The sequence below is a fragment of the Macaca mulatta genome, chromosome 2 (genome assembly GCF_049350105.2).
Source record: "Macaca mulatta isolate MMU2019108-1 chromosome 2, T2T-MMU8v2.0, whole genome shotgun sequence".
NCBI classification, from domain to species: domain Eukaryota; kingdom Metazoa; phylum Chordata; class Mammalia; order Primates; family Cercopithecidae; genus Macaca; species Macaca mulatta.
The window spans coordinates 12,779,237-13,858,054 of NC_133407.1; the positions used below are offsets into that span (position 1 = coordinate 12,779,237).

General features: G+C 36.2%; 2 protein-coding genes, 1 long non-coding RNA gene, 2 other non-coding genes and 3 pseudogenes across 54 annotated transcripts; 4 read left to right on the forward strand and 4 right to left on the reverse strand.

The window, feature by feature from the left end:
• Positions 1-2,983: 2,983 nt before the first annotated feature.
• ARPP21 (cAMP regulated phosphoprotein 21) lies at positions 2,984-158,772 on the reverse strand. 50 transcript variants are annotated; one of them, XM_077991264.1, is made up of 22 exons: positions 157,896-158,772; positions 117,551-117,724; positions 116,595-116,687; positions 115,682-115,848; positions 114,678-114,719; positions 113,811-113,900; positions 109,739-109,883; positions 108,247-108,325; positions 107,507-107,566; positions 106,655-106,795; positions 90,251-90,359; positions 88,243-88,344; positions 81,844-81,881; positions 79,959-80,018; positions 75,720-75,949; positions 68,039-68,272; positions 60,074-60,258; positions 59,117-59,212; positions 57,857-58,117; positions 53,464-53,590; positions 4,934-5,082; positions 2,984-3,770 (listed from the first exon to the last, which is right to left on the reverse strand). In XM_077991264.1, exons 4-22 carry the CDS (start codon positions 115,808-115,810, stop codon positions 3,513-3,515), a joined length of 2,535 nt encoding a protein of 844 aa, XP_077847390.1. In that variant the 5' UTR covers positions 115,811-115,848; positions 116,595-116,687; positions 117,551-117,724; positions 157,896-158,772; the 3' UTR covers positions 2,984-3,512. The 50 variants fall into 50 exon arrangements, with proteins under 50 accessions (XP_077847390.1, XP_028699416.1, XP_077847383.1 ...); XM_028843583.2 differs by having other exon boundaries at positions 59,117-59,221; positions 75,717-75,949; XM_077991257.1 differs by lacking the exon at positions 157,896-158,772 and adding an exon at positions 117,819-117,887 and having other exon boundaries at positions 59,117-59,221; positions 75,717-75,949; positions 79,959-80,015.
• On the reverse strand, positions 52,870-52,953 carry MIR128B (microRNA mir-128b). The gene has a single exon (NR_032399.1). It is a non-coding gene; the product is annotated as a microRNA mir-128b (primary transcript).
• LOC106997165 (uncharacterized) lies at positions 140,142-304,435 on the forward strand. Its single transcript, XM_077994066.1, has 8 exons — positions 140,142-140,176; positions 157,234-157,276; positions 158,107-158,545; positions 272,734-272,822; positions 280,090-280,219; positions 281,659-281,948; positions 294,343-294,464; positions 302,459-304,435. The coding sequence occupies exons 1-5, from the start codon at positions 140,142-140,144 to the stop codon at positions 280,207-280,209; spliced, it is 726 nt and encodes a 241-aa protein (XP_077850192.1). The 3' UTR covers positions 280,210-280,219; positions 281,659-281,948; positions 294,343-294,464; positions 302,459-304,435.
• Positions 304,436-389,953: 85,518 nt separating this feature from the next.
• Positions 389,954-897,705, forward strand: LOC114676214 (uncharacterized). Its single transcript, XR_003727062.2, has 4 exons — positions 389,954-390,105; positions 480,729-480,782; positions 894,094-894,147; positions 896,927-897,705. It is a non-coding gene; the product is annotated as an uncharacterized LOC114676214 (long non-coding RNA).
• Positions 448,212-448,978, reverse strand: LOC707041 (midkine pseudogene; annotated as a pseudogene).
• LOC114676535 (U6 spliceosomal RNA) lies at positions 527,658-527,764 on the forward strand. The gene has a single exon (XR_003727600.2). It is a non-coding gene; the product is annotated as a U6 spliceosomal RNA (small nuclear RNA).
• On the forward strand, positions 561,392-563,433 carry LOC710974 (keratin, type II cytoskeletal 8-like; annotated as a pseudogene).
• Positions 897,706-900,540: 2,835 nt separating the features above from the next.
• LOC100423408 (ferrochelatase, mitochondrial pseudogene) lies at positions 900,541-901,863 on the reverse strand (annotated as a pseudogene).
• Between the last annotated feature and the right edge of the window lie 176,955 nt (positions 901,864-1,078,818).

Here is a 1,078,818-nt window from a genome sequence, read left to right on the forward strand (position 1 = left end):
CTGCTGCAGCATTTTTTCCCTTGATTATATTTGCTTCATTCTTCAATTCTTTCTTGAAAAATTGCTCTGGTTCATATATACTCCACTTGTTTTTTATGATGATTTACAATTCTGTTCTAAGTCTTCCAAATATATTTATTATAAATTACATAATTTCATTTCCATAATGTTGTATAACACACTTTGCTGCCTCATCTCATACCCTGTAGAACTATATTAAGTCAATAACATGATTATGGCTTAAATTTTTTAGTGTTCTAGTTACAACATTTAGTTACAACTATCAAACAATAACAAAATGTATGATAACATTTACAATATAAATTTAAGTGCTTTAAATTTATATGTACTCTTGTTTTGAGTGGTGCCACATAATTAGAATATAATCCAATATGCAATAAAATTTTGCTGAAAAAAATGAATGCATAAGTCATTCTTGTTCTCTTTTACATTCACATAGAGGTATAGAGAATTATTAGGAATAACTATAGCAATATATCAATATATTTAAATATCCATGTTTTCCTATATGTTGATATATTTATAAACTGAATAATCTGTACTTACAAAATGTGATTGTAATAAGATTAGTAACTAAAATGAAAAATGAAGGGTCCTCCTGATAATAAATTTTGAAAATGTTTCACTAATAAAACCATCTTTCTACACAGCCATCCCGAAAATTCTAATTCAACAAAATAGTAAGCATAGTCTAAGATTTGGAATACCATAATGCTGGTGCTATGGTTTGGATGTGCTTTGCCCCCACAAAAACTCACGTTAAAATTTGATCCCCGGTTGGGCACGGTGGCTCATGCTTGTAATCCCAGAAGTTTGGGAGGCTGAGGTGGGCAGATCGTCTGAGATCGGGAGTTCGAGATCAGCCTGACCAACATGGAGAAACCACATCTCTACTAAAAATACAAAAAATTAGTCGGGCATGGTGGTGCGTGCCTGCAATTCCAGCTACTCAGGAGGCTGAGGCAGGAGAATCGCTTGAACTCAGGAGGCAGAGGTTGCGATGATCTGAGATCGTGCCACTGCACTCCAGTCATTGCACTCTTGTTCCAACAACAGCGAAACTTCATCTCGAAAAAAAAAAAATTTTTTTTTGATCCCCAATGTATCAGGGTTGGGAGGTGGGGCCCAGTGAAAAGTGTCTGGGTCATGGGGGCAGATCCCTCATAAACAAGTTAATGCCCTTCTGTGGGGTTGAGTTCTCACTCTTCTTGGTTTCTCTTTCTTGCTTCCTTCCTCACCATGTAGTCTCGTTGCACATACCTGCTCTTCTGCTTCATGCCATGAGTTGAAGCAGCTTGAGGCTCTCACCAGATGCAGCTGCCCAATCTTGGACTTTCCAGCCATCAGCACCTTGAGCCAAGTAAACTTTGTCTTTTTTTTTTTTTTTTTTTTGTAAATTATCTAGCTTTGGGTATTCTGTTACAGCTACAAAAATGGACTAAGACAGATATATAGGAATATGTTGTGAAAGTAGGAAAGAAGGTTTGGTCTGCAGCAATATCCAAATGGATTTATACAATAAATATCAAATGTCTAAACATGAAATACTGCTACACCTTTGGATAAAAGTGGCCAAATGAAATTTCTTTAGGTGTAAAGCCCTGTCTTTACCACTAACATACCATATATTTCAAATCCATAGAAAAGAAGGCTCAGTAATTCTGAAGATCTTGAAAGAAAATGTCAAAAGTTTGCAGAATTTTATGGAAAAAATAAATAATCAGGCTCATATTTGGATTCTTAAATTTAGGAACACTCCCAACATCAGAAAGCTAAATGGAGAATATTTGCCAATCCCATCTTTCCATTAGGGGAAGGTATTAATTAAACAAACACATTGCTCTTTTTCAGAGTGGCTAATGGCTCAATAAGAAAAAAAATGCAACATCCTCTTGTTATTACACTTTTCATGGTCAGGGCAGACCATGAAAATATTAGTAGACTGAAACTTGGAAAAATGGAACAGACTTCATAAGGAATAAAGCCAATTAGAGTATATGTAAGAGTTCCCTTTCAAAGGGAAAAGAAAACAATAGTATAGAATGAAGTGATGGTAATCTGCTAGATAAGAGTTTTTAACTGGCGCTTAACTCTACCCACAGCTGAACAACATAAAAACAGCAAATCTAACAGAGAATGTGATAATATAAAAACAATAGAAATGATCCAGATATACTCCTTATATTCCTCTCACTGGTAATAATGGTTTTTACGCAGAAAGTATAAAATACAAAACTATTAGTCATTGTACTATGATATTAAAGTGAAAACAAAGGGGTTTTATTTCCCCATTAATATCTTCCAGAAGGGCCGAACCTCAGAGTTCACAGTTCTGTTATTTCCCAAAGAGACATTAGGTAGACATAGGCTTCATCTAAATGGAATTGCCAATGTTCTAGATCTTTGCAATTAAATCGTTGCTATATTTACTTTGTTTTAAATTACTGGGACAAACATTAGCACTTTTGAATTACTGACTCACTGTCAATACTAGTGGCACTTTCTATTGTATGACCCGATATAACAGGCAGGATTAGACTATGCCTCTTTTGATTTTCCTCTAAACAAAGATACCTTGTTTTTGGGTACATAATGAAACTCGCATGAAGGTAGAACAGGGTTTGGTATAGGACTGTTGTTAACGAAGATACACAGGTTTTCCTAGTTAGTGAAGTGTAACTACATGCTTTTAATAGTCCTATAATTAATAGGAAGGTATGTACTTTAAAATTGCAAACCTCATGAATGAATGAAATGGATGCCATCTTATTTTCAGGACCCTTTAGTATTACGACAATAAACTACAGTTGGTTAAGTCTTTGCTACGGCATATCCCCATGTGATGGCAGTTTACTTATAAATACTTGAAAAACCTTTTCCATGCAGTATTCATGAGATAGTGTTTGAAAGGAATACAGTGACACATGAGAAAACACACATTGGAAGACATAGTGAACCAAACTGGTGGTAAAAACATGACCTTCCTCCATAAGGTCAAATAGTTTTATTATGATTAAACACTACAATACAGTATATATCCATTAAAAAAGAAAACTCTATAATGTATATAAATTATTCCTTCAATTCATCAGTTCTTCTTTTCTTTTCCATTACAGCTTTGGTACAATGTGATTTAGTATATAATTTTTAAATACTTTTAGCATCACAAACTCAACACAAAGTACAAAACTAATCCAAATTAGGGATATTATAATCTACACAGTGGTATTCAGTGGTAGGAGAAAATCTTACCTTGATGAATTCATGTCACTAGCTAAGCTATAAAGGCATACCTAGCAGACATGACAGAAATATGCACCATTAACCAGCTAACGTGTATATTAGTCTTTGTTTATTTTTTTACAGAATACCAGCAGCAATCATTTGAGTGTTGAGTGAATAATTAAGTCCTCAGCCAGTTTTCCCACCTTGTTCCTCTTCCATCAAAGGCCATGAGAAATATCTGAAGAAATGTACCACAACCAGAGCTCTCAGAATTTGACCTGCCAACCGGCATTGCTCATACTCGCACAGTTTGTCCTGCAGCTAGCTGACATCACTGGGACAGTGCTGGAGGGGCAGTGTGGGCCAATCAGCCTAAGGTTGTTCTGAGGGGTGGGCGGTGTGACATTACAGTAAACAGGCATTCCAGTGGCTGGGAGTGACCCTTGACCTGCCTGGTTAGGTAGCATGATTGGCTGTTGGTATGACTGCTGGGGCAGTCCTTGAGAACCCTGGGTCATTGGCACCTGTAAAAAGACACAAGCAAGAACCCTGTATGAAGAGGCTACTTTTGGTCTGTACAATAAACAACATGGTGTCATGAAAAATATTCAAGCTTTTGAGTTAGACCTAACAGGTCATCAATTCCAACTCTGCCATTTATCGGTTGTTTCACATTAGGAAAGTCACTTAGCCCCTCTGATTCCCTAGTCCATTGCGATAATGACATACATGCTTCAAAGTGCCATTGAAAGGATTGAAGGGATGGTGTACAGGGCCTGGCACACTGCCTGGAATGCAGCAGATGCTCAGAAGGTGTTAGTTCTGACTTCCCTTCTCTCTCCATGACCTCTAGAAACTATAGTCTAGATCTTCCACTCTGGGTTTCTCTCAGTTTGAAAAGCCATGCTCCCTTTCCGATTTTATGCAAAGTGTCCTGGAGCCCTCCATAGTACAGAGGGCTTTTGTCCTGGGCACCCACTATACTCTCAACCTGCAACTTTAGAGAACACTTATTGTGGAGCTACAGGTAGAAGTCAATGCAACGTGAATCAGAATAGTAGGGTAGGGGTCCTAGGATAGGTCCTTTAGGGTCAGAAGCACCTGGTACAGTTAAATTTAATTATTATACCATTTCACTAACTCTTTATTTCTACTTCTGGGGTATTTCATAATATATAGCACAAAAGGATATATAACACTTTAAAAATGCTTAACTTGGGTTTAGTCCAGAGAATGCAGTTGTTAGGCTCCAAAAATGCCCTTTAAATGAATCTGAGATGCCATATTAAAATCTCTTATAACTTAAATTTATGGAAAAATGAAGTTTATTTGGATGTGTACAAAAATGAATGGGAATTTGTCATGAAGACTTTCTACCAATAAGCAAAATGCAATAAAATTTCCAAAGATCTTTATGAATAAAACTGTAGACTAATGCATTTTCTTCCATGAATATGAAGTTATACGGAAATAAATTTAGCAGAGCATTCAAAAGCCACAGTAGTGATAGAAGCATATCTTTTGCATTTTCTACTTTCTATTATAATCTTGATTCAAAGTAAATTATCAACAGTTATGGGCCAAGAACCCACTACCCAGCCAGCCACCCAAACCAGGGACATATCCACAGCTTCCACTTTGACAAATGCTACTTTATAACACAATTTTCCAAGCTGTTTATGAGCACCTGATAAGAAGACATGGTTGGGTAGGAAACCATCACGCTTTGCACCGGAGTTCCTTGTTGGTTATTCATCACGTTCTGACTCTGAGGTGGCTGTTGCACTCCTATTAGGCCTTGGAATCCCTGTTGACCAGACAAGACTGGCTGGTAACCTGTGAAGAAAAGAGATCTTTTGAACTGGTTGTGCCAGAAAGAACACAGAGATGTTTCATGGGGTAAAAGTACTAGTTCAAAAGGCAGCCTTCAGACATCTCAATCTCCACATTCAGAATGTGTTATCAGATGTTTATTCCATAAGAATGCATTTTTTCTTTCTTTCTTTCTTTCTTTCTTCTTTTTTTTTTTTTTTTTTTTTTTACTTCTAAGAGTGAACAAGATTATGGCTTTAAAAATTAACTGAAATTTCTATTGTTATGCAGAATGGTCTATTAAACACATGTGACAATGATAAATTTTTCATGACACAAAAACAGAAGACTCTACTTATACCAATTGACTACTATAAATTACACCTTTCATATTTGGCTTTTTCTTTGGTTTTGAGGATATTTGGAGAATTAACAGATTATCAAGTTATTTTAAAATTAAATTGACTCATTCCTTTACTATCCTCTTTTCCCAGACAATCGCATTTGACACATAGAGACCATCAAACAGCCCATTAACTTTGGATGAATTCTACTTTTTCATGTCCTAGTGAACCAAATGATTCGCTACCCTGAGGAATTCACAATAACCACTGCCTTAGACAAAAAGGCAACAGCAAGCGGAACACATGTCATACTTTTATTCTGTTTCGCCACTAGCTTCTGAGAGAATCTTTTGGTAAAACACTCCAATATGTGACCAAGTATTAATACATATAATATATAATACAGAATACAATATTCAAAAATTTATCTGTTCGTGTCTTTCTGGGTGGGTCAGTTTGTTAGCTTTCATTTTTTTTTTTTTAAGTAGGCCAGAATTGATTTATTCCGGTTATTTAAATCCTCACTTCAATGAGTGGTTTCAAATGCATCCTTATAAAGGAAGCCTGTGGATTGCTCTTGTAAATGCTGGGTAGAAAGTTATGATTTAGGTGAAAATGACACAATGGTGGAGAAATGAAAGAGATTCACTTTATGCTGTATAATAAGTTCCTTCCAGAGCTCACATTATTAACCCTGTAGAGTACCTGAGAGTAAGTGGAACTGCTATCGTAATACCGTTCTCTGACAGAAAAGAATCTTTAAGATCCTAGATTTTCTTAACACAAATATGAACTAACTTTCACAATAGGATTTTGAAAATTGAAGCCGAAAGTTCAAAACTAGCTAATCAATATGCATCGTTAATAATCTATATATTGAGTGCCTCTGAGAGTCTTTATATTAAAGGACCACATTATATTATAGTCTTTATAGAAGACAACACTTAACTATCCTTGGATATACAAAATGTATCTTCATTCATTTCAGAAATATTATGAAAATTTGGCTTGCAAATAGTCACTGAATGAGGAGATTGGCTCAGTTCATCAAATGAGATAGAAGCAAGGCATCCTCGGTTTGGAGAACCGGAGAGCAAGCTTGGGAAAAGGCCAATTTGGGAGGTCTGACCTATGCCTACAATTGGCGAGCAGAACCAGTGTGTAATCTAAAAAGCTACCCTTTGACCTTCCTTATGTGTCCCATTGTTTTACATTCTTATTACTCACCGTAAATCATCTTCATAATGGTTTCAATTTACTGAATTATTTTAAATTATTGTAAATACACCACATATTATGAATATAATTAAGGGTAGTGACCACATTTCCTTGAGCTACATTCTGTCCACAGTAGACAGTCAGAACCTTCCTTTAATATGCTTGGCAGGTCCATTTAAGACTAATAAGATCAGCTCAGAGTTCTGCATAGCTACAGTGTTTGAAATCTGTACAATAAGGAAAACCCATCAGATCTGGGAACAAGAAATGCGATTAATCCCACATTACAATTTTCACTACTTCTACTTCTCTGTTCTCATTTGCAGAGAGACGTGAGAGACAATTCTTTTGACATTAATTGTAGAAAATTGTTTTCGATTGTTTTCCATTGTCTAGGTCTCCCATTGTGATTCATACATCCAATTGCCCTGAACAATTCCAAGGCTATTTTACCATTTTATTATGACATTATTCCAAACCACATCAAGCTCTTTGTAGCATGAATTATTATATACATAAGAAAATAACTTGGGACGATCATAGAAAACTTATAACCAACAGACTTCCTTCTGATTTAGTTCTATAGCAAAGGGCAGGCAATGTACACTCATTCTCAAGTCCATATAATTGTGAATATAATAGGGCCTTACTTCTGGCTGAAGATTGAAAGCACAAGTTGAAAATGAGAGGAGTGCCATTTAGTACTTTGGATTATATTTGTTTATACACTGAAAAGCCAATTGGCCTCAATGGATCTTCACAGAATAGATACAGTTACAATGTAAACAAACAACAACAACAACAACAACAAAATATGGAGAGGAAGGGAGGGAAGGAGAAGAAGAAAGTGGGGGAAAGAGGAGAGGGTTGCTTAGTGTCTGAAAATTATTTATGTATTTCCTTATTGAATCCTTCCATCCTTTCACAGCGGCATTTGTTTCAAAATAAATTAGGTGGCCTATGAGATTCATTTAACACACCACCTTCTAAACCAAAACTGGGTGAAGGGAAAATAAAAGAGCTGTTAAGACATTCAGAAAGCAGGATGTCTTGGTTGGAAGAGGAAGCAATCCTTAATATCAAATAATATTTAAGGAGAGAAAAAGAGTGGGCAGGTTGGGTGGCCCCAACCCAGTAAAGGTGCAGAGCCTGTGACAGCAGGATTCATCTTTGCTGCCAGCCCAGATGCAGCTGCCCTGCCGCAGCATCTCCTTCTCCAGGCCTCCTCTGCCTGATGATTTGTAAACTTTAATATTCAGTTATGCATAGCAATGGGCTACCAGCTCTACATTGGGGTTCCCATGGTAAACACACTTAAGGCAAATGCAGATTTATGTGGGGAGTGAATACTTTACCATTTCAAAATGAAAACTTGAGTGTAAGGAGAGCCCAATTTGTATTCATGAATCCCATTTATTTCTCAATTCTCTCTCCAGGCAAGAAATTTACACCTGCAATGGTTTAATTGGGGTTACTCATTTCTTTAAATTATGTCACAGAAGGTAGATCGCAGAATGGTCTTTAAGACAGGCAGCTGTCTGGATGAAAATCTGAGTTCTGGTCCAGAAACAGACAAATAGAAATAAAACAGCAGTGACCTACGAATGAACCGACAGTGCCTGCCTGGGACACAACACACCCGAAGGCAGAGATGGCAGCACTGGTGGGAACTGCTTATCTTGTCTATTCAAATGAGAAATGTGTTCCAGTTTGTCAATTCTTAGCTGTGAAATGATCACTTTTTCATATTTATTGAGGATTAGCAAGATATAATGCATCTTACAAAACTGAAGCAACAACAGTATCTGCCCTGTAGGCTTGCTAGAGATGACAAAGACATTAGCTACTTTTATTATTTCTTTTTCAGTCAAGATCGATTCAATTTTCAAGTCACATGTGTCATCTATTTTCTGGAGGTAAAAAGGTTAGGAATGGACAAATGCCTCCTAGCAAATAAAACAACGCACTTGGCAAAGATCGAGGAGTTTATAAGATTTAAAATGTCTGCATTGTATCAATCTGAAAATGGAATAGGTTTTCTACTAAAATACAACAGTTGCATACTATTTGTAGTTTGAGGGCATTTTGTTAATATTCAGTCAAGAAAACATTTATCTTCACGTAGCACAATTATGAACAATTAGAATGTAAATTGATTAGGGATTGTAGATTGGCATGGTTGTGACTGATATGATTTTAACTCTTACTTGAGTAGTTTTTTACAGTTTCAATATTTTGGAAATGAATGAAATGACAGACACAATAGTAGTGTCTATCTCTGCATTTCTATCATGCCTACTGTTAGTTATGGAGGTTGAAACAGGAAAGGGAGTATAGTGAAGAGGGCAAATTTCTATACCAAGCACATTTCTTCAGAAGCTGGCCAATTCTCACAGCCTCTCCTAATCCACCCGAGAAGCGTGATATACATGTGTTTATTAAACGAAGTAATCTTAATATGGTAGAATGCCTTTTCAAACGATTCGACTTAGCAAGCTGCTTCATATAAAAATTACTTCTCTTGAAGACAAGATATGAATATTTCTCCAAATTTCAAAGGAACCAGCAAGAGCCTTGATTCTGAATCAAACTCTGCTCTTTGTACATGGTGTGAGGTAGAATTACAGTAGCTTAGCTTAATGGTATAGCTGGTGAAGAATATGAAGAAGAAAACTGCTTATCCAGAAAAGCCCTGTCCTTCAGCTGCAGTTTTACAGTTTGTGCATTTGGCCACTTTATAATATCTGCCTGGGGCTGTTTTCTTGGCTTCATGTCAATTCTTCCGCACTTCATCTTCTTTGAGGATTTTCCATCATAAACTAGCTATATTTGTTGATCACTTACTCTAAGCCAAACAGCGAATTAAGCCCTTGTTACGACAATCCTAGAAGGCAGTCAATATTACTAAACTCCATTTGCAGAAGAGAAAACTGTGACTTAGGAGGATATAGTAACTTGCCAAGGTCACACAGCTATTACGAGGAATTGTAGCTAAAATTTAAATGGTGGTTTTCTGACTTTGGCATCCTTGCTTTTCTGTGCTAAATTGTAGTACCATTTATTTATACATTCTGCTAGTTCACATAGCCCTCACATCATCCCTTTTATGTGGTAAGTATTCATTGACTGCTTATTACATTGCTTTCTCAACATTTAAAACAATTAAGTAAAAAAGATAAGAATTATGCTCCACAGTTTGGTGAACAAGATTTTATTAATATCAAATAAAGAAAAACAAGATAAATTAAAGGTAAAACATGATTACTTGTCAGAATTAACTCATATCACTCAATAACAGTTTGAAGGCTTGTTACTTAGAGAGCGAAACACAAGGTAGACAGTTGAGGGGTGAGGTATGGGTGGGGCTATTCAAACAGATTCTCGTCCCTTCATTTACTTCATTTCCAGTCAGTGATACTATAGTTTTTAATTACTAGGACCATTTCAAATAATGGCTTTCCTCACAATCTTTGAAGAGACTATATTTATTCTGGCTTGTTTTCTCGAAATAATCTTAAAATCTTGAAATATGCAAATAGCTTAATTCCACATTAAATATATGATCAATTCAATGATTTGACTGTTCCAGGCTAGTGACTGCCTCTGGGAAAGTAACTTGGCCTTTAAAAACAAGAATAGTATTTATATTATTTGAAAGATAAAAACAGGTTTAAAAAGAGAAGGTACACAGGGACTCTGCCTAACAACCTGGGATATCAGATGAAGGCTTGGAGAAATAAAGACCCCTTAGGCCACTTGGAGATGGCTGTACTTTTGGAATTCATAGACTACTATCAGTCTACTTTCTAATTCTGTGAACGCTATGGATTTTTTTCCTGTCTCATTTCATTACTGGGGCACATCACCTTTAAGACAGAAATATTTTCTAGCTTCATCTCTTGATAACCTTGTGGTGTTCATGGTAGTCTTAGGTGGAGAAAACAGATACACAGCTTGATATTTTAGTATTGCTACGGTTTTGTGAAAGAGGAGTCATTGCCTTGCCTCAGAAAGGTGAATTTTGGGGTTATGGGTGTTCCTGCCTGCAACTTCTCCCTCATGTAAAGCTGAAGAGAGCCTCCACAGTTTCACTCACAATGAAGCCTGTCAGAGCCAGGGGTCCTTGGGCACAAGGAAGGCATCAATTTTACTGGCCTTTATAGACTCTATCTTACTCTAATTCAAACCCCAGGAGATAAATCCAAGGAATTACAATGTAGACCAAGTGGTCTGGCAAACCATTTGGTTTGTCACAGTTTGTTAATTTTGACAAATAAGGTGTGACTCTTTCTTTTGCCTATATGCCAAACTCCTCCCAATTTACGTAATCTAAAACCCTAAGCGGAGCCTTTTTTTTTTTTTTTTTTTTTTTTTTTTTTTTTTTTTTTTTTTTGAGATGGAGTCTCACTCTGTCACACAGCTGGAGTGCAGTGGCACGATCTCAATTCACTGCAACCTCTGCCTCCCGGGTTCAAATGATTTTCCTGCTTCTGCCTCAGCCTCCCAAGTAGCTGGGAAAACAGGCATGCACCACCACACCCAGCTAATTTTTGTATTTTTAGTAGAGACGGAGTTTCACCATGTTGGCCAGGATGGTCTCAATCTCTTGAATTCATGATCTGCCTGCCTTGGCCTCCCAAAGTGCTGGGATTATAGGTGTGAGCCACCGCAACTGGCCAGGTAAAACCTTTAAAATAAGAAAGCAATACAGACTAGACTGGAAGATATTATTTTTAAATATGTTTAAAAATTAAGATACGGTTAAAATATATACTCTTAAAATCATAATTAGGTACTGTTCTGTTCATATACATGAAGTAAAATAGCATAATGTGGTCCTGAAATATTTTTTAAAGACGATGTACAAGAAATTGCTTTTTTCTCTTTGTCTTTCTTTTTTGCTAAAGTTCATTATGACTTCTTTAATCTTTGACATAAATGTCTTTTTTTACCTTATTTATTGGCAGTTGCTGTATCCATCCTCTTTATTTTCCTCACCATTTATTGTCCACTGGTTTTAATTCCTTAGGAACTTGGTACAGGATGACCTGCAGGGAGTGTGCATGGACATGGGGGTAATGCAGTAGTCATCCTAGTAATGACCAGTCTATCCAAATGAATTTGAGGGGAGCTGTGACAGGCCCTAAGTGGAACTATGCTTCCTGAAGCAGTAGTTTTTCTTCATACTTCCTCTTTTGCTCATTAGCTTTCATACTACACAGAATGTAATTCTTAAAAGCCTCTTTACTGTCCCCTGAGAACATTCATGCATGGGTCATTTTCTAATGGCAGTACACATCAGATGAACCATCCTATTACTGCAGGCTCGGGGGCCTCTTCACTGCAATTATACTATCCTGATCCATGTTATCACAAATACAAAGCTGGTTTTCTTTCTTTCTTTCTTTTTTTAAATCAGGGCAAACATGAGACACATTGTTAAATGACTAGAGGAATGGATCATGCACGGAATTTCAATGAATGCCTCCAAGGGAAGCCAGCATTGAATTCCATTTTAAATGGAAGAGGCTGTCATATTATTGAAGTAATTCTCTGAACTTTCGTGGCCCATAGTGCTGTGCTGACATCCAGAGAGCTTCAACAACCCAGAGGGAGAAAGACTGCATGAAAGACTCACAAACGTTTTACTTTCTTAATGAGGTTGCGTGGCTTAGAAGAAAATGTGGCATTCTTGCACCTCTAGCCGTCGTGTTAATTATGGATATACTGAAAACCAGGCTGAGAGGCAGCAAACTACTGCTGAGGCAACATTAAGAAGCTTTTTCCCTAGACCAAGCTTGGGGCAAAGTCAAAATGGAGATGACTCTAATAATTGTCCCCATGATAATATTCCTCCTGGTAGATATTTTCATTGATGAAGTGCTGTTGGCCAGCTGACCATAGCAAGATAATTATGAAGTCAAAAGTCATGAGGTCAACATCATTGTGATCAAATTACTGTCATTGTTGCATGGTTACAGGATGTAATCTAGCCTTGGCCAATTATCTTGAAGTAAGTACTATGGCCACAGATTCAATCTGTAGAAATCCACCTGTCATTACAACTGAAAAAAAAAAAAAAAGAAATTATTTCATAAGCAACTGATGATAAATTAAAAATGCCCTCTTTATATAATAAAGCATTATACATTATTATTCCCAAGGAGTCAATGATAACTATCTTCTTCAATTACAGACTGGCAGGACTCTTGCTCAAAGATTGTTCTAGTGGTAGGTTTAATAATAATATTGTTCTAGTGGTAGCATCTACTGGGAGGCAACAGTAGTTTTCTAGGGCAAAGACAATGAAGACATGAACTAAGGGAGAGGGCATAGGAATGGAAAGAAGAGGCGCAGAGAGTTATTTAGGATATGAACTGTCAGAAACAGGAATCTATGATTTCTGGTGGTATCACATGGTTGATGGACATGAGCATGAATTAATTTACTGCATTGCAATCATGAATATCAGTAGTCTACTGGAAAACTGTCTCCCTGTAAAACAAAAGCCCTAATTTGCGGTGCTTGCTGATTTCCCTAGTGTAAATATTCCCACCATGCCTACTTTCAAGCCTCAAAGGGCTTAGCAACCAGTTGGCAAAATTCCTGATTTTTAAACAGTTGGCTCTTGTGAGCCAGCGTGAGATAGCTCTGGCATGCTAATGACCTAATATTCAATGTCAGGCAATCATATTTTCAGTTCACATAAATTTTCGTCCCTTTGATTCTTTTTTCCACAATGTTATTGACTATTTCCTCTTGCCATTTGGTGTAAGAATGACCATAAAAGCCATTTACAGAGCTTATACAAATGGTGGAGACAGGCCATAAACAGAATCTTGCAGTACACTTGGATAGGCACCTGTCTTCAACTCTAGAATCACTGAAGAAAGAGTATTTACTTCTATTGTGTGTAGGGATAAGAGAAGCATGCAGTAGAAAGCTTCCAAGAGGTCATATTGAACCTAGCATTAGAAGATGAGCAGATATATGCTAATGGGGTAGGGCAATGTGGAAATAATCAGCACAAAAGAGGCATAAACATAAGGACCAGCATGTGCAAAGAGCAAAGGTACAAAAAATATGTTCGAGAATTGTAAATATACAGGCATAGCAATAGGTTAGAAACAGGCAGAGGAAGTAGAGGATAGAAATGGAGCTAGGCTCAAATCCTAGAGTCTTGAAAAGCATGCTATAAAACTGGAATTTAATGCTGAAAGACTTAAGGTGCCATGTAAGGTTTACAAGCAGAGCAATGAAATGATGAACAGCCATTTCATAAAACTTCTCCATGAGACAACATGGGGTTGTATAACTGGCAGTAGAAAGTCTACTGGAAAGCAAAACCAATAATCTAGGGCAAGGATGATGAACACATGAAGTTAAGACAAGGGTGGCAGCAACAGAGAAAAGAGACATATCAGAGAGAGAGAGAAAGAGAGAGAGATGTAGATGTGAAGTGTCAGAAACTGGCATCTACGAGCTGCAAGGAGGGGGTGACAGAAATTAAAAAAAAAAAAAAAGAATAAATTCCAGGTTCTAGTTTGGGTAAGGAAGTGGAATGCAGTGCCTTAGCTATAAATACAGAAAGAACAAGTATATAGAGATGATCAGTAAACACACGAACAAAATGTCTGGGGTTTGGAGCTCAGGCAAGCAGCCTGTTTTAGAGGCATAGATTTGGAAGTCATCAGGACATAGTTGCTCTTAAGGACAATATATTTATGAGTGGGTACCAATTGAGAAGACTATCAAAATGGAGTTGTAAGGCACAATCATATTCAAATACTGGACTGAGAAAATAAAATCTGGATAGGGGAATGAGGAGTAGTAGGAAAATGAGAAGAACTAGAAGAGAATGGTATCAAGGAAGAAGAAGTAGGGGAGTGTTTCAAGAAAGAAAAATGTGACAATGACCACAGTTGCAGAACTGCCAAGGAAGAAAAGAAAACAGACCCTACTTAAAAACAAAACAAAACAACAACAACAACAAAAACAAACAAAAATAGTGACCTCAATAAAAGCAAGGCTAGCGATGGGTACATCAGCCAGACAGGAAGAAAAAGAATTCCTTTGAGAAGCTTGAGAAGCCTGGCAGTGAAGCACCATGCTGGGCAGAGAAAGGAGCAGAGAGCCAGAGGGAGGCATAGGGTTGATGGGATTTTATAGTTTTGTTTTTCTTCCTCTTTTAATGTGTGATAGATGTCAGAATCAGTATATTTTAAAAGAAGAGATTTAAAAAATGAAAAACCTGGGAAAGAGTAAGAAAATCTATGAACCTGTCATAATTCACAGCGCATTCAACATCAATGGTTGCATACAACCAAGAACGCTGGGATTTGGGTGACAGAGAGTTGAACTTTCTCTCTGAATCATCTAGTAGCTCTCTATTTCACCTACTCCTACTATATACCCTATTTGATCCAGCAGCAAAGCGTCCTGGATTTTTTCCTCTTGAGGACACAAGACAGCTCAGAGAGCTTATTAGGAGTCATAACCAAATGCTATAACATAATTCTGGGAAGACAACAGAAGCTACCCAAGATAACTTCTGAGAAGAACCTGAAGGAAATATGTGCTTATTTATTTGATGAACATGATTAGTGTTTTTTGATCCACATGGAATTGCAATTAGCCAGGGAAGATTTGGTTAAAGATCAATCAGAAGTCCATGGTCCCACAAACTCTCCACTGCAAATTAATTGACAGGATCAGTTGATAGGAATAACATGCTCTATATTATTTACTAAAATGGACAATCAGCTGAAATTTCCATGAAGAGAGTGAAACAGGCTTCAGTAAGATATTTTCTACCATACTATGGATACATACTATTTGAGCATATGTACGTACAAAATGCTAAGTGCTAATGTTTTCAGGATCAAGTTTCCTCTGATTTTTCCTTAAGGTTCAGGTAGATATAATCAGTCAGTTTTAAATTTCAGAATGCCATAAAAAAAAAGGCCCACTTGTTTACATTTCATTACAACCCAACAGCAATTGATTAGTTCTAGGTTATCTAATGTATAGCTCATTGAAAACAACAACACAACTAAGTTTGATATAAATGTATGTATTTTACCTGTAACCAATGTTTTCCAAGGAGAATTTGGGACTAAACATTTTTAAAGTTTTCATTCTAGTTAGAGTTGGGGAACATGACCTCTGACTCTCCATTATTTTGTAATTTCATCAATATCACAGCAAAAATTTACCCAAAGTAAAGAGTGTGGGCACCAGATGGGTCACAACCCCAAGCAATAGCCAAGAGATACTTTCTATTCATCTACATAATCAACTAGATCATGATTTTCCTTGGTAACAGCAAGAAGAAATATCTTTAATCTCACCTTATGAGGAACTGTTATTTAAAAGGGTTGTTTGATCTGGCTTGAGACAACAATCAGAAGTCTGCAGACTTGTCCACACAAATACAAATGTACTTATCTTTTCGGCTGGCTGGAACTGGAGGCTATGGTCAACACTCAAATCAGATTTTATAATAATTAAAGTGAAAATAAAACTAAAGGACAAATACCTGTCCTGAAGACTCTTTCAATCATCCCTCTGGGGCAGGCTGTTTCCATTTTGACTAGAAGTTTCATTCTTTTAATGGCTTGCTCCAGGGTAAGAAGAGAAATGATTCAAATCATTCACTCATTAACTTTCCCTTTCCACTCAAGGCATTCAAAGACAATACTTGCATTTCATCATGATTAAAAGTGCTTTACAAGCACCTAAATGAAGCCATGAGTATTTTTAAGTGGTCATAAACCTCTTTTCTCAAGTTCCCTTGAGGCTGCAGAGGAGCTCCCTCACAAGGGACAACCAGCTATCTAAATTCTCAGGCAGAGGGATCCCTGTCTTCGGAGTAATGAGATAGCAGGAACACTTGGTCTAAGAAAGCCTGGAATAGTCCTCACATTTTATCCTCAGCAGGACACCAGGCTACTCACTGAGGGGTGCTATAGCAGGCCCATTCACACCCAACCAGGTCTGCAGGCTGCCATTTCAGAGCTTTGGATTCTCACTGCTTGCCACTCAACCCAGCCTCACCATCTCACCTGTCTCTGATTGCCTGCTTCCCCATTCAGCTGAAATACACTGTTCCTGGGTCAATGGTTCTCAACTTTAACCTGCCTCCAAATAACCTCTGGGGCCTATTAAAACACGAATTGCTAAGCCTTAATGCCCAGATGCTTAGATTCTGATTGAGCAGGTTTGGGTTGGGGCTCAAACATATGCATTTCTGACAGGTTCCCAGGTGATGCTGCTGCTGCTGGTCTGGGTACCACACTTTGAGAATCTCTGCTGGGCCCTGGCTCTCAAACACACTGACTTGAATTCCTATTGTTTAGCCCACTCATTATTTTTTTTCCCCTCACACTGGATCTGGCAAATTACATTGTGTGGGGGGCCATCTCTGCTCTCTTAGTTCATTGTTCTTATCTGTAAAATTGGCACAATATTTTCATCAAAAGCTGTGAGGATAGGCTAAGATCTCTCTTGTAGGACATACAAGAGGCTCACCAGTGGTTGAGCCTCTGTCAATAACCAGTATATGCTACTGCCCATGCCTAATTCTTTGCACTCCCCACTTTATGACCTTGAATCACATTTTATTACTTACTTAGCTCCTGCTTCTTAGGTAGGTTGCAATCCTCTGGGAAAAGAAGCATATCATATACATGTTTGCTTAGCCCTGTATTTCACATTCAGCGCCTCAAGAACATTCATTAATGATGCTAATTAAAAAACTGTCCTATTCCAGCCACTCCACAAGTATCTTGCAATGGCACGTAAGTAGAAAATAAGCTAGCAAAGAAAATCTTGAAGAAAATGAATGAAGAAGCGATGTATACAGAACACAGAGTCCAAAGCCTTGCCAGTGCAGAGGGAAATGATTTATCATTATCACAATAGTATGAAAAGAAATCTGGACAGACAGTAACTACTTTCTCTTATTCCCTTTGCCTCTGGGCAGGGGGATGGGAAAGAGGTTCCTTCTAACAGTACAGTTTTTAAATTCTACTTCTTGATGGTGGGATGGGGCAATGACAGTTCCAGAAAGGGAAAGGAGGAGGGAATACAGAAAGGGACTAAAAAGAGGAGTGAGAAAAGGGAGGGAAAAAGGCATCTGAAACAGATTATGTTTGGCATTCTCAAACTGGATGAGGCATTTGGAAAACAAGATGAGATTCTTGTAGCCTGATGTTTTTTAGGATGTAAATGTGAGTTTGCTCCTTTATGAATATGCCTTAACATCTCACCTAAAAGAAAAGCAAACAAGAGACTGCATCTCACCTACTCCTCCTTGAGGCGGTATTTCTTGCTTTTCTAACCACGGCACCCCATTTTCTTTTGACCCTCACTAAGCCTACATTTATTTATCCTGAGTATGAACAATGGATGTGGCGATATCCTGGCACAAGAAACTCTGGATGCTGCTGCTGAGGTTTACGGGACTAAGACAGCTACTTGTTCAGGATCATACACAGAATTTCTCATAATCAGGGACAAAATCCCAGTTTTTGGTAACTAACTTCCCCAACATACATGCCACGATGCTTCCTCCAAATGTCGCTGACTAGATTACAAGAAATAGCTTTGCTTCCTGACTGCTCACACTGAGGAACTGTATTCTGTTTTGTTGGTAATAGTCCACAAGTGCTTCATAATTGGGAGAAAAAGCCATTTTCTTCCCCTACATGTGCCAGTTCTGCTGCTATTGTGTCCTTACTAGGAACCTGGAGAATACATCTTTTATAAGTGAATTGGAGTTACCTAATTTTCCCCCAGTAGCTACCAACAAACTTTTCTAAGATAACACAGAGTAAGCCATTAGGGAGAAAGACAATATAAGTTTTGGAGGTTCAAGTAATGTATGAGTTGCAAAAAATGGAATCAAACCATCTCTTTTAAAAATATCAGCTCAATTCTATCATTCTATCCTAAAATTTAGAAATACATATTAGTAGTTAATTACCAATGGGCAACATTTCAAGGAGGCCATATAGTGGATTAGTATAGACCACACTTACACTAACTCAAACAGGAAAGCAAGCAGTCTCCTTTCTTTATTCAAACTAATATAGTCACACTTCCTGGTTCACCCTATTGTACTCACAGGGCTCAGTGCTTTGTGAAGTGGGTATCATTATTATTCTCACTTTACAGAAGATAAAAGTGAAGCTTGAGGAATTGTGTAGATCATTTAAGACCATACGGTTTAAAAGTGCCAGAATTAGGACACAGGTATTTTAGTGACTTTTCCCCCATCTCCTCAGAGTCCTGTCAAGCAATGGAATTCCATTGAAATGATTCAATTGATGAGGTTTTAACAAAGGGAGTACTGCCAAATGAGTAGGTAAGCTGAGGGATCAACAAGTGAGGAAGACACCAGAGCCTAATAACAGTAGGGAACTGTTTTCTCCCCTTGTCTGTAGGTCTTAGGGGAGAAACCAGTGTTAGGAGCAGTTAGCAAGAGCAGAGAGGAGGGGCTGCCTGCCAGAACCAGCTGCATCCCAAGGTGAAAAGGGAATGGTGAGAAGACTACTCGCTGGCTGTCCCTCTGCCTGCTCTCTCTCCCTCTGACCTTTGATCTCTAGCAGCTGATGCTTTCCATTAGCAAAACCCAGGTGGAAGCCAGGGGGCAAAGGAACCTGACGGATGCAGCTTATGGGGTCAGGAGAGATGGATAGAGAATGGCTATGTGTTGGGAGGAAACAGAGAATAACCAGCACTCCTCTTCCCTTCAAAGATTACAGAAATATGTTTCTATGTCAGGGACCATTTCCCAAACTACTGAGGCAATCTCTTTAACTGAAGATTTTATAAAAGAGATGAATAATGCTTTTATTGGAATACTGTCTCTTGGTTTTAGAGACTTTTTTCCCCTCAGAAATTACCCTTTTAAACACCTGGTAATATGTCAGACGATGCACTTAGCATGACTGCTTCAGCAATTAAAGTAAATGTTAACTCTCAAATTTATATGTCATTAGATATTAGGGTAGAGTGTTTGACTCATGGTCCTAATGCTTGCCTTTCCATTTGGAGGAAATGGCAACGTTTGTAGGGAATTGATAATAACTTAGAAAGTATTATTAAGCAATGTTACTGTTTAAATATCTTGTAGAGCCAAAAAAAAGTTAAATTATGATTCAACTCAAGCAGTACTACTCATTTTGTTGAATTTGACATTTTCCTTCTCTGGCTGCAGAACCAGATGACTGAGATCAAATAGATAACAATGGGTGAAGACTATTTCAGGGAAATGAAAAAGAAAAAAGGAGGATCTAGTTTATTTCTACAATGACCTTAACTGGTCCTTACAATTCTGACATCACATTTGGTTTAGAAAATTCTATACTAGAAATTAGTCTCAAGTTTAGTACATTTAGCCATAATTTGTTCAAATATTTAAAGCAATCACCTTCAAGGTGAATAGTATGAAGTGATATTTAAATGAGACTAAAAGTTTTCTGGTTTAAATCTAAGGAATTTTTGCTTTCTAATGGGAAACTCACAAGCTCCATGCTAGTTCTTCTGACCACTGACTCTGTGACTCCGGGAAGTTGCCTGATATCTTTGAGCTTCACTTTTCCTGCTTATTAACTGGGAGTAAGTTAATTCCCACCTTCCCAGGGCTTTTGTGAAGGTCAGGTAGATGTCACATAATGTGACTTGCTCAGCACATGGCATTTACTGTGTAGTGGTTAGCATTAGTTTCCACTAAATGGTGCTCAGTAAATAGGGGTATTTTCACTCTCTCCAGGATTATACCATAGATGTAGAACAAACTGGGTGTTGGTAGTACCAAGACAGATCTGTCAAAAACAAACGCACACACACACTATTCCTGGAACTGCTCCTTCTAGGGCTTCCATACTCTAAATCTCCACAAGAGCCAAGGTACACTCATTATGTGCTAGCCACATGGAAGAGACCATGAGTCAGGCAATGAATGCTCTTTTCGGCCTTTGGATTATAGAGAAATTTTAATCCCTAGTAGCAAAAGTGGCAGAAGCAGCTGTGAAAATGATGGTAGGCCAACCTCTCCATACAGCAGAGAGTGGAAGGTCAAGCTGGTTCTAACTGGAGAGCAGATATCCAGACAGGAACCACCTAGAAAGGCACTTGGGCCCAGACTCCCATTCCTGGTAGAGCAGTGATTTCTGGGTTGTAATTTCAGGACAGCCAGGCTGCTGTATTCCTTAGTTAGAAGCTCTACTCCATGCGTGCCACCAAGTATTCAGAGAAAATTGAGGTCTCCTTCTTGTTCTCATATAAGGAATAAGCCCAGTTCCACTGTGTCTTTTGTCTCCTAATCAAAGCTATGCTTACACTTCCTACAATAGGCTACATTTTCTCGCCATCAAAGGAGAGCTCCCTTTCACCCAAAGCCATCCTAGAGCAAAAGGGTGCTGAGTGCAGTCTGGATTCATGCAGGTACCTTTCCATCTTTTTTCCGGTGACTTAATAAGTGCAGCTCCGTGTCATTGCATCAAAGATAAGACACAAAATGTTGCCCAGCCTTCCTCTGCTTTCCCTGGCCAGCTGTTCTCATGAAGGCTTGTCTTCTAACTTGTTAGACTATTACAGTTCTTCTCAGTCCCTAACACATCTGAGTCCCTTGCAGAGGAATAGAGAAACTTCTACTTTCCCAGTGTTTCTAATGTAACCATTTTGTAATTTTTTGTGTGCAATAAAAGATTGAACAAGTGATTTTTTAAAGAAAGCATAATATTTCAATTAACATATTATTGATAATATTCTAATATTCTTTAAAATGCAATGTTTAATAATATTCTCAACACACATGGAACAATTTTACTATTCCCCATTTAATAAATGATAAATGAGGTTTAATTTATTTTCTACTTAACTATGTAAAACTATGATTTATAAACAGACTTTTTTAAAAAATGTTGGGCTTTAGGGACTGAATAAATAGTAAAATGGACATTAAATTAAAGACATGTTAAAGTACCAAAATAGACAAAACATCCAAACAATGTCTGAAAATATTCACTTTATGCATTTATAAAGTCAACTGGCTGGTTTTGATCTTTGTGTTTTGTTTCTAATTGATCAATAAGACAAAAGCACTTATGCTGCTCACTGCAAGCACTAACCACAGAAAAACAAATTACAGAATATAGATAGCCTTTATTCTTTCAAAAACAAGCAAATGAGATATAAATGTCACTATTTCCTCTATATATATTTTGGAATTCATTTGCTTATTTATTTTTAATCAGTAGCTTATATTTAATATACATTGTAACATATATTGCATAAAATGAAGATTAAAATCCAATCCAACTTTCTGACTCCTATCTTTTTTTTAATACAAGGCAAATTTTCCAGTTTTATATGGGACGACCAGATATGTCTGTTAATGGCTGTAGCTCTAGTTTATTTTTTAATAGCCCTTTTTCCCTCTCAAATGTGTATGGGTTCAGATGGTAAATTGTACAGTAAATACATACATACACACACACATGTATTACACTCACATGCATATATACATATTTACATTTACACACATGTGCACATACACTGTGTTTTCATGTGTATGTATATGATACACACTTTTATAAACATAGTGATTTTGTTGAAATGAACTTAGAAAAATGGGATTCATTCTGTGCTCTTGATAAATTGCATTGCAGCATTTGTTTCTTGTTTTCTTTGTCTTTAACCAATGGTTCACTATGCATGTAAGTTAAACAATGTAAGGCAAAGAATTAAAACTATTTAAAACAGCTTGGCATCTAATTAGGTTCAAAACAGTGACTATAGAAATGAATGATTTTTGTGGCATGCTCCCTCATCAGATTTCTACCACCAGTCACTCAGAGAGCATCTCCAAAATTCTTTCTTTGGGGAGTGGGGTGGGTGGGATAGAATGGTTATATTAATTTGTATTAATCTTATTTAAATTGACATATTTTACTTACTATCTTTAACAGCAGAAAACTTGAGTCCTCAGTTTAGGAACTACTGCTTAGTTTCCTCACTAGTCTTCGAAATGGGAAGAATAGGGCACTATTAAGAAAAATTATTGATCAAGGGTACTGACATCTAATATTTATAAATAAATATGGATCACATCAAAGATTTGATAAAAGTATTGAGCTCCTTTTCTAGTTAACTGTACCCAGGCACATACAAAAGTTATTTTGCATAAAATTTCTCTTTTCTACTTAATTGTACCCAGGCACACATGAAAGCAATTTTCATAAAATTTCTCTGGTTTCTTCTGGAAGCCCAGAAACCCAGTCACAAGAATCCAGAATTGAAAACCCTTAATTCAGGAGGAGAGATGAGTAACTCTCATTCTTTATCATCCAAGTATAACACAATTCAAATGGAGCCTGGTTATCAATACACTCCTCCAGAAGGATTCTAAGTATTTAAAAGGCGGTAGAAGAGGGAGGGAGGGCTTGAAGAATTCACAAGGAATGCATATCCATTGATAATGAGCATTTCAATGTCACTTAGACAAGTTCAGGCATCTAAGACTGATCCAAGAGGGACAACCTACAGCTTGGAGGGGTCTTTGTAAATTTAATGTGGAAGCAAAGTTTTCCTGATATGACATCCCAAAGTACAAATTTTCTCTCACATGGTAATATTTTCAGCCATATTTTAAAATCATTTCTTATCACATAGGAAATTTTCTTACAAGCGTCTTGCTATATTCCCTAGGCTGGCATCAAACTTCTAGGCCCAAGCAATCCTCCTGTCTCAGCCTCCTGAATAGCTGGGACTATAGGTGCACACCACTGCACCTGATAGGAAATCATTTTTAAGCTGTTATCAAGTCAGTAAGCACATTTTTGTAAATGATCTCTATCTTACCATAGCTACACTTTAAGGAACACTTAACTGAGCAGTGAAGCTTTAGTACCTCACCATCAATATGACTTGCAGCAAAAGCGGGACACAGACACTGCCTTACAAATGTGTCTGATTAAAATGTGTCCCCAATACCTCCTGATAGAAACATCAGCTTAGTTGATGTTGCCTTGGTAATGATGCCAGAGAACACAAAGCTACGAGTACTCATATTAAAATAGATGTAGCCTAAGACGCAGCACAATAATTAGTTTTATTATTAACTAACTAAAAAAACACATACGGCTGTTACTTTTGAGGATAAAATTTTAATTAAAGAAAGTTGGTACTTCAGCAGGTGAGGGCCCTTGGAAAGCTTACATGATGAAATTTCATGAACTATAACTCCTTAGCGGCCTGGCATTATTAACAAGATCATGATGAAGGACATAGTTGAGTAGCTTAAAAATAAATGATTACAACCACTTTACCTAGGGGTGAGAGAGCTGCTATTTGATACCTATTATCTATGACTACACATCTAATGATGTCTCAGTGGATGCAAACATTCTAGCACTGGTAAAAACCATTTTCAGGGAGGAAGTAAATATAATTATTGTTTGATTTTGTAGGCATAATCATCAAGTCATGAGAGGCAATATATTATGGTAAAGACATGGTCTTTAAGACAGACTCCTTGTATATCCTAGGGCAGTTACTTCCCCTGCCAAATTTCTACTTCCAACATCTGTAAAATAGGGAAGGTGACACAATTAATGATATCATTACCATTTGGTAAAGGAGAGGATTAAGTGATGTATACCCTTAAGCAAACTGGTAGACAGAAGGCACTCAAGTTGCTCATAATTATAATTTAAAAAACTATTTGAAGTTAGAAATTCACTTCCCACTAACAGTACGCCACTTCCAGGGTTCACCAAAAAGGCATTATATTGTAACAATATGTTTTATTCTCAAGATGATATACTTTCTACTCATTTTCAAGACCCTGCTTCAGTCCTATGAATGATAAGAAATTCAATGCTTATGCTCAAGATATGGCCAAAATAGCGGCTTTTCAAGCACAAAATCCTTTTTATCTCACTTTAATAAAAAGTAAAATGGCTATGAAGAATAGCCAGCTGTAGGCAAAAATAATTGCAACCTAATAATGCCAGGCTGTGTTACAGGAGGGCAATTCTGGAAGAGCAGCTGATCCAGACTCTGGCACACACCCTGAGCTCGGAGGCTGACATCAATGCATCAACCCAGGCAAGCCTGTGCAGCTGTTTTCAGGCATCCAAAGCTCTTTCATTTATTTGCAACTAATAAATCTGTGATTGCCACACAGATGACTGCCCAAAATAAAGTAGAATAAAAAGAGAGGAGGACTATATCTTGTAGAGTAAGCTCACTGAACCAGAAGAAAAACATGCTGGCGTTGAAAAAGGCGTAATGGAAATGTGGTAGAGAATCTGGTATTTTGAGGTCCACCAGGAGGATGCTGGCTCATCTCTGAACGCAGAAAACATAGCTGACTGCTGAAACAAGGAGTGCTGAACTCACCACCAACCAATTGTTCGGCGAAATGAGTATCAGCTCACAGCGTCTTACTGAGCAGTAAGGCTCTGAAGAGGTTACTTAACTTCTTTGGGCCGCAGTTTCCTTATCATTAATCTGACTGTAAAGCTAGGGGCCTGGGCTAAATTGGACCTGTTTTAAGATTTCTTTTGAGTCTAACATTCTAAAATGTAAACCAAACTGTTTTATTGGGACAATTTGGTAAATATTACTATGACACAATTTTTTTAAGCTCTGGAAGATGTTTCCCGTTTAAATATTCTTTCTTTTCATTCCATTTCCAAGAATAACTGATACTGATACTTCATACTTCAGCAGATGCCCACAAATGCTTCAAATTAAACTTATCAAATTCATCAGTTTTACATTTCTGACTGGGTGCAATAACCAGCTGCAGTCAAATTTAGTATTTTAATGGCTTCAAATAACAGCTACATTTGCTACTTACAAAGATAATATGAAGCCTGTACCAAATCTGGTATTAAGTTGTTAAAAAATATAAATCTTGCCTGATGTGAATTAGATTTTCTGAGGGTCTTTAAAGTCAGTCTACATTAACATGATTAAGAATAAACAAACAAAAAACAAAAACAAAATAAAACTCTTGATCTGCACATAATATGGTCAAAAAGCCTTTAAAAATACTTTGAGTTATATGATTACGCCATGATTTTCAGTCACTTTTCCTCTCCTTCTTGACTATAATTCCCTTAAGAGACTACTTCTGTATTATTTATCTTTGTCTCATTGTTCGTACTTTGCTTACGCTGCACATTCTATGCAGTGTGATGCCTGCACACAATAGATGCCTAATAAATGTATTGTATTATTGTTGAATAAATGTTGATAGATAAAATATCATTACCTCCTGTCCAGGTGCGGTGGCTCATGCCTGTAATCCCAGCACTTTAGGAGGCCAAGGCAGGCAGATCACCAGAGATCAGGAATTAAAGACCACGCTGGCCAACATGCTGAAACCCCGCCTCTACTAAAAATACAAAAATTAGCCAGGGATGATGGTGGGCGCCTGTTCCCAGCTACTCAGGAAGCCGGGGCAGGAGAATCGCTTGAAACCAGGAAGTGGAGGTTGCAGTGAGCTGAGATCGCACCACCGCACTCCAGCCTGGGCGACAGAGTGAGACTCCAGCTTAAAAAAAAAAGAAAGAAAAAAACTCATTATCTTCTGATGTTATGTAACACTTCACATCTCTAGAGAGTGGAACCTTGTCTGTAGAGAGTGGACCCTGCAGGCAACAAGTCTGAGGCAATGGTCACCAACGTGCCCAGAGGTTAGGAAACTGATGGAAACGCCAGCCTGGAAAGAACCGTGGCCATCAACACTCTGACTTCCCATGCTGGCCAAGTGGGACTCTAGGTCCTAGGGAGAGATAGTACTCGACAAAAGAGAAAGAAAAAATTATTTCTTTTTTTCTTTTTTTTGAGTCGGAGTCTCGCTGTCTCCCCCAGGCTGGAGTGCAGTGGTATGATCTCCGCTCACTGCAAGCTCCGCCTCCTGGGTTCACACCATTCTCCGGCCTCAGCCTCCCAAGTAGCTGGGACTATAGGCGGCCGCCACCATGTTTGGCTAATTTTTTTTGTATTTTTAGTAGAGAAGGGTTTTCGCCACGTTAGCCAGGATAGTCTCCATCTCCTGACCTCACGATCTGCCCGCCTCGACCTCCCAAGAAATTATTTCTAAGTGGAGCCCCAGGGCACTAGCAGATGAGCTCTGTAGCTTTGAGCAAGGTGCATATCCAATTATACCTCAGTTTCTTCAGGTTAAAAATGAGAGTACTGGATGACCCTTCCAGCTCCATCAATTCATGTCCTTAATGTTTACCCAATATTGATGAGCATTGTCTTGCTTTACGTTGAAAATCCTGGATCCTCCTTATTGACTAGTAATTCATTCTATTTGTCACACCAAACAGCCATCTACTAATCAAAATGATGTATTACTGCAGTGATTCTCAACATAGCCTCTCATTATAGAATAAATCATATATGACACAAACTGTCCATTGGGGCATAAAGAATTGTGGCATAGGATACATTCAGCAGGCTACTGTTTACAATTTAAGCATTTTATGTTTAATTCTTCTGGCAGGCTATCTACCAAGCTCAAAAATAGTGCTCAGCAATTGTGAAATCCACACAAGGTGGCAAAATCACTGACCACCAATGAAAACTCATAGTCAAGTGCATTCACATTTCTAAAGGCTGGGTGTGTCTCCAGACCATTCTTCAAGAGTATTCTAAAAATGTGGCAGCAACTGTTTGACTACAAACAGTAAATTCTGCTTGTGGTGAAAAGAACCACATGTTATTCTAGAATGCTCAGTTTCCAGATCATTGGGATGAAAGGCCACATTTCTAAGATTACAGGCAGCCTGAGCTTTAAAGCATCAAACTGTTCCAAGGCTAAGAATGTTGAACCATTTTACTAATCTTGCCAATATATATCCTGAAAGAAACTACTTTCGGTAACACCAACCCACTCTTTCCTAGGACAAGTTGATGAAGAAAAAGAAATGAATAAAAGGAGGAATTTTAGACATCCAAGGAACTAAGATGTTCTTTCTATAAGATAATTTAGAAGCATAGTTTGGGGCTATGCTGGGAAGCAGAGTCTCATATAAAATAGATTTGGATTTCATCTCAGGGAATATAAAAAAATTTTTTTGAATGAGTATTTGGTAGTCGACAACTGTTTTGATAGAGAAGTTTCTAGTTTCTTTTAGATTTGCGCTAATGCAGTGTATTCTGTTAACTGTACCAACATGGCAACTTTAAGTAGGGAGTCAGCTGGATTGTGAAACTTCTTCATGGGCTACATACTCCCACACTCCCACAAGAGTTGTACACTTCTTACTTTGGTAGTTAGCAATAAATTGTTTGTACATTATCACGTCAAACCACCATATGCCCTTCTAAGCAATGATTCTACTACCACTGTTTCCATATCAAATGGCCTTTTCAGTTTCTTAGCAAGATAGTATGGGTTTAGCTACTGGAATGTGTTTTTTTCTATGCAGGGAACAAAGAAAGTTTGTTCCAAATTATCATGAAGAGGGTTTGGAAGGATAGATAGAGATAGTGTTAGCCTAGCGAACCTAAGATAACCAAGATCAAAACTGTAGGCTGACAATTTATTATTTTTTGCAATGAGGCAGGCAGTAAAGCAGAGGAGCCACAGGGTATCTCAGCAACAAGAGATAGCAAACTCAGGGCCATTAAATGATTTTTAAATGAAGCAGTGTTTTGACAGACTTAAAGCAAAGCAAGGCTGTGTCAAGGAATCATCATCCCGTCTAGACTGCATAGCAGACTCAGGATCCTATTTCCTTTGGAACCACAAATCTAAGATAGATGCGGAATCTTGTGAGCAGAAATGCCTGTCTGAAGCTGCGCCCTTGGGTTGTAAATTGAGGCTGCTACTTTATGTTATAATGGCATAGGTCTTCCAGGCAAGAGTGGAGAGGGCAGTAGTCACTCAAATAAAAGGGCTATTATGATACCCTACGACTGCAATGCCTCTTAGCAGGCATGTTGTTTCCTGTTAATTTTTCTCCTGGAAGAATCTGTGTCTGATATTGCAGCCTGATGAAAGGCTGTGCAGCTTTCTACTTTCTCTGTCTCAGATGATTTTTATTTTCTCAAGATATAGGTATATAATCATAGGGATATATAATCATGTATATACACATACACATACATATACACATACGTGTAGAGAGAGAGTGAGAGAGAAAGAGAGGAAAAGAGAGAAAAAAATTTCTTCAAGGATTATTGATAATCATTTCCCATTACCTTCCACTTAGGCTTAACATAGGTTGACATCCAAAGAAAAAATTCTCATATACTAGCCTTTTCTAATATCTGTAACATATAACATTTCTGATTCTTTAGTAAACTATGCCTGTAAAGTGAATTTAGGATTTAAAAATGCTATGCTAGTGTTTAAAGGATACTCTTCCAACATGACAATAAATAGCAAGCAGTTAATGATAAAATGATTATAGTAATAACACTATATTATGGTAATGATTTAGAAAAGGGTGCAGGTGGCCTTTCAGTGATAAGACAAATTAGAGTGAGTCATGCTTAATTAAGCACTTAAAAATGTAAAACTCAACATGCTAAAGTGGGATTTTTAGTAAATAGCAAATTTTTGAATGGGATTCCTTATAGAAGCAAACAATCACACATGAAGTAATGCTCTTTTTATTGTATCTTTCTTTTCTTGAAAGACACACTGCTATTGAAATTAGTGATGCTAAAATAAATCAAATATGTTATTTTTATTTTATTAAATGAATAATTATAAAATAGTGATAGTCTCATATAATTGGTTTTCTAGAAAAGAATTTAGACTCTGTATGTCAGTGTTAGCCAATGTTCCATATTTCTAAAAATGAGTAAATCTTCCAAATGATAGGCCTCCTTCCACTTACTGTTTGGAGTAGAATTTGCCAACTGAATCTATCCTGGAGAACAGGAAACCACTTCCCTTTCATGGATTAAAAGAGAAAAGGGAATGAGGTGAGGGTCTGGGGAAAAGAGGAAATGGGAAGGGGAAAGGCAAAATTCTATCTACTTAAAACAGTGGAGAATCTGAATCCTCATCTCAAGCCTATCCTCTCCATCCTTCATTCATCATGCAACACACACACACACACACACACACACACACACACACACACACACAGAGAAAAGCATGGGGCATGGGCCATGGTATGAGCCTGGAGCTGGATGGGTTTATTGAGTTAGACCTCAGACAAGCAAGGAAGTTGTTGATAGAGCCAGAAACTGTGTAAGTGTGAGTGATGAGGTGAAAATCATGGGTGCAGCTGAATGATGGAGATGAGGGCAGAGTTCCCATGCTGATTTGAATAATAATGTTTAAGGACTGGTGGGCCGTGAGTTTTGTTTGTTCAAGGGTTTTATGATGGCACCACCACCTAGATGTTTGGAAACATTGGGTTAGAGATCCTGTAGTGAGGCATGAAGAGGAGGTTTATGAAGTTCTTAGTAATGGCTATCGAGTAGTGTAATACAAAAATAAACAACCATTGCAAACTGACAGAGCTACATGGAAAAGTCTGAAATTTCATGATGGGACATATAAGTCCCTTCTTGATAATAAATGTAGAAAGAATTAAAGCTAATTCAAATATTGCCATGTACATAGGAAAACACTTGGCTTTGAAACAAATAAATTAGTTTCTAATTATAAAACTTAGCATTTTTATAGACATTTTTTCTCTGCTTGGAGTGAACTATTGAGGCAATCACAAACAAAATTATTTTCTTATGTAAGAACTGATGGCAAATTAATTTATAAATATCAAGCAGTTTTTCAGTCAAGCCAATAGAAAAGAGCACACTTTATTGTCCATCATGGTGAATAGAGTACTGAAACAGTATTAAAGTTAGATTATGTTTGCCTTATTAGAAACTTAAGATATGATATCTTCATATAATACATTTACATCCTCAGGAATCTAAAGGATTTAAATCAGGTGCATTCTGACTTGTGGTTTGGTCATTGTGAAATAAAGAAGAAATTGAAAGTAAGTCCCAGAGATCACTATGGGCAAAAATTTGATTCTACAGCATGACTTATTGAAATGACTGTCTGCAGAGTTATCAATAGAGGAGGACAATATGTTAAAACATCAGGTTTCTCCATCTCATGCGTGGCAGGCCTAACAGGAATGATTTGTGCTTAGTCCTGTTTTTTTACAGAGTGGTTTCATTGAGACACTGGAGCAGTAAAGAGCTAAATGAAGTTTAACCACAATTCCAAGCATTTAATGCTCACACCATTATAGTAACTGCTGTTATAAAATAAGCAGGATAAAAAGTGCCCCGTTTCTTGGTCAGCTCACACCATTTCCTTGGACTACTTCCTTGTACCTTAAAATATGTTTATATATACACACACACACATATACACATACACACACACATACACACACATATATATGTATAATATGAGTTTCTTAATTGCATTTTAAGAAATAGGTGATGGTGCATTACAATTTACACAAATAAAAGTCTTAGAAAGCATTGCATCTATAAGGCAAGATGATAACTTATTGTTCTGGCAAATGATAAAACTGCTTACAGTGGCAGCTGTGATTTATTGAAGCAATTCAAATACACTTGGAAAGTATATTAGCTTTGCCTCTGCCCACAAAGGGCGCATTTGAGCGGGTAGGACACTCCAGTGATAAATTACAGACTACAACCAAGTGAAGGCAATTGGCACATCAAATGCCTAAAGGCTCAAAATTTGAGAAAGAATGTATTTTCTATGATAATCCCTCACATACCGTGGTATCTAGGGCAGGCAAAGAAACAAATTAGTACCTGATTGTTTCATTCTGTGAGTTTTAAGTAGCAAAGCTTCTCTTGTTGACATCAATAAAGAGATTGGCACCTCCATGCTGCATTCAACATTACCTTAAGTATGTGTGCCATTACTACTCTAACTTGTGAAGATTTACAAATTAGTTTCAGAATGGAACTTGGGAGAGCCATGTGCCTGTATTTAACCAAATGAATAGAATTCAAAATGCCCATTTTTTTTTTCAAAGAATAAAAACATGACTCTAGTTGCATGTGAGTAGCATTTAACATCCAGAGAGTTAAAGTTCCATGGAAGATCACTGAATGCATTGGTTACTGGATACTCCACATAAATAATAGAGGGGGGTACTTAGAATAGTCTTCAGAATCAATGCTCATTTCTTGTACAGGCTCTCTGTGGTACCCAAAGCTACATTATTAATCAGTCATTGCTCTCTATGTGTCAAACACTAAATACCCCTCACTTGCATTACTGTATTTAATCCTTGATGAACTAGTCCTCAGATCATCTTTATTTTACATATGAGAACGCTGAGGCACAAAGTGGTTACTTTGTTTAAAGTCATGCAGATATAAAAGGCAGAAATTTAAACTCAGGAAATCAAATTCCTTAGTTCTTATGCTTAACCATTCCATTATGTAGAATAAATTATTTATATGTAGTAGTTATTGTGGCTAATCTGTTTTAAAAGACTTATTTTTGTCTTTTCTATCTTTCTCATTTTATATCTCAGTAGGAAGAAACTACTTACATTTCAATTTATTTTAAGAAGCATTGAAAGCACTCTGTCTTCATTTACATTTACATGTCACCTCTTTGTTTGGAACGGTGGAGTTTTGTTCCTTGGCAAGATAGTGTATGCAAAATTATATCCCAGCTATGCTCAACTGATAAGAAAGCTTGCTGACTGATTTCAGTATACTGATGCTTCACTTACGCAATAAACTGAAGGACTCAGTGTGAAAGAGGGGATCCAGTTAACGACACATCACAGCGTTTCCCTGCTACCCCACTCCCTTGGTTTCTGTTCTTAGCTAAGCTTCTTAACTATCTCTCAGAATCAATCTCAGACATGTTCTAACAAGCTTTGCTATCACTCTCTCAACCCAAATTACCATAGAAGAGAAAAGATGAGGGCAAGGCAATCCTGCTTAGAATTTGACATTTTGACAGATATAAACCTTGAAAAAGAAGGATAGGCTCAGGATATTTAAGGTAACAACAAACAATATAATCAGTGTATATATTGTTTAGTAATATGTGAAAAATGAAATAATTTCTGCAAAAATTCTATATAAATTTAAGTTCAATTACTTAAAAGATAATTTTGATTTAAAATACTTAACCAAAGTAGAATTTTCTTTGTCCTTTAGCAATAGTAGGTACATGAGAACATAACGTATTGCTTATGATTTTAGTTCTGATGTTGTAACTTCATCTTTAATGAACAGAATATAGAGCATTAAATCAGATCCTGTGAAGTGAAAAGGTTTTAGGAATAATGAATGTTAAACTCCTTGCCACACTCAGTAAAAATTTAAAATTTCTCTGTATTCCTCTATGCATATGTATTTCTATGATATACAACTGACAGAACTATAATTTTTTAGTAAAAGTGGTGTCCTTACATTTACCTCTCCAGAACCAGTTAGAAAAACAAAATGTATACGTATATGCAAACAGAAAACTAAAACCCCACAAAACATTACCTAGGGTTCCCTTTGGCTCTGTATTCTGAGTCCTTAGTAATCTCCTTTGTGACCAAAGACAACTATGCTTAAGAAGGTCACCTGAAGTATGGGATGCAGGTGTGTCACTTTCTGAGGTCAATCCCTGAATCTCCAGTCACTATCATAAATCAGTATCTCACCTCAGGGAAAGCACATAAGAATCCAAATTTAACTCAGAAGCCCAGGAGCATACATCAGCCATTGAAGAGAACAAAAGAAAATACTCAGAGGAAAAAAACCTCATAAAATCTTTTGCCACACACTTTATGTAGTTGACAACTTTTAAATGTTTTAGTACAAGCTGTCAGCATTTAAAATCAAAGCCATGATATAAAAGTAATCATTTCTAAAAATGCTACTATTTATCAGCAAAAGCATACATATTATACTGTTATAATTCTTCTTGACCAAGATATGTGTCTCTAAGAGATTTCTTAGGGGTTAAAATTAAATGTTATTTTTCATCAACCTCATATTTTTAGGTTACCAAAAAAGTGAAAACTTCTGTCATAATCTTCTGTGAGGCAGGAACAGACCCTAATATTTAATTTCATTTCATAAAGCAGGTTATTCTTTCTAAATGTACTTTTTTTTCATTTATTATATTTCTTTTGTTTGTTTGTTCATTTGTTTGGAGATATGGAGATTTCCCTATGTTGCCCAGGCGTCTCAAACTCCTGGGTTCAAGTGATCCTCCCACCTTGGCCTCCCAAAGTACTGGGATTACAGGCATGAGCTACCATGCCCGGCCTGAAAATCATATTTGAGTTACAAAGTAATCATCAGCCAAATTTTACTGTTGATGAAGATTTTTCTGAATAGTTCTACAAATACTCAAAGGTGATGAAAACTTTGGAAATAATACAATTTAACACATGGTTTCTATACTGGTACTGTAGGAAGGGCCTACCCAGACATCTAAACTGCCACTAAAGTCAGTTATGCCTTCAAAGTCAAGATCAATGCACCAGATTCACTTCTGTAATACCTATTCAATTTTATGATAGCCGCTAAAGGATTCTCAGGGGTTTTGTTCCATTCTGGTGACTGTTCAAGCTCCATGTGGTTCCATGGGATTAGATAATTGCTCTTGTCCATAACAGTGTAACTGCATGGTGACAAGCATGGCAGAGGGTCAGCCTGTACTCAACTCCACACCTTGGTGATGCACGTCAATGAGAGACAGTTGAATGTTAGACACATATCAAGACTTTTAAATAACTTTATCAGATGCACAAACTTCAGTTCCAGGCAGTCTTCACAGGACTTCAATTCCCAATATGACATTAACTTTCTAATGTGTCACCCTAAGGCCATGTAAAAATTCCACCTTCTATCAACAGCCCAGTTGTAAGGGAGATACCCAAGAGAGGCAGAAATGAGGGAAGTGAGAGAACTATTAATCAAAACCAATGGTGTTTTAATGCACCCAAAGAGTGTCATTTAAATTACATCAGAGACTTCTGAAGGATTTTCTCAACCCTAGCTGTGTAATTAGATTTTTAAAAAGACACACAGAACTATTAATATTAGACATCTGTCTAGGAGTTCCTCATGTTTAACTGTCAGATAGTATATTTATGTACCCCATTGTAGTCTCTGACTTAATTCTCCAGATGTTATTTTAAAAGTCCAAAATATTCTTCTAACACTCAGAAGACCTGGTGTGTCTGGGCATCAGAATCAGTAATGTTTAGTGAAAGAAGGCATTGAGGACAGCAGAGAAATGGACCCTCCTCACTAAAACTGAATAATCTCAGAGTGTGATCATGTCTTAACGTTTACTTAGTTCTAGTGTCTGAGTCTGGTTTTAAACTTCTAGCCATTAAAACATTGCTAAATTAGGGTTTTATAAAACCTCAATATATGCCTGTCTTCAAATTAGGAATAAACTGGAACCATCCTCTTAGAACCCTCCTTTTAGAACCATTTTTACTAATAGTTAGTGTTATTTTAGGAAAGTGTGTCATTTGCTTGTTCAAGAAATATTGACTGCATGTCTGCTATGTGAGGTCTATATTGACACAACTGGTATCAAATGGTGGTAAGTAGTCACGAATGTTTTCCTTTCCCAGCCTTTTAGCCTCTATGAATCCAAAATTTATCAGAAATAAGCAGATAATTATAATAAAAGAAAATATATGAGGACCTGAGAGTTTCATATTGAGAGGCCAATATACTAGTATCATGAATAGTATCACACCTGCATATATAGGCAATGCTAGTTGTCAATTTTATTGATTCTATGTAGAAAGCAAATAAGTAAAAACTGAGAAATAATATCAGCACTTCTCTGATATTAATCACAAATATCATTTTAACATGTTCAATCTTGTTTACTAGCACAAAAGAGAATATTTTTACAACAGAATATCTCTGCAATTTTAATTGAAAATATTTGAAGAATAACAATTGACTCTTGATAAAAGAAAATTTTACGTGTAAGAATAATGATATATATTCCATATGCATATGTGTGTGTGTGTGTGTGTGTGTGTGTGAGAGAGAGAGAGAGAGAGAGAGAGAGAGAGAGAGAGAGAGAGAGAGAGAGAGAGAGAGAGAGAGAGAGAGGCTGTGTAGTTATTATAAAGTTTTTGACCTTGATGTTGAGGGATCTGTGTTTGGAAAAAATTCTTTGTTATTTAAACGTGTTGTAAAAATCACAGCAGGTCTGAATGGACTCATGGATGGATGACGTCAATGGTTTCAGTGTGGAATGATGCCAGGTCTGTGTCTTCAGATATCATTGAATGTCTGCTGTCCTAGTACGGGCTCAATAAACACTTGCTGAAATGAATAAATAATTTGTCTGGCCACAAAGTTGGTGTTTTGCTTTTACTTAGAAATTAAATCTGTAGAAACAAAACTCACGACATAAACTTTTTTGCTCACAGCTTTAAGATGACTGGTGGCTGAGGTGCTAATCTTTCCAGTCTCCATATACTGGGAACCCATCTTAGCTTTCATTTTTCACCATTGAATAATAAAGAATCTCACTGTAGCTTAATTCCACTCAGATCATTTTTCCCTCTGTGAATATTGAAATATGCCCTTTAAAACCAGAGGTTTTTGTTTTGTTTTGTTTTGTTTTTGTTTGTTTGTTTTTTTAGCAACAGAGCAAAGCACAAACTTTGCTGACAACAGGTCACCTCCATAGACATTAAGGCACAAGACAGAGGTGGTGCGGGAGAACTGTTCCCAAATGAACAGCCCTGTCTTCATGTGTGTGGGGTTACCATATAAAGAAGAAGCCCTCTTGAAGACACAGAGGTCTTATGAGTAGCTTTGTGTTAAAAGCAGCCAAAAACTGCTAGCCAGATGTCCAATTTTTCATATGCCTTGCCTACATCTAAATTTTGCCTACCCACCCACCTTGTAGTTTTAATCATCTCCAAATGCATCTCTAAATATGGAGAAAGTAAACATGTGCTGTATCAGACAGTGTTCCTGACAACCTAGATGCCTTTGAAAATGTGAAGGAAAATTTGCTCTCAATTTGAACTCAGTGGCATACGTGCCAACTTGGATTCCTTTGAACATAGAGAAGAAAATAAAACTCAGAAGAATTCTCAAAGTAGATTAGCTTCAGGCCAGTGGTTCTTAAATATTGATGGCATATTAATTGCTTGAGAATGCATTTTAGAAAAGCGGATCTGCCTGAGCATTAGTATCTGTTACAGTCAGGGAAAAAAAGTTTTTTTTGAAAGAGACTGGAGAAATGCACTCTTCCCACAAGAACTGAGTAGTCTTTCGGGGAAAGTGGTGCCCAGCCCTCAGAAATTCAGGAAGATTCATTTATCTGCATTTTTTATAAGACCCTCAACACCCTGCCAATCCTAATGTGGGTGGGACATCTCTCCAGAACCCATGATTTAGGAACCATGAAAATGCATTTTTTCCCATGGCAAATTTACATCACATTCACACATTTCCTTAGGAAAGTCTAGTATCCACAGTGCCATGATGGGCTGTTTAATTTCCAAATCTGTAAAGTTTCAGTTTGGTTTCACAATCCCTCCAAATTCTTCCATGTACATAATATAGTCCTGATCAATCAATGCAGTTCATCTTAAATTCTTTTAAGAGCAGCAGCTATCAAATTCTCAGCTGATTTTTTTTTTTACCTCCTCCTTCTAATTCTGTGCCTGTTAGCTTCCTCAAATAAAGCCATCTGTGGTGATTTCAAAGAGGTTCTTCCTTCCCTGGAGAATCTCGAATCCCCCAAACTCAACTGAGGCTTCTGCTACATATCTAGCAGAAAGAGCCAGATGGCAGTTGTCATCGTACAAGTGCTGGCTGTCACCACTAGGCAAATGGACAGAATTCAAGTATCCAGTCTTTAAGACAATGCCACAGACCCTGAGGGCCACCAGTGTGAGCAGAGACAGGAAGACAGCTCCCTGGGATCCTGAGAGCCGGCATTACTGACTCACATCATTTACAGTCAGATGCTGTCTCCACAAACCAACAACCACAAGGGGGAAAAAGGAAAGCTTTTGGATGTCATTTTAGCATTTTTACAGCCTCTTGAATAAACCCTGGCATGTCATTTTTAGGATTTTAAGATTCATTTATAAATACACATGAAGATACAATGTAATGCTTAATATATGTCATCTAGTTCTTAAAGGTATACTGTAATTCTTACAACAGCCCAGTGGCTCCACAAGGGAAGAACACAGGATCACTGTTTCTATTTTGGTTAATGATAGCTGGGGGTAAAATAATCCAAAGTGTTATTGTTTGTTTGCCACGTTATAAGAACACTTTGGCATAGCACATTGGTTTTCCACAATTAATGTTTTTCTTAAATTCTTCAGTTTAAAAAGAATGGGCAGACATTGGCAAATCAATGAGAGAGACTTCAGAAGAAATCAAATCTGCCAATGCTTTAATTATGAACTTTTAGCCTCCACAAATGTGGGAAAATACATTTCAGTTGTTTAAGTTATACACACACAAATACACACACACACACACACAGAAAAGGAAAGGAAAAAAATGTAAATAAAAAAAAGAAAGGAAAAAAATGGCAGATACTAATTCTTTTGTTTTTTTTTCTACTTATGCTGAAGACTTCTTCCTGAATAAGATACAGTAAATATATTGGCAAACTCATAGATTCCTAAAGTTCCAAGCTGAACAGGTGGCTCAATTACCCAGAAAAAAAAAAAAAAGTCTGCAACACACTAAACATTCTTCAATAGCTGACAAGCTCAGCAGTAGAATAATTTAGAAATCAACAACTATATATGCGTATTATGTCATTGTTCTGAGGAAAGAAAAGATACAGGAAAGAGAGATAAATTGTATTGGGAAAAGGTTATGCTTTGGACCCCAAATGATGTGGGTTTATTGGCTTCCTAGGCATAGTGAGCATTTAGGACTTAAAATCATATCTATTGATCTCCATATTGCTGAATGATGTCCCTGGATTTAGACCTCAGTTAGATTCTTCTGTCTGTAAGTTCATATACCTATGTTTGTCTTGCCAATTTTTAATATATAGAGAAAACCACATTAAGCTCATGGGGGCTTATTCAGAAGCACACTTAATAAGTGTGACATAAGTACTGCCAAATTAATACATTACTTTTCATAGAGGTCCCTAAACATGTCATTGCCTCCTGCCAGCTTTTAAAATACACCTTATATGCAAATTTGAGAGACTGGAAATAAATGTAAAAATAAATGCTGTCAGTCACTTAAAATCCACTATCTGGACAATCACATTCATACACCCACCCACCACACACACACATACACTTTTTAAAACCCAATTTCCCTTTCTCTACTTTACTTAAATATATAGAAAAGATCAGCTAAAGGCAGTAATGAGAAAATGACCATTCCACAGCTGAACTGGTTTCATTAATTAAAAAATAGAGCAAATGGTTTGTAAAGGGACTTATAGACAATCGTTAAACTAATCAGGAGCTGAATTCTTGTCAAAAGTGTAGTTTCTGTAATTTCTGAGCCTGGCAAACAGCAGGGCTGAAGGGCGCTGGGGAAGGAGTCAGGGAGCAAATATTTCCATGTTTTTTTTTTTTCCTCATCACATTCCTGTTGCTAAGGAAACCATCTCCTTTGTGTAGCATATTCAGAGAGGCACTTGAGGTAGACTCCAACTCAAAGAGTGTGAGCTCCTTGAATTGTGTCATTTTCAACAATGGGAAATTAAAAAGACAAAAGCTCTTGACAGAAGGTGGAAAAATACTCTGAAACGTCTATGGCATTGTCCTTGTTTGGGGAGAAAAGCAGCAAAACCAAAGTTTATTGTGAAATATTTGTTGAATATGGAAGCTAAAGAAGATACATGAGAGATTTGAAAGCTTTAGTTCCACGTCCCCTTCCCCACCCAAGTATATGCTTCTTTATTGATGAGGGAATCAGGAAAGCAAGGACTGCATAGAGAAATACTTCAAGTTGTAATTGCTGTTTCTCTACAAGATACTGCTTTGTGTCTAGGGCTCAAGGAGTGGTTCTCAGATGAATGAGGCAATGATCTAATCCTCCCTGGGCCACAAGGTCAGGAATGTTGTGATTAATTATTATTACTATTAAAATTGTGTTGCTATTATAAATACAATTTTTAAATTTTCTATTTGTTTTCCAAAAGTATTTAAAAATACAGTTGATTCCTGTATATTATCTCTCTATTCTGCAACATTGTTAAATTAACTTATTAGTTCTACTAGTTGTTTTGTGGATTGCTCTGAATTTTTATGCAAAACATGTGAAATCTGAAAATACAGTTTTACTTCTTTAAAAAATTATCACAGAAATCAGAATCAAGTGTAAAATAATGAGTTTTGAATAAATATAATACCAAATACATAAGAAATTATGATACTCTATGATCACAATACACGTTTTTATCTTCAACATGCATACATACATTCATTCTTTTTCTCAAAGTCAGAGTCAAAACTAAAAATTCATTGTTGTGTTAGCATGAAGTTTTGATGTCTTTTTAAAAAGCCTTCTTTATGTGCTGCATTGTTTTCACAATTTTTAAAAGGTTCTATATATAAAAAGAAAATATAACAAACATAAAAAAACCACCACTTGGATTGTCTTCTCTTTCTCCTAATTCTTGCTACAATTTTCAGCTAGGCTGGAGATTTTTTCTCGGATTTATTTTTTTGTCATTGGATTGTTCTCTTTGACTCTTCTCAGTTCCACGGGTCCAGGTCAGCAAAAACTGAGCCTTTCCTAGCAGGTAGACCTAGTAGGTCTCAACTTGAGAAAATTGAATTATTCATCAAGATTCATTGAAGGGATCTGGGTGTGGTGGTTCACTCCTGTAACCCCAACATTCTGGCAGACCAAGGCCAAAGAGCAATTGAACTCAGGAGTTTGAGACCAGCCTGGCCAACATAACAAGACCGTACCTCTACATTTTTTTTTTTTTTTTTTAATTAGCCAGATGTGGTGGTGGGTGCCTGTAATCCCAGCTACTCAGGCTAAGGCAGGAGGCTCATTTGAGCCCAGCAGTTCAAGGCTGCAGTTCTCATGCCACTGCACTCTAGCCTGGGTGACAGAGAAAGACCCTGCCTGAAAAAAAAAAAAATCACTAAAAGGCACTTCAAACCTTCTGAACTCTGTATCATAATACCACACCACTGGTCACTTAACACTGCCCATGCATCAATGAGTAATGAAAGTGATATTTGTTTATAAGTTGTTTTCCTTAGGAAACAAAAATTAATGCAAACCTACTTGGAGCTAGCTTGACAGCTTTTACTGCATATTCCTACAATACTCAAAATGTGTGTTCCACTGCAATATCCTGCATTCTGCAAGGTGTGCTTTTGGTTTTAATCTGGACCTTCTTTCTGCCATTTATTTTTTATTCTCAGAACAAATATGACACACAGTGGCTTGTAAAGGGTGCAATTGCGCTGGACCTATTACAACAAAAACAACAACAACAAAACAATCCCCAAGGCAGTAAGAGCGTCTGGGAGAATTGCAAGTCTCTAGGTACCTTCAGTAAACAGTGTGGGAATCATGATGTTGGCTGACATCTTCCCATGATTAAGCATCTTCCTCATGATTAGGGATTGGTGGGAGTCACTGAAGGGCCATCAAAATTATCACTGCCACCAGGAAGGATTGGCTGACAACTGTGAATAGCACCTAAATGAAAGCATGGGGAAGGTCTCTAGTGGTTTGGTGGCTTTGGACAGGAGTGTAAATGTGAAGGCTACTGCACGTTGGTAACGTACTCTCCCAATGAATGGATGTGCAAATATGCCTTAGCCATGGAATCATACTATAACAACTGAACCAACTAGTGAACCCACTTATAAGAGTGTCACTCGCATAAACTCTAAACAGAGTGCCTACGCTACAGTCTTTCTTTTAGAATTATACTAATTCAATGAGTTATAGACAGTATTGTAGCCTTCTTGGGTCACAGTGACTGTTGCTGTGGGACCATTACATTTATGTGCCACTCATCTGGACAGAAGAACTCATGGTATTTCAGAGCTGGAAGGGGTGATTAACACTGTGATCTTATGCTGATGGTCTGGGGAATAGACAAACTCGGACGTAATGAGTTAAATGAGCCCATGCTGATTGGTTTTGCTGAATTTGCATTTGTGTCCCTGTAGTAAGCAGTCATGTCTAAAGACTGTAGAATGAAGAAAGAGTTTTAAAAAGCAGCATCTTTCAGGGGTACTTATTTCTGAGATGGTGTCTTATAAGTTCAGCAATTTGCAAACTGCTTTCTATTCAAAGTTGGAATACCACTAAAGTTTTTAAGCAAACGTGTAGTTCTTGGAAATGAAAAATTTAAACACCATCCAAAAGCCTTGCCATTTTCCCATGGGTACCACTGTATCTCTGAATTTGGAAAGCAAGACAAAAAGAACACTACTCAAGATGCTCTTCACTCTTTTATCACAACTAATTGCTAAGTGAAGTCACAAATCCTGTGGGCCAAATTTACATTGGTTCTAGGGATACCAAGGTGAACAAAAATAGCATGGTATTCTTTGTGGTCTCTTACTAGAAAAGGAGAAAAATCCCAGAAATTCTTGTTCATTGTTTGACTGTTAGATTGAGACTGTCTCTGGAATAATGAAGTGTCCTGTTTCATAATGGAGAGACATGTGCAGAATCGAAAGAAAAAGAACTGATAAATAGAAAAATGCAGACAACTAAAACATAACATAAGCAGCATCCTGAGTTTGAAGTGCAAATTTTATTTAATATAAGAACAAAGAAAGAGTATAAAGAGAGTTGCAGAGAACTTGTGTAGAGTCAAGCGTTAAAGATAGAAAATACAATGAGAAAACAGACAGGGTTGGGAAGGTGGTGGAGACAATGAAAAAGGTCTGTTTGTTCGTTTGTTTTAAATGTGCTTCAGAATAAAAGTGGGACTGAAAAACAGGGTAGTTCACAGATCTAGGTGACAACTGAGAACAGAAACTTATCTCAAAAAATTAACAAGAAACAAAAGGAGGAGAAAAGAAAAAGGGAGGGCCAAGATTTCATTCAGTTAAATAATCAGGTAAATCACATTCTTGGGAAAGTAGTTTGAAAATTTTAGGGTTATTTTGTTTTTTATTTAGTTTCTTTCCTAGAAAAACTGCAAAGAAATGCTAGAGCTTTCAATAACGTATATGTGTATGCTTTACTTGCCACCTTTCTTTTCTTACCATCTTTAATCCAAATATCCTTTTTCTTTCTGTTTTTGCCAAACGACTGCTTTCCATTTTCTTTTGTACAGTAAAGAAAACAGATAATGCTATAATTTGACTTATTTTCCATCTTTACACAAAAGCAGAAATTCTAATAATACTGGTAGTACTTAACTGCATAACAAATGTAAATTTAAAAACCAAAAATCACATAAAATACAAAGTGCTAACGCAATTACTGCAAATATGCGTAACAAGTTCCTTTTACTATAACTTTCTAAGGGACAGAGAGAACCTGACCATCTATACCATTTTGGGGAATGTGTAAGATTTTTAGGTCTAAAAATAGCACGATTCTTATTATTGCTCTTAATAATGTTAACTTTTCTCTTAATCCCAGTGTTATATTTCTCATTATAATTTTTGTAAATAGAATAATTAGACCAATTAATGAAAGAAACACATAAACATTTCCATAGAAACCTTCTTCAAACTAATATTTTCAGAACAGCGTGTTCCACAAGGATTTATCCATGTGACTCCTCCCACTGATGTTAACAGACATCAGACAATTAAATCCTTGTGTCACTCTTTAATAACTCACCTCTCTGCTTTTGGAAATATAATAATGCAGACACTCAAATTATAAATCATGTCCTTAGAGCTGTCAAGTGTAACAACTTTTGCATTGCTTCTTAGTGTTATTAGTTATACCTATTTTCTCAAATAAAAAAATAAAATGATTAATGGACCCTAAATGTTAAAATATATGTAAACTTTTAGGAAAATATATCTTTTTTTAAGAATAATCAACTCTTAGAGAAGGGAAATTAAGGTATAAAGACAAAATCCTACTGTTCATAAATTAATGTATCTATTGGTCATACCAGTATTCCACATTCTTTCTTTAGCTCTGATGCTCCTTCTCCCCATCTCCAGCCAACCTCAAGGAGCAAAAAGTCAAGGTGAAGAATAGCAGAAGCACAAAGAATGAGAAAAGAGATATTTGGGGAAAAAAAAAACCCTTCTCAATTATATTGACAATTACATTAATCAGTCAAGCTAAAAATACTGGATTCACTGTCAAACTTACTCAACTGCTTTGGTTAAATAAATTTGTAGATTCCATTAAGGTACATTTTGCCCCATCCCAAATGTGCTTCAGAACAACATTAAAGAGGCAATAACCTTATTTCTTACTTAGAGTTGTTAATACTAACAGCTCGCTGTTATGTCAGAAACATTACTTCTGAAAGGAGAAACAAAAAAGCTAAACACGCTGCTATTTATTGAATTTCTATGGAGAACTATCAGAAAAGAAATTGTGGCTTTGGTCTCTTCTCAAATATACATGTTCCACAGATAATCATATCTTCCTGCCAGCCATGCCACTAAGTCCATTCCACTACTATTCATTCAAGAGTAAACTAAAATGATTGAAGGAAAGATCTTCCAGGAGCAAAGAGTGATAGGGATACATTTTCACAGTCCAGTTATTTCCTGCCATCTGAACAATTGAAATGAGTTTTGATGGGAGTATTATTATTTTAAATTTGTTGAAATTCCCAAATCACTAGGCATACCAAAATTGAAACATACTATACCTTTGAAAGTGTCCTAAAAGATCTGAGACATATTCCTTGGGTGTTTGAACTTTGAAACACAAAATGTGTATATTCATATGTTGACATGAATTGATTTGTCGGGCTGTCATTCTATTTGATTTCATAATATTTAATCACGGTTTTGCTCTTATTTATACTTGAATTAGATGGTTGAGAGATTTCTGTTTTAGACTTTTAAGTATTCACACAACAACTTTACCTGAAGCACCATATTTTCCACAAGGGAAAAATAAACCACCAAGAGATCTGGCTAAAATGAAAATTATTTCTCTCTCTCTATCTCTCTCTCTCTCTCACACACACATATTCACCTCCTGCCATACCAAAGTGAAAATAGGTACACACATTATTCATTCATTTATGAGTGTCCACTATACCATGGAATCACATTATATTCATATGGTTTCTTAAAATTTGGATTTGTAAACCTTAGCATATTAATTCTAAATACTAGCTGTAATTCACAAGATTAGATATGTTGGCTATGAAATATTAGAATTGTGCCTAATACAAATAATGTAAAATAAAACAATGAATTTAGGTAGGTCCCCTCCCTTTGCAACAGCTTGTATATGAACTGGCCATGAATAAAAATGTACTATGTATTGCATTGCTTTCAAAACAGTAGACCAGAAGCACCAGCATCACCTGGGAGGTTGCTAAAAATGTAGAATCTCAAGACACTCCAGAACTTCTGCATTGAAATGCATTTTAACAAGATCTGGGTTTCCATGCACATTAAAGTTTGAGGAGCCTGGTTACAGTAACCTTCTCATCTCCCATGAGAGGGCTTGGGGATAGCATTTGCAAGATGATTTTACAAATGTTCAGAGGCTTAGAGTTGATTTGTGTACAGAAGTGCTAGAGGGAATTGAATAACTATAACTAAAGAGTTGAAAGGCATTTTGAATTTTTGCTCCAGAGGGAAACAAAAACTGGCCTATTTTAAAGTTTGTACTTCTGACAGGCTGACCCCCTCCAACTTCACAATTCTTCACCAAAGAACTCTTTAAACACATATAGTTTCCTCAGATATAGAACACAGGATTGATTCAATGGCATCTAGATCCAAAAGGTCAGAGTGCTATCTGCAGATTCCTGATTGATACCGTTATCACAGTCAGTCAGCAAAATAAAACAAATAGGACCTGACCTGACCAGGTTTCCTCTTCCCTCACCATTCTTTCCTATGTCTTTTATTTGCATGTATTTTTAGTTCATTGCAACCTGATTTATCTGCATCCATCATTAGCTTCCCCGATTAGTTGAACAAACAAGAGGGCTGTTGTAAAGGCTCATTTCCACCTGCTCTATCTGGGAAGGAAAAGATCATACTCTGAGAGTTGGAGAATCTCTACTTCTTTTCTTATGAGTGGGGATAGGTAATAACATATTTCCAAATTACTGAGTTACTGTTTTCTCTTGTTTGTGTGCTCTCTTTTCAAGTTGCAGGTATTAGATGCTTTTGAGTTCACATAGGCAGAGTAGACTCTGACAAGTCAGACTTTGTCAGACTGTGAATAAGCTTGCTGAGTTTCTGAAATCTGTATCTGTTATTAAATCTGTAAGTGCTAAAGTAGCAGAAGCCCCTCTCTGACTCGGACAAGAGAGACTGCATTGGACAGGAGACTGGCCTTCTAGTGTCAATTTCCTCATTTAGAAAAATTAAGTATTTAAACTCCATTTATATTCATAGTAGTCATATCTCATTCTGGCTGTTGAGCAGACTGTAAGGGAAAGTCCACAGAGAGGTTTATCTTAAATGTAAGTGAAAAGAGTGAGTAAAGACATTCCAAAAAATTTCAAAGACTTCCACTATTGTCTTCCATGAGAAATTCCAACTCTACTACTGCAAGAATTGGAGCATCACTTACTTACTCACACAGAACAGAGGTACATTAATCACCATAAGAAGGCCCCATAAGAGCTGCATGGGGTTTTGCAATACTATGCATTTTTAGGATTTCTTTTTTCATGGCTTCCTCCTGAACTGTAATTTCAAAAGTAAAACATTTTAATGGAAAATGCTCTATGAAACTGTTTTTTACCCAAAATGAATCATTCAGTAGATAGTTGGGAGTAGGGGAGGGTAGAAGAGAAAAGGCCTTTTCTAAAGCAGAGGTGAGACACATCTCTACAGTTTCAAAATCCATACCAAATGATTTGCTGCAGTTATAGTTTAATTTAACTTAAGGTTCCCTCATGATGTTTTTCACCCTTTTTACTCTCCTATGTAGCTGTCTTGATTTCGTACTGTTCTATCTTCACGGCATTCAAGAATAGAGACCCTCCTGATTTCTTAGGAAGGCAGAATTGTTGAACTGTCCTTTGTAAACGGTCATCTTCATAACTCTTCTACCTAGACCTAAAGTAACATTACTGGCATTAAACCACAAGGCTGAAAGCCTGGCAAGCGAGAGATGCAGGCAGCAGCTTATAGGAACAACTCAAACTCACCCAAAGCCCACTCACTGTTCACAGGACTTTTACCTTCCAGACTATTTTTACGAAACCTTAACATTTTTTTAGGTGATGAAATATTTCTTATTCAATTGCAAAAGGAACTAAAAGATAGCATCGTCTGAAAAACTAAATCCCTCCTCTGTCCTTGCATGTCAGGGACACTGGAGGCAACTTTTGCCTTGAAATTCATTCCAGGGCCTTAGAAAGTTTTATGGTGGGGTTGTGAATGTCCCCCTCTCAGCAACTGATGGAACTGTAAACATAAAAACAGAAAAAATATGGAAGACCTGAACAACAAAAGAAACCAACCTGATCTGGCTGATATATATAGAATATTCCACCCAACAACTACAGAATACCCAGTGTTTTCAAGTGCTTATGGAACATTCCCCTAAATAGGCTATTTCCTAGGTCATAAAACCACCTGAAAAATTTTATAAGAACTGAAATCATACAGAATATGTTATTTAACTGTAATAGAATCAATCAAGAATCAATAACAGGAAGACAAAAGGAAAATCTCTAAACACTGGGGCATTAAGCAACACACCTCTAAATAATCCACCGGTCAAAGATGAGGTTTCAAAGAAAATTTAAAAATATACAAATGAATGAAAATGAAAATACAGCATATCAAAATCTGTGGGACACAGCTAAAGTGAGACTGAAAGGGAAATTTATAGCATTAACTATTTACATTAAAAAAGAAAAAATCTCAAATAAAAAATCTTCTTATCTTAAGAAATCACCAAAAAAAGCAAAATAAACCTAAAATTAACAGAAGGAAGAAAATAATAAAATAATAAGGATAAGTCAGTAATCAATGAAATTGAAGCTAAAACAATAGAGAAAAATCAATGAAACAGAGAGCTAGTTCTTGGAAAAGATCAATAAAATTGATAAATCTAGCAAGACTGACAAAAATGAAAAGAGAGAAGTTAAAAACCATCTGTATCAGGAATGAAACAGGATATCACAACATATCCTGAAGCTATGAAAAGATAGTAAAGAAATAAAACTATCAATTTTATACTCCTAAATTCAGCAACTTAGAAGAAATGGGCCAAGACCTTAATGATCACAAACTACCCAAACTAAACAAAGATGAAATATATAATCTGAATACTATAATCATAAAAAATTAACTCATAGTATAAAATCTCCAGAGACTATCTTAAAAAACAAGGCTAAAAAATGTTTCTGAAAATCTCCAGGGTCAAATGGTTTTATTGGAGAATTCTAACAAACATTTAAAGAAGATTTAGCACCAATTTTATACAATCTCTTTCCAAAAGTAGAAAGGGAAGGAACACTTTCCTATTCATTTTATGAGGCTAGTGTTACTCTGATACTAAACCAAAATTCTTCCCCCAGTTCCCATTTAAGAACACACACAGGACTTCTCTTTTTAAGTCAAACTTCAAAGGAAATTTGGAGTTGGAAACCATCTAAGAGAAACTCTTTTTTGTTTTCTTTTCCTTTCTAATGTGTGATTTGAATGTAAATGTCTCAGCTGCTCTCTGCCATTTGTTGTTATTGACCAGCTCTGCAAAGCAATATGGAACCCCAAGCTCAGTAGGGAGGCAGAAGACAAAGGCTCTTACATTTTCTGCTTTTAGGTCAACCTGTGTACTTGAACAATTAACTTAATATTACCTGCCTCTATAACATGGGCATGCTGGTTTATTTCCCATATGCCAGTTTTTATACGATCATCCATGTTAGCATATAAAGGCAAAACTGCTAACTATGTTTAAGGTGTTCCAATAAAATGCTTACCACATGGGCTTAAAACCAGTCATGTCTGGGGGTGCTTTTCCCTACACAGTTAACCTTGAGACCCAGGATAATTTATTTTACTTCACTGAGGAATAGTTTCACCTATCTGTAAAGAAGGAACGCTATATTTCCCTTGTAAACTTGTGGTAGTGATTAAACTAGCCCACTAGACATCCCGAATCAATGGGAGATGTGATAATTGCCAATATTTTTTGGCCTTAAATATGTTTCTCAACAAGAATAAAACTATAGCAACACAGGTACTAACTAAAAAATGTCATGATAGCTAACTACTGAAATAAACTTAAAACATTAAGGAATGAAACATTTGTTCATCAGCACTTCATTTCAATATCTGAACATTGAGAAACTCTGTTTTCAGTTAAGATATTCTCACTTCCAAGTCTTTCAAAGATAGAATGATTTTAAAACTATAGTCCTTTTATAAACAAGTCATAACCTGATAACTGATTTTCTTTCCTCTTTCTTTCTTCCTTTCTCTCTCTCTCTTCCTTCCTTCCCTTTTTTCTTCCTTCCTTCCTTCCTTCCTTCCTTTCTCTTCCTTCCTTCCTTCTTTCTTTACTTTCTTTCTCTCTTCTTCCTCCCTCCTTCCCTTTCTTTCTTTCTTTCTCCTTCCTTCCTTCCTTCCTTCCTTCCTTCCTTCCTTCCTTCCTTCCTTCCTTCCTTCTTTCCTTCCTTCCTTCCTTCCTTCCTTCCTTCCTTCCTTCCTTCCTTCCTTCCTTCCTTGCTTCTTTCTTTCCCTCCCTCCCTTCCTCCTTCCCTCCTTCCCTCCCCCCCTCTTTCTTTCATTCTTTCGTTCTTTTTCTTTTTTGATAGGACTTTGCTCTGTCATCTAGGCTGGGGTGCAATGGCATGATCATGGCTCACAGCAGTCTCAACCTCCAAGGCTCAAGCAATCCTCTCACCTCAGGACTTAAAACTCTACACAATGAATTTTTATAATGTGAACTGGACACTATACTATTGATTAAATAGGACATCTGAGTTCCCCTGAGGCAGAGGAGGGAGACATAAGTTCTTTATCCCGGTGATGTTGTACTCCTCCAAGTTTCTAGGACTACTGGAAAGTACCACCATGCCTGGCTGATGAGGCAGTGCACGTGCCTGATAACTGCTCTTCTGCACAGACTTGGGCTATCAATAATTCCCTCAGAAAGAAAACTGTCTCCCCACTATTGGAGGTATCTGATAATGCCAGATTGGCAATAAACAAATTCTTCTGTTGGAGATATTTATAAATGGAAGGTTTTTCTTTTTCTCACAAATATAGTTACAAATTCCAAATATCATTTTGCAACTCTACCATTTGATTTCTCTAAACTTTCTCAACATTAGTGTTCCTTTTTTTTTTTTATTTTTAGATGGAGTCTTGCTCTGTTGCCCAGGCTGGATTTGGAGTGCAACAGCGTGATCTCGGCTTACTGTCACTTCCGCCTCCCAGGTTCAAGTGATTCTCCTGCCTCAGCCTCCCCAAGTAGTTGGGATTATGGCAACCGTCACCATGCCCGGCTAATTTTTGTATTTTTTTTTAGTAGAGATGGGGTTTCACCATGTTGGTCAGGCTGGTCTCGAGCTCCTGACCTCAGATGTTCCACCTGTCTCAGCCTCCCAAAGTGCTGAGATTACAGGTGTAAGCCACCACACCTGGCCCCAACGTTAGTACTCTTTATTTATAATCACCACCAACATAGGCTTCCTCTTCCACATGTTTAGAACCTTTTACCATGTGCTGATCGGATGAAGAGTACAAAATCACCAGGATAAAGAACTTACGTCTCCCTACTGTGCCACAGGGGAACTCAGGTGTCCTATTTAATCAACAGTATAGTGTCCAGTTCACTTTACAAAAATTCACTGTGTAGAGTTTTAAGTGCTAGGAAAGATGTAGTAACTGACAGAGATTGCAATTCTGGCAAGAATGTAGGAGAAGGAAGAGAGGCTTTTTACTGCAATTAAATAAGGGTTAAGAACAGCGCCAAGAAGCAAATTCAGATTAAAATCTCATTTAGCTTTAACTGACATAATTCTGTCTCACTCTAATATTTAACCACATGATACCTGACGATGTTATGACACAATCTGGTGTCAGTATCAGATGAGATGGAAGAGGGTCAGATCCCAAGACACACAGCTGCAGGAGGCAGGAGGAAGAACAAGCCAAAACATCACTGTGGGAGGGTGACATGCTGATAGCCCATAGTTTGACTTAAAGATGGAGAAGGCTTATCTTCTAGTTCCTCCAGAAAATATAACTTGTGTAGTTATCTGAAGAGGCTCTTTCCTCTATGAGATAGTCCATCCACATAGAGTTGCTCTCACAAATGACTGCCATGTCCATTTGGAAAGTTTCTATTAGCCTCCCTAGGCTCAACAAAAGGCCTCCCAGCTGTAGGACTCAGAGTCTCTGTGCACTCTCAAAGAGCCACTGTGTGGACTGGTTACTTGGATTTTATTAGCAGAAGCGATTCTGTGTAAGGTCAGGGAACACCATCTGCTTTCCCAAATAGTGGGTACATTCATCACTGTGGTGGAAACTGTGTTGGGATTTTAGACCAGGTATCCAGTGTGGTGGCCACAAAAACTAAGAGCCCAAGGGTCTCAGTCTGCATGTGTATACTAATGCCATCATTTCTGGGGACAATACTATATATGATCATTTCACTTTTCTCACCTCCTCACCCTGTACAGGCCACATTACCTGGCACTCACTTCCTTGACACCCTAGGCACTGCCTTGCTTCTCTATTGAGTTTGATGGTGCTCTAGAGTGCACTCTTCTCATTACAGTGTCATTATCTCGCCTTGAGGGTGCCATTTTTGTGGTGATGTGGGAGAATGTGACCAACCAAAGCCACCAGGTTGCCATGGAATGTAGTTGGAGCCAGTTAGGTCTCTAACTGAATGGGGGAGGGTGTTTCCACATCCCTAAATTCTCCCATCGTGTTTTATTAAAGAGTAAAAAATGTCTCATATATTGTCTCTTGTTTTGACATCGCTAATGAAGTTAGTGAAGAGGAGAAAAAGCAATGTAGAAGTCAGTAGGGGAGACCTAAACTCTTTTGAAATCTAATTCTGTTGCCCAGTTATCATATTCATCTAACTTTCTCATCCCCTCCCATAGATCTAGAGTTTATGGGTTTAGTGGATTCCAGCACATTTTGTAACTGCATTTCTTTGCATGATGACACTCTACCACAAGACTGAAATAATCTCTTTTAAAGTTGCCACACAATGGCACCAAACTTAATAAAAATCATTATAATTAGATATCTGCATCTTTCTTCTTCTAAAGGCATTGGAAACCAAGAAGAAAACTTCCCCATAGCCTCTACACCAGGATACTCAAGATGGTAAATTAACTCTTTAATTAACATTAGCAAAATATAAGATAGTCCAGAATGCAAGCAGCACATTTCTACAGCAGGTATCTAAACCGATAGCACAGTGACCACCAAAATGATAAAGATAATAACATTTTCCCCAAATCAGAGAAAATATTGCCAAGTGATTTTCTTAAAATAAATAGTTATTTGAAACCTTTTAGTGTCCTCAAGACACTGTAAAAGTCTAAAGTCAATTCAGAGGTCAAATATATTCTTCCCCAAACTAATACAGTGCTGAAACAAGACAAAATCTGGCTGGAAGATACAGGTTTCTCTAATTCTTCTCCCACAGACTTTAATTAGGCCATGAGAGAAACCAAAGAACATGCAGCCATCCACAATACAGGGGAATTTAATTCTTTCTCCAATCAGACAGGCTGCTAGCAGTGTCAGCATTAGTATTCTTCGGGTGTCCGTGATTGGTGCGAATCCTTGGCAAGAACTGCCCTTTTTTTATAGCTTAGAAAAATGGTACACATTGTGTATATATTACATACATGGATCTGTATACATTCCATACGCATAACATAGATTCAGTGCAGAAATCAGATCACGGAGCAGGCATCTCTGAGCAGCAGCAAGGAGCACGTGCTCTTTACGTGACCTACTTACGCAAGGCGGAGTCTCCCCGTCAGGCGGTCTTCAGCGTGACAATTAGCAGTTTTTCTTGCAGTTTGGCCGGCAGGAGTGACACAAACCTCTCCCTAGCACAATCCCTCAGCCCTGCCGGGTTCCCGCTGCTCTCTGGGTAGCGGCGTTCCACTCTCTGGGTAGCAGCGTTCCATTAGGAGTGTGACACAGTAGGGAAAGAGACCGGTTCACTGTGAGACCTGCTACTCACTCTCGTACAGTGTATCGGCCCCCCTTCCCACTGCACAGCGGCTGCCGGGCTCTGGGCAGGAGGCGTGTGGCCATCATGAAAGTGAACCATGGAGTCAGAGTTCCACTGAGACACGCCGCATAGTCAGTAGCCTTCTCCTAAAGGCAGTATCTTTTAGCACGATATTGAAACGACCTAATTTGGTTCCCTAGCCTTAAGAACAGGGGAAGCACTCTCTTCAAATTGAAAAGAAAAAAAAAAATTAAAAGAAAATATGAACTAGAAAGGTACGGATGTGGTTGACTTTCTGCTTTGACAGAAGCAGGATCAAAAAATAATTTATGGAGGCTGTTTAGCATGCATGCCAGGGATGCTAGTCTGACATATGCTTCACCTTCTTGCACCTACTACTTTTCCACATAGAGTCAATCAAATGCTTTGTTATCTTCTCTGGGTAGAGGAAATGTGCTGATTTAAATTGCCAAGTTTGGACACTCATCTAAAGAGTACAAGATTCACCAGCAAAAATAACTGGGTTGAGAAGAAAATGGAAACAGATTCCGAGTACCTGCTTGCTGTGCTGCCTGTGGCATCTGCTGACTCCTCTGAGCATTGTACTGAACCGAGGCCATGGGCCGGTACTGTTGCGTGGTTGAGGTAGGGTACTGACCAGATGGATAATAATATACAGGCATCTGTGGAAGAAAGGAGGAAGAAAGCAGAGAATGAGAACGTAGATAATGTAAATTTTTAAACATAAAATATGTTTTCATCTTATAATTGTGGTAGGTTGTGAAGATGGCCACCACAAACTTCTCCTACGCCTATGTGTATGGGCCTGCTACTTCTCCCGTAAAGAGGCAAAATCCATTTCCCAAACCTTAAATCTGAGCTGGTTCTGTGACTTTCTTTTACCAATGCCACGAGGCAGAAATGACGTCTGAGACTTTCAAGCCTGATCCTAAAGAAGACTTGCAGCTTCCACATCTGCAGGCAGGGACCCCAGCCAAAAGACAAAGAAGTCCAGACTATTCTGCTGCAGAAAGAGGCCATGTGGGGAACACAGGTACCCCCAATTGACTGGTTATCCTCCAGTTCCAGGCATATGAGTGTAGCCCTAGTCAAGTCACCCCAGCCATATGGAGCAGAGATGAGCCATCTGTGATAAATCCTGCTCAATTGCTGACCTAGTCGTGATCCTACAATGGTTGTTTTAAAACAAGACTTTTGTGTTTTTTAGATGAAACAAGAGAGAGTGAAACAGTTATGATCAAAAACAAAAAACTACATTTAAAATATTATATCTAACTTGAGTTGCTTTTCTAATGGAAACCGGGGTGAAACATGAAAACTGCTGATCTGTAGCCTAAAAGGAGCAAGGAATGCAATTATGAAATATAGCAGTCTCTCAAAGCACATTGCAGAATGATTGGTACATACCACTATTCAAAAAAGTCTGTTCAATCTAAAAGGGGAAATATGATTTAAAAAATATGGTTTATGCTACTTTCTTAACTTTCTTATGACTGAGAAGGAATGAAAGTATTCTGACTATTTAATCATGATCCAAATGAAATGTTTCCTGATCTGATAGACTTCTTTGCCTGGCTCAGTTCATTTATATTAAGGTCACTTTCTTATTAATCTTGTTAATTATTTTCCATCTCTGCGCTTCTGAGATTTTGCCTATCATATTCTCTAAAACGACAACTGAGGTATCCCGGTAGACCGCCGACAAACGTAATATACATAGAATAAAATTACAAGCCAATTATTTGAGAACTGTGATTTTCATGGTTATTTTGTTTTCTGATTTGCTCAGATCAAATAGGAAACACTTTTCTATTTCAATATTGCTGTTGAAACGTATGTACCATATTTTACTGCCTGAGGATAAAGTGGGAACAAAATATAACTTAATCTGTATGAACCTGTAGCTCTGTAATTTCATGGAATCATGATGAATTATAACTGTGGCTACATAACATATGGATATTCAAGGGCAAGAGGCTGGATGATTCTAAAGTAATCTTGGGTCAGTATCTGGTAACTAAGTTATTGTACACATTGCTTATAGTGATTTGCTCTTACTACTTCTCTTTTTTTGTCAGGCAGCTTATAACAATAAAAAACAAATAATTCTGGAGTAATAATGGCATTTAGCTATGCTCCGGCAAATTCTGGTGCTGTTAAAGATGACTAGCAAAATGCATCAGATGCCTACCCATATTAAAAATAAGAACAACTATCATCTAATTTATTTGTCAGCATTTATATTTGTGTGTTTTTTAGGAAATAGCATTTTGCTCCTTTAGAAAAGACTGTGTCTTGATTAAATGTAAGCTCATGAATGTGATAGCTATTCCTTGATCTCATTTCTTATGTTTGATATAAAACATAAAATATCCTCAGGGATGAAGGAATTTATACTTACACATGTTTGTGATGAGCACTAATGGTTACAATAAAAGTACAACTGCATGGAAAAAATTTTAAGCTCAACTTTTGTTGTTGTTTGTTTTGTTACTGTTCTTTTTCCAGACATAGCTTCTGTGATACCTTTGCAAGCTGTGCTAGAGATTTGGCTACTTGTATCCAGCGCCACTCCAAGGTGGCGCTTTGGTCAGCTCTTAGGAATGATGATCCCCAACCGGATGAAGCAAATAAGCTCTTGGTTTATCCTTATCCTCTCTCAGAGAGGATGGAAAGAAAGCCAGGTTAATGGCAATCTTTTAAAAGATCAGTATGAAAGGTTTGAAAGGAGAGAGGTGAAGGGAGAAAGGAGTAAGAATAGCCTCAAAGGATGAAAATGTGTATTTTCAACCAATCATGTTAAAATATGGAGAATCCAAAAATGAGTGGATTCGAAGAGAAAAGAAAGAAGAAACTATAAGAAATAGGCACTTCTCCCATTTCCCTTCTTCAAATCCCTCTTTGTCTCGTCCATGTGCTTTTCACTTCACCTTTCCAGCGGGCATTTAGAAAGCATACATGATGAGTCAGATGAAATCGAACTTTACATTTATTAAATAGATTCATTTTCTGCAGAAATTTAACATATTTCCACATATTGTTGTGGGCTGAATCTGAACTAAGTTATTTTCATTGTTCCATAGTTGGGTAATCAGATTTTAAAATGTTTACTAAATTGAAAGTTACAATGGGTTATAGCCTATAACTTTATCTGTGATTCTTCAAAAAGAATTTCCTAAATGTCTAGACTGATTATGAACCATGGACACCTGTTTTGTCTCCCTCTCTTTCTATCTTTCATAAAACTCATTAAAGAAGGAATGAAAGTATTTCTGTCACAGACACAACAGGGGTTATGAATTGCTTTTGTTTCTGCAGCAGATTAATATTGAAATCCCTTCCGTGAAGAAAGACTTTCCTATTAAAATATTTATTTATTTATTTATTCATTTATTCATTTATTTCATTTCTTGAGATAGGGTCCTGCATTGTTTCGTAGGCTGGAGTGCGGAGACGTCATCACGGCTCATTGCAGCCTTGACATCCCAGGCTCAAGCGATTCTCCCACCTCAGCCTCCTAAATAGGTGGGACCACAAGAATGTGCCACCATACCCAGCTATATTTTTAAAATTTTTTTGCAGAGATGAAGTCTCCCTGTACTGTCCAGGATGGTCTCAAACTCCCAGGCTCAAGTAGTTCTTTTGCCCCTCAAAGTGCTGGAGTTAAAGGTCTGAGCCACCAAGCCTGGCTAAATTTTATTTATTTATTTATTTATTTAAAGATCTTTAATTAAACATTCTGCTTACATTTTGTTTGACAGCAGAAATTAGTAAGGACACTTAAATACTTTTTAGGCCAAAAGAGCTAAATTATTTTTTCCCAATAATTAAGTTTGAAGTTATTAATTTATTGGTAAAAGTATGAATACATTAATGAAGCCCTTCCTCCTGTAACTTAAAATTATTTTACACATCTTTTAAGATCCCACTTGTGAAGAAATATTACAGAGAAGGCAACTGAAGAGGAACTATTAATTAATCACTCAAAATAAAATGAACAATTTAGTGACAATTATTTCATGGTAGAGGGTTTTGTGTGGCTTGAAAAGAAAATAATTTATTCAAGATGTTAAGGCAGTGAAACAAATGATACGAAGGTGACATTGCACTTTAAACAGCTCTTCCCATGCAATACTTCATAATTAGGATGGAATTTTCTTGGGATCTGTGTGCCTTGAAAATGGACCAGAAAATGCCTCTGTGCATTTTATATCTTGACAGTAATCACTTCTAATATTCTGCAAGGGATACCCAAGAGAGCACCAGAGATGTTTGGTGGTGAACAGTAACACATAATCAGTCTTTGAGAAGACAGTAAAAATCAGTGATCTGTGGTGTCTTACATGCTCAAGTCAATTAAATATGATTAATGGCTACCTGTGAGAGACGTGTGAGCTGTGCTTCCCCTTAGGGAGAGAAAAGGACCATGGATATCAGCTTACCTTCCTCCTTTATATTCATAGAGGAGCTCCTGCCTGGAGCAGCAGATTAGCCCCAGAAAATGCTTGTGAATTGATAAGAAAGGAAAGAACACAGTTTTGGAGCAGCAGCAAGAGAGTGTTGAAAGTCCCTCAGGTGCAGACCTTTCCCTTCTCCATGGCTTTTCCTTCCGGGGCAATCCCCTGAGCAGGATATCACATGGGAGAGAATGCTTTCTTATGGTCCCTGTACCAGCAGCCTGGAAAATGGGATATTCCCCTGTGGTTTTCATGGGCACTTGGATCAGTTTCATTCAACTCACTTTCTGAGCCCTATAACTTCAAACAACTGATGCATGAAAAAATACACTACTTCCTGTTGGTGAGGAATATTAATATAGACTAGAAAGGGAGGAGGAATTGAATCTGGTTATATTCTACATAGAAAGATAAAGGTCAGAATGCATGAGAAATCAGCTGTAGGTCACAGGCATGAGGAAGCACACCTACCTGTGCAGGCGGAGGCTGTTGCACAAATCCCTGTGGTGAGGCAGGGGGCTGGAGGACCTGCTGGGAGATGGGAGGGCCAGAGCCTGAAAATCCTCCTGTAGGAAGCTGCTGGCCTGTAGAAGCGATGACATAGCTGTGCTGCTGGGCCGGCTGTGGCATAAGGGAGGATGGGTAGACAGGACCTGATGGGGGTTCAGGAGTCTCCCCCGAGGACTGCCGGCTCAGGGTCATCTGGCCAAACTGTGTTGCCACATCGTCTCGCTGCAAGTCATGGAAATGAATGAGGGAATTTGCAGGATCAGCTTGGTAATAAAAGAGGCACTCTGAGGCAGACACACAGGACATATTCTTGGAGTTGTGGGAGAGACAGGAAGTACAATTTGGAAAAAATAAAATGAAATAATTCTTCAGCCAAAACATAACAAGAGAACACAACATGACAAATCAGGTTTTAATCATCCCAAGAGTCAGAGATGGCAACAATTTTGATCCAAATATTTCTCTTGCAATGGAAACAAATTATTATTTTTCCACTGAAGGCACAGGCTCCTCAGGATGGTGTTGCACACAAGGAGGGCTTCATGTTCTGTCCTGAAGGGTCAGCTTGTCTTCCCAGCAGAAACCACAGAATTTGCCTCTCCAGAACACCCCTAAGGCAGAACCAACCATACTCATCACCCCCAGTGCTGCTGCAAAGATGGAGCCAGGACCAGTATCGCCAACAGGCTGGGTGGGATTACATTACTATATGAGGGAGTATTTGTTCACCGGCCTGATCTGAAATTTAGGAGCAATGCTCATCCTTTAATCTGTTGTTCAAAGTGACCTAGTGACTTGAGGGAAAAATGAAAGAAAATTGGGAGATTGGAATCCCAGGGACACCTACATCAGGAGCATAGGGTGATAATGGTTCCCATCCCAACACCAGCTTTGAGATCTTTCCCAAACCATCATGCAAAGTTCCTGTATCTTTCTGTTCCTGATTTCTAACTCTGAAGGCATTCAGTTCCTGCTTAGCTGGTATATTCTTAAGAGGGTACCAGACCACAGAAGCACCCAGCATGGGACAGAAAGATGACAGAAAGGAAACCATTGTTTTGCAGAGATGGGCTGTAATATTCAGAAATGAGACATTCACACATACCCCCTCACAGTCAGCCCAGGCACCCACTCAGTGTCAGCCAGTGGCACACAAAAAGGTACTAAAATCAGTGACTATGCTCTCCTAGGGGAAAATGTCATATACACATAATACAGTACCATGGGAAAGTGCTGCGTTGGAGACACAGGCAGGAGGTGCTGGGGAGGAAAAGAGACTGCCGGATATTGCACTGACTGGGAGGAAGCCTGCAGTCCCTGGACAGACTGGGGGAAAGAAAAAATCGATCAGGTGACAGAAAAGCACTGGGGTTGAAATCTCATAAGATGTACACCACTGTCCTTCAGAGGCTGTCGAGGTTCAGTGTGCTCCAGAGGGGACAACTAGCCACCAAAGAAAAGTCAAGGTTCTGAAAGACCAGAGCCAGACATACTTGAGAGAGGCTCATTTGCACTTAGTGATTATTTCTTTAAGAAGTTACTGATGTACGTTTGATATTGTTGGTTAGATCCTCTGGGTCTGAAAATATTGCCCCCAAACAAATAAGTAACACCAAAAATTTAAAATGAATTTCACTCTAGCAGTCTACCTGAGATACTTTGGGTTTCTGTGGACACATCTATGTGTCTTCCTAGCAAAGGAGGGTGACTCCGCAACTCTCTAAGAGGAGTATGTAGGAACAGCCAGTCCTCCTTGAAATTGACTGATTTCTGTTCTTCCCATTGATGAAGAATTCAATATTGACTCTTTGCAGACATGAGCATTTGATTTGTGATGGGAATGGGGGAGGAAGATGATGCAAAGACCTAGAGTTCAGTCTCTGACAGAGGCTTCTCCATACATTTAAAAAAGGACATTTAGGCCTAAGAAAAAATCATTTATTCTTCCTACTTTCGTGCCTTCAACTTGCAAGTTACTGGATGGGGCGCTCGCCTCTATCTAAACTTAAGGATCCAGATAAAATCCTGTCAATCTGCAAAGAACTCTGTGCTGTCAGGTTTTATTTATGAGACTTGAGTGTAAAATATACCCCTCTCCCTGATTCAGTGCTGCTCTGAGGACTATGCAGCCTTCATCTCAGGGTACTTCCCTTCCCGGCCTTCCAATCAGCCCCTTACCTGAGTGACCAGAGGGCCTGCCATCTGTGGCTGTGGTGGCTGGACCTGCTGCTGGGGCTGCGGGGAGGGCTGCTGCTGCGGCGGCTGCTGCTGGGACTGCCCCACCATGGCGCTTCGCAGGGGCTGCTGACTGCTGGGTGGGTTGTATATTGCAGGAGTTCCATCGGGATTCACAAAGGGCTGGCCTGCAATGGAATCAGAGCTTAGTCCAGGTAAGCTACTCAATCTCTCCTTTGACATAAAGAATCACTCTGTTAGACACTCAAAAAGTAACCTAAAGTAAAGGGGCAGGGCAGTGGACATGTAAGACCCTAAAACCTTCACCGGTGTGAAGGCCTTACTGTTTGTGACCCATAGCTTAAGCTAGGTGACAGTGGGAGCCCATAGCCATTTAAGAAGCGACAAATAAATCGACAACCTTCAGGGAGCTTTGCCAAAGCTAAATGTATCTGTGGATGGAGGTACCCAGTGGAGAGGCCTGTGGAGAAGCAATCTTTACAAAGCTAGATGTTTTGCTGCGCTGCACCTCACAGCCATTAGTGAGATAACATACACTGAAGGGTAATGACTGCTTTCTAGTTACACACCTCCGGCTACATTCAGTCACAAGTTATTTACCAATACATTTATTTTGCCGCTACTAAGCCTTGTCACCAATTCAGAATCATTATCAGTTCTTCCAATAAATATACAATGTAACATAACACATCCATTCACTCATTTCTTGAAATAGACATAAGCAAGGATACCCGGGGTTTTAGATTCTAAACGTAGTACATCACAGAATCATCTTGTAATGGAAAAGCTAATATACATTCTTTTCCTTATAAAATGATGGCATGGTTTGCTATTATTAATATTGCTATTCATCATAGTATTGCTTTGTCTTTGAGGAGTATTTTGCAGTGTACAAAACAGCGTCATTTGAGCCTCATTACAATTCCTGTGAGGAAGAAAGGTATCATTTCTCTGCTTTTCAGAAGAGAAAATGAAGTCCCATTCCTGGAAAAATTATGGGAATACAAAGCTGAAAGGAGAAGAGCAAAGTGCAGTAAAGGAGGGGGTGTGGGAGTGTAAAGGAGAGAACAAACTGATTTTCCATGTGGCAAGCACAGTAACAGGCACCTTACGTGTATGATCTTAGCTCTCCTAACAACCTGCAGATGCGTATTCTCGTTTCCACCTTAAAGAAAATTAGGACTCAGGGGGACCAAGCAACTTATTCAGAAATATAAAAAACAGTAAATGAGAGAACTAGAAAATGACCCTGGTCAGTAAGACTTCAAAGTCTATTCACTTTCCATTATGCCAAATAACTGAAGTGAATTATCCAATTTTACATAATGAGTACATGGAACAACTGGGTAATGATGAAAAAAAAAACGTGTCATAACTGAAAATTATTAATCAATGAATGAGAAGTCAGATGAGGTGAAGGATGTGTTTCAAGGTGAAGTAACACCCAGTACTGACAGATAAATAATGAGAAGCATCAGAACATGGGGAAATGGATTGGCAAACTGTTCATAGAACTACTTGTGAGTCTTCTCTTCCCTTTTCAGTAAATCCTGTAACCTTATTGGAAAAGGAACAGTAGGAATATTTGTTTACAAGTTGAAGTCACAGAAATATTCTCTAGGAACCTGAGCAAAATACCTAGAGAGAATGGGGCTCCCAGGATGGGGTCGATAGTTCAGTGGAAGATCCTCTGTATCTTGGCATAAGGGAGATAGTGGAGGCAGCATGCTGAGCTCTGCCCTAGCACATATTCTAAAGCATCTCAATCCATGCATTGTTCTGATACACAAGGCTTGCATAAGTATTCTTATCCAGGGTAAGAAGCGTGTGATGGCAGAGAAAAGAACAACAGCCTTGTTCGTCAACAATATAAATGAAGAACAACCAAGGATCTTCAGTCACATGAGAAAAATTTGCAACAAAAGGGAGCAAGGACCAGGCATGGTGGCTCATGCCTATGATCCCAGCACTTTGGGAGGCCAAAGTGGGTAAATTATTTGAGCTCAGGAGTTCAAGACTAGCCTGGGCAACAGGATGAAACTCTTGTCTCTAAAAAAAAAATACAAAAAATTAGCTGGACATGCACACCTGTGGTTCCACAGGAGGCTGAGGTGGGAGGATCACTGGAGCCCAGGAGGGAGGTTGCAGTGAGCCAAGATCATGCCACTGCACTCCAGCCTGGGTGACAGAGTGAGACCCTGTCAAAAAAAAAAAAAAAAAAAAAAAAAAAGGAAGACAGGTAAAGAATTTAAAAACTGACCCAGAGAAAATGAAATATTCTAGTGAAAAAAAGTACATATGATAGTCATACAAGAGCAGACTGTTATAACATGGGAACTAAGCTAATTAACTAAGTGAATATTGTAAATAAAGGAAATCAGTCACAAAAGGGCATCTACTGTGAAATCTCATTTATTACCTACAAGATCAGGGAAAACTAATCAACAGTAACAGAAGTCAGAATAGTAGTACCTCTGGGAGAGCCTGAGGAAACCGAAAGGAAGACTAGATATACTCTGGGTCTTATTCTGAGTGAAGTTTACACTAATTTTCACGTATGCAAAAATTTATTAAGGTCTGGACTTCAGATGTGTGCAGGTCATGCACTTCCCCTATATATTGTATAGTTCAATAAATTAAGAAAGTAAAATGGAGCAAGTTGGGGAGGAAAATGCTGAGATTGTTGTAAGGCCAAACAACATGCTCACTGGTAGAGAGCAAAAACCTTGACTTCAGATCACTTAGGAACAGTAACCAGAGGTTAGTATTCCCCATTATTAGCACAAAATTTGAGTACAAATATATTTGTGTGTTTGTAACAAGAAAGTTTAAATGTTGCATATTCAGAAACATATCTAAAGCCTGATCAGTTTCATAACCAACAATAATGTGCTGTGATGGGGAAGCAAAATGTGCCGGAATTATATTTGCAAAACAGTGACAAAATCAACTGTTTGGTCTTGCTCTCTCTTTTTTTATGTTCTTCATTTTCCAGGCACTTGCTTTCCTATCACGTAGATGCATTTTATTGTTTTAAATGAATATTCTTTTTGAAAACTAGCTCTCCTCTAGCTTCAAAACTGTAACCTATTTTTCCTTCCAAATCAGCAATTTGAAAAATGAATTTTAAAAGCTCAATATTATAAAATCTATCAGCCCATTTAGTGTTCTAATCTTTAATTTTCCTGTGTTTCATTTGTCCTATATTTTAAAAAGATAAGACAAAAATTCTAGGTACTTAACTTTAAAAAGAAATCACAAAGACAGGCATACAACTCCATCTGGAATTATTTCAAAATAAGTCTCATGCTGTGCACACACACACACACACACACACACACACACACATACACATGTACATGCACAATGGAAAGGAAAAAGAAAGGATTTTTACTATTTTTTTTTTTACTATATTTCTGTATGGTTTTGATTTACCCCAATGAAAACTAAGAAAGTATGAAAAACTGATCATAACTAGAATTTTCAAACATAATCCCAAAACATTCATGTGTCTTTTGATAAATTCTAGATGCTCCATTTGAAATATGATTAATATGCAGTGGGCTAGAAGAAGGAGCTGTTTCTAAATAATTGCACATAAAAAGCACTAAGGATTCACTTAAGTAGAGAGAGATGGCAGGTTCTTCTGGAAAGAGAAGGGAGTACAAAAGATTGATTTTTATGCTCACCAAGGAGAGATGGCAAGAACTGAGAAACATGAAAGAAGATGGATGCTAGAGAACAGAACAAAGCAATTTCCTAAGGGACCCGGGATAGGTGACGATTGGTTTTCAATTCAGGCAATGACAGCCTCTCTATATTCTAGGATTTCTACCAATCCAGATGCAATTACACTGAATACAAGCAATTAGTTTGAATGACAGCTGCTGAAGACTAAAGAGGAAAAAAGGACTGGCTGGCCCTCGGCCTAGTTAGCCTAGAGGAGGTTTTCATGTCAGAAACTGCACAAGCACGCTCAGCAGGCCTTGGCATGGGTGCTGGCATAGGTGAAGAGAGTGCAATGACAGAAATAAGCCAGGGCAGAGAATGCAGAGCAGGCACAGAGAAAAGGATTAAATGCAGAATGCTCATTCCTCTCCAATATACGACATTAGGTGAAAAACTGCTCTACTATCCACATCAACATGAATAATGGGTAGTAGATATTATTTCAATAATAACGTAATTGTTGAGCACCTGCAGAGTGCCTAAGACCTTGCCATCAATTTCAGGAAAGCAAAAAAAAAAAAAAAAAAAAAAAAGCAAATAAAAAATAACTAAGCCTGGACCCTCCTCACACGAAGCTTCTACATGTATTGGTAACAAGAAAATGGACAAAGGGCAATTCACACAAGAAGTGAAGAAATCACATGCTCTTGGTTTTTAATACAAAAGTATTTCTGAATTTACCCTTCCGTCAAGAAGGGTAACTATTTAAAAAGAGAGAGAAGGGGTGAGAGAAAGAGATTTTCTTTTCCTAGTCTTTAGAAGGTGATAGTCAAATTACAAGGGAGCTACTGATTACGGGTAGACAAGGATTAACTTAGACCTTGCAAAGATACATTTATAGACAGAACACAAAATTCATGATTCATCTAATAAAAAAAGTGTAAGAAGTTTGGATTAATAGATGCTAGAAGTCCTGATAAAAATAAAAGTATAGAGTTATGGAAGTCCATCAGAAGCATTTGAAAGACAACAGCTCTAAAAGGCTCCCCAAAGTGAAGTCCCTGCAAATGACATGACCTTACATAACACAGTCTTGAACTTGCACCAGATAACGGTCAAGCAAAATATCAAAATAACATATATGAACATTAACAAGTTTTTGAGGGATGCCAATGCCTGTTGGCATTTCTGGATTGCACTGAGTTGAAGTAAAATAGCCCATAAAGCTGAGCTTTCTGCTAAAAATTTCCAAAAGGAGGCTGGGTCCAAGACAACCAGAGGAAGACCAAACCCAAGATTCCAGGCTTGCCTTGCAAGAATGAAAATGTTATACAGGGAAAATTTTGAAAAACAGCCTCTGTGACACCTCACTCATCCAGATTCCTGAAAAGCAAAGAAAGAACAGGCAAGAGGTCCTAAGTTAGAAATGAGCCTGTTGAAAGTTGAGTCTGAGGCCAGACAAAATGAAAAGTTATGGTTATATTTGGGAAACTGCAAGGGTATATGTGAGTGGGTTGATTTCAGTGTGCCAAGTATTTAGTACTTAGTAAGAGCCAAGTCAATTGTGCTGACAAAGGAAGTTTCATTTTCGTTTCATTTAGTAGGCACATGATTGGCAGATACCTTAGTATTTTTAAATTATTACTTGTCTTATATTTGTTTAAAACAGATGTTTTATCAATTATAATTTTGCACATGAACCACATTCCAAATATATGACATTAGCTGAAAACCTGCTCCGTTATCCATCCCACATATATAATGGGTAGGAGATATTCCTGCAATAATGATGTAATTATTGAGCACCGGCACAGTGCCTGAGACTTTTTTATCCATTCTGGGCAAGCGACAAATAAAATAAAATAACTAAGTATGGCTCCTCTGCACAGGAGCTTGAAAGTGTGGTGGTAACAAGGAAATGAGCCCAAGAGCAGTTCAAATGAGAAGCAAAATAGTCGTATGATCTTGGTTCCTAACACCCAAGTGTTTCTATTGTGTACTTGGCAGAAAGGTACTTTAAAAAGGGTGAGAGGTGTAGTTTCTAGATTCACAGCAATGACAGAAAAAGGAGATGAGTTCCCGCCCAGAGGAGGCTAACCTTTAGTTTCAACAGTAAAAGTCATATAAGAAATCGGATAGGTAGATACATGTACATACACACACATACATATACTACAGATACACCTATACATATAACATGCATTATATATAATACATATATGTACATACACATACATGTGCATCTTTTCAATTTACAGAATAAATATATTCTAGAAAAGAGGAAATACAATTCACCTTGCATCTCACTACTCAAAAATAGTATACAATATATGCATACATTTCCTTTTGGTTTAGGATATTTTAAATCTAGCATTTGTCGGATCAGAAAAATATGTATGGAGAAGCTGTTCAACAGTGTTATTAAATCCTTTTGCTTAGTTGGGATCCTTTTACAAAAGAGATATTTTGATAACAGCTCTAAACGACTCGGTCCAATGAATAAGAATTGGGACTTGGCATCAAACAATATTCTGTTTCTTTTTTCTGTAAACAAGATTATAGATGATAATATACACATACACATGCACAACTATGCTATCATTAGAAATAATATTCCTGCATTGTACCCTAAAAATACTCTGTTGAGCTTTTACAAAACACTCTGTAATTTTGCTTAAAACAAACCACTCAAAACAAGTGGTTAAACTGTTTTCTTTTCTGCAAGCCCTCTATCTCAATTAAAAGTGAAAGAATTTCAGCCAACAAAGTCAGACAGTACTTTGATTTGTGTCCAAAGTAAAGAATATGATCCTGGTCTTCTTTTAATTTTCTTTATAGTGCTTACAATAATCCAGATAAAATACAAGCAATCTAAAAATCCTCCTTAGAAGTATCTAATCTGAAGCTTTCAAACGGTTTTCAATGAAATGATTATGCCTTTCTTCCCTCAAGCTTATAGCATTTTCAATATGTCTCAATCAAACACCATGACTTGGGAATGTGCCATATGTTTTATGAAAATGTGGCAATTATTCAAGTAACTATTTTACTACAGTTCTCATGTTTCTCTGAATTTCCTAATTACTACTAGCACTACATTTGTGAGAAGATTGAGTCAGATCATTTTTATGAGATACTTACCCAGTTTCGCATTTTCGAGTTTAGCTAATTGAAGAAATAGTCTGGAATGATCTAAACCAAACTTCAGATCTCTTTCAAGACAACTCCATTTATTGCCGGTCCCTAATAAAGACGTCCTAAGAAGTGACTAGTCAATGTCAAGCTTTGTAAGTCGGGATTCTCAGCCATGGTACCACCGACATTTTGTTCCAGATAATCTTCTGCTGTGGAAGTCTGTCCTAGGCGTTGGGGGCTGTTTAGCAGCATTTCTGTACTCTACGTACTGGGTGCCAATAGCAGCCCTGTTCTCCCCAGATCATGATAATCAAAATGTCTCCAGATAATGCCAAATGGCTTTGGTGACAGAGACAAAAATGCCCCAGGTTGAGAAGTTTTCCCCGCATATAAGCAGATGTTCCCGAGTTCTTTTGCTGATGTGAGAATCTCAAAGCCCTCAGTCTTTTGAATTCAATGTGGAAGTTAACTGACCCACTAGAAAAATGCAAAATTAAAGAACCAATGGCCATTCATCGTGGAAGAAACTATGATCATGAACAATTTTCTAAAACCCAACAAAATCAGCGTAAGCCTGACATTTCTAAAATACACAAGAATTTTCTCTCTGTATTCTCTTCACCACCACTGTTTCTTATTCCTTTCATAGGAGCTGGCTGAAGTTCTAAGGTTAAAAAGCAACTTCTAGAGTTAATGGTCACTATATATCTCAATTGATACTTCAATTCCAGAAATATCCTTGGATGCAAAAACCCTTTTGACATAATACAAGCTAATTGGGGATTTAGACTGAGAAACACAAAGTTTTAATTACTATATCCCAACTCATCACACCATTTTCTCTCATCTTAGCTCTTAAGCATGCATGGGAGACATCGTAGTAAAAGAAAAAAGAAAAGTGGACGCTTCTGGAAGTATCTATATCTACAAATCAATATAAATATTGATAGGAAGATATAAATATGGAGGTATAGATACTGCTATAAATCTGCTCTTTCTAAACAAAAATGCTTCATAAGAGTTCATGCAACTAGCTTTCCTGTTCAGGAATTTTCAGAATACCTGCTAGCAAATTCATAAGATCAAACGTAAGAACAAACTTCTGAAAGCCTTGTATCCCTGATAAAGCAGGTAGTAACTCACCTGTGTGTGGATTAAGAAGGATGCTTCCAGGCGGGATGCCTGTTGCAGCTTCAAGTGGAAGGAGGATGTAGCTGGTGCTGCTGGGAGCAACCTGGCCCCCTATTCCATTCTCTGGATAAGGCACACAGCCTGGAGAGCCAGCTGCCACGCCTGAGACTAGAGGTGTGCTCTGGAGAGGTGGATGGGTGCGGGACAGCGATCCTGAGGACCCTGCACTGCTGGAAGACTCAGAACCTGGCATAGGGATACAATCAAGAAATCATTCAACATACAGAGATGAGAGAAAGCACCAATCTGAGTCTAACTGCTCACTTTTCTGCGACGCATTATTAAAGAATTCAAGACTCATGCTGTAGGACGAGATTAACTAATGCCCCTCCCATATTTTGGCCTCATATTTTATTGAAATATTTGCTACATATTTTTCAGATGTGTCAATTTTCTGGGAAAAGAAGAATTAAGAATGAGAACTTTCTCTCTCAGCCTTTTCACAAACTACTAGGGTGATAAACTGGTAAAGGGTACCCTAAAGCTCTGAACTCAGTACCTGAAAACTCCATCGTATATCCCCAAGTAATTAGTATCATGGAAATGTCTTACTAAGCTGAAATAATATGAATAGAATGACTGGGATGGAGGTTAAAGATACTGCACCTTAAGGAAGAGCCTTGAGATACGAAGTTTGTGTGCATGGTTCTGAAGTACTGGTTCTCTGACACCTATACAGCTGAAGTCTGAAGGGGCCTAGTCATAAATAATCTGTTACCTTCATGTGTGAGTAGAAGACCTGGGAGCATAGTGTATAAGAGCAAACACATTTCAAAATCAAATAGGATCTCTTTTAAGGAGTGGCATGGTTTAGGAGAATGTGATTGAGTGTCAGGCAGAGACAGATGAATCAGGACTCTGACTTTTTCTAACCATCTGACCAGGGGCAACTTTAAACCATTGAATGTTATTGTTTTTGTGTGTAAAGCTGAAACTTCAGATATTAACGATTTAAACAAACAACCAAAAAAGACGGACCAGGCGCGGTGGCTCACGCCTGTAATCCCAGCACTTTGGGAGGCTGAGGCGGGTGGATCACCAGGGCAGGAGATCGAGACCCGCCTGGCCAACATGGCGAAACCCCATCTCTACTAAAAACACAAAAAATTAGCCAGGCGTGGTAGCATGTGCCTGTAGTCCCAGCTACTCAGGAGGCTGAGGCAAGAGAGTCGCTTGAACCTGGGAGGCGGGGGTTGCAGTGAGCTGAGATGGTGCCACTTCACTCCAGCCTGGGTGACAGAGCAAGACTCCATCAAAAAGAAAGAAAGAAAGAAAGAGAGAGAGAAAGAGAGAAGGAGAGAAGGAGAGAAAGAGAGAAAGAGAGAAAGAAAGAAAAGCAAGGAATCAAATAGATGGTGGGTATTATTATTAATGTAATATATTTAAGTGTTAATGATATTGTACTGAATTTTACATATTTGAAGAAGTCTTATTAATATGGCTAAAAGGTGGACCAAAGAGGGCTTGGCCTTATAATGACTGAATATCCTTTAGATGACACAGAATAGTAAAATAATTGTGATGTTTATGGATTCCGAATTTTCAAACGCGTGGGTAACAGGAACAGTGTGCAGAAGCCGCTAAGGTGAATCTAACAATCTCTTCTGTCTCACCATTATGGACAAAAGTAGAAACATATCCCAATATATCCACTGGGCACTCACTGGCATTTCACTACAGCAAGAGACAAGCAGCCCTAGTATCCTTAACCACAGTTCTCCTGGGCACTAGGTATTAACCAGAGCAGCCAAGAGAAAATGCACTAAGTAAAATTTATATTACTGCAAATTCAAACTAATAGATTACTTGGGTAATATCATAGGTTGCAAGAATGTAGTACACGAAGTTGATTAAATCATCAGCCTACACCATTAATTATGTTATTAAAAATATGTTCTTATGTATCGTTAAAGTCAAAATATAGAATCCATCACTAACACTCTTTTCAAGATTCTAAAATATGCCCTTAAATTAAACTGGAGTTATTTTAAAATAAGTGATAGGAACATAACATGTAAGTGCAGAGAAGAGGGGCAATTGGAGAGCATGATAATTTTTAGGAGAACGATAATATTTATTGACAACTTAGTATGTGTAAGCACTTGAATAAACACTTAAATAATAACTAATACTGCCTCTACAGATAGGGAAACTGACGCATAAGGAAGTTAGGTAACTCAGGTCAGTTCATATAGCTAGATAATGGCAGAGCTGGAATTTGCTCTATGCAGACTGATCTGTAGCTCAAGCTTTAACCACGACCCCACATTACCTCGTGAAATTGTACATATGCATATACCATGACCTGTCACAAGTGTTCTCAGTTGGGCATCTTCTCTGCTTTCCCCATGACTTGCTTATTACTAACGATAGTTTTATGTCAATTCAGGATGCTCCATTGAAGTGGTTTAGAGTGCTGATGGGGCTCTGAATAAGGCATGCGGAGAAAAAGTAAAAAATGTAAGAACAATATTGAAAATGCTAATAATAGTTTTGAGGCTGTATCACTGAAATTATGACTCTGTGGTCATATTCCCAATGCAGACTGTAGTGTGTGTTTATGGACCTGCTATGTATAATTTGATGCTATGTTACACATTTGACACTAGAGTCAACAGCAACAACATAAATAATTCAACAAAACCTCCTGTACCCAGGGATTTAATGTTATACAAACATGAGTCAGCTCATCTCCAGATTGAGGGGCTAGGCACCGAAAAATAGTTGGGGCCAAGGGAGCACGTCCTAACTCAGATTTGAACTGTAAGCTAGTGATGGCATGGGTGTGTGTGTTAGGAAGGATGGGTTGATGCAGACAGACTGAAGTGTCACAATCTAATCCAAAGAGTAATTTAATTTTGGCTTTAGAAGGATGGCCATTAATCACTGATTTACAATAGTATACCCTTCCCTTACCTGGGGGAAAAGAAACAGCGTCAACAGGAGAAATGAGAAGACTATGTAAATGATTTGATTTCACAGGTGAAAGGAAGGAAACCTAAATTTGGCTTAAATTCTCTGCATGTGCAAAGATGAAAATAAAGTCAAACCTCTTCAAAAGGATGACTCAGCAATCAACATACAGCCAGGATTTAGTAACTGGCCATTCTGATTGGCTTTGAATGTCAATCACCAAGGCCAGGGAGAGCCATATTCCACACATAGCCGGTGTTGTTCTGTGATAGTAACACAAATGCTAGTAAAAGGCACAGGATTAGACGTGTTCAAAGATTTTTTTAAAAATGAAATTGACATTTGAGAACTTTTAAGATTTAGAATGCCTGAGAGTGAAAAGTATTTCTGGTTTCCTTTTTTCAGAGGTTTAATGATAACCATGATAAATATTTATACAGTATGCCTATGTGACAAGCACTGTGCTACTTTCTCTACATGGGTTGTCTAAGCTGATTTTTACAGCAGCCTCACTTTGAAGATGAGAACTGATCTTCAGATATGTTAAATAAATTTCCCAAAGCTCAGTGTGTGGTAGAATCTGCGCTCAAACCCAGGCAACTTGACTCCACAGATGGCTCTCTAAGCCTATAGGTCATGTTCATCTTCTTATCATTTAAGCAAGGCCCAGATGGGGGCCAGGGCGCTGACCAAGCCTGTGCGAAGTTCTAGGAGATACTAGATGAAAATTCCACGCTACTCACAGTGGAAAGCTCAGAAACTGAAGCTGAACCCTAATAGGTAGACACAGGGAGGAGAAAAAAGAAGATATCCGAGTGGCTGGGTGAGAGACTCAGGTGAACTCTCAAGAGAAAAACAGAAACTGGGAAACATGACAAAAGATAGAAAAGGAGATCACAAGGCAAAACAAAATGAAAAACCAGGAAAGGACAGGGCAGAAGGGGAAGGACATAGGCAGATTCCCTTGGAGCAGAGGAAACATTCCCATGGAGGAAGGATACTGGGTTTTAATTCCAGTTCTGCCACTTACTAGCTGTGCTTTCTTCAGGAAGTGGCTACTTTAGACCTCAACATACCCTTTTGTAAAATATAAGGTACCAGACTAAATGGTGAGCAATGGTAAGGAAGATGACCTTAATGTTCCCCTCAGCTTGACCAAACTTTTCATTGGTTTCTTCTAGACTAGAGGCTCCTCACCTTCCTATCCTTACAGCATTTATGCCCCTTTGAGATGTAAATCTCCTAGCCTCTAGCCACTTTTACAATCCATGAAGGACCTTCTTAAGTACCTGGGAGCCATCCGTTTGAAATCTAATCGTCATGAAAAATAGAGCCCCTATCTCTCAATTTCTGTGGGAGGATAGAAGCCTAACTTCCACAGCACCAATTAGCAAGCACATATAGCCTAATCACATCACCCAATTTCCTCTATAATGTCCTCCAAAATTTTGCCACTAGCTCACCCCAGTGCTTGAAGACTCTCCTGCTTTTTGATTCAGTGGGGCTCAGTTCTCTCTCTAAAGAGAAAGATCATAGTCTTGATCCCTGTTGCAATAATAATGAATAAATTCTCTTTTGCCTGCAATATCTTCTGCATTTTTTCTTTTACGAGGACCACAAATCATAAAAGTTTTATTTCTGAATTATATAATTCAAGAAAATATTTCCAGATTCAGGGGGTCAGTGTTCAGTAGAATAATCTAAAGCTTCCAAAATTACAAGAAGGAAGAGAATGTCCAGGATGTATTAATGTAGTAATAAAGATAAAGACAAAGAAAAGGAAGCGGTAGAAACACGGGGTGTCTTGCATTGGATCAAAAAATACTCCAGGATGTAGGCAAGGAATGTGACAATAGCAGGAATAGCCCTGCATCCAGAAAACAACAAGCCAGACCACCTAAAATCATTAAAACAAACAAAAAAAGAACATTTCATTTCTCTAGAGCAGTTGTTTTTGAAGTGTGGTTCCCAGGCAAGCAGCATCGGCATCAACTGGGAACTTGTTGGAAATACAAATTCTCAGGCCCCATCCTAGACCTTCAGGCTCAGAAACTCTGTGGGTGAGTGTTGCAATCTGGGATTTAACCAATCCTTTGGGTGATTCTGATGGAGCTAAAGTTGAGAAACCCTGCTTTGAAGATCCAGATGGGGGAACAATAGTGACAGTATAGCTAGGCCAATGTGGTAAGCAACAGATGTCATACTCTTATATCTCAACCACATTGCTGTTAACAAAAAACAGCTGAGGTTGCCGTGCAGGTATCATTCAAGTGCTTTCGGTAAGGAGGATACAATCACATCATCTCCCTCCAGAAATGTATGCTGGGCATCTGGTGGACAGCCCAGGCCTCAAGAGAATGTGCTTGTACATTCATACTTCGGTAATATGCTTCCTTCCAAAATGTAGGAAAACGTGTTTCCAACATGGAAAAAGTCTCATTATTATCCATTTAAAGCTAGAATCTATGTTCTCAGAAGAGGAGAAGAGTAACTTAAATGTCACAACTCCAGACTTGGTTTCTAAAAGGTCATAAAAAAAGTTTGCAATTCCACTGTGAACAATTAGGTAGAAAACTGAAAACTGGTGCTCTTCTGAAGCTCCATGACAGCAAAACTGACAGCTTTGCTTCATCAATCCATCTTGGGAAATTGTAAGTTTGTTTTGACATCCTACCTTGATCTTCTTTAAGTTTTTATTCCCTTTCCATGCCTGCACTTTGACAAGTTTTCAAATGGAGACACTTAGATTAAAAGAACAAAAAATCTGAAGCACTTACAATCTCTAATCATTCTTCAAAGAACATGGCATTTTAACATTTTTGAAGTGTTTTAAATGTTTCCAAAGAGCTTTGCTTTGGAAGCGATTGGGGGTTGGTGCATGGAGAATGACTATTAATTTAAAAATTTTAAGAGCTCTCTTGGTGTGCTGGAATTTTTAAGTGCACCATTTATAGTACTTGGTTTTCGCATCTTAAGGAAATTTAAAACTATTAAACCTATCTTAGTTTACAAGAGCTCAAGTGTACCACAGTGGATTTTCTTTACTTCGGTTGCTACAATAGTGGAATATGAGAGCAATTAATTAGAGTAAGAAATCAAGAACTCACCAATTAGTGAATAAAAATTGCAGAGAGGCAGTGTGAACCCATCTGAATCTTTCTGAGAATCAGGGTGTGTGTATTATGTAGTGACTGTAACTAAATGCTGTTATCTTTCTCCTTATATAGAAAAATGTGCGATAATTTTTAGGAGGAATTTGTCAACAACCTAATTATGTTAAACCATCAGCAAATGAACCCAGATTTTGCATGGAGGTGGGGAACCCCTAGGACCTAACATGAGTGTAAAGTTTAATTGGGAAAATATCCACAGTCCAGGGCAGCCCGTGTCTAAACTCTAACTGGGGTTCTCCATTCTTCATCCCACTCCTGCCTTGGCCTCCCACTCACCTGTCACTTCAGGATCCTGAATGCTCCACCTGTACAATCTGTCACACAGAGCATACGACGGAATCACAACTCTCAACCCCCCCACCCAAGAGAGTGTCAGGGTATTTGATTTTCTAGGACAGAACCAAAACAAAGCAAAAACAATTACATACTAAAATCACCAACTTCAGCTCATGGAGTGCCAGTGAACGGTCATTTGTCACCTTCCTGAGATTTTAGGAAGTATTTTAATTGTGAACATTCGAAAATAATTCAAAAACAATAGAGAATAATCTTTGGGAGACAGAAGAGCTAGAAATGGCAGACCATGAGGGCATTTTGCAGACTCATGTAAGCATCATGGTGTATGCTTCCATCAGTTTAAAGTTGTTTCAAGTTAATGGCTCTCCTAGATCTCTCATTATCACTCACCTTCCAAAGACTGTTCATGCAAACTTGAACAACCTACTTCAGAATCACGTTATTTGCTTCGCTTGGAAAAAAAGATACAAGCACCTGGTAACTTGGAAATTCTAAACCTTTCTGACACTCACCTGTCTTATCTGCAAAGCAGGGGTGCAAACATTAAATGGCAATAACAAAAATGAATAAGGATAGAGTTTATTGGGAGCTTATAACTTGTCAGACATTATTCAAGTTGCCTTGTGTATACTGACTCTTTTAGTCTTCATAATATTTCTACAATATAGGTACTATTATTATTTCTATTTATCAAGTGAAGAAAACAGAGGCACAGGATGGTTAAAAAAAAACAGGCCCAGGATCGTACTAACAGCCTTCCAATGCAAGAACAAAAGCTATTAATATTATAATTATTGTACAGTGTGTTTTTAAGGAATAATTAATATTATTAAATTTAAAAGCAATAGCAAACTTTTGCTAGGTAGTTACTGTAATGCAAGTGCCACGGTAATCATTTTTATATAAATAATGCAATTTAAACTTAAGTTTACTGAGTAAATTTAAATTAGGTAAGTAAACTTAAGTACTTAAATACACAAACACTAAGTCTACTGAGCTGGGTTTGAATAGCATTACATAACCTACATTTTATAGATTAGAAAACTGAAGCTTGGAGAGGTTAATAACTTGACCTAGGCACATAACTGGAAAGAGGCAGTAGCCTATTTAAATTGTACCTTCTTTCCAGCTATCCCTGTGATTAATATCATCATTATCAGTCAACTGAAAGTCAGAGGGAATGGTGACCATATGGCTTGTGTAGAATCCAAAAAATACCACAGGACATAAACACATTCAGTACTAACTACCTGCTTTGGACAGCTTCCCGGTACTCCTGGTACTGGAAGTGCTGTCACCCCTGGTCAGCACCGTGATGCCCCCAAAACTCGCCGTCTTGGTCATGGCGGGCTTTAGATTGCGGTTGGAACTGTCGGAGTCTGTGCTGCTCCAGGCCCTTTGGTGGTCAGACCACTTGAGTTCATTTTCTGAGCTGCTCTGTCGACTCCCGGATGTTCTCCCCGAGCCATCTCTGTTGCCCCTGGAGTATGACCACCAGAAAGATGCACAGGGACAGGATTACCTTACGTGAATGGTGTGGGTAGGCACACAGCAAGGCTTTCCTTGGAAGGTCATCCACACAAGACCCTTCCTACCAACCCTTTTCATTAAACCAGTTGCCTCCCAGTGTTACAAATACTTTGATGATGTATAGACATAACATCACACATAACACACAGGTTACTAACAGAAAAACCAAACCTAGAAATGTCACATGATCCCTCTGTCGGTGAAGGAGAAACAACTAGAAAGACATGGTATAAAATGTAATTGTTAATTTTTCTTGCAAAGAGAGTAGGGGGATAAGTTCTCCTGACTCAAATCAATAATTAATTAATGTTCAGAAGTAATTGTGATCTTCAATGATTCTAAAAGTAACTCCCACCAAAGGAGACTTTTCCTCTCTCTTTAGCACAAAATAATTGTCAATGGAAAAATGCACACAGATCCAGAGAAGCTGTTAATTCATATTCCAGCTTTATGAGATACACATCTGAAATCACCAAGGCTTTGACAGATAGTGTAGAAATCACGGAAATTACTCTATTAACCTATGGTAAGAATTTTGCCCAGAGTTTAACCTTCATGGTCAGAGGAAAGAACCCTTTAATTCTTTTCATGTAGAAAAACTTTTGAAAATAACAACAGTGTAAACACTATACACTGACACAAAACTTTCCAAGGGGAACAATGGAAATAACAAAAAAAGCTCCTCAGGTGAAAGAACACAATTGTTCAAACTTCAAATAGAAAAAGGAAGAGATCCAATAGTCAGAAATGAAGTTTGAAGACTTTAGAGCATCTCTCAGAAATATGCAAAGTTACATGTGCTTTATAGAGAAAATTGATGAAATTTGCACTTTCATTGGTTTCCAATCTGTCTAAAGCATAACTTTGTTAATAAATTCAAAGTTTTCTTTGAAGATAAAAATAATGCATCAGTAAAATACCTTAAGATTTTAATGGATTATAAATAAGTAAAGGGAATATAAATCTCGATCAGTAAATATAACACCTAATTCATATTTGCAATGCGGCATATTTAAGCCTTGATTCAAATCTCTCAGATGTCATTGGTAGCTTCATTGAAAAATATTTTAAAGACAATAATGTGCTGTTGAGATGTTTGAAGTGCACACATGTGATTGAAATACTCACTGACAAAATTGTACAGACTACAAAGAAAAATTTAAGTGTTGCTTTAAATTTACTCACTCAACTTTTTCTTTTATTTCAGCCAAACATAAGAAGGTAAATGGATCCAAGAAATAAAAATGAAATAATTGATTTGTGACAGGAACTTTGTAAAGCAAAGGGAGGAAGAGGTACAGAATTTTCACAAAACGAAAAGCACTTTCGAGTGGAAGGTTAGATGAAAATACTCAGTGCCCTGCCATCCTCTATTAGTATTTTACAAACATTCTCTCTGTTCTCAGTACCACAGGGATGACTGGTTTTAGAAATAAGAACCACTTGATGAAAACCAAGTTGTAGGTATGAACGACCAGACCTTCACCAATGACCAGGTGGCTTTACCTCTTAAACTCCTTTGAAATTCAAGAAAGCCATGGGAGATAGAGCGGAGAAATGAATAGCCTTTTCAATGGCTTGGTGTTCCATTTCTGATTGTCTTCTCTTTAAATCTCCAAATTCAACTTCATTCTTCTCCCATAATCATGATTATGTCAAACTGTCTTTTACAAACTCTAGCAAAATCATTATTTAGCAACTGTGAATGCACCAGAAATGTGACAATAATCTCATTTGCAGCTAATTTAAAATATTTATTATAGAAAAACACTGGCTTGATGATTTGGGAGTGGTGCTTAGCCTCAGAGTACAAGATGCGTGAGATGGAAGCTCTCCATATGAGGGTGATCTCTTGTTCTCATTACTAATTCTGCTTCAATTATCTCTTTAGCCATGAACTCTGCACTTCCATGGCAGGAATCCAGACTTCCTGTAAATACCTGTGTGATTGAGCCTTTTGGGTAAAGAAGGCAGTCACCACTATTTCTGGGTTCAATTTAGTGTGTTTTAGTCTATACCTTTCTCCCTTGTAGAGCTTTTTTTTTAGAGCTATGAGAAGCTCCTTTAGACTTATGCCACATCGCCTGCTCAATAAGGCAACCTAAGATTTCTTTAACTTCTCTGCCTGTACCTCACTAGCTCAAATCACTGTCCTAAGCCACAATCTGTGCATTTAAAAATGAAAATTTAAGTTGCTGCTTTAGGGAGTTAGCATTAATGAGATTCAAAAATAATGTTTAATTCTAATTTATGATTCCTAGGTATTTATACATTAAAATATATTTTGTACGTCTCTACTTTATACTGCACTATCATCTTAACAGCGGTGAAGTGAGGTCCCGTATTGAATTCCAAATCTGTTTGGGTGTGGGATCATAGGCATTGTAGAAAACCACATGCACAGGTGTCTTCCCTTCTCTCCTAAGCCCAGTCTTGGTCCTCGCCTACTGGAATCCAGGAAGACGGTAGTAATGAGATATCTGGTCATTGGAGCTGGCCCTCTTGTAAGTAACTAGAACTTCATCCCAAGGTAGTTATAAAGCATATCTTTTAAGCTCTGCTTCTGTGCTGATTAACACAACTGAAAATATTTATTTTTCATGTCTAAATGTATCTTTTTTGCACAGGTTAAGGATGATGTATATCTTGAATTGCTTTTACAATTGTGTGAATGACTTTGTGCTAAGTTACCTTTCTGAGTTTCTGTGCTTGGTGATTTGGGTGAGTGATGAAATCCATATTTGGGATGGCTAACCTGAGTATATGGTAGATCTAGCTTGGGGACAGATTTGGGATTATGTAAAACTAATTGGCCTTTAGGGGACAAGAACCCATGTTTTATCTATATTGGCCTAAACAAACTAGGTCATAGTGTGTGAGCACAGGAGTAATGGTAAATTTTAGCTTTTCTCTGAGTTTTCAAAAGAAGTGCAAAGTTATTTTCTTAAATCTTCAAGTGTGAAAAAGAAAATTCATTGTCTAATGACACATAAGGAAGATTTCATAAACTTCATAGTTCAATCTGGAAAAGTGAGGGAAGTCCAAAAAGAAGCTTCTGTTTTTTGTTTCAATCAAAGTATAGGATAAATTAACTTTACTCATAATGAGTTCTAAAGTCCAGACTTATTGCAAAAACGCACTCTTTCAACATTCATCTACTTTTCTTAGTATTTTCTTTCAAGCGGGTAAGAGTTTTTGTTGTTGTTGTTCTTGTAATAATTCCTACAATGGAGGTAAATCCTAACATTCGTAAACACATTAACACATTAAATATATATAGTGGATACTGAGTATACTTATAGTACTGTGCACACTTTGCTCTACAATGGATGTCAATGTCAGATATACACTGAATAGAGCAGTGAGAAAATGGGTATGGTCCCTCTGCTTTCATAGAGCTTCTAGTCTAGTATAGAACTTAAAAAAAAATTATCATCCTTTCCCCTTAGCCCACAGAGATTTTAATTTAAGTAGGTCATTATAATTGGAAGGAACCTCATATCTTTCTTTAGAAATAAAATTCACCCTTGAAAACACACTGTTTCAAATATTATAACAGATAAAATTAAAAGTTAGTTACCCAAATAGGGCTATCATTGATTTATTTTCCAGTGTTGAGAATGTACGTACAGTTGCAATCTGTCAGGGAAAATTTAACTCAGAGTAATTTACTAAAGTTAATTTGGGAAAATTAAAACAGTGTGCTACCAAAGTTAGCCCCGGAAAAGCAGAAAACTAGAAGAACCCTAATGAATTGCAGACAAAGTGAGAGATTGCCAGTCGCATATCTCATACCACCCAGTATGACTTCCATACTAGTTATGTAATAAGATTTACAAAGAAATAACTGGACTTTAAAAAATAAACAGATATCTTTTACACAAGTACACTAATATTGAACATTGATTCTACCACATAATCTGAAAAAAACACAGTTTAAGAAAGTAAACCATACCAACCGAAACAGCTGTCTTTTCTTATAGGTCTCATTGCATATGTTACTGTCTTCCAAGAGCCTACTGGAAATGAAAAACATGATTTTTATGATATAAAACCTAAGGGTACTAAATGCCTTGTGTTAAATGGATGTGTACTCTACTACAGCACAAATCAATCCCATACAAAGATTTCTTTACACGATATTGAATTTTGCCATAATAAATTAATGGCAGTTTGATAGGATTAAGATCTCTACCCTAGGATTAAGACATTGATGCTAGGCAAGGGGAAAGGAAGGAAAGAGGAAGTAGAGGGAATAGAAAAGGAGAAAAGAGATTGATATAGATATAATAGAGATTTAATTACATATATTAGTAGTGTTTTTTAGAGTAATATATTAAAACTATTCTTTATATTTTGGGATAATGAAATACTGGCATTCCAGAGGTCGGTATCCAAGAAATGTATTTATTTTTGGGGGGAAGTCACTTAATTCGATTTTTGGTTTCCAGGACCATCAAGACCTGTTAACATATGCAATACATATATATGTGACCAATTATTGTAACGTTGAATATAATCCAATATAATATAAGGGATACTCAAATGTAAATGGGTAAGATTAGGGAGGAAGATAGTGAAAATCATTGGCTAGGAGACTAGAGGATAAGGTTTCCCATGAATCTGAATTGTAAATGCTCACTTAATCTTTTTGGCAAAGATAGAGTATTTTTGGAATCCTTTAGAATCACCTGCAAGATGTCAATGCTTATAGATGGTTGGTTTTAATGTAAACAGGGAATATTTCTCTAAATATATATGGACTTTGAAGTTTTCTGTGAATCCCTTTTATGTGTTTCTCAATTTTATCTCCTCTTCTAAAAGAGATTATTCTATTAAGGGGTTTAGTCACCTTACTTGAAGATTTCCAACTGCAAATATGAATGATGGAATTTTTAAAGCCAATCATCTTTAATGCCCAGTTTAAATTTCTCTGAGTACTGGCATTTAATCAGTATCCATTTTAATCAATGGTATAGGAATACCCATTAAGCAAACCCCTGAAATAAAATTAACCACCACTTTATTTATAGACACCATATTTTCCAATCAAGTTGCCCATTTTGATGCCTCTTAAATGTGATTAGTGCAGTTAATGTGGATTCCTTAATTTGCCCTGAGTATCTGCAATTAAATCAATGGGGTATTTTAATATATATGTCAATTTAGAATGATTTTTGAAGCGTGTATATTAAGTTTGAAAAATTTTGCTCTTATCTCCAAGATTTTCTTTAAATGTTATAACCCATTTATTTTACAACTACCTCCCCCTACTAACTCCTATGCCAGGTACACTGCTAAATCTAGGCCAGTTTAGATAAGATTTTCAAGGTCAAGTCTTTTATGAAGATGAATAGATTGTTTAGAATAAAAAAACTGGAAAGAATATTATTCCAATCGTTACTTGTATAGCTATATATCATTATAGGGCACAGGAAGTGGCCAACAATACCAAATATATGCATGCTTCCAGCGGACTGCTAAATAAGCCAATGAAACTGCAAGTTCCTGTGATGTCTCAATATTTATTATTCTTAATGCCTGGTGAAGGTAATAGGAAGTTTACCTTTGCAAGGACCGGAAATTGAGACTTTAAATGAGAAAAATTTTTACAATTCTGTTTGGAATTAACTGAGGGAAAATTTTTTCCAAATTAGATAATTTTTAGATGTGTTAAATAACATAAACATGTGAATATATATGTGTGTACGCATAGATATATGTATTTGCTAATACATATATTCAAGCACACACTTATATATGGGATATATATTTATGAATATACAGGACACACATGACAGACGTTGTTCCTCTAAAGACAGGGAAAAGTAAATTTTATTTTACCTGTTTTCCACAAAAAGGCTTTCCTGGGAGCAAACTGACTGAAAAATAAAAAAAGGCATTGGATCAGACGTTCTGGATATGCTGAGGGATCCCAAATACTTGCCTGATTTTAAAACTAATTTGCCCCTCATAGGGGAAAAGAATTAAGAAAAATAGGTACAAAAGATAGAAATAAAAAAGGAAAAAGGTAGGTTAGGATTAGAAAAGTAAGCAATTCTCATGCCGCAGAGGGTATTTTTCCTTCAGGGCGTCTCCGGATTTTAGGTTTAGTCTGTTCGGCATGGAGGTCGGAAGAAGAGAAATGTGAATGAAACCGCTGGAGAAACGTGTGGCCGTCGGATTCTGAGCTAGTGGTTTCTTCTGGAGCTGCAGAGTTGCAGCCACCAACCAACAAAAGCCAAGGGAAAGGGTTCAAATCAAAGCAGAGCATGCAAACTCCATACGATCCACCTAAGAATGGGAGAGCCATAAAGCTACAATCCTGAAATTATTACCTGGTAATGATAAACTCTCACGAAATAAAGACATTGACTGCAAGACTCTCAAAATTGAAGAAATGCCATCAATTATTATTCTTAAGTAAGAGGGGAAGGCCAGAAGACAAGCTAATTAAAAAAAATCAAGCTCCATCTAATATTTTCCAGTTTTTCACATAGAAAATCAATGACTTTCTTCTTAGCTTCTATTCACCGAACATTCATTTCTCTTCTATCTTGTGTTTATGCACAATGTAGGGAGGATAAAATCCATTACTATTACATGCTGAGGAAAGGTGGATCAAATTAAATTTAAACAAATAGAAAAGAGAAGTCTAGACAAGATATGGTGGTGTGATCCTATAATAGGGTGACTGTATTTAGGAAGTAACACAAAACCATTTCCAAAGTACTTGAGTTTCTAAACATAAATAAATACACATCCTGCTATACATGTAGATTTTCCAAATGATGAATAAATGACCTGTTAAAGGGATAAACAGAAACTTAACAGGTCAATTTTAAGATAAAATAAAGCTAAAGAAGTAATAATAACCTTTCAATAACCAATTATTGACTTAAAAGTTTCTGCTAATGTAACCACTTCTGAGAGGCAAGCAGAATATTGGTTTCTATTTTCATTTTGCTAGAGAAATAATTTCCTTCCATTAAGTCAAAGGGCTAGATTTAGACATGGGGTTTCCTCAGTGTTATGAGCATTTCAGTGAAGGTGTCTCTAGAATAGTTTATGCTTTAACCTTTCTGCACTTAACATGCATCCTGAATTTCAAGTGTGCGAAAACCTCATTTAAGAAAAAGCAAAAAGAGACAATTAAAAGTAAAGCTTTTTGGAAAATACCTTTTTAAAAATCTTGACATTTATATATGAAAGGGAAACAAGGAAAAATGATGTGCCATTGGCATTCCTATGAAGGGCTCTTTACAGTACACTAAATGTCCTGACTTCTTTTATTTCCTTTAATTTGGTTTTACTATTGGCTGGAGTTAAGTAAGGTATGTAAAAGAAAGTGAGGTTAGCTCAGATATACATTATGAGTTTATACGTTGCCACTTTTCAGCTCTCATAATTGCAAACCAGTTGATTGTGTTTATAATGTTTTGTCTGGATATTGGAATTATTGAGACTCTATTTCTCTGAAGGAGTTAATTAAAGACATAGTGACCTCTTCAGACTCAATGTAATAGCATCAGGGGAAAAGTTAAGAACCCCAAACTCTGTATTAAAAAGTAAGATACAAGTAAGTCAAAGATACCTTGCCCGTGCCAAAGTGGTGGCTCACACTTATAATCTCAGCACTTTGGGAGGCCAAGGCAGGCAGATCGCCTGAGCTCAGGAGTTCGAGACCAGCCTGGGCAACATGGCGAAACCCTGTCTTTACAAAAAAATACAAAAATTAGCAGGGCATGGTGGTGCACACCTGTGGTTCCAGCTATTGGTAGACTGAGGTGAGAGAATCACTTGAGCCCAGGAGCTAGAGGTTGCAGTGAGCCGAGATCATGCCACTGTACTCCAAGCAACAGAGACCCTGTCTCAAAAATTTTTTTTTTAAATAAAAAATACCTTTCCCAATAACATCTCGAGTATTTCTCTGATTTCTTTGGAAAGTTTCTTAAAAATTATCTCATTATCCCCTCAACTACATTTTCATAAATAAGATAGATATGGTTATGGGCTGTGATTCAGTAGCTGATGAAAATAAACTTTTTTTAAAGTAGTATTAATAACTTGCAAATTTTAATAGCAGAGAAAGATAAAATTGTCACAGTAATTAAGTGCAACATTCAAAGCTGTCACTTATATGCATTTTTGGATATAAAAGGCTTGCTTCTTTTTAAAAGAAGAAAAATGATTTTGCTTAATGGGTTATAGAGTTCTCTCCCACATCCCACCCTCAACTCTGGTGGCACCACATGCCCTTATCACCCATTCCCACTGAAGAGGAGTCCCAGCATATGCTAGGAGGACCACAGATGAACTCTTCACTGAATCCCTATTTATACACAAATATCCTTCAGAAATTAGCCTCCAGGCAAAACATACCTTCTCAAGTGTATTACTTTATCAATTTAACCTTTCCAAAGTCAGTTACATTGCATAGAATTAACCATAAAATAAGCCTAAATATAAAGTTTTGCCAAAGGAAAAAAGAACATTTCAAATATACTGACTACAAAAAAATACATTTATTATTTGGGTACTAAATTCTAAATTGTTGTTTTGACTTACAACTATTTAGTTCTCAAATAATGAAGAAATGTGTCTTATCTCAAGATGTCAAAATTCTCAAAGTGGATTTGAATTTGTTTCTGGAAAATCCCCAAAGCAACTCACATATTTTATGTGCCTGCATACAAAAGTACTCTCTCTCTCTCTCTGTCTCAGTCACTCTCTGTCACACACATACACACACACCATGCACACAAACACACGCCCCTTAGACACCAAGATATATTTGGACAATATTCAAGAATGTCTCTGATATTACAATAAATTTGACTGTTGCTAAATTGTAAATACTAGGAAGTATTTCTGAACTCTCTACTTTTACTTCAAGTAGCAAAACAATACATTTAAGCAATATTTGAACCTGTTTGAATAACTCCACTACTTAAATAATAATTGCCAAGGAGAGCTGCTTTGTTAGCTCCGTTTTCAAATGATGAAGAAACTAAACTAAAGCCCAGCTATGAAAAAGATTAGAGTTCTGTAATATAGTTTCCTTATGCTGGATTCTTTGCATTTGTTCTCTAATTGATTTAATATACTGTAATTATCATCTTATGAAAGAATGATCTTGTGCCTCAGCCATTTGGGCACTGGTAATGATCATTTGGGGATCTGGAAGTACTAGATGAAGGTCCCCTAAAGTGTGCTGGCTTTATGTTTGTGTCAATAGAGGATATAGTAATAGTCTCTTTAAACAGAGTCACCCCCAATGATCCCTGCCATTTGATATTCACAACCTTGTGTGGTACTTCCCACATTGTTCCAAGGTGGATCTGAGTGTCCAAGACAACATAGCTGGGGAGACATATCATTTCCAAGATTAGGTTATAAAAGACTGTGGCTTCCATCTTGGGCTCTCTCTCTCTTTCTCTCTTAAATCACTTTCCTTAGGGGAAGCTAGTTGCCATGTCATGAAGACACCAAACAGCCTATCGAAGCCTACATTGTAAGGAACTGAGATCTCCAGCCTATAGCCAGTGAAGAATTGAGGCCTTCCAATAATCATGTAAGAGAGTTTGAAAGCAGATAACCACTTGATCAATCCTTCAGGTGACTGCAGCCTCAGTTGACAGCTTAACTGCAACCTCATGTAAGACTTTGAGCTAGAATCACCCAGCTAAACCACTCCCAGACTCCTGACCCATAAAAACTGTGAGTGTTTTTTGTTTGTTTTCAGCTGCCAAATTTTGGAATTTTTTGTTATAAGACAATAAATAGCTAACACATAGAAAATAGCAGTGGTATGAATACATATCTCTAGCAGAACTATACAGATAGAGAGAAAGACACTGGTTGTTTCTTGCCCTCTAAGAGAAAGGGTCTTAACCTTTTAAGGGTTATGGAAACTTGTAAGAATATGATATATAATAGGGACCATTTCTTTAAAAAATGCACACATGTTCATGAACATGATTTGCAAATGATGTCTGGGATTTCATTGAATCCTTCAAGCCCTTCTATAAGCATAGTCTGGGTATCTGATGCCAATTTAAACCCCTGCCCTACGATATCAAGTTAAAAGGCATGCTAGAAACAGGCTGGTCCTCCACTCATATTAGTAAAGCCAGAAAAGCTGGCCACTAGAGAGGCTACCAAAGGGGCTCACACCTCCATTCCTACAGAGAGAAGCCACAGCATTTTAAAGAAGGTTGCCAAATGATTTCATGGATTAAAAAAGCTATGGCAATAGCTTGACATTTAAGCTTTCTCACATTTACATGTGCTTTTATTTTTTAAAAACTGTTGATACAGCATGTGGGCACAGATGCTTCAAATAGCAACACTTGCCTAAAATGTTCAACCCAGATCCCCAGCTGTTAATCTCGTTAACAAGGTTGTAGGGAAATGCAATGTATAAAGAAAGTCATGCAGACCCTGTCTCCCTGTGACCTCTCTTTGGACCTGAGAGTTGGCAAATGAAATAAGCAGCACAGGCGTCATCTTCATCACAGACAGGCATCAGTGACAGACTTTCTGTCACCTAGCTGTCAAGTGTCTAGCAATGTGACACAACTTTAAAAAGAGCATAATATTGTTTGTGCATTTTAGGTGGGGTTTGTATTTTCTTTTCAACATAACTCATTCATAAATTACTTGACCTGCCAGGACCAGAGGGTGAGGGAAAATGTATGTGTATGTGTGTGTGTGTGTGTGTGTGTGTGTGTGTTCGTGCGTGTGTGTGTGTGTTTGAGGAGAAAGAGCAGGAGAGAGAGAATAAGAATAAAAAATGAATTAGCTTTCAAAAAAAATTATCTCTATGAAGCTCTATGAAGGTCTTCAGACAGGCAAATGCTACTTCCCAGGCCACTGTAGGCATCCTTATCCTATTATGACTGGAATAGATCCTCTCATAACTTCATTCTTGTATCCACCAAGCACAATTAAAGGCCCACCATATGTCAGGCTGTGTTTTGCATTATCTAAAATTCTGACCATAATAAAAGTCTAAGTAGCCTACCCATATGCAGAGTCTTCTAAAATTGCATCCAGACCTCCAACTATGGTAACTTCCATCTCCCTCACTCTCTCACTCTCCTAATTTCAGAGCTCTTAGCTGGATTATCCAATCATCAAAATTCTATTTCAGTGTGTTCAGGAAAGGTGGCGGGGGTTGTGGGGGGGCGGGATATAAACGTGAAAGAAGTGCAGTGGTGGAGGAGGTTGAATCTCCCCTGCACTTTCATATTAAAGGAACCAGCACCAGCTGGAAGATCAGAGAAATTGGCTTTGGCCTGAAACTTTTCAGGACAGCAGTCTTCCTCCAAGTCAAGCACTGAAGCCTACTTCTCTGGGCTGGCTTTGTGTGGCCTCCAGAAGCAGATCATAGCAGGAGATCAGATATTCCACCAGACTTAGCAAAGCTTGCAGCGTTGGCCACGGAGTCTTACAAAGGAGCTCACACTTCTACTTAGGCAGGGTGAAGAACCCACATCATTTGAGGAGGTTGCTAAATGATTGCATGAAATGAAAACGCTATGGCAGTTGCTTGCCCTTTTCCTTGCGTTTAAATCCAGCCTCTTTTTTTTTTTTTTTTTTTTTTTTTACCTTTCAATGTTTAATTAATTGCATTTTATCTTGACCATAGCGGGTAAAGATAAAAAATTCCAACCTTTTTTGTTGTTGTTGGGATTTGTTTTATGATTATTCCCTTGACAAACTGATCACAGATCTGATTTGGAATTGAGGAGAAACAATCTAACTTTAGTGTAACGAAACGTCCGTATTTGCTAAGAACCCAGAAAACACTCATTGTATATGGATGTGTGTGTGAGATAAACAGATTCTTTCTTCTTTGTAATTCTTTCCCCTGTACAATGTTGTTATTAAAAAGAAAACAACCCTAGGTCGGTAATCTGTTGGCTAATGTGGAGGTGAAGGCATTTCTTCAAATCTGACAACCGCTCTCTGTACTTAAGGTCTGTATCACTGACCAAAATCATACCTCTCTATGTGTCCCCACCAGTCATATCCTAAGAACATGCCCAAACCCTTGGCTAGGTTTCTATCACTTGCCTGAACCAGATCCTTCTCCAAAATCACCTCTAGTTTTCTTCGGTTTGATTTGTTCTTTGGCTCCAGGCTTTTTATTCCTGCCACCTCGCTGTCTGGGAAATGATGAAGCCTTACTGCTGATGGAAGGAGTGCACTAAAGAGGCAATTAAAACAACTACTCACATCGTGTGCAAATATTCTCTCCCTCACTCTCTGATATTCCTCTTCTCTCTCTTCAATTGATTTACTTCGTCTGTCATCTCTAAATGGATGCATTCTGTTTTGCTGAACAGAAAAAAGAAATCAGGAGGGTTATCCAAGTTGCGTTGTTAGAAATCTGCGGTTAAGCAACTGTCAGCTAAGAATAATAAATGTTCACTTAAACAAATGGAGCCTGAAAAGCCTCATTCTCTCTGTTCCCTGAGGAGGCTGTGTTGGGTGCATGTACCAAGTGTGTGCATGACATGCAGTAGTGAGAGGTGTTTGCTGCTGCTGGTTGGTTCCTCGCTGGATGCAATAGCACAGGTGTTTCCAAAATGAGTTCACCTCACTGTGCCTCAGGTATTCAGCCAATTCACATACATGGTGGCTCATCACTGATGGACTCTGTCTCTCTTGCTTACCTGTGTGGTTCTGACACCTCAGAAGGAGGCAGAATGCCGGTGAAAAAAGAGGAAGTGGCTAGTTCAAAGTGGCTGAGGGAAGAAATCATTTTGAAAGCTTGGGGACTGGAGAAAAAGCAAGTGAGCAAAGAAAGTAATGAAGAGAAAGGAAGATGTGGACACTATCACTTCACATTCTATTTTGTGTTATTCATTCAGTGACTGATCCTACGAATTGCATTTAGCATAGAATGAATGACCCCAGGTTTACAGGCTAAAATTTAAAAACCTGTTTGTTGACAAGAGTCAATACCAACAACTCTAAAGTAATGCTTCAAAGAACCCAGCATGAGGACTGTTCTTTCTCCTATTTTCTGAACTACTTCCTGAATCTTAAGTCTCCTTCCATCTATTCTTTCCATTCCTCACAAACTGCTCTGCACTAACCACATCCATCCATCCATTCAACAGACACCCACTAAACATGACACAGGCACGTGTTTCATAGTCAACAGGAGCCATGGTGGAGCTTGGTGGTAGTGGGAGGAAACGAGATACAAATGATGAACAAGTTTTCAAAAAGTGCGTCAGAGATGCACATACTGGCTGAATGACTCACTGAGAGTGATTAAAATGGTAACTTGAGATGCACACTGTCTTACCTTTAAAAATTCTAAAGCAAAGTCATTTTCAAAAAAATCTATTTTGATTGTCAGAGACACAAAGTATAATTGTAATGGCATTTATATGACTTTCTATTGTTATTATCATTTAAAAATTTGTGGGATTTTTTTTTTTTTTTTTTTTTTTGCCATTTACTTAGCTTTCTTCTAGTCACCCTGGATCCCACAGCCCCCATCTAAAGAAGAGATTTAGTAAAGCCTCTTTACTCCTGTCCAGGTACCACAAATAAGGCTACTCTAGAACAACATAATGTTTTGTCACAAGCAAAATACACGAGGATAAAGTTCTGCTACACTTCATGCAAAACAAGCAGACAATTTACATGGACCATAAAACATGGGAAGGAGAGGGGATAAAAGACTAAAACATGAACTCAATTCTTTTCTGTGAAGACTTATTTTAGGATAGTTGCAAAATCCACCTGTCCTCACCATAACAAGGTTTGTTCTTTACAGCTACACCGGTTGATCATCGGTCCGTATTGATAATCCAGCTCAATTTGTGCACAACTGAAGGACAAAGCTGTAGGGAGTGGAACGACTGCCATAGTTACACAGACATCTGGAAATGCGACTGACAAAGCTTTACTCCACAGCTCGGAGCCTGTGGCATCCCGACCCCCCCAGACATGCAGCAGAAACTGCGCCAAGCACCACCCATGCAGCCCAACACAGAGCCATTGCTAAAGCAACCAGGACATTTTTTTTTTTTTTTTTTTTTTTTTTGCTACCCATTGAATGCCAAAGGGGGAGGCAAGGAGGAGAAGGAGGTTGGAGATAGGACAGTGATATCAGAGGCAGGGGAGGATCGGAGGGAAGGCAGGGACAACAGAGGGACGACAAGAACATCAGTCAGCCCACCTTCAAAAACAACAATGTCAGCCACTCTCAAACTTGAGAACCAACCTGATTGTCTTCTTTATCAATACTAGAGTTATCTCGCTTCAAGATAAACCGCTTCTGGGATTCTTCACCTTTTTCATCTTTTAAATGTTCACAAAACCTTTGCTCTGGTCTGCCAGCAAAGTAAAACATATCAATAAAAAAGTTTTTCCCCCTTGTTTAAAGTTATTTCTTAGTGTTGTTCTTCCCCCACAGTGTCATTTAACTTAAAAGTTCACAAGTGGTTTTGATATTAGAGTTGCTGGCAATATACAGGTAGGTAATGATATGTCACTTCACAGGTTGTTAGAATACTTTTTGTTGTTTTGAATTTGGGGTCTTGTTTGCTACATGCTGCTCATCATGGCTGAAATTGAGAAAAAAATTTAAAGGCCTTCCTGTATATATTGTATAGATGTTTTCTTTAGTTATTTTGACTTCTATTATTCCTGAATTCAAATAACTTCCTGACCATATTCTCAAACAAATATACATGTTTAGAACTTGACAGTAACACATTAATTCACCAATGTCTGGAAACCGACAGAATATCTTCTATCACACCTTCCCTTTTAAGAGTCTTTGGACCGTACAGCGAGAGAGGATCACTTAAAAACTATTGTCAGTCTCCTCCAATAACAAACGCTCTGGAATCTGACTCCAGTAGACTCTGACACCCTTGACCATGTCTTGTAAATCAGTTCAGTAATTGGAGAAACTGGAGGTATTTAGTTTAAACAACTTAATGGCTGATTAGCATGGGGAAAATGCTTCAAGCAGTTACACACTATTGATTAGTCAATTGATTTTTTTAGGTCCTCTTAATCATTTGGTATTATTAAAGGAAAGGGCTCCATTTCCTTGTTAATTTCCCATAGTTGTCATTGCAGACCACAGAACTCAGTGCATGATCTGGACTTGGGTTCATCCACAGAGGAAGTGCTAAAACATTTGCTTCTGATTTAGACAGTTAAAATTTATGACTCTCATTAAAGGGTCTCTGTCATATCTGATGTATTACTTCTGAAGCCTAGAAGGTTTTCTGTCCCTGCTGGGTTCATTATGCTTTGAGTCATTAGGAAGCCACTCACAGAGTCTGTTGTGTAATGTGAGTGACCAGTAATTAAGAGAAACTTATCATTTACTCCTAGCTCCAAAATAAGCAAATAGCACTTCGAAAATAAAGAAGTTTAAATGTATAATTCAAATCTTGATGAGAAGCATTCTTTCTTTCCTTAAATATGTGTACATAAATTGTAATAATATTGATGAGCAGACAATAGCAAAAAACTGGAATAGTATCCGTTAGAGTTTTGTAAACTGAGTATAATTTTTGGAACATGGTGTCAATATCTTATTCAATCCTTACAATAAAAGTTCGGTGCAGAAGCAAATATATTTTGCCTCTTTTAAAGACAAGGAAACCATCCCTCCATGCTTCTTTTGATTTCACGTTTATGCATTTGCCCAGTAAGCCACAGGCATCACACAGCCTGGTCACATCCTTCCAGAGACTCAGTTTTGTTCCTCTGTATTGTACACAGTGGGCTGAAGACCCTCAAACCCAAAAATAAAGAACCAAAATCCTCCAACAAATTATCCTAGTTTTCAATGTAAATGTTTTCCACCAAACTTAAAATGTAACCAAAAACCTGAAAGTGCTAATACGACATATTGAAATTACTATTCTAGAGAAGTAAACTTGTACTTTACAATGAAAAGGCCATTTACAGTAGATAAATTAAACATGTTTCAGTGTAGCATAGTCACAAGACACTTCAATTTCTTATTACACTGTAAAGATATTACAGTGTAGACTTGCAGGTCCCTGTAAACACTAGCAATTCTCTAGATTTTTTTAAAGCATTCCAACATTTTCAACCAATACTTATATGTTGTTACACATTTTTTTTCCATAGCAAGTGAAATTAGGATGCTGACTTAAATACAGATGTTGATTGTATCAATACTATTTTGGTGTCTTCTAATATCCCTAAGCTCTGTAATCTGATAAACTCCAGCTAAGTGAAATGATTTACTAACTTCTAAATTTACAGAAATTTTGTTTGTATTTGTTTATAATAGTCTGTAATTGTCCATTTACAAATAAAATGATCTCAGAATGTGAACTTTCTGATTCATGAGCATAAAGTGAATTTCTTATAGATTGACTTATTGAGGTTGAAAAGCATTAAAGTGAGATTTCAGCATACTAACCAGAATTAGAATTTAAGTTTCATCTCAGTACAGACCTTGTCTTTTTTAAATACTTAAGTCTTAGTGCCTAGAACCATGCCTGGTACCTGAGAGGCATTTGGCTGAATAAATAAATTAACCAATGTATAAACAAATGAACATTTACCACAGCTATTCATAAATCACTATAATTCAGGGACAGACAAAAAAGTCACTTAATAAGATATAAAATTTTAAATCCTATAATTATACATCAGAAGAGAATTTGGTTAGTAGGAGTATACATTCAAATTTAGAACATTAGTAAGATCTTTAAAAATCAGATTTATGTTTCTATTTATATTGACCAAAATTAATCATGTTACAAAAACAAATGTTTTTGTTTGTTTTAAATCAGAGAGTGTCTCTTGGGAAGACATGGAAGTGAAAATGAAAATTTTGGCTTTCCTAGTTTGGGAACTTCTCAGTTTCAAGTGTCATTGTAACTTTAAAACAGCTATTTAAACATTATTTTAAAAATATCATTTCCATTTCTTTGTGGTAGTCATTTATTTGTTTCTTATATATTTAGAAAAAATGCATCTACAACATAACTAAAAAGTAATCAAAAGGCTTATTCTAATTAATAATGTAAATATTATTTAGAGCAAAAATATTTCCCACTGACACAAATTATGCAAGATGCATCCTTAATAACTGCATTTCAAACACCTTAGGATTTTTTCAAATACTGGAATGTAATAGTTCAAATTATTAATCCTTTTATATTTTTCCAGAAATATTGAATGATCATAGAGTAACTATTAGAATTTTGCTTAAAAAATCAAGTGAATCTAATAAAATTTTTCTAGGTTGATTTGATAGAGAATTGTTTATGATTATAGCACTAAAGAGCAAATTTGCAGTTTAAACTCATGCAAACTGAGGCATATACCTGAAGTATTGCAAGTGATTAGACTAAAAATTACTGGTAATGTACCATTATATTATAGCTTTGAAAACTCAACTCCCTTTCACAGTTAATTTACCACCATAGCAATATTATTTCTAAGCAATAAAATGAATAGAACTAAAACAATGTATTGTAGACCTTTATTTAAAATGGTAATGGGTAACTTTTAATGTATTAATATGTGAATGTAATTAGATGAAAACATTCTCAAAACTGCAAAAGGTTGTGGTATTTATCAAATCAATGATGACTAGACTTTACTATATATTTTACAGCCCTGCATCATTCATGCCTAACTTCTTTTCCTGGTAGATTTTAGTACATATGGTATTATTTCTATCTTTCTCTATATTATCATCAAAAAAGCATGGAAAATAAATGTAATGCTCATTCTAGGTGAAAAATACTTTCTTCTTCTGAAGGTAAAATACGTTTTTCCACAATTTGTAGCACATAACTACTGTGAAACTTATTGTTCATGTGTAGTGAATAGCACTGGCATTTCTGGTCAATTTCTTGGCAACCCCAATGAAACCTTTGAAAAGTCAGAATTAATTATTCATTGTCCCTTAATTAGGCATAGTTCATGAATTGAGAAACAGTGTGGCTGAGTGAAGATAATCAAACTCTTGTCTTCTAGTCATTCATTTCCAATTTTAGTTTTTTTTCCCCTCGAAGCCTGAAATAGATGAGTACCTATTATTATTATTGTTTTTAATCTTTCTTATCTTGAAGTATTTTAATAATTTACCTTACTGCCAGGTTCTTAAGACTGGATTTATTACTTTTCTTCCAAATAGTTAACCTTAATCCTTCCCTTATTTTCCAAATATAAATGAAGAATTCAATTCTACTGAATATGTAGAGTCATAGAGAGAAGTCTTGAATTTCACCCTGAGTAACTGAAAGGTGGTTATCACTATGCATGCATATCTCAACAAATAAAAGTTTCTATGCGCAACAGTATAAAATATGTTTATGGTGTAAGACACCTATCAAAAGCATTTTAATAATCAAACAAATTAGAGAAATCTAATGACACTGTTCCCTTAATATTTCAAACATTTTCAATTAAAATATGTACATTTTGGATGTATTTTATTGAAAATAGGAAAGTCTTATGCTCTTCTTTTTAAATAAGTGTATCTCACAATTTGCATTATCAGTTTGTCATTTCATACCACTTTGTTTTCTTTTAAATGAGACTACTATACCTTATAAACTTAATATGTGCAGTGCTAAGTAGCCAATGTTCTTTATTAGCATCTTTCAAACTCTTGTTCCAAATTTTGTAACACCCTTGGAAAATTCATTTTATTCTTCTCTGCTTCTATAGTGTACTGTATATATAAGCAGAGGCATGCAAACCAACTCTTTAACTCTCCTTTAACATAAGACTTTTCACGAACAACCACATTAAGCACAACATTTGAAAACAACATGCATTTGTAAGGCATGTCTTACACTGGCACCTCTGCTCTGGCAAACAATTTGGCTATGTGGATTTGGAGACTCAAACATTTTTAAATATTTTGTTTTGACAAAGTGGTTCCATTTTAAATAATGAATCCAAAGAAAATAATAAATGAATGCAGAGTTCTATCATTCACAACAGCAAAATAGCGAAAATCTATAGTAGATTAGGTAAGCACTTTAAGGTATGTAATGTATGATATGTGACTCTATAAAATTATATCCAATAATGTTGAGTAACACAGAAAAGCAATTAAAAATGTAGATATGATTTGATCATATTTATGTTGAAACTATAATATATAAGAATAATAATGCTAGGAGTAAGTATGTCTCATGGTGGGATAACAGGACATTTTACTTTAAACCTTTTATATACTTGTGATTATGAAAATAATAATTTTATAACAACAAAATGATGAAAATTATTAGCTTAAAAAGATAGAAAAACAATTCAAAAACTTAGTAGTGGTTTGCACCCAATTACTGGATAATAGATAATTAAAATATTCACATACTTTGGATATTTAGAAAATATTCTTTCATAGCACATATTATTACAATCACCTAAAATAGGCATTAGATATTTTGTTTTGTCAAACCAATTCTCAATTGTTCCACTGCACTGCTACTTTTAAAAATACCAGATTTTTTTTTTTTTTTTTTTTTCCTGAGACGGAGTCTCGCCCTGTCGCCCAGGCTGGAGTGCAGTGGCGCAATCTCGGCTCACTGCAAGCTCCGCCTCCCGGGTTCACGCCATTCTCCCGCCTCAGCCTCCTCAGTAGCTGGGACTACAGGGGCCTGCCACCGCGCCCGGCTAATTTTTTGTATTTTTAGTAGAGACGGGGTTTCACCGTGTTGACCAGGATGGTCTCGATTTTCCGACCTCGTGATCCTCCCACCTAGGCCTCCCAAAGTGCTGGGATTACAGGCGTGAGCCACAGCGCCCGGCCAAAAATACCAGATTTAATTACGCTTCCTGCTTCTAAGGCCTTCTAGAATATGTAAACCACTCCTACCCTGCCACTCACTCTTTTTATTGCTATGTCCTTTTTGATCTGTATATATAAAAACATCCATTTACTAATGATAATATAAGGATAATAACTAAATAACACTGTCCACTCTGAAGATCTCTTTTTTCTTATCTATAGGAGAAGACTAAATAATGATATTATAGAAAAAGATTATAAGGATAAGAAAAAAAGGGGAAAACACGAAGTTTTAAAAAGGGAAAGTAATCACATGCAATTAAGACCTGGTATATTATATACTAGGTTTGTGAGCTTGATTATCTATATTGAGCATGGTGTTGGCAACAGCACATAAGAGTCACACACATCAGATATACTTAGCTTAGCAAAACAGACTTATTTCTTCAAATTTACCTATACATTTAGAATTTCCACAAACGAAAAATTATGTCTACAATAGAATTACTTTATAGAATGCCAATTCTTCTAAATGATATGTGGATGATCTTATATGAATTATCTATGAAATGCTGTGCACATATGTTTTAAAATATGAGGATAACATCAAATATATGCCTAGGTTCTTGAACTTATCAAACATTTCAAGTTTTACATGGGGATCATTTTACAGATTGTTAGGCCACTATGTAAAACTTGAAATGTTTTGGATTAGCCTAAAATTGATGATTCCACCAAATAGCAACCATTGATTGATTCATCATCAATCTCAATCATGATAAAGATTTAGGATTAGCCTAGGACAATTTTAGGCTCCTTGAATTTTCAAAAACTCTAGGGTACATGTACACAGCATGCAGGTTTGTTACATAGGTATACATGTGCCATGTTGGCTTGCTGCACCCATCAACTCATCATTTATATTAGGTATTTTTCCTAATGCTCTTCCTCCCCCAGCCCTCCACCCCTAGACATGTACCCTAGAACTTAAAATATAATAAAAAAATAAAATAAAATTTTCAAAAACTCCAGTGGTATCTTCTAGGTAAACCTATAAACAAATAATCTAATGTTAATCTACAAATGTGATATTTGGTTCAATATATTTGATCATGTACTTCTCTCTGGTGCTACTTTGACAGAAGAGCACAACACTTTGCATGCTGAATTCACTTCCAACACTGAATTGACGATGAGTGATTTCTTCTTCGGCTCCAGGGTACTAATTTCTTGCAAGTTTTCTAATCTCAGGCTTTTCTTATCAGTGGTAATAAACTGAATAAAGTCAGGGCTAGATTATTGGTGTACCTTTCTTTTTTTCTTTAAATTCTCCACCCTTCCATTTCAGTGCTATAGTAACACTGAATGATAGTAGCATTAACACATACAATGGCTCAAAGTTCCACTCCCTGAAAACAACCATTGAATTTGAATACATAACCTAATTTCTTTATATGAAATGGACATGAACTAGCATACTGTATTTGAAATAGCAATAGTTTCAATAACTCAAATAGTTTTAAGAATACAGACATAACACTGAGAAGCAAGCCTAAAAACGGTTATGTCTGTTCAGCTCTGCAGCTTACTGTGCAACTTTTCACAACATACTTAACCTCCCGGAGGGAGAGCACTGTTGTTTGGTTTCTTGTAAAAAAAATAGAAAATATAACACTTAACTTGCTTGGGAGGATTACATAGATGCACAATAATGCAAGTAAGCTACCAAGCCCAGTGCTAGGCACTGGTAAAGCACTTAATGAATTTTATAAACTATTGTTACACTGTTCATATTTTTTTGAGTAGAAAAAATCTAAAGGCAAAACAATGATTATTGATTCAAAATTTTCCTTAGCGTTAACCTGAAGTAGGATTAATATAATCTGTATTATAATACTCAAATAATGGATTGATCTGTGTTTTTCCAAATATGGTAGTCATATTTTTCTGAAAGTGATGTTTTCTTTGGAAACTGTTCAATATAATTGTTGTTGTTGTTGTTGTTTTGAGACAAAAGGCTTTTCGTTTATATGTTGTGATGTTGTATAAAAAAGTATTCCATTGAAGCCCATATGCAAATACAGTATTTCAATCCCAGTGAAGGCACAGTTACTAGTGTAGTTTACTTGATAGGGAATTGCCAAATATTTTTGGTACGTGTAAATAAAAGCTATATGTATATATTTTTCATTTTCCTGGCTTGAAGTCCAGAAGGCGGGAAGTAAAGATTGGGAAGTTAAAGGCTAAGCTCCTCTGCGAATTCTGTGGTACCTGAAGGACTGTACATTGGAAGAAGTCAGGTTGTGGGATAAAATGTGTTACATAAATGTGCTCTGCTCTTGATAGATTCCAATTTATTGTTTGAAGAGTTGTACTGAACATTAAAACATATTATTATTATTATTATATTCATTCTACATAACCAGACTCTCACCTACAAGTATTCTCTAAGACTTCCAAAACTATAAGTGCAAAAATGACTGTCAGCCCTACAGGAGGATTTATAAGAAACAAGGAAACCCTCAGGTACTGGGCATAATTCTGCTGCCTATAGCAAGCAAAGATGCAGATTGAGGAAATTGAGTCACAATAATCTTGATTCTTCCAAAACTATTATACATTTAGGACAATACTATATGCAGTAGGTATGTATATGATGAACTTTCAACTTCTAAACTGTATGATACACAATATGTATTTACACACACAGACACTCTTGTAGTTACACACTATTGTATTCACACACATACACACACACAGTTTTGATCAAAATTGTCATGGCTCCTCAAATAAACCATGAAAAGAATTAACATGTGCTATAGCCTATACTTCTTATGTTCAAAGCACAGTACTGAACACTTGAGAAATGATTTTCATCTGACATAATTTAAGAACATGAAACAGAGTTTTGTGTCACTTCTAAGTATGCCAAGGCAATTATGAATCCAGTGTGTCTGGTGATTCTGGAGACTTTTTTTTTTTTGGCATCATGGTTTTGTCATCTATCTTAATACTGATGTTGTTTAATTTGGTTCTCTGCTCAATTTTAAAGGTAATAAAATGCAAATTTGAATTTTTATAAGTGAATCAATAGGTACGAGTTAAAGAACAGTGCTTGGTTTACTTCTCTTTACTTTTCATCATTGTTTGAGAGTATTAAGCCTATTAATGCTAATTCCTCTTTCCCTAACTTTAGGACAGGAGTCATGGCTGAGTGACAGTAGCACTGAATTTTGATCTTGGTCTTCTGTGAATTGACTAGATAAGATCAGAGATGGATCTCAGTTTTCTCTCCTGTAAAATGGCTTAGCTTTATCTACCTAGGATGTCATGAGCAAAATAGATAAATAAATAAATAAAATTATTAAACATATCATGACTCCACAGATAATCTCTATAAAAATGTTATATGAAGTACACTATGTTATAGAATGTATATACATGTTTCCTTTCCAAAATAGTTAATTATACATTCACACACAAAGGCCCATAAATAATTTCAAATAGGGAAAGTAATACCACAAACTTATGTTCCTTCTTATGGTATATTTCTGGTATTTACCTATGTCATCTACAAAATCTTATATTCTCTGAGGTATTTGAGAATAATAATTTGGAGAAAATATAATATTTGAAGAAAATGACATGGAGTTTGACCAGTGTGAACAAATAAGTCTCATTTTGAGCCTGAGTATAGATTAAAAAATGAAGCGTCTTGCTCAGCAAATAGTTTCATAGTTTTCCTGAGAACAATGTGATTCTTAGGTTTTCTGATCTTTGGCAACTAGTCAGATGATTTTTCACTGCCATTCCTGTAAAAACTGCAGAGTAAATTTACCATGTTTAGAAATGACAGGATGCCAACCAACCACTCATAGATTTTTAAGAGGCACTTAAATAAATTGATGCTTGGTCTTCTTCAGGGATGATTAAGGGAGCATCCACATCAGGATGCTGCTCAGTTTATTCAGAGCCATGCACATTCCCAGCCAAAGGAAGATAAATATAATAAACATGGAAGGAAAAGCATGTTTTGCTTTATTTTGTTTTGTTATAAATGTACTTAATCACCTGCAGGGAGTGAAATGCTTAAGGACCAAACACCAAGGGTTCTCATTTTCAGCTTTAGCCTCTTCAGAAAACTAAGCACAGTAGACGTTCTGTGACCTTGGCATACTGCTATCCACTGTTGTCTGGGTCTACCCACTGAGAAAGTGGAAAGTCCCACAATCCTTCTTGGTGATGTAGTAATAACTATCCATTACTTCAGGGGTTCTTAATAAAATCAATTGGTCTCCATTGCTCTATCTATAGGGAAGCTTTATTTAGTTCTAGAATGAGTTTCATGGCTTTTATGATTTACCAAACAGCCAACTCAGTTAGTCATCCTTTCTGGAACATACAACAAACGAACTGCCATGGTCACTACCCACCACTCACCACTCCAGGCAAAATACCCAGGCTCACACTTCTCAGGATCACTGGCTATGTCCTTGGGCACTTAAGGTATAGCCTCAAACCAATGCCTTTGGGTCACTATTTTTGTTTCATAGTTTCTAGGGCCTGTATCCACTCTCTTTCAGTGGATTTGCTGTTTCCTTTCTTTGCTCTGCACTGTCAGAGCAGGGGATTTGAGGCAATGACAGTGGGTGGATGTCAAAGACAAGAAAAAAATGTTCAAGAGATGACAATCTTTTAACATGAAAATTATCTGGGATGAGTTAAACAGTTCCTCTGACATATGCAAAAACATTCAGATATACATGGGATTCTCATTGCCTGTGGCTGATCTTGGCTTTTTGGAAAACACTTGTGCAAGAGGATGGTTTCTAATCTCCAATGGTACACTCTAAGTGTGCATCCTTTCTCTGGGATGAAGAAGAGGAAGGTTAAAAATATATCTAACAGAACAACAATAAACTGCTTTGTGCCAAACACAGAAAATGAGTAAAAGAGAGAGAAACTGAAGATCAGAAAGTGAGAGAAAAAGAGGGGCAAAATTTCTTACATAGAGAGACACATATATTTGTGGCATTTAAAATATTTTGATAAGATCACTATTCATATTTTTAGCCTAAATCCTAAATATAAAAAAATGTAACATTATGTGGAGTGAATACATTATAATTATAATTTACAATATCAAAATAACATGGACCCTAATACCTTCACCCTAGCAAGGGTCTCATTCATCATCATCACCTAACCTGACAGCTGACAAAAAATTCCATCAAAAAATAAAAAGTGTCAGGGCAAAACCTATTTCTGGCAATCTACAATGGGATAGAAGACAGGAACTAACTAAAGGTGAAGGAACTAACTAAAGGTGAAGGAACACAACATGGAGGGCCTCTCAGCTCAGAGACTCCATATGTTAGAGGAGTCCCAGCTGTTAAGACCCAATTTGTAGACCAAAAGGTGTGGTTGGAGGCTACTGGTCACATACACAAATCTGTTCTTACTCTGGTTAGCTCTGAGCAACAACAAAAATGCAGTGCTGTGGAGGAAAGGTGACTTCCTTTACTAATTCTCTAAAGTGCATCAGTTTGCTCAGGTGACAGTACCACCTTGAACTGTTTCCCAAATGAACACAAATATTACTTCCTACTTCTCATAAATGTTATTCTTAACTCCAGCCTCATGCCTTGGTGACAGCAGCACTCACCCAAGTCTTTATACTCTTGGTCATTTCCTCTTGAATATATCCCATTAGTCAATACCAGACCTGCCTTTCGAAAGTATCATGTTATGCACATCAAGTCTCATGTTCTAAAGCTCTAAGAGCTGCCCGCCTTCAAGATTCTATTCAATCTTATGTAGCCTTCCACTGTCATTGACAATATCATTGTCTCCATATTTGCCTCCAGCCAGTACAGCATTATTTTAAAGTCTCCTGGATTTGAGGCCAAATATCCTGAATTAGCATCCTGCTGCCACTGTGCAGCAGTGTGACTTTAGACAATTCACTAATTTTCCTTCGGTACGTATTTCTTCAGTAAAGTTAGAAAAATAATTTAAAAAAATCCTTTTCATTAGGTGGCTGTGAGAACCTAACACAACCGTCTCAACAAAATGCCCAGCTCTTAGTAAATGCTCCAAAAATGTAGATATTATTATCTCATGTTCGTTTATAGCCCATACTCCAGTTTGCCATGTATCCCCCTCCTCATGATGTTTGTTTAAGTCTTACCCTTTCTAAAAGTCTTCCTAAATGTCTATTTGAACCATGAAATGGATGGGCAGGTAGTCCCCAGTGAATCTGCTATATACGTTCTGCTGGATATTTGATACAGTGTTCCTTCAATTATGGAGCGATTCTCTAGATATCTGTTACGTGTCTACTTTGGATCTACAAAGAGTTGCACTACATGTTTCAAGTTTTAAGAAGACTGAGATTCTGAAGTTCTTCCCCCATCTATAACCATAGCGTAAAACGTTTGAGGACAAGAATCCTATCTCGTAATTTTTTGTGTGATCACCGACACTGAAGTCTGTTGTTGGTGAGTTGTAGTTGCTGGAAGTGTTTTCAGTATCTGGAAAGTTTTGTCTGTGTATATTATATGACTGCAAAAACATAACATGTCTGCTCTTATCAGGTAAGATTTACAGAAACCTGGAATGTATTAATGTAAAATCTCTATAGACAGTTGACTTTACTTCAACTATCTTTCCATCTTGTCTCATTGCTTCTCACTGCACCTAATGCTCTTGTAGATGTGGCACAAATCCATGGAGTTGAACAATCAGATTGCTGTGGCAGTAATTTTGTAATAACAAAATAAATAGGTTCACCCCCTTACGAACATAATTAATAAATGTAGCTTTTTCATTCTTAGAATAAAAGCGTGAAATGGAGTAAAGCTTAAATTTTTATATTTATTTAAACTTCATATTTATTTAAACTTTATATATTATATATTACATAAATATATATCATATTATGCATATCTAAATATATATTTAGGTATAATTAATATATATATGAATTCCTTCAAAAAATCACATCTTGTGGCAGTAATAAGCACAGCAAATCTAGCAAGACCTATCAAGTTGTAGGGAGATTCCGTTACTTAATGATACCACTGAGTTAATCTTCAAAAATATCTTATCTATCAATCACTGTTTTCTATCAGACAACAAAGAACTTAAAAGGATTACAATTTTCAACCAATCCAGGGACTCTTCTTGAGGACTCTGCTCAATATTTTCTGGGTATTTTTGTTTTAAGAGAATAAGATTATTTAAAAACATCTTTTTGATATTAGACACATTGGTTTAGGTCCCAGTCATGCTAACCATTGCTTCTCTGTAAGCCCCAAACTAAAACCCAGTTTGTGCCTAATTTTCTTCTTCTGTAAAATGAAGTTTTAATTATTATATTGTAAAGGTTTTTTTTGTATTAAATGTAATAATATACATTTACCTCATGTAACGTATATTATTACAAGACGTAAAGTGGTGAAATGAATAAGCAGTAGGCAATGTTAGTATAAGTAAGGGATGATATTTAACAAACAGAAGTATATCCTGAGATAAGTTTTTTCATCATAAAAGAGCAGATAGATTATATCTGGGTATATTATTGAAAATACTAGAAGTCAGTGCAGTACACACACATATGTAATCCTCACAGAGTATATTGTTATGATCTTAATATTTTGAACTTCATGTGAAATTCTTTCTTCTCCATGAAAAACCTAACCTTCTCAAGTCACGTTCTATAGTTACTTCAACTGCCTATTACCTAGAAAATCAGAATTCTGGGAAATAAATTCTAACCAATAAGGAGCTGAAATAGTTACAATTATTTAAACATCAATGTCAGGGTAGTATTGAAGTGTCACTGAAGAAGAAAAACGTCAGAGTAGTATTGAAGTGTCACTAAAGAAGAAAAATATAAAAGGAAGTTTTTTTTTCCCCTCTACCTTTTAGTAAACAAAAATACCCTCAATCCACATTTTTCTGCATTTCTCTCAGGCTACAGTGTCATTAAAATATGCATTTCATGTGTTTACATTGGAGTAGCATTAAAACTCTAGACATTGAGAAAGTATTCCCCAAACACAAAACTCACATGGAACTCTCATCTCAGTATTCTCTCCTTTAAATAAATGAAGACATTTCAATCCAGAAATAGTTTGAAATTAATATGGTTCTCCTGACCAATACATGTTGATTGCCCTGATAAGACAATTCTGAAATTTGTCACAAAACCAAAAAACCAAGACACCTAGAACTTGAATAGAATGTTTTGGGTATAATGTCCCATTTTGAACTTCAACACCAAAGAGCATGGCAACAGACTTTTAAAATCGAACATAATTTTCCACAAAACAACACTTCTTTTCACTAAAATTGATGACAATGACTCAGGTTCTGAAAACTGTGATTTGTTCCTATTTGGATACAGAAATTTAATTCATCGTCTTTTTCCGTGTGCTAAAATACATCAGTTATCCACCCCCGCCTCAAGAACTACTCAAATAGAGGATGAGCCACCACCATCCCTCAAGAGCCACTCAAATAGAGGATGGTCAGTGTAGTTAGAATAGAACAGTAGAACTTGACAGCTATGAATTGAACATTGTTGAGCTCAATACTTCAGTAAATACCTTAAAAGTCCATGACATACAGTTACTTGCCTTTTTTATTTAGGCATGATTTGCTTTGACTCATGAAGGGGTGTCTAAATGGTGGTGTATAAGAGTAAGGAGTTAGCCAGAGGCTGAGTCCTGGTCTTCCTGTTGTAGCAACTGTACCTTCAAGAGGGTGTCTCTGCACACACTTACTTCTAACTCTTCCTAAAGGTGTAAACCTATAGAGTCTATTTTTAAATGGCCATTAAAAAAAAAAAAAAAAAACTGGCACTCTTCCAGAAGTGAAAAATTCTAGTAATATGATACCTACTACCTAGAAAATAAAAGTTTTAAAGGAGAAAGTATGCTCTCCAGTGGCATTTGGAACTTGCAGGAAACACAAAGATTTAAAAAGAGCTGATCAATAGAAAGTTCTAAAATCATATCAGTGTTCCACATCTGCTCTATCCAATAGCTGCTTGAAATATGGCTCACCTGATAGAGGAACTGAATTTTAAAGTTTAAATTTTATATAAATTTAATAAATGTGAATCGAAACGTAAATAGCCATATTTGGCTACCATACTGGGCAGATCAGGTTTAGAACCAGCACTCAAAGTTGACCAGGAGTCTTGATATAATGCTTAATTTTCTCAAAGCCATTCTCCAAGGGAACATGTCTAAAATATATGGACTAGTATTTATGACTATGTGATTGCAAAATTGGTGTGAATTAAAAATAAATCTACTATCCACCAGTTGAAACTGTATCATATTTAATATACTTGACCTATGGAGTTTTCCATGTTTGCTATGACCTTATAGACAAAGAAGAAGAAAAAAAATCACAAGGAAGTAGTCAACTGCTTTTCTATTTTGCAATCAGCATGTCCCTGCATTATGATATCTAAAAGCCATTAAAAAAATGAAGAATAAGAAACAACAACACAACTATAACAACAGCAAAGAGTATTTGATGGAGAGGGAAGATATAAAGGATTTTAAACGTTATCTTTAATTTTTACTACTAGTCAAATATGAGGCACATGTGTAAACAATCAGGTAAAATAGGAAGCTGATAAATTTTTAAAATGTGTTTTGCTAACACAGTAGAATGCAACTACAGGACTGAATGGTTCTGAAACTTCAAGGACCCTTAAACATGATTCCGTTCAAACTATCCTGCAGATATATAAGTAATTTGAAGCCCACAGAAGTGGAGTGCTCACTGTCCCTGAGATAATAATAATAGCCATGCTTGGTCCCAGATCACCCAGTTTGTGCTCTCTTCACTATGACTTTCCCCTGACCTCTGCTGAGCACAAACTGATGCTTGAATTGAGAAAGAGCCTCATCTCCATCCCCACTTGTCCCAAACTCTGGTGAGCAGAAAATATAGAGTATTGTAACCATGATACTCTGCTTGACACAAAAGCTCCCTTCACTAACATTCCTAAAGAGCACGCAATTTACAGTTTACCAAGCACATTGTGAAAAAAGAAAATTATAAAAATGGATGCTTTCTGTGGGCCGTTTTTTTAGTTTAACATGCCTTTTGTTATAGAAGTGGCTTGTACTGTTCTCAACAGATATATAGGTTCAAGAAAAACAGCTCCAAGCTTCAAAGCAAATGACTACTCATGTTATTATGCTTCTGGTGACTCAAAGAAACAATGAATAGGTATTACGATAAAAACAAACAATTACTTTAAAGGGAAAAAACTTGTCATTCTCTTTTTAGAACTAAGTCTTAGATGTTTCATGTAGCTCAAAACTCTCATTTTACAGGTAAAAAAATGGAGACGGCAGATGTTAAATGACTTGCTCCAAGTCACACAACTAGTAAGTAGAATTGGGTTTTAGAGGCAGGACTTCTGCCTCTAGGTTAGATAGATGTCTAAAAAGCAGAAGAAAGAAGAAAGAAAATAACAATTATTCTGTGTATGTCATGGTCATTTAAAAATATCTGTTGTTTTTAATTTAAGTTATATTTTGACATAAAATTTTTCACAGCTTTGTTTGTAATTTCACAGAGTACTGATGGAAGAAAGAGAATTATGTTTCAGGAACTATGTAAAAGAGCAGGAAATAAATCCACTTTATTTTCTGAATTTTATAAACTTTCTTGGTTCTCAGATAATCGTCTACAGATAAATGCCACACTACTTCTGATAAGAGCAAGAGATAAATAACATTGCACATTTTAAATGTCATGTACTGTGAATTTTATACTGTGATCTTATAAATGAATCCATAGGAGAAAAAGAAAACGCTAAATAAGTACAGTGATGGGGCTTACATTCTGGTGCTGCTGGTCTTGTTGATGATAACAGATTTTCCTGTTTGATCCACATTGTGATCCAATCCAAAATAAGCTGCCACTCGATGGACAAGCATCCTCTGATACGATGACATCTGAGGGAACTTTTTATAATGATTACTGGAATATAATTCAAGAAAAAGTGCAATCAGCATTTTCATTTTTTGCCCATAGTACATTTTACAAGTATACACACAAAACTCTCTCTCTTCCATCTAAACCACTAAGCCTATTGCATTTCTGGCATCACTTAATGTCCTAATTTCCAGAAAAAATTTCTACTTATTACAGATTTATTGATTATGCTATAATAAGCATCTTTGTTTCATTGTTGCACATTTCTCTTGCCAAATAGAATGTCATGTCTGTTGGACAGTATTGCATTTTAGTCCATGATACCTTATCACAGGACAAATGATGTGACATAATACGTGATTGCAGATGTCTATATGGAGATGTGTCATTACACGGTTTACACTGAAGCAGCACAATTATTTTCAGGCATAACTGACTGCAGCCAGCTGGAGCCCATTAAAAAACTATAATAAAAATGAAAAGGGTCTCTTCTTGTTACAGCTACTCTATGCTAATCAGTGGCCCACTGTTTATAGCCATTTTGTCAGGAATTTAACAAGCAGAAGCACACATGGTCCAAGCAACAATTCTCATCAGCATATAGTTCCTAACTCCAATAATGTCTCCATTTAACAAATCAAGGAACATATTAAACAATGTTTTATCTATCCCTAAGTCTTTCCAGAGTGGATAATTTAACTCCAGTAGCAAACTAGGATACATCATCAAATTAACCAGCATTGCAGTTTAACATACTTGTTGTCAGCAATGAAATCGATAATTTCCTGCTCCATTTTCAAAAGTATCATCCTGTCCCTGCAAAATAAATGTTAAATGTAAAAGGTTTTATGTATGTCCGACTCCCAAAAACCTAAAGAATTCATTAAATGTATGGAAAAGATTAATGTATGCTGCTACAAACTTATACCTAATTCTTCTTTGGAATATGCTGACCATTTACATATTATTTCATTTCATTCATTACAAATTATTTCATTATTTAAGAGTATTCCTTTGTGAAGTATATTGAAATATCTAAATTTTGTAGTCTTAATGTTAATTATGACATGCAAAGTACTAGGATCAAAAAACACATCAAATAAGTAGTATATTTCAAATAAATAGGAAACTGGAACAAATCAAAGGCCACGTATTGACTGTAAATGAATACACAGCTGCATTAAAACGTAATTGGCTTATTTGACAACAATAATTTTTATTCACTATTTTTCCCCCAGCCAGTATCTCTTTGTGATCCCAAAAGCAGAACTGTTAAACTATAATTTATTAATTGGGTAACTACCCAGTTACTAAGACTCTCCATAAAAAGTAAACATGCAAACCATTAGCAGAAAAAAAATGCAGGACATAGTTTAAGACATCAGGGAAGGTATCTGCATTTTACAATGGCTTTCTCAGAAGTGTTGGATTAATAACTTTGATTGTAATATTCTATTTGATCCTTCTAAAAATAAGAGGCTTATTTAATAATTTACCTGGAATTATTCTTTAATGTGTTAATCAGAAACTCGTGTAAGTCTATGCCTGTAGAATCCGTGTATTCTTGGCTGCAATCTGAAACAAATAGCAGGACGGAGTTGTCGGGAATGATGGTGGAAAGGTGGGGTGGAAAAGGTTTCCCCAACCTATCCTGCTTCCCCCCTGCTCAGATAAATTTTAGGTGAAGCTGTCGGTATAAAAATACATGTTTCAAAACTAGCAACCTGGCAATATAACATCAGGATGAAAATTAGATTCAGGGATTGAAAACACCCAAATAAATCCTGACTATGGGAAGATCCAAAAGTCATACAAGGGGAAGTGGGCACAGTCTGGGTATGGGGGAGAGGTGGAGTCAAATATCATGTGTTCATCCTGCATTGTAAATTGCAAGGGCACAAACCCCACATGACAGAACTCCTACCTAAGAGAGAGCTCTCAAGATTTGAGATCCCATGGAACCCTTTTTCTCTTAAAGAAAGTGAAAAAAAAAAAAAAAAGAATGTTCTCTAATGAGACTACCTATTAATCAGTACAAAATACAGGACACTAAATATTCCCAAGACTTTTACATACCCTAATGCTGTCGAAAGCTTAATTTCTAAAACTGTTTTAGAAACCTGAACTTCTTGACTGTCATATACACCTTGAATTTTAGATATTCCTCAGCAGAAAAAACAATTATAAGTAGATGTATGGTTATAGAACACATAACTGTTAGAGGCGGTTGTCATTCCTCAGTTGACCAGATGTTCTATTATTTCCCAGCTGCCCAGTTTGTTTGTTTGTTTGTTTAAGTCTACGGCAAGACTGTTTACTCATGGTAATCTTCATTTCAACTTAGTTTTGTTTTTGTACAATGGTATGGCAAAAATTTGGACCGTTTGGATTGTAGGTTTTCAGTTTGTAAAGGTATGACTTTTTTGGACAGTGATTTGGTATTGAAGTAGAAGTGTGTATTTCTTAAATAAACATTATGTGATAGTAGATGCGTGCAGAGACTAAATTCTGTGCCAGATAAAATGTGAATCATGTATTACACTGACGTATACATCTGTACTTTAGGGACCATATCACTTATGAACTGAGAATTGCTAATCCACTCTCTGCCTTTTAAGATAAACATGAGAGTATCAAACTGGGTATCATTACTGTTCACCAATCCAAGTTAATCGATCCAAGAAACCTAAATTTAGGGCAGATTTATATTTATTCCTTGTACAAGCTTGTCACTGAAAACAGAAGATTAAAATGCGAATCCAAAGAAATATGTGATCCTAAAAATAACCTGTCTAGCAACACAAGTAATGACACTATAAACAGAAAGAAAATCAAGTTCACATTTTTTACACACACACAGATACGTACACGTATAGAATTATATGCAGGGTTTGGTGGGAGGTGAATATGCATTTGAAATCTAGAATATGTTCTGTGATTACGTGTGTGCCCAAATTGAGTAAGTTAAGGAAACATTTTCACATTCACCTTTTGATAACATTCTGATCTTGGGTTTTTCAGAGGTTTTATCTTTGTTTTTATCCTTTTCTTTTTCTCTTTCAGAGTCATCTTTCCTAGATTTATCCTCCTCTTGCAGGCTGGAAAAACTGGAAAGCTGTAAATGAATTGATTCCTGTTGGGGAAAAAATATAATAATTTAGGGCCAGGTTTAATAATCTCTGTCTGGCTCCCATTTTGCATAGAGGTTATGAAGTATAGAAAAATGAAAACCAGGTGCAGATTTTTTTTCTTAAATGGTAAAAATTAAACCTGTCAGAAAATTAATTGCCCTTTAAAATGACTTAATCTTCAGGAGTCAATGGGAGGTCATAAGGAACATCTAGTACTAAAACTTTGCCTCATGAATATTAACCTTAACCAAGATGAATTCCTGTAGATCACAATACTTATTTTTTTTCTACGGGTTTATTTTTAAACACCTAGAAAAAATTTCTTTATTGGTAAGCTCGCATCACAGCCATTGTATTAAAAAAAAAAAAAAAAGAAGGACTCTGTAGTTCTATTCTATAATTCCTTATAAGGGGAAATTGGCACAAAGACAGACATATACTAGGAATCATAATTACAAATAGAACAGACATAAAGAAAGCCTCTATTACCAAATTTGCAATAAAAACTCGATTCTAGACCCAGGTCAACAATGATTTCTACTACAATGAAAAGCAGACTACATAATTGCAGGAATTCTAGGCATAAACTTATTATAATTGTTTATAAATACCATTAATAAATCATTATAATGTATAGTTACAATAAGCATTGCCTTTTAGAAAAGGTAGGAAGTAAAATCATATTTTTCATAAATAATATATATTTAATATTATTTTATTTTAGCATCAGTTAGTCCTTTCCAAAATATAATATTCTCTTGAAATGATGTTTGATATAAGATTGACCATTTATAGCATTGGGACTGGATCCATTTTTATTCTTATCTATTTTGCACTGAAAATAGATTATTTTGCATAACTCACATGTATCAGCCATTTGATTGATAGTACGTTCACCGTTTTGAAGAAGAATGAGCCAAATCATGTTTTTCAGTTTTATGAAAAACCTATGCTATGATTAAAACTATGACAAATTAACCAAAGTTAAGCCCACTTATTCTTATGTAAGAGATCATTTGATGGCAAAGCTTTCTTCCACTAGTGACATTAAAATTTATGATGTAGGAAAAAAAAATCCCAATGACTAATAATGTCTCTCACTGAAAATTAAACTAATGCTCACATGACATGTGACTAAATTGATGCTTGTACCCTCATAATTTGGGATTCTTAATGGTTCTCAGTAAACCTAGCCAATCTAACAAACATAAAGAAAAGTTCTCCGAAGCTAAGATTCTTTTTTGGAAGGGGCTCCATTGTGAACTCCCTGTTTCACTATGCTTATAAAGTCACACAATATAAATGATGAAATAAAACATACTTTCATCATAGATATCTTAGCTGAGTTTTCCAACTTCAACATGTTTTCCCTGGGGATGTAAATATATAAACTTTGTAAAAATCGAGTGTAATTTGATTATAGAGTCATTTATTGCAGTTTGGGACAGAAATGTCTTCATATGCAAAGGTTCAGGCAGGTCCTAGGGATAGGATTTGCTTCTACTTGCTAAAGAAATCACTGGGACATTTCTGGTCCAGAAGACATGGCTGGGGTGGGGAAGATTCAGTTTGACAGTTAATCTTCAAGGGAAACTAAGGGCTCCCAGGCCATGAAGGTGATCTCATCGCTTCTTCAAAACTGACTGAAACATCCAGCCTCTGTATGTATGAATCTAAAATTATAGAGGGTTGGACATATATTATAAATGCATGAGCAGAGGCTAAAGAATATCCACCATAAAAAAATGTACAAATTGATGCCATGTGTTGACAAATACTATACTCAGGAAAAAAATTATCTTTTCTATGCATATACGTTACGGTGTTGAAAGAACACACAAAAGTGCTATAGAGTTGGTAAAAAACAATCTGTTATTTTTTAATATTTTTATTGATATGCTCAATAATAAAATACAAGTGTTAATAAATACATTGGTACAGGATAAGTTTATATCCAACAACAGTAAAAGAGTGATTCAAGTTGCAGTAATACACTGATAGGTAAATAGTATAACATTAGAAAAGCAAAATTCCTTTAACTTAAGGACAGACTGAACCATCAGATATGGGTCTGAGATCAAGTAATACAGGTAGCAAGAGTTTTTCCCACACTGGAAAATGAAGGCAGTTTTCCAAATACTGTGGATTTACAAACATTGGGGAAGCGATACAATCCATACACTGTATACTTCTGCCAGTGTTCTCTGGGATTCAGTCCGCACATTTTGTAAGTGCCGGTGGTACCTAATGAAGGCATTGCATATAAACTCAAAAGTCTGTTTCTTTATTCTCTAAAAAGGTAGCACGGCCACTTGCTTATATGTGTGTGTCTGGATGTTTTCTATCAGCCCCCTGCTCCCACCACTCCTCAGCCAATCCAAAGAGAAGCGTGCAGGCTCTCATTCTCTCCTACAAAGCTAGTCTTGGTTTCTGAGCTTGGAACCAGCAGGAACAAAGCACCATTTACACCTTATTTCTCTGCACCAATTGTATGGAGACACTAGACTTAGGTCCAGAGTGGGCACTATGATACAGATGATCCCTTAAAAAATTTCCTCCTGGTACCTTTTCAAATGGGACAAAAAGCAGATTAAGTCTATAAAGGCTGTCCTTCTCTGCCTGGCATTAGGAGTGGGGGACAACTGGGGCATTACTTCTTACAGGGTCTGTCATTCTGCAGAGTTAACATATATTGTGAGCGGTACATTACAAGCCATCAATCAACATTTAATAATATAAGCCATGATATTCACATTATTCTCCCTTTTCAATCTCCATTAAAAATAGAAGCACAAATAAAATGCTGAAAGAAAGCCACACGTTTCTCAGAGCCCAAGAAAAATAAAGCATGTGTACGAAACACAGTAATGGCCACTGAAAGATAGCCTGTCCATGCCTTATGACATGAGTGGCGTGTTGAGAAAATGATGCTAGAAAAAAAAAAACACACATTCTTAGGACAAAATCTATTAGGAATTTATTTTTGGTCCTTTTAAAGAAAGTGCTCTCAATGCTCTCTGTTTCCATGAGGGGAATTCAGAGTATTTCAATTAAAGTAAAAAGAAAAAAGCAAAACCAAACCAAACAAAAATAATGATATCTTAATCGATTTTTCCCTCCCCTGGGCTCAGGTAAACCATTTTACTTTTTGTCTTGACTGCTCCCAGCCTCTGATAAAATAAGTACAATTTCAGCAGCAAGACCATTTTTTATAAAAGCTAATATGATGCCTAAAAGGCAAACAAAAATAAGTATGATGTGAAGTTTCCCATTTTGTCACGAAATAATTTTGTTGAAATTTAAATTTTTATAACCTACTAATCTTGCTGTAAGGAGCAAAAATAAGGGTAAAAATATGCAGTGATAGATTAATAATATTAAAGTCACCATCAGCTCAGATTCATTTCTGGACAACTTTTGCAGTATTGAGAAATCTCCACCAAAGGCCATAAAAGTATTTCTCCAAAGTTCAATGCACCTTATTCACTATTTCCTAAGTTTCATATGAACCAACAATTGTATTTCTTATAGGCAAGTGCATTTTGGGGAGCTGAGAGGTAAGACATCTCCAACAAGGAAGGAGAGGGGATACTTGGGATTATATTTGGTTCAGCCTTATCAAAAGAGAGCCTTTGAGGAAATTCAGCACTACTGTGCCTACTTTTTATTTAACTTTTAATCTAAATTCTTTTGAATTCCTTTCCATTTGCAGTTTTCAGAGAGTCTGGAAAAAAACAAATGTAATACTCTGTGACAAACCATTAAACTATTTTAGAATGTTGAATAAGCAAGGGATGAAGCCAAAAAATGAATTATTTTCTTCAATTATATTTTTCTCCCCCAAAACACTGTTTAACACCAAATTAAGAGCCATGCACACAAAGGTGGATCCCGTTCATGCAATTAATGATAATGACAAGGGGATATACCTGATCCTGAAGACTTTCACCTCCTGGTCTGGCAGAAGATTCCTCACAGACAGCAAGACTGCGAGTCAGTTTACCTTTTCCTGCTCCTGACTAGGAGGGGGGAAAGAAAAGGGAAGGAAAGGAAAATAAAGGAAACAAACAGGAAACATTCTCATACTGCCAAATCATCTCCACATTTACATGACTTCCCCAAATGAGATTTTTAAAACCAAACTTCAAGTCTCCCGATCAGTACTGTCTACACTGGCTCTAAGCATCATACCTCTATATTGATGGGGATGGAAGTAAAGAGGAATGTGAACAGATAAATTAAAAAAATACTTTTAGTAAATTGTGTGCGTCACATTGGGAACATATGAAGAATGAATTGCTGCCATTTCCTGAAAATATCAGGAGGAAAAAATGACAAAATTAATTTCTACTAAAACTAAGTTTGCAGGAGATTTGACTGAGAAGATAGTTAAAAGGATGAAGAGTATGTACTAAACAGCAGTATCTGTTTACTTCAAGGCAGAAATTAAGTAGTGAGAATAAAACATCTACTCTAAATTTTATTTAAAATAAAAACAAAACAAGTGGTCGTTTGTTTTGTAAAGTACTGTCAAATCTCTACGTGCGAAAACAGGATCCAATACATACATTTACAGGTATTTGAACACTACATCCTCTAATTAAAATATACAGTGCCAGAAAGTAAGACATGCATAAACACAATCCCATCAGAAACAGCCAGCACCAGTACAACCAGGATCCCCCACAATATCTGGACACAATCATCCGAACTGCTGGCAAATCTTTTAACTCTGATATAAAATATGCAATTTATACCCATGATATCAGGTCTACTTAGAATATTAAGAAGCCTACCTTGGATTTTCTTCTTTCTTGATTCTGAGCCTCCAGCCGCCTCTGTATGTTGGAAAGAAAATAAAACAAAATAAAATAAAACAAACAAAAACAAACAGTAAACCAACAACCGAGAGAGAGAAAGAAAGAGAGAAAAATGTCACTACTGGCTACAGTAGAGAAGTCAATAATAATAGCAACAGAACATCACAAACATTAGGGAGGACTCCTCCTTCCCTAGCTTTAAAAATCTTTTGACTAACTTTTAGCTCTTTTCTCTTTATAACAACTATTGGAAAGGGGAAAAGGAAAAGCCAGCTTTGAAGTCTTTTGACCATCATGCAGTTATCTGCCTTTGTTAACTGTTGGTATATAAAGAGTTAACACTTCTGTAGTTTAGTTAAAAGAAAATCAGTACTTACAAGCTTTTTGTAAGTGCAGTATGCTTTCCTTCTACCAAATCTCTTTCCCTTGTAAACCATGATGTGTTTCACAACACTTTTTCATTTCCTTTAATCACTCCCAGTCTTTCTTCCTCCTTCTAGTATTCTCTCTTTGGCTGGGAATTCTAGGGTTTAGCTTGGTTGCTAATAAGATTTGAGCCTTAGCATGCCCACGAAAGTCAAAGGAACACCTGCCTTTGATTTTTCTTAGTTTACCATAAATTGAGTCTTCATCTTTCCACAGAATAGCAAATTCATTTTTAAAACTCAGCTAGTCTAAAGCTGCCTTGGGAGAAGCCCTCCATGTACACCTTGAGGTGTTCTGGAAATGGGTAAGGGGATGCTGTGTGCAAATTCAGAAAATAAATACTTTCCTATGACTTTTTCCCCACAAAACACATTTTAGAGCATGGTTGGGTTAGGACAAAAAGTGACAAAAAACAAAAAAGTAGGAGACTAGCATTTCCTAATGATACAACTAGCGAAACTCTTTAAAAAATAAATCTTTAAAGTATTCTGAAAATAAAAGAAGGGATCTGCACACAGTTGTATGAGAGTGAGGGTCTCTTCATGCTCACTCACCTGAAGTTCCAGTTTCTCCTCTTCATCCAGACTTTCTGATTTAACAATGCCGTTCTCTGGAGTAGCCGTCTCCTGCTCAGTCCCTCCTTCCTCTGCTATCGCCTGATTCAGGTCTCCTTGCTCAGACATTCTCCCCGGTGCAAATTAAAATAACAAGATTTTATGCCCTAGAAGGTTAAGATATCAGAAAATAAAGTCAGTGTAAGGTACTTACTATCATTCTTTAGATATTTCATTTCTCCTTTCATATTCAAATCCAAATGAGCAATTTTGAGAATTTTATACAAAAGGGGGAAAAAATAAGGTGAAAGCAAGTACCCAAGGCATGCACAAGAGGCAGATACAGTTGTCCCATCCACACCCCCTTTCCACACACTTGTGAATACACCTTGCCATCAAAATGGGTCAACAAATCTTAGAGACACCTAACTCCCACACAACTACCAGTGCCCGATTCTCCACTAGAGTAGAAGCAACAAAAGAGGATATTTCTCCAACTTTTGAATAAATGACCCTCGACTTCTGACTCAAGATGTGGTACTGATGTTCTGCAGCATCTCTAAGATGACTGAACAATTATTTGCAGGTTCCAAACATAGACATGCTTCCCTAGATATAAGGAATACGGTAGTCTGCAAGGGCAAAAAATCTATTGAAAAGGTAACAATTCAGCATAAATATGGTATCTAATTTTGGCAATAAACCTTTCAGGGTCAACATTTCCAGGTTTCGAACTGACAGCTACGTTATTAAAAACGTAAGCCCCACAAGATCCTGTGGAAGGGAGTCTTTGGCAGGCAGCTCTAATGAAGCTATCCCAACTAAACTCTACTTCTCCATGCTCACAATAGACTACAGACACTGGAAATGGCTTTTCAGAGTTAAAATCTGTTCTTATTGTTTTTCTCCCTACCTTTATAAAACCCCTGACACTTCCCCTTCTGATGTGCTGTCAAATGAGGCTCATGAATAATTTAGCATTTACTTCCTCCTCACTTTTTTTAAGCTGTGAGAAAAATAGAAAGAAAAAAAAAAAAGAAGAAAGAGAAGGAGGGAGGAGGAGGAGGAAGGAGGAGGAGGAAAGAGAGAAGAAGAAAGAAAAGAGAAAGAAGAAGGAGGAGAGAGAGGCGCTGTAGCTTAGAAAGTTAGTTCTTTAACAAAAAATTCCCAAGCAATGACTGTCCCATTCCCAGTCATTACAATGGTAATTATTATTGGACAAATAAGAGTTTTAATATGTTTCTTTGAGAGTGTTCAATTACCATTTACTAATTCAGTAACTTTATTTCCAACTAAAAATAGGAAGCGTGAGAAAAATCTAAACCACAGAAATTTCGCTAAAATCTACCATGACAAAACAGATGGTATCTAATGATATCTTTAAAATACACAGGCTTATTCGGCAAAGGATTGTGGGAATGTAAAAGGAAGTTTTCCAACAGGATGGTAGCTTGAGTCTGTAAAGTGACTAGTAAGCAATGCATTCAGGTTTTGGGAGGTTTTAGGATATTTCATCCAGTGCATTCTGACGGATTTCTTATATTTCAGTGACACTCAGTATGTGTGGTTAATGAAATAAAAAGTTCCATTTTCCACTGGCAAACAGCTTGTTTCTCAGTGCATTGGGTAGGGGACTTCTGTTGTCCTAACTCATTTTTCAGAGCATTTAAGTAAAAAGCAGACCATGACCAGATTTAAAATGGAGTGAACAAATTGAGCTCTAATTCTCCGAACTACAAGCCAAATGAGTCTCTGATACAGATCCTGTCATGGTCACATTCAGTGAACTGCTGGATACAAGCAGGCACATTTATATAATAATAAATCTAAAATACAGATGAGATGACAGCCAGACAACAAGACCTTTACCTTTCGTGCAGAATTCCTGCTGTAGGTCTTGGCGACTTACTAGCGGCTTCTGTCGTTCTACGCCAGGAAAATCCACACAAGTGATCAGAGACAACTGGAGTCCCATGTCCCCATTAACAGTTCGGAATGCCCATCTCCATGCGATTCCCTTACACAGTGTGACACATCGTCAACCTGAAAAAAGATGAAAAGTAAATAATAATAATTGCAATAATCATGGTAGGGTGAAGGATGAAATAAATAAGACGGTGTTTCTAACACTAATGACCAGCTTCCAGCAAATCACGTTCACAGCTTGATCCAGCTCCACCTGTCTCAAACTGCCTGCTTCTTCTCTAATGAAGGCTACAGCCGGCTGTTCAAGTCAGAACGGCACCCACGCAAGGAGCTAAAATTAACAATTGCATTATGCACCGAAGATTACTCACTTCAATTTTAACCTTTTTTAGTGAAATCTCGCACTTTGTATTAAAAAAATAAAATTAAAAAAAAAAACAAGCTTGTGTGTTTGCCCCAATGAGAATCAGGATCACCTATGAGCAAAAGTTTTGCCTCCTTTTTCTAACCAAAGCCTTTATCTTAATTATAGATTATATTATATATTTTAATGCTGTAGTTTCTCTCTTTACGAAAGTTACCTGAATAAAGTGCACTGAAAGGTTTTGATTAAATGAAACATTCTCTATGAAAGTTAAAAAAAAAAAAAAAAAGAGAAAAGAAAACTTTTATAATGGCATGGCTGAGAAAGCTCTTTTCTCTCCACTTATAGTTTGGGAAGAAGAATGCCTAATATTCTTGTTGCAGGGTGAACACAATCTATCCACAGCCCTCCCTCCCCATCGGGATTGCCACTGCCAGCTGGGCATTCTGTTTGACAGCGAAGAAACACTGACAGAGGGATTCAACAGATTTGCAAACTTCAAGCCTGTTGAAAACAATCCATGCTATAATGTGCACTTTCTCTTTCTCACAACTCCTACAGGAGCAGCGGCAAAGACAGCTTGAATGCAAACACAGAGACGGGCTCCTAATAATATTTGCCCAAATCAAGCTGCATCTCTTCCTTTTCCCTATAACTCTACTCTGGTGCACGACGGCTAAATCCAACAGCATGCACACCTCTTCCAACATATGCCCGTCTATGAAAACACTAAATGCATCCCAGTTATTTAGTTTGAAGGTTAGAAACCTCTCCCTCCTCCTTGCTACCCTCTTCTCCCAAGTTTAAATGAGCACAGCTGGTTCCTTACAGGATTTTACTGTGGCTATATTAATAACATATTGGGTTACAAAGCCATTTGTTGTGCAAAGGGAAAACAACTGTTGAAAATTCAATCACTTGTACAGTCAATAGTTTCTGGATTTATTCAAGTTTTATGAAGCTGGATGATCAGACTTTAAACTATGTTTCTTTCATTTTTGGAAATTATATGGCTTTTGAGAGCTAGACATGCATTTACGACAAAACTGGATTGCTAATCAATAGTAATTTTATTTTTTCAATTTTGATCAGTTTCACCATAGCTACTATAACTAATAATATTAAATAGAAATCATCATGTTTTAAAAATTAGAATCTATTTAACTAAGAAGCCTGTTATCTAATATGTCTTAGCATAAGCGTCAGTGATGGTTATGAAATGCATTCTGGATTCTGTTTTACTTTTCCCAAGTTGAATGAAGTTCCCAAGGATCACGGCAACTCTTTTGATTTCTCTTTAAGACCCTCATATTTGTACAGTTCACTCAGCAGGTGAACAGCAATGTAATTTCCAAAGCTAAGTCTTAGATGCATTATTCCAGCCTCAGTAGGAGGATGCAAGATATAATTCTTTCCAGGAAGAGAGAAAGAACAAACTGATATTCACATAACTAACTCAAAGCGGGGACAGCCTGGATATATGTGTGTGCGTAATTACCAGGACACGTTTTGAAATAGCACCAAGCTCTAAAGTCAGTGAGGTATTATTCTTGCATGCCTGAATCATAAAGTCATCATCTACCAAGATAAAAGAGAATATGGGCATATGGGAATGAGCAGAGAGGAACATATGGATCACAAATATTTTTGTAACTGATTAAAATTGTTCTCTTTGCTGAGAAAGCAGTGCCAGGAAATCAACCCTACGTCAGCTTTCTGTTCACCAAACTAACCGGACTCTTCCACTGCCATTTAATCTTGATCTGTTTCAATTTCTTTCATTTCTGCAAATAATCCAAACTATTTTTAACAAATATCTTTTCTTCAACATTTAGCTAATAAATACTCTGGCCAAATTTCAACTGTCACAGTTTGAAGGATGGAAGGAGAAAGACGAGACTATATACAAATGCACAAAATAAAAGTTACTGTAGCTTTTTTTTTAGTGGAAATACTATTTTAAACATAATTTTGTGGGTAGCATTTAGTAAATGCTGTCAATAGTTTGCAAATTAAGCTACAGAAAATTAATCAACAATGCTGTAAACTATTTACCATGAAGATAGTAAGTAAAATAATTGCTATCTCGCTTTATATTCATACTGTTTCTTATTTCTTTAGTTTACTTTAGAGTTGAACACTGTAATGATTTGGATTGAGGATTTGAGCAAGAAAGGAAGAAAGAAGAAAGGCAAAATGAAAGCACCAAATATGCTGTCTTTTATCATCACTGTCAAAATAGATATGTGCTGTGTGTGTGTGTGTGTGTGTGTGTGTGTTGTGTGTGTATGAATCACTGTGCTGCCAATTGGGAAAGAAAGGTCAGATTTGATTCAAATTTCAGCAATAATTTAGTTCACCAATGAAAGGGAAATTAAAGTTAAATTTTTATCAATAAGTTGGGAGTGTCACTGTATTAGTCACTTTCTTCACAATACTTATGCTAAAAAATTAACAAGAGAAAGACTAATATTAACCCAAATTAGCATGGGTACTTTATGATGAAACAACACAGTCAAGATTTACTTATTGAAATTGAAATGTTTTGCCAATATGCACTGCTGCTGCTTCTTTTTTTTTTTTTTTTTTTTTTTTTTTGAGACGGAGTCTTGCTCTGTCGCCCAGGCTGGAGTGCAGTGGCCGGATCTCAGCTCACTGTAAGCTCCGCCTCCTGGGTTCACGCCATTCTCCTGCCTCAGCTTCCTGAGTAGCTGGGACTACAGGCACCCACCACCACACCCGGCTAGGTTTTTGTATTTTTTAGTAGAGACGGGGTTTCACCGGGTTAGCCAGGATGATCTCGATCTCCTGACCTTGCGATCCGCCCGTCTCGGCCTCCCAAAGTGCTGGGATTACAGGCTTGAGCCACCGCGCCCGGCCTGCTGCTTCTTTTTAAGCTGGGCATGGTTCTGTAAATGAAAGCCACTTGTATATTGGGGTGGTTATTGATTTATCAAATTGTCACATAAGACATATAAATATTGCAATACTATATAAGCCAAGCATATAACCCATTCTCAAAACAACTATTCTGTTAAAGTTTAAGAAAGATTTTGAACCTTTAAAATTAAGTTTAAAGCAAGAAAAAAAGTAATTGGGATGTAATCATTTCAAAAATAAGAACAACAATGCCATGAATAGAACATACATACTATTATCTTTAGCAAGTCTGAAATTTTCCCAAGGTGACCAAAAATATCAATGAGAAATTTTCACACTAATTACCCTCCCAAAATGTAATCGTTCAGCAGTGTATAAGAAACACTCCACCAGGAGCTTTACCCTTTAATTAAACTCTTTATGGTCAACCTCATGTGCAGGCATTCTGTAAGGTTCTTGAGCCATCATGAAAATGCCAAAATTGCCAGAAAACTATTTTATTGGAAGAACAGAGGGGGACATTTAAGAAAAAATGGTTAAGATTTTGGGGAATGTAAATGTTTTAAGGAATATCCTTGCTTAAGCTTTAACCTAAGAGCCTGACACTTTATAAACATGTAGAAGGTTATATATAGGATCTCACATTTCCTTTTTTAACTGTGGTAACCTGGATCAAACATAACCAAGATCAACATTTAGCAGAATGCCAAAAGTGGAAGGAACTGATGCCAAAGCTCTGCACAGGAGTAGCACCATATCATGAACGCCATAATGATCATGAACGCCATTAAAACTAAGGAAGGTCTGTTGTCAATAAAAACATCTGAAGAAAGGCCTTGTGCCAGTGTTTTATTTCTTTATTTGTATAACAAGTCTTTACTAATCTTCTACTGTGAGCAAGAATGTTCTACACTGTGACATGTTATTCAGGTGAACTAACACAATCTCACATTTAAAAATATTTTTTTCTTCCTGAATATAAATTAAAAAATAAGCAAATTAATATACACACATACAGATCAAAGGCAGAAAATGATACTATAAGATGGGAAATTGGAATTCTGCTTTACAAAATTTCCTCTGACATATTGATGAATTGATGACACATATGTATACAGACTAGTTCTTTGGATGTAACATTCCATGGTCAGTACTTGACTCACACCAGTACCTACTAAATGCTATCATCATCATCATCATCATCATCTTAGCAGTACCTGGTGACATACATTGCTATTTATGTATCCAATGTGGACACAGCAAGGATAAAAAGGTTAGATAGAAAAAATACAATGTTCAGAGAACACCTGCACCTCCACCAGAATCAATGCATGTACAGCCAATGTGCTTTCGCCAACAAAGGGTAACAGACATCATACTTCACTGAAAAAAACAACTCTATAATTTTTTTTCCCAAAGCTTACCCTGGATATGGTCCTGGTACAATACAAACATCAGGATGTCAATAATCTGAATGAGAGAGCTGGATGGAATGCAATAGCTGATGGGCAGCCTTGTCACAAGACTAGCCCAGTTTGTGCATATTTTTGCTACAGATAAGAAGGGATTTTTGACCAAAATCAATGTCACAGAGAATGAAGCCAACGGCTCTGCTTCCGTGTTAGAAAATAAGCCAAGAATCTGACAGCATCAAGGTTAGTTTTAGTTTGAGTGTGTGACCATTGAGACCAGTCCAAAGATTTTTAAATGGCCTAAACTTCCATAACCCATACAGGCAAATCGCCACCTTACATTTCCAACATCATTCTATTAAGAGTCTGGCATAATTTATCCATATGCAAGGTGGTGTCATCAACCTCCAGCATGATGCAAACTTAAAAAAAAAAAAAAAAAGTGCAAATACCCAGAAAACCACAGAGCTGCAAAGAAGCTTGAAATTAGTCTAACTGACATTAAATTCAATGACTCGGACAAGATCTAGAACCAGACTTATCTACAAGCAGAGTTGGTTCAGGAAACATAGTCATTTTGACTGGATGTCAGAGCTCTTTTCAATAACCTGTGTTCCTCTAGTGATGGTTCTATTAGAAATAAAGGGCAAGTTTACCTAATCTATGCAATTAATTCCCAGTACGTCGCAAGAGAGACCCACACATTGTTTTTCACTGGACCACTATCTTTTCTCCTTGTGAACAAGCCTACAAATACTGCACAGAAATGACCTGAGCATATCAACTGATGATGGTATGTGTGTCTCTTTCTTGGATTTATCCCCCAAATCACATGGACACATTTGGGTTTCTAAATCTTATGCTCAGTTTCTCTTTTTGAAAATCCTTAAGGCCCATTTTTCATGGCTATCAGAATGCCCAATTTCCTCCTTCCACACCTACAATTCATAGTGCCCAACTTTCCAAAAGCCACACAGAAAATTACACGCCTGCATTATTCCCAGATAAAGTGTACCCAGGTTTTGTAGGTAGGAATGATAATTTTTTAATGTGGAACAACTAATTATAATCCATACTGGTGCTGAAACATGGGTAACATTTCAAAAAGACTGTCTCCTTAATCTTTAAGCAACAAGCCAGGATCTCAGACTTGAGCAATAGCCTCATCATTCCTAGTGTAACTGAAACAAATTTCCCAGGTACGTAAATAGTTCTGTTGGGATCTTGTGGATAATGATACCATATAACTTTGCTAAGGCAAAAATGTTCTTAAGTAGTCAGATCTTCCAGGAATTTCAGTGAGTTACACACTTACCCTAGATATTTCTCTCGGTATCACTGTTCTGTGATCTCCTATATCAAGCAGTACTATTTCAGGGATGAGAAGTGGAAATGATCCTCTGAAATGATGATACTCTTGTTTGGGCATTATTAATCTAACTGGTACTGGAAATTCTGCATTCTACTTTCAGTTCAATTCAATTTAATAAAATATTTAAAAGTTTCTTCTTTATCTGGATGTCAAGAAAACAATTCATTATTTATTTTCAGTTATTTCTATTGGAGACACTCTCTAATGAAACAATAATTTTTCATAAAGTGCATATCTTCAATTCTGGCTTAAAGGATTCAAAAATATAAAATTCAACACAAAGAAAAAAGGCATTTTTAATAAGTGGGGAGAAATACTAATTTTAATAGTAATCATTATATCTGACATGAACTCTTTTCTTCTTCATTCCTACAAGATGTGAAAGAAGCATCTGTCATTTCAAAAACAATGAAATAACAAATGTGATGCAGTAAGAGGTGCCAAAATGGGAGCTAAGTGTTTGAGTTATTAAAACCTTTCTCAAAGAAAGTAAAAAGGAAGAGACATTTAGGTAAAATGAATAAAAGCAAATAAAAATTGCTAAGTTGTTATTTTGTCTGATGTTTGAAATGTCCATAAAAGTCATGTTTACTCCTATATGTACATTAGGGAAAATAAGATGTTTCCATTGCTATGACATCTTTGTTTTATGTCAATACTTCGTATTTGGTACCATAAATGACTATTTCATGCCTTAATATTACCTTTTCAGATTTATTATTACCAAAATCATCACTCCCAAGCTTTTTAAAAAAGAATCAACATAGAAGTTTAAATTGCCCATCTATGACCTCAGCTCCCTCCCTAACAGCAAAATGAATGAAAGGATTTTCTAAGGGCGCAAAACAATGAAAGGGGGAAGGTCCCCAAAATTAAAAGCCAAAATGTGAGCATAAAGGATCTATGATCCCAGAAGCTATGGTCACAGGAGGTGTACGCCACTTCCAAAAGGGAGGGAGAGAGGGCAGAGAGAGATTAGCAGAAACGGATGTATGCTGCCATCCTAAGTATAGCTTGTGGAATTTCAGAAGACACAGGAACAAAGGGAGTTTCCAGTTATGTAGGGCAGCTCTGAGCTATAGTTTTGTGTTAACCTCTTACTAGCATTCTCTTTCTACAAGATTCAACCACCACACCAATGAAATAACTACATTTTATTGAGTACTACACGGGTATTTTTTGACTGAGTTTTCTACATACCTTATTACATCTATTAATAATTCTACACAGATGATTACATATATTATTACAACTGCCTTTTACTGAGTACTACAGGAGTAATTTTTGACTGAGTTTTCTACACAGATTATTACACCTTATCCTCACATCAAATACATTTATTCATTGCTAGCCTACAGCAGGGAAGACAGCAAGCTCTCTGCCTGTGCTATCTCTTTAGTGTTAAGTTGGCTGGCTGATGGCTTGTTCAATCACTGGATTCCCCAGGTCTTAGAAAAAGCAGATGAATCATTCCTTAACAAAGCTCAAAATTTGAACCAAGTAGTAAACAGATTCTCTTCCCACTATTATGTAAACTCCACAATCATGGGGGTTTTGCCTATTTTGTGTACCTCAATATTAACCCCAATACTAAGAATAGTGCCTGGCACATAGTAGGATTTGTTGACTCAGTGAATGAAAAGAGGCTTAAAGCCCTACCTGGATTCTAATCAGTAATGGCTATGTGACTTTGCTGTGCATCCTCCACCGGACGGCCAAGATATCTAATCATGCAAAGACCTATGAAAACTAATGTGGCAATAACATTTTTTCTTAAACTAAACCAACAGTCACTAGAAGGTACCTGAAAGTAAAACCAGGACATGTTTCTGGATGTTTGGATCTCATGAAGGTTTTGGTCTGGCTAAGCTCTGTGATAGTGGGCCAATCCATTCAAAGAGAGCTAGGCATATTTACTGATCTCCTACTGTGCACAATATTTTGTGGCCTTCTGGATAGGATACCGGGGAAAGGAAAGAGATGGCGCTTGCTGGGAAGCAGCTATGAAATTAATTATAGAAGTCAGCAGACAAAGGGATTTGAGAGCAAAGCAACCCAGAGGACTGAAGCATATAATAAACACATATTCCACTGCTGACATTAAACTTAGGGGTTTCTCAATGTCTTCTTGAAAGCTAATTTTGAAAATCTATCTTAAGGAAACTAAAGAATGTAAGTAAGGAAAAATAGAGACAAACGAAAAGATATTCTCATTAAAGATAAAAGGAGAGTGTTGAAACTTTGAACTGATGATGCACATGCGGATGAGTTTCTTCAGGCTCTTGGTGCTTTCTGAATTCTTCTGAGAAAATGATGGCATCATTAGTTGAATGATTTATCATGATTAAACTGACCAAACATCTAGGCCTCACTTATATTGCTAGGTGACAAAAAAACTAGATGAAAGCAATGTCTTTTCTTTCTTTCACACTTGACTTCTTTCAGTGTTGCATGAGGTTTCCTCTGAGTGCTTACTCTAACAGGTTCCTCATCGAAGTGTCATTTCTCCCCTTAAGAAGAAGTGCTACACAGGTGCAATGGTGTTCCTATTACAAAGTGGAAGATAATCTATTCTTATCACATGTGCCTGCTCTGCCTCTTCTTAAATGCTGGGGTCTTTTGTTTTCTCTCCCTGTTTTGTTTATTCCTTTCTCTACACTTCCTAATATAGTGTTACATAACATTACATACTAACACCACTGAAAACAGTCATGAAAACAAAAAAGTGCCGTGTTGAGATCAACGTATTTGCTAGAAAAAATGTAAGTGTTCAAGAAATAATTCTGACTCTCCCCAGACTTTCTGAAAATAGGTGAACTTGAAATATAAAATAATTCATTTGACATTGGCATTTATTTTGGTAGCCACATTGTGTTGGAATTTTTCCTCACCACGGTTAACAACAAATGTACGGTATATGAAAATAAATATGCAAAAGAGTGTCTCAAAGCCTTCATTTCTAAGCCATCAAGGGTGTGACTTGTGTTTGGGGCCATGCTTTAAACACTAGCATTTTGAATAAATGTTCCAGATGAAGAATGCCGGCCATAGACTCTAAGTTCCTTGGACAGAGACAGCCCTCAGGCCAGCGTGTCTTCCAACTGTTGTTTAGGGCAGAGCAGGAGCACTATTGATACCAGCTTGCTGAAAGGATAAATGAATACATTCCTGGGAGGAAAACATTTTCAGGAACCTCACAACACATTGATGCAGCAGAATCTGCGTTTTTTTTTTTTTTTTTCAGTGTGTCCATGGCTTAGCCAGAAGGTACGTTCCCACTTAAACCATCTGAATTGGTGTGTGTTTGTTTGTGTCAGGCACAGGCAGCACTCAGGCTCTGGGGCCATCTGTGGCAATGCTGATTGGACTCCAGATGCCCTGTTTGACAATAACCGAAAGAGATCATGTGGTTGGTCATTTGTAAGAGAAGGGCTGCAGTTCGAGGTTGGCCTGCCTATCATCATCGAATGTGAGAATACGATCACATGAACATGCTCTACCTGAAAAGGCTGGCATGGCCCGATGATGTCAACCTCCCCGTAACCCCTGCCTGCTGTAAGCCTGACTTTATCTGATGTTCCTTTTTTTTTTTTCTTTTTAAACAAAACATTCTTCTTTGAAGGAGAAGTGAAAGAGTCAGTTACATTTAAGACTAAAACCATTTTCAGGTGAACATCTTCTGCATGATGGACTCTCCTACTTGGGCATTCCCTGCACAAACCTGACAATAAGACCCTTCAATCCTAGCAAGCCAGAGTCAAAGAAATTGGGTGTTTGCTTTTTGTAATCTTCATATTTCAAAATATTTAATACTTTTCAATGATCTTATAAAAAATAAATGCTGATCTAATCTCTGTGAATTATTAGACCCTGCTATCATTACCTGTTACTAAAGAAAGAGGAAAAAGCAGATTCTTAAACCATATCAAATGAAGGAACTGGCAGAAACTATTGATATTTGGGAGGGACACAGTCAATCTGAACTCATGAAGAAAAAGGGTTAAATTGTGCTCAGAAACTCCCTGGGGTCTCCTGATGATGAAGTTGAAGATTTGGGGATTTTATTCATGGATTCTACAATGCCTAAGCTAAGTGCCTAGAAGGGGTAATTAGTTTTGTACATGGTTGTTATGGGCACACAAAATAGTCTTAAAGTGTACTTTACAGACACTTCAGTAGAAGAAAACTGTTGGTGCACATAGTGCAAATTGACATTTCAGAAAGGAAGACGTGAAGTCAACCCACCCTCTTGGGTGTCTCTAATGTTTAACCTTGCACTTGAAAAAAAAGTGGGATGTGGCATTCCTATGACAAATGGAACAATCTGATTCCTGAAAGGGAGGCTGAAAATCTGGCATTACACAAAAGAATGGAGACATAACAAAGTGTGGTTTTGAATGTTTACAAGAGTGCACATCCAAACTACGGATGTGGAATTGCCAGGGTAAAATTTTCCAGCAAACAATCAAAATTATGATTTGATATATCACAGAAATGAACTGTCTGTCTATCTCATGTAATATGAAATACTCAGCTTCTGAGCTGTGGGCTTATTTGTGAAACCTTCAAGATTTTAAACATAGGTAAGAAAGGAGAAGCCAGTAGTTGCATTTGTAACATATAGCAAGGTACTGCCAGAAGTGGAATCTTTTTTTGTTGAACGGTCTCCTTAATAAAGTCTAAGGCCTAAAATTTGGGAAAAATCTTATGCACTGGGAGAAATTATTACCTTTCTTTACTCATAATGATAATTAGGAAGGAAGGAAGGAAGGAAGGAAGGAAGGAAGGAAGGAAGGCCGGCCCAACTGTCAAAAACTCTCCTGCAAATATATGAAAGTGGAATATGAAATATTTGGAGGAATGTATTAATATGATGAACATTGCAGCAAAATTTAATTTTCACAAATAAATATAAAACTGTGAAAACAAAATGGGTCATTTATTCTTTATTGCAAGCACCTAGCAGAGAGGACTATTCATAATTGTATGTAAGTATTATATTAAGAATAGCATTTCCCTGTATTTGATAAAGTCTGGTAAATAGAAAGATGTGTTTTACACCTCAAAAATTACATATTTTCAGTGGACAAAGAGATATAAAGAAAGTAAAGAACACAATGAGATCCTGTTGCATCTCAAAACATATCTGCCTGATGACAAGAGCAGTAACTTGAATCTCCAAGTACCAAAGAAGTCTAAGCATATTTACATAAATGACTACTTTTAGTCAGTCTCACAGGCATTATTAGTATCCTAATTTTAAATGTTTATGTGTGTGCATATATAATTTGTGTAATTTGATTCTTGTGTAATTTGTCAATTTGCAAATGTAAAAATGGCAGATCCCAGGTATCTAAAATCCTGTGTGGTTCCAAACCATCCTTATATCCTGGTAGACTGTTTTCAGTTCTGGGAGCACTAGCTCTCTGCTGGCAACTCGTGGCCTGACCACTCATATGGGGCTTGGGCATACCCACAGATGCCAATTCCAGATCAGGCCATGATTACTCTACACTTCAGAGACTCCAGCAGGAGCAAGGAGAAGATAGCATGCCAGCCAGTGGAACACATTGACTATTTGCTCTACTGGCAATCCACTAGGCTCCCCAAGATGCCACACTTAAGGTGATGCTGCACAACTGAAAAGAAATGCTGCCCATCTAAGTACTAAAAATGCTCTGTTTTTTTAGGTTTCCATTTTTTTAAAATTTACTAAAAAATATATACTTCCAAAAATTTACACTTTTATATTTAGGACTACTATTTTCCCAAAATGGAGAAGAACAAAGTCAGAGATGATACTTTACAATAAATAGTAGCAAGAAATTTCTGAGGGAGGGACATTGTCTCAGGACAAATTTCCTGAGAGGGAAATTTGTGTTCTCACTTACTTTATGAGTTTCTTTTTTTTTTCTTCTTCTTCTTCTTCTTCTTCTTCTTCTTCTTCTTCTTCTTCTTCTTCTTCTTCTTCTTCTTCTTCAAGAAAAAAAGTACTGCAGGTGATCTTCAAGACTTCCTGATTTCCAAAGTGCAGTATTTTGGAGTGATACTGCATCAATACCATTGCAAAATTTCATTATAAATTAACTTGTCATGCATTACGATCCAATTTAAGACTAGATTACATTTCCTTTTAATTAACTAGAAGGACTCTTATATATCTTTTTCTCTTCTTTTAATCTAGCATCTCTCTCAAATATAGTAAGAAGTGATCAGAGCTACAAATAGAGTCCAACTTCCAAGGGTCAGTACAAAAAGATTGCTGCTTCTTTGAGAAGAATCTGTAAGTGACTTATCCCTCTCTCACCTAAGTTATTTTAAAATGAGGAATATTGTACTAAAACATCTAGTAGAATGCTTGAAATTCAATAATAACTTGATGAATTACTTATTTAAAGAATTAAAACATAAATTTAGCTAGTCATGAGATTATAACACCTAATCACAATGCAAAATGACTGTGGTTTCATTCTTAAATTAGTTCCCCATTATCATTATCACTGCCACAAATCACATTGCTAAATAAAACTAGTTTTACTATGACACAGCTTGAGATTTTGAATAAAAATTAAGTTAAATGTTAATATAAATAGTATCAATTTAAAACAATTTTAATATACTTATTGGAGACTCATTGTGTGCCTGACAGTATTTTGATTAAAGAATATAGGATAATAGGACTAGCCCTTAAAGAGTCACATTTTAGAGTGGAGGAGGCTGAGTCATAGATACATTAAGCATATCAAATATTTCACTCTAGGGGTGAGGCAGAGCCTAAATTCTGACAGATTGGTTCTGGGACTTCAATTTTATCCACAGGCTTTCGAAATGAGTGAGGATAATAGTTAACTACATGCCCGGCAATAAATACTAAAGGCATGCCATAGTGATGCCAGTGGTAATTCAGGCGGATAGAACCACAGAGGTTAGTTGAGGCTGCGTGTTTATTTTAACCTTTCCAAATCTCAAAAAAACCTGTTTACTTTTATATTCAGAAAAGTAAACACAAAGACTGAGAAGAGACAGAAAATAATGAATTAATTTGGATGCCTGTTTGCAGTGTTAATCACACTGTAAAGCATGTTTGTGGTTGAAATATAATTACCCATTTAATCAAAAAATAGAAGAGTAAAGACAAGGGAAAAATTGTTAATAAAGCTAAAATTAAGAAGAAGTACATTTAATAAAATGTGCAATAAAAGGAATTTAGTCTATAAAAAGGCATGTTTGAAATTAATGTCAAAGACAAACTAAAATAAAAACCCTACACCTACACACAACCAAATAATTTAATAAAAATTTTAAAACTAGTTGAATAACACCAAAGAATGTCAAGATTTATTAAATAAACATTTAAATTATCATAAAATATGCTTTGTACTTGGAATAAATATCAAAGTCAAAACAACTCGAAATCCTTATAAACAAAGTCAAGAATAATTTTGCAACATGACTTGGGCTAAAATTTCTTAGGAATTCAGGGATATATTTGTGTGGAGCCACTGACTGGAATATTTTGTTCTAAGCCTGCTTCCTTCTACAAGAAACCAGTAAAAAAAAAAAAAAAAAAAAAAAAAAATCAGAAAAAAATAACAGTTTGTGGGAATACCCTATAACTCCATTTAAAGAAATTAAATTCCCTTCTGCTTGGTCGGTTTAGATTCAGGGAAGGGTATATAAGTGACAACATAGATATTCATTGGTAGCAGTCTCAGCATATACTATTTATTAATCTCCTTGACTGAGTATCCCCCAAGTAGGTTTGCCACTTTTAATCAGCTCCTACTTCAACCACTATTGTTTGAACCGCAAGGTTGGAGTTGAGGTTCTGAGGAGACGGGCACAGACCAGTTGAGCCATCATACAGTGAGCAATGATCTGGGTGTTTTAGAAACCACAACAACACACACATCCTATCATGTTTCCTTTAGAAAACCATTAATGAGCAGGATACATTTTACTGCCTTCCACATATTGTGCATACACTAACTAAATACCTTGATAAGAACAAGCATTACAACGATGACTAGAGTACAGCCCTGCCCTCTAGGAGACTCCAGGGGAAAGTTGTATTAACTCTTTAAAAAATGGGATAGGGTTCATTAAGTAGCTCTTCATCTGCAGCAGTGCTTTTGAAAACGAGGATGGTTTCATGAACGAATGCAATATTTACCCAGTGAATTCTTTTCTTATTTCTCAAATATAGGAAATGACTAAATCCTGAATGTTTGATATAACCTCTTGCCTCCTAATGAATGTTTACACTATACAAAACAACTCAGTGGTAAAGTCATTTGCAAAGACCTATTACCTACTGCAATGTAGAACTAGATACATGGCTGTATGTGTGTGTTTTCTAAGTACACATTTTGATTCTGCAGATATTTTTAGAGTGTCCATGTATAGCACTTTGCTCAGAACTTTCCACTTACTTTAAATTTTTACTTCAAAAACAAGCTCTTATAATTTCATGAAAGTTTTATGATCTTGTTATCATATTAAAAAAAGCTTAGGCTGTTTATGATCTTGTTATCTTATTAAAAAAAAAAAAAAAGGCTTAGGCCAAGGGCAATGGTGTTGTCCTTTATACTTATCTACATAAAGGCCACATAAAACCTAGCACTCGGTTCTTCTAGTCCTGTATTCTTTCCAAGTTGCTTTTGTGCATATGTAGACAGACATAAATATAAACCAAGGCACACTTATGTTAAACTTATGTATTCTGAGTTAGGGTGGTCCACTCAGCTTTAACTTTTAAAATCATTCCTTTAAGATCTGCAAATTCATTGGCCTCCAAAGGAGCGAAGTTTGTTTCTTTCAGTGACCTAAAATTTTTCATGTAATTTGAATGTTGGAGGAGTCTCACTTGAATTAGGTTAACACACACACAAAATAGCAGGTGGGCTAAGTCACTCAGAGTATGCAAGTGACACTCCTCTGAAGCCCCTCCCTGAATGCCAGATCAGGCCACATAGCAGCCTGGAGTTGGTTCCAGCTCAGAGAACAGAGCAGCAGCTGCTGGGAGTTGGCGGCAGCCCAAGTCTCAGCTGTATTCTTGGCCTTCTGCCTCCTCCAGGCACTTACCCGGGGCGCGTGACCAAGGAAACAGCTGAGCCCCCACCTCAAAGAGGAAACGCAACCGCCACAGCCCCCGCCGCCACCTGCTCCGGAGCCAAACAACCAACAAATTCCTGCTCAATTTGAAGGGGGAAAGCGGACTGCTGACTCACTCCTAGGAACGCCGGGGCTCTTTCCACTGAGGATAGAGGCATAGGTGAACAGGAATGGAACGTCATCGTGAACGCTCAGGCAGAGCCACCTGGGGCCTTGAAGTTGCAGGGAATCAGAAATGGTAGAAGCAGTTACCAGAGTCCAGGGATCGTGGGAGGGATGATGGAGAGAGTCTGGTCAACAGGTACAAAGTTACACTCAGGAGGAAAAAGTTCTGTTCTAGAAGTTGCTCTATAGGATAACTATAGTTAACAATATTGTATTGCATATTTCCAAATAGCGAGAAGAGAGGATTTTTAATCTTCTCACCACAAAGAAATGACAAATATTTGAGGTGAAGGATATGCTAATTACTCTGATTTGATCATCACACAATACATGTGTCGAATACCACATTATACCCCATAAATATGTATGCGTCAATTAAAAACAAAATCAAACTTTAAAAAGTAGTTTAGATGTTCAAGTCACAGGGTTCTATTAGATTTCAAACACTGCTTTAGATACTGTCTGCAAGATTTTTTGAAGATACTCCTTTCTTAAACAGTAATTTTGATTTTCATTTTATAGTGGGCTGAAAATTTGCCAAGAACAGGGACGACTGGACAGTTCACTTTCATGTGTAACAATTTCCAAGAGGATCCTAGGTTACACAGCATAATTACAAAACTAAAACAAATATGTTAAATGCCCTGCACCTTTTTTGAGACGCCAAGTATGGCCTTCTTGAGTGCCATGAAGCATTAAGATAGCCTCAGGCATCAGCACACATTCCAGGTCCAAATCCAGTTCTCACGGCCCAGCAGGCAAGCTGGGACGGTGGAAATGCGAGTATATGGCCCAGCATTACTCCGGAGGACTGTGGGGGTGAGCATGCCACTTCCCAGAACCGTGGCTCTGACAGCTTCAACTGCACTCACGTCAGTGCTATTAAGAGATGTTCCTAACTTCAAACATTGTGAAATCTCACCCCGCTCCGAGGACACATCCCTCCAGATCTGTCTCCCATCAACACGGGAGGCTGTGCTTTGTGCTATTAAAAATTTCTCTGGAACAAGAAAGGCAAAATGCTGACGTTCCATGATGCATACATGGGGGTTTGTTACACAATTATCTCCATTTTGTGCACATTTAAAAAATTTCCATGATAAAAAGTTCAAAGTATAAAAATTTGTCTGGGAATTAAATCATTGTCAGATGCAAGAACTATGCTCCCAAACTGGGCTTCTGTCCAGGTGGGAGAAACTCTGATTTGTAGGTGATTGCTTATTATTTCCAGGGAGAATGTGAGGGGTTTAAAAACCTTATAGATCACAGCTTTTTTTGAAAAAACTGACCCACATCGAGTGAAGCCTTTTCTCCCTAGCAGATATACACAATTTTAATTCAATTCTGGGGTGACCATTTAGATACATTTCCTCTGGGGCATCATGAAGTTTCTGTTGTTATTTTTTTTAATTTGTACGAATTTATAGGGTACATGAGAAATGCTGTTACATGTATACAATGCATAGTGATAGAGTCAGAGTATTTAGGGTGTCCATTGCCTGAGTACAATATCTTTTTGTTAAGTATAGTCACCCTACTCTGTTATCAAACATTGAATCTACTCCTATCTTGCTGTATGTTTCTACCCTTTGATTTACTTCTCTTCATCCTTTCTCCCCCATCCCACTCACCCTTCCCAGTCTCTATTATCTACCTTTTTACTCTCTATCTCCATGTGATCAAAATTTTTAGCTCCCACACATAAGTGAGAATATGCAATCTTTGTTAATTTTTTTTACCCTTCTGGTAGATTTCACTTGGTGGACACAATTCTCCCTTCAAGTTCTTGTTCCCTCTTGTAGAACTGTTTCTTCTGCAGAGAGCTGCACTACCTCATGCACACTCTTTCCTAGAATAATCCACATCCAATAATTCAGTAACTGATCAAGAGGGGACTGGAAGCCCTGAGATCTCAACCCTTTGTGGGACTTTCTGAAGGTCATTCTAGTGGCAGAGCTTTCTGCAGGATCAGCAGAGGCTGTCCTCATCCTCTGGCCTGAACTGCAGCCCACCTTCCCTCTCTGCCCAGTCCTGCTCCTCTCTGTCCCTCTGTGGGGTTGGTCCCAAGAACTCTCCTTAGTAAACATCCTGCACACTTAACTCTATCTTGGAGTCTGCTTTCCAGGACCCTACCTACAACATCACAGGACATCCTTTCGGAAGGGTTGAAAATGCTTTGCAGTAGTGATAAAACCTAGGTTAAGAATCACCACTTAGTTTTAAGCCATTGTTAGCTCTTCTTAATCACCTCTCTAATACCTGCCATCTCATCACTGCTCCAAATTGTGCAATATTTCTAAAAGTATTAAAACTGTACATAAGATATGCACACGTATGCCAATTGGTAGTGCTGAATTGGCTTATATGGGATCACATAATTAATTCTTAAAAATAAACCATACACACTATGATTCTCTCCAATGGTGTGATTTCTCTTCCACACCTGAAATCTCATCTTATTTTGACCTTTAACTCTCAGAGGCCACTGTAATGCTACGTAATTCTCTAATCTCAAATCCAAAGTATGTCTACTGTGAACACCTCCAAAAATTATATCCTCAAACTTAATTTTAAAACCACCAATAGCTAACACCAGGCCTGACACATAATAGGCATTCAAGATATTATGATTATCTATTAGTTAGTGCCCATAAAGTGTTCCAAAACTTATACAAATTATCTCATTTCTTACTTCACAACCACAAATAGCTATGTCACTGTCTCCTTTATACACATGGGACAACTAAAATTCAGTAAGGTCAAGGAACTTGCCCAAGGTAACACAATAAGTACAAAGGCATCCACTGTGTCTCACTCTCTCTCCAGCAAATATGTATTATTGTTGCCTACAAAAGTACTCTTTTGGGAGATGAGGCAGGACATAAAAAGGTCAATGAGAATTGAATACTGTTGATTTTTTGAATTTTATAGATGGTCATAAGAAATTTATAAGTGTTCTGATTTCTTTATGCTGTATATTTTTCAAGTTTCTATATTCCATGCAGAGAATGTATACTAGCAGTTCAAAGATTCTAATAAAGGAGCTGCCTAAATAATTATAATAGCAACTAACACTTACAGCATGTTTCTATATGCTGAGCAGTATTCTATTCCATGACTTTTACTGGAAGACACAGAGTCATTTTATCTCTTTTCCTCTTTGTATCTCATTGTTCGCCATTTCTCCTTGTGGATATGCCTGGAGGAGGTGAAGTTTTAACAGCACAAATACACCATTCTCACGAGTACGGCTCAATAACTGATTTTTATACTATGACAATGAATCAATGAGAGAATATTAAATTATATTCTATATTTGATGTTTTACAAGACTGAGATTTTTATTTAAATTGGTCAAAGTAAAGCACTTGGTCTCCTGGAGGATCCAGTTTTAATTGTACAGATAATCTACGTGTATGTGATCCGTGTGTGTAATTAGGCCTTGTTATGCCCGTGAAGTGGATAAACTATTATTGACCCAGCTCCTACTAGGTGTAAAAAATTCTGCTAAAAATTGTGAGATGCAAAGATAGATGTAGCCCCATACCTGCCTTTAAGAAATTTATAATCTGCTAAAAACAAGGAGTTACTCAATTTAGCTTTCCAACTACGTATTTTCTTTGTTTTTCAGTAAGTATGCTAGGCAGTGAATTCCAAATGAGTCCTTATAGGATTGTTCACTAATTTTCAAGATAAAGGGATACCTTAGACTAATTCATTATTTGGGGGAAAAAACCCACAACTATCTCTCATCCAGTAAGATAAAGAGAGTAGTATCCCACAAAAAAGAATAGAAGCATTTACTCAAAATCCTCTGTCAAAAGTCAGTAATTCTCCTTACTGATAATTACCTATCAATAATCTGATAATTATCCCCCAAGAAGTGAACTTTGAGAATGAAGTTAGTCATTATCTTAACCTCTTGTTACACACACTTGAGAGCTAGAAGCAACATTCCTCTGTCTTTCCATGGGAGTTCAAGTATTGCTCTCCTTTTCCAGAACTTTCTCCAAGGATGACACAGAAGAGATTTCGAGGACACAGACTATAGCCAATAGCAAGGATGGTTTGAAAGAGCATAAAGTGAGGTGCACTTTTATGGTGTATGTGCGGGTAAGGGGGTGGAAGCAGAGTAAGAATTTGGCCTGCTCACATCTGGAAGGATGGGGCCAGAGGCAGAAGCTGAAGCTAAGAACAAATTCAAAGAAGTGTAAGAGAGCAAGAGGTCCTCTGGTGGCTGAACCGGTCATTTATAGATACTGTCTTGTGTTTTATTCAGAATTGGGAATAGACCAGCCCCCTGTGTTCTCCTAGAGGAAATGGAAAGAACTATGTAAATGCAGATATTTAAAAGATTTTTCAGTAATTTAGAAGTGACACCTCATGATTATTTATTAAACTACCTCTTGCATTGCTCTAGGTCAAAAAGGGGAAAAAGTCAAGGTCCAAAAGCTGAAAATCCCTGAGAAGGATGCCAGGAAGGCTTGTCAGGACTAGAACATTGATCTGTCCCTTGGAAAGCCTCTCATGCTCTGCCTATGCCAGCAGATGGTGCAATGCACACCTGTGACTCTTGTCATAAAACAGCTCTCTGATGTTTTTATTACAAGAACTTATAAGGCTCTTTACACACCCAGGTGTCATTGTGGACCAATGTCTTTTGACTGAGCTGCTCCTGAAATAATATAGTGCTTTTGGTATAAAACAGGAAGCCCTTCCATCAGTCAGAATAAAACCCCAGCCACCTTTATTCTCTAAATGTTTTCTCCTTTTGAGAAACTCATCTTACAACATGTGATGAATTACTGCTTCAAACGTGTATATTAACCAACAAAATGAGATTCACCCCTTTATTAACAAATCTCCTAGCTCTCTACCACCCACTTTTCATGATCTGTTCCTCCTCTGTGTTCACCTTGATGTCTCTATCAGGCTACATACCTGCACTTCAGCACTTATCCCAGGGCCTCGAAATTATCTGAGAGTCAGGCTGTAAGTTCCCCAAGGGCAGAGATTGTGCTTTGCTTATCTCTGGGTCTCCAGGACCCGCCAAGATGTCTGGAATACAATAGGAAATGAATACATGTTTCTAAAAATGTAAATGTCTTCTACAAATGTCTTCTAATCATCTAAACCCAGAAAGGTCTATTAATTTTTCAATTGCTTAAAACATTAACTATTTATGTTATATTCATATTATATTTTAAAATGTGTTTTTAAGGCATAAATTTAACCAAAAAAATCTGAACTTGTGTGTTGTGTGCTGTGTCTACCTGAAGAACACAAGTGTTTGTGGAGTCTGTGTGCATTCACAAGCATGTATGTATGTGTGCTGGGACTTAATGTAAAAAGTATCTCTTAAAATGGGTCTGTGTAAAAAATGTTGCGAGAATAGATGACATCATGTTTTCATATCTATTTGAAGAAAAACTTGCAATATACATAGCTCATGTCTTGATTATCAAAGTCAGCAAGAGAGAATATGGGCTGTGTGGGGTTCCTGCTGTGAAATGCAAACATTATCTGTGAAATTCAAAGACTTTATCATTTAAATATGAGGATTGATGCCTCTGATGAAGATAGAGCATCTTAGTTAAAACAAACAAATGATTATCTTGGACAACAGTGTAAACAAGACCCTAATTCATGAAGCTGCTAATTGCTCTTCCCAGCTGCAGAAGATTGGCCTGCACTCCATCTCTCACTGCTCACCCTGTGAGTAACACTTGTGCACTCTCTCCTGAAATTTCAGCACAGCACAGGTCCAGCCTCACACATCAGAGCCTGGGGGCCAAAAAGGGGTCAGGTCAGAAAAGAGCCTAAAAGGCAGATACTTAAAGGAATCAAGGGCTTCATTTTATAGACGTATATTTACTTCTATGGTTGTGCTGGAATTAAGCTCATATTTAAATTACTTTGTTTCCTCACAAGGCTTATGGGTATGTCATCAGGAGAAAAACTTTAGCAACAGTCTTTGTAACCAAGAGAAATTGATATTTCATGTCACTTTTTGAAAGTAAATCTAAAAATTGGTACCTGGATAATGATCATCACAAACTCCCAGAGTTGTTCATATTTAATTCAACTTAAATACAGATATCATAACTCATGGTAAACAAACAATAGCTATCGTGTTTTCATACATTATTTCATAACAAAATGCCAAAAAGAACACTTTATACATAGTGTTTTTAATCCTCACTGTAATGAATCATTCACTCATGGAAAGAAGAAGAAAGAAAGAGAAAGAAAGAAAACAGGTTCAGAAAGGATAAAATTCCCTGCCCAAGGTCAAACGGTATAAAAATTATTCAAACACAGTTCTCAAAAACCCATGCTCTTGCCACTGCCTGCCATCACAGTGCCCAGTCTATGAGTCTGGAGTGTGTTCACCAAGAAGGGAATGCAACACTCACCCACATAATCATGGGTACTGATTAAAGAAAGATGCCGAACCATATAAAAACTGTATCTTCTATCACAAGAGAGTATTATTCCAGTTATCACTATCCAGAAATGTGCAATTACTTTTTATCAGTAATGTTGCTTCAGATATCCCAGTAACATACAAAAGTGCACACTCAACACTTGATTCTCTAGTAATCTTAAAACTGAGAACCAAATTAACTATAGAAGCCCCTGTTACTGTAGAGTGAATGCATGACCACTGGTCCAAGGCCCAAATGTTGTCATATCTAGGAGAGCTATTTCTAAGGTTTATGGAGCCTCACCTCGACCACCATGCTAGGGTTCAGGCTTGGAGATTACTTTGAGGAATGGAGCAGACCCTAGGCTGTTGCAACCTCAACCCACAGCTGCCTTTTAGTACTAAGTCAACTGAGACTATCTTTGAAAAAAAAGAATGCCTGTGGGGAACATAATCAGAGTTTAACATAAGAATGATCAGCGTGACACTGAATGGAAGGAAAACCTCCTGTTTCTAAGATTTGGATTGGAGTTTTGCAAAACTCTGTCTGTTCCACAAGTTGAATCAGAGAAAAAGTGAGGTGAAGGGTTCCTCAGCCATTTCTTCTCTGCTCAACCAAGGAAGTTGGAAAAGCAGATTCATCAGGCTGGTAGTAGGCTTCTCAGACAAACTTCCTCTTGGAAAAGCATCTTATTTAACCAGGCAGCACTCAAGTCTGACTGACATGAGAGCAGTTTTCTGGTTCTGCAAGGGGAAAGTGTCCACAGGATAGGAGACACCGTACTGTCAAGCTTGCCAACATGGCTGCCCCCACAACAGCACCACAACGCTTCAGGTATCACCAGGCATTTCAGCTGCCCTCTCCCTCTGCCCATGGCTACAACTCTATCCACACTTGTTTCTACACCAGCAGATCCACGTATCCATTGGCATCCTGTACAGCTCAGCTCAAACACTAGAATCTGAATGCATTCCCCAGTTGGTGCAACCAAGTCATTTCTGTACAAAGATTTATGAATTATCTAAGGCTGATGGGTCATATGTAAACTGTATATATCTGTAATATCTGTATATATGTAAACTGATATCCATTAACAAATGTGTCAGTCTGTTGTAAAAGGAGGAAATATAGACAAAAACAAAACAAAAAACAAAACAAAACAAAAAGCAGAGAAGTGTTATGGAACGGTTAACTACGTGGACTCTGAAGCTGGACATCAAGGGCTTGAAGACTGACTCCACCATTGACTCTGAGCAAGTTACCAAATGTGTTTGTGCCTCAGTTTTCTCATCTGAAGATGGAAATAATAAGGGTCCCTAACTGAAAAGTGGTTTGTAGGATTAAGCACGTTAATATACATAAAGTACTCAGAAGAGTACTTCACACAGAGTTGCCATTATAAATGTATTAGCTATTAACTCATTCACTGAGAGAAACATATGCATCTATTCAACAGATGTTTATTGATATCACCTGATCAGAGCCCTGGCTAGAATTAAACTGCCAGTACTTCTGGAGACCTGATCTTCCAGACATTTCTAGAGACCTTAGTGTCTTTAAAAATTATAGCTACTTCAGAATGGTATGGGCATCCAGCCCTGAGGTAGCCACCACTGGGCTCTTCAAGTTGTGAATGGATGGTAATTTCTGAGGGCGTGTACCTATATGTGGGAGGTAACTGGATGAAAATTCTAGGGCTGTCAGTTTTTCACAGTAAGTCTGAATGAGAGAAAAAAACGTGTCCATGAAAATCGTTTTTAAAGCAGAAAAGTTTACAGGAAAGGATTCTAAGAAAAACACCGAACGAGGAAATAGGGGAAGGGTACCAGGGGTAACACAGTTAAGGACTATGTCAGCCAGATTTTTCCAAATTCCAAAATTTGCCTAGGATCTCTGCCTGGAAAAAATGGAATTAGTACTTGTTTTGAAAAACGCTTCTCATAGAGATCATATCTTTTTTATGTCTTTTGTTTGAAATAAAGCATATTTTATTTATATAAATTGATACTTTTACCTCATATAACTGTGCAGATTCAGTTACTTGATGTAGCTAAATGGTAGTGTAATTCTGCTTTTTTTAATGTTAAAATTATTATACAGTAAATTTGACTTGTTTAGGTGCTGTATGGTTTTATTAATTTTGACACTTGCATACATTTATATAACCACCATCACTATCAGGCTACAGAATAGTCCTAGTTTCTTAACTTCCTTATACGACCCCTTTACAGTGACACCCCTTCCTTTGTCATATCTCCTAGCAGTCACCAATCTGTCCTTTGTCATGATAGTTTTATCATTTTGACATGTGTTATAAATGGAATCACACAGTCTGCAATGTCTACAGATTGGCTTCTTTCACTCAGAATAATTCCCTTGAGATCCATCCAAATTATCATGTCAATTAGTAATTAACTCCTGTTTATTGCTGAGTAATACTCCATTCTATGAATGTGCTGCAGTTTATCCACCCACCTTGTAAAGGATATTTGAGTTGTTCCTAGTTTGGGGCAGTTGAAATGAAAGCTGTTATAAATCTTTGTCTTCACATTTTTGTGTTGACAGTTTTAATCTCTAATGCTCACCAATTTTTATTTTAAAATTTTCCTTGATTTTTAGAATATCCAGTCTTGTGGATTAGGGGATTATTATTATATCAGTGGATTTTATAATCCTACACTGGAAACTCTTAGTACACACAATCTTAGAGAGAAATTTGTATTCAATAATCATTCAAAGCAGAAGCTGCTTAACTCTGTCTAGTGGAGTCTGCTATCCTCATCACCTCCTTTAAAATTATGTTTTAAAAATAATTTTTAAATGAAAGTAAATTCAAAGTTATTCTAAGATTAGTATGTTTTGAAATTTTATAGTATTCCTTTGTTTTTAGATTATAAAATGTCAATCATATACAAATTCTACATTCTGGCAAAAAGTTTTATGTTTTAGATCAGTGGTTGCCAAATTCTGGTTCATGTACTGGCAACATCCAGATCACTAAGAACCTGTTAGAAATGCATATACTTGGGCCCCACCACAGACCTGCTGAATCCAAAAATTCTGTATTTCAATAAACCTTCAGGTGATTCTCATGTATGTGATGTTTTGAGAACTACTGCTTCAGAAATAACTCTCCTATGTGATATAGAAGGAGTGCCACCATCTGAGATTTCCCCTGGAGATGACATAAGAAAACTCACATTTACTTCCTTCTGTAATAGTATTCATTTAAGGAATAGGATGGCTCATTTGTGTTAAAATATGGGCCTTGAATCACCAATTGGCATTTAAAAGACATACAGTATAGCTCATTTTGGTCACTGGGGCAGAGCTATGAAATCAAAATCTAAAGTGTACAGAAATCACTGAGTCCTCATTTGAAACAATAAATTCATCATCTTACTCTCTAGTACTATCTTGCCATTTCATCAGCGGTGATGCGCAGAGAAGAGGGGTACAGGCAAGTTTCCACTCTTCATTGATTCTCTTCTATAATCTTAGCCTTAATGGGATATTGTTTATTAGCAATGAAAAAAGTGAATTCAGGAAGAAAAAAAGTAGAAAATAAGCTAGACTGAAGCACCCCATCAGTCATAATAATAAAGATTATTCTTTTTATAATAAGAAAGCTCAAATATATACACATATAAATGTATATATCAATATACACACATATATATTTATCAAAGAGTATGCATATTTATTTTCTGTTATCTCTGCAGAAATATTTCTCAACAGTAAAATAAAGCTTATACCCTTGTCGTAGGTTAAAACCTACCAGAGTAAAGCAAGCTAATGCATATGACGAATTAGGTTAAGAAATTTGTAGCAATATGTTTTATGTACATAATGTAAAATATATTGATAACAAATAAATCTTTATATTTACCTGTAAATATTATTTCTAAGATTTTGCCATTTCTTCAAGTTAGGTAAATGGGAAAACAAAGAAAATTATTTTGATTTTTAGTTTACTTTAGGTCATAAAATAAGATTTAACATTTAATAAAAATTAAACATTGCCTTTAAATTTCTCTTTCCAAATATTTTAACAAATGCACTACCTTTGACAAATAATTAATAAACATGTTTATGATACCTACTATGCTTCACTTTTATTTCAGGGTAGGGCTGAAACATCTGTTAACCTCACCACTTCCTTTATCTGAGAAACTGACTCCTTGAGGGTAGAAAGATAAAAAGGCCGCTCTGATCCTGCACATCTGCTAAAAGCAACCGTCACCCTCTGCCAACAAACACAGAAAACACAGTCAAGGAATGAGCGTGTGCATTCCAGGTGTTTGGTTCGCTTGGCAGAAAACAAATTGAGGACAAACAGTCTGCGAAGAAAGCTCACACGGGCTCATTCTTATCTAAGTTTTTCAGAAGATAATTGCAGGAGAAACGTATTAGTGAGAACGGATAATTTCATCCTCAATATCGGTAAATTCCATACCTTTATCCATCTGGTATTACTTCTCCCCCATGGGGCAGAAGACAGGTTGTAAATAAATAATATAGCGCCTTTCCCTGAGTTTACAGAGGAATATCTTGAGAACACATATTTGAAGAGCAAGGTAATGTGCCTTAACTGTGAAGAATCACAAAAGAGTAACTTAAAGCATGCACTTAAAAGCTCAAACCATGTGAACCCATTAGGGAAAAAAATGAAAATGGAATTCTCCTTTAAGCTTCACTAATCACTTAATATGCATCTTTAAAACCGTTTTTCATCTATTTGATCACCATTTATTTTCTGAAAAAATATTTTCCATTAATCACTTATTACTGGGCATCTATTTGTTCTTAAGTGTGAACCATTAGGTCCCCTAAATAAACCTCATTGCTTCAAATTAAGATGGGTGGTGAGTGCAAATGTGGATTTAGATATGCTGTATTTTTTTTTCCTTTTTTTTTTTTTACTTAATTATATATCTTGTTGACACTTTATAAAAGCCAATGATACAGAATCTGACAACCCTCCAAATTTATTTTACTTTTCCAGTTATTCATGGACTGATACAATATTTGTGACACAAACCACAACTTTATAGTATTTCCAAAACAAATATTGATATACATACAATTTCAGTATACATATTCTTAGAAGTTTCAGTGTTTTAATGGATAGTCAGGACATGTAGAGAAAGCCAGAACCAGCTATCATTTCTATTATTTGGCAAGTATTTTACACGTAACTCAGGAAGAAAATATTAAACTCACAATGGTTCATTAACTTGGCTAGGTGAGTAAGAGGCAGGATGGAATTCAAATTTAGATCACCGTGATGTCAAACCTACCCACTTCCTTTGACACCGGGGGAAAGTGTGTCCCAAAGATATGTAAAATCAGGAGCTGATAGTCCATGGCATTATTCATGCCATAAACAGCAGCCACAAATAGATCTGTGAAGCATGCAGACAAATTTCCATGCGCTTTGCGGCAGTTTCAAAAATTAATTTCCATGGCCTTCTTTGTCATGGCTTCACTATACCTACTTCCCTTAGCTCCTGATTCTTAGTTAGATGATACCCAGATGAGATAATCGAATTCTCTGTTTTGTGTGGCTATTACATATTACAGGGTAATTCATATTACGAAGAAAAAATTAAGGATGAAATATATATCTTTCATGCTTCCTTAAACAAGAATCCCTAAATATATCATAACAGAGATAATGTCACTGCTATGACCACAGCTAAAAAGCAGGTAAGTATGGACATTACATAGGTACACAAAGTCCCTTTCACACAGGAGGGGGTTTATAAATAGTAGGTAACATGCATAGTGCAAGAAAATAAAACAAATTATTTCTTTGAAATCACAATGCCACATGTAGCTTTTGATCAAGCACGATCCAAAGGTAAACTCAAAATCAGTAGAAGAATACGACTTTTCACTTATCACTCTCCCTGTGCCTTCAGCAAATAATATTCACAAGGCTACAGAAATCTTGGATTTCTATACTGGTAAGAATTTTTGCCTGGACAAACAAGGTAATTCAGAGTGCAGGAAGAGCAAGCCAAGTGAAGTAATTCCTGCAGAGCAGAACAAATGGCACAAATGACCTAATCGATACAGAAATAAGTACAGATTTCCTCCACAAATGGCCACATGGTAGCTTCTCTAACAAGTTCAGAAAAACATCACACTCCTTTCATGAAGATCTTCTTTACCCTTTATCGATGTGCCTCATCAGGAATACCTAAATTTTGGCTTTCTGTCAATTCAATATATTAGGTAAGTTTACCCAGACTTGCAGTAAAATGTATCAGTTCATTTAAGTTTGTAGGTCTGCTTCTGTCTCAATGCTGTAAATTCTTTGGCTAACAGTGCTAACCGTTTGATCCCTGCTTAAGCCTAAGGATCCAATCAATAAACGATGAAACAAGTGATATCTCCTCATCCTTTCTTAAAACATAAAAAACAATCTATTTTCACAGCTAGATCAAAACAATGAGGTAATGTTTTCAGTGATTTTAGAAAAATTGATTTTAGAGCTCTCTTCTCTTGCTATATCCTTTGGGCAAATCTTTTATTATACAAATGGCCTTCTGCTGGATATAACCATTGGTTTTATCTGCAAAGTGAACAAGTCACAGGTTTACTGTAATTTTATTTGAAATCATTCTTAGTTCTTAGATGACAGTCCCAAATTGCTCCTGGAAGGATGCTAAGACTAAACTCTCCACAGTATTACTAGACAAATCTAGGAGGCCTAGTTAACTTCCTCTGTAAATCACCACCAGAGCCACAATCTTACCCAAAGCTGAGTCACATTAGTAGATTATAAAATACTGCATGGAATTTTGCGTACACATAGAATTCTGAATCACCCGTGAATACCCAAATCTCTTTTTCAAAGTCTCTACTGCCCATCCAAGCTTATAAAAGGTCAAATCCTGCTGTCTATGCAAGGAGTGCCTTCTAGAAACAATGGCCTGCACTCTATGTGTTCACAGATGGCCTCTCCTCACTGAACCATTGACATGGAAGCATTCCTCATATAGAGTATAGCTGTGTTGAAAACAGATTCCAATTATGCCTGAAGAAAATACCCAAGACAACTGCCACATCATGAAAACATTTTCAATCCGACTGGGAGGGATTTTATGGGGATGCTTTATTTATGTGAGGCCTATGCAATCAATAAAACATAGTGATAAGGACATAAGAAACTCTGAAACTATGATCACCAGAAAAAAATGAATACCAAGAAATGAGGTAAGAAGTTTATATTTAATTCTTAGAACAATCCCCTTTTAGAAATGAAACAGCTGAGATTTAGAAAGCTTAAGAAACTTACTAGTAAGTTGCAGAGTTGGATCTGAGCCCAGGCCTGGGAACCCAGATTCTCTTTTCTTAACCAACTATTCTTGATAAGAGCACCTTCTAATCATATCACTCTGTTGGGTAGCATTAGTGCTTACTTCCAGGACTAAAGAATAAAAACATAGTTAACATTTATGAACAAGCCAATAAAAATGGATCTGTGAATATTATACAAAGAAGTGTCATTAAATAATGGAAATTATAAACTGGAAGAGATCTTAGATATCATTTGGCATAATCCTGTTGCTTACAGGTAATTTCAAAAAGTAGGTTCTTTCTCAGTATTTCAGAGCAAGGTATTTGAACAAGAGGCAGGTCAGAGGCAATATATATTTCTCCAGACATCTCTCTGCCTCCAAATATCTAACTTGTTTTTGCTGCCAATGAAAAAATAATGCATCTTAAAAAAAAAAAGAGAGAGATTATCCTTCAAATGGCCTACAGATCAAATCGTTTATTCCTCTGTGGTTTTCCTACAGAACCATTTAAATTTCATCTTACTCTGATCACAGGCACTATTTTTAATTTATTAAGGATTAATAGATTTTATAACATTTTATACTTTTTATTTCTGAAATGATTTTCCTGTTTCCTCTCTCAAACACACAAATGTGGAATCTCACAACAAATTCAAAGAATAACTTGTCTTTTGATAAACCTAATTTTTAATTCTAAATAAGTAGGCTGGTTCATATATTTTCTATATTTTACTCTGATCAGGTACCTTGAACTTCGTTCCTGTTCATAATCCCAATGTAATTTTAATCATTTGCTTGCAGCCCTAGTAACTAATATAGTAAATGTATGATGTAATGGGATTGAAAAAGAGAATATGACTGGTTCATACTAACTTCATATACATTTGTCTTGGTTGATGGTGTTTTTCCTTGCTGGAGAGCAACCTAACTGATGGTTTTACTTTGTGGCCTATTACCACCAACAGAACTTTCCTGCCCACCAAAGCTTCTCAGTGGTGCTCACTCTTCCGTGTTTGTTTTCTGGAAACCAGTATTTTTCTACCCTCAAAGTGTACTCCCTAGGGATTTCCTACTTAACTTTATTGGTGAAGAAAGATTTTTCTAATTTGTTGGAATTAATTCACATTGCTTTATCATCCAAAATATTGTCTACCTATAACTTTGGATTTTTGACAAACCCTCAATTACTCAATTCATTGTTTAGAAACGTTAAAATGCATTCATCTCATCCAAATGCCTATAAAATCCTACACATCAAGTTTTCCCAAGTATTTAGCCTGAGACACAATACATAGAAAACTTCAATAAATACTTGAAAAATAAGAATGAATAAATGAGTGAATGGTAATGATATCTGATGCAAAGACAAGCCTTGTTAGCCATCACCCAAGAACTCAGCTGGCTACTCAATTTGGCTTCCATGGACGTTCCCTTACTTTGATACAATGTGTTCTCGAATATATTTTGCTGGCTTCCTGATAATAATATCAATGGTGTCAAAATCTATTGCTTTCTATATGTTTCTAAAGCCTGCCACAGTCTCAGAGAAGTAAGATAAGGTATTCCTCTTCTAAGTTAAGGTATAAGGTTTTATTTTATTTTATTTTATTTTTTATTTTTTATTTGTGTGTGTGTGTGTGTGTGTGTGTGTGTGTGTTTAAACATTACACTTAGCCTTTCTTAAAATGTTGGAAACAAATTAAGAAAGCAAACTCATTTCATTTGTAATCAGCTGGACCCCTTCCTTTCAAACAAGATTATTTTTATAGATCGGGTAAAACATGAATTCAGTTCTCTATGGTCCAGTTAGATTAAATGATTTTCTATTTAACTGTGGTTAATCCTATCATCTTTCCAAAGTAGCAGGAAGAGAAGAGCTTCCTATAGCTTGGTGGCACCTGTTCTGCTTAAAGCAGGAAGGGGGTCTGAAAGTCTCCAATTTGTTAATATTCTCTTCTCCCTTTGTCCCTCATCCCTGCCTTCTAATTCAGCACTGTCTACTTGCTTGTTCTTTGGAGGAGTGAATTCCTTCCTCACATGCTGGGTGTCCTTCACCATGGTTAATCCCTCCAAAGGCACACATCCAATAAAGATGGATTGCCTCTAGCTCTGTGTAACAATGATTTGGAAATATTTTGTAAACGTGCTTTTGCCTCATTCTTTCTTCCAAGACCATATTAACTGAGTGTTAATGAATTCCCTTCCACTTAGATGGAAAGGTAATGTTTGTAGTCAGCTTAAGCAGATTGAACTCTTACGAGCCTTGCTATTCCCATCAAATCCCCAGTCATTGTCTGAGATCTGAAGAAGAAACTATTTGTAAGAACCAAAATAATAGCTAGTGTAGTTACAATTCTACATATAAGGGCAGGTTTTTGTTCTCTCAAAAAAAATGAATATCAAATCGGCTTAAGCTGAAACTTCAGGGAAAAAATACAATTAAAACCTTACTTAGAGTAGGTTTTAAATTCTGAGTATCAGTAGAAAGGTCAATTTTTAATTCAACAAACTTTGATTAAATATCTGCCACATGCAAGCACTATACTAGCCAACAACTGCTAAGGACAATGAAAAATGGACTGAGAAATAGGCCTTTCTTTGTGTGTATTTAATGTAAGTTAGTTAAATGACTTGTGCATAAGCATGTTGACTCTAGCAATACATATGTATACATATATGAACAAAATATGTCTACACTTTCCTTGTTTTTGTTTGTTTTCCAAAAAAATATTTGGATAGCAAAGACATATACATTTATTCTCTGACACCTTCTGAGAAATTTTGTTGGATAAATAGTTGATTAGGCTATTCCCCAGAAGAATGCTGACATCCATTTTATAATAGGAAATAAAATGCAATTATCGGATGCATTTACTGCTTTGTATAGCTCACCTTCTCCTGTGTTGAATACTATCTGTGGCTCTCCATTTTTTGATAGGGGAACCAATTGTTTAAACCTCAGTTACGAAAGAAGTCTTTCCCTCCTCTGGCCATGTTCATAGAGGCAGAGTGCTGACTCATTTCAGCAAAATTAATGCAGATACTTTAGGATCAGAGGCCAGATCAGTGGCCCTGTCCAAACAGCTCACTCAGTGCTTGGAGACAGGAAGCTGGAGTCTTCTATGGGAGTGCCAAGGACCCCCTCAATGAGGCCAAAGCTCCATTTGCTTTGTTGCAGAATAGAAAAATGTTTCTCTCATGTCACCTCAAATATGTTGTTAGTCCCAGCTCCCATCCACTAGTGCAGGATTTTAGGATTTTCCTTCATGGATTCATTCCAATTGTTTCCTATTCAATGATGTGGTTCTTTATTCATCTCATTTAAATGGTAGAAATTACACAACTAAAATGTTCCAGAGAGATAATACCCATATGTTAACTTTTTAGACAACTGAATTAGACCATTTCTTCCCTTACAAACTGGCAGAAGATTATGGCCTTATTAAGCATCATGTTCTTTACACAATGAACACCTCTGAGATTAGTTACTACCTTGGCTTGGCCTTCAATATTTCATAGCACAGAAAGAGTCAAGCATAACCAATTTTAGCCATCAGAAATATTATGGGATAGCAATGAAGGAGAGCTGTATTCCAAATTACCAAAAGATTTTTTTTTTTCTTAAATGGAGGTGGGGATCCTTAAATGTAAGAAGAGTAAATCTCTCTCTGAATGTTTTATGTGAAAGGAAAGTGGTTTATTTTAAGTGAATAATATCCATGTGTCAGGGGCTTTGTTTCTGCTTTGATCATGAAAGGTAGATATTATTCCCACCTTATAAATGAGAAAGTTGAAGCAATCAGGAATTAACTAAATTGCCAAAGTCACACAACTAGCAAGTTGTTGAGTCGGGATCAATGTCACTACACAACTTTCACTGTAGAAACTGTGAAGCACAGAGAGGTTTAGAACTTTGGCCATAGTCACACTGTTTACTCAGACCCAAAAACCAAACACCAGTACCACACACCAATTCAGGTGGCGAACTGCATATTTATGAAGGTAAGTCCCAGAAAATGAGATTCAGATACACCACTTTTAGCACTTATTTCCCTGGACCTTTCATTTTAATCCTAATTTTGTGCATTTCTCTAACCTGCAGAATCTCATGGAGGGCCTTGCGCCTCCTTGGTAAAGCCTTCCTTCATCACTTACAGCTCATTTACCTGCTCCTGCTCAGATAAGCTCCTAGACTACCTTTGGTATACAACCTCTCTATTACTTTTCATCTGAATTTCAATCAGAAGCTCCACTGAATTCAAAACATCTCTGTCTGTGGCTTCCCACATTATATCAGACAAATAACACAGACATTACAATTATTTTTGGAATAAAATAATTTCCCTATTGGAGGGATATTTGCGTTCTTATCCTGGAAGATGTATAAGCTTGTCGCAATATACACATTCTATCACATTAGCTACGTATACTCTCCTACCTCTCGATGATGAAGAAACACTAAAACACTGAGTCATCCATAGTTCTGGCTGAAGACAACAATGATAACGATAATTAAAGATTAAGGCATTCAGTTGTTAGAGTGTTTAACAATGCTAAGGGTAAGCAGATAGCTGCAGCATATGTATGCAACATGATTATATGCTAGATTATCTTATCATTCCAGAACGCTGTTAGTGATTATGTGAAAATTTCAGCGTTGGAGAGAAATTTGAATCTTCACACAAAAAAGTGTTGTGACCAAAGTTAAATGACATGAGAATGAAAAAAATGATGAATCATTAATACTAGCTAGTTCCTTGCTGTGAAGTTTTTGAATTTAGTGCAATGCCAGTTGTTTGACAATTTCCAAAAATGCTTACAACATCAGCATATCTAAGTAAATTTAAAATAAACAAAATATAAACAAAGCCATCAAAGAGTGTTATCTTGATCATTCCTCTAGGCCAGTTACAAGAAGTAGTCAAATATGACTGCAGAATCCTAATGATTAATTAATTTGGCAGAATTTAATAGCAATTTTAATACAGCTATGGGCCACATTGGCTTAAAGAATCATGATTTGACTAAAAACCTTAATCTTCTTTTTCTAAACAAAGAAAATAAAGTCCCATATTTTTAACCAAAAGCCTCTTTACACCCATTTAAAAATTATTTTAAAGAAGCATTGAGTAGTTAAAGCTTGCAAATGCTGCAGAATTCTTGATTCTGTCACATACTCACATCGAATCTACTTGTTCTCTGTCCAAAAGCTCTTTGATGATTAAATCAAATCTGATGCCAGCAACACTGGGATCTCCACCAAAGTTACATAGATATCAACAAGCAAAATGCTAAGAAAAACATGTAAATGCAGAGTATAGATTTTTTTTTTTTTTTTAATCTCTCTATGTTAGAACTTTTTGTGAGGACTTTAGCTTGCGGTTTTAGAAACATACAAAAAGCTGAAAAATAAGTTTGTTATCTTTCCATTTTCCATTGAATTTATGGGCAAATAAAATTTAAACAATTACGAGGAGTCATTGAATTTTGGTGAGTTGACATGCTCTTCCTTCACCCTCTATTGACCAGTGGGCTCGATTTTTATAGGTCTATGTAACAGTAGTGAGATAATCTGAAAGCAACTTGAATCACTGAACAATTAGATGATAGCTGGGCCTTCTGATTTACGTGTCAAAGGATATTTTATCAGAATTCATAGGACCATAAAACTTTTAGAAATTGATGTTCAATTTTGTTCTTTAAAGATGTTGAAATATTTTACCTCGCTTGTTGTTTCTCAATTTCAACTAGACCGAAATATATCAACACGGATAAACTATCTTTTTTTTTTTTTTAGTGTATGATCCAATGGACTAGACTGTTCTGAATGAGTATTGTATCTTAGCAATTAAAAGGAAATCTGCTAAATATATGAAAACCACTTCTCTGGTTAATGTTTCCATAGAGAGAGTTCTTGTTCTTATCTCAAGTATTTAGTGTATCATAAAGAAGCAACCAAGGATGACACAAATGTAAAAGAATGCTTATCAATTATTAAGAGTTCCAGCACTAAATTTGGCCATGGAACCACTTAGTTCTTTTAAATGTCCCTATCATAAGGAATTATTTCCTAACTTGTGTGGGTATCAGTGAGAGATGACTGGCTTATCTAGGTAGATATGCTTTGTGAATTTGTTTCAATGAAAAAGCTGCAGAAAAAAAGATCATATATTACACTTTACAATTCTTCACAGAAACATTACCCATAATATACCAAAAAACTCTAGAAAATTCGCTGGAATATTTGAAATAAAAAGTGACGTAATTGTTTTCTTGTTAAAAATCTTGAATCCTTCCCTTAAACTAAAAGCAAATTTTATTAGCAATTATCTTAAAACCAATGTTTACAGAAGGGATTTTGTTAACAAAATCTTAATATTTTGTGTGTTATTCAAAACAGATTTCTAATTTAAGAATTGTATTATCTTGAAGTAGTGTGAAATGTGAGAATGTAGTAAAAGGCCTGTTTTTAAAGGGGATAATTACTAGTGGACACTTGCCCTCTTTACCTGGATAAAAAGAAATGATTTTCTTTTGCTAGATAACAGGAACAATTGTAATGTATATTACTTTTAAAATGTATGAATTTATGACTAATAAATAATTAGGAATATATTCCTTGAATGAGACAATTTTGGACTAATGCTTCAACATTTTAATGTCGCAATTACAATTGTATCCTAATATATATATATCACTTTATTACAAAACGTATACAAAAATCTTCTAAACCTGTCGCATTGAAAGGTATACTAAACAGGGGTTATACAACTGCCAAAAGACATTTCTCTGGGCAAAGTGTGTAAAAAAATTAAAAAATATTGATCTACTGTGACCATGGACAGTGATTAACATTCTCTCCACCTGGAAATGCCAGGAGCTATACTGGTGACTGAAAAACAGGAGCATAATATGATGCTAAGGATTCAATCTGAAAGTAGAGAGCAATTCGATGCATTCAAACAAACCCCTTTGTTTTTCAATATCCCCTCCATTGTCTTGATGTAATTATTTCAATTCACTTTTTTGGTTTGCTGCATAGCTATTTCTCAGAGCACAGATATGTCTCAGTAAGTTTAGAGAAAGGTGCATTCAAAATGTTATATGAGCATTTCATGCCTAAAGAAAATATCTTTAGACCACAGATAACAATGTTACCAGGCATTTAAAAACTGCTGAATGAACCAGATATTCTTTCTCATGCACTTTATTCTTTATGAAACATATTATGTATATAATTTAAATACTTCATATCTCAGCTCATATCTAATCCTCATAGATCCTTGGTTATGATATAAATACAAGTAATATGTACTTCAATATCTAGGGTCAAAATTAATCCAAGATGAGCAAACTTAATTAAATAAGACTAAGGCACTACAAATAATCAATTTATTAGAACTTGGCATAAAGCCACCTAAAGGAAACTAACACTCAGAAGCAAAGACACCCTAAAAAAAAACAAATCTAGTTACAGATACGTCTTGTTAATATTTTCTTTCCCCTTCGACAGTCCTTCAGCATTTGCTTACATCCTTGCTTGAAATTCATTTATCATATTTAACATAAAATGCTAGAATAAAAAATAAAAGAAGGCAAAGTCCACAGAAATGTAGAGCTTCTGGAATCATAAAGATCCTTTGTCTAAAGAGAGGAAGTATATGTTTTATAAATGCATCATCGCTGACTTAAAATATATTCAGAACTTTCCAGGTGATATAATATATTTTTAAGGAAGTCAATTCTTTTTGTGATTAGAGATTCACAAATTTCTAAATAGGCTACTACCATGTGATACCAGTTAGAATGATGCCAGTACTTACCATATGAAGAAATGGCTTTCATTGTCGACATCACCTTTAAGCCCCACATTCTCTCCTAACCTTGTCACAAAGCAGATCTGAATTAAACTGACTTGTATACAAATGATTAATTTGCAATTTCCAACCTTATGGACTTCAAACTGTCTCCTCATACTAATGAGAATTCTCAATCATATTCACTTCTGGCTACGTTGTATATTGTGCCTTCAGTGGCTGACTCATTCTACACTCTACTTATGTAGCTTATCATTATCTTGTCCACAGACAAAATAGACATTGAATTCCGATGAGAATGCCCACTCATCTGAGAAGCTTGAGAAAGGTATCAGCATTGTGGTCCAAAAGGCATGACCACTAAGGGAAATATTTTAGGCAGTGTGAATTGTTTTTCTCCTCTAGAACTAAGTCAAAAAGACAAACAAACAAACAAAAAAATCACAGTAACTCATTGTGATGTGTTTTCCTTAGTAGTTTATTTTTGGGGGTCATTTTTCATTAGAATTGGCAAAAATTCAGATCAACTTTGCACATTGTTCTAACAGCTTCATTCAAAAATTATATGACTAACCTTCACATTTAATAGAAACTGCTTACTTTCTCTTATGCTTGTTAACCTTGAAACTACTTAAGTATTTTGTCTAATTAGCTTTACTCTGAACAAAAGAATAACCTGATTATAGTATGTTGTTAATGTGAAAATCAACACAAGACCTTTCTGACGGAACATTCTCACTTTCTACCTCAAGACAGGTGTTCTGCATATATGCAAATGTTGCAGACAGATGGCTTCTTCCATTGTACACACTATAACGTTAAGATATTTTGCCCTTTATTGTAACATTCCAAAACATATCAGTGCTGCCTCTGCTATTTATGTTTTTAAAATATTTAGCTTTCAGTAAGATAATCTGTAGTGCTTATCTTAATTCTAAGGAGAGAAGCACCCCAAATATTCTATCAAGTTCTATCAAAACTTCCTGCTTCTCTTAGTTGTCACAATTCTGGACCTGGACTCCAAGTTCATAAAAGAAAATGAAGCAATTCGCAAGGCAGAGCTTCAGGTTATTGTAGTATCTTAGAAGCATGTTAGTTATTTTATTCGCAGAATGTTTTACAAGCTCCCAACCTTTCAGCAGAACAATATTTTAGGAATTTGAAATTATTTCTGTACTTCCCACCACCCAAGAATATGACAGCTTGTATTAAAAATAGTATGCATGCAGGAACTCCCTGGTTAGTATCTCCCTCAAGTTTTAAAAACTCAAATTATTGAGTCTTCTTTCTAAGAACTAGTGAAGATGTTTACGAAAACACCTATTGAACTATTCATGTATAATTCTCAAACAAAAATCAGTATTTCCATTCATACAATACATTAGGACTTAATTAAAATTACCATATCCAATGGTCAGCCTTTACCTTTCCAAACATCCTTGTCCAGTATCCATAACCATGCACTGCTCTGTCTTCCCTCATGCTTCTTTTATTGCTGAGTGAGGCGCTCGCTCCTTCATTAAATAGCATTAAAAATAGACTGCACAGAACTCCCCAGTGGAGCATGCTCTAACACGGCTAATACCACAGTTCTCAAGGTAACCATACTCAACTGGGATCTAAGAGGGAAAGTCACTGGGAGATCAGCAATTTGCAAATCTAATAGCACACACAATTCTGTCTTGGTCTGAGCTAAATACTGCAAAGGACAAATCATCATGTAGTGAAATTGAGTCACTGAGGAGATGAAAGTCAATTTCTTTAGCTGTATAAGTTTCTTTAAATATGCTTCCTCTAAACAAAGTACTCTGTTTAACAGGCATGTCTTCTAAAGTAACTTAGTTAATTATCCAATGGCATAAATCATGCCCAGAGAGGATAAATTTAAAACATGAATGCATAGCAATCCACATATCTTAAACATTTCATTTAAACAAAATCAAAATACTATTGATAAGCAAGTGTAGTAATCAATTATGTTTCCGTATCTTTTGTAATGAGGAAGCATATTCCTCAAAGTGTATACCCAAACTCACTCTCCAGAAAATTTACAAATATTCTGTTAGTCAAAGTGATGAAAAGCAGGAGAATGTTATAACAAAGGAAATATAGGATCAAACACAAATACATACCTTGAAAACCCACATACACTTGAAAAGAGTGTATTCATAACCTCTCACATGCAATTCACATTAGAAATGCAGCAGACGTAATTACTGCCAAGATAGTAGATTACTCGGCTATTTGAACGAAAACATAGATAGAGCTCTTGGCTTCCAAATGACTGTCTTTCATGAAAATGACATTAACTAAAATCCTATTAAGATATTTAAGCCCTGTGGTAATACATACACAGAGGATCAAAGGAGTAGGTGTATTTATTTTAAAGTGTGTCAAAGGTTTTCTGATTTTTAACAAATGAAAAATGATTTCCTGTCATCTCCACTTCTCTGTTTACTTAAAACAATCATAGCAGTTGTTATCTCCAAAGTAGATGAGGAGGGGTTAGGAATCATTTGAATTTATTCTGCATTTGAACGAAATCTTATACAGATTCATTTCAACTTTGGAGAATATCCTTCTTGATTTGAGAGGCTGTCATACTGGTAGAAAATCAAAAATCAAAAAATTTAAAGAAATCAAAAATTAAAATGAATATCTGTACTCTGAACACATTCTAATGAAAATGATTTCTACCAGCCTTTTATATTTCTTAGCTGCCCACCCCTATAACTTTCAATTCTCTCTTTGATTTTTATTTTAGGCTTGGACTCTGTCCTGATCCTACATCTTCAGGAGGTGATCAGGTAACTAACCTGAATAGCTGACAGCAACCACATCCACCCCAGCTATATTTCTATGCATAAACATTGAGTGAATTAATTCCTATTCCTAAGAAACTTTCTAAACACCTGTCTAATTCCACTCAATTCTACCACCATATCTACAACTTGAGACAGAAATGTGATTCGCAATGAAGCACAGATTTCATACATGTCAAAATAAAACTGAACATCTTTTCTGTTCTTCCCCTTGAGCCCTTTGGGACCTAGGACCCCAATCCTTCCATACAACAACAGAGTATAACTTTCTACCTCTTCAATGGGTCTCTTTCAAAAAGAGCATCGCAAACTTTCTACCATAAAGCCTATACAAATCACTGTAGACTTCTCTGATGAAAAACATTGCCAGCTTCCAGCTTTCCACATCTGTCTTTTTTGGGGGAAGGGGAGTCCATCCCTCCTTGACGAAACATAAAAAGCACAATACATGTATAACAACATCAGCTTTCTACAAACACAAAGAAGAAATACAGACAAGAAATAATTCAAAAGAAACAGACAGATATATGGCAGAAAGAAAGAAGGAATTCTAAAAATCCACAAAAGGCGTGCAATGTTCACGTCGGAAGACCTTGATTATTACCTTGATCGAACAGTGGATATCCCCCCTGCGTCTTGGTGCCTTGACTGGTTTGATTTAGTTTTGGATTTTATTAATATTATTGTTTCTCAATGATTGATTTGGCTGGATTAGTTTGTGTTGGCTTTTGGCTTGGCTTTTGTTGTTGTTGTTGTTGTTGGGTTTGTTTGTTTGTTTTGTTTTTTTGGTCGATTTATTTAACTGCTAGTAAAAGGAGCTTTCTGCAGTGTCGGCTGGGATCCCGCACAGCTGTGGCAGCCGGGGCTGCGGCGGCGGCTCGGTCGCGGCTTGCCTCCCCGATGCCCCTGCTGCTGCTGCTGGTCTCTGCTCCAGACGCGCTCAGAAGGTGCCACCGCCGCCTTCTCTGCCCGGCTGGCCGCCGGGAGTGAATGCGCCCCCGCCTCCTGTCTGCTCTTCTGTCCGTCTGCACGTCTGTCAGTCCGACCGTCTGTCGGTCCCACTAGCAGCTCAGCGCGGGATTCTCGCTTTCCTGCACTCTGCTCTCAGAGCTGCCACTCTCGCAGGCTGCCAGTCTGTGCGCTGGTCCGTCCGTCCGTCCGAATCTCTCCGTCCCACCAGCAACGCAGCGTCCCTCTTCCGGTCTTCTGTGCCCACAGTCCTCTCCCACTCTGTGCCCCTGGCCGCTCCGCTCGGTAAGAGGAGGGCGTGTGGAGGGAGGGAGCACGCGAGTGTTGCTGTCTGTCTCTGTGTGCCTCTCCCTGCCTACTTAATGCTCTAGCTCTCTTTGCGTTCTGGTCTCTCTCTCTCAGGCTGTCTGACTGCTCCCACCTGTCCGTAGCTCTGCCAGTCCCACCCCTAGCCCGCCAGCCTCGGTCGATCCCTCGGTCCCGTTCCTCCCGCTTGGCCGCCTCCGTCGTCTGCCCCTCCGCCGGTCCGTGCCCTCCCACGCGGCTGGCACTGCCGCCGGGGGCGGCGCCCGGCTCCTCCCCGCAGCCCCGGATGCGTCCGGTCCCCGCCCGGGCTGAGGGCAACGCGCGTGTTGCACGTGGCTCCGCAGCTGCTCTGGCCGGAGACCCCGGGCCCCAGACCCGCCACACCCGGGAGGTGGCCGCAGCCGGGCGCCTGCCGATGTCGCCGCGTCTGTGCCACTGGGAGCATCCAGAACTGGCCCATCCAGAGTGATGGCACCTGCTGGGTGCGCCGGGCGCCCGCGGTACCACTCATTCCCTGGGCCGTTCTCCGCCAGCCCTAAGGCTGGAGACAAAGCGCATGAGCCACGCGCAGCAGCGTGAGCATTATTAATCAGAGAGAAAACTGGCACGTTGCCCCCTGCCCCGCCACACCGCCTCCCTGCTCCCAGCCAGCGGGCATGTATTCTCTCTTGTCCCCCGTGCCCAGGCCCTCCAGCGTACCCGTCTGGGGGGCGCCCCTGGACTCCTGGGGACTCTTGACGATGCCTTGCTCCACTCCCTCCACCGCTCACTCTCCAGGCCAACTCTGCAGAGACAATCCCACAATAATAACACCTCGCCCCACCCGAATCAATCCGTAGCCTCAGAGCTCTTGGAGATTCTCTGCTTTGAGCAAGACTGAAAGTCCGAGCGTGCAGCAGCAAGTGTACTCCCTGTGGGTGACTGCCCAGACCGCTGCCCGCCTGATCGCTGATTTGGAATCACAGAGGTGACACACAAACCTGGGCAGGGTAGGACCTGGGGAAGGAACAGAGTTGACACCTGAAGAAATAAAAGCCTTGATTTTACCGCTTGTTCTAGAGATGCACTATTTTTATTATCTGTAATTCATTTTTTTTTTCATTGTCTCGGAGCACTCACTAACACACTACAAGGAAGAAAAAAAAAAAAAAAAAGGAAAAGGCGTAGTGAAGGAGAGTGAATAAATTTCCGGAATTCCACCTACTCCTTCTGAGTGAATGTAGAGCTACTTTTCCAACATTATAGGTCACCAACCAAGATATACCACTCTAGCTTTCTGCTCCCAGCCGAGAGCAAGGCATTTGATTCTGGGCTTCTTTGCAAGGTTGTTATTAATGTGCAGCAAAATCGTAGTTGTACACTCACACATGGAATTGCCAAAGCTCATTCTGACTGTATCCAGCAATTCAGCTTCTGAAATGTAGACACTGAATAACTATGTATCTGGTGAAATGAAAGCCCCATCCCACAATAAACCAAAGAGGAGAAAATAAACTTTTACCAGCTGTAATTAGTAACCCCATGAATAGACAACAAACAAATAACTAGCATAAAACCTGTCATGAAATTGTCCACATCCTTTTAGTTTCACTTATTGACACCCAACCATAATGACAGAGATTACAAACAGATTTATTAACATAAATGCCTTTGCATTATTATAGAAATGTGATTTCTACAGCTGTGGCCATGTTCATATATGCTAAGATATTGATTATACATCTCAAATAAGTGATATGTCTACTTCTAGAAACTACTATAAAAATAGAATAAGGTTGTACCGACCCTTGATGAGTAGGTAATTATTTTCCAGCTATTTGAAATTGTCTCCCTTGGTGTTCAGCTCTCACCAGAATAAGAATGAATCTGCTGTATGAGGTTTCAGGCAAACCGAACCCAAAGAATTCAAAACTGTTACTTTGATCGACATCCTGATCATTTCCACATAGTCATTTCCAGAAGTGCTTTTTTTTACAGGTATTTTCGCCTTCGTTCCAAACATATAACATTTAAAGGAAAATTATGAAAGCATTTCTAATTTACTACCCTTTCCTTCCTCGCAAGTCATTCTGAAAAACCTGTTTTTCTTTGGGGGAAATTGAGACTGTATAGGAAGAAAGTTAGTGTATTTGATCTCTCTTCTGGACAGAACTACATCTCGGCAAATGGTTAGACAGGTAATCTATTAACAGGAAACCTTGGCAGATTGATCATAACACAAAGCCTCTAAAAAAAAAAAATCAGAATTCACTCTGCTAGTTTATTTTTTTTAAAATGGAACCCAGTCCTATAAACTGGATTAGAAATTATAGCTGGGGAGAAGTCAGTATTCTTAGTACAAACTCCAGTGATTACGTAAAAGAACAAAACAGTGATTTCATAGCTTAACTGTGTATTAACAAACTTGATGACAATATTTATTGTAGTATCTCATGGATTTTAAGCTTTATTTTTAAAAGAAAGCATCCCAAAGAAGAATAATTTAATTTGCTTCAACTAAACTTTCTAACTTTTCTCATAATATTTTGTCAACATAGTGGGAACTGTAGAAGGCTCAAGTTTATTTGAGGCTATGTAGATAATTAGCATTCAACTACTCAACTTTAAAATTTTTGTCCCAATGTGGGACTGAAATATACCCTTGGGAGTATTAGGCAGGCAGTGAGCAGTAAGTGATTCTTCTAGGTGTTCAGAAAGTGTTTCTATTTTTTTAAACAATTTAAAACAGTTGTCATGCTTTACGGCTCTTAGACTGTCATATATTAATTATCACTAAACTAACTAAAACCTTTGTCCTCCTTATTAGACCTCTAGGTGACAGACTGACTATGTCAATTGCAGATGTGTTTATGCACCAAGAGCACCCTATCTTGAGGAATGGGAGGTGGTACTTGGGAAAGAGGGAGTGATGCTGTTCCTCTCTCGGTTTGAGGGCTTTTGAATTTATTTTGTATTATGTTTGAAATTGAGGAGCATGCATGTAACCAGGTAACACCAGCTTGGGGAAATGAGCTCACCTATACTCTGGCAAACATCGAAGATTGTTGACAAGCTCCTTTAAACATATATTCCCCTAAGACACTAAATTAGTGCCCTTTAATGAAGCTACCAAATTGGATTTTCAAAATAAGGCAAATTGCTAAAATAGCCCAGCTACCTTAATAAGCACCTTTTTAGCTGAAGCGCGAAGTAGAGTTTCCATGCTGTTGAACTTCCATCACTCGTCAACAATTAGGCTGCGAGGAGCTCCCCTTTAGGGCATACTCCCTCACCACAATAAGGGCCCACAAATCCCCTAGAGAGACTTCTCATTTGCCCTGTTTCCAACAAAACAGTCTAGGGTCCATTAAATACCATTCTTAGGTGTAAAGCTTTACAACTATGCATAGTACTGAAAAGCAGGAGAAAAAGAAAAGAAAAAGCCCCAAAGATTAGCATTTCAACCAGAAAGTTTTGAGCCCCATTCTTATTTTGTGTGAAGCCAAAATAACTCTAAAACACATTTCAGAACATCAACAAAGAATGTTACATCACGTATGCATCTGAGCATGAAGAAATGTCACGATCAAAAACAAAGAGGATTTGGGAGACTAGAAACCAAATGTTCTGATGGCACAGATCCCTTGACGACAGCCATGTCTCTTCTGTAGTAGGCTGTATATAGGATGAGAAAATTATCTCCACGAGCCCTTGGAGTTCTCACAGGCAGACCACAAATGAACACTGGCCTGCACATGCACAAAGATGCTTTGCTGAAAATCCAAATCAAGAAATTTTCTCAAAAATGAATGTCTGTGGTACTTTCATGGAGATGCATGAATCAGAGGAAGGACAATAAGAATAAATAGAAGAAACAGCTAAAGAGAGGGTTAGGAAACCTGTCACTAAAAGAGCTGAGCATCAAGAGACAAGAAAGTTTGCTGACTAAATTTCGTATTTCTTTTCAGCATCTCTTAGGATAGATATACCATTTTTTTTTCAGACATATCCTTAATATTTAGAGGTTTTCTCTTCCTGGCCCACAGAGCACTGCGTTTCTTCCTCTGCCCTCCCTGCCCAGAGGGATCCGTGGCTTTGGTGTGGCTGAGACAGTCCAGGCAGGCAACAGAGCACAGATGCATGGACTTTTTCTGATGTAGAACAGGGCTGGAGGCAGGATGCCCAGCAGCAGGCCCTCTCTACCCAGCCTGTGTTATCACCCCCTCCAGGATCTGCTTCAACACAAAGTGTCTGCAATCTCCTATGGAACCCACAAAACGTGTTTTTGATTTTTCAAAACCTAGCCTAGAATTGAAAGCAGGAGCATGAGAAGCATATGTGGGAAAAACAGAGGTAAATGTTATCCCTCTGAAACACAAGAAGTGATGACACAGAGCATAACCTAACATTTGCCAAACCACTGTCTGTGATCCTGCCTCTCTTACATTGCTGTTCCAGAGATCACGCTTTCTTCCACACGCAGTTCTCTTTTTCATACAAAGAAAGACAAAGGTTACCAAGCGATTCAGAACTTGGAATAATATATTTGGCTTCTTGACCCTGAGATGATATTAAAAGGTCTATCAATTAGCCCCTAGAATAAAAGAGCTTCAATCCATCTCCAATGAGGTACAGGATATTTACATTTTTAAACTGTTCTTCATACCTTAAAATAGTGTGTGTGTGTAGTTAAGAGGTAAAACATATTCATAGTGTTAATATGCCAAAAGATAACTTAGGTCTTTCCTGGAAACCCAATTGTAGTTCAATACCCAGCATCTGTAGAAAAACAATATACAGATATATAATTCTGCACAAATGTACAACTTGTTCTCCAAACCTACTCTTTAAATTTTTTTGTCTTTTCAAAATAAATGTACATTTGCAAAATGTATAGAGATTTGTAAAAAAAAAAAAAAAAGTGAGTGTACAAAATCAAAAAGGAACAAAATTAAAGTCTCCCAGTATGCCACCATCCAAACTGCCATCATTTTTGTGCTTAGCTAATCTCTCTGCATATATAACCATGAAAATATAGCTATAGTTTTCATATATGGATTACAGAACGCATGTTACTTTATAATCTACTTTCCTATTTTATAATCTGCTCTCTACTTTTGAATAACTGAGGGGTGTTTTCCCATGACATTGACTATATCAATGCATTTATAACAGCATAGTAGTCTATTAAATACAGGACATGTGTATGTTATACATAAATCAAAGCTATTGATGGGCATAGTTTCCAAGTTGGGGAATTTTTTTCTTTAGGGCAAATCTTTAAAATTTGAATTCCTCATTCTCAAAGTATCTATATTTTACATTTTGGCACCACAGTGGAGTTGATGATGCTATATCAGTTTCAGAATCGCTTTTGATTACTAACCTTTATCAAGGAGTTGACTGACCTTTGACTTCCTGGTATAAATTGTATAGATTTAAAAAATAAATATAATAGTAAAAATGTTTAAAACATTTTTTCTATGTATATTTTGAATGAATTGTACTAAATTCAGGCAAAAACTTTTCTTATGAAAAGAGAATTCTTAAAATTCTATGAGTTCACAATTTTCTTTTTGCTTCAGACTTTTCCCTGAAATAAGCTCTAGTTTCTGTAAAAAGGGTAAATATTGGGGGAAGCTGAGGGAACATTTTCAGGCCAAGAAGTTAGAATTTGGTGAACTAAGGACCTGCCTTTTTCCCTTCCATAAGTAAAGCAGACCCTTGGGAACCATGGGCAAACCTCCAAACCATGGTTTTCATCCTCTTTCTTTGCTTATCATTTTAAACGTTTTAACCACAGAGTCAAAAGCACTCACTTGATTTACATTGTCATATGTTTATTCTCCAAATCCTAGGATAAGGATACAGATATTCAGGAATACATTAAAAAACTAGAAACCTCAATGGGATAGAAAGAATTTGATATGAATCATCAGCTGAACAATTCAGACTTACTTTCACTTTACTACATGTAATTGTAATCTAAGGTCCATCAGTATATACCTGTTCCTACCTGCCTGAACTTACAGCTCAATACACTGCCTAGCCATCCTGGAATCAGGAAGGGCCATGTGACAAGTTGTCGTCAGTGAAATGTGGATGGAACTGACATATAATACTTTTGGACTAAGGCAATGAAAAACCTCTGCGGAGTCCTCTAGGTTCTCCTTGGCCCTCACACAGTGACGGGAAAGGTCAAATGACAGAAGAGGTTGAGACAGTTCAGTTGTAAGATGACAGAGACTCCATCAGCCTAAGTTGCTAAGTGACTATGAGGAGCTGACTTCAACACTGACCCAGTCGGATATGTAATTAAGCAAGAAAAATGTACTGTGTTTTAAGCTACAAAGATTTGGAATTGCTTATTACTATAGCAGACCCAGACTGTTCTAATTTATAAACTCTCTACTTGTCTAACAGCATGTGAGACAGTAACATGCACTGTAGGAAACAGAGTCCAGGCCTGGGATTAAGGAGACAAGAATTTTGGTCCTGAATCTGCCACCATAGCTATGAGACTTAAGTCATTTCTACCTTCGTGCCTCATTTATTTATATTTCTAAGTTTCTAAAATTAGGTGATAAGAATTAGTTTTCACCTAACCAATGCCACGATGTTTTAATTACTGCCAATTTGTAATAAAGCTTCATGTCTTCCAGGCAAGACCCCATCTTCTTCTTTTCAGTATTATTTTGACATTTTTTTTTTTTTTACTTTTTGTCTTACATTTGATTTCTAGAAATAGTTTACAAATTTTATAAAATGTCTTATTGATATTTTCATTGTTATTGCACTGACTTTATAGTTCTATTTGGGGAGAACTGGCATCTTTTGCTGTTGTCTTCCCAAAGATCAATTGATTAATTTCTCCTTTTTTTTCAGTTTTTAAAGTGTCTTTTGCTATATATTCATGGTACTTCTAATGATAATGTTATTAATTTCTTAGAATTTTTAAATTGTGCCAGCTCTTGACTATGTTTATCAATATAATCAGATTTTTATTCTTTCTTCCAAAAAACAGATTTAAATATCTACGTTCTCTATTTTAGTACTCTTTATAATTTTATCTTTTAAATCTTTCTAATATTTTAGGTAGGGTTTGTTTCATTATTATTATTTTATGCACTCTCTCTCTCTCTGTCTCTCTCTCTCTCTCTTTAGAGAAGATATGACGTTTTTGTTATGTTGTCCAGGCTAGAGTTGAACTGCTGGGCTCAAGTGATCCTTCCACCTCAGTCTTCCTAGTAGCTGAGACTACAGGTTTGTGCCACCACAACCAGCTTGAAAAAGAAAGCTTAGCTCATTAAATTATATTATTTCTTATTTCCTATTATACCCACTTAAGTATATTTTCACCTTTGTACATTTTAGCTACATAACAAAACTTTTACCATTGGAGTTTTCTCATTGTTTTGTTCAACATTGTGATTCTCATTTTCATCCCATGGACTATTTACAAGAATTTTTTACTTTTACTTTATAAAGGTCTTTTTGAAGCAGTGTTCACTACTTATTATGAGGTTTCAATTAATTTAATTTTAGTCAACAATTTCATTTGTTTAGAAATCATGTAGCATCTGGATATGAACAATTTCTGTTAATAGTCTGCATGTCCTTGAAAACAATGCATGTTCTTTATTTAGTACAAACTTCTATATAAATCTATATGCTCAGATATATAAAATTAAACTGCTTATATTATTTAAAATATTTTCATTTTATTAGTATAAAATGTTAAATATAATAATGTATTATTTATTATCCTATCAATTCTATCTGTTTTGATCTATCTATCTCTGAGAGAACTGTGGATTTTTAAATTTTTTCTTGCAATAATTTCAATTTCCTTTTTCTGTATTTTTTTAATGTTTTGTTAAACAGGGACAAAGTTATAAATAATATGACTTCTTATTAGATTATTGTTTCTTTCAATGCCTATTATCTCTATCAATGCTTTTACTTTATATTCTATTTTGCCTGCTATTTAAAAGTGGTCCCCTAGTGGTCCCCAACCTTTTTGGCACTGGTGACCAGTTACATGGAAGACAATTTTTCCACAAGTGATAGGGACATGGTTTCAGGATGAGGCTTTCACCTCAGATCATCAGGCATTAGATTCTCATAAAGAGCACACAACCTAGATCCCTCACATGTGTAATTCACAATAGAGTTAGTGCTCCTATAAGACTCTAATGTTTCTGCTGATCTGACAGGAGGAGCAGCTCAGGGAGTAATGCTGCTGCAGGCCGCTCACCTCCTGCTGTGTGGCCCTGTTCTTAACAGTCCAGGAATCCATATGGGTCTGAGGCTTGGGGGTTGGGAGCCTTGATATCCACTCTAGAAGTTTACTTTGGCTAGCAGATGCTAATATACATTACAGTCCTTCAAATTTTCTGTATTGTACATGGGTATTTTCTGTACTCTAATCATGCTTTACTTAAAATCATACAGCTGAATGTCTTTTTAAAAATATAATCTTAGGCCAGGCACAGTGGCTCACACCTGTAATTCCAGCAGTTTGGGAGGCCAAAGTTGGCGGATCACCTGAGGTCAGGGGTTCAAGACCAGCCTGGCCAACGTGGTGAAATCCTGTCTCTAATAAAAAATACAAAAATTAGCTGGATGTGGTGGCACATGCCTTCTACTTGTGGGGCTGAGGCAGGATTGTTTGAACCCTGAAAGTAGAGGTTGCAGTGAGCCAAGATCACACCATTGCACTCCCGCCTGGGCAACAACAACAACAACACAACATATATGTATATATGTGTGTATGTGTGTGTGTGTGTGTGTATACATATATATATATATAAATCTCAGAGTTGGGTTTAGGTTAGGTTTATAGATTTGTTTTCATTTATCTTACTAGGGACTTCTTGTACTTTTTTTGTTTCATTTGAAGAGTCTTGCTTTTTTATTTCTAAATAATTTCCCCATATGATTATTGCCTTTTTAAAATTCTTTTTGTCACACATATTAGATATGAACTATAGGTTTTCCTTCACACTATTTTCTTATCTCTCTGCATGGATTTCTATATGATTTCCTCATATCTAGCTTTGTCACTTTTCAGTATGTTTAGTATTCTTCTTAAACCATCAATTGGTTTTTAATGTTATTTCAGTTACTATATATTTAGAATTTTTGTTTTCCAATGTTTTATTACACATTCCTAATTTAGGTTTGTCTATACCTTTCCATCTTGGGTTGTCCTTATCTATTTCAGGTATTAGAGAACTCAATAAAATAATTTTGTGCTAACTCTCCATGATTCTCTGTCTTCCAGAAAAGTATAAATTAAAAGGAGAATTATCTGGATCTTGAAAGTCTGAGTTTGGTAGCTTTTTAAAACATAGAATTAAAGATGCATTTCAGCTTCAACCATGATTTCCAACATATTCCAGTTGTTTAGTTATTCTTATAGTAACTTTTTAACTTTATATTTATTGGGAAAAACTGTACTTGCCATCCACATACTCAGATTATTCCTATACTGTATATTTTATTCTTTCATACATAAAAAAAATGAAAAAACTACTGCTGCTGTTATAGTCATGTACCTTTTTATTTCCTTTCTTATGTTGCCTGACAAAAATAGGAGTGAATGAATGAATGTGTCAGTATCAAACCATGGATAACAATTGTGGTTTTGCAAACTGCTATCTTTTCAATTGCCACCAAACTGCCTCTGCTTTTTAGAAAGCTACCACTTTTGGGACAGAAACTCCTCTGAAGCGCTCTCTATTTTTAAAGCAAAGGGCTTGGATTACTTCCTCAATGTAATTTACTCTTCAATATATGTTTTCCTTTCTATAATTACTAATGCCCTGATAAGACAGCTTCTAATTTTCCCTGTTCTGTTTTGTCATTTTTATGGACTTAGACTAGGAGGAAGAGTCTTCAGAATGTATTTAGTATGGCATGGTAAAATGAAGTAAATATTTTTTTGAATTCTTGCTTTTTTTTTTTTTTTTTTTTCCATGGCTCATAGCAGCCTCAATCTCCTGGGCTCAAGGGATCCTCCCACCTCAGCCTACTGAGCAGCAGGGACCACAGGTGCACACCACCATGCCTGGATAATTTTTAAAATGTTTTTGTAGATAAATGGTTTCGCTATGTTGTCTAGGCTGGTCCTGAACTCTGGGTTTCAAGTGATCCCACCTTGGCCTCCCAGAGTGCTGGGATTACAGGTGTAAGCCACCATGCCCAGCCTAAAGTTTTTAGTAGGAAGAAACAAGAACTTCACCCTTTCTCCAAAATATCTATAACACTATAACCTAGATTTACATAATAAAACATATTACCATATTACTTTCTACATAACTTGTCATTGGCAAGCAATATTTGCTTGGTTGGTTTATATTAACCAGGCTAAAGGCAAGAATTTCACATATATTGCGTGTATGTGTGTATTTTTACATGTACATGTAATGGCCTAACATATTACATGCTACTGTATGACATAAATACATGGTATGATATATATTATATGTATTATATATACATGGCATAATACATATTATAGATATGTTTTATACATATCATATGAAAAGTTTTTAGATTTCTTTGACAGCTATGTGGTATTATATCTAGCTCCACTTCTTTTTTCAGTTGTTCTAGTTTGCTTCTTAAAACATGCACTGGCAAGTGTACATATATAGCATATTACAAATACATAACATATATGTTATATACCATATTTTATATGTTATACAATTAACACTTTATATTTTATAGTTATTTGTATATATACATATATAGACACATGTATACACATACACTAATGAATATTTGAAGTATATAATACCCTATGACATGTAATATACTATATAACACATTATATATTATATATAATAAATATATACATACATATACATACCTATATATCAGAAAGTTTTTTGAAGACTTCTTTGATAATTGCATAGCTTATTTTATCTGAGTGCTTAAGTAACATTGCAAATTTTTATTTCTTATATAGTCTTAAATCCACCAGAAACAAAACATGTTCTCTTTAACGTGATTAAAATAACTTTTATCCAGTAATTTTTTATTTCAGATATTATAATTTTCAGTTCTAGAATTTTCATTTTATTCTTTTTACATCCTCTATTTTTTATTCAGGTTTCCTATTGTTTTATTTATTATAAGTGTATTTTCCTTTATCTCATCTATCTTAATTAAAATAGCTGCTTTAATGTTGTCGTTTACTAATTTCAAAATCAGACTACCTAGAAGTCAGCCTTCATTGACTTTTTTAAAATTTAAGAATGCTTAACATATTTCTGCATCTTTTCAAATATCAATTAATATTTACTTGTATCATGGATCATATGAATGTTATATTGTTGAGAGTCTTTGTACTATTGTTCAATGAAGACTGTTGATATTTTTGTTTTACCAGGTACTTAACTTGATTGGGTTCAAACTTCACATTCAATATTTAAGTCATCAAATGAAATTTTAGATTATTTCTCTTTTTCTTTAACTGGACTACTTGCAGTCTGTCCAGTGTATGCAATGCCAGAGATCAGCCTAAGATTTCAGAAGAGTTTATAGACAGAATTTGGGCTTCTTCTTTCTGGATATGTCCTTTCCAGACATCCTTCTCTATTTTTCAGTGTTTCTTCATGCTATCAAGCCAGTGGGTTTTTGAGTGGGGTTTTAGTTGCCACACAGGCCTGACTTTTGATTGTCCTCAGGCTGCAAGCCATAAAAAATATTTAATTCAATCCATGCTGATCCCTTGTTTCAATAATCAACTCCCTTCCCAAATGTTCTGGCTTTGATTCCTCAATTTATTATTGTCTCAGGAAAATTTGATCTTTTAAATTGTTATGCATCCATAATGGAAGCAGGACTCAATATTCCCCTGAGTTTCACCGAGGAATTGAGAAGAAAATTGGAAGACAAATAAGAGAAGTCCAACTCATAAGACTTTGCTTCTGGTGCTAGCGAGGAGATACCAGTTTCTCCTGCTTATATCTTATTGTCACAAACTATGTTCCATTACCATAACCCCATATAATAGAGTCCAGGCATTTACATAGTTCCCTTTTCATCTTCCACAGTGAGGAAGTCTGGAAAAAGAAATCTGAAATAGTGTGAAGTAGGCTGTACTGCATTGTCTGCCACTGTCTCTATTCTGGTTTCTAAACTTACTGCATGCTTTGTCTTCCTTATGAAACTTAAAAGACTAGATCTGTCTCTCTGAAACACAACCATATTTGGTGCAACCAACTATGATGCATGTAACAAGTTGGATAGTTTCTGGAGAATAAAGTTTGCTAAAAAGAGAAGAAAAGATCTTATCTCGGCAGCTCTCAAGCTTAGATGACAGTAGAAATCCTTAAACCCTCTCACTAGATATATATAAACAGAGGAACTATTTCTCAGGTCTTATTGAAGTGTTTTGTACATCTTCCTGCTGGATCTATTCACTAATTCATGGTGGATAAAATCTAAGCTAGTCTCTCTGGTTAAGATAAAAACGTTTAAGAATGTTTCTTGGTGCTCAATGGTTATTAACAATGGTTTAATATACCAGAGTGTTGCAGTCAGTTGTGAAATGTGTCTCAGTTTCTTACAAATAATATTTAAATTTTATTTTCTAGTTAATTTTAAAATAAATTTAGTGTTATTTATCTAACAATGCCATCCATTGCACTCTAACGAATTAACTTGAATAGAATGTAAAAAGATACATTTAAAGCTTTTAAAATTGGAGGAATATACCACACTTGTGAAAAATTTCTACTATATGTCATAAAAATATTTTAGAATGACTTGTTTTGCTTGCTAGAGAATGCAAATGCCTAACTTAATCAGAAAGGTTGTTAAATAAAATGAAGCCAGGAACAAAAGGTCCTGAGTGGATGGAAGCTATTTGGCAGCGATATCAATGAGGATATAAATGGAAGAACACTAGTTATAAGCACAGTATTACATAAGTAAATAGGGTATCCCGCACAGCATGTAGCTATGACAAGAAAAAGCTCATGATCTGAAAGAAAACAATGAAAGGATGTAACTTACCCAGAATCTTTAGGTCTATTAGGAGAGGAAGAGAAGTGCTAAAAGTCAAAAAGATAAATACACCTGGAATGTGATTTTTTGAACCAGGCCAGAGAGCATTTAGGTGGAAAAAAAGAGAGAGGGCAGCACAGTCAGATTATCAAGGGAATACTATTCAGCCAGATGGATGTTAGGGTCCCAGTGTTGATCATAAAACTGACATACAGGGAAGCCACAGCAGTCATGAGGGGCCTCAGCCACCTCTTATATTGCTTAAAGTCTCATTTGCTTAAAAGCAGCACATCTGATAAACTTTTGATGTGCCTTGCACACAATTCTATTTCTTAAGAGGTGGAAAAAAGTTTGTCTTAAGCCCAATTATGTGCACCAGGGAGGAATTAGTTGACAAAGAAGAAGTTATAGCAACCTTTGGATATGATACAGGGGTTCAGTCAGAAGTACTCTCTAGCCTTTAAAGAGACAGATGTGTAAAAATTAAGAAATATAATAGGTACAATGGCCGGGTGCGGGTGTTCATGCCTGTAATCCCAGCACTGTGGGAGGCTGAGACGGGCAAATCAAAAGGTCAGAAGATCGAGACCATCCTGGCTAACACAGTGAAACCCCGTCTCCACTAAAAAAAAAAAAAAAAAAAAAAAAAAAAATTAGCCGGGTGTGTTGGCAGGCACCTGTAGTCTCAGCTACTCTGGAGGCTAAGGCAGGAGAATGGTGTGAACCTGGGAGGCGGAGCTTGCAGTGAGTGGAGATCATGCCACTGCACTCCAGCCTGGGCGACAGAGAGAGATTCTGTCTCAAAAAAAAAAAAAAAAAGAAAAAGAAAAAAAGAAAGAAAGAAATATAATAGGTACAATATCCATGGCCTGAGTCTCTAAAATGAAGAGTTATTAAAGAAGTTTGGACTACGCCAAAGAATAAAAAGATTCTGAATTATTCTACTGAAAATAAGTTGGTAGACTTTCTTCACATGTATGTTTACTGCAGTACAATTCACAATTGCAAAGATATCAAACCAACCTAAATGCCCTTGACCAATGAATGTATAAAAAAATTTGGTATATATACAACATGGAATACTACTCACCTATGAAAAAGAATGAAATAATATCTTTTGCAGCAACTTGAATGAAGCTGGAGGCCATTATTCTAAGTGAAGTAACTCAGGAATGGAAAACCAAATACCATGTGTTCTTACAATGGGAGCTAAGTTATAGGTATGACAATGCAGGCATAGTTATATAATGGACTTCAGAGACTCAGAAGTGAGATGGTGGGAGGGAGCTGAGGGACAGAAAGAGAACGATATATTAAGTACAATGTACATTATCAGGTAGTGGGCACACTAAAATCTCAGACTTCACTACCATACAATTCATCCATGTAACCAAAACCCAGTTGTACCTTGAAAGCTTTGAAGTGTGTGTCTGTGTGTGTCTGTGTGTGTGTGTGTGTGTGTGTGTGTGTAAAAAGTTGGAGAGATTAATATGGCCACCCAAGCATCTCTCCAACAGGGTCAAATTCTAGAACAACAGGAATTAAAAGTGAGAGACCATGAGCTGAGCCTTGTGGAAAAAAGTAACGAGCACAGCTGCATGTTCCAAGAAATTTGCTGCCACAGTGCCTGACACACTGGTTACGTGATGCACAGCTTCTGCTGTGGCGTGTTCTGGATTTATCTTCTCTAGAGTTCTATGTAAGGTGTCACAAAAATCCTATCAGTCATTGGTTTTTCTTACTCTCATTGTTGTTGTAATTGCAGATCACTTGATATTCCTTTCAAGTACCCAGTGGTGAGTAATTGTTGGTTCTGGAAGTTTGCTCCCTCCGATACATTGCAAAATATCTTTTAGCATTTTCTCCTTATCAGGAAAGGGTTGCTCTGTATATTGAAGAGAGTTTCAAAAGTGTGACTTTTCTTTCAGGCTATGTTCTCTGAATGGAGGAAAACAAAAGGATCTTATACTACTCATTTTCAATAAGGAAACTGAACACGTTGCATTAGAAAAAAATGGGAGCCTTAAAATTTTCTATTCGATATGATTATGTGTATCCCTTCTTGCTGGCTGTAATATTTGTGTCCCCCCCAAGATCTATATATTGAAATCCTAACGCCTATTGTAATGTTAGGAGGCAGAGGCTTTGGGAGGTAACTAGGCTATGAGAGTGCAGCCCTCATGAATAGCATTAGTGTCCTCATAAAAGAGACCTGAGAGACCTGCCCTCTTTCCTCCGAGTGACAATACAGCAAGAAGTTGGCAGTCTGCAACCTAGGAAAAGGACCTCACGAGAAGCTGACCATGCCAGCACCTTGATCTCAGATTTCCCGCCTTCAGAAATACGAAAAATAGATGTCTGCCATTTGAAAGCCGCACAGTCTACGGCATTTTGCTATAGCAGCTCGAAGGGTCTAAGACATTAGCAACTCTAGCAAGTTTCCTGTTTAATTATTAAGACCAGTCTCCCCCATGACACTAATTCAGAGACACTGCTGTTATTCCACTGCTCAAGCCCAAAATGGTATTAGCAAAATTGAATATTATTTTTTTCTGAACTTATTTTCCTTCCTTCTTTCTGTTTTTTTAAAATGTAACTCTCAGATATAATTATCTGCCAGTAAGAAAATCATAAACTGTGATTTTCATCAATGGATAAAAAGACGTGATTTATAGAATTGACTTTTTTATTGTATTTTAATTTTAAAAATCAAATATTTGATTACACAAAATAAATTTTGAAATACATATGAAATTTTAATACAAAGTAAACATCTCTAAATTTTCTAACCAGATATTATCCAGAATATTGTCTAAAATAGCATCAATACTGTTGAAATCTACCTGTGACATCATCTAAAATCCCATCCCACAGCTTTACTGCCAAATTTCATCACTATCTTGGTTTTTGTTTAATCATGCCCCATTTTAATGGCTTGACCCTATATATGTATATATTTCACGTCAATGTGTTCAGATTTGTTTCTCTTTGAGATTTTATAAAGACTCAAATATATAATATATACGTACTTCATAAAGTTTTAGGGATATACTCTTTTTTACCCAATATGATAGTCTTAAGATTTACCCATATTTATATATATATTAATAGTTCATTTTTTCTCATTGCAATAGAATACTCCATGATATAAGTAACCATTTTTTTTCTGTAATTGGACATTTGGGTGGCTTCTGATTTTCATTATCGTAGAATACATTCATATTTAACTTTTAAAGACTAAGTCCACTATTTAGCCAGAAACAAAACTATGTTTATTATTCTTTTAATAAGTGTTTTATGTATTTCCACTGATGACTAAGTGGATGTATTTATTTAAATATTGAAATCCAACAAAAATTGATGAATGGGACATAATTAAACTGAAGAGCTTCTGCACTATCAATAGAGTGAACAGACAACCTACAGAATGGGAGAAAATTTTTGCAAACTATGCATCAGACAAAAGTATAATATCCAACATCTATAAGGAACTTGAGTAAATTTACAAGAAAAAAAAACCATTAAAAAGTGAGAAACCGACATGAACAAACACATTTCAAAAGAAGATGTGGCCAACAATCATATGAAAAGAAGCTTGACATCACTGATCCTTGAAGAAATGCAAATCAAAATCACAATGAGATACCATCTCACACCAGTCAGAATGGCTATTATTAAAACGTCAAAAAATAATGGATGCTGGTGAGGTTGTGGAGAAAAAGGAATGCCTATGCACTGCTGGTAAAAATGTAAACTAGTTTAGCCACTGTGGAAAGCAGATTGGTGATTTCCCAAAAGAACTTAAAACAGAATTATAATTTGACCCTGCAATCCCATTATTGGATATATACCCAAAGGAATAGAAATAATTCTACCATAAAGACACATGCAGGCATATGTTCATTGTAATACTATTCGTAATAGCAAACACATGGAATCGAGCTAAATGCCCATCAATGGTACACTGGATAAATAGAATTTGGTACATATATACCATAGAATTCTACGTAGCCATAAAAAGAATGAGATGATGTCCACTGCAGCAACATGGATGGATCTGGAGGCCATTGTCCTAAGTAAACTAACACAGGGAAAGAAAACTAAATACCAGATGTTCTCATTTAAAAGTGGAAGCTACACATTGCATACCTATGAACACAAAGAAGGGAAGAACAAAACCAGGGCCTACTTGAAGGTGGAGGGTAGAAGAAGGAAGAGGGTAAAAAACTCTCAGGTACTATGCTTATTACCTGGGTGATGAAATAATTTGTACAACAAACCCCTGTGACACACCATTTACCTGTATAGCAAGCCTGCACATGTACCCCTGAACCTGAAATAAAAGTTAAGAAATCAAATGAAATAAAATAAATATTTAAATCCCAAATAAAAGCTTCATGCTATAAATTTTAAAGCATTTTATTTTAAATACTCAATACCATGAATATTTGCTATAGAAATTATTGGATTTAAATTCCAATTTTGTTCATAGTGGCCAGGCTACAGATGATAAATCAAATTTATCTAAGTCAATCATAAACATATTTTTGCCTTGTGTAATGTATTTTCTAAATCTCTCTTACAGCCGAAGGTGAGGAGGGTCATATTAGACACAGGAGAAGCTTGTTGGAGTGCATAGTAGGACATAATAAGACATAGGAGAAGCTTGTTGGAGAACTTCTGAAAAGGCTTTTCTGTCTGGATGAACACAGACCAGAAATAGTTAAGACAGAAAAATCACAAGGCACATCAAATGTTTCATTAGTTGTAACAAATACAAAAAGATGCAAAATATCAGAAAAAAGTAATATAGTGCAAGAAACTTTAGTTATATATTAATTTTTTATAATTTTTAATCTCTGTAGAAGTATTATATTTCAGTGACCACAATCCATGTGGTCTAGTACAAAAATAATTTTTAAATAATTTAAGTATTTTATTTCCATTTATTAACAGAATATATAATTAATAGAAACATTGCTTAAAATTCTTTCTTCTCAATCCTGTCTTCATTATTCCTAACCAGCTGCCCCATTATTCTCCCTTCCCAGACTTTCCCCAAATTTTCTTTCCTTAGCCTAACATGTTTTTTCATCTTTTATCCATTGCTTTATTCTTCCCATACTCAAATTCTGTACCCCAAAGTCAAAAGGTGGTGGTATAGTTTGGTTAAACCTAGTCTAGAATATAAGGGATGGGATGCTTTTACACTTAGGGAGACTTGTTTTGTGACCTGGAATATGGTCTGTCTTGGTCAATCTTCTATGTGCACTTAAAATGAATGTATATTTTGCCACTGTTGAGTGCAGTATTCAAGTAGTCACGTGTGTTGATAGCGTTTTTCAAGTTTTCCACTTGCTTACTGATTTTTCTGTCCACTTGTTCTATGATGTATTGAGTGTAGGGCATCGAAATTTTGCTGTAATAATTGGTTTGTCTATTTCCCCTTGCAGTTCTCTGTTTTGCTTTGCATATTATAAAGCTCTGTTTTTAAGGCACATATATGTTTGAACTTCTATGGCCTCTTGATGAATTCGCTATTATGGAATAACTTTGTTTTTAACTTTTCAAGTTCAGCAGTACATCTGCAGGTTTGTTATATAGGTAAACTTGTGTCATAGGAGTTTATTGTACAGATTATTTCGTCACCCAGATATTAAGCCTAGTACCCATTATTTTTCCTGATCCTCTCCTTCCTCCCATCCTCCACTCCCCAAAAGGCCCCAGTGTGTGTTGTTTTCCTCTATGTGTCTCCATATGTTCTTACCATTTAGCTCCCAGTAATAAGTGAGAACATGTGGCATTTGGTTTTCTGTTCCTGTGTTAGTTTGGCAAGAATAATGACCTCCATCTGCATATATGTTCCTGGAAAGGACATAATCTTGTTGTTTTGTGGCTGCATAGTATTCCATGGTATATATGTATCACATTTTCTTTATCCATCTACCATTGATGGTCCTATAGGTTGATTTCATGCTTTTGCTATTGTTAATAGTGTTTCAAACATATACATGCATGTGTCTTTATAATACAATAGTAACAGAATTACAGAATTAATGGGTCCATTGTAATTCTCTTTTTAGGACATCAGGGAATCATCATACTGTCTTCCACAGTGGTTGAACTAATTTACATTCCTATCAGCAGTGTATAAGCATTCCTTTTTCTTCACAATCTTGCCAACATCTGTTATTTTTGACTTTTTAGTAATAGTCATTCTGACTGGTGTGAGATGCTATCTCATTGTGGTTTTGATTTGCATTTCTCCAGTGATCAGTGATGTCGAGCTTCTTTTCATATGATTGTTGGCCACATTTTTTTGACACGTGTCTGTTCATGTCCTTTGCCCACTTCTTAATGGTTTTTTTTTTTTTTCTTGTAAATTTGTTTAAGTCCTTTATAGATGCTGGATATTATACCTTTGTCTGATGGATAGTTTGCAAAGTTTTCCCCCATTCTGTAGGCTGTCTGTTTACTGTATTGGTAGTTTCCTTTGCTGTGCAGCAGCTCCTTAGTTTAAGTAGATCCCATTTGTCAATTTTTACTTTTGTTGCATTTGATTTTGGTGTCTTCCTCAGGAAATCTTTGCCCAATCCTATGCCCTGAATTGTATTGCCTATGTTTTTATTTTTATTGTATTGCCTATGTTTATCCAAGGTTTTTATTGTTTTGATTTTTTTAAGTGTTTAACCATTTTGAGTTAATTTTTTATACAGTTGTATTAGGGTTCTCTAAAGGGACAGAACTAATAGGATACATGAATACGTGAAGGGGAGTTTATTAGGAGAACCGACTCACACAATCACAAGGTGAAGTCCTGCAATAGGCCATCTGCAGGATGAGGAGCCAGGAAGCCAGTCTGAATCCCAAAACCTGGAAAGTAGGAAAGCTGATAGTGCAGTCTTGAGTCTGTGACTGAAGGCCTGAGAGCCCCTGGCAAACCACTGGTGCAAACTCAGGAGCTCAAAAGCTGAAGAACTTGGACTCTGATGTTCAAGGCCAGGTAGCATCCAGCACGGGAGAAAGACAGATGTCAGAAGACTCAGCCAGTTTAGTCCTTCCACATTCCTCTTTCTGATTTTATCCTAGCTGTGTTGGGCAGCTGATTAAATGGTGCCCACCCAGACTGAGGGTGGGTCTGCCTCTCCCAGTAAACTGACTCAACTGTTAATCTCCTTTGGCAACACCCACATAGACGCTCCCAGGAACAATACTTTGCATCCTTCAATCCAATCAAGTTGACACTCAATATTAACCATCACAATGATGTAAGGAAAAAGTCCAGTTTCAATCTTCTGTGTATGGCTAGCCAGTTATCCCAGCACCATTTATTGAATAGGTAATTCTTTCCCCATTGCTTGTTTTTGTCAGGTTTATCAAAGATAAGACAGTTGTAGGCATGCAGCCTTATTTCTGGTTTCCCTATTCTGTTCCATTGGTCTACATGTCTGGGAATGACTTTCTTTATTTCTTACAATTTTGTGTTTATGTGTGCTTTGAATCGTTTTGTATACCATTCCAGGTTTTTAAATCCAGTATTAACATAGCATACCTTTCTATTATTTTATTTTTCTTATTTGTATCTTTATATTTAAGGTGAATTTCTTATACTCAGTTATATATCCTGTCTGTTATTGTTTGATTTTCCCTACTTTTTCTGCAAATTTTGCATCCATTGAATATTTTATGCTACCATTTTATTTCTTTTATTGACTTTTAACCTAAAACTCTTAAAAAATATTTAAATTGTTGTTCTTACTATATAAAATACATACTTTAAATTACTGCAGTTTGCATATGAGTGATAATCATACCACTTCATATAGAGACTATGAAGTTTACAATATACTTTCTTTTCTTGATCTCTACTTTAAATTTTGCATTCTTATCAAGTATTTACATATATAAGTAACTAGTTAACTAACTAGATACATACATACATAGATGTTCATTGTAGTATTATTTAAAGAGTAAAATATGAGAAAGAACATTTCTAAATCTCCAGAAATATTTATGCACCATGTACAGAGCTATTACTCATAATGACGTATACCTATATATGTTGATATGTTAAGATACACACGCAAACACACACACAATGTCAACAGATAAAAGCAGACTAAGCATTAACATGTTTGATTCTCTTTTTTACATGTTTTATAAAAAAAATCCATATGATTATGCCTGCTTAATTTGATATTTGAAATAAGTGCATACATTCACAAAAAGGTAAATTATAGAGAATAAAATGTTATGTAAAATCTTAATTAAAGAAAAGATATTTTATGACAGAATGTATCAAAAGCACTAAACAAAAGGCATAAAGAATGAAGTATATTGTTTATTCTTCTTATAATAGTAAACTAGGTAATTTGTACCAACTCTCCTGTTGAGTACAACTACTATCATTATTATTTTAACATTGTTCTGTCCTAGCTAATGCAATAAAATAGCCAAACTGGAGGTAGCAGGCTGAAAAATGCCCTCGTTCACCACTACTAAAGAAAAAAAGATATTCACATCCTAATATCTGGAGTCTGTAAATGTTACCTTAGTTGAGAAAAAAGGGTGTCTGCAGATATGATTTAATTAAGAGACTTGAAATAAAGAGACCATTCTGAATTACTTATGTAGGTCCTAAATCTAATGACAAATGTCATCATCAATAAGTGTAAGGCATAAGATTACACAGACAGAAGAAGAGAAAGCAACATGAAGATGTAGGCTGGATTGGAGTGCTGCAGCTAGAAACCAAGGGAGTGACAACCAACAGGAGCTGGTAGAAATAAGGAACAGATTCTTCAGTAGAGTCTTTGGAGGAAGTGTGGCCTGGTTAACACCTTGGTTTCAGCCCAGTGATAATGATTTCAGGCTTCTGACCTCCAGAACTATGAAAGAATAACTCTCTGTTGACTTAAGCCACCAAATTTATGATGATTTATTACAGGAGCAATGGGAAACTTAGATGCTCATAAAATAGGTGTAAATACTGGAAAAGAAAAACTGATGTTTTTACAAAATTTGAAATTTTCAAAATTAATTGCAAATCATTATATATGTCCAACACATGTAATAAAGCAAGCAGTTCACTAAGATAGTTAGTTTATAAATAAAAAAGAAAAATTAAATAGCTTCCTCCCATGAAAGTGATTGCTTTCCAGTTTTCACATGAGTTTAGCTCTATTAACCTTCAACAGGGAGTGGATGAAATTGTAGTTTTGCTTAAGGGTATATGTGTATGTGATTATATGCATTCAGCCCAGCCTCCTCCCATTAGTAATGATTTTTGCTTTTTTATTTCTTTTCACTAAAAATTAAACTCCTCTTTGCTACATGTCTAGTGTGGGTTGGTGAGGGTTTCTTCTCCTCTTGGTCACAAATGGAGGCTCTACCATCTTGCAGTGCTGTCATCTCAACATCTCAGTGGCAAGAAACAGTTGAAGGGTGTCAGCCATATCTGAAATGCTTTGAGACAGGATATGCCACACAGCACTTCTGTGCACAGTCCATTGGCCAGAACTAATTGCAAGGACAAAAGGGAAACTACAAGGGGGACTGGAAAACATGTTGGAGCGTGTATATTTGGAGAGAACTATATCTCCAGTCTATTTTATTGGTCTTACTGTCTTCACATGGGCATAACGAATGTCTATTCTGGGACCCAAGCTTTAGAGAGTTCAGGATTTTGTAAGAACACACATCCGCACACCATAAACATACACTTATTAAAGGATATATGTGCCCTGATGTTATTCAGGATCAAGGACTTAGCACGGATAGAGTCTGAGTCATGACTCCAAATGTTCACTGTCATAACCAACAACATTCCAGAACCCGGGGGAACAATCCTTTTCTAGGACTTTTGCCCTGTGGCCTAGAAATAAAGGACAACTGTGTTTCCATAGCATGAAAATGTTTTGCATTGCTAAATATGAAGATGAAGATCACTTCAGAATACAAGCAGAATTTGAACAGTGGAAACACATAGGTAAGAGAAAAGACAAATCAACATGTCAAATCTTACCTCTGGGTGTGAATTCAATGGTTTTTTTAATATATTGAAAAATGTTTGCTGTACTGCAAAGTGTCTGTTTTATTGCTACTCACTTTTTTTTTCAATTAATGAATCCTCAGGTATTTATCTATGTCTATCATCAGAAACATGTTGCAATATTAAGAAAATTCCATTACTCTTAAATTTGTTATCTACATTAGTGTTGTTAGATAAGGGTTAAATTTGAATTTTAGATAAAAAATGGATAACTTTTTATAATAAACATGTCTCATGCAATATTTGAGACATGCTTATACTAAAACATTATTGCTGTTTATCTGAAATTCAAATTTAATTGGGTTTACAGTATTTTTATTCAAGAAAATTGGCACTATGCATGAAGCACAACACTGACTGTTTACATTGGCAACCAGAAGGACATTAAAAGCTGGAATTGTGAATAGCTTTATGTTTAAAAAGCACTGGATATAACTTAAGTAAGTTTCAAAGTATAAAAGTCAATAATTGTTTTACTAAAATTTCATCAGTATTTGTGATTTTCTAATAGCAAATGACAAATACTTCAGGAGAAAAATAACATTCCTGAAAACATACACTTTACAGGTTTGGATTGTTTAGATTTGTTTTATATTCAAATTTTCTGCAGTTAATATTTCTACTTCATGTTTTAATATTTTATATCATTATTGTCACTTGAACACAAATTAGAGGACAAACTTCATAACAACATAATTATTGATTTTATCCGAAGTAAAGGCAAGTAAAGCACATTTTTCCATTGATTTTAAAAAATCTTTATATTACTCTTCCAAACATGGTTGTCATTAATAACACTCCTAGACATGAGCAATAATTATTAAATTCAGATATTCTTGACATCTTTTGACTTTCAGTAATATATAAATACTATAGCTTTACTTACTACTGGTCACCACATATCTCTTTGTTTCTTTCTTCCCACTTAAAAAAGACGTTCCCTCCCTTATCACAGGAGACAACCCCAAATACTAACTAAATATCACATTTCTTTGTCTTTTTTTTTTTTTTTTTTTGAGACAGAATCTCACTCTGTCCCCCAGGCTGGAGTGCAGTGGTGTGATCTCGACCCACTGCAACCTCTACCTCCTGGGTTCAAGTGATTCTCCTGCCTCAGTCTCCCGAGTAGCTGGGACTACAGGTGCCCACCACCATGACTGGCAATTTTTTTTTTTTTTTTTTTTTTTTTTTTTTTTTTTTTAGTAGAGACAGGCCTTCACCATGTTGGCCAGGATGGTCTCAATCTCCTGACCTGATGATCCGCCCACCTCAGCATCCCAAAGTGCTGGGATTATAGGCGTAAGCCACCACACCTGGTCAACAATATATTTATTTCAAAGTCTAGGACCTTTCAGTGATGTATAGTAACTACTATATTAAATCTAGAAAAGGGTCTAGCTAAAGTTACAGAAATCAGTGAATTAAAAGAAATTACCTGTCCCACTGGCCCCAGCACAACCAGCACTAATAGGCAGTGGTTGAACAAGAAGAGGATAACCACAATAAACATGTCCATTTCCAAAGTGGAAAAATGGGAGATAACAGGAGTCACAGGTTTGCAGCAATTCTGAAATCCTTCTGGGCAGACATTCTAGTCTTCATGCTTCAAGTCTTGATTTGGCTGTCTTGTCGCTGCTCTAGAAGTCTCTAGATAATGTCCTCTAGGAGATTCCTCTTTTTTTATTATCTACCTAGTTTATATGAGCTGGTTGTGTAGCTTTCTTTTTTTTTTTATTATTATACTTTAAGTTCTAGGGTACATGTGCCTAACGTGCAGGTTTGTTACATATGTATACTTGTGCCATGTTGCTGTGCTGCACCCATCAACTTGTCAGCACCCAACAACTCGTCATTTACATCAGGTATAACTCCCAATGCAATCCCTCCCCCCTCCTCCCTCCCCATGATAGGCCCTGGTGTGTGAGGTCCCCCTTCCCGAGTCCAAGCGATCTCATTGTTCAGTTCCCACCTATGAGTGAGAACATGCGATGTTTGGTTTTCTGTTCTTGTGATAGTTTGCTAAGAATGATGGTTTCCAGCTGCATCCATGTCCCCACAAAGGACACAAACTCATCCTTTTTTATGGCTGCATAGTATTCCATGGTGTATATGTGCCACATTTTCTTAATCCAGTCTGTCACTGATGGACATTTGGGTTGATTCCAAGTCTTTGCTATTGTGAATAGTGCCTCAATGAACATACGTGTGCATGTGTCTTTATAGCAGCATGATTTATAATCCTTTGGGTATATCCCCAGTAATGGGATGACTGGGTCATATGGTACATCTAGTTCTAGATCCTTGAGGAATCGCCATACTGTTTTCCATAATGATTGAACTAGTTTACAATCCCACCAACAGTGTAAAAGTGTTCCTATTTCTCCACATCCTCTCCAGCACCTGTTGTTTCCTGACTTTTTAATGAATGCCATTCTAACTGGTGTGAGATGGTATCTCATTGTGGTTTTGATTTGCATTTCTCTGATGGCCAGTGATGATGAGCATTTTTTCACGTGTCTGTTGGCTGTATGAATGTCTTCTTTTGAGAAATGTCTGTTCGTATCCTTTGCCCACTTTTTGATGGGGTTGTTTGTTTTTTTCTTGTAAATTTGTTTGAGTTATTTGTAGGTTCTGGATATTAGCCCTTTGTCAGATGAGTAGATTACAATAATTTTCTCCCATTCTGTAGGTTGCCTGTTCACTCTGATGGTAGTTTCTTTTGCTGTGCAGAAGCTTTTTAGTTTAATGAGATCCCATTTGCCAATTTTGGCTTTTGCTGCCGTTGCTTTTGGTGTTTTAGACATGAAGTCTTTGCCCATGCCTATGTCCTGAATGGTACTACCTAGGTTTTCCTCTAGGGTTTTTATGGTATTAGGTCTAACATTTAAGTCTCTAATCCATCTTGAATTAATTTTCGTATAAGGAGTAAGGAAAGGATCCAGTTTCAGCTTTCTACTTATGGCTAGCCAATTTTCCCAGCACCATTTATTAAATAGGGAATCTTTTCCCCATTTCTTGTTTCTCTCAGGTTTGTCAAAGATCAGATGGCTGTAGATGTGTGGTATTATTTCTGAGGACTCTGTTCTGTTCCATTGGTCTGTATCTCTGTTTTGGTACCAGTACCATGCTGTTTTGGTTACTGTAGCCTTGTAGTATAGTTTGAAGTCAGGTAGCGTGATGCCTCCAGCTTTGTTCTTTTGACTTAGGATTGTCTTGGAGATGCGGGCTCTTTTTTGGTTCCATATGAACTTTAAAGCAGTTTTTTCCAATTCTGTGAAGAAACTCATTGGTAGCTTGATGGGGATGGCATTGAATCTATAAATTACCTTGGGCAGTATGGCCATTTTCACAATATTGATTCTTCCTATCCATGAGCATGGTATGTTCTTCCATTTGTTTGTGTCCTCTTTTATTTCACTGAGCAGTGGTTTGTAGTTCTCCTTGAAGAGGTCCTTTACATCCCTTGTAAGTTGGATTCCTAGGTATTTGATTCTCTTTGAAGCAATTGTGAATGGAAGTTCATTCCTGATTTGGCTCTCTGTTTGTCTGTTACTGGTGTATCTGAATGCTTGTGATTTTTGCACATTAATTTTGTATCCTGAGACTTTGCTGAAGTTGCTTATCAGCTTAAAGAGATTTTGGGCTGAGACAATGGGGTTTTCTAAATATACAATCATGTCATCTGCAAACAGGGACAATTTGACTTCTTCTTTTCCTAACTGAATACCCTTGATTTCTTTCTCTTGCCTGATTGCCCTAGCCAGAACTTCCAACACTATGTTGAATAGGAGTGGTGAGAGAGGGCATCCCTGTCTTGTGCCAGTTTTCAAAGGGAATCTGCCTGCAGAACTTTGTGAGCCAAAGGGTCATTTTAAATCTTGGGCTCTTGATTTCTTTCATTTTTTCTTAATTAATAGTTGCTATCTTTCAAAAATTACTAGGATTATTTTCAGCAAATTTCATGCGCTAATAACTACACTCACAGTGGTTTTCTTAACTGTTTTCTTTTTTTTTTTTTTTTTCCAGAACCCTTCCTTACCCACCATCTCACTTTCTTCTCCCATAGTTCTCTCTTTCGGCTGCTTCTAAGAGGATATCTGGAACAATAGGTATGAAGGTTATACCTTTCTAATATTTTCCCTTATTACATTTATTCACTGAAAAACTTTAACAAAAAGTATGTAGGCTGCGCTCTTATTTAGATGCTTACATGCATTCTTTTAATCAAATGTTTATGTTTATTGGATATGTTTCCATTCAAAACCTCTCTATAAGCCATCTTAACCAGGGTTAGAAGCATTCTGCTTCTCTAACATAATGTTTTCAACATTTCTATTTACACACCAGCCAATTCTATCTGGAGTTTATCTCCATCTTTTAACACTTTGCAAAAGGCACAACATAATATTCTACACATACACATACTACTGACATATCTGTCTCCAGCTTTTTGTACAACCTCACATTTGTAAGACATGTGATTTGCTTTCTAGACTACTGTAGGTAACAATTCTACCAAACATTTTTTCATCTTTACAACCTTTAATATCAGTTTTCTTACCACTTCCTGATTGCTAAACCAATGCCTCATAGTTTGGATTTTAGTTACATAGGTCTTCCTCTTGTGTTATAAATTTCTTAATTATTATTTATAATTTTATTATATTATTATGGTATTATTATGATGACACCAGGCTATGTTTCAGATTCCTGTGTCCAAAAGGTATTGGGTAATACTATTTAACACCACTTCCTATATGATGAAGAAAATGAAACCCAAAGAGTTGATGTCACATCACAAATTCACATTCCTTACAATAGTTTAGTGTTGAAATCAGGATTATAATTTAATTTCTCTGTTTGCTAACTACTGTTCTTTGATTTTTGTTATGTAACTGCCTAAGAAATGGTTGTTCTATTTCATGGCTATGTCGGGCAGTTGTGAAGTTGTATTTTGCATCCCATTCAAGGTGTTATTTTGAAAAACAGAACGTCAAATTCTTAAAAATGCCAAATATATGATAAAGTAGATGTCCTTAATATATACACTAAATCCCTTTTTATGGAAACTTTTCTTAGCTGCCTGAGCCATTTATTGTTTCCACCTTCCAGGTCGCCATAGGACTTTATACAGAGCTTAATACCCTTCACAATAAACCACACTGATTTAACTATCCACCTTTTACTCTGAGCTGTAAGCACCTTGAGGGAAGATTCTCTTCTGTCAACCCTTAACACAATGCTTTGGACATAGTAAGCATATAACAAATACAGAAATAATGAAGGATAATTATACTAAGAATTTGTACAAAGTATCAGGTGGGAGACAAAATGTTAGGATTGGGAATTTGGTTACCATATTTTCATCCTTTTCCTCCCCATTATCTAGGATTTCCAAAATATCTTATGCTTGTTAAATTAATCCCTAGTTGGGAGCTGGCTGGTCATTTTGAAATAAATAATGATAAATCATTTATTGTTTTAAAATTGCTCATACCCTTTATGAAGAATTCAAGAAATAAATAATCTTTCTAGTGTGTGTGCGTTCTCCTAAAAATATAGAAAAATCAGTAGTTACATAAAGAAATTATTTTTAAAAAGATTTATGATATGTGCTACTGTTAGTAACAAATTACTTGAATATAGAGGGAGAAGAAATGGAAATGAAACAAAGGAATTTGCTGCTAGTTTGAAGTCAGGTAGCGTGATGCCTCCAGCTTTGTTCTTCTGGTTTAGGATTGTCTTGGCAATGTGGGCTCTTTTTTGGTTCCATATGAACTTTAAAGTGGTTTTTCCAAGTCTGTGAAGAAAGTCATTGGTAGCTTAATGGGGATGGCACTGAATCTATAAATTACCTTGGGCAGTATGTGCATTTTCATGATACTGATTCTTCCTATCCATGAGCATGGAATGTTCTTTCATTTGTTTGTGTCCTCTTTTATTTCATTGAACAGTTGTTTGTAGTTCTCCTTGAAGAGATCCTTCACATCCCTTGTAAGTTGGATTCCTAGGTATTTTATTCTATTTGAAGCAATTGTGAATGGGAGTGCACTCATGATTTGGCTCTGTTTGTTATTTGTGTATAAAAATGCTTGTGATTTTTGCACATTGATTATGTATCCTGAGACTTTGCTGAAGTTGCTTATCACCTTAAGGAGATTTTGGGCTGAGATGATGGGGTTTTCTAAATATACAATCATGTCATCTGCAAACAGGGACAATTTGACTTCTTCTTTTCCTAATTGAATACCTTTATTTCTTTCTCTTGCTTGATTGCCCTGGCCAGAAATTCCAACACTATGTTGAATAGGAGTGGTGAGAGAGGGCATCCCTGTCTTGTGCCAGTTTTCAAGGGGAATGCTTCCAGTTTTTGCCCATTCAGTATGATACTGGCTGTGGGTTTTTCATAAATAGCTCTTATTATTTTGAGATACATTCCATCGATACCGAATTTATTGAGAGTTTTTAGCATGAAGGGCTGTTGAATTTTGTCAAAGGCCTTTTCTCCATCTATTGAGATAATCATGTGGTTTTTGCCTTTGGTTCTGTTTATATGCTGGATTATGTTTACTGATTTGCATATATTGAACCAGCCTTGCATCCCAGGGATGAAGCCCACTTGATCATGGTGGATAAGCTTTTTGATGTGCTGCTGGATTCAGTTTGCCAGTATTTTATTGAGGATTTTTGCATCGGTGTTCATCAGGGATATTGGTCTAAAATTCTCTTTTTATGTTGTGTCTCTGCCAGGCTTTGGTATCAGGATGATGTTGGCCTCATAAAATGAGTTAGGGAGGATTCCCTCTTTTTCTATTGATTGGAATAGTTTCAGAAGAAATGGTACCAACTCCTTCTTGTACCTCTGGTAGAATTCCACTGTGAATTCGTCTGGTCCTGGACTTTTTCTGGTTGGTAGGCTATTAATTATTGCCTCAATTTCAGAGCCTGTTATTGGTCTATTCAGGGATTCAACTTCTTCCTGGTTTAGTCTTAGGAGTGTGTATATGTCCAGGAATCTATCTATTTCTTCTAGATTTTCTAGTTTATTTGCGTACAGGTATTTATAGTATTCCATCTGATGGTAATTTGTATTTCTGTGGGGTTGGTGGTGATATCCCCTTTAACATTTTTTATTGTGTCTGTTTGATTTTTCTCTCTTTTCTTCTTTATTAGTCCTGCTAGCAGTCTATCAATTTTGTTGATCTTTTCAAAAAAAGAAAAAGAAAAAGAAAAAGAAAAAAACTCCTGGATTCATTGATTTTTTGAAGGGTTATTTGTATCTCTATCCCCTTCAGTTCTGCTCTGATCTTAGTTATTTCTTGCCTTCTGCTAGCTTTTGAATGTATTTGCTCTTTCTTTTCTAGTTCTTTTAATTGTGATGTTAGGGTGTCAATTTTAGATCTTTCCTGCTTTCTCTTGTTGGCATTTAGTGCTATAAATTTCTCTCTACACATTGCTTTAAATGTGTCCCAGAGACTCTGGTATGCTGTGTCTTTGTTCTCATTGGTTTCAAAGAACATCTTTATGCAAGGCTGCAGTAACCAAAGCAGCATGGTACTGGTACCAAAACAGAGCTATAGACCAATGGAACAGAACAGAGCCCTCAGAAATAATACCACACATCTACAACCATGTGATCTTTGACAAACCAGACAAAAACAAGAAAGGATTCCCTATTTAATGAAGGGTGCTAGGAAAACTGGCTAGCCATAATTAGAAAGCTGAAACTGGATCCCTTCCTTACACCTTATACAAAAATTAATTCTAGATGGATTAGAGACTCAAATGTTAGACCTAAAACCATAAAAACCTCAGAAGAAAACCTAGGCAATACCATTCAGGACATAGGCATGGGCAAGCACTTCATGTCTAAAACACCAAAAGCAATGGCAGCAAAAGCCAAAATTGACAAATGGGATCTAATTAAACTAAAGAGCTTCTGCACAGCAAAAGAAACTACTATCAGAATGAACAGGCAACCTACAGAATGGGAGAAAATTATTGTAATCTACTCATCTGACAAAGGGCTAATATCCACAGCCTACAAAGAACTCAAACAAATTTACAAGAAAAAAACAACCCCATCAAAAAGTGGGCAAAGGATATGAACAGACATTTCTCAAAAGAAGACATTTATGCAGCCAACAGACCCATGAAGAAATGCTCATCATCACCGGCCATCAGAGAAATGCAAATCAAAACCAAAATGAGATACCATCTCACACCAGTTAGAATGGTGATCATTAAAAAATCAGGAAACAACAGGTGCTGGAGAGGATGTGGAGAAATAGGAACTCTTTTACACTGTTGGTGGGAGTCTAAACTAGTTCAACCATTGTGGAAGATAGTGTGGCGATTCCTCAAGGATCTAGAGCTAGAAACACCATTTGACCCAGCCATTCCATTACTGGGTATATACCCAAAGGATTACAGATCATGCTGCTATAAAGACACATGCACAAGTATGTTTATTGTGGCACTATTCACAATAGCAAAGACTTGGAACCAACCCAAATGTCCATCAATGACAGGCTGGACTAAGAAAACGTGGCACATATACACCATGGAATACTATGCAGCCATAAAAAAAGGATGAGTTCATGTCCTTTGTAGGGACATGAATGCAGGTGGAGACCATCATTCTCAGTAAACTATCGCAAGAACAGAAAACCAAACACCGCATGTTGTCACTTATAGGTGGGAATTGAACAATGAGAACACTTGGACACAGGAAGGGGAACATCACACACCGGGGCCTGTTGTGGGGTAGGGGGACGGGGGAGGAATAGCATTAGGAGATATACCTAATATAAATGATGATTCAATGGGTGCAGCACACCAATATGACGCATGTATACATATATAATAAACCTGCACGTTGTGCACATGTACCCTAGAACATAAAGCATAATTTTTTTAAAAAGGAATTTGTTGAACAGTAGATATCATAAAACATTAAACACTGAGATTAAAACATTTTAAATAACTCCGTGTTTTAATTTTGAGCAGTGTTACTGGGCTCCCTGCTAAGAAACAAGAAGAAATAGACATTTTTGCACTTCTTCCTAATCATCTCCCAAGTTGTGCTACTCAGCAAAAATAAATAGTTGTTTGTCAAATCTGAGTCACACAAAGGATCATATTCAATCTCAATCTTGATGCATAATTTTAATATACAAGAACCGAGAGGCCTAAGCAAAGCAAACGGAGGTCCTGGAGACTCTGCACAGCTCCTTGGGCTCTTCCTTCTTCTATGGGACAAAAGGTCCTTGTATCAGAGTAATATATGAGACCTCTAATGAAAATATGCCAGAGTCTTACAGAGTGAATAATGTCATGAAACATTTTCATTTGAAACTTCAGATAGTTATATAGCTTCTATGATATTCTTTGAGAATTATGCTTCATAAATCAATTTATACTAATCTTATCCATCATAAGCAACCTAACCTAGGGATATTTAGTTAACAGTATTTCATAGATAATAGCCCATACTCCTAGAAATTATCATTAAACCATTTACCAAGAGGTTCATTTATCAATATGTTTACAAGAAGGCTAGGCTGAGTCAACAACAGCCTTTTTCCTGTCTCAATAACATTCTTTCACTAATTACTAGATATATGGATTATGGGTCAGCTGTTTTATCTTCTTTCTCCCCAGTAACATATTTCATTTCTATTATCACAGTACAAATTATTGACATACTGTACTGTAAGTCCCTGTAACTATAATTGCTTAATCATATTTTGATGGATTCCACTTATTATAGCTTCTCTAATGCAAGGTTGTTTAATTTTGATTCACTTCTTTGTTATCTAGCTTTTGTCAGGTAGTTATTTCAAGAAGGTCTCATGGAAACTTTGCACCTTGAGATCGCCAATGTTTAATAGTGTTGGCCTATTTCCTTGAATAATAGTTTGACTGAGAAAATATTAATTTGATGTTTTTCTCTGAACCTGGTAGATATTGCTCAATTTTATTTTTTAATTTTAACTTGACAATGTTTTAAGGAGGAAGAGGAAATAGGTTTTATTGACTGAAGGTCAAACTGTTATCAGTTGGTAGCAACTGACTTGAGTGATATGTTCCAAAGTAGCATCTGGTCTCTGCAGGAAGGAAGATCTTGATCAATTAGCCAAAGCTGGTGAAAGCCCAGGAGGGTAGAAGCATGGTAGAAGTCCTTGTGGTTGCCAGTGTAGCTGGAAGTATCAACTTTTCCAAGACTGATGGCATTCCAATAGATATTTTTGGATAATGAAATCTATTTTGATACAAAGAAATTTGTTTCTAATGATGGAATTTTGAAAATGCAAAGACATTTTGCAATAGCTACAAATATGTATAAAGCTGAAATAGGAGAATTCATAGAAGGAATTGACAAATTTTAAAAAACGGAAAAATAGTAAAAATATTAGAGCTACATGACACAATTAACAAGTATGATCCAGCTTTCTATAGTATGTTATACCTTCCAAAGAAAACTATGCAATATTTTCAAACACATGAAACATTATAAATACATAGCTTATAAGCCACGAGAAATCATCACCGATTTTATAAAAAAGAAATTTAGGGAGGGATTGCATTGGGAGTTATACCTGATGCAAATGACGAGTTGATGGGTGCTGACGAGTTGATGGGTGCAGCACACCAACATGGCACAAGTATCCATATGTAACAAACCTGCACGTTATGCACATATACCCTAGAACTTAAAGTATCATAATAAAAAATAAATAAATAAATAAAAATAAAAAGCAAAAAAAAAAAAAAAAGAAATGTAAAATATTTTCTAACCTTATGAAATAAAATTAGAAATCAACAATAGTTTAATGGTTAATGTCCCTCAAAACATATTGGGAAATTAAGTTGCACACTCTTAAAATAATAAATTGTTTAAAAATGTAATCATGAAATTTTTTTTAAAAAAAACTGTTTAAAATAGAAGACCTTTGTATGTCAGTGGGAAGGAGCTAAAGCTGTGCTCAGAGGGGATTTCATAGCCCTATAAATGATAGATGGAGAAGTAGATAGACAGAAGATAGATAGGTAGATAGAATAATTGAAACGTGATTATTTAAATATTCAACTGAAAAAGAAAAATACAGACTTAAACCAAAAAAGATAGACTCATTATAATTTTAACAAAGATTTTTTTTTTCCCAAAATAGTTTATACTTTGCATATCAGACAATTTTCTAAGAAAAAAGAAAGGAGATACAAATAAGCCTTCGGGAAGTAGAGGAGGAATATTGCTACAAATGTGATGTTCTTTTTTTAAAAAAAATTAAACAATATAAACAAATTTCTACAAATAATCGTGTTTGAAGGAACAAATATTTTTTAAAAGTACAAATTAAAACAAGTAGACAAAAACATAATTAAAAATTCTAAAAACAAATCAGTAAAAACATTACCCGCTAGTACAAAAGAACCTCTAGCCCAGCAATCTTTTCTATTTAAGGCAAACTTCTAGGCTGAGCAGGATGTGTTGAACATTATTAGATTTTTAAAGCGCTAATGTATTTGCTTCTTTTTAATTATGAGATTATATTCAGGTACTACTCATGAAATGTAAAATACATAAAAATGTAATTAAAAAACAAGTAAGCAAAATTAAGCCAAGTTCTAGCTTCTGCGTGTTCTTCCTCAGCCCGTTTTACCTAAGTCCAGGTTTTGGTCTCTTTTATTAAGTGTTGCAAGTCAGGCTTCGTAAATCAAGGTGCACTGAAGGTTTTTCTCTACATAGCCTTCTCAGCCCAAATGTTGCCCTTTTATGACTCTCTTTTCCTTCCTCCTGATGTTGTTGCTGTTCATTTTAAACATAATTTTTTTCTACATCAAAACACATATACGGGGATGGGGTGCGGTGGCTCACGCCTGTAATCCCAGCACTTTGGGAGGCCGAGGCAGGCGGATCACTTGAGGTCAGGAGTTTGAGACCAACTTAGCTAACATGGCGAAAACCTGTCTCTACCAAAAATACAAAAAATTAGGCGGGAGAAGTGGCGCATGCCTATAATCCCAGCTACTCGGGAGGCTGAGATAGGAGAATCGCTTGAACATGGGACCTGGAGGTTGCAGTGAGCCGAGATGGCTCCCCTGCACTCCAGCCTGGGTGAGAGAGTGAAACTCCATCTCAAAAAATAAAATAATAATAATAAGAAGAAAAGCATAAACTGGGGGAAGTTCCGCACAGTACAGAGGTGCACAAATAATGTCCTTTGGCTTCTGGCATGCTCCTTAGGCATGATCCTGAATGTGGGATGGCATCTCGTCAGGGTGGGATGGAAATATTGACTAAACTTCTTCAGCCCCCTGAATGGTCCTGCTCAGTGTGGATATCATGAATTCACTTAGGTTGTTATCATACCACTTCCCTTAGCAGATTCAATTCTCTTACCACTTGGGGTCCCCGGGAATCAGATTCTGAGTCATTTTAGAGTGTATAATGTATACTTAAAAGAGCACTTAGGGTGCATTCCTGTGAAGGGAGAGAAAGCAGTGTGGGATTGGATATAGAAGTTGAGTCATGATGCAGGTCCAGTGACAGCTGTAGCCAATACCCCTTTCTCCCAAACACACCAATGAGGAGTTCTAATGGCCCTTTAGAATTGTTCATGCTGCGTTGGGATGTCTAAGTCTTTATATGCCATAGCCTTCAGTCATCAGATATGGACTGTATCAAGCGCAGCCTCGACCTCGTATCAAGTGATTCTTGACAAACAAAGCAATCCTGAAGGGAAAACAGCAGAAGACTGTCTTCTAATTCTTCCCAGCAGCCCAGACTAGTCTTTCCTTGAAAGGAATATGCCATACCTACACGTGTACTACAAAAACCATACTTCTAAAGGACTACTGCAGAGATTTCCACCCAATTTTCTGGTTGCAGTCTTCAAAGTCTTACTCTTTATTTATTTATTTACTTATTTAATTTCAATAACTCTAGGGGTACAAATGTTTTTTGTTGTTGTTGTTGTTGTTACATAGATGAATTATATAGTAGTGATTTCTGAGATTTTAGTACATTGTGCTTAATGTGTCTTTTTTTTTTCAAATCTCTGCCGCCCTCCTACCCTCCCCCTTCTGAGTCTCTAAAGTCCGTGATATCACTCTGTATGCCCTTGCATAGAAATAGATCCCAAGCGTCTTCATGGCCTTCACTATAGAATGTCCATTTGTGAGCTGTAGATTGTTCCTGGTGAGTCAAGTAATAGGCAGCTTGATGCCATTGAAATAAAAAAGAAAAGAAAGGGATTGAAACTTGGATTCTTCCAGTAGTTACTGGTGTGACTTTGAGCATGACAATCATGAGAGCTAATGTTCATTGAGCACTTATTATGTGCTGGCAACTGTTTTACTGCTTTACATGCATTGAACTATCCGATCCTTTGTCTCCTCAGTTGTAGTCAATAACACCTACTGAGCAGCTTTGCAATAGATAATATGAGCTAACTGATTAGCTAAATCTCTTTGCATGCAGTAGGCTTGACACAGATGTCAGTTTATCCCTCCCTCTTCCCCATCATGCATAAATAATTTTAGATTCCCAAATATATGGATTGCTCCACCAGCCTGATATGCAATAACAATAACACTTATAATAATAGTTATTATAGCTCCCATTTATTCAGGACTTATCATTTGTCAGTCAGTGTACCAAGCCTTTTACATATATAGACCTATTGAGTCCTCATGATACCCTTGTGTATCAGGAATATGATCCTGTTGAGTCTGCACTACTCTGAAAAGAAATCCCAGAGAGGAACATTTTTCTTCCCAAACCATCACCAGCATTTATCGCTCCTTTACTTTGAACACACACACACACACACACACACACACACACACGTGCGCGCGTGCGCACACACACACACACACTTTTCTTCATCTTAATTCTTTTTTTTACAACTGCCTCCTTTTTATTTCTCTGTGCTTCCATTTCTACATATATTTAATTTTTTCTTTTGTTTTATATGCTGAATTATTTCCTGCTCAAAAATTACAGTCTTGGAGAGAAAGCAAAAAAAAAAAAAAAGATCTTCCCCTTTGCAAAGCTCAGCACGAGTGGGAATCCTGCCATTGAACAGCCTGTCCATGTTCAATTTTAGCATCATATAATTTCCTGCATAATTGTTTAAATGTCCTCATTCTCATCCCTGTCGCTCCCCCCACACTTTGCTATTTTTTAAAGAAAGCATCCAAACTCCAAACTGGTTCAGCAGGGAATTTCACAGAGGAAAAATGCCAGACTGCATCATATGCCTTGAGGTATCGCAACAACTAAGGAAAAAAGTTGTGCCTCTGAGATGGAAGTCCTCCAGTCTGCCGCTGCCTTCAGTGACCTCTCTTCTCTGCCAGCCTCTTCAAGGCCAGGCATGTGAGAATTCCTCATGTGTTTGTGTCATCTGATTCCCAAATATCACATAACCAAAAATATTAAAATAAAACTGCTCATAACATTTTCCTGAATGCCATCTGGGCCCCACTGGAAGCTGACACTATCTGTCAAACCCCAGATAACCACATTTCCCCCCTCCTTTGTATGTGTTAATGTTTGTCATAATGGATTTCACTTTAATGTCCCAAGTACATTTATGACATTCTTTCAAACCAAGTGGCACTAATGACTTTCATTATTATTTATGCTCCTCCTTAATTATAAGACTCTCACCTCTCTCATTACACACACTCCTTCATAACCCCCTCACTTGGATACATGCTCTCTGGTATGAGGCTAATGTGCCTTGGCTTCCAATTTCAGAAAACACAATGATTAATTACTCCTGTTAAATCACCCTACCCTAGGGTGATCAGATTGGCAAAATGATAAGAAGGGCCAGATTGCCGCTCCAGAAGGATTTCCCAGGACACCTGTCAGAAAGAAATAAAAGGAGAAGCCCCCAACTCCCAAATAAATAAATGCATGGCATGCATGCTTGTCTTAGCTCTGGGATGAATCACAAGGAGATGCAATTTTAAATTAAAATAATAGAGCATTTGGTACAAATGCTCTGTACTGTGGATGATAATAGTCAGATTCAGTGAAGTGACTAGGAACCAAGCATTCTGCCATGTAGTACCATGATTCTTCCATCAATTAAAATACTCTTTAGAAAAAGCTTACCTGCTTTTCCTTGCATTTCAAAAATTGCACCAATTTTTTTAGCTTCTCCATCAAGAGATGGAATTTCTTGTGAAACCCATAAATCTGGGCTGGGTTTATGATTGGATTTATCCAACACAAACTCACAGAAGTGACATTGTATTTATTCCAAGCCTGGACTTCAAGAGGTCTTACAGATCCCACTCTGCTTTCTTGCAGTTTCCACTCTGATCTGCTTTCTTGGTGCCTCCCCTATTTTTATGGAAACCAGCCCCAGATCTCCACATGATGTGAGGGCTCCTGTGTCTCAGACAGCCCTGATTCACTTACTAGCTGAATGAAGAGGCATGAGAAAGGCCCGCCAAGATTAGCCAAATCCATAACACACCATCCACAGAAGTCCAATTGAAATTGCCAATCTGCAGAACCATGAGCTCAGGAAATGTTTGTTGTTTCAAATCTTTTGGGTTGGTTCATTATACAATACAAGGTAACTGATATACCTGTCAAAGGAAAGACATTTGGACATGGAGGCTATGGTGAAGATAGAAGAGGAAACCAATTATTATGAAAAACTTACTTTGCTTCAGGAACAAAAATAAACAAATTCAGCAAATATGAGACAGAGCTAGTATTCTCATCTTTATCCTTTTGTAAATGAAAAAACTGAGGCCCAGAGATGGCACAAAATCAGACTGAAGAAATAATTTGCACAAGATCTTGGGAAGAAAGCAAAGTTCAAAGCTATTGCACTATTTGGTTGTGGAGATAATATGTGTCTAAGTACCACACTTGCTGCCTTGGCACACAGACTGAGACCACCTCAACATCCAAAGCAGCATTTCTGGTACCCCCTATTCCTTTCCCACTGCTCCATCCAGGGCTGATAAAAAGAGGTAGCTGTGAGTGGGAAGGCAGTGAGGTTAGCACAGTCTTCTTGATTTGCTTCTCCTCAGGAAGTAGAACTGCCCCTTTCACATGCCTTTCACAGGAACTGTTTAAGCCATAGCCAAAGTCACATCCAAGTAGACCCATGAATATTGTCCAACACTGCATTTCAGTGTATAAAATTCATTTATTAAGCGGAAATTGAACAATGAGAACACATGGACAAAGGGAGGGGAACATCACACACTGGAGCCTGTCAGGGGGTGAGGTGCAAGGGGAGGGAGAACATTAGGACAAATACCTAATGCATGCAGGGCTTAAAACCTCGATGACGGGTTTATAGGTGCAGCAAACCACCATGGCACAGGTATACCTATGTAACAAACCTGCACATTCTGCACATGTATCCCAGAAGTTAAAGTAAAATTAAAAAACAAAAAAAATATGAGTAAAAGGGTCTGCATATCTGCTTAAAAGACTGAGCATTTTTTGTTGTTGTTTGTTGCGGGAAGTCAGGGATCCCAAACGGAGGAACTGACTGCAGCTGAGGCAGAAGAACATAAATTGTGAAGATTTCATGGACATTTATCACTTTCCCAGTCAATACTCATAATTTCTTATACCTGTCTTTACTTTAATCTCTTAATCCTGTTATCTTCATAGGCTGAGAATGTACATCACCTCAGGACCACTATTGTACAAATTGATTGTAAAATATGTGTGTTTGAACAATACGAAATCAGTGCACCCTGAAAAAGAACAGAATAACAGTGATTTTCAGGGAACGAGGGAGGATAATCAAAAGGTCTCACTGCCTGTGGCGTCGGGCAGAAGAGAACCATATTTTCCTTCTTGCAGAGAGTCTATGAACAGATGTGTGAGTAGGAGAAATATCACTGAATTCTTTTCCCAGCAAGGAATATTAATAATTGATACCCTGGGGAAGGAATGCATTGCTGGGGGTAGGTCTATAGACAGCTGCTCTGGGATTGTCTGTCTTATGTGTTTGAGATAAGGACTGAAATGCGCCCTGGTCTCCTGCAGTACCCTCAGGTTTATGAGGATTGGGAAATTGCAGCCTGGTAAATTCTAGTCAGACTGGTTGTCTGCTCTTGAACCCTGTTTCCTGTTAAGATGTTTATCAAGACAATGCATGCATAGTGGGACATAGGTCCTCATCAGTAATTCTAATTTTGCCTTGCCTTGTGAACTTTATTGCCCTTTGAAGCATGTGATTTTTGTGACTTACTCCCTGTTCACACACCCCCTCTTATTTTAAAATCCCTAATAAAAACTTGCTGGTTTTGCGGCTTGGTCCTACCAATATGTGATGACACCCCCGGAGGCCCAGCTGTAAAATTTCTCTCTCTGTACTCTTTCTCTTTATTTCTCAGACTCGCCAACACTTAGGGAAAATAGAAAGAATGTACGTTAAAATATTGGGGGCTGGTTCCCCGATAATTATTGTTGTTGTTGTTGTTTTTTATAGCTGTTACAATATTTTTCATTATTAGGCTGGCCTTTCACTTTTCTTTTGTAGAAAATTTTTTATCTAAAATCACAGCATCTTAAGAATGGAGTTCAGGCTTGCTTCTTTTCTCCCCCTTTGCTGAGGAACTAAAGAGAATGAATTGCTTCTTTTTATACTACTGTGTATCCAAATTTTATTTAAAATAAACACAAATTGAAAAACAATAGTGATTATTTCCAAAGATTCCAGGTAATCTGTTTACTAATTTGAATTTAATTTCTTTTTTTTTTTTTTTTTTTTGACACGGAGTCTTGCTCTGTGCCCCAGGCTGGAGTGCAGTGGCGCGATCTCGGCTCACTGCAAGCTCCGCTCCCCCGGGTTCACGCCATTCTCCTGCCTCAGCCTCCCGAGTAGCTGGGACTACAGGCGCCCGCCACCTCGCCCAGCTAATTTTCTTGTATTTTTAGTAGAGACGGGGTTTCACCGTGTTAGCCAGGATGGTCTCGATCTCCTGACCTCACGATTTATCCCATTTGGTTTTTACTTATTCTGACCTCATTCAAATTTCATGTATACATCATTCTGGGGGAACTTTGTTTTATATACCATTTAGCAATTCATTCAAAATCTTTACTCTCCTGGCCTTTGATTCAAATCTTAACCCTGCTACTAATGAGATGTTTAGGTATGGACCTCAGTCCTGATCCTTCTCTGTAAAAATACTGGGATAAATTGTTGATCTCTAAGATCTCTTCAATTTCTGTAAAACTAATTATTTTATAAAGGAAAGCATCTCTGCTTTATCTTCTATGGATGAATTTAAATTTTCCAATGTAAACATTATGAAGTTAGAATACACATATTGAGTTTTCCCCAAGAGACCTTTGTCAGTCTTAATTTTGGAGGCCAAAATCTTACTGTAGCAGATTCTCACTGTCAGATGCTTACAAATAGAGGGACTACTGAAGGAAGCTATTAATATGACTTCCATAGCCTTTCCCATTGGACTTTGTGATTATGTGATAACGTACAAGCAATGAGTTTTAAGCAGAAATATGTAAAATATGACAAGTGGGAAGATAACTGCTTATGCAAACTACAGTTGTTAATAAATTCAATATGTAATTTTTCCCCAGCTGAGATCACCCTGTCTTTCTGATAAGTTAAATACCACTAATGTATTATAACATCCAAAGTTTTATAAGTCACAACGTCCCTAGAACAATCATTCCAGTGACAAAACCTGAGCCATTTCCTGGTGGACTGCCTCAGAATCATCTGAAAAATCTTATACAATTTCTGATCTCTCCTTCTGACCCAGGAAATTTTAGTTCATTAATTCTGGAATCAGGTGAGGGAACTCACATTGTATTGTGTTGTTAACAAGCTCTTGAGGTTTTGAGAGTAACTGTTTAGCAGTTTGTTTCATGTGAGGAGATGGGATAAAATGAGCTTCATTCTAAGTGGCCAAACTGTTATTCTTAACTATGTGCCCAATCCATGATATTTATTTCTAAAGGGACATAGGATATTAACTATGGTAGAGTAGAAGGTGACATGAATCTTAGGTAGCGATGACAACTCTTTTCTGTGTGACCTCGAGTAACCAGTTAACTTTTCTGGGTATCAGTTTCCTTGCCTGTGAAAACAGGTTTTACATAAGACAGTGATTTTCACTATCTTTGAAAACGTGACAAAATGCCCTTGGGGTTCTTTTGAGGTCACTACAACTATGAATCTGGGCAGTGGTTGCACAGGTCAGACCACACAAGGCTCCTCAATTTGAGCACTCCTCTTTGATTTGTTTACAATGTTAAATAGGATTATGTCTGGAGAAAGAGCTCTGACGATAGAATTCTGCACAATATGTCTCCCAGGGCCATTCTGGCTCTGCTGTTCTTTGGTTCTGTACAAATAGCTATTAAAAGGAGAATTACACCAGAAAAGGATCACTTGAAAAGTAAGGTTGATAACAGTCAGACCTGCAGTTGAGGAGCAATTAGTAGAATCACTGTGTGAAAGACTTACAGCAAAGCATGGTATCTCATCGATTTCTGTAGCTATTAACATTAACTCCCAAAGCTAAGGAAACAGCCCTGGAAATCACAATTAGAATTCCATAATTGTTACACTTTACTTGTCATGCTGTGCCTCTGTTGTTACACAAGGCAGAGCACAAGCCATGGTTGCTAAACAATCACATCTCAGAGCACACAACTCCTTCAGTATTCAGAGATAGGTAGCACAGAATCTGAGGCATAGTTCCACTCAGTCTTTAAGACCTTGCTCAAATATCACCTCATCAGTAAAACCACTTCTGATACTGCACATCTCCACTCAGGAAATTGCAAATCTGAGTTGTCTCAACATCTAATAATAATAGTAAATAAAAATGACAACAATGAATATAATTTATTCACAGGGCTAGGTTTTCTTTCCTATCTCAGGAAATCACTTAAGTTTTACCCAAATAATAACTTGGAACATGATCATTTTCACTTTAATCTGTCTATCTCTGCCATCAGACTAAGTGCTATTCCAATCTTAGCAATCTTTTTGGTTGATGAATACATAAATACATTTTTTTATCCCTTCCATGTTTTCACCATTCTTTCAATTCCCATAAACTCTCTTGGCTCCATTTCAAGTATGCTACTCCTGATTCAGTTAATCAGCTAGGCTGTGATCTAATTAAAACAAAAGACACTTAAGTAGGCATGACTATTTGACCAACTGATTGGATATTTTCCTCCTCAAAGAGAAGCTTCCTTAATCTTTAATGCAAGTATAGATTAAATGTTTTGAAGCTGGACTTTCTTTCTTTCTAGATCCACTGTAGGATTCCTTTTCCTCTAAAATCCAAGGCAGAAAGCTTGAGTTTCACATTTGTTTTTATTCTAAATTGCTCAGCTATTTCAGTGCTCAATGAGTTTAGGCCACAAAGACTGTCAACTCTGTGATGATATGGACTTTGCACTCTTGATCCATAGAGCACCTTGCAAAGTAAACTTAATCATCATTGCTAGAAAATATGAGTTGTTTCTGCAAGATTTTGAACGGTGAATGGACAGAAGGAAATTGGAAATGTATAGAGATGCCCTTTTATTGAAGTGGTGACCATTATCAAGAGGTTTTGTGTTTACAACTTAAAAATGATTTAAGCTTGTAAGCAGTGTTTCAGTCCCTGTTCCTTATAATGTCTAAGACTCAATTTTATTTTCTGTAAATTATGAGTAATAATAGCATTTATCTCCTAGTATTTTTGTTACTATGTAAATAAGTTAATGGATAAAACACTCACCATTGTACCAGAGATTGTTGTGAGAATGACAAAAGTAAATGTTCTAAGTATACAAAATTTCCCTTTATCTGTTAATGCACTAAACTATAAAAATAGATTGTTAATGTTAAGGCATCTTTTTATTTCTGGGCTAAATCCTGATATTCAAAATAGATTTATAATTTGTCTTGGATTCAACATGTAATGATGAAGGACCCTAAAGGAAATACAAAAATATATGGTTAAAAGGATACCATAGATCATTTATAAAAATAGTTGAAATTATTTGACTCCTTGTATCAAAGATGCCTTTCAATATGACTTTTTTCTTCTTCCCATCAAGAGGTAGAGTTATTGAATACAGTTTGGGGCTATCGCACATTAGAATGTAGCAGACATGAGTAAGTGTGTGTTTCAAACTTAGGCCTTAAAGAGGCTTTCCATGCTTATGTTCACTCTCTCAGAAGCCTGCCTAGGCATTTTGAGACCCACCATAGTTTGGCTGCTGAGAATAAGAGACACATTGTCCTACTGCTTCCATATCACCCCAGCTAATAGGTGGCCTACTCCCAGAAGCAGAATTATTCTGTGGAAGTGCAGCTAACAACAGATTCAACAAGGAGTTCAGCTGAGAACAGAAGAACCGCTTAGCTGACTTAGGCTAAATTGTCAACCTAAAGAACTGTGAACTAAATGATTTTTGTTTTAAGCTACTGAGTTAGGGGTGATTTGTTATGCAGCAGTAGCTAACTAATACAAAAGGCATGGATTTTGAAATCTGCCAGTGAAGATTTCACAGAAACCCCATGAAGTAGTGGTTTCTGCTCTGCAGGAATGTAACTGATGGAATATTGTTGGACGCTTTCATACATATATTGAACTGGATTTTTCTGTTGTGAGAAAATCACATATTATCTCTGACTCAGAAAGGATTGACAATTAAGTACAGCAGTCAGATAGTTTTGGTTTGATTACATAGCTCAAATTGTGTTACTATGTAAAAACTAAACCTCCAGATTACTATAAAAGATGGGGAGATCCTCACAATTATTGCACACACGCATGCACATGCACACACACACACAATTGCACATATGCAAAAGCAGTTTCATTTTTTATTCCTTCATAAAATCCTTGAGCCCTTCCTAGATACATCTATAGAGTTGCAAAGTGAGGGTTTTTAATTATAATATGTAATAGCAAAATAAAAGCTGGAGGGTAAGGAAAATATGTTTTAAGCCTTGCTGTCATTCTGTGAATCACAATTCTATCATATCACAAACTTTCTTATTGTCTTCAGCTTGTTGAATGTCACCATGTTTAATAAGATAATGCCCACGAGAAACAGTTTCTTCCCCAGAGAAAGGTTCTCTTTTTAGACATTTTATACAAGAAATGTTACATGTTTTTCAACCCCCATTGTCCTCTCTTTCCTGTCCTCCCTTCTTCTCATCCTGCCTCCTTTCCTTCATTTTTCTTTTCTTTTTCTTTTTAATGCAAACTGTCCATTGTGATTATAAAGGAACAGCTTTGTTGATTGCCTGTGTTCTTCTGTTTTGAATAAGGTTGCACTTTTGATGAAGCATAATTTTTTAAAATTAGTCCAGAAAGGTATAACAAGAAAGTCATGGGCAATATCTTCCAGTCAGCAATTCTACATCTAATGAAAGAAATACTGAGTAGGAGGCAGGTCATGAAGGAAAAAAAAAAAGGCCAAAAGATTTAGAGGGAGAGATAAAAATCAAGTCCACTTTCTGGCACAATCTAGAAAATATTAAACATTCCAAAGGGCATAAAATTTATATGAAAGATAATCTTAGCAATGTAAATGAGAAGAATATAATAACAAAGCTTAATAACTATAAAACACATTTTATTTTTACTATGAAAGAAAACTATTTGCAAAGTTTCTCTGCCATTTCTGCTTTTAAATAAAATTAAAAATAAAGTACTGCAAATATTTTGTAATTCAATGTGTACTGATAAAATTAAATAAGATTTTAAAACTTGTCTCCCTTCTCTCCCAATCTATGTTTACTCCCTAAGAGTAAACAATCATTTCAGGTGATCAGTGCCATAACTGAGTGTGGAATTTGTTTTCATTGCCCTTCTTGGTTGATTGTTGGATCTCTGAGTTGGATTCTTCATATTATCTAGTCTCTTTCCTTCATCTTCATTTTTCTTTGCTTTGTTTCACTGTAGTCTACTTAAGTATTTCTTTCCAAGAAAGCTAATTAAAATTAAACGTATGAGCCCCTATCTGAATAAGTTTTTATTTTGTTCTTACACTTTTTTTTTTAGTTTGGCTGCATATAGAAATCTTACCTAACAATATTTTTCCCCTAAGGAGTTCAAAGACATTGCTCCATTTTTGTCTAGCTCAAGCAGTCTTACTATTGGTGAATCTAGTATAAGATCACTTAATTTGAATTTCTGAAATTTCATGAGGATATATTTAGGCATGAATCACTTTCATTTTTGTTCATTGCTTTATGTGTCTTCTGTAATCTAAGGCCTCATGTCTTTCTTAGCCTTTGGGAAATTTTCTTATATTATTATTTGATTATTTTCTCTCTTCTATTTTCTGGGATTTTTTTTGGAGGTCCTATATTGAATTTTAATTTCCATTAATTTTCCTCACATATTTTTCACTCTTTGCTCTCTATGTTCAATAATTTTCTGAATTTTTTCTGCTACTGGTTATCTTTTGTTAGTTAGGTGTTTATATTTTTAATTTTCAATAGCTATTTCTTCTGTGATTCTTCCATTTTCATGGCAATCTAATCTTGTTTTATTGATATAATACTTTCCTTGATAATTTCAGTCTACTAATTAGAATGTAGTTTTTAAAAACCTTTGATTTCAAAAGTTGTTGCTGGTAGGTTGTACCAACGTCTATCTTTGTTTTACTCTGTGTTCTTTGTTTTCTTTAACTATTTCATGCAACAAGAGCATATGTTGTGGACATATTTAGTATCCCCACATGATCCTTTCACTGGAATGCAAGAACTGGTTATAAATTCTATGTATGCTAGTTCATTGTTTGGGATTGGGGTAAGAAACAGGGAGGCTACCTTCTTCCAAAACTAAGCAAAGTGTGTCTTCTTCTAAGTTGTTGTGGAAGTCTATTGCTTTGATTCATGGGATGCCAGTAAACTTGAAGTGAGCAAGACTTGTTCAGGGCTTGAAATCAGGGTTTGTGCATGAGAAATGATCTCCCTGAGAAGCCAGATGTGAAAGATTTTGGGATAAACTACTGAATGATAGCAGACACTAAAGGAAGAGAGGAAAAGAGACAAAGAGACATCACGTGGAGGAGCACCATAAAGCCTTACAGCTCAGACCAACTGCCAGCTGAATGAAGCTGAGTGAGCCACCTCAGCTGGTGTCATGTGTAGGAGAACCACACGGTTGAGCCCTGCCCTAATTCCTGATGTACAGACTCAAGAGAAATAATAACAAATAAATCACTGTTTTCAGTCTTTACAATATGGGGGAATTTGTTCCAGGGACAATTTTCTATCATCAGTCTGGCAGCCTTAATTTCCCACAGGAAGATTATCTTATTTGTTTGTAGAGAGCTCCCTCGATTTCATTCTGGGGGTGAAATGAGCTGCATCAGTGACTCTTCATACACAAGATTAGAAAAAGAAAGGGATATGGTGACACATATTTGTTCCATAAATGGTTTTAAAATTAACCATTTCCGCTTCTGTCCCTCATGTTTCCACTCTCTCAATCTCAGTTCTCCAAATTTGAACCTCTTCGTTCAGAGAGAAACATTTCTCATCTTCAGCCTTTTCCCAAGGACACTACTGCCTGTTTCTGCTTCAGTTTGTCCATTAATCCATTTCTATTCACTTGTTATCTTTAGAAATATGTCTAAATTCTCAGTGCTGACAAGGACATAAACCTTTTCTCTCTTCTCAGTGTGGTTTTTCATTCTATCATCTTAAATAGAAGACATTCTTTGACTACAAATATATGATCATTGTTAATTACCATATCTTTAACATTGAAATTGCATGAGATGATAGATATATCAAAAATAGTGCCCGATCCTACCACATTTTATTGTTCTAACAGACAGTTACATCTAGAATAACAAATATATAGCTGTGGTATCTTCTCATGCCATGCACTATGATTTGTCCCTTTGTTTATTGCATGACTGCATGAGCATGCTAAGAATTTTAAAAAGTCTACCAGAGATGTCTTTTTTCATTACCCACCATAAAATTTTATAAGTTGATTCAGGATCCAGTGCTCTTCTCCTTCTCCTTCTCCTTCTCCTCCTCCTTCTCCTTCTCTTCTCCTTCTCCTTCTCCTCCTTCTCTTCTCTTTCTCCTCCTCCTCCTCCTCCTTCTTCACACAGTAATAGAAGTTTTTCTTTCTTTTTGCTTCTGCAATAATTGGATTAAGAGCCCTCTGAATGACAAGACTAGGTGCTAAATTTTATTTAGGTTTTGGATTAGAGAAGTTGTTAGATTTTGGGATAGGAAAAGTGGTAATAATAATGTCTATTCAATCTTTGTGGGGCCTCACATTTAAACATTCCTCACCAACCTCAGTTTTAGGTCTCCTTCTCATATATTCCATTTACCAAAATGGACTATGCTTCATCTTTAAAAGACATGTAATGCCTTTGTGCCCTCATGTCTTTACTCAGGATATTTTTTCCATCTGAAAAGCACTTTCTATTCTATCCTTCCCTGTAAAAACCCTCCTTGACCAACTCAAATGCTGCCATATTCAGCAAGCCTATACCGTTGTCAACTGAATTGTATTTATTTCTCTTTTGAATAATCAGTTATAACAGAGCATTGATCACCTTTTATAGTTTATTGCTTACAGACATTTTTGGCTTGTATTTTTTCACTAAAATATGTGTGATAATTCCCATTTCTAATGTCTTTTCTGGTCTGTTTCCATCGCCTTTTAACATAGGAACTTCTTCCTTTCTTTGCTTTGATGTCTTCATGGTGTGATGCTTATTATATTTTCTAGAATTATATTTATAAATAATACAAGGTCATGGATGAATAGGTACTCCTTTGCAGACTATTTGTATTTGATTTTCTCACATTCCTAGAGTCATTATTTGTCTTAAATCACCTTAAACAAAATTCAAATAATGAGATTCCTTAGACTACTGAGTCCACATGAAACTAGGCAACAACAATTCCCAAGATAATCTGATCCAACCTTATCATGAAGATGTAGAACTTTAGGAAACTAGACAATGTGGGGTTATGTTTCCTACATCGTGTAAGTCTTGCTCTTTAACTTCTTTTCTGTTACCCATGAGATAATGCAAAAAAGAACATACAAATTTTCAGGATGACTTAATATCTTGAAGGAAAAACTAATTTGTTCATCCCTGAGTTTCCATTTTCCCTTCAGGTTTTGTAGAAATAATACTGTATTAGCTTGTCAGGTTTTGGATGCTGTCAATTTTTTATTTGAGAATAATATGCTATCTAGAATTTTTTGGTTTTCTTCAGTTGGTTTGAAAAAAATTATGGAAAATTGGAAGTGCTCAAAATACGATATCTACATGTCTTCGATTCTCTATTATATTCTCCATCTTATGAGTCAATTACTCCACTAGATTACATGCTCTTTGCAACCAAATAAGTATTTTGTTTGCTTTTGTATCCTTCCTCTTTTATTCCAATAGATCTTTAAAAAGTCAGGTTTTAAATTTCTGTGTTTGTCACTTTTTGTGGCCTTTTTAGATAAGTTGCCTATTTTGTATAAAAATTTTATGTATTATTAACATAAAGTTGTCCAGAATAACCTATTACTATTTTTATGAACATAGAATCTGTAGTGAATACCCCATTTTCCTTATTTATATTTCTAATAAAATCTGTTTTATTGCTCTTTGATTGTTCTTGCCAAAATTTCTCAATTTGGATAGCCTTTTCAAAAAATGTTCTTTTTGACTTTATTGATACTCTCTATTGTGTGTTTTAAAGATTTTATTATACCCTAAGCTTATATTTATTATTCTTTCTCTACATTCCTTTAATCAAATTCTTTTCTTTCTCTACTTTCTTTTAATTAAATTTATTATTTTTCCAATTTCCAATTTCTCAGAATGATTTATATCTGCAACCTCTCAGTTTATTGATTTATATTTGAGCATTCTTCTTTTCTAATGTATACATCAAAGGCTATAAAGTAATGACATCTAATTTCCATTATATCATGTTTGTCCTCTGTGTTACTTAGGAGTGTATTTTAAACTTTCCGTATAGGAAAAAAAAAAACAAACAAACCCAGATTTCCATTAGCACTAGAATGGATAGATTATGGAATATGCACAGAATGAAATGCTACTGACAATTACAATGAAAGAACATTTTTTTTTCCATACAGTGGTATGCATTAATATATGTATTACTAGTCAGAAGAAAAAATAATAAACACTCTTATCTGTGTATTTATATTATACGTAGTTATACATGATTAAAACACAGACAAAACTAAACTACTGTAGGCTGTTAGATGTCAGGATAGTGATTATTAGTGTGGGAGGTGGGAGCATTGATTGGCAGAGTCGAAGAGGAGGTTTCTGGAGTGCTGGTGATATGCTAGTAATATCTATTATTTTACCTTAGTGGTGGTTTATGTGGGTTTGTTCATTTACATCTCATTATCATCCTGTACACCTATAATTTAACAACTAAATATTTGTATGTTATGCTTCTATAAAAGGCTTGAAAGTGTGTGGAAGTTGTTCAATACATGTTTTTGAGTGATTAATATCAACAAGTTACAACACTGAATATCAATGGGCATAAGTGGTAAATAAGATAAGGATTTTACCCCTACAGCATTATAATTTAAGATATGGAAAAATGAATGACACAACTTTCTATGACATATTTGAATAGGCATTATAATTGTATAAGAGTAATTATACTGCACAACTATTTATTAGACATGTATTGAAATATGGGACTAATAAACACATGGGAGATGCAAAGAAAATATCTCTATTAAGAATTTAAGGTTTGATGGTGGAAATAACAGTAGAGTTGTGTGTCCAGGGTTGGGTAGATTAAAAAACAGACATAATCATAACAAGCATCCTTTACTGAACATAGGTATTTACAAGGCATTAACTCATTTAACTGTTACAACGATTTTATACAAGTATTACTATCTTGATTTTACACATAAGAAAGCCAGAGCTCTCATAAATGAAATAAGTTGCACACAAGTAGCATTTAAGAGCAGAGGAATCAAACCTAAGTTTGTTTGACTGTAGAGTCTAGATTTATAAACCCTAGTCTGTACTGTCTCTTATAAGAAGCGCATGACAATAACGAGAAGGAGAAAGAGTGAGTACAGAGTTGCATAATACAGTAAGTACAGGGCATAGTTGGGGGAAATGATATTTTCGCTTATTACTTTGTATTTACAAAGACAAAGCTCCTCTTCCTTTGCCCATTCTATTCCATGCAGTGATGTTTAAGGAAAAGCTACTCTAGAGCTTTGTGGTGGAGGAAATAGCAAGAGCCATCTCTATGTCTTTGAATCTCAATGTTTGAATTCTTAAGTTTAGAGGGCAGAAATTCCACCAATGAAGTGAATACTTGAGGCTTTCTTTTTTTCCAGGACACATCTGCACCTGGAAGGTGTGAGAACAAAGGACAAAGAGATAGGGCAAGATTTGTAAACGTTGTCAATCATTGATTTTTTTCATAGTTGATGCATGTGTTAAGTGGAAATTATCCACTTATTTCTCAGAAGAAAAAAAAATAGTAAGACTGATTGGGTTTGACTTTTCACAAAGTTCATGGACTTCATCCCGTCTTTGTGAGGTTGCTAATTGGCCAACTGTGCTGAAATTTTCTTTATCCAGTAGATGCTGTTAAATTTAGACAATGATAAAACAGGCCCCGGTGTGTGATGTTTCCCTCCGTGTCCATGTATTCTCATTATTCAACTCCAACTTGTGAGTGCGAACATGAGAGTTTGGTTTTCTTTTTCTGTGTTAGTTTGCTGAGGATGATGATTTCTAACTTCATCCATGTCTCTGCAAAGGACATGAACTCATTCTTTTTTATGGCTGCATAGTATTCCATGGTGTATATGTGCCACATTTTCTTTATCCAGTCTATTATTGATGGGCTTTTGGGTTGGTTCCAAGTCTTTGCTATTGTGAATAGTGTTGCAATAAACATATGTGTGCATGTGTCATTATAGTAGAACGATTTATAATCTTTTGGGTATATACCCAGTAATGAGATTGCTGGGTCAAATGGTATTTCTGGTTCTATATTCTTGAGGAATCGCCACACTGTCTTCCACAATGGTTGAACTAATTTATACTCCCACCAACAGTGTAAAAGTGTTCCTATTACCTGCATCTTCACCAGCATGTTGTTTCCAGACTTTTTAATGATTGCCATTCTAAGTGGCATGAGATGGTATCTCATTGTGGTTTTGATTTGCATTTCTTTAATGATCAGTGATGATGAGCTTTTTTCCATTTGTTTGTTCGCTGCATAAATGTCTTCTTTTGGGAAATGTCTGTTCATATCCTTAGTCCACTTTTTGATGGAGTTTTCTTTTTTTTCTTGTAAATTTGTTTAAGTTCCTTGTAGGTTCTGGATATAAGACCTTTTTCAGATGAATACATTGCAAAAATTTTCTCCCATTCTGTAGGTTGCCTGTTCACTGTGATGATAGTTTCTTTTGCTGAGCAGAGGCTTTTTGGTTTAATTAGATCCCATTTGTCAATTTTGGCTTTTGTTGCAATTGCTTTTGATGTTTTAGTCATGAAGTCTTTGCCCATGCCTATGTTCTGAACGGTATTGCCTAGGTTTTCTTCTAGGGTTTTTATGATTTTATGTTTTATGTTTTAGTCTTTAATATATCTTGAGTGGGGGGAAAAGAAAGGGAGAGCATTAGGACAAATATCTAATGCATATGGGGCTTAAAACCGAGATGACAGTTTGAGAGGTACAGCAAACCACCATGGCACATGTATACCTATGCAACAAATGTGCAAGTTCAGTACATGTATCCCAGAAGTTAAAGTAAAATTTAAAAAGAATAAAAAGAAAATAACAAGACAAAGAACATTAAAATAAAACATTTATACGGAATAAGCATGAGGTTGTCTGTTTTCCATAAGGCCCCATCATTCCTGATTGTTTTTCATTCAATTTGCATCACTAGCTCACAACATCTTCTGGCTAAAGTGGAATTTGAGTTTCCCATTTCTAATTGTAAGGTGCCATTAAAGTGCCTCAACTTTGGAACCAGAGTGCATGAGATTAAATCCTGGCTATCTGTGACCTTAGGTAAGTTATATGTGTTAATTAATCAGTTTTCCCATCTGTAGAATGGAATAACATGTTTCCTTTGAGTTACTATATATAAAATTCTTAGCACAGTATCTAGCAGAAACTCCTGTAAAGGTTACTATATATTGCTTAGCTTACTGCCATAATTATCGATAGGAAGTCAGGGCCTGGTATATCAAAACCTACGCTTCCATGATGTCACAACGCCTGGAAGATTTCCATCCGGCTTGCTTCTGCCTACTTATACTTGGCTGATATAGTCTATCAAAGCTAACTACCTCTCACGTTCGAGGTCTGGCCCATGACAATTTTCAGTGTGACAATTTTGCTGCTCTAATAAACTTACTCTTGCTAACTGGGGAAAGGTAGAAGTTATGTCAGAGTCCACTCATTCTCATTTTACCTGGTAGTCTCATAATACTGCTAAAAACGAAAAACAAAACAAAACAAAAAAACAGCTTACTCAAAACAATGGCTCATGTTTCAAAGTCCCAAACTTAGTAACATTAATCCTTCCGTTAAAATATTACTACATGATTGCCAGATTACCAGAATATTGCCTAGTTTTCATTTGGCTATTTAGATAATGTAAACCAGTTCTGATTTTTTAAATTAGAATTTCAGAGAGCCATACAATTCAAAGGCATTTTCTCTATTAAAATGCAGTAACAAACTCTCAGGTCTTCGAAATTATAGGGTTTCAAGTGAAAAAATCTTCTTGGTAAAAAATGGGAATGGAGATCTTCAGGTCTTTCAGCTCTTTTATAAATATTTTAGTTTAACCCCTTATTAAAAACATATTAATAAGCCTTGTCATCAGGTAACTAGGTGTATAGTATTTAATATTGCCTTTGTAGTGATGATTTTCAGAGGAATTTCTGATTTGTCATACTGTGCCTAAAGTTAAATGTTATGCACACAAAATCTTCCATTTACTCAAAAAGGGGGTAAAACATAGTGAATTAACTTGCTGTTGCATGTTTGCCAAGTTATGCTAGATTGCTTGATAAATAAGATAAATGTAATTAAACCTTACCTAGGAATGCCAGAATAACTCATAATTTTGCCAAATCATTACAATGCTAAGTATTCCAGAATATAATGAACAGTGGTTCTGAATATGACTTAAAGTGATTTCTTGAATCAGGGTTAATAATAACATTTATTTCACTTTTCTTCATACAACAAAAATATATTACAAGCAGAGTATTCCAGAATTATAGGTTGAAGTTTCACTCCTGAGTCACTATTCAAGGCATATCTTGGGATCTATCATTCAGCTGCATGGTAGGCCTCCCTCCATTCATCAACTACATCTCATCTGCGCTTGTCTTTTTTATACAGGGGCTGAAGAAAAGTATCTACCTGCACAGAGTGGTTTTATTTCAAATTTATTGCCTTAAAATTCAAGTAACTTTTGTAAACATATGGTAGCATAGTGATATGATTGCCTATGAAGAAAATTTAAAAAAATTTTTAAAAAACCCAAAGAAACTTCTGGAACTAACAGGCAATCGTAGCAAGGTTGCAGGATACAAGGTTAATATACAAAAATCACTTGGTTTTCTATATATCAGCAATGAACAAGTGAAATTTGAAATTAAATGCAATACCATTTATATTAGCACCTTTTAGTGCTAATAAAATACTTTGGTATACATCTAGTAAAATATATATATTTCCTTATATATGTATAAGACATATATGAGGAAAACTGCCAAGCTCTGAGGAAGGAAATCAAATAACTAAACAAATAGAGATATATTCCATTTTTATTGGATAGGAAGATTCATTATCTTAAAGGTGTCAGCTCTTTCCCAATTGGTCTATAGTTCCAATGCAGTACCAATAAAAATCTCAGTAAGATATTTTGTGGTTTATTTGGAGATGTAAAAGACTCAGAATAGCCAATAATATTGAAGGAGAATGACTAAGTCAAAGGACAGGCACTATCCTACTTCAAGACTTCCCAAGGATCTATGGTAATCAAGATAGTATGGCAAAAGAATAGATACATTCCAGAACAGAATAAAAAGCCTAGGAATAGATTCACTTAAATATAGTTAACTGATCTTTGATAAATGAACAGAGGAAATAGAATAGAGAAAAAATAGCCTTTTCAACAAATGGTGCTGGAACAACTGAACATTCATATGCAAAACAATGAATCTAGTTAGACCTTCACTAAAATTAACTAAAAATGAATCACGGACATAAATGTAAAACACAAAACCATAAAAGTCATAGAAGATGGCATAGGAGAAAACCCAGATGACCCCAGGGGAGGCAATAACTTTTTAGATACAGCACCATAGGCATAATCTATGAAAGAAATAATCATTAAGCTGGATTTCATTAATAAGTGAAAACAAACAAAAAACACTCCGTTCTGCAAAAGGCAACAGTAAAATGAAAATACACAAAAATGAAGAGGTGATATCAACAAGAGGGTATCACCATCAGCAGATGGTGAAATAGGAGGTCTCAGGCTTTATTCCTTCTACACAAAGAAAATTTAAAAAGCAACTATCTGTAACCTAGAAGAACTTTCTAAAAATGCCAATACTTGAGAACAAGCCCGAGACACTTGTGTGATCTGCCCAAATTAATGAAAACAGAATTAGAAGGGGAAGAGGATGGTCTCAGGATGACATAACACCCCTCACTCTTCCAAGTAGGCACAGGGCCAGAAAAAGCAGGTGTTTCTGGGTCTACAGTTTGTAAAGGCTGAGAAAAGAACTGGAGGCATTTGTATAGCTTCCCTAGTGTTCTGAGATGCTTCCCAGGAAGCCTATGACAGTCTCACTTCACAGGGAACACTAGCAGTAAAGGCACACCTAGCCTGCCCAGGTCTGGTAGAAATAGAGAAGGCAAAGGGCATATTTGCTGGTTTGTAGACCCTGGTGGTACCTCTGTATTCTTGCAAACTGTGGCACAAGATCAGAGATAACAGCCAACTTCATAATTCACCTGCAATGACAAGCTGATTGCTTTCACAAGTAAGGTGAGAAGTTAAAACTAACTGCAATTTCTTTTTTTATTTAACTCTTAATTTTTTGTGAGTACATTGTTGGCATATGTATTTATGGGGTACATGAGATGTTTTGATATGCATGCAATGTGTAATAATCACATCATGGAGAATGGGATATCCATCCCCTCAAACATTTACCTTTTGTGTTACAGACAATTTAATTATACTATTTTAGTTATTTAAAAATGTACAATTAAATTATTATTGACTAGAGTCACCCTGTTGTGCTATCAAATAGTAGGTCTTATTCATTCTTTCTAGGTAATTTTTCTACCCATTAATCATCCCCACCTCTCTCCACTCTCTTAGAAACCTTCCCAGCCACTGGTAAGTATCCTTCTACTCTCTATTTCCATTAGTTCAGTTGTTTTGATTTTTAGTTTCCACAAATAAGTGAGAACATGCAATTTTTGTCTTTCTGTGATTGACTTATTTCATTTAACATAATGATCTCCAGTTCCACCCATGTTGTTGCAAATGACAGGATCTCATTCTTTTTTATGGCTGAATGGTACTCCATTGTTTATATGTACCACATTTTCTTTATCCATTCATCTGTTGATAGACACTCCAGTTGTTGTTTCCAAATCCTGGCTATTGTGAACAGTGCTACAACAAACATGGGAGTGCAGATATATCTTCAATATACTCATTTGCTTTATTTTGGGAATATACCCAGCAGTGGGATTGCTGGACCATACAGTAGCTCTGTTTTAGTTTTCTGAGTAACCTCCAAAGTGTTCTCCATAGTGGTCATACTAATTTACATTCCCACCAACAATGTATGAGGGTTCCTTTCTCTCCACATCCTAGCCAGGATTTGTTACTGTCTGTCTTTTGGATATAAGCCATTTTAACTAGGATGAGATGATATCTCAATGTAGTTATCATTTGCATTTCTCTGAGAATCAGTGATGTTGAGAACCTTTTCATATGCCTATTTGCTAGTTGTATTTCTTCTTTTGAGAAATGCCTATTCAAACCTTTTGCCCCCATTTTTTGATCAGATTATTATATTTTTTCCTATAGAGTTGTTTGAGCTCCTTATATATACCAGTTACTAATCCCTTGTCAGATTGGTAGTTTGCAAATATTTCTTTTCATTCTGAGGGTTTTCTCTTCACTTTCTTGATTGTTTCCTTTGCAGTTAAGAAGGTTTTTAACTTGATGTGATGTCATTTATCCATTTTTGCTTTGGTTGCCTGTGCTTATGCAGCATTGCTCAAGAAATTTTTGCCCAGAGCAATGTCCTGGAGAGTTTTTCCAATGTTTTCTTGCAGCAATTTCATAGTATAACATCTTAGATTTAAGTCATTGGCAAGAGATTGTATGTTTGCTTTGGCTATTCTGGATCTTCTGTGGTTCCATATACATTTTAGGATCGTTTCTTCTATCTCTGTCAAGAATAGCGTTGGTATGTTCATAGGGTTTCCATTGCATCTGCAGACTGCTTCCATCACAGCATAATGCTTTCAAGTTTCATCCATGTTGTTATACGTATCAACAATTCACTTCTTTTTATAGTGATACACTATATCCATTGTATGGATACACCATACTCTATTAATTTTTCACTTAATGGGCATTTGAATTGTTTTCTCCTTATGGCTAGTATGAATCATGATGTCATGAACATTCATGTGCAAGTATTTGGTTGGCTATTTGCTTTCAGTTGTCGTGAGTATACACCTAGGAATGGAAAGTTATAATAAGATGCAGTCATCATATGATAACTCAATGTTTTATTTCCTTGAAGAAATGCCAAACTGTTTTCCAAAGCACTATTTTACATTCCTATCAGCAATCCATAGGGGATGATATGATATATTGCATTAATTAATTTCAGATGTTAAACCTGCCTTTCACTGGTGGAATTAATCACAATTGGTCATAGTGCATAATCTGTTTTATGTGTTGCTATGTTTGGTTTGTTGGTATTTTTGAGGAGTTTTAGGTCTGTATTTATAAGAAATATTAGTCTGTAAGTTTATTTTTTTGTATGATGTCCTTATTTAGTTTTGGTATCAAGGTAATACCAGCTTCATAGCATAAACTGGGAAGTGTTTTTTTTCCTGCTATTAATTTTTGAGTTTGTGAATACTTGGTATTAATTCTTCAAAGTTTGTATCTTTCTAGGAATTTGTGTATTTTGTCCAAGCAATCTAATTTTCTGGCATAGAGTTACATTTCTTTACTTATGATCTTTCTCTTTCTGTCAGGTCAATATTAATCTTCCTTCTTTACTTCCTGATTTTAGTAATTCTCCTCTTTTTTCTCAGCCAGTCTAGCTAAATGTTTTCTTGAATTATGTTAACCTTTCCAAAGAAACAAGTGTTTTTCTATTGCTTTTTAAAATGTTTATTTTATTGTTATCACTCTAATCTTTAGTGGTTCTTTTCTTCTTTTTGCTCTAGATGTACCTTTTCTTTTTTCCTATGTAATAAGGTAGAAGGTTAGGTTATTTGTGATCTTTTAACTTTTTTAATACAGGTGTTTAAAACTATACTCTAAGCAGTGCTTTAGCTACATCTCATAAATTTTGTTTTGGTGTTTCTTTACTTTCATTCATCCCAAGGTATTTTCTAATCTCTGTTGTGATATCTTTCTTACATAATCTGTGACTTAGAAAGTATTATTTTATTTCCACTTGTGAATTTTCCCAATTTTTCCTGTTGTTTATTTTTATTTCATTCCATCATGATCAGAGAAGATATTTTTCATATTTTAAATATTTTAAAATGTATTGAGGCTCGTTTTGTGGCCTAGCACATGCTATCTTCTGGAGAAAGTTAAATGTGCACTCAAGAAAACTGTGTATTCTGCCGTTGTTAGGTGGAGTGCTCTTTAAGATGTCTGTCAGGTCCCGTTGGTTTACACTGTTTTTGAAGTCTAATATTTTCCCGTTAATTTTCTGTCTTGTTGCTCTATCCACTACTGAAAGTGACTGTATCCAAACATTACTGTTGAATTGTCTATTTTTTCTTTCAATTATGTTCATTTTTGCTTCATGTATTTTGGGACTCTCTGTGTACAAGCATACCTTTGTGATATTGTGGGTTCGTTTCCAGACCACTGCAATAAAGCAAATACTGCAATAAAGCCAGTCACATAAAATATTCTGTTTCATAAGAATTAAAGTATAAAAGTCATGTTTACACTATACTGTAGTCTATTAAGTGTGCAATAGCAGTATGCCTAAAAAACAATGTTCATATCATAATTTGAAAATACTTTATTGCTAAACAATGCTAACAATCATCTGAGCCTCCAGCAAATCAAACTCTTTTTGTTAGAAGGATGTCTTGCTTCAGTCTTGATGGCTGCTGATTAAACAGGGTGATACTTACTGAAGGTTGGGGTGGCTGTGCTAATTTCTTAAAATAAGACCACACAATGAAGTTTGCCAAATTTTTTGACTTTTCTTTTCAGGAAGGATTTCCCTGAAGCATGTGATGCTATTTAAAAGCATTTTAACTTCTTTTAAAATTGGAGTCAACCTTATAAAACCCTGCCACTGCTTTATCAACTAGGTTTATGTAATATTCTCAATTATTTGTTGTCATTTCAACAATCTTCATAGCAACTTCACTAGGAGTGGATTCCATTTCATGAAGCTCCCTTTTTCCTCCTTTATAAAAAGCAACTGCTCATTCAGTAAAATTGTATTATGAGGTTTCAGCAAATCAGTCACATCTTGAGGCTCTACTTCCACTTCTAATTGTCTTGCTACATCCACCAAATCTTTAGCTACTGTCTTCACTGAAGTCTTGAACCCCTCAAAGTTATTCATGAAAGTTGGAATCAACTTCTTTCAAACTCTGTTAATGCTGATATTTTGACCTCCCTTTCATGAATTAGGAATGTTCTTAAGTGTATCTAGAACGGTGAATTCTTTCAAAGGTTTTCAATTTACTTACTCAAATCCATCAGTAGAATCAGTATCTATGGCAGCTACAGCTGTATTTCTAAATAAGACTTGAAAATTGAAATGTCTTGATCCATGGGCTGCAGAATAGATGTGTTAGCAGGCATGAAAACAGTGTTAACCTCCTTGCACATCTCCATCAGACCTCTTGGGTGAGCAGGTGCATTGTCAATGAGCAGTAACATTTTGAAAGGAATCATTTTTTTCTGAGCAATAGGTCTCAATAGTGGACTTAAAATATTCAATAAACCATGCTGTAAATAGATGTGTTCACTGGAGTAGCACTTTTAATTTTCTTCAGTAATTTTTCCTTTGCATTTACAACTTAGCAAACTCTCTGACACAAGAGGCCTAGCTTTTGGCCTACCTTGGTTTTTGACTATCTTTTTCACTAAGCTAAACCATTTCTAACTTTTGATTTAAATTGGTAGATGTCATCTTTTCCTTTCACTTGAACACTTAGAAGCCTCATGTGGTTATCTATTGGCCTGATTTCAATATTATATCTCAATGAATAGGGATGCCTGAGGAAAGGAAGAGAGACAGAGAGTGACTGGATGGTTTAGTAGTCAGAACACAATTTATCAATTACTTTCAACATCTTATATGAGCGCTGTTTGTCGAGCCCTAGACAATTGCAATAGTAACAACAATGACCAGTGGTCATAAATCACCATAACAGATATAATAATAAAGACTTGAAATGTTGTGAGAATTACCAAAATATGATAGAGATGCAAAATGAGCAAATGCTGTTGGGAAAATGGTACTGATAGACTTGTTCTTTGCAGGGTTGCCACAAATCTTCAATTTATATAAAAAAAAGAAAAGAAAAAAAGCAATACCTGCAAAATTTAATCAAATGAAGTATGTCTGTGTATATTTAAAATTGTTATAGCTGCCTAATGGATTGACTGTTTTATCATTATAAAATGTTCCTTTTTATGTCTAGCAATAATTGCTTAAAATTTTCAAGTCTATTTTGTCTGGTATTAGTATAGCCTTTCCTGCTTTTTGTGGCTGCTATTTGCATTATATATATTTTTCATTTTTTTATTTTCAACCTATTTTTATCTATTAATCTTAAGTGTATTTACTTTAGACATCACATATTTTGATATTTTCTAATCCAGTCTGACAATCCTTGACTTTTAGGTTGTTCAGTCCAACCATGTTTAATATTATTATTGATGTAATTTTATTTATGTCTGTCATTTAACTTTTTTGAAAAAAGAAGTTGTATCGTTTTTGTTCCTCTATGTCTCCTTTATTGCTTTTTTTGTACTAAGTGAATTAGTTCCAGTGTAACATTTTAATTCCTTTAATAATTTTGTCACCATAATTATGTATTATTTGGGGCTTATTCTGATAACTTCTTGAGAAACGTTTCAACTCTTGTTCTGTGATTCCTTAACTGCATCTCTGTGCTAACACCTGCTTTTCTTGCAATTATGCTGATATTGAGAGGTAGTGGAATTTTGGTGCCTGTAAAGCAACAGTGTTCATGTTTATACATCCATGTGTCCAGTTCCTCATAAGTAAACATATTAACATGGTAAAACCTGGTGAAAAGGTCTGTGCTCAGAAGCCTTTTAATTTGCTCTCATTTACTATGGCTGCTTGACATGGACCCAGTCTGAACCTGCTGTGATCTCTACTCATGTACAGTTAATTCCCCAATAGCCAGTGGAACTTACTGGGTATAACAAGCAATCTGTGAAAAGCAAACTACTATAGATCTTTGTTTTGCCTTGTTCTCCCTGCAAAGCATGAACAAATTAATGGAAGGCTTTATCTTTATCATAAAACAATAATCTCTGTAGCTCTGAAAATGCAGGCAGTAACAAAACAGAAATAGGCTGCAAAGATTAGTGCAAGAGAAAAGAAATGAATAATGTAACAAGATCTTAAACTGGATTATCACACCAAGCTAGCTTGTTAGAGCACTGGGTAGCTTATTTGACAATCCATCTTCTTCAGCAGTCACGGAGTATGTGTTGGTTATCCTCATTAGAACACCTCAGTGCACTCCTGTCCAGCATTCTTATATATTAAGTTCATGCCAACAGACAAAATGGTAATTGGCCAATGTTTGAAGCCACAAATAACATAGCATACTGTACCCATATCCAAATTAGCCAAAAGATACTGGCTTGGAGGTCATAAAAAAATCAAAAACTCTTCAATTATAATCGTTTATTTCACCCGAAGATAGCATCTTAAGTACTCATAGAAATTCCACTGAATACTCAAATAGCAGCAAACTCTTTTGAAGTAATTAAAACAATATCTTTCTAGACCCATGCCAAAGTAGTAAAAACAAATAAAACTACGTAGTTACACTGGCCCATTACATTAGCTGGGTCTAAAACTTAGGGTATGCAGTATCATGGCATACAAATGCTTTCTGAAATATTTATGTACTCAGTGATATTTTCAGATTAAACACCACCTAGTTATCCCAAAGCCCTCTGCTAGACATGCTAAGTCCTTTGCAGGAAAAAGAGTGGAGGGTAATAAAATTTACATAGAAAAGCATGATCTGAATAGAGTTCATGTCAAAGTCAAGAGGCCCTAATTGTATTTGTTTAACTCTATTTAAACCAGAATTTATAAGTCTGATTCACAAAGCAAAATATCATCTTCCTTGAACATGACTAGATTATCCCATTCTATCTTGCTGAGCTCTGTGTGATTCCTGGATTAGACATAGGTGCCCAGATGACAGAACCTCAGGACAGTGGTTTATCCAAGATATGCCACAAGCTTCTGTGACCTATGCTTGGGGAGCAATAGTATAGATTTTTTGTTAGTTTGTTGGAAACAAATTAACTTAGTCAAAAAAAGAAAAATAAAGGGCATTTGTGTTTACCACATCTAGGCCTATGCTTACTGCCCAGAGTGAATTACAGGGCAGATTTGGCATGACCCATCTAAGACATTGTAGAAATATGAACATCTCTCACCAATCAAGTATCTGATTTCTCTTCTCTAGGCTGTGACTCCCTGATGTGGGTTTTATAGAATCTAGAACACTCATCATCCTGAATTTGTTAATGGCATTCATGATACTATTTCCAACAAATTAATTAAAGTTAAAAAAACTACTTCAGGAGTTATGTGTTTATAACTGTCAGCCTTTGCTAACAAATTTATTGTAATGAACACTGTTGAGATGGGTTAATGTGAATTTTACCTCATAACATTTGGAAAATTAGAGACATCTCAATTTGCTAAATATCCTTGCAAAACTTGACCTCAACTGTTCAGGACTGGAGTCTTTGATTAATATCTTTCTTACATAGAGTAACAATGAAGATTTGATCAAAGAAGCAGAACTACTAGGATCTATGTCTACATCTATGTCTATGTTTAGATCTATGTCTATATCTTTGTACCATCCATAAAATCTCAGGAATAGGGGATTTGTTATAGGGATTTGACCTTACACAATGGGCTTCTGCCCTGGTGCTGGGCAGGGCAGGCAATACCAATTAATAAATATTCAGAAATTTGTTAAACTATTAGTAGCTAGATACTATAACTCCACTGGGAAGATGGATGCGATGCGAATGAGAGCAAGAACAAACTAGAAGCCTGCAAAGATGTGCTAAAATCCACGTGGACAATCTGGAGCTCACATCAGGCTTTCACTTCCTAAAAGTGTACAAATTCAATGATGCAGGTGACATACACCATGGTGTTAAACACATACCTGGAGCAGGAGTGAAGAAACTGAAGGAGAAAAATTGGTGGTAACTGGAGGAAACATGGATCTTACTGCTATCTCACTTAGCCAACAAATCGAGCAAGCAAATCTGTGACAAATGCAGCAACAGCAACAGTGTCTGACCCTACACTGACGTTCCTAGTGTAAACTGCCAATCGGAAGCTATGTCTATATGGTTAAGAGAGGGAGGATCAACTTCGGGATTCCCCAAATAATGAGACATTTTGCTATGTCCTTAACTGTGGAGGTATACGCCTACCTGCCTTCTTTCAGGCAGCCACAATTTGTAGTTCAGCCGCCTATTTGCCTTCTTCAGATTCCCTCTTTAAGAAGCTGTGTTGGGCCTGCTTATGTGGGATTTGAAGCGGGGCTAGGGATTGGACATTCTTTTCATGCAAGCTTTAAAACAGTTCTCCAGGTAGTTTCACCAACTACTAATTCATCAATACTCACTGTACCATTTTACATCTTACAACAGTTAGCTGCTATCTCTCATCCACTGTCTGCTCTCAGTTTGTCCTGTAATCACTTTGGTAAAAAAAAGATAAATATGTGTATTGAATCTGTAAGTTTTACCTCCTAGTGCCCTGATGGGGCTTTTTCACTGCCACATATTGCAGGGAAAATGTCTAGGAAGAAAATGATTATTAACTTCAATTAAATGCTTTATGCTTTTGGGAGTCAAGGTACAGGAGAATCAGATGATACTTTCTCATCTTTCCTCCTTTATCGCATACGGCAAGATTGAAATTATTATTTCATTCTCATCAATATATAATATATACTAGTTGGGACAATTAAACTTTACTGTGACATGCGGCCTTCACAAATGAGAGAGTTAGATAATTTTTCAAAAACCTTGAAGCTAGTGAGTGAGGCAGACAAGAAAATTCAGTAAACTAGGACTGAGTTTACTATGGTTAGAATGACGTTTGAAAGAAGTAGAGGTCATGGAATCACAGTGAGGTGCCATCTAGCCCGCGTTGGGACAATCCTTAGAGCCACATAAACAATGCTGTATTAGTTATCTATTAATGCATAACAAATTACTCCAAATCTTAGTACTTAAAAAGAAGAGGTACTCTTTCACCATTTTGGTGGGTCAGGAATTTAGGAACAGTGTGGTTGGACACTGTTGGCTCTGGGTTTAATGTGAGATGCAGCTAGATGTTGATTAGGACTACAATCATCTGAAGGCTGGACTATGGCTGGAGGTTTGGCTTTCAGGGTGGATCACTCACATGGCTGCCAAGTTGATAATGGCTCAGATCTTCTCCACGTGGTTCTCTTGAGTTTTCCTGCAACATGGTATGTGTTTAGTCCCACAGCAAGCAATACAAGAGAACAAAGCAGAAGCCGCAGTGATTTGTGACTTCTCTTGGAAGTCATACATTGTCAGTCATGACCATTCCTGATCAAGTCTGAGAGAAGACTAATAAAGGTGTAAACACCAGGAGATATGAATCTGTGGAAGGCATCTTGGAGGCTGGTTATTACAGAAGTGAACCCCATCTCTGGATGTAGAAAAGCCATACAGAACTAGTGAGAGAAATGGAAGGGGTTAGGGGTTGCTGATAAGTAGTATTAAGTAAGGAAAGGGGAACAATGTGTACAAAGACTTAGTGGTAAGAAGATGGTAGAAAGTGGGAAAACATCAGAAAGTGTTTGCACTTTTCTATATGTTATTTTGATTTTTGCTTTCTTTTAAGTTGATGAGCATTCTGAAGTTATAGGATTTTGAAGAATTATTAAATAATACAAGAATCACTTAAACCTTAGGAAATAAATCTATAGGAATGTCATGATGCTGTTTAACAGGCGTGAGCTCATTTTATTAACTGTAAATATGATATCTCTAATCTTCTAGCAGAGTCAGCATTTATTTTTTACTTGTTAGTTATCTCAGGTACTGTTCTGCAAAATGAAAGAACCATCTGACTTGGAATAGGCAGTGGAATGAAAAGTTCTAAAGTCCACAGGATCAGCTTTTAATACCCTAATGAGGTTTAGAATGATGATAATATCCACACAGAGGGATTTTGGTGGTTTGTTTGTTTTTTGCCTTGGCAAATCAAATGTTTGTGCCACAGCCTTTCTGTTTCTCAAATCTCTGTCTCTCAGTCTCTTTTCTCACTCTGTCTCTCTGTTTCTCTCTGCTTGTTTATCTCTCTATAATTTTTTGTCTATCTGTCTCCCTCTGTCTTTTTTAAAATTTGAGACAGAGTCTCACTCTCGTACAGGCTGGAGTGCTGTGGCACGATCTAGGCTCACTGCGACCTCTGCCTCCTGGGTTCAAGCGATTCTCCCGCCTCAGCCTCCCGAGTAGCTGGGATTACAGGTGTGCACCACCACACCTGGCTAATGTTGTATTTTTAGTGAAGATGGGATTTCACCATGTTGGCAGGCAGGTCTCAAACTCCTGACCTCAGGTGATCCACCCACCTTAGCCTCCCAAAGTGTTGGGAATACAGGTGTGACCACCATGCCTGGCCCCTCTCTCTCACAAGACATCTTGTAAAACTCACCTTAAAAGATATTTTCCAAGTTGATGGATGTGAGGTTAAATAGAAGTGAGTTAAGAAATGCCCTGGTACATTCTAGTCAGTTGCGTGAACTAGGCAGAAGAATCTTTGCTACTTCCAAAGCTTTCAGTCCTCGCATACCTTAACATTCTCATTCTTAATTTTTGTAAATTGAATGGAGTAGAAAGAAAAAGCAGTTAACTAAGAGTTTTAACTCATCCTGCCACTATCTAATGACTAATGTCATATAACCTCCCTATTATTGTTTGTTCATCTTTAAATTCCTTTTCAGTTGGTGTGCAATCTGTGTTTCTGTAATTTGAGCACCTTCTCAGGCATTTGGGAATGGAGTAGCGATATTTTCCTGTATAAGAAAATATATCTATAAAGGCATACCATAATCATGAAATCATGTAACATAGAAGGTCATTGTCTATTTACAGATGATTCAATTATCTGATAGAAAGTTTTAAGAATAAATGACTAAATTAGACAGTTAGCATAGTTTATCTTGTGAAGTGACAGTTTGTAGTAAAGGAAAGGGCTTCTGTTTTCAACTCAGATCTCATGACTTAAGTTTTACGGAGATATAGATAGATAAAGACCTTCCCCTCCTACATTGGAGAAGCATTGAGACTCAATATGAAACCATCCTTTCTTAAAAATATAATCCACATTTGTCTTTCGGTCATTTTTTTTCCCCACTTTGTTTATTGGAATTTCCATTACTAGACTAAAGCTTTTGAGTAAGCATGCTGTCTATATTAAAACAGCCACTGAAGTTTTTATATATTCAGAAGAAAAAAGATATTGAAATAGCTGCTTTCTTTTTAATAACAGCCTGAATTGGTTCATCTACTTAGCTGTCCAGCACCATGGAATGGAGAGATCATGGTTCCTCAGAATTTATAGAACAGGTAATTTTGACAGCATGCGGAGGAAGTATTATATGATACAGCTTTTGAGATATTGTCTAAGGAGTAAAGCTGAAGGGTGGTTGCCTGATTAAAGGAATTCTGAGGCTCTCAAGACAAAAGGATGCTATTGGGTGAAAGAGCGGAGGAGCACTAATGATCACATTTGATTCCTTTACTACTTTGCCTTGAACAGACTAATAATTTGAATGAGTAAGGATGGCTGAAGCAAGTAAATGATAGCCCAACTACTTTTTCTGACCCTGCCTGAAATCACTTCATAGCTATGCTTTCAAGAGACAAAATTTTCTAACGTATGTTACATTTGGAAATGCTGTTTATGATGAGACTAATGAAGTTAACAAAACAGCAAGAAAATTTTAAATAAACTAATAATGTTTTGAAAAAATCATGCCCAGAGTATAGATTATTTTAAATTTAATTAAAGAGGTAATCAATCATTCCACAAAGGGGATTTTCAAATTTATGGCTGTCTATTTATACCCTTTGAGTTAACCAAAGAATCTACCTAAGCCTTCAAAAAGAAGATTCTAGAGAGCCAGTCCCAATAGAATATTAACTGGACAAGTCAGGAATGCACAGCTGAATGTTAAAAATAAAGATCTCTTTGTTATTGCATAAACCAAAAGACATAGCCATCTGGAATGATTTATAGCAGAATCACAAATAAAATCTCTATAAGAAGAGGTAACTTTCTGGAAATCTGGCTAAAGTTGATTTTAATAGATATTTTCCCTCTAGTTACATGAGACATTAATATACACTGTTTAAAATCATAGAAAGTTCAAGTATTATAGAGAAGAAAATAAAAATCACTCCTTACTACTGTCAATTGTATTATGTTGTCTTTTTCCTACAAAACAATACATTTAATTATGATAGATACTGGGGTGTAACCCATTTGCATTTTCTAATTTTTAATATCTTTTTCTTAATCATATACTCCTCTTTGGATTACAGCATTTAAAGCTGTGACTGACTATGATATCTGTGATTCTTCTGTAATCCTTTGTCACGAACACTAGTAGCAAACTCTTGTTTAAAGTATTTAAAATACCCCAGACCCTGTCATTAGGACCTCCAATATATGGCACAATTAGTATAACCTAAAAGATTTCTGCTACTTATGATGTGTTTCTGAGAAAATAATTATATGACTAATATATTTATATTAGCTGGTATTTTCATCACTTTTCTGTTGCAATAGCTGAATACCTGAGGCCGTACAATTTATAAATAAAGTGCCTTTATTTATTATGATTCTAGAGGCTGAGAAGTCCAAGGTTGGGTGGCTGTACCTGGTTGGCTTCTGTGACGGCCTCATGCTTTGTCATAACTTGGTGAAAGGCATCACAAGGCAAGAGGGTTGAATGTCTCTGCTCAGATATCTCTTCTTTTTCTTGTAAAGCCACCAATTCCATTCTTGTGATAACAATTAATCCATTAACCCATTAATTCATGAATTAGTTACTTTATTCATGTGGTCAGAGCTTTCATGACGCAATGACTTCTTAAAGGCCCCATCTTTCAATACTGCCACATTGGGGATTAAATTTCAACATGAGTTTTAGAGAAGACAAACATTTAAGACATGGAATCCCATCCCGGCCCCTCAAAGCTCACATCCTTCTTATATAAAAAAATATATTTATTTCATCTCTCTAGGCCCAAAGTCTTAACTTATTCCAGCACCAACTCAAAAGTCCAAAATCCAGATCTCATCAGGGAGTCTGTAAAATCAAAACAAGTTATCTACTTCCAAGATAGAATTGGTGAAATAGGCATAGGTTATACATTCCCATTCCCAAATTGAGAAATAGGACAGAAGAGAAGAGTAACCAGCACCAAGCAAGTTTAAAAACCCACAAGGACACTATTAATCCTAAGGCTGGAGAATAATCTCTTTTGACTCTATGTGCCTCCTCTGGGATACACTGGGGCAATGGATGGGCCCTCAAGGCCTCATTTTTTCCTCTCACAACTCAATGTAAGTAGTTACAAGGATGCAGCACTTGAATTCTTTACTGCTTAGATATTTCTTCTGCCAAATGTTCTATTTTTTTGCTTTTGAGCTCTGTATTACATAAAGCCCTTGAGCATCAACACAATCCAACCAAGTTTTTTGCCAGTTGATAACATGGATAGCCTTTACTCCAATTTCTAATGCCTTGTTTCTTAGTGTTCTATCTGAAACTTTGTCAGAATATCCTTTATTCTCCATATTTCTATTATCATTCTTGTCATGAAAATTTATTAAACTCTAAGGAGTTCTAACCTTTCCCTAATCTTCTAAGATCTCACCAGAATAAACTCTTGCAACCTCTGCCCATTACCCAATTCCAAAGCTGCTATCACTTTTACAAGTATCTTTATAGTGACAACACCACTCCTGTTATGAATTTTCTATTTTAGTCTGTTTTCTGTTGCTATAACTGAATACCTGAGGTGGAATCATTTATTTTTTTAAAAGAATTTATTTCTTACAGTTCTGGAGTCTGAGATATGCAAGATTGGGTGGCTATACCTGGTCACTTCTTATGAGGGCCTTGTGTTGTGTCATAACATGATGGAAGGCATCACAGGGCAAGGCAGCTGAGTGGGTTAGCTCAAGTCTTTCTCTTCTTAAAAAGTCACTAGTCTCATTCCCATGATAACCTATTAATCCATTAACCCATTAATACATGAAAGGATTACTCCATTCATGAAAGCAGAGCCCTCATGACCCAATGACCTCTTAAAGTTCCCATCATTCTGTACTGCCATATTGGGGATTAAGTTTCAACATGAGCTTTAGAGGGATCAAACACCCAGATCATAACAGCTGGGAAGTTTGGTAGTAATGCGATGACTTGTTTTTAAGGCTATTTAGTTCCCCAGTGTTAGTGATTTTCTCAGGTCTTCTGTCAAGTCAAAAAACAAGCAACTCTAGAATCGTAGCAAAACATGAACTGAAGTGCAACTTGAAAATATAAACACAGAATTTTAGGTATTGAAATGCCTCCTTTCTAGCCATGGTCCATTCTTAGAATCTCATCTATCAACTTCGAATTTCAGAGATTTTGGCCTAGATTGCTTTGTGTCATATGGACATTTAAATAAATATTAATTATTTTGATCAAACAACATGAAATGTCATTTTATTTATTTCTGCCTATTTCAGTGTATTTCACCACTGTTTCCTGATTTTTCAGTATATAGTTCTTTTACCTCCTCAGCTAAATTTATTCCTCAGGGTTTACTGATGCTATTTTAAATTGGATTGTTTTCTTAATTTCTTTGTTGGGTAGTTTGTTGTTAGTGTAGAGAAGCACAACTGATGCCTAGTGTACCTGGCAATTTTACTGATCTTATTTAGAGCTAATGATTTCTAGTGAAATCTTAAGGATTATACATATATAAAATATTATCTGAAATAGACAGTTGTACTTTTCTTTGCAAGTCAGATATCTTTTATTTTTTCTTGTTTATTTTTTGCCTAATTGCTCTGTGTAGGACTATAAATACTGTATTGAATAGAAATGATCAGGGTGGGCATCCTGATTTCAGACAAAAACCTTTCAGCTTTTTACTGTTGAGTATGAAGTTACCTGTGGGCTTGTCATATGTGGCCTTTTTATGTTGAGATACAATTCCTCTATGCTAATTTGTCGAGAGTTTTAATTATGAATGGATATTGAATGTTGTCAAATGCTTTTTGTTCATGTATTGAGGTGGTCATAGTATTTTTAGCCTTCATTCTGTTACTGTGGTTTATCACATTCATTTGTGTATGTTGAAACATCCTTGCATCCCATAGATAAATTCCACATGATCTTGGTTTATGATCCTTTTAATTTGCCGTTAAATTCGATTGCTAGAATTTTATTGAAGGTTTCTGCATCTGTGTTCAACAGGGATATTGGCCTAATTTTCTTTTCTTGCGGTGTCATTGTCTGCAATTCGTATCAGGGTAATTCTAACTTCATAAAATTAGTTTGGAATTGTTTCCTCCTCATCAATGTTTTGGTAGTGTGTGAGGTTTTGTGTTGATTCTTCTTTAAATGTCTTGTAGAATTCACTTGTAAAATCATCAGGTTTTGAGATTTTTTTTGTTGGAAAGTTTTTGATTACTGATGCAATTTTCTTATTGGTTATTGGTCTATTCACATTTTCCATTTCTTCTGATTCAGTCTTCATAGGTTGTGGGTTTGTAGGAATTCATACTGTCTTCTAGATTATACAATTTGTTAGCAGATATATGTTTATGGTTGTCTCTTAAACACATTTATATTTCTGTGGTATCAGTTGTAATGTCTCTTCTTTCATTTATAATTTTATATTATTTGAGCATTATTTTCTTTTTCTCTTAGTCTAACTGAAGACTTTTCAGTATTGTTTTAAAAAAGTTGTTTTGAAAACATTTTTTAAGTGTTTGACATTTTCAAAATTATTTTCAATTGCTTTTCTAGTCAGTGTTTCATTTATTTCTGCTGTGATTTTTATTTCATTCCTTCTGCTGATTTTGAATTTATTTTATTATTCTTTCACTAGTTCCTTGAGATATTTACTTAGGTGGCTTACTTGAGATCTTTTTTTCTTAGTATATGAATTTATTGCTATAAACTGTCCTCTTAGAACTGTGTTTGCTACAACACGTAAGTTTTTCTATGTTGTGATTCCCGTTTTATTTGTTTCAAGATACTTTTTATTTCTCTTCTGACTTTTTCAAACTCATTGGTTGCTCAAAAGTGTGTCATTTAATTTTCATATATATGTAAAATTTGCATTATTTAGTTATTTCTGGTTTCATACCATGGTTGTTGGAAAAAAATACTTGAAATAATTTCAATCTTTTTACATTTGTTAGGGTTTGTTTTGTGGTCTCACACATTATTTATCCTGTAGAAAGTTTCATGTGCACCTGAGAAGAATATGTGTTCTTCTGTTGTGTATTTATAATGTATATATCTTTTAGGTTCATTTATTCTACAGTGTTGTTCAAGCCTACTCTTATTTTTTAAAATAAATTTTCTGTCTGGATATTTATTGTTAAAAGTAAAGTATGGAAGTCCTCTACATTTTTGTATTGCCATCAATTTCTCCCTCCAGTTCTATTAATATTTGTTTTATATATTTAGGTGCTTTGATGTTGGGTGTATATATATTTATGATTCTTAAATTCTGTTGATGAACTGACCCCTTTATAATTACATAATAAATTTATTTCTTATTAAATTTTTTGATGATTAAAAGACTACTCTGTCTTATGTAAGCATAGCCATCTCCGATCTATTGGTTTTTTTGTTGGCATGGTATGTCTTTTTCTATCCCACCACTTTTAGCTTATCTGTGTTCTTAAAACTAAAGTGAGGATTTTGTAGGCAGCATATAGTTCATATAGTTGGGTCTCTTTCTTTTTTTTTTGTTCTGTCCATTACTCTATGTCTTTTGATTGGATAATTTATTCCATTTACTTTTAAAGTATTTCCTTATAGGTAAGAACTTAGTATTTCCATTTTATTAATTGTTTTCTGATATTTTGGGAGTTTCTTCCTTCTTTCTCTCTTGCTGTTTTAATTTGTGATTAGATAATATTTGGTTGTGGTAGGTTTTGATTTGTGTATGTGTAAAGGTCTTTTACCACAAGCCTTACACAAAGCTACTTACAATTATAACTGTCTACTTGAGACTGCTAACAGTTTAACTTCGACAGCATACAAAAACTCTATCATTTAACTTCTCCCTATATAGTTTATGTTTTCGATGTCACATTGTGTATCCATTAACAAATTATTGCAGCTATAGTAATTTTTAATACTTTTGTCTTTGAAATTTAATGCTGGGTTAAAAGTGATTTATACATCACAATTGTAGTACTAGATTATTTTGAATTTAACTGTATACTTACTTTTACAATGAGTTTTATACTTCCATATGTTTTCATGTTTTAAGTTAGAGTCCTTTTATTTTCACTTGAAGAACTAGCTTTAGCATGTTTTGTAAAGGTTGCCTAGTGGTAATGAGCTCCTTTGGCTTTTGTTTGTTTTGAAAAGTCTTTTTAATTTCTCCATTTCTGAAGGACATATTTGCTGGGCATATTATTCTTGGTTCGTAGTTGCTTTCTTTCAGACTGAATATATTATCTCACTATCTCCTGGCATACAATGTTTTTTGCTGAGAAAACTACTGATAGTATTGGGGAGCTCCTTTGTATTTGATGAATAACTTTTCTCTTGCTTCTTATCCAATTCTCTCTTTGCCTTTGATATTTGAAAGTTTGATTATAATGTGTCTCAGTGACAGTCTCTTTATTTTTAACCTATTTGGGGTCCTTTTGGCAACATGAATCTAGATGTTCATTTTCTTCTCCATATTTGAAGTTTTCTATTACTGTTTTTTTAAACAACCTGATTATTTATTATTTCTGCTCCTTTTAGAGATTCTATAATGTTTATATAGGTTCATTTGATGGCATCCTATAAGTCCTATAGGCTTTCTTCATTTATTTTTGTCTTTTTTGTATGTTTGTTTGTTTTCCTGGTTGATTTGAAATGACTTGTCTTTGAGTTTGCTAATTCTTATTATTGATTGTATCTGCTGTTGAAGCTGTCTGTTAAATACTTTAATTCAGTAATTGTGTCCTGCTTCAGAACTTGCATTTGGTTCTTTCTTATGGTTGCTATACACTTCATTGAACTTTACACTTATTTCTTGTATTGTTTTTGTGATTTTGTTTTGTTATATATCTGTAGTATCTTGTAGTACATTGAGCTTCTTAAAAAAGATTAATTTGAGAGCCATGTGCTGTGGCTCATGCCTGTAATCCCAGCACTTTGGGAGGCCGAGGCAGGCAGATCATGAGATCAGGAGATGGAGACCATCTGACTAATATGATGAAACCCTGTCTTTACTAAAAATACAAAAAATTAGCCAGGCATCATGGTGGGCACCTGTAGTCCCAGTTACTCAGGAGGCTGAGGCAGGAGAATGGTATGAACCCAGCAGGCGGAGCTTGCAGTGAGCCAAGATCGTGCCACTGTACTACGGCCTGGGCAACAGAGTGATACTCTATTTCAAAAAAAAAAAAAAAAAAAGAAAGAAAGAAAGAAAAAGATTATTTTGGAGTCTTTATTGGGTAGTTAATAGTTCTTCATTTCCTTACACAGGTGCTTTATATTGTTCCTTTGGTGATGTCATGTATCTCTGATTATTCCTGACCCTCCTGGTGGTCTTGAATTGGTGCCTTGTGTATTCAAAGAAATACACAAGGACCCTCCTGGTGGTCCTTAAGTCTTTGCAGACTAGCTTTGGCAGGAAAGCACTTCTTCAGCAATCTTATCTAGAGATTCTGGGTGGGCTGGCTGGTGGGGTCTAAATGTATACTTGCTGCCTAAATTCTTCAGCATGCTGGCCTAGTGCCTGCATCAGTGGGCAGATGGGTCTGATGCCTAGCTACACTTGGGCCAGTCTAGTACCTAGTCGGTAGGGACAGGCCCAGAGCCTGGGTCCACTGGTCAGGCCTGAGGCTTGAATTTGTTGTGCAGTTCTAGAGCCTAGGTTTGAGGGAACTTGCCTGTAATCTGGGTCCATGAGGGTCGGCATGGCACTAGAATCCTCTGTGATGGGCCTGGTGACTGCAGTCATGGGGGATTACCTGGAACTTAGGTACATGGGAGCTGACCTGAAGCCTGGGTCCATCAGAGCTGACCTGGTGTTGGGCCAGGCCTTGAACTTAGGTTCACAGAGGCACAACCATCACTGAGGCAGGTGTAGTACCTGGGTCCACGGGGATCTGCATGGTTCTGAGTCCACAGTGCTGACTTAGTGCCAGGGTCCGCTTGTGTGAGCCTTGTGTCTGGATCCAAGAAGATGGTTCTAGAGTCTGGATCCACAAAAGCATGTCTTTATCCGGGGGCCATAGGCACCTGCTGGGGTCAAGGCCACAGGAGTCAGCCTGGAACTAGGTTGGATCTAGAGCTCGGTTCCTTGGGTGCTGGTTTGGAGCCTGGGGTCATGGGAGCTAACCTGGTACTGAGGTGGTCCTGGAGCGTGGGGATACAAGGCCTGGTCTTGCTCTGAGGTTTACTTGGAGTGTGTCTGGGGGCTAGGGAGTGGGATGGTCTGTTTCTTGGTTTCACTGGAATGGGCCTGTTGCTGGAGTCAAAGACAAATTCAGGTGCTCACTTCATTTTCTTCCTCCACATGGAGAGTATTTCTCTTTGAGCCATACTATATGGGGTCGTGGGAAGGGGTAGTGTAAAACTGTCCTTCCTAATCTCTTCAATGTGACTTTTCTCACATTTGTGCTGGATCCAGATACTATAATCTTTTATTTAGATTCCTTAGTTCTTGTGAAGGTATATTCATTCATGAATGGTTGTTCAAATATATGTTTCTGTGATGGAACAAGTCCTGGAAACTCCTATTCTGCTGATGTCACTCCAGAAGGATACCTCCCTTGAGTTTTATAGGTATTTGTCTGTTCTTCATGCAAATGATTGAATCATGTGTTCAGAAAGGAGTCATATACCTTTCACAGTAATTAAGTGGAACAAATATTTCCATTGAACCAAACATACTTTGTTTTTATTTTCTCTTCAGTGCAAAGTTCTTTGGCTCTGGCAACCCAAAGATAAGGCATTATCCTCATCACGCGGATATTTTGTAAAGAGACTTTCCCACATAAAGAATGGTATTCAGCTATGGTAATAGAAGAACAAAACAACAGAGAAAAAGTATTCAACTCATAAGAGTTACTATAAAATATTAACCTAGAGAATCATCTAAACTTCTAAACTTTTCTGGCTAATAGCTGGGGATCTTGGTCTTAAAGATGGCTGTAATATAATAGTTTGTTGTTGTTGTTGTTGTTGATTTTGTTTTGTTTTTCTCCAGTGAGCCATGTGGGAAACAGTGCTGGTTAGTGTCACATAAGACAACTGCTTCTAAAAACGTGGTGGATTAAAATAATAGAAAAATATGTCCAAGTAGTTTTCAGTTTGTTTTTCTGTGACTTGATTTTGGTGAACTTACAAACAAGGCAATTTGGCAAAATATCAGATCTTTTACCTAGAAATCTCTCACATTACAAGTAGAAAAGTCAAATAGTAAATGTCCTCCTATTGAACCACTGCATGAAAAGAAAATGTAGTCTTATCTATTTTGTTTTTCTCATACCACACTATCTTATTACATTCCTAGCTCTGGCACATGACTTCAGAGATTGGGGCTTATTTCTGGCATGTTCGGTGACATTCTATAGGCCCTTGTGGCTTCTAATAAATAATAAAACAGAAGAAATTCCTGGATGCCCAATGAAACATTTATTTCAGTGTGAACCAAGCTATGTCATTGCAACTTTTGTGTTAGCAAATGAAAAGCTTACAAAACAACACCTAACTGATGTCCCCCAGCAGGCAGCAACTCCACCTGACATGTCAAATAATTAATGCGAAACTGTATATATGTGGTTTCAAGGAAATATTGATGAACAACCTCTCTATCTTTATGCCATATTATGTTTCAGCTTTTGTAACATATTGCTAAAAAGCATCATACTTGATGAAGTCATTCAAAGTTGCTGCCAAGTCCATCAGCTGCCTTGGATTCCACACATATATTTCAATATTGTGTCCTCTATCTTCTCAAAGCAGCAAAATTCTTATGCAAAGGGGATAGTGAAGGTGAGGAGATTCAAATATTCATAGATAATACAGACCAGAGAAAGCAGAGGAAACTTATTAGTATTCTGCTTTCATTTTAAAAAATCCACCATTAATAGAGAGCAAACATAAATCTCAAATTAGTTCTCCAGGTAAACATAAAACCAAGGGTTGCTATTGTATGTGTCTGTGCTCACTACGGCACTAAATATTTGGAATCCTACAATGACTATAATGGATAGAGAATCACTGTGACCCCAAATCACCTTCTGCTTTATAGCAAATTATGTATTTTCTTAGCCCTGCATTTTAAACAAGTTATTAACCTAATAACTAACTTAGAGATAGAAGCTGCTTTTACATGTTCAACAGCACAACCATACCAACAGTGTCTAGATCTCAATTCTATGCACCATTATTAGGGCTTCCTTTCTTTGAGGATGTGTCGTTATGGGGGGCATATTCATAAGCCTGTCGGCATGGTTCCTGAGATGGAGTCTGTGGATCTCTTTCATTGAAGGCGAAGTATAACTGAAAGAAGTATTTGGAAATACCAATGAAAGATGGCCATGAATACTAGCCTAACTATAAACCTATTAACATACTCAATTCTTTATTTTTATAGACTACTAGGATTACTTAATATTAGTCCAATGTTTTATATTTTATTTACTTTAACATTTATTTAACTTTTATATCCAAGCCACACTGCATTTCCATAAAGGAGGTATGTTAAATATTATCTTTTTAATGACAAGAACAGTGAATTTAAGGAATTGATGACTTGTTCAGGTTCTATAAGACTAGAATCCAGATTTCTCATTTCCTAGTTTAGGCCCCTTTCCAGCTAGCCAGAATAGCATGAGAAAGTTGTTCTCATAACAAATTAATAGATGAATAACACACGTGTCATTACACACTGAGTGTAACATATCAGTCTTGGCTGGGCATGGTGGCTCATGCCTGTAATCCCAGCACTTTGGGATGCCAAGGCAGGGAGATTACTTGAGGTCAGGAGTTCGAGACCAGTCTGGTCAACATGTTGAAACTCTGTCTCTACTAAAAATATAAAAATTAGTTGGGCGCGGTGGCAGGTGCCTGTAACCCCAGCTACTCAGGAGGCTGAGTTGGGAGAATGACTTGAATCAGGGAAGTGGAGGTTGCAGTCAGCCGAGATTACACCACTGCACTCTCCAGCCAGGGTGACAGAATAAGATTCTGTCTCAGGGGGAGAAAAAAAAAAAAAAAAAAAAGCCAGTCCTTCATCCTAACATAATCCTGTAGGAATCTACCAGTTCTTGAAAATAGATACAGAAATGTATATTTATTAAGACTGTGATATGTGCTGAGTATTATTCAAGGTACTTTATAAATAACTTCCTTGGATATGTCTAGGGCCTATTGTTGATGTCATTACAGTGAGGAGTTTAGATCAGGACATCTGATGAAGACACTTAAAAAGGTCCAGCTTTAAGATTTTAATTCAGGCCGGGCGCGGTGGCTCAAGCCTGTAATCCCAGCACTTTGGGAGGCCGAGACGGGCGGATCACGAGGTCGGGAGATCGAGACCATCCTGGCTAATATGGTGAAACCCCGTCTCTACTAAAAATACAAAAAACTAGCCGGGCGAGGTGGTGGGCGCCTGTAGTCCCAGCTACTCGGGAGGCTGAGGCAGGAGAATGGCGTAAACCCGGGAGGCGGAGCTTGCAGTGAGCTGAGATCCGGCCACTGCACTCCAGCCTGGGCGACAAAGCGAGACTCCGTCTCAAAAAAAAAAAAAAAAAAAAAAAAAAAAAAAAAAAAAAAAAGATTTTAATTCAATGATTTGAAATATCGACTGGAAACTTAAGAACAAGCTAAAAATTCACCTATTTTCTGAAGTCAAATTTTAAATCAACCATATTGTCCCCACTTTCCTCCCACCTGTGCTTAACTGTGCTCAGACCACCTTCCCCTGTCACAGTCAAAGCTTCCCTAATTGGGTAAAGCTGGTGCGCATACTGGATTAAGTGTCACCACAGAATAGCAATTTTATCCCTGGGCCGGTGATTTATTACCTGTTCCTTCTTCCCTTGAAGTCATCAGGCCATAATTAATGCCTAATATCTTCAATTACTTGTCACCCACTAGAACATATGTGTTAAGAGAGTACAAATCTTGCCTATATTGTTTATTACTGAACGACCAGCAGCTGAAATAGTAGCTGAAAATCAGCACAGCTCAATAAATATTTGTTGGCTAAATGAAGGAATAAATTAATAATTTGTTTATTAAGTAATTACTCTAAATCAGAGATGGTAAGAACAAACAGGGCACTGTATTTTTTTTTTTATCGGTTTCTATTTTCAAGTTGATCTGGGTTGAAGAACTTAATAAAGGGAAGAATTTTATGTTGCAACTAACACTGACCATTTACAAAACATTTATGAGACTGCCTGAGTCTCAAGATGTTTAAATTTAGGTGTAGCTCAGTTATCCCGTGGATTGCACATCCTATGGCAGGTGTAGGTAGATCAGGCCTGCATCCTTCACTTGCATTATTTAAGGCTTTAACTCTCACAGTGCCAGTCCCCAATAAAGCAATGGCAGAGCAATAATAAAAACAGTACCTCCTTTTTCTTTTCTTTTTTCCTTTATGATGCAGTTTCCTCACCTTGAAAATTATGCTTAATGATTAGTCCTGGCTAATTTGTGAGGTATTCTGTTAGTAAGAATCAAATTAGATAATTAATTAGATGTCCTCTGAAAAGTAAACTGTGAGATATTTAATCATTTGCATTTCTTTAAGTATGTAGTGTCTTTTATTCAAATCAAATACAATCTTAAGCATTTTCTAATCACTGGGAAGAACACCAAAATGTTTTCTAGGAATAAATTATAACCTTTCTCCCCACTATCCCCAAAATGTCCAGTCTAATCACCTGGTGCCTTCACTATTGTCCACACCTTACAGACTAGAATTTTCACTAGCGATCCCTCTTTAAGGTTAGATGATGTCATCTTGGAGACACACAATTTTCTTCTATAGTCAGCAATAAGTACTGCTATAATCAACAGTGATAAGTAATGCCGATTAATGACTAACAAGGACTGGACTGGGAAGAAAGAATCTGACAGGAAACACTTCATAGAGATGGAGGAAGAGGGTGTGCCTGAATGATTCAGGACTGAAAGGATTTATTATAAGGAGTTGAAGATAAAGGTGGAGAGTTAGTTCTGAGCAACAGTAACACAATGGCAAGGCCTCAGGGATCTGAGTGGATAGAAATACAAGACACTCCAGGCTTAATTTTATTAAACTCTAACTTGGGCAAACCAAATCCCCCCTTGGATTAAACTTTTAGTATGATCTATGTGCCGCTCAGCATGTGGAAAATCTGAAGGTATTTCTTGCTCAGTTTCATTGGAATAGCAATTTATAAAACTCATTTTACAGAGAAAGAAAAGGAGGCATTATATACATGATAAACTTGATGGAGGCCCTGCATTGATTGAACTGATCTTAGAACCTTAGTCATAATTTAAATGCCATCATATGCCCATAATTTCACTTAGAACAATAAAGCCTAGCATGGTCAAGGCTGAAGGCAAAACCTATTATTTAACAATCTACTGAGGCCTCTGCTGCTTCCTCATTCTGTTTAACATGTGCTTCCCTTTCCCTCCTTTTTTTTTTCAGCCAATACATCTGATATGGTTTGGATCTATGTCTGCACCCAAATCTCATGTTGAAATGTCATCCCCAATGCTGGAGGTGGGACCTGGTGGGAGGTGATTGGGTCATTGGACAGTTTCTATTAGTTTAGCACCATCCCACTCGTGCTGTTCTCGTGATAGAGTTCTCACAAGATCTGGTTATTTAAAAATATGTAATACACCACCCTCCCTTCTTCCTGCTCTGGCCATGTAATATGTGCCTGCTTCCCCTTCCCCTTCCACCATGATTGAAGGTTTCTGAGGTCTCCCTAGAAGCCATCATGCTTCCTGTATAGCCTGGGGAACCACGAGCCAATTAAACTTTTTTTTTTTTTTTTTAAATAAATTACCCAGTCTCAGGTATTTCTGGCTAGCAGTGCAAAACTGACTAATACAATATCCAACATTGAAGTCAAGGAGATGAACTCATAATAAAGTCCATGAACCCCAATGAGCACCAGCTGTCTCTAGAAAGTATTTGACAGAAAACTATGCAAGCTTTACATTGTTCCTCAGAATTTAATTGTTAAAAAGCACTTGAAAATCTTGGTTTGAGGATACTGTATACTCATCAATGCATTTTCATGACTTCACACAAAAACTATTCTCAGAACTGGGCAAAAAAATTAACATAGGCCTACATAATGAATTTTTGTGATGTTCTATTTAACAAACATTTATTAAAAAACTCAATAAGTCCAGGAAGTGGGGGTGAGATGTATAAAGGTAGATAAAATTTTCATATCCTCAAGAATTTTATAGTTAGAGACACACACAAAATAATTATAACACAATGACATGTATGTTATATTGGTTATTTAACAGAGCATGTTATTCTGGAAAAAAAATTCCAAGCGGTGTTAGGGTTTCCTTTCTATATTCACGTACAAGAAAGAAGTCTAAAGTCTGATGGAAGAGGATTGTATTAGATTTGGATTGCCTGGGGCAGAGAGAGGGAATGTGGCAAAATTTTTGAGCAGGAGAGGTTGAAATGTCTGAATGTAAAATGTGAGCTTCTTAAAAGTGCTGAGCCCAGAGATGGGAACGGTAGTGAGGTATGCTCCTGATACCTGGTGCTCTAGATGGTGGGATGACAGAAGGATAGATGTGATATGGTGTCTGTGGTCAGTCTTGTGGACCAATTAGTGGTGCTAAAGGGACAGATGGTTGAGATTACACCAGTCCAGGATCACGGCTTTTCTTTTCTCTTCTACCAATATGTAAGTTCCAGTTTCTCACATATTTCAATGTAGAAGGAGCGAGGCCTTCATAAGAACTAAGACTGAATAGCCAGTCATTCAGAAGAGAGGGGGCTCTGTAAAGATTAAATATAATCAGAAGAAATAAAAAGAGACATTTCTTACACTTAAAATTTGGAGCTATATCTATTACGCTTATATATAACTTGTAGGAACAGAGAACAAGGAATAATTAGCAAGGAATGTGGGAATAGAGAGGAGGCTATAGAGAGACCAGCATTTTCATTTGTAATTTCTGTATCATATCCTAAAATGGCCAGTTGTTGTCTTGACTCCCAGGGTATTAGCACTAGCACTCTTCCAAATCCTGAGTCACAGTTCACAAGATTGGCTAGTTACTTTTAGCTAGTATCTTTATTTGAGAAAAATATATCCTTTCTTATGGAGAAAAATAATGAGTTCCTTGTGGTAGCTTGGGAAGTCTATTTCAATTTCTTTCTCTAGAGATGAGATTGGAACAGATGACTCCATGAGGTCCTATTGAGCTTAAGAGCAGAGGATGATTTGCTGAGATGTATATTGCATAATTATGAGCATTTTTTCCAGCAACTTTTACGGCATTGCACAGAATCAGCCATCAAAAGTTGTATTCACAGCCTTCGCAGTTATGGGAACTTCCTAGTAGTATGAGGCTCAGATAAAAGAAGTTCGGCCATTCTTTTATTCATCAGCAACCTACCTGGGCCATCTCACAGACATACTTGCAACTTGTTATGTGATATCTTACTGTCATCCCAACGTATTCATCCTCAATATCCTTTCAGTCTCAAGAATATGTTTTGACATTCACCTTCTGACTTTCTCATTTAACTTTTGATGGAATTTGTCCACTGAACCAGTCTAGGATCCTCGGTTCCCACTAACAGAAACTTACCTTTAATGGACTTAAACAAAATGAAATATCTCATAAGGATATCAGGGGCTCATCAAATTGACAAAATGTTAAAGAAACAGTGTAGAAAGTCCCAACTGGTCAGGACACAATCACAGAAACAGAGTGGACCCCAGATATTTCAGGCTTTTTGTTCCTCTAAGTTTCAAATCCCAGGGGAAAAAACTCCAACTGCCATAATTTGGTCACATGCTTGCCCGTTTTTTTGTGTTTTTTTGTTTTTGTTTTTTTTTGTTTTTTTTTTTAGAACAAAACCCCTCAAATTGTTGACTTTCAGACTGATTCTAATGCATCAGGGTTATTTATTCAAAGGGGAAGTCAGGATGTAGATTGACAGGAAAAATTGATAATAGCCAAATAAAAGAGAATAACGATGCAGCTTGTATCTTTATGGCCTGGGCTCATGGCCAGCTGCTAGTCTTCCTGCACTGCATTCATCCCCAGGCCTGCTGCCTGCCATACCCTGCTCAGCTCACTGCTCTTGTGATTCTTCAGACTTGGCACAATCCTCAAGCTTCAGATTCTTCCCATCATGTTCTACATTCTACATCATAGGATAGTTATAATAACAAAACAAGAAAATGTAAGCCAAAGACATAAAATAGTGTGCCTTGAACTTTGAAATAACAATAAATACTATATGCTATCTGAAATCTATTAACTAAAATATAATATTTTCTTGGGATCTAGGTTATAAATTGTGCTAGAAAGACCGGTGTGGACTCCAATGGAAGCAATCTACTGACTCGGGGAAATCTTCCTTCTCTAAATAAAGGTCCCATGGTTACTTCCACCTCTCAGGCCCTGTCTTACCAGAGACCAGTCATATGAGTCTCTCCTTGGGGCAAGAGTGCTTGTCTCTGAGTTTGGTCAAAAGAGAAAGTGGTTCTGAGACCTGAGAGGCTATGTCAAAGCCAGATTATTTAGGAGTCACAAAAATTTTAGAAAAAAATTTAAGGCATGAGAGAGGCTTTAGAAGGACTGGTTAATAGTTTGAGCTCGGCACCACTTAGCTGTCTTCACAGGCAACTTCCCTTCAGGGTTAGCACAAATATTGCTCTTAGCTGCAACCTTGGTTCATGTCCTTCTGCTATACTGCCCTAGGTAGAATGAACAATGTCCCTTCTTCATCAACCCAATTTCTATGTCATAGAAATTGAGTTGAGATTCTCCCAACTCAATTTGATTAAATATTATCCTTAGTCTCTGGCTCCAAATAAAGAGCAATCCATGGCTCCCAAGTGAGCTTCTATAAGCCATAATAATAGACTAGAGGTCTCCATGAGTTGCAAGTAAGTTAGCATTATGAGAAGTCTAGGAATGGTCCAGAGAGCACCATTACTAGTTAGTTTCAGTAAAAACAACAACTGTATTTCATAGAACTGAATACTCTAACCTCCTTAAAGTGATCCCCTACCTCTTTTGCCATTCTTCTTCACTCACCTTAATAAACTCCTTGTTCTTTCCCACTTTAAATTCTGGTGTCCTGGGTTTGATGGTAGATCCTCTTCTCTTTAATCTTTTCATATATTTTCAAGGATTTAAAATGTCACATATACATGGACCACAACAAGAAGGATATTTTTAGCTCAAACCTGCCTCTGTGTGCCAGAGTTTCTTATTAAACTATTTGATTTCTTTATTTGGAAGTAACCCCTGCATCTCAAATTAAGTGGTCCTAAACAGAAACTTTAATTTTCCTATTTTCTTCCTCATGCTTATTCTTTTTCTAGTCTTTCCCATGTCGTTAAATGTTATCTATAAGCATTCCATTGCTTAAGCCAGAAACCTAGAAACACCCAGGTTTCTCCTTTATCCTGTACCCCTAATCCACCACATCTTTTTCCTTCACTCCCACTCTACTAAGTCCTATCAATTTCACTTACAAAGCTATTGTATTTACACCCATTTTTCTTAATTGCTACTGCCAATACTTTAAGCCACTCTCATCTCTTGCCCGATACATTTTGTGAAAAGTAATATTCTTCAAGACACATGGAAATTACTTTTCCATTCACTAGTCTTGGGGCAAAATTGAGGAGTTGTCTTCTGATTCACTCAAGCCCTGATCCTTTCTTTTGCTACCTTCGTTCAATAAGCAATTTTTTTCCTCCCAATTCCTAGAGCCTCTGGCTTTCTCATTAGTCTCCAACGCCTATGACTTGCCACTGTGGTTCCCCCCAACGCCCAGTGGTGCCCCATACCTTATTCATGGTCTGCCTCTCATGTCGAATGGAGAAAGGACCATCCCATTCTTCTGAAACAACCTTTTATTTTTTACGAACAAGCAACCTATGACTTAGAAAGGCAAAGGTATTTCCATAAAGACAGATGACTTGGATAAAAATCCGCTTTTCACATTTATGGTCCTTTGTAGAATTCTCCCAAAAAGATGGAAAAACAAGATTAACTGTCTTTTTATATAAGATACTTAAATAAAATGCATATGCAATTTAGTATTGAATATATTTATATAGAATCAGAGATTCGAAATTTGATAGAATGGAAATAACATATTGGGATCTTCTCGTTCAAAGTGCATGCTTTATAGATGAAGCAATTTAGCCTCAAAATCTCCTGGGCTCAGAGTCCCACAGTAAGTCAATGGCATTTGTGGGACTTGACTTTTGATTTCCTGAGGCTACTGCTCTTTCCAAAATGCCTCACTGTCTCCATCGCAATTCAATGTTGTAAAACTACCTGCAGTGCAATGGATATAGAAAATAAATATTTAATAATAATATTTAATGTTTACTTCAACAATTATGGCATGTTCTAAACACATTATATATGTAAATTATTTTTCTCTCTAGGCTTTTGTTTTTAATTCTTTAACAACATGACAAAATCGTCTATGTTTATTATATACAATATGTTTTGAAATATATATATATAATGGAATGGCTAAATCAAGCTAATTAACATATACATTACTTCATTATGTTAACTTATTTAATTCTTGCAAAAAAAAATAAGTTAAATTAGTATCCATATGTCATAGGTAAGGAAACTGAGACCCTGGTTGTTTAGTACATTACCCAAAGGCAACATATGGTATTGACATTGTGAGTATTCTTAACTTATGGCAATATAGTTGTTTGCATCAGTGCAATAAGAATCCATTTTCTTTTGCAACAGGATGCAATTGGAGAAACTGGTTGTTTTACCAAGGTTTTGATTGGAAGAGTATGCTTCCCTTTAAGGAGTCAAGCTCAACTTGCAAAGCCAATAAAAGCTCTTTGGGGGAAACAAAACAAAACAAAACAAAACAAAACAAAAAACTGGCCTCACAACCATGCCTACATGGTCCCTGTTCAAGGTTCTTGACCTGTGGCCAGTAAAGAATGTCACTTTCTAACAGGCCCAGGAACTCCACGTTAATTTTGGGCCCTTAGGAGGAGATGATCACCCAACTCACAGGTATTTGAAGATACAAACCCGACTCATGGCTGGGCTCTGCTTTAAAAGGTCTTATCTGAGATTCCTTGTGGAACAGAGTTCCATCAAAGCCAACCTCAAATGCTTATGTAGAAATAGTTATTCTTGCTGCATTTTATGCAAATAATCAGGCCAAGTATAAGACTAAAGTCTATTTTGCAAACAACTCAGTCCTATCATGATTTTTTAACAAAATAATTTTTTTTAAGAAAAAATGAGGCCTGGAGAGAGAGAAATTATGTTTCAAAACTTATCATACATTTGTCATTAAATTCTAAACTCATTAGTTGTTTTTAAGTTTTTGCCTACATTTTAGACTAACTCTGCTGGTTCCTGTTAACCAACCAGCAATCTCTGGCTGCAGCTCAGAAAGAGCAAAAGGGATGGATAATGTAGAAATATGGATCAGTATTCTGGTTCTGAGCAATTATCCTGCAAATCTTGCCAGGTAATGAGAATAAACAGGGTGTCCATCACCCAGAGGTTTCCCTTTTGTGAAAGTAAGACCAAGGGAGCTCACCAAAGCCAAGTACCATGCACCCAAATCCTAGAAAGTGTAACTATAGCCACTAGTTATCTTGGTATGTCAAAAGACATCGTTTTCACTCCCTTGTTGGGGGAGGACTCAATGCCACAGTTTCACCTTAGCATTCAGCTTATGATAAGGAGTCTATGCAACGTCAAACCCCTGCTTCCTGCCCAAGACACATTTTAGTCCCAAACTCAATTCCAAGCTTTGAGTCAAAGCCCTAGAAAAGAAAACTGGATCTAAGAGATCCAGAGGCAGACAATAACAGAGTTTAAAAGGCACAGTGCAGGTAAGCATGGCTAATTCCTGATGATTAAACCAAGTCTCACATTTCATGGATAAAGTTCACGCTAATATCTATGGCATAAATGAGGTCTAGGGAGCTCCGAGGCTACTGAGAGTAGTGGGGGTAGAGGCATAGGGCAGAGTGGATAATTCCTATTTTCTACGCCCACCCTGCTTCATGGGTGCAAGCCACTTTGGCACCCATAGGTGGTACCCTGTCATCGTCGCCAGGACTCGGGAATACAAGGACAGAGGAAAGTAACAGGAGCACCTCACTTTCCCTCCCTCATGTACCCCAGGCATCTGCTAGGAAGAGAAGGGAACTGGGATGCTTGCTCTCTTCTTTCTAGACAGTAGCCATCCATTTTCAGTCTGTATGCCTTTCAAATGCATCCTGAAACCCTGGGACTCCTTTGAAAAAAACACCTTCTTTTTTCTTTTCTTCTCCTCTGTCCTCTCTTTACTGATGGGTAATGGTGTCTCTATACTATTGGACACTCCCCTTGGATGCATCCTCCAAACTAGAAAAAGTTAATTTCCCAAACCTTAAGTTGGTGGTCTCAGGACTGAGCTCAGGGGAAGGGAACCCAGAAGCCTGACATGCCAGAAAAAGGGTAAAAGTTTGTTTTTTTTTGGTTTTTTTTTTGTTTTTTTTTTTTACCAGTTCGGCTTTTGGCCTCCCTTTTTTACTAGTGCAAAGTGGTAAAAGGCCTCAGGATTTGTGAGCCATCCTTTTACCCACACCCTTTGTTTTGTTTTGATACTTGTTTTCTAATAACCCAGCACGTCTCTTCTCGCCTCAGGCCATCACACTCCAAACAGTCATGCAACTGGGGCCTTGGATGATGGCCGCTTCTGCTGAGGTCCCTTGGGCCTCTGAGGGAGCTCTGACGGCCATTTCCCCGAAACAGCATCCCCTGTCAGCAGGAAGTAGTTAAGATGAGTCTTCATCCTTAGCCTTAGTCTTATCCTTATCCTTTCTCTAAAGGCAGTTAGATGTACTTTTTTAGAGGAGGGAATGAGACAGCCAAGTGAAAAGGGCTCACTGGAGAACCTCCCACTGGCTTATCCCTCGCTCTGCTAAAAATTTTTATCTTTTTCCTTTTTTATCCAATAAATTCAATTTTTCTCATCCTTGTATGTTTCCATCCTCCTGGTCACGTGACAAAAACCCAGTTTTTAGCTGAACTGAGGAGGAAGTCCTGCAACATTACTGGCCAAATTACAATTATGAAGCCAATCATGAGGCTGCATTTTCAAGCACTACTCTGTAGGTTACTCGGAACTAATATTCATTGAGGACTTGTTCTGTTCCTGGCATTGTGGGCCACTCTTTACCCGCATTACATTAGCAACCCGGATGCAGCCCAGATGTTACCTGGAGCATCTCCAACATTGGAGAGAAACTTTTGAAGGCCTATAGTAGGAAGCCCAAAATTTATCTGGAGTTTCTCGTAGACTTTTACATGTTGTTTACCATTTATTCCTCCAAAGATGCCTTCCCAAGCATTCATTCACCAGAGTCCCATGAATTGAAGGCTTTATCTGGAGTAATTCTTGACTGAAATTTCTGGACACTGGGCATGAAGATGTCGTATTGTAGTACAACCAGTGAACAGATTAAGACTTATTATTAGCAGCTGCTTTCTGAATAAGGCCTTAGGATATTTTCCCTGGCTGAAAGCCTACAGTGACCCCCTTTACTCATCCTACTAGGTTTCTTCTTTCCATTCCTGGAAACTTGAAAATTATAATTTATTGTGGAGGGCAATTTAATCCTCTGTTTCATAGATTTTCTTTTTAACCAAGCCTTGAGACCTATATTGTCAGAGCCAAATGTCCCTCATTGTGTTTTGCTATACAGAAGGTTGTTTTCTCCAGAGAGAAATGACACCACTCCCTAAGGAAGTAGAAGCTGCTGTAGTCATGGTTTTAAATAACCTTTTGCACTGCCTGTCTCTCTCCTTTCTTTTATTCTTATAATAATTTCATCAGGTAGAAATGGTTAGCTACATTTTAGCAGAGGGAGACGGAAGTTTAGAGAGTTTAGTGACTTTTCCTGGATCAGTCCTTTAGAAAATGAAGGAGAAGGGATTCCATGTTAGGATTCTCCTTCTTCCTAATCCTACGCTTTTAAAAGTAGCTTTTGTCTCTCTGCTATTCTTCATTAGCAATTTTAGATCAAATTTTCTGCATGAACTGTATTAAACCTATACTTGTTCCCACACTTTTTCCATGTTCTATTCATGTTCCATGTAAGTGTATATATAACCTTTCCCAAATTATTTTTGTAGCAAAATGATTCAACAGTAAATTTGTAAACTTAAAGTGGTTAGATTGCATTCATGTCTCCAGAAGTACTGATTTAAAAAAAAAAATCATTTTTTAAGGTAGCAGTTAAAAAGCAGTCTTTCTAATTTTTATGTAAGCAACTCTCCAACTGCTTGATTCAGCTTTATAATTTTTATAATTCAGATTTGAGCTGTGAAATTATTGTTGCAAAAATAAAAACAGAAACAACTAATACAAGAGTAGTTCTTCCACACCCACAGTCCAGCCCACTCCATACCCCAGAGTTAATTCTCTTGTCTGTTGGGCTTGTTGCCTTCCATGTCTCTCCTGAGAGCTTTTAAAATAGGCATTTACACACACACATTCAAACACATATACAATTTATATTATGTGGTTGAAAGTACTAATTTTGCTATTTTTACATAACTAGTTTCACACTGAGAAATGTTTTTCTTTTTAAAAAATCAACACTATGCCATGGAGACTTTTCCTTATTATTTGAGACAGAATTTTCTTCCATCATCATCTTTCTTCAGTCTTACAGCAAAGAGTATCCTATTACTCCTCCTAGCTGCCAACATGATCTTTAAAAACATACATACGATGGGCCAGGCGCGGAGGCTCACGCCTGTAATCCCAGCACTTTGGGAGGGCAAGGTGGGTGGATTACGAGGTGAGGAGATCGAGACCATCCTGGCTAACACGGCGAAACCCCATCTCTACTAAAAATACAAAAAATTAGCCAGTCGTAGTGGCGGGTGCCTGTGGTTCCAGCTACTCAAGAGGCTGAGGCAGGAGAATAGCGTGAACCCGGGAGACGGAGCTTGCAGTGAGTGGAGAGTCGAGATAGTGCCACTGCACTCCAGCCTGGGTGAAAGAGTGAGACCCCATCTCAAAAAAAAAAAAAAAAAAAAAATACATATGACGGTGACTTTCTTGCTCAAAACTTTTCAGTGATTTCCCAGTGAAACGGAAATAAAATTCAGACTCCTTTACCGTCTGTGGCTTCCAAGACCCTTACACGATCTGCACTTTCCTTCTCATGAACTTCTCTCTCACTATTCTACCACTCCCGCCTCCTTGCTCTTACTCAAGAATTTCTTTTAGCTGTTCATTCTGATTGGAATTGTAGTCCCCAACCTCACTCCACTCTGCTCAAATGCTCATGGCTCCGAAAGCCTTTCCTTGGACAACACACTTATATCTTCTCCATCTCCTCATCTTGTTTTAATGTGCTTGAAGTGATTGCCCATTAACTGCAAATGTACTACTTTAATTTTAATTAATTTTGTTTGCCTGTTTCTTGTCTGCCTCTCTCATTTGCAAGTCAGCTCTAAAAGAGCATGAATCTGTTTTATATATGTTTTTGTTCATCACCATACCCCCAGAGGCCAGGACTGTGTGTGTACATTTATGAATGAAGGATTGCCTGAATGACTCAGTCTCCATCTTTAGTAATGTTCTGTAACCTTCCACTGAATATCTATACCTTATTACCAATTTCCCCCTTTTACCACATTTATTTATTACCAATTTCCCCCTTTTACCACATTTATTTATTTATTATGAAATTACAGGCAATACTGCATTGAACCTTAAGAGGGTGGTTACATCTGGAGATAGGAAGGGACTAAGTGATTGCAAGGGGGCACTATATAAAAGAATTCTGTGATAGCTTGCGAGTTCTATTATTTTAGCTGAGGGGTGTTTATAAGAATGTTTGCTTCATAAGAAGTCACTTCATTTGTTATGGTGGCTTTTTGTAAGAGTTTTATTTTATAATAAGGTGAGAGAGAGAGAGAGAGAGAAGAGAGAAGAGAGAAGAGAGGAGAGGAAGAAAGGAAGAGAGAGCGATGGTGTCTTAAGTCACATAGTTGATTCCAGCCCAATCCTCAGATCCATGGGGTATAGAAGAGAAGGTCAGCCCAGGGAACACTGGTCCTTAATTTATCTGTTCACTGGTGTTAAGTTGTGGCCATCATCTGTTTATTTCTCTCTAAAAAGACCAAAGTAGAGCATGATCTGGGATTTTGCCTACTTGATGAGTGAACCTGTAAGTAAAAGAACCTGGGAATTCTGGGTCTGATTTGCTTATAATAGCTGAGAAAATCAGTTCCTGAGATAAAGCAGATTATGAAAAGAGAGGATCAGCAACATCTAAATACCAGATTTAAAAATTAAATAAAATAAAAAACAAGTCCTGGCAGCCACTGCAGGGTATTCTCCATTGTATCTGCTCTGATCAAGTTTTTAATAATTTAAACAAAGTTTCCATCAATCACTGATGTAATTCTACCCATATTTATTTATTACAACTCATTCCACTTAATCTGCTGATGAACTCTTTCCTCCTCCTGGGTTGTTATGATTTGGGTTTCAGGATTTATACTAATATGAAAACCTACATCCAAGGAAATAAATAGTCTTCTAGCAAAGTCTCCTTGGGTCCTACCTCTCAAAACTCCAGTTTGAAAATCTAGAAACTAAGTGAAATAACAGGAAAGAAAGAAGAAAACATATTGATGAACTGTAAGCAAAAATCTAATAAATATCATTTGAATATTTAGAAAAATTATTTTATACCTATAATTAAACATTGTGACAGGACCTTTTTTCATAAAAGTAAATCTCATTACTTTTTAAATCAAACCAATCAGGGGAAAGAATCCAACAATTCTAGATTAAGAAAACAGAATATCTTTGCCCTAGAGGGAAATGCATTAACTACGAAAAGGACAAAGTTGATTGACTTGGGCCAAATTTGGTCAAATTCTTAGCAGAATATTTTGTACTTAGGTCAAAGTCATAATAGGATAATATCAAAAGGTAACTATATTGCTTTGGGTAACTCATTTTTTCCTCACTTGAAATGAGTCACTTCGAATATTCTAACTATTATATATATTAGACCTCTAATATTCTAACTATTCCTACAATTCTTGAATATATATCTACTTTGTGGAGCTATGTGGGACATTATTTTTAAAAGGTAAATGTTTCTTAATTTGAGAAAATTTAGAAAACAAATCCTTGACATAATCTTATTTTTCTATTTATTTTTGTTGGAATGTTTCTAGCCCAGTGAAAGGACACTAACCTACACCAGACTTATGTCCTAGTTCCAGAAGCAAAGATTTAGTCTGTTATTACTTTTAAAGGAAGAAAGCTGTTGGAACCAAGCACTTCTTTCCAATGTTTTTAAGTGGACAGAAAATGTAATTGCACCTCTTGATGTTATTGTTATTTATTGATTTATATCTCATTCTTCACAAGATTAAAAGAACTGTAGAATTTCAAGCAACTCTTTTTCCTCCTAAGACTTTCTTATTATTTCTCCAGCAGTAGCTGGTTACAAAGGTTAAGTATGTATAGCTTTGTGTTCCTTTTGATGTGAGAACCAATGCACTATCATCCACAGAACTGGGCTTAGGGGAAGCTGAAATTCAAAATCCAGGCATACACTCCAGAGTGAAATACTTCCCCAAGTTGTCATTTATGTGATGGGTATTCCGCTGAGGATTTAAATTAAGGCAGGACTTCACTGCTAGTGAAAGTGACTCTTGTAATAGAAAAAATAATTTTCCTCTTGAAGCAAATCCACTATGGGTGTACATTATGGACCTGTTTTCTTGTCTTTGACTGTGAGCTCCTCAAGGGCAAGGTCTATGACTTATTCACGTCTGGGTTTTGTTCCTGACATGTGTGTGTGCATCATAAATGCTTTTTGAACTGATTGCTCATGATTTCTTTCTTGATATGGAATCATGCTGGTGTACAATAAGGAAATGACCTGGTGAATCTACACATTTAATTTCTTTCATTCATTCAACATGTTTATATTCTTCATATGTGTAAGATACTGTCCTAAGTTTTTTATATATATACACGTTAATGTGTGTGTGTGTGTGTATGAATACACACAAACATATATAGTAGGTTGTATCTTATTTCTGTGTGTGTGATATGTATACACATGCAGAAATAAGATACAATGTAGTATTAAGGACAAAATATATGATAGATAATTACAAAAAAATAAGAAAAATGTATAAGAAAGAACCAACATTGCAATAACAATTGCGAGGAAATGTTACTGGAAGAAAGAAAATTTTTAATAGCAATGGTGGACTTCAACCATACAGGTTATAAATTTCTATATTTGACATCCATGCAGACAGGCTTCTAGGTGAAACACTGGAGAGAGGTGAGGGCTGCAGACAGCTTGGGAAGATAGGAATACTTTCTTGGAGATGCCACTTGAAGTCATAATATTGCCAAGCGAGAACGTAACAAGAGGAAGAGTGGAAGTCCCTGGGAAACACCCAGAGGGAAAGAAGAAGACTCAGGCAGGAAGCTCAAAGAAAAATGGGAAGAGCACAGTACAAGTGAAGTCTAAAGAGAAAAAATTCTCAAGTAAGGAATCAGTGGTGTGAAATACTGAAGGCTTGTAAACAGAGATTATTGGATCTGGTGACTGGTGGTAATGACGACTTTAATATCAGTGTCAGTTTCTGGGGACGGAAATACAGCTCATGTAGCATTATAATGAATGTCAGTCTAACCTTTCTTTGATGATCAACAAGGTATTGTGTCAGAATTCTTGGAGAGTTTTGTGGATATCAGCTATAAGTAACTAGCATAGATGGTATAGGGAATTGTGAGGAATGTGTATTTGTCCTTGAACTTATTAGGCCAAATTTTATATTACAATGTCTAGTACAGGTATAATTTAATATTTATTCTTATAGGTAACGTTTATCCCCTTCTCTAAAATGTAAGCTTCATGACAGCAGGACCTATGCTTATTTGTTCACCATTGTATTCCTGATGTGGCAGCCTGCCGGGTATATTGTGGCACTTAATAATAAAATGTACTGAATGACCACAACAGTCTGTTTTCTTCTTTTCAATCTGCTTGATGAATAAATTTTTAAAACATACCTACTACAGGTTCCCTATTGTTGATATTCTTGAATTCTAATTTTATTTTATTTATTTTTTTTAGAGACAGCATCTCACTCTGTTGCCCAGGCTGGAGTGCTGTGGCGCAATATTGGCTCACTGCAACCTCCGCCTTCTGGGTTCAAGCTATTTGCGTGCCTCAGCCTCCCGAGTGTCTGGGATTACAGGCGTGTGCCACCACACTCTGCTAACTTTTGTATTTTTAGTGGAGGCAGGGTTTCACCATGTTGGTCAGGCTAGTCTCGAAATCCTGATGACCCACCCTCCTTGGCCTCCCAAAGTGCTGGGATTATAGGCGTGAGCCACCACGCCTGGCCAAATTCTATTTTTTTTCTATTTCATAGGAGAAAAGGTTATGACATCAGGAAAATTTTCAAAGAATAATATACAGATGCCATATTTTCTAAATACTTATACATCTGAGAATGTCTTTTTGTTGCCTTCCCTATTGTTGGAGCTCTGTAATGAAACCATTTCCTCTCAAAACCCAGTAGATATTATATCATTAGAAGTACTTTCACTTATAAAGGAAGTTGATGCAGAAGTACAATTTCACTTTAAAATTAACATATGCTCTATTATATGAAATAAGAAAGTAAACTAAATAAATTCCCTACATCTCAGGTCAAGTTCTTGAGAACAGCACTTGAGATCTTTATGTAAGCAACGTATTAAGGAGTGCTGCCATGAACATTAGAGAGTTAGGGAGAAGTACAGGCAAGCACAGTAAGGCAATCAATGGTGCAATCTCCATCAGAATTCCATGAGGAATGGATGCAGCCCTATCCCATAGAAGAACTGAGAAGTGTAAGTTGTACATCAGTTATCCTGACACAATACAAGGGAATTCTGCTTTCATGCACCTGCATCAGCAGTCATTGGCTAGGGGCCAGCACAGGGGAATGAAATCCCTACGCACTTCTCGATCTCCACCCATTTAGGCAAAACAGGCTACAGCAGCCTGATGGCAGTCTGCTGACAAGGAGTCATAGGTGCTGGCTTTTGGGAGGGAAAGCACAACCAACCTAGAGGATGCACTAAAGTGATCAAAACCTGGCTCAAAGGGAACTGGGTGCAGCACTGGCAATGTCTGCTACACACCCCAAACCATAACCTTGGGTATTACCATCCTATAGAACATACCTCTTATTTATTCCCAAGCCAGCTATCCATTTTTTTTTTTTAAATATAGAACCACGCGGTTCAAACTGTTACAAGAAGGCTATTTCAAAGTCGGTGGTATTCTGATTGGCAAGTCCAATGGCACCTTGCTTTAAACAGCAAGATTAAATCCCAAGAGTTTCTCTGAAGCTGGTGTGAATCCATGGACTGTCAGAGAAGCCTGGCTTACCTACTGAGTATGCAGAGATGTCCTCTTCGCAAGGAGCTGGCCATTAGTGTGGTAGGGTGGAAGAGAGGCTGTGTGTGGTAAGAAGCAACACCGCTCTTAATCCTGGGGCGAGGGAGAGACATAAGCCTAAAGGATGCCACAAAATTCACTTTCAGCTCCTCCCTCATGCTAATTTTGTAATTATTATTCAAATAACATCACCTCAATTCAAAAAGTATATAGGCTGAAACCAAAGTGTCCACCAAGGGGAAGACGAAGGGAAGTAGAATCTTCCCGCAGAACTAGAGAAAGATTTATTGTTTCACACACTAGGTCTATTGGGAGGCAGGGCTGAGGAACACAAAATGAACATGAGGGAATTCACCCAGATTCCTTACACAAAATGGTTTAGTCCATTCATACAGGTCCATTATATTTTAAAGCTAGTTATTTCTTCTCCATCCACAAGGTCCTGGAGGTTTTCTCTCTACAGACACGGAGCCATAGAAAATCCGGACTCACGGACAATGGGTTTTTAATGGAGCCCTAACAGAATGGAAGTTGTGTTGAAAGCAGAAAAAAAATTGCACTGCTGTGGAAAACAGAGGCATGTGAGACGGACTTTCAGAAATTTAGCAAAATGATATGGAAAACAATACTACCCGAAGGTCTTTCACAGATAAACATGTTGAAGCGCTCATATACTGTTTACGGTGTTTCCTAATATATTCACCAACTCACATCACTGGCTATTTATTTTTAAGAGTCCAAGATTACAAGCATCATCATTGTAGCCAGAAAGTATGTAAAAACCCTTCATTATTTACAATAGTGTCCAGCTCTTACCATTTTCTTAGGATACATTCTGGGAGTAGAATGACCGTGATAAAAATATATACACATTATTAAAAGAATTTTTTAAATCCTGAAAATTGTTTTTCAGTAATGTTATTCAATATGGACTCTATCCTTCAGAGTAACCCAGTGTGTAAAATAGATTCCATTAAAAAAAAAAAAAAACAAAGAAACTTTATAATAGATACCAATGGTATAGAATGTTCTTAACCTACAGTTAAAAAATTGAATATTTTTATGTTTTTATTTCTTTTCTTTCACAAATGTTTTGGGTCTTTTCTCCATTTTCTTGTTGTGATTTTCATTTCTCAATAAATACAATGCATTAATGACCTGAAACACCTGCCTCTCATACATGCCAGGCATTTTTATTGGTTTGCTGTTTTTCAATTTTATCAAACTCTTGTTTTATGACAAGATAATTCAATTTTATTTTATCAAATTATTATAAGATCATAACTTTAAAAAGTAAAAAAGAATCAGAAAGATTTTTTTAAAAATTTTTTTAAAAAAATTGTGATTTTTTAAATCACAATTTAAAATAGTATCTTATCTTACTCTTTCCTCCCACTCTTACAATTTCTTCTAAAATTTTAGTGATTTATTCTAGTATTTTTCCATATTTCTAAACAGATTATTACGGTACTATTTCATGATTTTTAGTGTTTTCCAAGATGTAGTGATTTCTTATTTTGGATATTGAGAATTCTTTTTATTTTTTTTAAACGTTTTTCTCAAATCTCTCCTACACGTTCTCTCCTTTCTTTCCTTCAACATAGTTATATCAAAACAGTTCTGTTAAATCAATAATCAGCATTTGGAATATTTCGACTTTACATATTTTTCACAGCTAAGCCTCAGCAAATCTATAATGAGATTTCCTTTCTTATAAACTCATGTTTTGATACAATTAACAATTGCTTCTTTTTTGTTGTTTTTTTGAGATGGAGTCTTACTCTGTGGCCCAGGCTGGAGTGCAGTGGTGCAGTCTCGGCTCACTGCAACCTCTGTCTCTGGGGTTCAAGCAGTTCTCCTACATCAGTCTCCCGAGTTGCTCAGACTACACGCACGCACCACCACTCTGGCTAATTTTTTTTTTTTTTTTTTTTTTTTTGTATTTTAGTAGAGACAGGGTTTCAACGTGTTGACCAAGATGGTCTCAATCTCCTAATTTTGTGATCCACCCACCTCAGCCTCCCAAAGGGCTGGGATTACAGGCGTGAGCCACTGCGCCCACCACAATTGCTTCATTTTGTACTGGCTTCTTACATGACTTGACTTCACTAACTTGCTCCAAATTATTTTCCACATGGTCTAAATATCTGTTGATCGCTCAATTCCCTTTCCTGTTCTCCTCGGTTCTACCCCAAGCTATCTCTCTGGAACTCTTATCCTCTTGCTTCAGTCCAAACAAGTTACACTCTGGGCCTGTTACTTTATTGTTCTTCTGGGCCAATTTTATTCTGGAAATTTTCTATCTCATTATTGTTGCTGTTATTTTAATCGCTTTGGTTTAATCCCTTGCTATGGTTGAGCACATCTTCTCAAGAGTGGACTCCTAGACATTTTCTTCCCTTTGTCAATTGCTTTCCTAGGTTTTATATTAATTTTCATTGGCTTATTTTATTTACTAGTTTTCAAAATAATTTTTTGAATTACATTTTGAAAACTTAAACATTTTGCTTTTTTTTTGAGAAAATATATCTTCTACTTTTAATAGTTTGGCCATATGAACATGAAATTCTACATTAACACCTTTTTCTCAGATTTGGTAAATATTGTAAAATTGTTTTCAGGCACCCAGTGTTTATTATAAGAAGTATGGTGTATCATGATTTTTTTCCTCTTGTATGTAGCCCGTTATTTTTCTTTCTTGGAACTTTAAAACTTTGTATTTAGTTCAAATGTTCTGAAATTTTTCAATGGCATGTCTTGCCACTAGCTGTTTTTATTTATAGTGCATATAACCTTATGGCAGTTTTCAATCTGAAAATGCTGCTATATTAAAATTATAGTAAATTTATCCTATCTTTTCTTCCTCTTTCTTAATTAGGCTTTTTTCTTTTTCTTTTTTTTAGCTTTATAAGTTTTATTATTAGGAATAATTTACTTGGACATTCTACTTTCTACATACAGTTTCCACTTATTTCTTTTTTGTTATGGAGATAGATCTTATTTGTTGAAGTTACCACAAATTTACCATGCTGTCATTTTATTAAATATTTTGGAATATTTTTTTTTTTTTACTTTGCAGAGATATTTTATGTACTTTGATTATTTTCTGTAACATCCTCTTCTTTTGTAAAGTTGCAACATTCCATCATTCAGAGGGTTTTTAACGTGGCATTCTTAATTTTTTCCCTGCATTGTCTTGGCTTTCTCTCAATCTCCTCATTATTGTTTGATTTTTTTTTTTTTTTTGGTAGCAGTTTATAGATTTTTCTAGGTCTGGTAATTCCTGTTTATACATAAAATTAAATAACTCAAGAGCTAATTGGAAGCAAAGTGTATTTATAGGATAGGTCAATGGATCAACCTTCCTGACTTTTTAACTGGGATCTTTTTCACTGAGTTGGTCACCATCCTTTATATAGTAAATTGTATCATTTTTAGAATAAAATTTTTAAATATATTCACTTGTGATTTCTGCATTTTTAAAAAGACTGTATTTTTAAAAGGGTTTTAAGTTCACTACAAAATTTAGCAGAAGGTAGAGAGATTTTCCATATACCCCATTACATCCATACATGCATAGACTGTTAGTTACATCATCAACAACTACACCTCAGTGGTACATTTGTTACAACTGATAAACGTAAACCTCTGTTGACACATCATTATCACCCAAAGTTTGTAGTGTTCATCAGGGTTCACTCTTGGCATTATACATTATACGCATTTTGGCAATTACATAATAACATGTATCCAGCATGATAGCATCATACAGAGTATTTTCACTGCTCTAATAATTCTCTGTGCTCCACCTATTCATCTGTTGCTCCTCCCTAATTCATTGCAACTACTGATATTTTTATTGTCTCCATATTTTTTTCCTTTTCCAGAATGTCATACAGTTGGAATCACATAGTGTCTAGTTTTTCTTAGATCAGCTTCTCTTACTTAGCAATGTTTTTAAGTATCCTTCATGTCTTCGTGGCTTGATAGTTCATTTCTGTTTAGCATTGAAGAGTATTTTATTGTCTGTATGTACAACAGTTTATTCATTTGCCTCCTAAAGGACAAGAGATTGCTTTCACAGTTCGGCAATTATGAAAAAAGCTACAATGACCATCTATGTTCAGGTTTTTCTGTGAACATGTTATCTACTCCTTTGGGTAAATATCAAAGTGTGTGGTTACTAAAACATATACTAAGAGTCTGTTTCGTTTTGTAAAAAATCACCAAACTGTCTTCTAAAGTGACTGTACCATTTTGCATTCCCAACAGCAATGAATGAGAGTTGCTGTTGTTCCACATCCTCATCAGCATTTGTTATTGTCAATGTTCTGAATTTTGGCCGTTCCAGTAGATGTGTAGAAGTATCTCTGTTGTTTTAATTTGCATTTCATATGCTGTGAAGCATCTTTTCACATGCTTATTTGCCCTCTGTAGATCTTATTGTGTGGGGTGTCTGTTAAGGCCTTTGGCCTATTTTTTAATCAGGTCATTTTAGTTATTGTTGAGTTCTAAGACTGCTTTTTATACTTCAAATAGAAATATTTTATTAGATATGTCATTTTCAAATATTTTCTACTAGTCTGTGGATTCTCTTTTTATTCTCTGATAGTATCTTTCACAGGACATTTTTAAGTTTAATGAAGTCCAGCTTATAAATTTTTTTTATATATTATGCTTTTGGTGTTGTACCCAAAATATAATCACCAAACCATAGGCCACCTAGATTTTCTTTTATTTTATGGAAGTTTTATAGTTTTGTGTTTTACATTGAGAACTGTGATCTATATGAGCTAATATTTATAAAGGATGCAAAGCTTGTGATTGTATTATTTCTTTTTCCCATGTGGGTGTTCAGTTGTTCCTGTACAGATGGTAGAAAAAACTGTCTTTTCTTCATTATATTGCCTTTGTTCCTTTGTCACAGATTAGCTGACTACATTTATGTGTGTCTCTTTCTGGGATCTCTATTCTGTTTATTGATTGACATTATTGATTGACATTTATTGCCAGTACCACATTGTCTTGATTACTGTAGCTGTACAGTAAGACTTGAAGTTAGGTAGCACAGTACTACAAGTTTGTTTTTCTGGAATATCGGGTTGGCTATTATAGGTCTTTGACTACTTATATAAAAAAAAATAACAACTTTAGAATCAATTTATTTAAATCCACAAAATAACTTGCTGCAACTTTGATTGGAATTACACTGAATCTATAGGTCATTTTGGGAAAAGCTGATGTCTTCACAATATTGAATCTTTCTATCAATGAAAATGTAATATGTCTCCATTTATGTAGCTTTATAACTTATTTAATCAGAGTTTTGTAGTGTGTTTTGTATTCATCTTGCACATACTTTATTTGATTGATACCTCAGGATTTCATTTTGAGGGTGTGATAATATAACAATATGGTTTATAATTTCAAATTTCACCTATTCACAGCTGGTATTTAGAAAAGAGGTGATACATGTATATTAATAGCGTATCCTGCTACCTTGCTATAAATGCTTATTAGTTCCAGAGGTTTACTTGTCGATTTCTTCAGGTTTTCTACATAAGCAAGAATGTCCTCTGTGAACAAAGACAGTTTTATTTCCTTGTTCCCAACCTGTATACTTTTGATCCCTTTCTGATTATGTAATGTCTCTTTCATTCATAAGTTCCCTTGCTGTGAAGTTGGCTCTGATATTAATATAGCTACTTCTACTTTCTTTTGTTTAGTCTTAGCATTGTATACCTTTCTCCATCCATTTAGTTTTAATCTCCCTATATTTTCACATTTAAAGTGGGTTCTTGTCAAGAACATATTGCTGGATCTTATTTTTTTAAAATCAATTCTGACTTGTAATTTGTATATTTTTTAATCCATTCTGACCTGTAATTTGTTCAATCTGTCTTGTAACTTGTATCTTTAGACCATTGATGTTTAAGGTTATTGATATAGTTGGATTAATATCTTCCATATTTGTACTATTTTCCGTTTGATTTCCTTGTTCTTTGTTTCTATGTTATCTTCCATACTTTTTCTGCTTTACGTAGTTTGAACTGAGCATTTTATATGATTCAATTTTCTCTCCTTTCTTGGCATATCAACAGTTTTTACCTTTTTGGGTGCTTGCCCTACAACTCACAATATATATTTACAACTAATTCATATCTGTTTTTAAATAACATTACACAGCTTCATGGGTAATTCTAGTGACTTATAATAACAAAATCTTCTCAATTCCTCTCTTGTGCTTATATAATTGCTGTCATTCATTTATACTTCAGCATACCTACATATATACATATATGTATATCTCCAAATATGTTGTTGCTATTATTTTGAACTTACGTCTTAGATCAATTAATAAGACAAGTTTTGTTACGTTCACTTATTCCTTCCCCAGTGTTCTTCCTTTATGTCGATCCAAGTATCTGCCTATGTCATTGTTATACTCTTTAAATAACTTCTTTTAATTATTCTTGAAAGCTTGTTCTGCTAACAATCAATCCCTCAATTTTTGTCTGAGAAAGTATTTTACCTTTACTTTTGAAAAGTTCTTGCAGGTTATAAAATTCTAGGTTGGTAGGTTTTACTCTCAACATTTTAAATATTTTATTACATTCCCTTTTTACTTGCATGGTTCCTGAGAACAAGTTGGATGTAATCCTTATCTTTGTTTCTTCTCTATAAATAAGCTTCCCACCCCTACTGAGAGGTGACAACTTGCTAGCAGCCCTCGCTGGCTCTCGGTACCTCCTCAGCCTCAGCCTCTGCCTCCACTCTGGCTGCGCTTCAGGAGCCCTTCAGCCCACCGCTGCACTATAGGAGCCCCTCTCTGGGCTGGCCGAGGCCGGAGCCGGTTGCCTCTGCTTGCGAGGAGGTGTGGAGGGAGAGGCACGGGTGGGAACTGGGGCTGGGCATGGCGCTCGCGGGCCAGCAGAGTTCCCGGTAAGCGCAGGCTTGGCGGGCCTCACACTTGGAGCCACCGACTGGCACCACCAGCCCCAAGCAGTGAGGGGCTTAGCACCCAGGCAAGCAGCTGCGGAGGGTGCACTGGCTCCCCCATCACTGCTGGCCCACTGACGTGCGCCTCGCTGAATTCTCGCCAGGCCTCAGCCAACTCCCCCCAGGGCAGGTCTCAGGACCTGCAGCCTGCCAAGTCTGACCTCCCCCGCCAATGCCAGAACCCCCCCTCTCCACTGGTGGGCTCCTGCATGGCCCAAGCCTCCCTGGCGGGTGCCACCCTCTGCTCTGTGGTGCCTGGTCCCATCAACGCCCAAGGGCTGAGGAGCATGGGTGTGCAGCGCAGGACTGATGGGCAGCTCCATCCGCGGCCGCAGCTCTAGATCCACACTAGGCAAAGCCGTCTGGGCTCCTGAGTTGGGTGGGGACTTGGAGAACTTTTATGCCTAGCTAGAGGATTGTAAAAATACCAGTCAGCACTCTGTGTCTAGCTCAAGGTTTGTAAATGCACCAATCAGGGCTCTGTTTCTAGTTAATCTGCTGGAGACTTGGAGAACTGTTATGTCTAGCTAAAGGATTGTAAATGCACCAATCAGTGCTCTGTGTCTAGCTCAAAGTTTGTAAACACACCAATCAGCACCTTGTCAAAACAGACCAATCCACTCTCTGTAAAATGGACCAATTGGCTCTCTGTAAAATGTATCAATCAGCAGAATGTGGGTTGGGTCAAATAAGGGAATAAAAGCAGGCTGCCTGAGCCAACCGGGGCAACCTGCTTGGGTCTTCTTCCGCTGTGTGGTATCTTTGCTCTTTCACTCTTCCCAGTAGCTCTTGCTGCTACTCTCTCTTAGGGTCCAGGCCGCGTTTATGAGCTGTAGCGCTCATAGCAAAAGTCTGGAGCTTCGTTCCTGAGGCCAGCAAGACTACGAACACACCAGAAGGAATGAACAACTCCAGACGTGCTGCGTTTGAGCTGTAATACGGTGGAGGTCTGTAGTTTCACTCCTGAAGTCAGCAAGACTACAAACCCACTAGAGGGAAGAATCTCTGGGCACATCTGAACATCTGAAGGAACGATGTCCGGACACACCATCTTTAAGAATTAACATTCACCGCGAGGATCCGCAGCTTCATTCTTGAAGTCAGCGAGACCAGGAATCCACCAATTCTGGACACACTACCACCCCTTCACCCTCACACTGAGCCCCTCCTGGCTTTTCCAAGAATTTTTTTATTATGTTTGAATATGTTATATCTAGATGTAGTCTGTCTGACATTTTTTTCTGCTTGTTTTTCAAACATGCTTCATTTGTAGTTTGGTTTGTTGACATCAATTTGCTGAAAATCCTCACTCATTTACGTTTTGTATATTTCTCTTTTTGAAATTTTATTTTGTGTAAGTTGCACCTTTTGTAGTTACATTGTTCCTCAGTATTTTGTTCTGCTTTTCTTGCAGGATTTTTTTCCTCTTTGCCTTTCAGTCTTAGAAGTTTTTATTGTAATGTTCTCAAGCTTAGATTATTTTTCTCAGCTTTGTCCAATATACAAATTAGTCCAATAAAAACATTCTTCCCTTTTGTTACAATACTTTTGGTCCCAGCACTACTTTTTGATTACATCATTTCACTTCACATTTTCCATGTGTTCTTACATGTCTGCTATGTTTTCCATTAAAAGATCTTAACAGCTTAATCACAGTTTTTCAAAATTTCTGGTTTGATTATTCCAATATTTCTGTCACAGTGACATGATTCTGATTCTGATGCTTGATATCTTCAAACTCCGTTTTTTGCCTTTTGGGATGCCTTGTAATTTTTTGTTGAAAGCTAGACTTGGTGTACTAGATAAAGGAACCATCTAAATAGGCTTTTAGTAATGTGGTAGTAAGGTATGCATGGAGGTATTCTGTACTTCCAAAACTAGGTGTCCCTGTTTTGGTGTCCACGATTAGGTCTCCCATCTTTGGGTGACGTTGAGCTTCAGAGAGATGATCTTCACCTGTGCCTTCCGCTTCAGGTGTGACCAGATGCCTGGAGGGTGCGGAGATGGGTATTTCCCTTTCCCCAGGTAGATTAGGCTCTGGTAAAACTTCAGAGGTGAGGTTCTGCCTGAATAATTTCTCCTAAGGACAGAGCTTAAGAACGGAATGCTCTGGTATATTTCAAGATGGTTATTTTATCCCCGTACCCCATGTCCCCTTCGACTAGAAGCAAGATGGGTTTTTTTTTTTTTTTTTCTCTGATAGTCACTGTGAGATAAAGCTCCTGGAGGTGAAACTTACAAAAAAAGTAGGGTCACTGTGACTGGGTCCACCTGAAGATTTTAACTGTCAAGAATTGGCTACTCTGAGCTTCAAGCAATTTGTCAATTACAGCTCAGGTTTTCCTACCCAGCACTGGTTGCAAGTTGTGGGTTTCTGCTCTAGTAAGTTTTGATTCTTTGTATCAACCTTTCTCTTTTTTTGTGGCAGTGGTTTGCCCTGTGACCTCGCTTGTTTGCTGAATCTACAAAACATTGTTGATTTTTCGGTTTAGTTCACTGTTTACTTGTAATCTTCTTACATGCCAGACCAGAAACTGAAAGTCCATTTCTTTTCTTTTAATTTGTATGTGTCAATAAGTAAAGATTTTTTTTTTGTAGCCAACATATATTGATGTAGTTGGATTAATATCTACCAATTTTGTTACTGTTTTCCATTTGTTGCCCTTGTTCTTTGTTCTCATTTTGTCTTTCACAATTTTTCTATCTGGTTTTAATTAAGCATTATATTATTACATTTTCTCTTCTTTAGTATACCAATTATGTTTTTTCCTTTTACATTTTTTAGCGGCTGTCCTAGAGTTTTCAATATATACTTATAACTAATCCAAGTCTATTTTCAAATAATTTTGTAGTACTTATAAGGTACTGTAAGTATTTTATAATAATAAAATAATCTGAGTTCCTTTCTATCCTCCTTGTATTATTTGTCATGCATGTCACTCATACATAGGTATATATACACACACACATATATATATTTAAATAAATTGTTGCTAATGTTTTGGACAAACTCTTATCTGTTAGATCAATTAAGACTAAGAAAAAAATACCTAGCAGAAGTTGGTTCATGAGGTTTAAATAAATTATAACATATATTTATCTTCACTCATTCCTCCTCTAACACCTTTTTTCTCTTCATGTACATCTGAGTTCCTGACCTGTATCAATTTTTCTGTCTCATAAGAGCTTCTTTTTATCGTTTCTTACTATTAAGGTCTCCTGGCAACAATTTTTTTTTAATGATATTTGTCTGAAAAAGTATTTCTTCAATTTTGAAGAATATTTTCCCAGGGTGCAGAATTACACATTGGTGGGCTTTTCACTTACAACACTTTAAATAAAAATATTTAACTCTATTCTTCTTTGCATGATTTCTAAGAACAAATGTACAACTTAAAAAAATCCTTTTATTTAAGTAATTAAATAAATCAGATTATATTCATAAAATCTGTTGCAGTTTTAAAAATCAGAAGGGTAGACCTGAATATATTGGCATTAAATATTAAAATTAAAGATACCGACATATCTCATCTAATTGAACTTTATTGCATTTAGCAGATACTGTGTTTTATACGAATTGAAAGTTTGTGGTAAACCTGCATTGAGCATCTATTGGCACCATTTTTCAATCATCGTGTGTTTACTTTGTATCTCTGTGTCATATTTTGGTAATTCTTGGAATATTTCAAACATTTTCATTATTATTATATCTATCATGGTTATCTGTGATCAGTGATCTTTTATGTTACTGATGTCACTGTAATTATTATTTTGGGGGCAACAGGAACCCCACCCATGCAACATGGTAAACCTAATAAATATTGTGCATATTCTCTGACAGCTACACCAACTGGCTGGTCCCCATCTCTCGCCCTCCATCCCACATCCCTATTTCCTGAGAAATAACAATATTAAAATTATACCAATTAATAACCCCACAATAGCCTCTAAGTGTTCAAATGAAAGAAAGATTTGCAGGTCTGTCAACTAAATCAAAAGCTACACATGACTAAACTTAATGAGGAAGACATATTGAAAGCTGAGAGAGGCTTCAAACTAGGCCTTTTCCAACAAAAAAGCCAAGTTGTGAATGTAAAGGAAAAGTTCTTGAAGAAGATTAAAAGTGCTACTTAGATGAATACATGAATTATAAGAAAGTCAAACAGTCTTATTGCTGATGTGGAGAATGTTTTAGTGGTCTGGATAGAAGATCAAACCAGCCTCAACATTCTCTTAAGCCAAAGCCAGAATAAGATTCTCTCTTCAAATCTATGAAGGCTGAAAGAGGCAAAGAAGTGGCAGAAGTAAAGTTTGAAGTTGTTAGAGGCTGGTTCATGAGAAAGAAAAAGAAAGAAGCCATCTCCATAACGTACAAGTGCAAGGTACACAGCATGTGCTGATGTAGAAACTACAGCAAGTAATTCAGAAGATCTGCTGAAGGTGGCTACACCAAGTAACAGATCTTCAATGTAGATGAAACAGCTTTATAGTAGAAAATGCCCTCTAAGATTTTCCTAGCTAGAGGAGAAGTCAATGCCTGGCTTCAAAGGATAGGCTGATTGTCTTATTAGGTGTTAATACATTTGATGATCTTGAGTTGAAGCCAATGCTCATTAATTATTCTGAAAATCCTGTTGTCCTTAAGAAATTATACTAAGTCTACTCTAGCTGTGCTCTATAAATGGAACAACAAAGTTTGAATGACAGCACATCTGTTTATAGCATGGTTTACTGAATATTTTGAGCCTGCTGTTGAGACCTACTGCTCAGGAAAAAAAGATACTTCTAAAATATTACTGCTCATTGATAATGCTGTACATTCAAAAATGAATGTTGTCTTCATGCCTGCTAACACATCGTCTATTCTGCAGCCCATAGATTAAATAGTTTTGACTTTCAAGTCTTATTATTTAAGAAATACATTTTGTAAGGCCATAGCTGGGATAGATATCCTTAAATAATAAGACTTGAAAGTCAAAACTACTCCTTGATCTAAGGGCTACAGACTGTTGTCAAAATGTCAACACTAACAGAAATTTGGAAGAAGTTGATTCCAGCCTTCATGGATAACTTAGAGGGGTTCAAGACTTCATTGAAGGAAGTGTCTTCAGATATGGTAGAAATAGCAAGAAAACTAGAATTCCAAGTGGATCTGGAAGATGTGACTGAATTGCTGAAACCTTAAAACTTGAAAAGATGAAGATTTGCTTCTTATGGATAAACAAAGAAAGAGGTTTCTTGAAATAGAAGCTATTCCTGGTGAAGATGCTGTGAACATTGTTGAAGTGACAACAAAGGTTTTAGAGTATTACATAAACTAGTTGATAAAGCAGTGGTAGAGTTTGAGAGGATTGATTCTAATTTTGAAAGAAGTTGTACAGTGTGCAAAATGCTATTAAACAGCATCATATGCTACAGAGAAATCTTTTGTAAAAGAGTCAACTGATGCAGCAAACCTCATTATTGTGTCATTTTAAGAAATTGACACAGCTACTGCAAAGTTTACCAACCATCACCATAATCAGTCAGTAGCCATGAACACTGACAAAAGATCCTCCACCAGCCAAAATATTACAATTTACTGAAGTCTCAGATGATCATTAGCATTTTTTAGGTATATTTTTAAATTTGGGTATTTACATTATTTTTATACATAATAAATCCAGTTCAGTGAATTCTATCATACACTTCATAGACTACAGTACAGTGTAAACATAACTTTCATGTGAACTGAGAAACCAAAAAGTCATGCAACTCACTTTATTCTGTATTAATTTTATTGCACTCATCTTAGAACCACACCCATAATATCTCTGAAGTATGCCTGTATTTAGAGTTAAATGAAGATATTTTTAGAAGAATATGCTATACATGTTTTTATATGATAAACATTGAAATGTAGTAATATGAATATAAATTATATATGTGCCCTTTATATACCCATGTATGCACATACACACATATACAGAGACACAAACATATACACACTTAAAATGACTGGAAGTATACACATTGAACTGTTAACAGTAGCTAATTTTGAAGAATTGAACATACAGGATGATGTAGCTGAGAGATACAGTTTTACTTTTTACTTGATACAGTGCTCTATTTTTATCAATTTAAAAAGTATACATTAATTTGACGATGATTTAAGGCAGTTACCACTTTGAGAACAAAAATAGAATTTTGAAGTTGGAATTCCTAAATGGACACCTCATTCTCAAAATAACTGACATAGAAGAGCAGTAGTTAATGATTACGTCAGGAGGGCAACCCTTGGGTTAATAGAAGTACACCATAGGCAACTGGAATCTCATTTAAAATACAGAACTCCCAGGAAAAGAAAACACAGCTGACCCTGCTAGGCACAGATAGCAGAATGACTATAGAACAAAGGGAGTACATCACAAAGTTATCTCTATGGTCTCTTCAGGGGAAAAGCACTATGAGACAACCACACAGCAGGAGGCCATGGTGCAGACTCCATGACAAAGACCCATGAAAGAGTCATGTGAAATTAGGTTTCCAACGGCTTGAGGTGAGGTGACATTTGATTATGGCTTTTGGGGATAAACTACAATAATCTGTGGAATTACATGTACCCAGAATTTTACCTGTATTAACTAATAGTATTTTCTGATTTTCTCTTAAAATTAATTAAAGTAGAAACAACATCAAAGAACATTCAATGAAAAAATTTCTAGCACTTCTAGAAAAGATTTCCAGCAAGTTCACCAGATCCAGTCTTCTGGTAAAGAGCTATATAAAATAACTGGAACTTTTGGTGCCAAAGCTGTTTCTTACGCAAGGAGAAAAATAGGTACAGACAGTGTCAGATTTTTTATCCTAATTCATTTTCCAGATTTGTGTAGTTTCTTACCCCCACTATATTTTCCAGTTCAGTGAATTCTTCAAAGAATTTTTGTATTGTGGAAATGAACATGCATGGTGTTTATTTGTGCTACAAATAAGTATTTTCTTTCAAGTAGGAAAAGAGTGGGAACCCATTTACTTGTTCAAAAGCAATTCAATTTCCTTGTTGACTGCCAAACAAGCCAGGGATGAAATTGATCAATTTCAGAAAAGTAATGAAAAGAATTGGCTAGGGATTCAAAAGCATCTATTTTAGGGGAAAATCAGTATGTAGATATACTTCAGGCTAATAAAATTATGGCCAAACTGAGTAACTACAATTTTTTGATATCAACATTGTTTTCAGAAAAATATTTATTGGGTTTTATTACTATGTAAAGAATAGATTTGAGTGAACATTCTTTGTGGTTCTTCACATTCCAAGGTCCTTACATAATGTAATGTTTCACTCTTCCAATTATTTCAGCTGGCTGCTGCACCGTCGATGAGATTATTGTTGGGTAAAAGCAAACTATGAATCTGTGTATAGATGTTTGTCTTTTTTTTTTTTATTTAACTAGACAATTTTAGAAGTTTAATAGATGTTTGTCTTGTGAGGTAGGATGAACTACTGGAAAGAGGTAGAGAGGCATTAACTGACAATGAGGTAGAGAAAACAGATTAAGGATTTTGTTAGGTAGAGATTATGACGCCATATTTTGATGTATGACAAAACTAAAATCGCTGGCGGATATTTTTTATGCTGGATCATAGTAGCAGATACATGTTCCCAACTGGTAGTTTGAGGTCATGAAAGCGATTAAAATGTAGTTTGAGGAATACCTTTTTTTTTCTTGCAAATGTTTATGTTGTTGAATTTTTAAAGCTGGAGACTGAGATTATGATAATAATGCATTTGGAAGATTTATCTAGTACTGAGAACAGAGCTGATTGGACAGTAATCAGTGAGAGACAAAGAAACCAGTTTAACAAGGGATTGTCATCATGGTTGTGTGAGAAGAAAAGCAATTGAACTGAGGTGCTGGAAAGAATAAAAGTACTAAGGGACAGTTTGAAGTAATTGTAAAAATGATTTGCTAGAACAAGAAAAAAGGAAAGATAATTTGACTCTTGGTATTAAGAGGGTTTTTGATACCTGAACACTGGCTTCCTAGAACTCAGAAAATCTGGTTTCTCATTCCAGCAGTGGCATTCACTAGCTGTGTGAGAAAGCATTATTTCCATACCTTAGATGCTTCAACTGTCAAAAAGAAGGTGGAGCACTGAACCAGTCTGTCTGATTTCCAGTACAAGAGACCTCAGTCCGGTGTCTCATCACTGAGTCAGACATCATAATGGATCATAAAGCTCTTTTCCACTGGATACAAATGAAACCTCATGATCTTTCTCAATTAAGGTCTCTAGACCAAGGGTCCCCAAACCCGGGGCCACGACCACTTCATGGCCTGTTAAGAACCAGGCCACACAGCAGGTGGTGAGTAGCAGGCCAGAGAGCATTATGGCCTGAGCTCCACCTCCTGTCAGATCAGCAGCTGCATTAGATTCTCATAGGAGCACGGATCCTAGCATGAACCATGCTTGTGAGAGATCTAGGTTGCGCGCTCCCTAAGAGAGTCTAATGCCTGACAATCTGAGGTGGAACAGTTTCATCCTGAAACCATTCCCTCAGCCATCCCTTACCCCAACATGCTCTGGATATCTGATACCAACTGAAGGAATTTTGTATTCACAACAAAATCAGATTCTAATGTAGGAATTAGGTTTCAGTGTCTCTTCTTGTTGCTGTGTCATCTCCTCATTTTATTGTTTTCAAGTCATGCAAATAGAGAAGCAGGAAAAGGAAAATTGAGAAACAGAATGAGGCAGAGGAGGCAGGAGAAAGGGTGTGTGAGGAAAGCCTGTGTTAGTGGGTATTTGTGTTGGTTGGTCAAACTTGAATAGACTTCGTTACCACAACTACAATCTTTCAGTCAGGATAAGGATGTTTAACAGAATGAAGACTAGGTAAAGATCAAAGAAATGCAAGTCAGCACACTGAGAAACTAATAGGTAATTAACATCAAAATAAATCAATGCCAGAACGAAAGTGTTTTTCTCTTGTGACGGTTTGGATGTGAACATTATCTTCTTTCTCACTCAGAAGGGCAATTGGGGGATCAGGCATGAGACCAAGTGGCCAAAAGCAAGAGCAATTAGATCCAGAAACCTGGACACCACAAAGCAACTCACAGAGAGAAGGGATGTCCTTTCACCATTTGATGTCTGGTTATGATACTTCTTGTCTGAGTTAACGTTTTATTAACACACATATTTGAATACTTGATTAGAAGCCACTGTTGGTGCCCTTCCCAGAGGGGCTGCTGCAAGGGCTTTTGCTAATGGACACACGCACACACATTCACAATTCTATTTTTAATGGCCTCCTTTTTTCCAGTGAAGAAAATCCAAGTCAATACAATTCTAATTTTGTAGCCTGCAGACTAATGTCTATGATATAGTACATAATTATTGCAATAAGCTATTTCCATAGAGGGTTTTACAGCCTGTCTTTAGTGTAAATGAAGGTGATATACAAGTGGAATTAACTGAAGTTTTCTGATTTTAGGGAGACTTTGGTTTGTGCAAACAAATCCCATCTCATTTTGCCTTCATTAATAAATTGTTTCCCTATTTTCATTTTTAATGAAGAAAGAACTTTAATAAAAATGTTTTATTAAATTCTATACTAAATGTTAATTGAACAGACTAATAATCCAGATATTACAGGTGTATTTAAAATATATCATACCTCTTAATTATAAGAAAAGTAACCATATAATAATATGACTATTGGCCAAGCACAGGGGCTCCCACCTGTAATCCCAGCACTTGGGGAGTCCGAGGCAGGCAGATCACGAGGTCGGGAGATCGAGACCATCCTGGCTAACACAGTGAAACCCCGTCTCTACTAAAAAAATACAAAAAAATTAGCCAGGCATGGTGGTGGGCGCCTGTAGTCCCAGCTACTCAGGAGGCTGAGGCAAGAGAATGGCATGAACCTGGGAGGCAGAGCTTGCAGTGAGCCAAAATCGTGCTACTGCACTCCAGCCTGGGTGACAGAATGAGACCCTGTCTCAAAAAAAAAAAAAAAAAAAAAAGAAAAAAAAAATATATACACACACACACACACACACACACACATATATACATATATGACTATTAAGCTAGTTACTATGTCAAATGGTCTTAACTCTTAAATTGCAATATCTCAATTTATTTCTTCACCTACATAGATGTTTGCCTCTTCTCTTATAGTTTTATCCTCTAACTAGGTCTTCATTATTTTGTCAAGTTCTTATTATGTCTTCTCAATCTTCTTTGGTCTTATAATAAAGCTAATGGTTTTCAGTATTGTTTAGAAACAGGTATGTGATTCCCAGGCAGTAGCCTTTTCTCTCATCTTATCCTCTCTCTCGTCTACTTTGGTACATGCCAGCATTCCCAACTAATGATGCCTGATCAGGATCTACCCTTGTTTCACCAAAACAATCTATTAACCTTGGAACTTCATGCAATTGCTTAACTTACTCAGACTCATTACCTATTTTTACCTTGTCTGTTTCTTCATATTTCTATAAATTGATTGATTATCATCAGAATAAGGGACCTCATCTACCAGTCCTCCTAATAGTGAATACATTCCTTATCCTCACCCTCATTCCATATATACAGAATATATATTTTTCCCTAGTTTGTATATATTAGGGATGCTGTTGGATTTGGCTTTCTTCCTTATTCTACCAATCCCATTAAAAAAAAAAACTTCGTTTTTAAATTAAATCCATACATTTATGTGACACATTCTTCAAACTGATCCTAAGAATATCATCTCTTTAATCACCTTGTCCTCTGAGACACTCTCTTTAATTTTATGTTTTGAGATCACCAGGTTGAAAGAATGAGAGAAAATTAGGGAGACAATAGAAACATTAAAGTAAAAAACACTTGAGGGCATAGGACAAACATATAGATTAATAATATGATAAGTGTGGTGACAGAGGTGCCTGTGTGGTATTATAAGGTACTTGGAAGGGACTTTTCAGTGGTCTATGAGGTAGGGAAAGAAAAAGAGTGATGATGATCAATGGGAAAACTGGTATTTCCATGCCTAATAGTGAAAAGTATAAATCAATACAAGTTATCTGAAAGGCAATTTGTCAATTTATACTCACAATCTTAAAGTGGATTTTACCCTTTGAAAGTCTTCTAGGAAAAATTTGCCCCAAGATTGCAATGTGATGGTTTTCACAGATACTTGGATAAACGTTGTTTCAGCAAACTACTCACTTTCTACTTTTAAAACATGATGCTGATTTTTTTTTTCAAGCCTGGTTTCACATTCACCCTGTCCACGATGCCTATTTTTCAAGCCTTAATTGCTGCTTCCTTGTTTCTTATTTACTCTGTCCACACTAGCCAAACTAATATTCCTACTTTATTCCTAAATTGCTAAACTTTATTTCCCTGCTTAAGAACCTGCTGTGCATGTCCATTAACTAAAGCATCTACTTCCAAATGTATCTGGCTATTTTCCATGCTCTCTTTGACTCCTCTCACTCACGGATATGTCTCATTACTTTTCAGAATGATTCCTCTAAATCTTGTTCACTTATTTTATTCCTTATTTAGACCAGATATCTTCTGTTTGCCCTTCCATAAAGACGTCCCACCCATGTCCATGTTGCTCTTCGCCATCAAGACGAAGAGCCTGTGCTTGGGTAAGTCACAGGTTCCTATGTCTACTGGCCTTCGGTGGGGTTTGGCCAAAGGGGATGCCTGGTAAGAGATTAGAGGTTAATGAGGTTAAGGGTATGTATTTCCTCTTGATTAGGATGCTTTTTCCCACTTGAGGACGACCTCTGTATTTTCCAAGATGGGCTGCTTAAAGTAAGATGTTTTTGTGTGTTGGTGGAGGGGAGTGGATCCTATAACCTGTGCCACTCCTCATGCCTTCACACCCAGCATGGTAACAGCACTGCTGCAAATAGCTTTGTGCTATTGCACTATCCTCTATCTCAGCTTACACAGCTTTGTAATTATATCATTTGTAAACAAGCATTCTTGAAATTATTCTAATTTGAATATGTCCTCTTTCAGGGGGAACATGATTAATATACAACCCTTCTCAGTGAATGGTTTTTGTTTTTCTGTTTCTTAAGCTCTTTGGGTAGATTCTAATATGCAATGTTAATGAACTTGTAGAACATAATAAGGATTTTGGGCTGTATCCTAAGAGCAATAAGTAATGGGAAGTCAATAAAAGGTTTAAAGAGGAGCAAGATGCTATTTAAGATTTGTTTTGAAAGTATCACTTTGGTTGGTATAAACTTGATTGATAGAGAGGCACAAGGAGTTAGGGAGATATTAGTAACTTTGATATTGTCAAGCTAACTGTGTTCTGCTTGATTGGATAGGAGTCTCATCATTGGATAGAAAGGATGTAAAAGCTAAAGAATTTTTGTATTCATTTATATTTACCCAAAGGCATTGAAAAACATGCCCACACAAAATCTTTCACATGGATGTTCATAGTTGTCAAAACTTAGAAGCAACCAATATATCTGCCAGTAGGTGAGTGGATAAATAAATTAGGGTACATCCAAATAATGGAATATTATTCAGCTCTAAAAAGAAATGAGCTTTTCAAGCCATGAAAAGACATGGAGGAAACTGAAGTGTACATTGCTAAGTAAAAGCACTCAGTCTAAAAATGCTAACTACTATATGATTCTAACTATGTAACATTATGGAAAAGGCAAAACTATGGAGACAGTAAAATAATTCATGGTTGTCGGGATATAGAGGGGAGGGAAGGATGAAAAGGCAGAATACAGAGGACTTTTTGAGGCAGTGAAAATACTCTGTATGATGTTATAATAGTGGATAATGCAATTATACATTTGTCCATGCCATAGAACGCACAGATCCAAGAGTGAACCCTATGAAAACCAAGAGCTTTGGGTGATAATGATGTCAGTGTAGGATTATCAGTGGTAATAAATGTACCACTCTGGTGGGGGATGTTGATAATGTAAGAAGCTATGCTTGTGTGGGACAGGGGCATAGGGGTTATCTCTGCTCCTTCTGCTAAGTTTTGCTGGAATCTAAAACTGCTCTAAAAAAATTAAGCCTTTAAAATAAATTAACAAACAACATCAACAACAAACACATATTAAAAACAAAGAAAATCTAAATGATTGAATAAGAGATTGTATATCAGCAATAAGGGTAACTAGGCATTCTTGATAGTGTATTGGCCCCCTAAGGGTCTCTATGCCCTAATCTCCAGACCCTGTGACCACAGGACAAGAGGGAATTAAGGTTGTAGATAGAATTAAGGTTTCTAATTAGCTGCCCTTAAAATAAAATTGTCCTGGGTTATAGTGTGAGTTTAATGTAATCACAAGGGTTTAAATGTAGAGAAGGAAGGCAGAAGAGTCAGTGTAGGAGAGCGGGTTGATGATACTACACAGCTGATTTTGAAGATGGAGGAAAGGGCTATGAGCCAAGGAACGTAAGCAGCCTCTAGAAGCTGAAAAAGGAAATGGATTCTCCTTTGCAGCCTCCAGAAGGAATGCAGCCCTGTCAATACTTTGACATTAGCTCAGTGAAACTTATTTCAGATTTCTGACTGCCTGAACTGTAACATAATAAATCTGTTTTTTTAAGTCACCAAGTTTGTGGGAATTTGTTACAGCAGCAATAGGAAACTAATGCACTAACTGTCTCGCTTGTGCACCAACTGAAGAGTGGTATTATTTATTGGCATAAGGGGCATCAAAAGAGAACCAGGTTTGAGGGTAAGAAGAAAAATTAAATTTGAATATCCCCAAAGATGTGTTTAGAGATCTCGAGTAGTCACATAACTATGAAAATAAGGTAGAGAGGTGTATGTTTGGGAATAATATTAGCTTTCACTGATTGGACACCCCAGACACTTTCATAAGCTCTCTCTCTAGGTATATGCAAAATCTTAACAACATTTTAACGTTGACCTGTTAACAAATGAGAAGATAGAAGGCCTACAGGGGCTTACAATCCTATAGCTGGTGGAATGTGTCCACTGATGACCCTTCACCTCTACACAAGATGGTCTACACCAATGCTTGTAACCACTAGATAAGTTGAGACTTTCTGTGTATAGATGTAATTGAAATGTGGGAAAGAAGGAAACTGAGCTTATCTAGAGATTTTAAAGGGAGAGAGAAGGAAAGTTCAGAATTAAGCCTTGAGAAACTACTGCAGTTAATGAACAATAAGAAAGAATGTGTCTGCAGAGGGGAGGAGACCCAGAAGGAATATTCAAAGACGTGAGGAGGAACTCCAGAACAGAGCGCTATTCTGGCAGGAACTGAGGAAAGCAGAGATTTATGAAGAAATGACTGGCCAGCAGTATTAAAGACTGCTAAGATGTCAACCAGGAGGAGGATTAAGAAAGGGGAACCCAATTTTAGCTTGGCTAATATGTATAAGACTGCTGACATCTTCACATATTGACTCCCATTTTATATTAACAATTTATTTTATTTAACTGTTTATAATGAAAATTTTCAAAGGCACATAAGTGGAGAAAATGGCATAATGAATCTCCGTATATCCATCACTAGACATAACACAAACATTTTGCCTTTTTTTCTGAAATATTAAAATTCTGATATCATGCCATGTCATCCCTCAATATTTCAGTTTGTGTTTACATCATATAAGGATACTTCTTTATACAACCACAGTGCCATTGTCAACCCCAGCCAAATTAATAATACATTATTATAATCTTATATCAAGGCTATATTTTTTCCTGTTGTCTCAAAAATATTGTTTTTCAATTGGCCTACTTAAATTTTAATAAATTTTAATCATCATAGACATATCTAACTATGAAAGGTGTATTTAATTATTTTATTTGCATTTAGTTATTTATAAAATGTATTTTTTTATCTTCATTTGCTATTTGTGCTTCCTTTTTCAGTGTACTGACTTCTCATGTTGTCTATATTTTCTTTACAGGGTGCCTGTTTCTTACGACCTATAAAAGCTCTTTGTCTGAATGTATTTTTATCTCTAATTATAAAAATATAATATAAATGTAAAAATATATTTATATTATAACTTTAGCTTCTCATCTTTTTACTAAATCTGTTTTTAGTATAAACATGTTTGATTTTACATCAAAGTTTTTTCTAGAATTGATGTTAGAAATGTCTTCCTGTCTCAGAGAAAACACAAATATGTCATACATGCTTTCTTTGAATTCTTTGAAACATTTTATTATATTGCACACTTTAACATAGCAACTATTTTAGTTGAAAGAGTGAGAAGGTTTCAGTGTTTTTTCTTCTTCTCCAAACAGAGACACTTACATCACTTGTTTAAAATAACATCTTTATCGGTACTTATTCCAATATTCATTTGAGGTTGTATTTGAAATCTTAGTTATTTCATTAGTGTTTATGCTCTTCCAGTACCAGAACCAAATAATTAAGCTTTAAATGTTGTATATCTGGTAGATATCTTCCCTCCTTGTCACATTTATTTTACAATTTTTTACCTGCTATTCTCATATTTTCCTATCAGTTTTACTATATTATTTTCTAGTCTATTTCTCTCCTCATTCTTCACCCCTATATTTTACTTTCTCTGTTTTCATGTCTTTTTCTGCCTTTTTCTCACACACACATATGCGCACGCACACACACACGCATGCGTGCTGTCACCTTCAAACTCGTGTATTAAATGAATACTCAATAATAAATGAATATGCTTCTTATAAATGTACGTGAAAAGAAAATGTAAGAATTGTGGCAGGAAGTACTGATGTCTTGATAATGTTGTCCTCTTATCCAAGACCACTTAAGTGATATTTTTTTATTCAAACATTCTTTGATGTCCTTAAGTAGTGTTTTAAAAATACCTCTTTATATGTTACTAACTTCATTCTGAGGCATATTACCTTTTGTATTGCCAACATTAAAGAAATATCTTCTCTCCTTATATTTTATCATTTTTGTTGTTTGCAGAAATAAAATATTTTGATTTTATATATAATTTTATGAATGAGATAATCTCTTGGGTTTCTATTTTTTCTTATTTTTCCTAGTGTTTTCTAGGCATCTATTCATAATATCTTCAAATAATACTTTTTCTCTCAACTCAATATTTACATATCTTATTTTATACTCTTAACTAACACCTAACTAGTGTATTCCCAATATAGTAGTTGATAAATTATAATGTATACATTTTTTAATGTTTCCAGGAATTATGTATATATGTGTAAAAAAGAGGAAGAATAAGAGAGATCATATCAAGATTGTCTATTTATTTATATTTTATTACTGTTGAATATTTAAAAAGTCATTTTAGCAACCTTTAGAGTTAAATTGATTTATATTTTCCTAAAAAATACACCAAGATTTTACAACTTTATGTATGATTTACACTATACATTTTATTTTAATTTCTGTAGATGGGATTATTTACCTTTTCTTTTTCAATGACTTTCACTGTTTTATCTTTTTAAATCTGCTTCAGAAAGCCAGATGTCATTAGATTTAAAAATCATCAGTACCTGAATTTATATATCAAGGCTACTTTTCAATTGATCTCAAAGAAGTAGTGAATAGAATAGTGGTTACCAGAGACTGGGGAGGGTAGGAGGATAGAGTGGATGGGAAAAGGTTGAGCAATGAATACGAATATACAATTAGAAAGAAAAAATAAATTATTGTGTTCTATCACACATTAGGGTGACTATTGCCAACAATGAAGTATTATTCATAGAAAAATTGCTAGAAGGAAGGATTTTGAATGTCCTACCACAAAGAAATAATAAAAGTTTAAAATGGTGGGTATGTTAACGACCTTGATTTGATGACTACATAATAAATGTATATATTGAAATATCATATTGTATTCCATAATTATGTATAATTATTATGTGTCAATTAATTTAAAAATGTAAAAAGTCTACTTTTCATTACTATATTTTAATTCATTAATTTTCATGGCTTTTTATTCCTGGTTTCCTTCTGTTTTCCTTATTGTGTTCTTTTTCATTATAATTTGGAAATAAAATTGTTAATTTTCCTCTTTCTTTTTTAATAATGCAAGTGTTTAAAACTCTACAATGTTTTTTCATGCAGAGTCTTCAATACTTGGTTTCATATTCAGAAACTAGTATTGCTATTTGTTGGTGTAAGGTTGAGATTTTAATTTTTTCTTTGATGTAAAAATTGTTTAAGAGATAATTTAAAAATATTTCCAAATAAGCGTCTAAAACTTTCTGCGTTATGATTTATCATTTTATTATATTGCAGTCTATAGCATTTCTATTTAGAACAAAACAAAATACATGGATTCCTCTAATTACATTATCTGTGTGTTCAAATATATTCTGGGTAGCTTACCCTTGACTAATTTTATACCATCTCTATGCTGTGTGTGTGTCATCACTTCTCAGTCCTGTTTGAATGCTCCTCTTTTGTCTCCTTGTCTCTGCTAAGAACAGCATAGCAGGGGTAAAAGAGAAGGTAGCCAAAGTTTTAGGGTTTTGACTATAGAATGCTTAATCATCATTGGAAAAGAAGCTGTCAAAAAGCATTTTCCATGTGTTTTTATTAGTGATTAGTTTAGGGGGAACTTTCTCTGTGTCAGTAAGCATTTCTCCTAGCCAGGGCAAAAAAAAAAAAAAAAAAAAAAAAAAAAGAAAAATTTTTTCTTCTCCTTTGAGTCATTAATTATCCATAGTGGCAGGTACGTTTTTTATTTTTTCTAAAGAACTTTTCAGCTTTTTTCCATCCGTGCCATAATTTAAATTTCCTCCATTTACATAATTTCTTTCTGCTTTATTTTGTGAGGTATTCTGCTTTATTTTTTCCTTAAGGATTTGGACAGCAAAATTATATTATGTGAGGTCTTACACTGTTGGTACATTTTAAATTCATTATTTGGTATGTTGTGTTTGGTTTGAAGTGCCTAGTGTAAACCTGCTTTTATGCCGTTATTTTCTTCCACATTGAATTCTCCCTTTTTTGTTATCTTGCTCTTGGTCATTAAGCGATAAGAAAGACTAATCAGGAAAGCTGTAATTTTCATCATGCTAACTAAAGACCTTATGGTCCTTGAGCCCATTTAAATGATTCCTGTATATCCCAAGAAACCCTTTGTCACAGTACAGATACTACAGCACCATTCTGTCAAATTATTGTTCTCCCCTGATATAACGGAGTAACTATCCAAATGAAATGATGACAGTTGGAGAGAATATTATGGTAAAGACATTATAAATTAGTTCGGTAAAAACATTTATTGAATCCTTACTATGGGATATGACTTAGGAAATGATGAACAAAATAGACATTGCCCTGATGGAGTTTACATCTAGTGAAATAGACTGGCACTAACCATATATTAAGAGAAAGAACAGAACATTTCAATTATGTTCATTGTTAGCAAAAAGGGGGACATGTTGCTTTGAAACGCTTTAACGTTGGGATTAGATCTCATCTGGAAAATCAAGGAAGGCTCTTTTGAACAAGTAAAAATTGAGCTAAGGGCTAATGGAAAAGAGTTAACTGAGGAAAGCAAGTGAGTTTGTGTGTTAGGGGAGAGTGTTTTTAATATTTTAAGTAAATGGAAGAATATGTGCCAAGGCATTGTGGTGGAAAATAGCATGTTGCATTGAGGAACTGTGAAAAATGCCAGACCAGCTAAAATAAAAGACCTCAGGTGTGGGTGGTGGGCATGATATAAATTAAAGCAGAAGCAGCAGATGTAAGCAGAATTGTTCAAGATTCTATTGAACATTTTACAAAGTTTGGACTTTATCCAAAAGTGATGGAAAATAATAAGAAATAAATGGAAAGGAGAAAGTTTAAATACAACTAAGCTGCTGGGTGAATAAAGGATTGGAAGAATGAAGGATATGTTATCTTCTGTAGTAAAATACTCATCACCCTGCTAAACTTCATCTATGTTTTTTTCCAGATCTGGCATCTTATGATCTTCAGCATCCACCTGTCTATATTGATTTGTCCAGGCTTTCCTAATGCATTAGTGCTTGAGTCCTTTCTCCAGGTTGACATAGCAATCCTTCATATCACCTAGGGACAAGTTGGTAAGTGTTCTAAGACAAATGCTTTGAGACTATCCCAAGGTGCTTTTGTTTAACAGAGAGCAGATTCAAGAGCTGTATAATTGCTTAACATAAGTTTTTAGGGAGCAGAAACACTGCCTAAGTTTCCAGGCTCCTGATTCTTAAGTAGGTAACCCAGACTTCCCCCCACTTTTGACTGAAGCCATCCTAATTATTATGAGATGAACCTAAGACAATTTGAAGCCTATAAGCTAATTTTTCAGAGGATAACATGGTTTGGAGTGAAATAATAAAAATTCCTTAGTTAATTTAACATTAACAAAATGGTAAAGCAATTCTTCATTTAGTACCAATAAATGCAACACAATTAATAATGGAGAAAGAAATTAAGTTAATATGGAAAGTATACATTGTGAAAGTAGGTATTGTTGATTCCAAAACTAAACTACGCTTTGTTAGCATAGCTTGAATTACCATATATAATTATGCATAGTGATGGTGCTCTTATTTAATATAGAAACTTCATTAATTATAACATCATATGCTCCATAATCTAAATTGTAGTGGGTTTTATATAGTAAGAACCTATGTGATCTTTTTGAATGAATGCAGTTATTTCTGAATATTTTGGCTAAAATTTCAAGAAGTAGTCTAAATTAATGAGCCTTGGTTGTTTGAAGAAATTAGGCTTGCCCAAGGCACAATGGAATAGAAATAAATGATCATTCTCCCTGAAAAATTCATTCTGCATATATATTATAATGAAATCTCAGACTAAGACCCAAGTAAAGAATTTTATTGCCAGTCTAGTAGGTCCCAACTTGAGTTGGTTGTATTCAACAGGATGTACAAATTCATTATTTCAATATTGTATTAGTTAAAGCTCCAAAATATTTGGACATATCTTCAGATCCTCAGGTGTTCAATTCAGTTGGCTGGTTTTTTCTATAAGCATATCATTGTTTCTTTAAATTATTTAATATTAGAAAACACCATTCACTCCAAGGATTCTAGAGGCCTTGCTTAGTTAAATAATAACACACGAGTCATAATAGATGTCATGATGTGGATAGTTTGCTATGATCAACACTCATCTTGGATGCCAGCTACCCCAACTTAAGAAATTCATAGCAAAAGCACTATAGCAGGACAAACGCAAGTTAAGAGAGACAAGAGAAAAAGCAAAGAAAAGGAAGGAAAAGAAGAAAAGAAAAAATAAATAATTTTATTATCACCTTGCTCTAACTACAAAATATATTAAATATATACATATATTTGTGGTAGACATACTCAAAGGTGGTCCCCAAGATCTCTAGCTCCTGGAATTTATGCCCTATAACTTTTCTGCCTTTTTAACGTGGATAGAACCTGTGACTTGCTTCTGATCAATAGAGTATGGCAAAGATAATGGATGTCACTGTCATGTGAATGTTTCATAAAACCATAAACCATATTTCTAGGGGACACTAGCCCTGGCAGTCTTTGAGGAAGCAAGTTGTTATCATGCTGGGAAGGCCCTCATGACAAGAAGCTGATGAAGGCTTCCAGCTGACAGCCAGCAAGATACAGAGGTCCTGGGTCCAGTAGCCCATAAGGGACTAATGGACTAACAACCACACGAACACGAAAGCGAATGTTTCCTCGACTGAGCTTCAGATGAGACTGCAGGTCCTGCCAATACTTCAACTGCAGCCTTGTGAGATCCTGAAGCAGAGATTCCAGCTAAGCTTTTCCAACGTCTGCCCAAATAGTGAGACAATACATGTGTTTTTCTTTTTTTCAGTCACTATTATAGAACAATATACAAGAAAACATTCAATATATTTATATAAATTTATATTTTAAGTATAAAATATGTCAGACATCATAATAGGTTGTTTAATTACTACAATATTTAATCTGAAAAATAACCGAAAGTATATAACTCAAAGGAGAGGGATTTATGTTACTCAACACAAATTTGAGTGTGTTCTTACATTACTCTCTTCTTGTATTTCTGGGAGAAGCCAAACTGGGTCATGTAACTTTAAATTTAGAAGAATAAATGTTTTGATACAATCGTAGCCTTGATTTTTAATACAGTGTTTAATAATTTTATAGTTATATAGCTAAGTTGATTTTATTCGAATGAGAAAAGCCAGAGAATGACACAAGATAAAGGAAAACGCAGATGCGCTCTGTCACTTTTATTTGAAAATATCTTCATTTGGTATTTATTCTTCAATAATGTTGGGCATAAAATTCTAGATTGATTTTTTTTTCCTCATAATTTTAGGGAAACTTTTTGTCCCTTTTTTATTTTTGCTTTGGAGATATCTTCTGTATCATTTCTGTAATCTAGTTTACTTTCTCCCTTTAAATATTTATTATTTATTTATTTTAGTATTCTACACTTTTCCTTAGGAGTAAATTCATTTTTATTTACTATCCTTGAGATTCATTATGCTTTGTAAATCTAAGAATTTAGGCTTTTTATTCAATTCTAGAATAGTGTATGCCTTTTTCTATAAATATTTGAATACTGTTTTGCTTCCATTAACTGCATTCTCTTGTCATAGAACCCTCATTAGATGCATGTTAAGTTTTATTACCATGTCCTCCTCTCCACTTCTCTCAAATTTTCTTAAGTATTTAATATTTAAAAATTCATGTTTCTAAATAATTGCCTTAAATATATCTTCTATCTCATCAATGACTTTACATATTTTATATGTAAATGTTTAAATGTATATGTTTGCATACATATGTCTATATACATATGTATTTATAGAATTTTGTGTTTTTTTCTTCTCTTGTTGATATTTTCTCATAGTGTTTGATTCATTTCTTAATATTTTTAGCTTTAACCTTTTTATCCTATTTTAACAGATTGGTTAATCAAAGTCACCTGAATAACATTGTTATGTTATATTACATATATATATATATATATATATATATATATAGAGAGAGAGAGAGAGAGAGAGAGAGAGAGAGAGAGACTCTTATTCATTTATCTTCTTATTGTGATTCGAATCTTGACCCATGTTTAGAAAGGTTTTATCTATGTGGATCCTAGGCTAAGGAGTTACCTTTCCAAAAGGATGTATGCTTGCCTCCAGCAAGTGCCCAGGAGTATGGCCATTTTTATGTTAGTTTCTTTGCTAAGAGTGTCCAGACCACACAGTTTGTTTACGTTGGAATCTCGAACTCAGGAAAGGTGATTGTGACATTTTAGACTCTAAGGACATTTTGTTTTTGTTTTTGTCTACACAGAACCCATTCAGACTGGAACACTATTGTCCTCTCCCTGTGCCAGCTAAAAGATGTTTTGTCCTTTTTTAAGAAAAAAATATATATTATTATTTTGAGACTTATTTTTTAAGTTCCGGGATACATGTGCAGAATGTTCAGGTTTATTCCATAAGTACACATGTGCTATGGTGGTTTGCTGCACGTATTAACCCACCATCCAGGTTCCCTTCCCTCATCCGCCACCTCCCAATAGGCCCCAGCACGTGTTGTTTCCCTCCCTGTGTCCATATGTTCTCATTGTTCAACTCCCACTTAAACGTGAGAACATGTGGTGTTTGGTTTTCTGTTCCTGTGTTAGTTTGCTGAGGATGATGTCTTCCAGCTTCATCCATGTCCCCGCAAAGGACATGATCTCATTCGTTTTTACAGCTGCATGGTATTCCATGGTGTATATGTATTACATTTTATTTATCCAGCCTATCATTGATGGGCATTTGGGTTAGTTCCATGTCTTTGCTATTGTGAATAGCACTGCAATAAACATATGTGTGCATGTGTCTTTATAGGAGAATGATTTATATTTCTTTGGGTATATACCCAGTAATGGAATTGCTGAGTCAGATGATATTTCTGTTTCTAGATACTTGAGGAATTGCCATACCGTCTTCCACAATGGTTGAACTAATTTATATTTGCACCAACAGTGTAAAAGCATTCCTATTTCTCCATAGCCTCACCAGCATCTAATGTTTCTTGACTTTTTAATAATCACCATTTTGGACTGGCATGAGATCATATCTCATTGTGGTTTTGATTTGTATTTCTCTAATGATCAGTGATGTTTAGCTTTTTTATATATATGTTTGTTGGCTGCATAAATGTCTTGTTTTAAGAAGTGTCTGTTCATAGCCTTTGCCCAGTTTTTGATGGAGTGGTTTTTTTCTTGTAAATTTGTTGAAGTTCCATGTAGATTCTGGATATTAGACCTTTGTCAGATGGGTAGATTGGAAAAATTTTCTCCCATTCTGTAGGTTGCCTGTTCACTCTGATGATAGTTTCTTTTGCTGTGCAGAAGCTCTAGTTTAATTAGATTCCATTTGTCAGTTTTGGCTTTTGTTACAATTGCTTTTGGCGTTTTCATCATGAAATCTTTGCCTATGCTTGTGTCTTGAAATGTTATTGCCTAGGTTTTCTTATAGGGCTTTTATGGTTTCGGGTTTTACATTTAAGTCTATATTCTATCTTGAGTTAAGGTTAGTATTTTTATATGTGAATTTGATCCTGCCATCATGATGCTATCTGGTTATTTTGCACACTCATTGATGCAGTTTCTTCAGAGTGCCATTGGTCTTTATATGTTGGTGTGTTTTTGCATTGGCTGGTACAAGTTTTTCCTTTCCATACTTAGTGCTTCCTTCAGAGTTCTTGCAAGGCATGTCTGGTGGTAATGAAATTGTTCAACAGTTGCTTGTCTGGAATTTTATTTTTCCTTCACTTATGCAGCTTAGTTTGGCTAGATATAAAATTCTGGGTTGAAAATTCTTTTAAGAATATTTAATAATAGTCCCCACTCTCTTCTGGTTTGTAAGGTTTCTGCTGAGCTCTGCTGTTTGTCTGATGGGTTTCCCTTTGTAGGTAATCTGGCCTTTCTCTCTGGCTACCCTTAACATTTTTTTCCATCCTCTTGACCTTGATGAATCTGATGATTATGTGTCTTGGGGTTGGTCTTCTCGTGGAGTCTCTTAGTGGTGTTCTCCCTATTTCCTGAATTTGAATGTTGGCCTGTCTTACTAGGTTGGGAAAATTCTCCTGGGTAATATCCTGAAGTGTGTTTTCCACCTTGGTTCCATTCTCCCTGTCTCCTTTGGGTATGCCAATCAGTCATAGGTTGTCTTTTTACAGAGTCCCATATTTCTTAGAGGCTTTGTTCCTTTTCATTCTGTTTTCTCTGATCGTGTCTGCATGCCTTATTTAAGCAAGGTAGTCTTCAAACTCTGCTAACCTTTCTTCCACTTGGTCAATTCAGCTATTGATACATGTGTATGCTTCACAATGTTCTCGTGCTGTGTTTTTCAGCTCCATCAGTTCATTTATGTTCCTCTGTAAACTGGTTATTCTAGTTAGCAGCTCCTCTAAGCTTCTTTCAAGGTTCTTAGCTTCTTTGCATTGGGTTAGAATATGCTCCTTTAGCTCAGCAGAGTTTGTTATTACTCATCTTCTGAAGCCCACTTCTGTCAATTCATCCATCTCATCCTCCGTCCAGTTGTGCGCCCTTGCTGGGGAGGCATTGTGATCATTTGGAGAAGAGGCACTCTGGCCTTTTGGGTTTTCAGCTTTCTTTCATTGATTCTTTTTCATTTTCATGAGTCTGTCTAGTTTTGATCTTTGAGGCTGCTGACTCTTGGATGGGGTTTTTGTGGGGACATTTTGTTGTTGATGATGCTGTTGTTGTTACTTTCTGTTTGTTTTTCTTTCAGTGGACAGTTTCCTCTTCTGTAGGGTTACCGTGGATTGCTAGGGGTTCACTTCAGGCCCTATTCATTTGGTTAGTAGCTGGGCCAGGAGATGTCACTCAAGGGAGCTAGAGAATAGCAAAGATGGGTAGCTGCTCTTCCTCTGGTATCTCTGACCTCAATGGCCACCAACCTGATGCCAGCAGGATTGGTCCTGTATAGGGTGTCTGACAACCCCTGTTGGAGGGTCTCACCCAGTTGAGTGGCACAGGGAATAGGACCTGTTTAATGTAGCACTTTAACTGTCTCTGGTGGAGGGGGTGTGCTTCATTGCAGGGAATCCCACTTGTCTGGGCTGCCGGATTCCTCAGTACTAGCAGGGGGACAAGGCTAAGTCTGCTGGTCTGCAGAGACTGCAGCCACCCCTCCCTCTAGGAGCTCAGGCCCAGGGAGATCAGAATTCTGTCTCTGAGCCTCTGGCTAGAGTTGTTAGAGTTGTTGGAGTTGTTGGAGTTCCTGCAGGGAGGCCCTGCTCAGTGAGGAGGGATGGGTCAGGGTCTGGCCTGAAGAGGCACTCTGGTTGCAGTCTGCCACAGGCCCTGTGTTGGGCTATGGGGGACACCTGTTGGGATCAAGTTGTCCAGCCCCCCTGGCTCCAGCAGGGGAAAAGCGTGGCCTGGAGCTATAGAGATTGCTGCCGCCCTCCCCCGCACCCAGGGAGCTTAGCATATTAGGTAGCTATCAGATCCAGTGCTGGCTGCTGCCCATCCAACAAGGAGCTCAAACAGCTTAGACAACAGGCAGTCACAGCTGTGGTGCTTGTCGTCCCTCCCCCTGGGAACTCAGCAGGCTTAAGCAGATTCTAGCTGAAAGACTGTGGAGAATCTGAGCTCCAGTGTTGGGACCCTAGGCCTCCGTGGCGTGGGATTACAGGCGTGAGCCACCGCACCCGGCCATTTTTAGGTTTTTAAAAATTTCTTCCTGGTCCTTGGCAATTTTATTTGGAGGCCTGTGAGGTCATCTTTGCTTTTACGAGGCTGTTTTTTTATATATTATCTAACATTTCTAGCTATCTATATGGTGAATTTGTTCAGAGTATGTGGTTTTTAAGAAAGTCTTTTCAAGGTACAGGTGCCAATTTAGACCTGTTTTAAAGAGGCATTGCACTGACAATAGTAGAGGTTTGCGTACGATGTAATATAACCCTCTGTCTCCATAATAATTTCTTTTGTAAAGTAGAATAAGTTTTCTAAGATATTGGGCTCTCAATCAACTTACTGTGAATAATCAGTTGCCAGCACAGACACAAATAATAAGCCCACACTGATACAAATATCTTCAAGTTCATCTATGATTCCATTTTTATGTAGTTCAAGAACATATAGAATGAATCAATGATAATGGAAGACAAAATCGTGGTTACCTATGAGTTATTTATTTGGAGAGGGCTTAGGGAAACTTCTGGAGTGCTGCAAGAGTTTTACAATTTGATCAAGGTGATAGTCACCACAGTTGTTTTCTTATGCAGAACTTCACAAGGCTATATACTTAAATTAGTAGACTTTATATACTTTACGCTATATTTATTGTAGCTCAATTTTAAAAATGACACCCAACATGTCCTAGATAAGCTATATTCACATTTCAGAGCCATTAGATTGAGTCCTAACCCAGTTATTTTTAAATTTTTTAATTTAAAAATGTTAATAATTTCTTCAAAATCTAAGTCCCAATGTTATAAGAAAGAATTAATAACTTCTTCTAGATGTGGAAGTGCAAACCCAGAATTATTCTGAACAAGACTAATCTGGCAGACAGTGTTAATCAATTAGGGTTGGAAAGTGAGAATAGCTGTATTTGAAATGCCTTGACTGGATGATCACCAAAGGGCAGACTGGTCTTATGTTTTATGTCTCTGAGTGACTTATGAGCGACTCATTTTTCCTGCCTATCGGCAGATTACAAACAAGTTTCATGAGAAAGTGAATATTCACTGTTGACCTTTTGCTTTTCAAAATAAGCCTTGATGTTCAGACATGTATGGTGATTTGTTAATTGTCTATCTTTGTATGGCTTTGCTCTTAATATCCAGCATACTACTGGTTTGCCTTCAAATTCAGTCATTTCCAGGATGTTGATTATATTGATTTGATAAATTCTAGTAGCATACATAAGGTTAAGGATAAACAGACTAACAAAAAATGCCACTGGTTTACAATTTAGATTAATCTTAGAACACTATGATTCAATCCAAGATTTACACCAATTACATCAGCATGAGTTGCCTCCCTTTAAATTGTTGTTCTCACCATAAGCTCTGTGCATCTAGATGAAGCATCACAGGTCTTATTATCTACTTAGGAGGGGCAATAGAAGTATTAAGAAAAGTGGCAGAAGATAGAAGCATAAAGGAAATGTCTGGTCTCTTTTGCTTTGTTTGGTTTGTCATAACAAATAACCTAAAAGCTTTGAAGCTTTGTTAACTATTGCTTTGAGAGCAGTTATTTGCTCAGATTCCTTTTAGGGAAGAATAAGAGTCAAATTTTACCATCTATTAAATGTGTATCTTGTTCCTTTTGATGAAATCCATGATTTTTAATTCAAATTTATTAATCCTTAAATAAATGGCTACTAATATATATCCTTACATTGCTTCTACCTTCATGCACACCATCTTTTGAAAAAAAAAAAGTTCACTAGGAAGTTGCATTTTTTTAGTAATACATATTTTGCCAGTTTTCTACACCACAAAATGTTTTAATCTGTGACTCCCTATAGAGTCTGAGAAAAGGACTTGAGTACTGGAGGTTAATTTGGGAAGTGACCTCAAGAACCAGGAATGAGTGAATAAAACAAGGAAGCAAAATAAAAGTCAGATAAAAAGTTGTCATCAATGTGAAAATAACAGGGACTTCATTCCATTCCTGAGGCTTCCTGAGGAACAGGTAGAAGACCTTCCAAAACTGCCCACCTGCAGATGAATAGTCAGCCTTGGCATTTATCCACTGGCTTCATTGCCTATTGGATGAGGATTATCTCTTGGGTATTACCTCCTTTATACTTTCAGAAAGAGCATACAAACATAGGTCCAGTGAGTACTGGAATATAACAGAAGACCCTGGGCAGAATTCAGGAGGACTTGGTACTTGTTGGTGTAGGCTGGCAGCGCAAGGTGAGTCTGAACTTTCAAAGAACTGCCCTCTGCAGCTGTGGGTGAAATACATGGGAGTGTATCAGAAAGCACTAGAGGCAGTTGGCACACATGCATGACGACAGTATGAACTTCTCGCTAATAGGAGAGAAAGTGTGATTCCTACTTAGTAATAGGCTAGATGAAAACAAATGAAATTAGTAAGTTTATAGAAACTTACAGTCATTATTCAGTTTCCTCAATTATTATTTTCTATAGCAGTTTTCACTAATTCGTTACCTTCCAAGGATCTTACAGCTCTGCAGTAGGGTTTGAGTATGTATGCTTTGTAAAAGCTTCCCTGATGTTCCTGATGGTTCCTACCAGATAAGAATCAGTAATATATGATCATTGGTTAGCCACTGTTGATTTACACTTTTGCTCTTTGAGTTCAATCACCCTATATTTCAATGATTTTCTATATATTCTCACTCAGTCTGTGTTAAGTGGATGTTCAATGAACACGCTTGACTGGAGAATAAAAAAACTGAAAATATACATTGTTTAAGTTTCTTAAGTGACCTATCTAGTCTCCCAGTTTTCTACTTTGCTGAATGAATTGTGTAAAATTCTGTAATTCATGGCATTTTGACTGTATGTGTCTAGCTATATATTACATGCAGCCAGACACTTGTGTGTACATACAGCTATAAAGAAGCAGACATATCCTTATATACCATAAAAGGGTCTTTTCAATCAATTCTCAAATTGTTCCTCATTCAGCAACATCAGCATCACTTAAACACTTGTTAGATAAGCAAACTCTCAGGCCCAATTTTAAAGTTACTAAATCGGATTCTGGGCATAGGGTCCAATGATCTGTGTTTTAACATCCAGGTGAATTTTATAACCACTAAAATTTCAAATCACTGTAATAGATGATTAAAGCTTTACATCCCAGTTAACTTGAGGACTAGAGACCTTGCTTGCAATATCAGAAGCAGCCTGATGTCATACACTTTAAAAAAATCCTTTTAAGAAAAGTCTTGTGAAGGAATTTAGGAAGAGGTTATGATATGAACAATGAGAGAACTGGAAATAAGGAAAAAATGGAGACTTTCGCAGTGAAAAGGGAGTGTTGTTGTCTTTTTTTCTAGTGGAAACTCCAGTCCAACTTTGTTGTTGGTTATTGTTAGAGATGTGGGTCTCACTATGTTGCCCAGGCTGGGCTCAAACTCCTGGGTTCAAGTCATCCTCCAGCCTCAGCCTCATGAGTAACTCTGAGACTACAGATGTATGCCACATAGCGACACACTGGACACGAAGTGCTCTCCAACATTACCACAATTTCCCCTGCTAAAGCCAGCAAGTCTCTGGTTTAGAACTAGTAAACTGTACACTCCTGGTGGGTAAAAGAGCCATGAGTTATTCTTCACTCTATATATTCCATGTGGAAAAAATAAGGCGTCCATCTAAGGCAAGAGCAACCACTTGGCAGTCCTGGAAGATACTCCAGGCAACTAGCTAGAGTTTGCTTTCAAACTCATTCCCACAAAACTCATTGCTAGAATTTGGGCACTGTTTCAGTTCTTCCTTACCATGTTCTGGCTGGAATTTCCTTATTAACCTCAACGTGATTGGACTCCACCAGCTTTGCTCTGCATCTCATCAGCTTCACTAGCCTCCCTTATGCTCCCCAGCATCAGCTTACACCAGCTGAAGCTTGCAAAACAGACTTTCCACACCTGGCCTAAGACTGAATGGCTGAGGCTGTTTGGACTCAGTCTCTGACTGTGCAGAAACCTCTTGCCTGCTTTCACGCCCAGAATCTCTCAGAGTCACTTTCTTGAGAGAGAAATGTTTTACATTTTTGTGGGTATTTCATGAACAGAGAAAGTGATGAGAAATCAGTTCTCGATAAAATAGTTTGTCTTTTAGATTTATTTTATCTTATTATTTTTTATCACTCCCTCTTAGAAAAGCAAGTATTTATTTGGTAACTAATTAGTAGAGTGAATAGTTGTAGAGTAACAACACTGAGGAAGTGTCCTCCAGCTGTTGTCTGGTTACATGGCAATCTCATACCACAGCCAGGACTGGACTTTCGTGAAGAGCTACAAACTGCAACCCTCTCTGTCCATGCTCAACCCTTCCTCTTACCCTAAGAGTATCAGCTGTTCACATTAGGAACAATAAATTCAGCTAAATATTTAAAACAACCAAACTAAATCACACTAAGGAGAACATTTATCTTAAACTTCCTTGGGATAGTTACTTTTTAAAAGAGGTATTGGTTAACCAGTATAAATTGACAGCAAGAAATAGTGAAGTGGAACTATACAGGCAATATAAACTTAAGTATGTTTGTTCTTTTTGAGGAATAGGGGTATTTTATATGAGTATATGCTTCATTTTATTCACTGTACTTTCAATGAACACTAATGTGTGAACACATAAGTGCTTTTGTAAATTTTAAATTATCTTTGGATAGTAAGTGATTTTTCAAATTTTACATAGTCTTTAATACAGATTAGAGTATTATCCACATGGATGGTGTTTATGTCATTCCATAAAATTCCAATTTCCTTTAAAATGTGTTAATTGCATATGGTGATTACTTAGAAATTTTTTTGAAAAGAATATGCTATCTCCCTCTATTTTTTACATGGGTTCATTAATAATATATATAAACATTATCATGAAATTATCATTTCAATGCATTAAACTGAAACTAGAATAATCTGAGTAATAAGATTTTTTTCCAACTGCTGCAATAAAGATAAAATTTAGACTACTATTATTTGATAACCATGTATTGAATTTAGAACTGACTGATGCCTTTGCTTATGAAATAAACAGCACGTAGCACTCTAGTTTTTTTTTTATTTCGATATACTTTGCAAAAATAGTGTTCATAAGCTTCTTCTTAAGATATCAATCCCTCATTAAATTATTGAGAAACAGTTGATCTGAAGATCCTTTCACAGATGCAGACAGTGCTCAGAAATGCTCCCCATAGTATTGTTTATAACAGGAAACCTAAATGTTTAATTGGGGATTAACTCAATATAGTATGGTTACCTACCTGATAAAATATTCTGCTTTCATTGAAATTGTTTTGAAAAATATATTACATTATAAATTATGACTATACATAAATCAATATGAAGGTATGATCTTTACTTCATAAAATACAGACATAAAGAAATAATTAACACTGGTTAGAATATACATCCATATATTAATTAAATATTGGTTTTTAAATTTCATCTTATTGCATTTCTCTATTTTCTAACTGATAATCATACAAATAGTAATTATTTTTTTAAAAAAAGAGCCAGCTGAGCATATCTATATAAATTTAAATTTAGATTTTAAAACCTGAATTCACTTGACCAGAATCATCTACTCTTCCAGTATCTAGGAGATATTGAGGATCTAGAGGGGGAAAGGGCATTCAGTTTCTGGTTCTGGTAGATTCTTGATAGTTGCCACTCCATCCTACAACAAGTAAACATGAAAAAACTAAAAAATCAGCAATTCTTCCTAGAGCTATATGAGAAGTAAGGTCCCAGGGCAAACTGCTCCCCACTGAATTGGAGAAACACAATGGTAAATACAGAGAATCACAATTTTCTGAAGTAGAAACCCATGAACAGCAACTTCTGTAGGAGACAGTGCTGGAGTAGGAAAACCTGTGTTGTACTTGACAGTTGCTTGAGGCTTAGTGTAGACAATTCAATTGCTTGAGGCTTAGTGTAGACAACTTAGCTTTAAAAACTCCAGGGGAACCCAGTTTTGTGAGTTTCTGTGAGTTTTACCTCCAGGAGCTCTACCAGATCCTTGCAGTGATTATCAAAGAAAAATCTCGTCTTGCTTCCGGCAGGAGGAGGGGAAAATAAGCGTCCTGAAATACACCAGAACATTCTGTTCTTCTTAACAAAATCTGTCCTCAGGAGAAACTATTTAAGCAGAATCTAACCTGCTGGGGTTTTCTCAGAGCTTAATTTACCTGGAGAAAGGGAAATATCTCACTCCAGCTGCTCTAGCCTTCTATGGGGAGTAAGGAAAATACTGAGCTCCAGACCGCTCTAGTCATCTTGTCCCACCGGGGCAGGGAGGATATTGAGAATCACTTGTGAAATTCACAATCCAATGTATAGGCTTACTAAAAGACTAAGGCCTGATCACAGGAATATAGAACACCTTCCCTCCTCCACACCTTACTGTCACATACTAAAGATTTATTTATGTCAGTTCCTTTTACCCAATACATCATGTCTGGCTATGAAGAAAAAAATTACAAGACATACCACAAGCAAAACACTTAGTTTGAAAGAAAGAACAAGCACTAAAACCAGACTCAGATATGGTAAGCAAGTTACAAATATCAAATTGGGTACTAAAACAACTATGATTAACATGCTAAAGCTCTATTAGATAAAGTAGACAGCAGGAATGAACACATGAACAATGTAAGGAGAGAGAGAGAAATTCTAAGCAAAAAAGCAGACAAAAAATCCTGGATATCAGAAACATTGTAACAGAAATAAAGAATGTCTTTGATGGGCATAGATTATCATTAGTAGATTGAACCTATCTTAGGAAAGAATCTCTGAGCTTTAGGATAACTCAATAGAAACCTCCCAAACTGAAAAGCAAAGAGTAAAAAGACAAAGAACAACATAAAACAAAAACAATATCCAAGGACTGTGAGACAACTATGAAAAGTATGACATATCTATAATGGGAATACCAGAAGAAAAAGAGAAAGGAACCAAGAAATATTTGAAACAATAAGAAATTAGAATTTTTCCAAATAATGCCAGATGCCAAACCATTGATCCAAGAAGCTCAGAAATCACCAAGTAAAATAAATACCACAAACCTACACCTTTGCATGTCATTTTCGAACTACAGAAAATCAAAGAGAGAAAATCCTAAACGAAGCCATAAGATACAATGCCTTACTCTTAGAGAAGCAAAAATAAGAATTAAATCTGATTAAACTATGCAAACAAGAAGAGAGTAAAATAAAATATTTACAGTGTTGAGAGAAAAAAATTACCAACCTAAAAATTTGTATTCTGTGAAATTATCTTTCAAAAGTGAAGAAGAAATAAAGACTTTCCCAGACATAAAAATTTGGAGGATTTGTTGCTGGTAAATTAGTCTTGAAAGAAAGATTAGAAGTTTATTAGTGAAAAAGAAAATGATATTGGGCAGAAACTCGGGTCTACATACAGAAACAGTATTGGAGAACAAATAAGTGAAAATAAAATTTAAAAACCTTTTGTTTTTCTTTCTTTCTTTTGTTGTTTTTTAAGATGGAATCTCACTCTGTCACCCAGGCTGGAGTGCAGTGGTGTGATCTCAGCTCACTGCAACCTCGGCTTCCCGGGTTCAAGCGGTTCTCCTGCCTCAGTCCCCTGAGCAGCTAGGATTACAGGTATGTGCCACCATGACTAGATAGTTTTTTTTGTATTTTTGTATTTTTTTTTTTGAGACGGAGTCTCACTCTGTCGCCCAGGCTGGAGTGCAGTGGCCAGATCTCAGCTCACTGCAAGCTCCGCCTCCCAGGTTCACGCCTTTCTCCTGCCTCAGCCTCCTGAGTAGCTGGGACTACAGGCGCCCGCCACCACGCCCGGCTAGTTTTTTGTAATTTTTTTAGTAGAGACGGGGTTTCACCATGTTAGCCAGGATGGTCTCGATCTCCTGACCTCGTGATCTGCCCGTCTCGGCCTTCCAAAGTGCTGGGATTACAGGCTTGAGCCACCGCGCCCGGCCTTTTTTTGTATTCTTATTAGAAACAGGGTTTCACCATGGTGGCCAAGCTGGCCTCGAACTCCTGACCTCAGGTGATCTGCCTGGTTCAGACTCCCAAAGTGCTGGGATTACAGGTGTGAGCCACTGCACCTGGCCTATTTTTCTTATTCTCAATTAACCTTATAGCAGTTTGTTCAAAACACAAAACTGTAAAACTTCTAGAAGACAACATATGATAAATCTACATGACATAGGATTGGCTATACTTTTTAAGATACATCACCAATGATGTGAGCCATAAAAAAAGAATTGATAAGTTGAACTTCATTAAAATTAAATTTTTCTGATCTGTGAATGATGGTACAAAGAGAACAAAAAGTGAAGACAAACCACAGTTAGAAAAAAATTGCAAAGGACATGTTTAATAAAAGACTGTTGTCCAAAATATGTTAGGTTTTTGCAAAAGTAATGGCAAAAACTACAATTACTTTTGCACCAACCTAATACAAAGAACGCTTAAAACTGAATAAGAAACAAAATACTATTAAAAATGAGTCAAATACCTTAACAAATACCTCACCAAATAATATATACAGATAGCAACCAAGCATATAAAAAGATGCTCCACATTGTATGACATTATGGAGATGCAAAGTGGAACAAAAATGAGATCCACTGTACACCTATTAGAGTGGGCTAAATCCAGAACACAAACACCAAATGCTGACAAAGATACGGAGCAACAAGAGCTCCCATTCACTGCTGGTGGAAATGCAAATTGGTGTAGCCACCTTGGAAAACAGATTAGCTATTTCTTACAAAACTTGATATTCTCTTGCCATATGATACAACAATCACACTTTTTGGTATTTGTCTAAAGGAACTGAAAACACATCTCCACAAAAAAACATGCACATAGATATTCATTGCAACTTTATTCACAATGTCAATCTTAGAAGCAACCAAGTGTCTTTCAGTAAGTGAATAAATGTGTAAAATCTGGTACATGAAATGAAATGTTATTCACTGAAATAATGTAAGGATCTATCAAGAAATAAAAGTCATGGATGAAACTTAGATTCATATTACTAAAGAAGCCAGTCTGAAAAGGCTACATACTGTATTATTCCAACTATTAATATGTGACATTTTGGAAAAAAGTAAAACTGTGGAGACAGTAAAAGGATCAGTGAATGTCAAGGGTTGGCTTAAGGGATCAAAGAATAGGTGCAACACAGAGGACATTTAAGGCAGTGAAAATATTCCGCATGATACTGTAAGGTGGATACATGTTGTTTTACAGTTTTCCAGAGCCATAAAATGTACAACACAAAAAAGAAAGCTAATATAAAGAATTAACTTTGGGTGATGATGTGTCAATGTTGGCTCACCAGTTGTATTACAATAGATGTAGCACTGATGGGGGATGTTAATCATGGAAGAGGCTATTCATGTGTAGGGGCAGGGGATATATGGAAAAGCTATGTACTTCCTATTCAATTTTCTGTGACCTTAAAACTGCTCTAAAAATAAAGCCTATGTTTTTAAAAAGCATTAAAATTTTCAAAGATTTCCCAATTTTAAGGAACTGGGCATTACCCGCAAATTCAAAAGTATGAATAATAAAAGCGTAGCTGTTCCATGCTACGCTGGATCTCCCATCACAGGCAATCCCTATAGATTGTGTTTCTATCAGCCCCTCTTGTCCTTTCTGATAACTTAAAATATTAAAATTGGTCATGTTAAACCAAGTGGGTTTCTTCCTTCTGTTCATAGGAGAGTTTGTTAGCTAATTTCTGATTTCTAAATTAACTTTTCCACAATATATTTAGAATATTTTATCCAATTACTGAAAGGAACACCAGGTAAAATACATTTGCACTCTCTAGGAGGCTCTATGATCAACTTGCCACTAATGTCTCACCATATCACTGATGAATGCAGAAAACTGAGTATTTTGTTTTTTAAGGGAAAATCCATGCCAACTGAAATCATTTTAGAACAAAGTGAGAAGCATAATTGCATACTGGTTCAGAGCAGGAGTTTCTGCTCCATTCTTTATTTGCTACGTCATCATCACCATGAGAAAGTATATCCATCCATTCGTTTCTTCGTTTTTTTGTTTTGTTTTGTATTTTGTTTTGAGAGGTCTTGCTCTTTTGCCCAGGCTGGAGGGCAGTGGTGCTATCATGGCTCACTGCAGCCTCATACTCCTGGGCTCAAGCAATCCTCTTGCCTTAGGCTCTGGAGTAGCAAGGAGGACAGGCATGAGCCACAACACCCAGCTAATTATTTTTTTTTTACTTTTTTTTTTTTTTTTTTTGTAGAGGGGGTCTTGCTGTTGCACAGACAGGTCTTGAACTCCTAGCCTCGAGTGATCATCCTGCCTTGGCCTCCCAAAGTACTGGAATTACAGGCATGAACCACTGAGGCTGCCCCTACATTTATCCTTTTTTCAAAAAAAATATTTTCTGAACACTTAATAGTCACTATAGCACAGTGATTAAGAATATAAACTCTGAACTGGACTTTTGGGCCCCAGTCTGTTCTGCACCACTTATTGCTGTGTGAGTCTGAGCAAGTGACTTATTATCTACTTACTTCCATTTTCTCATGTGAATATAAAAAAAAAATTCTTATAGAGTTGTTGTGAGGAATACATAGATACTATATACACATATATGACATATATGCATAGATAGGTAGAGGCAATGATAAATAGTACAATGATAGCATATAGTAAATGCAATATAAGTGGCTGCCATGAGTGACCGCTATGCACTTTTAAAAAAAATTTTCCTTATAAAATGGGAGTACTAATATTACCTATCACAGAATGTTATTGTTTGTCAAGTCTTATAATAGTATGGTGCTTGCCAAATAGCAAGAACTCAATACATTTATACATCATCAATGCTATCATAATTTTGTATTTTATGTAAAAGCAATGGAAATAAGGAATTTCTAAATATGCTTAAAATGCTAAGATTTCTCAGGTCCTGCTTGGAGCCTAGCTTTTCAATGAAGTGTGGTTTATTGCTGGCAGTTGATAAAGAGAACTCAGGCACTTTAGCCATAGATTTTACTTTGCAGAGATGAAGGTGATTCAGCATCTTAATGTGTGTTTGGACCTAAGGGGTCTACTGTGGGATATTTTTTTAGAGTGTTCTTCAAGTCTGAAAGTCACATCTTGCCAAAAGATTTATCAAACTCTCTTCATTTGAAAATAAAAATAAACTGGGAAAGCATGGAATTCTCATTGCAGAATCAAATACTTCTCGTTTGTTCTCATGAGAATGGCTTCAAATGACCATTAATGCTCCTCACTCTCAGGCTCCATTTCAGCTTCCCAAGGGGAGGGAAGAGGAGGTGGTCAGGAAGGTGGGAGCACCTCACATTGAGGACCTTATATCAAAGGGCAGACTTAGTGCTCCCAGACCCAGAGCCTAACCCTCACTGTGGTGGGTGTCTCTGAGCTGAGATACCTGCTTCAGAGGAGACCTGGAACCTTACAGGCTCCTTTAAACTTCCTTTATGTATATATATGTGCTCACTTATAGAGGTAGTGGGAATGAGCCTGTGCAGGTAACTTGCTACATACCAGATATAATTCTAGACATCCTTCAGATTGTTCTTGTTGCTGTTGCTTCATTGTTGTCAGATATAAGTTATGGCATTTGATTCCCATAGCAAACCATGTGCAGATAAGGAGACTTTTAGACAAAAAATTAATGATAAAGTCAGAATTTACACTCAGGGATGTGTGAAAGACCAGGTGTTTCAGAGTTGCTCTAACAACTGGATGCTAATCCTGCATCAGTTTTGTACTCTGTAACTTTGAGCAAATCACTCAACATCTGGGAACCTAAGTGTCTTCTAGGGTCACTAAACAATGCTTGCTTTATTAGATATGGTTATTATGAATACCACAATCATAAATGAGTCTGTCGGATACTCTACTGGGACAACCACCTTTCACAAGTGTGGGTTGCAATTGTCCTGAATCAGGGTCTAAAGTTCTTGCTGCTCCATCAGTCACGGATACTTGTCAAAAGCCCATTATGTGCTTCTGGGTTTTCTGCAACAGGATACAAAGCTTAAAAAAAAACAAGGGAAAATAGGCTTTGTTCCATCATAATTTTCTTGTGTTTTACACCACAAAACTGATGATTACCCATGTATGAATAAGGAGACCAGTCTAACACAGGACGAAGGGAGGAAACACTTGACCACTGATGCTTAGATCACCAGCTCACCTTCCCTGAAAATATATAACTATTGCCAGAGATCCACTATTTCAGTGTCCCACTGTCACTTAGGACCCCACAGCCCCTGATCATTTGTTTCAGATTTCCCTTTAACAGGTGCATGCAAAACTGAGAGATGGTTTTATTGCATCTTGATGACGTGACTGCAGCTGCTGGTATATAAATAAACTGGAGGCCACTTAGGGCATTTTTTGTCTAAGACCTACATAGGGGGGATGCCAATTATTTTTTTAGCATTTTAAAAAGACTGGGAGACTGTGAGAATGTCCTCTGCAAGTGATTTTAGCATCTTGACAAACCCTCAAAAACAGTAATTTCTTTGTAAATATAATGTGACTATTAGAGGAGAAACAAGCTAAATATAGGACATGCTAGTGTGGGTTTAATCATGGTAGTCAGTTTTTTTCTTTGCAGGTGTGTGGATTTCACTCCAATAACGTGTTTCTTGACTTCCTTCCTTTTTACCCGCTAACTTTTGTATCATGTAACACCAAGAATAACAATTATTCAAAGGTTGGTCCATTTGTAGGCAGAGGAAATCTTAAAACTTTCCAGTACAACAAACAAAATATTTATTATTTGCATTAAATGAGGTGAGAAGAAAAGACTTTATCCACAGAAAATTGTTGTGTGTGTGCATTACCAAAGCTGTTTTCCTCTTTCTCAATAATGTGTATATGTGTATTTCTGTCCCTTCCCTATTGCTGAAATTGTGAGGTTTAATTTGGTGGTGCAATCTCTACTCTGTAACTAATAGGAAAATTAGCTATGACTCTGAGGAGCTGTTAAAGACTGCATACAACAATAGAGTATCACACTCTGCCACTATCCAGTCTTTGAGAATGGAAGGAAATGAATTTTAAGTAACTCTTTCAATACCTCCTTTTCAATACATGTTTAATAGTACATGTCTTTTAATGAAAGAACACAGATGGTATAATGAAGTCTTAATTAGATTTCATATTAGGTGCAATTAGTTACTGTTGCAAATGTAAAATCTACAATAGAGCATTAAGAAATAACTTTAAGTCTATCAAGTCACTTCTATTTGTTAGGTCACTAGCCTTTGTGGATTGTAGTGTGCACGTAACAGCTCAACATGACAGTGATGTGAATTCATATTTAAAACATGTTATTGGTTAAAATTGTATCTGATTTGCAGGTTCTGAAGCAGTTTTTCTCAAATTTTATATATATGAAAATATGAATACCGATAACAACATTACCAACACTGATAGAAAACCTAATTACAGAATTAAAAGAGAATGTATTCTAATAAATAGGCCAGTTTAGCCGGATTAAAAATAAAAACACAGCTACAGACATATCTGAAATAAACCTGATGAATAACTAGACTTTTCTTCATAAAAAGTAGTTTTGGAGGTGGGTGGGTGGTGTTGTAGGAGTCAGAAAGAAAATTGGCATATCTCCCACTATTTTGCCTTGACCAAATAATTGTAAATATAATAATGAAAAATAACATGCCCAGCTATACCTTTCCTGCACATGTGCTATTTTTTGAGATGTCTGAGCATTGTTTATTTTTTTTTTTACCTCAATAGTGCCTCCCATTTTCACACCTTGTCCTTACTTTTTATTTATTTTTTATTCATTGAAAGCAAGAATCAAAGAAACAATAGGCTTAAGAGATACCGTAAAGATGGTCAGACAGGCATTGAATATTGATAGAATTTAGCTCCTACAATTAAAGCAGGAGAAAATAAGAAGGACCTATTAGGGCATGCTGGGTACCGTGAAGGTCCATGTACTATATCACCTCATGGTAATAGAAAAATGGGAGGTAGAAACAGACGATTTCATATGAGGAGATCAGAAACAATGGAATAAAAAATATGGAATACATTTCCAATGACACATCAACTCCAGCTGATGGTAGCAGGTGGAGCAGGATATGGTTGCTGTGTTTTAAAAAGCTCTGCCCTTTCTTAGAAGGAAGAGTTGTGTGATAAAATACCAGCGTATACAATGGGAGAAGGGGAGTGATTTACTGTACATTTCCATGTATTTAAAAATTACCTAAATAGTCACTCATCTAATTTGATTTAATAAAACAAGGAATATACATTCTTATAACTGATCATTGATTTTATGTTTCAGCTTGACTGGGCCATGGGATGTCAAGATAGTTGGTCAAACATTATTCCTGGGATTTCTGTGAGAGTGTTTTTGGTAGAGATTAACATTAAAATTGGTGGATCTGAATAGAGCAGATTGAGCTTCATAACGTGAGTAGGCCTCATCCAATCAGTTGAAGGCTGGAATACAGTTTAATAGCTGACCCTCCCTGGATTAAGAGAGGATTCTCCAACTGGCTGTCTTCAGACTTCATACATAACAAGGGCTTTTTTGGCTTAAGGGACTTCAAACTGAACACTGGCTCTGCCTGGGTTTCCCAAACCACTGACCCGCTCCACAGATTTTGAACTTAGCAGTCTCCATAATTAAACAAGCAATTCCACAGTATAAAGCTATATTTATATCTATAAACACATGCTATTGGTTCTGCTTCTCTGGAGAACCCTAATATGCACATTAATGAGGAACCGTATTATTCTTCAAATCACATTGTGAAGAGTTTTTAAGCTCAGAAAAGGTTGATGTAAAGTAAAAAAGATGGAACTGATACTCTATACACAGCATTACTACATTATATAATATGTGCACCTACATATAAAGACTTGAAAACAATATAGAAAATATTAATAGTGGTCATATGTGGGTGTTGGGATTAATTTCATTTTTTTCTTTTTAATTGTCAAGCTTTGTAAATTCTTTATAATGAACATACCTTGCTTCTTAATTTGTAGGAAATATGTCATTATTTATCAAAACTATAATAAGTTTAAAAGACAGCTACCATAGTTAACATTTTGCTGCTTGCAATGAATAAAGAGTAATTCAGTTCCCATGAGAACAAAAGCAAAGCATATGTCAAAGAACTGAAGTAACAATTTCCTTCAGCAGGTATCCTACTTGAACAGATGGTATTTAGGAAAGAAATCACTGTACCTTAATGTAAGGCGGAGATACAATTTTTCCAAAAGTTGACATTGAAAATAGATGACATTTGAGGGCATCCCATTCCTTTCCCCAAGAACAATCTACTCTCTATATTTGTAGATGTTCTTTTTAAAGAGACTTATTTCCAGGGGACCAGACATCCTCGATCTCCAGTTCTTGCTACTGTATAAAACAAAAGACACTAAAAAAATCAGAGAAAAAAAATGTCATATTTCTTATTGTGGCCTTATTTACTATTTTCATTAAAGATTAGTGAAACATAGTTTGGTGTGGAATAGACATTTCTTTCTGAGCCTGTTCTTTTACTTTTTGTTTCCTATTTAATTAACAGAATTTATGAAAATCTTTTTTTTTTTTTTTTTCCGAGATGGAGTGGAGCTCTGTCGCCCAGACTGGAGTGCAATGGCGCCATCTCGGCTCACTGCAACCTCTGCCTCCCAAGTTCAAGCGATTCTCCTGCCTCAGTCTCCTGAGTAGCTGGGATTACAGGCACCCACTACCACACCTAGCTGATTTTTGTATTTTTAGTAGAGACAGCATTTCACTGTGTTGGCCAGGCTGGTCTCGAACTCCTGACCTTGTGATCCACCCACCTCGGCCTCCCAAAATGCTGGGATTACAATGTGAGCCATCATGCCCAATTTATGAAAATCTTAATGTGTGTATATGTATGTGCGTATATACACACATGTGCACACATACACAAATGCATGTACGTGCATATATACACATATGCATATATACATGTTTGTGTGTATGTATGTGTATACATGTATATGTCTTCTTTCACCATCTGCCCTTTCTTACCCATGGACTGTATGATTATGATTTTGTCCCCCTTACTTCTTAATCTCTGAATTAAGAAACTGGATGCTGGCGTTTGCTTTCAGAGATCCAGTGCAGACTTATAGATTGTTGAGTATTTTGTCTGTTTCTTCATGATTTGAAAAATAATGAACTAATGACCATGTTTCCCTCCTCCTCTTTTTCTTCCTCCTTTTTCTTCTCACTTTTATACTTTGGATATCTGGTGTCTAGTAACTGAATCACTTGATGACTAACATAAATTCCCAGCTATAAATTTGGGACAGCAATTAAAGCCTTACAAGGATTTTTTCAGTTATGCAACTAGTAAAGTAAATCATTAGAAGAGTTTTTGGGATTGGAGCACTGTTCAAAATATGTATATCTCCTTGTATTTTCTTCTGTTTTTAATTGACTTTTTGTCTACCTTGTTTTTGGTTTTTTATTTGTCGTTTTCTTTTTCACCTCCTTCATACATTCCATCTTCTTTCATTTTCTGTACTTTGCATGCAGATTAGACAAAGGGTAAAAAATGATCTGATCACTAACAAGAACCAAAGTTCGCCCCCAGTTAATCATCCTGCATGAGCCACAGAAACATCTCATGTATAACAATAGCAACTGAAGGCTGAGCTCCTTTAGTGAGCGAAGAAAAGCCTAGTTGGAGGAAGGTTAAAGTAGGAGTGTAGGACTTTGGCCATCTGGGGTAAATACTGATGTTACTAACATTTCCTATATGACCTTGGGTAAGTCTCCTAAAGTTTCTGTACCTCAGTTTCTTTATCTGTAAACTGGGAATAATAATAGTCAGTTTCTTATAGAGTAAACAGGAATTTTAAATGAGTGAACGTAAGTGACTAAATAAAATGAAATTGCTGTTTCTGTGGGCCAAAACCTGACAGGCATTATCACTTTCATAAGTTTTAGTTTAATACAAAACTCTCTTACAAGAGGACATAAAACCAGTCCCTCAATAAATGTTAGCTATTCTTTTTATTATTACCATTATATAAGAAAAAACAACAGCAAAGTAAAATGTCTTGTCTAGGGTGCCAATGGTGTCTGAATGGATCTGGGGCATTTTTTTGGACTAAGAGGGTGCAGTGGCTGAATAGTGCCTTCCTAAACAATATATTCATATCCTAATCCCTGGAAGCTGTGAAAATTACCTTATTTGCAAAAAGAATCTTCGGAGATGTAACTAAATTAAGGATCTTGAGAATGGGAGATTATCCTGCATTATCTGAGTGAGCCCCAAGGTCAGTGATTAGTGTTCTTATAAGAGAGAAGCAGGGGGAGATTTGACGGACAGAAAAGGAAGCAGAAATGTAACCTTGGAGGAAGAGATGGGAGTGAAGTGCTACAAATCATGAAATGCCAGCAGAGATTAGAGTTTAAAAACAGACAAGAAACAGAGTCCCTTCTAGCATTCCAGAGGGAGTCTGACCCTGTAGACACCTTGATTTAGGTCAAGTGATGCTGATTTTGAACTTCTGGCCTCTGAAACTGTGAGCAAATAAATTTATGTTGTTTGAAGCTATGAAGTTTGTGGTAGTTTGTTACAGAAGCCCTGGGAAAGTAATACAAAATGCGACTAAATTCTGTGGCCAGAGTTAGGCAATTCATAGAGGACAGGTTTCTACTCTGATGTTCTAATCCCTTGGAACCCATCGGATCTCATTTTCAATTTTATGGATCTAACTGGCTGCTGTACTGGACTTTCAGGAAAGTCTGTGAGGTTGAAAATTGGTGTTCTCCTAAATGCCTGCAAGGGTAATGATATATGGATCTCTCTCCTCGCCTGCCAGAAGAAGTCAGCACCTGCATGCCTTGTGTGTTGAACAACTCAGAGGCATAAATAAATAAAGACTAAATCCAAAGACATCCCCTCCTCCTCGCTGAATCACCTGAAAACGTTCTCATCCAAGCAGTCCAATCCAATTGTTCCTCCATTACAAACCAATGCTTACAGAGTGAGTTCATATAAAAAAGGGAGTTCTGATAGAGATCAGGTTTCACACTGATCCAACTACATTCTTTTGGTTTTTGTTTGTCACACGCCTGAAAACTCTCCTTTTTTGGTCACCTAAAGATCTAAAAGCATATATTAGGTATTTAAAACAATGTGAGGACTGGCATTTTAACCAGTCCTTCCCTCCACTTCCTTCTTATGTTTTGTAAATTTAAAATAAAGCATGAATTAACATTTACCCTGATGTTTAAGAAATGTGTGCAATTAAAAAAAAAAATTATACTGACTTTCTGTGTAAAAATTCCCCAAAACTAGTTTTGAAGTAAATGGCCATTTTGATAATTAAAGGACACAGACTTGTGGGAAAATTGTTTCTTGGTCCTGTAAGCAATCATGAGTAGCCATTCACTTTTCCTATATTGTGCTAATAGGGTGTGTATATGCCTGGGTATTTGTGGAAATTCCCTTTGTCATATTGACCTCTACCGGATGAAATGTCACATCAACCCAACTCAGCCTAAAAACTTCCTCCTATTGGTTAGGGCTCCAGTCTAAAACCCCAGGCAGAAAGCAGAGGGGAAGGAAAAGGGCAGAGGAAAACACAGTAAAGAAGGGAGCCAAGTACGGACAACAAATGGAGGTAGGGAAGCACGCAAAAGCTTATAGAAAAGCAAACCAAGGAGGGAAAATGTAAGTGGGGAAAAGTTTGAAGTGCCAAGGAGGAACATTCACGACCTCATCAACTGTTAGCAATCCCTGCCTGGTCCAAAGACATAAACTTTGGCAGCAGTCTAGTTGATTTGATCATTTAATTAATTGTTGATCTTATTTGTTTGTTATTTTTATTTTCTCTAATTATCGAAGTTGAATGTCTCCTTTATGGACACTCACGAGTCTTCATTTGGCAAGCCTCTATGTCACTTTGAGCTAAGCAGGCTGAGACTAGGAGAGAGTCCGCAACACAAAGCCAGGTATTTCAGCAACGTGAGCTGTATACCACTCCCATGGGATTAATGACCTAAATCAGGCATTTGATGATGCATCTGAGAATTGGACTATGCAAAACCCAACTATGTCATCCAAAAGTGGACAGGGAAATGCTGTGGAATGTAAGATTTTCCTTTCTTTATCATGGTCAGTTTCCTTTTCAGTGGCTAAAGTACACTCTTTCAACTTTTTATTGTCATGCCACTTACAACGTTGTGAGGTTTGTGGCGTGCAGGAATCAGCCCTTGGAATAAGGTAAGCGTCAATTCTGCTGGCAATCCAGGTTTCCCTGTCCTGTTTGCCACATAAAATAGTAGAGCCCTCCATCTGCACTTTCTTTGCCATCAAAAGAACCTGCCCAAGGAGACATCTTTTCAGGCTTGTTTTAAAAACCTACAAAAAAAAAAAATTCAGCATCCATCACTTCTTTTTGTCTTTCTTTCCTTCCACTTTCCTCAGTTCTTTTTTTTAACCTCGACATTCTACCTTTGAGAAAGGTATGCTCCATAATGCAGCTTGACTTAAATTATGACCCTGCTGCACTACTTCTTTGAGCTGCTATTTTCCCTGCCTGTTCCAGCTGCTGAGCACAATTGCTACAGCTCAATTATTAAAGAGATACTAAAAATAGCCCAGTGCAAGGCTGTTGACAAAGAAAAATCATTCAAACACAGCAAGAGACACAACCTGGGCAGCAAGCTTTCACTGTTATTAGATCCTTAATTCTCCCACCCCCTTTTCTCTTTATGGGTTGCTTTTTTTTCTTCTTTCAGCAATAATAAAGTAATAAGCAGCTTAAAGATCTCTTTTTTGTACCCACAGGAGTTTGCATAAGCTGATGACTGCTTTGCTAGTGCAATGACTCCTTAGCTAGTGCAATGACGCCTTACTGAAAAAGCGTAAGTTTGACTTAGGAGCCAAGTTTCAAAGCTGCATGCAGAGGAATTTACAAATGATGCTTTTCCTTGCGAGTGGCGTGTGAGACCTATTTCCTGAGACCTGCCATTCTCCAGTGTCCCTTCTGAGATGTATGCGAGTTGAAATTAGAGTTTTCCTCTCAAATCTTCTAAAGAGATTCTCTTTAGAAAAATTTTTTAGTTTTAGAAATTAGAAAAATTAGATTAGACAAAAATGGCCCCATGTTTAGAGAGTTACAACCTCAGTATTTTCCCTCCTTCCACATACTCTGTGACATTGTTTGCCACAAATTATTGAACTCTCTGAGTTTTACTTTTCCTATCTATGTATCTATCTATAAAATATTAACTGAATATATTCATTTTCTCATAGAATGGAGAAGGGCATTGTAATATAATCAGTCTTGAAAAGCTATGAAATCCTCTGTGCTTTAGCTCACCAGTCTGGGTCATTATGTGTATATAATGAAAAAGCAGGTAAAAAAGATAGAAGAAAATATTTAAAACATAATACTGAACATTCATTTCTGAGAATAGAATATAGAATATGTTTGTTAACAGAAATTACTGAAATTCAGGCAAATGAAAGAAAATAAACCAAAACATGGTAACTTTTTTTTTTTTTGAGGCGGAGTCTCACTGTGTCACACAGGCTACAGTGCAGTGGTGCAACCTCCGCTCACTGCAAGCTCCACCTCCCGGGTTCACGTGATTCTCCTGCCTCAGCCTCCTAAGTAGCTGGGACTACAGGCGCCCGCCACCACCCACGGCTAATGTTTTGTATTTTTTGTAGAGACGGGGTTTCACCGTGTTAACCAGGATCTCCTGACCTCGTGATCCACCCGCCTCAGCCTCCCAAAGTGCTGGGATTACAGGCGTGAACCACCGCGTCCGGCCAACACATGGTAACATTTTGAAAAGCTCAAATTGTTTTTCTCCAAGCACTTATGGAGGAGTACACACACACACACACACACACACAAACACACACACACACAATTATTGCCCAACGATCTCTAATGAAAATAAAAATTATCAACAACAGAATTTATGCAATAGTAAGTATTGGCTAAAAAGGAAAATTTCTATGATTTCTGAGGGAAAAAATGCTATGTGCAAGTTATGTTTTTATGCCAAAGAGAAAAAAAGTCATCCGTAGATATCCAGGAATTCAGAAAATTTACCATCCTTGTTCCTTTCCTGAAAGTGTTACTTGAAGAAAAATAGTGCTTGATAGGACTAAATGAAAACCAAAACATTATGAATGAGGAAGACACATCACTGGGGGAAAAAGGATTATGGAAAATAAAACCTATAAACATAGAATCTCTGCCTTACTTGCCGATAATTTATGAGACATATAAATATCAGAATAATTTCTGACAGAGACCAAATGTGAGTCAAAAAGGAAGAGCAACTTCTGTGAAATCCCACATTCTTAAAATAAAAAGGGAAAATTGGCACAAAGCAGTATAATATGAATAATTGATATTAAATGATCAATTATTCTTTATCCTTTTGTAAATACATATGTATATGACTCTTTTATATTAAAAGTAATGGAAATAAATAAAAACAAGACTAATAATTTATAAATCAATGAGGAAAAGAGTATGTATAATTTAAACAATACAAAATATGAAATTTTAAAAAGCAAAGAGAGATGAAAAAGAATGCAAAAACTAAAAGCAAAGACAAAAATGCAAAAATTAACAAGTGGGACTTCATTAAACTAAAGAGCTTCTGCACAGCAAAAGACACAGCACAGTAAAAGGCAGCCTGTGGATTGAGAGAAAATATTTGTGAACTATATATCTGATAAGAGGTTAATATCCAAAATGTATAAAGAACTTACACAACTCGATAGCAAAAAAACAAAAAACCTGCAAATAACCCAATAAAAAGTAAGCAAAGGACCTGAATAGACATTTCTCTAAAGAAGACATAAAAAATGGCCAATAGGTATATGAAAAAGTGCTCAGTACCACTAATCATCAGGTAAATGCAAATCAAAACCACAATGAGATATGATCTCATTCCTGTGAGGATGGTTTTTCTTAAAAAGACAGGAGATAACAAGTGCTGGCATGAGTATTATATTAGTCCGTTTTCATAGTGCTATAAAAAACTGCCTGAGACTGGGTAATTTATAAAAGAAAGAGGTTTAATTGCTTACAGTTCAGCATGACTTGGGAGGCCTCAGGAAACTTATAATCATGTTGAAACGTGAAGAGGCAGCGGGAAGGAGAAGAGCTGAGTGAAGGAGGAAGAGCCCATCTGATCTTGTGAGGACCCAGTCACTATAAGGAAAACCACATGGGGGAAACCACCCCCATGATTCAATTACGGCCTCCTGGTCTCTCCCTTGACATGTGGGGATTATGAGAAATAAAATTCAAGGTGAGATTTGGTTGGGAGCACAAAGCCTAACCGTATCAGGTATGGAGAAAAAAGAATCCATGCACACTATTAAAAGCAACATAGATTGGAGCTGCTTACTGTGAAAAACAGTGTGCAGCTTCCTAAAGAAATTAAAAATAGAACTACCATATGAGCTGACATTCCTCTTTTGAGTAAATAACCAAAGGAAATAAAATAATCACCTCATAAAGATATCTGTACTTCCATGTTCATTGCAGCATTATTCACAATATCCAAGATATAGAAACAATCAAAATGTCCATCAATGGATGAAGGCATAAAGAAGCTGTGAGATATATATCTCATATATGTATATATCATATATATCTCATGTATATATGCATGTGTGTTTGTGTACATATATGCATGTGTGTTTGTGTATAATAGCATATTATTCAGCATTTAAAAAGGGGGCAATCCTGACATTCAACAATATGAACACAATTAGAGATTATTATGCTAAGTGAAATAAGACAAAGAAAAAATATTGCATGATCTCACTCATATGTAAAATATTTAAAATATGAATACTTTGAAAAAGTAAAACAGGAGCAGGGTGGAAGGGAGATTATAGGGATGTGGGAAGATATAGGTCAAAGGTATAAAGTTTCAGCTATAACTGTATTCATAATAAAGGAGTCAATTATCCAAGAAGATATAACAGTTTCTATTGTTTATGAATTTAACAACTGAAGTCAAAATAACTGAGGCAAAAACTGATAGAAGGGCAAGGAGAACTAGATAGCCCACTATTATAGTTGAAAACTCCAATAGACTTCTTTAATAATTTATAGATCAAGCAGACAGAAATTTAAAAGGATATAATACATATGAAGAGCACTATCAAACAATTTGATCTAGTTGATATTTATAGAATAATTCATTCAACAGTGGCAAAATACATTCCTATGAAACTCAAATGGAACACTCACCAAAAAGATTCTTAACAGTTTTAAAGTAATAGAAATTATACAAAATATGTCCTCAGACCACAATAAAATTACATTAGAAATCAATAACAGGAAGATAGCTAGAAAATCCCAAATACTTGGAAATTAAACAACACAGTTCCAAATAACCCAGGGGTTAAACTGTTTCAAGAGAAATTTAATTTAAATTTAAATGAAAACAATAATACAACCTATCAAGATTTTGAGACGCAGTAAACACAGTACTTAGAGGAATATTAATAACTTTAAGTGCATATATTAAAATGGAAGAATGACCTGCAATCAGTAACCTAAGATTTCACATTATAAAAATGTTTAAAAGATCAATTTCAGGTTAAAGAAAGCAGAAAAAAGTAAATAGTGAAAATTCCATAAGAATCAATAAAATAGAAAACAAGAAAACAATAAAAAATATCCATGAAACCAAAAGCTTATCCTCTGAAAAGATAAGATCAAGGACATCAATAAATCTTTAGATAGGCTAAGAAGAAAAGAGAAGAAATAAATTACCAATATCAGAAGTGATACTAATTCCATGAATATTAAAAGGACAATGAAGCAATACTATAAATAACTTCATGGCCTCACATTTGATAATTCAGCTAAAATGAACTATTGAGAAACACAAATTACCAAACTTCACTCCAAGTAACGTATAATCTGAATATGTTTATATCTATTAAATAATATGAATAAAAAATAACGACAACAAAAAATCCCAGCATGCCCCCATGGTGGAGTCACTGGTAGATTCTACCAAATATACAGGAAAGATACTTATCTTCCACAATTTCTTCCAAAAAATAGAAGTAGATACTACAATTACTAATAATTCTATGAGACCAGCATTATTCTAATCCCAATCCCAGATACAGTAGAGAAGAAATTTACATAACTCCATAAAAAAAATCCAGTAGTCTTACCTTAATCATGGTTTTGCTTTCTGCAGTTTCAGTTACCACATTAACATAATTTTATTCCAGCATGTTGTGATAATTGTTCTATTTCATTATTATTGTTAATCTCTTATGGTACTCAATTTGTAAATTAAATATTAACATAAGTATATAAGTATATAAAAAACATAGTACAAGTAGGGTTCATTAATATCCATGATTTCAGACATCCACTGAGGGTCTTGGAATGTATCCCCCATGGATAAGGGGAGACTACTACAATGTACCAAAAACCTACAGGGAACATGTTTATTCATGAGAAACAGGACTCTGTCCTCCAAGGTTTAGAACAAAGCAAGGATTAACTCTTTTACCATTCTCTTTCATATCTTACTAGAAGCCCTAGATAGCCCTAGATAAAAAATGCAATAAAAGGTATACAGACTGGGAAGAAAGAAAGAAAACTGTCTTTATTTGCAGATAATATGATTGTGTATAAAATACCCCCAAAAAGAGAGAAACTCCTAGAGCAAATAAATGAATATAGTAACGTCACATGAGACAATGTAATATACAAAATAAAATTGCTTTACTCTGTACCAGCAGCAAACAATCGGAATCTGAAATTAAAAATCAATATCAGTTACCATAGCACTACCCCCAAAATTAAATGCTTAGATATAAACCTAATCAAATATGAACATATCCTACATGTTAATAATTATGTAGCTCATGAAACAAATCAAAGAAGACCTAAATAAATGGAAATTGGAAGACAGTATTGTCTCTTCTCTCAGTGTAATATATAGATTGTGTAATTGACAGTAGTGTCAATTCTCTCAGTATGATATATAGATTCTCACAATCCCTGTCAAAACACCAGCAAGTTATTTTTAGATAATGGCAAATTGATTCTATAGTTTATGTTGAAAGGCAAAATACCTAGAGTAGCAAACACAATACTGAATTAGAAGAATGAATTTCAAATAATGATTTCAAGACTTACTATAACATTACTTCAAGACAGCATGGTATTGGTTAAAGAATGAATGCATAGATCAATAAAGAGAGCCCAGAAATAGGCTCACACAAATATAACCAACTGATCTTTGACAAAGGAACAAATGCAATTCACTGGAGAAAGCCCAGTCTTTTCAATAAATGGTGCTGGAAAAATTGGATGCTCATTTACAAAAAGAAAAAAGTCCATCTAGACACAGACCTAACACCTTTTACAAAGTTAACTCTAAGTGGATCATAGACCTACATATAAAATGCAAAACTATAAAACTTCTAGAAGAAAATCTAGGTGGTCTTAGGTTTGATGGTAACTTTTTAGTTACAGCAAAAATAATGATGTATGAAATTTTTAAGTAAACTTTAAAAAAATGAATACTTTGCTCTATGATAGACAGTATTAAGAGAAAGAAAAGACAAGTCACAGAAAAAATATCTGCAAAACACAAAAATTTAATTTCAAACCACACTAGTAAAACTGAAAAGTTAGTAAGTTTATTCTTAAGAAAAACTAATAGAATTATCCAGGAAAAACAAAACTTACAATGTTACCAATTAGAAAGGTGATATAACCATAGGTGTAAATAGATATTGAACACACATGAATTTATTACCAAATTTGACTCAATCACCTGTATGTACCTGAACAGGGAAATAATATATGAATTCAAAACATCCAGAAATAGTAATATACCTGCCTAAATGATTCTATCCAGATGATTTTGTGAATAAATTATGTCAAATAATTGTTTTGCTATTTATGTGATCTGAAAGAAAATGATATAGTGCTTTCCAATTAATTTTGATAAAGGTAAAATTTCTTAACCAATCTCATTGGATAAATAATTATGTTTTTTTTTTTAGTGCAATCCAGGTACTCAATAACTTTATTTATATTTATTAAAGGAATAAGTTCTCAAAAGAGAAAACTCTCTATCCAAGAAATTAATGACATTAAAATACTGTATAATTTTAAGGTAAAAAATTATTTTTAAGAAATCTTGATATAACCTCATTATACAGATATATTAAGATATAATAGGACTGTAATATATTGATACAACAAAAAAATGTAATCCCTAAAGAGATGCTATCAATACTGAAAACACATTTGATTATATTTAACATCTATATCTTCTAAAAATTCTTGGTATAAAAATAGCATATTATGTATTATCTCTCAAAGAAATAGTTGACGTTTAACTTAATAGTAAAGTGATGCATTCCCAGTGAAGTTAAAAATAAAAATAGTGAACAAACATTGTGGCTTGACATTGATCTAGCTCTTGTTGGCTAGAATATTGTGATCAGATTATAAATATAGTACGTGGCATAAATTATCACGTCTTTTTATTGAATATGTGCCAAATGTTTAATGTAGAGTTTGACATATATGCATAATAGTTACTATTAGCAATGATGTTTATTTATAAAGATAATAAACTATAATACAATTTAAACCAATTAAGATAACTCAACAAGAGTATAATTTTTAAAATGATGCCCAGAGATGAAGAGCTTGCAAGAATATTAGATAAAAATAGAATGGGGAAATGCCCCGTCATTATAGCAAGAAAAATTAAAATGCTTAACAATAATTGTACAGGATCTCTTTGGAAATGACTATATAACCACAGCTCATTATTTGATCAACGGAAAAATTTTGCATAAAAACAGATGCTTATTATATCCCTGGATGTTGATATGGTTTGGCTGTGTTCCCACCCAGATCTCATCTTGAATTGTAGTTCCTATAATCCCCACATGTCTTGGGAGGGACCTGGTGGGAGGTAATTGAATCATGGGGGCAGTTTCTTCCAGGCGATTCTTGTGACAGTAAGTTCTCATGACATATGTTGGTATTATAAGGGGCTTTCCCCTTCACTCTGTTCTCATTCTTCTCTCTCCTGCTGCCATGTGAAGAAGGATGTATTTGCTTCCTTTTCTGCCATGATTGTAAGTTTCCTAAGGTCTCCCCACCCATTCTGCACTGTGAGTTAATTAAACCTCTTTCCTTTGTAAATTACCTAGTCTCATGTGTGTCTTTATTAGCAGTGTAAGAATGGACTAATATCGATGCATAAATTCAATACAGTACAGATACTGATTCTATCCAAGTTGACTCTACTTAACATTCCATTGGGATTATATGAGGAACTACAGAAAATTATTCTTTAGTTTATCTGAAAAATAAATAAATAAAAGAGCAAGCTGAAAACTTTGTAAATAAACAAGGAGAATGAGGGCAAAATTTGGTGCAGGAATGGACAAACAGAGCAGTGAAAGTGCCTATGCAGTTGAGAAATAGACTCAGGAGCTTACATTTTTGTTTCTTTTTTTTCAACTTTTATTTTGAATTCAAACATGTGCAGGTTTGTTACATGGGTAAAATGGATGAGGCATGATGCTAAGGTTTGGGGTATAGATGATCCCATCACTCAGGTACTTAGCATACTACCAAACAGGTAGTTTTTCAGCCCACAGACCTCCCTCTATCTATCTTCTAGTAATCCCTAGTGTCTCTTATTTTCATCTTTATGCCCATATGCACTCAATGTTTAGCTTCCACTAATAAGTGAGAACATGCAGTATTAGATTTTCTGTTCCTATGTTAGTTCACTTAGGATAACAACCTCCAGCTGTGTCCATGTTGCTGCAAAGGACATGATTTCATTCTTTTTTCATGGCTGCATAGTATTCCATGGTGCATATACCACATTTCCTTTATCCAAACCATCATTGATGGGCACCTGGTTTGATTTCAGTCTTTGCTATTGTGAACAGTGCTGCAATGAACATATGAGTACTTGTGGTTTTTTGGTAGAATGACCAAGAACTTATTATAATCACTTATTATAAAATACAATGGAATTTCAAGCAATGAATAAAATAATAAATACAACAAATTGTGTTTGGGCCAGTTGGTAAGGTGTGTTAGAATCCTAACATCCAATTAAGTATAAATGTATTAACATTCAAATATAATAAATTCATAAAAATACTAAGGCAGATCTATCATTCTGGGTTGCTGAGAGTAGTTCATATTATGACAATAGATTCAGAAATAATAATATAAAATACTGATAGATTACATACAAACTAACATAATTCTTTTAATGTAAAATCTCTGTGGGCAAATTAAAAAGCAAGCAATAAACTGAAAGATATATTTAATAAAGTAGGGTCAATTTCAAAGGGTGTTATATGATATACACACACAATCATGTATGGATTTTAAAAAACAGATTGTACTAGAAAAAATGGTGAAAATATTTACATAGGTAATTAACTAAAAATAACTATCAACCACTATTAATTTTATCATGTTAATTACTCATTTATAGTAATTTAGAAAATGCAACATTAAAGAAAAAAGCTATCTCATATTTAGTTTTTAACTAGGCAAAGATATAACTATTAATAGCTACTTCCAGAGATGGTGTAGGGTGATGGACAGCTTCACATAAGTTAGAATTACAGATCAGTGCAAATTTTGTAGAAGGCAATTTGATGAAATGTAATATAAATCCTAAAAATATGTATGCCTTTTAACCTAAAATTTCCACTTCTAAGTTTACTTCATTAAGCGACGAAGCAAAATATTTCAAAGATTTGTAAAATAATAATTAAGGAGAACATTTCTAAAGTAAATGTAAGTGATAGATAAGAGAAATACATTAAAGAATATAAGGGACTACTAAGAATTTTAAAACATGATGGTGTAAAAGGCTGTTTTTGGTATAAAAATAAATGTATTACTCTACATATAGTTATTTGGGAAAAGAAAATTAACTATAGTTATATTATGATCTCATTATATGTATATGCATAAAATTATGAAGAAATACATATGTATATATACAAAATTAATGTATGGAGGCATGGTAATGGGATTAGGCTGAACATATCTTTGCTTTCTATGTTGTTTTTGCTCATGTATATTTTTAATGTTTTCTCCAAAACTTAATTATAAAATAACGTTAGTGGAAGCAAAGTTTACAATAGCAAATAACCACTTCAGGAAGATTGAGAACTATTATCTAAACAAACCCTCTCCACTCAGAACTGTGCTATTATGTCACATATTTATACTATTCAATGTAAACACCCATAAACTGTAGTCTTCTCATAGTGACATGCTGAGACCTGATTTAACCGGATAAGATGGATAAGAAGCACAATTTAATTTATCTGTGTTCAAAATGTTCATCAACATTTAATAGCCTGAGAATTTTACTACATGTGCTGAGTGCCACAGATACAAGCATGGAAACTAAACTCCACGTATAAAGTCATTGTGATAGCACCCACATTGATCTAGGAAGATACATTTGTACTAGTTCTGATGACAGCATCCATACATTTCATGCTAGTATCTGGTGAAGAGATTTTCTAAACTTCCCTTCACTATCTTATACTTGTGGTCTTCAGTATGAATCTGAGTCCCATTCTACCTTTATGACACATTGTGAAATCAATATAAATCAAACAGAACATCATTCTCAGGAAGCAAAAGTATCAGTCAGAGCTCAAAATTTGAAGTTCTCTGACATATCTGCCCTGTAGTTTCTGATTAATCCTACTGGCCACCAAGGACAGGATGAATGTTAGAGTAGAGAATGGTAGGTAATTGGAGCAGAAAGACAAAGAAACTAAAGGCACATCATTTTATTTGTAATTCAACGTCCTGGTTGTGAGACACTGACTGGAAGTCTTCCAGGTAAAGGATGGAATGGGTAAGGAAAATCATCAGATTACAACAATTTTCTGTAACTGGTGGTGAGAGGTGAAGCCAGCTGGGCTTCCTGGGTCCAGTGGGGACTTGGATAACTTTTTTGTCTAGCTAGGGGATCGTAAATGCACCAATCAGCGCTCTGTGTCTAGCTAAAGGTTTGCAAATGCACCAATCAGCACTCTGTGTCTAGCTAAAGATTTGTAAATGCACCAATCAGCACTCTGTAAAAACGGACCAATCAGCACTCTGTAAAATGGACCAATCAGTGCTCTGTAAAATGGACCAACCAGCAGGACGTGGGCGGGGCCAAATAAGGGAATAAAAGCTGGCCACCAGCGCCATCAGGGTTGAAGGTTGTGGAAGTTTTGTTCTTTCTGTCTTCACAGTAAGTCTCGTTGCTGCTCACTCTTTGGGTCCGCACTACCTTTATGAGCTGTAACACTCACCCCGAAGGTCTGTGCCTTCACTCCTGAAGTGAGTAAGACCATGCACCCACCAGAAGGAAGAAACTCTGGACACATCTGAACATCTGAAGGAACAAACTCCAGACACACCATGTTTAAAAACTATAACTCACCGCGAGGGTCTGCAGCTTCATTCTTGAAGTCAGTGAGACCAAGAACCCACTGGAAGCAACCAATTCTGGACACAACTCTGGACACATGAGGCTTCTTCATGAGTCTCACACACCATGCTAGCAGCAAAAATCTAGAAGAAACCCACAGAAAATGTGTCTTCAGTACAGAGGGCACATACCATTTTATAAGAAAATGTAGGGCAACAAACTGCACTGTGAGTTGGAGGTCATCCCCACTAATCCCTCTCCAACATTTCCCCACAATGTTTTCCACCATGTACTCAAACACCACATTTCAAGTACTTATAATTAGCAGAATAGTACCAGCATAAAACCTGTGCATAGATATTGACATTTTATTAATTAGAAGGAGAAATATAAGAAAAATTAAAAGGGAAGTACACATCAGGAGAATAATTATTCCAGGACACAAAAGAATTCAATTAATTCTCCATCATGCTAGGAAAAAATAGTGAAAACAAATTTTCTAGGGAAGGGAAATGACATCAAAAATATGAAGAAAGGTGAAGAAAAATGGGCATATGTGATGCATGTATTATGTTATTCCTAAAAAGGAAATTAAGTAAATGGAAAAAAACAGGAACAGAGGTATCTGAATTGTGACAGCACCTATATAATAATAATTAGCATCCAGAGATCACGGAGGAACATGGTTTTATAGTAACAGCTAGTATCAAAAAAAAAATATGACATAAGAATTTGTATCCAACCAAACTATGCTTCAGTTGTAAACATGATCTAGAAAGGTAAAACATGAAGGATTTAGGAAATATACCTTAAGTTTGTTTTGAATTAAAAACAATAACAAAACTGTAAGATGAAATCAAAATGACTGAAAAGATCGATAAAAATAAAGAACTCAGAAATACCAAAGTCATAGTAAAAGGACTAGCAGTGCACAGTAATAAATTTACATGTTAAACCAAAACTAACCTATTCCTTGAATATGGGTAGAAAACCAAATATAAAGTCCATAAATCCTGATAATGTTAAAGTTATAGTATCACTAACCAAAAACTGGTAGAGGAGAGAAGAATATCAGGGATAGTTTAAAGGTATTTAATTATGTATTATAATTAAGAGAGAGTCAATAAATCTGTTAGCATTAAAATAGAACGATCTTAAATTTCATATTTAAAGCTTTTCATTTTTAAAGCTTTTCATTTTTAATTTAAAGAATAAATTTAGGAACAGATGTTCTTGTGGAAAACCATATATTTGAATTTCAGCTATCCCTTCAGCTTCAATTTAACTCATATTTTGAAATTTGATTTTTATATAAAAATTCACATGCATAGTATTTAAATTTTTCTCTACAAGATTTACAATAAAAAAAGATAGCATTTCCCTGTCCCAGCCAGTTCTGTTGTTTCCCTCCACACCCTAGAATTTACCACTTTCAACATTTGTTTTTTAGCTGTTTTTAATTTTCATAGTTTCTATAACACTTTTTTTTCAGGTCACATATTGTCTTTTGTTCATCTAATATAAATAAGGAGAATGTAACTTTCTATACTCCCCCTCCACACATAAATTCTTAACCTCCAACTTCTCAAGATACCACACTATAGTTATTGTCTTAATTCTTCATTTAATCATTGTACAAACTGAACTTATTAGAAATATTATTCAAATCTGAATCAAGTATTCATGTCCTCACATATTCCTTCCTTTGCATACCTCCTTGTGAACTTAACACTGATAAATCTCAGATTCGCTTGTTTTCTAGACCTGCTCTACGACTGTCTCAGATTTTCCTTTTATGAAAATCCTGGAAATTCCCTCTCCAGCCTTACATTCTGAAAGCCATACTTCTAAGTTACGTATCTTCCCACTTCTTGATTCTTTCTTTTTGGTAAAATAATTCTTCATTAACTTCTGGTTAATGGGTGCATGGAAAGAAAATTTGAGACATTTCACATGTTACTATTGAGTGATTGTTCTGGTGAGTACATGATTTTAAGAGACAAATCATTTCACTTTCAATCGATTGCTTCAAAAATTTCTAAATTTTAATGCTGTTATAGAGAATTATTCTATTTTCATAACTGATCTTTTAGCTTCACCATTTTGAAATTTGTAATGAGAACCTTTGCATGTTTGTGTTTTTTCGTGTGTGTGTGTGTATGTATATATATATATATATATATATATATATATATATAATTCTATTTCTTGCACGTATGCTAGGCACCTTTTTTTTTTTTTTTTTTTTTTTTTTTTTTTTTTTTTTTTGAGACGGAGTCTCGCTCTGTCACCCAGGCTGGAGTGCAGTGGCGCGATCTCTGCTCACTGCAAGCTCCGCCTCCCGCCTCCCGGGTTCACGACATTCTCCTGCCTGAGCCTCCCGAGTAGCTGGGACTACAGGCGCCCGCCACCACGCCCGGCTGATTTTTGTATTTCTGCTAGAGACGGGGTTTCACCATGTTAGCCAGGATATTCTTCATCTCCTGACCTCGTGATCCGCCCACCTCGGCCTTCCAAAGTGCTGGGATTATAGGCGTGAGGCACCGCGCCTGGCCAAGGCACCTTTTTTTTTTTTTTTTTTACAAGAAACTCAGCTTTAAGATTTATTAATGCTTAAAATTTAATCCCTCTAACATTTGCTTTCTAAACTCCAAAATTTGTTGATACCATTCATCTCTTGTTGTTTTGCCTCCTCTTTCTCTTTCTGCTTCAAAGTTTATGACCATTTTTGTGCATGTACGGTTCTTTTAGAAATCTTTTAAGAGTCAATAGAGTTTAAAATGTTTAATCTGCTGTATTTGATAGCCATTTATATATTCTTTAATTTTTAGTTAAGTTTAATGAACATTTATAGAAATCTCATGTCTATGATTTTATTTTTAAATTCCTTATTTTACTCCTTCAGTTCTTTCCCTTTTCTCTGTCTTTATATATAAACAGCAGTGCCTCCAATGATGTTTTTCAAATGTTAGAAATGGATATTTCTGTAGGATAAAATCTTGTGTGGTTTGCTTTCTGACTTATATACTTTGTGTTGCTTCAGAGTTTTAATATATACAATTTATTTTTCCAATAAGAGTAGCATTTACGAAAATTCCTCCATATTAGAAAAACATAAATTGGTGAGTTTTGAAAAACTCAAACAAATAGTCCAGTTAACAAGATATAGATAATTTGTTCACATTGTTGTCTTCTATTTGGTATCCAAGTTGTCTCAACTTCAACAAATAAACTGACTTTTAGGGACTTTAAGGGAAAAAAAAAAGGCTAATTATAAAATGTAGGACTTTAGTCGCTGTTAATAGGTTTCAGATAAAATAAATTGTATCATAAAGTTTAAGCATTAAAAAAAAATTATCTACTTACCTGCCTACTTGAAGTGAGGAGAAAAGCAATATGCCTTTTATAGCTTTTTTAGCATGAAAGTTGAGAAGGACTAGAGTGGGGAGGAATTCCCTTCCTCCACGTGGGATAGGATTTCCTTCCTCCAGCTGGGATAAGAATTTCCTTCTACCAGCTGGGATAGGGTTTGAATCTTGTGCTTTGTGAAATTCTTCCATGGAGAGTAACACTACATTGTGAGGGAGGCTCTGGGTATAATTGCACAACAGCTTACTCTTCTCCACCCTTGCTGGAGCCATGAGAGGATTTTTCTTTACTATTATGGAGAACCTGGTAGAGTTCCTGGAGGAAAGATCCACAAATGTGTAGAGCTTCTCTGAAGACTGCAGCCCCCAGAAGTTTCTCACTCTCATTGTCTTCCACACTCAGCCTCTAGCAATTCATCAAAATTACCATTTAAGAGTTCTTACCATTTTATGACTTGAGCAGCTTCAGCTGGAACACCTTCTGCTCCAGCTAAGTGGATCTTTGTGCAGTATCTTTCTGGATGCTCCCATCTTTCCAGATATGGGGGTGCCTCCTGACCTCAGTTCTATGGTGAGTACAAGAAAAAATCTTAAAGAGGAGAGCAGTAAATACCAAGATTTTCATGTCATGCTTGCAGTAGCCCATTATATACCAAAATAATATGAATACTAATGTTTCTTTTTAATCTACTTTTTGAAGGTCAATATTGAAATTTTCTATGTTTTTGTGTTTTTTGTGTTTAATGTTTAATAGAGCCATACTCCAAAAAATTGATGGGAAAAAATCTAAAAAAACTCTGTATCCTGTCATGTCTGGTAGATATAGCTAGGTCTGTTTTGGTCTTTTGATTGAGTATATTGGGTTGAAATGATTCAGAAAGAAATTTCTTAATAGCAGGGAAGATTTGAATGAAGATATTTACATATATTTGCACATATAAAGCAAACCAAAACAATTCCTGTCTCGTCCACTTAGCCAGTTCATGGTAGAATAAACTCCATAAAATTGTGACCCAGACAAGTGTTAACTGAGCACTTTTTACACTGCATAAAGTCTAGGTTCAAGCAAAGCCAAACTTGACTACCTGCATGTTCATTATAGATAAATCTATCTTTCTTCATATTTTAATTAAATCTGCATTTCATCTTTTCTTAACATTTTTTGTGTTTGTCCACTTTTATTTACTTATATCATTCTTCTTACCTGAATAACTATGCTTTCAGTCATTATGCCAATAGTCTGCTATAAATAGGAAGGTACAGATATTGTTGTGCTCTGTGTCCCTATCCAAATCTTGTCTCTAATTGTAAACCCCATGTGTTGAGGGAGGAAGGTGATTGGATGATAGGGGCGGTTTCCCCCATGCTGTTCTCGTGATAGTGAGTGAATTCTCATGAGATCCGATGGTTTTTAAAGTGATAGTTTTTGGTTTTTGGTTTTTGGTTTTGTCCCGTGCTCTCACTTCGGCCTTGTGAAGAAGATAATTGCTTCCCTTTAACCTTCAACCATGATCCTGAGGGCTCTTCAGCCATGTGAAACTGTGAGTCACGTAAACCTCTTTCCTTTATAAATTACCCAGTCTTGGGTATTTCTTTACAGTCGTGTGAAAATGGACTAATACAAGTACTAACCCATCTAAGTAATCTATAGATTAAATAGAAAATTATGTGGGAAATTAAGTAATAGAAAATTAATGGAAAATCCAATTTTCAGCCTTCATGAAGCTAAATTATAAGTTTAATAAGAATTTTCAATATAGGTCATATTAAAATAATTTATATTCAATGGGTCTGTCTTAAAAAGTCAAAGGAATTTAATTCGCTCATTCTATTTTTTCAGCAAAAAAATAGTATTTAATATTTGCAAAACAGTATTCTAAGTATTTTGGGGGTTATAAAAGGATTAGACAAAGATCTTGCTGAAGGGCTTGCATGCAAATAAGTAAATATAATGCAGAGTAAAAATAACATTGGTAGTAGGATAACATGAAAAGTTAAAAAATATGTGAGAGAACAAAAAAATCAAAGTTTAATTCCTACTATTGTAATTAGGAGATGCTTTAAGAAAGAGGGAGTGTTAATGTTGAGAATGGAATAATGACTCAACTTTCAAAAGTGCAGAATGGGTAATAGATGGGAATTTTGATTTAAGGAAAGATTAATAGCTATAAAGCAAGAAAGGTATTATATGGTTAGAACATAGAGGTCTCGAAGATATGTTTAATTCATTCTTTTGATAGTAGAAGTAATTGAAATTTTTGAAGTAAATATCAGGTTCACAAGTTATCCTACATTAGGTTCAGCAACCTGGAGAATGGCCGTTTCTAGTGAGGGAGATAAGGTGGAAAAGACAAAGATCAGAGGATTAGTTAGATCATTAGTGAGAACCAAAGCAAGGAAATTATCAACAAAGAAGCTGAATTTAGGAAAGTTTGGAGGACAGATACTGGAGGTAAACTTAATCAAATTGACAAGCAACATAAATGTGAACGATCAACATTTGGATATGACATTGAGAAAGTGATTGGAAAACATAATACATTTCGTTTAGATAGTGGTGGTCACCAAAACAGAATGAGAGCTAATAAGAGAATTTGGGAAAACCAAAAGCGGTTGGACATGAAAGGAGAAAAAAACAAGCTCTCTAAAAAGAGTAATTGGAAACTATATAAAAAAGAAATTTGGAAGAGAAAAAAAATAGAAATGTTTACATTAACTAAGCTTAAGGGTCCTAAAATCAGAATTTTATCTAAATTAAGGTATTTTATATTGTTTATTTACTAGCCCCACCCATTATTACATGACTCAATTATGATTTCCAATAAATCTGAATACAAAATATGTTATATAACTATGAAACAAAAATGCTAATGACTAGGATGTTGAAAACAATCAAGAAATGTTTCTTCCTCCTGACTACTTTCACACGTTGATCGAATAACTGTCTGTTATAACCTGTTAAGAAGGAGAGTCAGGGCAAATAGAATTGGGAGGTGAAAAGAGGACACCTGTACTGTTTTTTTGCACCTCATTAAAAAAGATGAATAGTATTAAAGGTTGAATCTACTAAAATGGAACACCAAATCATTAGTTGACATCATTCATTACTGTGCTACCTGACTTGAAGATTAAATAATTTAATCAAGACTCCATAGAAGTACCAGAGTATAAATGTAAACACAGTCTATCACAAACTCAGTAGGAATAAATTTTTAGTCACAGCTGCTTGCTATATGACATTTTATGTTTAGTTAAGGAACAAAGTATTTCCACGTGAAATATAATTTATTGATGGCCATATAGTCAAAAGATAAGTACTATAGGAATTGGAGAAAGAAGTTTTTATTCATGACTCAGAAAACTTTGGAGATGAGAGGAAGTTTTATAGGGAAAAAGCAACTTGATATTGGCCCTAAACATTGATAAGGAGTCATTTATTCAGTCAATCAGTCACTCAATCAGTTGTTCAGCCAACATTTGAGCACCTCTCTTCCAGTTCCTGCGCAGGGTGCTGGGGACAAAGAGATTATGACAAAAAGTAGAATGTGCCAAGCATCATGAAGCAGGCAGGGCAGTACTAGGCCCTGATACTCAGTGTGTTCCATTATCATCAGCATCACCTGAGAGGTTGCTAGGTATGTAGCATTAAGGCCCCATCCCAGACCTTCTGAATTTGAATCTGCATTGTAATAAGATACCCAGGTGATCCCTGTGCACATTAGATTTGAGAAGGCCTGGGATAGTTGGCATTTTGTCTTTTTTTAAAGATGTAAGTTATACGGCCTGTCATTTGGACGCTTCTTTTTTGGGGAGAAATACTAAAATAAGTAAGAGGTAGAAAGATGGTTCCTCTCCACACCCTTTGCATCTTGGCCAGGGCGCAAAACCAAAACCCAACTATCTGCATGCTCTGCTCGTGAATATGAATCTTAACAGGGTAACCCAAAGTTGCAGGTCAATTAGAGATTATGGTTATGGTATAAATGAAAGCACGATGGTGAGTGTTAGGGGGCCACAATCAGGCAGCATGCTGATTAGCATCCAGTGGTGGCAGCATCAGAATCCCGGCTGTGACTTCACTTCATGAGTTTCTTCCTGAACTGCTTCTCTGTGAGCCAATCAGGTGCCAAAAGGTAAATTTCCTCTCTTTGTAACCTAAACAAAATCAATTTTTTGCTTGTTTGGATCATTTTCTAGTATATTCAAAGATTGGACACTCATGTCAGTCTAAAGAGCCTGTTGGGAGGGAGGGATTGTGTCATTTGCATTGAATCTCTTATCTTAGTATTGTTTTTAACAAAAGTTAAAAATATTTAGAATTATTAAAAAATTACAAGAGCCCACACAATCAGTATATCTAATATGACACAAACATACAATCTTGACAGGTGTGCTTCCACTTTAAAAAATAGTATTATTCTATATTTAGTAAAAAAAAAAAAAAAAGTAGTATACTATTTATAAAGAATTTAAACAATGCATAAATTGGCAAATATAAAGGTTAAAAACACAGTCCAGATTCAATCACTCAGAAATAACCTTTATTAACATTTGATGAATGTGATTTCAGTCACATTTTAAAGTATATATAAATAAATTGAGAAATGGAAATGTTTTATTAAAATTGGATTATATTACCAAAATCATTTAAATGACAAGCACAAACTTAATTTTCTGGCTTTTATTAGACAAAAAGAAAATGAAGAAATTGCTCAACTTTAAATATGTGTCTTCATCTCAAGTGATATAGTTCCCTAAACAGTCTCTCTTAGATTAGGGAAGGAGGAAAAAAATTAAGAAGTTGGGCTCAAATTATGAAACTACATGTTTTAATTTTAGCAGCATCAATCAATACTATAAATGAAAGATGAATATATTTTCACTCTCACACGTTCTCACTTCTCCCCCTCAGATTCTAATTGTACTAGTCACTTCGTGTTTTAACATGGTATAGGTTTTTATTCAAAATTGGTTTTGTGGCCATATTTCACATGGTTGAATAGAATGAATTTTTAATTATATGAATTTGATGTTTACGTTTTATACAGTCACAGAGACTCATCTACTCCTGAAACTATAATTGAATTAATTTATTGACAAGTTTTTTTAAAAAAATTGATAGATGTTATATACATCTTTATAAATATCTGCCTATTATAGTTTTATTCCTGTATTACGTATCGTCATTTTTGAAAACACATTTTTGGAGTTTATTTTAGAAAGATTCCTAGAAAGTTTTAACTTTCTTCTGCTATTGAATAGTGTTTGGATAAGCATAACAACAAACTCATTTTTTCTCTTGAAAGTAATTTAATTTCTTTTTCCTTAAACAAATATAAATGAGCTATCATTTTGGAATACAGTATGTTTAAAACAGAAAAGGACACAAATTACAGTTGTTAGTGCAAGGAATTATCACAGAGTGAAACACTAGCTCAAGATATAAATTATCAACTACCTCATATTTCTCTCTCTCTCCTACACAAAAATCATCAATAGTATAACTTATTTTTTAATTTCTATTATTGATATTTTATATATGTATACGGGCTACATGTGATATATTGATGCATTAAATAATATGTAAAGATGAAATCAGTGTAATTAGGTTATTCACCATCTTAAATATTTGTCTTTTATTTATGCTAGAAATATTTTAATTATTATCTTCTAGTTATTTTGAAATATACAATAGATTATACTCATCCTATTAATCTGTTAAACACTAGCTCTAATTTCTTCTACCAAACTGTGTATTTGTACCCATTAATCAACTCTCTTTATTTCCACTTCTTCCCTACCTTTTCACTTTTCTGGCCTGTGATAACCACCAATTACTTTTTTCCTTAACCAATTTACTCTCTATATTCATGAGATCCACTTTTTTGGCTCCTACATGTGACTGAAATCATGTGGTATTTGACTTTCTGTGCTTGGCTTATCTTGCTTTAATGGCCTCTAGTTTCATACGTGTTTCTGCAAATGACAGGGTTTCATTATCTTCTTGGCTGAATAGTACTCCATTATTTGTGTGTGTGTGTGTGTGTGTGTGTGTGTGTGTGTGTGTGTATATATGTGTGTGTGTGTATATATATATCTCTCACATGCTCTTTATTCACTCAGGCACTGATGGACACCTAGCTTGATTCCATATTTTAGCGATTGTGAATAGTGTGCTGTGATAAATATGGGAGTGTAGATTGTATCTTTGAAATATTAATTTTCTTGATTTTCTTTCTTTTAGGTATATACCCAGTGGTAGAATTGCTGGATAATATAGCAGTTCTATTTTTACTTTTCTAAGGAACCTCCATACTATTCTCTATAGCAGCTGTACTAATTTACATTTCCATCAGCGGCGTACCAGGGCTCCCTTCCTCTATCCTCACCAGCATCTATTATTCCCTGTCCTTTTGAGTGTGTTTATTTGGATTTTTTTCTTCATTTGTCTAGCTTATTTATCTTACTAATTTTTTTAAGGGACCAACTCCTTGATTTGTTCATCTTTTGTATAACTTTTTGTGTCTCAATTTCCTCCAGTTTAACTCTCATTTTGGTTATTTCTTGCCTTCTTCTAGCTTTGGGACTGGTTTACTCTTGATTTTCTAATTCCTCTAATTATGATATTAGGTTGTTTTAAGTTCTTTCTAACTTTTCAATGTGGGTCTTCAGTGGTGCAAACTTCCCTGTTACCACTGCCTTAGCTGTGTCCCAGAAATTCTAGTATGCTAGTATGTTTTATTTTTGTTCTCATTAGTTTAAAAGAATTTCTTGATATTTTCCTTGATTTCATTATTTACCCAAAAGTCATTTAGGAACAGGTTGTTTAATTTCCATGTAACCATATGGTTTTGAGCAATTTTCTTAATATTTATTCTTATTTTTATTGTGCTATGGTCTAAGATAGTGGTTGGTATAATCTTGGTTTTTTAAAATTTGGTGAGGATTGTTTTATGTCTTGTTGTGTGGTTGATTTTAGAGTATGTGTCATGTACAGATGAGATGGATATTCTGTCGTGTTTGGATAAAGACTTCTATAGATGCCTATTAGGATCATTTGCTCAAGTGTTGAGTTCAGGTCCTAAATATCTTTGTTAATTTTTCTGCTTCAATGATCTAATATTGTCAGTGGAGTGTTAAAGTCTCCCACTGTTAAGGTGTAGTTATCTAAGTTTCTTTGTAGCTCTCTAAGAAATTGCTTTGTGAATCTGAGTGCTCCTGGATTGGGTGCATATGTATTTAAGATGGTTAGGTGTTCTTGTTGAATCAAGCCCTTTACCTTTATGTAATGTCATTCTTTGTCTTTTTTCACCTTTGTTGGTTTAAAGTCTATTTTGTCTGAAATTAAAACCTCCAACCATAAAAACCCTAGAAGAAAACCTAAGCAATACCATTCAGAACATAGGCATGGGCAAAGACTTCATGACAAAAACACCAAAAGCAATTGAAACAAAAGCCAAAAATGACAGATGGGATCTAATTAAGCTAAAGAGCTTCTGCACAGCAAAAGAAACTACCATCAAAGTGAACACTCTCAGAATAGGAGAAAATTTTTGCCATCTGACAAAGGTCTAATATCCAGAATCTGCAAGGAACTTAAACGCATTTACAAGAAAAAAACCAACAACCCCATCAAAAAGTGGGTGAAGGATATGAACAGGCACTTCTCCAAAAAAAGACATTTGTGCAACCAACAAACATGTGAAAAAAGCTCATCATTAGAAAAATGCAAATCAAAACCACAATGAGATACCATCTCACCCCAGTCAGAATGGCAACTATTAAAAAATCAAGAAACAATATATGCTGGCGAAGCTTTGGAGAAATAGGAATGCTTTTGCACTGTTGGCAGAGTGTAGATTGGTTCAACCATTGTTGAGGACAGTGTGGTGATTCTTCAGGGATGTAGAACCAGAGATACCATTTTACCCAGCAATCCCATTACTGAGTATATACCCAAAGGAATAAAAATCATTCTACTATAAAGGCACGTGGACACATATGTTTATTGCTGCACTATTTACAATAGCAAAGACTTGGAAGCAACCCAAATGCCCATCAATGATAGACTGGATAAAGAAAATGTGGTACATACACACTATGAAATACTATGGAGCCATAAAAAAATGAGTTCATGTCCTTTGCAGGGACATGGATGAAGCTGAGAACCATCATTCTCAGCAAACTAACACAGGAACAGAAAACCAAACACCACATGTTCTCACTCATAAGTGGGAGTTGAGCAGTGAGAACACACGGACACAGGGAGGGGAACAACACACACCAGGGCCTGTCAGGCAATGGGGGACAAGGGAAGGGAGAGTATTAGGACAAATGCAAATGCATGTGGGGCCTAAAACATAGATGATGGGTTGATAGGTGCAACAAACCGCCTTGGCACATGTATACCTATGTAACAAACCTGTACGTTCTGTACATATATCCGGGAGCTGAAAGTAAAATTGAAAAAGAATAAAAGAAGAAATTAGAATAGCAATCCCTGCTTTTTTGTGTGTTTTCCATTTGCTTTGTAGATTTTTTTCCATCCCTTTAATTTGAGCCTATAGATGTCACTGCATGTGATTTATAGACATGTGATTTGGCTTTCTTGAAGACAGCATAGTGTTGGGTCTTGCTTCTCTATCCAACTTGTCACTCTGTCCCTTTTAATTGAGATGTTTAGCCTTTTTACATTCAAGGTTAATATTGAAATTTGCAAATTCATTCCTGTCATATTGTTAGCTGACTATTATGCAGATGTTTGTGTAGTTGCTTTCTAGTGTCACTATTTTATGTACATAGTGAGTTTTTGTAATGACTGGTAATGATTTTTCCTTTCCATGTTTAGCACTCCCTTCAGGATCTCTTAAGGTGGGTCTGGTGGTAAAAAAATCCTTTAGCATTCATTTGTCTGAAAAGTATCTTATTCCTCTGTCATTTTTAAGCTTAATTTGGCTGGATATGAAATTCTTGGATGGAAAACATTTTATTTAAGAATGCTGAATATAGGCCTCCAATCTCTCTGGCTTGTTGAGTTTTGGCTGACAGGTCTGCTGTTAGTTTGATGGGGTTCCCTTTGTAGGTGATCTGCCTCTTCTCTCTTGCTGCCTTTAACATTTTGTGCTTCATTTCAGCCTTACAGAATCTGATGACTATGTGTCTTGGGAATGGTTTTCTTGCATAATATTTTGCAAGGTTTCTCTGCATTTCCTGAATTTGAATGTTGGCCTCTCTAGCAAGCTTGGGGAAATTTTCATGAATGATATCCTGAAATGTGTTTTCCAAGTTGCTTGCTTTCTCTATGTTTCAGGGGTGCCAATGCATTGCAAATTTGGTCTCGTTACATAATTCCATATTTGTCAGTGGTTTTTTTTTTTTCATTCTTCTTTATTGTTTTTTCTTTATTTTTGTCTGATAGTTATTTCAGAGAACAGGTCTTTGAGCTCTGAGATTCTTTCCTCGGTGGTCAATTCTGCCCTTAATGCTTGTAATTGTATTCTGAAATTCTGGAAGTGAGTTTTCCAGCTCTATCAGCTCAGTTTGGTTCTTTTTTAAAATGACCATTTCACCTTTCATCTCCTACATTGTTTTATTGTATTCCTTAGAATCCTCAGATTGAGTTTCATCTATCTCCTGAATATCAATGATCTTTATTCCTATTCATTTACTATATTCTATTTCTGTCATTTCAGCCATTTTAGCCTAGTTAAGAACCATTGCTGGGTAAGTATTGTGAGGCAGTGGTCCTTTCTCATTTGTGTGAGCTAATGTTCCTTCAGTATTTGATGTTGCTATCCTTTAGTTGTGTTTGTTCATTCATTTTTATCTTCTTCAATGCTCTTGGTTGTTTGGTTATGGTATAAGGTGGGTTCTGTTGACTTATTTTGAGTAGAGTCTGCTCTTGGATCATGAAGGAGGCCCCTCTGATTACTGTCTCCTTGCTCACATTTTTTTTTTGTTGGGTGTTCTGGTTCATGGAGCTCCCTGAGGAGGACCCACAGTGGACAGACAAGCTATATCCTTGCTGCGCCGGCCCTAATCTGCTGTCTGTGTGCTTCCTAGGGAAACATGAGGTGGTGCCTGCCCACAGAGCTCAGGCAGAAGCAGGATCCCTGGGCTGGAAGCTCCAGCAGGTATGGCCCATCTGGCTATGAAAGGTAGAGGTGGGTGGAGTTGCCTGCTCTGCTGTCTGCATGTTTCCAGGGCAATAGTAGGGTGTACCGTTCAGCAAATTTAGGCAGAAGTGGGACTACTGGGCTGAAAGCTCTAGGAGGCGTGGCTCACCTGGCTTCCAGTGGCGGAGTTGAATGGGGGCACCCACTCTGCCATCCAGGTGCTCTCTGCGACAACAGGAGGCTTTGCCCACTAACTAAGTTCCTACAGAAACAGGACCAGAGGGCCGCAAGTTCCTGCAGGCATTGCCAGCCTAGCTATCAGCAGCAGGGGTGGATGGGGTCGCTTGCCCTGCTGTCCAGGTGCTTCCAGGGACAACAGGAGACTGCACTTTAGCTAAGTTCCCACAGAAATGAGACCACTTGGCCAGAAACTCTAGCAGGCATTGCCCACCTGGCTTCTACTGGTGGGGGTGGCTGGAGTTACCTGCCCTGCAGTCCAGGCACTTCCCAGGACAACAAGAGGCTGTGTCCCATGACTGAGTCCACACAGAAGTGTGACTACTGGGCCAGAAGTTCTAGCAGGCATTGTCTGCTTGACCACCACTGGCAGGGGTGGGTAAGGTGTCCAGCTGACTTCAGACCAAAGTGAGACCACTGGGTAGAAAGCTGTCAGCTCCATCTGGTGAGGAACTAGAGGTGGAGCAATCTTACTGCTCTCAGGCACCACAACTGCAACCTCTACTGGGCTATGGCACCAGTGGTGGTCTGCTTCAAGGCACAAGGCTTATAAATGTCCCCTTGGACTAAAGAGTTGCCCGTGCAAAATGTCCTGGTGGCTCTCTGCCTCAGTCTAGAAGTGTGCTGGAAGGGTACGGGGCGTGGAGCAGGGGATTCTCCCATTTCCGGTCTTGCATAGGTTTCTGTGGAGCTCATGAATCTTCCTGGGGTCTCTTACTCACTCACCCTTTCCCATGTTGGAGAGGTTCTCTGGCTCCACGCTGAGCCCAATTTGGTGTCAAGCTTCATTCCTCTTTGCTTTCTGTGTCTCACTCCTGCTTTGATGGATCCCAAGATGGTTTCTCAGATAATTGGCCTGCAGGGTCAGTGTTCACTAGTCCTTTTGTTTCTTCTCCGTGAAAGCGACACACATGAGCTTCTTCTAGTTTTGTTATCTTTGTCCTCTTATCCTTGGCCATTTAAAAAATCAGATTATTTGATTTCTTGCTATTGAGTTATTTGAGCTCTTAATATATTCTGGTTATTAATCTTTGCTGTACAGAAGCTTTTTACTTGATGTAATCTAACTTTGAATACCATAGATCAATTTTGCACATTTAAAACTTACTATAAAGAGAATAATTTAGTGTATTTTCATTTGTATCTTCTTATATTGAGCATTTTGTTTACATTTATCTTTGTGTGTATAGCTTTAGTTTGCTTATTGTTGTGTAATTTTTCAATTGTGTGACTATACTATAACATATGTATCCATTGAATTATTGATGAATATTTTAGTCTAATTTTAACAATTATTTCATAGATATGTACACCAAAACATTTACAAGAATATGTGCATATGATTGTTGTGTGTATATATATATATAGGAGTGAAATTGCTTAGTCATTGGGCGTAAGTATGTTTAAATTTAGGAGACACAGACAAAACATTTTTCCCAAGTAGTTGTAGAGAATTTATACTTCCAGTAATAGTCTGTGAGATTTCTACTTGTGTCACATGATCTCTAACATTAATATTGAAAGTTTAAAAATTATTATCAATCTGTAATCATATTTCACTGTTATTTCATGTATCATTTCCCTGATGTCTGAAGCTGAGCTCCTTTTCAGGAGTTTATTTTTCATTTGGATATATTCTTTTGAGATGTTTCTGTTCAGGCTTCTTGATTATTCTTTCTCTATTAGTTATTTTGCATTTTCTTATTCGTTTATAAGAGTTCCTCTATATTCCAAATATGAGCCACTTGTTATTTATTGTTGACTGTTAGATGTGTGGTTATTATCATTCTTGTTTTTGTTAGCTATTTCCTTGACTAGCAATTATTGAAAAGACTGCTCTGACATGTGGCATTCCTTGTAGCTCAAACAGTCATGTACATGTGGGTTTGGTTCTGGATTATTGTGTTGTATTTCCTTGGTTTATTTTCCTATTCTTACACCAATTTTATCTTGCCTTACCTATGTTTTTCTATAAAATGTCTTCGTATCGTGTATAATATATCATCTTGCCTTGTTTATTTACAAGAGAGTCTTGAATTTTCTTGTCTTTTGCATTTGTATATAAAGTATCAAATCAAATTGTCAAATTTTACAAAAGTAAATCTACTGACAATGCTTTAATATTTTTTGAAAGAAAATTTGCATTGAAGTATAACCTTCAAATAGAAAAATGCACAATTCATATATATAGAGTTTGATACTTAAAAAAAAAAAGGTGTGTGGTGTAACTACTATACAGATGAAGACAAAAAAAAAAGGAACATTGCCACTACCAAGAAAATATCTCATGATCCTTTTGTCACTGTCCCCTTACCCAAAGACAACCACTATCTTGAATTAGTTTAGCAAATTTTTGAATTTTATACAAAGGAAACCATATAATATATACATTGTTTGGCTCAACACGTCATATGTAAGATTCACCTGTGTTGTTTCAAGTAAAAGAAGTTTGTACATTATCACTGTCACATAGTTCTCAACGTGTATCATCATGATATGTTTGTATTTTAATCTTCATAATCTTGGATTATCTTCTGTCTGGGATGTACTATAAATAATGCTGTTATGAACATTCTTTTTCCATGTCTTGGTAAAAAAATACGTTTTTCTTTAGTATATACCTAGGAGTAAAATTCTAGGGTCATAGTATATACCTGTGTTCAACTTACCTAGATAATGTGAAAGTCAATTTTTTTTTCTCAAATGGTTCAACAAATTTTATTGCTTCTAAAGTGGTCCAAAAAATGTTTATTTCCAACAATAAATATTATTCCACCAAAATAATTCCACCACTAAAATTTTCTACCAATAATAATAAAAACACTCTAATAGTTGATGAGAATTCTAGTTGCTTGACTACTTATTAACGTCAATATTTTTATTTTTGTCATTCTAGTGGGTATATGGTAGTATCTCATTTTGGTTTTAATTTGCATTTCCTTGATAACTAAAAATCTTGAGCACCTTATGCATATGTCAACCATTTGGATATTCCTTTTGGTTTTGAAATATTTGCTCTATTTTGTTATCTTTTTTTCTTATTGTTTGTTTAATTTAAAAATATTTTCTGGATAAAAGTTTTGTGTGTGTGTGTGTGTGTGTGATATGTACTCTATATTTTCCCAATTTGTGTTTTGCCTTTTTACTTGATGACATCTTTTGATAGGTAAAAATGTAAAATTTTGATAGAGTATTACTTATCATTTCATCCTTTATAATTAGTGCTTTCTGTGTCCTGATTAAAGAATTCTTACCTACCTCAAGTTTATGAAGACTTTTTCCTGTATTATTTTATAGAAGCTTTGTTGTTTTACTTTTCACATTTTGATCTACAATCCAGATGGTGTTATTTTTCTGCGTGTTGTGAGTTGTGGATCAAGATTGAAAATTATTCATATTGATATGCAAGACCTAGAAATTTTATTGAAAAGACTTAACTTGCCTTTTAAACTTCAGTGTCATCTTTATTATCAATCAAGTGACATATATGTAGGGATCTGTTGCTGAACTCTGAATTCTGTTTCATATATGTATGATTTTATTTCTCCATTCTGTGTTCTGTCTCCTTGGTCTATGTATTTGTCTTTGTCTTAATAAAATACTGTTGATTTAATATTATGTTAATTTTGGGTAATACCTCAAGCTTGCCCCCCCCCCCCTTTTTTTTCAAGATTCTCTTGTTCTTCTGGCCCTTTTCATTTCCATGTAAATTTTAGAATAAGCCAACCAGTTATGTTAGGAAGAAAAAAAAATAATGTTTTAATTGTAATTGTAATAAATGCATAAATGATATTTGGCAGAAGATTCATCTTGAAAATCCTGAGATTCTAATCTATTATCTTAATATATCTTTCCATATATTTAGGTGTTTTTCTCTTAATAATGTTATTTCTAAACTGAATTGTGGTATCCATTTTATGTATCTCTAGATTAAATTTACTATTTTTAAGGTTTTATTTTATGTATATATATATTTTTTATATCTCTGCTTATGAGAAAAATCGGCTTACACTTTTCCTGTCATGTAATTACCTATTGCCTATTTATATCAAGGTTATGTTGGCCCCACAAAACAAACTGATCAGTATTTCTCTTTTTTCTCTTCACTAGAAGAGTGAGTTTGTATAACACTGCTGACTTAAATATTTGACAAAACTCATCTGTGAACTTTTGAGTCTGATCTTGGCATTTTGGTTTTTATGTCTGATGTCTGGAGAAACATTTCTATGACCTTAAATTTAGTAGATCTCAATATAATGTTTCATTTTTGCAGATTCATTTTTGTCTCACTTAGGCTGATAATCTCTGTGAAACAACATCCAACAGAGAATTAGGGAAACTTTCCAAAACAGTCATGTTTACCATCTAATAGATAAAGCATGAAAAAAGCCTGCTGCCAAATGTCTCCCAATGTGACACCCTCTGTAACCTTGCTATCTACTTCAAAACTTCAGGATTTAACTTGTTTGAAAAATACTTTCATACACATCATACATGCCCTGTCCCCGCAACACACACTGTATTCTGAGATTCAATATAAGCAGTGGATAAAAAAGCAGCTGAGAGAAAAATAAGGACCTACAGAATGGAGAAAAGTGTTTTATTTTTCCTCTGATTCAAGTATATTTTGGGATAAAGGAAACATCAGGAGGAGAAATTCTGTAACTCATCCCAATTTTATTTGTGTCCCTCTATTCTGGTGGAAATACTAAAAGGTCTCCCGCACATACCAAAAGGTGGGGAATGCCAAGAAAGCATCATTTTTTTTTCTGACATTTTCACATTACTCCCTTCCTCATTCTTCTCACCAGGCTGACTTTATATATAAACCCACTGTCTTTTCTTTCAGACTCATCCCTTTTAAGCAAAGTGGCACACATAGAAAGAGGTTAAAGAGTCTTGATAAGATGAAAATTTTCAGCGTTGGCATGAGTCCCAATCAAAGTTGGCGACAGACTGTGTTTGCTGATCAGAGTTCTAGAATGCAGGGAGATAAAGAATTTTTTTTTTTTTAATGGAGGTGGCAATTTCAAAGTTCACAGTATTTGAAGTGTCTGGTTGCTCTTTCCAATTATTTTTTTATTCAAAAGATTTTTGCAAAGAGAAAATCTAAATTAGTTCTCAAAGCATTATGAGGTACTTAAATGTCAGCATTTTAATTCCTGTGTATAATTTCTATGGAAAAAAAAAATAGCAAGTTGACTCAAATCTCTCTTTCTCTCTTTAAAGAATTGAAGACAGTCTGGAATCAATTACCATGTCTAAAATCCAGACCCAGATTGTACTGGCGTGTTTAATACTATGACATAACCTGTCAGAGAGTTAGATAAAGATTGATGATGGAAAGACTTAAGAGTCCTGCAGGTGTTGATTTATATAAATGTGTTTGCCTTGTGGCCTGAAGCATTTCCTTGCATGCAGGATATAACCAAGATGTACAAAGTTGTCTGTCTTTATGACATGGAACCTCCATGTGTAGACTAGTCCATCAATCAGTTGATTAACAGGTAGTTGTTAAAGGCCTACTAGGGGCTAAAAAGCTACTGTGTTCACCACTATTTCATAAATGTCACACTGATTCTTTGAAATGGTAAATACTGTTTACACAGGAGATACTTTGTTTTGCTTTAGAATGCTTTTTTATAAATTTAAATACAGCTTAAACTGTTTGCCTATTAAAATAGAATCTGACATCTGTATAATAATATCATCCAACATCAGTAAAATAATAAAAATAAGTCCTATTAACCTTTTAAGATAATATATGTATATTTTTAATATAACTACATAAATCAGACTAATAAAGCAGATGCAGCAAAACGATTTTCTCCTTTCGCTGGCTTTCAAAGAGAAATTTAAAAAATAGATTTATGAAAGATTTTTGGAGGGTTAGAGATTAAATTTGTATGCAGATTTATCTCAATATTCAGTATATGTATCCTCAAATCTTTTTCAATGTAAATCAATGGGAGTATCTACTTGCACTGAGGGATGATATTTTTATGTTTTATTTACCACATTGGCCTCTGTTTTACAGGTTGTTGCAGTTGTCTACTGCTGTTGAACAACCACCCCCAACTCCACCTAAAATCTCTCAGTTTTGTGGGTTGCCGCGCTCCTCTGGAGTTGTTGCCTGGGATTCCTTGTGCAATTTCCATCAGCTGGTGGCTGGGACTGGCATCATGCATTGACACTATTGGGCTGGGTGGTTTTTCCACGAAGCCAGCAGTGGATCCTTCCTATCATCTTGCAGCTCAGCTAGTCTGTCTGTCTTCTGAAGCTCCTGTGTGTGCCTTTACTGTACAGTTTGGGTTTCTCATGGTAGAATGGCTTAGATCCCAGAGGGAACAAATCAAAAATCACATATTGTGTGAAACAGGAGTAGGAGATTATAGCTCTGGATCAGAAAATTATCACAGGGTCACTTCCGTATCCTATTGGTCAAAGCAGTCATGAACTTGCCCACATTTGTAAGAATGGGAAATAAACTCCACATTTTGATGGAAATAGTGTCACATAATTTGTGATCATCTTTTTTTTTTTTTTTTTTTTGAGACGGAGTCTCACTCTGCTGCCCAGGCTGGGGTGCAGTGGCCGGATCTCAGCTCACTGCAAGCTCCGCCTCCCAGGTTTACTTCATTCTCCTGCCTCAGCCTCCCGAGTAGCTGGGACTACAGGCGCCCGCCACCTCGCCCGGCTAGTTTTTTGTAATTTTTAGTAGAGACGGGGTTGTGATCATCTTTAATGCAATATACAGCTCATCTGAGTACCAGTGTGAATCAGGCATTTTCTAAACTGCTACATTTGCAGACTGCGGTGATGAAAACATCCCTAATAAAAAGGTTAACTAAACACTAAGACCCCAAACACAGAGAGGCCACAGTTGTAATGATCATTGATCTTTCTCATGATTTATCTAGTTTTTAATTCATGCTACTGTGTCTTTTTGCAAGTCAATTTAAACCAATTTTCTGGGTTATATTTAATGACACATTTTAACAGGCATTTTACTGAAGTCAAAGTGTAGAACATCCACTGTGTTCCTTCTTCTGTACATGATAAGAAAAGCGTTTAAGGAAACAACAGTAATTTGCTTTTAATTTAGACAATTAAGGATAGTTATTCAAGGCTTTCTATTGTTGCTTCTGCATGCAGGATATTATTTTTCATCCTTTACTAGCCATCCACAACTGTTTGTTTTATTATGTTTTTCTGCAGTGCAACTTTCATTGCATTTTTTCTTAAAAAATAGTTGAAGTTTTAAATCAGTTTGGCAGATTCAGAAAAAAATACTCCTTTTGTAAATCACATGAAGTAGAATCATTTTTACTTCATATATGAAGTAGAAGCATTTATCAGAGGGTATGAGCAGCCTAAGGAATTTCTTTTTCAATTCAACTAAAAGTATACTTCCTATGTTAAAGGAAAATTTATCATGGTTATAAAAAATATTGCTCTTTTTTAAAATTTTTTCTTAAATATTGTAGACCTTTCCTTCATGGAGAGACATGGGATCATGGAGCTGTGCAAAAGATTTGGGTGTCCATTTTTCTTTCATCTCAGAATAAATGATAAGAGCCATATACTTTGCAAGGCGCTCATTAACCACTAGCATATCTGTAAGGGAAGTTTAAAGTAGTACTGTCGTTCCCCCTAACCTACAGACTCCCCTTGGATGCCTGAAACTGCATACAGTACCAAACCCTCCATATTTTATATTTTCTATGCACAGGTACCTGTGATAACATTTAATTTAGTAATTAGGTATGGTAAGAGATTAACAACAGTATCTCATAATAAAATGTAATGATTATAGCAACATACTGTAATAAAAAGTTATATGAATGCGGTCTCTCTCACACAATGTCTCACTGTACTATACTGCACATAACTGAAACCATGGAAAATGTAAACTGTGGATAAGGAGGGACTACTGTAGAAGGTCTAGAAAACTAAAATTGGAGTAAAGAAGAATCGTTGAGAAGTGCCTGGGCATGGTGGGCTCATGCCTGTAATCCCAGCACTTTTGGAGGCCATGGGGAATGGATCACCTGAGGTCAGGAGTGCGAGACCAGCCTGGCCAACATAGCAAAACCCTATCTCTACTAAAAGTACAAAAATTCACCGAGCATGGTGGCACATGCCTGTAATCCCAGCTACTTGAGAGGCTGAGGCTGAGGCAGAAGAATCTTTTGAACCCAGGAGGTGGAGGTTGCAGTAAGCAGAGATCATGCCACTGTACTCCAGCCTGGGTGACAGAGCAAGACTCTGTCTCAAAAAAAAAAAAAAAAAAAGCGAGAAGGTCTAATGCAGAACAGAGAAGATTTACATCAGACGTACTGTTTTTGTATGTTCTAAAGTCTCTTATGTGGACTTTCTGTGTAATTTGTTAAGACTGAATGACAAAGAAATATTTCAGGAAATCAAATTTTGACTCAATAATTTTTTTAAATTCTAACTGCTAATGTAATTTCAGAGTATAATCATTTGAGAGTTAAAGAGTTGCTTATAATTTAAAGTTTCTAGAAGGGAAATTATGAAACAATGTATACAGAATACATAGATCAGATTAGGGGTCTTGTAATACCTTTTACAATTATGAGAGGGTCACGTGCTAATGGTTCCCAACTAATATTTCCAGCCCCAACTTCTCTCCAGAGCTGCAGAAATACATAGTGAGCTACTGACTTAATTTTCCACCTAAATATTTCCACTCAAATTTTAACTATCTAAATCAGAACTCTCGTCTTCCCAACCCCTCATTCACAATCTACTCCATCCTTCATGTCCTCCATCTTAGTAAACTGAACAGTTTCTCAGGCTAAAAATTTGGAGTAAGTCATTTTTATTTGCTCATGTCCTCTCAGACTGTACATTAAATCCACCCAGAATTGTACCCTGTATGACAGTCTCTACCATTACCACCCTCCTCTAAGCAATCATTATCTCTAATCTGAATTACAACAAAAATCTCCCAAATGGTTATTCTCTAACTCTACAGTTGATTTGCCCAGTAGCCTGAATGATCCCCTGATCTTCATCCTCCGAAGGTTTCGTGACACATTTTGGTTTTAATCCTGAAGCCATCTCTTGCCCTGAAGGCCCCCTCGGTGCTTGATTCCCTCTTCTGACTGACGTCTTCTTCCACTCTCTTTACTGCTCACCAGGTCTCATTGCTGTTCCTAGTGCACTTCCTAGCACACTTCTACCTTAAGTCCTTTGCATGTATCCCCTGTCTTCAGATGCATTTGCCTGTCTCACTGCATCAGGTCTCTTTATAAAGTTTCAATCGAAATCCCCACCCCGCCAGTATAACCCTATCATTTATTTTTTTCATAGCTTTTTACCACTATCTGACATCATATCTGTGTGCTGATTTTCTTTTTCTCCTATTTATCTCTAAGCTCCATAAATGCAGACTTTTAAAATTCATTGCAATATCCTCTATATAGAGAGCGCTACCAAGCCCAGAGAGTTGGTGGTTTATACACATATATTGAATTTCTTTTAAAATGAAACAACAAAGGCTGAGAGATATTAAATGACTGCTTAAGATGGCATAGCTTCTCAGTGACCACTGGGACCTGGTACTTCCTTGCAATAATGCTTATGAATACATCTCTCCTGAAAAATACTAAGCTGCATAGAATTGTTTTAAAGCAGGTTTGGGGAACGTTGCTAACCAAAACTAAAAGCCTTCAAAAATCCACTTCTTGTAAGACTTTGGAGGACACTTGCTGTGCTTCTCTTCTTAGATTTAAATCTTTGTTATTAAATCCTATTTTTGCTTACCTCACGATATTACCAATTTCAACATATTTACTTTTATTCTTTCTATCTTCACATTTTTTTGTATTGATCTCACGGATTTAAATAGTCTGAAAGCTTTCAAAATTATTTTTCCTACACCATCAATCTGGTTGTCAATTTCTTTCCTGAATCTCCCACTATTTCAACATCCTACCCAGTTCATTTTGCACAGACCTATCACTCTACTTGATTCTCTAAACTAACAACTTATACTAACAACATTTGCTAAACTTATACTAACAAACTTTAACAAAGTTTAACCACCTGCATTTTTTTTTTTTTTTTTGAGACGGAGTCATGCTCTGTTGCCCAGGCTAAAGTGCAGTGGTGCAATCTCGGCTCCCTGCAAGCTCTGCCTCCTCAGTTCATGCCATTCTCCTGCCTCAGCCTCCTGAGTAACTGGAATTACAGGCATCCGCCACCATGCCCCGCTAATTTTTTGTGTTTTAGTAGAGACAGTGTTTCACCATGTTAACCAGGATGGTCTCGATCTTCTGACCTCATGATCTGCCCACCTCAGCCTCCCAAAGTGCTGGGATTACAAGTGTGAGCCACTGTGCCTGGCCCACCACCTGCAATTTTCAAGACACATAGGGATGAAAAATATGCAACAGGCCTTTTGGCTGACCAAGCTGTTAATAAGGCACTATGCAAGTGAACAATTCACAATTCCTTATTGGGGTATCCAGGTTTAGTAAGTAAAAATACAAGACACCAGAAAAATTTAAATTCTCAATAAATTATGAATAATTTTTAGTATGTGTATGTAACAAATGTTGCATGGAACATTGTTATTCTGATAATACATTTTCATTATTTATGTGAAATAATTTAAGTGATAACAGTGTTTTATATTTTATCTGGCAACCTCACTTCTCATACTTCTTACTGTCTGTATCTTTTGAGATGCATGAAGTTTTCTTTTGTAAATGGGAAAGGGAGGGGCCCTTCTGGTTTGGTAGCAGGGGATACAGAAGAGAGGACTAAAAAATGAGTTTGAATGGATATGCACCTGCGTTCTGCCTTGGATAGTCTTTAAACTTCTGTAGTGGGACTAGCAGAGGCTGGAAGCTAACAGAGCTCCTTTCTTGAAAGGCTCTGTGGGACTGGGTGGGGGTTTGGTTGCTTCAGGACACTGGTGGCAACAAGAAGCCTTGCTTCTGCCTGGAACTCAACACTGACGTATTTCTTAAAGATCTGGTGGCTTCAGCAGCTTCATCATTCTCTTAACAGGGACAACAGACCTCCCATGAAGGGTTCCGTTAGTGATGGCAGCACTGATTCTGTCAATAGAGGTGTTAAGGAAACCTGACATTGACATGTGGTAGCTAGGGTAGGGGGAAAGTATGAAGATACTGCATGGAATAGCAGTTGCCAAATTGTAGAGGGACTCTTGAGGGAAGCTTAGCTTCCTGATTCGTAAGAAATATGTTTATGTTAATTTGATTGTGAATGTAAACCTGATCCAAATATGCATAAGTTGTAAAGTCAGGTTACTTTTGAGTCACTTACAATGACCAACACTCTTTGCCCCACAATATTTCTTCAAATTTTCAGGGTGGACTTGTATTTACTAATTAAGACCTAGTTAATCCAACATCTTTTATTTAAGCCTTCTCTGATATTCCTTCCAAAACAACCTCTTCCATTCTATTTCTATGGCTTACACATATTTACCTAATGCAATTTATCACCTTAATTATAATTTTATGTAATCATTTATACACTGATATATTTAAATATATTTACTGACCACTTTCAGTGGGTACTGTTTCTGACATTGAAGACAAAGCAGTATCCAAAACAAATGGAAATTCCTCATGGCTCATTCTAGTGAAAGTAGACACACGGAAAACAGAGAGCAAATTAGCAAAACATATTGTATAATTTCTGGGATGAATAGTGAATGGGCCCCAATTTTGGACCCCTCTTTATACTCACTCCATTTGCTATTAACTTTGCAGTATCTCCCACTTAAAACGGTGGTGCTCATTTATCTGTTCCTTGACTTTGTGTTTGACTAAGTGACTTGCTTTGCCCAGTAATGTGAAGCGGACATGATAGTACGCCAGTTTCAACTTTATCCTTTTGAGAGTCCTCATATTTGTCTACTTGCCCTCCTGCATTTCTGCCACAGTCATGAGAACAATATGTCTGGGTTAGCCCAGTGTTTTCTAGAAAGAGGACCAGTGCCCCAGGAGGCAGAGCAGAGCCTACCCAGTGGACCCAGCCTAGATCAGCAGTCACCCAGCAAAGCTCAGCATAAATCAGATTATTCAACTAACCCACATGCTTGTTAATTAAATAAATATATATGTTTTTATGCGGCTAGAATTTTGTGCTGAGATATGCTGCAGATTATGAAATATCTGGATGACCATTCCATCGATTATTATTTTTTTGTTGTTGTTGGAGTAAGATAGAAACTGTTCATTTTTAATTAATTTATTTTTTTTAAGGAGGAGTTACCATTTTATTATCTTTAACAGGGTCATTTAGGGCAAAAGCAAGGAAGCTACTGCAATAATCTAAGTGAGACATGATGGTGACCAAGATTGCCTAACATTTTTCACAGTTGTGTTTGACTTTAGAGTTTTCCTGACTCTAGGCACCTGACCTACTTTCTTTAGAGCCTTTACTTTAGACAACATGTAATTGTACCTACTTTTTCTATCCCTTTGAGATATAAATATTTTTCAAAAGCCATTGGCCAATATTACAATCAATATACTATCTTTCTCAATTACCTGAGAGCCATCCCTTTGAAATGTAATCACCAAGGATAATTATATCAAGGAAAACAGTGCCTCCATTCCCCAGTCTCTCGGGTAGGGTAAGGATCTAACATTCATGGGTGCTCTTTAGTGCTTGTTAGAAAGCTCAGGTGGCTGAACCACAGAAAGAAACTTTTAGCAAACTTCAGGACAAAACTCAATGTACTGGACACATTCCATTGATCAACATCTTTTCTAAGGTCCACCAGTATTTTTCCTTTTACTTGTACTGTGATTTCTTCAGTGTTTACTGCATAGGCAATGCAAGGGCATAGGCCAAACACTTGGGCTTCCCAAGGCCACAAATATTTTTTCGTTAACTTGCACTTAAAAATCCTCCTGCAGGCTTAGACTTGTGGGACGAGGGTGACACCTCCAGGAACCCTAACAGGTTTTTACATTAAAGAACTCACAAAATGTCCTTCATGCTTCCAGTAGGGAGAAAGGAAAGTAACCGTTTTTAAATATGCCCAGATTTTCCTTTTTTTTTTTTTTTTCCCCCATAAGGTCTGCCTTCAAGATAAAGTACTTTTACCAGAGCTTAACCTATTGTAGTTTTTCCAGAGATAACTAACCTGGTGAAGCAGCCTCATTGTCTGGGGTGCCACCCAAAGTTCTTCGTCTCACAGTTGAGGAAATCAAGAACGTAGATACTCCAAGATGAGGTGAGAGCAGAAGTTTAGTAACAGAAAGAAAGAGAGAAAGCTATCTGCCATAGAAAGGAGTTCCAAAAAAGAGCTGCCATTTTAACAGTTGAATGCAAAGGCTTTTATAAGAAACTGATGAGGGCTGGGCATCTCATTTGCGTAAGGTGCTAATTTCTGGTAGTTCCACCCCATCGTCCTAATACACATGTGGGCCCTTAGCTTGAGTTACTCCATATTGCTTTGCTCCCCTTACTGCGCATGTGTTAAGGGATGGAATTTTCCATTGCAGGTGTGTCTAGGCAAGTCACCTGTGTAGCCTTTCTTATCTATGCAGCTGTGGGCATGTCTTAGGCAAGCCCCTCTGTACAAGTTCCCTTATCTGTGCCTGCAGCTTGATTTTTTTAGGCTTGGCTTTTGTTAGAGAGAAGTTAACCAAGGACCCACCCTAACTGACTGCCTGACTGATTTCTTCCTTTTTCCTCTCTCACTAGGGAAGGGAAATATCCAACTCAAGGCCAATGTAGCCTTCAAGGCAGCAGCAGAGAAGTACTCAATTTTAGCACCCTCTAGCTTTTTTCTTTTTCTTAAAGCCTAGAGGTAATGATACTGTAAGACAAAAATAAGACCTTACGCTCCCTACTGGCTTAGGAACCCCTTCTTGACAAAGGGGAGCCCAGAGAAACCTGAAAAACTGGATCCCTGGCCATAACAGAAAGGAAGGTCAAACTCATCTTGTTACACTCCCTCTCTTTTGGAGTGTACACACAACTCACCCACATTAAAATTAAAATAGAGATCATAAGACTGGCAAAACAGACATCTGCAGCATTAAGATACTAAATTATAAACAAGACTTAAGCCCATTCAAATAAAGGTTAAGTCACACTCTACAGCCCATAAAATCTTAAAGAAGTTTTGTTGTTGTTGTTGTTAACCTGTTACAATGTGGCTTACTTTTCAACCTGACTCTGTTATAACATCACATGACAGCAGGCCCTAAAGGCAATCAAAATATTTTACCCCAAAATATATTTCTTTGACATATTTTGAAATGACTGCCACAGTGCCAGCAGATGGAAATGGCCTTGCAAAGCTATCTTTGGTGGGAGAAATTTGAGTCTGTGGAGATCTCCATAAATGCAGTCAGGCCTTCCTTGTTTAGGCCTTTCCTGGATCTAGGAGAGATTAATTGAGAATCTGACACCTTTAAAAATCTGAAAAGACACATCTGACATCTATTCTCTGAGGGCTGTGACCTGAGTCTTCATCTATATAACAAAGGCCTTGGCCCCCACAACTCCTTTATCTTTACTTAGGCATTTTTTTTTAAACTGTCTTCAAGTCTTTAGATAATAGCTTAATTCTCTCAATTGTCAAGTAAAGAATCCCTAAAACTCACCTAATGACTAGTAAACCTCTGCATTGGGATGTCCTGCCTTTTTGGGTTGAATCAATGTATATTTTCCCTGTATTGATTTATGCCATTTCCTGTAGTTCCTGTCTCCCTAAAATGTACAGAACCAAACTGTAATCCAACCACTTTGGGGCTACTTATTAAAGGCTTCTTTGGTTTGTGTTTTTTCTGGGCTGTGGTCACTCATACTGGCTCAGAATAAACCTCTTTAAAATATTTTACAGAGTATGTTGTTTTTCATTAAAAGTCCAAAACAATACCATAAGCCATTGTGAAGGCCCTAGCTAAGGGATACAGGCTCAGTAGAAGACAGAGACTTGAGCTGGGCTTCATGGCTCACACCTTGTAAGAGTCTGAACCTCCCCAAATTGCTCCTGGTAATAACATCATTGTTGTAAAACCCATGATCAGTGCTTCAGATATTACGCAAACCTTGCATTCCAATGTACCAACTGACACCACCCAGACTGGTAATCTGGCTCAACCAGTTCTGTGATCCCACCTGGGGTTTGCAATTTGGGGAGATTCAGACTCTTGCAAGGTGTGAGCAACCAAGCCCAGCTCAAGTCTCTGTCTTTTACTGAGGCTATATCCCTTAGCTAGGGACTTCACAATGGCTTATAGTTTTGTTTTGGACTTTTACTAAAAAAAGATACTCTGTAAAATATTTTAAAAGAGGTTTATCCTGAGCCAATATGAGCCAAAATCCCAGCAATGTTTAAGGTCAAGGTAGAAGGATTGCTTGAGCCCAGAAGTTTAAGACCAGCCTGGGCAACATAGTGAGACCCCATCTCAAAAAAAAAAAAAAAAAAAAGAATTAAGACAGAAAACTAATCAATACTATAGAATACTTTTCTCCCCCTTCCCCAAACCTTGCCACCACATTAATAAGGCTCCTGTATAATCGTAACCACCCACTAGGTTCAACTTGTCTTCTGCCTACACAGAGCCTATTTGCCAAGACAAGAGAATGGCAATAGAGAAAGAATAATTAACTATGTGGGAGACTGAAGTTATATTATTACTCAAATCAGTTGCCCCAAAAACTTGGGACTAGAGATTTTTAAAGATAATTTGGTAGGTAGGGGTTGGGGAAGTGGAAACTGCTGACTGTCGGGTTGGAGATGGAATTATAGGTGCTCAAAGTGAGTTTTTCTTGCTATCTTCTGTTCCCAGAGGGCATCATGGAACTGGTTGAGTCAGATATGGGTGGTGTCAGCTGGTGTATTGGAATGCAGGGTCTGCAAAATATCTGAAGCCCTGATCTTAGGTCTTACAACAATGATGTTATTACCAGGAGCAATTTGGGGAGATTCAGACTCTTGCAACCAGAGGTTGTGTAGCTCCTAAATTGTAATTTCTAAACTTGTAGCTAATTTCTTAGTCCTACAAAGGCAGACTGGTCCCAGGCCAAGAAAGGGGTTTGTCCTAGGAAAGAGCTATTGTCATCCTTATTTTAAACTATAAACTATAAACTATGTTCCTCCCAAAGTTAGTGCAGGCTATGCACAGGAATGAACAAGGACAGCTTGGAAATTAGAAGCAAGATGTTGTTGGTTAGGTCAGATTCCTTTCATTGTCTCAGTTATAACTTTGTGACGGCAGTTTTGTAATGATAGAGGGATACAATTAAAAAACAATGTTTTCAGACAATAATTAAGAAGTCTCTAGGGAAATTGAAAGACAACAGAGAAGACAAAAATAAGAACAGCAGAGGAAAGTTTGGCTTCTGATACCTACAGCTATGGCAAACAGTAAACACAGCTCAACCCCTAGCCAGATAAATCTAAAACCTCACACTATAGGCCTATTTCCTCAGTTCTTTTTACACAGTACAAGCAGCCTGACTTGCCACAAAAATTACAAGGCATACTGAAAAGAAAAAAACAACACACACAAAAACCCCACAGTTTGAAGAGTTAGCACAAGCATCAGTACCAGACTCATATAGTAGAGATTTGGGGATTATCAGACCATGAATTTCAAACTACTATAATTAATATGCTATGGGCTATAATGAAAGAAGTAGACAGCATACAAGAACATATGGATAATGTAAGCAAAGAGATGGAAACATTAAGAAAGAAAGAAAGAATAAAAAGGAAATGCTAGAATATTTTTTTAAAAAGCACCATAATAAAAATGAGGAATGCCTTTGATGGTTCTACCAATAATAACTCAGAAAAGAATTGGTGAACTTGATGCCAATAGAAACTTCTAAAACTAAAATCTCAAAAGAAAGATAAAAGAATAAAAAAGATAGAAAAATAATCCAAAAATTGTGGGACAATTATAAAATATATAACGTAAGTTTAAGAAAATTTACCAGAACAAGGAGAGAAAAGAAAGGAACAAAAGAAAACTTTAAAACAATGACAGAGAATTTCCCCAAACTAATGATAAACACCAAATTATATACACAGGAAGCTCAGAGAACACCAAGTAGAATAATATCAAGTAATCTATACTAGGCATATTAAAATAAAAATTCATAACCAAAAATAAAAGACAAAAACATTTCAAAAGAAGTCAGAGGAAATAAAATGCCATACCTATTAATGATCAAGGTTAAGGACTGTGTGAACTGCTCTTAAAAACTATGAAAGCAAGGAGAGAAGAGACTGAATTAGTCAATGTGTTGAGTATCACCAACCTAGAATTATGTACCCAGTGAAATTATCCTTTTACAGTGAAGGCAAAATAAAGATTTTTTAAAGGAAAAACAAAATATTAAGGGAATATGTTGCCAGTACACCTGCTTTGGAAGAAATGTTAAAAGAAGTTTATCAGAAAGAAGAAAAACTATATGGGTCAGGAACTTGTACCAACATAAAGAAAGGAAGAGCATTAAAAAATGAATAAATGAAAAAATCATTATTTTTATTTTTATTAATCTATCAGATGACCACTTGTTCAAAATAATAATAGCAAAAATGTATTTAGTAATTATAGCTAATGAATACATGAACTAGATGACAAGAATTGAGAGAAAAAATAAACTATACAAAATAATTAAATTCGAAAATGCGGAAAAAAGTAGAAGACTAAAATAGAACAAGGGCAATGAATAGAATACAGTAACAAATATGGTACATAACAGTACTAATTTATAAAAATGGTGTAAATACACCAATTACAGAGACTTTCAAGAGTTGTTTAAAAAACAAGACTTAACTATATGCTGTCCACAAGAAACTGATGCTATATATATGAATATCTCTAAAGTATATAAAGAAAGATATACCATGCTAACACTAATCGAAAGAATGCTGGAGTAGATCTATACCTATTGGACAAAGCAGATGTATTAGTTTGGGTTCTCCAGAGAAACAGAACCAATAGGACATACATGTATGATAAATGTGTAGACAGATACATAGGGAGATAGGTTTATTATAACGAATTGGCCAACATGATTATGGGGTCTGACAGTTTCCAAGAACTGCAGTTGGCAAGCTGGAAAATAGAAGAGCTAATGCTGTAGTTTCAGTCTGAGTTCCAAGACCTAAGAATTAGGAGCATCAAACATGTACTTTCAATCCAATTGCTGGCAGGGTTGAAACCTAGGAAGAGCTGATGTTCAGTTTAATGCTAATGCAGGAGAAAAAAAACAAACAAACAAAAACCAATGTCCTAGCACAAAGATAGCCAGGTAGAAGGAATTCCCTTTTGCTTATACTTTTTATTCTATTTAGTCCTTCAACTATTTGTATTGACCCCGGCTTCATTAAGAAGGGCAATCTGCTTGTCTTGGTCTATCAATTCACATGTTTATTTCACCCTTCACAGGCACATCCAGACACTCCTAGAATAATGCTTGACCAACTATCTAGGCATTCGGTGGCCCAGTCAACCTGACAGATTAAGTTGACCATGATAACCGACTCCAGAGTAACAGAAATTATCAGGGAGAAAGAGGGGCATTACATAAAGACAAAATAATCAAATCTCAAAAAAAAAAAAAAAAAACCCACAAAAATCCCAATGTATATGCACCTATCACCAGAAAGTGTCTAAATATTCGGAACAAAATCTGATTAAACTGCAAGGAGAAGTAAATAAATCTGTTATTGTAGCTAGAGACTTCAAACTCCTCTATCAGTAACTTAAAGATCCAGCAGGTAGAAAATCAGTGAGGACATGGTAGAACTGAACAGCAGCATCAATCAACTGGATTGAATTTACATTTACAGAATATTCTTCATCCAACATCAGCAGAATACACATTCTTCTAAAGCTCATACAGCCACATTCTGGGTCATAAAACACACTTTAACAAATATAAAACTATAAATCATACAAAATATTTCTTTGGATGACAATGTAATTAAACTAGAAATCAATACAGAAAGACAACTAGAAAATCCCAAAATACTTAGAGATAAAAAAAAAAAACTTATAAGTGGCACATGAGTCAAAGAAGAAGTCTCAAGATAAAGAGTATTTTGAATTAAAAAGAATAAAAATAGAACATTACAATTTGTGAGATGCAGTGAAAGCAGTGCATAGCAAGAAGTTTATATGACTGGATGCTGGACAACAGGACTAATTTAAAATCAGTAATTTAAGATTTAACTTAGGAAACTAGATAAAGAAGAAAAAAATTAAACCCAAAGTAAGAAATATTATGATAGAGCAGAAATTAATTAAATTAAAAACAAAATTATTAAGAAAAATAATGAAATAAAAAACGAATTTTTTAAAAACATTAAAAAAAATTGATTAACCTATAGACTGGCAAACTAAGAAGGAAAGAAGGAACACACAAATTACTAATATTAGAAACCAAGAAGAGGCCATCACTACTGATCTCCTGCATTAGTCCATTTTCACACTGCTGACCGAGACATACCCAAGAGTGGGCAATTTACAAAAGAAAGAGGTTTAACGGACTTACAGTTCCACATGGCTGGGGAAGCCACCCAATTGATGGAAGGCAAGGAAGAGCAAGTCTCATCTTACATGGATGGCAGCAAGGAAAGAGAGCTTGTTCAGGGAAACTCCTATTTTCAAAACCATCAGATCTTATGAGACTCATTCACCATCACAAGAATAGTGTGGGAAAGACCCGCCTCCATAATTCAATCACCTTCCACTGGGCTCATCCTATGACACATGGGAATTGTGGGAATTATAACTCAAGATGAGTTTTGGGTGGAGACACAGCCAAACCATATCATATCCTTAAAGAAATTGAATTAATAATTAATAACCTTTTAAAATAGAGAGCACCAAGCCCAGATAGACTGGTAAATTATACCAAAGATGTAAGGAAGAAATTATACCAATTATCTGCAATCTTTTCCAGGAAACGTTATAAATACTCACTTTTTGATGCCAGCATCATCTTAATACCAAAATCAGACAAAGACATTACAGAAAAGTAAACTGCAGACCAAACTACGGATAAAATAGATGCAAAAACTTAACAATATAACATAACAATGCATGAAAAGAAGTATATGACTAACTGGGATTTATTTCAGGTATGCAAGGCTGATTTGAAAAATCAATGATTGTAATCTATCACATCAACAGGTTAAAGAAGAAAACCTATCATATCAATTGATGAAAAGAAAGCATTTGACAAAATCCAATAGCCATTCATGACCAAACCTCTCAGCAAGGTAGGGAGAGAGGAGAATTTCTTCTATTAACAAAAGACATTTACAACAACCTTATAAGTAACATTATACTTAATAGTGAGAAACTAGATACTTTCCCACCAAGATCAAGAACAAGGCAAGAATGTCTCCTTTCACCATTCCTGTTTAACATTGCATTGGAAGTTCTGGTTAATGTCATAAGAAAGAAAAACATTTTTTTACAAAAGATATACAGATGATGCAACTTGTCATCATTCACAGATGACATAATTGTCTATATAGGAAATCCCAAAGAATTAACCACCACAAAAATATCCTGAAACAAAAAGGCAACTACAATAAGTTTGCATAATATAAAGTTAATATAAATAAGTTCATTGCTTTCTTATGATGAATAATGAATGATAAAATTTTGAAATTAAAAATACAATACCATATATAATACAAAATGAAATAGTTATTAACTGAACAAATATGTACTAGGCTTATGTAAGGAAACTGTAAAATTCTGATGAAATAAACTAAAGAAATTCTGATGAAATAAACTAAATAAATAAGTGGAGAGAGATTGAATGTTTATGAATAGGAAGACTCAATCAATATTTATCCATACAGATACAGTCAACTGGTATTTGACAAAGTAGTAAAGACATTTCAATGGACAAGAGATAGTATTTTCTACAAATGGTGCTGAAATATCTAGAGATTGACATGCAAAAAAAAGAAAATGAATCTAGGTGCAGACCTCAGTCCTTTCACAAAATTAATTAATAATAGATTATACGCCTACCTGTAAAATGTAAAAACCATTTTTACAGTTTAATCCCCTAGTAGAAAGTAATATAGGAGAAAATCTAGGTGACCTGGGATTTAATGATGTCTTAGATTCAACACCAAAAATACAATCTAGTAAAAGAAAAAACAAGTTGGACTTCACTAAAATTAAAAATTTCGCTGCGCAAAAAACACTGTTAAGAGAATGAAAAGATAAAGCATAGACTGGGAGAATATCTTTGTAAAACACATACAGATAAAATGTTTGTATCCAAAACATACAAAGAACTCTTGAAACTCAACAATAAGCAAACAACCTAATTAGAAAACTGGCAAAAGATCTGAACAGACATCTCAATAAAGAAGATACACAGATGGCAAAGAAGCATATGAAAAGATAGTCAACATTATGTGTCATTAGGGAAATGCAGATTAAAACATGATACCACCATACACCTATTAGAATGGCCAAAATCTAGAACACTGACAACACCAAATGCTGGCCAGGATGTGGAGCAACAGGAACTCTCATCCATTGTTGATGGTAATACAAAATGATACAGCCACTTCAAAAGACAGTTTGGCAGTACCTTATAAAATAAGCATACGCATACCATATGATCCAGCATTATGCTCCTTGGTATTTCCCCAAATGAGTTAAAAAATTACATCTACACAAAAAAACCTGCATGTACATTATATAGCACATTATATAGCATGTACATTATATATATTCATAACTGACAAATGTGAAGCAACTAAAGACATTGGATTCACTAAAGATGTCCTTCAGCTGGTGAATGGCAATCAAAATGCGGTACATCTATACAGTGGAATATTATTCAGTGGCAAAAATGAGCTATCAAGCCACTAAAAGACATTGAAGATTCTTAAATTTATATTAATTAGTGGAAGAAGGCAATCTAAAAAGTCTCTACACTCTGATTCCAATGATAAGACCTATGGCATGCAAAACTTTGGAGATCATTGTCTGGCAGAAGATTGGAGGGATGAAAAAGGGAATCAGTAGGTGAATGAATCATGGGATTTTTAGAATAGAGAAGCAATTACTCTGCATAATATTGTAATGGTGGGTATATGCTATACATTTGTCAAAACTTACAGAATCTATAACACAAAGGGTGAACACTAAACTATGGACTTTAATATAATAATAATGTATCAATATTGACTTATTGATTGTAACAAATGTAACACTAACATAAAATGTTAAAAATAGGGAAAATTGGTGGGAGATGAGGGGTATTTGGGAATACTTTATACTTTTATAAAGGAAAAAAGTTTATAGTTTTCCTTCATTTTTTTCCTAAACCTAAATGTGTTTCAAAAAATAAAATTTATTAATTTTTAAAATGTACATTCATATCAAAAGGCCTATCAAAATAATAACATTTATTGCTAAAATTAAAGACATTTTAAGAATAATTCTGACTATATGCAAATGTGGGTTTATGGGATACTCTTTTGAAGGTAGCTCGCCTATGATGATTCACACTTTTGAAATATTTGGTATATGCTAAATTGCACTTTAGTAAAATTCCCATATGTATTGTTGGATTGAAAGAAAAAAAAGTACACTTCAATACTTTGTTTTGGTGAAATTGAATTCAGACTGATTTCTCTTTCTCTATTGCAATAGTCTTGAAAAAAGTCTTTCTGCCCTGTATAATTTTGTCTGGTGCAATTTTTGCTCTGACAATGGTGACTTGGATTATGGTGACTTGGAAATAATGGGATGGTGACAGGAGGCAGATTCTGGATACAACCTGAAGGAGAATCTGAAAAGGTTTGCTGAGGGATTGGATGTGAAAACTGAGAGAAAGACTTGAGTTAAAGTTTATTTCAAGGCCTATTGACCCAAACAATTGAATACATTAAGTTGCCAATAACTGAGATTAGGAAGATAGCAAGGGAAAGTGCATTGGAATGGGAAGAAGATGAAGGAATTGGTTTTAGAGAAACTAAGTGTGAAAACCCAATTAGATATTCAAGTAGATTTTCTGAATAAACAAGATGCAAGACACATAAGGCTGGAGTTTGAGGAGAGAGGTCTGTGTTAGACATATACATGTCAAGCAATATTTAAAGCCATGAATGGATAAATATTACCAAGGAAGTGTAAATATTTATTTAACCAAAGAAATCCAGGTATGAAGTTATGTGGCATTCAGAACCAAACGACATTCGGAAGGAGAAGCCAATGAGTTAGGAGGAAGACAGCAGGTGGAGAGATGCAGGGTAAGAATGTCTTTCAAAGAGAAGGGAGTGTTCAACTCTATCCAATCCTCCTGATAGGTAGGATTCTCATTTAGTGTTCAAATTTGAACACTTTCAAGCATGAATACTGGCACTATTAATACCTGTAATAGAACAATGGTTATAATCAGTGATTATCACAGCCTAACCAGGGCACATGGCTACTTATTGAATTGTGCTATGAAAACTGAGAATTGATTTACCAGTGTGGAGGTCAGAGTTAATCCTGAAAAGAGCAGTTTCATAGGAGTGGTAGGGGCAAAAGACTGATGTGAGAAATTGTAGGAAATGATAGGAGATTTATTAGAGACAGTGAGTATAAAAGATATAAGGCATCTTGTCATAAAAGATTTCAGGGAAATAGGCAGTAGCTGGAGTTATAAATAGGGAAGGAAATACTTTTTTTTAAGATAGAAAAAAGAAAAAAAAAAAAAACCCAGCATGTCTGTATGCTGATTGGAATAAGGCAGTAAAAAGGAAAGTTGGATGACACGAAACTTTGCATTACAAGATGGAGGAGTGCTAGTGTGATGCTCCTGAGATAGTGATGCTCCTTTCCAATTTCACACTTGGGAGGAAATGTGTTCTTGTGCAAAGACAGAGGTAGCCTTCACCAAAAGCACCATGAATTCGTCCACAGTAACAGCAGGGAAAGCCAATTTATGGGCATAGATGTTAGTAGGCAGGTATGGGTGGGATCTCAAAAACGTCTCTTCTAATTGTTTGCATTTTGTCAATGAAGTAGCAAGGTCATAATCAGAGAAGAAGAAAACAGATTAGAGTCTGGGTACAAAGGCTCATGCCTATAATTCTAGCACTTTGAGAGGCCATGGCAGGAGAACCACTTGAGATTCGGAGTTCAAGATAAGTCTGGGAAACAGTGAGATCCCCATCTGTGGGGAAAAAAAAAAAGTCTACTCAGGAGGCTGAGGTGGGAGGATCACTTGAGCCCAGGAGTTCAAGACTGCAGTGAGCTATGATCACGGCACTCCAGTACGCCAGCCTGGGTGACAGACTGAAACCCTGTCTCAAAAGAAGGAGAATAGGGAGGAGGAGAAGGAGAAAGATTAGAGGGATAGATTATGGTTTGCCCATTACAGGTCTACTTGAGATTAGTGGTTGTGACTTTAAAGTGAGAACAATCAGCATAAGTGTGTTTTTCTCCTCCCATACGTAACTATGGGGGTTTATGTATAAATAGATGAAAATTTATATTTCACCAGGATTATTGGTTTTCCAATTGAGTAAATAAGAAGAGAAAGGAAAAATATATTCAAGATATAAAATTGGCTGTGGAATCTGTTTTATACAAGGAAGCATTTGAAAGCATGAAAAGGTTAAGGTCTGAGATAAAAAGATGGTATAATCAGAAATGAATGATTCAGAAGTCCTTGTGGGAATGAAGACTGTTTATTGTTGGGTAAGAAATTAAGTCAACTTAGAGGAAGTTAGGCTCAAGATTGTGAAGAATTGGCAGGCCGGGCGCGGTGACTCACACCTGTAATCCCAGCACTTTGGGAAGCTGAGGTGGGTGCATCACGAAGTCAAGAGATTGAGACCACCCTGGCCAACATGGGGAAACCCCATCTCTACTAAAAATACAAAAAATTAGCCAGGTGTGGTGTTGGGTGCCTGTGTTCCCAGCTATTCAGGAGACTGAGGCAGGAGAATCACTTGAACCAGGGAGGTAGAGGATGCAGTGAGCTGAGATTGTGCCACTGCACTCCAGCCTGGTGACAGAGCAAGACTCCTCAAAAAAAAAAAGTGAAGAATTTTAGTCACTGCCAATGGAAAGGTTGAGGTATGACCATGGCTTAGGTAGGGTGGAGGACAAGCTCATTTGAGGAGAGGAGGTCCAGGAACTGAGAGATCAGTGTACCAGAAGATTATGTGAATACTGATGTTATCAAAGATTATGACCAGCAGAATATAATGGAGAGTGCCTGTGCTAGGAGCCAAAATCTTCAAGGAAGAGAAAATGTCCTCTATTTGTTGTTGACTGACTCTAATAACAAAGGCAGTGGACATTATATGAAAATATGAAACTTAAATTTGTTTTTTGCTGGCAGAGGGAAATGAAGTGGTCTGTAAAATGTATGAAGACCAAAAAGCCCTGATTGTAGCCATTTTATATTATTGAATTATTTTTCTAAGAAATTACAATTGCCACTGACATTTTCCAGATGAAAAATGCAAAATATTCTAGTAATATATTATTTTATTTTTAATTTTTTTTTTATTTCAGCAAATTTAGGGGTACAAATGGTTTTAGTTATATGGATGAATTGTATAGTGGTAGAGCCTAGGAATTTAGTACACTAATTATCCATGTAGTATGCATTGTACCCAACAGGTGGTTTTTCATCCCTCATTCTCCTCCCATCCTTCCCCCTTCTGAATCTCCAAGGTCCATTATGCTATTCTGTATGCCTTTGCATACCCATAGCTTAGATCTCACTTATAAATGAGCATATGCAGTATCTGGTTTTGAATTCCTCAGTCACTTCACTTAGAATAATGGCTTCCACTTCCATCCAAGTCACTGTAAAATACATTATTTCATTCTTTTTTTATGGTTGAGTAGTATTCTGTAGTGTATGTATACCGCATTTTATCCACTTATCCTTTGATGGGCACTTATGTTGATTTCATGTTTTTCAATTGTGAATTGTACCATGTTAAACATATGCATGCAGGTGTGTTTTTTATATAATAACTTCTCTTCCTTTGGGTAGATACCTGGTAGTGGGATTCCTGGATCAAACTGTAGATCTACTTTTAATACTCTGAGAAATCTCCATACTGTTTTCCATAGAGGTTGTACAAATTTACATTTCCACCAGCAGTGTGTAAGCATTCTCAAGCAATATTTTTTAAAAAACCTATCAAATTCTCCTTTCGATATTATAATATAGGGAAAAATTGAAAAAGAAACAAAACCAACAACAATGCCCCCTTTCTCAATCGATTTCCCTTCTTCTATTTTTGTCCCAACAAACCTAGAAGATTGCCCCTCTTAGAGCCGAATATTCCTAACAGGCTGGGCTCATTAGCTCTCATCATTTCTCCATATACTAGTTCCCTTTGCAATCAGTATGTGCAGCTTCAGATTTTTATGGTAATGTTCTGAGTCACAATTTAATGGTTAGCCTTTCACATTCAGAATGCATTTGGTGGTGAAGCTCATTATAAATAATATCCTTTTATCAGTAGAATTGAAATTCCCATTACTTGTTACAGGGGCTTAAGTAGCTACAGTTTAATTAACTAATGATGCCTTTCTGAGGACAGTCAAATGGCATCTTCTAAATTGTGTTTTCACTGGCAGTACACAGGTCGTTACCAGGGAGGCACTGAGGGAACGAGAGGGTGAAGTTATGGCACCCTCAGCCTCCTGGTCACAAACTGCTTTCTAGCTCAGCATGGAAAGATGTGCTGTGTACCAAGAGAGCTCTCAGGGTTCACGTCTTACCTGCAAATTTTGAATATCATCCTCACTTAATCAAACTGTCATTTCGCATCATCTGTCCATTTCATTTTGACTTAAGATTTTATATTCTCTCCTGTGATGAGGAAATTATTAGTTAGTGCTAGAGTTCTTTAGAAGATGCTCTTATGAAAGATTATTCCTGAATTGAAATGTTGGGAGTTACTAACCTGATTGAAAACAGATTCAGTATTATCTGGAAGATGCTGAATCTCACCTAAAGATGCCGATATTCTCCAAAAAGATCTTCAAAAATAAATATTAAGTCCTGCTTTAAAAAAAATTTTGGTCAAAGTTCTCTTTTTAATGATGGAGAAGGGGGTGTGAATTATAAGGGAAGAAAGAAAATCCATTGCAGTGCACGAATCCACATAAAATGTCTTTATTTGACCTAGTCTCAAAAGACATAACCTAAACTTGTACTGCTCACTAAGCACTACTTCCTACACAGCTGCTAACCAGACCAGCCCTTGTCTTGATTATGTTATTCAGGAAACTCCAGGGCCGTAGGAAATGTGTGTGATGCCTAGGAGGAAATATGTAAATTAATATTAATGTACATACATATTTACATTATTGCATATTAGTGCCTAAGTTAATGGCTACTTATCTGTGTATAATTTTTCCATACATCACTCACTAGTGGTTCACTTAAACAATTCTATGAGATAAAACTAGGGACTGTTAGACCAGAGTCCCATTGTTTTTGGATAGGGATCTACTTACGATTCAACAGTACTTTTGCCTCCGCTTTTCAATGACATCTCAGTATGACATTTTTGAACTGTGTTTCTTCCTTTTGTACAGTTTCCTTGTGCTTTTTTCCCAATCTTGTAGTTATATTTTCTCAACAGCTACTTGCATTAAGAGGCAAGGCCTTGAGTATCTCTGGCCTTTAAAGCGTCCATATCTAGATGCTTTGGCTAGAGCATCAGTGGTATACCATGGATTGTATTTCCAGTCTTTTAAGTTCCACACCTATAAGCTCTCCATGGGCTCAGAAACCTCTTGAGCTGCATAGATCGTGTTTGGCATTGATCATTTAATCACTTTGAACTCATGGCCAGGGCTGGTATACACTGACAGCCACACCTCTGTAGCCTCTCTATCTTCCAAGAATTCTGTTTCCTGTTTCCCCTTATACACTGGTAAAATGTTTTCTACATCTCTGCTTCCTCAGTGTAGCCCCCGGGAAGGGTATGTGTATCTACATTTTTGGAATAGCCTGGGCTTCAACAGAAGTGCCATTTTCATGACTATTTCCCCAAGAGAAGCCAGGACCCTAGAAATTTCAGTATCATCTCAGACCTCTCCCTCTCTTTCTCCACAACCAATCAGTCACTGATTCCTGCTAATTTTACCTCCTGTATTCCTCTAAAATCAATTTATTTTTCCCTTCCCCATTGCTGCTGCTTTTGCTGTAGTTCAGGTCTCATCAGTCTTGCTTGGACTATTAAATCAGACTTCTTCCGTGCCTCCCTTTCTGCAGCGCCACGCCAACCCATCCATCTATCACAGAATGGATGCCAGAATGATCTTACAAATACCCACAATACACATGATAACACTGAATCATAATATTTGAAGTCTAACATTAAATTTCTTTTGGCATTATCTATTTCTAAGCAGCTTTTAAGTTGTGCCATCATTCAACACCTTGATAACTATGTTATAGATACTATTGTAAGTAATGAGGAATATGGAGAATGGTCAAGGAAGGTTCCTTCCTATACTCCGTTCACAATAAGTATTCTCTTGTAAACTACTTTTCAGTAGGCAATTGCCAACCTCATTCTGAGTTAATACGTGCTGTTCCATCAACACAGAGGGCTCATCTCTCATCCTCTATCAAAGCTCTTATTATCTTTAAAGAACCATGTCAAATGCCATCTTTCTTTGAAGCTGTCCTAGAACCTACAAGTTGGAATTACTGATTATCATTCAAGCATGAGGGCAAAGAAACGACATTTAAAAATACCTAAGACATCATAAGGAACAGATTTTTCTTGAGCCTTTTTTGAAGAATCTACTGGAAGAGTAATTTTAGCCTATGAGAATAGGAAAAAAAAATACAATATATGGCTATAAAACAAGCAGACAAAATTTAGATGCATATAGTTAAAAATAGGAAAGTGTTAAATAAAGCAAGATAAAAATGTAAGAACTAGGTCTTGGTATTGGAGTGTTTTTAAAAAATTTATTCAATAATCTAAAGAGAGTCTTTGGATTAATGATTCGATTATGTGTGATTTATACAATACATTTAAAGTAAAAGAACTAGACATCTAATTTGAAAATGTGGCAAAAATCAACATTTGCCCCTTTTCTTTTGAGAAATCCTCTCAAAATATCAAGGGGAATCAGAAATAAAAATGTAAATGTGTATTCAGTGAAACATGAAGAAAGCTGAAAATATGAACCACAAGATAAGAGGAGTGACTGCCCAAAGTACTTGAAACGGAACAGAGACATAAGAGAAGAAACTTGTGAATGCACACACGCAGTGGCAGAGCTCAGAAGGAGCCAGCCAATTACACTGCTAAAGGTGGGGAGCATAACCTGGAGGGCCAAACAAAAAATCTCTCCTTTTCAAGAGTGAAAATGAGGTGCTTACGGTCGAGGGAAGATCTTTTCTAGACCTAGTTTAGTGCTTTAAACCAGAGGAGGAGGGCTGAATAAGGTTTCCTGCAAGTAAGTCAAATTTGGAAGAAGCAGTCTATTTGCAGGGAGAAACAAAGAGGTTTTGCCTAGAAAACAACCTCACTGCAGTCCATCTCCCTTGGCTGGGAAAAATAAAAGACTGAAATGACTCACATGCATAAATATGTGTAAAAAACCAAAATGTCTGCTAGGTTTGAACACTGCCTCACTGTAGCTTCCTACATCTTACCTGCCAAAAGATTGTTTTTAAAAAATTCCACTCTCTAAAAATAATAGAGCTTAAAGGTTCTAGAGTAGAAAACCCTTCCATCACCCCCCCCACCCCCAAATTACTACCTTAACACAAGCAAAATGAAACAAAACAAACAGCACCACCGGAACAAGAGAGAGAGGCAGGCCGGGGGTCTTGGACTTCCTTCAGTAACTGCATCTGGGTTGCGTTAACTTCCTCTGCTACGAGGCCATAGAACAACTAATGACTCAATAACTTCCTTATTCCGGATCTTGTCTTTTGAAATGCCCTTGGAATAGTCTTTCAAGTTGGAAAGTGAACTCATTTAGCAATCTTTAAGGCATTTAAAATTTGGGACAGCTTTCTTAACTTTTCTGAAATATTGAAAATATTGTGTTTTGCACAACTGAAAGCAAGAGATTGCCCTATGGAGTTGTAGATGATTCCTTTTATTTTTCAGCAATGTAAATTTAGTGAGGTCCAATGACATAACCTGCCCTAATTTTATTGTGAAATAAAGTGCATTTATAATACATATCTGTGTATCTTTTGTACCACTGGGCATGCAGGACATGATGCAGGAAAAATTCAAGTCTAATAAGGTATCTTTTCCAAAAATGTTTGGATGTAGGCCCTTGGATGGTGAATTTAAGAAGATATCACTTTTGTCACTCCTATAAAATAGCAAGGATGCCCAGTGGTCTATCAGAGAGCATTTGCCATATCAAGAGTCATTGAAAAGTATTCATTCTTTTGTGTAGGAACCCAAATTCTGAGATTTATTTTTTCCCAGAAAGAAATCGAAAACGAAATATGCTCTTTAAAGAGAAATTTTTATTTCATGATTTAATATAGAAGTGAGAATTAGAAAACATCTAAAGTCTGGTGGTAATGTAGGCATCTGCCATATGGGGTGTCTATGTATGGAAATAGAACCTAAACAGAGGACCGGACATATGAAATAGCAACTAGAGTTTGGGGATACTAGGGCAGATGGTATTTGGGGGGCAAGCTACTACAGAAAAGAGAAACAGAGCGAAGGAGTCATGAAAATCTATGTAAAAATATGCTGTTCATGGTCAGGGTGATGTGGGAGGCCCAGCTGAGTACAGTTGCTGGGAAGCTGAAAGCCGAGTAGTAATTTCAGAGATCACACAAGGCTGAGGAGACTCAACTAGATGGAATACTCATCATGGATATCTTTCTAAAGGGTTTATTTTTATGAAATTCTTACAATGCTACAAATCATAAGGATTTGATGTGTAAGTTACATTTGTAATTGTCAGAAATTTCATATTACGACCTTAGACATTTAATCTTTGGGTACCTGGATAATTTCTAAATTAAAAAAAAAAAGCACATAAAACAGTATTCATTAATCTAACATTAATTTATTGTTACCTTTTAAATAACTAGAAATTATAAAACATTTAAATGTTTTTAACATATTATTTATGATTATTATTGCAACTCAAAATCATTAAAATTATAAAAAGTAGTCATTTTATATAATAGCCAGTTATCAAATTTCTGTTCTCTAGTTTTCCCCGTGCTTGGAGAAAACAGTTTAATTAAATATAATAAGTATTAAATATGATAAGTATAAATAGTATAAGCAGTTAACTATTCTATTTTAATAATTCAATATTTAATATGTATAAAAATATATTTGTTTCCAAAGTTATTGTAGTTTATGAATAAGACTGATTCCATAAGATATATATTATTTAACATTCTGACAATAATATTTTAAAATGTAGTAGAAACTTTAAATTTATCACCTATTTATATGTTTATGTGTATATTCATGCCAAAAAAATATAAAGACATATTAATAAATTGTATGCTGAAACTTATTACATGAGTATTATACAAAAGGAATAAAATCAAAATACATTTTTTCCATCAAATGAGTATTTTGTGCCCAGATTTGTAAAGCTTCCTCATTAGACCAAAAATATTCTTTTAATCTCTGTATCTTTTTATATTCTTTAATAATTAAATATTATTATTTTTTACTTTAAAAAAGTTCCTGATAATCACTTTTGTTTATTGTATATTTTTGGCTATGTTACTTTAAAATATTTCTTGTCTCTAGATATTTATGATTAAATCTTGTCTACTTTGACAATATTTTTATGTGCCTTTTCCAAATTAAACCCTGAATTCAGAATAATAAAGCTACTACTATACCTTTTATGCTTAAACAGAGTTTTGATTTTCTAAAAGGGTTTGTAAATGACACAGAATTTTGCTCCTTCACTCTGTAAAATAAAGAACAACATGAATATTTTGTGTAGCATTCTCCAAGTTTTAATTAATTCAAGACTGTATGAGAACTCATTTATTTACCAAATTTGGGGAAAACTGGTAAATCTAAAAGAGATTTTATTCTTCTAGGTTAATCCTACATGAATAAAATAAGTTGACATTCTTTAATGATTATATGCTTTCCAAGTTAAAAGAAATATATTCATATTTAAGCACAGAGACTGGTAGAACAACTTTTTTCAGCAATAATTTTTTCCAGGATTTTAGATTCATAAACTCTTTTTATAAAAAGAGGGCTTACGGAAGATCTGGGCAGGGACTAAGGCTATTAACCCAATTACATTGAAATCATCAGAGGCCTATGGCTTATTCAGTCTTTCATTACTTAACTCCAGTAGTCAAAAAATATCCACGCATCTAAGTGCTATAGCAGTAATGGCAGATGTATTAAAGTTCCAGTTCAGTTTTAAGATCTCCACTAAATGCTTTACTGACCCTTCCGTGGGCAAAAAACTCCCCAAACTTCTGGCTTAGTTGCCTGAACTTCTGTAAAGTATTGCATTCGCACATCGCTATGAATTGTTGTGACATTCTTATCCACCGTCTTTCCCCTATCCGAATACAGACAACCCATAATTTTTTTTTACCTCAGTTAAGAAACTATCCACACCCTGCATAGAGCTTCTAGGGATTTTCTGGGATAATACTGAGGTATTTGTGTGTGTTGAGGGTTCATACATAAAACTAAAAACTAAAAATCATCAGAGTATTATGTTAGATCTAATTTTACACTTGAAATAATAAGCCTCTCCCCAAAATTCAATAGGTTCCAATAGCAGAGTTAATTGTCTTTGCCTGTATCTACTGGCTAGCAAAAGACAAAAGGGCAGAGAGTTATACTAATAGTGAGTATTATTTCAGATAATTTGCCTGCTACTTTGTAATGATTCAGAAAAATAGGGAGTACCTGACTGCTATAGAAACCCCTATAAAATCAGAATGGAATGGGAGATTATTTAGAAGCTTTGCAACTGTAATAGTCATCATTCTGTTGTTGGGAGCAGCTTAGCTAGCTGTTTCTGGCTCAAGGTCTCCCATGAAGTTGCTGTCAAGCTGTCAGCTGGGACTGCAGTCATTTGAAGACTTCCAAACTCATGTGGTTATTGGCAGGCCTCAGTTTCTCCCTGGCTGTAGCTGGAGCCCTCACCACATGGGACTCTCCATAGGCCATCTGAGTGTCCCAAAGACACTGGCTGGCTTCCCCAGAGTGAGCGATCCAAGAGACAGAGAGAAACCAAAGATGGCAGCTAAAGTCTTTGATAACCTAATATCAGAAGTGACATGCCATCACTTCTGCTATATGTATAGTAACTTAACATTATTTAGTATTTATACCAGATGGATACAATGCATTTAGGAGTGTAGATAATAATAAAATGTAGTTTGAAAAAAAAAAGAATAGGGAGTGAAAAATTTTGAGTATTAAATATCTTTTTTTTACCATACTTCAGTTATGTTTATACAATATAAGTTGTAATAATGGATACATTTAACAATGGCTCACCAAATTGCTGACAATTAACAGCTCTCTCAAGAGAGAACTGTCACAGCACACCAATGGTTCTATTCCAACTTTGTTTTAAGTGTTTTTAATGGTGTCTTTTGTTTGCTTTTTTGAATGTCTCATTTCTTGCAATTTATTGAGAGTCAATAGGAGATTCCTGGAAGATGTCAGGTTTTGGTCTCAGGAAAGACATGTAGGTCCAACGTGCTATAAGTGTCATAATTGTCAGAGGGAAATCTCTGTTTTTTCAGCCTACCAGCCCTGTGGCATTAAATAGTTTACTCCATTTCTCTGAACTTGAATCCGCCTGTGAGTTTAGGGTTACACACACACACACACACACACACACACACACCCCACCTAGTCTGTTCTCTACTCACTGATATTTTAAGGATAAACTGAAATAATTCAGGTGAGTTACCTTTTTAGGTAGCAAGTCTTTTACATTTTTAGAAATGTATTGTAATCCTGACAACAGCTCTGTTTGAAAGTCATTAATAACTCTGCTTTATACGACAAGTCAGAGGGGTTAAGTAATGTGCCCAAGGTCACAGAACCAATAAAGCTGCTCCATAAATGTGAAGTAGCAATGATAATGTTGGCTCAAAAACAATAACCTTCCCCGAGAACTGAAATCAATGAACAAACTTTAATTATATCAGGAAAAAGTTATTGTGGGACTTCAATACCGACAAAGCTATTTCAGCACCCTCCCTTTATCAGTGAGGTCTCTTGGGCAGATATAAACTCAGATTTAATTAAATGAAAAATCCTACACCAGCAAATCCTAGACACACTGCTCCTCATTTAACCATGACAATGAATAATGTGATTTCTTCAGTGTTCACTGCACAGGCAATGCAAGGGTATAGGCCAAACACTTGCGTTTCTCAAGGCCATGACCTCCTCAATTACATGACAGATATATTCCCAAGGATGTCATATCAGTGGCAAGGTCTGCTGTTATCTCTAAGCCCACTCAACTTCAAATGGAGGGGAGTAGACTGAAGTGGAGGAAAGGGTGTTTCCTAGCAAAAAACATAGACCATCCATGCAGCAGCCAATTGAGCAAAAGGAGAGGCACCTCAGGTATCTGTTAAGTGGTTTCTAGTTGTAAGTAATTATCCACACATCAGTGACAAATCTGGGAACATGTCAAAGTGTGAGTGTAGGCACACGCTAAAGGTACCTTTTAAGTGCAATGCAGTTTTTATGAATAGATCAATAAGCCAAAAAAAAAAAAAGATTTTTTTCCAGCTGCAGCCTGGACATGATTCTAGAATCTATGGAAATAGAGGACAAAGACATAGGGCCAAAAGAAACAGGGCTGGAGTATCAAGATAGCCAGGATAAAACTCAGCCTATGAGAAGACACCTGAGGTAGCCTTTCTTTGAACTTTCCATACCCAAATGTTCCTGAGGCATTTAAAGGGGTCACATTGAGACTAATACTGACATTTGACATCCAAATATTCCTAATGAAAGTGTATTCTGATGGATTGCAGGTCTGGAATTATTCTTTTCTTCCACAGTCACGTAGACACTTAGGAACTCTGTTTCAGGGTGATAAACTGCATGCAAATTGGCATGTATTTCACATGTATACAGGCAGCTTATAAAGCACTTCTATAAGAATTAATTGATTTGGCCAACACAATAATCATGTGAGGAAGACATGGGTGATCTCACTAACCAAAGTTTGAAGATAAATTCTCAGAAACTGAGGCTTAGAGAATTTAAGAATATTATCCAAGGACACACATTTTAAATGAGAAGCTGCAGTTTAAACTCAGAGTCAAAATGTATATGGTAATAATATGATTAAAGCCATGGGTTCCATTATTGTGGGAAACGGGTACTTTTCTTTTTCAAGACTACTTACTGAATTTCTGATTTATTTAGTTTGGGAATTCTGACTAGAGATGAAATGTAGACAGATAAGGTAAAGTCTAATCCTAAAATTAGGTCGATTGGAGCCTATTATAAAAAAAATAGATAGCAAATAAATGAAGAAAATAAACAAAACACCCCCACATGAGCAAAATAGTCCCTAAAATGAAAATAATCTGGAAGAGGACTTTGCCATTTGTTACACAAAGATTTAGTAAGCTCCTGACATTGGATGCTGCCACATTGCACATGCCAATTACAGTGTATCTGCTTCCTGTAAGGACACTTATCCATTAGAGAGATGCCTGAACTAAGTGACATTAAAACTGGTTAAAACTCTGAGACTCCAGGAGCCAAAAAATGTCCACCCTGTAGAAAAATGTTACAGGAGTATCATCATAGCAGAGAAGGGACAACAAAACCTGGTTAAAGTTTGACCACCTGCTCTACATAACCCCCACAATCCACAGCTACCATATTAAATGAATACAGAAGTAATGAATAAACCAGCAAACAGGTAAGCAAACTATGAAATTGCATCTGGCAACAAAATAAATGCGAGAAGTAAGGTAGAAATAGCATTGACTATTAGGTTGGAACTTGAGTGCTATGAAAGAAAATGGTGTCTTTAAAATAATAAATAATTAAATGATGTGTATGTATCAGTCCAGTTGTTTCACAGCATTTAATCTTGCTGGCAATGATGGATCTTTTTTGTCGTTTGTTTGATACCCTGCCACAGAACCCAGCAATGTTATCAATAAGGGCTTGCTGAACAAATCGGTACACACTTGGCCAATATAGCTAAAGTCAACATTAAGTAAGCCACAACCAGTTTGCCAAGAATTAAGAAGTCTTTTTCTCACTTAGCCTTTGTACTTGATCATCTGTTTATCTGTTCCTGGAGTCCCACTCCAGTGAAGACTCTGCTTTCCTGGGTCTTGCTGCACTGTCTGATAGGGGTAGTGCTGAATCATTATAGGAAATCCAAAACAGCCAGTCATGCTAATTGATCAGTCAGGATTTGTTGCGACAAACACATATTCCTCCACTGAAGCACTAATAATGCTTGAAGAACCCATTCAGATTTTTCAGGAATCTTGAGGATTTAATCTGGTACTGGCATACTGATCTCTGTTATCTCTACTGCACATATTAGGGCTTGAATTTGCATATAGTGTTCATTAGTGATTTACATTCCTTTAACATTCGTATTCTGAGGGCCAACAATGTGGCAAATATGGGAGTTATGATAGTCTTGTTCTACTGGGAAATGAGTGAACTATGTTCACTTTTAACTTTAACACAGGCAAAAAAAGGCCCTTAGAGAAAATCAGATCAGAAACAATGTTCTGTGGATCCAGAGGAAGAAAGAATTGCATCTAACAGACGATAACCAGGTTAACTATGTACAGTAAGTGAGGTTTTAGTTGAGCTTTAAAAATAAGTAGACTCTAGGCATGCAGAGATTGTAGTGAGAGCAGAGTGGAGGGAAGGGAATTTAGGGAGGAAGGTAATGCATGCAACAAGGGGCAAGGTCATGAGTGTTCACATGTGTGTGCATGAATCTTTGAGCATTCATGAAGTGATCTTTGGCCTATCTACTTGAAGAATTACAGTAGGTGTCTATTGTGATCCAGAGTACTCACAGCCTCAACCACTTTGGCTGCAAGATTAGAGAAAAATTCCAGTCCATTTTAGTGGCATGTTTCTAGCCTCATTAAATCCTGATTCAGTCCTTCATCAAAACTTTGGATTACAAATTTTAGAAGATTCTCTTTCCCTAGACATGTCTAACAGATATTTACCCTACTGCATATGCACAGCATGGACAAGACTGAGGTTTCCATAGTCACTGAGAAGGAAGGCATGAATCAGGTATACTCAATTCAAATATTTTTGCTCAACTGGTACCAAAAAACTTGAAGCATACTGCCCCCAAACTTGAAGCCCTCTTCCTATAATCTGTTACTTATGGGCAACCAGTATTTAGGACTTCGCCATCCTTTTTGATTGCTGGTGATGACAAACCAAGGGAAGTATTGTCTTTCAAAAGATTCCTGGACACATGTTGTGTCATCCAGATGGATGAAAGTCATGATTGATACAGCTGAACATGAGAATGATCCATGTTTTCCCTGCAATTATCAGTTAAACACCAAGTGGGATCTACTAGCAAAAGCTGGTGGGAGCACCCACGTGTATTAATTGCATGAGCCAAAGTATTCTAAGAGAGCTCTGTGGTGCTGTGGTGTGGTCCATCAGTGTGTGACAATTAAGACTACAAAGAAATGCCCAGGCATGGCTGGAACCAACTTATGTCCCATTTACTTGAATATTATCTCAGACAGCAGTTATCTCAAGAGGAAAGTGGAAAGATTGAAAATATAATAATGATAATAATAATCAGGCCATTGTCTACTACATTCCAGACAGGCAATATTTAAGTGGAGTAAGCAACAGCTAGAAGTTTGTGATAATCTAACTGTTGTATTGTTTTTCTTTATAAGGACAAATGCAACTAGTATCGGTGATGATTATACATTACAGAAAAGATGCTTTCTCTTTATAGTTTCTCTTGCTCATGTTGCCTTTTGCCAGTGTGAAACACCAAAGAGATATTATTATTATTATTATTGGTTTAGATTTATTGATTTCTCCCCATGCAGTTTGAGGATTAACATCCCTGCTTTAGCTTAACAGCATGAACTCATATTTCTCCCTCAATTCATGTTGTTGACTGCCTCCCACTCCCTTTCTCTCTCCATGAGTCAGGGCAGGGCTCAGAGACTGGCATGGAATATTTGTTTATTTTAATCAATTGCAAAGCCAGCAGAAAGATTCATTAGGGAAAACAGGTGTTAAAGATATCCATAAAGACCGAGGAGAGGTGATTTTACATAAGTAGAGAGATTTTAAATGATTTCAGTCTGTATGCAATGGCATTGTAATTATTTTTAGACATATCCAGCAATAATCTTACAAATCTAGGAAGTAGTATCATTCATATCTGATATGGTTTGGATCTGTGTCCCCACCAAATCTCATGTCAGATTGTAATCCCCAGTGTTGGAAGTATGACTTGGTGGGAGATGATTGGATCATGGGGGCAGATTTCACATGAATGGTTTAGCGCCATCCCCTTGATGCTGTCCTTGTGATAGTTTGTGTGTTCTAATGAGACCTGGTAGTTTAAAAGTGTGTAGCACCTCCCCTCTCGCTCTTTCTCCTGATCCGGCCAAGTGATGAGCCTCCCCTTTCGCCTTCCACCACGATTGTAAGTTTCCTGAGACCCCCCTAGAAGTTAAGCAGATGCCAGCACCATGCTCCCTATACAGCCTGCAGAACCATGAGCCAATTAAACTTTCTTTTCTTTTTAAATTACCCATTCTCAGATATTTCTTTATAGCAATGTGAGGATGGACTAACAATATCATAATGCATTTTGATAAGTTAACAATGCTAGACTGGCTAATTGGCGTTCAGAGTGAAATATAATCCTTATCTAGTAATTTGCTTATTAATGACTTAGCACGTTTTTCATTATTACATGTTGTTATAGCACACACAGCTTCAAATATGTTAAATATCCTAACACTCAGGACTTCCTACCTATTTTCTTCGACCAGCTTCCAAATAACTATAAGTGATGAACAACCACATGGAAAGATGATTATAGGAAATCAATAGTTGCTACCAATTTGTGAGAGGTTGAATCTCCCTTTCATGTAAATTGTGTTTTCTCTCTACAACAAACTAAGAGCCTTATAAGGAAGATGCTAGTATCCATTTTACAGACAGAGAATTCAACGCTGAGAGATATTTAAGTAAACAAGGTAAGATACTGTGGAATGAGGACTTGAATCTAGATCAATCAGATGCTGCAGGCCCTGCTTTATATGCTAAACCATGCTCCTAATATGCATGTATTTTTCCCATATACATGTTATATATCTCCATCCATCAATTCAATTATACACTAAATGCTGACACAGCTCACGTTTCAGAATGCAAATGTGAAAAATCATGGTCTCTGCTTCTGTGGACAGTATAACTTGGCAGAACTAAGCATATCAAAGGCAGATAAAAGTGTCTTGAGAGGACACTAGACAAAATGTTACATGGACTTCTAAAGGAAATGTCTCACATCGGGTTTTAGAATCCAGAAGTTCTTTCAAGAGAAGGAAATGCAATTATATTCTTCCCTATTAATCTGGATATCATTAAAAATGAAGTAAGTTTTGACTACATAACTGGATCTATAGATTCTATATGTGTAGAGTGAGGGATAAAAACATGTATTTTCAGTTTGAAGGATTCTGTAGACACCAGCAAGGTCCCTTTTATTTTTAAATAAGGACAAAGTTGAGGGCTTTATTTTCTCATGTGAAGTTTCTTTGTGTTATTGTCAGAATATTGTTCCAAGTTAGTCCGAGTGTAATGTTAAAACGTGAGCTGTGGGATTAGAAAACTGTCCACTCCTTCCTGTCTCAACTTAATTGCATCTTCTTCATAGAGGTCACTCAATCTCAATAGTTTCCATGTTTTCCCTTCTCAGAGTATCTTGAGCTCTTTCTTTAGAACATTTATTATGATGAATAAGCTATAATAGTTTATGATTTTTATTATTTTTTTGTGCAACTCTTTCATGGCTTTGTGCATTTCATGAAGAAAGAAGCTCTGGTTGTCTCATTGATTGCTGCATCCTCAGAGGTACAGTGCCTAACACAAAGGAAACTCTCATGATCTAATTATTGGAATGAATAAAGAATTAGATTAGAGTCCTGACTTTATCTCTTATGAGCTGAAGGGGCTGTGGAATATTTTACTAATCGTATGAGTCTCAGTTTTCTTATCTGTAAAAGGAGTGAAGAATAATTTATGACACAGTGAGGATCTCTTGGAGAACACAATAATAAAAGCACTTTGCCAATGTTAAAGTGCTAAGCCAATATTTATTATTGACTATTGTCATGCTGTTATAATTTGTAATGAGCAAAAGACCAGGAGCATATGTTAAAACCAAAGTTAGTGCAGAGCGTAAAATGTGCTGCCCAGCTTCTGAAGGGACATTGCAGACCCTTGTGAGAAAATCTGTGCTAGAAAGCACTGTGCTGCTAAGTTGTCAATGAAAACCTTTAATAACCCTGTATTTACGTGCTATCCAGGCTTTCCCCAAACTTATCGTCTGGGACCATGACTAGTCCTAGTCTAAGAATTTGGTAATTGCTTTTGCCCAATCTGAGCACAATCTGTTCCGCTACTTTTGAGCTATGCAAGGGTGAAATAAATACAGAACAAGCTTGCAAGCTACATTAAAGAAACTCAAGATGTGCTTTGCACACGGATAAAAGTTAAAAAAATATGCCTGAACTTTCAAAGTCAAAACTTCTACAAGCAGCAGTATCATGAGTAAAACTTGAAAAACCTAGTGGAATCACCCTGTAGTGCTTTGAAATGCAACGTGTGATATTATATCCTCTAAATTGACTTCCTGAGATGAAGCTAGCCCCATCCCCATATCACAAAAGGTCGAAATTAGGATAGCTTTAAATAGTCTTCCCCAAAAAAGATCTGCTTCTCAGGTGTGTGTGTGTGTGTGTGTGTGTGTGTGTGTGTGTGTGTATATATATATATATATATATATATGTATGTGTGTATATATATATGTATGTATGTATATATATGCATACAAACACACAAAACTATATATATATATATGTTTCTTTATATATTTCTCTCTATATATACATTTCTATATATACATATACATTTTTCCCCTATCAAGGCCAATGTAACTAAAACTAACCACATTTTTTCTTTTTACTCAAAGCAAAATGAGCATCCCAGTTTTAGGAATTTGCAGAAAAAGCCTCACCCTACTCATCTACCTAAAAATGTCTTATATTTTTAGGTTATTTAGGTTATTTATATTTGTCAGCATATATTACATTATATTTTAAAATGTAAAGTTTTAGTTTCAATTTTATTCCATTGTGACCATCTTTGAAATGCTTCATGGAATATGGAGTATTTTAAGTACATATAAAAATAATTTCAACCACAGAATGTTAAGCAAGTCAAACTCAGGTAAAATCAGAATTAAAATGACCTACCCTCAGGAAGAGTCATGAAATTTATGACTGAGAATATGTAACAGAGCCTGGATCAGTTAAAATGCCCAGGGCAAAATCTCGGGAAGGTAAAATTTACCAATATATTTGAAGTTGTAACTAAACAAGCTATAATTTAAACAATTATAATACATGGATAAAATTGACATAGTCATAATCCATTCTAATCATTTTTCCTGGATTATCCTTTATCAAAGATAATTTTAACAATATCAAGAACCATTAACAACAGGAACAATTGGTTTTATTTATCTTAAAATATATAGGTTTACCATCACCTCACACATTACATATTAATACCTTTAATTTATGTCTATATTTCAATTGTAAAGACAACAGTTCTGTTCTCAAATTCTGAATACACTGAGTGCACGATTAAATTCTTATGAGAGTAACACTATAGTTATCTGTGACTAGATACTGGAGATAAATTAATCTCAGTGACTTTTACTAAATTGCATCACTATAGATGATGTTTCACATGTGAACACTTTGTCTCACAACAGACCAAATATCAGACAGTGAGTTATTTGAGTAGAAATCTGCCATCATGGGAACATTTAACATGATTGATATTTGCTGTTATTAGCTGTGTCTTTAGAAACTAGCATTACATCACAGTTGTAATACACTTTTCTCATGTTTTGTTTTTCCATGTTGATTATTATTTATTGACTATTCACATCTGGCATTCCTCTTTGATTAGTGCCACATTGTTTTCTTATTACTTTTGTTTGCAATTATTCTTCCTTTAGAATTGTCTCATCCTTATTATGATTATAGAGGTGTTTGTTTTGTTTTTGAGAGTTATGGTCTATTTTAGCTCTCTTAATTTTACTAGGAATTGAAATTCTTCTAGAGTTTCTCATATTTTTTACACATTTTTGTAACTCCTAAAATTTAGAAGTACTTCATGAAGTAACAACATGCTCAGTCAGCAGTTCGTATGATGCTATTTCACATTTTGATTTCTATCAATTTCAAAACAGTTGACATGTTTCAAAAATTAAAGAAATAACACTTAAATGCATACAATTCTTATAGTCACTTCCTATATGTCACCTGTTAGTATCAGCACATGATCACTGGAAGCTTGCATATTTATTGAGGTGATGGCCACATGAAAACAATGCCCAGCTGAAACTAGGGACAAAATACTAGCGAGAGAAAAGAGACAGAATGAATAACATCTACAAAGAAACAGCGTCTGTATTTTATTGAATGTCTCCTATGTGTGAAGTATAGGACTAGATGCATTATCTCCTTTAACCTCACAATATACCTGAAAGCTAGGTATTGTTTTTCACCTGCAGTACTGAAGGCTATAAAAAAATCAAATAATTTAACTTGTTCAAGGTCACTCAACCCATAAATAGATGCTGGCCTGTCTGAGTCCCAAACTTTCTAATAATGCGTTTTATTTTATAAGTTGATATGCTTATTAAAAAAAAAAGTAGTTTGAATGGTGTTCAGAGAAAAATGAACAAAAACAAACAAACAAAAGAAGTACTCAGCGTCCTTGGAAGACTAAGCAATGAAAATTACGCATCTTGGAAAGAAACCGTAATGTGGGGCAAGAATATTTTAACTGGTGTTTCCAGGGATTGACCGAGTTATGCCTAAAACCTTTCTACTGTCTGCTCCCTGAAGCCTTACCAGATCCCTTCCAGTTTAATATGACTTCTGATTACCCTAGAAAAGTACCTACATTGGTGGACATAAAAGAAATTAGTAAATTCAAAGTCAAAGAAATTAAATTAGCTTCCTGATTTGTTGATAATTCATTTGAGAGTTTGGTTAATAAAGTCACCTTTTCTGAGTTAGTTTTTAGTACCTTGAAAACATCATATTTCCTAACTAGCAAAGCTGAGTTCCAGACTCAATGACTGCAGTGACCAAATGAGGAATTGCCTTTGAAATTGTCTTCACATTTAAAATATGTCTCTGGGCAACATCTCCCTCACACTGTCTTTCTCTCTTTAAACACAACACTAAAGCCTAACTATGAGTACAAGAAAGGGAAAACTTCTAACCACAAGTACTTTTGTTTGAGACTTTGTGTCTCACTTCTTCTTCTTCTTTTTTTTTTTTTTTTTTTTTCTTTCTTTTTTGAGATGGAGTCTCTCTCTGTCGCTCAGGCTGGAGTGCAGTGGCGCGATCTCAGCTCACTGCAAGCTCCGCCTCCCGGGTTCACGCCCTTCTCCTTCCTCAGTCTCCCGAGTAGCTGGGACTACAGGCGCTCGCCACTGCTCCCAGTTAATTTTTTGTATTTTTTAGTAGAGACGGGGTTTCATGGTGTTAGCCAGGCTGGTCTCCATCTCCTGACCTCGTGATCCCCCCGCCTCAGCCTCCCAAAGTACTGAGATTACAGGTGTGAGCCACTGCACCCAGCTGTCCTTCACTTCTAATAAGCATTTCTATGACCCCGGAAGCTTCTAATAATGATCTGTGATGAGAAATGACATTTTAGGGGAACTTTTCTCTAAATGTTTAAATCTGCAAGTTAGTGTTAGTCTTTCATTCAATCAAGAATATGTCTACTAATATAATTCAGATATCTAACAGTTTTCTCACTATAATGCCCGAAATATTGTTTTTGCTCTCTAAATTTTAAAGCTGATTTTTAAAGGGCTACTTTTTTTTCTTTTTTTTTTTTTGAGACGGAGTCTCGTTCTGTCACTAGGCTGGAGTGCAGTGGCACAATCTTGGTTCACTGCAACCTCTGCCTCCCTTGTTCAAGTGATTCTCCTGCCTCAGCCTCCCGAGTAGATGGGATTATAGGTGTGCGCCACCACGCCCAGCTAATTTTTGTATAAGTAGTAGAGACGGGGTTTCACCATGTTGGCCAGGGTGGTCTCGATCTCCTGCCCTTGTGATCTGCCTGCCTCGGCCTCCCAAATTGCTGGAATTACAGGCGTGAGCCACCGTGCCCGGCCAGTAGGAGTACTTTAATAATTTCATATATATTTTTTTCTGTTCTGAAAGCATCCTCTACTCTACCTCTTTGATATTCCTCCTTTGAGTCTTGGCGGCATCCTCTTCTGATATCTGGTCCTTAAATTTTGCAGTTTTCCAGTGGACTGTCATATTGCTCTCTGCATTTTGCAATTTTTTGTGGGAATTTTCAAAACTTTCATAAATTTAGTTGTAACAAATATGCTGATAATTTCAAACTCTAGTACAGTTCTTCCCTCCTTCGATATTCAGAGTCATTTTGAGTCAGTCAATAGAAATAGCTGCAGAGATGCTAATATTTCAAGCGTAATATTCTCCAAACACAATTCAATACTATCATTTTAATCTTGTATTTCTTGAATATTCCACATCAATTGGCATTTTTGCTTAACCTTATCTTAGAAATGTGGCCTCATCTCTGTCTCAATGTTCTTGACACAAAACAAATAAATTACTATACAATTCTGATATCTTTACTATCTAATTGTATTTGGAGTTTATTCTTTTTCCATCTCAACATTTAATACTCTTCAATCCCTCATAAACTATTACCTACAATATTACAATAATATAAAAGGTCTCTGTTCCAATCTTGTTCTTCTGAAATCCATCCTTCACACAGACACAAGAATAATGGTTCTGTAATACAAACTTTTTTATTACAACCCTCTAAATAAAACACTTCGGTGTATCCTTATTATGTATAATATAAAATGCAATATTTTCAAAGTGATAGGATTATTCCTTAGGACTTATTAGAATGCAGATTATTATTATAATCATTATAATTTTAACCACCTTTAAGGCAAAAGCAAAATCTACTGGACAGAGCTATGGATCCTTTCTTCTCGAAACAGACTCTTGTCTGGCCTTCTGTGGCATAATATTCTCTTGTTTTTTCTTTTGCCTCTTGAACATTCCTTGTCTACCCTCATTTACATTATTTTTTTTTCGTGGTTAAATGTTAGAATTTCTAAACATTGAAACCTAGGGTCAGTAAAATGTTTAATCTGACTTTCTCCATATACAGATGACTCCATTTTTTTATACCTCCTTCTAGACATCTTCTTCAAATTCCAGACTCATATAGTTAAATGAGCATCTCACATATTCTCTGAGGTGTTTTAGAGACCCTCAAATTCAATATGCCCATATCCTCTCTCAGCTCCCCGCTCAGAGGATATGCCAGAGCCTCCTCTAATTCTCCCTATTGCAATGAATAGTGTCACCATCCATGTACTTTGATAAGCCGGAAACTTATTGATGCTTCCCTCTCAGTAACCATTGCCATTCAATGCAATCCCATGTTCTTTCAATTTTTACTCCTAATTATCTCTATAATCTCCCTGCTTTTCTCCTTTTCTACCCAGGTACCCTTTGACATAGCAACCAGCATCAGAACACCACAATAGTCTCATATTCTTCCTCATATCCTCTTCCCATTCTAAGTTCTTTGCCACACTAAAACTAGAGAGATATTTTCAAAATGCTATATGATGAACTATCTGCATCTACCATCAATTAAAACCATTGCATTTTCTTTTAAGATAAAGTTAAAATCATTTAGATCGAAGTCCATGTGTGCCTTTTTGTGGAGTGTCATCTCACAGGACATCCCCCACTTATTTTGTCTTCCAACTCTGCTGTTCATGCAGCGCTTTTTACTGTCAGCAGAACTCTATATATGTTGTGCTTTTTTGCAGGTCCTCCCTCTCTCTGTCTGTCTCTCTATCTGATAACTTCACTTCTAACAGAACTGTATAACTCACTTTGACCATAACATTCTTAGAAAACCTTCCTTCATGAAGTCAGATTCCCATAACATCCTAGTTTCAATTTTACATTTACTTACTTGTTTAATGTTTGATCCATCTTTGTCTCACCCAGTAGACTGTGTGCTATATCAGGGCCTCAATGCATCTGTTCTGCTTCATGGTTTGGATTTTTAGAAGCTACCTCCAAATTGGGTGCTTTAAATACATTAGAGACCCTCAAATTCAATGGGTTAACATGTGGCACTTTGTAATTGCAAAATGCCTTGATGTCATACATTGTATTACAAAGCAATTCCGTGAGTTAAGTCAGTGTGATTTGCACTTTATAGACGGAGAGACTGGGATGTGACAAATGCCCAAAAGCCCAGTAATAAGGTATTAATGCCACCTTTCTAAATACACTTCGAGACACATAACTGTTAAGATACAACAACAAACTAATTTACCTCAATTTTAATTGCTTTATTTAGATATGAGTATGAAAGAGCTTGGAGGGGCTTGGAATCAAGTTCAAAAAGAAGATTTATTCATGTATTTAAGATAATAATAATAATAATAATCATCATCATCATCATCTTATACTATGTAATTATCTTAGTGCTTTGGAACCCTTAGGAATAAAAGCCAATACTTCCATCATAGAAATGAAAAAAAATATTTTAAATTCTGTTTACTGTTAACTTGGTAATGGCTTTGCTCACTAAACTTGGTGCATATATGTAATAAGTGCTAAGTAAAATATGAAGTTAACAAAAGACTCAAATTAATGTTTTAACAAAAGACTCAAATTAATACCTTTGGAGAGGCATTTTACTCTCTGAGATTTTTTTATAAATGAGACAACAACGAAATGATTGCTTGAGTTTGCTGTGAAGAATACAAAACAGCATATCTGATAGCACTCTCTATCCATAGATTGTTGTAATGATGTGATACATGTGTGGTTTTATTGAAAGAGATCTCCTCAACTACAGCCAAGCCCATCAAGTTCACTGAGAGCCAGAGAGAGCAGGGAGAAATGTAGAGGTTATTTTCCTTTTCATCTCAGGTAGAAAACTCAGGACTACCTAAGAGTTCTTTAGAACCCTGGTTACATAAGGTATCAAAAATGTTCACCTAAACAGTGAAAAGTTAAACCTCTCCTACCTGTTTTGTCTATGAAATGCATGGCACTGAGGTATTTGGTGACATTTTAAAACTAAATGTGTTATGTTTTAGACACACAGCTGAATCAAGTCCCTAGTCCCTTATTTCCTGCAAGTGTCATAATCAGTTTATTTACATCCCCTCTGAAGGCCTTAATTTATTAGTTCTATTTTATGACTCTCATTTAGCAGATCAGTAAACAGATTCAGGGAGTTTAAGTGGCTTACAAACGTCATTCCTCTATAAACGCATTGCTGGATCTTTACAAAATTATACTAACATTTGTTTATTTGCTGTTCTTTGACTTAGTGAAAGTGTCAGTGGCATGAAAGAAACAAGAGTTCTAACTTCCAGAATGGGTGCCCTGCATATTCTCCTACCTATAAGCCAGACTGCTCCCTCATAATCACCCTGATTTTTCATGATGAGTCCTTATCCTTGACAAAGAACCTTTGTCTTTGCAACTTAAATTTCCTCTTTAAATCAACTGTCTTGTTCTCCCCCATGCCAGCTGTCGATTTCCTTCAGGCACCCTTTCCAGGACAATAAGAACATTTGTTTGAATCTCATTTCTAAATCTAGGGAATTGAGTGATACAAGAACCCTCTGTGAAACTGTTAATTCAGCTTCCTTCACCCCTATGTGCTGCTTCATTTTTACCAACACACACTGGCATTCTAGTGGGAAACAACTGCTAGCAATTTCAGCAGCCCATAGTTATTGCCAGTGGAGAAATGGACTCTATCAATTCCAAGTCTCTGAGAGGACTTTGGTTGGCACAGTCAGGTGTGGATATCTACCTATGGCCCTAGCAACCATAGCTGGTGTGGGGAGGGGCCTCACAGAGCTCAGGTGGCTGGTGGGAAAGTAGTTTTCAGGAGGTGGAGGCAGTATGGAAGACAATTATATCAATGTCCATGGCAACTCCTGCTCCTTGAGGGCAGGCCATGCTCCCACCTGAAAATATTCTCTATTCTAACCTTTCCTCTATGTTACCATTAGGGCTCCCTTCAGTTGCTTGGAGAATAGTCTGTTTAAATAAATTATTCTCATCATGTGGTCTGAGCACCAGTGGGGATTCCCAAGACCCTTTCAGGGCATTCATGAGGTCCTTACTTTTCCAATAATATAACTCTGTAAGTCTGGTTTTTCTTCATATACTTAAACCAAAAGAACATATCACAAGAAATTGACTACAGAAATAGACATGATCATCTAGTTGTTGTCTGTGGTCAGATGTCAAATATATTTGCAGAAAGTATAAAGCAATGTTACTCTTCTCAATACCTTTTTTTTTTGAGAAAATAGAAGTTTTGTAACATAAAAACATGGTACTATTTTATGTTAAACTTGGTATTTAACATAAAATGTGAATCACCATATAATAAGTAGATTACAGATATTTTAAAATTTATTTATAACTGGGGTTTTAATTTCTGATATGATAAATGTTGCTATGATACACATAAACAGGCTCTTTGGAGTCCTCTATGATTTATAAAACTGAAAATAAATACTGAAACCAAAATATTTGAGAACCACTAGTTTAGATCATCGTTACTTACTTTGAAGTCAATAGAATTAATGGACTTTTAAATAAATATAGAAGGAAATATTACCCAGGTTTTTGAAATTCTTGCTGGGGAGGTAAGTATATACCACCTTTGGTCAACTGGTAGTGGCTTTCTGGAGGTCTGTTCAAAACAATCTGGGAAAAATGCTAAAATCAATTAATTGTGTTCATCATAGAGTCACGAGAGTAGAGTCACCTTTGCCCTCTGTGGATCATGTAAACATGTGATTCACAGATATAACAATAGTATTTCTTCAAGACGAAGATGCCTGTGGGTCTCAATGGAATTCACCAGGCCCTAATGTAAAAGCTACCTAAAAATTTATAGATTAATCATTGTATATGTAAATTAAGAGTCAGGCCTAAAAACTGTAATAATAAAAATAATGACAATAGTATGACAATAGCTAAAATATATTTTCTTACTATGCATCAAGCACTTACATGTGGGATGAAGCCACAGAAAAGCAAGGAACTGATACAAAAGTAATAAGTTTGGAGATGTGATTTGACCCTGATATTCTGACTCCAAACTCATACATCAGAGCCACATTACACTACCTCCATTTTCTGTAGTAGATTATGAAAATGGTTACAAACTTTTCACCTGACATCAAGAGGCAGAGCCTGTGTATTTCTTCTCCTCTTGATCTTTGATTTGAATTATTAAATAAAATGCAGTCAAATGCCATTTGTGTGAATTTTGAGGCTGAACCTTTCCTGTCACCCTTTGAATATCTTGCCCTGGCCACTGGGGTTAACCTATTGAAGAATGAGAAAGTACATAAAACAGACCATTCTATCTAGGCCATCTTTGAACAGCGTGCCCTCAACCAGTCTGGAAGCTGACTCCTGACAAATGAATGCACCCGGTTGACACCAACCAACCCTGGCACAGATCAGCAGAACTGTCCAATTGAGCCCAGTGCAAATTGGCAATGATAAAATTGTGAGATTAATACATGTAAGTCTTTAAGTTTTAGCATGACCTGTTATGCAGCCTGACTGATAAATGTCTCAAGAAGAAATAAAAATAGATGCTATATTATCTGATAAAATTTAAAAAGAAGAATAATCATATCCTTGAACAGTCGGAAAAAAGGAAAAATGACTCTGTAGGATAAGAAATGTAGCAAAAAGCTACAGGGCTTCCTTTGTATTTTCATGTGAGCTACCTGCCCTTACTCATTCTTTGATATAGTTTAATACGTGAAGAACCTGAAAGAAGCATAGTTCAAAGAAGTCAAGATATTTTAAATTTGGGAAAAGAAAGAATTGAAGGATGGAAGAAGGAGTAAAAGTAGAAAAATAGGAGGAAAAGAAAGAAAGATTTAAATATGAAAGGAAGCAAATATCAACTTCTTTGTGTTATTTTCAGCATCTCCGGGTCTTTCAGGTTAGCAAGGGGAAAAAAAAGTTTCTGCCTTGGGAAGAAAAATAGAAAAGAAAAATTTAGAGAAAATGTGCTGATGTTAGGTGTGCTTGGTTATGAAAGAGCGAGAGCCAGATTTGAAAATATGGCAAAGGCTAACTGCAGCTTTATGTCCTATATATAAATCCCCAGAGTGGAATTTTACTTGGGGATGACAGCACTTGTGGAAATGGCATCTTGGAATATAAAGAACAACCCTGGTATACACAGAGCAGACTCTCTTTTAGCTGGGGACAAGTAATCCTAGAGGGGCCTCCGATCTTACCTAGTCAGTAACCTCAATCTAGAATTCGTAGCCACTTGTGACAAATTGCACACCAATTTGCTTATTTTCCACTCTTTGTTGCCTTTTTAAGTCCAACTAAAACATTCAGGGGGTTACGTTTGCCTTAAATACGCATGTGAGAGAGGAATTTGATGTTCTTCTCATGTTCTGTCTTTCATGTGGGCTATGTAGTTACAGTTGTTCTGTATCAAACTATGTATGAAAAAAATGAGTACAGACAAGTGCAGTGATATAAATTGGGGAAACATCTCATGATGGTAGAGCATGGTCCCTCAAAAATCTTCTGACTTCTCCCTCAGCAGTTCAGTACAGGCTCAAATGTTAAGCTAAATTGATTAAAAGAAGAAAATAGGAAGAGTTTTCAGAGGCTAATTCACTTTCTCTTATATAATATTGAATCTGCTATTGCTCTTTTACTAAAACAGAGTTGCCGATTTTATTATGAGAGCCTTGGTTAGAGATTAGCTCTTGTTGGGTGGAGTTGCTGTACTTTGAATGCAGGAGACCATGTTCTTTCTCTCTTTTAAGTTTCATACTTGAAAGTTCGGCAGAATATGCCCTCTGAGAAAGGTGACTACCTTCTTGTCTTTAGCATTTCTGTCGAAAAAAAAAATCCTAAGAACTTACCAAATTAAATCTTTAAAATTAAAACGTAAGGCCGGGCGCGGGGGCTCACGCCTGTAATCCCAGCACTTTGGGAGGCCGAGGCGGGCGGATCACAAGGTCAGGAAATCGAGACCACGGTGAAACCTCGTCTCTACTAAAAACACAAACAAAAATTAGCCGGGCGCCGTGGCGGGCTCCTGTAGTCCCAGCTACTCAGGAGGCTGAGGCAGGAGAATGGCGTGAACCCGGGAGGCGAAGCTTGCAGTGAGCCGAGATCGCGCCACTGCACTCCAGCCTGGGGGACAGAGTCAGACTCTGTCTCAAAAATAAATAAATAAATAAATAAATAAATAAATAAATAAATAAATAAAATTAAATTAAATTAAAACATAAGCTATCTCTTACTATATATACCATACTGGAGGCCAGCCTAGACCAAAGGTGAGCTTTGGACAAACATATTCTTATTTAGTGATTTATGATCCAGTTTTAGGATGGTTTTCAGCCTGAGTGAGCCTAGAATGTACAATTAGTTTTAGGTAGATCCTGAGGCCTTGGGAATTTTATCTTGGCCTAGAGAATCAAGAATAGAAGGTCTCCTTCAAGACAGTGGGGTTACAAGATGACCTATGTAAATAACTTAAAATTGTCTCAGTCCTAGCAACGTGTTCTTATATGAGTTTGCCATTCCTTAGAATCAGGAATATTCCACAACTAGCAGATTTGAAGAATGAAAATCACTCCAAATCTATTATGGTACAAACAGACTAACTGGGAAGATTGCATGATATCTTCGTGATTTAAAGATTAAAAAATAACTGCTCGATTTTAGTTTCCCTAATGGTGTCCTATATAATACTAAACATCCTAGAGGTTCTATAGATATGAATCAATATTTTCTTCAGAAAGTATCCCTGTCTCCAAAACAGACTATTATATAGTGTATATAAATATTTACAATTATATTAAATATATACAATTATATTTACAATTATATTATTGGACAAAGCTAATTATTACAGAATCAATATAGATCAATTTTTAAATGTAATCTCAGATTCCATCTTTAATTCATCTTATAAAATCAAAAGTGTACAAAGTAGTACTTTGACTGAAAAACATGAACTCTCACTTTAGAGGCAAATATTGGCATGCTGAGACAAATTCTACCCCTACAAATATCCAAGCTGAGGATTTGTGTAAAGAAATGGAAAATCTGGGACAATATCAGACCCGAGAGCCGCAGCCATCATATCATCCATGAACAGTGAAGTCTTAAGCAAAAATGAGCACCATATTTAAATATTTCGGAGTCAATTACATGGATAAATATTTAGAGAAAAATGATTTTATAATGTGAAATTTTTATTGCAATTAACTGCACTCTCAGAGCTAGCGTAACAGTTTCATCAGAGTAAATTGATGAAGAAGAAATTTATTCTGTAAGTTCTCTCCTTCCATGTGCTGCAAATCAGGCTCAGTTACATGTTAAATATCTGTATGCTTCATTTTGCTCACCCTTCTTCCCACAAAGCTCAGAGCTCAACTGATAGTTGCAGTAACTATCTCTAGCTCAGGGTTTTTTGTTTGTTTGTTTGTTTTGTTTTTTTGGTACCATTATTCTCATTCCCTCCCTTTAGACATCACCTGCTTCTTTAACTTCAGCAAATGCACAATTTAATCAACTGTTCACAAATTAGTATGTTGACTGAATCCCACATTTTAACTTTAGGAGTTGGTTATTGAATTTGGTATCAAAAAAGTAAAAAGTGGTTGGGCATATACATACCCTTAGAGAATGTTTAGTCTGCTTTTTGTCTCAGGTTCAAGAGTTACAAGATACGCATGGTCATTTGGATAGTGGAGATTTTAAAATAGCTCCTGACTACTTAACACATAAATCTGGTTTTGCTCACTCCATGAGAAAAGAACCTTCATTCTAGCTTATGAAAGTGCATACTATGGCCAACTGCTTCTGTCAGCAGAGAGATCCCACACTTCCTCCAATGATTCACTCCATTGCCCTATCTTCTTCCCTACAGTTTTAAAAGCCCAATTATTTTGGTATAAGTTCTTTGAGATACGGAAAAGATTATGCCATCATGTTCATTTCTCATTCAATTGAGGTGGCTTTTATAAATAATTTCAACTTTTATTTTAGATTCAGGGGATATATGTGCAGATTTGTTACATGAGTATATTGTGTGATGCTGAGGTTTGGGATACAAATGTTCCCGTCACTCGGATAGTGAGCATAGGATCCAATACTTACATTTTCACACTTTGCTCCCTGTCTTCCTGCGAGTAGTTGTCATTGTCTATTGTTTCCATCTTTATGTTCATGAGTACGGTGTTTAGCTCCCACTTATAAGTGTGAACATGTAGTATTTGGTTTTCTGTTTCTTCATTAATTGACTTAGGATAATGACCTCCAACTGCATCCATGTTGCTGCAAAGAACATGATGTAGTTTTTTTTATGGCTGCATAGTATTCCATGGTGTGTATCTACCACATTTTCTTTATCTAGCCCACCACTGATGGGCACCTAAGTTGATTTTATGGTTTTGCTATTGTGAATAGCACAGTGATGAACATATGTGTGCATGTGTCTTTTTGGTAGAATGATTTATTTTCTTTTGAATATACACCTAGTCATAGGATTGTTGGGTTGAATGGTAGTTGTAAATTCTTTGAGACATCTTCAAACTGTTTTCTGCAATGGCTGAACTAATTTACATTCCCACCAACAGTATTTAAGTATTTCTTTTTCTCTGTAGCCTTGCCAGTAACTATTGTTGCTTTACTTTTCATAATAGGCATTCTTGTTTTTTTTTTGAGATGGAGTTTCACTCTTAGTGCCCAGGTTGGAGTGCAGTGGTGCGATCTCTGCTCACCACAACCTCTGCCTCCTGGGTTCAAGCGATTCTCCTGCCTCAGCCTCCCGAGTAGCTGGGATTACAGGCATGCACTACCATGCCCGGCTAATTTTGTATTTTTAGTAGAAACAGGTTTTCTCCATGTTGGTTAGGCTGATCTCAAACTCCGGACCTCAGGTGATCCAGCCACCTCAGCCTCCCAAAGTGCTGGAATTACAGACGTCAGCCACCGCGCTCAGCCTTTTTTTTTTTTTTTCTTCCCTGACAGTGTCTCACTCTTATTGCCCAAGTGGGAGTGCAGTGACATAATCTCGGTTCACTGCAGCCTCAAATTCCTAGGGTCAAGTGATCCTCCCACCTCAGCCCTCCAAGTAGTGGGGACTACAGGCATACACCCCCACACCCAGGTATTTTTTTTTTTTTTTGTCTTTTAGTAGAGATGGGGTTTTGCCATGTTGCCCAGGCTTAATAATAGACAGTCTCACTGGTGTGAGATTGTATCTCATTGTGGTTTTGATTTGCATTTCTCTAGTGCATAGCAATACTGAGGATTTATTTAAATATGTTTTTTGGCTGCTTATATGTCTTCTTTTGAGAAATGTCTGTTCATGTCTTTTGCTCACTTTTCAATGGGGTTGTTTCTTGATTGTGAAATTGTTTATATTGCTTATTAATTCTGGACATTAGATCTTTGTCAGATGCGTAGTTTATGAATACTTTCTCCCATTCTCTATGTTACCTGTTTACTGTGTTTATATTTATTATGCTGTGCATAGGCTCTTTATTTTAAGTCGGAGATGGGAGTTTTGAGATTTGACAGTGGAGGAATACAAGAACAGAAGCCTTCAGAGAGGTCTGATATCATATAGGAGTAGCAAAATACAACAAAAGAGTTTGCATCATGAAGCTAAACATTTTTTGCTATAACTTCTGTATCATACCATACCAGAAAGAGTGTAGATTCTTCCCAGAATTGAAACATGCCAAAAATCCATCCCATTATTTTCCTAGCCTCAGTGAGGCCCAGGAAAAGAGAGAGGTAGGTGAGAGTTGGAGAATCCACTGCAAGTGAAAAGAAAGTATTGGGAGGCTGGAGTAGATGGTACACCTGAGAGTCAAGAAAAGAAACAGTCAATGTAGAGCGAGCGAAGAGTTCCCTCTTTAAAAAGTTTAGGCTTCAAAAGAAAGGAATCTCTGATGTTTGGTCACATTCTTAATGTCTGGTACTGTGCATGATATATCTTAGACACACAGCAAATAACTTTGAATTAACTATTTAGGTAAAAATAACAAAATAGATGTAGACTACATTTCCATTCAGTACAGACATGAACACTGAGCTCACATCTATTTTTTTTTTTTTTTCCTAGCTCTGTATCCTTAATTCATCATGGCACAGGTCATTTGGAGAATCTGGGGGGAAAAACAGTATAAAACTCTTTCCCCAAAATGCAGCTACAAAATTTTACCCTCATTTTGGGGCTCATGAATCCTCCAAAGCTCATCCAAAAAACTGATAATCCATTGTGGGGAGGGATTGGGAGAACAGTAATCTCTTCATACGTTTAAGATGCTAGAGACGTTCCACTCTACAATTTTATTCAAATAAAATATCAGTCTTTAAGTTCCTCATAGAAATTGTCATTCTTCCTCATTTTTCTCATGTTCCACTGTACTAAATTGCTTTAAAATGGCTCATAAGCATGCACAGAAGTTAGATCCACATAGCTATGATAAAACATTGACATTTCTAAGTATGTATCGGAAAGCCACCTAGCCACCCAAACCCACAATAATTTGTGGCCACATTGAATGGTTCTAGATTGGTGTAACACTTTTTATACTCTTAAGATGTCTACTAGGATTGCAGCTAATGCTGAAGCTCTCTGTAAAAAAGGCTCTGGTGGGAAGGAGGCAAATACAGTGATGGACCATGTAAGCCCAGCTCAGCAGCAGGTAAGGGATCTGAATGCAGCAGCACATCACACTTGGATCTAATTTTTGGAAATAGTACCTGGCAACTCAAGAAGCAGAATGTACTTGCACTCAGGAGATATTCATTTATATAGCTATATAATGATTGTACAAGTCAAAGTTGAAAGAAAATAGAGACTTCAGAAAGCTATATAATTTTAGATGAAACAATTTTGACATGTTTGACTTAATCATAAACTCCTAGGAGTGTTGTAACACAGAATTTTTAATAAAACAAGGGGAAAATGCCTTATAGTCTCCCCTGTTTGAATTAAGTCAGAAGTCAGGAAGGATTCTCTTGAGGTTGAATGCTACAAAACCATGGAATGGGTTCATAGAAGAGAAAGATTCTCAATTGTGAAGTCTGTCAGAATCACCTGAGGAGTTAAAACCCATGTATACCCGCAGTTTCCCTCTTCCCTTTCCATAACCTGGGGTGAGGTTGGGAGGTAAGTGCTGGACCGACTAAGGAGAAAAACAACATTTACTAGGTTTTATTGTGTAACTGTTATGCATTTCACCTCTATCATATTCATATTGCATAAGAAATATTTTCCCTGGGAGAAAGTATAGCTTGCTGGTCAAGCAGATAGACTTAGAAACCCAATGACCTAGGCTTATGTTCTGGTACTCTCCCTTAGAAACTATGTGACTTGGATGAGTTCTTTATCCTTTACATACTTCAACTCCCCCTCTTTAAAATGGAGACAGTTTTCATCAGAGTTTTTGGGTGATGATGGGGATTTAAATGGAAGAATTTAGATAAAATATGTGGAACAGTATTTGGCACACAGTGACCACTGAGCAAGTGCTGGGAATTCCTCTTAGGAAATTTTATAAGAAAGAAAATGGGAGGTTTAGAAGATGAAGTGGCAGTTAGCTCAAGGTCATGCAGTGATGGAGATTTTAAAAAGAGTCTAGCACACTTTTATGCTGGGGCTCATACAATCTAACTTTGAGGTGGGAGGTTGGATTCACTGTCTTTTCAAGATCATGAGAGACTTTTGATTCTGTCATTTACTTAACACAGGAGAGCAGAACTCCACCGTCATTTTCAAATGAATTCCTTCTTGTGAATATGAAAATAAATAGTAAAATATAATGTGGCAATTATTTATGTGAAAATTATCTTATTTAATATTAATAGTGTTTTTCTTGGCTTCTTTGCTTCAATCTTATGACTGCACACAAAAGAAATCTAAACATTTTACAATTATTTTTGCTGTGTACCTTGGAAGAGTCAGGGATTTTCAAGATCAGGGCACAAAACCATATCTTGTGTTTATTTCATATTCCCTAGTAGTTCCCTTGGCCACTGCTCCTGAAGTTCAGGAAATATTGGTCACCATGATGGTCTACAACTGGTGTTGTGTAGTCTGTATCTTAGGGTTTCCTTGTTATCAATTCCTGACAAAATTGTCTAGATATCACAGTTGTTCTACCCTAATATCCACACCTACCCCCAGCAACATTATCCCTGGGCACAGGGCTTCTGGGATTTTCCCTGGGCTCTAAGTTCTAAATTACTTTCCAGCCATATATATTTCCTGTCTGAAACTTTGCTTCTGATCTTAGCTTAACTTTGCTTCTGATCTTGCCTTGAAGACTGAGACCTCCCGTTGCTTGCTACCAACTCTTGCCCAGGACAGACATAAATTCCATTTCCTCCTTGCTTTATGCCCCACACTGTAAGCTAAGGCTGTCTCTTCTATATCTAAAATCAGTCTTAAATAACCTATTCCTGGACACAGGTGAGCACTCACAGAATCTATTTGATTCAATTTGATCCATTTCAATTTAATTCGATACAGTTCAAGTACTCTGGGCATTTGCTTTAAGATTAGTCCTACATTCAGCACTATTTGTCCATTGACCAAATAGAGGATAAAAATGCATAATAAGGATAAAATATCACATATCAATATAAATATTCTGTCTTTCTGTTCCTCTCAACTTTAACTTTAAATAAACTCCACTTATCTATTTTGTTTCCCTACCCCTAGAACAAGCTATCAGGCTTTTTAAGAGTCCTTGTCACATAAATGCAAGGATCTGGTTTGAGGTATCACCAGAGATCTGACAACTGCTTTGGAAATAGAGTAATAGCACGTTTTTCCCATGGGAGCCATGGGCAATGTGATTCATTTCACATATTTGTGAGAGAGTGTGTGTGGATGGGATGTTCGCCTCTAAAATGCAGCTGACAACGAGTATTTGCAAAAATTAAACTATCTCTATCAGTGTGCATGAAATGTCATGTCAAATTTCACCTCTTAAACCTTGCTCCTGCGTTGTGGGCAGTAGATGTAAGAAGTGGCATATGCACACATCCATACCCATCTGCCCACACTCCCATGCTCACATATTTGGAATTTGCGCACAGGTTGCACACTGGTAAATACAAGACACATCTGCAAAATGTCTGCACCAGTGACATCTGATATTCTCGTGCCAGTCACTTCCCCAGAGATGAGATTTACATAGCAACAGACCCAGCAGGGTCCATTAAATTTCTCCTTACCCTTTCCTAGGGGCAGTGAGTGCCTATTAAGAAACCCCAACGGCTCTGTATGTTTTTCTGAGTCATCACTTGCTCTTTCAGCTGGCTGCCTCACCAGTACTCCCTCATGCTTGGTCTCTCTCTCTCTCGGGACTGGTATGCATGGCCACGCATTGTTAAACATTCCACACTCACACTAAGGTTGGTGTGACAGCTGGGGACCAGGCAGAGATCTGCAATGTGGTGGCACTCATGCACCTGTTGTTGGTAGTGAACTTCTGGCTGCCATTCAGTCAGCAGCTGTTAACTACTAAGGTGCCAGGACAAAATGAAATGCAACCAAGAAGTCATGCCCCATCACAAAGGTATGGTCCTAGTCAAATACCTTATACTTAAACTGATATGATTTTGCATGTCCCCACCCAAATCTCATTATGAACTGTAGTTTCCATAATCCCCATGTGTTATGGGAGGGACCCAGTGGGAGGTAATTAAATCATGGGGACAGTTACCTCCATGCTGCTGTTCTCATGATAGTGAGGGAGTTCTCATGAGATCTAATGATTTTATAGGGGGATTTTCCCTCTTTGATTGGTACTTCTCTCTCCTGCTGCCATGTGAAGAAGGACATGTTTGCTTCCCCTTCTTCCATGATGGTAAGTTTTCTGAGGCTTCCCCAGCCATGGAGAACTGTGAGTTAATTAAATCTATTTCCTTTATAAATTGCCCACTCTTAGGCAGTTCTTTATTCCAGCATGAAAGTGGGCTAATACAGTAAATTGGCACCACAGAGAGTGGAGTGCTACTACAAGGATACCCGAAAATGTGGAAATGACTTTGTAACTGGGTCATAGGCAGAGGTTGGAACAGTTTGGAGGGCTCAGAGAAAGGCAGGAAAATGTAGGAAAATTTGGAACTGATACAGGATTATTTTGCTCCTTACTTCAACTAAATCTGGGTTCTTGTCTCACAACCAGGAAAAATTGGACATGAGGACACATTTCTGGGTGAGGAGGGTGAAATTCATTAAGTGAAAGGGGAGCTCTCAGCAAAGAGAGGGTTCCTGCCCGCCAACTCCCACCTCACAGATTGAATACCAGGCTACCACACTGAGCTGAATTGAGGGGGTCAAGCTGAGGAGCTGAGGAGGCCAAGCTCTTCTCCTGCATAAGACATGGATTCCTGGTGGCCCCACCCCATTCCCACAGTGCATGTGGGCCTCCAGTTCATTGTGGGGATGCCCAGGCAAGCCCACTGTGCAGGTTTCTTTAGCTGCACAAAAACATCTGGTGTAAACGCTTGTGGGGCAGGTCAGAGATTCTCTGGGGACCTTTCCTCATCTGCCTCCTGCCTCTCCCAGAACTTCCTAGAGACTTGTTGAATGACTTTGATTAAAATGCTGGTAGTGATATGGACAATGAAGTCCAGGCTGAGATGGTCTCAGATAAAACTGAGAAACGAATTGGGAACTAATGTAAAAGTCACTCTTGCTATGCTTTAGCAAAAAGACTGGCAGCTTTTTGCCACTGCCCTAGAGATCTGCGAGACTTTGAACTTGAGAGATGATTTAGTATCTGGCAAAAGAAATTTCTAAGCAGCAAAGCATTTAAGAAGTGACAGAGCATAAAAGTTTTGAAAATGTGCAGCCTGACAATGCAGTAGAAAATAAAACCCCATTTTCTGGGGAGGAATTCAAGCATGCTGTAGAAATTTGCATAAGTAACAAGGAGCCAATTGCTAATAGACAAGACAATGGATAAAATGTCTTCAGGGCATCTCAAAGACCTTCATGGCAGCCCTCCCATCACAGGCCCAGAGGCCTAGGAGGGAAAAATAGTTTCCAGGACCAGGTCCAGGGGCTCCCTGCTGTGTGCAGCCTAGGGACTTGGTGCTTTGTTTCCCAGCAACTCCAGCCATGACTAAAAGGGGCCAAAGTACAGCTCAGGCCGTGGCTTCAAAAGGTGTAAGCCCCAAGCCTTGGCAACTTCCATGTGGTGTTGAGCCTATAGGTGCACAGAAGTCAAGAACTGAGGTTTGGGAGCCTCTGCCTAGATTTCAGAGGATGTATGGAAACTCCTGGATGTCCAGGCAGATGTGTGCTGCATGGGCAGAGCCCTCATGGAGAACCTCTGCTAGGGCAGTGCAGAAGGGAAATGGGGGTTGGAGTCCCTACACAGAGTCTGCATTGGGGCATGGCCTAGTGGAGTTGTGAAAAGAGGGTTGCCATCTTTCAGACCCCAGAATGGTAGGTCTATTGACAGCTTGCACCACATGCCTGGAAAAGCTGCAAACACTCAATGCTAGCCTGTGAAAGCAGCCAGGAAGATGACTGTACTCTGCAAAACAACAGGACTGGAGCTGCTCCAGGTCTTGGGAACCCCCTCTTGCATCAGAGTTACATGGATGTGAGATATGGAGTCAAAGCAGGTCATTTTGGATCTTTAAGGTTTAATAGCTGTCCTATTGGATTTTGAACTTGCATGGGGCCTATAGCCCCATTTTTGGACAATTTCTCCCGTTCATAATGGGTTTATTTACCCAATTCCTCTACCCCCATTGTATCTAGGCAGTAACTGACTTGGTTTTGATTTTGCAGGCTCATAGGCAGAAGGGACTTGCCTTGTCTCAGATGAGGCTTTGAACTTGGAGTTTTGAGTTAATGTTGGAATGAGTTAAGAATTTGGGGGACTGTTGGAAAGGCATGATTGTGTTTTGAAAAGTGAGGACATGATATTTGGGAGGGGCCGGGGCAGAATTATATGGTTTGACTGTGTCACCACCCAAATCTCATCTGGAATTGTAGTTCCCATAATCTTCACCTGTCATGGGAGGGACCTAGTGGGAGGTAATTAAATCATGGGTGCAGTTACCCCCATGCTGCTGTTCTCATGATAATGAGTGAGTCCTCACAAGATCTGGTGGTTTTATAAGGGACTGTTCCCTTTTTGATGGGCTCTTCTCTCTTTGCTGCCATGTGACGAAGGATGTGTTTACTTCTTTTTCCACCATGATTGTAAGTTTCCTGTGGCTTCCCAAGCCATGCAGAACTGTGAGTCAATTAAACTTCTTTCTTTTATAAATTACTCAGGATCAGGCACTTCTTTATAGCAATATGAAAATGGACTAATACATAAACCCTACCATTAAAACTCTTCCCTTGGAGAATCACTGTTCACCTTAGCCTATTCATGACACTGATAATGTTTGCAATAAAAATCTGTTTAACTTTTTTTGACATGTGTCCTCCAAACATCTTGACTTTGGAACTCTCTACCTTCCACAGATAGTTCCCTAAGTATATGCACATACATAAACACACATACATGTAGCACCCATTAACCAGAATTATGGGCAAATAATACTTGCATTTTCCTAAAGCTGGGTTTACTTGATTACTTGAGAAGCATATATTATAGTAGCTAGAGCTCAGGACCTAGCAGTGACCTTCAGCAAGTTTAAAAATAGTGACTATCTTAAAAAGTTGTTGTAAAAGTTCAATATAACAAAACAACTAGAAACAACATCAGGTTCCTTGTAAGCAGGTAATGAACATTAATTATTGTTAATTTCCTATGTAGACTATGTTTCTGGAAGTCCCAAATTCTTCTTGCCAGTCACATTGTTTACTTTTTTCCCTACATGGTCAATTTTAAATATTTCTCTTTTTCAAGCTTCTGCCAAAATGATGTTTCTTATCAGTGTTAAGTCTAGGATTTATTTTTTGTCAGCAAGGTAACCAATGCAGTGACCTTCTGCAAACCAGTCATAGATACATCTTGCTCTGACTCCAGCTGAGCTAAGGCTGGGCCTAGAGCACTAGGACTCAGCTCCTGCAGTGTCACCTAAGTTCGTCTTTACTAAGCTTGCATGTTTTTGGGAAAATAAAGGAGGGGATATCTAAAGCTCTGGACAACTTTGAGAAGCTCAATTTTTGCCACCCTGAAGAAAGTATAAGGATAGAGATTTAATGGAGCTGCTGCTTCTGGGTCTGTTGCTTTTGTGTCTCTCCTCTGGGGAAGTGAAGGGCACAACAATATCGGATGTCAGATTTTAAAGGAGGGGATTATCTTCATCTCCTCTCCTGAACCACTAACTGAAATTATCCATTGCTTGCTGCCAAAAGAAAGACATAAATAAAAACAAAACTGAAAGTAAACAATAAAGCAAACAAAACATGCAAACAATGAAACCAAATCTTCTCAGTTTAAACTCTGGGCTTAACATGCCTCCTGTTGTGTTTTGATATTTTGGGGGTCAGAAAAAAGTAAAGAGGTTATTTTATTTCCAGGGCCTTATAAAGACAGATGGTAGGGGCCTCATCAATACTTTGGATACTTCTGGTATCCTACACTGGTTTAAGCCAGATTTAGACTCACCTCATACTAGGTTAAAAAAAAAAAAAGTGTTCTAAACATATGAAAATAGAAACAGAATGGCAAGGCCTGGGCTTAGACGAAGCAAGTAGGGCATTTGCATTGTCTGAAAACTTTAAAACGTGCCAAAAAAACTTAGTAATTGAGGTAAACAATATTTTAAAGCAATATTTTTAAAAAATGAATGCAAAAAATTTGATGATGAACAAAATATCAAAATTTTAAATAAAGGCAAGATCAGCATTACTGAATATTTCTTTTACCTTAGACACTAAGACAGTTAGGCAAAGCACTGTGGGATGGAATTCAAATGTAGGAGTGATAGGAAAAAATTAGGTCAACAGTAAAATTAATTGACAATTTCCATCAGACTAATGCTTATCAAGCTGATAAAATTCTAAGAAGCTGTATCTGACGGCAGAAATAGTTACTGAGAAAAATGTACAAAGAAACATCTTCCTAATTGTCTTAGCAAGCAAGATCAACATACATACTTTTCCCAAAGCAAAAGGGGACAGTGGGGTAGGAGAAAGGAAGATGTATTGGATACCTGTTGTTACTTTTCATGTGATCCTTTAAACTTCAAGATGTCCAGAATTATTTTTATTATTTTATTGCTAAGCAAATGGAACTTGGAGAGTAATTCTCAAATTAAAAACTTATATGGCAAAAGAGTAAGAATTTAGCTCTAGAATTTGCTCTAAAATCTTTGTTATTTTTCCTCCACTCTATTTTGTGTGTGCCTTGGCTTTTTTATTTGTAAAGTAATAATAGCACTAATTTTTACCATTTCTTTTTAGTGTATAATGGTTGTAAACTCACTTTAAGCTACATATACACAACAGAAATATAAAGTTTGTTTATTTTTTAATTCATTACCTATTTTTTGAATATCAGGAAGTCAACTATTTTTGATCTGAAATATTGCAGGGTTGGGGAATAAGGAACCTGCCATTTTGATTTTAAGTTTCACAGATTTGCAGGTCCTAAACACTTGAGTTGAGTAGTCTCAATTTTCCTTCTATCTCATGTTGGAAACAAAAATGTAGCTGCTTTATTTCTAGAATACACTGCCTTGAATTGATTATGAAGGCAGATAAGACATTATCTAGGCAATTTTCCAAATTTTTGCTGTTTCTTTGCTCCTAAGAGATTTGGTCCACAGGTAAAGATAAATCATCATATCTTAGAAGTCTCCCCCACCATTTTTCCTTTTTGCTCCCCACTTTACCAATACAACAGAGTTTCTGCAGTAGGGTGACTGTCAGTATTCCCTGGAGTGTCTCTTGAATGAGTAGTCAGACCTTACTCTAGATTTCATGGCAGCTGGAAATGGAATCTGTGTTTCAGATGATGAGCACTGGCTTTTCTGAGTTGGTGATAAGTTCAAATTCATAGCAGGATTGAGAGAAATGCTGCTTCAGTTGCATAATTTGCTTATATTTAAAGAACTTATCACAGCATATTTGAAGTACAGTCTTTTATAACAAATATCTCTGTAGGTAGTTTATTATTTATTAATCTAATGACTTAAAATTTCATGATAAAAGATTTAGTGCAAGAGAATGTCTAGCATTGCCCAAATTATTACTAATTGGTTGCTAATAGCTGTTACACCGGCTATGTGTATAATTATGTAAAATTATACTCATGGCCTCAGGTGAGCCATTCTTTGGCAATGGAAATATTCATGAGCAAGCAGAAACAAACTCAGAGTACTCAGACAGGTTCTTTTAAATACGTTATCTCCCTTGACCCAAACTCTTTCAGTGGAAGAGGAGAGTTCCTATGAAGGTCTAACTTTTGATGTTGTTTTGAAAATACATCTTCATAGGAAAAAGTATCGCAAACTAGGTAAATGGTTAAAAGTGTGGGCATCAACATCAGATACCCTGGCTGTACATTTTCACTTCTTTACTTTCAAGAACATCTATTGGAATTTTGGACAAGCAATTTTACCTCCGTGACACTTGCTTGCCTCACATAAAAAATACAGTTATGATATCTAACTAATAGTGTTGTTAAGAGAACAAATGAAACCATATATATGTGATGGAAAAAATATTAATAAAGAAATGCTCAGAGATGTTGTCTCCCTACCCCAGTCTACCAGCGAGAATGCTTTCGTTGCTAACCCAGCTTTCAAGTCTTAGATTCCTTCTGTGTGATCTGTCTCTGCTAGAGAAACCTTTTGTGATGCAGAATAATCCAAAAGAGATGGAGCCTAAGACTCAGGAGGAAGATGGGAAGGACTTAACAAAGAAATGAAGTCAACAGATATAAAAGCAAAAAGAAGTAGGCAAGGAAGGAGAGTGTAGAATGAGAGTCTGCAGAACGTACAGATGCCAAGAGTTAAGAAAGTAACAAAAGCAGCTACCAGAAGTTTGTATTTGTTTTCTTTGAGGGATTGAAAAAAGAGTTGGGCTTCTTATTTTATTTTATTTCATTGTCGACTGTTCTACTTTGAAACTTTGCATATGACCTTACTAAGGAACCTATTTAGTGCCCTTAATTACATATTATTAGACATGTAAGGTGAATATTATTGAAAGTGGCTCATAGGAAATCCCAAATAAACAAGAACTTTTATAATAATAATAATATAATGATGGTGGTTATATCTGGAGTAAAATTCCAGCAAAAGCTTCATTGAATAGGCATGTCTTATTAACATATCATTACAGAGACTTATATAATTGGAGCACTTAGAAAAAAAATGAATATTTTGTCATCCCTTTCTTATGTGGATCACCTCAGAAAATATATTTCATTAGAAAAACTATTAGAGTAGCTTTCCATTCCTAATGAGATAAAAATTAACATGAACTGCTGACCTCTCCCTTAAATGAACCCTGGAGAAATTAGAAAAATAAAGGAATGAGAGACATTTTGGGAAATGTGAGGCCATTATCGTGCCTTGGTTTATATGTGTGTGTAGATGTGTGTGAGTGTGTGTATGAATGTATGTGTGTGAGTGTGTGTATGAATGTGTGTGTGTGTGTGTGTGTGTGTGTGTATGGTGTGATGGCATGGTCTGCGGACTTAAGGCAATTGAGGAACTAGACATTTAAGAGTCTATTTCTTGACTTCTTCTCACAGAAATTGCAATGGCCATGTTGTTGGTATTGAGTGGACAATATGAAAACAGCACAAAAAACTGCTAGGATGAGGGTTGATGAAAACAATTCTTTAGTATTTACTTCTTTAGTACTTTTCCTTCAAATCTCGTGGGTGGTGGATTAGAATTATGAAAAATACCTCTTTATGATATTCTTTATTTTTCTCTAAAAATTTAAAGGTGATCTTCTGACAGAGTTACATTTGAGAGTGGCAGAGAGAGGAACACACACAGTCGTTATGTGGAGTCTTGGGCCTATTTCTTGCCCTCAGTTAGGATGCGGACCAAGGCCAGATCGTTGACCTATTACATTATATATTATCATGGAACTGGCACCCTAGACCAATATGACTAGACACCTGAAGCTTACAAATTCTTTACAAAAAAATAACTTTAAATGTATGGCTATTTAAATACAACAAATAAAATTTTAAAAGGGCAGATATTGGCAATGTGAAGTTAGGAAGTTTTAAATTAATACAAGTAGAAGTATTTTGGTATCAAATACTTAGCATATAAAATAAAATGTTCAATAGATGATATAATTACCAGAGAGAACACCACTGAAACATGGATTGGTAAGGCGAAAGATGTGATGAAAGAATTATTTTAGAAGATAGCAGGACATTATAAAAAACAAACATAAAATGAAAGGTAGGAATTGTTGCAGTAGAAGTGCCATCAACTGACGTCTATGTTCCAGAGGAGTCAAAAATGGAGGATTGTTGTCAGTGATTTGCTTACAACCAGTAAAACATGGCAAAAGTGGCACTTCTTGTATCTTCTGATGCTAAGTCAACAGAAGTCTTGCCGGTTCTATCTTGATCTCTTTGAATGCCTGTGCTCTAGATGTTCCCTCTCCAAAACCAGTCATCAAGTGAGAGAGATATTTCAAACCTCATTTAAGAGCTCTGGTCAGTTGTTCCAGTTGATCTCAACCTTTCAGCAATCTTCTTGTGGTAGCAGACTTATGAGTGAAGAAGACACCTTGGAAGCAGATCTCTCAGCCACAAATCTGTCAGCCTCCAGCTGTTGGTCACTGTCAGCTGATCTCAACCCAGTTAAGTCTCCAGACATTATGAGGTGGAGAAGAACCATCTTCACTGTACCCCTCTTGAATTCCTAACATACTAAATCTATGAGCATGAAATTTTGAATTGGTTGTCTTTGTTTTTGCTACTATATTTTAGGACTATTTATTATGCTGTAGGTAACTGGAACATTTAATGTGTTCTTTATCAAGAGGTACTTTTTACTGTAATGTAAAGAAACTCAAGTAGGCCCAATTTACGTCTTTAATATATTCATTCATTCACTTGTTCTTCAAACGTTTGTTAATCATCTATCATTTGTCAAGTGCTATTCAAAGTGCTGAGGATACAATAGCGTGTAACACAGACACAATAGCTGAACTCATAAAAATTACAGCTTTCTTCTGAATTCTTGGAGGAACAGAACTTGTACTCAAGTTAAAACCATACATCCAGGCACAAAGAAACAAGTATTTATAGTTAATACAGCATTGCGTGTCATATAGTCATAGATCAAGTAAATTAAATCATGAATGAAGGAATAAAATGTATGAATATTGAAATGCCTGTATACTAAAGCTCCTGTGAATATATACACACACAAATATATTGCCTTCTTAAATATGTATATCATATGCAATTAGTTAAATGTTCTATTAGAATAACAATAAAGGCTTTGATCAAGAGCAAATGATTCTATCTAGAATAGTACTAATGAAGATGACTTTTTGTTTCTCAAACAGCATGATCAAGATCAACCATGAAGAACTCTGGAAGAAAATTCTATAAAACTACTGAGATTCAAAGCATTCTGGAGCTGACATTAACCTTTGAGCTTGCTGACTCCAACCCCCTTATTTTACAGCTGGAGCAACGGAGCTCCAGCAGGCAGTGAACCAGATGGGTCATGGTATCAGCGGTGGTGCAGAGCAAGCTAAACTCTGCGAGGTCAACTGAGGTCCCGTGTAACCCAGAGGGATCCTGGCATGAATTTTAAATTCTCTCCTCAATTCTGGCATCAGTTCTAGTATCCATATGTCTGTGCATACATAGAAGCTGAGGCAGAGAAACTCATGAGAATTGCCAAGGCCCTAGAATCCTGAAAACAGTTGCTAATATCCTGTTGCCATGACAACCCACTCAGGAAAGAGCCTAGGTGCCAGACTTAGATTTTTTTTTCCTGGGTCCCAGAGGAGTACCAGAGTGAGTTGATAACTCTTTTATTGCTACCTGGAGAGAAGCCTTTCCTGCCCTGTGTATCTTCCAATAGCAGATCAACACTCCAGGGATGGTAACTGATGCAACTGTGGCTGGTTTCATTTCCTTTAGAGACAAAGGTCTCCGATGATTATTGTGCCATGAAGAATAAAGGACTTGTACAAGCTAACATGTCTGTAAAAACATGTGATTTCTTTAGTCCCAACTACCTCCGCATTTATGAGGCTCCCTGCTTTATTTTCCCCTACTTGTTTTTCACCAGTGCATCTGCTCCTTCCTGCAGAGGAAATGTTTGTACCGTTCAAATGGTTGGACTATGAGTCACAGATTAAACAGGACGGACTTTTCTGAATGATGCTCAGCAAGGCCTTAATTAAAAGGAAGGAAGAAATTCTGGTGAGTGGTAGCAAGGTTGGGTAGTTTAGAGCCATGCAAAGTGCCAGCCTTTCCCTAGGTAACCACTCGCCTTCTGGCATGAAATCATCCAAATTTAGGATACGTAAGATGCACAGGACCTGGAAATTCTCAGAACTGCATCATGATGCCTCCAGAACCTGTGTACCTGAATGTTGGAACAAGATAATGATTACTAACACTCACTTGCTTCCTGTATGTCAGACACTATTCTAAGCATTTTTATATTCTAACTCACTAAATCATCACAATAATTTAATAAAGTTGGTACTAGAGAAGTAAAGGGTCTCTCACATGGACACCCAGCTAAATCAGTGGCAGTGCCAGCACATGAATTCAGGAAGCCTACACTCTGTCCCAATATGCACCCCACCTCTACTGATATATGACTGTCTGTCTGGCTGGTGCTAGATGGCATCATATGCCTTCATCATGACTTGTTGAATATGCCACTACTTTCACATTTTTCTGCTCTATCCAAAATGCATTTGGCCATTATCTCCTTCTTTTCATATTCTACACTGCTGCCTTAGTTAAGATACGAATATTTATTTATTTATTTATTTATTTATGGAGTCTTGCTCTGTCACTCAGGCTAGAGTACAGTGGCACAATCTCAGCTCATTGCAGCCTCTGCCTCCCGGTTCAAGTGATTCTCCTGCCTCAGCCTACCAAGTAGCTGGGATTACAGGGGCATGCCACCAGGCCTGGCTAATTTTTGTATTTTTAGTAGAGACAGGATTTCACCATGTTGGCAAGGCTGGGGTTGAACTCCTGACCTCAAGTGATCCTCACTCGGTGGCCTCCCCAAATGGTGGGATTACAGGTGTGAGCTACTGCACCTGGCCCTAATTCTTTCTTGACTGGGAAATTCAGCATCCACATATTATATCTCCCTGTTTCCCATATTGGTTTTGTTCAATCCATTCTCCACATTGCAGCCAGAGTGATTATTCTAAAATGTATCTAAGATCTTTTTCACCCTTATTTTAAAACCCTGCAATGATTTTCTTGTCTTCCGCTTGGTTCTTAAATCTTTAGCAGGCTATTCCTGTGTCTTAAGCACACTGCTGCCACAGTTAGGTTTTTCTCTATTGTGATTGTCTATTTGGTCTAGCTTAATTGTGACCTAATCCAAGACAGGGCTTTTGATTTTATCATTTTCTCCACTCCCTAAAACACTTTTTTGCATATGGTAAATGTGAAATAAGACAAAGAAAGTTGAGTTAATAGTTATTGAATTAAGATGAATAGTTAGGCCTTGGTCTCCATATTAGGAAGCTGCCATGATATACTTCTGTTGTAGCTTACCCTATACGTGAAATTACCATTATAAAGCATATATTCATCTCACAGAAAAATTAAAGAATATGAATCTGACAGACACAGTATATACTACTCTGGAGAAAAAGTTTGCTGAATCACAGAACAAATTGCTTTCAGTCTCAGTCCAGAAATCCTAGTCAGAGGTATGTTTTTGAAAATTAATATCTGCCTTTTCTTTAAGTAACCAAAGCCATGCTAATTCTACTGGGTGAACATTGCTCTAATTGCTTTTAGTGCACATGATCCATTAATGTCACATGTCATAATACACTTTGTTAGAGAACATTGTTTTATAGTCTCAGTCATAATCAGCCATATTTGTCGATCATGCACAGTGTTGAGAACCATGTATTAGAAAGTTTAGTGCAGAATGCACAGGAAATGCCCCAGTGTCCTGAGGAGAATTTCCTCAGTTCAGTTGATGGTACTTTCTTCCATCTAGCCATGTAATCTACCAACCTTGGGTCTGTCTTCCTCTCCCTCAGCTTCCACATTCAATAGCTATTGTTGAATCCATCCCCTCCTCATCTCCACTGCTACTACTTCTGCCCTAGGCTTTGTCATCTCCTAGTGGAAACTGGAATATCTTCCTCATTAGTTTCCCTGTCTCCTGTCTTTCTTCTTCAAAATGCCTTCATAGTATTTTATTAAGAAAGTAAAGCTTATCATGTCATTTCCTTATTTAAAACTCTCTGGATACTCTTCATAATCCAAGTTCAGGCTAGCATTTAAAATCTCATATTATTTGGCTAACAGTTAAATTTACTGGGTGTCAGGCACTATTCTAAGTGCTTTAGTCCTCTTGTTGGCTTCTAAGGGTCTCCATGTCTCCCCAGGAGACACTCCTATGAGGGAAGTGCTATTTTATCACTGCCTTACTTTCAACTTCAAAAACTGTGTATTCTCACTACATGTTGTACGTATGTGAGGTACCTTGTACTTCAAGAGATTTTCTGCATATTATTTTCTCTGCTTGATATGACTTCCATTTCCTTCCCATCTCATTGTCTTAACTGGTTGCTCATCCTTTAAAGCTAGTTACAGGCATATCAAAAATTACAGGCTCCAAAAAGAATGTTTTAACCTCATCCATGATGCCAGGCAAGGAGCCCTTGTTCTATGTTTCCGTAACACCTTATATAAAATCTGAACATGATATCTGTCATGAAGAACTCCTATTGTCTTTTTATGTCTTTACATATAATTGACCTAAGTCCCTAAGGACAGGAGCTATGCTTGATTCTGTGTCGATCTTTGAATCCTACTTACTTCCAGTGGATGTTCAATAAGCACCTATTAAATAGAACAAGTACCTCCCTGCATATTCATGTAAAATAATATTTATATGTTCTTTTATGACCAACCATTAGTATGAGTGACCATTGGGATTATAAAATGGGCTTTACTATTTTCTAATATGTTCTTTCCCATCCTGAGTCTCAATATGCTTTATATATCAGAAATATTTTATAATTATTATAATAAATATTCAGAAAACAATGAAACATTTATGATAATATATTACATTATAAGTACCACTTCAGGTACAAAAGAGAAAGAGAGGAAACCAGAATTATTGTGAGAAAAAAGAGAGTTGAGATCTTTGATATGTTATTCCAAGGCAACAGAATTTATAGAAGGGTGACGACAATGAACTCACTCAGGCAGCTGACATCTCAGTGCGACAGTTTCATATTTCTAATAAAATTATGATGTTAGATATAGATATACTGTTGAAACAACAAGGGAAGAAAGAATAATAAACCAGGAAAAAAGTAAGAGAAAATTGGATATAATCTGAGCACTGGTGATAGCTGAAAACACGAGCAGTGAGCTAATTGAGGGACAGAGTTTTAAGAAAGAAACTAAAGAGCACGAAATAATACCTGGTTAGTGAGCTGGCTAGAAAGGGGATCAGCAAAGGAAAAGTGTTTATTTGTTGGCAAAAGCTCCAGGGACAAGTCAGCTCTTTATTGAGTTTGAACATAAGGAGAAGTACCCAAGAATTTAAGACTTTCATCACATTTGTTTCATCTGTCACTTTATTTACTTTCTCTTGAGAATTTAAATGGAGAGAGATCTGAGTGAATTTGAAATTTGTTATTTTATAATGTTAAGTCCAAAGCTTCTAAATAGTTTTGAGAAATCATAAGGTCTGTTAGAGATTTATTTAGCATTTTAAAATGTGCCTGTTCCTTACATTTGAAGTCCCCCTTCTGTTTTCTACACATTACCAGCTACATTCGACCTTCAAATAGAAGAAGAAAATTATGACTGACACTAACAGTGGTTAAGAGATTTCTATATGACAAGAAATAATGCTGAAACTTTTATACAGATGACCTTATCTAGTCCCCCAACTATATCAGTGAGGACTTATTTAATCAGCAAACTATGTATTGAGCACCTATTATGTGCAGACACTCTTTAGCTGCTGACAATACACAATGAGCAAAATAGATTCCAATTCTTGACCACATGAAGCTTATATTCTCATGGGGGAAGATAGATCATAAGCAAAATAAATTAGTATAATATAACATATAGTATATTAGAATATTGGCAAAAATAATGAGGGGAAATGGGATTGAAAGTTCTTGGGGCAATGTTTCATTTCAAGTAGAATGATCAGAGAAGGCCTCGCTAACAAGATGACTTTATTAGAGGCTTTGATGGTGAGGATGTATGTGGGAAGAAAATTGACAGCAGATGGAATAGCAAGAACAAAAGCTCTTCTAATTTAGGCTTTGAAAAGCAGTATGGAAGCCAATGTGTCGTAGTGTGATCTATACTTTCTAGAGTAGGGACAGTATGAAGAAATAAAGTTGGAGACAAAAAAGGGAGAGAAGGTGAGCCAGGGAGCTGAGAAGTATTGTGGGGAGACGTAGAGGGCCTTAGAAGAAATTGTTCCTTTCCCCCGAGTGAGACAGGAAGGATTTGACAGGTTCTGAGCAGAGATATGACCTGATCTGAGTGATATTATAGCAGGATCAGCACAGGAAACAAGTGGTACCCAGGGAGGAAGCAGGCAGGAGTTGGAAGAAGTGATATGTTTCTAGAACAACATGTGTCAGTTGTGATGTGAATATGAACTTCCTGCTAATGGATATGTAATTTTGAGGCCTGTAGGCTGTAATATCCTATGCCCTGGCACCACTGATTATAATGGACTCCACTTGTTGCAAATAGACCATCTCACACTAAATTCTCTTTTATTATTTTTTCATTAGACAACCGCAATAAAATTACTTCCATTGCCTCTGTTACATTTTTTTATGATGTCAAACCAATGTCTTACATTATTAAAGAACTTAAAATACAAAAGTTTCATTCTATGGACAGATCTTCAATTGCTATTTATTACCGCAAAGGAAAGTACATCATTATTACTGGTAATATAATATAGCCATAAGCCTGAGGTGACTTTGGTCAAGCTGACATTAAAATATGCCCCACTAATGTCAGTCAGATTTGCTTACTGATACATTAACACTTAAATATTGTTACCATGAATATTCACTTGGCATCAAAATAATCACAAATGCCAATCAAACACAGTCATTGAAGTTATGAGATAATCTCTGCTAATTTGTTGATCAAACAGATGATCCAGTATATGCTTTTATATCTTTGTAGATTAAATTCCATCTATAATACAAAATTAAATAATAATCTCAGTTAATAATAATACAGTAAATATCTCAATGGTCCTTTTAATAATAAAAAATAGTCATTGCTTTTTACCTCTCAAAAAGAGGTTAGTATATTAGTCATCTATTACTGCAATGATGCTATGTAACAAACTACCTTCCAACTCAAGACTTAAAGTATAATTAAAAAAAAAAAAAAAACGAAAAAGAAATAGCCCCCCTTCATTCCTGGAGCTGTTGCAGCTGTGAGTCTACTGATGAAGACAAGACTTAGCAAGCTTGTCTCTTCTTTGAATTGCAGGCCTTTGAGTTAGCTGGGGGATAAAGACACTGTTCCATGTGTCTTCATCTTCCTTGAACCAGTGGAATAGGCAGGGCACATTCTTCTGAGAGCAATGGCAGAGGTACAGAAGAGCCTGGACAAACTAAAAAGTATATTTCCAGCAGGCATGTGCCACAGCTGGCTCTATTTACTTGTAAGACCCGATTGCTAAATGTTCAGCGTTTTCTGAGGTGGTTGTTAAATGCAGCCATTATTAAAATTTAAATTACATAAAGGTATAGATAAATACATTATATTAAAAAAGAAAATAATAAACACTAAAAACTCACCACTTCCTAATTATTTTTCTACATTATTTTAATCTAGGATCTTGAGGTCATTTACATCTAGTATTGTAGCAGGACGAGCCGCAGACAAAACTCCTCAGACACCGAGTTGCAGAAGGAAGGGGTTTATTTGGCCGGGGGCATCGGCAACACTCCTGTCTCAAGAGCCGAGCTCCCTGAGTGAGCAATTCCTGTCCCTTTTAAGGACTCACAACTCTAAGGTGGTGCACGTGAGAAGGTGGTGATGGATTGAGCAAGCAGGGGGTACGTGACTGGGGGCTGCATGCACTGGTAATTAGATCGGAATAAAACATGATAGGGATTTTCACAGTGCATTTCTATACAATGTCTGTAATCTATAGATAACAGAACCGATTAGGTCAGGGGTCGATCTTTAACTACCAGGCCCAGGGTACGGCGCCAGGCTGTCTGCCTGTGGATTTCATTTCTGCCTTTTAATTTTTACTTCTTCTTTCTTTGGAGGCAGAAATTGGGCATAAGACAGTATGAAGGGTGGTCTCCTCCCTTAGTATGTCTATACAGTAGAGATATTATAACATGATATGTTACTGTGAATCTCTTTCCATCTCCACATTCACTAATGTCTCATTGGTAACATGAAGTTGGCCGTGGTGAAAGTATTTATACCATGAATATCATCAAATTTGAGAAATCAGGAACTTCCTCATCTTGTTTAACTGATTCTCAAACCAAGCTCTTTAAGAATTGGAGAGCCAGTTGTTACACATTTTTAAGCACACCATTCATTTTGAGCCTTTGCTCACATCAGTTCTCCAAATATCCTATTGATCAAAATCAAGCAATGGTGAAATACACTCTGCCTTTAGTGAAAGACACTGCAATATCACAAGACAAGGTGACTCTATAGGGAGGGCTGAAGAACTGAAGCAAATAATTCAATCTACCATAGTTGAGAAAAGATACAAAAGGCATATAAATAGAGAAATCAGTGTTTTATGTATGTGAATGAATGTGTATACATTACTGTGATTTTTCTCAAAAGGCATTTTTTTCTTCATTATTTCTAACATTTCTCAAAGGAAAACAAATATTTAAAAGTGGCAATTTGAATTACAAAATAGATTATTGTCTATTTGTATTTATGAAGTGTTCATTAATTATGATGGTAGACAATTCAAGCAGGCTAGAACGAGTTTCTTGGTCATAATTCCAAAGTTCTAACAAGCACAATTTATAGTAAAAATTTATTCCATTTTGAATCTATCGTATTATCCCCAATCCACGATTTTTTTAAAGTACTAAAAAGCTGACATGGGCTATATGAAAGAACATTAAAATTTAACATTAAGAATATTGGTTAATAGTCTTACTTTCCTTCTGTGTGGATTTGTCTGCACTCCCAGCTGTACTGAAAATGTTTTCGGAACAAAGGGAGGAGGAGGACATCTTAAAGATTGCAGTGGAAGTCAAGGAAAACCATAATTTACATTTCAGAATATAAATGCCCCACGGAGGCCTTCTTCCCCTGCTGCCTGGAACTTTGATTGGCATTTCAATAGAATTCTACCAAATTGGAGGCTGGTCCCAGGAAACCCATCCTCATGGTTACCAATGACTGTAATTTCAGGCATCTGATCTGAGCAAATAATATTTATGAGAACAGGATATTTAAAAGTCAAGACAACTATGAAAGCCAATGAGAGTCAGAAAACCAACGTAAGAAGGAGAATAAGGACATGGGTAGTAAGGATTTGTGGGTGCTTCCTTCTGAAAAACAGATGTATTTCTAGTTAAAGTTAATTCTGCTTTTCTAATTGTTGATAAACTGGCAAACAGCAATTTGTATATTTGTGTGTGCTTGTGTATGTGTGTGTATCATATATTTTTTCACTCTCATTCAAAAAACCCATCTTCTCCAGAAAGGATTTTCTACTATAATCTTTTAAAATTTAAAAGCACTATAAAAATTGGATTACTGTGGAAATAAAATTTCTAGAATTTTTGAGTATAAAATTTTATTTTGGATGTTAAATTGTAAAACCTGGCCTCCTCTCTTAAAATCAGGGAAAAATAGGAAAAAGAAATTGAGGTATCTCAAAGTAATTATCAACTTCTCCCTCTCTAAATATAATAAAATTCTAAATCACCTTTTTTTCTCTTTTCTTCAATTTTCAAAGCTTGTAGCTGGAAAATGAAAATCATACTTGATCTGTTCTATTAGCTTATAACCTTTCCATCCAATCAAACTTCCATTCTGGTCCAAAACTGTCCTTTCTTCCTTCTTACCTTTTTTTTTTTTTTTGGTTTGTTTTCCCTCCCTCCCTCCCTTCTTCCTTTTCTTCCTTCCTTCCTTCCTTCCTTCCTTCCTTCCTTCCTTCCTTCCTTCCTTCCTTCCTTCCTTCCTTCCTTCCTCCCTCCCTCCCTCCCTCCCTCCCTCCCTTCCTTCCTTCCTTCCTTCCTCATTCCCTGCTTCTTCTTATTTTTTCCTTCCTCCTTTCCTTTTCCTTCTGTTTGGCTCCTAATCATTTTTATGAAGATAAAGTAATGTGTGGTTTTATAAATGTGAATATATACAGGAAGATATAAGAAATTGTAAGAATATAGCTGCTGATATAAGAGAAGTCCAGTGTGCATGGTGAGAAAAAGAAATCTAACATTTCCCCCCACGAGACTAGACAATTGTATTAATAGACAAATGTATTTGAATCTGTTCTGATCTCAATAATTTAAAGTATAAAATTTATCACATAGACCATTTCCAGTTATTTATGAGTTTTTCTCTATTGGGATTCTAACATTTACTCAGTTTTTCTCATGCCAATATTACATAGGACTAATTATTATAGCTTTAGTATAAGTCTTTTTTTCCTTGCAGGTACAAATATTCTATCATTATAATATTCTAAACATTTTCTTGAGTTTTCCTTTACTTTTTTGGCAGATAAATGTTATAATATCCATGCCAAAAATCTTTAAACATTATTTTAGGATTTAAATCATAATTAATTTGGCAGAATTGATATGTTTACAATTTTGCATTTTACCAGTTCATAATGTATATGTAAAATTTCATTTCAATCTTATTTTTTGTCTCTTCAGTAAAGTTAGTAAACTTTCACAGTGGTTTTCTCTTGTGGCTTTCATTAAATTATGGAGTTTCTCTCCTGTTCTCACAGTAAAAACTAACTTACCAAATGAAAATTTTAAAAAAACCACCAATTATATTCTCATCAGATCTCAGATGATCATATCCCCACTTTTTCTAAAAACACTTTATTTTGTTATTGTAGGAAATTACATTAGGGCTGTGATTCTTATTCAGAATTTCTGCTAGAGCGATTAGAAAAGGGAAATTATCATTCTGCTAGAGTTGCTAAACTAATAGGATAGTGGTCTAGAAATGTTAGCTACCATTTGCCAACATATCCAAGACAATATTTCAGGGAAAAGACCACACAATATAGATGATAATTTAAAGCTGAAGAGACAAAGATTGAGGACATAATTTGTAGAACTTGAACTAATTCATGCCTAAACTTTACCTAGCGGACTTTTCAATACGGTGATTCAAAAATCTCCTTTTATTTTTTTAAGTGGTTGCCAACTGCCACTGAAAGAGACATGCATATAGTGTTTTGTGTTCAATTTTTAGATATTTAAAAAGAATCATTACAAAGATAAAACAGGAACAGATAATTTCCACTTTGCAAGAGCATAGACACAAAACTCATAGGGATGATTTACATTAATACTATTGCAGTTTGCCTAGTATTTTTTTTCTGGTTACTTCTGCTACATTTTATGTCACTGGGGATGGTCTTTTAAACTTTCAATGAGTAGGTACTTGATAATTCTACTTTTCATGTCTGTTTATTAATTTTTTGCATCAAGATCAGTGGCATGACCCCTTTGAGTACTGCTCTTTGTAATTTGTGAAGTTTTATTCTGCATCTTAACATGATACCATATCACATGCCTTTACGTTCTTAGGCACATTGGTAACAACTAATCGGCCATATTTATTGGATTCACAGATTCTTTCCTTTCTTCATCCCTTCTTTGTTCCTTCCACACTTAATATAAAATAAGCCTTCCAAAAGTTGAAATTTTCTCTACCTATATGTGATATTTTCTTTTCTTACCTACCAACTTCTGAGAGAAGAATGTGAAATGTCTCTATTATTATTATTATTACTACAGTTTTTGCTTTTTTAATACAAAATATATGTTGCTAGGAGCTTGAATATTAAGATGAAATATTTCTCATTGTATCCTTTATCCTACTTACCTCAAATCAATTTTTTTCTAATGTTAACATTGCCTCAGTCTTTTCTGTTTATCGTTTCCTTGGTATAGTTTTGTGTGTGTGTGTGTGTGTGTGCGCACGCACGCACGCTGTGTTACAAAATCATGCCTGAGTACAAAATCCATTAAAATGCAAAAGAGACAAAATAATGTTAATGAAACAGGATGAAAAGCTCACCAATATAATTTCACATTCTTTATTACAACTAATATTTAAGAAATGACCACTTTTTCTTCTTTTTGTTCTTCTTTTTTATTTTTTAAAAGATCTCGCTTTGTAGCCTAGGTTAGAGCGTAGTAGCCTAATCATACCTCACTGCAAACCCAAACTCCTGGGCTAAGCAATCCTCCTGTCTCAGTGTCCTGAACAGCTGTGACTACAGTTGTACATCATCACACCTAGCTACAAAATTAACCACTTTTGGAAATTTCTTAGAGTATCAAAAAAGAATATTCATATTTACCTAAGAAGGCTGAAAATCCCCCTCCTTTTTCCAACCACGTATATGTGTGCAATGAGCTAAATGATGTGTCCCCCCAAACTTACACATTTAAATCTTAACCCCCAATGTGATGGTATCAGGAATTAAGGGCATTTGGGAGGTGATTAGATCATGAGAATGAAATTGTAGCAAATGGTATTAGTGCTTTATAAAAGAGACCCCAGCCAGGCGACATGGCTCACGCCTGCAATCCCACCACTTTGGGAGGCCAAGGCAGGAAGATCACAAGGTCAGGAGTTCAAGACCAGCTTGGCCAATATGGTGAAACCCCATCTCTACTAAAAATACAAACATTAGCCAGGCGTGGTGGTGTGCGCCTGTAGTCGCAGCTACTCAGGAGGCTGAAGCAGGAGAATCGCTTGAACCCAAGAAGCTGAGGTTACGATGAGCCGAGATGGTGCCACTGTACTCCAGCCTGGGTGACAGAGTGAGACTCCATCTCAAATAATAATAATAATAATAATATAAATAAAGAAATAAAAGAGACCCCAGAGAACTCCCTCACCCCTGCCACCGTGTGAGTTAATTGTGAGAAGATGGCTATATACGAGGAAGTAGAAACTTACCAGACAACTAGCTAGCTTATGCCTTGATCTTGAATTTTCCAGTTTCCAGTATAATGAAAAATAAATTTCTATTATTTACAAGCCACTCAGTGTATGGAATTTCATAATAGCAGCCTGAACAAACTAAGACAATGTGTGAGGCTATTTTTTTTCAGCTTACTTCAACTAAAATTGTGTCATAACAGATTGAATGCAAAAGCAGATAATGAGAAACCAGTTATCTTTTATTACACCAGGAATTAGAGAATTTACAAAAGGCAAAACTAAACTCTCTTCTCACTAAATTCATTTTGGTTTAGAGAAATACAGTTTTTAATGTGTAATTTCTGTTAAAATGTAATGGATTTATTAAAACTGTTTTAACTTAATTGTTAAATAAATATTTCCAAAATTGTTCAGTTTTAATTTTGAATTCATGAAATATTAATAGATATAACCCATATGAGCAAAAGACCTTTGGAGTTCTCAGTAATTTTTAAAAGTATAAAAGGATTCTGAGAACAAAAATGTGAAAACCTTTGTTTTGGTAAAATTTCCCTTATTTTATGTATTTATTGTGAGTATTTTCTTCCAGTTTATGATACATGTTTTCATTTCCCAAATGCTATTAATAAACCAATTTTTTAAAATTAATAAAGCCTAGGAAACATATGTATTTTTTGTTAGTACTTTATCTTCTTCTAGAAATTTTGCCTGTTCCTAGAGTCAAGAGAGTCATGATCCTTCTGAAATTCAGTGTTGTATGTATATTATGTGAAGGAGGGGTTGAAGTTCATTTTAATTACATGGTTATCCAACACACAGTTGTTCTAGCACCATTTGTTAAAAAGACTGTTGAATCCATTAAATTTCCTTGGTGCCTATGTAAAAAAAAAAAAGAATCAGGTGAATATTGGTTTTATAATACTGTAAATATTACAGTAGTATAAATATTAAAATACTGTAGTTTTATTATAAATATTGAAACGTTGATTGATATCTATAAAAATCATCTTGAAATTAGATTTGGGGTTACTGTGAATCTATAAATCAGTTTGGCAGTTTAATGATATTGAGTCTTCATGAAGATGAACAGTAATTCAGGCTTTCATTTTTTGCTGTGATGTTCCATAGTTTTTGTTGTAAAAGTCTTCAGTATTTTTGTTACATATATCGCATTTCAAAAAATATTTTTGTTTGTTCGCAATTTCTCTGATTTCTTTCAGCAGTGCTGTGTAATTCTCATTGTAGAGATTTTTCACCTCCTTGGTTAGCTGTAATCCTAGGTATTTTATTCTTTTGGTGGCTGTTTTGAATGGGATTGCATTATTCATTTGGCTCTAAGTTTGCAGGTCATCAGTGTATAGAAATGCAACTGATTTTTGTACATTGATTTTGTATCCTGAAACTTTACTGAAATAGTTTATCAGTTCTAGGATCCTTTTGGTGGAGCCTATGGGAAAATCTACATATAGAACCATGTCATCTGCAAAGAGAGATAGTTTAACTTCTTCTTTTCATATTTGGATGCCCTTGTTTCTTTCTCTGGCCGATGCTCTGGCTAGGACTTCTAGTACTATCTTGAATAAGATTGGTAAGAGTGTGCATCTTTGTCTTGTTCTAGTTCTCAAGGGGAATGCTCCAGCTTCTGCCCATTCAATGTGATCATGTTGGCTATAGGTTTGTCTTAGATGGCTCTTGTTATTTTGAGGTATGTTCCTTTGATGACTAATTTGTTTAGAGTTTTTAACATAAAGAGATGTTGAATTTTATTGAAAGGCTTTTATGCATCTGTTGAGATGATCATATGGTTTTTGTTTTTAATTCTGTTTATGTGGTGAATTACGTTTATTGATTTGCATATGTTGAAACAACCTTGCATCCCAGGAATAAAGCCTATTTGATCATGATGAATTAAGTTTTTGATGCACTGCTAAATTTGATTTGCTAGTATTTTGTTGAGAAATTTTGTGTCTATATTCATCAGGAATATTGGCTTGATGTTTTCTTTTTTTGTTGTGTCTCTGCTACATTTTATTATCAGAATGGTGCTGATTTGTATAACAAATTAGGGAGGAGTGCCTACTCCTCAATTCTTTGGAATAATTTCAGTAAGACTGGTACTAGCTCTTTGTACATCTGATGAAATTTGGCTGTGAATTCATCTGGTTCTGGGCTCTTTCTAGTTGGTAGGCTTTTTGCTACCGATTCAATTTTGGAATTGTTTTTGATCCATTTGGTATTTCAATTTCTTCCTGGTTCAATTTTGAGAAGCTGTCTGTTCCCAGAAATTTGTCCATTTATTCTAGGTTTTCTAGTTTGTATACATAGAGGTGTGCAATCTCTGGGGATTTTTTGTATTTTTACGGGGTCCACTGTAATTTTGCCTTTGTCATTTCTGATTGTGTTTATTTGGATTTTCTTTTGTTCTTTATTAATCTAGCTAGCAGTCTACCAATCTTGTTCATTCTTTCAATTAACCAATTTTGGATTTATTGATTTTTTAATAGATTTTCATGTCTCAATTTCATTCAGTTCAACTCTGATTTTGGTTATTATTTTTCTCCTGTTAACTTTGGGTTTAGTTGGCTATTAATTTGTTAGTTCTTCTAGGTGTGACATTAGATTGTTAAATTGAGATCTTTCAAACTTTTTGATACAGTCACTTATTGCTTTAAACTTTCCTCTTAACACTGCTTTAGCTGTGTTCCAAATATTCTGGTATGTTGTGTCTGTTTTCCTTAGTTTCAAATAATTTTTTGATTCCTACCTTTATTTCATTCTTAACCCAAAGTCATCAGAAGCAGGTTAACTTGCGTATAATTGTATGGTTTTGAGAGATCTTCCTGGATTTTTTTGAATTTGTTGAGACTTGATTTATGGCTGAGCATATAGCCAATTTTAGAGTATTTTTTTATTTATAGAGTTATTTTATTCATAGAGTATTTGCAGACAAGAATAATGTATGTTCTCTTTTTATTGTGTGGAATGTTCTCCTAAATGTCTGTTAGGTCCAATTGGTCAAGTGTTGCATTTAAGTACAGAACATCTTTGTTAGATTTCTGCCTCAATTATCTAACATTGTCAGGGGGTTGTTGAAATCTCCTACTATTATTTTGTGGTTATCTAAATATCTTCATATATCTCTAATAATTTTTGTTATAAATCTGGGTTCTCCAACATTGGATGCATATATATTTAAAATAGTTAAGGCTTCTTATTGAATTGACCCCTTTATCATTATGTAATGTTCTCCTTTTTTTTATCATTGTTGGTTAAAGTCTGTCTTATCTAGTATAAGAATAGCAACACTTTCTCCTTTTTGTTTTCCATTTGCCTGATAGATCTTTCTTCATCCCTTTGTTTTGAGCCTATGGTTGTCATTATGTGTGATATGGATCACCTGAAGATAGCAGTTGGCTCTTGCTTCTTTATCCAACTTGCCACTCTATGCCTATTATGTGGGTCATTTATTCCATTTACATTCAAGATGATTACTGATATGTGAGCATTTAATCCTGACATCATATTATTAGCTGATTGTTATGTAGATTTCATTGTACAGTTGCTTTATATTGTCAATTGGCTAAGTACTTAAGGGTGTTTTGTAGTGGTGGTTATGTTCTTTTGTTTCCATGTTTATTACTCCCTTTAAGACCTCTCGTAAGGCAAGTCCAGTTGTAATGAATTCCCTTAGTATTTGCTTGTCTAAAAATAATTTTATTGGGCCAGGCATGGTGGCTCATACTTGTAATCCCAACACTTTGGGAGGCCGAGGAGAGCGGATCACCTGAGGTCAGGAGTTAAAGGCCAGCCTGGCCAAAATGGTGAAACCACATCTCTACTAAAAAAAAAAAAAAAAAAAAAAAAAAAGGAGCAAAAATTAGCCAGGCATAGTGGCGGTTGCCTGTAATCCCAGATACTTGAGAGGCTGAGGTAGGAGAATCACTTGAACCTGGGAGGTGGAGGTTGCAGTGAGCCAAGACCATGCCATTACACTCCAGCCTGGGCAACAAGAACAAAACTCTTGTCTCACACACACACACAAAAAGAACGTTATTTCTCTTTTGCTTATGACGTTTAGTTTGGTGGGATACGAAATTCTTGGTTAAAATTTATTTTCTTTAAGGATGTTGAAGATAGGCCTCCCATCTTTTCTGGCTTCTAATGAAAGTTCCTCTGTTAACCTGATATAGTTTTCTTTGTACAGAAAGTCTTGTTCTTTCTTCCTAGCTGTCTTTAAGGTTTTTTATTTTGAGGAATTTGATAACTATGTGTCTCGGAGATGGCTGTCTTGTGTAGTATCTCACAGGAATTCTCTGAATTTCTTCAATTTGCATGTCAAACTCTTTAGCCAGTTGGACAAAATATTCATGGACTATATGCTCAAATACATTTTCCAAGTTGCTTACTCTCTCTCCTTCTCTTTCAGGAATGCAGAGTCATAGGTTATGTCTCTTTACAGAGGTTTCTCAGAGGTTTTTTTCATTTTTTTATGTTTTTCTACCTAAGTTGCTTCAAAGGAGCAGTCTTCAAACTCTGATACTCTTTTCCTAACTTGGTCTATTCTCTTGTTAATGCTTCAAATTGTATTATGAAAACTCCTGTAGTGAGTTTTTTATTTCCAGAATTTCATTTTAGTTCTTTCTTAAAATAGCTATGTCATCTTTGAACTCTCACATCATTTTACTGTCTTCCTTGAATTGGGCTAAGCATTCTCGTATATCTCTGTGAGATTCCTTACATCTAGATTCCAAATTCTATTTCTGACATTTCATCCATTTCTATCTGATTAAGAACCATTGCTGGTGAACCAGTGTGATTATTTGGACATAAGAAGACATTCTGGATTTAGAGTTGCCAGATTTCTTGCACTGGTTTTTTCTGATCTGTGGAGGCTGATGTTCCCTTTTCCTTTGAAGTTGCTTTCCCTTGAAGGGGACTTTTGATTTTTATGTTCTTTATTGCCCTTGAGAGTTCAACTGTGGTGCAAACTGGGTATAGTCAAATGGCTTTATTTCTGGATGGTTTCAAAGGGCCAAGGCTCACTCAGCACTCCTAGGCTGCATGCTCTAACGTTGGGGGTCTATGATCAGGCCCATGGCTTTGTCCTCTGGCCCCTTGAGGTTAAGCACAGACTGTTCTTGGGGAGCTGAGGTGTTCCCAGTCCTCTGGCAACAATATTCCATTGGGAGCTGCAAGTGAGAGCACTTTGGTGAGAAGGCCGAGGGTAAAACCACTCTGGTGGGGTTGTTTGGGGACATGGACAAAAGCATCCTTGCAGGTGGCAGGGGACTGTGGATGAAAGCAGTCCAGAGGGGCAATGTCAGGGTCATGGGTGAAATTGCTCTGGTGAGGCAGCCAGGTGCCTGCAAGTGAAAGCAGTTTGAAGGGCAGTAGCAGTGTTGTGAGTGAACATGTTCTGGTGGGGCAGCAGGTATGTCACAGGTGAATGTGCTATGGCAGGGGGCCATCAATAAATGTGCTCCAGCAGGGCCACTGAGGCTGCACTGCAAGCCATTGTACCCAGGCAGGAACTCTGGGAGGGGTCAGCAGACAGGAAGTCATGCATTTTAGACTCACCCTGATCCCATAGGATCTTAAAGATCTTTAAGGATCCTTTAAGGATCTTTAAGATCCTATGGGATCAGGGTGAGTCTAAAATGCATGACTTCCTGCTCTCCAGGAAGTCCTCTTCCTGAACTACTCTCTCCAGCTCTGTCAGATAAAAATGATTAAAGCCACCTACAAAAGTATGGAGAACATTTAGGAATGGGCATCTACGGTGTGTTCCACTGTAGCTGTTTCCATGCTAAACTACTTGGGCTCCACACAGATTCAAGCTCTATCACTGACTACTCCTTGGGCAGCTCCCCCTGTGAACTCAAATCTCATTGGGGGTTGTGTGCATTCCTGCAGTTAGGATCCTGGTGGCCCATGTTGAGAGTGGGCTGCTCTGCATTTATTTCACACCCCTTTCTTAGGAGAAATCCAGGGACAGGAACAACTCCTGGTGCTCTGCAAACCCATGTGGGATTTCCAGCTTCCTTCCCCTTCAGCCTCAATGTCTGTGTTATCTGTCTGTCTACTCAGTAAATTCTCTCTGAAGATCTATCCGGAGTATGCCAGTCTACTCAATATTCTGGTCTCTCTCAGTGGGAGAAGTTCTTCATGCCTGCTTGACAATTTCTTTAACGGATATGGGCTATGATAATTTTTTCTTATTTGTGTTCGTTTTCGTAAGAAGTGTTTTTATAGAAATTTGACTATTTGGGCTGTGTTGTTAGATAAATAGGCACATCATTGTTCATGATAGTACATTGTTATAATTGTATTTATATACCTGTAGGGTTTATAGGATTCACACTTTCAGTTCTGATGTAGGAAATTAATATTTTCTCTATTATAAGAATAATAAAACTTTATGAAAATAAGGTTTGTTGGGAGATTATCTTTTTTTCTGAATCTATTCTAAGAGTCAATGTTGGCTTTATTAATTTATTCCATTGTCAGTCTATGTTCTATTTCATTAATTTCTGCTCTGTATTGGTTTTTCTTTTCCATATTTTGGGATTAATTTGTTTTTATTTTTCTAGCTTCTTAAGGTGAAAACTTAGATCTTTGGTTTTAAACTTCCTGTCTTTATTAACATACTCTTATAATGCAAAAAAGTCCTTAATTCACTATTTAATTGTACCCAATATATTTTTGATATGTTGTATTTTGATTATAACTCAGTTTGAAATGCTTTCTACTTCACTTGTCATTACTTCTTTTATCTATGGATTATTTATGTGTGGTTTTTAATTTCCAAATATGTGGGGCTTTTATTATTTCTTATTGTGACTGACTTTTTTGTAATTTTCTTATCATTAGAGAATATACTCTGTAAAATTTATATCTTTTGATATTCATTGATATATATTTTATAGTCAACACATGATCTATGCTATGGTTTGAATGTTCGTCCCTTCAGAAACTTATATTGAAAATCCCAAATGTCACAGTATTGAAAGCTGAGGCCTTTAAGAGGTGTTTGTGTCATAATGGCTCTGCCCTCACGAATGGATTACTTCATTCGTGCATTAATAGATTAATGGGTTATCATTGAAGTAGGTTAGTTATCAGGAGAGTAGGTGTATTTTAAAAGTCAGTTTGGCATGCTCTTGGCCCTTTTGCCATTTTATGAAATCTTCCCTTTTATGATGCTGTAAGCATGCCCCCATCAGAGGTGGCCCCTTGACCTTGTACTTCCCAGGCTCCAGAACAGTAGGAAATAAATTTATTTTCTTTATAAATTACTAAGTCCCAGGTATTCAGTTATAGCAACAGAAAATAGACTCAAATAATGTATTTTGATGAATATTCTATGTGGACTTCGAAAAAAATATGTATTCTATTATGTTGAGTGTAGTATTTGTAAAATACACATTAGTGAACTTGATTCATATTGCCATTACAATAATTTATATTCTTACTGAGTTTTTGTATGTTTTACTAATTTTTAAGATGAGAGTATTAAAATTTTCTATTTTGATAGGGAATTTGTGTCTTTCATTTAGTTCCGCAGGTTAATTTCTTCTTGTATTTCTTACATTGTATATTCAGTGCATATACATGTAGAACTCCTACGTTTTCCTGATGAGTCTTTATCATCATATATTACCTTTCTTATTGCTTGTAATACTCTTACCTGTAAGTCTACTTCACTATTAATATAGTCATGCCCTTTATATGTTTACTATTTGCATAGTATATCTTTTATTATAATGTTACATCCAACCTCTGACAATTTATATTTTAAGTATGTCTTTTGTAGATAATGTATAATTAAGTCTTGCTTTCCTAATGTCTCCATTAATCTTTTTTTTTTTATTTTAGTTGTTTGTCAATTTACATTTAATGGATATAATATTTATTGGTATGTTTGGGTTATTTCTGTTATCTTGCTTTTTTTAAGACATCTTTCTGTTTTGGATTTTTCTTTCTCTATTTCTGCCTTATATTTGGTTATCAAAGTTTAAAAAAATCTTCTATTTTCCTCTATTGGCTTTTAATCTATTCTAAATATTCATTCCTTATTTATTTTAGTTTTTCTGTAGCAATTACAGCATACATTCTTAAATTATCACAATCTTCTTAATGCTGTACCACTTTAATATTTATATCCTCTCCCTCTAATTATTACAGGTCATATTTTCCTGCTTTCTCTCATGTTTAGTAATTTTTTATTCAATGCTGGGAATTATTTATGACACACTGTTAGGAGTTTGGAATATGTTTCCTTCCTTTAAATAGTGCTGGATTTTGTTTTTATAGGTAATTAGATTACTTGTGCTATTTGTTGTTACTCCTGTCAGACTTGGTTTTGTTCCTTATTAAGGAGGATCTATTTTAGTATTCAATTTAGTTCTAGGTTAGTGCCCTGTGCTTACTCTATGGCATATTACTTACTTGGAACATGTGGCCTTTCCAGGATCTCAAGTGAAAGTCTGCATTTCTCAGAAACGTCTGTCCATTCTGGCGGGTCCATAACATCAATATCTCCCAGCATTTCATGACTCCTCTACAGTCAGTGTCCCACTTTTACCTTCGCAGCAAGTTATATCTGCTACGCATTATAGAGAACCTCTTGACCAAAAACCCGTATGAATTCTCAGACTTCTGTGGCATTTCTTCTCTTCTAAGGCATAGCTCCCTCTCACCTAGTATTCTGCTCTGCAAACTCAAGCTGTTTCAGCAACCCAGAACTCCTATCCTTGTCTCCTCAGCTCATCAAGACTAGGGTGCCTTATTTGGACTCCTCCTCTCTGCAACAGCAGATGTATATCCTTAGGCAGAGAGATGCAGGTAATTACTGATATATTCTCATGTATTTAATTTTTTCAAGGGTCACTGTACTGTACTGCTTGTTACATTCTGAAGGACGTTTTATAATTAATACTTATTTTTCTTCAATGCCAAAAAGCGTTCTGTCATGTCTTTGGGAATTCTTTCCCTTCTAATCCCCTTATTGCTCTTATTTATTTGCATTCTTATTTAACTATTTAATAAACATTTATGCTTCAGGATCTAGTGTCTGTATATTAAATTATTTTCTTTTCTATTTTCTCATTATTTTGAAAAGCATTCTGGGATTATGTCTCAAATTTGCCTTTCCAGTTTTCTTTTGATGATCCATTTTTTTATTCTCAAGTTGTATGTGTTTTTCTGTTTTACAGTAACTTACTGTTTAAAGAGCCATTCCCATTTTTTTATGCCTTTAAGTTTATGAATTTCACCTTTTATTTCTTTCTTACCTTTGTTTATTTTCTGCCATATGTTCTAGCATGTTGAGTTTGTTTCTTTTTTTATTGTGTTAGTTATGTGCTCATGTTTGTCTCTGAGATTCTTTTGCCTACTTGTATACGCGGTTTGGCCTATCTTAAGAAATTTTGCAAGAGGGATAGGACGTGCTTCTTACAGGTACATACGTGTAGCTAACTTCTGGGCCTGAGTGTCCTGTTTTCCTTCTTTGTTATCTATTCAGGGCACTGTCCTGCCACTGGCCTTAGTGCTCCGACTCACTGCCCTGGTTGATTGAAACCATCATGGAACACAGAGTTGTGGGCTATCTGCTGAACTACTTACAAGCTATTCATATCCTATTCCTGGTCTCTATCATTTCAAGACTTGAAGTACCAATGGAGCTACTCCTTCTTCTCACTCCATTTTTCATAACAGTCCTGTTCTGTTTGTTATAGGCCATTTTCTCAATCAACTGTGTCTCACCAATTCCACGTCTTAGAGAGTCTTAAGCATTTATACCTCAAATTTGGCATGCTTTAAATGATAGAGGGTGAGGAGGCAGAAGGACATGTGTTAAGCCCTACATCTTGATCCTAGAACCTATATTGCAAAATGTATGAGCATAAGATAGATTAGTGATAGATAATGATGAAGAGCATGCTTTTTAATCATAGTGGATATTCAACCAATATATACACCAGGACACCCACATTATCTGTGTATGATCAGCATCTATTTTGATTGGTTTGTGTCCCTGTCATGTTTGCTGCTAAATAATATAAATGTCATATTTACCTGTAATAATTGCAGTGTATGGACAGAGCATTCTGATAGTCTGGAAAAGCTGGCTAGGAAATAATAGTTTGGAAGCCCTTTCTATTTTTATATTGGTTGAGAGTAGCTGATATCTCTTTTTATCTGCCTGTTTGCTATAGGAGGAATCTTTTGAGGAATCAGAGGAGGATGCCTCTGTCCATTTGATAGGCAGCAAGACGTAGGATAGGCATGCAAGACCAAAATATGTCGTTTTCTGACTTGTTGCAGAGTTTTAATTTCTATCTGGTGGAATCACAAAAGTTGACTCATGATTTTTTTCCTTCTAGAAAGCTATATTGACGTAACCAAATGTCTATATAAACTCAAACTCAAAGCAAAAGCAAATAATGCTTACATAAACCTACCATATTTACCCACTGGGTTGAGATGCAAATATCAGCCAGGATTCCAAGTCTTATCCAGGATATCATTTTCTTGTTTCAGGCTTCATCCTTTTACTTTATCTTTAATGTCACATGATTGCTATTTCCTTGGAAGATGGTCAGAGTTTACTGACCATCCCCATGTCAATCAGTAGCAGGCTACGTGGAGCTAACTCTGAGTACAGTTTTAATGGAGTTAGATACACACAAACACACACACGTGCAGGCACACACAGTGAGATTCATATGTTGGTGTACTGAAGTTCTAGGCAACCAAAGGAAAGGGCTGGAAGCATCATTTTGTCTGTAAGGATGAAAGCTTGAAGTCTTTGGGACACAGCAGGTGGTTAAAAGGGCCTTCAAATTGCAGGCTTAGAGATTTCCTCAAAATGCCTCCTCCACAGCTGTCCTCCTAATGCACCTTTCAGAGGCTCCGCTGTGTTCTATAATGGTTTTTAAAAGGTTATATTCCCATGTAAAGATTTTACCCCTTTTCCTTTAAGCAAAGATTGCTGAAAGCAAAACAAAATAGGACTTTGAAGTGGGAAAAAAAATCAAACATCTAAGACATAAAAAGAAAGATTTCAAACTTGGAAAATTAATACCAACTTTAGGACTGCATTTTTAGGGACCAGCAGTGTCTAGTAAATTCTGAAGGCAATTTGATGGCACCTGGAGCTGGACACTGAAGACATGAAACTTTCAGATAGGATAGTATCAATATGCTAATCTTGGATCTCTACGGTTGCTTCCAATTGCAGTTTCACCAATCTCTTTAAGCAGTGGTTCTCAAAGTGTGATCCCTGGACTAGCAGCATCAGCATTACCTGGAAACTTATTTGAAATGTTCATTCTCAGGCTCTACTTTATATCTATCTACTGAATAAGAAACTCTAGGGGTGGGTCACCTCAATCAGTTTTAATGAGCTCCCACCACCCCTGAGATTTTGACGCATACTACAGGTTAAGAACCATTATCTTGGAGAATGTCTCTAGAAAGAATGGCATTAAATGTCATAGCCACCCCTACTCTCCTTTTAGATTGTCTCCATTTCTCCTGTGTACATTTCTCTTGGTGATTAAACAATGCTCACATAGAACTCTAAAGAGCTGGCAGAAATCTTTAAACTACCAGGAATGGGAGTGAAAGAAAAGCTCGCTTTTCTCACTGCCCCATCCTAGGCCTTTGATCTCCTTACAGGTGAGAGATATGGACTTTGATCCTACTGGCTTTGTTCCTACGGATTTGTTCCTACTGGCGTTCCTACTGATTTTCCTACCTGCTTCTGGCCTCATTCTCATTTAGTGACCAGCCTAAATTCCCGTCTTTCATGGTTTTCCCATCTACCTTGGTCTCTTGGTTTGTTCTCTATTTTGCTTGCCTCCTTGATTTTGCCATCACTTCAGCTCTCACAACAGAAGCTTTTGTTGGTTGCTTCTGTTGTGAGAGATGGAGTGATGGCAGATTTCCAAGACAGCACCTCACAGGAAGGAGAATTAACACTGCACTGTCTGTTTGCAATCCATTTTTGTTTATAATTAGAATCCACCCTCTGATGTACCTAATGAAACTACCATTTCAAAAATTTAGAGATTGAGGCTGAGAGAAGATAAAAACTTTCCCAAAGTGGCACAATTCTCAAATGCTTGATGTAAGAATCAGACCCATTTTTGCCTGCCTGAAAATGTATGGTTATTCATTCCTCACCACACTGTCCTATATGTGTTAGCCTCTTGTTTTGTCTGTACTGTATTACTGGTTTGTAGTGACAGATATTTAGGGCTTGAACATTATAGATGTTTCTGAGTTTGTTTAGTCATATTTTTAAATAAAACAAGGCCAACTACTATTTTCAGATGTAGATAATGGGGGAAAAAGTAAAACAGTTTTTATTCACTTAGCATTTCTTCCCCCTTTTTTCATACTCCTTCTGTTTCACATTTTTATCTGTATTTTAAAAACATCCTTGGGAAATACCATTCAAGATGAGGAAGGAGAGAAAGATGAGCATGCTTTGCAGTTCAAATGTAAAACAAAGGAGGACAATGGAGCATATAAAAAGGAATAGTACATTTTTATGCTGTAATCAAAATATGCAGAGAACAAAAGTAATTAATCCTTTTAACTTTAGAATAGGTTGCAAAGGAAAGAATATGGTCTGGTATCTATTTCTCCTAAAACAGCACCCTTGAGAAATGGTCATAAAGCTGCCACAGGAAGGATTTGAGTATGGTAAAGTTACGAAGGAGGGCCTGGGTTGCTAGTTTTGTCTCTCCTGGTTAAGTTGCTATGACTTAAAGAATGATCTTTCCTGCTTACTTTGTTGAGGATCTTTAATTCTTAAACTGCCTGAAGACCTCTCCTGGATGCAGACATTTTCCAGATGACTCTTGTAATTTCTCGCAGAGTAAAAGTCTCATAGAGTTGTGGATCATCAACCTCTATTTAAATCTTGAACCCTACCAATTTTACGCAAATAAGCCCATATCTGAGACACTGTTGTTTTACTTGCAGTATTACTGACTTAATATCTCAATATAACCAAATTACTTCGACACGATCAGTGACATAATTTGTGGATCCCTGAGCTAAATAAAACTCTAAGACACCTTGTTCAAATATTATTGAGAATTTCAGGATGGCAAAGAAGAGCATTAGACAGGTCCCTTCTTCGTGTGGAGTCCTGTAGGGCTGCACAAGTCATATGCCCATGAAGTCAGTCCTGTGCTTCAATGTCTGCAAGATGATTAATCTCTGAAAACCTAGGGGATAATAGGGCCCAAGAAGACCCAGATTGGAGCAAACACAATTTGATATGTGATTTTGTGCCACTGGCCTGGCAAACTTCATACCACTTTGCTCAGACTTGGTATGAGCAGGAAAAGCAATTATTTGAAACACACACCCTATTTGGATGTATTTAAATGAATCTAAAAACTTTTAGTTTCATTCTTTTCAATTTTTGCTCCCCGAGTTTATTGTAAAAATTAAATGAGGTCACGGATGTAGAGTACATGGCACAAGGTAAAGACAAATTGATATTTTCCCCAGATATATTTCGGAAATTCCTTACTTGAGAATCACATGATTATTGATTGAAAAGCAGACTGTCAGTTTCCATCTCAGATCCAATGAATCAAAAGCTCTGTGACGGGAATATGGGAACCTGCATTTTACCAAGTATATCAAGAGGTTCTTACGCCACCAAAACTTTAAAATAACTACAGTAAAAACAAGTTCTCCATCAGGACCCTCCCAGTTTCAAAGAGAATCTTGACATGTAATTTGTACTGGAATAGAGCCTGGCCATCACCAAAACTGTGTAAATCTTAACAATGACAAAATTCTTTTTTTTCTTTATGTTAACAATAACTGTTAACTGCAACAGCCAATGTAGCAACACAGCTATGGTTCATTAAGCATATTTAATATGCCAAGTGCTTAACATGCATTATATTTAATCCCCAAATAACTTGTGAAGTAGCACTTGTGGTCCCATTTTATAAGAGAGATGACGGATACTCAGAGATGTTAAAGGACTTGTGGTTAGCACGTGGCAGCTTTGTGATAGATGTCTGGCCTTCTGTGGGCCAAAAGTCCATGGTGTTCCAGTACATGGTACTGTCTTTCTGAGTGGGAAAGTAAATGAAGAATGTGGATAAATTGTCCCTATAAATTTACTTGCTTTTTTCAGAATCCAGATGTATTGGCCTTCTTATCACTAAACTTGGTGTTTAGAGCAAAAATCCTCTCAAGGACCCAAGTAATGGAGAGGATCCCTTGCTTAGTAGAAGGTACTCCAGGAGTTGCAATGTTTTCTTATGTCTGAAGCTAACTAAGTCCTGCCTCTCTAAACCCAGCCTCACTAGAAAGCAATTTGTTCCTGTCTTTTTTGTTGTTGTCGCCAATAAATCTGGCTAAATGCAAATGCAAGGGACAAACCAAGAGATCCATGAAATAATTTTGAATGGAGGTATGAGCTATAAAGCTACAGGAGGCAGCTAAGAAGTAAGACATCAAAGGAAGTTGTTTGTTTGTTTGTTTTGTATTGCACCAGTTTATCTTTTACCGAATGAGAAATACAGAGTAGTGAATGAGCTAATTTTTAATCTTTCCTTTTCATGTATGTGGAAAACAAGGAAAGAAAAAAGAGACTATTTACAGCTTAGTCTTCTTTTCATTTTAGTTTTCATTTCTATTCTTCATTGTGTGCCAAGAGGGGAGACAGAAATATGGAAATTAAACACAAATGAAAGGAGTCAAACTCTTGGGGTCTACCTTCATTCCTGCTTAGTAGATTAACGTTAGTAAGAGTTGTTCAACCTGTCTGTTCTTGTGCCTTATAATACGTCTCACAAAACTTGTTAGACATTAGCAGAGTTACAATAAATAGCAAGATTTAAAATATGAGTGCCTAGGATTAAAGTAAATACCTGGTTATGCTATTTAATACAAATTCAGAGTTATATCACTGTCCTAAGTAAAATTTTCTTTGAATTTTTAATTAAAGAAAGCTTGTGAATGTTGTTTTCTCCACTGAGTTTTCAATTTGGAATTTTCTTCTGCAACAATACTGATAATCAGTGATGTGCTAGTTGGTATTTAACAACTAGCTCCTTATGGGCAGAAAAAAAACCAAAAAAAAAATATCTGTTACATTTGCTGATTTCCATGCTGTAGAAACTCTCACGTGTCCAATTTTTGTTGAGAGAATAAAAATAGTAACACATGTAAAATAGTTAGACCAATGCCTGGTACAAAGTAAACTTTGTAGAAATATTATCTATTTTTAGCAAAAGTGTAAGAACACCAAATATTCATCAATAGAAGAAATGATAAACAAATTAAATATGTTCCAGTGTTTCCTATTGAGAAAGTTAAAAGCAGTTAAAGAAAGTATACTAAATCTATGGAAAATTACATGAACTCTTTTAACATTTAAAAAATGTCAATTCATTGGTTTTCATAGTTTCTGATGGGAAGTCAGTTGTTGTTATTATACCATTGTATTTATGCTGTTTATTTTTAAATTTGGTTATTTTTCAGAATTTTATTTTATTTTTGGCATTTGATGGCTTGATTATGATGTTCTAGGTTGGATTGTCTACTAATTTATTTTCGTTAGGATCTGTTAAGCTTCTTTTACATGTTGATCAATGTCCTTCACCAGTTTTGGAAAACTTCAGTCATTATTTCCTTAAATATTTCTTCCATTTCATTCTAATCTTCTCACAATTCAGTTAATTATGTATTTGGCCATTTGAAATAAATCTCTATTATTTGCTTTTTATTTCGTTAACTTCCCCATCAGTAAATCATGTATTAGAGTACTTGAAGCAATTCTGTCATGTTATTTTCTTCTTCTTCACTAATTTTCCTATCAGTCTTTAGTTTGGATAGTTAATAATAAACTTTTTTGATCTCATCAATTATTTTTTATTTTTTGCTTCTGTCTATTGTGGACTTCGAACAAATCCTTAACATCAGATGTTGCATTTTTCATTTCTAGAATTTGTATGCACTGATTACTTTTTTGATTAATAGACTTTACTTTAGATATAAGTTTTAGATTTACAGAAAAATTAAACAAAGCAAGTTTCGTTTTTATATGATTTATTAATTCCCTTCTCAGTTTTCCTATTAATAATATTTTGCATAGTTGCGGTAATCTGTTAACAATTAATGATCCAATATTAACACATTACTAACATGAGTCCAGTAGTTTACATTAGGGTTCACTCTTGATATTATACAATCTATGGGTTTGACAAATGTAAAATGACATATATCCACAATTACAGTAACATTCACAGTAGTGTTCACTGACCTAAAATCCTCTGTGTTTTACCTGTTCGTTCCTTCCTTCCTTCCTCAGAAACCCTGGTAACCACTAATTTTTTTAATTATCTCTCCAGTTTTGCCTTTTCCAAAATTTCTTATAGCTGGAATTATGTAGTATGTAGCATTTCAAATTGGCTTCTGATATGGTTTGGCTTCATGTCCCCACCCAAATCTCAGACTGAATTGTAATCCCCATAATCCTCATGTATAAAGGGTGGAGGTAGTTGAATCATGGAGGTGGTTTCTCTAATGCTTTTCTTGTGACAGTGAGTTCTCACAAGATCTAGTGGTTTTATATGGGGCTCTTCCCCCTTTGCTCAGCGTTCTTCCTGTCACCTTGTGAAGAAGGTGCCTTGCTTTACCTTCTGCCATTATTGTAAGTTTCCGAAGGCCTCCCCAGCCATGCTGAACTGTGAGTCAATTAAAACTCTTTCCTTTGTACATTACCCAGTTTCGGGCAGTTCTTTTTAGCAGTATGAAAATGGACTAATACAGCTTTCTTCACTTAGCAATATGCATTTAAGATTTCTCCATGTCTTTTTGTGAATTGATAGCTCATTTCATTTACTGTTGGAAAAAATTCCATTGTCTAGATGTCCCATGGTTTATTTATCTGTTTAACTACTACATTGAAGACCATCTTAATTGCTTCCAAGATTCAGTAATTATGAATAAAGTTGCTATAAACATCCATGTACAAGTTTTACGGCTGTAGGTTTTTAACTCATTTGGATAAACATCAAGGAGCATGATGGCTGGATCCTATGGTAAGAGAGTATCTAGTTTTGATTATGCCAGATGGCCTTCCAAAGTAGCTATACCATTTTGCATTCCAACCAACAATGATTGAGCATTGCTGTTATTCTACATCCTCACCACTATTTGATGTTGTCAATGTTTTGGATTTTGGCCATAGTAACAGGTAGGGAATGATGGCTTTTTTTGGTGACATGTCTGCTTAGGTTTTATGCCCATTTTTCAGTTACGTTGTTTGCTTTCTTATTGTTGAGTTTTAAGAGTTTGTATATGTTGAATAGCAATCCTTTATCATATATATATTATGCAAATATTTTCTTGCAGTGTGTGCTTTGTCTTTTTACTTTCTTAGTAGTGTCTTTTGCCCAGCAGAAGTTTTTACTTTCAATGAACTACAACTTAACAATTTCTTTTGTCATAAATTGTGCTTTTAGTGTTGTACCTAAGGTGTCATCACTAAACCTAAACGTAGATTTTCTTCTATGTTACCTTTTAGAAGTTCTATGATTTTGTATTTTATATTTAGGTCTATGATCCATTTTTAATTAATTTTTGTGAAAGTATAAAGTCTGTGTCTAGATTATTTTTTTCCATGTTCCTACCCAGTTCTTCCAGCATCATTTGTTGAAAATATTGTCTATTCTTCATTGAGTTGCCTTTGCTCTTTTGTCAAAGGTCGGTTGAGTACATTTATGTAGGTGCATTTATAGGCTATTTTGATTTATTCATCAATACCTCACTTCCTTAGGTATTGTAATTTTATTGTCTGTCTTGAAGTTGGATAGTGTCGGTCATCTGACTTTGTTTATCTCCTTTACAATTGTGTTGGCTATTCTGGGTCTTTTACCATTCCATGTAAGCATTAAAACCAGGTTGTCCATATCCACAGGGAAACTTGCTGAAATTTTTATTGGAATTGCATTGAATCTATAGATCAGTTTGGTAATAGTCAATATTTTAACAATATCAAGCCTTCCTATTCAGATTCATGAACTAGCTCTCTGCTTAGACCTTCTTTGATTTAGTTCATCAGAATTGTGTAGTTTCCCTTGTATATGCATATATGATATATAGTATACATATACTGTCTCATATATATTATATATGTATTTGATCGGTGCAAAAATAATTGTGGTTCTTGCCATTAAAAGTAATGGTAAAAACTGCAATTATTTTTGCTCCAACATAAAATAACACATATTTTTATATATGAATTTTATATCTTCTCTGCTAAATTTCTTCATAATTTTATTCATTTTTGCCCATTTTTCTATAATTTTGAACAAATTTAAATATTTTTAATACATTGTTTTAACATTTTAATATCAGAATCTCTGTGGCTCTGCTTATATTATATATTTTTTCCTTTGCCTACCTATGTGTCATATTTTCAGACTTTTTGTTGTATTCTGATAATTAGATTTAAAGAGAAGTCATAATAGAGACTAAAGTTAATATTATTTTTCCCCAAATGGGGCATACCCATTCCACTGTCAGGAAACTAAGAGAGAGGTTGGTTCCTTTTTTTCCCTTTAGTTATAGAGCTGAGTTTGAGTTGTGTGTAACTTGAATTAGTTTCAATTCACATTTAGTTTTTAAAATCTTCATTTTGAGATCTGCCTTATTTTCATTTAGGCCTCTTCGTCTCTAAGGTTTTGGAGATACAAATACCACATGAGTAGGAGAGATCTCATTCTGCTTTTAGCAGCCCTTGCCACCTCCACCTACCACCTTTCCTGCAATGGTATACAGTAGAACAGAATAGGCAAGTTTTGAGAATTAAATGTATATTTGTGGAACTTCTAGATTTCAGTCTCTCTTGTCATCTAAAAAAAAAAAAAAAAAAAAACCATTACAACTCTTACACTTTCTCATTACCTTAGCCAAGTCCTGGGAAATATAATCCATAATGACAGTGTTTTAAGTACTTATATATATTAACTTATTTATTATTTCCAACACTGTGGGTAATGTACTATTACAATTTCCATTTGGAAATGGGAAAACTGAAACAAAAAAGTGTTTAAAAGAAAAATTGCCCAGAGGCACACAGCTAGTAAGTTGCTCAAACAAATTAATGCTCTGTATTCAGTGTGTCAAGTTCACTTTCAGAAGGACTACCCAGGAAAGTTATTTCATCTGCCTTGGGGATTGAAATTATTAACAAATGATATCTAGTAAAAATCTTAAGATCTCCGCTCTTTCAGAACCTATGTATGGCTGCTTGTTTTCCAAACAATTTTTGAATAAGAGAGTCTACGTCAGCCCCAGCCTGTGCCTTTTCAGGTAGTACCATGTATCATATCGCCATTCCTTGGCGTCAGTAAAATTGATGGTCTTACACTCTCTCTACCAACCATCCTCTCCTCTTGATATTTGTCTGATTTCCTAGCTTCATCTGATTTTGAGCCCTCCTGTCTTAGCCCTGTGCTTGGACAAAAAGAAAGACTTGGCTTTTCTTTGACCTGTACCTATCTCACTAAGCCTTATTTCTTGCTGCTCCTGGTCAGTGGAATGCCCTTTTCCTGGTCATGGGATCTTTTGTCTTTTCCAGGCTTTTTTGATGATAAGGACTGTGGATGACAACAGGGATATAGCAATAATAGACATATTATTTATTAAGCATTTGGATGTAAATCAAATGAGGATAAATATTGAATGAAGACTATATTTGGTTATTAAATATAATAAATACAATATAATATTTTAGGTTCCTATACAAACTATTCAACTATAAATGAAGCTGAGGTCAGGTTAAAAAATACAGAACAAGTAAATTAAATAATGTTGATTTTCAATAGTGTTTTATGTCATAGGCTTTGAGTAAGACTCAGGTCAATTTCTAATTGAGGTTGAAATAATTCAAAGTGACACCTCATACCAAGCAAAGACTTACCTGGTTCACATCAGTGGATCCTCTATCAATATCCATATTTATAAATGTAAAAGGCCATTATTGGCATTTAGATAACCAATATTCACATTTGGAGCTCTCATTTTCATGAAAAAGCTTAGAAAAAGAATAGAAAATGTCACACTACTGGTTCCTTTTTGTGAGTACAAGAAGGTGTCTCTAATACCTGGCATCTGTATTAGTATGTATTCTTTAAGATGAAAAATAAGAACGTGATTGTTTTCTCACCTCAGCTGAGAACAAAGGCCCACAGCAAGGTATAGTAATTTTTAAGCCAGTGATCATTTTTGTGCTTAAATTGTCCAAATACCATGGGCCACTATTTTAGTTGTGGATAAAATATATTCAGAAATGAGGTAACCATCTCAGCTGATGTCAACTGCAGCCCACCCTCATCCTGGAATTCAGTGAAGTCTTATCATGCTGTCTTTTCTTTTGAAGTTCCATGAAGAGTCACATTAAGGGGGTGAATGCTTCCATTTTAGGTTCCATTTAGACCACCCTATTAACTTTCTGTTAAAAGCTTTTTCTACTTTTTTTTTTTAATGTATTTGAACATTTTCTTGTAATATCCCTGGCTAGAAGAAAATTTCCTTTAGGAAACTTTGACTGAAACATAGACACCGTTTTTAAGTTAGAAGCCTTTGAAGAGAAGTATAGGTTTTCTAACTCTGTAAAAAAATATTCAATTCTATCTTTCATTTCACATAGTCCTACTCAAATAGAGTTTGATATAAAACTCTAAATCTGCCTTTATTTTATTGATCCCACTTGAGAAGTCGTGGGTAAAACTTTTGTTGAAATTTAACATATTACTTTTTAAAATTCAAATTCCTGAACACTGCAACTATGGGATGATGCTGTTCACTGGTTTATCATATACTTTGTAGGAATAAATATAGAATTGTTATCCTGGATCAACTTTTTAGTTTTCCTCTGGGAAACATTTGTAGAGAAATCTTTTGGCATCTTATAGAGGCCTAATAATGGCTTAAATTATGATTAACCAGAACAGGTACTAAAGGGAAAGTCTGAGGTTACCCCCATTACAAACTTCTGCTCCCAAATACCAAATGTACTATTTTGTGTTATTATAGCTTAAGTTCTTGAGAACCTGACAGGGAGTTTTGCAATGATTTGTAAATGGAAAGGCCACTGGAAAGTATTCAATATTAAGAACTAAGAGCACATTAAGAAGAATCTTGCAAGATTGAATTAGTCCTTTTTAAAGATGGAGTAACATAACTGAGATAATGTTCATTTATGTCTTGATGATAAAAGATCATCAGTCAAAAAAGGTAGTAAAGAGTGCTCTTGAAGAGGGAGTAGTTTCCAAATGACTCCCAAGAACTGTCTTCATGGGAAAAGGGCAATATTTGGATAAGTTGAACTGGTTAGTTGGAGAATTGCAGGCATGAATTTGGAAGTGAGGTGAAGAAACATATAAGCCAGTTAAGAAACTTTAGTTTCATTAGTGGTCCTTTAAGAAGTGATAAAAGTGTTTACGGAGGAAAACGATAACATATGTGAATTTTGGAAAGTAAATTCCACCCAGGAAACATCAGGGAAAATAGACCAAAAAAAGAAATCCTGGGAGAATGAGAAATTCTTTAAAAATCTGTAATTTGGAGGAGAGATAATGGAGAAGTTAGATTGACAACTGAGAGGAATGAACAAAGTTCATGTACTTTCGAAATGAGGAATATGCTATGAACAATTATTTGAAGATTATATTTGCATAGAAAGAGAAATTGAAGCATATTTCTCATTATATTTTTTGAGAAGTATTAAAAATACTCTAGAATATTGTGCTTAACTTTTACATAAAATTGATGCATTCTTCAAGTTGTTAGAAATTAACACTTTATTTTTTACTCTGGTTATCTGGAAACTTGTTAGATATGTTTCATGAATTTAAATCTTTGTATGTCTACTAAACTAGACTTGCTAGAAAAGATGACATTCGTTGTACCTAACACATGTAAGATAAAGGATAGGTTTTCGGAAATTGTAATTGAACAAATTGACCAGAAAATAATAATAATAACAATAATCATGGTAATACTAATAAAGGCAATATTTTTATTATTCAAAACAAAATTTACATGTATTATCTCCTGTGATTCTCTGTGACCTAGATAATTTTATAATTAAGAAAACTTCAAAATAGTTAAATAACTTCCCCAAGATCACAGAGTCTGAATCTTCAAATGAAAACCACATGTTTCTGCTTTTCAATATACCGACTATCTCAAAAACAAATGTTGAGCTGATGCTGGGGCTTTTTCCAGGATATTCCAGTATCAGCTGGGTAGAGACAGTCTAGCACTATTTAGGGAAATTCTCATTTAATATCTTTACACAACATTTTTTGTTAATGGCCTGTGTTTTATGCTTCTCCTCCAGAAAACCCCTTTTCTATCCTTTTGTAGTTATAACATCAACAGTCAATTGTCCTTTTTTTCTTTTTCGCTAATCTAACTTAGGTGAACTTATTTATTATTAGTGAATTTTGCAAAGGTATTTCCACTGTCCCTACGGATTCCCAAATAATATGGTCCTAAACCTACAACCAAATACTGACATTTCTTTGTTAGAAATTATAATATCAAGGAATACTGTAAAAATGATACTATTGTTAAAAACAGCACTAACAAAAACTGCATTTATTTGCAAGCACGTTGAGATGCGTAACATTGGTCATTGATAATATTTTCACCTAAAATCATTATAAGCAGTAAACTACTAATGAACACTACCATGAAACTTCAAAGAGGAAGAGATTAAGAATTAATTGGTTAATTGGAAGGTGAAATTAAGTTATTTAAAAGAAGTAAGTTTATCAAGTGGTTTAAAAGGTAAGGGCTTTCACTGAAGGCAACCAGGTGATTGTGAAAAAGGTACATTAAACACGATATTGTTTGGAAATTGTGGGAGTTGATTATAGCTAATTATAGCTGAAGTAGATAGTAAAAATTGAGACAAGATGGAAGTTGAGATCCCTTTGTCCAATATGGTAGACACTGGCACTATGTCATTGTTTAAACAAAATAAAATTAAAAATTCAGTTGCATGTTGACACTAGCTGCGTTTCCAGTGCTCAGTATTTATGTTTGGCTAGTGTCTACTACAATGGATAGCACAGAAATGAAGTACTTCTTGAAGTAATTCTTTCATTTCAGGAGCTTCTTTGAAAGATCACCACAGACATACAAGGGCCAAGTAATAGTTTTATAGGCTCATATATAGCAAAATGAAGAGCAACTAAATGAAAAGTAAAATGAGAAATGTGAATTTTTGAACCACATCATCAGTCCTGTATTCAGCATATTATTTAATCTTTTTCATATTTATCCTGATTTATTTAAAACTGCTAAGCATGTTTCTATAGCAGCATAAATGCCCTAGAGTTTTCAATTTTAACATAGATATAGATGTATTAGGTTGGTGCAAAATTAATTGTGTTTTTTGCAAAAACTGCAATTACTTTTATGCCAACCTAACAGAATAATAGAACACACACACAGATACACACGCACGGACGACAACCCATAGAGAACATAGTCTTTTGCCAAAACACTTTATTATAAACACAAAGGCACAAGTTTCTAGTGGTGCAAAATTAGTTGCTTAATATTACACAATTAGTACGACATTCAAATTAAGCCCTTGCTTTGTTTTTCACAATTAGGAACTTGTCCCACAAGACCATACAATATCCCTGGATCTGGATTTTGAAATTGAAAGATTATGGTAAATGTATTGGGATTTATTCTGTCCTTATTTTCAGGATATTGTGGGCTCCAAAAGTGGTAATATAGTAGAACCTCAACATCTATTCACTTCAAATAATTAGACTGTATGAATCCTGACAGTTCTGGTGTTTGGTTCCACAATTGGGATCATAATGCAGAATTTTATTGACAGGCATATTATGGAGCCTTTGCTGTGAGCTCTGGGTGAGTTTTATTTTCTCTCCTATGAAAGAGGCACAAGAGAAACATGACAAATTTTCTTCTACTAGGTATGCCTGGACGGACCTGGTAGTCGTATACCCTGAGAATGCAGCCAATGCAGTAGCACGGCAGAAGAGCAGACCTAGACCCCTTCCTTCCATATCTGCAGCCGCCTTCCCAGTCATTTCTTATTTAGTTATATAGTAAAGATCACTTTTGTGGTTTATAAACAAGAATTATAATTAATTTTTACATAAATGAGGTAAGATGAAATACAGTAATTTTTTGTTTATCTATTTTTTTCCTGGAGTGGCATACATTTTATATACATTTTTAGCACACATAACAGATAACCCAAAGGAACAGAAACATTCTAGTTTGAAAACTCAGTATGTGCAAAAGTATAAAGTCGGAGAGACTGACATTTTTAAAGAATAGTCAAGGTCTATTCATTTTCAGGAAGGAATAATTATGAGAGCTTTAGTAGGTGGCGATAGGCAGGCAAATGTCAAATTAGAAACATGTGAAATATTTTGCTTGGCATACCAAAATCATATAAATTTCATCCCAGAAATAAAACCTTGTACTCTATCAGAGGTCCCCAAAGATGGTTCTAATAATCCTATTTGAAAAACACTCATGGATTTTTTTTTTTTTTGCTAGAGTAAGTTTAAAGGTTAAATCCCTTATTTAATAATAAACTTTCAGTCACAATACATTGTTTATTATCTGTACATATTATTTTAAACATTGATATTAGAATTTTCTACTACAATGTTAAGGAATAGTGGTAGTGGTTTGGAAGATAAATGTGAGAGGGACTGAAGCAGCTTGTGCAAAGACCATTTTGCCAAAAGTGTGTCTATGCAATTCTCAAAGAAGCGTAGACGTTCAACACTCCTACACCTTCACAGATAATGGTAAAATAAATGTCTAGATGGACTCATTATTTTTGATAGAGAAGACATGATTAAGTTAGTTAACTCAGTCCTCTAATTCACACCTTTCTTCTTTTGAAAGGACACCACCAAAATCATGAGCAAACATATCACTAAAGTGTAGGTATTGAGACATGAGTATAAATAAATCTAATTAATTTTTAAAAATCATTACTGCATGCATGTGGATACAGTTCTAAATTTTAAAAACATTTTCACAGTATAACAAAAACTCTAGTGTTAATAAGCACTTTAAACAGAAAATGTTCCTGGCTCTTGCATTCATGCTGTTACTTAGTTGTTACTAATAGTAACCAGGGAATGGATCTTGAAACATGCTTTCAGCCTTACTGTGCTAATAGTTCATTCTTTTTTGTGAACAATAGGGTTGAATTTTTCAGACAGTATATTTAAGGCTTAATAGATGTAGTCTTTGACTACGAAGTCAAGGATTTCTTAGGAAGGCTCTGACTTATTAACTTAAGTTCTACCTGTTTACACTTGTGATGTGTTCAACATCATGTCAGATGCTATGAAGGAATACAAAAGTAGAAAGAAAGTGGGTTAGATAGTGCCCCCTTCACATCAAAGTCATGTCCATTCCATCAGGAATCTCCATGCACCCTTATTTGGAAATAAAATCTTTGCAGATACAATTAGTTAAGTTAAAATGAGGTCATACTTGATTAAGGTACGCCCTGAATTCAAAAATGTGTGTATCTATAAGAGAACTGGGAGAAAGATTTAGACACAGAGGGTACACATATGTACCCAAGGGAGATTGTCATGTGACACAGAGGCAGAGATTGGAGTGAGTCAGCTATAAACCAAAAAGTGCCAAGGTTTGCTGGCAACTAGAAGCTAGAAGAGAGGCATGGAAAAAGTTTCCCCTCAGAACTTCCTGAAGGAACCAAACCTGCTGACCCCTTGATTTCGGACTTCCAGGCACCCAAACTGTATCAGAATAAGATTTCTGTGGTTGTAAGCCACCCGGTTTATGGTAATTTCATCACAGGAGCTCTATGGAAGGAAACAAGGAAAAGAGGAAACACAAAGGAAACAAGGATTTGTGGAATCCATGCTATGGGGCCGATTCTGTGCTAGACTTTCAATTGTTAATTGAATCCTTACAGGGATTTCTGTCCCTGTCACAGAGAAACCCAGAAACCCAGAGATAAAAAACAAACTCACTAAAGCTCAAAGTGGTTAATAACTTCACTCTCTGAGCAAATAATCATCAGAAGTCGAGCTCCTGTTTCTTCTGTTAAGTTCATCACCCTAAACTCCCTGGGCATGGATTTATTCTTCTTACAATGATGTGCTGCTGATTTTGGGGTTTTCAGAAAAGAGGAGCTCAAGGAGTACTGGGGTGTGAAAGGATATCTTCTGTGAGGGAATGGAGCTAAAGCTGGCTTTTGAAATCTCAATAGCATTTGCACAGACATAGAGGTCCAAGCATGCTTTTCAAGGGGAGAGAGACTGGGATCCTAACTCAGTTTTATAATTTAAGCAGTTAAATGCCGATACACATGCTGAATTGTACACTTTCTATGTAAGACTCCTGCATCTATTGTGTCTCAATAGTATATACTCTGCTAGAATTCACGCATATAACACCTCTCCAATGCTTACAGACACCCTACAGTACAGGTATGCTCATCCTCATAATGTGAATAAGAAAATGAGTTTCTGAAAGGTTAAATGCTTTCTTCAAGGTCACATGATTAGAAATTGATGACAGGGAATTCAATAAACAATGTTTCTGACTCCAAGCTCTAAATACTCAAACTATATATAATGGTAGAATAATTCTCCCTCTTCCCTTGCACTCTCTCTTTACCCATTTCTTTCTTTAAATTTATGTAGTATTTTTATAGAATAGAAGCAGCACTTGGTGGGATACAACTTACACAAGACACAAATCTCAATGAGAATGCAACATATTCATATCTTTCTGAACATAATGCATGTTAAGGCCTAAATGTCGTATGTAGTTGGTAGGGGAACAAGGCATATTAATTATGACTAGGAGAGCACAGTGACTTAGCAGGAGACTTGCTCATCAACTCTGAGCCATGCAAAGTCAATGATAATTGCTCATTTTTTGTCTGTCCTGCTAAGCTAGGGGAGGGTATCTGAAGGAATCGGCTATGTCATCACTATCATTACACACCTGCCTTCTGGCTCTATGCCTGGCATGAAGCATGTGATCAGTAAATGTCTTCCTGAATGAGTGGATACTTGAATAAATTATTATATGAGATGATGGCTAATCTATGTTTCTTTGGTCATCATTGATGGTTGTTACTCAAGCAGTTTAAAACATATATAAGATATCTGGTCTAAGACTCATATGTAAAGTGAAGTGCTTATTACTAACTTTCACTAAAAATAATGAAATTATGTTTAATATTTATATATTTTGTAAAAATATACTTTTCTTAAAAATAAATAACATGCTCTACTTTTTTCTACCTTAAAGTAATTCTTCTAAATATCAGGCTTCTTTTGCTATACTCTCTTCTCTGACAGTGCATTAGTAGTCTAGACATAACACACAGTTAACAGAGCAAGATCTGGGATACATGTGTAAAAGGAAAAAACGAAAACCAATTTAAGAACCCATACAACCTCTCTGATAAATCCTTAATTCTTGTTTTAATGATTAATTAATACAAACCAGAATATAATGATAAATCTTTAATTCTTGTTTTAATGATTAATTTATATAAACCAGAATATAAACACATTTTGAAAATTTTCTGATAATTTAAGCAAGACCTCATCAGGGTAATTGTATTCACATCATCTATTTAGGAATCAGTCTTTCCAAACAGTATTATATTAAGATAATGAGACAATATGCATATGCAAATTGCTGAAATCAAAAGTCATGTTAATGAAAACATTAAACAGAAAATATTAGATAGAATGATAATTTGATGTATGAAATACCTTCAAGCATATGGAAAAATCATGCAAATAGCTTAACCATTACAACCTGATGTGCTTTTTATCTACTAGAAAATTGCAAGGGGAGATGGACCACAGTGGCAGTGACTTTATTTTACATTACGAGAACTGTAAAGGAGTATTATTTTTGCAATTTCAATATGGATAAGTCCCAAGCTTTTTCTTCTGCCAGTTTCAACCTTGATGAAAGTCACTTGTGCCCTGATCCCACATGAAAAACTGCCAAGATTCCTGCGGTAGAATCAGACAGATCCATAAGTCAGTTTCCCCTTCTCTCTCCTGCCTCTCCCATGCAACGTTCTGCATTATTTCTCTGGGTCTTTTTTGTTATATACTGATTCTCAGGAAGCATTTGTTTGTATTTCTCTGCTATTTAGTTGAACAGCAATATGGTCCCCTTGTGTTCGTTTGGCCTTGTAGGATGACCTTTAATAAGGTGTGGATTTCCCCTGGAGCACCAGAAGTTGTTTCCCAGGAGTATAGCAATGTCCAGTCTCCCCTCTTCTATCCATATGCATTGCATATGCCTACAGAAAATTCAGTTTCCAGTTAAGAGCTATTTTTCTAGAATACAGGGAAGATATGTCAGAAAAATGTCCTCCCAATAGATGAAAAGAAAAGAAAGATTTTTTTTTATTGTCCAAGCTATTTTGCTCCAGACATTGTTCAAGGACATCCACAAAACTCTGAGAAGTAGGTATTATTATCTCTGTTTCTCAGATGAACTAGTAGTAGTTAAATGGTAGGTGTAGAATTTAAACTTAAATGTATCTGCCCCCAAAACTCTTTCCACCATACCCATTGACCCAGAAATATACTTATCATCAGCATAAAGCAAGCAGCACAATTTAAAGTGTCTTTGTATAAGCTGCTTGGAACCATAGAATGAAAGTATAGTACTGATGGGAAGCTTAACAACCATTTAATCCAATCACCCCACTGAAAGAGAAAAGCTGTGGCTTTAAGAGATGCAGTGTTTGACCCAAGATCAGATATTATAACTATGACCCAACCCTTCTAATTCTAGTACCTAGGACCCAACCCTTCTCATTCCAGTACCTATAACCCAACCCTTCTAATTCCAGTACCTATAACCCAACCCTTCTAATTCCAGTACCTATGACCCAACCCTTCTAATTCCAGTACCTATGACCCAACCCTTCTAATTCCAGTACCTATGACCCAACCCTTCTAATTCCAGTACCTATGACCCAACCCTTCTAATTCCAGTACCTATGACCCAACCCTTCTAATTCCAGTACCTATGACCCAACCCTTCTAATTCCAGTACCTATGACCCAACCCTTCTAATTCCAGTACTCATTCATAACAATATTCTACCTCTCACTTAACAATTTGGCTTGCTTTAATACAGTTTGTTTTTTCCTTTTTATATTTTCATCTTTATCCTCTATTGATTGACTGTCCTAACTGACGAAACAGAAGAATTTGCATTCACCAACTTTCCTCTCTCTCATTGTGAACAAGTTTAATGAATTTCCTAGAAAAGGTCACTTGAGATCCACCATGAATGAGAATGGATTGGAACAAATTGCAAAACTATTTGGAGTTTAATTCACAGATTATTGAAAGATTTTCTTTTCTCTCTACTTTCAAACTTTTTTGAACGAAACTGATGTTAAAATGCAATTAATGCCCTTACCAACTTGCCAGTCAGCAGAATTCTGTGCTTCTGCTCAAACTGAGAAAAATAAACAGATGAAAAGCAAGCAAAAAAGTACAATAAAGCAAAATTGCATCATAGCTACTTCACTCAGAGACAACCTCAATGTTTTTCCGGAGTCAGTGCTGCCTGAGGATGCATAACATTTGTCCTTGATAGCCAATTTTCTGCCATCTTGAGAACAGTTAGCAATCCATCCATCACTATGCTTGGGGTACATAATACAAAGAACAGCACCTTGTAAAGGTCTTAAAAAATTACTCCCAAAAGATAAGAGAGACCAAATGCTTGCTGTTTTTTAATAGAATTTGAATGAAAGATATTAAAAAGAAACAAACAAAAATATTCAATACCTCTTACTGTCAATTGTCAAACTCTCTCTCGCTTTTTTTTTTGGACACATCTTTTAAAAATGGCTTTTGTTTTGACATTTTGCCTGCATGCATTTATCTCTCATGCTGGGGTCCCATTTTGGGAAACTAAGAACAGGGAAAGCCCACTCCATAGACAGAAGTGCTGCAAACACTTTGCACACATATTAGTCCCCGATTAAAAAACAAACCCTAAATCAGGAGTTTTTGTAGTTTGTTACCACACCAAGTGGTTGAAATGTCAGTAGATACTAAGAAGTTACTGCTGCTGGCTCCACAAGTTTCTACAGAATATTCATTTTTCAAATCAGTTGGGATATGGAGAGACAGGTAGACATTGAGGGTAAAAGAGACAGGAGGCATGGTAAGGAGGAGGTAATATCAGGAAGAAACCTGTCTGATTCATTATTAAGTGAGAAATGCTAAATTTTATTAAGCATTTGCTTAGGTCAATTTCCTTAGAAGGAAAGTCTGAGATAAGGATTCCTGTACAAATGATATACTTGGGGATAAATGGGTGAGAAAAGAAGGATAAGACAGGGATAGGAGCCAAGCGATGATGTGTCCTCAGCTGGAAATCAGCTTCAGCCTGATCTTGCAAGATGTTCTAGAGCTGCACTGTCCAATATATTAAGTAGTCACTGGCCACAGGTGGCACTTAAGGACTTGAAACATGATTAGCCTGAATTGAAATGTGCCCCAAGTGTAAAATACATATCAGATCAAAGATGCAGCGCAGAAATGTAAAATATCTCATGAATAGTGTTTTTTTACTGATTACATATTGAAGTAATATATTGGGTTAACTAAAATATATTATTAAAACATTTCACCCACCCACTTCTTTTTTTACTTTTTAAATATGACTACTAGAAAAAATTCAATTACATATGTGGTTTGCATTGTATTTCTACTGAGCTACACTGCTTTGGAATTACCATCTGAATTTACTTTAATCAGGAAAATAATACATAGTTAGGTAATGTCCTTCTCTCCTTCCCTCCCTCCCTCCCTCCCTCCCTTCCTTCTTTCCTCCCTTCCTTCTTTCTTCCTTCCTTGTTTCTATCCTTCCTTTCCTCCATCCTTCCTTCTTTCCTCCCCCTCCCTCTTTCCTCATTTTTTCCTTTCTTCCTTTTTTCTTCTTTCTCCTTAAAAATTCTAACCATTAATGTGTGTTTAACACTGACCAAGGCAGGACTGCTTCTAGATCTTCTACTGAGGTTGCACAGAGGCCTGTGATCTCATCATCCAAACACCCAGGCAGACATGTCCACAACTCTATTATCCTAAGCACAGCTACAGAATGCTCATGACAGCTTGGTGGTGGGAAGAGATACTGGCAGAAGCTTTTCAAAATAAGTAGCTTATTCAAGGTTCAAAAATGCATCATCAACTGGCTTCCAGGTACTGCCATCTTTTCATCTGTAGGCCCATGTTGTTGATGGCAGATGAAAGCTATTGTGACGGGAAACCAAAACAAAAGAACCCTACTTCGTTCCATTTCTGAAGTAGTGCTACTTGCAGGCACCTGGAGGACACTTAAAAATGTAGAAGCAGCTGCAAAGAATTAAATTATGTACCAAAAAATTAATATTTAAGTTATAATTCATTACATAAATTGTACTGCAATTTATACTATTTCTACCCCAGATTTTTTTCTTTGGTAACTTGCTAAATTTTTTGGTGCATGCTCAGTTTCTAGAAACACTTGGTAACTAGACTGATTCCTTGCAGAAAGCCCTTTTCGTAACATAAGCTGACCTTCATAGTCATCATTATCATCATCATCACTGTGTCACCAATGATATTATTTTTGAACTTTTGCCCATGGCATATTGATCAGTATTAGGCGCAATAATGATTCGTAATGTGTTGGGCATTTGGGATGTTAAGGCAAAAATTATGGTGAATAAAATCAATAGTGTAGGCAGTGTGTTATCTCTTCTTTGACAATTTGTAGGTCAAAAGAATTTGAGTACAGGCAGCAATTCTAGAATATAACTCAACTGCATAGCATGTTACTAGGCAGGGGTCAATTTGATGTTATCTTTTTCTGTGCTTTCAGTTTTCTTGCATTTTTAAAAAGAAACTAAACAGCCAATCCAACAGAGTGGCATAAGGAATGCACAGCTTACCAAACTCCATTGTCAGTGATAGTAAATACAATAGTGGATAAAGTGGCAGAGCAGAGAGGAAAAGCAAACAGTGTCATGAATTTCTAGATATATTAAGCATCTGAAAAGTAATTAATATCTAGCAGGCTGACTAATATTTGATCTAGAAAGTATTAATAGGACCTTGATTTTAACATTTGGATCTAGCACTAATTTATCTAATCTTTTACAGTTAGATTATAATAATTTTTTTCTACAAAGAATGGAAGTTACATCATAGCCAAATAATAATATGCTATCTGTATATGCAAAACAGCTCAATTATTTGAGGCAATTAAACTAATATCTCTAGAGTGACTTGAAAGGAGGTTATCTTTGTAGGAAAGATTTCAATGAGAATTGGAAAAATACAGCATTTTTTGCTGTAATTCTGTGAAAAAAATACAAATGGACCAAAGAAATTAGTCTTCAATGTTTAATGTTTATCATTACCAAAACCCAACTCTCTGATGACTTTCTTAATTATCTAGATGAAATTTTCTTGTTTTGCAAAAGTGATAATTTCAAAGGGAGGCTACTCTTGCTAGAGCTAGCTTTTTACTGCTGCCTATACAAAAGCAAGAATAAAAATGGAAATAAAAATATGCTGCACTAATATTGTTTTCTAGATGTTTGCTCTTTGAAGCTTTCTTGGTATTATTTGGTGGTAATTTCTTAAATTAGAACCTTTCCCTTGTCTCTCTGATTAAAGTAAACAATAGTGTTTCACATACTAAAGCTTTTATTTTAAAAAAATCTCGAAACATCTTATTAATAATCACATTACCCCTTGCAGAAATTCCTGGTTAAAAATGGTTCAGAAGTGGGAAAGACATATGTAAATGGCAAGCCTCAGGATCTGAAAAGCCCATGACTTAACCACAGTCCTGGATAGACTGTTACGAAATTCCGATTTTTGTACCCCAGCATGATATTCTACTCCACTGTGACAAAACTGCTCCCATGAAGTTTAATAAATCAATGACCAGACCTTAATAACTTAAGCTCATGGAGAGAATAATAATATAAACATTAGAGTAGGTCTAGCTTGGCCAATTTGTGGAAGAACTCAAAGTTACTTCTAATTAGTAAGACAAAAAGTCTTCTGATATGTTAAAGGATGTAGGACCTGACAGTTGGTTCAGTCCTTCAAGTTGTGTACTGACTCTCAAACATGTCACCATTCTTTGTGCTAGTTTCTTGGATACTGATCACATAGTCTAAGAAAGAAGCACAACTAATACGCTCTTATTTTAAGTTATATTTGTTTCAGCTGTTCTATCTTAGAAGGCAGTGAGTTTTATTATTTCCAGTTAAATGATGTTATATCAGTGCATTAAAATGTCTAGTGTAAGAGGGAAGCAGTGATTTTACATAAGATTTTGATAGATTACTTTTACTGTCCAGTGGATAAGGGTAATGAGCCAAGAGAGTAATGGTGAGTGCTTTTCAAGGCATATTTATGTCTTCCATTATTGTGAGATGCAAAGTGAGGGATCAATGCTTTGGGAAGCTTGGGAATGTACACCCATAATGATCTGCGGGTGTGGACAGAGTCCTCGTGTGGATGGTTACAAAACACATCAAATACACCAGTGATCGAAATGCTTCATTTATAGAGAATATCACAGCTATACTGAAATGATTTCCAGATATTTTTACTCACAGATCTAAAATTAGGATTCCATAACTTATAGGCCATTATTAAAGTGAATTAAAACAACAAACACACACACAAAAATAAGAAGACAGTGGAGAACGTGACATCCACATTTCACTTGACGTTTAACCTTAGTGTGCATTTTGAGTGCTCTCTATAAATCCACTGCCATTCTTCTTGATCAGCTCCTCACCATATCAAACCTGTTTTTTACTTTATTGCCATACTTATCTTACTAAAAGACAAATCTAATTATTGCTCTGCCCTTGAAACTCTTACTTAGGTACCTGTTGCCTAAAGATAACACTTAAAAGCCAAATTGTTCTCACAATCTATTCCCAACTACCAATTTCATTGGTCAATACTATCATTTTTACATTTCTGTAAAAATCATAATACTTTTCAAAATGCCATTTGTTTTAGAAGGGCTATTCTTATTTTTTTCTGGCAGTTCCAGAAATGTATATTAATGCATTTCCTGGTTGGTCTCATGCTTCCCACTTTACACTATGAGCATAAATCCTTGCTTCTTCTCTACCTGCACATTCTGTACTTAAATTATTATTTCAATTTAAATTATTATTTCAATTATTATTCTTTGCTTTAATTTATTTATTTAGAAATTGGTAGCCCCTATTAACATTACCACATCTCTAGTGCCTGGACTCAGCATACTTTAGATGCTTTTAAATATGTGTCCATTTGAATTGACTATATTTAACTTCATTATCTTTTTCCCTCCTAAGTCGCAGATCAAAGAATATTCCCTTTTAAGCAGATATTAACAGGGGAAATACACACCATTGTTTCAGAAAGTAATTATGCAGATTGACTCTCCTACTAGGAAATTAGAAAATTCACTCAGCACCACAGCTGTGGGACTTAATTTATAGAATCAGCTATATTTTGAAAACTTTGAAAATCTGCCAAAAGAGAAAATTATAAGATTGATTCTGTAAATGATGGTGTTCAAAGTTAAACTACTTCTCTGATGGAATGGTTAGAGACGATTTTTTCCCCAGCCATATTTTTTATTTTCTTACTTTTGATCAATGGATAACTGCTGCTTCATCCTATAGCAAATAATTCTACCTGCATAAAATGTAAGCTTATAATCATTTGTGAAAGATAAAGGCAGTACTTTTGCTATTTAGATTAAGTAAATGAATCATGAACATAGTGTCCTTTACTTCAAATACTACACTCTCATCCCACACCCCCTGTTCTGTTGAGCATGTCACTAAAATAACAAACACGATGGCTGGCAGGGACAGTGGAGGAAACTCAATATTTTTTTAGACATACACTGCTGAAATGAGGCATTATCATATGAGCCAGCTTTCCAATTTAGAACACACTCATTCCTTAATTTGGTTTGATGTGAATGCACATACAGAAAAGTGCATAGCCTCAGTGTGCAGCTTGATTCATTTTACAAATGGAACACACCCATACAGCAACATATAGAAGCCCTTCATACCCCCTTCTAATCATGATCTTACTTCCACCCCAGGGAAGCCATTAGCCAAACTTTTAACATCATGGATGCTAATTTTTGTACTCTACGCAAATTGCATATTAAATAGTTACTTTTTTCATTCCGGCTTGTTTCACTCAATACTATGTTTGTAGGTAGCTATATTTTGTTCATTCTTATTGCTACATAGTATTGCATTGTGTGACTATGCCACAATTTATTTATCCATTCAACTGTTAATAGGCCTTTGAGTAGTTTTGAGGTTGGCTTTATGAATACTGTTGCTATGAATATTCATGTGCACATCTTTTGGAGAACATATGTATGCATTTTTCCAAATGTTAAACCCATCTTATATTCCTGGAATAAACCACACTTTTCGTGATATATTATCCTATTTATATGTTGCTGGATTTGATTTTCTAGGATTGGGTTTAGGATTGTTGCATTTATGTGACTAAAAGAAATTAGTCTGTGATTTTCCTTTCCTTTAATGTTTTGTGAAGTTTTCTTATTGGGTTTTCCTGGGTCTTATAAAATATGTGTTGGAAAGTGTTATCTCTTTTTCTTTCTACTCTGAATGAGTTTGTTTAATAGTGGTATTATTCCCTTAAATATTTAGAAGTTCTCACTGACAAGGTTATATGGATCTGGAGTTTTCTTTCTGGGAATGATTAAGTTCTTTCACAGATATGAGATTATTAAGATTTTCAATTTCTTCTTCTGTCAATTTAGGCTATAGATTTTGCCCCAAACATGTCCATTTCATACAATTTTCTAAATTAATTGGCATTAGGTAGTTAATGATATTAATTTCTTTGATGCTTGAATGATATTAGTGATGATTTATTTTGTATTCCTAATTCTGACAACTGTCTTTTCTTTCTTTTTTTATTGATCAGTTTGTAGATACTTATGAATTAAATTAATATTTGTAAAGATTGTATATGTTTGAGATTTGAGTTAGTTTTTCTCTAATTTCTTGAGATGGATGTGTAAATATTGATTTTCAGCCTCCTTTCTAACAGATTTTTTTGAAAACATATTTAATTGATTTTTTTCTCTAAAAACATTTTTCTTTTGGCTTTTTATATATAAAATATTTTTCCACTGGATATAGGATTCTAAGTTATATTGTTTTAGCACTTTTCAAAAGGCCATGTCCTTATTTTCTAGCTTTTATTATTTTTATGTTTAGTTTCAGTCTTTCTGCTTCTTTGAAAGTAATTTGTCTTTTTTACTTGGCTGGTACTAAGATTTTCTCTTTGGATTCCTACCCTGTAACTTTTATATATATTGCTTGGAGTTTGTTGAACTTCTTGAGTCTGGATTAACGTCATCCATCAATTTTGGAAAATTTTCAGTCATTACCTCTTCACTATTTCCATTGCCAAATTCTCTCTGTTTTCTCCCTGTGAGAATAGATTTATACAACTACCAGACTTATTGAGTTTGTTCCACATGTCCCTCACCAATTTTCCCTGAATTTTTCTCTCTGAGCATCAGTTTTGCATTTTTTATTTATCTGTTTTTTAATTCACTAAATCTTCCCTAGCTAACATGCTATTGGATTCATCCATTGCAGTTTTTAATTTCAGATTTTTTAAATTTAGTTTAAAATGTCCACTTAATTTGTTTTTACAGGTTCCAATTTTTAATTGAAAGTTTTCATTATTTTATGTCTTTATTGCTTTTTTAAACTATTTCATTAATATAGTTATCATAATTATCCTAAAGTCCAGTTCTGTTCATGCCAACATTCAAGTTCTTGTTCTAATATCAATTTCTTAAAAATTATTATTGGTCATATAGTCTTGGTATTTTGCAAGTTTTGTGTTTGGATTGTGTAAAAATAATCATAGATACTCCAGATTGTGTAATCCTCAACCAGACAGAGTTAATTCTTATCTCTGTTAGGCAGAGAAAATGTGAGGGTGTTGACCTCAATCCAAATTCGATTATGATTTCAGTAAAGTCATCTTACCTCTGGTTTGCTCTGCTTTCTAGAATGAAGCTTTCTGCAGAGCCAAACCTGAGTTTCACCCACTAGCTGGCCTATTCCCCATGAAAAAACTTTTTTTTTTTAATAACCACCAGGACACTCCTACAAAATTTACTCTGACATTCAAAGTTTCCAACCTTACAACAAAGTAATTTTTTAGGGGGATGGGGGAGCGAAAAAAAAGTCAGTTTATTTGATGTGTTTCTTAGTAATGGAATTGTGGGGAAGAACAAAAGCGGGCTCTGGGACTCACATTGCTTTGGGGGAAGCTAAAGCTTCCCAGAATCCCTTGTCGCTCCCCACTTTGGGCACTTAGGGGTGGGGCTGGAGAGTGAGAGGGACAAGGCAAGAAATGATTGATTAAAGCTAACGAGCAGACAGAAGGCACTGGTGGGTCATATCTCTGGCCTGGAAGAGGGAGGGCGTGGGCCAGGCCCCATGTAACACCAGGGGCTCCTTGGCATCCAGGCTTGGCCTCTAGTCCTTTCCCTTCCCTTTCTTGGCTTTGGCCTTGGCTTTGGTCTTGGGGGTGCAGGGCTTGGTGACGCGGATGGTCTCCTGGCACTGAGCATTGTAACGGGCCTTCTTCACGGTGCCTTGGCGGACTTTGGTGCCTGTAGCCCCATCACATGCACCCCAGTTCTCAAACTTGTACTTGCAGTCGGCTCCAAACTCCTTCTTCCAGTTGCAGGGCACCCTGCACCGGATGCGCTGGGTCTGGGCCCCGCAGGTGCCCTCGCGGAAACCCACGCCTCAATCCTTGCTGCGGGGGGTGCAGGGCCCCCAGGCCCACTCCACACACTCGCCCCACGGGCGGCCCTTCTTCACCTTGTCTTTCTTTTTGGCCTCTGTAGAGGTGAGCGCCAGCAGGGCGAGGAGGGTGAGAAGGAGGAAGCCTCGGTGCTGCATCTCGCTCGCTGCCTGCGCTGCTTCGCTCCCTCCCGCGCCGGGCCCGTCACAACAAAGTAATTTGTAAGTGGGTGCACAGCAATACAGGGGATCTCCCCACTCTTGCTCTTTCTCATTCTAGCTTTGTATAACTTGTGAAAGATCTGCTGGTTGCTCTTTCTCCAGGAAGATTCCTCTTCCTAGAATGAGTCACAGTTCTCAGGCTCTAACCTACACTAAAAATTAGTACATACTGCCAGAATAAAAACTTCCGGCATCCTCAGTTCACCCCTGAATGATTCTCTGCTCTCTGGAATTTTATTCCATTAATCCTAATTTGTATAGCTATCGACATAATTTACCTGAAAGTGAAGTGCTCCAGAACTGAATTTACTTTTTTACCCTAACAACATGATTTGAACACTTAAAAGTTTAACACAGAATATATTTCTATTTCCTCTCAATAAATTAATGGAGAAATTTAAAATAAAAATTAATTAAACCGTATTGAAAATAATTAAAATTTACCAATTCATTAGAAGATAATCTCTTCATAATTATTTCTCAATAATTACAGGCATATCTCATCTTATTGCACTTTACAATCAAAAATTGAAGGTTTGTGGCAATCCTGCATTGAGCAAATCTATCAGTACCATTTTTCCAAAAGCATGTGTTCACTTCTTGTCTCTGTGTTACATGATGACAATTCTCACAATATTTCAAACTCTTCTTCATTATTATATCTTTCATGGTGCTCTGTGATCAGTGATCTTTGACATTATTATTGTAATTGTTTCGGGGTCCCATGAACCACGATAAAATGACAAACTGAATTGATAACTGTTGTTTGTGTTCTGACTGGTCCACCAAATGGCCAATCCTCACGTCTCTTCCTCTTTTCAGGCATCCCTATTCCTTGAGACAAAACAATATTGAAATTAGGCCAATTAATAATCTCACTAATTTCAGCTTTACAAACATATATAGACTGAAAGTGAAGTGATATAAACAAATAATCCATGCAAATGAAAACCAAAAGAGAGCAGGGGTACCTATACTTATATCCGAGAAAATATACTTTAAATCAAAAACTATGACAAGGGACAAAGAACAAGGTCATTACATAATGATAAAAGAGTTAATTCATCAAGATGATAGAAAAATTTAAATATATATATATGCATTCAGCATCAGAGCACCTATATATGTAAATCAGATATTATCTAATCTGATGGGAGAAATAGACAACAATATAGTATTGGTAGGAAACTTCAATACCCTGCTTTCCACAATTGATAGATCAGACAAATCAATCAGAAAACATTGGAATTGAACTACGTGTTAGACCAAATGAACCTAAAAGACATGTCTATAACATTTTATCCAATAGTAGCAGAATATACATTCTCCTCCAGCACACATGAAACATTATCCAGGAGAGATCATATGTTAGGACACAAAACAATCCTTAACAAATTTAGAAAGATCGAAATCATTTCCAGCATCGTTTCCAATCACACAATTATATGACTCCAGAAATCTATTATTGAAAAATAAATAAATACTAGAAAATTCACATATGAACAGAAACTAAATAGCATGCTCCTAAACAAACAATAGATCAAAATAAAATGAAATGGGACTTTAAAAAATCTTCAGACAAATGAAAATGGAAACAACATACTGAAACTTATGGGAGGTTAGAAAAGCAGTTCTAAAAGGAAAGTAAAGTGATAAATGCCTACAATAAGGAAAAAAAAATCTAAAATATACAACCTAACTTTATATTTCAAGCAACTTGAAAAAGAACAAACAAAACACAAAGTTAGTACAAGAAAGTAAATGAAAAGTTCAGAGCAGAAATAAAGAAATAAAAAGTAGAAAATCAATGGAAAAGATCAACAAAAGAACTGTTTTTTAAAACGATAAAATTGACAAACCTTTAAGTAGAATGACAAAGAAAAATGAGAGAAGACTGAATAGACAAAATCAGAAATGGAGGAGACATTACAACTGATTCCACAGGAATACAAACGATCATAAGAGATCACTATGAAGAATAAGGCACCAACAAATTGGATAACCTAGAATAAATGGATAAATTCCTGGATATATACAACCTACCAAGACTAAATTGTGAAGAAATATCAATTCTTAATTGATGGATAATAAAAAAATTGTATCAGTAATAATAATATTAAAACTTCCCAACATAGAAAATCTTAGAACCTGATGGCTTCACTGGTGAATACAACTGAACATTCAAAAAAAATTAATACAAATCTTTCTCAAATGCTTCCAAAAAATTGAAGAGGAAAGAACACTTTCACAATTATTTTATAAGGCCAGCATTACCTTAATACCAAAGTCATACAAGGGCCCTGTAAGAAAATGTATGCAAAACTTTCAACAAAATATAGCCGACTATTAAGCAATGAAAGAGTTAGGAGTGCTGATATCCCTCACAGTAGAAAACTTTTGACTTCTCTAAAAGTTAACTATTAATAGCCAACTCTTGATCAGAAGTCTTACCAATAACAGGTCAATTAACACATATTATGTATATTATATTTATATTAAATACTGTATTCTTATAATAAACTAAGCTAGAGAAAAGCATTATTAAGAAAATCTAAGAAAGAGAAAACATATTTACTATTAAGTGAAAGTAAATCATCACAAAATCTTCATCCTCATTGTCTTAACATTGATTGGATGAAAGAGGAAAAGAAAGAGGCAGGGGTGGTGGTATATATATATACACACACACACAATGGAATGTGATATATATATACACACACAATGGAATGTGATATATATATATACACATACAATGGAATGTGATATATATACACACACACACACACACACACACAATGGAATATTACACAGCCTTTAAAAATAGGTGTCTTGCTGTCTCAGTGAGGACAGAGGGAGAAGAAAATCTACATATAAGTAGATCCACACAGTTCAAACTCATGTTGTTCTATGGTCAACTGGACAAGCAAAAGAAATTTAACAGCACATTAAAAGGATCACTCACCATGAGCAAGTGGCATTTGTTCCTGGGATAATATGGTTCAAAATATATAAATTAATAAATATGGTATATTACATTAGTAGAATAAAGGATGAAAATCATATGATCATCTCAACAGATGCAGAAAAAACATTTAACAAAATTCGACATCTTTCATAATAAAATATCTCAACAAATTAGGAGTAGAAAAAATGAACTTCAACACAATAAAGGTAATATATGACAACCTCACAGGAAATGTCATATTCAATGGTAAAAATCTGAAAGCTTTTTCTCTAAGATGAGGAGAAAGGCAAGGATGTCCACTCTCACCATTCCTATTCAACACAGCACTGGAAGTTCTAGACAGAGCTGTTAAGCAAGAAACATAAATAAACACATCCAAATTGGAAAGGAAGAAGTACAATTATCTCTGTTTGCAGATGACATGATTTTATATGTATAGAACCTAAAAAACTCCAAAAAAATTGTTACAATCAATAAACAGATTCACTAAAGTTGCAGGACACAATACTTATATATGAAATTCGCAGTGTTTCTATACATTAATAACAAATGGTCTGAAAAATAATTAGAAAAACAATTACAATGGCATCAAAAAGGTAAAATAGTTGGCATAAATCTAACCAAGGAGGTTAAAGAGGGGAAACTCTTCAAAGAGAACCTGAAACCATAAAACTCCTTAAAGAAAGCATAGGGGAAAATCTCCTTGACATTAGTCTTGGCAATGATGGGGTTTTTTTGTTTTATTTGTTTGTTTGTTTGGTATGACACAGAAAGCACAGACAACAAAAGCAAAAGTAAACAAGTGGGATACCATATTAAGCTAAAATGTTTCTGCATATCAGAGTAAACAATCAACAAAATAAAAAGGAAACCTGCAGAATGAAATAAAATATTTAAAAACTATATGTCTGATAGAAGGTTTCAATCTATATTAGGAATTCATGTAATTCAATAGCATAAAAAACAAGTAATCATTAAAATATGATCAAAGACCTGAATAGACATTTTTCCATAAAAGACATATACAACGCCCACCGGTATACATGAAGGTGCTTAACATCACTAATTATCAGGAAAATGCAAATTATAACCACAATTAGATTATCTCCTCACACCTGTTAGAATGGCTTGTATCAGAAAGTTCAAAGATGACAAGTTTTGACCAGGAGAAGAGGTAACCCTTAAATACTTGTGGTGGGAATGTAAATTTGTACAGTCATTGTGCAAAATGGTATGGAGGTTCCTCTAAAAATTAAAAAGAACTATTGACCAGGCACGGTGTTTCACGCCACTCTTGTGTTCATTGCAGCATTATTCACAACAGCTAAGGTAAGGAAATAACCTAAGTATCTGTAGATAGACAAATGGCTAAAGACAGTTTGTATATATATACACAATGGAATATTATACAACCTTTAAAAGTAGGAAATCCTGTCATTTATGACAACATGAATAAACCTGGAGGACATTATTCTAACTGAAGTAAACTAGACACAGAGACATTTATTACATTATCTCACTTGTATATAGAAACTAAAAACATGAACTTCATAGAAATAGAGTGGTGTCAAAGACTGGGGCAAAAGAAGAAATGGTCAAAGCCTACAAACTTTTGGTTATAAGTTGAGTAAGATCTGGAAACCTAATGTACAGCATAATGACTATAGTTAATAATTTATTGGATATTTGAAATTTGTTAAGAGAGAGATCTTAAGTATCACTTAAGATAAAATATTAAGTATTCTCATCACACACACATAAAAGGTAATTATGTGTGGTGAAGGGAAATGTTAATTTGCTTTACTGTTACAATCATCTCACAATGTATACACATATTAAAACATCATATTTGTACACTTTAATATATATAATTTTTATTTGTCAGTTGTACTTCAATAAAGCTTGAAAGTGCCAATAAAAATGAAATTATGGATTAAGATGTATAATTTATCAAAAGCTAATAAAAATAAGACAGCCCACAGATAATTAGACAAATATCAACAGGTAATTGATAAAAAGAAAAATAGATATTTCAAATAAAAATGTAAAATAGTACCTAAAATCACTAACATCCAGAGAAACATAAATCAATAATGAATCATCAGTTCTCATTCATTAAGCTGGAAAAAATTTTAAGCACTGAAAATGTTGATAAGAATGCAAGAAAACTGATATTCTAATTTACTTATAATAAATATTAACTTTAAAAATATTTAAAAGGGATACTAATTTGTACTAGTAAAATAAATTTAATATTTAATGAATTATTATTTTTAAGAATTTACTTCTTAAAACACATATCTAGAAACATATCACATACACATGTTCATATGTGCATAAACGTCATGTGTAATGTTTGTTATTGCAAGTTTATTTGTAAGAGGAATTCCCAGGACATCTTGAATATCTATCACTATGCAATTATTTTCTAAATATATTGGCATATTAGATACTGTGCAATCTCCAATAAGAAGATACACACTGGAAAAGAAAGCAATCCAACACTTTAAGTGGCATTAAAAAGCCAATTTCAGAGCAATACATAAAAGGATTCATTTGGGTATTGTGTAAATGTGATACATACATACATGTCCATGAATGTGCAGAAGAAGAAGCTGAGATGTACATGTCTAAATATGAATCATGGTTGTCCTTGAAAGAGGGGTTGGGGGTAAGGAAGCAAAAGAGAGACTTTGGTGTATCAGCATGTATAAATATTTTTGTTTGAATCTGTTTGAAATTAGAATGTGTTTATACAATTTTTTCCAGAATGATTTATTTGACCAGTTGACCAATAAATGTTATGTTGCCAACAAGGGTTATGAAGAAATGAAGGTTTACCTCATATGATTTGCTATCCCTAGACACTTTCAAGTGAAGGCCATTTCTTGGTCTTTGGGGATTAAATTAAACTGTACAAGTCATCTAACTTTGAAATAATCTTCAAGTATCATTTTTAATGCTTTCATTAGAAACATTTTGTGCTGTATTTTATGCTGGTTTTCAATGATGCAGAATTAAATAATGTACAATGCCATCCTTAAGACGTTTTATAATCAAGATATTGATTTATACATAAAAGCTTTCAATGTAATGTGGTAATCACTCCTAAAAGAGGACAAAGTAGGGGAACTAGAGCTTTGTCCAAAGTATTATACTATGGAACAACAGAATATGAAGGAATCCCATTCTCTGCCAGAGTATTTTAGAGAAAGTGAATTTGTTATCAATATTCAAAAATTAGTATGAGTTTTAAGTTAAAATCTATATTTCTAGCTTCTTTAAAACTTTCAATAGATCAGGAAACATCATATTCCCACAAGGCAGGAAACATCTGAAGTTCAATGATTAATGCATTCTTTTAGCAGAACATTTTCCACTTCTAGGTAATTTCCCTCTCTATCTCTTACACATACACACACACCATATTAACATTTATCCCTTCCCTTCTTAGCACACTTCTCATTTAAAGAGAGCTTGCCTCTCCACCAGTCACTTTCCTTACTAACGTGACCTTGTTGACTCCTATAGAAGTTTTGTATTTTGCCACTCATTCCAGATGACAGAGTGGAAAAATAAATGGCATACAAAATTTTGTAGTGGTGGCAGGTTGAAAAGAGATTTCTCCATTTTAATCACTCCTGAAAAAGGAAAAAATAAAATAAAATAGGCATTAGCTGCAGTTAGAGTCACATTACAGAAATATCCATGTTTTTCACATATTAATTGTAACCTTTGTAAGAAAAAAATAAAATGTTATTACAAAATAAGTTCATAGCAGAATTCATTTCTTCAAGGTAATGCTGTATGTTTTCTACAATGGCACTTGCATTTCAGACGTTCACATGGTGATATGGCTTGACTGTGTCCCCACTCAAATCTCATCTTGAATTGTAGGTCCAATAATTCCCACGTGGCTTGGGAGGGACCCAGTGGGAGGTAATTGAATCATGGGGGTGGGTCTTTCTCAAGCTGTTTTCATGATAGTAAGTCACAAGATCTGATGGTTTTATAAAGGGGAGTTCCCCTGCACACGCAGCCTTGCCTGCTGCCATGTAAGACGTGACTTTGCTCTTTATTCGCCTTCCATCATGATTGTGAGGTCTTCTCAGCCATGTGGAACTGTGAGTCAAGTAAACCTCTTCCCTTTATAAATTACCCTGTCTTGGGTGTGTCTTTATTAGCATGTGAGAACAGACTAATACACATGGGCTTTTGCTGTGCAGCTTTGTCTTATGTGTCTTTCCTCAAACCATTTCTTCTACATAATACAAAGAAAAACTGACAGCTTTTCTGCTTAAAGAGCCCTAGGATCACTTGAGATCTTTTGCACTATGCACAGAGGTACACAGAATAAAATTAAGTTCCTGATTAAAAGAAAAGATTGCATGAAAAACAGCCACCAGCCACTAGCTCAAATCAATAGCAGTTTAAACATGCTGCTTAGAATTCCATTCTAGAGGTTACTTGGGGTTTTGCTTCCTGAAGTCTATGGAGATATCTGTAGCCTTTGGTTACTTGCTTAGCTTATGCTCTCCGATCTACTGGCTTCTTTACAGGATTTTAGTCAAGTGAAGAATGTGGCAGACTTCATTTACTGAATATGGCCTTAATTCTGTCTTCCATTCCTTATGCTTTTCAATGCAATTTTGACTCTCCTCCTATTGAGAAGTATGTCTTTGTTCTCTCACCTGGAATCTAGGCAGACTTGTGACCAGAGCAGACATGAAACTTTGACTCTTGAGAGTAGGTCACAGAAAGGTAATTCATCCTCTTCCTACTTTCTTTGGAATGTTCACTTGAGGAATACAGCCACTATACTAGGAGGCACTTCAGGCTACATAGGAAGGCAATGGGTGGATGTCATAGCTGATACCTCTAGTTGAACTCCTAAGAGATTGCCAGCATCATTCATCAAACTTGTAATGCAGACAATTCCAAAAGGGTTTGATATAGTTTGGATATTTTTCTCCATCCAGATCTCAGGTTAAAATGCAATCCCCAATGTTGGCGGTGGGACCTGGTGAGAGGTATTTGGATAATCCCTCATGAACGGCTTGGGCCATCAACTTGGTAGTAAGTGAGCTCTCAATCTGAGTTCACAAAAGATCTGGTCATTTAGAAGTGTGCACTTCCCCTCCAACTCTCACCTGCTCCTGTTTTCACCATGTCACATGAATGTTCCTCCTTCACCTTCTGCCATGACTGAAAGCTCCCAGAGGCTTTGCCAGAATCCAAGTGGATGCCAGCACCATACTTCCTGCAAAGCCTGCAAAACCATGAGCTAATTAAGCCTCTTTTCTTTATAAATTACCTGGTCTCTGGTATTTATAGTGACACAAGAATGGCCTAACACAGGGTTTTAGCCTCTAGCCATTAAGTCATACCCCAGGCATTGAGTCTTCCCACCCCTGAGAGCCCAGACATTATAAAGCAGATAATACCTGGCCCCACCGTGTCTTGTCCAAATTTTTGTCACAAAGAGTCTGTTATCATAACAATATAGATGCTTTATGCCACTATGTTTTGGAGTAATTTGTTTCATAAATATAGTCAATTAAGTATTGAGTATAATACAAGTAATAGTTTTGAATACAAAACTTGAATACAAGTAATAGTTTTCATACCTCTTGAACCTTCCACTCCACCAACTCTAGTCTTGACATAAAAGAAGACAGTGGAAGATAGAGAAATGAGAATGCTTTAATGTTAGACAGACCCAAAGTGAAATCTTATTTCTGCCCCTTATGCATTCTAAGGTGTTAGGCAGGTTACTTTGAAACCACTTTTGTGAAGATTGTGGTAGTGAGAGAAATCTATGTCCTCAAAATTTAGGCATTTCATTTGGATTAGGCATATTGTGTATTGTCTTTGCTAGATGATTTAAGGTCAAAAAATTCTTCTGTGACATTTTTGATAATTGTTTGACTTGTCTGTTTTATAGCCATTGGATTCTAGGTAAGACCTGTGGACATATGGTGTCAGCCATACATCTTACTATGCTGGGAAAAGTCAGACATTGTCTACAGTTCTGTCCTTGTCTTGGGATCTGCAATCTGATATATGGTTAAAATTGCTTATTTACTAGGTTTGTCACAAAAAATAAAAGTTGCTAAGAGTTAACATTGTAACATATGTAATTGAGACTGGTAGGGACATAGTTTTACATGCAAGGTATATAAGGAAAATAGAATGTGTTTTGGTAAAAGATTATAAGAAGGCATGGGGATATAGTTTTTGTTAAAGGGAAAGTAATTTGGTCTCATTTAGAGATTTTTAAGGATTGTCCTAAGTTAAAAGAATGGTAGAACAAAACCAAAGAAAAAGTAGATTTGTGAAAAATTGGTATTTTAAACGAGGTTTTGTGGGCATGAGCAAGTTGGCCAAAACTTAAAGGGAGTTAGTTTTTCTATAAATTATATATTAAGATAAAAAGCACACTGTTGCAGGACCAGAATCTGGGCCTATATGTCAAAATAACATGGTTTCCTTGGAGCATTGATCTGCTCTTTAATACAAAATCATAAAATGTTATAGAAGTTGTATAAAAATCTTACCTTATGGTCAAAATGATTAAGAATGGATAGATTTGTTTATAAGGTTTTATTAGAAATTGTGTCTAACATTAATATTACACTAAAGCAAAGGTGGAATTTGCATCTCTCTTTTGAACAAGATTGTTGTCTAATATTGAGAGATAAAGAAATATTTTTGTTTGCCTCTTTAGTAAATTGTAGGAAAACAAGGAAAAAACGAGAAAAGAGAGAATAGACAGGTTTACTTGGCCACATGTCGTCTTATTTGGTCTTGTTTGGAAAGCTGAGCCTCCTCTATTGAAGACAAAAGGTTCTTGCCTTTTACTTTGGGAGGCTGAGACGGGCGGATCACGAGGTCAGGAGATCAAGACCATCCTGGCTAACACGGTGAAACCCCGTCTCTACTAAAAAAATACAAAAAACTGGCTGGGCGAGGTGGCAGGCGCCTGTAGTCCCAGCTACTCGGGAGGCTGAGGCAGGAGAATGGCGTGAACCTGGGAGGCAGAGCTTGCAGTGAGCTGAGATCCGGCCACTGCACTCCAGCCTGGGCGACAGAGCGAGACTCCGTCTCAAAAAAAAAAAAAAAAAAAAAAAAAGAAAATTTTAAGTTATCACTTCAACTAGATGAATTGTGATATTACTTTGTGATATCAAGTGTTTTAAACTTTTAATATTTGATAAACCTTCCAAAATCAAAATTTCAAGTTATAAATGCAGCCCTTGTTGACATCATTAACCTTTTAGATACTAGCTTCCTTGAAGTCCAAAAGAGACATTTGGCTTATTTGGTATGTGACAATCATGCAGGAAGCATTGTCAACTATGAAATGGTGGTTGGTTTTCTTTGGGCTGTATTTGTATAAATATGTTATTAGTGTGCATTCCAGAATTGTGTGAGACTCCTATAATTCTGTTTTTGGTTTTTTGTTTGTTTGTTTATATTTTCTTTTTCTTTTTAGAGACAGTGTCTTGCTGTCATCAGATGAATACACTTGTGTGATTATGGCTCAGTGCAGCCTCAAACTCCTGGCCTCAAGTAATCTTCCCACCTCAGCCACCTGAGTAGTTGGGACTACAGAGGTGTGCCACCACACCTGGTTCTGGCTCCCATAATTCTGATGTGACTTAGTGTATGTTATCAGTAATAATTAGGATTGTTACATTAAATTATTATACACCATAAAAATAACAAAATTTCCGTGTAAATTGCATCATTAATAATGGCTGTTCTAAGACTTTCATCATCCACAACTTTGTTTACTTTGATCGTTTTCAAAGGGTGGTTTTATAATCAGCTGTAGGACTTTAACAGGTACTTCTGAATGCAGGTTTCTGTTAACTTCAGTAATTGTGTCAGTGGAATAGAGAAAACAAACTTCCAGGACTCTCATGGAGAGCTGATGCATTCATAAATATCAAGAACATAGAACAGGAGTTAGTTGCATGGAATGAACTAACAGAAGACTGAAATAATCTTTTTATGACTTTTTGCTTGAAACATTGCTGATAGTTTTTGTTTTGTTTTTAGAGTCAAAAAGCTTCTTTATTTTTGAGATATTTACAGCTTTTAAGCTATTGAGTAAATTTTACTCTTGTGGGCAAAATGTAAGTTACATTTCTTTCTCTCTACTTAATTTCTCCAGAACTTGGAAACTATTTGTAAGTATTCTTTATTTATGGCAATACAGTTATTTGTATAAGTTCAATAAGTATCTAGTTTCCTTTGTGACAGTATATAATTAGATTGGTGATTTTACCAAGGCTTTGACTGGAATGACATATTTTCAGACTACTTTGAGGAATTGAGGTTGACTTATAAGGCCAATAACATCCCCTTGGGGAATCTGGCCTAATACTTTGTCCTGTACAGGGTTCCTGACCTGTGGTAATTAAAATTCTAACAGGCCCAGGAACCTTAAGTTATGTTGGGACCTTAAGAAGAGAGGAATTCATCCCATTCATACAGGTATCTGCAGGCACAGATAAATCCTTTGCTAGGCTTGGGAAGCTTTTGAAAGGTTTAATCTGAGATTCCTTATGAAAAAGTTCCAGCAAAGCCTGTTTAAACAAGCCTATATGGCAAATGATTATTCTGGTTGCATTGTCTGTGAATAATTAGACCAAGTAAAATAAGACAAAACTTATTTTGCAAATAAACTTGTCCTAGTATGATTTGTCTTTTGTAAAACTGGAAAACTGAAGAGAGAAAAATTATGTTTCAGAAAAATACTGTAATACATATGTTAATTTTATTTTAACTTTTCATAAGTAATTTTATTATTTGTTTGTCATAAAGACTTTTTAAAATTCTTATTTTAGATTTGAGGGTACGTGTGAAGATGTGTTACTTATGTAAACACATGTCCCAGGGGTTTGTTGTACATATTATTGTATCACCCAGATATTAAGCCCAGTACCCAGTAGTTATCTTTTCTGCTCCTATCCCTCCTCCTACTTTCCCCACTCAAGTAAACCCAGTGTCTGTTGTTTCCTCCTTTGTGTTCATAAGTTCTTATCATTTAGCTCCCACTTACAAGTGAGAACATGTAATATTTGATTTTCTGTTTCTGTGTTAATTTGCTAAGGATAATAGCATCCGGTTCCATCCATGTTCTCACAAAAGACATGATCTATTCATTTTTATGGCTGCACAGTATTCCATAGTGTATACATACCACATTTTGTTTATTCAATCTGTCATTGATAGACATTTAGGTTGAATCCATGTATTTGCTATTGTGAATAGTGTTGCAATGAAAATTCATGGGCGTGTGTTTTTATGGTGGAATGGTTTATATTCATATGGGGATATACCTAGAATGGGATTGCTGGAGAGAATGGTAGCTCTGCTTTTAACTCTTTGAGGAATTGCCATACTGCTTTCTATAGTAGTTGAACTAATTTACACCCCCACCAACAATGTATAAGTATTCCTTTTTCTCTACAACCTCACCAGCATCTGTTATTTTTTGACTTCTTAATAATAGCCATTCTGACTGGTGTGAGATGGTTTCTTACCTACAGCCATCTGATCTTTGACAAAGATGACAAAAACAAGCAATGGGGAAAAGACTCCCTATTCAATAAATGGTGCTGGGATAACTGGATAGCCATATGCAGAAGATTGAAGTTAGCCCTTTTTCTTACACCATATACAAAAATCAACTCAAGATGAATTAAAGACTTAAATGTAAAACTCAACGCTATAATAACCCTGGAAGACAACATAGCCAATACCATCTTGGACATCAGAATGGGCAAAACTTTCATGATAGACAACAAAAGCAATCACAACAAAAGCAAAAATTGACAAATGGAATCTAATTAAACTTAATTGCTTCTGCACAGAAAAAAAAATTGTCAACAGGGTAAACATAAATCCTACAGAATGGGGGAAAAGTTTTGCAAACTATGCATCCAACAAAGGTTTATTATCCAGCATCTATAAGAAACTTAAATAAATTTATAAGAGAAAAACAACCCCATTAAAAAGTGGGCAAAGGACATGAACAAACACTTCTGAAAAGAAGACATGTATGTGGCCATCAAGCATATGAAAAAAAGCTGAATATCACTGATCATTAGAGAAATGCAAATTAAAACTATACCTGTTATTAGATTCCAGCCTTGTCCATTGTTTTTGACTCTTTGCTTGTGACTCTATATCTGGCTGGTTCTTGAGGCTATTCACCTGGATGCCTCAAGACTTCAAGTAAATTCCATATGGACTCCCGAAGCTAAGAATCTCACTCCTTATTTGGGGGCTCATTATTTGTCTTATGGCCTAATACTTTGTCCTGTACAGGGTTCCTGATCTGTGGTAATTAAAAAATGTCACTTTCTGACAGGCCCAGGAACCTTACGTTATGTTGAGACCTTAAGAAGAGAGGAATCTGAGGTCTACTGTTCACTTAAGTGCTGTACTAAAGCTGTGAATAACAATATTAACCTTTATCACATAAACCTTAGGACCCCAACCAGGCACCCTGAATACATGCAGATAACTGCAAAGTGATTTCATTCTTTTCACCCCAGGCCCAGTCTCAACCCCAGCTATACTCTCCATCAGCAGAAAAAGTTAGAGCACCATCAGCCTTTTCCCATCTCTGTAGCTCCCACCTCAGGATTGAGATGTGCTGAAACCCAAGAAGGGAATTGAAAATGCCTTTGCAAAGATTATGATGGTGAGAGAAATCTAGAATGGATGACTCTTTCTTACTTCTATCCTCACAGGCTGGCTGTCTTTGCTTATTCCTAGGTATAGGCCAAGATAACCATGGGAGCAATTTATTTTAGTTTCACTTTTAAGCAAGGATGGTAATAGTCTTTCCCTAAAACTGATCCTCTCCTTGTCGTAAAATTGTCTTTGTATGACTAATAAAAGACAACAAGATTATAATTATAGGAGGGGCCTGAATTCTGCCAAGATGTAGGCATAGTATTTACAATCCCTTACTACTCAGGAGTCACGTGGCCAGACGTCACAAGATTTGTGACTTCTCCAATTGTTCCTACAGGTCTCATCACCACTAAGAACCTGAGATTAGCATTTTATTGTTTTTCAGACTGACCCTAACCAGATTTACGACTCATCACCCAACCAGTCCTGTGGCCCCCCATCCAGAGGCAGACTCAGTGCACAAGGACTGTTTTCCACATCTCTATGATTACGTCCTCAACCAGTCAGCAGCCACTATTTCCTAGTCTCCTGCTCCCCAAACTATCCTTTAAAAACCCCAACCTCTGAGCCTTTGGGGAGATTGAGTTCAGTGATAACTCCTTCTCCTGCATGGCTGGCCTTGTGTTAATTAAATTATTTATTTACTGCAATACCATGGTCTCAGTGAATTGGTTTTGTTTGTGCAGCAGGCAGGAAGAACCCGTTTGACAATTACAATATGACATCTCTAAATTCCTTTATCTTTAAAATAGTGGCTCTTAATACTCACTTCATAGAATTATTATAAAGAGAAAGTGAGAGGGAATATTTAAAAAATACTTGTTTTATATTTAGCTCACAGTGAGCACTCAATAACACATCGATGTTCTACATACTAAATGCTTTTGAATGAATTAATAGATTAGTCAATCAGTGAATTCACTATTGAGGCTACAGTTAAAGTTCTTATCTTACTTCTGGAACTGTGAGTTAAGTTGCTAGTCCTTTTGGTTCTCACTTGAAGGAGAACCTCCTAGGATAAGGCAGAATCTGCTTTCCCTGGGGATGCATGTAGAACTGGCCGGACATGTATTCTGCGATACACGTTCCAGAACTATTGGATGAGTTGATTTCAAAGGTAACTCATCAATATGCTAAGATGCTAAGCACATTCAGTTTGTCATTTTGTTCTTGTCATTGCCGACAACTTCAAGGGACACAGGAGAAAGTCTGAGATTATTTACCTGCTAACCTACTATTTCATAAGACTGTGATCATGTCTGTTGCCTCTAGGGTCTTCCTGAAGTAGCCTTCATTTGAGTGCCATCGAATTTTAGTGTCAAACATGATGCTCTTCCTAAGAGTTTGCTTTATATTATGCCTTACTAGAATACTGTAAGAAACTCCTTTTTAATGGCCTAATGTCAGTGAGATGTGACAAAGGATTTGACACCTCAACTGCTTCTGAAAGACAGGAACATGTATACTACACAGCTGCAAAGCTAAGAAAGAAAAAAAAAAGGCGGGGGGCGGTGGGGAGGGAAGCTGAATCTGAATCTGAAACATAGCAATGTCCCAAATTGAAACACTTCATGCCAACATAATACTTCCCTTCTGTGCATGTATGAACGTCAAATGCATACAAAGTACCTGTTTATCTGCTCATAGTCAGTCCATTTTACAGTCAAGCAGAAACACATTTGCTGACCCAGGGAACATAAATGACATTACCTAATGAACTGTTGCAGAATTCATTTGAATGTGGCCATCCTTTTGAAAAGTATGAATCTTTTCAGTGATTAAAGTGATTTAGACAGGAGTAGTTCAGGGTAGACAATATTAATTTAGGAATGAGTCATTATGTTCAGCGCCAGTCTGGAACCTAATGAGCTGATTCAAATTCATTTAAATCACTCAGAAAATACATACAGAGGCTGCATAATATACATAATTTGGAACTAAAAGACATTTCCTCTAAAACCCAATATATTTCAATCAGTAGAAATAAAATAAATCCACAGATTTTTTTTTTCCTAAATTAGTGGGCTTCTTCAGTTCTGAGGTTTTGAAATTAACTGAGACTGTGGAAGCACCTGAATCAAAAGCTTCATTTGCAAAAGAGTGAATAAAAGAGCTAATTAGTAATATTTTATTATTTACTTAAAGAAGAGATTTACTGACCAGGATATTGTCTCAACTATTAGAGTTACTTTTGGGATTATGCTAGAAATCTTGGTCCTATTGGCAAAAAAATAAGAATGAAAAATAATTTAATAATTATGAAATTTTATAAGATATATTTATAAGACTTAATGTGCTAAAATAAAAAAGAAAATGCATCAATTTTAGTAATTTTACACAAGAAATTATGTGAGAAATAAATAGAAAAAATAAAACATTTAAAAAAATGTCTTGAGGAGTCATTATTTGCTATTCTGTATTGAAAAAAAAAATGTGATGCAATGATAGATTTTCAGATACTAGTTGCTCAGGCTTGGCCATATGTGTTTTGTGGGCTTCTCTTCAATCCCATATATTATATTGATTAAAGTGAACTACCTGTGGGAATTCCAGAATCTTGACCAGAGATTATTTTGATATTCCAGAGATTATTTTGATATGGGCATGAAACACCACCCTGGTCAATGGGAATAAATGGAAGTGTTATGAAGATGTCCGGGAAATTGTCTTTATTCTTAAGAAAAAACACGTATCTAAAATCTCCCCCACCTGCTCCATTTTTTTTTAGCATATGATGCTTATTAGCTAGCAGTCATTTTATAACCTTGAAGGAAGTTCACAGAGAAGCTGACTGGAAGCTCTAATATCATCAAACCAATCTGTTAACTTGTCCTGAACCTACTCTCCACCTCTGTTTCTTCTTACATAAGGCTGTAAGTTCCTGTTTCTGAAGCCAGTGTCTGAAGGGTTTAAAGATTTTGCAGCTGTACATATCCTCAGTGGTACCCAGACTTTCATAAATAAGAATTATCCGATCTTCTTCACATAAATAGTCTACTGCATTGAGCAAATCTTGTATTCAGGAAGGGTTTCTTCTGTCTAGCTTCGGTATAAGGAACCTCTAAGCTTCTTTCTTTATACTGCAGGATGATTAAAAGAATACTTTTATAAATCGAAATTTAACTTCTGCTGACTTCTAGCTTGTGGTGTTAAGTTATATAAATTTAAAGAAAGCAGTTTTTCTCAGGGTGAAATTAATTGCATTGACCTAGAGATTAACATAAGGCGATACTGAGTTTTCTCGAGGCTCAGAAAGAGAGGTCAGCTATTGTTGGAATGCTAATACCACTCCCTTCATACGCAGAAGGTGCTACTATGTTAGCATCTCTCTTCTCCTACCGGGTCTAACATTTATCTTCCACTCATGAAAAGCTAATTCCCTTATTTTAAATATGCAGATAAGATTATCTACCCTGATGAGAGATGGAACGATTAGAAGGGATGTGTATGTAATGTCTAGGACAATCTCTGCCTCCTAGCTGTTTTATAGAGAATGACTTTTACCACTATAAGTGAGTTTGCTAAAGTCTTTGGAGGTGAGAAAATGCCAAATCAACTTCACTCCTCTGTCTGACTAAGCTCAACACTCTCCTAGGTATATGTCCTTTGTATAGGAGCCTTGGCTTGGTTAAGGAACAAGACCTAGTGTTTCAATATTATTGTACTAAAATACATAATGACATTAGAGTGGCTTAAATTAAGAGAGTTCTTTCTCTTAAATAACATTCAGCCTTTGACACAGGACATGTGATCCAAGGAAGATTCCTATAAGCAAAATATGAGTCAAAGAGAGTGTGTAGTTTAAATTGAAAGAGACAATGCCAAATTTCCAAGCAAAATTTATACTCTTACCATATTGGATGACTAAGTTTTTCCAGGTGTCTACCAGCACTTGTATAATCAACATTTTGTCAGTCTGTTTGGTTAAAAGTGCTGTCTCATTGTTATTTAATATATATTTTTAAAATTGTGAATGCATTAAAATGTTTAAATATTTATTATATATTATAAAGATATCATTTATTTTTCTTATTTTCTGTAAAATTTTTCTGAAATTCTTTCCCTCCTTTTTTTCCTAAATGGGATTTGTTTCTTTTCTTATAATGTCAAGGAGTATGTATGATTATAAATATAAAACTGGAATTAATCCTGTGTAAGCTACGTGTGCAAAAAACTACAATTTTCCCTGTTTATCATTGGTCTTTTGACTTTATGTTTGTTAGCTTTTAAAACCAATGTAGTCATCTTCACTTTCTCATTTTGTTATGGCTCTGAGTTCTCACACATTTCCCTATGTTTTCAGCCGTTCATATATCATCGTTTATAACATTCTATTTTGGAAGTATGGTAAATTGACTTTAATTATTCTCCATTTTTCTGCATCAGTTTGTTAACTCATCCATTTTTTTTCATTGATTTGAGGTAGAAATCTCATTTTATTCTATATCTTTATATTTATTTGAATCTATTTCTGTACTTTCTGTTTTACTGAATGTATTCTTGAAATTTAACAAACAAACTCTTTTAACTGAAATATTTTATAATTGACAGGATGTATCCTTGCTCCTGGTTATTCTCACTTATTCCAGTTTTTATATTTAATATACATTCAGTTTTAATAGTTAAAGATCAAATTTATTGATTAACAGCTTTAATTGCTACTTTAAAATTACAAATTCCATCTAGCTTCAAATTAAGAATGTTATGCCATCTATTCAAATATTCTTCACTTGCCTTAAGAGTCTTAAAATCATCTTCATATAAATTCTGGAAGTTTTTTTGTGAATTATTTATCTCTTTGTAACCAGTCAACATATTGAATTCCCCTCTTAGATCTAATTGCTTATTAGTTGCATCTCTGGAGTATTTAAATAAATGATCATAGTAATTTTGAAATACAGATGATTTTGCCATTTTTGTCTTCATTTATTACTTTGAAAATTAAGTCAGTAAATATGTATTGAATTAGAGACAAATCATGACCCTAAAGGAACTTAAATTCTAGCAGAGCTTGCTTTTTTTTTTTTTTTCTTTTCTTGTATAATTGCATTGGAGCACACTCCTGGAAGCTCTTCAAAGCTCTTCACTGTTAATGGTGATAAAATGTTTACTTACCATGTTCCGTATGTAACAGGAATGCTCCCATTACATAATGACAAGCATGTTGCCAACTTTTATTTTAGAATATATATCTTGGTTTGACATATATACTTACCATGTTAAAATAGCAACTGTTACTTTTTTAAAAAAGAGTTTTCATCAAGAATTGATATCAAATTTAATCAAATAACTTTCTACATCTATGGAGATAATTGCTTTTTTCCTCTTTAAAACACTTTTAATTGGTGTCATAGCTTAATAGACATCTTAAAATTGAATAATTGGTAGTCTCTTGAAAAGAAAGTATAATCTCTGCTTACAGATATTATACGTATATATAGTTTAACTAGCCATCTGTTGTTTAAATCCTTTGTATCTTAAATTGACTGAATTAGCTGAGTTTCGTTAATCTTGCTAGCAATTTGTAGAAGAAACTCAAATAATCCACATTACGAAGCTCTGCATATTCTAGGTCCTTATTATTTATTTATTTATTTATTTATTTATTTATTTATTTATTTATCTTTGAGATGGAGTCTTGCTCTGTTGCCCAGGCTAGAGTGCAGTGGTGCAATGTCGGCTCACTGCAACCTCCACCTCCTGGGTTCAAACGATTCTCTTTCCTGGCTCAGCCTCTCAAGTAGCTGAGATTACAGGTGCGTGCCACGACAGCCAGCTACTTTTTGTACTTTTTGTTTGTTTGTTTGTTTTAGTAGAGATAGGGTTTCACCATGTTGGTCAGGCTGGTCTTGAACTCCTGACCTCATGATCCGCCCACCTTGGCATCTCAAAGTGCTGGGATTACAGTCATGAGCCACCACACCTGGCCTGGTCCGTATTTTGAAATAAAATCTTAACTGGCACCTAACTCATTCCTACCCCCAATAACAATGTAAATAAGACTTTTCCTCACATTTTTATGTATATCTCTTTTCAAGTTTTCTTTTTCTAAGCAAACTTGGTTTCTTTGTTGTTGTTAAAAATTGGGTTTCTAAGTCTACCACTCACTCGTGACCTTGTTTGTTAAATGTCATGTTTATTTTTCACTGCATAGCTAATTGGGGCATTCAGGCTAAGAATAATACAGAAACTTTTGATTGAAAGATGTAAGGTTTGCACTATTGGATTAATTCCTGTTCCTCTAATCGGTTGGTTTCTTAGCAACCTAATTTTGGATTTCCTTTGTGATTTCCTTAACATTTTTTTTTTCTGGTGACTTTATCTCACTACCCCACCAAAAACTGAACCAAAACAAAACAAAACCCCAACGATGATTCTGAAATATATTTTAGTCTATGTATGATATCATCTGTCACAAGTGTGTATTTATATAAGCATATTTCACTGTATAGTATTATATTTATTTTGCTTTTAACTCAGATGCATTTTATCATATTTCTTTTGTTTTTAACTCAAATTTATTTAGTTATCAGAAACTTATAAATGTCAATTCTGCAAATAGTGTCCAAAATAATATAATCTTATCTTTGTATTAATTGTCTAATGAATTCAGTAGTACAATCTATATTCTTAACATACAGCTTGGCGCAAATAATCAATTTCAGGACTTTACACAGTTCCATAGCAGTGTTTACTTCAGGTCTATCAGCATTTCTTTCTAAAACAAATTAATTTCCTGTATCTTTATTGTGAGGATAAAACAAATTCATTCTTCTCAGAATCTCCTTTTCAGTATGTTAAGCCTTAGCATGGTAATGTTTCTCATTCTCTGAACTGCACGCTGTGGCGGACTTTAAAGATCATTTGAATTCTTCTATTTTTGGTATGGGATTTGTAATGTTTTGATAGTAAAACTTGGATTGGATTGTCTGGAAGATGTCCACATAGGTCCTCTATTTTCTCACTAAGTATCCTGGGGGAAGAATCAGGAACTACTCTTATCTAGGATAACAATGTAACTAGCAATTGCATTGTAATCTACCACCTCTTCACCTCAGTTTTGTTATTTGTATAACAAGGCAGTTGAATAACGATTTTTTTCCCCTCTTGGGGCCATGAGCACAGATTGGAGTCTTAGAGTGATTGGGATTGATTGGTCCAGATTTGAATAACACTCCCTGTTCACACAGTTATGGTCCATGCTAGACCTCCTATAGGCTCCAGGGCTGCTAGAGGATTCCTAAAAGTCTTCAACATTTGCATCGTCTTCACTTTTTACAAGCATACCACTCAAATTGCTTTTCAGCAAATGCCTATATTGATATTAGGTTGAAAACAGTTTCATCATTCAATTTGTACTTTTTAAAATGTCAAGCATTTGAAAAGACCTGCTTTCAGAATGACAGCTTTTGAAGAATGGCATTTTGTAATCATTTACAAAATGTGTGTGTGTGTGTATGTGTGTGGCAATTTCTGCAATCCCAAAGAAAGTTATCATTCATCAAATACATCATGTACAACTTGTCTTTGTCAACCTAAAAGGAAGAAGCTGAGCCAAAATTATAACAAAGTATATGAGAGTTCATGTGGGCCAAGCATGAGTGTTGCAACCTGGGAGCATACATTCAAGTTGCTCTGAATATATAGTCTCCTTAGTAGCAATTACAAATGAATTTTTAAAGAAAAAGAAGAGGCAATCCCTAAGTTATTTACCAAAACTTTCCATTAAAATGACATAAACTGTGGATTGGTTATACATTGTTTGTTTCGCAAATTCCAGGAACATGAAAATAATGGGTCAGGCTACTAGTCCGTAACAAATGACTCAAAACTATTGCTACCAGTCTTGAGTGGGTGGAGTGAGGACATGACTAAAATCCCATACTTCTGTCATAGCATATGAAGTTTGATTTCACAGGATCTCCTCAGCTCTGAAATAGAGGTCATTAACTCTGTGATCACCTTTTATTTGCATGTAACTTTGAAACTCTATTTTTGCCGGGCTGAGATGATTAATGACACAAAAGTGGATTTTGAAGAAACAGCTACTTCTGTGTGTAAGTTTATGAGCATTTTATAATAATGGGAGGGGATCACTTCAGAGCAAAATGGAGACTTGTCCCACATTTCACTTCCTTGTCTTCCAAATGCTATCTGAAATGACCCAACAAATAGAGGACAATAAATAAGCAAGAAGCTTTTCAGCATTTCTGGGAGGCATTGTGCAGTCGTGATAGGATGGAAAGAGTTTGGAGCAGCAGCAGTTTCATACCTGCAGAAGTAAAGCCCATCTGGGAAGCAGTGATAAGATGATAAGCGAGCTACAGAACTGGGCAAACTCAAGTCAAGAGAGAAACAGAACAAATCTGGGCTGTCAAAGGATATCATCAGATTTTCCTATGCTATGCACCAATCCTTTCTTGACCTGATGATGGCCGAGGCAAAAGTAACTTCTTTTCTTCTTTTTTTTTTTTTTTTCTTGAGACAAGAGTCTCACTCTGTTGCCAACGCTGGAGTGCAATGGTGTGGTCTTGGCTCACTGTAACCTCTGCCTCCCAGATTCAAGCAATTGTCCTGCCTCAGCCTCCTGAGTAGCTGGGACTGCAGGCGCGTGCCACCACACCCGGCTAATTTTTGTATTTTTAGTAGAGACAGGGTTTCACCATGTTGGCCAGGCTAGTCTTGAACTCCTGACCTCGTGATCCACCCGCCTTGGCATCCCAATGTGCTAGGATTACAAACATGAACCACCACACCCGGCCGGCAAAAGTAACTTCTAATGATGTCACGGGAGAATCACTAACTCTTTGATGCCAGAAAAACTGAATGCAAGTGAAAGGGGTACAGACAGCAAGAAAGTTACAGCCAATGTGTGGCTTACAGTTAGGACAGAGAAGGGGGCAGGTTCAGATCCACTTGATGTGGGTAAATTTTAACCCAACTTGTACTACCAATAGCTGAGGAGCTGTTAGCTTTAGTAAATGCATCCAGCTTCTCTAACATGGGAGCCCGCTAGATAAAGCAAAAATATTCACGTAGATATTACAGAGAGAGGAAAGGCTGACCAGTTGGGGGAAAGACATGGCTCTTCACTTTGGTGTTTGGTGAGAACAAGGAATAAAGTAGTTTCCTAAGAAATTATTTTGGCAATAGATTCCTCCCTCTCACAAGCCACTAAATGTATTAATATGCAAAATATAACTATGAAGATAAAAACATGTGAGACAATGTCTAATATGGACAAAACAGAACTGCAACTTCCAATAGGGTACAGCCAAATAATACTTTCTATAGGTTGCAAACAAAAGTGAAAATATATGGCCAGATATAGGAAAATAGCTCTAAAGAAAAGAAAAAGTAGAAGAATCAGAGCATAGACTAAAAAGATATACTCTAATGAATTTTTAGAAGACAGTTTGATTCTTAGATTGATCATATTTAAAATAATATTGAATCATTTAACAAGTATAAATTCAGATCAGGACAAAATTAAATTTAAAAAGTCAATAGGTAAGTAATAAGAATGTTCCTGAATTGAAGAAAGAATACAATTTTAAGATCTAAAAGGCATATCATATTCTAGCAACATTTGTGCACAATTAATACATAAACAAATGTTTAACAATTGAATTTTTAAAACAATGGGAAAAGTTATTTAGGAAAAAAGGAAGTCAAATGCAATTTGTAGTGGGATTGAGACTGGGGGAGCAGCCTGTGCAAATTTGGGCTGGCCTCAAATCCAATGTTAGGTGTAGCCGAGCGAGGCTCACCATATTCTAAGACACTGGTTTGATAACTAGTTGAACATTGAACCACCTGAGGAGTTATTGAGAAAACAAACACAAAGAAAAATCAATTAGTGTGTGTTCCTCAGTCCCACAGATTCTGGTTTAATTATTCTGGGGTAAAACCTGGGCTTTTAAAAGCTCTCTGGTTGATTCTAACATGTAGCTCAGTTTGAGAAACAGTTTCAAGGGAACCATGTCGAAAGCATATTATACATAGTTAAGTTGTAATTCACATATAAAATTGTCAGGTAATTTTCTTCAACTCAAAACAGCTCAAAACCAGAGCAACAAGGTAAGTTATGATACACACACACGCACACATGCACACATACACACACACAAATTAGCGTGGATGTCCACCATCCAGAGTTGAGAGAAAAACACTTGGTAACATGGCTGAGAATCACTGCAATACAATGTATAACTAGTAAGAAATCAATTCTGCAATATATTGCTGAATATATCACAAATTACTATATTATCTTTACAATATAAACTTAAACAGTAATATAGAAGCAACAACAAAAATTCTCAAAGTGGATAGGAGAAAGGAGAAAAAAAGGTAATCGAGTTGGTTTTCATATCTTCCTTGCCCAAAAGTTAATAGATAATATTTACACTGAATAAAGAAAAAAAAAGAGGTTTAGATATATTGTATAAACGAATAAGAGGAACCTACAGAAAACAGTAATAACAATAACAAAAAACTGAAAGTAATACATGAAAAAATGCTCATCATCACTCACCATCAGAGAAATGCAAATCAAAACCACAATGAGATCCATCTCACACCAGTTAGAATGGCGATCATTAAAAAGTCAGGAAATGACAGGTGCTGGAGAGGATGTGGAGAAACAGGAACACTTTTGCACTGTTGGTGGGACTGTAAACTAGTTCAACCATTGTGGAAAACAGTGTGGCGATTCCTCAAGGATCTAGAACTAGAAATACCATTTGATCCAGCCATCCCATTACTGGGCATATACCCAAAGGATTATAAATCATGCTGCTATAAGGACACATGCATATGTATGTTTATTGTGGCACTATTCACAATAGCAAAGACTTGGAACCAATCCAAATGTCCATCAATGACAGACTGGATTAAGAAAATGTGGCACATATACACCATGGAATACTATGCAGCCATAGAAAAGGATGAGTTCATGTCCTTTGTAAGGACTTGGATGCAGCTGGAAACCATCATTCCCAGCAAACTATTGCAAGAACAGGAAACGAAATACTTCATGTTCTCACTCATAGGTGGGAAATGAACAATGAGAACACTTGGACACAGGAAGGGGAACATCACACACTGGGGCCTGTTGTGGGGTGGGCAGATGTAGGAGGGATAGCATTAGGAGATATACTTAATGAAAATGACTAGTTAATGGGTGCAACACACCAACATGGCACATGTATACATATGTAACAAACCAGTATACAAACCAGTATACAAACAAGTATAATAAAAAAAAGTAATATGATAACTACCTAAAACCAGTAAGTTAAAAATGGGAAAGGAAGACAGATTGATGTGATTGTGCTAATTTTCTCAGCTCTCCTAATGAAGACTATGGTGTCCTGTCTACTAAATCAGACTAGATCGTTAAAAACATTCCCATTAAAATAGCAACCATTAGAAGTTCTAAAAGGAATCTGTATGTTACAAATTAGCAGGAGGAAAAATGTTTATTCAAACCTAAGCATACCACAAAACAACTTGAGAAAAAAATTAGATGGTAATATGGTAGAGAGCAATGTAAGCATAAAAGTGATTTTAAAAGAAGAAAGGCAGAATTAATTCAGAATATAAATATTATATTAATATAAATGGAAAATTTGTACTCACTAAAATAACAAAATTCTAATAGATCAAAATTTTAAACTAACCCCATATATTGAATAAATATATATGTCTTAGAAATTTCAAGATTAAAATAACAATTTTAATTTTGAAAAATTAATTTTAAAAATACATGCTTGATATATTAAACAAGATAGTTGGTATATGATAAACAGTCAATTAAGTTTATTTGGGGCATAATATATCAAATAAAATAAAAATCGAGGCCCGGTGCAGTGACTCATGCCTATAATTCCAAGCACTTTGGGAGGCCAAGGCAGGTGGACCACCTGAGGTCAGAAGTTGGAGACCAGCCTGGTCAACATGGTGAAACCCCCTTCTCTACTAAAAATACAAAAATTAGCTGGGCATGGTGGCCTGCACCTGTAATCCCAGCTGCTCAGGAGGCTGAGGCAGGAGAATTACTTGAACCTGGGAGCTGGAGGTTGCAGTTAGCTGAGATCATACCACAGCACTCCAGCCTGAGCAACAAGAGTGAAACTCTGTCTCAAAAAGAAACAAACAAACAAAAAAACCAAACACACCAAAGAAGAAACAAAATAAAAATAGATAATGTAAAATGATAAAGGATAAAGGTGATATACACAGCTTGGACCCATTTATCGTTATTATAGTGCATATTGATTTAAATATATAACTCAGAGATCTCAGATACTGCAAGGATAAATTGACAGAAATACAATGGAAGCCACCCATAGCATATTATAGGTATCGTGAAAATAAGATGTAGATTGTCTGAATACAATAATTAATAAGGTTGATTAGTGGACATATTTGAAAATGTTATACTTTAATGAAAGCTTTCTTTTAGCTACTCACAGGGAATTTACAAACTTATTCCTATAGAAAGCCTTAAAACAAACCTTAGTAGTCCAGCCTAATGAAATGCAGTAAGTGAATAAATTGGCAACCCAAAAAGGACCAGCTATAAAACCATAAATATCTGTGAAGGTAAAAATGAAAACAAAAAATAAGTATATTAACCTTAAATAATGAGATTCTGAAAATATGATTAAATTTAGAGTTTATTGAAGGGCAAAGCTTGAGGGTGATCACCTGTGAAGCACCAACTTCAAAATGGGTCAGTCAAATTATATAGGCAGAGACAGATACATTTTAGCAGAATTACATTTCCCACACAAGACCAGTGCATGTTACAGCAATTCTATTGGTTACAGGTTGCTACATTCCAAGAAAGATAACTTTATACTTTGTGAGTTGAGTAGTGATCAGAAGGGGCATCATGTCTGGAACCATCTGGTCTTCCTAATTATTTGCAGCAACAAAAGGCAGAAGTTGCAGCTACATGCCACGTGACTCAGGCCACATAGCCACATTTCTCACAAGGCCTAGAATAATTTAAAGTTTCAACAGCTTTACATTTGAAACATTTAATTTCATAATTGTATATCTTCTGACAAAGATAAAAACAGAAACCACAGAAAGACATAATCATGTTTGCTGTGTATATTCTCAGAAATGTGAATTTTACAATCTTTTGCCATATATGTATGTATGTACTTTTTAAAAACAAGTTTTTGGTATTAGCCTAGAAAAGAAAGCTGATCTTGGTTCCTGAGACTGAGACTTACTTTAGCAACCAACGATATTTAGGCAAGGCACTTCCAGTATCCCTTCCAGGGCTTCACTAAGTCTTATCTGCACTTCTCAAAACTCCAAGTTTCACTGATTTTCAAATTCCTCCCCTTTGGACACTAGTTTTCTGCTGTTTTTCACACTCTGCTTTAATGTCACAGTGGTTTGCCTCACTTTTTTTCAAGTTCTGTTTTACTTTTTATGGCACCAAGCTAAGAGTTTCTCTTCACTGCATACTTAAAAAATGTATAGTTTAGAATAATAGACACAATTTCCATAAGTACCATTTAACCTCATAGCACTTATAGTTAGACAGTGTCATATGGTTTAAAAATAGGCATTATTAATAAATATTCCCAGGTCACATAAATTTACAAATTGAGCACATGTCTTCCTGAGAAACATGACAGAATCTGCAAATTGCATATAATTCCTGAGGACTACTTTATATTGGGACAATATGTGTGGTATTTTATTTTTATTTAACAGGTATACAATTAATGTTTTCACATATTAAAAATAGTAACCATTGAGAGGGAAATAAAATTTTACTAACGCCTTTCCTTTAACCCCATTCATTAGATAACAAAATATTGAAAATATTTCTGGCTTTAGTTTTTCTTTGTTTAACATTTTAAGATTATGTTATATATATATATATATATATATATATATATATATATATATATATATATATATATCTCTTCATTCCTGATTATTGTGTTCTAGACAAGCTTTACAATCTCTCTGCTTTAGAAAACATTCATGTGGGCCGGGCGCGGTGGCTCAAGCCTGTAATCCCAGCACTTTGGGAGGCCGAGACGGGCGGATCACAAGGTCAGGAGATCGAGACCATCCTGGCTAACACGGTGAAACCCCGTCTCTACTAAGAAATACAAAAAACTAGCCGGGCGAGGTGGCGGGCGCCTGTAGTCCCAGCTACTCGGGAGGCTGAGGCCGGAGAATGGCGTGAACCCGGGAGGCGGAGCTTGCAGTGAGCTGAGATCCAGCCACTGCACTCCAGCCTGGGCAACAGAGCGAGACTCCGTCTCAAAAAAAAAAAAAAAAAAAAGAAAACATTCATGTGTTACTACCCACCTTCCCATTTTTTCCCTTCTACCCTCTAAGCCCAATATTGTTGGATGTATTACTATTATTTTCAGAGACTGACTTCAAATGTTAAATTCTAAATTTAATATTTATTTCTTGATTTATCAAGCTTTGAAAATACCTACTAATTTTGTGCTATAAAAGAGAATGGAATAAAGACTTTATTTATTTCATCTCTCTTCCCCCTTCCAATTACTATAAATATTGTATTTTACATTTACAAGGTTTACAGAATATACATCCTATTTCATTAAATAGCATTGAATTATTTGTGGTTTGTCTGTATTTTGATTTTCAAAAGAGAAAGCAATAATAGTATTCATAATATTATGATTATGTACATGTACATCACATTCATACAATAATGAAATTGTGTAGTTGAAACCAGGTAAAAGAAAATGCAGTCTCACGTCTTACAAAATTTTGAATTGTTTCTGTATTTCCGTGTGTTAGACTGTATGAATTGTGTGTGTATTTCACCGTGTTGAATTACACTTTATTTTTTGAATTGTTTCTGTATTTCCGTGTGTTAGACTGTATGAATTGTGTGTGTATTTCACCGTGTTGAATTACACTTTATTTTTTGAATTGTTTCTGTATTTCCGTGTGTTAGACTGTATGAATTGTGTGTGTATTTCACCGTGTTGAATTACACTTTATTTTTTGAATTGTTTCTGTATTTCCGTGTGTTAGACTGTATGAATTGTGTGTGTATTTCACCGTGTTGAATTACACTTTATTTTTTGAATTGTATATGTATTTCAGTGTGTTAGACTGTATGAATTGTGTGTGTATTTCACCGTGTTGAATTACACTTTATTTTTTGAATTGTTTCTGTATTTCCGTGTGTTAGACTGTATGAATTGTGTGTGTATTTCACCGTGTTGAATTACACTTTATTTTTTGAATTGTTTCTGTATTTCCGTGTGTTAGACTGTATGAATTGTGTGTGTATTTCACCGTGTTGAATTACACTTTATTTTTTGAATTGTTTCTGTATTTCCGTGTGTTAGACTGTATGAATTGTGTGTGTATTTCACCGTGTTGAATTACACTTTATTTTTTGAATTGTTTCTGTATTTCCGTGTGTTAGACTGTATGAATTGTGTGTGTATTTCACCGTGTTGAATTACACTTTATTTTTTGAATTGTTTCTGTATTTCCGTGTGTTAGACTGTATGAATTGTGTGTGTATTTCACCGTGTTGAATTACACTTTATTTTTTGAATTGTTTCTGTATTTCCGTGTGTTAGACTGTATGAATTGTGTGTGTATTTCACCGTGTTGAATTACACTTTATTTTTTGAATTGTTTCTGTATTTCCGTGTGTTAGACTGTATGAATTGTGTGTGTATTTCACCGTGTTGAATTACACTTTATTTTTTGAATTGTTTCTGTATTTCCGTGTGTTAGACTGTATGAATTGTGTGTGTATTTCACCGTGTTGAATTACACTTTATTTTTTGAATTGTTTCTGTATTTCCGTGTGTTAGACTGTATGAATTGTGTGTGTATTTCACCGTGTTGAATTACACTTTATTTTTTGAATTGTTTCTGTATTTCCGTGTGTTAGACTGTATGAATTGTGTGTGTATTTCACCGTGTTGAATTACACTTTATTTTTTGCAGGCATTCCCATTCTGCATTATGCTCAATTGTTATTGTTTATTTTAGCTCATGTTACCCCTGAGTTAAATTACTTTTAATTTCATTGAAATTACATCCTGTTGAATATGTTTTTAAAAGGTGCTTGGCCAGGAATGGTGGCTCACGCCTATAATCCTAACACTTTGGGAGGCCGAGGCAGGCAGATCATGAGGTCAGGAGATGGAGACCATCCTGGCTAACACAATAAAACCCGTCTCTACTAAAAATACAAAAATTAGCCGGGCATGGTGGCATGCGTCTGTAATCCCAGCTACCTGGGAGGCTGAGGCAGGAGAATCACTTGAACCCAGAAAGTGGAGGTTGCAGGGAGCCAAGATCCCGCCACTGCACTCCAACCTGGGCAACAGAGCGAGACTCCTTCTCAAAACAAAACACATGTACTTAGAGAATAATGAATGTTGTAACCTTTTTCATAAATAAATAAAACATCTTTATTTTGCCCTCACATATGATTGGGGATGAAACTCTAGGTTTAAAGGTGAATTTTTTCCCCCTCAGAATTGAGGACTTTTAAAATTATTTTCTATATTCAGTGTTGTTAAGACAGTGCATGGCTGTTTCTATAATGTTTTCTGTGTAAATAACTTTCTGTTCCTATTTAAAAGATTTTAGAATTTTCTTTTTATCTTTGAGGAAATGGAAATTCAATATATGTACATATGGATAATACTTCATTAGTCCTGTTTTCCATTCAACATGCCACCTCAATTAAATAACTGTTTCTTCATTTCCAAATACTTATTTTCTATTTTTTAATTATTTCTTCTCCTCATTTTTTTTGCTCATCTCCATTTAGAATTTCCATTAGATGGATGATGGATTAGTTGGATATTTCCCTTCGTACCTCTAAATTTCTATCGCAGGTGATCTAGTTGGAAAGTGTCAGATAAAACCCATATAGTTACAAAACCATTTTATTTTCCATTGGAATACAGTCAAGCATAATTTCCCAGCACCCCTTTCATGTAATTAGGATCCATATGACCAGTTCTGGCCAAGAGTAAGCTAACTGGGGTCATGGGTATCCCTTTCAGTACAAGTTGGTGTAAGTAGGTAGTGGTCTATCTCATTTATCTTTTCCTTTCATATTTGAAGGCTGACAGATGCCAATGCACCTTGGAAGCCAAAAGATGTTGAATGAAAGATGAAAAATGATTTGATTTCTGAGTCAGTGCTTAAAGAAGAGCTTTCCGGAAGTGCTCATTGACTTTTAGCAAGGGATGAAATTTAGGCAAAGTGGTTTTATATAGCAGCTAGTTTAAATTACCTTAGCAAGTACTTCTTGCCTTGGTAATCTGGATTCTGGGAATATGACTGCATTTATATTCCAGATAAATAATTCAGATGTCTACTCTAAAAACATATTTATGCAACTCATGTGTTAATTATCTTAAATGATTTTGGCAACTATAATGCTAGTTTTAAAAGTGTTTTCCTAATTTTCTGTTTGCTATTTTTCATTTCGCTATTCCTACTTTTTATGTCTGCAATAACTCCTAGCATCTTTCAAGTTAAGATTTTGTTCCTTGAATTATTTTATTGTTTTATTTAGCATTTATGATTCTGTTTATTCATCCTGGTCCTTCTCTCTTATTTATGTTCTTCTCTATGATTGCAATTTTTAACTATAAAAATATCCCATTCCTAAGACATATTGAAATAAAAATTAGATTAGATTAAAATGATTGAGGAAAAGTACCCAATTGTTTGGCATGAACTCTTCTCTGTCAGATTTCCCTTACTCTTTACATTTGTTAACATCAATTTTTTTTTTTTTTTTTTACATTTGATCATTTGACATTTGTTGAATATTTTTGTCTTTGTATTTGTTGATTCAGCTCAGAACATTTGTGGACTCAGCTCATAAATATTATGTCTGGACTGAAATTCAATGTGATTTTCCTTTAAATTTGATCTTGTCGACTGTTATCTTCTAACTATTTGAAAACTTGAATTGCACTCCTTTCTGTTTTACAGTTGTTTTTGCTTCATACTTAAAATAACTTTTTGCCATTACAGTGCAATTTGAGGAAAACAAGAGGGCAGACGTTTTGCCACTGAGCCAGAATTAAGGTAAGAAATGTGAGGCAGCATTTTGCGTGATTACAATTGGGTCCTATATCTATTTTAAAATATGATATTTTGTACAATATGAATTTTGCATTATTTTTGGTAATTTAAAATATTGCAGTAAGGAATTGTGTTAAGATATTAATCAGCTTGATTAATAAGATTTTACTACTCTCTTAAATTATATTCATGATATAAATACCTCATTTGCTTGATCCTGGTTCTGGTCCTGATGTGTTATCATGAATCATACAGTAGGACAATATTCAATAAAAAACAAAATACTGCAGAATATGTATTTCAGTGAGTGGGAGGTAGATTGTAGAGATTCTGTTTTGCAATTGTTAAAAAAAACCTATATTTGCTACCAGAATGTGTGGCTTAGAGAACACAGATTACCTTTGCATTTCTGCAAATAAAATTCCCATAAGTAAGAATAAGCAAGTTGGTCAGAATTTACTATTATAGCTACAATGTGAAAGATAGATTAAAATATTAAAGGGTTTAAACTCAATGACATTGCATGTGAAGATAAGCTTAACATTCTCAAGTCGATCTAATATTCCTCAACTTTTATTAAGAGCACACACATGTTTAATTAGTGCCTCAAAGATTCAGAGAACTAGAATGTCCAAGGGCCTCAGAAAATCCTCAAGTTTAAGTTAGAATTGTAGAGAAGATGAGCCAAGTTACTCAGGACACCTGGATATGAGTTTATGCACAATTTATCCAACTGTCTTTAAAACTTTTCACTTAATGAGGCATATTATAGGGATAAAAATGACCAGGAAATGTATGATATATTTGGAGAAGGTAGCAATCCAATTTATAAATTCCCATCTTCCAACCATCTGGAGGTGCCAGATTGGCAGGGTTTCTCGTCAGCATTCTGTATATTATGCACGCTTCACAGAGCAAGAAAGGGAATCACTCAGCATTCTCAAATGCTCGAAGGATTCCTTTAAAAGGTTGATAACCAGTCTGCAATATATTTTTTAAAATAGCTATTTGCTATTATGCATTGTTTGAGAGAAGAACAGAGGATTCACAGTATAAATTGCATTCCCTATAGATAATACCAAAGATTCAAGGATGAAGGATAACCCATTGAATGTGAGGGTGAATTTTCTTTATCTTTACGGACTCCTTGTCACCTGGGGCTGAGGTTAATTATAATGATAATATGACAGTCTAGCAAAATCCACAGATTTAGGAAACGCACAAAAATTGGTAAGTTTACTATTTCTGGGTTAAGCATGAGCAACACAATGAAACCTGTACGTGAGGCAGAGTGGGGAAGAAATGAAATAATGATAAATTTTAAGCATTCATTTTACTTTTCTAGTAGTTTTCTTGTAATATACATGGGAAGATTTTTTATCCATTAATTATGTATGCCGTTGATGGATCTAGATTCTCCTTAACCCAATGGAAGCTACAAATCTTCTGTAAAATTATTCCTCTATTTATATTATAGATCAAAATATGTCTGAAATAAAAACCTATAATAGAAGTCATAAAAAAATGGATGATGGATTCCACTTATTCCCAATTAAATAAAAAAATTGGAATACAACACATGAATTAAAGAGTATTTTGTTTTAGAGTGAAATACCACCTTCGGACATTCTAAGCCAAGAAGGTATAAGATACAGCTAAATATTTGCTGATAAAACATTCAATTCTGAGATTTTCCATAGAAGCCCAATTCTGGATTTTTAACAATGGCAAAAAACAAATTATTTAGTTATTATTCCAATGAGAGTGAATCTGAATTGAAAAGTAAGAAGCTCAAAACCAAAGATGTAATGATTCTTAAGAAAGTCGGATCTATTGAGAATTCCCATGCCACGGAAAATAAACTCTCCTAATACCTTTAGGATCTATCAGGACAATTAAGCTGAATGAAATGACTATGACTTTAAATGTAGAAAGAAGAAAATGAAACTTGAGATCTGCCTTAGGAAGGAAAAAACAACAAATAAAAAATTATAAGGCCCTGATTCTGAGTAACAAGCTGTGTATAACTTCAAAATACTAAACGGATAACTAAGAAAACCAAGAACAGTAAAAAGATGGTTTCTGCCTTTAACATTTACAGTTAGTTCTGTTTTGGTTTAGTGTTGAAAAACTCAATTTACATTGAATAGAAATTTCAGTTGAGAACTGTTTTTGAATATTCTGTGTATATTAAGAAATGACTCAGGTTGATTTTAATATTTCCAAAGCTTGAAGCAGAAGGACTTACTCTGAATCCTGCAAGTAAAGCTGGGAAACCTGTCTTTACAGGTGCTCTGCTGTATGATCCCAGAAGAGATGGAGGAGTGGATTATTAGGGAAATGAGCTAAATGAAAGCTTGGCTTCATTGGTAAATTTACCCAAGTCCAAATAATATTTAGGTTGAAAACCAAATGAAAGCATGGGTTAATTGAAACAACAAAGAAATTTAACATGAAATAAATAAGTCTAAAGCAGGAAGTCAAGTATAGATTTATGTATATTTTGTCAGAAGCATACAGATATTATTATTCTTTTTTAAATGTTCTCATAATACCTGGTCGAGGAAATGCAGTTACCGATATGAGGGAAGGTATATGAAATTTTATGTCAAAAAAGGAGAGTGACTCACCTTCTCCAGTCTCCAGAACATAATATCTATTCCGTCACTCTTCTTTTTTGTAAACATTTCATGCCTAATGACTTTCACTTCCCTTCATTGGAGTCATGATATGTTCAGGACACATCTGCCTGGAGCTAAGAATCATGTATTTTTCCTAACATGCATTGTGCATGGAATCAGGAGTCAGAGACTGCGTGATTGATGTTAGAGTACAGGACATCTCCTTTCACAGAAGAACATCTTTTAGAAAGTTTGTATCAACTTGCTGTGTGTGTGTGTGTGTGTGTGTGTGTGTGTGTGTGTGTGTGTGTGTGAGATTTATGTTTCTCTGGTTCCCCTGTAATAATAAGACCCAGGAGAAAAAATGTATGTACTATTTATCTTTTTTATCACCAGCATCACCAACCAAAGTATTCTTCATGTGATTGCCATTTATAAATGTTTATTGGACTAAAAAAATGATGGGTACTTACTAATAAGATAAAAGGAGAAAAGAAGGGTTTTAAAAATCTAATTATTTAAAAAATCAAATGGATATATGGTAAGTATAAGAGAGGAAACAGTCTGCATTTATCATTAAAAATTTAAGTTTATATTTTGGGTGATAAAGTCTGCTGAGCTAGAGAGTCAAATCAAAGTCTGTAATATTTCCATTCTTTGGTAGGTATATGTAGAAAGGGTCACTTGACAGAATAAAGCCCAATAATTTCACCACTCAGATATAAAATCATGGGAAGGGAAGAAGAAAACTTATGGGAAAAATAAGGCTAAAGGAGAATAAGTTGCGAGTGTGTCTATACATCATGAAGGGAGAGATAGCAGTTGTCTTCAACAGTTAATAACACGAGGAGATATTTTTCTTTATGTGATTATTGAAGAAGTTTTCTGTATTGAATGCCTATAATGTGACATGCTGACTTTCAGGGATTTTCCTAGCAGAGCTCAAGGTCCAGCCAAGGCATGAAAATAATAAACAGCTAATCTAGTGTCGTGTGACAAGTACCATAAAGGTGAGTGTGGTGAAGTAAACCTGGAGCAGAACAGCTGACTTGTTGGAGAGGGAGTCTTAAGTGAGATGTGAAGAGAGTATATCTTACCAGGTGAAGAGGGCGGGGCCAAGGATAATAGCAAGAGTAGAGATGGTGCCTTGTGGTACACATTATTTAATTAATTCATTGCTTGATTGTGGTCATAAGATCACATGTTTTCCAAAATGATTTGTTTCCATAGACTGGCAGTAATATCTGAGGTGTCTTAGAAAGGAGTCTGCTTGGTTTTGGTTTATCAGCAATTTACTATAAAGCAGATTGTTTCCTATCCCTCTGTGCCTTTGCACACGGGCTTTATTCTCTATTTTGTAAATGTTTCAATATATTTCAAACAATATATTTCAAACAATAATATTGAAGGCAAGTGGGTTTTCATAACAACCACTTTAGAATACCATTGTTAAGAGTACAGGCTTTGAATACAGAGAGACTTCAGACAGACTTCTGCCACAAATATGCAGAATTTGGTGGTGATCTAGAGCTAATTTTCCTAATCAGAAAAGACGCAAAATATATGATTTATAGAACTGTTGTTAGGGTTAATTATTATGTGAACATTATTATTAGGTTTATTCAAATCATAAGAATGTTTCTACTTGGTAGAAATTTTTAAATCATAACATAACTGGCAATATTTTCTAAAGATACTGGACATAAAATGTTACACGAGGAAAATTACTAAAAAACACGTCTATTTTCAAAAAAAATTTAACACCTTTAGATTGGTGATAAATTATTACCAACTAGAAGGCCAAGTTAACTGTTATGCAGTTAGGGTGATATTCTTCTTCACTCAAAGATTTAAAACCCTTAGTTATAACCCTTCTGGATAAGAGAAAGATGCTCATCTTAGAAAACTGATTTGGGACTTCTTTGACAGAGTACATGATGATATATTTAAGCTGTGAATAATGAAAGTAGGTATCATTACATTACTCTTATGGGTGAATTAGGGAGTCAAAAATAAGTTTAAGAAGGATGTAGAGGAACTGCGAAAAACAAAATCCAAATAGTAGGCAAAGTAGAAGTGGAGAAGTTGGGAGCAATATGACCAAGACAGGAAGCCTGTAGGAATGAGCATCAATAAGGGAAGAAGAGGTGAAATAAATCAGGAGTGTGAAATTAAGAGACGATGACAAGCAGGGCAATTTTACTTGGCTACATATTAGAAACAACCAACAGTGGGGTAGGGCTCCTAGAATGGAGGCATGAGGAGCTCAGCAGGCCCTTGCCCCAGTGTAACAGTGATTTAATTGGTGAAAATCATAAAAAACAATCATTTAAAATTTCTGAACATTGTCCTAGAAGCACACAGTAAACAGAGAAACAATTACTCAAGAAAATTGACTATAATGTCGGTAACAACACTAGAAATCTGTAGTATTGGGGCCACAACACACTCCATTCCCCTGACTCCCATTTTTCTCCCGCTCTTCTGTGGGCTCCCTCAAAGTACATTGAAACTTTATGTATTTTTTCTCTCTCAGTTTCTTGTTTTCCTTCACTGCCTAATGCAGTGTTAAGCCCTTGTTATACATAACTAAATTTGTTGAACAAAAAATAAATGTAAGAATGACTACTTGGTTGGGAAGCCACCTGACATTTCCATGGATTACTTTAACACAGGCCTTAAGTTTTGTGATAAGCACATGGAACAGTAACCTGAAATAATATTGCTCAAAAGTGCCATTTTTAACTTAATTTCTGCTCATTGAAAGTTATTTAATAGAAAAATATATAAATTGGGCTTCACAGATATTGAAAACTTTTGTGTATCAAAGTACGCTATCAAGAAAGTATGAAGTCACATAAAGTTTATAGCAGCACAATTAACAATTGCAAAGATGTGGAACCAACCTAAGTACCCATTGACTAATGAATGGACAAAGAAAATGTGGTATATATACACCATGGAATACTACTCAGCCATTAAAATGAACAAAATAATGTATTTTTCATCAACTTGGATGGAGCTGAAGGCCATTATTCTAAGCCAAGCAACACAGGAGTGGAAAACCAAAAACTGTGTGTCCTCACTTACAAGTGAGGGCTAAGTTATGAGTAAGCAAAGGCATACAGAGTGATATAATGGACTTTAGAAACTCAGAAATGGGAGGGTGGTTGGGAGCTAGGGATAAAAAACTACATGTTACATACAATGTACACTACTCAGTACACTAAAGTCTCAGAATGCATTACTGTATAATTCATCCCTGTAAGAAAAAAAACATTTGTATCCCAAAAGCTATTGAAAGAATTTTTAAAAAAGAATATGTGAAAAGACAGCCTACAGAAGGGGAGAAAATATTTGAAAATCATATATCTGACAAGGGGTTAGTATAAAAAACACAGAAGAAACTCCTACAAGTCACCAACAAATCTACAGCCTGATTTTAAAATGGTGAAATAACTTAAATAGACATTTTTCCAAAGAGTATATACAAATGAACAATAAGCATATAAGAAAATGCTTAGCATTACCAATTGTCAGAGAAATGCAAATCAAAACCACGATATACTTTTTCACATCTACCAGGATAATCTAAAAAATAATAATAGTAACAAATGTTGGCAAGGATATGGACAAATTGGAACCTTCACACATTGCTGGTGGAAAAGTAAAATGATGCAACCACCATGGAAGCTAGTTTGGCAGTTCCTCAACAAACTAAACATGCAATTGCCATATGAACCAGCAATTCCATTCCTGGGTATATAACGAAAGAAATAGAAAGCAGGGATTTCAACAGACGTTTAGACATCAATATTCATTGCAGCATTATTACAATAGCTAAAGGTGGAAACGACTCAAATGACCATTAACAGATGAATGGATAAACAAAATGTACAATATACACATAATGGAATATGATTCTGCCTTAAAAAGGTAAGAAATTCTGATATATGCTGCAACATGGATGGACCTTGAAAACATTCTGCTACATAAAAATAAGCCAGACATAAAAGAAAAACATTATATGATCCCACTTATATGAAATAGTTTAATAGGTAAATTGATACAGACAGAAAGTAGATTAGAGATTACCAGGGTAACCTGGGGGGAGAGAGATGCAGAATTTTTACATAATGGTTTCAGAGTTTCTATTTGATGTGATGAAAAGTTTTAGAAATAGATAGAAATGACCAGGTGTGGTGGTTCACACCTGTAATCCCAGCACTTTGAAAGGCCGAGGTGGGCAGATCACTTGAAATCAGGAGTTCGAGACCAGCCTGACCAACATGGCAAAACCCCATCTCTACTAAAAATACAAAAATTAGCCAGGTGCAGTGGTGCGTGCCTGTAGTCTCAACTACTGGGAGGCTGAGGCATGAGAATCGCTTGAACCTGGGAGGCAGAGGTTGCAGTGAGCTGAGATCGTACCGCTATACTCCAGACTGGGCACAGAGTGAGCCTCTGTCTCAAAAAAAAAAAAAAGTGATGATTGCACAACATTGTGAATATAATTAATACCTTTGAATTGTACACTTAAAAATGGTTAGAATGGCAAATTTTGTTACATATATTTTAGTACCACATAAAATTTTAATGATGTAATATGCCAAAAAGCATTTAATTCTACACTCTAAATACATGAATTATATGATAGATGTATTATATTTCCATAATTTTTTTTTCAAAAAGTGATTTAAAAGCAGCCAGGGGACAATACACAAAGAATTTCTCATGAAAGCCCTTTCATAAGGATGAAAAAAACATTAGTTCATGGGACTTTAAGAATAGAGTCATTCTATGATCTTCGAAAATAAATACTATTTAAGGTTATCTTCTTCATGATAACCTCTTCTAGTTACCTGGATCATTTCATTTAGTGATGAACCAGGCCTGGTTGTAGACATATATTGCACAATTTTTCACTATATTTCCTCCTGTGTTTTTTCCCTTTTTGTCCTTGGATTATAAATTACTTGAGGGTAGTTCTTTGCACACAGGATTGAGGAATTAAGACAAGACATAAATGGCCAGATTCAGACTTCAGCTTCATATAGTTCAGACTGAGAATCCTGTCTTGTGCTCAGTAATTACAAGATGTCCTCCTTGGATTAGGCTGTGTCCCAGTGAAAATTATGTAAAAGTCTAGTCCCAGTTAGTCTTGTCTTTGAGCAGGTTCCATAAAACAAACAGGCTATTAATCAATTCTGAAGTTATTAAAACCAATAATTGTGCTAAGAGGCGCAACTGTGCTTACTGGTCACAACACTTTTTCTCATTAATATTTACCATTGGAAGCAGAAGTGTTAGAGGAATGAAGGCATTAGGAGTGAAAGTATTATTTCACATCAGAGATTGCACAAATTACCAAATCTCTAAGTGGTGGAAATCTCTTTTGCCTGTAATACCTCATGGCCTGATTGTCATTTTGAATAAATATATGCAGATCAAGTTTCCAGAGACTATATTTATAACACAAATTATAAATTTGTGTCCACCCTCTCCCCCAGCAATACAAATTAAACAGTCCCTCTAACAATGTCCTGCAAAGCAAATTATTTTTCAAGTCCAAAAGGTTAGCATTATTGACAAAATAGAATCAAAAATTTCTGTTGTATTTTTAATATGCATCAACATCCTTCTAATCAATATGTGGTTATTATTTAAAAATATAAAATAAATGGTTGTAAATAATTTTTGGCCGGGCATGGTGGCTCACGCCTATAATCCCAGCAATTTTGGAGACTGAGGCAGGTGGATCATTTGAGGTCAGGAGTTCAAGACCAGCTTGGCCAACATAGTGAAACCCGTCTCTACCGAAAATACAAAAATTAGCTAGGCATGGTGGCACATGCCTGTAATCCCAGCTACTCAGGATGCTGAGGCAGGAGAATCGTTTGAACTCAGGAGGCAGAGGTTGCAGTGAGCTGAGACTGCGCCACTGCACTCCAGCCTTGGCAACAGAGTGAGTGAGACTCCAACTCAAATAATAATAATAATTTTTTTTTTTTACAATTTTGACATCAAATAACTTGCCTTGAATTATACTCTCAAAAATTGTGTAAATACAAAACATAAATTTTCAAATACTAATTTCATGGCATCAGAATGCAAATAAATTGATTATTATTCCTACAACTTCTTTAACTAGCCCAGTGCAGAGACGTGCACACTGAGAAAAGAGCACTATAGTTGCTCTCAGGCTAGCCCATGTGAAAAAACAGTTCTTCATTGATATGGCTCCCCCCAGTAGCCACCAGTTCTCGCAATAGGGTCAACCACAAAAAGGAAACTGTGAACCTCTTTCTCTTGTAGGAACAGGGTGGGATGAAGTGGCTGTGCGAATAGCAAATAGGATTTTAGAAAGGAGAGAACAACCAGATGTCACAAAGATTGAGACTGAAACAGGCCCACTTGCAACAACAGGAAAGGTGATGTAATTGAATGTAGCAGGACCAGCTGTGGTAGATTGTATGGGTCAGAGCCACACTGTCAGGAGAGCCTTGATCAGACCACATCTGGTGGTGCAGAACCAACATTTAAACAGGGATCCCCAAAAAATAAAAAAATAAAAAGTAAACAGGGCAGAAAGAGAATAAAAAGAGCGTGCAATTTTGTGGGAATGGTTATGGAGACAGTGGAATTCTACTGAATATGAGATTTATATTTTAGGATAGTTTATGTTTAAAAAATTTTTTTAGAAAACTGCATGGTACATACCTTAGTATTTTGTAAAAAGAAACACCTTCTTGATCTGGGTCTAGGATGATGGTTCACCACTGTGGGTGATTTTGCCCCTACCCAGGGAATATTCAGCAATGTCTAGAGGCATCTTTGATTGTCATAACTAGGAAGGGGTGTTATTTACTACTGGTATCTTGTATAGATGTCAGAGGTGCTGCTAAATATTCTACTACACAGAGGGCAGCTCCTCAGAACAATGAGTTATTTTGCTCAAAATGTCAGTAGTGCTGGGGTTGAGAAACACTGATTTAGAATCACGTGATAGAAGATTCGAGATCATCTTGTCTTATTAAACAGATGAGGAAATAAAATCAAAGAGGGTGGGTGACTGATGCAAGGACTCACAGCTTGGCAAAGTTGTAATTAAAGATGATATCCTGGCAGGGAGCCGTGACTCACGCCTGTAATCCCAGCATTTTGGGAGGGCGAGGCGGGTGGATCACGAGGTCAGGGAATCGAGACTATCCTGGCTAACATGATGAAATCCCGTCTCTACTAAAAATACAAAAAATCAGCCGGGTGTGGTGGCGGGCACCTGTAGTCCCAGCTACTCAGGAGGCTGAGGAGACAAGGGGAATGGCGTGAACCTGGGGGTTGGAGCTTGCAGTGAGCCAAGATTGCACCACTGCACTCCAGCCTGGGTGACAGAGCAAGACTCCGTCTCAAAAAAAAAAAAAAGAAAAGAAAAAAAATGATATCCCTAGACAGTTCCCAGATGACAAGAGTCACAGAATAACTAATGTTGATGACAATGAAGATGCCAGGATCAAAAGAACCTGAGCATGAGAACTTTTGTGTAATGGGGAAAGTGGGAGAAAAAGGAAACTCTGCCTTAGCTATCTAAATTCCTAGGATAGTGGAGAAATCGAATACAAATGGGACTGCTCTAAGCTGCAAAGCATGACCCTATCATCATTTATTATTATCGGCAGGACCTGCCCAGTGAGATCAGGCCTCAGGGGAATGCCAACTCCCAGAAATGTGAGAAAAGAAGTACAGGGCTCAAGACTAACTAATATATGTTCGAAGCCATTATAAAGACAAACTGCCTCAAATACCACATTTTTGCTTATGGGTTATTCTTTAAACAAGAACAATTAAGCTATAGTCTCATTTTAGTAAGATGCCAATTTCTTACTGAGTCTGAAGTAAAGAGAATCTTGCTGTTGTCAGAAAGAAAATAATATACTCTTTTCTTCCTTCTTTGAATCAAATATGTTTGCCAGAAAAATTACTATTAAGTGCTTCTCCAGATTAAAAAAATTATCACATATTATATTGACTCACTTCTATTTTCTTTCAAGTTAAATATGAACAGACACCTGCCTTTGCAGAATTTACAGTGCATTTGTAGTACTTTAGTTTTCAGAATCTCCCTTGGTCTTGTCTCATTTCCCCTGATACTACTGTGACTGAAGTTCTCTCTCCCTTCAGTTAGTTTAAATTCTATTAAGTCTGATCTTTTTCAATTAGTTCCACTTGTACACTCACAGAAGCATTCCTCAAGGAAACTGTGAAATAGGAAGTTCATGGTGGGTAAGAAGAAAAAAAAAAGCAAGTGGATAAAAAAAACCTGACATTTTGGAAAAAAACAATATATTTTGTGATTATTTTTGTCCCGTGATAGTTTGAATTAAAAAGATAAGATAATAATTCAGGATGAGTTTCTATCTAATGTGGGAGGAAAAGTATGTCATCAAAAAGTATATGTTAGTCTCTGGAGATCACCTCAACGATAAAATGAAGATAAAAAATCTAGGTTGTTTTATGTTAGCTTGAAAGATTCCAAATAAAATAATTTTGATCATTTTTGGTACCCAGATCATTTTTAATTTCATTCTCAATGTTCTCACTTATTTATTTTTGTATCAACTGAAATAATTCTCCATCTTTGCGTTTACCTCTTTGAAATATATGTTTACAGTCCTGACCCTCCATTAGGCATTGCCTAACAGAATGATGAAGTACATGTTCTCATTTAATCTTGCCCTGTAGATCAGGCCCTTCAGCCTTTGAATTATTTTCTTAATCTTCTGAGCACTCAGTTGAAAACGCTTCATTTCTTTAGTAGTTCACTCCAAGTGCTTTGGAAAATACAAACATCAGGCATAGTGCCTAATCTAGAAGGAATTACATTATCCATAATACTTTAATACATATGATACTGCACAATTAAGATTTCCTTATTTATTTATCTTATACTATAATCAACACAGTAAGACAAGTAGACCAAGAATTTTATCAATACCAAAGCACACAGCTACTAAGCTACTAAAACCATGTATTTTGATTTAAAGTCTAGCCAATCCTTTCTTCTTAAGTATAGAATCTTAAATCTATCTCCTCCCCATACACATGTTTTATTCGTTTTTGTTTTTGTTTTTTGTTTTTTTGAGATGGAGTCTCACTTTGTTACCCAGGCTGTAGTGCACTGGCACGATTTTGGCTCACTGCAACCTCCACCTCCCAGGTTCAAGCGATTCTCCTGCCTCAGCCTCCCGAGTAGCTGGGACTACAGGCTCCTGCCACCATGCCTGGCTAATTTTTGTATTTTTAGTAGAGACAGGGTTTCATCATGTTGGCTAGGATGGTCTTGACCTCTTGACCTAGTGATCTGCCTGCCTCAGCCTCCCAAAGTGCTGGGATTACAGGCGTGAGCTACCATGCCTGGCTTTGAGTCTATATTTTTAAAATATGGCTCTGAAATGTAAACATAGAATAGTTAAAAATTAGTATTCTTATGATCAACAATATAGATCCAATGACTTTATGCTAGGATTAGGATAATGGAGTCCTAAGATATCATGATGAGGAATGGATATATCCTAAGCCTCTTGATGTTTCCCACTTTGTCTGTAACTAGTTTTGCCTTTAACTAGTTGGGCAAAACTTTTCTTCAACCTTAGAGAACACTTTAATTCTAAATACATTTACCTTGACCACACATATTTCAACCGTTTATTCATCTATATACCCATTGATTAGATATTGTGATTCCTTTTTATGGGATTAAAATCTGTGTTAGGTGCTAGGTATATGGAAATTAATAAAAGACAAGAAGATGAGGATAAAAAAACCTTGAGGCCACATTGCATATTAGATCAGGATTGGAAAGGATCTCTATTCCTACCGTCCCATAAGTGACCAATCCTCAGAAAGTAGAGCCAAAGAAGAGGTGTGTCTAGGTAGTTTGCTTTAGGAAGAAACTCAGGGGAACAGGAATGGAAAAAAGGACAACTTTGGAAAAGGAAAAAAGAAAACAAGTACGAGGGTACATTGTCAAGCTTGCCACTGCTCTGGCAACAGGGGCAAAATTCTACTTGATTATTTGATGCAGTCAAGTCTAACTTAATTCAGAATTTTCTGCTCAAGGAATGGTTCTAGCTCCCATGCCACGATGATCAGAGTTGCCACATGAAGTATTAAATCCCTCACCCTCCCATATTTGTGTGTGAGTGATTATCAGGGTGTTCTTGCAGATCTCTGGTTGTGGTCTTCAAGAACTCCTATAGAAGGAATGTGTACACTGAACAGCTGAGCAATGTGGTTAAGTTACTCCTGATCCAAGCTGCCTGCTGGGCAATGAATAGGGTACAGGAGGATTGAGAGAATGTGAGGCGTGACCCAGGAGGTAAAGGATATGGTATCAAATAATAGGGAAGCTCAAAGTAGAGAAACTTAGCTTGATCAGCTTAGTGGGGACCTTATGGAGGAAACTCAAGTATTAAATGGGCAGTTGAACTATATGGCTTACATGATCCCTTAAACACTTGAGTTTATAAATGCCAATACATATCACTATCTAATCTCAAATTCCAAACTCATACTGTTTCATAATGCCAGGTTGTTTCTTTTCCACTGTTACCGATAGTTCCTGCCTCTGTAGTGTCTGCTTTCATCCTGTGATTTTTCCATGACCAGCATTCTCAATTAAGCCCTTTAGAAGCATTTTGCAGATCAGCATTATAGAAGGTGCCCAGATCTAAGAAAAACAGTTTTTTACTGTTAATTGAAATTTGACCATGAAGAAAATATGTAACCTCCCTGAGCCCTGGGTTCCATATATGAAAATGCACACTTATATTGTAATGTTTTAAATGCGTAAAATGGCCTAACATGCAGTAGACACTCAATAAATAGCAGTTTTATCTCTCTTTACCTGAGGTTGTCAATTCCAAGGACAAGTTTTGGCAGCACTCCTGCAACATAAAAATGCTATCACTAGGAGTAACTGGCATATCATAGATCTGGGTTTTCTCCAAGGTAACCAGGGATTTGTGGAACTGAAGGGGATGTGCAGATTTCGTAGTTGTCTTTACCACTCTCTTACTACCTTATCTCTTCTCTGCCATGATTAAGATGAAAATACGATTGGGCCAAAGCCTAATCTTTATCATTTACTAATGATCTTCATTAATATGCTGCTATTTCTGCCTTTTCTGATAGTTTTCTTTTAAAAAATATGTTGGTGGTAGCAATGCAATCTGGACAGATCATGTAATTGACAATTTGGGTCATTGGGTAAAATATTTTACTAGTGTGCTGTGCTAGGCTCTAAGCCTGTGTTGAGGCCATGCTAAAATGTCTGGCCAAAACAGTAAACTAGGTGAACAATGTAGATAAATGACATCATGGGGACAACATTTTCACATAATCTACTGAATCACTGAGTGACGTGATTGATGTTTTGGTTTTCTATAGACATGGAGTCTTGTTTTGTATCTTCACTGTTGCAATAACAGAGGAGAAATCCATTTCTGTTTTGGAAGACTATTATTACTTAAGTGGAAAAAAAATCAATCATTGACAGTCAGAAAACCTAGAGTCTTCACCTACAAAATTCCTACAAAATTCTAACCACAGTCCAATCACTACAACTCTCTAAGACTCAGTTTTCCTGTTTGTTTTAACAAGATAGGAATAATAAATTTATTACTAAATTGCTATCTCATAGAATTGGTGTAAGGATCAAGTGGAGAAAAATAATAAAAAGTATTGTATAAACAGGCAAATTTCTTTAACAAGTCATTTTGTTTTCTCATACATAATTATTTTGTCTTTATTCTTTATTGGACTTTTGAGGATTTGGATGGTGACCTATTTATCTTTGAAATTCACTTGCCTAAGTATAATGGTTGTCACATAGAATATACTTGTTTTCAATTAAAAAAATGCTTCCAAGTGAATGAGTTTGCTTTCTTAATTTTATATACATTTTAAGTTTTCAATGTCCCATAGGAGCATGGTAAGTGCCCTGAGTTGCACTTCTTTCACACCCAGGGAACAAGGAGCCCATTAAGGATAAATGTATCATCTATGATCATAATTGAAAGTGGTACAGTAACTACTGCAGCCTGGATTCACCACCTGTGCCTATTTTTTTATGCATGACATTTAACTCTTCTTATTCACAAAAATGGCATAGGTGGATATCGTTATTGCATACTTCTTGAAAGAATTTCTAATGTTAATTAAGAATTTCTCTCAGATCACAATACATACCATCAGAACTGCATATTTTTATTATGCCATAAATATTTCCTCCTCACTCCTAGACACCAATAGGAATATGTGCTTTTTCCCAGTACTTCAATGCAATATGCTGTGTTAAAATTAAACTAAAAATAAATTTGGGCTTTTTTGTGCTGATTTTGTATCTTAGACCCAACCTGTTTATGGCTCTTCTTTTTATCATACACTTGGCAGTCATGACTGTTCTGGTGCCTTAAGTTTGGCCACGTAAGCAAATCTCTTTTCTACTGCTACAGTGAGCCTGCTCCTTTGCCTGGTCAGTTCTCATCATGTGGCCTAGAAACCTCACTATTGTATTTTGTTTCTTTTTAATCATCACCAGTTTTACCTAATGAATGTTGTTAGTAGGCCAGATGTGGCCGCTCACACCTGTAATCCCAGCACTTTGGGAGGCCAAGGTGGGTAGATCACCTGAGGAGTTCGACACCCGTCTGGCCAATATGGTGAAACCCCAACTCCACTAAAAATACAAAAAAATTAGCTGAGCAGTTGGTGGGCATCTGTAATCCCAGCTACTCAGGAGGCTGAGGCAGGAGAATCAATTTAATCTGGGAGGTGGAGGTTGCAGTGAGTTGAGATCATGATATTGCACTCCACTCTGGGTGATGAGTGAAATTCCGTCAAAAGAGAAAGGAAGGATGGAAGGAAGGGAGGGAGGGAGGGAGGGAGGCAAGTTGTTAGTGTAGTTTTACTATTTGCTGTTATCTGTATCTACTTCAATCTGTAATTTTTTGAAACATAGACACCAGATTTTTGTTTTGTTTTTGTTTATATTTCATCTCCCTCTCTTTGTCATACCATCTTCCTAAGAACAGTTTTGCAATAGGAGATATTTGATTTTGATTGTCTTCCTTCTTGCTCTCATTTTGGCATTCATTTTGCAACTGTAAGGCTTCTCAGTGGTCTCTTTATCTAGGATACTCTCTTTTTCAACCTTGTTGGCAGGTGACTGTCAGTTTAACATTTTCTGAGCCATGCCTAAGACCTTGGAGGAGCGATTTCAAATTTCTCAGAATGATAGACTTCATCACTCTTGGAGAATAATACTTTAATGTAACTCCTTCCCTTTCCCCACTCCACTAATTCAGTTAGTTTCATTAAAAAAGAGTTAACCATACTCCTGAGCCTGCCACAGATACCTAAGCAAAAACTTCTCCCTGGTCCTTCTATAGAAACGCTCTTCCAGGTAGTACATAATGCAGCTGTATCAATACCATCACTGAGAATAGAAATACATTCATTAATGAGCTTGGTACTCTGTAGGTCATCTCTACTCCCTAACATCAGGGCTGGCATTTATGTGGTTTGGGAGCGGATGCTGCTCATTGAGATAAACAGCAGCAAAATGTGATGAGAATATATATATATATTTACAGCTCAGTTTGTGGTCATTTGGGGATCAGCACAAACGCTCCACCAACATTAATTCCTCCCTAATGCAACAAACAGTTCACTAGAGTGATAAATATGGCATTTACTTTATGTTTACTTCATGATTTCTTCTTAGGGTCTATCTTTAGATATCCAGTTTCCAAGAAAAACAGACCATTGCTTATTTGTAGAATGTGGGGAATGCCATTTCCACTCTCTGCGGTTTACCAGCAGTGCACAACCATAAACATTTATTGAGTACCTACTATGCGTCAGTGACAGGATTAGATACTTTAACATGGAGTGTTTTATTATGCCAAACCATATATTCGTTTCCATATAAAACTGGATCAAAATTATGTTCTCATCTACTTTATACTTTTTTAACCAAAGCATTTCTTTCTCCCCTCTGTCTCTTTCTGTTTGTATCGTGTATATTAAATGTTGTAATGTTTATTAAGTCTGGCAAATAAGCAAGAACCAATAATTACTGAATATCTGCAAGCTGAATGCTTGAGAACACTTAGAGCTTGCAGGCCCTTGAGGATTACAAATTAGCTTTCAGGTACATGGCCATAGCACTATAGCAACAGATCAAAGCACCTGTTTTGGGCAAGAACTAGGTGGTACATTGTCAAGGGTATGGTAGGCTTGCATTGGGAAGTTATGGATTTAAGATCCAGCATTAATATTTATCAGCATAGTGAACTCAAGTTCTTAATCTTGCTGAGTCTCAATTTCCACTCTTTAAGACGGGTGCAGTATTGTGCCAAGGAAATATAATGTATTTGAAAGTATGTGATGACATGAATTGTTTATATCTTCTTGAGTTTCTACAGGGACCATAAATCAGTGTCTCCCTGAATCTCTGTCTCTTATCCCCAGAAGTAGGTAAATGGAGCAGGCTTATTCAATTAGGCTGTCCCAGTTTTTTCCACCCTCAGTGATGTGTCCAGGAGGAGAAACTCACTGGGGCGTTTCTTCTAGAACTACCTGTCAAAATGTTCTATTTCTGCACAGTCTAATATAGCAGCTACTAGCCACATGTATCCATTAAGCAATTAATATGTGACTAGTGTGGCCGGATGTGGTGACTCATCCGTAATCCCAGCACTTTGGGAGGCTGAGGGGGGAGAATCACCTGAGGTCAGGAGTTCGAGACCAGCCTGGCCAACAGGTGAAACCCTGTCTCTACTAAAAATACAAAAATTAGCTGGACATGGTGGCAGGTGCCTGTAATCCCAGCTGCTTGGGAGGCTGAGCCAGGAGAATCACTTGAACCTGGGATCTGGAGATTGCAGTGACCCAAGATCATGCCACTGAACTCCAGTCTCAGCGACACAGCGGGATTCTGTCTGCGAGAAAAAAAAAGTGACCAGTGCAACTGTGAAATTGAATCTTAAATTTAAATTTAAATAGTCACCTTGTACTAGCAAGTACCATATTAGACAATGCAAGTCTAAATTTTCCATTGACTATTTTGCATACTTTGTTACTTGTTCTTTGGTGGATTCTTAGAAATATTTTTTAAAGCTTGCTTTCTCTATCTCTCGTTTGGATAGCACTTAAAATATCTGTTAGTTGAGGATTTTAAAGAATTTAACTGTGAAAACATCTTTGGTACTATTTTTTAAACTTCTTGCTATATTATGTAATCATTGATAAAAATATTAATAATATTTTATTTTCACTTCAAATCCTTTATTATTATTTCTGAGTAAAAATTTTATCATGGATATGTCTTCAGAAATCATCTATTTTACATAGGTTCTTAAATTTATCTGTATAACTTTGAAGAGTACTTCCTGATACTTCTATATTCTTGTGTTTGTGATTATTGCTGCATTCTCAATTCTCATTTTATCAACTGTGTTTTATTGCTACTTTATCTAGAGACCCATTTTACTGTTTTAAGAATCAATTGTGTTTTAAAATATTTTTCCTGTAATTATCTTTACAAAGGAATCTTTCATTTTTACATTTATGAATTTCTTCCTCTTGATTTTTTAAAATTTATTTTGCATTTTAAACAGATTAATTTTACTGTTTTACAAACTTTATATCTTTTTCAGTAACATAAATGTTTGAGATAAATAATTGTCCTTTTAGATTGACTTTAGATATACTCCATGAGTTTGGATATATATCATACACTTTAAAAAATAAATTGTAAAATTTCAACTTTTCTTTGACTGAAGTGTTTTTCAAAAGTTTTTAAAATTATGTGATATTGGTTTAGTTAATTTGTTACTACTTTTTACTATTAATTTTCAAAAAGATTATATCATGCAAAAATTTTGGAATATATTGTATTTTTGTGGCTTAATAGATATTTTTGAATTATTTTAGGTATGCTTTAAAAGACTATATGTTTATCCATAGACTTATTAATCGAAACCTCTATTGTCTTGCCTATTTTAATGTTTTTTCTCAAAAAGCATTGGTTGAAAGAATCATTACACTTTTAGTTCTCCTTTAATTTCATTCAGTTTTGGATCTCTCTCTCTTACATATTTCTGTTTATTTGTATAGAAAAATTAATTTGAATTATATAGAAAATGTATATTGCTTTCCTAGTTCCAGAGGTGTATCCTCAGAATTTTATTTGAAATCTTTCTCCATTTTTGATGTAGGCATTTGTTATAAAATTTCCTCATAGTACTAATTTATCTGTATCCCATGGGTTTGAGTATGTTTAGGTTTTTGTTTCAAGAAATTTAAAACATTTCTTTCTTAATTTCTTTCTTGACCCAATGGTCATTCGGAAGCATGTTGTTTAATTTCAGTGTGTTTGTCTTATTATTGATTTTATATTGTATCCTTTGTAGTCTAAAAATATACCTGACACTATTTTAGATTTTAAAAATTTGTTGAGATTTAGCTTGACATGGTGGCTCATGCCTGTAATCCTAGCACTTTGAGAGGCTGTGGTAGGCAGATCGCTTGAGTCTAGGAGATTGAGACCAGTTTGACCAATATGGTTAAATCCCGACTCTACTGAAAATAAAAAACTTAGCCAGGCACTATGGTGCATGCCAGTAGTCTCAGCTACTCGGGAGGCTGAAGCATGAGAATCACTTGAACCTGGGAGATGGAGGCTGCAGTGGGCTGAGATCACGCCACTGCACTTTAGCCTGGGTGACAGAGTGAGACTGTCTCAAAAAAAAAAAAAAAAAAAAAAAACTGTTGAGATTTGTTTTGTCTCCTAACATATGGTCTCTTTGGAGAATGTTCCCTGCACTGAATATACAAGAAGAATGTGCATTGTGTATCTGTTGAATAAAATGTTCTGTAAATATCTATTAGGTTCATGTGGTCTAATGTTGAATTTATTTGAATGTCTTTTTATCTTTTTTTGAGGCAGAGTCTTAGTCTGCAATCCAGGCTGGAGTGCAGTGGCACAATCTCAGTTCACTGCAACCTCCACCTCCTGGGTTCAAGTTATGCTCCCTTCTCAGCCTCTCAAATAGCTGGAACTACAGGCACATGCCACCAGATGTGACCCATTTTTGCTTTTTTGGGGGGGTTAGAGAAGGGTTTTTGCCATGTTGCCCAGGTTGGTTGTGAACTCCTGGGCTCAAGTGATCCACCTGCCTTGGCCTCCCAAAGTGCTGGGATTGCAGATGGGAACCACAGTGCCTGTCCCTAGTGTGCAATTTAAACTCAATGTTTCTTCATTAATTTTTTGTCTGAATTATCTGTTTAATGCTAAGCATTGGATGCTAAAGTCCTCCACTATTATTGTGTCGGAGTGTAGCTCTAATAATATTTGTTATTTTTTTTATTTATTTATTTTTTTTTTGAGACGGAGTCTCGCTCTGTTGCCCAGGCTGGAGTGCAGTGGCCGGATCTCAGCTCACTGCAAGCTCTACCTCCCGGGTTCATGCCATTCTCCTGCCTCAGCCTCCCGAGTAGCTGGGACTACAGGCGCCCGCCACCTCGCCCGGCTAGTTTTTGTATTTTTTAGTAGAGACGGGGTTTCACCGTGTTAGCCAGGATGGTCTCGATCTCCTGACCTCGTGATCCGCCTGTCTCGGCTTGTATTGTATGTCATATCTAGGTCCTCTGGTATTGGATGCATATATGTTTATAATTGTTATGTCTTCTTGCTGAATTAATTTCTTTTATCATTATATAATGAATTTGTCTCTTTTTACTGTTATGTCTTAAAGTCCGTATTACCTGATATAACTATAGCTACTTCTGTTCTCTTTTGGTTTCCATTTGCATGAAGTATGTTTTTCCATGTTTCACTTTATATGTATTTATAGGCAGGATAAATTTCTTGTGAGCAGCATATAGTTGGGTCATTTTTTTTTCATCCATTTGGCCATTCTATATCAAGTGGAAAGTTTAATCTACTTACGTTTAAGCTCATTATTAATAAGTAATGGCTATTTATGTCATTTTATTAATTGATTTCTTGTTGTTTTGTATATCCTTTGTTCCTTCCTTTGTTTAATATTGTTTATCATTGTGCTTTGATGGTTTTCTGTAGTGGTAGTATTTAAGTCTTTTCTGTTTGTATGTTTGTTCTATGAGTAGGTTTTATATTTTCATGTGTTTTCATGATGGTAGATATCATTCTTTTGCTTCTGGGTGTAGGACCCCCTTAAACATTTCTCGTAGGAACAGTCTACTTAGCAGTGATGACTTCCATGAGCTTTGCTTGTTTCAGGAAGACTTTATTTTCCTTTCATTTATGGAGTTTGACTTTGTTGGGTATAGTATCTTGTGCTGCCAGTTTTTTGCTTTCAGCACTTTGAATATATCATCATATTCTCTCTTGGCCTGTAAGGTTTCTGATGAGAAATCTATTGTTATTCTGATGGTGGTTCCTTTATAAGGGAGTAGACTTTTTTATCCTGTTGTTTTTATAATTACCTCGTTGTCTTTGTTTTCTGGCAGTTTGACTGTAATACATTAGAGATGACCTTTTTGAATTGTGTCTATTTTTGGAGATTCTCTGAGCTTCCTCAATCTTAGTAGTCAAATCTTTTGCTACACTTGGAAAGTTTTCATTTATTATTTAATTAAATAGGTTTGCTTACACTTTTGTTTTCTCCTTGTCCTCTGGAGCACTGAAACTCAAATATTTGATTGCTTTATGATGTCCTATATATTGCATAAGCTTTGCTCATGCTTTCTTACTTTTTCAATTCTTATTTTAAGTTCAGGGGTACATATACCAGATGTCAAGGTTTGTTACATAGGTAAACATGTGCCATAGTGATTTGCTGCACAGATCATTCCATCACCTAGGTTTTAAGCCCACCTTCCATTAGCTATTCTTCCTGATGCTCTCTATCCCCTCACACCCCCCAATAGGCCTCTGTGTGTGTTGTTCCCTGCCATGTGTCTATGTGTTTTCATCAATCAGCCCCCACTTTTAAGTGAGAACATGTGGTGTTTGATTTTCTGTTCCTGAATTAGTTTGCTGAAGACAATGGCTTCCAGCTCTATCCATGTCCCTGAAAATAACATAATCTCATTTCTTTTTATGTCTGCGTAGTATTCCATGGTGTGTATGTACTACATTTTCTTTATCCAGTCTATCATTGATAGGCATTTAGGTGGTTTCCATGTATTTGCTATTGTGAATAATGTTGCAGTGAACGTATGTGTGCATGTATCTTTATAATGGAGTAATTTATATTCCTTTGGATATAAACCCAGTAATGGAATTGCTGGGTCAAATGGTATTGTTGCCTACAGGTCTTTGAGGAATCACCACACTATCTTTTTCAATGGCTGAACTAATTTACACTCCCACCAGCAGTGTAAAAGTGTTCATTTTTCTGCACAACCTCACCAGCACCTGTAGTTTTTTGACTTTTTACTAATAGCCATTTTGACTGGTGTGAGATGGTATACCATTGTGGTTTTGATTTGCATTTCTCTAATGATTAGTGATGTTGAGCTTTTTTCATGTTTGTTGGCTGCATGTATGTCTTCTTTTCAGAATTGTTTGTTCATGTCCTTTGCCCAATTTTTAGTGGGGTTGTTTGTGTTTGTTTTTTGTTTTTTGTTTTTTTGTAAATTTGTTTAAGTTCCTTGTAGTCTCTGGATATTACACCTTTGTCAGATGGATAGATTGCAAAAATTTTCTCCCATTCTGTAGGCTGTCTGTTCATTTTGATGATAGTTTCTTTTGCTGTGCAGAAGGTCTTTAGTTTAATTAGATAGTATTTTTCAATTTTTGCTTTTGTTGCAATTACTTTTGGCATTTTCATCATAAAATCTTTGCCTGTGCCTATATCCAGAATGGTATTGCCTAGATTTTTTTTCTAGGGTTTTTATTGTTTTGGATTTTACATTTAAGTCTCTAATTCATCTTGAGTTAACTTTTGTATAAGGTGTAAGGAAGGGGTCCAGTTTCAATTTTCTGCATGTGGCTAGCCAGTTCTCCCAGCACCATTTATTAAATAGAATCTTTCCCCCATTGCTTGTTTTTGTCAAGTTTGTCAAAGATAAGATAGTTTTAGGTGGGTGGTCTTATTTCTGAGTCCTGTATTTGGTTCCATTGGTCTCTGTGTCTCTTCTTGTACCAGTACCATGCTGTTTTGGTTACTTTAGCATTGTATTATAGTTTGAAGCTGAGTAGCATGATGCCTGCAGCTTTGTTCTTTTTGTTTAGGATTGTCTTGGCTATTTGGGCTGTTTTTTGTTTTCAAATGAATTTTAAAATAGTTTTTTTTTTTTTAATTACGTGAAGAATGTAAATGGTCATTTAATGGGAATGGTATTAAATCTATACATAACTTAGGCAGTATGGCCATTTTCACCATATTGATTCTTCCTTTACATGAGCATGGAATGTTTTTCCATTTGTTTGTGTCCTATCTGATTTCTTTGAGCAGTGGCTTGTAGTTCTTTTTGAGGAGGTTCTTCATTTCCCTTGTTTGCTGTGTTTCTACATATTTTATTCTTTTTGTAACAATTGTGAATGAGAATTCAATCATGAGTAGGCTTTCTGCTTGTCTGTTTTGGTGCATAGAAATGCTAGCAATTTTTGCACGTTGACTTTTTATCCTGATTTTCCTGAAGTTGTTTATTAGCTTAAGAAGTCTTTGGGCTGAGACGATGAGGTTTTTCAGATATAGGATCATGCCATCTGCAAACAAAGATAATTTGACTTCTTATCTTCCTATTTGAATACACTTTATTTATTTCTCTTGCCTGATTGCCCTGGCCAAAACTTCCAATGCTATGTTGAATAGAAATGGTGAGAGAGGACATCTTTATCTTGTGCCAGTTTCCCAGGGGAATGCTTCCAGCTTTTACCTATTCAGTATGATATTGGCTGTGTGTTTGTAATATATGGCTCTTATTATTATTATTTTATTTATTTATTTATATTTTGAGATGGAGTCTCACTCTGTTGCCCAAGCTGGAGGGCAGTGGTGCGATCTCAGATCACTGCAACCTCTGCCTCCCAGGTTCAAGTGATTCTCCTGCCTCAGCCTCCTGAGTAACTGGGATCATAGGTGTGCTCCACTGCGCCTGACTAATTTTTGTATTTTCAGTAGAGATGGGGTTTTATCATGCTGGCCAGACTGGTCTCAAACTCCTGACCTCAGATGATCCAACCTCCTTAGCCTCCCAAAGTGCTGAGATTACAGGCATGAGCTACTGTACCTGGCCAATGGCTCTTATTCTTTTTAGGTATGTTCCTTCAATAGCTAGTTTATTAAGAAGTTTTACAATGAAGCGATGTTGAATTTCATCAAAGGCATTTTCTGCATCTATTGAGAAAATCAAGTGGGTTTTGTCTTTAGTTCTGTTTATGTAGCGAATCACATTTACTGATTTGTTTGTTGAACCAACCTTACATCCCAAGGATAAAGCCAACTTGATTGAGGTGGATACACTTTTTGATGTGCTGCAGGATTCAGTTTGCCAATATTTTGTTGAGGATTTTTGCTTTGATGTTCTTCAAGGATATTGGCCTGAAGTTTTCTTTTTTTGTTGTATCTCTGCCAGGTTTTGTTATCAAGATGATGCTGGTCTCATAGAATGAGTTAGGGAGGAGTCCCTTCTTTCAGTTTTTTTGGAATAGCTTCAGTAGAAATGGCACCAACTCTTCTTTGTAGCTCTAGTAAAATTCATCTGCTAATCTGTCGGGTCCAGGCTTTGTTGTTGTTGTTGTTGTTGTTGTTGTTGTTGTTGTTTGGTGGGCTATTTATTACTGCCTCAATTTCAGAACTCATTATTTGTCTATTCAGGAACTCAATTTCTTCCTGTTTCAGTCTTGCAAGGGTATATATATCCAGGAATTTATTGATTTCTTCTAGATTTTCTCATTTATGTGCAGAAAGGTGTTTATAGTATTTTCTAATGGTTGCTTGTGTTTCTGTGGGGTCAATGGTGATATCCTCCTTATCATTTCTGATTTTGTTATTTAGGTTGTTATTTTGTTTTATTAGAGTAGCTAGTGTTCTATTTATTTTGTTAATTTTGTTTTTCAGAAAAACTAGCTCCTGGCCTTGATGATCTTTTGAAGGGTTATTGTGTCTCTATCTTCTTCATATCAGCTCTGATCTCAGTTATTTCTTGTCTTCTGGAGCTTTAGGATTTTTTACTCTTTGTTCTCTAGTTCTTTTAGTTGAGATGCTAGGTTGCTAACTTGAGATTTTTTTAGTTTGTTCATGTGGGCATTTAATGTTCTAAATTCCCTGCCTAACACTGCTTTAGCTGCATCCCAGAGATTCTGGTACGTTGTCGCTCTGTTCTCTTTACTTTTAAATAACTTCTTGATTTCTGCCTTAACTTCATGATTCACCCAAGAGTCACTTAGGAGCAGGTTGTTTGATTTCCATGTAGTTGTGTGATTTTGAGTGAATTTCTTTATCTTGAGCTCTAATTTGACTGCACTGTGGTCTGAGAGACTGTTTGTTATAATTTCATTTATTTTGCATTTGGTGAGGAGTATTTTACTTCTGATTATGTGATCAATTTTAGAGTAAGTGTCATGTGGTGATGAGAAGAATGTATATTCTATTGTTTGGGGGTGAAAAGTTCTGTAGATATCTATCAGGTCCACTTGATTCAGAGCTGAGTTCAAGTCCTGAGTGTCTTTGTTAATTTTCTGTCTTGATTATCTGTCTAATATTCATAGTGGGGTTTTGAAATCTTCCACTCTTATCATGTGGTAGTCTAAGTCTCTTTGTATGTCTCTAAGAACTTGCTTTATAAATCTGAGTGCTGCTGTATTGGATGCATATATATTTAGAATGGTTCTCTCTTCTTACTGAACCCTTTCCCGTTATGTAATGCCCTTCTTTGTCTTTTTTGATCTTTGTTGGTTTGAAATCTGTTTGACAGAAACTAGGATTGCAACCCCTGCTTTTTTCTGTTTTCCATTTGCTTGGCAAATTTTCCTCTATCCCTTTATTTTGAGCCTATGTGCATCTTTGCACACATCTCTTGAATACAGCATACGCGTGGGACAGGCTCTTTATTCGGCTTGTCTGTGTCTCTTAATCGGGGCATTTAGCCCATTTACATGTAATATTATTATTGATATGCATGTGAATTTGATCCTGTTATTATGATGGTAGCTGGTTATTTTGCAGAGTTGTTTATGTGGTTGCTTCATGGTGTCACTACTATGTGTAGTTTAGTGTGTTCCTACAGTGGCTGGTAACAGTTTTTTCTTTTTCATATTTAGTGCTTTCTTCAGGAGCTCTTGCAAGCAGACCTGGTGGTGATGAATTCCCTCAGCATCTGCTTGTCTGAAAAGGATCTCATTTTTCCTTTGTTTATAAAGCTTAGTTTGGCCAGATATGAAATTCCTGGTTGGATATTCCTTTCTTTAAGAATGTTAAAAATTGGCCCCAAATCTCTTCTGGCTTTTAGGGCTTCCACTAAAAGATCCACTGTTAGTCTGTTGGGCTTCTTTTTGTAGTTGACCTGGCCTTTCTCTATGGCTGCCATTAACATTTTTTTTCTTTCATTTTGACCTTGGAGAATCTTATAATTATGTGTCTTGGGGTTGATCTTCTCATGGTGTGTCTTACTGGAGTTCTCTGCATTTCTGAATTTGTATGTTGGCCTGTCTTGCTATATTGAGGAAGTCCCCCTGGTAATATCCTGAAGTACGTTTTCCAACTTGGTTCTCTTATCCTTGTCTCTTTCAGGTACCCCAGTCAGTCATAGGTTTGGTCTCTTTACATATTTCTGTATTTTTCTGAGATTTTGTTCATTCCTTTCATTCTTTTCTCTCCATTATTGTCTGCTTGTCTTATTTCAGAAAATTTATCTTCAATTTCTGAGATTCTTCCCTCCACTTGGTCTATTCTGCTATTGATACCTGCGATTGCATTGTGAAGATCTTGTGTTTTCTTTTTCAGCCCCATCAGGCTGGTTATGTTCCTCTCCAAAGTGGCTATTATGGCCATTAGCTCCTATATTGTTTTATCATAATTCTTAGCTTTTTTGCATTGGGTTACAACATAGTCCTTTAGCTCAGCAAAGTTCGTTATTACCCACCTTCTGAAGCGTACTGTGTCGATTCAGCTTTCTCACTTTCAGCTCAGTTTTGTGGCCCTTGCCGGAGAGGTTTTGTAGTCATTTCAAGAAGAGCCACTCTAGCATTTTGAATTTGCAGCATTTTTGTATTGATTATTTCTCATCATTATGGACCTATCTATCTTCAATCTTTGAAGTTGCTGACCTTCGAATGGGGATTTTGCGGGGTCATTTAGTTGTTGTTGTTTTCTGTTTGTTTGTTTTTCTTTTAACAGTCTGGTCACTCTTACATAGGGCTGCCGCAGTTTGCCTGGAGTCCCCTCCAGACCCTAATTGCCTCAGTTTTTTCCGTACCTGGAGGTATCACTAGTGAAGCCTATAAAACAACAAAGATGGCAGCCTGCTTTTTCCTCTGGAAGCTCCATTCCAGTGGGGGCACTGACCTGTTGCTGGCCTAAATGCATTTATAGGATGTGGCTGGAGACCCCTGCTGGGAGGTCTTACTTAGGAGAAACAGGATCAGGGATCCACCCAAAGAAGCAGTCTGGCTGCCCTTTGGTAGAGCAGGTACACTCCACTGGGAAGGGGGGAACCTTGAATTGTCTGCACCATTTGTATTCTCCAAAGCCCGTGAGCTGAAATGACTGAGTCTACCAAACCACACAGATGGTGGCCACCCCTTCCCCCCCGGGAACTTGGTCCCGACTCAGGCCAGCTCCATCTGCTGCCGCTGGCTGGCTGGAAATCCAGGCCAGTGGGTCTCAACCCATGAGGTGCTGTGGAAGTGGGGCCTGCAGAGCAATGCCACTTGGCTCCCTGGACTCAGCCCCCTTCCTAGGGCTATGCACAGATGAATCTCTCATGTTGTAGTGGAGTCTGGGGCCAGAGTATGCAAAACTCCTGGTTTTTGTGTGTGCCTAACTGTTCACTCTGCCAAGACTCCACACAGCTCCATGGATTGGACCCTAGGCCCTGGTGGCGTTGGCTCACAAGTGGATCTGCTGATACGCAGTTTGCACAGATCTCTGGGAGAAGCATGGTTTCCCAGACTGGGTCGCAAAATCACTCACTGCTTCCCTTGGTTCAGCGTAGGATTCCCTTGGCTCCATGTTGCTTCTGGGTGGGCAATCACCCAGGCCTGCTTCTCTTTGCTCTCCGTGGGTTGAGGTGTTTTCCTAGTCAGTCCCAATGCAAGCACTTGGATATGGCAGTTAAAGGTGCCGAATTCACTCTCTCCTTTCATTCCACTCCATGAGCACTGCAGACTGCAGCTGCTTCCAATTATCCATCTTGGCCCCTCTCCTCTTTTATTCTTTGTTTGTATATGAATAGGTAATTTAAAAAGATCTGTCTTCACATTCTGCGATTTTTCTCTTCTTCTTTGATCTAGTCTATTACTGACACTTTTGGGTATATTTTCTACTACGTTAAATGAATTCTTCAGTTCTAGGGCTTTTATTTTGTTCATTTTTATGATTTCTATCTCTGACAAATTTCTCATTTGTATCCTGAATTGTTTTCCTGAGTTTTTTGTACTGTTTTCAGTATTCTCTCATGTCTGATTGGGCTTCTTTTATGAAAATATTTTGGATTTTTCTCTGGGATTTTGTAAATGTCTTTTTGATTGAAATCAGTTGCTGGAGAATTATTATTATTATTATTTTTTGGAGGTGTCATATTTCCTTACTTTTTCATGTTTCTTGTGTCCTTACTTTGATATCTGCACCCTGAGTGTGACAGCTGCTTCTTCCAATTTTTTGAATTTGCTTTTATAGGGGAGGAATTCTCCTGAAGATGTGTCCATGGTATTGGCTGAATAGAGAACTGCACTTTAGCTTTGATTCTGGGTTTGCTGTAGTGTAGTTTCAGTATAACTTCTTTGGCTGTAAATAGAGTCAGTGGTATCTCTGACTTTCTTACTAGCTTAGAGTGCATATTTAGTGTTAGTGGCTGTGATGATGTTTTACTGGGGTCTAGGATACCAGGTTGGTTGGCCATTTGGCCTCAGTGATGCAACACTGCACCAAACATCCCTTTTGCCATTTCCCAGGATGGCATGTGCTGACACCAGTATTAATAGGCCCAGGTAGGCCAATTTTGGGCCTCTAGATCCCTTGCTCAGGTGTCAAGAATGACAGCAGTGGACTGGGCAGATGGGTGGATTATCAGGTCTTTAGGCATTGGGCATTGTCTTGGTGGTGGCGGTAGCAGTGGTAGGACAACCTTCTGGGTCCCAAGCAGTCTGTATTGCTGTTGGCAGTGGTTACAATGGGCTAAGTGGCCCAGTTCCCAGGCCCGTAGATGGCACATGTGGTAGGTGTCAGCTGTGGTGGTTGCAGCAGATTGAGGTTGTAGCCTAACCTCAGTATCCTGGGAGGAGTGTTTAGGTCTAGTGGTTATGGATTTGGCTGAGTGATCCCCAAGCCCCAGATGGCATGTTTGGGTACTAGGAGGCAGAGTCGGGCTTGGAACACCTGTTGCCGTACCCCTTGGAAGTGTGTGCACGTGTTAGCTGTGGTAGACAGAGGTGGGATGATCTCCAGGCTACCAGCAGAAGGTTCAGGTGGGGACAGCAGCAGCTGTGCTGTTTCCCTGCTACTGCATTGTACAGGATTTATTTCTGTGGAAATAGCCATAGACAGGCAGCTGAAGGTATATGCTTCTCTTGCACTTCATCCCTGGTAGTGGCAGCCCAGAGTAGCAGTTGCATTTGTCCTCAGAGAATTTAAAAACACATGATTGTCCTGCTGCAGGGATGAGGTAACTGCCAGTGGTTTATGCTTTGGCCTAGTGGCAGCAGCAGTGGCTATGGATAGGGTAGTTTCTCATTAATGCTGCCCCTCTGTTGTGGGGGTTTCACTGCTGCCAGTGTCTCCCACTTTGGCCCTGGTGGCAGCTCTCGGCAGCAAAGGTAGGTGTGGGCAAGGAATGTCTATGGGAATCTGGAGCTGTGGAGATGCAGGGGCTATTTTACCCCAGAGCAGGATGCAGTGTGGTAGGGGCTAGACTCTTAAAATGGTGCCATGTCATAGCTGCCTGAAACTTGGCAGTCTGTGGGACTCAATGGAAGCTCCTTCTCTGGAGCAATGCCATTCATTCCATGATCTCCCAGAGGCTTCTTATGTTAGTCTCAGGGCTGTCCCATGACTAGGACTATAGGAGTTTTCCGTGAGCATGTGAACCCCTGGTGGTCATTCACTCACCCTTTCCCCAGATTGGGGAGCTATTCCAGGTTTCCAGTCTATCCTGGCCAAGCAGGCTTCTTGCTTGTCTCTCCTTCCTTCCTTTACATGTTTTCTGTCACTTCTCTGCTGAATTCCACTATTCTCTCTTAAAAGATCTCCTTGAAGTGTGTTTATCTACCTGCTATTTTGGTTCCTTTTTGTGAAAGCAGCAAGTACCAGATGTACCTAGTTAGCCGTCTTGCAGCCCCTTGGTTTTTAGATTAATTTGTTGAATTCCTTTGTATCAGTATTTGCCATATTTATTATATTTCTATATTATTTTTACTTGCTTTCTTTTATCCCTCTTTGAGTTATTTGAAATACGTAGGGCCTGAATTTTAGTTTATTACTGATTGCCTTTCTATTTTGTAATAATAGGTTGACATTTATATTTTGTAGATTATCAACTTTTAATCTCCTGCTATGAAAGGTGAAGGAATTGGCACGTTTATATTTCTTTAAACTCTTACTTTTTCTGTTCATGTGGTTGTGGTCTGTATTCTCTTATACACACATTTAAAAATATTTTCATTATTCAGCTTTTCTTTAAATATTTATGTTATATTATGTGTCTTCATTGGAGTCTGACAAATTTTATTCTATTTTTTAATGAACTTATCACTATTGATTCAGGTATCTACTCATTCAAGACACATTTATTGTGTACATGTTCTCTTTCAAACACTGGTCAAAAAATTGGGGAACAACAGTTAGGAAGGCAGAAAATACTACTATCAGGAGCTTACATTTGAGCAGGGGAGTGACTAGCAATGATTAAATAAATAACAAAAATATCTAACTCTAATGCATTCTATGTAGAATGTAAACATGGGAAAATATTAGTCAATTATGGCTCCTATCAGTGATTTCTTAAGGAGGTTTGTTTAGGATGAGACAATATGCTAAGAAAACATAATTGATTAGACACTGTTTTAGTCAGCCATGCAAAATATGAGACATGAGCTTCAGACAGAGAAAAAACTGGTGCAGTATTTTATTGGTTCTATCAATTATTGAGCTAGGAATTTTACATTTTTCTTATAATTGCACATATGCCTATTGTTTTCTTTTTAATTATGTCACTTTTTCCTGTCTCAGTGATAAAATCAATAGTCAGGAGTCACTGATACTGTGGCTTTGAGATGTAAATATGGTTATTAAAAATAAGGTGACCTTATGTATCAGTTTGCTTGGTTTGCTGAGCTCTCACTTATCCAAGCATAATTATTACTAGTCCCCTTTTCACTCCCAAACATGTGTATTATGGACAATGAATTACTTGATCATTCTCATTATAGTGGACCTTAATATTCAATAAGAACTCAGCTGAAAACACTGATACATCTCCAAGTACTTTAATTCAAATTTGTCCCTCCATGAAATGTACACCATATAATCAAGATAAGTAGAGAGAAACAAAGTTCCATAGAGATTTCCACTTACTAGAAAAGGGACTGTATTCCTGCTCACACTTTCAGTTGGTGTCTTAGTCCATCTTTGTTGCTATAACAAAATGTGCCAGACTAGGTAATTTATAAACAATAGAATTTTATTTTCTCAGTGTTCTGAAGGCTAGAACATCCATGATCAAGGCGCCAGCAGGTTCAGTGTCTGCTTCCAAATGGTACCTTGGTGCTGCATCGAGGGGAGTATCTGAACACTATGTCTTTATGGAGTGAAGTAATGGAGGAGCAAAAAGGAATGAAAGGGTATAAAGGGCCTAGCTAGTTCCTTTCAGTCCTTTCATAAGGTGGCTAATTCCATTCATGAATGCTCTGACCTCATGACTCAATTATCTCCTAAAGACCCTATCTTTTAATGCTATCACATCGGGGTTTAAGTTCCAGTATATGAATTTTGGAGGTATACGTATATTCAAAGTTAAGCAGTTGAAAAGTCAAAAGTCATTACTGAGCACCTTTTATTATAAGCCTTTCTTCTGACAAATAATGAAAAATTCAGGCATCATACCAATCTCCCTCTCATCTATGCATGAGCAGATCATCAATTGTTGGCCAATGAGATGTAAGATAAGTTCTTCTAGGACTTTTTTTCTGGTAATAGAAGGGGAAATCATGTGATGATTTGCTTTCATTGTCCTGGTTTCTGTACTGTTTCTAGCCTATGGAAGTTATCCTAAAACTATAAAGGTCTATAGACAAAGGAAATAAAAGCTATATATCCTGAGGATGTTAGAACTTAAGCAAAGTGTTCCTTAGAGTTATTCATTAGATACTTTTCCAAATGTGGAACTCTCTAATTCCAGACTACATTTTACATAAAATGTAAACTACTTTTTTTTGTTAAGCCACTTGTAGTTGGGTGGTCTGTTACTTATCATAAAAATAAAGTAATTTAAAATGCTTTGTGAGAATGAATAGGCTAGAATATATCAGAAGTCTACAGTACTGTTAGGGTTTAATTAGATGTTAACAACGTCACTTAAATAGGTAGAAACCCCAAAAGAATTACGATTCTTTCTATATCTACTTTACGTCCAGCACTCTAGGATAAAACTACCTCTTTGTCTCTCTACCTCTTGTCTTCTTAATTCAGCCCTTACCTATCCAGAGCACAGGCATGCTGACAGTAAGCCACACCTAAGCTATACACTATCAATTTTAGAAATGGATAGAGTGGGAAGAGAAAGTTAATTGGCCAAACTGAGACCCATAAGTAATCAGTAGAGAGTGAAGCAAGGAATACCTGGCTAAAGAAACAAATGTATTATAATTAGGCCAATTATCCTAGATGTAGTTCATCAGATTCTGGTGATAAAGGCTGTTAATGAGCTTTGTCACTGACAGCATTACTTTCTAATCTTAATCCTTTTTAGGGTTATTAGCTTTAATGCTACTTGCACAGAGATAAGTTAATTTATACTAAAATTAAATTGAAAAATAACAAGTAATGATTGCTGCATTTGAGCATTCACTTGTAAACTTTCTCTCTTGCTGACAAAACTTACTGAGGGCAGTGAAATATTTCCAAGACTTTTTGAGCAGGTGGAAGAAATTCAAAAGAAGACACAGTCACTCCTTAAAGGAAACATTTATAAATATCCTTGAGGATCATTTAGTAAAGTGGTTGATGGCTGTTTTATTACCTTTTTGGTGTCAGCACACGATGCTCTGTCTGTGAACAAGAAAATTCTTCAAAAAAAGTCAACTTTTCAAGAAAATTCACAAAACATAGGAATTACTCATAGACATACAGTACTTAGAAATCTGCACAAATATTCATTCGAATCTTGAGTCCTTGCTTCTATTAGCCTTACTCACCCAGAATTCTTAATCTAAGCCTTGGTACACAGAAAATGATGGCAGTAACAACCAGGTTCTTCCAAGGATGGTACAGAATCCATGCCAGTCAACATGCATGGGAAATAAGTTTATTCTTTACACATAGTTGATGACTTAGGATATTAAGGCACACTCTTCTCCAGAACTGCAGTTGAGAAAGTCCGCTAGAGATTAGAAGTATTCTTCTAAACACATTTGTCTTACCCTCTACCTATGAATTTATTGACTTATTCATCAATATTTATTAAGTTACTACTTTTTATGTAGCTAACCGTATCCAGGTTTAATAATACTATGTTTGATATATGTAGCAATATCAGGTGAACTTAACTCATTCCATTGGGAATGGTTTTGAATATTTGGCCACTAAATAGTGGTATGTGTATGTGTGTACATCCTATTTTCTAAAATAGATTAAGAAAATTTATGTAAAGTTCTAATATACATTATTATATAATAACATTATTGTACAAATAAATGTTAAAATTTATCAAATTATTTTTGTATCTATTAAGATGATCATCTGACTTTTCTCTTTTACTAGGTGGTGAAATATAGTGGGTCATTTTAAAACCTTTATAGAGATGTAATTTATATACAACACATTTTGCATATTTAAAGTATACTGTATGAAAATACTTAATATATGTATACCCCATGGGACAATTACAATCACAATGATGAACATACCTATCACCACCAAAAGTTGTATTGCAGCTCTAGGACATTCCTTCTTCCCACCATAGCAATTGAAGACATAGTGGATGATTTTGACACACATCTCTTAATAACTCATCGAATAAATGCACAAAAAAAGGAGTCATATATTGAATATATGCAAGATAATTAAATGTAACTGGAATATAAATGACCACTCCTTAAAACTGAAGAATACATATTTTGTAACTGCACATAAGATACTTACAAAAATTAACAATATACTGGACCATAAAGCAAGTTTCAAGAAACTTCACTTGATTGAAATTATGCTAAAATGTTCTCACATGAAATCAAATTAAACAGAGATTGATAACCATTAGCGAAACATAAACACTAAAAAATAGAAATTTAGCAATACTGGTTCTAAATAATGAATGGATAAAAGATTAGCAATTGATATTAAACAATATTCTAAATATTAAATTCAGTGACAGAAAAATACTGTATATGAGAAAAGTTTGAAAATAAAGATGTGGTTAGAAAGGCATATAGAGCCTTATATATATTATAAGAGGAGGAAGGTTAAAAATTAATCATCTATAGAAGTTAGAATTAGCATAGCAAATTAAACAGAGGGAAGAAAATAATATATAAGTTTTCATTAATATAATATAGAACAATACTAGGAAAGACCACTGAAATCAAATGGATATGCTTTAAAATATTACTGAGTCATAAACCTTTTCCAAGACATATTTTTTTAAAACATGACTGATAGCAGGAAGAAAAATTGAGGCAAAATTATGGATTATTCTGACATAAAAAAATATGAAACAAACACAACTGAAAATTTACAAAAAGTAAATTTTAAAAGCAGATACAAGAAGAAACAAAATATCAACTTACTCTGTAGTTACTTGATTCTACAATTAAGTCATTTTAACACAGAAAATTCTGTACTTAAATACCTTTAATGGTAAATTCTTCAAGATACATTAAGTCTTCTTGGGTGATTCTATGAGAACAGCAGAACTCTGACACTCAAAACCTGACAATAATACAGAAAAGAGGAGAAATATAGACAAGTTTATCTTATGGACATGGATGCAAAATAATATAATTACTTCATAGGTACAAAATGAGCATTTGATACAATTGGTCACATGTTGCCAAAATAATGCTGTGAAAAGAAGTGCCTCCAAAATATAGTGATATAAAATAACAATCACCTGTAAAGCTCATTTTACTGTGGATTTGGCCTGTGGGTCTAGCTGGATGCTGTTTATCTCAGCTAGGCTTCATCATGCTTCTACAGTTAGGCAGCTCTGCCTCTGGAGGTTGTCTGACCGTTGGCTAGAGCAACCTGGCTCTGCTCTTATATCCCTACTAAAGACTATCCTGGAAATGCTTTTATGATAATAAATGGTTCATGAGATAGTGTGGAACCACACAGTGTCTCTTGAGGCCTAGGCTTGGACTGGCACAGCATCACTTGGGTGACTGACACAGTATTAACTCACTATATCTTGGGCCGTGTAAGTAATGAAGACAACTCAGATTTTAGAGAAATAGAAAAACTGTATTTTTTTTTGAAGAGATGGACTACAGAGTAACATTGCATAGATGTAGAGATATGACCAAACAGGACCAAAATAGTCAATCTATCACAAAACCTAGACAAAATCTCCACAGGTATTGTGTGTGTGTGTATGTGTGTGTGTGTGTGTGTAAGTTGACAAGCTTATTGAAGTAGTTATATAGTTGTATATGTAAGTAAATATTAATGGAGCTTTATGTTTACTGTCATGTGCATTTTACTGAATAAATATTACCTCAATAGATACAGAAACACAAATAGGCTAAAGAGGCAATCTAAAGAGGCAATCTTGATAAATTAAGTTGGAAGACTTATTATACTTTATATGAAGACATAATAAATTTAAAGTTAATTAAGAAAACATAATGTTTGCCGAAGAATAGACAAACTGCCAAATGAGACACAACAGAGTTTGGTAATAGACTCACACACGAATATGAACATCTGATTTATTATACAATTGCCAGGTAGAAGAGTAGGAAAAGGCAACCTTTTCACCAAATTGTGTTGGATCCTTTGGATATGTACATAGAATAATAATGTAGCATACCTTGGTCATTATACCACATAAAATCATTTCTGGTGAGTTTTTTATCTAAACGAGGATAATAGAACAATAAACCTTCAAAAATGTAGCAAGGAAGAATATATTCGTGATCATGAGCTAGGAAAAGTTATATTAAACTAGACTCACATATCACTAACTGTGAAGAAAACTGTTTGCAAATTGAACTAAATTATAATTATAATTTTCTGTTTACCAATTAAAGAAGTAAAAAGTCAAGCTTTAGATCAGGAGAAGATATTTGCAACATATGTAAACATCAACGGAATCATATTTAGCATACTTTTAAAAGCTTGAGAATCAATAAGAAAATATATATGAAAAAACAAAAAGCTTAGCAATACAAATAAAAGAAGATATCCAAACGGCTGGTAAATATATGAAAATGTGCTTCAATATTCTTAGTCTTAAGAAAATCGCAAGAATTCTAGGTTGGATTTAGAAGCTCATGGCAGAACAGTAAGTCTACTACAACCAGGAAGAAAACTTACATGAATTATAAATTTAACTATTTAAAGGCATCATAGAACTATGTAAGCAATCAGAGTTAGAAGTTAAAATTTTGGAGAAGAGAGAATTTCTCTGAAGCAAAATGAACATCTCCAACTTAAAAATTTTCCTGGGGTAATCTCCTGTTGTTGGATGCCAATTATGGATCCACCTTATTCAGCAGAAAACCTCCGCTAGGGGTAAAAGAAACAAGCAAATGATTGAACAGTTATTAGCGTTAGCATGACACATTAGAAATTTGAGGCAACAGAAATCATAGTCAGTTTTTCCCATGGGATATTGGCTAGGGTTTGCTGCTGCTTGTGAAGCTAGGGATTTAAGCTGAAAGCTTCTAAAAGTCAGAGAATAATCTCCTCTGGTCTGTGAGGTTTGGGAAGCAGAGACTGTGAGTCTTACAAGGCAGAAGTCATCAAACACAATTCTTGTTTTAACCCAAGCGATTCCTTTATTACGTGGATTGGGAGACAAGGAACCTGCACTGGAAACTAAATGGCAGAGCATTGTCTCCTGCTGTTTGAATTCCCCACAAGGCTGAGGATCCACAAGTCTGTGTATCAAAATCCCAGGTGGGCTAATCTGAAAATTGGGAAAAGAGAAAATTGAACATAACTGATGTTTGAAAGAAAGGGCTGACAATATACACAGGCCAGAGATAATCCAGATATTGGCAGTAGCAGATAATGAGTTTTAAAAATACATGATTATTATGTTTAAGGAAATAGAGGAAAAGGTAGATAACACGGATGAATTTAAACGAAGAATTGGAGCTGTATTAAACAATCAAATTGGTATTCCAAAAATGAAAAATACAATATCTAAATTAAGAAATGTATTTTAAAAATATTAGCCACAGCAGAAGGCAGGATTAGGAAAACGGGATGGAGTAGTTCAATAAGAAAATGTGCAAATTCAGGCAGGGAAAAGACTATTATGCAGATGAAAATTTAAGAGACACATGAGCAATTCTAAAGTTCCAATGAAGATCTTTAGAATACGTTAATTCACAATTGAACACCTTCCTTATTTACATGTTTTAGATTGTGCACATTTAAATGTATCTTATTAATTTTTAACACCAAAAGACACTATTTATAAACATTTTCTTATATTTTATCCACATATTTACTATTTATCTTGCTTTACAATGCTTCTTTAATCTCACATGTATATTTTTAGATGCTCTATCAATGAGTCTTTAAACAGCAATGTTCAGTTTTTAAAAATGTTATCATTATACCACCAATGTAAAGTTAAATATATTTCCAATATTGCAATTATTTTCTTTCAGTATTTTGGCAATATTGTTAAACCTATTGGTGTGGTGTTTTGCTGGGTCTTTTTTTTTGTTTGTTTGTTTTTGTTTTTTGATGGAGTCTCGTTCTATTGCCAGGCTGGAGTTCAGTGGTGCAATCTCTGCTCACTGCAACCTCCACCTCCCAGGTTCAAGCGACTCTCCTACCTCAGCCTCCCAAGTAGCTGGGACTACAGGCATGCGCCACCATGGCCAGCTAATTTTGTATTTTTAGTAGAGACGGAGTTTCTCCATGTTGGTCAAGCTGGTCTGAAACTCCCGATCTCAGATGGTCCCCCCTTCTCAGCCTCCCAAAGTGCTGGGATTACAGGCGTGAGCCACTGCGCCCGGCCCCATTTCTGTCTTTTCATACTTTTGAGAAGTCAGCTCTGTTTATATATTGTTTGTTTTCTTATAATGTATTTTCCTTTCTGGCTACTTGTAAGATACTTTCTGTTACTTTGGTGTTTTATACTTAAATTACGAAATATTGGTGTATATTTATTTTGTCTTATTTTAGTTGATTTTGTTTTCAACTTTTGGATTTATAAGGTTCTTCAGTCATTGTGAATCTGATGATTTATTTCTTTTATAAATTTTGGAAATTCTCAGTAATCGTTTTTCTAAATATTAACTCTTCCTATTTGAGGATTTCTACTCAGAACTTCATGTGTCTCTATTTTTGACCCTCTCACCCATAAGTGTCACTTAATATGTTTTATATATTTTTCATCTGTTTACATCTGCAGTTTTTCTGCATTATCAAATATATCACTTGTTATTTCTCTCTTTTGCTGTGTCTAACACCATACTGAAATTGTTCATTGATTGTTCGATTACATATATAGTATTCATATAGGTATATAATGTGTATAAAATTAAAATTACATATATCCACATAATTTTTACAAGATCTATTCAACTCTTTTATCTGTTAATTTGGTTACTTATTCCTTCTTTATAAATATTACATAATCTTTAAATGTCATGCTAATATGCTTAAATAGTTTCTCTCTGATTAATTCAGAATATACTGTCTTTGTGTATTTAATTTCATGTTTTTTGCTTCATTAGCTTTCGTCATAGCATTTTTTCTGGTATATTGGATATTTTTTGTTTGCTCTTTTGTCATTATTACTATTGTGAAATCACCTTTACTTAAACCTCATCTATGAAAGATCTTTCAATCCTGGTGTTAAATTATGTTTTCCTTCTGCCCTTAAACTAAATTACCAACTTTGAGAAGGTTTTAACACAGAGATATTTAAATGTGTTCCTAACTTATATAAAATCATGGTTTTGTTTAGAAATTCACAAAGTACTTGTGTACATGTTTGTGTGCATGCATGTATACATATATACACACACAAAGACACACAGTTCTATATAAACATTTTTATCCTACTTTACCCTCCACTCAAAGCTAAAGATGAGATACCCAGCTATCTTGTCCATCTCCCTCTGTGTTATTTATCCTTCCATTTAGTTATGGTGTTGGCTTTCGTAAATGCAGACCTAATATTGGGGTCTTATATTAAACCCACTTGCATTGCATGGATCTCAGGCTTCATCTCCCATTTACCACAAAAACAGCTATTTCAAAAATCAGCTTTAGAGCATTAGGGAAAATCAGATGCTCCAGGAAATATGACATAATCAGTCCTCAGTACTGTTGTAAATTTGCTTTTTCTTTCCATCTTTATCCTCTAAGTATTATCTTATTTCATACTAGATGTTACATTTTATGCAGGACTTTTGATATATCCTGTATCAAGAGGGTTTCTCTGGTCATTTAGTCCACCATATTACTAAAACTGAAAATCCAGTTTTGTTACTCTAAAAGTCATAGCTGTCATAACCAGAATCTAGCATATAATTTAAAAATACAGAAGAAAAACACAACAAATTCTATTTTTGAATTCTACACTCTCCCTTCACACAAACATATACTTTAAATGAGTACTTAATTATACACTGGTAAAACTGCTAGAGAACTTGGCAGACATTCTACTTTTAGAAGCACTCCACTTAGATTTATGTATCACATTTTACATAATGAAGACTTCTCTCCCACCTCTTACTAAAGCACAATAATAATAATGATAATAATAAGCTTCTTAAAAGAAGGATGGGGACATATCAGGAAGGTTTAGTGGAGTGAGACAAATAGCAAGTTAAGGATGTTGCAAGCTAAAAGATGGGGATGAATGCACTTCTGATACAAGTTAAAAGACTTAAAATTTTGCAGCCCAAATTAAATCCTGAGTATATTGTTTGAAAGTCCTATATTCTCTGCATTGTTGAGGGAAAGGCACCAAACCTAAGATATGGCTGACTTGAACAATCTTTTTCCTGGATTGTACTCATGTGGAGTTTCATGTATGGCTATGATCAACTTCTCAATCTTGAAATTAAGATAAAATTTTAGACTGCTATTTGAGAAATTGAGCACATGGGCAATGTTTCTTATTTTTCCTATGGTTCAAAATTAAATTATTAGAGAAGCAAACTTCATACTCTTAGACTGTTTTCTATTTTTTTGTTTGTTTCTGAGAAGGTTGCCATGTTCAAGAAAACCTCATTAGTCCTTTCATCAGCCTGTGTGAATCTTATTAATTCTACCTACATGCTTAGTATGAAGCAAGATGCCTCTGCTACAAAATTATCTCTTACGGAAGGCATAGGCAACATGAAGAATATCTCTTTTCTACTGATTGCTGCAAAGTGACTCTGTGTCAACTCTGGATCTAGCTTTTAAGAGGACTGACAACTTTTGTCTTGGTTTCTGTTTCTTGGAGACTTCAGTTACCTGAGTCAGATCTTGGAGGTCTGAGTCACCTGAGTCACCATGTAAAATGTCTATTACCTTGCTGCAGAGATACTATAGAAAATCCCTAAATCTCCATTGAAAGGGAGGCAACCACCTGAAGTCAGCCTTGGAGACGACAGCCTTATGGTTGTAGCCAACGTGTACCTTCCAGGCAACCCCAATGGCTAAAGAGTACTGTGTGACGCCAGTGGGGTTTGCATAGAGCAGAAGAATTGCTCACGTAGGCCCTGCCCAAAGTCCTGACCCATAAAACCATGTGACCTAATAAAGTTGTTGTTAGGTGGAATGTTTGTTTAATAACATAAATAAATGAAACATCTGTTAAGCTGCACTTATTTCCTTTGTCAATAGTTTAAAAATATAATTATCTTGGATATGGAACTTCTTCAGCAACTCGTTTTTCAGAAATGAACTAGGAATTGGAGCTAGATGATTACATTTGGACAAAATCAGCTCTTGAGATGAGCAGAATTGAAGCCAAACAGTAGAAGATGCTACCTTGAATGAAATGATGATGATTAATCACAGGTATTTGATTTTCAAGCCAATAATCATCACTGGGGAAATCAACCAGCAAAATCAGTGCCCCTAAAATGCAACCCATTTCTGATGGTTGCAGATAGCAGTGGATAAAATATATGCTGGCAAAATTAATACCGCAAGGGCTTCCTTTTTAATGTCACTATGGTTCTAATAATGTTACCAAGTACAGATTTGCAGTCAAGGAACGTCATCTGAGAAATCATTAATTTGTAAATTGCAAAGCACTGCGTAATAATGTTAGTGAGTATTATTAGTTCTTAGTTACCAGGACTGGGGCAAGATGTGAGGACACCTTTCCAAATGGTAGGTTAGAAAAACTGTACCACTTAAGCTATTTTCACTCAACTCAAAATCCACCCATTTTCTATAGTCATCTCTGTGATGCTGGAACTGGGAATCTACAAACATTTGTCCTTTTAAACCGACTTGCTGCTACTTTGTGCCCTTAGGGACACTAGGTAATGGAAAAAATGATTAGCTTCTCCTTTGTTGGCTTATGGCTCCTGTAAGCAACAAATGAGCAAATAGTTCTTCAACCTGGCAACAGTAATTGGTTCAAATAGCGGTTGGATGCAGTTTCAGCTTCTTTCAGCCCTTCAAAATTTGTCTTATCACAAATACCAGTTCAAGTCAGAGCTATCTGCTATCTTTCTTTCTCTCCTATCACAGTGTATTCTTCATTTCCTGTGAGTCCTTTGTACATATTTAATGTTCTGTTTCCCAGACTGTTCTGTTGCATGAAATATCTCTGTAGCTAGTGTATTCGTTCATTTTCACACTACTATAGATAACTCCCTGAGACTCTGTAATTTATGAAGAAAAGAGGTTTAATTGGCTTACAGTTCTGCAGGCATGACAGGAAGCATGACTGGATGGTCTCAGGAAACTTACAATAATGGCAGAAGGTGAAGGGGAAGCAAGGCATGTCTTATAGGGTATCAGGAGAGTAGAGTGAGCGAGGAGGAACTGCCACACACTTTTAAACCATCAGATCTCAAGAGAACTCACTCATTATCAGGAGAACCACATGGGGGAACTTCCCCCATGAACCAGTCACCTCCCAACAGATCCCTCCCCAGACAGGTGAGTATTACAGTTTGACATGAGATTTGGGTGAGGACACAAAGCCAAACCATAGCACTAGTTCTTACCAATATAATAGCAGAAGTGTGTAGTTAAGATTTTCTTTACCTTCTTCCTATTTTTCTCCTATCTGATAAATTAGTTATTGAAGTCACATTTTGAATGTAATAAAACCATAGCATGAAAAAGAGGCTGCTCCCAGAATTTCTCTATGGAGAAGAGTTCCTCACCTTCCTCTGTTGCCCAGTGTTGAATTCTGGTATATGAAAACACGCACACACAAATGCCATAGTCTTAATTGTTTATACCTATTGAGCTTCTGTATTGCTTGTTTTAGCAGCTAGTATGGCTCATTCTTATTAACACTTAAACTAATACATAAATAATGTTAATATATTAATTAATGTTTATTATAATTATATGTTATTTATAATTGTATTACAATCATTTATGAAAATATTAATTAGTGTTAATACACAAATTGATACTAAAATTGGAGAACCATTACACACATTTTTAAAAGTATGAAACATTGGTCCAGTTGTTGAATGCAGGAAGACAACGCATATAAAGTGATAGCTAGCTCTTGATCTTTGTCATTTGCATGCAAAATAATAATAAATCTCTCACTTGCAATAACTTGGAAGACAAATCAAATGGTTACGGAGCTGGGGAAAGGAAGTCGAAAAAGTTCACTTTACTATGTCTTGGTTGCCACTGGATCTGTTTGGCAATATAGAAGAAGCAATCAAGAATGATTAGAAGCAGAAATGCAAAGAGAAAGGGAAAGTATATATTTGGGACTTACAGGATTAAAAAAAAAATGACAGCTTCTAGACCCCAAATAACAGGAGATAGCGTTATATATATTGTTTTATTGGCAAAGATAAGATGTAATGTAGTTTGTACTTTTTCACATCAGTTATTTCAATAAAGGGATTAGATTTGAAATATACCCTATTCAGGCCTCACCTCCTCAAGGTAGCTTATGGGAGCCAGGAAAAGAGGAAATAAAGACTAAGAATTATTTCAGAAAGAACTTTTAGTGTAGATACTCATACATGAAACTGACTAGAAATAAATAAATGAGAAACCTAATGAGGTTTTGAGAATAAGTCACCAAAGAACACTAACCTCATCTGAAAATTCTGTCATTTTTTGATGTCTTTTCTTTTTTTATTTTTCTTTTGGAGATGGGGTCTCACTCTGTTGTCAAGACTGGAGTGCAATGGCATGATCTTGGCTCACTGCAACTTCCACCTCCTGGGTTCAAGCGATTCTCCTGCCTTAGCCTCCCTAATAGCTGGGACTACAGGCACACAGTGCCACGCCCAGTTAATATTTTGCAATTTTTAGTAAAGACGGGGTTTCACTGTGTTGCCCAGGCTGGTCTCGAACTCTTGAGCTCAGGCAATACGCCCACCTCAGCCTCCCAAACTGCTAAGATTATAGGTGTGAGCCACCGTGCCCGGCCTTTTTGGCAAGCCTTAAAATAGACCTCGGTAAGAAGTGAGCTACGAAAAGCACATAGATCGCAAAGAGGACACACAGCCCAATGCCATATATCTGGCATATATCTGGGAAAATAATAAATGTGGAAGAACTTCTTGAAGGTTTGCTGCTTTTCATGCAAAAGCATGCGGCTTTTGCTTTTAAGGAAGAACTTATTTAAATGTCAATTAGTTCCAGTTAACTGTATTGTTCAGGCATATTATCTACTTACTGAATTGTTTGCCCAACTATTATACCAATTACTGAACAAAAATAATTAAATCAATAAGTTTAGTTGTGGATTTTTGTATTTCTCCCTTTGCTTCTGATAGTCTTCACTTTATTAAGTCTCTCTTAGATAACGTAATCATTTAAGATTATTATATTTTTCCAGTGAACTGCCTTATTTATTACTATATAATTTCCCACTTTATTTTTGATAATTTTTGTGCTAAACTCTACTTTGTCTGAAATATTTTTGTATTGTTATAGTGTGCATGTCGTATCTTTTTCTATTCTTTTTTTCTACTTTTATACACAGTGTAGAGTTTAATCTCAATTTCTATTTTCTAATGTACTATGAAGCTCTCTGTCTTTCAGTTGTAAGGATTGGACCATTTATACTTAATTAAGCTGCTGAAACTTTTAACTTTATGTCTTCCATCTTGATGTTTGATGTCTGTTAGCTCCATGCATTTATTTGTTTCTTTTTCCTTTTCTATCTTTTCTCTTTTCTTTTCCAAAGGAAGTGCTCAACTTAATTGTTTTTCAAAAATTATTCCGGTAAGGTTTAAGATTTAACCTTACACTTAATTTTGTTAAGGATATTTTCTCATTCAAAACATTTCATCCAGCTTTATCTCAAAAGCATTAATGCACTCATCCTGCATATCTATTGATGGGATGAATCTGAAGGAAGAGACCACAGTACACCATTAGGCATCCTCCTGTCCATTCACAAAACCTGGCATTAACCCTGTGCACTGTCAAAGTGAGTGGCTCATTTTATCCACTATACTACCAGGAACTTCACTGTTAAACTCCACACCTAATCAAGTGCTGTTATATAAACTACTACATTTTCTTGATCATCCAGTCTAGTGCTTCTGTTAAGAAGAAAATTCAATTTTCTAAGAGTTCACGTTGTAGGCTGTCATAGTTTAGAATTCCTGATAATTTATTCTCCTTTTGTTTTATACATTCCCCAAGGATTAGTTCACCTTTTCTGTTTCATTATTTCAATGACCACACATATGCGGATTGCTATCGAAAGTATATATCTTGGTCCCAAATTTTGCTCCTGAGCTTCATTCACATTTTCAAAGGCCTTCTGGACAATCCCACTGGATAGATACAGACACCACAAACACAGCATATTCATATAAAATCTTATGATCTTTCCTTTGAACCTGCTGCTCAAATACCTTATTCCAATTAATGAATTTATTATTCACCTAGTTTCCTCAGATAACAAGGTCATATGGTTCCTACTTTTCCTTATCTGTATACCCAATTGATATTTAATTACTATTTATGCTACAATTCTGGATAATTCCCTCTCCTTCATGTACTGCTTCCCATTTTCACAAACCACAACACAAGCAGGCCTTTATTTCTTACCCATGTCACCTCAATTACATCTTAATATGCATCTCAGCTGGTAGAGTCTCCTCTTTATATTTTAACGTCTACCCTCCAGAATTAGAATCATCAGGAACTGGATCCTCAGGTGTATCACAAACTTACGGGATCAGTATTCTGCAGGTATAATCAAGCACTCATTGGTGATTCTGATGCACAGTGTGGGAACTACTACTCTACATTAAACATTATATCAAACATGGCTTTCCACCAATATACATTATCATTAAGGCTAATATTCCTCTCCTCAGTGAAACTTCAAAGTGAATAACAGTCATAATACTATAAAGGAAATCTGGCATTTGCTCTGAATTTTTATCTTATTTCTATATTTTAGAAGTAAATTCAACTTTATCTTTGGTTCTTTATTATTTTTAAGAGACATTTTGGTGAACACTTGCAGCTGAATCAACATCCAAGTGTGCTTTGATACCATAGTTGAGAACACATGGCCTATACTAGCAGTCAGTAAACTATGGCCCAGGCACTGTTTCATGCACTGACAATATAGAGGTCAATAAGTGAAACAAACCTCTTCAGTCACGGGGCATACATTTGAATGAGTGCAGGGGGTAGCTGACAGTAAACAAGCATACAAGTAAATAATGAGATCATTTCAAAAAGTGATTCATACTGAGTAGATAAAGTGATACAAAGTGACCGCGAGGAGCAACGCCCTTGAGTTAGGTGTAGGAAAAGCCTTTCTGAGGTGATGGCACTGAGATAAGACCTAACTGATGAAAAAGAACAAGATGTGCAAAGTTCTTCAAGGAAGAAAGGACCTTCACTTGTCCTAAAACCATAAAGAAGACTTGTGTGGTTGGAGCAAAGTAAGTACTGTAAAGAGATGAGGCCCAGGCTAAATGTTTATGAGACTTCTGATCAATGAAGAACTGTATTCTTTCATTTCCACAGTGTCTCCTAGAAGAAAATGATATTGATTCAAGGTTGTTTACTATTTTTTGGAGTGTTAATGATTTATGTTGCTTTCAGTGCAAGCATAAATGATTTTTACATCAATGCTGAGAAAATTAAGAACTTATGATTAAAATGAAAAAAAAAAAAGAATCATTTAGATGCCAGGTTGAAATATTGCTCCTAACTCATATTAACCTGCATCAGGCCATTTAAGGTGGCAGAGTTAAACCGGATCTTAAAATCCCCTAAACCTAGTGACATGAACAAGCATAAGGCAAAACAAAACCAAAAACTCAAAGACTAAGTGATCAAGCAATGAATAGGACTGATAAATTGAACATGGGCAAACATAAATTTTATGATATAAACAAATTTCTTTCTGTATTTTTAATAGGGAAAAGTATTGAATGTAGGTGGATGGGGGAGGATTTTTGAGAAGAGAAAGATTCAGCACTGAAAAGTCTCATTAAGAATCAACAACTTGGGAGCTTGCTTTGACAGCCCATATACTAAAATTGGATACATAGAGAGAAGATTAGCACAGTCCACATGCAAAGGTGCCACACAAATTCATGAAGCATTCTATATTTTTTAAATGAGAAAAAAACTTGAATAGCCATTTCTCCAAAGAGGAAATACAAATGGCCTATAGGCATTTGAAAAGATGTTCAACATTACTAATCAATATGAAAATGCAAATCAAAGCCTCAATGAGGCTAACATCTCACCCATTAGAATAGCTACAAGAAAAAACATAAACAAAAAGAATACACAGAAAATAACAGTTGTTGGTGAGCTTGTGGAGAAATTGTAACACTTGTATCCTTTCGATGGAAATAAAAAATGGTGCACCCATTCTGGAAAACAGTATGGAGGTTACTCAAAAAATTAATAATAGGTATTATATGATCCAGCAATTCTACTTTTGGACATATAGCCAAAAGCATTGAAAGCAGGATTTTAAAGAGGTATCTGAATACCACGTTCACAGCAGCACTAAAATAGTCAAGGAGTGAAAGCAAACCAAGCATTTTTTATGGGTAAGTAAATAAATAAAATGTGGCATATGTGTGCTATGGAATATCATTCAGGAAAAGGAAAAAGGAAATAAATGTTGACACATGCTACAATATGGATGAACCTTGAGGACATTATGCTAAGTGAAATGGCCCAGCCATAAAAAGGCAAATGCTGTAGGATTCCAGTTATATGAGGTATCTAGAATAGTCAATTTCATAGATACAGAAAGTAAAATGATGGTTGCCAGGGGCTGGAAGGAGGGGAAAATGGTGAGTTGTTGTTGAATGAGTATAAAACTTTAGTTTTGTAAGATGAAAAAATTGGAACATTTTGCAATAAATGTGAATATTTTTAACAATACTGAACACTGTACACTTATAAATGGCTAAGATGGTAAATTTTATGTTATGTATTTTTCCACAATCAAAAATAAAGCACTTGTAGAGAGGAAGGAGGCAGTGTCAACAGAACAGAGCAGAGGCTATGACATGGAAGGGCATATTGAAAAGCTAGGGATTTTTGACTTGTTAAGACAGCATAAAATTGTCATGAAGATTTAAAGGATTTCTTGCTCCTCAGGTGAGGTGAAAAGATGAAGAACATAGAAAATCTTGCCCTCTGCAACTATTTGGATTGAAAGACTAATTAAAAAATGTTTTCTCTGACTTTTAAGAAGGGACAAATGCTAAATACTCTTACAAAGATTCTTTTCTTCCCCTTTCAATTTTATTGAGAGAGAGCAACTTGAAATTAGCAAAAGGTGACAATACAGCAACTTACAATTTGACTCTGCTTTATGGTAGATGAGCAAGTTCACTTATGTTGTTTGATACCGTGTTATCGGTCCCACTTGAAAGATAAGCCTTGAGCGTCCAGAGATTGAAGAAAGATAAGTGGTAGGAATTACTAGTGGAAGAACTAAGTAATTGTCTATTCCTGTCAGAATCTAAAATCTGAGTACTTGATATGACAGCACCATAATTTTTTTCTATAACTTTCATTGGAACCAATCTTATCTATGCATCTACTCATTCTCTGGAAATGCAGAGAATAAAAGATGCCAATTCACGAGAAGCAGCTATCTATAAACTCGGTTAAAGCATCTCCTTTCTAAACTGCCCACTTAGAGTTCATTCTTTACTGCTTTCCTCGGCATTGCTATCATCAAAGGCTTCATAAATGGCTGTGCTGCAGCAGACAGAGGGCTGCCCTGGATTTACGAGAAGACCTAGATTCATTACCTGGCTAGGCACTTGCCAAGAACATTAGCGTGGACAAGACACAATCACTGCAATTGAGATTCCCCATCTGTAAAACGACTCCATGTACCTCATCAGATTGTTGCAACACTTAAATGAAGTAACATATGTGCTTGCACTCAAACAATAAAACACTAGACTAATGTAGGTTTTAATTGTTGTACTAGGTTCCTGTAAATCAGAGAGGAAGGATCTTAACTAAGAGCCACGGATTTCAAAGTACACTGTGTTTAAAAATCCTAAAAATGGAGTTTTTCAATGCAGCATTTCTTGAAATAAAACATTCTGACATTAAAATATGAAGATATTCCTTTAGCAAAAAGTAGGAAATGTGAGAGCTCTTCTGCTCTAGAATATTCAATGTCCTGGGTGCTAAATTATTTTTTTCTTTTTTTTTTTTAATCAACTTTTATTTTAAATTCTGGGGTGCATGTGCAGGATGTGCAGGTTTGTTAAATAGGTAAAAGTGCACCTGGGTGTTTGCTGCACAGTTCAACCCATACCTAGGTATTAAGCCTAGCATCCATTAGCTATTCTTCCTGATGTTCTTCTTCCCCCTACCCCTCCAACAGGCCCCAGTGTGTGTTGTTCCCCACATGTGTCCATGTGTTCTCATTGTTCAGCTCCCACTTATAAGTGACAACATGCGGTTTTTGGTTTTCTGTTCCTGTGTTAGTTTGCTGAGGATAACGGCTTTCAGCTCCATCCATGTCCTGCAAAGGACATGATCTCATTCCTTTTTATGGCTGCATAGTATTCCACAGTGAATATGTACCACATTTTCTTTATCCAGTCTATCATTGATGGGCATTTGGGTTGATACCATGTCTTTGCTATTGTGAATAGTGCTGCAATGAACATATGCATGCATGTATCTTAGAATAGAATGATTTCTATTCCTTTGAGTAGATAGTAAAGGAATTACCAGGTCAAATGGTATTTCTACTTGTAAATTTTTGAGAAATCACCACACTGTCTTCCATAATGGTTGAACTAACTTACATTCCCATAAACAGTGTAAAAATGTTTTCATTTCTCTGCAGCCTCACCAGTACCTTTTCTTTCTTGACTTTTTAATAACAGCCATTCTGACTGGTGTGAGATGGTATCTCATTTTAATTTTGATTTTCATTCTCTAATGATCAGTGGTGCTGAGTTTTTTGCCATATGCTTGTTGGTTGCATGTATGTCTTCTTTTGAGAAGTGCCTGTTAGTGTCCTCTGCCTGCTTTTTAATGAGGTTGTTTGTGTTTTTCTTGTACATTAGTTAAGTTCCTTATAGACTCTGGATATTTGACCTTCGTCAGATGGATAGATTGCAAAAATTTTCTTCCATTCTGTAGGTTATCTGTTCACTCTGATGACAGTTTATTTTCCTGTGCAGAAGCTCTTTAGTTTAATTAGATCCCATTTGTCAATTTTGACTTTTGTTGCAATTGCTCTTGGCATTTTCATCATGAAATCTTTCCCCTGCCTATGTCCTGAATGGTATTGTTTAAATTTTCTTCTAGGGCTTTTATAGTTTGGGGTTTTACCTTTAAGTCTCTAATTCATCTTGACTTTTTGTGTAAGATTTAAGGAAGTGGTCCAGTTTGAATTTTCTGCATAGGGCTAGCCAGTTCTCCCAAGCACCATTTATTAAATAGAATCTTTTCCCCATTGCTTGTTTTTGTCATGTTTTTCAAAGATCAGATGGTTGTAGGTGTGTGGTCTTATTTCTGAGCTCCTTTTTTCTGTTCCATTGGTCTGTGTTTCTGTTTTTGTACCAGTAGCATGCTGTTTTTGTTACTGTACCCTTGTAGTATAGTTTGAAGTTGGAGAGCATGATGCCTCCAGCTTTGTTCTTTTTGCTAGGATTGTCTTGGCTATATGGGCTCTTTTTTGGTTCCATATGAATTTTAAAATAGTTTTTTCTAATTCTCTGAAGAATGTCAATGAGAGTTTAATGGGAATAGCATCGAATCTATAAATTACCTTGGGCAGTATGGCCATTTTCATGATATTCATTCTTCCTATCCATGAGGATGGAATGTTTTTCCATTTGTCTGTGTCCTTTCTGATTTTCTTGAGCAGTGATTTGTAGTTCTCCTTTAAAATATCCTTCATTTCCCTTGTTAGCTGTATTCCTAGGTATTTTATTTTCTTTGTATAAATTGTGAATGGGAGTTCATTCATGATTTGGCTCTCTGCATGCCTGTTGTTGGTGTATAGGAATGCTGGCAAGTTTTGCATATTGACTCTTTATCCTGAAACTTTGCTGGAGTTGCTCATCAGCTTAAGAAATTTTTGGACTGAGATGATGGGATTTTCTAGAAACAGGATCATGTCATCTGCAAACAAACATAATTTAACTTCCTCTCTTCCTATTTGATTCCTTTGTTTCTTTTGCCTGATTGCCCTGGCCAGAACTTCCAATACTATGTTGAATAGCAGTGATGAGAATGGCCATCCTTGTCTTATGCTTGTTTTCAAGGGGAATGCTTTCCAGCTTTTGCCCACTGGGTATGATTTTTGACTGTGGGTTTGTCATATATGGCTCTTATTATTTTGAAGTATGTTCCTTCAGTCTAGATGTTAAATTCTTATAGAGAAATATTTCTCTCCTTTTTTAATCACAAGAAGTTATAAGTTAAAGTCACAGAATTTCACAGTTGGGTCTATATATATTGAATTGCCTGTAACAATTAAATAATAAAAATCCTGATGTTGAGAGATTTGGTATTACTTAATGCTAGAAGATCAGAGGCCAATTTGGATTCTAATTATTTCTGTAGGTGATTTTGATCAAGCTCTTAAATGTTTAAACTTCATTTTTTTTTAATCCATTGAAGTATGGGAAATTTGTTCCTGTTTCAGTTTGAATTCTTCAAAAACTGTGGATGCAGTGGACATGAATTTGGATGCAGTTAGTTTAAGAGAGAGTAATTACAGCAAGCAAAGAGAAGAATAAAATGAAACAGCACAAGAAGAAAAGGCAATAGAAGGTGCATCCCTGAGGTAGTTTCTGTGGTAGACAACAAAAGCTTAATCCCTCTGAGGATTGTCCAAGGACCCACATAGAATGCATCTTAAAATGATCCTTCTAAGGAAAGGAAAGCTGAAGTATCTATCTACGGATTCCTGTCTCCCATTGGTTGAAAATTGCTCCCAATCTGCATCTGTATGCAGGCTAGGTGACTTTCCAAGACTTCAGAGACAGTCTGGAAGGCAGGAAACCAGAGAGATACCTCAGCACACTTGTGTCAGGAGGGGCTGGTGACATGCACTGAAAACAGATGTACCTATTCAATGTGAAGTAGGCACAAAAAATGTTAGTTGCCATGAAGATTAAGTAAATTAATATATGGATGTATTTAGAATGATGGTGCTTGGCTCATTACATAAAAAACATAACAACTTGAGCTTTTATTAGACTAAGACCTTTGTTGATGGGCATTACTAGTTTTTAGGAACTTCGCTCTGACTACCTGATACTCTTTTATTTTCTTTGACTTCTTTTCTGTATTCTATTGCTGAGTGTATCTTTCTATGCTTTGCATATATATGCCTGTGTGTGAACATGATCACTCTTCTCTTCCCATTAGCATATTTTTATCATCTATGTTGTCTCATTTAAATGGCATCTTGTTTGAAACAGATTAAATGCTTCATTCAATTTTGCATAATTATATAGACCTAAAATGATCTTATGTATAGAAAGATGCTTAATAAATATTACACATTTTAACATGTTTTTAAAGTGAATGTCTTTCAGTTGCCCTCATCACAGAGTTTTACCAGTATTTAAAACACATGGCCTTATTACTTCAATGAAAATTCAAATTCACAGCTCCCATTAGCATTGCAGAGAATTTCTGGCCTAGTTTCCCTGGATATTAATGGAAGTTCAGATCTCTTTTAATGAGCTTAATAGGGAAGAATTTTGGTATTCAAATAAACTACTTCCCCTCTCTTAGCCTACGGCCAAAGAGAAAACAGTTACCATTATAAACTGGTCAGATAACTTCAAAGAGACTTAACTGCCAGAAAAGCCATTAAAGACTATATAAACAACAAATGCACAGTCATTTTTGGTGCAATTTTCAACATGAAATTTAACTTTTGGCCATTCGTGTCTCGGTTTCCTCCTACCTTACTGATAATCTGTTGAACGCACTTCTTTATGCCCTCGTTATCCCACTGGTTTTTAAATTTTGGACATCAAGACTCAGCCTTCTCTCCTGGACTTCAGGTGCATGTAACTAAATATGTTCCTAGTATCTCCACCTTGATGGTGTAGGAGATTGTAAAAAAAGAAAAAACAGAGTTAAAAAAGGTACTAAATCCTTCTGCTTTTTCATCCCCCTTTGCTATACAGCGTTCATTTGATGATCCCACCAGGAGAATTAATCTTTGTGACTTGATTTTACCAGTTGCATGCTGTGGAAGGACATTATGGGAGTTGTAAGCCAAAGGTTCAAAAGACCTCGCAGTTTCTACTCTTCATCTCTCTTACTGCTCTGAGACTTCCATGTGAAAAAAGCCTGGGCTAACTTGTAAGTGGGCAAAATCATGTGGAGGAGATGTGATCAACCCATGAGAGGTCTCCTAGGTCAATCAGTTCCCAATTAATCCATCAGTCTATTCCACCCATGTGAGTGACCCCAGGTGAGGCCAAGTGAGCTACTTAGCTGAGTTCAGCTCAAACTGCTGATACAGAGATTCATGATCAAATAAGCCATTAAGTAGTGTTGTGGTTTGTTACATAGTAGTAGATGTTTGATACCAATGTTGAATAAACATCACTAATTTAGCAAATACAACAAGGAACCCTTGTTTTAACCCCCTAAACGTAGTCCTTCAGTTTCCGCTTTATCAGTAATTGGATATTTCAGTCTTTTAATTTCTCAAGCCAGTAACCTTTCAGTCATCTTTTCAAACTTTCTTTTTTCCTCTCCTGTCCAAACCATCAATAAATCCTGTCGACTATTTTTTTTTTTTTTTTTTTTTGAGACAGAGTCTTGCTCTGTCACCCAGCCTGGAGTGCAGTGGCACGATCTTGGCTCACTGCAACCTCTGCCTCCCAGGTTCAAGCAATTCTCCCGCCTCAACCTCCCAAGTAGCTGGGATTACAGGTGCATGCCACCACACTGAGCTAAATATTTAGTAGAGACAGGGTTTCACCATGTTAGCCAGGATGGTCTTGATCTCATGACCTCGTGATCTGCCTATCCTGGCCTCCCAAAGTGCTAGGATTACAGGTGTGAACCACTGTGCCCTGCCCAACTCTTTTTTTAATGTAAAAAGCTGAACCACTTCTCACTCTTCTCCATTGCTTGTATCCTGGTTTGAGGCATTATTATCTTTCACATGGATTATTGCAATTAAATCCCATGTTGTTTTCCTGCTTCTGCCTTGATCCCTTGCAGTCTATTTTCCTCATAGCAATAAGAATGACCTTTTAAATCATAAATTATGCCATGTTATTTCTCTGATTAAAAAAAATCATTCAGTGAAACAGTTTTGTGGTTCTTCTTAAAGTTAAACATACAATTACTATATGACCCAGCAACTTAACTTCTACATATATATCTAAAGTAATTGAAAATAGATATTTAAATAAAAACTATGGGTGAATGTTCATGGTAGAAATATTTGCAATAATTATTTCTCAAGAAATAAGTCAAAAACAAGAAAAGCTATAATATATGCAGTCTAAACAATAGTCGGTGGGCTCTTACTTGGGTATATACTTGGAAAAATGCTGAAAATTGCTTCTAGTTGGAATGAAGAATCCTATATAAAGTATAAGCAATTATAATCCAAACCTACCTCAGATTGTAGACTTGTATTAATCATTTCATATGCAACCTTCTTCTATGTTTTTCTTCCTCTATCTTTTGCCTACTATACTGATAAAGACACTATATAAATTCCCCAAGATATTTATATGTTTCTTTGGACAAAATCTGCTGCTTCCATACTTTGGTATGTATGTCAAAGGTAAGTCAGTAAGTCATTTGTAGACAGGTAATCACCTAGCTCCAAACTCAGGGAAAATGATGGTGCAGGTACTGACAAGACATGGGATTTATAAGAAATGGACACTAGTATTTTCAAGAATCCTCCTTCTATCTAGAAACTTCCCTCTACCTTTATGACAATTTAATTTGTTTTACTAAATATCTAGAATATCAAGCTCTAATTTAAAATAACTATTGTCATTTACATGTGTCCAGCTTCTCCTTGAATTTTTAAAATGTCTAGATTAAACAAAATATTTCGATTCTTGAAGTAGCTCTTGTATATGATGGAGCTTATATAACATTCTGTATATCAACAGAGCTTTGCTTTAATCCCAGGCCTGCAGCTGATCTGAATGCTGACCAACACACCACCTATGAGCATTTCATACAGAAAGAAGAGCAGCTAATGTACCTATTGATTTGCAACCACTTATTTTATATATGCATGTGCAGGTCAATTCTTCATTGAAAAGTACACACTGCACTTAATTTGACAATTTTTCTCCTGCTTTTAAACTACTTTGAAAGAAAGAGAAAATAAATCTTTATCAAGCTCTTAAACATCTGTGCTGTATGTACAACAGGCAGATTTTTTTTAAGGATTTAGCTAATTATTGGCTCCTAGAATATATGAAAAACAACAAATAAATTGTTGGAACAAAGAAGCAAAAATACTTTGTCACATAACAATAAGCATCCAATAAATATTTAAATGAATAAAAAATGTAAAGCTGACTTTTGCCATAACAACCAGGTATTCAAAGAACATTTGATGAGTGAATAAATGTAAGAATTAATGGAGTATTAAGTTAGTATATTTCTTTTGATCTGAGATAGTTCTCCTGACTTCCTTATTTTCATACATAATAACTTTCTCTGTGGCAAAACTTACACTTAGAAGCCAGTAACAAGTATCTCATATCCATCCATTCACTAATTTAGCCATTCATTTATTCAATTATGTATTTGTTCAACTAATTTAATTGTTGAAAAAAGATGTACTGAGCACTGATGGTCCCAAACACTATTTTGAGTGCTGGGAATCAAGGAGCATGAAACTAACAATGGTGGTACAGCATGTCAGCTAATTAAATGAGGAAAAGTATAAACTGTATGAAATCTCACAGCAGGGACATCTAATCCTCACTTGGGGAATCAGGTCAGCCTGTCAGCATCAAGAAACATTTTTAACTTCCATTCGCAAAGTGAGTAGGAGTTAGACAGGTGAGTGAAAGTGTTGGATGGGAAAGGATGTTTCAGACAGAAGAACAGAAAGAATATCATATATTTTGTCACATTGGAGTATTAAAAGGAATTCACTATGGATATAGCACAAAACTCCATGAAGGCTCAGTGTTTAAACTGGACCTCTGTGGCAGCAAACTAGGGGCTTTACAAACCTTCTTAAATTTGGTCTTTATATAGAAGTGTTGGCATCCTGGAAAGAAGAGCATCAATGACTTGCAGTTAGGATTTAAGTCTGTTATTATTTCTTTTATGGAATATCTGATTTCTTAAGTGCTAGGCCCTCTCTGCCTGCATAAGACTTCCTAAACAGGTTGGTCCCCATTAGTTTCCCTGATCTTCTATGTGGGCCAAATATAACCTGCTTGAAAATCCAGACTCCTCCTGTATCTGTCTGGAAACCTAATTCATTACAAAATATTCAGGCTTCTTTGAGATGAGTGAGGTTTGCAGCTTGTAGAGGTTTCAAAAGAGAGTGTACGAGGTAAGAGCCATTTTTCAGTCAATATACTCTCAAGGGAAGGGGTTAAGTATCTATGAGAATTTTCTAGTTAAAAGGTAGAATCTTCAAGGGCATAGAAAAGTATTTGAGAATTGGCGGCAGCATTAATGACTTTGGGTGGGGCAGGACATTTAGAGTGGTTTGAGTTGATTGTGCAGTGGGGGATAAAATGCTTGGGAGTTTATACCTTGGGCAGTGAATGATGGACATAAGGATGGACGTTTTGTGGTGGATGAGACTCAAATATCCCTTGAAGGAGGGCAATTCACAGTCTGAGACTTCACTCGCTCATGCTGTAAGAGCTGACTGGAAAAACCCAAAAGCGTCTTCACCCAGAAGAAGTAGTTTATAATTGCATCTTGAAAAGAAGCCATGTGAAAAAGGTGCTATCTTCACCTTTTTCATGGTGATATGTGGGCTTGCCAATGACTACACCATGTAGTCCAAAATTTCCTTAGCATGGTTTAAAAATGTCTTCAGAAACCCTTCCCAACTTAGCTCATTTCAGTTTTTATCTACAAACTATGGTCTATTAAGACAAAACTATTGCCTGTATTCATAGCAGCAATCAATTTCCCTGCCCTAGACTATTGCACTGGTGCGTTCATCATTCTGATTTCTTTTTTGTAGACTACTTTAAACTCTGTAGGAAACTTTCCCAGTCTACTCTGTGCTTCCACAGAACTTTTGTGTGACATATTGCTTATGGTTGCATTGTCATCCATATACCTGTTTGTTTTCAACAACTAGTGGTTTCAATTTTAGTTTTCCTGTTTTATCTGCAAAGTCCACTTATACAACATAGTTCCAACATAGTCCCAATAATATTCAGTGTTACAAGCTATTTCTTATCCTATCTCAATAACTCAATTTTTTCTACATGCAGGAAACTATATTAGAAACCATGGTAGTAAAACTTATATTATTGAAAGAAAAACCTTAAATTTACTTTGCTTTATATAATAGGAAAGTTATTAGTAAGCTTTAGTGTTTTGACAAATATCAAGAAAGTCTTGTGATCTGCCTCATAATGTAGGTTCACTGGTTAGAGGCTAAGGATTCCCAGAGTCAGTGCCTTTTTGCTTTGTGTTGGCATGGCTGGAAGCAGTACCTGGCACACTGGCTTAGGACAGAGTGATTCTCTGAATGAATGTGTGAATTGACTACTTGGTTAATTAACTTAATATTTTTATTTAATGGTATGATCAACAAAGCATTGATCTTCTAGGGAACCTAGTGACATCTAAGTCTCCACCAACAAATGTTCTGAATAATAAGACATTTGGTCTAAATCCCCACAAACTTGAATTAGGAATCCAAAATCCCTCAGGAGGCTGAGACAGGAAGGTTGCTTGATGCCAGAAGTTTGAGAGCAGCCTGGATAACAGTGAGAACCCATCTCTAAAATCTTTTTTCAAAACTAACCAGGCATGGTGGTCCATGCCTGTAGTCTCAGTTACTTGGCAGGCTGAAGCAAGAGGATCAGTTGAGTCCAAGAGTTTGATGCTACAATGAACCACGATTGCACCACTGCACTCCAGCCTGGGCAACAGAGTGAGACCGAGCCATCTCAAACATACATACATAATAAATCTGAAATCACAGGTTGCCAAGATGAGATGCATGTGTATTAGAGTGTGTATATAAATCTGCCATGCAGGTATACAAAACAGAAGTTCCTCTATTTCTTTTGCTACATTTCATTCACAAAACCATAGTTGTTTAGTACACAACTGCAGCTGTCCTGCCCTGGGAGTTCCAGGCAGCATCTATTTGTATGGAACTGCTGCAAATACCTTGAGTCCAGGGCAGGTCATCAAAGGCCATCCTGAGAACTGCGACTACTAGACCACTATGACAAAGGTATTTCAGGAGAAGAATATGTCTTCACTAATAGCAATCCCTTTAGGCTGTTCCAGTTAGATCACAGACTGACAAAAACCATTTCACTTGCTTTTAAGTGAGGACATTGTCAGAGAGTGAATGGAGCTCCTTAAGTCTTTATTATGATCTTTAAGTTGGTCTTGGTGTCAAGCAGTGGGTGGGGCAAGAACAAGGGTTTGGGAGCCTATTACCTGAGTTTGTTGTTCAGCATCACCACCTCCATGATGGATGACACTGGAAATGCTACTTAGAGTTTATGTCGTTCTTCTTATTTGTGATGCCTAGATAACAATGCCTGCCCCGAAGGACTGATATGAATGGCTGTGATAATGGGCATGGTGTATCTGCCATGGCAAGTGTTTGGCACAATAGAGCTCTCATTAGCACAGAGGAAGTGTTTTGGTTAAATATAATAGAAAAAATATATAATACATCCACTTTAAAAAGTTGTGACTTTTCCTCAACAACAGAGACTTAAAACACTTGAACTGGAGAGCAAATAATGGCAGCAGCATATGCACCCATCTCACAAGTGAAATACAAGAGATTTCAAAAGGCTTACCATGTCACTGTCTCAGGGTTCGTGCAGTCACATCTTAGCTTTCCCATATAACAGCAAGTTTCGTCGTGTACATGAGTTATTCCTTTGAAATGTTAAATCATTACTGCTTGTTCTCATCTTTTCCTCCGTTTCAAATTTTATGATTCTCATTTTCCTGTTAATCAACATTTATTTGCACCGATCCAATCAAAAGTTGTTACCTGTTGCTCCTTTTCCTAGTCTTGCTACTTTATAATTTGGGTATTTCCTCTAAATTTCCTTGAAAAAGCCTAGAGCCCAGAGGTAAACTAAAATGCTCATGATTGTCTAACTTGTAAATGCCATTTTCTTACTCATTTTTAGAATTTCTTATGTGTAATTCTGCTTTTTCTTTCTCACAGCATAGCTATGGCTCTGTAGTTCTTAGGATACAATGTTTCTCATGCTGCTTATTGATTAGGTGAAGAAAAACATCAAGTAGTCTTTCTGGCATTAAGAGAATTTAAGATAAGAGCAAGGAAAAAATAGTGTATCCTTTCATTATTGCTGCTGTCACGCTGTTGTTGTTTTATGTAATTTCAACTTTTATTTTAGATTCAGGGTTACATGTGCAGGTTTGTTATGTGGGTATATTGTGTGATGTGAGGTTTGGGGTATGACTGATCCCATCACTTGGATAGAGAGCATATTTGTCAATAGCTAATTTATAAGTCCTTGTCCCCATCCCTCCCTCTCCTCTCTTGCAGTCCCCAGTGTCTAATATTGCCATCTTTATATACATGAGTAGCCAGTGTTCAGCTCCCACTTATAAATGAGAAGATGTGATATTTAGTTTGCGGTTTCTGCATTAACTCACTTGTAATAATGGCTTCCAACTGCATATGTGTTGCTGCAAAGGACATTTCTCTCTTTTTTATGGTTTTGTAGTATTCCATGGTGTATATATACCACATTTTCTTTACACAGTCCACCATTGATGGATATCTAGGTTATCTCCATGTCTTTGCTATTGTTAATAGTGCTGTGATGAACATATGACTGCATTTGTCTTTTGGTAGAACAATTTATTTTCTCTTGGATATATACCCAGTAACAAGATAAATGGGTCAAATGGTAGTTCTGTTTTAAGTTCTTTGAGAAATCTCCAAACTGCTTTCCACAGTGGCTGAATTAATTTACATTCCCACCAATAGCATACAAGCATTCCCGTTTTGCTGCAGCCTCGCTGACAAATTTTTGTTGTTGTTTGTTTTACTTTTTAGTAGTAGCCATTCTGACTGGTGAGAGATAGTATTTCATTGTGGTTTCGATTTGCATTTCTCTAATACTTAGTAATCTTGAGCATTTTTTTCATAGGTTTGTTGTCCATTTGTCTGTCTTCTTTTGAAAGTATCTGTTCATACTCTTTTCCCACTTCTTAATAGGGTTATTTGGCTTTCACATGTTGAATTGTTTAAGTGCCTTATAGATTCTGAGTATTAGATTTTTTTGGATGCATAGTTTGTGAATATTTTCTCGCCTTCTGTAAGTTGCCTGTTTACTCTCTTGTTAGTTTATTTTGCTATACCAAACCTCCTTAGTTTAATTACATCCTCCTTGTCAAGTGTTCATTTCATTGCAATTGCTTTTGAGGACTTAGTCATACATTTTTTTCTCGAAGACAGTGTCCAGAATAGTGTTTCCTAGGTTTTCTTCTAGGATTTTTATAGTTTGAGATATTACATTTAAATTTTTAATTAATCTTGAGTTAATTTTTATATATGGTAAAATGTAAGATTCTACTTTCTTCTGCATATGTCTAGCCAGCTATTGAATAGGGAGTCCTTTCCCTATTGCTTATTTTTGTTGATTTTGTCAAAGATCAAATAGCTCTAGGTATGCAGACTTATTTCTGGGTTCTCTATTCTGTTTCATTGGCTTTTTTTTTTGAGATGGAGTCTTGCTCTGTCACCCAGGTTGGGGTGCAGTGATGTGATCTTGGCTCACTGCAATCTCCTCTTCCCGGGTTCAAGTGATTGTCCTGCTTCAGCCTCCCGAGTAGCTGGGACTAGCCTCTGAGTAGCTAGTAGTGTGGGTCACTGTGCCCAGCTGGTCTTGAGCTCTGACCTCAAGTGATCCACCAACCTCAGCCCCCCAAATTGCTAGGATTACAGACGTGAGCCACTGCAGCTGGCTGGCCTATCTCTTTTTATACCAGCAGTATGCTCTTTTGGTTACTGCAGACTTATAGTATAGTTTGAAAACTGGTAGCGTGATGCCTCCAGCTTTGTTCATTTTGCTTAGAATTTCCTCGGTTATTTGGACTCTTTTTTGTTCCATATGAGTTTAGAATAGTTTCTTCTAATTCTGTGAAATATGACATTGGTAGTTTGGCAGGAATAGCATTAAATTTATAGATGGCTTTGGGCAGTATGGCCATATAAACAATATTGATTCTTCCAATCCATAAGTGTGGAATGTTTTTCCACTTGTTTGTGCCATCTAATAATTTTTCAGCAGTGTTTTGTAGTTCTCCCTGCAGAGACCTTTCAACTCATTGGTTAGAGGTATTCCTAGGTATTGTGTGTGTGTGTGTGTGCGCCTATTGTAAATGAGACTACATTCTTTATTCGGCTCTCAGCTTGAATGCTATTGGTGTATATAAATGCTACTGATCCTTTACTTCGATTTTGTATTCTGAAATTTTGGTGAAGTTGTTTATCAGTTCAAGGAATTTTTTGGCAAAGCCTTTAGGGTTTTCTAGGTATAGAATCATATTATCATGGGAGAGGTTGTTTGACATTATTGAACTTCTATCTCATTTAAACTGTGAGAAGCCGCATAAGTTCTCCACCTATAAGAATGACTCTTGAATTCTTGAGAACTCTTATTCTCCTTCTTTTTATAAATATAATTCTCTACTTAGAGATTCATAGTTTTGCTTTTATTCTTTTTGTCTCTTTGTTGTTTTTGTAAGTTTTCCTGACTTTAAGTGAATAATAACCACTTAAAAATATTTCAAACAATTCGTTGAATGTTTTACTAGTCACAAACAATAAAGCCTTTATACAAAACAGAATTAGTACTGGCCCATACTGAACCCATTGATCATTTATATAATTTGCTTTATTTTTATCACTCATGATGATCTTTAACCTGATTCCAAGACCATGATTAAACGCCCCATTTTAATTCACTCTGATTAATTTTGTATGCACAACTGGGTGACTCATGAAGTCAGAAATGATCCTGATGTCTAAGTATTTGACTTAGATATTTTCTTTTCAATATCTTTCGTGGATTTGTGCTGAAAAAACTGTACATTCATTGAGCCTGTTTTATTCTCGTTGAAACCACTCTGCCTATTTCTTACTCTTAATATTTTCCAGGAGTATCAAATGCTACACTTTGCTGATGTTCACCTTCTTGAGCAGAAGTTTCCAATACTTTTCAAGAGCCTGTTATTTCCATATTTCTCAATATGCTATCATTCTTTCGTTTTCTAAGAATAAATATGCGTGGATCAGTAAACATGCTGCCTAATCCCCTAAATAACTCAGGGTGATGTGAGTCTTGTAATGACTGCCAAGTAAGGAATTCCCTTATCTTCATGTTGGCTAGAGCAATATTTGCAACATCTTCATTACTCCCTAATTGTCTATATTTCTTTGCTTCATTTCTCTTGTTAAAGGCAGATTTAAAAAATGAGTTCAATAACTCAAGTGTTTTAGAGTCATCATTAATTTCATGCCCTTCCTCATTCATTAGTGGACCTATTTTCTTGTGGCTTTCTTTTCCCTCTGGGTCTCTCTTTTTTTTCTTTAATCTTCTCATTTACTTTAACCCTTTAATCATGCTCTAGCATGACCGTTGTCGTGTCTCCCATGGTAACAAGAATAAAATCTCAACTGATAGTGTATTTGTTTTCTTGCTATTCTTAGAATAAATGTTCTTATATTTTTCTTCTAAAAAAATTATTTTAGAGCAGTCTGCATTATTGCAAGCTGGATTTTAAGTTTTCTTATTCACAGGGAATGTACAGCTAACTTTTTAAAAGAATTGTAAAAATGGTCTAAATGTCATCTATGGGAAAGCAGCATTAATATCTTTAAACTAAAATTTTAAAAGGACTCCCCAGATGCTTAAAAACAACTACTATTTGGGTAGTTGTTTTGCTTTATCATACATTAAATTTCTGCAACCAAGCCCACTGCCCCTGCTGCTGCCCCGGTTCAGACTTAGCCTCATATCATCAGTACATGTTTCTTCAGAATTCAATAAACACCATGACACCATTTCTTACTCCTCTGTTATATGTGTTCTTTCCTAAACGATAATTTTTACAATGAATAGTTTTTATAAATATAAATATAAATAAATAGTTTTTATAATATATGTCGAATGCTGTTTCATTGACTTTCTTTTTTAAAATTTAAAATAATCCACTGACAGGATAAGCTAACTGTTTAGAGTTAAGCAGACAAAAAGACAATTTTTGTTTTACCTCACTTTATGGTTAGCTTTGTGAACTACACAATAGTATAATACCTCCAACACACACACTTGTACACCCACCAGCAGGCACAGTTCTTTGAAGATGTTCATGACCTTCAGAATGTCATCTAGGGGCAAACTTGTTCAACTTAATTCAGTCTAACATTTTCAAAGTAGTTATGGCAATCTCTCTGTGTGTAACTTCTTGTAGAAATATTGTTTCCTAAAACAAACTATTGGAAAAGATGTTTTAGATTCTGGTTGTAAAATATGTGTGACTGACTCATACAATTATCCATAAAATTATTAAAGTCTCATTGAAATAGATTTCTACAATAATGACTTGAAAATGCAAAGCTGATATAGAAATCCCTTTCCTATTTCAGCTCCCCAGTTGTCCAATTGTTCCTTCTGGAATTGAATAGGAAGTTAGAGATGACAGGCTGGGTGAGTATGGAGGTTTGAGAAATTTTTCCTCATCTAGAAAATGAGGAAGATGTACAAAATTATTTGTAAGATCTTTTGGAGCTTTAAATTTGATGTTTCAGTGACCTAACTCTGTGACCGACAGATTAATGAGAAAGAAAAATCACATTTCCTATATACTTCGTCTTTTAATTATTATTTCAGCATTCAACTACCTAAAAAAAAAACATAAGTTAAAGGAGATAGCAAAAGCAAAATAAAATAGCAACCATAACAAGAGAAGAAACAGTAATATTTATTGAATACCTGCTAGGTACAGCACATTTTTCTAAATACAAAACATGATTATCTCAGTTAAGCTTTACCACACATCCTTCATTTTCGCTGGATGCTAATAATTCCCATATTACAGGTTAACCTCAATCACGAAAAGCCTATGTAAACTGTTCAATATCTTACACAAAGAAATGGGACAGTTGGATACAAACCTAGGTCTGGCTAATTTCAGTTCCATTTCTCTTTCATTTTATTATTCTCGTATTAGAATAAAAACAACTAATTTCAACTTGAAGGAAGGGAAGAAAATGAAAGAAAATGATTTTTTTTTTTTAAAATAAAAGATACTAAAGAGAATCCACATGTAGACATCCACTACTGACCTTTCAAGTTAGACAATGTGGAATATTAAAAACATTTAATTTAGGATATATTAGCAGAAACTCAAAATTACCAATAGAAATATTGAGCTGAACACCTGACATATTCAAACAATCAGAATATAAGAGCGTATTTTAATTTCTTACTCCTTATTTTATAAACAAAAATAAATAGATGTTTTAAAATAGGTTTTTAGACTTTTCTACTAGACATTTGGTATCATGAAGAAACTGTTGCTGCTATCTTACAATAATGTGACCATCGTGAACTATTTAAAACCTATCTCCAAAAAAAAATGTGAAGGTAAAGCTTTCACCTTTAATTGTTTGACATTTATGGAATAAGACAACAAAGTTGTAATGAACCACCCTGACTGTATCATATAATACATGGAGGCATCATTAGTTTATTATAACAAGGGGTGGGTAGGCAGGCTTTTCCTGAACCGATAAGGTGAAGTCTAATTAGACATATACCTGTTTTATTTTCCTCAGTAATGAGCATATGCCAAGGAACTTATTGCAAAAAGGTAGATATTTTAGAAACCAAAAATAAATACATCAAATGCAAAATACAGTTGTTTCAAAATTTCTTCTCTAGGCCACACATTGATTTTCACACCAGAGAGCATAATTAGAAGAGTCCTTAATTCTATATCTTTTCTAATTTTTGAGGTCTAAAACCTCTCAACCTATATTGCCTTGTATGTGCCTATTTCTTTTCAGTTGTGAATATTCATTAATGTAATATGAGCGGCTATTAATTTCTGCTAATATCCAGCAAATGCTGTGTATGCAATAGGAACTTACTAAGTATCCAATAATTGGATTTCTCATGAGTTGGTAGGTGGGAAAGTAGGCAGTAGATATCGCTAGGTTTCAAATTCTCTACATTCTTATATGTGTCTAATATTCTGCCTCTACAAATAAGGAGATACATTATTAAATTCTTCTTTGCCAGCTCTTTTCTTAGGATGAGTCTAATTCCTTCACCTCTTTCTGACAGGATCTAATTTCTATTCTTTTCAACAGTTCCGCTGACCTCTGTACATTCTCTCCCTGTGCTGTAGTTTCACTTGGCTGCTGGTCTCCCAATCTCCATACATTAAAGATGCATTTATACTTTTTTTTTTTTTAACAGTGCTCTGAACATAATTACAAAAGCTTTGAATTGAGAATCAAAAAGGAGTGGTTTGATCACATAAAAGCTAATTTCTGAAAACCACCACACACAGAGATTCAAAGTCAAAAGGAGGACAAATTTAAAACTCTTCAGGTACAGTCAGGAAAAAAAAATATTTTCTAAGCAGACCCAAAGACAAGTTTACCATGAGCTGCAATTCAAACTCTAGCCTCATCTACCTATTGTTTTCTAAGCCCATTGAAGTCCTATTATTTGGTCTGCTGAGTTTTTTATTAAAAGTAACTAATGTGCCACTTCTATTCAATAACCATCTCTTTTGGTTTCTTTTTGCAATTCAATTTTATGATCAAACATTTAATAGTGAAAAAATTTAAAAAGTAATATGTGACAATATTTGGGGAAATTAAAAAAAAAGGTATTTAGCATCAAAAAGGAAACAGAAAGTGCCTTCATTGTTATTCACAAGAATTTTTAATGTAATTCCTGCGATAATCTTGCCTTTGGAGTACAGATTCAATAATAACAGCAGGGCAGATAACAGTATTCTGTGTTTGCTTCCTTATGTATAGCTTGATTTCCTTTTGAACTCCAAACAGCAAAGTTTTGTACTTTTATTACAGAGAAAAATAAACTTTCTGTACAAAACTCTCTCTCTCACTTCTTCACCTGAAGACTCATACCAGTCCTTCAGTGCTAGTTCTGCTATCACTTTTCATAGAAACTTCTCCTTCGCCTTTGGCCAAGGTCAGAGGCACTGCTTCTGTGTCCAACATAGTACCATTACCAAAACAAGTCAAATAACATTAGCTTCAATTCTTTCCTTGTCTGTTTCCCCACAGTACTCTGTGACTCAGAACATATACCACAAGTACATATACCACATCTTTGTACATATACCACATCTTTGTCTCTACATATACGTCTATGTACATATACCACATCTCTGAAGTACATATACCACATATTTTGTCCTATCCCCTTAACCCCAGTCTTGCACATAGTAGAAACTAAATACCTAATTTTTGAGGGAAGGTTATATCCCCAAATTATACACTGAAAAATATGACACTGGGAACCGATTTGTTGTACATCTATTCCAATGCAATTGTAAAAATTAAAAAGAAGAAGAAGAATAAAGGATAGTATTCGGGAGCCACTTTGAAGAAATAAATGTCTAGATTCAAAAATTAAATAAAAAGTACTGCCACTGTTACTCTTAAGCTCAAGCACTGGAAGGATGCCACAGAGGGTTATCTAAATGACAGTTTGATAAGGCAAGCTTCTCCCTCCTTGAATTCCTCTATCCATGTTTGCAGGTGAGTGGAAGCCTCCTAAAGGCCACCTGAACTAGCTGCGATGTCTTCCAGCCTTTCCTTTGAGCAACAAATACATATCAAATGCACAAGTGTTAGGAACTGTGCTAAATGCTATAGTCATACACCAGTGCGTGCCTAGAGTTTTCAGTTGCATGGGAGAGGTAGAATGTGGCACAAACAATTTTAGTGATTACTCAGGACAAACTTTGTAGAACATACAGAAAAGGTATAAAGAAAGATTCAATTTCAATAAGGCCAACAAGGGAGCTTAAGAAGTTACTCATAGTGGGAAAATGAGTTGAGTTCTGAAACAAGGTCAGTAACAGAAATACAGAAAACCAAATTCTTAACAATGCAGCAGAGGTGTGAGCGTATTTTAAACCACTTTGTTGTATAGAGAAATTTCAGAGAGAAAGTCTAAAAGGATTCTGGTCTCCCAACAGACCAGATGAGCACAGAATTGACAGCAAGGTTCTTCCCCATTCTCTCTTTTGTCTTATACTGTGGTGAAGAACTTAGTGCCAATGTTTATCTAAATATGGATATAACATTGAATTGTGTGGTTGGTCGAATTTTTTAAGTAGCTCCCCCCAAAATATTTCTAACTAATCCACAAAAACTATAGATACAATACAATATCATTCCTTTGAGTATATTGTAATTATATGATAATAGGTAGCAAAGTTAAACTTCATATAAGATTATCTGGGTAGGATTGATTTAATTATATCAACTATTAAAGTACAGAGCTTTTTCTGGCTGAAGGCAGAAAATGTCACAGCGATTTCACATGTGAGCAGGACTTTACACTTTGTTGCTGCTCTGAAGATAGAGGGGTCATGTGAGAAAGAATATGACTTGCCTAAGGAGTGGAGTGACTCCTCCAGTTGTTAGCCAGCAAGAAAACAAGGACATCAGTCCTACAACCACAGTAAATTGAAGTCAGTCAAGAACCTGGATGTTTATGGAAGTAAAGTCTTTACTAGAGCATTCATATAAAAGCCCAGACTGGTTGAAATCTTGCTATCGGCCCTGTGAAACCCTAAGCAGAAAGCCCAGCCAAGTCTGCCTAGATTCTGACCCAGGGAATTGTTGGCTATTAAGTGGGTATTGTTTTTAATCCACTAAGTGTTTAGTAATTTGTTATGAAGTGACAGCAAACTAGTACTATTTCTGGCTATCTTACGTTTTTTCTAATGAGAATTTGAGAACATACTAAGTGTTCAAAAATGTTGTTGATATTAATGAGAGAGTTGAAGGAATGTAGATACTACTAGCTGCCAAGCCAACATGCAATTCTTCTTTCTTAGAAAAATAATTGTGCATTTGTTTAGCTTGGCAGTGTAGCCATCCAAAAGACTACATTACTCTGTCCCTCTTACAGCTGAATGACAGTGTAACCAAGTTTTCAACAATTATATCGAAACAGTGTTGTTTGAATTCTGAGAGTCTTCCTAAAAGTGAAAGAGATGCACTTTTTTTTTGTCCTTTTCTCCTTCCTGCTGCATGACCGCATAGGTTTCTGTAACACGATATGATGGCTAAAGCTCTGGGAGCCATTCTGAACCAATAGATAACCATGTTATCTATTGATAAATTATAAAACATCCCCAAATTTAGTAGTTTAAAAAACAAAAATTTAATTTCACCTCCCAATTATGTAGATTGAATGATCCTTCTGTTCCATAGAACATCATTTGAAGTGATGCATTAAAATTTAGTTGACAGTAGGGCTGATCTTCAAGAACTGTGACAGCTTATTTTCATGACTGGCGGTTAGTTGGGAGTGGCTAAAATCCTGAGCCCAGCGGGGCCTTTCTCTTTCTCTATGTAGCCTTAGAGCCTGTCCATCTTCTCTCTTCAACAGGCTCGTGGGATTTCTTACATGACAGCTGAGGGCTCTGAAAGAAACTGTTTCAAGAAGGAGAAAGTAGAATTTGACAGTGCCTTGAGACATGTGCCTAGAAATTGGCACAGTGTCGCTTCTACCATATTTTATTATTTAAAGTAGTCACATATTCTGCCCAGATTCTAGAGGAGAGTATAGAGACCTCATCTCTTGTTTTTTTTTTTTTTTTCTTTTCTTTTCTTTTTGAGACAGAGTCTCCCTCTGTTGCCCAGGTTAGAGTGCAGTGGTGTGATCTCGGCTCACTGCAACCTCCACCTCCCAGGTTCAAGTGATTCTCCTGCCTCAGCCTCCTGAGTAGCTGGGATTACAGGTGCATGCCACCACACCCAGCTAATTTTTGTATTTTTTGTAGAGACGGATTTTGGCCATGTTGGCCAGGCTGGTCTTGAACTCCTGACCACAAGATATCCGCCTGCCTTGGCCTCCCAAAGTGCTGGAATTATAGGCATGAACCACCACGCCCAGCCCGACCTAATCTCTTAATGAGAGAAATGCAATGAATTTATACCATTTTTAATATTCTATTGGTGACCTGAAGATGGCAAAGAGCAGAACTGGAAGGAGCCTGGGTCCCTGATGACACACAGCTTGCAAAACAGCTCTAAGTTTCTTACATACAAATGTATTTTGTTACAGAAAAATAAATCTTTGCATGTCTGCATCCTTTAAGAATATATAGTTAGATTTATGGTATATGCAGCAGCAGCTACTTCTGAGAACTTCAGTTAGAATTTTATAGGGAAGGAGAGACCTGAATCATGGTGATTTACTTAGTATATGCAAACTTTGTATACCAGGACTTCCCACAGCCTTCTCTCATAGCGTATCTAGAGAAAACAAATATTCCATTTTATCTTGGGATAGTTCCCCTGCAACTTCCTTCTGGTGGACATGAACATTTATTTAATTTTGAAATTTATATGCTCTACTCATGTTAGATATCCTTAGTGAGAAGGCATCAAGAGTTTTCATATTATTCTAAAAACAAATAAGTTTTCATGGATAACAAAATAAATGAAAGGAAAAGCAAAGATCTTGAAAGAAGAAAAGAAAGTGGAAGTTCTAAAAATATATATATTCAAATGGTAGCAGTGTTTGCATTGGCAACTGGTACTTCCCATATTTCTTTATAATGTCGTGGCTGTTTGGTATATATTTTAAGTTCTCATGATGATGGACAGAGAAGCTGAAATTAATGCACCAATAGGAAGGTTTCACTCATTTTTTTTTTTTGGCTTTGTTTTCTTATCACTGTTTTACTTGATCACAATGAATTTCAAAGTAACATTCTGTCACATTCAGTGTCTTTTGTACATTTATACCCTTACTAATTCATATTCTTAATCCCCATTCTCATGCACATCAAGACATGTTATGAAATTCTCCCAATCACATCTTCAGACATTATAAAATATTTTGAATGCATGCACATGAACTCTCATTCTCTTACATAATATCATATTTCTGATTTCTTGTGTTTATTGAATCCTTTTCAAACCTGGGCTGATAAAATCATACTCTTGCCTAATGATACCTTCATTTATATTCTCATCTGTTGCACACACACTTTTTGACAAGTTGAGTAAGTTTACTTAAGTTTCTCTATGCCCAATCAATCTCTGTCTTCTCTACACCAGATTAAAATATCATATCACATAAGAAGGGAAGAATCAGAGGCAAATGATCTCTGATGACAGTAAAGAACTTATTCTTTAGCCGGGCACGGTGGCTCACACCTGTAATCTCAGCACTTTGGGAGACCTAGGCGGGTGGATCACCTGCGGTCAGGAGTTTGAGACCAGCCTGGCTAACATGGTGAAACCCCGTCTCTACTAAAAATATAAAAATTAGCCAGGACTGGTGGCACGTGCCTGTAATCCCAGCTACTCGGGTGACTGAGGCAGGAGAATAACTTGAACCTGGGAGACAGAGGTTGCAGTGAGCCAAGATCATGCCATTGTACTCTAGCCTGGATGACAAGAGCAAAATTTCATTAAAAAAAAAAAAGAACTTATGCTTCAAGACCCCTGGCCTGCATGAATCTCGTTTAAGGATCTAAAATAATAAAACTATAAATAATTTGACATAGAGAAGCAAATGTGAACCTATAATGGTTAGATCACATGAAAGTAGTAGTTCATTAAGAAAAAGAGATCCCTCTCAAATAGAAGCTATGTGGAGATCTTTGAATTGCTTAATGATCCCCTGTGATGAAAAGATTTGAAACATGGGAACATATTGAAAAAACAATGGTTTCTTGCTGATTTGATGCAAATGCTAACATTAGTGCAGATAACATCAAAAAAGTATATGCCACTAAATAAGGACACTGAAAACACATTGGTTATGAGTGTGGTCATTTCTAAACATATTTATTACATTGCATGAGAAAACTTGAAATGACTTGCAATGTTACAATTTATGTATTAAATAAATTTGATAAAGTCTTTTTGACTATATTTCTAAAAATATGACATTTTCCAAAATGGGTCCTAAACTGGAAGAAAAATCTTCTAAATTTCTATGTCTACTACCACTGTGACTTTCACAACAAATAATAACAACAGATTTTTAAGAAACTGTGGTAGAGAGAAAGTACTCAATTACTTTTCTGTTCCTTCTATAGAACAAAGCACAAAACAATTTCTATATGAAAAGACTAACGAATAATCAAAGAATATACAGCCAAAATATATGGAAAAGCATCATAGAGGTACAGCAGGCAGTTACTCAGTAATGACAGTATTTTGTGCTCACAAAGTTTATGGTATTTATAACTTTTTTTTTTTTTTTTTTTGATATGGAGTCTCACTCTGTTGCCCAGGCTGGAGTGCAATGGCGTGATCTCGGGTCACTGCACCACCACCTCCCAGGTTGAAGCCATTCTACTGCCTCAGCCTCCCAAGCAGCTGGGATTACAGGTGCCTGCCACCACGCCTGGCTAACTTTTTGTATTTTTAGTAGAGACAGGGTTTCACCATGTTGGCCAGGCTGACCTTGAACTCCTGACCTCAGGTGATCCACCCATCTCAGCCTCCTAAAGTACTGGGATTACAGCTGTGAGCCACCACACTCGGCCCAACTTTTAAAACATGTATTTGGCATGATTTATGTTCCCATTCTAAACAAAGGCTAATTTATACCAATATTTTATTCATAATTTTGTGTTCTCTTTTCTAAGGAAGCGTCCCCGAAATGGGAACAACTAGCCCCATCAAAACTGAATGTCCCTCAGAGAGAGGCTGGTATCAGTCCCAATAGAACAAATGGATTGGAACAAATCTGGAGGCCAAGCTTCAGGGCAGTCACAAGTCTATAAAAATGAAAGATTATATATCAAATGAAAGACGAGGCAGATCATGGGTGCAGTGTAAGAAAATAAACACAATATTGGAAAATTGTCTCTGAAGAAAGATGATTTTAAATCAGGCCTTGGAAGAGATAAATGAAAGAAAGAGGTGGATAATGTTTCCTAAAGTGAATGGCATGTACCAACCTCTGAAGGTAAATACCGTAAGAATGGGGTCTCAGATGAGGAGCATGAGAAAGGAATTCATACGAGTGGGAATTGCATGCTTTGGTATTATGTGGAGGAGAGGAAAAGAGATAATATCAATGACAGAATGACGAAGTTGAGTTCTTAAACATTAAACAATTTTTAATTTTTTTCCAATATTTCTTCAAGTTTTATCATTCATACAGATCACAAAACTGAGTGATCATGAGAGAAACCAAACATTGCCTATCTTCACTTTTAGACACTTGGAAAGAAACTGCAGCATTTTTCCTGAATGTCAGCAGATTTCCAGTGGCATCACCTTAATTATCCCCCACTGTACCTATATGAAAACAACACAAGGGCTGTTTGCTACTTAACCAAATTAAGTTCCATATCACTAGCTTATTAAGTTACTTGGCCCACTGTAAATTGTTTATTTAGATTAAAAATATCCTACACATTTCTGGTCATCCAAAGTGTTTAAGAATAATCCATTAGCCATCCTGCCACTGGACTACAAGTTATGGCATTGATTTTCAAATAAGAAAATTAAAAAACAAAACAAAACAGGTCATTAGAAGCCCCAAATTTTATTATTTCAATACATCTGGAAATTTTCCAAGGAAGGCTGACAAAAATAATTTAGTTCTCTCAAAAATATCTTATTCAAGAGCACTCAGGCTACTCAGCTACACAAATTCTCTTCATTCTCAGTTGTCTCAGTGCCCTCCACACCCAATTTGATCACGATACCTATAGGAAAATCCAAAATAGTATTGTTGGAAAGATTGCATATACTTATAATAGTATCTTTCATAATAGCTTTCACATCATGCCCCATTAAAGTTTCTTTTTACACTAGTCTGGCATGACAGTGTAATTCCTTGTTAAATGCTATATTAGCAAGGATGAGTAATAATTCAACAGGATGCTAATATAACACAAGTTTAAATTGCTAATTCAATGAAGCCTTCATTTCACTGTACATTGCTCAAATCATTGTGATTTTTGCAATGAAACACTAGGACCTTTTAAAAATAAAAATAAAACCTGGAAATAGTTTTCCACCTGTTTCCTACTCTTGGCAGATTGTATGTCTTGAGAAAAAAAGCAGTACTCTGGCTTTACTATGATCATCATTTATCAAAGAGGTTGTTCAGAAGTATTCTGAAAAACTTCTAAGAAAACTTATCTGCAGGTACAATGTTAATTCCTCTCTTACTCTTCTTGTCCCTCTAATGTGAGAGTCAATAAATTACCACATCAGCTCTCATATGGTGAAATCCCTCTCAGACTTGGCCTTGGTTCCTTATCCCAAATTTTATTATAGTACTTCAGGTTATATATCTAGCTGCTAGCATTTCTTCTCACATTCAATTTTTAGTATATCAGATCCTTCTTATGTAGTCCCACCATACTAACCATCACACACATGCACATGTATGGACACATGCACACACTCACACACACACTCCTTAACCCTGTCATTTACCTACTCACAAAGGATCTCCATTGTTTATAGTCATCATCCGGCTTCCCCTATCCAATACGGCTACAGAATATCATATTAGATCGATAGATAGATAGACACATATACATAAACACATATAGATCTTTACACATATATGCACATATGTATACAGCTATGTATACACATATATATGAATATATATACATACACACATATTATCTATAGAGTTACAAGAATTCCCAAAACAGTAACTATTACTACTTTGTAGTGTATGCTATGTGCCAGCAGTATAGAATAATGTTTAAATTATGCATTTTGAAGTTAAGAGGTTCTGGGTTTATCTTGCTCTGGATCTACATAGCTTTAGACTATTTAAGAGATGTATTTGTTTCACTCAGTGTTCTCAGGTGAAACTCAAGATAGCAAGAGTTTCCTATTTCATAGTAGTTTCTCAGGTGTTAGACAAGATGATGTTTGTAATATGCTCATCACTGTGACTAGCATATAGAACATACTCAATAAATGTTGGTCAATGAAGAACTATGATGCCTATTACATTTGCAAGAATTAAAGTGAAATTGGTAGGTCAAATCGAGTTCACTTTTTAATTCTGTTAATATGAAATGAAAAATTGCCATTTACAGAGGTTGTTCCAATTTACATCCTTGTCATGTATTACCATGTGTAAATGAAAGTATTCATTCCCCTAAAGTTTTGCCCTACTGGGTATTATAATTTTAAATATTTGTCATTGAAAAACGGCATATTTTAAACTGGTATTACTTTGATCACTTTTGAGGTTCGAATAAAGTTGACTATTTTTTCTCATATTTAAGTTCTATTGATATTTGCCCAGTGGAATGTCTAACACAAAATTTATTCAATTTTATATTGGCAAATGTTGGTTTATTTTATGATTTAAAATTTAAAAGGATTATTGCATGTGAAGATATCCATTGTTTGCTATCTGTTTTTCATTTTTTTTCCAATTTGTGCTTTTGTATCTGACTTTTGTTTGTGGTATTATTTTTTGCCAGTAAGATCATTTTGTCGTGTGAATCTCAATGTATCTATATATTCTTCTCAATGTATCTATATATTCAATGTATCTATATATTATTCTAGAATATAGAAACTAGAATATGTTCTAGTTTCACAACATGCTCAAAGGTATAAGGATTGTGAGATATTGAAGGTTAATTAATTATTCAATAATTTCTGCTTATTCTACATTTCTTTATTTTAAAATTGGAGCCATCTGTATGATTTTGGCAAAAATGTCCAACTGTATAATCTTCCTTCAAAGAGCTAGTTAGTCCTTTGTTCTTTCATTATTAATTTGATACATGTTTTCCCACAATGATTTAAAGTGCATATTCTATGTTCCCCGTAAATCAGGATATATTATTAGACTCTCTAGTCCAGTTCATTCACCTGCTTTAGTTGTGTTTAATACTGTTATATTTTTGATATTTACTAAAACTAGACTTCTCCTATTACTCATATTTTATAGGATCTTACATTCTTTTGGATAATCTTTAGTAGTATTTTTCAATCTCCTCCCTCAATATTCCCTCTTCTCATGTGGGTGTCCTAATTATATATGCTTGTTTGTAAATGATTTTATTTTAGGAAGAACTGACATGTTTAAAATATTTTTGTCCAAAACTATGTTTTAATTTACCCAATTTTATTTTTTTTTGAAATAAATTAACACTTCTTTTAGTATGTGTCCTATATATTTCTTTTTAATACTTTTTCTGGATAATTTATATTTTTGATATTAGGTCAAATAAACTTTATCTGATCATACATCTAAACTAAGCCATATACAGGAAAGTTTATGTTTTAAACATTAATATTATTAGACTTCGCTACATTAGCATTATTATTTCAAGTAATTTATTAGTTGACATCTATATACAGTATCATTGTATTCAATTATGTTTTATGCAAATAATATTCTCAAATGTGATATTTACAGCTTGCACTGTATCATTTGTATTATTAAGATTTTCCAATATGAAAGCAAGTATTCTAAACTTATTTTCCCAATTCTGTGTGTTTTGCAGTTATTTATGACATTTTTGATGTTGAAACATTCAATTTTACATTGTCAAATATATCATATATCATTTTTTTCCTGTTTGTTTTATGATTAAAGAAGCCTGCCTCTTAAACTTGATCTAAAAATCGTTCCCAATTGTTCAAGCTCTTACATGATTGTCTTAACACAATTTATTGAATAATTCACTCTTAACTTTCTGATTTTCGAAGTCATACATATATTATCAATACATCATATATTGATTTCAAATTATTTGTCCAAACACATGTTAAATTTTACTATTATTTTCCAAAAGCTATTAAAATAAATAAGTTTATTACTATTTGCTGGAATACAAAATATAGACTTCTTTGTGCTTCAGAAATTGTACACAATTCCTGAAAGATGAAAAGAAGGTAGGATTGTATTGACCAGTGAGTACATGAGTTTATTTTCTTCTTAAGATGTAGGTTCATGGAGTAGAAGGCAGGGACACAGAGGCCCTTTACAGGATTTCTAGTGTGGGTTTCCCTGCAAATATGTTTGCAGGAAAATCAGGAATTCACCTTAAAAACTCCACAAACACACAAAATTAGGTATCATGAACAAAACCAGAAATAACATAGAAAGAAACATATACTAAAGTTATTAGAGCACAACAAAGTACATATGCTTACTACCACTGAATGTATACTTAAAATGGTTAAAATGGTAAATGTTATGTTATATATATTTTACCACAAAAATATGAGATTATAAAACAGTCTATAATGACCAAGTTTAAATAAACTAGAAGCAAACTCAAAAATTTTCAGGTGTAGAGATTAGGGACTATTAAAAATTACCTAAATGTCTGAAAATGAGCTGGAGATATTCTAGAAATAAACCACACAGCAATTGATATTTACACATTTAGAGTATTGTGGATATTTAAAGTTTGGATTATATAAATGAAAGAAAAATAGGGAAAAAAAAGAGAATCTGCTTACGGGATGTCAGTGTGAACAGCTCTATAGACCTATTACTCAGTGAAACAATCCTAAGTGATGAAAATAATTTCTAAAGCAACCATTTAAAGTCCCCAGAAATTGTCATAATGGCATACAGCATGTGAAGAATATTTATTCAAGAAAATCAAGTACATCTCACTAAGAAGAACAAAAGTTTGAAGAGCAAAACTGTTTGAAGAACAAAAGTAAGAGCAAAACTGCTGCTCCCTCCAACCCAGCTCAGTGTGACAGACACTTTGCTCCAAATGGACATTGCCAAGAAGATCATTCTCACTCTAATCGCCTATCTCTGTAATGCGGAGATTAAATTTCAGATGAGTCGGTTTAGACTAGGGGCTCTCTCCTATACTTACTCCCGACTTACAGGGTGCCATCTCTATTTCAGAAGTGGCAGGTCAGATTATTAAGTCCTCAGTCACCTTCTCTTTAGCCCACTTGAGGGAGAAATTCCATGCCCAAAGGGACAAGCTAAGTAAAGTCATACTCACAAGTCAGGAGTGATGGCATGGAGATTTTCTTCAGGATGAGGCAGGTCATAAGAACAGACAGCTCTGACGTTCTCCCTAAATGAACTAACTGGTGTTATTTAGAACACAGTATGGAGGAATTCAAGACTAAGGGTACTCTTGAAAACAGTGAGTTTTGGTGTTAAGTAATTAAGTGGAGGCTGGTAACTCCATATCAGCCACAAGCTAAATTATAGCTCAGTTATTTTACCAGAGAAAACCAGGGGGAAAGGCAGCTAAGATGAGCTCTCTGGGTGTTAGGAGAAACCCCAAAGACTGGCCCCAAAAACTACCCTTACAGAGGGACCTGCATTTAATTGGCTATAATCGTGGAGCAATTTATGTTCCAGTGCATCGTTGAAAAAAATATAGCAATTTACTGGCTATTTCTGGAGTCTAACAGCTGTGTGTGATACCAACAGAGGCAGACAGCTAAATAGAGACATCAAAGAAAGAGATAGCTAAAGACAGTCCTGTTAAAACAACAGTCATCCCAGGGTAACCTTGTACAAGCCCAAAACTTGAGTGATATTAGAAGCTTCACACTGCAGGGAAAACAGCCTTCACTCAAATAGTCCAGCCAGGTCACTAAACAAATAAATAAGCAAACAGTAATAACATCAAGCTCCAGAGGAGTGGGGTCGCTCTCTAGAGTTGCCATAATATATTCCCTAAAATCTCCCAATTTTTAACAACAACAAAGTAAGGTGTACAAAGAAACAGGGGTATTTGACCTATGCATGGAAAAAAAAAAAAGTAGTGTCATGCATGTCCCTGTGAAGAGACCATCAAACAGGCTTTGTGTGAGCAATAAAGCTTTTGAATCACCTGGGTGCAGGGGGGCTGAGTCAGGGAAGGGAGATAAGGGTGGGGCCGTTTTATAGGATTTGGGTAGGTAAAGGAAATTACAGTCAAAGGGGGGTTCTCTGGCAGGAGTGGGGGTCACAAGGTGCTCAGTGGGGGAGCTTTTTGAGCCAAGATGAGCCAGGAAAAGGAGTTTCACAAGGTAATGTCATCATTTAAGGCAAGGACCGGCCATTTTCACTTCTTTTGTGATGGAATGTTATCAGTTAAGGCAGGGGAGGGTATTTTTGCTTCTTTTGTAATTCTTCAGTTACTTTAGGCCATCTGGGCGTATACGTGCAAGTCACAGGGAATGCCATGGCTTGGCTTGGGCTCAGAGGCCTGACAAGTAGAAAACAAAAACTGACTGTGAAGAGGCCCAGGTGTACAATTCAACAGAGGAAACTTCAAAGCAGCTATCTATCATAAATATATTCAAAGAACTAAAGAAAACTGTGCTTAAGAATTAAGGAAAGCCATGATTACAGTGTTTCATTGAATAGGAAACGTTAGTGAAATAACTGAAATTGTTTAAAAATAAATAAATTTTAGAGTTAAAAAGTGATACAAGTAAAATTTTAAAATTTGCTAGAGGAGCTAAAGTAGATTTGAAATGGCAGAAAAAGGAATCAGTGGATTTAAAGAGAGATCTTTAGGCATTATACAATTAGAAATACATAACTAAAATAAAACTAAAAATAAATTGACAGAGCTCAGAGAAATTCGGGATTCCATGTAGTTTACCAAGAATAAGAGTAGCAGGAGAGGAGAGAGACAAAAAAAGCTGAAAAAAATATTCGAGAAATAATGGCTGAGAGCTTCCCAAACTAGACGATAAAAACAACCAACCAATAAAAGAAGTGAGAGAAATGCCAAGTAGGTTAGCAACAAAGGGATCTGTATCAGAGCCATCATGGCATCAATGACACAGACAAAGGGAAAATCTTGAAAGCAGTAAAAGTAAGCGACTACTCATAAAAGGAATCCCAATGAGAATAACAGCTGATTTCTCATAAGAAACAATATTCAAACTACTGAAAGAAAAGAAAAGCAACTGTCAATCAAAAATGTTATATCCAATAAAACTACCTTGCAAAAATGAAGAAAAAAATGCATTATTCCAGTCTACTCATGAGTAAAGCATCAGAAAAACTCCAATAGTGGCATGATATGGCAAACCTAATCAGTATACCTGAAAACCATCAAGGTCATTAAAAACAAGGAAGTTCTAAAATACTGTCATTGCTAGGGGAAAATGTAAGGAAACACAAAAATTATGTAATATGATAGCTTAGGTGCGACACTGGGACAGAAAAAGAATGTTAGGTAAAAACAAAGGAAATCTGAATAAACTATGGACTTTAGTTAATAATACTATATTATTATTGATTACTTAATTGTGACAAATATACCATACTAATATAAGATATTAACAAAAAGTTGAAAAATATAAAGATAAAATGAAGCTATTCCCAGGTAAACAAAACTGATAGAATTCACTGCTAACTGACTCATCTTTTAAAAAATGTTAAAGGAAGTACTTCTGGATGACATCAAGTAATCTCAGGAAGTAATTCAAATCTACATTGAAACACATGTATACGCATACACACAGGAGGTACAGCTAAGGCAGTCCTTAGAGGGAAAAGAAAAGCTCTAAATGCTTGTGTTTAAAAAGAAGACAAAACTTCAATCAATAATCTAACTTTCCACCATAAGCTATTGGGGAAAAAAGAGCAAACTAAACCTAAAGCAAGCAGAAAGAGCAAATAATAAAGATCTCAGTAAAAATTAATGAAATAGAGAATTATTTTTATTCATTTTTTACCTGTTTAACTTTTATAAACAGTAAATAAATCATCGAAATTGAAAGTTGATTCTTTGAAAATAGAAAAGAAAATGGGCCAACCTTTAGCTATTTAGCTAGACTGTCCAAGAAAAAGAATAACTCAAATTACAAAAATCTGAAAAAGAAGGAACATTAATACTGAGCTTGCAGAGATAAAAATAATTGTAAGAAAATGCCATGAAAAACTATACCATAAAATTAGAAAAATCAGCTTAAAATAACAAATTTTGAGAGAGATACAAATGATCAAAACTGGATTCAAGATGTAATAAAAATATTAATAGACCTATACAAGGAAAGGGATGGAAAAGTAGTTTTAAAAACTTTTCACAAAGATTACAAACCAAGATAGTTTTACTGGTGAATTCTTCCAAACATTTAAAGAAGAGTTAATAATGATACCTCACCTATTCTTCCAAAAAACAGAATACCCTGATGAGAAACAGAATTTTCTCATCCAACTCGTTTGATTATCTTAATATGAAACAAGACAAATTATAAGAGAAGAAAACTGGAGACCAAAATTTTAATAAATAAAGAGAAAAAAAGTCCTCAACAAATTACTAGAAAATCAAACCCAGACCAAGAATCAACTTCTCTGCTCCTTCTGGAATTTCCGCCTGGTTCAGCCCACCTGCCTCCACCATGTCCATCCAGGTGACCCAGAAGTCCTACAAGGTGTCCACCTCTGGCCCTCCGGCCTTCAACAGCCACTCCTACACGAGTGGGCCCGGTGCCCACATCAGCTCCTCGAGCTTCTTCCCAGTGGGCAGCAGAAGCTTCTAGGGTGGCCTGGGCGGAAGCTATGCTGGGGCCAGGGGCCTGGGAGGCATCACCACCATCATGCTCAACCAGAGCCAGCTGAGTCCCCTTAACCTGGAGGTGGACCCCAACATCCAGGTTGTGCGCACCCAGGAGAAGGAGTGTTATGCCCAGACCGTTTATTCCCCAAAGAAGACCACCAGAGTCCAGAGTCAAAGCTAAGCAGCAAGGATCTTTATTACAAGTTCGAACCTGGAGCTCTCACTTGCTCGTGAAACGAGCCGGGCAGGAGAGCTCCCCCACTGAGCTCCGAACAATGTTATATAGTCTAAGGAAAGTAGGCATAGAATCATTATACAAATTAGAGGTATGGTTGGCTGGAGTTTGAACAAAGCGATTTGGCAAACTATGATTGGTTCCCGCCATTTCTGATATTTCAGTACAACCCTTGAGGCGGAAGAGCAGTTTTACACAAAGGCAGTTAATTATATTGCGTCAGGTTGCACAACCAGTTTATGGCTATCTTGCTTAAACACACCTTGTGACCTGGCTATCTTACTTAAACATTCCTTGTGACCTGGCCTCAGAAAGAAAAACATGTACTTACAGAACTTACGAAACCTCTGGTACGTGCAGAGATTAGAAAGCAGAACAAAGAGTTTAGCAACATCGGGGGGAGGAAGGGAGGGTACGCATTTTTGTATCTTTGTGTCCTTTCAGGAGCAGATCAAGACCCTCAACAAGTTTGCCTCCTACGTCGACAAGGTACGATTCCTACAGCAGAAGAACAAGATGCTGGAGACCAAGTGGAGCCTTCTGCAGCAGCAGAAGATGGCTGGAAGCAACATGGACAACATGTTGGAGAGCTACATCAACAACCTCAGGCCGCAGCTGGAGACTCTGGGCTGGGAGAAGCTGAAGCTGGAGGCAGAGCTTGGCAACATGCAGGGGCTGGTGGAGGACTTCAAGAACAAGTATGAGGATGAGATCAATAAGCATACAAGATGGAGAATGAATTTGTCCTCATCAAGAAGGATGCGGATGAAGCTTACATGAACAAGGTAGAGCTGGAGTCTCACATGGAAGGGCTGACTGAGGAGATCAACTTCCTCAGGCAGCTGTATGAAGAGGAGATCTGGGAGCTGCAGTCCCAGATCTCAGACACATATGTGGTGCTGTCCATGGACAACTGCCGCTCCCTGGACACGACGGACAGTATCATCACTGAGGTCAAGGCGCAGTACGAGGAGATCGCCAACCGCAGACAGGCGGAGGCTCAGAGTATGCACCAGATCAGGTATGAGGAGCTGCCGTCGCTGGCTGGGAAGCACCGTGATGACCTGTCACATACAAAGACTGGGATCTCCAAGATGAACCAGAACATCAGCCAGCTCCAGGCTGAGATTGAGGACCTCAAAGGCCAGAAGGTTTCCCTGGAGGCTGCCATCGCAGATGCCGAGCAGCGTGGAGAGCTGGCAGTTAAGTATGTCGACACCAAGCTGTGGGAGCTGGAGGCAGCCCTGCAGCGGGCCACGCAGGACATGGAGCAGCAGCTGCAGGAGTACCAGGAGATGATGAATGTCAAGCTGGCCCTGGACATCGAGATCACTACCTACAGGAAGCTGCTGGAGGGCAAGGAGAGATGGCTGGAGTCTGGGATGCAGAACATGAGTAACCATACTAAGACCATCAGAGGTTATGCAGGTGACCTGAGCTCCTCCTATGGGGGCTTCACAAGACCCAGCCTCAGCTACGGTGTGGGCTGCAGCTTTGACTCTGGTGCAGGCTTCAGCTCCTTCAGTCGCACCAGCTCTACCAGGGCCGTGGTTGTGAAGAAGATCGAGAGCTGTGATGGGAAGCTGGTGTCCAAGTCCCCCGACGTTTTGCCCAAGTGAACAGCTGCAGCAGCCACTCCCAGCCTGCCCCTCCTGAGGCTGCCCCAGAGCCCAGGAGGGAGGACGCTGTGCAGGGGAGTACAGGGAACAGGAGACTCACCTAAGGCTCAGCCCTAGCTCTCAGCCCCCACCCTTGCCCATGCCTCCAGCTGCAAAACAATTCAATTGCTTTTGTTGTTTGTTGTTGTTGTTGTTGTTGTTGTTTTTGATCCAAAATAAAACCTCAGCTAGCTCTGAAAAAAGAAAAAAAAAAACGAAAACCAAACCCATACAAAGGATTATACACCATGACCAACTGGGATTTATCCCAGGTGTGCAATTTTTAAATACTCTAAAATCAATTAATTTATTAATCAATTAATTTGTTTGTATCAGTTGATACACTATGTCAGTAGAATAAAATACAAAAACTTCCCAATACATTCAGAAAATGAATTTTATAAAATTAAATCCTCATTTACAAAACGCTTGACAAGCAAGCATCTGTGAAAAATCTACATGGTCAACACACTTAGGAATTAATTTAACAAAAGACATACAAAGCTTATATTCTGCAAACTATAAAGCATTGTTAAGGAAATTAAAGAAGACCTAAATAAGTGAAAAGGCATACCATTTTTATAGATCAGAAGATTTAGTATTGTCAGGATGGTGATACTTCCCAAGTTTATAGATTCAACAAAATTCTATCAAAATCTAAGCTTTTTTTTGTGCACATTGCAAATCGATCCTAAAATTCATATTGATATCATTTGTCTCTGTGTCCCCACTCAAATCTCATCTGGAATTGTCATCTCCAGGTGTTGAGGGAGGGAGCTGGTGGGAGGTGATTTGATGATGGGGCAGTTTCCCCCATACTGTTCTTGTGATAGTGAGTTCTCATGAGATCTGATTGTTAAGTGTCTGGCACTTCCCCCCTCTCTCTTTCTCCTACCGCCATATAAGATGTGCCTTGCTTCCCCTTCACCTTCCACCATGATTGTCAGTTTCCGGAGGCTTCCCCAGCCATGCAGAATGGTGAGTTAATTACAACTCTTCCCTTTACAAATTACCCAGTCTCAGGTATTCTTTATAGCAGTGTGAAAATGAACTAATACAATATGGAACTGCAAGGGACCTAGAATCACTAAAATATACTTTTTAAAAAAGACAACATTTGGATCACACTTCTTATTTCAAAATGTACTACAAAGCTACAGTAATAAAGACTGTTTGATACTAGCAGAAGGACAGACATAAAGAGTAATGGAATAGAAATCAGAAATAAATTTTCAAGTAACTATTAATTTTCGACAAGGCAGAGACAGTTCAGTGAGAGAAAGAATAGTCTTCTCAACAAACTGTGGTGAAAGAGCTAGATATCCATATGCAAAACCAGGAATATATACTCTTTCCTCACATTGTACATAAAAAATAACCCCAAATGAATCACACACTTAAAAGTAAGCGCTGAAAATATAAAAATTGTAGAAGAAAACATAGAAGTAAGTCTTCATAATCTTGAGTTATGTGGTTTCCTTCAATATGACACTTCATATTTGCTAAGATGTTTATACCAAGAAAAGAAGAGAGAGGGAAAAAAAAAGGATGTGGAGAACTTGGAATCCTCTTCTACTACTGATGGCAATTTAAACTGTGCAGACATGTTAGAAAACAGTCTGACCATTGCTCAAGAGTTTAAGCACACTGTTAGCATATGACCAACAATTTCACTCCTATGTATATACTTAAGAGAAATGAAACATACCTCTACACAAAAACTTGTTTGTGAATAATGTATTTGTCTACAGCTGCTGTAACAAATACCACAGACTAAGTAGCCTAAACAATAGAAATTTATTTTCTCACATTTCAGGAGGCTGGGAGCCGGAAATCAAGGTGTCAGACAGGTTGTTTGTTCTGAAGTCTCTCTCCTTGGCTTGTAGATAGTGTTCTTTTTCTGGTGTCTTCACATGGTATTATTAATCTTTCTATGTGGTCTGTGTCCTAACCTCCTCTTATAAGGATACCAGCCATATTTGATTAGTACCCACCCTGAGCACTCCATTTTAACTTGCCTCTTTAATGGTCCTATCTACAAATAGAAAAACATTCTAAGGAACATGAGTTAGGGCTTCAACATATGAGCATTGGAGGGACACAATTCAGTCTATAACAAATATTCGCAGTGGCGTCATTTATGATAGTCAAAAAAGTGGAAACAATCCAAAACCCCATCAGCTAATGAATGGATAAATAAATGTATTCTACCCATATAATAAGTATTATTTGGCAATAAAAAGTAATGAAGTACTGACATGATACAATATGAATAGATCTTGAAAACATGCTAACTGAAAACAGTAATCACAAAGGGTCTTGTATTATATGATTCCATTTTTATTACATGTCAAAATATGAAAATCTATAGAGACAGATAGTAGGTTAGTAATTATCTATGGCTGAGGGCCAATTTATGGGAAATGAGGTGTGACTAATGGTTATGAGGTTTCTTTATGGGGCAATGAAAATATTCAAAAATTGACTGTGGTTGAAAACTGTGACTATACTAAAAACCATTGACTTATACACCTTAAATTGGTAAGTAATATGATATATAAATTATGTTTCAATAAAGCTATTACATATTGAAAGAAAAAAATAGTGCATATAATGGCATACAGGGGAACAAAGAAAATATAAATAAAAAACAGTGATGACAGAGACATAGCCAATGGTACCTCCAAATCGATTTCTAGCAGAAAAAAAAAAAGAAATATATGTGATCAAAGGTATATTTTAAAAGCAAAGACACAGAATTTTTTAAAACATATGAAGACAATAAAGGCAAGTTTGTATGAAGCCATTCTATTCAACATAAAATGCAACAGGAAGAAAATCACAAAAAGACCCATCATAATGAAACTTTAGCTACCAAAGACAAACATAAAATTTTGAAAGAAGTGAAAAGAAAAATCATAGATTATTTTGAAACCTCGACTGATAGTTTTTAATTGTTGAGAAAACCTAGACTAAAAGAGCAAGAATAACTTTCCCAGCATCTCACAGTCATTAAATTTTTCAAGCAGGATACAGAATTATCCAATTATCTTTTCACCATAATATATTGCCTAAACACCTATTTTTGAAGAAGAAAATGTGAAATGAAACTCAAAATGCATGACTGATTTATTCACAGCCTGAGAGTGTTCAGGAGGCCTGATTACAATGGTAGTAATTTTTATATTTTTGCCATGTGAAATGGGGTATCTTTAAAGTGTGGGTTCAGTTGTACTTTTCTAAAACTTCCAGGAAATCATAAAATATGGAAGGTTTATGGTGGCATCAGGGATTTTCTGGAAAGAAACATTGATCTGGCTTATCTCTAATTCAATTTCTGCTGACTATAGCAAGGAAGGAAAATTCATCGGCATATCTTTCTCATGGAGTATGGTAGAAATTAACTATGAGGCCCAAATAGTTATAATTATTATTTATAAAACTCTCATCTACTTACCATATTCTGCTTGTGTGAGGTTCCTTCAACATATTCCAAACCTAAGAAATATTGAACACAATCATACATTAAGACTCAGTGTCAAAGGCAGATCAATTTTTCTTTTATATCACTTTCTGATGAATTTTTGAATGTGGAATAGAAAGTTGTCTAATAGAAGTGCTTTTTTCAGACTAATATACATGAATGCTTCTGGTCTAGTGCTCCCCAATTTATCAAATTTTCATCTCTATTCTTTCACAATCATTACAGAAACCATAATTAAAGGAACAACAGATGGTTAATAGAAGCTGCTGTTTCTATGAGGATACTAAGCCAGAGGCCTTATTTGACAATTATTATAAAAGTAGATACAAAAGGCTAGTCTAGATAATTTCCCAAGTTGAAAAAGAAACCAAAAAGAGATGAAAGAATGTACAAATTACCTCTCATAAAATTCTCTAGAATTTTCACCTAGTATTTATTCTACTTGGCTTGACTCCTACTGTGAGAAAACTGTGTCTTCTTTATGCTTTCAAATTATTTGGAACATCGATGGCTGATAATAATAGCAGCGATGGCTATTATGTATGTGTTAAGGTTGATTAGGGTCTCACTAGTTATTTCTCTTTCTTAATGATAAAGCCTTTTAAAATATCATTTAAAAAAAGAATAGATTTTGACAATATCAAGGAGGTGAAAAAATCAATTTATTTTAAATCCGTTGATAACTAATTTTAAATCACATACAATTCAGTTACAATAAATTTCTTTGCATATATATCTTAGTCTTCGACAATTTGATAAGAGCAGTTTGTTAACTATATTTCTACTTCGGAAAACTAAAAAATGTTAGACTTTACTTGATTTAAAATTGCCAAATGAGAAAAATGAACTTCACAAAATATGAAAGAATGTGTAGGCTGCAACTAAGGGCAGTAATGGTCAGTGATTACATTCTGAAGAGAAAAATACAATTAGAATAAGAAAGACATTTCAACCGTTTTTACATCAAAGTCACTTCAATATTTATTTAAGTTTCCCCAATTTTGTGGAATAATAAGACTTCTTTTTTAACAGAGAGAAATATTTCTTTAGATAATCAAGGGGATACATGTTAATGTTTTGCACTAGTGCTGCTTCCTGATGAACTGCTTAATTTCCTTGGGGGACGAGCACCTTCTCATTTCTTACATAGAGGAAAAATGGAGGATTAAGGTGAGAGGGAGAAATTAAACTCCTAATTCGGTTCTGTTAATTTATTTCAGTTCCTCAAGCTCCTGCCTACTTTTCACTAAAGTTGTTCATTCTTGCTAGAATGCTCTTTTCTTTGGCTTATACCTGGCCAAGTTCTCAGACCAGAGAACTTAAATATCATTTCATAGATGTCTTTTCTAAATCTAGCCATAATCCTCACTCCAACTCTAGCCATAGTATAGTTAACATTTACTCCCTTAATGCCATTTATAATATTTTATGAGTTTACATTAGCGTATGTGATTATTATTTTGATGTGTGCCTTCTAACACTTAAATGTCAGCTTTATTCACTGGTGTGATCCCACAATTTAACACAGTGCTTTGCTAGGCAATAAACAAACACTTTTTATTTCTTTTCTCCAATATTTTTGGACCCCTACTATGAGCAAAGCCTGTAGCTGTGTTGTGCTGTGAAGGCTATAGAGGTGTATAATGCCACATTTTTGCCTTTAAGAACTGTATAATTAAAAATGTGAAATTATATAAGTTATCATAACCAAAAGCAAAAATTGAAGTCACAGGAGAAAGAGAGATCAAAAATTTCAACTGAAACAAAGGTCACAGCTATCGAAATAACTTTCCTTGAGGGAATTTAAGGACACTAATTAGCCAACTGCTCTTTGTTCTTAGGATGAGGAGGTAGCTCCTTTCATAAAAAGGCAAATAGTGAGTCAGGAGACACAGCTCTGTATCTGAACAACCACCTTCCCTCCCACAAGCTTCCTACATATCCAAACTTTTTTTTTTCTTATCTTCTTACATTAGTCCCCCAATACCACTCCTTTTTTTGCAGAGCTAAAGTTCAGGACTGTTTAGCAGATAATGTAGAAGGGTCATAGAGAAAGCTATAAGGCAATCTGGAGATTCCAATCACAATGAATTCCAGCCTTCACGATGACACGGGAATCGGAGGACAGTGCTGGCATCTATTGTCAGAATCGGTTTCCTTTGTGATTAGAAAGTGTTCAAGTACCAAACTAAATTCTACATTTCAAACTTCTAAATACATGCCTGTCACTATTTATTTCAACTTCTTTATCTCTTTGCAAAACATTTGTAACATTTAAGCAATAAGACTGCTGAATACTGCCATACAAAGATGTTTAAATGGCTTCTGCTAAAGAACTGTAATCGGTGAAGGACAGACAGACATATGGACAACTAAATACAATTTATGTCTAATAATATCGCGCTAATTTTCAAAATCCAAGTCCTTTATATATATGTGTAGATTTACACCTAAGTATTTCATTATTTGAGCTATTATAAATGGTTATTTCAGTTTCCATGCATTCATTGCAAGCATATAGAAATACAATTGATTTTGAACATTGTTCTTGTGTAGTGCAACCTTGCTGAGTTCAATTATTAGTTTTAGAAGGGCTTTTTGAGATTATTTGAGATTTTCTATGAAGACTTTCATGTCATCTGCAAATATAAAATGTTTTATTTTTTCCTTTCTGATCTATATTCTTTTTTTTTCCTTTACTTGTTTTATTGCTCCATCTAGGACTTCCAGAATGATGTCGAACAGCAGTGATTAAAGTGGACATTCTTTCTTTGTTTCCAATCTTTGGAGGGAAATATTCAGTCTTTCACCCTTAGAATATTAGCTATAGGTAATCTGTGCATGTTCTTTATCAAGTTAAGGAAGCTCCCGTCTGTTCCTGCTATTCGGAGACATGTATTAAGTCTCACTTGGTAATGGTGTATAATTCTTTTGTATCTATTGCTAAAATATATTTCTTAATATTTTCTTAAGAATTTTTGTATTTATAAGAAGGATTGTATTTTGTTGTTTTGTTTGTATTTTCTCTGCCTGGTTTTGGTGTCAGTACAATAAATTAATAATAAATCATAAAATGATTTGGGAAGTCTTCCCTTCTCTTCTGTTTCCTGGAAGAGATTGTGTAGTGCTGATATTAATTCTTTAAATACTTGATAGAAGTCTCCAGTGAAACAATCTAGACTTAGAGATTTCTTTTTTATGAGAGTCTACATTGCAAATTCAATTTTCTTAACATTTTAGGGCTATTCAACTTACCTATTTTACATAAGTGGTGGTAGTATGTGCTTTTGAGGATTAGGTCCAATTTATCTAAGTTGTCAAACTTGTGTGTATGGAATTAGTTGTAATAGTGCCTTATAACCCTTATCACGACTGCAGTATCTGTAATGGTATCTTCCAGATCATTCCTGATATTAGTAATTCGTGTCTTTTTCTTTTTTTTCAGTCCGTTTCAATTTTTTTGGTCTTTTAAATAGATTCAGTTTTTTGTTTCACTGATTTCTGATCTTACCTTTTTAGTTTACTTGTTTCAGCATTCTTTGGTTTTATTTTGCTCGTCTTTTAGTTTACTGAGGTGGGAGCTTAAATTATTGATTTGAGATATTGATTCTCTTCTCATGTGAGCATTTAGTGCTATGAATTTTCTTGTGAGCTGTGGTCCACATATTTTAATAAGTTTGTAGTTTTATTCACTTCAATGTAGTATGCGATTTTCCCTGAAACTTTCTCTTTGATTCATGAATTACTTAATTATGTTATTATTAAGTGTGTCATTTGCTTTCCAAGCATTTGGAGATTTCCCTCATATACTTCCGTTACTGAGTTCCAGATGCCATTGTTCTCAGAAATTTTAATTCTTTTAAATATGTTGAGGGTTTTTTTAAACAGTCCAACAGATGGTGTGTCATGCTACATGTACACTGTACACACTAATGAAAAGTGTATTATGCTGATTTCAAATGAAATGTTCTATATATGTAAATCAGATCTTATTGATTAATGATGATGTTGAGTTCTTCTACATTCTTGCTAAACTCATGTCTAGTTTTTCTAGTAATTGTTGAGACATGGATGTTGAAGTCTCCTATGATTGTTTATTTGCCTTTTTGTTTTCTTAATTCTATCATTTTTATGCAAATAATTGTGGCCCTTTTTTGGTATATATTCATTTAGGATTTCTGTGACCTGTTTGGGGATTGATGTTTCTTATGTAATGCTTGCTCTGCCTTTATTAATATTGTTTGCATTGATTTTACTTTATCTGATAGTATGATGGTCACTCTTGCTTTCTCTGGCTTAATGATTAAATGGTGCCCCTTTGTACATACTTTTACTTTAAAGTTATCTATATTGTTTTATTTTAAGTGAGTTCCTTTTAGTCATTTTGTTAGAGCATGTTTATCATGTTTTTTAAATCCATTCTTCCAATCTTCTTCTGAGTAGTATATTAGATCATTTAATGTAATTGGAAGAGAGAACACATCCTAATTCACTCTTTGAAGCCAGCACCATCCTTGTACCAAAACTATACCGAGACATTAGAAGAAAGGAAACTAGGGCCGGGCGTGGTGGCTCACACCTGTAATCCCAGCACTTTGGGAGGCCGAGGCGGGCAGATCACGAGGTCAGGAGATCGAGACCATCTGGCTAACACGGTGAAATCCCATCTCTACTAAAAACACAAAAAATTAGCCAGGCGTGGTGGCGGGCACCTGTAGTCCTAGCTATTTGGGGGAGGCTGAGGCAGGAGAATGGCTTGAATCCAGGAGGCAGAGCTTGCAGTGAGCCGAGATCGTGCCACTGTACTCCAGCCTGGGCAACAGAGTGAGACTCCAGCTCAAAAAAAAAAAAAAAGAAAGAAAGAAACTATAGACCAGTGTCTTTCATGGAGATAAATTCAAAATTCCTCACAAAAACATGAGTAATTTAAATCCAACAGTGTGTTAAAAAGAATTATATATTATGCCCAGTAGATTTAGTCTAGGTATGCTAGTCTAGTTCAACATTTAAAAATCAATGTAATCCACCTTTAACAGGCTGAAGAATAAAAATTGTATTATCGCGAAGAAGCATTTCACAAAATCCAATACCAGGATAAAAACTCTCAGTAATCTAGGAATATAGAAAAACTCCCACAACTTGGTGAAGAATATCTACAAAATAATTATAGCTGTTATCATACTAAATGGTGGAAGATTTGATTCTTTCCTCCTGGATTAAGAACAAGCAGATATCCCCTCTCATCCTCCTATTAGGGTTGGAAGGTCTGGGTCACCACATGATAGCAGGAGGTGACACCAGGGGGTGGATATCCCAGTTACCACATAATGGCTGAGAAAGTCCTAACTCTCCACTAGAACTCCTTTGGCATTAACCCACTGGGGAAAGGAAAGGAAAATTCAATACTTGTCACCACCCAGTGGGGACAGACATCTCCTCTGACATGGCAGTGCTGTGGGAGGAAAAATGAAGAGGGTGGGAGAGTCAGGAGCATGCTTACTATTGCCCACCAAGAATGAACGTTTTAGCTCCCCACTCATCCCTACTTTGACATCACCCTGGCGGGAATGGGAGTGGGTGGTGAGGTGCCTTTTTATATAGCCTCATAATGCAGAATTCTAGGATTCCCATGAGGAATTTTCAGGACCTTTTGGACTGAGTGCAGAAGAAAAAAAAATACATTGTATCTGAAATCCAGTGAAAATGACCATGTTATATTTGGTTTGAATTTTAAATCTTTCAAGGTTTATTGATGGAAAGAATAGGTTTTTCTCTCTTCTGAAACAAAATGAAAGGAGACTCAAAGTAGTTAGAGGTTGTTTCAAGATGGGGAGAGGGTTAGCTTTCCACTGCTTAGTTGGACACTTGCTTGGGCAAGAGACACATAAATCTACTGCTGGGACTATCGGAGGTGATAAGAAGAGAATTAGAGTAAACTGACACAAGCAGTGGGCAGTTTGGGAAGAATATGAGAGTCTGCCATGGGTCAAGTGGTAGCAAAGCGTGAGGCACCTGGCCCCATTTAGGTTTCCAAACCTAGGATCAGGGAAAGATGGAGTGGGGAAATCACACAATATAGTAACTTAAGCACACATTCCATGAGAGAAGCAGGCCTTACAGGTCTGCCATTTAGAGGACAACAAAGGTCAGTCAGTGTTGCAAAAACAACAGAGGTGGCCTACAAAAGCATTAAAACCTTACCTAGAAAAGTAAGGAGAAATTTCACTTATACCTCCCCTCTGCCCAGGTGCAGAAGAGCTGGATTGCAAAAGGTGGATGGATTTCCAAGCCTCTGTCACTCCACAGTAAGCCTCTCATCTCAGGTTTGCATTGGTGGCAGTGTCAGTGGAAGTGGGCATGGGGGATGGGGAAGCAATGTAGAGTATGCTGAGGAATTGAGTTTTGAATTGAGTTTGATTTGAAGCTTTCAAGTTTACCAAATTTTAATAATTGCTAGTGAACAAGTTAGATTTTTAAGCTTTAACATGGTCCGAATTTTAATAGCTGTGAGTAAATGGAAAGCTGTGAAAATCACATGATTTATTAATGGACAGTAACATATATTCTACAAAGCAGTGATTGGAAAAAAAAAAAAAAAGCCATTGCATTTTTAAACCCCACCATGTTGAGCCTTCTTGACAAACTGGTTACTGAATAAAAGGTACTTAAGACATTGACAGCTTTTCTTATTCATCATTGAGTTTGTGACTGCATTACTGTGTTGGCTGTGATAAAAGGGATGTATGAATATATCTAATGTCATTTATTAATAAAGAAGAAGTTATTTTTCACGTTCAAGTGAGGGCCATTGAACATAATACTTCTACTTTCTATCCATCTCCCTATTTACAAAGCAGACTAGAATATGTTTTGCAGCCTTGACTGCCATTTTCCTTGGCATTTCACTTACCTGCTTTCCTCACCCATTAGCCTGCCTTTGAGAGAGTGTAGGCACTGTGTAGTAGATCAACTTAATAGCTAGGCCATCTGGTGTAGCTTGACAGACAGATTGTCTGCTTACTTAGACCCTCCACACAAGTAAAAAACCCGTAAGAACTTGGCCTTTCCTAAATGGAGCTGACCTGATAAAAACCTTTCCACAGAAGGCAACATCATCTCCTTCCCAGGAACAAAACAGCAACTGTGTAATGTCAGAGAGGAAAACTGAAGAAATTAAAATGGACATAACTTGGTTGTCATTTGATTTTGTTAAAAAAGCAAAACATATTTAATGATAATTTTTACATTTTGAAATCATCTTAGTTATACATTCTACAAAAATAAAAATAGTATAAAGAATACCTGCCTTCCTTTTGCTCATATTTACCTATTATTAGTATTTTACCCCATATCCTGTATATGTGTTTACTTCATTAATTTTCTGAAATATTTGAACTAGTTGAACAAAATATACATTGTATATATAATGACTCTTTACCCTTAATATTCAAATGAGTATTTCCTGAGAATAGGAATGTTTTCTTACATACCATCAGTACAATTGACACATTCATAAATTTACATTGATACAGCACATTTGTCTATATAATGATTTATATTCTCATTTTGTAGTTTGTCTATTCATGTCTTTTATAGGGTTTTCCAAAGAACAAAGTCCTTTGATGTTTAAGCTTCAGTGAGGAGTAGACCACTTGAACAAGCATATATAAGAAATTCTACAGAATTAACTTTTTCTTAACCACCCAGTGCACCAAAAGAAATTGGCAGTAACAAAGATGCCCTGTGTTTTACTAATTATGCCTTTCCATGAAACTGATCGTTATTTAGGAAGTAAAATATCAAACAAAATACCAGAAAAAATATGACTTCAGGAAACTTTTCTTGGTTTAATCTACCTTCTGCGAGATGTCTACATTAAAAGAGTAATTATGAAAATTTCTGGGTGTAATTGTTCACACAACAAAGGGTCCACTTGGAATCTAAATGTCAGTTCATTACCTGGCACCAAACTTTATTTCTGGTCTGTGAATTCAAGAGCCTCAAAACTCAATTCAACCAGATTTTTTTAAATCAGTTGATCTAATAATGTATTTTATGACATTTTTTAAAGAGCATACACCACAGAACCTTATATATACCTAAACTTTATATTAGGATATGTTACCCATGGATGATAGGATAGTAGCTACATCTTAAAGGTGCAGAGGTGGAAGGCAACAAAAAGAGTCACATGTTCTGCTTCTATGTGTCTGTGCCCCTTTCAATATGGCTTACAGCTCTTCCTATTAAGGGGTGAAGACTATTGTTCATTCTTTGACTTGGTTGACCTTGTGAGTTGCTTTGGGCTATGGAACATCAGGAAACATGCCTCAAACAAAAACTTGATGAGTGCTTTTACCTTGGACTTGCTCTCATTTTCTTTTCTTTGAAACCTTGAAAACACCATGTATTAGCTTCCTGGGGCTGCCATAACTAAGTGCTATGGACAGAGTTGATGAAAACAACCCACACTTTTCTATTCTCTCACACTCCCGGGGGCTGAACATCTAAAATCACCGTATCAGCAGAGTGAGTTCCTTCTTAGGTGTCATGAAGGGAAATCAGTTCTGTGCTTTGTCCTAGCTTCTGGTGGCTCCTAGCAATTCTTGGTTTTCTTTGCCTTGTAGCTTCATCACTCCAATCTCCACCTCCACCTTCTCATTCTCTTCTTCTTTCCATTTGTCTCTGTCTGTCCTCTCCTTTTGTTTTAAGGATATTGGTCATTGATGTTAGGGCCCATCCTAATGCAGTATGACTTATTTTAACTAATTGTATTTGCAGTATACTGAGTTTCTGGGTGGACAAGAATTTGGGTGGGGGATATCAACCCAATTATATGAAGTAGAAAAGCTTGAGCTAGGCTGCTTGAAGATTGGAGACCTTGTGGAAGAAAGAGAAGCAATCCATGCTAAGGCCCACATAAATAAACCAGAATTCTAACCATTACACTTGCAAATAAGGCTGTTCTAATAGAACATCCAGCCACAAGTCAACCTACCAAATGACCACAAATGTATGAGAAGGATAACTCAGCCAACCCTCAATGCTGAACTAAAGAAAATGGTTATTGTTTTAAGCTACTATGTGGTGTTTTGTCTCTTCAGATAAAAAGCTGACATATCTGTTTTCAGTATCCTAGGGGCAGGTTTGATATCATGTCCCCTTAAACAACAGACAGAACACAACCTTAGTTTAGTTACCTGTACAAATGTGTGAACATCCTTCTTGAAGAGCTCAGATGGAGAAACAAACATAATAAAAGCAGTTCTGAAGATACTTTAGTATTCATAACTAATCCACCAGGATAACCACACACAAGAGCAAAAGATACATAAAGGCAATGCCTGGGATCATTACACATTTTTTCCTTTTCTTTTTTTTTTTGAGATGGAGTCTTGCTCTGTTGCCCAGGCTGGAGTGCAGTTGCTGCATCTCCGTTCACTGCAATTTCCACCTCCTGGGTTCAAGTAATTCTCCCTGCCTCAGGTTCCCAAGTAGCTGGAATTACAGGTGCCCACGACCACACCTGGCTAATTTTTGTATTTCTTAGTAGAGACGTCAGGTCACCATGTTGGCCAGGCTGGTCTTGAACTCCTGATCTCAGGCGATCTGCCTGCCTTGGCCTCCCAAAGTGTTGGGATTACAGGCATGAGCCACTATGCCTGGCCCACTACACATATTTGAACATGTATCCAGATTGACATCTAAAATATATAATCCTTTGAATTTAGTTCCACAGAAGTTCCTGACCACATAGTGTTTCTGGACAGGTAATCATTATGTGTTCTCTGCCTCAAAACACCACAAAATTAGAATCATGGCCCTACATGTTGACCCAATGGTTACCACTTACATCTGCTCAGTTTTTAATTCATAAAAATATGGACTCCTAGAAAATATAAGAAAATGAATATAGAGCTAGTTTGCAATGGTCATTCATTTTATGGCACAAGGTTAAGAGAAGCTGTCCCCAAAATATTTCTAAAAACAGAACCTCTTTCACTGATCCTAAAATTTTCTTCAAAAGAATATTACTTACTGCACTAGATAACAAACCAAAACAAACAAAAATGATTACCTTTATTTTGAACAACAACTTACTTTTATTTCTTTAAAATGTTTAAAGGGAATGCTTACAATGTCATAAACATGTAGTGAACTAAAAAGAAAAATATAATAGTAAGTGTCATTGTTCAAAATGTAATTTATGGCCAGTAGTAGAAATGAGGCAGCATTCTCAACATGTCTTTTTTCCCCCTTTTTCTACTCTCTGGAATGTTTACAGAATCCTATCATTATCCATCTTGTAGTACTTAAGCTCACCTCTTCAAAATGTAAATGTATATGTGAAGATATATAACTTTTCCAAAAACAAGTTGTAGATTTAATGATGTTTTAGACAAAGTGTGTTATCTTTAAGGAATTAGAGAAATCCTGAATGTGTGTGTGCGTGTTTGTGTGTGTGTCATTCTTCCAGGCAATTACAGACCAGAAGGCACAGGAAAAGGAATAATTAAAGAAAGAAAAGAAAAAAAAATAAACCCTAAATGATGGAGCAAAAACATTAGGAAGCTATCCATCTGTCTGTATGGTTTTGAAGCATCCCTGACAGGTGGCAGATGCATGGAACAATGACCTCTGGAGGGTCCCTTCCAGAACTGTGAATAAATGAAACTGAGTAAAAGCAAAGTTAATAAAGTAATTAATTCCTCCTCTGATTGTGTCTCCTTAGTTTTTCTCCCTAGATATTTAAAATAATTATATTAAAAGGGAGAGCAAGGAGTTTTTAGAATAATTATATCTGTATTTTGATTGGCTGTTCTTCAGTACAAGAAGAAAAAAGACCCTTGTTCCTGAAAGAATGTGATTATGAGAGATGTTATTAGAGTAATTAATTCATTGCTGTGATTGTTTCTTGTTCGTTAGCACAAATGTGGGAAGAAAGTTCAAAAATTGACTTCACTGAATTTGTTTCTGAAATACATTTTACTAAGAGACCTTTGAAAGCTGACTGTTAATGGGAAAAGCCCAGGAACTTCTTCAGTTTGATTTCTATTATAAAATGGAAAGGAAAAGATCATGCTTACAGAATATTCTGTCTCCAGGTGAATGTTCATATATGATGTTTCCCAATTCCTTATATTAAGGCTAACAAAACATCCTCTTCGAATTTGAGTCTAATCTTTCCACACACAATGAGAGAGGCATAGGATCTTGCTTTAGAAACATAAGCATTGCTAACAACAAAAATTATTTAAGCTGTGACTAAATTGAATGAAAAAATAAGACCCTCATCTTTACATCTGGAGATGCTATCAAGTCATTAATCAAGAGCAGATCTCCCAAATTCATGACAAGTTGCATACTCTGTGTTAGTAATCAATTGTAGAAAGAGATGAGATTTTAAGTTTCTTACTAGTACCATAATAAAAATGATGATCTCAGAAAAATTTGAACTAATTTAGTAGAGTCTAAGTTGACCTATTAAACAAGAAGCCCATATATACATAGGAAATATATGTATATTTCATATTTTAAAAGTCACATCTTCCCCCCTCCCACCTTCCTTTGTCTTCCTCTTTCTTTCTCTTCCTTTCTCTATTTGGGCATGGGTAAAATATCTCCTTAGGTTGTCTTTGTGTCCAAAGGTATGAGTTGAAAAGCTCTTGCTAGATTCACCCAAGGCCATTGAGCGGAGAGTTTGGCTCCATTGTAATATGAGGTCTCTGAGTAATGCTGAGGCTAAAGATAAGTTATTACAGTTCAGCATCTGGTTTTATAACTCTGAGCAACTTAGATGCTGCTGTTATGATTCTTGCTGTTTGTTATAAATGACTCAATTTTCAAGATTTGAGTGGGCATCAAGGGCAAACCTTGGCATATCTAAGCAAGATATGTGAAATTTAAAAAAGAAGTTATTAAGTGTTCTAAGTAGCGGCATGCATTGGAGACTACATTGTGTTAACAGCTTCCCTAGACTCATATATGACACAGAGACCAAGAGTGTGGAACCTGGGATGGCCAAACACAAAGGACCACATTTTCTGAGAAAAAATCAAGCTTCTTAGCCTGAGCCTTTTCATCCTGGATGTGGGGATGAAACTGTTTATCCCATGGTCTTGCTGAGAGAATTAAATTAGGTAAAGAATCTAAAAAGTGATCTATAACTTAGGAAGTTCAATAAAAATACTGTTTATTGTGATGCGTCTATTTTGATTAAAGTCTGTTCCCAGTGAAAGAAACTAAAAAAAAAAAAAATATCTCCACGGTCCAATGTCATACTTCTTTGGGAAGGCTTACGACTTACTTCTGCATAAACACATATTAAGATGATTCTAAAACAGATTTTACATAGGCTAAAAATATATATATATATATATATATATATAACTAGACAAGGAAAATCTTACCTGGTGATTAAGGTATAAAACATTTAACTGGGTAAATTTACAAAGCAGTCTTAGTATTTAACACTTGCATCATTGGAAAACATGAAACTTAAGATTTAGGGGTGTAGATGATAAAAAGCAAGACTGAAATGGTAAAGGGTAAAGAGCTCAAACCAGTCCAGGTGTCTTCTATGTCTTGCTCCAGTAAAAATACCCCCACTTCAGGAATATGTGTGCATACCAACTTCCACATACACACTCCCATGGAAGTACAAAAGAATTCTGAAAACGGCAGAATTTTTTCTGTGTTTATTTTGGGCTGCTTGGGGTTAAAGACCTGATTGGGTAGCACTGATGCTCCTCTCCTGATAATGAAGCCTCTCTGAGCTCCTACAGCATATAGTCTCCCAAAAAGAAACTAGGCAGAGTATTGTTTTTGGTAATATTCTCAAGTCCTAAAGCAACAGCAGTGGGATCAATGTAGGAAGGTGTCATGATAAACAAGGCTGTGTTCCAAAGCCTGGAAGGATGTATCTGGTCTCAGAGGCCTGATTGCCTACAACATCCAGGACGAGAGGCACCGGAGTGAAACACAGAAACCTGGGGGAGGTGTAAGCATATGCTTGAAAAGGAACTGTGTCTGGATAAACCATGCTAAGAGGGAATGGGATTGAAGAGAGTCCTTTCTGCTTTTCTGGTCAAAGTCCTTGGCTCCACCCCTGCCATGGGCCAAGCTGTGAGCTTTTTTCTAAATATTAGTTTAAAACACCAAATACAGAGCATAACTAGGTTTTTGACCTTGAACTAAATAAAGTGATCAATTTATAGGTGAAGATGTTATCCTTAAAAGATTCGTTCAAGAATTATGTAATGGCAACATTGACAAATAATGCACCACATATCTTTTGTTTGCTTCTCTAGATTGACCCCCTTCACATCCCACCCAGCTTGTTGTCTTAGAGGTTACCTTGTACCCATTACAGCAGCAGCTTTAGGATATTTCATTTTGTGGTTCCTGGTTGTGTTAGGCCAATAGAGGGTCTCAGTAGGGCATGGAAGGAGGAGGAGAGTAGGTAGTTATATATTTCTCTGCATCCCGCCCTGGAGACATTACTCTGGGCTAGCTGTGTCCCATGAGCAAAAGTCACTCCTTCTCTCCAGGTAGACCCATCTGCATAGCTCTCCAATTCCGGATTCCAGTAACTACTCCATTCACTTAGGCCTTGGAGTGGACTTGGAGGGTTCAGAGTGGCAAATTTTCTTAAGATCACTATATTCTTTTTGCTTTTACAAACCACCAATAAGTAAACTTTTATCAAATTATTCTAATTTGAGAATAGCTTTGGTTTTCTATTTAAAGCCTGAATGAAACAGGGAAAGGTATATACAGAAAAGCCTATTCTTCACTTTTGGATAAATTATTCAGGACTACACAGATGACAATCATTGACCACACTATATATGTGTGGAGATACACACACACACACACACACACACATGTGTGTGTGTATATATATATAAAATATATATTCCCCCATTAGTGCTAGAAATGGGTTCTATGAAAATAAAAAATGGTTGGTAGTTATTTACGCTTTTAGAGATTTTTTTAAATATCACCTCCAGCCCATTGTGTCAATTTGTAACTGTGCTCTGTCCTTTCCTGTGAGATTAAAAGAAAACAACTCTGAAGTAGAGTCATCCATTATTGTAGAACAGCTCGATGCATGGGGAAAAGAACAACAACAGCACAGAAAATCTGTATTCTGACTATGGCTGAACAATAGAACAGAAGGTGTTTTTCTGAACTCTGAACAATGGGCATGTAAGGATAATTTCAGCTGCAGAGCTAAGCAGTTTGGATTGACAACAACATAAATCAGCTTTGACAATGCATCCCCTCAGCCAAGTTCACTCATTCATCCAAATTAGAAAACAGAAGCTTAGAAGCATGGTACTAGCTGTTGAAGGACAGAAAACATGTTTGGGGAAATTACTTCTGGGTAGCACGCTAGACAGGCTATAAAATGATGCAGGACTCAGCTGAGCAATTAGCACAGTCACCAGTACTCTTTATCAGATATATGATTCAGCTGTTTCTCTTTTTTGTTAATACATGTGTTTGTTTTATGAAGCTCTGTAGAAACTTTTAAAAGCCTGGGTTGATAGTGATGATATTAGGGTTGAGAAGGTTGGTATGTTTGACAGCAAAAAAGGAGGAGGTTAAAGAATGGTTAATCTAGCACAGATGTCAAGAATAGATATTTAATAATAAATGTTGTAGTAGAAATCATAGTTATAGGTCCTTATCACCCAGCTATCAGTCTGCCAGTAGAATAAGAAGAGATTCACAATGTTCGATATGGTATTGAACCACCATCTCTGTATCCCAAATTTCCCTACCACAAATGGGAATTGAAGAGGAAACATATTCGCATCACTGCTATGCCACTATAGAGTTGCATAGATTACTAGACCTGTGGGGGATAGATTATTGCAGTAAAGTTTTCCAGGTCCCATACATAGGACATGTTAGCAATTAGGAAATTTTTTTCATTATGCGAGTATCCAACTTCATTCTTTCTTTTCCAGTGATAGTCCTCAGACCTTGCCTAGAAAATTACCACCACTCTCTTACTGATATTCTCACTCTCGTCATATTTTTCACACTATTTATGGAATTATCTTTCTAAATCCTGAACCAGATCATGCCACTTCTTTGGCTTGTGACTACCAACAGTTATGACTGTTTAATGTAAAACTCAAGGTATCAGGGGAACCCACCCCTGATACTTCAACATGGGTTCTTTTCTATTTCCCTAAGTGTCAGCTGGTCTGAGAAATAAAGGGAAAGAGTACAAAGAGAGAAATTTTTAAAGCTGGGTGTCCAGGGGAGACGTCACATGTCGGCAGGTTCCATGATGCCCCTGAGCCATAAAACCAGCAAGTCTTTATTAACAATTTTCAAAAGGCAGGGAGTGTACGAATAGGGTGTGGAGATCACATGCTTCAAGGGCAACAAAAGATCACAAGGCAGAAAGTCAGGACAAAACTAGAATCACTAATGAACTTCCATGTCCCACTGTGCACGTGTTGTCAGGGTTCAAGAGCAGAGAACCGGTCTGACTAGAATTCACTAGGCTGGAATTTTCTAATACTAGCAAGCCTGGGGGCGCTGCAGGTTTAGAGGCCCCGCCCTGGGAATGCATTCTTTTCCCAGGGCTGTTAATTATTAATATTCCTTACTGGGGAAAGAATTCAGCAATATTTCTCTTACCCATTTTCAGTAATAAGAGAAATACGGCTCTGTCCTGCCCAGCCCACAGGCAGCCAGACATTAAGGTTATCTCCCTTGTTCCTTGAAAATTGCTGTTATCCTGTTCTTAAGGTGCCCAGATTTCGTATTTTTCAAATACATATGCTCTACAAACCATTTGTACAGTTAACGCAATCATCACAGGGTCCTGATGTGACATACATCCTCCTCAGCTTACAAAGATGACGTGATTAAGAGATTAAAGTAAAGACAGGCATAGGAAATCACAAGAGTATTGATTGGGGAAGTGATAAATGTCCATGAAATCTTCACAATTTATGTTCAGAGATTGCAGTAAAGACAGGTGTAAGAAATTACAAAAGTATTAATTTGGGGAACTAATAAATGTCCATGAAATCTTCACAATTTATGTTCTTCTGCCATGGCTTCGGCCAGTCCCTCCATTCGGCGTCCCTGACTTCCCGCAACATCAAGGTGCTTCATGATCAAACTCCATCACAGTTTTTAGCAGCAGCTCTAGCCTGGAAGTCAGAATACTCAGAACAATTCCTAGTGACTAGTAATAAGCAGTGTGTTCTTGGATAAATCATTTTTCCTTCCAGAATCAGCTTACTCATGTGTTAAGAAGTAATCCAAAGGAAAGAACAAAAGAAGAGAAGAAGGAAAGGAGGGAGATGGGAAAAAAACAGCTCCAACTCTTTTTCCAATTAACACTATGATCTGGCATGTAACTTTTCTGTTTAAATTTTTTAATTTACAACTGCATGTCTTCTCTATCATTCTTTTGTCTTCTTACAGGTTTCTGTCAACCTCAGTACCTATGAAACCTTCTGTACCTCTGTACATAGTTGGAAGCTCAACTCTCAGGCCACCTTCCTAATAAAGTTTTAAGTTCCCAAGATAAACACAATTTTCTTCCATCTCTGCTTTAATGCCACTTAATAGCAATTGTTCTATAATTCATATTATAGTTAATGATTCTCAGTCAACTTTCCCTGGCAATCTGTGAATACATAATTTCACCTAGAATATCTTGTTACAAAGAGTTGTAGAACAAACAAAATGGTGTCTGAATTAGGAAACATGGTGGGGGGTGGCTAATACCTGATACGACATTTTCAGTAATGTTACTTACAGTACACATCACAGAGATGCAGTGTTCTTTCATGCTTCCAGATGAATCAATTCACAACAATGCTGGATAACAAGCTATATCAGATAATCTGCAGCTCATTCCATTCCTTCATTATTGCAAAGGATTTCAGACTCCCTCCAAGCACATAAGATTTACATTTAAATTCAGAATCCTAGAAAAAAAAAAAAAGTTTCCAGGTAAGGAACTTGAAGTTGCCTTTATTTAGCAGAAGTAAAAATTGTGGCCACAAGAAATGAAGTCATATTCCTATTTTTGGCAGTGCAGGGTCTCATACCTAGTTCTTAGTCCCTTCTAAAATCCTGCTCTTTCTACTCTTGTAACACAAAACCAGCTTCTATTTTGTCAAGAGCCACCTTCCTCTACCATATCTTGGGAATGATGGAACTTGTCTCAATTCTTGAACTGCCTACCTAGTGGCTGTTCACCCTTTGCAAGCTCCCTGTAACAATTACTTCCTGTGAGCCACCTCATCCTTCACCATGAAGCATTCTTGGAGTTACTGTCCACAGTTCTGTTGAGAGAACACAACTAATTCATCCCAAGTGTCAGCAGGAGAGGAGAAGACTTGTAATGGACAAGGGTTTTTGTGTGTTTTTTGTTTGTTTTTTGCTTCATCTCTATATTGTCCATATCATCATATTAGGTTCTAGAAGTATTGAATACACATACTCATGTAACAATACATAGCATATAAGTAGAGAAAAAACTAAATCGATTAAAATGTAAACAGTGAACTTATTCTGACACTCCTCATGATTCAAGAGGAAAAAAAATGGTCCAAAACTAAGTCCATCTTAAAGGAATGCCCTTGCAGATATGTTTCAGTTCTTAGGCTTGATATCCTGCCATAATTCCTAGTTCCACCTGTGTTTTGGGAATAGTCACACTGTTCTTTAGGGGAACAATCTCCCTTACCTAGAGTGATCCTTACCTTTCTCTCACAACTCAATGTATAGTCAGAGCCTTACCTATGGTTTATATCTTTCCAAAGTCTTAATTGTTCTACTCAGAATATATCACCATTGCAGTTTCTTTGGAAGATGAGAGAGTTAAATGTTTTTTAAAGATGACTTTGAAGTTTCTGTAGACATCTGTGTCAAAAAACTCCTACCTGTCTACTAAAAACTATTTTCCATTTTCCTTTTTGCTAACACAACTCAGTGTTATTTAGTAATGAAAAATGCTCATCTTAAAAAAAAAGTTAAGCCAGAAAAGAAAGTATAGGCATTGCTATGTGACATGAGTAGAAGCTGATTGAACAGGGCATGCAAGAAGGCTATTGCTCTGATGATTAACATGGCAGGTTCAGTTGGCATGCTTTTGCTTCCCCCATCATCCCTTCTTCCAGCTTATTATGCAAACACATGCCTGGAGGTTCCACAGCTGTTCTGTGACTAAAGGCTAAGGATGGCATAGCGGAAAGAAAAAACAAGTATTGTTAGAGCCACTGCACAAATCCTGGACCTTCTACCTTCAGATTCCTTGTAAGTTCTGATAAAATAAATTAAGCCTGTACATGGCTGAGTCACATGTTTTGGGTTTCTTTTACATATGGTTGAGATCTAAAAGTTCCACATACAAGAAAAAGTTAATCCTTCATATAGTATTAAGATGCTCAAATATTAAGTCTCTGTTAGTTGGATATTAACAGAAGCTGCGTATGGTTAAACTCTGTGTAAAGGACAGGGGTAACGACAAGATTTCACTTCAAATAGACTTAAAAATACAAAATAGCATGCTTTGTAGTAATTTTAAATTGCATAATACACAGGGTAATTAATATAAATTTTTTAATCTTGCAAACACTAATAAAGACACATATTTTTTTACTTCCATTTTGCATATATGGTAATGGAGCATTAGGGCACATAAATGTCTTATTTAAATTTACCAGCTATAAGTTATAGATACAAAACCAGGTCTCTTAGCTCAAAATCTACCTTTTGGTATACTCCTAAAGTGATTTAAGATTATAAAAGATGCAAGAAATAAAATGGGCCCCACCCAGTGAGAACATGTTTAAGATTCTTGTTTTTGCTACCAAAGATATAGAGAGACAAAACTGTAGAAATAGGTATGAAAGACCAATTGATCTTTTTTGAGAAAAAGTTATTAAACACAATCTCCCTCCTTTTTTCTTGGCCAGCATGTTAGACAGTACTGAGAGAATAGAATGGGAAGCTATTTTTGGTTTCCTGTAGAAAGAAGATTCCCCAAATAAATACTGGTGGTTTAATGTTATATAATGTGATTTAATAATACATTTAGAAAATGAGGGTAGTAATACACAGTCACAGGAAGAGCAGTGCCTAAGAGTAGATGCTAATTTCATATAGTAGCATGGGATAAATAGGACATGGATCACTTAGCAGCATACCAGTGGAATTTAGACAAACAAAGAAAATCTATACTAGTTATATAAGAATTAGCCCATTCTCACATTACTACAAGGAAATACTCAAGAATCGGTAATTTATAAAGAGATTTAATTGACTCACAGTTCCACATGGCTGGGGAGGCACAGGAAACTTACAATCATGGCAGAAGCCACCTCTTCACAGGGCTGCAGGAGACAGAAGTGCCAAGTAAAGGGGGAAAAGCCCCTGGTAAAACCATGAGATCTAGTGAGAACTCACTCAGTATCATGAGAACAGCATGGTGTTTGCCACCCTTGGGATTCAGTTACCTCCACCTGGTCCTGCCCTTGATACATGAGGATCATGGGGATTACAATTCAAGGTGAGATTTGGGTGGGGACACAGGGCCAAACTGTATCATAGACTCTTGTTTATGATACAGTTGAATAAAACTGAGTAAATACTTGAAAATAGTTTTCAATAGTTGGAAATTCAAAACAGAACTTAATGTATGTTTTAATGATATGCAATTATGCTTAACTAATCTGTCTAGTAAGTTTTGTATAATTTTCGTTGTGAGTGATGTTAGTAATATTAGCTTATCTTTGTACTATTTTATTAAACTCCTTAAGTGTTACATCCTTTCAGGCATTGATGTAATCACACATAGATTGAGAGCACCCTATTTAAAATGTATATTAATATTTAGGTGCTCATTGAGAAAAAGGCATATAAGCAAAATCTTTTTTAAAACTTAGGCTTATTACACGGTAGGTATGGTGTATATAGTCTTCATATATTAACACGTAAAATATATAATAGAGATAGGAATCTACTCTCTTGATATTTACTACAATCTTCAAGTAAATACATAATAAAACTTCGCCTTCTTCAAATATCCAGCACGTAATATACTCATGCACCCACACCATTCTTCCGTAATCATTTCCTCTTCACATTCCCTTTAAAAAGTCTGACCAGTCCTATTTCTCAGAGATTTTGCTCATGCTCTCTTTCAAGGTGTATGGTGGCACACAGGATGCCACTTGCTACCCTGTGAGTCCCAGTTAACTGAACTAGGAATAGATACCTGAAAGAAGACACAATCATATTCTTTCTCTGGAGTCAGTCTCAGTTGATATTTGAAGTCTGCAGATACACAGAGAGCATGGACCTGGTTAGAACCAGAGCTCCTCAAAAAATGAGTTTGCAGGTTTTATTCTATATAAGGACGTCTAGCCTATAATCCCCATCTTGTGCTTTACTTGCCAAGCCATTTGCCAGAGAAAAGATTACCTTTTCCTAATTGCCCCAGAGGCACTATATGAGTTCATATGCCTCAGTATGGAATAGACATAGTTGGCATCTACACAAAGAGAAGCAGAGAAAGCCAGACCACAGAAGGATAGAGTAAAACAAGCCTTGAGACCACACAAGATTAAATTGTGCAGAGATAGAGAAAGCAAAAAAGTGAATCTGAAAACAAGGGAATCTAAGGGGGAAGGCAGCTCTCCTCTTCCTCAGTGAAACTCCAAATTAGGTGCCACTACATTTAAAGCCCTTAGTTTCTGTGTGTGTTCCTTGCAAAAACAATTACACATTCCTCTTTTGCTGTTTTTCTGACTTACTTTGGCCAATAGAATGGAGAGGACATTGTGACAGCTTGAAGTCCAGTCCTCAAGAGGCCTTGTGTACTTCTGTGCTTCCTCTTAGAACTCTGTCAGCCACCATGCAAACAAGTCTGGGTTACACATCAGATGATCATAGACATGTAGCTAAGTTATTCCCTTCACCCCAGCCAATAGGGACTAATGCCTAGAAACTAAGCCAGTTAACAAACAGGCAGCTGACCACAGATGTGTGATGGAGCCTATCCAAAACAAAAAAGAAACAAAAACGGACAAAAGACATGAACAGAAATATCTCAAAAGAAGACATACAAGTGGCCAACAAGCCATTCTGAAAAAAAAAATGCTCAACAACACTAATCATCAAGCAGTTTCAAGATTTCTCAAATAACTTAAAACACAACTACAATTTGACCCAGCAATCCAATTAATGGGTATATATCCAAAAGAAAATAAACTGTCCTACCAAAAAGACACATGTACTTGTATGTTTATAGCAGCACTATTAACAAAAGCAAAGACATGGAATTAACTTACGTGCTCATCAATGATGGACTGGATAAAGAAACATAGTACATATTCACCATAAAATACTACACAGCCATAAAATAGAATAAAATCATGTTTGTTGTAGCAATATGGATGCAGCTAGAAGTCATTATCCTAAGCAAATTAATGCAGAATCAGAAAACCAAATACTACATGTTCTCACTTATAAGTGGAAGCTAAACAGTAGTGATGGACATACAGATGGTAATATTAGACACTGAGGACTAGTAGAGAGAGGAGGGAGGGAAAAAGCCAAGGGTTGAAGCTCTAACTGCTGGGTACCATGCCACTACATGGGTTGCAGAATCATTTGAATCCCAAACCTCAGCATCACACAATATACCCATGTAACAAACATGCATGTATACCCCCCTGAATCTAAAATATAAGTTGAAATAAAATGAAAAGCCGAAACCAGCTGAACTAACAAAAAATACCCTGCAGAGCCCAGGGTGAATTTTTGACAGATAAAAGCCTTGTTAAATCCAAGTTAGCCTTTTTTTTTTTTTTTTGTCAAGGGCCAGAAAATAAATAATTTAGGCTTTATAACCCTTAAAAAATGTAGAAAACAAAATCCAATCTCTAGGGTTGTACTGAAACGAGCTATGGGCCAGATTTGGTCCATGAGCCATAACTGGCTGACCTCTGGTCTATAAAAATGTTTATGTTTTTGACACTACGTTTTGGGGAGGTTTGCTCTGCAGTAGAAGCCAGCTGATATGAGAGGAGATTATTTCTATCAATTTAAACAAATAGACCTTTTTCTGAAAACCCTCTTTTTGCAACCCCAATTGCCTTGATTTTATTGCACCTTTCAAACTACACAGCTCACAATGCAAGAAGCCAGTATCACACTGAAGCAGTCTGAAACAGCAAGATTGGGATTCCTCAAGAGTTTCTGGTCTTTGTTTAGGAAGATAAACAAAGGCCCTTTCATTGAACCTTGAGAATCTGGCATACTCAGAAAGCAAACCATTCTTTGCATGATTTCTTGGCACTTAATGTAGCTTACTTTTTGTTCTAAATGTGATTCTTTACAACATATGCTTGTTCTGATGGAAGAAATTAGCAAAGGATTATTGCTTTCCCTAAGTCGATTAGGCTGAACAGAAATAAGTTGTTTTTCTTTTTGCTGTCACACCAGCTTTATTTCTAAGACAACATGAGTAAAGACTGAATTCTTTTAATGAAAAGATTACTGCAAAAATTTCCCACCCTAGGTGTTACTCATACCTTGTTTCAGTCTTACTGGAATTAAATTCTGAATGGGTATTCTGATTTAAATACTACCAGGAAAACTGAAACAAAAGAAAGACTTGTGAAATGAGGTAAAGGGATGTGTGTGAGAGAGACACAGAGAGAGAGAGAGAGAGAGACAGAGACACAGGCAGAGAGAATGATAGGTAGACAGACAGAGACATAAAAATGGAAAATTTGTTGCTTGCTTTCAAAGCATGAAATATAACATTTAAAGGACAGGAAACTAAGAAATCTAAATCTCTTTACAAGGCACATTCATTCTAGGGAGAACCCTAGCTCTTCATAGATATGGCTTTAAAAAGATGCTGATAGTATAACACAATTCCTTATAGCCTACAAGTGCTTTTGGTTCATTAACCAGGAACATGATCAAGAAACCAAAAAGACAATCTTTTGTTTTCCAGAGTATCCAAGTGAGTATTATGAATTGTTTTGCTGAGCAAGCATGGTTGCTTGTGCATCAACAATACTTTAGAAATCAATGGAAGTAATTTTCCTAGAAAGTGTTTGAAAAACCTGAAACAGACAAATAAGTAGAATTAAAGAGCTAAGAGTTTTCCATTAACTTGAGTTGGGCAATACACTGTTGACAGGGCTTAGTTTAATCATAAGTCATTATAGATATCAGACTTAAATATATTACATTAAGTAAAAGTCTTATTTTTGTAAATTTCAACATTTACCTATACCAGTTAGAATCATTAATATAGAATATATAAATTCTCCCTATAAATCAAACTGAAGGAATTTAATACGAGAACTTGGTGCTGGAAGGTATGAAGCACAAAAGTGATTATGGGGACTGAAGAAAAAAGGATGATTTCTGAAGATCAGAAGCACTGATGCCTCTGGGTTAGGTTTGAAAAGTCTGAACTTGTTGCCTTCCAGTTAATTTTTTTTTTAAGATCCATCAGAAAAGTTCTGTCCCTTCTTGGGCTGCTAGATTCCAGAATCACTCCTTCTTCATGTTGTTCCTAGAGTTGCTGGCAATTGCTGCTTTCCTATTGATACCAGAAGCAGAAAGGTATTGTTTTCTTGTTCTTAATTTTACTTCTTGTATTTTAATTGCTAATGAAAGTCTCCTATTGGAAGGCGCTTACATTAAGTCAGCAGGCAAGGAAATCAGGAAAATATAGCTTGAGAACGTATTTTCCCAGCAAAAAAAGCAGGGTATAGAAAGTAATAACTAAATAAACCAACACAGAATTATGTAAATAATATGACTCTTTGCTTTACGAATTGGCTTCCCCATCTTCTTCTTGGGAATTCATTTGTATAACATTTTTCTCAACTTTTACTTTCTGGGTTTGGCTACAGATGTCTACTACTAAACTTTCTTAGATTTAAATTCAAGTAAACATGGAATTTCATGCAGTTTATATGTGTATGAGTGAAGCATATGAGAGATTGAATTTGTAAACTGATAATGAGCAGACTACACATAAAACTAGAATTCTGTCCCACAGTCTGCAGCAATCCCAGGAAGCCAATGTATTGTCTGTGGTAATCAGTCTTAGAAACCAAACAACCATCTGCATGATGTAAAAAAAGTTAAAAAAAAAAAAAAGTTTAAAAAGCCCAAAAAGTAAAAAAAAAAAACCAACCTCATGTAGTAAACAGCTCCAAATGGTCAGAAATTGATTAATAATAGCAGCCTCTCCAATTTTTTTCCCTGCTTCTATCCTAGAGCAAACTGCAGAAAACCAATATGCCTCCTTAACCAATCAGGGATTAAGAATGCAGGGCAGGGGGTTAATCAGGGCAGGGGGATACTTCTTCCAGCTCCCCCACATCAAGAGCAAGGGCATACCCAAAGCGTTTTTTTTTTTTCTGCTACAAAGCTTTTCCACTCTTCTGTCTGCCTTTGATTCTTGGACATACATAAGTATTGGGGACTGACTCACTTGCTCTGAATATATAGCCTTTGCTTTATTTCATTTAAGTGGTTTTAATTTTTTTTCCACAAGTGAGAAAAGGAAATCATGAAATCCATCTTCAAAAGATAGGTAATCTTTAAGACTGCTTCTATAAAGACATTGGGAATGATGACATTAATTATTCAGGCTTCTCTAGACCACCTAGACCACTGAGGTGACCTAGAGGAATCTGAATAATTAATATCATCAAAATATCCAGGTTAGAGTTTATCTCTCAACTTAGGAATATTGACATTTTGAACTGAGTAAGTATGTTTTGGTGAGGGGCTTTCCTGTTTATTTTAGAATATCTAGCAGCATCCCTGGTCTCTATTCACCAGATGCTAATAGCATACTGCCTCCCAAGTTGACAATAAAATATATTTCCAGACATTGCAAAATACTGCCCAGGAGGAGGAAAACCACACTCCATTTGAGAATGATAGTGCTAGGGGAATTTTGAACTTATTTCCCTTTAAGGTGTATTAATCCTATAAGAGTGTTAATAGGCTCTAAGGTAAAATGACTGCAGGTCCCCAGTTCTCTAATAGTGTGTCAACTGTGTGTAATTTAGTTCTTTATAATAAGGGTGATTTGGCATGAATATTTTATATTTTTGATATAATTTAAAATTTTTGTATATGCATACATTCACAAATAAGGAAAAAGAAAGATTTTTTGCTCTTATGTCTCAATTGTACTCAGGAATCACGCTTTTTATACTCTATGCAAATATAGCACAGTGTGTGCAGGAAAGATCACTGGATAACTTCACAATCTTTCCCATGTTTTTACTGAGACCTAGATTCCAAACTGCCTATGGCAAACTGACTTTCCATATGAGACACCATTTACCTGCTCCATAGTTTTGAGCTCCTAGAGATTTCTGTGACTCTTCATTCTTATTTTACAAAGTATTTTGTGTAGTCATTTAGAGACTATCTTTTTTATATATGAAAATAAAATACTGTAAAAAGTACAAGCAGATAGTATATGGCAACGAACTAGAACATAATTTTAAGGGTTTTATGTTAAAACTACTCCCATATAATCTAAACAAACCGAAACATTTGTACTTATTATACTTAATATATCTAAATTTTTCCCACCACCTAGTACCCCTCACCTTTTCTTCTTTCTTATTACACCTTATGTTTTGATCATGTACTGAGAGCCTGCTATGCACCAGCCTCTATGAACCAGTATCTAGGAATACAAAGATGATAATACAGGGTTTTGTTCTTGTGTATGTCAGAATTTTCCAGAGAAACAGAACCAACAAGATTGTGTGTGTGTGTGTGTGTGATTGTATGAGGCCCATCCTGGAATAATTTTTGACCAAATATATAAATACCATGACCTAGCCAAGTTACCACATGAAATTAACCATCATGATTCTAAGTAATTCTGAATCCAAGATGGGGATGGTAATACAAAGGTCAATTATACTTGGAATGAAAGCCCAGAGGATGTGCTATTTGAGTACCGAAGAGAAATCCTTAAATTCTCATGGCATAGTTAAGGAAGATATCAAAGAGGAGGAAGAATTTGAGCTAAGACTTAAAGTTTGAATTGGAGCAGGATATAATAAAAAGAGATTTTAGAGTCAGAAGGAAGCTTCTCCCTGTTAAATTTTGACCTTGGATAAACCACGTAATGTCTCTAAATTTCAGTTTACTCTTTTATAAAATGAAGATAATAATTACCCTACAAGCTTGGCATTTAGAAAAATGGGTGCTACTCGTTAAAGGCACTAAGCAAATGGTAGCTATAATTGTGATTGCTATGATTGGACTAATGGAGTGAGAAACTGGAGAATTTTCTTGAGGAGAAAAGGGAGAAATTTGAAGAAAGGACACAAAACAATTTCCACTGAATGACTGGTTATTGACATGAATGAGGTAAAGTAGTTAGGCCAAATTTAATAAAGTCCTGTGTAATCTAGTTTGATTTAAAGATTGTAGAGAACACAAACTAGAAGAGTCAGTTCATACACATATTATGCTATTCGTTGTGAACTCTTTCAGTTCTTCCCCCTGCCCAGAACACTTTAGTTTCTTCTATCTCAGTCTATTGCATCCCTAAGGAACAAGATTCTGAGAGAACTAGGTTTCAAATATCAATCCCTCATCTACACTTGACTTAATCTCTCACCTAGTGTGCTCATTTGTTAAATGTAGATAATCATTCCCAACTCACAATCTGTTGTGATGATTAATTAGAAGGATGTTTGTAAATAAAATAGTGTTGTAACTAGAATAGAGTGACTTTCAATATATATCAGCTTCCCCCTCTGATTGACACTGGTCACATATAGGGAATTGATTTAATATGTAATCTTGACCTGTATGCAACTAAACTTTTACCACCCTGCAATAAAAATTTATTTGAATTAAATAATCAACTGTCTTTCTTTTTTCCATTCCTGTTATAATAATCCTAATCCTTTCTGAGGCCATGGATAATTCTGGCTTAATTCAGGGAGACTACATATGCCAAAAGGAAAGGCATTTTAGTTTATTTCAAAAATATAACTGTTAATTATCTAATGAACTGAATATATTTTAGAGCTAAATATTGTGTGTGAGGTATTTATTTAACAAAATAAATATGGGTAAGGTAGTATTATTATTTCCATTCTATAGATGAGAAAACATTATTATCATAGCTTGCCCAGGATTTTATTGATTCACCAATTATTTACTGAACCCACGCCCTCTCTTTTTTTTTTCTTCTTTTTCTTTTTTTTCTTTTTTTTTTTTTTTTCCTTTTGAGACGGAGTCTTGCTCTGTCGCCCAGGCTAGAGTGCAGTGGCCGGATCCCAGCTCATTGCAAGCTCCGCCTCCCGGGTTTACACCATTCTCCTGCCTCAGCCTCCCCAGTAGCTGGGACTACAGGCGCCCGCCACCTCACCCGGCTAGTTTTTTGTATGTTTTTTAGTAGAGATGGGGTTTCACCGTATTAGTCATTTTTTTCTTTTTCTTTTTCTTTTATTTATTTATTTTTTTGAGACAGAGACTCGCTCTGTTGCCACCCAGTCTGGAGTGCAGTGGCACGATCTCGGCTCACTGCAAACTCCACCTCCCTTATTCAAATGATTCTCCTGTCTCAGCCTCCCGAGTAGCTGGGATTATAGGCGCCTGCCAGGATGCCTGGCTAACTTTTTTGTTTTTTTTTTTTTTCGGTAGAGATGGGGCTTCACCGTGTTAGCCAGGATGGTCTTGATCTCCTGACCTCGTGATCCGCCTTCCTCGGCCTCCCAAAATGCTGGGATTACAGGCGTGAGCCACTGCACCCAGCACTGAACCCCTTATTATTGGCCAGGTAATATGCTAGGTATTACGAATACAGAGATGGATGCAGAAATGGCTCTGGGTTTAGATGGTAGGCCTGTTAGTGGATTAAACAGGAAATAAATTGACAGTGTGCAATGCTATCACAGGGGTACAGATTTTATTATGGGTGTAGAGTAGATCTACATAAATTCTGTGGGGGAGAAGAGAAAGCAAGAATATTGCATGAAACCAAAAATACAGTACAAAGGCCACAGTTGACTGTCTGGTAGTATCTAGAACACATGAAAAACTGAATCATAATTTTTAAAAATTATTCTCTAGGTTATTTGAAGTCTATTCCTCAATTTCTGCTACATATTATTTAATTTTTTAAAAGGCTTCATACTCAGTAGCACATTTTGCAATTAGTTCTTTGTACTGTGCAGCTTACACAATGTTGAATTCTGATGTCAGGAAACTTATGACACTGCTTGGCTTTATTTCAAACTCTGTATCATTCCACACAAGAATAATATATGGTTATTACTGGTCAACTCAGTCACCAAGCACTATGTCAAGTGACTCTAGAACTTATTAAAAAATACCTCCAAATTAGTAGTATTATGTTAAATGCACCTGCAAAAAAACAATACTGCTTATTTAAAAATCTTCAAGACAAGCCAAACCAACAGTGCCTCCGGACTACCCAGAACAACAACAACAAAATCAATTAAAACTGATAGGCATCTCCACCTAGCAGATGTCTCTTGCATTTTTCATGTAGTGTCTGTGCTAATTAGGAAACAAACAATGTAGGACTATTGGCTTTGGAAAGAGATCTATGTACTGTATAAGCAAGATTTTAACACGTATCAGCAATAAACACATATTGGGTTTCAATTAAAAGAAGAATCTTTGAAGCTAAAAATGTTAAGAAAAGTATGCAGTCATGCTGATGAAGCACATACTTGTGGTGAGGGCTTAACTTTCTTAATATAGCTTTAAATGATGGTTTTGCCTTTTTTCTACACTATCATCCCAATAATCTCTACTTAACAAGATTCTTAACCTAAATTTGGTGGTGTAATTACCTATTTTTGAAAAGAGATAGATGAATGATGATGAGTTGATCATTAATTTCACCTAGTACAAACTTGAAATATCCTAGAGATGTTTTATTTCCTGCAGTAAGATCAATTTAGCTAATGAATGCTTCTCCTGGATGCCCATGGCAGTCACCAGTTTTTGTCTTCCTTTGAGCTACTATTCTCTCCAGTCAGCTTCCCAGAGAGGTTATAATATGTCAAGGCAATTTTGTCCCATATTAGTCATCCATAGTCACTTTCCACTTAACCAAACCATCAAAATAATAGCTTCCTTATTGATGATTCACATATTCATGCAGTAAATACTCATTGAACACATGACAAGTACCAAGATGAAATTGTCATGGATGGGGTAGACAAAAAATGAATACATTTCAATATTATATGAGAATCAGTAAAGTGATGTATGTTTATATGTAAAGAGCAGATGCAGGGTGATCTACGGGATAAGTAGGATCACTGTACATTTTATCATCCAAAATAAGAACACATTTGAGCCCTAAACAGATGTCATTAGTAATTTACCTGGATAACAATTTAAATCCTGGACTCTACCATGCTACCTCACATATACGGTCACCCCAGAGATAAGGGATGGGAAAGACATTATATGATGCCTAATATTGAACTTGAAATCCATGTATATCTGATGTTAAGATAAGACCTGTTAAGATTCATAGTTATAGTTCCAGTAAAAGGTCAGGAACATGTGTGCATGCCAGCTTACTAACCTACCCACTACCCTTTATCCTTGGTGACAGACGAGGGTCATTTAAGAATCAGAACGTGAGAATGCTTTGAGGGAGATGCTGAATTCTTAATGACACTATGATGAATACTTAACCTTGCAAAGTATAGACACTCAACACATATTTGTCTCGTGGTATACCCTGGGGAAGTATGTAGGAAATACTTTTCTCTAAATTTCAGAAACCCTACAGAATAGAAGTAAAGAAAATCAGAACTCCTCTCTAACCAAGAGAGGGAATGAGAAGGAGATCTGTGTTTATCTTGACTCAGAGTTGTTGGTGTATCCTTTCCTGTCCTCATATGCTCTATAAGAACTCCCCTCTTCCCATGTCCAGGATAAACCTCTGGAAACTTCTTCCTTCTGTTTCTTCTTTATTGCCTGCTCTCAGCTATTTTTATTTTATCTCTACTCTGTTTCTTACTTTCTGGCTCCTCCTAATTCACCTTTACTTGGTTCCACTAGGTTCCATACTCCTAGGTCACAGACTGACCATTCCAAGTCTACAGTCACATCAACCTGTTTTGGACCACAGCATTCCCTCCTGCCTTCATGGAGACGAATAAAGTGTAGGGATATATTATTGTTTTAAATAATTTTGTGAGATAAAGTTTACACATAGCAAAATACACAATATTAAGTCTGTATAGATTGTCTTTTTAATAGAGTTCCATTTATATGAATACCATCTGATATGGTTTGGCTGTGTCCCCACACAAATCTTATATTGAATTGTAGTTCCCATAATCCCCAAATGTCAGGGGAGGTACCAAGTGGGAGGTAATTGAATCATGGGGGCTGTTATCCCCATGCTGTTTTCATAATAGTGAGTAAGTTCTCACTAGATCTGATAGTTTTATGTGTCTGGCATTTCCCCTGCTGGCACTCATTCTTTCTCCTGTCACACTGTGAAGAGGTGCCTTCTGCCATGATTATAAGTTTCCTGGGGCCTCCCTAACCACGCAGAACTGTGAGTCAATTAAACCTCTTTCCTTTATAAATTACTCAATCTTAGGTGTTTCTTCATCACAGCATGAGAACAGACAAATACAGTAAATTGGTACTAGGAGTGGGGTGCTGATATAAGGATACCCAAAAATGTGGAAATGACTTTGGAAATGAGTAACAGGCAGTTGCTGGAACAGTTTAGAGGGGTCAGAAGAAGACAGAAAAATGTGGGAAAGTTAGGAACTTCCTAGAGACTTGGAGGACTCAGAAGACAGGAAGATGTGGGAAAATTTGGAACTCCTAGAGACTTGTTAAATGACTTTGAACAAAATGCTGATAGCGATATGGACAATGAAGATGAGGCTGAGGTGGTCTCAGTTGGAGATGAGGAACTTGTTGGGAACTGGAGTAAAGGTCACTATTGCTATGCTTTAGCAAAGAGACTGGCAACATTTTGTCTCTGCCCTAGAGATCTGTGGAACTTTGATATTGAGAGAGATGATTTAGGGTATCTGGTGGAAGAAATTTCTAAGTGGAAAAGCATTCGAGAGGAAGCAAAGCATAAAAGTTTGGCAAATTTGCAGCCTGAATATGTGACAGAAAAAAAAAATCAAAAACAGAGCAGCAACAACAACAACAACAAAGTCTTTTCTGGGGAGAAATTCAAGCCTGCTGCAGAAATTTGAGTAATAAGAAGACAAATGTTAATCACCAATAAAATCAGAAAAATGTCTCCAGGGCATGTCAGAGACCTTCATAGCTGCCCCTCCCATCACAGGCCTGGAGGCCTAGGAGGGAAAAATGGTTTCATGGGCCAGGCCCAGAACACCCTGCTCTATGTAGCCTCAGGACATTGTGCCCTGAGTCCCAGCTGCTTCAGCTCCAGCCATGCTTAAAGGAGCTAAAGGGTATAGCTCAGGCCATTGCTTCAAAGGGCAGAAGCCTCAAGCCTTGGAAGTTTTCATGTGGTGTTGAGCCATTGGGTTCTCAGTTCTTGAAGTCAAGAACTGAGGTTTGGGAACCTCTGCCTAGATTTCAGAGGATGTATATAAATGCCTGGATATCCAGGAAGAAGTTTGCTGCAGGGGTGGAGCCCTCATGGACAACCTCTGGTAGGCAGTACAGAATGGAAAGGTGGGGTTGCAGCTCCCACATGAGTTCCCACTGGAGTACTGCCTAGTGGAGCTGTAAGATGAGGGCCACTGTCTTCCAGACCCCAGAATGGTAGATCCACTAACAGCTTGCCTCATGTGCCTGGAAAATCCATGAGCATTCAATGCTGGCCCATGAAAGCAGTCAGGATGGGGGGCGGGGGGGGCTGTACCCTGCAAAGCCACAGGGGTGGAGCTACCCAAGGCTGTGGAAGCCCACTTCTTGCCTTAGTGTGACCTGGACATGAGACATGGAGTCAAAGGAGATCATTTTGGAACTTCAAAGTTAAATGACTGCTCCAGTTGGATTTCAGACTCTCATGGCACCTGTAGCCCTTTGCTTGGCCAATTTCTACCATTCAGAATGGGTGTATTTACCCAATACCTGTACCCCTATTGTATCCTGGAAGTAACTAGCTTGCTTTTGATTTTACAGGCTCATAGGAGGACAGGACTCACCTCATCTCAAATGAGACTTTGGACCTAGAGTTTTGGGTTAATGCTGTAATGAACTAAGACTTGGGGGGACTGTTGGCAAGGCACGATTGTGTTTTGCAATGTGAGGACATGAGATTTGGGAGGGGCTGGGGGGAATAATATGGTTTGGCTGTGTCACCATCTAAATCTCATCTTGAATTGTAGTTCCCATTATCCTACTTATCATGGGAGGGACCCAGTAGGAGGTAATTGAATCATGGGGGCATTACACCCATCCTGTTCTCATGAGAGTGAGTTCTCACAAGATCTGATGGTTTTATAAGGGACTTTCCCCACTTTGCTCAGCTCTCATTTTCTCTCCTGCAACCCTGTGAAGAGGTGCCTTCTGCCCTGATTGTGAGTTCCTTGAGACTTCCCAGCCATGTGAAATTGGGAGTCAATTAAACCTCTTTCCTTTATAAATTACCCAGTTTCAAGTATTTCTTTATAGGAGTGTGAGAATGGACTAATACACCATCCAATTCAACATATATATAATTTCCAGTATCCACAAATGCTTCATCACATCTCCTTATTACAAGGATAATAATTATGAGTCTGAATTTTATTACTTGAGATTATTTTTGCCTATTGTTGAACTTGATATAAATGGAATCATATAAAATACACTATTATATTGAGTTATTTCACCTAATGTGGTGTCTGTGAAAATAATTCAAGCTACAGAGTTTAACAGGTTTCATTCTTTCTCATTGCTCTGTAGTATTCTATCAGTATGTTACTATTTATTTACACATTCTACTGCTGATGGGAATGAGAGTATTTTCCTGCCTTTACTTACTATGATTGAAGCATCTACTGCATCCATTAATATTCTTGTACGTTTTTGTCATATGTAGCATTCAATTTCTCTTGGTTGCATGCCCAAGAGTTGAATTCTTGGGTCAAATAAATCTTATATATTTAGCTTCAGTAGAAATGGCCAAACATTTTTTTCAGAATATTTTTACATATTTAGACTACCACTAGCAATGTATAAACATTCTCTAATTTACATATTCACCAAATGTAGTATTTTTCATCACTTTAATTATAGCCTTTTTAAAATAATTTTAGGGTGGATATCTCTTGAAGCCCAAATGTGAGATTCAGTGTTGTGTCTGATGACTCCCTGGAATTGGTAATTAAATACAGCATACATAATAGACTTGTGAGTACCTCTGTTCCCACCTAGCTTGTAAGTCTGTTGTATGGAGTGGACTGAGTTGACTATGGATAATTCTTAGGATGGTTCTTTTAATCATCATCAGTATTTAATATTCAATTTTGGATGCACAAAGACACTCAAAGCTGCCCTGTTGGATTCCTTTGATATTCTTTTGCCTTAGGTGAGCTAATAATGTATAATGAACATTTTCATCTACTCAGTGCTGTTTTGAAAATAGATCATTTAAGCATTCCAGGGGATATTAGGCAACACTTTGGATGACAGATACAAGATCCAGGTACTTTAGAGATGTATCATCTAGGAATAACTTCAGGAATATTTATCCACACAATATTCTAATTATACCCTGCTGTTTTTCAGACCTGACATTAGAAAATTATTCACTGCCCTGAAGACTCCATCTACAAATAAACTGAAAAACTTAACACTTTATATGCATTATTGCAAATCTTACAGAAGCACATTACTTTTCAAAACAAAGTAGAAAGAAATTTTTGCAAGTCCAAAAGTGAAGTTTGTTAACCCAGGGAATTCACAGAGAAAGAACACAAACCAAGAAAGTAAGCAAAAAAGACAAGCCCACCCAGCCCACTGCTGCCACTGCTGCTAGCACCCATGTATATTATCTGGAGTCCTGAGGATTGTTCCACACTGCCTTCTACCACTAGAGCACATGCCCACAATCTAAAGGCCTAATGATAGAACAAAACCCCTGCTGCCAGGGCCTACACATGCCTCACAAATGCTTAGGGACTGGCCTACCTCACATGCTGTTGCCAATGCCAATGTTTATCTGTGCACACCACAGGGAAACCTGGGACTAGACAGCTCAGCTAGCTGCCTTGACTGTTGATACCTGGAAGCACCACTTGGGAGCCCAAAGGTTGATCTGCTACTACTACTGCCACTAAAAACGCCTTGAGTCCTGCTCAGGGGCCCAAGGGCCTGCCTGCTTCTGTCACTGTAGGTACCTAAGCATGCTTCCTAGAGGATTAATGACTGGCCTACCAGGACCTGCCACTGCCAATGCCTGCATACATTACTCAGGTTCCCAACAACTGACATGTCTAGCCTATCATAGCCATTACTCATGTGCAAGGGACAGTTAGACAGGCAAAGCCTTATCCCAGCTTACACTAACTATCACAGCCTAAGCTACTGAGGAACTCACAGACATCACTGACACCTATTACAGCTGAGGAAGTTATGTAGAGATTACATTACTGCATACACCCAGAAATAGAGTCAAATGATCTAACTCAAACAGCATAATAGATACATCTACTGAAAAAGTTGTTTCCTACAAAAGTGAATCCATAAAATTGGAAGAAGTGACTATTAACACCAATGTGCACACATCAATGTGACATAAAAACATGAAAATGCAAGCTAACATGACACCTAAAAAAATGCACAAGAATTCTTCAATAATAAATAACAAAGAAAGAAAATCTATGAAAAGCCTTAACAAAACTTCAAAGTAATGATATTAAAGAAACTCATTGAGATGCAAAAGAACACAGAAAAACAACACAAATATTAAGAAGATAATTCGTGATCCTGATAAGAAATTAAACAAAGAGATAGATTTTATTTTAAAGCCAGAAATACTGAAGCTAAACAATTTAGTAAATGAAATAGAAAATAAAATTGAGAGCTTAAACGATAGACTAGATCGAGCAGAATAAATAATTTTTGAACATCAATACAGGTCTTTTGAAATAACCAAGACAGACAAAAAATGAATAAATATACACTTTTAAATAAAGAAGACATATGTAACATATGGGACATCATAAGGCAAGCTAATATTCAAATTTTGAAAGTACCAGAAGGAAAAGAGATGATTGGGCAAAGGCATAGAAAATCTACATAATGAAATAATAGCTTAAAACTTCCAAAAGTTTGCAGAAATACAGACATCTAAGTACAGGAACCCCAAACATTCCCAAATAGATTCCACCCAAAAGGGTCTTCTCCAAGATATATTATAGTCAAACTGTCAAAAATCATAGACAAAGAGAGAATTCTAACAACAGCAAGAGGAAAACATCAGCTCACATATAAAGGAATCTCCATCAAACTTAAAGCAGATTACTCAGCAGAATCCTTAGGTACCAGGAGAGAATGTGATAGTATATTCAAGGTGCTGAAAGAGAAAAAAACTATCATTCAATAATACCATACTCAGAAAATCTACCTTTTAAAATGAAAAAGAAATACAGTGTTTTGCATAAACAAAACTGAGGGAATTCATCACTACTGGATCAGACTTAAAAGAAATGCTTAAGAAGCCATAAACATGGAAGTAAAAGGATGATATCTATCATCAAGAAACATGAAATCCACTGACAGAGCAGATACACAAATGAGAAACAGAAAGGAGTCAAATGTTAGCACTACGAAAAAAAAATTATCATATAATAAAGGAAAATAAAAGAGGAAGAAATGAACGAAGGATATGCAATACAATCAGAAAACCATTAACAAATGACAAGTGTAAGTCTTCAGTTATCATTAACAACTTTAAAGCAGATGGTTTAAATTCTCTAATTAAAAGATAAAGACTGGCTGAATAGATTTTTTTTTAATGACCCAACTATAAGCTGCCTAAAAGAAACTCACCTCACTTATCAAGGCACAGATAGACTGAAAGTTAAAAGATCAAAAAATATTCCACACAAATGGAAACAAAAAACATGCATGAGTAGCTATACACACACACAGATATACACATATATATATACACACACACATATATGAGATGAAATAGACTTTATACAAAAAAGAGACAAAGAAGATTATTACATAATGATAAAGAGATCAATTATGCATGACAATATAAGTATTGTAAATACATATGCCTTTAACACCTCAGCACCCTGATTTTTAAAGCAAATATTACTAGAGCTAAAAAGAGAGAGAGAGAGACCCCCCAATGCAATAATAGTTGGAAACTTCAATGTCCCACTTTCAGCAATGAACACACAGTATAAACAAACAAAAAAATCAACAAAGAAACATTGAATTTAACATGCATTATAGACTAAACGGATCTTATAGATAATGAAAGAACATTTTATTCAATGGCTACAGATTATATACTCTTATCTATACCATATGGAAAATTACCCAGCATAGAACATATGTTAGGTCACAACACAAGTCTCAACAAGTTTTAAAAACTGAAATGACATTAATTATTGTTTCATATCACATGGAATAAAACTAGCAATCACTAAAAAGGGGAACTCTGGAAACTATAAGAATATATGAAAATTAAACAACATGCTCCTGAATGATTAGTTGGTCAGTAAAGAAATTAAGAAGAAAATTAAAAACAAAATTTTCTGTGAAAAATGAAAACGGAAATGTAACATCAAAATATAACATGTTATAACATATATTAAAAGCAGTGGTAAAAGTTTATAGCAATAACCATCTACCTCAAAAAGAAGAAAAATATTAATAACTTAATGATGCAACTCAAAAAATTAGAAAAGCAAAAACTAACCAAACCCCAAATTAGTAAAAGAAAAGAAATAATAAAGACTGAACCAAAAATAAATGTAATAGAGACTTAAAAGACAATGACAAATGTCTGAACAAAGGATGAACAAAATAAAAAGTTGATTTTTGAGAAGATAAACAAACTCAATACACCAGTAGCTATACTAACCATGAAAACAAACAGAGAAAACTCAAATAAATAAAATTATAAATAAAAGTCAGACATCATAATTAATACAAGAGTCATTAGACATACTATAATGAACTATAACTATTTGGAAAACTGAGGAGAAATGGATACAGTTCCGAGTACTCCAACCACAAGACTGAATCAAGATGACATAGAAAATCTGGACCAACCAGTAATGAATAACAAGATTGAGTCAGTAATCAAGTTTCCCAACAAAGAAAAGCCCAGGAACAGATGCTTCTCTGTTGAACATACCAAACATGTAAGGAAGAAGAACTGAGAGCAATTTTTTTTCTCAGACTATTCCAAAAAGCTGAAGATGAGGGGATTCTTTCTAACTCATTATATGAGGCCAACATTGACCTGATATCAAAATCAACAAAGGACATAAAAGTAAAAAAGAAAACTATAGGCCAATATCCCTGGTAAATATAAATGAAAAACTTTTCAGCAAACTACTAGCAAACCATATTCAATAACACATAAAAATGTGTAATCCCACTGTGATCAAATGGAATTTACCCAGGGATGAAAGAATGGTTCAACTTACACAAACCAATAAATCTGATACAGCACATCAACAGAAATGAATGACAAAAACCATATTATCATTTCAATAGGCACAGAGAAATCATCTGATATAACATCATGATAAAAAAACTCTCAACAAACTCGACATAGAAGTAACAAACCTCAAAATAATACAGACCATATATGACAAACCCACAGGTAATATCATACTAAATGGAGAAAAGTTGAAAGCCTTTCCTCTAAAAATTGGAACAAGAACACGATGCCCACTTTCATCATTCTTATAGTACTGAAAGTCTTAACCATGAAAATCAGGCAGGAGAATGAAATAAAAGTCATCCATATAAGAAAAGATGTCAAATGGTCCCTCTTTGCAGACAACAGGATCTTTTATACAGAAAAACCTATAGACACCACCACAAATCTCTTACAACCAATAAATAAACTTAGTAAAGCTACAGAATACAAAATTAACATTAAAAATAAGTAGTATTTTTGTACATGAATAATTAACTAGCCAAAAAAAAAAATCAAGAAAGCAATTCCATTTGCCATAACTCCAAAAAATACAAAAAATAAATCTAACCAAAAATGTGAAAAATTCTACAATGAAAATCACAAAACACTGATGAAACAAGTTTAGGAGAACATACAAAACATGGAAAAAACATATGACATCTTATGCTCATGGATCAAATATTTAATATTGTTAAAATGACCATACTACTCAATCTAAACATTTAGTGCAATCCTGGTCAATATACCAATGACCTTCTTCACAAATATAGGTGAAAATATCCTAAAATTTGTTTTCAACCACAAAAGACCCCAAATAGGCAAAACGATCCTAAGCAAAAAGAACAAAGTTAGAGGCATCACATTACCTCACTTCAAAATACACTACAAAGCTATAGTAACCAAAAAGAATAGTATTGGTGTAACAACAGATACATTGATTAGTGGAATAGAAATGGGAACCCAGAAATAAAACCACAGATTTTCATTGAACTGATCTTGACAAAAACATACAGTGGTGAAAGAATACCCTCTTCAATAAGTGATGTGTAAACCAGGTATCTATATGCAAAAGAATGAAACTAGACACTCTATCTCTCACCATATATAAAGGTAAACTAAAACTGGATCAAAGACAAGCATAACACCTATAACAATAAGAAAATCAAAAATAAACATGGGGAAATGCTTTAGGACATTGATCCAAAGAAGACTCTTAATGGCTAAAGTTTCAAAAGCACAGACAACAAAACAACAACGACAACAACAACGACAAAATAGGCAATCAAAAAAGAATCTTGAGGGGTCAAGGTGGCCAAATAGAAACAGCTCCAGTCTGCAGTTCCCAGCGAGACCAACACAGAAGGCAGGTTATTTCTGCATTGCCAATTGAGGGACCCAGTTCATTTCATTGGGACTGATTAGACAGTTCATGCAACACACAAAGAGTGAGCAGAAGCAGAGTGGGGTGTCGCTTCACCCAAGAAGTACACAGAGCTGTGAACCTCCTTCCCCTAGACAAGGGAAGCCATGAGGGACTGTGCTACCCTTCCCTCCTCCCCAGGTACTATGCTTTTCCCAGAGATTTTTGCAATCCGTGGATCAGACTGTTAACTTGTAAGCCTCCACCACTAGGATCCTGGGTTTCAAGTACAAAACTGGGTGGCTGTTTAGGCAAGCACTGAGCTACAGGAGCTTTTTTATACTATAGCAGCACCTTGAACTCCAGTAAGGCAGTAAACTGTCCACTCCTCTGGAAAGGGGGCTGAAGTCAGGGAGCCAAGTGCTCTTGCTCAGCGGGTCCCACTCCCATGGAGCCCAGCAAGCTAAGAAATACTGGCTTGAAATTATCGCTGTCAGCACAGCAGTCTGGAGTCAACCTGGGAGGATGGATTTTGGTGGGGGGAGGGGCAACCACCATTACTGAGGCTTTAGTATGTAGTTTTCCCCTGACGGTGCTAAGAAGACTAGAAGGTTTGGACTTTGCAGTGCAGCAAAACAGATGTGACCAGGTTGCTTCGCTTCTCTAGATTCTTCCTTACTGGGCAGGGCATCTCTGCAGGAAATCCATCAGCTCCAGTCAGGGGCTTACAGACGAAACTCTCATTTCCCTGGGACAGAGCACCTTGTGGGAAGGGTGGCTGCAGTTGCAACTTCAGTAGTCTTAATCTTTCCTGCCTGCCTGCTCTGAAGAGACAGGCTGATCTTGACAAGGGGGAATTCTCCCAGCACAGCACACCAGCTCTGCTAAGGGACAGACTGCCTCCTCAAGTGGGTCCCTGACCCACTTGCCTCCTGATGGGGAGAGACCTCCCAACAGGGGTCAACAGACACCCCATATAGGAGAGCTCCAGCTGGCATCAGGTCGGTGCCCCTTTAGGAAGAAGCTTCCAGAGGAAGGAGCAGGCAAGAATCTTTGCTGTTTCTGCAGTCTCCACTGGTGATACCCAGGTTAACAGGTCTGGAGTGAACCTCCATCAAACTGCAGCAGACCTGCAGAAGACAGGCCTGATTGGTAGAAGAAAAACTAACAAAGAGAAAGCTACAATAACAACATCAACAAAAAAGACTCCCCACAAAAACCCCAGCCAAAGGTCATCAGCCTCAAAGATCAAAGGTAGATAAAACCACAAAGATGAAGAAACACCAGTGCAAAAATGCGAAAAGTCAGAATGCCTCTTCTCTTCCAAATGATCACAACACCTCTCCAGCATGGACACAAACTGAACTAAGAATGAGTTGATGAACTGACAGAAGTAGGCTTCAGAAGGTAGGTAATAACAAACTCTTCTGAGCTAAAGCAGCATGTTCTAACTCATTGCAAAAAAGATAAGAACCTTGATAAAAGGTTACAGGAACTGCTAAACAAGAATAACCAGTTTAGAGAGGAAGATGAATGACCTGATGGAGCTGAAAAACAGAGCATGAGAACTTTGTGAAGCATACACAAGTATGGATCAATCAAGCAGAAAAAAAGGATATCAGAGTTTAAAGACCCTTACTGAAACAAGGCATGCAGACAAGATTAGAGAAAAACGAATGAAAAGGAATGAATGAAGCCTCCCAGAAATATGGGACTGTGTGAAAAGACCAAACCTACAATTGATTGGAGTACCTGAAAGAAGTGGGGAGAATGGAACCAAGTTTGAAAACACACTTTAGGATATCATCCAGGAAAACTTTCCCAACCTAGCAAAACAAACCAACATTCAAATTCAGGAAATGCAGAGAATACCACTAAGATACTCCATGAGAAGATCAACACCAAGACACGTAATCATCAGATTCTCCAAGGTCAAAATGAAAGAAAAAATGTTAAGGACAGCCACAGAGAAAGGAGAGGTTGCCTACAAAGGGAAGCCCATCAGACTAACAGTGGATCTCTAAGCATAAACACTATAAGCCATAAAAGAGTGGGGGCCAATATTCAACATTCTTAAAGAATTTTCAACCCAGAATTTTATATCCAGCCAAACTAAGCTTCATAAGGAAAGGAGAAAAAAAAAATCCTTTCCAGACAAGCAAATGCTAAGGGATTTTGTCACTACCAGGCCTGCCTTGCAAGAGTTCCTGAAGGAAGTATTAAATATGGAAAGGAAAAAACAGCCACTGGAAAAGCACACCAAAATATAAAGAACATTAACACTATAAAGAGACCACATCAACTAGTGTGCAAAATAACCAGCTAGCATCATGATGATAGGATCAAATTCACATATAACAATATTAACTCTAAATGTAAATGGGCTAAATGTCCCAAGTAAAAAATGCAGACTGGCAAACAGAATAAAGAGGCAAGACCCATCAGTGTGCTATATTCAGGAGACTCATCTCATGGGCAAAGACAAAAACAGGCTCAAAATAAAGGGATGGAGGGATATTTACCAAGCAAATGGAAAGCAAGAAAAAGTAGGGGTTGCAATCCTAATCTCTGATAAAACAGACTTTAAGCCAAAAAAGATAAAAAAGACAAAGAAAGGCATTACATAATGCTAAAGGGATCAATGCAACAAGAACAGATAACTATCCTAAATATATATGCACCCAATACAGGATCATGTAGATTCGTAAAACAAGTTCTTGGATACCTGCAAACAGACTTAGACTCCCACAAAATAATAGTGGGAAACTTTAACACCCGACTGTCAATATCAGACAGACCAACAAGACAGAAAATTAACAAGGATGTTCAGCACTTGAGCTCAGCTCTGGATCAAGTGTCGATTGGACATAATAGACAGAACTCTCCACCCCAAATCAACAGAATATACATTCTTCTCAGTGCCATATAGCACTTATTCTAAAATCGACCACACAATTGGAAGTAAAACACTCCTCAGCAAATGCAAAAGAACTGAAGTCATAACATACAGTCTCTCAGACCACAGTACAATCAAATTAGATATCAGGATTCAGAAGCGCACTCAAAATCACAAAACTACATGGAAATTGAACAACCTGCTCCTTAATGACTCCTGGGTAAATAACAAAATAAAGGCAGAAATAAAGAAGTTCTTTGAAACCAATCAGTACAAAGACAAAATGTACCAGCATCTCTGGGACACAGCTAAAGCAGTGTTAAGAGGGAAATTTGTAATACTAAATGCCCGCATCACAAAGCTGGCAAGATGTCAAATCAACATCCTAACCTCACAATTAAAAGAACTAGGGAAGCAAGAGCAAGCAAATTCAAAAACTAGCAGAAGACAAGAAATAACTATCAAAGCAGAACTGAAGGAGATAGAGACACGAAAACTCTTCGGAAAAATCAATGAATTCTGGAGATGGTTTTTTTGAAAAATTAACAATATAAATAGACCACTAGCTAAACTAATAATGAAAAAAAGAAAGAAGATCAAATAAACACAATAAAAATGATAAAGGGAATGTCACCATGCACCCCACAGAAATACAAAGTACCATCAGAGAATACTATAAACACCTGTGCAAATAAACTAGAAAATTTAGAAGAAACGGATAAATTCCTGGAAACTTACACCCTCCCAAGACTATACCAGGAAGAATTCAAATTCCTGAATAGACCAATAGAAAGTTCTGTAATTGAGGCAATAATTAATAGCTTATCAACAACAACAACAACAACAAAAGAACCCATACCAGATAGATTCACAGCTGAATTCTACCAGAGATAAAAAGAGGAGCTGGTAACATTCCTTCTGAAATTATTCCAAACAATTGATAAGGAGGGAATCCTCCTTAACTCATTTTATGAGGCCAGCATCATCCAAAACCTGGCAGAGACACAACAAAAAAAGAAAACATCAGGCCAAGATTCCTTATGAACATCGATGGGAAAATCCTCAATAAAATACTGGTAAGCCAAATCCGGTAGCATATCAAAAAGCTTTCCACCACAATCAAGTGGGCTTCATCCCTGGGATGCAAGGCTGATTCAACATACACAAATCAATAAATGTAATCCATCACATAAACAGAAACAGTGACAAAAACCACATGATTATCTCAGTAGATGCAGAAAAGGCCTTCAATAAAATTCAACATCCCTTCATGTTAAAAACTCTCAGTAAACTAGGTATTGATGGAATATACCTCAAAATAATAAGAGGTATTTATGACCAACCCATAGGCAATATATTGGATGGGCAAAACCTGGAAGCATTCCCTTTGACAACTGGCAAAAATCAAGGATGCCCTGTCTGATCACTCCTATTCAACATGGTATTGGAAGTTCTGGCCAGGGCAATCAGGCAAGAGAAACAAATAAATTGTATTCAAATAGGAGGAGAGGAAGCAAAATTGTCTCTGTTTGCAGGTGACATGATTGTATATTTAGAAAACTCCATCATCTCAGCCCAAAATCTCCTTAAGCTGATAAGCAACTTCAGCAAAGTCTCAAGCTACAAAATCAATGTGCAAAAATCACAAGCATTCCTATATGCCAATAATAGATAAGCAGAGAGCCAAATAATGAATGAACACCTATTCACAACTGCTACAAAGAAGGAAAACTGCAAACCACTGTTCAAGGAAGTAAGAGAGAACACAAACAAATGGAAAAACATTCCATGCTCATGGATAAGAAAAATCAATATCATGAAAATGGCCATGCTGCCCAAAGTAATTTATAGATTAAATGCTATTCTCATTAAACTACAATTGACATTCTTCAGAGAATTAGAAAAAAATACTTGAAATTTCATATGGAACCAAAAAAGAGCCCATATAGCCAAGACAATCCTAGGCAAAAAGAACAAAGCTGGAGACAGCATGCTACCTGACTTCAAACTATGCTACAAGGCTACAGTAACCAAAACAGCAAGGTACTGGTACCAAAACAGACATATAGATCAAAGAAACAGAACAGAGACCTCAGAAATAACACCACACATCTATAGCCATCTGATCTTCAACAAACCTGACAAAAACAAGCAATGGGGAAAGGGTTTCCTATTTATTAAATGATGCTGGAAAACTGACTAGCCATATGCAGAAAACAGAAACTGGGCCCCTTCCTTATGACAAAAATTAACTCAAGATTGATTAAAGACTTAAATGTAAAACCTAAAACCATAAAAAACTCTAGAAGAAAACCTAGGGAGTACCATTCAGCACATAGATACGGGCAAAACTTCATGACAAAAACACGAAAAGCAATTGCAACAAAAGCCAAAATTGACAAATGGGACCTAATTAATGTAAAGAGCTTCTGCACAGCAAAAGAAATTATCATCAGAGTGAACAGGCAATCTACAGAATGGGAGAAAAATTTTGCAATCTACCCTTCTGAGAAAGTTTTAATATCCAGAATCTACAAGGAACTTAAACAAATTTACAAGAAAGAAAGCAAACAACCCCATCAAAAAGCGAGCAAAGGATTTGAACAGACACTTCTCAAAAGAAGACATTAAGACATTATTGTGGCCAGTAAACATATGAAAAAAAGCTCATCATCACTGATCATTAGAGAAATGCAAACCAAAACCACAGTAAGATACCATCTCACACCAGTTAGAACAGCGACTGTTAAAAAGTCAAGAAACAATAGATGCTGTTGAGGTTACGGAGAAACAGGAATGCTTTTACACTGTTGGTGGGAGTGTAAATTAGTTCAACTATTGTGGAAGAAAGTGTGGTGATTCCTCAAGGATCTAGAACCAAAAATATCATTTGACCCAGCAATTCCATTACTGAGTATATCCCCAAAATAATATAAATCAATTTTACTATAAAGACACATGCACACGTATGTTTATTGCCACACTGTTTACAATAGCAAAGACATGGAACCAACCCAAACACCCATCAATGATAGACTGGACAAAGAAAATGTGGTACACATACACCATGGAATACTATGCTGCCATAAAAAAACAATGAAATCATGTTCTTTGTAGGGACATGGATGAAGCTGGAAGCTATCATTCTCAGCAAAGTAACACAGGAACAGAAAACAAAACACTTAACGTTCCTACTCATAAATGGGAGTTGAACAATGAGAACACACGGATACAGGAAGGGGAACAAGATACACTGGGACCTGTCAGGGGGTGGGGGGCAAGTGGAGGGAGAGCATTAGGACTAACCTAAAACCTAGATGATGGGTTGATAGGTGCAGGAAACCACCATGGCACATGTATTCCTATATAGTAAACCTGCACCTTCTGCACATAGATACCAGAACTTAAAGTAAAATAAAAATTTTAAAAAAAGAATCTTAAGGGTGTTACCTTACAGTACCCTTATAGACAGTAAGAAAGACAGACAGAAAGAAAACATACATATGTATTTCTTATATAAATTTACATTATATATATATACACACACACAGCAGGAATAGAGTTAAGAAATTAATATTTGATCACCATCAGAAAATATATATATATACAGCATATATGTTTATATATATATATAAAGATATATTCACATATATTTTATTTGTACATGACATGGAGCTGGTTATTTACATCAGAGGTGTTTTTTACCCCCACAATATATTTTTTTGTTAATGGTAGGTAGTACTTCTGTGAGTAATCATCATGTCCTGGCATAAACTATATCTGGACATAGATATTTATATCTGGACATGATTAATTCTAAGGTTATGTTTTGCATTTAATTTCACCTTTGCCAGAGATACCAAGTCATGGGAAATAATGAAGGCATAAAATAGATTTAACTAATGGAAACCTTTCTTGCTGTAATTGTTAGAAAACCATTTCTCAGTAATAGCCAACAAGACTTATAACTATACCTGAAAGTGCTAGAATAAGAAAAAGTAATATCCATTATAAGAAAGTTTTACATGAACCATGTTAATTTATTAACAAAATATTAGAGTATCAGAGCTACTTTATTTTTCTCTTTATACCATTTTTTGAGGATCTTATCTTTGCAAATTAAAAGTCCAAGTACTCCAAACAAAAAATAGTGTTGGCAATTAGAAAGTGTAAGTATTCAGTAAAACACAAGACATACTTTGAACACATAAGAAATGTTGCTATCATATTAGTAGCTAATCAACTGCCTATTCTTTTTCAAGTGGAATATTTTACTTTGAGATAAATGTATTGAAGAGTGAAATTATTCATACTAAGAACAATTTGCTTTCCTTGTATGTCCGAAGATTGTTAGAGTTCTCCTTTGTGCATATTTTCTTTTTCTAATTATAGTGAAGCAAATGCAAAGTAATTTTTATTATGATACTGTTCCCACTTTTGGAGTAGAAAACTTCATTATAAAGCAAGTTTATTGTGATTTTTGTTGTTAAAATCATCATAGCAGTTATCATTTTAGGGTCAAATGAATTTTTGCTTATTCACAAATACTTGTGCAAAGGCTTGCACTGGATACAGGGAAATAACTATAAATAAGACAAAGCCCTTACACTCAATAAACTAATAGATAGGTAAATAAACCAGCACTTAATATATGGCATGACTGAAGTGATGAAAGGGTTAGGTACAGTGCATTATGGTAGCACATTGAGACGTGCCTAATCAATTCTAGGGACAAAGGAAAATCTAGAGAAGACTATGTGTATATTTAAGCTCTTAAAGAAGAATAGTATATGGATTAAAGTGAGAAAGATCAGAAAAATCTTATAAACAATGAAATTTCTTTGTGAAAATATTAGTGTAGTAAGAAGGTGCACAATATGAAGAATAGTAATAATTGAATAATACTAGAGCATAGAGTGCTGTGAGGGAAGCAAGAAGAAATTAGACTTATATATTAAGATGGAGCTAGCTTCCAAAGTGAGATGGAACCTGCATTTTTATTTTTTTAGTCAAAAGCATTTATACTGAGGTAATATATGCATAATAGTAAGGACTCCATGACACTAAAAAATCTTCTCTGATTTTACACTTATTGAATTGTATTATCTTCCCCTTCACTCACTTTCCATAGCCACAGTATTCTCCCTGTTATTCAAAAAACTCTACGCACAAGTTCATGCCTTTTATTTTAAGGAGACATCTGCACTCTCATGCTTATTGCAACATTATTCACAAGAGCCAAGATATAAAACAGTCCAAGTGTCCATCAATAAATGACTGGATAAAGAAAACATGATACACACACACACACACAGACACACACAAACACACACACATACGCACACACACACACACGGGGGGGGGAGAGAGAGAGAGAGAGAGAGAGAGAGAGAGAGAGAGAGAGAATATTATTCAGTCATTTAAATGAAGGAAAAACTGCCATATACAACAACACGCACCAAGCTGCAGGACACTACACCAGGTAAAGTAAGCCATTCTGAGGACAATCACTGCATGATTCTGTTTATATGAGGTATCTTAAACAGTCAAACTCATAGAAGCAGATAATGCAATAGCTGTTACCAGGGACTGAGGTAGGGGAACTGGGAAGTTGTCAGTGGGCATAAAGTTTCTGTTATGCTAGGTGAATAAATTCTAGAGATCTGCTGTACAACATAGGGCCTATAGGCAATAATACAGTATTGTGCTCTTCAAATTTTTTTTTAAGAGTTTACATCTCATGTTAAGTGTTCTTACCACAAAATAAACAGAAATGATGACTAAGAGACCCAGGAAACTGGAAAGTATTGGCTATATCTATTACTTTGATTCTGGTTATGGTATTGTGGATAAACACGGGTTCCTATAGGCCTCAAATTGTCATACTGTATATGTTAAATATTTGCAATTCTTTAATATGTACGATTATTTATATGTCAATTATACTTCAGTAAAGCTGTTTAAATCAGAGAAAGAGTACTGTCATTGCACTTACCATTCCTTCCACTTAAAACATCCATCCTCCTGATAGAACTGTGGCTTTCTCCCCTCACCTCCATTGGGTCTTTACTAAAATATAAGATGTTCAATGAAGAATTATCCTGACCAACTAATGTAAAATCACAGCCATCTATGACACTCTGCTCTGTCCTGTTTCCTTACTTAATCTTTCTCTATACTTAGGATAATACGCGTATTCTACTAGTTAATTTTGATTCTTTACTTTTCTCCACGCTAGAATATTAGTGCTAGAAAAACATGGACTCTTACCTAGTTTACTCTCTGCTGCTTCACCAGCATCTAGAACAGGAGATAACCAGCAAAAGATACTTAATGTTTCTTGAATAAATAAATAAAATAATAAATATTTGCTATTAGATTTTCTCTTGTCTCAATATTTTACTTTGAATATCCAGACTCACAACATGGCCTTTTTCACACCCTTGTTATTCACAGGACATTTTCTTTCCATAGAAAAAAACATTTGACATGTTAATTTTTGCTTTTGGTTATGATAACTGTTTGTATTAAACGACAATGTGTTATGTAGCTCTATTATTAGAAAGTTATATTATTCATTTGCTTTATAAATTTCATTACTATCCCTAACAAAAGGAAAACAATGTGTATGAAACTAAATTAAAAGTTGAACTGGCATAGCAGTTCTGAAATCTTGTCAGAAATTTCAGTTATAACTTTCTATTTTACATTTTTTTCCCTGGAAATCACTATGGGTACATTGAACAGCAGATGTAAAACATTTTCACAAATAAGTTATTGAGTTTTTATCGAATAGTATGCTTAATAAGTCAATCAAAACAAACCAAATGCAAACATAACATTAAACACCATTGACATATCCTACAAAGGAGTAAGTTCTTTGTATTCTGAGCACATCTGAATGGATTTATATCCAAGAAAACACTTAACAAGTAGTTTTACAGTGATCTATTCCTCCTTCTACCTTCACTACTAAATATTAGACAAATCTAGGAGAAAATGTCCTTTGCTTTATGAAGGGAGATATCAAAAATATATTTGAATAGTTCTGACCTATAGAAACTCTTATTTGTATTCCAATGTATATGTGAAGTTAGTAGAGCTTTCTGGCTTACTGACATAAACATTTCAATAAAGTTGTTCTGAAAAAAACAAGCATATCTTTTGACCTGGATTTTGTGCATGTGTGGAGTTGGGGGAAGAAGGACACAAACGTCCAATTACAATGAGTTTTCCATAGGCCCTGAAAATGAGGTACGAAGAACCAAGTTCAGTAGAGTTGAAATTTCAAAGGAAAGTTCTGGATTGTGCATAGTAGATGTTATATGAAAGCTTCATGGACTAGGGACTTTTAATAAGTTTCATGTGTGTTTCCTGGACACACACAAAAAGTCTCTTTGTGAAATTGAAAATATAATTTATTAAATGTGAAAACATCATGAGGCCCCAAACACCTCATTACGGTTTTCATATAATAGGCAACATATCAGGAAGGAGAAAGCATTTTTATATCCACTTAGTTATAGCATCCATGATAATGTAAATTTGAAAAAAAAAATGTATTGCCAAGGAAGACAGTGTACAACTGATTTGAGATTTGGCATTATTAAATGGAGTTGTCGGAGCCTCTGAACCTGCAGTGATGGTGGTTGTCATGGCAGAAGGTGCTGATGCTGGATGTCATTGATCATGGAGACAATACTAGCAAACTCTGGCTCAGCATAGCAGAGTCAACACAGGGATAAGAGTAGGGAAGCACAGGTCAAACCAATGCACCAAATACGATAACTTGTGTGGCTCCCAAAGAATACCCAGAGATAAGCAAGAAAGATGATAAACCCTTTCAAAACAAGAACTAGTATTCCTAGCACTTGAATTATAAGCACAGTCTGAAAGACACTGAAATACACGATGTATAATCTGTAGATAAAGAAAGGTAATCAAAAGCAATAATAGGAGGGCATAAGCATGTCCTAAGCAGCACTAAAAAAAGAAGAAAACATTTAGAGATAAAAAGTATAGTCTTTCAACTTACAAACACAGACAAATGAGCTCAAAAGATGGGAGAAGATATTAAGAATTATCAGAGATAAACAAACCCAAACTTTTATATCAAAGAAAGATCATGAATCAATACATCTATTTAGCAATAATAAAAACCTAACAAAATATTGTTTTTAAAGCATTTAGAGAAAGTAAGTGTAAACCTAGAATTCAACGCACGACTAAACTGTCATTTAAGCATGATGGTGAAATTAAAAAAAATGTTCAAATTTACAAAAACTGAAAGTGCTTACCAATCATAGACTAACTTAAAAAACATTAAAATGTTGTCCTCAGCACAAAAATAAGATTGCCCAAGAAGAGAGTAGGATGTAAATAATAATGATAAGCAAAAATATAGGCACTATATTGCTAAAGCTAAACAAATTGTTATTGTAAATTAATGGTTACTACCTTGGGGAATTTAAATTCAAAACTGAGGCAAAATATTAGTAAAGGGTAGCATAGAATTTGGATGTGGGAAACCCAAATCAAATATGTATATATATAGGCCTGCATCTTTTATTTTATAGCTATGCATAGATCAAATTAAAGATTCAGGTCTACAACCTTTAATTTGATATTCTGAAGTCTGAAAGAAAACCTACAAAAGTGATTTTTCAAAATATTTTCCCTCATATTAAAGTAAAATTAATTTGGCAGCAAAATGTGATCTGAGCAAATATTTGTGGATATGAAAAGTCTTTATTTCTCCTACTTAGTATCAACATGATTCAGAATAGGCATATTAATGTGTTCCAGATTCTGCTTCTGGCGTTATTTTATATAATATGTGCTTTTGCAGATTTACCTTTTTCTTAAATGAAATGGGTCTTGCTATGTTGCCCAGGCTGGTTTCAAACTTCAAGGCTCCAGCAAACCTCTTGCCTCAGCCTTCTGAGTAGCTGGGAGGTGCATGCCACTGTGCCCAACCTGCATTATCTTTTTAAAATATGAAAAAATGCTGAATTGGAAAGATATCTGGCACCAAGGGATCTACACAAGCAGTTATGGACCTGTAATGTTAATTTTTATTTTTAGAATTACATTCAATATGATAAATACATACAAATAATTGTACTATTGGAAGCACCACTAAAAATAGAAAATGGGAAGAAATAATGAAAATTAGGTGAATTCAGGAAAGTTAGAAATGGAAAAGAAAAGAAGAGGAAAAACAAAGTGATGAATTGAAATTTAGAAGGCCAGACATGGTAGTCCATGCCCGCAATCCCAGTGCTTTGGAAGGCAGAGGCAGGAGGATCGCTTGAGGCCAGGAGTTCAAGGCAGCAATGAGCTGTAACAATACCACTGCACTCCCACCTGGTCAACAAAGGAAGACCTTGTCTCCAGGAAAAATAAAAAAATAAAAATAAAAGAGAATAAAGAAAGTAAACTTAACCTGATAAATGTCAGGAAATAACTGTTCGTATAAAAACTCACCCAACAGGTTACATAATATTTCTAAGAAGCAGTTACAAAATGTAATAGATAAGTGAACTTTTACTAGACTGGACCTCTGACAGACAACAAACATATAAAAATTGTATTTTCAGTTTTATTTAGTTCAATATAGTATTAAATTTCTTTTCAGAATTCTTCTTTTGTCCATAGTTCATTCACAAATCTGTTGTTTAATTTTCAAATATTTGGAGGATTTCTGTCTATTTTTGCTATTTTTTCTAATTTAATTCCATTGCGGTGTGAGAATACACTTTGAATGAATTTGATGATTTTAATTTTGTTAAGGTGTGTTTTATGCCACAGAATGTATTCCATCATGATGAATGTTCCATGTGAGCTTGAGAAGAATGTGCATTTTGCTGTTTTGAGATGGAGGATCCTATAAACATCAGTTAGGTCAAGGTGATTGATAGTGATGCTCAGGTCATCAAATTAATCAATTTGCAGTTATTTTTTTACTGCAAAAACCGCAATTACTTTTTCACCAACTTAATACAGCTTTTTGCTTACTTGATCTATTAATTATTGAAAGAGGGGTGTTAAAGTCTTCTACTACCATAGTGAATTTTTTTATTCCTTCTTTTGGTTCTACCAATTTTTGCCTCATGCATTTTCATGTTTTGTTAAGGATTTTTATGTCTTCTTAGAGAATTGACCCATTCATCATACTTCTTTTAAAAAATATTTAGTAGTTGCCCTAGAGTTTACAAAATACATCTTTAAAAATGGTCTAAATCCTATTAAGATATCGCTATACTACTCCACCTGTAGTGCAGGTACTTTATGACAAGGTCAATATTTTCAATCCTTTTCTCCTATCACTTGTGATGTTACGGTCTTCATTTCACTAATCCTTATGCTGTAATTACTCAATACATTGTTATTATTGCTTTAAATATACCATTATTTTTATATAAATTAAAATAGAAATCATACATTATATTTATTTATTTATTTATTTATTTATTTATTTATTTATTTGTCAGCACTTTGCCTTTTTAAACTAAGATCTCAGTGTCTGATCTATATTATTTTATATTTGCCTGAAGAATTTCTTTTGACATTTCTTTTAGGACAGGTCTACTGATAATACATTTCTTATTTTGGGTTTCTGAGGCAGCCTTTTTCTCTTCAGTTTTGAAGGATAATTTCACTGGATATAAGATTCTAGGTTTAAACATTTTCCATCACTTTCTATTTCCTTGCATGAGGTTTTTGATAAGAAGCCCACTGCAATTTGCATGCTTGTTACTCTTAAGGTAAGAATTTTTTTTCTTTAGCTTTCTTCATTTTTTTCTCTTCAGTTTTCCAGAGTTTGAATATGATATACCTAGGTAGGTTTTCAGTTGATGGTGGTGCTGGGGTTTTTTGTTTGTTTGTTTTGATTTATTTCAGTTTGGTGTTCTCAGTGTTCCTAGATATTTAGTTTGCTTTTTATGGTTTATTTTGGAAAGTTCTTAGACACAAATTCTTTAGATATTTCTTCTGTTTCATTTTCTCTTTCTTCTTCTTTGGTATTCAAATTATATGTATTTTATACATTTTGAAACTGTCTCCCAGTTATTGCATGTTCTGTACTGTTTTTTCTCTAGTGCTTTTTTTTTTCTTTTTGTATTTTAGTGTAAGAAGTTTCTATTGACCTATCTTCAAGTTTGCTATTTCTTTTTTGAGTCTTCTAATGAGCACACCAAAGGCATTCTTTATTTCTGTTACTGTCAGGTCTTTCTTCCTAGCATTTCTTTTTGATTCTTTCTTAGAGTGTACGTCCCTCTGGTTGCTTTATTTATTTGCTCTTACATGTTTTCCAATTTTTCTATTAGATTCCTTAGCATAATCATAGCCATTTTAAATTATCTGCCTGAAGATTTTTACATATATATCGTACCTAAGTCTAGTTCCGATATTTTCTGTCTTTTTAGATATTTTTCCTTACCTTTTTGTACATATTGTCATTTTTGGCAGATAGTCAGACATCCTGTATTGACTAATGTGAACTAAAGTAAATAAGGCTTTACTGTGATGATTTATTTTAATCATGCTAGGAGTTGGGCTATGTTTAATGCTTGTTGTAGCTATAGTTGTTAGGGGTTTAAAATTCATCTAGTATTCTTATTTTTACATCCTCTTTTGTCTTGGTGAAATTCTCAAGTTACTGCCCCTTGGAGGGAGTCTGACTGGCAGATCTTTTGGCTGCATTCCACCCTCATTATAGTAGGGACTTGTGGGAATTTGGTGGTAGGATGTGGCTGAGGGGGATTGTTCTATAATTTTCTGATTAATCTCAGCTTTTTTGTCTTCTGTTGTGTTCCACAGCTGTGGCCTTCACAAATATTTTTGTTTATCCTCACATGGTATAGCTTATTTTTCCCTTTCCTTCTACTTCTTTACCTGGCGAATACCTTCCCAATCTATTTCCTTGAAGTCCCGTCTCCTGTTGTTACAATTTTTACCGGGGTGGGAACAAAGGATAGAAGGGATTGGACAGATGGAGGCATTTTAGAAGATTATTTCCTAAGGGGATCTTTCTCAAGTTTTCACTAGGAGACCATAGTGGGGTTCTGGATGGAAAGCCTAAGATAGTATAAAGATAATCCCACAAGACTGAAGTTCTGAAGAGTTCTTCACTCCCCTGCTAGTCTACAGTCGCCACCAAATACTCAGCAAAATAATAATTTAAGTATTCCCACCAGTTTATGACTCTAGCGGCTTCTCCTCTTCATAAGTGATTTTGCTTCCTGTGTCTCTTTAAACATGCCCGTGTCTCCAGATTTAGGATACTTACTGCATCTTCTCTGCTGGGTCCAGGAAAATTTGTTGATTTTTAGTTTTTCCAGGTTTTTCTTATTGACAGGATTAAAAAATAACTTTCAAGCTCTTTACATGTTCAAAATAAACCAGACGTTCAAAGTCCATAAAAATATTCTTAAAACTACTAGGAAGTTCTGGAAAGTGTAAAAAGAAAGTAAATATTGTAGAAAGGTGACACTTAAATAAAGGGAGTGGCACAAAGTGATTTTCCAGTTTCTATAGGTTTTACTTGAAGAATAGGAGGCACTTAGTAGTTCAAAAAGTTGCTGAAGCATTAATGAACATCATGCTGTCTCTCTCACCTGAAAAACAAGAAGAAATATCAAAAAGCAATCACAAATATTGGAGAATGATATGTTATTTCAGGAGGAAGAGCCAAAGAAGGGGATCCCAAAGTTATGTGCATAAAATATGTACAAATACCTGAATGTCGACTGAATGATGCATGTGCAAGGCAGACTCAAAGCGTCCTTTAAAGACTAAATGATCAGAACTGAGAACTTAATTGTGACTCAGGAGACAGGGCTTGAAGCTGGGATGAAAACAAATCAATTACCCACAAAAACAACAATCTAAAAGAAATCGACATTGTTTAATAGAATATAACAGAATCTGGATTCTCCACAGCAGAACATTCATAATATCCTAGAACAACACAAAAAATTACTCAACATACAAAGAATAAGGGAAATGTATGTGACCCATTCTCAATAGAAGAGACAGAGGAGTGCAACCAAAAATAATCTAAATGCTGGAATTGGTAGTCAATGAATCAAAAGCAATGCTCAGTGAAATAAAGATAAATGTACTCAAAATGAATAAAAACATAAGAAATCTCAGCAAAGAAACATAAAACATGAAAATGTGTGAAATGTAAGTTTTAAAATGAAAAAATAAAATATATTTAATAAAATCTTCACTGGACTTAACAGTAGAATGTAGACAAGAAAAGATAACCTATGAAAATTGCCCAATCTGCAAAAAAGGTAAAGTAGAAAATATTGAAAATGAATAAATGGAGCTGCGGACTACTGAAGGAAACATTAATGGTTTAACATATGTGTAATTTCTGTACCAGAAACGGAAAGGAGGAAGAGAGCAGAACAAACATATTTGAAAAAATATTGGTCAAAAATTCTCCAATTTTTTTGAGACATCAATTTTCAAACTCATGAATTTCAGTAAAATCCAAAGAGAATAAAATATAGTTTTTAAAAACCTACATTTATGGTAAACTTTTAAAGGCCAATAAATTTAAAAAAATGTTAAATGCAAGTAGAAAAAAAGTACACATTATATATAAGAACACGACATTCCTAATGACCCCCTATGTCTCATGGCAAATTACGGCAGCAAGAAGACAGTGGAACACAAACTTCAAAGTGTTGAAAGAAGAAAGAAAAAACTGGTAAGTCAGAAATTTATGTACAGTAAAAATATATTTCAGAAAGAAAGGCCAGTTAAAGACATTTTCAGATAAAAATAAATTTAAAAATTTTAGCCAGAGGATTTATATTTTGAGAAGAAATAAACGCTAAAAGTAATTCTTTAGGCAGAAGAGAAATTATACCAAACAGAAATATGGATTTTTAGGAACAAATGATGACAAATTAATAACATCAGAACCTATGTGTGTCCTTGCATGTGAGATGGGTGTTTTGAAGACAGCATACCATTAGATCTTGCCACTCTTTGCCTTTTAAATGGGACATTTAGCCCAGTTACATTCAACAGTAGTATTGATATGTGTGGATTTGATCCTGTCATTGTGTTGTTAGCTGGTTATTATGATGCCTTTTTTTGTGTGGTTGCTTTATAGCACTAATTTGTGTACTTAAGTGTGTTTTTGAATTTGCTGGTAATGGTTTTTCCTTTACATATTTAGTGCTCCTTTCAAGATCTCTTTTAAGGTAGGTCTTGTGGTAACAAACTCCCTCAGCATTCACTTATCTGAAAAGGATCTTATTTCTCATTCACTTAGAAAGCTTAGTTTGGTTGGATATGAAATTCTTGATTGAAAATTTTTTTCTTTATGAATGTTGAATGTAGGCCCCCAGTCTCTTCCAGCTTGTGGAGTTTCTGCCGAGATACCCACTGTTGGCCTCACGGGGTTCTTTTTGTGGGCAACCTGTCCTTTTTCTCTAGCTACTATTAACATTCTTTATTTTGACCTTAGAAAATCTGACAATTATGTGTCTTAACGATGAACTTCTTGTGTAGAATCTTCTAGGGATTCTTTGTATTTTCTGAATTTGACTGTTGGCCTCTCTAGCAAGGTTGAGGAAGTTTTCATGGATGATATCCTAAAACATGTTTTCAAATTTGTTTGCTTTTTCCTTGTCTCTTATAGGGATGCCAGTGATTCATAGATTTGACCTCTTTATATAACCTCATATTTATCAGAGGTTTTATTCATTCCTTTTTATTCTTTTTTCTTTATTTTTGTCTGAATGTCTTATTTCAGAGAGCCAGTTTTCGAGTTCTGAGATTCTTTTCTCAGCTTGGCCTATTCCACTGTTAATACTTGTGATTGCATTGTGAAAAATTTTAATGTGTTTTTCAGCTCTATCAGATACGTTATACTCTTTTTTATACTAGTTATTTCATCCTTCAGCTCTTGTATTGTTTTACTGTGATTCTTAGTTTTCTTAGATTGAGTTTTTCCATTCTCCTGAATCTCAAGGATCTTCATTCCTATCCATATTCTGAATCATTTTTCTGCAATTTCAGTCAACTCGGCCTGGTTAAGAACCTTTGTTGTATAACCAGTGCATTTGTTTGGAGAACATAAGACTCTCCAGCCATTTGAGTATCTGGAGTTCTTGTGTTCGTTCTTTCTCATCTCTGTGTGTGAGTGTTCCATTAACTGCAGTATAGATTGAATAGTCAGTAGACTTTTCTTTTGGATGTTTTCACAGAACTGAGGCTTTGTGCAGGGTCTTTATTTGTAGCTGGTTTCTCGTCTTTGGTTTCATAGAGGTGTATATTAGTGAGGTATTTTTGATTTTGAAGCTTTGGGGTATTATCTACCCAGTAAGTGATGCTTAGACATAGCAGTCAGTAGGTAGCCTCTTGCTCAGTTGTGTGGCTCCCCTATATTTCCCCACAGTTTCAGCTCTCATTGCTCTGAAAGTGTGGGCCCCTCTCCCCTCTGAATTCTGGCTGTAGAGCATGGCTTAGTACTCCTAGGAGGCCCACCACAGCTCTGGGATGATCTCAAGGTTTACATTTCCTCCATAATCTGGAGGGAGCAGAGGAAGGGACTTCAGTAGTGGTTATGGCTAAGGGTCTTCTGCCTGTCTCCTGGGGGCTCCACTCCAAAGAGATGAAGGTCAGCAATTGTTCAGTGTAATCAGCCCAAGCTGGGTGGTCTGTGCTGTGGGCATAATCCAGGGATTTCCCTGCCTAGTGATGAGCAGAGGGAGTGGGTGAGACCCATAGGAAATGGACTGGCCTCCTCTTCTTGAGTCAACTGCAGCTTGTTGGAGGTACGGATAAGACACTTAGGGTCTTTGCTCCATTGTTAGTCTGAAGGTAACAGGGGTAGATCCCTACAGAGGCTGTGGCAGAGTGACTATCATTTGCCCCTTGGGGCTGGGGTTCCATCTCCAAGAAATGTGAAGTCGTGTGTATCAGGATGCAAAGTTGGTTTAACATATGCAAATCAATAAATGTAATTCATCACATAAACAACTAAAGATAAAAACCACATGATTATCTCAATAGATGCAGAAAAGCCTTTCAATAAAATTCAATATCCTTTCATGCTAAAAAATCTTAATAAACAAGGCATTGAAGAAATATACCTCAAAATGATAAGAGTCATCTCTGACAAATATACAGCCAACATTGTACTGAATGAGCAAAAGCTGGAAGCATTCCCCTTATAAATTGGCACAAGACAAGGATGCCCACGCCCTCTCTCACCATTCCTATTCCACATAGTATTGGAATAGGTCCTGACCAGAGCAATCAGAGCAAGAGAAAGAAACAAAAGGCATCCAAATAGGAATAGAGTAAGTCACACTATCCTTGTTTGCAGATGACATGATTCATCTTTTTCTTTTCTTTTCTTTCTTTTTTTTTTTTTTTTTTTTTTTTGACAGAGGCTTGCTCTGTCACCCAGGCTGAAGTGCAGTGGCACAATCTCAGCTCACTGCAACCTCCGCCTCCTGGGTTCAAATGATTCTTCTCCCTCAACCCCCGAAGTAGCTGGGATTACAGGTGCACACCACCACACCTAGGTAATTTTTGTATTTTTAGTGCAGACAGGGTTTCACCATGTTTGCCAGGCTGGTCTCAAACTCCTGATCTCAAGTGATCTGCCTGCCTTAGCCTCCCAAGGTGATGGGATTACGTGCATGAGCCACTCTGCCTAGCCTTACATGATTCTATATCTAGGAAACCCCATAGTCTTGATCCAAAAGCTCCTTCAGCTGATCAACAACTTCAGCAAAGTTTCAGGATACAAAATCAATGTAAAAAAACCACTGACATTCCTATATAACAATAATAGCCAAGCCAAGAGCCACATCAGGAACACAACCCCATTCACAATAACCACAAAAATAATAAACTATCTAGGAATACAGCTAGGAATCAGGGAAGTGAAAGATCTCTATAATAAGAATTACAAAACATTTCTCAAACAAATTAGAGATGACACAAAAAACTGGAAAACCATTTCATGCTCATAGAAAGAAAGAATGGCCATATTATCCAACTCAATTTACAGATTCAATGCTATTCCTATCGAACTACCAATTACATTCTTCACAGAATGAGAAAACTATTTAAAAATTCATGTGGAAGCAAAAAAAGAGCTCAAATAGCCAACAGAATCCTAAAGAAAAAGAACAAACCCAGAGTCTTCCAATTGCCTGACTTCAAACTATACTGCAAGTCCACAATAACTAAAACAGCATGGTACTGGTATGAAAACAGACATATAGACAATAAAACAGAATAGAGCACCCAGAAATAAGGCCACACATCTGAAGCCATCTTATCTTTGACAAAGCTGACAAAAACAAGCAATGAGGATAATTCAATAAATGGTGCTGGGATAACTGGCTAGTCATATGTAGAAGATTGAAACTGGATGCCTTCATTACACCATATATAAAAATAAACTCAAGTTGGATTAAAGACTTAAATGTAAAAGACAAACTTATAAAAACCCTGGAAGACAACCTAGGCAATACCATTCTGGACATAGGCACAGGCAAAGATTTCATGATGAAGATGCCAAAATAAATCACACACAAAAAAGCAAAAATTGACAAATAGAGTATAATTAAACTGAAGAGTTTCTGCACAGCAAAATAAACTATCAACAAAGTAAACAGACAACCTACAGAATGGGAGAAAATATTTGCAAACCACACATCTGACAAAGGTCTAATATCCGGCATCTATTAGGAATTTAAAATTTCAAGAAAAAACAACAACCCCATTAAAAACTGGACAAAGGACATGAACAGACACTTCTCAATAGAAGATATACATGTGGCCAACCAGTATATTAAAAAGAGCTCAATTTCACTGGTTATTAGAGAAATGCAAATCAAAATCACAATGAGACACCATCTTACATTTGACAGAATATCTACTATCAAAAAGTCAAAAAATAACAGATGCTATCCGGGTTGCAGAGCAAAGAAAATGCTTATACACTGCTGGTGAGAATGTAAATTAGTTCAAACATTGTAGAGTGTAGTGATTCCTTAAAGAGCTAAAAGCAGAACTATTGTTTGACCCAGCAATCCCATTACTGGGTATATACCCAAAGGAATATAAATTGTTCCGCCTTAAAGACACATGCACATCAATGTTCACTGCAGCACTATTAACAAGAGGAAGACACAGAATCAACCTAAATGCCCCTCAATGACGGATTGAATAAAGAAAATGTGGTACATATACATCATGGAATATGATGCTGTCATGAAAAAGAATCAAATCATGTCTTTTGCAGGAACATGAATGGAACTGGAGGTTGTTATCCTTAGCAAACTAATGCAGGAACAGAAAACCAAATACCAGATGTTCTCGCTTATAAGTAGAAGCTAAATGGGAAAACGTCATGGACACAAAGAAGGGAACAACAGACACCAGAGCCTACTTAAGAGTAGAGGGTGGAAGGAGAGAGGGGATCAGAAAAAATAACTATTGGATATTAGACTTAGCACAGTGCTTGTGTGACAAAATAATCTGTACAACAAACCCCTATGACGTGAGTTTACCTATGTAACAAATCTACATGTGTATCCCCATACCTAAAATAAAAGTTAAAAAAGATAATAAAAAAAAGAAAAAGAAACTGATTTGGACTTCTGACTTCCAGAGAAGTTAGAGAATAAAATGTGTGATATTTTAAGCCATCAAATTTGTGGGAATTTGTTACCATGGCCATAGAGGACAAATAAAACGATGTAAATATTATTTGGTGCTATATCACTTTATTGTACAATTAAAGTGAGATTTGTTCTGGCTTTAATGATCGATAACCTGTCATTCAGTTTTAGTTTAAATATCTGGCTTAGGCTGTTATCATCTGTCCATCAGCCCCGTAAAATATCTCTCCATATAATTTTTCCATGTCGCTAAACATGCCAAATAATCTTTTGTTTTCCTTTTTTTTTTGGCCTAAAAATAAAAAATAAAAAAATTATCTACAGAAAAAAGAACAGGGAGGGTATGGTGGCTCACGCCTGTAATCCCACCCAGCACTTTGGGAGGCCGAGGTGGGTGGATCACGAGGTCAGGAGATTGAGACCATTGTGGCTAACATGGTGAAACCCCATCTCTACTAAAAACACAAAAAATCAGCTGGACATGGTGGCAGGTGCCTGTAGTTCCAGCTACCCAGGAGGCTGAGGCAGGAGAATGGCGTGACCCCAGGAGGTGGAGCTTACAGTGAGCCGAGATGGCACCACTGCACTCCAGCCTGGGCGACCGAGTGAGACTCAGTCTCAAAAAAAAAAAAAAAAAGAACAACATCAGATATGGTAAATATCTGAGTATTTATAAAATATTGCTTTTTCATCTCAAGTTCTTTAAAAGCAAAAACTATAATATTGTCTTTTTGAATGTTTAATGTATGTTAATGTAAGATACATGATATATATATAAGATACATGATAATATAATATGAAACATTGCAGCAGGTAACTAAAATAACCTTTATAGTTTTATTTTACATATATATATATATTTGTAAAGTGGTACAATACTACCTGATTGTGGAATTTGAAAGTTTGGGAATACATATTTTAGTTCCTAGGGAAAAACAATAAAGAAATAATATAAAGACTTATAGCCAAAAGACAAGAAGAGATAGGTTAAAATAAAGTAATAAAAATATTTCAAATACCCAAAAAGAAGTTAAGAAAAGAGGAGCAGAGGGACAAAACTGGAAGGGAACAAATACAAAATCTAAGAAGATAGACCCAATTCCCACAAGACAAATGATTACATTGTGTATTAATGGTCTAAACATTTTAATTAAAGGCAGAGATTTTCAAAGTGTATAAGAAGAAAAGATCCAGAATATAGTTAATAATAATATGTTGCATACATGTCAATTGGTAAGAAGGTAGATCTTAAATATTCTCACCATAAAAAAAGATAACTATGTAAGGTGATGGATATGTTTATTAGCTTATTTTAATAATTTCAAAACTTCTATATATATATATGTCATGTTGTGCACCGTAAATATATACAATTTTTGTTTATCCACTGTATTAGTTTGTTCTCATACTGCTATATAGAAATACCTGAGACTGGATAATTTATCAGAAAGAAATTCAATTGCCTCATGATTCTGCAGGCTGTATAGGAAGTATAGTGGTTTCTGCTTCTGGGGAGGCCTCAGAAAGCTTCCAGTCATGGCAGAAGTCAAAGGGGAATTACAGTCATCTTGCATTGCCAGAACAGGAGCAAGAGAAGGAGAAGGGGGAGATGCTAAACACTTAAACAACCAGATCTCGCGAGAACTCACTATAACAAAAACACCACCAGGAGATGGCACTAAACCATTCATGAAGGACTTCTCATGATCCAATTACCTCCCACCAGGCCCCACCTCCAATGTTGAGGATTACAATTTGACATGAGATTTGGGTGGCAACACAGATCCAAACCATATCATCCACTATCTCTTAATCAAGTTGGAGGAAAAAAGCAAAAGAAGACAATATCCAGTAATGTGTTGTCTAGAAAAGATGCATTTTAAATATAAAGATACATATTATGTAAAAGCAAATGAGTTAAAAAAAAAAAGACAAATCTGGCTATATTAGCATCAGATAATGTATACTTCTAGACTGAGAATATTATTAAAAATAGAGAAGGACATTTCAAAATGATAATAAGAGATTTTTTATCAGAAAGTTATAACAATATAAGTGAATAAAAACAAAGCCTCAATATACATGAAGCAAAAAGCAATTTTATCATCATAATATGAGGTTTTACCTCCTCCATTCTTGGTATGTCTGTTGTCTGTGTCTCTGGACCACCCTGTGACGTGGGGATGGTGGTGGGGGTTAAGGAGCTGCTAACCCTGAGTCTTATGCCACTGAGTAGACAGCAGGGAAAAGCTGGGTTCCATTGCTAATGACTGTGGGTGGATCAGCCCATCTGCCATTGCCCGAGTTGTGGAGTGGGGGTTAAGATAGGAGATCTGAACTCACCACTGAGACTTTGAAGTTGTTTCTGCAGGTAGATCATCAAATCAGGTGGTGACCCTGGATGTGGTGCTAAGGTTGGACTTTCAACTAGGTCTTAGTTGGGCTTTTCTCTGGTCCTTTTATTTTTTCCCCCCCCCGAGAGATAGTAAACTTTTTTTTTTTTCTCTCTCTCTCTCTATCCCTTCTGGCAGTTCTAGAACTCCATGTGGGAAATAAAAAGGAAACCCAGGAAGTTGATCATGGTGGTGTTCTCAAGTCCTGAGGTAGAGTGTTAGTCAGTCCACCTTCTTCTTTCCAGCTTTCAAAATTCTTTTTTCATTGTAAGTTGAATTATTTCTAGAATATTTAGTTGTATTTAGAAGAGATGAGCAGGGAAAAGTGAAGCCATATTTTTCCAGAATAGGAAGCCTCAGTATTCTCTTTTATGTTTAAATTATCTCATATTTAGTTAGTGAGAAATTTTCTAATCCGTTCTTGTGTGTTTTTTTAAAAATAGTCTTAGTAGTCCTTGGTAGGTCCCTTGCTTCTGAAGTCAACAAGTTTTTGTTTGTTTGTTTGTTTGTTTGTTTGTTTTAATGCTGTTACGAATATATATCCAGTTTAGGCCAATAATAACTATAGCAAAAATTATAGTGGCTTTGGAAAGACAGACTTTTGCTATCCTAAAAGAGCTAGCAGAGGTCAAGCTATCTCTTCCTAGACTTCAATTAGAAATACTTCCAACCTTGTCCAACCCGCCTTATTTTTTTGTTGTTGTTCTGTTTTGCTTTAGGCTTTAAACAGCCTGAAGCCACAATTTTCAGTTTCTGTCTCTAGTGATGAGGGTAAAAGAGGGATGAGGAAGGGGCTTTACTGGACCAACCAGAAACAGAAACTAAGAACCCATGACTGTATTTTCTCCCTTGGACACCTCTGCAGGGGTTTGCCAGAAAGTCTGGGCCAAGAAGAGACACAGAAGAAACCAAATTGTTGATCATATGATTGACACACTGAGTCACCCTGTAAGTGCACTACCTCTTCCACTTACATAATATATAAAACTTCTAGTTTTATATATTGATGTATTCATTAAGAAAAATTCATTGAATTTGCTGTTATGTGTAACTGAACACATGCCAATTTCTATTATGCGAAGAACATTGCAGAATAAGTGTTAAAACTAGATAGAGCTTTTGACCTCATCCAACAGTCCTTTCCGTAGAGAATACTGATGGTCCAACCACTAAAGGGACTTGCCTTAAGTCTCATAGCTGGGACTGCAAACTTTAGATGAGAAATATCACTTAGAACACCTGATCAGTGATCCATGCTTGTTGTAGTTCTAGATAATTTTAATGAGAATGGAAGCTTTAAATCTGTTCTTGATAAATAAAAAATTGAAATATAATCTTTTCCACAAAAGATTAATTTAACTGTTGTCTCTAATGCAAATTTCTCATTTTATACTAAATGAAACAATATAAAAATGAAGAGCCCAAACTCCATATATGGTAAATTCTGGTAACAAATCCTTTGAATCATTATGTAAAATACATTGGGCTAAACAGTTATTAAGTAAAAATATAATTGAGAGGCTCTGTGACATTAAATAAATAATTGGAATTCAAGCAAAATTATTTTTATTGAACTTCAGTTAGCTAAAGCAAGATGGGATGTGTAAAAGCAAAAGAATCACATAAAATCCTGCTGTTGTTTTCAGGTCAGCTTCTGTGAGAACAAAAGAAAAACTAAAGAAATGTAATTGCTCTAAGACCTGAACTTGCTCAGCTTCTTATTCCTCAGGATCAGTTTGAAGACTACCGATCCTCCTGTGCTAAAATGAACAGCTATATGTTTCTGCCTTGTGAAAATTCAAATATGTTTTTCATCTCTTTAAATTCATAAATTATTATTTAAATCCAATTCTTTGAGACTGTGCCAACAAAATATTGGTATGAAAAGTTAGGCATGGGGGAAGTTGTTGAATACTTAGAACAATACTGCATATGTACCCAAAACTTAATAAGTAATTCATAATGAAATTATTGAATAAAAAAGGGGGTACGACAATTTTAAATGTGTGTGAAACCATATTACAGCAATCAAATCAACAGTCAATTTCTGCCAGCAAACACAATATTATTGAAAACCAAGAGCAGCAAAACAAGAACATTTTCTTCACAGTTGCTCACAGAAATATGTCCATCTGGTCAGCTTTCTCATATTATTAGTGTTAATACCAGGTGATGTGCTGAAAACATGGTGTGTTTGTGATTAGTTTATAGTTTATGTATAAACTTAACTTTTTCTGCCTGATATAGTTTGGCTCTGTGTCCCTACTGAAAACTCATCTTGCATTGTAATAATATTCATGTGTCAAGGGCAGGGCCAGGTGGAGATAATTGAATCATGGGCGTGGTTTCCCCCTTACTGTTCTCGTGACAGTGAGTGAGTTCTCATGAGATCTGATGGCTTTACAAGCATCTGGCATTTCCCCTGCTATTACATTATCTCTCTTTCCTGCTACAATGTAAGACTTGCATTTTGCCTTCCATGATTATTGTGAGGCCTCCCCAGCCACGTGGAACTGTGAGTCGAGTTAAACCTCTTTCTTTTGTAAATTACTTAGTCTCAGGTATGTCTTTATCAATCTCGTGAAAATGAACTAATACAGTAAATTGGTACCAGCAGAATAGGGTGTTGCTGAAAAGATAGCCAAAAATGTGAAAGCACTTATGAAACTGGGTAACAGGAAGAGGTTGGAACAGTTTGGAGTGCTCAGAGGAAGATAGAAAAATGTCAGAAATTTTGGAACTTCCTAGAGACTTGTTGAATGGTTTTAACAAAAATGCTGATCGTGATATAAGCGGTAAGGTTCAGGCTGAAGTGGTCTCAGATGGAGATGAGAAACTTGTTGGGAACTGGAGCAAAGGTGACTCTTGTTATGTTTTAGCAAAGAAACTGGCGGCATTTTGCCCCTGCCCTAGAGATTTGTGGAACTTTGAACTTGAGAGAGATGATTTAGGGTATCTGGCAGAAGAAATTTCTAAGCAGCAAGGCATTCAAGAGGTGGCTTGGGTGCTGTTAAAGACATTCCATTTTAAAAGGGAAACTGAGTATAAAACCTCGAAAATTTACAGCCTGACAATGCGATAGAAAAGAAACTCCCACTTTCTGAGGAGAAATTCAAGCTGGCTGCAGAAATTTTCATAAGTAACAAGGAGCCAAATGTTAATCCCCAAGACACTGAAGAAAACATCTGCCAGGCATGTCAGAGGTCTTAATGGCAGTCCCTCCCATCACAGGCCCAGAGGCCTAGGAGAATGGTTTCCTGGGCCAGGCCCAGAGTCTCCATGCTGTGTGCAGTCTAGGGACTTGGTGGCCTGCGTCCCAGCCACTCCAGCCAAGTAAAAGGGGCCAAGGTACATCTCGGGCCGTGGCTTCAGAGGGTGCAGGCCCCCACTCTTGGCAGCTTCCATGTGGCGTTGAGCCTGCCAGTGCACAGAAGTCAAGAAATGAGGTTTGGGAACCTCGACCTAGGTTTCAGAGGATGTATGGAAATGCCTGGATGCCCAGGTGTAAGTTTGCTGCTGAGGCAGGGCTTTATGGAGTACCTCTGCTAGGGCAGTGCAAAAGGAAAATGTGGGGTCAGAGTCCCCACACAGAGTCCCCACTAGAGCGTTGCTCGGTGGAGCTGTGAGAAGAGGGCCGCCGTTCTCCAGATGCCAGCAAGGTAGATCCACCTGCAGCTTGCACCATGTGCCTGAAAGAGCCACAGACACTCCATGCCAGCCTGTGAAAGCAGCTGGGAGGGAGGCTATACCCTGCAAAGCCACAGGGGCAGAGTTGCCCAAGACCATGGGAACCTACCTCTTGCATCAGCATGACCTGGTTGTGAGACATAAAGTCAAAGGAGATCATTTTGGAGCTTTAAAATTTGACTACCCCACTGAAGTTTGGACTTATGTGGGCCCTGTAGCCCCTTTGTTTTGGCCAATTTCTCCCATTTGGAATGGCTGTGTTTACCCCCCTTGTATCTGGGAAGTAACTAGCTTCCTTTTGATATTACAGGCTCATAGGCAGAAAGGACTTGCCTTATCTCAGATGAGACTTTGGAGTGTGGACTTTTGGGTTAATGCTGGAATGAGTTGAGACTTTGGGAGACTGTTGTGAAGACATGAATGGTTTTGAATTGTGAAGACATGAGATTTTGGGAGGGGCCAGGGTGGAATGATATTATTTGGCTCTGTGTCCCCACCCAAATCTCACCTTGAATTGTAGTCATCCCCATGTATCAAGTGTGGGGCCAGGTGGAGATAATTGAATCATGGGGGTGGTTTCCCCCATATTATTCTCGTGATAGTGAGTGAGTTCTTATGAGATCTGATGGTTTTATAAGCATCTGGTATTTCCCCTTGTGGTACATTTCTCTCTTGCCTGCTGCAATGTAAGATGTGCCTTTTGCCTTCCTCCATGGTTGTGAGGCCTCCCCAGCCAGGTGGAACTGTCAGTTGAATTAAACCTCTTTCTTTTGTAAATTACCCAGTTTCAGGTAGGTCTTTATCAGCAGCGTGAAATCGAGCTGAGAACTTTCACGTGTAATTAGGCAGTAATATCAACCCTTCCTCCACCTGGGGGGCTATTAATTTTATAATCATCATTTGAATCTCCTTACAGCTTTTGATTTAGAAAGTGCATGGAAAATATGAGAGCTTTTTCAAGGTCACCCATGGCTTAGAAGAAGGAAAATATTGCTTTTATAAATAAATATCTTCTTATTGTCACTAAAGAAGAGAACACATAGAAAAGCTGTTAACTGTTTCTAGTGGATGGTATTATGTTCTCTGAAGATCCCCTCTATAAGACCAGTGCGTCCAACCCCCAGCTGCTGAGAGTTTGCTAAAGGCTCAAAGCTTCCTCTATCCCCAGAGAACTACCATAGGAATAGAAGACATGGAGAATGCACTCCTCACTCCTGCAGGGTTAGATATGTTCATGACTGGAATCTGCTTTGGCCTGATCCCACAGGATCTCTGGAGCATAAGTCGTACCACAGAGCTGTCCCACCTTGAGTTGAGGAATCTGTTGTTTGCACTCTCATATCAATTACTATTAGTTGCTTTCTATACTTGCAGGAGTGGAGGGGAACATTCCCCCTGTCTTCCGTGGTGTTTCTCTCATTTCCCTTCTCATGAGAGCAACCTATCCCCCAAACAAATCACTTTCACAAGATCGTCTGCCTCTGGTTATGCTTCTGATAAACCTAACTGAATACAGTTTTAAACGGGAAACCTGATGTGTACTTGACACAAGCCCTCACTCCTGGCAAACCTTGCTCTTCTAAATTCCCTGAGACTAAGGGAGATTCTACTGTGTCTTCTAGAAGCTTTCCCCCAAGTTCCCCAGAACTCCATAATACCTCATAATTTAACACATATTCACTAGAAAAAAATAGCCATGCTCGTGGGCCCTTCGAGTATCCAGATTGTCACTCCAGCCCTGCATAATGACCAAATGCTTTGCTGATTTATATTTTTTCCAGAAGAGGCACTTGCCAAAGTTAAAACTGATTCTTAGCCAAAAACCAGAATCTGCAAATGCCTTCAGGAAGAAATCTGCTGGCCATCCTTTGACTCACAAGAAAAAACTTCTCTCCTGTCTGGAACTTTTCTGCTTCCAAAACACTTTCATATATTTAAATATGGAGGTTCCTATGAGTGTGTGTAATATATTGAGCATTTGCTAGTTGCTGCAACAGAAGCACTGTCTTCTCCAAGTTGTATCTAGAAATAAAACCCCTTTCAGGTTTTAATTATTTTTTCTTAGATCCAATTTATGAATTTATACATTGCTAAGTAATTTTCCAATTTATCTAAATTGTAAACATATTGCAATGATGTTATTTACAGGATGAGTAAATAATTTCAAGTTCTATATGTTTAAAAATTAAGTTATATTTTGCTTATATTATTATATATTATTTATACTGTTTTCAGATTGAGTAGTCTTGCTCCGTATTTGTCAATCATTTAGGTTTTTTTTAAATTAATGTCTTTTCGTTTTATATGTTTCATCATCTTTAGTTGGATACTTAGGTCATTGGTTTGCTGTTTGGTTTTCTTATAAAAGCTTTTGGGCTGAGACAATGGGGTTTCCTAGATATAGGATCAGGTCATCTAAAAACAGGGATAATTTAACTTCCTCTTTTGTTATTTGAATGCCATTTCTTTCTTTCTTTTACCTGATTTAGCCCACCAGGACCTCCAATACTATCTTCAACAGGAGTGGTGAGAGAAGGCATCCTTGTCTTGTGCCAGTTTTCAAGGGGAATGCGTCCAGCTTTTCCCCTTTCAGTATGATATTGGCTGTGGGTCTGTCATATATATCTCTTATTATTTTGAGGTGTGTTCCTTCAATACCTAGTTTATTGAGAGTTTTTAACGTGTAGATGTTGAATTTTATCAAAAGCTTTTCTGCATCTATTGAGATAATCATGTGCCTTTGTCCTTAGTTCTGTTTATGTGATGAATCACACTTATTGATTTGCATATGTTGAACTAACCTTGCATCTCAGGGATGAAGCCAACTTGATTGTGGGGGATAAGCTTCTTGATGTGCTGCTGGATTCAGTTTGCCAATGTTTTGTTGAGGATTTTTATGACGATGTTCATCAAGGATTTTGGCCTAAAGTTTTCTTTTTTTGTTGTATCTCTGCCAAGTTTTGGTACCAGGATTGTGATGGTTAACACTGAGTATCAACTTGATTGGATGGAAGGATACGAAGTATTAATCCTGGGTGTGTCTGTGTGGGTGTTGCCAAAAGAGATTAACATTTGAGTCAGTGGGCTGGGGAAGGTAGATTCACCCTTAATCTGGTGGGCACAATCTAATCAGTTTCTGGTGAATATAAAGCAGGCAGAAAAACGTGAAAAGGAGAGATGGGCCTAGACTTTCAGTCTACGTCTTTCTCTCTTGCTGGATGCTTCTTGCCATTGAACATCGGACTCCAAGTTCTTCAGTTTTGGGGCTTGGACTGGCTCTCCTTGCTCCTCAGTTTTCAGACAGCCTATTGTGGGACGTTGTGATTGTTTAAGTTAATACTTAAAAAAACTCCCCTCTACATACATACATACATACATATATATAATTAGTTCTGTCCCTCTAAGAGGACCTTGACTAATACAGATTTTGGTACCAGGAGTGGGGTCCAGAAGAGGAGAAGGCTCTGGAACATGTCCAGGCTGCTCTGCAAGCTGCTCTGCTAATTGGGCCATATGACCCAGCAGATCCAATGGTGCTTGAGGTGTCAGTGGCAGATAGGGATGTTATTTGGAACCTTTGGCAGGCCCTATTGGTGAATCACAGCAGAGGCCTCTAGGATTTTGGAGCAAGGCCTGCCATCTTCTACAGATAAATACTCTCCTTTTGAGAGACAGCTCTTGACTTGTTACTGGGTATTGGTGGAAATGAAACATTTGGCTATGGGTCATCAAGTCACCATGTGACCTGAACTGCCTATCATGAACTGGGTGCTTTCTCACCCATCGTGCCAGAAAGTGGGTCATGGACAGCAGCATTCCATCATCAAATGGAAGTGGTATATATGTAATCAGGCTCGTGCAGGTACTGAAGGCACAAGTAAGTTACATGAGGAAGTGACTCAAATGCCCATGGTCTCCACTCCTGCCCCCCTGCCTTCTCTCCCCCAGCCTGCACTGGTGGCCTCATGGGGAGCTCCTTATGATCAGTTGACAGTAAAGGAAGACTAGGGCCTGGTTCATGGATGGTTCTGCATGATATGCAGACACCACTTGAAAGTGAACACTGGCAGCATTACAGTCCCTTTCTAAGACATCCCTGAAGAACAGTGGTGAAGGGAAATCTTCCCACATTTTCCTCTCATGCTGGATTCTTCCTGCCCTCAATGTCAGACTCCAAATTCTTTAGTTTTGGTACTTAGACTGGCTCTCCTTGCTCCTCAGCTTGTAGACAGCCTATTGTGGGACCTTGTGATTAATTATGTAAGTCAGTACTTGATAAACTCCCCTATATATAATTTTGATGGTTTTTCAATCTATAAACATGATATACCTATTTGTTTTATTAAATTATTCTCGTAATTATTTTATATTTACCAATAAAGTGATTGTGACTTTGTTTATTAAATTACTATTATTTTTATTATTCTTTTTAATTAACAAATAATCGTATATATTCATCGGACACAATGTGATGTTTTGATATATGTGAAATGATTAAAGCTAATTACCATATCTATCATCTCATATTTTTTGTAGTAAGACATTTGAAATTTACTTAATTATTTTGAGATAGACAGTATTGTTAACTATAGTCACTCTGCTATGCAATATATCTCAAATCTTATTCCTCCCTTCTCTCTAAAACTTTGTACTCATTGACTTATAACCCCACATTCCTTTCCTTCCTCCCTCACCTAGCCTCTGGTGACCATCATTCTACTCTTTACCCCTGAGTTCAACTGTTTTAGTTTCCACACACAAGTGTGATCTTGTGGTATTTGTTCTTTCTGGGCCTTGCTTACTTCATTTAGCATGAAATAACCTGTCCTGTATGTTCATTAATGTTATCATTAATGACAAGATTTTCTTCTTTTTTAAGACTGAATAGGATTCCCTTGTGTAGATATACCACACTTTCTTTATTCATTTATCTGTTAAAAGATACCTAGGTGGATTTCATATCTTGGCTATTGTAAATAATGCTGCAATGAACTTGGGAATGTAGCTATCCCTTGGACATACTGATTTTAATTTTTTTGGCTAGGTACCCAGTAGTGGGGCTGCTCATCATATAGTAGTTCAATTTTAGTTTTTGGAAGATCCTTTATACTATTTTCCATAATAGTTATACTAATTTTCATTCCCCTGTGAATGTATGAGTTCCCTTTAACCTGCATTTCACCAACACTTCTCTTTCATCTTTTTGATAAAAGCCATTCTAATAAAATGGTTTTAAATTTGCATTATTCTAATTATTATTGATGCTGAGCATATTTTCATGTGCCTATTGGCTATTTGTATGTCTTCTTTTGAAAAATGTCTGCTCAAGTTTCTTGCCTATTTTTTAATTGGGTCATTTCCTTGTGTTGAAGTGTTTGTGTTTCTTATACATTTTGGATATTAACTCATTATACATATGGTTTGCAAATATTGTTTCTTATTCTGTGGGTTGTCTCTTCATCATGTTAATTGTTTCCTTTGCTGTGCAGAAGCTTTTTAGTTTGATGCAATCCTATTTGTTTGTATATGTTTTTGTTGCCTGTGCTTTCAGAATCATATTTTTAAAGTAATCACCCAGAACAATGTCCCGGAGCTTTCTCCTAAGTTTTCTTCTAGCTGTTTTACAGTTTCACATCTTATATTTAAGTCTTTAATCTATTTTGAGTTTTTAAAAATATATTGTGAGATAAGAATCTAATTTTATTTCTAATTTTATTCTTCTGTATGTGGATATCAAGTTTCCCCAACAACATTTATTGAAGAGACTGTCCTTTCCCCTTTGCATATTCTGGGTATCTTTTTCAAAAATCAAGTGACTGTAAATGTGTGGGTTTATCTCTGGGCTTTCTATCACGTTCCATTGACCTGTGTTTCTGTTTTTAGGCCAATACCATGCTGTTTTGATTACAATTGCTTTACATTTTGAAATTAAAGAATGTGATGCCTCCAGCTTGTTCTTTTTGCTCAAGATTGTTTTGACTATTTGGGGTCTTTTGTAGTTTCGTACAAATTTAAACATTGTTTTTTCTATTTCTGTGAAAAATGTCATTGGAATTTTGACAGGGCTTGTATTGAATCTGTAGACTACTTTAGACAGTAGGGACATTTTAACAATATTTATTCTTCCAATCCATGAATATAAACTATATTTTTATTTATTTTTCCTTTTTCAATTTCTTTTGTGAGTGTTTTACAGTTCTCAGTAGACAAGTCTTTCATCTTGGTTACATTTACATGTATGTGTGTTTTTGTTATTGTTGCTATTGTAAATGGGATTGTTATCTTAATTTGCTTTGGGGATATCTTGTTGTTACTTACAGAAACGCTACTAATTTTTGTATGTTGACTCTGTATGCTGCAGCTTTACTGAATTTGTTTACGAGTTTCTCAGGTTTTTTTTTCCAACAGTTTTTTTCTTTTGGTGGAGTCTTTAGAGTTTTCTATATATAAGATCATATAGTCAGCAAATAGAGACAACTGTGCTTTTCCCTTTCCTATTAGGATATCATTTATTTTTTTCTCTTGCACAATTACTCTGGCCAGGACTCCAATACAATATTGTTAAAAAAAAGTAATGAGAAAGGACATCTTTGCCTTGTTCCTGATATTAGAAAAAAAGCTTTCAACTTTCTACCATTGAGTATGGTTTTAACTATGGTCTTGTTATATATGGCCTTATTGTATTCAGTTACATTCCTTCTATATCTGATCTTTTGAGGTTATTTATCATGAAAGGGTGTTATGCTTTTTTAAAATTTAAGATGATCATATAGTTTTTATCCTCCCTTTGGTTAATGTGGTATGTCACATTTACTGATTTACATATAACCTCAGAAAATGAATTTGTTGAACCATGCTTAAATCTTAAAATTAAATCCCACTTGAACATTATGAATGATTCTTTTGATATGTTGTTTAGTTTAGTTTGTTAATATTTTATTTAGAATTTTTGCACCTATATGCATTAGAAATATTGGCCTTTAGGTGTCTTCTATTGTCCTTCTCTGGCTTTTGTATCAGAGTAAACCTAGCCTCAGAAAGTGAATTTGAAAATATTCCTTGTATTTTAACTTTTGGAATAATTTGATGAGAATTATCATTAGTTTTTTTTAACGTTTGGTACACTTCAACAGTGAAATTTTCCAATCCTAGGTTTTTCTTTGATTGTAGACTTTTTATAACTGATTCAATGTCCTTACACACTATTGACCTGTTCAGATTTTCTATTTTTTCATGACTCAGTTTTGGTAGGCTATGTTTAGGAATATATTAATTAATATCTTTTAGATTATTCAATTTGTTGGCATATTTTTAAAATAATTGTTCATAGTACTTTCTTATGATCCTTAGTATTTCTGTTGGATTAATGGTAATGTCTCCTCTCTCATTTCTGATTTTACTTATTTGCATATTTTTTCTTTATTTTCCTAGTTAAGGGTTTCTTGATTTTATTTATTTTTTCAGAAAACCAATTTTTACTTTTGTTGATTTTTTTTCTGTTTTTGTGTTCTGTATTTTTTTTTTTAATATTTGTTTTAATCTTTGTTATTTTCTTCCTTCTGCTAACTTTGGGCTTAGTTTATTTTTCTAGAACTTTGAGGTATAACATTTGCTGGTTTATTTGAGATATATCTGTGTGTGTGTGTGTGTGTGTGTGTGTGTGTGTGTAATTCCACTGATATATATATATGTGTATATATGCATACGTTTATGTGTGTGTGTGTGTGTGTGTATACCTTTATTGCTATAAATTTTCTTGTGCTCTGTGGTCTGAAGAGACTACTGGCAGGACTCTGTGGTCAGGTGTAGCAGCTGTCTTGGGTCTGTGATTGCCTCTGTGTAGGCAGGGTCTCTGCAGTTGCTGATCAGCCACTTTTGATAGAACAGAGCCTATGCTTCAAAGATACGCATGGACTTAGGCTTGTTCCTAGATCTAGGATAGCCGTAAATAGAGCAAAAGGGCTTTGCTGTGTCACAGCTCAGCCTCTGGATCTGAGTGAAACCAAATGTTCTCTCCATGGACAATTGATGGCCTATACTTGCCTGCCAGGCTGGAGGATGCTTAAGGAGAACACCTGAGCTGGGAGGGGAAGCTGTCTAGTGACTCAGATTCCTTTAGCTTAAAATATTCAGTATGCCAAGGTGCTGTATTTAGGGGTAGCGTGTTCTGACTCCCATCACCAATTAGAAATTTAAAAATTTTACTATGGTCTCTAACATGGCCTTAAAATAAGTAAATATTTTATATTTAATTAGTTCCTTCTCTCTGAATACCAAAAAAGATAACAGTTCCTTATTCTGGAGCTACAACTCTCAATATGAAAACTCTAAGATTAAGCCTTTCTCCAACGCTGATGCTGAGTAATGGGATGGTGGCATCAAAGGAGCAGATAGGGTGATGGTTTTCATCATCCCGTATCAGAGTGCTTCTTAATTGAAGACTTATTTTTTAATGCTAGCTTACTGCAGCATTGGACTTTTGTGATGGCTTTTATATTTTACTTCTTAATGCCTGAAATGGGTATGAAACAAGTTTACTCATTTTGTTTTCATTTAACATGAAAGGGACTACAAGATAACATAGTTTAATAGTTCAGTTTTGCTCCTTCAACGGCTTAGAGTTTGCATTCTGCTATCTAGAGTTGAATATCCTTAAAGCTGGGATTCCCCAATATATTTTGTCTCATAATTGCTCTGCAAAAAACCTGTTTTCACTGCCAAAATGCATAGCAAATATCAAATAACATTAAGACTAAAATAATTGTGTTATAATTGTGTAGACAGTATTTCATATTACTTGTTCTTGAATAATTACAGTTTTAATCATCAAACAAGAAAAAGCTGAGTAATGATTTACACTGTAAATGTATATAGTAGGTGTGTTGTACTCACCTCCAACACATATACCTTTTGGACTAAGAATAGTTAATATAACCTTGTTCGTGTACATGTAAAAGTCTGATTCACATCGTAGAAGGACAAGTAAAATGCAGTCACCTTCTAAGTAAATCTCATAAATGTGATTGAATATTAAATCTAATTCTAAGTTTTCTGGAAATCAGTGTAAGCAGAGAAACCTGATTTTTACTTGAAAGAGAAAAGGAAGCCACATATTAGCTACATTCTTGCTACAAAAATTTTAAGTAAGTTTATAATGTAAAACTGCATGTGACCATTGATTAATGCAATGATAAATGTTTTCAAATGAGAATATTGTTGTCTGTGACTTTATTTCCTGATTTATTTTTGCTACTTTATGTTATATTAAGCCTTAATTTAAAACAATTCTTAAGGTTATGTTATTTAAACTTATTTAGGAGTCCAGTTTTTCTCTGATTTAAAATATCTACTTATGTACCTATGAATCCAATTTTTGTTTTTGAATAACTTTCTGAGAAAAATATTCTTGCATTTATAGAGTTTTGGCATGACCCCTTCTTGAATCATTTCAAGTATTTTGGAATAGTCACATACTGTGTACTCTTTCATTAAGGGATCTCTCATACCCTGTTTAACTTTATTAATCCAAGTTCTTGTAACAGAAATTGGACTTCTGAAGCTCTCTTTCACATATAATTTTCCATAAAAACCTAATAAATTACTTTGGGGGAATACTTGTATAAACAACTCATTTCTATTGCTTTATACAGACTTTACTTTAAAAATCTCATAGTTTAGCATTTGATTAATGACTACTTCTATTGTTTTTAATTGCTTTGTCCTAAAGGAGAGTCACTATGCTTGACATTGTTTTCTTCTGTCTCACAAAATAAAATAAACCAATCTTAACATTTATACTCAATCCCTAAAATAAATAATCAGTTGCTTAATAATAAACAAACTTGTTGAGTGGATTGTTACCATATATATTCCTGAATCATAAAAATATTGTTAGCCAAAACAGTCTAGCTACAGTAGAATTTATAAAAAGTATCTATTAAAATGAGAGTGTAATCAACAATACAGACTTTTTAAACTTTCAGAATGTTGAACCTGATGCCTAGACTCAGCATTACTGACCAAATTTTGTGACATACATAAACATGTTCCTTTGGCAAGAATTACTGATGATATAATATATCAACTTACAAAATTCCAGCGTTATCTTTTGTAACAGTTTTTGATGATTAGTTTTTCCCCAAAGATTTCTAACTCTTTTATGAAATGCACTTAACTAATGGAGTTCAGCACTCCTATCTAAAATGAGAACTTAGTGTGAGGCTATTCACATAATAACATTTAAGAATGATTTTCTATAAAATAAATAGGTAGCCTCTCCACTTTCACAAAGCAAGTGGGCACAATTAAATTTCCACTGACACATGTCTAGATAAATTGGAAAGTGTTTAAAAAGAAAGCTTCACGTGCTTTTTTAAAAATAGGGTCTACCTTTCCTACCGCCTCACAGTAGAGGAAGAGTAATTCATACCTTTAAATTAGCTTTGAGTAATGGTGAAGGAAGCCCTGAATGCAAGTAATTATCAGGTACATAATCTCATTAACTTGAAATACAAATAAACTTGGGAACTCCAAGTCTGAATATTAGCTTACTAAATCTGTTCATAAAGTCAAATAGATCATTCAACTTTTCACCTGTGTCACCAGCAATATACATATAGGAAATAATTTTATAATCATTAATGTAAGATTTGGACAACATTATAAAAAGACTAGAGAAAATAAATTTTGGACTAAGGATAGTTAATACATCCAAGGAGCATGCATCGGGATGCTTAAGAAATTTCACAAAATAATTTTATTTTAAATTAAAATGTTCAGAAATTTTCTCTTCTTTTGTATTGTTTTCAAGTTTACAAATTCTATTATTCATAAGTTTTAAAAATATATAAGGTAGAAAATAAAATCCCTCTTTTAACTTTGTCACACTCTTTTAGCATATATCATTTATGAGCTTCTACTAATATCTATTGAGTATATAAATAACATTTGTCATAAAGGCAAATATATACTATATAGATTTTTGCAACTTATTTTTTCATTTTTTTCATTTAAAATGTCACTGGTTCCAAAAATTTGTCACAACAGTTTGCATAAATGTACTTCCTTTGATGCCTGAAGAATATTTCTTGTCAGTGTAGTGTAACTTATTTCTCCAATATTCTATTAAAGGATATTTAAGTGATTTTCTTTGGTTTTATATTATAGATAGCATCCCAAGAACACATTTATGCATTCTATTCTGTGTATAAGTGGAGGATGGTGTTTCTCTGAGATATATGACTAAAAGTAAACTTAATAGGTCAAAATGTATGTGCATTTTCATTTTGTATTGATACTCTCCAATTTTCTTCTTAAAGCAACACTAATTTATATTTTTGCTAAATCTAATAGTTTCCTCCAGGAATGGAGTGATTAGGTGTAATTCCATCTATTAACAATGCACTAATATTATTCGGGGCCAAAGAGAAAAAGTTGACATTTATATAATATTGTTTTAAATAATATATATCTTTTTTATAAATGTTTATCTTTTTACCAAATGCATTTAAAACTCTCTCAAGTACTGCTGATTCTACTTGCTAAATATTTGTACAATCGGTTCACTTCAGCACATCTCTACTCCTGTCATGCTAAACAAAGTTATCATTACCTCTAGGATGAATTACTATAGTGTTCAAAGACTGATCTTTTCTGGGTCCTCTAATTCATTTGTTTACCATCTACCAAAATAAAAATTTTAAAATAGATTTTAATATATATTTTAAATTCTGCAAAGATGAATGTCAGCAAGACCTATATATGCATAATCATTTTCCCATTAAGTGGTGGACTTTTACCTCATCCCTTGAATTTCAGCTGTCCTGAGACTTGATTTGATCAACAAAATATGACAGAAGAAATTCTGTTGGTTCTGGGTCTCAGCTGTTTTTCTTTAGTCACTCTAGTACACCATGACACCCTTGGAAATCCTTGGAAATAAGTTCATACACTCTTCTCAAGAAAAAGAGAGAGAGAGCATATGTAATATCCCTGAAAACCAAGGAACACACTTGGAGAGGAAGAGATGGCATGGAAGTAAATCAGACCTTTTTTTTTTTTTTTTTTTTTTTGAGACGGAGTCTCGCTGTGTCGCCCAGGCTGGAGTGCAGTGGCACGATCTCGGCTCACTGCAAGCTCCGCCTCCCAGGTTCATGCCATTCTCCTGCCTCAGCCTCCCGAGTAACTGAGACTACAGGCGCCCGCCACCACGCCTGGCTAGTTTTTTGTATTTTTTGTATTTTTAGGGATTTCACCGTGTTAGCTGGGATGGTCTCGATCTCCTCATCTGCTGATCCACCCGCCTCGACCTCCCAAAGTGCTGCGATTATAGGCGTGAGCCACCACCCCTGGCCCTCACTTTTCTTCTAGTTCATGTTGCTTGAACCGGTGTTTCTCATTTTTTCTTGAATATTTCACATATTCTGATCTGTTACAAAAATTATTTTGCCTTTTTTTCTTCAGTTGATGAAATCTGACTGAAACCTCTTTAATACAGTTCTTGGCCCTAGAATAAAGTTTCAATAAGCACTTTAAAATACATGTCGATAAAATGGTCATATAGAGAGATTGTGACTAAAGTTAGTTTTCCCAGAATCAGAGGCTGAGACAGGAACATGGGTGCAAACTGATTTATTGAAAAGCAAGCTGCTTTTCAGAAAAACACATGTATAAGGGAAGGAAGGAGGACAGAAACAGTAAAAGGACAAAGCAAAGGTGTCTTAGATTGAGTCTATCCTTGGCTTCACCCATGAAGGACTCTGGAGGATAATCTTTATCACAAGTTTTTGTTTGTTTGTTTGTTTTTTGTCTTTTGACAAGGGAGATAGTCTCTGGTATACCCCATGAGGCAGGCATTGGCTTCACAGGTGGATGAAGATCATAACTACCAAGGTGGGGAGTCTCCATTTATCTGTGGACATTTCTTAAAAGGCAGCAGACTGTGAGTTACCAGCAGCCACACACACCACACAGAATGGGCAGGGAATGGGAACACTGGAAACCCTGGGAACATTGGTCCAGGAAAAGGGACTAGGAAAGGCACCAATACATCTGTGATGGATGAAACCCAATTTAACATTTAAATATAAAATAAACATACTATTCCACTGAAATATAATATTAAAATGTAAGATACGTATACATGTTTAAAATATAATTTATTTTCAAGTACTGGAGGCTACACATAACAGACTGTGGAAGAAAGGGATGAAGAAGTGGCAAGAAAAAATGATAACATAGAACTAGTCAGAGAAAGTGAACAGCTAAAGATCCCGTCTCCTAACATGTAGCGTACACACACATACACACACAAATGCACACATCTACAAAATTTTCTTAAAATGCATACATATAGCATATTTGAAGTGACAGTACTGGAATATGTAAAGGACAATGTTCTTTTAATATTCCATTGAGTACAATTATTGCTACTGTTCATCTGTGGATATATTTGGAAACTGTGAAATAAACTTACAGAAAGCTTGTATACATACTTCTGTGACCTTGTGCTTGGATTTCATTATTATTGGGTATGACAGTGAATGATTTTTAAATATGTTCACATCAAGATGTTAGGCATCTCTGGACATTTCACCCAAAAAAGGTTTCAAATATGTTTTCATGACAATAGAGGGGGATACAAACTGAAGTACTATCATTAGGTGCTCTTACAAAAGCAAGCACGGAGCATCAGCTATTTATTATAAAGGAGCTTCTCTTGGAATTGCTGCAGAATTGTGTATTTTGAGTAGTCCCAGGAGGGGAATGACAATATTATGCCATGGCAAAAGAAATCTTTGCATTACTCATGCCAATAAATATTTGATACCAACACTTGTTTTTCATTCCTTGCCTCTTTCTTAAATGCATCAGAAACTACTTTTTTAGGTCCCAACTATTTGGAAATAATCCTGATTTTCTGAAGTCTCATCTGGTCTTTTTTTAAAAAAATTATTTGTTTTTTGAGACATCTTGGAGCTGCTTTTGGCTCAAAAACACCTAAGATTTATTATTATACCTTCTACAATTGAATACATTTTACTTGAATTTTATTCTGATCATGAATAGTTTTGTCTTGCTTGATATTGGATTAGACACAGTTCCTGCTCTGAGGCTCACTGTGTCAGCCAGGAAATAGCAGCGATGTCTATGGGAGAATGCAGAGTGAAAGACCACTCATCATAACTCGAATGGAATAACTCCTGACTTGAGTAACAGGGGGCTCCGGGTCATGAATGACAACTGTTTCTACCTGCAGAAACTTTGAAGAAAAACTGAAGTTCTACTTTTCACTTTAAAGATGCTCCAGATGTGGATCTGTGGTCATTCCTCACCTCTGTCTCCAGTTGTGTCAATTTGATCTCATCCTTCACCATCCTAAATCTATTTACTTGCCTCTAAAATTGAAATGTACAACTTTGCATACCTGTCACACACTGTCACCCCAGTGCCACAGGAGAAATCAGCTATTTTTGCTCAACTTTTTATCTGCTTGACCCCGACCCTGGCCATTATGTCATGGTAAACTGCTTGGCACTCTTCAACCCATCTCAGAGTTTTCCCTTTGGAAACATTCCTAGGCCCTATTTGGCAGAAATTGTTGTTCCTGTGCATATAATACCATAACCACTATAACAGAATAGAGAGGTATAATTGGAAATTAACACATCTTTGGAGAGCTTGCTGTGTGCTAGGTATTGTGCAAATGATATTCACACATGTTCTCAATTAATACCAAAACTTTAAGTAGGTGATGATATCTCCTATTATCCAAAGGAGAAAATAGCCTCTGGTGGTGAAAGTCACAGAACTAGTGATCAGAAGAGTTCACATTACTCTTTATTTCAGATGCCAGGGACTACTCTTTACACTAAATAGCATTCAGTGTATTACTTCATTCTTTTTTTTTTCCTCCAAATTAAATATCCTTCTTGATTATTTTAAGATTTCATATATATGGCATTCCTTTTTAAATAGCTCAACTGAGATATAATTTATGTAATAAAAATTCTCTAAAGTATGCATTTAAAGGTTTTTATTACATATACAGATATGTGAAACATAACCACAGTCATTTACAGAACATTTTCATCATGTCAAAAAGAACCTTTTAGCGATCACCTTTTAGCTATCAATCTTCTCCCAGACTGATATGGTTTGGCTGTCTCCCCCACCCAAAATTTCATCTTGAATTGTAATAATCCCCATGTGTCAAGGGCAGGACCAGGTGGAGATAATTGAATCATGGGGGTGATTTCCAGTTTACCCATACTATTCTCATGATATCTGAGTGAGTTCCCATGAAATCTGATAGTTTAATAGAGGCTTTCCGTCCGCTTTACTCTTTCTTTTCCTTGCTGCCACCTTGTGAAGGATGCATTTGCTTCCCCTTCTGCCATGATTGTGTTTCCTGAGGCCTTGCTGAACTGTGGGTTGATTAAACTTGTTTCCTTTATAAATCACCCAGTCGGTATGTCTTTATTAGCAGCATGAAAACAGACTAATACACAGACCTAAGTAACCACGGATCAATTTTCTATGTTTATAGATTTCCCCATTCTGGAAATTCATATGAATCAAATTACATAATAGATTATATCATATGTAGACTTTTCTGACTGGCTTTTTTGTTTTGTTTTGTTTTTTGGGTTTTTTTTGAGACGGAGTCTCGCTGTGTTGCCCAGGCTGGAGTGCAGTAGTGCCATGTCGGCTCACTGCAAGCTCCGCCTCCCGGGTTCACGCCATTCTCCTGCCTCGGCCTCCCGAGTAGCTGGGACTACAGGCGCCTGCCACCACACCTGGCTAATTTTTTGTATTTTTAGTAGAGGTGGGGTTTCACCATGTTAGCCAGGATGGTCTGGATCTCCTGACCTCGTGATCCACCCACCTCGGCCTCCCAAAGTGCTGGGATTACAGGCGTGAGCCACCGCGCCTGGCCTCTGACTGGCTTCTTTTAGTTAGCATAATGTTTTCAGGGTTCATCCAAGTTGCAGCATGTATAATACTCCATTCCTTCCAATGCCTGAATACAATTTCATTCTATTGATGTACCTCGTTTTTGTTTACACATTCATCAGTAGATGGGCATCTGGCTTCTTTCTACCTTTTTGGCTATTATAAATAATGCTCCTATAAACATTCATATGCATTTTTTTCTGTGTATATATGTTTTCATTTCTTTTTGGTATGTATCTAGGAATTCAACTGTTGGGTCATAAGGTGACTTTGTTTAGTCATTTGAAAAACTCCCAGACTGTTATCTAGTGTATGCACCATTTTACATTCTCCCCAGCAGTTTTGATTTCTCCACATTGTTGCCAACACTTGTTATTATATTTTTAATCCTAGCCATGCTAATGGGTTTGAAAAGTTACCTCATTGTGGTTTTAATTTTCATTTCCCTGATGACTAATGATGTTGAAGTTCTATTCTTGTGTTTATTGGCCATTCATACATCTTGTTGGAGAAATGTTTATTCATATTCTTTATTCAGTTTTAAGTTGGATTATTTGTCCTTTCATTTTCTTGATAATTATTTTAAATCAGAAAATTTTTAAATTTTTGTTGTTAAAGTATTCATCTCTTTGGCTCTACACTTTCCTCTTTCCTTATATTGATTAAAAAAAAAACAAAACTCATGAACTTCAATGCTGGCACATTAGTGACAAGTGGATTCTCATAAAGTTTCTTTGTATAATTTTATATATTTTTTTCAATTTTACTAAACTGAACTAGACAAAGTTTCATGGTTGCTGGGAGGATCCTGTGGGATAATTTAGGTCCATGAGGTTTGGGGCAACTAAAGTTATGAAAACACCTAAAGCCACATGGTATCTTACAAGTCCACCAGAATAAAGAGGAGTTCCAAGGGTCTGAGATGATACATGAAGAGAGCTTTCATGTGTTAATTTTAATTTTGTCACTTTGCTGGAAGTTTTATTATGAACTGGTGTTGAATAATATCAAAGTCTGTTTCTCCATCTATGAAGATGGTTCTATTTATTTCTCCTTTATTCTGTTAATGTGGTGAATTCCACTGATTGCTTTTCAAAAGTTAAATCAATCTTGAATTCCTGGAATAAATGTCGCTTGGGTTATGATATACTTTTATATATAGCTTTTGTAATATTGTGTTTTTATTATAATTTGATAATATTTTATTTAGCATATTTGTATCTATTTTTCTGAGATATATCAGCCTACAATTTTCTTGATGGCTGTAATTTCCTTGTCAGCTTCTTGTGTCTGCAATACATTGGCTATATAAAATAAGTGTGGAAGTGTGGTTTTTCTATCTGTTTCCTGAAAGAAGATTTGGTATCATTTGTCTCTTAAACAGTTGGAAAAATTTACCAGAGTAGCTATTCTGTCTTAAAGTTTACTTTGTAGAAAAGTTTCTAAATTATTTTTTAAAGAGTTACAAGAATATTTACATTTTCTATTTATTCTTGTTTCTATAATGGTAAGTAATGTTTTTACAAAGTTTTTTTTTCATTCATTAATTGTTGAATAAGTATAAAGTTGTTTATAATATATTCTTATTATCATTTTAACATATTAAAGATCCATAACATGATATCTCCTTTTTCATTTCTAATATTGGAAATTTGTATTATCTTTGTTTTTCCTTGATTAGTTTTCCAAGTAGCTTATAAATTTTATTAATTTTCAAGGAATCAGCTAAAGTTTTTTTTTTTTTACTAAACTCTACGTGTTATTGTATTTTCTGCCTTCTATTTTGTTTATTTCTGGTTTTACGTTTCTTACTTATTTTTTCAATTTCCTGAGAGTTTTGACCATTAGTTTCCTCTTTTTTTCCAATGTATGTATTTATAGTTAGAAATTTAGCTGTATCCCTTAAGTTTTGATACATATTTTTTATTTTATCTCAGTCACAATTTAAATTAATTCTTCAATAATTTTTCTTTGATCAAAAGGTGATTTAGTATTTTCTAAACTTACTTTGAATTATTGGTTTCTAGCTTAATTTTACTCTGTTCAGAGAAAATATCATTATCATCCCAATCCCCCTTCATTATCCTCAGAGAGTTTACCTTTTTCTCTGCTAGACAGACAGGATTGGTAGCTGCTCACATCCATTCATTCCGGAATGGAAGCAGGTGGAGGTTAAGATGACTGTTTATCTAGGCTCATTTCACTTCTTGTTTTCTCTCTCTAGGGAAACACCTGTGATATGTTTGTTTAGCCCCTACCTCTATTGAGACTTTGTGTTCATACTGGGAGATTGAGAAAGACATCACTTTGCATACATATTCTAGGCCTCCAGTATCCCACAGTGCCCCTGTTCCCCCTGAAAACAGTTATCGGGAGAAAACCAATGGTCTTCCAGGTTCCAATCCACCATGCTAGCCCATGTAGCTGTCAAAACTCAACTGGTTCCTTGTTTTCATAGTGGAGTCACAGTATTACCAGATAGAGTCTCTATTTCCAGATTTGGCAAATCTGTTATTTCAGCTGGCCTAGGAAAGTTCCTTCTTGTCTAGAATTTTAGTTTATCCAATTTTCTTTGCTTCTACAGCTTTCTTACACCTTTAATAATGTCGTGTATCCACATTTTTGGCTTTGGGGGCTGTTTAGATGTTGCTTTAGAATAGATGAGCAACACTATTTACAAAAATCTACTTGAAAGCAAAGTCCAAGTCTGCTTTGGAGCCACTTTGGTAGTTTCTTATATTTGCTGGGCCTTATTCGTGGCCTCTTGATTTCTGGTTAGTATACAAACCAAGCTGAACAAGAATCCTCTACCTCCCTCATGGTTTTTATACATACAAATGACACGTTAAATATAACAAGAAATATTTATAAGAGATTCAGATAATTGCCAATGTCAGTATGAATTTCCAATGTACCAGTAGTGAAGATGGACTTCTAAGCCTCAGCAATAAATTGGAAATGAAGCCAAAAGAAATGTAGATTATTTCAAAGAGATACATACCTTGAATCTGGGATGAAATATCCACAAGAAAATCCTATGTAGTGGAGAGTAGGTAATAATCTTCTTCCCTCTCAAATGTCAAAAAGAAGACAACAGCAGCTGCAGTAGCTGCTACAAGGAAAGCCTCAGATAATAAGATGACGAGAACACTCTCATTAGGCCACAGCTAGGAAACATCAAGCCTAAGCTAGGTTTGCATATGGAGTGCTAATCTCAATTACTAAAATTGTGGATATGTTAATCCAAGAAACTAACTGAAAGTAAGTCCTCAGCAAGTGAAATATATAGGGCTCCCGTAGAGGAGATCTCATAAGTAACCCACAGGAACATTTCCATAACCCAGTATAATAACCTGAAGATTAATTCCAGCTGAAGGGGAGACTGCAGAAACTTACAAAGCAGTTGAAGAAATCCACTAATATTAAAAATCAGTAGATGAAACAAATGCAAGGAACTGCACCTCGTGAATCACAGAGCTAAAATGTAATTTTAATTGGGCATGTATTAAAGAGAAAAACAAAGTTTCCACTATGATGATCTGAATATACTTCCAGTACAAAAATATAGAAAGACTAGGGGAAAAATAACAAAACATATCTTAAATGCATAAAAGAGCACTCAAGAATGAAAAATAAATCAGCAGGTGCTGAAATGAAGAGGAAACTAAAACCATAGTTACAAGAATCCCATCTTCTGCCATGGGTATGGAGAGGAAGGAAAGAATGACAAGTAGGTCCTTTGCCTCTGTCAAATTTGGGTTTAGGTTTCAGTGCCAATGGAAAGACAGGAAGCAAGGCCTGGGGATTACCTCAGGAGTGATATTGGAATTGAGATACCAGCACAAAGCAAGAATCTACAAAGGGCTGTAGGAATTAGAAAAAAAATACATCTCCTTACTAGTACAAGAGGATCAAAAAATCTCTTCTCCCTTTTGGAAATGATCGAGAATTTTCTCCTGAAAAATGATACATTACATTTAAGATTTTCTTATTTTTATCAATTTTATGATTTTGCATTCTTCAGTGTATCTTTTCAGCCCCTATACCTCTACCCATCCTTATAACAACTGGAGTTTCAAATGATCCAATCACAGAAGCTTGAGCTGTATTTTACTCCATGCTACCCAAATCAGCAGTGCCCCACTGCCTTCTAGTTGTTTAGTATTTTTTCACCCACCCTGTTAAGATTTGGAGGCCATTTTAAAAACAAATAAAAATACATCTGCTTTGCTGAAACTCATTTTTTTCAACCCAGATTTCCTCACATTCAATTGGTAAAGAGAGGAGTGATGTTATTACAAGATGAAAATAGGTAACTTCATAGAAGGTTTTCCCAATGCATTAATGATTTGCAGCATCTAGGAGTGTTTCCTCACATGTAAAAAGATAGCTTTAACAGTATATGAAGACACATTTTTAAAAAGGGAAGTCCTACAGAATTTTTTTTTTTCAGTTGATGTGGCACACACATCGTAACAAGGTCCCCAATGAATTGCATCTTTACATAATCCCCTCTTCTTGGATGTGGCTAAAAACTATGACTTGCTTCAAACAAATATAATATGACAAAGTGATGGGTTAGTAGCTCCAATGATTACATTCCTTAAGACCATAAGGAGTAAGAGATTATCCTGCTGACCTTGGAGAAGTAAGCTGTCATCTTGTGAGAGGGGCTATGAGAAGGACACATGGCAAAGGACTGTGGGGTCTCTGGAAGCTAAGAGAGCCCTCACTGACAGTTAACAAGAAGTGGGGTTTGGGGTCTCAGTCCTCCAGTTGCAATGAACTGAATTCTGGCAATAACTATGTGAGCTTGGAAGGGACTCTAAGCTCCAGAAAGGAGAATAGTCTGGCTGACACCTTGATTGCAGTTTTAGGAGGCCAGGAACAAAAGAGCCAACTAAGCCACGAAGACTCCAAATCCACAGAAATTGTAAGATAATAAACGTGTATAGCTTTAAGTACCGAAGTTTGTGATAATTTGTCACATGGCAATAGAAAACTAACAAAATTGTTTTAGTGGCTTGAAAAACTACCATGCCTTCCATCATGCTAAATTATATGAAAACTTGGGAATACAGATGCAGGAGCTGCAAAGGTATTTCCCTCAGATTTAAGTTAATTGAATGTGAAGAAGTCTGCACTGTAGATTAGATATTTAGTTTTGAAGAAACTTTCTTTCTTATAAGCAAATGACCTCAAGGGCCTCATTTTTAAGGAAGAAGCACAAGTCCCAGTCTAAAGTTGCAAAGGATCAGCTGGTTGAGATTTTGTCATAACGATGTTGATGACAGTAGAGATTTAACTGTGTTAGGATTTTGGTTGAGGTTTGTTTTTATCTTTAATAGTTTTTTCCAGTGCTATGGTTACAAAGTTTCATAAAGTTTTTATTTCATGGTTTAATTCTACCCTATTTTTCCAATAAACCCTGCAATTTTTACTGTGCTATGTTTTTCCAGAACATACACATACATGGCATTATATTAGAAACATCTGTATTTTAAGCCTCTTCCTTACAACAGAGACACAAAAGACATCAGAAGCCTAGGATCACAAGTACTTTCTCCCTCAGATTTTGTCTTCCCCAAGAGATTCTGAGTTCAACAGTGAATTGATGTCCTGTACATGCTCTCCTAAGACCCATCGCAAAGTTCCAGATAAGCATGAATCCAGTGATGGATAGCTGTTATCCTCAGGGTTTGAATCTCCAATAACCCTTCACCACCTTGATGCATATCGCATTCAGTGCTGATAAAGATCCCACATTTTCATGCAAACACTGACTTTGTATGAAATACATTAAATGACCTTTGTTTTATTGCCTGTTGCTTATCTCCTAAGGTTAACTTAAAATATTTACTATAAATCCCTTTATAGAAAAAGTTTGCTGACCCCTGGGCTGTAAGATTGATACCTGGGCCAAAAGATTGCACACTTTTAGAGTCTCTGTTACTCTCACACGGTTTCTATTCCAGGGTAGGGCATCAAGGGAGCACCTGTACTGTATGATAACCACTATCTCCTCAAAGATAACTTAAGGAACAGGAAATGCTTCCATTAATCAAATGCCACACTCTTCCCACCCAAGTAAGAAAAGGAGAAAGGATTGAAGGATTCTCTTATTTTGGTAAGATAAGCAATTTTATCTTTGGGAGAAAGAATGATCACTAACTCGGTTTTGTCCCTTACATCCACATTTATGTTGATTTTTGCATACAGTATTCTATATGCCACATTGGAGTTTTTATGTCATCTGTGCACAAACATATATGAGTGTCACATAAAATATATGATGTAGTTATCATCTCTATCCTCTCCTAAAATAAATCCACTAGTCACAAGTAATTCTTGGGTGTTAATTGGTTATTTACCTTTCAGCTTGAATAACAATTTGTGTAATTTGTATTCCTTTAAATGTTCCTCCACCTTCCCACCAAATATGTAAATTGAAAGAAGTTAGTCACCTCCTCTCCAAGTTATTTAAAGAAAACTCAGTTGAAAGATATTAGGTGAAAAAGGTTAATGTTAAAATAATGCTGGCAAATGGTGGCTAAAACAATTGAAATGATGAATGATCTTTTGAATTTTGTCTCCGGTGGAGATGCAGGGTGCTGATGAGCTCGATGTGCGGTGTTGCTGTCACCTATTTGTCATAATTACAGAATAGATTTCAGGTCATTTACCTAGAAATAGTGTCTAGAGTTTATTTTCTAAATGGAAACCTTTCTCTGCCTAGAAATCCTTCTGTGATATTTTATCATCTGAGATGGATGAGAGTTCGTCCCTGACAAATTGAATGAAGCTGTTATTAGTTGGGAAATTGTATGTTCTGAAAAGTCTCATACTTTTTCAATAATTTTAAATACTGTGTGGCTGGCTATTTTCCCTCTTGTCTCTAGAAAGGTGAGGAGATTTCTATGTGTTGGTAAATATGTGACTGTGCTTGACTATTCTTCCATGCTTTCTGCTTAGCATGTCTACACTTCAATAGTCTTTGGAGACAGCTTTTCCAAATCTGATACCAGCTCGTCCTCTCAGTCTGAGAACACTGGAATCTAAAGACTTTTAGGAAGGTATAGATGTTGTCTTGAACATTATCAGTCACATCATAAACATCTCACTTCTATTAATACATGATATATTTTCCCAGCATCAATATACTTATAATGAAAACAAGAAAGCAAAAACAAAAATGCCAAACAAATTAAGACATCACTACTTCCTCTCCATCTATCACTATCTCCACTTCACAGATGCCTCTATTTATATTTCACCGAAGGGACAGAAACTATCAGAGGAACATGCAAACAAGCTTCTACTAAATAAACTCAGCCACCTACATCTGAGCCCACATGCTTCACCTTTTTTCCACATCAGGATGGGCTACCCATGCTTTTATTGAAGGCCACTTCCTCTATTTGTGCTCTAGGTTTGACAATATAGTTTTTGTCACTACTAGATGACTCCTATCCATGTTAAAACAGTTTCTTATTTGAACACGTGTATAAACCATTAACAGTACAAACAAAAACCTCTCTGGAAAGACTTTATTCTCCAAATACAGTATTATTTCTCTCCTTCCCCTTGTAGCTAATTTTTTGAACAAGTTATCTGTCATAACTTCCATTGCTTTTCTCTTACTCTCTATTTCAGTCAGGCTTTGCTCCCCCAACTCTGTAAAAATTTCTTCTATCAAGGCCTCCAATGAATACCGTATTGCTAGATTCAATGGTAATGTTAAGTTCTATTGTTGCTCTGTCAAACAGCATCTGATAATATAATTACAGTTTCATCTTTTTTCCACCTTCCTGTTGCTCATATTCCAGGATACCACATTCTCTGCTTTTCTTCTGCTCCCTCTCAGTCTCCTTTGCTGGTTCTTCCACATCTCTCTGACTCCTTCATGTCAGCGTACTCCACTTCAGTCCTTGAACATCTTATTTTTTCTACCTACATTTATTCCATTCCTAATTTGATAAAGTTATATGGCTTAAAATTGTCTATGTGCCATCAACAGGCACATTTTTGTAACCTGCTACTTATCCTCTGAAACCCACATGTATGTTGAACTGCCTACTTGATATTCTGTACTTGGATATCTGATAGGTTGTATAGTCTTTTCTTCCATACCTTTTCTGCTCCTCCTATAGTCTTCTCTATCTTAGTTAATGGTAACTTTACCCTTCTATGTGCTCATCCAGAAAACTTTGACTCTGTTCTTAACTCTTCTTTCTCATGCCCTATATTCAGTGAACTATTTTTATTTTTTCTTCTTGATAAGGCAGCACATGCCTTCTCTTCCATTATCAAATTTATCACCATTAATATCTTATATTTCTTACTTTATTTTTCTACTGATTGTCTCACCCACTTAAATATAATCTCCAAACAATGTCTGACACATAGGCTCTTGATAAACATTGATCAAAGAATCTCAGTATGAAGCCCAACTAGAATTTCAGAAAGAAAAAAAAAAAAAAAAAAAAAAGAACATTGTGTAATGTTCTAGATGATCCAGGATAAGAGAGTGACTAAGAGACAAAGACTTCAGTGGCTTAAGTTTTCAACACTATTATTTTGTTCCTGTTTTTGTTTTTGTTTTTTTTTTTTGCCATGGTAAGTTTTAGTAGTCTGTTATGTAGGGTAAAAATAAAGCTGCTATAACAGACAGGCCCCAAAATACAATGATGTAAGTAGGATATAAATTTATTCAGTTATTGAACATGTGAGAGCAGCTATGCTATCTTCAACACATGGTTTTTCTCTTTATAATCTAACATGCAGATTTGGCTTATGTCATCGCCAACCAACAGGAAGAAATAATGAGCAAGGATAGTTCATGTATCTTTGTTTGAACATCATGACCCAAAAGTGATACGTATCATTTGTTTCTTTCTCTTTGTCCAGAACTTACTCACAAGGCAATAGTAATGACAAGAAATGTAGAAAGACATTTTCCAATAACCCTGGAGCCATGTACCCAGCTACAACTTGGTACTTTCTTTATTACGGAAGAGAAACCTTTATTGATTGACAACAGAGTTCTCTGCTGCAACTAAGAGATTATACAGTTCTTTTCTTTATTTTGCTCTTAACTATTAATAGTGAGGGTCAAATGTGTGAAACTACAGCATTCTCAGTTTAACTTTCACTTTCACTCAGAGAACTAAAAGAAATGGTTAAAATGAAACCCGATACAACAAAGGAAGCCACTAAATAAGTTACATGCCAAAATCATAAAATATTGTAGGGGGTTAAGAAACTGATGAGAACAATGAAAACTTCTCCTAGAGTGAAAGTTCTATATTATCACAAATTTTGTCTGCCTTATTCACTGACAAATTCTAAGCACATCAAACAGTATCTGGAACAAAAATAAATGGACAATTACTCTGCAATAAAAAATGAACAATTAGTTTTAAATTCACTTTACTAAAAGGGTGTGTTGCGAAAAAGGCAGGTGATCCTCAGAGAGTACTAACGATGATGAAGTTTTTGAGATAATGTTGGCCATGTCCTAAATTTTATATATAACAGGGCAATATTCACAGTGGTGAAAGGACATGATGACCAAGGTCAGAAAGCTGTTCTAAAGTATAGTCAGATGTAAGGCTATGATTTTTTTATTCTTAGGCTTCTTTTTCCTTTGTGTTGAAGTTCTGTTCCTGTTTCTTTCTCAGCTATACCTTTTGAGCAGGGCTGCCGTAGTTCTATTCATTTCTCATGTTGTGACAGCATTTTTGTAGAAATGTCTTCTGGAGTTTCATGCAGCCTTCTTTTCTAAAATGTTAATACATGTTCTATACTGGTAAATGCCTTAATCTTTATTATAAATTATTTAGTTAACGTAGATTCCCCTAGAATAACTATTAGTTGCTAATATTTATTGAGATATGCAATGTCCCACTTATAATTCTAATTACTTTTAAGTACTAGTATATTTAATCCACTTAATCATGTTACATAAATATCATCATCATTATTTTATTTTACAGACAAAATAAACTGAAAATTAGAGATAAAAGTTACTGGTTCAGTGTCAAAAAGCTAGTAGGTGGCCAGATTTCAAACCCAGGAAGTCGTTCTCTAGAGTAAGCTCTTAATCACTGCTCAGATCCTCCCTACTTTACATTTTATCTTTATCTTCCACCTCATTTCTTGTGCTCTATTCTTTTTCTCCTGATGGTCTCTTTCTTCTCCATTTAAATCTTGACTTTAAAATCTTAAAACTTCTAGAGGGCACTGGGAAGATCATAAAACAGAAAGCACCATAAATATTATGAGTTTTTTAAATGTACTATGAATTTGTGACAACAAATTGGATAACCTAGATCAAATGTCCACATTTCTAGACATGCAAAACCTACCAAGACTAAATCACAAAAATGAGATAGTCTGAATAGACCTGTGGCTAGTAAGGAAGTTGCATCTGTAATCAAAATCTCCCAGTAAAGTCAAGTCCTAGACCTGATGGCTACGCTGGTGAATTCTACTCAACATTAAAACAGAAAAAAAAAAAAAGCAAACAAACAAAAACAAAAACCTAAAACCAAATTTTTCTCAAACTCTTTCAAAAAATTGAAGAGAAATATTTTCTAATTCATTTAGTGAGGCCAGCATGACCTGAATCCCAAAGCCAGACCAGAACACCACAAGAAAATTACAGACCAATTTCTCTGGTGAATATTAATGCAAAAATTCTCATCAAAATACTAGGAAGCTTAATTCAGCAGCATATTAAAATCTCAGCAAGAGCAAGTGAGATTTATTCCTGGAATGCAAGGATTGTTCAACACAGAAAAAAATCTATACATGTAATACACCATATTAACAGAGTTAAAGGGGGAAAAAACACATGATTATCTCAAAAGATGCAGACAAAAAAAAAACTTAAAAAAATTCAACACTTTTTTATGATAAAAAGCACTCATCGATCTAGGAATAGAAAGAAACTAACTCAACATAAGAAAACCTCCATTTACATAAAAAAACAATGAACATCATATTCAATGGTAAATGACTAAAGCTTATCTTCTAAAAGCAGGAGAAAGGCAAGAATGACCACTTTCACACTGTCATCCAACATAGTACTGGAAGTTTTAGCCTGACCAATTAGACAAGAAAAAGAAAGAAAAAACATTGAAATTAGGGGAAAAAAAGATAAAATTATATCTATTCATATGCGATATGGTATTGTATGTAGAAAACTAAAGATTCTACAGAAAATACATTAAAATTGACATATGAATTTAAAAATAGAATAAAAAGTCAACACACAAAAATTACACTTTATACATGAACAATGAATAATTTGAATAGGAAATTTAAAAAGTAATTCTATTATGATAGCATCAAATAGATTAAAATACTTAGGAATTCTGGAAGTAAAGAGTTGTACCATGAAAACTACAAAATATTGCTGAAATAAATTTTTTAAAGGACATAAATGGAGAAACAGCCCATGTTTACTAACTGAAAGACTTAATGTAAAGAAGTCAATACTACCCAGAGCAATCTACAGATTCACTGCAATCTCTATTAAACTCCCATGATGCTTTTTTCTCAGAAATAGGAAAACCCTTCCAAAAATTCATATGGAATCTCAAAGGACCCAAAGTAGTAAAAACAATCTTGAAAAAGAGAAACAAAGCTTTAAGACTCACAATTCATGATATCAAAGTGTACTACAAATCTTCAGTAATTCAAATGATTTGATATTGACATAAAGACAGACATATAGGCCAACAAAATGAAATAGAGATACTAGAAACTTTCACATATATGGTAATTATTTTTAATTGGGGTGCCAAGACCATACAATGCAGAAAGGAATCTTATTTCAACAAATGGTACTAAGAAAACTGAATACATACACACAAATGGATGAAGTCAAACCCTTACCTAACACCATATGCAAACTTAACATGGATCAAATACCTAAGTGTTAGACTAAAAACATGCAACTTTTAGAAGAAAACTTTTAGGGCAAAACTTCACAACACTGGATTTGGCAATGCTTTCTTAGATATGATACCAAAGACATAAGCAACAACAACAACAAAAGTAGAAAAATAGGACTTCATTAATTTTTAAAAATTATGACTCAAAACCACTATAAACAAAGTAAACAAGCAAATCCAGAATGGAAGAAAATATTCACAAATCACATATGAAAATTGATTAATATCCACAATATACAGAGAACTCCTAAAACTCAACAACAACAACAACAAAACAAAAAAACCATCAAATAATCTGATTCAAACATAGGCCAAGAACTTGGATAGACTTTCCTCCACAAAGATATACAAATGACTAATAATACCATGTGAAAAAATGCTTAATATCACTAATCATTATGGAAATGCAAATGAAAACCAAAGTGAGATATTACCTCCTCCCATACCAATATAGTGCTATACTAGGATAACTATATATTTAAAAAAAAAAAAAAAAACAGGTGTTAGCGAGTATGTGTAGAAATTGAAACCTTTGTGTACTGTTGGTAATCATGTATATGGTACAGTCACTCTGGAAAGTATGGTAATTCCTCAAGAAAATAAAAATAGAATTACAATATCTAGGTATATTCAAAAGAAGTGAAAGAAGGATCCTGAAGAGATATTTGTACATCCATGTTCAGAGCAGCATTATTCAGAATTGCTAATATGTGGAAGCAACCAATGTTTCCGTCCACAGATGAACAGATAAGCAAAATGTAATATATACATACAATGTAGGACTATTCGGCCTTATAAAGGAAGAAAATTCTGCCAAATGCTCCAACATAGATAAACTTTGAGGAAATCATGATAAATGAAATAAACCTATCACAAACTGGTAGATACTGTATTATTTTATTTCTGTGAGGTAGTTAGAATAGTCTAAATTACAGAAAGAAAAAGTAAAATGGTGGTTGCCAAGGACTGTTGGGGAAAGGGAATGGGAATTTATTGATTAAGAGGTACAAATTTTCATAAAAGAGTTCAGGGATGGATGGTGGTGATGGTTGCACAGGAATATGAATGTATTTAATGTAATTTAACTGTACACTTAAAAATAGTTAACTTGGTAATTTGTATGTAAAGTTTACCATAATAAAACAGGAAGATATATCATTTCTTTTAATTTCAATCTTAGATTCAGAGTAAAAACTAAAGTCAAAGATATTAATTGAGTTCCCTTCCCTTCCCCTCCCCTTCTCTCCCCTTCGTTTCCCTTCCCTTCCCTTTCGAGTCTCGCTCTGTCACCCAGGCTGAAGTACAGTGGAGCGATCTTGGCTCACTGCAGCCTCCACTTCCTGGGTTCAGGTGATTCGCCTGCCTCAACCTCCTGAGTAGCTGCGCTTACAGGTGCATGCCACCATGCCCAGATAATTTTTGTATGTTTACTAGAGACGGGCTTTCACATGTTGGCCAGGCTGGTCTCAAACTCCTGACCTAAAGTCAGGTCGCCTCGGCCTCCCAAAGTCCTGGGATTACAGGCGTGAACCACGACAACCGGCCTTAATTGAGTTATTTCAAATGTCCATGGACACAACATGGCTTAAATGGATTCTTAGAAGCTAGAAATCTCTTTACCAATTTTCCAGGCAAGTCAATTAGGAAAATAAAATTTAACAAGCATCAGAAAAAAAAAGGGGTCAAAATAAAGTGCCTCAAATAGAAGTTTAAATCTTGTATTGGTTATAAAATGACTCCAGCTTTGTTCGTAGTGACATTAGGGTATTTCCAGTCATGTTCTCTTGCTGGTTAATTCCCATTTTAAGGTTGCCTCGTCTCTCTTCCAACAATGTCTGTCACTATCAGCTTTTCCTTACTCAGAAATCTATTTAGACATTACTGCCCATTCCAATCACCTACAATCCCACTTTTCTTCCCTAAGAAGAGAGATTTCTTCTTTCAAGCCATATGTGTGAGTCCTATTTTTAAGAAAAATATAAAACTGTTGCTATTTCCTTAAAAAAAAATTCTTAGATGAAACAGAAACAGATTTACAGAGACTGGTAACTAAGCAACTGAAATAAAAATTAAATAATGTCATCTTGTTAGTGAGATTTGAGAACACACTGAGCATCCCCTACTGCCTCACTAAAGGTCATCATTGCTACGCAGTGACATATCTTCTAATGCAGTCTTCATTACATAGTCATTTGGGCACTTGTCAGCCATTCTGAATTCTTTGATAAACCAATAGTTCCAAGTGTGCAATTTGTGCAGCACCAGATATTAACTGGTACAAAGTAGACACTAGAGAGAAAATATAATGTCAATATCAAAGTAGGTCCCCCAAGTTTCAGAATTGGTAATGAAAATCAACACACTCCTGTGCTTTGTATGACAGAGAATAGTCTCACAAATTACAGGTATTCACCCAGTATTTAGACAATATGTAAACATATTAACATGTAATGATATCTATTATCCAGCAGGTACTGTGATTTGTGTGTTAATATATATTATTTTATGTAATTCTCATGTCAGTTCTGTATTATTACTCCAATTTTATATATGAGAAAGAAAACTGCTTAGTGAGGAAGGAAGCTAATATTAAGCTCATGTCTGTTTGATTAAAAGGATAATGCTGTTTCTACTGCTATACATTAGTTCGTTCATCAAATATTTATTGACATTCCTCTTGGTGTAATAGCTCTTTGTACAGCTATTTGAAATATAGTACTGCTGATCAAGAAATTTCTCTCTTGTTGTATAGCTACGTTGAAAACTCTAACAATTATAATACAGGGAAGTATGTGATAAATTTGATGGGAGCTTTACAACTTAAATGCGAGAGGCACAAAAGAAAGGCTCCACATCTATCTGATTTGTCTCATGTGACAAAGTTCAGCATTATACAGACTCTATAAGGTTGTCAGCCCTAGGCTGAAGGATCTGTGAGGATGAACATTAGGCCAGCCGAGTGGTTGTACATCATCTCTCTTCCAACATGCACCAGAACATTATTTAGATGCTGTCACCTCACCAGCCACTCAATCCTCCTCTTTAGCTCGTATTTGTTAACGGAATGACTAAACAAAGCCTTTATTTTTCTTTTGAATGGCAAGATGAGAATGGGCATTGGTAGTGCTCATTGTCATTTGGTAGTAAAAGTGTTACTCCTATATGTGAGTTTCTCTAAGTGAGTTCCTCAGAAGAGGACACTGATTTTCTCAACTTTTGAGAAACAAAACAATGGAGTCGTAGATACTGATTGGAATAGGATCATTATTACTGATAGCACTAGATTAGAGCTCAGTGTAAGAACATAATGGATCTGCTAATTGAACTTCAGAAGTAGCACCATATACCTAGCCAGTTTCAGAACACTTAATCTAGGTAGGCTAGTTGTCAACTTGTTCCAAAAGAGTGGTTCATCTGAGTCCAGCAAAATAGACCTATCTGCTCATTTACCAACAAGATATCATACCACCTACGCAGAGCAAGAGTAAGATAAGTGAAGGAAGACTGCAAGTACATGTAAAAAAAAAAATTCAGGAGTGGAAAATAATTATTCCTCTCTAAAAACATATGGAATATGGAATAAATTGGTGTAGGTAAAGTCTGTAGGCCAGAATCTCATTTAGGAGGACAATAGAAAAACCTATATGAAAACTAATAAAAATTACCTGACCAATAATAAAATCTAACATCCATTGTGTCCTGCCAAGTACTTCATATAACTTAATTTATTTGATTTTTCAGCTAGTCTATTAAACGCTTTATTCCAATTGTTTATATTAAGTGATTTTTGCTTCCAAAAAGTAGTGCAAATAGCATCTGAGACCAGATAGTCAACCCCCAACCTCTGCCTCTGAAGAGCTATACCCCACTGCATCTGAAGTAGGGGATGTGACATCTCAGGAATAAACGTAAGTAAGAATGTCTCTAAAGTGAAGGTAGAAATGTCAAAGGAGTAAAATAAACCAAAAATAAGTCAGAGATTTCAAGCCTTGATGGAGAAAATTACTATTTTGCCATCAAGAAAATCTATATGTTAAAAAAAGGTTTAGGGGAAAGGAAGATAAGTCTTGTTTAAGTTATCTTTTATTTGAACTCTTCAAAAGACATGTAGGACAATGTTCATTGCAAATGTGAAACTAGAGATTGAGATTCAGAGTCAGGTTCAAAGTTATGGATTCTGGAGTGAAAAGAAAGCCAATCAGGGTTCATTATGTATTGCCTCATTGATCAGAATTATGGATACATCTCAGGATCATTTAGAGTGTAGAAGCAATGGGAAGCATAGGAGTAGAAGGGATCCGTGTAAAAGAAGGGAAAAAAATAGAAAAACACTTGGCACATGGGAGTAGAAAACGGCCACCTTACAAGGGTGGGAGGAAAAAGAAGTACCCAAGAAGAAGCTAGTAAAGTAAAAATCTGAGAGAGATAAGATCCAGGAAAGATTATGACAGAGCAGCCAATGAACTAAATAGTTTTGAATAAAAATATTAATGTTAACATAATATCTTATTGAATTGTTGAAAGGAATGGAAAAGAAAATTTGATTTAGTGATTGTGATTGTCAGGCTCTGGATGAATTTCATAAGAGTCTTACAATCTCAGAAAAAGGAGAAGAAGTCTTGGAAAAAGGAAAAGAGTTTGAACTCAAAATTTGAATGTTTGAGGCACACATGCAAATAATTAGCCTTCTGAAATGTTTGACAATGAAATAATAATGCAATAATAGACGGCAGCTAAGAATATATCACTAGCCAGATGGTTTTTTCTTAAGTGGAGGGACATAAGTCCGTTATTGTAAGATAGAAAAGAGCCAGAATAAGAGAAGAAAGAAAAAAAACACCAAATGAAACAAGATTCCAGACAGATGTAAAAGTGTAGAAAGAAGGGCACCACCAACAAAAAAAATCTCAGTTTCCTGTGATTCCCCTGTACATTTCATCTCAGTCTCAATTCCCATAATTTTTTTCTTCCAAGGGGTCCTTGGGCTTCAGTTCACATTATAATCCTTTTATTTGAGATGAAGTCCCCAATTTCTCAATTGGTCTAATTTTATCTAAGATTTGTAGTAAATATACAGTAAATATTCTTAGGCACAACTCTTTTTCCTAGCAGCAACCATATAGAATGATGAACTGAAGCAAGCTTAGAAGGCAGGCATTTGTGGCTTCAAATCATAACTGATACTCAGCAGACCTCTGATGCTAAAGCCTTTTAGCCTCAACTTCACCGTCTATAAAATGGATATAAATATGGTAGTTCTATAGGATTGTGAGAAATAAGAAAATACTCAGAAAGCATTTGACAACAAATAGCTATCTAAGGAATACCAACCCTCCTCTTCTATTTAAGAATTTTTGTACAATTCAGTATGATAAAATATGGAAAGATGATTCTTTGGCAGTGAGAATTTAATAGCAGGAGTTATAGAAGGAAAAGAAAAGATGAAAATGCATGCTCAATTGCCTATGACTCAGTAAAGGTGATAGTAAGGCTGTCAGGTCAACATGACGGCAGAAAGGGTGAACTGAAAAATTTACCATGCAGAAACACTGTAGAAGAACCACTTGAAGAGAAATCCCTTTGTGTTTGTGCATGTGTGTGTTTGTGTGTTTTATATTCTAGCAAATAATGCAAGTTTTTGGTAAAATCTTAAATAACCACAAAATAGCTTAGTAGAAATATTCCAGGCCTTGGGGTTAGACGTTTGTTTTTTTCTAAATCTCATTCATTGACATGTTCAACAAATTAATTTTTGAGTTTCACATAATTATCAGGCACTGTGCTAAGCAATAGAGATATGGAGGTAAAGTAGACTCTACCCTACTCTCAGTGATCTTATATCCCAGAAGAAATAAGCATCTTTAAACAAGCAATTAGTGGGTTATAAAAAACTTTTGAGGGGTTTCCATTTCACTACGTTGAACAGGAGTCAAATATTCGAGAAGGCAAGTACCTGTGAGTGAAAATGAAATAGAAAGATTCACAAATGAAGGAAAACTGGGAGAACTGTTTTTCAGGATAGATGATCTATAAAAATTAATGAAAGTTATTCAGGCTGAAGAGAAATAACACTGAAGGGAAACCTGTATCTTCAAGAAGAAAGAGAAATAGGATGAGAAATATCAGTGTAAACATAAAATATATTTCTTAAGTTATTTAATTTATGCATGACAGTTTAAAGCAAATGTTGATAGAGGTGTTGATGTATGTAGATGTAACCTATCCAAAAAACTAAATATAAATTACCATGGGATGATCAAAGGTTGCAAGCCTTCTGCATCTTGAAGTGGCACAATGTTAACTTTAAGTAGATTGTGAAAGGTAATGCATAATGCAGTTTTTTAGAGCATGAATAAAATAACACAGAGATTGAGCAAAAATGCCAGTAAATAAATTAAAATGAAATACTGAAAAATATCTACATATTTCAAAAAATTTTAATCAACTAGACAAAAATATATATATATAAATATATATGAAGTATCTAAGCATGGAATTTATTGTGTTAAATACTGGAGTACACCAAAGACTTGACTAGGTACAATCTCAGCCCTCAAGGGACTCATGATCCAGAAAAGAAGATAAGTATTTTAAACTAATAAATGTACATATTAACTTCAGGAACATAGCTATTTCAGGCAGGCGAGGGAAGAAGGAATGAGATTGGAGAATTTATACTTACACACACACACATATATATATTCACACGTGCATTAATACATATATCTGTGTATGTGTGTATCAGGGTCATTTTGAGTTAGATAATTCTTTGGTAGTCAGTCATGCATTGTTGATTGTTTAGTGTCATCTTTACGCTCTTCTCATTAGTGTATATAGACACATACATACACAAGTATATGTGCAGATAGATATGGACAGGCATAGTGATTACATGTAAATGATGTTTATTAGAATATAATGGTAATATTGAAATCAATATTACTTGATACATATTAATATTTGTTCAATATAGTCAATGAGATGTGGTACGTATAATATTTTTTCTACTTTAAAAATATTTATGGAATATTTAAATATTACAAATAATTAATGAAAATATGCAAAGGGTAATCAATTATACAATGGAAAATATAGAATTAATGTACTTGAAATTATTTGGGGGCCAAAAAAAGGCTAGGTCAGATTTTTAAGTAGACTGAGAATTAGATGGACAAAAAGAGTGTAAAAACTGTTGTTTTAATAACTTTGCAATAGGCTGTAGTGTAAGTGTTCTAAATTTGTTATACTTTTTCAAGTTTGCCTTGAAAATTTTTGATCTCTTGATTTCCATTTTGCATTTTGGAATTGATTTGTTAGTTTTCAATAATTTTCTGCTGAGATGCTGACTGATATACATTAAATCTATAGATCATTTTCGGGAGAGTTGTATCATAACAGTATTGAGTTGTGCCATCTATGAACATGATATTTTGATGTTCTTTAATTTTTCTTAATAATGATTTTAGTTTGAAAACACTAAAAGTTAGATAGAAGGTTTGTACAACTTTTATTAAATGTATTCCTTTGAGCCATTTGATGTTTTTGTAATGGTAGTTTTTCTGAAATTCATTTTTTAATTCTTTCTTGCTGATAGAAATATAATTAATTTAATAATAAGTTGTATGTAGTAAACTTTCTACACTTCACTCAGACACTTTGAATTATTTTCTGTTTATTTAAAGAGCAATGATTCTTTTATAAGGCAATTATTAATTTGGAAGTACTAGTTTGGAAATGTACATTTTCTTTTGCATGCAAGTGGTTTTACTTGGGATTTTTCAAATATTGAATTTCATTTTGTCAGTATGACAGCAACATGCTGGACTTTTGATTATATGATACGAATACATGTTAGTAAATTAACACTTAAAAGAAATATTATCCAGAAGCCCATATTTATGGAAAAGTAGATTAGGATAATCACCCTGATAGCAGCACTTGAAACTTCAGTATCTGCAAAGTAAAAACAACTTCTACATAACTAAATTTCAAGAGATGCTAGAGCATCACTGGGACTCCAAATTTAGGCATTAGATAAATAAACCACTGGATTCTAAAATAACAAATAAACACTTGCTAGAAATTGCCAAGAGCTTATGGCTTGAACTGAAGTGTTTTTAGTGATCCTTTACATTTAAAGAATGGAATAAGTAAGATATTATCATCAAATTACTCTAGTCTCCCAGCTCTCCCAGAACCCCCATTTCTTTCCAAAGTTCCTTCTAAAATTAGTTGTTTCTTTGTCCTTAAGTAACTACTTAGCCAAGAAATATCACCTCCTTAGTTACCTTTAGGTAACGAAGAAGAAGAAGAAGGAGAAGGAGAAGGAGGTTGTTGGTCCCTTCAATCCATAAGAATTGTCTGTAGTCTCAATTTGATATTTTAGATATCCAGTCTTCAGAAATAATTTAATGTTAACTTTCAGCCAGCTCAGGCCCACTGAAGGTGGAAAGCTGGTTGAGAATAGGGTACAAATTTCACTTTTTCATTAGTTTCTCTGCTTGCTTCAGCTTCCTAACTCAGCTCCAGTTCTTGATTCCTCCACTGTTGAAATGGGAAGGGAGAGTAATAGAGAACACAAACCATTTTACTTGGTCCACATTGAAATGTGTCTGTCATAACTTCTTGAGGCGCATGTTTAGAGCTGAGTCTGTTTCATGTGGAATAATAGTATAAATTCTTTGAAGATCTCCACTGTCTCTGGGGATTCTCTAATGTGGAAATTCTTTGGTTGCTCACTCAAGTCTCACTCTTTAATCCTCCACAGTTTTATCCCACACCAATTCTCTCCCTTGGGGTCCCATTGCCCGCAATGTCTTACTTCTCTCTGTCTGGCTTTTTTTTTTTTTTTTTTTTTTTTTTTTTTTTTTTTGAGATGGATCTCACTGTCGCCCAGGCTAAAGTGTAATGGCACGATCTTGGGTCACTGCAACTTATGCCTCCTAGATTCAAGCAATTCTCCTGCCTCAGCCTCCCAAGTAGCTGGGATTTTAGGCATACACCACCACACCTGACTAATTTTTGTAATTTTAGTAGAGACAGGGTTTCACCATGTTGGCCAAGCTGGTCTCGAACTCCTGACCTCAAGTGATCTGCCCACCTTGGCCTCCCAAAGTGCCTCCCACTGTGCCAGGCCTCTCTCTGTCTTTTATACAGTCTTTATTCCTCCATCTTTGCTTCACAGGAGACTTGCATTTTTCTTCTGCCACAGGTGCAAGTGCATTCTTTTCCAATTGACAGACTTCACCTTTGCTGGCACAGAATTGTGGCCAGCCTCTTTCTCTTATTGCTTAGAAGTGAGTCTGACCTACTGGGGCTCAAAACTCCAACACACACTATCCAGATCTCCAGGTAGATCTCTGAAGTCTCTTTTTCTAGACTGAGGTAAGAGAGGCAATCTTCATTCCAAAAAAAAAAAAAAAAATCCCACTGATTTTCTGTATTCTCAGTCATTGTAAATAGTACAAACAACCATGTAAACAATACAAGAACATATTAAGATTAGAAAGGCAAAATTATTTTTCCCAGTTCTTGTTACTTAAATTTATACTTAAATTTTTAATTTCCATCAAGAAGTTGAAAGAAGTGCAGTGCGAAACTGAGGGAATAATGGAGAAGAAAATGGGATGAGATAGAAGAGAAAAAAATTGAAGAGAAGAGGTTGAGGAAGAGATAGGTGTAGAAAAGGACAGAAAATATTAGAAACATGGTTAAAAAAGATTTTACTGACCTGGGAGTTTCAAATTGATCAGTTAGATAGATATAGTTACTATTTGTTTTATGAAATTTTCACTTCTTCTGCTCATTTAAAATTAACTTGCCTTCTCACCGAAGCTTAAACAGAAGTTGTCTCCATGGAAACCATCTGAATGTAGCAAATCATGGAAGCATTAAACCAACTATACCTCAAAGAATACACATGCACACACTTTTGTGAGAAATGAAAATCTCTTTTTAAATTTTAACCTATAGCTATGACTTGTTTTGTCATTGTGAATGAATTCTCATAAATATTTTAGATGAAACATCATAGATTATTTTACAGTTTATTTGGTGTTTTTCTAACATTTAATAAATAAGACTCTTCAATCTGCTTAAAAGGGGAGGTATTTTGCAAATATATACCATGAAGGAGTATAGTATCGAGTAAACTATTGTCTAAGAATGAACTTGTTAAAAAAGAATCTCGACCAGGCGCTGTGGCTCACGCCTGTAATCCCAACACTTTGGGAGGCCAAGATGGGCGGATCATGAGGTCAGGAGATTGAGACCATCCTGGCTAACATGGTGAAACCCCATCTCTACTAAAAATACAAAAAATTAAAAAAATTAAAAAAAAAAAAGCTGGGTGTGGTGGCAGGCACCTGTAGTCCCAGCTACTTGGGAGGCTGAGGTGGGAGAATGGCATGAACCCTGGAGGCGCAGCTTGCAATGAGCCAAGATCGTGCCACTGTACTCCAGCCTGGGTGACAGCAAGACTCCATCTCAAAAAAAAAAAAAAAAAAAAAAATCCGAAGTGGTTTAGTTTCTCAATGAGCAGACAAATGAACAAAATAAAAATATGCCTGAAAATATTTTCTTTCATTCTGAGACTCACCTTTCATTCTGTGAGTGGTATGTTTTATGAACAGGAGTTACTGATTTTTATGTGGTCTAAAATACTATTTCAGCTCAATTGTGTTTGTTTCACACAATATTAACTGATTTAATTACAATGGATTTAAAATGAACTTTGATGCCTGGCTATGCCTTTAATCAATATTCCTAGTTCTTAAAAAATTAATGGGCTATTTTTCCTTCTTACTCTTCCATATTTATTTCTGGATTCAAGTTGATACAATGGATCACACTGTCACATCAGACTCACATGAATCAGAAACCTTACCTAGTATCAAATATTATAAGAAATTTCAAGACTATAAATAATCTCAAAGCACAGATCATGCAGGGAGAAATTGAGAACCTACCAGGTTCCCTCTTTCAGCATCAAAATGCTCTCTGGACCCAGATAAACATAAGAGATCTCTAAGCAAGATGTGAAGCCATGAAATATCTCCATATTATGCTCAGATCCTTACAGAGTTTACATGGATTCATGCCCTATTGGTCTAAAATATAGTTTTTGTTTGTTTGGTTTTAGATTTGTTTTTTTCACCAAAAGAAATCCCAGATAACCAGGTATATCCTGAAAACATTAATTGCATAAAGTCTTCCTCACCAGCAAATGCCATTGCCTTATTTGTATGTAGGTTTTCACTAGAAAGCTTACGAGGATAGTAGACGTAGTCATTTCCTTTCTTTACCAGCATCATCCTCAAGTGAAAAAAGACTGAATTACAGATCTGCTGCTTAGCAATTTACCTCCAAAGGCTATCTTGCCTAGTTCCATAAACAATTGTTATGGTAAAGTGATTAAAATATAGTTTATTCATAGGTTATTTTGGATTAAAACCAAATTTATTCATTAACCTATGGATTAATTTATTCTTTCATACATTAATATTGATTAAATCATCATCTTTAGGACATTGAGTCTTTCTATACTGACATATATCTTAATCTATTTGGGAACCATTCTCTCTCTCTAAGTATTCTAATTATTTTTTCTATAAGATTATTTAATATCTTATGAAAAATATGTTTCTAAATTTGTGTACATCATTGTTAATTCTTTCTCACTTTTGTTTCTATTAGATGTTGTAGGTGTTTATATATTATATATATTTTATATCCAATGACTATTATAAAATTCACTATAATTTGAATAGTTTATCTGAAGACATTATACAATAATAGCAATATGTTTTGCAATTTATGACATTTTAATTGAAAATCATTTATTTGTCTTGTCCTATTATATTGGCTAGTATCTGTAGTACAATGTGGAAGAGGCAGGAATAGAGCAGTTATCATTTATTTTTCCAATTTTTCGTTATAAATACTTAAAATAGTAGAATAACATTGTACTATCAGTGACCTTTATCATTCCCTAGTCTGTTAAAATGTTTAATTAACTCCAAAACAAGAGTTAAATTTTGTCAAACATGTTCTGCATCTGATGGTGTGACAATGTGAACTTCCCCTTTAATCAATGATAATGTTGAGTTATATTTTTGATAGATCATTTTAAAAATAATACGCTATTATTATCTAATGAATCCAATGTATTAGATTTAGTCTGCCAGAATTATTTGTGTATTGAATTGTGATGTGAATTGCATTGAATTTTTAGATTACTTCTGGCAGTATGGTCATTTTCACAATATGAATTCTACCCATCTGTGAGCATGGGATTTATTTCCATTTGTTTGTGTTGTCCACGATTTCTTTCAGCAATGTTTTGTAGTTTGTAGAGGTCTTTTATGTCTCTGGTTAGGTGTATTCCCAACTATTTGATTTTTTTTTTTTTTTTTTTTTTGCAGCTTTTGTAAAAGGGATTGAGTCCTCGATTTGATTCTCAGCTTGGTCGCTGTTGGTGTAAAAGAGTTACTGATTTGTGTACATTAATTTTGTATGCAGAAATTTTACCTAATTATTTTATCAGTTCTAGGAGCTTTCTGGAGGAGTCTTTAGGGTTTTCTAGGTAAACAATCATATCATCAGCAAACAGCCACAGTTTAACTTCCTCTTTACCGATTTGGATGCCCTTCATTTCTTTCTCTTATCTGATTGTTCTGGCTAGGACTTTCAGTACTGTGTTGAAGAGGGGTAGTGAGAGTGGGCATCCTTGTCTTGTTCCAGTTTTCAGAGGGAATGCTTTCAACTTTCTCCATTCCATATTATGTTGGCTGTGGGTTTGTCATAGATGGATTTTATTACATTGAAGTACGTCCCTTGTATACCAATTTTGCTGAGAGCTTTAATCATAAAGTGATGGTGGATTTTGTCTAATGTCTTTTCTGCATCAATTGATATTATCATGTGTTTTCATTTTTAATTCTGTTTATGAGGTGTATCACATTTATTAACTTGCATATGTTAAACCATCCCTGCATCACTAGCATGAAACCCACTTGATCATGGTGGATTATCTTTTTGATATGTTGTTATATTTGGTTAGCTAGTATTTTGTTAGCTAATATTTTGCTAAGGATTTTAGCATCTATGTTCATCAGGAATATTGGTCTATAGTTTTATTTTTTGGTCATGTCCTTTCCTGGTTTTGGTATTAGAGTAATCTTGGCTTCATAGAATGATTTAAGGAGGGTTCCCTCTTTCTCTATCTTGTGGAATAGTGTCAATAAGATTGGTATCAATTCTTCTTTGAATGTCTGATAGAATTCTGCTGTGAATCCATCTGGTTCTGGACTTTTCTTGGTTGGTATTTTTTTTTAATTACCATTTCAACCTTGCTGCTTGCTATTGGTCTTTTTAGGGTATCTAATTCTTCTTGATTTAAGCTAGGAAGGTTGTATCTTTTCAGGAATTTATCCATCTCTAGGTTTTCTAGTTTATGTGCAGAAAGATGTTCAGAGCAGCCAAAATAATCTTTTGTATTTCTGTGGTGTCAGTGGTAATATAACCCACTTCGTTTCTAATTGAGCTTACTTGGATTTTCTGTTTTCTTTTCTTGGTTAATCTTGCTAATTGTCTATCAATTTTATTTATCTTTTCAAAGATCGAGTTTTTTGTTTCATTTCTCTTTTGTATTTTTTTTCTTCAATTTTATTTACTTCTGCTCGGATCTTGATTATTTCCTTTCTTCTGCTGGGTTTGGATTTGGTTTGTTCTTATTAGTATGGGGAGAAACAGGTAGTGGATTTCCAAGAGTATATGCCCTTTGTCTTCATTTACCAGGGTGGGTAGGGAATGACAATTAAGTGGGGACAGGACTAGGCATGTCTGAGCTCGGATTGTCCTTAGGTGGGTCTTGCTGGGGCTGCTGTGTGTAATAGGAATGTGGTTCCCAGGTCAAAGGAGTTATGTTCCTAGGAGGATTATGGTTGCCTCTACTGTGTCACACAGGCTGTCAGTGAAGTGAGGGAAAGCAATCAGTCACAGCTCCCACGCAACCCAGAGAGCCAGTCTCACTTCCACTCTGCCCCCCCGACCAAGAGCACAGAGTCTGTTTGCAGGCAGTGGATGAGCAGGGCTGAGAACTTGCCCCAGGCTACCTGCCTCCCAGCTTCAAAAGCAAGCAGGGCTTTTGTTCTTTCCCTGCCTGTGGAGTCTGTATAGCAGATTGTCACTCTCCCCCAAGTTTTGACCAGGAGACTTCTGGATGGCGTCAAATTGTTACAAAGTTCAGCTGGAGGTTTCCTTCTCTCTGTGGCATTTTCCTAGTTCTTCTGGCAGCCCTCCTCAAGGACCCCTGTGAGGCAAAGCGGAATGGCTTGCTAGGAGACCCAGTGAGCCCACAGGACATTTTCGGCTGCTGCTTCTACCCCTGTATTTCACTCTGCTATCTAAACTGACTCCGCTTCAGGTGAGATCAGAATATTTCCCCATAATAGAGAATTTCAGTTTCCCCAGGGGGGATGTGTGTTCGGGGGTAGACATTCTCCCTTTCACAATTCCACAGTTTGGGAACTCACAGTATTTGGGGTGTCTCCCAGGTCCTGCAGTAGCAATCTGCTTCCTTCAGAGGGTCTTTAGGTTCTCTTGGCTTTCCTAATGTATTCCTGAAGTTATTCTGGAACAAAAGTTCACAATGCGAGCCTCCAGTCTGCTCTGTCTGTCCGAGTGGAAGCTGCAATCTAGTCCTGCCTCCCATCCGCCATGATCTCAGAAAAAGCTGAATTATGCATTTTTGTGATTTAAAGATACTCCCTAACATAATTAGATATGTCATATTTCCAACTTCAAAAACGTATTTTCAAACTAAAGGAGTTTGTTACACAGGAAAACAATATATATGTGTGTGTGTGTGTATATACACACATATATATTTTAAATACACATTTTTTCATTGACCTTTAAAAAAGTTTGCCTCATGTAATTGTGTATATATACAAATATACACACACATATATACATTCACATACCTACAGAAATATATATCTTTATCCCACTTAACAATTTCCTAAAATACTTACATAGGACAATATTCTTTATTTAATGTTTTTAGGAAGATATTTTCTTGGTTCATCGGTAGTGTAAATAGAGACCAAGCTTTTTGTATATCAAATAGTGCCTTGTTTACTGTGGATATTTGACAACTGCTGAGGTTCAATGTCTTTATAAATTTTCCTAACAATATCCACTTAATTGCACTAATATTACAATGAACAGTATTATTTAGTTAGTTCTTTCCAGTAATAGGATGATTGCCACGCACATTTTCTAATTGAAAACGTGGCAACAATTATTTGAAGTAGTTACTGTGATTACCCTATTTTCCAGATGACAAGACTCTGTCCCAGAGATGTTAAATGAGTTGCCTGTAGTCTCACATGTTTTAGCCGTTAATCTGGGAAACTGGACAACTTTTATATCAAAACCCAGGTCTTCCTGAAATATAGGACAGCCAGAATGACATGGCTGACTTCTATGTACTTCAACATATATTATCCTAACCTTTTAATTAGCCTAAAATACCTAATTTTCTTATTGTTCTCCTCCCCACCTCACCTATCCCCTTTTTATACATCTTATAGATAATTCTGTAGTTGCACACAATGATTCTATGCACTGTATTTTGAAATGCAAGTGTTGATTCATTGATGTTTTAGTAATATTAGTAATGTAGAATTGAACTGAAAATGGGATTTCATGTAAAGTTTAAATGATCCTTATGTTGCCTTTGATTTTTCAATATTTGGAGTCTAAGCTTCTTAGCTGTAAAATAAAAAATAAAATTTTAATCTTAGAAAATATGCTGATAATTATAATTATTAAAACACTGAATGCAAAACATTTGAAACAACTCTAATATTTTATTGTCATTTAAAAATTCTAAGTTATGTTGTAAAAATTACTGATATACTGATTTCTAAGGTTGTATTTGACCATTCAGGGTTTCCTCTTGGACATAAAAATTCTCACTAATAGTAGTAACACTCTTCCCTGACCATTTATTTGGTTCTGTCGTTTCAAATATGAACATATCAAAAATTCAAGAGAAAAGGGATGAGAAATAAATGATTTGTCATGGCACAAAAGAAGGTGCAAAAAGATGATGTCCAAGACGTAGTGACAGTTCTTAATCTCTGTAACAGCAGAGAGGTAGTGAAGAAACAATCAGAATCCATTGCAACAAAGAAAATTTGAGGAAATAACAAGGCCATTTGCAAAGAATGAGTAGATCAATTATAAGGCCAGGAATTTGAAAAAAGATTTAAAAATGTTTTGAGAAAACTCACACTCTTAATTTTTAGAACTTCAGTTTATTTGTTCAAAATAAAATCTGTCCTTCTTCTTCCAATAACTTGATATTCCATCATTACAGAATGTATGGAAGTTTTCTCATTTTTCATTTTCGGGAAGAAGAAATGATATTATACAGTCAACTCACATTGCCTTATCTACTTCCTCTTGGTCTCAACTGTAGGCATATGGACTGAACTGGGCACTAGTTTTCTGTCTGGGCTCAGCTACTTACTATAAAAACTGAAGTAATGTCCTCCATGTTTGACATGTGGTAACTAGTCCTGAAGTGACCAGCATAATACAAATGGAAAGTAACTAACATCATATGTCCTAGTGTTTCTGGTGTGATCTTTCTAAAATTCTGTTGTGTTTCTTAACATGTTTTATTGTTCCCCTTTTCCTTGGATAAAATATACATGCTTAGGCATGAAATATTAGACCTATTATCTTCACTAGCCTTATCTCATCACTCTTGTTACATTTTCTTAGACTACAGTATGCTATTTGTAAATCACAGATTATAATTTGATATGTCTTTTATTTTCAAGCCATCAGATATGTGCATTTACTTGACATGTTACTCATGTCAATGCCTTCTAACCAAAGACCATCAAGAGCATATCTACAGTTGAACAAATTGAGTTAATCACTCTCTGCAGAGAGAGAGAGAGACCATGCACCACGGGGAATTGTGTAATATTTGGACTTTGGTTGGGTGACTTGAGTGTGGGTCTCAGGGAATGGGGATTTGTTCTAGACTGATGCTTGCAGAAAGTGGGAACAATTTTGTGACCATCTCAATTAATCTTATTTAGAGAGACAGAGAATGAAGATAAAGTTGTAATTTGTAAAGAAGTAGTAGTCACAGCTGTGCACAGTGGCTCATACCTCTAATCCCAGCACTTTGGGAGGCCAAGGTGGGTGGATCACTTGAGATCAGGAGTTCAAGACCAGCCTGGTCAACATGGAGAAACCCCGACTCTACTGAAAGTACAAAAATTAGCCAGACTTGTTGGTGGGCACCTGTAATCTCAGCTACTCGGGAGGCTGAGGCAGGAAGACTGCTTAAACCTGGGAGATGGAGGTTGCAGTGAGCCAAGATCATGCTACTGCCCTCCAGCCTGGGCAAGACTCCATCTCGAAAAAAAAAAAAAGTAGTAGCCACTTGTTTTAGCCAAGAAAGAAGATCCTTGGTATTTTGTGGGTGATATATTGACACTGTTTTTGTCTAGCCTAAAATTATGAAGAGGCCTCATTTTGTATCATTGTGTAATGATAATTTTATGTGTCAACTTGGTGAGGCCATGGTACAAGATATTTACTGATACTATTCTAGATATTTCTATAAAAGGTATTTGAATATAAAATAAACATTTAAATCTATAAACATTGATTAAAGAAGATTACTCTCTATAACATAGAATAAAGGCTATTATGGTAGAAAAGGCCAAGTGGAGGCCACTAGAATTACTTCTAACTAGGGAAATAGTAAATGAAGAGCAATGCCACAATCCTGAAAGGATTGCAGAGTTTAGTTTCAACATCAAGGACTTGAGGAATGCACAGGTTTCCCATTCACATTACATCCCCATTCAACTCACCTATTCAGCGTGTGCAAAAGGGGTAGAGCCTATGCATACACTCAGCAACATGCACTTCTATTCAACAAGTCTTACCTGTCTATGACCACAGCTGAGTGTCCATCATCCAGTAGCAGACACTAACACTGAGTCTCCCACATAGCACCATTCTCAAAGGTCATCAGGCAGCTACCTGGTAGATCTGGTTGCCCTGTGGTCCATTTCCATCATGGAAGAGGCAGAGTTTTGTTCTTACTGGAATAGACACTCTGAATAAAGATTTGCCTTCACTGCGTACAATGCTTCTGCCAAAGCTATCATTCACAAATTATAGAATGCATTATCTGTCATTATGATATTCCATGTAGCTTTATCCTGGTCAAGACGCTCATTTCACAGCAAATGAAATGCAGCAATGGGCCCGTGATCATGACATGTACTAGTGTGTTAGTATGTTCTTCACCATCCTGAAGCACTTGACAGAATGCCGGAATGGCTTCATGGCTTTGGACGACTCAGTTACAGTGCCAGCTAGGTGGAAATACCATGCAGGGTTTGGGCAAGGCTCTTCAGGAAGCTGTATATAATCTGAATCAGCATCTAATACATGGTGTTGTTTCTCCCATAGTCAGGATTCACAGGTCCAATATTCAATGAGTAGAAAGGGGGGTGACACCACTCACTATTATCCTGGTCATTCACCAGCAAAATTTTCCATCCTGTCACTGCAAAATTATGTTCTGTTGACCTAGAAATTTTAATTCCAAAGGGAGGAATGCTTCTACTGGAAGAAACAATGACTCCATTGAATTGGACATTAAGGCAGCCATCTGACTACTTTGTACTACTCATTCCTTTAATCAACAGGCAGAGAAGGAGGTTACAGCGTTGGCTTGTAATTAATCCTAATTACCAAGGGGAAATGGGACTGCTACTCACAATGGAGCTGAATCAATATGTCTGAAATACAGGAGATCTCCTAGGGTGTCTCTTAGTCATATCGTGCCCTGTTATTAGTCAACGGAAAACTACAACTACTAAATTCAGGGAAAATTATTAAGCCCAGACCCTTTAAGAATGAAGGTTTGAGTCAACCCATCGGGTAAAGAGCCAGAACCAGTTGAGTTACTTGCTGATAGTAAAGGTAATAGAGAATGAGAAGTAGAATAAACTATAAATAACAGCTATGCAGGAAGATGTCATCAGCTACAGAAATTAGAACTGTAATTGTCATGAGTATTTATGAGTATTTATTCCTTATTTCATCACAAATATATATTTGTGTGTGTGTGGCAACTCTTTTCATTTTCTTCTCTCTCTTATTCCTTTGTCATGTATCATAACATGTAGTGATTTTATGTAATAGTATTTAAGTTACTACGGATATCAAGGAGAAGAATGATCATTACCCAAGGACTTTGAATCCCTTCCTAGGAAAAGTTTCATGCATTTTTATTTGCAAGCAAAATAGTTTTATCATGTTAAGTGGAAGCATAACTGAGTTATGACTTAGAGATAAAGTATGGCTAGGCCGCAATACCCAGATATTTGATCAAATATGTCTGGATATTTTTGTGAAGAATTTTTTTTAGGTGAGATACATGTTCAAATCACTGTTTCTTAAGTAAAAATATTATTCTCCATAACTGTCCCACAGTCAATCAGTTGAAGACCTTCAGTGAAAGATTGACTCCCTGCTGAAGCCTCTACAAACTTGTAAGCCATTTCCTTGAAATCTCTCTCTCTATATATATGTATATAGAGATATACACATATCTCTATATATGTATATTTGTATCTCTATGTATATATATTTGTATCTTTGTGCATGTGTCTATATATGCACACATATGTGCAGGTGTATATAACCAATACTGTATAAATTGGTTCTATTTCTTTGGAGAACCTGGATGATGACACATCACCTAATACACATTTTTTAATAATTTATTGATCTCCTCCCACTAATGTATAAACATTATTTGCTTACAGATTGTTATCTCTTTTGTTTAACGTTGTGTTAGAATGATGCACAGCCCATGGTTGAGGGTCACTAAACATCTGTTGAATGAGTGGAGCAGAAAGAAGTTCAGTAACGTGTTTAAGATAAGGCAGAATACGAACTCAGGCAGATTGAAGCAAGAGTTCAAAGATTAACCATGTAATCAATATGATATAGGTACCTCAACAATGCATATTCATAAAATTGTCAACTTTATTTTTAATAGTGTATCTGCGGCTGGGCATGGTGGCTCATACCTCCAATCCCAGCACTTTGAGAGGCCAAGATGGGCAGATCACTTGAGATCAGGTGTTTGAGGCCAGCCTGGCCAACATGGTGAAACCCCATCTGTACTAAAAATACAAAAATTAGCCAGCATGGTGGCAGGTGCCTGTAATCCCAGCTACTTAGGAAGCTGAAATATGAGAATTGCTTGAACCCAGGAGGCGGAGATTGCAGTGAGCCAAGATCATGCCACTGTACTCCATCCTGCGGGATAGAGCAAGACTCTCCAAAATTAAAAAAAAAAAAAAAATAGTGTATCTGAAAAATGTGATTGATGATTGATAATGTGAGCAAATTGGATGAGGGAAAAATAATTTTGATTGCTTTTTAAAACTTTAATGAAAGGTTTACCTTAGTATTAAAAAATAGAAGCATTTCCCCTAAATGTATTCATGAGAACATATTAAAGCAGCAGCATGATTTCTAATCTCATCCAGAAGTCACATGTACATTCATGTAAGGAACACTTCATCTGTAGCCTAAATGTTTACATGACAAAGAAAAAGAGAACAGGAGCTACATAATGAAAGGAGCGACTGCTTCTTATTAATATGGTTTAACAGCTGATTTACATTTCTACAACACAACTTCGTATTCAATATTCTAGCTGGCTTTCCAAGGCACAAAACAACCATGACAATATTACATTCATAATTTCAGTGTTTCCTGTGTCAAAAGTCAGTGTAATACTTGCTGGCCTATCTGGAGCACTTCTTATGAAGGTTGTATTTATTCTGCCTGTTGAGATGAAAGCTGTAATAATAAAACTGTCATGGGGCAGGAAATTGTCCTCTCTGAGGCTGTGTTATAAAGTATTGCTGAGTGAAGTGGGTTCTTGTCCTTTCTTCAATCATTGCCAGCATCATAGACACCAACTTCAGGTCTTAGCAAAGCACACGCAGGCATCTCTGAGTATTGCTGTACTAGATTAGCTAAACCTGTTTTACTAAGGGGGAATACAATTCCAGAGAAGAGAATAGCAACATACATGGAAGGCTATAATTAATCTTAATATTAGTAATGACAGTGTTGCTCATGATAATAATAAGACCAGTGGTTATACTTACCATTAACAGAGCAGTTCATATATGTTAAGCAGTATGCTGATGACTTTACCTATACCAGCTGACTTAATCTTTACAATTACCCTTGTGAGTAGATATTACCAAAATGATTTCAATGACAAGAAAACCAAAGATCAAAATTATTCAGTCACTTGTAAAATCTTTGGCAGATTTCATGCTGCAAAGCATCTGGTACTGTTAAAGTACGTTGGAACTTTTTTTTCTCTCTCAGATTTGAGAAAGTTATTGATTTATCTCTTCTTATTTGGAGTCACTTTTGTGCAATTTCTATAGAGATCTGTATCCCCAATAACTTGACAGTCCCAAGTTCAGTATGACCCTGCAAAAAATTCACATTGTCAGGACCTGTTAACTCTATTATAGATTTGGAAAATAATGAATATGATATATACATATACATGTGTGATATATTTAATTAGCATGATCTGTCTCTCTCTCTATATATATATATATGCATTATATGTACACGTATATCCAATTGACCCAATAACTTGGGCTTAAACCACATGAGCCCACTTATATGTACATTTTTTTCAATAAATATATTGAAATATTTTTTAGAGACTTTTTAACAATTTGAAAAAACTCATAGATGAATCTTGTAGCCTAGAAATACTGAAAAAATGAAGAAAAGATTAGGTATATTATGCATACATAAAATATATGTAGACACTAGTCTATTTTATCATTTACCACCATAAACTATAGGCAAACCTATTATAAAAAGTAAATATCTATCAAAACTTATGCACATAAACACTAAACACTTACAGACCAGAAATGGTATCATTCAAAGTTGAGATTAATGTAAACAAATGGAAAGATGCAGTATTAAATTGTAAATGCATAAAATGTACTATACTGCTCTAATATTTCGTAGCCACCCTCTGTGACTACTGCAGATGGCTCAAATGTTGCAAGTATCAGCATAAAATGCCCTATGACTCTGATCGCTACATGAGCAGTTCATCTTTCCAGTAAGTTGTGTATCTCAGTTAAAAGTGATCTCTTGCTGTTCTAGTGTATTTTTCATAATATTTAATGTAATATAATTTTTCATCATATTTAATGTAATATCATAAACATTGAAAATCACAAGCCCCATATAAAGTGTCACTAGTGATGCTGGAAATGCTCTGAAGAAGCAGAGGAAGGTCATGACATGACAAGAAAAAAGTTGAATTATTTAATATGTACTGTAGATTGAGATTTGCAGCGGTGGTTGACCACATTTCAAGTTAAATAAATCCAGCATAAGGGCCATTGTTTAAAAAGAAAAAAGAAAAAAATGTGTACTCATTGCTACATTTATGCCAGCAGAAATGAAAACTTGCACTTTTCCTAAAATACCATTCTACTGAAAGTGTAACTTTTATGTCGATGCAGGATTGCTATAAGAAAGACCTACTTATAGACTCTAGATTTAAGAAAAAGTAAAGTCATTATACAAAAACTCAAAGCAAAAAGAAGATGAGGCTCTGAAGCTGGATAATTTAATGCCATAAAGGATGGTTTAACAATTTTAGAAAGAGATTTAGCTTTAAAAAAAATGTTAAGATAGGGCCGGGCGCGGTGGCTCAGGCCTGTAATCCCAGCACTTTGGGAGGCTGCAGTGGGCGGATCACCAGGTCAAGAGATCGAGAACACCCTGGCTAACACGGTGAAACCCTGTCTCTACTAAAAATACAAAAAAATTAGCCGGGCGTGGTGTCACGCGCCTGTAGTCCCAGCCACTCGGGAGGCTGAGCAAAGAATCTCTTGAACCAGAGAGGCGGAAGTTGCAGTGAGCTGAGATCGCAGCACTGAATTCCAGCCTGAGCAACAGAGAGAGACTCATCTCAAAAAAAAAAAAAAAAAAAAAAGATAACAGGAGAAGAAACTTCTGCTGACCAAGACGGTGAAGACAAGTTCCCGGATGCCATTCATTAAGAAAACAATTGAAGAGAAAGGATATCTGGCTGAACAAGTTTTTACTGCAGATAAAAGTGCCTTATTCTGGCAAAAATGTCACAAATAGCATACGCAAGGAAGAGACCAAACACCAGCAGTGAGGCAGGAAGGGATAGGCTAACTTCACTGTTTCATTTAAATGCAATCAGGTTTATGATCAGAGCTGCTTTTATCTATAAAGCTGCTCTCCCCTAAGATTTGAAGGGAAAAGATAAACACCAGCTGCCAGTACTTTCATTGTAAAACAAGAAAACCTGGACAACAATAACTCTTTTTCTACATTGATTCCATTGATATTTTGTCCCTGAAGTAGTCAGGAAGTACCTTACCAGTGAGGGACTACCTTTTAAAGTTCTTTAGATATTGAAGGACACCCCTGACAACTCAGAACCCCATGAGTGAAATACCCGTGGTGAGGAAGTGATCTACTTGTCCCTAAATACAATGTCTCTCATTACCCCTCTAGACCAGGAGGTCATAATGGCCTTTGAGGCCCATTGCACACAGCACTCTATGGGAAGGATTATCAACACTACGAAGGAAGACTCCAGTAGAGGGGAAATCATGAGACTCTGGAAGATTTACACCATTGAAAATGCCATCATTAGTACATAAAAAGCTATTAAGGCCATCAAGTCCCAAACAATGAATTCTTGCTGAAGAAAACTGTGTCCAGATGTTGTGCATAAATTCACAGGATTTAAAACGGAGCCAGTCAAGAAAATCATGAAAGAGATCATGGATATGGCAAAAAAAAAAAAAAAAAATAATAATAATAATAAAATAAAAAGAGTGGGGGCAGCTGAAAGGTTTTAAGATATAGATCTTGGAGAAATTCAAGAGCTAATAGACACCACAGCAGATGAATTAACAGATGACTTAACACAAATGATTGCATCCAAATGAGTATTTGACAATAAGGAAGAAGACGTAGAAGAAGCAGTGCTGGAAAACGAATTGACATTAGGCAATCTGTCGGGAGGGTTTTGATTGTTCAAGACTGCTTTGACTTCTTTTATGAGATGGACCCTTCTGTGATATCGGCACTGAAACTAAAGCAACTGGTGAAGAAGGATTGATACCATATAGAAACAGTTTTAAAGAAACAAAACCAGAACAGTTAGACAGAAATTAAGATGTATTTCTGTTAGTTATGCCAATATGCCTACTTCTCCTGCCTCCCATTCCAACCCCTCCACCTCTGTCACTTCTAAGACAGAAAGACCAAGACCTCTTCTTACTCTTCCTCAGCCTACTCAACATGAGGACAAGATTGAAAGCCTTATGATGATCCACTTTTGCTCAAAAAATGGTGAAGACATTTTCTTATGATTTTCTTAGCTTTTTTTTTCTCTAGCTTACTTTAGTGTAAGAGCAGAGTATATAATACATATAGCATGCAAACTGTGTGTTATCAATGGCTTACTTTATCAGTAAGGCTTTTAGTCAACAGTAGACTATCAGTAATTAAGTTTTGGGACTGTCAAATGTTGCACATAGATGTTCAATTGTGCAGGAGGTGGCACCCCCAACCTTCACATGTTCAAGGGTCAACTATATATGTTCTTGCACATAGATCTTTAGGACTGAACTATCTTTATTATTATTTAAAATTAGGAAGATCGTATTAGCTACAGACAAAATAAATTCATCCCTATTTCATAACAAGTAAAGATTGTTACTTATATTTCCTTGATGTTTGACTGATCAAAGTATATATAAAAATTCTAACTTTTTGATATTCACTGCATAATATATTTAAACTTATTTTTAAATAAAGATGCTTATTTTCCCATTAGTCATTTTATCATTGACACATAATAATGGTACTTATTTATGGGGTACAGTATGACATTTTGATGCATGTAAACATCATATAATGATTAAATAGGGGCAATTACCATATCTATCACTTTAAACATTTATCATTTCTTTGTGGTGGCAAAATTGAAAATCTTCCTTTCTAGCGATCTTGAAATATATAACACATTATTATTTGCTATAGTCACCCTACTGTGTAATAGAATACCAGAACCCATTCTTCCTGTCTAACTGTAACTTTGTACCTATTGAGCAATCTCCCCCAATACCACATCTCCTCCCCCTTCTCCAGCCTCTATAATCACTATTCTACTGTCTACTTTTGTGAAATAAACTTTTTAGATTATACAAATGAATGACACATGTATTTGTCATTTGGTGCGTGGTTTATTTTACTTCACATAATGTCCTCCAGGTTCATATATATTGCCATAAGTGACAGGATTTCATTCTGTTTTTAAGGCTGAATGACAGTCCATTTTGAGTCGTGTGTGTGTTTGAAAATATATAGAAAATATAAATATTTTCTACATCTATTCATCTGTGGATGGGCGTTAAAGTGATTCTATATTGTGGCTATTGTGAATATCACCACAATAAACATGTGAATGCAGATGTGTCTTCAACGTACTGATTGCATTTCTTTGGGTATATATTCAGAAATAGGATTGCTGGTCATATGGTAGTTGTATTTTTAATTTTTTTGAGGAACTGCCATACTGTTTTTCAATATAGTGTACTAATTTGCATTGCTACCTGCAGTGTATTAAAGTTTCCTTTTCTCAGCATCCTCACTAGCTTTTGTTATTTTTGTCTTTTTGGTAATAGCCATTCTAACTGGGGTGAGGTAGTATTTTATTGTAAGTTTGATTTGAATCTCTAATGATTACTGACGTTGAACATTTTGTCATATATCTATTGGTCATTTCTATGTCTTCTTTTGAGAAATGTCTATTCAGATCTTTCACCTATTTTTAAATCGTGTTATGTTTTTTGTGTGTTCTATTAAGTTGTTTGAGTTTTTATATATTCTGGATATTGACATTTGTCATGTGCATATTTTGCAAATACTCTCTCTTATTCTGTCAGTTGTCTCTTCACTTTATTATTTCCAGCTGTGAAACAGCTTTTTAGTTGGATGTAGTTTCATTTGTCTACTTTTTGGTTTTTATTCCTGAGCTTTTGAGGTCATATAGAAAAATGCTCGCCCAGTCGAATTCCATGAAGCATTTCTTCTATGTTTTCTTCCATTAGTTTCACAGTTTTCGGTCTTCTATTTAAGTCATTAATGCATTTTGATTTGATTTTTATATGTGGTGAAAGTTTGGGATTCAGTTTTAATCTTCTGCATGTGACTACCTGGTTTTCCTAGCACTTTTATTGAAGATACCATTATTTCCCCAATATGTGTTCTTGGAAACTTTATTGAAAGTCAGCTGACTATAAATGCATAGATGTATTTTTGGGGTTCTCTATTCTGTTCCATTGGTCTATGTGTCTGTTTTATGCCAGTACCATTCTGTTTTGTTTGCTATACTTTGTAGTATATTTTAAATTCAGGTAGTATGATGCCTCCAGCATTGTTCTTTTGGCAAAAGATTGCTTTGACTATTTGGGTTCTTTTGTGGCTCCACATGAATTTCGAGGTTATTTTCTGTTTCTATGAAGAATATCATTGGTATTTTGATCAGGATTGCCTTCAGTCCATACATCATTTGGGGTAGTAGGACCATTTTAGCAATATTAATTCTTCCATCCATGAACACAAGATATTGCTCTATTTATTGTGTCTTCTACAGTTTTTCTCACCACATTTTATAATTTTCTTCGTGTGTGTGTGTGTTGTTGTTTTTTGTTGTTGTTGTTGTTTTGTTTTGTATTACTATACTTTAAGTTCTAGGGTACATGAGCATAACGTGCAGGTTTGTTACATATGTGCCATGTTGGTGTGCTGCACCCATCAACTCGTCAACACCCATCAACTTCTCATTTACATCAGGTATAACTCCCAATGCAATCCCTCCCCGCTCCCCCCTCCCCGTAATAGGCCCTGGTGTGTAATGTTCCCCTTCCCGAGTCCAGGCGATCTCATTGTTCAGTTCCCACCTATGAGTGAGAACATGCAGTGTTTGGTTTTCTGTTCTTGTGATAGTTTGCTGAGAATGATGGTTTTCAGCTGCATCCATGTCCCTTCAAAAGACACAAACTCATCCATTTTTATGGCTGCATAGTATTCCATGGTGTATATGTGCCACATTTTCTTAATCCAGTCTGTCACTGATGGACATTTGGGTTGATTCCAAGTCTTTGCTATTGTGAATACTGCCGCAATGAACATACGTGTGTATGTGTCTTTATAGCAGCATGATTTATAATCCTTTGGGTATATACCCAGTAATGGGATGGCTGGGTCATATGGTACTTCTAGTTCTAGATCCTTGAGGAATCGCCATACTGTTTTCCATAATGGTTGAATTAGTTTACAATCCCACCAACAGTGTAAAAGTGTTCCTATTTTTCCACATCCTCTCCAGCACCTGTTGTTTCCTGACTTTTTAATGGTTGCCATTCTAACTGGTGTGAGATGGTATCTCATTGTGGTTTTGATTTGCATTTCTCTGATGGCCCGTGATGATGAGCATTTTTTCATGTGTCTGTTGGCTGTATGCATGTCTTCTTTTGAGAAATGTCTGTTCATATCCTTTGCCCACTTTTCGATGGGGTTGTTTGTTTTTTTCTGGTAAATTTGTTTGAGTTCTTTGTAGGTTCTGGATATTAGCCCTTTGTCAGATGAGTAGATTGCAAAAATTTTCTCCCATTCTGTAGGTTGCCTGTTCACTCTGATGGTATAATTTTCATTGTAGAGATGTTTCACCTTCTTGGATAAATTTATCCCTAGGTATTTTTCTTTGGCTATTTTAAATGAAATTGATTTATTGACTTATTTTTGAGATTGCTTGTTATTGGCATATAGAAATACTACTGATTTTTATACATTGATTTTATACCCTGAAACTTTACTAAATTCAGTTATTAGTTCTAACCATTTTATGATGGAGTCTTTTGCGTTCTATACACGTACACACAGACTTCTTATATGTATGTTTATATGTAAATGTACATTCATATATATATATATATGCACACACACATACATATACACTCATGTCTTATCCAAATCATTCACCAAAACAACTTTGAAATTTAACATCTCAGCAGATTGCTCGTATTTTAAGGATGGCAAGGCGGGGTAGCATTTAAAGCAAGACAAATCTGAGTGTGAATCTCATTTTTACCAGGTATTTGGTGTATAACCTTGGCTGAGGTAAAGGTTGTACAGGGCTCCATACAGGACTCTTTTAGGGAGGTACAGAAGCTATAACCATCATGGTTTACAAATAACCGTGTATTAAATGCTTAATGTTATGATAAGCGGATAGTATTTGTCTCTTCCTATGATAGGCTCAGTGGTATGAACAGTGATCATGGATTTTGGAATTATAATAGTTGTATCAAGTCCAGTTTTTTGCCATTCCATAGATATATGACCTAGACCATTTTAAATATCACGTTAATATTTTTAGATAATCTGTAAAATTGATATAGAGAAATACAATAATAAACTGCAATTAAGATTAAAAATATTTCTAAAAACATTTATAATGTATTTCAGAATAAAAAATAACCTACCAAAATTTTTCTAAAATTCACACTTTAAGCTAAAACTCAACACCAATACACAAAATCAGATCTACAGTTCCATGAAAAAAGAGCAGTAGAATCATTTTCTGGTAACAGAAAGTAAGAAAGTGTTAAAAAAAAAAAAAAAAAAGGTATGGAGATATATAGAAGAGAGAACAGGAGTCAACCAGAAAGTACTTCCAAGAGACAAACCTGAAATAATTTGAGCTATAAATTAAATAACAATATTATTGAATTAAAAGACATACACTAAAATTAATATAGGGATCCAAATGGAAATAAATAAATAAATGGATTTAGATAGATAGACAGGTAGGTGATAGGATGGATAGATAGATAGATAGATAGATAGATAGATAGATAGATAGATATAGCGATAGAGAGATCGATAGATAAACGGAGTTATCTCTTGTTTAAACAACTCCAAATGTAGAAGGAATTATGGAATAAAAAATTACCAGTAGAATTCAATATTAGTAATTACCATCTGCAAGACTTAATAATGAATAGTAACATTAGGGGGTCAAAGTTTGAGGAGAAACAGGATATTTACAAAGTCTCAAAGTATATCTCCCAAGATATTTGTTAATTGTAAAGGGGGAAATAGTAGATTTATAGTGGAGAAACCCAGCAAACTCCACCTTAACCAAGTGATTGAGGTAATATCACCAATGAAAAGATGTATTGGCACCATGTAACCTGACGTGATATACTGAGAATGCATCATTTGTCTGTATCCTTTAAAAAATAATCTTCATCTAATCATAAGAAAATATAAGACAAACTTTAATTATGGGACATTCTATAAAATAACTCCCCAGTACTCCTTAGAAAGTGTCAAAGCTGGAAGAGACAATAAAAAATTGATGGTCACAGATTGAACAAAACAACAAAATTTATTGTATAATCTTGATAGAGAAAAAGAACCTTAAAAACTAATGCATTTCACATAAAGTCTTTAATTTAGTTGATAATGTTGACTGAAATTAATTTTGTAGTTTAGAACGTTATACCATGGCTGTGCAAGGTGTTAACATTAGGGAGAGCTGGGTGAAGGGTATGACAAATATCCCTACATCATATTGGAAAAACTTATTTATATTTAAAATTATTTCAAAATTAAAAGTTTAAAAATGGAGTCTTATTTGTCTCCATCATTGATGTATTTGAAAAGAAATATTGATTTTTTTAAATAATGGAAAAATAATACCATTAAAAACAATAAAAACACTACTAAATTCTTTGAAAGATAGCTGTCAAGACACATTAAGAGCTAAATAAAGAAGAATAGATAACTTTATAAAAGGCAAATAAGATCATAATAAAGAGATATACCGTATTTCTATATAGAAAACTTCAAATTTATATGCAAATGTATTTTACATAAAACAATGTATAAATTTAATATAATTCTAATCAGAATTCTTATAGCATGTATTATGGAGCTAAATGAATATATGCATTATATATTTATTCACATAATGAATATATGAATGTACGTATAATGTATTATAGCATATATTTTGTTTATATGTCAAGCATATACTATACTTACTATATAGTATATATTAAGCACATACTATACTTACTATATAGTATATATTAAGCACAATAAAATACTATTATACATGATGTATTCCTCACTTGAGGTATTATATATTATACATAATTATACATTATGTATTTCTTACTTGATGAATAAATAATGTGTAATAAATAGTAAATAAAATCGAGGAAAGATCTACCTTTCCAGATATTAGGAGAAAACTCTTGCCCTACCAGATGTTCTATGGCTTTATAGTCTATAAATCTACAGTAATTAAAACAATGTAATATTCACACTGGAGGAAAACAGTTAATATGAGACTTATGTAATTACACATAACAGAGCTTAAGAGCAGGGCAATGTTGCTCAGCAGTTAATGGCATGGGCATTGGAACCAAATTAAATGAATAGATAAGGTGTATAATTTTTATATTATTGGTAAATGTATTTAACCTCCCTGGACCTCAGCTTCCTCATCTGCAAAACGATTATATTAATATTAAACTTATGTGTTGATATGAGTATTATATTACACAAGTTACACAGAGCATTTAACAGAGATTTCCTCGAGGGAAGCAATCAAAATGCTAGGCCATTATGATTTGTTATTCTTATTATTTAACAGGAATAGTATTTAAAATACTTGGAGTAGGACTAGAGTTAGATAATTTTATTTCCTTTAAAAATAGAATAATAAAGTATAAGACAGACAAGTAATGTTCAAAATTTCTTAAGAATCTCTTAGAGCTTGCAAAGGTTCTGTTTCTTAAGAACATATTAAGATCTCTGTGTTAAATATTTTCAATCATACCATTCTGCCTTAGAAATTTAAAACACATTGTCCGTAAAATACAAGGAGAGCTGACATGGTTAGAACCTGCAGGTTCTTTCCTTGGTCTCACAGAACACAATACTTAAATTGATACATATTTTCTTTTTTTAATGTTCATATATTTTCAGAAAAAATCTGTACATATTAATATTGTAAAAGTAGAGACTGAATGGCGTATGTTGTAACTATTATCTGAAATTGGATTTTGCGTTTATTCATAGAAAACATGTCAAGTTCCTGGTAAGGATGAGCCATTTCTCCATTGTGTTTAAGTCAAAGCAAGCTGTTGAAACAGCAATAATTTTTAAATCAAAAACAAGAAATTGGTCAGATGCGGTGGCTCACGCCTGTAATCCCAGTACTTTGGAGGCCGAGGTGGGCGGATCATGAGGTCAAGAGATTGAGAAAATCCTGGCCAACATGGTGAAATCCTGTCTCTACTAAAAATACAAAAATTAACTGAGCATGGTGGCATGCACCTGCAGTGCCAGCTACTCAGGAGACTGAGGTAGGAGAATCTCCGGGAGGCAGAGGATGCAGTGAGCTGGGATCATGCCACTGCACTCCAGCCTGGGCAACAGAGCGAGCCTCCTTCTCCAAAAACCAAAAACAAAAACAAACACAAAAAAACAAGCAATGATTCAAACAAAAGTCAACAACAACAACAACAACAAAATCCTAAACTGTTATCTCTATCCAATAAAAGCTGTGAAACTTGAGTTAAGGACTCTATGATAACTCCAAGCTCCAAATTTGTGATGAAATTACTAATTATCACCTATAAAATTGAAGTGCTAGATGGATTAAATTCTAGTTAGAAATGCAAATCCTCATCAGGATGAGACTATCCTAATACATTTGTGATCTGTCTGGGCTCTGTGTGATTACCAGGGGACACGCCACAACCCTATTTCTCTATTCAGATCACTGTTGACAATTCATGTGAGTGTAGAGTAGTTGTCAGGGATCTTATAAAATATTGTGACTCATCGCATCAGCCAATAAAATGAGTTCATTCATTAACTTACTCCTTTATTCACTCCTTTATTGAGAGCCTTTATGTGTCCAGTACCATCTAAAGTGCTGGGTAATAGTATATAAATGAGAAAGTTTTCCCCTACAAATTCTAATGGGAATATAGAGAAATCAAGGGATAGTTACAATAAGTGCTACTAAGTGCTACAGTGTTTTATATTGGAAGTGTATTAAGTGCTATAAGATTACAGACCAGGTGGTTGGTGATGCATAGCACGGAAAAGCAATGAATCCTAACTGCAGCACCAGTGGATAACTTTTAGTAGACGGCATATTACTGCACAAGACATTATTTAACACTTCTCTCAACTATGGTGATCAAAAGGTAAATGATTCAAATTTAATATTGCATATGTGAGAGACTATGGAGTAGAGTATAATACATTTAAAATAACAATATTATAGATTGGAGCTTCAAGGTTTGAAGATAGGTTACAGGTATACAAGTTGAAGTTTCCCACTGTAATGATGGGGCTTGAGGTAGAATGTAAGATGGAAAACCAGGAAACAAAGAATTAAACTGATACGTTCAATTGATGAATGGAATTAGTCAGAAGGTAAAGAGTCAAGAGTATTACCTCTAGAATCATAAGTAGTCTTTCATTTGAGGGTGAAAGAGAAAGGGGCTAGAACTATGATGTTCAATATAGTAGCCACTAGCCATATGTCACTATTTAAATTAAATTAATAAAAAATAAAACAATCAGTTCTTCAGTTACACTAAACATAAAGTCCCAAATCAGCAGTCCCCAAACTTTTGCACCAGGGACTGGTTTCCTGGAAGATATTTTTTTCCACAGAAGGGTTAGGGGATAGTTTTGGTATGAAACTTCCACTTCAGATCATCGGGCATTAGATTCTTATAAGGATCATGCAATCTAGACCTCTCAAATCAGCAGTTCACAATAGGATTCACACTCCTATGAGAATCTAAGGTTGCTGGTGATCTGACAGGAGGCAGAGCTCAGGTGGCAATGCTTGCTCTGGCCACTCACCTCATGCTGTGCTGCCTGGTTCCTATCAGGCCACAGACCAGAGACAGGTACCAGTTCACAGCCCAGGGGTTGGGGACCCCATCCCAAATAATTGCATATAGCTAGTGGTGACCATGTTGAGCAGAACAGATAAAGAAAATGTTTATTATTGCACAAAGTCGTCTTAAATAGAATTAATAAGAGATTCCAACCTACCTATTCTAATTCTACATATATAATTTTATAAGCTATAATTTTATATTGTAGATTATTGTATTTTATAGGTTACAAAATTATAATTTTATAATATATGTAAATAAATTATAATTTATTTATGAATAAATGTACATATATATCAGCCAGAAGGAGAAGGGAAATTTCAAGAAGTGAAAGGGGAAAGTGAATTCCTTTAGGCACAATGGAAAAATATTGGGAAGGAAGAAAAGAATGGAAGCAAGGGATGCTACAGTAAGACAAGAAGAGCTTGAGTAAAGTGAGGGAGAAATATCTGCCCTAGGAGTGGAAGGCTGGCAGATGCATCAGAGGTGGCAGGAAGGTTTCCAGATGAGTTTGTCTCAGGGTAATTCTGGTGAAAAAGGAACTCAAGCCTGGACTGACTGCACTCTCAAAGGAGGCATGCTTCATGTCAGCAGAGTTACATAAGGGCACTGTCTGAGTGTTAGCAGTGACAGCAGCCTCTCCTGGGGGACAAGGTATGAGAAGTGCCAATCTCTTTCTATGAAGATTGTTCTCAGGGGGTTAGTCAAAAGTCACAAAGGCTCCTAAACATTCTACCCAATGTTTCAGGTTTACAATAAATGACCTTTTTTTACAAGGCATAAATAACACAGATATTTCTTGATCATGGATATTTAATGCTTTAGAGAATTGAATTAAGGCATTATAAATTCCATTTAATGCTTGGAGATTATCTGAATTTATTTACATCATTAGCCTGAAAAATCTTGCAAGATACTTTCCCTCAAGATCACTAGATGACTTTGGTTGCATATTTTTTCAAAATTTGATGATTTATCAAACTCATATTGACTCCATTTTTTGTGTGTAGGGCCTTGTGTGGGATGTTTATTAGGATAATTTTATTTAATCTTGACATGAATATCCTCAGTTATATATTATTATGCCCACTCAAGAGAAGATTAAAATGAGGATCAGAGATCAGTTAGTTATTATCTTATGGGTAGCAGGTATCATAGTCATGATTTGAAGATTCACTTCACATCCTCTTTTTCTCATTAATTTATTCATTCATTCAACAGATATTTCTTGAGGGGCACTACATGCCATGCCCTGTTCTAGATGCTCTAGAGATATCAGTGAACAAAACGAAGCAACAAAGCCCCAGACTCTGTGAGGGAAGGAGGCAATATCTGAATTTTGTAAAATAATGTCTGTGAGATTAAGTGACATAAGGAATATAAAACAGAGTATGGGAGACATAAAGTATTGGAAGGAGTAATATTTTATATAAGTGGGAAGAAAAAAAAGTCCTCTTAGATGAGTTTACATTTGAGCAGAGACCTGAATGCAGGGAGAGAGTCATCTGTGAGGGTTATCTGGACTAAGAGAGGATATCTGGTAGGAAAAACCCATTATGCAGGCCAGAGTGGGTGGAAATAAGATAATAAGGGAGAAGAGAGGAGAAGACAGAGGCAGGTACCTGGAGGTGAGAAATTGTGAGGCCTACAAGGACAGAGTAAGGACTTTGGATTTTACTCTGGATGCGATAGAACCCTCGGCAGGATTTGAACACAGGATGAAATGATACCACTTATTTCGAATAGTCTCCCTCTGGTTGTTCTGATAAGAACTGAATGAAGGGGATTGGAGTAGAAGAAGGGAAACTAGCTGTGGGTCAATTGTAGCAATCCACAGGGCTGGTGGATGATGGCTTGGACCAAATAATGAGAAAGTGATTTCTGTAAATGCTATAAAGGTCGGAAAGAGACCATTTGCTGATTGATTGGATTAGGAGTGAGAGAGAAGAGTCAAAGAGAACTCCAAGATTTGTTGATCTAAACCAACAGCGATGTGGTGGTGTGATTCATGAAGATGGTGAAGACAAAGGTCATGTTTAGTGGTGAGGGGAAATCAGGAATGCTGTCAGATAAATGATGGCGATCTCCTTGTAAGTAACAGAGAAAACTTAATTGGCAAAGTATTAAACATGATTTATGTTGAGTCATCCTTACATAAATGCTGCCTACAGTGGGAATGTGAGTTTCACTGTATGAAATTCTGGGCCGGGTGCAGTGGCTCATGCCTGTAATCCCAGCACTTTGGGAGGCCGAGGAGTGCGGATCATGAAGTCAGGAGATGGAGACTATCCTGGCTAACACGGTGAAACCCTGTCTCTACTAAAAATAGAAAAAAATTAACCGAGAGTGGTGGCACGCTCCTGTAGTCCCAGCTACGAGGGAGACTGAGGCAGGAGAATCACTTGAACTCGTGAGGTGGAGGTTGCAGTGAGCCGAGATAGCACCACTGCACTCCAGCCTGGGAGATACAGACTCTGTCTAAAAAAAAAAAAAAAAAAAAAAACCACAAACAAACAAACAAACAAAAACAAAAAAGAAAGAAAAAGAAATTCTGTCAGTTCCTTTTAAAACTGGTGAGTGGATGAATGGGGTTGTTCATCGTCAAACTTGTAAGCTTATATGCCTGTTCCAATCACCAGAAAAAATTAAAAGAGAAAGAAGGAATTACATATAGAGTGCATGCAAGCACTTACTTCAGAGAAAAAAAAAAAATCAAACCTTAAATTTAATTTAATTTAAAAGTTCCCTGAATATCCCATATGATACGCTGTCTAAATCTCATTGGTAATAACATAATCACATTGGCACACATAGCTGCATGGGCTTCAGGAAAATACACCTTTTTTTCTGAATAAGTATATGTCTAGCCATGAATTCAGTTATTGTAGAAGAAAGGGAGAACATATGTCGTGGGAAAGGCAGCAGATATTGGCACCATCGTCAACCATTGCAGAGAACAAAAGTAGAAAAGTAGAACTGAAAGAGAAAAAAGTGCGTGCACACACACACATACACATAAATATATATTTGTTGTCTACTTAACTCCTAGGTAACTTGGATTTTAGAGCATCACAGAAGGACAAAACTAATTCAATAATTTCACATTTGTGATGGAAAACTCAAAAGTATTGAGTTTTGATGGTGATGATCTAATGAACATATGTACACTCTCTTAATTGAACAAGAACTTTCATGAAATAATGTTTATTTATACCAGGAATAATGCATGCTTATATATTTTTTATCTTTTCCTTACCTTTCCTTCCTATTCCTTTATTTGTATTATATTTATTATGTTAGAATACTGAACATATAGATGAATGGAACAGAATAAGTCCCAAAATAGTCATATATGTAATCAATTAATTTTCTGTCAAGTTGTAAAGGCAATTCAATAGAAAAAGGAGAGTCTTTTTGACAAATAATGCTGGAATAAATAAATGCCCATATGCTAAATAAATGAATCTCAATCTATGTCTTACACTTTATACCGAAAATCATTCAAAGTGTGTTATAACCCTAAATATAAACCCCCCAAATATTTAACTTTTAGAGAAAACCATAGAAGAAAATCTCTTCAACTTTGAGTTCAGCAAAGATTTCTCTAGATATAAAACAAAGGCAAAGAACATGAAAGAAAAACTGATATACTGAACTTCAGTAAAATTAAGAACTTTGCTCTTCAAAAGACACTGTTCAGAGAGAAAAAACAGGCCAAAGACTTGAAAAGAAAAAATGCTTGCAAATTACATATCTGATAAAGGATTTATGTGTAGTATAAACAAAGAACTGCAAAAAATCAACAGTAAGAAAACAAAATCCAGTTTAAAAATGGAGAAAATATATTAACAAAATCTTCACCAAAGAAGATATGTGGATGAAAACTAAGGACATGAAAAAATATTCATCACTATTTACTAGAGAATTGCAAATTAAAACAAGACTAAACCACACCTACATATCTATCATAATAGTTAAAATGAAAAAGAAAACACAACCTGAGAATTCCAATCATTGGTGAAGTTGAAGAACAACCAGAACTCCCGTATATTACTGAATTAAATACAAATGTAGTGGTTATATGCATTAAAAACGGGAACAGTCCAAGTGTTCCCCAGGCAATGAACAGGTAAACAAACATTGGTATATCTATATAATGGAATACCATTCAGCAATGAAATGGAACAAACTACTGATACATGAGACTACATGTCAATATACATGAAGCAATAGATTTGGCTAAGTAAAATAAACTAAATACAAAAGATTATTTAGACTATAGTTCTGTATAATGTGATTTATATCACATTCTTGCATTGGAAGAACTGCAGGGAACAAAAACAGTTCAGTGGTTACCAGATTGGAGATGGGGAAAGGTTGACTACAAAGAGACATGAGGAAATGTAGTGGGTGAGTAATGGAACTTTTCTATATCTTGACTGTGGTTGAGATCATAAATAGGGTCAAACTCATGCAAATGTATACTATGAAGGATATATTTTCCTGTGTTTAAAATTATACCATTAAAATTTTAATAGAGGGAGACCCATAGAGATAAGATGACTTATGTCCCACACCTGACAAGAGGCAAGGGTAGGATAATTATTAAATATTTTGATTTCCAGGTGATGGAAATCTCAGAAAACAAGTTCAACTTTGGTACCAAGGTATTGGAAATAAGTTGAATACAGTTTCTGATCTATGATAACTGATCTATACACAATTTCCTTACAAACATTTTGTTCTAAATGGAAATCTCTAGCACTATGTCCATTCTAATTCCAGATCACACACTAGATATTTGGCCTTGGTAACTTTCTTAATCTTTGTAATCCTCAGAGCCCTCATCTATACAGTGGGCATCATTATATCTACTTCATCATGGTTTTAAGGACTATACATAATAATATAACAAGACTACAAAGCATAAGGCCTGTCACATTATTACCAACATGGCATTAATTTATTTACATTATATACTTATATCAGAATATCTTACATATTCTATAAGTGTGTACAACTGTAATGTGTCTACAAATATTTTTTAAAAACAAATGATGAAAACCATTAAAATAAAATGTCCTATAGACCAATTTCAGCCCTCCAAATGAGTGAGGAAAAATGACTGCACAAACATAATTAAATGGAAATTTAATATGAACACACATATATAGATAGAAAATAAATGTGTTTAAATGTCTGTCTACAGACAAAAATGTGTAGAAAAATAGTATAAAACAACAGAATAGTAAGATTATAGTCTTTACAATAGTCTCTTGATTATTTTTTCTTTTGATTTACCTGTATTTATATACATTTTCTGCAAGAAGCATGAATGACTTTCATCAAAATGTTGAGTAAAATAAATTTATAACATTCATTTCAAAAATTTCAGTCAAGATCTATTAATTTGATTTCATGTCCTACTAATGTGCTGTGACCTACAATTTTGAAATCACTCCTCTCAACCATCTGTCACTTAATCCCTGACTTAGCACGCTAACTCAGTAGATACTAAGCATTTGCAAAAACAAAGGCCTCCAAGGAGAGGGAATTGGCCACCTCCATGCAATTCCACTTCAATCATGCTGAATTATTAGACAGTTCTTCCTTATTATGAACCAAAGTGCCCCCTCTATCTTTATCCATTGATGCTTTACTCTACTTTCTGATGATGCTTCAGATAACAAAGCACATCTTTCACCCATAGATCAACCCTTCACTTTTTGGAGCGCAGCTACTGTTCCCCGAACTATTTTATAGGCTAAATATCCTTGCTCAAGTCTACTTGCTCTAAATACCTCAGCAGAACTACTTATACTTGTAGTAAGCCCTGGTGAAAATGTCCTTCATTCTTAGACACTTAGTAGATGAAATCTTCCAGTTGCTAATTATGACGCAAAATAAAGTGACAAAAGATAAAGTCATGTATGTTTTAGAGGAAAGGACGAAAATGTAACATGTCAACATAAAATGTAGACATTTTGGTAAAAGAAGTATTCCCTGTCAAGACTTAATAGTTTCCTAGAAAATATAAATATTTCTTTACTTCATATGAGGAATTAGAAATATTGTTCATTTAGAGTAATTTGGTCCTCTGTTATATCATTTTACATTATTTAAAAACAAATTACTAATTTTTACTGATTCCTTTAACTCATTAGCTTTTTATTTTTTTAAACTGGCATTAAGAATTCAATTGTATTCTCTTAATTAGCATTTCTTTTGTTCAACTTGGCCTCATTTGGTATGTCAATATATATAGTAAATGTGAAGAAGATTCTCCAAGATAATTAATTTTTATTTACAGTGTATTTTATGCAGAAGTTAAGTTCTGTTTGTTTTTCTGCAATCTGCTCTAAATCCTATGTGACATGCATTTGCGTGAGCACTGGTTAGTAGAAAGGGCAATATAAAAATGATCTGGGAATGCTGAAGCAAGTGGACGTAATAGCTTTCCTTGCATAGATTATTCCTCTAAACTTAGTATAAAAATAAATGGTTCCATAGTCTGCATTGAGTAGTGGTAAAAGATACGTTAGATAATGTATCCACCAACATTGTTGATATATTTCACTGTGAAAACATAGAATAAAAATAAGAAATCCAAAATCTTATCAGGGACAAAAATGTTTAACATTCTTGTCTACCATGTTTCAAGGTTTTTGTAGTTGATATATTTGATTGAGATCACAGAAAATATTGAATACTGAATACTTCAGTAACATTTTAAAAAGTCTTTTGTAGTTCAATTGCATAATATTTTATTAGATATTGTTACATTTTTCCAAAGCATGATTACTTTCAAATCTTTATGTTTGTTTTGTTTTCAATTTTTTTCTTTTTATAGCCATATATTGGAAAGTTAAGTTTCAGCATGCATTTAAAGGAAAAAAAAAATTAAAATTTCCAGTTGATTCTTTTTAAAACGAGAAAGGCCAAAAGCAATTTGGGGTTTTATCACTGAAAATGGAGTTCCATGCCAGAATAGGATAGGACTGGTCCTCAGCTGTGATTGATGCCTCCAACAGAAGCTTCTGAAAAGGTAATTTAAGAAGAAACAAAATGCTAAGCAGATCAGATCATCCAATGAATCAGCAATCTGAAGAGGTTAAGAAAAGGGGGATTTCAGATATAAAACACCAAAGATGGTGTGACCAGAGAGAATGACACAGCTGAAGTTGAGGGAAGGAATTGAAGCCTTCCTAAACCTCTCTTATAAGCGTAACTGTGGGGACTGTCAGGCCTCTGAGCCCAAGCCTGCATGTATACGTCCAGATGGCCTGAGGCAACGGGAAAGTGCAAAAGAAGTGAAACAGCCAGCTCCTGTCTTAACTGATTGACCAACTTTACGACATTCCATTATGACATGTTCCTGTCCTGTCCCAACTGATGAATCAATCAAACTCGTGATATTCCTCTTTTGGACACTGAGTCTTATGATCTCCCCACCATGCACCTTGTGACCCCCGTCCCTGCCCACAAGAGAAAAACCCCCATTAATTGTAACTTTCCACTGCTTACCCCAGTCCTAAAAAGCTGCCCCATCCCTAACTCCCTTCACTGACTCTCTTTTTGGACTCAGCCTGCCTGCACCCAGGTGATTAAAAAGCTTTATTGCTCACACAAAGTCTATTTGGTGGTGTCTTTACACGGACGTGCATGACAGGGACTTTGTATAGGCAAAAAGGGGGTGCTTACAGTAACCACCCTGGGTGGATGTTAGAATATATTAGCAGAACAGTGAACGATTTGAAAATAAAATTAAGAAAGCAGTTATTTACAGAAGCATAAAACTAGAATACAAAACACTTAATAAAAGAAGTATGAGACTTGTTGATATGGCTTGGCTCTGTGTCCCCACCCAAATCTCATCTTGAATTGTAATCTCCATGCGTTGAGGGAAGGACCCCGTAGGAGATGATTGGATAATGGAGGCGGTTTCCCCCATGCTGTTCTCATGATAGTGAGTGAGTTCTCAGGAGATCTGACTGTTTCAAAGTGTTTGGCCACTCCCCCATCTCTCTCTTTCTCTCCTGCTATCTTGTAAAGAAGGTGCTTGCTTTCTCTTTGCCTTCTGTTATGATTGTAAGTTTCCTGAGACCTCCCCAGCCATGCAGAACTGGGAGTCAATTAAACCTCTTTTTTTAATATATAAAAATTATCCAGTTTCAGGTAGTTCTTTATATCAGTGAGAAAGGGACTAATGTACTTGTACATTGAAAACTACAAAACGTTGAATAAAATTAGACTTAAAAAGAACAAATCTTGCTTTACCAATTGAAAGACTTCGTATTTTACGTGGTAATACTCCTCAAAATGAAATATAGATTTGTTGGAATATCTATCAACATTCCAACTCTCTTTTTTGTTTTTGCAGATATTGCCAAACTGATTCTAAAATTGATACGAAATCTCAAAGGAACCACAATACTCGAAACAATCTTGAAAATGAACAAAGTTGGAGGTTTATATTTCCTAATTTCAAAACTCTCTATAAAACTACCATAAGCAACACAGAGTGGTGCTGATATATGTATAACTATATATACACACATGCACACACACACACACACACACACACACAAATAGAATAGAGAGCATAGAAATAAATGCAAATACTTATGGTCAATTGATTGTTAAATTGAATGTTATTTTAACAACCTTATTAAGAGTCACATACAATATAATACAATTCAAACTTTTAAAGTATACAATTCAATTGTTTTCAGTATATTCACAAATATGCACAGTCATCACCATAATCAATTATAAAACATTTACATCACTTCAAAAAGTGACCCCGTATCCTTTAGCTATCACTGCCTAATCCCTCAGGCTAAGCAGCCCAAGGAATCGCAAACCTACCTTTCTGTCTCTGTAGATTTTCCTGTTTTAAACTTTCATATAAATGGGATTATATAATATGTGGACTTTTGGGACTGGGTTCTTTCATTTAGCATAATATTTCAATATTTATATAAGTTGTAACTTCTATTAAACTTTGTTTCTTTGTAGAGTGGAATACTATTAAATTGTATGGAAATACATTAGCCATTTTTCCGTTGATGGATATTGGAGTTGCTTCCACCTTATAGTTATTATTAATAATAGAGCTATAAAAATTCATGTACCAGAGTTTGTGTAGATATCTGTTTTCATTTCTCTTAGGTATGTACCTATGAGTGAAATTGCTGGATTATATGGTAACTCTACCTTTAACCATTTGATGAACAGCCAGATCACGTTTCAAAGTATTTGCAAAACGTTCCACATTCCTTTCAGCACTGTATAAGAGTTCTGATTTCTCCACATACTCATTAACTCTTGTCATTATATGACTTTTTAATTCTAGCCATCCTAGTGAGTATACATAGGTATATTACTGTGGTTTTGGTTTGCATTTCCCTGATGACTAATAGTATCAACCATCTTCTTGTGTGCTTATTGGACATTTGAATATCTTTTTAAAAGATATATCTATTAAGATCCTTTGCTCACTTTTATTTGGGTTATTTTTCTTTTTATTGTTGAGTTATAACCATTCTCTATAGAAATATATACATTTACATATATGAATATATATGTACACACACACATATATATATATACATGCCAGTTAACTTCTATTACTAGCTTGTTGAGTATTTATATCATAAAAGGGTGTTAGAATATAGCCAAGTCTCTTACCAGGTATATAACTTGCAAATATTTTCTCCCATTCTGTTTGTTGTCTTTTCACTTTCCGTAAGTTGTTATTTGATATACAAACTTTTTAATTGTGATGAAGCCAAGTTATCTATTTTTTAAATTGTGCTGCTCACGGTTATTGTGTCATATATAAGCATCCCTTTACAAATTTAAAGTCATCAAAATTGAATCCTGTGTTTTCTTCTAAGAGTTTTATATTTTTGGCTTTTACATTTATTATTTAAATTTAGTTAGTTAGTTAATTAATTAATTAATTTTGAGACAGAGTTTTGCTGTGTTGCCCAGGCTGGAGTGCAGTGGCATGATCTCGGCTCACTGCCACCTCCACCTCCTGGGTTAAAATGATTATCCTGCCTCTGCCTCCTGAGTAGCTGGGATTACAGGTGTGCACCTCCACATCCAGCTAATTTTTGTATTTTTAGAAGAGACAGTGTTTCATCATGTTGGCCAGGCTCCTCTCGAACTTCTGGCTTCATTATCTGCCTGCTTCGGCCTCCCAAAGTGCTGGTATTACAGGCAGGAGACACTGTGCCTACACTTTATCTCTTACATTTAGACTTTTGATGTATAGTGAGTTGATTTTTGTACATGGTGTGAGGTAAGAGTCTAACTTCATTCTTTTATGTGTGACTCTCCAGTTTTCTCAGCATCGTTTGTTGAAAGAATCATTTTTCCCCATTGTATGGTATTGCCATCTTTGTCAAAAATCAATTGCTCACAGATATATGGGTTTGTTTCTAAACACTCAATTAGACCCTGTTGAGTTATATGTTTATGTGTCTATCCTTGTGCCAGTACTGCAACGATCACAATACAATATTTTGATTACTGTGACAGTGTAGTTAGTTTGAACTCAAGACCTGTGAATACTTTCACTTCGTTCATTTTTTTCAGGACTGATTCAGCAATTCTAGGTCCCTTGTAGTTCCACATGAATTGTAGAATCAGTTAGGCAGTTTTTACAAAAAAATGTAAGGTCGAATTCTGACATGGATTCATGGATTGCATTCAATGTGCAGATGAGTCTGAGAACTATTGTCCAAGTCTCCTGATACTGAAACATAGAATATTTTTCCATTTATTTAGATCTTTTAAAATTTATTTCAACAAAGTTTTGTGGCTTTCAGAATTTAGGTTTTATGCTTCCTTTGTTACATTGTTAAGTATTATTATTATTATCACTTTTTTAGAGACAAAGACAGGATCTCTCCGTGTCACTCAGCCGGAAGGCAGTAGTGCAATCATAGCTCACTATAGCCTCCAACTCCTGAGCTCAAGAAATCCTCTGACCTCAGCCTCCCTAGTGGTTGGGACTATAGGCATGCATCACCACAACCAGCTTTTTTTTTTTTTTTTTCTTTGAGACACGGTCTTTCTCTGTTGCTCAGGGTCACCTCTAACTCCTGGCTTCAAGTGATCCCAACTTGGCTTCTCAAAGCTTGAGATTATAGGGATTACAGGCATGAGAAGCCACAATATTCTTTTCCTTCTTTTTTGTTTTGATGCTGGTATAAATAGAATAGTATTCTTAACTTTGTTTTCACATTATTTATTACAAGTGTATAATATTGTAGTTAATTTTTATATATGGATCTTGTACCCTACACCCTTAGTAAACTATATTCTTTAGGATTTTCTATACTTAAGGTTATGTAATCTACAAATAGAGATTTTTTTTTTCTTCCTTTACAATCTAGATGCCTTTTACTTCCTTTTCTTGCCTAATTTCCTTGGCTAGGATTTTCATTATGATGTTGAATGAAAGTGGTGGGTATATATATTCTTAGGTTCTTTCAGATCTTTGGGTGAAAGCATCTAGCCTTTACTCATTATAATTTAACTGTGGGTTGCCTTGGTAGATGCCCTTTATCAGATTGAGGACATTCCATTCTATTATTTTGTTGATTTTTTTTATCATGAAAAGATGTTGAATAATGTCAAATACTTTTTACATGTCTATTGAAATTATCATATGATTTTTGTTTTTATTCTATTCATATGGAATATTACATTATTTTATTTACAGATGTTGAATGAACCCAGAATTCCTTGGATATAGTCTTCTTGGTCATGGTGTGCAATTCTTTTTATATATTGCTGAATTTGTTTTTCTAAGTTTTACTTTTTTAGAGTTTCTGTATCCATATTCACAAAATATATTGGTCTGTAGTTCCCTTGTGATGTCTTTATCTGGCCTTGGTATCAAAGCAATTGTTAGTAAATGCTCCCTTCTTTGGTATTTTTTGGAAGCATTTGTGAAAAATTCTTTATTTTTTTTCTAAATATTTACTGTAATTCAGCAGGGAAGCCATCCAAGCCTGGTCTTTTTCTTTGTCAGTCATTTTTTGATTTCTAATTCAATTTCTTCATTGTTATAGGTCTATTCAAATTGCCTATTCTTGTGTCAGTTTTGGATATTTGTGCCTTTATATAAATTTGTATACTACATGTAAGTTATCTAATTTCTTGACATGTAATTGTTCATAGTACACCTTTAAAATTATTGTATTTCTATAAGGCTGGTAGTGTTATATCTGCTTTCATTTTTTCAATTCTAGTAATCTAAGTATTCCTTCTTTTTTTTTTTCTTGTTAAATCTAGTTAGAGATTTGTCAATATTTTATACTCTTAATGAGCCAGCTTTTGGTTTTATTGATATTTCTCTATTTTTTTATTCTATATTTATTAATTTTCACTCTAATTTTTATTATTTCCTTCTCCCTGCTTGCTTTAGGTTTTGTATGCTATTCTTTTTTTGTTGTCTTAAGGTGGAAGGTTAGATTACTAATTTGATATTTTTTTAATTATAGACACATGATCTATAAATTTACCTCTAAGTACTGCTTTAGCTAATTATTGAAAATGTTAGTAAGCTATGTCTTTATTTTACTAATTGTAAACAATTTTTAATGTCCCTTATGATTTCTTTTTTAACCTGTTGGCTATTTAAGAGTGTGTTCTTTAGTTTCATGTAATAGTGAGCTTCTCGAATTCTTCCTGCTTTTAACTTTGAATTTCATTCCATTGTCGTCAGAATACCTTATGTTTCACCAATTATTCAGGAAACAAGTTAGTAGATCTCTTCATGCTGTAATGCTGGAATTCAATCTTAGTCAATTGCTTTTCAATAAGGGTTTCAAGGCACTTCAGTGGGAAAATTACAGTTTGTTTTTCAATAAAAATTATTCCTAGACAACTAGATAGCCATGTGAAAAGAAGTAAGTTTGACTTTCTACCTCAAATAACATACAAAAATTAACTAAAAATGAATCAAATACACAAATGTAAGAGCCAAAGTTACAAAACCCTTAAAAATAGGTGTAAGTATTCATGACTTGGATTAAGCAATAATTTCCTAGATATGACATCAAAAGCAAAAGCAACAAAAGATAAATTGGACTTTGTCATAATTATAAACTTCTGTGCTTCAAAGAATACCATTAAAAAAGTAAAGGACAATCCACAGAATAGAAGAAAAGCTTTCCAAATTTGTATATGTTAAGAGATTTGGATTTATAAAATATAAAGAACAATTATATTGTTTAATAATAAAAATAATCCAATTAAATTTGGACAAAGTATTTGAGTAGACATGGATTTACAAAATATATATGAATGACCAATAAGCACATGAAACATTATTAGTCATCAGGAAAATGTAAATCAAAACTGCAAGCTATGCCTTCACAGTCACTGGGATTGACATAACAAGAAAAAGAAAATGGAGGGAGGCAGAGCAAGATGACCAAATAGAATCTTCCAGTGATCATTGCCCTCCCCCTTCCCAAGAATACTGAATCAAACAACTATCCACACAAGAAAGAATTTTCATAAGAACCAAAATAAGGTGAGAAATCACAGTACCTGATTTTAACATCATATCAAGGAAAGAGGCACTGAAGAGAAAGAAAAGACAGTTTTGAATTGCCTACACCTCCTCCCCCATTCCCTAGCAGGAACCACAACCATGTGGCATGAAAAGAGAATATATGCACTATAGGGAGGAAGAGCAAAGTGATTGTGAGACTTTGCATTGGATCTGAATGCTCTCATGTCATAGCAAAAAGCAACAGATGGCAGAATTTGGCTAGTGTCTACAGAGGAAGCAGTTAGACCAGCCCTAGCCAGTGGGGAGTCAAATAGTCCATGCTAGCAGTCAGAACTTGAGTTCCAGATATCCCACCACAACAGGCTGAAGCACTCTGGAATCCTAAATAAACTTGAAAGGCAGACTAGGACGCAAGGACTGCAATTCCTGAACAAGTCCTGGTGTTCTGCTGGGCTTCTACAGCCATTGGACTTGGGGTGCATGCTACCTAATGAGACACCAGCTAGGTTGGCCCAGGGAGTACTTGTGTCACCCCTTTCCCAACCCCAAGCAGCATAGCTTCCAACTCGGAAAGAGACCCCTCCTTTCTGTTTCAGGAGACAAGAAGGAAGAGTAAAGAGGACTTTGTCTTGTGACTTTAATAGCAACTCAGCCACAGTAAAATAGAGCACCAAGCAGAGTCCCGGAGACCAAATTTCAGGCCTTAACTCCAAGACTAAGTTTCTGAACATACCCTGAAACAGAAGGGAACATGCTGCCTTGAAGGGAAAAACCTAGTCCTAGCAAGATTCATCACCAGCCGACTAAAGAGTCCTTGGGCCTTGAATAAACATTAGTGGCTTCCAGGCAGTACTTGTCGTGGGCCTTGAATAAGACCCAGGGCCGGGCTGGTTTTAGGAGTTAACCTAGTGCATTCTCAGCTGTGGTGGCCAGGGGCAGAGATTCCTTCTGTCTGAGGAAAGAGTAAAGGGGACGTTGTCTTGCAACTTGCGCAGCAGCTCAGCCACAGTGAGGTAGAAGAACAAGGAAAGTCCTGAGGTCCTTGATTCCGGGTTTGGAATCAAGGGATCCAGGGTTCAGCTCCTGGATGGCACTTTGGACCTGCCGTGGGCAACAGGGAACCAACTTCTCTGAAGAGAGAGACTCAAGCCTGGCAGTGTTCACTATGAGCTGACTGAAGTGCCCTTGGGCCTTGAGTGAACATCAGCAGCAGCCAAGCAATGCTCACCATGGGCCTCGGGTGATGGCTGTTATAGAGAGAGGCTCCCACTGCTTGTGCAAAGGAGAGGAAGGAGGGGAAAGGGCTTTGTCTTGTGGTTTGGGTGCCAGCTTAGCCACAGTCGAATAGACCACTGGATAGATTTCTAAGGTTCCCAACTCCAGGCCTTGGCTTCTGGATAGTATTTCTGGATATGCCCTGGGCCAAGGGAAAGCTCGCTGACCTGAAGGGAAGGACACAGCCTGGCTAGATGATTTGCCACCCTCTGATAGTAGAGCCCTCTGATTGTCACCCTCTGATTATAGGGCCTTGAAGTAATATAGAAGTGGTCCAGGAGTAGTTGCTGTGGGCCTTGGTTGAGACAGAGTCCTGTGCTGACTTTGGGTCTGACCTATCACGGTACCTATGGTTGTGGCCACAAGAGTGCTTATGTCACCTCTCCTTCAGCTTCCAGCAACTCCATGCAGAGAAATACTAGTTTTGGGGGAAAAGAAGGGAAGATAATAAGAGTCTCTGTCTGGTAATCAAGAGGATTCTCCTGGATCTTACCCAAGACCATTAAGGCAGTATGTCTATGAGTCTGTACGAATCACAGTGTTACTGGTCTTCAGGTGTTCCCTAATTCAAATATAGCTGCAGTGACCAAAAATTTAGATCATACCGCTCACTTCTCTTTGAATACTTGGAAACCCTTCCCAAGAAGTACAGGTACAAACAAGCTCAGACTGAAAACTACAATCGATACCTAACTCTTCAATACCCAGACATCAAGGAACATCCACAACTACCAAGACCATGCAGAAAACCATGAACTCACCAAACAAACTAAACAAGGAAGCAGTGACCAATTCCAACATGACAAATAAATGTGGTCATTCAGAGAATTCAAAATATCTGCTTTAAGGAAGCTTAATTAAATTCAAGATAATACAAAGAAGTAGTTCAGAATCCTATCAGATATGTTTAACAAAGAGATTGAAATAATTTAAAAGAATCAAGCAAAAATTATAGAGTTAAAAAATGCAATGAACATACTAAAGAATACAAAAGGAATTTATCAAGCAGAAGAAACAATTGTGATCTTGAAGAAAGGCTATTTTAAAATACACAGTCAGATGAGACAAAATAAAAAATAATTTTAAAAGATGAACCATGTCTACAAGATCTAGAAAATAGCCTCAGAAGAGCAAATCTGAGTTATTGGCCTTAAAGAGGAGGTAAAGAGAGAGAGAGAGGGGTATGAGTTAATAACAGAGGGATATAATAACAGAGAGATAATAACAGAGCTTTCCAAACCTAGAGAAATATATCAGTATTCAAGTACAAGAAGGCTATAGAACACCAAGTAGATTTAATCTAAATAAGACTACCTCAAGACATTTAATAACCAAACTCACAAAGGTAAAGGATAAAATAGAAACAAATAACAAACAAAGGAGTTCCAATACATCTGGCAGCAGATTTCTCAGTGCAAATCTTACAGGTCATAATTAAAGATTATAGAAATCTTTAAATATGGCATGACATATTTAAAGTGATACAGGAAAAAAAATAAACTTTTATCCTAGAATAGTTTATTCAGTGAAAATATCCTTCACACATGAAGGAGAAATAAAGACTTTCCCAGACAGACAAAAGCTGAGGGATTCCATTAACACCAGTCCTGTCCTACAAGAAATGCTAAAAGATGTTCTTCAATATAAAAAAGGAGATTAATGAGCAATAAGAAATCATCTGTAAGTACAACACTCATTGTAATAGTAAGTACACACACACAAACAGAATATTATAGCACTGTAATTGTGCTGTGTAAACTACTCATTTATTGACTGGAAATACTAAAAGATGGATCTATAAAAAGTAATAACTACAACAAATTTTCAAGGCAGAAATTTTAATAGATATACATAGAAATAACAAAAACGTTAAAAACAAGGGGGGTATGAAGTTAAAGTGTATGGTTTTTATTAGTTTCTCTTTGCTTGTTTGTTAGTTTGTTCATGTTTGCAATTGCTAAGTTGTCATCAGTTTAAATGAACGGGTTATAAGATGTTATTTGCAAGCCTCATCGTTACTTTACATTAAAAAAATTCAACAGATAAATAACAAATAAAAAGCAAGAAATTAAAACACATCAGCACAGAAAATCATCTTCATGAAAAAGAAGACAGGGAGGAAGGAAGGAAGAAAGAAAATACTACAAAACAACCAAAAAACAAATAAGAACATGAAAGCAGACTGTCCTTTCTTATCAATAATTTATATTGAGTGTAAATGGACTGAACTCTCCAATCAAAAGACGTAGAGCAACTGAATGGGATTTTTTTTTTTTTTAAAAAAAAGACCAAATTATCTATTGCCCAAAGGAAACACACTTCATCTAAAAAGACATATGAAGACGGAAAATAAAGAGATGGAAAGTATACTGTATGCAAATAGAAACCAAAAAAGGAGCAGGAATAGCTATACTTTTATCAAAGAAAATAGATTTCAAGACAAAAATTATAAAGAGATACCATTATACCATGATAAAGACACTAATTCAGCAAGAGGATGTAACATTTGTAAATATATATGCACTCAACACTGGAGCACCCAGGTATATAAAGTAAATACTATTAGAGCTGAAGAGAGAGATAGACCTCAGTAAAATCACAGCTGGAGACTTCAATACCCAACTTTCTGCATTGGACAGATTATCCAAACAGAAAATCAACAAAGAAATATCAAACTTATTCTGCACTAGAAATCAAATAAACTTAATAGATATTTACAGAACGTTTTATCTAACAGCTGTGGAATACACCTTCTCCTCTGCTCTTGGATCATTCTCAAGGATGGAGCATATGTTAGGTCACAAAACAAGTCTGAAAACATTCAAAAAATGAAATAATAAATGAATTAATATTAAGCATTATCTCTCACTAGAGTGGAATAAAACTATTTTGGAAACTATACAAACATAAGGAAATTAAACAATATGCTCTTGAATGACCAGTGAATCAGTGAAGAAATTAAGAAGGAAATTAAAAAAAGTATTGAAACAAATTATGATGGAAAAAGAATATACCAAAACCTATGGAATACAGCAAAAGCATTACTAAGAGGGAAGTTTATAGTTACAAATGCCTACATCAAAAAGAAGAGAAACTTGAAATAAACAACCTAGCAATGCATCTTAAGGAGCTAGAAAAGAAAAAGCAAATCGAACCCAAAATTACTAGAAAAAAAGAATAAAGAAAACTCAGAGAAGAAATATATGAATTTGAAATAAAGAAAACAAAACAAAAAAATCACCAAAACAAACACTTTGTTTTTTGAAAGGATAAACAAAATTGAAAAACCTTGAGCCAGACTAAAAATGAAAAAGAAAAGACCCAAATCAAATCAGAGTCGGAAAGGGCAACATTATAACTGATATAAAAGAAATTCCAAAGATGATTAGTGGCTACTAAGAGCAACTATATGCCAGTAAATTAAAAAATATAGAGGAAGTGGATAAATTCCTAGACACATACAACCTACCAAGATCAAACCACGAAAATATGCAAAACCTGAACAGACCAATAACATATAGCAAGATCAAAGCCATAATACTCTCCCAGTAAAGAAAAGCCTGGGACACGATGGCATCACTGCTGAACTCTACCAAATATATTTTTAAAAAACTAATACCAAGCCATCTGAAACTATTCTGAAAAATATGGGAGGAAGAAACACTAGAGGCCAGTATTACCTTGATACCAAAACCAAAGACACATCAAAAAAAGATAACTGTAGGCCAATATCTCTGATTAACATTGATGCAAAAATCCTCAACAAAATACTAGCATACCTAATTCAGCAATCCACTAAAAAGATCATTCATCATGACCAAGTGGGATTTATCCCAGGTATATAAGAATAATTCAACATTCTAAATCAATGTGAGACATCATATTAACAGAATGATGGATAAAAACCATATGATCATTTCAATTGATGCTGAAAAAAGCATTTGTTACAATTCAACATCCTTCATTATAAAACACTCAAAAAACTGGCTATGGATAGAATAGATCACAACATAATAAAAGCCATATGCCACAGACCTACAACTAGTATCATATTAAATGTGGAAAAACTTCCTCTAAGATTGAGAACATAACAATGATGCTCACTTTGAACACTACTATCCAACATGGTACTAGAAGTCCTAGCTAGAGCAATCAGAAAAGAGAAAGAAATAAAGGGCATGCAAATAGAAAATGAACTCAGATTATCCTTGTTTGCAGATAATATTATCTTATATTAGGAAAAAGCTAAAGACTTCACAAACAATTAGAACTGATCAACAAATTTAGTAAAGTTGCAAGATATAAAATAAACATACAAAAATCAGTAGCATTTCCATATACCAACAGTGAACAATCTGAAAAACAAGTAAAAAATTAATCCTGGCCGGGCACAGTGGCTCATGCCTGTAATCCCAGCACTTCGGGAGGCTGAGGCGGGCAGATCACCTGAGGTCAGGAGTTCAAGACCAGCCTGGCCAAGAAGGAAACCCCATGTTTACTAAAAATACAAAACTTAGCTGGGCGTGCTGATGCATGTCTATAATCCTAGCTACTTGGGAGGCTGAGACAGGAGAATAGATGGAACTCAAGAGGTGAAGGTTGCACTGAGCTAAGATCTCGCCACTGCACTCCAGCCTGGGCAACAGAGCAAGACTCCATCTCAACAAACAAACAAACAAACTTAATCTATTTACAATAGCCACAAATAAAATTAAGTGACTAGGAATTAACCAAGTAAGTGAAAAATCTCTACAATAATGACAATGCTGTCACAAAACAATGACGAAAGAAAATGAAGAGGACACAAAACAATGAAAAGATATTCCATGTTCATGAACTGGAAGAATCAATATTGTTACAATGCCCATCCTACCCAAACCAATCCATAGATTCAATGCAGTCCCTATCAAAATACCAATGACATTCTTCACAGAAATAGAGAAAAAAAAATCCTGAAATGTATATGGAAGCACAAGAGACCCAGAATAGACAGAACTATGCTAAAGCAAAAAGAATTCATCTGAAGGAATCACACTACCTGACTTCAGATTATACAACAGAGATATAGTAACCAAAACAGCATGGTATTGGCATAAAAACAGATGCATAGACCAAGGGAACAGAATAGACAAACCAGAAAAAAATATCCACACATATGATGAAGTGTATTCATTTTTGACAAAGGTGCCAAGAACACATATTGGGGAAAAAAAGACAGTCTGTTCAGTAAGTGGTGATTGGAAAACTGGATACCCTTACACCAAAGAATAAAACTGGACACCTATCTCTCACCATATAAAAAAAATCAAGTAAAAATGTCTTAAACACCTAAATTTAGGACCTGAAACTAAGAAACTACTACAAGAAAACACTGGGGAAACTCTCAAGGACGTTGGTCTGGGCAAAGATTTATTCAGTAGTAATACCCCACAAGCACAGGAAACCAACGCAAAAATGGACAAATGGAATTCTATCAAGTTAAAAAGCCTCTGCATGGAAAAGGAAACAACAAAGTGAAGAGACAACCCACAAAATGGGATAAAATATTTGCAAACTGTCCATCTGACAAGGAATTAATAACCAGAATGTATAAGGAGATCTAACAACTCAATAGGAAAAAAATCTACTAATCTGATTTTTTAAATGATCAAAAGATCTGAATAGATATTTTTCAAAATATGACATACAAATTGGAAACAGATATATGAAAAGGTGCTCAACATCACTGATCCTCAGAGAAATGCAAATCAAAACCCTAATGAGATATCATTTATTCCCAGTAAAAATGGCTTTTATTCAAAAGACACACAATGGTGAATGCTGGTAAAGATATGAAGAAATAGGAACTCTTGTACAATTGTTGATAGGAATGTAATTTAGTGCAACCACTATGAAGAACAGTATGGAGTTTCCTCAAAAAACTAAAAAATAGAACGACCATATAATCCAGAAATCTCACTGCTAGATATACCTGAAAGGAAATAAGTATATTGAAGAGATTTCAGCACTCCTATGTCTGCTGAAGCACTATTCACAATAGCCAACACTTGAAAGCAATCTAAGTGTCCTTCAAGAGACTAATGGATAAAGGAAATGTGGTACATATACACAAGGGAATGATATTTAGCCATAAAAAAAAGAAAGAGATCCTGTCATTTGCAACAAGAAGGATGAAACTTGAAGGCATTGTTAAGTGAAATAAGCCAGACACAGAAAGACAATCTTTGCATGTTCTCATTCATTTGTGAGAGCTAAAAATTAAAATAATGGAAGGCTGGGCATGGTGGTTCACACCTGCAATCCCAGCACTTTGGGAGGACGAGGTGGTAGGACTGCTTGAGCTCAGGAGTTCAGGAGTTAGAGAACAGCCTGGGCAACATTGCAAAACCAACCTCGCCTCTACAAAAAATACAAAAATTACCCAGATGTGCTGACTCGTGCCTGTGGTCCCAGCTACTTCAGAGAGTAAGGTGGCAGGATCCTTTGAGTTAGGGAGGCAAAGATTGCATGAGGTGAGACTGCACCACTGTGCTCCAGCCTGGGTGACAGAGTGAGACCCTGTCTCAAAAAAAAAAAAAAAAAAAATACTGCTCAGTATGGTGGCTCATGCCTGTAATACCAGCACTTAGGGAGGCACAGGCTGGAGGATAATTTAAGCCCAGGAGTTCAAGACCAGCCTAGGCAATAGAGCAAGACCCCATTTTGAAAAATAAAAAAACAAAATAAAATAAATTGTGGAACTCATGGAGATAGAGAGTACAATGACATTTACCAGAGGCTGGGAAAGGTAGTATTGGGTGTTGGGAGTTGGGGGAAGGGGGAGAATTGGGATGATTAATGCACATAAAAACATAGCTAGATGGAATGAATAAGATCTAGTATTTGGTAGCACAAAGAATGATTACAGTCAATAATCATTTATTGTACATTTTAAAATTACTGAAAGAGTGTAATTGGAATGTTTGTTACATAAAGACAAGATAAATGCTTGAAGTGATGGTACTCCATTTTTCCTTATGTAATTATTACACATTGCATGCCTGCATCAAAATGTTTCATGTACCCCATGAATATATAAATCTATGAATATATATATCCATAATATGAAAATAAAAATAATTGAATTTTTAAAAGATTGGACAGAAACAAATTTTGGTTAGGTTCTGGAGAAACTGGAAGTGTCAAATATTGCTGATGAAAATGTAAAATGATGGAGGAGACTCCTTAGGAAATAACTTGGTGGTCAGTTCCTCAAAAGGTTGAGTGTAGAGTTTTCATATGACTAAGCAGTTTGTCTGCTAGTTTAGATTCAATATTTCAAAAAATAGATTCAAACACACACGAAACGTTCATACCAGAGTTGTTAATAATATTGCAAAAGTAAAAAGAACCCACATGTCTATCAACAGATGAATAGATAAGCAAAATGTAGTTTATGCATACATAACAGAATATTACTCATTTATAAAAAGGATTCAATGCAATGATCATATTAAAAAATGGGTAGACCTTGAAAACATTGTGCTAAGTGAGGGAAGCCAGTCACGAAAGACTACTTATTTTGATTCCAGTCTTAAAACAATTCTGGGCCAGGCGCAGCAGCTCATGCCTGTAATCCCAGCAATTTGGGAGGCCAAGGGTGGTGGATCATGAGGTCAGGAGATTGAGACCATCCTGGCTAACATGGTGAAACCGGGTATCTACTAAAAATACAAAAAATTAGCTGAGCGTGGGGACAGGCACCTGTAGTCCCAGCTCACTGGGGAGGCTGAGGCAGGAGAATGGTGTGAACCCAGGAGGCAGAGCTTGCAGTGAGCTGAGATCGTGTCACTGCACTCCAGCCTGGGCAACAGAGCAAGACTCCATCTCAAAAAAAAAAAAAAAAAAAAAAAAGAATCTGGAAGAAAGAAATCCATACAGACATAAAATAGATTAGTAGTTCTCAGGACTCTTGAGGGCAAAATGTGGAGGCACTATCAAAGTGCATTGGGCTTATTTAGGGGGTAATAAAAATGTCCTAGGTTTAGGTAGTGGTTGTACAACCCTGTGAATATGCTAAAAGTGACAAACTTTACATTTCAAAATGGGTAATTTTATGGCTTTTAAATTACATCTTGATTTATTTATTGAGCATGACTAAGGGGCTGGTGAATAAGTGCCATTTTAAAGTCGATATTGTTTTATAACAACCTTGGAAAAACTCATAAACTAAAACCAGCTATACAAAAAATTGGGTGGGGTCAAGGCTGTGCAGTTCCAAACCTAACATGCCTTGGTCCTGTCCCTAGGTTCCCTTTCTCAGACTGTGGACCATCTCCCAATTGCTCAGAAGTTTATCTGCTCATAGCTCACACCTGCTACCCTTCTCTGACGAACTGCCTCCAGTAGCAATAACTACCAGCAGGTTACAAGTAGTGACTGTCTAATATTCAACATGTTAGACATCTGGCCAGGCCTCTTCTTTCAAGAAAGGACAATCCTTCAGGATAATTTATGCTTTTGAGGCCTCTGTGGATGAGATCCAGCTTCAATCTGAAATTTTGCTTTTTTATCAAGTTCCTGGTTGATGTTAATGATGCTGGTCTGGGAACCACACTTGGAGACCCACTGGAATAGACTTTGCCTGACACACTATCCTCACTCAGCCCCTTCCCCTTTACCATCATTAGGTCTTCACTTCCTCTTACCCTACAGGTTTTCCCAGTAGAAGACACCCTCAAACAATGATATAAATCTGAATTCCTCTATCAAGCTCTGCTTCTAGGGAATGTCAATTAAGACTGCATTCAATTCAGACATCCAAATCATTTCAACAAAGCAAATGGAAGTTACCTTCAAGCCTTCTGCAAAATATCTAGCTGCCTTTCACTTTCATAAAACAATCATCAATGAGACCGTGAAGAGAAGAGAAAATAATCTAAGTGCAGCTAGCTGTATAATGTATATCAGAAATATACCATTTTAAAAACTGTAAGAAACCAGTTTTCCAGAACCATAAGTTTCAGGAGAAGCTATAAGAAAATGCAGATTACCAAAAAAAATTAGAAAAAATAATGAGCAAGGTGGTAGAGTTTTGAAAACAATAGAAGAACTAAACTCTCATAGTATTTAATTTGGTAATTGCCCAAAATACCACTCCCTGCTCTACACCACCACCCAATGTTATTTTCTCTGCCTAACAGTTCAGGTGGGATGACTTGCCCAAGGTTATAGAGCTAGATAATGACACAGCGTAAGTCCTTTGATACCAAGGCCTCAACTTCACTGTTTCTCAACTTTATGGTTCTCCTTGTTGATTTCTCAACTTTACTGTTCTCCTTGTTTATGCTTGCATCTGTGCATCTCACCCACAAGGGACATACTGTGCCCAAAAAAAGGGGGTTCATTCGTCATATTTATTCCATAGTATCCACTAAAGCATCTCTCTTGTAAAATGTGGGTTCTTTATCAGCAGAGATTGCTGGATTTTTTTACTTCTGTAATTTCATGGTCAAAAACAACACCCTTTTTTGGATAGAAATGTGGATTGATAAAGGGGTGGATAGATGAATTTGAACAGATTCTTAGCCTGCTACCTGGCTGTGAACATAGTTTCCTTAAATCAAGGCTCTGAAACAGTGAAAGACACTAAGGCTCTGGTTGCCCTCATGTGTCTGGGAAACTGGTCCTAATACTGCAAGTTGTCCCCAACATGAACCTGGAACACCTCTGCATATCAGCTCTCTCACAGGTAAATGGGGCTGAAGATTGTGTTTTCCCATTACAGGATTGTTGCAAAAACCACTGGTGCTGTGTTTTTTAAAATACTTTAAAAATAAACCTTCAGACCAGACATGATGGCTCACACCTGTATCCAGGCACTTTGGGAGACTGAGTGGGTGGGTCACTTGAGGCCAGGAGTTTGAGACCAGACTGGTCAACATGGTGAAACCCTGACTCTACAAAAACATACAAAAATTACCCTAAAATTACACCTGTAATCCCAGCTACTGAGGAGGCTGAGGCACAAGAATCACTTAGACCCAGGAGGTGAAGGTTGCAGTGAGCCAAGATCACACCACTGCTCTACAATCTGGGAAACAGAGCAAGACTCTGTCTCAAAATAAATAAATTAATTAAAATAAGTACATAAAAATACACCTTCAAAATAGAGAAAAATGTAAAAAGTGTGAATAACCACGGGGAGAAATATGAATTAAACAGAAATAGGAAAGAAAGAAAATTACGAGAAAAATAGACTGGCATGGTGAAGAAAGAATGCTATACATACTTCACCATAGGGGTTCTCTCATAAAGAGGTTGCCACACACGCTCAGGTGGAGGCAGAGTGGGGTTGTGATAAAATTGGGCTGGATCTGGTAGGCTTGGCTTTGAGACCTGCTCTAGTAGTCACTGTCTATGACTTTGGACGAAGTATATAAGCCCTATAAAATAATGAGGCTTTAATTCCTGACCTACTTATTACTAGAACTGCTAGAGTCTGAACTGAGCTCATGTATGAGAAAGAATTTTTCACACTGTAAAGTGAAGTGCTGAGGTAAGTTGATATTACCTGTAACCTGTAATTGACATTATATAATAGTTTACAATAACCACTGTTAAAGTCCCTGCCTTTTCTCCATGATGCCCACAAATAAGTGTCCTGCTACCTCAAAAAAAAAAAAAAAAAAAAAAAGTTTTTTTCTGTCATCAAACAAAGGCTTTTCAAAGTCTTTTTGTCCATTTCTAACACTCCACTGTGATACATTCTCTTGCCTTTTCCTGTTTCCAAGCCAAGTGCTCGTTGGTGCTTTCTCTGTCATCTTTCACACAGCCTAGTCTGGCAAAGGATTGCCATGCCAGCTCATTAATCTTACCATCTCCTGTGTGGCAGGTAGTGGTCCATTTTTTTAATTTCTTTTATGAGGATAAAGGGCAGAAAGGTAAGGGGGGGATTACATGAAATACACCAGGTCACTCTAAGTCATTAGAAAAAAAACCCCAAAAAACAACAAAAAAAAACTAATATGAGAGATCACTTCACCAACCTGAAAGTTGGGACTTATGACATTCATTCGCTACAACTTTGAAATTTTCTGATTCCAAAATATGACAGATATTCCTTTTTTTAGAGGGAGATATTTTCTTGCATTGCTTATTGGTTTTTCGTTTAGAAAATCATTCTAAAGACTTCTGTTTATCTGAACATGATCTCTTCAATCTTTTATTGGAACTTGTACCCAGTGACATTTAATTTTATCTAAACATGATATTTTCAATCTTTATTGGAACTCACAATGAGTGACATTTAATTTTGAGCAAACAATATTGTTATCATTGGGAGCATATTAATAGTGCTTGTAAACTTATAAGAAAAATGTTCTATCATTGAAATCAATAAAAAGATGCTGAATTATTGCTTCCATTTTTCCTCTACCACCGATGTGTTTTGTTCTGTTCTGTTATAGTTTTTTTTTAGATATACTTAGATAAGAATGAGAAAGGAAACCAATGTTTCAAATTTCCAACCATTTTGATGTGGTAATCTTTAAAAAAGTAAACTAGGCACTGTTACTTCTAATTTTTTTCTTTAATGAAAAATAAATATGAAATGTAGAGGAATCAAATAATTTACTCAAGACTATTCAAGTTATTAATCTGGTATTTAAATTGGTATCTTTCAGGAACCAAAATCACAGTTCCCTCCATTCAGAAATATGCATCTTTTCTTGCTGGATTAGCCAGAACTCTTTGAATTGTAACAAGTAGAAAGCCAATTTAAGTTGTGTTAAACCAATACAGGAAATTATTGGAAAGCTACTGTGGTGTTTTTTTATAACCACTGCAGTCAGGTGACAAGCTGGGCCTCTGGCTTGAGTGCTAAGAGACGCCTCATTTCTCTGTCTCTCATTTCTGCTTTTCTCTTCGGGCTTCTTAAATATCTCAGAATTCTTCCTTCGAAATGGAAATAAAAATAATGAAGAACAGTTTTACGAAGCTCATGCTTAAGGCTTTACCACCAGAGAATGATAAGATTTTTAGCCCTAGTTCAAATGTGGAAAAATTGGGAGATCATTTCTGGTCTCTTTTGGTCCCATACCCACTTGTGAACAAGACAGGTACAATGATAGTAATGCAAATAAGAGTAAATCCAAAATGAACATGTGTGTGTGTGAGTGTGTATAAATATGACAGAGGTCAAACAGACACTCACTACAATCAGTTTTAGAGTCTAAATTATGGCCAAAAGAACAGACCAATTACATTTCTTTGTCTCAAATTTTTACACCAAGGTAAGAATAGATTTTGAATTAAGGAAACTTAAATATTAATGAATTTTCTTTTAATACATTAGTTCTAAGTACACAAAAATTTTGTGAAGATGAATGGAAACACTTGTCTCAGTTAAGTAATCAAATGCACGTTTTGTTTTTATTATTTGAACATTTCCCTAAAATAGTAGTTTGTTTTACTTATAACTGCATCATCAGACAAGTATTTATGAGTATTCAGCTCCATTTGCCAATTACATTTTTCTGCACTGTTAAGATATGTTCTTACTATACAGATGTTCAATATTTTCCACGTTGGTTTCAACAACACTACAATCGACATACCCATTTTAAAGTTCCAGTTTAACTTTATACTTTTTGTGCAAGTGTCAATCTGAACTAAAACGATATCATTGTTGTAACAGTGCTATTATTTCTGGTATCCCGTAGTAGAGGTACAATTATTATACAATTATATCTGGAGTGCTTTTAACAGTCCTGCTAGGAAAGCAAATCACTCTGGAGTATTAAATCTGTCTCTAATCTATTTTTAAATTACTGTCTAAATATAAACAAAGGAGAAAAAGAAAATACCTTCAGTGTCTATGTGGTTCCCTGAGGTCAAACACCCTAAACAGGAAGAGGAGCGCTTGATGCTGATAGCTTTTCCGCAAGTATGCTTTGTCAAAGTTCATCCTATTCAGTCTGGAAAATGATAATTAATGGATTTTCTTCCATTGTCCTATCTGAAGGCCTAAGTATCTGCTTGAAACAGGCATTCTTCACAGAAGAGTTCTGTTTACTGTACCTTAATAATAGCTTGGCATTTTCAAAAGAAAACTCACAAAAAGAAAAAAAATTTCTGCTGAATGGAGAAAAGATGAAATCGTTGTCAGTATAAAAGTGTAAAAATCAGGAAATACTTCAATATTGAAGTAGTACACAGATTTTTTTAAATGCCTCCATACAAAATAATGATGCCTCAAGCATTCTGAAAATCCTGAGTGGAGAAATGTTTTATCTATAGTGAACTTGCTTGATAACATGAACCTTATGAGTCTCACACTTCTAAATTACATGCAGTAGTGTCATTTAAAAGCATCCCAGCTAATTTTGAGGTATATGGAGTATCGCTCTGCTAAGGCATTCATCAGAAACTTTAGGCAGTTTTACAGGATTAGAAACTCAAAATGTCAGCCATCATCACATCTTTGGTGATCAGTAGGTATTTATTCCACAACAGGTGGAGCTTCAGAACATTTCTGGGTCACAAAATGGCAGCTGAATATCCTCACCTCTTAAAAACATTCCCAGAAACATAACTGGATTAAGGAAGTCTTATATTCCATGCATACTTTTTTAAGGCCATTTTTATATCCACCTATCTCAAAGTGGAAACAAAATAAACAGAAAACGTAGGTTTCCCTTGTCATTTATAAAGGCCAGATCTTTCATACACCCTTCTAATAAAGTTTCCAAGCTTTCATTTAAGAGATGGATGTATGTATTTAATTATTCACAATGATGAATGATAACAATGAGGCACAGGAAACGATGGTGCCTTAACTTAAATGTGCCTCATGGAGTTTTGAGACTAAAAACTATGACATTCTCAAATATTGTCAAAGGCTACTTTCAGTAGAAAAATGACTGGTAAATTATTTTCCTATCTCCAGAACAGATATACTGGGGCATGATAGAAAATATAAGTTGTATATTAGAAATCACCAGTTTCAAAAGTGAGGCTTCTCTGTGATAGACAACAATGAACACTCATGATTTGAGGATACATCAGCAACCATGGAGAGTAACACTTCACATTTGTGTAGCACTTCAGTATTCTCAATGCATTTCCTGTTTGCTATTGAATTTAATCTTAATAATGATACTGTACGACAGGTGTTATTAGCCCATTTTTTACATGACGAAACTGAAATTCAGTACATTTAAATAGAAAAGTAGTATATAATAGGGAAAAGGTATGAAATGGGAAAAATAAATATAAAGGGATAAATTATAGATTTGTCACTAAGTATGTAAATTTATTACTTAAAATCTCAGGCTATTATTTCAATATCTGAAAATGATTATAATAGCCATTCACACATTTTGTTGTTATTCTTAGATAACCTTGCAAGCAGAGTGCTCTGTCCTTTCTACAGACTTTCTTCCCCCTAGGGGAGAGGTAGGATAAGGAGTCAAATCTCCTTATGCAGAGAGAAGATTTCATAGTTCATATGAAATATTGTAGGCAGGTGTAGATATGACCTAGGAATCTTCTTATACAAACTAAGTCCCTCACTGCTGGCCAGAACCTGATCGGTTCTACACTCCACAGGAAGGTCTCAAATATCCCTGCTTTATGGACGCTGAGTCTCTAGAGGCTTGTTTCCTAATATAAATGACCTAAAAGTCAAACGTTCTGTCATATTCCAACCCATTGAAATTAAAATAATTCAGCACTTATGTCCTGGTGATTGGTTGATGGATTGATTAGTTTATATACTCATCTAAATTAGATAACTAAGCCTTCACAGCATTCTATGCATTGTGTCCCACACTTATAAATTCTATGTAATCTAATTTCTCCAAAAATATGGTCAAGTGCATACTTTACCTGATTCATAGAAGATAAATCTGAAAGTCTATACTTTACCTGATTCATAGAAGATAAATCTGAAAGTCCTCCTGAATTCTGGAACAGCTACAACATATTATCTCGAAAAATAATGAAGAACAGATCCTCTAAGGTAAATAGTTATTGGTGCTCTATTGAAAGTTGGTCAGCTTCTTTCAAGAGGTATGAGATTATGTGAATATTGCTCCTTTTAAAAGACACAAGTATCGTCAGCAATTCTGGAGAATATAAAGAACATGTTAATCTCTAAAATGCCTAGTACACTTCAGACTTGTTGAGTGTCTCATAAACCTGTTGTCAGTTGATTGGAGACAGGGAAACTGGGACTTATATAGGCTCAGATTGTCAAAGTAGGACACGCTGGCAGTTTCAGGATGATATGAGAGCATTTTGATTGTGCAGACACATGTAACTTTTAAGAGAACATTTTATTATCTAACCTTGGAACAAGTAAATGGAAATAGAGAAGATTAAAATAGTCTATGGAGTATTTGCAAAGCAGTTTCTTTGCTGGGTTAAATTTTTCCTGGTCCCATTTGCAAGGGATCACTGGACTTTGGGGGAATATACATGTTTCTAAAATATCAACACATTAGAATTGGAAGAGACCTAGGAAAGCATTTAACCCATGACTCCATCTTGTAAATGTGGGCTGTGAGGCCTAGCACAGGTAATGATCTGTTTAGTTAAAACTAGGGCCTTGGTCTAAATTTTATTTTAGTAGTCTCCTTTGAATCATTTTGGGAGATAAGGTAATATGCATTAAATAAAAAAGCAAAATCATAAATTATAAATGTTTTGTGTTCAGAATGAAGAGATGGAGAGATTGAATGCATTTTGTTGGAAACTTTAGCATAAAAAGAAAAATTCTGAGTATTACAGTTATCCTAAAAGTAAAACATTAGGTTACCCTGTACCATGCTGAGAAATGTAGTGTTAAACATTCACAGGATAAATGATTTCAAAACCATATTTAGCTAAGCTAAGAAAAAAAAAAAAAATTATACTTTGGGCTGGCGCATAGGCTCACACCTGTAATCCCAGCACTTTGGGAGGCCGAAACGGGTGGATCATGAGGTCAGGAGATCGAGACCATCCTGGCTAACACGGTGAAACCCCGTCTCTACTAAAAGTACAAAAAGTTAGCCAGGCATGGTGGCGGGCACCTGTAGTCCCAGCTACTCGGGAGGCTGAGGCAGGAGAATGGCGTAAACCGGGAGGCAGAGCTTGCAGTGAGCTGAGATCACGCCACTGCACTCCAGCCTAGTGACAGAGCAAGACTCTGTCTCAAAAAAAAAAAAAAAAAAAAAAAAAAAATTATACTTTGGATAGTTCCTGGGCCAAATGCTTTTTCTACTTTTTTTGAGGGACTTGCTCAATAAATTATTAAAATGGCTAAGTAAATATATGTTTTCTAATCTGATTATAATGCTCTGACATGTTGTAAAATGACCACTTGGGCAACGAATAACTGCAATTATGAATTCTTTGAAAAGTAAATCACACTTACCCACTTACCTATTCACTGAAATGGGATTTTTATTTTTAAAAAACCACTTGGTTAGCTTGGTTCTAGTTGCTGAATAATCTAGAAAACTGCATTTGAAAAGTAAATTATATAGTTATGACTTAATTAATTAGAAAGCATTTAATCTTTTCTCTCCTACCTGTAATGCAGTATTTTCCAAGTTGTGTTTCTTTTCCATGGAGACTAACATACTGAGAGATTTTTTTATAAGTTTGTAATGGAATAAAAGAAAAACAATTCCATTATCAAATAAAAATTAGGTACACTTTTATAATACATTTTAATAGATTCACAATGCTCTTTAGGATTGCAGGAGCTCTTTTAATTTTCTCACATAAAGACAAATTAATTTTCTTTCACCCTACAAGTGTATCTCATCTCCCTCCACTATTCCCTGTGAGCATTTATCAGTTATCATCCCTCACCTGGATGACGACAGCAGCACCAGCATTCATCTCTTTTTATTCATCTCTGCAATTACATACACCAAAGCCAACATTTAAAGACATAAATCAGGACTTTTTTTTTTTTTTTGCTTAAAATTATTTAATGGTTCAACCAGTTTTTATTATAGTTCAGATAAAATGATATTTTTACCAGGTCTTCTAGAACCTATGACCATGGACCTCACATTTGAGCCATGCATCAGAATTACCTGAAGGGCTTCTAAAAACAGATTGCTGGGCAACACTGCCAGAATTTGTGACTCAGTAAGTCAAGGACAGCTTGAGAATTTGTATTTATGGTAAGTTACCAAGTGATGCTGATGATTGTAGCCCAGGAACTACACTCTGAGGAACACTATCCTTTAAGTTTAGGTTTCTCCTTCTATTTCTTATCTGGTCCCCTGATTGCTGCCCCCTATCACTAGGATACAGCCACACTGGCCTTCTTCCAACCACATTTTTCCTCCTGAAATTTCTTGCCCTACATATTGGCATGGTTGGCTCCAAGCTGTCTTTGAATTGCAAGACAAATATCACATCTTCAGACCTGTATTTCCTAATGACCCTTTCCAGATTTGCTCTCCTACCAGAGGCCCTAGAAACTGATCTTTACCATATCGCTCTGTTTTATTAAATTTGTAACATTTCTAACTCTGAAATTGTTTAATTCTTGTCAATCCCACTAAAATGTAGTACCTATGAGATCGTGGACTTTATCTGTCTTTCAATTCTGTATCTTTAAAGCCTAATTTAGACATAAACCCTTATTATCAATGAACATTTATTGTCAGATAATAGGATAGAAGTTTGGAAAAAAGTCTGGGAATTGTTACCTATACTTAGGGTAGTACTGACTTAACATTTATAGCTGCAAAGTTAAGAAACAGTCCAGAAAACATGCTCATTTCTGACACCAACCACAGAATTCTGGGGTCCTCAAGACCACCCTCATATTGAATAATTCGCTTAAAAGACTCACAGAAGGTATCAAAAGCTGTTATACTCTCAGTATGATTTAACACACTGAAACAATACAGATTAAAATCAGCCAAAGAAAAAGTTGCCTAGGTCAGAGTACAGGAAAATTTCAAACATGGAGCTTCCAGTTGTTCTTTCCCCATGAAGTCATGGACAACATTAACTCCTCCCAGCAATGATGTGTGCCAGTATTCTTGGGTATTGTTGAGCAGTGAAGCTCACTCACCCAAGACAGTGTCTGGAGTTTTCACTGGGTCTTGATTACACACACGAGTGGCTTTCCATATGGCTGAACTTTAGTCTACAACTCTTCCCGGAGGTACAACAGATCCCATCATAAACTGACTATCTAATGTGCCCCAAGTTCCCCCCAAAAACAAAGGTAGTTTTATCAGGCAGGATGTATCAAGGATCTAGAGATCACCTCCCCGGAGCTGAAGGCAAGATACAGGTCTTCCTTTGCATAAGGTTAATTCTAAACTACGCAGTGGCTCTACACACGGAATAATAACATATGTATGTCTCTTCAGCATACATAAATACTTTTGAAAAAGTTGTTTACCATTCTTTTACATGTTCATTCATTTACTTGGTGGTTTACTTATATACTAAGTTGAGTCCCTTTTCTTCAAAGAGCTCAGAATCTTGTCAGGAAGTCAAACGTATAAAATATAAACAACTGTTACAAAAGAAATGAGAGGTTTTGTAGTGTTGAATAGGGACTAGTTAACTTAGAAAAGGAGGAATTTGGAAAGAGATAGAGATATCGTGAAACTGGGTCTTCCAAATTGTGTGGGAATTTTGGATTTTAGCTTTATTATTATCTATGAACTGAAGCAAAGAGGTTATTGAGTTGATATCTGCAGTAACGCCCTCCAATTCATTCACACCTCTACTTGAACATGTGGCTTGCAGATACTTGAAAAGTACTTGCTCATTTTGCACTCTTTTTCCTGTATTCTGAGGATACCATGAAAGAAGTATACACTAACTGCTAGAAAATAAAAGGCTACAAGGAGGAGAACAAAGTCTCCCTGGCTATCAGCCTCTCAACCACCAGACATGTGAGGGAGGCCAATGTACATTGTTCATTCATCAGCTCACCTACTAACTGACCACAGACAAATCAGGAGAAATCAGCCAAGTGGCCAGGACCAGGAGAATTAGTCAACCCACAGGCTTGTGAGAAGAAGAAAATACATGTGTTTTAAGCCACCAGTTTTGTTGTGTTTTATTATTCAACAAAAGCTACATAGATGCAGACTACATGTTAAGATAGTTACTCTTACATCATATAGGATATAGAGTCAAAATCATCTATATTTCTAGGGCTAAGTTTATTCTAGCCTGTGCAGGTGACGAGGCGAAGAGAGGTCAAAACATTTTGGTGGTTCTTATTTCAGGAAAAATATTAGTTACGAACTAAGAATAAAAACTAATGATATTTTGTGTCCAGTTGTCTTTTTACTGGGTCATAGGACCCTACTCAAAATGTGCCCATATCTGAAAGCAAATAACAGGAGTATATTAAAAAGTCCAAGAATAAGGCCAGGGGTGGTGTCTCATGCCTGTAATCCCAGCACTTTGGGAGACCAAGGCCGGCGGATCACCTGAGGTGAGGAGTTCAAGACCAGCCTGGAGAACATGGTGAAACCCCATCTCTACTAAAAACATTAAAATTAGGCATGATGACGCACACCTGTAGTCCCAGCTACTCAGAAGGCTGGGGCAGGAGAATCGCTTGAACCCTGGAGGCGGAGGTTGTGGTGAGCCAAGATCACCCCACTGCAGTCTAGCCTGGGCAACAGACCGAGACTCCCTCTCAAAAAAAGAAAAAAGGTCTAAGAATAAAATATTTTCATAACACTATACAGAATATTGCTTACTTCCATTTTTCATGTCTAGCTATTGTTTTATCTCAGTAAAAGGCTCCAGAATATAATATAATATTGTATTCTTATTGTATAAATAATAATACAATAATCAGAAGGCAATTAGAAACGTTGTCTTTCTAACTCATAGCTTGTTTTGCAAAGCACATTAATTAAATTATTTAAAATTCACACACTGTTTCCAGTTTCACTCTGTTAAAATGTTTTCTCACTCAACCAGGGTCTACCTGTAAAGAAAAGCACAACCAAACTTACTTGAGAGGAAAAAATATATATTATGGTGTTATTTGTGTTGAGAAAGAAGAAAATAGTAAACATCCTGCAGACAGCAGTTTCCAGAGAGATCTTGGAGTCTCTAGAGGTCCCTCAGATAAATCTCAAGTAAGCATCAAACTTTTAAGAATTATCTAAGGCAAACTGGAAAATGAAACCCTGAGAGAGTTTCCCCAACTTGCTTCACTCTTCTTCGGGTGTATCAGGAACTGCTGACATCTTGCCTTTTGCTGAGTTGCTGACTTGGATTTTAAAATAAGACTTGCTCCCCAAAGCCCAAGAAAGGGTAGAAATAAAGGCCTTCTGCAAAACAAACTTGATATGAGAGCGATTTCCCTGTGGCTTTCAATACAGTGTGGAGACCAAAATAGGTCTCTTTGAAATCAACAGCTACCTAATCATTTGCTGTTTGAGATTTAGTGACCAATTGCTGTTGTCAATGTTGTCATAAATGTGGAATTTCTGAACTTCATTTAACAATTTTTCTTCTAAAGTAGACTTGAAATGGCATATTGATTTGATGTGGTGGTTTTTGATGATTACAAGGACTGGTTATTTTCAGCCTGCTTGTATTTTGAGCTCCTTGTAGGAACAAATGCTCTACAAACCCATTCTCTTTCCATTTTGACCTCAGGTCTTTTGTGCAAATGTATGTGCTTGTGTGAAATAATTCAAGCTATAGATAATTGAATTTTGATTGAAATTAAAATATAGCCCAATATCTTGGCCATGTGGTTTTTAAGAGCTAGCAACTCTCTTTCCTGTCAAGAATGAGATGGGCAAGTATAAAAAGGTATTTACATTCTATTGAATGTTATATATCAGGCACTGTAGAAAACTTCTTTTCTTAATCCTTTCAACAATTTGGTGGAAAAAAATATTGTAATCAGAAATAATCAAGGCAAGAAACATCAGAGATTAAAAAAAATATGATTGAGACCATATGTTTGAAAAGAAATACAAATACCTGATTACCATAAATACCTTAATTCCAGAACTACCTTCCAACAATTTCACTAAAGCTTTAGAAAATGAGTAATCATTCCCCTTCCTGTGTCCTAGTGTTCTCATTGTTCAATTCCCACCTACGAGTGCAAACATGAGGTATTTGGTTTTTTTGTCCTTGCAATAGTTTTCTGAGAATGATGGTTTCTAGCTTCATCTATGTCCCTACAAAGGACATGAACTCATCTTTTTAATGGCTGCATAGTATTCCATGGTATATATGTGCCACATTTTCTTAATCCAGTCTGTCATTGATGGACATTTGGGTTGGTTCCAAGTCTTTGCTATTGTGAATAGTGCCACAGTAAACTATATGTGTGCATGTGTCTTTATAGCAGCATGATTTATAATCCTTTGGGTATATACCCAGTAATGGGATGGCTGGGTCAAATGGTATTTCTAGTTCTGGATCCTTGAGGAATCACCACACTGTCTTCCACAACGGTTGAACTAGTTTACAGTCCCACCAGCAGTGTAAAAGTGTTCCTATTTCTCCACATCCTCTCCAGCACCTGTTGTTTCCTGACTTTTTAATGATTGCCATTCTAACTGGTGTGAGATGGTATCTCATTGTGGTTTTGATTTGCATTTCTCTGATGGCCAGTGATGATGAGCATTTTTTCATGTGTCTGTTGGCTACATAAATGTCTTCTTTTGAGAAGTGTCTGTTCATATCCTTTGCCCACTTTTTGATGGGGTTGTTTGGTTTTTTTTCTTGTAAGTTTGTTTTAGTTCTTTGTAGACTCTGGGTATTAGCCCTTTGTCAGGTGAGTATGTTGCAAAAATTTTCTCCCGTTCTGTAGGTTGCCTGTTCACTCTGATGGTAGTTTTTTTTTGCTGTGCAGAAGCTCTTTAGTTTAATTAGATCCCATTTGTCAATTTTGGCTTTTGTTGCCATTGCTTTTGGTGTTTTAAACATGAAGTCCTTGCCCATGCCTATGTTCTGAATGGTATTGCCTAGGTTTTCTTCTAGGGTTTTTATGGTTTTAGGTCTAACATTTTCTTTAATCTATCTCGAATTAACTTTTGTATAAGGTGTAAGGAAGAGATCCAGTTTCAGCTTTCTACATATGGCTAGCCAGTTTTCCCAGCAGCATTTATTAAATAGGGAATCCTTTCACCATTTCTTGCTTTTGTCAGGTTTGTCAAAGATCAGATGGTTGTAGGTGTGGTATTATTTCTGAGGACTCTGTTCTGTTCCATTGGTCTGTATCTCTGTTTTTGTACCAGTACCAGGCTATTTTGGTTACTGTAGCCTTATAGTATACTTTGAAGTCAGGTAGCATGAATGCCTCCAGCTTTGTTCTTTTTGCTTCGATTGTCTTGGCAATGCAGGCTCCTTTTTGGTTCCATATGAACTTTAAAGTAGTTTTTTTCCAATTCTGTGAAGCTTGATGGGGATGGCATTGAATCTATAAATTACCTTGGGCAGTATGGCCATTTTCACAATATTGATTCTTCCTATCCATGAGCATGGAATGTTCTTCCATTTGTTTGTGTTCTCTTTTATTTCATTGAGTAGTGGCTTGTAGTTCTCCTTGAAGAGGTCCTTCACATCCCTTGTAAGTTGGATTCCTAGGTATTTTATTCTCTTTGAAGCAATTGTGAATGGGAGTTCACTCATGATTTGGCTCTCTGTTTGTCTGTTCTTGGTGTATAGGAATGCTTGTGATTTTTGCACATTGATTTTGTATCCTGAGACTTTGCTGAAGATGCTTATCAGCTTAAGGAAATTTGGGGCTGAGATGATGGGGTTTTCTAAATATACAATCATGTCATCTGCAAACAGGGACAATTTGACTTCTTTTCCTAACTGAATACCCTTTCTTTCTTTCTCCTGCCTGATTGCCCTAACCAGAACTTCCAACACTATGTTGCATAGGAATAGGGTGGGGGGAGTGGGAAGGGATAGCATTAGGGATATACATAATGTAAATGATGAGTTAATGGGTACAGCATACCAACATGGCACATGTATACCTATGTAACAAACCTGCACATTGTGCACATGTACCCTAGAATCCAAATTATAATGATAAAAAAAAGAAAGTGAGTAATCATTAATAACATCCATTTTTAATATTGAAAGGAAATAATAGTGTAAAAAAGTATATCTGTGGTTAGTAGTCTATTGAAAACAATATAAAGTATAATATACAATTATTATATTCAAAGTATCAGGTATTAAAAAATAAAAGGAAAGAGACACATATAATGCAATTTATTTAGAGGTCATTTTTTTAAAATTACTGTTTTTAGAATACTTTTGACAATGTATTTGTTCATAGGTTAGATTTTAGTGATTACATTGATTTTCTCCTAATTTATTATTTTGTTTTTTAACTTTTTATTACACATATATACATAAAATGCACAAAATCATAATTGTAAAGTTTGATAAACTATCATAAGATGAACATACCAATAAAACATCACCCAAGTCAAGAAAGACCATTACCCATATCCCAGAATCCTTCTTGTAACCCCTCTAATTTCTACCTACATTTTCTTATCTACCTTGTACTACTGTCTCATACCTAAGATTTGCTTCTTCTTGAAGTTTACAATGACAAAAATAGGACATATGTGTTTCTCTGTTTATGGACTCATTTGCTTGACATTGTATCGGAGAAAATCTATCCATGTTGTCATACATAGCTTTAATTTATTTTTATTGTTGTATAGTATTCCATGGAATGGATGAATACTACAATGTATTTATTCATTCTATGCTGATAAAATTTTTCTTTCACAAGTATTTTGGTGCATAAACACACATATGTATATGCATATATAATATATGGAATTTATTAGAAATACACATAGATGTGGAAACATTGGCTTTTAGGGCATTGATGTATCCAAACTTAATAAACAATGCCTAAAATTTTAACAAGAGAGTTGTGCTGATTTATATTCTTGGCAGCAGTATATAAGGGTTTTAATGTTCCATTTCCTTCTGAAAACTTGGTGTGGTCAATCTTTTTCTTTTAGACTTTCTGGTAGGTATGTGATTCTATCTTGTTTTTATTTAAATTCCTACTTTAAAGAAATAGAGAATGGTGAAACCCCATGTCAACTAAAATTAAAAAAAAAAAAATAGCTGGGCATGGTGGCGGGTAGCTATAATCCCAGCTGCTTGGGAGGCTGAGGCAGGAGAATTGCTTGAACCCAGGAGGCAGAGGTTGCAGTGAGCCAAGATCTCACCACTGCACTCCAGCCTGGATAACAAGAGTGAGACTCTATCTCAACAAAAAAAAAAAAAAAAAAAAAAAAAAGAGAGAGAGAGAGAATATCTTTTTCTGTGTTTGTATTGATTATTTGGATAAACATAATTTTTCTGAAGAGCCTGTTAAAAATTTCCTACCATTTTTTTCTATTGAATTTTTTTTATTCATATTGAATTGTAGGAGTCCTTTATGTATTTTGGAGTATGAGCTTTTTGCTTGATAACATGTGCTTTTGACAGTGTCTCCCCCTCAGTGATAGATGATGAGTTATAAGAAAAATTTGAAACTCAGATCAAGCAGAGTCTTGAGGGTAATAGTAATGTCTTAGTATTTTATTACAAGTATGATGGAAACAACATAGTTGATCATGGGAACAACATAACCTGACTTGCTGTTTTAAAAAAATCATTGCAGCTACTGAATAGAATATACAGGTTAGGCAACATAAAGTGGAGGCAGAGAGAGCAGATATGGTGTAGTGGTCTCCGACTTCTTTTACCAGGGATATTTTACACTTTGGCTCAAAAATCTACACCTTAATATTTAGAGCAGCTTTATTCATAACTGGCAAAAATTAGAGGCATCCAAGATGTCATTCAATATGTGAATGGATAATCAAACTGTGGTACATTCATGTAATGTTATTTACTAATAAAAAGAAATGAGTTATCAAGCCATAAAAGATGGGAAATTTAAATGCCTATTGATAAATGAGTTAATGTGTTTGAGCAGGTGAATGAATCAAAGTGTAAAAAAACGAGTTTGAAAAGATCGTGTACTATATGATTACAACTACATGACATTCTGGAAAAGGCAAATTCATGGGACAGTAAAAGACCATGGTTGTCAGAGATTGGCAGGGTGCTGGGATCAAGATCAGAAGCTGAGGAGAGGGATGAGTAGGTCAAGCACAGGGGATTTTTAGGACAGCAAGCGTATTCTATATGCTGATGTAATTAATGGCGGATATATGACATTATGCGTTTGTTAAAACCCATAGAATGTACAACATGATAATGAGCCTTAATGTAAGCAGTAGACATTCATGTGTTAATATTAGTTCACCAACTGCAACAAATGTATCTCATCAGTATAATATGTTAATAATAGATGAAACTAAGAAAGTGGGAGAAGGAATATATAGGAACTCTTCATTTTCTGTAAACTTATAACTGCTCTAAAATAAAGTATCAATTTAGATAAAAATGTATGTGTATATGTGTGTTTACAGTTATATAGTCATATATGCATGAAGACAGATATCTAGATAGATAGGTAGATAAGTAAAGACCGTAGACAATTTCAATACACAAACATTGGGTTGGCAAAAATACTTGAAACAAGATAAAATTAATGTCTATAATATAGAAAGTATTCTAACAAATTTGTGTTAAATTGATAAAAATTTAATGAAAAAGGGAAGATGTGAATATACACTCCAAAAAAGGAGAAAATCCAGTGGTTGGTAAACATTTACAAAAATGTTTAATCCCACTAGTGGAAAAGGAAATGCAAATTAAAACGACAATGAAAGAACCATTAAACCCTACTGATCCACCAAAATTAAGAGTGATAGCATCTACTATTGAAAGTGATTGCAAAAATGGGTTCTCTTATACCCTGTTGGAGGAGAAACAATTGATACAGACATTTGAGAAAGCTATCTGGTGATATGTATTAAAATTAAGAATGTACCTATATTTAAAATCCAGGAATCTCATCCATGATATCTAAGCCTCAAAAACAAAGTGTACAGAGTCAAAATAATATAAAATATGTTTAATATATGGAGAGGGAAAAAAAAACAAGATATGCAATTTTCTTTTGCTAAGGAAATGGTGGAATAAATTGTTTTATGGTTCTAAACTAGCTATAGATTTGTAGAAGTATACGCTCCTAACTAAACAATGAGGAAGACCCTGCACAAATCAGCATACTATTAAACTGTGGAAAAATTGTGTATGGATATACACGAGGTTACCATTAATCACAGGGAGAAGGGATGCCATGGATCAATGGGAAAGGTTAGCCACTTCCACACACACAAAAATATGCTTAAAAAGATTCTATACTCATAACTAAATATGTATATATATATATAAAAGCTTATTTCCCCAAAGAGATATGTGAGAGAATAGGCATAAAAATATTAATGGTGGGGGCCGGGCGCAGTGGCTCAAGCCTGTAATCCCAGTACTTTGGGAGGCCGAGGCGGGTGGATCACGAAGTCAGGAGATCGAGACCATCCTGGCTAACATGGTGAAACCCCGTCTCTACTAAAAATACAAAAAACTAGCCGGGCGAGGTGGCGGGTGCTTGTAGTCCAAGCTACTCGGGAGGCTGAGGCAGGAGAATGGCGTAAACCCGGGAGGCGGAGCTTGCAGTGAGCCGAGATCGCGCCACTGCACTCCAGCCTGGGTGACACAGCGAGACTCCGTCTCAAAAAAAAAAAAAAAAAAAAAAAAAAAAAAAAAAAAAAAATATTAATGGTGGTTGTATCAGGAATGTGGGACTTTTGGAGATCACTTCCTGACTAATATTTTTCAATCACTGTTAATGTTTACAATTATAACTAAAATTATTACTTACAAAAGTATTAAGAATACACCACATACGACTAGTTTTGTGATAAAATATATACAATGAGCCTAAGCAGTTCTTTGAATTTGAAAGTAAGAATAAAAACATACTACCAGCAAAAATAAAAGTGCTATTGCTGCATTTTTATTCAATCATGTGACTAAAAGTATTTCTACTTTCCTAAAAATTATTTTACTGTATTGAAATACTATTTTATAAAGCAAGTTTAATTATTATTCTCAAAAATACATATTGACAAAAGAATCATAAACTTATTAAAGCCTGTGATGAGCTGAAAATCGTGATTGTGAAGTTTTATTGTGTATTTACAGTATTAATATGAACGGGAGAACTACAGCATAGGTACGGAATGAGTAAGACATACATGTGTACTTTCCTGCATGCATAGAATAAGTTCCATACTATTGTACTGTACTCCAGTTAATAAACAGTCAAGAAGTGGTTAATGGTACAGTCACTTCCTTGAGGCAGTCTTGCTGGAGTCTAGAGAAACTGAAGTATTCCGCTTGGCTCCAGACCTCATTTCCTTTTAGAACTTTTGCAACTAGCCTCATCACAACGTCCTAGAGGTGCTTAGTGGCAATAAGAAGATTCTTTCTCCTCAGAGACCTGAGCATAAACTATGGAGCCCTTTCACGATCACTCCTTGCCTTATTGGGGTGTCAGATGAGGCCAGGTCTTGAGAGTTGTGGGCACCAAATCCAATGGGTCACTCCTGTATACCTCCAGGTTTGGTAACCCAACTCTGCCCCTTATGTTCTCTAACCGAGGATTAGTTTGAGATATTTCGGTGTTCCCTTTTACTCCTTCAGCTCTCCAAACCTGGGCTGCCAGGTCTATACGTTAAACCTCCCCTGTTTAAGACATTTAAAATTCTATTATATTTCTCACATATACTTAATTATATTATCTGGAAGAAATAATAAATGCATATGAGAAAGCACACTATTATTTCAGGGAAATAAGAGATTAGCATTCCCCAAGATGTAGAATCCCAAAGTAAGAAAGTAAAGTGACAGAATTGAGTTCCCGCATATCAGATGAATTGTAAAAATTACCATAAGAGTGTGACATATGACAAATATGGAGACTGTCAACATGACTCTCACTACCATATAACCTGAGAAAACTCATGACAGTGCTAGGGGAGTCCATTGTCCCATCAGAAAAACTAGGATTTGAGTTATAGCTTTTATATATGTGGTGACAATTCAAACTATATATATACATATACATGCACACATATATATATATGTAAACCTTATACTTATGTACATATGTTTAAGCATAAATAACAAATAACCAACCTGTGCCCAAACTTTCAAAACTCTCAGATCTACTGGATTAATTGATTAATCAATTAACGTGTTTTTAATGTCCTCAGGAAATCCTACTGAGGACCTCAGTTTAGATTTCTTGGATGTACTATAAGCACAATTCTACCTTTGTAGCTTTGTGAGTTGAATAAGTATCTGTATTCTCTTAGTCTCAAAACAATACCACTGTTTTATGTGTGGTGGTGGGGGTGGGGCATGCATTTTTTTTTCCCAAAAGAGTATAAAACATTTTAAAATTCAGCTATCTCCAGATAGCTGTAAACACATATGATTTTTTTTCCGGCTGCTTTCATGTGGTTCTGTGTAGTTGTGTACCTGTCATTAGTTTCAAATGGTTTACATATTCCAATTAATGCAATTTTATTGCATATAATCCTGAGGCTTTTCATAAACCAATGGCATTTTACAACTTGGCCAAAACAAAAATATATATAATGTTATAAACTTCTACTGTGTTTTGGCAAACACGGACATTCACACACTCGCTCTCAGTGCAATGAGCCCCACATAAAAATGTTTTACTAAGCACAGACTTTAAATGTGTGGAGCTATGAGTCTATCAGGATTATCTCATGTAGAGTTTTGTTCAAGATGTTATTGTGGAATGAAAAGAAGTGGAAGGAAAGACAGAGGCTCTCTTGTGCAGAACAATTTTGAGAAGCTCAAATACCACCCCTGCCATGGGAATTGGCCTAGAACAGGCAGACCAACCACTTGGAGTTTCTTCTTGTCCTTTTATCTCCTCACTTAGTTTCATAACTTTTGTCAGCAGCATTTAAAGACCTTCAGGAAGCTTCAGCATCTGGAAGCTAGAAAACGTTATATCTGTCTGTGTAAAAATGGACTTTTTACTATAGATGTGAAGAGAATCATGATTAGAGTGACTTTATGGTTCTACTGTACAGATTGGAATCAGGAATATAACGCCCTGTGGCTGTAACATCGCTTCCTTTGATTTCCTTTGTTCCTTAGTCCAAACATGCATTGAGGTGTTGAGTTCCTAATCCATGTGAAGGCATCAATCCCTAAACTGGGATATATAAATAGAGTAAATGGTAAGTGGGACATTAAATATGACCCTAAGCGCTCAGACAGGAAAAAAAGACCTTTCAGGGGAAACAGAAACAGGCCAGAGCTTTTCATTGCCATGTCAACAGAAATGGATTTAAATCCCAGGAGATTCTCAAATCATAAGCAATCTCTTTCCTCTTTTTTTTGCCCTGGGATTTTTGATGAATACTGAGGTTTTGAGGGAAGCTGGGGTGTTTAACTTTGAAGGTGGCGAATCTCATAAAATCTCATGAATCTTACAAGAAAGACAGAAGAGCCTAAAATAAACACAGAGTGCATCTTGCCCTCAAAACATTTGTAATTAAAGTGAGTTAAATAAATAAGCTGCCACCCAGCTCAACAAAGGTCAATTTTTTTTGTTAGATTGAGACGATCAGCTTCTATCGTGTGTATCTGATAGTAGAAAGGATGTGTAGTCTTTATGGGGAAATAAAATGGACCTCGGGTCTGGCCCTTTTATACATAATATCCAGCATATAATAATACCAATGATAATTATAATAATTTATAATAACATATAGAGAAATAATAAAAAATGACTTCAATCAAGATAAATCATTTCAAACAAAAAAGTCACAAAGAATTAACATTTGGAATATATACATAATCCTACCTCTAAATAAAACAAATTATCTGAAGAGAAAAATGGACAATTGTCAAAAAAGGAATTGCAATTGTCAAAAAAGAGTTCCACAACATATATGTGGAAAAAATGTTCAATATCATTAGGGAAGTGAAAAACAAAGTAGTTTTATATCCAGTAATTGTTACAGGTTAAATAGTTTAAATTGTTACAATTTTAAAAATACAAGCATTTGGAAGAATGTGAATCAGTCCAAACCCTTACATTCTGCTGTAATGTCAACAGGTACAACTACTTTGGAAAATAGTTTGGCATCACCTAGCAAATGTGGCAATGTTCATATCCAGTAACCCAGCAATAAAACGCCTAGACAAAGTTTGCATATGTGCCCCAGGAGACATGTATAAGAATATTCAAAATGGCATTGTTTTCCTCAGCAAAGAACTGTTAACATCCAAGTGGTTATCAATAGAAGAATGGATTAACAAATTGTAGTATAATCAATTACTGAGCAGTATTGAAACCAAAGAGGGGCGGGGTGCGGGCGGGGACAAGAAACCTACTTCTTGACTCCATTAACACAAAAGTCAAAATTGACAAACAAGTTGATAAATATTTAAGAAAAAATAAATAGCAGATATAACTGTAAAGTATAAGATTAATTGTAAGGCTAATTAACTATACATTCAGGAAGATAAATATCTGTGGAGAGAAGATGGGAAGACATAAAAGAGGAACACAGAGAGACTTTCAGAGTCAATATTATTATTCCATTTCTTAAACAAGTAATGGATACACAAGCAATAATTTAGTTATTATTTTTACACTGTGTCTTTTGCGTTATACATTATAAATGAATATTTTATATTTTTGAAAAATAACTTCTTTGGATAGGGGTAAATGGGAATGAAGAAAGCTTGAGGCAGCAATGTCAGTTTGGGTACTGATTTCTCATCTGTACAGATTACACATAACATATCTTCTGTATTCCTCAATTGCCTTATCTCTAATACTGGATGTAATAATAGCATCAGTGTTTTCCTTTAAGATATTAAATTTCTTCATCAGACAGCCTAACATGATTCCTGCAAAGAGTACACACTTGCTATATATTGTTTTGCAAATCTGTGCCTGAACATATAAAATGTCACTAATTTATAAAGTGTTGCTAGTCATAAAATATAATGAAAATCCCTTCCAATTTGTTTTATATGTCTATCCTAACCTGATGCCAAATTATTACAAGGATAACACAAAAACTCAAATGTATACGCCAAACACAGACATGAACAGAATAAAAAATCTGAATAGACCTCCAATCAACAAATCTATAAGTATATTTAAGGATTACTATGTCAAGCAGGATTTATTTTAGGAATGCAAAGGTAGTTTAATTTCAGCAAATAGTTAAGCTATTCTAATACTTTAACAGATTTGGAGAAACTGAAGCATATAATGATTTCAATCAGAGGCCAAAAGAAATTAAACGTTTGACATATGTAGCCAAAATGTATTTTACTAGCTAAAAAAGGGAATTTTATATATATCCTAATATCAAAAACATTTTCTGCTAGAAATTTAATAAAATAAAAATGTAATGCTAAAATGACAGATAGGTAGATAGACAAAGATTGAAGTGCATACATTCTGACCAAATTCAAATGAGGAGAAATATAACAAAAATCACTATTACAAGTACCTTTTTAAATTGCAACGAAGAGTATAAAAATAGCAAGATAATAAATAGTATTAAACACTGGAGAAGAAAAAAAGTCACTTACTTCAATTAATATGATTTTCCGCATAGAAAATACACTCATTTAGGGATGTCGGTGGAAACAAAAAGGCCAACGTAAATGAATCAAATCCTGGATGCCAGCTACATTGGAAAATTGAACTGGAAAAACTGAGCCATTCAGAGTAAAACTAAAATCTTGGCCAATTCAGGAATAACTTAATTATAAATATGAAGTGTATGTCATAAAAGTAAGGACCTTTAATGAAAGAGATTAGCATAAATAGAAAGACGTAGCATATTTCTTGCTGCAAATAGTCACTATTGTTATTTAGGATTAGAGTTAAGATACAGTTAGGGATGTCAATTATCCCACCCCCACCCCCAGTGAATTTTAATGTTCGGTTTAATTCAAAGTCCCAATAAAATGTTTAAAAAAATCAAGAACATCCTGGGATAATTTATGTTGGAGATGTCAAAAAGCATACTTTTATCATGATAAAATGATAAGAGACAGGGTTGGTCTTTCAGGCTTTTAAACATACTACAATTGTGTATAGGAACTAAAAGTATTAGTGAAAAAAAAACCAGATACATAGAACATAATTGAGTTCGGAATTAGGCCCACTAGTTTATAGAAATTTAATTAATTATAAAAGTGAAATTTCAAATTATTAAAAATTTAGGGAAGTCATTAAATTAATGTTATTTATACATTAGTGTTGACATGAAGTTAGACCAACTACTGCTCACATAGGCTGAAAAAGAGAGGTAGACAGATGACAGTTAGATGGATATAGATTAAAGAGAAGGTACAAGTAAAAGTAACACCCGTGTGAATATATGGTAGCATTAAAATATTTTGGGAGATAAAATACGTGTAACTTGGTGATAGCAAACTATTTTAAGATGCAGAATCCCAAAGTAAAAAAGTAAAGTGGTGACAGAATTGACTTCACACATATCATATGAATTGTAGAAATTACCATAAGAGTTTGACATATGACAGATGTGGAGACTTGTTTGTGATATAGATATGAAATGCCAATTCATGTTCATAGCCAGCAAAAATCTCTCTCTGGAATAAGGAATAGGAAAGGGGCATATAATACATGTAATTCGTCATTAACTTCTTACAAGACCATTTCCCTAATAACACAAACCACTTCTGCCTCCATCTTCCACTCTTTGAAAAGATTTTCCCTCCCAGTTTTATTTTTTATTGTAAATCAAAATACCATTCTACTCTTTTCCCTATGAAAAGATTAAGTTGACAGTAATATATTGTGCATTGTTCTGAATCAATATTCACAATCTCTCTCTCTCTCGTTCAGAATCTCTCTCTCTTCCTCACATACTATATACATATATGTATGTGTATGTATGTGTGTGTGTGTGTGTCCACTGCCTTTGCTAAGGGTCTTATGCTAAAGTTAAGATATTGATTGGGAATAAATGGTGACCCTGATATTTAAGATATTTAACATTTCAACAGATACAAATGAAGTCGAGAACTTTGAACTGCAAATCCTCCTCAATCTCCTTTGCCAGCAGAAGCAATCCCTCCATGTTATGTAGAAAACTAACCATATACTGTATTGCATGAGGACATTTTAATGATCTTACCCAGGGCAAGTATTTCACAAGAAGATGCTATTTCACCCCGGGCCAAAGTGTGCTACCCTCTATTGCTTCCTGTACCACAAAGTGACTTAACTGCCTACATTTGTTGTTGTTGTCATTGTTTCCTCCTTCTAGCCAGGCCTGACACAAAGCTTAGCAGAGGGCAAAGGTTGAGGCTGGGCAAGAAGCTGAGACATTTGGTTCTTCCCTCAAAGTTGGGGCTTAGGGTGCCAAAAAGTAGGAAGGTGGAAGATCAGAGCAGAACCCAGCTGAAGTCTGGCTGGAACACAGCAGCCTCAGATCAGAACTGGGGGCAGGGTGGCAGATGGGATCTCAAGACCAGATGTGCTGATTCACAGCTGTCCTCTGCACGTGGGCTTTTGCAGCTGGAGAGGAGGATGGCTTCAGGGAAGAAGGGCAGGAAAGGTCCTGACACAGCAAACTTTATTGTTTCCCTCAAGTCAGGCTCTTCTCACCAGGGCCGCCTCACATGGGAGAGTTCTGAGTGAGAGGATCTTTTGTCACTTCCTCCACCACACTCCCATTCTATTTAGACTCAGATGGAAGGGGCAAGGTAGAGGTACACCCCATGACCACAACACAGCCCAAGGAAGGCCCACTCTGCATGGTGGTCTCACAGGCCCTCTCTTGATCACCGCAGTCAGACAGTTCCTGGCTCCTTATTTCTTGGAATCTGGTTTCTTAGGTCTGAGTATGGGTTTGTTCTTTCTCACAGGACTCTTGTCTTTCAGACGGATCTCACTCCTTCTTGTTCCAGCTCCTCGCTCTTAACAATGCTGTCAGCTTCTTAGGTCCCCCACCTTTGACATGTTTGATAGAGGTTTTCTCCTTTAGAGACAACTCTTCTCCATCCTCCTCCTCCTCTTCCTCTCCCTCCTTTTCTTCCTCTTCCCAGGTTAGGGCTAAAGTTTCATAACATTTTTAGTCACTGAAGAACAGAGATTTGGTGCAGCTCAGAGTTAAAAAGTGATTGGAGGAGAAGCAGAGAAAAAATTATATCCAGCTCCGGGAGGAATCCGGGGAACACTGGTGGAAGTTAGATCTTCACTGTGTTAGACCAGGGACTCAGGATCTGGGAGTGGATCTGTAAGTTTTCTCGGTATACTGAACAAGACTGAGAGACCAGAACTTCTCTAGTATAAAACAGAGAAAGAAATTAGAATACACAGGACAGTAGGAATGTTGGAATAGAACCTCTCAGGGAGTTTGGAGAAAACTGTCTTTACTAAGGCATTAGGAAAAATTTTCATGAAGGGAATACCAGCATCTTTCGTAAACCTCTAGGGTAGTTGGTTGTCTTCTGTAGTTGCTTCAATCTAGGTATAAATGGGGCTTACCTTTCATCATTACAAATTTGAGTTCCATATTTTACTGAGAGTAATATGATCCTCAAGTGGCAAATGCCAGACAGTGGCACTTAATCACTCCTGGCCAGGTGGCTGCCATTACTGCAATAATCCACAAAGATAGAGTAGTAATCAAAGTGTTTTTACATTCAGGAATATATGACAGTGACTAATTTTTCACAGGGCCTATAGGAAGAAAAATAAATGAGTAGCCTTCTAAGATGTTATTTGATCTATGTAATCAGATAAATCCTAGATCTGAAGAGTTAAACCTGATTTGCATCTCCATAGTTACTGAATAAGATTGGAAAATTAGTGCCTGGGAAGTCGAAGGAAGGAGTATGTACATGTTCCTCTTAGAATGGAAATATAATAAGTACATATTTGTGCACCATAAAAAGGCTCACAGGTAGCATTCACTGTGGCTCAGGCTGTAAATAACCAGGTGAACAAGAGGACTTTATCCTGGGGTTGTCAGTAAACTTCTTTTCTCAGTCAGCTCAATGTTTACTTAATGGACTTATGAGCAAAGTGTCCATTTTGGCAGCCACGAAGGCTTCATGTAGGTTCAACAACATGCAATCCCCCTCCACCATAGCTGATCTGACTGCTACACCTGCTGAGTATCCAAATTGCCAATAACATAGGTCAACTCTAAGCACTGATATGGCACTTTTCCCAGGAATGATGAGGGAAGAGGAGGAATCAGCCAGCCACCTAGTGATAGATTGATTACATTGGACCTTTTCCATACTGCAGAGAATAGGCATCTGTCCTTATAGAAATAGGTATGTATTCTGAATGCAAATTTGTATTTCTTGTGCGTGATTTTTCCATCAGCCCCATCTTACCCTGACAGAATGACTTAATCTCTGCCACAGAATGATGCTCAGTAGTACTCTCCACTCTTTCACAATGGTGGACAACATCATTTTACAATGGAAGTAGGCAAGAAGCTTAAGACCTTTGGCATTTATTGATCTACCATGTGTCCCATCATCCAAAGGCAATTGACTTTCTACAATGGTGAAATGGCCTACTGAAGGAAAAGTTCTAGTACCAGCTGAGAGATACCACCATGTAAGATTGGGATTCTATTTAAAGAATGTGGAATATTCTTTAAAAGAATGACAAATATATGATAAATTCCACATAGTAAGCATATATTAATCTACATATTCAGGGTTGATGTAGGAGTGACCCCACTCATCTTACAATGAATTTACAGAATTTTTGATTCGTTTCCTAAATCCATGAACTTGGTTAATTTAGAGTTCCTAGTGCCTACTTCCTAAGAGAGGAACATTTTTATCAGAGAACATATCCATGGTCCCCCCAAAAATTGAAATCTGAGAATGTTAATCTGCCAATTTGGTCTTCTTATGCTATTGAACTGTTACTCATAGTAGAAGTCTGAGGCGAATGGTTCCATTTGTCAAAGGGAATTGCACTGTTGCTACACAATAGGTGCAAGATTTTTGGAGCCCAAATGATTTATGTAAGGACATTTAGAACTTCCACATTATTAACGGATGCCCTAGTAAGTCCCTCAGTGATTATCCTGGCTTATATTTGCTATTTAAATCTTTTGGGTAGTAAGTTGTTCATGAGTATTTCTTTATTAAAAAATATATACAAATGGAACAATTATAAAGTCTGAATAGAGTTACATACAAAATGCTATGTGAACAAGCAGGAAAGGAAAGAAAAGAAGGTTTTAATCTGAGATTTAAAATACAATAAGAGTGTTTATAAGGTAAAAAAAAAAAAAAGAAGTGTATGACAATTTAAAAAATAGAAAAATAAAGTGGTTGAGGTAGACAAGTTGTTTGATATGCTCCAACCATTATGTGTTTACAATAGCATATGGGGTGGACAGGTAGGTCTAAAGCCTTCTGTTATACTCTCTGGACTACATCCTAAAGATGATAAAGAATCATGCAGAGAAGTGACATGATCAGATATACATTTAAAAAAGATGTTTGGAAGCAAGCACCTTGGAGGATAATAAATATTCATTGAATGAGTAAATAATTGGAGGAATAAGAATACAAAGAATACAGCTGGGAGGTTATTAAAATTGCTCGAGGAAGAGATGCCAAGAGCTGGAAAAACATTCTACAGTATATGTATTTATACATTATCAAATCTATATCCAATCTTTTGTGGCCTTCCATCAGGAATAAAATATGGTGGGTAATGCTAGACATGGTTGTCAATTCCAGATTCTCCCATGCCATTTTTCAAAGAATACCTATGTAAGAAGAATATCTACGACTTAAAACAGAAAACAAAAACAAACTAAAAAGGAGATTTTATCTCTATTCTAACTTTAAAAATACAATGATAAACAGTTTACTTTTCTGTCCAAATGTTTGATGAAATTAATTGCTAACACTGTCTGCACCTAGATTGGCCAAATGCTACTCAAAACTAGCAGCATTATTCTTTGTAGTAAATAACATCATTACAGTAATATTGGCTAGTAATACCTTCATATTATTGAAGTATAGGTTCTAGGCAGATAATTCAAAGAATTAAAAGATCATAGAATTACTCATATATGGCAATGTGAATTGCAGCTACACTGACACTTTTTACCCTTGTGAACACATCTAGTATAAAGTCTAGGGAAAAGTCATTTGATTTTATCTTATGTTTGGCAGAGATAGGCGGTGACCATCATAATTAAGATGGGCAACAGCAATATTTATTTTCTATTATCATCAATGCTTTTTTTGTCTTATGTTTGACCGAGATAGGGGGTGAACATCATAATTAAGATGAGCAACAGCAATATTTATTTTCTATTTTCATCAATGCTTACCATGATTATATTTCAACAGCATGCTGATAGCTTGGTTTTGAAGCATGCATATGTGCTCTCCCACACAGTAGAATTTCCATAGGCAAATCACTTAAACCTGCTGAGCTACATGTCCTAAAATTGTAAAAGGAGGGTAGTAATACTTGCAGTATATTTAAGAGGATTAGAAATTGACTTCACTGCTAAGCAAAGTTCCTACTGCAGAACTATTATTCAGGCTTAAATCTTGCAGAGAAAATTTGAAAAATGAGATTCCATTTACTTAAAACATGGGTATAACATGTGGTTCTAGGGATCCTCTAGAAAGGTCAACCTCTTGTTATTCATGTGCTTGTGTCATCCCCTCCCTTTGAGTGAATCCTGGCCTTGTTGCTTGTTTCTAAACCAATACAATAGACACAAGTGGTAATTTATTGTGCAGTAATAGATAACTAATACGTATGTATATAAAAATTTACATTGAAAAGACTCTAAACTTGTTCATCAGTACAATGAGAAATATATCATATCTGTACAATGGAATACAATTCAGCAATCAAATGAAATAAAAATATTGGAGTTTAAGCAACAATGTAGATGATACAAACACAATATTGAGCAGAAGAACAAGACACAAAGATATATATGGGAGGCGTGAGTTATATACATTTTAAAAGCATACTGTTTAGAGACTGTGCTCAAGGTAAATTGAAAGTAAGGCAAAATGATAATTATGTGATTATTTAATATTGTGCCAGAGTTTCCAATAAGCCCAACAAAGATTGTAAGCCTCTTAAGAATGTAAGTTTCCTCATTTCACTAGGCACAACTGATTTGAGCCCAGATGTTTTAGAAGCCTGTAAATTTGGATGTTAATTTGTAAAATCAAAAAGGAAAACAAAACAAAACAACAATAATCATGATTTTTTTTCTGTCTGGTAGAAAAGACAACCCCAAAAGTTATGCTTTTCTATTGTGCATAATTTATGTAGGGCATAACTTACTTCATTTTATATCTAAGTTAGCAATCTTACTGGTAACCATGATCTTGTCAAAAATGAAAAACTTTAAGGTAAATTTTATCTAAACAACTGCACTTTCTCTGTTGGAAACGATACTGACGAAGTCCATTCAGGAAGGTATGTTGGGACCTGATTTGTGATGTCTCATCTTCACAAAAGTAAGGAAGGTCACTCCCTGGAAGTGTAGGAACGTTGCTGAATTTTGGGAATCTTAGTCATCATTGCTGCAAGTAAACCCTAATGACAGTGACTTGGATGGTTCTTGATCCTGACCTCAGAGTAAATGAGTCGATACTGGCCGTTCAAATATTTACTTCAAGATAGAAATGTTTGGGGGAAAAAAAAAAAAAACAAATAAAGAAACAAAAAAACAGCTCTAGAGGCCTTACAAAACTTCCAGGGAGAAGCTAATTCTTCTACCTAAATGTTGTATTACTCTAACGAATTTTAGGTTTGTTAATTAACATTTCCTAAAGCATTTGAAGAAATGAATTAGGACAACTGTGTGGGAGACACACTACAGAAGCATAGGTTCAGGGACCACTGGAACTAGTTTATACCAAATTATGTTCATCATGAAATTTTGCTGTTAAATTTCTTCTCCATAGAAAAATCCATAGAGCGAAAGATGAAAAATTACTTATTAGGTACAATGTACATTATCTGGGTGACGTGTATACTAAAAGCCAAAGGTTCACCGCTACACAATATACCCATGTTTTAAAATTGCTCTGGTAGCCCCTAGACCTATAAAACTCAATTGTAAAAATGGCAGATGTAAGCATGTTTTCTTTCCCTCCCTGGCTGCTTGCCCTGATCTTGGAGTCCACAGCCTCCAGAACTGTGCCCAAAAAAGTTCTATTGTTTATAAATTACCTCATCTGAGGTATCTTGTTATATAGGTTATAATAGCCCAAACAGACTAAAAGCTTCAACATCCTTTGTTGAAGAGACTATCTGTCCATTGTTGAATTCAGCATTGAATTCCCTCCCTCCCTCCTTTCTTTCTCTTTCTTTCTTTTTTCTTTTCTTCTCTTTCCTCTTTTCTTTCTTTCTTTCTCTTTTTCTTTCTTTCTTTCCTTCTTTCTTTTTCTTTCTCTCTCTTTCTCTCTCTCCCTTCCTTCCTTCCTTCCTTTCTTTCCCTCTTTCTTTTATTCCCTCTTTCTTTCTTTCTGTGGCCGATCATGGCTTACCGCAAATTCAACTTTCTATCCTCCCACCTATTCCCCTAATTTTTGTATTTTTTATAGAGATAGGGTTTCACCATGTTGTCTAGCCTAGCCTCTGACTACTGGGCTCAAGTGATCTGCCTATCTCTGCCTCCCAAACTGCTGGGATTACAGGCAAGAGCCACCATACCTGGCCAACGTGCTTTCTTAAATAGTCAGAAAAAAAGAAGTAATGTCAATGGTTTCAGAAATACTTTTGGTAAATTTGATTGTTCATGTAGACATAAGCTTAATTTTAAGCTTACATCTAGTTTTTCTTACCTTTAAAGACTGTAGAAAACACTTGTCTAAACTAGAAATTGACTAGTGAAATTAACCATCCTTTCATATGCTTATTTCCCAACTGTGTATCTTATTCAGTGAAATGTCTCTGTCTTTTTCTCATCATCTAATTAGATTGTTTGCTTTTTAATGGTAACTTTTGAGAAGACTAATTTATATATATTGTAGGTGAGTCCTGGTTTACAAATATTTTCTCCTAGTCTGTCTCTTATCTTTATTATCCTAAAGGGTCCTTTGCGGAGAAAAATATTTAATTTTGAGGAAATCCAATTTCCCAAGTTTTTATTTTATAGATCATGCTGTTAGTGTCATGTCTAAAAATGTTTCAGCAAGCCTTATGTCCTGAAGATTTTTCTTCTGTGTTTTCTTCTAAAAGTTTCATAGTATTACGTTTAATCTTTAAATCAATGAGTTAATCTGTTTAATTTTTATCCATTGTGAGGTTTAAAATGAAGTTCATCATTTTGGCTATGGCTGCTATGATCTGAATGTTTGTGCCATCTCCCCCAAATTTATATGTTGAAACCTAATCACCAAAGTAATAAGAAGATATGGCCTTTGGGAGGTAATTTGGTTATAAGGACTCTGCTATCATAAATTAATGTCCTTATAAAAGAGGTCCAAAGAAGCCTGTTTGCCCTTCTGCCATGTGAAGAAATAGAAGGCACCAAGTGTAAAAAAGGGGTCCTCACCAGACACTGAATCTGCTCGTCCTGATCTGGGACTCCACAGCCTCCAGAACTGTGACCAGTAAAGTTCTATTGTTTATAAATTACCTCATCTGAGGTATTTTGTTATAATAAGTTATAATAACCCAAAAAGACTAAAAGATTCAATATCCTTTGTTGAAGAGACTATCTGTCCAATGTTGAATTCAGCATTGAAGTAAAAAATCAGTTAGCTATACAGCCCAATTGTCATCTACTGATGAATACATACACAAAATGTGGCGTAACTATACAATAAAATACTATTTGATCATAAAAAATGAAATATTGATACTTGGTACATGGTAAATGAAGCTTGATGACATTATGCTAAGTAAAAGAAGCCAGTCACAAAAGATCCCATTCCATTTATGTGAAGTGCCCAGAACAGGCAAATCTACAGAGATAGAAAATAGATTAGTGGTTGCTTAGGGGTGAGGGTGGGGGAAATGGAAATAGAGGGTATAATTAAAGGCTACAAAGTTTCCTTGTGAGGTTATTAAAATGTTGTGAAACTGGTTGTGATGCTGGTTGCACACATCCGTGAATATTCTAAAACCAATTGTGCTGTCTATTTTAATGGGTGAATTGTTAAGTATTGCACTATATCTCAATGAAGCTCTTAAAAAATGAGTTATCCATACTTGCATAAAGCTATTTTTAGATATTCAATTATTTTCCATTGACCATGTTGTCTATCCCTTCAATCACGAAATCCTGATTACTGTAGTCTTATAATAAAGTTGAAATCAGGTAGCATTGTTTCTCCTATTTTATTCTTTTTTAGAACTTTTGCTATTTTACTTCTTTGCCAATTTATTTAAATTTTAAAATAATCTTGCCTCTATGTCAAATAAAATAGTATTTAGATTTTATAGCAATTGTGTCAAATTTGTATGTCAATTGGGGAATAATTGACATGTTTTACTATATGTTAAGTTTTCTAATCCCTGAACACAGTATGTCTCTCCCTTTATTTAGATCTTTATTTTTTTAATCAGTATTTTGTAGTTTTCATCACAGAAATACATGTTTTCTTAGATTTATATCTAGGAAAATCACTTTTTTGGACCTATTGTAAATGGTATCATATTTTAAATTTCAGTTTTTAGGTGTTCGTTGCTAGCTTATAGAAACACAATTGGGTTTTGTATATCGGTCTTGTGTCCTGTGAACTTAATGAATTCACTGATAGCTCTAGAAGTTGTTGTAGATTCCTTTTTGTGTTGGCTAGAAGCCCCTCTCTCTCTCGATAGAGAGAGTCCTGACTATTACTATGGCACAGAGAAGTGAAGTTCCAAGAAGACATTCTCTGTGTTTATTTCAGGCAGCCATGTCTCCCACAGAAACACTTCATTTCTACCCCTCATAATCCCTCATACCCATGCCATGAGGTTCAAATTCTTTTCCACACTAGATAAATTGAAGGTGAGTTATGGAAACTCAAAAGTTTCTGAATAGAAATTCTTTACATGAAGGAAAGGTGGATTTTGAAGCTACGACAGCCTTCCAAATCCGCGAGGAAGAGCCAAGTCCAAGATGTAAAGGGCCTGAATGAAGTGCATCTGTGCCACAGGCAACTGCTAAAGACCAAATCCAATACTACTACAGTTTTAAAGAAATAAACATATTTTTAAAACCAAACTGCTTGCTTTTTGAGTAGGGTAAGTATGATGGTCTAAGAGAAAGTACACATAGGTTATGGAATAGGGTAGAATAGACAATCATTTTCCCCTACCTTTTTTATTTTCTGTTTGGTGTTGAAACCTAGCTCATAAGTCAAAAGGTCAATGACACAGAACCAGATCCTAAATGTTTCCATGGAAGCTGATATCCAATGTGTGTGAAATTCAGTTCACACCCCCTTGGTCTCCATCAATCTATTCCTGATGACCATAAAATAGACTGCCGTTCGAAAGACCACATGAATCTTACTGTCTTCCCTTGAGAACCTTCCTCTTGCCTATTTTCCCCTCTTCTATCTTGTCTGCCTCCACATCCCAGTATCTTTCTGAAAGGCTGCAGTGAGGGAAGATATTGCTGAGGTTGACAAAATGAGGGACATAAGTTCACCTTTTGAGAAAGGCATCTGCCTTCAAATATGGTTGTCCAGTCCTGAAATAATCCATGGAGCATTAAGCAAGTGGGGCATGAGCTGTAAGCACCATTTCACCACTGGACCAGAGGTGAAAATTAGCTTAAGGAAGGCAAAGAAGATGCAGTCTAGCAACAAAGAGAACACGTCAGAATCAAAGGTGTAGTGGATGGTAGAAGCAGACAGTAGCACAGCAGAAGGTATAGATGAATGGCCTAGAAATTTCAGATTGTCTTTATAAGCTGGTATTGGCTGGGGAAAGGTTAATAAGATATAATAGCAGTCACCTGTTTTGATGTTCAAGGATATTGATTCATCATCTTTTGTGTAATCTATGGATTTGTGGTCAATTTTATTTTAATTTTAGTTTAATTTAATTTAATTTTGTTTTATTTGAGATGGAATCTCACTCTGTCACCCAGGTTGGAGTGCAGTGGCCCGATCTCAGCTCACTGCAAGGTCCGCCTCCTGGATTCACGCCATTGTCCTGCCTCAGCCTCTGGAGTAGCTGGGACTATAGGCGCCCGCCACAACGCCCGGCTATTTTTTTTTCTATTTTCAGTAGAGACCGGGTTTCACCATGTTAACCAGGATGGTCTGGATCTCCTGACCTTGTGATCCGCCCACCTCCGCCTCCCAAGGTGCTGGGATTACAGGCGTGAGTCATCACCCCCGGCCGTCAATTTTAAATAATAAGTTCAAATTCATTCCAATAGTTTTGCTCATACTCTGGTTCTTGCCCTGTTCGACAATTTCTTTGAAGTCTACCAATATTAATCCTGCATCAGAAAATGCTTTCTCTTTATGCATCTATACATCTGTATGCCTGCACACACACAAACACACATGCACAGAGAAAGACAGAGAGAGAGAGAGAGAGAGAGAGAGAGAGAGAGAGATCCCTCATCCCTCTCTTTTCCTCTCTGTCCTTACATATTAGGATGACTTCACTCGTTCCTAACTATGGAATCCTAAAGGATTGTGCTTCAGTTTTCAGTATTTTGTTAAATCAATAGTGAAATAACTAAAAATAGCCTCCCAACTTTCTATCTGTCTCCTACGTCCTTTCATCACAAAATGACTGTTAATGAATCTTATAAAGGGCTTAGTGAACATTAATATTAGACTACCTGCAATGATGTGTTAATTAAAATTAAGTCCCTTTTTCATTTAGGATGTGATGGGAAAGAAAATTTAGCACAGGTAAAACATCACTGTGAATTTTAATTTAAATCAATTTAAAAGTGGGCACATTTTATATAATCACAATTGTCCTGTAGACAGGATACCTCCCTGATTTGATCAGAAGCAGTGCATTACAGCAGAGGTGACTACATGCCATAGAGCAGTCTTTCATTTCTTGGTAGCAACATACCAGTGTCACTATAATTATGAGTTTAATATTTAAAATTTGTTGATTTCATATTTGCATGCATGGATGCTAACTAAAATTAATTAATTTTAATTGCGCACACCAATTACAACATCAGACTCATTTTCCAACATACTATTCCTCACTGATTATGTATCCTGTAAGATTGCTTTAATTTTTAATTTTACACTTTAAAGTCAAATAATAATATGTATTTCTAATTAAGCTCACTCACATATCTCACTGCTGATTAAACCATGTTTTAATATTTTATGACTCCAGTCACCTTGAATTTCCCCATTTGGATAGCTCCCGCCTCTCTGTACTTGTTTTCCTTGTCTCTTATATCATAATGTGAGATCTAAGAGTGTTCTCGCTCCTGTTTCTGTTTTACAGCTGAGAAATGTTCTAAATTTTTGCTCAGAAAATGAAGATGAAGTAAGAGAGTAAACAGCTTTAAAATGACTAGGCAAATTTATGTGGTTATTCCGTGTATTAAATGTTGTTTTTACAGGTTACCCTATGCTTCCCTGTCATTCGTAGAGAGTTAAACATTTTGTTTTTTAAAGTTCTATGATCAACTCTTCGAGAAATACAATATAAATATTTCTGACAACAACAAAGTTATGACTATAACATTATAACTTGATCTTTCCTTTTGCAATAGGAATTATAAAATAATAAAATGAAATTAGCATTTGGTAAGTACCACATGCAGAGCTTCACAATTAAGATTTTGTCGTGTCCTTATAAAATGCCAGAACTGAGAAGAAATAAAATAAAATAAAATAAAATAAAATAAAATAAAATAAAATAAAATAAAATAAAATAAAAAAACCCACAGTCAAAAGAACTGAGGACCAGAAAGGTTAAGAAAAAGTGTGCCAGAGCACCCTGTTCCTAAGTAGCAGAGCCAGGTTTCAAAGCCAGCTCTTAAAAGCCCATTCCATTCTATTGTAGTCCCATACTGCCTTTTGTCCTTCTAAACTAATTAGCTGCCCTAAAGTACTTTTTGAAATAAATTTGTATTCGAAGGTATTGTCATCAGTTTGGTGCTTTAGGATACATTGGTTAAAGTCCTTTGGGCACCACATTATTAGTGGTGAGCTATTTATTACCTTTGTCCTTCCTTTTTCCTCACTTCCCTTCCTCCCTTATTCAGCACTCATGTCACTTCAACTCATGAAGGAGAGAAGAATAAAAACAACCAAGAAGAAGTAAGTTCACAGTCTTCTTTAAACTTGTGATGATTCTAGTTTCATATCATGAATTATTCTGAATAACACAGATTTAAATACTGTGAATAAGGTGATTCTTTTAAAACTGAAAGAGTTACATGGACCTTGGTTAGATAAAATAACAAGAGGATGATGATAAAAATTAAAAAAAAGGAAAAGACAGAACATAGGTGAAAAAGTTAATTAGGAAAACAAAAAGAAAATGTGGTTGCTGTGGTTAAAAAGAAAAATGAAAGAAAGAAACAACTATTGTTTCAAAGTGTGAAAATGTGGTACCAGGAAACCAACTAAATTGAAGTTAAAAAAAAAAAGTACATCATAGAGCAAGAAAGAGGAGAATAAATAAATTGGACTACATCGAAATTAAAAACCTTGTGCTTCAAAGGATATTGTTTAAAAAATAAAAAGATTTACACAATGGAAGAAATATCTGCAAATCATATATCTTCAGATTATATATATGATAAATATCTAATATCTATAATATTTAAAGAATGTTTACAGCTCAATAACAAAAAGACAAACAACCCAATTAAAAAAAAAATGGGCCAAAGATTTGAATAGACATTTCTTCAAGAAGAACCAGCAAGCCAACAAACACTTGACAAGATACTCAATGTAATTAGTCATTAGGGAAATGCAGATCAAACCCACAATGAGACACCTCGTTACACCCAGTGGAATTGTGATAAATAAAAAATAAAAGGGAAATACAAATGTTTGCCAGGATATAGAGAAATTAGAAAACTTGTACATTGCTGGTGGGAATATAAAATATTGCAGCCTCTGTGGAAAACATTTTGGAGGTTCCTCAAAAAGTTAAGCTTAGAATTACCATATGACCCAGTAAATCCACTACCATGAATATATCCAAAATAACTGAAAAAAAAAATACTGAAAAATACATATAATGACATGTTCACATTATTTATAATAGCGAAAAAACAGAAACAACTTCCATGTCCATCAATGAATTAATGGACTAGCAAATTGTGGAATGCTCACAAAATGAAATATTATTCAGCTATAAAAAGGACTAAAGTACTGATTATGATACAATATGGATGAACCTTAAAAACCATGTGCTAAGTGAATATGAGGAGTGACTGCTTAGTTTGTACAGGTTTTCTTTTGAGATGATGAAACCGTTTTGGAATTAGGGAGAGTGGGAGTGGTACAAAATTGTAATTTTATTAAATGCCACTGAATTGTATCCTTTAAAATGGTTAATTTTACCATATGTTAATTTAATCTTAATAAAAAAGAGGAAAAAGCATAAAAGAACTATGTCATTTATACCAGAGAATAAAACATATACCCAATGGGCTAATAGATGGAAAAGGATTAGATAAATATTTTATATTAAATTTATTCTTTTTAAAAGTGAAGAAATCCCATAAAGCCAAAAATTGATTGAAAATGCTTCAAAGTAGCAAAGCTGTAAAGGAAACTATATTAAAGTCACAGATAAAAACAATATCAAAAAGAAGCAGATAATGTCAAAAGAAAATATAAACATTCTAAACATCTACAGAATAAAACAAGAAATTCCGAATAAAGAGCTTCATGAAATTATTTTGAATAGGCAATAAGTGGTGAACTCATGATTACATAGAAAATAGGCAATGAAAAAATAATTTATAAAATTCTCCAGTTTTACAGAGTTCAAGAGACTATGATTCTGCATTTAAACTAGCATTTTTAGTTAGATCATATTCTTCATAAGGTGCACAACCCTATGGTGGGATTCTAATCTGACTCACCAAGAAAGCTCAGATGTGGAGTCATGGGCAAAAGAGAAAGACTAGCCCAAAAGAGAAAGTTCTAGCCCATGCCAGAGAGACGGAGAGGGAAGAAAGCTAAGAATGGAATGGTACTGAGTACAGAGTCACAGTGGAGAAAAGTGTCTTCAAGCTTCCCCCCATGAGGAGACATCCAAATGAGGGTTCCTGGAGTAGAGATACTGAAGAAAAAATAAATACATGACTGATAGGGTTTGACTGTGTCCCCACCCAAATCTCATTTTGAATTCCCATGTGTTGTGAGAGGGACCCAGTGGGAGGTCATTGAATCATGGGGGCAGGCCTTTCCTATGCTGTTCTCATGATAGTGAATAAGTCTCACAAGATCTGATGACTATTTAAGGGGGAGTTTCCCTGTACAAGTTCTCTTTTTTTCTCTGCTGCCGTGTGATATGTGCCTTTCACCTTCAACCATGATTGTGAGGCCTCCCCAGCCATGTGGAACTGTAAGTCCATTAAACCCCTTTCTTTTGTAAATTGCCCAGTCTCAGGAATGTCTTTATCAGCAGCGTGAAAGTGAAATAGTCCAGTAAATTGGTACCAGTAGAGTGGAATGCTGCTGAAAAGACACCCCAAACCTAGAAGTGACTTTGGAAATGGGTAACAGGCAGGGTTTGGAACAGTTTGGAGGGCTCAGAAGATAGAAAAATGTGGGAAAGTTTGGAACTCCCTAGAGACTTGTTGAATGGCTTTGACCAAAATGCTGAAAATGATGTGGACAATGAAATCCAGGCTGAGGTGGTCTCAGATGGAGATGAGATACTTTGTTGGGAACTGCAGCAAAGGTGACTCTTGTTATGTTTTAGCAAAGAGACTGGTGGCATTTTGCTCCTCCCCTAGAGATTTGTGGAGCTTTGAAATTGAAAGAGATGATTTAGGGCAGAAGAAATTCTGGTCGAGGAAATTTCTAAGCAGCAAAGCATTCAAGAGGTGACTTGGCAGGAGTTCAAGACCAGCCTGACCAACATAGAGAAACCCCATCTCTACTAAAAAACAAAAAATTAGACAGGCATGGTGGTGGGCACCTGTAATTTCAGCTACTTGGGAGGCTGAGGCAGGAGAATGGCTTGAACCCAGGAGGCAGAGGTTGCAGTGAGCGGAAATTGTGCCACTGCACTCCAGCTTGTGTGACAGTGCGAGACTCTTTCTCAAAAAAAAAAAGAAAGAAAGAAAGAAAGAAAGAAAGGAAACAGCACTTGGGTGCTGTTAAAGGCATTCCATTTTAAAGGGGAAACAGAGCATAAAAGCTTGGAAAACTTACAACCTGACAATGCAATAGAAAAGAAAATCCCATTTTCTGAAAAGAAATTCAAGCCATTACAGAAATTTGCATAACTAAAAAGCAGCCCAGTGTTAATCCCCAGGCAAAGGGGGAAGATTCCTGCAGGGCATGTCAGAGGTATTCACAGTAGCCTCTTCCATCACAGGCCTGAAGGCCAAGGAAAAAAATGCTGTCTTTGGCCAGGCCCAGGGTCCCTGTGCTGTGTGCAGTCTAGGAACTTGGTGCTCTGTGTCCCAGCTGCTCTAGCCATGACTAAAAGAGGCCAAGGTACAGCTCAGGCTGTGGCTTCAGTAAGTACAAGCCCCAAGCCTTGGCAAATTCCACGTGGAGTTGAGCTTATGGGTGCACAGAAGTCAATAATTGAGGTTTGGGTACCTCTGCCTCGATTTCAGAAGATGTACAGAAACACCTGGATATCTGCCCAGGCAGAAGTTTGCCTCAGGGGTGGGGCCCTCATGGAAAAACTCTGCTAGGGAAGTGCGGAAGAGAAATGTGGGGTCAAGCCCCCACATAGAGTACCTACTAGTGCACCACCTAGAGGAACTGTGAGAAGAGGGCCACCACCCTCCAGACCCCAGAATGGTAGATCTACTGACAACTTGCACCATGCACCTAGAAAAGCCACAGACACTCAACACCCGTCCAGCAAAGCAGCCAGAAGGGAGGTGGTACCCTGCAAAGCCACAGGGGTGGAGCTCTTCAAGACCATGGGAACCTACCTCTTGTATTGGCATGATCTGGATGTGAGACATGAAGTCAAAGGAGATCATATTGGAGCTTTAAGATTTTACTGCCCTGCTGAATTTTCTACTTGCATGGGGCCTGTCCTCCCTTTGTTTTGGTCAATTTCTCCCATTTGGAAAGGCTGTATTTACCCAGTGGCTACAGGCTCATAAGTGGAAGGGACTTGCCTTTTCTCAGGTGAGACTTTAGACTGCGGACTTTTGAATTAATGCTGAAATTAGTTAACACTTTGGGGGACTGTTAGGAAGGCATGATTGGTTTTGAAATGTGAAGACCTGAGATTTGAAGGGGCCAAGGATGGAATGATATGGCTTGGCTGTGTTCCCACCCAAATCTCATATTAAATTTCCATGTATTGTAAGGCAGACCTGGTGGGAGGTAATTGAATCATGGGGCCAGGTCTTTCCTATGCTGTTCTCATGATAGTGAATAAGTCTCACAAGATCTGATGACTATATAAGGGGGAGTTGCCATGCACAAGCTCTCTTCTCTTGCCTTCCACCATGTGAGATGTGTCTTTCACCTTCTGCCGTGATTGTGAGGCCTCTCCAGCAACGTGGAACTGAAAGTCCATTAAACCTCTTTCTTTTGTAAATTTCCATGTCTCAGTTATGTCTTTATCAGCAGCATGAGAATAGACTAATACGATGACAGTATGGCTGTTATAGTCCCTTTTGCATTGGTAAAAAGGAATACCTGAGGCTGCGTAATTTATAAAGGAAAGAGGTTTATTTGGCTCACAGTTTTGCGGTCTGTACTAGCATGGCACCAGCATCAGCTTGGCTTCTGGTGAGGCCTCAGGAAGCTTTTACTCATAACAGAAGGTGAAGACAGAGCAGGCATGTCTCATGGCAAGAGGAGGAGCAAAAGTGAGAAGGGAGGAGGTGCCATGATCTTTTAAATGATAGCAGGAATTAATGCAGCAAGAACTCACTTATTACCAAAAGGATGACACCAAGACATTCATGAAGGCTCTGCCCCCATGACCCAAATTCCTCCCACCAGCCCCCACCTCCAACACTGGGCATCATGTTTCAACATGAGATTTGAAGGGCACACACATCCAAAACATGTCCATGACTGACCAAGAAAGCCTGAGTCCTTGACTGCAACTTCCTTCAGAGACTGTAATGAACTGACTGTGCATCAAGTGTGGTATAGTATAGCCAGTTTCCCCTGTGAGTCCTGCCAGGTAGTCTTTGTCATTACTTATGGTTGGGCCTGAAAATCACACGTAGGATTTTTGGCTGAGAGCTGGACTCCTGACTTACTCTAAAGGATGTTCTGCATGTTTGTTTCCTTTAATCTTGAGGTTCTTTACAGATTTCAAAATACTGTTATAGATATTACCATATTAAATTCTCACAATAAGAGGTAACTATTCCAATTTTGCATGTGAGGAATTTTCAAGAGTAGGTGACTCCTCATGGCTAAAATACCAGGGAACAGTCAAACAGATAAAAAAATAAAATATTTTGACAAGTTCAATGCTTTTTTGAGAATCCTCCACAGCATGTGAGCACAATTTCTTCTCTTATTTAAGGCAGCATGTAATGTTCAGGAAACAAATTTCATGAATAAAAGTACTTCAGATTCTGATTCTTAAAGTAAACTTTGGATTGACCATTTGGTCTTTTCTTTACTCTTAGTGTCTTTTGAGTTTTTTAGGTTGAGTTCTACCTGCTTAGAGCAGCTATTTCACCTTCTGTATGACAGAGTCACTGGAGACACTCAGGTGGGCTTCTGAAGACCCCAGCAAGATAAAATTAGACATAAGGTATTATTAGAATTTATTTACATTTGAATTAATCTCCAGACTGTCAGTAGCTTCACCATTTTTGGAAAACCATGATATTGGATTTGAGTCATGTAGCATAAACTAAACTGCATGTTTGTTACCAAAGATTTAGGCTTCACACTTTCTAATTTTCATTTCAAAGCACATTAACCAGTGTCTAATGTATAATAAGCTTTGGTGTTAGAAAGCTAGCTGGTCTATCACTGGAAATTATATATTTCTCAGGGAGCTACGACTCAGAATTGAGAGTTAATGCTATCTCTACTCATAATACATTATCAGCAAGTGAGAGAACATTGAATTTTATTCTAAGTCAGAAGACAGTAATCCTGAAATCTGCTTTTCCAATTTGACTCAGAAGACCAGGAGGACAAAAGAGGAATATGATGGTTAATTTTATGTGTCAACTTGACGGGGATAAAGGATGCCCAGATATCTCTTTGAACATTATTTCTGATGGGTTGTGAGGATGTTTCTGGAAGAGGTTAGCATTTGAAACAGTAGACTGAGTAAAGAAGATCCACCCTCATCAGTGTGGGCAGTTATTGTCTACTCTGTTAAGTTGAGGGTCAGATAGAACAAAAGGTGAGGGGGAGGTAAATGTTCTCTCTCCTTATGCTGGGCAATTCACCTTCTCCTGCACTTGGACATAAGAGCTCCTGCTTCTTGGGCCTTCAGATTTTGGTACTCACAATGCACCCCCAACCTGCCCCTTCTTTTCTGGTTCTCCGGCTTGCACATGGCAGATTGTGGGACTTATGGTCCTCCATAATTGAGTAATCCAATTTCCATAATGTATTTCCTCTTTTATATATTCTTATATATCACACCGGTTCTGCTTCTCTGGATAATCCTGACTAATGAAATAAATATAAGTAAATATACGATATGGCTAATTTCAGAGGCCTCCAGATTCTTCATAAAGATTACATTTGGAGAGTAAAGTAAATTTATATCTTTAAAATGTCTGCTAAAATAATCTTAAAACATTAATCAATGACGAAGCATTCTTACCATACAGACAGAGAGTCATAAATATAATCATTCACCTGATTAAATAATTTCACTTTCAAGAATCTGTTTTCCAATCAGTGATTGAAATGGGGGCAAAATTTCAATCACTGAAAATTTCATAGGTGTTTAATTCAGTGTAATTGGTAATGCCAAATAAATGGAAACAACTTAAACATTTAAAATTATCTGTGTCTTGGATGCACATTACTCTTTCTTACATTTTATCTTTACTTATCCATTATTTCACTGAAAGATTGGATGTATAGAAACATCCTTGCCCACAGAAAAGCATTCCTCAATCGTCTTATTTGAAGATCAATCAGAACCTGTTCTTTATAACCAATATTCCATATATTTTTACTGACCTACTTTATTCCCTTCCGTCCCTCTCTCTCTCTCTTTTTCTCCTTCTCTCTCTCAATTTTTCTCTCCTACCCTGAACTTTATCATGCATGCTGCTGACCTAACTGACTGTGATGCTAGCCTCTTTCTATAGCAGATATTCTAAGCAAAATTTGGTATAAAAATTAGGGAACTTAGCATCAAGTCAAAATATTAGTGAGCACCTTTCTGCAAACCAGGATGGCAGGTAGGCAACTTTATTTGGTGTTTTTATTATTTATACTCTAGTCCTTAATTATACATGTAGTCATTGACGCTTTAATTTTTTTTATCTTTCCTACATTTCTCTCTTCTACCTTTACAACAAGGCAATCAGGTTATTTTTATTTTCCTCCCTTAGTAGCCTGTATAAATGAAAAACAAACAAACAAACAAAAAAACAGAACCTGATTCAAAGTGACAAAATACCTTAAAGAGATGACGGTAGGAGTTCCAGATGGAAAGGGGCTTGAAGATGGTATTTTAAGTCTGGAAAGAAAGAGAACTTTAACTCAAGGAAAAGTTCAGAAGTTTTGGAGATTAGTAAATTTGCAGTTAGCTGAGGACGTGGGCACCACCCTGGGAGGTGTTAAGATCTCCTGAGGATTGACCCCCTGGTATATTAAGGACAGCTTGACTCAAGATGCTTAGATTCTCAGGCATCTTAAGTAATCTTGTGACCAAGCCTGGCAAAGAAATAATACAACAAGAAGACTTACCTGATTAATGGTGAGACAACAGGTAAATCAGAGGTTAAAAGTATAGAATAGATTAATGATGAGAGAGATCATTGCTCGTTGATCCAATGCTTGCTCATGACTTCAGATTTTGTACTTTTGTGTATCTTGCCCATCAGATGACAAGAGATATAGATTCAACATGAAATTGTTTTGAAGCAAACAATACATTAAACTGCTCATATATCTGCATTTATGTTGAAGGTTCTTACCTGTCACAGAGGAGCGTAATGTTCATTGTGGCTTCACATTTTTTTTACACTAGCAATAAGCAATGGCCACTGATTGCTCTGGGGAAGTCTATGATAATGAAAATTACAGTAGCTAATATTTCCTTATATAGAGCTTTACAAAGCAAAAAAATACTTACTTTCACAGATCATTTGTGCCTCATAATAGCTTTGTCAGAAAATGAGGGATTATTAACATTTCCTTTCAGTAGAATGAGAACCAGAATGGCTCATATGACTTGCAAATATTAACACATCTATCAGATACAAAAAATGTGTCAGAACCCCCAAGACTTTAGAACCCCTATCTTGCCCTGCAGATATAGGTATAGGAATACTGTAGTTCTGCTTTCTCTTGATATAACTCTGAGGATAGAGACAGACAACATGGAGACAGAGAACTAGTTTCTTCTTTACTTGCTTTATCTCTGACTTTCTATCTCACTCATTTTGAGGACCAAGAGTAGTGATGGGGTTCCAGAAATTCAGTGGAGTGAGGAGACACAGAAATAATCTAACAGCAAAGTATCAGAAGGCAAGTTTAAGAAACAGATGGGTTGAACGAAGTATATGCCTGAACATGTTGTGCAGGGAAGGAATAAGCAGATAGAAGTTAAAGCCTGAAAAAGAAATCTCAAAGGGAATGGGATATATATGAAGTCTTCCTTCAATTTGAGGCAAAGCAGTATATACAGCATGCTGACCAATTCTTTCCTTCTTTCTTTCCTTCCTTCCTTCCTTCCTTCCTTCCTTCCTTCCTTCCTTCCTTCCTTCCTTCCTTCCTTCCTTCCTTTCTTCCTTTCTTTCTTTCTTTCTTTCTTTCTTTCTTTCTTTCTTTCTTTCTTTCTTTCTTTCTTTCTTTCTCTTTTCTTTCTCTTTCCTTCCTTCTCTTTCTTTCTTTCTTTCTTTCTTTCTTTCTTTCTTTCTTTCTTTCTTTCTTTCTCTTTCTTTCTCTTTCTTTCTCTCTCTCTCTTTCTTTCTCTCTTTCTCTCTTTCTCTCTTTCTCTCTTTCTTTCTTTCTTTCTTTCTTTCTTTCTTTTTTCATGGAGTCTTGCTCTGTTGCCCAGGCTGGAGTGCAGTGGCATGATCTTGGCTCACTGTGACCTCCACCTCCCAGGTTCAAGCTATTCTCCTACCTCAGCCTCCTGAGTAGCTGGGATTTCAGGCTTACCTCACCACGCCCAGCTATTTTTGTGTTTTTAGTAGAGACGGGGTTTCATCACATTGGCCAGGCTGGTCTCGAACTCCTGACCTCTGGTAATCCACCCAACTCAGCCTTCCAAAGTGCTGGGATTACAGGCATGAGCCACTGCTTCCAGCCTGACCCATGCTTTTCTCAGACTCAATTTACCCTCTGGAAAATGGTACTAATAACAGTCTATCCTGTTATATTTTTCTGCAGATAACAAGAGAAAATAGATGTACATTTTAAAATACACAATTGTAAACTATAAAACACTTTATAAATGAGAGTTAATTATTTCCTATCTGTTCATATACAGAATGTCAGAGAAAGTATAAACACTTTAGGTAGGGCAAGCATAACCTGTGGGAGAAAAAGCATCAAAATGCTAATCCCCAAATTGAAATTTTTAGAGCTGTGTATTTGCATATAGCTTAAAATCTCTTCAAAAATAGCTGCAATGCATTTAGTTACTTTAAAAAATCCCACATTGGGTTGTTATTAATTTATTATAGATGAGGCAATGTTTTCTTTTTAAAAAATTCTCTTCTCCATTGTGCCAAAGGCACCAGTAGAAAATTTAGAGTGTTTTATATTCCATAGAATATGCACAGCAGAATCAATAATAAATAGCATTTTCCACAGTATAGAGTATGAGCCACTTGCTCAGAGAGCAGAGTCACTCACTTTTGGTGAGCTATAAATACGTTGGTGACAGGTTTTAGGAAAGAAAGAAAAAGAAGAGACTTTTGTGTTCATTACCCAAGGGTAGAAACCTGTCTCAATGGTCTACATTGTCCTTAATTATCTCCTCTCAATAATGCTGAACATTAAATAAACCCCAACATGGACTAGTACATATTGCTATGATATCCCTTCCCTAATGCAGTGTATCTTTCATTTTTACAACAAAATGTCAAGGCTAAACACTTCTCCTTCTCTCCAGAAAAATTTTGAACAATCCTGGGTAACATAAGATGCAAAAGTGTATTAATAAGGAAATGAAATAATTTTTGAATGAAGAAATGCAAAAATCTTAGTGAGTTTCTGCATGTGAATAACATCACTGTAATCAGTGTACTGAGTGTCTGCTCCCATAAGGATTTGTCTGAACACATAAACAGCTAAGTGGATTACAGTATCAGTAGCATATTTCCATAGCACTTAGGCATTTCCACAGGAATAACCAAAGAAAAAGCAAATTCCACAGGACATGGAATCATGAAGCTGAACGAAACCTGTTTGATAAACCAATCAAGAAAAAAAAAAAAAGCTTGTAAACATTAGAGTTAGATGACCTTTAATGATTCTATGATGTGACAAATACAAAATTACAATTTATTACTATTTGTGTACCCTGTGTCGTACTAAGTACTTACAATCAGGTTGAAAAAATAAGCTAAACCCTGCAGATTTTAAATCTGAATTTGAAGGGTTAATATGAGGTTTTGATAGCAGGCAAGGGGAAAAAAAAATGAGTCTTCAGGAAAACAAAAACGTAAAGTGCTTCAAATCTTACAACTTCCAAATCCTGCACAAAAATCTATGGGTGAAGTATGACCACTGGAGCAAATAAAATCAACACAATGAGCTCACCAGATATATTTTAAATGTGTGAGCTAAAAAAAGAGAAATAAAGTCATGAAAAGATTAAAGGTTATATAACTTGTATTGGAAAATGTCTGGTTTTGTGGGAGTAAATTAGCACCTCGAACACTGAAGTTTAAGTATTGCCTCAGCAACTCATTTAGCGGTTGACGTTGGAAAACAAGTTCCTTTCTTTGTTTGAACTTCAGTTTCTACCCCTATATAAAGGAGGTGATAATAACTTCACTGTCTGCTCAAGAGTGTTATTGACAAGATGACCTCAGAAAGTACATGGGAAATTTCCCTGCAAATAAATTTGTATATGTTTGTGAAGTATTAGTGGTAATCATATATGTGTTGTGTGTGTGGTTAAAAGTAAATTTCTATGTCCAAGTCAACAAAATTGATTTAATTCAACTCATGTCTTGTGAAATTTTCAAGAACTAAATAAGAAAGCTAATCTCCAATCTGTTTAAAATTACACATGCACAACTAAATAGAGTTTTTGCCTTGTTGGAAAATGAGACCATAATTTGTTTTTCTATTTGGTATATACTGAGTTTTTTAAAAAAGGAAAAATCTGAATGTTAGTAGGGCAAGCCGATATTCATTGGCAAATGTGAATTTATATGTTGTTTATTCTAATGGTTGCTGTACTTGAGAATAAGAAGATGACAAGTAAGTTCTATTTTCAGTATTAGAATAGCCTTTAAGAGCACAGACAGTGGAGCCAGTTTCTGAGTTTCTTCATTCACTTTCTGTGTAAATTTGAGCATGTTAGTTTTTTTTATTGCATTTCCAATTTATTTATTTTTATTTTTTAATTGACATAACAATTGAACATGTTTATGGGGTACACAGTGATGCAGCTGTGAGTGGTGGTATGCGCCTGTAGCCCCAGCCACTTTGGAGGCTGAGTTGAGAGGACACTTAAAGCTCAGGCGGGAATTGGTGTTTAGTTTGGGCAACACAGCTAGACTCTGCCTCTAATACATATAATATATAAAATATATTTTTATATTATATATAATATATAAAATATATTTTTATATTATATATAATATATAAAATATATTTTTATATTATATATAATATATAAAATATATATATGTATATAAAAAGTTAATACATATAACTTAATGTATATATTACTTGTTTTATATATAACATATATACATATATAAGTTATATGTATTTATATTGCTTACCTTTTTTGCCTTAGTGTTTTCCTCTGTGATGCCAATAATTGTAATAGCTCCCTTATAGGTTCATTGTAAGGATTACGTAAGTTTACATAAGTTAACACGACATATAGAAAGGGCTTAGAGTCTACCTGAAGCATAATAAGCACTCTACAAATTTGTCTATTAACTTAATCTGAGGAGTGTTACTGATTCAACATTGTTTTCTGTCTATAACGGAGAAAGTAGAAACAAAACAATAAGAAGTCGTATTTCCAAACAGCTTGAAGCCTATCGTGCTAGATCTTTTGGAAGAATGAGGTGTAGATTATTCCTAAATGTAATCTGAAGCGGGAAGTGTTATCAAACCAACTGAGGAGAGAGTAAAAGTGTTGGATCTAGAAGATGCCAGGCAATAAAAATGTTTTTAGTAGAGAAAAAACACTGCTCAATGTATGTGCCCGGAAAGAAAATTATTGCCTTTGACCAAGAATACCATATTCACATTTGTATTTCGAAAATATGACTGATACAATTGGCAAAATGGGCTGCATAAGAATGATCCTTTGGGATGTTTATTTTTACTTTCTCTGTAAATTCATACAGCAGCACAGAAATCTCTGAGCTGTCTCATTGTAGAAGCAACTCAAGCTCTTTTACTTAAGGGTACACAGAGCTAGCAAAGGCAGAGATATCCAACATACTTCTTTTTTATTGAAAGGTAATTTGTAAATTGTCAAATCGGTACAGCATGAACTTAAAATATCACATTTCCAAAAGCACAGGTACTAGGAAAACGTGATTTCTTAACGCGCCTCTTAACAGATTTCAAAAGAGGTGGCTTGATTTTTTTTCTTTTAATCTTGAGTTCCAGGCACTTGGGCAATTACATGAAAGCACTTGGTTTGGCAATCTGGTGAACATTTCATCTCAGGTTCAAAAACACTCTTGTATTGTAAATTCCACAAATTTCGTCTATCTGGTCCAAAGCACAGCACAAGTCATGAGTATGAAGACGTAAAACACAGCTAAATAGATGAAATCGTGGTAATGTTTATGAAAAATTAGATCACAATATCTATAAGATTGTTTGAACCATTGGAAAGAAGATAACATTCCTAGGAGGAGGTCCTTTGTAATTAAGTGGTCAGTCATCTCTTTCTGAAAGATTAATAGAGAAAGGTTCTGCCCTAAAAGTGACCATGCATCTGATTTTTAAAATAGAAATCTGATTCTGCCATTCTTCTGCTTACAATTCTTTAGTGGCCTTCACTGATTACAGCATAGACTCCCACTCCTCAGAACTAGCCCCATGTGCATTCCCATGCCCTGCTTGGCTATCCAGGGTCTCCTCACCCATGTGTCACTGACACTCTATGCTTCTCAGAATAAACTCCCTGTTCTTAGCCCACTTTGCATGTCCTCTCTCTTGTGACTTCAACATGCTGACTTTCTCTGCCTGAAAGATATTAGGGTTCATCTCATCAACCATGCTTGAGTGGTAAACATAACCACTACACGTGTTTTAAATCCTGCACATCCTCAAATCCTGAGTCCAGCTATTGCTTTCTCTTGAAAACCTTCCTTCACCTCTGCTTTCTAACCATCATAGATTCTGTGGAATCTGGCAAACCCTGTGCTTACTTCTCACCACAGACATAGAGTAAATGCTAAATGTTCATCTATTTGCCATCACTGGAAGTTCCTCTCCTTTGGTAAAGCACTGCTTTAAATTTGGTTGACATTAGCAATTTACAAATGCTTGATGCATTGTAAGCTCTCAAAATTGTTTCCCACTTGAGAAGACAATAGTTTTTGAATCATAAAACAAAAAGTTTGTATATGAAAGCCATATTGCTTTTCTGGAAGCATTCCTCCTTGCTAGAGACAGAGATATTTTAATTATGGTCCCTCTTCAATGATTTTCATAATCAAGCATTTGAGTATAATTTTGTGGAAGTACCAATGAGTCCACTGGACTTACTTAATTGTAATATAATAGTTTATTCTACTGTAGGCACCTTACTTTTTGCTGATGAGTTAATGGCAGTCTATTATGAGTCTATTAGGATATTCCTTATGGAACCAACACAGGAAACAAATGCTATAATTTGCAGATTAATGTTTAGTTATAAAATAAGACTTATTGTTTCTTCCAAATGAGTTTATGTTATTTGATATCTGTCATGGAGAATGGGACAATAGGGGAAGGACAAATATTATAGGAAAAGTATGTAAGTGCAGTCACAAGCAAAACTGAATGCACTCAGATGCTCAACTGGGAGCCATTTCAGACCCAGCTGATATTGATTCTCTCTACTTATTTGTGCCATGCCCTTTTCTAGATTAAATTTCTACAGTACCCCATGACCTCATACCTGATATGGACACTCATAGAAATGGCATATGGAACTTATTTTTCATTGAATGCTTACGATTTGGCAATAGCCTTTTTTTTTTTTTTTTTTTTTTTTTTAAATCAGAAAGGATTTGGGCCTCTGAAAGTTAACGCCCAAGTTAAAAAATGTTTCCACTAAAAGTAAAGTTAGTTTGCATTTTGAATTCTACAGTGCATAAAGATGGCCTGATGACTGGGTGCAGTGGTTCACACCTGTAATCCCAGCACTTTGGGAGGCCAAGGCGGGCAGATCACGAGGTCAGGATATCGAGACTATCCTGACTAACATGGTGAAACCCTGTTTCTACTAAAAATACAAAATATTAGCAGGGCGAGGTGGCAGGCGCCTGTAGTGCCAGCTACTCGGGAGGCTGAGGCAGGAGAATGGCGTGAACCCGGGAGGCGGAGCTTGCAGTGAGCTGAGATCGCGCCACTGCACTCCAGCCAGGGTGGCTGAGACTCCGTCTAAAAAAAAAAAAAAAAAAAAAAGAGAAAATCAGAAAGAGAGTAGTCAATGGAATAAAAAAAGTATTAAAATATAAGCGTTTCAATTATGCTTTAGTGGATTAGCATTGAAAAATTAATAGTACAACTCTTCGTATTACTAACAAAGGAAAAGAGTTATCCAACCAGACATATAAAAGATTTTTGTACAACAAAATATACACACATACCCATATACATATATGTGTGTTATTGTAATAGAGATAAAATATTTCCTGTATATAGTTTCAAAGTATTGCCATTGTCATATATAATCATAAAAATGTAGAAAAACGCACACTATATTTAACCTTCTACCACATATGGGGCCAAATTTAAAATCTTTACAATGGCTCATAATGTGCTATACTATCTGACCCTCAGTTATATCTGGGACATCCTTTTCTCACATTCATTGTTGCAGTTGACTGCTGTTCCTTAAGCATTCCAAGAGCATTTCCTGAGGGAAATCACTATTTCCTTTGTTTGGAATGTTCTAAAGAAGTGAAGGGCTCACTCCTTCAACTAATCCAAATCTTTCCTAAAAAGTCACTTCCTCGGATAACATCTTCAACCATCCTCCCTAATAGTGCACTTTATTTCTTTCCCTTACACACTTTTATTTTCCTCCATACACTATTTAATGCTTTGTCATACATTTTCTCATACATAACTTGGTTTTGTTAGCTGTTTCCTTCTAATGGAATGTAAATTATTTGGGAGTGGTCATTGTGTCTTGCACACTGGTGCGTTGCATTGCCATGCCTGGAAGACTGTCTGGCACACGGGGCTAAATAGATATTTGTTAAATATTAATAAGTTTTTTTTTACATAAGAAGGGATTACACATGTTTAATTATGAAACTCCTCATGAAAACAGGATGCTAGATAAAAGAAAGTTGAATTAAAATATTAAAATAAGAATGAGATTGTTAAACATCAAGAACACAAAACTGTTATCTTTAGATATGAAGAAGTAATTCTTTCATGATAACATAAAAAGAGAGAATGGGTACAGAATCTAGTAAGCTTGTAAGTTTTATAGGAGAGGGCTGCAAAAATTATAATCTGATAATTCATCATGGTATCAATCTGCATCTTTATCAAATTCTTTCAAGTCACTGAGCTACTTAGATGCAGTCCAGCAGAAGATGGAAAGTTGGATTCATCAGTTAGGATTTTTCCCTGTTACTGTGATAGTAAGGCAATGGGAAAAGATGTGCAGATATTGGAAAAAATAGTTGTGACAAACCATTAACTGCAAGCTTGTTAGTGAAAGGTGGGAGTTCTATGGACAAAATTGTGTTTTTTCAAAAATTATACGTGGAAGTCCTAACCCCTCATACCACATACCACATAATTATGAGGGGTTAGGACTTCCATGTATAAATTGTATATTTGGAGAGTGTTTGGTCTTTAAATTAAAATGAAATTATTATGGTGGGTCCAAGTCCAATGTGACTGATGCCTTTATAAAAACAGGAAATCTGTATGCAGGTACAGAGAAAGACCACATAAAGACATAGGAAGAAGACTGCCAACCACAGTCAGGGAAAGAAGGCTTAGAAGAAACCAAACCTGCTGACACTTTGATCTTGAACTTCTAGCCTCAGAACCATAAGAAGATAAATTTCTGTTGTTTAAGCCACTCTGTCTCTAATACTTTGTTATGGCATCCCTAACATGATTATAGATAGACTATAAAACAACAGTAACAAAACCAAAAATAAACAAACCAAAAAAAGGAGGGTTATCTATAGATCCCTGCATACTAGAGATCCATCATACTGAAAATGAATTAGAAAATGAAAAGAATTTCATTTTCATTTCATTTTCTAATTTATTTTCATTATGAGGAAGTGAAGTATGAGAAGATGGTAGGTGAAAATAAGGATAAGAGTATGCTTATTCGGTTGGGTGGCTAACTATTTTTAAATTACTTTTTGACAAATATGTTTTCATGCCACATATTTTGACATGTATGTTTTAATGCCACATTGAGTTGAAAAAAATCAATCCACCTGATTTTGATTCATAAGTCACTTGATTTTGTATTTACTGGAACGTAGGTCCTTTTGGATTTAAGAATACTGTAGTTGGTTCTGAAATATCTGATTTCTTAAGCATCATGTGGGGAATATATTAAAATGTATGGAGCCAAGTCCCATCTTCTTGATGCTAGAGTTTTTAGAAGGAACATTGTTGCAAGAACCACATTTTGAGCAGCACACAGATAGAGGAAATGGTGGACGGTATAAACCATATGAGGAAACGAAGAGCATGATACAAAGTTAGGTTGATGGGGACTCTTTATGCCCTTTGTCTGGTGCAGAGGGCATTCAGTGAAGGTGACTTGAAACTTCAGGGCCTTACTGTTTTCCAGAAGAAGGTTGATAAACAGCCCATGGAGCCCAAAGGTGTTAGTAGGTGTAATTCACCTACAACTCTTGTCAGGGCAGGTACCTCACAGGAACATCAGAATCAGGAGAGTATCTAGCACAGAGTTCAGCAGAAGAGGAGAGAGGACTAGATTCTCTGTGACAAATATATTATAAATTGAAATTCTGTATGAGAGCATTTGAAGTTAAAGCTTAAGTACTATTTCTTAAATTGCTTGAAAAATATCTAAATCCTGTACTTGTTAATCTTTTGTGTGTATTTAGGGAAATAAACAATTTAAAAATACCTTCTTTAAATACCTTGAAAAACTTCTTCCCATAGCCTGAAAATTGTCTAATACATTTTTTGATTAAAAAAAACTTCTCAAAAATATCTGTTGAGGGTTTTCCATGTATCAGACGGTCTTCTGGTTGCTGGAAAGACTTCCGAATACAATGCATCCAAAGACCATGGCTTCATGGAGTTTAGTTTCTAGAATAGCTTGACAAGCAATACACATAACAAATGAATAAATCAATTATATAATATGTTAGAAGATATTAATTACTATGGAAAAACAAATATAGAGAGAAGTTAGGAAAATTCAAAGTTTGGGATGATGATTGAACTTTAAACAGGATAAAAAGTAAATTTGATAATTGATTTGAAGGGTGCAAAGAGATCAGAAATCTCATACATTCTCCTGAAAGCAAGGAAATGTGGATTATTAACGGGTGATTTAAGCATTGTCTTTGGAAAACTAGATAACCATTAACATTAAAACCACTAGAAACCATCCCATTTTTAAATATCATCTTAATATTCATGATTAAAAATGAGATACAGGAGAAGCTAAATATCAGATTACTTATAAAAGATTTCTTTGCAGGGAGCGAATTCAGATGTACTTTAAGAGTAACAAACCTCAAAAAGGAGTCCAAAGGTTAATTGGGGACTCTGTACTATCGCTGTTTATTATTACAAAATAATTAAGAACCATGTGTGTATTGTTTAAAATTCATTTTGGAAGGATATTTTTGGGAAGCTTCCTCTGGCTATGACTTCATTTCCTTTGCCGCACATGATGTGGATTACAGGGGGACTTAGCTGATACTAAAATGTAATTTAAAACACCCAAATTTAGTTTCTGGGTAATACACCTGTGATCTAAATATACCTACAAGTAACAAAAAATATTCCTCTAGGAGTTTTCTAGATGTTAGCTCTAAGATGAATCTACTGCCATATTGGCAGTAACATGGTAAATGCAGGGATAGGAAAAGATTTAAACTTTCAATGAGTTGCCAGAAGTAATGATTTCAGCTACAGAGAGGTCTCTATCCCCCACTGAGCAGTACCTTATGGAAAGCAGACTAGGGTAAGAATGCGATATCTCTTTCAGGTTCAAATGTGCTTTCCAGAATATTCTTTTTTTAAGATCAACCAGCCTTCTCTGTGCCATTGGATCTCCATCATGCGGTGATTTTGGTGCTTCCTTTTCCAAAATGAAATTCACAGGAAAAAACAAAAACCTCTGTAGAAAGATATCTAAATATTTTCAAGGAAATATGTGAAGGATGACATAGATGGACTTAGTGAGCAAAGGAGAGACTAACAACATAGAGCTTTATGAATCATGACAAAGTGTAAGTTTTTATTACAAGTGCAGAAAGAAAGTCTTGAGCCATTTTAAGCAGAGGACCTTTTCTGATTTACATAATTAAAAGTTGATTCTACATGCCTTATAAAGAGTGGATGGGAAAAAATAAAAAGATTGGATGGGAGAAGAGGCAGGAGTAGAAGCAGGGGAATAAATGAGGTGGTGGTTGTTTTTTTGTTGTTGTTGTTGTTGTTTGTTTGTTTTTTGTTTTGTTTTGTTTTTTGAGACAGAGTTTCGCTCTCCTTGCCCAGGCTGGAGTGCAATGGCGCAATCTCGGCTCACTGCAAGCTCCGCCTCCCGGGTTCAAGCGATTCTCCTGCCTCAGCCTCCTGAGTAGTTGGAATTACAGGCATGAGCCACTACGCCTGGTTAATTTTGTATTTTTAGTTTAGACGGGGTTTCTCCATGTTGGTCAGGCTGGTCTCGAACTTTCGACCTCAGGTGATCCACCCGCCTCGGCCTCCCAAAGTGCTGGGATTACAGGAGTGAGCCACTGCGCCCGGCTGAGGTGGTAGTTGTTAAAGCCTAGAAGGGAAGCAATGGAAGCTTCTCACTGGATACTGGCCATGGAGAGACATGAGAAGTAGCAGGATCCTGGCTGTATGTCAGAGGTAGAACTCATGAGATTTGCTGATTGGATGTAGAGGGTGAAGAAAAGAGCAAAGCTGGTGTAGGTGCCAAGTTTTTGTCAAGCATCTGAATGAGTGATAATACTATTTCTTCTTATTTTGGTCCATGTGTTCCATGTCTTTTCATGTTATTTCCCTTCAATGCTCCTAATAGAGCCAGGTAGACTGGAATTTATTAGCTGAGTGCTTTTAACAAAGTTATATGATCTCAGATGAACTTTTTCGGTAATATTCAAATATCAAGATATTAATTACAGAGTTTGAAAAATTTAAAGTCGTGTGCATGAGTGTGTGTGTATGTGTGTGTGTCTGTGTGGCATACATCATATAAAAAACATCCATTACCAGGTACAATGACACAGTACAGGAACTCAATAAATGACAGCTATAATTGTTGTTATTTTATAAATTGTTGCTGTTATATTCTAATACACTTTTGTGGTGATTTATGTTTTCCATTATTGAATTCTTGTTAGTCTTTTTCTTTTATTTCTGATCAAGTACATAAAAGTGTTTCTCTGTCCTGGAGTATCTTCCTGAATCCCAGCGGAACTCAGAGGGATTCTGCTAGGTTTGTTAATACCTACCATTGCCACGTGCCCTGGAAGTTTTTATGTGCAGAATTGGAAAACAGCAGCTCACTCAGCAGGGGCGTGATGCATCAATTGATATGGTTCAATTTCAGGCAAAGGTCGATAAACCTATGCAGGATGGTTAAAACAAAACAAAACAAAACAAAACAAAAACAGTCTGTTGAGGCTGCTGGGTAATTAGGAAAATATTTCAGTAAGAGAGGAGAAAAAAGAGATAAAAATACTTTTACCTCAAATGATCCAAATCTGCAAGTGGGCAAACAATTTTTTAATTAAAATTAAGTCTGCACAAAATGTGCAAGCAATACACTTGAGTATTAAGTGAAAAGTTGTTTATCTTTGGCTCACCCTTAGAGGTAGTTAATTTTGAGAATTTCTGTTGTAATTCTTCTGGTGAGTTTCTATATATGTTCATCACTTTATTTCTTAATGTTATCAAATTTAAGGTGTACTTAGGTAACTTTATATAAGATGAAGAATTTTGATAACTTTCCCTAGTCATTATTTTGTCTCCTCAGCCACCTCCCAGGTTCATTATAATTTTATTTTCATACATCTACTTATCACATTTATTTACTTCTTAATTCATTAATCTTTTAGACAGTGTAATTGACTCCCCCTTTATTAAAGATCATTTAACATTCTTTTACTCTTTCAATTATCTTCTTCCATCTAATGCTTAAAATCTTTTAACTATGTCATTACTTCAATTAAAAGTTTACATTTGTTTTCCTTGCTATAACTTTGCTTTAAGCACCAGTGTTTGTCTCTCATTTGAATATTTATTTATTTATTTATTTATTATTATTATTTTGAGATGGAGTCTCTCACTCCATCAGTGAGACTGGAGTGCAATGGCGTGATTTCAGCTCACTGCAGCCTCTGCCTCCCAGATCCATGCTATTCTCCTGCCTCAGCCCCCCAAGTTGCTGGGATTATAGGCATGTACCACCATGCCCAGCTAATTTTTGTATTTTTGGTAGAGACAGGGTTTCACCATGTTGGCCTGGCTGCTCTTGAACTGTGGACTTCAGGTGATCCACCTGCCTTGGCCTCCCAAAGTGCTGAGATTACAGGCATGAGCCACTGCACCCAGCCTGATTTTTTAAATTGAAAATCCAAAAGTCATGTTTCTGTTGCTATTACTACACAAATATCATTCACTCTAACAAACTGGGATCTTAGAAAACAAGTAATTCTTTCACAGAAAGATTGTTCTCTAAGAAAATTTTTTCAAGTGTTGAGATCAGATGTATTCTCCTTTCTCCTATCCATCATTTGGTCAAAAATGTTTCTCTCTCTCTCTCTTTAAAATTTTGTACATATCCAAGGGGATATTTCTCACTAGAACCCAAGCACTGGAACCCATCTTCCATTAGTAGTGAGACAATAGTTGGTTTGGGTTGAAAGTTGCCATGCAGAATATGTGGTTGTATACTCAAAGACATTTGGTTCGATAGCTCCCTGAGTCCCTTTATTGCTCCCCTAATGTCCTCAGATTGGTCACTATTATGTCTTTTAATCTTATGTCTTAATCTAATTAAATGTTTTTAGGCATAAACAAGAAATTTGAACTTCTTTTAGTTAAGCAAACTTTCTGGCCCAATGAAGCTTCCTTCAGAATGCAATTACAATAGAACTCAGTTTAATATTGATTGCCCTTAACGTTGTGAAATTGTCCCTATAAACTTTATAAAATTAATCAGGAAAGAACGGAGGGGGAGAAACAAAACTAAACCAAGCTTGCAGCACCGTTAGCAATAATTGTTAGTTCAGCTTATTCTCTGACCTGCTTACTCACAGTTGTTTGGTGCCTATTGCCCCAGAATTATGCAAATATTCTCACAGATTACAGTTCCCCTTAATTGCTCTATAGATAAAAACTTAGACATTGTCAAAAATGTTTGAGATATTCTCTAGGCCCTACGTACTAATAAAACTACTGACATCAGCTGATCTGAAGGACCCCACAAGAAGCAGGCTCACCAAAGAATGCAGTTTCCACATTCTGATGATTTCATCTTTCTTACCCCCACCAATCAATAACTCAAATTTTCCAATCCCTTACCCTCCACAATCCCCTTAAAAGTCCCAACTCAGAACTCCTCAGGGAGACAGATTTGAGGGTCTCCTTCCATATCTTCACTCAGTTGCCCTGCAACCATTATACTTCCTGCTACAAACTCTGCTGCGTCATTGTTTTGGTGTATTACTGTGTACCCGGCATAAGATTCTGAGGCTCTTATAAGAGTAATAACATCTTAACATTTTGCCCTCTAACCTTAGAAAATCTTAAAAGTCAATTGATTTCATCCCCAGTTAACAGATGAAAAGAAACCAAAGCACTCAGTTTCTCTTAAGGTCTCAAGGCATAACTGGGACTTGAATCTAACTAACATCTGAATCTACATCTGGCGTACTTTCTACTTTATCACAGGTTTTTGTTGGTAATATGCTTTGGAAGTTGATGATGTCAGAAGGATAAACTTTAGTTTTGTCCCCTTAAATGAGTGGGCTGTCAACCATTTGGAAAAAAAAAACGTACCAAGCAATTTTTTTATATGAGAATTCACGAGAAGCTCTTATATACAAAATGATGTCAGTGTTTGCTGCAGACCGAGATTTCATATGATATTTGCACACTCCTGGTTGTAAAATCTTTTAAATAACATTATCTAAATTGTGTTCCAAAGAATATTTCTTCAGTAGGACATAAAAATTTATTATTTCAAACAGGGTCTATGTTTGAACAAATTTAGAGAACTTGAGTTTGAAGCAAGTTAAACAGGTTTATTACTATCAAAACTTCTTGATGTTACAAATGTATTATGAATCTTCAATATGAGTGTGTGTATGAGGGTATAAATAAAATAAATGTACTTCCTGACATATATCATCATGCAGCACTTCTTCATTAGAGCATCATGCTAGACTAGTGTACTGTGGAACCTACTTTAGGGCACATTGCATCATATCCCACACCAAGATAAGATGCCCTTCTCAATGTGTGCATAAAATGTCTCATGAGATACTCAGGATTATAAAATACAGAATATTCTCTAGTCCATCATACAAAAATACAAGAAGGAAACATCCTCCAGGCCACTGAGATTCCAGTGGTATCCAATAAGACTGAAAAATTTGCTGAATCACAGTATCTCCTACTTTAGATATTGACCATATCTAGGTTATACAAAATCATTTATATGTGTTTGTAAACAATTTTATTTTGTATTGATATAATTACCCAACACTGACTCTCCAATGTGTTGGGTCTAGGAAATCATCATTATGCAAAATTGTCTGACTTCAGTAAACAGCTTTGAACTTAAAAGTGGAAATTAGCAGTTAGAGTATATTTGAGAGCTCAAATGGAGGGCAAAGCATTTGTCTTTCAGGTAGGGTAGTAATTAATCAAATAATCTAGTGCTAGGGCACTGTGGGAGATTAGTATCTGCTATCAGATTATTATAATTTGGAAAGTGAACAGTTTAGTTATGTATTTACTTGCAGGACTTTGTTATTTCAACTGGGGGTCATTTTTTTTTTTTCAGATGCTTAGCTAAACGAGGCTAATGTATGTCTTTTATATTTAAAAAATCTTTACAAAGAGATGCCATGGTTGTTTAGCAAGCAGAGCACATTCATTTTCTATTTCAGTCTTAATGAGCACCCCTAGTCCTCAGGATTTCAGTGTTCAAGAAGAAAAACAAAGCAATAGATGCATTCTATTAAAAAAGTAACTTTCATAAGAAAGCCTTCTAACAGCTGGATAGATGGTATGCCTGCAATGGCAATGGCAAGAGGGCAAACGGGAGAATTTCCAACATAAAAAATTTACAGAGTTAAAAATATTTTCCTGCATATAAGATAGAAGTAGATAATTAAACATTCAACTATAACAGCTTCTTATGTCAAAGAGGATATTGCTTCTCCAATTCTGACATGCTTAGTCTGGAAATAGCATACTGGTCAAGTGCTTAAAGAGCGTTATGATCAGTGTCATATTGGGAGACTCAGTTTTGCAAATGAAAGTGAAACGATGTAAATGATATTCACAAAAAACATTACACCTTAGAGAATATTATTTCATTCTGTTGAAACACTACTTTCCATTCATATGTTTTATTGCCGGATAAATTAGTTTGCAGTTTTAGTTGCTTTCTGATTATACAATATATACTCATAAAACAAATGCAAAGAACAGAATTTTACATGAGAAAACAAAATTATTTATATTATTACTACCCAAACATATGAATCCATGCTTAACAAGTACATATTTTATATATGTATATGCAATACATATATATTACATATTTGTATTCTATTACATATTTATTTAGATTTTTACTGAAACAAAAACTTGCCAGAAGTAGTAGAAATAATTGTTGATATTTTAAAGTTCTACTTTTTGTTTAAGTACTTTATCAGTCAATAATATTTTTATTAACAGTCCTCTTAATAGCTACTTAGTCCTTCATATGAAATATGTAGAATGTATTGTATAATTCCCATTTAGCTTTGCATTTAAAATGTTTTCTGAGTTTTCATTATTATATGTAATAGTAAATTTTAAAAGCCATATATTAAATGTTGTATAAAATTTAAGATTATTTTGACTTCTTTATAGATTTTATACTTTTTCTTATTAAAACACTTGTGCATATATACGGTAAATATATAAATGAGCATGAAGAAAGAAATGAAAATAGTTATAATCTTTGACCTAAGACAGGCATTAAACTTTTGTGAATTTCCTTAAATTATTTTGCATATTATAGGCACGGGAATTATCCAGTCACTAGCTTCCTTATTATTTTTTTTCATTTTGGAACAGGTTTCTAAGTCATTTAATTTCTATAACCTTGTACCAACTTATTAGAGGAGGTTAACATTGTAACCACTATGTGCCACATGGGACACCATATGCTATTTATTTAATATCTCTTGAACTCATTTTACTCATATGTAAAAATAACACAATGGATCTTAATTGTACCCTTTTCGTAAGGTTGTGGAGAAAATTTATATACGTACATACAGATACTTATATGCATACACTTAGCAATTAAGGAAACTTGGTAAATGTTAGGTAGTCATGCCACATGCATCCTCCTTTGGGATGATGTTGTTTACCTCTACTAGGTTTCTCAGCAAATTTTTGGTTGTTGTGCAAATTGGTATGGAAATATAATATAAATATATGTATTATACAAATAAATATACAAATATTACTACATATTTAAATATATTTTTACTTATTTCAATATATTTATAAATATATATTTAAATATATTTATAAATATATATTTAAATGTACGTAGGATATGCACATTTACCAGCATACAAACATTTAGTTTCTGAAAGTATAAACAAGAAATTATTAAGAGTGTTTATCTTCAGGGATGAAATTTTTGCTACTTAATACGTTATGCAATTCTATTTTTGACATGGTTTTAATGTCAAAGGTGTTTCTGAACTTTTCGATTATGAGTAAGTTTAGGTTGTTCTTAAAAAATAAGTTTGTGCTATTAGCAAATAAAATATTAATAAGTATATAGTTAAAATATAGAAGGAAGACCATAGTCTAACTCTGCTCCGTATTCTAAGACTGTATCTTCCCTATGATGCTCAGTTAGAGAGTCTCAGATTATCTGGGATATTGGCAAATTAGAGCACCTTCAAAAGAAAATACCATATTGCCTAATGGTATGAAAAATCTCTTGCATGTGGAGAATGAATAAAGTCCCAGGAGTTGAGAAAAAAATATTGAAAGGGAGGATGAAGTGTTATGGTCATTGTCATTTGGAAGACTATCGTTTGGAAGATGGAGTAAGCTGGCTCTGTCTAGCTCAGGAGATTTGCCTATGTGATAATAGGACTCACTTTAATATTGTAAAGACAGTAATTTTGTCATTAATCATTTCCTTAATTCAGTCACTCAACAAATGCATATAGGACTGTCATAGGCACTATATTAGAATGCGAGAATACTTTGAAGAACAAGGCTAGAAATACTCTGCTTTTCAGAGTGCATTTTCAGAGTGTATGCAGACAGAATATACATCTCTCCAGGAACAAACAGGATAATACATCCCTGTCCCAGGATAAAAGAGGAGACTACGTCTCTATAAGATTTTTTAAATTAGACATTTTTTAAAGGATATAGATTCAAATGCAGTGGTAAAGAACAATACAAAGAGATTCCATGATTTGGCCTGTTTCCCCAGTGGCAACGTCTTGTATATCTACAGTATAACATCCCAACCATCCCAACCACAATATTCAAGATTCAGTGCAATGCTATTTTCTCGCTGCCCTTTTTTTTATTTTTTTTTTTGAGACAGTGTCTTGCTCTGTCACCCAGGCTGGAGTGCAGTGGTGTGATCTCGGCTCACTGCAACCTCCGCCTCCCAGGTTCAAGCGATTCTCTTCCCTCAGCCTCCCAAGTAGCCACCACACAGAGCTAATTTTTGTATTTTTAGTAGAGATGGGGTTCCACCATGTTGGACAGTCTGGTCTTGAACTCCTGACCTTGTGATCTGCCTGCCTCAGCCTCCCAAAGTGCTGGTATCACAGGTGTGAGCCACCACACCCCACCCTCATTGTCATTTGTTAACCACCCCCACTTCCCTCTCATGCTCACTCCCTTCTCAACCCCGAACAAACACTAATTTGATCTCCATTTCTGTAATGTGTCATTTCAAACATGTTACATAAATGGAAGTATACAGCACGTAACCTTTTCTTCATCTGAGAAAGACTCCATTTCCCCTTCATTTCTGAAGGACATTTTCACTCAATATAGAATTTTGGTTTGACTGTTTTTATTTTTTATTTTTTTTTAATATTTAACAAACAAAAGTTGTATACATTTGAGGTTTACAACATGATTCAATATACATATACATTGTATAATGATTGATACAATCAAATTAATAAACACATTCACCACCACCCCTAGTCACCATTTGTGTGTATGTGTGGTATAGACTTTTAGTTATGAGACGAATAAATTCTACAGATCTAATGTACAGCATGATATTTCCTTTCAGCACTTGAAAAATGTTGTGTCACCTTCTTGTAGCTTCCTCTGTTTCTGTTGAGAAAACTGTTGTCATTCTATTTGTTTTACTATGTAGGTAATGTGAGGTCTCCTCAGACAGGCAAAGGAGCACCACTACTTTCCTGCCAGCTGGTGGTAGAGTTCAGTTTCCCCTCTCAGCCTCCTTTGATGCATAAGGGGCATAGCTGGATTCCTTGCTTCTAGGCAGGTGTGGGAGTTTTGGCTTTTACTACCCTACCAAAGAAGGACAGGAATACCTTTTGACTTCTCCCCACAAGGCTCCTACTTATACCACAAGTAGGTGGCCTTACTTGCTGCTGTGTGATGGTGAAAATGTTTATCCTCTGCTTGGTCTTTTCTGACCTGTGCAATTTTCCTCATTCCTGCTGAATAGAAGTAAAAGCCTAGACTCCTAGATGGTCTCTACTGATTCTTCTGTGGAGGGTGCTTGGTGTGGTCCAAAAGGGCCGATGTCTCAGCTCCCTACAAGTACTACTGGCATCTTATCACAGCCTGATGAAGGTGAATGTAGAGGTCTAGGCTCTCACTTGGGCTTTGTTGGCCTGAGTGAGGGTGGGCTGCAGTTTTCCTGGGATGTTTGACTAGAGTAGAGCAGTTGTTATTTAAATGTTTAAGGGTTTTATTGTTGCTGCTGTTTTTTGTGGGGTTTTTTTTTTTTGCTAGATTGCCCCTTTCCCAGCGCCATGGCTACAGAAAACAGGCTACTCCCAAGGCTGTTGAGGTTCCCACTCATGAATGTTTCCAGGTTGCTGGCTTCTGCAGTTTCTAGTCCAGGATATAAAATGAAAAATTAAACAATCAAACAAAAAAGAAACACAGCACTGGGTTGTTCCTCAGTCCCAAGGCCCCTGACTGACCTGCCTTCTCTCTCTACCTTTCGGAATCTTCAAAGGTTTGTTTTACATAGAATGTCCGGAGTTTTTACTTGTACTAGGTGGGAGGAATAGGAAAAGTATGTCTACCCCATCTTCCTGGAATAGAAGCCAGATGAAGTTTTTAATTCACTCAACTCCTTCAGCACAGACCCTCCTAGTCAGGTGGCTGCTTTCTTATATCTTCTTATGTAAAAATGTGTATTCTCATTAGGAGATGTTGGTGGGACTCTGGCGTGGCTTTTCTTAGTGGTAGCAGCATTCCTAAAATAAAAAACCGAAACTTTTAGTGTAATTCTGACCAATGAAACAAACAATGAAATAAAGCAAGAGAAAACACGTAACAGTAAAACTGTATCCGCTTTTAATTTTCAGATAGTCAACCCATTGATTAACTTCTTTTGTTAGTCATAGATCCTGTCAGGTCCGGGTTGTGTTGTGTATAAATAATCTGTTGGCTTATATATCCCAAAATGCTACCCTAAGATCATGTTGTGGGAGAAAGGACTACATCCGTATTTAGTCTTTTAAAGCTGAATAATGTGTATTTATTTGCAAAATTTTGCTAACACTTTAAAAAATCATCTGCAGTAATTTTCAAAATCCTCATTTCCTCTGTCCAGAAATATTTTGTGACTAAGTATGGCATTCTTTGTTTGTTATTTCATAGCTCTACTAATGTAATTTGCCATAAAACAAACAGAACCGGAAGTGAAGCAATATAAAGTTTGTTATAATGAGCTTACTTTATCACTACTTTCTCCTAATGGGATTATAGTCTATAAATGATCATGTCACCATAGCAACCACCTTAAAAACCACACTGGTCTGTAATGCAATAACAACACCTGTGTACTATCATTTTGTTTGGTAGTTTATAGTATTTTCGGTCTAAAAAAATAAGAAGATACTAAAAGCACAACCTATTGTTTCAATCATGGTTTCTCATCACATTTATTTTACATTCAGCCATTCCCAATTTGAATTGGTATTTACATGCAGAGGATAGAAGGAATGCTGTCTTGATAACTTACTGAGTTAACCCTGAATAACTTCCCATCAATGCTTCATAAGCAAAAGAAAAGCTCAATTTATGGAAGAATTAAATTTCCAAGTGGAATAAAGCAATATATAACAGATGTGCTCTTAAATACATTTTAGAATTTCTTGCCTTATGAAAAATTATGTTATTTTTGTACCTATTTCTGCTCGGTATTCATATAAATATGATGCAGTGGGGGAGATTTTTTGCTGTGATAAAAACCAGGTGCAATTTCCATTAGTTGTACACTAGGTTTTGAGTCAACAAACACGTTCTGGCTTTACTATTTCCCCTTGGATTACAATAAAAAAAAAATTGAAATCTTACCCTCATTTCTGTCATTGAAAACATGAGGACAAGAAACTAGTGGTGGGGATAGAGGGTTAACAATATTTTCAGCAAAAGCAACGTACTCTCTCGTTCACAGGCAGCATAGTTAGAATTCCTCCAACTGTTAAGTCAGGATGCTCTAGGTCAAATTGGGGGTACTGAAAACTCCCAGTTCTCAGTGACTTACGCAATGAAGATTTATTTATGTCTTCATTCCCTTATATGTTAATTGTTGCTTGCCTAGGGGAAGAGTGGTAGTGGGCTTATTTACTCTCCAGCATCAGACTGACAGAGGTTCTACTATTTGGAATAGAGACCACAAAGGAGAGTAGAAGATTCACATGCAGCTTTTAAATACCACGTCCTAACACCAACACCTGTTATTCATAGTTCATTAGCCAGTGCAGCTCATATGACCACGCCTAGCTTCAAGGGAACAGGAGTGCAGTGTTTTCATAAGCCCAAAACAAAGAAGGGATCCAGAGAGTGCTGAACATTTGCAAAATGTATCATATACAATTTAATGACAAAATATTTTGTGAGTAAATTGTAATATTTTGAACCAACATTTTGAAGATCAACTACATTTGAGGCACTGTTAACATTTGTCACATTCTAAGTTAAACTGTCATGATTACGAGCACTTCTTTAACGTTTCCAATATAAAATACGTTAATCAAAATCTAGGCTTTTTTCCTGTTGTAACAGAGATGTATAAAATAATAATAGTTTATTCAGGAGAGAAGTTTATTTTATGTCCATGTGACAATTCAGGTTGGTGGTTCAGGGCTGGTATAATGACTTCTTAATCTTTAGAAACCCAAGATTACTCTCTTTTCCTAAATATACTGTTTTGGTTTCATGGTCCAACAGGGATTCACCTGCATCCAAGCTAACAGAAGATAAATAGAAGGGAGAGAGGATATGTTTTGTTTATGTTTTGCTTTATTTTGTTTTTGATGGATACAAAAATAAGTTATCCACATTACATCTATTTCCACCCTGTTGTTTGGAGCTTAGTGCGTGCCTACCACTAACTCCAATGGAAGTGAAAAAAAAATAAATAAATGTCATCTTTTACTGCCCAACTCCACCTGCATTTAACAATTCTTTGACTATATAAGAGGAAACGTGGTTGAACAACAGAATAAAGCACAAGCCTATGTTCAAGATTCCTCATTAAATCCTTTAGACTTGTCATTCCAAGAATTCATGCTACAAGTTACTTTCACTCATTCAAGGGAAACTGAAAGACTCATGAGAGAGAGAACTCTTGACGTGTTCCAATTGTGTGATCTTTGTTGTTTCTGGTCCGATAGCCCTTTCTCATTTCCTTCGACCTTTCTGTAAAAGCCTAATCAAATGCTATATCTTCAATAAATTCTTCCCTTTTCCCCCAACACCTTATTAGCTTTTTCTCTAGACTTCCCAACACCGTATTTGCTTTTTTTGCTTAGTCCTTGTTTATGTCTTCTTGGGAATATTTTTGTTGTTTTTATGAATTTTTGAACAGGTGATATAGCCTGGCAAAAATTCTGAAAGGAAAATTACCTGCTCTGTTTTTATTAAGGATAACTGAGACTCTTATCTATTTGGGTTAATGGGATCATGTGCCTCATGTGACAATACAATTTGTAGTAAATTTGGAAAGAAGGCAGCAAATCATGATGATAAATATAACAGGTAAATTTAATAAGTGCTTATTCATACTAGTCATTTGGAAAGTCTATCACATGACTTGTCGTATTTACTCATTACAACTACATAAAATGCTGATAGTATCATTATTTCTAGTTTACAGCTGAGGAAACTGAGTCATAAAAAGGCAAAGAGACTTACTCCAAATCACACATCTGGTAAATGACGGAGATACAATTTGAATCCAGATATTTTATCCTCCAGACCCATGTTTTTATGTGTGTGCGATTTAGCCTTTTTATTTCACTAAGAAGGATTATTTGAGAACTGAATCACAGTAGGGAATGACTAAATGAATATCACTCATATTTAACATGTATTTATATTAATATAATTTAACTGTTAATTTAAATATAAACAAATATATAACTTCAAGTACAAGAGTTATAACTATAGAATGGTTTTAGAATTAATTCTTCATCTCTTTTTTCCTGGGACATTGTGAAATCCTGAGCAAGAAGTTTCTAAAGGATAAGTTTCAGCATGATCTTTTCTTTTCCTCTGCCATTTTTCAGTAACATTCTCTAAACTCTCCGTGCTTCCTGTTGGTCCATGTTGCATGCTGACCAAAGTCGGTTCAACATGAAAAAAAAAAAAAAAAAAAATCTCCTTCAGTCACAGCCATCATTCTAATTTCTTAGGATAGAATTGCTCAAAGAAAGATAAGAATCTTGGCAAAGAATCTCTACAATACATGCTCTTTCTGATCACATTTGTCACTGCAGATATTTCTCCAAAAAATCATGGTTATGTTTACCTAATTATGTAAACATCTGATGTGATCACTTGTGAATTCCCAAAGCACACTTTCCTTGACCTTGTTGAATGACCACCTTGATTTTGCAGGAAAGAACTTTCAAACTCAGTTTTACTTCAAAGTGCCTTCAGAATTTTCTACTGCAACACTTTCTATGCCACAATGGCAATGCTTCCATAGCTGAAGCTGCCATAGTGAAAGCATTAATTTGTATCCTTTTTGTAGGAAAAGTGTGTCCCACTGCATTCTTTAATGTCTATTTGCGTAGGTTACCTCTTATCCCCTTATCCTGTTAAACCCCTTGAGGGCAAGGACTTTTTAAATTTAGTCTTAGTACTTGTTGTTTCTTTTTTTCTCACCACCAACACCTATTGTTCTTCTTACCACATGTATTTAATAGTTATTATTTTTTTAGGATATTAATGAAAGAAAGTTGGTGATGTTTCAAAAGGAGAAGCTGTAGAGGTAAGTAGATGATTCTAGTGAAAGTTTATGGGCTAAACTGATTTTCAGCAGATCTGATGATGTTTTAAGTCTGCTTATGATAATTGCTTGCTGTCTTTTGTGGGACTACTATATGTACATGCCTGTGTATCTGTCATGGTATATAGTATGTAGATACCCATACATTACTCTAAGTACTCTTGATTTCTCTTATGGGACATATTCCATTGCAACAGAGTTTTGTGCCAATTCTTCTAAAATCCATGTATTTTTATCTACAAAAAAAAAAAAAAAAATCTGAAGGCACATTTATGGCAAAATGTAAGCAAGAAAACTTTATCCAGGATTTCTTCAGATATGTGTGTGTGCACATATGTATGACCATATCATAAAACGTTTTCTGAAAAAAATATGTATAATTAATTTCAAAGAGTTAGAGCTTCAAAAGGCCACAATAATTCAGAATTTTTTAAATTGCTTTCTATATTATAGGACATTTTAGAATACATAAAAAAAATTTGTTGTTGGATATTGCATTCAGGTTTTAAAACAATTAAGGCTGAAGTTTTCAGATTCTTAAAGTCTTTGGATAATTCAATAGAGAGATGAGATAGAAAGGAGCAAACTGAGAGTTCGCAGTATGTGACATTCCAAGATCATTAAGTTTTCATTGGAGAATTAAACATTAACCAACAAAGCCAAAGATAAACTTTGAGAAATGGAGGAAGCCACTGTTTCTCTTCCATTTTAATGGAATTCTCTAACATGACATTAGGATTTAAAATGCCTTAATTTAGATGGTCTTGTTAGTCACTGGAGATATCAAATACCAAATGCTAATTAGATCATAAGGTATAATAACTAGCTAGATGGAAATGCCAAAATATTAAAGGTTATTTAGTTATCTGGAAATGAGAGTTTTCTCCCAGAAGGCATAATATATACTAGTTTTCCTCCACAAGAAAAATGTAACTTAGGATGGTTTTATTTACAGTGAAGGGCAGTTATCTTATATTTACAGTGAGAAAACTGTTATATACAATCATAAATATGTAAGACAGAAAATTATTGTGGCAATATTTGATATTTATCTCAAGGGAAGTTACCATTATTAGCATATGTATTGATTTATGTATCACTTTAAATATAAAATCTATCTAAATATATATACATATATGTCCATAATTTGAGTGAATGAGAAATATTTTTGAAATATTGTGTCTTAATTCCAAGTAACTATTTTAATGTCAATTGACTAGAAATAAATTGTAAATAAACCAAGATTTCTCTATGCCTCTACTGAGTAATAGCTAAGTCATTTTAATAAGCATAACTTTTAAGCATATGTGAATTTAAATCATTCTTTAGAAGGCTGTTTTGCGTTCTACAATATACATCTGTTATACTAAATTTCCATAGTAAATATTTTTACTAATGAACCTGTAGATCCAATTTAAGATAGTCATCAAAGTCTTGAATGTAACTTTTTTTTTTTTTGGCCAAATCCCAAATGAAATGTATGTATGTGTGAGTGCACGTGTGTGAGTGCATGTGTGTGAGTGTTCACGCTGGAAAAAAAAAAACAGATGACCATAAAGTAACATAGCTTATTAGATGGGAAACCTAGAACACAAAAAAATTACTTAACTTTTCTATGCCTCATATTTCTCACTTCATAAAGAGAGACCATCGTATTATTATGTCAAATTGTTGTTGTGAGAATTAATGGTAGTACATATTAAGAACAGAGGCTGAAACATAGTAATGATTCATAGCTAGTTGTTATTTTATCATCATCATTATTCATAGTATAATTATTTACTGAGTGACCTTTTGCAAACTGTAATGGAAGAAAGAAGATTAAGGAAGGGATCAGTCTTTGTTGCAAATTACGAAGGTCCAAGGAAAAAACAACACCAAAAATGATACCTGGTCATTAAATAAGTGGATTGTCCAGCAGAATCACATAGATACTCTAGTTCCTCACCTATAAAGTCAAAACTTAAAGTGGGGGGTGTATTGTTCTGGTCTAGGTTTGGAGACAGAGAAAACCCCAAATATGTCTTCATTGGAGGATACAAAATTGATGCACACAGAATCATGATTTTTTTCTGGACTTCACAATCAAGATGTAGGAAGCAATCCACATTATTCCCACCTAAGAAAACCATTGCCCTTCTGTCTCAGGGCTACCATATCAAAAACAGCATATAAACAAGTCAGCCCAGCTGAGAAGTCCCTATAGAACACCAGAAAAAGAAACAAATAAAAATCAATTTTAAAGATAATTAATCTAGAACAGTCCCATCCCCTAAGAGTCTGGCTGGCACTGCAGGCAATTGAAAACCGTCAGAAAGTTGATGAGAGAAATGTTCTGATACAACTAATGAAATGTAAGGAGTATAACAGAGAGCTAAAAATAATACTTACCCTTAACTTAAAAATGCTATTAAAATAAGCAGGAACATTGCTGCATTTGGCTTTTAACAAGGGAAGTTGTTGATAATAATGAAGGAAGCAGAGTCTCAGTTAACATCTGACGAACACAGGAAACGTGGAAAAGATGTTTTATGAACAACAATGAGAATGACAACACTGACAAGTTTTGATGCCTGAATGTCTGATGTTTGATGTTTGTCCTTTTTTGCTTTTGTTTTGTTTTTTCCTTCCTATCTTTTTAAACCTTCGTTCTTCCAGTATATCTAGCAATATGTCACAAATTCAACATATTATTTTTTTGTTTGAAATACCTGAAGTTGTTTCTGTTGTATTAATCATGATGGAAACACTGCTTAGTATCAGGAACCAGGCTTTCAACAGTAGGATTTTGGATTAGATGCTGATATTATTGAGAATAAATTAAACTATGACCCAATCGCCAGGAGAAAATGGAATATTACGCTAGTGCACAACATGCAGTAGCAAAACAATTAAATTATCACTTGTATATGCTTGAGATAAAGTGGGCATCAATACAGGGCTTTGGAGTACCATGTTTGGTTATTTTCAACTGTTACACTATGCTGTCTACAAAGATTGTGTGATAAAATGCTACATCTGGTTAACCAAAGAGATGTGAAAAAAATAAACTCAAGGCATGGTCAGAAAACTATAGCACTCTTACGAAATCTTCAAAATTATATCATTATTACACAGTGTGGACATAGCTGAAAATCAGACTACATATTTAATACTGCATGTTTAAAATGGAAATATATATTGAATTTAGGTTCATACATTTTTTATTTGAAAATTATGTCACTGAATGACAAGATCTGAAATCCCTAAATCTACCCTCAAGCCCCACAACTATGTCTGAGTAAAACAGCCTTGTCTTTTTATAAAAACTGTGATAACCTTATATGAGACAACTTTATGAAGAGATGCCTATTCTCCTCATGGTGGACCTTTAGCTCCCATTATTGTCTTGAGAGTATAACTAGAGGCAGATTCTAGCATACCCCAAAGGGAGAATCACAACTTACCTGCACCGTTTCTTTTAGTTCTTTTCGTTGTTTCCCAACTCTTATTGTCAATATGAAAATTTTTGAATTTTTGGAGACTTATCAGCAACCACCATAAAATGATTCCTTTTTGGACTCATTTTAATAAATCACTCAGCTCCTCTGCCTAAAACAAAACAAAAACTGATGAAGTATAAACCAAACTATATACAGTATGTATAAATACACATACAGGCATGCTTTGGAGATATTGTAGGTTTGGTTCCAGATCACTGCAATAAAATGAATATCATAATAAAATAAGTCACACAAATATCTTGGTTTCCCAGTGCATATAGAGGTTATGTTTACACTATATTAAATGTACAAGAGCATTGTGTTTAAAATGTACACATATTAATTAAAAATACTTTATTGCTAAAAATGCTAATGATCATCTAAGATATCAGTGAGTCATAATCTTTTTGCTGGTGGAGGGTTTTGCCTCATTGTTGATGGCTGCTGATTGATCAGTTAGTGGATCAAGGTGGTGGTTGCTGAAGTATTGGGTAGCTGTGACATTTTCTTAAAATAAGATAGCAATAAAGTTTGCCACATCAATTGACTCGTTCTTTCATGCAAGATTTTTATGTAACACAAGATGCTGTTAGATAGCGTTTTAACCACAGTAGAAGTTCTTTCAAAATTAGAGTCAATCCTCTCAAATCCTGCCACTGATTTACCAGCTAAATTTATTCAATATTCTAAATCCTTTGTTGTCATTTCAACAATGTTCACAGAATCTTCATTAGGAGTAGATTCTATCTGAAGAAACTTTTTTTTTGCCTATCCATAAGAAAGAACTAACCCATTCAGATTTCATAATGAGACTGCAACAATTCAGTCCACATCTCGGACTCCACTTTTAATTCTAGTTCTCTTGCTATTTCCAACACATCTATGGTTAATTCTTCCACTGAAGTCTTAAACCCCTTAAAAGCATCCATGAAGGCTGAAATCAACTTCTTCCAAACTCCTGTTAATATTGATATTTTGACTTCCTTTCATGAATCATGAATGTTCTAAATTACATCTAGAATAGTAAATTCTTTCCAGAAGATTTTCAGTTTATTTTGTCCAGATCCATCAGAGATATCACCATCTTTAAAAAAAAAAAATAAGTTAGGGTGATACATGTGCAGGTTTTTTACTTGGGTATATTGAGTGATGCTAAGATTTGGGCTTCTAATGTAGTCAAAGTAGTAAACATAGAACCTGATATGCAGTTTTTCAACCCTTTCCCCCATCCTTGTCTCCTCACTTTTGGAATTCCCAATGTTTATTGATCCTATCTTTGTGTCCATGTGTACCCAGTGCCTACTTATGAGTGACAACACGAAGTATTTGGTTTTCTGTTTTTGCATTAATTAGCTGAGGATAATGGCCTCCAGCTACATCCATGTTACTGTCACAGACATGAATAAATCACGATGTATGGCAGCTATTGCCTTACAATATGTATTAATAACAATGTCTTAAATAACAAAACTTGAAAGTCAAATTTACTCCTTGATCAATGGGCTGCAGAATAAATGATGTATTAGCATGCATAAATACAGCATTAATTTCATTGTATATCTCCATCAAAGCTCTTGAGTGACCAGATACATATGCCAGTGAGCAGTAATAGTTTGAAAGGAATATTTTTTCAGCAGTCGGTCTCAACAGTGGGCTTAAAATCTTCAGTAAATCATGCTATAAACAAATGTACTGCCATCTAGGCTTTGTGGTTCTATTTATGGAGCAGAGGCAGAGTAGATTTAGTATAATTCTTAAGTGCCGTAATATTTTCAGAATGATAAATGAGCATCAGCTTCAACTTAAAGTCGCAAGCTACATTAGCCCCTAACAAGAGAGTTAACTTGTTCTTTGAAGCTAGGCATTGACTTCTCTTTACCTAGGAAAGTCATAAATGGCATATTTTTCCAAAAGAAGGTTGTTTCATCTACACTGAAATCTGCTGTTTAGTATAGCCACCTTCATCAATTATCTCAGCTAGATTTTCTGGATAACTTGCTTAGCTTCTGCATCAGAACATGCTGCTTCACCTTGTATTTTATATTATGGAGATGGCTTCTTTCCTGAAACCCCATGCAGCCACCTCGTCTAGCTTCAAACTTTTCTTTTAAAATTTCCTTACTTCTCTCAGTTTTCACAGAATTTAAGAGAGTTAGGGCCTTGCTCTGGATTAGACTTTGGCTTAAGGGAATACTATTGCTAGTTTGGTCTATCTAGATTGTTAAAGCTGTCTCCCTATCAGTAAGAAGGCTGCTGTTTCATTTTATTATCATTTGTGTATTCATTGGAGTAAAATGTTTTAATTAATACATACTATTTGTACGTATTTATGGGGTACATGTGATATTTTGATACATGTATACAATGTATAATGATCAAATCATAGTATTTAGGATATTCATCACTTCAAACATTTATCATTTCTTTGAGTTGGGCACATTTCAAATCTTATAGACACACTAGTGCTCTATCAAAATGCTATGACATATTCCTTATATTTAGCTGTATGTTTGTATCCATTAACCAACCTCTCTTCATCCCCCTTCTCCCCACACACATATTTCCCAGCCCCTAATAATTATCATTCCACCTCAATTAGAGCAAATTTTTTAAATGTCCTTCAAGAACTTTTCCTTGACTAAGTTGACTAACTCCTTGGTGCAAGTGGCTTGGCTTTCAACATGCTTTCTTCAACAAGCTTAATTATTTATAGCTTTTGACTTAAAGTGAGAGAAGGGCAATTCTTCCTTTCTTTTGAACACCCAGGAGGCATTTTAGGGTTTTAGTTGGCATAATTTCAATATTGTTGTGTCTCAGGGAATAGGGAGGCTCAAGAAGAAAGAGCAAGATGGGGAAACAGCCAGTCAGTGGAGCAGTCAGATCACAAACAACATTTATTGACTGAGTTTAATGTCTTATATAAGCACAATCTGTGGTGCCCCAAAACAATTGCAATAGTAACATCAAATATCACTGACCACAGAACATCATACCAGATGTAATACTAAATTTAAAAATATTGTAAGAATTACAAAAATGTGACAGAAACAAGAAGTGAACATGTACTTTCGAAAAAATGCTGCCAATATATTTGCTGGATGCAGGATTGTCACATACCTTCCATTTGTAAAACATGCAATTTCTGCAAAGTACAATAAAGTGAATCACAATAATATGAGGTATGCCTGTAACACATGCCCTTTTAGTGCAGGACATTTCTTTTCTACTCTGTCAATTCCTGATCCTTGAAAAGAACCACAGAAAAATATACAATATATCAAAACAACCCAACGTACAAACTTTCTGAGCCATCATCACCCAATTTATCATAGCAATAAAGTAATAAGAACAGCTCCTTTTCTCTTTTCCTCACACTTCTAATCATACCATATGCTAGCAAATATATAATATGTGTACATACAAATGTATATATTTAAATATATGTAAAAACTGATATACGATGGTATGATTATGTGGGGAAACTACAAATTTTGTATTATAAATTAATAAAATTATTAGGATAAATCACTCTGTGTAGCTTAAGTCTGTGTGTCTTTACATGAGGATCCAGAAAGTATATTTCTATAAATATGTACAGATAGTCCCCAACTTACAATGGTTTAACTTATGATTTTTTAACTTTACAGTGGTGTGAAAATAATACACTTTCAGTAGACTCCTTGACTTGCAATGGGGTTACATATGGATAAACCCATTATACATTGAGAATACCATCAGTCATAAACACACTTTCAACTTAGTATCTTCTAAGCTTACGGTGAATTTATTGGTGTGTAACCCATCATAAGTCAAGGAGAACTTGCGCTGATCATACCTAGAAACAAATAGTTTTGACTATACATATGGGCAAGTAAGTTTAGCGAGATAGAAGTGTTTACTACCACAATTTCATTCATTTTATATATAGTTGATGTTACATGCAAATACCCATGTCTGTGTATATATATGTGTATGAGTGTATCGATATTAAAAGCATTTTTACTGAGCCCATAATACTCAGTATGAGACAGATCATTGCAAACCATTTTTGAAAGATAAAGATGAATAAAGAATCCCCTTTTCTCTTGCCCTTAGAGTGCTCAGATTCAGTGAAAGGTGAGGGGATAGCGAAGATCAAACAACAAAAAAATTACATTCCAGGTTTATGTGAACCATATAAATTGAGAGAGTAGAGTGCTTGGGAGCACAATGTAAAGGCACATACCAAATTCTAGAGGGAACAAAAATAGCCTCCCATAGTAGGTGATACTGGAGTTGTCTCAAAGGAATGGGTGTGTGGTGTGTCTAGTCTTGAATGGATGTTTGTATGTGTCTAGATCTGTGTGTGAATACACACATGCAAAGACTTCAGCTAGACAGAAAGATTTATCTCTATCATTTAACCTGTCCATTATGCCATCATGCAGGGCAGCTAAGTCTGTGCTTGTACAAATGGCTTGGTAATATAAACAAGTTAATTGAAATGACTGGTCCCAAGAAACTCATCCAGGAAGGATGATGCTTCCTGGTGGAGCTCAAGATGGCGTAAAATGTATCAGTGTTAAATCCTTGACATATGCAGCGCTGTTCCCTTTGGCTTACAGCTGTTTTAGGAGATGCAATACCCATATGCTTTTATCATTCCTCTGAAACTGCATTAGAGAAATTACAGGGTATTATCAAGATAAGAAAATAATTGCATTTTAATTTGACATGAGAGTTTCTTTAGAGAATAAAGTGGAAATTGAATCAAGAGAGCCAACTGAGAACATGTGTCTATGTATTTCTCACATAAAGTCATAAGAAATGACAGAAAATATATTTTAGAAAAGTTTAAATTTGTTATAAAGCTGGTTAACAGAAAGAAGTACAATAGCAGGCCTTGCTATTCTAAGGAATTTAAGCATACCGACTTATACCTTTGGAGAAATAACTGAAAAAGATCTGATCTGAAACCATGAGCAGGAAACTGCTGTGCAAAGTATGATTGGTTTCAGGGAAACTTTCAACTCAGAATATGAATTAATTCAAGGAACAAAGTGGGGAACCTCTGCAGTACTCTAGGTGGTTTTATGTGTGGCAACATTCCAGAAAAGATGGACTTGCTGGACACTCCCAACTTGAGTTCACCTGTGGGACATAGGGATCTTGAACTCTGATTAAAGCTAGGAGTATTTATCTTAAACTTGGAGAGACTGGGCAGAGTCCCATGGATCTTCCTGCCCCACTAACTCCCATACTGCATCAAAAATCTCCAAAAACAAGTCACTGTAATCAGAACTAGCATCTAAAGAATGCATCAGGAACTCCAAAATGCAAAGATGAGCAAGTAGTTGGGGGTAATTATGAAACTCACAAGGTCAACACTATGAAAAGGGGGCATCTAGGTAAATAGAAGAAATAACACCAAGAGCAACCATTTATGCTGCAACAGAATATTTAAAAGTGGGCTTACTGCATATACATAGTGCAATAACACAGTGGAGGAAACTGCATCCCTGAAAAGGAAACTATTAGTGATCCTATAATACAAAAACAGAGCCATTAAAATACAAAATTAAATAGATAGGTTTAGTGCCAAAAAAAAAAAAAAAAACCAAAGAATGAATGAATAAGCTGGAACACTAAACCAGCATCATCTCTGAATGAAGTACAAAAGAAAAAACGAATGAAAACCATGACAGAAAAGATGTAGGAACATAAAAGTTATATCTGGAAGTCCCAACATCTCTGTACTATGAATTTTCAAAGGACAACACAAAAAGAATAATGAAGAAAAATATAATGAAATACAATTTCCCCCACTGTTTAAAAGATCATAAGAAAACCTTAGAAGTATTAATAGAGTAAAAAAAAATAAAAATACCACCTAGAAACATTTGAGAAATAATTAGATTATGATGAGATTCAAGACAAATATGCTGCAATATTTTTAAAGTTTTCAGCACAAATCATTTGAAATTAGAAGTAAAAAATAATAACCAACTATGAACCTACTATGAAGGCAAAATTAAGACAATCTCATACATTCCACATCTCATAAACTTTTCATATTTTTTCTAAAACATTTCTTGAATGTTTCCTGATTATATTAAATTTACGTTTAGAATTCAATAAAACATTTAATAAATAATAGTTCTGTTGTTATAAAGTGAATATTCCTAAATCTACAAAAATTATAAACTTAAAACTTTACACTTAAGATAAAACATTTAAATGTTAACTCTGATGTGGGAGACATTAAGTATTGTTTTTAAATGCTTTGATGGACAGACTAACAAAAACATTATAACAGTACTACCTTAGAGAGGACCAATTTAATGTAAATCAAATCCAGTTAAGTCCTATATTGTTCCTTCCACAGACTGTTTCTTCTCCAGGTATGTAAACTAGCACCTCATTTTAGGATAGATAACGGGTTGGTATTTCTTTTATTCAGAGATCTTGAAGAATGGGAGTGAAAATGAGTTTAAAATTAACCCTTATTTTGACGGGAAATGTGCAATGGCTTTAATCCAAAGAGTCCATGTTGAGAACTGAAATGTGGAGAAAGCAGCAGCTGCTAGTTTAGAATAGTTAGAGAATATGTAACATACAGCACCCTAGAGCTTCATTTTCTTTGTCAGAATCATAAAAGTTGAATATGTTGAAAAGCTGTTAATGTATTTTCACCAAATGTCAGAAAGGCAACCCTATCATCACCTTTTAGAGGTTAAATGTGCTTGCTATGGCATGTTAATGATTACCGTGTGGAAGGGATTTGAATTTTCTGGAGAATACAAGCAAGTTCTGTGCACATTCACAACCTGTTTTCCCACTTTCTTAGCCTCCAAAAGACATGGGATATGTTGCATTTCTGATTGTGACACTGGCCAAGTGTTGTGTATTCTCGCAGAACTCATACTGGTGGCTCTACCTCTCTTGATGTTGCACTGACTTATTAACACATGTAGGTAACATTCTTGGGTTTTGTGAACAGATTTTTTCAGAGGCAAAATAGACTATATTTTCCCCTGACCGCAATCTACATAAGGCCAAGAAAAACAGTCTTACCACATAATCCAACAAAGCACAGTCCTTGTGAAATGAGTTGCAAACTTATGTCCACACAAAAACCTGCACATAGATGTTTATAGCAACTTTATTTATAATTGCCAAAACTTGAAAGCAACTAAATGTCCTTCAGTTGTTGAATAGATAAATAAGCTGTGGTACATCCCTACAATAGAATATTATTCAACAATAAAAAGAAATGAACCATCAAGCAACAAACATATGTGGGAGGACATTAAATGCATGCTGCTAAGTGAAGGAAGACAGTCTGATAAGGCTACATATTGTATGATTCCAATTATTCTGAAAAATGCAAAACTACAGAGAAAGTAAGAAGATTAGTAGTTGCTAGGGGCTTGGGGGAGGAAATAAGAATAGGTAGAGCAGGGGGATTTTTGTGACAGTAAAACTGTTCTGTATGATACTGTAATGGTGGATAAGTGACATTGTGGATTTAGCAAAACCCATAGAACTGCACAACACAAAGCATGAATATAATGTAAACTATGAACTTCCATTTATAACAGTGTGTCAATATTGATTCATCACTTGTAACAAATGTACCACAAAGCAAGATGTAATTAATACAGAAAACTGTGTGTGGGGTCAGGGAAGAGGAGGTTTGTGTGAACTCTCTCTCTTTTCTGCTCGATTTCTCTATAGACCTAAAACGGCTCTAAAAATCAATTTTATTGAAATAACTTTAAATTAATACAAAAGTTAATAACCTTTATTTTTTAAAATGTTCACCTTCCTTTCAGTAAATCTGTTTCTGAAAATCCTTTCAGAATATATTATAATATATGTATTATATATAAAATACCTATATATTACATATTGATAGAGCTGCTTCAAATTCATTCAGAAGTCAGCCTATCTGCAGAAGATTGCATGGAAGTATCAGGACAAATAGCTAATGCACACAGGGCTTAAGACCTAGAGGACTGGTAGACAGGTGCAGCAAACCACCATAGCACACGTATACCTATGTAGCAAACCTGCACGTTCAGCATATGTATTCTAGAACTTAATGTAGAAGATTGCATGGAAAATCAATTGTACTTCCCAGTATCATCCTCTTTTCATTACATCTATATACATCAGATAACTTTGAGGTATTAAAACATTACCTGCTTGGACTATGACCTCATAATAAGTTTCTTGCCGCTGAATTATTCAAAGGTAGAATGAATAACTTTGTTTACTACTTTTTCTAATGATTTCCATGATTTTTTTTCTATTCATCTTTAAATACTCTCTATCTTAAATATTTTATAGAATATATTAGAATAGTGTATGTATTTAGATTTTACTATTTTCTATTTTATAATTATATATTTAGAATATACATATACAGAAAGAATATAAAATATATTTTTACCAGAGTGCATATATATGTAGAACACATATCCACATAGTACATAAGGATACGTAGAGAAAGATTGTGTGCACACACAAAGCACTTAAATCGCATTGACAGAACATCTTAAAATAGTAAACATTTAAATTTTCTGCTCTAGAATTCAATGCAATGAAAATGAAATTATGGCATATTATTCTAAAGAACGTTCAAAGGAATTTTGGAGACATTAGGTCAACTTATTTTCATAGTTGAAGGTAAGTATACCCACTCCTTCCTGGCTGAGAACCAGGAGCCTCAGACATGAGAACCGTGAACTAACTCAAGCAATTTCATGATACTTATGTCTATATAGATTGTGGTACTATGCTGCCAGCTGCTGAGATGGAGGTAGAATAATACAGCTGCTCCTTGGCCATCCACCCAGTGTTGCAGCACTGCAGCAACAGCTGGTTATTATAAATCGTGTTTTCTTTATTCTGGAACCAACTTCAATATGGCTGTAGAGATTTGAGGGGGTATTCTTGTCTCATGACATACCTGAATCCCATCTACAGAATCCCTGTGTGTTGCGCTCATAAATTGGGAAGCCCTGATTTACAAGATTTACAAAGGAAGCATCAGAAGTCAGCAAGGAAGGACAAGGTTTATGTGATGCCCTACAGCACTGCAGACAATTCCAAATTAAATCTGAAATAATTTTCCAGCTCTATTTTAGCAGATAGTTGGAGTTCACACTTTAGGAACTCCAAATATACTTCCAACAGACTGAATTTTACTAAATGCCTTTGACAAAACTAACTTTTTAAGTAGTAAAAAAAAAAAAAAAGCATGATTTCAAAATGGCAAATATTCCTCTCTTGTTAGTTATTACATTACTAGGCATTTAGTAAGTCTCTTATCACAGTCAATGGAAGTTCCTTACATTTTACTCTTCTCTACTTCTTTAGAGCTTTATGACACAGATGACTCAGCCTATTCCTTGAAGGTTTCCATCGCCCTATAATCTAGATCATCAAAATCTTTTGGTTTTTATTCTTCTTTGTCTGCTTTTAGTCTGTCTTCTTCTAGAGATTATCTTTCTCTGGCCCCTAAATACACATATGCCTTTTTAAAAATTTTTATTTTATTTTATTTCTTTATTTTGAGATGGAGTTTTACTCTTGTTGCCCAGGCTAGAGTGCAATGGCATGATCTCTGCTCACCATAACCTCCGCCTCCTGGGTTCAAGCGATTCTCCTGCCTCAGCCTCCCAAGTAGCTGGGATTACAGGCATGCACCAACACATCTGGCTAATTTTGTATTTTTCGTATAGATGGGATTTCTCCATGTTGGTTAGGTTGGTCTTGAACTCCCGACTTCAGGTGATCTGCCTACTTTGGCCTCCCAAAGTGCTGGGATTACAGGCGTGAGTCACCGCGCCCTGCCTACATACGACTTGGTTTTTTTAATGCTCCTTTGCACTTACAAAGCAACTTATTCATTCTTCATTTACATAGTTTTTTAAAACATTGATGCATAATAGATGTACAGAGTTTTAAGGCACGTGTGATACTTTAATACACTCATATAATTTGTAAAGATCAAATCAGTGTACTTGGGATATTCATCACCTTAAATATTTGTGTTTGTGCTAGAACCATTAAAATTCCTCTCTTTTTAGCTATTTTGAAATATACAATAAACTATGGTAAACTATAGTCACCCCACTAATCTATCTAAGGCTAGATCTTATTTCTTCTATCAGACTGTATGTTTTTACCAATTAATCAACCAATTAATTCATCTCTTCTCGCCCCTATTCTTTTCGGCTCCTGACAACTAATCCACTCTCTGTCTTCATGTGTTCCATGTTTTTTAGCTCTCACATGCGAGTGAGAACATGTAATATTTGCCTTTCTGTGCTAGGCTTATTTCACTTAACATAATGACCTCAAGTTCCATTTATGTTGCTGCAAATGACAGGATTTCATTATTTTTACGGCCACATAATGTTTCATTGTATACATTATATATGCCACATTTAATTTATCTACTTATCTACTGATTGGCACTCAGGTTGATTTCATATTGTAGCTATTGTGAATAGTGCTGCAATAAACGTGGTAGTCCAGATGTCTTTTTGATATATTCATTTTCCTTCTTTGAATATATACCCTGTAGTAGAATTGCTGGATCATGTAGTAGTTCTACTTTTAGTTTCTTAAAGGAATCTCCATACTGTTTTTTCGTTTTGTTTTTTTTGTTTTTTTTTTTTTTTTTTGAGACGGAGTCTCGTTCTGTCGGCCCAGGCTGGAGTGCAGTGGCGTGATGTCTGCTCACTGCAAGCTCCGCCTCCCAGGTTCACGCCATTCTCCTGCCTCAGCCTCCCGAGTAGCTGGGACTACGGCGCCCACCACCAGGCCTGGCTACTTTTTTGTATTTGTAGTAGAGACGGGGTTTCACCCTGTTAGCCAGGATGGTCTCCATCTCCTGACCTCATGATCCGCCTGCCTCGGCCTCCCAAAGTGCTGGGATTACAGGCGTGAGCCACCGCACCCGGCCTCCATACTGTTCTCCATAATGGCTATACTAATTTATATTCCCACCAACAGGGTGCAAGCATTACCTTTTCTCCTTATTTTCCCCAGCATCCACTATTACCAATTTTTTGATAAAAGCCATTTTAACTGGGGTGAGTTAATGTATCATTGTAGTTTTAATTTGCATTTCTCTGATGATTAGTGATATTGAACACTTTTTCATATATCTATTGGTTGTTTGTATATCTTCTTTCGAGAAATGTCTATTTAGGTATTTTACCCCTTTTTACACTGGATTATATGATGTTTCCCTGTTGAATCATTTGAGCTCTTTATATATTTATTCCGTTGTCAAATGGGTAGTTTGCAAATGTTTTCTCCCATTCTGTGGGTTATCTCTTCACTTTGTTGATTGTTTCCTTTGCTGTGCAGAGGCTTTTAAATTTGATGTAATTCTATTTGTCTAATTTTGGTTTTGTTACCTGTGCTTTTGAGGCCTGAACATAATGAATTAAGGTTTCAGTTCATTTTGATGTTTTTTGGTATGGTGAAATATCACAGTGTAGTTTCATTCTTCTGCATGTAATTATCCAGTTTTTCCAGCACCATTTATTGAAGAGACTGTCCTTTCCTCATTGCACAACTGTATATCAGCAAATTGAAAAACCTAGTAAGAAATGGTTAAATTCCTGAACACATACAATCTACCAAGATTGAACCATGAAGAAATAGAACACCTCAGTGCATCAATAAGGGATAATGAGGTCGAAGCTATGATAAAAAGTCCATTATCAAAGAAAGGCCCGGGGCCTGATGGCTTCACTGCTGAATTCTTCCAAACATTTAAAGCAGAAATAATACCAACTCCACTCAAACTCCTCGGAAAAATTGAAGAGAGAATACTTTCAAACACATTTTACAAGGCCAGCATTACCATGATATACTAAAACCAGACAAAGATACAATGAAGGAAGAAAATTACAGGCCAGTATCTGATAAACATAAGTGGAAAGATTCCCAACAAAATACTAGCTAACTGAATTCAATAACACACTAAAAAGATCATATACCTTGAACAAGTGGGATTCATCTTAGAGATGCAAAACTGGTTCAATGTAATGCAAGTCAATAAACATGATGTATCACATTAACAGAACTGAGAATGTACAACCTCTTTGGAAATAAGTAAGGAGATTTCTTAAAGAAGTAAAAATGGAACTACCATTTGGATTAGCAACCCCACTGTCGGATACATAACCAAAGAAAAACAAATAATTACCTAAGAAAGATGTCTGTGTTCATATGTGTATTACAACACTATTCATAACAGTAAAGTCATGGAATGAACCTAAGTGCTCATCAATGGAGAATGTGATAAAGAAAATGCAGGTATACACACACACACACACAAACACACACACCATGCAATTCTACTCAGTTATTAGAAAAAATAAAAAAGAATGAAATCATGGTTTTTTTGCAGCAATATGGATGAAACTGGAGGCAATTATCTTAAGTGAAGTAACTCGGTAACAGAAAGTCAAATAAAGCATGTTCTCACTTGTAAGTGGAGCTAAACAATGGTACACATGGACGTACAGATTAAAATGATAGACATTGTAGACTCCAAAAGGTGGGAGTGTTGTGAGCAGGGAACTGAGGGTTGAAGAATTACCTATTAGATACAGTGTTCACTATTTGAGTGATAGGTATACCAAAAGCCCCAACTTCACCACTGCACAATACACCCACATGACAAAACTGCACTTGTAGCCCCTACACCTATAAATGGAAATAAAGGTAAAATAGCTTAAGATAAATATTTAAGAAAAAGGACCTCTTCAATGAGAACTACCAACCATTGTTCAAGGAAATAAGAGAGGACACAAATGGAGAAACAGTCCATGCTCATGGATAGGAAGATTCGATATCATGAAAATGGCCATACTGCCCAAGGTAATTTATAGATTCAGATGCTATCTTCATCAAGATATCATTGACTTTCTTCACAGAATTAGAAAAATCTACTTTAAATTTCATATGGAACCAAAAAAGAGCCCATATAGCCAAGACAATCCTAAGCAAAAAGAACAAAGCTGGAGGCATCACGCTACCTGACTTTGAACTACACTACAAGGCTACAGTAACCAAAACAGCATGGTACTGGTACCAAAACAGATATATAGACCAATGGAACAGAACAGATGCCTCAGAAATAACGCCACACATCTACAACCATCTGATCTTTGACAAACCTGACTAAAACAAGCAATGGGGAAAGGATTCCCTATTTAATAAATGGTGTTGAGAAAACTGGCTAGCAATATGTAGAAAACTGAAACTGAACCCTTCCTTACACCTTATACAAAAATTAACTCAAGATGATCTAAAGACTTACACATAAAACCTGAAACCATAAAAACCCTAGAAGAAAACCTAGGCAACACCATTCAGGACATAGGCATGCGCAAGGACTTCATGACTAAAACACCAAAAGCAACGGCAACAAAGCCAAAATTGACAAATTGAATCAAATTAAACTAAAGAGCTTCTGCACAGCAAAAGAAACTACCATCAGCATGAACAGGCAACCTACAGAATGGGAGAAAATTGTTGCAATCTATCCATCTGACAAAGGGCTAATACCTAGAATCTACAAGAGACTTAAACAAATTTACAAGAAAAAAACAACCCCATCAAAAAGTGGGCAAAGGATATGAACAGACACTTCTCAAAAGAAAACATTTATGCATCCAACAAACGTATGAGAAAAAGCTCATCATTGCTAGTCATTAGAGAAATGCAAATCAAAACCACAATGAGATACCATCTCACACCAGTCAGAATAGTTATCATTAAAAAGTCAGGTAACAACTGACACTGGAGAGGATGTGGAGAAATAGGAATGCTTTTACACTGTTGGTGGGGGTGTAAATTAGTTCAAACATTGTTGAAGACAGTGTGGCAATTCTTCAAGGATCTAGAACCAGAAATACCATTTGACCCAGCAATCCTATTACTGGGTATATATCTGAAAGATTATAGATCATCCTACTATAAACACATATGCACATGTATGTTTATTGCAGCACTATTCACAATAGCAAAGACTTGGAACTAACCCAGATGCCCATCAAGATAGACTGGATAAAGAAAATGTGGCACATATACAACCATGGAATACTATGCGGCCGTAAAAAAGAATGAGTTCCTGTTCTGTGCGGGAACATGGATGAAACTGGAAACCATTATTCTCAGCAAACTAGCACAAGAACAGAAAACCAAAAACTGCATGTTCTCACTCATAAGTGGGAGCTGAACAATGAGAACACGTGGACACAGGGAGGGGAACATCACACATCGGGGCATGTCAGGGGGTAGGGGACAAGGGGAGGGCTAGCATTATGATAAATACCTAATGTAGATGCAGGGTTGGTGGGTGCAGCAAACCACCATGGTACGTGTAAACCTATGTAACAAACCCGCCCATTCTTCTGCATATGTATCCCAGAAAAAAGTATAATAAAAAAAGAAAAAAGAAAAACCAGAACCAAGTACAAAAACCATGTAATTATTTCAATAGATGCTGAAAGAGAATTCAATAAAATTTGAACTCCCTTAATGAAAAAAAAAAAAACCTCATTAAACTGGGTATAGAAAAAACATAACCCCAAAACTACGAAGGTAATATATGACAAATCCACAGCTAAGAATCTACTGAATGGGGGAAATTGAAGTGTTTTCCTCTCAGACCTGGAAAAAGAAAATGATTTCCACTTTTACCAATTTTTTCAATATAACACTGGAAATCCTGGCCAGAACAATTAGGCAAGAGAAAGAAATAAAGAGTTTCCAAATTAGAAAGGATGAAATCAAATTAGCCTTGGTGATAGTGGACATGATTTTATCCTTTATATCTAGACTCCACCAAACAGCTGTTAAAACTGATAAATGAATTCAGTAAATTGCAGAATACAAAACTGACATACAAAAACTTGTAATATTTATTTATGCTAACAATGAACAATTGGCAAAATAAATCAAGAAAGCAATCTAATTTGTAATAGCTACAAAGAATATAAAATGCTGAGGAATCAATTAACCAAATAAGTGAAAGAGCTGTACATGGGAGATTATAAAACACTGATGAAAGAAACTAAAGTGGACAACAAGAAAATGGAAAGATATTTTATGTTCATGGATTGGAAGAATCAGAAGAATTAATGTTGTTAAAATGGCAATACTACCTGAAGCAATTTATAGATTCAATGCAACCCCTATCAAAAAACCAATGACATTCTTTACAGAAATAGAAAAAGATCCTAAACTATATAAGGAACCAAAAAGACTCTGAGTAAGCAAAGCAGTCCTGAGCAAACAGAACAAATCTGGAGGCATCACATTACCCAACTTCAAAATTTGCTACAAAGCTGTAGTAACCAAATCAGCATGGTGTTGGCATGAAAACAGTCATATTCACCAATGGAACAGAATAGAGAACACATATAAATCCATGCATTTACATTCACCTTGTCTTTGACAAACCCATCCTTCATTTTGGACACTCATCAAGTTTGTCCCTGTGCAGTGTATCTTGTGTATGTTTTTATTCCAAGACTAAAATTTTTAAGATCTTAAATGATGGTGATTTTATAATCACTGTGACCTCCAGAAAAACTGTCCTGGAGCTAATAGAGCTTTAATAAATATTTTTAGATAAGTAAATTGAATTATAAATCACTAAAAGCAACTCTCTACAGTAAATTTAATAATACAATTATAACACACATTGCTTTGTCTCTTACAAGCAGGTCGTTCCTTTCCCTGGCTCATATAATTTGAAGCAGGCGCAGAGGACCTACATTTTAGGAACCTCTCTGTGAGCATAATATTGAACTCCCCACAGTGCAAGACCTTTAAAAACCTTATCTGGGAAGAGATTTTAGGGAGGATGAGGCTAACAGAAGCATACCAATCCATTCTTCCAATTGTTCTGCAATAAATCCCTAGGTAATATAGACAGTATTACATCAGAGTATTGAAGAAATTGTGTTTTTCAAAACGTGAATTGATACCATGCCAACTACCCATATTTAGGAAAATTAAAAAAAAAAAAAAAAAAAACAGTGCTTTGCAAAAAAAAAAAAAAAAGTCAGGTTTTACACGTGGATATTGTTGAGGATGGACGTTGATTTCACATAGTGTTCTTTTCATGGTAAACCAGAGAAGAACACTTACTTATGGTCTCAAAACAAGGAAATATCTGTGCTTTCCCTGACAAAGTTTAAATTCAAGTGTGTGACACCTTCAACAAGTATATAAGCTTTGAAGTAGTTGCTATTAGCTGGTTCTGCCTTACTTTCTACATTTTCCCCTTTATTACAACTTTTACACCTTTTTCTCCATGTTTTTTATTCTGCTCAAAGTTATATATCTTTATAAAACATCTTGAATTATTTTTTGAACAAGTCAAGTTATGAATAAATAAAAACAATAAAAATAGACAAGAAAATGGGACCAAAATTGAATTTCTTATGTTGGAAAATATTATATCCCTGGGAACTATTTTAAAGCTGGTTAAGAAAGTTTACTTTTATAAAACTCTGAGCACCCTTCTGGCATTTTTTAAAGCGCCAATAACCAAGAGATTAATGTGCCAGTCATCCCTGCATTATCTCATTATCTTAAAATAAGCAGTGTTATTCCCTTTCCACATTTGTATTTTAAGAAATGAAATCCATGACTAACATCTTGAAAATAATTTAATTGTTTAAAATAGTTCAAAAATGAGTTGGAAGTGTTTTTAATATATATCTCGAGCTTCACACTGCAAATATTTTTCCTTTTGGAAAATAGCACTTTTACTATTCCCAGCAGTCAGAGCTATATGTCTTTGTGACTCTCCTTCCTCTCAATATAATCCCGCTGCAATTCTAGGTCTAAGTTCTCAAGTGGTAACAACTCCACCATTTGAACTTGGAAAACAGTTCATTAGCAAAAGACATTTGGCAAACATATTGTAATTAATGTTACGGGACATGATGTAAATTTTCCAATGGATAGAGAAAATGAGAAGTTCAAATAAGTTAGTTAATGGCTGGTACTATTGAGTTATTCCTCTCTGAAAAACAATTTGTCATCCCTTTTTTTAGCTAGCACCCTAAGATTTTCAGTAAGAAAAATAGCTTCCAGACTGAGACAACTCTTGTAAATGGAAAATCTATTTTAAGAAAAGTTATCTATTTTGAGAAAAGACAGTTAATCCATCCTCTTCTGGAAGCAGGAAATCCTATGTGGGGAAACAGCTGTGATCATATGTGGGGAGAGCTAGTTCTAGCTATGCTTTTTGCCTCTAATTAGCTGGGGAAATCGTTGAAATAAATATGATTATATCCTATCTGAATTTAGTGCTCCCCAGCACATTGATACAAGATTTGCATGAGTCACCTCATCTAATTATACAATAATCTTCAAAAACGCATATTTATCATCTAATTTAATCCTTGTTACAGCCTTAAGAATTAGGCTTACAATACTCATTTTCAGATAAGACCACTGGGGCACGGAGTGAGCTGATATCTAGGTACAGTTTACCACACAGACTGTGCTCTTAGTAATAAAAATGCATCTCTGCATTTTCTGTCCTACTTATCCACTTTATCATCTACTGGGACCAAGTGAGAAACATTTCAGCTCTTCTTTCTTCCACCACTCCTTACTTCCTTAAATCTTACATCTCCATGCCCATGCAATGATCCAAAATTATTTTCTAAAAAAATTGCATAGCTATCTGACTCATTCACAGCATAGTTTTCTTTCACTAAGATCTGATAGCATTCGTTCTCTTTTCTAAATTCTTCAATAGTTTTCCATTGTTAACAAAATAATAATAAAAGTCTTCTCCTACATACGTCTCGTCATTTGAAATTGTCGCTTCTACCTACTGTTCTACCTAGACTAAAATGATCTCCTTTGTAGACCCAGAGCTTGCTGTACACATTCTCCTCACACTTTTATTGTGCTGGTTTTCTATTTCTGTGTAACAAATTATGAGAAACTAATCAGCTTTACAAAAACCTCTTTATTAGCTTCTAGTTCTGTGGGTCAGAAGTCCAGGCAGGCTCAGCCTAGTGTCTCCAGGGCAAAACCAAGGTGTTCACAGAGCTGTGTGTTGCTTTCTGGAGACTGGGAAAATATCCACTTCTAAGCTTATTCAAATTGTTGACAGAATTCAGTTCTTTGTGGTTGTAGGACTGAAGTCCTTGGCCACTTCCATTTTAAAACCAGCAACGGCATGTGGAATCTTTCCTGTGCTTTACATCTCTCTGCCTTTCTTTTCCCCTGAATCTCTCTGGATTTAGCCAGAAGAAAAGTCTCCATTTTTAAAGACTCCATGTGATTAGGTTATCCAGAATAATCTAGTATAATCTCCCTATTTTAAGGTCCATAACCTCTATGTCATCTGCAAAGACTTCTTTGCTATGTAATATAATATATTTGCAGGTTCCAGATACGAGGGCATGAACGTCTTTAGGGATTCATTCTGCCAACAGTGCTTATGCAGTTATATTTATGTGGCTGGCTCTTCCCTCCTTTAAATTTCCTCTGTAGTTAAAAAAAAAAAAAAAAAACAGAACTTCTCTTTCAAAATGATCTCAATGAATATGAAGCCTTTCTATGCTTCTCAGGTAATTTCTCAGGTAATTTCTTCAGGTAATGTCTGTTGTATAAGAAAAAAAGAGTGCATTTAAGTGCATTTAGCTTTTCCAGGTCTTTATTGTCTTCAATAGTTAGGGCCACATTTATCACCTTATATCCACAATTGTACCAGAAAAATTGTCTATATAACTGTAATTAATATATTTTCTTTTAGAATTTCCATAATTTCCTGATAATTTATATGCTGCAGTGTATATAATATTTGAATTTTTACAATGAATCTATTAGATAAGTATCATTATCATCATTTTACAGATGAGGAAATCATAAGCTCAGTCAAGTTAAGCGATTTGCTAAGGTCAAATAGCAAATAAGAAATAAATCCCAAACATGAAGACACATAAGAAGTCACAGCTTACTTTATGCATTATCTTTACATATTTATCTTGCACAGAGTATAAATCTTATCTGTAATTTCTGACGAAATGGCAATAATTTATCTATAAACAATGTGAAAATATTGAAAAATGAAAGGAGATATCATCAAACTCCTTTTCTTGAATAAATAAGACATGGGAGCAAAAATTAATGGCAATTATAATTTGTAAGAATTTATTTAAATAAAATTAAAACTTAGGGTTTAAGACGGAGGATAGAGTACATTATGTTTACCTCTTTCCCACAGCCAGATTCAAACAAAATAAAAGTTTAGAGTTTGTAAAATGCATAAACCCACAATGGTAAAGAGAACTAGAATCAACAAGAGATGAGACTGTTCAAGAAATCTCTGGACTTTAGAGAGAGAATGGAATGTATGAATACTGACCCATGGAAAAACCCAACTATGAGGAGGCTGCAAAAGAAAACTACGATGCGTTCATCTGGGACCAAGAGAGTCTCTGGACCCAGCATGAGAGAAGGGATGATGAGGAGTAGGAGTAAGAAATAGGGTGGGACATTTTTTAATTGAAAGTGAACAATATGCATCTTTTCCATTTGTACAGAGTATAAGCAGCATAGTTTTTACTCCCAAGTGAAAAAGAAAATAGGAAGGATCTTCTTGGTAGTATCTATGTAAAGCCAAAGCATCTAGTGTTTTTACTGGTAACCCTTGCTGTTATCCTTTTAATTCCACCAGATTTTTGATCTTCCTCTAGCACCCCTATTGGCAGAATCTAACATAAACATAAATGTAATCAAATGGAGAAAGTGGTTTGCAAAATCTTAGCCCTTGCATCACAATGCAGAGAAGGTTGTTTATAGCTAAAAGAAAATGGTTTAATGATCAGCATAGACCATAGAGATGCATTCTTCTTTTCTACTTCAGTGCAGGATAGCGCTGTATTGCGGAACTATGGCATTATTACCTAATAACTTCAAATATGAATTCTGTTTGAAAATATCCTGCCCTTCCTTTTCTCAGGCTAGATCTTCATTGGACACCTCTCAAAATCCAACCCAACTATGTTTCTCTGGATACTGATTTTGGTTTCATGGCTACACAATTTTAGGGCAAGTCCTTCAACCAAGCCTCCTTCCCCAAACCAAGGCTACCTCATCAGAGCTCCCTGGCTTGCCTAGTACCTATAATTAGCTCACTCAGCACACCATTCAGCACACCAAAACAAAATTTTGTTGACTGAAAGTCATAAAAAGCTATATTTAAAATTATGAAGAGCTGCATTTAACAAGAAATAAGTATCTTTCACTACATTCAGGCAGATCTGCCATCACTCAATCAAAATACATTCCTTGCCTACTGCAAAGAGTGATAATTTCCTAAATTTTCTGAAAAGCAATTATTTTCTTTACAAAATTATTCCCTTTTAGTATTTTTTTCTCTCCCCTCTACTCATATTCAAGGACTTCTAATTATAAAACTAGAAAACCAAATTGAATAGAATAATAGAATGAAAAGAAAACAAAAGAATACTGACAGATAGTGGAAATTTCTCATTGTAAAAGGGGATCGTTAAACACTTTCACTTCCATTGGCCTCAGAAAACCAAGGATTCATTCTATTATTACAAGCCTATTGTGGACATTGGTTGTTTCTTCTTGGAGCCCATCCATCATTCACACTGGCATAGGGCATGTATTATGGTCCATTCACTTCATTTGTAATGTATTTTTTTCATTAGAAAATGTCAACCAAACAAAGCAGTTGCAGAATAGTCTACAAAAAAGCACTTTTTTTCTTAAATACATTAAGGAATTTCCTCCCAATTGCATTAAAAACTAATTTAATCAGCATCTTCTTACTGGGAACATTTTTCCCCTAAAATCACTTCTTATTTTAATTTAGATTAATGATTATGTATGCACAAATGGATTACTCTAACCAAGTGGTCCTTTTAAGCTAAAACACCTTTGAATTGTCAAGGAGAGTAGAAATCTTCTATTGTAGTTATAGTATTATCTTCTTATGTTCTTATTTAAAAATCAATTATGTGTTTATGACCAACATGGTTGACTCTATTTGACAAACACTAAATGAATCAGAATAGTTTTAAAGGTTTGTGCCAAGTAGGCACCCCCTCCCCTCAAATGTCATCTACTCTATTATTGTACAAATAAAGAACCTAGTCCCCCAAATATGATTCACTTGTCCAAATTCAGGTAATAGTAGTAACTGAATGTTTGTTTTCATTTGTATTGTTTTGTTTTCCACAATGTAGTGGAAAGAGCCATGATCTTGAAATCAGAAAAGTCAGTTCAAGGCACTCAGTTCAAGGCATATTTTTCTCATTGGCTCTCTAGTTTAAATTGTACGGATATTTACTGAGAATAGTAGTTGGAATAAAAGCTCCAGTATCCATAATATCATCCAATGTTCTTTCCAACATGGTATACTAAACCATGTATATCATCCCCAGGACACATTCAACAGTGTTGTTGAGTACTTCATACTGCTCTAGGATAACTTCCTGTCACTCTCAATTTATCATCCTAATGTGTATTTGGCAATGCAGACAATATATGAATACCTAAATCAATGTAGGAGATGAAAGGGTTATAAAAATGCTCCTTTCGTCTTTTGTCTTTTTCCCAAAGAGAATGAATAATTGAAGGCCATATATTTTGAGATTCTACTTTTGGCAGTATTCAAACATCTTCTCAAATAAAACTTGATTCAGAGTTTCTAATATTTCTTAAGCCAAAATAGACTAGGCCTACAAAATAATAAAAATGGAAACAAACATTTATTGAGTGTTTTTGGTGTGCCACATGTTTTACATATGCTATTATCCTTAATTTCTAAAAAACCCCATAAGGTAACTATCATTATTTTTTACTGTACCCTCTCTCACTTGCTATAAAACACTCAAACACAAGCACAGAAAAATGAAGCAAGAGGGACGAAATGATCTGGAAGACTTGACAATTGGAATGCTATAATTTTGAGCACTGATAGTTGAATGTCCCTTCTAAGTGACTGTAAATGCCTTTATCCTCCAGGTAGGTAACACAATGTAGAAAAAAGAGACATGATCTTGAAATCATAAAACTTGGTTGAAGACATGTTTCCCCTACCCCTTATCTAGTTTAAATTGCACAAATATTTAGTGAGAACTCATTATGTGCTATATATTAGGATAAAGGGCTTGAAATAGAATGAATGATGGGTAAAATTCAGAAACTTCCCTCTCAATAAGCTTACAATCTAGTAAGAAAAAGGAAATGCAAACAATAATAAAAATAACTTAAAAGACTAATGCATGCTTATGCATGTGAACATATAGAGAGTGCATAGTAGAGAGGAATAAAAAATATGTTAAGGGTGCGGGTTATAAAAATGCTCCCTTCGTCTTTTGTCTTTTTCCCAAAGCAGAAACTTGCCTTAGGACTGAAATATATGTAGTGTGTTAGATAATTCTGGGAGGCAGAAGTGATAAGGTAGAAAAATGAGTCAAGAAAAGTTGAAAGAGCCAATATACTTGTTTGTTATCAATGCTGGTGCTCTGGGCAATGGAAACTTCATTCCATAAAGGCCCCCTCAATATCTACCGGAACTTTCCTTCTAAAGCACAGGAAGCTGTAGAGTTACCCACCAGTTCCTAAACCCTGTTAGTTAAGGGTTGTCCCAGTGTTAAATCTCCTTTTTTCTTAGTCTGTGCACACTCATAAGAGAACAAGAAGCAGACTTACATGACACTATAGAATGTCCTGACTCAGAAAATAGAAAAATGTTTGAGTGGGAACACTGCTATCTGGAGGAAAGTCTGAACTCACAAGGAATTGTCTACCACAACCATGTTTAAAATCGTGAATGAGCTTGGAGGGGATAATGCAGAGCACCAAAAGGTCTACTACAGAATTCCAAAAGTAGATAATGTCTAGGATATGAGATTAAGGATAAATGTGGGTTTCCTAGGTGAGCAATGTTGTGAGAAAGACAGAGGAGCATTTGTGAAAGTATGGATGTGTAAGTGGCCATGGCATATTTTTAAAAACTGCTAGTAAGTCAGAAGATACATAAGCCCAGAGACAAGAAAAGGGTCTGGATATATTGAGAAGTAGGACAAAATCATGAAAAATCACGCTAAAAAATGGCTTTATTTTTGAGGAGTAAAGGCACAAGAAGATCATTCTTGGTGCAATGCATGGGATGGACTGAATGGAAATAGTTTTGGATGAAGAGAGACTACTAAGAAGTTACTAAATTAACCCATGTGATAGAGGAGTAAGTGGGAGTAAACCAGGGTTAAGTAAGTGGAGATTGAGATGAGAATATATATGTAAGAAAAACTTTCAGAGAATGTTGTCAGGGCTAATAACGTATTTTACAAAAATTATGATCACATAGAAAGATAATTCAGGCAAAACGTGGGTTCCTTTGGAACACCATATAGAGATATTCATGAAGGACATAGATAGATGTTTGTGAAACCTAGAGAAGAGCTTTTGGCTGAAGCCCTGGCTCTGTTTTAATTGCTGGCTTTCATTTGGTAATCAAAATCATGGTCATGCATGATATCATATACTATTTTACCTCTCTGAGTCTCTTTCTTGAAAGATAGTAGAGCTCATTCTATGCAATTTCCAAGACTTATCCAACTCTAGAACAGAATAATTTTATGAATGATTACAAATGACTGCAAAATCTTGGGGTTTTTTTTCTTTGAATTGTTTAACTTCTCACTAGGAAAGTCATGTATGCAGACTACTGTTACTCTGATTATATATGTGTATATATAGTCATCGAATAAATGCATAAAATGTTACTTACTTTGAAACAGATAAATCTACTCCATAATAAGTCATATTTTTTTCTTTTATAAATAATCTACCAATTGAATTAGCATTGAATTATTTCTCATTCTACTGGGTATTAGTTATTTTGCAAGGCACAAAAATACAAAATATATGAGACTTGGAAGCTGTTAACAGGCCAACACCATGAAGTTTATACTAACTTTTCAAAGTAAGCATTATGTCAGTAGTTTGAGCCTAGTGTTGCTGGGTCAGTGTTGCTGAAACAGAATAGAATAGAACTGCCTCATGTAAATGGAGGGAGGCTTTACAGAGATATCAAAGGAGTTGGACCTTCATGTACAAAACAACAGAAAGAGTGACACTTATTCAAAATAGAGGAACAACATGAACAAAAAATATAGAGAAATAAAAAATGTAGTTTAAAATTTAATGGCAAGTTTTCATCCACAAAAAATTAGGGAAAATATACCACCTTGGGTTCATTTGTAAATCATAGCTGGAAATATACATGAAGAAGAGATCGTTAAGAGCCTTATGCACTCTTGCTTTGATTGTGGCTTTATTCATCATTGAGGAAGCTATACTAATCCCCAAATTAAAGATGGAAATATGCTCAAAGTCCCTCTAATTAATATTTCTCCCATTGTTCTCATAGCTCAATTAAATATACAGTCTTTTGTCTTTCTGCATTTCATAGAAGACTTGACACTGCGCAGCCGTAAATATCTCTGATGGTATAAGAAGTAGGCCTGGGAAACTGCACTCCAACAAGAAAACAAAAACATATCTGATATTGTTATTATCCAGGATAATAACAGGGATGATCAGAGAAGTAAGAAAAAATATTTTGTAGCAAGTTATAAAATTCAGTAGAACCTATGGACCCCATATCAAGATTACTTTAAATACTCAACTCTCTGTGTTTTATATTCCTAATATATGGAAAATAATTATTTTTTAATTTTAATTTTTTATTTATTTTATTTTATTTTATTTATTTATTTTTTTTGAGGCGGAGTCTCGCTCAGTCACCTAGGCTGGAGTGCAGTGGCACAGTCTCGGCTCACTGCAAGCTCTGCCTCTAGGTTCACGCCATTCTCCTGCCTCAGCCTCCCGAGACTGGGACTACAGGCATCCACCACTATGCCCGGCTAATTTTTTTGTATTTTTAGTAGAGACGAGGTTTCACTGTGTTATCCAGGATGGTCTCAATCTCCTGACCTCATGATCCGCCCATCTCGAACTCCCAAAGTGCTGGGATTACAGGCATGAGCCACCGCGCCTGGCTGGAAAATAATACTTTTTAAAAAGTCACTTTAACTTGATATAAATAATAGTTTTATTTGTCCAATTTTCCACTGCAAAGCATACAATTTTGAATTCTTTTCCCAGACTCAACTCTGACATGACTATTTCTCACTCATATTCTCCATAGACACCCTATATGGTGAATCAATTGCCTGCATCCTCGCACAGTATTAGCAATTTTGGACACCACCATTTGGACACCTTGGACCTCTGTGTTATCAAATTTTACTAGAGACATACATTTAAAAGAAGGTGGCTAATTAGAAAGAAAAGAGCTCTCAGATAACGTCCACCCAAAGTAGCTTATCTGTTTATGTCTTAAGCTAACAGCATATAGTCAACTGAGGAAATACAGGCATAAAACCTCCTCAGAGTGAGGACAAATATCCAAAAACTCCTATAAAGAATTATACCATTTACTAATGACTTACGCTTCACAGAAGTAGGCAATGAGATAGCATGGAGGGAAGCACATTAATGTGTGAGTTTTAAAGTAGAAATAATTCTTAACATGAGTAAAAATTCTATACTATACATGCAAATAATTTTATACTATACATGCAAAATAATTTAAGTAACACAACTATTAATCAATACTTTGGGATTTTGGAATGACACGAATGTGGAGAAAGAGTAAACTAAATTTGGATAAAGACCACCTTTGCTGAATTTGTTGAACTAAAGATGTTGTTTTACAGATTGGAATTGTAAGCAGTTATTTAAACAGAAGGGTATCTGATCATCAGGCTTCATGACTAAAGTCTGGAACCCCCTCACTCCTTCCCTGCTCTCTGGCAATGCAATCATAGAACTGATTCTGGCATTACTGCCTGCTTTGTGCTAGTCTTAGCCTAACATTAAGAACAATAAGCTCGCCAGAAGCTATGAACATCTGAATTGCTGAGTTAGAGATCGACAAACCCTCCAACACTGGCACATGAGTGACATTTATTTTAAACCATTTTCCCTAATACATTGTGTGATAAAGGGCCGGGTGCCCTCCAGATGCATCATCTAGGATCCATCTCTATTTTTGTCTGTCTTCCATTAGTGCTTTGGTTAGACCTTGTTCTTATAATGTGTTTTGTACTCTAATTACATATCTATGTATTTGTCTCCTGCACCAGACTGTGCTCTCCTTGAGGGCAGGGGCCAAGTCGTCTCCCTGCTTGTATCATCACACAGGACATTGATGACATAATGAATGTCTGCTAAATTGTATTGGATTGCATAATGGAAGTTCATTAGAAGCTTTCCCAGTGATTTCAAGAATTTGTGTTTGATAAGGCCCTGAGGAACACTTGGGGGTTATACCAATCTGCAGGCTCTCATGCTCATTAGCGACCCAAGCAGGAATCTCTGTAGTGACCAGGATAACTTATCATAATTATTTAATTTATTATCTAATTTATAATTTACTATAATCTAATGAATTATCTAATGTTCAATATACTGGGACTCTTTCAAGTCATACTCTAAAAAAATAATGTTGGCTAAAAGCAGTTTTCCTGGACATGGAGGCTGATCTTTCTGGATTCAGGATCACTTGTTTGGGTAGTGGTGGTGGTGGGGTGGGGGACATCTTCCATATTATTTAATTACCAAAAGCGTTTGGAATAATATATGACTTTGAAGTCCTATTTGAGCTTTACCAATACACCCAATAATTTCTTCGTCTTCATCTCATCTGAAATTATATAACAAAGGACACATATTGAATTTGTGAGATTCAAAGCATAAAAGTAAAATTTCAAGTTATAGAAAAAAGCCCCAAAATAAATAAAAGAAAAAATGAGGTGGTGACTTTTGATTGGGAATTCAGGGAAAGTATCACTAAGAAGGCATTTAAGCTAAAATCTGAATGAAAGGAACAAGTCAGATGTGAAAATGTCATAAGAAATACAGAGTCTACAAAGGTCTTGATGTAGGAACCATCTTGGTAAGGTGTAGGGACAAAAAAAAATCTATGTGACTGGTGTGGGCAGGGAAATTGGAGGCACAAGAAGAGTTGAGAAAAGTAGATGAGGCCATTCCACAGAACGAAATCACGTTACATTCTACAAACCAAATTGTACTCTTTTTCCTTTATAGAATACCTCAGGCTTCCAAATGCCACAGGCTTCCGAAATTGGGTTCTGGCATTAGTAACACCTTATCAGATTGAAGTGTGACCATTAAGTAAGACCTATTTTGGAGTAGCATGAAGAATTAACTAGAATGGGGATTTAGGCAAGTGGATAATGGGGACAATTGAGCCAATCTCCCTCTAGAGCAGCTTACAGAGGCTTTCTGAGCCCAGAATTTGCTATCAGTTGAGGAAGCAACAGAAGCTGTCCTGAGAAGTTTGTAGGCCCTGGTAGTCACTGCTGATCAATCAGCTATCTGATTGCCCAATCAATTCTGACCTGACACAGCGTCAATAGACTGCACGAGATGTGATTTCTTCCCTGCAGATAACTGCTGTACTGTTGGATGGAAAATATATTTTACAAATATTATGATCTGAAGACACAAACTCCAACCCCATGAATTCTACATTCCATGTGAACAGTCTCTTAAGGTAAACACAAGGCTCTCTGTTCCTTCTTGACAAACTCAGAATCAGGAAAATTGACAGCTTACCTACACCCTTGGAAAATTACATTCTGGTTTAGTTAATGTTTTCCTCATGGCTGAAGTGGCTACTTAAGAAAAGATAATGATAGTGTTAGGATGTTTAATTGCTGCTTAATCAGTATCTCTATAGCTCCTGCTGGAAAGAATGGGGGAAGAAATCGTTAAATTAGAAACTGAGCAAAATACCACTATATCAACCCTAGAGAAATATCTCACCTGTTTGTGAGTAATATTTAGAGACTTGAGTAGGTTTTGCATTGGCACCTGTGAGTCTGCTATGTGGGCCACTTAGAGAGCAGACAGAATAGAACCACTATGGCCCAGGCAAGTAGTAGATCTCATCAGTTTGGTGAAAGCCAGTTCAAAGCATCCAAGATAAACCCAAATCTGTAATCGCTATCCTGCGCTTAACTCCCATATTTCTAAATAGAAGAACAAGTTTTTCATAAGTGGGAAAACATCCTGATGGTGTAGTAGCTCTAAATTCAGCCTAATAGTGGTATTAACAGAGAGCTGGCCAGGAATCAGATCCTGGTTTGGGAATGAGAAAGGATTCCTCTCCTTATGCTTCTGTAATTGGCCAATAAAGGTGTTAGTCCTAGGACTATTAGGAGCATTCTACACTGCTAAATTTAAAGCTAGCTTCATCATCACATGTTATTAAACATTTTGTTCTTGTTCACTATCAAATCCTCATTGTACACAGTGTCTAGCACGTAAGTAGACACTTGGCAATTAGCTATTGAATTAATTGTGCCCATCTAGTCATCTTTCATGTATTGAGAACAGTTAAATCCTACTAAAGTTTTTTTCATAATTCCCAGTTTGTGATTAAACAAGAGAAAGCCTCGGTAGCAAATCTACCTCCAGTGAACCACATGGTCTCCTTGCTATAACAGTACAATGCGAATATAAATAGGAAACTCGCAGTTTCCTCATAGTTTGAGCACTCTGGAATAAAAAGGAAAAAGAGCAAGAAGTAGCCAAGGAACCATCTCAAATATGTAGCTCAGTGATTAAAGAGTGGAAGTTAGATATTTTCTGGAGAATTAAAGCTTAACTCAAGCAGTCAAATCTAAGACAAGCCAAGAACTCATGAATTCAGCCTGTTGGTGAAGATGTTTAGCCTCTTAAGGCTGCTTTGTTCATCCTAAAATTTAAAGTTAAAGAACAATTTTTGGGTAAAGACAGTCACATTCACAGCATTACATCATGATAAGGATGAGCAAATAAGAAAGAAATGTAATTTACATGTTTATAGTATGCAGGAATCAAATATAGGCCACATTTTCATAGGAAACATTTTTTGAAGGCCATCTTGGTACAGAGCTCTAGACTCCCCTTTGTCGAAGTGTGGTCCTTGGATGAGCAGCAGCAGCACGATCTGGGAGTTTGTCAGAAATGCAAAATCTCAGACCCTACCTTAGACAAAATCAGAATCTGCATCTGTTTGAGATGTCCAGGTGCTTCATGGACCTATTAAAATTTCAGAAGAACTGCTCTGGGTTCCAATTTTTGCCATTAGCCGGGTGACTTTCAGAAAGTTGACTAATGTTCCCATGCCTCAATACTTTCACCTGGAAACTAGGGATAATAAATTAACATTATATGCTGAAACTGAATATAAAATTGTGTCCAGAATTGAGTTCTTGGTCTCGCCGACTTAAAGAATGAAGCCGCAGGCCCTCGCAGTGAGTGTTAGAGTTCTTAAAGATAGTATGTCTGGAGTATGTTCCTTCAGACGTTCAGATGTGTCTGGAGCTTCTTCCTTCTGGTGGGTTCATAGTCTCGCTGACAGGAGTGAAGCTGCAGACCTTCCCGATGACTGTTACAGATCTTAAAGGCGGTGTGTCTGGAGTTGCTCATTCTTCCCGGGGGGATTCGTGGTCTCGCTGGCTTCAGGAGTGAAGCTGCAGATTGTCAGGGTGTTACAGCTCACAGACGCAGCCTGGACCCAAAGAGTGAGGAGCTGCAAGATTTATTGCAAAGAGCAAAAGAACAAAGCCTCCACAGTATGTACTTGCACCCAAAGCAGGCTGCCACCACTGACGCAGGCTGCCACCACTGACTCCGGCAGCCTGCTTTTATTCCCTTATCTGACCCACTCCCACATCCTGCTGATTGGTCCATTTTACAGAGAGCTGATTGGTCTATTTTACAGAGAGCTGATTGGTCCATTTTGACAGAGTGCTGATTGGTGCATTTACAATCCTTTAGCTAGAGGCAGAGTGCTAGACAGAAAAGTTCTCCAAGTCCCCACTAGGTTAGCTAGATACAGAGTACTGATTGGTGTATTTACAAACCTTGAACTAGACACAGAGTGCTGACTGGTGCATTTACAATCCCTTAGCTAGACATAAAGGTTCTCCAAGTCCCCACTAGACTCAGGAGCTCAGCTGTCTTCACCCAGTGTATCCCGCACAGGGGCTGCAGGCCAAGCTGCCCGCCAGTCCTGCCCTGTGCACCCTCACTCCTCAGCCCTTGAGCGGTTGATGGGACTGGGGGCCACAGAGCAGGGGGCAGTGGTCATCAGGGAAGCTTGGGCCCTGCGGGAGCCCACCACAGAAGGGGGTCTCTGACATGGCGGGCTGCAGGTCCCAAGCCCTATCCTGCCGGGACGCGGCTGAGGCCCAGTGAGAATTGGAGAGTGGTGCATGCGGGCTGGCAGTGCTGGGGCACCCGGTGCAACCTCCACAGCTGCTGGCACGGGTGCTATTCCCCTCACTGCCCTGGGCCAGCGGTGCCGGCCGGCCGCTGGGAGTGTGGGACCCGCCAAGCCCGCGACCACACCCACGCCCTCCGTCACTCGCACTGGCCTGTGAGTGCCATGCGCAGCCCCAGGTCCCACCCACGCCTCTCCCTCCACACCTACCCCAGCAAGCAGAGGGAGCCAGCTCCATCCTCAGCCAGCCCAGAGAGGGGCTCCCACAGTGCAATGGCAGGCTAAAGGGCTCCTCAAGCGCTGCGAGAGTGGATGCCCAGGCCGAGGAGGCACTGTGAGGGCTGCTAGCACATTGTCACCTCTCAAAATGAGATAACACAAATATATTGCTCAGAACAAAGTCCACAATCTTGTAAGCACTCAATATATATCAGCTATTGTTATGATTTGGTAAGGAAAATCTTTTAATCCAAATTGCTAGATCCAAGAAGGTTTTTTGTTTGCTTTTGTTTTTTAATGTGAAAGTCAGGAAAGAGTTACAAAGAAAATGATGTCTGAATTATAGAAGAGAGTATTCCTAGAAGCATTCAGCTGAGAGATTTCCTTTTTCTTCTTTAACTGTACATATAACAGAAGGGTCTATATGTTTTCCTGCTACATTGTTGTAATGTTTATCAGGCCTGTGAGGATAGTTGGAGAATTTTCTAAAGCATGAGTTATCTGCTATTCTTGCTTTGTACAGCCTTGCTCTCTAGACATTAGGAAGCTACAACTTTGACAAAATGTGGCCATGGTTGCTATATTGGAATGGCTGATGTAGGAGCTATATGTATAGTTGAAGCTGTTTGTGCCCTGCCCATATCACCTTTACCAGGCTGTCACACCCACCTCCAAGCTGCTGTTACTCAAATCTACCACTTTTCAGGGAAAATTGACTCATCCAGCAGTTTATTTCGTACAGCCATCCCAAGTAGTAGCCCATGGAAATTGAGTGAGTCAGCCAGGGATAACATGGTGACATGATTCTGTGATTTAATTCCATCCCCCATGTTCCCTTTGGATCAGGCAAACCGAGCTTTCAGAAAACCCTCTGACTGCCCTATCCTGCTTTTCTCACTCCCTATTCACATGAAAGCACCCCCACAATAAAGCACATCAGTTAAAATTTTCATCTTAGACTCTCCTTTTTATTTTTTATTTTTTGTTTTTAATTATACTTTAAGTTCTATAGTACATGTGCACAACGTGCAGGTTTGTTACATATATATACAGGTGCCATGTTGGTGTGCTGTACCCATTAACTCATCATTTACATGAGGTATATCTCCTAATGCTATCCCTTCCCCCTCCCCTCCCCCCACAATAGGACCTGGTGTGTGATGCTCCCCAGACTCTCCTTTTAAGAAATACAACCTAAGACAATGTCAGACAATAACAATTCAGAAGAAACCAAGACAGGACCAATATAATGAAGAAGTGTAAATAACTGGCATCTTTCAGAGAAACTCTTGACCAGATATCTCAGCATACCTTGATAAAGACTGTTTGTTATTCAACCTTGATATATGTTCTAATGTTTCCTCTAAGTCTAGGTGCCTTCCTATTAGAAAACTGAACACATTTCACTTGATATTTAAGTTAAAATCAATATATTTATTTTCTTTACAATTCCTGTATTGAACTTAGGTGGAGATTTCTGGCTGGGCAGCTTTAAATATTCTGATATTCTGATAAGCTATGTATAGTGACATGGATTTTAAGCTATGATGCCTTTTCAGAGGGGTTCTGTATCAAAACAAGCATTCCTTATTAAATAACTAAAAATAGAACTATCACTTGATCCAGCAGTCCCACTGCTGGGTATTTATCCAAAAGGAAAGAAAGAATTATATCAAAAAGATACCTGCACTCATATATTTATCACAGCACTATTCCCAATAGCAAAGATATGGAACCAACCTAAGTGTCCATCAATGGAGAGCTAAATAAACTATGGTGTGTGTGTGTGTGTGTGTGTGTGTGTGTGTGTGTGTGTGTGTGTATGATAAATATGGTGTATATATATATCATCATATATCATCAGTATGATATATCAACACTGCTCATCCATAAAAACAAATTAAATATTGTCTTTTGCAGCTATATGGATGGAACTTGGAACTGGAGGCCATTATCCTAAGTGAAATAACTCAGAAACAGAAATTCAAATACTGCATATTCTTACTTATAAGTAGGAGCAAAACAATAGATGCACATGGACATACAGATTGGAATAATAGGTGCTGGAGACTCTAAAAGGTGCGAGGCTTAGAGGGGGAATGTGAGTTTAAAAACTGCCTACTGGGCACAGTGTTCACTACTTGGGTGATGGATACACTGAAGGCCCAGACTTCACCACTATGCAATACATGCATGTACGAAATTTGCATTTGTACTGCCTAAATATATAAAAAATATTTAAAAATGAAAAAAGACATTGCCTAAAGGTTTATTTCTTCTTGTTGAGTTGTAACAATATTTTATTATTTGAATTATTTGAAAAAGTATAAATAATTGGCAGTTTTCAAAACTAATATCTACTTACCTTTTGACTATGAGTACTTTGAGAAGAGAAACTTTATTTCCTTAATTCCTATATACAAATACCAAGATTAATTCACAGTATATGCAATTACTTAAAAAAAAAAATGGAAGACAAAGTAGAATTCAAGAAACTTAACATATTTTCTAATATAAAGTTCAAGTCAAAAAGTCTGTTTAGCAAATTTCTAAATTTTTGTTAATGATATGATTTTATGAGTTTTCATAATGATGCTTATCTAGTGACCACTAGAATTTCACAGAGATTGTTCAAAGGAAGTTTTCTATTCTTCAATGCAAGAATTTAGATAGAACATCTATAAAAATAAGTTCTGCAACTGGCAAAACTTATACAAACCTGAGCTAGTATAATATAAATAATTTGAATAATGTCATTAAAATTCCTCACACAAGTCCTCATAAAGGAAGAATATATTTGAAGAATCATGTTCCCATATCATACTGGATTGATTGGAGAAATTACCCAGAAAAGGTCAAAGCCACATTCCCAGCAATAGGAAGTAGATTTCCCAGCAATAGGAACAGATGCACAGGAGCTAGGAGACATGATTTCAAATGAATTCTTTCCGGTTACCCACTGGAGCTGATAGCTCAGTGACTAATGTTGTTGAGTGAAATATAACAACTCTGAAAGAATTTGGCATATAATTCCTAATCTTCACCCAGGAACTTGTGGTTTCTTACATTTTGGGGGAAAAGAAGCTTGTGGCTTTGACAACTATTTTTGTCTTTTTACTTTCTCTCTTTTTTTGTGGGGTGGGGAGAGAGAGCTGGGGGGAAGATAAATTGTATGAAAAAAATCAAAAGAGAAAGAAAAATATAATAATGCTTAGCACTAATTTCTTTTGACAAATTTAGGATTCAAAATCCCCTCTGGGCACTTTGACTCTTTTAACTTAGAGAAACTCTATGAATTCTGCTTTATGGAGGGATTTATAGTTAGTAAGACTTAACATTCCTAAATGTTCTACCAGAGCATGATTAAGGTATGGGGGCATTTGTTTTCTAAATGGGCTCAATGATCTATTTGTGCCTATTGTGTTATTGTGGAATTTTTTTGGCAAAGTTATGATAGCAAAAAAAAAAAATAATCTGTGTGGCAAAAGTAAAAATTTTGTGTTCACTTTTGCCTGCCAGATTTTCTCTGTTCCGAGAAGTTTAATAGCATCTTTAAACAATTCTTTCTTGTTAAATACTTAAATGAATATGCAAAATGACTTCAGGAATTTTAGATGCAACAGAAACCTTCAGATCTTCAGGTCTCTGAGCTTATTCAGTGTCACTACTGTCTGTTCATCTTTTAAGGGCTGGAATTGCTCTTATTTGTGTAAAAAAAATCATTTGCTGTACTCCAAGGCCAAAATGTATCATTTGAGTTACCTGATAGTTCCTTCAGATAGTTCAGTAAATACTAAACCAGCAAGGGACAGCAAGGTGAATGGAAACAGTAGTATTCTAAGAACTGACTTTGTTTTCTTTTGAACAAAGAAATGTGTGATGACAGAAAAGTAACATTTATTGAGTGAGCTCTGCCAAGCATTCTACTTATCTTGTTAACTTGATAATTCCGAATTTTCTGTTAGTTAGGGACTATTTGCATTTATAGGTATAAAAATCATCAGAATCAAAATGGAGTCACTTATGTTAAAAACGAAACTAAACTAAACCGAAATACAGCTAGGGAAGGCCATGAAGAGAAGGTTCTTACGCTTAAATGTCTAATAACAAAAACTGTCGCAGAAGACATAATAAAAACCACAACCTTGCACAATGGTCTTTGCAATCTTATGCAAAAAAAAAAAAAAAAAAATTTTTTGCAAGGACATCTGTCCAGCAACTGCCTGTTCAACCTTGAATTAGTGTCACCCTGGTTATTGATCTTTATAGACAAGAATAATTATCTCAAAGAGATCATGTAACTCTCTTCATTTTTTTCCTTTAGCACTCTTTGTCTTCCTTTACCTCCCCGAATATTCACATAGTCTACTATAGCATATATATTCAATTCCATTGCAATGTCCAATCCCAAATAAATATTATTTTCTCTTAGAGAGCCTCCCTCTGTTATTTAGTTTGACACAGAGTATGATGCTACTAAATAGTGAAGGTATTGTCTCCATATTAAAAATGAAATAAAATTTGTCCAATCGAAAACACATTTTCTACTCTTCACTATCAATTTGAAACAGAATATATAATAGTTAAAAGTGGAATCTTCCTCTACATACAGGTTGCTACCACAAAGTAGACGATGAAGCATTGATTTTGGTAGGTTATCGTAGGCCTTGTTTCAGAAAAAGCTATGAGTCAAATGATGTTTATCTTCATGTATTTGGATTTTGCCACTTTCCTACTTTCTAGTTATTGTTTCCTTTCTTCCAACCAATTATTTTGGTTTAAGCACTTGGAGATTTTTAGGCATCCTGGGGAGATACTTAAGGAGCATAATTGCGTTTGAATGTAAAATAACTTCTTGAGGCCAGGTGTGGGGTGCTAAAAGCAAACCCTAGCAGAGTGGCAGCAGACACAGAGAAGGCAGCAAGGAAGAAGGCTGTTCAAAACTACCCTCTCACTGCAGTGGTTTCATTGATCTTTTCTTCCCTCAATCTTTCATCAGTGTCAGTGCTACCACCTTTCAACCAACTGTTTGGACCAAAACTCTCATGGTGTGCTTGATTTTCCTAGTAAGCAGTCAATCTATTGTCAATATATACCCCAAATCGGATCACTTTTCTGCTGTCTCTACCTTATCATCTAGCCCAAGCTTCTCTTTCTACCCTGGAGGCTATAAGAGCCTCCTATCTGACCTCCTGATCTCCATTTTTCCTTTCTATTATCCGTTTTCTACATCATCAGAGTGATATTTTTAGAAATTTAACCAATCATCTCACACTATTGGTTAAAGCCTTCAAATGGCTTTCTTCAATGGACTTGGAATACAATCCTTTCTCATTTTCCTGAATATCCCAGCATGACCAGGATCCTAACTACCTTTCTTGTCATGGTCTAATCATCCCAATCTAGCCTCTGACTTCTTCCTTGTTCTTGAACATACCAACATATTGTTTTCTCGGAGCCTATTTATTTGCTACTCCCTCTTCCTGGGATGATGTTCTTCTTAATTTTTGCATCACACACTTACTTTATTAGGTTGTTGTTCAAACATCATCTGTTCAGAAAAATAATCTTGCTCATATTCAACTGTAAGTAGTTTATTGCCATAAGTCTTTTCTAATTCTGTTTTATAAGACTGCTATTTTATATTTATTCATAATACTTATGTTTATCTCAAATATATCAACCCCTTTACTTATTTTTCCTTGTCTGTTTTCCCCAGTGAATATATCCAAAATACACCCCAAAATGGACTTTGTGTTCATTACAGAATTTCTAGTATATAGTACACACGCACGCACACACACATATTTGTATATACACACTTATATATACCCCATATATATACACACACATATACACATACATATATTTGAATTAATACAAAACTTTTATGCAGCATTCAGAAAAAACAATTCTTATTTATTAAACATTTTTTAAAACAAATGATTAGTCAACTTAAGTGACTTCCATCTAACAATTCTTCTTCATAAATTAGATTGCTTTTGTCTTTAAATTTCTACATTCTCACTTCGGCTGATATAAACTACTTGGGGAACACTTTTAAAGTTTGTCCTCCTTTATTTAAATGATGCCCTCAAGACTATAAAAAGAACCTGTGGTTTCAACAGCACCTTCCTTACTCTGTTAGGAGACTTCATGCCCAGAACAATGTAGCTCACTCAATGCTTGATTTCTTTACACTTCTTAGACATCTTCATTTCTATTAGTTTTCATTTTAATAGTACATTAAAAAATAGAACTTGACATCATGTAATCAAATGTCTTCAGCACGTAACTGCTGGTATCACTGCTGAGCTTATAGAAAGAGGAGACTACATTTGGTTCTCCAGTGGCCTTGGCTTTATCCGCACTAAAATAGTTTTCTACTTCAGTGAAAGATATCTAAGAGAAGGATAGCAATTAACATTTTTGAGCTTTAATTCATGCTAGGCAAGGTAATAAGTTCTTTATACACATTAACTAAAATCTGAAACCATCTACCTCCCCATCTCCTTCCCTACACACAGCTTATTGTCTGTATTAGTATGGCTTTACTATTTCAGGATACTCTTCCCCAGGAAAGTAACTTGTTAATTACAGAAACTTCCACAATGACCCACCTACTTTCAGTGAGAAGCATCATCAGGATTTCAAAATCCTACACTTTCTTATTCCACTCATTCTAAACAGTCTTATCATGACCCTTACCCCATATTTATCAAATGCCTGCCTTAAACCAAACTCCAAATTCTCCATAAACCTGACCTTGTCTTTCCTGTGATGAGACACTACCAAAGTTCTGTAGAGATGGTTTCCTTGCTTCCTTGTTGCAGGATCAATAAACTAAGTTTTTTTAAATTAAATTAAAAAAATTACTTTTTATTTTCTTTGAGACAAAGTCTTGCTCTGTCTCCCAGGCAGGAGTGCTGTGGCACATTCTTGGCTCACTGCAACCTCTGCCTCCCAGATTCAAGCAATTCTCCTGCCTCAGCCTCTCAGTAGCTGGGATAACAGGCACGTGCTACTATGCCAGGCTGATTCTTTTTTATTTTTAGCAGAGACGGGGTTTCACCATTTTGACCAGGCTGGTCTCGAACTCCCACCTCAGGTGATCCACCCACTTCAGCCTCCCAAAGTGCTGGGATTACAGGCATGAGTCACTGCACCCTGCCTAAACTCAGTTTTGTCTTATCAACTAGTTGTGTTGATGTTATTTGGGGAACTGGTATTGGACAAACCCATTACGTTCTCATAAAAACCCAAGATAGGCATTACTATCTCAATTTCAAGCTGAAAACCATTATCCTAAGCGAACTAATGCATGAACAGAAAACTAAATGTTCTTACTTATAAGTGGAATCTAAACATTGAATACACATGAACATAAAGATGAGAACAATAGACTGGGAACCACTAGGTGGGGGCAGGATGGAGCAGCAGAGAGTGGGCTGAAGAACCACCTGTTGAGTATTATGTACACTGCTTTGGTGATGAGATCATTGGGAACTCAAGCCTCAGCATCGTGCAATGTACCCATGCAGCAAACCTGCATGTGTACCCCTTAATCTACAATAAATGTTAAAATAATGTCAAAAGAAAATAAATTTGCCTGAGGACATGGCACTAGTAAGTGACGAAGCCACAACTTAAACCCAGGTAGTCTGACTCTAGAACGTACCCTGCTAACCATTGTTAGGTTCCCTGTCACCACGCAACATAGCAAATCTGGAAGCAGCTAATTCCGCTCAGCTAAAACCAGTCAGTATTTTAGTATTTTAGAATCTTTGTTTCAAATTTCATTCCAATTCTTAAAATCTGTTTTCCATTGTGTTGACCACAGAACTAGCAGAAAGGCATTAAATCTAAATCCTGACAGTTAGCTGAATGGTGTGTCCAAATATTAATACCATATGCTTTTCTTTGGCTGGAGAGGTCTGAAGATGTTTAATATCAGAGATGAAGGACTTTACCCACTCTCAGGCCTCCCCTGACTGCCCCTCCATTTGCTGGATCAACATTTCTATTTGTATCCACCTGCATCAATATCTTCATCACCAATACCCATTGTCTCATTTTCCCTTGAAAATCTATGTAACTAGCATGAGGGCCGAGGTGTCCGGTAAAATCAGTTTTTTTGGCCAGTTGGCTTAGTGTCCTGGATAACCTCAAGCTTGGCATCTTTGTGGCCCATACTGAAGAAGATTCAGGGGATGGTCAAGGATTTGGGTTGCAGGGGAGGGATCTGTGCCCTGAACTTGCTATGAGCAAACACATATAGAAAACTTTAGGAAGAAGGCTATATCTATTCTTTAGGAACACAGCAACAAATTCTGAGCTACGCAGAATCATGGTGTATCTGAAGTGTTGATATGCTACATAGTGTACATGTCATTTAGCCACTTGGTTTTTAACTGTAAAAAATATAAAGCCTGTTTTTATGTATGTGGATATTGATGAAGCTTTTTCTTTGAAGTCAAGGTATGATGTGTCATAGAGCGTGAATTATTACGATCTGTTCTGGGGTAGTTGTGTGAGTATATTTCATTAGTGTCTTTTCTGTGGGTACTTATATAATTAAGAAATGTATGTCGCTTGGGCGTGTTGGCTCACGCCTGTAATCCCAGCACTTTGGAAGACCAAGGCGGGCAGATCACGAGGTCAGGAGATCGAGGCCATCCTCGCCAACATGGTGAAACCCCATCTCTACTAAAAATACAAAAAAAAAATAATAATAAGCTGGGCGTGCTGGCACATGCCTGTAGTCCCAGCTAGTCGGGAGGCTGAGGCAGGAGAATTGCTTGAACCCAGGAGGTGGAGTTTGCAGTGAGCCGAGATCTTGCCACTGCACCACAGCCTGGTGACAGAGTGAGATTCCATCTAAAAAAAAAAAAAAAAAAAAAGGAAAAAAGAAAAAAGAAATGTATATTGGAAGATTTTGGAAGAGATACTGGAAGTTTATTCTGTGAAGTTGGAAGAATACTGGTCTTGAGGGGACAATTTCTGATTTGGTGCTAAAAACTTTCTAATGGAGAGAAAACACTGATCTAAGGAATGGATCTGATTATTGACGTGATTTAATCTGAAATTTAGAATGATTATCTTTAATTCTTTTTTTCTGTTCTCAGAATGTTTATCTTCATATTATTTTCTGGGTAGAATTCTCACTCTCAGTTCTTAATTTCTGAAGCCGAGTACTGAAGCATTCTAGAATTTTTGAAATTGTCCCTATATAAATAAAAAAGTAAATACATTTACTTATTTAAGCCTCAAAAATGTATAAAATAACATTGTCTTCTGTTGTAAATGTGAAATTGTTATTAACTGTGTACAATTCATTGTGGATATATTGATGGATGTTATTTAAACACAAACTAACTACTGGTCATTTGCCCTAGAGAAATTGCTGCCCAAGATTACAAAGAGGCATATAAAAGGAGATTCTTCCTAGAAGCATTAGCTGTAAGATACTTGGGACAATGAAGAGAATGGATGACTTAGACAAGGTTGGTGCACAGTGTGGAATGCTTCAGAGCAGTCGGAAACAATATTCTAAAAGCATATGAAGCAACATAAATAAATTCTTAAGAACATACACAGGAGACAAGAGCCAAATAAAAAAAACAAATCTGTAGGTTTGATGGTACCAACTCTCCTTTGTATATCTGGCAGAATTCAGCTATGAATCTCTCCGGTCCTGGGATTTCTTTGGTTGGTATGCGGTTAATTACTGCCTCAATTTCAGAATTCATTATCGGTCTGTTCAGGGATTCAATTTATTCCTGATTCAGTCTTGGGAGGGTGTATGTGTCCAGAAATTTGTCTATTTCTTCTAGATTTTCCAGCTTATGTGCATAGAGGTGTTCATAGCATTCTCTGATTGATGGTTGTATCTTTGTGGGGTCAATGGTAATGTCCCCCTTATCATTTCTGATTGTTTTTATTTGAATCTGCTATCTTTTTTTCTTTATTAGTCTAGCTAGTGGTCTATTTTATTAATATTTTTTCAAAAAGTCATTTTCTGAATTTGTTGATCTTTTGAATGGATTTTTGTGTCTCTATCTCCTTCAGCTCAGTTCTAATTTTGGTTATTTCTTGTCTTCTACTAGTTTTGGGATTTGTTTGCTCTTGGTTCTCTGGTTCTTTTAGCTTTGGTGTTAGGTTGTTAACTTGAGATCTTTTTAATTTTTGATGTGGGCATTTAGTGCTATAAATTTCCCTCTTAACACTGCATTAGCCATATCCCAGAGATTCTAGTATGTTACATCTTTGTTCTCATTAGTTTCAAAGAACTTCTTGATTTATGCCTTTGTGGAAAAGTTTAAGCATAGATTTACAAACACTACCACATAGTTTTCAAAGATAAATATATGAGAACAAAAATCAGATTTATTGTTTTGGGTACTATAGAGAAAAAGTGAAAAGGAGAATAGGGATCACAGATTAAAATGTTAGAAAATTAAATTAAATAATTAAATTAAATTAAATAGGCCTTGCCTACCTTAGTGATAATGATGTTCCAGGAACAAAAGCATATGATTATTTCAATTATCTGGACCAAAGATCCTGAAATATTAAAATAAAATAATATAAAAGTAAAACAGAAAATAAAGTTCAAGTCAAATAAAGCTCAACTCAAGTAAAATAGAAATAAACTAAACACGGTATATATCTTAGGACAAACACTTTTCTCTGTAGAGTGATATGGTATGAGTTGGGAAAGTCATTTCAGATTATTCACTTATAAGTTTTACAGGCAACAATCTAAGTTCACCACTTACATTGTAAGTACTTTCATGGCCCACAGTGCTGTCTTTTAGGAGATAACATCGACTCTGCCTCCAGAATATATTCCGATTACTTTTTTTTTCACTATCTTCGCCACTATTTTCATCATCTGTTTTTGGTCTTTTTCCAAAAGAAAAGATCTTTGTTTTGATCCTTGACCCTTTGTAGTCTCTTCTCTACAAAGATGGAGAGATTATTATCAGATAATGTCATTCCTCTGTTCAGAATCCTCCAATGCTTCACGTCTCTCCAGAATAAAATTCCAACTCCTTAATGTGGCCGTAAGGTCTTACATCATCCTGCTTCTTGCTAACTTTTTGACCTTATCTTCTACCAAGTTACCACTACTTATCTTGCTCCTTATACAGTGAATTGCTTGTTCTTTCTGAAGCCTGCAAACATGCCCCTGCCTCAGTGCCTTTGTGCTTGTTGTTCCCTCTGTTGTCAAACTTTTTCATTAGTTGGCTCACTCCCTCTCTTATTTGTGATCTCTTTGCAAATGGAGAGGTCTTTCCTGTCTACCCAATTCAAAATGGCATCCTCCTTTATAATCCATTCTTTCCTTACTTTGCTGCTTTATTTTTAACGCTTGGTGGCACTTAATATATTATGTCAAGTATTGGAGCTGCATGAAAGATTATTGCTTTTTCTCTAGAACCTATAACAATGTTGGTTTCAAGTTTGTGGTCATAATTATAGGATGTGTGAATCACTTTGACATTTCAACTTCAATAAAGCACAAGGAATAACGATTGGACAGGATAAAGCAATAATAATGATAATTCAACAATTTGTAGTATTTTGGGAGATTACTAGGTTTAGATAAAGTCGTGAGGGTAGAGACCTAATGATGAGATTAGTACCCCATAAGAGGACAAAAACACCACTGCTCTCTCTATCCTGTGGGGACACAGTGAGAAGCAGTCATCTGCAATCCTGGAAGAAATCACTCACCAGGGAATTAAATTAGCTGGCACCTTAATCTTGGACTTTCCAGCCTCCAGAACTGTGAGAAAATTAGTTCCTCTTGTTAAGTCACCCAGTCTGGGGTATTTCGTTGTAACAACTTGAGCTTTGAGCTGAGTAATACAACAACCATGCCTCCTTTTTTTTTTTTTTCTTTCCAGTAAAGGGAAATGAATGTCAGTAAACTTCCCTTGCCTAAAATTCCCCAACTAGAAAAAGCCAAGTTTGTCCCTAGGACTGGAGCTGTTGGACTCCTTGTCTTTGACCCTTTGCATTGACTGGCTATTCTCCAATATATTTCCAAGGATTTCTTATCTCCTGTGCAGTTCATTATTTAGTTCCAAACTAAGATTCTCTGAAAGGTTCATCTGTGAAAGTGGAAAATGTGTGAAATTCCAGGCATGTGGTCTCACTTCCAATAAAAGATTCAGGTTAAATAAAGAATACATAATTATTTACACCTTCTTGGTCACTTTAAATTTGATGGATTTAAAAAGCTGGGAAAGGTTGATCCGGAAAAACATTACTAAGCTTAGCAGTATTTTATTCAAACAGCTACAAATTAGTCATAAAACATGAGGCTTGATGTAAAGCTATAACCTCATACAGAAAATAAAATAAGACAGTTTTATCAATATGAATGAATCAAGCACTTTCTTTAGGAGCTGTTCCGTAGGGGAATTAGCTCTTCATAAAAATATTTTCATAAACAAACACATAGTGAGATAATTATGCCCCCCAACTCCATAGAATAAGCTAGTCCCAGACTTGTTGTGCAAGGAGCAGGGAATTCTTTTATTGCAATGTGTCACAGAGTTTATGCAGCCACAAATAGATTGCATTGTTCTCCCTTTGGAATGCAAGGAGAATCCGGCTGATAGAAGGAACATTTCAGTGTGACCTCTTCTATGCGAGCATTGCTAAACTATTGGGACTAATTTTCTTTAGCTTCTGTCAGAATGCCAGGTATATAGTAATGAGGTTCCATGATACATAGCAAATAAAAGACTGGGGCTAATTTTTTCCTGCAGATTTTTAAGGAAGGCTTAAAGTAGTACATTAAAGCAAGCACATTTACAGTGAAAAGAGGTCTGACATGTCTTTCAAAAAATGAAAACAAGTTAGGCATCCAATTCTCTTCACTTAAGTCTCCAAATAGCTTTATTCTTTGTTACCAACTCGGCTTAGCTGTTTAGTTAAAAAATCGTATTCAGTGTTTATTAAATTGCATTTTCACTTTCAGCTGTGTGATTCAAGAGCATGTCTTTTTTGAAATCATAACCCCAGACTCTTTAATTAGTTGGCCACCATTTTTTTTCAAAGGTTTTATTTAGGTGGATGCAGTAAGTAAGAGATTGTATTAAATCAATATTAAATTTGAAACAATATGATGTGTGAATAACGTAACCGTAATTTTGCACAAACCTAATTTCTGAATTCTTATGCCTGATTTTAAAAGCTTATTTTTATTTTGTCTTTGATAATCAGTCACCTCCCATACCTCACAGCATTTCTGACTCCAAGAAACTATGCAAGGAGCTAGCTGGGATCTAGCAAATTGTGTCTACACTCCAAAGTAGTGAAATCTTCCAAAATACCTTTACCATCAAAAGCCTGAATTTCTATTCAGCTACAGATTCTTTGGCTAGAGGATCTTACAGGATCCTCCTGCCTCCTACCTCTGAATTGTTACAGCTGGCCTATGCTCAAAAAGTATTATTTGCCTTTGATTTATGTCTTCCACTCTTTATAATATTTACATAAATTCTGCACCTGTTCCTCTCCCTTCTTTACTTGATGAGTCAGTTCTCATAAAATTCCCAACTATAGATTTCTGGTTCCTGTTGTCTGCCACCATACACCAAAGGCTGGGAGTGAACTAGGACAACCTTTCTACTGTTATGGTTAGAAATAGGGACACTGGATTCAGATTGTCGGGTTCAAATCATGGATCCCTCACTTGCTTAACTTCTCCACGCCTCAGTCTTCTCATCTCTAAAATCATGATAATAAATGTTTCAATTTACAATGTTATGACAACTAAATAAAACAATAATGACAAAGAACATAGGAAAATTCCTGCCATAGAGTAATTGCTTAATAAAAGAATAATGCTTTTAATCTACTCCCAAACACCTTTGATTTGGGAAATTGTTTGTCCTGAAATGTATGAATCCTTGACACTATGTCCCCTCAAAAGTGAAATATCTATTGCATCATTTGTTAAACAAATATCGAAAGAAAGAAAGACATTATGAAAAATATCGTAACTCATAAAAAGATTTCATGTATCTTGTACTTCCATATTTGCTAGTGTTTACAGTTTCTAGGTTGTCAAAAGTTTGCATCAATTTACCACTCACTATCAAAAGTTGAGACATTTGAGCAGTTTTGATATACTTCAAACTTTGTTTCTGTTCAGTCCATGGAACTTTACTTCTAACATCATTTCAAGGGTATATTGCTTGTTCTTTCCACTAGGTCATAAACTCATCTAAAATAAATGTTACGTTCTTCAACTTTTCTAATATCTGTCTCCAGTGAGTTAGGTATCAATTATTCTTATGAGCTTTTCAAATTGGATTGTGGGAAAAGTTCAGTGAAGTAGAACTGACTACTGCCAACATTACATTTAATGAGAATATATAGCTGCATACTTGAAATCTGTAAATGACTTCTTTCTGAGAATCTTGTTATGCAGCCTTGTAGAGTTCTTCCTTCTTGGATGAGCCATCCTAAGGCAATATACATATCTGTTTTGTAACAAGTAATTCTGTCTATAGAGATAACATATTTTTAAAGAAATAAAGACTCATTTCACTACCAAACAAATAAGAGAGTTGCATTTTTTTTCATTGGTGATGAATCTAGAATACCACCCTGACTTAAATATTGGAGCAACCATTTTTTTGGCACATAAAAGGTGTATAAGTAGAAGAAACTTGTCAAAAAAGACCATTTCCAAAAAGCAACATTTATTAAGAATCAATAATTTTCTAGTTGTAATATTAAACATTGAATAAGAATAATGAATAAGACAGATCTCTGCCTTCATGAATATTTCAGTAGGGATGATGAGGCAAACATGATTGAGAATGAGAATCATTTATTGTTTGTGTAATGCAGTTAACCAATATTTATCCTTGGCTTACTGTGTACAAGGCATTGGCTTGGAATTTTGGATGCAAAAGTAATTAAGATTCAGTCCCTTTTTATCAAGGAGTTAGAGATCTAATAGAGGAGAAAGCCATAACAGGCAAAGACAACTGCCATCCTGATAATACTACTCTCTAATAATCTCCAAAACCTCACCATGTGCTAGACATTCTGTTATGTCTTTACAGTAGGATTCTCATCTGTTGTGTGAGTCTGTCTTCTTGCTGCCTTGTTGTGTGTACAGTTGGACTCTGAGCCCCAGGGATACACAGCTACTGCAGATGTAACTTACTAGATTCAAAGGCCAAGAAGAGAGATACAGAAGCCTTCTAGTGTTTAATAATTTGAATTTTGGACTTATGCCTGTGTCATAAAAGTATCAAGATTCTGTGATTCTCTAAAGAATTCCTTTATAAAGTTGGATCACATAGAATGCTTAAATTAACCTTTCTTACCTATTCTCTCAGCTCTCTCCCTTCAAAAAGAAGATATCTTGATGGAGAGTCCATGCTGATTGAAAAGAGATGGCATAAAACCCATGTGTTATCATATACTGTTTTTGTACCAGGTGACCCTCAAATGATTACAATTCAGTTAATTAGAAATCACTTCTTACCTAAACTCTATCAGAAAATTAACATTAAAAGAATATGAGAAACTTATAGTTTATACTTAGGGGTGTAGAAGTAAAAAGACGATGCTCCCACCTTTAAAACAACAGAAATGCTGGATAAACTACAAGTTTATAACTTTTCATATAACTATCAGATGGCTGAGGTTACAGGGCAGTCAAGATCTAGGGAAAGACTGGTGCGTACCAGAGACCCAAACATTGTCCTACGTAAGGTCAATGTAACCAGATAGTGCTGAGAACAATTTTGCTAAAGTGGTTGATTAATTATTACAAGCAAAGTATGCAGAAGCCAGGGAGACATTTGGTGACCACAACATTTGGGGAGTCTGCACCCTTTTATAGGCTCTTTCTTCATGAATCCTACCTGATGTTTAGAGAAAAGATTAGATAGATTCTTAATAAATCACCTTTTGTAGTACATATCTGGGGGATGGGAACCTCCACTTAAACCTCAACTAAAATTGGTTTTCCTTATTTCTCTTATAAAAAGAATACCTTAATCTAAATACTATAATCTTTGTCATCCTTACAAAAACTCATTGTAGTGAGGGCAGGAAAAAGATAAACCTGTCTCTGGTGGAGGGTCAGAAATGAGAACTGAACTGAGAACGACAGCCAGAGGAGAAGGAGAAATACAGAAATGGGCCACACCTCCATGCCCAAAGGACACTGTATCTGTCCAAGAACAAAAAGAAAGGGGTCTCTATTCTCTTAAACACAAAAAGAGAAAACACTTTCCCATCATTACCTTTCAACTCTCATAGAGCAAGCATGCAGTAACAAATAACATCAGAACACAGATGGGACAGAGAGAGGAAGGTGCAGGCTAAGAGCTCGGAAAAAGATGCTCTCTGAGGAACAGCACAGAGACGACATGTGGCTGAGATTGGAGCTGGCGTTTGTTAAACCAGTCCCAACATTCAACATGAGTTATTACAAAAGGGAGTTGAAACTGGTGGTTAGCTGTATGCAAACATAACAGCAACCTACCAAAAACTAGCTCAGTTCCTAACCAGATTTACTTGAAATCTCATACTGAAAAGCATGCCTATTTTTAGAGCTGATCAGCCTTTCTCTCAGTGTCTACTATTCTACGTAAGATTTTATTTCTGCTATTCAACAATATTTATGAGGCATTCAAAAAGACAAGAAAAAAAAAAACAGTCTCAGGTGTGAATTAGATTTAGACACAAACAGAGGCTGGAACTATTCAGGAGGGAATTTAAAATTATGATGATCCATATGTTAAATGCTTCAATATAAATGTTGGCAAACTGGGACATCTGTACAAACTGAACCAACTGTGATATATCCACACAATGGTACACTATTCATCACTGAAAAGGAATAAAATATTCATTCATATTACAACATGGATGAATCCTAGATGCTTTTTGCTAAATGAAAAAAGACAGACCCAAAATGTTACATATTATATCATTCTATTTATATAACATTCTGGAAAATGAAACAAAACCACAAGGATGAGAAACAGGTCAGTGTTGCCAATTGTTTCTAATTGTTGGATTGCCTAGGAAGGAAGTACGAAAGGAAATTTTGCAGGATATGGAACTTTATTTATTTTTATAGAACAGTTACGGTGCTTTTGTTGAAACTCAAACGTTTATATCACAAATATTGAATTTTAATATACATACATTAAAAACTCAACCTATATGTGAGGGGGAACCTAAGATGGACTGTGACAAATAAATCTTAACATATACAGAACTATTGCATAACCATACCGAAAAACCATACAGAAACTATTGCATAACCATAACCATGGAGAAGAAAGAAGATGACCTAATTAACTTTATAAAACAGTGTTTTGACTGGATGCTGTAAAGCTTAAGAGAAAAAAAGAACTGTACATCAACATTGAGCACTACAGGGTAAATTTCTTTTCACAGGTGAATGAGTTAGCAATTCTGAGCTATACTAGAATTGAGTGAGCATAGGAGCAAATATGCTGTAGATAATGAGACCCAGGCTTCTCATTGTCAGAAAAAAGAAGTTATAAGAAAGGGGAAAGGTTAGACTGGATCTTCTGGCACTACATAAGAATCAGATGTATGAGTATAAACCAATGTTTTCTTAAAATATATAAAAGCACATAGATTTATACATAAATATAGCTCTTTGTGTGTACTTGACTTAGTATGCATATATATATATATATATATTTCTGTGTCCGGTGAGTAAGTTTAGAAGCAATGACACCCATTATTAAAGAGTATACTTAGTAACCGGATCTTGGGTTATACATATCATTCTTTAACAAAGGAGCAAGAGATTATTTGAGAAGTAATCGATTCTAGGATTGGGTTTGGAAAAATCCAGGATGAGTTTAGAGCATCTTTAGATGCCAGGGAACAATTAAAAAGGAAAAAAAGAAAGAAGACAAGAAAGAGGGAGGTTGGGAGGGAGGCAGAGAGAGAGGAAGGAAGGAGGAAGGAAGCAAGGAGGGAAAGAAGGAAGGAGGAAGAGAAGGAAGGAAGGAGAGAGGGAAGGAAGGAAGGAAAGAAGGAAGGAAGGAAGGAAGGAAGGAAAGAAAAGAAAAGAAAAGAAAAGAAAAGAAAAGAAAGAAAGAAAGAAAGAAAGAAAGAAAGAAAGAAAGAAAGAAAGGAAAGAAAGAAAAGAAAGAAAGAGAAGGAAGGAAGGAAGAAGGAAGAAGGAAAGGAGGAAGAAAAGAAGGAGGGAGGGAAGCAAGGAAGAAGGGAAGGAGGGAAGGAGGGAGGGAGGAAGGGAAGGAGGAAATGGGGTATGTCAAACAAAACAAAACACAAGAGTAAGCCTAAAAGAGTTTCCAATGACCAAACTTGAAGTCATTTGAGGGGAACATATATGGTAGAATGAGATCATAACCAAAGAAAAAAAAAATCCATCAGCTTATACTTTTATAAATGAATACATAAATAAGAGGAACAGCTTATCCTATGGTATAATTTCAAGTATTAAATGTAGACAAAATGTGAAAAAAGAAAATCAGTGTTAACCATTAGAACACTACAATGATAACTACTAATTGCTTCAGTCAAGATCCACCAATGAATACTAAAATTAAATAGATAAAAGTGTAAGAAAAAAGAAGATATTTGTAGTCTCAAACTATCTCATCCCAATATTTACTTATTACAATGGGAAAAACTGGAGCTCAATCATGAATTATGTCAGATTTCACCTTAACCAAGTAATCAAGGTTAACATTACCAGGAATGAGACAAACCAACACAACGTAGCCACTGATACAATGCACTCAGAGGAGCATATCATGTCTGTGGTATTCATCATAATAATGCATAACCTCAATCTAATCATAACAACTCCAAACTGAGGGCAATTCAGTAAAATAACTTCTCTGTTCTCTGCAAAAGTGTCAAAGTCATAAAAGACAAGACTGAGAAATGGTCACAGTTTGGAGAATGCTAAGAAGCCATAACAAGTAAAAACAGTGCAACTTCTAAGAAAGACTATTGCTAATAATATTCCAGTGTTTTTTCAGTTTGCATAACTATACTATGGCTATGCAAGATACGAACATGAGATGAAATGGGTGAAGGGCACACAAAAGCTCTGTATTATTTTTGGAACTTTTCTGCAAGTATAAATTTATCTAAAAATAAAAAGTTTAAAGAAAAAAAAAATGTTGGATCAAACCCAGCTCATGTGGGAGTGTACTCTTTTAACTTTACTCAAAAGTAAGTGCTGGACTTAATATCAGAGTTTTCTGACTTTTCATTTCACATCCATTATCACATGTAATCTTGAAAATAATTATATGAGGTAAGTGCTATCATAAATCCTAGTATGTAGACATAAAACTGAAGTCATGAGATAATAAATTAACTGCCCATAGTTCACAACTAAAAAGAAACAGAGTGGTAGAAGTATCCCAATAGTCTAACTCCAGAGCCTTACGACTATACCACTCACACAGTCATTGTAATAATGAAGTATGAGCTGCCACTAATGGGATCTCTGCATTACTAAGCATTTTGATTAACCAGAGACACCTGGTTATTTGGAGGTAACTGGGGACATGAGGATTATAGAGAGATTCATAAATTAGCCATTATATAGTCCAATAACTCTATAGCTCTCACAGGAATCATAATGTTAAGAAGAGACTAAGTTTGGTTTAATGTGCCTTTGCTGTCTACCCAAAACAAGACAAAACTTTTTAAACATATAATTAGCTTCACGGAGGCTAAGAGGCTATCCCAATTTTGCAGTATGTACTAACACTATTCCTTGCCTCATTTAAAAACAAAATTAAGATATATATGTATATATATATATACAAGATTTTTATGTAGTATTTATTTTTAAGCCTTCTATTTTTTGATGTGTTTCTGAATATATATTAGTTGACCCGGTTATGGATTCAAATAAAAAGACTTGTTCTAGTTAAATATAGAAGATAAATATAGAAGTAAAAATATGTATATTAAGAATGTATACATTTGCAAGTCAATTCTCTATGAAACTCTAATAATATTTGTGCTCCTTTTCACAAAGAAGTATCAAACAACCTTTCAAAATGTATCTGAGGCTCCAAGTATACATCACCTTGTAAGTTTTATTCAAATGGAAGACTGTAAAAAAGCTGATGTGATTCACCTAGAGGGCAAATTGAAAATGGCATTTTTAAGTTATGCCTTAATAATGGCTAGTATCTCCAAATGAAATTTGAACTGTGATTTAACACAGAATCAATACTTAAAAATATTCATTGGTTAAATCAATCAATCAATAAATGGCTTTTGCCAGGTTAACCCATCATTATTTAGAAACATCTCTGAAGGTAAGAGTCAATGCATGAGGTAAACATACAAACAAGAGCAAACTTTTCTTGGAATTGAAGATTTTGATCCAAACAAATCCATGAAGTTTTTGCTCATTTATAGATCAATGCTAATCCATGAATTAAGTTGATACATTAATGTGGGTCTGTGAATCAAATTGATATTCTCGGCCAGGACTTCTTAATCTGCTCAATCTTATAACCAAGCCCTCCCTTTTGCCTCCTAATTGGCTAGTGCTGAACAGATTGGCAGTAATTTTACTGGACAATGAAATAAATCTATTGATTTATTGAACAGTGTATTGAACTTTGTTTTTCTCAGTCCAGATGCCTTTTAGAATCTCCACATTTTCTCACATGGCAGAACAGTTTTATTTTCTTACTTGAGAGATACCTAGTATTACTTCTCATAGCTATCAGTGTACTTTCAAGATAGCATGTTAAAAGTTGAGAGGGGAAGGAATTAACTTTGATTAATTGTATTAAAGTACCACTGATTGGAAGGCCTTGTTATGCAGAATTCCATTAAATCCTGTGACAAAATCTTGGATAGTAATAATAAATTCCATTTAAAAATTCATTTTAAATGAGGTAAACAAGATTCTTAGAGTTAAATAACTTTATGCCAAGGCCAATGAGGCTAACTCAGATTTGAAAATCTTGCTCTTTCTCTCTCTCTCTTTTTTTTTTTCTTTTAGTTAGCGGTGTTTGAACATTAAAAAATATATATATATGATGTTCATAGGGAAGTTACACAAAATAACTGTTCAGCAGAATGGATTATCCACAATGTGAATACCCTTTGTAACCACGATCTGGGTCATTAAAGGGAATATAGCCAATACCCCAGACGATGCCTCTTACCTGTGTCATCTCCACATCATTTCCCCTCTATTTTCCCCAAAGTAGTTTTATATATTGACTTCAAACATCATGATTTGTTTGTGTCTGCCTATATAAATTGTACTACAAGAATACACATATGCACACATATAACCTCATGTATGAAACATAGCTGTCCCTTGGTATTTATGAGAAATTGGTTTCAGGAACCCCTGCCAATACTAAAATCTACAGATGCTCGAGTATCTTATGTAAAATGACACTGTATTTGCCTATAAGCTATATACAACCTTCCATATACTTTAGATTACTTATAATGCGTAATGCAACATAAATACTATGTAAATAGTTGTTATGCTGTATTTTTAAAGAAATAATGACATGTAAAACAAGTCTGTACATGTTCAGTATAGATACAACCATTCCTATTTTTTTAAGATTTTTGATCTGCAATTGTTTAATCCACAGATGTGAAAACCTTGGATAGGAAAGGCCAACTGTATATTTGTGTCTGAATTAATTTATTATAGCCTATGAAATTTGTCCATATTTTTACATGTATTTGTAGTTTGTTCATTTTTATTGTTCTGTAATATTTCAATGCATAGATATACCACAATTTATTTATCCATTTCACCACTAATAGGAATTTGGGTAGTTTCTAAGTATTAGCTGTTAAAATCACACTGCTGTGCTCAATTTTGTAAATGCCTCTTTCTGAATATAAAAGTGTATTATTTTTCATTACACTATGATTGCTGATGTTTTGGACAATCATGTGTTTTTTAAATAAATTTATATAATTGTTGTTTTAGCACCTTCCTCACACACATTTAGTAATGCAGACGATGCTATTAATTTGAATTGAGGAAAGTAGGTCCTTAACTTCTCTTAGCTTTTCATTCCTCCATGGAAAGCAGTCAGGAAGAATTTTTCCTCCTTGTAAGTAAGCTCATCTTTACTCCAGTCTAGAATTCCACAAAAACTGTTTAGGAAAAATTATATGCTGTTTAAATATAAATTGTTATCATCTAACAAGTCAAATTTAAAAGGAACTGCTTTCAACTTGATCTTGTTTCTCTTCAAATGTGTTGCTAAGGTGGGTATTTCATGTAGATATGAATTAATTGACAATCAAAAGGTGGTGTCTTCATCAATAAAATTATAAATATAAGGTAAAAGTTTTTAAATATTAATTTATTATTGACAATTATTGGGACCCTCTCACTTAATATTACTGTAAAGAGCTGTATAAGAAGAAAAACCACTTTTACTGATAAGAAAACCTCAGCTTCCATCCCTGAATTGTACTTAACACAAAATGACTCTACATCCTACAGAGGGAATCAGAGTAAATAACATGCTTCTGTAAGAGCTAATTGAACAAATAGCCAGTGGATTGCATACAATCAAATATTATTGATTTCTAATTAGCTGTGTGGCAACAATAGTCTCTTGAACTGTATCTGCAAAAAAAAAAAAAAAAAACTAGAAAATATAATTGTTTCCTCACTGAAAATATACAATACAGGAAAGACACTACGGAGAATGACTGTTTTCAAGGCTTGTATAAAATCCTGGGTGATCAAATAATTTATGTGTGGCTCAGTTTCTGAGTTGAGGTTATTGGTACAATAACAATTTCTGAGGAAAAGCAATTCCTTAGTTTTAGAATGTCTTATACTGGAATTCCCAAAATAGTGTTTTATAATATACTCCAAGAAAAAAATATTTGAGGACAAATACATTTGCTAAATTTTGTCTATAGAGTCCCTTGCAAGTGTACACATCGTCTTTAACATAATAAATGGTATTGGAAGTCCTGAAGTAAAGAAGCCAGGTTCACATCTGTGCTTGGCTGATCCATGAAGACACTAATTTGTGCCAGGTTCTGTTAGCTATAAGGTACCTCCATTTAAATGATGATATTCTTCCTCTTTTTCCACCCCACTCTTCCCTTTCTCAAAGGTGAGTTGGTTTTTTTTGTTGTTTTTTTTTTGTTTTGTTTTGTTTTGTTGTTTTGTTTTTTTTTTGTTGTTTTTTTTTTTTTTCCCTGTGGTTCAGATTCTTAATAATTCCAAAATTTAGTTTCATCTGTATTTGTCCTGGGCCACCCTGGAAGAAGAATTAATGAAGGTTGGTTGGGAGACTGAAAATAGACAAGTACCAAATTACATGAAAGAGCCTAACCTCATGGAGAAGGAGGCGTTGGTGATGACTATTTTAAGAACTGCTGACAGTAATAGGGAGAACTACTGAAAGCAGACGTCTCTGCCCATTTATCTAAAAGAGCAGTAGTAACAAGAAAAATTAAAGTCTAGCTCTTGACAGAGGGGTGGGAAGCTAGAGCATGGCAAGGTAAAGTCCAGAAACTTTGTTGGATCACAGAAGCATATGGAGTTCTGGTAAATCAACAGTAACAAGAATGACAACTTAAAAAATGACTGAAATTAAATTCCCTGCCAGTTTTAGCAGGTGAAAGCCAAGGCAAACTTAATTTGATCTGGGATGGATAAGACTCAAGGCAGACATGATATCAATGACCTTCCCTGTACATGTCTCAGGTATTCTTTCATCTGAGAAGATATTTCATGTTTTACTGTGTTTCCTCTCTTGCTTTATTGCATTTTCTTCCCCGTTCTGAAGCTCCTCTCATTCTTTTTAATTTATGTCATAGGTATTTGGTACAAATGTTTGTCTATGCATGTGTCTTTGAAAATCATACAGTGTTGTTTTAAATGTGAATGTGTGTATTATAATTTCAGGTGTATGTTTTTGCACTATAAATCTTGTTCATATTCATACTTTTTACTCAAAAATATGCTTTTAGAATTCATTATTATTATTATGTACACCTATAATTTGCTTTTGACTGCTGCAGAGTATTCCATATATTCGTGTATCCTAATTTATATTTCCATTGCCCTAAGCAGATTCCACATCCCTGCCCACCAATATACAAAACAATGCATATTATTTGTAATATATGTTACAAATAATGTAATGAGGAAAATCTTTATGCCTGTCCCTAAAGGGGACAAAATCAACATGTTTGATTTTTTTGTGGAGTAAAATCTCAGGTGACAGGTCAAACAAGTACTTGCAATGTCACTAAGGGACTAACATCAGAAGTCAACCAAAAGTTCCTATTTCCCACGACCTTATAAATATTTGCAATAACTGAGGTTTAATATTTATAATCTGATGTTTAATTATTTCATTACTGTTCCTTTGATTAATATTGAAAGAGAGAATGCCTTTACTTGCCATTCAGCGTTCCACCTCTCTAAATTGTCTAGTACCATCTGTGGGCGGGGTTGCTGAGGTGAGGGGATTAAGGTGAGGATGTCAGTCTGCGTGTATTCCCCTTTTCTCATCACAATTTTTAATATTTTCCTGAATATTCTATGTATTAACCAATTGTTCCTGTACGTTTTCTGTGTTGGATTTCTTTAAGAACTCATTCTCCACTCTAAGATCCTACAGATAATTCCTAACATTTTTATTCTATTAGCTCTGTCATTTCAGCCCCATGTTTCTATTGTGTAAGGTAGGAATTAAAGTATACTTTTATTGGTATAGTTACTCAGTTTTCTTAATATCTCTATTAAATCATCTATTGTTCACCCACAGTTTGTGCAGTGAACTCTCTCATATATTCGTTTCACTGTAAGCATATTATAGGGGTTCTCTATTTTTTCCCATTGGTCTATTTTTTGTTACTACATTACTACCATCCATTTTAAGTATTTTGGCCTATAGAATGCCTTTAATGTTGAAATAATGAGTTACATCTTCATGTTTTACTATTCCTTGAATATTTGATAGAAAAATTTTTTGTCATGTCTATGAGATACGGGGCCTTTGTGTGTGTATGTGAGGAAAAGATTGTAATTTTTAATATTTAATATTCTATTGAAATTATCATCTGTGTGAACATTTTATATTTTTATTTATATTTTAAAACATTAGCATATAGGTATTGATAGTGATATTTTACTATTTTTCAAATACTTGCATTTTACCCTTTTCATTCTTTCTTCTTTTTTGTTTGCTCAGTCTTTTCAGAGATGTGTACATCTTCTGCTATTTTTAAAGAACCAGCATATGGCACTGACTTGTTTTCTTTAACACTCAAGAGTATTCCTTTGTGTCCCTTAAAAATGTTGCCATTAAAATCTATTTAGTTTCATATTAAAACTGCTAAGCCAAATTTTAGTTATATTTTTCTGTCACAACTTTTTCTTATTTTAACTTTTCTGTACTATTATTTTAAATACATGTCTGTAGATCTGATTTTATTGGATCCTTTTACATCCATCTTTTGATTAGTGAGTTAATCCCATTTATATCTATAATAACTGATTAATTTGAATCTATTTTAGACATTTTATTTCATTTTGGATTTGCTCATAATAACTTTCATGGTTCACTTTTTCTCCTGTTTTTCCTTCCATTGTCTGGGTTGAATTCATTCTTGTGATTTAGATCCATACTTCATACCTTTATACATACTTATATACATTTTATACATACTTATGTACATTTATCAAGTCTCTCAATTATTATTTCTTTTTCCAACATAGAATTTGAAATTCAAAATAATTATTTCCAAATTTCTTCATATCATACCCACTAGGACATCTTATTTATACCCTGGCATAAACTGTAAAGTTATTCCCAGACAGAACTGAAGGTAAACAGTCAGGAACACTGGCTACAACAGGCCCTGCCCCCTCTGTTGTCAGGCAGAAAATATGAATCTCTCAGGCACATGCCAACCATTCAGGCATACCAGTGGGCCACTCACTATTTTAACATGCTCTCACTTCTACAGGAAATATTTAAAGACCCTATGTTCTTTTTGCTTCATGAATCTCTATTCTTCCTAATATATCACTAAAAATGTATGCCCAGTAAAGGTTTATTTATTGGCTGAATTTTCTCCTTGGGTATTTGATTCCCATCAAAACAACAGCTGTGCAAAACTAATAGCTAGACCATCAGTTTCTCCTATGGAAGTCATGAAAGTTAGATTTTTAGCATAGGGATTTGGGATAATTCAGAGGGTTACAATGTAAAACATGTGATTTCAGGTAAACAGTATGAGACCAATTAATTTATCATGCAATCCACCTACTTGTATTCCTTTTAGCACCTTGAAAGACCATAAACATGAGAGTGTCTAATAAACATTTATTCAAAAAGTAATTTCCCCTTGACTATTCATGTCAAACCCATCCTTTAGAAAAGATCAAATAAATTGAATCTCTTTCTAGTGTGATATGTCAACTTTGAGACTCTTTGCCTTCACCACTATCCAAAGAGGCAAACTGTGTTGTTTTAAAATTATCATTCCTTTACTATTAAAAAAGAAAACACTGCCATTGATGTGACAAATGAAAAATAATGATTACTCAGCTCCTTTCTTCCTTTGGTTGTTCTAGCTATTATAGTCAATGACCTTCAGTGGATCACACTTCACCAAAGTCGGTGTCTTTAATTTAACTTAGGGACTAGGCACAGTGGCTCATGTCTGTAATCCCAGCATTTTGGGAGGCTGGTCGGGCAGATCACTTGAGGTCAGGAATTTGAGACCAGCCTGGCCAACATGTTGAAATCCCATCTGTACTAACAATACAAAACATTAGCCAAGTGTGGTGGTGAGCGTTTGTAGGTCCCAGCTACTTGAGAGACTGAGGCAGGGGAATCACTTGAACCTTGGAGGCAGAAGTTGCAGTGAGCTGAGATCACACCACTGCATTCCAGCCTGGACAACAGAGTGGGATTCCACCTCAACAAAAATAAAAATGAATATATAACTTAGGTTATATTTTCCTTTCATTAAAAAAAAATTTCTACTTCTGGAGCTACTCCAGATGAAACTGGAGATAATATATATATATAATCTCATCTCCCTTTTCTGTCAAAGAAGATGCTTAACAGAAAAATTTCACTCAATGTGGAATAACACAAATAAAGAATTCCAGATGTCTATTCGCAGATCATGGGTGGACTTACATGTAAGTGCTAAACTATGTGTATAAGTGTATTCATTCTCACAGAAAGACACATCACATGCTGTTAATGCATATTGTTAAGTGAAAAAGTCAGTTTTCAAAAAGGATAGAAAGTCTTACCACATTTTTATTGTGAGTATATAATTGTGAAAAGATTTAATCATACCAAAACAAAGTTGAACTAAGTGGAATGTATTAGTCTGTTCTCACACTGCTAATAAAGACATACCCAAGACTGGGTAATTTATAAAGAAAAGGAAGTTTAATGGACTCACAGTTCCATATGGTTGGGGAGGCCTCATAATCATGATGGAAGGTGAAGGAAGAGTAAAGGCACATCTTACATGGTGGCAGGCAACAGAGCTTGTGCAGGGGAACTCCCATCTATAAATCCATCAGATCTCCTGAGACTTATTCACTACCACAGGAACAGTGTGGGGGAAACATCCCAGCCCCCATAATTCATTTATCTCCACCCGGCCCCACCCTTGACATGTGGGGATTATTACATTTCAAGGTAAGATTTGGGTGGGGACACAGCCAAACCATATAATGGGAACATGTATGATTTTAATTATCTTTTCTCTTTTAAGCAATTTCAAAATTTTCTATACTATTAATATGTATAATAATGCATTAGTTACCTATTGCTGTGTAAAAACCATCCCCAAACTGAGTTACCTGAAACAATAATTGTATTTCTCACAATTCTATGTGTCAGCTGGGCAATTCTGGTTATCTAGGTAGGCTTAGATGATCTTGACTGGAATCATCAATTGTACACTGTGTGCTGACAGATTGATTGAGCCTACCTGGTCTAAGACAGCTTTGTGCACATGCTGGATGGTTGGATGGGCACCAAGTACACCTGGTCAACACATCTCTCATTGTGAAACAGCTGGCCCAGGCTTTTTTCACATGGCAGATGGAGAGTTTTGAGAGACAGTAAAGCCTAGTGTCAAAATTGGTACAAACTTACTTCCCCCACATTCTGTTGGTCAAAGCAAATCACAATCAGCCCAAACTCAAGAGATAGAGAGATAGACTCTATCTCTTTATAAGAGGAATCTTAGTCACATTTCAAAGGATTATGCATATTGGGAATTATATAAATGTGGTCACTTTTGCAAATAATTGGCCACATTCACCTAAATTTATACAAATTGAAAATGATAAAAATAGTAAAACAAGCAGTGTTTCTTGCGTCTCCACCCCCTACTGACCTGTAGAAAACAGCTGCTGTGCCATGTTGCAGGTCCATAAATATTCTCTAATGATGAGGTGAAGATGAGGGTGAACACTAATAATACCCTTGCTTTGCTAGGATGCTCATCCTACTCTCATATACAGCAAATTCAGACAATATTTATGTGGTTTTGACATGAAAATTTTAGATTAAATATAACAGATGCTTCCCTATGTGTTAAAGACATTACTACCAACTAAGACATTCAGGGATTCAAAAGTCTAGATTCATTCTCTCCCTTGACCCATCGTCCTGTTATTAATCCCATAGTTACTACATTTGTAATTACTCTAATACCCATACTCTCATTTTTCTCCTGATTGACATGACTTTGGCAGAGACCTTTATCACCTCTCCTACTGACATACTGAAAAAACCTCTTGACTTGCCTCTTCAAGTCCAATGTAACCAATTTTAATCTACCACATTTTTCTCTGCCTTATTTATTTTCCCATGGCACACTCTGATCATATTATTGGTCTACTTGTAACTTTTAATTGCTCCCTGGGTAGTACTGAATGCGGTTCAAATTCCTCAACATTGGTATACAATTCTTTTAGAGCTTTGTTGAAAAGCTGAGCAAATTACTTAAATTTTATTAATCTCAGTTATCTCCTCTATAAAGTGCAGTTATAATATTACCTACCCACTTATGTTTCTCTCAAGACTAAATAGGATAATACATATAAAATATAGCATCTGAGGTTTATAATGTGCTCTTTATAAATGCCAGGTATTATTTTTGTTTATACACTTTTTACTCCAGCCCCAATGCATATTTTGAATATGTTTTTCTACATATGTCAATGATCATAGAGCCCTTCTCTCTGAAATGTCATCCTCCCACCTCTTTTTGTCAGTCAAGATGGTAGCTATTTTATTTCATGTTTTACAGTTAATGCAAGTGTGATTTATTCTCCTTGTGGTTGTGTAATACATACACCTTTCTTAGAACTCTTATTACTGTGAATGGTATTTATTAAGTCTGTTAAACTGCTATGTAACTAAGGATAGATTAATCAGCTGGAATAAACTAACTGAAATAAACCTATAATTAATTAGCCTTTTCCTTTAGCATGGACTCACTTGTATAGAGAAGTTTGATATGCCTGTGTAGCCCTAGCTTTTTTTTCACACACATTAGATGACTCGTCCTCCTGGAAAGCAATGATCCCCACCTCTGCTGGGTTCCTGAGTGCGGCCACGGTCTTTTATTTTACAGTCTTTCTAACTATATCAACCTGTTTATTCCTGTGAGCCTCCCACATATTACCAGTGATTGATCAAGAATATATATCCTATGTCATATGTTAGTTGTTTTGGTTTGTTTTTTTTTTTTTTTTTCTCGAGACAGAGTCTCGCTCTGTCTCCCAGGCTGGAGTGCAGTGGCGTGATCTCAGCTTACTGTAGCTTCCACCTTCCCGGTTCAAGCAATTCTCCCACCTCAACCTCTTGAGTAGCTGGGACTACAGACCAGCACCACCACTCCAAGCTAATTTTTGTACTTTTAGTAGAGACGGGGTTTCACCATGTTAGTCATGCTGGTCTCGAACTCTTGGCCTCAAATGATTCGCCCACTTTGGCCTCCCAAAGTGCTGGGATTATAGGCATAAGCCACCACAACCAGCCTATTTTTAATTTATTTAGGAAACTTCGTACTGGTTTCCATAGGGCTACAAAAATCTACATTCTTACCAGCAGTGTACTAGGTTTCCTTTTTCTTCAACTCTTCATCAATATTTGTTGTCTCTTGTCTTTCTGATAACGGCCATCCTGAAAGCTGTGTGGTGCTATCTCAGTAGTTTTAATTTGCATCTCCCTGATGATTACTGATGTTGAGCATCTTTTTATATACCTGTTGATCTGTTTTTTATGTCTTCATTATAAACTTCAAATATGCACAATAAAATGTTTATTTATTTTAAGTTTTATCTCAATAGTTTTCAGAGTTACAAGTGTTTTTTGTTGTTGTTGCATAAATGAATTATACAGTGGTGAATTCTGAAATTTTAGTGTACCCATCACCTGAATAGTGCATAGTGTACCTAATATGTAGTCTAGCCTTCCTCCTACCCTCCCACTTCTAGGTCTCTAAAGTCTATTATATCACTCTGTATGCCTTTGGGTACTCACAACTTAGCTCCCACCTGTGAGGGAGAACATACAGTTTTTTGGTTTTCCACTCCTGAGTTACTTCACTTAGAATAATGGCCTCCACCTCCATCCAAGTTGCTGCAAAAGGCATTATTTCATTCCTTTTTGTGGCTGAGTAGTATTCCATGGTGTGTTTATACAAAATTGTATTTATCCACTCATTAGACAATGGGCACTTAGGTTGGTTACACATCTTTAAAATTGTAAATTGTGCTACTATAAACATACATGTGCAGGTGTCTTTTTCACATAATGACTTATTTTCCTTTAGGGAGATAACCAGTAGTGGAGTTGCTGGATTGAGTGGCAGATCTACTTTTAGTTCTTTAAGGATTCTCTATACTGTTTTTCATAGAGGTTGTACTAATTGACATTCCCACCACACCAGCAATGTATAAGCATCCCCTTTTCCCCACATCCATGCCGACATCTATTGTTTTTTGACTTTTTAAAAATGACCATTCTTGCAGGAGGAAGAGAGGTTTTAATTTGCATTTCCCGAATTAGTGATGTTGAGCATTTTTTCATATGTTTCTTGGCCATTTGTATATCTTATTTTGATAAATGTCTATTCATGTCCTTTCCCCACTCTTTGATGGGATGATTTGGTTTTTTTCTTGCTGATTTCTTTAAGTTCCTTACAGATTATGGACACTAGTCCTTTGTCAGACACATAGTCTGAAAGTATTTTCTCCCATACTGTGGGTTTTCTGTTTACTTTATTATTTAATTTGCTGTATAGAAGCTTTCTAGTATAATTAGGTCCCATTTGTTTATTTTTGTTTCTGTGACACTTGCTTTTGGGGTCTTAGTCATGAATTCTTTGCCTAGGCTAGTGTCTAGAAGAGTTTTTCCAATGTTGTGTTCTAGAATTTTTGTGGTTTCAGGTGTGAGATTTAAGTCTTTGATCCATCTTAAGTTGATTTTTGCATGAGGTAAAAGACATGGATCTAGTTTCATTCTTCTATATATGGCTTGCCAGTTTTCCCAGCACCTTTATTAAATAGAGTGTCTATTCCACAATTTATATTTTTGGATGCTTTGTTGAAGATCAGTTGACTGTATGTATTTGGGTTTATTTCTGGGTTCTCTATTCTGTTCCATGGTCTATATGCCTATTTTTATAGTATTTTCTAAATAAAAGGAAATAATAAATGCCCTGCAGAACCAGAGAAAGTGACTGAAAAAAGTACCTATTTGATGATGGATTGATAGGTGCAGCAAACCACCATGGCAGACGTATACCTATGTAACAAACCTGCACGTTCTGCCCATAAATAATAATTTGAATCTACATGAAGAAATAGGGAGAACTGGAAAAGGTAAATATAAAAGGCATAGAAATGTACTTTTTAATTTGTTACTCTTTTTAAAAATCCTATCTGATTTTAACAACAACTGTGAAAGCAATAACTGTAAATCTGTGTTGATGCCCATATAATGTATAAAGATGTAATTTGTGTACAACAGTATCACAAAGGAGTAGAGTTGGAGTGGACCTATACAGATTTTGTATACTATTAAGTTGGTGTTAATCCAAAATAGATTATTTAAACTTAGATATAAATTGTAATCACCACGGAACTAATAACATAATAATGTAAAAATATAGTAAAAGAAACAAGAAAATAAATAAATAAGTTAATTATTGATAATAAAATAAGAAATTACCCATCTGAGTGAGACAGATACCTTGTCTCAGTTGAAAAAAAAAAAATTAACCAAACTATTTATAACTTTATTTCTCAAATCAGAACATTAGTGATTTGTATATTTCCATCTTCCCCAGAGAGGCTGGCATTTCCTTGAGAACAGGAAGTTGTATTTTTCTCAGACGAATTCTGCAGATAATCTACTACAGGCTTCATATAAAGCAGGTGTTTAAGGAATGATGAAGTGTACGTATTTAAACAGCTCATCGTTTACTCTTGGCCCTTCTATGTGACTAGGCAGCTCATGGAAGATTTTTCTACAGTTTTAACTGGGCATCCCCCTCACAAGCATCACCACAAGACAGTATGTCATGAATATCTGTGAAATTAAAAAGTTATTTTAAAATTAAATTAACCTGTTAACCTGCTTCCATAAAACTCTTCAATGGCTTGCACAATGATTTTAGAATAACTACAAATGATATGGCTATGTCTGACGTGGCTGACCCTATCTTTCATCATTCTCCATCTTCTCCATTACAGATACATTATTCTCACTTCTCTTCCTTGAGCATATCCAGCTGAATCATGTTTCTTTTATGTCTGCCCTCACTGGAGCTGTCTTCCCTTAGCTCTTCACATGGCTTTTTATTCTCATTATTTAGATCTCCTATAAAAAGCCTCTCATCCAGTATTCTCTTCCTAGAGAATCTATTATAATTGTATTTATTCATTGGATTACTTGACAATTATTCACTCCTTAACTCCCATATCCCTCTCAGACACTTCAGAAAGTTAACTTCATAATGACATGAACCATGTTTCCAGGAATCACTATAATGCTCAGCACATAGTAGGTACTAAACAAATATTGTTTGAATGAATAAGTAGATGAATATATAAATGGCCTCTGAAGCCTACATGAATTGATTTTCTTCTATTGTCATAATAACTATGATGCATTTTTTGATTATCCAAAAGTGAAAATGAGGAAAAAAACTAGCAACAAAATGGGAAATAGAAATGGAAAGACCGTTTCAACAAGAAGGGTGGCCCTTTACACTGACAACACATTGAGCCATCTTTTATGCTCTGTTCAGATTGCAGCTGCTGACATAAACTGCAGGAGTTTTAAACACCTCTCTATTCACTGCCACTCACAAAGCAAAATCCTCATAAACCATTTCTCTTACTATAAACCATTTCTTAGTATGCGGTCATTCACAAGGTAAGACATGGGTGAAGGCCAAAGGCAGCCCCTTAGGGTAACAAAGATTCACATTGCACGTGCTCCCATATATTTACATCTTCATTCTTGTGTTTATATTTTGTTCATCCTTCAGATCAAACAACATGAGTAACAAAAATAGAGCATGGTTTCATTTGCATTTAGCATAAGTAGGTGTATTAATTTTCTGATGCTGCTGTAATGACATACTACAGAATTGGCAGCTCAAAAAATACAAATGTATTTCTCACAACTCTGAAGGCTAAAGAGCCAAGATCAAGATGTTGCTAGGTTTGGTTTCTTCTGAGGCCTCTGTCCTGGGCTTGCAGATGGCTGCTTCTCACTATGTTCTCACGTGGTCTTTTCTCTCTGCAAGCAGATCTCTGGTATCTCCTTGTGTCATAATCTCCTCTTCTAAAAAATAATTAATTAACTGTTACTGTCCATATTTAAGGTGTATAATATGATGTTTTGATATCCATACACACAGTGAAATGATTACTCCACTTCAGTAATAGCATCCTTTTACTAGGACACCAGTTATGTCAGATGAGGGCACATCCTAAGTTCTTCACTTTAATTACCTATGTAAGTCTTTGCTATTGTGAACAGTGCTGCAATAAACATACATGTGCATGTGTCTTTATAGTAGAATGTTTTATAATTTGGGGGGTATATACCCAGTAATGGGATTGATGGGTCAAATGCTATTTCTGGTTCTAGATCCTTGAGGAATTGCCACACTGTCTTCCACAATGGTCGAACTAATTTACACTCCCGCCAACAGTGTAAAAGCGTTACTATTTTTCCACATCCTTTCCAACATCTGTTGTTTCCCGACTTTTTAATGATCACCATTCTAACTGGTGTGAGATGGTATCTCATTGTGGTTTTGATTTGCATTTCTCTAATGACCAGTGATGATCAGCTTTTTTTCATATATCTGTTGGCCACATAAATGTCTTCTTTTGAGAAGTGTCTGTTTATATTCTTCGCCAACTTTTTGACGGAGTTGTTTTTTTTCTTGTAAATTTGTTTAAGTTTGTACACCATGGAATGCTATGCAAGCATACAAAACGATGAGTCCTTTGCAGGGACATGGATGAAGCCAGAAACCACCATTCTCAGCAAACTAACACAGGAACAGAAAACCAAACACCGCATGTTCTCACTCATAATTGTAAGTTGAACAATGAGAACCCATGGACACAGAGAGGGAAACATCACACACCAGGGCCTATCAGGGCTTGGGGGGCTAGGGGAGTGATAGCATTAGGAGAAATATCGAATGTAGATAATGGGTTGATGGGTGCAGCAAACCACCATGGCACATGTATACCTATGTAACAAAGCTGCACGTTCTGCACATTTATCCCAGAACTTAAAGTATAATAAAAAAATAATAATTACCTATTTAACATTCCTGTCTCCAAATAGAATTACATTATGAGGCACTGAGGATTAGGGCTTTAACACATAAATTTTGGGTAGACACAAGTCAGTCCATATTAGTGGGAAAAGCATGGAGAACAGTATTGTGATGGTTTTATTACCTACTTGCTATTTTCTGTTGATATCCTATCTTTTATATTGTCCTACACCCCATTCAGCTGATCAAATAGGAGAACTTTCACAAATATCAAAGGGGTCTTCCCCTTTGAAGATCTCTACAGGATAGGGAGAAGATAGGAATGGGATGGCTGTACCTTGAACTTCAAACAGTCGCTCCAGCACAATCATGGCTTGAATCACCTTCCTTCAACTGACACTCTAATTAAGTCTTGTTAGAAAAGTGCTGACTTCTCTGGGTGAAACACTCCACATTCAGGCTGAGAAATGGTCATCCTACATGGTCCTGTGCAATAGACTTATTTGTGAGGCGCCCTTGTGTGAATTCAATGAGGACTGTGAAGTGCTACTCCTAATAGACCAGCAGGGAGTGTTGGTTTGAAATCCCAGAGGTTCCTAGGGGACTCAGGCTCTCTGCACCCCATATATGACAAAGCTTTGGCAGGCCCTCAGAGGCCTCTGCTGGCAGGTGAGTGGAGCAGCCTCTGGGGACACTATAGCCCAAAGAAGTGAGCTGCTAATGGCAGATTTTTCTGCAGTTTTAACCAGGCAATCTCCCTCACTGACATCATCGCAGAGACAGTGTGTAATGAGTACCAGCAAGGATTTTGTTACTCTGTCAGAAAGTATGAAAGATATTTTTTATTAAAATGTAGCATCATTATGGCTTATAGGCTGTGGTGTAATGTCAATTGAAGGTCAGGTATACTTTATGAGAAGAAAATGGCTTTTAAATAACTATTCTCTTTGTGTAAAATTATTTAAAACAAGAAAATTAAAGAGTCTTTGTTAAGTGAATCTATGAAATGTGATTAAAGCTAAGATCATATTAGAGGAGGCACTCTTACCTTTGGCCTTGCATGGAAATAAATCATTGTTCTGAATGAGTCGGAGCTTGTGCCATGAAAAAGTAAAGGTCTGGAAAGTATACTTTTGTTTCCTAAACTTTAAATTAATCAAGAGAATTTAGAACAATGTTCTTCAAACTAATGTGATGAAGGTAGTTTTTGTTCATATTATCATTCCTTTGTTTTGTTTTGTCCCCAATCCACCATGGACTGATATTTTAGTAAAATAAAATATAATTAATTATTAGAAAAATTAAATAAAAATAAAGATAAATAAAATGCAAACCCCAGTCAGTTTTATTACTAGATTAAACGAACATTAATTACTTTGCCACCAAAGTTTCCAACTGTTATTCTTAATTTCTGCATGAATCTCCTTGTGTACTGGTAAGAAATAATTCACATCATTGAAAAAGTATCAAAGTTATGATTTTAAGAATAGGTAACTTTATTCCAGCTGGCCTAACATCACTGTTTCAAGGGAACAGTTTGACAACCACTGTCAAGTATTAAATATATGATGCATCCATACACAATCCCAAAACAATTCTCTTTAAAATGTACTTAGTTTTGTAATGATTGCTTTTGGTTTAAGTTTGGTTTTTGTATTTCATTGCAAATATATTTTAAGATACCATTTTTGTTTTATTTTTAAAATTCAGTTCTGTCGGCTGGGTGCGGTGGCTCACACTTGTGACCCCAGCACTTTGGGAGGCCGAGGCATGTAGATCACCTGAGGTCAGGAGTTCGAGACCAGTCTGGCCAATATGGTAAAACCTCATCTCTACTAAAAATGGAAAAATCAGCCAGGCGTGGTAGCATGCGTCTGTAATCCCAGCTACTCAGGAGGTTGAGGCAGGAGAATTGCTTGAACCTGGGAGGCAGAGGCTGCAGTGACCCAAGATGATGCCACTGCACTCCAGCTTGGGTGACAGAGGAAGACTCTGTCTCAAAACAAAATAAATAAAAGAAAAGAAATCAGTTCTATCAATTTTTAGTGATTTTACAGATTTTACTTTTGCTTTAAAAAAAGTTCAGATGCCTAACAGGTCTTTGTGTCTGTGGTTCTTAAAGTCAGGAATTAGCCTGGAAAGTTGCTTATATTATGTGACCGAGAAGGAGTAATTTTTTCTGGCCTCAATAAGCTGTTGAATATGAAAAAATAAATTAATGGAATCGTGGATGGATGGAAGAATGTATGGTTGAGTGGATAGTTGCTTACATGTTGTGTCTAGATGCTCTAACTTCTCTGCAGAATAAGTTGCTCCTCATTCCTTGCCCTTGCAATCTTTAAATTTGAGAACCAGGAACAAAGACAGAAAATTTTCCTTGTATGACCGAGAATTCTCTATAGCCTACCTAGTATTGACACCAAATGCTGATCACGCTCAAGGTTAGAAAGAGAATTACAAGGACTTCACAACTTATAATCATCACAACAGGACAATACACATTTCCCTCAGCACACTGAGACATTACCTATTTTCTGCCATAACTAATAAAAAATTAACTGTGTTAAATTATCATCGTTTTTAGTTCTGAAAAATGTCAGACAGTTTTTATAAACTAGATGTAACTGAAATAGATGAGTATGCACTATAGTACTGTGAATAATTTTCTGTGAGGAACATTTGCAGTATTGCATTTCCAGAATAAAGACACTGAGCGAAGGTTATACAATGACAAAGAATATGTGTTGCATTGCTTGAGCAAATCATTCCAGTCCTTCTGATCACATTAAATCCTGTGCATACACATCAGCACATCAATACTGAAAAGCCACTGAAAAGTGGAACTTTCAAAACAGATGAATGGCGTTAGTACAATGGAAGCCAACTTACTTTCTGGCTCTTGTTCAAATGACAAAAGAGCTTTCTGCCCGTGTATGTGCTTGGAAACGGACTCAGACAAGTAGCAGCAGCTCCAGGGCTTCAGATAATTTCTGTGTTTCAGTTCTTTTCACTCCATCCCTCTCAAGCAGTGTTTTGTCTCAGGGGGTTGTTGTTTAAATTCAAGCTCTATCATTGTGACTGCTGCACTAGGAGAAAAGTCAGAAGAATGGAAAATTTTGAAGGACTGTCTCTGGCAAGAATCTAGAATGGTAGTGTAATCTATTTTGTATTTTAGTTTTGTAAGATACCAGTAAAATGTCCTTCTCTGCAAAGAAAAGGCCTTCTTTTCCTCTAAGCCTGTTGGAATTCCTTTACAAGACTTCTTGAGCCAGAATGCATGCCTCCAGGAGATATACAACATTATGCTGCAGATGAATAGTAGCAAGGGAAGGCCATATATAAAGTACAGGATAAACACAGCATATTTTTCTATGTCTTAGGGGCATGAATTTTATCCCATTATAAGTAAATTTAAATGCTATTTCATGTGAAAACAAATGCAGACACATTAAGAAGGAGAATGAGAATTGCATATGCATTAAAATAAACAAGCTAGGATTTTAACTTCCACCTCACATAAGCTACTTACACATCTAGCTTTTTCCCTAGGACTATTGGGATGTGGCTTCATTTTCCACTACTAGTAGGAGTATGTATTGAAAATATCTGAGTATTCCTGATAGAGAAAGGACAACTTCAGTGCTACTAAGATGAACGTGATTAAGGTAAAGGGAACTATCTCCTTACAAACAAGGATTTGGAAATTTTAGTTCCTGAATAAGCTTTATTTTTAGCTTTACTTTTAGCATAGTACTTTTTTTTTTTTTTTTTTTTTTTTGAGATGGAGTCTCAAGTCTGTTGCCTAGGTTGGTAGTGCAATGGTATGGTCTTGGCTCACTGCAAACTCTCCCTCCCAGGTTCAAGCTATTCTCCTGCCTTATCCTCTCGAGTAGCTAAGATTACAGGCACATGCCACCACATCCAGCTAATTTTTGCATTTTTAGTAGAGACAGGGTTTCTCCATGTTGGCCACGCTGGTCTCGAACTCCTGACCTCAGTTATCTGACCACCCCGGCTTCCCAAAGTGCTGGGATTACAGGTGTAAGCTGCCATAGCAAAATACTTTTTTAACTTCTTGCCTCATGGTTGCAACTTCATTTTACATACCACCAATAATTTTCATAAGGCCATAGTCTTAGGGCCCCACTGTTATAATCTCCTCTTACTTTATTTACTTCCTGAATACTTTATCTACAGACACAATTACCTTTGCAGTTAGGCCTTCAACATATGAACCTGCGGCAGGAGACACAGGAGACACAATTCAACTCATAGCTTTCTGCTTCTGCATTCCGATCCAAATTCGTGTCCTTCTTGGATGCAAAATGCATTAATTCTATCCCAACAGCCTGCAAAGTTTTAACTGATTTCAACATCAACTCTAAGTTCAAAAGGTTTAATCTAACGATCATTGAATTAGAAAAGGGTGAGCCTCAGGGATAATTATTCTTGAGGCAGAATTCCTCTCCAGCTACAAAACTGTGAAACCAGACAAGTTGTACGCTTCCAAAATACAGTGGTAGGACAGGTCTAGGAAAGACATTCCTAGTCCAAAAGGGAGAAATTAAAAGAAAAAAAGGAGTAGTGGGTCACAAGCAAGTCCAAAACCAATAAAGGCAAATTTTAGATCTTAGACTCAAGAATAATCCTCTCTGTTTTGATATTCTGCTTTCCAGGACCATGGGTGACAACACCAACCACAGAGCTTTTTGGGGACAAGCTTATTACCCATTCAGCTCTCTGAAAGGGCCGTAGCCACATGGCTCTTTGCAAGGATACTCTGCCCCTGAGGCACTAAGTATAGTAGTTCTGGCTTGCTGAATTCAGAGAGGCAGCCCCACCCTTTGAGGAAGAAACAGCCTTGCCTCCTGGGGTGAGAATGAAAGCCCTGATGATCTCCAAATTGCTTTCTGGGTCATTCTTCCCTCTCCTTGAAGAATAGTTCAGGCTTAAAGCCAAACAGTTCTATGTCCCAGTCCTGTAGAATCCAAAAAGTATGGCAGTCTTCCTTCATTCCAATCTATTTTCTCTGTTCTCTTTATTTTAGAGTGGTAACATATTTACTGGTATAATCCCATCTATATTCCTGGCTTCAGCTGAGATGGCTGATTAATTCATTAATCATATCCATTATCTCCATCAAATGATTTTTCCAGCCACACCCTTGTTTTTTTCTTCAGAATAAACTTTCTCACTTTTTGGAATATGGATAGGCTGGTAATTTTCCAAATTTCCAACTTCGGGCTCCTTTTCGAGTAATATTTTTTTTTCAGCTCATCACTCACATTTTACTCTAAGTAGTCAGGAAAAATAACGACACTCATCAACACTTTATTTGGAATTTCCAATTTCATTGCTCACACGTTGTACTTTCCATGAAATATTAGAACACAGTTAAGCCAAATTCTTTACTGCTTTATAACAAGGATCACCTTTACTTCAGCTTCCAATAACATGTTTTTTATTTTCATCTGGGACCTCACTGGAATTACTCTTAACATTCTTATTTCCAGTATATGCCTCAAAACTCTTCTAGCTTCTACCTGTTACCCAGTTCTAAAACCATTTTCACATTTCTAAGTATTTGTTACAGCAGCAAACCAGTCCCCAGTCAGCTTAGACTGCCATAAGAAAATATCATAGACTAAGTGACTAAAACAACAAATATTTATTTTTTCACAGTTCTACAAGACAGAAGTTGAAGATCAAAGTGACGGGCAATCAATTTCCTATTGTGGGATCTCTTCTGGCTTGTAGTTGGCTACCTTCTTGCTGTATTTTCAGAGAAAGAGACAGGTGTTCTTATGAGGCCACAGTCCTATTGACGGAAGGCCCCACTTTAATTAGCTCATTGAAATGTAATTGCTTCTTAAAGACCCTGTCTTTAGATAGAGTCACATTGGAGATTAAGGCTTCAACACAAGGTTTTTGGAGGAACACAAATGAGTCCACAGCATCTAGTAATGGCTCCTTTGCCCAAGGACCCTTAGTCATATTAAACAATGAGGACAAGAAATACGAAATTTACCACTGAAGGACTAAGGAAAAAAAACCCTCCCCTGGGATATAAAGTGTACACGGATGACTCTACAAACACCTGGTACCACGGATGTAGTAGGGGCCACATCGGGGAGAACAAGGAGAACTCATCCTTGATCCCCAGAGTGAAAAGTCTTAGAAAGAACCTACACATGACAACATCAGATGATTCTGCAGAAAACAATAAGGAGGACCAAGGCCAGAGCAAGTCAAGCCACAATGGTGATATGATATTGACCTCACAAACCACGGCCCAGTATGAAACTGCCTTCAAAATATATTAATTTAAAGAAATAAGGTAAAAAACAGCGTGCAATAAATGACCTCTTTTATAAAAATAACATTTGTAAATAAGTACATTCATGCTAAGCACACACGTACACATACACGCAGATTCGCACAGGTGATAAAAATGCAGTCAGGCTCTGAGTAACAATGACAGGCTGAATATACAATGGTAGTCCCATAAGATTATGGTGGAATTGAAAAAATCTATTTCCTTGTGACCGTTGTAGCTTTCATAATGTTGTAGCACAAGGCATTACTCACATGTTTGTGGTGATGCTGGTGTAACAAACCTACAGTCCTGTCAGTCAAATTAAAGGATAGCACATACAATCATGCACAGTACATAATATGTGATAATGATAATAAATGACTGAGCTACTGATTTAGGTATTTACTACACTATGCCTTTATTGTTATGTTGGAGTATATTTCTTTTACTTATAAAATACAAGTTAAATGTAAAACAGTCTCAGGCAGATCCTAAAGAAGGTATTCCAGAAGAAGGCATTGTTATCGTAGGAGATGATAGCTCCATATATGTTACTGCTCCTGAAGACCTCTCAGTGGGACAACATGTGGAGGTGGAAGAGAGTGATATTGATGATAGTGACCCAGTATATGCATAGGATAATCTGCGTGTTTCTGTCTTAATTTTTAATGCAGTAAAAAAATAAAATAAAATAGAAGAAGGCTTATAGAATAAGGATATAAAGAGAGAAAATATTTTTGTACAGCGTTGTAACATCTGTTTTAAGCTAAGTGTTATTTAAAAAGAATCAAAAATTTAAAAATGTTAACAGCTTACAAAGCAAAATAGTTACAGTAAACAAAAGTTAATTATTGAAAAAATAAAAATATTTTTATAAATTTAGTGTAGCCTAAATTTATAAAACTTTATAAATACTAATTTATAGTCTACAGTTGTACACAGTAATGTCTGAGGACTTCACATTCACTAACCAGTCACTCTGACTCATCTTGAGTCCTTCAAGCTCCATTCATAGTACTTACCTAACAGGCATACCAGTTTTTTTTCTTTCATACTATATATTTACTGTACCTTTTCTATGTTTAGGTATGTTTGAATGCACAAATGCAATTGTGTTATGATTTTCTATAGTATTCAGTATATAATATTCAGTACACAGTATTGTGTAGAGGTTTGTAGTCTAGGAGCAATAGGCTATACCATATAGCTAAGGGTGTAGTAGGTTTTACCATCCAGGTTGTGTAAATATACCCTATGATGTTCACACAACAACAAAATTGCCTAATGATGCATTTCTCAGAACACATCCTCATTAAGTAATTACCACATTTAAAAAAATAGATTGATTAGGTCAGGCACAGTGCCTCCCACCTGTAATCCCAACATTTTCGGAGGCTGAGGTGGGTGGATTACCTGAGCTCAGGAATTCAAGACCATCCTAGGCAACATGGTGAAACCCCATCTCTACCAAAAATACAAAAAATTAGCCAGGCATGGTGGTGCATGCTTGTGGTCCCAGTTACTCAGGAGGCTGAAGTGGGAGGATCACTTGAGCCTGGGAGTCAGAGGTTGCAGTGAGCCGAGATCGTGCTACTGCCCTCCAACCTGGGTGACAAGAGTGAGACCCTGTCTCAAAAATAAATAAATAAATAAAAGATTGATTGATAAATTAAATTTCTGGAAAGATACGTCAGAAATTTCTACCTATGATTAAAGAGGAAAGAATGATTGGTGTGAAGAACAAGATCTTTATTTTCCAGACATTCATGGTCTGTTTAAATGGTCTTAGAATGCACATATATTTCTTTAAATTGTTTTAATGTTAACAGTTTAAGTCTCTTCGTTTAGAGAAACCAAGAAAGAACTTTGAAGCCCTTAAAGTACATTATGTAACATAAAGGTTCACCTGGAAACATCGCTGAGGGCGTGACAGAAGGCTCCAAGAAACACCACTTCCACCCTGGGCCCAAGGTCCCTTACATGAAAAATATGTATTATGGGTAAAACACAGGACCTAGATTGCAACCCTGGGGTTTGAGTCCTACTTCTATACTGAAAACAGTATAAATGTGTACATTTTAAAGCATGGAACATTAATTTTCTCATTTGTGAAAGAGATCTGTATCTGCCTTACAACACTCTGAATTGAAATGATAAAGTACATGAGAAAACATTTTTTAAATTATAAAACAATACATAGTATCACTTTAAATGAGTGAAACTACATTGTAACAGGGCCTTATAATACTTTAGTAATTAAATTTATCTTCCTGGCAATATTTGAGATGAAACTTCTTTATATTCAGTTTTCCTCTGTAATAAATGACAGTGTTAGGTCATCTGCGCTTTGAAAAACCTGCAAAGAAGAAATAGGAAAGAAAGAAGGAAGAAAGGAAGGACACTGAAGTTTTTCCAAAAAAAAATAAACTTTGTTCAGGCCAAAGAAAAATTACATTAGTCTCCTTGTGTCAAATATCATACAGGAAACACTGACAGACTGTTTAGCCGTGTCAGACATGTAATTACCATTCTGTACATTTTTTTCAATGAATAGATGTAAACAACATCAGATAATAATAATTTAATTAAAAATAACACCCCCCACATTGCATGAATTAACCCTAATTTTTCACAATAATATAATAAAGAAAATGTATAATTGCAGTCAAGAAAAGTGACCTGGGACTAGAATTGAGTCTCCCTTATTTGAGCTGCTTCAATTGGGGTCAGGAAAATGGAGATAAACAGACTGTACAGTATAGTACATCAGAATAGAATGGATAATTAGTCATCAAACCAGTCAGAAAAGCAGTTCGTGGTAAACAATACAATCTGCCAAAGTGAAAAAAAAAATTATTTTTCCTCAACAAAGACAAAAAGGAATAGAATGACAAAGTTATTATTTTTCATTACATAAAGAAAACTAACTTAAATTATATTATTCCATCAGGTACTCTTTCTCATGTCTCTGTCTAACCTCATACAGAAACACTCCTTTCATTGAGGATAGCATACCTGAGGGTTCCATTATTTTCTTAATTCTTTAATTTGTTAAAAATAAAGAAAGAAGAACAGAAAAATATTTATGCTGTCTCCCTTTTCTCATTTAAAAATTATAGTTACAAAACATATCAAATGTAAAAATATGAAAAAATAAACTGACATTCATGTACCAAACATACATATTAAACATACGCCAATATTTTACTTAATTTTTTCCATTCTTATGTTTTTAAGAAAAAAAAATAACAACTTTTGATTTTCTTAACTTTCTCAATTTTTCTTTTTAAATGTTTTTTAAAATTTCAATAGTTTTAGTGGTACAAGCGGTTTTTGGTGATACAAATTAATTCTACAGTTGTGAAGTCTGGGATTTTTAGTGTACCCATCACCGGAATAGTGTAATTGAACCCCAATAGGTAGTTCTTTTATCTTTATTATCCTTTCATCTGCATTGTTTGCCTTTATTCTATTGTTCGCTTTCAAACTTCTTGATTAGTGATTTAGCTCATCAAATTATTATCTTCAGCTTTTCTCCTCCAGTATATATATTTAGCAATATAGATTTCCATAAAGCATTTTATGTAATATGTTTTATGCTTACCTATTTGATGTATGTTGTTTTCATTGTGATTTTGCTCTAAACATCTTCTTACTTTCAATATAATTTTTTTCAACTTTCAAACTATTTAGAAATATAGAGATAAACTTTTAAATATCTGAGTTTTTCTTTTATTCTTTAATTTTATTTTATCTCTAATTTTAATTAAACCTACTAAAATATTTAGTTTGTATGATACTGATTTATTTATATTTATTTCCTTTTCTTCCATATACGAGTGAAGAGATATGAACAGAAAAGGCAAAGCAGTATTTTAATTTAAATTACTAATTTAAGTTAATAATGTAATTACTTCCTAGTTCCAGGAGACTCAAATTGTCACTGTGGGTCACCAGTCAGAGAAGGAGCTTATGGAGGTCAGCTGATCAATAGAGTATTAGCTCAGGAGCATCTCACAGAAGACCCAGTGGGTCTCTAAATCTATCCTGTGTTCATTTCCTCAGTTCCAGAATGCAAAATTGGAATTGGCATACTCAGCAACTGGCAGAATCCCCACATTAGTTTTCTAACCTGTGAAGTGAGTACTATTATAGTGGGACAAGCTAAGTGAAAGTCACTGAACAGCTTCTCTCTGTAAAAATAGTAAAACTAAAACGAAGGAAATACCATATGTCTGAAGGGCTTGCATAAACTATTACTACTATCATGTACTTGAAGATGCTAATGTGGTGACTTATACCACATCCCCATTCAGTTGGCCCACTTGACTTGTGCAGAAAGTAGACATATGTTGGACAATGACAGTAGATTATCATAGTTAATTTGGTGATGACTCAAATTGCAGCTGCTGGTACAAATGTGGATTTGTTGCTTGAACAAATTATCACATTGCTTGGTACTTGATATGCTATTTATCTGGAAAATGCTTTTTAAAAATCTATATTTGTTTTAAAGACCATCATGGGCATGGAAAGGCCAGCAATACACTTTGACTCTGCCATCTCAGGGGTATATCAAATTTCCAGCCCTATGTCATAGTCTAGCCCACAGGAGCCTTGATTATCTTTTGCTTCTATGAGACCTAGTGAAAAAGATGTAGCAACTACTCTGGAAATGATGGTAAAAAATATTTGCCAGATGTTGGGAAATAAATACTACTAAAATTTAAGGAAACTTTTACCTCAGTGAAATTTCTAGGATACCAGGTATGTGGAGGCATGTTAAGATATCTTTTCTTAAGGTTGTTGCATTCGGCCCCTACTGACCCCAAAAGAGGCACGATATTTAGTGAACCCCCTTGGACACTACAGGCAACATATTCTTCCTTTTGTGTGCTATCCTTTATGGATAACTAATCTCATTTTGAGAAACAACTTTTAAATTGCTATTGGCCTTAGTAGAGATCAAATGCTTAACCATGGGTCAAGTTATCTTTTGAACTTAGCTGTTCATCATGAACAGGGTGTCGTGAGACTCCCAGCGCTAAAGTTGGGTGTGCACAGCAGCACTCCCTTACCAAATGGACAAGCTCAAGCAGTACCTGAAGACACAAGTAAGATACATGAGATACTATGGCCTAATGCACATAGTCCCTGCTCCTGGTAAATTACATATCCCTCCCAACCTGCACCTATGGCCTCGTGAGGAGTTCTCTATTACTGATTGACTACGAGACATACAATTTGGGCCTTGTTTACAGATGATTACGCACAGTATGCAGGCACCACCTAGAAGCAGACAGTTGTAGCAGTAGAGTCTTTTTCTGGGACAACCGTGAAGGACAGAGGAAAAGGGAAACCTACCCAGTGAGCAGAACCTCAAGAAGTATATCTGGCTGTTAATTTTGTTTAGAAGAAGAAATGGCCAGAGGTATGTGCCTGTGCTGATTCACCGGCTGTGGTCAATGGTTTGACCGGAGGGCCAAAATAATTGTGAGAAACGCAATTGGAAAATTGATGACCAGGAGGTCAGAGGAAGAGGTATGCAGAAAGACCTCCATGAAGGGGTAAATAATACAAAGATATTTGTATCCTACGCCAATGCTTGCTACAGGTGACTTCAACAGAGGAGGAATTTGATGATCAAGTGAATATGATGATTTGTACTAAAGATACCACTCAGTTTTTTACCCCAGCCATTCTATCATTGCCTAATGCGTTTATGAGCAAACTAACCGTGGTGGCAAGGATGGAGGTTATGCATGGATTCAGCAGCATGGACTTTCACTTACCAAGATTTGCCTGGCTACAGTGACTGTTGAGTGTCCATTCTGCCAACAGCAGAGACCAATGTTGAGTCACTAATATGGCATCATTTCTTAGAGAAATAGCTAGCTAGTTGATGGAAAGTTGATTACGTTGTGCCATTTCCATCGTAAAAAGTGAAGTTCTTTTTTCTTGTTAGAGTAGATATTCGATCCGAATACAGATTTTTCACGCAGTGCTTCTGCCAAAATTTGCACCCATGAGATTACAGAATGCCTAATCCATCATCATGGTATTCCACGCAGCATTGTTTCTAATCAAAGAATTCACTTCACAACAAATGAAGTGCAGCAGTGAATCCATACTCGGAATTCACTGTTCCTATTATGTTTCCATCACCCTGAAGCAGCTGCTTCAGCTGTCTTGATATAACAGGATTGCCTTTTGAAGAGTCAATTACACAGCCAACTAGGTGGCAAGACTTCAAGGCTGGAGCTGTGTCTATCAGTATGTTGACTATCCTTTGAATCAGCATCTAATAAATTGTGCTATTTCTCCTGTAGTCAGGATTCATGGGTCCAGGAATCAAGAAGTGGATATGAGATTGCCTCCACTAGCAGATACCCCTAGAGATTGAATAGTGAAATTTGTTGATTCCTGTTTTTTAGTTCTGCTGGTCTATAAGTTTTAGGTCCAAAGAGGGAAATGCTTCCACTAGGAGACACTACAACCACTGAACTGGAAGCTGGGACTGTCATCTGGCCGCTTTGGTCTCCTTATGTCTCTAAATTAACTGCTAAAGAAGTGGATGAATGTAGTCTCTGAGGTAATTGATCCTGATTACCAAGGGGATATTGCACTGCAAAGAGTATGTCTAGAACATAGGAGCTCTCTTAGATGTCTCTTATTATTACCGTATCTTGTGATTAAAGCTAATGGAAAACTATACTATCCCAGTTTAAACAGGACAGCTAATGGCTCAGAATCTTTAGAATAAAGGTTTAGTTTGCCCCACCAGGCCAAAAACCAAGACCAGTTGAGGAGCTTTCTGCAGAAAAAGAGAATATAAAGTACATAATTACAGTAATAGTTACACGCACTATGACCATGCAATTAGTTGCAGAAATAAGGATGATAATAATTACAAGTATTTCCTTTTTATTTTGTTATAGATATGTGTATGTATGCATATAATATTTTCTTCCTTATACCCTTATCATGTAACATAAAATGTATTAAAAATAGCTAACTTTGTATTACAGCATTTATTTTATAGGGTATGATAGGAGAAGAGTGAAAAATTACCTAAAAACTTTACATCTTCTTTAGAGAAAAACAAAACAAAACATGTTTTCAGTCATAAAAGGGATACTTATGTCACGTTAGGTGGAAGAACAACTTTGATATTGTCTTTATTGGGAGATTATGTATGGTTTAAGGAGATGTATATGGCTGCAAAGTTGACCAAGGATTAGGCAGTAATGGTCAGTTTATGTTTAACTTGACTGGGCTGCAGTTCTCAGTTATCCAATCAAATGCTGATCAAAATGTTCCCATGCAGACATTTTTATATTATTAAAGTCCAAAATAAATTGACTTTAAATAAGGGAGAGTACTCTAGACATTCTGGGCCTGATTCAATCAGTGGAGAGTCTTTAGGGAACAGACCTGAGGTGTCCCCCCAAAAAGAATAAAATCCCCCCATGGACAGAAGCTTCAGTTTACACCTAAGGCTACAGTCTGTCCTTCCTGGTGGCCTAAGAATCTTGATATTTCCATCTGGTCCCCACAATCACATAAGGGAATTCCTAATAATATATCTTTTAATATATATAGCCTACTGCATCTGTTTCTCTGGTTGAACTCAGACTGATATAATTGACAAAAGAAAAATAGAGATCTTTTACAGTCTTGTATCTGTCAAAGATATTAATTAAAATTTAAAACTTTCCACAAAAATATGACTATTTTCGTCAAGACTAAGTTTTATCAATTGGTTACAAAAGAAATAATGATACATTTATATACAATTGTTCAAATAATTAGAGGAGTTAGGACTATTTTCCAAATTTTTATGATGCCAGAATAGTCCCAATAGCAAAACAAGACAAACACATTGCAAGAAAAAAATTACACATCTATAGCCTTTATAAATATAAATTCAAACATTCTACATAAAAACACAGTAATAACGAAAATGGACAATACATAAAAATTGAACTATTTATCTCAGGTAAGCAAGTTGATTTAACATTTGAAAATCAATCAGTATAATTCACTCAACTCTTGTTCAAAATAATGGTAACTGAAAATTTTCTGTGACTCATTTTATATGACACTTCTGCACTGTCAGTGTGTAGAAATTCATTTGCTAGTGTCTGCCATTGTGAACTGATGAATATTCTCTTGTCCTGAAAAGATATAGGTTTCACCCTTTCTACTGGAAGGGCAACGTAACACAGTGGAAAGACTATGGTTGTGGAGTCACACAGGCCTTGGCTGGCGTTATTGCTCTGTCACTAACCAGCTTTATGACGCTGCAGTCAACTCATCTCTCTTATCCAGTTATTGTTTTTTTGATAAAAGTAAAATAATAGCATTTTATAGAGAGAGAGTAAGAATGAGAGAGGATGAATGTTAATTATCAATGCTATAATTGGTTAAAACACCTAGTCTAGGGAGTATCTTCATATAGTGAAAGGAGCCCCTGACTTTGACAGCACTATCCTGGTACCCAGCTCTACATAAAAGGCTCAGCCATAAAATAGGCAAGAGATGTTCTTTAGAAAGTAACTTTACTTCTCTGAGTCGTAGCACCATCATCTGTAGAATGAGATTCATAATTGTTAACTCTACTATTCATTGAAGTATTAAGAATACAGAATGAGGACAGAAACCAAAATGTACTAATATAGGCTGGGTGCAGTGGCTCATGCCCATAATCCCATCACTTTGGGAGGTTGAGGTGAGAGGATCACTTGAGTCTAGGAGTTCAAGAGCAGCCTGGGCAACATGAAAAAAGCCAGTCTCTACTAAAAGAAAAAAAAAAAAAAACATAAAGCAAATTCTAATTATTATTAATGTTATTATTGTTATTGTCATTTTCATATCAATATTAACAATATTGTTTTAGGTCTAACACATCATTCTGCTGGGCATGTTGTAGACTTCATTATTGATTAATTGACTGTAGACTCGTTCACATTGAACAACAACAACAAAATAATTCCATTTCCATAATTTAGTTCCATGAGGAGGAAACTGGTTTCTAGCTATCAGAAAGTGTTTCAAGTGGATGTTCAGTAAACATTTGTTCTGTGAGTGGATTTGCTAATTAATGTAAGAAGCTAGATCAACAGAGTTGTTTATGGTGCAAGTTACACTTCCAGCATCATTTCTGGCACAGTGCCTACAACACCTGGAAAGCCTGTCTTTAACTCAAGGTATGTCTCAGCACATGGGAGAAATACAACTTATTTCTACATGGAACTTACCCAATAAATGTAAATGTTTACATCCTGCTGACTCTACTGCCTAGAATATATTTCATGTACTTTATAAAATCTGGTGGAATCATGGCCAAGACATTACTCCTTACTGAACCGCAACTTGCTTACAAATAAATGAGGAAATCAATGTACCAGCTCCAAAGCTATTGAAAAGTGATACAGTATAGTCATTTGAGGCCATACGCTTTGGAATCAGGAAGATGTGGATTTAAATCCTGGCTCTAACATTTGCTATATTTGTGATTTTGGGAAAGTCACAGTCCCTTAGTACTCAGTAGTCTTCGGTTGATTTATTTATGAACTGAAAACATAATTAATTTCAAAGGATTATTGCAATTATTAAGTAAGAAAATGAACATTGCACTCAGAGTAAACACTAGCATTTAGAAAATGTCCAATAAATGATATTCAGCAGCTCAGTTCATTATAATTATCATAATCTTCAAGGAATAGTAGAAAGAAGAAAAACACTGAACTTGGGCCAAGCTGTGCTGAAATCTCATCTCTGCTACTTGTGAGTTGTGTGATTTAGGGTGATTTATAATCTTTGAGGACTTTTTTTTCTTTGTCTGTAAAATGGAGCTAGTTTTACCTAATATCTACAATTTATTAGGAAAATTAAATGATTTGCTAATCTAAAAAGTTGCCATTCAATGAATGTTAATTAATTTTCTCTTTGAAGATGCTAGTAGTTGGGTGCTCTAGTATTCTCTATTTTTTTCTACTGCTTTTCCCCCTCTACTGTGCTGCTACTCATTTATTCATTCACTCATCAAAAGGCACCATGAAAGAAAATCAGAGTGCAATGATGGACAAGCCAGACTTTTTATCTACAACCTTAGAATGCAAAGTTAGCTAGGAAGACAGTCACAGAAAATATAATTAAAGGTCTATGAATATTATGAACAGGAATTACAGAACGTTTTGAAAGCTTATAAATGAGAACCTAATCTAGTTTCAGTGTTCAGAGAATATATTCCAATAAAGAGTTTAGGCAGGAAGAATAAGTAGGTGTTGGCAAGAAAGGGATCCAGGATATTCCAGGCAAATGAAACACAGATGCAGAGGTCCAGCAGATGGAGGTGGCCTGGGGACTTCAAGGATAAAGAGGAAAGTCACTGTAACTGGACCATAGTGAGTAATGGGGAGAAATGGTATGTTCAGCCATTTTGGAAGTTGGCAGAGGCCAGATTAAGCACCATCATTTAAGCTTTTCTTAAGATTCTGGCCTTTATTCGGAGAGAAGTAAAAAAAAAAAAAAAAAAAAAGAAATTGATATTTTATGAGGTCAGGATAAATCGATTAAGTATTAATTGAAATATCTGTTTTCAGAATGGAAAGTGAAGGTTTAGATAGGCTAAATACCATTCCCCAAATCACACACACTTGCATGGGTGCAATTGTGAATTGAACCAAAGTGCTGATGCTAATGGTAAAAGAAAGAGGCACAAATGTATTGCCTCATTTTTTCATGTTCCCATAATACTTGTACTGTCATCTCAGGACAGAACATAATGAGACAAGTCACTTACAGTTTTGTCTTATGCAGCAAATCATATAACTCACATACTGGGAGAGTAGGGAAATTGTAGGATGGCAGCTTCATTTATTAATGGTCTCCTTTTGAACAAAGAAAAAACAACGGTCCCCTCTTTTGAAAAGATTCTGTACTCGTCTGAAGTCCTCCAGGTAGATGGGCATGATGGAAATTTGTGCAACTGAATGAATAAATAACCAAAGATAAATGCAGACACATAAGAATATGCAATTGTTCAATAAGGATATAATATATCATATATACACTAAGCAAGATACATTTCAGAGAACTAAGGATTTGAAGCACAAAAATTTAATTTCCAACTATACCTCTGGTACTTTCTATCTGTGTGACTATGGGCAAATTACCTGGGTTTTTAGTTTTTATCAGTGTCCTGTTAAAAATGTGCATAATTGTATATATGAAAATACATTATTGTATATGTTTACAAAAAGTTACAGCTGGAAAGGTCCTAGGAAATAATAAACTCACTCAATCCCAATTCCCCCTGTATAAGGATGGAAAAATTAGGCCAGGAAGAGTGAAAAGATTGGCCTAGAATATGCCTACAACTTTTGACCTTGAGCTTCATCCTGTTTCCAATGTATCCCCCCCCTATTGCATAAAAATAAGATAATATGATTGTTCTGGGGGTTTTACCTACCTTAAATCATTTAATCCTCACAGTAAACCAGTAATATAAATATTGTGATTCTTATATTGTAGATAAAGAAACGGAGGATTATAATGTTTAGGAAAATTGCCCCCAATTACTTAGCTAGTCAATGCAGTTTTAATTTGAACCCAGGTCTTTATTTTAATTACTCCTTACCCCTTAGGCTCCAACACACTAGATTGCTTTGTAAAGCTCTTGCATTCAAATTGCCATTGAGGAAAACTGACTTTGGAAAATTTTCTACCTTCTTTCAGCTGGATAAGCCATTATGCCTTATCTTTTTGTACACATGTAAAAGTATTTTAGAAGAAATGTGTGACTGTTCCTTGGCCCATACTTCACTCAGTAAGTCCTAGAGCTGGTTACATGTGGAACTTACTAGAACCAAAGATTTAAGTTTGAATTAGTCAGCTTCCTGCCTTTATTAAAGTATAGAACAATCTCTGTGGAATAAACTAGTAGGAGTTTGGTTTAAGCACACACTCTGAAATTTCATGGACAGTTTAGAAGTACAAAAGATAATGACTAAAATTGACACCTGGTTAGGAATTTTTGACACTTTCACTGTGTTAAACTGCCATGAGTCCCCACATATTTTGTACCATTTGGAGACTCATGATGGAATTGATGAGTTTGAAATGTCAACCAGCTAGTGGTACCTGAAGCAACCTCATCTGGCATCCTGCTAATATACCATAAAGGCATGTCGCCAAAGCAAAATTCATAAGAGTAAAAACTAAAATCAGAAGATCATCTACTACCAAACACCAGGAAAAAATTTCACCAATGCCAACAATAGAACAGGATGGAGGGGAAAAGAAATATGCAATGTAAACATACATTTGACACCAGAGATAAAACAACGTCAACCAGCTGAAAGAAGGTAGGAAGATTTTTTCCTGAGTCAAGTTTCCCTCAATGGAAATTGGCATGCAGGAGCTTTAGAAAGAAGAATTTTTAGAAGCAACACCAACAAGGGAGTGAGGGAAATAGGTTTAGATAAGGAGATGAGTTTAACTGTGATTTAGTTATCAGCTTTGGAGCTTGGATGGCTCCACAGAGATGTCCTGAACTGGGAACAGGGCTTTTGTACCCCCATACTCATCAGTCACCGTACCCTGGCTGTCTCCAGGAAGGGTGCTTATTCTTTAATGAATCAGCTCCCTCAGCTCCCTTCAGTGATGGATAAGTTATGATGAGGGACTTGGAGTTATCAGCAGTCACTATACCAAATGGAAAAATTAAGCGGGGATATTATTTGGGGGAGCTAAAAAGATACTTCTTCTCTTTTATCTCATCTTTATCAGATATAGTTAGAGAAAGTAACTCCTTGAAAACAAATGTTAAGACACTTTCAGAGAAGTTGAAGCTGTGTGTTAAATCCTTAAAGCCATAATCCCTGGGAGGTGGGGAGGGGGCGGGATTATGAGCACATGGAGACCAGAGGATTCCTGGCAGCAATGCATGATGACTGCTGATTTATTTAAATGTACCCACTAGTTCAAAGTTTAAGCAACATCAGGATAGGAGACAGTTCTTCAAATGCCCAGAGCCTTATTGAAAGAATCCTGCTAGACACTGGGAGTTGGGCTAGAAACTAAGCAAATTAACAGCCTTCAAACTATAGACTAGAAAATGAAATAGCCGAAGTCCAAATGACCCTGGAAGTATGACCCATATGCCTACCTGCATGCTGAAAAACATGCCTGGAAATATGAATTCTCATCTTAAAAAGGGAAAAAAGTTACTATTGGTTGTACCAAAGAAGAGATTGGAACATGGAATTGGGAACTCTGACCTGGACACTGGAATAATGTATCTTAATACCATCTCCTGTAGTATGAGAAGAAAATTCTAAAAGAAAATAAGAAACCACCTTAAAATGGAATAAGTAAGTAGGTAGATAGACAGATAGATGAAATAATGAATAAAGACATTGTGAACCACAAAATAACTTTTAATCAAAAACAGGCTAAGATTAAGGAAAACAAATGGCAATATGGCCTACACAATAGAAGGAGAACCTAATGAGGCTGAGTTAAGGAATGCTTGCCATAAGATAATTACAGTATGAGAATTAAAATACATATCAGTGCATTGGAATCTTTAAGCAAACATATATAGAAAAGTTAAGCCATACATCTGTAATTCAAATCTGAGAATTTTGGGTGTGGATCAAAATTACTAAGAAATTTAAAGCATATGAATAATTGGTACAAAGTGCAGGTGGGAATCCAATGGAACAAATATGATCGAACTGATGAAAAGGGGAAACATTATAAAATGAACCAAAATTTGAAACACAGTGCAGGAAAAATTTTCAATTTTAGAATAGAACTGTTTCCAAAGGGCTTAACCCTATCGTTGTGAGCTGTATTGTATCTTTCCAATTCAAAGTAACATAGCAAAATTCTAACGCTCAGAACCTCAGAATGTGACTATATCTGCAGTTGAGTCCTTTAAGGAGGTAATTAAAGAAAAATAAATTTATATGGGTGGATCTTATTCCAGTGTGGCTGGTGTCCTTATAAACAGAGAAAACAAGGACACAGGAGCACACAGAGGGACAGCCATGGGAAGACACGGGGAGAAAATGGCCTCCTCAAGCCAAAGAGAGAGGGCTCAGAATTATCAGCTCTATTAACTTCTTGATCTCAGACTTCTAGCCTCTCAATTTCTGAGAAAATAAATTTCTGATGTTTAAACCACCCAGTCTTTGATACTTTGTTATGATAGCCATAGTAAACTAATACATCTACTTTGGCAAATTTAATAAAATAAAGAGAAATAAAAGCAGACATATGGAAAATTTTTTGACTAGAAAAAATTGTTTTAAAATCCCACAAATTTCCAGACAGAAATCTTTGGTTATACATGAAGGAACAAATTATAGAATAAGATTAAATAAATTAATTAAATTATGCAGCCACTACCTTTATCTAATTCTAAAATATATTCATGACCCCAAAAAGAAAATTTTGATAGTACAACCCAGACTCTCCTAGTTTAAGTAAGCTAGTCTTCTCAAACTCCTATAGTAAATAAACTTTTTTTGTTGTTGTTACTTATTATTTTGTTGTTGCTCCTATTAGTCTATTGTAGATCAATACTTTTGGAAAATACAATAAAAATATTTGGCAGTGTAAAGTCGTGATATAAGATGCTAAATGTTAACCCTGGCTTCCTGTACTTATCTCATTTTAATGGGTAACAAACTAGCCCACACTTTGAGTAGCCCTGCTTTAGGCTATCACATGAATTGTCTGCCATCAACTGAGAGTCTAACAGGACCAATTCCATCACACTTCACACCCCCATTATGTTAATCAGTACCACTAATCTAAGCCACCCAGGTCACCAACCATCATCCAGGTTATTTAGCCCTATAAGGCTGTATATATTCAATGATCTGACTACCTCTCTCATTCTTTTCCATTTTACTCAACCTCTCCGGTGTGCTCTCTGAAATTCAGAGTGTAAGAGAACAATAAACTCTTCTAAAGGTTGCAGCATACCTAAAGGTCCCTATTCTATTTTCATTTCCATCTTTCCCTTGCTGTTAACTTCCCATTTTGTTTAGGGAAGCAAATGAATCATTAGTAGACTAAGTCAGTCATGATAGTCACCTTCATCTTTGCCAGGTACTTGATTTCCCTGCATTATTTGTAGCAGGTGTAGAGTAGAATTGCATCAACTGCAATTCTTGACATTGATGCAATTCTTGACATTGATTTAGTTCATGATGTCTTCTAAAAGACTTGAGAAATTGACTTAACTCACATAAAGGAAGAACTACTTGGAAAAGGTCACTTTCTAGCCAACCCATACCCAACTCCAGCTTCCTGGATTCAATGTTGTTTTATTATAATATTGAGATCATGCAATGAAAAGCTTAAGTGCCCCAAACCAACCTGCCAAGGATGGCAGAGAAGAATGCCAGAAAACATATTGGGTCATGAAGATACTGGCAGATGGCTGAACTTGTGTCAGTAACTATCTTTAGAGTTCGTTATACAGAGAAAACTCTAAGTGATAAAATTACCACTCTATACTCTGAACTCTATACCACTTCATTAGAAGAAAAACTTGGAGGGACTCTGTGGACAATGCTTTCCCTGCAGTTCTCTCAAATAAATAGCGTTTTCCCCCTCCAGGTATCTTGGACTTTAAACATGCAGTAAGTGTCCTGATACTACTTTTTGATCAGAGGTCTGTGATGTTTTCTGTAATGATACATATAGAAAATATTTGCAGCTATCTGACTTTGCCATTGTAGCTCCAAAACAGCAATAGACAATACATAAATGAATGGGATTAGCTGTGTTCCAATAAGACTTTATTGCAAAAAAAAAAAAGTGTGTGAGAAGGATTTAGCTCACAGTTCATAGTTTGCCAGTCCCTATTCTAAATCACTGTTTTACATTCTTCCTTGAAAACTTTATGCTTTTTGACACTTTAGTCATTCTGACAGCTAATCTGCTATTAGTTACCATTTTCTGATTATTTCCCTTTAATCTTTTGATGGCATTACAAACTAGCTCGCTAATTTGCTCTCCATTACTGGTCCTTCCACCATTCTTTATAACCACAGCAGTGCTAGCATTTCAATTCCTTGACTTCCTCAAGAGCCATACTTTTTCTTTACTCCTACTTAAGTCACTCACAATAATGGTTCAAACTTAGACATTGTCATCAACAATAACATTGCTTCTTTCAAAGCCTTGAAAGCTAAAACTCTAATTTTAGATCACTAACTCTGGTCTTTCCAGCTTGCTTACTCTAGTCTCTTATTCCATTAACTCTTTATCCTCATTGGAACTATTACTCACTTTATCATGTCTGCACATGTTATGTCCTCTTTACTAACACAGAACTATAGAATGCATGGCCCAGAACTATAACCAGTTCATTGCAAATACTTTTAACACCTTTTCTTTTGTTTCTACTTTGACACACTCATGAGAAAACAACCAATCATTAATGAAATCCAAATGTCTATTGATATGTTTTGGCTGTGTCCCCAGACAAATCTCATCTTGAATTGTAGCTCCCATAATTCCCATCTGTCGTGGGAGGGATCTGGTGGGAAATAATTGAATCGTGAGGGTGGCTTCCCTCACACTGTTCTCATGGCAGTGAATAAGTCTCACAAGATTTGATGGTTTTATAAGGGGAAACCCCTTTTGCTTGGTTCTCATTCTCTCTTTGCTGCAGCCACGTAATACGTGACTTGCTCCTTCTTGCCTTCTGCCATGATTGTGAGGCCTCCCAAGCCATGTGTACCTGTGACTAAATTAAACCTCTTTCCTTTATAATTATCTGGTCTCAGGTATGTCTTTATTAGCAGTGTGAAAACAGACTAATACATCTACCTAGGATAAAAAGTAAGAAAGGAGCTAAAGGTTGTTGAAGAAAAATCCTAAAATGGTGCTGATATCTTTTTACATGTATAGCCTGAAATGTTAAACTAAAACTCCCCCAAAATCCCAATGTTTTATTAGTAAATTCATTGTTTTAATCCAAGATGACTACTTCATATTTTCTTTTTGCCCCAATGTACTCAACTATTGACTTTGCGTTATCTTTAACTTACAAAATCAATGTCATAACATGGAAGTATTATCCCCTTCCCAACTCCAAATCTCTGGATGCTTCTCATCTTTACTATTTGTAAAAATTTTATTTTTCAAGACAAGGTCCCATTCTTTCATGCACCTTATGGTGAAATCGTAGCTCACTGCAGCTTCAAGCTCTGCATCCCAAGTGATCCTCCCGCCTCAGCTTCCCAAAATGCTAAGATTACAGGTGTGAGCTACTGTGCCCAGCCCTCGTGTTTATTCTTATAATGTGCCTTCTCCTTAGTTACAGAGGGCAGTCTGTCATGATGGCGGAGGCTATCGCCTGTACAGTAAGACATCTTGGCTTTCTGTCCTGTCTCCTCTATATAATAGCTGAGCTCTGTGAGAATAAAGGAGTGGCTTCACTACTCTGTATCCCTGTTTTTCACCTGTAAAATGAAAACAGTGATAGAATCTACCTCTCAAATTACTTCTGGAAATTAAGTGAGTTAATATTGTTCAAGTCCTAAGAACAACCCCATCACATGGTAAGTGATTACTAAATATTAGACATATTACTAATTCATTATTAAAATGAGGTAAGTGTCCTTGCTGCTATAGAATGCCAACACTTCCTCTTGTGCTCCAGATTTAATTTCAAGTTTTACATTCACCTGATCATGCTGAAATCCAAAATGCAAACAAGTTATAACAAGAACTGTATAGAAAATGTTGTATATATAGATTAACACAATAAGGTAAATGGAATAAATCGCTATAATTTCTATTATGCTGTTAGGTTTCTAAATAAATGTCTTCCTACCTAAATACCTCATATGCTTTTATGTTATTTTAGAGTTGGTTAAAAATATAAGTATGCCATTTCTTGCCATAAATTGTTGTCTTCCTCTTGCTAGTATCTGATATTAAATGTGTTTTAAAAAGAGAAAGATTCAAACAATCATGGATTCAGATTTTTTTCGAACCTAAAATGTTTACATTTTTTAAAGGTACACAATTTTAGTATAAAATTAGTTAAGGACCTTTGCAAGTGAGAGGCATTGCAGCTTAAGCTTCATTAGCACCTCCTTTGATATCCTCTCAACAATCCTAAAACGAGCTTGTTATTATCCTCCACATACTAATGAAGAAACACGGAGTAACATGCTAATGGCTACATAGGCAGTTGAGCAGCCTAGCTGAGATTTGTCCCACATTTGCTGGATTTAAGGCCAGTGTCCTTTACCTTTCTATTCTAGCTGCCTCTATCCTTATAGGCAGAAAGGAAGTTAGGATTTCAAAGGTTACCTTATTTGTTCAGTTGCCACTTTCTCAATATTTATACACATCATGAATATGATTTTTTCCCAGTTTCTTTTCAGGTTCTGCTGCTGCCACTAAAGGGCACATGGGGAAGCTTCTCATTCTCTTGAACATGTTGAGAATTGAAATATACCACCCCCATAAGGAGGTGATGACTACCTGACAAACACAATTATCAAAGTTATAACAGCAGGTGCCCTCATATTTCTAGACACCCCCGCCATCTCATCTTCCCACCCATGTGGGCAAAGGTAAACAGTAATTCTAAGAATTTAGTCTTAGAAGCAAGCATTGGGCGTGTTAACACATGCTAACCCATGTCAACAATTTTCTGTCAAAACAAAGAAGACTTTTGCTGTAGGACAGGAAGCAAAGAGCAATTACATTCAGACTTCTGAATGGTAGTGGTGGTGAAAAGTTTACGAGGCTGGAAATAAAAAAAACTGTGAACCCATAAATGCAGGGTAACAAAAGACCAAGAACAGGTCCTCTGGTGAATAGACATCAAGGTAGAATCATAGTAATAGTGCCAGATTTTTGGAGGATGGGGCTGTAAATTCCTCATGGGAACCAGAAGCATAGTTGGGATGTACTTCATGAGGTCTTGTGGCTGAGTACCTCCAACGTGTGGGTACACTGTGCTGACCTGGGAAACGTCCCTTTCTCCAGGCTTGATGAACTCCCTGTTTGCTGCAAACCAGGTGTGACTGTAATGAAAAAGTCAAAATGCATTCATTATAATCTGTGGTATCATGGTGAATACAGTTTAGTAGGACAGCACTTATGCTCCAGCAGCTCACTGTCTGGCAGGAGAAATTTGAAAGAGCAGTATGGTTAATTTCAGAGACAATTTTGTGCCAGAATCCTCAAGCCACTAAGGATTTGCATTACTCTTTGTTATTCTTTTATGTTAATGTAAATCCCTTGAGAGAAGAATAATGTCTATTCCTTAATGTGTACCAAAATAGAATCTTAGGAAGTGAGTCTTATGGGATTCAAAATGATTTAATCCTCTCTAATCTGCACTTGGCTATGGGCTATAAATTACTTAACTTCTTAACTCCTTTGTTTTCTCACCTATAAATTTAAACTAAAGATGTGAAGTTTAAAGGAAGTATCCCATATGACAAGCCTCATGTATGACTTTGCTGCATAGCATATTTTTCAAAAAGATTTTGTTCTTCCTCTTATCTCATAGATACCATCATATTATCATTTACATTGCTTGCATCCTCTTCCAATTTCTTCACTTATCAGAAATACTTGCCTTACACAAAATGTTTTCATCATAAACATCATGGGAAAGTTCATTGTAGTGTACTTCTTTACACATTTCTGATTTTTAAAAGTATTCCAAATATTTAAGTGGCTACATTAGACCCTTATGCCACATCAGAGGGTACACATTTTAAAAGTACATGATTACTGTGTACTTACTATATGCTAGATAGTGTGCTAAAAATTGAGGAAGCAATTATAGTTAGAATCCCCGATTTCAAAAATTCATAATCAAGGAAGGGGATGCTACATATCATAAGTGAAAACGGGACCAAAATGAAGGATAGGCTGAAGTAGCAAAGAGGAAGAAGTCAGTGTCATGCTGAGCCATATTAAAGTCTGAGACAAAAAGAAAAATCAATAATATTGATCCTGGCTTTATTTAAAATTTTGATTTTTTTCTCATTGATTTTTTGCATTGATTTTTATTTTTTAAATATTGTATTAAAATATTATCTGTCTTGATTGCTGAGTTTTTTGCTCTCCTTAAGTTTCATGCATCTAATTGAGGGTGTCATGGACTGAATTCCTTTCCCCCAAATTAGGACGCTGAAGTCCTAACCCCCAATATGACTGTTTTTTGAGATGGGCCCTTTAAGAAGATAATAAACGAGGTCATAAGGGTAGGGTCTTTAGAATAAGAGAGACTCTAGGCATGCATGCAGAAAGAGGAAAAGCCGTGTGAGGACACAGCAAGAAGGCAGCCATCTGCAAGCCAAGGAGAGAGGCCTCTGGAGAAACCAAACCTGCTGACTACTTGATCATGGATTTCCAGCCTCCAGAACTGTGAAAAATACTTTTCTGATCTTTAAAGTATCCTGTCTGTGTTATTTTGTTATGACAGCCTCAGCTGAAAAGCTAAAGGAAAGAAGAAAGATAAGGAGAGATTTCATGAAAGATAAATCACTTGAGTTTAGTGTTAAGGGTCACAGGGTATGCAGAGACAGAGAAGAAAAGATAAGTCTGGGGATTTTGAGCATGGAATCGAAATTGTGAAAGTGATCTTTTAGACAGAGGTCACGTCTTTGAGAGAAACATTAAATGCCAAATTTTAGCATATGGAACCAGGCAGACATCAGAGCTGAATTGGCCTCTGACCAGAGACCTACACTGATGCCTCTTTCTGTAAAGTCTGTGAGTTAAGATTTTTACTTTTTACATTTTTTAGTTGTTAGAAAAAATTCAAAAGCATGATATTTATTGGTACAAAAAATTCGCATGAAATTCAAATTTCAGCACCCATAAATACAATTTTATTAGGACACAGCCACACTAATACCTACAAGTATTGTCTATGGCTCTGTTTATGTCACAAGAGCACAGTTGAGTCATTGTGACAGAGATCACATGGCCCACAAAAAGTGAACTATTTGCTGACACTTTATAGTTAAAGGGTACCAGTCCTTGGACCAGACAATGTTCTTTTCACACTTACTTCTGATATAAAACGTATTTCTGAAAAGGAGAAGAAAGAAAGAAAAGAAAAGAAAAAAAAGGAAAGGAAAGGAAAGGAAAGGAAAGGAAAGGAAAGGAAAGGAAGGAAAGAAGGAAGGAAGGAAGAAAGGAAGGAAGGAAGGAAGGAAGGAAGGAAGGAAGGAAGGAAGGAAGGAAGGAAGGAAGGAAGGAAGGAAGGAAGGAAGGAAGGGAAAGAAAGAAAGAAAGAAGGAAGGAAAGAAAGAAAGAAGGAAAGAAAGAAAGAAAGAAAGAAAGAAAGAAAGAAAGAAAGAAAGAAAAGAAAAGAAAGAGAAAGAAAGAAAGAAAGAAAGAAAGAAAGAAAGAAAGAAAGAAAGAAAGAAAGAAAGAAAGAAAGAAAGAAAGAAAGAAAGGAAGGAAGGAAGGAAGGAAGGAAGGAAGGGAGGGAAGGAAGGAAGGAAGGAGAGACAGAGCAAGCTTGAGAATAGGTTTAGGTTTAGATTGTGGGGAAAAAGGAAGTGAAGGAGGGGAGACGGAATGGAGATAGGAAAGAGGAAAATAAGATGTGTATCTTTTTATTTCCCTAACACTCAATAAAAATAAGAACAGGAGCCCTTAATTTAGCACTGGCGAAAGCAAATGTCTTGCCAGGCTATCCTGAGCCCTTGTGATATCACAGCACCACTGTGAAAGCTACTGAGGTTAGCCACCAACTCAGATAGGGCTCTTTTCTAAACCAAAAGTAGCCACATGCTCAGTGTATTACAATGCAGAGCTCACTACCGAGCACATTTAGTAAACTGTCTTGGACAAAGCTCCTCATTTGTTCACTGTAATGGAGGAAATGGCATACCAGTGTTCACTAAAGCTTTGTGTCTCAGTTGACCCCCCACAGCTGAAAGCACCCATAAGCAAATTTGTGGGAGAATCATTAATATTGAATGGATTGTCAGTGTGGAGATAAGTTTGAGGTAAATCAAAGCATTGCTACATCTACATTTGAAGTAACAATAAATATTGTATCTAAGTAGATCCATTTTGCCTAATGAATAAATATGGCTCAAATATTAATGATGTGATTCTCTTAAATTAATAATTTGCATAGCTGAAGCCTCCTTAATTAGGTGGCAAATTCATTGCATTATAGACCTTCAAGTCAATTGCTTCTGCTCTTCACACCATCCCCCAATATTGTATTGATCAAAATGGCTTATTCTCAGTGATACCTTTCCAGTCTCAAATAGAAACCACAGCATAATCATGCTATTCTCTGCCAGTTTTATTCCAATGACGCATACTGTCATACTCATTTTCTGACATGTGATTATGAAAGAATCTCTAGTCCCTGTAAGAAAAAAGTAAGATTTAGAATGATGATAAAATAGGAAAACCCTTGATGTAACTCTCATTTTTGCCATTGTTATTGACAGGATGTTTGTGTCCTCTCAAAATTTATGTGTTGAAATCCTAACCCCCAATGTGATGGTATTAGGAAGTGGGGCATTTGGGAAATGATTAGCACATGAGTGTAGAGCCTTCCTAAATGGGATTAGTGCCCTTAATTTTAAAAAATCCTAGAAAGCTCTCTTTCCCTTTTCCATCATGTGTGGATGCAGCAAGGTGTCATTTGCAAGGAATGGGCCCTAACAAGACACCAAATCTGCCAGTGCTTTGACCTTGGATTTCCCAACCTCCAGAACTCTGATAAATAAATGTGTGTCGTTCAAACCTCCCAGTCGATAATATTTTTATTACAGCAACCCAAATGGACTAGTACATCTGTATACCAGCTTTGGGATTTCTGACAAGTTACCTAATATCCTAGGGCATGCTTCCTCATAAATAAAATAAGTTGAAAATAGCAACTTCAAGTTGCTGTGAGGATCACATGAAAAAATCTAGGTAATCCTCTTAGCTCAGTTTTTGGTACATCACTAGCATGCATATGTTGGTTCCCTTTTATACAGTTTTGAAAAATTTAGGCACTGAAACAAAAATTGGTAATCTCCAGATCTGATTTTATATTCTAGAAATGTAGTGCAGATTCTCTGACTTTTAGAAAACATTTTTCAGTGACTATCATAGAAATTTAAACATTGTAAAAGTATAAAATGGAAAACGAAGAAAAGCATTAGTAAGATTTTACTTATTTGCGCAGATATTATTTGTGAAAAAGAATAAGGGAAAAGAATTGTGAAGTGTTTACAATTTATTGATTTGGTCCCAATTTCTGGATGATAGAATGCTATAAGCCTTTTTACTGGTTATAAAGAAGAAAATAGAATGTTAGAATAACTGGGCACATTATCTTTTTAAAAGCTGTGAGCCCCTCCAAATAGGACTATTATTTTTAGTCTGGGGAAGGAAAAATGGAACAACTTGTGGCCTGGGTGTTCTGCCACTGGGGAAAGAATTTGATTTATATTTTGTGTGCTTGTTTGTTTGTTTCTAGCACCCCATGTCAAGCCTGTCTAATTTATGTCTTCAAAATGTTAAGGATCTCCCACCACCTGCAATTTCCACATTCATATTATTTCTCTGCAGCCCTGTCAATGTTTAGCTATTTTAGAGGGAAGTGGGAGAGCTAGGACTGGTCTCCACATGGGAGCACGTATTTCCAAACACAGGGTGAGCCAGGTGTCTTATTCCAATTGTGCTGCTGCAAGAGAATACCATAGACTGAGTAACTTATAGAGTACAGAGATTTATTTCTTACAGTTCTGGAGGCAGAGAAGTCCAAGATCAAGGCATTAGCATTTGGTGTCTGCTGAGGGCCTTCTAGCTTTGTCCTCACATGGTAGAAGACAAAAGGGCAGAAAGGATGGAGGCTAGTCCCCTTGAGCCCTTTTATGAGGTACTAATCCATTCATGAGGGTGGAGCCCTCCTGACTTAATCATTCCCCAAAAGGCCCCACCTCTTAACACAATTACAAAGGAAATGAAGTTTCAACACATAAATTTAGGGGGACACTCATACCATAGCATTCTGCCCTGGCCCCAACATTTATGTCTTTCCCACATGGAAAATATATTTTTATTTCATATCAACAACCCAAAGTTCTTAACTAATTCTAGCATTCACTCAAAAGTCTTCTCTCCAGACTCTCATTTAAATTAGATATGGATGACACTAAAAGTACATCCAATGCTTGTTCACTCTGTGTGCCAGCAGATTTAGTATCAGGTGGACACCAGCAAGCTTTACAACTTGTGCCCTCTGCAGTGGTGGCCCAAGCTGCACCTGAGCCCACCTGAGTCACATCTGGAGCAGCCAAAGAGTGCTACACCAGAATGCAGGCAGCAGAGACTTGAGGCAGCCCGGGCAGTGAGCCCTGCAGTCCCACAGGCACCCTGGAACTCTGTAGTGACCTGGGTCTTTTCCTTGAAACCATTCTGCCCTCAGTGTTCTGACTCTGGGCCTGTGATGGCAAGGCAGCCTGGAAGATCTCCAAAATGCCTTCAGGGTCATTCTCCCACAGTCTTGATGAATAGCATCTGGCTTCCTTCGATCCATACTAATCTTCTTATCAAAGGAACTGTTGGCTACATCCTTAGTTTTCTCTCCTAAATATGCTTTTTTATTCTTTACATAGTCAAGCTGAGAATTTCCAAGATCTTTTATGTTCTGCTTCCTCTTTGATTATTAAGTCAGTCTTTCACTCATTTCTTTCTTCTTGTATTTTACTATAAGTAGTTTAAGAGATACCATTTAATATCCTAAACACTTCGCTTAGAGATTTCTTCAGCTATATATCCTAGTTCATTGCTCTTAAATTCTGCCTTCCACAGAGTACTATGACACAAACATAATTCAGCCATGATCTTTCCCACTTTGAAACAAGGATGGCCTTTCTTTCAGTTTCCAGTAACAGTCCTCATTTCCACCTAAGACCTCATTCAAATGGCCTTTACTGTCCATACTTCTACAAACATTCTGTTCGCAACCACTTAGATAATCTCTAAGACTGAGGCTTCCTCTATATCTATCCTTTTCTTCTAAGCCTCACCAGAGTTACCCTTAATGCTCCATGGCATTCTAGACGTTTTCAAACATGACCTTCAAAATTGCTTCAGCCTCTACCCATTACCCAGTTCAAAGCTGCTTCCACATTTTTAGGTATTTGTTATAGCAACACCCCACTTCTCAGCACCAATTTCTTAGTCCATTTGTGCTTCTGTAACAGAATACACAGACTGGGTAATTTATAAAGAACAGAAATGTACTTCTCACAGTTCTGAAGGATGGGAAGTACAAGATCAAGGCACAGGCATTTGCTGTCTGATGAGGGCCTTCTTGCTGTGTCCTCTATATGACAAGGCAGAGGGTAAAAATGATCTTTGCTAGTTCCCTCAAATCCTTTTATAAGGCATGAATACATTCATAAGCCCTCATGACTTAATCACTTCCCAAAAGGCCCCCACCTCGTAATACCATCACAACAGGGATTCGGTTTTAACACATGAGTTTTGGGAGACATTCAGACCATCATATCAGCAGACCATCAAAAACACATTTCTTCATAGTTAGAAGGAAACTTTGACATCATTATGTCCAGCACTAGATGCTATGAAAAAAGTAAAGCCCCTCTCCCAAGACCAATTTAGAAAGGTTCGAAAATTCTATATTTGGTGCACAATTTTAAGCAACATATGAAACTCCCAATGTCCATCCATGAAACTCCAGTGTGGTCCATGGAACTTAGATAATGAAATTTTTTCTATGAATAATGTTTAATAAGAATGGGAGGAGAAATAAAAATTTCTTTGACTAACAAATTTCTCAAAATATTTTGCCAGGGGAAAAAATGTACTGTAAAATTTACTGTGTTCTCAGCAACTATTTTTGCTTGGCTAATATTTTCAGAGCGATCCAGGGAGATGAGTAATTTACTTCTAGAAAAAATCTATCATTTCCACATACTACGCATTTGTTAGTGTATCCGGGCTTTGTGCTAACTTTTTAGTATACTGCATTTACTCTAGCTGAGAAGTAATTCAAATATAGCATATTTTGAATGCTAGGTACTTTAGTAATCCCTTCATGCTGAAAAGATGATAAACAAAAAAAAAGTTATGTGGCAAGGATGTGAATTAATATCACCCATACATAGTGTAATCAATAAACTTATTTAATAGCTGCCTAAGGATAATTGTTGCAAGTGTATTTTGCTTTAAAAAAAAATTCTTAAATTTTGTAAATAAGGCAATTTAAAATAATTAAATACATTTTTCTTACATAAAGTTTTCTGTGGGTATTAAAATTTCATGGTTATGAAAGAATATGAAAAACAGTACAAAAATGGAGTATGCCAAATTGTGTGTACAGAATGATTACCAAGACAAAATGAAACACCATGAGATTAAAAAAGAAAACAACTAGAAAAAGTACCCCAAAATTATATGTGTTATGGAAAATATAACTGGGAGCTATTTTTGTAATATTCTCCACTTACCAATTTTTCTGTCACAAGATTTTACCACTTTTATAATAAAACAAAGACATTTTAAGAAATAACCATTTTGGGCAGTGATACTGAATTTTTCTCTAGACATTAAGTCAAATAGCAGCTACAAAAGTTACTCTGTGCCAGGGCCCAAACTAAATATGCTGAAATGTTTCACCTGCTGAATTTTCAAAACATTCATATCCCTCTTATGCAAATGAGGAAACTTATGCTTTAGGTAAGCAAAAAATTCAGTAAGAGGGAGAATTGGCAAAAATGTATGCTTCTTTTTTTCATATTTTTCAAGTTTTTGGAAACTAACCCTATACTACTTTGTAGTCAAGATGAATAGTTTTTTTTCTAATCATGGGCTGTATTATCCATACAGCAACAATGATCTCAGACAGTGTGAGGAAACGTCGAGGGAAAAGGTGGAGAGCAGCAATTGAGATTCCTGAATACGTTACCCTTTGTACTGTTTCCTCTAATAGGATTGATTAACTGATGATGCATAAAACTTGCCATAAAAGCCACCATTCTAAAATATTATATAAATGTTAACATTATAATAACAATACAATTCTTATCTCCATGGATTCCTTTTGTATTTTTTTTTTCTTTTCCTGTCTGCTGCCTGAGGTGGAAAGAGGAATAACAAGAAACAAAGTCAATAGCATTGAGTATGTACCAGGCTGGTTAAGAGTTTCAATGTTTACATACATTTGTGGAGAAACAAAAAAGTTTGATAACTGTATGATAACTTATACAAGGAATGTTTAAAATTTCTTTCTGAAGAATGGTCTACATTAAGTTTATAGCCACATTTGCATAATATAAGATGCATAATTTTTTGCGTAAATCAACATATTTACAGCATAATTGTGAGGAAGTGGCACACCCAGGTGGCATTCTGACTCATTTAGTTAAAGGACAAAGCATATTTGTAATGGACAGTGAACACAAGCATATGTAACCTTAGAAAGGGAAAAAATATCAAAAGAAAAAATGTCATCATCTGGTTCATCCTTTATTTGTCCCTAGGGTTTTCTTTTTCCCTTGGTATTTTACATAGGAGAGTATTTTGAGACCAGGCTTGCGGGATTTAAAGGCACTTTTGTCCAGAATGGAGCAGATATCATCATGTAGAGCACTATTCCCTCATGCCTTACTCTTTGCAGAAATAAAAAATAATAAAGTAAGCTTAAAATATCTGACACTCATCAGCAAGGCTACCTGGATCTATCTTGTGCTTCCTGAGAGAAAAAAAAGAAAAGGTATGCAAGAAGAGTATTAACATTTTACCATAGGAGAGCTATTTACTTGAAAACTATAGCCTGTTTTTGTGGATTTCATGGAAAATCAGCACACAAACTTAGCCTAAGCCTCATTGTTCTTTCATGACAGTGATACATTGAAGCACTATTGTCTGTCTGAAACATATACAACCACCATTTGCATTTATATTTGAGAAATGGTTTGTCTCCTACTACAGTTTCCCCTTTTTAACAATTGCACATGTGATTTTTTTTCAATCACTGTTCTGTTTGTCATTTTGGAAGTCCTCATTCTTTGTCCTTAGGTAGCAGTTGGTGGTGTTTTCTCGTTGGCCCTGTTTACTTCTCCATCTGTTATCAGCATTAATCATTTCATCATGAATTTTAGGGTAGCTCTGTCTGCAATATTTTAACTTCTACTCCCCCTCCTGGCCCCTCATCTACTTTGCAGCTGCAAAGCAGAACTGTACGGAGTTTGTGGGCCAAAATCATATCTACGGATTGGCATCGTGGACGGAAACATTGAAAGGACAAAGTTAATTCAGCATTACCCTAGAATCTAAAATATTTAAAAAATAACTTCTGTCTTTCTATTATGTTACTCAGAATTATTTTGAGGGCCAGTGTGAAAGGGTGCAGGAGGCATTTTTGCACTTATTCTAGCCTGTTTTGTACACACGGCAAGAAAAATGTGATATTAACCTGCTTTCCTATAAAATAATTAGTGACCCACTCAGAGAAGAAATTTTACATAAGTTTACCACAAGTCTAACTCTATGTTTTCATTGAACTCTTAGTTCATAGTCACAGGACACTATGGTACAAATCATTGAAAGAAGATGTCATTCAAAAGTCATTTCCATTTAGCTTAAACAACCATTTCATGATATTGTTGGTTTGTTTTTTTAAATAAAAAAAAAGCTCTTCAGCATTTGGCCAGAGGGGGTGGTCAACTCAACTCCACCTTACAGACCCACCAAGCACATCATATCCCCAAAACTTTCCCATGGAACACATGTTCCTCAAGATATTATGCCAAAAGAACAACAACAACCACGACCACGACAACAACAAAAGTACTTCTTTATTAGTTATGCTGAACGTTATACATTTCTCTTGAAGATAAAAAGAACTATATTATATTAAATACATATATCATATTTTTGACCTAACACCTACAGTGCCCTGTAAAACTGGTGGCTAATGAAATATCTCTTGTTTAGGGCCAAAATCAAAATTCTTTTCTTTGGCATCAGAGAAACCAAATGTTAGTGACAGTTATCAAACAAATGTCTCCAGGGACTCATGTTTCCATTTTTATATCACCACAGAGCATCTACCTTGCAGTTTTACTTAAGTAAATAATCATGAATGGATAAATGCATAAGCAACTGATTAGAACATGAAAATACATATTTTATCTGGAAAAAGTCTTGAGTTATTGGCTCATCACATTGGAATTTTTGCATCATTAAAAAATCCGATAAAGTACACTGTAATACAGAGTTTAACAGTGTATCATCATTTATTCAAACCATTTATCACTTATTTTATTGGTAAGCCATACTAAATTCTAAAGCATGTTTCTGAAAGTTTATGCATCTTCCCCCAAATACTTGTGTCCTAATTGAGTTCTGGATCTGCCTTATATTTAGAGTTTATAGAGTTGCAAAACCTCTTAGTAGGGCAGGGGACGTTATGGCTAAGATAGGCCAATGTTTCATTGTACAGATGCAGTAAGTAAGCCTCAGATGACACAAAGGATTTGTGTGAGGTCACAAGGATAAATTTTCACAAAGGTGTTTCATATTTTTTTCAGTATATTCAGCAGTATCTAGCACATTTAATAAGAAATTTGATATATTAATTCATTATATTTGTATCAACACCTTTCTTAAAAGCTAATTTTTAGATAGAACAGACTTCATAAACCTATTATCTTAAGACTTGATGGAAAGGAAATTTTTCTTACTCATTAATTGGCTAGACTCCTATGCAACTTGCCAAGAAATGATATTCAGAAGGTCTAGTTTGCAAAAGAGAATCATTTAAAGTAATGAGTGGGTGTCAGTGAGAACTTGTGGGTGTAAAGGTGAAAGTGAGCCACCAGCCAATGACAGACTCCTCAGTACTATGTGACCTCACTTCATCAGACAAATGTCACTATGCATTGCTTAAAAAGGACACATCTGACCCTCAAATTTTACCTTTAAAGGATGAGAAAATGGTAAGATAAGAAAGTGGTTTCAGTATGAATATCACAAAGTGTAAGCTTTAAATAAATATATTATGCAAAAGAAAGAGTGGCTATTTACTTCAATTAAAAAGTAGACTGCATAGTTATATGACAGTTAAGAAAAATATATAAGAAATAAAAATATGGGACACATTTATAATCATGGTAGTTTTAAACTTGTAAATCTCAATCCTTCAAAAATGTTTAAAAAAAGTAAATCTACTAAACTTTATAATAAGGTAGCCAATAATAATCATGTAATGGTTGAATAGTGCTTTCTGCATGCACCATAAAAATAATTTGAAAATTTATTAAAACATGAACATACATCAACTATGTATGAGGTCTCAAAAAATTACAAGATCTAGGATATGTGAAGGACATTTTCTCTGACTCAAAGCAATAAAATTAGTAATAAAAACAGAAGAAAAGTTAACAAAAGAGCTGCAGAAGAAAAAGGGAGAAAACTAGAAACATTTGTTCTCAGAATGTTAAAGAGAAAAGATTCATGTATTTATGAAGCCAAGTTGTTATAAATAAGCTGTTGTCAGAAATATGTACAAAGTAAAGAAAACCTGAGAACTGAATTTAAAATGAGACTGGGGATGCAGAATAGTAACTTAATACCACAGAAAATTGCATCACTGCAATAGGAGACAAACGGGAGCAGTGTCCTAGGATTTGACAGAGAAAGTTAAAGAACAAGAATAAGAGAAGAGGTATTACAGAACACAGATGACAGATCCAGATACCCAGTCTAGATTAGCTGAAATAACTAGCATCCATTCCCAATGAAAACTCTTCTGCAATGATAATAGAAAGAGTCTCTCCAAGCTAATTGGCAAAATGCTTAAAGCATTACCAATAAGTGCAGAAAAAAAATGAAATGTCTGATTTCAGAACTATATTTGAGAAATATTTAGGATATTTGGGAACTAAAAAAGAAAGTCAATATGTGCTCAAAAGGAAAATGTTAATTTTATGCATGATAATTTCTTCTGAGTCATTTAAATTACTATAATCCCATGAGTGGGAAGTTAAATGTATCAGACCTAAATGCCTCCAGCCCAGTCACTCTGGGTCTCAATTTATTTATATATAAAATAATGGGAATTAACCAGATGCTCTTAAGCTCCCTTCTAGCTTTCCTTGTCAATAAGTCTCAAACAAAATAAACACAGATACCAAAATCTACCCTAAGTGAAACAAAAAAGTTATTTATTTCTTTCTTCTAAATAATAGCTAATATTTATTGAGTTCTTCTTATAGGTCAGATGTTATTGTCATAATTTAATCCTCACAGCAATCGTTTGAATTGGGTATCAGATTCACCCCATTTTGCAGATCTGGAAAATGAGGCTCCAGGAAGTTAAATAACTTGGCAGAGGTCACAAATCTTGGGGGTGTCAGAGACATGTCTTGCAGATTTTGCAACATGATCGAAAGATCCTGCCTCTGGGCCATTAAGTGGCACTGCGTCTTTATAGTGTTATTTTTTCAGGCTTTTAAAACAGCATCTTGCCTCTCTCTGTATTTCCATGATCCCCAGATGCTCTCTTTGCATTGTACTCTTTGCCCCCATAATCATGGTTTTCTGTAGTTTTATTCTAGGACTATTAAGGACTTTGTGGATCTGACAGGTACTTCTGCTCAAGTAAATGGCGTGGAGGCACACACACATTTCCAGTAATTCTTTTGCGACTTGGCCTTTTCCTGGATAGCTAGTGTTTGGTTCAAGAAATGAAAAAAAAATAGAACTCAGAATTTTCCAGTTGTTTTCTGCAGACCACCAAGTAATACAATCAATCACAATGATATTTTATGGAAATAATAAAGCTCTATGTTCAAAAAGCATGTAAACATTCTAACATACAATAGTTATCAGATTTCTTTAATAAGGAATTTCTTAAAACTTTTATTATGCCGATGTGTACTATACAGAAATTCTCAGGTTTTTCTAATGATGGAAACTTTATTTTGTTCATGGAGCATATAATAAACAAATATATCATAACACATCAGGAAGTGCTAAATTATTCAATTATTTGTTTATTCAAATAATAACTTCATGAGTATCTTCATAAAAATTCATATGATGCTTAAATGAGAAGCTTTGACTATTTGAGCATAATATTATAGATATAAATTGTCAGAGAAATGGAGTTACTTTTCCTTCGTTTCAGTTGTGACAGGAGATGAACTATACATGAAACAAGTAATCTACATTTTTATCTTTTAGAAGAGAGGAGGAACTATTTTGGGCCATAGAGTTCAGTTCTATACATTTGTTTCATTCTTTCTGACACAGAGTGTTTAGAATAAACTGAGTTTACCTTGTATGTGAACAGGCAATATAAACAACAGGAACTCCATTATAGTTAAATCACTGACGCATGGGTATGAGTCTGACTCAGGTGTGTATGTGAGCTTCTTAATTCCATTTCAAAATCTGCCCTTTCATCAGAGCTAGAAAGCAAACTCTGTTTGTCTAGAAAATCAGGCAAGGCCAGGGTCTCTTCATTTATATTGGATTGAAATGTTTCTTTCTCTTTTAGAGCACAGAGCTATTTATCATAATATTGGATGTCTAACACCACAGAACACATCATTCTGGGCTCAGTCATAATGCTTGAGTAATACCGGTGATCAAACTTCTGAAAGCAGTCTGCAATAGGTCACACCACCAACAACAAATCACAACAGAAAGTGGAATAAAGTCGACCAGTTGAAGGCTAGAAAAAAGTAATTGCACATTTCCCAAAATGAATTGTATTCAATTAAAGGGATATAAACACATATACATATACATGTGTTATGCATATATGTGTATAGAAATAGATATTATATACATACATGTGCATATATACATACGCATATTTATTATTACGTTCTCACACTGCTGTGAAGAAATATCCAAGACTGAGTAATTTATAAAGGAAAGAAGTTTAATTGACTCACAGTTCCACATGGCTGGGGAGGCCTCAGGAAACTTACAATCACGGTGGAAGGGGAAGCAAACATGTCCTTCACATGGTGGCAGAAGAGAGAGAAGTTTATAAGGAAAAGCCTCTTATAAAACCATCAAATCTCGTGAGAACTCACTCACTATCACGAGAACCACATGAGGGTAACCACCCCATGATTCAATTACCTGCCACTAGGTCCCTCCCATGATACATGGGGATTATGGGTACTACAATTCAAGATGAGATTTGGGTGGGGACACAGCAAAACCATATCATGCTGCCCCTGGCCCCTCCCAAATCTCATGTCCTCACATTTCAAAACACAATCATGCCCTTCCAACCAACAGTCCCTTAAAGTCTTAACTCATTTCAGTATTAACTCAGAAGTCCAAAGTCTCACTAGAGACAAGGCAAGTCCCTGCCTTGTAAGTAATTATTTACCTTTAGATTCTGCTATTTTGAAAAAAATATCTTTTAGAAGGTAGGTTAACATTAAGAAAACTTTTACATGATTGTCTTTGGCATTTCTGTTGAGTTTCTGGGTCAGTTAAAGTTTGGGCCTATGTAGACATGGCAATACGTCAGTGACAAATTTAGAAAGATGTAGCCAACGTAAAACATTGCATAACTTTACAGCCTATGAGCCTGTAAAATCAAAAGAACTTTAGTTACTTCCTAGGTACAATGGGGTTACAGGCTTTAGGTAAATACACACGTTTCAAATGGAAGAAATTGGCCATTTCCATTTGAAATACACCTGTTTCAAATGGAAGAAATGCAAGAAGTGGGCTCCCACAGCCTTGGGCAGCTCTGCTCTTATGGCTTTGCAGGGTGCAGCCCCCATTTCGGCTGCTTTCACAGCCTGGCATTGAGTGTCTGTGGCTTTTCCAGGAACACAGTGCAAGGTTTTATATGTATATAACACATATACATATACATGCGATATGCCTATATGCATATATATGTATAGAAAAATATACATACATATACATATATACATACACATATACAATAGATGTGAAAGGAAGTAACAGATTGCAACTTTTGGAGTAGTCTAATATTTTTAAATTTCTACATTCTTCAGTTAAATTCAGATGCAATCAATCAAATCAAACAAGCTTTTTCTTTCCTACTGACATTTTTTTTTCCTCCTGGATACTCTTGAACATTCTCCTCTCCCTTGAGTAATTATATAGCTTTATTTTTTGATAAACAGTGCAAAATACAAGAACATAACTAATTCACAGTTTTAATACAGGTGATTTGGTGAAAAAATAAAAGACCAGAAGGACCAATGAGTTTTTATTTGTTGGTAATTTTAGCAAACTCTGGGACAATTTTCCAACATTTTGTACTTCATATTCTTTTCTCCTTTATAGCCTGTAAAAGTTACCATTAATTTTGAGCTCCTTATCTGTACTCTTTGTATCTGTTTCACTTCATTAGTTTCAATTATTTTATTTCTAGCTCTCCTCTAGAGACTCCTAGAACACCATCCTCTCCTGATTTCTTTGCTTATAAGAAGTTTATAACCAAACTCCAAACATTACAATTATCAACTTAGTCCTGGGTGTTCTATCCTACTGTGTTAACTGCAAAAATGACCTCAATTCTTAGGAGCTTCTGCCATCAGTAGCTGGAGTCTACTGGGTTTCAAGTCTGGGCCTCAAGAGGCATTACAAGCTTTCATCCTCTTTTTTGAGATTTCAGCACCATCACCAAATGAGTAAGTCCCAGGTAGCCTGCTGGAGGATGTACAACCATGTAGAATGCAGATGAGCCATCACAGCTGACTTGTTTTGGACCTGCCAACCCTAAACCAATGTCGCAGCTGTCTGCAGAAGCACGAATGAGATATGGCCAAACTCCATTGAGCCTGGCCCAGATACGCAGAACTGTCTCACAGAGCCCAGGACAAATTGCCAAACCCTAGTATTGTGTGTTCAATAATTTCTAGTTGTTCTAAGCCACTAAGTTTTAGAGTGACTTAAGTGGTTATAACTACCTAATAAGTACATTTTGTAATTCCTTTTTATTATCATCTATCATAGTCTGTTATTATTTTCTTTGTTTATTTATTTATTAGCTGTTTCTCTGCAAATGTAGGACAATTGCATTATTTGTCTTGTTCTCTGATGTATTCAGAACAGTTGGTGACTGGCACATCAAAGGCACTTATTGAAAAGTTACTGAATAAATGAACACATGATTGGATGAATAAATGTTTATAGGTAAACTTTCCAAAAGTACATTGATACAAATGAATATTTCTATCAGTTATATTCATAAATTCTTTGCTCTCTAGAATGACTCAGGAACTTTAATGTATATTATTAAAACACAATTTCTATTTTTTTATTTTAAGTTGTTTTTCTGCCATTGCTCTCTACTTTGATTATTTTGCTGTGTTTTCGATTTGTACATGTCCATTACATTTAAACAATTTTGAAAACGTCTTCTTCTCTTAAAACATTTTAGTGGATACATGATGTATCCACTTTTTTTTTTTTTTTTTAGACAGACTCTTATTCTGTTGCCCAGGCTAGAGTGCAGTGGTGACATTCAGTTCACTGCAAACTCCACCTCCTCCGTTCAAGCAATCCTTTTGCCTCAGCCTCCTGAGTAGCTGAGATCACACCCAGCTAATTTTTTGGTGGGGGATTTTTGATAGAGATCGGGTATCGCTATGTTGGCCAGGCTTGTTTCGAACTCCTGACCTCAAGTGATCTGCCCGCCTCCCCCTCTCAAAGTGCTGGGATTACAGGCATGAGCCACTGAGCCTGGCGATATCTCTACTTTCATATGTTTATTTATTAATTGATGTCATAATATTTATTAACATAGCAAATTCTCAATATATAAGATTTATGAATTCACAAATATTTCCACTTTGTAAACTAGCTTATAAAAAATCAAAGAAGTGCTTTTTTGAAGAACAAAGTTTTAGGGCTTGGAGGAAAGAGAAAGTGATCATTAAAAATTCTTCATAGATCCATCAAAGATCTTTTAATCTACTTAAATCCAAATATAGAAGATCAGATTCTGATATGACATTATTTTTACATTTTTATAACAACTTTTCACTCACAAATCCAAGGTGACAATGGCATTAAAAATATCTACAGGACAAGATTGGTATGAAATGCAATAATATGATAACAGTGTTACATTAGACCGGTTATTTTTATTTTCTGTATTTTTCACATGTCCTATTTGGCTATAATTTTTTGTTGCAGGAAGTCAGGGACCCTGAACGGAGGGCCTGGCTGAAGCCGTGGCAGAAGAACATAAATTGTGAAGATTTCATGGACATTTATTAGTTCCTCAAATTAATACTTTTATAATTTCTTATGCCTGTCTTTACTGCAATCTCTGAACATAAATTGTGAAGATTTCATGGACATTTATCACTTCCCCAATCAATACTCTCATAATTTCCGATGCCTGTCTTTAATCTCTTAATCCCATCATCTTCAAAAGCTGAGGATGTATGTTGCCTCAGGACCCTGTGATGATTGCATTTTCTGTACAAATTGTTTGTAAAACGTGTGTTTGAACAATATGAAATCTGGGCACCCTCAAAAAGAACAGGATAACAGCGATTTTCAGGGAACAAGGAAGATAACCATAAGGTCTGACTGCCTGTGGGGCCAGGCAGAACAGAGTCATATTTTTCTTCTTGCAGAAAGCAAATAGGAGAAATATCACTGAATTCTTTTCCCCACAAGGAATAACGCTGGGGAAGGAATGCATTCTGAAGGGTAGGTCTATGAACAGCCACGATGGGAATGTCTGTCTTATGCGGTTGAAGATAAGGGATGAAATATGCCCTGGCCTCCTGTAGTGCCCTCAGGCTTGCTAGGATTAGGAAATTCCAACCTGGTGAATTATAGTCAAACCCGTTGTCTGCTCTGCTCTCAAACTCTGTTTCCTGTTAAGATGTTTATCAAGACAGCATGTGCCCAGCAGGACATGGAACCTCATCAGTAATTCTAATTTCACCCTGGCCTTGTGATCTTGCTCTGCCCTTCTGCCCTTATGATCTTTTATTGCCCTTTGAAGCATGTGATCTTTGTGTCTTACTCCCTGTTTGTACCCCTCTCCCCTTCTGAAATCTCTAATAAAAACTTGCTGGTTTTGCGGCTTATGTGGGCATCATGGAACCTACCAATAGGTAATGTCACCCCCAGAGGCCCAGCTGTAACATTTCTCTCTTTGGTACTCTTTCTCTTTATTTCTCAGACCAGCTGACACTTAGGGAAAATAGAAAAGAACCTATGTTGAAATACTGGGGGCTGGTTCCCCTGACAATTTTTATAATAAAAAATAGTAAATTAAGAAATAATTCAAGCTTACAAAGTATAGTTGACCATATAAAGTAAATCTTAAAAGAAATGTACAGAAAGGAGACATTCAACTAAGATAAACAAGATGCTGGATGCAAAGGCTTGTGATGGTCCCTGAAGGAGATGTAAGGATGAACACCATCCTTATCGTTTCCCAGTAGTGCTGTCCTTGAGGATAGGAACCCCTTTCCTGTGCAACCACAGACACCCACCAAAGCATGTATAACATTTATTAGCCTTGGGTGCCTAGAGAATTTCAGATTACTTCTGAAATATGTACTTGATTCAATTTTATACTGAGGAAAGTGAGAGACACACAAATATCAAATGACTAATGAATGGCGGCCTCGCTGGCAACAGCAGTCATTGTAGGTAGCCAAATGGCCTTGCTGGCATTCTAGAACCCACAGACTTAGGGAAAGATTAAGTAACATTTCTTTTTTGAATTCACTTCAAATACTCAACTATGTTTATTTTAATAACTACAATTTTATGCTCAAGACTGAACAGATCCCATTCACACTGACAGCCCACAGAGGGGACTCCACACCTTTACAGGAGGTTTTTAGGCAATAAAATAAAAATCTGTATTTAAAATAGGTGTGTGTCTCATAAGATAAATTTTTACACTTTTTTACTGAATGTCTTATTGAACATTACAAATTAGTAATTTATACCTAGAGAGAGAAAATATCAATGCCCACTGTATAGTTATATAAAAATAGAAATTCATCACTATAGTCCAATCCTCAAGAAAACACATAATTTGTGCCCAAAGACTGTACATATGCTAAGGTGACTTCCTTCCTTAATCTCTAAATAACATGCCTCTCCACATGGGCAGGAGATGGAGGTTGGGCATGTGCCTAATCCCATGAGGTACACCTTTGGGGAGTCACAGATGCTGGTTGGTGAAGAATCTGATCTCCCTGCAGACAATTTAGAATTGGTGAAGAATTTAATCTCCCTGCAGACAGGATTTACACAGAGCTGACAACTCAGAGTCAACTCTGCGGAAAACAGCTCATTTAACTGGATACGTGAGTGCACCAAGTCAGCCAGGGCCTTAGGGAATACTGGGTTTTCATTAAAAGGCTCCTCTTCTGATGTTTTCAACTCCACACTCATGGTCTAAAACTTGAGAGTACTCGATATCCAGTTTCTACAGCATTTTGGTGTTATCATTGGTAAATGCTATCAAAACTGAGAGGATATTCTTCTTCCCCCTCTCAGAAAGCCCTCTGATAGATTTTATCTGTTTGAAGATCCAACCAGGGCATTGAACCAACCTTGGATTCTCACACCAGCTGGTAAGGGTTGCAGTAACCCAGCCTTTCTATGACTCTTTGGATAGTGGTACACAACTCCTAAGAATAGGGGTCTCCTCTGTTGAACACGGATATTGGCAGAAAAGTGAACAGAAAAGAGAATGGCCAACTCACTTCTCTTCTCCAGTGGAAAATGATCCAGCTCTTTCAGAATGTGGTCAGCAAAGCAATGGGTGAGGAGGCAATGTGTGGGCCACCTGCCGATAGTGCTCCACTTCATTGTAAGCTTCTGTCCCACTCTATTATCTGATCTTTAAATGGCATTTAAGCTGCTGCCTGTGGTACAGCAACTGTACTGTGGATGTTGCATGAAAGCAATAGCCCTTTCCAGGTCATCTCTCTCCATCTCTTCATTTGCTTATTTTGGTAAAGAATGGAAATGCCAAAATCCAATAAAGTATTTGTGAGGGGCTGTGTGGGGGGACAAGTCATCCAGCAGCTTCACCATACCTTTTCCTTGCTTGGAAATCCACATCTTGATGGGAAACCCACCTCCAATTCTGTGGTACTGCCCTTGAATCTTGGAGGTTCTGCGTTTGGAAAAGAATGGTGTAAACTTATTTTGAACAGTAAGTGTCATGAGGTCTTGGTCCAAGAAGAGCCTCAGAAGGAAGTCATGAACATGTCCGAGGGTTTCAGGTCCTCCCATGTTTAGCATTAATATTTCAGTTTTCAGCTTCCTCTTCTCCACTTGAACTTGAGGTTTTGCACCCTGGCCACGCTGGGCTGTTTCTGTGACACCTGACTGGCACTTCTATGGCTGACAGGCCCCTCAAGCTGTCTTGTGCCAGCTGATGCATTCCCGGGGCAACTCTCACTGAGTCCCAGACTCCTCCCGTGGCAGCGCCTACAGGTGTCAGCCTAGCCAGGGCCCAGCCAGGATCTTTCCTCACCGACATCCCAGGACGCCTGACTTCATGTGGCCACCCATAGCCCTCCCAGCGCCTGTTTATTTGAATTGCTTCATTCCACTAAATATATAACAATCATAATGTGGTATTAAATATGAGTAAAAATCAAAATCAGAAAGAAAGACATATACACATATGAATGTCCACAGCTAGAGAAAATACATTCAATACAGATATTCAGCATCGTCTTAGAGTCTTGGAAGTTGCTAGAGTTGGTCTGTACATTTGCCTCTGTCCTTCCTCAAGGCCTGAATGATAAGGTAAACATAATTTTTATTTTATCATAAAATGAATGAAGATCAGTTTCTTCTTGCTTACTGGGAATTTATTCTGGTTTTAGAGTTTCAGCTTCTAGTTGATGTGACCTATGGCATTTAATGTAGAATGTTGAGGATATCTTTTACAATTCATTAGATGTCTTCTGTATGAGGCTCAATTCAGACATTCCATTTACATTAATTGGAATATTCTCATCACTAAACTTTCCTGGATCGGGCACCATGTTACCTTATCCCATGCTTTCCTTCTACAAGAGAATGGGTTGTATCTTCATTCATAACAATCTGGTACGACTCCTTGTACATTTTTTATCTTTAAATTATTGTTATAGTCCTATGTTCCCTGAAATTCTGTCTTCTATTCTTTTTCTTTATGTACTTACCTGTTCCAAATCTGTTACCACTACTTTACTAGGATCAGGAGGTTCAAGAGATGGAAGACTGTATTCCTTGTGCAGTGTCTAACCACACTCTGCCATTGTACCCTTGCCAGGCATAAAGATGAGGAATAGTAACCTTCTTTGCAGACTCCAAGGACTCTTTTTCTTCATTGTTTTACATCTATACCAGGTGTTACAGCTGCTTATATAGAGTAGATACTCAACTGAATTGTATAAAGAAACCTCCTTTATCTTGCTCTTTAATGTCCTTGCTTTTCTTTTAACCTGTTGTTTCCTTTCCCTGAAATGCCTCTACCTGGCAAATTCCTATTCACAACTCAAAGCGCAGCTGACATATAACCTCCTCTTAAGTCTTCCTTGACCACATCCAGAATGGAGTTAATCACTCCCTTATTTTTATGTCCTCAGTACCTTGCACATACATGCATCAGCAAACTTAGAACAGTTTACCACAATATATCCCGATGTGTGTTTATATATCTTTTTTTTTTCTTTTTGGGGGCGGGGAGTGGAAGTCTTGCTCTGTCACCAGACTGGAGTGCAGTGTCACGATCTCGGCTCACTGCAACCTCCACCTCTCGGGTTCAAGTGATTCTCCTGCCTCAGCCTCCTGACTAGCTGGGACTACAGGCGTATGCCACCACGCCCAGCTAATTTTTGTATTTTTAATAGAGACGGTGTTTTACCATGTTGACCAGGATGGTCTCGATCTCTTGACCTTGTGATCTGCCTGCCTCGACCTCCCAAAGTGCTGGGATTACAAGCATGAGCCACGGCGCCCGGCCTATATGTCCTATTGATGAACTCCTGATTAGTGAAACAGTGTCTTATCTATCTTTGTTACTTTCCAGATCTAGCACAGTTCCTGGTAATAACAGACCATTAGTAAATGTTCATTTTAATGTAATTTTATGCATTTAATTTTCTATCTCTGGACCTCAGTATCTTATTTCCAAACAATATTACCTTAGTTTTAAAGTTTGTCTATTCCTGCCACTCTAGCTGTGTGACTTTCAGCAAACTACTTAATCTTTCTGCGCTTTATTACTTTTACCCTAAGAAATGGGAATAGTAATATTTACTTTATATGGTTATGATAAAAAATAAATGAGTTTAGTTATGGATAGTACTTAGCATAGTTCTTGACATGTAATAAATATTAGACACACATTAATGTCATCATCATTTTCTGTTATGCCTATATTCACATTAGGCAGTACGTCCTCTATCCTATCACTGACAGCTCTGTGCTGCCTGTTAATGTTTTTGTCACTCTCTCTGAACCATGATATAATAGCTCAAGGTCAAAGATGTTGCCTGTCCGTGTGTATTTCCTTAGCCCCAAGATTAGTGCCTAAATAGCCATTGCTCAATTAATGTTTATTTATACAACTGGTTGAATGAATACATATTAAAACATACATATTAAAGTATTAGAGGACTTACAGAAGGAAAGAATAACCCATTTAACAATTTCTGAAAGGATATGTTCAAGAATATCTATTTGGACTGAGATCTGTAATCTCCACTCATCAAATGGAGGACCCAGGGTTACTGTGGTCAATAACTTAAAAAGTGTGTGGTTTACTTAATGGACTCCTCTCCAAACCACCAACACTCAAATATTGCATTATGTCAAGTGTATTAACTTTCACATATCAGAGCTACCATTACAACTATCTTTCAAAATAACAAGTGTTTCAACTTATTGAAGTTGCCTCACATGCCTCCCTCTTATTTAAAAAAAAAAAAAAATAGATGTATTAAGGTAGATGTTTACAAGTTTACATGATGGCATCATCCCTGCAAGCTCAGTCCTACACTTTACTTATCTCATCCCCATGATTTTGGAGAGAGGGGATGCAGCTTTGCCCAAATTCTGGCAGTAAATCTGCTTCCTACTCCTACATGACAGGTGGCTCCCAGACAGGTAGGCTGGTAGCGCTGAGCTTCCTTTCATGCTGTCAAGGAGGAGCAGCATCCTGCTGCTTGACAGCTAAAGCCTTACCATCATATTAAGAGTCTCTTTTTCTTTCAATTCTCCTAGCCACAAATCTTTGAGAGATTTGGTCCTGTTGTGAACAAGGCTGTTGCAGATTGGAGGAGCTCTGCTGTGGTCTGCATATCCCCGTGCAATGTATTTCCATCTGTGTGGGGCATCTGCCTCCTCCATTCTGCCATCTGACTTGTCTTAGGCCAAATGCTGACACTTCTCTTAGGGAAGGGAGGAAAGAAGCCCAGAGTCAAACTCAGGCTTATATAGCACCTGATTCTGCCCTTAACTTTCTATCCAGGGCTTCTCAAATGTTAATGTGCTTACCAATTACCCAAGATCTTTGTTCAGAGCAGATTCTGATTGATATATTCAGGTATTTTGCCTGAGATGATGCATTTGTAACAATGTTTCAGGGATCATTCCAAATGTGGTCCCCAGATTACCAGCATCAGAATCACCTAGGATCTGAGTCAGAATCTACATTTTAATAATATCCCCAGGTGATTTGTGTACACTTTGAGATTTGAGAAACACTGCCTTTGAAGGTATTGAAATCCATGTGGTAGGACGTTATTTCTCATCTTGCATGGCAAAAGCTATTAGTGATAGTTACTTCTCTTACCTCCACTCTGCTGATGCTACTGGTCTAAGGAGAACTTTTTGGGCAGTAAGGCTTTAATCAGCATAATTTAAAGGGTTAGCTTATCTCCTACTTCTGGGCTACCATGACGTCATAGCTTTAATTTCCTAGGTGTACTTGATAGTGTTGTTCTAACCTTCCAATTAACTTATCATCTGAAACCAGACTAACTGATTGCCCTAATCATCAGCATTTCAGTGTTTAAAAATATCCATTGAGTTAAAATAATAAAGAACAGAAAGCAAACAATTTACCCAATAATTAGTAAATCAATAGATTAATTGACAGATCAACCCTTATACCTGTTTTCTTTCATTAACATTTTAATATTTGTGCTTGTCAGAACTTCTAATAAGAGAATAAAGAAGAAAGGTGAATTACTTCATTAAATCTAATTTATTTCAATTTAACAAGCTAATTGTTGAAGTAGGTGCTTTGGTGGTACCAAGACAAACAGGTACAACATTTCCCTTCAAGGACTTTACCATGTCACAGGGTGAATGGACATTGCCACAGTATGAATGGACATTGGTGTGAGTAGAGCGGAATATAAAAAAATACGTTCACAGACTATACTGCAAAACAGAGGGACAGAAGATGCTAAGTGCGACTGAACAGGCAAGAGAGGAACGAGTTTTAGGGTTTTGTTGCTGTTAAGTGTGGTCCATGAAGCAGCATCAGTGTCACCTGGGACCTTGCTAGGAATAGTAATTCTTGGATCCTCATTCAGAACTACTCAATTACAGTCTGGGAGCAGAACAGCAATCATCGGTTTAACAAGCCAACCAGGTGACTATTAATCACAATAAAGCTTGAGAGCCACTGTTATAAAATATGCTAAATGCTATCAATAGCCAATGAAATGGAAGGAAAAGAGAAGTAAAGCAGTCGTGTTCATAGAAATATAAACTGAGCAATCAGAATCTGCTTTTAACAATAATCTTGGGTAGTTGGTAAGCACAGTAAAATCTGAGAAGCACTGGATTGCAATTATAAAAAAACGTAATTTAAAATTTTGTAGTTCTGCTTTAAATAATTAAAAGAAGCAACTAAAATGAATTTGATTATATATTTTATTAAGCTCAACATAGCCAAACTATTATCAACATGTCATCATTGTAAAATATCAATGAGAAATTTTATATCAATGCTTTTTAAGATGAATCCTTGAAATCTTGTATTTTGCATTTATAGAACATCTGAATTTGAACTAGTTACACTTCAGGTGCTTAATAGCTGCATGTGGCAGTAGATACCATATTGGACAATGAAACTTTAGACCTTACTATTCCAAATGTGGTCCCTGGAATACCAGCATTAGAATCACCGAGGATCTGAACCAAAATCTACACTTTAATAATATCCCCAGGTGATTTGTGTTCACTTTGTGATTTGAGAAACACAGCCTTTGAAGGTGAAGGAGTCTCCCATCTTCTTGCATGGAAAAAACTATTAATGATAGTTACTTCTCTTACCTGCACCCTGTGCCTCTCAGAACTTGCTAATCCTCTGTCAAATCTATCTAGTTCTAGACTCTGGGACCCTGTGAATCTAGGAGTTGGCAATATTGCAGAGGGAAGAGCAGCATTACAGCAGGTACAAATATAGGCTATTTGAGGAATTCCAAAGTACCTGAATTCCCATGTTTAGAACTGTACAACACCCTCACCTTCCTCCTGCATATTTGCTCAGAATTACATGAAAAAGTAGCTATTATATTCAACATAACTTTTTGAATAGAAAAATTAACAACATAGAAGTTCCTGAGAAGAAATAATATAGTTGCTCTTAGAAAAGAATAAGGCAATATTCTGGAAAGGCTAATGAAAAACTAGCTAGATCACACTATAAAAATAAATTAATTAGTGAAGATGAATGGGAGAAGCCATCTCAGCAGCTGGATTGTAGGAGAAAGGAAAAAGGAAACCAGTATTGCTGTTCTGTGAGGAAGATACCAATAAATAGATAACCTAGAGGAAGAAGATGAGAATCTGTAGTCAATGTCCTCTCTCTCGAGCCAAAGTGCTGAGATATGGCTCTGCTTCTCAGTATTTAGGGGGCTTTTTTTAAAAAGGACTCAGTAAGTTTTAACCTCTTGGGGTATAGTTCTAAGATGATGAATTAGCAGACCTGACTGGTCCTATTATTGGTAGGAAATGAGGCAGTGGAGGGAGAAGAGGTTATCTCTGGATGATGGGTCACCAAAGCAAGATATTTTAGGATTTATTCATGAAAATACATTTCTGCTCTTCTTTCTATGCCCAGACAAGGTTCTGTTGAAAATGATAGGAAGCTGTGCTGCAAATGTGCTTGCCAGAATTCAGATGCACATAAATGGAGCAGTAAAGGGCTCAGCTACAGATGTATCTTGTGAACAACCCAGTTAACAACAGACACAGATTGAGGAATTAGTAAAAGCGAGTTTTTTTATTTTACTGCTCATTCGAACTACAGGTAACAAAACTCTTCTAAAACCCACATAGCACTTTCTTAAAGTCACCCCAGGCTTCCATTACAATAGTTTTGTTGTTGCTGTTGTTCCAGCAATGCCTTTTTAGGAAACAAGTGCTGTCTGTTATTACTGCTTAACTCATTCCCAAAGCTCCAGCTCTCATTTATGCAGCAAAAGTAAAATTGAATTATTTCTCATTTCTCTCCCTTAAAGGCCCAAAGTCAGATACAACTAAAACTATCTGTAAGTGCTAGCTATACTGAAAAAAAAAAGTGATGAAAAATCAAAACACAAAGCAACTTCAATTACATCCACTGAGACCAATTTTGGCCTCCGACAAGCAGGTGTATTTATTGGTCATGTAAAGGTTGCCATGTTTAGAATGCAGCCCCATGATTCCTCATACACACCATCTCAGAGGCTATCCATGAGCAAAATGGATAAAAGCATCTCTGAGAAATCTAGTTGGCAAATGCCTATGGGGATTGGAGGCTGTAAAACTCAATACCCACTGAGAATCCAGAACACCAGCTGGGGTGATCTCCCAACTTACTTTCTTAATAAGGATAGTGTAAACTGTGACTGGCTTCTCATCAAGGCTATTAGGAGACCCCAGGCCCATTCGCCAATGTCTCATATCCTTGCTGTGCCCATGGACTCAGACTTCAAACACCAGCTGTCACTTTAAACCCTGACATGAAATGTCTCACCAGACACCAACCCAGAGACTCACAGAAATTCACACATGTCTGGAGTACTTGAGGGACTTCCAGTTTCCCTTGCTGGCCCCCTGTCTCTGGTGCAAGCCTGGGTTTGAGATTCTTTCTGACTTTCAGTACCCCAGCTGGACCTGGGTTTTCTTTTCAGACTGACCCATGGTTTCTGGAACCTACACTTCCTTTTGTAATTATGAGAATATATTTATGTTGTAAACAGTGGCAAACAGCCTTAGTCAACAAGAGAGTACCTTCCTAAAGAGATGAGGTAAAAATAACAGAATAATGGAATTCAGTGGTTAAAAGGTACTCTTTGGTAAAATGTAAGAATCCCCATAAACTCCCAACTATCCAACAGATAAATGAATCTTCTCTACAACTTGTTGGAAGAATCAATATAAATCACTATGCGCAGCAGTACATTTTTCTCTCAGGACCTGGCCTTTGAGTAATTGGGGAAACATGTTCTCCTAAAAGGCCAAAAGCATTGAGTGGAGGGAGAGCTGCCCCTAGAGTAATGTATAACAATCACGAAGGGGGCTTTTTCAAGCTATAACCCTCCCTCACATTTCTGAAACATGCCCCTGGGGTGGAGTTAGGCATGAGTGTCTCTAAGAAAATAGTCTGAAGTAAAATGCTTTTTGGTCAACTTGCTCCAAGGAGAATGACTCACTTCCTTCAAGTGTGTTGTGAGTTCCCTTGAGTCTGACTCTGTCAGATTAGTATGAGAAGATGAGGGTGCCAGAAATATAAACCACGACAGCAGCATAGAGAAGACTAAGACTGTGCAGCCATGTGGAGTCAGAAAACCTGAGACGTAGGCTGGCATCAGCTGAGTGTTCTTGGGCTAATCTCATACACCTCTGAGCTTCAGTGTCTCCATCTGTAATGTGGGTATGTGATCCACCTCCAGGGCAGTAGTGTGGTTTGCAGCAGACAGCACCTTTGAAGGCATTATAACAACTGTAAAATGCAAGACAAGTGGTAGTTATGGCTATAACTGGGTAGAACCACTCCTTGATATTGATGGTAGACAGCAGCAACCCAGTCATCTTCTCCCAGGGCAAATCATTGAGACCTAAGGATCAGGGTTTATGAAAATAAAACTATAATTCTCAAAAGACTTCTCCCTGGCTGGTGAGCATACAAATCGTGAGCTCAGATAGCACCAACTTGATCTTATGATCGCCAACCATACCCTACAGCTGAAACTAATTATGACAACTGACCAAAAGAGGAGCTCATCGGGAAATGAAGATGAGTCAGCCCAACCCTGGACCCATGGCAGAAAGCAGCCAACATAGGGTAAAGCAGCATTTTTTTTCTAGTAGAGGATAAACTCATAAAGATACACACACACAGACACACACACACACACATATATATACACACACATATATATACACACACACACATATATATACACACACTTACATGAGATCTAGAAAGTTAGGTTTGTTTTAAAGGAAAGATTGTCATAATAATTTGCAAGTAATACAGAAATGAGAAAGGAAATAAAAACAATGTTAGTGTCAGGCACTTTATGCAATTCATTTTTATTCTTAATCTTTTAAATTGGAAACAGAGTATTATTGTCTCCACCCTTTTACAGATGAAAAAATTAAGATGTTAAACAATTTGACGAAGTGAAGGCCAGAAAGAATATTGAAACATAGGGCTGTCTCTCAAGCATACACTATCCTAGCAACAGCACCATTGACATCAACACCGTTACCATCCTCATCATGTAAGCCACGGTCTAATAAGTACTAGAGTACAAATAGCACACTAAAGGCATACAAATAGGGCAGATTAAGTCTTTCTGGATTTAAAAAAGTAGTAATAGAGGTGACAGTATTTAAGCAAAGCCTAACAGAGAACACACAATCAACTGGTTGGCCAGCTAAATATTCAGCAAGATAAGGAATATTTTTTGGTTAAGGACTTGAGGAATCATTCAAAAGCTTGAGAATCAGTGAGTCTGAGACAAGTGTTTAGGGACTGCTGGTAAAGGTGTGTCAGGGCACCCTTCACAGAGTCAGTTCTGCAGCCCAGTAAGCACTCTCCAAAGCAAAAGGTATCAGCTGTCCTCTCAGCCAGAGCTCAGCTGACAGAGCCCAAACGTCTGACAAGAAGGGACCTGGGAGGTAGGTGTCAGCCCTGACAAGCCTTGGTGTCTGCCTCCAGGAAAGCAATACAGGCCTCCTTAGACTCCACCAGAAGACTCACAGACAGACTGGGCTACAGAAGGCCAAGAGCCCCCACCTCTCATCCCTCCAGTTCACAGCACATGAAGTTGTCAGTGTAAATGCGGCAGGGTCTCTGTGGCCAGAAACGGTCCTTTGTAGAAAATGAATCATGTCGCTTGCAGGGATTTTATGTCTAATGGCCAGGCTGTTGTTTAATGAGAGCCATGCTGTAATAAATATGCATTAGTTCCATTAAATTAGGTCCAGAGGTAGAGAAATCCCTGTAGATGTGGCTGTCAATTTTGTTCATGCCACAGAGCAGTTCTGCCTTACATTGATTGTGAAAGCAACTAAATGTGTGAACTGTGTCTCCTCATTTTTGTAGTTCTCCTTCACCATCCGGCATATTATTTTCTTCTTTAAATGTTTCTACGAACATCAATGCAATGTACATTCTGTTGTTATTGCAGTCAAATCTCAATTGTTCACTGTGGTAGTGATTGTGTATCATGCAATGTACTAAAATCATCAAATTACCCCAAACTAATTTTGAGAATTCAGTTTCTTTGGGACAAAAAGTGTTTAAACTAAGTGCTTGAAATCCACCTCTTTCTTCCCTTTATTTATATCATAAATTTGCCACAAAGTAGACTATTTAGAGTTGGAGGGGATGGAGGCAATATTCTGTAAAGGAGAAGTCTGCAAACCTGACTGTGTGATCTTGGGCATGCTAATTAAACTCTCAGAGTGTAGTTCCTTCCATCTGTCAAGGGTGAATAATATACTTATGCTTTATACTAAGGATTTCTATATGAATAAAGTAAGATAATGTTTCTGAGAATGTACTTATTAAAGAGTAAAGAATCAAAGTGATGAAAAACCTTATACTTAATGAAGAATACACACCAAATTGTAATAATAATATGGTACAGCAAAAGGAGAGCATATATTAAAAGGCAATAAGAAACACTAAGGATTACTGTTAAACATGGTTGGTAAACCGTATGTGTTTATCTCTTTTTCTGCAATTAACTATAATTAAATAACGAACTTAACATCATAATATTCCAAGAAGACCAAAAGGAGAATCAGAAAAGACAGTAGTAGACAAGGGATTGGTGTTTCAACAAAAATTTTGGAAGCTGGAAAGCAAATGGATGATTAGAATTGGAGTAACAGAATGATGATAGCTGTAAGTAAAGTCTCTGCAGCAGGAGATACCACTGAGAAAGGGCAGTTGACCTTTAGAACTGAGAACGGTATAGGACTGGGAGGATCCAGGCCATGTGGAAAGTTTGCGTGAGGCATGCATCTGGACACAGTGGATTACCTGCAAATCTGAAAACTAAAAACTAAGGCCATCACCCACTCCACACCTCAGGTAAAGAGAAGATTCCTCTCTACAAGAACAAAATGGTCTCACAGAAAATATCTCCAGACTGTAACACTTAGTAATAATTCCCCAATAAACATTTTATCATATCCAAATCATGTTAGAATGAAGCCACAAAGTTTACAGGTCATGTGCCTACACACAGAGCTTTTAGTAAATTTCTTTGTTCCTCCTTCTTAAAATTAAAATGCACAGCCAAAGAGCACCAACATTTGAAAAAAGTTTTCAACATAAAAAAACCCAGAGACCAAAACAAAAAGAAAAGTAGAAACCTAAAAGAAACAGGGGGGAAATTATTGAGCATAAATTAGATAAGTAAAAACAAATTTAAAACAAAAACTATGACATCCCACAAGAGATTAGAGAAGATATTACAATAATAAAAGGCTATTTTGAAAAATAATAATATTTAAAACCTCATAGATATTAACATTTTATATCAAGAACCTTCTCAAAAAAATAGAAAGATTTTAACGTAAAACATTTTAACGGCTTTCCCAAAAAGCAGAACCACAGCAACCAACAGAGAGAGGGAGAGAAAAAGAGAGTGCGTGTGAGAGAGACAGACATTAAAAAGAAAGACGTACTTTAATAAATGAAGAAGTTTCAACTAATAGAATTCCAGAAGAAGAGTGCAAAATAATCAGAAGGCAGAAAGTTATTGAATATAATGCAATAAAGATTTTCAGTATTGAAGGACAGAAGTCACCAGAAGGAAAGGATTAACTAAGCTTCCAAGATAAAAACAAAAAACAAAAACATCTTTCCTAAACACACACACACACACACACACACACACACACACACACACGTACATCCCCCAGTGGATCTCATAGTGATATTTCAGAATAGTGAGGATAAAGAGAAGATCCTAAAATATTTTAAAGAAAAAAAGTTAGGTCACATGTAAGGGAGCAGGATTCAGAATAGGATAGAATTTTTAGTAACAGCAAAGAAAACTAAAAAAAGAATGAAGCATCATTTTTAAAATTCTGATTTCAATTTAGAATTCTTAATTGGCCAAACTACTCAACAATGTAAGAGTTAAGAGCAGAGAATTCAAAATCAATGAAAATAACAACAAAAAAATCTTTTTTTCATATTCCTTTCAAAATCATGTTTTATTATGATAGGAATATTTAACATGAGATCTACCTTTTTGACAAGTTTTTAAGTTATAAAATCCATTATTGTTAACTATAGGCACAATACTGTACAGCGTATTTCTACAGCTTACTCATCTTGCTTAGCTGCAACTTTGTGCCTGCAAGTTAGCAGTTCCGCTGGCCCCTATCTCCACCCGCTGGCAACCACCATTCCACTCTTTGATTCTATGAAACTATTTTAGATACTTCTTGTAAGTGGAATTATGCAGTTTTTGTCTTTCTGTAACTGGCTCATTTCACTTAGCATAATGTCCTCAAAGTTCATGTATGTTGTCTCTTATTTCAGAATTTCCTTTTCCGAAGGCAGATTAGTATTCCATTGTATGTCTACACAACATTTTCTTTACCCATTCTTCTGTCTATAGACACTTAGGTTATTTCTACATATTGGCTATTGTGAATAGTTCTGCAATAAACACTAGAGTGCTAATATTCTTTGAGATCCTGATTTTAATTCTTTTGGATAAATACACAGAAGATTGCTGGATCATATGGCAGTTCTATTTTTTTGAGAGTATTCATATTGTTTTCCAAAGCAAATGCACCATTTTTCATTCCCACCAATAATGTGAAAGGGTTCTGATTTCTCCACAATCTAGCCAACATTTGTCATCTTTTTTATGATCTCCATCCTAACAGGTATAAGGTCATATTTAATTGTGGTACTGATTTGCATTTTCCTGATGATTGCTGACAGGGAACATTTTTTTTCATATATCTATTGGCCATTTACATGTCTTCTTTAGAGAAATACTATTCAAGTCCTTAGCTCATTTTATAAAATACACTAAAATTAAACTATCTAAAAAGAAAATTTGGAAGACAATCCTATCTACAGCATCACCAAAAAGAAATGTTTCGGAATAAAATTACCTAAGAAGGTGAAAGACTTGCTGAAAACTACAAAATACTGATGACAAATTAAACAATACACAAAGAAAAGAAAAAAATATTTCATAGACTGAAAGACTTAGTGTTTTTAAAATCTTCATGCCACTTAAAGTGATCTATAGATTCAGTGAATTTCCTGTCAAAATCCCAATAGCATTTTTTACAGAGATAGAAAAAACAATTTTCCAATTCATATTGATCAGAAAAGATTCCAAAGACAAAGCATTCTGAGAATGAAAAACAAAGCTGGAGGAATCACACTTCCTGATTCAAATTATATTGCAAACCTACAGTAATCAAAACAATAGAGGACTAGTATAAAGGCAACCATATATTCCAATGAACAGAATAGAAAGCCCAGAAACAAATCCATGCATATACAGTCTACTGATCTTTGACAAGAGTGCTAACTAAGATTTGGAGAATGGATAATCTCTTAAACAAATGGTCCTGGGAAAACAAGATATCCACATGCAAATGAATGAAATTGGTCCCATATCTTACATCATACACAAAAGTCAACTCAAAATGGATTAAAAACTTAAACGTAAGACCTGAAACTGTAAAACTCCTAGAAGAAAACACAGGAAGAAAACCTCAAGATCTTGGGCTTGATAATGATTCCATGAATATGACACCAAAAGCACAGGCAATAAAAGAATAAATCAACAAATGGTATTACATCAGACTAAAAAGGTTCTGTACACCAGAGGAAACAATCTTAATAGAGTGAAAAAAACAACCTGTGGAACAGGAGTAAGTAATTTCAAATACCATATATTTCAGATACCATATATCTGATAAGAAGTTCATTATTAAAATACATGACAAACTCCTCCAACTCAACATCCTTGCTTTTCATATCCTTTCTAAAGAAATTACGAGAGAGATGGTATTTTCGATATTTCACTACCAAAATTAGTAAGTAAGCATAGAAAGAGAAAGAGATGGATGCAGAAAGGATAGGACCCAACACAGAATTGTGGTGAAGTGGTCTTCAGATGACAGTTACAGGGCAGGCCTGACTGAAACCGGTTTCTCTTGAAACAAAAAGAGAAAGTATGACCTCTGGGGAGAGTGATGTGCTATACAGAGCATATAAAGACTTCCCGCTTTTGACAGATCTATTAGGACATTTGAAAAGAAACTTGTGGGAATTAATAGTTAAATAAGTCAATGAAGTAATAAACAAATATTAGTCCAACATTTAAAAAATAGGGAAAAGAAAAAAAGAATCACTTAATTAATGGCAAAAGACTTCATTTGCATAGACATAATAATGTAAAAATTATAATGGAGAGAATGAGGAGAGAGTAATTGGGATGAGGATGTGTATTGGCAAAATAAATTTATATATGTGATAACAGAAAGTATATAAAGTTTAAATTTAATAAATTAAAAAACCCAATACAATCACATTTTTAGAAATATGAAGATATATATCAGGAAAAAATCAAAATCATTAAAAATGTGTTTTTCTGTGGAGCAGGGTTGAAAAATGGGGAGAATTTTTTCACTTTCAGGCCTTTACTGCCATTTGACTTTAACAACAGTTTACTTGTATGTTTGATAAGGAAAAGTAACTGAATAGTTTCAATCAGAATTAGGCTCAATTGCTGGGTGATTCAGTAGTTGTGACTTTGGACAATTTTTATAATTCTCTATGTTCTAGTCTATTTATCTATAAAACGAAGAATATGATACCAACTACCTCATCTAGTTATTATGAAATTGTCATGAACATAAGTAAAAACCATAGGGAGATACCTGGTATTCAGTAAATACTCAAGCAACAAAATGTTATTATTATTTTACCACCTCTTCCTTATTGAAAAATACACAGCTGTTCACCTTAGAAGCTTAGCATGTACTGGACCTCCTTAATGCAATTTTTTAAAAAAGTGAAAAATTAAGAGACTAAAAGAAAACATTAAGAGCCCTACTATTTTCTACAGGTTATAAATTCTCTCCTAGAGGAAAGTAATGTTTCAAAGGTCGGTGCCGTAGTGCATATTCTTTCAACAAATTCCACAATGCAAAAGTTACATTAACCTTAGTTATGTAAAAGTTACATGTTACCTTAGTTATTTCTTATAAAAATACACAAAAATAATTATAAATAGTGAAGAGACCAGCTTTTTTAGAGTCTCTAGTACACAGTGGTATATGGGCTTGTGTAACTGTTTCCCGGGACATTGGAGCTTCTTCATTTAGGAGGGAATAAAATGGAAGATTCCAAAGAAGTGTCTCAGCTGTTATAATGAGAAAGGTTAAGAGAATGTTTATGCTGCCCACACTCTAGTCTCTTATACATTTAAGTTTAAGCAGTGTCAGCCTCCTAACATTTCCTGGCAAAGACCCACTCCAACCCCTGAAGGAGGCCCAGGGAAAAGTTCCTCACTGTCATAGGATGCCTGATCAGAATGCTATTTTACACTGAATGACAGCATGAGAAGAGCAGGAAGTCCCTGGAGAAAGCTGCTATGTTTGTCTCTCCTGCTAGCACAATAACTCTTCTTTGCAGCTTGCACAACACATCATTTGTGATTCTCTTCTCTTCGAATTCACTGATGTTTTCCCTCGTACAGGAGACAAAGGTCTAAAGTTAATAGCCTTATATCACCTCCAATCCCTAAACATCGGCAAGGGAGAGCTAATGCTCCACAACAAATCTTATCCTTTGTCTGCTGCTGCTGCTTCCATATGCCATATTTAGGGCCTCTCTTTAATGTGCCCTAATGTTTGTAAAAATCCCTGCTGCTGCTGTCACTGTACCAGACTAGAGAGAGCTTCTTCTGAAACTTGCAAGACAGCTGAAACTAACTTTTCCTTGAAGCTTTGGAAAGTTCTAGAAGCTTACTTTGGAATCCACATACATTGTCCGCTGTATTTCCTGACTTCTCCTGTGAAGTCTGTAGCACCACCATCCCCCAGGGAAGGAAGATACTTGGGTTATTTTTAGCCTTGTTCAAAGCTAGAGATTTCAGAAGCCTCAAAGAGAGATTCAAGTTGCCAGAAGCAGCTAGTCTATTTTGCAGGATTATTCAGAATGATATTCAAAGAAGTGGCCTAAAGTGAAGGTCATTTTCAAAACAGCAATGAAGCAAGCTACCCCTCCACACAAATTGAAGTATTTATTGCCTGAAATTTGTCTAGTCGTGGGTGCATAAATATGCAACATGTGTAAGTCATGTTATAGAGATTTTACTATGCATACTTCAATCATTGACTAATATCTGTCCCGTATTGAGTGCCTACTGTGTACCAGGCTCTTTGCTCTAATCCACATAACAACCCAGTAAGGTTGTTACATTATAGAATAAGTTGATTTGCCTAAGGCCATAAGGCTTGTATATGACAGCACAAATTCAAATTCAAGAAAGCCTGCATTTAGCATGTCTTTTTATTCTGATGCTTTGACATCTGGGAGACTTGCTGACCCTGGAGGGACTGTCCCTTCCTGGACAGTCAATTCCCAGAGATAGTAAAAGACTGCCCTACAAGTGTACCTTTCTCATGCCAACCAACCAATGCAGAACCTATATCCCAACCATCTCCTTTATCAGGTTCTCTCAGTGCTACTATTCGCCTGCCTAGTCACCCCAGGGCCAGGTACCAGTTAACTAGAAACAGTCTCTTAACCCCTAAGCCTGCTGAAATTATTCAAACCAGCTAATCCTAAAACTACCTGCACTGGCTTTCCCATTTTGTTCTGTGGAAATTACAATAAATCATTTTGCCCACCTTTTCCCCTTTCTCCCTCTGCCTCTTGACTCTGCAGCTTCCCAATGCGGCACCTGCATGGAAGGGCATGTCACCTCTTCTTGGAAACTCTAAGTCACAAACTATCTTTCAAATAGCAATTGTCTAATCTGTTGGCCTGCTGGCCTCACTGTACCTGAATAATATTCAATCCAAATTTCAAAACAAAGCCTGACTCCAAAGTGAAGCACTTCTTCATGTCACTGGCTTGCTAGAGATTTATTACATGCTAAATATTCTACTCACCAATGCTTAACTAGAGCAAGAAAGTGAGGTAACTAATGTGTGAAATGTAGAAATGGGCTCACTCTGAGGTTTGTGCAAGTACTGGCCCTGCACTTAACCTTGGTGCTTTGCTTGTCTCTTTTTAGTCTCAGCTCTGCTGCCTGTGTCCTGGGGCACGGCACGGCAATGAACAATGATCAAATGGTGCACTGACTACTGTGATAAACGTTTGAGTGCTGCGGGAACCATGAGGAAAGATTCTCAAATCCATGAGTGAGTGGGAGGCAGGATTGAATGAAAGTGGAGAAGGTGGGTTCTTAGCAAAGAAGTTCCTTGAATGGAAACTCCGGGCACTGTCAGGAGAGAAGGTGCAGATGTGCTACCATACGTGTAAATAAAATAGCCTCTATGAGCAATGGAACTTTTGTTTCCAGAGTTCACAAGAAAACTTACCGAATTGCATCCTATCTCTAGTTGTGGTCTTTCGAACATTTAAAAGGTCACTTGTTTAACAAAGCTATATTTTATTCTGATTTGGGAGAATATCGAAAGTGTCCTTGGTTTGATGATAAATTATATGATTTTCTCATCTATTATCAACTTTAATAATACCAAAGAACAGAATAAAAAGAAATTTCTATTAGAAGTTCTAGAAGTCTTTGGATGTTATTTAGTCAAACCTTTTCATGGCAAATGTGAATACTAAGGCACTGAGAGATTACGTAGTTTATATACCATCATTATCATTAAATGAAAGGTTCAGAATTGAAAGAAAGTGTCTTGACTCCAAAATGTCCCGTATTTGAAAACCTCCTGAACCACATTTGTTCTTTCAAGTCCATCCATAGCATATCACAACTTCCCTGATGCTAAAGATAAATATGAAGTGCTCATGTCTGGTAACCAATAACTAATATAAAATCATGACTAACCTCAGAGGCAGATTCAATAATTTAAAAAATTATCCATGTCTTCTATATTATTAAAATAAGAAAATATCCATGTGTACAAATATTTGCTCTCTCTTTCTATGCCCATCTCCTCTCTCACCCTCTCTCATCTGCTTATCTCAATTTTTAACATAGTACCTCCCTCGTTAGTATTTCTCTTTAAAAAGCAGAGTTGTGTCATGGGTCCATTACTTAAGCTTTGAATTGTTCTGTTGAAGCCCTAGCCAACCGGAAGCCTTTCTCATTTGATATTGAAGATGTACATCACATCTTTAAACACATCAGCAATTACAGAAAAAAAAGTCAGTATTGTATTTCATCTGGCTTCAAAACAGAAGACACTTGAAGAGGTCGCAGGTAAGAAATTAGACTGTCAGATGGCTTTCTGGCTGGGTGGAACCAACCTCTAAATGACCAAAACACTAAAGTCAGAATGCCAGAAGTTAAGCAAGCAACACAGAATGCAGGAGACTGTAATAAACAGATACAGAGTTAATAGAAAACATAAGATTCAGAGCTCATATAAAATCTGAAGCAGGCTGACCCCATGATCACCCCATTGTTAGGGGCATTCTCATTAGCAATACCATGCACCTGTCAAGCATGCCTGAGTTCTGGCCCTGTACTATTTCTCAGCAAACAAAAGGAACCTCTACACTGGCCAACAGATGTAACTGAAATGGAAGAAAAACATATATGCTGGATTTGAGGTGAAATATACTCTAGAGGAGGCACAAAAGTGATTACACACATAAATTATCTTTTGTAGAGCACAATGCATGCTACATCTCCTTTGGATGGTGTGATGTAAGATCACACACACACTAAGAGGGGCTGGAGGAAAACCAATTAAGAGGGATGTATTAGCCTAATCAGAGCATTATATAATAAATCAAGGGAACATCATCTGGATCCACTCTGAGGCAGGCCAGGAGCATACTCATATTCATGCTAAGTACATATTATGAACCTTCCCATTCATATATTGAAGCCCTAAACACCAACATAAATTATATATGAAGATGGGGCCATTGGGAGGTAATTAGGATTATATTAGGTTGGCAAGGTGGAGCTCTCATAATGGGATTTGTAGGGTCTTACAAGAAGGAGAAGACGGAGACAGAGAGAGAGAGAAAGAGAGAAGGAAGGAAACAGGGAGAGAGTGCTCTTTTTCCCTCAGCATGCATACACCAAGGAAAGGCCATGTGAGAACATACTGAGTAGGTGGCCATCTACAGGCCAGGAAGAGAACCCTCACCAGAAGTCTAGTCTGCCAGTATATTGCATCTGGAGGCTTATACTTTCCAGCCTCCATGTTTGTGAGAAAATAATTTTATTATTTAAGCCACCCAGTCCATGGTATTTTGTTATGGCAGCCTGGGCAGACTAAGACTGTAGGCACAAATTTTTGCATGTTCAGTTTTGAGATCACTAGGACACCTGCAGTAATTATTGACATTGTTCAGGAGCAATGGGCCTGGAATAAGAGCAAGGGGATTTCTAGAAAAAAGACCCACACTTGATAAAAAGAATCTACAGAAATCGAAGATGGAGAGGAGGCCTTGACATCCTACTCTCCATCAGAAACAGAGGGTTAGTTTACAATTTTCTTGGAAATTTTTGACAAAAGAAAATCGGGTGTTGAAGACCTATAAAAATGTCCAATAGGTGAATGTACTACACACTTGTTTGGCATGACTGTATGCCCATAGTCAACTTGGGGAGGAAGAATGAATTACTAAGGATGAACATTTTTGTCTGCAAGCCAATCGAGCATAGAGTGACAATGGACTGAGACTTGCTCTAGAATTCATTTCTAGTAGGGATTGTGCTTCCTTTGCCCAGGTAGGGCCTAGATGAAGAGAACTCCACATTGTAGACTACAGATATACAATGGCTTTCTAGGAGGTTTAATGTATGGATTATATTTAAGAAAATGAAATGACTCAGGATGAAATTTTAGAGAATGAGACTTGAAAATGGAGATTCTCAAGGTAAGTACAAGCAATGTGTAAAAATAAATTTAGCATTATATCTATGAGAAGGTCAGCTTCTTGTTGTCCAGGGGGTCATGTTATGCTATACCCATTGTATTCCACTTACTCCTTCTCAGAGGTAAAATCAGACAGTGAGCTTCTGCAAAGCAGGGATGGACTTACCAAGTCTGATGGTGCTTGGCAAGCCTTTTCTACACGCTCACTGGATAATCGGGGCCCACTCTTCACTTTGGTCTTGCCTGCCCATGAACCTTGTGCCTGGGTGGCCATGCCTTGTGAGGATTCATAGACTCACCAGACTCTGAGGCTGTCCATTCAGTGTCTGTATCTCCACTCTGCAGCAGCTCATCTGCCCATACTCAACCCTTATCTACAACCCAATATCTATTATTTTCAACACCTACCTCAAATATAGACCTTAACTGCTTAGGCATCTCTGCCTTGTTTCCCCTAATTCTGATAAATGAGCTCCTTCTTGGCTCTACTCCATTCACTCTCAGCCTGTGTAACAAATAGCCAGCCTGGACAGTGTACATGAACACTCTGCCTGGGGTATTCCATCAGGCAGCGCCAGCTCCGCATTTATGTTCCTTGTTCTTTGACTGTACTGTATTACGAGCTGTGTTTGAATTTGTATAATTCCAGCCTACTTTTTCTTGCTTTGATTGAATTTAATAATTATTTGGAAGATCCAACTAAATGCAACAAGAGTCTCAGATTGCCAGGCAAAATTACTGGCTTTATGTATTAGACAAATACAAATGATTCTGTGGGTAAATATTTTGTATATCTGGCTAAGTACAAGAGGAAAGCAGTGATAGACTTAATTTTTCCTTAAGTGTTGTTTCCAACCATCTTTCCATTAAAAAAGAAAAAAAAATGTACCTGGTAAGTTTATTTTCTGCCTTAAATTCAAACCCATGAAGCTTGGAAAAATGGCTTTTATTTATTTAAAAAAAAAAAAAAAAAAAAAGCATAGGCATGGAACAAAACAATAAAATGCAGAAAAGCATTAACTCCCTGCACGTCTATTTCTCCTTAACTCATTGCCTCACTCCACACAGAACCAGCCTTAACCTTTGCTACTCACAGCTGTTTTTGTGGCTATTTATGCTACCTTGTTCTTTAGTTTGCCCATTTTAAGACATTTACTATTAACTTTCTGCTCAATTTAATTTAACCTTCTTATACCATCCCCATCTTGTCTTTCTTGCCTTTCTCCCTAATTTTTATGGCTCTATAACCATGTTGGCTACCATTTCAGCTGTTTTTATAAAATTAAATACTGTGCCAAAGCTTTTCTCATCAATTTGTGCAATGTAACTGGAATATCCATATTACAAGATAATAGTTCACCATATCCCCCCGACCAGCTTCAGGTAGCTCCCATTTTGCTTTGTCATTGCCAAGACCGCAGACACTTCTCTCCTACCTTAATTATGTGTTCAGTGCTTAATTGGCTGATTTTCTCCAGTATTTGAAAATCAATAAGGATCCATGCACTGAGTCAAAATGTGACACTGGGCACATCGCAAGACCATTCTAGACCCACACTGTCCAATATGGGAGACTCTATTCAGATGTGGCTGTTTGAATTTAAATTAAAGTTTAAAATTGCTAGCCTTAGTCACACTAACCAGATTTAAAGTGTATAGCAATAACATTCAGGGAGTGGATACCCTATCAGACAGTGCAGACAGTATATAGAAAACTTTCGTCATCGCAGTAATTTATATTTCTGCATTGCTAGACTGTGGGTTCTTGGTAGGTGAAAGGAGGAGGTCAAACTAGGTGATTTCCAAACTGCCTCTTGACTCTAAACTGCCAAGGTTTTGTAACAGAATGCACCTTTTTCCAAAGCTGCTAAGCATACCCTCCCCAAAGCCAAGCTTAGTTAAAAGTACAGAAAAAAGAAAAAGTGGCAGAAAGAAAAGAAAATGTATTTACAGAGAAAGAAGATCCATGCCAGAAGGAAAAAGAAATACCCCATCAGAGGTGTGCTTAAGAATAATGGTCTGTGGGAGTATATCAAGTGTTACAGTGCAGCTCTTCACCGGCTGCCTCCTTAACAGTGTTACTTGTCTTCATGCAGCTCGTTCAAGGTTAGTCTAGCACATGCCACATGATCCCTTATTTTCTCTTTTCAAGGGCTTTTCTCCCACTTAACCATGTTTGCTTTATTCTATGCTCAGATTTCTATGTTGTAAAACAAATGAGAACTACTTAGACCTGAGCAGACAAAGGGCTTTAAAAGTTAGAATTCACAATGATCTGCTTCTTGTTAGTTTCATGACATTAATCATTTTAGTAACAGCAGAAATATAAGCGCAGAACTAATGTGTACAAATAAAGGCCACACATAGGAACAAATTAAGAAAAATTTTGTGTACGATGTATTTATTTCCATACCAGATACCTGGAAATGCTTTGCTAAGTAACTATACAGTGTCTCAATCAGAGGAGCAATGTCTCTCAGAGAAAAAGATCTCAAATCCTTTGTGTCAAGAAGCCAATTTCATCCCTGTATACTGATTCTTTTTTTTTTTTTTTTTTTTTCTTTTTGAGACAGGGTCTCACTCCATCGCCCAGGCTAGAGTACAGTGTCACAATCACAGCTCAGTCTCCCAGGTGTAAACAATCTTCCTTCCTCAGCTTCCCAAGTAACTGGGACTATAGGTGTGCACCACCATAGCTGGCTAACTTTTTATACATTGTAGAGACAAAGTCTGACTATGTTGCCCAGGCTGGTCTCAAACTCCCTAGCTCAGTGATCTTCCCACCTGTGCCTCCCAAAGTGCTAGGATTACAGGCATGAACCACCATGCCTGGACTGCACTGATTCTTGAGTTGGGCAGTACTGCCTCTGAAAATCTCGACTTTCACATTTGTGGGAAGGCAGATAGGGTAGGGGAGGAAGGAAGAGGTGGAAAAGAGGAGTTAGAATGATATCATGGAAGGATCTAAAATATAAAAGAAAGGATTACTGAAGCAAATTAGTAAACTCTAGATTTCCATTATTATAAAAACAGACAAAGTATCATCCATGGCACAACAATAGTATGGCAATTGCAAGCATGTTTAGGCAGATCACTAAAAGGATTAACATTTATGATTCTGTGATCTTATTTGCCATTGTATCCCCCTAGCACAGTGCCTAGGACATGTTAGGTGGTCATTAAATGTGAACTGTAATTAGTCCCATGACATTTACAGAGCTTAAGGGAAGCATCAAGGTGTGTTAGCTGTCAGAGTGTTTCTTAACCTAAGCATTGCATCCAACTGTGATTTCACGTTAGGGATGTGGACAGGTCTCAGCTTCCATAAGCTTTTTGAGTATCTTTTTCAGTAAAATGGAGATCATATTATATGTCAGTACACGCAGTTTGGTTTTTCGTTTGGGATTTTTTTAAGCAATGCAACCAACGAATATCTAAGATGCTACACTAAGAAATCATTAAAACAACATGAAGGCATTTGTGAAATATTGCATCTCTAAAACATCAGCTTTGATAAGTAGGAGACAGTTAAAGGCAATGAGGTAATTCAATTGAAGGAGAAAAGTCAGCACTGATAGACCAAACGATTTTCAGCAGCCTCAGTTATGTCACAGATTTTTTTTACATCATCCTGCACTTGTCCTCACTCATAGCCATTTTCCACCTGCTTTGCCAGGCTCTATGCCCTTCGTTTTGACCCCTTACATCATCAGAGTCCCTTGGTCCTCTGAGTCCTGATTGGTTCACTAATTTGCATCTACAACAGGAGTTTCTGACAGAGACAGGTCAATGCACTTGTCTCCTCGCTGTATCCATGTCTCAGTGTCTCAGTTCTAGTAAAAAAACATGCACCTCTACAATGACATTTATGTGTAGTGGTCTCAGTTTTTCAGCTCCTGCACTTCCCAGGCTTCATTCCCTCTGCTTGTTCCTTCAGGCCTATGGGTGGTAACGGTTTTCCACTTTTGCCAGTCCCTCAGAGTTTCAGCATTATTTGTGGTCCCCTACCTCATCTCTATAAAGAGTCACTTAATTAAATTCCTTTACAAATTCAAGATTTCTGTTTCATTTAAAGATCCTATCCGATATATGCAGTTCTCAGATCACAAATAGGCCCACAGCTCACTTTTCAGTTTTGTCTCAGTACTAGGAATAAATGGTGCCAAATATTCTCTATCAGAAGTGAAGATGAATGGAAAGGAAGTCACATGTATGCAGATGTGTTTCTATCCAGTGAGTGTTTAATAGCGCTGGAGGTCAGGGCAGTTTGACTCAGCACCAAAACAAGTGAAATGGATATGAAGACTATTAATCTAGTTGTAACCTTGTATCCTGGGCTTAGTGAATACATTTTGGCTTGATTTATGAGTGAGATCCTAATCTTGATCCCCTGTATAAGCCCACCCCTTTACCACATATTTCTATGAACTGGCATATATCGCACTCCTATTTCCCATTACAAAGTTCTATCCACCCAATATTTGAGTAACATAGATACCCCTACTCAACTTTCCTAAGGTTCTGAATGGGCATTTCCATGGCTTTGTGAGTCACACTCTACTGTCTGTCACTGGCCTTCTTCCAACACATTTGAAGTCAACCTCAAACTGAAAAGTACATAGGAGCCTATTCACACACCTAAACTTAAAAACAAACAAAGAACAACAAAAAAAAAACCTCCTTCAAATCCATCTAGGTCACAAGATGCCCCAGCTAGATGCCAAAAGATGCAACCAGCTACTTATTCTTTCAGACTTAATCTTTTGTACATCACCTAAGACAGCTGTCACTAATGGATTCCAGGAGGGTCTTCACTAACGTTTAAGACACAGAAACCTTATACAATGACTGTCTCCCAAAAGCAAGGAGGAAATCTGGTCTGAGACTGAAGATAAAGGCAATCTTATATCTAAATAAAGCCTTCTTCCTCAAGTTGCAAATTCAGGCATTCAAAAAAAAAAAAAAAAAATGGGAACACACAACAGCCCTCCGAAAGCAGCTGTCACCTAACATTTGCTGACCAAAACTGAATTCTTCCTTCTGTTGAAATACTGCAGTTTAAAGGTACATTAAATGAACATTTGTATTCAGAACTTTCCAGAGAGTTTAAAACATTTTAATACTGTGTAGGATTTAATGAGTCTTTAGATATTAATAATGTCATTTGCTGCTCTTTATTGTTCTGTGCATGAAGTGTTTCCTGGGAAATGGACCTTAAAAGTAGGAACAATAAGAATTTGGGTTCTCAAATGAAACAAACAACATCTGTGCCTACTGGAAAATAATTGCTTGTATAGTCTTAATTGTCATATGGTAGCATGTGAGGGCCTAAAATGAAGCTAAAACAGAGAATATAGAATTTTGTCATTGAGTTTCCCAACGTCAGGAGGAGGTCCCCTTGCATATCAAAAAAAGAGAACATCTCTGAAATGGGAACACAAGAGAAATAGGAAAGGCAGAGTGAAAGGAAGGATGAAGCTTGTTGAAGCCCTGAACAGGCTACATTTCCATTTTCTTGTCTGTGACTTTCACACACTTTTCTTCATTGAATTCTCACAAGGACTCCATGTGATAGGAATAATGCAGTTTAACAAAAGAGGAAATTAAGGTTCAGATTATAAATAGATTGCCTAACTTGACACCATTAGTGTCAGACATAGAATTTCAAATGTGTCACATTGTCTCTGGTAGATTGCATGATTAACCACGATTCTTTATCTGCATTGTACCTACACTTTTGCCACTTAAATTTGTGGCGCTTTCTCACTGTGGGGAGCAAGATATATATCTTTTGGGTGCTGTTGCATCACTTTGCTTTTCACATAGAATTTAGTGGAAATAGTGTTTCAATAGTCCTTGTGTCAGAACTCTCTTCTATCACCATGCATGACATGCATGGTCTGGGAACTAGACAACTGATTTTCAAGAAAAGTCTTATAAATGGAGCCTATTCATCATATCAGTATTTACTAAGAATCTTAAGGTTGGAAGCAGATAAAAGTGATCACTCATACAGGTTGTTGCTATGGTTCTACCCCAGGGTGATTTTACTGCTAGTCATCCAGTGAAATGTGTCCCACCATAACTCCTTCTCTCTATATTATACAACAGACAGCATTAGGAACATTCAGCATAGGAGATGGCTGGAAAACAGGTCATCTCTTCTTCCACATCCTAGAAATGAAGATGATTTCTGGAGATTACATGATGCTATATTGGAAAGTCTTTTCCAGACAACTCTGCCCCAAGTAACTTTACTGCAAAATCTAGTTTCTGACTATATTGATCATGCTTTTGTTAAGAGTCACCTTGATGAGACCCACCTAGGCTTCAGATATATTTATAGTTGCTTGAATGAAATGGTGGCTTGGTGGCTCAGCCACAGGCATTTCACAAGCCTCTGCAATCTGTCATCCTAAAGAAAAACCAATAAATTTACCTGTGAGAGAAAGAATGTAGAAGTGACAGAGATTGTGCATATCAGAGCTGAGAACAAGTCCTAAACCTGTCCTGAGCTGTGTGAGTTTAGGCAAAACATTTACCAATGCTAGACTTCAGTTTTCTTATCTGTTGATGGTAATGATACCATACCTCATTCACATTAAGAGAACATAAGGAAAGCAATTAGTATGTTTTCTGGCATATAGCAAATTCAGTGAGTATCGCAAAAAGGGGGGTGAAAAAAGTATGACTTTCAGAGCGCAGATCAGCCAAGAGCATACCCACTGTCAGCAGTTCGGGCCTTCCACCATTGTGGGTTTCTGCTACCATCTGAGCAAAACGTCATTGATTTTTTTTGCTCTGAAAATCCTTTATTCACATTAAATCTCAGCAGACTTCCCTCTATCACCCATGCCTTTGCCCATGTTACCATAGAAACAACTATGCTTAGAATGTGCCAGCTCCATTAACTGTGGACTCAGCATATTTAGGAGATGTGAACATGCTGCTTTAATTTCTTAAAAATGTATTATATAGCTGCACTTCACCAACAAATTAAAATTATAGTTCCATTAGCTTCAGGGTCTAGTTGTGTGTGTGTGTGTGTGTGTGTGTGTGGCATTGCTTATATTAATTGACTCCGATAAGAATTAAAACACCTGTTCAAATTCTCTTAGTTTCATTGTTCCTCTCTTATTTCCCACCCCACTCTTTTCTTTTGTCTCTCCCTCCCTCTCTTCTCTTTTTCTGTCATTACCATAAAGTGTGACTGGGAATCTGAAATTAAATGAAATTGCTATCAAATTCCACTACTGGGTACAAGGAAAAAACGTCTCTATGCATGTAATGTTTTCCATTTAAAGCTAGAAGCTGAAATATAGTTTAATAACCAAGAAATTGACAGAACTCAGTGCTCAACACTTGCTCACATCACACAGCTAGCTCCCTCCTTATTTCTAGCCCTTCGCATCAGGGAAGCAGTTAGACTTATAAGGAAGGAACACAAGAGTTAAGTGAAGAACAAGGTGAAAAGAGCTAATAAATTCATTTCATTTAGTGGATTTCCAGCTGGTGGGTCCTTTTTCATGGGCAGAGGGAAGTGTGAGAAAAGTCAGGCTGAGTGAGTCATCAGATCCCGCAACGTGGGAGAATTAGATTTAAGTGAAAAAGGATGTTTCCTAGGAAACTACATGATCTGCTTGTGAAACATCAAACAAGAGCAATTTCCTAACAACAACCATGACTAAATTGATCTACCTCAGACAGCTTTATCAATAGGGGGGAGATTAGATGCCTTTTGTGTTTTCTTAGTTTCTTAGTTACTATCATCAAATTGTCTATTATGTGGTGGCTTCAGCTGCTGCATTTCTGACCTTCTGTAAGGACAGGAATGGTATTTGCTATTATGTAATTGGAAAGCAGTTTTCCCTATCTTCCATCCCTCCCCCATCTTCCCTCAAACCCTTGCAATATCTCTTCATCGCCCCTTTCCAACTTGAATAGCAGCTTCTAATACTGTCTTTGCAGCAAGCCACAAGATCCAGTCATTAGAGTCACTAAAAATATCCTTCCAACTTTAGTCATCCAGGAATCTAAATTAACTTACTCTCTTTTAGCCATGACAGTGACAGTGAAGAATCTGTAATTCACACTAATAGGGCAAGAGAGGTTGTTCTGAATTAGAAAATAACCTGAAAATAAATAAAAAACATCTTTTTCAAATATAGTTTATTACCAAGAGCATATAGAATATTTAACTCAAATACTTTAACAATAAGCTTTAAACTAAGGCTTTCTGTTAGAAAGCCTTAGTTTTAAAAAGGTTTATAATTAGCATACAAACTGGTGAGAAAATAGGCTTTTGTCATTCAAAGAAGTTAATTATTCATAAAATCCCAAAGGCTTTCTGGAGTCCCAGATTCTGAGAGTCCTGTGGTTTGGAGAGTGAAGCCCCTGTCTTTATCACTCACTGCTGCTAGAAGCTGCTAGAAGCTGCTAGAAGCTACACCTACATACAGCTTTGCCAGTCTGGCTGACAACAATTGTTACCGTGACAAAAACAGCAGCTGAAATTTAATCAATGTATTCATTCAACTGAAATTTATTTAGCATCTGGTATATGTTGGACACTGTTCTAGTTAATGAATAAGAGTAACGATACCCCTCTTTTTTTTTTTTTTTTGAGACGGAGTCTCGCCCTGTCGCCCAGGCTGGAGTGCAGTGGCCGGATCTCAGCTCACTGCAAGCTCCGCCTCCCGGGTTTACGCCATTCTCCTGCCTCAGCCTCCCGAGTAGTTGGGACTACAGGCGCCCGCCACCTCACCCGGCTAATTTTTTGTTTTTTTGTTTTTTTTTTAGTAGAAACGGAGTTTCACCGTGTTCGCCAGGATGGTCTTGATGTCCTGACCTCGTGATCCACCCGTCTCGGCCTCCCAAAGTGCTGAGATTACAGGCTTGAGCCACCGCGCCCGGCCAACGATACCCCTCTTTACAAAGATTAGTAAAAGGAGAAAGAAAAGGAGAAAGAAAAGATAAAAGTAAAAGGAGAAAGAAAAGATAAAAATTCAACAAGTATGTTCATTTTAATTAGTGATAATTTCTATAAGGAAAATAAAGTAAGATGATCTGAGAGAGTGATTGAAGTAGGGACTCATTTTGGATCCGCTCTTTCCAAACCACATTCATAGTCTATGTGAGATGTGAACTGTTATTTTCTCCCCAATCCATTACTGGACAAAACTTCAATAAAATAGTATATGACTATATTACCAGAAAAATAATATAAAAATGCAAGTTTAGTTTTTAAAATCAGTAGATAAAAAAATGAAATTACTCGGTGGCATAGTTGTAAAAATATCTAAATGTTTACTCTCAATTACTGCTCTAATTTCAACATAGATCAGTAACAAGAGAGACTGCAGAGGCCCCTGTGTTCAGAACGTGCTTGGACAGTCACTTACACATAGGCTGGTCAAGGAAACATTCTCTGAAATCTGAAGCCTTTTTTTGCACTGCATACACATTGTCTTATCTTGGAGATTAGTTACCAGGTATGTAGCAGGTTCTTATTAAATGTTAGTTAATTAACAATGATGTCATTAGGGACTCGAATTTCATACTTCCAGTCATTTAAGAGTGAAATTTGTCTTTTGGACCTCACCTAGATATCTAGCCATCTCTTTTAATATTATTTCTTAGAATTCCAGTTAAACCATCTTCAAAACATATTTTTGCAATGAACTCATTCAGTGTAGCTACTACTTATTGCATGCATTCCCCTGGGCCAGGTATTATGGTGAGCATTTTACATACATAATTTCATTTTAATTTTCAAATAACCCTAAAAGCAGAAGCTTTTATTATCCTTTTATATGTTAGGAAACAAAAATGTTATGTATGTGCCTAGAGGTGTCATTTTCTATTTATATTTTTAAGCTATTGGATTATGCAATTCTGTTACAAAGATGAAACTTACATTCTCAATTCTGTCAGCGATTAAGTTCATTAAAATTCTTTTAGTTATCTGAGAAATAGTGTCATAGAATTTCTAGAGAACGAGAAGAAGAGATTTGCTGTCTTCTCTTCACGGGTATAGTGAAGGATCCAGGATGGAGCTCAAGGCCAGGCCCTGGCTAGGTCTGGCAGGGCTTTTACCTAGAGTTGAAGGAAGTGAGAATAAGACAGGGCGCACTCGTCCTGTAAGAAGTTCTTTCTCTGGTTTTATTTACTCGTTTGGTTTTTCCTTTTATTTCCACAGTTCTTTTCTACACCACTTACTGGTGTGTTCCAATGTGTTTAAAGTCTATCTTTCTATTTATATATGTTCTTAACTCACATAAATAGTTTGGCTTTTAAATCTCATGATTTCTCACTCGTTTCTACTCAGCACCCTTCTTATAAAATCTGTGTTGCTATGTGTGCAGCTAGCAGTTTACTGCTAACTGCTGCAGATCTGCCTTGTTTTACTTAAGATGCAGCACAGACACGGACACCTTCATAAACTTCTACCTTCATAAACACTGCATAGATCAGCCTCATCTACATCTCCCTTCTAGTCCTTTGTGAAAATACCCAGGAGCAAAAGGGCTGGGTCCCAGTTTGTACATCTGAATAAATCCAGGCAGATTATTCCCCAGAATCATTGCACACTGCCCTTACGCCCTCATTCAGATCCCGAAAGCCCCATAGCTCCACATTTCTCGCTCTCTCTAGACCTGCTGCTCTCTATTTTGCATCTCCCTTTACCGTCACCCAGTAATATCTTTCTCTTTGGTCCTATGTTGTGACCCTTTTCTTGGACTCCACATTTTCCTGTAGCTTGACTTATTCCATAATTTTGATGAAACACATAGTCCACTATCTTCCTAATAAAAATGGGGTGATACATGTTTTAAGAACTTGCTTGTATAAAAATATCAATTGTTCTATTTGATTCATAGTTTGAATAATTATAGATGTCCGGTGGATTTCTTTTTATCACTCAAAATTCTGAAGCCATTGCTTCCAGTGCTGCAGTTAATAAGTGTCAGGTCATCTGATTCTCAATTCTCTATATATTACTAATTTACTCTCTCTATGGGAATTTGAGACCTTTTATTTCTCTAAAGTGTTCTGGAGAACAAACACACGTTATGACAATGTTACTTAAAATATGTGGCTTTTCATTCATTTGCCACAATTTAGGCACTTTAATTCTATACAATCTTATCCTTTCATTTGAGAATTTTTTCCTGAATTAGTTCTTAGTTGTATCTTTTCTAAAACTCTTGTTTTTCAGGTATTAAAGTTCGTGAAATGCCCTCTAATTTTAAAAATGATTTTTTAGTTTTTAATTGGAGTGTTTTTTTCTCTTCTAGTCCGTCTAATTTATGCTATCATATTTTCAAGTTCATTTGTTTGTTTTTATAAATCTGAATGCTCCTGTTTCTTTGGCTTTTACTTTTGTTTAGAGTAAAATAGCATTTATATTTTCTGAGGATATTTATTTTTATTTTTTAGGTTGCTGTCTGCTTTCCACATTATCTCCATTTCCTCTTTTTTTATTATTTTTTGTTTGTTTTTGTTTTGGCCTCTGTCTCTGATGCTAGGGCTTTTCCTCAACTGTTTGCTGGTCCTTGCCTTAGTATTCATATAGTAAGAAGGAAGATGTGGCCTTTCTAGGAGTGGCTTCCTGGATGATCGTTTGACGCCTTTGGAGCAGACTCCTCAACTTTCTGTAACTCTCAGTCTTTTTTCTTGTTTCTCCAGAGAAGAATCCTCCTTCACTGAGGGTGTAAGTGACTTGTCATCATTTTCTGACTTTCTCTTCATCTCTATAATTTCATGCTATGCTTTTACACTCGAGTTTGTGTTGGATTCCTCAAGTTCAGAGTCCCTCTGTTTCGAACTTGCCAGCAAATTAGCATGTTGCTCTGTGCTGAAATAGGGGAAAGGTGTTTGCCCAGTTGAAAAGGATCAAGGAAGCGATCTGGGATACCTATTTCTAATATACACTTTCACTCATTTCTCCAATTGTTAACTTCACCTGCTTCCCCATTTCAGAACTCTTGCGGCCCCCAATCACTAGCGTTTGTTTATGCACGTGGTGGGAGAGTCTCCCTTATAACTCTCCTGGCCTCTAGATTTCCCATACTGTTAATTAGGGTCCATCTTTCCCAGGTGGGTTAAATCAGTTTGTAATTTGCCTATCTGCTCTCCAGTTTTCTGAGTTTTACAGCTCTCATTGCTTTCCCTATATTCTTTACTCTGAACTGTTTCTATTTTATGTCTTTGCTTCATTTTTAAGAGATTTCAGAAAAGTGTAGAAATAAATGCCCCGGTTATTCCACTTACATCATTTAACAAGAAAAGGAATTACTATTGTTTTTGTTGCTGTTGTTTTTAAAAGATTTTAGAACACATTCTTAGATACATAGTTCAAGGTACTATATACTTACATAGTTCAAGATACTGTACTTCTTCTCCACAGATTGATAAACAGAAAAGCAAATGTGATTATTTAAAAAATGTATTCTCTTCTCTGAAACTATTGAATTGTGTACCCCCCTAAAGATATGTTGAAATCTTAACTCCTAATACTTCAGAGTGTGACCTTATTTGGAAATAGGGTTGATGCAGATGTAACTAGTTAAGGTGAAATTACACTGGGTAGGGTGACCCCCAATCCAATGTGACAAAGATCTTATAAGATGACCATGTGAGGACACAGAGACACGGGAACAGCTCTGGGAAGATGGAGGCAGAGATTGGAGTGATGCATCTATAATCACTGACATGGTTTGGCTGTCTCTCCACCCACATCTCTCTTGAATTGTAGCTCCCATAATTCCCTGTATTGTAGGAGGGACCTGGTGGGAGGTAACTGAATCATGGGGGCAGGTCTTTCCCATATGGTTCTTGTGATAGTGAATAAGTCTCATGAGATCTGATGGTTTCATAAAGGGGAGTTGCCCTACCCAAGCTCCTTCTTGCCTGCCGCCTTGTAACACTACACCTTTCTCCTCCTGTGACTTCTGCAGTGATTGTGAGGCCTCCTCAGCCACATGAACTGTGAGTCCATTAAACCTCTTTTTCTTTACAAATTACCCAGTGGAAGCGTGAAGACTGACTAATATAAATACCAAAGATTGCCAAATAAGCAATGTAAACCTCAGGTAGGAGAGAAGCGTGGAAAAATCTTCCCTTAGATCCTCCAGGAGGAACCAATCCTGACAACACTTTGATTTCAGATTTCTAGCTTCCAGAACTGTGAGACAATACATTTCCCTTGTTTTAAGTGACAGTTTGTGGTACTTCATTATAGCAGTCCTAGGAAACTAATAGATTCTGGTATGGGTAAGTGGGGTGCTGTGTAACAAACAACTGATCATGTATAAGTAGCTGAGTCACCAACAGGACTGTTAAACCTATTTCCAAGCAAAGAGTGGAAGTTGTGGCCTGATTTCTCCTTTCTGCTAGTAGTAAACTGTGAAAGGAAAGAGATAAATCAAAGAAGAATTACTAACAGAAAGGAACCAGCACTTTGATGAGTGGGGAAAAAAACAAAACAAATTCTGCCAAAATGTATTTAAAGAGGTTTATTCTGAGCCAATATGAGTGACTGTGGCCCAGGTTTACATAATCTCAAGAGGTCCTGAGAAAGTGCACCTGAGGCAACCAGGTTACAGTTTCATATTCTATGTAACAGGGAGACAGGAATTGCTGATAAAGTTATAAATTCACACCTGGAAGGTATACGTTGGTTTGGCCAGAAAAGGTGGGGCATCTGGGGATAGGGGTGGGGCTTACAAGTCACATGTGGATTTTAGGGATTTTTTTAGTTGTCAATTTATTGAGAGAGGTCAGCTATTGTCTAAAGACTTGAAGCCAGTAGAAAAGAATGTTTGAATTAAGATAAGGGAATTGTGGGACCAAACCCTTGTTCTGTAGTTGAAGCCTTATTGGTGGAAGCCCTCAGAGAGAATAGATGGCAGATGTCTCTTTTTTAAACTCTAAAGGTGTCAGGCTCTCAGTTAATCTCCTAGATCTGGGAAATGCCTAGAAGGAGAAGGCCTATTTGCATTCATAAAGATTTTCTACAGGTGAACCTTTCTTCAACAAAAAGCTTTGCAGCACCATTTCAATCTCTTGCCCTATGGAACCCATTTTAACAGGTCAAATAAATATATTTGAGGGTAAAATATTTTTATTATCCTCAGGGTTTGCTATCAGTCATGAGATGCTATACCAGAGACAGGTTGGAAAGTAAGCCATATTATATAGCATTAATAAAAACCGGTCTAAAGAGATTTTATGGTTTGTAGGGTCTGGCTCCTCAGATCCTTTAAATAGGAATTTGGGCAGGAGAAATTCAAGGTCAGAGTTAAGTCCTCAACTTGATGATTTGCCATATTCTCAACTATCCAGATAGCATGCTCTGGAAACAGCGCCAAAACTGTGGCTAGACAACCATTTACTAAAGACATTGCTAAAGGCATGCAATTGGTGGATTCAGTCAATCATCTCAGGAACAGCCAGGAATAGAGATGTGGCTATCTAGGAAGGATTTGTTGAAAACCCTGGTGTCTAGCTTTGTGAATACCTTCAATTTCCACAGATGACCCACAAGGTTTTTGAGAATTTTACACCAGTAAAAACAAAACAATAAAACCAAAAAACACTGCATGCCTGGACTGGAAAGAATAGATATGGGATGAAATGAAGGAAGAACAACTCCTAGAACAGAGTCATGGATACAGAGGCCTGGGTCCGTGGGACTTCCTAGGTTCCAGAGCTTGGGGCTGCCACCCAGGTCCAAGAGGGTGGAGCCACTGCCTCGGGCCAAATGAGTGCAGCCATCCCAAAAATCCCAGAGGAAAGAGCATTAAGGCACAGATAATTATCCTCATGTCCTGGAACCTAATATAATCTGCCTCACTAAGTTCCAAACTTACTTTAGACCAGTGATGCGTTTTCCCTCTAATTTTTTTCTTTTTGGAATGGACATGTCTGTCCTACACCTGTCACATTTTTTTATCTTAGAAGCAGATATCTTGTTGTCTAGCTTTCTCAGGTTGATAGATGAGAGGAATTTTGTTCCACAATGAACAGTATCGAGAGTCTCACCCAGACCAGATTTAGTTGTGTTTTAAAAATGACATTTAGGGCTGGGCATGGTGGCTTATGACTGTAATCCCAGCAATTTGGAAGGCCGAGGTGAGCAGATCACTTAAGGTCAGGAGTTCAAGACCAACCTGGCCAACACAGTGAAACCCCATCTCTACCAAAAATACAAAAATTTGGCAGGCGCCTGTAATCCTAGCTATTCAGGAGGCTGAGGCAGGAGAATTGCTTGAACCTGGGAGGCACAGGTTGCAGTGGGTTGAGATCATGCCACTGCACTCCAGTCAGGGAGACAAAGACTGTCTCAAAAAAAAAATTTAGACATTTTTTAGTTGCATTAAGACTTTGGAAGTTGTTTGGATGAGGGGAATGTATTTTCCATGTGAGAAGGACATGAATTTTTGTGAGCCAGAGGAAAAGTAATTATGAGTTGAATTATGTTCCCTAGAAAAGGTATGTTGAAGTCCTAACTTCCAGTACCTAAGAATATGACCTTATTTTGGAGTAGGGCCATTATAGATGTATTAATTAAGATGAGAGTTCATACTGGAGTGCAGTATGACTGGAGTCCTTATAAGAAAATAGTCATGTGAAGACACAATGACACAGGGAGAATGTCATCTTAAGAGGTGAGACCGGAGTGATGCATCTACAAGCCAAGGAATACCAAGAATTACCAGACATCACCAGCAGTTCTCTCTCAGAGCCCTCAGAAGGAACCTACAGACACTTTGATTCTAAAGATCTACCCTGAAAAAGTATGAAACAATACAGTTCCGTTGTTTTAAGCCAAATGGTTTGTATTTTTTATGGCAGCCCCAGCCCACGTTTAATCTAGTTATGCCATTTGGCAAGAAAAGAAATTACGGTATTTATTTTAACTGTATTTAGAATACATTATTAGATATAGTTCAAGGTCAATGCACCTGATCTTTCTTCTCCATAGAGTTTTTACAAATGGAAAAGAAAATGTGATAAAAACCCATTCCCATCTTATCCAAAACAGTACCCATGGAGGAGAGTATATTTTTTCCCATTACGATTCATAATATGATTAAAACAGGTATAAACATCAGATACGAAGGTCACAGAATTTGTTTTTTCAAAAGAAAATAAAGACATAGCAGTGCAATAGAAATGAGAAATTGTAATACAGTTCTCATTGTTTAATAGGTCTTTTATATACAGTGCTTATAATAAAATTAGTAAATAGGTATATCAAACTATATGCATCAGTATTACTGTTAGATCTGGGAAAGCAGGACTTTGATTCAGGTGACACGCTCTGGAGACCTCCTCTTCTCTCCTCCAGCCATACCAGCCTCCAGAGATCAGAGTCCACAAAGTCAAGGAAACATACCCTCCTTCTAAACCATCCAGGTACCTAGGACCAAGAAATTCCAAGCTCAGATAGTCCAAAGCCCACTTCAAGGGTCTGCATGAACGTCTTCCCTAGGACCATCACTCAGAGCAGACTATACATCAGTTTACACAAACTGAGTCCTAAAGTGTGGCTACAGTGTGCCTGTTTACAGAGGATGTGGATAAAACAGGCTTCTCCATGATACAGATAGTTTGTTAATGTAGATTTCCTATAGACATCCATGTATTTTACAAAAGAACAGCTTTTCAGGGCTACTCCTGTGTATGCAATTTCTCAAAATAACCAGCTCAAAATAGTTCAAAAAGGTATGGTCTTGGGCTGGCATATTCTGGTCTCCTACAGTCATATTTTGGGGTAATGTGTCCTGAGCTCCAATAACTTCTATCTCCACCCGCACAACAAGTTGTATGACTATACCCAAAATCAAGAGATATGGAAACATATATTCCTTCACCAAAAGACACTGCAAAGTCACATGGCAAAGCATATGGCTGTAAAAAGGAGTAAGGAATGTAGGCTACCTGATACAGTCTGCCATAGTTCACAATGGGATAAAAGACGTGACAAACAGCAAAGTAATTTCACCAAACTCAGCTATATGATATGTTGTATCAGTACATCTATTCATTCATACGCCTACATCAAATGATAGATATTTATCTAAATTCAATTAAAATCTAACAAAAAAAGCAATACTTTTTACAAACTAGTAAAAGTTACTCTCATATTCTGACAAAAAACTGCTCAATAGCTTGCCTGATATAAGTCAAACACTAGAAACATCTGATTTTAATACATATACATTTTTATATTTTCAAAATTTCCCAAATGATCAAATAGAAATTTATTATTATTATTTTTTGAGACAGAGTCTTACTCTGTTGCCCGGGCTGGAGTACAGTGGCGTGATCTCGGCTCACTGCAACCTCCGCCTCCCAGGTTTAAGCTATTCTCCTCCCTCATCGTCCCAAGTAGCTAGTATTACAGGCATGCACCACCAGGCCCAGCTAATTTTTGTATTTTTATTAGAGACGGAGTTTTGCCACATTGGCCGAGGCGGGTCTAGAACTCCTGATCTCAAGTGATCTGCATGCCTTGGCCTCCCTAAGCGCTGGGATTACAGGTCAGAGCCACTGTGCCCAGCCCTGAAATAGTAATTTTAAAATCAGGAAACATGATAAATGAGAAGATATTTAAAATGTCTAAGAAATTTTTTAAAATGTGCTATTACTTTCAATAAAATAGAAAAAAAAGCGTAGCATAAAGATTTTTTCTTGTTTTGTACTATGTTTTCATTTTTGTAATGTTTTCTCTGATTTAAATTGATAAAATAACAGGCGTTTTGGTGTATGGGCAATATAATCAAAATGCTGTGAAGCAAGGTTTTTTCAAACATGCTCTCATAATGTTTCCTATTAAGTATAACAATAATTTTCCAATTGTTATACTCTGTGTATTCTTCCTGTTTCTTTCCCCTGTTCTCTTTTAACATGTGGGAATAATTTTCACAAGGCTACCCATTCTAACTGTGCCAATAAATGTGATTGTATTTATTTTAGAACAGTTAAATTTATGGAAGCAAAACAACACTTTTTATTTATAACCATGATAAATTTTAATAGTGAGTTTACTCTAGCAGCGCGTAATGGAATGACTGATATATTTAACATGATTATGATTTAATGTAAACCCTCGGGAATTCCTCAAGCACTCTTTCCCCTCCAGTGGTTCTGTCTGTAGCTTAGTAAAGGAGAACTGAATTAGAAATCAAGAAAGGCAGGCAAATTCTCAGCCTGGAAGCAAAGCCTCCCCTGTGAATCCATTGTTCCTCAATTGACCTTTAATGTCGCACTTCCCTGACTGTTCTGCCTTCACTGATCTACTTCGCAATTCCCCACTGTGCAGTTAGCTCCTTAAGTTTAGGTCTTGGTTTATTTCTCTTTATAATAATAGTGCCTAGCAAGGTGCTTAATAACTCTTTCTTAAAATGAATGAGAAAACAATATGTGAGATGTTGAACAAATTATTTCAATGTTGTGAATGTTTCTTCATATGGGAAGGGAGAGCCTCAGAACTGCCAGGTCAGCTGTATTGTTTTATAAGCCATGGACAAGGTGATTATTCCATTCACCTGGCATGGCCCATTTACCATAATAATCTGTTATTTCAATCACTTTCATGACATCCAGAAGACACAGATTGATTTTCATTTATCTTGGTATCTCCAGCCCTTGAAACAGTGTTCACCTCGCTACATGAATGACAGAATAAATGAATAGTTAGGAGTAATAGGTACTGTTGGTGTGTCACTCACATTCCTTTTACTTGGCAAGGATACCCACTCCCCACCTGTTGTCAATGTTGGTTGCTAATTGGTCACAGCTGGCCTTTCCTCCAGGTAATTGCCCTTGGAATCTACACATCACCTTGCCAAAGAGGCAGAGTCATCCCCTGGATACAACCTGAATTCAATGAGTGACTGACCTGTGTCAAGGTGGAGCCAATCTGTAGTGAAAAATTGTGTTCCATAGTTCTTATGGGATCAGCCTGAAGCTGGGTTCCAGCTGAGACCACGTCCTTGCTTAGTGCCTTTCCCTGCCCCTTCTCCTTTCCTCACTCCCCTTTTCCTAAAAGTCTCTCCCCAAAAATCACTTGCACAAAATTATCCTGTCTTGGATATAATCTAAGACACTATTTCAATTTTTTAATTAAGTTGTTTTCTTTTGAGATCAGATAGATTGTAGTTGGAAGGAATAACATGGAGAGGAGTTCCACTTCTGGCATGACACCATGAGAATCTCTGCTGAGTCACTCTCCAGTGAAATTGATGAAAACTATCAAAAGTAAATTAACGCTTTTTGAAAGGGCCCTAAAGGTGTACAGCAAAAAAAAAAAAAAAAAAAAAAAAAAAGAAAATCTATAAAACTCTGTAAGAATTATGAGAGGTTTTGGTACTTGAACCAAAATCTATTCTTTTATCCTTCTAGCTCAGCAAGGCAGAAATTCACTCCAGAATGTCATAGCCAAGAACGTAGGAATCCCACTTTCCTCAGATCCCAATATGAGGGCTATCTTCCTGAGAAGGGCAGAATGTCTGCAAATTTTTATCATGTCCCCACTGTCTGCTATTGGAAGTAAGTTTCAGATGAGTACAATCAAGAGGTCAGGGATCCCTTCTTCTGCCCAGACTTTACTCATCAGAATAGAACTCTACCTTGGATGAGGCACCGCTAGGAATACTGGGGCCCTAATTGTCCTTATAGTCTGGAGGTTCCACACAGGCAAACCAAGGAGACTTGGAGCTGCTGACCCCCTCATCCACCATGTCTTCAACTCCCGAATTGAAGTTGTCACTCAGACACAAGCGTGCCATTTTCCCTACCCCCAACACCAGAGCCTAGTTCAGAGATATTTTCTAAGGGAAATAACAGGCCGTAGAACAGAGTTCCAAATACTTCCCCAAAGCAACTGACCTCATTTACAAAAGTGTATAGAAGGTCAAGCCTATGAATACTCTCAAAAACTGTGGAATTCATGTTGAAAAATAGTTGGGAGGAGATTTATAGATTCACTGGAGATACAGGCTAAACTGTAGGGTGACCAGTTTGTCAGAAACAGAGAGACAGCTGCAGGAAGGCTTCCTGATGTTGGAAAAATCTCAAACACTGGTCTGCACTGGGGCATGAGTTTCAGATTTCCTCATGGTCTCCCCTGACATTGTTTGGCCTCCTTACCAGATGATGCAAGTTCTGACTCTCTACTGGGTCTCCATTGACACAACCCCAGTGGAGAAGAGAGGAGCACCTCATTACAGTTGTATGGGTATGGAATACAGGACCCAGGGATGAGGGGAAAAGGGGTGTTTATTACCAGTCTAAGAAGATGAAAATCCATGGTCTCCACTTGGCATTCACTGATATCAACACATCAGGGCTGTTGGGCACATCATTATAGCTTTATAAGGATGCAATTCCAGGACCCCCACCCAACTAACGGCGTGGATGGAGGTCAGAGCCATGAGTTTTCCTGTGGTATTTACATAGAGTATAACAGTTATTGTCTAAAAATTTTCTGTCTTCCTAGACTGCTCCTTTCCTGGTCTATTGCCTAGAGACAACAGGCTTTCATTGGGGCTTTTTTCTTTTTCCTGTGCCTATTGGCATTTCTAGTTTACTTGCTTCTTCAGCTCCAAGTTTGGGGTATATGAGGGAAAAAGTGCAAAAGAAATTATCACTATGTTTTTCCTCGTGCCCCAAGGTCCCTGATTGGTTTGTTGTCTTCTCTCTACCTTTCAGTCTTCTGATATTTGTTTTGTTTATAATATCAAAGGTTTGTAGTTGTACTTAGAAGGAGTACTAGAGAAAAGTATGTCTACTCCACCTTGCTGGAAGCAGAATGACCTTGCTCAATGACTTTTACTAGCTAGACTTAAAACTGGACTAAGTTGAAGTCAACCTAACAATAGAAAAATGTTTAAGATGATTTGTCTTCTCTAGTCCACGAAGGACAGTGCCACTTACTAAAATTTGCCTTTTTTTGGTCTTTTCTTTTCTAAGGTTATGAAATCCTCCTTAGAATGTTTGGCTATGACAATACAGTCCTTGCTGAGGATTTTGGCATTTCCTTTTTTGCTTCTCTAGTCCTACAAATCAGATGATATGAAAAGATTCCACAGATTGAACAAATGAAAAATCGAATATGTATTGCATAGATACCAAGTGGCAGGCACTGTATTGAGTAAGATACTTGTCTAAAGAGGAATTTATTTCACAGGCAAAAGAAAAAATTCAGCTCACTGAATTTAGTTTTCTGTATTGTAGAGAGCAGAGTCTAGATTTGAACACAAGTCTAACTTAATGGAAAAACCAATTATGCTTCTTCTCTGAATAATCTTGAAAAACTCAGCCTCTCAGCTTTCTATTACTATATATTGGAAAGATGAATAATACTTATTTTGCAAGATTATTAGAAAGCTTTAACAAATTGTCATGTGGAAGAACTTTGGATTCTATGGAGATACAACTATGAAAGATGGCTACCATTATTAGAAAGTCATTTTCCATCATCCATCAGCAGAACTTGCATTTGAAAATACTTGTCCAGTCATGATACCCAATATGTAGTAGAGCTTTGAAGTTTAAAACCTTGGGAACTGGAGCAGATAGCCTAGATTCTAATTTTGGATTCTACTTACTAAATGTTTGCCCTTAGAAGAATTGCATAAATTCTTAGATTCTCAAATCCTGCATGTTGCCACTTATAAGTGGGAGCTAAACCATGGGTACATATGAACATAAATATGGAAATAATAAATACTGGAAACTCCCAAAGAGGGGTAAGTGGAAGGGGGGACAAGGATTGAAAATGCCTGTCAGGTATAGTGTTTACTATTTGGATAATAGATATACTAGAAGCCCAATCCCTACCAGTACACAATATATCCATGTAACAACATGCAAATGTACCCCTTGAATCTTAAAAAAAATAAATTTTAAAAACTCTTTGACTTTCAGTTTTCTCATCTGTAAATAAAAGCAATATATTACCTATGCCATTCGTTTGTGGTGAAGATTAAATGAGTTAATGCATGTAAACGATCTAATATAGTACCTTCTTCATGGTTAGTACTTATTATCATATACCTTTTTTTGCCCATTGCCTTATCCAGAAATAATGACTCAGATTTATAAGTCATTCTAGCAGAGTCAAGGTCCAACCATGGTCATAGAACAGATGAAAGTGAATGAATTCCTGAAGACATCTCAGGTTTGCAAAAAAGGAAAAAAAGTAACGAGAATTGGAGTCTAAGTTGAAATACTACAGAGTGCAAAAGAGAGCATTAAGCCTTTGCATAATCCTTTAGCATTGCTTGCCTACATGGAGGTGCTGATTTAAATAGTGTGGAAAAAAATATCTTTGGAACTATTTCACACAGACTTTCATTTGATTCATTGCTTCTGTCACATTAAGGTACAATGCAATTGGCGTCAAAATCAGCACATCTACCTTGTATGTCTATCTCCATGTTCTTTTATTAAGATGCTGTTGCAGGGTTAATACGTGTTTGTATTTAAATTGCCGTATCTGTCAATCAAATATAGTCTTCAGTCAATCATGTATCTAGGTTAAGATGGAGAAGAGGGAAAAGCAGTAAAAATGACTTGGTTGGCACAATGTGTATGAAATCTATTCAGGGAACAGGTTAAAAATGTATTTGTAATAGTTAAGTTTGGAATAGAAAGTTTGTCCTCTTAAAATAGCTGCTAAATAACTCAGGTGATGCATGATTTTTTCCTCTTCCCTTTAGAACTTACATATAAATATATAGAGACATAGTTCACATTCAGGTTAGTACAATGGTGACTGCAAATATCAATTAACTTCATTATGAAATAATCATTTTAATATCAGAAACAATTATGTGAGTACACGATAGATAATTGTTAAAACTTCCAGGTAAAGATAACCATATTAAAAATGTACTAGGGTACAATTTTAATGTCATGATGCCCAATATGTAGTTTGGGCATCATGAATAATACTTCAGGATTGTCTATGTCATGCCCCAATTTTAATATTTTGTGGTTTGGGTATATCACAGCAGTTCTTTGACTCTCATTTTCTTTAAATTCCAAATGGAGTATGACTTCTCTTCCTCCAGGCTTCTCTCCATCCACTTAATACCCTTCACACAACCACCAGTGTGATTTTTGTAAATATGTATCAAATCCCATTGCCCAAATGATTTAATATCACTTAGAAACTCCTTATTGCCACTAAAATGAGGTTCAGGTTCCCTAAGTGAAGCATAGAGTACCTTTTAATCCAGAATCCGCTCACTTTTATGGCCAGTCTTCTCCACATATTCACATATGTGGATTGTATTTAAAACCTGTTGTAGTAATCAAAGTTGGCTGACATAACCATTTTTTTATACACATGACTATTTGTAAATAAACTACCTTTCTTCTCAATGTCTCAGTTGAAAATATATTTTTCATCCTTTTTCTCCAAATCCTACCTACCCAGTGTTTCAATGCTTTCTTGAACATACTTGTATGTGTTTTCATTTTGACATATGTCATTTGTATATAACCTATGTATTACACTTCCTCACTAAATTCTAAGTCCCCTTCAGGGCAAAAACAATTCTCCATACACATGGATTTTACATGATGTCAGCAAAAGTAGGTTATTCATTATGTTATCAGTAATTAATGATTAAGAGCTATCCAAAAAAGATAGTTTCATAAGTTGAGTTCAATCACTGAGCTAAATATTTCAAACAAAAAGCCTCATTTGGCCTAAAAAGCCACAAAAGGAGATATAAAATATTCAGTTAACCCAAAGGAGGACAGGAGTAGAACAGGAAAACAAAACAAAACAAAAAGGCTAATAAAACACAAAGAATGTAATGGTAGACGTCTCTAACCATGCAACAATTACGTTAAATATAAACAGTCTAAACACTCAAAATGTGAAGATTTTCAGAGTAGAGAAAAAGCAAGACCCAATTACATGCTATTTACAACAGACACTTTTTAAATACAAAGACATAAACACATTGAAAATAAAAGGATGGAAAATATATATACCATTCAAACTCTAAGCGTAAGGAAGCAGGTGCTGCTACATTAACATCCAATATTGTAGTACTAAAGACAGAAAATATGGATTAAGTATACTATAGCCAAAATGTTTGGGACAAAAAGTATTTCAGATTTGGGTTTCTTTTTTTTAAGATTTTGGAATGTTGGCATATACGTAGTGAGATATCTTGGAAATGGGACCTACGTCTAAACACAAAATTCATTTATGTTTCATGTATACCTTATACACATGGTCTAAAGGTAATTTTATAAAATATTTTAAAATAATTTTCAACATGAAAGAGTTTTGACTGCATTTTTTTACTGCACCTTATTACCTGAGGTCAGGAGTGAAATTTTCTACTTTTGGAGCCATATCAGCACTCAGAAAGTTTTGGATTTTGGAGCATTTCGAATTGGGGATTTTCAAACAAAGGATGCTGAATCTGCATCACCATAAATAAAGAGGGTCATTTCATAATAAAATAATTTAATAAAAGAATCTATTGTATAGATGGAAAACCTGAAGATTATAGAGAATGAACAATATACCAGGAAGTAGAAGAGTTGGGTATAAAACATAATCTACATGAATCAAAAATTCACTCCATTCACTGTGCATGCTGCTCAATGATGACTGCACTTTCTGATAAATGAAGCAATAGATGAATAAACATAATTTCTAGGGTCTTTTCATTTCCTAGCTCTTGGCAGTTTATTTTCTCCTCTTCCTCCTTCCAAAGTATGACCTCCAGTAGGATCTTCATTGTCAACGGGTCTTTGGGAGAAAAGACAGTTCTACATTTCCCATATATGCAGATGATTCCTAGTGGTGTCAATCAGTTTGAGAGAATTTGTGCTTTGTTGTTTGATTTTCTTTCTCACAATTTTAATGTTCTCAAAACTAGAGCGGAACAGAGTTGTAAGGAATATCTATTTTCATTGAGGTAGAGCTAAGTTTCAGACATTCTATCAAGTTATTAATTTCAAACATGTTAGTATTTATTGGTTTAATAAAATATGTGATACTTAAGATGTCACAGGTTAAATGTATTGGCTCTAGTACTAGCTAAACAGGAGAAATTGATGAAACAAGAGTAAAAATTTTTATTCGTAAATTATCTGAGTCTAGTATCTCAGAACAGTATATTAGCGTTGATTAATTTAAGCTCAGAATAAGAAAGCATTGCAGCATTTGTAAGAATTTAACAGTACCTGCTAAACATGTTAATACAATTTTTCTCTCAAACTCGTTCTAAAACTCTGTTATTAAAATGGCTTGCTTGAGCATCCTCGGAGAAGGGTGAAGTCTTTCCAGTCTATACATATTTGTGATGTTCAACTTCAGTGTCACAAGTTTTACTTTAATGCCTAAAGTTCCAACAGTGGTGGCATCAGTTCCCTCATTCCCAGGATTCTGGCCTCACTGTTATTGCCGTTTGAGGTTTATTTGGGGAGACAGTGTGACTTTATGGTCAAGTGTCCATAACTTTGAACTAGAGAAAACTAAGTTTAACTTCTAATTTTGTTACTTTCAGGGTGCCCTTCTGCTTGTCATTAACTCTTCTAAGGCTCAATTTTCTCCTTATAATGGTGATTATAATATTTACATCAAAGTAGGCATATAAGATAATTTATGTAGAATATATAGCATAGTATCTAATACAAGGAAATCTCTTAACACCTAATATGAAATAAGAAACAGAATGAAGTTGACTTCGCACTTTACAATAACATGTTGGTGCGTTATGGATGTGGAGATGTTCCTTCATATGACTGTTTAGGCTACATTGTGGTGGTAAGGTTGGTTACCTTCCACTTGGAGTGAGTTTCTTCAGTTTCTGCAGAACTGCTTCTCTTGCACACTGAACTTAGAGCCAGTTTTTGAGAAATGAATGAATCAATAGAAAAGGAGTTTGAGGTTTGGGGGTTTAACAGCAATAATTTATTTTTATTATTTGTACGTTGTGATTATTGTGTTCATTTATTGTAGGTTTTGCAATCAGTTGGCATGAAGGTTAGATGACAGTATTGGTGAAAAACAGTCTGAATATGGAAGCTGCTTATGTTCATCCTATTTTTTGGATTTTTTAAAAAGAGAGAACACATTTGCACGATTCCAAAGTCAAAGTTTCATAATAAGTTATATTCAAAGAAGTCTTGCCTTCATTCCTATCCCTTCCCCTCCATGTCCTCCTTCCCTAACCCAATATGTAACTTTTTATTTTTGATTTCACTTTCCAATATTTATTTTCGCATATATAAGGTATCTATATCTGCTTTTGGGGAACAGGTGGTGATTAGTTACATGCATAAGTTCTTTAGTGGTGATATCTGCGATTTTGGTGTACCCATCACCCAAGATGTGTACACTGTACCCAATGTTTAGTCTTATTGCTCACCCTCCTTCCACCCTTCTCCCTGAGTCCCCAAAGCGCATTGTGTCATTCTTATGCCTTTATGTCCTCATAGCTTAGCTCCCACTTATGAGTGAGAACATATCCTGAGTTGCTTCACTTAGAATTATGGTCCCCAACTCCATCCAGGTGGCTGAGTAGTATTTCATTATATATATACACACATACATACATATATATGTATATATACATACACATCCATACACATACATACATACATACATATATATATATAGTCTATCCGTTCACTGATTGAACATTGAGGTTTGTTTTTAGGGAGGAAGTTGCAAGAAATCTCAAACTTTAGTTGAAACGAGAAAAGTTCCCTTGTCCTCCTCGCAGGGTGTATGATGGAATGTGGTTCGCTTCTTTGGTGCCCCGCTGCTCAGACCTCTAGGGGAGCATACAGACGGGCAGGCTGTGGAGCTCTGATGCCATGGCAGTGTCTAGGGGTGAATGTTTACAGCTCCTGAAGTCCCAGTGGACGACTGTTACAGGGTTCTCTCTTAGTTTGCTGTCTATAGGTGGCTTGTGTTAACCATCTCAATTAGACCCTCTACCTTGTTGCAAGGACAGAAGGCTTTCTGAATTCTGCATTCTTGCCTTGGTATACCAGAAGAATCAGATCACAGGTGAGCTTGAAAAATGAGGGCAAAGTTTTATTGAATGCAAGTAGCTCTCAGCCAATGGGGGAGCCAGAAGGGAGATGGTCTGCCCCTGGAGTTGAGCCACTCATCGGTCCCAGCTCTCCTCCAATGGCCTGGCCCAAACTCCACCTCCTGCCGCTGGTGGATGGCCTGCTGGGGTGCCGGTGCCTGTCGGTGTGCTCTTCTGTTGGGATGCTCCTCTCGATGTTCTGTCGACAACCAGCTGCTTGTGTCTTCTTCCTCGGCCAGTGTGATCCTCTTAATCTCCAGCTGTCTGTGTCTGCCCGCTAGAGTCTCAGGTTTTTAGAGGCCCAGGATGGGGGTGTGGCAGGCCAGGATGGTCTTGGAAAATGCAACATTTGGACAGGAAAACAGGATGACCTGTCCTCACCTAGGTCCGTGAGGGTGGAGCCCTACCCAGGGACCATGTTCTCCTCTACCCAGCACTTCCCTTCCCCACTTCCATATCATTTAAAGGGACCATGTTCTTCCCTTCCCAGCACTGCCCTATCATAATTACTCCCAGTCACTGACATAACATGGGAGAACATGGATGTTCCATAAGTGGGGAAAACAGTAGATCTCAGAAATATTAAAAAGTCAGAATTTATTCTAAAATATGTAAAAATTAATCATTTCATTTCTTCTGCAACATTGGAAACAGGAAAACATTTTCATCACGCCAGAGAATAAGAAACTAAAAGACCATAAGGGTGCCTTGGCCATACTATCTCTGTGTGCCCATGTTCTTTTTACCATCCACGTGAAATGATGTGTTTGTTCAGTTTGACACTTTCACATCTTTAATTGCTGCTTACACTTTCTTATTCACTTATGTAATAGTGCAGCTTTTACTGATAGTTTTTTTTTTCTCAACAATGGTGTTAATGGTTTCCCTTTTGATATTTTTAACAGCTTTGTTGATCTCCCCCCACCAATTCTTTCTCTATCTCTCTTTCTTTTTCTGTTGATCCTTTGGTCCACATTTCTCTCTGTGCCTCCTCATCCTTCATTCATAAGACAGGTTTCGAGAGGTTATAAAAATGGCTGGCAATTCTTCCCCTTCCTGTGTCTATACATTTGCAATGTGACTTCGAAGATTCTCCCATCAAGCACATTGTCTATTTCTCCACCACTTAGGGTTGGTCTTGTAACTAGCTATGATTAGTGAGACAATAGCTACCTGACACAAGCAGAGACTTTAAACGTACATATGGTACTATTGCTTACAGGAAGATTGAATGTGCTTTTCCTTATCCCTCCCACCATGTACCAGTGAAAACCCTGAACATTATTTAAAGAATTATAAGAAGACTCTGAAAGGTAGAAAGAAAGTAGCAATATTGGCTAAGAACTGCTGGGCGTGGTGGCACATGCCTGTAATCCCAGCTACTCGGGAGGCTGAGGCAGGAGAATCGCTTAAACTCAGGAGGTGGAGACTGCAGTGAGCTGAGATCGCACCATTGCACTCCAGCCTGGGCAACAAGAGCGAAACTCCATCTCAAAAAGTAAAAATAAAGAAGGAATTACACGGTGGTGAGTTCCTTGGGTTTTCTTTTTGCCTCAGATATCCTAGACTTGGGACTGAAGAAGCTAGAAGCCGAGAAATGCCAACAAGCCCAGACAAAAATTCTAACAACTACTTGCCTTCTGTAGCCAAAGGACAAAGAAAGGGAACCCTTGCAAAACAGAAAACGTGTAATCAACAACCACTCTTTTCCATTCAAGCACCACAGTAATCACTGTGATGCCAGCCCCACCCATGCCATCAAAGGACAAGTGGGCGGTCTAGACTTACAACTTTGACAGGCTGTAAACAAGTTGCCTGAGTGCCTCTGTTGGTGTAGTGTTACAGAAGATGACCAATGAGCTGGAATTTTTTATCCCTGACAGTAGCAATCACACCTTTACTGACACATCCATTCCTGCACTGTCAGTGAAGACCATGTAGGGAGCCTGGGCTTGTACCTTCTCACCTTCACCTGGCAATAATAAGGTATTCTTCCCTCTCCCTGACTGGGAGGTTTCAAAGGAGGCCTTGTGATGAATCAGAACATTTACCATTTCCTAGTGTTAATAAAATTAAAGTCATGCCCAGTAGAACCAGTGGAGGTCATGTGAAGGGCAATAATAAAGCACTTTCCAGCCAGGGAGTTATAAATGGAGGACTTGTGGGGAGCCAGAATTCCCATCCCTGCCAAGCAGTGACAAGAACTCCCGGCATTTGGATGCCAATGGAGGCTGAAGAGCAGTCTATTCCACCTGACAGTAACAAGAGGGTGCCTTTCTTCCTGTGAGAGATGTGTAAAAAGAAAACAGATAAAACAGAAGTTTTAAATAAGATTGAGAGTTTCACAAATTTATATCCAAAATATCCATGTTTTAATCACTCATTACATCAAGAAAAAGGAAGATCTCAAACTGAATACAAAAATACATCAGGGCTGTCAACACTGCCATGGCAGAGAAGAGAGAACTATTTGATAGATTTTTAAACGGCTTCAACAAGCAATTGCGCATATACATGAAACCAATGGGAAAAAAACCACAAAGCTTTAGCAAAGAAATGGAAGATAGAAAGAAATCCCAATGCATATTTTAGAACTAAAAAATATCTTAATAATAAATGCAATGGAGAAGCTTAACATTAGAATGGAAAATACAAAGCAGAGACTAAGTGTACTTGAAAATAGAACAACAGGTATAACTCAATCTTAACAGAAGCAAAATAGACGAAAACAAAAATGAGAAATTCAAGACCTGTGAAAATTTAAAAAAATTGAACATTTGCCAACATATTTCTGGAAGAATGAGTACGGGGCTGAAAAAGTACTCAACCACTAAAAAAAATCCCACATTTGGAAAAAGGCATAAACCTACAGATTTGGCCGGGCGCGGTGGCTCAAGCCTGTAATCCCAGCACTTTGGGAGGCCGAGGCGGGTGGATCACAAGGTCAGGAGATCGAGACCATCCTGGCTAACATGGTGAAACCCCATCTCTACTAAAAAATACAAAAAACTAGCTGGGCGAGGTGGCGGGCGCCTGTAGTCCCAGCTACTCAGGAGGCTGAGGCAGGAGAATGGCGTGAACCCGGGAGGCGGAGCTTGCAGTGAGCTGAGATCCGGCCACTGCACTCCAGCCTGGGCGACAGAGCGAGACTCCGTCTCAAAACAAAAAACAAAAAACAAACAAACCTACAGATTTAAGAGGATGATTAAACTTCAAATAGGATAAACCAAAATAAGTTTATTCCAAAGCACATCATAAGCAAATGGCTGCAAACAAAAGGCAAAACATTTTGAAAATAATGAGAGAACAATAACATCTTGAATATAATAAAGGAATTCAAAAGATAGCAAATATCTAATCAGAAAGCAGGGAGGCCAGATGGCAGTGGTGGAAGTGGTGTAACATTTTTCTAATTGCTCAAAAAAAAAAAATTGCTAACTCAGAATCCTATGCACAACAAAAATACACTTCAGAAAGAAAGGAGAAATAAATACATGATCTGATGAAGGAAAACTAAAAAAAAAGAAAAAAAAATTTCACCAACCTACTACCCTAAAAAATGACTAAAGACATTTTTTAAAATAGAAATGAAACAAATAAGGAATTTTGGAACATCAAAAAGAGCATGGTAAGCAAAAATCAATAGACTTTTTTTCTCTCGGAGTTTTCTAAATTACATTTGATGGTTAAAACAAAACTGACAATGTTTGATATGGTCCTAAATGTATATAAAGGAATTATTTTTTAAAATATAAATAGGGGATGGGATATAAAGATGTAAAGGGAAGAAAGCTTTCTACATTTCACGTGAATTGGTAAAATGATGACACCAGTAGGATGTCATATGTTATATAAATATATAATTCCTAGAACCAACACTATTATTCAAAAAGCTGTACTCTAAAACACTGTAGGTAAATTAAAATGATATTCTAAAAATGTTCATTTTACACACAGGAAGGTTAGAGAAAAGAAAAATAGAGAAATAAAAGCATGTAGTGGCCAAGGGGGAAGTTTCCCTTCATCCTCTGAAGGTTTGCTGAAAAATCAACTCACATAAGTCAGATTAATTGGAGAAAAGGCATACAAATTTATTTAATGTGTACACACAGCAGTCTTCGGAATGAAGATTCAAAGATCTAGGGGAAATTGTTCATTTTTATGCTTAAGTTGAACAAACTAAGGATAACCATGTAGAAATATGATTGGACAAAAAAGATTATACTCTAATGCTAATAGACTAATTGGGGAAACTCAACAACCCTGTCTATCTAGATTCTTGGCCACTCTGAGCACAAATTTCTTTTTTCTGGTTATGGAGCAGGACCCTCTGGAATGGCAGTCATAAGACCTATATTCAAACAAGATATAGGTCAGGCAATTTCTCAATGGCCACTTTTTACACAGAAAGTCAAAGGGAAAATTGGAGTAATATTTTTAGGTTTTTATGGCTGGCTTTTGGGAAAAAAAAGTTCTAGTTTCTATGGCACGCCTTGGGGAAGAGGAATTTTAGTTTCTATGTCTAGCCTCAGGGAGAGAACGGAACTGAGAAACAGGAAGGCAGGAGAAGGTCTGAGGAAAAACTTTTTTACTGAGGTTGCTTTAGAGGCCTTCATTTCTGAGTCCCAACAACAGAAAAAAATGTCAGACTTAAGCCCTGACATATCAATAATTACACAAATGCAAAAGGTTTCAAAAACCAATTAAGAGACAAAAAGTGGCAGTGGAATAGACATAAACCAGCTGTATACTGTCAAGAAAAACTCAATTCAACTACAGTAATATGATGAAATGTGAAGAAAGTCTGTCATGTGAATATTAATCAAAGCAAGAGTATTTTTATTAATAACAGATAAAGTAGCATTCAGAGAAGAAAAATCACCAGGTACAGAGAGGGCCATTATATAATGATAAAAGGGTCAGTTCATTAAGAACAATCCTAAATGTGTGTGCACTGACAAAAAGAATATAAAGTATTCTGCAAAATAAAGTATATTTTACAGTTTTTACTGCAAAATATAAAGTAAAAACTGATATAAATTAAATAAACAGACAAATCTACGTTATACAGATGTCAGCCTTTCAACAATTTGTAGACAGAAAACTAGCAAGCATAATCAAATAACGTAATCTAATAGACATGAATAAACATCCAGTAACAGCAGAATGTACATTTTTTAAGTGCCCATAGAACGTGGACTGGTATACTAGCTCATCAAACCATTCACAACAAATTTAAAAGAAATGGAACGATAAAGAGTGACTTCTCAAACTACAATAGAATAAGAGCACTAGAAATAAATCACAGAAAAATAACAGAACAATCTTTGTACACTTAGAAACTAAACAACACAGAATAAGTCAGGAGATAAATTTTAAAAACATGAAGCTAAATGAACTAAAATACAATATGTCAAAATCTGTGAGACACATATATTTCAGAGAGCAAAATTACAGAGATAAAAACAGAAAAGAGCACACATGGATATGAATGGGGACAATAGATACTAGGAACTACTAGAGGGGGAAGGGAGGAAGGTGGGAATGGGCTGAAAACTACCTTTGTGTACTATGCCCACTACCTGGGTGGCATGACCTACACCCTCACCTCAGCATCATGCAGTTTACCCATGTAAAAAACTTGTACATATACCCACTGTATCTAAAAAGTTAAAAAATTTAAACTAAAAAAGCAAAAGTCTCAAAATTCTAAACTTCGATGTCAAGAGCTTAGAAAAAGAAGAGAAAAATGAAGCAGAAGGAAGGACATTACAAAGGTAAAAACCAAAATAAATAATATTGGGAAGATGTCAGTAGGATGGCAGAATAATAGGTCCCCAGATTATAGCTCCCAACACACAAAAGTCTAGCAGCCATCTATGAACAGAAGTATCTTTCTGGAAGCTTTTGGGTGCCTGTAGGAGATTATGAAATCCTGGTGAAGCCCAGTATTGGAGAGAGCTTCCTTGAGAAGGCAGGTACACACTGGTGCCAAGGTCAGCAATGTCTCAGCTGCAAGGCCAAAGCAACAGTCCCTCTATGGAACTGGCCTCAGCCCCATTTGGCCATGATCCTGCAACAAGCCCCATTCGTCAAGGAACTCAGAAGGAACTATGCCCATCTGTGCCTCTGCTTATAGCATCACCCATAGTAAACCTGACTGTGGATCTTGACACCACCCTATGCCATGGTTCCAGGCCTAGTATACCACTGTTCCAGAGTCAGTCCTGCCTGCACAGGGATCCAGTGAAAGACACACCTATCTGTGCTGCCAGTAACATGCCTGCCAGTATCAGTCCCAACTGTGGATCCTGAAGTAGCACTGTGACCCAGCAGCCTTAACTTGTTTCTGATCTTAGAGAAAACATTTTCAGCTTTTCATTGTTGCATACGATGTTATCTGTGGGCTTATATGTTAAGGTACATTACTTCTATGCTTAATTTGTTGAGAATTTTTATCATGAAATGGTGGTACATTTTGTGAAATGTTTTTTCTGCCTCTATTGAGGTGATCATATGATTTTTAAACTATATTTTGCTAATGTGGTATATAATATTTATTGATTTGTATATGATGAACAATCATTGCATCTTAGGATAAATTGCACTTCATCCTGATGCATGATTCTTATAATGTGTTGTAAATTTGGTTTGCTAGTATCTCACGGATAAGTTTTATATCTATGTTTATCACTAATGTTGGCCTGTAGTTTAGTTTTCTTGTAGTATCTTTGTCTGCCTTTTGTATCAAGGTAATGCTGAACTCTTAAATGGGTTTAGAAATATTCCCTCCTCTTCAATTTATTTAAAGGAGTTTAATAAGGATTGGTATTAATTCTTCTTTAAATGCTTGGTAGAATTCACTAGTGAAAATGTCTGACCCTGAACTTTTTTTAATTGGGTGACTTTTGATTACTGATTAAATCTCCTTAATTATCACTATTCTGTTCAAATTATTTTATAGTTTATTATGATTCAATCTTTGTGGATTGCATGTTACTAAGAATTATCCATTTCTTCTAGATTCTCCAACTTGTTGGCATATTATTGTTCATAGTAGTCTCTTATGATTCTTTATGTTTGTGTGATATCAGTCGTATTCTAATCTTTCATTTGTAATTCTATTTACTTTAGTCTTCTGTATTTACTCATTTAAAGGTTCATCATAGAAAGCGCTAAAGGCTTCATTAAAAGATTATTAAAACCAATGAAGAAATTCAGTAAAGTTGCAGGATATACAACATACAAAAAATAGTTGCATTCCTACACACCAACAATGAACTACCCAAAAAAGAAATTAGAAAAACAATTCTACCAATATAAAAAAGTTATAAATTAAAATATTTTATAAAAATTATTATATATAAAATATTATAAGTAATATAAGAGAAAAATGTTTAACCAAGGAAATAAAAGAGCTGTACACTAGAAATAATAAAATAGTGGTGAAAGATATTGAAGAGAACAAACATAAATGGAAATCTATCCCATATTCATGTATTGAAAAAATTAATATGAAAATATCCATTGTACCCAAAGTGATATAGAGTCAACTTAATCCCTATCAAAATTCCAATGACATTTTTCACAGAAATAAAACAAATCTGAAATTTGTATAGAATCTCAGAAGACCCTGACTAGCTTAAGCAATTTCAAGCAAGAGGAGCAAAGCTGAAGGCATCATGCTTTCTGATTTCAAATTATATTACAAAGCCATATTAATTAAAACAGTGTGGTAGTGGAATTATAACAGACACATAGACCAATGGAACAGAATAGAGAGCCCAAAAACAAACTAAGGCATGGGTCAACACATCTTTGACAAAAGCTCCAAGAATACATAATGGAGAAAAGGTAGTCTTGTCAATAAGTGGTGTTGGGAACTGACTATTCACATACAAAAAAGAGGAAATTGAACACTTATTTTATACCATGCACAAAAATCCTCTCAAAAGGATTAAAGACCTACACCTGAGACCAGAATTTATAAAACTCCTGGAAGAAAACTTAGATGTCATGTTCCTTGATGCTGGTCTTGGCATTGATATTTTGGGTATGACCCCAAAAGCATAGGCAAGAAAAGCAAAAATAAAGTTTCTGTGAAGCAAATGAAACAATTGAGAAAATAGGCAATTTACAGAATGATAGAAAATGTTTGTAAGCCATATACCTGGACAAGGGCATGATAACCAAAATATACAAGAAAGCCCTACAATTTAATAGTTAAAAAATTAATTTAAAAATGGGCAAAGGAACTGACATTTGATTAGACAAATGAATAGACATTTTTTCCCAAGAAGACATATAAATGGCCAAAAGTTATATGGAAAGATACACTCACCATCACTAATTATTAGGGAAGTAGAAATCAAAAAAACAATGAGATATTACCTCACATCTGCTAGGATAACTTATCAAAAAGTCAAAAGATAACAAGTGTTAATAAGAATATGAATAAAAGGAAGTTTGTATCCTGTTGTTGGAAATGTAAATTGGTACAGACATTATGGATCATTATAGAAGTTGCTTAAAAAATTAAAAATAAAACTATGTGATTCACTAATCCCACTTGTGGGTATACACCCAAAGAAATAAAATCACTATGTCAAAAAGATATCTGTATTTCCATGTTTACTACAACATTATTCACAACAGCCAAGATATGAAAAAAACCTAAGCTTCTATTGACAGATTAATGAATTAAGACAATGTGATATCTATCTATGTATTATTCAGCCTTAAAAAACCCTGTCACTTGTGACAACATGGAGTACATTAGGTTAATTGAAATAAGCCAGATGTAGAAAGACAATGTGTGGTATCGCCTATATGTTGTATTAGTCTGTTCTTGTGCTGCTATGAAGAAACACCTGAGACTGGGTAATTTTTAAAGGAAAGAGTATTAATTGACTGACAGTTCAGCATGGCTGGGGAGGCCTCAGGAAACTTACAATCATGGCAGAAGTGGAAGCAAGACGCCTTCTTCACAAGGCAGCGGGAAGGAGAAAGCAGGGGAAATGCCAGATGCTTATAAAACCATCACATTTCCTGAGATTCATTATCACAAGAACAGTGTAGGGGAAACTGCCCCCATGATTCGATTACCTCCACCTGGTCCTGTCCTTGATACATGGGGATTAAGGGATAATAATTCAAGGTGAGATTTGGATGGGGACACGGAGCCAAACCACATCATATGTGAAATCTAAGTTTCTAATACATAGAAACAGATAGTTGAAAAATAGAAGAGTGGTTCCCCAGGGCTAGCCAATGTAGAAATGGGGCAATATTGGTCAAGGGTACAAATGTGCAGTTATAAGATGAATAAGTTCTAGAGACCAAATATAGAGTTCAATAAGTTTATTTAGTAATTATGTGTTATATACTTGAAATTTGCTCAAAAAACTCTTTTGTATTCTTACTACACGTACATGAAAAGGTAATGATAAGAAGTGATGGCTATGTTAATTAGCTCAATTGGTAATCATTTTACAACATGTATATAAAAATATGCACACCTTAAATATATACAATTTTTAATATCACAATAAAAGTTTAAAAAGGCATAAATGATATTGAAAACAAAAACAATAGAGAGCATCAATAAAGAGCTTGTTTTTGAATGGTCAATAAAATTGACAAACCTCCAGCAAGAATGGCAAAGAAAAATTGAGGCACAAATTCCCAAAAGAAGAAATGAAACAGGAAATATAAAAACAGATCCTATAGACATCGAAGGATTAAAAAAAAGAATAGTGTGAACTACTGTATACCATAAAAATAACAACTTAGATAACATGAACCAATTCTTTGAAAACACAAAATACCACAGTTTAAGGAATACGAAATTGACAAATAGTGCTATAAATATTAAAAAGCTTGAATTTGTAATTTTAAAACTCCCACAAAAGAAATCTACAGATCCAAGTGTGTGTGTGTGTGTCTGTGTGTATGTTACTGATGAACTGTTTCATTTAAAAGTTAATACACCTTATTTTTTAGAGCAGTTTTGTGGAAAAATTGAGCAGAAAATAGAGTTCTCATATGCCCCCTTTTGCGCCCTCCTCCAAACACTCCCTACACAGGGCTTTCCTAATTAAAATCTTGCTTTATTTGACAGATATGTAACAATTGACAAGCCAGTATTTTTATAATAAAGTCCATGGTTTACATTAGAGTTTACTCTTAATGTTGCATGTTCATTGGGATTTGACAAAGGTATAATGACAAGCTTCTTCCACTATTACAGTATCATTCATAATAGTTCACTGCCCTAAAAATTCCACATGTTTCGCCTATTAATTCCTGTTGACCCCACCTCCACCCCCCAAAACACTGGTAACCACTAACATTTTTTACTCTTCATAGTTTTGCTTTTTCTAGATTGTCATGCAGTTGAATCATATAGTATGTAGCCTTTTCAGATGACTCCTTTTACTTAGAAATATGTTTTTAAAGATCCTCCATGCCTTTCTGTGGCTTTATAATTCCATTATATAGATAGGTCTTCATTTGTTTATCCATTCAACTATTGAAAAAAATCTTTGTTGCTTCTAAGATTTGACAATTATAAATAAAGCTGCCATAAACACTGATGTGTAGGGCTTTGTGTAGACGTAAGTTTTCAACTAATTTGGGTAAATACCAAGAAGTGTGATTTCTAAATCGAATAACAAGAAAATGTTTAAATTTGTAAGAAACTGCCAAATTGTCTTTCAAAGTGGCTGTGCCATTTTGCATTCCTGCCAGCAAAGAATGGGAGTTCCTGTTGCTCCACATCCTCACCAGCATTAGGTGTTGTCAGTGTTTTGGATTTTAGTCATTAATAGGAGTGTAATATTTTCTTGTTTTAACTTGCAATTTCTCAATAACATATGATATGAAGCAACTTTTTATAGGCATACTTTCAATCTGTATACCTTCTTTGATGAGATGTCTGTTCAGATATTTTTCCAGTTATAAATTGTTTTCAAACCAGATGTTTTTGCTGAAGAATTCTGCCAAATGTTAAAAAAAACACCAATTCTACACAAACATTTTCAAATATTCAAAGAAGAGAAAAACGATTTTCAGTTTATTTTATGAAACTAGTATTACTTTGTTACTAAAACCAAACAAAATTGTCTAAAAAAGAAAACGGTAGACCAAGTTTTAAAATGAAATTAGACACAATTTTTAACCAAATATAACAAATAGAATGCAGAAATACACACAAAATGATTGTACCCTGTATGACTAATTGAGGTAAATTCTGGTGATGAAATGCTGTTTCAATGGTCAAATATTATTCTAAGTAATTCATTATATTAATAGGCTAAAAAAGAAAAAATATCCTGTAATTTGATACAGAAAAGGCATTTGACAAAAATTCTACACAAATCTATGATTCAAAAAACTATCAGGAAACTGAAATGGAGGGGCATATCCTCAACTTAATCAAAACATGTACAACCTAACATGATGCTTAATGGTAAAAGACTGTTTTCCCCCAAAGATGGAGCACAAGGCAAGGATATCTGCTCTTACTATACTTATTCAACATAGTTTTAGATGTTTTAGCCAGTGCAACAAGGCAAAAAGGGTAATGAAAGATAGATAAAAGAGGAAGAAATCAGATAAAAAAGGAAGAAATCAAACTGTCCATATTTTTAGATGACGTTATCTGCATAGGAAGATTTTTTAAATCTACCAAAAATATTTCTAGAACTAATAACTGAGTTCAGCAAGGTCACAAGATAGTTGAAAATTAAATCAATATATATACACACATATATACACATACACACTAGTAATGAACTTTTGGGCATTGAAATTAAAAGCACAATACCAATTACTCATAAAATAATTTTGTAAAACGCTAACAAAACATGTGGTGTGGTTTTGGTATGTTAAAAACTATTAAATGTTGATTAAATTAAAAATTTAAGCAGAAAAACATGCAGTGTTCATAGACCTGAAGACTCAAAGATGTCAGTTGTCCCCAAATTGTTATAAAGTTTTAACACAATTTCAATTAAAATCCCACAAAGATTTTTACATATAGACATTATTCTAAAATGTATATGGAAATGCAAAGAAAATAGGATAATTAAAATAATTCTGAAAAAGAAAAAAGCTATAAGGATCAGCCTACTCAATTTTAAGATAGTTAAAATAATCAAGACTGGTGAAGCACCAAGTTTTGTGATTTTATGTTTTTGGCAGCAAAACGTATCTAATACAGAGCCTGAAACAGTTCCCTGGTTTCTCAAAGTTTTTGAGACCACCCTCTGGGCTGAATGCTCAGAATTACAGGGAATGGCTTGTACGTCCAGAAAGCTGTAAGCTCTTTTGCTGTTCAGGGAGACTCAAGGTTCTGATAACATCCTCCTCCTTGGATTATAGTTATAGTTGTCTTCTGACCTGTGTTATGCTAAGCTCCATGTCAGAGAGAAAGTCAACGATCTCCTTTAGTTCGAGCTAGTGTTGTAGACATTCGTGTCTGCTTCTGAATGCCTCCTGGAACTGAGAAAGACAAACACTCCTTTCTTGCTCATTTAATAAGTCCTCTGACTCCTTGTCTCAGCCTCTCTTCACTTTATAAAAAGTAGAAAAAAAATTCTAGGATATTTCTTCTCTTTACCCTCTCCTTTTGGCAAGATAATATTACAAAAGCCTGGCTTCCAAGTCAGAGATTTTTGTTCAGATATTGGCTCCACCATTAAATAACGTGTTGCTTCAGGCAAGTCGCTTAACCTCTCTGAGCCCTGTTTTTTCATCAATAAATTATAAGGGCTGATTGAGGAAGATAAGGTGTGTGAAAGAGCCTAAAGCTGTGCATGATAGATGGTAGGTGCTTAAGAAAGCTAAATTCCCTTCCTCATCAATTTATTTCTTCAATCATGTGCCTGTTTAACTCCAGTCATCAGAGATGAAGCTACCGTCCCTAAAATCTCTTCAAATAAATCATGTTTGAAGATCTGCTCTTCTTCTCTAAGAATTTTTATCTGATAATATTTGGTATTGATATTATTGTCCATTGATGAACAGTAAGATTTCCAGTGTTGATCATGGAGGGTCATCATACAGAGGGGAGCACAGAACATTAGGGACTCTTCTTGCATAGCCCACCATTGCTAACTCCGAGAGGGTGGCTGCAAGAACTTGGCCAAAGATACAAATGCTTTTTGATTTAAATGAAAACTGGAGCGTTACCTTGGCAATTCTAGTGTGCTTCCTCCCTGGAAAAAAAAAAAAAAAAAAAGGAAAGTGAAATTGCTTTGTTGCCCCTTGCTAACAATAGCTGTGCCCCCATCAGGCCCAGTGACCTGAGCCCTTAACACTGAAATGAGATGACAAAGAAATACAAATTAGTGACTTTTCCTGAAGATATGAAAAAAAGGCAAGACCTGCATTCATCTAGGTGACAGGAAATGCAAATTAAAAATTAGAGCTGGCACATTCTCCACAACCTTACAGGTCAACACTGCAATAATCAGCAAAAAAAAAAAAACAAAACAGAACAGAACTTCTATTTATATAAAAGGGCACCAGAGATGATCTATTCTCCATTATAAGTTATATCTACTGTCATAGTTTGTTTTTCTAGACGCAAATGCTGAGACCATGATTGTCCAAAAAGTTTACTGAGAAAGTAAAAGTTACATTATGTATCAGTTTTCTAGGGCTGCCACAACAAAATACTACAGACTGAGTCATTTAAACAACATAAATTTATTTTCTCACAGTTATGGAGACTGGAATTCCAAAATCAAGGACCATCAGTTTTGGGTTCTTCTGCAGTCTCTCTCTCTTTGACTTGTAGATGACTACCTTCTCACTGTGTCCTTATGTGGTCTTTCCTCTGTGTGAATGTGCCCTTGGTGTCTCATTGGATGTCCAAATTTTCTCGTCTTATAATGATACCAGTCAGATTAAATTAGGTTGAACCCTAATGGCCTCATTTTAGCATAATCAACTCTTTAAAGACCTTGTCTCCAAATATAGTCACATTCTGAGGTGTAAGGGTTAATGCTTCAACATATGAATTTTGGGGAAAACAATTCAGCTCATAACACACTGGTAGGGAAATGAAAAAATGATTAAAAGAAAGGCAGCCCATAAAGAGTGCATTATTAATCATGTAGAGATATTGTCATAGCTGGGGTGAGGGAGCTACAATATCTATATTGCACACCCATAAGTCATTGCTTAAGGGCTGCCTCTGGAAGATATTATCTCCCTGGACTCTCTAACCTACCAAGTGCATGAGGGAAATAGGTTCTGAAAACCTAAAGGCAACACTCCAAAATAAATGCAGAAATGACCATTAGATAATGAATTGGTATGCATGGATCAGAAAGGATGTGGACAGAGCACTGATTATGCCTGCTATCCCTTCTAAGCATTTTATAGGTGATTGTCCTTGGATTACCTATGTTCACAAAAGGTTTAGACCTAAAGCTTTAAATTGAAACTAGGATGTCTGTTAAATTGTTTTAAGAATTTTATGTTGAAATATTTCCCAATAAAATAACTGTAAAATTCAATGAAATAAAAAGACCTCTGTTGCTATAATCTTGCCAGTTTTAAGTTAGCTATTGCATAAGCATCAGGTTCTATTGGTAAAAGTATAGGCGTTAAGTTGCAAACGAATTGTGCCTGGTCCTGCTCAGTGCTCTGAAGATAACTGTTGGAGATAACCTTGGAGAACTGAAGTTAATGTCCTCTCTCAGCTTCCATCCTTTTAAAATTTCTAAGACTGTTTCAAACTCATGACTTCTTACAGTCTGTCATTGTAAAATTGTCATATATCTTTTACAAAATGGGAAAATATTAACTGAAAACCTTACCAATTACAAACATGAATGACTCTCCACTGACCATAAAGTCCAAACTCATCAAGATTTTCCCGCCCTAATATGATATAGCCCTAACCTTGCTTTTGAACTCACTCTCTTAAAAAAAAAAAAAAAAAAAAAAAAAAAAAAACTTCCATCCCAGTCAAAGGAGCCTAATTTATGGCTTAACAATCTAGCTATGTCTTTTCTTGACTTCATGTCTTTACCTATGAACGATGTAGCAGAATAAAGACATCAAGAAAATGCAACCTTAAGCCATACTACCAAAGAGACGAATCACTTAACAACATGGATACGGACTAAGACATGCATCATTAGGCAATTTCATTTTTGTGTGAACATCACAGAATGCGCTTACACAGACCTAGATGGTATAGTCTACTACATACCTAGGTTATAGGATGTAGCCTATTGCTCCTAAGGTACAAACCACATGCCATTGTACTTAATACTGTAGGCAACTGTAACACAATGGTAAGTATTTGTGTATTTAAACATATCTAAACATAAACATATAGTAAAAATATGGTATAAAAGATAAAAAATGATATACCTGTATAGGATACTTACTATGAATGGAGTTTGCAAGACTAGAAGTTGCTCTGGGTGAGTCAGTGAGTGAATAGTGAGCAAATGTGAAGGCCTAAGATATTATTCACTACCATAGACTTTATAAATCCTCTTACTTAGGAAACATATTTATTTTAAAATGTTTTTTTGTTTAAGAGACAGGGGTTTAAGGGTTTTATTCTGTTGCTCAGGCTGGAGTGCAGTGGTGATCATAGCTCACTACAGCCTCCAACTTCTGGGTTTAGGTATCCTCCCTCCTCACCCTTCTGGGTAGCTAGGACTACAGGACAAAGCACTACCATGCCTGGCTAATTTTTGAAAAAATATTTTTGTAGAAACAAGAATCTCACTATGTTGCCGAGACTGATCTTGAATTCCTGGCCTCAAGTGATCCTCCTGCCTTGGCCTCCCAAAGTGCTGAGATTACAGGTGTGAGCCACCATGCCTAGCTGAAAAATATTTTTCATTCTTCAGTAATAAATTAACCTTAGTTTAGTGTAACTATTTTTTACTCTATAAACTTTTTAACATCTTTTAAATTTCTTTGACTATTCTTATAATAACACTAGCTTAAAACACAAATACAGTGAACGTTGTACAGCTGTGCAAAAATATTTTTTCTTTATACGCTCATTCTACAAGTTCTTCTATTTTAAAAATTTGAGGGGTTTGGAATTTTTTTAAAACCTTTTTAAAAAAAATTAATAGCCTAGGTCTACATGAGGTCAGGATGATCAAGAAAACACTAGGCAAATTTTCATCTCCTTTACAATCTTATGGGACTACTATTGTATATGTGGTCTCTGGTTGTTTGAAATGGTGTTTTGTGGCAAATGACTGTACATAAACCTGTGTAATCTCAAACAAGGATTCCCTTCCACTGCCTCAAGTCTGTTTTCTCATCTGCAACAGGGTACAATAACAGTAGAGTTGACCCTTGAACAACATGGGGTTTAGTGGTACATTTGCATGCAGTTGAAACTTGGCGTATAACTTCTGACTTCTCTAAAACTTCAACTAACTTAAATTGCTGTTGACCTGAAGCCTTGCAGATAATATACATATTCAATTAACACGTATTTTTATCTTATTTGTATTATATACTATATTCTTACAGAAAAGTAAGCTAGAGAAAATAAAATGTTACTAAGAAAATCATAGGATGAGGAAACACATTTACAATTCATTCAGTGGAAATAGATCATCATAAAGGTCTTCATCCTTCTTGTCTTCACATTGAGGAGGAGGAGGAAGCTGAGGGGTGGGTCTTATTGTATCAGGGGTTGCAGAGGCACAAGAAAATCGGCATTTAAATGGACCTGAGCATCCCAAACCCCTCTTGTTCATGGGTCAAGTACATATATAGCATAGGTTTTTTTAAAAGATTCAATATTTTATTTTATTTTACTTTATTTTTATTTTATTTTAGAGACAGAGTCTTACTGTGTCTCCCAGGCTGGAGTTGAGTGGTGCGATCTCGGTTCACTGCAAACTCCGTCTCCCAGGTTCAAGCAATTCTTATGCCTCACCCTTTTCGAGTAGCTGGAATTATAGGCGTGCATCACCACACCCAGCTAATTTGTGTACTTTTAGTAGAGATGAGGTTTCAACATGCTGGTCAGGCTGGTCTCAATCTATGGGCCTCAAGTGATCTGTCCACCTTGGCCTCCCAAAATGCTTGGATTAAGGATTCAAGTTAATAAACATATATTTTTAGAATAGTGTCTGGCATGTGGTAAGTACTTTTTTAAACATTTGTAATATAGACTCTTATATAAAATGTCTACCTCTCTCCCAATTACAGCTGTATTCTAAATAAGATCTTCCTCATGAAGCTTCCTCCACTATATTCCAACCTTAAGAACTATTTCCTCTGAACTTCTGGGTATGTGTGATCCATTCCAGGTTTTTGGGTCGCACACACAATTCTTTGCATTCTTTTCCTGGGCTAAACACTTTGCTAGCATTCCTTGACACGGCTCTCTTTGTGGACTTTGCCCTGCCTCCTAACCTCTTCATCTCCTTTGCTAATTTGGTTTTCTGTTTCCAATCTACATTACCAGGCCTCAGTAATCATCACTGACTCATTCTCGACTCTACTAACCCAACCTTTGGACAGTCTCATTAAACAGTGTTAAAACTTCAGACAAATTAAATTTGACGGAGTTTAATTGAGCAAAAACAGAAAAAAATGATTTGCGAATCAGGCAGCTTCCAGAATCACAGCAGATTCAGAGAGACTCCAGGAGTGCCTTGTGGTCACAACAAATGTATAGACTAAAAAAAAAAAAAGTAAAGTGATGTACAGTAATCAGAAGTGAGGTACAGAAACAGCTGGATTGGTTACAAGTTGGCCTTTGCCTTATTTGAACACAATTTGAAAACTCAGCAGCCTATGAGTGATTGAAGTATGGCCACTGGGATTGGCCAACACTCAGCTATTGTTACAGGCACATACTTCTAAGTAAGGTTTTCAATCCTATCTGCCTATTAAGTTAGGTTGTGTTTCATCCATAAGACTCACATATAGAAGTATGGAGTCCTTCTCAGGCCATATTTAGTTAGCATTAATAATTTTCCCCTTTCGGTCAGCCTCTCAATTTAGAGAGATTAACCAAAACTTTAGGAATTGATGCCACTCTCTGTCACTGTCATAAAGACTTATTCGATCTCAGTGTGGAAGTCCTAAGTCTTTAGTTTCAGTATGGAGTTTCACAAGTTTTTGATGTCAATATGGAATTCACACGTCACAGCTTCGTACCAGCTGAATGATTCTTTATGTTTTTGCTGACCCAGTTGGAGTGAGATCATTCAACTCTCAATGGATGCCTGCATACACAACATTTAAGACTTGAGAGGATACAGCTTGCCAAGGGGACTATTATTATGACTATCAAGAGAATAATATCAAAATGCCAACACATAATCCTTAACAGGAGTTCTTATGAAATGAAGCAAACCAAATTAGCCAAGTTTAGGTTCAGACAGTATAGGCAGTTCAACAGTTTTAGGTTCTAATTGGTAATGATCCTCCTTTGGAGTGTGATACCAATTAAGGACCATAGTTCACTGTAAAGTAGCCTGACTCAAAGAGGTACTCATTTTCATTGTGATCCCGGTAATACCAGTCATAATAACCTGGAAACATACTAGAAGAAATATAAAGATTAGAAATGCTTGGAAAACCCAAGTACCTCATCTACCACTTAGGATGCCTGCAAGCCAACTGTTATTTGATCCTGTAAACACATCATAGGTTCCTCTCTCTTGAGAAAGTTCTTTATTAATGTATTTGATGGCAGTGTCTAAGGAAACAGCAGCATCAGCAACCTTTTTAATTAAGCTTTCTTTGGTAACAAAATCAGGGGAGAGATAAGTACAACATCAGTTCTGTTTAACACCAAACAGGCTTCTAGCTTGAGCAAAAAGAAGATCTAAGGCTGCATGATGTTTCATCAAGTGTTTTTGTTGGATATGTGTGTTGTCATCTACCTTTCTGAGAGTAGTTTCTACCTGTCTGAAACCCTGGGAGCTCTGATTGGCTACAAAATCCAATATTTTTCCCAATTTATGAATTAGTTTTAAATTTCATATAACTGATACTACATTACAACCAAAGGTGAGCCCCCAGGAACCCCACTGGAATCTGTCCTCAAGTAGAAACCAGCTTATCCTCATCTATTTCAAGGGTAGTGTTAATTTTAGTTATTGATCATTTTTGCCTCTGATAAGGGCTACCATAGAATTTTCTGGCCAGGCACTGTGGCGTGTGCCTGTAATCCCAGCACTTTGGGAGGCCGAGGTGGGTGGATCACTTGAGGTCAGGAGCTCGAGACCAATCAGGCCAACTTGGTGAAATCCTGTCTCTACTAAAAATATAAAAATTAGCTGGGTGTGGTAGCGCACATGTGTAATCCCAGTAACTAGGGAGGCTGAGGCAAAAGAATTGTTTGAACCCGGGGGCAAAGGTTGCAGTGAGCTGATATCACACCACTGCACTCCAGCCTGGGCGACAGAACAAGACTCCGTCTAGGAAAAAAAAAAAATTTCAGGTATTAGAAAGGCAGGAGCAAGCCAGGCCAAATAACAAGAACTGAACCAATGAGGTGGCAGAACAACGGAATACACAGAGGTTGGAAAAGACGGCCACGTAGTTGCATTTGAGCAGGGATCAGTCAGGTTTGACCGTAAATCTGCATCACTCTTGAACAGCATCCAGTGAGAAATTTACCTTTTTGTGGCCCCTTTATAGCATGTTGTAAGGATGTGAAACCATATCTAGTAAAAAAGAGACTCTACTGGATTTAATCTGGTTACATTATATAAGCAATTACTTGTACCAACATAAGTAATTCCCAAATCTTGAGTGTGTGATGCCTGAAAGAATACTATGCCTTTTTCAGGCTTCACTTGGATTGTTTTTTTATGTTTGCTAATGACTGAGTTATCAATTGAAAAAGTTAGAGAGTTGTTTTTAGTGTGTGTAGAAAAGCAAGTAGCACTGATGTTTGGAATATCAAGAACAGCTTTGCATTCTTCCCTTGGAATTTCAAGGTGACTCTCATTGGGAACATGGAGAGGCACCGGCATCAGTGGAATCATTTCCTGATTTTTTGGCATTAGCCCAGAAACCCAATAATTACTCTGGTTTTTGCTAGATCATAAGCTCAAGCTAATGTCATCCACTGATTATGGTCCCATGGATTTTCCTGTAGGGAAAAAGAAAGGATTAGGTCAAAACATTAGGAAAACAGGAAAACACATAATGCTTTCATGATGGTAGAGAAGTCTTGATCTATGATCTTGGGAAAGCTATCCACAACTAGGATGTCACTTGTTTCATGGGAGAGATTTCCCTGGTCAGCTTTACCCTCAAGTCTCCAACAGTTGTACAGTTCCAGGAGTCTGAAAGGGCCCATTTGAGTTGTGAGATGTCAACCCAAGGTTCAAGGCCCTGAAACTTCACTACAGTGTGGGTGGTGAGAAGAACTTAGTATGGTCTCTTCTATCAAGGTTCATGAGCAGTCTTCTTCTGATGTCATTTGCAGAAGGCCCAGTCTCCAGGTTCCAGACCATGCAGGTTTGATTGTTCTCAGTTGGTGGGTCTCAAAAAGCTTCCTTTACCTAGTAGAAGTACACTTTGGCATAAAGCCTTGCGGTATTCAGTCATGTCAGAGTTTAAGAGAGCAGGAGAAGCATGAGGTGGTATTATTAGGGAGATAGGCCTACCAGTGACTATTTCATGAGGGGTCAATCTATGTTTTCCAATGGGAGTGGATCTGATTGCCACTAAAGCCAAAGGTAGTACCTTTGGCCAAAGCAACCCAATTGATTCAGTTAACTTTTCCAATTTCAGTTTTAATATGCCATTTGTTATTTCAACCTTTCCTGAAGATTGAGGGTGACAGGGACAATGGTAGTGCCATGTGTCAGTAGCACCTTATTTAACTGCTTTATAATTTGCCCAATAAAATGAATTCCTTTATCACTGATGATTTTTAGAGGGATCCCCCATAAAGGAAAAATATTTTCTAATAATTTCTCTTCTACCATCACAGCATCAGCTTTCCTACATGGGAAGGCCTCTATCCAACCAGAAAACATGCAAACTATTACAAGAACATACTGATACCCCATCGTGGGTGGCAATCAAATGAAATCCATTGTAAATGCTCAAATGGTCCATCAGGTGGTGGAAATACACCACCTGAAGTTTTGATTATCTTTCCAGGATTATGAGTTTGACAAGTCAAACATTGATTATAAACCACTTTGGCAATTTTGAAACAGTCACCCCACCAGTATTTTTTCATAATTTGAATCATTTTGTCTGTTCCATGATGAGTTGTGGAGTAGAGCTTTCAACAATGGAAACTTCAAAGACTCAGGAAGCACTAGGCATCCATCCTGGCCTTCTGTGACTCTGTGCTTCACATTAAATTTACATCCTTTTAGATACCAATTTTGTTTTTCCAAATCAGGTGCATTGCACTGTTTATTAAATAGGTCATCACAAGGAATTGGCTTGGATTAATCTTGTGGGGTTCATTCAAATTGTGTATCTTAACATTTTCATCACTCTCTAATTTAGCATAAAAATCTGACAGAATTTTTCTGATATTTGGGTTCACTTCTACAAGTATAAGCTGCAATTTTAATAACAGCAATCTGCAACGGTAACAAGACAGCAGAAACGAGCTCATCCATTTAGAGTCTATTTTTGGTGGGTGTCCCACTAGAGGTGAGAAACCCTCTTAGTTCTCATATTATACCAACATTATTTACTACTCCCAAAGTATATTTACTATTGGTAAAAATATTTAATGACTTGTCCTTAGCTATATGGCAAGCTCAGGTGAGGGTAGAAAGCTCCACAGTTTGGGCTGACTTAAATTGAGGAAGAGTTCTCTTCTCTATTAACTCATTTTGAGTGGTAACAGCATATCCTACCTGATATTTTCCTTCTGAGATTTTTGCATAGAACCCATTAAAAGAAAGTATTAATTCAGGATTATCCAGTGGAGTTTCTTATAAGTCACCATGAGGGGCCACCATTTCTGACACTACACTTACACAGTTGTGGTCTTCACCATCGTCAGGCAGAGGTAACAAGAGTAGCAGCGTTCTGTTGATTACAGTATTTTAGATGAAGATTAGAAGGAGATAGGTGAAGTCATTAATAAGATGTTAGTCTACTTCCTGAAAAGTGCTGAGTTTGGTTGGAGGACTTTCCACAGTGTGTGGGAGTTGCAAATTAAGTTCATTTCCTGAAACCAAATCTGATGAAGTTTCTACCAGCTTGGCTGCCACTGCTACTGCTTTTAAACAAATTAGGATATGCCTTAGCGACTGGGTCTAATTGCAGGCTATAGTATACAGTGGGCCTATGTTCACCACCATGTTCTTGAGTAAGGACTCCTAATGCCTGACGGTTACACTCATGAAAAGACAAAGTGAAAAGTTGAGTGTAATTTGGAAGTCCTAAGCCTGGGGGCTGTTGTAAGGTCAACTTCATTTGGCTAAAAGCCTGCTCATGACTATCTCCCCAAGGTAAAGGCTCTAGTGTAGCATTTTTAGTGAGCTCATAAAATGGTGAAACTATTAAGGAAAAATTTGGAACCCAGGATCTGCAATATCCTGCAAGTCTAAGAAAGTCTCTTAATTGATTTTTGGTTGCAGGTTGAGGAAAACTTTGAATAGTTTTTATCCTCTCAGGTGAGAGGAAAATCCTGTCAGCAGTCAAACCATGTCCCAAATAATGGACTTTTTCTCTTAAAAATTGAAGTTTTTCCATTGAAGCCTTGTGATTTTGTGATATATGCAAGTTTCTATAAAAGGTAAATTGGGTCAATTTTAGCACACTCCTTAGTATGAGAGAGTAACAATAAGTCATCTATGTACTGAATGACAGTAAGATTTTAAGGAAATTGTAATGTCATTAATCCCTGATGCAATACCTGGGAAAAATATAAAGGCGCTTCAGTAAGCCTTTGTGGTATTACAGTCAAGGTGTGCTGCTGATTTTTCCAAGAAAAGGTAAACAAGTATTAACTTACTTTATGAACTGGAATGCTAAAGAAGGCTGAGCAGAGATCTATTACTGTGAACCACTTGGAATTAGTTGGTATGTTAGATAATAAAGTATTAGGATTTGGGACTACAGGAAATCTTGGTATTACAATTTATTAATTGCCCATAAATCTTGAACAAATCTCTAGCCTCATCCATCTGATTTTTAACTGGTAGGACTGGAGCATTACAAGGGCTGGTGCATGGGACTATGAGTTCTTTTTTAATTAAATCTACAATTGGTGAGAGCCCTTGAATTGTCTCAGGTTCTAGTGGATATTGGGGTAATTTAGGCCAAGGTTTGGAATGATCCATTTGGACTTCTATAGTTTCCACGTTTTTAATTCTTCTTATATCAGTTAGAGAAGAGGCCCATAAACATTTAGGTATTTTTGAAAGATCAGAGGTATTACAGGTGTGAGTTTCAATCTTATCAATTTATACCTGTAGATAGTATAACAATTCTGGTTCAGGAGAATCGGGAAACTCTAAGATTATTTATCTTACTGAGGAAAATTTTATGTGCCCTTTTAGCTTTGAAAGTAGATCTCACCCTAACAAGTTTACTGGAGTGATATCACATAGTAAAAGTGTTTTTCCGAAAAGAGCCCCAAAGTTAATTGGATGGTTCAGATACGAGAACCTCTTGAACTTGATTTGAAACCTCCACCACAGAAATGACCTTTTCACTCCGAGGAGTTTGTTGGCTTATTAAAGTGAGGTTTATGGTAGAGTAGCTCCAGGATCCAATGGGACCCTACATGACTCCCCATTACCTTAACCTCTGTTTCTCCATGTTCATTTAAAGTTATTACGGGGAACAATTTACTGGAGAATACTTACTGGTCTCTTGGAATCCCTCTTGTGGTGAAAGACGAGGGCCTAAAAGGAGGCCTATTGGCAGATGGATATAAAAATGGGCAATCCCTTTTCCAGTGCCCTGGTTGTTTGCAACACAGCCAGACATCTTGGGGTAAAGAACTTGTACTAGGACCTCTTGATTGTGATTTAAAATGAGAACAAGAAGGTTCCTTTGGTCTCTTTGGTCCTGGTCCCTGTAGCTGTTGTAATTGAAGGGGCATAAGCTTGTTAGCCTTTTGAGGTTTTTCTTGCTGTAGAGTTCTGTCAAAATATTCAGTTAAGGCCACCAATTCAGTCATAAATGTAACTTCCTATCCAAACTTAGTTTTTAATTAAACTGCTAAGTTTAAGATGGAGTTCATTTATAAATCAAACAGTTAGTGTCATTTCAGTTCCTACTGGGAAATACTCCTTGCCGTACTTTAAGCCCAGAATGTCTCACAAACAAAATTTGAAGCAAGTTCTGTAATATGAAACTGGTTCATCCTTTTTTGGTTTACATGATTGTATGATGGACCAATCAATTTTTGGCAGAAAAATTTTAGGAATTGAATTTAAAAGGTTTTCAGCCATTTTTCTAGTTACTTTTGGTCCTTCTCATAAGGAGCCTTTGGAGAGATCTTTAATATCTACCTCAAGTTTGTCCCAGTCTACTGCTGCCATCCATCTCTGAGTTTCACCAGGCTCCAAAATCATGTGAATAAACTGGGAAATGTCAGGAAGTCCTGGATCCTAAGCTCCTATGAGGATTCTAAATCCTCAGTAAATTTTTGAGGGTTTTCCCTTGGATCAGAGAAGTCCTTCACAATGGCTCTAAGCTTAGTTTTAGAACGTGGAGTGAAAGTAGTTACAGCAGGCAGGTCTGCCTGATCAGGTCTCACTTTGTAAAGAATCTGTCTAACTTACTTTATTTTATCATCTTCAGTGTGAAAGGGTAACTTAGCAAAAAGGTTAGTTACTACTCAGCATGTAGGTATAGACAGATAAAGAGAAGGAATAGTTGAGTTTAGTTCAGAGTACAGTCCTCTTTCATCATGCCCTTAGTCTCTTCCTTAAGCTTTTCATTTGCTTTTTGCAAAAATCTTGAGGCAATTTTTGATTCATTTAGTCTTTTAGAGCCCTCTACATACTAATGAAAGAATGCATCCTACTGTTTTTATGGGGTTTTTGATCCCCTTTTTTCTAATATGCCTCGCAAATAAATAATTTTATCTAAATTAAAACTTCTCCATCTTGGCCATCTTCATTCTAAGTTTTCTTTAGTTAGGTTAACCCATTTTTCTAAAAATGCACACATTCTGGGCCCATAATTATTATACATAAAATTAGCTGGAGTCTCAGAGTGTGGAGTCCCAGACTCCTTGGATGGAGATGATCCCATTATTAAAATAAGTTACCTACTGGAGGTTCAAGGCCTCTAATGGAATCCAGTCCAGTTAATTATTGAATCCAATTCAACCTGAGACTCAGACAAGTCTAAGTAGTTCTCAAGTAAACTGAGAGTGCTCCAAACATAAGTTAGTGGAGCTTGGAATCTGAGATAAAACTCACCCACGACCTCCAGTTATAATCAAGAGACCAGTGAGCATAACAGGCTTGGCAGGCACCTCTCCTGGTCACCTAGTGTTCCTGGGGGTCACCGGAGTTTTACTTCAAATCCCACTACTGATGGCAGATCTGTTAAAAGAAAACTTCAGACAAATTAAATTTGATGGAGTTTAATTGAGCAAAAAAAGAAGAAATGATTCACAAATCAAGCAGCCTCTAAGATCACAGCAGATTCAGAGAGACTCCAGGTCAGATTTTCCCTCACGGTCAGAAAAACATCTATAAACAAAAAGAGTAAAGTAACGTACAGGAATCAGAAGTGAGATACAGAAACAGCTGGATTGGTTGCTGGTTGGCCTTTGCCTTATTTGAACACTCAGCAGTCTATGAGTGGTTGAAGTATGCCCACTGGGATTGGTCAACACTCAGCTATTGTTACAGGCTCATACTCCTAAATTAGGGTTTCAATTTTGTCTGCCTGTTAGGCTAGGTTACCATTTGTCCACAAGGACTTAAATATAGAAGTACCAAATCCTTCTCAGGCCATATTTAGTTCTCTTTAACAATAGTAACAAAACAAAACAAAACACCTTTATATCAATGTCTTACAAATTTACATCTGGAACGCAGATCTTTCTCTTGAGCCCCAGACTAATATAGGACATCCGAAACTTATGTTAATAACTAAATTCATAATTTCTCTCCTCATGTACATTCCTCACAGTTTTCACTGGTTTCTAGATGGCAAATCCATACTTACATTTGTTCAGGCTTCTGAACGTTTGAGAGTCATTGTCAATTTCTTTCTCTCAATCCCTATAGCAAATTCATAAACAGTATTGTTTCTATTTTTAAAAATACATTCAAAATCCAACCTCTCCCCTTATCACCCTGATTCTAGCCACCTTCATCTCCTGTTTGGATTATTGCAATAGTTACTTATCTAGTTTCCTTATTTGTCACTCTCCATTTATTCTTCAAGAGGACCCAGAATAATCGTTTTCAAATGTAGCCAAATCATGTCACTCCTTGCTGATTCCCTCCAATATGTCCCAAAGTATTCAAAGCAACAGGTATGGCCTTAGCAATAGTGCCTGGTCCCATTTGATCTGACTGCTGAACCTTTGTAAACTCCTCTCCTTCCTCCCTCTCATTGTTTACAGCCCTCCAGCCCTACTGACCTCCTTGCTGGTCCTTGAGCCCTCGGACTAAGCACCCTGTTCCCTCATTTCCTGTTCACCTGTTTTCTCTGCTTAAAACACCTTCCCTCAGGGACACATTGCTCTCTCCCTACTTTTTTCCCTAATTTCTCCAATGTCTTTTAACGAGGAAGACTTTTCTAACCACTCTAATATAAAATGGCACTCCCAGCCCCAACCTCAATACTCTATATCCCTCTTTTACTCCTTTATTCTCCTTCATAGCATTTATCAGCTTCTCTTACAGTATGAATTTTATTTATTTGTTTATAGTCCAAAGTTCTTTCCTAAGAAATTGTGTAGCAATTGTCTATTTTAGGTTCACTATCGATCCCCACCTTCTAGAATACTAGTTGCTTAATAAATATTTGTTGAGTGACTGAAAAAATAAAAAATGCTTGCAATGTGTATGTCATAAAAATTTCCAGTTAGGTTGCAAGACACCCAAGAAATGGAGAGTTTTCTCTTTCCTCATATTTATAGATTTTGGCCCAAGGAGAAGCTTAACAAATGTTGGCATTGGGGGTTAGAATCAGAAATTGATACAGTTGCCCTGAGCTGAGCTAAATGATTTCTTCAAAAGACTTGGCTCAGTAGCATGAACTTGTAGCAAGGCAAATGGATTATGCTTCCTACTGTGTATTTGCTTTGACATTTGCTTCAACATGGAGCAGTGTTTATTTTTCTTAATTAGCATAAGCAAAAGCTACCATGTGAATGATAATAGAAAGTGTCAAAGTGCTCAGCAGCCTTTCATTTGGCTGAACTGTTCTTATCAGTTTTAAATATTATTCTTATTCTTGCTTTAATTATAAAGCCACCTCATTTCTACTGCTGAACAACTTTCTAGGGGATTGGAAGGAGACATGAAAAACATAACAGATAATTTATTGTTTTGAATAAACAACACCTATCAGTCAGACAACCTGGCCAAATGAAATCGGCCATGACTGTGGTTTGCTTTGAATTCAAAGCCTTTCTGCCTCCAGGAGCAGTTTGTGGCAGAAAATGACATATTATAGCACATTTCCATTGGGGAAGCACCCAGCCTTCCAAAGGAGGAACTGGGACGTTTATTCTGCTCTTCAGGTTATTTTACTGCCTGATATGAGAAATCACCTTTTCCCAAATCAGAAAGCTGGATTTTAGATTCAATGCTCTTGTTTTCTCTGGAGAGAAGGAACTACATTTTGAACCTAACTAGGCATCAGAAAACTTGTTCCTAGATCATAAAGAAAAATTCTGTTAGGAATCTGCTTTGCCATTAGTCTGCAGTAAAATAACTCTAATTAGGTTTGTGAAAAATACCAGTGATGCTTTGGAAAACAAGGACTTGGTCATACACCAGGTTGCCAAAGGGTCAACCCCAGTGCTTTCATTTAGATTCTGAAACCAAAATTACTTGCTTTAGAGTTGATGGAAAAACAAAAACATGATGTAGTGAACACACCTCTGCACTGGGATTTAAAAAACCTGAATCTAGTTCTAGTTGTAGTACTAAATGAGCCACATACCTGAAGGAGGGGGAGGGCCACCTCTGAACTCCTATGAACCTGAGTTTAATCCTAAATTTTAGACAACTAATTCTATAAACTTCAGTAATTTCTTGACCTCTCCAGGAGTCAGTTTCCCCATTTGTTAAAGAATCGCATAAAGTTGAACCTGATAGAAATGTGAAGATTAAACAGTATGAAATTTTGAAGCACAAATTTCAGTAAAAGTGACTTCTCAACTAATCTTGTTTCATGTACTTGATGAAAATCTTAACATCTTTTACACCTCTGTTCACATGTTACTTTTGATTAAGTGGATTTTATATGATGCGTATCTTTTCACGTTAAACAGCTTATTTTTCTTCCCTTATTTATCCTTCCAGTCTAAATTAAAGGTTGGCTTTGCAGTGTTGGCAAAGCACTTTATACATAGCTTCATTCAACAACAACAGAACTCAACCAATATTTTTGTCTTCAATTTGATGCGGGTATTGATGAATAAGATGTAGCCCCCACATTCTGTGGGCTTGTAATATAGTAAAGAAAACAAACATATAACTAGGTAAGTGGACTAAAATTTATTCTTTCCTGCATTCATTTATTACTTATTTCAACAAGAGAGTAACTTCACTTGATGTTAATGCCACTGATGTGGACATAAATAGAGTAGGACCTCTGTGCCCAAGGCATATTTGGGATTGCTCTTACAGGGCTTTAAATATCATGTAATATGTCCCATTCTGCCTGTGATCTGATCCATGCACCTCGTCTTAGCCATCTCTCCTAAACAGGGTTGTGAGCTACCTAAAGGAAGAGATTTTGTTATCTCCATGTTTGTATGACCATTACTTTGCTTAATGAAGTATTTAGCAGATAATAGATGTTTATTAAACAGCTTCAATTTTTAACTTTGTAGTTGGCAGAATAGTGAGTACGTTTCTACCAGTGATCTCATTTCTTTTTCACAATAACCCTGAAATCTGGGCCTCATTGTATACTTTCTATCGATGAGAAAACAGGCTAAATTTACTTGCTTAAAACCTGACAACTATACTTGGACTTATTAGCGGGATTCATACTCAGTCTTCCATCTCTAAATCCAATGTTCTCCTCATGGTATCAGAAGGCTGTGGACATTGGCATGGAGACTCAGGCTTGGAAAGGGATTAAATCTGTCAGGTCCTGACACGGCATCTAACACCACGCCCACCACCTCAACCCCACCTCTGCAGCACCCTGGATGACTTTTAAGTCCTGAATGTTCCCCATCCCGTCCCTCAAGTTACTGATTCTAGCTGCAGATCTGCACTGCATGGGTCTTAGACTAAGAACTACAGGTCTGAGAAAAAGCATTATGCTCAGGAAAAATCTCTTTTTTATAATTGAATAGGAGAGCAAGATCTTATTTCTCACAGGTGCTGCGTGGACAAAAAGCAAACTTTTTTTCCATTGTTTCCCACATGAGAGATATTTTCTCGAGTGTTTTTCCATACACTTAACAAATTTCTTCTTCTCTTGATTTTTGAACCAATTGCAGAAAGACTGTGTCTGAACCATAAGCTAGCCGAGGCTGAGTATGGCCTTTCCACCATGCTAGGGCTAATCTCTCCCTGTGTGTGTTGGATTCTCACAGGTTCATCTGCTTCTATCCATCATCGAGCCCTATCCTCTGCCTTAGAAGATGTTCCTGGGGTACCTCGGGCCTACCAGTCACTTTTGATTCACCCATCAGACTCTTGATATGTGCCTACAACTCTTTAGCTACTTTGGATCAAGGGCTTTTAGTAGGAGGCTCCTGGCCTAGATGTGAGAAGGAAGAGTAACTACAAGTTTAGAACCTCCACTTGTAAGTCAAGGGAAGCTCCTTTGAGCCAGGTTTACTGTATTTCCTCCCTAGGTGCTTTCTGTGCTACTCAGTACAGCAGACTTATGTGTCCAGGTCTCAACACAGATCTGCAGGTAGGCTTCCTGTGCTGTTCAGTGTGTACATACGCCTGCAAATGATTTTGTATACAGGTGTCTCCCAGTTGTGGAGTCTCCTCAGGGCATAGTGATGCTCAAGGGGATGTCCCAGCTGTTGTTCAATGAGGTTTCAAAGCTCTTTGTTTTGGAATCTGTAGGGTCTAGCTCCCCCTCTGCAGTCTGTTCAGCTAGTCCAGCTGCAACATTTCTGCCCATGGCTCAGGCTTTCTCAGGCCTGGAAGCTTCTCCACGGGGTGGTAACAAGGCAACCTGGCACCTTAGCAATTTTATAACCAGCTCCATGATAGGATACCATCCTTGCTTTTCTAAATGGTTTGTTTATATGACTCAGCACAGAATTTAGCAACAATGCTTAAGTCATGAGGATGGCCTGGAGCCACCCCACCTCTCCAGTCTTGTTTGGGGAGACATTGTGTTCCCTTGATGGTCCCAGTGCCCTTCTATCATTACATCCACCTGTAAGACAGACTTCTGGAGACTTGACTTCCAAACAGACCTGATATCATGCCTGTTGATTCTGGACATTCTTGCCACCCTCAAACAGTGTGAAATAGGTGGTAAATGGAGAACTTGGTGCCCTCAGTTGGCAGAAGGAGGTGGAGAGAAACTGCTACTCTTAGAAACAAAACCTCAAGTATGGACCTCTACCCTGCCGTATCCTCTCTAGGTAAAACAAGCTAGAAATTTTATGGGGTTCTTGATAAAAGTTAGAGCCAACTTTATGATACCTTGTAATCCGTCGATAACATAAAGCAATGCAAGCCACTCTGTAAGCCTCAGTGAAGGAGAAATGGGATCAGCCCAGAGCTGAGGAGAAGAGGCAAGACAAGCCGGAAGTGTTCACTCAGAAAGTGACATAGAAGTGACTTCTGAAGCACGAGGCCAGGGTTCAGGAGGAGAAAGAAAGTTTAAGCGTGGAGAATGATTCAGTTCATTGAGCTCCTGCTGTGTTCTGGGTGGCCCATCACTAATGTTTGATGAGCAAAAGTCAAAGGCATTGACTGCACTTCATATAGTGTGAGACAAGCCACTTCTCTTTTTAGAGATTCATTTTCTCCATTTGACTCACAAAGTATCCCCCCATCCTTCTGGCTTAGTTGGGTTCCGTAGAAAAAAAGCTTGAGATGGGGATCCTCAGCCAAATGATTTATTGAGGGAATGCTCTTTGGTGGAACATGGAATGCAGTAAAGGTAGCAGGATGAAGCAGGCAAAGAAGCTAAACAAGGATGTGCTCTCAACATCCTGGTCCCATGGGAAGCTCTGGAGCATGAATTGCCTCACAGAGTAAGTCCCACATTGAGGGAAAAGGGGTGGCATTTTGTACCCTGTGTCAATCAATCATTGATCAAATCCTGACTCGAGCAGTGGGCAGCTTGTCAAGCAAGATAACTCCTTTTAGGCCAAGGGCAATTTTTTGGAGAAAGCAAGGGCTCTAGGATGCTAACAGCCAATACTCTCAGTGGGTGGAGAGTGGACGTATCTGCTGGTAAAGTGGATCTGAATGGGGCACTGACAGCATGTAGGATGCTTTTTACCTCAGTAAGACACAGAAGAGGCTGGGAGGTATCCCGTTGTCCCTTCAAATCTTCCAGACTTACCTACATGCCTACATCTGCCCTCTAGAAGTGAAATAAAAACATGAGCTGTATTTGAAACAATGGCCCAAGACTTACTTCTCAGCAGTTTGTTTCCTTTCTGCTCTTTTACTCCTGCTCCTGCCAATGCTTTGATGCTTGTGGTTCTCATTTCTGAATAGATTGTAAGTTTGCTCCTCCAGGCTATGACTGGGCTCATTCCTTAAGCTTCCAGGGCCCCATGGGTAGAGACTGGAAGTCTTAACCTCAGGCACTTAAAACCTCCTCCCCAGTCCTGGCTACTCATCAAGAGTGGCCTCTGTAGTCTTTCTCTCAGGCAAAAGTGACAGACCTGATTACTCATCTGAGTTTATAAGAAGAAAGTCTTATAAAAATCTTTACCATCATCCCTGTAAATTCGTATTTTACAGTCTTTTATTTCAGGAACAACAAACTGAAAGTGTTGTTTTTACATTAAAAAGAGAGACTATTTTTAGCTTGCAAAGGGAACAAGATGATATATGCTGCAGTTGTCAACTGTCTTTTAAAATGTATGTAGCACACTGGAACTCATAAATATTTAAAAGGACTAAATAATTATCTGAAGCTCCCCAGTCCACTTTTAAAAATTATCATTTCCACAGGGAGCCAGGGAGCATTTGTTCTTTGTCAACTGTCCAGGCAGAATTACCATATTTGAAAACTTGTCCCTCCTGTTTGTTACTGTTTTTGTCATTTTTGAATCACTACTCAGGCCCTTTCTTTATCTCCTCGCTAGTTTCAATGCCACAAATTTGGCAAGTGTAACAAAACAGGTCCATCACAGATAGAGAATCTGACCATGCTGGAATCTGCTAGAGAGAGGTCATAAATGGGGGCCAAAGGATAGACATAGGGGACATGCTGCCTTTTTCTGAATTGTCAGGAAATCTCCTAGGCAAGGAAGTAGGATAATGCCTTCACTACCTGGCACATTCTGAGAATGTGTCTACAGAATAAGAGATTTTCCTGGATGGAAAGAATGGCAGTGCAGGAAAATAGAAAGAGCAGAGAAATTGTAATTCTGTCTAGGCCACTAACCAATTATGTATCACTATGCACTTCTTATAAAGCAAAGCTCATAATAGTTATCTTGCAGATTTATTGTATAAAGGCTAATGCTGTTCAAGCTAGTTAAAAGGTAGAACACAGTACCTGACACCTATTAGAAGCTCAATAATTGGTTATCTTCCTACTATTCCATCTTTTAAATAATAGCATTTACAATTATTTTTAAAAGTAGAATTAAATATACTTATGTAGTGTTCCCATCTTCAACATGGTGACTCTTTTTTAAATGTTGTGTTTCCTTGATGACTCCATGTCAATATTATCAACATTAATAATTTAAGCCTAGGACACGGATGACCCTCTGGTATATGGAAATATAAAGTGCTGATTGTCCCTGCACTATCTCTTCTCAGACTGCAATGCATACTACTTTTCCTGTACCTACTTTTTCTGTATTCTCCTTTTCCATATTCTTTATCAGGAAAGACGTGTTTACTTGTAGAAAATTCCCCTATTGATTATTGCTTAAGAGTTGATGTGCATTTATAGACCAGATCACCAAGCCTGAGAGAATAGCAAATACTCAGGGTTTCTGTTCCTGAGAATACAGAAGACAATATATCATGAACAACTTACCAATAAAACACCTAGAAAAAATTGTATGAAGAAATGGTAAACATGATTTTAATGCACAGCAGGGCTGTAAAGAATGTAAGGGAAATATCAAGGAACGAAAAGTGAGGAATCTGAAATCAGACATGAGTAGACACTGAAGTTTCTGCCGCGTAAGTGGTGGTTGAAATATTTGAGAGTTAGAGTTTTACCAGCCACATATGTTTAGAAGGAAAAATGTTGAACCAATACTAACATCCCCATGTAAACCTGTGATGCTAATAATGCTTCATCTTCGGTTATTAGATGAATCAGGCTTTTACAAAACGGCACCTCAGTGATAAAGAAAAAATAACTTGTCTATTTTACCATGAATTCTAAATAAGAGGGAAAAAAATCCCTTGAGAATGTAAAATCATAATGCTCTGCTCATAAGAGTTTAAGTCTAAATTTAAATTTGCAATGCCTGCATGGTCTAGGAAACCCTAAGCTGGTAAATTTAGACAAAAGGTGGTCCTAGGCTGGTAATATCTCAAGAGGACTCTGCAGAGGCAATTGTCTTAGCCTAGATTCCTTAGAAGCCAAGTCTGTGGCAATGAACTTGGGGCTACTATTTTACTAGGGAAAGGAAGAGACTAAGGGAGTTAAACTGGAAACGAAGAAAAGCTGCCAGTATGAGGATGTGTTTGGGGGTAGCGCGACTTCTTGTTGATCCCACAGGACTTTCTTCCAAGTAACCATATGACTTATCTTGGCAGTCTTCCCAGAAGAAGCAAGAGGACAGCTCTATCTTTTACTTTGTCAAAGGTTTTCCTCATAAGGTATTAACTACCTTACTGGGTCAGTGTTGACTGAGCCAGGTCTGTGATGTTCTCAACCCTGGCATCAAAAGGGAAGCCTCAGGCAACACGCAAGAGACAAGTGGTGTGAGTGTGTTGGTGGGTGATATTGGGTGTGCCTACATGAAGTCGGTAGGACTCATAGGAGAGCTGGTCACCACAATGGCAATAGGAACAAAAAGCAATTTAGGCTGAAAGGCTGTGAAATGGAGCAGAAGTGATGTCTTCCATACTGTAGTACATGACTACCACAGATAAGATTCCACTGACAGTACACTTGCACCGAAAATTTATACAACACACAAAAATGCAAAACACCATGAGGAAGAGCAAGCAAAACAACACAAAACCCAAGAAAATGTATATGACAAAAAAAAAAAAATCAGGCATCATTTAAAAGGCATGTATAAAATCACTATACATGATGAAAGGAGAAACAACCCTAACAGCAGATTTCCATATAATTGATGGACATACGTCTCCCTCCAGCTTAATGCACTCCTCTGTCTTTAGCTACAGGGTCTGCTGAGTGACTTGCTTCAAAAGAGTACAGAGTGGAAAGGAGTGAAAAGTAATGTTATAGGACTAACGGGTTGGTATGTCCACTGTGCAATAACAGACCCGTTACACTGAGGCAACAGGATCTGCAGCAAAGATTTTAATGGTCACTGGGTGCTGAGTGATAGGAAACCCTCAAATCCATTTCCCCAAGGGATTCTGGGCTGGGTTTTTAAAAGGCCCACGGATGGTGAGGGGCCAGAAAACCGGGGATGTTGAATGACTGGGGAAAGGGGGATGCGGTCATCAGGGTGTGGAAACTGCCTTTTTTGGTGAGTCAGCTTCCTGTGGGCTCCTTTGGACCAGTTGATGTCAGCAAGATCCTTCAGACCAGCTGGTGTCAGTAGTTTTATCAGTAGGCAAGACCTGAAGGATTATCTCAAAGGGAAAGCTTAAGGTTTTGTGTAACGTTCAAGTTGTTATCTAAAGAGCAGCTAAAAAGAATTACAATCTTGTAACAGAGTCTGCATGATTCTGGGACAATAGGCATCGAATAACTATGAGGAAGGAGGTCAGAGAATAAGCTGACTTAATAATTAATGCTGAATGTGCTGCAAGCTTGGTTTGTTTTCGTTTCCCCTCCTCCCTTCTTCCCTGACTAATTTTATAAAGTTTTTAGGGGTGGTTTCAGTAACTTTACAATAGAGAAAATGGGCAACCACCACCCTGGTCAGCTGATCAAAGCTAATATCATCTGTGATAAGTCACGTCAGTAGAATGTACCCGTTATGTGACTTGATGAGAATGGCACTTTACCTATGCAATCCTCTTTCCCCAAACCAATAATCACAGTCCAAGCTTGAGAAAATCATCACAGAAATTCAAAATGAAGGACATTCTAAAAAGCACCTGACCAGTACTCTTCAGAATTGTCAGTCATCAAAAACTGTCACAGTATTGAGAAGCCCAAGGAAATAAAATGAATAAATGTAATGTGATATGCTAAATGGAATTCTGGAACAGCAGAGGGACGGCGGGTGAAAAACTTGTGAAACTTAAATGAACCACAGAGTTTCATTAACAGTAATATACTAGCATTAGTTCCTTAGTTGTGATAAATCTACTATGAATTGTAAGAAAATAAAATATAAGGTGATAAAGTTAGGGAAAATAGAGTGAAGGAATGAGATATGGTATACAGCAACTCTCCATATCAACCTTATAACTTTTCTGTAAATATAAAATAACTACTCTAAAATAAATATTTTTTAAAATGACTGGCACATTGACTAATAAAATTCACAAATTCAAAATCTAAACTCATCATCATCAGATAGTTTGCCTTTCTTCTTTCCTGGCTGTACCCAGGAGGGAAATGGAGCAGGGCAGTACGGCAGCCCACCAGGAGCTGAGGCATGTCCAAGAAGGTTGCCAGAGCTGGCTCGTGGTCCTGAAAGAGTCAGAACTTACGTGATTAAGTCCTCTAAGAGGGGAAGCAGTCCTGGAAGTTAGAAGATTTATTACATGTAGGGAAAATGAACAGATAAGTACACTAAGGAAAATGAAAGCCAAGATTATAATGCCAGAGAAGAAAATATAAATATGAAAATGTAGAAAGCTAGAATGAACACTGTGGTGTCACACTGGTTAGAGGTATCAGTGTAAACACATGGTCTTCAATGTATGCATGTAGATACAGAAATATATATACACATGTAAACACATATATATCACTGCACCATGCATAATACCTATGCATCGTACATGTATGGGTAATGTATGTGATATATATGTGCATATGCACATAATTACATATGTATAATATATATGTAAAATGACTCCATACTAAAAGGTCTACAGGCTTTTGGTGAAATGGCTGACTTCAGGACTGGGGCAAAGGAAGTTAAAAATTAATTTGGAATATCTGGTGCCTGGAAGTAGGCACAAAGTCTGATGGGGACATGTAAAAAGAACATGAGTCAACACAAAAATTACTGACCAAATCTGAAGGAATGTATCAAAATAATTAATGGGAGTAATGAATTCTAACCCACTAAAGAAATTAAGAATCTATCAATCCGCATGGCTATAAATAGAGAAATAGAAAATATTCTTTTTACAGTAGAATTTCCAGCAATAGGCCAGGCACGATGGTTCATGCCTTTAATCCCAGCACTTTGGAAGGCCGAGGTGGGCAGATCATGAGGTCAGGAGATCAAGACCATCCTGGCTAACATGGTGAACCCTGTCTCTACTACAAATACAAAAATTTAGCCAGGCGTGGTAGGCGCCTGTAGTCCCAGCTACTCAGGAGGCTGAGGCAGGTGAATGGTGTGAACCCAGGAGGCGGAGCTTACAGTGAGCCGTGATTGCGCCACTGCACTCCAGCCTGGGTGACAGAGTAAGACTCTGTCGCAAAAAAAGAAAAAAAACATTTCCAGCAGTAAGTATAGAAAGCATGATGGAATTATAAGATCAGCATTTAGTAACCACATAGTTTTAATAAATGAAGACAAGAAATGTCAATAGTGAGTGATACTGACATAAGAAAGAAAATTTTTACGTAGTCTCAGGGTATCTCCTCTTACAATGTATACTAATTACAAAAGAAGTTTACAATGTTGAAATCTAGCAGACACAACTTTAAGGAAGGCAACAAGGTCACACCGCCAGTTAGGGACAAATCAATGTGTGTACCACAGAAGAGAATGCAAGGAGAATATAGTATCAATTCTGTAATATTCTGTCCAAATAATGCATAACTAAAGGGACCTTATAAATAAACATTAGACAAACCCACGTTGAGAAACATTTTACAAAATGACTGGCTTTAATCTTCAAAAACATCAAGGTTGTAAAGGTAAAAAAAGAAAAATGACCGAGAAATTGTTTCAGATTAAAGAACACTACATGACAACTGGGTGCAAAATGTGATCCTTAATTGAATCAATTTGCCAAGAAAAGGAGATTATTGTGACATCCACTCCGAGCCATGCTGGAGTAAGAAGGGCCAGATCTATCCTCCTACAATAAACAACTAGAAAACGAAACACATTATGTGAGTCAATCATTTATAGTCATTGGGTAATAGCATCTCAGGACTGTAATCTCTGAAAGTCTTTCTCTGGGCAGATTCCTCTTCGTTTTCTTCTTTACAAAATCTAAGTTTGGGCCCTTAATTCTGATCTCTCTCGTCAACGCAGCAAGATGACTAGGCTTTGATTGTTCTTCCTTCCCTGTGCTGTAGCCTGGAAACTGCTTCATTTTCTTCTTTTTTCTATCTAGGATCACAGATGGGAGATAATTTGCACCCTCATAGCTAAATTGGTAGAACATCATGAAATGTGACATTGGGTAGTGTCTTCGGAGGATGATTGGTTTAGTAGTGGGATTAAATTGGCCTTATGATAAAGACTGGACTCACAGTAACAAAGCGTGAAAACATGCATGGAAAGGAATACAGAGATCTTTAGTAACTGTATGTCAGAAAAATGTCCAGCCATATTTAAAGGAATACACCAAAATTTTAGCACCAAACAATATAAAATTCAAAATATCCAAGAGTCAAAAATTCCTGGGCATAACAAAACAGTAATATGTGCCCATAACTAGGAAAAAAATCAATAGAAACAGACCTAAAAATGACAGAGATTAGAGAATTAGAACATGAGTATAATCAAAAGCTTTTGTAGATTGGAATCATATGTTCAAGAAGATAAAAGCATTAAACTAATGAGGAATGATTAGTTGAAATTGACTAATTCCTGAAAAAGTAAAACATCAAAATTAATATAAAATTATTGAAAAATACAATAGCTCTATGACTAGTGAGAGAAATCAATCTATGACATTAAAAACAAAACAAAACAAAGAAACTTCTCACAAACTATACAAGGCACAGGTAGTTTTAACAGTAAACCTTCCTAATGTATAAGGGGGAATAAAACAGTTGACTTAACAGTATCTCTTCCAGTACACATACAAATAAATATTTCCTGAATATTTACATGAGGTCTCCATGACCTTACCAGTGTCTTACAAGGGCATTACAAGAAAGGAAAATTGTTTTTTATAAAGATAAGTACAAAGAATACTAATAATGGAAGCTATTGATAGTCAAAAATTTATATATAAACCTAAACCTATCCATATCCGTATCCATATCTGTATATACCTTATAACTAAATTGAAAATGTTTTTAGTAATGCAAGTTTGGTTTAACATTAAAAAATACATTAAGTTTCTATATTAACAAAATAGAAAAATATGAATACTCAAGAGATTCAGATAAAGTATGACAAAGTCAACATCTATTTATGATAGAAAGCTCTTAGCAAACTGGATAAAGGAGAAAACTGGTAAAGCATATTTATGAACTAATAGGTGTGAAAATAAATTTTAGATGCAATGTAAAACATTTAATATCAGGGTGAAAGCCATTCATGCCTACCCACAACACCACCTTTCAACATTCTATTGTATCAAAAAGAAGCAAGATACTTTTGAAAAAGGACAAGGGGAACAATGAAGAAAATGAAAAAACCCTACTAATTTTCATAATTTATTTTATAGCTACAGTGATTAAGATATTGTGTTGTTAGCATCAAGGTAGTAAAATAAACCTTGTAAACAGAATTACAGTGCAGAAACAGACTTACACATACATAACCACTTGATTATGATAACAGTAGTACTCAAGAACAATGAAGAAAATAACTGTTTTCAATAACACTTCTTGGGAAATTGAATGTCCATGTGAATAAAAGTCTTGCTCTCTATTTCACAACTCAGAAATAATAAATTTCAGATGAATTTTTAAATGGTAAAAAGTAAAATTGGGGAATGCAAAATATATACGTATAACGTTGCAAAATAACAAAGGTTTAAAGAAAACTAAGAATAGGGGAAAGCTGTAAAATTGAACTATATTTAAATTGTCGACTTCTGTTTATCATGAGAATTCAGTAAAACAAAGTAAAAAAAGATTTTTTCAATATATAGAAACAAAAGAGTGCTTCCATTAAGATATATAAAGAACACTTTCAAATTAATACAAATTTTAACTTAATTAATTACCAAGGAGTAAGATCTAACAAAAATTGTAAGAAATTAGGAATACTTCACCGAAGAATACAAAAGTGGAAAATAATGATATGAATTTATTGTCAGAAGATAAAAAATAAAACAATCATGAGCTATCACTTCACATTCACCAAAATGTCTAAAAATAAGAATTTTGATAAGTTGTTTTGTAAGAACGTGGAACAGTAGGATACTTTTTATTTTATTTTTATTTATTTTTAAGACAACGTCTTGCTCTGTTCGGGCTGAAGTGCAGTGGTGTGATCATGGCTCACTGTAGCCTCAACCTCTTCGGTTCAAGCAATCCTTCCACCTCAGCCTCCCTAATAGCTGGGACTATAGGCATGCGCCACCACGCCCAGCTAATTTTTGTATTTTTTGCACCAACGGGCTTTTGCAATTTTGCCCAGGCTGGTGTTGAACTCCTGGGCTCAAGTGATCCATCCACCTCAACCAAGGATTCTTCTTAATACTGACTGCTTCAAATATTTCAGAAAACATTTTGTCATTATTAATCAATTTGAACATACAATGTATTCTGGCAATATCTTTCAGAAATGCATTCTTGTGTGTAAGAATATACAAGAATATGGCTGGGCAAGGTGGCTCATGCCTGAAATCCCAGCACTTTGGGAGGCCAAGGCGGGCGAATCACGAGGTCAGGAGATCGAGACCATCCTGGCTAACACAGTGAAACCCGGTCTCTACTTAAAAAAAAAAAAAAAAAAAATTAGCTCGTCATGGTGGCAGGCGCCTGTAGTCCCAGCTACTTGGGAGGCTGAGGCAGGAGAATGACGTGAACCCGAGAGGCAGAGCTTGCAATGAGTCGAGGTGGTGCCACTGCACTCCAGCCTAGGTGACAGAGCAAGACTCAGTCTCACAAAAAAAAAAAAAAGAAGAAGAATATACAAGAATATTTACGGAATTCTTAATCACCACAAACTAGTAACCACACAAATATCTATTCATTTCAAATAATAAAGTACTGTAAGAAAATGTTAAGCTGCAACTACACATTGAAAGAGAAATTTATCTAATAACATAATTTTTTGAGCCAAATAGTTCAAATGTAACATACTACTAACTAGATCATTCAATTTATGTAAAGTTTAAACATAGAGAAGCTAATAGACAATGTTAGAAGCCATGATACTTGTGAAGTTGAAGAAGAGAGAGAGAAGAATGTTTTGGAGGGGGTGTGAGGAAGACTTCCGGGACTCTCAGTGCTCTGTTACTTAAAACGTGTCTACCTAGTAAGAATGTATTGAACTCCCTAGTGTACTTTTTTGTATGTGTGTTCTATACTGATGCAATAGAATTTTCAAAAGGGTGTTTCATGCAGTTTAGAATAAGGAAAAATTGGAACAAATCTAAATGCCCTTCAATATGTTAGTGAATAGATTTATAGCGCATAACACGGAATAATATCCAGTCTTTTAAGCCCTGTGTGGAAAGTATAAAAGTTTCCACTGAAAGTAAGACACTGAAGTGGAAAATATAAAAAGTTATAAAACATTCAAAATATGATTCTCTACCATCTCCCCAAAAAGTTTAAACTCATGACTCCTTTTCAATTTACTTACAGATAAATAAAGGTAACTTCTTTTCCTAGCTCAGGTGAACTCCTCAGAAATTACTCAGCTCCCTGAGACAGCTCAGAAATATTTTGTTTCTGTGTTTTCAGTAAATTGCTCAACTGAGATTACCTAATGACCTTTGTAGCCAGAAAAGTTCCCTTTTCTATATTTAACCAGGGAAAATGATCTGCGTTGAATAATAACTAAAATATTCTCTAACATTCTTATGACTTGAAATACTTTAACACCTTATTTTCTTTATATGAATTCATACTACTGGATAAAACACGAACCTAATAAAAGGCCTAATCTCAGCTTTACCCTAATTGTTGACTTTCTTGTAATATGACAGAAATTTTTCACAGACTAATTATCAGTATTTGCTGATCAAGTCCCATTCCATTAAAATGGAGATCACAGAGCTTTCTCTCATATATTTTAAGATGAGAAATAAAATTTCAGAAAACAAAATATAACGACAATATTTAGGTAAAATAAAATTATATGGATAGATACATGCACGTAGTTTCATGCACATAAGTACAGATATGCAATGAAACCCTTCCAGATTCCTGTTTAGGGCAATGGGAGGCACCACTAAGAGATTAGATGGAAGAGGAGGCGGAGGCTGAGGTATTTACTCCTCTGGTTCCCTTCCTGTTGCTCTGTGGTTTTTGGTAGCAGTGTTCTTCTACCACCAAAGGCTACAGATACAACTCTTCATCTGGTAACCACTATTTCTTCTATTTCCCTATTCGTTCAGGCCTGCCTAATGACATGCTGAAGTAAAAAAGCCCAGCCTGAGACCCAGGGAAAATTAGAAAGATATTCTGTTTATAGAGAAGCAGGCAAAAACTTCCCACATCAACTTCTCATCCTTGTGTGATCACGGCCACTTCACACCTCTTATGACCATGTTGAAAGAGAAATAGAAGCGGGCCGGCCACATCATGTTCTCTATAAAATGTAAAGTATACAGAGTTTAAATAGGGGCTGAAGATGATGTCCCTGTCAACCTAAGTGAGTATCATCCAATGCAGATGAATAAAGATTTTGAAACACTCTGAGTCATTTTTGAGAGCACATGGAAGAAAGAGAGGAAAGGAGAGGATTAGCAGATGGGTGTGTGTGGGTAGTAAGTGGCTTCTAAGAGGCGGGCTCTTGGCTGTAGTCCTTCCAGAGAAAAGGAAGGTAGAGGACACGGATCGGTAAGGGAAGGCATTCCATAGAACTTTGAACAGCTGTGTTTCATTTCTAAGGTCACAAAGCCACAGAATCAGAACCAACTGATCCATGGAAAGAAAAGACAGGGATCAATGTGAGGTGGGAGCAAAATCGGCCTCTTTGTTTTTCTTTTCCCTCTAACGGCTTCTCTCATATAAAGAATGGGTCTTAAAATCAGACTTACCTATTTTACTTTGTGGCAAGGATCAAGGCAGGAAATTATCTTGTTTACTTCTTATTTAAATTTTCTGTTTTTATTATTGGCATCCATCAGTGTTGATTTGGGCCTTTTGTTCCCCCATCACTGTGAGTCCTGGTGAGGTGAAGTGAGCTCAGAGTTCCCAAGGAAAATTTGCCAGAGCACCTCCATCTGTCCTGGTTTCTCAGGGGCTGCAGATGTGGTGAGCTGTGGCTACTGTGCCTCGCTAACAATTTTTCTTTGTATTTCAAGTAGTTTTAACATTAAGTGTTACTCTAAATATTACCTCTTAGCCCCAGGCTTCCCAGTGGGAATGGATCAGATTGCCTATGAGGCTGAAACTCTCAGGGGGTCCTCGCCTGCCAATCATTCAGCAAAAAGAGCTCTAGACTGTTCTCTGTGGGCTGCCTAGATCTGTCATTGGAAGGACAGAAAGCAGAACCAGGAAAACAAATGCTAACCTGTTCTCCCAAGGATTTCATAATGCTTTTTTCCTTCTGTTTTTCAAAAACAAGTTTTTAAAAAACATTTCAGTAACTTTTTCAAGTCTTAAAAGTATAACATGTTGATCATACATAATTGAGGAAATAAAGGTTTATATAAGAAAATAAACATGAGTCATAAACCTAACACTCAGATATATTCACTGCTTAGACATTAAGATATTTCTTTCCATCCCCTTATCTAGTTTATCTGTATATGTATTTTTAAGCTGCTGCTATTTAATACAAGAAGATTATTTAAAGAACCCTACCTTCCTTTTTTCCTCTCCATTTCTATCTTATGAGTACATGCATGTATGGTTCTGACCTATTCATGACTCTGTTATTTTATCTTTCTGAATTTTTAACTGCTGCTGCCACAGTTAGCTGCTTATCACTCTTTTATAAATGCCCCAAACCTTGCTATTATTTATTTACAGAAGTTCCAGAGTACTTCTCAAAATCCATACAGCAAACTATATAATTTGAAAATGAAACCAATTCCATTTTTGAACAACCTCCTTCTCCCTGACCTTCAGATTCAGCATCAGTTCTGGCAGAATTATTCATACCTTAAAGTCACACTAGGCCTCTGGATACTGTTCCTATGTGTTCCCATAGTTTTCTGGTCCTTGCGTAGGTACATGAGGCTGCCCATGATGCTACCCTCTTGCAGTACTCATACCCGTCTTGACTAGCTTTCTTAGAAGATCCTTACCTTGCTTCACAATCCAAATGTGACCATCATTCTCATTATTGTATGAACCAGAAATCTGTGAGACATCAATGACTCCTCCCCAGCTTTTATCCCCAACATACAATCAAGATCCTCTGATTCAAACTCCTGAATCCTTTCCCTTCAATGTCACCCTATTTTGAACTCTGCTCATGTCTCCCCTGAATTACAAATTCTTACAGCCCCTTTGAAAACACAAGTTGGTTCCACACTCACTGCCTCTAAAGCCTATCACACTGACATTTAGAAATTCTCAATAGCTCATTCTTTCCCAGGCTTTTATTATTTTTTTTCAATCTACATCCCTTAAGTTCCTGAGAAGCATGTTAAAGCAGTAGTTTTTCAAGTGTGGTTCCAAGACCAGCAGCATCAGCATCACTTAAGAAGTGGTGTTGCAAATTTAAGAGACGCAAATTTCCATGCCCCAGCTAAGACCTCTTATAGTGGGACCTCAAAATTTGTTGTTGTTGTTGTTGTTGTTTGTTTTTGAAACAGAGGCTCGCTGTTGTTGCCCAGGCTGGAGTGCAATGGCGCAATCTCGGCTCACCGCAACCTCCGTCTCCAGGGTTCAAGTGATTCTACTACCTCAGTCTCCTGAGTAGCTGGGATTACAGGCACGCACCACCACGCTCAGCTAATTTTTTGTATTTCTAGTAGAGAAGGGATTTCTCCATGTTGGTCAGGATGGTCTCGAACTCCTGACCTCAGGTCATCCACCTGCTTCAGCGTCCTAAAGTGCTGGGATGAAATTTGTGTTTTAAAAAACTTTCCTGGTGACTCATATACACACTAAATTTATACTGAAAGCATATACTATTTAAATACCTATTTTATTGGCTTTGGGGATAGTGTAACTTTACATGTATAAAGATTTTTGGAGAACTCTCACTTTCTTAAACGAGGATACAAAGGCTCAAAAGTATATATGGCGTAGTCAGGATAACCAGCTAATTAACAGAAATGCTGGAACCAGCAACTGCATCAGTGACAAGTGGTGTTTCCACCATTCCATGCTGTTTACAGGACATTTGTCATGCCTACAGTCAAGAGGAATACCTTTGAATTCACAGCAGAGGTTTTTAGTCATGTAGATCCCCGATGATGCAACTCACGTCTGCAGTCTTTATCACCAAAGAATGAAAGCTTCAATCAATGTCAAAAAGTTGTGAAAAATGACCATTACCTTCCTTTTCTTTTTGTGGAAAGTTCGTTATTGTCTTATCTTTTTTTTCTTTTCTTTTGAGACAAGGTCTCCCTCTCTCTCCCAGGCTGGAGTACAGTGGCACAATCAGAGCTAATTGCAGCCTCAAACTCCCAGGTTCATGTGATCCTCCTACCTCAGCCTCCCAAATAACTGAGAGCACAGGCATGTGCCACCACACTTGGCTAATTTTTTGTTTCTTGTAGAGACAGTTTCTTGCTATGTTGCCCAGGCAGGTTGGTCTTGAGTTCCTGTGTTTAAGTGATACTTCCCCCCTCAGCCTCCCAAAGTGCTGGGATCGCAGGCATGAGCCACCACACCTGACCAGGCTTCTTTAACTTTCAATCACCTCCTTTGTTTTTCAGTCAACCACTGAGATACTGACTGTAAGGTCTTGCAGGACAAAAAGTATGTCTTTTATGTGTTACTAAGCTAATAGTAATATTTCTATTATTAATTAAGGAAGACAGACTCATGGGAAAATTATAAAAATAGGATATTTGTGAAATGTGCCAGGCAATTTTATGTGCTGCCTTGACATCTGCCAATGTCAAGCTTGGTTCAGCCATGTTTGAGGGAAATATTATATAATATATAAGAAATATATTACAATTGTAATTATAGTTTAGTAAATTCATTTCTTAGAATTGTTCCAAGAAAAGTACATGTATGCATTCAGATGCATAGCACAAGGATATTCTATGCATATGTTTTTATAGTAACAAATAGGATAACTATTATAAAAACTAAGACACATTCATGTTAAGAATGCTATTGAGCTATGACAGTTGAATAGGTTTCATTTATATACAGTATTTTGATAGAAGAAACTCTCCAGTACATACAATGTTGCATGAAAACAAAGGCTATGATACACTTAAAATTTTTTAGCTTTAGTTAAATTTGAGTTAAAATAGTCATGAAAAATAATTGTATGTCTGTAATATCTATCATATGTAACATAACAAATGGCATCTGATGTATAGAGTATTCCCACTCCAATCTTTCTTCTTCTATTGTTTGATTTATTAAAGTTTAATGCATACACAGCAAAATGTACAGTATGAAGTGCAAAGCTCAATGACATTATATAAATGCATGTACTTATATGATTACCACCCAGATCAAGTTATAGAACAATTCCATCATCCCAATGTGTTCCTTTTTTTTTAATCAATTAATTTTTTATTATACTTTAAGTTCTAGGGTACATGTGCACAACGTGCTGGTTTGTTCCATGTGTATACATGTGCCATGTTGGTGTGCTGCACCCATTAACTCATCATTTACATTATGTGTATCTCCTAATGCTATCCCTCCCCCCTCCCCCCTTCCCCCACCCCAATGTGCTGTACCCCTTCCTGTGTTCAAGTGTTCTCATTGTTCAGTTCCCACCTATGAGTGAGAACATGAGGTGTTTGGTTTTCTGTTCTTGCTATAGTTTGCTGAGAATGATGGTTTCCAGCTGCATACATGTCCCTACAAAGGACATGAACTCATCCTTTTTTATGACTGCATAGTATTCCATGGTGTATATGTGCCACATTTTCTTAATCCAGTCTGTCATTGATGGACATTTGTGTTGGTTCCAAGTCTTTGCTATTGTGAATAGTGCTGTAATAAACATATGTGTGCATGTGTCTTTATAGCAGCATGATTTATAATCCTTTGAGTATATACTCAGTAATGGGATGGCTGGGTCAAATGATATTTCTAGTTCTAGATCCTTGAGGAGTCTCCACACTGTCTTCCACAATGGTTGAACTAGTTTACAATCCCACCAGCAGTGTAAAAGTGTTCCTATTTCTCCACATCCTCTGTAGCACCTGTTGTTTCCTGACTTTTTAATGATTGCCATTCTAACTGGTGTGAGATGGTATCTCATTGTGGTTTTGATTTGCATTTCTCTGATGGCCAGTGATGATGAGCATTTTTTCATGTGTCTGTTGGCTGCATAAATGTCTTCTTTTGAGAAGTGTCTGTTCTTATCCTTTGCCCACTTTTGGATGGGTTTGTTTGATTTTTTTCTCATAAACTTGTTTGATTCTGGATATTAACCCTTTGTCAGATGAGTAGTTTGCAAAAATTTTCTCCCATTCTGTAGGTTGCCTGTTCACTCTGATGGTAGTTTCTTTTGCTGTGCAGAAGCTCTTTAATTTAATTAGATCCCATTTGTCAATTTTGGCTTTTGTTGCCATTGCTTTTGTTGTTTTAGACATGAAGTCCTTGCCCATGCCTGTGTCCTGAATGGTATTGCCTAGGTTTTCTTCTAGGGTTTTTATGGTTTTAGGTCTAATATTTGAGTCTCTAATCCATCTTGAATTAATTTTTGTATCAGATATAAGGAAGGGATCCAGTTTCAGCTTTCTACTTATGGCTAGCCAGTTTTCCCAGAACCATTTATTAAATAGGGAATCCTTTTCTCATTTCTTGTTTTTGTCAGGTTTGTCAAAGATCAGATGGTTGTAGATGTGTGGTATTATTTCTGAGGGCTCTTCTGTTCCATTGGTCTATATCTCTGTTTTAGTACCAGTACCATGCTGTTTTGGTTACTATAGCCTTGTGGTATAGTTTGAAGTCAGGTAGTGTGATGCCTCCAGCTTTGTTCTTTTGGCTTAGGATTGTCTTGGCAATGTGGGCTCTTTTTTGGTTCCATATGAAATTTAAAGTAGTTTTTTCCAATTCTGTGAAGAAAGTCATTGGTAGCTTATTGGGGATGGCATTGAATCTATAAATTACCTTGGGCAGTATGGTCATTTTCACGATATTGATTCTTCCTATCCATGAGCATGGCATGTTCTTCCATTTGTTTGTGTCCTCTTTTATGTCATTGAGCAGTGGTTTGTAGTTCTCCTTGAAGAGGTCCTTCACAGGCCTTGTAAGTTGGATTCCTAGGTATTTGATTCTCTTTGAAGCAATTGTGAATGGGAGTTCACTCATGATTTGGCTGTTTGGTGTATAAGAATGCTTGTGATTTTTGCACATTGATTTTGTATCCTGAGACTTTGCTGAAATTGCTTATCAGCTTAAGGAGATTTTGCACTGAGACAATGGGGTTTTCTAAATATACAATCATGTCGTCTGCAAACAGGGACAATTTGACTTCCTCTTTGCCTAATTGAATACACTTTATTTCTTTCTCCTGCCTGATTCTGCTGGCCAGCACTTCCAACACTATGTTGACTAGGAGTGGTGAGAGAAGGCATCCATGTCTTGTGCCAGTTTTCAAAGGGGATGCTTCCAGTTTTTGTCCATTCAGTATGATATTGGCTGTTGGGTTTGTCATAAATAGCTCTTATTATTTTGAGATACATTCCATCAATACTGAATTTATTGAGAAGTTTTAGCATGAAGGGCTGTTGAATTTTGTCAAAGGCCTCTTTGGCATTTATTGAGATAATTATGTGGTTTTTGTCTTTGGTTCTGTTTATATGCTGGATTACATTTATTGATTTGCATATGTTGAACCAGCCTTGCATCCCAGGGATGAAGCCCACTTGATCATGGTGGATAAGCTCTTTGATGTGCTGGATTCGGTTTGCCAGTATTTTACTGAGGATTTATGCATCGATGTTCATCAGGGATATTGGTCTAAAATTATCTTTTTTTGTTGTGTCTCTGCAACTTTGTTATCAGGATGATGTTGGCCTCATAAAATGAGTTAGGGAGGATTCCCTCTTTTTCTATTGATTGGAATAGTTTCAGAAGGAATGGTACCAACTCCTCCTTGTACCTCTGGTAGAATTCGGCTGTGAATCTGTCTGGTCCTGGACTTTTTTTGGTTGGTAGGCTAATAATTATTGCCTCAATTTCAGAGCCTGCTATTGATCTATTCAGGGATTCAACTTCTTCCTGGTTTAGTCTTGGGGGAGTGTAAGTGTCCAGGAAATTATCCATTTCTTCTAGGTTTTCTAGTTTATTTGCATAGAGATGTTTATAGTATTCTCTGATGGTAGTTTGTATTTCTGTGGGGTTGGTGGTGATATCCACTTTATCATTTTTTATTCCGTCTATTTGATTCTTCTCTCTTTTCTTCTTTATTAGTCTTGCTAGTGGTCTATCAGTTTTGTTGATCTTTTCAAAAAACCAGCTCCTGTATTCACTGATTTATTTGCAGGGCTTTTTTGTCTCTATCTCCTTCAGTTCTGCTCTGATCTTAGTTATTTCTTGCCTTCTGCAAGCTTTTGAATGTGTTTGCTCTTGCTTCTCTAGTTCTTTTAATTGTGATGTTAGGGTGTCAATTTTAGATCTTTCCTGCTTTCTCTTGTGGGCATTTAGTGCTACAAATTTCCCTCTACACACTGCTTTAAATGTGTCCCAGAGATCTGGTATGTTTTATTTTTGTTCTCATTGGTTTCAAAGAACATCTTTATTTCTTCCTTCATTTTGTTATGTACCCAGTAGTCATTCAGGAGCAGGTTGTTCAGTTTCCATGTAGTTGAGCGGGTTTGATTGAGTTTCTTAGTCCTGAGTTCTAGTTTGATTGCACTGTGGTCTGAGAGACAGTTTGTTATAATTTATGTTCTTTTATATTTGCTAAGGAGTGCTTTACTTCCAACTATGTGGTCAATTTTGGAATAAGTGTGATGTGGTGCTGAGAAGAATGTATATTCTGTTGATTTGTGGTGGAGAGTTCTGTAGATGTCTATTAGATCCACTTGGTGCAGAGTTGAGTTCAATTCCTGGATATCCTTGTTAACTTTCTGTCTCGTTGATCTGTCTAATGTTGACAGTGGGGTGTTAAAATCTCCCATTATTATTGTGTCAGAGTCTAAGTCTCTTTGTAAGTCTCTAAGGATTTGCTTTATGAATCTGGGTGCTTCTGTATTGGGTGCATATATAATTAGGATAGTTAGGTCTTCTTGTTGAGTTGATCCCTTTACCATTATGTAATGATCTTCTTTGTTTCTTTTGATCATTGTTGGTTTAACGTCTGTTTTATTAGAGACTAGGATTGCAACCCCTGCCTTTTCTTGTTTTCCATTTGCTTGGTAGATCTTCCTCCATCCCTTTATTTTGAGCCTGTGTGTGTCTCTGCACATGAGATGGATCTCCTGAATACAGCACACTGATGGGTCTAGACTCTTTATCCAATTTGCCAGTCTGTGTCTTTTAATTGGAGCATTTAGCCCACTTACATTTAAGGTTAATATTGTTATGTGTGAACTTGATCCTGTCATTATGATGTTAGCTGGTTATTTTGCTTGTTAGTTGATGCAGTTTCTTCCTAGCATCAATGGTCTTTACATTTTGGCATGTTTTTGCAGTGGCTGGTACCAGTTGTTTCTTTCCATGTTTAGTGCTTCCTTCAGGATCTCTTGTAGGGCAGGCCTGGTGGTGACAAAATCTCTCAGCATTTGCTTGTCTGCAAAGGATTTTATTTCTGCTTCACTTATGAAGCTTAGTTTGGCTGGATATGAAATTCTGGGTTGCAAATTTTTTTCTTTAAGAATGTTGAATATTGGCCCCCACTCTCTTCTGGCTTGTAGAGTTTCTGCTGAGAGATCCACTATTAGTCTGATGGGTTTCCCTTTGTGGGTAACCTGACCTTTCTCTCTGGCTGCCCTTAACCTTTTTTCCTTCATTTCAACTTTAGTGAATCTGACAATTATCTGTCTTGGAGTTGCTCTTTTCGAGAATTATCTTTGTGGCGTTCTCTGTATTTCCTGAGTTTGAATGTTGGCCTGCCTTGCTAGGTTGGGGAAGTTCTCCTGGATAATATCCTGCAGAGTGTTTTCCAGCTTGGTTCCATTCTCCCCATCACTTTCAGGTACACCAATCAGATATAGATTTGGTCTTTTCACATAGTCCCATATTTCTTGGAGGCTTTGTTCATTTCTTTTTACTCTTTTTTCTCTAAACTTCTCTTCTCTCATCATTTCATTCATTTGATCCTCAATCACTGATATGCGGCCGGGCGCGGTGGCTCACGCCTGTAATCCCAGCACTTTGGGAGGCCGAGGCGGGCGGATCACAAGGTCAGGAGATCGAGACCACGGTGAAACCCCGTCTCTACTAAAAATACAAAAAAAAAATTAGCCGGGCGCGGTTGTGGGCGCCTGTAGTCCCAGCTACTCGGGAGGCTGAGACAGGAGAATGGCGTGAACCCGGGAGGCGGAGCTTGCAGTGAGCCGAGATCGCGCCACTGCACTCCAGCCTGGGCGACAGAGCGAGACTCCGTCTCAAAAAAAAAAAAAAAAAATCACTGATATGCTTTCTTCCAGTTGATCGAATCAGTTACTGAAGCTTGTGCATTTGTCATGTAGATCTTGTGCCATGGTTTTCAGCTCCATCAGGTCATTTAAGGACTTCTTGGCATTGGTTATTCTAGTTAGCCATTTGTCTATTCTTTTTTCAAGGTTTTTAGCTTCTTTGTGATGGGTTCGACCTTCCTCTTTTAGCTCAGAGAAGTTTGATCGTCTGAAGCCTTCTTGTCTCAACTTGTCAAAGTCATTCTCTATCCAGCTTTGTTCTGTTGCTGGCGAGGAGCTGCGTTCCTTTGGAGGGGGAGAGGCACTCTGATTTTTAAAATTTCCAGCTTTTCTGCTCTGTTTTTTCCCCATCCTTGTGGTTTTGTCTACCTTTGGTCTTTGATCATGGTGATGTACAGATGGGATTTTGGTGTGGATGTCCTTTCTTTTTGTTAGTTTTCCTTCTAACAGTCAGGACCCTCAGCTGCAGGTCTGTTGGAGTTTGCTGGAAGTCCACTCCAGACCCTGTTTGCATGGGTATCAGCAGCAGAGGCTGCAGAAGAGTGAATATTGCTTAGCAGCCAATGTTGCTGCCTCATCATTCCTCCAGAAGCTTCGTCTCAGAGGGGTACCCGGCTGTGTGAGGTGTTAGTCTGCCCCTACTGGGGGGTGTCTCCCAGTTATGCTACTCGGGGGTCAGGGACCCACTTGAGGAGGCAAGTCTGTCCATTCTCAGATCTCAAACTCCATGCTGGGAAAACCACTACTCTCTTCAAAGCTGTCACACAGGGACATTTAAATCTGCAGAGGTTTCTGCTGCCTTTTCTTTGGCTATGCCCTGTTCCCAGAGGTGGAGTCTATAGAGGCAGGCAGGCCTCCTTGAGCTGTGGTGGGCTCCACCCAGTTCAAGCTTCCCGGCTGCTTTGTTTATCCAGTCAAGCCTCAGCAATGGCAGACGCCCCTCCCCCAGCCTTGCTGCTGCCTTGCAGTTAGATCTCAGACTGCTGTGCTAACAATGAGGGAGGCTCCGTGGGTGCGGGACCCTCTGAGCCAGGCGCAGGATATAATCTCCTGGTGTGCTGTTTGCTAAGACCCTTGGAAAAGTGCAGCATTTGGGTGGGAGTGATCCGATTTTCCAGCTGCTGTGTGTCATGGTTTCCCTTGGCTAAGAAAGGGAATTCCCTTACCCCTTGTACTTCCCGAGTGAGATGATGCCTCACCCTGCTTCGGCTCTTGCTTGGTGGGCTGCACCCACTGACCTGCACCCACTGTCCAACAAGCCCCCATGAGATGAACCTGGTACCTCAGTTGGAAATGCAGAAATCACCCGTCTTCTGCATCGCTCATGCTGGGAGCCGTAGCCTGGAGCTGTTCCCCCAGTGTGTTCCTTTATACTCATTTCCAATTAAGTCCCTTTATACCCAAAGAGTGAATCACTTATCTGACTTCTATCCCCATAGGTTAATTTTGCCTGATTTTGAACTGCATAAGAATGAAATCATACAGTGTGTATGTTTTTGTGTCTAGCTTCTTTTACTCAACATCATGCATTTGAGATGCATTAGTCTTGTTGTGTGTGCCAGTAATTTATATCTTTTTATCGCAGAATGCTATTGCATTGGGTGAATATACTACCATTTCTTTAGTCATTGTCTTATTGATGAACATTTGAATACTTTGCAGTTTTTTGAAAAAGCTTCATTAATTTTTGCATATAAGTCATTCCACCTGTTTTACCTTCTTTCTTTTTCCCACCAGTTTCTTGCATATTTATCACCCTCAAGACTTTAGCCAAGCCTAGATGTATTTTCCAACCATGAAAACCCCATTGCTACCTTTCTTCATTTATTTCCCCACTGCCAATAACAACAGTGATTTCTGTTATCTGAAAATGTTATATCCCTGTATCACATGCTACTTTATTTTTTTCTTGGGACAGTGCTCCACAAACGAGGTGGAAAGTAAGAACAAAGCAAATGTATTATCCCCTATTTCCTTGCATATACCATAGCTGCTAGCATTGTGCCATGTGCCATATTTGTTAAATATATCAAATGTTAACTTTAACCTTCATAAGAGTTCAATAGGGTAAAAATATTTGCAAATTTCATCAACACCATTAATTGAGTGCTTGCTATGAGTCAGATGCTCACACTTGAATTCCTTTGTCAGTTTCATTTCTAACTAGCTACATTTATTTGACAAACTACACAGCTACTCAAAACCTCAGTTGCAGTATCTGTAAAATGACAGTATTAGCTCATGTTGAAATGAGGTTTACTTAAGGCATAGTGATTTGCTTATCATACCAGGAACCCAGAAGCATTTAATACATATTATTCATTATTACCTAATTTAACTATCATTAGAAATTTCTAAATTTCATTTAATTCTGCAGCATTTCCGTTTTCATCATCATTCTGTACCCACTAATAGCACTGTTATATGAGAAACAGTTATGAGTTTGCTTGTTTCTGGTCTTTTCTCATTAAAATGCAAACTCCATGAGGGTAGACACTTTGTCTCTTTTAGGAAGCATTGCATTCTTATCCCTAGAAGAATGCCTGGCATTCAGTAGATTTTCAATTAACATTTATTAAATAAATGAATGAATGAATATTTTTAGTATCTGCTTTGTTATGGGTGAGACTGAGGCTTAATGTTGCAAGTTCCATTGCTGAGTCTAACCCTCCTTTCCTACTCCTAGCAAGCCACCCCTCTGCTTGAATCTGGCCAATAGTGGAGATCCCACTACACAGCAAAAGTCTACCTGGTATTAGTAGTTCTGATTTTTAGGAGTTCTTCCTTATTCTTAGCTGACAGCTCTCCCGCTGTGCAAAATTACAGTGTCTCTGAGTTGAAAAGAAACTTGGGTAAAAATCCCAATGCCTGAGTACCCAGCAGTTCCTGTTTGCCTGATATGTCGTGCTGGAGGCAGTATTTAATTCAGATGAGAAGTGACACCCACGTCCTGATGCCTCAGCTGCCAGCAAAAGGCCAGTGACAACTTCCATTACACAGAAGGGTGAGCCAGGTGTCCTAGAAAAACTCCAACTTCTCAAATCCCGTCTACCTAATTAGATTCTCTCTGCACAGTTAGCTAGATCCCTTCCACTGTGTCAAGCTCCAAATTCTGACTTTAAAAGTGTGCGACTTTAGTGCTGCAGTTTTGTAAAGAAAGAGCTGAAGTTGGGGATATTAGGGACAGCAGAAGCTAGGTGACAGGAAGGACGAAGGGAAGAGGATGGGGAAAAGAGAGAAATGCATATCAAAATGCACCCACTTCTATATTTAGCAAAAGATGTTTTGTTTTAAGACATTGATTTGTGAGAAGTGTTTAACCTCATTAAGTTTACAGTTTTGAGATCTGGGAGAAAACATTATTTCTATCCCTTCTTGACTTCTGTAGGATGCTAAAATGGTTGGCTTTAGAAAACCTTTAAAGAAAACAGTTATTATTAACTCTAGTCATCTTGGGTTCTCTTTTTGGTTATGAGCTTTTAATGCCAAGAGTTGGAGACCTATGTCCCCAGGTATGTACCTTAAATTACATACATAAATGCATTAAGGAAGAAACTACAGAAATGGTGATGGGAAGCAATGGCAGCAAAGGTAATTTGAGATAGTAAAATGAAACAGGTTTATTTCAAAGTCATTTTCAGTGACTACACCACTGACATCAAAATTGTGTTTGCGTGTGTGTGCATGTACGTGAGCTGGAGCAACCACAAATCAAGTAAAATTTAGAAAAAATTAAAAATTGTTTCATGAGTTCAGAGCAGAAGTGATTCTCTCATATTAAGCCGTATGTTTCACATGAGAGAGATGAAATCCACTAATTTCACCACATTTTTAATCCAAAATCAAGACATATTATGTGACAATAAGATATAATTTTTGAAATTGAGAAAAATCACAGAAAATTGGGTCTTTCTAAGAATGTCCTCTGTATGCAGAAGGCCATAATGTGGCCCTCATTTAGCACAAAGGGGAACTTTATTTCCTATCAGTCATTTCCAATGTACAAATATTTCTTTAGCCATTTGCAAGGCCCTGGTGGAGAGGGGATGCCATTCAACATAAAATCAAATAATGACATGCCTTCAAGGAACTTGCAGTACACTAGAGGAGAACCAATGTTTACGCCGGTTACCACAAGACATGGTCTACGTTGATAAATGCATTGCTAATCACCGCAGAGAAATTGGACTAGAGCATCCCAAGGGGAGATTATATATTACTGCTAAGTGGTGGCTGATGGCTCATTGGCTCATAATGTAAATCTATAGAATCAATTTAATGTAATTACTTTTTTAAAAAATGAAAGGTGTCCTGAGGGTCCTTTGATTTACATGAGTGGAAGAGGCATGTCTATCCAGTTAGGTCTTAGGAGATTGTGCATAATGTTTGAGGGAAGAGGGTGGGGTTAGGATTTCAGAAGAACAAGACACTAAAAGAACACGAAGCCTAACAGGAGAACACCTGAATCAGATGCTGCAGGAGGAATTGGGGGCTTTTAACAAAGATGTCAAAGAAAAAAATCTTATGCTAAGAAGGTTGATAAAAGCATGCTTAGAGCAGTTCCTGATTCCTTTTTCTTCTTCTGCAAGTTGAGGTGAGGGCCTATTGGAAGAGGTGGCATTTGAGATAGTACTGTGGTTGCGAGAAGAGCATATGAACATGAGATTGAAGGGAACGTAAGGGTAAGTAATGCCCAGACTCCATCCCATCCACAGGCTGTGAGCCAAGCCGGTTTTACCCTCCAATCTCCATGCTGAGGCTATACGAAGGTTGAAGCAGAAGCAATTAGTCATTAGACAAAAGCTACCTCTAGTGTTTTAGGCCCTTGGCCCATGCATATGCTTTTGCTACAGCTCCAAGCAAACCTCTTTCCCTTTTGCTTGTCCTAAAGCCCTTTTGATGAGGGATGAAAGAGTGCCTTAAAATTCAAAAAACTGCTACCACAGAATGTTAATGTAGGTTCAAATTAAAGCATCACTTTAATCCCGTGTATAGGCCCTCCTAATTTTACTATGATCCTGTGTAGGGCCACTGCCCCTTTCAAGACCCTGAGGTTGTAAAAGAAGATTGATGGGAAAGGAGGCACACAGCATTAGAAACACAGATGGTAGGATCGTTGGACAGGGGGAAAAAAAGGGGGACAGAACACAAAGATCAGAGGGCTATTGACTTCTCTTCTCTGACTGAGATTAACCTTATATTTCCATTTCTTCAAACCTTAAGGAAGCTACAATAGGCCATAATACAAGGTCTTCTCCTTACTGTTGTAGGAGTATCAAGTGTCAAATTCATCTCCTGGCACTCATGCATAGCAAGGCATTAACAAGGAGGTATAACACACCTACACATGCTGTAATAATAGATTATCATTTTTTATTGATACAGTGTCATCTCAGCACATTATCTTCCATTTGTATTCATAGAGGAAGAATGAGCACTCACCCATATTTGAAATTAAAATATATTTTAACTTTGGAAATGTATTTAAAGAAAATATACACATCTTGTCATAGTTGATAGGAAGAGAAAGATGTTGGAAGAAATACAATATGAGAATAAAATGTGCATGTTGAAATCCTTACTCCTCTTAATACCTTGTGTTTGGCATTAACAAGTCCTAATGACATCTCTGAGTCCCTGTAGCTTTAAACATAGAGTGGCTGTCTTATGTGATTCGCATCATTGTGGCATAGATTTAAAAGAGAATGTATGAAAAATTGGCTCATGGTCACTTAGTAAGTTTTCAAGAAAGGTTAGAGCCATCCAACCCTCTGTACACATTTAAAAGGCTCTTTAAACTTTACATAAAATAAAAAAGGCAAACGTGCCTGAGATCTCACATAAAATATATCACACTCTGTGTGGATATATTTTGTAAGAAAAACATTTTGGGGACAATTTTGGAAAATTTAAGTAGTACAGAAAAATGTGGTGAAGCAAAGTGTCCTTCCCCATATTACAATTTCCCTTGTACAAAGTAACCATGATAATATATTCATATAATTCTTTCAAGATTATTTTTGTGCATGTATCAGTGTACACTTGATATTAATGTATAGGTAATCATTCATATTTACACAACAGATTGTAGTATAAAATATCTACTGGTTCTTGTTTATTATACTCAATAATATATATTAGAACCCTTTCAATTAGAGCATGCACATATAGATCCTCTTGCATTAGTTCATTTTCATGCTGCTGATAAAGACATACCTGAGACTGCATAATTTATAAAGAAAAAGAGGTTCAATGGACTCACAGTTCATGTGGCTGAAGAGGCCTCACAAACATGGTAGAAGGCAAAAGGCATGTCTTACATGGTGGCAGGCAAAGAGGAAATGAAAGCCAAGTGAAAGGGGTTTCCCTTTATAAAACTGTTAGATCTTGTGAGACTTACTACCACGAGAACAGTAGGGGGGAAACCCCCCCCCAGATTCAATTACCTCTCACTGGGTCCCTCCCGCAACATGTGTAAATTATGGGAGCTACAATTCAAGATGAGATTTGAGTGGGGACATGGTCAAACCATATCATTCTGCCCCGGCCTCTCCCAAATCTCACATTCTCACATTTCAAAACCAATCATGCTTTCCCAACAGTCCCCCAAAGTCTTAACTCATTTCAGCATTAACTCAAAAGTCCAGTCCAAAGTCTCATCTGAGACAAGGCAAGTCCCTTCTGTCTATGAGCTTGTAAAATCAAAAGCAACTTAGTTACTTCCTAGATACAATGAGGGTACAGGCATTGGGTAAATACAGCCATTCTAAATGAAAGAAATTAGCCAAAACAAAGAGGCTGTAGGCCCCATGTAAGCCCAAAATCCATCAGGGCAGTCAAATCTTAAGGTTCCAAAATGACCTCCTTTGACTCCATATTTCACAGCCAAGTCATGCTGATATAAGAGGTGAGTTCCCATAGTCTTGGGAAACTCCACCCCTGTGACTTTGCAGGGTACAGCCTCACTCCTGGCTGCTTTCACAGGCTGGTGTTAAGTGCCTGCAGCTTTTCCAGGTGTATAGATCAAGCTGTCGGTGAATCTACCATTCTGGGGTCTGGAGGATGGTGACACTCTTCTCACAGCTTCACTAGGCAGTGTCCAGTGGGAACTCTGGAGGCTTCAACCCCACATTTTCCTTCCACACTGCCCTAGCAGAGGTTTACCATGAGGGCCCTGCCCCTGCAGTAAACTTCTGTCTGAAAATCCAGGCATTTTCATACATCCTCTGAAATCTAGGTGGATGTTCACAAAGCTGAATTCTTGACTTCTGTGAACCCACAGGCTCAACATCATTTGGAAGCTGCCAAGGCTTGGGGCTTGCATTCTCTGAGTCCATGGCCTGAGCTGTACCTTGGCCCTTGGCCCATTTTAGCCATGGCTAGAGTGACTGAGACTCAGGACACCAAGTTCCTGGGCTGTACATAGCAAGTGAGCTATGGGCCCAGCCCAAGAAACCATTTTTTTTCTCATAGGCCTCTATGCCTGTGATGGGAAGGGCTGCCACTAAGGTCTATGACATGCCCTGGAGACATTTTCCCCATTGTCTTGGTGATTAACATTTGGTTCCTCGTTACTTATACAAATTTATGCAGCTGGCTTGAATTTCTCCTCAGAATTTTTTTTTTCCTATTACATCATCAGGCTGCAAATTTTTCAAACTTTTATGCTCTGTTTCTCTTTTAAAACTGAATGCTTTTAACAGCACCCAAGGTACATGTTTCATGCTTTGCTGCTTAGAAATTTTTTCTGCCAGGTGCCCTAAATTATCTCCCCCAAGTTCAAAGTTTCACACATGTCTAGGACAGGGGCAAAATGCTGCCAGTCTCTTTGCTAAAACATGTTAAGAGTCATGCTTACTCCAGTTCCCAACAGTTCTTCACCTCCACCTGAGACCACCTCATCCTGAATTTTATTGTCCATATCATTATCAGCATTTTCGTCAAAGCCATTCAACAAGTCTCTAGGAAGTTCCAAACATTTCCACATCTTCCTTTCTTTTTCTGAGCGCTCCAAACTGTTCCAACCTTTTCCTGTTACCCAGTTCCAAAGTTGCTTCCACATTTTGGGGTATCTTTACAGTAGTGCCCTACTCTACCAGTACAATTTACTGTATTAGTTTGTTTTCATGCTGCCGACAAAGACATACCCAAGACTAGGTCATTTATAAAGAAAAAGAGATTTAATGGATAGTTCCACATGGCTAGGGAGGCCTCAGAATCATGGTGGAAGGCAAAAGGCATGTCTTACATGGTGGCAGGCAGAGGAATAAGAGCAAAGTGAAAAGGGTTTCCCTTGATAAAACCATCACATCTCGTGAGACTTAATCACTATCACAAGAACAGTATGAGGGAAACCACTCTCATGATTCAATTGTCTCCCACCGGGTCCCTCCCACAACATGTGGGAAATATGGGAGCTACAATTCAAGATGAAATTTGGGTGGGGACACAGCCAAACCATAACATCTTTTTTTATATGTTAATTTTTATAAAATAGTTTCCTGTAATATTTATTTTCATTTTTAAAAATATTTGACAAGTATCTAGTGAAGAATGCACTACTTGGTTTTTGTTTATTTGTTTGTTTGTTATAATAAAGCTCTGCTGTGCATTCAAGTTGAAATAACTTGGCCAATGTTTTTAGGTACATATCGAAAGATTGATGTCATTAAATCTTAGGACACTAACTTTTATTTTCCTCAGATAAGAAACAAAACTCTACAAATGTTTTCAGTACTAATATTATCAAATTTAAAACTTTGCCAATTAAATAGATAAATACAGTATCTGATTTTTTCTTTCACTTAAATGTCTTTAATTAGGAGTATGCTTTAGCATATTTTATTTATTTTTTCATTATTTGTATTTGTTTAGCTGTGATACATTTAAGATATTTTCTCATTTATTTTACTAGTTTTTTGGATTTTTATAGAATCCTGGTGAAATATATGTTACAGATATTTATTATTGAGTTTCTCATTTGTATTTTGATTGTGATGTTATTAATATAAGTTCAAAGTTTTTATGTGACTAGATTTATGATTATTTTAATTTAGAGTTTCTAAATTCTGAGTCTTACAATGCTTTTTCTACTTCAAGATGATATGTCAATTCAGTCATGCTTCATTTTAGTATTTTTGTGGCTTATTTTTTAGGTTAGAATTTGATCTAACTGAAAATTTTGGGGGCACAAGAAACAAGGTAAAACTCCAATCTAAAACCTACTACAAACAATGAGAAAATTCAGGAGAACTTATAGGTAATTAAATTAATAAACAATGATAAGTCTTCTGCAAGTACAATGGCTTTCTATTTACTTAAATCTTGTGTCTGTAAGTGTGTCTGAGTGTAGGTATGTGTTTACTCCACCAGAATTTTACAAGTGACTTTATAAAAATTCTGCCTATTGCTTATGTATACACAAAGATATAAGAGAGATACTTGATTGCTAAGTGTATGATTTTAAGAGTTTTTATGGACAATAATTTGTTCTTTTATTAATATCTAGTCAGAATACCACTGCATATAGTCAAAACCAATATGATGATTTTAAGCAGAAGGGTATTTAAAACCAGGAGTTCAGCTTCAGATTAGCGCTCCAGACTCTCCAAGAACAACTGTGCAGAACTGGCTCATCAAGGCAGCTGCTACCTTTAGCCATGCCAGGAAGCCAGAGAATCAAGAAACCTCTGTGTCTGCTGCCAACTTCAATATCACACCACCTTAGTGGAAATCTTGGAATCAGAGAGAGCTGTTTCCACACCTGATAACTGAAGGAAATCACCATTTATGCTGAGGTCTGGATAAGAGAGTACCACCTCCATAATGGTTGGTCTTGTCAACCAAATCCACAATGTCATATCTGCCTCTCTTTCTATGAGGAGTGTGAAAAATGTAGATTTTTAGCAGTTCATCCTCTTTGATAACTAACATGTTCATCCTAAGGAAGCTGGCATACATTTTGAATGAACCAAATATTCTAACAATAAACCTCACTTGCACACTTACCACTTAGATCATAGTATATTTTATTTTAAACATACACTGAACTACATTTTCTTATATGTGATTTTTAATTTTTTTTCTTTTTAAAGTAGATTTGATTTTTTAGAGCCGCTTTAGGTTCACAACAAAATTTAGAGGAAGGTTTAGACATTTCTCATATAAAATTTTCCTCACACATGCATAGATTTTCCAATTACCAACACCCCCTACCAAAGCAGTACATTTGTTATTTTTGTTTGTTCATTAATTTTAATTTTTATTTCAAGTTCCAGGGTACATATGCAAGATGTGCAGATTTGTTACACAGGTAAAAGTGTGCCATGGGGGATTGCTGCACCTATTAACTCATTACCTAAGTATTAAGCTCAGCATGCATTAGCTATTTTTCAAAATGCTCTCCCTACCTCTACCCCACCTCTGGCAGGCCCCAGTGTGTGTGGTTCCCCTCCCTGTGTTCTCATTGTTCAGTTCCCACTTATAAGTGAGAACATGTGTTGTTTGGTTTTCTGTTCCTGTGTTAGTTTGCTGAGGATAATGGCTTCCAGCTCTATCCATGTCCCTGCAAGGGACATGATCTCATTCTTTTGTATGACTGCATAGTATTCCGTGGTGTATATGTACCAGTTTATCCAGTCTATCATTGGTGGGCATGTGTGTGAATTCCATGTCTTTGTTATTGTTAATAGTGCTGCAATGAGCATACATGTGTACGTATCTTTGTAAAAGAATAATATCTATTCCTTTAGGTATATACTCAGTAATGGGATTGCTGGGTCAAATGGTATTTCTAGTGCTAGATCTTTGAGGAATCACCACACTGTCTTCCACATGGTTGAATTCATTTACATTCCCACCAACACCTCTCCTGCATCTGTTGTTTCTTGACTTTTTAATAATTGTCATTCTGACTGGCATGAGATGGTATATCATTATGGTTTTGATTTGCATTTCTCTAATGATTAGTGATGTTGAGCTTTTCCTCATATGTTTTTTGGCCACATGAATATCTTTTGTTGAGAAGGGTCAGTTCTTTTGCCCACTTATTAATGGGGTTGTTTTTTCTTTTAAATTTGTTTAATTTACTTGTAGATTCTGGATATTAGACCTTTGTCAGATAAATAGATCGCAAAAGTTTTCTCCCATTCTGTAGTTGGCCTGTTCACTCTGATGATAGTTTCTTTTGCTGTGCAGAAGCTCGGTAGTTTAATTAGATCCCATTTATCAATTTTTGCTTTTGTTGCAATTGCTTTTGTTGTTTTTGTCATGAAATCTTTGCACATGCCTATGTCCTGAATGGTACTGCTAGATTTTCTTCTAGGGTTTTTATAATTTTAGGTTTTACCTTTAAGTCTTTAATCTGTCTTGAGTTAAAATTGGTATAACGTGTAAGGAAGGGGTCCAGTTTCAATTTTCTGCATATGGCTAGCCAGTTTTCCAAGTATCATTTACTAAATAGGGAATCCTTTCCCCATTGCTTATTTTTGTCAGGTTTTCAAAGATCGGATGGTTGCAAATGTGCAGTCTTATTTCTGAGATCTCCTATTCTGTTTCATTGGTCTATGTATCTGTTTTTGTACCAATACCATGCTGTTTTGGTTATTGTAGCCTTATAGTATAGTTTGAAGTCAGGTAGCGTGATGCCTCTAGCTTTGTTCTTTTTGCTTTGGATTGTCTTGGCAATACAGGCTTTTTAAAATTTTTGTTCCATATGAATTTTCAAGTAGTTTTTTGTAATTCTGTAAAGAATGTCAGTGGTAGTTTAATGGCAATAGCATTGAAATAATCTATAAATTACCTTGGGCACTATGGTCATTTTCACGATACTGATTCTTCCTATCTGTGAGCATGGAATGTTTTTCCATTTGTTTGTGTCCCCTCTGACTTACTTGAGCAGTGGTTTGTAGTTCTCCTTGAAGAGATCCTTCATTTTCCTTGTTAACTGTATTGCTAGGTATTTTACTCTCTTTGTAGAAATTGTGAATGGGAGTTCATTCGTGATTTGGATCTCTGCTTGCCTGTTGTTGGTGTATAGGAATGCTTGTGAGTTTTGCACATTGATTTTGTATCCTGAGACTTTGCTGAAGTTGCTTATCAGTTTGAGAAGCTTTTGGCTGAAAAAGTGAGGTTTTCTAGATATAGGATCATGTCATCTGCAAACAAAGATAGTTTGATGTTTTCTCTTCCTATTTGAATACCATGTATTTCTTTCTCTTGACTGATTGCTCTGGCCAGAACTTCCAATACTGTGTTGAAAAGCAGTGAGAGAGGGCATTCTTGGCTTGTGCCAGTTTTTAAAGGAAATGCTTCCAGCTTTTGCCCATTCAGTATATTAGTTGTGGGTTTGTCATAAATGGCTATTATTTTGTGGTATGTTCCTTCAATACTTAGTTTACTGAGAGTGTTTAACGTTAACGGTTGTTGAATTTTATTGAAGACCTTTTCTGTGTCAATTGAGATAATCATACAGTTTTTGTTTTAAATCTGTTTATGTGATAAGTTACGCTTATTGATTTGCATATATTGAACCAGCCTTGAATCCCAGGGATGAAGCCAACTTGATTGTGGTTGATAAGCTTTTTGATGTGCTGCAGTATTCAGTTTGCCAGTATTTTATTGAGGATTTTTGCATCAATATTCATCAGAGATATTGGCCTGAAGTTTTCCATTTTTGTTATATCTCTGCCAGGTTTTGATATCAGGATGTTGCTGGCTTCATAGAGTGAGTTAGGGAGGAGTCCCTCCTTTTCAATTGTTTGGAATAGTTTCAGAAGAAAGTGTATCAGCTCCCCTTTGTATTTCTGATAAAATTCAGCTTAAATCTATCTTGGGCTGGGCTTTTGTGGTTGGTAGGCTATTTATAACTGCCTCAATTTCAGAACTTGTTATTGTTATATTCAAAGACTCATCTTCTCCTGCTTCAGTATTGGGAGGACGTAAGTGTACTGGAATTTAGTTTTGATGTTATTGTGTTGATTTGAGATCTTGCTAGCTTTTTGATGTGGGCAGTAACTGCTCTAAATGTCCCTCTTAACACTCCTTTAGCTGTGTCTGAGAGATTTTTGTACATTGTATCTTTGTTCTTATTGGTTTCAAAGAACTTCTTGATTTCTGCCTTAATTTCGTTATTTACCCAGGAGTCATTCAAGAGCAGGTTGTTCAATTTCCATGTAGTTGTGTGGTTTTGAGTGAGTTTGTTAGTCTTGAGTTCTAATTTGATTATGCTGTAGTCTGAGAGACTGTCTGTTATGATATCAGTTATTTGGCATTTGCTGAGGAGGAATTTACTTCCAATTATGTGACTGATTTTAGAGCAAGTGCCAATTGACACTGAGAAAAATGTATATTCTCTTGTTTGAGGGTGGAGGGTGGTTCTGTAGGTATCTCTCAGGTCCACTTGATCCAGAGCTGAGTTCAAGTCTTGAATATCTTTTTAAATTTTCTGTCCCACTGATTTGTCTAATATTGACAATGGGGTGTTATAGTCTCCTGCTATGATTCTGTGGGTGTCTAAGTCTCTTTATAGGTCTCTAAGAACTTGTTTTATAAATCTGGGTGCTTCTGTATTGAGTGCCTGTATATTTAGGATACTTAGCTCTTCTTGTTGAATTGATCCCTTTAGCATTATGTAATGTCTTTCTTTGTCTTTTTTTATCTTTGTTGGTTTAAAGTCTGTTTTGTCAGAAACTAGGATTGAATCTCTACTTTTTTCTGTTTTGTATTTGTTTGGTAAATTTTCCTCCACCCTTTTATTTTGAGTCTATATGTGACTTTGTATGTGAGATAGGTCTCTTGAATACAGTACACCAATGGATCTTGACTCTTTATCCAGCTTGCCATTCTGTGTGTTTTAATAGGGGCATTTAGCCCATTTACATTTAAGGTTAATATTGTTATGTGTGAATTTGATCCTGTCATCATGATGCTAGCTGCTTGTTTTGCAGACTTGTTTATGTAGTTGCTTCATAGTGTCACTGGTCTGTGTGCTTCAGGGTGTTTTTGTAGTGACTGGTACTGGTTTTTCCTTTACATATTTAGTGCTTCCTTCAGGAGGTCTTGCAAGGCGGGCCTGGTGGTGATGAATTCCCTCAGCATTTGCTTGTCTGAAAAAGATTGTAATTCTCCTTCATTTATGAAGCTTAGTCTGGTGGGATATAAAATTCCAGGTTGGAAATTCTTTTCTTCAAGAATGTTGAATATTGTCCCACAATCTCTTCTGGCTTAGAAGGTTTCTACTAAGAGATCTGCTGTTAGTCTAATGGGCTTCCCTTTATAAGTGACCTGTCCTTACTCTCTCACTGCCTTTAACATTTTTTTCTTCATTTCAGCCTTGGAGAATCTGATGATTATGTGTCTTGGGGTTGATCTTCTTGTAGAGTATCTTATTGGGGTTCTCTTAACTTCCTGAATTTGAATGTTGGCCTGTCTTGCTAGGTTGAGAAAGCTCTCCTGGATGATATTTTGAAGTGTTTTCCAACTTGGTTCTGTTTTCCCCATCTTTTTCAGGGACCCCATCAGTCATAGGTTCAGTCTTCTAACATAATCCTATAGTTCTTAGAAGTTTTGTTCATTCCTTCATCCTTTTTTCTCTAATCTTGTTTGCCTGCCTTATTTCAGAAAGATAGTCTTCAAGCTCTGATATCTCTTCTTCTGCTTGGTCTGTTCAGCTGTTGATATTCGTGTTTGCATTTTGAAGTTCTCACATTGTGTTTTTCAGCTCCATCATGTTATTTATGTTCCTCTCTAAATTTGTTATTCTGTTTAACAACTCCTCTAATGTTTTATCATGGTTCTTAGCTTCTTTGCAACGAGTTAGAATATATTCCTTTAACTTAGCAAAGTTCATTATTATCCATCTTCTGAAGTTCATCCATCTCAGCCTCAGCTCAATTCTGTTCCCTTGCTAGAGATGTATTGTGATCATTTGAAGGAGAAGAGGTACTCTGGCTTTTTGAATTTTCAGTGTTTTTGCATTAATTCTTTCTCATCTTCATGGGTTTATCTACCTTTGATCTTTGAGGCTGCTGACCTTTGGATGGGGTTTTTGGGGTTCCTTTTTGTTGATGTTATTGCTTTCTGTCTGTTTTTGTGTTAGCAGTCAGGCTCCTCTTCCATAGGGCTGCTGTGGTTGGTTTGGGGTCCACTCCAGACCCTATTTGCCTGGTTCCCTCATGCCCCTGAAGGTATCACCAGTGGAGGCTGCAGACAAGCAAAAATGGCAGCCTGCTTCTTCCACTGGGAGCTCTGTCCTGGAGGGGCACTGACCTGATGCTGGCCTGAATGCTTCTGTATGAGGTGTCTGGAGACTTCTGTTGGGAAGTCTTACCCAGTCAGGAGGAGCAGGATCAGGGACACACTTAAATAAGAGTCTGGCTGCCCCTTGGCAGAATGTGTGTGCTGCACTGGGGGGGACCCCACTTGTCTGGGATGCCTTGATTCTCCAGAGCCAGCAGGCAGAAAAGACTAAAACCATTCATTGATCCATGATACCACAGCCACCCCTTCTCCTAGGGCATCCTCTCAGGGATATCATAGTTCTTTTCATAAATCCCTGGCTGGGGATGCTGAAATTTTCACAGGGAGGCCCTGCTCCATGAGGAAGAGTGGATTGGGGTTCCACTTAAAGAAGCAGTCTGGCCACAAACTGACCCAGCCGCTGTGAGGAACTGCTCCCAGTCCAGACTGCCCAGTCTTGCTGGCGCTGGTGGCAGGAGAAAAAGGCCTACTGGAGCTGCAGTAATGGAAGCCACCCCTGCCCCCAGTCTTGTTAGGCAGTCTCCAGCCTGCTGCACTGGTCAGCAGGGATTCCAAGCCAGTGGGTTTTAGCTTATAGGGTTCCATGAGAGTGAGGCCGCTTGGCTCCCTGGCTTTAGCCCCCTTCCCACAAAAGTGGATGGATCTCATGCCTCACCAGAGTTCCCAGAGCTGGAGTATGCAAATACTCCTGTGTCTCAGTGCCTGCTCAAGTGGCTGCCTACAAGAGCAGCCGCTGTGAGTCTGCACAGCGGTGTGCTTGGGACCCAAGGCCCTGGTGGCATGAGGTCATGAGAGGACCTCTTGATCCATGGATTGAAGGTATCTGTGGGAAGAGTGTGGTTTTTCAGGAAGGGGTAGCACAATCTCACTGCCTCCCTTGGCTGGAGGAGGGGGAGCTCCCTGTGCTCCATGCAGTTCCCGGGTGGGTCCTCGCTCCACCCTGCTTTTCCTCGCTCTCCATGGGTCACACCAACCACCTAGTCAGTTCCAGTGAGAGAACCTTGGTATCTCAATTGAAGATGCGGAATTCGCTTGCCATTTTCATCCTTCTTGGTAGGAGCTGCAGAGAAGAGCTGTTTCTATTCGGCCATCTTGGCTGCTCTGATCGATTTTTAAAGTTTTACCTTAATATTCACAAGCAGAGTTGATTCATACTTTTCCATATTGTTACACTTTATAACGTTTTGAGTATCCGTTAAAATAATTTCGAAAGTCTCATCTAACAGGGATGCATCGTAAAGTCTCCCCCACCCCTTTATCTTTCACTTATTTTTGCTGCTACCTTACGTTTCAAGCAATTCTTCTGCCTCAGCCTCCTGAGTAGCTAGGATTACAGGTATGCACCACTATGCCCAGTTAATTTTTAGATTTTATTTTATAGAGATGAGATCTCACTATGTTGCCCAGGCTGGAGTCAAACTCCCAGCCTCAAGTGATCCTCCCTCCTTAGCCACCCAAAGCATTAGGATTAGAAGTGTGAGCCACCATGTCCAGCCCTATCTCCCTCTTTAATTAATTTGCAGTAACACTTTGTATATGAAGAATATTGACTCAAGGTCATAATTGATAATAAAAGGTAATTCTTCAGTTTTTTAAAAGATGTTCTTTCTTGCAAAAGATAGATAAAAACAGGTAAGGCCAACCACCAAGAGTAGCAAGAGGTATGTGGGTTAAGACTACCATGCCTTCTCCCCAGTTTTTATTATTTTTGTTTTTGTTGTTTTAAGATGTTGGGGGAATGTGGGGGTTAGTTCTCCTACTTGCTTTCTGTATTAGGAGACTTGAAAATATTAAAACCAATGCTATTCGTGCCATATTGCTCTCTCACTAATCCTTCTAACTACATTTTACAAACAATCTTTTTATCTCAGAACACTTTTAGATCTTCAGAAAAGTTTTGAACATAACACAGAGTTGTCTCACACCCAATCTCCCCTATTACAATCTTATATTTGTTAGATTTGTCACAATGAGCATTCATACTTAATTCAGATTCCCTTAGTTTTAGCCTGATGCCCTTTTTCTGTCCCAGCTGCCATTTAAGATATATTACATCTAATCACCATTCCTCCTTTAGGTTCTTCTTGGCTGGGACAGTTTCTCAGACATACCTTGGTTTCGCTGTTGTTGTTGTTGTTGTTGTTGTTGTTGTTACTTATCAACTGTCTTTATCTTTTCAGTAGACTGTTTAATTAATGGGAAAAATTTTCATGTTTGCCCACTTCACTGTTGTATCCCCATTACATTGCACTCATAGGTATTGTTGAACAAATAAAAGATGAAAAATAAATGTGTTAGTTTAAAAAAAAGTTATTTCTATATTGTTTGCAATTAAACTTCAGAATATCCCCAATGTCATCCAGTTTAAGCAATCTCTGATTGCATACTGGTGTGTTGTCTCTTGGTAAATAATTCCCTACTCTAGGCATCTTATAGCAAACCACGGTTTGGGAGGAGGCAGCTGGAGACAATCTTTGTGGTTAAAGTCAGTTAGCAATTCTGACCCTTCCACAAATGAAAATTTGAGATCAAATTGTTTGTATTGTGTATTTGAGTGCAACTTGTGTGTTTATTGTGAAAGACAAGAATCAAGTCTTCGTTTTCCCTTGCATTCAAAATCTTCACTCCTTCTTTGACTTTGCTTTGTGGTAAAACATGATGAAATATGAAATGTGATAATATTTTCAGGTAAGATTTAGAGGATAGAAATCAAGTGGAAGCCATTTTTGTTTTTGACACTCAGAAACTCAGAAGGCCCAGACAGGTACATGGAGTGGGAGAAGTGTGTGAGGTAACCTATTTCATTATCACTTGCTTTATCACTATTCCTGAAGCCATCCAGGGGTGGCTTAGTTTTAGGAATTTCCAGTCTTGGTGTTATATTCCAGAACTGCAAAAATTTAAGCCTAGTGTTGAACTTGGGACATAAATCCAGGCTCTGTCTTCTTTTTGGTGAATCTCCTTTTCTTTTTTTACTTTTTTGTAAATTTCAACTTTAATTTTAGATTCAGAGGTCCATGTGCACATTTGTTACATGGATATATTGCAACCAAGTAATGAGCATAGTACCCAATAGGTAGTTTTACAACCCACACTTCCCTTCCTACTTTCCGCCTCAAGTAGTCCACAGTGGCGATTGTTCCCATGGTTATGCCCATGTGTTCTCAATGTTTAGCTTCCACTTATAAATGAGAATATGTGGATTTGTTTTCCTATTCCTGCATTAACTCACTTAGGATAAATTATTTTTTATGGCTGTGTAGTATTCCATGGTGTATATGTACCATATTTTCTTTATCCAGTTCACCATTGATGGACACCTAATTTCATGTCTTTGCTATTGGGAATAGCATGGCGATGAACATAAAAAATGTGTATCTCTTTTTGGTATAATGATCCACTGTCCTTTGGTTGTATAACCAATAATGGGATTGCTGTGTCAAATGATAGCTCTGCTTTAAATTCTTTGAGAAATCTCCAAACTGCTTTCCAAAATGACTAAACTAATTTCCCACCAATAGTGTATGTGTTCCACTTTTCTCCCCTGCATCACCAGCAATTGGTTTTTTGTTTGTTTGTTTGTTTAACTTTTTATAATAGCCTTTCTGACTTATGTGAGATAGTATCTCATTGTGGTTATACTTTGCATTTCTCTGATGATTTGCAATGATGATCATTTTTCCATGTTTGTTAGATGCTTGTATGTCTTTTTTTTTTTTTTTTAAGTATCTGTTCATGTCCTTTGCCCATTTTTTAATGGAGTTTTTTTTTGTTTGTTTTTTTTTTTTTTTGCTTCTTGACTTAAGTTCCTTGTAGATTCTTAATATTAGACATTTGTCAGATGCATAGTTTGCAAATATTTTCTCCTATTCTGTAGTTGTCTGTTTACTCTGTTGATAGTTTCTTTCATTGTGCAGGAACTCTTTAGTTTAACTAGATCCCACTTGTCAGTTTTTGTTTTTGTTGTAATTGCTTTTGGGTACTTAGTAAAAAAATTTAAAAATAATAATAATAATAATAAAACCCTGCCAACATCAAGAAGGGTATTTCCTAGGTTTTCTCCTAGGATTTTTATAGTTTAAGGGCTTACATTTAAATATTTAATCCAATTTAAGTTGATTTTTGTAAATGGTGAAATGTGAGGATCCCATTTCATTCTTCTGTATATGGCTAGCCAGTTATTCCAGCACCATTTATTAAATAGGGAGTCTTTTCCCCATTGCTTGTTTTTGTTGGTCTGTCAAAGATCAGATAGTTGTAGGTATGCAGTTTTATTTCTGAGTGCTCTATTCTGTTCCATTAACCTATGTGTCTGTTTTGTACCAATACCGTGCTATTTTGCTTACTGTAGGCTTTTTGTATAGTTTGAAGTTGGGTAGTATGATGCCTCAAGTTTTGTTCTTTTTGCTTAGGATTGCTTTGTCTATTTGGGCCCTTTTTTGATTCCATATTAACTTTAGAATAGTTTTTTTTTTTCTAATTCTGTGAAGAATAAAATTGGTAGTTTAATAAAAATAGTGTTGAATCTGTAAATTGCTTTGGGAAGTATGACCATTTCAATGATATTCATTATTCCAATCCATGAGCATGGAATATGTTTTCCATTTATTTTTGTAGTATGTGATCTTTTTCAGCAGTGTTTTGTAGTTCTCCTTGTAGAGATCATTCCCCTCTTTAGTTACTATATTCTTCAGTGCTTCATTTACTTTGCAGCTATTGTAAGTGGAATTGTGCTTTTGATTTGTTCCTCAGCCTAGAAGTTATTGGAGCATAGAAATACTACTGATTTTGTATCCTGAAACCTTACTTAAATTGTTTATCAGTTCTAGTGGCCTTGTGCAGAGCCTTTAAGATTTTCTATGTATAGAATCATATCATCAGCAAAGAAATATAATTAGACTTTTTCTTTTCCTATATGGACGTCTTTTATTTCTTTCTCTTGCCTGATTGCTCTGGCTAGGATTTCTTATACTATTATGAATAGGAGTGCTGAGAGTGGGCATCCTTGTCTTATTTCCATTCTCAAGGGAAATGCTTCCAGGTTTTACCCAGATGTTGGCTGTGGCTTTTTCACAGATGGCTCTTCAAGGAATGTTCCTTTAATGCCTAGTTTGTGAAGGGTTTTTATAATGAAGATATGCTGGAATTTATCTAGAGATTTCTCTGCATCTGTTGAGATGATCATATGATGTTTGTTTTTAATTCTGTTTATGTGCTGCTAGATTTGATTTGCTAGTATTTCATTGAGGATTTTTGCATCTATGTTCATCAGAGATACTGGCCTAAAGTTTTGTTTTTTAGTTCTTGTAGTGTTTTCCCCAGATTTTGGTATCAGGATGATGCTGGCTTCAGAAGGTGAGTTGGGTAGGAGCCCCACCTCAATTTTCTGGAACAGTTTCGGTAAGATTGGTACCAATTCTTCTTTGTACATCTACTAGAATTCAGCTGTGAATCTATCTGGTTCAGGGATTTTTATTGATTGGTAGGTTTTGTATTACTGATTCAATTTTGGAGTTTACAATTGGCCCATTCAGGTTTTCACTGTCCTCATGGTTCAATCTTAGGGGGTTGTGTGTTTTCAGGAATTTATCTATTTCCTCTAGATTTTCTAATTTGTGTGCATAGTTGTGTTCATATTAGTCTCTGAAGGCCTTTTTATTTCTGTGGAATTGGCTTTAATGTCATCTTTGTCATTTCTGCTTGTGTTTCTTGAATCTTCTTTTTTTTTTTCCTTTCTTAATCTAGCTAATGATCTATGAATCTTGTTTATTCTTTCAAATAACCAATTCTTGATTTCATTCACCTTCTGCTTGGACTTTTAAATTTAGTGCTTTCAGTTCTTTTCTGATTTTGGTTTTTCTACTGCTAGCTTGGTGTTGGTTGGTTCCTTTCCTTTTTTTCTAGTTACTCTAGGTGTACTTTTGGACTGTTAATTCAAGATCTTTCTCACATCTTTTTTTTTTTTTTTTTTTTTCTTTTTTTTTGAGATGGAGTCTTGCTCTGTTGCCCAGGCTGGAGTGCAGTGGCACAATCTCGGCTCACTGCAAGCTCCGCCTCCTGGGTTCACGCCGTTCTCCTGACTCAGCCTCCCTAGTAGCTGGGACTGTAGGCGCTCGCCACTACGCCCGGCTACTTTTTTGTATTCTTTAGTAGAGACGTGGTTTCACCATGTTTGCCAGGATGGCCTCTATCTCCTGACCTCGTGATCCACCTGCCTCAGCCTCCCAAAGTGCTGGGATTACAGGCGTGAGCCACCGCGCCCGGCCTCTAACTTCTTGGTGGAGACATTTAGTATAAACTTTAGTTTCGTATAAACTTCAGTTTATACTAAAGTTTAGTATATACTAAACATTCATTTATACTGGAGAGAAAGTTTAGTATAAACTTTCCTTTTAATACTCCTTTAGCAGCATCCTAAGAATTTTGGTTTTATCTGTATTTTCACTAATTTCAGTGAATTTTTCAAGGAACAATGTCATTGTTCACTCAAGAGTTATTTAGAAGCAAGTTGTTTAATTACTATGTTTTTATATGGTTTTGAGAGATCTTCTTGGTAGTGATTTCTGTTTTTATCACATTATGGTTCGCGAGTGTGCTTGGTATGATTTTAATTTTTTAAAATTTATTGAGACTTACTTTATGACTGAGAATGTGATCAACCTTAGAATATGCTCCATGTGTGGATGAGAAGAATGTATTTTCTGTGGTTGTCAGGTGGAGTATTCTGTAGATGTCTATTAGGTCCAGTTGATCAAGTGTTGAGTTTAAGTCCAGAACTTCTTCATTAGTTTTCTGCCTTGATCTGGCTAACGCTGTCAATGGAGTGTTGAAGTCCCCCACTATTGTTGTATAGCTGCCCTGGTCTTTTAGTAGGTCAAAAAGAACTTGTTTTCTGAATCTGAGTGTCCCAATGTTGCGTGCATATATATTTAGGATAGTTAAGTCTTCTTGTTGAATGGAATCTTTTATCATTATGTAATGCCCTTCGTTGTCCTTCCTGATTGTTCTTGGTTTACAATCTGTTTTATCTGATGTAAGAAGAGCTACTCCTGCTCTTTTTCTGTTTTCTGTTTGCATGGCAGATCTTTTTCCATCCCTTTACTTTGAGCCTATAGGTGTCATTATATGTGAAATGGGTCTCCTGAAAACAGCAGAGAGTTGAGTCTTGTCTTTTTATCCAGATTGCCACTCTGTCTTTTAAATGGGGTGTTTAGACCATTTGCATTCAGGGTTAATATTGACATGTGGAGATTTTGATCATGCCAGAAGGTTGTTAGCTGCTTGTTTTTAGACTTGATGGTGTAATTGCTTTATATTGTCTCTGGGCTATGTGCTTCAGTGTGTTGTTGTGGTAGTCTCACTGGTAACTTCTAAGGAAATGTGATTAATTCCTGTCCTGGCTTTCTTTGCCTTCTTCCATGATAGAAAAAATTTAATTCTGCATTTTTCTGTTTAATCTGTGCCTCACAAGCCTCAATAAAAATTTTGGATTCTGGAAAGATTGAGTCAAAAAACCTCACTTTTCTGATAAATGTCTTTGGATGATTGTATTTATTCTGTTGTTTATCACTTATTAAGTTTGCATAACACGAATAAACAGTAATTTGCTTATATTTTCTAGCTCTAAAGTGCAAACTAAAATAATGATTCCCTTATAAAATATAAATAAAATTATTAGTATAAATTTTACCACTGGATAATTTTCAATGTCAGTTTTCATAAATGTATCATACATGGGATCACTGGGAGAAAAAAGACATTTCTAGGTATCCAGGTGGACAGGACTAGGGCAGACTCATAATACTGTGATAGACTCATGATGGGACATCCAGAAGGAATATGCCTGGCAGAGATGAGCTGGAGTCTAGAATCAGAGCAACTCTAAATATTCCAGAATACTCCTCATGGGCCAAAGTGTCATAAATAAAAATGAGGGCTGATGGCAAGAAGTATCAACAATGAAGAGCATGTCACTACTACAGGGCTGAAGATTATTGATGTATGGGAAGGTCTATATAGGGACAGTGAAAAAGCATAGACTTTGCACTTAGACATATGCATTACAATCATAGCTATCTAAAACTCTGGGTGGCCATATGTATCTTCTAGGATAGTTTTTGTTAAATTATAATAATGAAGCCAATCTCATAGGATTGTTTAAAAGTCAAATGAGACACCTATGTAAAGTACTGGAAGGGACGCCTCTTCCCCTAAGTTATATAATTTTTTCTAACATTTACTATAACCGTTACTACAACATCCGACATTACACAATTGTTTAATGGAGCACATTGCCTTAGCTCTACATATATCACTGACTTTCTTGCTAAGTGACCCCTGACATAGAGAGTAAAGGAATCGTTGCTGCAACTTTCTAGGTACTCACATATACACAACCTAGAAGTTCTACGGGCAAGCCTTAACAAATAGGTAGTGGAAATTAGTGGATGAATGCTCTTATGTCCCTTGGAGATAAAAAATTTGGAGGCCCATTCCATCTTTTGGAGGTTTCAACCTCCAAAGATCATTTATCCCTGACCTTCTCTCCTCCTGTTTCACTCTCTCAGTCTCTCAGTCTCTCATTCTTGTTTCCTGGGATCACTTCCCAGAATATATTATCTACATAGGAGTCCCTGCTTCCCCGCTTCAAGCTCTACATCCTCAAAGAACTTAGGCTAAAACAAGTATCTCGTCAAGCATATACTAAGTACTTTGAACATTCATACTCTGACTTTGGATCACTGCATTTTTTGACAATAAATCTCATATCCCACCAAGGCTACTTACTATTTTCTCTCTTGGATTGATGATCCCTGAAATGTGGGATGAGAACCACTAAATACGCTTTTCAGCTTTAGTACCTTGAAAACTAAGTGCAATATATAGTGTCAGAAAGAGAGAGGGTAGGGGATTGGTGGTTATGGTAGGATTGTGTACAATAATTGTACACAGCCTTTATGCTCTAGGACAAGGTGATGGCAGGTAGATAAAGAAAAATTTAGTTTTAATGGGCATTGTAGAGAAGGATTGGTAGAAGATAGAGAGAGTTTGAGTTGAAAGTGGCTGGTAGAAGGATAAAAGATGATAAATTGGACCAAGATAGTTCTAAGTACGTGATTGAGATTACTTTACACATTCTGCAAGTATGAGTGCTTACTATGTGTAATGGTAATTCTAAGCACTTAGGATATGACAATGTTGAGATATAGCTCATACTATTGAGAAGACCTTTGCTTTTGCAGAGCCAATTTGTCTGCTTATGCGCTAGATGATTCCTATGCATTGATTCGTTTCAAGTCAACAGCCATACTATGAGTTAGGTAATGTTAATTTGATCTTTCTTCATGAGCTTTCTTCCAAGGAGTTTAGTTTAAATGTCGGAGCAATTTCCTACCATCATTCAAAATAAGAGATGTAATCAAAGCAATGGATTCCTGGCAATGATCTACAGTGGTGGTTTTGCTCACTTTCTAGCTGTCTTACAAAGTGTCCTACACCTACAGAGCACACCTTCTAGGAAAATCTTCCTCCAGTATTTCTCTGCATATTATTCTAGATCAGTGGTTCTCAAAGTGTAGTGCATTAGCACCACCTGGGAACTTATGGAAAATTTAAACTCTGAGTCAAAAACCGGGAGTCAAAAATCAGATGATTTTGATACATAATAAGTCTTGAGAACCACTGCCCTAGATCTTGTTCCATTCCTCTAGGTTCTGTCATCATTTTCTCTACCTATTACCTTAAGCCATAATATCAGGGCCTCTAATGAAAGGCCTGCCCCCATTTAATATGACCTTTCTACATTCTTTCATATTATCATCACATGTTAGTATCCACACACGGCTACTAGACAGTTCCTTTTTTTGGTGCATAAAGATAATTTGGAGATAAATGGCAAGCATTGAGGCTGAAAAGGCATTAAAAAGGCCATATAAAAAAAGATCTCATTATTCATGTCAGAGCGCTTTAAATTTATCATAAAGAAAATTATGTGAACCCATTGAAGAATTTTAAGCAGGAAAATAATCATGATTAGGTATACATTTTAGAAAGCTCATCCTAGATGCTATATGAAACGTTGAAAGGGAAAATGGAGATTGTCTCTGGCTTTCAGGGCTTATCTCAGTTCCACCTCTTCTATACAGCCTTTCCTAATCCCTGGCCACCAAAGAAACAGAGAGTCTGCTCTTTCTGAAGCTCCCTAGTTTCCAGTTCATGTGTCTCTTGCATCCTTTAGATTACTCAACCATGGCTGTTTATAAACTGGCCTATCCCTCTGATAGTTAATAAATTCCTAAGAAGAGCTATTTACCTCCCTCAGAACTTGACTTTGCATCTTGCATAAAGAAAGTATCCAGAAAATATGTGATAAAATGCAATTGATCTTTTCCACAATAAACTATTGAAGATGTGGCAGCATTTAGTCATCAATTTGATTTGTTTGTTTAACTGCACTAGATAATAAAGATTCTGGTATTTTCCCAAGAAGTACATGTTTCAGTGAGAGAAAATGATATTGTATGAATTTTAACAATTAGCAGTTTTTTCATTTCACAATGATAATTTAGATTTTCAAAAGGTGAAATTATTATATCTCATGTTAATTTGGATTATTAAGAGGGTACAATTATTTTCCCAGCCAGTAGCACATCACAAGTTTGGAAACCTGGATGGTACTATGTTCCTTATTCTCACAAGTGCATTTTGAAAATGTTTCATAGACTCTGATAGAATGTCAAAATGTTCAAAGGATTAGCACATGTTTAGTAGTTGTGACCCAATCTATTTCACTGCCTTCACTTTATTTTCAAGGATAAAAAGATTTTTGAGATGTTAAGAAAAAATAATGCTCTGTTCAAAGACTGCTTTTGACCTCCAGAGCAGCATTTTCTTTGAACCATTTTGGGGCTATTTTTATTAGCCAGCCACTCGGCAGAACATACTCTCTAGCTGAATTTAATAGTGTAGTACAGAACACCTTTCTTCTTTTTAATTTTTCAGTGTAAATTACTGCAAGGAAATGACATAGCAAGTAGTACCAGTACTAAGGAAGATTAATTTTATGATAAAAAAGTTTGGTTGTCAAGAAAGCCCTCTCCATACCCTGAAGCAGACACTGTAGTCAGTACTGACATCTCCCTGCCACCAGCCCTTCCACACAACCTGGTGGGGTGTTAACAAATGCTCATCTGCGGCAATAGGATGGTGATCATTAACTAACCCATACACCTGTGACACAAATGCACACATTTTTCTTATTCTCCCATATAATTTCATCATTCTTCCTTTCTCAAGCCCTTTTTTACTTTCTTCCTTTTTTTCTCACCTTCCAATTCTCAATCTAATTTTTCTTATTTTTTCCCACCTCTTACTCTATGTCTGTATCCATGTGTGAATTCCATTATCCATCTTTCCATCCATTTAACTTTTCATCAAATCTTTCTTTCACTCATGGGATGTTCACATCCTAATGTGATTGCAACAAGCTCATACTTGGGGAGAATCGCCACCTCTGTGGCTTGCAGACTGATTGCTGCCTGAGGGCATGGACTAGACAGCACTATCACTGTATTTCCAAAGTAGATTGGCAAGGACCAAATCAATAAGGTTTCAAGACAGTACGCAATGATTAGGTTTATCCCCTGAGTGCGAGATAAACCAGTGAACGTTGTTAAACAGGCTGGTGGCATGATCAAATTTATATTTAGAAATTGCATTATGTTAGCAGTATCCAAACAAGTTAGTGGTATTTTATTGACAAATAGAAAGGTATAGGAACACTTTTAAAAATATCTTTGTATTAAAGAGAGAAGAAGTGTCAAGTTTCTGAAATGAGCAATTGTGGTCAGAATGAGGAGATGGGAGGCAAGACTTGTCGGTTTGGGTAGATGGGAATACAAGACAGTGCAGGAGGCTCACTGAGGTAACTTTGTAAATGAAATCGCTGGAGAAACAGGGATAGGGGCTTTCAAGGTTCCCATGGAATCAGATGCAAAAGTGGCCCTAGGCCATGACTTCCCAACCAAGTATAAACTATGTTCATGCCAAGTAAATAATAATCAGACAAGGCCACTCCAGGACCATGTCTAAATGAAGATAGGGTCAAAGTTACCCTAAAACCCCAAAATAGCTAAATGTCTCCTCATCCAACTGGCAGGAGTGGTCACTCTTCTTTATTAATGGTGACTTAGGCTTAACGTGAATCATCATGTTTCCTAGGTAAAAATCACCGGGATACACAATTATCAACTTGTCTTTTGACAGCACACAATCTAGAATTAATTCCCACGGTGTCTCTAGTGTGCACTTCCTGAGCCACAGCAAGCAAAATAAATATTGTAACTTGTAAATAAATCTGTAGCTTATTTGGCTACAGGTGTATTTCTTATTGCCTGGTCTTTGTTGACTAGGCAACAAGAACATCCAGTTAGAGCTCCATGGTAAGTTGCAGAATATGTGGGCAAAGAGCTCATCAGAGAGGGCCCAAGTGAAGACAGAGCCCTTGAAGTTGTAAATATATAAGGAATCTACACACCAAAGAATATAATGAGATTTTGTACAGAGAGAAGGGGCCTGACTAGATCCCACAAGCCACAGATATCAGGGATGGTCAGAGGAGAGGTAATAAAAAGAATTTTTAAGTATTCTCAATGTCAGACACATAGGAAAAGCGGGTGTTCTAAAAAAGAGGTAGCTCTCCATCAAATGTCCAATGATATGGAAATAGTCGAGGAAAATCAAAATAAATCAAGAAATCAGTTCAGCAATGTGTAGAAAATAATTATGGTCAAATGGGTCATTTAAAAGTTTTGTTGGACTGTTGCGACACTGAGAGTGAGAAATAAGTAAACTCGAATATTCTTATACAAATGAAGCGTAAAATCTGTGCATAGGCCTGACTAATGTAGCTATGATTTCATTGATGTTCCAGATTTCAAACTCAAAGTCTTATAAGGGGTGCAGTGTTTACAGTGCTTGATTCTTCTGTCACATCCACTGTGACTTTATAAGGTGGTTAAGAGCAAGCAGATTATTAACCTCTTAACTCTCTACCATAATAATAGGAGTAGGTTCAGGCAGATCCAATAACATTTTATAAGAGCAAAAGTATTACAATAATAGTGAGAGCCCCTGAAATGTGCCAAGAGCTTAGACTATAGCTTTGCATACATTGTCTTTAATCTTTAAAACATCCAGCAAAGTAGGGCTTGTTTTTCCAGATCTCAGAGTGGGATACTGATGGCCGCAGAAGTTCAGTAACTTGCCTAAGTTCGCATTTTAGGAAATAGGGACTTGACTCCAGAGCCTATGGTTTTTCCTCTGTGCTTTGCTATATGGGGAAGGAAGATGTTGGTGGATACTGCAGTGAAAATATTTGTCTTCCAGTGTGAGGGCATTGGCTACTATGGAGAATGTTGTCACTTAAGAAATAGATCAAGCAGCACAAATGGCAACAGAAGAAGACACACTATACAGTAACATTGTAAATGTCGCAAGTGCATGGCCCACGTCTTATTTTTAAACTTGTTTTTAATTTTTATATATTTAGGGGGATGCAAGTACAGTTTGATTACATGGACATACTGTATTGTGGTAAAGTCTGTGTTTTCAGTGTACCTATCACCCGAATATGTCTTATCCATTCCTATTTTGTCACCACCAAGTAGAGTGTCTGGTGCAGAGCAGATGCTCATTTTATATATTAACTTAGGGTCCAACCTGGTTGCAGCACTAGGAAACAACCTTTCGTTATTGATCCAATTTTTGCCAAGATGCATACAATGAAAAAATTAGATTCTCTTCTCCTCCTTCTGGAGTTGGCTAGTGCCAAATTACAGATAAATCCAAAACGATGGTTTCAGTTAAAGGTCAACAGCGTTGGTAGCATGGATCGTTGAGCTGGGCTGAGCCCTCTGAATATTGATTATTGAGTTCAGGCTCTCACCTTGAAGAAACAGGCCCAGAGATGGGCTCCCAGGTGCTCCAGGCAGAGTGGGAAAGGGACTAGGTGTCAGAACAATGGGTCTGCTTTGTCCTTCTCTCTGGGCTACCTCTAAGGTAGGCTCTTTGCCAGGGACGGGATGTGTTACATCTTATTTCAGAAAGTTTTCCACAAGGTCTGTGGGGGGCATTTTTTCCTGTAAAATTTCACTTGGGCATCTCCTCTTCTTTTCTAATTCCACAAGCTGGTATCTAGGATCAGTTGATGTGGTGGGAAATATTTCAAGAAATTTAACCTTCTTCCAGAATGAAGTCATTATTTTGAAGGGAAATGATCACACAGTGAAAGTGTTTGACCCTTCTCGGGGATCCCAAGATTGTGCGGATTGAACGTATCAGAAGGGAAAATGCTGTGTGTGGCAGCATTGGGAAGACTCCTTTCAGACTCTGACTCTGGGGAGGGTCTTGATCAAAAGTCCCAGCTGCTATGTGCTGAAATCCATCATGCCATTTGTACCAAAGACACTCTTCCCACAGGTGACTCGCAGCCAATAACTGAGCACAAGGATGCTATGGTGGCAACTCACTCTGAAAGGAAAAATGACCAAACAGGGTGCCTCCTTGAAATACTTACATCTTCATTGCACATATCTTTACTGAGAACCAATCTATATGCTAAGTTCATTTCAATGCTTTGGAAGTCCAACAATGAACCAACCAAACAAAAATCCTTGCTCTCTTCAAGCTTACATTTATGGCTGGGGGTGGGGAGGAAGACAGATGATAAACAAAATTATCAAGTAAAATATATCAAGTAAAATGTAACTTAGACAATGTTAAGTACTAAGGAGAAAAACAAATCAAGCAATGGGAAAAGTTTGTGTCAGGGGTTGGAGATTTGCAGATTTTGAAGGTGGCCAGGAGATGTTCATTGATATAGGGACATTATTGCTGTAAAGAAACAAGGATGAAAACATATCAGAGACTAAACATTCACAGATTTGCACCTTTCCTATTCTCCAAGGAGTGAAGGAGCAGGGTAGCTACTAGACCCACACAATCAATAAAGAAAGGGCACACAACTCTCTGAGGAAATGGGATGCAGGCAACAACGGAGGCAGGCAGGGGAAGGAGGGAGCGAGACCGAGAGAGAGAGAGAGAGAGAGAGAGAGAGTCAGTGAAAAGTAAAGCAGCTGCTTTAAATTACAGAGCTCTGATGGAAGAAATGGATGAGAAAGGAATACAGAAATTTTCCAGTGTGATGTGCTGTGAACTCCATGTTTTGTGTTCCCACAAACACTTGATTGAATGCCGTTGAAAGTTAAATTTGTTTCTTCTGGTTGAACCACATAACTATGCTGAGAGGGTTTTAAGATGAAAACAAAAAGGCTTTTTTGAAGTTTTGTTTTTCATGTTTTTATAAAATTTTCAGGTTACCCTAACAGCGTTCCTAGTGCTCGATCTTAAAGCCACCCCATTAGACTCCTCATCATCCTATCTAGACTCAATAAATCTGATATTTTGATCTGCAGCTGCCTGATTGCTGTGTCTTTTTCAATTGACTGTATCATCAGTTTTGGAACACTGGTGTCTTCATCAGACTTCTTCAAATCTGCATGCCACTAAAAAGTTCAAGGGGTGGCATCCCTCAGAGATGGAAAGATGTCAGAGCTCAAGTGAGAGTGTATGTCTCTGGCTCTGGTAGTTATGTGTCAAATTAAAGTTGTTTCAGTAGCTTTAGTGGCTGCTTTAGAAGCCAGGTCAAAATTTAGCTGGAGGGCAACTTGTGTTGTGCATGTGGATTCAGGTTCTATGGGCTCTCCCTGGGCCATCCTCTGATGAGCAGGTGATATTTATCTTAATCCCTCATGGAACCAGGAATCCTCAGAGCTAAAGTCAGTGCATGTTTGAACAGAAGCCACCAAGTCCACTGCTGCTGGGTTTAGCTGCAATTCTCAAGAGCCATCAGGCTCTAGTCATCAATGTAGGCATGTGTCTTTGAGCCAATAACCAGGATCACTCACTATACATTTAGGTTATCAGGTAATGAGTTACAAATAAGTGAGGAAAAGCAAAAACAAGCTAGACCATGTAATTATAACAAAAGGGCTTCTGATCTTAGCATTTTCATCACTTTGGGTAGTGAAATCTCTGCCAGGTACCCCATTCATGCCCAATTAGCCCATGACGTAGTACATCTGATTTTTAGACAGGACTCAGGGTTTCTTTGATATTATGGCCATGAATCAAAATCTATTTTTAAGTAAGTTTATTAAGATATAGTTTATATATAATAAACTGAACATATTTTAAATATACGATTTATTTCCTGTATGAAACTCTCATCACAATCAACAGAGTGAACATAATCTTTATCCCTAGAAACTTCTTCCTACCTGAAGTTCCTCTCTCCCTTATCCTCCAGGCAACCATTGATTTGCTTTCTGACACTGAAGAATGGTTTACATTTTTCAGAGTTTAATACAAATGGAGTCACATGATATACACTCTTTTGTGTGGCTTTTTTTTCCCATCAGCATAGCTATTTTGAAATTCATCCCTGTTATGAATAGTTCATTACTTTTTATTACTGGATAATATTCCATTGTATGGATACACCTCAGTTTGTTTATACAGTTACCTTTTGATGGATATTGGTTTTGGCTATTACAAATAAAGCTGTTCTGAAGTTGCTATACAAGTCTTTTTTATAGACATATGCTTTTATTTCTCTTGGGTTAATTCTTAAAAATAGGATTATTGGCTCATATACTAGATGTATATTTAACTTTTTAGAAAACTACAAAACTGTTTTCCAAAGTAGTCAGACAATCTTACAGGCCCACCAGCATAGAATGAGAGTCTCGGTTCTTTTATATTTCTCACCAAAATTTGCTATGATTGGTCTTTTAAATTTTAGCATTTCTAATAGGTGTGCACAATGTCATTGCAGTTTTAGGTTACACTTTCCTCAAGACTAAGTATGTTGAGCATCTTTTTATGTTATCTCTTATATGAATATTTTCTTTAGAGAAATATCTGTTTAATCCTTTGAATATTTTTCAAGAATGTGTGTGTGTGTGTGTGTGTGTGTGTGTGTGTGTGTGTGAGAGAGAGAGAGAGAGAGAGAGAGACAAGGTCTTTGCTCTCACTCTGGCTGGAATCCAGTGGTGTGATCATAACTCATTGTAGCCTCAAACTCCTGGCCTCAAGAAATCCTTCTCGTTCAGCCTCCCAAGTAGCTGAGACTACAGGCACAGGCCACCATGCCCAGCTTCCTTTGAAATATTTTATTGGGTCTTTGTGTTCCTATTATTGAATTTTAGGAGTTCTTTATATAATCTGATTCCAAATTCTGGATGACACATGAAATATTTTTTACATTTTTGGCTTGTCTTCTTATTTTCTTAATGTTTTACAAACAGCAGGAGTTTAATGTTGAGAAAGTCCTATTGGTAAAGGTTTTACTTTATATATAATGTTTTTGGTGTAATATCTTAAGAAACCCTTGTCTAACCAATAGTCACAAACATTTTTTATTTTCTTCCTGAAGTTTTATATTTTTGGTTTAATAGTTAGACATATTATCCATTTAGTGTTAATTTTTAACTGCAATTTGTGACATACATCAAAGATCTTTTTATCTTTTGCATATTGATATCCAATCACAGTACTAACATTGTTTAAAAAAGACTATCATTTTTCCACTGAATTGTCTTTGCATCTTTGTCTAATATCAGTTGTCCACATATTTGTGGCTCTATTTTTTGATTCTCCATTCTTTTCTATTGATCGATTTGTTTTCATTGATGGCTCTCTTGATTACTGCAGCTTTAATATAAGTTTTGAAATTTGGTAATGTTAGTCTGCCAAATTTATACTTTTTAAATAACTTTTAGGCTCAGGGGTTCATGTGCAAATTTGTTATATAGATAAATTGTCATGGAGGTTTTCTGTACAGAGTATTTCATCACTCTGGTAATAAGCATAGTAACTGATAGGTACTTTTTGAATCGTCTCCCTCCTTCCACCTTCCATCCTCAAGTAGGCCCTGGCGTCTGTTGTTCCCTTCTTTGGGTCCATGTGTTCTCAATGTGTAACTCCTACTTATGAGTGAGAACATGTGGCATTTGGTTTTCTATTTCTGTGTTAGTTCGCTTAGGATAATGGTCTCAAGCTGCATCCATGCTGCTGCAAGAAACTTGATCTTGTTCTTTTTTATGGCTGCATAGTATTTCATGGTGTATATGTACCACATTTTTTTATCTAGTCTACTATTGATGGTCATATAGGTTGATTCTACATCTTTGCTATTGTGAATAGTGCTACAATGAACATACATATGTGTGTGTGTCTTTATGGTAGAATAACGTATTTTCCTTTGGGTATATGCCCAATAATGGGATTGCTGGGTCAAGTGGTAGCTCTGTTTTAAGTTCTTTGAGAAATGTCCAAATTGCTTTCCACAGTGACTGGACTAATTTACCTTCCCACCAACAGTATATGTGTTCTGTTTTCTCCTAGCCTCACCAGGATCTGTTGGTTTTTTTCCCTTTTTATAATAACCATTCTGATTGGTATGAGGTGATATCTCATTGTGGTTTTGATTTGCCTTTCTCTAATGATCAGTGATGGTAAGCATGTTTTTCATGTACTTCTTGGCCCTGTGTATGTCTTCTATTAGAAAATGTTCATGTCCTTTGCCCACTTTTTTTTTTTTTTTTGGCTTATTTATTTAAGTTGCTTTTAGATTCTGGCTATTAGACCTTTGTTGAATGCAGGTTTGCAAAGTTTGCAAATATTTTCTCCCATTCTGTAGGTTGTCTGTTTACTCTGTTGATAGTTTCTAATTTATTTTATTTTATTTTTTTCTATTCTATTTTATTTTATTTTATTTCCACCTACAGGATGTGCAGGTTGGTTACATAAGTAAATTTGTACCATGATGGTTTGCTGCAACTATCAACACATCACCTAAGTATTAAGCCAGCATGAGTTAGCTATGTATCCTGATGCTCTCCCCACCACCAACAGACCCCAGTGTGTGTTGTTCCCCTCCCTGCATCCATGTGTTTTCATTATTCAGCTCCCACTTATAAGTGAGCACATGTGGTGTTCGGTTTTCTGTTCCTGTGTTAGTTTGATGAGAATAATGGCTTCCAGTTTCATCCATGTCCCTGAAAAGGACATGATCTCATTCCACTTTGTGGCTGCATTGTATTTCATGGTGCATATGTACCATATTTCCTTTATCCAGTCTATCATTGATGGGCATTTGGGTTGATTCCATGTATTTGCTCTTTTGAATAGTGCTGAAATGAACATACACATGCATAAATATTTATAATAGAATTATTTCTTTTCCTTTGAGTATATACCCAGTAATGGGATTCCTGGGTTAAATGGTATTTCTGGTTCTAGGTCATTGAAGATTCCACACTGTCTTCCACAATGGTTGAAATAATTTACCTTCCCACCAACAGTGTAAAATCATTCCTATTTCTCTACAGCTATGCCAGTATGTGTTGTTCCTTGAATTTTTAATAATCGCCATTTTGACTGGCATGAGATGGTATCTCATTGGGGTTTTGATTTACATTTCTCTAATGATCAGTGATGTCGAGCTTTTTTTCATATGTTTGTTAGCTGCATAAATGTCTTCTTTTGAGAAGTGTCTATTCATGTTCTTTCCCACTTTTTAATGGGTTGTTTTCTTGTAAATGTGTGTAACTTCCTTGTACATTTTGGATATCACACCTTTGTCAGATAAATAGATTTATCCCATTCTGTATGTTGTCTGTTCGCTCTGATGATAGTTTATTTTTCCGTGCAGAAGCTCTTTAGTTTAATTACATCCAATTTGTCAATTTTTGCTTTTGTTGTAATCGCTTTTGGCAATTTCATCATGATAGCTTTGCTCGTGCCTATGTCCTGAATGGTATTGACTAGATTTTCTTTTGGGTTTTAATAGTTTCGGCTTTTACATTTAAGTCTTTAATCCATCTTTAGTTATTTTTGTATAAGGTGTAAGGAAGGGGTCCAGTTTCCTTTTTCTGCATATGGCTAGCCAGTATTCCCAGCACCATTTGTTAAATAGGGAATCCTTTCCCCCACTGCTTGTTTTTATCAGGTTTGTCAAAGATCAGATGGTTGTAGATGTGCAGTCTTATTTCTAAGATCTCTATTCTGTTCCATTGGTCTATGTGTTTGTTTTTGTACCAGTACCATGCTGTTTGAGTGACTGTAGCTTTTTAGTATAGTTTGAAGTTGGGTAGTGTGATGCTTCCAGTTTTGTTCTTTTTGCTTAGGATTGTCTTGGCTATGCAAGCTCTTTTTTGGTTCCATATGAATTTTAAAATAGTTTCTTCTAATTCTGTGAAGATGTCAATGATAATTTAATGGGAATAGTATTGAATCTATAAATTACTTTGGGCAGTAGGGCCATTTTCACGGTATTCTTTCTTCTTATCCATGAGCATGGAATGTTTTTCCATTTGAGTCTTCTCTGATTTCCTTGGGTGGTGGATTGTAGTTCTCCTTGAAGAGGTTCTTTACTTCCCTTGTTAGCTGTATTGCTAGGTATTTTATTCTATTTTTAGCAATTGTAAATTGCTCTCTGCTTGATTTGGCTCTGTGCTTGTCTGCTGTTGGTGTATAGGAATGCTCTGACTTTTGCACATTGATTTTGTATCCTAAGACTTTCCTGAGGTTCCTTAACAGCTTAAGAAGCTTTGGGGCTGAAACAATGGGGTTTTCTAGGTATAGAATCATGTCATCAGCAAAGACAATTATTTGACTTCTCTTCCTGTTTGAACGTGCTTTATTTCTTTCTCTTGCCTGATTGCCCTGGCCAGAGCTTCCAATACTATGTTGAGTTAGAGTGTTGAGAGAGGGCATCCTTGTCTTGTGCCTGTTTTCAAGGGGAATGCTTCCAGCTTTTGTCTATTCAGTATGTTACTGGCTGTGGGTTTGTCAAAAATGGCTATTATTATTTTGTAGTATGTTTCTTCAATCCCTAGTTTATTGAGAGTTTTTAACATGAAGGGATGTTGAATTTGATTGAAGGCCTTTTCTTTGTTTATTGAGATAATAATGTGATTTTTGTCTTTAGTTCTATTTATGTGATCAATTACATTTACTGTTTTGCGTATTTTGAACCAGCCTTGCATCCAAGAGATGAAGCCCACTTATTCATGGTGGATAAGCTTTTCGATGTGCTGCTGGATTCAGTTTGCTGGTGTTTTATTGAGGATAGTTCATCAGGGATACTGGCCCAAAGTTTCCTTTTTTTGTTGTATCTCTGCCAGGTTTTGGTATCAGGATGATGCTGGCCTCATAGAATGGGTTAAGGAGAAGTCTCTCCTTTCAATTGTTTGAAATAGTTTCAGAAGAAATGATATCAGCTCCTCTTTGTACCTCTGGTAGTATTCAGCTGTAAATCCCTCTGATCCAGGGCTTGTTTTTTTTGTTTTGTTTTGTTTTGTTTTGTTTTGGGTTAATAGGCTATGTATTGCTTCCTCAATTTCAGAACTCGTTATTGGTCTATTCAGGGATTCAACTTCTTCCTGATTTAGTCTTGGGAGAGTTTATGTGTCCAGGAATATATCCATTTCTTCTAGATTTTCTAGTTTATCTGCACAGAGGTGTGTTTATAGTATTATCTGATGGCTTTTTGTTTTTCTCTGGGGTCAGTAGTGATATCCCCTTTATCATTTTTTATTGTGCCTATTTGATCCTTCTCTATTTTTTCTTTACTAGTCTAGTTAGCAGTCTATTTTATTATTTTTTTTTTTCAAAAAAAGAAAACCAGCTCCTGAATTCATTGATTTTTTTGGAACAATTTTTCATGTCTCCATCTCCTTCAGTTCTGCTCTGATCTTGGTTATTTCTTGTCTTCTGCTAACTTTTGAGTTTGTTTCCTCTTGGTTCTCTGGTTCTTTTAGTTGTGATTTTAGGGTGTTGATTTGAGATCTTTCTAGCTTTTTGATGTGGGCATTTAGTACTATAAATATCCCCCTTAACAGTGCTTTAGCTGTATCCTAGAAATTCTGGAATGTTGTTTCTTTGTTCTCACTGGTTTCAAAGAACTTGTTGATTTCTGCCTTAATTTCATTATTTACCCAGGAGCCATTCAGGAATAGGTTGTCCAATTTCCATGCAGTTGTGTGGTTTTGAGTGAGTTTCTTAACCTTGAGTTCTAATTTGATTGCAATGTGGTCTGAGAGACTGTTTGTTATGATTTCAGTTCTTTTGTTGAGGAGCGTTTTACTTCCAATAATGTTATTGGTTTTAGGGTAAATGCCATGTGGCACCAAGAAAAATGTATATTCTGTTGTTTTAGGGTGGAGAGTTCTGTAGATGTCTATCAGGTCCATTTGATCAGAGGTGAGTTCAAGTCCTGAATATTGTTGTTATTTTTCTGTTTCAATGATCTGTCTAATATTAATGGTGGGGTGTAAAAGTCTTCCACTATTAGTATGTGATAGTCTAAGTCTCTTTGTAGTTCTCTAAAAACGTATTTTATAAATCTGGATCCTCCAGTATTGGGTGCATATATATTTAGAATAGTTAGCTCTTCTCATTGAATTGATTCCTTTACCACTATGTCATGCCCTTCTTTGTCTTTTTTGATGTTTGTTAGCTTAAAATCTGTTTTGTCAGAAACTAGGATTGCAACCCCTGCTTCTATTCTGCTTTCCATTTTCTTGGTAAATTTTTCTCATCCCTTTATTTTGAGTCTATGTGTGTCTTTGCACGTGAGCTGGGTGTCTTGAATATAGTACAACGATGGATCTTGACTTTTTATCCAGCTTCCCATTCTGTGTCTTTTAATTAGGACATTTAGCCCATTTACATTTGAGGTTAATATTGTTATGTGTGAATTTGATCCCAATGCCAGCTGTCATCATGATGCTAGCTGGTTATTTTGCAGACTTGTTTTTGTAGTTCCTTCATAGTATCATTGGTCTTTGTACTTCAGTGTGTTCTTTGCAGTGTCTGGTAATGGTTTTTCCCTTTCATATTTAGTGTTTCCTTCAGGAGCTCTTGAAAGGCAGGCCTGGTGGTGACAAATTTCCTCAGCATTTGCTTGTTTGAAAGGACTTTATTTCTCCTTTGCTTATGAAGCTTAGTTTGGTTAGATATGGAATTCTGGTTTGAAAATACTTTTCTTTAAGAACACTGATCTGGGCACAGTGGCTCATGCCTGTAATCCCAGCAATTTGGGAGGTTGAGGTGGGCAGATCACTTGAGGCCAGGAGTTTGAGACCAGCCTGGCCAATTTGGTGAAACCCCGTCTCTCCTTAAAATACAAAAAATTTAGCCTGGCATGGTGGCAGATGCCCATAATCCCAGCTTCTCAGGAAGCTGAGGCAGGAGAATCACTTGAACCCAGGAGGTGGAAGTTGCAGTGAGCTGAGATTGCACCACTGCACTCCAGCCTGGATGAAAGAGTGAAATTCTGTCTTAAAAAATAAATTAATAAAAGCACGTTGAATATTGGCCCCCAATCTCTTTTAGCTTGCAGGGTTTCTGCTGACAGGTCCTCTGTTAGTCTTATGGGCTTCCCTTTGAAGGTGACCTGGTCTTTCTCTCTGGCTGCCCTTAACATTTTTTTCTTCATTTCAACCTTGGAGAGTCCAATGATTATGTGTTTTGGGGTTGATCTTCTCATGGAGTTTCTTAGTAGAGTTCTCTAGGTTTCCTGAATTTGAATGTTGGCCTGTCTTATTAGGTTGGGAAGTTCTCCTGAATGATATCCTGAAGTATGTTTTCCAACTTGGTTCCGTTCTCCCTGTCTTTTTCAGGTAAGGTCTCTTTTACGTAATCCAGTGATTCTCAGAGGTTTTGTTCATTCCTTTTCATTCTTTTTTTTCCTCTAATCTTGTCTGGCTGTCTTATTTCAGCAAGACAGTCTTCACACTCGAAAATTATTTTTTCTGCTTGGTCTATTTGATTATTGATATTTGTGGTTGCCTTGTGAAGTACTCGTGTTGTGTTTCTCAGCTCCATCAGGTCATTTATGTTCCTCTCTAAACTGGTTATTCTGGTTAACAGCTCCTGTAATGTTTTATCATGGTTCTTAGCTACTTTGCATTGGGTTACAACATGCTCCTTTAGCTCAGCAAAGTTTATTACCCACCTTCTGAAGCCTATTTGTATCAATTCATCCATCTCAGCCTCTGTCCAGTTCTATGCACTTGCTGGAGAGGTGTCACAAACATTTGAAGGAGAAGAGGCACTCTGGTTTTTTGAGTTTTCAGCATTTTGCGTCTCATCTTTCTAAGTTTGTCTAACTTCGATCTTTGAGGCTACTGACCTTTGGATGGGGTTTTTGTAGGGACTTTTTTGTTGATGCTATTGTTATTGTTTGTTATTGTTGCTTTCTATTTGTTTTTCTTTTTGACAGTCAGGTCTATCTTCCATGGGGCTGCTGTAGTTTGCTGGCTGTCCACTCCAGACTCTATTCACCTGGTTTCCCCCTGCACCAGAAGGTGTCACCTGTGGAGGCTGCTGAACAGCAAAGAAGGCTGCTTGCTCCTTCCTCTGGGATCTCTGTCCCTAAGGGGCACCGACCTGATGCCAGAGGGAATGCTCATGTGTAAGGTGTCTGTCAACCTCTGTTGGTGGGTCTCATCTCACCCAGTTAGGAGGCACAGGAGCCAGGATCTGCTTAATGAAGCACTCTGGCTGTTCCTTGGAGGTGGGGGTGTGCTGCACTGGGGGAATCCCACTCATCTGGGCTGCCCGGATTCCTCAGAGTCAGCAGGGGGAAAGACTAAGTCTGCTGATCCATGGAGACTATGGCTGTCCCTCCTCCAAGGGGTTCAGTCCCAGGGAGATGAGAGTTCTGTCACTAAACCCTTGGCTGGAGTTGCTAACATTTCTGCAGGGAGGCCCCACCCAGTGAGGAGGGATGGGTCAGGGTCTGGCCTAAGGAGGCAGTCTGGCCATGATCTGTCATAGCTGCTGTGCTGTACTATGAGGGAATTCCTCCTGGATCCAAACTGTCCAACCTCCCTGGCACCAGTAGGAAAAAAAAGGCAGACGGTAGTTGCAGTGACGGCTGCCACCCCTCCCACAGGGAGCTCAGTTGTCTTAGGCAGCAGGCAGCCACAGTGATGATGGCCACCCGCTCCCGCACCCTCCCCCCCGCCACCAAAGGAACTCGGTAGTCTTAGACAGTCTCCAGTAGAGTAGCCACTGAGAATCTGCACAGTTCTGCACTTGGGACCCAAGGCTCTGGTGGCATGGACTCACAAGGGACATCTCCTGATCTGTGGGTTCCACGGATCTGTGGGAAAAGCGTGGTTTCCCAGGCAGGGTAGCACAATCACTCATCGCCTCCCTTGGCTGGCAGTAGGAGTTTCCCTTGCTCCATGTGGCTCCCAGGTGGGCCATCACACCACCCTGCTTTTCCTCACTCTCCATGAGTCACGGCAACCTAGTCAGTCCAAATGAGAAAACCTGGATACCTCAGTTGCCAGTGCAGGATTCACTTACCATTTTGGTTCTTTTTGGTGGGAGTCTCTGACCACACCTCAGTAGTTTCTTTTGCTGTGCAGAACCTCTTTAGTTTAATTTGGTCCCATTTATCAATTTTCGTTTTTTGTTGCAATTCCTTTGGTCTCTTTGTCATGAAATCTTTGCCAGGGTCTGTGTCCAGAATGACACTTCCTAACTTTTCTTATAGGGTTTTTATAGTTTTAGGTTTTACATTAAGTCTTTAATTGATCTTAAATTGATTTTTGTACATGTCCATTTTCAATCTTCTGCATGACTAGCCAATTATCGCAATACCATTTATTGAACAGGGAGTCCTTTCCCCATGCTTGTTTTTGTCGACTTTTTCAAAGAGCAGATGATTGTAGGTGTGTAGTATTATTTCTGAGGTCTCTATTCCATTTCTTTGGTCTATATGTCTGGTTTTGTACCAATACCATGCTGTTTTGTTTACTGTAGCCTTGTAGTATCGTGTGAAATTAGGTAGCATGATATCTCCAGGTTTGGGTTCTTTTTTTTTTTTTGGCTTAGAATTGGCTTGGCTATTCAGGCTCTTTGTTGGTTCCATATCAATTTTAGAATAGTTTTTTTTTTCTAGTTCTGTGAAGAATGTCATTAGTAATTTGAGAGGAATAGCATTGTATATGTCAGTTGCTTTTGGCAGTATGGCCATTTTAACAATATTGATTCTTCCTATCCATGAGCGTGGAATGTTTTTCCTTTTGTTTGTGTCATCCCTGATTTCTTTAAGTTGTATTTTGTAATTCTTGTTGTAGAGATCTTTCATCTTCCTATCTAGCTGTATTCTGAGCCATTTTATTCTTTTAGTGGCTATTGTGAATGGAGTTGCATTCTTGATCTGGCTCTCAGCTTAAATGTTGTTGGTGTATAGGAATGCTACTGATTTTTGTACATTGATTTTGTATCCTGAAACTTTGCTTAAGTTGTCAGAACAAGGAGATTCTTGGCAAATATTATTGGGGTTTTCTAGATATAGAATCATTTTGTCTGCAAGCAAGAAGAGTTTGATTTCTTCTCTTCCTAGTTGGATGCCTTTTATTTCTTTCTCTTGGCCTGATTGTTCTGGGTAGGATGTCCAGTACTATGTTGAATAAGAGTGGTGAGAGAGGGCATCCTTGTCCTGTTACAGTTTTCAAGGAGAATGCTTAAAAGCTTTTGCTTATTCAGTATGATGTTGGCTGTGAGTTTCTCACAGATGGCTCTTATTATTTTGAATTATGTTCTTTCAATTCCTAGTTTGTTGATTTTTTTTTTAACATGAAGGGATGTTGAATTTTATCAAAAACATTTTCTGCAACTATTGTGATGATCATGTGGGTTTTCTTTTAATTCTGTTTATGTGATGTACCACATTTGTTGATTTGTGTACACTGAACCAATCTTGCATCACAGGGATAAAGCCTACTTGGTTGTGGTAGATTAGCTTTTTGTTGTGCTGCTGAATTTGGTGTGCCAGTATTTTTTTGAAGATTTTTTTCAGCTGTATTCATCAAGGATATTGGCCTGAAGTTTTTGTTGTTGTTTTTGTGTCTCTGCCAGGTTGTGGTATGAGAATGATACTGTACTGACCTCATAGAATGACTTAGGGAGGAGTCCTTCCTCCTCAATTTTTAGAACAGTATCTTGCTGGAGTTCTTTGCATTTGTTGAATTTAAATATTGGTCTCTCTGTGAGGTTGAGGAAATTTTGATGGATGACATAATGAAATATGTTTCTCAACTTGCTTGCTTTCTCTCCCTCTCTTGGTGTATGACACCAAGGAGTCAGTCATACATTTGGTGTCTTTACATAACCTCAAATTTCTTGGAGGTTTTGTTCATTCTTTTTTTATTGTTTTTTCTTCTTTTTGTCTGACCGAGTTAGTCCAGAAAGCTCTGTGCCACTCTCAGGTGGGCTGCTGTCCTGTCTTGCTCTTCTTCATTCTCTGTGGGTCACTTTGTTTCCTTGATGAATCCCAGTGTGTCTACTTGGAGGTTCCAGTCACCACTCTTCTCTTCATGGAAGTGGTGCACACTAGCTGCTTCCAGTCAGCCATTCAGCCATCATGACCCTTCATACTTTTTTTTTTTTTTTTAAAAGACGGAGTCTCGCTCTATTGCCAGGCTGGAGAGGAGTGGCGCAATCTCAGCTCACTGCAACCTCCACCTCTTGGGTTCCAGTGATTCTCCTGCCTCAGCCTCCCAAGTAGCTGGGACTACAGGCATGTGCCATCATGCCCAGCTAATTTTTGTGTTTTTTGTTTTTTTGTTTTTTTTGTTTTTTTTTAGTAGAAACAGGGTTTCACCATGTTGGCCAGGATGGTCTTGATCTCCTGACCTCGTGATCCGCCCACCTCAGCCTCCCAAAGTGCTGGGATTACAGGCATGAGCAACCACACCTGGCTGCTTTTTCTTTTTCAGAGTTTTTTCAGCTACACTAAGATCTTTGTGTTTCCATATATATTTTAAAATTAACTTGTCAAGTGATAGAAACAAACAAAACAAGCCTACTTAAACTTTTACTAGGATTTTGCTCTTTACGTCAGTTTGGGAAGAATTGGTATCTTTACAATCTTGAGTCTTTTATCCCCTGAACATGCTATATTTCTTCATTTTTTAAGATTTTCTATAATTTCTTTCAGTAATGTTTTATAGCTTTCAGTGTGTAAGTCTTTCACATGCTTTGTCAGATTTATGTTTAAATATTTCATATTAAATACTTCATATTTTTGAAAGGTAATAAGTACTTCATATTTAAATGGTTCTAAGTACTTCATATTTGTAAATTGAATTTACAAATTTGTAAATTTATATGTTAGATTTTATTTATATTTTAATTTCTGATTAATGACTAGTGCATACAAATATATTAATTTTATATTAGTCTTGTTTTCTTGCAGTATTACTAAATTTATTACTTACAATAGTTTTTCTGTATATTTCGTTGAATTTTCTACGTATAAATTCTGTTATCTGCAAATAAAAACAGCTTTACTTCTTCATTTTCCATTAAAGTGACTTCTATTCTTTTTCTTGACATAGTACGCTGGCTAGAACCTCCAGTAAAATACTTAATAAAATGTTAAGAGCTGATGGTCTGGTGTAAGTCCTGACTTGTCTTTAAGTGTGTTGACCACTGTGGAGTTTCTGTAGGTTCCCTTTCTTTAATTGAGGAAGTTCCATTCTATTTTTAGTGTGCTGAATGTTTTTATCTTGTCTCTCAGAGATCATTTTCCTTGACTAATATTCAGTATCTTAAAAATGTATATCTTTTGTTTTTTTATTGGTTGTTGCAGGCAGGAGAGTAAATCCAGTCCCCATTATTCCATCTTTGCCAAAAGCAGAAATCTAAAGCTCCTTTTGAAAATAAGCAAAGTAACATGAAACTCAGTTTATATGTTGGATGTAGTTTATGATTTTTATTGATGTCATTTTTTCTTCTAGTTCACACAAGTTCAAAATTTCTAAGCATGGTTGCAGAGGTGGTTTGATATGATAGTGAGTGATCTTGAGGCATTCTGCTAATGAGTCATAGTGCTCATCTCTTCCACTTTCTATTTACATAACCTTGAAAGTTTACCTAATCACTGTAAGCTTTAGGATTCTTATCTGGATGTGTATAAGAAAATGGGGATGTGTATAAGATGTGCAAGAAAAAAATAAGATTATTAACATAAGTAATCTAACAAAATATGTGCCATTTAATGGGTATTCAATAATTGATAACATGTATGATTGGGGAAAAGAGCCCTGAATTAAGAGTCAGATTTTAATACTGTGTTGACTGAGTCACTTTTTCACTTATTATCTAGGATCAGTCGATTGGTTTGGTTTGGTTTGGGTTTTTTTTTTTTTTTTTTTTTTTTTTTTTTTGAGACAGAGTCTTACTCTGTCACCCAGGCTGAAGGACAATGGTGCGATCTCAGCTCACTGCAACCTCCATCTCCTGGGTTCAAGCAATTCTCCTGCCTCAGCCTCCCGAGTAGCTGGGACTACAGGCATGCACCAACACACCCAGCTAATTTTTGTATTTTTGTTAGAGATGAGGTTTTACTATGTTGGCCAGGCTGATCTTGAACTCCTGACCTTGCGATCAACCCACCTTGGCCTCCCAAAGTGCTGGAATTACAGGCGTGAGCCACCGTTTTGTTTTCTATGTTGTCATATGTGTGTATAGATACATCTAAAATGTATATCTGTTTCTTTAAATATCTAAAAGGCATTATTAAATTAAATGATTTTTATGTTGATGCCCCAGAAATCTCTAGAAAATTTGTCTAGAGTATAGATAATACACTAACACAATAGAATTTAGATAACACACTTCATAGGTACGACATTCAAGTCCTCCTCTTTTCTCAAGTTCTATCAGGGGCCAAATCCACTGAATATGAAGCTAATTTCACTTTTCCATTTTTCATGCACAGATATTCCTGTTGTAGTAGGAAATCACACAGTAATAGGACCCAGAAAATCTGAGTTATAATTCCAATCGCACTCTGATATGTGGTCTCTGTTTTCTTCTCTCTAAAATGAAGGTGTTGAATTTGGTTCTTTTAAGTATTCAAACATTCATTCATTGTGTTTCTACTACGAGTCGAGCCCTATATAATCTCCTGGAGATTCAGAGACAAAAAATTGTGTTCCTCCTCTCAGGATATTCACAATCCAGTATGAAAGGCAGGCATACAAATAAAGAGTAAAGTGATAATAATTATAAAAATAACATTACAGTAGTAATAGCCATTAAAATGTATTGAGCATTTACTGTATCCTAGACAGTCTTAAAGGAACTATGTACATGTGTTATCTCATTTAATTTTTGCACCACAACCCCATGAGGTAGAGATTACTTTTACCTCCACTTTATTAATAAGTAAACTAAAGTACAGAGTGGTAAAGTAGCTTGTTCAAGACAATACAGCTAGTAAATGGTAGACCTGACATCCTCTCTTGAACAACTTGACACCAGAGACTGCCTTCCTGGCCACCACTCCGCGGTACCTCCCACAACAACAAGAGCTGTGACACAGAGAACGTGGAGGTGTCTTCAAAGGCACAAGAACACCACCTACATCAGACTGGCAATGGCACAAGTGGAAGGCAGACAGTCAGGGAAACATTAAGATGCTCCCCTACTATTCCTTTACAAATTAAAGGCCATGCATGATTTCTTATAACACTGAAAATGTCCCTATATTCAAGAACTTGGCTTGGTTGGTTTTTCTTGTTTAAATGACAGGTCAAAACCTTTCCATTCTAGCTAATGGTTGCAGATTCATCCAACCCAAGGATTTCTGGGAGGATAATGATGAGGTGCTGGACTTAGTCTGCCCGAGGCACTGCCTGGGGGTTTTAACTGCCAGGCCATCGTTTAATAACTGGGACAGCAGGAGCATTTCAGTTATTTTTAGCCCGCCATCTTGACTAATTTTTAAACCTTTTAATCAGGAGAAGCTCCCCTAAGTGTAACGGCATTCTAAAAATGCAAGCAGAAAGGTAGGAGTGGGGGTGTCTGGGATCAGTGGACAGGCTGTTCCCAGCAGAGAGGTGAACTCTGACCCACATGTGGGCAACAACAAATTAGAACTTGCAGATTTAAAAGAGGACAAAGTTAAGTGCCAGGCAAGTGCTGTTTAACTTCCCCATCATTTTTGCAGGTTTTAATGAGAAACTGAAAAGAGGATAATACAAATGTTTGCAGGTGAATGTCAGGATTGTCAGGGTATGCTTACATTTCTGAATTCTTCCTGATTAATCCCTTTATATCTTCCACTTCTCTTAGTGGAAAAAGGTTGTGCTCAGTATTCCTTGAATTTAGAGCTTTTGTCTCCAATCAGTCCTGAATAACAGGTGAACCACTGTTCTGTACACAGAATACAAAGATTATGTAGAACAGTCTCTACCACCTACAGAGATAAACTCTAGAAAGATGTATATATAAAACAATAAGAGAAAAATTCCTCCTTCAGCGATTTAATCATTCTTTCACTCACTAACTACTTCAAATATTTAGTGAATATCTACATTATATAAGGCATTGCAGCACAGGAATCAATAAACCATCAACCCTGCTTTCAGGAAGCTCACAGTCAAATGGGGAAGAATGTGTAAATAGATTATTACAAGACAGTGTGGAAAGTAGAAAGCACAGAGGATATGAGAACAGAAAAAAGGTAATTAACCCAGCCTTGGAGCATCTGGGTTGCTTCCCAGAGCAAAGGGGAAAATGAATAATGTCTTTGAAGAAAGAGAGAAAACTATCCCAGAAAGAGAAAGCAGCTTACAGAAAGGCACTTTCAGTGGACTTCCAACTAGCTTGGTAAAATCCAGGGGTGAAAGACAGGAGATGGATTTTCTCCTATGAAGATTTATAGCCATGAGAAGTTAATGTAAATGAATTAACTCGTTATCATTCACTTCATGTTTGGTGGCTTTCATGAACCTATTCTGCTGTTGCTTGCCATGGAATTTGTTTTACTTAGTTTTCCTAAAGTAAGCATTTCTCAAGGGTATTTTTCTGGCTTTTCCACAACATTTAAAAAACTACGACACTGACATTAAGAAAGGAGAAAAGGGGAGGACATAGGGAGACTAACCTTGGGCACCTAATATGGACTGTGATCATGACAGTTTACCTAACTGATCCTATCAAATGCTCATGACTTCATTCATTCATTCATGTCCTAAATCTCACATTGTTCTAGACTCAGTATACAAAGATCATAATGGAGAGTCTCTTCCATTTAGAAGATATACTCTAAAAAGGGGTACATATAAAATAAATCCTATATAGTGCAATAAATGTAATAATACAAGTATGTTCAAATAATAAAGATTATTCAAAGAAGGAAGAAAGGCTGAGAATGAATGTTTAAGCTGTGCTTCAGTAGATAAATAGTAAACAGTGAAGCCACTGGACGAGTAAAACAGTGCCTTGTAGAGTGACTCCACATCCCTAGGGACAAGCGTGCACAAAGGAATTCAACAGCTGGCTCAACAAGGTTAATTAAGTATTATAAAGAGAAATAAAGAAAAAAAATAGAGTTTCAGGCTACAGCCAGACTGTGGAAAAGTTCACATATCACTAAAAGCCATTTAGACTTTACTGTCCCTTTTTTGGTTACAATGGATGGCCAGGAATTGAATAAGATACGGAACTGGAAAGAGTATTATCTTGAATAAGTGAGAAATAAATTGGAAAAGGGTGTCAGACTAGACGAAGAAAAACCAACTTAGAAGGTCATTTCAATAGTCCAAATCAGATGTGGTGAAGTTTTGGTCTACAGAAAAATTAGCAGGTAACAATCTCAAAAGATATTTTGTAGATAGAGTTGGAGAAGGCTTACTGGTCAATTAGATGTGAGGGATGGAAAACAGGGTCAAATCAAAGATGGCTTCTAAGTTTCTGACTTCAGAGACGATGTAAAACTTTGTACCGTAACCACCTATTACCCTCTCCTCTCCTTTCTTACATGAGAACAATGAGCTGCAGGTAAGTATTTTACCCAATGTCATATAACTATTAAATGGCCAATTTGAGATTCAGTCTAGATCTTGCTAACTAAAAGCATACTCTCTTCCAGGTGCTTGGTGAGATTGCTGTTTAAAAGTTAGAGAGTAGCAGAAGCATGTGGAAAAAGTCCTAAACTATCAGCCTCATCATCTGAAAACTATAGGGCAAGATAAAAATTTTAAAAAGTGGAATGGAAAGTAAAGAGGCACCTGGAGCTGGTCCATTAGTTTTATTATCCATGTTTACTGTTTAGTTTCCTCTGAATTACCCACTGGTGGTCTAACAAATCTTTTCTGTTTTGATCCGCCTCATCCTAAGTTGCTCATCACAGCATTAATCAATGTTGCCTGGAAAATAAAATATAATTAGAAGTAACTCCACTAATTATGACTTCATTGAGTGCATTGAATAATGAGAGTACTATCATCTTTTTCCTGGCATTCAAAGCATCTGTCGTCTCATATTCTCCCTCCCCCTCCCATGGCCAGGAATTTTTAACCCATGAAAGAAACCGTATTGCTTAGCTAAATGTCATTTGAGAGATCTTTTTATCAAAATAAGAAAATGAAATAAGGGGAGACTATAAGTTACAAAATGAACACCCTTTAAAGCTCACACATATTTCTAAGCAGCAAAATGAAATCATTAATCCATGAGGACTTCATCTATTTATCTCTCTTCTATTCTCATCTTATAAACACAAATTTTCTACTATATTCCCAATACATTTGTTGGAAGAAGGGGATGAAAGATGAATTAAATGAACACCCACTCGATAATTCCTGACCTTTCCTTTAGCATGACAGTTTTATCAGTCAAGCAGAGAGATAATATGATGAGGATAAAAAGCTAATATTCTCTCCTGGTGAAAAAGAATCAATGACACTTTCACCCACAGCTTTATTGAAAAATGGATGATAATGGCTCAAGCACACCTACCAGAGTGAGCTGCTTGAAGCTACATTTAGCAAACTTCTAAGAAGATGAAATATAACTGAAATTGTAGGAAGGCCCACAAAAGAAGTGAAGGAACATTTCTTAAAATGAATATAATAAACCCATTTCCCTCCAGCCTATTGAGGAGCAATGAAGTGCCATTTATGGAAAAAGAGAATGAAAGCTGTAAATTGTTTGGGCTCACTGCATTTCACATTGAACATTCTTGTTTCGTGATCCTAACAGTTTTAGCCCTTAGGGAAACTTGCTCCAACTTCTGGACTATAGCTGCTAGACTACAAAGAGAAAAGAAATGCAGTCACCTATAAAATTCTTTTGTTGGTAACAACTGGAGCTTTTAAAAATTATGTATATTTGAAAAGTATATTTCTGGCCTTCAGGGCAAAGAACATACTTTCTTCCCTCAAATTACCTAATCCACCTTCAAGAAGGAGTGTTAATCTTATTGGTCAGAATACAAAGCTCACATTCTTGAGTTATCAATAAAATTATATGATAAATTTTCTCCTGATACTGAGAAATGTAGAGATCTTTCAAACTGGGACACTTTGCAATTGAGTCTGAGTTTGGGGGACAGCTTTCCACGGGTACTAGTCTAGGTGGCTGGAGTTCTATATTGGAGTTTGGATTTAAAGACTGAGCAATAGTAAACATTTAGGCTAATTTAATTGTGTTTCTATGTGTGTATGTTAGGGACTTGGCTGGATAATTCAGATAGTGTTACCTCATCATTTCAAAAGGATGTCTGTTCTCATTTCCCAATATTGTAAGGCTAATTTTTCCTATTTCTCTTCCTCAGCTTTTCTTCCCTTCCTACTAGATTTTTCTATCAATAATCAGGGGTCCCTGGCCTCTCTTATCACCTCAAATTCATGATCTACAATAAAGAATATCCCAAAAGAAGGCTCAAAGAAGACTCAAGAGCTTCCAAAATCCCTAGGCACACAGAAATGTGCATGTGTTACACTATGGTCAGAAAATTATATATGACTATATAATTTCCAGAGTTCAATGCAAAATAATGATTCAGGAACCCCTCATTTGAAAATGATTATGAATTTCAAGATGACAACAGCAGGGCATTAAACCAAGTATGAGCTCTTCTAGGTATGGGTCCTAGGTGACTGCATAGATTATATGCCCATGAAGCATAAATCAGCAACAACTCTGGCCTTGACCTTCACCAACTCTCCTCAGGGGAATGTGGGCTGAGGGGATGAAAGAGCTGTTGCTTATATCTTCACTGCTATGGGTTCTTTTTCCTAATAACCTAGACCTATTCCAATGATTTGCCAGGATTGGGGCTAATCTGGCTAATAGATTAATTAGGCAATTTGAGGGAAGAAAGAATGTTCTTTCCTCTGGAGGTAGGAGTGGGGAATATCAACATGTTATCATAAAAGGCAAGTATGTCTTTATCAAAATGATTCTCACATCCTTTTCCATGCTCCTGTGTATTTACCTGGGACCAATGAGACACACACGGCAAGTCCTCAATCACTTTACAGACATCATTTTGATGTTCACTCCAAACACTTCTAAAATGAATGAGATCATGTCTCCTGCTGGACTTGGTGCATGGCCACATTCTACACTAGGTCAATAAATCACTTTTTATTTCATTTTGAACTCTGATTTATGTTGTTCAGTTATTTGTTATTTGTGAACCCAATAATTTTGCACAATAGTATTAAAAATAGGTTTGCTATCACCTTATAATCTTTAACCTAATGAAGACCATTATGTTATTAATATCAAATAAATTCACCATTCTGACAGAGAAAATCATATTGCACTCTATGTAAAGACTACCTTCATGCTGCTCACCTTATCCAAGCCAGTTCTACACTCACTCACATGCTTGATAGGATCATATCTTTAGAAAGTGCAGTTGGTCTTCTACTGAAACCAGTGCTGCTGCTTTCGCCTCACCCGAAATAGGCTACTCCAGCCCCAATGTGCTTTCAATGATTCAGTGAATTATCATAATGCTAATCCCTTTATCACCCATCTATATCTTAAATCAAGGCCCACACAGAACAAATGCTATTACTACAAGACTAAATCTAAATATAGATTTTTTAAAAATATAATTGACACTTTCTGAGCCCTGGCAGTGTTTCCAGGACACACATTATAATCCAGATGAATATTTACCAAGATATTCAACAGAGTGCTAACATATTTAAATTTCTTCCATGAGAAAAAAAAAGTTACTTGTGAGAGCTAAAAACATTAAAACAATTGAATTCACGGAGATAATAGAAGGATGGTTACCAAAGGATGGAAAAGGTAGCAAGAGGGGAGTGAAAATGGTTAACGGGCACAAAGATAAAAGTTAGAATAAAGTAGACCTAGTACTTGATAGCACAACCGGGTGACTACAGTAAACAATAATTTATTGTATACTTTAACCAAAGGAGTACAATTGAATCGCTTGTAACACAAAGGATAAATGCTGGAGGTGGTGGATACTCCATTTATCCTGATGTGATTATTACCCATTACATCCCTGTATCAAAATATCTCATGTACCTCATAAATATATAAGCCTACTATGTACCCAAAAAATTAAAAATTAACCATTTAATTGTAACATTCTTTGTCAAGCAGACCATCTTATGGGTTGAAGTAGGACATCTGAACAATTCTTGTCTTTTTACAAAATATAAATATTTGCAATGGTGGCATGCCTATCCTTCCCGGAAGCTTCAATCTGCCCTTAATGTCCATTTCTATTAATGCCTTTCCATTTCCACTGGCCATGCTGCTTCACCACCCCATTCTTATCACCACGGTCCAGCAGCAAGCACCTGGGCCAGCTATCTGATGGTCAAAACAGGTTCCTGTACAAGCTTCACAGGCTTTCTCTCCTCACAACACCAAGTTATCTCTTCTGTTTTTCTCCAACACAAGAATAACTCCAAATAACTTTTAGCCTTTTTCTTTTTTTTTTTTTTTGTTTCCAAAGTGATCCCTTCAGAGCCCACATTGAAGAAAAATGCCTTTTGCCCTGTGCCTTTTTCAACTTTGCTTTTCTCAGCTTTTTACCCATCTGAGTAGCAGCCGCGAATGACTCCATTAGTGATAGCCATTTCCATCACTTGTTCTTCTGTTGACTCTATTTAGGAAACTTCTATTTAAAATGACACAGAAATATTACACTTTTATGAATCTCTGCTGTTCCAAATACATTCATGAGTGTTTTTCTGTGCTTTGTTTACAACCAATGTCTATGTTTTAAGTAAATAATTTGTTTTTCACAGTAAATTTTAGCAGTTCTTTCAAAATCAAGGATACTAAATTTATGTGTTTTGGTTATATGTGGCTGCAAAGCCCCTGTGTAGTTTGTGACTTTCTGATTAACCATATTATATGACATTCTTTTAATACAAGTGTAAGGTAACAGGACACCTGAATCGTTTTCTTCATGGTGGTAGTGTGTGTGCACATGTGTGTGTCCAGTTAGAAAAAACTTTTCTACTTCAGGATCATAACAATATCTCCTGTAGTTTCTCCAAACAACTAAATCCTCATTTCAGTGGCATTTATTCTGGTGTATGGCATAAGGTGAGGATGAATGTATGGATTATATAAATAGTCAATGCTCTTACATAATTTATGGAATGGTATATAACATCTACTGTGTATTAAACTTCCATATTTTACTGGGTCTCCTTCTGGGTGCTCTACTATATTCTATTATGCAAATACCACACTCTGTTAATTAAAATACAATTAGAACATGTCTTGGTATCCAGCAGAAATAAGTCCTATCTTCCCAATTTTTAGTTCAAAATGTAAACGCTATTAATTGTTCTTTTTTCTTTCACATTATTTTAAATATCATTTTGTCAAGCAACCTCCACCAAGTAAAAACCCTCCAGATTTTTAGATGAAAGTGCATCAAATGTGTGAATTTATCTGGAGAGTTGATATATTGTACATATTGAGGCTTCACATGCATAAATATTAGTTAGAGCTCTATATACTTGGGTTCTTAAGTAAAGCCTTATTTTTCCTAAAGTCCTTGGGAGAGTTCTAAGGATCGTATATTTTTTCTTGTTACTTGTTAAAAAGGATGCTTCTTTTTTCATTGCAATTTTTACCTGGTTATATGTATGTACATGCTAATAATTTTTTGATGTAAATATTGTACCAATAGTAGAACACGTATTAGTTTTGAATGCTTTCTTTGTGAAGTTTATTGAATTAATATTACCAATGAAAATTATGAAAAACTATTATTTTTCTGGATTGTGAATGAGTTGATAGAGGAACTCACAAAGAAGAGCAGAAAAAAATCAACATTGAGTGAGAATGAAAACAAAAAAAAACTCTATAAGACTCTTTAAAAGAGCCTGAAAATAAAAAATTACAAAATTTACTTAAATTACGCTAAAAACAAGAATAAAACATTACTAATCTAAACATAAATTTATTTTGTATGAAGTTACATTTATTGAAATACCTGAAAAAGGCATTAATGAAAAATGTATCTTGTGCACTTAGAGAAGAGTGAAGAAATGGCTTTGATTAGAAGATAAATAATAGGGATATATAGGGTAATATAAAGACTTAAGACAGAAGTTAGATGTGAAATATATTATTACAGAAATGTCTTGCTCATCAGAGTAAAAGATAAAACTGAGAAATGGGCACAAAATGTATCACAGGAAGATCGAGAGATTAAAAATTATAAAAGTAGAGTGAAGAGATATGATAGATAAGCTAGGAAGCTTCAACATACATACAACTGCAATCCTAGAAAAACAAAAAAAAGAGAAGACAAAAAAAAAAAGCTAATAAGTTTCTATAATTGAGGAAAGCCCTAAGTCCTTTTAAATAAAAAGTGTCGTATAAGTACAGATTAAAATAAACAAAAATAAATCTCCATCCCAAAACATCTTAGTGAAACTGCGTGGCATCACGTTACAGTGAAAATCTTTGTCTTAACTTTGAGTTCAGGGGTACACATGCAGTTTTGTTACATAGGTAAACTTGTGTCATGGAGGTTTGTTGTATAGATTATTCTGGGATCAGAAAAAATAACTAATGGGTACTAGGCTTGATACCTGGGTGAGAAAATCTTAATATTTAAAGAGAGAAGGGAGAGATTAAGAGAAAATAAACAATAATTAGAATAAAAGCAGACTACCCGCCAGCAACAATATATATCAAAAGAAACTGTCTTATGGGAAAATAACTCAACCCAAAATTTTACAGTCAGCTAAACTATTGTTCAATATAAGCACAAAATAGACACATTATAAAAGACAGAGAAGGAGATGTTACCATTTGCAGACTTAAAGTGAAAATAGTTGAATATATTTTAGCGAGAAGATTAAATATATTAATAGAAAATCTGGGAAACATCGAGGTGATGGTGACAAAATGACTCTCACCCAAATCCTTGATTTTACGTTTTCCTTCTGATCCTGATTCTGGCATATTTGGTTGCCACCAAACTAATGATATTACACTTAAAAGAGACTAGCAGTTAACCATCAAATTCATAGAACATTTTTTCCCCCCTCTCCTTTTTAGTGTTTTCTTTTTTTGAACCTCACTTCAGCATTTTTACATAATTGGTCATCCTCTCTTAATTAAAATTTCCTCCTGTCTTGGCATAGAAATATCTAAGGTGACAATGTGGCATAGTAGAAAAGCCACATATTTTGAACTCAAACAAATCTGGTTTCAAAGAAATGTTAAGACAACAGTTACAAGTATGTGATGACAAAGTTATTTAGACATCTTAGATTCAGTTTCTCTCTCTGTCATGGGCAAACATAGTATGCACTTAATAAAATAGTTCTCGTAGAAATTCATTACTTCATTAAAACATATGTATTTATTTTTGCTTGTTCTGTGCCAGGCACATTTAATGTGTTAATATATAAAGTTCAAGTCCAATGCTCGGTACATAGTAAGTATTCAATAAATTTTATATATTATGTTCATTCTCTGCCTTTTTCAATTCTGGGTTTTTCCAATGTTTACTCTAATTTTGATGATGCTTTCTCTCTACTTTTTATCTAGAAAATCTCATCTATGCCCAGGGCTTTAACTATCATTTCTATGCTGAATGATTCTGAGCCATATCCAGTTTTTGTGCCACATTTCTATTTCTCTGCTATAAATATCCACACGGATAGCTTCTCCATACCTAGATTCTCTCCCCCTTCCCCGGCTTTGGGACAGGGCTGTCTGGGAAGGAGCCCTCCTAACAATGGTGGACTAAGCTCCTGAACATAAAAGGAGCCAAAACCCTTTAGGTTCATCTACAACGCTTTCTTTGAAAGATCTTGGCAAAAAGGGGGAAATGAGAACAGAAAAATATCCAGAGCAATCTAAGCTCTGCGGGGTATGCCAAACTGTTATCAAGCCCAAAGAGACAGGAGTATGGGACTTCAGTGGTGCCTCCACTTCCTCCCCCACTCCCCACGCTCAGAGGCAACTGTTACAGACGTTTTTGTTCCTTACTGGCTGTCTCACTCATTATCTTCATGTTCCTGGAATTTATGATACAAAGAACAATGTATAGCCAGGTAATCGCTTATGTTATTTTAATGTAAATTATTGGTTAACAACTTAGGAACTCTTCTTTTTTTCCTTGAAAACACACTTGTAACTACTGCTAATGGAAGTGTATATTCAGGGCAACTTGAATCTGTGCTCCCAGGTGGTCATCCTCAAGCTTTGAGCTTGAATAAACTCAACACTTAATTGTAAAAAATTGAAATTCGAAATGTCAGAAATATAAATATCTTTGTTGAAGAAAGTATATTCTGTAAACTACCCCAGTGCTTACAACAGGCAACAGAAGCATGTTAGTTCACTTTTTGTCTTCTGTACCAAAACTCTCTTCACCCACTGGCTTCCATATTTCTGTCGTCAGCACTATGTTCTCAGGGGTAAAACTTCGATGCTATAAAGGAGGCTTTTTCTTTTTTGCCATAAGTGTTCATTCACTAACTCCTATTACTACTTCTATTGCCACAGTGTCCCCTGAATTTATGACCTTCTCTGTGATATATACTGGAGCTTCATGTGTGACCTACTGAATTAATTAACTCCCTAATTTGTTCCTCATCTTTCAGTTTCTTCCCCTATCACACTGCCCTGCGTACTGGAATCACTTTAGTCTTTCCAAATATCTACATTTTTACCATGTCTATTCGTTGGAATGATTCATTGTTTCATTAACTGATCAGAAACATCTTAGACTCCTTACTCTACCTGATACTCATGTCTCTGTTATTTTCCCACAGTCACCCTTCCCAATATTATATCTCATTAGTTCACTCCAAAAGAACTTTGTTTCTTCCAAACGTGCCTATTCCTCAATTCCTACATATGCCACCCTGAGCCCTTCTCTGGCGGCATTGACTCTGCCTCCTTCCATATACTAATTTCCAGGGACTTAAAGATACATAAATCACTTAATGAATTCACAGACTTTTATAGAAGAAAGAAAACTGATTAGATACATCAGAATAATGAGTGATAAATACTAACACCAATATGTAACTCAAGTGCTATGAAACCATACAGCACAATTAAAGAGACAAAGTCTACACAGAAAAATAAGTTTTTAATGCAATGTGTTTTTTAATCCTACCAATTGTAAGGGGATCAAACAGACATATCCAAGTAAAGATATTGTAATAGGAGATCATTAACAGGTCGGTATTTTTTAAGGAAATTATCAGTCAGAATGTTCTTAAGGACAGGTTGAAATCCCTCAGTTTTGTTATGTGAAAATTTATATAAACATAGATATGAAGTTACACAGTGGACACAGTATTCCACAGCACAGCTGCATAATATACAGAATAATTTTTTATACGTTTTTCCTACATTTCTTGTAAAAGAGTCAAGAGTAAAGCACTAACAGGTATGTTTTACTGAATATTCACTTCATTTCACTTTTTATATGTTGTCATCCTTCAGAGCAAGCAGTATAATCTTCCACTCTGATAAAACTGAGACTCAGAAAAAAGTGAGTTTCCCAAGATCACGGTGCTGGTAAATGATAGACTATATTCAAGCACTGGATGTTACACATAATTGTATTCCTATTCTAGGTAATCATTTATCAACCATAGCACTATTGATATGTGTGTTGCAGGGGTCTGTTCAGGGCATTGTAAGACATTTAACAGCACACCTGTAGATGCCAGTAGCATGCTCTGGCTTGTGACAACCAAAAATGTGTCTAGGCTCTGTACATCTCCCAGGGAGACAAAATTTCCCTCAGTAAAAAACTACTGTTCTGGGTGAAGAAACTGTTCATCAGATGTGATTTATAGCGTAACACCAATATATGATCTTGAAACAATCACAAAACAACCCTCATTTTACTCAAGGTGTGTGTATATTTAAAGATACATATCAAATACAACAGAATTGATAATCAGAGTGGGAGTGAGAATGAGAAATGAGGAAAAAATCATGAAGTAAAATAAAATTAAAAGGGGGGCATTTACTAGACAAATAATATTAATGTGCTATGAACTAAGGAGAAGGAGAAACACCACTTTGTACTTGAGTTCAAAAATAGAGAAATATAACAAAAATGAACGTGCTCAATGCAGGATAAATGCCCAGACTGTCCCACATTCCAGGCCTGTAGTCCTTTCCACATGAACAAGTCAGTGTGCTAAAACAATTACTGTACCGTGGCTTCTAAAGTTGTCATCAGTTAATTTTCTTTCTTTTTTTTTTTTTTTTTTTTTGGCTTATGAGATTATTATTCCATGCATCTGCAATATCTGCATGTGGCTATATCTATAAGACAATATCAAGAAGGTCAGGATGCTACCTTAGAAAAAAAGCACTGTTCTTGGAGGGAAAGTCCTACTTGTAACTGTCTTCTGTGGCTTTGAGCAAGACACTTAACATCTGGAAACTGATTGGCTTTGAGGAGATTCTCTCTCAGTTTTTCTTTTCTAAAATATCTTTATATCCAGAGAGAAACCTGTGAAAATCCTGTAAACCCACCTTTGGCATTTACACACACATTGGCTAACACACAAACACACATAAGTTGAACAAGAGCCAGGAAGCTTTTTAGGACATAAAAATATATGTGTTTTCATCCTAAGAAGTGAAGAGGTCCAGAACAAGAGAATGACTGCAGGTAATTTTTAAAATATAAGTAAGAGTAATCTTGAATCATTGTCAAAGTGACTCTTATTATGTAAAATAATTTCAGAGTCACAAAAATATTTTTGTTATTAAACTCTTTAGTCAGGCATTCATTGATTTGCTAATTTAACAATGAGTAACTATCAAGTTCCAGGCACTATTGTAGATGCTAGGGAATCCAATATTTCATAGGCCCTGCCTTCACGGATTTTACAGTCTAACAGAAGAAGACTAACCCAATTATTACACAAATAGCAAACTGAGTTAATTACATTGTAATACATGCTGTGGACAGGTTGTTATAAGAATATAAAACAGGAGGTTCTTAATCAGCGTGAATGACATGCGGGAAGATTTTCCATATGGATGTGGCATTTAATTTGAGACCAGAAGGGTGAATATAAATTGGCTGGCAGAAAGAATTGCATTGAAAAAAGAAAAATGAGCCGGGGCAGGCTCATGCCTGTAATCCCAGCACTTTGGGAGGCTGAGGCAGGTGGATCACCTGAGGTCAGGTGTTCGAGACCAGTCTGGCTAACATGGTGAAACCCCGTCTCTACTAAAACTACAAAAGTCAGCCAGGCATCATAGTGGGAGCCTGTAACCCCAGCTACGCAGGAGACTGAGGCAGGAAAATTGCTGGAACCTGGGAGGTGGAGGCTTCAGTGAGCTGAGATCAGGCCACTGCACTCCAGTCTGGGTGAAGGAGCAAGACTCCATTTATATATATATATATGGATAAATGAATGAATGAATGAAATAAAATGTTCCAGAGACAGACACAATACAGAAAGGAGAAGGCCATGTAGTAAAGATGTTAGAAAGTATTTGTATTAGTCAGGGTCCTCCAGAGGAACAGACTAATTGGCTATATGGATATATGAAAGCGAGTTTATTAAGGATTGACTCAAACAATCACAACATCAAGTCCTACATAGGCTGTCTGCAAGTTGAGGACGAAGGGAACCAGTAATGACTCATTCTGACTCCCAAAACCTCAAAAGTGGGTGACAGAGCAAGACTCCATCTCAAAAAATAATAAATAAAATAATAGGGAGTTAACATGATTAGATTTTTATTGTTCAGATATTAGAGCAAATGCTATTTAGAGAGGGTATGGAAGAAGATAAGAATAAATGTGAAAAGATAGTTACAGAAGTCCAGTTAAGGGATGATAGGACATAGAATAGCATTGTAACAATGGAGATGGTAAGAAGTGCATGTATTTCAAATACTTATAGGAAACAATTTACTTAACTTGGGCATTGGTTAGATATAAAAGAACAAGGAAGAGACAAATTAAGAATGATTCCCAAGTTTGTTTGTTTGTTTGTTTGTTTGTTTTTGAGACTCACTCTGGCACCAGGCTGGAGTGCAGTGGCGCGATCTTGGCTCACTGCAACCTCCGCCTCCTGGATTTAAGCAATTCCCCTGCCTCAGCCTCCCGAGTAGCTGGGACTACTGGCCCACACCATCATGCCCAGCTAATGTTTTGTATTTTAGTAGAGACGGGGTTTCACCACTTTGGCCAGGATGGCCTCGATCTCCTGAGCTCACGATCCACCCACCTCGTCCCCCCAAAGTGCTGGGATTACAGGGGTGAGCCACTGTGCCCAGCCTCCCAGGTTTCTTTCTTGGAATCTTGGTGGTTCATTCATTCAACAAGATGGACAAGATTGGAAGAAGGCAAGTTTAATGGGCACGCCAAGTTAGTGCCCAGGAGAAACATCAAATCTAGCTTAGGTGCAGGTTCTAGAAATAAAGGATTCATAAGCTTGCTACAGTCCCACAGTAAAGCCTGATATTAAGCACAGCTCCATTCTCTTCCCAGTGAATACAGTGTTCCACTCCAACATCCTGCAATCTTACCTCTAGCTCTTCTAAATACAGGCAGGCCTGATTGCTCTTCATGTTTTTACCCAAGAATCCCTTTGTCTACTTATCTCAGCATAATCAATCCTGCTACCCTCTCTCGTATGTTAACTTGTATATTACTGGCCACTTAAGACAATCGTTTTCTTTCTATCCAATGCTATTTAATGTTAGTTTTGCTAAGACTCTACCTCCTTTCTCCAAGTTTCACTCATCTCCATGAGGAAATACATAACTATTTTCCAGCAAGTCTAAATTTACAGAGACCTGGGGGAAAAATAAGTTCCAAAGTCCAATACAAATATTGCTTGGCTGTTAAAGTAGATGAGTCAGATGGTTCTTAAACTAAAATATTTTTTAATATGGCAGTCTCATAGTGAGAATAAGAGATGATCATTTATATAGGATGTTACTACTTTGGGAAAATCACAATTACCACTGACATCTCTCTGAAAAATGGCTTCTCTTGGGCTGAATATTAACTCTAGTGGAACAGATCTTCAACAGCAGTAAGTTCCTTTTTATAATGAGATCTCAACTTCAACTTTACAGCTAAGTCTCCTGGATTGCTATTATACATGAACCACTGAGCTTGTGCCTGCTTTGCCCATAAGCCTGTCACCAATTCTAGCAGCATTACCTTTTCAAACTTAAAAAAAATTCTAATTTGTTTTAAAACAGTTTCATTTTCTTCCATGAGAGAAGGATTTCTTTCATTAAAAAATGGTTCTTTATGCAATAAAGTTCTTTGCTAAACAAAATATTTAATTAGAGATGCATGATTGAATGATACTGAAGGTTGCATTTCCTCATGTTTCTAAGCAGATAAGAATCCTAATTGCAGTTACTCTGACTTTATCTTACCAGTTCTAATTCTGACCTTTTCTTCATATGTAGTACAGTTAGTACTGATTATTTAGTAGCGTATTGTAGAAAAATTGTTCTTCTATATTGCAAATTTTGGATATTTACAGAATTCTGAGGTCATTAACATATAGCCAAATATCAAATATTTTGGGGATTACAATCCCCAAAAGAGAAGAAATAAAAATATACTTGTTAATAAATAGGCTTCTGGTGATACTCTAGGTATTAAATCAGTAGTGTTGACTTCATAGTCCATGATTTGATCAAAAGGTTTCATTTTTAAGGGAATATCACTCATAATGTAGGCCTAAAACTTGTTATATTTGTGATCCTGAGGGGCAAAATGGAGAACCAATGATTAACAAAGCAGAAGAAGAATTGATATTTAATTCATATTGCCTCATTTTGAATTAAATCTAAGAAACTTTCTTTATTACCAATAAATCTGTTTTTCTCTGTAATTATTTTCCTCCTATTGGCACAAAATATGCTTAGGTTTCCTTTAACTTGAGTACAAAAATAACAAATAAAAATCCCCTCATCAAGTCTTCAACCAACTTTCTCAATTCTTTTTCTTCACAGTAACATGTATTTCTTCCTTCTCACTTCCTCATCCATGAACTTCTCTACCTGCAGCAAACCCATTCCATCACTCTAGTGAAACTATTTTTACCAAAGAGTCTCATGATTAAAGTGAATATATTTCTTATCATCTAAACCAGAATACTTTTGAGAGTGAAAAGAACACTGTTCATAATTAAGCATAAACTGCGACTGTTCTAAACAAACAGGACATATGACCATAACACACATGACTTCTTAGCAGTAGAATATAATAAACTGATTACTCCTTGACCTTTCTGTAAATATTTACTTTATTGGCTGTTACTTTCTTTGCACAACTCTGTCCTTCTGGGTATTATAGATGCTCCTTTATCCTTGGTTTCCTTTCAACCATTTCGTTGCACCCTTCAACTCCACTTCCAGAGTCGTTTGGAGGTTATTTTTCTCTCTGTTTATTTATTCAGTGTTTATATTCATAAGCTATTGGTCCTGGACAATGTCTCTTCTCATAGCATAAAAACTCTTGGGTATTATCATTCACTATCATAATTTCAGTTTCAATTTTAATCTATGCTAATAACTCCCATTACTAAGTGTCCAGCCTTATCTTTTCTTCTGAACTCCAGAATCATATCTAGACCTTCAAGTGGCATGCACTTTTTCATAAACCATAGGCATATCAAAATTAGTGATTAATCTGAAGTATCTTCCACTCTAAAAACTTTCACCATGTTCCAGAGTTCGGTGAAAGGTGTTATTAATCTGTTCATAATATCAAGCAAGAAATATGAATGATAGCTGTGTTAGTCAGTGTGTCTCTAGCTTCTGTTAAAAAGATACAACTCAAAGCCAAGTGCAGTGGCTCATACCTGTAATCCAAGCACTTTGGGAGGCTGAGGTGGGTGTACCACATAAAATCAGGGGTTCAAGACCAGTCTGGACAACATGGTGAAACCCTGTCTCTACTAAAAATACAAAAATTTTCCAGGCATGGTGGTACACGCCTGTAATCCCAACTACACGGGAGGATGAGGAAAGAGAATCACTTGAACCTGGGAGGCAGAGATTGCATTGAGCCAAGACTGCACCACTGCACTCCAGCCTGGGCGACAGAGTGAGACTCCAGCTCCAAAAAACAAACAAACACCTCAAAATCAGTGTGTTCAAACACACACACACATACACACACACACACCCCTCCGTTTATTTCTCGTTGACATTTGAGTCCAATGTGGATCAATGGGGTGGGGTGTGTACCCATGCAATCATTCAGGGATGCAAGATACTTTAGTGAATCTGCCATCTTCAAAATGTGGTACCAAGTCATTTTGACATCATCCACCTCAATAACTGGGAGATCAGAGAGCTTGTAAAAGACATGTACTTTAACTCTCTTACCCACAAATCATTTATGTTCATATTCCATTGGCAAAAGTGTTTCATGTAGCTTCACCCAACTGCAAGGTATATAAAATAAATATCAATTAACTTTGTTCAAAGAGAGAGAAAATGAATTGATGATCATCTAGCTAATGTTCACTGTACCAACTTTCTCTCCCTCTTCTTCCTTAACTCTTGTTTAATCACTTACTTAGTCTTGCTTATTATTCTTCTTGAACACCCTATAGTGCTATTTCCTATTCTACATTGCCAGTTTTTATTTAAGATTCTCAGAATTCTTACCATGCTTTTGCAGTTGCCCATGGTTTTCACGGATCTTTCAAATAAGTGAAATGATCAGATGCTGGTCTTTTTTTTCTTCAACTTTAAGTTCTGGGGTGCAGTGGGTACAGGTTTGTTACATAGCTAAACAAATGCCATGGTAGTTTGCAGCACAAATCAACCCATCACCTGGATATTAAGTGCAGCATCCATTAATTAATCTTCTGGTGCTCTCCCTCAGTGTGTGTTTTTCCCCTCCCTCTGTCCATGTATTCTCAGCATTCAGCTCTCACTTATAAGTGAGAACATGCAGTATTTGGTTTTCTGTTCCTGGGTTAGTTTGCTAACAATGATAGCCTCAAGCTCCATCCATGTTCCTGCAAAGAACATGACCTTGTTCTTTTTATGGCTGTGAAGTATTCCATGGTGTGTATGTACTACATTTTCTTAATCCAGTCTATCACTGATGGACATTTAGGTTGATTCCATGGCTTTGCTATTGTGAATAGCTGTGATGCACATACCTGTACTTATATCTTTAAGTCTGAATGATTTATATTATTTTGTGTATATACACAGTAATTTAATTGCTGAGTCAAATAGTAATTCTGTTTCAGGAATCACCACAGTGTTTTCCACAATGGTTGAGGTAATTTACATTCCTACCAACAGTGTATAAGCATTCCCTTTCCTCTGCATCGTTGCCAGCATCTCTTATTTTTTAACTTTTTAATAATAGCCATTCTGATGGTGTGAGATGGTATCTCATAGTGGTTTTGATTTGTATTTCTCTAGTGATCAGAGATACTGGGTTTCTTTTCATATACTTTTTGGCCACATGTATGTCTTCTTTTGAGAAGTGTCTGTTCATGTCCTTTACCCACTTTTTAATGGGGTTGTTTTTTTCTTATTAATTTACGTTCCTGATAAATACTGACTATTAGGCCTTTGTAAAATGCATAGTTTTTGCATATTTTCTCCCATTCTGTAGGTTGTCTGTTTACTCTTTTGCTAGTTTCTTTTGCTGTACAGAAGCTCTTGAGTTGTGTTAGACCCCATTTGTCAATATTTGCTCTCATTGTGATTGCTTTTGGTGTCTTTGAAATAAAACATTTGCAGTTCCTACGTCCAGAATGGTATTTCCTAGGTTGTCTTCCAAAATTTTTATAATTTGGGGTTTTACATTTAAATCTTTAAACATCTTGAGGTGATTATTGTATATGGTGTAAGGAAGGGGTCTAGTTTCAATCTTCCACATTTGCCAGCCTGTGTTTTAATCCCAGTTATGACTCTTCACTATTCCACTTCAACCTAGTGACTAACATTTCTGAAGTACTATTCTTTCATCTGTTGAGTAAAGACCATCATAGACAAAAGGCAGGACTCTAGCAATGATTAGAAACAATATAATAAAAGTATCTGCCACATGATAGTCACTCAAATCATATTTTAAGTATTTAGGAAGTGGGAATGAAAGCACTGTAAAGGAGTATATGGTAAATGTAAGGAATAATAAGAAGCACAGATTAGGAGGATCAGTTGTCGTGTACTGTAAATGAAAGAAAAAATATGTATGAATAAATTGCTTTAATTTCTATTTCTCTTTTAGGCAAAATTCCATTTGCATTTTAAAATGAGTTGTTTATATAATAATAGCCTCAAGAATGTAGAAGGGGAGAGAGAAATGTCTACTTCTCAAATTTGAAAGAGAGCATTACTTAATACCATGCCTTCACTGTACCAAGAAATGTTCCAAGAAGGAAATGGATTCTTTAGTTTGGAGAAATCACTAAAGATCTTCCCTGAAGTTATTCTGGGGAAATGTGGCAGATAAGTGAGTGCTAAGAGACAATGAGATTTTTTTTTTCAGACTGAAAAGACTAAGGTACAGAACATAGGGACACTTCATTATTTAAAAGGTCGCAGAAGGAACTCAATTCCCATAACTTCTAATTTGAATTCCATAGAGTGTACAGGGTAATATTAAGATGATCAAAGAATAAGCCCAGAAGTAAAGACTCAGGAATAAACCTTCCCCTCAAACTGTAAGTGTTCTCTCACTAATGATAATGAGATAAAAAGAGTGAAAAGAGGTGATATAAACTGTTTAATCCAGTCCTCAGTTATATAGATAAAGCAAATCTGTTGTATAAGTCTCTGATTCCAGTCTCTTTCTTTAAAAAAGTGAAATACTAAGGACCTTCTCCCCACTCCTAAATATGTCTAGCTTTATAATAATTATAACCTTAATCCAAAATAATTTATTTTTATCCTGGTTACTCTAAAATTGTTTTAATCATGATTAAGTCCTTCATTGCTTTATTTCTCTCTCTTTCCCTTAGCTGAACTGTGCTAACTCTACCCAAGTATCCTGAACAACTTCTCTTCCTGTCTACCTCTTACTGTTAGGAGAGCATTTGATATCCAGTTGTTATAGCTAATGATTAACATTAAATAGAGCATTAGCCAGAGAGGACATTGAAAACTCAGTTGAACATTAGACAAGCCATTTAAATCCTAGAAAACCAAAAATGGAACACTTTATGATCTGAGCTGATTTGTAAAGCCAAATATATATATATATGTATATATATTTATATATTTTATATATTTTTATATATTTATATTTATTTATATTTATAATTATATATTTATATTTTTATATTTATATTTTTATATATATACTACATACATTCATACATATGAAGAATTTTCAAAGGAAGAGATATTCACAACAAATTAGGAGTCTCTTGGCTGTGAGAATAATCTATACAATGAGTTCCTTATTTGATCATCTGTATCCAAATCTCAAATTTTTCTGCTGTTGATTTCTAATATAACTTTATTATGGTCAGAAAACATACTTTATATAATTATTTTATTTCAGATTGCTTTAAATTATTTGAGACTTCCTTCATGGCCTAGCATACGTATTGTCCTGCAGAATGTTCCATGTGCACTTGAAAGAATGAGCCACTGACCATATCTTCTCTCACACAGAAAAATAAGTATTTTGTTATTGTTTGGTGGAGTGTTCTATAGATATCTGATATGGTTTGGCTGTGTCTCCACCCAAATCTCATTTGAGTGTTAGCTCCCATAATTCCCACATGTTGTGGGAGGGAACTGGTGGGAGATAATTGAACCATGGAGGCAGTTTCTCCCATACTGTTCTGGGGGATAAGTGGTGGTGAATAAGTCTCAAGAGATCTGATGGTTCATAAGGGGTTTCCATTTTCCCTTGGCTCTCATTCTCTCTCTCCTGATGCTATGTAAGACCTTCCTTGCTATTCCACCATGATTGTGAGGCCTCCCCAGCTACGTGTAACTGTGAGTCCATTAAACCTCTTTTTCTTTATAAATTATCCAGTCTTGAGTATTTCTTTATCAGTAACACGAAAATGGACTAATAGAGTGAATTGGTACCAGGAGTGGGGCACTGCTGTAAAGATACCTGAAAATGTGGAAGTGGCTTTGGAATGGGGGTTGGATTTTTTTGTATTTTTAGTAGAGACAGGGTTTCTCCATGTTAGTCAGGCTGGTCTTGAACTCCTGACCTCAGATGATTCGCCCACCTTGGCCACCCAAAGTGTTGTGATTACAGGTGTGAGCCACCATGCCTGGCCTCAAAACATTTAAAACAAAATAATTATATAAAGTATGTTTTCTGACCATAATAAAGTTACATTAGAAATCAACAGCAGAAAAATTTGAGATTTGGATACGGATGATCAAATAAGGAACTCAATACAAGAGGTTGAAACAGTTTGGAGGGCTCAGAAGAAGATAGGAAATGTGGTAAAGTTTGGAACTTCCTACAGACTTGTTGAATGGCTTTGACCAAAATGCTGGTAATGATATGGACAATGGAATCCAGGCCAAGATGGCCTCCGATGGAGATGAGGAACTTATTGGGAACTGGAGTAAAGGTGGGTCTTGCTATGTTTTATCAAAAAGACTGGTGGCATTTTGCCCCTTCCCTAGAGATTTGTGGAACTTTGAACTTGAGGGAGATAATTTAGGGTATATGGCAGAACAAATTTCTAAGCAGCAATGCATTCAAGAGATGCCAAGGGTGCTGTTAAAACCATTCAGTTCTAAAAGGGAAACAGAGGCCAGGTGTGGTGGTTCATGCCTGTAATCCCAACACTTTGGGAGGCTGAGGTAGGTGAATAATCTGAGGTCAGGAGTTCAAGACCAGCCTGACCTGTCTCTACTAAAAATACAAAAAATTAGCTGGGTATGGTGGTGCATGCCTGTAATCCCAGCTACTCAGGAGACTGAGGCAGAAGAATCACTTGAACCCAGGAGGCGGAGGTTGCACTGAGCCAAGGTTGTGCCATTGCACTCCAGCCTGGGCAACAAGAGCAAAACTCTGTCTCAAAAAATCAATCAATCAATCAATCAATCAATAAGGGAAATGGAGCATAAAAGTTTGGAAAATTTGCAGCCTGATGATGCAGTAGGAAAGAAAAATCTATTTTCTGAGAAGAAATTCAAGCCAGCTACAGAAATTTGCATAAGTAACAAAGAACCAAATGTTGATTACCAAGACAATAGGGAAAATGTCTCCAGGGCATCTCAAAGACCTTTGTAGCAGCCCTTCCCATCACAGGCCTAGAGGTTTAAGAGGAAAAAATGGTTTCGCGGGGAGGACACAGGGACCCCCTGCTGTGTGCAGACTAGGAACTTGGTGCCCTCCATTCCCAGCCATGGCTCAAAGGGGCCAATGTAGAGCTCAGGCCGTAGCTTCAGATGATGCAAGTCCCAAGCCTTGGTGGCTTACAAGTGGTTTTGTTCCTGCAGGTACACAGAAGTAAATAATTGAGATTTGGGAACTTCCACCTGTATTTCAAAGGATGATGTATGGAAACACCTGGATGTCCAAGCAGAGGTGTGCTGCAGGGGTGGAGCCCTCATGGAGAACCACTGCTAGGGCAGTGCAGAAGGGGAAATAGTGGGTGTGAGCCCCCAAAACAAAGTCCCCACTGGGGCACTGCCTAATGGAGCTGTGAGAAGAGGGCCACCATCCTCCAGACCCCAGAATGGTAGATCCACTGACAGATTGCATAGTGAACCTGGAAAAGCCAGACACTCCACAGCAGCCTGTGAAAGCAGCCAGGAGTGGGGCTGTACCTTGCAAGGCCACAGGGGTGGAGCTGCCCAAGACCATGGGACCTACCTCTTGCATCAGTGTCACCTGGATATGAGACATGGAGTCAGAGGAGATCATTTTGGAGCTGTAAGATTTGATTGCCCTGCTGGGTTTTGGATTTGCATGGGGCCTTTATTCCCTTCATTTTGGCCAATTTCTCCCATTTAAAATGGATGTATTTGCCCAATGCCTATACCCCATTGTATCTAGGAAGTAACTAACTTGCTTTTGATTTTACAGGCTTATAGGCAGAAGGGACTTACCTTGTATCTGATGAGACTTTGGACTGCAGACTTTAGCATTACAGCTGAAATGAGTTAAGCCTTTGAGGGACTGTAGGGAAGGCATGATTGGTTTTGAAGGCAGCTATGCTCACCACTATACCACCAACACCCAGCATGATTGGTTTTGAAATGTGAGGACATGAGATTTGGGAGGAGCCAGGGGAGGAATAATATGGTTTAGTTGTGTTGTGTCCCCATCCAAATGTTATCTTGAATTTTAGCTCCCATAATTCCCACATGTTGTGGAAGGGATCCAGTGGGAGATCACTGAATCATGGGGGTAGTTTCTCCCATACTGTTCTCGTGGTAGTGAATAAGTCTCAAGAGATCTGATGATTTCATAAGGTGGCTTCCCCTTTCCCTTTGCTCTCATTCAGTCTCACCTGCCACCATGTAAGACATGCCTTTTACCTTCCACCATGATTGTGAGGCCTCTCCAGCCACATGGAACAGTGAGTCCATGAAACCTCTTTTTCTTTATAAATTATCCAGTCTCACATATGTCTTTATCAGCAGCATGAAAACAGACTAATACAATATCTGTTAGGTCTAGTTGATTTATAGAGCTATTCAAGTTTTCTATTTCCCTGTTGAATATTTTTTTAGATTGTTTGCAAAATATTTACTTTTTTTAACCTTTATTTTACGTTCATGGATACATGTGCAGGTACGTGTCATGGAGGTTTGTTGTGCGGACTATTAGATCACCCAGGTACTCAGCCTAGTACCCGTTACTTATTTTTTCTGATCCTCTCTCTCCTTCCACCCTTCACCCTCAAGTAGGCCTCAGTGTCTGTTGTTTCCCTCTTTGTGTCCATGTGTTCTCATCATTTAGCTCCCACTTACAAGTGAGAACATGCAGTATTTGGTTTTCTGTTCCTGGGTTAGTTTGCTAAGGATGATAGACTTCAGCTCCATCCATGTTCCTGCAAATAATATGATGTTATTCTCTTTTATGGCTGCATGGTATTCCATGGTGTATAGTTACCACATTTTCTTTCTCCAGTCTCCCATTGATGGGCATTTAGGTTGATTCAATGTCTTTGCTATTGTGATCAGTGCTGCAATGAACATACATGTGCATGTGTCCTTATAGTAGAATTATTTACATTTTGGGGGGGTATATAGCCATAATGGGATTGTTAGGTCAAATGGTATTTCTGATTCTAGATCTTTGAGGAATTGTCACACTGTCTTCCACGTTGGTTGCTCTAATTTACATTCCACCAATAGTGTTTAAGCACTCCCTTTTCTCTGCAACCTTGCCAGCATCTGGTATTTTTTGATTTTTTAATAATAGTCCTTCTGACTGGTATGAGATGGTATCTCATTGTGGCTTTAATTTGCATTTCTCTAATGATCAATGCTACTGAGCTTTCTTCCTATGCTTGTTAAAAGTGGGCAAAGGACATAAACAGACACTTTTCAAAAAAAGATATACATCCCTGTTAAATGTTTTCTAATCAACCTATTTTTGAAAGTGAAGTATTTAAATCTCCAGCTATTATTATTAAATTTTCTTTTCCTTCCCTCAATTCTTTCAGGTTTTGCTCCTTCTATTTGGGGCTCTATTTTTAGGTGCATGGATGTTTATAATTTTCATATCTTTCTTTTTGCTTGATCCTTTTATCATCCTAAATTTCCCTTTTTCTTCTAATACTATTTTTGTCTTAAAGTTGATTTTTTCTGACGTTAGTATAGTGATTCCAGTTCTCTCTAGGTTGCTGTTTTCATGGTATGTCTTTTTTCAGGCTTTTAATATCAACCCATTTGTGTCTTTGAATATAATGTGTGTCTGTTATAAGAAGCATAATTTGGATCACGTTTTTGTATCCATCTTGCCAATTTCTACATTTTGATGGAATATTTGATCACTTTACATTTAATATAATTACTTATAAGATAGTGTATATATATATATATATCTGCCATTTTGCTATTTATTCTCTATATATCTTTGTTCCTCTATCCCTAAATTTTTATCCACTTCTCTGTTAAATAGATACTTTCTAGAATCTTATTTTAATGTCCTTACTTTTTCTTGTACTATATATTTTTAGTTATTAGCAGTTTCCCTGGGCATAACAATTAGCATCTTTTAAGACAATGTGGTTTAGATGAATACTACCTCATTTCAAGTGTATACAAAAATTTGGTTCAATGTATTGGTAAACTGTTAGTTTCCAGGTAAAGTCTTAACACATTTTTTATACCTAGGCATGTGATATATGTATTTCTAAAACTGTGTAGATGATTTTGTTAAAATTCACTCCCAAGTTAGAGCCACTGATCTCATCAAAGCAAATGATTAATTTTATACCTAGAAGGGTAGAGGCCATATAGAGGAATTTATTCCCCCAATCTTTACATGCTGTTAAAAATCAGTGCCAGGACATCTTTAGGCCAGTGCCCTTTCAATCTTATGGGATAATAGTCTTTTCTTTTGGGTATCTTAGCTCCAGAATTCATTTTTAGAGAGATGCATCATTGATGATCTCAAAATTCTATTGACTGAGACACTCAAGAGATTTAAATGAGTCTCTAACTCTCCATGGGTTAATTTCTTTGTTTAAACATTATCTGAGTCACTATGAATAGCAGGATCTAATCTGCAAGGAATCACAATTTTTAATTTTTTTTTTTTTCTTTTCAGTCAATATACAAATCCAAGTATCAAAATACACATAACAAAAGAAAACATTAAACTGAAAATTTGAGCCCCCTCATCTCCCACATCTCCTCAGGCAGGGCAGGTCACTAATTACCTACTTTATTCCCAACTCTTCAATCACTTACTGTGTATTCATACTTGTCATTACTCCCCTATTTTAACTGCAAAATATAAAAGTAGTATCGAAATGGTAGGACAAATACCCTAGAAATAAAAAGAGGGAAACCTCTCCCATGCAGACACCAGAGAAGTTATTAGTATAAATGGACTCACTCGACTGCAGAAAGCACATTTAGCACAGAGGGCTCTTCATCTGAGGGCTATTCACACCCTAGGGATAAAATCACTAAGGTTCTGGGCACTTGATAATAGAATGAAATCCAAAAATACTAGCTCTTGTCCTATTACATGGTTTTACCAATTCACCCAGGGGCAAAGCTTTTGTTCTCTGGATGATACATGAATTTGATAGGCAACTGTGTATCCGTATGGTTTGTTCCTGTTACATTGGCTTGGAGCCCAGCCCTGTATAAAATATCACTGATGAAAAACACTTAGTATCCCTGTTTTCATCTCTAGAATGCTGAAAGGTGTCCATATTTTTATCAGTCAGCTTATGTTCAGTTATGTGATAATAAATGACACATAAAGTAGTAATTGTAACAAAGGGTTATTTTCTTCCACATTAAATATTAATTAGGGATGTGTTCCAACCTGTTTAATGCCACTTTAATTCAGTGACTCAGAAGAAACTCTATTTTCAAACACTGTTCTCATGACAGAGGGAAAAGATATCGTGGCGAAGTATACACTGACCACTAAAGTTTCCTCTTATAAGTTACACACACCACTAGTGCTTATAATTCATTGGACGAAGCAAGCCATTATTCAAGTTTGATGGCAATGGGGCAAAGGTATATACAGCCCTTTTGCAAAGAATGGTATCATATTCAGGGAACTCAATGGAGAGACATACAATGGAGGTACAAGATATATCATGAAAATGAATGCAATCTACTGCAATATTCATTAAGAGATGTCTTTTTTAGGAAATCAAAGCTCTAAAGCTAACAAATAGAACTTTTAGAAATAAAAGTTCTATTACATTACATTTGCAGTGTTCAATATTGTAGCAACAAGCCACATATGGCTATTGTACACATTAAACATGGCTAGTGAACTGAGACACTGAATTTTTTGTTTTATATAATTTAAATTTAAATTTACTATATTGGACAACTCTACTCAAAGGTTCGAATGTAGAGGAAAAAAAAAAAAGATAACTACTAGGTCCTAAATAAAATAATCATGATAGTGATGCTTGAGAAAGAATAGAATGGGGGAAGTAGTGGGAAATCACCCAATAAAGTATCTGCATGGGTGATAAGAGTTTAGTGACAAAGCAGAACTTACTCTTGACAAATACTGCCATAAAGATAGCTGGTTGCTTAAAAAAATATTTTTAAAATGTTGATGTGACATTGCAGAATGTTAATGTGACCCTGTAAAACATTTTTAAATAATGAAAAATTACTATGTGCTTCTGGAGTGAATACAAAGAACATTTCTCCCCCAAAGCAAGAACAAGGTCTGTGTTTTGAAATTTCTGATGACTACCTAGAATGACAAAATGGATTTCTCAACTTTCAAGAGTTAGCATGGCCCTATGACTTTATCAGTCTGGAGGTTGCATGTATGCCTCTGTAGAAACAGGCTTCCCAATTGACATTCATTGCACACAAAGTGAGCGTAAGTGTAAAAGCTTTTCTTTACTGTGGTGTATACACTACCATAAAGACTGTATTCTGAAGCTCTTCCTATTTTGCTTCTTTAGTAGAAACACAACACCAGGTGGGCGCAGTGGCTCATGTCTGTAATTCCAACACTTTGGGAGTCCAAAGTAGGCAGATCACCTGAGGTCAGGAGTTCAAGACCAGCCTGGCCAACATGGTAAAACCCCATCTGTACTAAAAATACAAAAAAAAAAAAAAAAAAAAAATTAGTGTGGCATGGCAGCATGCGCCTGTAATTCCAGCTATGCTGGAGGCTGAGGCAGGAGAATTGCTTGAACTCAGGAGGTGGAGGCTGCAGTGAGCTGAGATCATGCCACTGCACTCCAGCCTGGGCAACAGAGTGAGACTCCCTATCAAAGAAAAAAGAAACAACACTGTCTCAGTCCTATTTCCAGCCTCAGTCCTTTCATTCCCAGGGCTGATCTTAGGCTCTGATAAAACCTGTAAAAAAACAGTTTTTAAGTGGAGTCCGAGCTTCTTGTACAGAAAAGGGTGGTGGTTAAGGATGTGGCTCTGGTTTGAGCCCCGACTTTGCCACTTAAAGTTGTGTAACCTGGCACAAGTTGATAAACTTCTCTGAGTTGCGCTTATTCCATCTGTCAAATACAAATAATAGCACCTACATAATTTCTTCTGAGGATCACATGAACTAATGAATGTGAAGTGCTTAACCCATTTTCCAGACACACCAAAAGAAGTATTCAGTGAATAGCAAGGTTATGACAATAATTCATTACAACTTCATTTTTTTTTTAATGGGACTTTGCAAAGCGGGAGCTAAATTCATTATAAATCTAAACCTTATGACACCTAATATATTAGTGACACCTCACTGTGTCCCCATGAAATACTCATTTTATGTGTTTAGACTGAAAAGGATGCCAGACAGATCTGGATATTGATCCCAGCTCTAGCATTTCCTATCTGGGTGACAATGTGCATACTGTCCTCAGTCTTTTATCTGTATAATGGAGATACTCATGCCAACTTCCTGTGTGGGTAGGAGGATTAAATTGTTTCCCATGTATAAAGAAACTGTAGTGCCTGGAACAGGTGTTCTATAAAACAGATTATTTTATTAGGGTTCTTACCTTATTGTTGTATTCAGTGAAAGAAATTCCAGATAGGCAAAAAATATTAAATATTTAATCCCATAATCAACATCTCCTTTATTAATGACTTATAAAGGAGTTCAATTGAAACAGAAGTAAAAAGACTATATCTTTATTGTATGGAGGGGAGCTCTACACAAGCCTAAGCATTTATGCCATTGGAGAAAAAAAAAAAAAACATGCAAAGATTAATTGTTCATTACAGTTACATAATAAAGAATAAAAAAAAAGAGGTTGCTTCATGTTGATGCCCTAGTCCTACTATAATTTGCAACTAACATAGCAATGCTGTTCTGGTTGCATAAAAGGTAATCGTTTTGACAGCATCTTGAAAATTTTATTTTTAAAACAAAAAGACAGAGAGAGAGAGAGATGACAGATAAACAGATGGAGAAAAAGAGAAGACCTTAGAAATCATATTCATTTGGAGTACCACAACCATTCTATAAATCTTTTAGGGGGAACATGGGACCTTGACTGACATAGACTTTACTTGGCAGGCTAATGTGTTTGACCTAAGGTCAGTATTAATGAAATAACAATTTAGTATTTGAACATGAATAAAGTATACTTAAATTATGTAGCTTTTGGCAAGCTAATTTTTAGGATTCTTTTAGTCATGGCCTTTTCATAATAAGCATTGAAAATAGTAGGATTCACATCAAGAGTTATAACATGTGTCATGGTGGTCCCTCCAAATTATTCTAGTTCATCGTACCCTGTTGCATTGTTAGACCTGTTTCACGCAGGTCACATGCTTTGAAATCGCTCCAGCAGATTTAATTGGAGTATGATTTATTTATTCATTTTGTTATTCAACTATGTATTAGAAAGCTCCTCGGGCTAGGCAAGGTGGCTCACTCCTGTAATCCCAGCACTTTGGGAGGTCGAGGCGGGTGGATCACCTGAGGTTGGAAGTTCAAGACCAGCCTGACCAACATGGAGAAACCCCATGTCTACTAAAAATACAAAATTAACCGGGTGTGGTGGTGCATGCCTGTAATCCCAGCTACTAGAGAGACTGAGGCAGGAGAATCACTTGAACCCCGGAAGCGGAGGTTGCGATGAGCCGAGATCGCACCATTGTACTCGAGCCTGGGCAACAAGAGTGAAACTCTGTCTTAAGAAAGGAAAGAAAGAAAGGAAGGGAAAGGCAAGGTGGAAGGAAGGAAGGAAGGACGGAGGGAAGGGAGGGAAAGAAAGAAAGGAAAGAAAGAACAAAATTCTGGTCCTAAAAGGGTTTTAAGTATATGTGAATGTGTTTGTGGTCTGTGTCTGTAGTGTCTGTGTGTGTCTTGGAGTGGAGAGATACATTAGCAAATATGTCAAAAATTATTCCAATGTGAAAATAGTTAAATATGTTAATAAACAATATGAACATTCATATATGTATAATGTATATAAGCTGACTATACTGCATACATTCTGACTATAAATTATAGTTAGCTCCCTATACATGGTAGGGCAGAAGGATAAGTAATATTTCAGCCCAAGAGAAAACCTTACAATCTGACTTTTGTGCAACCACAGCAGAGTCTGTAGGTATCTTGTTGTATAGTAAATACTCTAGCTTATTGTGTAGTAAATACAAGCCGGAGTTGAAGAACAAGCTTATTTTCTCAGTCATTTTCTTTCCATCTCCACTTGCTTCTACACTCAACTTTCCACAACAGTTGCTTTCAAAAGAAAGAAGAGTCGTTCTAAAATTAATAAAATGTGGAAAATAGGCATATTCATCTGTTAGGGCTGTCATAACAAAACAGACCGGGAGGTTTACACAACAGAAATGTATTTCTCACAGTTTTAGATGCTAGATGTCCAAGATCAGAATGAGAATGCTGTCCAGTTGGGTTTTGGTGAAGCCTCTCTTTCTTGCCTATAGACAGCCACCTTCTCTGTTTTCTCATTTGGCTTTTCCTCTGTGCATGCACAAAAGGAAAGAGATCACTGGTATCTATTTCTCTTCTTGAAGGACACCAGTACTATCAGACTAGACCCTACCTTATGGCCTAATGTAAACTTAATTGTCTCATTAAAGGCTCTAAATTCAAATACAGTCACATTGAGGGTTAGGGCTTCAACATATGAAGGGTAGAGGCATGATTTAATCAATAACAATGGAGCTGTTAAAAAATGAAATTTTGAAATTGCATTGTGCATGGACAAGCAAAGAGCAGAATACTAACTGGGTGCTCATTTCAGACCCTGTAACCACTAAAGACGTTTGTCATCCTTAAACTAAAACATAACTTACTTTTTAAATAAGTTGTAATACCTTCCTTACCAGAATTCTGAAGGTAACATTTGCTTTCCATTACCATGGCTCACATTTGATTGTACTGGTAGGAAGTCAAGATTCACAGAGCCCCCTTCTGTATAACTAAAATTAATATACAGTAAGAATAGGAGGGGCCTGTGGCACACAACATTAAATGATGCCAATTAGAAGCAAATATTATGCTGAGTTCAATGTGTATATTTCAGAAGAAGGCTGGAAAAAGCAACCTTAATCCCCATATCGAGGGAACAGAATTCTTTTTGAAAATAGGGAAAGAAGAATTACTGAAAATCCCCTACCATTACTGTAAATTTATGAGATTCTCAAGGCCTTAACTATCTCATGGTCCCTAGAGTAACCACATAAATGCAAAACTTTGTATAGTAAATATTATGAAGGATGAAAAAGCCAAAATGTCCTCACTGATAGAATTGAAAGTCTTGTAATTTGTTTGGAAATTCTTTAATTCAAGCAAAGAACCTGATTAGAAATGTATGCATAGTCCTAAGAAATGCCATGGCAGCATTTTTTCTTTCCCATTAGAAAAGCCAGAATTAGCTAACAATAACAAAAAAGGCATACAGATTATTTTAGTCAGCTCAGGCTACCATAACATAATTCCATACACTGGGTGGCTTAAATAACAGAAAGTTATTTCTCACAGTTATGGAGGCTGCGGGTTCATTATCACTGTGCAGGCATGGTCCAATTCTTGCGAAGTGTCCCTTTCTGGTTTCTGTTGAGATGGCTGATTAGGTTTATAGTTCATACCCACACAAATTTTCTTATCAAAGAGTTGGTCAGTCACACACTTGAAGTTATCTTCCAAACATGCTTTCTCAACTTTTATGATGTGGACATGCTCAGAATTTTACAAATATTTTTTGACAATTCCTTGTTCAATTTATTTTTCACTTCTCACATTTGATTATAAACAATCATGAGGAATCAAGTCACTCCTTCAATACTTTGGTTAGAAATGTCCTCAGCTAAATATCCAATTGCATCGCTTGCAAGTTCTATCTCTCTCAAAACTTTAGAACATGAATACCATTCAGCCAAGTTCCTTGCCATTTTATGAAAAGGGTTGCCTCTTCTTCATTGTCTAATAGCATGTTCCTCACACCTGTATAAGATATCACTAGAATGGGCTTTATTGTCTACATTTCTATCATCATTCTTCCTGTGACTACTTATATATAAGATGTAAATTTTCTCTACAACTCCTCTCTTTTCTGAGCTCTCATCATAATTGTCCTTATTGTGTACGTTTCTATAATGCACCTCAAAACTATTCCAAGCTCTACCCATTACCTAGTTCCAAAGCTGCTTCCACATTTTTAGGTATTTGTTAAATAAGCACCCCAATCATGGTACCAATTTCTGTGTTAGCTAAAACTGCTACAACAAAATACCATAGAGTCCGCAACTTAAACAAAAGGCATTTATTTCTCACAGATTGGGACACTGGAATTTCAACATCGAGGTGGCACCAGATTTGGTTCTTGATAAGGGTCCTCTTCTTCGCTTGAAAACTGCTGCCTTCTCACTGTATTGTCACATGGCAGAGAGAGGGAAGAAGGGAGAGAGAGAGAATTTTTCTTCTTATAAGAAAACTAATCCCATCAAGGGGGCCCCACCATCATGATTTTATCTAAACCTAATTACCTCTCAAAGCCTCCCCCAAGATGATGATATTGGGGTTAATACTTCAAAATATAGTTATTATAATTAAAATCATATGAGTTATATATATAGATAGATATGATTTAAATATATATAAATATACATATATGAGTTAAAATATCAGTTTACTATAACTAGTGAGTTAAAATGTCAGTTATTTCCGCTTTTATTCGTTATTGAGATAACACAAATGTCAAGAGTTGATGCATATCAATAAGAACCTGTATTTGTTTGCTTAATGGCATATTAACTCAATAAATTTGTAAGCAAATTTTAATAACTGAAACGTTAGGAATATCTTCTTATATAATAATTACAACATGAAAGATAGGACTCTCACTGTTAAGGTAATTCTTTAATAGAATTAGATATTCTAGTATTTCTACTAGAATAGCAAACATTATTCATTTTTCAATACTTTGACATTTTCCTCTAAATTCATCATAATATACATATATCCACCTCTTTTAAAGTAACCTTTTTTAAAATTGTAGAATTATATGTCAAGTTTTCATTAAGTGCAGCCCAATTATATTGGAAATAAACAGAAAATGATTTCTGGTTTCATTGAAGAGGACTGGCAACATAGAATGGTGCTGGGGAAAGCACCAGGAAATGCTATTAAACCCACTCAGGTTGACAAAGTAGTTTCACTTGGGTCAGGAAAGATAAAAGTCTTTCAAATATAACTTAAGCAAATAAGATGAGGTCAAAACGTAGAGTAGCTGCAAGTACATCAGTGAGATGTAAATAAGTGAATTTGTGAGTGTGAGCCAGGTGGCAGAAACAGGTCTGCAGCAGAGAATGCTAGGAAGTAGATAAAAGTGTGAAGAAACAGAGAATCTTGCCCTTTGGAACTCAAAATGCAATCCATAGATCACCAGCAGCCATGTCACCCGGATTCACAGGCACCACTCCAGAGCTACTGATTCGGAATCTACATGTAAACAAAATCCCCAAGTGACACATATGAACATCAAAGTTTGAGTTTGTTGTTTGGTTCCTGCTCAGTG

What these genes read in the sequence shown, in the direction of transcription:
- LOC106997165 (XM_077994066.1), top strand. Translation starts at nt 140,142, where the DNA reads ATGGCTGCCCCCACAACAGCACCACAACGCTTCAG. An exon ending in CATCTTCAGGAGGTGATCAG is followed by an intron (nt 157,277 to 158,106) that starts GTAACTAACCTG and finishes TGCTAGTAAAAG; the next exon opens with GAGCTTTCTGCAGTGTCGGC. An exon ending in GACGAAGAGCCTGTGCTTGG is followed by an intron (nt 272,823 to 280,089) that starts GTAAGTCACAGG and finishes GTTTTTTTCCAG; the next exon opens with ATCTGGCATCTTATGATCTT.
- ARPP21 (XM_015132443.3), bottom strand. Translation starts at nt 115,810, where the DNA reads ATGTCTGAGCAAGGAGACCTGAATCAGGCGATAGCAGAGGAAGGAGGG. An exon ending in AAGAAAGAAGAAAATCCAAG is followed by an intron (nt 113,901 to 114,677) that starts GTAGGCTTCTTA and finishes CCCCCCTCCTAG; the next exon opens with TCAGGAGCAGGAAAAGGTAA. An exon ending in CCTTCTTAATCCACACACAG is followed by an intron (nt 60,259 to 68,038) that starts GTGAGTTACTAC and finishes ATTCCATTGCAG; the next exon opens with GCCAGCCCTTTGTGAATCCC.